Source organism: Chrysoperla carnea, chromosome 3 (assembly GCF_905475395.1).
Source record: "Chrysoperla carnea chromosome 3, inChrCarn1.1, whole genome shotgun sequence".
Taxonomy (NCBI): domain Eukaryota; kingdom Metazoa; phylum Arthropoda; class Insecta; order Neuroptera; family Chrysopidae; genus Chrysoperla; species Chrysoperla carnea.
Genome location: NC_058339.1, coordinates 52,465,031 through 53,479,118, shown reverse-complemented (window position 1 = coordinate 53,479,118; position 1,014,088 = coordinate 52,465,031). Strand labels below are relative to the sequence as shown.

General features: G+C 28.2%; 20 protein-coding genes across 29 annotated transcripts; 12 read left to right on the top strand and 8 right to left on the bottom strand.

Annotated features, from left to right (window-relative positions):
• Positions 1-72,347: 72,347 nt before the first annotated feature.
• Positions 72,348-77,067, bottom strand: LOC123294899 (serine/threonine-protein kinase fused). Its single transcript, XM_044876087.1, has 9 exons — positions 76,888-77,067; positions 76,715-76,828; positions 75,848-76,318; positions 75,581-75,783; positions 74,774-75,285; positions 73,625-73,914; positions 73,262-73,562; positions 72,515-72,828; positions 72,348-72,459 (listed from the first exon to the last, which is right to left on the bottom strand). Exons 1-9 carry the CDS (start codon positions 76,996-76,998, stop codon positions 72,394-72,396), a joined length of 2,382 nt encoding a protein of 793 aa, XP_044732022.1. The 5' UTR covers positions 76,999-77,067; the 3' UTR covers positions 72,348-72,393.
• A 7,728-nt stretch (positions 77,068-84,795) lies between these two features.
• On the top strand, positions 84,796-105,147 carry LOC123296108. Its single transcript, XM_044877569.1, has 7 exons — positions 84,796-84,938; positions 89,198-89,337; positions 99,191-99,346; positions 99,425-99,577; positions 100,750-100,919; positions 101,407-103,660; positions 103,775-105,147. The coding sequence occupies exons 1-7, from the start codon at positions 84,796-84,798 to the stop codon at positions 105,145-105,147; spliced, it is 4,389 nt and encodes a 1,462-aa protein (XP_044733504.1).
• Positions 105,148-107,786: 2,639 nt separating this feature from the next.
• LOC123295261 (RNA-binding protein 25-like) lies at positions 107,787-112,314 on the bottom strand. Its single transcript, XM_044876535.1, has 5 exons — positions 112,149-112,314; positions 111,917-112,082; positions 111,795-111,857; positions 109,784-109,928; positions 107,787-108,799 (listed from the first exon to the last, which is right to left on the bottom strand). The coding sequence occupies exons 1-5, from the start codon at positions 112,272-112,274 to the stop codon at positions 108,034-108,036; spliced, it is 1,266 nt and encodes a 421-aa protein (XP_044732470.1). The 5' UTR covers positions 112,275-112,314; the 3' UTR covers positions 107,787-108,033.
• A 1,368-nt stretch (positions 112,315-113,682) lies between these two features.
• Positions 113,683-119,130, top strand: LOC123295577 (E3 ubiquitin-protein ligase SMURF2). The gene is made up of 7 exons (XM_044876982.1): positions 113,683-113,814; positions 114,006-114,044; positions 114,112-114,357; positions 115,269-117,339; positions 117,722-117,921; positions 118,300-118,463; positions 118,550-119,130. The coding sequence occupies exons 1-7, from the start codon at positions 113,760-113,762 to the stop codon at positions 118,829-118,831; spliced, it is 3,057 nt and encodes a 1,018-aa protein (XP_044732917.1). The 5' UTR covers positions 113,683-113,759; the 3' UTR covers positions 118,832-119,130.
• A 9,219-nt stretch (positions 119,131-128,349) lies between these two features.
• Positions 128,350-167,920, top strand: LOC123294647 (G protein-activated inward rectifier potassium channel 3-like). Of its 4 annotated transcripts, none has more exons than XM_044875744.1 (7): positions 128,350-129,158; positions 162,402-162,516; positions 162,578-162,821; positions 163,316-163,650; positions 163,727-163,868; positions 164,959-165,213; positions 167,610-167,920. In XM_044875744.1, exons 1-7 carry the CDS (start codon positions 128,815-128,817, stop codon positions 167,825-167,827), a joined length of 1,653 nt encoding a protein of 550 aa, XP_044731679.1. In that variant the 5' UTR covers positions 128,350-128,814; the 3' UTR covers positions 167,828-167,920. The 4 variants fall into 4 exon arrangements, with proteins under 4 accessions (XP_044731679.1, XP_044731680.1, XP_044731681.1 ...); XM_044875745.1 differs by having other exon boundaries at positions 128,359-129,158; positions 163,316-163,638; XM_044875746.1 differs by lacking the exon at positions 128,350-129,158 and adding an exon at positions 139,558-139,709.
• A 7,716-nt stretch (positions 167,921-175,636) lies between these two features.
• LOC123294628 (ATP-sensitive inward rectifier potassium channel 11-like) lies at positions 175,637-191,449 on the top strand. 3 transcript variants are annotated; one of them, XM_044875723.1, is made up of 8 exons: positions 175,637-176,135; positions 177,591-177,720; positions 188,441-188,803; positions 189,655-189,893; positions 189,949-190,252; positions 190,315-190,466; positions 191,146-191,242; positions 191,336-191,424. In XM_044875723.1, exons 1-7 carry the CDS (start codon positions 175,919-175,921, stop codon positions 191,196-191,198), a joined length of 1,458 nt encoding a protein of 485 aa, XP_044731658.1. In that variant the 5' UTR covers positions 175,637-175,918; the 3' UTR covers positions 191,199-191,242; positions 191,336-191,424. The 3 variants fall into 3 exon arrangements, with proteins under 3 accessions (XP_044731658.1, XP_044731657.1, XP_044731659.1); XM_044875722.1 differs by lacking the exon at positions 191,146-191,242 and having other exon boundaries at positions 191,336-191,449; XM_044875724.1 differs by lacking the exons at positions 175,637-176,135; positions 177,591-177,720; positions 191,146-191,242 and adding an exon at positions 186,010-186,378 and having other exon boundaries at positions 191,336-191,449.
• Positions 191,450-191,689: 240 nt separating this feature from the next.
• On the top strand, positions 191,690-202,580 carry LOC123295121 (protein HGV2). The gene is made up of 6 exons (XM_044876346.1): positions 191,690-191,847; positions 200,570-200,767; positions 200,832-201,041; positions 201,136-201,397; positions 201,457-201,854; positions 202,279-202,580. The coding sequence occupies exons 1-6, from the start codon at positions 191,836-191,838 to the stop codon at positions 202,366-202,368; spliced, it is 1,170 nt and encodes a 389-aa protein (XP_044732281.1). The 5' UTR covers positions 191,690-191,835; the 3' UTR covers positions 202,369-202,580.
• Positions 193,692-198,548, bottom strand: LOC123295122. 2 transcript variants are annotated; one of them, XM_044876347.1, is made up of 5 exons: positions 197,807-198,548; positions 196,465-196,815; positions 195,643-195,768; positions 195,361-195,498; positions 193,692-195,291 (listed from the first exon to the last, which is right to left on the bottom strand). In XM_044876347.1, the coding sequence occupies exons 1-5, from the start codon at positions 197,976-197,978 to the stop codon at positions 194,975-194,977; spliced, it is 1,104 nt and encodes a 367-aa protein (XP_044732282.1). In that variant the 5' UTR covers positions 197,979-198,548; the 3' UTR covers positions 193,692-194,974. The 2 variants fall into 2 exon arrangements, with proteins under 2 accessions (XP_044732282.1, XP_044732283.1); XM_044876348.1 differs by having other exon boundaries at positions 195,652-195,768.
• Positions 202,581-205,074: 2,494 nt separating the features above from the next.
• On the top strand, positions 205,075-207,213 carry LOC123296107. The gene is made up of 3 exons (XM_044877567.1): positions 205,075-205,292; positions 206,152-206,334; positions 207,013-207,213. Exons 1-3 carry the CDS (start codon positions 205,158-205,160, stop codon positions 207,211-207,213), a joined length of 519 nt encoding a protein of 172 aa, XP_044733502.1. The 5' UTR covers positions 205,075-205,157.
• A 1,250-nt stretch (positions 207,214-208,463) lies between these two features.
• On the bottom strand, positions 208,464-211,717 carry LOC123296106. The gene is made up of 3 exons (XM_044877566.1): positions 211,681-211,717; positions 211,479-211,604; positions 208,464-209,380 (listed from the first exon to the last, which is right to left on the bottom strand). The coding sequence occupies exons 2-3, from the start codon at positions 211,594-211,596 to the stop codon at positions 208,464-208,466; spliced, it is 1,035 nt and encodes a 344-aa protein (XP_044733501.1). The 5' UTR covers positions 211,597-211,604; positions 211,681-211,717.
• Positions 211,718-262,019: 50,302 nt separating this feature from the next.
• On the top strand, positions 262,020-768,230 carry LOC123296596 (putative uncharacterized protein DDB_G0277255). Of its 2 annotated transcripts, none has more exons than XM_044878132.1 (6): positions 262,020-262,068; positions 319,065-319,104; positions 387,898-390,379; positions 765,436-765,638; positions 766,812-767,168; positions 767,742-768,230. In XM_044878132.1, the coding sequence occupies exons 3-6, from the start codon at positions 387,954-387,956 to the stop codon at positions 768,209-768,211; spliced, it is 3,456 nt and encodes a 1,151-aa protein (XP_044734067.1). In that variant the 5' UTR covers positions 262,020-262,068; positions 319,065-319,104; positions 387,898-387,953; the 3' UTR covers positions 768,212-768,230. The 2 variants fall into 2 exon arrangements, with proteins under 2 accessions (XP_044734067.1, XP_044734066.1); XM_044878131.1 differs by having other exon boundaries at positions 766,812-767,178; positions 767,740-768,230.
• Positions 339,723-341,532, bottom strand: LOC123296597 (trypsin alpha-like). The gene is made up of 3 exons (XM_044878133.1): positions 341,406-341,532; positions 340,766-341,076; positions 339,723-340,139 (listed from the first exon to the last, which is right to left on the bottom strand). The coding sequence occupies exons 1-3, from the start codon at positions 341,455-341,457 to the stop codon at positions 339,723-339,725; spliced, it is 780 nt and encodes a 259-aa protein (XP_044734068.1). The 5' UTR covers positions 341,458-341,532.
• Positions 768,231-773,767: 5,537 nt separating the features above from the next.
• Positions 773,768-783,057, top strand: LOC123295189 (transmembrane channel-like protein 5). The gene is made up of 13 exons (XM_044876437.1): positions 773,768-774,115; positions 774,222-774,420; positions 774,482-774,626; positions 774,689-774,949; positions 776,320-776,468; positions 776,736-776,886; positions 777,846-778,135; positions 778,572-778,692; positions 778,944-779,053; positions 779,959-780,252; positions 780,753-780,911; positions 782,355-782,485; positions 782,560-783,057. The coding sequence occupies exons 1-13, from the start codon at positions 773,971-773,973 to the stop codon at positions 782,649-782,651; spliced, it is 2,247 nt and encodes a 748-aa protein (XP_044732372.1). The 5' UTR covers positions 773,768-773,970; the 3' UTR covers positions 782,652-783,057.
• A 2,238-nt stretch (positions 783,058-785,295) lies between these two features.
• On the bottom strand, positions 785,296-786,860 carry LOC123296104 (zinc finger and BTB domain-containing protein 41-like). The gene is made up of 3 exons (XM_044877565.1): positions 786,596-786,860; positions 785,741-786,064; positions 785,296-785,375 (listed from the first exon to the last, which is right to left on the bottom strand). The coding sequence occupies exons 1-3, from the start codon at positions 786,858-786,860 to the stop codon at positions 785,296-785,298; spliced, it is 669 nt and encodes a 222-aa protein (XP_044733500.1).
• A 3,454-nt stretch (positions 786,861-790,314) lies between these two features.
• Positions 790,315-817,771, top strand: LOC123296103 (dynein axonemal heavy chain 3). The gene is given in 51 exon segments (XM_044877564.1): positions 790,315-790,561; positions 790,624-790,805; positions 791,228-791,382; positions 791,450-791,585; positions 791,903-791,948; positions 792,251-792,428; positions 793,179-793,506; positions 793,580-793,784; positions 794,207-794,421; positions 795,569-795,759; positions 796,027-796,214; positions 796,471-796,733; positions 796,811-796,968; positions 797,820-798,239; positions 798,304-798,481; positions 799,122-799,586; positions 799,992-800,310; positions 800,725-800,938; positions 800,994-801,162; positions 801,225-801,418; positions 801,488-801,616; positions 801,677-801,878; positions 801,941-802,171; positions 802,673-802,984; positions 803,203-803,478; positions 803,688-804,017; positions 804,100-804,306; positions 804,368-804,580; positions 804,800-804,985; positions 805,071-805,297; positions 805,579-805,753; positions 806,133-806,366; positions 806,446-806,685; positions 806,746-806,906; positions 807,333-807,759; positions 808,271-808,656; positions 808,719-809,227; positions 809,627-809,788; positions 809,855-810,162; positions 810,679-811,269; positions 811,682-811,818; positions 811,887-812,061; positions 812,516-812,722; positions 812,796-813,003; positions 813,272-813,522; positions 813,763-813,920; positions 813,980-814,139; positions 814,306-814,516; positions 814,894-815,152; positions 815,214-815,424; positions 817,475-817,771. Coding segments are annotated over 51 exon segments (12,231 nt in total).
• A 554-nt stretch (positions 817,772-818,325) lies between these two features.
• Positions 818,326-821,169, bottom strand: LOC123295645 (zinc metalloproteinase nas-13-like). The gene is made up of 6 exons (XM_044877064.1): positions 821,045-821,169; positions 819,340-819,516; positions 819,160-819,269; positions 818,887-819,091; positions 818,559-818,692; positions 818,326-818,493 (listed from the first exon to the last, which is right to left on the bottom strand). The coding sequence occupies exons 1-6, from the start codon at positions 821,148-821,150 to the stop codon at positions 818,389-818,391; spliced, it is 837 nt and encodes a 278-aa protein (XP_044732999.1). The 5' UTR covers positions 821,151-821,169; the 3' UTR covers positions 818,326-818,388.
• A 2,870-nt stretch (positions 821,170-824,039) lies between these two features.
• LOC123296404 lies at positions 824,040-827,189 on the bottom strand. Its single transcript, XM_044877869.1, has 2 exons — positions 826,440-827,189; positions 824,040-824,497 (listed from the first exon to the last, which is right to left on the bottom strand). Exons 1-2 carry the CDS (start codon positions 827,098-827,100, stop codon positions 824,091-824,093), a joined length of 1,068 nt encoding a protein of 355 aa, XP_044733804.1. The 5' UTR covers positions 827,101-827,189; the 3' UTR covers positions 824,040-824,090.
• Positions 827,190-827,382: 193 nt separating this feature from the next.
• On the top strand, positions 827,383-836,241 carry LOC123294686 (forkhead box protein K1). Of its 2 annotated transcripts, XM_044875797.1 has the most exons (10): positions 827,386-827,431; positions 828,808-829,525; positions 829,999-830,276; positions 831,033-831,241; positions 831,874-832,119; positions 833,361-833,506; positions 833,875-834,032; positions 834,095-834,286; positions 834,380-834,479; positions 835,768-836,241. In XM_044875797.1, the coding sequence occupies exons 2-10, from the start codon at positions 829,164-829,166 to the stop codon at positions 835,958-835,960; spliced, it is 1,884 nt and encodes a 627-aa protein (XP_044731732.1). In that variant the 5' UTR covers positions 827,386-827,431; positions 828,808-829,163; the 3' UTR covers positions 835,961-836,241. The 2 variants fall into 2 exon arrangements, with proteins under 2 accessions (XP_044731733.1, XP_044731732.1); XM_044875798.1 differs by lacking the exon at positions 834,095-834,286 and having other exon boundaries at positions 827,383-827,431.
• An 11,636-nt stretch (positions 836,242-847,877) lies between these two features.
• LOC123295628 (poly(A)-specific ribonuclease PARN-like) lies at positions 847,878-869,751 on the top strand. 2 transcript variants are annotated; one of them, XR_006535157.1, is made up of 14 exons: positions 847,878-847,962; positions 848,031-848,223; positions 848,285-848,593; positions 849,616-849,916; positions 850,271-850,392; positions 850,452-850,555; positions 850,630-850,740; positions 851,584-851,632; positions 851,705-851,760; positions 852,221-852,307; positions 852,379-852,589; positions 852,800-852,825; positions 866,531-866,652; positions 869,626-869,702. XR_006535157.1 is itself a non-coding variant. In XM_044877041.1 (13 exons), exons 1-13 carry the CDS (start codon positions 847,944-847,946, stop codon positions 869,736-869,738), a joined length of 1,797 nt encoding a protein of 598 aa, XP_044732976.1. In that variant the 5' UTR covers positions 847,878-847,943; the 3' UTR covers positions 869,739-869,751. The 2 variants fall into 2 exon arrangements, 1 of the variants encoding a protein (XP_044732976.1); XM_044877041.1 differs by lacking the exon at positions 852,800-852,825 and having other exon boundaries at positions 869,626-869,751.
• A 21,100-nt stretch (positions 869,752-890,851) lies between these two features.
• Positions 890,852-891,961, top strand: LOC123296102. The gene is made up of 2 exons (XM_044877563.1): positions 890,852-891,024; positions 891,261-891,961. Exons 1-2 carry the CDS (start codon positions 890,865-890,867, stop codon positions 891,959-891,961), a joined length of 861 nt encoding a protein of 286 aa, XP_044733498.1. The 5' UTR covers positions 890,852-890,864.
• The last annotated feature ends 122,127 nt before the right edge of the window (positions 891,962-1,014,088 follow it).

Genomic DNA, 1,014,088 nt, shown 5'->3' with positions numbered 1-1,014,088 from the left:
ACTGACTCAGATACAAATACTTCAAAAGGGCTATTTATGATGTGCAAGCGGTTGGTAAAATCCTTTACGCGGTAAATTGATAAGTTACTTTAAATGATACATTTTTATTAAAATTTTTTAATAATTACTCGTTTTAGTGCATATGAATATTTTCAAACTGATTTTATTTGGTCCCAACAAACCTTGTTTCGTCAACATCCGTTGATCTCAAATAAAACTGATATTTAACAAAACCTTATTTTACTGCCTTATAAAAAGTAATATGAAAACAAACTATATGGTATTAAAAGTATAAAAAATATTTATACACAAATTTATTATTTTAAATTTGTTATTATGAAATTTAGGAGCAGGCCCCCTTTATTATTATTGGATATATTTTAAGTATCTATAATTGTAAGTAATTGTTTTAGTTAATTACAATAACAATATTTATTTCATTCATACATGTAAATATGTATTAAATACTAAATTTGACGTCATAGATTATAATTATTATGAAATATTTTTAAATATATGATCTAAAAAAAGATTTATTTATGTATAATTTAGATCATGAAAATTGAGTATATCTGGAATGATCTGGCATTTCATTTTAAATCTATATCCACATCGTGAATCAAAATGACTCATAATCGAAGCCTTTACTTCTCCTTCTATCCAATCTTTTTATATATATCACTTTATCGTTCCAAAGAAACGCAGTACTCGCTTACAGAATTTCACTGCTATGGGGTTGATGCCTTGAAATCCATTAATCAGATCGTATTATAGCCAACGCCATTGTTTTCGTTTTAATTTCATAATCATTTCGATTTTTAACCCCCGAATTAAAAAAGAGGAGTGTTTGACCGCTATGTGTGTGTGTCTGTCTGTGACAGCGCCTAAACGGATGAACCGATTTAAATTTTGTTGGTTTCATTTTAAAGTTAATTTAACGAAAAGTGTTCTTAGCTATGTTTCAAGTGCGAGCTTAGGGTTCCGTAACCAAAAAAACTAAAAAATGGCGATTATTACATATAATTTTAAAATATAAATAATAATTACTATGGAAATGAATGGTCAAACAAACCTGGCTCTATTCCGTTTGAAAAGTGAAATGGTAAAATAATCAGGTAATTCAAAAAAATTCAAAAGAACAAGGTTAACTCAAATATTTGAATTTCAATTAAAATATTTCCAAAAATTTGTCCCAAAAAATGATAGCTTTCTAAGTATCCTTTTCATCTCATCTGATATCCTTGACCGTCACTTTGATATTGATTTATTGGTTTCTCAGTGCCATAGTAGCCCCTAAACGGTCGAACCGACTTAATTGAGAATATTTTATAGCTAAGTTTATAAAAATCGGTTTACAAGGCATAAATCGCATTTGTTGGGGGGTTTTTTAATTTTGTAAATTTCACTTGTTTAAAGAGGTAGGTAGAATGCGGCTTTTATTTGTCTCTAAGTATAATTAAAAAAATATGAGTAAATTATTATTATTCTTTCATTCATAAATATAATTATAGTAGTCAATTATTATAAAATTTTAATCAAAATATCCACAAAAAATAGTTCAATGGGGCTCAATTCGGGATTGATTTCATATTTCAAGATTTTGTTTTTAAAAATAGCTGTTACGAGCGGTCAGTGAGAATTAAGCTTAATTGCCTTCTTTATTCCACCTTTCACCCACTTTTGAAAACGTAAACTTATGTATCTAAACCGTATAGCATAACCAACTGCAACGTCTGATGCTCGATTATGCTACGCAGTATTATATGTTTACTTATATTTTAAGAATATAGTGCTGTTTTATATGTTTATAAATTATAAAGTGGACGAGTAACGTCTGGTAAATAAGATTATATAAATAAATATATGATTTTGAAAGTAAGATAAGTTCAGTTTTTTTGATGATGAAGTGTATCGATCATGATTAACTTTTAAATAGATAAATAAAAACATTAATATTGATGATATGTTGTGACACTTAAATTTTATCATTTGTTTTAAAATATAATCAATTCTTTGATACGACAACATTATTTTACAGGATAATAAAACAATTTTAGATATACTTAAACAGTTGACTTTTTCTTAAATTTATTTTCATATACATTTTTCATGTGAACAATAAAGTAAGCAATGGTAAGAAAAAGACGCATTTCGAAAATATAGGTCACGTAGAGCCTGCAACTCGAAAATTACGCATTTTTAACAATAAAAACCCTATGAAAAAAATTGTAAAAAAGTCACAATATTTGAAATAATTTAAAACGATTTTTTTTGGCTCCATCGCACACGTGATCTGTGATGTCAATTCGACAAGCAATGACAATAAAACAGTGTCAACAGTCGTATGAATATATCATTATTATCAACTTTAAATGGCGTCACACCGACATTTGTGTAACTTCGTGTGTTTCCGGATCGTTTTCGCCAATTTGAATTTTAATGATTTTCATTGTCTGTTTTCTCGGTCATATGGATCCAAAAAAATCGGGAAAAAAAATTTATGTAGACATTTACTTTCATTTAAAAAAAAGAAAAATAAATGTGAAAAAGGTCTATTGTCCAATTTATGGTCAGGATGAGCCATTAACACTAATTTAGAGAAGAAGTATGTGTGTGTGTGTGTACATACGTACGCCCGTAGACATTTTTCTTAAATTTTTTCCTTGCCGATATTGCGCGAATAGAAAATGATATCGACTATGTTGAGGTGCCGATCAAAACGTATTAATGGCAATATGATTCGAAAAAAATTTTATAGCATTTGATCAAGTCGTTTCGAGTCGGTCGACCACAAGGGTTGCACCAGAGTCTATCCACGGCTTGTTAATTTTTATATTTGGTTTTAGCATATGTTGATTAAGGCGAAATAATTGTTTTAGCTTTAATATATTATCGATTCAAAGAGCGTGTAGCCATGACAGCCTCATATTTTGGTGTTAAAGGTGTGATAGTGTGAATTTTTTTTTCTGAATGAAAACAATGATAAGCTATCATATTATTATGTCCACCTGAACATTCCGTTTTTCTACACTAAACCAATATTTATTAGGCTAGGTTAATTGTAAGCTACCCAAAGAGACCAATTCACATTTGTTTTAAACATTATGTATTTAAACTGGCTGTGAGAACTACTTAAAAGACCTGTATAGATAAATGATTCTTGTTGCAGGTCAACAACAAAAAATGACAAATTACTTTAAAATTATATATCTTGCAAAAAAATAATTTTTATTTACTTTAAAAGTATACTTAAGTTGTGTAAAGTCAAGTCATCTTGGTGGTAGGTATTATGAATAATAGGGTAATGTGTAGAGCATTGGATCAGTGGGCCTTTGACCTAAAATTTTTGTATTTTTTCCAAAGACGTTCGTTATCGAGTGCTGTTCAAAGTCTCAAAAACAAAATACATAGTGTGAAGGGTTAATCGGGATATAAAGAGAGAGTACAGTTAAAACTGTAGGTATATAATGACGAACCTGATGCATTGACCATCAAAATATTGAATATAACGACATATTGTCTATAGACACCAGTATTCATAGGAAGTATTTTATCAATATTCATAGGAATTATAATCTAAAATACCGGCATTAACAACCTAAGTAGTTACATGCATAGATAGTCTTACTATTTTAAACATTATAAACTTTATTTTGAGCCTTGTTAACTTTATTTGGAACTTAACTAAGTCATAAATCAATTATAGGGACCAATTTTCATTGGAATTAGTTAGCAATAACGACCAAAAAGTGTACTTATACTTATACCTTGATTTTAATTTAAAAATGTGCATTTCGCTTATAACTACTTTGGTACGACCACAAATGTATACTCAGTGTCACAAAAAATGCAAGGATTACATATAATATTATATGTAATTCGTACATTTTGTGACACTGATTATAGGTCCCTACAAAGGCGTTATGTAAATCCATTGTTATATATTTAAAGTGAAGTAAACTATTTGATCCCAGGTACTACAGTCTCCTCTATTACTAAACTTAATTCATATATAAAAATAAAATAATATTTTTGCTTACTTACACACAAATTTAATAATAATTGTCTTTTTTTTCTTTAAAAAAAAAAAGCCAACCATGAACAATTGGAGACAAAACGAGAATATCACTCACTTAAATAAAGACGATACAAACTTACTGTTCGTATGTTTGCAAGAAGCCAACTAGCTCGGCTACTGATCGTAATGAATGGTATATTTTATGTCGAATATAATCAGTCACGTAACCTATCTTGTTTTGTCTTCGTCTTCTAGAAGGATGATATGTTGGTTGTGTTTTATTTTTTGTGAATATCATGAATTTTAAATTGATTTATTTATTTAATATATTATAAACTATGGAATAATTTTTAGAATATTCGATGGCATTGTTTCTTATTTGAATTCTTTGAATTAATTAATTTTTAACTGTTCTGTTTTTTGATGATGTAAGGATTTCTTTAACTGCAATTTGATCACACTACAATATAAGTTGTGATAAGAAACAACTCATGTGTTAGGGAAAAAAAGCCATAATTGTAATCATTAACTTTTAAATAGTCAAATAAATACTTATTTCCGATAATTAAGTATTGAGATCGTTGACTCAAGATATATTTACTTGTTACAAGAACATCAACAGCCAAGTAAACGCGTTTGCTTCAGTTAAGTAATTTTTAATTACTGTATAATTAAAAAAGTTCTGATAAACGCTTTATTTTCTTGAAACGAAAAGTAGTAGCAAAGCTTTGTAAAAAGCGATTTTCATACGTTGAAAGAAGCATGAAAAAATACTTGAATCTTGAAAGGCTAATATCTCACAAAAAATCATTCCCACATATACATTTTCATAAACTTTTCTTAAATAAAATGTCGCATATAAAATATCCTTGCTACAAAATTTTGAATTCGAAAATTTATTTTAAAAAAAATTAGCCAAATATATTAAAAATAATGCCAAAATATTCTTCCATATCCTTTTCAATGTGGTTTTCGAAACACTTGACTGATATTATTTATGCGTAGATTATTATAAATGTCCAATATATTTAATCTGTTATATAATAACATTTAAAATAAATAAAAATAAACAAAATTTTGATAAAAGTATAAGAGTAAATAAAATTGGAATTTTTCAAAAATTTCTTCTTTTTTACTAAAAAAAAATTGTTATCATATTTAAAATTTAAAATACTTTGGACAGTTAAAAAAAAAATTTTTTTTGTCCGAAGTTAATTTTAGTTCACGTTGAAATTAACGTGAGGCGATAAAACTCGTTTAAGTTAGGTATTCTATGAAAAACCATGGTTTCTACGCATTATAATTAATAAGCGTTTAAGTCAAAGTGTATGATTTTCGACGATGATGACCTTCATTGTTCTCGTTAAAATTTAATTTAAAATTATAAATTACCATTTGGAAAACAGCAAAGATTGGGTACTGACGTTTAAATGTTTTATGCGCTGAATCGTCTTGGATCGAGAGTTTTGTTGAATTTCTAACTGGGGTGGGAAATAATAAATATCGCTGGCTTAGCATGTAAAACTATGCTCATTCTATCCTCATAAGAAATGTAAATTTGAAATTTTAAATGGTGCAAAAATAAAGTTTCGTACAAACAGTGGACAGACAGTTTACTGGTAAAATAAAGGTAAACTTCATTTCTTTTCATGATTAAATTAATTTTTTGTAAATAAATTTGTATTTTTACATCTGTTAATTGAGAAGTATAATAATTGAAAATAAATTATTTAACAGAAAAATTAAAATAATTTTCATTGACCTAAATTAATTTAAAATAAAAAAAGATTCAAACTTGGATCAATTTTGAATTATTAACAACATATGTTATTGATCGTGAAGCACATATAATTTATTAATCATATCCTTTATCAAAACAACCATTTTATATTTATTACGCTAACAATTTATCTAATTAATTATTATCAAGAAAAATGCAGTGTCAATACAAATGCATAAAATGAAAAACTAAAAATAATTTTCATTGACCTAAATATCATAAATACAAAAACAATAAATTCGAACTTGGATCAATTTTTTTTTAATATATTACTTAATCGTGGTCAACAAGTCTTTATATAAAATAATAAATAAATAAAGTTTTATTTTTATGAGAAAAAAAATTTTAAGCAGGCATTTATTCTAAATTTTACAAGGATTATGGGGAATATTATACTCAAGACACTATTTAAAGAACCTCTATGAAAGTCATGTTCGACTCGACTAGTTATGTTTTTTTGGGGCGTAAAATACGTATTTTATATTTTGATGGGTTGTGCATCAAACTCGTCATATTTGACTTGGATACCGATGCACTTGGACTTGGGGAGATTTTAATGTTTGTCCAAAAAGACTAAAATATGGTCGTGGTTTAAGAAAGGCTGAAAATATCGCCGGGGAACCAAAAGGCTCAAAAAACTTTAGCTAAATACTTTTGTTGAAAATTTTTTGCACAATTATGGTTGTTGCTCAAATAGCTTGATTTAGTATATGGCAGCGTTAAAACTTTCGATAATAATCTGCATCATGAATCATTAAAACAAGAAAAATCGAAAATACACCCAAAGAGATAAATAAAAAATAAACCCAAAGAGAATATGGAACCAAAAATAAATTTTAAAATTTTAGGATGTATTATTCAAATGAGATTAGATAATGTAATATTTTTATGGAATAAATTAACGCAATCTTTGACGTCATATCACACCTACAATCCAGCAGCAATTTATGAGATATCGTAAAAGCATTAAAAAGTTACAATTCACCACTAAAACTTCTTAATTATTTTAATAATCTGGGACACGATAAGGTGTTTAATTGGACTGGAACTTTACCTTTTTGTTTTGAAACATATAAAAATGTTAGCGATTTTTATTTGTAAACTGCTCTACACTACATGCAAGATGCGATCTTAAAACAGCGTCTCAAATTTCTGTCCTCATAAAAATATACACTAGCCCTAGGCCTAATAGAATTAATTGGTGTATTGGAAACAATAAAATTTAAGAACAAGTGAAATTTACAAAATTTATAAAATCTCCTACAAATACGATTAATTCCTTGTAAACCGATTTTCGGAAACTTTGCTATGAAGCTCGTACTTGAAACATAGCTAAAAATACTCTCAGTTAAATTAATTACCTTTCAAATGAAACCCAAATTTTTAAATCGGTTCATCCATTCGGGCGCTACGATGCCACAAACAGACAAACACACAGACACACACATACACATAGTGGTCAAACTTATAACACCCCTTTTTTTAGTTCGGGGGTTAAAGTAAGGTTTTTAGTTATAAGTTCCTGCATTTCCCCAATATTATTATAACGAGTAATTTTTGGTTGCTCTAAAGGGTTAATATGACTAAAAACTTTCAGGGACTTATAGAAATAGATATGACGATTAAAATAAATGATCAGTTCGATGACTTTTTAATAATTTTGTTTTGCAACTTCCGTTCAACTAACTACTACTTATAAGATAAAGTGCAAATATTAATATTTTTGTATTGCAGTTATTTTTTTTTATAATAAAAAATGCATTAAAATTATAATAAATATATTAATAATAATAATAAATATCTTATAAGTTCACACACCTATATAACTTAATATTTATAATAAATACTTAAGAAATGAATCTGATTAATAAGTATATTTTATAATGGACATTGATTAAGTCATCAATGTTTTTAATAGCAAAATAATATTTTCAAAATAAATATTTTTTACGAGGTAAAATTAATTTATGACGTGATTTATTTTCAAGTAATTTCATTGACTTCATTTTATTTTAAAAGAAAAAGGAAAACAGAAATGGAATAAATTTTAATGGCATTTCTTTCCCATCATGTAGTCAAAAATTATTAGTTGATTACCCATTCTATACGTATATATGTACTTAGCTATACAACTAGACTGCATACAAGTAAGTTTCTTACTGCTTACCCCTCCATTAAAAATAATACTCCAAATGAATTTTTAATTTTATATTTTAGGGGAACTAATCGGTGAATAATTTTATTTTTTATTTTTAATGATTCTAAATATAATATTCTTCCAAATATCAGTTTTTCGTCAAAACGAAAACAGAAACTCTCCTTAAAAATTAAAAAGATTGCCATTTTTACACGCTTCTTCTATGTTACGAGTGTTATTTTTAATCGTAATTATCTCATGTTAGGGCTGGTAAATTGTCTTTGAATTTTAACAGCGTGTTATGTGTATTGGGCTTTTTATTACTTATATTAAAAGTTTTAAAGATTTTTTAACATTTTGCTTGCGTGACCCAACTACCTAAAAAGGATTTTCCTTGATATACAATCGTTTTCATCTCTTCTATTGATTGTTTCAATCAAAATTATCAACAAAATCGTTCCTTTTAGTATTTTTGTTTTCAGTTTCTAGATTACAATTTGATGAAAATAATTCCATATGATTCAAGAGTAAATGTATTTTTTCTAAATAGTGATTTCCTTTAAATATTCAAGCTCTTCAAGCTTTAATATTTCGAAGACTATACCTATCGCAAAATTCTACTCTTTATTTTCATTTTCAAGTTCAACTGTAAAAATTCATCATCAAAATTTGAAACGATTGTTTCAAATATTATCATACTTTGAATTTTTGAGGCACTTACCTTTGTGCGACATTGTTAACATTTCTATGATTGGAAGTCATCTTGGAGTTACATAAAATTAAATAGGACTTGACCATCAATTTTTTTATTTAAAAAAAATTCAATATTACTTTTAGTTAAACAATTTAATTTTAATACAGCCATAATAGTCTACATTTCACCGTCATAATAGTCTAAATACAGCCTAAAATTTCATAGTAGTTTGCAACGATGGTATGATATTTATCAATGATACTGTAAAATAAAATATAAGCCAAAAGCATGAGTTAAATTTAAGATAGTACTATCGGTAATAGACTTTGCATTCAGAATTTAATGAAACTTGGCACAGTTATCCATTATTATATCATAATTAAACAGTTAAATTTTTAGGGGCCTTCAGAGAACTGAAAATCTGAACGTCCAATTTTGTGAAATAAAATAAAATGTGTGATTTCCCATAATGATCAATGTTAAAATATCTTTAAAATGTTTTGTTGCAGTTCTTTGAAGGCCCCTAAACATTTAATTGGTTAATTATGATATAATAATGGACAACTATGCCAAGTTTCATTAAATTCTGAATGCAAAGTCTATTACCGATAGTACTACCTTAAACGTCAACCAATTAAAAAAATTGTCGGATTTTTTAGAGAAATTAAGACTATGGGTTCATTGGATTACTGGTAGGTAATTGTATTTGTAAAACGGGGTTTAAGAATTAACTTCAAGAATACACAAGCACTGATCTTTCTACTCAAAAAGTAAACATATAAAATCTGCAATTACAAACATATAAAAACCAATATAACGTACTCTACACTGGTCAATCACATCTTAAAAATAAGAAAGTGTAGAACTAATATTTGTGCAAAATATGTAAATAAAAAAATAAATTATTATATTAATATTAATATATAATGAAGATGGTGAATTCACCAAGTGTCGTTGTAACTTAAACAGTGGAATTGTGAAATATGTGAAAATTATGAAATCAACTACTGTACATTACAAATAGTCTCGCATATATGTGAATATACATTAAAAAGACGTAATTCTAGACCAGATAAAAATCTCTATATATTATAAATGCGAAAGTAAGCATGTTTGTTTGTTTGTTTGTTTGTTTGTTTGATACGCTTTCACGCTAAAACTAGCGAATGGTTTTTAATGAAACTATACAGCAATATAGCTCATACTTCGAAATAACACATGAGATATAATTTATAAAGATATATATAAATAAAAAAAGAAAAATTTAAAAATTAATTTAATTTGACATTCCCATAAATTACAGATTTTTGTAAAAATAATCAATATAAAATATTTCACGGCCATACATATTTTTTACCTATTTAATGCATACATATTTAATGAAACTTGGCATAGTTGTCCATTATTATATCATAATTAACCAGTTAAATTTTTAGGGGCCTTCAGAGAACTGAAAATCTTAACGTCCAGTTTTGTGAAATAAAATAAAAACTGTGATTTCCCATAAGGATCAATGTTAAAATATCTTTGAAATATCCTTTTTTCAGTTCTCTGAAGGCCCCTAAGAATTTAACTGGTTTATTATGATATAATAATGGAAAACTTTGCCAATTTTCATTAAATTCTGAATTATATTACCGATAGTACTACCTTAACGTCATTTATTACAGTGAAGATGTACCTACATTAAGTGTAAATAGTGAAATATGTGAAAATTATGAAATCAACTGTACATTTTACAAACAATCTCACTCACATACGTGAATAAAAGAACATATATAAGTAAATAAAAGAAATATAAAATGGTTATTGTAGACCAGATAAAAATAATATAATGTATACAATATATAAAATATATTATACATAAATATAATGTATAAATAAATTTGTAAAAGGGCATTGCAACTTAAGGTTCAACAAACGCATTCTAGTCACAAAATAAAAATATGGCATTTTATGTACTATACAGAAGAAGAAGAAGAGATCTTAGTTAGCGCGTTGTTGTAAAACAGCTAATATTGAAGCTTCCAAGATAAAACTGAATTAATGATGTACCTACCTAAATGAAGCTCTATAATAATCAAGGTTAGAGATATTTTATCTCCAGCTGCATAAGATTCCATCCATTCTTTTAAAATATTTACAGTGTTGGATTTAAAATTTTGATATGAAAATTTACCAATTTTCCTTTGACGGCTTCAATAAAAGGAGAGTTGATCGTCTAAAGCCCACCTGACATTTTCAATGCAATCAATTTTTATTTTATAGTTATTGCAGTATAGGTTATCACATAGTTAGCAAACTAAATCAATGGAAAGTCCAGGTTCAGAATGACTACAAAAAGTTAATTTCATGAATTAAAGTCTACAAAAATTTCTTGAAATACATTCCAAGGATCTGGACAAGTACAATATTTTTTTTGGTGAAACTTCATCTGTATTTATTGTGATTTAGTATCTAAGACCGTACAATAATTTTTGATGAAACTTTTTAATTGAGATACTGATGATCCACAAAAAATTCAAGTTGCACCCAAATTAGTAGTAATAATACATTGATAAAAGAGGGTTTAATCTCTCAGTCACTGATTTTCATTTTTATTAAAATCTGTTAGCCCTGCTACGAATTGTAGCCCGGGCTAGAACACATTACAGCCATTGAATTTATATAAAAGTTATTTCCAAAATTTTTTCGATCAAATTTCAATGATATTTAATTCTGTATACAGCTTAGAAAAATTAATATTAAATGAATTTATTAATAGAATAATGAAAAAAAAATACACACAGATCGCGGCATGCTCAATTCAAAAATAAAAATAGACAAAATAGTTAGCGGCAAGATGATATAAAAACAATTTATAATATTTAAAAATGAGCCAAAATTATTATAACTTATTTATTATTTATGTTTTGATCACTAGCTTAAATACAATGTTAAACGTCAAAGCTTTTCGATTATATCATTTCGAGTAATCTTAATTTAAAAAAATACACTCGCATCTGAACTCGAACGCAGATCTCTTGGATTCATGCCAAGGTCTTAACTGACATAATAATCAACGGTTATACAATACTTGTGAAATAAAACCAACAGGATTTACACGGTATACTGCTGTACACCTGCCTTTACACTACTGCAGACATCAAACCATCCCAAAAACGTTTGAATTAATTCAGGATCATAACTATTGCAAGGATAATAGAAAACGTTACAAATCCAGCTCTGGAACATCTAGACATTATTTGACACGTCTGCTAGAGCAGTGTTTGGAGACCGGCAGTAAAGGTAGTATATTCTTTCTTTTCTGCAATAATCAGAAGTGGTGGTGATTTGTACTGCTGCATTATAGTATACATGAAGAAGGTTCAAACACCTTTGGGGCTGCCTTCCACATAAGTGCAATGTCTTTGAAATCACTGCTCCCTTATATTTATATTAGTTTATAGTGTATAGTAAAGAGTCTATAAGGGTTCAATGTGCCCCAGCGGTATATCATCCAAGGCAAGGTTGATTCGCCACCATCTCTTCTAAAAAAGAATCTAAAAAACAATCAAATAAACATCACGTGCTTATAAATGGATTTAAAAACTTCTCTTCTTCGTTTAAGTTAGAGTTCTTCTTTGAACAATTTCTTTATAGGTAAGTTATAAGAGGGCGGTGTTATAATATTATGCAGAAATGGTATAAAAATTATCTCTCTAGTCACAATGTAAGTATTTGTGTTTGTTTTTTTATTTTTATTTTTTTTATTTAGTTTAAATATTAAATTCATTCAATTTATTATAATATACAGGTGGCTAGAAATTATATTAACCCTCAGGATGGTGCGTTTCTGCCTCGAAAAGTACCGGTCGATCGAAGGTTAGATTGGGTTGAAAAGTTCGTTTTTCATTGCCGATACATCGCAGTCTAAATAATTCATAGACACGAAAATTAAGTTGGTTTTGCTATTGAACAATGATTGCTTTTAAGATATCGAGTGAAAAAATTGCTGGGAGATACCGCGCCTTCTACACTGTTTCAATTCAGTATGTTCAAAATTATTTCAATCATTCATGAGATCTAATTTTTGTAGACCAATTTTTCACTCAAAAGTTAAGACGAATGAAAATCATAAATTAAAAAAAAAACTCACGTCGATTTTTACTATAAACATGTTTTCAAAAATTTCCCATTACTTAACATCAATTTTTTAATTCTTCACGTAATATATTTTGATATTAACACATAATCGGCGAAAAATGTAGTTCTACTAATTTTTTGTTTGTATTTAATTTACAAAAATATATAACTTAATGATATTTAATTAATTTTAAACAAAATGTAATTGCTTCTTAATTTTTTAGGAGAAAGGCTGCTGAAAAGATGAAAAAGACCTTGAAAATTATTCGAATAAAATTAAATATGTAGGTATTATAAATGGGATTACATCATTGTAAATTAAGATGCAGTCTAAATATAAAATTTTTAATATGTGTATCCATATTAATTTACAATGTATTAATTGAAATTTATCAAGAACTTTGGCATCAAGAAAAACAAGCCGAGAGCAACCGTTATAATTAAATACAAAATAAACAATTGTATAAAAAAAATCACTCCTGGCCGTTTTACTGAACAATTCCAACTTTTAAAACACTGATAAGCTCATAACAACAATCACTTCTCTTGCACTCACTTATCCTTATTTTTATAACACTCGCGATATACCAACTTTAAAAACAAATACAGTGAAACCTCGATAATGCAAATCTCGTTAAGTCGTAATCCCCAGTTAGTCGGGAAAATGCCATTCCCTTCCGCTGAACCCCTATATACGCGGTACTTCCAATTATTTAGACTTTGTTACTCGAACAAAATGTTATTTCCCTATTAAGAGTACATATTTATACTCTGTAACTCGAATTTCAAAAAGCAGACTCTGTAAGTCGTAGTTTTTAGGATACAATGACGTCTTACTTGTAAACTTACTTGGTCTAATCTCTCGTGCTTTTTTTGGTCGAAATGTTAGCAATTAAATCCCCTGTATCTCGAACTACTTGCTTAGTAAATTCCTTAACTCGAATTTTTTTTGCATTTCCGTTTTAGTAACCTTCAACTCGTTTACTTCTATTGAATAAAACCGATCTTTACTTAAGTATAGTGCTTCCTTTTTTCAGATAATATTTAATAATTTTCGTAAAATGAAAATTATCAAACATCCGATTTGCGAAGAATGGGCTGTGCGTATTTCAATCATAATAATCCGATGAAAACCATCCACTACTCGTTTCAAGGTATAGTTTTGTTTGGAAGCTCCATTCTATCAAGGCAGATCAATTGAGCTTCAAAAAATGAATGCATTCCGGAAAATGGGACCCGCAGGCCAAACTTAATATCAGATTAAGTAGGAACGGTTTTAGGACTATGATAACTATGATTAAAATATTCGCGTCATCCTCCATTATGGATCTTGGATTATTATTCACTTTTTAAAAAAAGTCAAAATTTACCGAATATGGAATCTCTCTGACAAGCTGAGGATTGGATTGGACTGAAAGTGGTATAATTCTACTCGCGACGATGACAATATATGGAAATGATGTTTGGAGGCTACTTTGGAAAATAAGTTCCGGAAACCAAATTCCAATTACAATTCTTAAAAATTTAGAAAAGTTTCAGAGCTGCCAAAAATGTAGCGATAAAATTCTTTTTTCGTTCTGTTTTGAGAGCACTTAACTACTAATGTAGGTTACGTTATGTTAGATTATATTGGATTTCCGCAAGAGACACACTTAGGGCATAGGGCTCATAGGACTAATGTAGTGGATTAAACATTTTTAATAATCAAAAAGTTTTTATACAAATGATTTATAAATATATTAAGATCATCTGTAAATGCACCTAATAAGACTATCAATTAGCAGGTGGTCGGATGTAGAATGTTGTAGCCGATGAGGTTGTTGTGACCATTTTTACATTTTAAAGGTCGGCAACTTCGAGGTAAACGAATTATTTTTTATATCTGGAACAAGGGTCAATACATGATTGTATATATGTGTATGGTATATAAAGAAGTACATAATCATATAACCATAGCATACCACACTTAACTTTATTTGTTATAAGTACATATACATGTGATTATTATTATTATTATTGCATTATTATTGCTGTTGTGAATGCACTTACGAGAATTTTTCACCGGGTGACATCTAAAATACAGGTAATTGGAACCTCAAATACATGGACTCGAGTTTTTGATGATTAATCAATTCTATTGGCTCAGTTGGTTAAATCGTACCGGTATATGCCCTACGTGATATGCTTGGAGTAGCAGATTAAAATTAGTTATTAATATGCCTGGAGTAGCAAAAATTGATTGAATTAATAGTTGTGGGATTAATATTCATGAAAGAGTTATTCTCAAGCTCTACTTTTTTAGTGTAAGTGTAATATAGTCACAATTCATTAAGTATATCAGAAAAGATGGCAATGAGTGGTTGTTTTACATTTACTATTTTAAAGTTTTACAGAAATTATTCATTTATGGTTCAAAATCATGATCATAAATGGATCAGTAAAATGTCAGATTAAATATAGCTCATATGTTATTCTGATGTATGAGCTATATTATTGTTAAGATTCATTCAAATCCATTCATAAGTTTTTGCTTCAAAGCGCAACAAACAAACCAGCAAACAAAAATCCTTACTTTCATATTTATAATATATAGAAATGGTTTATGAGATATTCGCGAATTTTTTAAGGCGCCATATCCTAAAATAACTCTTGTTAATATGGTTAGTATTTGATGAAAACTTATTCTCTGTTTACAATGTATGTATTTTTAATCCCCTAACCAAAAAAAAAATGGGGGGGGGTGTTTAAAGTTGGACCGCTATAGGTCAGAGTCTGGTTTTGGCACCATACACCCAAAGATTGTGATATTTTGATTTTTTTAGAAAAGTAATACAATAGAGACTGTTTTTAGTTGTGTTTCAAGTGCTAGTTTAGTGTTTCGTGCCCAAAATCGGATCAGTCTGAGGATGGCTTAAGAAAAATGTTATTTAATGGAAAATGATCTAAGCTATGTATCGAGTGCAAGTTTAGGATTCCGCATCCGAAACATATGTCCTTACACAAATTTAAGATAATTAAGATTAAGAACAAAATTTCACTACAATACTAATTTCAAAATTTCAAAAATCCAAATATCATTAACTATCTATATTGAAAGAAGAAGAAAAAATATGAATTTATCAGTGGAGAAAATGCTTAATAAATCAAAAACTTTTCATTATTTTACGCAGCACAAATATTATTCAGAATGCTTAGAACTACTACATTTTTGCTGGAGCCAATTACTTTAAAGATTGTGCGTGATCATTTTTGAGTATTTTTTAGTCTCGTGAGTATTTTTAGTTATGCTTTAAGTACGAGTTGCAAGTTCTGTAGGCGAAAAAACAAAAAAATTGGCCATGATCTTCAAAATAGATTCTGTTTGGAAAAGGCTTTAAGGAAAAACGTAATTGAATGGAGAGTGTTCTTGAGATACGTTTCAAGTTCGAGTTTTTAAAATTTTGTAAATTTAACTTGTCAACTGGATTGTTTAGAATGGCCCACCCTGTACAAGTGTTGGTCATTATATAGGTATATTTGTGTAGTATACAACTAACTATAATATTTATTATTTTTATATATAAATAAACACATTTAAACATGAGATTATGATGATATTATGAGACCATCAACCCTAATATCATTCCTTTTATTATTTTTATTCTTGATTCTTATTCTTAAGTTTAGTTAGCTGTTTGTTTAACATTTTTATTTATTATTTTAACGTTCAATAACGAGAGAACATAGTAGAATTTTATTGTAGGTATTATTAAATCTTTGTAGTCAATCAGCATTTTTTTTTACGCACGTCGCACCTATAAAAAACCGAAGGCGGTATGTGATACTGTGTGTAGTTGTAATATTTTGCATTCTAGAAAAGTTAAATCCCAGTAACTGCATTGATGTTATAAGCACTTTTTCTTAAAAGATATATACAATGTTGATCACGCTATACGACACGGAAAATAATGGCTTAACGGCTTCATTTTAACAAAATTTTCTTTCATGGCTAGATGGAGGGTTATTGAATGTAATATTTATTACGCGTAATGTATCAAAGTTGTATTTTTCTAAATAGAACACCTTGTTTATTATTTAACTTTGAAAATAAATTTGTTTTTCATTGGTTTTTACTTCACTTAAACTTCCGGTTACTCTGAATATTACGAAAATAATTTATGTACAGTCAATAGCCCTCTATTACGCCTTGAAAGAAAATTTTGTTAAAATCAAGCCGTTTAGCCATAATCAGTTTAAATAGGTTAGCAGGTTCGATTTCTACCGTTATAACAAAATTTAATTTATTTAATTGATGGGATGGAGGGGTGTATTGCATGAAATATGCATGAAAGCTGTGTAATCATTATCTCAAAATAATAGAGGAGCGGAAACAGAAATTATTTTATGTATTTTTTTTCGCAATGAAGACGGAACTCGTAGATAACATGGGGCTAGTTTATGAGCTTTCGATAAGTTGTTTATTGCCAATACTGAATTGTTATTACTTATAAAATAAACTATTCTTATTATTCAATGATTAATGGAATTATTTTTTAAATTGAACTACGATGCATTTTAGTCATGTGTATTTTTTCAATCAAAATTTTTGTGTACAAACATTAATTAATTTAAATCGTAAAAAAATAAACAAATTAAGTTCAAATTTATTGTTTGACATAATTTATTTGAACTTTTATTAGATATAAACAAACAGCGGAATTTTTTTTCTTACAAAAGTCATTTTAATTAATTATATTTATGAATATTAAAAAACACTTCAATAAAAATGTTTTTTTCCTTATATGAATGAATCTGATTATAAAAATGATTTTTTAATAATTCATTTGATTAATTAGTATTACCTAATATTAAACAATGTGTTTGGAGAAATTGACGAACCGTTTCAGTAATATTTTGAGACTTGAGAAGTGAAATAACCATAAGCCATGAGAAATTAGAATCCATGAGAGTAATTTTTAACCGTCAAAAAAGGCAAATTTTCTCCGCCTTTAGATAAAATTCAACATACTGTATGCGAAAGGTGAAAAATAAATTGGTCGAATATTTCTATCGAACTATTGATATTGTGAAAAAAAATTTCAAACTAAATTTGTTTATCTTTATAACAAAATACATTTTTTGTTCTTTTCAATTTTGGATCTCCTGTAAACTACCTCTCATTCTCTCTCGATTAAAACAATAAAAAATAAGGCCCAAAAACAATAGGACTATTCATCCAAAAGACATGAAGAACATGAAGTTTTTTCGAAAACTCCAAGTCTATATTTTTCAGGATAACTATATTTTTCCTCTCTAAACTCTATCAACATGGTAAAGAACAAAATTTATGAATCAAAAAATTTAAAAGCATGTACCAAAATTGTGCAATTAATGTAATGCTAAGTATTAATTGTGCTAAGTGTTAATCACAAATAAAAAAAATAAAATTAACAAAATTTTATTAATAATTTTTCAACTTTTACATAATATACATTTTAAAAATATAACTTTTTATTTATATAATTAAAAGCAAAATTTAAAAGATAAGATAGATATATAACGAGTACGTACGGAAGCCTGAATGGCTCACAATGAATTTATGAGAAAGTGGCGCTGCACTAGCTTATTTTTTAAAAGTGTACTACCCACAAGTATAACACCAACTTTTAAAAAGGCACTAGTTCACTTTCAAGTAGTGCGCTTGTGACTTGTGGTATTATGGAAACGAACCTTTTTGAAGATGTCAGTATTTTGTCATGTGCAGATTTCTAATTATAACGTCATAATAAACATTTAATAATACTTTTAAAGGTTAGAAATTAGAAATGGGCAGATATAAAAGAAAAACATTAACAATTATAAACATTATCATATTATTATTAAATCCGGACCAATAATTATTAATAATTCCAGATAGTTTCGGTAGTGTCTTATTAATGGATTATCATCACCGACTGACATCTTCAAAAAGGTTCGTTTCCATAATACCACAAGTCACAAGTGCACTTGTTGAAAGTGACTAGTGGCTTTTTAAAAGTTGGCTTTATACTTGTGGGTAGTACACATTTAAAATATAAGCTAGTGTAGCGCCACTTTTCATAAAATGATTGTGAGCCATTCAGGCATCCGTAAGTACGAGATGCGAACAAATTTAAAACTAATATGCGTTTAAATATTTTTTTAAATATTTATATTTATTACTTTTAATGCGTGGATTTAATTTATTATTGTTTTAAATATTTGTGTTTCATAATAGTGAAGGTTTTTAAAAAAATGATTTAGAATGTTACATTCTAATTATATGAAAATTTTGTATAATAACATTAATTTTTTTTTTCGCTATTTTATTACTAAATTAATTTTTAACTATATTATATATTAAATTACCAAAAAATTGTATAAAAATTGATTAAATTATATTACAATATTTAAAAGAAACACGCATGAAATTGCTTATGTAATGGTTTACTAGTAGGTAAATGTTTTAGTATTTTAGCAAGTTTCATGTTAGATAGTTAAGTTGAAGGGTTGGTTCAACAATTTTCACTGATTATTTCTGGTTCTAAATTACCGGGAGAAACTGAGTACACATCCTTCATGCTCTTCATAAACTGCCCAATAAAACTATAAATAACGATATTTTAATTGCAAAGCAATCATCATCAGTCAATCACAAATATTCTTTACAAAGTAAAAAATAAATATATAAACTTCTCCAAAAATTACAGTAACACAAAAATAAAACATAATTACAAAATGGAAAAAATACACTTTTCAAGATTACCAAACTTTTGTAACAATTCACGACAAATTATTTAGTGGGTTTGACAAATTCTTTTATCGGCCGTAATTTATATCAATGATTTTGATTAAAATTTGGTACCTCTTATGAAATTAAGCGTCGTAAAAGCGAACTCAAGAATCATCAAATCGAAAAATCTTGAATTGCGAAATGTTCCCATGTTAATGTTCGCTTGCGAAAGGAAGCCTTGCACTTAAATGTACTCAATCACTCGTAAAATAAAATAAATTTAATTTTAAATTGTAATAATTTTTATAGATTAAAAAAAAAAATGATAGGTACTCCAAATTTAAATATAAAATACTTAACGAATCAATGTTAATTGGGCTTTATTTTGAAGCTTCGGCTATAGAAAAAGTTCGACAGAAGTGGACATTTTAAATATATATTTTGTCCACTATATAATTTCTTTAAGGTTCGAAATAAAGCACAATTTACTTTGTGGCGTTGACACGTAAACTCAAGTTTTGAAATGCATCTCTCTTAATGAAAGCCCTTAAATTAATTTAAATATATATGAAATAAATCTAAATTCTTAGAATATAAGATATGACATTAATTGTTTTTGTAATCATTAATAAATTAATAACAATATTTATTAGATTGATTAAATTAATAATACTTATTACCTATCTATGAAAACACATCATATATAATTTTAAAAGTGGGAGAAGGGTTTCCCCATAAGTGATTGCGTAGATACATTATACACATATATAATAAATACACCTAGAGAAAATACACTGACGTTCGTAAATATTTCCGTTATTTATAAATAAGGGAGGGAGTGACCAATTGCGTACCGGCGCTTAATTTATACCGGACGGTTTTATCATAGTTGGTGGAATTAACTCAAAATCTGAAGATCAATTCATTAAGTAATACAACCAAATTATTATTTAAAAAAACATAAACTAAGTCATAAATTGATAATCTAGAAAAAAACTACAGTTTTGTATGCCGGTTAAATGTAAAAAGTAAAGTTCAAAAATTAGATTAATTTTAGTAATGTAAAAGTAGCGATAAATTGAGTACCTCTATATTTCTTATCGTTTCTACATTTTTATAAAACTATGATTTTACTGATTGATCAATTTTATGACATATTTTTAATTAATTCTAAGGGTTTTTTTTTATTGTAGCATGTTTCCTAAATGGTACCAATACATAATTTCTGAAATTCTATAGGTTCTAATCATGAAAATTATGTATATTTACAGTTTTTATTCCTTTTTTGTCTAATTTTAACCAAAGGCTAGATTAGGTTATTTTATATTGGCTGTCCACGAGATATACAGTTAGGCCATAGGACCCATTGTGATACCATATATGTGTTTTATCACCTTTCTCGCTGATAATTTTATTTACCAGCTCAATTTTTTTGAGAGGTTGAGTGCACCGTATCGTCACATGCAGTCATTAATTAAATTAATTTTTTGTTGTAACGGCGGAAATCGAACCTGCTACCCTAGGCATAACGTGTACGGAATTGGTTTCGCTTTAACCAACTGAACTGCTGGGATTGACATTTTTAATCAAATTACTAAATTTATGATTACCTGTGTATTATTAACTTTATTTCATCAACAAGAAATGATAAAAAGATGCTTAAAAAAGTAAATCATTTATGGCTAATATCTATTAAATCTTTCTTTTATGTGATAAAATCAATTCGATGTAATCGATGAGTGTAGAGAATTTAACAACCACTCTGTATTAAATCAAGTACTTTACTTTCATTCAAAAACTTCACTTCTTCTATTAAGCTAATATATTTTATAGTTTTTAGGATTCTGTAGAAAAAATGTTGTTTTATATATTTCCCAATTTTCCACAACAAATTTAATTTTTTAATTTAACAGATTTTTTTAGTTAAAAAGGTATAAAAAGAATTATACTATGTATTATGTTGTAATAATTTTTCTATTTAAATGAAACATAACTTTCAAACAATACAACTTTTGATGAATTATTTTTTGAGTAAAATATACTCCTAAATAATTCAACTTTCTGCTGTCAAAGATTTATACTTTTAAATATTTTGGTTTTCGAATAATTCTGCTTTAATAGAACTCTAATCCTGTAAACAATAGTTTAAATAATTGAAATTTATCATTTGCTTCCATTAAATGTGTGTATGCTGTCCAGTAAAATTTGAGTGAATTTACTTGGAAAATTAGCAGAGATTTATAAAATGAAGAGTAATCGTTCCACGCGAAAATATTTGAACACCTTCGATTTGTTGTTGATACATTGCAGAATGGGGTACAGTAGTAGTGTTCTTTAAAAGTAGAAATATTAAAAAGCATAAATATTTGATAGTAAAATTATTTTTGTATTATAGTCGAATTATTTAGGATTAAAACTATTAAAACATAGTTTTAATTCAGTAGAAAAATTGTGGTCTAGAAAAATATTGTGTAGAAAATATTGGAAATAACCAAATCTTACTCAATTTTAGATAAAGTGGCAACGAAACCGTACCAAATGCAAGTTTGGCACACTCTTAACTGGTTTTTTAAGCTGTATACACTTCTAATATGTTAGTGCTAGTCTACTGCAACTTTATAGTAAATGTAGTAGCTTCACATATGTTTGTATAAGTTGCAATCGGTCATTGACTTTTTAATAAATTATATTATTAATCAATATAAATATAAATACCTGTATAAAATTTTTACTATTTGGAAAATAGTATTTCGTGTTTTAAATAATTTTAGTTCGTTTTAATAATATGACATACATTTATAAAAGTATTGTATTTAGAAAGTGTTTAAATATGTTTTATTTTTAGTCAAGGGATTGTAAAGTTGAAAAGTTTACTATATGAAAAATCACTCCGAGAAAAATTGGCCTCTCGAATAAAGTTTATAATTATCTATGTTTAGTCAGAATGTAAACAATATTTTTTTTAACTCCATGAGATAGGCTTTGTGACTCTTTCTAACGTTAATTAATCCTTGATTTATCCTTATCTTAATTAGTACGTCAGTAGCTTCGGCCCAAATACAAATACAAAAAGCAACAAGTGTTAACATAAGTGTTTGGTAAGGTCTTTCGTATGCCGTAATTCAGTTAGCTTTTTTGATATTTTAACTAAAAACAACGATTTTATTTCGGACTTTTTAATCGCTCGATAAAAAAGAAGACTATTATGAGGCTTTTTAATACCGCAGATTCTGAGCTGTGTTTCTTCAAGATCTATTAAACCGACCGTTTAATGACAATAAGCTTTTTCTTCATTTGGAATATAAAACAGATGAATAATGTAAATAAAGAAACGTTAGAAAAATGAGTATAGACCAGTGAATATATACGGTACAGGCTTTAAAATTTTGTTTATAAGATCAAAGTAGGCTAAAGTTCAATAAAATGGCAGTCAATTCCTCTATATTTCTGTAATCTAGGTGAATTCTTTACTTTACTGAACTATGGCTTCATTTGATGTAAAGTTTACAGCCTGTAATTTATTTAACATTGACCTTTGTTCTTATCAATATTTTCTTGTACTAAAATTTAAGCGTTGTTTTATGTTTATATGATATATTTTTGTTTCAGTTTTATGATACCATGGGCAAGTAACTTAAAACCTCCTTTACGGTGCACAATAGAAATTATTTATTCACCGTACTTCCAAGTAACTTTACCAAACTTCGATTAATTTCATTATGTTTTTACTTCGACTGCTTCATATTATCATATTGTCTTGTGTGGCATGCATCCAAATTACAATAGCAATTTTTAGTGGATGGTAATCGCTGCATTTATTCATGTTTAAATCGAATAAAGTAATAATGTAACACTTATTAAAAATTTATTAGTAAATCAACACCCACTATAATTAAATCCTGTTAAAGATGATCGTGATAGAGCGATTACCTAGAAATCTAGAAAGTAACTTGATAAATAGTGCAAAGGTTGTTGAACTTTCACCATAACCTTGAATTACACCATATCTAGCAGAGAGGATTTGTAGAAAGTTCCCATGACAATAAATTTTTAAAAGTCCCCATTAAAGAAAGTCAGCGGAAAGATGATTAATAATTGCATATGCAATTCATAAAAGAAACATAATTGAATGTAATCTAATATAGAAAAGAACTTTCGTCCATCACTTGGTATAAGTAATTTATATTCATCTTTAATTACACAAACACAAAAACACAAAGACACAACAAAGTATGAAACTACTCCACAAAACCTGCATATACAAAACCTTTATTTGAAAATCAAAAGTCGACATAAATATTAAAATCATATTTAAAATTTATTATTTGCATGATCGAGTTCTGTGACTCTTTTTCCCTGAAATAAATAAAAATCGGCAAAACGGAAAAACTTGAGAATCAAAAAACTCAATTTCCATTAACACAACACTTCTTCTAATAAACTTCATCTTCAAATAGGTAGATCAAAGAATCAAATAATCCTCACTTTATTACAGGTTCACGATATAAAATATTTTATTATGGTAATTGATTTATTTTAAAATTGCTAATATAGAAATTTCAATTTTTTCTTCTCAATACTTCTACATTATTCTAAAATTCTTACACATCAATAAGTGCAGATGTCCTCCAAAATTGGATGAGGAAATTTTAATTCCTTTTCTGAAAGAAGGGATAATATGATGCAACTAATTCTTGATGGTTGAATTGTGAGAACTCGATGTACTGGAATGAGATTTATACAAGTGAAAACAAACAATTGACTGAGTTAGTTGTTGAAATACCATGTATAGACAGTGTTGATTATTCGATTATTCTGTCACATTACACATACATACATGTCACACATATATAACTGATATACTCATATAATACATACTATACAATTTGCGCTCTCACGGGTAAATAGTGATGTTTACGAAAAAATATTTCAAACAAAAGTTGTTTATTTTTATAAGGAACAATTTTTACATTTAAATTTTTGTTCTTTAACGGTTTACAAGATGTTTTCTACGGACAAGACCCAATTGAATTATTTTGCTCATTTACGAACTCGACCTCACTTTTTACGTCCTCAGCACGCTATAAAAATTTGAGTTTGATATCTCTTTTCGTTTTTGAGTAATCGTGATGACAGACGGACAGACGACAGACAGGCAGACAACCGGAATTGAACTAATTAGGTGATTTTATGAACACCTTTACCAAAATTTTGTTCATAGTATCAATATTTTTAAGCGTTACAAACTTGGGACTAAACTTAGTATACCTTGTTATATTTTATATACATGGTATAAAGAGTACTTTTTCTTTGGAAATTGAGTATAAACTCATTTCCATTAGATATACAATAATGAACTTCATGGAAGTACACTATTATCCTAATTCGTACTAATAGGCGTGAAAGTACAATAGATGTGATAGATTATCCATTTATTTATTTATTCCTTAATTCGGAAATTTGATTGTTCCTACAATTGAAACACACTGATCAAGAATCAAAAATATTGTTGCAGAATCTCAAAGTTTTACGTATATTTTATAATGTGCAGCTATATATTGAAGTCACAATATAGTTAGATAGAAGTGAATAAACTGTTGACACATATATTTCATGTTTTAATATTATAAATTTAGAAGTAACTACATATTTGATATTTATTATCGTGGCAATGAAATTGAAATGAAATAACAAACAATTTAAACTAAAGGAAGGAAGTATAATAATAATTTGCATGTCTGTTTGGTAGGTAATTGCTATATATTTATTTATTATGATAGAGAGAGTATATGATAGTTATTATAGTAAATAGAGATTTTGTATAATATACGAATCTACTATATGTACGAATCTTTTATATTGAGTGTTAACGAAAATTTCAGTTAATATCTCTTTCATTCAAAACTAAAAAATTTTAATTACCATTTAGATGATTCTGCCCCACTTAATTTCATAGATTCATCAATTATCAATCCTTAAATCAATAAAATTATACGTTAAAAAAGCCCGTACTAAGTCTTTTACACTAATGCCATTTCGTTATTTTTATATTATTACTATTTTTGAGTAAATTGTGAAATCACAAGTTTTTATTCAATTTGTAAGTCTTAAAACAACTCATAAAAATTTGACGAAGATATTGAATTGCTCTCGAATAGAATTGCAACGAATACGTAGGTGAGGGAAGTAATAGCCAAAACGTCACCATGGTCATTGTACTAACGCCCTTGAAAGTAATAGACCTTAGTTGGAAAGAATTCCAAAATGATGTACAAAACTTAATATAAAAAATTAAAAATTATAAAATTTTTGAGAAAATTTTAATTTAAAAAATAAGCACAATATTTGATTTTTACAGATTATATATCTATAAACCATAATCAATTCCTGTTTTACACACCATTATGATAAAAAATCAATATTTTATAATATTATTCAATCAATTGTCCAGTACACAATATTTGTGTAATTTATTATGGTAAATACTTATTGTATTCGATATTTCAGTTGCTAAACTCAAAAAATTTATATATTTTGCTACAAAGGAGGATTGGAGCGAATATAATTTTAATGTCAAATTAAAATACAGCACTGAACATGGATTTTATTGAAGGAGCAGCGTTTATTTAGTCCAGCAATGTTTAAATTGCATATTCACTCAAAAATTGATTTTGAAAAGAGGACAGGCAAACTGCTTTTTGAGGGTCTGAGAAGAGTCGACAAGGTCGACGACCCATTATGTTCCCATTGGAACAAGCGAAAGGTATTAAAAAATTACTAATTAATTTTAGGCTGGGGTAGCAATTTGAAACGTAGCTTTCTTAATAACACTCTTTCTCTGTGTTGTTTAAAGACTTTGCCCACACAACTTTTTTAACTTGTTGAAAACAAGTCCGGTAATTTTGAACGGTAGCTTTATACCTGTTAATGGCTTTGAATGTTTTATTTAGCAAAATGGCCAGTTGAAAATTTGGCACAGTTTTCTCAGTTACAAAATTCAACATTACAATATTTTTTTTCTATTCTAATATTGCCGATAAATTTTTAATATATTGAACAGTCTTGCGTTTTATTCAAATAAATGCATGAATGGCAGACTTTAAAAAGATGTTTTTTTTGTTTTACAAACAAGTGTTAATTTTTAACTATGCTTCACTTCGTTATGTAATAATTTTGCATATAATTTTAGCTGACACTAGCTAAAAACAGTTTAATATAGTTTTATGATAGAAAAGAGACATATCTACCCAAATTATCATTAATATTCAACATACTAGTAATTTGTAAATTATCTGGCACCCAGTACATAAGATAGGGAGAGAAGGTATATATAATATTATTATTTAAAAAAAAAAACAATATTATAATAATAATTTAAATATAATGACTAACCTAATTTCTACAATAAATAAGTGGAATGGTGACATAGTTATTATAGTAGTACAACAAAAATGACAACAACGATATTGAGACGACAACGACGCAAACACGGACGCAACGTATCGTATCGTGTATGAGCGGTTTTTAACCTAACTTAAAGTGAAGTGAAGTGATCATATTTTATATTGATGTAACGATTATTATGCAGGTGGATGATACAAATATAGGGTGAACTTTCTAATAAAGATGTTATAAATTAATTATGACCTTATCAACGACATTCATTTACTTGCATTATAAACATAAGAAAGAGAATAAGAAATAGAAAATCATCTTCATTAGTAATCCGAGACGTTCAGTAATCGGGACACTTTTCGTCCGTTGTATAATAATAAACCTTATTAATTTAGTAGGAGAAAATGTTCTATAATGATCCCCCTAAGAAAACATGTAATTTATAGCCAAATTATTCGAGATATGTACAATGTCGAAATATTTTTGGTTCCTTTATTCAAGTTTTGCAATATTGGTATTCGAATGTCTTTTGATTTGTTCAAATTTTTAGAACTATTCAATATTTCTCAAAAAGAATCGTTTTACTGACCTTGTAAGAATTGGTGGGTAAAATTCCGTTGCATTTTTATCTAGCGGTTCACATAAAATGTTAGTTGTTCTTTTACATTTCATCAACGATTAGTATTAAAACAAAAATCCCTAAAATCATCTAAATCAACACGTTCAAGACCCGTTATATGATGAGAGATTATTTTACCTCTTATAATTTTTCACATAAAATAGGGATCATTTTAAAGTATATAAAGAGGATCATTTTACCCGGAACGATATATTTGAATGTCGTCATAAAAACAGACCTTAAAATATAATTCCCCGCCTAACAAAATGTGCTATAATATTATTAAAAGTCAACAGAAGCCAAGAATAAAATTAATCAGCCGGTGAAAAGTACCACAAAAAAGAAATTTAACGTTGAAGTTTTTTTAATATAAATCATAAGCATTAAAAGTAATATATTTGCTAAAAAACACAAAATAGTCAGTAAGTCCGTGTTGAACTGAATGTCCGTGATGAATTCCGGTGATAAACACACTAGATGGCTTTAATGGTTCTCTTAAAACATCTAGGGATCATTTTCCCCTGAAGGATCAATATATTTCCCCTAATTTATAAAATGCTTTATTTTATTTGATAAAATAGTATTTAGCCTGAAAATCAGGTCAAATTATAACGATTTGGATTTTTATCTCTTAAATCATATCGTCATTTATGTCAATATAAAATTGAAAGTATTTGATAAATGTCATAATATGGTAGTCATTTTATCTTCAATTGGAAACCAATAAAGCTCTGAAAATTGATCTACGAAGAGTTTTATTGAACAGTCTGACTCGCCACAATATATACAAAAATCTTGATGCCACTTATCAATTTTGTATCAGATTTGCATTTTTTATCAATATATTTGTAAGAATAAGAGTGATATTTTCTAAAGTTTGAATAAAAAAAAGTGTTTTTTCTTCAATTGTTTACTTAAAAATAAAGCACAATTTATTGGTATATGTTGAGTTATTTTAAGATTCTATACATTTAATGAAAAAGTGTAAAATAGTTTTACAAACGATTAACTCTTATTCCAAAGATAAAACACCTAAATATTTGTTTATCGCAAAATAAAAAATCGAAATTATAAATTGTTCGTTATACAATTCTTTCCCGAAACCATATTTTAATCTAAAGGAGTAAATGAATAAAATTCTTGTATTTTGGTGGGAGCGCAGTGAACAAATGTACTATACACGATATATTAAGTATACAACATATAAATATACAACATATTCTTAGATAGACTTAGAGTATTTATCTACTAGAATTTCTATCTAAAATACATCGTGAGCTCATGATGAAGTATGATTTCTATGGTTGTTTTTATACGCCATTTAGAGGAGTGATAAATGTAAGTGTAGTAAAGTATAGATAGTAAATTTCCAAGCATTCGATACTAGAGCCATGGTTAACGGCTTAATTTTCTGTATTCCCATAACTTGCTTTTATCAGCCTTCTAAATGACGGGTGAAAGAATCATAAAAACTTCATTTTAGACTCATGATCACAAGTGCTTTTATTGAACCGAATTTATAAGACCATTCAATATATTTGCTTTGAGTAAAACGTTACGATCCATCGATTTTTTGTTTGTTTGATGAATTTAACGTGCCTACTTTCATGAAGAAACACAAATAAACAAAAAAGTTCTACATTCATCAATGATACTTGTGACTTGACTCTGTTCATCAGCGCTCTTTATAATGTAGTTTAAAAAAAACAACACGCTTAGCTGTTGTTTTATTTGTTTATTTGTCAGCAACCTAACCAAATCGAGATCATTGTTAAATGTTAAATTAACTCTTGAACAAAAATATAAAAATATATTAATATATAAAATAAAAAATCAACTTCTGTTACTATTGATATTATCATATTTATATGCAGCTGTCTTGAACATTCACTGGCCGGTGTATGATGTCTCATTGATGATTTTTATCAGGTCTAAGAAAACCAATTTCAAATCATTAATCAAAATTACAATTTGTTTAATTTAATCAGCTCAGGAGACTTCGATGATAAAAGTAGGCAATTGCTCCAAAATTATAACTTTTCTCTTTTTTCGCGGTGTTTAAAAACTAAAAAGTGAAAAGAAATCCTTTTTTAAAAAAAATTTATTCTTTAAAATATTTTTCGTCTACATTCATGAAGTTATATCAAAATTCACCATCAAAGTGGAAAATAAGGTAAGGATTTCAAATCAAATCTAAAATGCTCATATACCTTAAAATCCTCACACAAACATTTTCGTACGATTTTGTTTACATCATAATTATTCACTCTTGAAACAACACTTTTGATTTTAAACTGCTGTATCTCATGAAAGCTGAAAGTGTCTTGTTTCAGAAACTCATATTTATATTAATAGAACTATATTTCCGTCTGCAAATGATTTTAGATTTTTCATAGAAAAAAAATAACAACAATATAAAAAATTTGACTTATTTACGAGTTGGTTCTGAAACTCTACTTCTAGTGGTACCCCAGATTGAATGAAGTTCTTCTTGTAGTTTATTTTCTATGTTTCCTTAAAAATTCACGCAAGCACAATCATTGAAATTTGTAAGACGTGATATATAAAATGATCTTATCGGAAACTTGGTCGAAAAATGAAATTGTTCAATCTTCGATTGGTTGAAATCTGCTACCTGCCATTGTATGTTGTGTCATAGATTTTTCAACATATTCCATCATATACTATACATTTATATATATATTGTACATGGATATATTATATTAAAAGATATAATATTTTGTTACCAAGAGATCAATGCCCTCTTGTTTACAAGTGCATATTAAAAATATGTGTTTATTTATATACATATATAATGTATATATATATATTATATTTATTTACCTTTATAGTTACAGAAACTTGCATTTAATTAATCATGCAACAAGTAAGAAACAACTTTTTTATAATATTTTTATTTTTAAACAAAATAAACACTTAAAGATTTATTGAATACATTAATATTATTTTCGGTGTGACATGTTTTTTTTTGGGTATTTTTTTATTGTTTTTAACTTTTAAATTTTTCACAAAAGTTTTATCATTGTCAATAACTTTTTCTCTCTCCTTCGTAAATAATTTGTGACTACAGTTATATTAGTGTAGGTACATATTACTCAAGCATAGTGTGTATACATACATAACACTCATTACACGAAAAATGGCATATTTACACGTTTCTTTTTTGTTTATCTCTTCAACAAATAGAAAAAAAGAAAAGATTTTTATCTCAAAATTTTCCTTAGATATTAATTTTTTAGAGTATTTTTACAAAAGGTTTTTAAGATATACACGAAAATCATTTGTTTATACTTTATGTTTATGTTAATTATGTACATTTTAATCTCTATATATTATAAATGCGAAAGTAAGTATGTTTGTTTGTTTGTTACGCTTTCACGCTAAAACGAGGGAATGTTTTTTAATGAAACTGTACAGCAATATAGCTCATACTTCAGAATAACACATGAGCTATAATTTATAAACATATATTTAAAAAAAAAATTTAATCGGACATTTACTATTTTAAATTTTTACAGAAGTAGGTAATTTATGGTTCAAAATGGTGATTATAGATGGACCAAATCTCTAATCATCATTTTGAACCATAAATTAAAGCATTCTGTAAAAATTTAAAATAGTAAATGTCAAAGTATTCATGGCCAACTTCTCTGATATACTCAATGAATTATGACTATTTTACATTTAACAAAATTGAAAAATTGTGCACATCAAAGAGATGGAGGGTATAAAGCGGTGTCTTTTACTTTTAAGTCCAGTGAAACCGGCGGGTATCAGGCTAGTTATTAATATTTCTTCACAATCAATTGAAAAATTGCATTTTTCATTTTGACAAATGAAATACACTTAGATTAACACTGTATTTTAATTTCATCAAATTCTTAAGGATAGTGGGTTGTGAAAAATTTACATCACTTGTATGAGTCATCGATTTCACTCTTTAAGGTAGAGATAACATATTTCTTTGGAATTTGGAACTTTTGCATGCATATTTTGTTTTGTACAACACAAAATTTCGAGATTTTATTTGAAATACTGTCAAAAAATAATTATTAAAAAAATTTTAACTATAAATACTTTTCAAGTGGCAAGTTTTTATTGTACTAAAAAAGAGGAAAAATTTGTTTCTATGGGTTGCTCATACATGACCAATTGTAAAAGCTGGAGGCGTTTAATTTAAAATATCAACAATGATTCGAAGTGCTTCCAGTTGTTACAAATAGTCATGTATAAGATAAAAAATTATTTTCTACTTTGTAGTTCAATAAAAGCTTGTCACATAAAAATATTTTTTATTTTAATTTATAACTCAGAAACGTATGTATAAAAGAAGCGATGGAAAAATCAAGTCAATAGCTCAATAGCTGACAAATTTCAGATGAAAATGACAAGCAATGCAATTTAGTGCAATTTTATTTCTAATATGGTAAAACTTATTTGAATATCATAAATAAATGGTATCTTTACTTATAATTTTAAGTTACAACTTAAATATTGTTCAAACCATTGATTTTCAAGTGCAAAAATTCTTAATAAATCATTTAATTCAATGAAAAATCGGAAACTTAAATGTACATTTCAAAAATCAATAACTAATCAAATTATTCAATTTATATTTAGTACAATTTTACAAAATAACAATAGAGGATGATTCATCCAAAGTTATACGTATTTTCTAGTTCTTAATATTTTTTACATATATATACAATACATAAATCGGGTAAGAAATTTTTTGTCGATATCACCATGTAATTATTGGGGTGAATGCAATACTGCATGGTTTCGATAATTTTAATTTGCTATAAAATTTTTAACATAGATGATTTTACCATTAAATATATCGGAACATGAGAAACAGTTGGAGCAAGAACCGATGTATGCGTGTCAGCTCATACTAACTGATCATATCCACAATACTTATGGCGAATGGTACCTTAGCACTGTAATGTCACTGATGAATGACATACCAGCAATATTTATTAAAATGACAAAATAGGTTAATAATAGTAGAATGACGAGTAGTGTGACAACAAACAAAGCGTGTATTGATAACAATAATGCAACTGACATCTGCAATATATAGTATGGAACTAAAGACCATACTGTCTAGTTTTATACTTTTTTTATACCAGACACTGTAAATAGCGCCATAGTTATGGATCTTACGGCAATATTATACAAAGTATAAGCAGATACTTTTTGAGTATCTGCCTCTATACAATAAAAGCATTGTAATAAACGCCATGCATTTATTATGGTTTACAGTATATTAATCAATATTTATTTGCTTTATTTGTTATTTCGTATCTACCATGTACTTTTATAAATAATAACCTAGTTAAGCCAAAAAAAGATTGCATTATAAGCGAAAAAGATTGTATTTACATCGCTGAATCATTCTGTATCTTTAATTTTTATGTACCACTAAAAACAAAAAGAAATCAAGATAAAATTTTATTTTAAAACAAACTTTAATTCACCATACACGAACCATGGTGTTCAAATTATTGTAAAATATTTGTTATACAAAATACTTACTTTTATAGTTACATTCTTAACTTACTTATCTAGTAGAGGTTCATTGCACTAGAAAGGAGAATTCACAAATTATTGTATTAACAAGTAACAAATTAAAATTTACTTAAGTATTTATATTAGAGATACTTAAATATTATTACTTACCTCAAAGGTCTATTTATTTATAAATCATTTCACTATCAGAAAAATGAAAATATTTAATAATTTTTTTTTTAAATCAATTTTATTTTTACTCTTTAGTTCTCGAAATGAATGGTAAAACGTCATAAAGAATTTGATTTTAAGACGCTTGAATATTGGATATACATTATGATTGATACCTGAGCCCGACTTCGCTTACTGACATTGTAGAAAAATGCTACTAAATCTTCGACGATTTTAAGACATTTTTTTAAATCATTTTTTAAGTCTTTATAGTTAATATAAATTACAATTTTTAAACGATTTTACCGTTGCTAACATCAAGCAATTGGTGTGGCTGTAATTTTTATTCAATTTTGTTTCATAATTAAATAATTAACTTTTAATCCGATTCTAACCAAAGCTTAATAAAGGAAGGAATATTCATTCTTAAGGAAACCATAAGTTAATTACAAAAATTTAACTACCCACAAATTGAGAAAAAGTAATATCTTCTTTTATAACACAGGTCTATTAGTAAGTAAAATTTACGTCCATCGAAATTCAGATTTCATCCGCTTTTCAACAAATAACAATCTGAATTTTAAGCAGACGCATTAAGTAGAAAAAAATAGACCGAAAAAATTTCTGTAATAATGGCCTATTTTTGAACGCGAGAGCTAAAAACTTCTTCGGCATCGCGCATCCATTGATCAACTGCAAATTCCATTATCTCATTACTCCATCGATTAACCTGGCGCTCTCTTCCAGTTTAACAATTATACGGCGTCCATACAGTGGTCTTGAAAGATTGATATTATAGCGGAATTAAAAAAAACAATAGGTAGAAAGATGAATGTTGGGGATAACGGAAAGAAATATATGTCTTGTGAACTTTTCAGTCGTAAATTAGAAAATTGTTTTTTCCAAATAACTTTTCAATGGCATGATTTTTTTTAAATTGCCGTACCCTTGAAGAATTTGGTGTGTTAGTCTATGTATAGTTTTCTGAAGCATTCCTTTAGGAACAAACGTATTCAAATACTGGGATTGTAAGAGGCAGTCGATATCAAATTTTACAAGACCCCGATTTCGCAACTTTCATAGAGACATTCTTAAAGGATGAAGTATATATCAATGAACTTATTATCCTTATTAAATACGAATTAAGCCAGCGCGAGGCCCATACAACTTTTTATCGATTTTTTGGTTATGGATGTACTTGCTATTCATAATTATTTTTACTCTTAATTAATTCACCGCAATATCCTTTAGTTTCAATGCTTGGGTAAACTGAATCCCTAGCATTTGCTAGTCCATGACACCCGTGAAAAAAATTCATTTCATCGTGTATGGACTCGCATATCAAAAGCTGGCTATACATTCAACCATTTTTATATTCCTTTAGTTTCAATGCTAGGGAACGCCGAATCCCTAGCATTTGCTACACCAGTACGCCCGTAAAAAAAATTTAGAAATAATTCATAAATAAAAAGTTTCAAAACAATGTCGAATTCCATTTCCCTACAATAAATACATAATTTTTTATAATGATTTATTTTTGAAGAGATTCAAATGATTAATAATATTTTTAAAACTACAAGAGAAGAAGAGAATTTATAAAAGATAATAGCAATAAATAATAATAATAATAATAATAATCATAACATTATTTCACCTAGTGCTCCAGTTTCTAATAAAGAAATACGGGTCAATTTTAGTGTTACGATGCTGTGTATAATATAATATGCATGTAGATGTAGGTACATATACTTTTTTTTGGATATAATAATCGTTTCGAAGGGCGGTCACATCATCACCATCAGAAGAGTTGGAGTCAGCGGTCATTGGCCTCACAACTTTTTCAACACAACACAATGTATATATTTATATATAATAAACTGTATGATAAAAATACAGTTAAGAAGAGAATATGAAAGTATACCACATAGCACCATATTCTTAAAAAAATCAAATAATAAATAATAATAATAATAAAAACTGACTGAACCTCTATATTGAATCTCTATATAGATTTAAGAGATTGTGTGGCAAGCTCACTCTAACCCCCAAGTAGAATATGCTAAGCTAGTAGAATATGCTAAGCTTGTCAGTGGAATCGAAGATGATTGGCGTTGATTTCCCAAGCCTCACAGGTCACTCGAAGGCCAAAAAATGCGAACAAAATCGATAATTTAAGTAATTCACTCCAAAATTGAATCGCAGGAGTTTTTGGGGGATAACTAATTACAAATTTTTTGAAGTTTACCCCCTTCACTCCTTATCTATCATCCCCTGGGGTAAAATATCAAATTCAAGTAGCAAATAGTAGCAGCTGAATTTTGTTTTATTGAATAGCTAATACTTTTCTAAGTAACCTCCAACGTGTTATTACTGTTTCAATTAACAATGAGAGTATAGCCTAAAAGCTAGAAAAGCTAGGTACCTCACGTAAAACAAATACCATAATCTGTTTCAATAACCACTTGAAATTTGTTAAAAAATGAACTTTATATTTCTATTTCTACAAATTTTCTGTTGCAATATTGATCTTTACAAAATTTTTACGTATTTCACTAACGTTCAGATGTAGATTCCAATTGGTTTTGTTGAATTTCTTTTACTCGAAGCACATTCACACGTTTATGACTTTTCCCTTTGTATCTACAATAATGTTGAGCTTGGGTGAAGGTCACATTCCGACTTACTGTGAACGGTTTTCATTTCTCAGAGGATCTCTGCAGCTAAGTTAATGATGAAAAAGCCTTTGGCTGCACTGTGAGCCGTGGTTTGGTAGCCCTTGGCCGAGCCTTTGTCAATTTATATCAAGCCTTGTCTATGGCTAATAAATAAAATCTTGGTTTTTCAATCTCTGCTCAAGCCTTGCAAAGGTTAAGAATTCAAATGCTAGATTGCCACTCCTTGCACAAGCCCTGGTTTGTTTTTCATTTATATTTAGTTTTCTTAATGTTAAAAATAAGATAAAATTAATATTAGCAAAAAAATGTTTCCAGCACTTTTTCTAGTTTTCACTCAAAGGAGTCGAGAATAGGATTGTGCTTCCAACTCATATGAGATTTATTAAAAAGTTTCAGTTATGTATTGACGTAAAGAGTGCTCGGATTTAGAAACAAAAATTCTAAATCGTTATATTTTGAAGCAAGCGTAAATAAAATTTATCGGACTAGAATTTTTTTTTTTGCAGATTCTAACAGTTGATGCGAATGGCAACCAGATCTAGATCATGGTCCCGACCTATTTTTTGAGCTGAGGACTCCTCTATAATTACCATTTTAGCATAGAAGATCTCAAAACGAAGAAATCGAAGAAATACCCCCAAAATTAAAAATAGTCTTCTATACTGATGTAAAACTTATTATATACCGAACACAAAAATACGTTTTATAATACATTTTTTATTTGTTTATAACAAAAAAATGTACGCACTATTTATATAAGTTTATTGTAAATAAATAAATATACGTTTATAATATATTTTATGTTAACCCTTTACAGTAAAACAGGGTCGTTTTGTTGAATAGGATCTTTTGTGATTGAAATAAGGAACTTGTATTTTTTTATATTAAACCAAATCAAATACTACTTCTATACCAAATTTTATTTAAAAAAAAATGTCCATGAACTCTGTTGAAAAAAATTCACAATATCGTAAAATCTTTTTAATAAAATATATTTGGAAGTTAAAAATATACACAATGATAACGGTTGAAATAACATATTTTGGATATGTAGTGCGAAAAACAATTGAATTGAAAATGTGAGAATGTTTTTAAAAACCTCATGTTTTTTACATTGATTTTTATGTACATTGAAACTTTCTTTGCAAAATTTTCAATGTCAAAGGTATCGAGAATTCTTTTCTGAACTTATTTAAACCAAAGAATATATGAGATCCCATCCAAGATTTCTTTCTTTATTTTATTTATCTGTTTACTTGGTAGAAGAGACGAGAAAAAATTGAATATAGCGATGGCAAAATACATTTTTAACCCCCTGATTTAAAAAAGGGCGTTATAAGTTTGACCACTATGTGTGTCAAGTGCGAGTTTAGGTTTCCGTTCTCAAAAAAAAAAAACTAAACAATTAGCGATGATCTTCAAAATCGATTCAGTTTGGAAAAGGCATGACGTATAATTTTAACATATAAACATAATTACTATGGAAATGAATGGTCAAATAAACCTGGCTCAATTCATTTTGAAAACTGAAATGGTAAAATAATTAGGTAAGTCAAAACAATAATTTAAAAGAACAAACTCAACTCAAATATTTCAATTTCAATTAAAATATTTCCTAAAATTTGTCCCAAAAAACCGATAGCACTCTAAGTATCCTATTCATCTCATCTGATGCCCTTGACCATCACTTTGATAATGATTTAAGAAGAAGTGGCATAATAGACCCTAAACGGTCGAACCGCCTTGATTGAGAACATTTTATAGCTAAGTTTCCAAAAATCGATTTACAAGGACTAAATCGCATTTGTCGGGGGTTTTTTAAATTTTGTAAATTTCACTTATAAACTAGAAAATGCTTATTTCTAAGATTTAATTAATTTTGTTACCTTATATTTAAAAATCGCAATTAATAGAAATAAACAAAAAAATAAAATAATTCTTTAGTACCTACAACGATTTCAGCTTGAGTTCTTACTTAGTTCTTCTATTTTAAACATAACATTTAAAAATTTAAGGCAACAAATATCGAATGTATTTTTTTTTTTTTTAAATTATAAGAAAATTTCCAAAAAATGTAGAACAAAATTTTTCATTATCCAAACATAATGAATAGTTAAAGGGGCTCACAAATGTTTTCAATCCTGTTAATAAAAGGTCTGAATGTATCAGCAATTCACACAGGGGCGGTTCGATGACATTTTAAGGTCATATTATAAATATATACACAATATATTATACACATGAGATATATTCTTCTATTTTATTGGTAATGTGTAATTGCAAAAACCTTGAAGTAAAACAGTTACTTTTTCATAAACCGTACAAGGACAGTATATTTAATTAACCAAAAAAAAACTGTCCAGTGAGTGCTTTTATTAAAATTTATACTATTAAAAAGAATTATTGATACTTTTAATTGATTTTTAAATTAATTAATCGTTCATTGACTTTTTATTTAAAAAGTGGAAATTTATTAATATTAAGAAATAAATTTGAACGAATATTATTTGATTGCTTACCATATATTTAAAAAAAAAAATCCCGTATTTCAAATTAATTTGTCAAATTTAAATATCAAACTTTGTTTGATTTTGCAATATTTAATTTTAATCAATATTTAAATGTATTCATTAATGGAACAAATTTTATATCAAAATTGAATATTAAAATTTAAAACAAAAAATTAATTATAGCAAAATATTCATGCCAAAAAAGCAATATTTTAAAGATTTATTTTCTCTAAAGGCCAACATTATTTTTATGGATTTTTCCAAGTTTTTGTGTATTTTTAATAACCTTAGAAGTATTTTCACAGAAATCTAGGAACAAAACAATTATTATATCGAAATATTCATTTTTTGAAATAATTTAATTATTTAGTTTACGCTGTATGTATCATATTAAAAATCATCAATTATAATCGAGAGACCATGTTGTCAATAAATATCGTATACATGAATAAATAAACAAAAACAAAAAGTAATAATAGTTTAATAATAATTTTTGTAATTGTCAATATGATATTTATATATTTTTTAACAGAAAAAGGATTTAACTATGACAGACTATATAAATGAAAAATAGATAAGTGGTATGTATATAAATATATGAATTAAATTGTGTATGGTGATGATACTTCTTCTTAATTATTTCATAAACATTTCTTCGCTCAGTTTGCTACGATGGTGTAGCCCGAAAAAAACGTTCAGCTTTATTGATAGATAAATATCCGTGAATATCTTCTTTTTTTCAAATTGCTAATGTTTCTTAAAGCTCATTACTTTTAATTAGTAAGGCCAAATTGAAAAGATAAGTAACTTATCAAAATCAGTCCGGTAATATTTATTTACATGAAACATAAACAGAATTACCTCTTTTATATAATAATAATTTAATAAAACAAGTTTTCTTAAATTAATACTTTTTTTATATTTACGACTTCATTAAATTTTAATTACTACTAATATACAAATTTCTTAAAAATTAATCAAAAATTTAGTAATGAATACACATGAGTAGGTACATGTATACATATTCGTATTAAATTTATTTTTTATTGATAAGAAAAATGAAGGTCATTTTTTTGTTAGTGGGCCTAATCAACAAAAAAAAAACATTTTTTATAATAAAAAAGCTGATTTTATAGACAAAAAACAACTTTCACAAAACCTACATTTAAACCGTACAGAAGAAACAAAAATTGTATTAATTTTATTGGGTTTTATATATTATTTTTTGTGTAATATCAATGTATGAATCTTTTTTCTATAATAAAGACTACGATCACCGTAAATATTGGACCCACTGAACGTACAGAGAGATAATGATAAAATAACTTTTTTTAACTTCGTTTGCTACATTAGCTTGGCTGACACCGACTTCAAAAATAATAATAATTTTGACTACATTATATTATGGATATTTTTTTACTTTTTAGTGCATATTAATTTGTTTTGGAAAAGTTTTTCTTTTGAAGTCGATTTTCTTTTTGTTTTGAAAGTTTTTTTTTATTTTGTGATTTTTAGTGAATCTGAAGTACACTAACTAATTTGCTACTAAAAAAAGAATCATCGAAATCGGTTGGCGTGATATTGACTTATTCGTCCTCTTATCGTGCATACTTAATGCAAATTTAACACTTTTATGGTTTTCTCATGAATGCCTTTGTCAAAACTGGACCAAAATAAAATGGAACCACACGGGAATCACCAACTTTCAAATAGATATGGAATCATCAAAATCGGTTCACCCAGTCGAAAGTTCTGAGGTAGCATACATAAAAAAATACAGTCAAATTGATAACCTCCTCCTTTTTGTTTGAAGTCGGTTAAAAAGGTAAATATTGAAATAAATTTTTAACCTTGCCTCGTTTATTTACGAACATTTCAAAACCTAAATAAAAGGATTTATTGAAAATACTGCCATGAAATAATTAATAGTCTCAAAGAAATATAAATTCAATTTTGAATAAAATTAGCCTTTAATACCTGGGTAACAGTTACGGAGATCTAAAAAAAGTATTTTTTTAGTTCTAATATTCTAAAACGAAGTAATTGTTTTTTAAATATTTCTTGTTAACACTGATATTAGGGGAAAAAACTTCTAACACGAGTTTTTATAAGATATTTATAGAAATTTTATGCCTCTTTTTTGTCCATTGAAAAATTATGTTTACATTACTTCTACGCTGGATTTTTAAATAAGAACTTCGAGGTCAATAATTTTATGGTTAGCTCTTGGACCAAAAAATTGTAAATATTCTTTTATTTATTAATGTTTTAATTTCATTTATTTGCTAATAAAATCATTACTTTAATTGTTTTTTTTTTTTAGTTTTAATATTTTAGTTCGCTTATTTCATGTTTATGAACTCAAAACAGATCGTAAATCTTAAACTAGTCCAATGCGGAACGGCGCCAATGAATTATATGTTATTCGTAATTCGTCGTAAAAAATATGTTTTTATTGCTTATATAATGTGCTTAAAAATTTGATGAATTCTCTCGCAAAGTTCTATGTTTTTTAATATTTCAAATGTTGATATCCATCTGTTTTCAACGAGAAAGTTTATTATCCTATTCGAAGTCAATTTACTGCAGCTATATATGTTTTACAGAAAAGAATCACTGAAATTTTGCCGCATTACGCACTCATTGTGTAAATTTTTAACATTGTAGGTATTTAATTAATCAATCAAAACTTTCATCAAAATTTATTATGTAAATAATATCTCCAACCATTCGTAAATAATATTTGTGATACAATTGAACCATGGGCGGACTGCAGTGGTCCATTGGGAACGAATAATAGCATCGGTCCAATGCTCATAAAAGGTAAACGCATTTTACTGACAACGATTTGACCGGACCGGATTTGTGCAGTAAATCGTCGTCAGTAAAATCCGTTTACATTTGTATGAACTTTGTAATGGACTTTCGTATACATTTATCATGTTTAGCAACTTTATTGCTCCAGATAACGCGTATCAACGATCCAACACAAATCTTATTGACGATTACCAATTACGTAGATTACACTAGATCTAATGTCAAAATTCATTAACCAATGCACATATATTTCTCAGTTATGGAAATTTATTTCGAATTATTTTACTTTACCAGCTTCGAAAACAACCGAATTGTGTAAAACTTGTGGGTTTCATTATGAAAAGCGACAAATGGCGGTATTCGGTAAGGTTGATGTTCACAAATATTTCTCATATAAGTTAAGTAAAAATACCTCACAATTCAGGTGGCTAAAATAAAACAATATATTTTCAATTACTCCTAATTACACAAACTTAATTTAAAGGTTTTACAGACTTTTTGATGTTTCATATTATATACATGATAGACTGTAGTCTATAATTATACAGATTTTTCATTTACACAATGTGGAGTCGCAGTGTTGAAGTATTAAGGAAAGGGTGTGGGGAACGCTTGAAATATGTAGTGAACAACTGGCACAAAAAACTGAGGGTGATTGTAATCAAATAAATACACAGATAAATTTTTAAAAAGAAAAGCTTTTTTCAATACTTTTTTTTTTCATTTCCGAGGCCATTTCAGGAATTCTATTGAATTCGAGTATGGCCAGTTCACCCCTGAATTAAACTAGTTAATTACAATAAACGAGGTCGCAAAAAATTGTATACTCATAATAATTAAATCAAGAGCGATAAGAAAATTTGATTATCAACAAAATAAATTTTATTATCAATAATATATAATTGAAAAAAATAAAATAAAATAAAACTTAAAATATACTAAATGCCGTTATAAATTGGGTATTATTTATTGACAGCTCTCTACAATCGGAAAAGATACACATAGATACAAGAACCAACAACCAAGAGTATTACGTTACGCGTTCATTGATGCCGCGCCGACGTCCGCCATCCATACACCCATGGATGGCTTGGCCTACACCAATATTAAAATATTTCATCTAATAATGTCCAACAACATCGTCGTCGGTCGTCGTGGTTATTAGTTTATAATATAGAGTTGTAACACAACAAAGTGGCTATAGAGCCATATGTATATACAGTATGATCATTTCAAAACTATCCACCCTCTTAATAAGTCTTGGCCTGATGTGATTATTGTATTGAGTGAAAACACGTTGATTTATTTATCGAGGGAAAGTTCAAAATTTCAAAATTGACCATAGAAAATGTTTCCAAATTTCACCCTTTCGTACCTAGCCACTCTTACCTTGTTGTACGTCATTTGAAAGGGCATGAATTTCCCTATTTGCCATGATAAAAAAAGGAAATCCATCGATTGGTTCTCAAGATAGACTACATTGAAGATGGATGGTATCGGTTTTGAGTGAAACACGTCGATTTCGATATCGACGGGAAAGTTCAAAATTTTCACCTAGAAAACTTTAGGTTTCACCCCTTCACCCCCACCTGCCCAAGTTTGAAATTTCATATGGCATTCAATAGGCACCTCATTTGAAAGGGCATACAATTCTCGCTTCAACCATGATTTTAAAAAAAATCGATCGATTGGTTCTTAAGATAGACTACACAGAAGATGGAATTCATACCTTCCATCTTCTGTGTAGTTTATATTAAGAATCAATCGATCGATTGCATTTTTTATCGTGGTTGAAGAGAGAATTTTATATCCTTTCAAATGAGGCATCGCAAGGTAGGGGGTACAATTTTAAATTTCAAGGTTGTAGGAAGGGGGTAAAGGAAAGAAACCTAAAAATTTTCTAGGTACTATTTTTGAACTTTCCCGTCGATACATAAATCGACTTGTGTTCATTCAAAACAATAATCTCATCAGGTCAAGAGTAGTTAAGGATGGATACCTTCCATCTTCTGTGTCGTCTATCTTGAGAACCAATCGATCGATTTCATTTTTTTATCATGGTGAATAGAAAATTTTATGCCCTTTCAAATATGTTACTAGATAGGGGGCGTCTTTGAAATTACAAAGTTTGGGCGGCTAGGGGCAAAGGAGTAAAAATTAAAATTCTCTAGGTAGCATTTTTGAACTTCCCCCTCGATGTCTAAATCGAAGTTTTCACTCAAATAATAATCACATCAGGTCAAGAGTTATTAAGGGTGAATACTTTTGAAATGATCATTCTGTAGATAGATAGCCATTATATCATAATAAGTTAGCTTAACATGTGACTGAGTAAAGTAAGTAATAAGCGCGTATATTGGTATGGTTGCCGCGTCCAATGCTGGTCAAACACCTTTGATAGTGAAAGTGTAGTACAATGATGCCATTCTATAGTGATCTGATATGTGTGGGCCCCCAAGTATAATTCCCACAGCGGGGACTCTTCACATATACACATATACACACCAACACCGCTTCTTGTTTCAAGTTTTTCTTTCTCTTGTTCATGGGTTTTAAAATCAGTTGTAGCTATTTTAACTTGAAGGTATTCAAGAGTTTGGTACTTCTTAATTATTATTTTTTACAATTTATTGTCACAACATAAATAATATTACGCATTAAAATGTTGTGACTACTTGTTTTGTGTGTGACTGACTGAAAACGCATGGCTTTTTTTTAACTTACTGAGAGAAAGTTACTGTTTCTACTACGAAAATCGAAAAAAAAGTTTCTTGTGTGTGTGCGTGTGTGTATCTGTGAAGAAAGTGTCTGCCTGGCTTGTGGTCGAATTTCGAAGCGCGGTAACTCGGCAAAAAATAAATCATGAACAATTGAAGCAGTTAATACGAAAAATTTTATCGGATCTATCAGCCAATAGTTTTTATTTAATTCAGGACGTAGAAAAGTAGAATTTAAAGCGCACTTGAGATGCAGCTTGGTTATGTTACTTGATTAAGTTTTATTTAGATAGAGATCAGAGGGCTGCACAGCTTTTTATGTACGGTTAGGTCTATATGGTCTTCTGTTTAATGAGACGATGAAGTTTGTACGCCGCAATTAGTATGATTTTATATGCAATCACGGCGTACAAACTGCGCCATCTCACTCTCCAAAAAACTACACATAACACTGCGTTACCCACTTACCTCAATCTATATAAAACAACGTCACGTAACTTCACCAAGCTGCGCTTTAAGTTGCGCTCGACCAAAGAGAAAGGGAAACAAAATAAAATACCCTTTTTAATAATTTTATGGATGGAGAAAAATCAAAATAATTTGTGTTCATAGTAATCAAAATCAAATATAATTATCTACCAAATGTCAAAAGCCATCAATGAACAATAACCAGAAGTTACCAAAGATCAGAATCAGAAGTTTATTTAACAAAGTAGAATTTAAAAGAAAATCTATTAACGTTAATAGGTATCGACATCCGCATGAGTATCGAGCACTTTAAGCACAAGACCACGTACTCATTGAGATTTCTATTAATATTTCATGATAGTAAACTATAAAAAAAGTATCAGACAATTTTTTTTCTTGTCCCTATCCGCTACCGAAAGTCAAACATATAGTTTCAATATAATTGGTAAAAGTACTAACATCATTCGTCTTCTAAGTGCACTTTCGCGTGCCATTGACGATTTGCTACATTAGTTATTTAAACGCTATCAGAGTTCTATTGGTGTGACTTTTAAAAATCATATTCACTGTGGCTTTTTTGTTGTTAATAATGGGTGTTATGGAATAACAGTTTTTTTTAACTGTTTTATTGTATTGACTTAAGTACCTACTACTGGCGGCTACCATGTTATGTAATTAATTATTTTAATACCTTAAATATGTATACATTTTTGTGTGTTGTAAAAGGTGCGTTTTCACGCTCACACAATGTAATTAGCATAAATAAATTGTTTGTATGTTTATAAATGAAACATCAGCTGTTAAAATATTTTACAAGTTATTAATTTCAAAAAATATCAATTCCAAAATTTACTGTTAACATGTATTCACGCAGCCATGGGCTAAGCCAATAGGTCTTGTTACGGATATTTTGTATATATTTTTGAAATTAAGTCCAAAATAATTTTGTATTGCAGAATATGTCATTCAAATCAATTACAATCGATGAAATGAATTTAACAGTCGTGCTCCAAATTTGAGATGATTTATACGGAAGCTTTTAATTCATTTTATGCACTCTTTGTATTTACATAATTTAGTCAAAACATTTTAATCTGCTTAGTGATTTCAATGCATGACTAATTATGAGCGTCTGCAGAAAGTATTTCAATATATATAGCTTGAATGCCATAATTTTGCATGTTTCCATGTTTACCACCGACAGAACGTTGATGCTACTTTTTTACTATAAACAATAATTAGAGCTTAATAATTGAAGAAATCAAGTTGACTTTCAATAGTAATTTGTTTTTTGTGTACTTTCAATAGTAATGTGTTAAGTTTTAAGAGGTGTATTTATTAATTAAGATATTGTATAGTTCTATGTTTACTGAATGCTTTCTGAATATATTAGTAATCATTATTCGTCCAAATTGAACAATCGCAGAAACACCCTCTATTGCATAAGATCACAGGATTATAAAAAGTATACCCTTATGAAAAATTATTTTAAAGATGATTCAAAGAAAAAAGCTATTTAGGGAAGAACATTAAAAAGTTCTCTGCCTTTTGTCTGTGAATATCCGATATAGATAGAGTTTATTTAAATATATACTTATAAAAAGTCGAACAGGTATAGTATTCTTATCATAATTTCCCGGTTTGTTTACATTTTTAGACCGATACTAAGTAAAAAAACTGACTTCATGGCTACCACCAATGAAATTTGCTAAAAGGTATTCTCAATCAAGATAATGTTAGATATTTTATTGCTCGAAACTTGTATTCGAAGGTTGATACCAATAGCACAAAGAGACAATTGCATCATAAGAAAAGCCTAAACTACATAACCACTGGAGCTATAACAAGAAGCTTTGTCGTCGGGATAAACCTGAGAGATTCTAAAAATGAGAGATCATCTGCTGGGTTGTTACCCGTATTTCTAAATGGTCTAAAAGAAGCTGTGAAAATGGGCATCTATAAAGTAATCTCTCAGTTTTCTATACAAAGGTATATTTCAAAAGAAAAAAATTACTGTAATACTACTAAATAATAAGTAATCTATATTGGTATACCTAGAATCTAAACCTGAATAAACTTGTTCTTTAGAACACACTCTTTTATCCAAACACGCCAGCTTTATTAAAATCTGGAAATGAGCTTCAATAAAATCAAATAAGAATGGAATAAGGTTCATGGAATTTTATTCTTAACAGGACAGCCTATTCCATCATTTAAAACTCAAACTTGAGAATTAAATAACTGCGATACGTTAAAAAAGTATAATAAATATGATAAATATTAAGTAATTATTGTAATAAATGGTAAATATTGATGGATATAAAGTTTAAGTATTTTAGGTGAAACAAAAATTATATTATATAACATCAGATATTAATATTTATAATAATAATAATAATAAAATGAATCGATGCGATCGACCATCGATCATTTACAACAATTCTTCACTGCGTAGTAACATTTATAGGTAGGGTAATAGCCAATGTACTATAGGCGAAAGTGGAGTGCCAAAGATTCATATTTAGATATTTTTTTGTAGGGAAAATTTCTTCAGGCGCATTAAGCGATTTATTATAATAGTTTTTTAGTAGTGAGCAAAAATTCTAATTTGGTGGTCACTATGGTTTGAATCGACACCTAGGAAGCGACTTGCACTCCTTGTTGAAAATATCATATCATTGGAAACACTCAGCACTTGGAGACCTCTTGAGAACATTATGTGCTGTTGCGTTTTTATTAATTATAATAGTTTTTATACCTATTTTCTATCTTTATTATAAAATTTGCTTCTGTATGTTTATAGCCGCAAAACTCGAAAATTAGTCAACATATTGACTTGAAGTTTAGCATTTTTTGGTTGTTACATTTATACCTAAGATTCTTTATCCATACTTTTCATTCCGAACAAATATTTAAAAATAACTGAAAAAAGAAATTTATTTACTCCCCTAATAATTAATTATTACAATTTTCAAATTTACAAATTTTAATTTTTTATAAGTCTCCATTCATTACAAAGTTTTAAGATTTCACATCTGTCTGCAGTCCCAATTAAACAGCTGTCGATTTTCTTTTGCAGGCCTCCTTTTGGTTCAGTACCAACTTAAACTGCTATTTTTAATGAATGGGAGTAGAGAAAATTTCTTTTTCCCGCTTATACTACGCTTGCCTTTACCTGATAACCCACTTAAAATAAGAAATAATTGCATAAACAAAATGTTCACCAAAAACCGATGACTTAGATAGAATCTGATTCAAACCACAATACACAATTGAAAGCTGGGAATTGCAACACCACCAACTGGCGATAAGTACTAATTAAAACACGAAGTTTATCCCTTTTCAGTAGTTCCAATTTAGAATTCCAGATGGCAATACTTGGACTTTCCATTTTTAAAGGACAATGAAAATATTCAAATTCAGATTAGATAAATCCCTCCAACTGACTATAATAATTCGTACTAATTAAAACAGAAAGTAGGTCCGTTTTCAGTAAATCCAATTTGTAAATCAATGATAAGTATCTCTTATCCCATAGATAGCGCTGTCTGTCAAGAAACTGTAGTGATTCAAGGTAAAATGTACCCGGGGTACTACACTCTTCCCTACATTAGTAAGTACCTAATAAATATTTATAATAGTATTATTTAATTAAATAAATATGTACTTAAATATGTACTATGTGTTTCATTTTTATTAAATTTAAAATACCTGCCTATATCAATTCTATATTAAGTAACTTTCAAATAACATATAGGGTATATAATATTACACAAGGGCTTGTGTTCTTTACAGACGTTGAAGTCTCTATGAAACTTGCATATCCCTCTATTTTATTATGTATTTTTAATGTCTTTTCTGGAATAAAATTCAGATATTTCAGATATATTATTTCTCAAGTATCTTAAAATGTTGAAAATTTACAGACCATGGAAACTGTTGTTAAAAGGAATATCTATCTACACATTAAAGAAAAAACTATTAAAATTTCAATTGTAATATAGTACTACTAAATAATAGACAGGATGTAATATTATAAAAGTGAAGCGTGATTTTTAAGGGAACGTGTAACAAATTTACGATACAGAGTGTCAAAAAGTATGAACACAGCTTAACTATATATCAGGATATTCAGATATCGAAAAATGATTTGTGTAAAAGTTGTCGTATCTATTATGAGGGAAAAAAAAGATGCCCGAGATTTAACCTAGAAACTTGTGATTTCAACATTTTTATAAGTTTGTTGTGTGTTTGTTTTTTTTGAAGTTAAGCTAAAATTTACAAATTTTTTAAAAGTATTACAATTTTTTTTTTTACTAAGGTTTTCAAAATTTGTTTAAAAAAGGACATTCATTAACAATTCTGCCAACTTTATAACTTTATACGATCAATACATTTCTGACTAGCATCATATTAACAGATATCTTCTTAGCAGGGTGAATATGATAAGACGATACTGATGGACACTGTACAAAATGCACACAAATTCTGAACACATACTCACATACTCAGTGAGTTTAGATGTATTAGTGAAGAGTAAAATATAGTAATTATTATGTGAAACATATACACACATATTACCGGGTGTCAATAATATCAACATACATATCCAAGTTTCTTAGTAATATGTGCTTTTCGTTATTTTGGCGCCATTTATGGTTTACTCTGTGTCACAAAAAATGCAAGTGTTTTACCATTCTGTTATAGCTACATTATATATGAATCACATGTAGTGTTATAGTAATATTGAGTGTACGTTTTGTGAAATGGTAGCTCTATATGTTATTACCCTTTATTTTTTAAATAAAATCGTTTAAAATCAAACTGTTACTCATGATCGATGATCTTCTACACTTATTCGGTAATTTTAAGTAAACTACAGTTGATAATTTTAAGGTATAATCATTGATTCCATGTGCACTAAATCGATGTCTGCACTAAATCGACATTTCCAAAATATTATACCAAAAATATTGAGAACAATATTTCCAACAGCTTTTCTTTAAAATCAAACTGTTACTCATGATCGATGATCTTCTACACTTATTCGGTAATTTTAAGTAAACTACAGTTGATAATTTTAAGGTATAATCATTGATTCCATGTGCACTAAATCGATGTCTGCACTAAATCGACATTTCCAAAATATTATACCAAAAATATTGAGAACAATATTTCCAACAGCTTTTCTTTAAAATCAAACTGTTACTCATGATCGATGATCTTCTACACTTATTCGGTAATTTTAAGTAAACTACAGTTGATAATTTTAAGGTATAATCATTGATTCCATGTGCACTAAATCGATGTCTGCACTAAATCGACATTTCCAAAATATTATACCAAAAATATTGAGAACAATATTTCCAACAGCTTTTCTTTAAAACTTTTCTCAGCAAAATGTGTTTTATTCAGAGCTTTACACAACTTTATTCAGAGCTGTTTTTTTATTTGCGAATATTAGCGTTTCGTTGTAAAATCAAAAAACTGTTACACTACTTTTAACAGTCGTTTTAAAAACTCGTTTTGAAAAATTATTCAGCACATCACTTTCAATATTTTTGTTTTAACCATTTTCCCCCTAAAACCATAACCGAATTAACAACTGACATTCAAAATGGGTACCCTCTTTATGGATTCAAAAAGATGAAACTAAAGTCAATTAACTGCACTGGTAGTTTCTCTCAACTACTATTAAAATTTCCTCGAACTTTGATCTAACGCAAACTGTCTTTGTTTTTCTGAGGATATTACTACATTTTCTACTATAGTATTAAACAAATTACGATCTGTTTAATGTTCAGTTGACACATGGTATACATATCAATACAATCTATTTATACTGATTATTTTATTATTGTTGGTGTAATAGTTATTGAGATATTAGTGAGGTAGTTGAGGTTATTCACCCAGAAACGTGAGGAGAAGGTGGGTTCGAGGGGTCCAACTCACACTCATACTTCATATACAATACATACAAACAAACTATACTCTGAAAGTTAGAGTATCGGGTTCGTCATGACCCACTAAGTACAGCGGCGGCTGCAAGTGCCACTTCCAGTGGGTTATGTTCTGTTCATTGATCTCTGACACGATCATAATATTATTTATTTATATACAATACACTATATATTTATAAAGTTTTATAAAACGATTTCTACGCACTCCAAGTGTGTGTGTGTACACGCCTCCTCTACCAAATAAATGTTGTTCATAAAACCAGGTTATTTAATTTGGTTTTTTTTTTAAATTTATGATCGATTTTTTTTTCATGTAATACAATTTTAGAAGTAGTTGCTAATTGATTTTTAAAAATAAAATTTTATAAATTACAAATACCATTTGTTATACTTTGTGCAAATGTAATTAATTTTTTTATTTTAGAATCAGGAAATTTGATACATTTGAAAAATTATGAAAGCCTCTGATCTATATGGATAAAACACTTTAATTCCTTTTGATAAAACTTTTTATGAGAACAATGTTTATAAGGATAAACATCGAGCTATTTTCGATAATGACATAAGAAATTCTAATAAAAGATGTAATTTTTAATAATTACTAGATGTCCCGATGAAGTTCGTTTCACCTATTTGATTGTAACTATAGATCTACGATTAACAATCTTAATTAACCTGCAGCGTCAATTCATTAATAGACATACTATGCTTATTACACCCGCTAAGTCCGTTAAGCTCACCTACAAGCCCGCCCGCTAAACACAAATTTTACTACTATCTCTTGGGCTGGACTTCAGCCTTCCGCCTGGATGAAGCCTTCGACGTTGGAGCTCGTTGCGCGTGCACATAGCTTTAACAAGTACCTATTAACAATACCTGAATAATAATAAACAATAGCTCAATACTATTTAAATAGCTATTCACAATTCTAGATAAAGTGGTGGGAGCGCAAATAAATTCATAAGTATAAAGGTAATAAATATAATGCACTATTTATGTCCGTTTCCACCATTTATTTCATTTAATATATTTTTTTAAATTTTCTAATGTTTTGCTCAATTTCTTTATTTTTTTCTTTCTTACAAACATTCTTCTGTCAATATTTAACATAACACAAAAAAATACATACAGATTAATAACTTCATATATGATATTACTATCTTATAAAAGCACGATTATGATTAAAATAAATTATTTTATTCGTGGTCGGTGAAAAGAGATTATAAGCTATTATTAGAGTTGATATTGGCTGATGCTTAGCCTTGAATTTGTGACAGAAAAATTCAAGCAACCTTCACATTATAACCAATGCAATACTAATAAAGAAACAACTTTAATATTTTAGGGTGGATATTGAAAGCATCTATAACAATCTACTGTAAAATCGTTTCGTGTGATAAAATTTATTAATTCTACCATTTCAAAGCAAAATTTTCAATTAAATTTATTAAAAAATTGATATATATTAAAATTATTGATTAAATTACCACCTTTTTTACACCTCATGTTTTACTCGAAAATATACAATCTGGAAAGAAGAAGGATTCTTAACAATCCGCTTTATAATCTTTGGAGCACTACTTATGAAGTTTTTCGGGTTTATGCTTTCTTGAATGTTTCAACTTATCAAAATATTTCTCTCCTTTTTATATCGAAATTATATGGTCTCTGAGCTTATAATGGCTTTGCGCACCTCTACACTCTTGAGAAATTTAGTTATTGTTAAGGAAGTACCTGAACGATCTCATTTCATTACGTTTTACTATTTTATGGGCAAAAGAGAAGAATATAAGAGGAAAATATGACCTCATCGATGGATTTCCGCTGCTCACGAATTTTTTTTCAAGTCTTTTATTTATTAATTTGCTAAATGATTTAGATGTTTTACAATCAAGTGACAAAAAATATATAGTTTTTTTGGTAATTTGTTTACATAATAATTTTACGGTCAATAAACTCAAATAAATATTAAAATACATACAATTATGCAATAATTTTTAAATAAACATTATTACTTCATAATTAAACTAAACATGCGCGAAAAATAGCTATAATATCTATACATATCTATAACTATAAAAATTTTGCCGGTTGATCATCGTGAAGACTTGGACAGTATAAAAGAGTTTTGAAAAAATTTATAAAACTTTGAAAAATAGAAACCCAAATTAACTAACCATGAGCGAATATATGCCATAAAGTTAAGGTGTACTCCAAATAAACTACAGGTCGAATTCTAGCTTGGCTTACACAATTAAGGCTTAATCTCGTCTAGCCACCAAATATGGCACTTCTGTAGTATACAACCTTGTGATGTAACTGATTGAAAAATTGTTTTTCTTTAAAGCTTCATTATCCCTTTGAATTATTTTCATTATCCTTTTTTATATTTGTACTCCGGGTAGCATTTAAGGGTTAATTTGATTTATGGCAATCTTGAATAAAGGCATTACGTTTTTGACAATAAAATTAAACCAAAAAATTACCTATTTTAAAACACTCCAGGATGAAATTTAATTACTAATTTTTCTTTTACTTGTGGAATTACAAATGCATTTAATTGTTAACTAGTAAAATCTAGAAAATCCTGAATAACAAATGAAATTTACAAAATCTAAAAAACCCCCGACAAATTTTTCGAATATGGAACTCAAACTAACTCCTGAAACATAGCTAAGAACCTAGAAAAGAACTCTGCATGAAATTACTTTTCATAGGAAACAAAAAAAAATGAAAATCGGTTCATCCGTTTAAGAACTACGATGCCACAGACAGACACACACACATAGTCAAACTCATAACACCCCTTTTTTTAGTTCGGGGGTTAATTAAAGGTAGATTTTGTGAATAATCGATAGAAATAATATTTATAATTAATTCATCATAAAATAATTTATTTGCTTTACTGCTTTTGTGAATTTTCATTTCAATTTTCAAAATACTTGAATACGTCGACCATTTTGTAAATACATTTTTCAAACTTTTTATCAACAATCGAGGAATAACTAAATATCCTATGTATAAAAACTATAAATATAAGTTCTCCAATAGTGATATATCAAGAATCATTTAAAAGAATATTTTTGTTAGCCAAAATGTATAAAAATTACATAACTATTTTATAATTTTATTAAACCCCCTCCAGATCGCATACTGAGGTAGGTAATATTGGTAAATTAAAAATTTTATATTTTCAATATGCACAAAGTGTCAACAACCTTTACACACACAAAAAAAATTGCGTAAACTCATGTCAATTGTATTGAATTAATTATTAATTCTAAATCTATTCCTCTTTAAATGTATTCTACATATAATTTATGTTATTGTTGGAACAGGCATATTTAATGCGTGTTAAATTATGGATTTGCGAACACGGTATTTAAGTGAAGATGGTATTTTGTCTAGAAATTATTTCATTCATCTTAAAAAATCCGAAAATTTTATGATATCACATTTGCCTGGGATTTTGAGGTCAAAGTCCCAAAATGTGTCACATAAAGCAAATTAAATAAAATCTTGTATAAACAGGTGTTCTTATGTATGTTAAAAGTTTTTCTACCAGTAGTAGAACTTTCGCTCGCTATTAGTTGTAGAAACGAAGCACTGAAATTTGAAAAATTTGAAAAGCAAGTCGGATTTGAATGCGCGTTTTACCATTGGATTCGTTAGAATGTCAGGAAATTTTGTGATCTAAATTGATTTTGAAGAAATTAAAAATATGCAATTTGCATAAATAATATGCTTTTTATAAAAAAACTTGTCACTCAGGGTTTTTTGGGGTCGCTGAACACGAATATCGCGTTATCGAATCTCCAAGGTACCTGGTGCTCAGGGTAAGTGCCAAATGCACATTTTTAATTTCTTATAAATCAATTAAGATCACAGAGTTTCCTTACGCTCTAACAAATCGAATGGCGAAAACCGCATTCAAATCCGATTTACTGTTTCTGCGACTATATATCTAAGACAATTATTAGTTTTCTTTTTGGATAGTGGACCTACATGAAAATTCGTAAAACGGAAATATTTATCATTAGCAAAATTTTAGAAAATACATTCCATAACCCACATTATTTAAGGCTTGTTTTATTTTATCGAGATAGATAGATACTGACTTTCAGTTTTCTTATAAGTTTCTTTCTTATAAGAAAACTGAAAGTTTTATTTATTTCAAATTTAATATTAAATAGAGACTTCTGCATATCGGAAACCCTCAGAATTTTCACTACGTAGCTATATATTATAATTTCAAAATAAATCCACCATTAACTTTTTTAAATTACCGTACTCGTACGTCCTTCAATCAACAAATATTTTCAGAAAATCATCGCTTGATTGCATCTTGAATACAAAAATGATATTTAAATCAATTTATAAAAACTCGTTTTGGCATAATTGAAAATAAAAATGATGAAATCAATTGACAGGATTGCATATTGTTAAAAATTAATAACTTCATTTGTTCCTTCTTCCAAATCATTTTTTTTTTCAATACAATATATTTTCTAACCACCAACTTATAAACATGTCAATTTCTTTCCGTCACGATTCCCAATTTGAGGTAGTTTGCAAGATTCATCAAAACGAAACAATATTTGTCACATCTTTAGGAAACAAACTTTGGAAACGGATGTTAAAAATTCTTTAATCCCTTTCATTTTGTATGTCACGTTACTGATCATAGTTCTGGAAATTAAGTTTATAATAAATTAACCAATTTTATAATAAATTAATGATTAAATACTTTATTAAAAAGATATAACATTTATATGAACAACCAGATATATGGTTATCGTCTCTGGAACCTAGTGAAAGAAAACATCTTATACATCAGATACCATCTGATATAGATTTTGCAGCCAGGTAGTTTAATAAACCATTTAGTTAACAGATTAGCCTTTCACTAAACGGCGCCGTTCAACTAGCGGTCAGAAGGATATTCAGCCGTCACATCTAATATAACATTTAATGAACTGATGCTTAGAAAATTTATACAATACGGTGACTATTTGACAAAAGAAGATGAAATATATCCGATAGTAGAATATTTCATAATTTAAAGTATAACATATTGTTATTTGGTAATCATAAGATCAAATAGCGTAGCTCAATAACAAATTACGCATGTAATAATTAAAATATTATTATTTAACGCAAGTTACTTCCATGGCATTTTGATAAGCAAAGAACTTTTTTTTAAAACAAGCACATATATTATTGCAACACTGATCACAGCAGGCTTACAAATACATTTCTGGAATACATGGCCATCAAAATGTAACTGACATTAACTTGACAAAATCTCTCCCAAAGAAATTCGATTTCCTGTAATATTATATCGGAGCACTAAAACTTTGGAAATGAAAGCTAGTTTTGAACAGTACCATTCTTACTTCAAACTTATTATACACTCTTCCATTGCACTTTTTTTATGCGTTAACGCAATCGAACTGTGAGGAACACTAAAAAATATTTCTGCTATTTGTAGACGCCATGTTGACAGTATATAGCTTTCAGCAAAAAGTGGAAGAAAGTGGAACTAAATCCTCATTTTCCAAGCTACTTGATTGGGTGACTAAATATTGTTCAGGCTGCCAAATGAACGGCGCCGTTTAGTAAAAAACCTAGGCTGTTAATTGAACGGCTAATTAATCTATTTGGATGCGACATAGATGCCGAAGCAGCAAAAACCTACTAAGATAGTTGAGTACGGATCGTGAAACCAAACTATAGGACAAATACTATTTGTTTCCAAATTTGACTCCTTTTTTTGTAAAAAGTGGTTTAATGAAAGATCACTCAAAACAATCTTTAATTATAAATAACTACTTGTACAATATTAAATATATTTAAATATATAGTACAGTACAAAAGGAGAAAGTCACAGCCAAGGCTTTTGAATAGTGAGGGGTCATTGCACTTATAATATATACCTATATAAATAAATCTTTAACAGCATTTATAATATAAAGTTTGTATACAGAGTGTTTAAAAATTGAACGGCACTATTTACGGGAAGTGTTATCTAGCTCAAAATAATCAAAAAATTGGAGCAAAACCATATTTATTTAATAATACCTAATTCAAAGTGTTAGTGCAATGTAGCCATTTTTCTGAATGAATCATTCAGTAGGACGCGTTTCTTTGGCACTTGGCAGTATAGCATCAGGACGATTCTTGATAGTTATTGGGGCGATTCAACCTTGAAGATATTCACGATATCATCAAAAAGCCACATAATTTCTTTATTCCGCTCTTTGCTAGGCAATTTCTATAAAAACAAAGCTTACCGTGTTATAGCCCTCACTTTCCTTAACCTCACTTATCCCACCTTTTGTTCACAATTTTATGAATTTTAATTTTTTCGAGCAAAACCCCAATTTTTTTGAAAAAAAAATTTAGTCCATTATATACGCTGATAATGTAACTTTCTATAGATAAAATAATAAGTACTATAAAGGACCAAAAAAAAGTTAGCTATAATTGTCCCAAGGGAACATACTATCGAGATAAAAAGATATATGTTAATCCAGGTTATAAAATATCTATATGCCAAATTTCATCCAAATCCGTTCAGTATTTTTTGTGTCTATTACATTTTCATAAACTTTCACGATTATAATATATATCAGATATCAGATATCAGATTGAACAATCACAGCATTCACTGATACGAAGTATTGTTAAAACTGATAATATACCAAAGCTTCTTAAATCACATCATTTAACATCTGATTATATGTTAGAAAACTGAATCTTTAGTATATTGTATAAAATAAATTACTTTCGGAAATAAGATTGCATTAACTTTTTTGTTTATTTTGAGTTAGAAAAAATATAATTATGAAACATTCTGTATACACATAAATTAATCACTATATTATATAAATACAAAATCCTAAAATATTCAATTTTTTTATTATTGACGTCAATATGTATCGATGGCTGTATTTTAAATTGTAATTAATTACTTGCAATTAATTATTTATTAAAATTGTAAGGATTCCGTATCTGTGATTTAAACACCGGAACATGTATGCACGTCTCTCAGTTATAGTATATTGGATATTTTTCGACGAAAAAAGTTTAAATTTAGTACAAACGATGCATTTTCTGACATTTGATTTCAAAATTGAAAATTGTTTAAGTTATTTGCATGAAAATAAACGAAATTGTTGCATTTTCCATTATATACGAAACTACTAAGCTTCACTACTTCAAGGTGATATAAAGCATCACTTACAAAAAAACGAAAATCTTAAATCTTAAAACTCCCGCCAATGGAAAATATTCTAGAAATGACGATTGTTTTTCGCACAAATTCGATTTGAATTTGACTGATGTTATTTCTCCAAAGTACTTTAAAAGTTTAATTTATAAAAATAAATGCGATAACGAAATAAAATTTTGTTAAAATATAATCAAGTTAAAAATAATAATAATAATAAAAAAATTAAAAAATCAACAAAATTTTCCGTACCTATTTGGATACCAAATTTCCAAGAAATTGTATCCCAAAAATGATAATAAAGAATGCAATTTTTACCTGCATTTACTTAACTTTATGGTCAACTTACTTAAAATTATTGGCTGTGTGGTTGCGGATTCAAATCTAGGCAGCAGCAGTGTAAGCAAAAAAATTGGGCGGTAAATTGATCAGACTGTCGTCGGTTCGATAAGAACGAAATAACCCACTCCAGCCATCTCACAAAATCAACTGTATGTTCCGATGTAGTTGAACAAATAAATAAAGATTCAAAACAATGATGTGGGTGGCCTCTGTTATAGACGTGGTCTTAGAAACAGAGGTTAAACCCGATTATTATTATTATTATACTATGCATATACGTAATATGCAAGGTATACTCAGTTTAGTCCCAAGTTTGTAACGCTTAAAAATATAGATACTATGAACAAAATTTTGGTATAGGTGTTCATAAAATCACCTAATTAGTCCATTTCCGGTTGTCCGTCCGTTCGTCCGTCCGTCTGTGGGCACGATAACTCAAAAACGAAAAAAAGATATCAAGCTGAAATTTTTACAGCGTATTCAGGATTTTAATAGCTGTGACTAATTTATTGTAGAATAAATTTCGGTACAGCTCTATGGTAATCGACAATTTATAAGTTTTATGGGATACGATATCTACTTACGATATGAATGATTCTGATCTCATAAAAATGTGATAATTATCGTGATTGTTTTAGAACAAATTTGAAACGTATATTCCGATAAAAAATGCATATATAATTAGCATAAAAATTTTAAAACGATATAGGTAAATTTATATACTATGAATATTTTTTATAAAATAAAATATGAAATAATTCAATTTACAAAGATTAAAAAAACTAGCCTAGCAACATAATACAATTCATATTTAATATAATAGACTTAAATTAGGTATAATATATGAATAACTAATATATGATAGATATATTATATATTTTTTATAATGTATTTTATACAAATGTTAAGAGTGCGTATAACTGCTATTTGTGTGTACACATATAATGATAATTGTAAAAACATATATACATTTGTGGTGAAGAAATTAATTACATTATAGTTCGTACAATTATAGTGTACTTTTTTACAACTTATTGGCAGTTTGCAGTTAGTAATTTGGTTTCAGTTAGATCGATTCGTTCAGCATATAATAAAGGAGGTGTTCTCAGAATTGAATTTAAACTTTAAACTAATAATATACAAAATTGGTGTGGATCGAGGAGTGCTGTCCGATAGTTTTCGTAGTGTGTGCAGTATATAGTGCGCTACAACGATTTTTCATACACTGAAGCCTGGTGCTAGTTTTGCAATATACGGCATTAGGCTAGGTTAGGTAATATTGGCTACCCACAAGGAACACACTTAGTCCATAGGGCCCATTGTGATACCATTATGTGTTTTACCACCTTTCCGCTGATAATTTCATTTACCAGCTCGTCAATTATTTTCAGAGGCTGAGTACACCTCCTTCGTACATATGCCATGAACTACACCAGCCCATCACAACTAGATATACGGCATTAACATCGAAATTTTCAAAATTAGTCACACGAATTTGTCGATACAATGGAATACGCCTTGTTCAAGTGTGTGCAACATAGACGATCTCAGAAACAACCTAATAAACAATATTTATTAGAACAATAATTATTTCCAGTTTGTAATATACAGCTTTTATTAGCATTTTTCAGTCATAGATAATTCAGTTTTCCAGCCATTTGTAAATTCCATCTTTAGTACGAATGTTTTATAAGGTATTTTAAGTTCAGTCAAAATTAAAGAATGGGGATTAATTGTGACCAAGTAAAAGAATCTGATATTGCAAAAGATGACATTATTGAAGATATAGATATCGATATCTTGTTTGTCGGTTTTTTTTAACTCAGTCAACTTTAAACCAATTTTTCAGCCGATCATTTAAAAGGAAATTTAATTTACTTCCTTTTATCTGAAGCAATGCCTATACCTACCTCTCTAAAAATATACAAAAAGGAAAAAACCACAGGAAATCGAAATATTACATTCCTTAACAAGACCCAACTCCCAATTTAAACACAAATATTTAATTCTTAACCATTTCGATTGTAATAATATCTTAACATTTCTCTATTGTATACCTTTCCGCGGCCCCCAACCTATGTTTTTATTGACATGCACCCTTGTTAAAAGTCTCGACTGGTCCCGTCGACGAAAATTCTTCTAATATGTGGCCACGTCTAAAAAAACGTCTGCGTCTTTTTACACCACAACTGTGTTGACATGAAACAATTTTTTTTGATTTCTTTAAAAATACTAATTCGATGGAAAATTTGATTCTCTACAATAAGTTGTATATAAAAATTTTCGAAATTTTGCTTATTATACGAGATATTTGGAAAAAACTCAAAAAGGTGCTTTTTCACCCCTATCTTCAATTTCTTCTCTCTAATTTAATAGCATCCCAGATTTTTCCTCAATTTTCAATTCTCTTCTTTAATAACCCTTACGATTTCTGTAATAAAAACCTGTGAACACCATAATTCCATATTGCCTTATTTTTAAGATATAATCGATAGCCTAATAGAATTACGAAAATGTACAAATTTTATGCGAAGAGAATTTAAATTTTGTACACACAAAAAAAAACACCAAATATAAATATAAATCTGATTAAAAATCAGGTTTTGTTTTGTTTTAATGTGTATGTGTGACTGTGTATACTTGTGGTTTGAAAGTTGCCAAAAAAAGATCTCGCACCCATCTGTCAAAAAATGCATGTCAGTGAGGCAATAACATTTTTAAAACCGTGATTTTATCTACATATACATAAATACAAATGTATTTATGTATTAGTCTGATGGAACCTTTTACATATATAAAAAAAAATTATTAACTCTTGTAGCATGTAATAATGATTATTGGTTATTTTTATTGGGTCGTTGAACCGGCTACTACATTTTTATTGGTATATACTTAAATGTAGGTAATACTTGTAGGTACTATATACCATTTAGAATATATACTTCTTGTAATACAAGATGTGACAGAATGATTATTCGAACTGAAAGAACGTATTATTAGACACAGGAAACAAATAATTGATGGAAAAGTAATCAGCATAGTTACTTAGCATGGTTTTACAAAAAAGAGTTTCAAACAAGAGATATTATTTTGCTTTCAAAAAATGTATATTTGTCTGCCTTTAAACTTTTCTTTCGACTTCAAAATATATTTTTGTATTCCAGTATATTAGACCATAAAGCTATCTTCCTGTTAGAGAACTTGAGTAAATTCGATAGCGAGAAGTCCTCTTTCACAAGGGAAAGATCATCGAATAGAAATGAAAAGGGTAGTTTAAGGGATGTTTTTCTTATTTTTTGGGAGTTATGATTTTGATATTAAAATAGATATAAAAATAGATTATATATAACCAGAACTTGAGAAATGATTGGTTCCCTATACAAAATTTCATCTTCTATTTCACCCCCCTTCAAGTTTTATTTTCGTAACAAAAAGTAAAAATGTTCTCTCCCAAAGTCTTGTCTATCTCGGGAAAAACCGAAAAAACCGAAAAACAACAAAATTTGTTCAGCGGTTTAGGCGTGAAAACATTACAGGCAGGCAGGCAGACAGAGATACCTTCCCATTTATAATATTACTTAGGATGACTTTATCTTGAAGTTGGGTCCATTTTTATCCAGAAAACCAACATTGGTTCAGTAATTCAAAGGTAAGAATTTTCGACTGTATTTAGTAGACGCAATGGAATTAAGCACTTCGTGTACTCCATATTGACTTATAATAATATAAGTTTTCTGATGGCCACGAATATTTTTCATAAAAGAAGTTATAGAATACGGCACCAAAATATGATACTACTGACGATAGCCACTAGAGTGTATTTTTTTCTACCTAGAATCAAAAAATTCATCAAATGTCAATTTCAAACTGCATTAGTTACTTTTATTGGATTCTTTGTTGCTTTGGAGGGTTGAAATAATGATGAATATCAATAAAACTCCGTAGATCTGAATCATTTTGTAGATAAAGATTGTATAAATTTTTAAAAAAATGATATTTTAATGCAAATAATAAATATTTAATTAATGTATACAAAAAGTTTAGTATACATTTGGCATTTAACTCTTTATGTGATTGTAGTAACACTCCTTTTAATATAGGCTTGTACACCTACAATATATTAGGATATATCAATAAAAATATTTTTTTATTATTTTAATTATTCATATTTATTCTTCAATTTTTAATAAATAAAATTATATCATAAAATTGATTACTACCTATTAATCTTTCATAGGTATAAAAGAAGCGTATATTTTTATACCATGTATATGAAATATACCAAGGTATACTAAGTTTAATCCCAAGTTTGTAACGCCTAAAAATATTAATACTATGAACAAAATTTTGGTATAGGTGTTCATAAAATCACCTAATTAACCCATTTCCGGTTGTCTGTCTGTTTGTCTGTCGTCTGTCATCACGATTACTCAAAAACGAAAAGACATATAAATTGGGTCTTGGGTCCGTAGGACCCATTTTGTAAGCCGTTAGAGATAGAACAAAAGTTTAAATGCTAAAAATGTTACTGTTTACCGTTTACCCATTTACTGTTTACCCGTGAGAGCGCAAATTATGGGCTAATTGTATAGTATGTATTATATGGGAATATCAGTTATTCCCAGTTATTATCCAGTTATTATGGAAGTAATCAACACAGCCTATACATAGTATTTCAACAATTAACTCTATAATAACTCAAAAATTTGTGTGGGTATAGTTAATAGATAGTTGAACAGCATTCAGCAAGGGCCATATTAAGAGAGTTGTCATTTTTGAGTTGTAGCAAATTTCCAATTAACCCGCCAGCTTACATAGAGTTATTGAATATTTGCTTTTATAATAATCTAATAAGAAGCTAATTAACTCTCCTTTTCTGTAATCCGAGATACTTTGAAAATTTCGTATTTCTAAGAGCTCTGCTTTATTGAGTGTCTGATAAAAGTCGATAGTATCAAAGAGTCGATTATCTTATTAGAACTAGCGACCCGCCCCGGCTTCGCACGGGTGCAATGCTGATACTAAATACACTACAGAAAAACTGTGAACGTTGTATATAAAAGCATAGCGGCCCGCTCTGGCTTCGCACGGGTATAAAATATATAGCCTATGTGATTAAAATCGGAAAAAATGTAATTATTTACGACATCACATTACAAACCTCAAAAATAGCAGTACTTCTCCACTATTTAATGGATGTTATTATACATATAAACCTTCCTCTTGAATTACTCTATCTATTAAAAAAAACCGCATCAAAATCCGTTGCGTAGTTTCAAAGATTTATACAAAGCATACAAAGGGACATAGGGACAGAGAAAGCGACTTTGTTTTATACTATGTAGTGATAAGACAAAGCATGGGTCTTGTTCAGAAATAGACTACTTAACGAACACGCTCCCTTTATACTAATTATAAAAAAAAAAATTTAAAGATCGCATTCGTACAATTAATTGTACAAAAATTGTCTCTTTTTTCTTGCAAAGAGATTAATGCAAGTAATAGTAATATACTAACTGGTAAACAAGAAAGAGTTAATAAAGTCTTTAAACTATTGCGCAGATTTTCATCAAATATATTGACGTACCATTTCTGTTGTACCAAGTGATTAAGAAAAATGTATTATACCAACTCTTAAAAGATCGCATTGAAATCGGACTGTATGTCTCTTTGATATATCTACGACCTAACTAAAAGGAAATAGTTAGATGAACAAAGAAGTCAAAATCTTCTTTTTTTGTCACAAATCAATAATCGTAAACACAACAAAGTAAATAAAATGATAAAATAGCGGACAAAAATAAGATCACTTCATGACCTTTCTTTGGAAAAAATACTTGTAAGACGAACCTAAATTATTCGTCCATATTTAGCCAATTTAAAATTTTTGATTGAAAATCGTCGAAAATAGTAAAAGGCTTATCAGTACCTTCATTACACATAACATAAGCCAAATTCTGGTTGGATAGTATGAATTAAACCTGAAACGAATATTGTTTTAGAATACGTTGTTGTAATACAAAGGGTTAAGTATGTGAATTTCATAAATATGTTTGAAATGAGACTTTGTTTGAACTTACAAAACGGGCAGCGAAAATTAAAAAAACTGAATTTATACAGCAGGACAGATTATATTTTTATCATCAAAAAAATTTCAAGATAATTAAATCTCTTAAAATCTTAAGTATTTAGAGACCATTAGAGATATAGAGATTTTAAATATATTGCTGATATATTTATATCCAAGTTTTCTAGATATTTACAAAAGTAAAAATTTTATTTTTGCTATTTGCTTTGTATGTTTAACTGTCCTATATGGTTTACTTACGCTCATTACTTCTCTTATGTAATTAACTTGTAATAATTTCATCATTTTATTTAAGTGAAAAAATTTGGTTTTTCTAAACATTTTTATTTCTATTTTCCCGTGATAACTCATATATTTTTATGACTTAGCAACAGAAAAGAAATCCTTTGCATATGATATTCCATAATATATCTATACTTATAGTAATAGATACTAAATAGGTGGGCCAAGTAATTTAAACAAACTAACTAAACGTCATAATTTTTGTTTGTTGCTATGGCATGCGTATTGCGTATAAATTACCTTGGTATCAAATGTTCTGTTTTTTGGAAGTGACTGTACTTTCTATAATAATTACTACTTAAACAAACTATGGTGAATATGGACTTTAGGGACAAGACCAAATTGCTTTCTGATTAATATTATTTCATAAATAAAGTAAAATTTATTATTTACAACTTTAATATAAGTATTAAAATATTACTAATCCTTACCAAAAACTTTCAAAATTTAAACTTCAGAGAATAAAGTTCTTACCAAAAATTAATTTTCGATAACAATGTATATCAATTTATTTTGCAACCATAAGTCTTGTAGAAAATTTGATCAGTTTTAGAATTATATTGTAATGAGTCTGGTATATTAGGCAACTGTGCAAAAGTGTAATCTAAAAATGTACTGTGGAAAATAATTTAAATTAAACCTGGTATCTCAGCCAACTTCATATATGGAAAAGGATAATAAAAGTTAAAAATGTTTGAAATCGATTAAGATAAAATTTTTTCATTAATATAATTCGACTATTGAATATTTTTGTAGGTAAAATTTACCACCGAAAGAATCGAAACTGTTGTTGGTTTTAATGAAAAAAAAGACAAGTAAAAATATTTTATTTCGATATTAGCTATTATTTAAACCAAAATTAAAACTTGCTTATTTCTTCCCAACGCCTCCACCATTTCTTGATAAAATTTAAAAAGTATAAGTTTTTTTAAAAAGTAAAAAGAATAAGCTTTTATTTCACAAAAAGGTAAAAAATACTCTTTTTAGTCACTCATAGGAAGATATTTAAAAATAACAAGTGAAAACAAACAATTGACTGAGTTAATTGTTGAAATACCATGTATAGTCACTTATGATTTCTTTATCACATTACACATACAAACATGTGACACATACATAACTGATAATCAAGTATAGTACATATTATAAAATTTCCGCCCTCACGGGTACACACTGATGTTTACGAAAAAATGTTTCAAACAAAAGTTGTTTAATTTTTGATAAGGAACATTTTTTACATTTAAACTTTTGACAACCGGAAATGGACTAATTAGGTGATTTTATGAACACCTATGACAAAATTTTTTTCCTAGCATCATTATTTTTAAACGTTACAAACTTGGGACTAAACTTAATATACTATGTATATTTCATATATACATGGTATAAAAACAGTACACAGAAAAAGATGCGTGTTTGACTACAATACAACGTATATTTAATTTTAAAACCAATTACTTTTGCTCATCATCAAATTTGGCAACCAAAAAAAAAGCGATTTTCCGACTTAATGATGTTATCAAAATTCAAGTTTGTAGCTCAATCTACTAAATAATCAAAATTTATTTTCTACTAACTTAAAAATTTCGATTTTAGTAGGTACTAACTAAACAGAGATCGATTTTTAACAAATTTTAAATATTATATTCAAACATGCAAATTCAAGTTTATTAGACACGTTTTTTAAATGCATGTAAGTAATTCACGTGACCGCAATGTTTTATGTTTGGCCAAAAAAAGGTGCAAGGAAAGTAAATACGACGCCACTTAAGAAATTGAAGACCAATTTTTAAGTGAAAGTATAGATAACTAGACAATAATTAATACACCTAAGTGCAGTTTTACTAATGTGAGTCAAGAAAATTCAATTCCTTGTTTCGTCTGAATTAAACGGAAAATGAAATCATACGCAATTGAATACAATACATCATAGAGCTTATAGTCGCAGAAATGAAGCAATGAGGTTCGAAAATTTCAAACAGTAAGGCAATTTTCGGCATTCGATTCGTCAGAGCATCAGGAAATTTTGTGACCTAAATTGATTTATAAAAAATTAAAAATATACAATTTGCACAAGTAGAATGCATTTTATAATTTTATTTTAAATTAACCGTAAATACAGTAAATTTATAATTCGTTTAATAGTGACACAAATGATTCATAACTTGTTACTCGGGGGTTTTTGAGGTCGCTGAACACGAATATCGCGTTGAACGCGATTTCTTCTCCGATATTATTGCATATTTTTAATTTCTTATATACCAATTTAGGCCACAAATTTTACGAATCGAATGCCGAAAACCGCATTCAAATCCGACTTGATGAAATTTTTCGAACTTTGACCGTTTTAAATGTTTTGTTCCTGCGACTATTAACTATTAGTTACGATATAGGAAAACACATTTTCAGAAGTTATCATCCAGCAAAAATTTTGTACATTTATTTTTGTTTTTCAATTGTCAGAGTGAAAACAATAAATTCCTCACAAACTGTTAATAATATAACATTATAACTATTATATGTTTTATGTTTAATATATGTACTTCTTATATTCTTTATATGATAATAAATTATGCCAATAATGGTTTTAGAGTTTTTAAATTGAGAATGTGTACGCAAAATACTTAAATAATAATTAATTTAAAAGAAAAAAATGTTCTAAAATTTTATAATATAGCTGTAAATTTTAATTTCATCTGATAAATTACGAAGATGTATTTTATATGGCCCAGTAAAATTAAAAAAATTATTTTAGTATAAAAATATAACAAATTTTTGCACTAGGAAATTAAAAATGTCACTCAAGCATCTTCTGTGTTTTTTACTATTTTGTGAAATAAAAGCTTATCCTTTAAAAAAAACTTTTACTTAAATATGAGGATTTATTTTATTAAGAAATGGTGGAAGCGTTGGGAAGAAATATGCAAGTTTTAACTTTGGTTTAAACAATAGCTAATATCGCAATAAAATATCCCAACTCTTTTTTTTTATTAAAACCAATAATTTTTGTAGTTTCGATTCTTTCCGTGGCTCAATGTAAAATTACCCACAAAAATACTCAAAAGTTTAATTATATTAATAAAATAATTTATTCTTTATCGCTTTATCGATTTCAAAGGCAGTTACCATTTTTGGTATATAGAGTAATTTTCATGATCGAAAATGATATACATATATAATTCAAATGATTTATAAAGTTTTGTTTTAAATCAGAAAATTTTGTTTTATATGGTTTAAGATTTGAGCTTTTATCTGGTTTTATTACAGTTATCTCAATATCAATTATTAAAAATCCAGATATTTATCTACTATTTTTAACTAGCGGGGATATTTTTTCAATCATGATTTTAAAAACAAAACTAAAATTAAGGAATTAAGTCAAAAGTATAGATGAATTATAATTCAGAAATGATGATGAATGCTTGATAACTGAAATATACCTTCCAGTCAAAAAAATACACATAATACTTATAGTTTAAAATTATTTGCATCATGGATTATACCGAAGTATAAAAATTTATTATGCTATAAATTAAATATTGGCCAAATAGATTATTCAATTTTTATCTGATATAGTGAAATTTAAACATCTTTTTTCTTCTTAAATAAGTTAAGTAAGTACATGAAAGTATTTAGGTTTGTATTAAAATATTTTTGATGTAATTGTTTCTAAAATAATTTTTCGATTACATTATTTTATTTTATTTTTTTTATGAGTTGATGATTTACCGTGGTTACTACATAGTTTAGATTCTAGTTCATTGATGAAGATCATCTACGTGATCTTCTTGTTAGATCTATCACAAATAGCATAATGGGTTTTTAGACATCCAGCGTTTTATAGTAAATTGTATTTATTTATTTATTTTTTTTTAAATTAATTTAAGAGCTTTATGATCTAGTAATAATAATAAACTCTTAATATCAAGCAATCCTCTTGTATAACTCGGGGGAATATCTTTCCAACGTTCTTTTTTTTTTACTATTGTTACCTGTCCAGATTTTAATGTGTGCTGTACAGTTATATAATAATTTAATATTTTATGGCATTTTGACCTTCAATATGAAATAAAACTGTGAAATATTAATGAAAAATTAATGAAAATTTTCAGATAAAGTATGAGAAAAATTTGTTTAAGTATTTCAATACTTCGGGAAATGCGTACATAAGTATTTAACAATAAATAAATTTTCCACTCAAGTCTCTTAGAGAAGCTACAAGGTTGGACGTCCATGCTCTATAACAAATCATAATTAGTAGGTTGCTCTCGAAGGCGTGCTTTAAGATCACTACGACTGCCGCGCATGAATTGTCATGAAATGTGTAATTTATTTGTAGTTGTATATGCTTTGAATAACATGACCAAATAGAGTGATACTAGAGCTTTTTTGAATATTTGACATTATCTAAGTATTTTCAATATTTATGTGCTCAATAAACTTGACCCCTGTTTAATTTAATCTCTGAAGTGATTTGGCTTGTTCAGAGATCTAGATTACCTTCAATTCATATTTTAAGCAGGCAGTGTTTTTTTTGCCTTCAGTTCTTATGTTAACAACGGGGTAAAGATCCATAACATGAAAGATTAGGTATATTCAAGAACAGGATTTAAAAATCTTTGACGATAGGAGCCCACCCTGTTAGAAATACGTGTTTTATCGATTAGGAAATGAAGGAACAGTTGGGAATTTCAATTCAAAATCTTTTCAAAATTAAATAAAATTGTCAAATATATATCCGAAATAATTCCATATCTTTACTCGGAACCGAAACCAATATTAAAAAGTACTAAAATATCCGTATCTGAGAGAGGTTCAGAAATGGTTGCTTTTAAAATTACTCATTTGTTATTTCTTGGCTATGCTGACGAAAAAGAAATTATTGTCTAGCCGCGGAGGTATAACACCCTGTTCCATAGTCCCAATCTGTTCCATAAGCCATTACAGCCATGTAAATAAAACAGAAATCTGTATTGGAAATCTGTATTACTTTTTAGAAGCCGTGTACTGTTCCGTTTTTTTAAATTATTATTTGTTCTTCCACAATATACTTCGTATACATGATAACTGCTTTCTTAAAAAAAAAAAACAGCTGTTACACAATAAGTATTGTGAAGGTCAGTTTATAACAAAACTTTTTTTAAAACAGCAAATTTTTTTTAAATATCTAACTAATAATAATTGAATTTATATGTGATATTTAAATTAAAATTATTTTTAATATTATACTCCATCCGAATTAGATGTAAATTAAAGAACTTAAAACAGCAATAATGGTCAATTCTGAGTTGTAGCTTTTGAATTGTAGGATAATATTTACAATTTTCCACATTTGTCTTGCAATTTACTGAAAAACTATGCATTCTAAGAAAAAAGTTTCCCTGCTCTTATTTTTAGAGCATAAAATTTCTTTTCAATTTTGATTTTCCCACTCTGTCGTATTTTAGCCACCACACCGCGTCAAAGAACATAAAACTTGATTTTTTCGATTTATTTTTTTAACTAGATACTTATATACTTATGTCTCTTTTTTGCGCTACATTATAAAAGATAAAATTAATAATCAAAATATGCATAAGCTTTTGATATTAAATTGCAAAAAAACTAAGCAATATATGAAAATTTTTCATCTAAAAGCTTCAACTTCAATAATTATAACATTGCTGTTTTTTTACTTCAGAAAATCAGCAATATTTCATCTAATTTGGACGGAGTACTTACTATTAATACTTTCGACATATTAATAGTATAATTGAAATAATTTTTTTAATTAATCTATTTATAAATTGTTATTAAATAATAAATTAATAATGTAATTACTCATCGTCTATAATTAATTTAAAAATTTAGTCTTAATTTAATATATGTATAATAATAATTTAAATATGAATCCTGTAATCGAATTAAATGTAGCCTTGAAAATTTTGAAAGTATTTTTATTTTTAAAATACATTAATAATTTGAAATTAAACTTGAAAAAATTTAGTTTTTTGTAGTATTATTATTATTTATTATATATTATTCCCGAGAAATCGAATGCTTCTTTCATGGTGCTTCTGCATCATTCGATAATAAATGACTGTGTTTAGCTAAAGTGAACGGTGGGTATTTCTCTGTTAGTATCGAACCCAGAAAACCTATCGCCGATATATGATGATAATATCGAACGTTCCCTTCAGTTGTGGGAGTGCAGAATGTTAATTATCAGAGTTTACAATAGCGTCTAGTTCAACGTCGCTTTCAATTTGTGTGAGTGTCCGCTAACTCCGCCATTGTGCCTTCAATTATTTTAATATTATAGAATTTTACGCATTCGAATATGGGTATTATTTGAGAATCATTATAACAATAATTAACCATACCGACCTACCTGTGAGCTAAGCATTATTTTATTTCTTTAGTTAAAAATCGACAGGAGCATGTAATTTTATTGAGTATTTATTCCAGTGACACCAGGAAAAATTTTTCACAGTACACTTTCATTCGAAAACGAGATAGCGTGCGAATTAAAATACTTATATAAGGAAAAAAATAAAAGTAATTAAAAAATTTTGAAAACTATATAGCTTGAGTATTATCGAATAGTCAAAAATGATTATTTACTAAATTATCGGTATATTTTTCACATTTCACATTTGAAATAAAAGTTTTGCTCCTGAAGTTTTATATGCAAATATTATTACAAATGTGTAAATCCAACTGCCTATACTTAGCCAAAAGTTCTTCTGTTTTGGACAATTTTCCACATTCATTTTCCTACTTAAAACGTTTGAAAACCAATCAATCCATGAACAATAAGCTAGTGGTACTTTTGTGGAATACAAACTATAAATTGTATGCATAAGTACATGAAAATTGTTCATGGATACTTAAAATAATTATTGTTTTGTATACCATAAAAAATATGAAATGAAAAAATATGTAGATAATCATACATCCTTTTTGGCTCAACTTAAACATAATTTTTTTAAAGTGGTTTGATAAACTTCAGTAGAAAAATTATAAATCTTCCACTTATAAATTATTAAAAATAATTTAAAATTATGTCGAAAAAAAATTTAAATCCTATTATGTCTCAAAAAATAAATAGCATCTTTAATTGATATTATCTGTTATTATGTACGTAGTCTCAAGGAGACTTATATCTAAATAATGATATAATCCATAAGTAATTTGAAAAAAATGCAGACAATAATTTAAATAACCGGTACGACACGATGACATTTTATTCTGGATAGAATAAAAATTTTAAATAACAACAAAAAATTGCATTCAAGTTTTTCAAGAAAAAGAAACAAATTCACGTGTAATAGACATAGACAGACATAGGTCAAAGTATATATCCGGTTGCATATCCATGGTAAATAGAATATTATTTGCAAATTTTAAATAATGAAGTAATAACTAGTCTCGAATCCTTGGACACTAATTCATTTGTTATGGTATGACTTTTTATGAAAAGTCTGAGAAATGAGCCTAACAACAATCATGTGATGAATGACTATTTATGCAATTATTTCCTAAGAATCATCTTTTTTGTAATGATCAAATAAATAAAAATTAGTATTTTTTACTAAAATTAAAAAAAAAATCAAACATATTCTATATTGTCAAATAATTTTTTTTTCTCTAATAAAATTGGTGTCTTTAATTATATTCCAGATGCCCCACCCCTTAAGAATCTGTTTTAACTACCAAAAATATACCAAACCATAATTTCACAAATATTTATACAGCAAAGTGAAATAAAACAATCATACAAACCAATCGAATATATATGCTAGTTCTTTTGATAGCTGCATCTCTTAGAGCCCTTTATTAATCCATTTTTAATTTAAAATATGCTGTAAAAATTCTTGTTTTGTTATGATCCTTTAAAAAAGCTGATTGCATTTTTGCCTTTCATATAATAGAAAATGAATGCTGGTATCAATACGAATAACTTATTCAATAGACTGGCTGTTAAACAACAATGTACCCTAAACAACCCACCCTGTCATTTCTGTTGAATATTAGGGATATGGCTGAATATTAAAAGAAATAACACAAAACTATTCGAGGATTTTTATTTATTTTTTAAAATTTAAAATTTGTTAAAACTTTTATTCATTTTCATTTTGATCATAAAACGCCAATTGTTGTAATTCTTTTACAGACGCTTCAGCTGCCTAAAAACAAAATTAAATCATAAATAAATCCTTGAAAAAATTTTCTTATGCTTACATTTCGAACATTTTCAATCGAATCGTACATTAACGCTTCCAATGTATCTTTCATACGTGCATTCCAATTAATCTGTAACGCTCTACAACTGAATCGTGCTAATAGCCGAATTAATACACAAATTCGTGATCGTAGTATTGGGCTTGAATGTCTTAATAAAGTAATTAAATCAATTTTATTATCTTTCTTACAATTATTATCAGTATTATTTGAAAGTACAATTTTTTCAATTAATTCAGCATTTTCTGGTAAAATACATAGAATATGTGTTAAAATTGCAATTATATCAGTTACCACACGTAATTTTCGTTTAGCTAAAATCAAAATTGAAATCAATCGATTAAAATTATCTTGTTTATAACGTAGAAAAATATTGAGAATAAAAGATCAAAACTTATGAGAAATTAATATAGTTTCATTTTCAACTATAAAATTATAGTACGATAGTTATTGAGCAAAGTTTAAGGAATTTTATTTCTGTAATTTTCTTTAATAAATCAAAGAAAGGTCAAATTTAATCCAAGTTTTTAATAATTAAGTGATAAACTTGCAAAAATCTAATTTTTTCCTTCTTTCTAAATATTTGGATTTTTTAAAGAAATTACGATCCAAAAATCGAGAAAATACAGTTGATTTGAATCCGATCCTATCTCGATCTATTTACATTTTTCATTTGCTCCTTCCTTCTCCGGTTTTTAAGGTAATAAATTTTAACAATAGAATAATTTTATAAAAAATTCGTCTTACATAATGATAAAAATTTCTTCAACATGGGTACAGCATTTAAAAATACAACAGCATCACAAAATTGACTAGCAAATACGAGATCCCTATGAACTAAATTACATATTAAAACAAATATACTCTCTAACGATTGTAATTCGTCAATCGATAAATCGGACATCGAACGTAACATTTCTGAATTAAAACTTGACTGTGATGTATTTGTTGGTGTTTCATTTGAACTGGAACTATCCGCTCGTCGTACTCGAATTATTAACTGTGCTGCATAAATTAAATTTGGTACCAATTTAATTTCTAAATAAACCTATAATACAAGAAACAAAATAAATGACGTTTATTTTCAAGAAAAAAAGTTCGTTATATTACGTTTTTGATTTTCGATAATGTTTCGTCTTTGATGCCATCAATAACAAAAGGTAACGATAATAAACAAGCCACATTTTCGATAACACTAGAACTCGCTGCTGGATTACGTAATGGTGCAATTATAACACTTGCTAAATTTGGTTGTAACAATGAGGCTAATTCTTTCGATAAAATTTCTCGCATTGATTTATGTAAGAATGCCAACCATTCTTCACATTCGATTGGTTGTTGTAAATCACAAATTTCCCAATTTGCTAACGTATTTGTCCTGGTTGGTGTTTTATTCGTTTCTGAAAAATTAAAATAGAATAACTTAGCGTTAAGAAATTCTAGTAGCTCAGTTGGTTAAAACGTAACCAATATATATGCACAGGTCCCGAGCATTTAGTGACTTTAAGATATCCAAATCCAAATTTCAGTTCATTTGACTCTGCAATTTTGAACAATATCCCAGAAGCAATGAATCCAATCATCAAATGAATCCAAAAGAAATGATTGAGTATAGACCTCCGAAAGTAGTACCACAATAGGGTATTATCGTTAGTCAAAAATAAATCATGAAATTTGAAAAAAAGTTAAAATTTATTTAAATATACTTAAATATTCTGATTTCGAGTCATAAAAGCACGTTTTTCTTTTAAATTATTAAAATTAAAAATCGTAATGTTTAAACTGTATATCACGTGACCTAAAACGCGGGTAAGCCCTGCTGTGATGTCATAGCGGTATGAGTCATAGACCATCAGTTAGTTCAGTGTAGACAGCTGGGTATAATATATTCATAGATAGTAAATATTTATATTTCTTATAATAAGATGTCTATGAATATATCTGTCAAACTTATTTGTGTTATTTCCTATAGTGATACCCATATTACGTCATCAAATTGGATGCCCGCGTTTTTGACAGTTTAAAAAAGGTTTAAAATTTAATTTAAGTTTATGGCAAGAAAGCGTGTGTATTTTTCCGAAATAATTTTTTGGTGGCTTTTTATTAGCAAAATAAACATTTTGAAGTACTTTGTCAAAAATAGTGGAATACAATATTAAATAAATCAATACAGTTTCATGTCAGAACAACCATAACCTTTTATTATCATATTTGTATCGTTTTAAATAATATTAAACTAATAAATATATAAATCCTTACCATTTAATTCGTTTGATTCTTTTTCCACATTTTTATTTTCCACAGTTGTTTTCGAATATTTTCGTTCAAATGGTTGTCCCAAATCTACATTTGATAATTTCCTATCCAACGTATCTGATGAATCATTCGTCGACACATCTTCCACTAATGAATTTCGATTTTTATTATCATCATATTTTCGATCATTAATTTTCTTTGCAAAATTATCCAAGTTTTGACTTAATTTATTTAAATGTGTATCACGCTGTGATGGAAGATTTTTAAATTCTGTTGTTTCCGTACTTACTGATTTCACTTGTGTGATTTTCGCACCATCACTTTTTGTTACATTTGTTGGTTTTAAATCATTTTTTGGTTCTGACCAATTACTTAAAGATTTTGCTGTACGTGGTTTATTATCATTGTTGATATTTTCATTGCTTGTTTGGTTTAGTAGTTTTAAAGATCCTTTTTTCGAGTATATTTTGTGCTCAGTTTCAGATTCTTTTTCCGTTTGACTCTCATTTGTGCTCCTAAAATAAAAATTGCAATATATTACTCTTCGATAACAATAACCTTTTATAAAACTTTTATAAACTTATCTCGTAGGATGTTTGTAGTTTTTTGCTATTACTTCAATAAAAAATATGGTACAAATTAGAATAATAAGGTTTTTTAATTTCTAAGACCTGCTCTGCTATTTTTAGTAAGTAATATTCAAATAAAAAATTTTAGGAACGGCAGTAGCTGTACAGCCTTAAATTACCTCAAAATTTTGAAATGATATTTGCATAAGATTTTAATAAAATAAAAATTTGTTGTTCTTACTTTTTCGGTTTCAAATTATGTTTTATTGCATAGTTACTATTCTGCTTTTCTTTCGAATTTGATGCAGAACTTGAAGTTATTGTTCCCAAAAAACCATTATTTTCAATTTTTTCATCCAAAATAAGTATATGCCCAGCCACAAACGGATGTGATAAAATATCTGACCAATTAAATCGTTTCGAAGGATCTTTTTGGAGTAAACCCTTAAAATACAAAAGAGAATATAAAATTTTTTGAGAATAAATAATAGCCCATTGTATGAATTACCTTTAAAAACGATGTACATGTAGGTGTGATTGAACTGGGCCATTGAATTTGTTCATGGCGTATTAAACTGACTAAATGTAAGATTGATGTTGTACAAAATGGCGGTACACCCACAAGTAACTCATAAATAATACACCCAAGTGACCATAAATCAGCGGTATGATCATAAGGTCGTTCGTCAATTAATTCTGGTGCCATATACAATGGTGTACCTTTAATGGAAGTTAATACGTATGTTCCAGTACTCATATTTCTGGCAAATCCAAAATCACACAATTTAGCTTTGCCTTGTACATCTAGTAAAATATTTTGTGGTTTTAAGTCACGATGAAGTACTCTATGTGAGTGTAAATAATATAATGCTGATACTAAATCCCAAACAATTACACGAACTCGATCTTCATGTAGAAAACCTTCTTTACCCAAAATTATATGAAGTTCTTTATGTGCGAATTCTGTAACTACCACGATCTTAAACAAAAGAAACAATATTTACTTTAGATCGAATGAAATTTTATAATTTTGAAAAAATGTTAAACAGAATTTTTTTATTTGATTTGCGAATAAAAATACAAGATTAGGTCACGTTACAAAACGTAATAACACGGATTCGCTTCGCAAAAAGACGAAATAGGTGTATGTATGTAAAAAAAATGAAAAAACGATTTGCTAAGTATAGGTCACAAAAGCTGAAATGTAATTGTTCGTCAGAGAGTGTAAATTTGAGTGCATTTTAGTACACATCGTATACAACTACACTTTCTCTTATTCGATTTTATTTCAATTTGGACGACCTATAATATATAAATCTAAGTAAACAATTTTTAAATTATTAATTAGAAATTTAAAAAAATGCAAGGTTTTTACCTCATTATCCGTTTCAAACGAATCCACCATTCGGATAATATTCGGATGGTGTAAATGTTGCTGTATTTCGCATTCTCTTCTGAGACCTTTCAATTCTTTATGTGATCTTCCTCTCTAGAAATTAAAAATATTCATTAATTTGTAAACAGACAGTAAATTACTTAAATACATACTTTTCGTATAACTTTTAAAGCAACAATTTCACTATCCAAAATTCTTTTAGCTTTATACACTCGACCAAAAGAGCCTTCTCCGATTAAACCTATTACTTCGTATTTTTCCATTATCAGTAAAATTAAAAAATTTAACGTAAATATTTAATCATTGCTTTTGTTTACTTGTAAATCTGTTTTTTAAGTTAACTGTCAGATTTAAAGCTGTCAAAATTGAAGTCTTAATTTACAAGAACGCTCTCTATGTTAGGGTCAGTTCAATTCGATTCAGATTTTTAATAATTAGAATACAGCCGTAAATATACAATGCATAGAAGAATTGGAATGAATCATAATAATATTTATAGATTCGTTAGATTAAATTTTCAATTACTTCCAAAATAGTAAAATATAGCCTTGGAAACTTGAATTGATTATTTATAAAATATTGTACTTTCTTAAAAATATCATTCATCGCAAAATTGAATAAGTCTTAACATCTCAATGTCCCAAACATTGTGTAAGTGATTTTCTAGTTTTAAAACATTTTTATATTGCTTATGAAAATGATCAAGGTTTTAAAAATTTAAAAACATATCCATTGATTGTTTTTACTATAAATTATATTTATATACTACTTGATTAAAGATGATCAAGGTTTTCAAAGTTTGAAAAATATACTAATTGTTACGCTTCATATTCAAACTAAGCACGTTAACTTTTTTGTATTTTTATAATTTGAAAAATAAATTGGAAAATTTCAACATTTAATATTCAAAATAGTTGACAAACAGCAAAATTTTAAAACAATACTTTTTTTTGTAAATGTTTTCCTAAAAATTAAAACATGTACTCGATTTCATTAACGCGCTTCAAACTATGATATTAACAGTGTAATAAAAATTTTCTATTTTTTGTAAAACAATAAGGAAATATAATACACTTGATATTAATTTTCAAATAACATGTATGGAATCGCAAACTTTGCGTAGATATTAATAAGTTTTTCATATATTTATTTAATTGGTAGCTCGTGCATTTGTAAACACAAATATTTGAAATAAATCAAAAATATTTTACTTTGTGTAACTTTGTAGTTAGAAACCTTCATGATAAATATTATATTGTAGACTGTAAGAAATTATTAAACGTACGTAATGTATACTTTGAAATTAATGATTAAAAATGAAAAATTTCGATTCGAACACTCGAATAAAAATTACTAATGAACAAAATATTGTTAAAACAAACAATTGGCTGAGTTAATTGTTGAAATACCATGTATAGAAAGTGTTGAATTTCAGTGCTTGCATTATTTTTTATAAATTAGAATTTATAAAATAAAAAGCCAATACAATTATGGCGACCGCCATTTATTTGGTTTCGAAAAGAGTATTTTCTAGAATATTTTTTGTTTTTCGAGAAGTTTTCACAAGACCATTAATTGAAGCTACATGCTTTTCAACTCCCTATCTTTTATAGTTTTGGAGAAAATGGATACCAAAGTTTTGTCCTAACTTCAATATTTTCTCGATCTCTTACTGTATAGATCTTTGCGACCCGCTATTCAATTTGGCTCGTTCATGAACTCTAACTCCCTTTTCAGTTATAGAACAATTGTTTAAAATTTATGCAGGGTATAGAATCCTATTTTAATACGTTATGCCTACTTTTAAAATTAACAAATACAATAGAGTCTGAATAATCGGAACCTAATAGGATTGTTTCGATTACTAGGATTGGATGGGGAAAAAATCATTACGAATAATATTGGAATGTATATATTTAAAGCGTGACTGTATGTACACACAGCATGAATAACGTGTTATTAGGATGCTATTGTCTTTTTAGAATCATTACATTGAATTAAATTAAATGTGTATGAAGTGAGTTCCACCACGGAAATTTCTCGTTGTTCTGACGAAAGTTCTGAGTTCCTTAGCAGAATAAGAAGAGTTCTTGAAAGTTTTTAAAAGTGCAGCCGGGCGAAAAATGTTCGGATTACTGCGAGTTTCCGATTATCGAGACTACTGGGTCTTCTGTTCTTCATAAAAGCAGCTCGAAGAAAATATAAAGTCCAAAGACTTTATACATTTAATCATGTTGTATGAAATAAAATAGATTGTTTATATATGATATATAAAACAAAATTTCCTTGTTATAAACATTTATTATTTAGGTATCGTTTCATAAACATTTACGTGTTGGTAGGTAAGTATTAATTTTTTTTCTTGTTTCTATCTACAAAAACCAATTTTCTTATAAATAAATATTGACAAATAATTTTACATAAAATGTAGGAGCTAATAATTTATGATAAAAATTTTTATATTTCAGTCAAATATCTTAAGATATTATAATTATAATATAATATTTATATGTTCAATTTTTAAATAGTCCCGATGTCAGCCTGCTTATGATGTCATGAATAATAAATACACTTTTTTTTTAAATGAAAATTTTTTAAAACTTACAATTATATTTTCCATTTACAAGCTTTTAACAAAACTTTTAAATGCCAGACGTTATTGAAACGTCGAATTTATTTTAGATTTATTTAAAGAGTAAAATTTGTTTCGTAGAATTGGGAAGAATTTAGGCAAACATTTAAAATTCAATCTCTAATTCATTGCACCTACCTAGTAAATATGCGTTTTAAAAATCATTTTTCTCAATAACTCGACTTTTTACCTTGGCTATTATTTAAATAAATGATATATTCTTGTTTCGAAAATTATTTAAATTCGATTAATTCGTTAGATATTAAATTGAAATTATTTTTAATCAAATTTATTTTATTAATCGATTCAAGTGTTTTAAAATGACAGTCTATTTGAATATTTTTCATATAAGAAAGTTTTATTTTATAATTTTGTTTTGGAGACAGAAAATTCGATATTCTGCTAAATCATTATTAATTAATTATTGATAAATGTTTCAAAAAATTTGCTGTTTATGGTTGTTACAATGTTTTAATTAAAATTTAGTTTCTTGATATATTTTCTATTTTGAATTAACTAAAAATAAATTGGAAATTAATTAAAATAAATTGAAAAATAATATGTTCGCGAATAAATACCCAAATTTTAAGAGTATATTTCTCGAGCATTTGTGAAAATCGAAAACAAATCCAGTCTCCAGATATGATAAAAAGATGAAGAAGATTATCGAATTTTGAAAATAAAAAACAGAAAATTAGATCCAAAGTACACAGATGGCTTATTTGATATAAAATTTGCATCATGAACTATATATTTTTGTGTACCCTATACCTACTTATAAACAACTGCTTTACTTGAACCAAAATAAAATCAAATTAGGAATAAAGTATAGATTTATAAAATTAAAATTATTAATACATTTATTAACAATAAAAAAAGTTTATATTTCTAAATTTTGCATTATATTAATAACACAAACATTTTTTTAAGAAATAGTTTTTTATTTTCAATTTGATCAGGTACTTATAAAAATAATTAAAGAATTTTATGATATTTTAAAAATATATTCATAATATTCAATAAAAATTTATTTTCTTTAGTTAACTTTTGTTAACATCCCATGGAGAAGCTTTTGTAATGGGCCCGAAAATCTGAATCGAAATTTCCAACATATATTTACGTTTCATAGTCAAGACAATGTATAGACCACTTTTTGATTGATGGCTGTGTGCATTAGTTTGTCCACATTTATTTGTTCACAATTTCTCGTATGAACGTCAATCGTTGCGTAGGTAATAATAGCAATAAATTTGACAAAAGCGAAACTGGAAAAATTGACAAAACAGGCGTATAAACATTGAAGCATTGGGGGAAATTGAAGCGAAACCTTAATAAATTATTGAAAACAAAAAAATCCGTTGTGTCCGACTAATTAAGGATGTATGAGCACGGTAGTGGGGATACAAATTAAAAGAAATATATATTTCAATTGAATTATATTTTAACTTGACACTATAAAACGGAAAGTATGAATAAAATTTTTCGATATCTGGAGTAATTTTTAAAATATCGAAAATTTTGTTTAATTATTTAGCTTTCAATATTTCGAAAATCAAAGCAGATATGGAATAATTGTGTTATTATATTTTTCGTCTACAATCATAAAGTTTAAACAGGAATTCATCATCAAAGTTGAAAATAAGGTATAAATAATTTCAACCACAAGTCCAAACCTTACCTTAAACAATAATTTATCATCCGATTATTTTTTCTGAAAAACATATATTTACAGAAATTCTTGTATACAAAACCCGTGTTTAGAATCTAAGTTACTTCAATAAAATAAAATAATTAATATTAATATTTATTAACTGGGAAGTTGATGATGTGTATCCTAAGAGTTGCATTCACATGAACGCCTTTTTCAAATTTTGTTTAATTTCATTAATCATATGTTAAATAAATTAAGAAATTATTAATACCTAATTATGTGATATACATAAAGTACTTACTTTTTCTTCTATCATAATTTTTAATAATCGAATATTAATAACTTTAATAATATTTCTAAAATATTATTAAAATTAATCACATGTTTTATTGTTCAGTTTTATAGCCTTTTAGTTTTATATATAACTTTTATTTTATTTTTTAATTCAAAAAGTAATCATCCAAATTTCAACGAGCCGTGCATGAATCTTTTTAGAGGTCTTAAGATAAATTATAACAAAATTTATTTTCTACATAACTACAAATTTATTTTCTGCAACTCAGCTTTTAGTGTTGCGGTTCGATAGAATAAAAACACTACTTGAAGAATATTTTGAAAACTTTGATTTTACTGTTTTAATGACAATTTTTTTTTTCTTGATAAAGTACCAAAAGCTTATACTAACGGCATTAATAAAGACTTTTGATGAATCTATACAGCTTGAATGGAGTTTGGGGGATGCAGTGTAAAAAATGTTATCTACCATGGTGGATTAAAAATTAAATAAATGCACATTTTTAGTTTTTCCTAGATTTTCAAATATCGCAAAAACAGTGGGGACAAGTTAAAATTTTTAATTTTTCGGTTTAAAAATCGTGTTCATTCGGTAATTTAAAAAAATTGGATCTGGTGTTCCTTTTGCATTTAAGATATAAAAGCATATGGTGAAATTATTTCAGACAAAAGTTGCACCTACACATAAAAACTACTGAAACTAAAAACAAAGAAAATATTTTTGATATTCTATGTATTATGATTTCAGAAATATCTACATAGGAAGGTTTATTATAATTTACAATATGTTACTTACAAATTACTTTTCTTGAGAAGGAAATTTTTTAGAATTTGATATTTTCTGAAAACAAATTAATTTTAATATAGGTATTAAAAAAATTAATTACCTATTGTAAAAAAATAACTTTTAATTATGTTCCATTTGCCTTAAAAAATTGAAAAGTTTGTTCTTTTCACAATAAATGTTTGGATCAAAATAATGGAGGGTTTTAATTTTTTTACGGGTTTTTACGCGTACCATATAGACAAATAATTAACCCTCGACGAAAAAGAGTGGTGTTACAAGTTTAAAGTGTCTATCCGTGTATCTGTATGTCTGTCTGTGGCATCACTCTCCTAACGGATGGGCCAATTTATAAAAATTTATGGAGTTTGCCCCACTATAACATATAATAATACACAGTTAAAACATAAACAAATACTTAACTCGCGACGAAAAAGGGGGGTGTTACCTACAAGTTTAATAAGAGTCTATCCGTGTTTTTGTATGTCCGCCTGTGGGATCATTCTCCTAAACGGATGGACAAATTAAAAGATTTTTATTATGTTTCAAGAAAATCGGTTTAGTTTGGAGATAGTTATAAGTTAAAAACCGCATTTTTTTTAAATTTTACTTTAAGGTCCTCATGTATTCCTAGGAATCTAGGAACCTTAACATAATAATTACGAGATATTAGTTATTAGAGCCATAAAAAATTAGTCTTATAATAATATTTGTTAGATATTGCAAATTCAAAATGAGTTGAAGTTACTCGATAATCGGAAACTTGAAGTTACGATTTTGAATAATAACAAATTCATGCTTTCAATTAACAAATTCGATATTTTCAAATCGCTAATGTTAATTACTCCTGCACAAATAATTATTCTTAATTTTGATATGACCTTAATAAAATGGATAAAACCGCTATTTTGCACAAACTAACAATTTTTTTCATAGGATTTTAGGGGACAGATAGTACTTCATAAAATTATCCATTTTTGAGACTCAAAATGACTGGTCTATTATTGTTCTTTTGTGCACTAGAAATAAATAACACAAAAATTTTCAGCTTTGTACTAAGCCATTAAAAAAGAATGTGCCTCTAATATTACTATCTTAAAAAGTTTAACAACTCATAAACTCATATTAAATAAACAATAGGTTATTTTTCTTTAAGAGTAAATTTGCTAAAAATTATTTAAAAAACATAAAAATGAAAAATTATATTTGAAAACAAATGACCGTACAAATCGGTGTAAATATGCATAACAAAATATTTACCATAATTAACTGCATTTTGAACAATAGGTAATTGTAAATCAAAATAAAACCGAAATATACCTACTAATCGTAAAAAAAAACGTTTAAAAAATTAAAATTTATAATTACAAAATATGTAACACAAAACCTAGCCACAGTTGTTCGAATTCGAATAAATTTCAAACACGATGAAATTGAAAGTGTGGAAGCTTATAAGAAGCATGGTTATTGTTATTCGCATAAAAATAAAATAAAACTTAAATAAACCCTTATTGCATAATTACAATAGTGTTCGACTGAAGTGCGCTTTTCAAACGTATAAAAAGTAAATTTTTGGAATTAATCATTTATTTTTTAAGATCTCTTACTAAGCTATATCTACACAACACTGTACATGAGCCAACACGATTTTTAAGCACGGGAACCGTAAAATTTTTATTTACGCCACTATTTTAAGATTCGTGAATATCTTTTCAATTTGGTAATAAAATAAGAAGATAAATATAATAATTTTCATCCTATATTCAATCAAACGCTGTGTATGTTGTCCGGCACCGCCCGTTTTGTCGTGCAAAAGGATTATTGTTTCCTGCATATATGTAATATATATCAACGTACACCAAGTTTAATCCCAGGTTTGTAGCGCATGAAAATATTGATGATACGAACAAAATTTTGGTATACGTGTGTATAAACTCACCTTATTAGTCTATTTCCAGTTGCCCTTCTGTCCGTCTGTCTGTCAGCACGACAGCTCAAAAGCGAAAAGAGATGATATCAAGCTCAAATTTTTATGGCGTGCTCAAGATATGCAAAATAGGGATAGAACAAAAGTTTAAATGTAAAAAATGTTCGTTAAACAAAATAATATAATTTTGTTTGAAACATTTTTTCATAATCAATAATAATAATGATTCTCGAAAAACGATAAAAATTATAGAAATTCGTTTCGAAAAACTTCGAAACCTCAAATGGCGATCTTTCGGCCTCCATAATTGTGTTGATTGTTTAACCTTTTCTAATTTATTAAAAATAATGCACTGATATTCAACAATTTCTATACAGTATTTCAAACGCAGTCAATTATTTGCATTCACTTGTTGCATTTATTTTTGATTTATCTTCTTATTATAACCAGTTTCACGTTTCAGCTCCACGTTGGTGGAGTAATTAACAATTTTCCAGGTCCCACATTTAAAAGCGTGGTTTGTCAGCAATACTTTTGTTTAGTCTTGTAGGACTACATAAGGACTACGCCTACATACATTTTGGATTTGTTGGAAATCTTTCAAAAAATTAATCATTCAGCAGTCGGTATTTTTTTCTTTTGGTAACCAATAAGATTGATTTCACAACCTGTGACGAATAAAAATTAAATAATTAATATAATTAATCATTAATTTTGTCAATAAATAGTATTACATTTCTTTTAAAGAATATTATTTATTTTGAAGTTCACCATGAAGTGTTTGGTTTTAATTGTTAAATTACTAACAATTAGTGTATTAACTCAATTGTTGGCTGCCACTAAAGTGTTACCATCGAATGGTGGATTACATATCAGTATATCTGATAATGAGACTGAGCTAGATCTGGAAGGTAGGTGCAATTTGATAAAACTTAGAAAGCTTGGTTTTACGTTCGGGAGTGAATTAATTAATAAACACATTAGGAAATTTAATTTACATAAAACCCGGATAAAAAAGGAACTACTTACAGTTTTAGAAAAACTAAAATATATAAGATGATGATTTGAGAAATTGTTTTTGAGATATGGACTAATATCTTTCCTTGTCCAAGCTTCGAATAAATTGGATACCTATTAGGTTTTATTTTGTCTAAATTTCATAGGAAATTAGAGCAAAAAAAATTTTTGCACAAATCATGCAAACATTGGAAAACTGACATTGAGTAGGTATACCGATATTTCGATATTATTGTATTTGAAAAAAATTAAAACTATTTGAATTGTTAATGTACTTAACGTTTTTGATCATAAGTTCTTTTACAGTTTAAAAATATGTTTTATATTCGATTTATAATTAAAACTTTTAGAGTTTTAAAACATTTTCAAAGCAAAGGTATCAACCCATAACTTCTCTACTTGCACTTTCTCTAGACAAGTTTATACTAACAAAAACTATTATGCAGAATTTTTTCAAATTTTTAAAGAGATGGTTTTTTGAGAAATTTATAATCTTAATTTTGATTTTGAATTTGAGATTTCACTCTTGTATAACGGAATAATACCGGTATTCTAAACATAATTTCCCGAAAAGCTAGATAAAAAAAGTAAAGGAATTTTTTTTCCAAATTTATGTGAAAACAATTTATACTTAAAATTTCATAGTAGAAAGTTTTCTTCATTAGTCTACCATTGGCCATCAATACACGTGAATTTGATTAAAAAATTTAAAATTAATGCAGCGATTATGCAAATTAATCTAAAATATTTCTATAAATCATTTTTAATAAATAATAAATCATTCTTTTGCATCGATTTTACAAGGTTAAACGTAGAGGAATAATTGATAAAGCTACTATTTACTATTGGCTTGTGTTGCTCATTAATTCAAAATTTCTTTTTAAACTCGGAGCACGCTCAAGAAAACTCTGCTCGATGTCTCTTTTCGCTCTTGAGTTATCATGTTGATGGACGTATTTTATGATTACCCATATAAAAATTTTGTAAATACCATCAGTTTTTCTAAGCGTTACAAATTTGGGACTAAATTTAATATACGTTGATATATTTCATATATACAGGTTATAAAAATAAAATATAAATTATTATTATAAACAAAACCAAACTGTCTAATGGTAAATTATCCATAGTAATTCAAGAAAATCAATTTATTACGGCAGTTAAGTAATGCATTTATGCTACTTATATAAGAGTATCATAAATTTATTTATTAGTTAGTTAAAATATACCGACCGATAGTAATTACCTACAAACGAAGATTTATGGTCACTCACAGAACAAAATCCGATTGACATTGAAATACGGAAAAGAAAATAGAATTGGTGGGAACATATTCTTTGTAATAATCCTTATGAAGATATTGCTAAAAAATCTCTCGAATGGAACACTCAAAGAACACGTAGGCAAGGAAGATCGGGTAATGTGATGGCGATCTTTAGACGCTGTGACCCCAGGTCTGAAGAACAGGTCTGAGTTGGCGAAAACTAAAAGCTGCCACTTGAAACAAAATTCGGTGGGCATGCAAAGTTGAAGCACTATGCTCCTATTTATGGGAGCTCAGGAATCTAAACACAGTCAAACCTGGATTATAGAGTAATATAATAAAACTATTCTATAGGTTCAATTTCATAGACGACAACAATATTTTGATCAAGAATTTTCCTACGCACGCGATATGTCCTCGTCCACCTACACTGTAATAAACTTTCCTTCCCACACAATTGTTTATTTTTACACTAATAATATTTTAAAAAAGTCTCTTTGCAAAGAAAAATTTGGTTTGATTTCATAAAACCTATAAATGGATGAATTACATAACCGTGAGAAGTCTTGTAATTTTTCGTGAATAAGTAATTATAGAATAATTTAATACCTTTGGTACTAATTGTAATTTAAGAAGACTCTTATTGAAAGAAAATTCAAAAATGTCAATGAAAACTCACTAATTAAGATACCATAATGCAGCTCTTTTAGGATTTAGCCATTAAATGAATACTGTAGAGGCCGTATTGTTCGTGGCACGAGTTAATCAAGGTCGAGGGTTAAGACAATTGAAGTATGCCTGTATATGTTTCATATATTATTGGAATAATTCCTTTTAAACACTGCAATTATTAACTCCCCACATGCGCTTAATTGTGAAAGTAAGAATGCAAAAAAATGCGGTCCGTTGATACACACATGTGGTTGAACTTCAAAAGAGAGATTTTTTACAGCAATTTTAACAGTGAATTTTCGTTTTTAAGCAATTTGATCAATTTGAACACTGAAGAAGTTCAAAATAGAGCAAGTAGGTAACGAAGTATTCAGGTGATTTAGAAAAGTGCTTTGTTGATGAATGTATCCATCTTCCCCAACCCAAAGCTCTAAGACATAAAGAACTTGAAAAGCTCTTAAAAATATTATACTTAAAAAAAATAATGATAATAATAATAAAATATAAAAAATTAGGGCACCATTTCCTATAAAAACATAGGGCACCAAAAATTAAAACCCGGCTCTGCTCCAAATTAATCGGATATTTTGATTAAATCCTAACAATATAATGCTGATATTGTATTTTGAACCCCCTCATTTGATATTAGTGTGAACGGTAAACATTGATGTATGCCGATGTATGCTCAAATTTTTTAGTGATAACAATTACTGATAATGCGCGATAGACATCTTTTCTTATATATTGTATCTTATATGATACTGCTTGTTACTTATATGTTTAGTGTATGACATCCGCCTGGCGCTTCACTATCACATCCAAATTTTATCCAATTTTGATCAACAAAGTATGTATTCCTACTAAATTTGGGTCATACTTTTCAAATTTCATCAAAATTTACCTAACTCTAAGCTACTCCTAATCTAATATAATCCTACTAAATTTGGGTCATTCTTTTCAAATTTGTGATCAAAATAAGCCTAGGTCTAATAGGATTCAAGAATGTGAAGTCCTGGTCTCGGAATTAAACACATAAGTAATAGCTAGAAAAACACTGACATCACAGCTGAAAAGATTGACCCAAAAATAGTTGGATTCAAAAAAAATTTCAATAAGATCGAATCAAATTTGTCTGTGTTATTAAAAAAATTGAATTTTTAAACTTTATGACGTCATCAGAATCCAAAAAATTTTATTTTGCTCTATCACTTTCAAATTTTATCCAATTTTGATAAATCAAGTCTGTAATTCTACTAAATTTGGAACATTCTTTTCAAATTTTTGATCAAAATTAACCTAGCTCTAATAGGTTTTAAGAATGTGGGTCCCGGAATTAAGCACATTAGTGATAGACACAAAAAAAGTGGATTTCAAAAGAAATTCCAATAAGATCGAATCAAATTTTCCTGTGTTATCAAAAAATCAATTAGTGAGTCTGATTGATTTTAATTTTAAACGAAAACAAATTAATCAATGACTTGTTTCGAACAATATGGCAAACAAAAATATCGTTGATAAATCGAAAAATTTCCGCTATGGTGACAATCTACTCATTTTAAAATTATATCTAATTTGAATGTGTATTGATCTCGTGCAAAATGAAATTCTATTGTGGCCCTGAAATGGAGTTTTCAAGTCAAAATATTAAATTAATTAATTTAATTTGTTTAATTTATTATTGTTATTCTTCGATTTATTATTTGATACGACGGTTAGAATACACAAATCATAGTGTATAAAACTTACCTACCTATACTTAGAATCAAAAACCTACTAAAACATTGATTTTGTAATATTTCGAGTTTTAAATGAATAACGTCAAGTACTAGGAGATTTTACAAACACCATAATTTTGGTATATATATAAAAGAATTTGGAGATTACTGACATACTCTTGTTTCTGTTTTCAATTTGAATAGTTAGAAGGAAAAATCAACAACGCGCATGTGCACCAATGCCGTTTCTTAAATATAAAAATTTCGTCGCATATCAAATTTTTATTTATTGAAAAGTATAAATTTAAAAAAGAAATACTTTACTATTAAAATTAATCATATCACAAACGGTTTAACAATTTTATTTTTTTACAAATAAATTTTTGAATTCAATTCGACCATATCGAATTGTTACCAAAAAATCGAATAATTTTTTTTTGGATAATGTGCTCGCGATATATAAAACTTTTTGTGCTTTTTTTAATTGTGGAATCAATATATTGTAGTAATCGTGCACCAAATGATTGTAAAAAGAATAGTACCAGCAGTACTGTTCGTTCATCGTCACCACCAGCTAGAAAACGGAAGGTTCTTAGTGATGTGAATGCGTATTTAACTGGTGATTTAAGCGAAGAGGAACAGTTATGTGAGTATTTAAGCGTTAAATTAAACGGGTACAGGATTTTAAAAATTATATTTGCTACCCAAATTATTCAAATGGTTCTAGAGCTCTCTCAGAAAATACGAAAACTTAATTTTGTTTTAATTCATAGCTTTTAAATTTCTTAAGAAAGGAAAATATTTTAATATTTCAAGTATAGTAGCCTAAATTATTGGAACTATGTTCCTTATCGCACGTTATCGTTCTAATTTGTTTGCTGGTTGGGTGGGAATTTTGATTTTATGTTTTATCATTTAAAAAAATTCAGCTCTGAAGGTCAATCAGAAGTTAAAGATAACAGAGATAATTTAAAGAAAGTAAAATGAAACTTATATGTTATGTCATAATAAATATCCTGATCCAATATAAATGTTATCCCAGAGTTTAATTTTTGAAAAATTTTTGACGTGTTGTATACAAATCTTGTAAGGAAAAAACTTGTTTTCCGCCTTAATTCGAAGTCATGTTTCACCAGTGAATAATATTTGTTTTACAAAACAATTTACACCATCGGAAATTGCCATTTTTCCAGGAAATAGAATAAATATAGGTAATATATATGTATATAAGTATAGTGTATAGAATTAATTAATTATACCTAAATGTGTATATAAGTATATGGTAATACAATATGACTATATTTTAACTATAATAAATGCATATGATTTCTCAAAGAGCAAAAAAGATATCGAAAAAATTCAAAAGAAGAAGGTAGGCTTCCAAAAAACAGATTTCTCCTATTTTTAAATATAAATATTTCAAAAACCTTATGAATTAGAGAATTTCCGATGCCTAATTTGAATTAATCACTCCAAAAACTATATACAATATGTTCTATCGTATCAGTGTTATTGTTTGTATCAAAAAAGAAAATAAAAACTTTTTACTTACAAATTTCTAATTCATTTTAATGGCAAGGCAGGCTGTTAAATAAAATTCTATGTAATTCAGGCACATTTTTTTTTATAAATCCAAAGAGAAGTGTAGTAAGGCTTTCAATTTTATATTGATATAAATGATATAATATTTCTTGATACACTTCTTTTAAATTTTAGACGTTGGGTCACTGCATTATTATTTAAAAATGATTTCTATATTAAATTTACGCCTTTTCGAGATAAATACCATGCTGTTTTTGTGCAAAAAATATTTCCCATTTGTTCTTCCACGTCACAAATCACATCAAACTTAATTTTTAACTCCTGATGCAAAAAATTATTATTATTAGTTTAACGTGAATATCTACTATCTGCCTATCCGTGTCATTGTAGCTCTTAAACGAATGAACCGATTTTGATTTATGTAGTTTTTATTTTTTAGTTTTGTTCACTTGTGTTAGATATGTAAACATGATTAGTGAACTACATTCTTGACTTCGCAGTGCTTATTTTGTTTAGAAGTTTAATGAAAAATGAGATTAATCCATTTTTTAATAAAAAAAATGGGTCTGTTTAGAAACAGAAATTCTTAATTTATTTTTAAAAATGTGAAAACACACAATTGACTGAGTTAATTTTAGACTTATGAACACCTATACCAAAATTATGTTCGTATCATCAATATTTTTAAGCATTACAAACTTGGCACTAAACTTATTATACCTTGATAGATATATTTCAAGTATGCATGGTATAAAAATGAATTCAGCGTTGTTTTTAACTCGAAGAGGAGTTCCTTTACATGAAATTATTTTAAAGTAAGGGAACCACGATCCATTTTTTTTTATAAATTAAATAAGTTCAACTTTTATCTCATCACCTTCTACCTAATTAATTTGAAAATTCAAAATAAAGTATTTTGATTAGTATTATTACTAGTATTTCATTAGTTTTTCCAACAGTATCAACCGAATCAACTATCAACTTTTATTATGTTTTTTATTTATATTTTTTAATTATTCTAAATGTCCCTGGTTTTTATGGAGTAATTATAATTTTTTCATGTAAAGAATATTACAATTAAAATTGAGGTATTTTTGTTTTTAATCTAAGTAATCTACTTTATTTCTTGAAGATACTCTTGAAAGCATTAATTTAGGTTGATCGGACACTACACTTCAATTTTACTCTTTAATGTTGATCGGACAATGCACTTCAATTTTAGAGTACAATCTCAATTTTTTTGAACATTCATCGTATTTAAGTAATTTTTTTTTTGACTCTGCCCGTTTGGATGGACGGAAATTTTTGTGAACTTTTTACCTTTTTAATTAAGATATTTACAAAATTCTTCGCCAGACGAAATTAGATTAAAATTAGAAGTTTTAAACTTTTTAATCTATAGATGTTCGCTTAACCTTAATTGCTTAATATGTGAATTTCAGCTTCCGTTTTAACATACACTGATTGATTCACATATACCGATACTTAGTTGACTTAGATACCGGTTAAAATCGATATACAAGGGCTGGCATCGCGAAGCAATTTCTTCATCATGTTGTTTTCTCGCAAAATCAAAAAACACATACCCAATCGCTAAACGAATTCAATTTTTTGGGTCTATACACCAAGTCAAATTCTGAAACAATTTTTTTGTGATTTTCTCAATTTTTCAAAGGAGTGGGTAGCCCTGAAAAAAATTGTAAAAAATCAGAAAAACTTGTTGATACCCGATTTGGATAAAAATTATAATCTGAGCAAATTTTGACCCTAACAATTTAAAAATCGGGTACCTTTGACGATAGGGCGAGTAGCCTCTGATATTTCGATTCAAATCATACACATGGGATGATTTCTTTAGTCAAAAACATGTCGTAAAATTCAACCAGATTTTCACAAAAAGCAAAATTAACCAGATTTTTTTATCTTTGGATCATTTAAGGTAATAAAGCTCCAAAAACAGCTTTTTTACGGATAAGATGAGTATTTTATTTATTTTATTTTATCGAGAATCTTAAGAATCGTCTCGGAAAGAAGAAGCTGTTAGTACCAGATTTTAGGCAATATATTACAAGAAGTGAAACAAAACCTTCTTAATTTGGTGAATTTTTATGGTTTAATTACTGACTCTCCACTGAAATCCTATAAAATTAAAATATGTGAGAGGTAAGGTTTCATTTGATTTTTAAAATGACCGATCTACTACCAATTTTCTAATTTGTGTGTAGGTATGCAAAAAATAAAATCTTATCAAAATTGGATTTTTGTGAACTGGAACACAATTAAAATTAATGGATAACGTTTACGGAATTTTTCTGAATTTCAATTTAAGTTAATTATCTAATTAAGTTATATAAACTAATATTTTCAATTTTTAATTTTAATTATTTTCAATTTTATTTAGTTACTTTTATATAACTTGTTTAAAATTTTTTAATATCTTTTATAATCAATCGTGACATTCACTTGGTTTCAAAAATTTGACAACATAATTAGAAGACATTATTATTCAGCTCGAAAAATTCGTTGGAATTCTGATTTAAATTAATTGTTGGTATTTCTTAAAATAACAGTTGTTGTAAAAATTGTACAAATTTTTTTGATAGGTAATAGATTTTTTTAATTATTTGTAAAAATGAAAATTGAATCCACCGCGCTTGTTTATTTATACACACTATAAATGTCTTATAAAAAAAGATAAGAAGTACACAACGGAAAAATTGTTTGCGAAATAGTATTTATTTTAGGGCGAGACGAATTGTTAAAAATTTTTATTGTAATTTGTCTTAAATGTTTTGTTTTGTTTTTTTTTTAAACCAATTGAAAAAATTTCAGAATTTTTGTTTTAAAAGTATTATTCAGTCAACATTTCGCCCAAGATAGATTGAAGTATATTTTTTGCCTTTCACATGCAGTATGATGAAACTGCATCTAACAAAATTCAAGTGAAGATAATTTGGATTATGTAATGGTTAAAAATTACCATAATAAATACGACAGTATTCATTTATAATGGTGTTTAAATTTAAAAAAAATCTATATAGTAGGAGAAGCGTTAGCTAAACGAACTTCCTCAGAGATTGTAAAATAACACATTTTTCTAAAAATAGAATACTTTTTAAGAATTTTTATTTCAAAAACAAAGCGTCTAAAGAAAAAATCACAAGAGTACTTTTTTGCTCAAAATTGATTAAAAAATACAAAAATATTTTTTATTTTGAAAAAATTCAAAATTTTGTACTTTGCAGAACCGCCCCCACCATTCTCATTAACGAACTTGACCTTTCAAATACCAAAACCATTCTTTATAACAAATTTTATTCAAATCGGACTTAAATTGCAGAGAGTTTACAGATACATTAACGTATATAGGTACATAGTAGATAGGATCGATGAACATTTGAAGAAATTTTTCCAAAATTTCACCATCAGTACAAAAGCAATAACTCCACTTCCTTCGGTAATTCGCTAATAAACACGGGGTAGATTATAAAATACATAGGAACTAAATATCTTTTAAAATAATATCTATTTAAAAAATTTCATTTTTCGGTTTTTTACATATAATTTTTCAATTAATATGCGTGTATGCTAAAATCGAGTGTATTCCCGCTCTAGATTTTTATAACATTCTGTGTTTTCTCTGAGAAAATTTATACAGTTCACATAATCGAATTTTTAAATTTTTCCAAAATATTAAAAAATCAATCAATGGCAATGGACTATTAAAAATTTGGCTATAAAACTTTCTACTCTGATATGGTCATCACCGATGATATTACATTTTTATGCATAAAATTTTTATTCATTTCTGAAGGTTTACTAAAAATGTTTTTAAGTTAAATAAATTGATTACAAGCGTGTCCTAATACTAATAAAATAGGGTTCCACAGCTATCAGTATATCTTTATATGAATATAATTTTTTTTATGTCGGATCGATTACATTAACTTCCTTATTTTGGAAAATTAAAATAAGTTTAATAAATAATAGGTATAGATGTACTACATAATATTGTAAGACTGAATTACTGTCTAGGTCATAAGCTTGAAATAAATTTTATACCTTTATTTTAATTACATAATTATGTTTTAATACATAATTGAAGATATCAATAAAATTGCAATAAATTTATTAACATAACAAAAATCTGATTTGTAGACTACACAGAGTCAATAGTGTTATATTCATGCTCCTCTTGGCGTAACCACTCAAATTACTATTTACTACATAGAAGTTTTATGTCTAATTATTTAATATTTTTTTACATCTATAATTATGTAATACTTACAACATCGAAATATTTATTTTAATTTAAAAGTAATCGTAATAACTTAATCATAATAATAAAGGGTGGTATTCAAGAAGGGCTATAGATCCAGAATTCTAGATCTGGATCTTTATGGATATGAAGATATCAATAAAATTGCAATAAATTTATTAACATTAAAAAAATCCGATTTGTAGACTACACAGAGTCATTAGTGTTATATCCATGCTACTCCTGGCGTAACCACTCAAATTACTGCGTTATAGATATAAATATAGATTATGGCGATCCTTAAACATTTTTTAGTAGGGAAAGTCTCGAAAATTCGCTTTTGCTCTTCAAAGTAAGAGAAAGGCAACAACTGATAAATATGCATTTCTTTTATTCTAATAAGATGAGACACAAATAGAAAAGTCATTAAAAATTGCGACATTAATGTGCAATATATTCAATTTGAATCGTAACAGAGCTAAGACACTTTTCGTGATATAAACTTTTCGAGTTGATGAAACAAAACTCAAGAATAGGATTATAAATAATTTTTCCTAAATAAAGCAGTTTTGGGCTAATCCGAGGACCAGGAAAAAACGCTTTCGATATAATTTTAAATATTGTAAAAAATCAATATAGTCTATTTCCACTACTAGTGGGTTTACCCTAATAGGCAATAGAAAATGGAATAAAAAATCTTTATTTCTGAAATTACGTTCAAGGCCCTTGCAGTAATAATAGCTACTATTTTTACTTCTAAGACCTTAGAATGAAGATAAAAATAAAATATTTTATTCTTAAAACAATAGATGGTTATTAATTTTGGCATTATACAAAACTAGACGGCAAATTTGGTATTTGTATAACAAAATAATTGTAAAATCGATTTATAATGAATTGTTTAATTGTAAAACAGAATATTTACGATATCAACAACCAATAATAAATTTTTTTGTGCTAGTATAATTAAAAAACTTGGAGACAGCGGAGCTTCACCACCAAGGTCATATTTCTGCTTTCTAAGTAGACAATATCAAAAGGTATTTCCTAAAGTTAACGGGGGAGGGGTTGGGGTGTTGTAAACACTCATAAAGGGTACTTCCACAAGCTCAATTTCAAAGGTTTTGAAAAGTTTTAAAAACCACGAAAATTCGTAATATTTCGACATAAAAGAGTAAGAAGGCACATCCTTGATACTAAATCAATTCAATCCTCTAACTCAATTAGCTGAAATTAACTGCCGCTTGAACATCGATCCACCTTGTTAACAATCTTACACACCGCATTGCAGCTTTTTTGAACTAAAAGGGGTCGCTGGAGATGTAATCCCAAACTTTCAATTAAACTCCCAAAAGTAGCAGAAAACACCTGAAATATTAATCTAGGGGTTATAAAAGGGATTTATTAAAAAAACTACCTATCTCCGTTACGTTCAACATAGTGTAGCCAGCCGTCAGTCGAAGTGTTTCTCCGTTAATAATTAGGTACTTTAGAAAAAGCACCAAAAGTATGTTTTTATTTAATTTTCGAAAAATACATACACTTCTATCAAATTTCCTCTAATTTCTAAGCATATATCCCATCCCAAAATATTATCCTTGAGTATGAGAAAATTAATTTTTTAAATTTTCCATGTGAATAAAAGGCTCTAGAGTTACAAAATTATTAATCATCATAAGAATTCATTTTCGTTGATTATTTTGAATTTAAATTGAAAAAAATAATTTTTGAATACAATTTTTTTTAAATTGTTTTGATATTAAAGTATATCTTGATTGATATTTTTTAAAGATGATAATCTAATTAAAATGTAATAAGATTCGAATATGAAGGTAAACAAGATGCGCATACCGTGTGTGAAAAGTTATACATTTATAAGATTAATCAGACGAATTTATTAATTTTGTAAAAAAAATTATTTGTAATATTTGTTCTTTAAGCATGTCCAAATTTAAACAGACTGTATATGAAAGGAATTTTTGCCCGCAATATCACTGAGCCAAGTTTGAATTGATAAGTTTTAGTATTTGAAAATCAAATTACAAGTCCAAGCAGAGTTTACTTCAAATAAAAATACTTTTTAAGAAACTTTTTAAATAAGGATTTATTGTATTAAAAAGTAAGAAATAATTTTTCCTATGGCTCAATTTAAAATATCAAGGATAATTCGGACCACCTCAAGCTTTTACGTTAATAATTAAATTTTATAAATGCGATTGAATTACACACACATGAAGCTGAGAACTGTCCAGGTAAACTGTCCACCTATTATAGCTCATATTTCAAAAATGTTTTTGATAATCAATATTTAAAATAAAATACTACATACAACTTTTAATGAAATTAATTAAGTACAATAAGAACAAACGGTGGTGTAAATAGCCCATTAAGGTCAGACTAATAACATAGACTAATACATCAAAATATTTTTCTTTAAGGTGCTTAAAATTGACAAATAACGATGCCTTCTGATTAAACCAAACTTTGTTGGCCAAAAAAACAAAGCGTTGGTAAACAAACCAAAGATTTGTAAATATGACGCTAACCAAATTATTTTTTATTTAAAAATGATATTAGATAAATAAATTGTTTTGTTTAACGACAAAAAGTGTGAGTTGGTGTTGAAAAAAAAGGCTTTTAACACGCTTTTATTAGCTAAATACGTATGTTAGTATGTATGTATGTAACGGAAACTTTGCACATGATTTTGACCACCTTCAAAACGTCGGGTTAACTCGAAATTTGGCATACTTATCAAGGACCGATGACAATACAATAATTTAATAAGTAATACAATTATTTGATTATCCTCATCAGGAGTTTCATAATTAACGATTACTATATCTGAATATATATACATTTACTTGCGCTCCCACCATATTTATACTGAATTTTTGAGAAATAAATAATAGTCAAAGGAAAAAACACAAAATAAATAATAGTTTAAAACACTAAAAAACACGCTTTTGTAACTAGCTGAACTAAAAGGTAGAAAATAATTTCTTTAAATTAAAAAAAAAAAAAAAAACATTATATCGTAAAAAGCGTTTTGTGCTAAATTTCAATTATTGTAAAAATTTTATAGTCAAAACGTAAACATATATTCTTTTTAATTTTATCATAATTTTTATTTTTGAAATGCAATAACTTTCCATCAAAAAGTTAAAATTTATCTTCAATTGAAAATATATTTAATAAATAACTAATTTTTATTCATTATAATAGTTTATTTTATATCTTCAATTAATTATATTATTTGAGAATAATAAAAAACGAAATTATTAATCTAATTTTATCATTTTGTAATCATTTTCATTAATAATTCAATACAAAATGAAATTATCAAAATAAATAAAAAATCATATACATTGTTCGAACAAATTTTTTTAAATCATTAATTATTAATTTTAATTGAAATATAATTTAAACAAATTTTAAGCATGGTTACCTGTTTTCTTAAATTACATAGTAGGTGTGTAATTTGTAAGAATTTTTCAAATTTTGATTTATAGGTGATTGAATCGAAATGATAAGTGTAATTTGATTAATAGTTAATTAAATTGGATTTTTTCTTCTTCTTTTGAAGGAAACCTTTGTAAAAGCAACGTTATAAATGCACGGGACCGAAAATATTATATTTTCGTATTAATTAGTTTTTGATCGAAAGTATGTTGCCGTTTCTCTTGCATATTGAGCTTGGTCACGGAATACTTGGTATTGCACTTTGATTTTACTCTTACACATTATGCATGACCAAACAAGACTTGCAAGTTCATAGATAGTCAACAATACATAATAGATATTTGGTGGAAGCGTCGTGAAATATAAGGTAACGTGCGATGTCATGAGAAGCCCGTTGTGTTTTTTTGGCCGACAAAAAACAAGGAGATTATCAATGCGATGTTTTTTTTATTTTGTAACATCATGGTGTGTTACATGATATATATTCCCTAATTGTGAACCGTTTTCTATTGATTTATTTCTATAATTTTGATGACTTTGTCATTAAGAGAGTAGAATCCTTAAATTACTAAAAAATAAAAAATAAAAATAAAACTTTTTGATGGCAACTTTTGATAGACAAACTTACAGAAAACTATGCGTTCATGACCTTTCAATGACGATAGTTTTTATACCATGTATATGAAAAATACATAGTATATTAAGTTTAGTCCCAAGTTTGTAACGCTTAAAAATATTGATACTATGAACAAAATTTTGGTATAGGTGTTCATAAAATCACCTAATTAGTCCATTTCCGGTTGTCTGTCTGTCCGTCTGTCATCACGATTACTCAATATATATCGTTATAATTTAAACGGTGGAAGTGACGATTAGTTATATTATTTATTATAATTTTTAAATACAATCAACTACTCAAATCATATTTATACAAACTCAAATATTGATAGAGTTAAATCAAAACAAAGTGGTACCGAGCAAGAGAGAGTGTATGATGTATATGTATGTGCACTCGTATCTATACTCTCTCTTGTTCAGTGCCACTTAGTTTTGATAGAACTCTACTTTCAATCGTTATGTTTCGAGGTAAACGTGAATGAGAATTATTGCAGTAAGCTAGATATATATTTCAAAATAAACTCAACCATAGATTCGATTTTCAGCCCGTTTTTCGCCTATCTGTAAAGTATTTCTTAACATATTTTATTAACGGCAATCTAATTTTTTTTCTTTACAGTGGATCCGTGGGCGTTTTTTAAGAATTATGAACTGGGAGAGTTTGCAGAAGGTGATTTACGAATTTCTTCAGAAGTAGGTAATAGAAGAACATTTTTAAAGAAAGCGAAATTTTGGAAAGAAGGAATTGTACCATTTTTTGTTAACGAAATAATAAGTAAGTATTTCCAGAAGTTTTTCTTGTTTTGTGTAGTATTTCCAAAAATTTCCTTATATAATATATTTACTTTTGCAGAGAACGACAATCATGCATTAACAGTCTTATTAAACGCAATGAGAACTATTTCAATTGCAACGAGTAATTGTGTTCAATTTATTCCAATTGATATAAATCAAATTCGAACGTATCCTCAGTTACCATTCTTAAATATTACTGGCGATGAACAAGGTATGTTTGAAATTTTTAACTTTTCAATACAAAAACTCAAAGAAAATTATAATTTATGTCTCAGGGGATTTTCTAAAATAAACTTGGATGGCAAAGGTGGCAAGTCACAGAAAAAAAATCACAGAAAATTCTTTTTCATTATCTTGAATCTATGCTAAAACGATTGTTTTATTATAAGTAAAGACCGTAAATCTAGGGAATGGTGATAAGAGAATTTACCCTCTCTTAAAAGTAAAACCATTTAAAGGAATACTTCAAAATTTAGCGAAAGAACAGTAAAATTTTTTTGTCTGTGATTTTGATAAAAATAAAAGTAATTTTTACTCAAAAAATTCAAAAATAAGATCCCTTTGACGATTCGATGATTGAATTCTGAGATATCGACTAAAATCTACAGTCGATAACTCAGCAACTTGTTCAGTAGCAAAATCAATAGGATTTTCGTATTTATGGATTAAGGTAAAATAAACTCCAAATATTTAAATTTAGCATATTTGAAGATTAGATTTAAAAACATTCCAGAATCTTCAGTTTCTCTAGAATCGGTTTAAAATAAAAGCCTTTCGTACAGGATTTTAGGCGATATTTCATATTCTACTCATTCAATTCTTAAATACGAAACGATTGATTGATGAATTTTATATTTTTTGGATCACAATTATTCTATACACTAAGTCTTATTAAATTCCGAAACAAAATTTCCTGAATTCCGAAACGATTTTCTCAACTTTTTTTACCTCAGAGTTTAAGAAAATTGGAAAAAATTGGTAGAGTAATTTTGATCCAAAAAAACATAAAAATTGGGTGCTTTTGACGATTGGGCGAGTGATTTATGAAATATCCGCAAAAATCGTATACGAGGAGTAATAATCCTGTTAAACGAAAACTATTCACTCAAGCGTTAATTGAACCCAAATTTTGTATTTTTAGGGTCAAAGTTACCCAATCACCTAGTCCGAAAAAAAATATTTCTCGATTTTTTGTGGCCCCTTTCAAATAATGCAGAAAATCGGGAAAATTATTTTATACAAAGACTTTGTAGAAAAATCGGGTCCATTTGACATCGTTTACAAACGGACCTTACCCCGAAGTAATTTCAGTCAATATTTCAGAAACTTATCATTCATTAAATGACAACTTTACACTTTTCAATTGTATTCACTTTTTTCCAGGATGTTTTTCTGATATTGGTCAATCGAATTACGAGAATATACAATCCCAAATCAACTTAAATATAAATCAATGCTTTCTATTACCGGGAAATAGTTTGCATGAGCTACTACATATTTTAGGACAAACACATGAACATATGCGTCCCGATCGTGATCAGTATATACGCATTGTATGGGATAATGTGGCACCAGGATCACAATCAAATTTTGAAATATTAGATTTTTCTGAAGTTGAAAATTTTAATCTACCGTATGATTATGAAAGTGTCACGCATTATTCGAGAACAGCGTTTACAGTTGATCCAGCATTAGCTACGATTGTCCCATTGGTAAGTAGCAAGAATAGAGATTAAGTTTGAATTGAAATCTTAAACAAACCTTACTATAATATTATAAATGCGAAAGTAAATCTGTCTTTATATCTGTCTGTCTGTATGTTACGCAAAAACGCCTAAACAACTAAACCGATTTAAATGAAATTTAGTACATAGTCTAGAGTCTCATTTTTTTAAGAAAAGGCAAAAATCTCATTTCAATATAAAACATCAAATAATAAGAAGCATCTATTGAAGGGAAAATATGTCATTAGTTATGGAGCTCTGCTGCTCATAAGTTTTTTATTATTTATTACAGCTTTGTTTGTTTTGTATCTTGCAGAATAAAACCAGCACAATTGGACAGCGCACACATCTATCGGAAATCGATAAAAAGAAATTAAATATCCAATATGCTTGCCCAAAAAATAGAAAACGGTTTAAATTCGTTGATATTCTCGAATTATACAATATAACAGCAGATAATGCAACTATTAATCATACACACGAAGTAAATATCTTGAATACTTTACCGGAGCAAAACAAATCGCACACAATTTCTCCTCAACAGTTAGGGCAGTCTAATACCCACTTAGGTGTTCCTAAATATACAAACAAATCTCCGCATACTATGATATTCACGACGACTCCAACAACCCAATTATCATATGCAACACCTACAAATTACGAACCCTTTTTCGGAAACTTAATTGAAAAATTGAGTAAAAAACCTTATACTTCAATCACCATAAATGGAATTCCATACAACCCAAACTTCGACCTAAACCCAAACCGTCAAACAATGATCCCAAGTAATAATAAATACATATATCCGTCATATCCATCAAGTTATAATCCTTATCGAAATGAATTTAGCCCGGAGAATAATCCTTCCAGTAATTTAATGAAATACTTTAATTCTTTATTAAATCAACAACCTTTCGGAAATAATCCATATAGTCCGTATAGCAACGTTCCAATCAGTTCTTACCAAATACCCCGATACAATCCTACACCTAATTTCAATTACATTTCATCTACTTATGAACCGATAACGACTTCTTATGAATCCTTATTTTACAAATCACCGATGATCAATTACATTCAACCTAAACCTTCCATCCAATCTTATCTAAATTCTTATAAACCGACATATTCCATTCAACCTAAACCAAATCCTTATTATCCATCTCATTTCAATTACAATCCCCAAAAAAAGAATCCTTATGAATTATTATATCTGAATCCATCTTCCAATCATTTACCATACAATTATGCTCCATTCGACGAACCAACAAAGAATAATGATAAACGTCCAAATTACGAGACAGTGCTTACTAAATTGACCACTTTAAAACCTGTTCCAACTACTCCTGAAACAAATGTTAGAACCAAACTACAATTTAATCAACACTCCCCATGTAATATCACTTCAGAATCTAGAAAGATGTATTCTTCAAGGAGTTCCTTGAAACCCAATACTTTTCTGAATCCAATTACAACCCTTTTACGATTAATTAATCCTGTTTTAAATAATGCTAAAAATATCATGGCTTTCGAATTAAGACCGCCAATTTTGAATCGCATTTCTTATATTTATAATCAAGAAATTGAGAATGGTAATACTCCACCGAATAAAGAAAAGACTGATAAAAATAGTCCATTGGATGAACCAGAAGTTCCTAAAGATCTTTCTAATGAACAAATGACTCCACTGAACGCGATTTTTTCACATTCATCATATTATCCCAATGAATATCCTTCAACGTACGAAAATCGTCGGAACGATATTATTATGGAACCTTCTGAATACAAAGGTCATAACTGGAATAGAGTTCCAAATCGACAAATTAATCACCCACTTGTGAATGGAATTAATTATCTTACGAGATTTATTAATAACGAATATCCTGCATTGCAATCTGATGATGCTTCATTTGAAACAAATGAAAACACTTATCCTGTTCAAAATAATCATGGACAAAATAATCCTATTAAATATATTAAAATTGAATCTCCAACAACTAAAACTCCTGAAAACGACAATGAAAAAAATCCATTGGGACCAAAATTGCCTGATATAATTAAAATGATCAGATATAAAAATATAAATATAAAAGACACAGAAACTAAAGATGGTTCTAAAATATTGCCTTGGAAAATTAAATCACCTAGTTTAGAGAGAATTCCAATGATTATAAAGTGGAATGGAAATGGAAACATTCATCGTATCAGCTATATTAAAAATAGACTTCCTCCACCTAAACAAAATCCTGAAGGAGGGAATCATTTGAAACTCAATTCACCTAATTGGGGAAGAATTTCTAATGAAAATAAACATTCTCCATTGAATAATTATTTTAACCAGTTTCCTAGAAATGAATATCCAGAAGAATTGACGGCGACTGATCCATCTAATATTCCATTGTATTTGAAAGCACTCATAAGTCATGTATATCCCGAAACGGGAAAGAACACTCAATACATTGGAAATCTTCCTTATGATTCGTTAGCATTAAAATCACCTGATTTAAGTAAGGAACATCCATCAGAGCCGCGTGAAATAGACAAAGACATAAATGAAATTATTAAATACGGTTATCCTTCAACGAACAGAAATATTAATAATATTATAAAAATATATAAAATTATTAAAAATGGTAATCCTTCAACGGACAAAGACATTAATGACATTATAAAAATGTATAAAGTTATTAATAATGGCTATCCTTCACCGAAAAAAGATATGGATGACATTATAAAAATGTACCAAATTATAAAAAATGTTTATCCTTCACCAAATAGAGATATTGATGAAATCACAAAAGTGTATAAAATCCTCCATAGCGGGTATCCATCGCAGAATAGAAACGACAAGGACAATGGACAGAATCCTGATCAAACAGGACTTTTACAAAGAGTCAATTACAAGTTTATTTCACCAAATAGTCCTAAAACATCTAACAAAACAAGTAGTGGCCCTATCAGTTATAATTCACAGTCTTCAACAGGTGGAGTAATAATGAATCCAAACGAATACACGAGGCCTAAATTAAATAAGGTCCCATTAGAATTAAATCCAAACAATGAATTTCCTGCAACGGAATATTTTATTAAATACTTTAAAATGAATCCGCAAGTATCCAAATCGCCTGGATTAAAATTTACCAACACTCAATATCATCCAAACGTTGAAGCCATGAGACCTTCAACCAATACTAATGACCTTAAAACGAATCCTGAAAGTGGTTTAACCCCAGAAAAGTTGACGGAAATTATTAAAATTTTAGGTCCTTCAATAAATAATAATGGAATTCCAACAAATATTCCCGAAAATTACGAACGATTTCTTGAAATTTTAAACCCTTCAATATTAAAAGAGCTTTTATCTTCTAATCAAACCAATATCGAATCGAATGACAAAAATCCACCTCCTTCAACGGAGAATGATCGTAATATTTCAAATAATCCTCCTAAATCAAAAGCAACTCCTTTAACTATTACACAAGGTAACATGTCTGTTTTTAAAACTGTGTATCATTCAAATAATATGAGAAAATATCCTGCAAGTGAAATATCCTTCAATAATGGCAACAACTTCGCCCAACCATCCATTGAGTTAATACGAAACAAACCAATCAGTAAATCTGAAAGTCCTTTGAAAATGAATAATGATTTTATAGAAAAACCTTATAAATCACCAATTATTTATCAAAACACAGAAAATTTAAATCCTTTATCGAATCGCAATAATCAAAACAATCCTTCGTTACCTCATTATTTTATAATTCCATCCGATCATAATCCAACTCTTCATAGACCATATAGTACTCTAAAATTCATACTGAATCCACAAAAAATCAATGACGATATGAATCCTAATCAAGAAGTTCATTCGAACAATGACGATAAAAATCCTAATCAAGAACAATCGCAACGTGTCTCACCTTTATTGAAAAATGTACAACGTCCTCTGCCTAGATCGAATTGGTTGGAATACTTTATTACATTGTGCAACAAAAACAAGAAAGAAAGAAATGATTTATATGTACCAAATTCACCTAAATACGAACAAACTTTGTGAAGAAGAATTGGTGATGCGTAATCTTTACAGTGTAATTATATGAACAGTGACTCAAAGTGTGAAATATAAAAGAAATTTAGTGTCAAAACAAACGTGATTATTAGTTTTACATATTTTTGCGTGGTAAATAAGCTCCTGAGTCAATGGGATAGAGGAGGAGGAGGGATATTTTCGAGATAAAGGGTGGGGTAAAACTTGAGGAAAATTTCTGCCCCTTACTAAATAAGCGCCCTAATGATCGCACAAACGTTACAGACTGAGCAGACAATTCCCCCCGCTCTCTCCTCCCAAACGTCCGAAAAGTGGTAACATGGTTTGATTGATAGTGGTCGGGAAGGCAAAGGGGATATGTCTGCTGGCATTACGAAACTTTTTTCAATTCTAACTCATTTTATTTTTACTCCCCCTCTATCTTGAAAATGGCCGCTCTGTCATATATGTCCTATGAGGTAAAATGCTCCACATCGACTCTAGCGCCTATTTACCACGCGACAGAAAGTTAACGTTCTTGGATTTTCTAACGCCCCATATCCTAGAATGTTGAACTTAAATACACGTAAAATATGTAAAAACAATACCTGTACTTGTTTTAGAAGCGATTAGAATGGATTTCTATAAATTGATTTGACATGGAAATGCATTTTATAAGAAATTAAATTATATGACCTAATATTATTTTATCGTATTTAAAACGCATGTGTGGGTATTCGTCAAAAAATTTATTTAACTATTTTTTAATTCGTCGACATTTAGTTTAATTTATTTATAAACATTTTTTTTATAGAAACAAATAAATAATTTGGTTAGAATAATTTATTTAAAAAAAAGGATAGCCAGTCATGGTGACTGTCGCCGGAAGTGAAAACTAAAACTTTGGAATAGGTGGCTTTCGGCCTTTGGCCTGGTTGAAGCCTTCGACAGTGGAGCTCGTTACACTCGCATATAGCTCTAATAAATACCTATTCACAATATCTGAATAATAATAAATAATTCGTAAATACTATTTAAATAGCCGTTCACAATTCTAGATAAATATGGTGGGAGCGCAAATAAATACATTTTAATAGTAACGATGTAATGTAATATATTATTTACATGCGTTTCCCCCATTTATTTCATGGGTATTCATTTTTTGGTTCGGAACCCTCAAAAACATTATGTAGTGGACCGAATTGTGAATCTAAACAATCCTCGCATCCACTTGAACACACACAATAAATTTCATCAAAATCAGTCCTACCGTTTAAGAGGAGTTCAATTACAAACATCGATGAGGCGACTTCCATAATTTTTGTGCCAAAAGTTTTCACTTCAAAAATTTTTTTAACTACCAATAATATTTATATTATTAGATAATAAAAATGATTTCATCATTTTTCCGCATTGGCGATAGTTTTTTAAATGTGCGACTATTGTTCCTTGGGAAGTTGGTTAAATGTAGTCTCCAATTTAAGGTCAATTTCTAGCCAAAGCCAAAGCCGATTAATCAGCTATCGCTACAACCTACGGCCGAAGTCGAACTTAAAGACGCAGGCTTAAAAGCTTTAAAACATTTTGTTCATGATTGGCTACAATCTACAGTTAATAATATAAATGATTTTATGCATAATATTGATTGGTAATTTATCTCTGCAGAATTTGATCTAGAGATGATTAATTAATAAAAATTACCAATTTATTTGCAAAACCACCATCGGCGAAACCTTCGACTTCGGTCGGATTTTAGGACGCTAGTTAGATGAAACAGAATGTAAATTATTATACTTTTATACGCGGAAAATAATATTTCTAAATAAATTACAGATTCATTCCTTTTCAAGTTACAAGTTAAGTTTGTAATATTTCTATTAAAATTCGACAATCAATAACACACCTAAAATAAAATTGTGATATTCTGGACAATATTTTTAACAAATGAAATTATTAAATAAATATATTTTTGAAATGTGAATGAAATAATATTCCAATTAAACATTTTTTTAATTTTCTCTATAGAATATTTGTATGTATATTTTTGTAATAAGAATAAAACAATTATTTTTTTATTTAAACTATTTTAACTTGAATTATCTTATTCCTCATTTTAAAACGAGTTTTAGATTTTAGTCCGGAAAATTTAACATATCTTAGATTTCTCTATGTAAGAAATTTCCTATGAACTTGTATATCATCGAAATGCAGAAAACAGAATGTAACTTATAGCCGATGCCAAAAGAAATTAATCATACCGAAAACCAGAAAATTAATAGCAAACACCCTGTGGAAAATGAAGTTAGGGTTATAACCAAATAAAATAAAATAAAATTTGGACACGAGATCTTGCTGGTCAATGGGGGTGCATTTTAGGGATAGCATTTTTATGCGATTTGCGTCAAACCTTGATCTCCTAGGGGAAAGTGATCAGCACACAAGTTTTTGATAATAAGAAGCTGTACAACTTTTGTATAAGACATTTTTCCAAATAACGGCAAATTTTCGAGAAAATGGCGGTAAAACGACTTTTTTTATTTTAATCGAGTTTTTAATTTTTACTCACGTAATAATTTATTTTATAATAAATTAGAAAATTTATTCCTACTAATAAATTGGAAAAAAATATTGTTGAGAATTAAAAACAAATTAAATAGAAAATAAAAAAATTGTTTTATAAACGTTTAATATGTAAAATAATAATGACAAAGAAAACAGAATAATTTAGTAAACTGACGAAAGAAATTATTTAAAAATACACTTCCACATCGACCAAAACTATCTTTCGACTCAGATTAATAAAACTTGTTATGGCAAATCAACAATCATTTGAACTTTTTTCACAAAAAATAGAATTTCGCTGTGTTTTTGTCACTTTGCAATCTCTTATATTAATTAACTGGAAAATTAGAAAAACTATCGACGACTATAATGTTTATGTTTATCACGACTTCTAGAACTAAAATGTTTTCGTTGATATTCTTCATCTGAACGTTTTTCTCTATACCGATTGTACTCTTTTCTATCGAATTCTTTGAATTTATGATCATAATCATCGACAAACTCATGTTCATACACACGTTTAGGTTCTGCAATATACTCTCGAATTGGAGATCTATCTTTAAACTCTCTGTGACGACGTTTTTTCTCCTCTTCATAACGTCTCAATTTTTCATCATATTTACTCACTTTTTCATCGTACCTACTAATTTCTTCATCATATTTACTAATTTTCTTTTCAAATTTACTAATTTTCTCTTCGTGTTTACTTAATTTTTCTTCATATTTACTTAAATATTTACTTGTACTGCCACTTTTATATTTTTCACTTCGTGATTTTCGACTTGTAGCACTTTCGTCACTACGTCTTGAATATTTTTCACTGTCTAGTGAACGTACCGTTTCGCGATCACTACTTTTCCGAATTTCTTTTTTAATATATGGTGGTTCTTGATATTTATTTTGTTTCTCAACAGTTTTCTCTGGCTGCTCTTCTGTTTTTATATAATCACAAAGCATTTCCATTTGATTTTCGATTACTTCCCGTAATATTTCTGTTTGACTTTTCCGATTTGTATGGACACTTTTGTATTTGGTACGACGTCGTTTTGCATCACGTTCTTCAGCCAGTAATTCGAATATTGTTTTGTTTCGTAATGTCGATTCAGAAGTTGTTGGAAGTCTAAAAAAAAAACATATATATAATATATTAAATTTTAGTTTTGTCGATATTTGTAATGAATATATAAATTTTAATTCGAGAATGGAAACTAAGCTTTTGTCAATTCATAGAAATAAACCAAATCAACTTACAACAAGTATTAAAATCTCAAATTTTTAATGATCACATGTGACACTGACAGTTCAAAAATGCAGTTAACGTATTCAAAAATTTCGTTACTACATATTATAAAATAAAAATATTAATTTTTTTGTGGAGACCATTATAACAGGGAATATTCATGAAATTTAAATTTGGTTCAAATATTTTTCTTCCGTAACTTTAATGGCTAGACATTTCAACTAAACCATTATTTCAGTAATTAATTACTTAAAATTAATTAATAAAAGTACAAATTCAGTGAGGGCATTTAAAAATTTCTAAAACGGAACTTCAAATTTGTATACGGTCGTGACATCAAAGAACGGGCTTGTCAAATTTGTTGACATACTGTATGATATTAATTGCTTACATTTTGTATGATATTTCATTAAATTATACTATTCTACGGCTTTTTATTAGAAAACTAAATAATAACGAGTGTAAATTCTGTGTTGTAAATTAATTTTTTTAAAGTGTAAATTATACATTGAACTGTCATCAATTGACAGATCACGTACTTATACGTCATCAACATAGAGCTCCAAAAAACTGCGTTTAAATATCTCAAAATTATAATGTATTTTACACTTAAATACAGCATTTTTAAGCAATATTTATATTTTTTACTTTGTTATAACGGTGTAAACAATGAATTAAAAATATTTAAAAAATACATGAATATTCTCCATTATTATTTATTTAAAGGAGTGAAAGTAAATAATTGACTGAATTAATTGTTGAAATACTCAGTGTAGATAATGTCGAATACCAGACCTGTATTGTTTTACAAATTAGACAATGGTCATATTTTGGTTGACCTTTTGAATAACTAGCAATACTTACGTAACATTAATATCACCAACTTTTTCAATATTGGATTTTGTTTTCAATACTGCATAATCATAAAGTGCAAGTCGTTCATCCGCTGTGTAATCTGCTATCATCCGATTGGAAGACCGTGGTAGAAGACGAACATCACGTGATTTACCTATTTAAAAATTTTTGTTTTAATATTCTACTCGTGTATATAAGGACCTAAATTGTAAAATAATGCATGTAAGAGTCGTATGTTATCTGTCGTGATTGAAAAAAAAAAATTTGAGTGATATAGGAACTTGTATGTTTATATAAAAATTTTAATTAAATACTGGATAACAATTTTCAATTGAACTTTGAGTTTATACAGAGACGAAATTTATTTCTTCGGGATACAAGCAATTTGTTAAGTATTTTCGGAAGTCGCACACGAAACGAAAATTTTTCGGATATTATTTGATAATAGGGTATTATCGTTAGTCAAAAATAAATTGTGAAATTTGAAAAAAGTTAAAATTTATGTAAAAATAAACTTAAATATTTTGATTTCGAGTCATAAAAGAACATTTTTCTTTTAAAATATTAAAATTAAAAATCGTAATTTTTAAACTGTATATCACGTGACCTAAAACGAGGGCAAGCCCTGCTGTGATGTCATATCGATATGAGCCATAGACCTTCAGTTAGTTCAGTGTAGACAGCTGGGTATAATATATCCATAGATAATAAGTACTTATATTTTTTATAATCAGATGTCTATGAATATTTCTGTCAAACTTATTTGTGTTATTTCGTATAATGGTACCTATATTACGTCATCAAATTGGATGCCCGCGTTTTTGACAGTTTAAAAAAGGTTCAAATTTATTTTAAGTTTTTGGCAAGAAAGCGTGTGTATTTTTCCGAAATAAATTTTTGGTAGCTTTTTATTAGCAAAATCAACATTTTGAGGCACTTTTTCAAAAATAGTAGAATGCCCTATTGAAGGGAACTAGACTTAAAAAGTTTTCTGGGTCTAGTTTGTGTACAATGTAAATTTCTTAAAACTTAAAAAAAAAAAACTGTAGCTCTTCAAATATATTCGATTTTTTTACGTAAATATTTCGAATTCGATACAAGAAAGTTTACTGCTCGCTCGGTAACGTTGCCCGAACTTCTATCAGGACACATGCCCATTAATTATTTAACGAGCATACAATCGAAATTAAATTTTATAGGGGAAATACGAAATCGATTTAGATTTTTCACTAAATTTCAAAAGACAGAAAAATCTCGTTAATTTGAAGTATCTTTGTAGTTTTTTTTGTTTATGATTTTTAAAAATCTGGGGTAAGGCAAACATGGATTTTGATATCAGATCATACTACAACGTAAGAAATTCCCCGCTTGAAAGTAAGAACCAAACTACTTGGTAGACCTTTCGTCCCAGATGATCATATTTCATATTTTATTAATTTAATAGTGGGCTATCGAAGGTTTGCAACTTTATTAATTTGATTTTATATATTGATCGATATTCAAAGTCGGTCTATCGAATTTACTGAGTTATATTCGACTAATTAACATATTCCACCATCAATGCCTAAGCATAGTGCCATTCATAAAATAGAAAAATTAATAAGACTTTTTTTTTTTTTTATCTAATCGTTTAGGGTTTCTTCGAAAACGCTAACGCTTCGATAAACTTAGTTTTACATCAATTATATTAGAAAACTTATAATTTCTTGGTCTCTGATCGCTCATCGCCTGCTATTTTGTTTATGTTTTTAAAATCAAAAATACATGCATTATTTAAACTAGTAAAATTAACTAAAATTCTGTAAGCCACAAAAAGGATATATCAAAAAGGATATATACATATCAATACTATTGTATTATACAATTATATTTTGTATGTTATTTAGAAAAATATTTTTTTATTTAAATATATAATGTTTTCAAAGCGATCACTCACTATCATTGCTGAAAATAAATATATTCATTTCAGAATTTGGGTCGTCTCTAAACTACACGAATTTTTATTAGTAAAAATTCATACCTGTGATAAATGTTGGATCTTTGCTAGCAGCTTCATTAATAATCTTTTCTTGAACATCCTTATCTGTAATTATTTAAATAATTTTTAATAAAAGCTTACAATTTACATACAAAAATATTCACCTAAAATAATTGTTGCTTTGGAATGGTTCGGTTCAGAAAATGGCAATTCATCCTCCAAATATCCCTCTTTTTTCCATATACAATTTTCAACATGTTCATGAATTTTATGTTTTGGAATATTTCGATGACTTTTATCAATATTGCACACTTTTAAATTATCTGGTTTCTAAATTTTCAACAATCATATTTAAGAAAAAAAAAATAGTACAATTTTTTGTTAAGTTAACCTTACTTTGTTTAAATATTCTTCACTCCAACCTAAATTATCAATTATTGTTTTTAACTTTGAAGAAATATGAGTTATAAATATATTTAAGCCCTCTAATTCACTTTTTCTATCTTGTATATCAATTTCCATTCCTAATTTATTTATTTCTTAACTTTCTATTTTAAAATGGCGTCACTAAACAGTACAAGAAAAATAATACGCAGATTTTTTGGTACATATTACATGAAGTACCCCCATTACAGCAAGTGTAATCACGAACTTAGCAATTAAAATGAGATCGACAAAGACAAATGGTTACTTAAAAAAAAGTATTATTTTCTAAGAACATGTTACAAAATGAGTGTTACAACTATCAAAACTTTTTAGAGTAATTTTAAATATCGAAAATTTTCATATTTATTAAATTTTCCGTAGATGGTAAAAAACGCCAAATAAAAATAGCAGTTTTTCAGCCATCATCCAAGTGAAAATCTCCGACAAATTAGATGGTAATTTTATTCACTAACATCTTTTCGTATATTTTTCCAAGTCACATGTAATTGTTACAAAAAATTTACCTTAAGCTTTTGATTTATTGAGATTCGATTGCATATTTTATTGCCCTTTAAATATTTGGCTTTCTAGCCATTTCTAGCAAATATAAATTACATTTAAATGTTCATGATATATTGAGATTATTACGGGCTATAGTCTCGCCATCTGTTAGTGAATTATCCGAAGCTATCAGAAATCTTAGCCTGTAATGTAAGTAAAAAGTAAAAAAGTAAACTAATTAAAATCAGAAAAAGACCCGAATTCAGTAGTTAAAATTTCGACTATTAGGTGGCAATACTTGAACTTACCGTTTTTTAAGGCCAATAAAAGTACATATTCTAATTCAAATCACATAAATCCCGCACACTGTCGATAAAAAATTGTACTAGTAAACAGGAAGTGTACCGCTTTTTCAGTAGTTCCAATTTAGACCACCTGATGATTACTTTCCATTTATCAATAGATATTAGATTTTTTTTTTGAACAATTGATAATCAAATTGACCACCCATTATGTATATAGTTGTTTATCATTACCAAGTATCTTATTGAAAATGAGATTATGGATTAATAAACTTTTTTTTGTCGCTACTTTTTACAATTTGACGCTGACCATAGTTGTTTCATTGTTTGTTTCAGCTAGGTGGATTCCTAATTTGATGCTCAAAGCCAACATCAAGCGTAATCATGAAGTTACATCTTTTAAATTTGACGCTGAACTAGTTCTATTTTTTTTCAGATAGATGAAATCCTAATTTGTCGCTCAAAGCCAGCGTCAAGCGTCATCATGAAATTACATCTTAATGCAATTAATTACCTGAAGCTTTCTTTGACCGTTTCAATGAAATAACCTTACTGCTTATTGTGGACTGTTATTGATATCAGATCGAGATGAGCGAACATAACTTAAGTAACTACAAATAATAGTTATTAATTCAATCGAGTTTATTCTTTACTATTGAATAACTTCACGCTTGATTATTGTATTGCATAAACTTCGACATACGTAACTCAATACTAATATTAATTATCTTTAATAATAATGTAGGTGCGTTGACAATAAATATTTTTAATAAAAATCATGTCTACAACATCTTCAAATCGCCGAAATGGAGCACAAAAAATACGTTTAACAAGTATGTATTTTATTAATTTTATAAAATATCCATCACAATAATTTCAAACATAAATTACAATTGATAATTGAGAGTTTACAGTTTTGTCTGATTATTTTAGCAATATGGCTACAATGTAATTTATATTAATTGATTTTAATTTTACTCAATTAATTTCAGTAACATTATTTAAATTAATTGATTTTTTACAGTTTTGTGTGCACGGAATTTGGCGAGAAAGGATTTATTTCGTAAGTATATTTACGTTTATATTAAATAGTGTTTCAAACAGTGTTTATTAATAGTTTTATATTTCAGGCCTCCCAGATCCTTTTGCTAAGATTTCTGTTGATGGAAGTGGTCAGTGTCATTCGACGGATACAGTGCGTGCTACATTAGATCCGAAATGGAATTGTCATTATGATTTATTTTTGGGACGTGGGGATAATATTACGATAAGTATATGGAATCATCGAAAAATTCATAAAAAGCAAGGTGGTGGTGGATTCCTTGGATGTGTTCGAATTCTTGCACACACAATACAAAGACTGAAAGATACCGGTTGTAAGTTGTTATTTAATTCTTATTCTAATTGTTTTCTGGCTAAATGTCGAATTGTGATAATACGGACACTACTATCGTATATTCGTAAAATATAAAAATTTATTTTTAAATGTTGACCATAAAATTTTATATTTTGATATCTGGCATATACGTAATTTTTATGATTAAAATAGAATTTTTAACATATAATTAAACAAGAAATTTCCTACGAAATAGTATATACCCACTTTTTACTTGCCTGTTTTCGTTGTTGTTTTATGTTCACCTTTGTGACTGGCCGAAGCATTTTTTGAGAAAACACCTTTAAAAATATCTTCATTTCGATGAGGCGTTCACAGAAAGTTTTAGTTACTTTATAATGATTTTCTAACAAAGATATTAATATATATTTACACTCGGAATTCGCCACTTTGTTCACTCAATATATAGATGGAATTTTTTTCACTAAAGATTTCAACATTATTTTCATGAGAGGATTCTGTATTTCTTTCGGCATAGTTTAGGCTACTTTTTCGCTTAATAATTCAAAAGAGGCATTTTGGTTCGTAATCTCATAGTACAGCTAGTAGTAAATGAATAGGGAATTAATAAAATGGAAATGGTTCCCATTTTCGACAGGCCTTACTTAAACAGAATGCAATCTGATCCCGCGGAAAAAATGCGTTCTGTTTCAAAGAGAAAGAATCATTTATTCTACTAGGAATAAAATTATAATTTTCGAGTGTTTATCATTTTTACTCCAGAAATTACGAAGTCCAGTCAAGTTTTAAATAGTATTAGGGTTGCATTTAAATTTTGTTAGGTACTGGATCGTAAAAATGAAGGATAGTATTTTTTTTTTATATTTCCACACTTTTGATAATTTGATTTTTAATTACCATTTCTTATCCTTCTTAAATTTTTAATTTTAGACCAACGATTGGATTTGTGTAAAGCGTCCATTGAAGATCCTGAGCCTGTTAAAGGACAAATCATAATATCATTACTTTCACGAGATGGGCCTTGTGGTAATACCCAATTAGCTGTCGTAGGTCCATTAGGGGAATTACGTGGCCCTCCTGAAATCAGCAATGAATTACCACCCGGTTGGGAAGAACGTCGAACCAGTAACGGTCGTTTATATTACGTCAACCATATCACAAAATCAACGCAATGGATACGACCTGTATTAAATAATTTACGTGTCGGTCGTGAACGTTCCTGTATCGAACTAACACGAACCAATCGTAATACCGATAGTGATCATCATCGTGGCAGTGATACTGAAAGACAAGTCAATGGCAATGATCATTCCAGAACTAGTGAAAATTCCGTAATATCTAGAACCGATAATAATGTTAGATTAAGTAGTAATATAGAACAATACAATCGGGTATTGCAAATTGGTAGCAACGAATCGAATGAGGTATCATCGAAAACAGAACCAACAGTAGTGAATAAAATTAACACAGAACATTCACAAGAAAGTTCTGGACAAAATCATCCACGAAATAATGTAATTGTGTGTTCACCAATAAATCAAATTCAAAATTGTGATAATAATGCTTTAGTTTTAAGTTCGTCAACGCAAAAACAAACTCCAGTTAATAATAAAAATGTGCATTTAACAAATGGTAATACGTCACAAGATGTATCACGTAATCGAATAAGTACTGATCTAGATGTCGCCACCGATGTCGTTTTAGATACTGAACGCACACCAAGAAATTCAATAAATTCGCCTGGTACTAGTACAACTCCAAATGAAAGTGTCCAAACACCTACCACAGGACCAATTTCATCTCCAAACACACCATGTCCAATGAGCCCAGAAGTGAATTCGCCAGCAACTCCAGCCAGCTCACGAGAACAACGGCGACGTAGTAATGATGGTGATAATCGTGCGACAGGTGGTGGAATAAGACGTGCTCGACCACAGAGAGTACGTTCTGGCGGTGCTGTAGCTGGTTTAGTTAATAGTCCGGGAAGTCACAATTTACACGTGCTCACGCCAACAAATCCTGTTGGAGGACCACATATAGCAAAATTAGATTTACCACCCGGATATGAATTGCGTACTACTCAACAAGGACAAGTTTACTTTCATCATATACCGACAGGTGTTTCTACATGGCATGATCCAAGAATACCACGAGATTTAGCACCAAAAGGATTGGCCCTTGATCAATTAGGTCCTTTACCACCTGGGTGGGAAATGCGCCAAACTGCATCAGGTCGTGTTTATTTTGTTGATCATAATAATCGAACCACACAATTTACTGATCCCAGATTGAATGGACGTATTTTATCGAATTTGATTAAACAGAATCGCCCACAAAATAATACCCAAAATGCTGCTTCTAGTGGACCATCAAGTAACAATTTTACACCTACCCCTGGTACCTCTCGTACTGAATCTACGAATAACAATCAAATTGAGAATGCTGCTAATGGAACAACTGATTTACCACAAGATGCTGAATTATTACCCAAATATCGTCGCGATTTAGTCGGAAAAATACGTGCATTAAGAGCTGAATTAACAGCTTTACAACCACAAAGTGGACACTGTCGGCTAGAAGTTTCACGAACGGAAATATTTGAGGAATCATATCGACTTATTATGAAAATGAGACCGAAGGATATGCGCAAACGGTTAATGGTTAAATTTCGTGGTGAAGAAGGCCTTGACTATGGTGGTGTTGCTCGTGAATGGTTGCATTTATTGTCCCGGGAAATGTTAAACCCACAGTATGGATTGTTTCAATATAGTAGAGATGATCATTATACGTTGCAAATCAATGCCGATTCTGGAGTTAATCCTGAACATTTATCGTATTTTCATTTTGTTGGACGAATTTTGGGAATGGCTGTATTTCATGGACATCATTTAGACGGAGGTTTTACGACACCTTTTTATAAGCAATTATTAAATAAACCTATTACACTTGGTGATATTGAAGGTGTTGATCCGGAGCTTCATAGAAGTCTCACTTGGATGTTGTAAGTAATACAACTTTTAATTTTTTTAAATCAACAACTATTGAATACATGTTGTCAGTAGTGGTATTTCCGTATCCACCATTGGAGCACATGGGTCATGAACTCGGAACAGCCAAACTTAATACAGCTCAAGGGCAGAGAATAATTTTTTTTTATTTCGTTGAAGTTTCAAAATAGTGCGTGACATTATTTTGTATGTGTCGCAATTACATGTTTAAATGAAAAATTTATAGCATAAAAATTTTCATTTCTAGTAGATAAATTTTATTATTTTAATTACAAAAATCTGCCATTCGAGATGTCGAATATCATTGATGTTGGTTGGAATACGAAAAATTGTAAGACATTTCCTGTTAAAAACAATGAATAATTTTTGTTTTAGGGAAAACAACATCGAAGGTGTTATTGACACGACATTTAGCGTGGAGTGTTGTAGTTTTGGTGCAGTAATAACACATGAGCTACGCCCTGGCGGTGCAGCTATTCCTGTTACAGAACAGAACAAAAAGGATTATGTGAGGCTATACGTAAATTATCGTTTTATGCGTGGTATCGAGCAACAATTTTTAGCATTACAAAAAGGTATGTCAGAAATTTATAGTCAGTTAAATCAAATTGTACATGGCAGATATTATTATTGTATTAAAACTAGTTGCATACTTGAAGAAAGTTATGCAGGACTTAATTTCTGTTGATAAAATATTAAAGAAGGGACAAAATTCGAGGTTATACGCCATTTTAGGCACATTATAAACATGTGCGAGCATATTTTTGAATTCCGTTTTCCGGTCAGATGAAAGATGTCATAATTTTTTATTGTCATAGGAACCAAAGTTGTGTGCAATGTAAGAGCACAATGGAATATCCATTAGTAATTGAAAAATCAATTTTTAACTTTAAAAGTTAAATTTTCAATTATTTTGAATGCAGTATAGCTAACTATCATATTTTTGTTTTAAGGTTTTAGTGAACTTATTCCAAGTGCTCTACTAAGACCATTCGACGAACGTGAGTTGGAGCTTGTGATAGGTGGTATTAGTAGTATTGATGTCGCTGATTGGAGACAACATACTCGATTAAAACATTGTACTCCAGATACACAAGTTGTACAATGGTTTTGGCAGGTAATTAATTTCTTAGATTAATTAATTCTTAAAGTTTCAAATATTAATCATATTTCGGTCAATTGATAATATTAACTTTTTAACAGGCTGTGGAATCATATTCAGAAGAAATGCGAGCACGTTTATTACAGTTTGTAACTGGTTCATCGCGTGTTCCTTTACAAGGTTTTCGTGCTTTACAAGGGTCAACGGGTGCGGCAGGTCCACGACTTTTTACTATACATTGTGTTGATGTTCCTCCAGATAATTTACCTAAAGCACATACATGTTTTAATCGTATCGATATTCCACCGTACGATAGTTATCAAAAACTTCTTGATAAACTAACGCAAGCTGTTGAAGAGACATGTGGTTTTGCTGTTGAATAGATTTCAGCTACGAATAATTATAATTTTATTATACATCACATCTTGTAAGTAATAATATTTATTACGAATTTAAGGATAAGAAAGGTTCACGAAGGATCACAAATATACGTATATTTAGGTGTTTAAATTCCTGAAAAGCCTTTGCGTTGATTTCGACTTTTAAATCTTATCTATTTTCACAGCATATAAATTGGTGTGAAAAGTACCATGTTTATATAGTTATACCACTTTTCCACCTGGGGAAGTTTTTTAATCATATTGACACAATTCACTAGCATATCCTATATATTTATATTGAATCGACCAAAAAAAGAAAATGTCGATATATTAAAATAATATTTATGTAATAGATCACAAATAATATTGAGACTAATTTTTTTAAGTTTATTATTTATATTTTATTTTAATTTACTTGAGGAAAATACCGTTATGTATAAAAATGTAAGTGATATTTTTATTTTTTTATTTTTGTTTCTTTTGAAGTGAAACTTCTGTAAGATTGAAAAGTAATTTGTTTTTGTTTCGATTGTATGTAAATAAATGACGTTGCTGAACATTCGCCGCCTGTATTTCGTATATTAAATTTATTTCTTGTCTATAATTTTCGAGACTAAATTCTGTTGAAAACGGATTAGTTATATGAATGTATGAAAACAGAGGCGAGTATGCAGACACGTTAAGAATAAAAACAAGAAATGTGATGTAGATTTTCTTTAATATGAGTTCACCGATATGTTGCTAATGTTCGCCCTACGTTAAAATGTCTGTCATTTTCAACTGAGAGTGTCAAATAATAATTATTCTGACAGTGAAACCTCTTTATTTACAAAAATATGTGCCTAGAATATTTTTCTGAAATAGGAGCTTAGACGATGAATAAATAATTCAGCGCTCATATACTTTGGATATGGATTTCACTTAAATTAAATATTATGAAGCTTTGGTTCATGCGCGCATTTTCTGATCACCCATAATTTGTAGCGCCTGTATGCTTGGCACATTTTTGCCTCTCTTAAACCTTTAACTTAAATATAAATATTACTAATTTGACTGTAAAATAAATTGATTTCTATGAAATACCCACTTGCAATGCGAATCCCGAATGTATGCTTTAAAGAAAATCTACGATGATAATGTATGCGATTATGAAGCGGTTTGTTTCTGTTTACTGCCTGTTAATTGTTTTTAATTCATTCTCTCTAAAAAAAATTTAACTAATATGTGTAACGAAGAAAGAAGTTTCACTTTAAACTGTGTGAAATATTCCAAGAATTAACACACAGTGATTAAGTTTCTATGTAATATGAAAAGCTACAGCACACAAACTCTTAAACTGTTATCAGGTGGGCCACATTTGTACTGCCAACTATAGTTTAATAAATGACTGCCAGATGCAGTCTACCTGATAATAGCTTCAAACGTGTTAAACTTGTAATGTTAATGTACCCCATAGGCATAAAGGATTGAAAGCGTACATCGTACAAAAATAGCAAATAATGAAAAAAATAAAAGCGTAAGATGTTCTCTGCTTCACTTATTATGTTTAATATCATTTTCATGCATAGATAATGAGCTATTCAATAGTTTATATCTATGGCCCGGCATTAAATAATCAAAATATTTTTTTTTTTTTATAAATATTGACTGTACTATTCCTTAGAATTTTTTTATTTATATCTTTGTAAATGCTATTTTGTTTAATAAGTTTAAAAGTAATTATTCTTAAAACAAATTTTAATTAATTAAAAAAGTATTAGATAAAGGTTACATTATTTTTATTATTTTTATAAGTCATTAATAAACTGTGTATAATTTATATTGAAAATTATTACCAATTGATTTAGAAAACAAAGTTTTTAGATATGGAAACGTGTAAAGTGTTTGCACACAAGTGGAAAGACATCATGAATTATTAAGCATATTTTACTTTTTGTTAATGGTTTCTGATATTTGATAAATCATAGCCAAATCGTCTTGATTCGTACGTCCAATTTGTATTCTATACAAAATTTATTTAAATAATTGTAATGATACGATTTTCCCTCAATTTATAAGACCACCAGAGGACGCTCATATGTTTGTTTTTAATAAGCTTTTTCATCGATTTGCTATTGTTTCGGGCAGTTCAAGTAAAGAAAATAATATCTTTTACCTTTAGCAAACAGCGCTTTTTGACAAAGATGAAAGATATTTGATATATCTTTACTTGAAGTTTTTTAACATCTGTTCGAAAAAAAAAAGTCTATTTTAATATTATTGAACATAATTGTTTTATTTACATTATTATTGACGGACGTCAAAAAGCGAACGCCAAAATAAATTAAAAAAATTATCTCGAAGAACTTAAAGCTCCTGCACCGGTCATGACTGAAGGCCAAGTTTGTTTATTGTATAGTTTGATATATCCAATCATTTTTTAGATTCACTTTGAGTTTATTTTTGAAGAAAGTTGAAGTTGTTCAAGTGAGAATGAGAAGCGGTTACTTTATAAATATAACGTAAATTGAAGAACTGAAAAATATAAAAACCGTATTTGTTTGAGGATTAGATTCGGGAAATTTTATGTAATGTAATTTAACATAAAAACAACCAATGGTGAAAGCTATCCATCAACCTATCTCCGCAAATTAATTTTTTCGTTTATTCTCTTTGTTTTTTTAATTCAAAATCTAAATTGGTAAAATTTTTAATATTTTTATATTTTTTATGTTAATAATATCAACATGTGTTCATATAGATAATTTTTTAAATAATAAATTTATCAGATTATAAAAAATTTATAATAAATAAAATTTATATATTGAAATGTTTAACGTCCAAATTAAGTAATTGCTTATCTGATCGATATTAATTTATTATGTCAGGTGGTTTGTAATTACAATTTAAAAAAAATGTATAGCAATGAAAAATTAAGATAGCAATAATTAAAAAAAATTCAAATGTCTGAAATAAATAAATCACTGCTTTTTCCCCCATATCATAACGTTTTCTTGTAGAATTTAGAAGATAGAAGTTAGAAAATTAATTCACCTTTTGTAAATTTTTTTCCTTTGAAAGGGTGCTATACATATCAACGAGGTGAATGGATTTTTTCAAAGCATAAATTTAAAAAATTTTAAATTCTGAACGAGATCTCAAAATTTTAAAATCCGTCCAAAATATCAAAAATTTTAAAACATATTATTCATACAAATTATGAATATCTTCCAATGTTTGTGCCTTTGAGATATTTGCAAACAAATTTGTTAACGATGGGTTTTAAATTTGTTTTTTTAACTTAATTTGCACGAGCTATTTAAATTGCAAAAGTTTTTAAGCAAAATTGAAACTTGTGTTTGCAAATTATCTAATAGTAAATCTATTTTAACCCAAGACTAAATTTTATTTGTTTCAAACATTTTTTTATATTATGCACGGTGTCCCAGACCAACCCTACTACCTGAAATAACCATATCACCATTTTTAAAATGGATGTTACGAGTGGCCTGGGACACCCTATATAATAATTATATTATACAGAATGGGTTCTTAAAATGTTTCATATGAATTGATTTTCAATGGCTATATCGAAAATGTCTATAATGCCATGTAACAAATTTTAATGGAGGAAGGGGTTATTCCTGAGCTGTGGTAAAGCATGAGGAATCCAAAACTATGAAAAAAGTATCATAATAGATAACGTAAAGCATCTTTCTCAAAAGATACCATCACTTGAGATTGACTGATCTGTTCTCAGAACAAATCATGGAATGTCACCCAGAGATACCATAAAGGTATAGGATTCCTGCAGCACCTTTGAAGCAAAAAGATGCAGTAGATACTCATCTCAGTACAAGAGATCTTTTAAAAATTACCCCCAATTCTAATTTAATCATAATAGATGATCGAACTATAATGTTAGAATCTAATTTGTTGATAAAGTATGATATATCTGTTGCGTGGAAATCAACTACACATGATTGTTAAACAATATTTTTGGAATCTCTGTATATAATTTGGAGGTGAAAATAAATCTCTCCCATTATTTTATCTTCTTTATACAAAAAAAAATATATAAATTATATACATGAATTATATAAAATTATACCTATTTTTATATTTTATTAATAATTAATGATGACAAAATATTAATAAAGAAGTCATTGGTATTTTTATTAAATAAACAAACACAAAATTTACAAATCACAAGTGCCTAGTCAAATATATCACGCATTAATATTTCTTATTTTAGGAGGGATCAAACAATGCTTTCTTCTTCTTTTCATTACAATAATTATTAGTAGGCGAGGAACTAGGTCTTAGTATGAATATGCAAAAGCCGAGATAGTTTACCTTTTAGATTATCTAGATATTCTAGATCGTAAAAAAGACATGTAAAAATTAAATTGTATATTACTGATTTGGAATATACAGTTAAAAAGCTATACATAGAGTTAATTCAATGTATGTTGGACCTTGGCGCATCATTTGATTATTTTCAGGAAAAGGATAAAATATTTATGATTAGATTTACAAATTAAATTTAAAAAAAAATTTTATAAAAAGAAAGATATATTGATACGTATGTAGTGTAATGAGCTAGCTCTATTGATTCAATATTAGCAATGATTTGCAACACAAATTGTAGACATCATACAGACACAGGAAAAAATGGTTTTCTTAGAAGAATATTTTGTGTATTTTCTCGCGGTAAGTAATAATTTCTCACGCCAGATATTTTTTCTGATCTCAAGTAAATTTTTTCTTGATTCAAGAAAAGATTCCTTCATCAATAAATGTTTTTTTTTCTGTGTTCTCATTATTTGTTGGGGTTCAGAAATGCTCCAAGTTTAAATCACTATAAATTTTATGTATCCGTTTCATTGACATTACATTACATTGACTAAGTGTCAAACGAGTTTAAGCGTGCCAACATCCGAGGTAATTGCTTAGGTTTAATCCATTGTAGATTTGTAAGAACAAATGTAAAATGATACGAAGTATTTTTTTAAGTCAAAAAGCGAAAAAGTTCAGTGAAATCACGATGCGCGATGTTTTATGTAACATTTTGTGATATGAAAATTTAACATTCAATGTATGTTTTTTTGATAAATGTCCTTATATTCAATGTATAATTTTTAGATAAATGTATTTCTTTTTATAAATGTCCCTAGCTGACCTAAGCAATTACCTCAGATGTTGGCACGCTTCTCACTGTAGTCTATCATTGTTGAAAATCATTTTCAAAAGTTCTTTTTAATAGCCAAGGGTCGCCCCTTAAAAAATCGTGGAAAATTATTTATTTCTGATTTCCGAAAAATTCAGTAATTGGGAATTTTGACCTCAAAAATTCATATTTATTTGATTATTGGATGAATATTTTCCGAGATATCGTCAAAAAATCGCTTACAAAAACGATTTCTGGAAATTTCTTAGAAAATATTTGTATAATAGGTCAATAATTTGAATTTTGAATCATTTTGGTTCTAATTACTATAGAATAGAAAATCAAAAAAAGGGAAAATTTTTTACGGATAATCGAGCAAGAAAACATAGAAAACACAAACCAAAAATTGGCTCTTGTATATTCATAAACAACGGTAGCCCTGTCTGCATTATATAATAATACGTAATTAATTGCATTATATATTTTCAAAAAAAAATATATAAAAAATTGTGTAAAGTGTATCATATTATATCCAATACTTGAATTAATTAAATTAATTAATATTAATAGTTGAAATTTATGAATAATTAAGTGAATATGGAGAAAAAATGATAATAAAAATACTCGGATTATTTTATAAAAATATTATGAAAAATTTAAAGAAAAATTATTTGTATATATTTATGTTGTTTTTTTTAAATAACTTTTTTTTTGCTTTAAAAATATTTTATACTTTATAAAATTAAAATTAAATTATTATTTTTAGGTATTATTGCTACGTTTATATTATTATTTTACATTGTATGCACATTTTTTAAATATAATTGAATTTATAATAAATTTTGATTTTGTTATTTATTATTAGTTTAATATTTACAGGGTGTTCGCATTTGTTTAATTTTTCCCGTTATAAGATTTTATGTCCTAAACCAAGTGCGCCCAAACTTCCAAAAGTTGAATTAAAAAACTTTTCTCAAATTTTTCTGAAAAGTGTATCTTTTATAATGAAACTCAGTTATATATTCTAGCTTTAAAATCCTTCTTGATGGATTTTGGTTTTAGATATTTTAGATTTTAAAATTTAGTACAAAAATAAATTTGTCCCAAAAAAACATTAAAACCTAATTGATTTGACTGGTATCTTCTGAGATTTACTTTTTTTACAGTATTTCAACCAACACCGTGGAACTTATTCATCAAATTGATTCGATAACATTTTTGTGATTTTCTAGGAAAAGTGTAATAGTGGAGGACTGTAAGATTTATACCTCAGAATCTAGGACCAGTCAATGAATCTTTATAAAAATTGTTAAAAACAAACAATTGTGCGGTCTTGAGTCCATAGAACCTATTTTGTGAACCGTAAGAGATACAACAAAAGTTTAAATGTAAAAAATGTTCCTTGTAAAAAAATTAACAACTTTTGTTTGAATTTTTTTGTCAACATCCTAGTTACCCGCGTGGACACTAATTAGGCCAGAAAATAAGTAATCATTTTCTTTCCACCTAAGAAATTTCGGGCGTCTACTTCAGTTGACTTTGATTGGAAAAGTATGAGTTTTTTATGTGAAAAGTAAGCGGATAAAATGAAGGAACTGTAGTACATTGAAGAAAACGATGACTGCCAGTTTTCACTGGCAGAATCAAAAATAATTTTGATTCGATTTAACAATTGACAATTTCCTAATGATAAAACAATAAAAATGAGACTATCGAACTATTCTGACGATAATATTATATTTTCCAGTAAATTTGGATCTAGTACAATAACAATATTATTAGCTATAAGCTTAGTTATGGAATAATTGATTCTGACCCAATTAGTGTCCTCGCAGTAAACTTTGATGGTTGACCAAAAAATGTATCGAAAAAAAGTTATTTATTTTTTTATTAGGACAATTTTTTACATTTAACTTACTTTTGTTGTATCTCTTACGGTTTACAACATGGCTCCTATGGACCCAACACCCAAGATCGTAAAAATTTGTTTGTTTGTTTTTGACTTCTTTGTAAGCAAGCTTTAAACAATATAGTCGAACAGTTTTTATAAAGATTCAATGACTGGTCCTGGATTCCGAGATTTGACGATTTTTATACCTTACGGCTTTATTATAATTTTTGTTTAGATAAAAATCTTTTTTAGCAGTATTTTAGCCAAAAAGTTATATTTAAAGTTTCGTATCCCTAGTGGGTCCTTTACCAGTCTTTTCTCTCAGCCAGGGGACAGTTATATTGTCAGTTGCATCACGTCATATATCCTACTGCTTATAAGAATATATATTTAAACAGACATCAATTTTGCCGCTTTCACAAATTTTCCATGTATTTTAATATACATTCAAAATTTTAAAATAGATAAAAATGTGATTGTAACATAGGCATAAATCATAATTTAACTGCCACAGCATAAAAAAAAGTAATTTTATATTTTATTTGTAATTCTAAAAGATTATTAATATTGCAGAATGAATCTGGGTAGTAAATAAAAATAATAATAAATACTGAAATATAATTCTGACACTTTTACAAGATAGATATTTAGCAAATTCTTTATATTAAAACTTTTAGAAATAGGGACATACTTAAAAAACAATTGAAATATGTCATAAGTACATTAGTCCTGGCTTATCTCCAAGAAATTTGAAAATGTAGACAAAATTTAAGTATTAATATTTTGAATTGAATTTAGAAAAACAAAATAGTGGAATTTCTTTTGTTTATAAAAGAAATATAGGTTGTCCGTAATAAGCGCATTCGAACATTTGAGGAATCGAATATAAGATTCTATGAAAAAGTGTTTCGATGAAAAAGTAGCATGTTTTAGTACACTTAATAAGCCGGAAAATGTGAACAAGTGGTGGAACAGCTCCGATTTCAAAATTTGATAAAAAAATTTCAAAATTTTGCTTCGGAGATCATTTTTGGGGTCGCTGATCATGAATCCGAAGTCAAAAAGCAACTGATGATGGTTTCAACCTCATTAAAACCACCCTTATAAGTGACAGTGATAATAAACTCCTAGGGGTAGTTTGGATGGAATTTTAACCGTTCTCATTTGCTCTTTGATCCCGGATTCGTGACGACCCCGAAAACCCTCGAAAGACAATTTCCGAAGTAAAATTTTGAATAAAATTTTTTAAAATCATTATCACTTCTAAAGAGAGAAGTTTGGTAGACTCGCCAAAAGGAAGCCACTCACGAAGTTTCAAGTATGTCTTAATAATTTAACAAAGCACCCTTTTCGTCTCACGGTCTATATTTCAATGCTTCCTTTATTGGGATGTTGAAATGTCAATTTTTATAGCAATTTAAATATAATAGTTTTTTTCGTAGTAATTACACTCTTCATATATTGGTGGAAGTGCAAGGCAGTAGATGTAATATATGTTATTTGTAGTAGAATTGAATTTAACCAACGCTTCCACCAGAACCACGCCGATTAATTATCTATAATATAAAAATGAATCGCTGAATGTGTTGCTAAGTGCAAATCTCGAGAGCAGCTTAACCGATTTCGCTAATTCTTTTTTATAATATTCTTTGAAGTACGAGGATGGTTCTTACCGAAAAAAAATTTAAAAAATTGCCTGAAAAAGTCAAAAAATTTGCAATTTTTATTGTGATTTTTTAGTGACTATTAAAAGAATTTTAAGTGTTTTATAATTTTTATTTTTGGACATAATGAAATTGTTGACTTATTAACTTTCTTTTTTTATCTTACTAACTGACCCGGTACGAAGTTCGTCGGATCGGCTAGTTATTAATATTTATGTCCAGTGTCGGTTCGTTATTGACCTATACCATAGCTACTTCAATTGGAGTTTACGTTGGGTTTTTTTAAATTTTGTAAATGTTTCTTGCTTTATTTGTACGTCTCTACAATTGGGAAATTATTAAGATTATTTCTTTGAAATACTTTGACAAAAAATAGCCTTGATCAGAAGTCATACATTTTTTAGCTCGTGATCAATGAGCTTATATTATTAATTCTTGTAACTCAGCATGTGGGAGTAGTTTTTTTTTCAATTAGATTTTCATTATATTGGACTGATTCTTGAGCACTGACATTGAGAATGATCAAATTTTTTATCTTTTATCTATCATACTGTGTTAAATTTTAAATAAAAACAGAAGCCATATACCCTAGAGGCTCTCATCAAACATAACTGGTTTACTATTTATTTTATGTACACATATTAACTGTACAAACATATTTGCGTTTCATAAAACATTCACATTTTTATTAAAAATGACTATGGTAAGAGTATAAAATATAACTGGCGGTTTGCAAATCACTGCCTCCCACTTCGCGAGCGCAACTACAACAAAACACGCTGCTAGGTTTTTTTTTTATATATTTTATTAAATATAAAATATTTATTCTTCCATCAACAAATTAGTAACACCAAACTTGAGTGTGTAACATAATTAAGATCTGATAAATAGAAAAATAATAGAATTTTTACAAAAAAAAAAGTATTTGTGCCAAGAAATTAGTTTCTAAAACGACATAAATTATCGTATTTTTTATGTTCACATGTGGTGTTAGTTTGATTACTGATAGAAGTTTTTAGAAGTGACAATAAATTTTGTGTTTGAAACTATTTTCGGTGAAAGACAATCAAATATGTGCGCGAATTTTATTATTTTAAAAGAAATTCATTTAAAATTCTCAATTTTAAATATGTTATTAAAAGTATACTCAAAGTTTGTTTCTTGATAAAGAAACCAAATGCACTATCCAAACATAGTTATTACAATCAAAATTTGTTTCTTGAAAATCGACTATCCAAATTTCTAAAACTTTTCATGTGTTCTTCTTAAAAAAACTGCCAAGATGTCTATCATACCGCCAAATAGTAAACAATTATCGAATAATATTCATCGTCATCCTGAACCATGGGATCAAATATTAGGGACTGTCAATGAAGAACAGCATCAAACGTTATTACCTTTGGAGAATCATCAAAAAATTATAATTGCACCAGCTAGTGTACCATCTGATGTCAGTGTACCAAGTATTGTTGATAAACAACCAGAATCCAAACCCACATCCGTTACAAGTAAAAATAGTCACAAAAGTATATTAAAACATTTTCAACGACAATTAAGTTTTCGATTGTCCGTTGGTGGGAAAGGGTCTGACAATGAAATGATATCAACTCATCCACATTTATCTAGGTAAGTTATTTAATTTAGATATACATTTTTTTTGAAAGTTGCCAAAAAATAAATGTAGACGGCGTCCATCTGTTACCGCATGTCATGTTAGTGATCCGTTACCGTCTGCCGCGGTGAAATATCCATAAATAGGATATTACGTCACTTATGAACTAATTGCCCACCTCTATATACACGTGTGGTTCCTTCCTTGACTCCTAGATCAATTTTGGCTAAAGATACGTCTATATATAATATATATTGAGACACGTGACAAAACTTATTTCAACTGTTGAAAAAAAATGCCAAAGAAAAGGAAAATTGAACAATATTTAGCATACATTCAACTAAAAGCTTTTGTTTTCAAATATTATTTTGATAATGATTGTCAATGGCATTTAGGAAATAACAGTTATCTCCTGGCTTTAAAGGCAGTCTGAAAAAATAAGGGTTTATTTTTGTCTTAGATCACCTTTATGGTCAATAGAAAGTAAGAAACTTAGCCACTGTCAAGGGGAACTTTAAAACTGAAATAAGCAATCAATCTTCCTGAGAGCTTCAACCGAAAATAGTTCAAAAGATACATTAATTTGAGGAGAGACTAAATGGCTGCTTATAAAGTTTCTATTATATATAACATATATAATAACATACTTTAAAAGCTGAGGCGTTAAAAAAGTACTTACCTGTAGATTCTAAAGAGAACTGAAAACTCAGAAAAACTTCTTCGTGTGTTTCTATACAAAATTACCAGAGCGTAGAGAGTAACATGGATAAAGCAAAAATAGCTCTCTCCTATCTATAAATAGTAAGTGCATATCGTTTCGTTTCTAAAGTTTCATAAACAATTTCGGATGAGAGACAAAGAGAGGCGTTAATGAACAAAACATGCTGGAGAGCTTATTTAATCCTTTTTGAGAATGAGCCTCAGATCTCCGAGTGTAGGCACTATCAAACGAAACCTATTACCTAATCTAACCACCGAGAACAAAGATTTACTAGCTAAATAATTCATTTTACTTAAATATCAGGTGTTGTTGAGTTAACTGTAATGAAAGGACTATATCTATATTGGAGCACATATTTTTCTTATAGTATAAAAAGCCTTATCAATAAAATTACAAATTAAGCCACTATCTTGAATATTTTCTAATTATTTTTCGAGTGTCTTTCTGGAGTATCAAATTTCACCTACCATATTACCTTAAAAACATGAACATATCGACATGAGGGTAGATCAGGGCAGGTTCCTCCCTCAGGATCTGGATTTATCGTTGATGTAGTTAACTAAAGTATGTATTACTGTCGAAATATACTGAAATATATTGCAAAAAATTTCCGATTTGCCACTTTCTAAGTCAAAATTTCTCCGTTTGGTTCTCCCTTGGGTCAAAAGCTGATTGAGTACATTCCTGATTAAATATATGAACGCAATGTTTAGACTTTTTGACTTTTTAATCGAATTCTTGATGATATAATTACCATGTTAAAATTAAAAGGCATGCGAATTATTTCAAAACATCCCCTGACTTATCAATTTTGATAATTATAAAAACTTTTAATTATTAACTGATGATACATTCAGTTATCCTAATTAACATAGTTCATTATATAGTATTTCCCAAATATTGTATATTATCAACAAAATTATTGCACACTAATTTCGAATATTTTCGATTTGTCAAAAAAATTTTGCTTTGCAAAAATATTTAACTAACCAAAATTTTATTTAAATATTTATTTTATAATCACAAAACTACAATTTGAACAATACATATTAAAATATTTTAATAATTAATAAATTGTTTTAGTAAATATTATCTTTCGACAAATTAGTAGGTACTAACAATTTTTGGGTATAAAATATTTTAAAGCTGTGTCATTCAAAATTGTACCAAATTTTTACTCTCGAGTAATATAAGAAATATACAAAAGTTAATAAAATTTTTCTATAGTATAGAAAATAGATATGGTATCACAGACAACTGAATATAATAATATACCTACACGTTATACAGAAAAAAGTAGCCATTATCGTACCACTTAACTTACAAGAGTTACTATTTTTAGTTAACTATTTTTTTATGAAATAATATAATGTTATTGATTTTTCTATACATTCCCGAGAAACAAATTTAATTATAATCAATCATTGTTAATATTTTCGTTGTTTACCAGAATCCATCCATTACCATTTAGGCAACCGTTTTTATAATGGTACAAAATCGTACCTGTTATTTTTAGTAAAGTAAGTTAGTAATCAACAAACAATAAATTTAATTCACTTTTTATTATAAATTGCACAGAAAATATAATTAAATGTTAAATAACTATAAATTATAAATAAATAAATAATAATATTTTGCCTTTAAATGGTATCTCGCATGTATTTTTTGGTAGTGGTACGATTTAAGAAACACAATACACTTTAAAAAATTAAAATTACAAAAATGTATTAAATATATCTTGATAAATAATTAATTCACTTACTCTAGTTTTATATAGAAATAATGTAACGTAAATAATCAAACCTCTCTGTTATTTCTAACAGTTAAATAAAGTTTTTAAAATTTTACATCAAACTGATTTCACTACTAAACGTCTCTGTTTTTGAAATTTAACTGTCCTAAAATTATTCGATTTTGTGTGTATATCACCGATTTATCATTTATTCCATGTATTAATCGATTACAGTACGATTTAGGAAACTGGTATAGGCAATTAGCAAGTAGCTGGTATTGTATGGCAACAAAAAAGTGTAACTCTTTGAGTTAAGTCGATTTTCCAAGCTCTCTTATTATAATCCTCATAAAGGATTTTCATTAGATTTTGTTGATACAGGAAAATTGTTAAATTTTTTTAAAAACTAATTAATATATTGCTTATTTTCTGCAACTGAAACTTGTTCCGTTAGTTTAAAGTTTCTTATCTTTAATTTCTTTATTCAGTTAGTTTTTTTCTATTCTAAATTCATTATTTTTCGTAACCAACAATCAAGAAACTTATTATTTTTTAATTGATCAAAAACATATGAACAGTATACTTACGTTTTAAAAACAATTCTAATATAGAGAAAGCTCTAAAGAAGGTAATACATATCAATTTAAACGTATCCATTTTAACGAACTTGTAAAATTGCCAAAATCAATCAACCAATATTTCGTAAAGTTTGTGAAAATAATTAATTATAATTATTGATCATTAATTCTTATTTCCAAAAAGAACAAGTTTGTTATAATTAGTTTACGTAAAAACTTTTATAAGTAATCAAGAATACAAAAATTACAGATGAGCTACCTTTAATGATTTATAGTTGGACCTTAGACAAGATAGTTGAATCATTGTTGGCTCGTGGTAGTTTATTATTTGGTTAAAGAGTGAGAATTCAAGATTCAACTATGTTTGCGAAGATTTTCTGCTATTTCCATGAGCTTCAGATGAAACATTTTTAATCTTCATCCATTAAAAAAATATATATAAAAATTAAAACATGCAGTTTATTTAACCTTCTGTGTATTCCTTACCTGTGTACTTAACTATCTGTATCACAAAAACATAAATTTTATTCTTATTATATGACTCGTGTTTCTGTAGAATTAAAATAATAGTTTTTTGCATGCTGTAAAATTGATACTTCTTATTTCTCATAATTTTATATGATACTTTGAAATACTAGGTATTTCTCGACTATATTTAAAAAAAAGTCTCATCAAAATCTCTCAAAATTATTTGTTAAATTAATTCAACCATATATTCACTTAAAATGAAAAAATACAAAGAATTTGATAGACAAAATACATACCAAAGTTTGGTTAAAAATATTGAAGGTACATAATACCGCTTCGAACTTTCGATTGAAGACGTGAATATAGATTTCTAAATTTAGGATTTAAACGTAATAATAGAAAAATATTAATAAAATTTTACGTCATATTAAAATTGCAAAAAAAAATCTATATTGTATATATGATAACGAATTATTAATAATATTCGATTCCAATAATTAAAATTGTCTAATTGCCAAAACAATGTAAGATATAAGTTAATTAGAACAATGTACACGGATAATTTTTTACTTTCAAAAACATGCAAAAATGAAACATACAATTTTTGTTTATCAATATTTCTATTAACATTTATTAAAAAAATAAAAAATCAATGTTTTGAGATAAATTGTAAAGTATATAATATTATAAAATCTGCTGTTAACAACAATTTCTTAGTTCAATTTTCTTTTTTTAAATAATTAATAACAATTAATATTAAACAAGAGATAAAATAATTTAAGAGAAAAGTTGTACACTGAAAACCTGTTGGAATTATTTTATATAAAAGTCATATAGAATAACAAATTGAAAAATCATTATCCAAAATGATTCCAATTTAGAAAATTTAAGGAAATCCAAGTTTTGAAAATTTAGAATAACCGACATTTCGCTTTATCTATGGTCGGAAAAAATGATATTTGCGTTTGTTGTCAGTTAATTATAAGCTTGCCGTTGTTATAAAAAATTTCCCAGGCTTCGTTAACTTAAATGCTCCACTTAAGGATAACTAAGTGGAGCATTAGATAACTAACATTATAATTTTTAAAGAAATATATAATTTATCAAATTTGAGTACTCTGTACATTTATACTATTTTCTGACGTATTTTTGGCATAGTCAACCCTTAAACTTTGCCTAACATAAAATTTTACTTTCTGCAAAAATAACATGTGTTATAAATTAGAAAAGTTCACTTGTCTGTAGTTTGTTTTACAATATATCATTTCTAGGCGCTTCCACCAAAAAACAGAACACAGAAAAAAGAATATATTAATAAGTTTAGTTCAAAGTTTGTAACGCTTAGAAATATTGAGGTTACAAACAAAAAGAAATTCCGATATAGGTATTCATAAAATCATCTAATTAGTTCATTTTCGTTCGTCCGTCAATCCATTCGTTCGCTTGAGCTCGATGAGGCAAAAGCGAAAAGAGGTATCGAGCTTAAATTTTAATTGCATGTTCCAGACGCAAAAAGTGACTTTGAGTTCATAAGAGTAAATCCCACCAAAAACATAAATGTGTAAAAAGGCGTAGATGAATTCCAATAAACTCAATTACGTCAGCCCAAAAAAGTTGTGAAATCCCGTAGAGAAAAAAATTATTCGAAAAAAAATTATAAAAATGGCATAAATTTATTGAGTAACTTTTCCGTAAAGAAACATTAAAGTATTACATTAGCAACTTTTCGGTGACTTCATACCTACACGCACCTGTATAGGAGAACAAAAGATAATCGTTAACCCCCTACTATCTCCCTCCTCCCCTCTAATGTTATGACGTTATAATTTTTTCACAACTTTTATTAAACATCAAAATTTAAATTTAAACAATCAAAGTATTCTTTAGATTAAAGTCAAGCACCTACTTAACAAAGGCCTAATTTTTTTACTAAAGTACGAAAATTGTTGGTTTAAATTTCTTGTGTAAGTTTCTCCTTAGTACGTATTTATTTAATATTTTACTTCGCAAGTTTTTTATTTTTAGATTCGTTTTTTGTATTCCGAAAACTTGCGAAGTAAAATATTAAATAAATACGTACTAAGGAGAAACTTACACAAGAAATTTAAACCAACAATTTTCGTACTTTAGTAAAAAAATTAGGCCTTTGTTAAGTAGGTGCTTGACTTTAATCTAAAGAATACTTTGATTGTTTAAATTTAAATTTTGATGTTTAATAAAAGTTGTGAAAAAATTATAACGTCATAACATTAGAGGGGAGGAGGGAGATAGTAGGGGGTTAACGATTATCTTTTGTTCTCCTATACAGGTGCGTGTAGGTATGAAGTCACCGAAAAGTTGCTAATGTAATACTTTAATGTTTCTTTACGGAAAAGTTACTCAATAAATTTATGCCATTTTTATAATTTTTTTTCGAATAATTTTTTTCTCTACGGGATTTCACAACTTTTTTGGGCTGACGTAATTGAGTTTATTGGAATTCATCTACGCCTTTTTACACATTTATGTTTTTGGTGGGATATCACTTCTTTTTGCCAGGCAATAGTATTTAAGTTGAAAGTGTTTGTAACAATTTTAACTCACCATTATGCATACATTGAATTACTGTTGAATACTGAGCCTCGTACGTCAAGAAATATGCCGAACAAGATGTCATCAAAATAGTGTTATTTATAAATATTATAATGAAAATTTCCTTTTCATATAACTGATATTGATTATTATATAATGCATTCTATATAATTTACGCCTAATTTGCGTCCGCATGGGTAAACAGTCATGTTTTCGAAAAAATGTTTTATGCAAAAGTTGGTTATTTCTTTATAAGGAATATTTTTTACATTAAAATTTTTGTTATATCTCTAACGGTTTACAAGATGGGTTCCACAGACCCAGAAATCAATTGACGTATAATGATCATTTACGAACTTGACCTCACTTTTTACGTCCTGAGTACGCTATAAAAATTTCATCTTAGTATCTCTTTTCGTTTTTGAGTTATCGTGTTGGCAGACAGATGTGCATATGGACAGACAGATATTATGTAACTGCAAATATTTAGGCCTTATTTATGGGTAATACGCACAGCTTGATTTCATAAAATAGTTCTGCACATGGATTGATCCTGAATATTACAACGGCTCATACAGGGGCCTTATATTTTGTAAGTGCGCATATTTGGGTCTTATATATTGGTATTGCGCACACTTTGATCCCATATAATTGTTCTGCGCATGGGATAATCTGGAATACAACAACTGCGCACACATTGACCTTAAATTTTGTAAGTGTGCATATTTGGGTCTTATATATTGGAAGTACGTACAGATTAATCACAAATTATAGTTCGGCCCATGCATTTATCCTAAATCTTACAACTACGCATACGCTGAATTTATATTTTGTTACTACGCGTATGTAGGCCTAATACATTGCTAGTGCACGCATGTGGATTACATGAAATATTACTGCGCATGGGTTGATTCTAAATATTACAACTGCGCAAACAGGGACCTTATATTTTGTAAATGGGCATATTTGGTCCTTAAATATTGAAAATGCGCATAAATTAATCTCAAATTATAGTTCTGCGCATGCATTTTACCTGAATCTTAGAACTGCGCATTAGCTTCATTAATATTTTGCTACTGCGCATATGTTGGCCTTATATATTGCTAGTGCGCACATGTGGATTACATGTAATAATACTGCGCATGGGTTGATCCTGAATATTACAACTGCGCATACAGGGACTTTATATTTTGTTAGTGCGCATATTTGAGTATTATATCCGGCAAGTGCGCACAGATTAATCAATAATTATAGTTGTGCGTATGCATTTATCCTGAATCTTACAACTACGCATACGCTGAATTTATATTTTGTTACTGCGCGTATATAGGCCTTATATATTGCTAGTACACGCATGTGGATTACATGATGTAGTACTGCGCATGGGTTGATTCTAAATATTACAACTGCGCAAACGGGAACCCTATATTTTGTAAATGGGCATATTTGGTCCTTAAATATTGAAAATGCGCATAAATTAATCACAAATGATAGTTCTGCGCATGCATTTTACCTGAATCTTAGAACTGCGCATTAGCTTGGTTAATATTTTGCTACTGCGCATATGTAGGCCTTATATATTGCATGTGCGCACATTTGGATTACATGTAATAATACTGCGCATGGGTTGATCCTGAATATTACAACTGCACATACAGGGACTTTATATTTTGTTAGTGCGCATATTTGGGTATTATATCCGGGAAGTGCCCACAGATTAATCAATAATTATAGTTGTGCGCATGCATTTATCCTGAATCTTGCAACTGCGCATACGCTAAATTTATATTTTGTTACTGCGCACATGTAGGCCTTAAAAATTGCTTGTGCGCACACGAGGATTACATGTAATAGTACTGCGCATAGGTTGACCCTCAATTCAAGCAAGTCTCTGTCGAATGTCCAAAATCGCATCTTTCTATAATTTAGAAGTCCCTTAGAATCGGTATAGCTGAATCATTTATAGATAAATCAATTATAGTGGAAGTGATGGAAAAATAATAACGCCACTAACCTTACCATGTTTTGTTATCAAATCTAAACGTGTATACAAAATTTCAACTCAATCGGTTGAAGATATCTGCTTTAAAATTGAGTAATAACATCCCCCCCCCCCCATTTAACAAAATATGGCGGAAGCGAAGAGAAAATTTGATCAAGTCAACCATAAAAATTCAATGTCATTCAAAGTCAGCGTGCTTACAAAATTTCAACGTAATCGATTGAGGGTGTCGGCTTCAAAATTGGGTTGCAAGATTATTTATTGTTGAACATAACAATACCATTGTTTTAAAGAAAATAAAATTCGTTGTCATAGCAACCGTTAGTAGTGAACACTACAAGACATACAAGCAAAATGGCTTAAAACTTCTTGTGAAATTATATTTATACTTTTTTTAAATTTAAGGACAAAAATAGTTGGATTTTGCATTAACGAAAAAAACAGGACTGGTTATTTACTTTCTCGAGGGAAAATGATTGTTTTTTCGAAAAAATGTTTCAAACAAAAGTTGTTTATTTTTATGTAAGGAACATTTTTTACATTTAAACTTTTGTTCTATCTCTTACCGTTTTTCCGAAAATTGCAATTTAATTTTTTACTTTATTTGCTTTTCACGGGAAAACAATTACCTTTACAACAAAATTTTTCATACAGAATTGTTTAATTTTATGCAAGGAACATTTTTTGCATTTAAACTTTTGTTCTATCTCTTACAGTTTTCGCTATAAAAGCAAATTAAAATTTTCCTAATTAATGTAACATAATAATTTTAATATGTTTTCTACATGGTACTTTGAATTTCATAGGGTCTTAGTAATAAGATATATTTTATTTAATTTTTATAATATTTTAAGTTGGAAATATTGAAATACACAATTAATTTTTGAATATTTATTTAATATTTATTCAAATTTAATCAATATTTAATTAAAATTATATAAATAACAAATTTTTAAGCGTATTTAAGTTTTACCATACAAATTGTATAGGAAAAAAAACTAGCCTTCTGATTGGTTCATATTTTACCATGTATTTTTAAATAGGGAAAAAATGCACCTTTGATTAGCGAAATTTCCCATTTCCCGTTAAAAATTTTGATATTTGGTATTTTTTCTGGGGTATGATTTTTCTCTAATTTATTTTAATGAAAACCGCATCTTTATACCATTTCTCAGTTTTGCTGTGAATTTATGTCAGTCAGTAACAAAATTTCGGGGCGTGGCCGTTTTTTGACGCGTTATTGCTCGGAAACGATGAGAGCCGTGAACGTGAGATTTGATTTACGGCGTCCCAGGGTATATATCTACTTAAGTTGAAAAGCGCAACATTATAGCTCAAGTAGTTTCTGAGATATAAGGGTGTGAAAAAGGGCTATTTTACGTCCTGTATATATAGTCACAGCAAAAGCATACACATTTCACATATACATCATCATACATTACACTTTCAATTTTCGATTTTCCATTTTAAACTAATCTACGCTTCGCACTGCTGTGCTATATGATAAGTCCGTATGAATCATCTCTAAAACCATAAGAGATAGAACAACTTTTGTTTGAAACAGATTTTCGTAAATATCTTTGTTTTCCCGTGAGAGTTCAAATTAGGGCAAAACTTATGCTTCCATTCTCAATTTAATTTTTTTTCTTTTTTTTTTTTTTTTTAAATTTATCTTTTTTATAAAAATAATACAAGCACTGATATTCAACATTGTCTATATAGAGTATTTCAACAATGAACTCAGTCGATTGTTTATTTTGATTTAATAATTTGATCTTTTTCGCAATAAATCGAAAGCTAATACAATATTCTATTCTTAAAATATTCTCCGTGTATCTATTATTAAATTAAATTGAAAAGTGAGGATCTAAGAAGCGATGCTTAATAGTTAGATTTGATGCTCTGAAGTTCATATACGTCATGTATTTTTAGCCATGCGGTATTTAAACTTAAGTAAGTTTAATAGATTTTTACTTTATCGATGAACAGTGTTAATTTAATCAGTGTATAGTGATTAAGTAAAAGAAAAACTTATAACAATTATAATACTTAAGTGGTTACTTTTAACATTTCAATTTAATTAAAATAAATTAATTATTATGTACTTATTAATTGTAAATGCATTTATTAAAAGTGATTTGAACGTATGACTACGTACGCTATGGGGAGAATTTTGATTAAATTTAGAGTGATGTGAAATGTTTTTTTAATCAGGATATGTTTAAATGTGCCCCGTTTTGGATTGATTGAATGCACATTTGTCAATCAGATGTTTAATAAAACATTTTATATTGTTTAAATAAATTCAATTTTATGATTAATATGATAAATTAAAAACAAACTGTTTCATAAAATTGTATTGTTTTTAATTAATCTTGTTCGACATTGCCAAATGGTGATGTCGGGTATTAAAAGATGCATTTCCCAAGTGTCTATGCGAATTTTTGGTGCAAATAGTTCCGGCGAAATAGCATGGCGGGAAGAGTTTTTAAGGTTTTTATTTTATTTTTTAATTATTTTCGAATAATTTAGTTTTTTTCTGGGTGTTTGTAGGTATTATAAGTTTATTTCTAATTTGGGTATAAAAATAAATTTTAAGATAATTTAATTTTTTTTAGAATTTATGTTCGCTGTTAAAATTATTTTCTAAATTCCAACAGGATTTTAGTAGGAGCATAAAAAAGAAGTTAATATTATCCGAACAAGATATAAAGAAGTACTACCATGATTCCAAACTTAAACGATTTCTATATCCAATTATTAAGAGGTATATAAATTATTTAAATCGCTAATTAATTATTTCGTCTTTTATGTCACGAAATTTTCATTGTTCTTTTGCTTTGCCTTTTTGAGGTTGATAAAGGTCAGTTTGGTTAAGGCGAAAATTGAGATTTTAACCGTGGTTCGTGTGCCGAAGCTATGGAAATAGACGATTTTTGTTCTGCCGTTTACGTTAAAAGATAGTTTCGGACAACTTACGTGAAAAGTAGCAGGCAGAAAACAAAACCTTTTTACAATCCTTTCATCAGTTGCAAACTGTCTACTAATTTATCACGTATAGTTGTCGACATTGATATTTACCCTTTTTCATATACGGCAGACAATGAATTGTTGAAAACATTATGATCGAATAATTCGATTTTCCACGGCTAAAATTACAATTTTTTTCCAAACTTACTTCTATCAATCCTCAAAAAGGCAAGCGAAAAAAATCATGAAAATTTCGCTGGTTCATAGTCTATTATTTGTATTAATTATTTTTGTTTACGTATTTTCCGAAAATTTTGTAATGTATAAAAAGAGGGTTTTTAGTTTTTCTTTTGGAAAACTTTTCACTACCCTTTATTTTACGCTTATTTTTTAAGTTTGTATATATTTTGCGCTTTAATTTTGCAATTTTTAATGCAGTTAATAAGTATGAAAAGAAAATTTAAGCCGGTTAAAAGGATATAGGATATATAGCCTAATTTTAATGAAAAACTTCATAAAAATAATTTGCCTATATTAAAATTTACTACTTCATCTTCTTAAAAAAATACCAAAGGCTATTTTATAGGTATCTAAAATTTATATCTACTTTAAACTTTAAGTATTTTATTTTACAGTAAAAAAGGAATGCTATCAGCTATTGGGACAATAATTTTTCTATGCGACAACCCTTGCCAATAGAACTATGATAACAGGCTTAAAACGTAGTAATTTACAACAATACTGTTCAAATTCATGAATGAATTGTCTAATGCAAAATAGCCCACTCTATTAATGATCTAATCATTTCATAGATCACTGTTACTTTTTTTAAAGATTTAATACTATTTGCACTACCAACTGCTGGATATCGTTAGTGATTTCTCTAAAATGATCAATATTTCAGGTCAACTTTAAGAACGTAACACCTGCTTTTCTATTTGAAATATTGCGAAACGAATGTCTAAACGATATAGATATGATGTGATGATAACTTATTCTTTTTGTTTACCCACGCAAAAATTTGTTTTATGTTTCAAATTTAACTAATTTTAATAATATTATAATAAATCTAAACCGGGAAGTTATTAGTGTGTAACACCCCAGGGTCACACTTGACATACGATTTGCTACACTTACATACTAAATACCGACAGCTTGTTAAATGCAATAGGTTGTTGAGATTTTAGAAAATCCCTTTTGGTACAAAACTCATTTTTAACATTTTTCCAAATTCATAATTTTATCATACGACATACCTTTAATCAAAGAAACACAATGTTAAAAATCACAGAAGAAAGTTATTTCTAATAGGCTGGTGATTATTTTTTGCATTTAATTTGTAATATGATTTCTACAGTGTGGTCCAAGTTATAACAGCAGAACTTCTTGTTTGCCAAATTTTAAATTATTCTAAGCTATTTTCAACAATATCTTTTATAAAGATGGCTATCAGTGTATTAAGAAATCATAATTATTTTAACGTTATTTATCATTTGATGATGTTCTGTTGTTTTATCACCCTATATGCTAAAAGAGATCAATAATTCCAACAAAGAGGGTACCCAGACTAGGAAAACAATATAATATAATAATTTGATGGAGCGACAATATTAATAATAATAATAATAATAGTATAGTAATAACAATATAATTAATATCAATCTAACAAGCATCACCGATCACACTTCTCTAATTTAGTAGATAAAGCTTAGTTCAAACCAGGAATTATAGAGCGTTTACTGATTAAGCTATAGTTTTCGTCAATTAAATACGAGGTGTTATAACTTGTGATACGACTAATCGGTCGTGTCGAAGATCGTTTAAGAGTCTCCTGTCACTATCTAAGCTCTAGACTTCTGAAAAATACATCTCTGAAAATTTTGTAATGAGGAGTAGGAAACCGGACTACACATTCTTGGAATGGACAAGTCACTACGTTAGTGAAAGTCAAGACTTCAGAAGTACCTCTGAATCAAAAGATTTATAATAGATCAAACAGATTGCAGAACAAAAGATCTTCTAAGACCTACCCCTTACTGAATTCTGATCTAATCTACAGAATACAAATGGAAATTATGTGGAAGAAATTCGCTAAGAGACATTAAAAAGTAAAAAATAAAATTTTAAATAGGAGATATGTTTAATTTACTTTTTAATGTGTACTTCAAAAGGTCAAGTTTTTAAATCAAATAATTCCCAGGTAATTCTTAAAACAAGTTTATAATAAAACAAAACAAAACAAAACAAAACAAAAAAAACGAAAAAAATTTGAATAAAGACAAAGTTCTAGAAAATTTTTTTTAGTGTTTTAACTCATTTAAGTATTAATATTATAAAATTGATACGATATTGGAAATTTCCCAAGTTATGATCATATTACCAGAAAAAATATACTGATAACAATCAACTTTTTCCAATAAATAATTAATTAAGTTGTTTACAAATTCAAAATCAAAACTTTAATAATTAGTTATAAATAAAATATTGTTTATATAATCAAAAGTAATTTGAGACTCAATATTAAAATGAAAGTAAATTAGCTATATATAAATTTACATGTTTTTAAAAGCCAATTTTTAGAACACCCCTTGTTACTTCCCGCGGCTTCGCGAAAATGATTTATTTGAATTAATAATTTATTTAGAGAGTCATTCATTGATTCATTTAGAGAACGTGTCTTGCCCTCACTTATCCCTTTTATTCACCACTCAAAATATAGAAAATTTCAACTTTAAAGACAAATCCACCACATGTTATTTTATTAATTTGACTTTTTTTACGCGTTAAATGGAAAAAAAAACTCGCCATTCTAGCGTGCGTAGAAGTAAAAAGGGTAGTTTAATGAGTGTTTCTCTTATTTTCTCCTACCCAACCCCTTCAATTTTAATTTTCTCGCCAAAATTTACTCTATGCTCTTTAGTAAAGTCCCATCTATCTGTAAACCGAATATCATCAAAATTGGTGCAGCGGTTTAGGTGTAAAGATATAACAGACAAACAGACATACGGAGTTATTTCCACATTTATAATATTATAGGATTATTCGCCATGTCATTTTTTTAAATAATCTAAATATTAAATACCTACCTATCGATAAAAACTGTTTTTTTATTTTAAAATGACAAAATAACTATCTAAGTCCATATTAAGTAGCTATGTTCCTCGATCACTGATAAATGAGGTTATTTTGATCCAAGGTATATGACGGTGCGTATTTTTTAAACTTTTACCTCCTCAACATTCAATGCTCTAATTAAAACTAAAATATGGTATCATAAGACAATATGCAATGATTTTAAAGTTAAAATGTAGTTTCAAACACACACAAAAATAGTCAATTTTTACACAGTAAACAGTAAAAACAAAAATTTTTTAGTTTTTGCAAGAAAAAATTTATTTGTATTTTTTTGGAAACAATAGCACTTGGCTTAGTATTACCTTGATAGTTTGTCATGTGGTAAGTTAATTTGGTCAACATATTTCGTCTGAACCTGACTAGATAAAATTGTTGGAAGATTTCAACGTTGGTAGATCAAGGGGTAGATGTAAATACCCAAAATTGAAATAAATTTAGAAAGGCTTTTTTGAAATTGATAACCTACTTGCCACTTTGCACCAAATTTGGTATATCTAACACAATAAAATTCATGTTTTCTCAAAAAAGTCTCTCCGGAATTATATCAATATTGGAGACTTATATCTTCTCTCATATTGGGATTACGAAAGTGAGATTTGCAGTAAGATGGCCGGTAGGAAAATGTCTTTGACTGGTACATCTCAACACAGCCTTCTCGCACAGATTTTTCCTTCCTGGACCAAAAGTTGCTATATATAATTACACGATTATCATATAGCACAGCAGTGCGAATCGTAGATTAATTTAAAAAAAATGGAAAATCGAAAATTGAAAGTGTTTGAAAGTGTATATATAATGTATGCTGTATATGTGAAATGTGTATGCTTTTGCTGTGACTATATATACAGGACGTCAAATAGCCCTTTTTCACACCCTTATATCTCAGAAACTACTTGAGCTATAATGTTGAAACTTTCAACTTAAGTAGATATTTACCCTGGGACGCCGTAAATCAAAGCTCACGTTCACGGCTCTCATCGTTTCCGAGCAATAACGCGTCAAAAAACGGCCACGCCCCGAAATTTTGTTACTGACTCATATAAATTCACAGCAAAACTGAGAAATGGTAGAAAGATGCGGTTTTCATTAAAATAAATTAGAGAAAAATCATACCCCAGAAAAAATACCAAATATCAAAATTTTTAACGGGAAATGGGAAATTTCGCTAATTAAAAGTGCATTTTAAGCCCTATTAAAAATACATGGTAAAATATGAACCAATCAGAAGGCTAGTTTTTTTTCCTATACAATTTGTATGGTAAAACTTAAATACGCTTAAAAATTTGTTATTTATATAATTTTAATTAAATATTGATTAAATTTGAATAAATATTAAATAAATATTCAAAAATTAATTGTGTATTTCAATATTTCCAACTTAAAATATTATAAAAATTAAATAAAATATATCTTATTACTAAGACCCTATGAAATTCAAAGTACCATGTAGAAAACATATTAAAATTATTATGTTACATTAATTAGGAAAATTTTAATTTGCTTTTATAGCGAAAACTGTAAGAGATAGAACAAAAGTTTAAATGCAAAAAATGTTCCTTGCATAAAATTAAACAATTCTGTATGAAAAATTTTGTTGTAAAGGTAATTGTTTTCCCGTGAAAAGCAAATAAAATAAAAAAATTAAATTGCAATTTTCGAAAAAACGGTAAGAGATAGAACAAAAGTTTAAATGTAAAAAATGTTCCTTACATAAAAATAAACAACTTTTGTTTGAAACATTTTTTCGAAAAAACAATCATTTTCCCTCGAGAAAGTAAATAACCACTCCTGTTTTTTTCGTTAATGCAAAATCCAACTATTTTTGTCCTTAAATTTAAAAAAAGTATAAATATAATTTCACAAGAAGTTTTAAACCATTTTGCTTATTTGTCTTGTAGTGTTTACTACTAATTGTTGCAATGACAACGAATTTTATTTTCTTAAAAACAATGGTATTGTTATGTTCAACAATAAATAATCTTGCAACCCAATTTTGAAGCCGACACCCTCAATCGATTACGTTGAAATTTTGTAAGCACGCTGACTTTGAATTTTTATGGTTGACTTGATCGAATTTTCTCGTTGCTTCCGCCATATTTTGTTAAATGGGGGGGGGGATCTTATTACTCAATTTTAAAGCAGATATCTTCAACCGATTGAGTTGAAATTTTGTATACACGTTTAGATTTGATAACAAAACATGGTAAGGTTAGTGGCGTTATTATTTTTCCATCACTTCCACTATAATTGATTTATCTATAAATGATTCAGCTATACCGATTCTAAGGGACTTCTAAATTATAGAAAGATGCGATTTTGGACATTCGACAGAGACTTGCTTGAATTGAGGGTCAACCCATGCGCAGTACTATTACATGTAATCCTCGTGTGCGCACTAGCAATTTTTAAGGCCTACATGTGCGCAGTAACAAAATATAAATTTAGCGTATGCGCAGTTGCAAGATTCAGGATAAATGCATTCGCACAACTATAATTATTGATTAATCTGTGGGCACTTCCCGGATATAATACCCAAATATGCGCACTAACAAAATATAAAGTTCCTGTATGCGCAGTTGTAATATTCAGGATCATCCCATGCGCAGTACTATTACATCTAATCCACATGTGCGCACTAGCAATATATAAGGCCTACATATGCGCAGTAGCAAAATATTAACTAAGCTAATGCCAGTTCTAAGATTCAGGTAAAATGCATGCGCAGAACTATCATTTGTGATTAATTTATGCGCATTTTCAATATTTAAGGACCAAATATGCCCATTTACAAAATATAGGGTTCCCGTTTGCTCAGTTGTAATATTTAGAATCAACCCATGCGCATTACTATTTCATGTAATCCACATGCGTGTACTAGCCATATTTGAGGCCTACATGTGCGCAGTAACAAAATATAAATTTAGCGTATGCGCAGTTGCAAGATTCAGGATAAATGCATGCGCACAACTATAATTATTGATTAATCTGTGCGTACTTCCCGGATATAATACCCAAATATGCGCACTAACAAAATATAAAGTCCCTGTATACGCAGTTGTAATATTCAGGATCAACCCATGCGCAGTACTATTACATCCAATCCACATGTGCGCACTAGCAATATATAAGGCCTACATATGCGCAGTAGCAAAATATTAACTAAGCTAATGCGCAGTTCTAAGATTCAGGTAAAATGCATGCGCAGAACTATAATTTGAGATTAATTTATGCGCATTTTCAATATTTAAGGACCAAATATGCCCATTTACAAAATATATGGTCCCTGTTTGCGCAGTTGTAATATTTAGAATCAACCCATGCGCAGTAACATTTCATGTAATCCACATGCGTGCACTAGCAATATATTAGGCCTACATACGCGCAGTAACAAAATATAAATTCAGCGTATGCGTAGTTGTAAGATTTAGGATAAATGCATGGGCCGAACTATAATTTGTGATTAATCTGTATGTACTTCCAATATATAAGACCCAAATATGCACACTTACAAAATTTAAGGTCAATGTGTGCGCAGTTGTTATATTCCAGATTATCCCATGAGCAGAACAATTATATGGGATCAAAGTGTGCGCAATACCAATATATAAGACCCAAATATGCGCACTTACAAAATATAAGGCCCCTGTATGAGCCGTTGTAATATTCAGGATCAATTCATGTGCAGAACTATCATATGAAATCAAGCTGTGCGTATTACCCATAAATAAGGCCTAAATATTTGCAGTTACATAATATTTGTCTGTCCGTTTGCACATCTGTCTGCCAACACGATAACTCAAAAACGAAAAGAGATATTAAGATGAAATTTTTAATGCGTACTCAGGACGTAAAAAGTGAGGTCAAGTTCGTAAATTATCATTATACGTCAATTGATTCCTAGGTCTGTGGAACCCATCTTGTAAACCGTTAGAGACATAACAAAAATTTTAATGTAAAAAATATTCCTTATAAAGAAATAACCAACTTTTGCATAAAACATTTTTTCGAAAACATGACTGTTTACCCATGAGGACGCAAATTAGGCGTAAATTATATAGAATGTATTATATAATAATCAATATCAGTTATATGAAAATGAAATTTTCCTTATAATATTTATAAATAACACAATTTTGATGACATCTTGTTCGGCATATTTCTTGACGTACGAGGCTCAGTATTCAACAGTAATTCAATGTATGCATAATGGTGAGTTAAAATTGTTACAAACACTTTCAACTTAAATACTATTGCCTGGCAAAAAGAAGTGATATCCCACCAAAAACATAAATGTGTAAAAAGGCGTAGATGAATTCCAATAAACTCAATTACGTCAGCCCAAAAAAGTTGTGAAATCCCGTAGAGAAAAAAATTCTTCGAAAAAAAATTATAAAAATGGCATAAATTTATTGCGTAACTTTTCCGTAAAGAAACATTAAAGTATTACATTAGCAACTTTTCGGTGACTTCATACCTACACGCACCTGTACAGGAGAACAAAAGATAATCGTTAACCCCCTACTATCTCCCTCCTCCCCTCTAATGTTATGACGTAATAATTTTTTCACAACTTTTATGAAACATCAAAATTTAAATTTAAACAATCAAAGTATTCTTTAGATTAAAGTCAAGCACCTACTTAACAAAGGCCTAATTTTTTTTACTAAAGTAAGAAAATTATTGGTTTAAATTTCTTGTCAAGTTTCTCCTTAGTACGTATTTATTTAATATTTTACTTCGCAAGTTTTTTATTTTTAGATGCGTTTTTATATTCCGAAAACTTGCGAAGTAAAATATTAAATAAATACGTACTAAGGAGAAACTTGACAAGAAATTTAAACCAATAATTTTCTTACTTTAGTAAAAAAAATTAGGCCTTTGTTAAGTAGGTGCTTGACTTTAATCTAAAGAATACTTTGATTGTTTAAATTTAAATTTTGATGTTTCATAAAAGTTGTGAAAAAATTATTACGTCATAACATTAGAGGGGAGGAGGGAGATAGTAGGGGGTTAACGATTATCTTTTGTTCTCCTGTACAGGTGCGTGTAGGTATGAAGTCACCGAAAAGTTGCTAATGTAATACTTTAATGTTTCTTTACGGAAAAGTTACGCAATAAATTTATGCCATTTTTATAATTTTTTTTCGAAGAATTTTTTTCTCTACGGGATTTCACAACTTTTTTGGGCTGACGTAATTGAGTTTATTGGAATTCATCTACGCCTTTTTACACATTTATGTTTTTGGTGGGATACACATTATACAGTATGTATTTTTATAATACATTATATATATTAATGATGGCATAAATACATAATAATAATCTATCAGTATATAAATAATATTATTATCAAGAATCATGTCCGGTGAATTACATTTTTCATTTAATTAATTTATGTATTTTGCTGCTAATGCGTATTATTTTTATATCTAACAAAAATTTTATTATTATTATAAGAAATTGATATTCGAAAATCTACTTAAAACTAATTTTATGCATATTTTGTAATTTTTTAGCAATATTTTGGAACTTGGCACATTTATGTCACTCGCTTTATTGGTTCGATATTTCTTTTTCAATAGTTGGTAATGTCGTTAAAAAAAATTCAATATTTGGAAATAATTATCAAAATTTGAATAACTTTTCATGGGTAGAGATTAGATTATTAACGTTATCAGATTCTACAAATTATTTTAACTTAATTTAAAAAGCAAAAACAGATTTGAATTTCGATCAAATTGATTATTTTTAGGAAACCTCAATTTAAAAACTATAAAAGTGAATTCTGGTGGGAACGCCGACTAACCTTTACTTTAGTTGATTACCTTCACAATAGCTACTCTTTAAATAACTGTATAAATGGGTTTGGAAGCCCATGAAGAACATAAGCGGGAAAACTAATCAAAAACTTGTAATACCTCTGTTTTATGCCAGGGATTGAAAAGAAAAGAAAACACTTTTACAATTTTAAGTATAGCAGTGAAGCCATGAATATGGAAATTGATTCAACTCCAGGTCAAAAAGCTAAAGATTGCGATCTTTAATTTATATTATTCTTATTAAAAGTATCAATAACCTCGAATCTCTTAGCCCTAGTTACGCCAAAGCCCTGTATAAGGAAATGTAAATAAGCAAAAATTAATATATTGAATGTGACTATGCAAAATTAATACAGAGATTAAATTACAGCTGAATTAGTGATTTTTCATAGTTTGAATGCCCGAAATATATATTAACTGTTACACTGGTCAAAAAAAAAAACAACTTATGTAAACTCATGAAAGAAATTGCACTGACATTAAAAAACGTTGACAGTGGTAATAATTTTACGTTTAAGTTAGCTTGGGTTTTTTATGGACACCAATAAAAAGACTTAAGCTCAGTTATAATTTTATTTACATTGAACTACTTTTTCTTATATATTTGAGATATACAGCTTCTCTTCTTAACGCAAAACAATATCTCGGTATCAAACCAGCTCCACTATCCTTGATAACGCTATTCCATGCCCGCAATATTCTAGCGGAAAGTTCACCGTGCTCATTTCTAACGAATTTCATACTTCGAGGCCAAATTTTAAATGTGAGTTCTGAATATATATTTTAAAGGATATTTTAAAGCCAATAACGTGCAAGGCTTCAATCATATCTTTTACAAGTGTTTCATAGTTTTCATTTATCACATTTCCGAGAAACTTAGTAAAAACATGTACCATGAATTGATTTCCAAGCCTTACTCTCTTATTTATCCAATTTACAATTGAAAGTATTGTCGTTAATCAACTTTCGTATTTGAGGCCCTATAAAAATCCCTTCCCTAATACATGAAACAACAAGCACATTATGAGCATATCTCAGAAAATCGAGCTAAATCAGCCGTGAAACGTCTATGGTTATAGCCACCGTGTTCTTCTTGATTTTACAACTCATAATCACTGGGCAAAAAATTTGTTGACCAGTGTTATTGTCAGAAATTAAACTTTACTAGTCTTTGACTAATGATTTTGGCTTACTTTGGTTAAGAGCATGGGCATTAAGGGATTAGCAAGAGATTCAGATCATTTTCTATGTTTTTAAACCCGAAAAATCGATTTTTGATGGTTTTATTCAAAATTATAAACCAATTCAATGGGTAAAAAGGCATAGCAAATGATCTGAATATCTTACTGATCCCTTCATGTCTTTGCTAGCGACGGAAAAACTAAAAGTTACGGGGCTCTAAAAGATGCAGATATCTATTTTTTTTAAATATGCAAGTGACGCTTTTGTGCATAATAGTCCAAAATAAACAAAACTGTATACGTAATAAGGTCATTTTCACACTTCCCTATAAAAACAAATATTTAAACTAAATTATCAAAATTATATATGGTGCGATGGTCTGGTGTTGAAAAACATATCATATTTAAATTAGGGATACTTTAAATTATTTTTTCAAAATAGATTAATGAAAAAAATATGGTTCAATATTTTAGAAATAGATTAGACAATTTTTGTTGATAAAATGCCAATCGAAGATATTTTTGGTAATAAATTTATGCGAAAAAAAAATACATTAATTTAAAATAAACTTTTTACTGTTAGTTATCAAATTTAGAAATCGTATTAGAAATTACGTTGTCTGTCTGTGTCTGTCTATTCACAAGGTAGTGCGAGATAAATTTTTATTTTAGAATCAATTTAATTTAAAAGAACTCAAGTAGAGATGTTATAAATTTACTCCTAAAATATATACAGTCAAACCTGGGTAAGTGACAAAACTCTATAAGTGAGAAACAGAAACCTCTGTAAGAGAGTCGTTTTTCTCACATGGACCTCCGTTAGTAAGACTGCTACTTATCTATACCTCTATAAGCGACAGTCGAGCTTTATTTATTTACATTATTTAGGAGGAACTATAGCTACAATAGCTACAATCATATTACATTTTTTTTGCATTCGTACTTGCTGTGATTTGTTATTTCTGCGTACTTCTATAAGAGAGAAATGCTACCCATGTACCTGCATTAGCGAGAAACTCGGGTTAGTGATAAATCTCTATGAGCGAGAATGAGATTGTGCTCCCTTGAACGCTCGCTTATCCAGGTTTGACTGTATCAATTAATAGTTTAAAGTAATGAGAATCGATATGTTAAAAATGTCCGATGTAATTCATTGCTTTACAATATTCCATCACCAGAAAGGTTTAAAATAAGAAATATTGTGCAGGTCAGCCGCACTTTGCCACAATTTTTTGCCACAACTTCCGTTTAAAGAAGAATTCTTTCTCTGGACTATCCAAGAACATTACTGATATAATACTAAGCTTCTTGGTCTCTTATTTCTAGATTGGCTTGAATACAATAATTTGGCGTCATATTACTTACTCATATTCCGAATATTGTGACGAAACTTCGTCAGATACTATAAATATCGTCAGAAAGTGGTTCATATCGGGTTGTGCCTTTATAATGGCTCAATCAACCGGTCAAATATTCCAAAATTTACTAATAAAATGAAAAAATAAATTAGTTTTCCATTTTACCTTCTCTTCATTTAATAATATTTCACGTAATTGATTTTGATAGCATCGATGATTAATGGGTCAATCTTGATTATTCAAATTTTCCGACCGTGACAATAATCGGTATATATCGATTATCGGTTATTTTATTACCCTATACAACAACCACACTGTTTAATGTGGAGAATTTAGTTCGCTATCGTGTGAATAAACACGGGTGTTCTTAATTTAACAATAATAATAATAATAATAATAATAAAATTGTCTTTTGTGTAATACAATAAAATACAAAATATATTTAACTTGTGTGTTTGGAGCAAGCACAATGTTGCATATTTTTGGATGCGTCAAATAGGTATTATTATTTTAACAAAATGTTTATACAAACTTTTAAACTTTACCTTTGCTATTAAAAACGTATATAAACATTTACCAAAATGTTATTGATTTGTAAAAATAATTAACGAAAATAATATATATAGATTTTTAAAACATTTATGCAAATTGTGTATATTTTTGTAAATTAATATTTCAAAGAAAGTTTATACTTGGTAATTAAAAACGTTGTTATTTTTTAATTCTAAAAAACAATTTGTATACGTTCACAAAAAAATTTCTAAAAATATTTACGTAGGTATTCTTTCTCAATATTAAGAACGTCAATAATTGGTTTTTTTATTTATTAAAGTTTTCTTATAACACTTCCGTTTTTCTTGCTAAATAGTAAAAATTATTTCAATATTTAAAACAAAAATGAAGCGCTCATATTTAAATATTGTTGCTCTTCCGTTTTTATTGTACTTCCCTGTTTCTGCAAAAGCAACGCAGTGACTACCCATTCTTTGGTGGAAAACTGGAAAGAGTAAATTAGAACTTCAATATTGATAATTTTAAAATGAATTATTTTCCAGCGCTTTTATAAAAAATACAATAATTTATAGAACTCAACATTTCTCAAACCAATAATTTTTAGACAGGTAACTGCGAACCTTTTTTAAGTTGGTCTGACAATTAACAAGTAAAATCTGAAACTCGAAAAGCTTTGGAACAAGTGTCCTACAAAATTGTATATACTCTTTTTATGCCTGTAACATTTATAAAATTATTATTATGCGGAAAAATTTTTAAATTCAAAACAATGTGAACGAGTGTAGAAAACAGCCATTTATCGAAAGTCCAAAGAAAAATCCAAATTTTGCTAATCGTTTTAATTGGTTATTGGTCACATTCATTTTTAATTATTGATTGTAGTTGGTCTTATTCTATAAACATTTTGCTTGAAATGCCCCCACAGAAAAAGAAGGAATTCTCTAGGATATTATTAATACTTTTCGACAACTCCTCTTTCTTGTGTGCTGTCGAAAAATGAACGTGGTTTTCTGAAATTAATCTTCAGGATACTTTGAGCTAATATTTCTTCTCCAAACTAATCTCGCAAATAAGTAATTGTGAATTTCGTTGGTAAATCTCGTTGAAACTTCACCAGTGTCTATATTTTTTTGAGACACTCCATATTATTATTGGCCAAAGAGTACTCGTACATATTGGTGTATAGAATGTCTTTAAATATCTCAATTTGTCTTCAATTTGTTTCAAAATTGATATTTGGCAAGAATTTTCGAAATTGAGAAATATTTATCTACTTATATTATTTATACATTTTATATTATTTATATTAACATTATTAATTACTACAGCATAGGATCAATTTTCATGGCCAGTTTTTTTGAATATAATCGTATCAATAAAAATCTGGCCCTGTGGAGAAACCTAATATTTAAAAATATTAAAAACTCCGATGAATTTACCTACCTATATGGATTTACCCGCATAAAATTATTGTACAACATTTTTTACAAAAATTCTACTAAGAATAAATTTTTTTTAAGAATAATAATTATAAATAATTAGCATATTAATAAATAAATTCATAGAATAAATAAACTATAAATATCAAGTTGTTTTTTTTTTTGCTAAGCTATTGTGCGCCATGTGTACACAATAGCTTACAATGATAGACAGTTTGAGTCATTCATCCTACATTCGCTTTGCGCCGCAATGTATATACTTACCTTGTTTTAATTACGTCATACTGTTAAACGTTATCATATAATTATTATATTATCATGTTTAGTTATACAATACTATTTTTTATTTATAATGTTACCAAAAACAAAATATCCCATCTATAAGTTTATGTATGTGTTGGTCTAAGCAACTTTGATTCAAAATTTATAACATGTTCGTTTGAATTAGTCCACAGTATGTAAGGTCTCTTTTTTACTTTGTACCACATACTTATTACTATATACTTTTTTTTCTGTGAAAATAATCGAAAATGTTATTACGATATTCTTTTCAATACGGTAGTTGCCTGATGTCGAATTTGCCATATTACACATAAAAATGTAAAACTAGACTTGATACCATAACAAAATTTGAAAGTGAAATTAAAATTGATTAAAAAACCAAGAAGTTATGGGCATTCAAAGATTGATTGCCAATCTCTTTTAAGCAAAACAAAGTTTTATATGTATCCTTATACTGATAAAATTTTTAACATGTAAATCCCATATGTTCTTCAAATATAATTCTTCAATGGAATAATTTACTATGTAAAAATCGTAATTTTCTTAGAATTGATTTAGAAAAGCAATATTCATTAATTAAAAACATGATAAATATTTTTCTGGAAAGAAAATAATGAATAACCGTACTCGTTTTTCCATAAAATGAATCATAAAATAAATGAATCTCAATTTTTGCCAGTAAATAGTGTATTTCTTCTAAATAGTGATTTTCCCTAAATCTCCAGACTGAATATTTCGAAAACTATGGTATACATCGAACAGATTTACTGTTGATTTTCGTCTTTCGTCTTGTATTTTCTCAAGCTATAACATATTTTATCGTCAAATTGAAACGGAATTTGTAAATAGTATAAAGTCACTTATTGAGGAAATATCTTAAGAGGCAAACTTATATTTAATGAATATCATTTTTCTAATACGACGATAATGAAATAAGAAATTCAAAAATAGCCAAAACCCACAAAGTCCGAAAACTGAATCTTTTTGGAGTGTTTGACTATCTGACTCATCCTTTTGGTACGATTTTTACATCTATTCTTTATACTGGATTTGGGAAAAAGAACAATTCAGATTTTGATTCTATTTTTATTATTTCATTTGCCCAAGATACTTTTCGAATGGATGATAAGAGAATAAACTATCGCAAATAAACATTTATCATTACATTACGCAAAAAACATATTTAAAAGCTATTATTGTATTCTATTATTATGAGGTACTTACAAACAGGAGCGTTGCCAGCCACTATATGGGCCATAGGGGGCGGGGGGCAACCTGAAAGATACAAAATATAAATTATAAGTAGAAAATTTTAAAGGGCGTTTATTGCTACAAAAGGCAAAAACGTTTTTCAGTATAGTCACGTATTCCAATTAAGGTGACGGACACACAAACTGCTTTTATACTGCAAAACACTCTTTTCTCAGCGTTTTCTTTTAAATAATCAGTTAACAAAAATGCACATAATTAATTATTATTATATATTTCAACTCAAGTGACTTGTCAAAATTTAGGACCAAAAAAAAAAGAAAAGAAAATGGTAGTGTTTTAAAATTATACCCATTTTTTCCATTAATTTACCTGAAAATGTAGTTTGATTAATGACAATAAAAGTTTGAAAGTGAAATGAAATTTTGTTATTTTTTAAAGCAATTGAGTGAACTTAGGGGCGGGAAATTGCCTCTATCTGCCCCCTCTTGGCGACGGCCATGCCTACAAATTATAATTAGTGAAAGAACAATGGTCTAATTTCAATATAATGGATCTGATGAAAGTTTAATGTGAAAGATCATAACATTGTTAATATGATTGTTTATGTCATAAATAGAACATTTGCAATATAAAATAAAAGTGTAATTGTTTTTCATTGCCTTCTAACCCTTAGTCCACACTCTCGTGGAGTCAAATTGACTCTCATTGATATCCAGTCAATTAATACACATTCTCGTGTCTCGCTCGATTCCTTGATATTTCGCGAACAAATGGAAACTTTATGACAATTCATTGCCAAGAAAATCATTAAATGATAACCCCAAAGCACTAATTCAGAAAATTTCAGTAGAGTGTATTTTAGGGCGTCAACAGCTATTTGGTCAGGGGTGGAAGGACTCCGATGAACAGAAAATAATATGGTTGTAAACGATATCCGGTAAAGTTAAAAGAAAACTATTTATTCTTCGAAAATTATTGGAGTAGTTTATAAATGTTTTATTGATAAGATTGCAAGGGACTGATCTATTAGTTATAGTAATTAATTTTTAAAATTTTTCAATAAATGACAATTTTATTTTTAACTATCCTCAAGCGGGAATTCATTTATTTTACGCAGTTCCTACATAACAAATTTGTTATTGTTATTATAATAGTAATCAATTAAAACTTTGATAAATATTTATTTTGGACTATAAAAAGAATAAATATAAACAATTTTTTTATGCTCGTATACAATTAGATATTAATTCAATCATCAAATAAATTTTATAAATATAATTAAAATTTGTGATGCAATTTTATAAATAAATAAATTTATTATTTATTGTAAATGATTTGTTGCTTTAGTCTTGAAAAATTACCAAACAAACTGGTTATTATTATAAAAAATTATGATAAATGAGAATATTATGATTATCGGCTATAGCAAGATAAATCCGTAGGTACTCTAACCACAACAAAGAAAACTAAAGAAACTTCGATGACCTGAATAGTAACATGATTATGTATACACTGCATGTCCTCTTATTTAATTCTCATTAGGTATTTAGTACACTCATCTTTGGTTTTTGCCTCTCATTTTTTGCTTTTTTGGTGATATGATATGTAGAATCCAATAAAAACGTTTTACATCTCATCTAATATGAGTCCAACAAAATTTTATGGACCTTTTTTCCAAATAAAAACATCCCTATTATATAAACACACAAAGATATAGGGATTTATTATAAATGTTAGAGTAAGGATGTTTGCTTGTTTGTTTATTTGTTTGTGTGTTTGTTACGCTTTCACGCAAAGGATGCCGAATGGATTGGCATGAAACTATACACGAATATAGCTCATACATCAGAATAACACATGAGTTATAATTTATAAAAATATATTTAAAAAAAGAAAGAAATAAATAAATAAAATTAAATTTAATCTGACCTTTTTTTACTCTCTCTATGATCCCCATTTTGAACCATAAATCAAAGATTTCTGTACAAATTTTAAATAGTAAATGTCAAAGAATTCATGGCCTTCTTTTCTGATATACTCATTGAACTACGTTGTGAACTATGTGCTACGGAAGGGGTATGAGTGAGATCAAGAAAGGTGGATGCTATAAAGCGATGGCTTTTACTTTTAAGCCCAGTGAAGCGAGCGGGTATCAAGCTAGTTGCAAATAAATCTATAACTATTTGAAAGAGGTAACGAAAATAGTTTTGTTATCGAGTTAAAGAACATACAATTCTCTATAAAAAAGTTCCTTACCAAAATTTTGGTGTTTTTATTATGAAACTTATATAAATCAAAGTCTCTTATACATGATACTTTTAATAACTTTTGTTATCTAAATATATTATACCACTTAACATATGAGGACGAGACTGTGCACGTCAATGGAAAACGCAAATTACGTATTTTCAAACAAATAAAAAAAATTGAAAAATTACAATGAAGCCGGGTAGCTACTCTGGATATCCAAGATTTCCGATCTAGGACGTAAACATCTACGCCACTCCTGCTCTATGCGAGTGACACCAATTATATGTAGCCTTGTATAATAATATAATAGTACGACTTGTATAATAGTACGTAACGTTTGTGTATATACACAGACATACAAATTGAATAAAGAGGCGAAGAGGTTACAAATAATTGGTGTCACTCACTTAGAACAGAAGTGACGGAGTTGGCTACGTCTTAGACCAGATATCTGGAGTACTCGAGTTATAGCCCCGGCTTCTGTGTATTTTTTCGTTTCTATCTAACTGTACAAATGAAAATTTTAGTAATTTTCTCCATGAGTTAGGAAAACGCTATCAAAGACTTTTTTAAAATATTGTGCGATCATTGTTTACAAAATCGATTATATCAGGGAGGGACAGCTGCGCTTCCTAGAGATTCAAACTTCACTCACTTGCTTTAAAAAGGTAAAATTTCTTATGAATTTAAAATTTCATTCCGCATTCAAACTTTCATTTTCATTAATCAAACTGCATTTTCGGGTAAATTAATGGTAAAATATTTTTATCATACTATTATATTTTTTCATACTATTTTTTGACTTGCCAAAATAATAATTAGGTGCTAGTCTGTGCTGGTTTGTTTGGTAAATGTTGCTCATTTTTATTGACTGATTATATTAAAAAGAAAAACCCCTTAAAATTTTGTACTTATAGTTCATATTTCAGGTTGCCCCTCTCTGGCCTATTGACTGGCCCCTGATATAATAGCTAAAAGATAATTTCTATCGATCAAATATGATTAAACTTTATTGCTAACACTATAAACTTTAATTTGTATACACAATGAAAAATGTTTTCAAGGTTGATGAAAAAAAAAAATTTAATTTTAATTTCCATAATTTTTAATATTTATAATTTTTAATTTGAATTTGTGTTTCATCACAATGAAAGTACAATGGGTAAACGGAAAATTGTAGACACAGGACAAAAAATTTAAAATAATATAAAAATTATAACATTGTTTCATTTTAATAATCCTATTACATCTAAAATGTCTATTTTAATACTAAAAAAGTTCACAAATTGAAATACTTCAATAATCTTTTTTCGAAGAAAATTTTTGTTTGAATTGATCAAACAAAATCAATCAACCTGTGTTAGTCATGTACAGCATTGTAATAAATTAAAAAAATATAATTCGAAATATTGAGTTTTTGTTTGGATGTCGTAACATCTATATGAGCCAAATAATTTAATATTATAATTAAGAAAAAAAATCAATGTATTTATAATTGTATTAGTTCATGTAATTATTAATATACTTGTAATTAGCTATTACCAGTACTTAATATCATTAATTAGTACCATAATTATTATTTATCATTGTAATAAAGTCATTAAAACAATCTGGAAATTAAATATTAAATAATACATAAATTATCAACGAAAAATTACTTTTCTTATTCTTATATTACTATATTATTTAATTATAAGTTAAAAATTTATGTGGGCGTAAGTAGTCTAATAATACTGAACAAGACCATTATTGTGAGAACCGTTCTTTTTAAATTTTTAGCTGCATCGCCAGAATCGATTAACATCTACTTTTCACATATTCTCAAAAGAAAAAAAATCGACTCTCCGATACTGCTGGTTTTGTCCGACTTAAACCAAGCACATTCAACAAACGTTCTTTAAACGTTTTGTAGTAAGAAAAGCCATTTTTCTGAAATTCTTTAACAATAGCTACGCTCAGGTAGCGTTTTGACGACAAAAATTCTGTTTTTCTGGTATTTTAAGCGGTTTAAGTGGTCTGGTGACCTAATACCAGTACGGGAAGCATTTAAAATACCAGACAGGTTTTCTGTCGTCAAAACGCTACTTGAACGTCGCTATTTTTAACAATTTCAGAAAAAATATAATACATTCCCGGACTCCTATGCTTGCTCATAAATTTAAAAGTAGTCCGAGCCGAGAAGGCATTGCTTTTCCTACTAAATACACAAATTACTATTACGTAAAAAGTCTTTAGAAAAAAGTAATTGACTTTTGAGCATTAAAGCTCTTTAATGACGTAACTTTAGATAAAATATATTTGTGCAAAACATTTCGATGAAAACATTTCATTCATCGCAAACTAATCAAACATTTCATTTTTATACACACACAACTTTTTTATACAAAATACTTTGTTTGAAGAATGTGTATTAGTTCCTATTAAGTATATTTAAAAATAACTTTAAATCAATTTTGAGTAATTTAACAACGGTTTTCGGTATCAACTTGCTCTAGAAATTGACGTCGAGTATGTTTAGTGACAAATACATACTTTGGAAGGAAATACGATAGAAACATTTTCTGTAAATTATTACTTTTTCGAAAATTATTTAATGTCAATTTAAAAGAAAAGTTTTTATAATTCATATGAGTTTATTTAAAAATTTAAATTATTATACCTACATAAGAAATCAATTAATTTGTCCCAAACTCTCATTTTTATTTAATCGTGTGGTTTTTCTGTATTATTAAATATTAATTATGAATAAAATCAGGAATTGATTTAAATGAAGCAATTCTGGAATCACAGTTGTAAATGCCAACACAATATTTAAACGCGACTACGAAAGATTATTAATCGATAACAGTAGGCGAGATAATAAACTAGAATCGTCTAGTATCGTAAACTAGAATTGTCTTGTTAAGCTTAAATTATATGCAAATTATAAAGACAACGGACTAAACGACGAAATCACATATGTTGTGTTGCATAAATAAAATAGTCTATTAATACTTTTTTTGTTTTATAAATATCTTGGCTTTTTCTAATGACTAAAAAAATTCAGACTAAGCAGGAAATTTAATATTTGTTTTTTGTTTAAGTAGTTAAGCGAAATTCAAATGAACTAATTTACATAAATATCTTGAACTAGTAAAACTACTCCATCACCTACACAAATCTTTAAAATAAAAATTTGATGGAACGCGCTTTTTTGGTCTATCTCAAGTGATATTTGACTAATTAGATATGCAAATAAAAAAAATGTATATTTTCGTTTTTTATTATTCTGATAGAAAGCTACAGTTTTCAATTCGAAAATTGACACTAATCTAAGTATGCATGTGATTCATGCAAAAATTTTTATTTTACTTTTTAGTGCAATCAATGAAATTATTTTCTTCTGTTTTTAATGTAATAGTTAAAAAGCTTGTAAAACCAATTTTGTTTTATACTTAACCATCAACCGAAGAGTTGAAGCTAAATAAAAGCTTGTAGTGGCACGCTTTTTTTAACTACCCATTTTCTCGCCCTGTGAAATTCTCTTACTAACAGGAAAGTTATTTAACCACCAACAAGTTATAGAAATTTTCACTTTTAAATTTTTTTTGTTCGAAGGTATGTGCTACAATGCAAAAAAGGAATTTTTCAAGTGCTCTTTTTGAGTATACAAAAAAATGGCTTAACTCTCAACATATCTCAGATATTTCAATATCCATTTTTAAATTAAAAAAGAAATTAATATAGGTAAAAAATATTTAAAAATATGCTAAATAGAAATTCTAAAGAATTTTTGAAAAAATTTAACATTTTAGAAATTATTAAAATGAAATAAATAAATTATGAAATTAATATGATTTTTATCAAGCTTTGCAAATTATTTTACTCAAAATGTAATTTGCAACCTTTATTTGTTACAGAAATTTCAAGGAAAATTTGTTAGTTAAAACAATACCGAACTCATTTTTTATGAAATAATTCTTTGTAGAATAAAAAAAATGTGTTCTAGTATTTCATAAATTTTAATAGATCGAAATTATAAAAAAAAGACACGCATTTAAATTAGATACTCCTGATTTCAGTAATTTTAACTTTTCAAGATCAAGACGAAAATAATTCTTGTATATGTTTGTATTCAAATAATTAATGGCGTCTGCACCTAAATTTAGTAGACTGATGATGTTACTTAGTGTTTATTCTTAGTTATTTTTAGTTATCTTTACCTAATTACACGTAAAGTTTCGATGAAGTGTGAATTTGATTTGCGAAAAAGGATAACGTAAGCGAAAATAATAAAGAAATTATAGGTATATTATTTTCATGATATTGATATAAAAATGTTAGCATTAACTTCTGCTTTTTTCGAAGGAAACTCGAATTGTTTTTTTCCTTTATTGTTTTTACCATTGCCAGTTTTTCTCCATTTTGGTTAAAATTTCACGCGGGCTCTTTATAACAGTGATTTGACTCCTTATAAGTATATACCCTCTCTAACGTCGATCTTCCATTGAACTGGTTTCATTTGGATAGATCCTAGAGTATAAATTTATTTATTACGAAAATGTATTGGAAATCTATCAAAAGACCTGCTAACAGTAAGAAACTAATGAGGAGAGGAGGAGCTCCCTAAAAACATGCCTTTCTTGATTTGGAAAACATACCCAGATTAGGATTATCTCGAAATAAGATGGATTTTTTAATAAACTTGACGCTTTAGAAATATTAAGAAATGCATTTTGGAGATATTAAGAAAGCCTTGGGTTTTCTTAAATAGTTGAGTATAAGAAAGATCTGAACCCTCTGAACATTTGTAATGTATCCTCAGCTAATTCAGCTAATTTGTCATATACCTACAAAGTAATGGGAATTTAATGTCTTAGAAATTTTTCCATCTTAATAAGCCTGAAGAAACTTTAGATTACGTGTTACAACATCCACTGCAGAAGGAACAGCTATGAAGAAGATTCTATTTTTAATTTAGTCACCAAAATAACTTCTTGAAATAAATAATAAACAATTCAAATGACTTTTCTTTCTGTTGTTTCAGATATAGGCAGTCTCGATTTTCCTCAAGGCGTGTTCGAAAACGGGTAGTGTTTAAGCATGGTGATTGTAATATAGTACAAGGAAATGTAGCAAAAAGACGAAGAAAATATTTACAAGTAAGTAGAAATGACAACCAGCAATTGTGAATTTTTTTTTAAATTTTTGTTTATTTTTTAGGATATTTTCACAACCCTGGTGGATGCACAATGGCGATGGACGTTATTAGTATTTGCATGTAGCTTTCTTCTATCGTGGTTAGGATTTTCACTTGTTTGGTGGATTATAGCATATACTCATGATGATCTTATACCAGATCATTTACCTGGTGGAAATCATTCAGCGGAATGGACTCCATGTGTCACAAACATACAATCATTTACCTCATGTTTCTTATTTAGTGTGGAAACGCAGCATACTATAGGTAATATAAATTTAAATCCCTACTCCTTTGCGTCGAGCAGTCGGGTAAAAATTAGATTAAGCTTATATTTTATTGCCAAATTTTATTATAAAATCTTCTTTACTTGTTTCTATATATTGAAGTTAATTAATTTCCTAAAGTTCTTATGTCTAAAAAGGTGCCAAACAGTCTAAAAACTGGATGAATGGTTAAAGTCTAAAAACTGGATGAATGGTTTTACAATTATCGCCTGAATTTTCTCTTAAAACCGACTACCCTATAATATTTCAGATGGTTTCTTCGAAAATATTTAGCCAAATTAATTTTTGTAGATTTTCTACATGATTTGATAACATGCACGGATATCTTTGCTTGAATATACCATTGTTATTTTTCTTCTTGGTCTGTTTACTCTGAAACCCGAACTCCAGAAAACTAAATTGCAAAACATAGATAAAAATGGTCTACAATTTTTACGAATAATTTTAATATAAATTTTTTGTTTTTGCCTTTAGGGTATGGTGGACGTACAACGACCGAAGAATGCCCTGAAGCCATATTTGTAATGTGCTTACAATCAATTACGGGTGTTTTTATACAAGCATTTATGGTGGGAATTGTATTTGCAAAATTAGCACGACCTAAAAAACGAACAGAAACCTTACTATTTTCACGCAATGCAGTAATATGCCATCGTGATGGGCAACCATGTTTAATGTTCCGAGTAGGTGATATGCGTAAATCTCATATAATTGAAGCTCATGTTCGGGCACAATTGATACGTCATAAAGTGACACGTGAAGGTGAACAACTGCCATTCTACCAGCAAGAGTTAAAGGTGAGAACTAAGGTGTGCTATTCAACTTCGCTTCTTTCATTTCTTGTCGTAAGATTTTGTATAAAACTTTGATTTTTCTGCTTTTTAGGTTGGCGGTGATGGTGAAGAAGATAAAATATTTTTTATTTGGCCAACTACAATCGTTCATAAAATTAATAAGACTTCACCATTGTATAAATTGTCTGCAACGGATTTATTGACAGAGCGATTTGAAATTATTGTTATGCTAGGTAATAAAATCAAGATTTACACTCCAATATTAAATTTTTTTATTTGGCATTTCTTAACAAAATATGATAATACTGTAAAAGAGATAACAAGAAGTGAAATTAAAATTGACCGAGACATACGAATGATACAAGCATTTTCAGCTACTAATTAGGTAGATATTAGACAAAGAGTTCGGGCATAGTATATGAAATATGACGTAATATATGGCACGCTAAATTGTATTTTTTGCTAGAGATACAAATACATCTTCGAAGGCTTTTATCTTGAATGGTTGTTTTAATAGCTATTAAAAAAATAATTTTTCTTTGATGTTTGTTTCATGCATGAAATTTTATTAAAGCAAAAAAATACTATCGGTATTTCCTATTTTGGGAATAAATTAAACTATAATCCTGGCATGGGCGAGTTATTTTAAGTCGAAGTCACCATTGTTATAACTTTATTGTGTGCCATAAACTTTATTGTGTGTCTCTTTATCCAAGTCCGAATGCTCATAGGGGAGGGAGCGAGACAGGTATTTACTCCTCTACCTATCTCAGTTGTTCTAATATTATTGAGATAAGTAGAAAAAAAATGTTGTTTCTCTGTCTTACTCGTATTTTAGTTACAGAAGTCTGAGGGACTTCTCTAAGTCACGTTTGCCCATACCTGATAACAGCGCTCTCAGGATGTAAAAAGTAAGGCATAAAGTAAAACATAAATGAGCAACATAGGTCAATTGGGTCTTGTATACTTAGAACCCATCTTGTAAACCGTTAGAGATAAAACAAAAGCTTATTTGTATAAAATATTCCTTATAACAAAATAAACAACTTTTGTTTGAGATATTTTTTCGTAAACCTCACTGTTTATCCGAGAGCTGCATGTATGCATGCCTGACTATTTAAGAGTGGCTATCTCTCGTTACTTACATGACGTGAAAAAACAAACGATTCCGTAATCAACACTGTCTATACATGGTATTTCAACAATATTCTCAGTCAATTGTTTGTTTTCACTTGTTTTATTACTAAATTTGACATCTAATATGCGTTCCCCTTTAGAAGAAAACATTCAAAAATAATAAAATAATTTTTCTCATTTTTTCAGAGGGTGTAATCGAATCAACTGGTATGACAACACAAGCCCGTTCAAGTTATTTACCATCAGAGATCCTTTGGGGTCATCGATTTGATCCCATCGTTACATTCAAACGTGATTTAGGACAATATGAAGTAGATTATACATTATTTAATAATACAAAAGAAGTTGATACACCGTTATGTAGTGCCAAACAATTAGATGATCATCGTGCCATGTACAATAATAATAAAGAATCACATTTATTACGTGAGCATAGTGTTGGTAAGTTAATGTTTACACCATGCGAATTATTATATATTCATTTTCATTTATTACCAAAATGAAAATTTATTTATCATGTATTATAATGTTTATAAAAAAAAAAGAAAATTATTTATTAACGCTTTAAATTTGGATTAATTATTATTCAATTAACATTGTACAATAGGTCGTAAACACACACCTAAAAACCTTGCTAATTACTTCACTGTTGCAACTTTGTATAGCTATTATTAGTCGCAGAAACACAATACTAAAAAGTTCGGAAAATTTGAACAGTAAACTGGATTTGAATGCGGTTTTCGGCGTTCGATTCGTTAAAGCGTTTTGTGGCCTAAATTGATTTATAAGAAATTAAAAATATGCAATTTTAATAAATAATATGCATTTTATAACTGCATTTTAAATTAACCGTAAATATACTAAACCGAAATTCTCAATTCGATTAATAGTGTTGAAAATGATTCCAAACTTGTTACTCGGAGGTTTTTGAGGTCACAAAATCGAATATCGCGTCAGAATTTATCTTCCTGGTACCTGGTTCCTAGGGTAAACGATATCCCCGCCATCTTCTGGAGTTTTTATCAAACCTAATCGGTCCAAACTCGTCATTCAAGGCTGTTTTTAGGGTCGCTAAACACGAATATCGCGAAAGTATTGGTAACCAGATACCTTATGCCTGGGGTACCTCGTTGATCAATTCTTGCGATATTCGTGTACAGCGACCCTAAAAACCCCCGTGTAATTTAGTATATTTACGATTAACTAAAAATGCATATTATTTATACAAATTGCATATTTTTAATTTCTTATAAAATAATTTAGGTCACAAAATTTTGTGACGCTCTAACGAATCGAATGCCGAAAACCGCATTCAAATACGACTTACTGTTCAAATTTTTCGAACTTCATTGCTTCGTTTCTGCGACTATATGTGTTCTTTATGGCTTGTTGGGAAATGAATACAAACCATTTATTTGGCGATGCTGTTTGATATTTTCCTCTGCATAAAAATTTGTTTAATAGGATATAAAGAATCAATGTCTCAATGGTGATGTGATCAGTAAGTAGCTTGGGTTTGCGGCCTATTATTGATTAACCGCCCCTAAAATCTGCTTGCTATTATATTTTGGTAAATGGATTTAAAAAAGATTCTTAACGCTTAAGCAGCTATCTAAAGAAGAAGAGTGCAATCCTTTATACGTATAATAGTAGAAAGTAGACTTAGACTAATCTTATTATGGAAATTTCTGAAAAACTTTGTATAAAATGTTATACAAAAATGAATAATTATACTATTAAAGAATATTGTGTATGTCTTGCATATCGAAAATGAGTTATACCAGAATAGGGTCATCGGCACACTTGATTTTTTTATAACGTGCGCACCCTAGACAGCTTGCTTATTTATCCTAAAATGTCTTTTTAATCCTAATATTTCATATCACGATTAAATCAGACTTCAAATAATAAAAAAGTCGTTTTGAAACTAATTCAACCATCTGGAAGCTACGAAAAAACAAAGAAATATACAAACAGGTAGAGGCTTCAAACCTATAGCATCCCACATTTTGAGCCAGAGTTCAAGTAAAGGAAATCATGTTGAAATTGATGTATAGCGGTAGGACTTAAAAATCGTTCAAAATGATATTGACCAATCAAATCACTGCTGTTTTGAAAACAATTCGTTAAACGTTAATTTTAAACGCAAGTTCCGATTTGATTGGGTAAAAATTATGTTAAGCTGTATTATTATAAATAAAAATCGAAAGAACAAAATATTTTTGAACTTTTACATGAATCACCGATAAAAATAATTTTCCACGGTGATTATGAATGAGATATCAAATCAATTTAAGAGACTTTTCGTTCTATAGGGATTTAAAATATAGAAAGATTTATATATAAATCTTTCAAAAAGATGTTTCGAACTTGCAATTTTCAGACCTTAGTGCTTCGTCATTTGAGCGCAATACTTTCTGAATGAGTTAAATATATTTTCTTGAGTTAAAAGTGGGATCAAAATGGGATTGAAAAAAGTGTTCCTTTGATTTTGGGCTTAAAATGATTATTTGTTCAATTGATATTTTCCCATTGATTGTCGTTTTAAAAGTAATGATTGCAAAAAAATGAACCATAGTGAAAGCCAGTGTCATTTTAGTATTGCTGACCAGCATTCACTATTTTTAAAGATCCATAATACTTTTTTGGTCTGACCAAGAAAGATTTAAAACCAAATTGGCAAAAGTTCTCTTTATTATTGGTTAAAATCCAATTTTAATAAAATTCATTCTCTGGAATTAATTTAAGTAAAACTATACTTAGATTTATTTCGGACTTCAAAGTTCTGAGATCAAAGAAACGGAAAAATTTGTTAAATTTGTTTATGTTCTTTTCAGATCATCTCACACCTGGATTATATCATACAAGATCTCCGTCAAGTGATACATTAGATATAAGTAGCGTTGAATCATTATCATTAGATGAACATATAATAATGATTGCACCACCGTCTGGTGAAGGACATCACCCCCCACCACCGAATCATCATCCTCATCCACCAACACCAAAAACATTACAAGTACCAGCTTGTACAATAACTGGTCCAGAACAATAACCAGAAATGAGGTTAAGACACAGCAATGTAAATGAACTACCTAATTTAACACAAAAACAAAAAATACCTACTTAGAAGTATTATAAATCGTTTTTTTTGTAGGCTATGATTGTGATATGAATTTATATAATTATTTAAGTTTTCATTATTATTTTTAAGTATTATAATTAATTAATTAAAACAGTTTTTAAAGTAAAATTGTTTATGGATTTCATTATGTTTCCTTTATTTTACTTAGTCTAAGGTCACAGTGTTTTTTTAGTATAAGGTTTGCATCGACCGTTTTATTAATACGTTAAATATTTGCTAGTATGGAAGTCTAATAAACGTACGTTAAAATCAACGCTCGTGTGATCCTAGTTATAATTATCTTATCGGTAAAAATTAGAGTTGGTTGTCGTGTCGATTTTTCTTTCTTATTTTTCTGGTTGGTTAGGGAATAAATTTAAGGCCATAAAAAAATGAAAAGGTGTCAGATTATTAAGGATTTATAATGATTAAGGATTATAGGTATTAAGGATTTTGGATGGTTTTTCATTTGTTGACGAATATTATGTTTCTGTATTATTACACTTTATATTATTTGTGATATTAGGTATCACCGAGCTTTATAACCAATTTGGTAATATGTCTATCTTCATTTATAACTTATCCAGTTTGGTGGTTTTAATTTATTCTTGAGAAAAAATAAGCCATATGTTTACCAATCTTCAAAAACGTTGTTAAAAGTTCTAACACAGAGTTTAGGCTTACAATATTGTAAACTTTAAAAATTGATGAATGCTTGAAGAAATAGTTGGTGTTAAAAGCATTACTACCAAAAAATTTACAGATTGTAAAACTTTTAAGTATTACTGAAACGTATCTAAGTACACTCTCCGTTAAATTACCTTATTCCTTAGAATCTTCTCAAAAATGAACCGATTTTGAAGATCATGGCCTATTTTTTAATTGTTCTAAGTGCAAAACTCTAAACTCGCACTTGAAGCATAGCTAAAAACACTCCACATTAAATTTCCTTTCAAACGAAACAAAATAATCAAAATCGAAGCATCCGTTTAGGCGCTACGATGCCACGACAGACAGACAAACAGACACACTCACATAGCGGTCAATTTTATATTTTCCCCTTTTTTGGTTCGGGGGTTAAAACTTATTATAAGAAAAACATGTGCTCATACATGGTGTTTTTTTAAGTTGCCATAATAGGCGCACATCTTTTGCAGGCATTATACTTGACCTAAGTTTTCAAGCTCAATGAAAAGCTCAGCCTGTTGCATATGATACTATGCCATGTTTAAAACTTTTTGCTTTATTTTTTCAAATTCCTGTTTATTCGTTTTTTAAAACTTAATAAACGTCTATAACAAAACAAGAATTTTGTTACAAGTAAATAGTATTTTACTTATATTTGTCATAGATATTTTAAATTTAACTAACTCTATTGGATGCACTTGTTTTACTCAATTGTGTTAATGTATAATATGTTTAAAAAAACTTACCTGCGTTCCCGCCAATATGCAGACCACTAAATCAACTAAAAAAACAACTAAAAATGTTTAATCAAACAACTAAACCAAATTTTATGGGTAAAAAAGTGCTTTGAAATTAACCAGATAATCAAAACGAACTTACCCTTACTTTTTTATAGAGAACAAATAAGATGAAATAAATACTTTTGAATATAAATATTTAAGCATAATTCCACTTTAATTGGTATAAATTTATAAATACCTGCCACGATTATTCGAATATTGTGATATTTTACCTTTTTTCTGAAGAGTAATGTTCGAATTTCATGGTAAACGGTACAAGTATAGAATAAACTCCTACTACTTATTGCTCCTTGTCGGCTTGGTAAAATAATTTATGAAAATAAAAATTCCCAACATGCGTTTGTTCTTGTAATTTTACTCAACCCAATCAAAAGAAAACTCTTAATTATATAAATTATTCAATTAGCACAAAAAAAAAGTTTAATTTAAATAATAATAGTTTAAGTAGAATGAATAAACTTTATAATAAAGTAGAATTGTAGATGAATAATAATCAAGAATTTCAATATAATGCTGTTAGTTCAAGCTCCCATATCAGTAATAAATACGGCACAATTAAAAAAGTGAAAATGCTAGCAAAAAACTAGTCCGGTAGGGAGGATTTGGTACCATTTTCTCTCCAATAATACTTCACATACCGGGTGGAAATTTAAAACTTACTTTTACATAGTTTGTAGGTACATTTTGTTGTAGTGCAAAGAAAATAAAAAGACTAAAATTGGGGTGTACGTTATTATATGAATAAAAAAAAGAACTTACCGTTTCTTAGGACGAAAAATTAAAAAACTACACAGTAATCTGTTGCTTTAACAAAGTTCTTCTCAAAGTACTTGCTAGTGTCGTTCGTCACTGACAAGATGGCACTTCACTCTTTATGCACTAATCGCATGTGTGCATAAAGAGTGAAGTGTCATAATATTGTTACAGAGAAATTTCAATAGTGGACCTTATTACCCTCGAGTCCTTATTTGCCTCAGATATCTTACAGAATTCTAAAATATGTTTGGAATATTGTAAAACTCATAGACTAATGAATTTTGGATAATTTCTATTTGTTAGAATATTTATTTTAGAATATTTAAGAATAGTATATAGGAAGAAATTTAATAACGGAATATTAGACTCTTTTTCATATTTACACTGTTTATATTACATATTCTCTTGTTTTCGAAAAAACTAATAAATATGAAGATATAAATTTCTAAGTGAAATTTTTTGATCAAAACTAATAAAATACAGTTCTTTCGAAAATTAGACGTAATTTTCACACACAAAATTCTAATACTTGGTCCTTTTTATATTTCTAACTTGTATTTTACTATCATTTTCACCTCTATATTTTTCATTGTTTTATAATAGATATTTGTTACTGCTATAAAAGCTTAGACTATGCAAGTACTATATGTTACGTATGTGTATATATTTCAGTACAGGATCCATTAAAAATAATATCCGTTTAACACCATTTATCAGTTATTATCACACCCTACAATATCATTATCATTATCATCATCTTATATAACTGCAATTATTTGACTATTTATGTGTATTTATTTACCAAATAGTTTTATGTTTTATTATTTGTTTCCTACTTTATTATTTAATATCTAGCTCAAACATTCATATTAATATCTTTATAAATTATATTTTATAAAACTTACCGTTAGTTAAACCATGAGAAGATGAACAAGCCAAAATAGTTTTTCATACAATCTGTTGTAAGGAGATATCAGATTTCTGTCATGAAGCAGTTTTCGTTAGTATGAATTTTGAAGATCATTAAAGATATAAGCTTTAGTTACAATACCTACCCGGTTGCCAAAAGTTCAACGAGATTCATTCAGATACGTTCATAATTTTATCAGCTGAGTAAATGTATTCCGAAGTATACTATTGCAAATTACTTCAACTTACTGAGTTGTCGAGAGCCATCTGGGTTGGCAAGATAAATTTCTATCGTTCTTTCTTAATGTTGGGAAATCTTTCTCTAAAGAGGGCAGTATCAAGCTTTTAAACAGTTGTTTTCTTACCCATTTCCGAAATTTCTACGTATGTTTGTACAAAAGTTTAACGAAAGCATGCAGTCGATGATTTTAAATACTGCTCTGAAGAAAGATTTGATGATCGAGGCAACGAGAAGTTAAGCTTAAAGAAAATTAAAATCGGCCAAGAAATACGGATGATATAAGCATTGTAAAGACAGGTATTAAACAGGGAGATCCGATAAGGACAATGACGTCAGTGTGTCTATCAGCCATATGCTATAGCATAGCCTTCATATTGTATAACATAGATACTCCATTTTAAATTCAGTCTTGTTAGAATGAGATAAAAACAAAACTTTGATGGCTTTTATCTGGGTTGTTTTTATAGTTATTCGAAATTTTTCGGCTGTTAAAACAAAAAAATCATGCAAATACCCAATTATATAGAAAAATTTCAAACAAATTTCGGGGATGTGGTTTAAATAACATTCATTAACCTATTACCAGAAAATATTAGTATCATATTAGAAAATATGAGTCCTCTAGATATTCGGTCTAAGATATAAGAGTGACGGAATTGTTTACGTCCTAGACCGGATACCTAGAAGCCTGATGTTCGAGCCCTGACTTTTTAGGGCAAGTGGTACAATAAGTATCATTTATGAGGGATTTTTACTTAAAGTAACCAAAAACTTGAAAAAAATGTAGATATTTGATTTCATAATAAAAAAATGTAATTTAACATCCTGTATTTATAACAATGAATAAAAATCCAAAATCAAATTATGAATAGAGAGCCCTTTATATCGAGTAGTCAAGGTAACCGGACCACTCAGATACTATGAATTCTTTACCTACTATATCCTAAAAAGGTAAAACGAAAAGATCTTTGATGTTTTTTAATCTGACGATTTAATTATGGTAAACTTTATTTCCCATAAATTTGCTTGTTATTAAAAATTTAAGTTTTCTAGTTATTAATCGAGAAATTATTTTAAATTATAAAAACCGTTAATTAAGGAAGCCTTAATGGTTAACGTCAGAAAGGAAAATGCAATGGGACTTTCATCATAGAATTCCGTAATGGACACTCCGTATATATAAAATTTTAACTGTAATAAATTATAATTATTAACGTCACGGTAATTTGAATACTTTAATTAATATTATTATAATAATTTCATACAAAAAATTATTAATAAAAATTTTCGATAAAATAAAAACCCGTTAAAAAGATTTGTGTTATCAGATTATATGAATAATTATAGTGGTGATTTTTTAAATATTTATTTCGTTTATTATGATGTAATCATAAAATTTGAACAATTATCACACATCTGATACCAAAATATATCATGTAGTAGATATAGTGTATCCTCTCAATATGTATTTATCTAGATAAATACAAAAAATAAATAGTCTAGGTAATACAATATATTGTACACACACAATTTAAATTATTATAAATCTCGTGGGCGACGATGTATCTATCTCTATTGTATTCTATGTATAAATGACCAACAACAGTATAAAACGATGATTAATAAATGGATTGGGTCACTTCATGTGAACAGCTAATTCAAATACCATGCTGTTAATCGAACAAAGTGAACAAGTGGACTGATTTTGAGCAATAGTATATTGCACACCTAGGGAGCAAAAGTAAATAGTATATTACACACCTAGGAAGCTTCGCCTTGGGCGACAACAAAAATGAGATCCGAGTCATTCTTTACTTACTTCCTTCGTATGTATACTATTTTTTTCCCTTACGGAGGTGGAAAGTGGCACAGTGGGCTGAAAGTTGACATTTGCTGTACGAAGGTAAAAAAAATAATTTAACCACTAAAAAACCTTAAAGTTGTTGAATTCCCGCGATACTGTAAAAAAATTTTAAGTCTACATGAACGGTAAGAGTTTATAGGTTTGTAGTGAAAGAAAGTGTAATTTTTATTTCTACTGTAATATCTCTTCCAACACCTAATGCAACAATCAATATCAGGTTTGTCGTTTTTTTGCCTCAAAACGAATACATGAATGTTCAGTTAGATTTTTGGAAAATTTCTGCTGTTTCTGTTAAAAAGCTTGTTAAAATCACAACCTTTCCTATGATCTACGTGTTAATGATCCGAACTTTAGTCTAGATTTGGAGACGATCAATCGACTTCAAACTTTTATGGTAATTAAATGACACTGTATCCGAAGCGAGACAACAACCTTAACTTTATGTTTGTAAGTTATGCACTCCTGTGGAATATCTACGGTTTTAGATTTTACCTTTGGTCGGCCTTCTAAGGCCGCAAATGCAATATAGGTAAATTTAATATGGCTATAGCGAGATTTGCAATACAGAGATCTCCTAAAAAATCACCTAAAAATAAAGTAATTTCAACGGTTTATGGAAATATGAGATATATTATTTCCACAGACCTTGACGGTTGCAATAAGTGTTTTTATTGTTCCGATATAAAACATCTGATATGACATATTATTTTGTACATTATATTGAATCGTGTGATTATTTCACAGTATTCTTCTCTATAGCTCTCTTCATAACGTTGGTTGTCTGTGTGCAACGATGAAAAACGATGATATATTCTTAAACAAGAATATGAACGTTAAAATACTTATATAGGTTATGGTTAAAAGATACAGCTTCTATACCCTCTCGGTTCTTCTATCCTATAGAAACAGGGTGGACAACCTTAACAGAAGAGTATATGTAGTTAAATTGTATTTAGAAAGTATCAGCATTATATATTAAAGGTAAGGCTCCTGCATAAATTCTGAAAACACCTCATCAAAGTTGCCCTTATTTGATCGAAAGGAGGTTTTTTGTGAGAAAATCCTCGCATCACACCCTCGTTATCGAAATTTTGCAGCGTCCAACACTCGTTATCGACGAGACGAACGCGGAAAATTACAGTTGTATCTTACCAACTTCTATTATTAAATCAGGTGATGTAGGAATAATCAAGAATTCGGAGCACGCTTCGGAAGCTCAACATCTCTATAGAATCAAATAATTTTTTATATTGTCTAAGTAGGTGAATAATTACTTAAACAATTAATTTTTAATGTTAATAATTTTTTTCTTTTTTTTAAATCTCCACGCGGGCGCTTCAAAGTATCTTCGCACCTCTACGCACGTACCAAGTTTGCTTAGGAGATAATCCGCTGCCAACAGCATATTATTGGTTAACCATCCTGTAGTCTATAGCTAGAGCAAATACAAAATACAGTAACTACGATTTCCTCTTGTCGTTTCGTTGTTTCTTTAATAATTAATTTTTGTTATTACTCCTGTCGCTTTAACAGATTGTTAACACTATACAAGATATTCTTGAAACTATACCGTACTAAACTATATTAGTATATTATTTTAATTCATACGTTTGAGTTATCCAGGACTGATCATCTTTACCACTGCACCATTGCAGAGACATGGGTTGTTAGCCATTGGTTGGTATTTAGATACTGCTTTTTGGCAATATTTTAAATAATGGTGGAAGTGCAGATAACTTAAATGTATATTACAATTACAATATATTCTTTAACTTCCTTGCACCTCCACCATTATTAAATTTTTTCCGAAGGAATCGGGTATTGGTCAGGAGCTTCTCATCAAGCTTCGTTGAAATAAATGTACCCTTCATTAAATGGTTTTTCAAGCTTATTATCTATAAAAGCAATCAATGTATTTCAAATAAGTATTTTTCTTTGATTCTGTAAGATATTTTTTCTACAATATGTGATTGACACACTATAGGCGAATACTTTCTATCTCACGTACCATGTATAAAATAAAAATGCACGTAACAAAAGGCATGTTAGCAAATTATTACGAGATACATTTAGCATAAATAACATTCGAAAAAAATTACCATACATAGTATAGATATTATAATTTAAACCACATGTTTTTAATACAATAATTAATATTTTTATTATAACAAACTGAGAACAAACACTGAAAAAATAACAATTAATAAAATACAAAGTTTATTTAAACTGGAGTTAGCTGCACAATATAACCATAATAATTCTTCCATTCATAAACAATTCTGTGTATCACAATCATCTCTGTGACATCTTTAAAACTATAATGACGATTTTCAATTGTTTGTTTATAAATTTTCATTTAGTGTTTTCAACAAACCTTTAAAAAATATCACTAAAAAAAAACAACAGTTAAAATTATTTTGTGACTTTTTAAAAACACTAAAAACTTTTTTACTTATTCGGTTCCGTGTTGACTAAAACAAAACAAATACTATTTGTCATCTTTATCTAAAACAAATGACGTATGAAAACATCTTCAATTTGAATTTTTTTTTTCTACCTATAAATACGTAATTCATATTTGACCCAAATTTTTGTACACAGGTGTATAGGGTAGGTACAACTGTACTCAAAAACAGCAGAAAAAATGATCTCTTATCTTAGTAATGTAAATATAAAACCTGTTATTGAATTATTTGACTGTGGTGTGTTGAAAAGATGAAAGTGATTTAAAAGATTTGTGTATCGTGTGATTATTTATTTTGGTAATGATGCGGTCGAGTAAATCAAAAGATTCATCATCGACGGCTAGTACCATCGATCGTAAGCCAGTTATATGTCGGATCGGTAGCGGTGATGAAGATAGTGAAGATACAAATACTGAAGATGATTCAAAATTATTTAAACCGATTACGATAAGTAGTAATAAAATGCAAAAGAATAATACATATGATCGTTTATCGTCAACATTAATTGCAAATAGAGGTAATCACTGTTTCTGTGTTTTTTTTTTTTTTTTTAATTATTAACAGGTAGAGACATCTTAAAATGTTTTATTGATTTCTTATATAAATGATCTTTTATGGAATGACCTTGCCGATAAACAATTATTTTGATTTATTTCGAGTGATTAACTTTGTAAGATAGTGTATTCTATTGTTAGACAATTTTTATGGTATTGCTAATTTTTTTTACTCAACAGGGGTTCTGAATGAAAATTTTATGTTTTAATGAATTTCCCAACAAACTAATTAATTAATTATTGCCTACAGAATTGTAGGCAATAATTATCTTCATATTTAAAAATAGTTTTCATATTTTCAAAAAACCAACTTTTATTAGAATTTTTTATACCCTAAAGCTATAGACAGAATTAAAAATGCCACCTTTGAATTTTAAATCCGAATCATTAAAGGTGATTTCTTTGGAGGTACTTTTTTCAAAACTAAAACAAAAATTTAAAATAATTAATTTATTGAGTTTTTTTTATTATCATACAAAAGAATCATTCTGCAGTTCCAATTTTCGATCCGCATCCGAACATTTCTAGTTATATTTCTCGAATTTACGGGAGATATATTTGGCTTATAGACTTTGGATTTTACATCCAAAAGAAAAATTCTACGGGTGTGATGCCACACGATCTTGGCAGCCAACTTACCACTCATCCCACAAAAAAATGTTGTTTTGCCTGAATGTAATATTAACACTATTGAATCTCTTCAGATTGCGATTCAGACCAAAAACGATAATTTTGTTTGTTGCGTTATCCATTAAGCCAGAAATGTGCCTCATCACTAAACAAAATTTTTGTCGAAGGCAGTGGTTTCCTTCTAGCTTTTCAAGAATTAATCTTTAAAAAATAATTATCAAAAATGGTTAACTTTTGTATGATACTAAAGATAACCCAATAATTTTTTAAAAAATTTATTATTTTTAGATTTAAAAAACGTTTTCCAAAGAATTGAACAAAAATGTGGAAATAGCAAAATACAACTTTTTGTAATAACGACCATAACGCCAATTAATTGAGTAAACGACAGATCTAAGCATAAAAATTTCGAAAGGAAGCATTATTTTATAATAATTTGTTTTCTGAATAAAAATGCGGCTATTTAAAAAGAATAAAAGTTTGGCGTGGTTGTTATTAAAGTGGTTTTAAGCGCTTCAAGTCATAGGGTTGCGTGTTAACTTGGCATTATTCTAGAATCTATTCCATGGCAAAAGGTTACATTCTATTGTGAAAACTATGATTCATGAATTTCTTTCCACATAAATTCTTATAAAAATTAAGTGAATTTTTGGCTGAAAATTAAGCTCAAATTTTAAGTGATCATAAATTTTTTTAAATCAACGAGTCTCTCTAAAATACGTTTTTAAAATTAAAATTCATTTAATTTAAAATTAAAATATGATATAGAAATATTTAATTTTATTTAGGAATTAGTTTACCGATACAAATTGTTCCACGAGTACCAAGTTTAGCTCGTGTTTCAACTTATGGAAGTGGATTAAATCAGCCTGGTAGTATATCGGGAGGAATACAATCAGGACAAGATTCTTTAACAAGGTAATTACCATAGTAATTCAATCAAATAATTTAAATAGCAATTTAGTAATTGAATCTATCTATCAAAGATCATACAATTTTATATTCTAAGGGCCATCAGATAATAAAAACTTACTTATCTATCGCAAGAAATAAAATCACGTAATTAAAAAAATTCCAAAAAAAACGGGAAAAAAAATTTTTTTTCGAATTACGTTAAAACTCACTTTATAAGTTTATTTTAACAATCAAAAATATTGTTATCACCATTAAACGATCAGATGCCAGGTTACTGTCATATTGCTTCAAACCCTGCGGAAAGTGCGATTTTCGGAGAAATTTTAGACGATATCTCTGAAACAATTCTCCCCATAGTCCAATAAAGGTGATATTTGAATTTTTTGAGTTTCAATCACCTAATAAACTAAGTTTTATTGAAATCAGAAACAAAAAAAAGTTCGAATAAAAAGGTTTTTCCAATTTCGTTAAAACTCAATTTTTATTGGATTAATAGTTTCTGAGAAATCCCCTAAAATCGCGTAGAATTTTAAGCGATATCGCTGTGATATATTTTCTTTTAAATGATCTTATAAAGTGAGTTTTAATCGGAAACCAACAATATCAATCACAAATAAATTTTTTCAGCAGTGAATACAAATAGTTACGACGAAAGTAAACCGGAAATCTCCACTTAACAAATAAACACTTTCTCCTAAAAATTATACAATAAAAGATTATTTCGTTATAATTCGGGACGATAGAATCGTAATGATTCAAGTAACATTTTTACATTTGTGAGAAAAAAAATGTGTTTTTAATTTTTAAGGAAATTAATTCCTCTTCTGCTTAAACTTAGACAATAAAAATTTATTTCGTAAAAATTCGGGACGGTAGAACCATACTAATCCAAGTAACATTTGTACATTTGTGAGAAAAGAATGTGTTCTTAATTTTTGAGGAAATTAATCCACATTCTGCTTAAAATTATACAATAAAAATTTATTTCATGATAATTCGGGACGGTAGAACCATACTAATCCAAGTAGGTAACATTTTTTACATTTGTGAAAAAAAATAAGAAGAAAATGTCTTATAATTTTTAAGGAAATTAATTTTTCTGGTTTATATTTGCAAAAGACAATATTACTACCCATTATTGGATTAATTTATGAATTATTCTGTTTTACACAAGTTAAAGGTTTCGTGGAGGAAATGATATCAAATAGCACTTGAATGAGTGTGGTACGAAGTCCAAATTTTTATTATAAAAAAAGTTTGAGCTATATTAACTTCATACTTTTGGGGAGAAATGAATGAATTGATTGCCTACACTTAAGTATTGTAAACAAATTTTTAAATAGGTTCATACCCAAACTTGATTTTTTCAAGTTTTTTTCACAATTAATTTTAATATTTATGTTATTTATAAAAAAAATATATAACTGTGAATAATTTTTTTTTTATTCTTCACTTATTTTAGTTTAAAAAAATTTCTTTTATTTCCGGTACACTAAATTCACTAGAACATTTATGTAAGACAAACGCAATGTTTAAAAAAAAGACACAATATTTATTTTCCACAGATTGTAATTTCCTAAAAACTAGAGTTATCACTTGATTTACCAAAATTTGTAACTGCGTTAATAAATTCACTAAGAACCCAATTTTTCTGTTTTATGAATAAATTGAGAAAAAACTTTTTCATAAAAAACAACTGAAACAACAAATATTAATAATTTCCTACATATTATCTTAAATCATATCTTATATAAAGATTATACGTGTTATACCTGGCGTTATCTCAAAAAAATGATTTATTTTATCAATTTCATGTAATTTTGGAAATATTTCATTGAATTTTATGTTTTTCTGTTTAGTAATATTTGATAAAATTTGAAAGTAGAATAATATTTAAAAAAAAGGGAATACAAATTATGATGTAAGTACCTTAGAAATTATAACTGCTTATCTATGTATTTGTTAAAGTGGGACGGACGAACAAGATTCCTGGAGGGAATCTACAACCTTGACTAGTAAAGCTAACTTATTCATGTTTGGTTTTTAAACAAAATTTCAGCATTTTTTAAATAATTTCTTTAATAGTTTTTCTATCGAAAAGTGATCATGGCTATTTTTAATTTAATTAATTTTAATCATTTTATTCCATGAACGGTTTTTTTCAGGCAAGCTTGTACCATCATTTTCGTAATTAAATTATCTTTCTTCTGGTACCAATTTCGATTTGTTAACAGATCGGTGTAGATCTGTTCATACCATATGAACCATATGAAGTCAATATAGGTAACTACACCGATCTGTTAGCAATTCGAAATTAGTATCAGAAGAAAGATAATTTAATTACGAAAATGATAGTACAAGCTTGTCTTAAAAAAATGATTAAAATTAATTAAATTAAAAATAACCATGAATTTTCGATAGAAAAATTATGGTGAGAGTTTTTAAAAATCAATAAAATTTCATAAAAAATATGAAAAAATATAAAATATCAAGTTATCAGATGGGTGAAGATCGACCTTATACTGTCTCTTAGACCACAATACTTTAAAAGAATTCTAAAAAAATATACCTGTAATATATTTTATATGCTGTTCTACTTTTTAAATAACAAATTAGATACTTTTCCATTATTTAGTTATCCCTGTGAAGGCGCGCGTTATTGGGGTCGAATTAGCCCGGGTCTGTGTGTTTTTTGGTTAATCCTTTGATTGCGTTCATTCTACCATAACGTGATTATATTGTAAAAGCACGATCGTTTCTTTTCTTCGCCAGATATCGTATCAGTACTTGAATATTCTTCTTTAATTTTTGACAGTATTGTTGTAAAATCAAAACAATATACTATTAGTGTAATCAGCGTGAAACTACGTTCAGCCTTATTGTCGCAATTGTATTTTATACTACTGTGCAATGTGCATCAATGGAAATTCCAAACGTCCATAAATTCCATATTTTAATTTTCTTCCCCATAAACTATATTAATGATGGGGTTTTTTTCCAAATAAGTTATCATATTACAAATATAAACGTCACATTCAGACATCTTATTTTGTAATAAAATTTTTTTACGTGCACAATTACAGATAAGTAAATTGTCATAACTTAAAGATAACGTAAAATCCAATTGTTGACCTTGTGTCCAAAAAAATGTAAATAAAAAAAGTCATTTATTACAGCAATTTTTATGCTTTTATCGTGAATCATTATTGCATACATAATTTAACTACTTGTGCTAACTAATTTAAAAGAATAATACATCGTTTTGTTTTGTCAATACATTTTATTTTTTAACTGACAGTAAAAAGTATGGAGGTCCTTTTGACTCGAAATTATTTTCAAGACTAAGTTTTTCATTATTATTATTACTACTTGTAAATTCTGTCCTACTATTCTTCCTTTTTTCTGTTTGGAAGCAAATTTTTATGGCTCTCAAACAACGAGGAAATGTTTCGATATGAGTTTAAAGGAACTCTCGCGGTCGTAACGTAATTTTTTTGGAGTCCAAATTTTACATCATTACTTGCACTAATTTTTGTGTGCTTTATATAAGAGAGTCCCTCATACATGATAGTTTAAATAGCTTGTGCTATCTTAACACATTATACCACTTAACATATGAAGGTGACACTGTATACTTCAATAGAAAACGCACTTTTTCGCTTCTTTCTATTTGTTCAAATAAAAATACGTAATGTACGTTTTTCACTGAAGTGTACAGTCTCACTATCATTTTTTAAGTGGTCTAATGTGTTGAGATAACAAAAGCTATTAAGGCTGTTACACACAAATTTTTTTAAAGAATCCTTTTAAATATTCATTGGTGGAAAAAAATGTATAAAGAAAAGCGGTTTTCCAGAAACAAATGGTTCAAGTTACAATTGAATTTCAAGCACTGCGATTATACCCTTTACTCTATCGATTTGAAATTTGGATATGTTAAAGGTATTCATTTTCTCTCTATCGATTTTATGACATATTCGGTACAATATTTGTATTGTTTAAAAAAATAATGAATAAATTGAATTGAATTCATATTCTACCTGCTCAGGGTACTTTTACTTTTCCCAATTTTCATTTTTACACCCAGGTACAGTGAAATAAGAAAAACTTCTATAAGCCCAGGGCAAGCAAAAATACCCTCCCATTAAAATAGAGAAAGAAAATTTTATAATTTCCACTGCTTTATTCTACTGTACCTTTGTGTGTAAAATGAAAATTGTAAAAATTAATAGAATTAATAGTATACTTTTATTTTTCGAAAAATAAAAGTACCCAGAACAGGTAGAATATGAATACCTATAACATATCCTCAAACCGATAGAGTAAAGGGTATAATCGCATTACTTGAAATTCAATTGTAACTTTAACCATTCTTATCTAGAAAATCGCTTTTCTTTATAAGTTATTATTTCCACCAGAGAATATTTAAGATACTTCTATAAAAAGTCATAGTTTCAAGTACCAGTCAAAGAATGTTTAAAATTTGTACATAACACCCTTAAAAATATCATGTAAGAGGGACTTAGACTCATATTAAGTACACAAAAATTGTAAATTCATTAACTTTCAGCTTTGAAATGATATGAATGTTGAACAGACTTTAAAAAAAATTCAAAGCGATCAAAAATTGAAGCAATTCCGACAGTTAATGCGAATGTCATATGTATTTGTCGGGCTAAATTACAGTTTAATTAAATAATTTTTGTTATTGAAATGAATCTCATTTTGATTAAAAAGTTTTTGAATATTTTTGTAAGGTGTAAATAATATATTCATAGCACCTGATACAGTATGGCCTTCAATAACATATATTAAAAATTGATATTTTCTCAAAAGTAAACTAATAATAATCACATTATTTACTTGAACAAGCTATAAATATTAAATAAAGTTGTTTACTGTTTCTATTACATAACTATTCTTATTTACAATATTTCTATTTTCAAAAGAAGTTTGCTTTACATTTTAGGTGCGGAAAAAATCAATTTTGAAAATATTTTTAAATTGAAATGCACAAGAAATTAAATAGGTTGTACTGTATAAAATTGTTGACATGTGTCTTTTTAGGTATTAAACTATTAAACTGCATTAGGAACACTTATTTTTATTAATATTTATGCAAATTTTGATTAAGTGTTTGATTAATATTGAAATTATTAGGTCAGCTCTTCAATTCTTATCAAAATTTATCAAGTGCATCTGTAATGAAATTAACAGGGGAAAAAAGAAAACTTATATTTGCAAAAAAAAATTTCCATTGAATATCTTATGCAAGAGCGATTGTTTTTTAATAAAACTCGCGGAATGTGAAGAAGTATTTTTTATTAATTAAACACGAAATTATTGTGAATTTTTTCAAATTTCTTTCATATACATTTTTAGCAAATTTCTAGTCAATAAAGATATGCTGTATCTTTGGCTGTATATAGCAAATAAATTACTCTTTTGCTTTCCATTTTAGCTTAGCAAATATAAAAATCGTACTCCTGCTTTAGGTTACAAATCAACTAATTTATCAAGTACCTGGAGGAGGTAATTAAATATCAAAAAAATTCATGCAATTAACATTTTTGCTTTCTTGAACTTAATGTGAAAATAAAATAATGAATTTGCTTCTAATCAAATAAGTTTTATTGATTTCAACTTGAGGCATATTTATATTTATTTAAATAATAAATTAATGTCAAGAAATTGAAAATAAAAATAATTACCCATTAAAAAATTTGAATAATGTAATTTAAAATATGCAGATTCAACAAACTTACATTTTTCTAAATATCGATACTCGATTGCAATGCAATCATCGTCATCGCTAATTTAATCATACAACACAATACAAAAAAATTTTGTCAAAGAGTAGGTGAACAAATCTAACTCATTAAAAAAAATTAAAAATGCAATAATTACAAACCAAAAATACATAACGAAATTTACACAAAAATCGAAAAAATAATTCTCAAACATACCAAATTTTTGTAAAATCCACGAAACAATTTGTTTATGAAATTACAATAATTTCGTAGTTTCGAAAGTAAATTTTTTTAATTTTTATGTTAATTTTTCATATTTTAATAGTTTTGTAAAAAAATTTGTATTGTGTTCGATTAATACACAAATTTTTATCTCAAATATCGTGTTATGTTTTTATTGTTGGAGTGACTAGATCGAAATAATTTTAACTAATATGAAGAGATTTATTTTGAACAATTTGGTTTATTAATCGTGGGCGGCCCTTTCTATCTCAGACCTTAGAACGACAAAGTGGGGGGAATTCTTTACAGAAACAAATTTGAATTTTTTAAACTAGCTTGAATTATTATCCAAAAAAATATTAATACTATTTATTTATTGCTGAACTTCGGCTATTAGGCTCTCAAGAAACTGTTTTTCCAATCGCGTGTATCTCTAATTTTAGTTTCGCCAGCAGAAAGAATTTTTTTAATTATAAACAAAAACGTTTACTAGAATTCAAAGCGCGGGTTTTTTCACTACAAGAACATCGGCAAAAACTGAAGTTGCCATCCCTCCAAATTTGAGCGGAAGACTCCTGAAATCGTGCAGTCTCTCCCCATTTCCGATATCTACATAAATTCTCCAGAGCTCGGTAAAATAAGATATTTTTTTTTCTATTTGCTTCATATATTCAGATAAATTCGACAGTTCTGACAACTGAGAACGTTCACAAAACATCAAAAATATCGAACAGTATTATCATTCAGTGATATAATTAGATTAATTTCACTATCTCCCGACTTTCTGGTTAGTCTACCGACTTCGCGGAACTTTGAGGAGACAACCTTAGCAAAAGCTCTGTTTTAAAGCAGTTTTACTGTACCAGAAATTAACACTAATGATTAATTGATATCCATTACAACTAATTATTATCACAGGTGTAAACATTTTTCATCTAATTTAAATATTAATAAATAAATTAAAAGTAATACCTACAACAATCCCCCATAATTTATCTCAATTCAAACTCGCTATAAACGGCTATTCAAATTATATTAAGGTTGTATGGCCATTATCGGCACAAACATTAAATATTTTTATAAACTAAAACATTATATACTCATATCCATAAAGAGTTTAAAAATACATCTATCGAAAAGAAAAGTTCTACCTATAACTTCTTTTTTCAATTCATGTATTATATATGGAGGTATATTAACTAAATAATGGTTTTTTTCTATGGACGGTCAAAGAATTATCTAACAAATAATTTTCTTATTCGTACTTCCACCGAAGTACTCCAAATAAAAAGCAAAGAGCACTTTTCTGCACCGTTCTATTTTTACAGAGTGGAGCAGTTAAGTGTGCGATTTTGAAAACACTTAAAACAAAAACCTATCAATTTTTCCAAATTCTATTTACCGTCTTAAAATACATAAAAAAGTGTACAAGAAAATTACATAAATTGAATTGTAAAATTGTTAAATGTATTTTTAGCTAAATAATGTAAATTAAGTAATTTTTAAACTATTCGGATCTAACTAATTGCGGCTTTTGCAAGTTTATCTTAAAAGAAGAGTTTCGGGAGAAAAAAAACTCTACAAGAATAATCAATCACCAACAATTGAAGCGATGAAAGAACAGAGCCTGGTAATAATTGGTAATCCTGACTTATTTTTCTATAATTTTTTAATATGGAGTTATTTTTCTACAATTTTTTAAGAGGGGTTTTTGTTTTACAGCATATTCAAAATCACACTTCTAAACTCAAAGGTACCTCTGTGTCACAAAAAATGCACATTGCACATCTTATTTTGGGATGAAGCCACAATTACTTAGAAAAAAGCTCTGAAGCTCATTTATTTCAGATTTATATATAATGACCATACAACCTTAAAATTATTAAATAATAAAAAAATATCAACTTACTACATGAAATTAAACTTATCACTTAATACTGCAATGCAATGCAATGGCTAAGTAATTCAAGACTATCATCTTTCAAAGCAAATCACACATCGTCACATGTTCAAAAGCTTTTTTACGAGCTATATAAATTACAAATAAATAAATTATAAACAATTAGTTATTTTGTCAGAAAAAAATAAAATTAATGAAATGGAATTCTTTTTTTAAAAACTAAAAAGGTTATCAGTTATCGTTTTTTTTAATGTTTTGGAAGTTTAATAACACAAAGTATTTAATTCATCTTCAAAAATTTTAAAATGTAATAAAAAATAATTTAAACAAAAATAGATCTCATTGTTCAAAACACTTTTTTTTTCATTGCCGTGTAATATTTTGTAAGCATAAACAATCATCACTATTTAGTGTTAATTATCGTATATTTGGTATATTTACACCGTTGTTGGTATATATTTGTCGGACTTAAATAAAACGTGCCAATCATACTTTGTTTGTTTTTGCAAAAGCAAAACACTTTTTTTTGTTGTTATCAGTAAGATTTTTTTTATAGAACAATGAGATGATGAGACGTTTTGTGATTTTGTGAAAAAAAAAAGTTTTTATGTGTTGAGTGTGTGCGTGTGATTTTTTAATGATGTCTGACGAATCGCCATCGAAAGAGCCGTTGGTGAATTGGGTATCGAAACGTGATTTACCACGTATTGTGACTATACCGGGATCACCGATTTCCGAAGGGGCTACCACGCCAGGAGTTTATTATCCGGTCAAAAATGTACCTAAAAGGTGGAGTGTTGAAAAAATTTGATTTCCTACTATAAAGTTTCTTCAATTTTATGATACATAAAATTTTCTCCCTTTAATATTAAGCTTGGGAAAAATTTGACAGCTAATACTCAATAAATTTGAAGATTTTTAAAACTAGACCGTTTGGAAAACAAAAATTTGCAATTTTTTTATAAAATTTTGTGTTTTTAGTCGTCAGAGTAGCTATAGTCTTCTCGTATACAAAAAAATCTTTAAAAACAGGAATGGTACGCGTTTTTTATTGATTTTCTTGCAATATCTACCTAATGCGTTTCCTTGGACTACCACAGATTTTTTATTCTAGTTATTGAATTAAATTATTCATTAGCCTATGATGCCTTAGGCCTATTATTTATTTAGTATTTAGGGAAGGAGTTCTATAATGATTCCCCTAAGAAAATATGTAATTTATAGAAAATCTATTCAAGATATCTATAACGTCGAAATATTTTTGGTTTATTTACTCAAGTGTTTCAATATTGGCATGTCAATTTGTTTTGGTTTGTTCAAATTTTTAGAACCATTTTATATTTCTCAAAAAGGATCGTTTTACTGACCTTGTAAGAATAGGTGAGTAAAATGATCCCACTGCATTGCATCAACGATTAGTATTAAAACAAAAATCACTGGTAAAATCATCTAAATCAACACATTCAAGACACGCCGCATGATGGGGGACCATTCTACCTATTATAATTTACACACAAAATAGGGATCATTTTAACGTTTATAAAGGGGATCATTTTACCCATATAAACTGACCTTAAAATTTATTATACGCCTATTAAAATGTGTTAAGTAAAAAATTATTATTAAAAGCCAACAAAAGCCAAGAGTAAAACAACCAGCCGGCGAAAACTAACACAAAAAAATAAATATTACCTTGAAATGTGTCTTTTACCATAGATCATAAGAAATAAAATTAATATTTTTGCTACGAAACACGAAATAGCTTATACATCGCCATAAGTCTTAGTTCAACGATTAATTTGATCACGTGAAAGCCATCTATGGGTAAATATAATAGACAGCTTTAATGATTCAGTTAAAACAGCGAGGAATAATTTTACCCTAAGGGATCATTATCTACCACTTTCCCCTACTTACAAATTTTTTTTGTTCTTTAACGGGGAGCAGGGGGGTTGTACAAAGTTTTATCAAATTAGGTGAAATTTTGAAAAAATAGGGAAAATAACAAATGATTTTTTTGTTCCAGAACTTATGAAAGTCAGTTTATAAGGTAAATTTAATCCAAAAAATACATAAGCTAGTTTTCATTTGACGATTATGTGAATGATTTTTAAAATATCTCTTGAAATCATAATCTAAAATCGTTATCACGATGCGATTTCAGCTTTTATATCGGAAACTAATCACCCGGCCGCAAAAAGATTGAATTTTTGCCTTTTTGGGGTCTCAATTACTCTACAAAATTCGGGGATAGATTTTGTTTGATGTTTTTATAATATCACTGAAGTATAAGCAATTTTCGATATTAATTAAATCGAAAAAATCAAGAAAAATTTGTTTATTCTGTTGATCAAAAGTATTTTTATAAACTCGAAAAAAACACAAAATTTAAATTCATTTAAAGACTGAAAAAATATATTATGTAATAAATGTTGAACTTTCCCGCTTTTCTATTTCTTAATTTTCTATTTTACTATGCGTTGTTGGATCAGAAGTCTTTTCTCAGCAGGGTTTCCAGATCAATTCGATTAAAAAGCGGTAGAAGTCACCTTAAGACAGTTGTAGATCCGATAGATTTACATTTTTACTTACAGATTTGTTATTCTTAAACCATACAGTTTTTTAACTTTTTAACTTTGTAACCGTATCTTTTTTTTGGCCTGCCTTAAATTTTACCTTTATTAGAACTTTGTTACCGATGACTTTTTTAGTGCACAAAATCTTAAATTTTACTTCTTTCACTTTAGCTAACTTCCTTATTACCTTAAAATAGTGGCAGATTGCTTTATAATTAGAACCGATAATCACAGGAACATAATAAAACTAACAGTTCTTGTTGATTTTGTTTCAGACGTAGTTTTCGATATGGTGCAGCGAATCGAAAAATACGAAAAAGAGCAATATTCAAAAATGGTGATTGTAACATATTACAATCTCGGATATCACGACGTAGATTACGCTTCTTACAAGATATATTCACAACACTAGTCGATACACAGTGGCGTTGGACATTATTTGTATTTGCCTTAAGTTTCGTTGGTTCATGGCTTGGTTTTGCAATGTTATGGTGGTTAATTGCGTTCACACACGGTGATTTGGAAGAACATCATTTACCAGATAATCAAGAGAACAGTAATTGGACACCATGCATCACACAAATTTATTCATTTACATCGTGTTTCTTGTTTAGCATTGAAACTCAACATACTATAGGGTAAGTAAAGAACGAAGAGGAAATTTTAGTTTTACATTATCTATTTTTGTAGAATGAAAAGAGTAGAGAAATCATTTTACTAGTTTTAAAAATTATGCTCTTTATTCCCTAAGGTTCGATATTTATGCCCAGAAAATTCCACTCCTGTTTTTTTCTTGCAAAATATTGAAACAAATATCGCTTATTGCAATTTTCGGAGGGTTAGACTCCGGGCAATTATCTTTCATTTATTTTCTTATTAAAATAACAACAAAAAAAGTGGAAAAAAAACAATTGACTGACACGGGTAAACAGTGGCGTTTACGCAACAAAAGTTGTTTATTTTTTTATCAGGTTTACAAGATGGGTCCTACGGACCCAAGGCCAAATTGACCTATGTTGCACTCTTACGAACTTTTTACGTCCTGAACAAGCTATACAAATTTCAGCTTGATTCTTACCCGTCTCTTCGTTTTTGAGTTATCGTGATCACAGACAGACGGACAACCGAAATGGACTAATTAGGTGATTTTATGAACACCAATACCAAAATTTTGTTCTTAGCATTAATATTTTTAAGTGTTACTAACTTAGGACTTCATATATCTTGATGTATATCACATATATACAGGGTATAAAAAGAAAGTTGTATATACATTTATTTTAAGCATGTCACTGCTTCCTAAACTGAGAGATATTTTCGGCGCAAATGATCTTTTATTCGCGTTTACCTCTGCATTTCTTTTTGCTCCAATAAAAATATACTTACGAGTAGGATTCCTTATCTTTTGGACTAATGGGTTAACTGAATACGTTTCACTTTGTAAAACATAACTTGTTAAAAATTTTCTTATCAATTAATTTTTTCATAGGTACGGATCTCGAAGTACAACAGAAGAATGCCCCGAAGCGGTATTCGTTATGTGTATTCAAAGTATTGCTGGTGTAATGATTCAAGCTTTCATGGTGGGTATTGTCTTTGCAAAAATGACTCGACCGAAGCATAGAACACAAACCTTGCTATTTTCACGTAACGCAGTTATTTGTCAACGAGATGGTCAATTGTGCTTTATGTTCCGGGTTGGAGATATGCGAAAATCTCACATAATAGGTAAGTTTTCGATCTAAATATCAAAGTTTAAGATGTTAAAAGCATACATTTTTAGGCGCAAGCGTTCGAGCTCAATTAATACGATCTAGATCAACCAAAGAAGGCGAATTATTAAATCAGTACCAAACAGAACTTTCATTAAACGCTGACGGGTGCAACGCTGATTTATTCTTTATTTGGCCAATGACAATTGTACATATAATTGACGAAACATCACCGTTATACAATTTAAGTGCTGCAGATTTACTACAAGAACGTTTTGAAATTGTTGTAATTTTAGAAGGTACTATAGAATCAACTGGACAAACAACACAAGCTCGAAGTAGTTACGTAACATCAGAAATTTTATGGGGACACAGGTAATATTCAATTTCCACGAAAAATGGCAGTAGTTAATTTGGAGATTTTTTTTTATTTCTAGATTTGAGTGCATGGTACATTATAACAAAGATCGGCAAGGATATGAAGTCGATTACTCCAATTTTAATCAAACAATTCAAGTTGATACTCCATTATGTTCAGCGCATGAATTGCATGATTTTTATCGGGTACAAGATGATTTTCGACAAGTTGGTAAGAGAAATAATTTTGATAAGTTAGATTTAAACTTCAACTGATAATGTGTGATAATTTGACCTCATAATTTTTCCAATCCATAAGATAAAACATTCATTTAAAAGCATTTGAATATTAAAAATAACAATGTAAATCATTATACGCAATCCAGCATGGATTCAGAGCGGGTACGTGATAGTTATCAAAAATAGTTTTGTAAATGGACCCCTGTCCTCTTACACCTCCAAATTTTTCTATACTATACTTTATAATCTTTACATTTCACCGAAAAAGTACTTTTAGTAATTTAATAGGATTTTACTTGAAAGTTACCTTCAAGTTGTTTAATTCAATCGAGGCAAAGCATAGAATAGAATAGTAGTCGAGAGTTTTTGGAGCTCTAACCTAACATTGCTTAAAATTTGCTTTGTAAATGAATGTTTTAGTTACTTATATATATGAAATTAGCACAACTCTTCTATTTATTAACTTTTCTATTCTAATATACTAGGTGTTAGGGAAACTATAACAAAAAATATTTCTCAAACACTCTATTTGTAAACGATTGTATTCAGAAGTGAGTGTATATTCGAAACTCACAATATTAAAACTCTGAATGAATGATAGCACACTTCTGGATGCAAAAATCAATATTTCTTTCTTATACTTACTTTTTAACTTTTCTTCTATACCCTAGATCCAAAAGAATCAATTTCATTTCTTCAACGTTCGGCTAGTATGCGTCGTTGATCTCCTACCCGTCTTCTATGTTTGAAAACTATCACTAATTTTCTGTAAGCTTCTAACGTTGTTTAATCTTCTAGTAAAATAAGTATTTTTTAATTATTTTTATGTTTTTAAAACGAAATAATTCGATTCTATTTTAGATGGAAGTGTAGAAGAAACCACTGAATATATTGATAACATTCCAAAATCTAATAATACTGCTCAAGAAACGACTATCGAACAATAATACTACCATTTTATAAATATTTATAAAAATGATCTGTTTAATTTTAATTAGTTTATGAATTATTGTATATTGTAAAAAAAATTAGATTAATATATTTTATTTTATTAAATCAAAGGTTTTTATTATAATTTTTTTTACCTCTAAAATATTTGTATTATATAATTTTTAAAATAAAAACACCGGTATTTTATTTGTATTACTGCGCATGACAGTTTAATCGACGCACAAGCAGTAGGAGTGAAGTAAATATACAAAATTAAATTATTAAAATATCTTTCTGTTTAAATTTCAACTTGACAACGTGATGGTGTTAGACAAAACGGACATAACTAAATAAAACAATTTACAAAAGTACTTAAAAGTGTAAAATAATTATCAAAAAATTAGTATAATTTCGTATAATCTTTGAGGAGCATGAATATTGGGGTAAATATCTTATATATACATTAAAAAATACTTAAGTCAGTTTATAACCTTACTTAAGTCAATTAGTATTTTTTTTGCTAATAAGTAAAATAAATTTATGCAATGCATTTTTTTTTTGTAAAGTAAAAGTAAATACATGAAATATATGAATAAACTTAAGTAAATATTAAATAGGTCATGTTTTTTCGTTTGGTTTCTTCTTCCCGCCTAATCAAATTTGGGCGGCAAACGAATTGCTGTCAAAAATAATAAGATAATTTATGTATTAATTGTTTAATTAAAAGAAGTTTTTATTTACAAAGGCAGGTACAAAGCAGTTTTAAAGATTTTTCTCATAACAATTGCATAAAATTTCAAAATAATTACAAACTTCATAAACTGCATAATATTTATTTGAAAATATACGTTTAGAATGTTGAGTAATATATTAATGCCCTTAATTAGATATAAAACAGTCAACAACGGTGCTTTTTTCACACTAAAATAATTTTTTTTTGTCTTTATGAGCATGTTAAAGCTTATCGGTTATGTTTCAAACCATTTAAATTTGCATTTTGTTTTTGTTTACCGGTTATATTATTTTGCACCAAGTTTTTACTCGTTAACTTTTTTGGTAGTGAATTTTATTAAGTGCAAATTAATTCTATAGGTACATAAATCTATGGCTCGATTTTATTTCATTTTTCTTATACTTATTGGTGTTTTTTTTTTTTTCAAATTTTGGACAGAACCAGAATTGTTTTTTTGTTAATTTTTTTAAAAAGCTAATAGCACACTTTTCGTTGATAATTTTCATTGTAAATTATTGTTTTAATTTAAATTAGTAAATTGACAATCATTTCATATATGCGTCACTAAAATAGTTTGATGATTCCATATTTAACCAAACCACAAAAAACGTTGCACCCAAGTCAGAATTAATCAGAAATGTTTTAGAACGTTTTCAGGATCAGTACATTGCCTTGCACAGTTGAGCTATCGAAATACCTCTTCTTACACTTGCATACTTTACCATGCAACTTTACTAATTTGACTGGGGCGCAATTTTTTGCATGGATTTAATTTTAAATTAAGTATTACAAAATAACAGTTTCTTTTGATAGTGGCGTACACATGAACCCAATAGTCGTCGCATGATCCAACCATTAGCAAAATATTAGAAAATAACTTTATAAAAATATACATAGGCATTTTTCAAATTACAAATTTGCACACAATTTTTCTTAGAATTATTATTAGTAATTAGGATTATCTTTGTGTAATTGTGATTTTTTTTTTGTTCCAACAATTGCAATTGTGTGGACACATTAACAAATATTGCAAAATGTAGGCAATTCCCAGTGAATGATAATATGGAAAAAATTGTGAGCATACATTTTTAAATGATTAAGGCACTTCAAGCACACAGTTAATTTAAAAAAAAAATCATTTTTCAAAAAGTGAAATAATTTTATTATACACATTTCATTTTGCCCAAACAAAAACTGCACTAATATTTCTGCGTTTAATAAGCGTTTCTATGTTTAATGGATAGATTTTTTGTATTCTATCAATCTGTCTCTGTTTTGAGAACATTATAAAAAGAATTTTTGGTCTAACGACATAAACTTAATTTACTTTGAAAATGCTTTTTTTTAATCTCCTATTATAAATAGAACGTCAGCTAGTGACAGAAAAAAAATTGTTTACAGCCTGACAATGATAGAGGTGCAACCACGAGCAACAGAAAAATGTATAAAATAACATGCATAACGAATTAATGTATAGTTAAAAATTAACATTTGTAAAACAAAGAGAACAACTTTTTACAGTCTGCCATTCATTTGAATGAAAGGCAAGAATGCTCAATACACTAAAAATTTATTTGCAGACGATTTTCTCGTATACATACTAATGTTAATTTTTAACTATTTTTTATTCCTATTATTTTATACATTTTGTTGTTGTTTGTGGCTGTATATATGCCCTCTGTCATTTACAGACTAAAAAATTAATTATTTTTTTCTGCCACGAGCTGAAAGTCCATTAAAAAGAGGTGTTATTTTTTATCGTCGTAAGTTTGGAAATACTTTTTTTTTATCGTAATAAAACATAGTATTTGATACGATTTCGCAGCCATAGCTAATAAAACTTCTGTAAAATACCTCTGTTTTTTCAGTCCTACTTGAAACAGAAATTCGAACTATGAATATACAAAATGAGTAAAACAGTGCGAGCGGGGTTTTGAGAGTATCACAATCTCTTATAATAATAATCTAGGCACTATTATTTTGCTCTAATCTTGTTTATAATTTTTAGCAGGCGAAAATAGGCCAAGAATAGCGAAATTCAATTTTTGATAGGTTTGGCCTATCAAATACTCACTTTGGCGTGGCGAGCTGTTACGAAAAGGCGTCATCTTTAGAAAAACTTGTCCACGTAAGTGGCCAAGAAGCTTTGTGCATCTTATATGTTGCCATTTTAAGTAAAATTTATTGTGTAATATAATGCTTCGCCGCGCAAAGTGACGCACTCCTTTTTACTTGTTTACATTGCATTGTGCTGTATGTGGTGTATGGAATTGTCAGACAGCCACATGCAAAAGTTTTCCAATTTATCATTTTATTATTTCCAAACTTTAATTTGCCATTTTCGTGTCGTACTAGACTAATGTTCAATTAAATTATGTTCAATTTGCGAATATTTTTGGTTATTATTAATTTTGTGCGTTTTCTATAGTTTTTTCCAGAGACAAGTATTTATTTTCTTTTAGGTTCATAGACACAATCTATCCATTCCTCTAGTTTTCATCTATAATATTAAGATTCAGATCTATTAACTAGAGTACAGTTTGATGAATGGAGTGCCTTTTTCAAAATATTCCTGTTATATGTATAAAAGAGACTCTGTTGTCGATGCCAACGATAAAAGATAGATTTATAATTTTAAAGTAACTCATCGTTGGGCCCACAACGGAGTCTCTTCTACTGGCAATTACGACTTATTTGTCTATTATCCAAATCGTTACTATTATTAAAAAAGCGTTGTTAAATTTCGTTATTTCTAGGTTATTCCTAAATGTATATATTGTAAAATTTTTAACAAGCGCGAAATTTAATTTCTAATAAATCACTTAAATTAGAATTAATTAATTGATCATACTGCTAATAGGATTAAACCTCATTATTTTACTTAATAAAATCCATAAGACACTTGTCATAACAGTTAGCATTACACCACCCCAACCTAAATCTAAACTCCAGGCTGTACTAAACTCCCGTGCTGAAAGTAAATATCGTAATGCCTCGGCTGCGGGGCTACCACCACGAATCGTTGCCAATGCCGTTACTACTCCATCAACCGTTCCATCTGCATGAGCTCCAGTTGGATTTATTGTTCCAATTTGAGTTCCTCCCTTTTTGCGTTTAAAGTGAATTATTGTTAGCGTGAAGAGTGCAAAAGAAGCTACGACAAGTAAAAAATTTAATTGTTAGCTTCGCTGAAGAAATAATTTAAACAATTTATTACATTTACCTGCTAGTAAATACATTACACCAGTGACTAAAACTGCGCTAATTTGATGTCTACATACACCAAATGCCCCTACCAATGCTGCACTGCCTAATACAATTAAGCAGACTAGGGCACACGAAATTGATAAATTTTGCATTCCTAAAAACACATTATAAAAATTGTTGAGATTAGTAAAATTTTTGCACAAATTTTCATTTTGGGAAAAATGCAAATGATAATTTGGCCAGTGCTGTACAAATCTATGTTGTGACCTGCGAAATTATCACGCTTTCAAATACGTACTATACGTACTATGTTGCCAGTCAGATCTGGGCTCTTCTCTTGCGCCATCAATACCGCCAGCTAAATAATTAACACAAGTTTTTACTGGTGGAAAACCTACTCTTCCCAATAAAGTGATTTCTTCCTCTAGAATTAAAAATGTTAAATTTTTGTTTATTAATAAATTGCATGCAAATAAATGCTTTTTTAAAAACTAGGGGTAATGCCAATAAATTGAGCTGTTAAACGTACCATGTTGTCTTTTTAATTGCAAAAATTAGCTAAATAATTAACGAACTAGAATTAGATAATAATTTTTGAACTCAATAAAAAATGAGTGAAATGAGAAATCTAATTTAACTTTCAAAAAACATGGCAGAAAAACTCGAGGCCATAATCATGATTTGGTGATATCAACTGGCGCCAATAGCATGTGATTTGGTGCTACTGACTTTATCTGTGGTGTCTTGTTTTGGAATTTAAAAAAAGTAGTCAACTGCCAAGATATAGACGAAAAAAGAAACCAAATTTGTTTTTTTTTTGAAAATGAAATTAAATTCCCCACTTATTAGGCTTGTTAAGCGCACAATAAACTTTCTAATTAAAACTTGTTTTCTACAAAATGGTATAATCATTTAGAATTTTCGGCTAAAAGCTTTTTTTCTGTTTTCATTACAAAATACTGCAATTTTTTTTCTGAAGAATATTGATCGTAACGGTACAATCTATAAAACTATTTTTTTAAATCTAACCATGCCCTGAATAAGCTAAAATTGTATAAAATGCAAAATACTTTAAATTTAACCTCATAAAAGGAACAAAATAGAATTGAAATTTATTTACCAGATAAATTTACACATAGCGTCCAAATTCCTCCATGCATTGGAACTAAAAATGCAACTGGTGACCGCTCTGAATGATTAATTTGTGTAGAACTTTCTTCCTCTAAGAGATTCGCTGAAGATGTTGTCACTCGAACTACAGTACCATCTAATAACCATTGTAAGTGTATTAACTGTCGATGTGAATGATGTATGTGATACAGTTCTTGGCCTATCGATTGTATTGACATGTTATTATATTCTTGTACTAAACTTCTTAAACTATCTCTATGCCAGGTTACTTCCTCCCAATGATCAGTCATAATTGCTGCGCATAACATTGCTGATGAACATGATGTTAATACCAGAGTACCTTTGAGAAAATTTGTTAAAATTGTCAGCGTCAATTTAGGAATTTTAATTTTAAAAGTCTTATAGGGAAATTCGTGATACTCTAAGATCTGGGTGACTAAAAAATGAGTGAAATGGAAATCATTATTAAAGTAGCGAACATTTTAATTTTTAAATGGAGCGATTTTATCTTAGTTATGCGATTGTGGTATTTTTGTAAAAAAAAAATTATCGTATTTTTTTTGCTGTCAGATCAAGCTGATGGATGTATTTCAAATTTACTTATCGAATCAGGAATGCAGCATGGATCAAGTTAGAAATTATACTTCTTTGATATGTATTTATGTGCAAAATCACAGTGTAAAAGAATTGATTGAAATCTGTGCTCAAACCAGGTATACACGAGGACAGTGAATTAATAATAATAACATAACTAATTTCGATTTATTTATTCATTTTTTATGCAAAATATTTAACACCAACCCAGATTTGCTTAGTGTGCTGGGTTGAAACACTGGCCTCGTGGCTCCATCATTTGAATAAAGTATAACGTAATAACGACTGCATGCACAGTATAAATTCATTAATATCACAGACTTACAGGTATTAAATATAGACTGTTAACGCTTTGAAAGAAATAGCATCAGAATGCATTTAATGTAAATAAAATTATAATGAATTTATAATACTGTTATATATGATTTCCTCCCTCTTTTTAACAAGTTATTTATATTTAAAAAATACGGATTTACAATGTGATCCGACTTATATTTTTGAGTACCTAGTTAAAAACTTTTTTAGTATAATTAGTTGACAAAGTATACAAATTATTCCATATTCCGATTTGATTTGATTTAGTCTATTTAGTAGGCTAAATTTTTCCAACAAACTACATTTCAAATTCTAAATAAAAATGCTTTTAAGCATAATCTAAATAATGAAAAGAGTAACTAATACAATTCGTCTACGAAAGAAGAAACAAATAGAAACTAAAACAAAAAATTTATGCATACCTAATAAAAAAAATACACTAGGATGTATACTACAATTCCAACCATTCGGACTATCATCTCCATCTTCGCCTGGGACTGTGGTACTTCCATGTGCACCTCCACCGGCTACTCCTACTACATGCCCCCCTCCGCCTGTTGCAGAGCCATTGCTTGCTCCACTTGGTGAATCCATTTGACTGATTGCCGTATATAATGTATCTTGATATGGATCCGATTGTGTCGATGATGATAAACTTCGCCCCGAACGTTTTCGGCCCGATAATACTTCGCACGTTTTTAATGGAAGACGTTTTTTCAACGGACGTAAACAGTATTCGTAGAGTTCGATTGTGAAAAATTTGCCTCGTTTTTATTTAATAAGAGGTTTTAAAGGAAATTTCTTTGGAAGTAGAATATTTCGATTTACGACGTAAATTGAGAAAATTTGCAATGGAAACAATGTTGTTTATTTGTTTTGTATGACACAGTTCAATGTAACCATATATGTAGAAAGCACAACACCTTAGAATGGAATGACGACTCGGTGTATGTTACAATCTTTGATAAGTAATGGAAATACCAAATTGGGGTGTTTAACTCATTCCCCGTAGCCATCAACATATCGTGCAAACCGCCACTACAAACACGCTAACTAAACTAACCCATAATCAACATATCGAATGTGTTTATACAAAGTAATTCGAGACATGTTTTTATTTTCCATTTTAAATGAACTCTCATTATTGTGTGACAAGGATGGATGTAGTAGAGCTTTTTATTAAAAGTGTTAATTTAATAGAAAAACATTTACCTACTTGTAAAGCATTATTTTCTTTCAAGGTTGCATGCATTTAATAAATAAGTACAGAAGCTTTTCTACATATTCTAACTACAAATTACTTAGAGCTTTGAATAAATTATACTAGTTGAATGCTTTTTATGATAAATGGTATGAATAAAAAAAAACATGAAATCGATTTTTGGTTGTTTTCGTCTAATGAGATACCCACTAAAATATTGATTGAAAATATGTACTTTGCTATAAAATTTTAATTACAATAATTAGGCACAAAAGTGTAAACGATTTAAGTTTTATTGCTTGGCAAGATGTGAATGATGATAGCGACAAAGCTGTTTAGTGTTACTCGATGAAGTGGCGTTGACTGTTCACATTTTTATTTTAAATTATTATTTTGATTTTTTTTCTCGGTAGACGATGGTTTTTATCAGTTCAATCGTTTTTAATATTTAACACGCACTTTTAATAAAGAAGGCACACCTAAATGTGATTTTTGCATGTTGACCATTTTTATTGTACTTTGTGATGTGTTTCACTAATCCTGGACTTGACTATAAAACAATTTAGTTTTCTCGGCGAGTTTCCTGCTGTGTACAGTCATAGTGTATATACCATACTACGTATATAGTCTTTGTTCAGAGGTGGATGTTACTTTGTTTATAGGGGTAGAACATACACTAAAAACCATTCGTAAAAAGGTGTTGCTATTACTCTGCCACTTTGAACTTAAACAGCCTTTTTTTATATTTGAATATGTTAATATTTGAAAGTATTTTTACAGAGAATTAAAGTCTGTATCTTCTTCATGCATATACACGATTTAGGTCGTTTTGGAAAATAAATGATTTCAGAAAACCCAAAAAAACTAGTTCTAGTTCATTCTACGACAAGGCGGAGGGTTCTCGAAAATTTCTCTAAAATATAAGACTTTATATTTGAGTTCTGGGCGATACCATAGAAAATAATCAATCGACAAATATACCCGATTTTTGAGTCAAAATTACTCTTGTGTTCTAAGTTTTACTTAATTTTGAAACAAAATTTGTTTGTGATTTTAATATTTTTTTAAAGGAGTATCTCCAAAAAGACACATTATGTGATTTTAATATAATAATTTCTAAGAAATCAGGAAAAAGTATGAATATCGGGAATTATCAGAGAATTTTGAAATTGATTCTTATTTCTTTGAGCTTATCCAGGCTGTGAAGTTTCTTTGGAATTTGAAACTCCTATTCATATTGTGTATTTCACTCCAGGTTTTAGATGATTTCTTCCAATTCTCACAACACATTTTGCCCGCCTTTGTTTACCACGAGTGTTCTACAATTGAATAGTTCTGTGAGTTAGGTTATCACTTAGACTCAAGATACTATGTTATCACTGAAAGTCAAGATGCTGAATTAGGAATGAGAATTCTACGGACTATTACGCACCATTCTCTTCGTTTCGTAAAACTGTTTTCAAAGTACGATGATGCATAAAAGATAGTTAATATAGGGAATTAGATAATAAATTTTGATTTATAGTACACTATAATTTTTTGTAAATTTTTTGTTACTAGTCAAGCCTTACTTTTTGTAATCGTTCTATTCTTATTATCCTGTAAACGAATATATACGGTATTGTTTGACGTCATTGAACTAATATAGTATATTTATATGTAAAATCGATAACGAAAATTCGTTTACCCATAACCCCATTTTTTTATACTCAGCAAAAATAAATTTGTTTCTTTTGCTATTATTATTTTGGTAAACAAATTAATTGCATTTTTACAAGACATTTTAACGTATATTTTTAAAAAAATGTTATGATACCACCCTCTAAGTACAAATTATTATCGTAATATTAAAAATGTAAAATCGAAAATGCCATTTAGTATATTCACATCAGCTATATAATAATTTCTTATCAATCTTCTTTTTAGTATGTGATCTTTAAAATAAAACACGTGCTTTGAAATTTACGTTTGATTTTTTTTATAGATGGCTGAAGCTCAAAACGTATTCAATGTATTGACCGAGGCTGATGTGGCTACAATTGTTGAAGAGGGTCAAAATTATTTAAACGGAGAAGATTATGCATCAGCAGTTGATCATTTTGCTAAGGCTCTAGAGGAAATTGTACCTAAATATGGTGAGGTACATGATGTTTTGGGGAAAGTTTACTTTTGTTATGGCCAGGTAAGTTTGAATACAGTTCTCGCTTATTAGATTTTGATTGAATCTCAAGTCAATTGTTTTGTAGGCTCTTTTGGGATTCGCAAGAGATGAAGCAGACGTTGTAGTTGAAAATATGGTTCCCAAGGAACAAAATGGAGCTGATTTAGATAATATTAAAGAAGGTGAAGACGAAGAAGAAGATGAAGAGGAAGAAGATGAAGCTGAAGGGGAAGAAAATGAAAAAAAGGATGAGAAAGATGAAAAAGAAGTCTCAGATAAATCTACAGAAAATAAAGTGAGTAGAAAGAACTTCGCTTACGTGGTTGAAAGTTGATAACGATATTTTAATCATAAAGTTTTAATTAATAAAATTACTTTTTAATTGCTAGGATGAAAAAGAAAACAATAAACAATCCGAAGATAAAGAAGATTTAGAGGGTGAAGATGGTGAAAATAATGTCGACAATTTACAATTAGCATGGGAAGTTCTCGAATTGGCTCGTAAAATATTCTTAGCAGAAGGTGATAGTGGGAAAGATATGTTAGTAGAAACTTTATATTATTTAGGTGATGTTTCAATAGAAAATGAAAATTTTGAGGCTGCAATTGAAGATTTAAAAGAATGTTTAAAATTACACGAAGAAATTAAAGGTAGAATTACTTAATTATATTCGCTATTTGCATTTTGGTAACTATCAATTTACTTTTAGGTAAAACACGTCGTTTAGCAGATATTCACTTTAAAATTGCATTGGCGTACTCAATGGGAAATCAATTTGATGAAGCGATATCAAACTTAAATGCAGCAGCAACATTATTGAAAGATCGTATTAAAACTTTAACCGCTGAGAAAGAAAAGACTGAAGAGAATGAAACTGAAATATCAGAAATCAATGAATTGTTACCTGAAATTGAAAATAAAATCACTGATGTGTTAGCGTATAAAGAGGAGCAACATAAATCAGTATTAGAGTTATTAAAAGATAGTGCCGCTAAAGGAGCAGGCGAATCTAGTTCTAGTAATGGAAATGCCGTTGAAAAGGCAGCATCTCCTGTAAAATCTCCGGCTAAATCAGCGAATACTGTTGTAAATGATATTTCACATTTAGTAAGTTTGTCTTAATTTACATTTAATTGATTTTCTTTCGATATTTATTTCCTGAATGGCGACAATGATCCATTAATGTTTTTGGTGATGACATGTAGACAAAAACGTACACGATACTTTCTATAAAGTTTCTATTGTCACTTTTAGTGTAGTTTAAAGGTTTCATTAATGTACTAAGAGATAGCACCCTATGTCCTATTTTTCGATTATGTGAAATTTAGCCAAAGAGACTAAAGAGAGTTAAAAATATCTTAGAAAAACTATACTCGCTTCGAATCTATAAATAATAATACGACAATAGATGTTATAATTATGAAATTAATCAATTCTTGAAATATGGTTATTGGCATTTTATTGCTCATTTGACTGATAAAGATATAACTATTCAAATGCCACTTTTCATGAATTTATGTATTTTTTTTAGGTTCGTCGTAATAAACGACCCTCTGATGATGACGACGCTGATGCAACACCACCTAAAAAGCCACATCCACCACGAAAACCTACCCCATAATTGTGTTTTTTTTAACAAGTAACAAACAAATACGACTTCCCCCCTGAAAAAAAAACTTTTTGTACTAACTAATTTTTGTATATGGATAGTAAGTAGAAACGTCTCACAATAACATAAATTTTACTCATAATATTGTTTATTTTTGTAAATTGTTTTAAAAAGAAACTTTAAAATGGTTCTTGTATACTGATTAATAACTTTTTGGTAATCTGTACTTTAATGTTTAAGTGTTGAGCACTTGTTAAAAATTTTGTTTCGTTTTCATAAATTTATTTCTTAAATTAAGTAATTTATTTCACCGATTTAATTATTATAATTTTTATTTATAATTCCTAAGTCAGTACTATATTTCATATGTGTGTTAACTGATTGTGTTACTTGTATCGAATTGAAATGTTACTGATTCTCTAAAAAAATTTTGTTTTTGAAAATAAAAAAGTGCTGTTTATAATTTTTAATTGTATTGTTTTTATTTCTAAATTAGGATTTGTTCATCTTTTGCTAAAGTTAGTAAGCAAAACTCGTGCGGTAGCTTTTAGAATTATAGAAATACAAAATTAGAGAAATACAAAACATTCCTAGAATCGATACATTTTCCTGGAACTGTAGTAGTAAGTGAATAACCGATTATTATACATTTTATTTTCAAATTCATTTTTTGGATTCTAATAAATTTTTAAATTTATTAACGCGGATGTTCAAAATTTGGAAATCATTATTGTTATTAATCTTTAGGACTGTTCCAAACAACATTTCTAACTTAGTTCAATATTTTTAATTCATGCTTTCTTCGTGACAAAACAATTCAGTTTTTTTTATTAATATGGAATTTAGGGAAGTTTATTTTATTGAAATCAGGGGAATCTAAAAAGGTATCCAAAAAATAGTTGAAAATTATCCCACAATAAAAAATTAAAACGTGGAGCATTGAAAACACCAAAATTTTATTTTCATTTTACAACAACTTAGTTTTATTTTTAAACAAAAAAAAAAAAAAACATAGAGCAATTACAAGTTTTGTTTGTGAATGAGTACTTCAGTACTTCATTCCAAAGTAATAATTATAAAAAACCATTTAATATTAATCTTTACGTATGATATTTCTGAATTTTGTAACAATAAGATGGGTCTAAGTCACATTATTCTTATATTCCATTTTTTTCAAACAATGGCGCGCAAACTGGCTCTCAATTCATTTTTGCGGGAAAGTGAGAAAATTTTTGTGGGTTGCCAAAATTGACAATACATAACATATTAATACAGACGGCTACCATTACTACGCTGACGATGACGAAAAATGCAATAATTAAAATAACTTAATTTTATTTCTATACTTTAATACACATGTTTTTTACGATTTTTGGCGTTTGAAAATGAACAAATAGAATAATTAAAAGTTTTGTTTGTGAAAATGATTACTTCAATCCAAAGTAATAATTTTAAAACTAAAAAAAATATTTTATATTAATTTTTATGAATGATAGATATCTTTACATTCTATATATTTAAAATCTAAAGAGTTACAAAAGTAGAAATTCGCACACAGTGGGTTTCAAAATTTTTGTAGGCTACCAAATTTACAACAACTGTGTTATTAACACACTTAATATAATTACGTTGACGATAATGAAAAAATGTTTACTGTTGTTCACGGGCCACCCGAAAATTTTACATACCAAATGTCGCGAATGGAAATAATTTTCGTAACACTCCATTCTGACACATCGAAATATCTCTTTGAATTAAAAATAACGCAAGGAATGATTCTTATCTTTTAAAGAGAAGAAACAAATGGTTTAATTATTTAATGCTACTTACAAAATATTATTGTCAAACCAACAAATGTCGCTTGGCCTAGTAATGAAGTTGCAAAGATTTTTTGTGATGCTTCAATTATGCTCGGCGCTTCTGTTGTTACTAACGCCCAAAACATTGTAATTAACCATGGTAAAGCTAATTTTCCTTTTGTCATTACTAGCCCCACATATAAAATTTGTGCTGCTATAAACATAATTGCCATATCCAAATGATTGAGTTGGTATGCAAAACCTAAAGAGATTAGAAATTCGAGAGTTTAGTGAAAGAAATTTGAGTAATATGTTGAAACAATTGGTTTCGTATTAATAATGTGAGACCATTTCTTTTTCAGAGTTAACTGTTTGAACACCCTGAATAAGTTTCATATTTTTTGTGACTATATTTATACGTACCTGTTAATCTATCGACAATTTTGAACCGTGCTGTGCTCATAATTGAAATATACGAACAAATTAACCATGTGACGATATAAAATGGGATGCCTCCCTTTCTTTGTATAAGTGCATCACAGTATTGCTTTAATTTATGCTTAGTTTTCTTTCGTACAAGAGGTATATTATTGTTTTCATAACCAGACGATGAATCCGTTTTCCATGTTTCAGAAATATGTGGTATACGATATAAAAAACGTGGTTTTTGTGATTTTCTCTGTAGTGAAAAGTTTTTGAAAATATCTTTTATTGACATTCCGTCACTTGTTATTAGAGAAATTTTTAAATTTTTTTAAATTATTATCGGTAATGATTGTGATTAAATAAGCCCCCCTTCTACACTTGGTAAATATTTACCAAAAATTTTGTATTATAAATATTTGTTTGAATCACAGCCAGCTATCAACTTGTCTAAAATTAATTGTGTGAATACGTCAAACCATGGATAAAATTTTTAAAAATATTCGATTGATATCTTAAGATAAATAAGTTGACCAAATTGGGGGGATATGAAATTTGTTTATGTTGTGTCAATGAAATATGAAAATACCCTTTCATACGATACTTGGACCAACGTTAAGGAAACATTTTAAAGCTCATGATGCCTTCTGTCGAATACCAATCTTTAAGCCTGCTGGTGCCTGGTACGTTATTGTAGTAGCATTAGCTGGTATTGTAAGTATTCCGTAAATATCTTTCTATTTTATTAATAATGCATAATATCTTCCGGTAATCTTCCTTATAAACGTCTTTATAACGATTAGTTTTTTTAGCTTATAATTTTTGTAAAATTCAGAATTTTCGCCCGGGCGTCAATAACCTTTTCCTTGTAGGCTAAAGACAGCTAAAATGTTAGTAAAAGGAAAACATAGTAAAATGATTGAAAATAAGACGTTACGGGTCTGTGGTAATCACTTTTATCTGTACTTCGTACATATCAACTTGTCGCTATTTTCGAGACTATCATTTCATCGCCTAACTGTAATTTCTATAATATATCATCAATGCCAAGTCGCTTCCCACCGTCTGTATTATCCTTTTGTATGCTTAGATCTTTAAAACTACGTAACGGATTTTGATGCTTTTCTAATAGAGTGATTCAAGAGAAAGGTTTTTATGTGTAATACATGTATAATATAGTGGGAAATTGAAGTTGCCTAGCGAAGCGGGTAGTTCACAACTAGTAAGATATATATCAGTTTTGTGGTACTAAACTATCTAACACTTGTTGTTTGCTGCAATTTTCATCAAACGAAAAGGTTTTCGTTCTTTATTTTTTTAGTTATCAAATAGGCATTCGAAATTGGAAGTATCAAAAGAGTCACTTGGTGATTCGCTCAGTATATGTTGCTGGCGTCTGATTTAAACAATTGTCTACGTAATCTAGGTTGTAGCCTGAGGCTAGCCTAGAGTATCTAAGTCAAAAGTTTCTAGGTAATATTTTTGAATTCAGAGCTGAAAATGAAATAATAATTTTTTGAAATTTTTATTTTTGTCTTACTAAATTTTTAAATAATTTCTTGATATATTTCAGTTTTTTTCTATTTTTGATATAATACGAGTCATAAGAGATGGTCCTACATTACCTCCAAGTTCATTACGCCCAAGACTAAAATCAGGAGCTGTGGTATCTCCTGCAACTGAACGTGATCTAAAATTAATGGGATCAACTTTAACTTTGGAATATCATACTTTGTTGTTATTAGGTGTATTAACGGTATTTAATATTTACCTTTTTGTTAAATTGGACGATAGTTTCTTTTCTAAAAGCTGCTATAAATATAATCAAATGAAATAATAGATCGAAAAAATAGATCCGGAATATTGTTGTAATTACGAATTGATTGGGTTGAGTTTATCGACTATAGAAGAGTTGGTTGGGTTTTGAAGTATTTAGCGCTTGCGTTCAAAAATGGAACACTATTATAAAAATTTTTTCGATCTATTTTTTCTGGATTATTCCTTAATCCGCAAGTTATATCAGCAAAACTTTATCAGATGGTAGATAACGTCTAAATACCTACACTCACTGTCAGAAAAAGTGCCACAGTTAAAACATTCTAAGCGTACTCATTATATGTTATGTTATAATAGTAACACTTAGAATGTTTTAAAACGAGCATTTTTTGTGACATTGAGTATACCTTTGTAGCCGGAAAAGCGTCGTTTTCTAGATACAGAGTGTTGGAATTTAAAAGAAATTATAGTGTATATTGCCATAAATTTCAAGTTTGGCAAATTGAAAATTTGGCACACAATGGCGTTGCAAGTATGAGGCATTGCCTAACGTTATCGTATGTCAGTGTAGTTAGAGATGTTTTTCTCGAAATGGGTTATGACCGGCCCATATCTCTACCGCTGTATTTCAATTTATTATTTCACTTTTGTTTTGTAGGGTCACCCAGTGTTTTTAATGCCATGGCTGTTCATGCAAGGTTTAATAATATTATTAGAATGTGTAATATTCTTTTTACGACTTGCTTGTTCAGGTATATGTATGGATCGTCGTACGTTAGTGGCTGTCATTTTAACACCCATTCATTGGGTAATTGTGTCATGTTATTTTAAAAGTAAAATTAGTAGATGTGATTTGTAAATGTTATTAATTACTAAAATTTATGTGTTATAAAAATACATTAAATAAATTTTTTTAAACAACATAATTTTTTTCATATTTACCTATTTTCTGAAAATTAGAACAAGGTATATGGTAGGAAAATAACTAGAAAATTTACTGTCAGGGAGATAGTATGGAAACTACGTTAATATCATAAAATAGAAAGTATGTTTGTGCATTGGTTTTCTAGTACTCTTTCACGGTAAAATGAAGCAACGCTTATGAGTTTTTGCTCATACCGCTTTTTTCTTAATCTATCGATTTCTACTATAGAAATACTTGATTAATTGTAAAATGAACCCGATTTTTGTATTTTTGGATTAATAAGTTGGTAGCAGATATTTCCATTTTTTCAAAAGAAGGATACTTGATAATTTTGATCCATGACCGAAAATTGGGTTCATTTTACATTTGAGTAATTACTGAATTAAGTAATTAAGTTCAATTGTTAAATGTGTCCGATTTTTGTATTTTTTGAGTCAAATTAACTATATAGATGGAGTAGAAATTCCAAAACAAGAATACTTTATTTTATTAGATATTTTTTGAAATTTTTTATTAGTTAAAAAAGCTATTTTTCGAATCGATACCAAGTTATTTCTTAGAAAGTATTGTCTAACTAGCTCGACTCGTGTGGAATTCCGCAGTGCGGTACCCATGGCTAAAGACGGCTAGAGAAATAATATATTAAGTGATAAAATATCAACAGTAATTTACTTTCTTTTTATTTATAGACAATTTCATTACAGATATGATATACAAATTGCATTCTGAACAAAATTAAATTGATCTGTTTTTTCCTTAGATGTGAGTATTTTTCGTCATTAACAAGCAAGATAAGCTTTGAAAAATTGTAAAAACCATTTTCTTTTAATTAATCGTGAATTGTTGGACAATTTTTAAGTAAAAATGCGAGACTAACGCACATTTTTACCAAATCTACTGCTTTTTAAAGGTGCCCCTTACCGCTTTTTGAGCTATTTGATCTGACTTAACTTTTTATGAATATTTTTTATAATAATAATTTTATGCTTTTCATACACTTGAATCATATTTTTAATGGTTTTAACTGTCTTATAAACAAATTTTCGCCTCATAATTTTATCTAATTCCTTCCCTAAATAAAAAATAGATGATTTGGAAGAAGGTCTACGAAATATCGTCTGAAATACTTAGAAATAAATAAATAATTTATTTAATACAAAAAAGAACAAAAATTTTATTATTAATTAATAAATATCACAATATTTAATACTAGTTATATTACCCCCACTATCATCACTCACACTTTTATTACAAAACACATGCAATGAATCCGTGATTAATTTTTGGACACTAATTAAATTATGATGACAATGTGATTTTAATTGTTGTAAAATATGTTCAAAAAATGAATGGCATATTGTTCGTGTTGCCATAAAACTACCATCCAAGTCTAGTGTTACCGCATCCATTGGTATCATTTTAATATTTGGAAATATAATATTTTTATGATCACTTGTTTTATTTACACCATTTCTATCAATAATATACCGTCGTGATCTTTCATTATTACTCGTGTTACGTTTTATTAATTTCGAAGATTTGATATCGGTAATATTATTTAATTTTGTTTTTAAATTAAAACTCATACCAGAATATTCAAATAAATTTAAGACTCGCGTTACAAAATTTATTAATGGCTCACTGAAATTTTGCCAACATTTCGATAATGGAGTTTTATTGAAATAATCCAAACAGTTGTAATATTTAATTCTCAAGTTAGGATATTCTTTATATAAATGAGTTAATTTATTTTCAATATTTTTTGTCGAGTTTGATAAAGGATTGCAGTTTTTTAAAACAATTAACGTTACATTTAAATCGTGATAATGGCTTAATAATGAAATTAACGTGTTATGCTCGCGAACTGTCCATTTATTTGATGTGTGCGTTATATAAATATTCCTATCACTGATTGATATTTCATCATCGATTGTTTTTAAACATCGTAAATTATCATGATCATTGAGTTTTGCAATTATGATGTGGGATGACAATATTTGTTGATGTTGCTCAATATTTAATGATAATGCCATTAAAAAGAATAGAAATATTGTAAAAGTAACTAACAGTAGACCCAACCAACATGATGCTGTTATATCATCTGAAACATAAAAATGAAGGTTATATAATTGTTTTGAAAATCATTTTCTCGTTTCATGGTCATGTTTTATTGTAGTAATATATTGTGAATGTTGACCGTTAAGGGTGGAAAATTTGATGAAATTGTGAAAATACTCAAGTTTATATAGCTATTCATGTATTACTATAGTATAATTAATTACTCCACAGGGACAGTATTACAAGACGTATTGTATCACGATATTTAGAAAGGCTGTGATTGTTCAAATATTATCTTTATGAATCCATATATTGGTTACACTGCAACACCAAAGTCTTTTTTACGTTAGGTTTATAGTCACGGAAATATGAGAAGAAACTTGTGTTACCGTAACTACCGATCCAGTCACTAAACAATAATATCGAAGAAATCAGACAATGGGGAAAAGGTATTGCTCAATCTAGATTGCATCCTAGCTCGTTTTTGTCTGATTCAGTTTGTGTATCACTGATCTGAATACAAGTTAAATTTACAAACAACTCCCGGCAAAATGCGGTGGAGATGCGAGGTAATTATTTTCCAATAAGCATTTCTTAGGTAGGTACTATCTTACATACAAACCGAGTACTAATGGTATTTAAAAACAATGAAAATAATTTATTGATTGAGTTAATTGTTGAAATACAGATTGAGTTGTGAGGAATGCCAGGAGTTGTGAGGATTGAGAACTCCAGGAGTGTCTTCTTCACGTGTAAAACAATGTAAAAAAACTCAAATGTTGTTATGCGATTTTGATTTCTTTTTCGGTGGGAGGAGTTAAGATTTTTAATTCCACCTCTTGTACTTTTTATTAAAGGAAATTTTGTGCAGTACAGGTTATTTCAACGAATCTGTGACGGTTTTCGTAGCATCTCTGCTTGATGGGTTCTTTGCGTATCGAATTTATAAAAAAATATTATTTAGGTACATTATTTGGATTTTTTTTAAACATTATTTTCATGTGTAGAAGATACTCTTGGAGTTCGGTACATTCCTCACGACTCACACTGTATAGACAGTGTTGGATATCAGTGCTATTATTTTATAAAAAGATAAATTTAAAAAAAATTTTTGTTTAAAATGGCCTTCTTTATTTTCAGGATTTCTTTTCGCTTTTGGAATATACGTGCTTCAAAATTTCACCCCGAAAATGGACCCTTTGACCACCTTAATATTACCGGATTGGTTAAATCTGAAATTAGAATCAATAGACTCACTATTTGAAGCAAACTAAAAATTTTCAACTCTTTCTTTTTTCGCTATTTTTTGTAGTTTTTTTTTTTGGTAAGTGGAACTTAATTTTTGGCCTAATTTGTGATCTTACGGGAAAACAATTTTATTAAAATTTTGATGATTTTTAATAATTTTTTAAGGGCATAATTTTTATCTTTTACAGCAACATCAGTAAAACGTTGTTTTGCTTGACTATTGCATTTTCGGTATATTTCCTTTAAAGAAAATTATATTCAAAAATTTTACTTTTTTAAACAATTTGTTCAAGGGACTTGCTGAAATCTTTAAAGGCAGCAAGAACAGGACTGGCAATTTGCTAATAGCGATTTTTTCCCGTTAGCTAAAAAAAGTGGTAAGTTGCCAAAAAAGAGAGAATTCAGAGAATCAGAAAATAAAAATCAAAATCAAAATTGAGTCTTACGACGCATTGATAATTTATATCCCATTTATGTTCTTTAAAATCATAAACAAAAGGGCACACTTAACTTGGTGTGGATCGTGATTTGTACAGATTTTTATAGCCTAAACGTTGATTATAAAAATTTGGTCCTATATCTGAAAAATCGAAAATCCCCTATATATGTTTGCTCTATAGTTGAAAATCTTAATAAGCATTTAAGGCCATAAAGTTCTTAAGAAATATCTTATCTATGGAAAAATTATGTCACATTTTTTGGAGGACGCTATATAAATATATGCATTTTCCGTACGAGTCATACAATACTATTCATGATCACGTTATTTTCATATATCAAGGTTTTAACACGCACCTGTTGAAGTTTTCATGAAAATACGTATATAGTAGACATTACAATTATGACTAATTTAAAATTGTTATTTTTGTTTAATAAAATAATAAAAAACTTACTTGGCCACTTTGTAATGACTGCCGTTGCACCAGCTGCAATTCGTTCTGATCGTTTACTATTTTTATCATCTTCTAAATAGACAAGTAATAGTGGATATTTTTCTTCAGTTTTCATCATAGAATTTACTGTAACAAAAAATTTGGCATCAATCATTGTAAATTTTTTATGTGCACATTTTAGAGGGCCAAACCTAAAACCTACTTGATGGATTATGATGAAATTTTGTGTCTGTCTCAATTCCCAGATCAAGTTTGTATTCAAAAAGCTTCTGCTGAGAGGTTCTCGCATTTTTATATCAATGTTTCTTATGATAAATTCGATTCTAACAGTTTTTTTAAGAGCTATTGATATTCTTTGAAATATTGAAATTTCTCGTTATACGGTCAGACATCAAGACAAACAACAAAAACAATAAATATATGCAAGCATCAAGTTGGTACAAACTGTTTGGGATTTTCCTATTTTTGTTGATGTTTGGCGTTCGCCTTCGTGTCTAGCCGCAACATTATGTAAACATTTCTGATTACATAATAATTCTTGATTTATATTTATTTTAAAGTGTAATATAAATATAAAATTTTAATTGTATCAGATTGTAAAATATTGTTTATGCTTCCATAAAAATTTATTAGCAATTGTGGGTAAATTAATATACTGTAATTGGAAAAATTTGTGGAAAATTTAACCTTATTAAATAATTTTGAATAGACGAAATCAATAACTTTTTTGATTGAATTGCCAGATTGGAAAATTTTTTTGTTACTATGAAAATGTTACAAAAGAATATTTTTCGTGATATCAGCATAAACCCCCAGCATAATATTAAACCATAAAAATTACATATATTTGCCCAATTTTTGACATAGTATGTAAAATGTCTATATTGATCATTTTGATGATTGAAACCTCGAAAAAAAAGGAAAAATTCAAAGATTTATACAATACTCCTGGGTGAATCAGTGAAAAAATCATTAATTTTTTCAAAAATCTTTTTAATTTTGACCAAAAACTCGATAATAAATTTAGAAGCTTTTACATGGTTTTCAGTATTTACTTTTATAGCCACAACTTTTTACCTTATTTTTGTGAATGCTGTGCTTTTTTTTACATTTTGTAAATCTAAGAATATGAACTTAAGTTTTACACTCATATTAGCGCAAAATATCATGAAACTCTAGAATCTAGACTATCTATTCGCTCCGTGCATGAGTTTTATTTCAGGGAGTATCATAGTAACGACACGCTACTATATTAATATAATAGTATGGATGGACAAGTATATGAATTGTATTCGCAACGTGTATAAGTTTTATTCCAGGCGTTTCCATAATAACGATACACTACTTTATTAATATAATTTAGTGGATGAACATTTAAGTCTATGATTTGTATATTTGGTTTACATTGAAAATTTAATACTATTTTAACAAATTTGAATAAGTAGTTAATTACACAATATACTACAAACACATTACACTAAATGTTGAAAGAAAAATTTGGAATGTTTCCAGTTACAAATGACGGCACGCTCGACACGATACCCTTAGCGGTATTTGACGATGAAATTTTATTGAATTTTTACATCAAAACAAAGCTAAAATGAAGAATACCAATCGTCACAGTTTTGCAAATTGAAAAATAGTAAGAATTGTATATAAATTCAAGTATGTTTCGTTTCTAACGTTGCGTTGTTTCATTGCCAACCTGTATATTTATCAATATTTCTTATCAATTTTATAAATCGATGCATTTACCTACGTGATTTCTTTCTTTTAATATAAAAAATATGTAAAACAATATAAGTTATTGTTGTATTTCAAGTGTTTATAAGAATCCGAAGTAAAAATATCATGGCTCGGCACTCACCTTAACATAAATTTTAATAAGAAAAAAAAGTGCAAATGATTTATGACTTTAATTCAAGTGTTTTGATACAAAAATAAATCACCACAAAAAGAATTATTGTATTTTGTCAAGTTATCCACAATTAGACAAACAAAAATTAACAAAGTTATCAGATAACATGAAAATATACTTGTAAATACAGACAAAAAAACCGCATAAAATAATCGTAACGTTTTGACACGTTATTTAAAATGTATTGACACTTATCAAATATAGAAATTATTAATTAATTTTTTAAAACAAATGAATTTTTTTTCGAACATGAACATCATTTGAATATATACAACCACCTACAATGATAAAATTTTAGGGTTCTGTTTCAAAATATATTTGGTAAAAGCAGTTCAGGTAAAATATCGGGCGATTTTAAAAGAAACAAGAGAAAATAAACAATCAACTGAGTTAATTGTTGAAATACTCTACATGACAATGTTGAATATCAGTCCGTGTATTGCTTTTATAAAAATAAAAAATAATAAAAAGGTAGGATAAAACGGCGGCCATTTTTAACCAGAAAAATTTCCTAAGGGTTATAGAAATTTTTTTCGTTTTTTTTCTATCTTTTGTAGTATTTAAGACAAGGGAAGACAAAGTTTCGCCCTAATTTAGAGCCTCACGGGAAAAAGAGATATTTTAAAAAAATGTTTCAAGCAAAAGTTGTTTGAACTCTGGGACCCCAGATCCTTTTTGCGTCTTGAGTACGCTATAAAAATTTCAGCTCAATAATGTTTTTTCATTTCTTTTTTGATTTATCGTGCTCACGGATAGACAGACGGACGTCAGCTTCTCGCTAGCTATCACTTATGTGCTTAATTTCGGGACCAGGACTCCACATTCTTGAAAACTATTAAAGCTGGGTTTATTTTGATCCAAAATTTGAAAAGTATGACCTAAATTTAGTAGGATTACATACTTGGTTTATCCAAATTGGTTAAAATTTGAATATGATAGAGCAAAATTAAATTTTTTAGATTCTGATGACGTCTTAAAGTTAAAAAAATCTTTTTTTTTTGATAACACAGGCAAATTTGATCCGATCTCATTGGAAAGAGATTTTTTTTGAAAGCCACCAATTTTGGGTCATTCTTTTTAGCTGTGATTTCAGTTTTTCGCTAGCTATCACTTATGTGCTTTATTCCGGGATCAGGACTCTATATCCTTGAAATCTATTAAAGCTAGGTTAATTTTGATAATAAATTTGTAAAGTATGATCCAAATTTAGTAGGATTACATACTTGGTTTATCAAAGTTGATAAAACTTGGATGTGATAGTGGGTCCATTAAAAGTTTGAGACATTCTCAATCCTCTGTTTCACTCTCTGAACTTCGTTACAATAGACATTATACCCAAGAGAAAAGTCAGATTCAGAGAGAAATTCATATTTTTCATAAACAAATAAACACTTTCGACAAAAATTGAAGTGAATCTTTGTGTGCTTCTGTTTAATAATATCTAAATAAGCAATAAAAATTATTAAAAGTAAATAATATGTAACACAAGATTATGAAACATCATTTAGTATATTTTTATAGAACATAAACATAAATTATTTTTTTATTCTACATTTTATAAAATTAAATATATTTTATTTTTTTTCTAGTGAAATTATTGTAATTTATTAAAATGCTGAGTTCGCATTATTTTTAAAAACGAATTAAGTTTCATTCATTTTAGTAACTAAATACATAAATATGGAATATTACTGGGTGGCCCACAATGAATTTTATGCTTTGAATCCTTTGTAATTTTCTAGAATAATTATGCTGTAGCCAGACACGAAGGCGAACACAAATCAATTTTTACGGTTCTATGATTTTTGGTTAAAATATAATTTTCTTGCACTTTTCTGCGCCTTTTTATAAAGAAATTTTTATTGTTTAAGTAATTAAAAATATATTTTTTTCAATAAAATTTTTATTATTAACTTATATAATAAATGCGTGTAATTTTATTACATTTGTCTATGTTTTACTATATACTGAAAAATATCGATGTATTTTCAGAAAATATTAATTTAAAGAGTAATTATACTGGAATACAAAATCATATATTATTCAAAATATGTCAATATCATCAAATTTCCACCATATTTTTTCAGCACATTAAGAACTCTTCGCCTTTCAACACCTAAACAAACTCTTCGCCTTTCAACACCTAAACAAACTCTTCGCCTTTCAATACCTAAAAAATTACAGTTATTGGGTTATCGGAAGATGGTGTTAGCCCTTGTTTTTTGATTATCATAAAAATGATTTTGGCATTATTTGTTTTTTAATAATCATATTACCTATTTCATTTTTGTGGAAATATATTTCATCAATACATTTTTCAGACGTACTGGACCCTTTGGTAATGCTAATTTTTGTCCTTCTAAAAATTAGTTGTGAAAATGTACAGTAAAACCGTCGTTGAATAGTCATCAATGCTAATTTTTCGATATTATTTGTAACTAAAAGTTGGTGGACCTCCTTTACAACACATTTATAACGTTTTCTAGCTTCTTTTCGACACAAATTTTGTATTTGACCTTGGTGAAATTATGAATACTTTTTCTGTTAGGTATATGATAATATTAATTAAAGAAATTATGTAATATTTCGGTTTGACAATAATAATTTTAGTGCAGCATTTTAAAAATTTATTAATGCATTTTAAATAGTTTATGTCTGATAATGTTAATGATTGATGATAGATCGGTTACAATACATTACGCTAATTAATTCTCCTGACTAAATTACTTTAGACGTAGAATATTAATGTTTGAATAATGTATTAGGGTATGAGTAATTAAACAGAAATGTCTGAAATGTCCTGTGTTTGCAGTTCAATGTCTTCGAAAATTACGTATAGATGTATAGAATATAGATACATAATTTTCTTTATTAATATATAGAAAACGAAGCGGATTTTAGATTTTCTGGTTGACCGAGAAACATGATTTTTGAGTATGGGCTTTTTAATATTGAGGTGTAATTTCCTTAATTATACTCCCAAGAAAGAAAGAGGTGCATCTAATCTATAAGTTTTCTACTGAAAATCCTATTTTGTTCTACATTAGTGGAATGGACATGAATAGAATCTATTTATTTCATCATTTTACAGATTATATGCATTTTATTATAAATATTTTTTTATTTGGTAAAAAAATAATTACGAAACTTAAAAAAAGTTTAAAAGAAATATACTGCGTTTATAAAATATGTAGCGTGCTCTATTCTAAATAACTCGTTATGTATTTTAATATCCAGCATATTATTTTTTAAGTGCTAGATACTAAAAACCTGTGCTTCTTAACATGTAAAATCCCGCAATGAGCGTTTAAGAACTCTCACTGAGCGATTTCGGCCTTAGACCCTAGTAAAAATAACGCATATACATTTACAGGAAAATTAATGTCTACTCATGTAATATTTAAGGAAAGTACGTGCCCTTAGGTTTAGCATGTTGACAAGATTAAGGAAACCCTTATGACTACGGCCTCCTATTTTGATTGACTGTGGCTTTGGGGCCATTTTAAAATACAATGACTTTCCCACCAACTTTCTGTAACCATTTCCCGTTCTTGGCAGTAACGTTTCACAGTTAAAATGATACAATGGTTTTATATAATAAAGGGTTTTTTAGAGTTTCACATCTTTGCGATGACAACATTATTTTGTTTGGTAGCTGATTTGATAGTAGACAATTGTTTCGTGCTTAGATTGGTTTGCTATTTTGCACTGAATAGATTCACGGCAGAGCAACACTTGCAAAATGTTGAATTATTGTAAATAAAAAATATGACTAAGTTCGGCCCCATGACCTAAATCATATGCAAACATTAAAATAAAATTATCTTTCCAATAAAGCCAGTTTCATTGATATTAAATATATGTATATTTCTTTGCAATACCATGTATATATGTAATATATATCAAGGTATACTAAGTTTAGTCCCAAGTTTGTAACGCTTAAAGATATTGATGCTGCGAACAAAATTTTGGTACAGGTGTTCATAAAATCATCTGTCAACACGATAATTCAGAAACGAAAAGAGCTATCAAGTTAACATTCATAGGATGCTCAGGACATAAAAAGTAGTTTAAATGTAAAAAATATTTCTTATAAAAAAATAAACAACTTTCGTTTGAAATATTTTTTCGTAAACATCACTGTTTACCTGCGAGGGCGCAAATTAGCTTAGAAACATTATATAGTATATGTATATTCAGGTACCTTTATGTATGTGTTTGTTTGTTTATCTTTATTTAGTTACATGACGTAAAAAGCAAAAAAAAAAAAAAAAGAAGCGTAATCAACGCTGCCTATAAATGGTATTTCAACAATTAACTCAGTTAATTCTTTGTTTTCACTTGTTTTATTTTAATTTTAAGCTGCGAACTTCTAAAAATACACCTACAGTCGTTGGATTGGTTACCTATTTTTCAGGCTTTAAAACAGTAACAATGCTTAGAAATGATATTTATTGTTTTGAAACAATACAGTAGGTTATTGAATTCAATATTTAAAGTGTTATATTAAGTTTCAATGAAAAAACGGCTGAGAAGTTCGATCAAAATCAATGTAAAAAGATGTAAATATTACTGTAGGTACTATACCTTTAAAATTGAACTTCCACAAAAATTAAATATTTTTCTTCAAACACAAACCAATTTTCATACTTTTAAGCTATTAATTATCACTCTTAACATTGTTAAGTTTTTGTTCACCACTATCAACTGATTTTCCGTAAATTCTATCACATATTATAATATTAGAAAACAATAACTAAATTCGCACGTGTTTTGAAAAAACTAGAACAACTTTGTAATGATTTAATTAAGGTAAATACAAGTTAAAATGTAAATCAAAGTCGTTCATTAAATTATATGGAAATGCATTTGGATCCACTTGTAAGTAAAATAAAAATATTCAAAAATATTCTTAGCTTGTCAGTCAATTTCTGTTGTTTTGTGTGGAATTCATTGACTAAGCACTAAGCCTGCAGTATAGGTATTTGTTTTATGTTTTATCAGTACAGAAGTACAGTAGTAACGCGTATAGTATTACCTAAACTACTTTACAATTGATTTGTAAATGTAAAATAAAAATTTAAATAAAGTCAGTTTAAATAAATACTGTGTACAATTTTTTTAGACAAGTCGCTGGAGATAGTCTTGGAGTCCATCAGCCGACATTGTTATTCATAAATACATTTCTAGAAATTAGTGTGCGGCTAAATCATGCTTAGATAAACAAAATTTTTACCTACGAAAATTCTTGTAAGTTGGGTATTTTTTCACGCGACTTGGAAAGGTTTTTGATCACGTGGGTAGGTTTTTATTTTCCTGATATTCATTTTTCTGTTATTATATTCGGAAGATACTTGAATAAAAGTGCATAAATTGTTTTGTTCGACACTGAATGAACTGTTCGACAGGGAATCAAAAACATCCAGAGCCTCATGAAAGAAAACTCCCCCCTTGGTCCCAAACTTTCTAACAAAAGTTGAAAAGCTGAGCATAATTAAATCACACATCAATGACAATGTATTCTGGTGGACATCCACTCTAGTAGATTTAGGGTAAGAAATACTAGACAGGGAGGAGCAAGAGCTGTCTCAAAAAAGTAAAATTGCTCCGAGAAAATTAGCAACAAATCTCAAAAACTACTGATTTTTTTATTTTTAAAATCAAAAAAAAGTTTGAAAGCCAAGCTTCATCAAATTCAGAAGAAAATTTTTTTTTCGGGACCGTCTTGACTTTTTCAAATATGGGAATTTTTTTTTCTCCGATTTGGATAAAATACAAAAATTGAGTTTGACAATTAGACGCATGAGGCTTTTGAGATATCGATTAAAATACGGTGATATCTTGGAGCATGGTATTCAACACCTCGAAACATGTCGCTTATTTCGCGATTAGATGAGGGATACAAAAGAACCTATTTATTTTGGGTAAAATGTGATTGCGAACTTTTGGCTGTAGTAATTAAAATTACGAATATCAGTTCAAAGAAATATTTGCATTTCTTTGGCGTATGAAAAAAATTACATTTCAATGGGTTTTGTTACACTTGTTATAGGAATCTCTGAAAGCAGGAAAACTTTCTTTCCATGTTTAAATTCATCCAGCGCCTGAACTAACTGACCAGTATAGTTGTGTCATATAAGAGATTCATTGCCAATAATTTTTTTAAATCATATGTTGCGCACATTTTATTGCATTTTTATGATAATCGGTTTTGAGTATACACTATTTTTTGCGCCAACTAAAGATGCGTTTCTCCACATTTGGGACGAGAGCAAATACATTGGGTTTTAACGGTTTAAAGAAACAAATCTTCCTTTTTTAGACAGGAATTTACGGTGCTGTAAAGGGTGTTTCAACATTCACGGTACTATTTTAGATGTGTGTTGTTCACTTCAAAATAAGCAAAAAAATTCCTTATAAAATAAATTAATATATCTGAAAATATTTTATTATTGAGCTATTGAAGGAAAAAGATATTTATTGAACTATAAATGCAATATTGGAAGAAATTGTTCAAAATAGCAGCTGTTTAGTTTCACAATCCGATTTTTAAAATTTTTTTCTATATCTTTGAAGAGCTGTAAAAGTGAAATAATTTGTGATTATAAAACAAAAAGTATCATCATAAACTGATAGGTGACTCAAGCAGTGCTTATTAATAATGGACAGACTTTTAATCACTTGCCAAACAAATAACAATATTCAACTATTATTTCAAAGTTTTTTAAATGACGGTTTACTTGATTTCGAACTTGATTATAACATCTGATTTAAGAAGAATAAATATTTAAGTCTCTATACTTCGATAATAAATTATTTTCGGACACACGTTTATATGAACTTTTATGCTTATTTTGAGCTTGAAAATATGCTCCAAAAATAGAACCATGGCTTTTTGAAACAGTCTGTATAGGTCATAAAATAATTATATATTATAAGGCATTATACTAAAATCTCCACTGATTTCGGCATACTTAATGAAGACTAGGACACTTCCAATATGATTGAAGTTTTTTAAAAAAAATTGTTAATTATTCAATGTTGCCAATTCATAGCTATTTATATCATAAAAACAGTTTTCCAAAGACTGGGCTACACTTTAGTAAGATAATTGTAATTTATACACAAATTTCGAGTAGAAAAGGTCAGATTATACTCACTTTAATACTCTCGGTTTAATAGTGAAATTTTTATTTACCATTACTATCTGGTGGCAATAGGTTTCTCCTAAAAAATGTTTGGTTTATATGGATTATACAACTACTTTTATGGACAATGTCAATAAACTACAGTTTTACGACCCACAAATTGAGTAAGCCCGTTTTGAATAACGGCTTATCATTTATTTATATTAACTAATTATAGCGTATTTGTTAATTTTTAGTTATGGGTTTTCAATTTAGTATACTTAGATTTATGTAAAAAGTAATTATAGAAAATGTGTTTAGATTACCAAGCCGTTGCAAAATATTAAAGCAATAAAATAAATAAAAATAGCCATTTGCGTCAATAATAAACTTTTAAATCATCCATTCATATAACTAGACTTCAACTTGAACAAAGCTGTAATTCCCACCGATAAATTTAGCTAATGATACTCACCGTTAATAAAATTAATCGTATTTTATTGATCTATGAATATGCAACCAACATTATAATAATATTTCCTGACGATATTCTTCTTTTCGTTAAAAAAATTTATTTTTATCTTAAACAAGTAAAAACAAACAATTGACTGAGTTAATTGTTGAAATACTATGTATAGACAGTGTTAAATACACTCTCACATTACACATACATATATGTCACACATACATAACTGATAATCCCATATTAATACATACTATAAAATTTGCATCTAATGTGTGCCCTCGTGAGTAAACAGTGATGTTCACAAAAAAATGTTTTAAAAAAAAGTAGTTTATTTTTTTATAAGGAACATTTTTTACATTTGAACTTTTGTTCTATCTCTAACGGTTTACAAGATGGGTTCTACGGACCCAAGACCCAATTTTATGTTGGTCATTTACAAACTCGACCTCACTTTTAACGTTCTGAGTGCGCTGTATTTCAGCTTGATATCTTTTTTCGTTTTTGAGTTATCGAGTTGACAGACGGACGGACGGAAGGAAATGGACTAATTAAGTGATTTTATGAACACCTTTACCAAAACTTTGTGCGTAGCATCAATATTTTTAAGCGTTACAAACTTTGGACTATACTTAGTATACCTTGCATATTTCATATATGCATGGTATAAAAATATGCAGATTAAATGAAATTAATAATATAATATTAGTGGAAGGGATAGGCACAAGAAATTTTATGATAAATTAAATTTATTGACTGTACTGTTTTGCGCTTCCACTTTTGTGTAGAGTCTTAAACTAAATAGAAAAATTTACTGATATACCTTGAGTTCTTACTGTACGAGCGCCTAGGTCAGTTTAGATCTGAGGTTGAAATTATTTATACCTTATTTTCAACTTGAATAATGAATTTTCTTATAACTTCATGAATGTAGACGAAAAATAATTAAATAAAATTTTTCGATATCTGCCTTTATTTTCAAAATATTGAAAGCTAAATAATTGAACAAAATTTTCAATTTTCGATATTTTGAAAAGTACTAAGGATATCGAAAAATTGTATTCTTAGTTTTCGTCTTATATGGTCAAATTATAAGCCTTTTATCCAAAACTGCCCTGGCGCTAGTACATCCTAATATAGAATTTCATAATAGTATGTACATTTTTGATGTCAATCTTAAAACGCAGAAATAAATGGGCCAAGCGTTTCCCCACACGAGTGTTTGATGTTTCTTACAATCTGTGAATGAAAGAAATATCATAACATTTTTATTTTACTTGAAATAGTATTTTATGGCAATTTGTGTGATATGTATCTTTCTAGAAATTATATCTCCTTCTAATGAATAACGGGGTATATTATTTTGAAATTATATATCAATAAATTGCTATAACATTCTCTTCCGATTAAACAAAAAATTGTGATACCAACCTGTTAATATACCAACAGCTTAAAGTTTGGCCACTGTTAGTGGAAAACCTCCTTTTAATGTTCTTTGCCCCTGCACACTTCAAACTTTAATTAAAAATTATATACTTTGTCAAAGACAAAGTATACAAAATATATTAATAATTTTTTTACATAAATTTCAACATTTAATATTATATATTTAATCCGTTACAGAAAATATTCGACATAGAAAAGACGCCTGCGTCGATTTTATAATATATTAAAAGAGAGCGTCGTTATGTCACTATGACAACGTTATATCTCGTGGTAACGGTATTGTGTGACCACTAGCGAATATTCGTTGTGTATAAAATGATTTCAGTTAACGAGAATATGTGTATGCGTATTGAACGTTACAACTGAACGTATTTCAAAACGTTATTTACGTCAAGAACAGTTTTTATTTTATATATTAAATCGAATCACGGTGTGTGAAAATTTTTATAAAATTATTTTAAAAAAATTTAATTTTGTGACGATAGAAATAAAATTTTTGTGCATATTGTTTTTTGATAATTTTGAGTTATGGGATTGCATTTTTGATTTTTATTATGTGATTCTATTGTGAAGTGGAAAAATTATTATTCTAAATTGAATTAAGATAAAGTTTTTTTAATGGTACGTATTTTTTTTTTCTTATTTAATAATAGAAAATGTTTATAAACAAAGTAGTAAAATATTTAATTTTAGAAAATTTTTGCAAATGCGTGGGCCTTGGCTCTCTCTATTTTAAAATATTTATATTGAAAAATATTTGTATTTGATTCTGAAAATTTTGATATCGAATACTTTGGTTTAAATATAGACGATAAGTACTTAAAATTTTTGAGATCACTTAAAATTTTTTTAATGAATCACGTTTGATGTGTTTTGCTGATATACTAGAAAATTTTCCTACACAATAATTTGTTTTGATTTACTATCTCTTTGAAATTAGTTTTCTATGTGAAAATAATTTATTTTCTTTGTACTTGTTTTTACTTAATAAAATTAATCTGATTTAAACTTTCTTATAAATTTTAAAATAATTTATGCCATTTCTTCCAATGATTTCTGAGAAAATTTATGTTAATTTTAATTTATTGCCGCTTGGTGATTCGATTTTTCACTATTTACTCGTCATATTGTGCCAAATATCATAAAATACTTTTTTGGATGACTTAATAATATAGTTGTTCTCAACTATCTAAATTTTTCAAACCCCTCAAAATACTACACAAGATCTTCTCTACAACAAAATGCAATGTGTAAAGGCGCGGAATCAAGTTTACTACTAAGATGGAAAGAAAAAAGAAATAATTTAGTCAAAATAAGCATTAGTAAAAAACTATAAACGGCGCTATTTAGGGAAATGTTTATTTCTTAAACAAAAATCCTAGTAAAGTCGAGATTTTAAAAGGAACTTGGTTTTGGATTTTTTTTTTTCTGAGAAATGAAAAATAATATTTTCGAATTTGTGTATTATAATTTTTGGGAAGTTGAACAGTTAATTTTATTTTAATGATGCCATTACAGTTCAAACACCTAGTTTATACAGAGTGTTTCGGTACAAATTTCAAATAGGATTATACGAAAATAAAGTTTTCTTTTTGAAAATAATTTGTAATTTACACATATTAAGGTGAAATTTGTTGAATTCTTTTTTTTGAATTTTGGCAATAAAATTTCTAGGACATTACACTTAGTCACCATTGTGTGTCGCCATTGACGTTCTAAGAATCTTATTTCGAGACAAAACTTCCGATCGGTCTCTAAGCACTAGGATATATGTACATCAACTGTAGACAATAAGGACATTTTCTGTGAATTTCGCATGTTGTGTAAAATATGATGACAAAATTCATGGGACAACGATACCCATTCATCCACTCACGGACTCCCTAACTCTGTTAAAAGCTCTAGAATAGAAAAATTTCATTTAAATTTTAGAACGATATATATACTTTGTGAATTTATGAAAATGGATTCATAAATTCAAAACTTTGCCATTTGTCATTTGCTATAGAAAACAGCTTAAAAGAATTTTTTTACATGCCTGAAAAATCATCATATTTACCCAATCATGCCGTTTGTATTATTTATTCAATAAAACAGAAGATTTTGCAAAAGAACATTTGAAGTTTTTGATGTTTATATCCTCGGCAAACGCTGCGTATTACATATATACTTATACACTTACAGAGCGTATTTTTGATTACTCTTTTGAGAATTCTTACTTCTGAAATTAAGAGATCTCTTGTACCTACAATGTTGTTTGTTTCAAAAATATAAAATTCTTTAGGTTTTTGAAAATATTATTTAGAATTTATGTACACTAATCATGAACTTATTTACTAAAAGCATATAGGCGAAATGAATTATTTACTTTATGTAAGTTGATTTTGGCTCAGTTATTAAAGCGATAAAATATTTTTCATAAATGCTGGAAAATTAGAATTATTTTAACTATTTGAAGTTACAATAAATTATAAATTTAATGTCTTTTTTTGTTATTGTTAACTTTAGACACATTTGGGCTAAATATAATTTATATTGGAATTAAAATAATTGTACACTTGGAGATACTGACATCAAATTTCCAGCCAGTAATTATCGAAAAAAAAAATCATAGCTGTAGCGCTAGTTCTTGAGTCGAGGCGTAATCGTATTGTGATCAATCGAACTTGTTGTACCATTGCAAGTTTTTAGGCAATTTCCTTGTTTGTTTTTTACGATTACTACGATTACCCTCCAATGATTAATTGTGTATTGTGATCTATTTAGGATCGCCATACATGGAGTAAATGATTGGAAATATTGTTTCAGTATCGACAAGTCTATTATTTTATAAAAAATTCAAAAATAGTTCATTAGCAATTTAGTTTATATGTATTAAATTATTTAAAATTATACATTTTTTTAAATTAAAAATAAAATTTTTAATTTCCGGAACTTGATCTTATCGTTTTGTTTTCGCGTGGAAAATATTTAAATTATTATAAATTTTATTATTCTATAAGTATTATTATATTTCCAAAATTATGAAATTTTTAGCGTCGTTAAAATTTACAGCAAGAAGTTTTGTATTTCGGATGAAAATTATGTAATATTTGTAAATTGATATTCCTTAATCATAATTTGGCTTCAAGGTAGCATTTATGTTGGGTATTTGAAAGCAATCGATGTCTGTGAGATTAGATATAGTGCAAGGCCTTTGTTTAATTTTAAATTAATGCGAGTGTGATGTGGTTAATTAATGCTTACGATAAATATTAGGAATAAGCGCACGTAGATTTAGCGTTAATTTAAGAAATGGATTCTTTTACCAAACGTATCACGTAATTTTTTGGTTATTAATGCTGGGTTGCTTGACTTTAGATCCGATAAATGTGACTGACTAAACAAAGCGTTGTTAAACATATTGTTTTGGTCAAGGATAAAATGTTTTATCAGAATGGAATGATATTGAAGGAATTATTTTATTTAAAGACGTTTTTTTAATGAACCTATCGAATCAGGATTATAAACTAAAAGCTACATATTTTTTTGTTTTATAACGCTGCTGTTGCTATCTAGTTCATTAATTAATCACTTGGAAGAATAAAAGAAGATTTTCCAAAATGACTGTTATTTCACTGCGTGGCTTTCGTTCTTGTGTAATTTTTTCTCTTATAAGACATATAATCAGAACTGACTATAATGACATCAGCTATAACGATGAACCGGTTATCCGGTTAACAACAAAATGAAATGTTCCGGCGAAATCCTTATATAAACACATATATGAAAGACATATCGGCATAGAGACGAATATTCATTGAAATTATAGGCCAATATACCGTCTATAATGACCAGCACATGTATTTATATCAAAAATTTTACATGTACATACTCAAAGATACATTAAAATACTATTTTGAACCCTATAAACTTATAAATATAAAAACGTGCATATCGCTTATATCGACTATCGGCTAAAACGGCCATAATTGTTGGTCCCCTCAATGTTGTTATAACTAATTTTGTAGTTTATACAAAATAATTAAACGTTTTTATTATTCATAAATTAATTTTTTGATTTAATTAAAAATATAATTTTCAAATAAATTTTCTTGATTTATAAACTTTTAAAAGTGTCATGATAAAATAAATTTGTTTTACCTACGTTGTTGCTAACAAGTTTTTAGTAAAATTGTAATTAGTTTAAGTGTCATGTACTTTGATTTAAAAGATTATAACTGGAATGATAAATTTTATAAAAATATTAGATATGCTTTATAAAAATTGTTATTAAATCACGTTCCAGTAATAGTATATGCAAATTTATGTGCTTTAATATGAATTGTGTATAAAATAATTATATGACTGACCTTTTCAAGAATATTAAACTCAAAAAGATATAAATTTTTGAACAAATAATATGAAAACACCATAATAAGGAAAATTTTTCTTATCGAATACATAAAATTAAAATACAATTTTCAGAATACGGAAGAAAAGTTAATTTAAATTTTGATATTAAGAAATTCGTATTTGTTTGAAATTTAGGGTGATTCAAAATTGCGCGGCACTTTTTTATATAAACCTACCTATAAAAATAATTTATAACTATATATATATTTGAGCAAACAAATATATATTTAACAAAATAAAATTCAAAGAAGTTTTTTAAAGTAGCTACCGTTTTGTTGAATGAAACATTTAGCCTCAATTCATACCTCGTTGTCACTTAGTACAAAATCTGGACGATTTTTCACAATTGTTGCGGTTTCTTGGATTCGATTTCTAAAATTTTTCACGGTACCTTCGAAGAGCCTACTTTTTCTTTGTTCTACTTTACATGTTATAGAATGTATTATCGTTCTGTAAAATGAAAAAAACTTGTGGTATCTCCCTTCCATGATTATAAACACTCAGAGCATTCATTCACTTACTTGAAGTACCTACTAGTAAAACTGATAACTTAATCAAGCAATGTAATAGGAAATAGACAGATTTTTAACCAACTCGAAAACAAGTTGCAATATTAAATTATTGTTTTAAAGTATTTTGAATCACGGCTATTTGATTTCGCAGTTGATTAACGTCTAGTTTTTTGATATCATGACCAGAGTGGTTTTTTACATACTTGACGAATTTTTAATGTCTATGCTTCTGTGCATGCGTATTGAAACGCTAGATTTAATTCTAATAGAGCACACGTAAGGTGTGCCTTATAAATTAACCTTGATAACTATTTTCTAAATAGTTTATATATATGGATTTGTCGTAAACATTATCGAATTAATTATTTGTGTATACCACACGGCTTTATTTCGAAACTTTGTAGAACTACTTATACGAATTAACTAATTGTTTATCACAATTTTCATATAAAGCCAACAAGGCAGTACACTGATTAAATTTGAAAATTGAACGTTTCTTTTAAGTCAATTCAAGAAAATCGAAAAAAAAGTTTTTTCTAGAATGTTAAAGTTTTCTTCTCATGGTATATCTCCATCTACAGGGTTATTCGAAAGATAATTAAAGTTTAGAACTAAGCATCTGAACTGTATTCGGCTACTAATTAGAGTTAAAAATATTTTGAGTACGTTTCCGAGACATTTTAATAAGGTGAGAACATAATACATCCATTTACTTTTTATGTTAATAATTTACCATCTGTAAAGTACTGATATGAAAATATTCTAAGCCATGGCGTATCTAAGCCACGGATAAATATCTTACGCGCAATTTCACATAAATGATTCTGGTAGTGAATGATTTTTCAGGGTGAATAGTTATTTGTTAATAGGTTCAACCTATCTTCGAAGTTTAAAAAATATAACGATAACAGATGAAAAAAAAAAAATTGGCGTTATAGTAGAATAAAAACAATTTGTGGAAACATTTCTTTATTTTTTAATGAAAATATTTAAATATTAGAAATTGAATGTAAAAATACACACACTCGTACAAAATTACTGTATTTCTACCGTATTATTTTGGATGCGATAAAAATCTGTTAAACCGGTATTTTTGCCTGTTAACTGATGTCCATATGATGGTTTGTATAATCGGAAGGTTGGTTTAATCGAGAAACTTGTTTGACTTGACAATGTTTGATGAAAATTATCATTTGATGATCCACAAATTATCCTTTACCACCTTTTACATTGGTGGTACTTGATGATATTGCGGCAGGCGCTGACAACAGAAAAATATATGAATTTCTACAATGTTAAGTTATTATTTGATTATACTAATTTAACTATAAAATATATGATAATTTCTCAAAAGTTTTTCTGTTTATATCGAGGGCTCTTGAAGTTTTGTAAATTTTAATTCGTTTTAGAATGTTAAATGCAGATGGGTTCACTTTTAGCTCAGAAATTGAGGCTAAAATTTATAAACAATCTTCTTGCACAGTAATCTTAATCCTTACTAATATTATAAATGCGAAAGTAATTCTGCCTGTCTTTCTGTTATGTTTTCACAGAAGGTATAGAAATAGACGAGAGTTTAGGAAAAGACATTGGCTGCTTTTTGTCGAGAAAATAAAACTTAAAATTGTGGATGAAAGTTCATTAAGGTTTTAAAACATTAACGACATAAAAAGTTTAATATCGTTTAGTATTCATCGGTAGTACTACATGGTATTGGATCTTCTCTGAAAGCAGTTTCATTTAGTATTCATATGTCATTATATGTAAATAAAAAATATATATTTCAAATTAAAAAAAAAAAAAAACAAAGGCTAATATCCTATACGCTTATGCCATGCAAAGGAGTGAAGCCTAGTTATGTAAATTGTTCATGTAGGCTCAGGAAAATATAAAATCTCTTGCCTATTTTATTATTTTTTTTACCTAGAAAAACTCTTTCCTATTGTATTATTTGACTAACTTTTATGCCTACAGTATTTAAGAAATTCATATTATTCGAAAATATTTGACTCTCAGTGTAGAAGTTAGGGTAACATATAAAATCAAATTTAATTTATTTTGTGCATTTCGCCAACTTGAATTTAGTTATTTCGCTGCCTGTATAGCCTGATATCTACCAAATTATAACAAACAAATCTAGATAGAATACTGAACACAGAAAATATATGAATGTTAGAATGTTTGTTAGTCACTCAAGCAAAAACTACTGGATCAATTTTTGATATAATTTGTTTAATAGCTTATGGTGAGATAAATGTTTATTTACTTGCTACGCTAACGGTGGTTGGATATATAACAATAAAACCGCATATTCTTACAATACGTAGATAATATTGAACCAATACAGACTGAAGTCTGCCTTATTGTCTAAGGGATGGGAATAAAGCTGGTGTATAATGAGCGTGCTATCCGGGAACAAAAGAGTTAAAAATATCATGTGGTGAATTTGATTTTAAAGTTTTTTTTTAATCTATATTGTGTGTATTATGAAGAGAGGACTAAGTGAGGACAAGAGAGTTGAATTCTATAAGACGAGGTTGATTTTGTTTTCCAAGAGAAACTTTGAAAACAATGAAGCAGGCGGGTAGCAGCTATTATAAACTAATTTTATGTAGTAATAATAATTGTAAACTATCTTAAAATTTATAGTTGTCAATACATCACATATAACCACAAATTTTAATTAACAAAATAACTTTAAATTATTTGTAAAATCACATACATTCTACTGGTATAAATAATTTGTGGTGATCATATACTAAATTTAATTATAAACAATTTTTTCGAGAATGCTACCAAATTCCTATCCGATTTGTAAAGTTCAAATAAAAACTTGATTGGAAATTAGTAATTAAACAATGAGGAAATTAAATAAAGAGCCTCTAAGGATTTAAAATATTAATTTTCGGACAATTTTGGATTCGTGTAATGGGTAAAACAAATCTATAAAATCCGACAACTGATAATTTAATATAGAAATATTATGTTAAATTAAAATTGAGTTTCATTAAGCATTCAATAAATTGATGTTAATTAAGAAACCATAGTAATTTGCAACAATACTGTTACAATGTATGAATGATAAAAAAAACAACTGTCTTTAAAAAATAGCCTTCTCTTTTAATGGTCTAGCGATTCCCTCTACCAATGCTGATATTATTACAAGCTTTTGTTTAGCTTGCAATAATTATATGTATGTAGTATGTATATTTGTTCGGGTCAAATGTATGACCTGATTTTACCATCGCTTCCACCATTTTTAATATACATACATTTTTTAGTTTTAAATAAAAAATACTTTTTAAAGGACAAGCTTTTGTTATACTAAAAAGTATAAAATAATTATTCATACATGACTAATTGAAAAAGCTTTAGGGGCCCCTCATTCTTGATTATTTAAATTGAGGACCTCAAACTTTTTACTATTATTTTCTACTTTTTAATACAATAAAATGCTCCTTTAATTAATACTTTTTATTTTTTATTCAACTTAAGCCTGATAATGACTGCTTGACGTCATTAGTAATTTTCTCAATAGCTGGAAAATCGCCATGAAATACAAAAAGCAAAATACAAAATTTAAACGTAAATAGCTCTATTTAACTATAAATATAACAAAGGTAATTTTTTATATAGGCTCATGAAAATTATATATACAACAACAAAAAAGGCCATTATATTTTTTATGTTATACATAATAAATACAATTGTATACAAATATAATTACGACCTTTAATGGTACACGGAACTTACTAACCTGTGGTCGTAAAGTACTTCTATATCGTTTTTTTATTAATTAAATGGCATTTTAGTGAATGATTACATTGTAATAAAAAAACATGAATATTAATGGTTCATAAAAAAAAGTAAAAAAGATACGAAAAATTTTTCGCTTCGTACATGCAGTTATGTAATGTTTTTTGCTAATAAAATTTTATGATAAAAGTATAGCGTAAAGTGTTGTGCCTTGATTATACTGTCCCTTGGATCATCCGTTAGCCTCTTGAAAAAATATAATCTTTGAGACAACAACTATATAAAGACAATGTTCATTCACCAGAAGATAATCTATCTGGTGGCCATCGAATTTTCTTTGCGAGTAAAATAAGCATCACTGCTTCAATCACAATATGCCATATAATGTTGTTACCTAGCGTGATCCCTTAATAAAATATAAGTAAAGTTTTAATCTATACCTATTGAATATTTAATTTTCCAAAAAAAATACATACCGTCTAGAAATAATATTGCTAAGGAGAGATTGTTGCATCTATATATAAAGCAAAAGCTTTGAAAAATATATAAACATCAATTTTAATCCATGGTACAACACTCTTCCATAAAATCTTGTACAAATAAACACAAATAAACTAAAAATTATATTCGTAATAGTATTTTGGTTTTACATTAAGCCGAACATCGCGTACCAGACTGGAATTAATAGGTATGGAATGAAAATTTTATGACATGAAACAAATATTATCAGGTAAACATAAAGTAAAGAGTGATTTTAAATGATCCATCGTTATAAAATGATTGATTGTCTATCTATAATATCATCTATATATCAGTTTGTTAATTTACCTATTTGTTTGTTTTTTGTTTTTCACGTCCAATTATGGAGTAAAGGATCGATAAATTTTTATACAGAGCTAGTTGACTTTCTATCCCCTGATTATATCAGTCTTTGCATTCTGCTTAGAATTAATATTTAATTGGATTTAATTGTGCCAGTCTTTTCTAATCTCTTCATATTTTTATGATGTTTAAACTTGAAAAACTAAAAAATTGTAATAACGATGATTTTTGTTTTGCAAATCACTCTTTTCTCTACTTTTGAATTACTAATATAGCAATTTTTTTATTTTATCCATAAATTGTCATTTAACATTGATTCGACTTTAAGGCAATGTATAGCTAAACATATCAAGAATCTTAATTTTTAACCCCCGAACTAAAAAAGGGGGTGTTATAAGTTTGACCGCTATGTGTGTGTGCCTGTGTGTGTGTCTGTCTGTGGCAGCGTAGCGCCTAAACAGATGAACCGATTTTAATTTCTTTGGTTTTATTTTAAAGGTAATTTAACGGAGAGTGTTCTTGGCTATGTTTCAAGTGTGAGCTTAGGGTTCCGCACCAAAACTGGCGATTATGACATATAATTTTAAAATATAAATAATTACTTTGGAAATGAATGGTCAAAGAAACCTGGCTTAATTCATTTCGAAAATGGAAAAGCTAAAATAATTAGGTAATTCAAAATAATAATTCAAAAGAACAAGGTTTCTTCAAATATTTCAATTTCAATTAAAATATTTCCATGCTGTCTAAGTATCCTTTTCCTTTCATCTGATATCTTTGACCATCACTTTAATATTATTACTTATTTTGGAAGAATGGTTGTTTAGTTTTAAAAATTGCTCACCTACTAAAATGGCTCCAAGTTATATAAATTTTAATTTTTGTTCGCTTTTTATAAATATGTTTGTAATTTTTAATGAATATGACGACAGTGATCGTACTTCCTTAAATTTTCAAATGTTATTAAACAATATTGCTGTCTTTGTTTAGTATCTAACTTTAAAACTTTTCAATTTTTGTTGCTTTTCAAGTTAAAATAGCTTACTTTTGAAGTTGACCGTTTTTCTTTAATATATTTATACATAACGCGATGGAATATTTCCGGATTTACATTTTACTTTGAAAAGTGTTTTTTAACATAAGAGATGAATTTCCTTAAGTTTTTTATATGAAAAAACTTAAAAGTTTTCATAGTAAACAAGGGTATTATATTTAAATTACCTATATTTTTAAATGCATTCTTCATATTTTCTTTCACTAAACATAAATAAAAAATTCGTCAAATGTGTAAAAGTAAACGAATAAAAAAGGGTACGTAGATACGCCACTTAAAGTTAAACTTTATCCATTCAGAGAAAATTATTCAATGGTTCTCAATGTGTTTTGTGGCGACATGAAATTTTACTTCACTTCTTAGCTTTTTAAATAAATACCTATTGATTTATATTTTATGCTTCGTTGATAATTGATAAATCTGTTTTTATTTGACAGCGCTTCCACCATCTATGCATTGCGTTTCAAGAAGTATAAACCTTGGGACAGAAAAAGTGCTTTGTAAAATGATTAATACATACTTGAAACTTCGTGAGTGGCTTTCTTTTGGCGAGTCTACATAACTTCTCTCTACGACTTTTTCAAAATCACTGCGTTCTCAAAAGAGCACGATAACGTTATATTTAAACTATCCATCTGAAAAAACGCAGCAAGGAATTTGTTGAATACTATGACCACTTGATTACATTAATATTTATTAAACAATAAAATATTTTGTCCGACAAAAATACTGCACCGATGAGCTTGGCTACAACCTCAAACATGGCGTACTTAAGTTTTTTTTTTTGCCTTTCAATACATACGTAGCTCATTTTTGCAGAATTATTAAATACTAATTATTATTAATGCTATCAAGTGGCCATAGTGTGTGACAAATTTCCTGCTGCGTTTTTTCAGACCGATAGCCTAAATATGACGTCATTCAAAAAAGTCGTAGAGGGAAGTTTGGGAGACCCGCCAAAAGGAAGTCATTCACGAAATTTCAAGTATGCAATAATCATTTTACAAAGCATCCTTTCTGTCTAACGGTTTAGTCTAATTTTCTTAACCTTTAGTTAAAGTTGACTAAAGTGACTATCCAGTAAAAGCAATGAAGGTAGCTTTGTTTTTGGAAAACGGAGAAATTAAAATAATTAAAAATGGAGAAATTAAAACCCTTACTAGAATTTTTCAAATGGTTTTTAGGTGTTTTTTAAATTTTAATATTTTAATTAAAACTGACTAATTTTTCGCTTAGCAATAATTGAAGGAAATGTATTAATGTATCGGCTATTTTATAGATAATATCGAATACTCACCGTACAGACATTTTGCTATCGTGTATGTGGGTCAAGCTGTGATAATAATACTAGGTTTCAATGTACAGCAAGACAAATATGATCGAAGAACCATCAACAAGGAATCTCTACAGAGGCCTTCTGCAGACTTTTTTCTCTTCAAAGATACTCTAGCTAGCTAAATATTCTAGCTGTTTTAAAACTCGAACAAGAAATAGTCCATCCCTGAACGGTTTCTTGCTCACTACAACAGCCTAACTTACTTACTGTCACTGCAATACCTTAACTAAACTGTAACCACCCTTAACTTAAAATACTGTATCCTAATCATATTTGAATACACTTATCTTATCCAAATTTGTTTGTAGTACCTACCACTATATTTTATTTGATGTAGCTAATAATATCATTATATAAAATACATACAAAAGAATAAATAATAAGGCATAAAAGCTTATTTAGTTTCAAGAGTATCAACAAAAAAAAAATGGATTCTGTGTTAATAGTAAATTAGGTTTATAAGTTGTTTTATATGACACAACATACATACACTTTGTGACGATGATGACGGCACTTATGTGAGCGAGCGAAGCGAGTGAGAGATGATACTCTCCAAAGTGGTTTTTGTATATTATAGGTATAGTATGAATGTGGATAGATGGAAAGTCTACACGAAGCCGACACCACTTACTTAATTCATTGAATGCTGTTATAGCAAAGCGAACAAAGTTCGTTTATATCGTTAAAGCACATATATGCTTTAATAATATGATGCATGTATGCAGGCAGTGTGTATCAGGAATATTTACAAAAGCAATGGCGCTTAGTCTAAGTCGAACAACAATTTGAGCTTATGAAACAGATACAAGCAGAAGGGATTTGCAAGTTTGCAAAAGAGATTCAGATAATAAAAAATGGAAGGAACTACTTCAGTCCCAAAGAAATTTCATTTATTTTTTATTTGCGTTCTTCTATAAAGACATGATTTGAGTACACAGAGCCCAAATAGCAAGGTCATCTCCTAAGCCATGACAAATATATTTAAATGTTTGCCAATCAAAATTCTGGATATTCACGGAAAAAACTGGATACCCAGAAATGAAAAAAAAACCAACAATAGGATTTGAGAAATTTATAAGGATACCTTAACTGTCCACATCCATCGAACCGTTTGGAAGATACGAGGTAATAAAGAAATTTACAAACTAATATTTATACATACATACAAAGATAACGCGCGAAAAACATAACCACTCCTTGACAGCCGGGTAAAAATATACATATTTCATCCTTCGTCAAGATTCACCCTTGCAACTGAAACATTTTATACCTATGTAGTTAGCATATTGAAGATAGATAGCAAAGAAATGTCAGATTGTAGCTCGATTCGCTCATCTCAAAGACAGTTTAATATGGTTTAAGATTAGTGAATTATATTACCTATGTGTATAAATAATTTACTGCTATCATTACACTTTCTAATTTTAATGAAAATATCAAGAATCACTTTTCAAGTAAAAAGAAAAAAAAAACTCAAAATAAATATTATCTACTTAGCCTCATGTTAACTTTTGTCCCATATTTGAAACAAAACACAGCCGTTGAGTCCAATTGATTTATCGAAAAAAATTTCTTTTTCTTAAAGTTGATGTTGAATATTATAACTACCCGATAATTTGAAAGTTTTAAAAAAATTAACTTATTAGAGGTTCCAAATTTCCCTTATATGGGACATAAAATATCATAGGTTGTGATTTTTCGTTATCTAAATTGAAAGTTGCTGTCCTATATTTGGTACTAAAATTATTAACGAATGTAAAAATGAATTATGAGGCTGGTTATCAAGAGGAAAAATTTTGCAAAATCACTCGGAAATTATTTATTGTCTGTAAAATTGACACGCACGACTCATTTTCATTATTTTTTTTTACATCATAATGCAGCTTTGAAAGTTTGTGTTTTGTTAAAAATTGAAAAATATTCCCCTTTTCTTTTTTGAAACAATATTCCATTTAGTTGACTAACCGTACGATGTTGCAATCACTTAATTTAATAGTTCAATTCCCTAAAGATCTAGTTGAGAAACGCATTAATCTAAATTATTACTTAATACCCTGGAGAGCATTATATAACCGTTTGTGCACGAAATTATTTTTTGATGATGAGTTTTAATTGTAGTGAAAAACTGAACTCTTTTTATTTTAGATTTTGAAAAGAGAAATCACAAACATATCAATTCATCCAATCGTAGACAAAGAAAATCTCAGACTATATAAAAAATGGTAAAGTTTTAATCAAGTCAAATTTTCCATTTATGTTTATTTGTTCAAGTTACTTTCGATATTATTAAAATTTCCGTTGAATCTATTGATATGAAACAATTGGTTTAAAATAATTTAACTTTTTTCGACATTAAGTGTATAAATTGGATTATTTTTGTTAAAAAAATTTCTATATACAAATGCAAGGCATTAAATTGAAAAGGGTATACGATAATGGAACGAGAATATATTTTGCAGTTCATGTACAATAGAAGTAAGCTTATTTTCTAACCTCGAAATATTTCAGTTCATAATCCAAATTATACCAGTGCCAAAACTATATAGAAACTATGTGGATTATGCGATGGAGCAATAATTGGATATGTACACTTATTTTATTACCAAAATAGTTGTTATCAATTTTCAAAAATTAACTATTTTCAAAAATTATGAAAAAAAAAACTGTTCTAGATATTCTTGAATGGACTTGAAAATATCGATACTAATTTGGCTGGGTAAGTTTAGTAATTCTGTTCGATGAAAATTTGGAGACCTGTAATTGATTTTAAATGAATTTTGATATATCCGTCCCTTGAAAATGTTTTGTTTATCGCGCTTCAACCATAAAAATATCAGATTCACTATTTGACATCAATTTTTGCTTGTTTAGTTTGGAAAAATTTGCGACTCCAAAATACTAATCAGACCTTTAATGGTTTAGGTATGAACTCGCTAGAAAGTGAATTCATTTCAAAAGTATCCACCCCTAAATAACTCTTGGCTTGATATGATTATTGTTTTGAGTGAAAACACGTCGATTTAGATATCTAGGGGGAAGTTTAAAAATGGTATTTAGGGAATTTAAATTTCACCCCTTCACTCCCACCCACCAAAACTTTGAAATTTCAAATGGCACTTCCTATTTTGTCATAGCTCATTTGAAAGTGCATAAAATTCTCTCTTTAACCATAATTTAAAAAATGAATCGATCGATTGGCTCTTAAAATAGACTACACAGAATATAGAGGATATGAATTCAATCTTCTGGGTAGTCTTTTTTTAGAACCAATCGATCGATTTCATTTTTTTAATGATGTATAGAAAATTTTATGCACTTTTAAATGATTTATAATAAGGTAGGGGATACCATTTGAAATTTCAAAGTTGGGGTGAGTTATTAAGGGTACTGTATAACAAAATGTAAACGGACTGTGAATTTCTATTAAATGGCTAATGAGTTACAGTACTGAGTTCTACCACCAAAATAGTGCCAGCCAGCTATAGATTCTTGGAGTCGCGAATGTCACTATCTAAATAGATTCAGACGAGTTATTATCCAAGTTATTATGTACGACCTATACCTAAATTGCCGTTTTCTATATTATATTCAATATAAAACGTGTAATATCGACGTCGATAAGTGAACTGAAAAATATTTCTGTTACGCAACTTGATCCAGTTACTACGTACATACATGCATGCTAGTTAGTACAACGCAATATATTTTATATGTTATGCCATATCATAAAACCCCTATGCTCCATACCATAAATACCACCCTCTACAAATTCTACGCCTATATATAATATCTATATATCTATCTATATATATATGTTCGAATATCATAATCTAATCTTTTCATATATTTACTGATTTCCTTTGAGAATTCCATGTAGAGTACGTCGTACAGTAGCCGGGTAGGTACTTTTTATATAATGATTAATCCCTTCGTTATATTTTATAAATTATTTGATTTGATTTGATTATGAACTTCTTTCTTAACTCTCCGCCACAAAGATATTGTTTTCTCTGAAAATAGAAATCAACATTTTTATGATACTGTAATGAATCTGATAGCATGGATGGCTGAGAATTTCGTTTCTAGCTTGACAAAAAAGTTCATTTTTCCATAGAAACGGGTTATATTTGTTAATGAAAGTATATATACTGTGATATAACAAGTCAGCCGAATCTGAGAGTTCAGTATGAACAGTCTATATGAAGAATTGTCTATGGACAGCCATTGTGAACGGACGATATTACATTGCAGTGATAAACATCGTTCTTGAATTATTGTTAAATATATTGGTTGTAAATATATTTGGCAATCAAGATTGTAAATTAATTTTGAATAAAATGATTAATGTTTCTTTTCTCATTAAAGCATAGCAAAGTTTTCGAAGGATTCACCTAAGGGTGTTTTATTGTGTATGGTGTGCGTCTCTGCCGTATTTTGATCAATAATTTTTTACTTTGATTTTGTGCTATATATATATATTGCTGTTTATTTTCGAGTAAGTTTAAAAGTTTAAACTAGAATATTTTTTTGGAATTACATTCTTTTAATAAAACACAGCGGGACTGGTAGACAGCCTCTATGAACCGTAATAACTGAGGGAAAAGGTTGTTATTAATTTAGTTATATGGTAGAAAATGAGACATTTGCTTTTTGCAGCGAAAAGTATGATGGGCAAGAAGGAGGAACTAAAATTTAATATAACTAAAATGGACACATTTATCCCAAGCTAAACAGTAGGTAAATCAATTTTACTTAAATTTGACATTGGACAATATTTCAAAATTAATATTCAATGGAAATATTTTTGTAGAAAATGAAGTTTACTAAAATTTACCAATGAATAAAAAAATTATTTAAACGTATCAATTATTGATCTGTCGTCTAAATGTAAATTTTACCACAGCCTTTATAAATTTAGATATTTCTATACGATTTCTAGTAATTGGTAAGGGTTTTTATGTACAAATAGCCCTGAAAACATTAACCATTAAAACAGAAAAGGGTTCGTTTATTTATACATATGTGTATCAGTTTAATTATTTTACAAAATGTTAATTGAGTTTGAAAATCAATTGTGATTAAAAGTCAAAAGGAATATTAACAAAACCTGTTGAAAATACAAACACACTTTTAATTTAGATACTATATGTGTAAAACCACCTCTCCCTTTTAAAGAATTTCACTAATTAGGGACGAACAATATAAGTTGTAATTTCCCATTTGGCTGAAACATGCGATAAGTTTCAGGAAATTAAATATTTACTTTTTTTTCAGTTCGAAAAATATGGCTGGAGCGCAAATAAATGTCAAATAAGTAGTAAAAAGTGATATGTTACATAATTTAATGGCGCTTCCACCATTTATTATTTTTATCCATAAAAGTGTTTATTAAAGGTAGTTCTTCTACAAAAAGGGAGTGTATGATGATATTTGCTTCCATTTCAAAGGTAAATGATGGTTACTGTTCGATTTTAGGGAAACAAGATTAACATCAAGAGTAAAATTTGTCGATGTTTATTATAATTTTATTATAGAGTTATTAAAGCATGCTGATTCTGCGGAAATCATTATTTAGAAAAAATACTTAATATTTACTTAAGCCAATGACAGCCATTTCACAAAAAATGTTATCCTAAACAAGAATCTAGGAGCTCAAGTCCCTTAAAGACGCGGTTTCGTTAATAATTTTGATAAAAGAGATAAATCGAAATGATAAAAACGATAACTTTAAACGTATTTTATGAAAAAACAAGTATCGCCTGCCATAATTTTCTTTATAAAAAAATATTTTTCATGTAAAAATATACAGATTGATCATAGTTTACCAAATTTATTCAAACAAAATTTAAATAAAGCATCCCTTTGCAAACTGTTCATATATGCTTTGTAGGCTAAGAAACTTCAACAGCTTGAATTTTGAAATTTAGCATTGTAAGAAGTAATAAAAATTTTAGCTGGTTATCAAGGACATTAATAAGATTATAAACCTATACATGATTTAAAGATTATTTTAAGAGAACGTGGTTTTACATTTTTGATAATAGAATAATATCAAATAAAACATGACTTTCCCGAAATTATTCAGAATTGAATAATCTTGCGCTTTTAGTAGAATCTTGAACTTTTTAGTAGAATCATGCTAGAAATATCTCATAAACTTCTATTATTAATTTTCTTGAGTGGAAGATTGCCTTAATCAAATGTTTACTTTAATAAATTTATAAAATTTAACTTTTATTTTAGTTGGCATCCATTATTCCATCGATAAATAAGCACTTCCACCCACACTTAAGCAACCTTCAAAAAAGAAAACAATTTATAAAAAGGTAAAACCTTTAGTAAAAACAAGGTTGTACCTTTTGAGCAATGCCGGTATTGAACATATAACTTTTGAATGAAAGAGTAATTTTGCCCCATTAAAATGAAAAATTCTAATTTGATTTTTATGTTTTGAAAATATGTAATAGATTTTGTTTCTGCGCCTTCTTGATAGTCATTGTAAATACGATTCGCATCGAAAACTACGGATGTGCTTGAACTCAATTGGTAAGTTCGCATGAACTTAACTTCAAATAATTTTTTACATTTAATTTTCAATGGGTATGTGTGAATAGCAAAATCGAGTGTAGTTTCGCTCCAAATTTTTTTAGCTAAAAATCTCTCTGGGGTCGTCAGAAGACAATACGAAAGTTTCATCACAATCTGATAAACAGTTAAGAAACGCTTAGAAGACAAACATACAAACATTCATTTTTATTTGTAGTGTAAAACAACTGTAGTATTACATAGACATAAGATTTTCATTTAAATAAAATGAAGTCAGACGTAGCTTTATAAATTTTACAATATAGACTAAATTATTGACGATTATTATTTGAGACAATACGCACGACCACCGCAAACAATTCTCTTTTGTTTTCTTGTAATGATATCTGTCTGATGTACATTAAATAGATAATTCCCATGCGTAAAACGGTTTTAATGATAAAATCTTTCTAACAAACAACATGACAATGCAATATTTTTGTTCTTGAATATTATTTAGAAAAACATTACAAAATAAGCAATAGAATAGGAGTACGAAGAGAAGTAGAACACTAATTCGAAATAATAGAAACACAACATGATGATGTTGAATAGAAATGATTTGTATTATTTATTTAATTATATAAATTAATATTACTTATATATTATAGTATTCTATTCAATTTATTTATGTATATTGTTAAATGGAAAATCTTCTAAGACAATGAAAAACACCCTATCATATGTATAGAATATATTAAAGTTGATTTTATATAATTTTCATTGATACAGCAAGTACGGATCCAGAACATTTTTCGAAGGGACTATATTAACTTGTCATGAGTATTTATTGCGAAATTATTAATTTAAAACTTGCAATGCTTTTATTTGAAAGCTTGTTCCGTTGTATTATGACTCCGCATTTGGCTTATTTTAAGAAAAAAAAAAAAAGGAAATTTTCAAAATCGGCCCCATTACATTAACTTCCTTTGGGAAGTTAAAAATCCGGTTTATTTAATTGATTTGATATTTTAGAATATCAAATTATCCCGAATTTTTCAATTTTCTTAAAAATTGGGGATAGGGGTAAACATTACAATGTTTACAGTACAGTGATAAAATTTTTTGTTTTGAAATTTTGTGAAAGTTGGTTTCGGATTCTTTCGGAACATTGGATAACTTGGACTAACAAGTAAAAATCGGGTTTCGGAGCGATTTTGAACGAAGCGAAGCGATAATGATCTAGATTTTATGTTTTTTGAATTGCCTTGAGTAATCCATAAACACGTAAATTTGGTTGATTTTGCCATTGAGTGACAAATTTTTAAGGTATTTACTGAAAAAATTTCTTCGGATTTTTACACTTCGTATACGATTATCGTATTATTGTTAATTTACATCTCTGTCAACATAAAGTCTAAGTGAAGAAACTACGAAACTAAAAGAATTGACGCAAATTAATTGATTTTTTTGATAAACTCTAAAGTCAATTTTTTGTTTGTTTTATTATGTTCCATATTATCCAACTTTCCCATGGATCATCTGAGAAATTTCATAATTATATGAAATCAAGAATTATATTTCCATTTTTTAAGTGATAATTTCTGTTTTTTTTGGTTGTTGGATGGAGTCAATAATATGATTTTACTGGTGTAATAATTGTAAATATTTGAAGGTCTCACGATGCCATATCAAATATTCCTGGAAAATAAAGTAATTTACTTTACAAATATCATCATTGAGGTAGATATATATTATTATTATAATCCAACAAATAATTACCATAGAAATTAGTATTGAAGAAAACTGGCATAGGTGGGGGGAGGTAATTAAATAACAAAAACTATAGCACATAATACTCTGCTACTCGTAATCACAAAACATAATATTATTATGATTATTATGATTATTACAATATTATTAATTCAAATATTGTTTTGAGAAAAACAGAACCGTTGAGTCACAATGAAACAAATAAATGAGACTTTTCTCATTACATATAATACATACATATACAGTGTGTTAAATTAAGTCGGCACCAAATGAAAAACTTTTTCATTATATAAAAAAATGTATTCTTGATAAAAAGTCCTGCATGGCTTAGAACGCTGTATGAAATAATCAGAAATCGATTTTCTGCATTTTTACCCGACGTTTGACGAAAAATGTAAATTTAACCCCAGAGTAAAGTGTATTATGTAATATCGAGAATATTTATTAAGAAAAATTGATTCTAACTGAACTACGTTCAGATATACAAAAGTATCAATCTAACAAAACTAATTTTTTATTTTCATTTTTACTTAATATTCACTGTATTAGCTAGCATTTAAAAGTTATGTCTTCAGATCGAAATTTATTCTGGGCTACACTGACAACAAGTTTTATGAAGTATCAATTTGTCTATCCGGTTTGTAGTTAGTAAATATAATAACAAAAACTTTTTTATCCTGGTAGGACGATAATATTTCATATTTGTCTTTGTTTGTTTAATTAGAATCAACTTTACTCAATAAATATTGTAGATATTGTAAAAAATAAATGTATTTAATTTGGGTAAAATTTGTATTTTTCGACAAACTTCTTTTACGAATGCAAAGAATTAGCGTTCTAGGTCATGCAGGACTTTTTATCATGAAAAACTTATTTCATAAAACAAATAAGAAAAAAGTTTTCCATATGGCGCCAACTTAATTGGGCACACTGTATGTAATATATCTACAAACACTACAGTACATACACTCGACATAAAAATAAATAAATTAATTCAAATTTGTATTCAGTACAAAAGCTTGGAATGGAAAACGGCGAAAAAAAAAACAATGTAAAATTTTATTATTATATATAAAATAAATATAATCAAATAGTAAAGGATAAAATTATGTGAATGAACAATTGGATGATGAAGGATAATGTATATGTGGTGTTGATCAGGAAAATGTGGACCGTATCTATACGAAAAAATAAGTATTTCATTTCTAATGGTTGGTTCCATCTAATGAATGTTTTTCAATTATGCATGAAGTGTTACAACTAAAAATTATTTTGAAGGGGTAATGAAATAATAGAATTTGTCATCACAGCTAATCTGGACACTGTAAAGGTATAAAAAGAAATTTAGATCGATCCCCTACTATTTGGAAGACCACGTAAAGCTTACAAAAAAAATGTTCTTGTACACAAAATATTTTAGTTTCAATATTTTTTACTCTTGATTGTACCAAACTCAATGATGTAATATGTGTATAAATGTATGTGTTAGCTGAAAAATATAAAAAGAAAATATAAAAAAAAAACGTATACATGGTTATACATTCGTTGATTTCAAATTGGAGCCAGGCCAAGAATTAAATTTGGAATGTTTTTACAATAATGAATATAGAGTGTAACTTTATGTGTATAGAGTACCTACTTACCTACTATACTATAGTATCTACTATCTACCTATAGATACTATATACATTGATAGGTATGCATTTATACATGTATTATATATATATTGAACGTATTCGAGTACAAAGTATGTGCCATTTTATATGTGGGCAGGGTATTAAGAGATCTATGATCATACTATGAATACGCGAGCAAATGAATTATTTGATACTAGCTGTTACCCGCCCGCTTTGCGTGGCGTAAAATATACCCGCTTTGCTGGGCAACATCCCCACTTGCACCCCTCCCTCCACATTTCCTCGCGTTGGATAATATTTTTGTAATGTACACGTCATGCTCTTTTATTTGATACCCCACTAAGGTATATTTGTAAATATTCGATATTTCCTTCCCACTTTCTCGCTACACCTTTCTACCCTCCGAAGGTTAAAAAAATTTCTAAATGTAATTTAAAACATTCTGACCAAGTTTTGAACTATTAAAAGCCATAATTTAAAAATATGAATTTTTTATTCATGAACACCCCCGCAACCCCCCTTGTGGGTGGAATTTCGTAAAATCCGTTCTTAGCTGACCTCTACTTGGCAAAAGGAATATTCCTGCCAAATGTCAAGTCTCTAGGTCTTATAGTTCCAGAGATATCGTGATGAGTGACTATCTATATAGATCTATAGAAAGTCTCCTATATATATATAGATTGAAGAAAAAAAAATTCATATTTTTTGTTAAGGGTGTACAGGTACGTACTTAAGTCAAGGGTGGATATATTATTCACTAAGATACAAAAATCGTTTTGTACATTTCTACTAAAAGTGTTTTATACACATTTGAAAGTAAGCGCTATGCTACAAATGCAGAATGATATATGCTTAAGATTTCGTCATAATTTCAGAAAGCGTCTGAATTACGATTTAAAATTAATTAGAGAATATGTTCGTGAAATTCAAAAATATAAAAATTTTAACATCTCAACATTTTTTGCCTAAAATATCACATATTCGCAAAACTATTGGGACCTTTCGATCAATTTCCCGCCTAGGGCCAAGGTCCATAAGGTCCAATATGTAAATCCAGACCTGTTCAAGAGTATCATGGCATATACTAAATAGAAATGGTTTATGTTCTTTAAATTCAGTTGAGATTTCTATTCTCACAAGCATAAACTATTTGCTATTGTTTCAGAGATTTTGATTAAAGTGTAATTATTTTTTGAAGAAATAGGAATTTTTTTAAATTTTAATAGCTTCTTATACAAAATAGTAAATAAACCGAATTCTTCTAGCTTAGCATGTGTAGAAATGAGTTTTTATCACCGGAGAAAGCTTTGAAGGCATAGCTTTCGACCTTATAGTTGTGCGATCTTGACAACACGCTCATAAATTGTTGTTCTTGATGAAATGAATTGCTAAAATGTAAAATCAATTGGAACGTTCATATACCAACACTATGGAATATATAATTCAGGCCGAACAAGAAATACAATATGACTAAGACTAAAAAATTCAACCCTAGTAGCTCAGTTGGTTAAAGCATAACGAATTCCGTATGCGGTATGCCTAGGGTAGCAAGTTCAATTCACTAATTTAAATAATATTTGTGACGGGCTGGTGTAGGAAGAAGGTGTGATGAGCCTCTCAAAATAATTGAGAAGTTGAAATTTTCAGTGAAGTGGAAAGGTGGTTGCCAATATGACAAATATTCCACTACCACTTAATTACCACTTATATTAAGAAATTCAAAAACTATACCTCCATAGTTTTTGACTGCGATACGACAGTCAAATATAAACCTCAATAGTTTTTTGACTGATATTGGCGGAATAACAAAAGCACGGTGCCTGCCTGTGTCAAATACGTGTCTACGAGCTGATTGACCACAACAACAGAAGTTGATATTTCCATCTGATCAAATTCGATCGATATCCACTCCTTGGTACCTTGGTTCCAAGTTGCTGTCTCTTGCGTTATTTTAGACTCACATTTCATTCAATTATTTTGATAGAACCGTGTTTTCCGTTTACCATAAGCAACTGACAAATATAATTATTTATTCAAAATTATTGTTTGTTTTTTCAAATTTTTACCTTAAAACAACAATTGATTAAAATTCACTAATCAAAATAGAAATTAGGTCACACAGTATATATTAGTAAGTTCCAATTCTATTTGTAGCATCAATATTGAATGAGCTATTGAATGAGCTAGAAGTAGAAAAAATTAAATTAAAATTGATTTAAATTCATTGCTACTAATCCAAATAAATATAGGTCACTCTGTAGTGTGTATAACAGGGAAAGGTGTAGTGCCGAGAATCCAAATTTACAAAAAAAATTATTTATAAAAATTATATATTTTGCTTTTGTAATAAACGTTTTGTTCTTATCAAAATGGAAATTGTCTCTGTTAATCCTTATTTTTGAGAATTTCAGTATAAAAAACCTGATACAAGATGTGTGAACCATGGTACAAGATCATAATGTACCATGGTTTACAACCATACATCTCCGAGAATTATCCCCGGCAAATACTTTCTACAAATTTTGATCTTAATTGAAACATTAAGAACCTTACAAGTTTCCTTTACAGACTCCTGTTTTTCGGAACGCTTAGTAACAGTTTCCACTGGTATCTGAAATGAACGAAACTTCTTTCCCCCTATTAATACGATATCATTAAACACGGTTACTTTTAAATAAAAAGAAAAAAATTTTCAGATTCAATGCTTACCTATTATCATGTATCTGTGGTACCTGCAGCAAATTTGTTCGACCCGAGCTACTTCATGGCGAAACTTGACCGTGTTGATATTTTACGTTGTGTTAAAAATTGAAATGTACCATAATGAAATATCCACCAATTAGCAGCGATTTAGGTGAATTATGATTTAGACCACACAAAAACAAAAGTATACATACAATAAAAGAAAAATTTGGCACTTAAAAATACTAAAAAATGTTATTTCCACTTCACATTAAATATATGCTCATCATGGTATAACTGTTATAAACATCAATATCTTTGAGGACATTAGACAAGGTATATTTTGTAATCTTGGTACTATATCTTACCTTATAGATGTAGTAGGTATATTAAAGTATCAATAGTTATCGACTTGTAGTATTAGTAAGCAGTACAAGCAATGTAAAATATCTATTTGATAAACCAATTACATCCAATAGGTTAACATAGGATATTTGTTTAAGTTAGTATTGAACGAACTACTTCGAATTTATTTATGCATGAAGTAAGCAGAAATTCAATTTAGGAAAATAATCAATCATTAGTAAGCAATAAGAACTACTGCGGGACAAGTGAGATGAGAATCATATTTTCCGATTTGTTTCTGATCTTTATTCGGGTTTGGATGTTTTTATTTTTACGATATGTTTTCTTTAACTGGATAAGGTCTTTAATCTTTTCAACAAATGCTACGGGTAAGTTATAGTTGGTTATTATTTTGGAAATAAATGAAAGTCAGATCTTATATTTTGACTTCTATCGTACCTACTACCCGAGTAACTGTTTTTATTAAAGACATCGTACAAGCTTAAGGATTTTAAATAGTTCACTTTGGTCATTCTGAATACATTGTATACATTGACTAGACAAATGACTATTAGTCTAAAATAGTTTATGGCCACTCTTAAATGTACACATTATTACTATACAGGTGTTAACAGTGAATTAACAACATTCTGGCTTGTTTATTTGGCGTTGCAATGTGTTTATGCAAGTATTTTTATTAATGGTTAGCACCTAACAGTACTTATTTTTTTAATTAAGTTCTTCTAATTTTACTCAATTGATTTTATTTTCTTGAATTGTATGCCAAAAACATATACAGTTTATTAATCCGTAATAGTTTTGGTTTTGGAAATTTCATCATATCCTTACGTTTCATGACCAGGACAATTTATTAATTGGGTCTATTTTTTCAAAAGTCTAATTTTTCTTGGTCTTTATTCTAATTCTAGATTCTCAAGAGTCTACGCATTCTATTATTATAATTTCTTAGAATTTCTTTTCTATTTTGTTCGAATATTTCTCCTTACTCTTTTTGTAGTTCTTTTTTTCGAGCAGGAAATAGCCAATTGACTGTGTTAAATTTACTTGAAGCACGCGTATGATAATTTAGGCAGGCCAATTTTGGCGTAACAGCTTCATTTTTTTTATATGAAGTTGAACTAAGTTCAAATCAATTCTTAAAATTTTTGGGGGTTGGTTTTCCGATTATTTAAATAAATAAATGACTTCAAAAGTAGGCATATTTATCATTGGTCTCATGAGAAAACGGTAGACGGAAGATATTATTTAAAAAAAAACCGTTGTGCCCGACCTATTAAAGATATAAACACGGTATTGGGACCCAAATTAAAAAAATTTATATTTTCAATTTTGATGGTGAATTATATTATAACTTGATCATGTAAGACGAAAAGTAAGAAGAAAATTTTTCGATATCTGGAAAAATTGTCAAGATATCAAAAATTGAAAATTTTGTTTAATTATTTAGCTTTCGGTATTTCGAAAACCAAGGTAGTGAAGTTATAACAAAATTCATCATCAAAGTTGAAAATAAGGTACAACAAATTTCAACCACAAGTCTAAACTTGCTTGCGCCCGTACAACCTTAAGACTATAGCCATCTCTTACGATTGACGCACCATCATAAATAGTTACAATATAATTTGACATCTTTAATTTTTTGTGTTTCGTAATTAAGAAAATTCCTTATTGTTCAATTATAAATCAAAAATATAACGGAAAGACCCAGCTTTTAGCATATTTTTGACGATTTCTAGTTTAATTAAATTAAAGTTTGTACAAAATCTAAAAATTTAATAAACCTTTTAAGAAATGTAGATAGAATAATCCTATTATCACAATTTGTAAAGGTTTCTTTTTTACGACTTAAAAGTGATAAAAATGTTCATTCATTTTATATACATTACATGTCGGACAATGAAAATGAATGAAACTAAAAGATTGCATATATTTAAGTTTTATGTTATACCACAATTTTTACGTTTTATTTGTGTGGTCATAAAATGTTCTTAGTACTCACCATATATATATTACCACATGAAAATTGAATACAAGAACGTTTATTTGGTTATATACAGTATTTGGTTAATAGTTAGTCGTAAACTTTCTAAAATGTGTTTCTTAAAACATAACAACGAATTTAGTATATTATATTACTCGGATAATTGAAAATATTTTTACCTGTTTTATATGTTTGGTTAAAAAACAAGTTTATTAAAAATATTATTTGAGAGATAATGAAAAGTTCAAACTATTTAAAGAAGTAAAAAAACATTTCAGAATTTATAAAAATACTCAATTGGGATTTTGAACCAATTTTTTGTTGTTGACAAAAATGAAAAAATCATATATAAGTTTTATAATAAAACTGTTTTTATTTTTAATTTTTTCATGATAATTTAAAAGAACTTTTCAAAAGAGAAATGAAAATGTCCGAAAAAAAAAATGTTCGTAAAACACCGTTGTGACCTAATAATGTTAATTGAATAGCATACACTGTATATATTTTTATACCATGATAATGAAATATACATAGTATATTAAGTTTAGTCCCAAGTTTGTAACGCTTAAAAATAATGATGCTAGGAAAAAAATTTTGTCATAGGTGTTCACTAAATCACCTAATTAGTCAATTTCCGGTTGTCCGTCCGTCCGTCCGTTTACTAAATGATTGAAAAGCTTCTAGACTTAAATCTCTTTTTTGCAGTGCAACCATACTGTAGGTTACATGCTTTTAATCTTCTAACTAACCTACCTAGAATGCCCTATTTGCAAATTCTACTTTTTTGCGAGAATTTTATATGAAATTTGAAATTAATTTTTGTTAAAATTTTGATTAGAAGTGTCCAATTGTCGGCGAAAACAACCACTAGCTATCTATATATATCCTAAAAAAGCCCCGGTACTTAAACTGATATACTACTTTTAACCACTACTTATTATAAACTCATTTATAACCCTTACAATTTTCAAGATCATCTTGAAACAGTTAAAGTATATAAATTAAACTAACCCCTTATATATTTGAGATATGGTTGTTAATATTCCCTAAAAAGCTTTTTAATTTCAAATTTATAATCATTTTGAACCCTATAATAACGTTTGAAAGAAATATCATGAAACATTCAGTAAATATAAATATTCTTTGCCTATTATCTACCTCTTTGAATTATAAATAAGTGATGGATATGATCTTTTACAGGGCACATCTTTCAGGTTACGTAAATTATTTTTTATTAAATAGGGAATCACGCATAAATTTTATTATCATTTCAGATGAAGAATTTTCACTTTAGGAATATAAAAGTGAAGTTAATTTTTAAAAATCTTTACTAGTATGCAAGATGTGAACGTTTAAAATTCCTTATTAAACTAAGAGGAAGATACCCACTAGGGACGTCATACGTGGGTATCGGCATAGAAATTACATAAAAAAACTTTGTTTTGCTAATAGGAGATGGGCAACCTTTGAATTCAATTTTGATTGCTTATTACTTCTTCGTTTTTGAACCAGTTTTAATTTCAGTTTCAAATTTTGTCATGGTATAAAGTCTAGTTTTACATTTTTATGGGTAATATGGCCAATTCGATATTAGGATTATCCCCTTTTCTACAACTTTAATTAATGAGAAATGTAGATATATAAAATGAAATTCAAATTTAAAATCCATTCTCCTACGTTTTTATTTCCCATATTTCACTAACCACGTGGTCATCAATAGTCATTTGAACTCTAGAGACATATTATTTGGTGGTTATAATCATCGATATTCGTCAAGAAATCTTAAATTTCGATTTTTTAAAAATTTGATTGCTGGAAAATTAAATAGTAGACAGGACAACATTAGAACTTATGCATACGTTCAAAAAAAGCTTTTTCTATAATTTGGCTTATACTGAGTAATTCGAAAGTTTGTGTTTCATGGTTCATCTGCACCTCATATTTCAAATTTGAGTAAAGGATGTCTCATAGACTCCCTTAAGCTTTTAATTCTTCTATGAATTATCGGATCTTTAATTGTAATAGTATAAGTTGATTTGGATTTTCGAGTTGAAAGCTGTAACTTCCTTACAAAAAGCTAATAAATTTTTTAAAGAATATATAAAGTGGTAATGTATGTATTTAATCAAAGAATATGGTTGAGAACTAACTTATATGAAATTAAACCCTCTCCTATCTTTTTGAACTCTTTTATATTTATTCTCACGATTCGATTAATATTTTAAACGAATCATTCCAGTCTGCCTAGCTATACAAACAAACTTGTAATATCTAGTATGCTCTTACCTTACTCAGTCAGTAAATACAATTTACAACTGATTCAAGAGATTTTAAGAATATATGAAATGGAAGCTTTGTGCTGTCCCCAAAAATTGTAATGCCCCTAGAGACGATTTTTCATGAGTTTATTTTCCTGTTGTTTCGATTTACAGCAGTTTTTGTGATTTTTTGATATGTTGAAACGAGTTCATCATTCGAAAGCTTACACATTGACATATGGAAGGCGTAATTTCATTATTTAGAAATTTTAATTTAGAAATTCGATGTAAAAGAACATTATAGTTAATTTGTATTTTATAACTTTGAACGCAAAGATTCACGTAAATTTAGCGCATATTTTAGAGTATATACTGAAGTAAATTTTATTTCCAACTACTTCACAATTTTCAACTTGTCTAATTGTTATTATTAGAATCTTTATGCTCGGAAAGCTACTCAAATTATATTAAATTAAATTTTCAAAATTATACGTCAACAAGTCGGAAGGTACGTCGGAACCAAAATTGCAAAGGAAATTTTTTACTGACTTTCTTTTATCTGTATTTTTCTGAAACACTATGTCTACACGGGAAGAATTAGTGCTGTAAAAATAACGAAAAATTGAGTACCCGTATGTATTTATTACTAATATAATCAGTACCCGTTACATTCGTATTGTTACGTTACTCGTTACTGTTGATACATATTACCTAATAAAATTACAATTTGTAAGATTTTATGTAAGTTATTCTGTATAGTTCAACTGTTCTTATAGTTCAACTGTATAAGTCAAAGTGTATATATTTAAATATAATATTTTGACTGACGAGATAATATTCTCTAGTAGGAATATTAAATTATTTAAATAAGGCAGCAAATGCATTTTGTCTCAAACTCTTAACTATAGTAATAGAGAACCGTTGTGATGTCTGCTAATAAATAAGTGATAAAAATCAATAAACAAATACCTACATTTTTTTCTCCTTATGACTCCATAAATAGCTCTAAATTTCATAGTAAAATCAGTGCGTGTATGAATTTTTTATATCCTGTGCAAATCGCATATTAGGATTATAATCATAAAAAAATAGGAGTCTTTTTAGTTATATGTCTACTGATGTACATGTAAGTGATTTTTCCAGCATAGATGTATAAAAATGGGTACAGTAGAAATCATTTATTAGTGTAGTGCTTCAACGAGACCATGTCGATATAGTCGTGTATAGTTGATAAAGTTGTATAGACAATCGTTTAAAGATTATCTTGTAAGTATTTAAACCAAGTTTATATGAATAACCTAACATGAATCTCGTGGAAGAGAGTAATTGAACGCAATGAAGCAGTTTTTCTTATTAATTTAGGCTACGGATTAAAAATATTATATGCTTAAATTACATTTTTACATGAAAACAACGAAAAATGAGATTATTAATAGCAAAGCCGAAAAAGATCCTGATTAGCTTCGATATTAAAGCATATACACATACAATATCTTTTTGATTTTGCGAATTTTGAACACAGTTTTTTTAGATTTTCTCCGATATACTTATTTTGCCCTAAAAATTTCAAAAATCGCTTAAATTTGACGATTGGACGTGTAGTTGTCGATATCTGTCTAAAATCTTATACAACGGGTCAATCCAATTGTAATTTCAATCGCTATTTCAGAAATTTAATGTTCAGTCACGTGCATAATAATCCATCGGTCGTGTATCAATGCTAATTAATATTTATTCAAAATATTTTCGGGAACGACATATCGATATGATATAATACCATAATAACATATCAAATATTTGGAAATATTTCGAATTAAAATAATGTCGATTAATGGGGCTTTCGCTATATCTAAACAGTACATGTATATGCTTTTTAAAAAGAAGCTTAAATCTACACACGTAGATGATACCACATATTCCTATACACTATATAACCATAACCACTTTTATACGCACTATGCATCACTTCTCTTCAATAAAATTCTGAATGGTTTTTCCTTTATGAATGTCGTTTTCTGTTTTTATTATATATCAAGCAGAAGCAGTCAGTACAGTATATAATTATTAAAGGTTTTGATTATATCTTGTATCAAAAACAATGTTAGATTAGGTTGGTTAAATTGGTTTTGAAATTATTAATTAAAAAGTTTATCATTAAAAACATGTAAGTAATAGTTGTCTAAGAACACACCACTCACGTATATGTATAGGTTTAATCGTATTAATTGTTGGTATTTTAATATAGATACGTTATAAAGGACTTCAGAGATTTTTTTTAACTTCCCAGTAGGTGTAGGAAGTTAGTTTAATGGGTCTGATTATTGAAATCAAAATTTTCAACATATCTTCACGTTTCATGGTTAGGACAAAGCATTAACACCAATGTGTGTGTGTGTCTCCGCACGAAGTCATTTTTTTCATCGTCGATATCGCGCGAACAAAAAATGGTATCGACTTTGTTGAGGGTCGATTAAAGCGTATTAACGGAATATGATCCGAAAAGAATTTTGTTTAAGAACATTCGGTCGAGTCGTTTCGAGTTGGTCAAGTTTTATTTTTTTTTTTAATTTTTACAACTTTTTATTATGCAGGGAAGAAATTTGTGTGGACCAAAAGGGCCGCACTAGATTTTACTCATGGCTTGTTTAAATCTGTGTTAATTTCGTAGGAATTGTTATTATATTCAACAATGAGGTGGTGTAAAATCCAAGTTATTGAGTGTTCCAATTGCAACTCTTTTGACGTATGATTTTCTCACGAAAGTCTTTGGCTAGATTTCTCTTGCTTTACGACGATTTTAAGAGATTGATAAGTCATGACATGTTTCCGTTGCCCTTGTTAAACGTTTCACACAATTTCGACATTGAAATAATGGAGTAATGCTATCTATATTCGAATCATTCAAATAAATTAGGGTATACAAACATAAATTATATTTAAAAAACTAAATAATTTTTATCCGACTGTCAAGGAGTGTTTATGTTTTCCGCACGTTTCTTGCATGTATGTATGTATATTTGTTTGTAAATTTCTTTATTATCTAGTATCTTGCAAACGGCTGGATGGATTTCGACAGTTAAGGTATCGGTATATTCGCCTTAAAAATTCAAGTGTCCTTGGATACGTGTTTTAAAAGAAGACAAAATAAAATAAATAATTAAAAAATAAAAAACCCGACTGCGTTAAATAAAATCGAAAAGAAAGAAACAAGTTCAGTAGTTTACATAGCGAATTTAACTATAGGAGCCCATTTAAATCTAGTTCGGCTCAAATTTTCCCAATAATGGATCCCGACTGTTAAAGTCGCTAAATAAACTATTGAACTTGTATCTTTCTTTTTCAGTTTTAATTTAACGTGGCCGGGTTTTTTATTATTTTAATTATTTATTTTTTTTATATTGTTCTTGTAATAGTTTTTTTTTTCTCACAGAAGTTATTTTATGAAAAGATTAATGTACGAAGAATAAGAATCGATGACAGACATTTGCATTAATATTTGAAACTTGATGTGAATAATAAATATATAGTAAATGAGCTTACTTCTTTTACCCTCTATGTTTATTGATTCCGATTTGCAATGCTTTTTACTCATTATTTTTGCAAACGAATTCCGTATTATATGTATATGTTTGATATTTGTAGAATAGAATAAGATTTTATCGTTAAAATAAAATCGACGCCATATATCTACGTTCAAATGAAATAACCTATAGTGAATCTATTATTTTACATAATTTCTATATATTTTAAATGCCAAAGTAAGCATGTTTGTTTGTTTGTTTGTTACGCTTTCACGTTAAAACTAGTGAATGGTTTTTAATAAAACTGAACAGATATATAGCTGATATATCAGAATAACACATGAGATATAATTTATAAAGATATATTAATAATAAAAATTAATTTAATTTGACATTACCATAAACTACAGATTTCTGTAAAAAAAGTCAAATTAAATATTTCACGACCGTCTTTCTGATATACTCAATGAATAATTACTATTATACATTTCAAAAAATAGAAAACCATAAATATATTTTACCTGTGTAAAATAATCCTTAACATTATTTCGATTGTTATAGAAAGGGGATAAAAGAGAGCAATCTTTATCAATCTTTACTTTTAAATCCAGCGAAGCGGATGGGTATCACTCTAGTATATTATATTCATAAATAATAAATTTATATTTCAATATGTATAAATTGCTAATCAATTTTTCTCATATCGGCATTTTTCAATTTGTTTTTTACCATTAATAAATTGTAATTGAAATATCAAAAGCATTTCAGGTAATAAATTCCATTACAATGTGAAATAAATCGTGAGGGTTTAATACGACAGTAAAATATAAAATCTCCGCGTCCTTTCTTGCATCAAATATTAAAATTAACATTTGATAAAGAAATAAATGCCTTTTTCCGTTCCAAATTATAATTAGTAATAAAAAAATTGTTTTCATATTTAAAAAACTCACATTGAAATCAATTACACACAAACTTGTAGGTAAATAAGCAATCTAAGCTTTTTTGGCCGTATTAAATTAAACTCCCGCTCTCTTGTTGACTGTAATAAAATACACACAGATTTTAGAAATCGATATTCAAATTTCACAATAATCTATATTTTGTAAAACTAATAATAAACTAATTTACAAACTGTGATAAAGGATAAACTTTAAAACATTTTAGTATATAGTATAGTTATTTTATCTACATAATATTTGAAAATGTAATAAATGAAAATCATTTAAATGGAAAAAGTTTCCTGGAAAAAGACATATTAATTATTATTATTTTAGGAAACCTTTTAGTTTACCATAAATTCCATATTAATTTATAATCTTTTGAATTGAAATGTAAAATCTAATAATATGTAAAATAATTCTAATTGGTAATAATGTTACAGGATTATTGAAATAATAAATTATCAGCTTATTATATTGATTTAATTGTAAAACATGGAAAATTTGCTATAAAATACCAAATTTTGAAATTAAAAAAAAATCTTAAATCTTATATCCTAGAGAAATAGCTTCGGGATATTATCTTTGGTATGTGAATTCAGAAAATCGAAAATCTCTTTCATTTTGCAATTAACAGGCTTCCAACATATCGATTGAATTTGATCTGTTAAAGATCCAATCCTCGTAGAAACGTTAAAAAGACCCAATTTTCGAAATCAAAAAAATACATTTTGTTTACATGAAGTTGTAACCCAAAAATGCATAAATCAGGTTCATTTATCCATTGGATGACATTTGATATTGCCTGTCAAAATTGAAACTAATCGTCAATTGGATTGGTATTTATATTTTTTGGGCCCTTATAATTCTTAATAATTCAAAGACGATTTCAATCGATTTCTCAGAATCTGTTCGTATAATCCTTAAAGCGTTTCTTAACGATTATTTGAACTTTTGTATTTTATTAGCAGCAAAACTTGATATAGGTATAACATGAGCAAATAAATAATATATTTTTAAAAAATAAGAATATCTTTGCTACTGAATTATCTAAAGCCTATACATGGTATAAAGTTATTTCAATTTGTTTTTTTTTTCCAAATATACATTCTTGCCAAGAATACAATAAATGATGATGAAAAAAAGCTAGAAATTGTCAATATATTGCGTTAAAAAATTGATATTGGCTTTCAATATTTATACGATAATAATATACATATATAGACAGACACTTGCTTCTTTTGTTTTTTATGTTCTTCTTATGAGTCGATTCAACAACTTGATTAAAAAAATTTAATATTGAAAATAGCTCCCGGTCGAAAAATTCGAAATAGAGGAGAGTAGCCATAATTGTACCTCTTTACTTTAAAAAGCTAGTATATCAATGAGTATTGATTTGTTTGTAAATTCCCGAGAAAAAAAAATTTATTATTCAATTATATTAAGTGAACAACCCTATTAGCTCAGTTGGTTAAGGCGTAACCAATTCCGCCCGCAGTATGTTTAGGGTAGCGGGTCCGATTTCCGCCGTCGCCAAAAAATTAATTTAATTAATAGTTGTGATGGGCTGGTGTAGTGCATGGTAAATGAATGAAGGAGGTGCACTTAGCCTCTGAAAATGAGGAGCTGATAAATAAAATTTTCATCGGAAAGGTGGTAAAACACATTTTTGGTATCACAATTTGGGATTTATACTCTATAGCCTAAGTGTGTCCTTCCTGGACAGCCAATATAATCTAACCTAAACATAAAGTAAAATCTTGATTTGATAAAAGTTTCACAAAAGATAGATAAAAACTCATTTAATAAAAACATAATTTATTTTCACTTGTTGTTTCTAATATTTGATTAGATCAAGTGCATATTAAATATATTACGGACTTTGAATCAATCCTTATTATTAAATTTAGCTAAAAAGTCAACAGAATTTTTTGCTTCGGAAAATAATTGATACTTACATTGTTTATTACTAAATTAGATTTTACAATAATCTCGTTAATCATAATCATCATCGCCAAGTATTTGGGTAGGTATATTAAAATCCTACTTATAAATAAATAAAGCTTCAACACAGCTTTGCTTTTCCAGCATATTTCTCACATTTATAAAGCATGTATATTAAAATTAATAATTAGAAAATGCTATATGCTTTAATTAAATTAGATAGGTACGTAAATACAGGATGATCCACTTAAACACTGGATACCCAAAAGTAATGCGAACAATGTACTTTACAGGATGAAATCCTACTAATAAAAGAATTATATAGACCAAAAAAGGCATGTTGACTTAATTTTTTTTTCACTTCAGGTAAGAATTCTCACTGCACGGGCAGAAAATTGAAGTTGATTTTTGAAAAACTTTAGATGTACGCAAAATATGAACGTTTAAAATTCCTAATTAAACAAAGAGGAAGACATTTGTTAATGACATTATTGTCCGATATCGCCATAGAAATATATATAAAATCCATATAAAATTTAGTTTTATTAAAAACAGATTGGATCAAAGAACAATCAATCTTTGAATACTTATAGCTTCTTCGTTTATAATTAATTTTAATTTCACTTTCAAATTTTGTCATGGTATACATTTTTGTTTTGACATCAGGCAACTACCGTAACGGACCGTCATAATATACATGAATAGTTATAAAGTATACAACTCAATATTGAAAACTATGAAACGGAAAATCGATGATGGGCTGCAGATGATCTCATGAAACTTTATATTTTTTGGATTTTCACCTTTTCATTTTAAAATGTAATTTCCTTTTGTTTCGAACAGTTTGTTAAAACAATAATGTGATAAAATGAATAACAAACATCTTGTATCTTTGTCAAACTCATTATACTGCTTGTACGAAACAATAATGAATCGTATTATAATAAATATGGCGACTGTCATGTTTCTAAGATTTCAGCTAAAGCTATGTAATCGCTAAGAGGATCCCATTTTTTAAAATTTTACGTCAAAATTACTATGGAATCCTGATTCGAAAATATTAAGGAATCCTGATTCGAAAATATTAAGTACTTATGCGTGATTATTAAGTTTTTCAGTGCCAAATACGGTGGTTTTTATACTTAAAAAAAAAAAAATTCATGAAAATACTTTTAATAAATAAATAATTTTTCCTGTAAGCCACTCATACTTGACTATTTGTAAAAGCTTGAGGCGCTCTGAATCATCCTTGATACTTTAAATTGAGCGTCTCCAGCTTTTAAAAATAGTCAATTATGAGTAGCTCATAGTAAAACTAAAGAAAAGGTATGTATATTAAATATGGTGGAAGCGATGGGAAAATCAAATCATGCTTGTCATAAATATTGTCGATGTCATCCGATTTATATGCAAAACTTTAGCTCAGTCGGAAAATGGAAAGTGGATCAAATTTTGATTACAAAATTCTAGTACATACATACAAGTGAAATTAAATACTTTTATTTAAAAAATAATTTACAAAATTTCGGTTACTATATCTGTTTAGTCAAATTTTTCAGCTTTTCTACCGTGCAAGTGAAATTACCTAAATAAAAGCTTTTATTTAAACAGTAATTTAAAAGAGTTTCATTATAATACCTCAAATTTTTCAGGTTTTCTACAGCATCCTGTACAATGAATATATTCAGTGTTAAACAGGTATTAAGTAAAGGTATTTATAAGTATTAAAATAATAATACTTACATATGCTATAACATACTATTACTAAAGGTTTATAGTATGTAGGTTGTAGGTATTGTGTAGAAGTACTCTTTAATACCACCATGTATGTATTGTTTTTAACAGTAAGAAACAAAATGAACAAACTGTTTGTTATAACACTTATAAAATTATACGCAATTGTATAATGATCACGTTCTGTATACAATACGAAAAAACAGAAAACGAAAATAGGTTAAATTTTTCTAACCTAATTCACGATCGTATATATTAGTTTTTTTTTTTATATTTCTCTTATTAAATAAATAGTTTTATTTTGGTATATTTGCCCTAGATAGGTTACTCATGTTTTGAAATACATTAGAAACTTTTACGATACATAGGCTGTATTTTAAACTAACATGAAAATCGAAAAATGAATTCAATCAAGTAAAATAGTATTTCAATCGAAAGTGTTAGGTTCAAAGACGCCTATTTGACGAAAGCATTGAATTTGAACTAAGCTTTCAAATTAAATTAAAACTTCACTTTGATTCATAAATGGTAAGGACTAGGAAAACTCAATAAATTAGAAAGTTGTTCTTTATAAAAAGACCAACAACTTTTTTCTGAAATATCTAAATAACTAACTTATATTATAATTGTTAAGAAACTTTGTAACCATTATTAATAAACTGTAAAGCTTATAAATACAAATTTTATTATTATTATTTTTATATTTTTCATTGATAAGAGCCAAAAGAATATACTTTATATTCCTAAGTTAAGTAAAATAATAGAAAATCAATTTCTGACTGTAACTTAAAAAAATACGTACTGCAAATATATATCGCTGCTAATTTTCAAGCCTATATGTATGCTTGTGTTTCCTGAGTATCACAAATTGACAAATTGAATTAAACTGAATTTCGAAATTTCGATAGAAGTGTTGATTAATGTTTGACTTTTTTATCAACCTAATAATAATAAAAATAAATAAAAAATATCATACACATTTCTATTATTCAAATTTTACAATGACACACAAAGAAAAAGTTAAATTTCTTAAAATGTAACACAAGAAAAAATATACATTTTTTCTTAGAAACTGTTAAATAATTTTATTTATTCGATATATATAAGAAGTGAAAATATCAAGGAGGGTAATTTAAGTAAACAACATTGGTAGTCTTTGGTAGTTTTTACATTTGTATGTTTATATTGTACAACATTGAGGGTGTAGAATACATATTGTAAATATACAATTTAAAACTGTTTTTTTTTCATGAGTCAGGATAAATTTTGAAATATACTTTCTCCTTTTTATACCCTGTATATTTGAAATATATATCAAGGTAAACTAACTTTAGTCCCAAGTTTGTAATGCTTAGAAATATTGAAGATACGAACAAAATTATGGGATAGGTGTTCATAAAATCACTTAATTAGTCCATTTCATAAAATGTGCCGTACTGACAAAGCGTCAATGAGCAACAAAGGTCAATTAGTTCTTTTGTCCGTAGCAGACCCAATCTTGTAAGCCGAAAGAGATAGAACAAAATTTTAAATTAAATTTTCTCTATCAAAACTTACGTTCGAACATTTTTTTGTAAATGTCTTGTTAAAGAAAAAGAAACAAACTATTCTAATTTATTAAAAATAATGCAAGCACTCATGATCAATACTATCTATACAGAGTATTTCAACAATTAACTCAGTCGAATGTTAATTTTCACTTGTTTTTATATACCCTTATTTTAGGGTGAAAGTATGTACTTTTGTATTTGACTTCATATTTTGACGGAGCTATTTTTTCTGCCTTACACGAACGTGAGTTATTTTTTACTACATTACCTCTAATAAATTTTCGTATATTTCTTAAACATACATTTCGCCAGTTTTTGGAGATTACTGAGTTCGGTAGAATATAAGAGTTTTCATATGATAGAACGGAAAGTCAATCTATGTGATAATGAAAGCCCTTTGTTCATAATAAAAATTGTAGAAAAATGATTAAATTTTTTTTCTAATACCTGCGATTTGATAAGGAAAAAATCTGTTGGATAGTTTGAGAGGAAATTTTTTCATTTTGACTTTTTTTTACCAATCGTTTAATACTGACCTAGCTGGTTGTTATGTTTATAGAATTTTGTTTTGTTGAGATGCACTTGTAAAAACAAAAAATCAACAAACCCGAGTACCATCAATTGATAACTTAGTCAATGTTAAAATTGCAATTTTATTTATAATCCCAGATTCAACTTTGTCGATTCTCCAAAAGGTAGAAAAATAAATTCACTTCTGTTAAAAATATTTCAAAATTTGAATTTCATGTTTTTATTTCACTAAACTGTTAATTTATGAAATTACTCATCATTATCAATTTTTCTTTTACAGTGTACTTTCTTCTCGTTGCTACAAACCGAGGATAAAAGGTAATTAGCTAAAATTTAATTTTATAATTTCCTGTTTTTTGTTTACTAGAAATAATATATTTATTTTTGCTTTAAGGCATTAATAAAGGCAAACTTTTAAAGAAACATAGAGACCAGGAAATAATATTGATCATTGTAATTTTTACCCTCATCATATGAAATTTATGTATCTACAGAGCTTTTTTAGGTTCATTTGTATTCTATACAAGAAATATATTTAACAATTTACAAACATAATCAAAATCGTATTCACCCAAGAAGTAGCAGCAGCTAAGGTAACACCACCGTACAGCATATTATATTGTAAATATAAAAATGTATACCTACATGTAATATATTATTAGTCCAAGAATCAACCCTAAATATTCTTCGATTTGCACTTTATGTGTGCAATTCATGTGGTTGATTTAGCTTGAACGTATTGCAGAAACTAAAATTAGGGGCGTATTAAAAGTAGTTTTAGGATATAAATTAGATTCTATCTTGAGGATTGATGTTAATGTAAACATAAAGGAATTTTGTACCCATTCTATTTTTTCCAATATTATATGGTATATTTATTCTGCCAATTTTCTCTTGAAAATTGTTAAATCAGTCAAGAAATTGTATGGTTATCAAAGACCGTCTTTTTTTTAAAATATAATTAACTTTTTTGATATTGAAATTATCATCATCAACATTTCCTCATCGCATTTCATTTTCTGAAACATTGTTCTGAAATTTCGCATCTCTTTTTTGAAAAACGGACAAAGCTATAACTTTAAGTTGCCTCATGAAATAGTTTATTGAAACTCTTAGTCAGAAAGTTACATTTCTTAACATTTTATCACATATGTCAGGACATCCAATTCTAATCGAATTTAACTTCAGGAAAAATGAATTTAGCTCCTGGTCGAATTTAACTCCATTTCATCCAAATTTAACTCCAGGAAAATCAACGTTTGTGGCTTGCGAGAGTGTTGCTATGCTACCGAGCCACAAATATGTAAACCACAAAAGGAGTCTTCTACTCCTGGAGTTAAATGCGGTCAGGAAGATCAAACTTTCGGCTAGGGAATTTCTGCCCATAAATTACGAAAATCTGATTTATTTGATTCATATATTTTAAAATGAGATGCTGTCAGTTGTCAGTTTATTAGAATTAAAGTTTTAGATCCGTGAAGCTGCTATCTCGAGTATAATCTGGAATGGATTTTAAATTAATGTCATCATTAACCCCAAATTGGCAAAAATATCTTAAATATCGACCCCACGATAAAAAATTATGCATGCAAGGGAATGATTCTTAAAATACTTACTCTAAAACGATATTTTTTATGAAAGAGAATTTCTTAAAAATTGTCTTTTTATGAAAATCAATTTCGAATGAAAATCGTTTACCAAGGACCGTTAACCAAATTAAGACCGAAAAAAGCCTTTGTCCTGATGCCAATTTCATCGTTTCTTTCGTTATAATTTGAAATATGCGAGAAAAGATGACAAGATCTGAAATCAAAATTAAAATCGATTGGTAAGAATAAAAGATTTAAGCAATTGAATAATTCTTATTCCTGAAAAGCAACTTTTAATATGTAGTCTCTATGGCAATGAAGTCACCAAGTGTTGTTTTCCTTCCTTTCTATTTGTACATTAAATCTTTCATATTCGTAGTTATTGATGTTATTCAAAAATTAATATCGATAACGAACGTCTTTCGAAGCAATAAAAAACTTTTAGTACAAAGGCCCATTATTAAAAGTAGATTTATTTGAACTTTGGTTGTAGTTGTTCCCTGACTATACATCTATAGCAAACAAACCTATTCAGTATTCATTAAATTTTGAATCATTTTTGTTGTTGTTGTTGTTTTGTATATATGTTATTATTATTGAACAACTCAAGATAATAATATTTTCTTTGTTTATTTTCCATATAAATTGTATGTATTGAATAAAGATAGAATAATAACTATATTGTATAGAAACACGTATATTATAAACGTGAAATGTTTGTCATTCTTAATGTCATTCATTTTAGTAAGAAGATTATATCAGGAAGCTATTAGTTTTGAATAGCTATAATAATTATGAAGGAAAATAATTGACAATGTGGGGGTATTTTTCCACTATTATTATTAATATACCCTATACCATACATTTAGAATTCTTTGAATACCCATAATATTTATGAACATTTTTGTTGTGGCTATCAGTATTAATACTTTTTGTATGTTTTGGAACGTAGATATTCATCAAAAATTTGTTGAATATTTGTAGGCTTTCCAAATTTAAGAAGGAGTAAATAAAGGATTTTTTTAATTATTTTTTGTCTGAATATTTTTTATATGGTGGTTCAAGTTATAAAGCATGACATAAAATTTATACCCTGGAAAGCGTTCTTTTCTAGATGTGTATCTATGTCTAGTGTAAATTTTAGGAATATTTATTTATTGTAGTGAATATTTCTCAAACGGTTGCTTAGAAAAAAGCTCTAAACACGGGGAATTGCATGACTTTATCGAATTTTCAATAAACTGGGTAATAGATAGCACACCTATATCTCTATCGCTGGTTTTCGTAATTTATTATCATATGCCTTAAATCAGGAAGTATCGCTAACTCACGTTGTCAAATTTCCAATTTTTTAAGCAAATGTTTTGGCAATATTGGATCTCCTGCTGTACAAAAAAGGAAACTTTCAGGCAACACAATGATTAGAAAGTAAATATATAAGCATAAATAGTCCTTAGAAAAGAATATTTTTATCCAAGGTAGTTTTGGGAATATATTCGTAATCAATCAATTATTAGTTAATTTTGATTAATTTGAACCAATATTTGCATAAGTATACATAACTAAGAAAAAATTCAACGGTAATGGTGGATCCAGATCAAAGGATATGTAACAAAAAGTGTGTTTTGAATGTAAAACAAAGAGGCAGTAATTAATGAATCATATGAAGAGTGCTTTGGTAAATAATTAATACATTCTTGAGACTTCGTGAATGGTTTCTTTTGGCGAATCTAAAAAACTTCTCTCTACGACATTTTTCGAAAGTGCTGCGTTTTCAAATGAGCATGATAACTTTATATTTAAGCCATAGGTCTGAAAAAAAGCGGTATACAATTTTTCGGCCATTATGACCACTTGATAATATTTTTAATTATTAAACAGTTAAGCAAAACCATGAACCATGAATCCATTCAAAAACAAAAATACTTAAGTACGACATGTTTATCGGTGCAGTATTTTTGCTGACAAAATATTTCCCGCTGCGTTTTTAGACCGATAGCTTAAATATACAGTTCTCATTCCCATTTCAAAACGCAGCACTTCGAAAAAAAAATTATAGAAAGAATTTAGTAGACTCGCTTAAATGAAGCCATTCACGAAGCTTCAAGAATGTATAAACTATTTAACAAAGCACTCTTTCTGTCCAACGGTCTAATAATATATTTTTAAATGCCTATACTCATTATTTTATAATATTATAAATGTCATAATTGGCAGAAATAAAAAATATTAAAGAGAATTCTTCGAATATATCTTTTAATATAAACCTATAACAAACATTAATAAATAAAAGGCAGTACATGTTGTTGTATGTGGATTCTACCATACAACTTTTATGAGTATTTCTATTGCCACCCGCTACGGATATCCATGCTTTTAAAGATCACAGAGTGGACATCATCACTGAGTGAAGGTAAGGGCCAAAAAACTCGTAGACTCGTGTTAACTCAACTCCATTAAAGGCATGGCCAACTTCTCAATTCGTGATTCAAATTGTATATCCACGGAGATTAAAAGAACGGAGATTATTTTGTGTCTTGACTAGATATTATTGCTTTGAATAGTTCAAGTATTAATTTTATGAATTCCAGTCCAACTACTTTGGTATTATTGCTTATTGATATTAAAAACTTTTTCTACGTCCCTGTATCACTAGTTTTTATCTATAATGTTTTGAAATTTCCGTCAAAAAATTCATTGCTGGAAAAATACCAAACTTTATAGTCTTAAATTGAAATAATACAAGTTTTTTAGATTTCAATATAATTTTTTAATAAGAAGTACAGTATGTAAGAAGATTGTATATAAAGTCAGTAATTTGGTCTCCAAGGACATTAGCATATTGATGATCCAAAATTGATAAACATATTCCCAAAGCTTTTAAAAAGTAAAAGTTATAAATCACTATCCCAGCTACAGACAACCACATTTACCAATAAAACACTGTATGTATAGATTTTTGTGTGTAACAAATAACATACATACAAGTATATAAGGGTAAGTTTAAGTATTAACAATTGTTTGAGGGTTGAGGGTTGTATCTATATCTACAACATACATACATTTTACATTTATTGTTGTACATATAGTATTCACTTTATGTAAGAAAGTAATTGTTACCAGGTCGAAAATCACAACCAATTTTTTAAAAAATATTATGAATTTTATTGTGTATCTTAATATATATATTTCTTGTGTGTGTCTGTATGTGACTGAACTCCTCCTAGACGGCTGGACCGATTTCGATGAAATTTTTTGTGTGAGTTCAAGGGGATTGAGAATGGTTTAGATTTACCATTCGGTCCACTACAACTGTTTATGAGGGCTCCGTACCAAAAAAATGAAATTTCATTAAATGGTGGGAGCGCATATAAATCATATCACATTATGTATACTATGTGTACTATGTATTTTTAATAGTATTCAGGTATTGTCAATAGGCATTTATTAGAGCCATATGCGAGCGCAGCGAGCTCTACTATCAAAGGTCAGGCCAAAGGTCGAAGGTCAGGCCACTCCAATAAATAGGAGTTAAATTGGGGTTTAGCGGGATGGGTTTAGCGGACAGGCTAAACGTAGTATAGGTATTCATGAATTGGAGTTACGTTTTTACGGGACAACGTCCGTCGGGGCCGCTAGTATTTATATATATTATACATTTTATTATATATATTTGCTTATGGTAAAATTCTTGATATCCTACGATAAATTGTACAATTAATTTTAACTCTACCTGACAATTAGTAGAGTAAAAATATTTATTATGAGAAAAAGTTTAGAAAACAAATTCTACTATAATTATGATTGATCACTTATATTTGTACCTGTCGTATATGAGAACGGGACTCATTTCTATTCCGAAAACAATTTTTCGGAATATTAAGAGTTCATAGCCATTTATAACAACACTGTTAAAATGTATGAATGAACTGTTTAATGAAAAATACGCTGTTAATGTTCTGGTCATTCCATAGAGTATTGCTGTTTTTTAACCTCTGACGCAAAAGGGAGGTGTTATAAGTTTGACCGCAATGTGTGACTGTCTGTGACACTTAAAAGATAAGAGATAGAATAACACTTTAAATTAGCAAATTGATCCCCATAAAAAACTAACATTTTATACTTCAAATATTTTTTCGAAAATCGTTAGCTTTCGGAGGAAATATGACTTAAAAAACGATAAAAAAAAAAAATTTAGTAGGTTTGGCTTTTAGTATATAATCAGAAAGTTATTCATCTAGTCTTATTAAGGTTATATTCACCTCAACTTGTATAACTTACATATCTATTCGTTACGATAAGTGCGAACAGCAACATGCACAAGTATGAACAACCACGCTAGCTATGTATAGAAAGCAATACATAACTATACAATTTGTATTATCATTGTAAATATTTTCCTTGACAAACTTAATTCCTTATATATACACCATTTTCTATTTGTTTGGCTTACACAACTATACTGTAACGATTGTGTTTTCTAAATATAATAGAAAATTCATTTTCTAGTTGCATTTTCAAATAATAGTTTTGTATATGTCTATGTGTTTTGTGTATGTTGTTGAACAGTTTATTGTTTATTTTACCTATACTTTGAAAACAGCTTTATAGTTGGGGAAATAGAGAAAGTTTTTGTTGTTTTATGCATAGTGCATCGATATTTATTTTTCAAATAGACTGTACTTTAACAGCTTCAAATGGTTCATGCAGTAGTGGTCGGGGAAGGGCCAAACTTCTTTCGGTATCACAAAGGACCCTATGGTCTAAGTGTGTTCCACCCTAGGACATCCACTTTAACCTAACCTAACCTAACTTTCGTTTGTTGGGCTTCTTACATAAGTACCTATATTACTATAGGAAAAATCGTTTTAACATGCGAAAATCGGCGATATGACTATCATATTGACTGGTTGATGCCCTAAGTTATTTTCTCAATAAGAACAGCGTACTTGCTCTACCTGAAATTACAGAGATCGGCAAAAGTTTATATTATTACAAACATTGATGAATATATTAAACTTTCGAACTTGAACAAATAATATTGTTTAAGGCAGATTTAGATCCTATTTTTGGCAAATAGTTTTTGTTTCATAATATCCCATTCCATGCATGGAAACTTATTGCATATCATGATCGTTTTTTTTAAATACAATGTGATCAATGATGAGTATATTATTTTTTATAAGGAAAAATCTTTTATCCATGATGATCAATTGAGTATAAAATGCTCCCAATACACAATATCGAAATTAAATAGAATCAGTACACTTAAATCGTTAAATAAAATAAAATACTCCTATTTACAACTTATACCTCAATTGGCAGTTAATTGGTATTCCATTTTTCGTAAAAGAGAACCATTTTTCATAAGAGAGTTATCTATCTAGATTTCATACAGAAATCAATGAATAATTTAACCAAAAAAAGACAATTTAATAAAAAAATAAGAAGTCTTTTTCGTCTTTTTTGTTTGATGTTTCTATATTTGCATCCTATTTTTAAAATATTCATTTTTATACATTTAATGTAAACAAATAAGTCTTTTGTTATTAGGTATAAAGCTAGAATACAATTTTTGAATTCAACAAAATACCCTGTAAATAAAGCTGTCTTTTGTCTAACGTCTTGGAAATTTCAAATTTAAAAGTGTCGAACCACACACTCATAACTGTGTGGAATATTGCTCCAAAGTCGACAGTGTCGAACAGTCGATTGTCTTCTTATTAGAATATGATAAAAAGCAGATATCCGTCAATTTTAAGCTGTTGGCGCAATTAAAGTCAGTTAGAGTATCATACCTACGTCTACACTCATTTTTTGACCGGTTGCAAATAAGGGCAAAAAATGTCCGCCAGCTTTATACTTTTGTATATATTTATTTAGTTTTTTCTTGTTAAAATTATAATTTAAAGATAATTTAATATATTTATTATTTACTCAAATACTTTTTAATTTATTTTTTTGTGAAAATAATTTAAATTCAGGGCATTAAAACAATAATAAAAAATAAAACAAAAAATTTATCAGTTTATTGTTTTATATAAAATATAGCGTGCAATTGCTTTTGATCTTCAATTCTAATTTAAAATATTTTCTGTATTAGACACCTATATTTTAGTTTTAAGAAAACTTAAAAGAAAGTTTTAAGAAAACATAAAACATAAAAGTTTTATGAAGGCATGTCGGGCAGAGCCGGATCTAGAAACAATCTCATATCGATTATCTAAAGATAAAGGCTAACTCTATAACTTCTAAAAATGTAATCCCAATTATTTTGACAGTTTTGTGTAAATCTTGGAATAATTGAGGTTTCTTGAAAAATAAAGGTTAAAAATTTTGCTGTTTTAAATTATTTTTTTGATGATTATTAATATAATTTCTTCAACGCAGCAATTTATCAATGCATTTATGGCTCAATTTCCAATGCAAATTTCTCGTTGAGGCACCCTCGACTGGTATTAGCTTATTTAACACATATTTTATTTATTTCGTTCAACGCTTTTCAAATTTTAAAATTACATTTTAATACATCGGTTTGGGAGTAACGCCTCAAACAGGTGTATGAGTAGACATTCGCCAACGCCCTTCTTTTTTACCGAGGGTACCGAGGTAGTAGTATTGGTGACAAAACCATATTTCAATTTGATTTATTAATAGGGATTATAAGAAAGAATTGCATTTTTTTTTTGACATAACATTGTAGCTTTTCACATTTTATCAATTTTGCAAGTCATAGTTTTTAATTTCTGCATTACTTTATGGTCTGTGTTGATTTTATTTAAACTCAGCGTAATAGTATTGCAAATAAAGGTACAACGAAAACATAAGGGCTTGGACACACGTGTATACATTGTTGAGCGGGTGTCGTGAAACTTGTTGAGTTATCAACAACATTGCATCATACCCACAATCTATATACAGAAAATCCGGCTATTAAATGCCTTCCTCTCTGAAAAAAATTGCTGTTTAAAATGCTTTTTCTCAAGTATTCAAGTATCTGTCTGAGTTCTTCAATTGGGCTCAAACCAATTGAAATTCTTGCAAATTACCAAATTACCTTGTGGGCAAAATTTGATTCTTTGTTAGTAGCTAATGAGTTAGTAGCTTCTTTGAAATTAAATATAGGCCTTAAATGGTCGGAATATGGGTGAAATCCAGCATCTGTATGGGAGTGCCGACATTTTTTTCGGGTTCAATATTGGTTCTTATTATAATTGTTCTTGCTTAAGATTTTATAAATTTGTTCATGCTGGAATTTGATAATTCCCATTGTATGTTTTAAAATATCAATTTCTTTTGTTTCAACCAAGCGTAGAAATTCTCTATCAAAACAATAATTTTGATAGAGAATTGAACATGGAAATAAATCAATAATTTTTCTCGAAAAAAAATATAATGACTGTTTACACCGCTGAGACTTAAGATTTATTTTATTATTCCAGTCTATTTTTTATCATAATTGCAACTTGAGTCAATATTAATTGTGTAATTATTCTGAAAGGAGGAAAACTTTATTTTCACTAAAATTTACATTAACGGCTCATAAAATTCGATTATTCTTAAGTGTTTTCATATACATATAAATACAGTTTAAGAATAAAAAACTTCTTTTTGAAAGAGTGCAAAAAAAATCGTAATGACGCTCGTATATTGGGAAACAAAATATACCAGAATATAAGGGCATAAGCAATAATGTTATAACGGAAACAATAAAACATTACAAACTATAGTAGAATATATACCGGGGAAAGTTGTTTAGGTAGGATCACAGCAATATCTTATTCTTGCGCAAATTGTTTATTTATTCATCATACATTGAACGCTGTGCCATTGAAAATTTTGAAAGATTTAGCCATAGTGTTTTGTAATCAGTGGCCAGTTAGAAAAAGTTATTAAGAGAATTTTGAAAAATAAGTAAGTAGAAACATGGAAACATTATGATAAGTATTGTTAATTTTTGTTATTAGGCAATTCAATCCCTTTACATGTCTGGTATGGGATCTTTGTAAGTTTTTTTGGATGCCTTTTGAGTCACAAGTAAAAGTTGAGATAATGATGACTATTCAATCATGAACTACAGTGATAATTTGAGAACGAGGAGATACTTCTTTTTCTGAATTCTTATTCCGAATAATAAAGCAGAAAAATTTTACAAATTCGAGTTTTTCTACCGATCAATTTATCGCTCATGTCACCATATATTCCGCCGATTTTCAGCTTTAATCTTAAATAACTAACTGCAATATATGGCAACATAAACTTCATCCTTAGAACATTTTAACAACGATTTCGCCTAGAGTCTATTTTTGATCTATGGAATAGACACAAAAAAAAAGTTTGGTCTTACTTGAAGACCTTCCCGTATACTTAAATCTAACTCTCTTAGAGCTAACTAGAATGAAGGAACATCCATTAAGAACAGACATCATTAGTAATAGTTGAGTTCCTTGAACCAAGGTCATACTAGCTCTAGATACGATGAAACGATACGATACCATTAGAGTTGAATGCATTTGATGATGTTAAAGAAAACAGTATATAACACCTAAACCATTGTTTTCACTCGTATATACAGTGTGTCCAATTTAGTCCGATGCATATGTAATCCGTGCATTTTTTGTGACATAGTGACACATAAATTACAGTTTTCTGTAAAAATAGTCAATATAAAATATTTCACGGCCATCTTTTCTGATATACTCAATGAATAATTACGACTATTATACATTTATTAAAATAGAAAACCATACATATATTTTACCTGTGTAAAACAATCCATACCATTAATATATTTCGAGTGTTATAGAAAGGGGATAAGCGAGAGAAATCTTTACCAATCTTTACTTTTAAACCCAGCGGAGCGGGTGGGTATCACTCTAGTAGTATTGGTAGTTTTTTATGTCTTCAGATCGACTTTTATTCTAGGATGCACTGATGTAGTATTAATTTGTAATATCAATTTGTCTACAAGTCGACTGTAGACATAAATTATCAAAGGTAATACAAAGATGAAAGAGTTTATTAGAAGAAAGAGATATTTGACCTTAGTTTTCAATTAAAATCAATGTTTCTCAATTATTATAGTAATTATTGTTGATATTCTAAAAAGTGAAGGTAGTTTACGCCTGGGAAAATTTGAATTTTTTCACAAACCTAATATACGAATAGAAAAACCTGAATTGCGTTCTAGATCAAGCAGAACATTTATCAAGAATAACTTTTTTTCATAAAACAAACAATAAAACAGTTTTCCATATGGTACCGACTTAATTGGATCCACTGTATAAGCTATCCGTCTAGTGATGACTAAAACTTATACTCTCATAGTATATTTTAATGTAACCAAGAAAAACTAACATATTATTCTTCGAAAGTTAGCTTTCATATTAGCACAGGTAAAATAATTGTAAAATACATTCAACACCTGATGAAACATCAAACACAGTTAAAATTACTTCAATTTCACTGTGCGTCGAAGCATTTGGTAAAGAAAAAGTATTTTAGCCCTCAAAAAAAAAGCTATAATAACGAAGCAATTTTGTATGTTTGTATGTTAGAGATGATCGTTGATTCTCATTTGTACCTCCAAGATTAGTGAGTATAAACTAGTATATTTGGCGGTAAATTTTTTGTCGAGTTGTATTTTTTGGCGAAATATTGTCGAGTGAAAAATTTTGTCTGTTATTCCAGGAAAAAGAAGGTTGAAACGGATCAAGAAAAATTTGCAGAGCTTCAAAATGACTTGGTAAAAACAAAAATCTGAAGAATCGAAAAATACAGACTCTATGAGTTAAGTTGTACAATGTTTTAGAAAAGAGAGAATACGGCGATAAAATATTTTTTTCCAAATGTCTAGAAAACTTTAAAGCCTATCGCAAATAACGCGGCCAACTAATGTTACCCTTTGAGTCGTGCTGATTCTATTCAATGAAAAAAAAAGTTGAAGTTAAAGTGGTTAGTATTTTAAACAAATAATAACTTTGCAATTTTAAAGAAAAAAAGCTATCATATACAGTTTTATTTTTGATTTCAATAATATTTAACATTTTTAAAATACGCTTTATTAAACAACTAATTTTTAAGAAAAGATGAAATATTGGAACTTATAGATATTACAGTATAAAATACGCGTATTTAAAAACGGAGTAGATAAATATTAAATATTGTTGAAATCAAATATAAAATTTTATTTATGGTTGCTTTTTCTTTCTTACCTCAGCAATTATTAATGTTTTCACGTTTGAAATATACGATTTTAACTAGCCAGTGATATGTTTTACAATTTTTTTTTCAGCTTTTGTCGTCCTCTACCCAAAATAACTCTTATCCCGCCAAACTGTTTTGATCACGCATTAGTTGTGAAAAAAATTATAATTATCCTGTACTATATGTACTATATTGAAAATATAATACAACACCAAGGATAGTTAGTTAAAACATTGAATTTCCTTGTTTTGTAATCTTTGAGTTATTTTTTTATTTCACCCTATAATATAATCTATCATCTTGAATATTTACATAGTGAGCTTCTCGTATTTATTGTTATGTTATTTTTAGTAAGTGACTTGCTTGTGTTTCTTGTAATTTTTTTTCCATGAGGGTAATGAAATTCATTTGCTGTTTTGTTTATGAATGTATATCATATTTCTTCTGCAAGATGAGATGGAATATTTTGTTTAATTTATAAACTGACAGCAATTACTGTAATGTTCTTATAAAAATATTGAGTAAAATGGTTTTATAATAAAACGTAAGTAAAAACAGAAAGCTTTTAAAAAATATACCATGGCTGTTAGAAATAGTTGTACTTCGTATATACAGGGTGAGGCATTTTTTAATACGTTTTGAATAAGCAGTAAATTAAAAACAAATTTAATGTAATATTTCCCAATGATTAGTATATTATTTTTAAGATTAAACCTTCCGATTAAAAATGGAAATATATTTCATTCAAATATCTTGACTGAATAAGCAACAGACCATTCAAAAAACCCAATTTTCAGTACATTTTTAACGCCCAAACCAAAAAAGAGGTGTAATAAGTTTGACCACGATATGTGTGTGTCTGTCTGTGGCATCGTAGCACCGAAACGAATTAATCGATGTTAATTTTTCTGATTTCATTTGAAAAGTAATTTAAAGGAGTGTTCTTAGCTAGGTTTCAAGTGCGAGCTAAGGTTTCCTTACCCGAAAAAACTTAAAAATTGGCGATGATCTTCAAAATCGATTCAGTTTGTAAATGGCATATCTATAATTTTAACATATAAATAATTATGGAAATGGTCAAAATAAATCTGGCTCAATTCATTTTGAAAAGTGAAATTGTAAAATAATTAGGTAGTTCAAAACAATAATTCAAAAGAACAAAGTCAAATCAAATATTCAATTTCAATTAAAATATTTCCAAAAATTTGTCCCAACAAATGATAGCTCTCTAGGTATCCTTTTCATCTCATCTGATGTCCTTGACCATCACTTTGATATTGATGTAAGAAGGAGTGTTATAAGTTTAAAGTGTTTATCTGTGCGTCTGTGTGTTTCTCAGTGGCATCGTAGCCCCTAAACGGTCGAACCAACTTGATTGAGAACATTTTATAGCTAAGTTTCCAAAAATCGGTTTACAAGGAATAAATCTCAGTTGTGGGGGGTTTTTTAAATTGTGTAAATTTCACTTGCTTGGGTGATGGTTTGAGCCTCTGTTGGGTTTATATGATTCACTAAGTCATTTTAATTACGTACCATTTTGATATGAATGAAATTTTATTGATACAAATATTATTATTGATACCAATACTATGAAAAATAAGTTTCCAAAATCAGGCATATTTGTTCGAGCATCGTTCGATCAATCAAGCATATCGTTCATATATTGAAATAAACTGAATTTATGTCACTTGAAAGATGATGTCACTTAGAGCTTTGAGTTGTGAAAATACCATGAATTATTTAAAATTAAGACCATATTATGAAAAAACTTATTTTGTTGAAATTTATTTTAAAAGTTCAGAAAAACCGAATTGATAACTTTCCTGCTTGTTGAATTAAATGAAAGGGAAACTGAGCATGTTTTATAGCGTGCTTAATTCAATTAATTTTTTTTTATTAGAAAACCAGGAGGTGTGGTCTGACAATTAATATAATCAGCATTTATTCATAGCTCGAAATGAAAATTGCATGACATTTTAATTTTTTAAAGTAAACAATTTTGATATATCAGGTGCCATTAAAGGTATGAAAAAAAAAAGTAAATGCGAAAGAGCACGATACGTAAAAAGGATTGATTGTTTCGTTCATATCTTTTTCAAACTTTTAAATATTCACATACTCACTTAAAAAATCAATGTAAAATAATCAATATTAAAAGATTCGTTGAACAAAATCTATTGAGTATATATATTTAAGAAATAATAGCTTCACGAATAATACAGTTCATTTTTACAAGCTTTTATTTAACTTGTAAGTAATGTTTGTATGAATGTATGTTTGTATTTTTTGCGTGAAATATTGTAACAGAATTTTAAAGCAATTAATCTCACTCGATTCAGCTGAAATTTTGCGTAGCCATTTAGTTTGGATTACAATGCATGGCTACTTGCCGTCATTCTAAATCTAATATGATGGACCGCCCAAGGTGGCAAATTTTATTTATTTTTGCTTTTTATGTATTTTTACGATATTGGTATCAAATATCAAATAAAACAATTTGATGTGAAGAATTTGAATAAGAAATGTAAATCGGAACATGACCTGATTTTCCCATCGCTTCCTCCATATTTGATACATACCTTTTTTAGATTTAAATTAAAAATTTAAATAAAAATCAGTCTACTTTTAAGTACAATAAAAGCTCGTTCTTTAGAAAGAACTTTTTTATTACAATTTTTTTATAATTTTTGAAAGCAATCAAATTTTTATCCTTTGGTATCTATAGTGCTCGAATTACTTTATTAGGTTGAAGAAGGTACGTGTAGAAAAATTATAGAATAAGGTGTGTTGTGTTATACAATTATAGTTATACCTAGATTACATTGTTATGACGTAATACTATAATCGTTGCAATTTATAATAAATATGGTTTTGACAGTATAAATATGATATTTTATTGTATTTTTTAAAAGTATGTAAAAATGTCATGCAGTCATGTACATTCATGATGTCATAATATTACATTATAGATTACAGAAAAACTTGTATATATTTTATATCTTCAAATTAGGGTATTCTACCATGTTTGAAAAAATACTTTAAAATGTTGATTAATTTTAATTTTAAACCTTTTTTATTCTGTCAAAAACGCTGTCATTCATTTTGGTGACGTAATATTGGTATTATCAACAGTCATAGCTTCAAAACATTTCGAAGCAGTAATTCAATCTCCCTATAGCGTACCAACTCGTACCATAATTCACGTCTAGGTTGATTCTTGGTCTCCTTTTCTGCGTTTTTAATATTTATGTTATTACAAAAATGTGCTATTTGTTTCAAAAATTAATCACAATCATTGGTTTTTTTTCAATCAAAATCATTTTCATGTTTTAAGTATATATATTAGTAATTTTTCTTTTTTTTTTCATTCTGTCAAAAAATCTTCTACCACACTTGCCACAGTATCAATACTTTTGCCTTTATCAGTTTTTACCTTCTTTTTTATCATGTCGTTAAGGGTTATTATTTGCATTTTAATAAATTAATAGGTACAAATGAAATTCACTGCCGAAAGAACACAGTTAAATTTGAGAGATAAGTACCCAGCTATTTACACTGAACTGCCAGATAATGCCATAGAATATTATACATAGAGAACGCCATTGCCCAAATAATTGCGATATGATGTATGAGAGAGAATACTGAGAGTTAGTTTCTATGTGTCCTTGTCTAATCTATATGGAAGTAACTGACAGTCTTCTCTCATTCATCATATCGCACCCACTCACAGGCTAGCATTTCCCTCGCGTTATCTATCTATAATATTCTATAATTAATGCCTTTATGACTCAAAATCAGAATATTTAAGTATAATTCTACATAAGTTTTAATTTTTATCTTTTCACTACCGAAAGTACCCTATTATGACATTTTGTCAGACATTTTTAGTGCAAAAAACATCTAAATCATTTTCAGTCACATTAAGTTTTCTTATTGGGTTTATAGGATGACTTTTAAACTGATCTAATCTCATACATACGAAGAATAGATAAATTTTTAAATAAAAAAATGCTTTTAATGGTAGTTAAATTATGCTTTTCTATTTCTGTTTTGAGAGAAAGACTGAGTTTTGCAAAAAAATTATGTAGGCAAAATTTATTCGGATGAATATCTGACTGGCAATTTTACATGGAAAGATTTCTAATGAAATCGAACTGCAAATATGGTTGTCATAAGCAGCGTTTATCTCACAAAAACAACAGTGGTTTATGAAATGACTAGACTATTATTAGAGTAGAATATTTTTTATAAGACAGTTGATTCGAACAGTTGAACATTATTATTGTATTTTACTAAGATTTCTTAATATACATATTATTAATAACGCCCGCTGAATCCCAGTTTAAGTTTGTTATCGTAGTTCTATTTTAAGACACTGGTAGTCGCATGGCAAAATTATTTTCTCAATGTTTTTTCTTGAAAATTCAATTTTATTAATCGCTGAATGTTTTGAGATGATTTCATTTACATTGTAGATAATAAAGTGATTATTATAAATCTATTTTAATTAAAACTTTTTTACATTAATTTTTAAACTTATTGATTGAAGAAAAACAAAAATTTCTTTTTCCTTTTTTTTTTCGTAATACTTTATCAAAACATAAAAGTACACTTTTCGTACGTATAAAGCTTTTAATATGATTATAGAGTTTTTAATAATAAAAGTGTTAAAATATTTTTCATTTTTCTGCACACATTTAACAAAAAAAAAAAAAGAAGAAAGTAGGTAAAATATGCTAATAAGAATAAACATACACTTTTTACATATTCTTCTTTCATATTTCAAAATGGATTATTTAAAGTACTTAAGATATGTTTTTTCTTTTTATACAATAAATACATCTATACAGGATGTCAAAAAATTTGTGTTTGAAAAGCCTCTTCGTTAATCCGTCCGAGACTTAAATAAGCTATGAAAAAACGTTCTTAACTTCGAACAAAAAATTAAAAAAATTTACTCTACACTTTACAAAAAAGTTCACTTATTTTGAAAAGCAGTAGTTTTTTGAATCCACTCTAGACTATAACTTCCTTATACAAGTGAATTTTAGAAAATTTAAAAAACCTCCGACAAATATTTCCGGTACGGAACCCTAAACTCGCACTTGAAAAATATATATAAGAACACTCTCCATTAAAATACCTTTTTCCTTAAGGCATTTTGTAGATCGTTGCCAAATTTTTTGTTTTTTTTGGGAACGGAACCTTAAACTCGCACTTAAAAGAACACTCTCCGTTAAATTACCTTTCAAACGAAACTAAAAGAATTAAAATCAGTTTACCCGTTTAGGCGCTACGATGCCACAGATATAAAAACATACAGACACACACACATAGCGGTCAAAGTTATAACACAACTTTTTTTAGTTCGGGGGTTAAAAAATAATCCTGGATAGTCAAATATTGGGCGGAAAAGATATCAGTGAATAATATCTGATACAGTAAAATTCCGATATCCATATTCTTATCATAGAGCTGTAGAGTGAAAGAGGTCAATTAAAACATATTCCCGTGACTTTCAAGTGGAAACTGATATTAGAAAACTAGCTTCCTGATTGAAACTGGCAAATTCAGGAAGCAGCTGTTTGTTTCAGCTTAATGTAGAAAACGCATGAAAAAAAAACTTTTTGTTATTAAGAAGAAGTTAGAAGTATTTTAGATCATGCGGTTATTAAATTTACTATAGTTTTTGACTTAATGTGATAAAAAAGAGGATTTTCGTGTTTATTTTTCTTAGAATTGTGTTCTCTGCATGACTTAGATGTACACTTAATCATGTTGCAATGTACAAAAAAATACGTTCCAATATTCGCCCATAGCGTTATTTTTTTTGAAAGATTCTGTAACTTTGTAACATACACAATAAAATTCCATTGGTATACTAGCTTCAATGAATCATGAAGTATAAGAAAACTTAAAAGATTTTTCGTTTTAAAAAAAAGTGGAAATATTTTTTAAGAATAAATTCTAGTATGGTGTTTGAACAAAAAGATTTTTATCATATTCTTTTCTCTTTTAGTCAACATTAAAAGATACGTTTAAGTATTTATAATGTGGTATATATATAGGATTTGTTGACAATACCATTTCAATGAGAAATTTCCCAAACAAGAGAAAACTTTACTGCAGGTGTAAAACAAAAAAATGATACAATAAAAAGTTTTTAAGGAAATGTAATCAATAATGTAACATTTATTCATATCAACTTTAAATAATATTGGGTGTAAATTTGAAAATATTAGATCATACTTTTATATATTCTGTAATAATAAATTTCAAGTGATTAAGATTCATTCCAAAAATTGATATTAAAAAATTTTTTATGAATACAGGCTAAGCCAAATTTAATCTATGTTCAGAAGTCGCCTTTATCAATATTTGCAATGGTAGGTATTATTTAATAGGATAATCTTTCTATTTTAACGTCATAATAAAATTTTTATTTAAATTTAAGCCAAAAAGACAATCTTTTAACATATTTTCGACTATTCAGAAAGGTTTGAGATACTTGATGTTATTAAACGATAAATTGAATAACAGTACATAAAAGTTTGCTTTTAAAAGTAATTTTCAGTATTTAATTTTGATTCTTAATTCAATTACGGAGCGCTCTCTTGATTTTATATACTATTCTTCTGGTTACGATATTTCTATTTAGTGACGTATTTTTGACGCGATACATTTCTCAAATGTATCAAATGATTTAATAGATAGTTAAGTTATAATCAAATAAAATAATTTTTGGTGAAAAATACAATCTAATTTCACTACGAAATGTTTTCAAAATGCTAAAGATAAAAGCTTGAGATGCATTTTAGAATGTTGTACATTGCAAATTGAAATATTATAATTTCTTACTTTTATCTACAATCAAAAAATGTCGTGATCGCACAACAATTGCATTCGAAAATTGTTTCATCTATACAATAGTTATGTATTTTCCTTCATCGTGTACGATGGATAACCAAACAAAAAAGCTTAAAGCACAGCTTTGAATTTACAAATAATAAAGTTTTATCACATAGTACTTTTAGACAAATAAATAAAGCATTATAAACGGGTCAACTGTCGATTTAATGAACAAAGAGACGGATCGGGAGAGACGGGGATGGGTTTGTTCCATTCGATTGGTGCGTCGAATTTTGTGAATAAAAGTGATGGTGCAGAAATGAAAATCTGGAAACTAAATAACAAAATAAGTCTAATTTTGTTTTACGGGGGTTTTTGGGCCCGTTGAATATCACTACGAAAATGGTTCCTGAGGTACTTGGTGCCCCAGACGACAAAAGGGAGACGCCCAGATTAGAAATATGTTACACAGAGACGAGGTGTATACTGCCCGTCGTAGGTAACAGGTACGTAACGGGCCATTATTGTGATATTCGAGTTTAGCGGATCCAAAAACCCCCGAGTATCTAACAATATTAGACTCATTTCTATCAATATATAGTTTCCAGTTTTTCCAGCTTTTCCAGATTTTCATTTCTCGCTCATCACTTTTGTTCAGCAATTTTATAGGCGCCCTCACGAATCGAATGCAAAGAACCGCAACCGGTCCATCTTACAACTCACAAAATCGACAATTCATTGCTTTATTTCTTCGACTAGTTTAAAATCCATACTTTGATTATTTACGTGTGCATTTTCAATTTAAAAAATACTTTATTCGCGCACGTTTGACGGTTACACGTTTTTCATGATACAAAATAGTTAATATTATTTTAATATGTAGATCGAGCTTTGTATATAAATACAATGACGAAGAAAAATGGAAACTGTTATATATTACAAATGAACAATTTTTTTTTCTATATCCTTACCATAAATATCAGTTACAGGATGGTCAAATAGAAATATGGGATAATTTTGCTGTGCTTTTATTTCTCATTTGTTATCTCTTGAATAAAAGTATCTGAAGTCACAATACATGTCAAATGACCTTGATCCATATTTTTGCTAATAACGCAAAATTTAACACTTTCTGAAAATAATTGTTTGGGGGTTGTATGGAATGGCTTTGGGGGGTGTTTTTTGCTTTGGCTTCAGAAAACTATTTTTCAAAAAGGTTTATACGGTTTAAAGCAAAATTTTTAAGTTTTAACCCCCGCGCTATTAGGGGAATGTATTATTCATAAAATACAACAGCATCATAATAATACGTGTTTAATGCTGTGTGTACAATCTCGCTTATTGTATGCAATGCGGTTTTTGCAATTATTTATTTTATTTGATTGTCTTATTGAATTTTTCCATATTGAATTTTCTTGGACATTATTTAGATGCAAAATGTCGCCCTATTAGCTTAGTTGGTTAAAGCGTAACCAATTCCGTCCGCGGTACGCTTAGGGTAGCGGGTTAGATTACCGCTGTCGCAAAACAAATTTATTTAATTAATAGTTGTGATGGGCTGGTGTAGTGCATGGTATATGCATGAAGGAGGTGCACTCAGCCACTGCAATTGAGGAGTTGATAAAAGAAATTATCGGCGGAAAGGTGGTAAAACACATATATGGTATTAAAATTGGCTCTATAGCCTAAGTGTGTCCTTCATGGACAGCCAATATAACCTAACCTAACCAAGATGCAAATTATTTTAGTAAATAAAAAAACAGTCAAGTCATATGTATAAGAGATTAGCATTGATCCTCATACATTAGGCATTCTCATGCAAGAATACTGGGCTTCGTCATGGCGTGCATTAACAAATTGTTATTCTGTAAAAAATCAAAATGCTGCATTTTTTGCAGAAGCTCGAAAAATTTGTAAATGCTGCACAAACTTATAATTGATTACCCTTTTTATTGGTATTAAGTATTTCTCCTTTAACTTTTCTACCATCAAAAATATTTTGACTGTTTTCATGTTTATGCGTATTAATTTTAAACCATCCCATATATTAATATATGTATACAGTGGCGGATTTAGAGATTTGCCGCCCGTAGGCTATTCAATTTTTGCCGCCTCTAAATTTTGATATCTTAGTTCACAATCATATCAATTATCTATCAATAAAATTGCAACTTTATGATTTGTGCTCCATTATCCTCATTACATCAACTTTTCCCGTATGGTTAGTATCATCGAGAACTATGGTACCGTGTTAGATCCTTGATTATTTTTACAGCAAAGAATTATCAAAAAACAATATTTTATGCAAAAAATATCTCAAACATGTACCAATTTTAAAGTAAGTTAAGGTATGTGTTAAAACTATACAATACTTATGTAATAGGAATAAAGCTTACACTAAAAATCTAGATTTGGCGAACGTTGATAAATATTTATTATTACTAAATATAATTAAATATTGTTATTCGATTGATTTAAACAAAAAGACTATACTTATTCTGAATCTCTATAAGATATCGAACTAGTTTTTTATTTAATAAAAATTAGTCAGTATTTTTTACGCATAAAGAAATAACTTTCTGGAATAGAATTTGACAATTTGCAAACTTGCTGCAGCAATCATGATTAGACCATCGATATTGTATCAAGATTGAATTGTGTAAGGAGATCTCATAATTATTAGGTACACGGAGAAAAAATTATAGTAATTATCAGTGAAGAAAATATGTAAAAATAACTAAATTTCGACTATAATATGGAATCGCTATTGCGATATTCTAAAAATTCATGATCATTACATTATAATCAACGTTTAGCAATTGTTTATGCAGAGATTTTGAGATATTTATTACTTAGCACTGTATATAGGACTATATTTCGGTTTTTGTTGAATATTTTAATTCCTCTATAATTTTTGAAATTCGTATTTTGTGTGTGTATTATAATTTTTTCTAAATTTTGTCAATCGAAATAAAAAATTTATGAACTAAATTTGCCGCCCCTTAAAATTTGCCGCCCTAGGCTCCAGCCTACTCAGCCTGCTGGTAAATCCGCCACTGTATGTATATCCGTTATTTAAATACGAAAACGAGAATTCTGACATTGATATATTCTTACATAACTTATACAAAATGAAAAGCTAACCCTTTTCTTTGTATAATGCACGAGTATAAGTAAGTACAATACGGTACATATGTCTTATTCACAAATCTATGTACCATAATCTTTTTAGTTTTAAATTAAAATAGATTTATTTATAACCATATAGTTTTAAAACCATATACCAACATTGGTGTGTTGAAAATGTTGGCTATTAATTATGTGTGTAAAAATGCATAATTTAAGTTTTTTTTTATTAAATTGTTTGTTTAAACATTTATATGCTGGACACTTATCAACTTTTTTTTTTCTAGCATATTTAGGTAATATGAGCGCCAAGGCAATTTTAGAGTTGAAATTATTTCTACCTTATTTTCATCTTTGATGATGAATTATGTTATAACTTCATAAATGTAGATGAAAAATAAGAATAAAACATTTCGATAGCTGACTAATTGAACAAAATTTTCAATTTTCGATATTTCTTAAATTATTTCGGATGTCAAAAAATTTTTTCCTTACATTGCGTCTTATATTGTCAAGTTATAACATAATTAACAACATCAAAAATGAAAATATATATTTTTTCAATTTGTGTCCCCACTACCGTGCTCATGCAACATTAATAAGTTGGGCACAACGGATTTTTTTTGTTTTCAAAAATTTATTAAAATTTAAATTTAATTCAAATAGTTTTTATTACTTTTTGTTTTTGTTTACTTTTAATCATGTATACGATATTTATTTACATCATGGTCTCTCGATTATAATTGATGATTCTCTTTAGTTAAGGAGTTTTTTTTATTTTGTAATTCCATCGACTAGTTTTGGAGAAATCTATGAAAACATATCATCCATCTACCGTTTTCCCATAAGACTAATGTTAAATATGTCTACTTTTGAAGAATTTATTTATTTAAATAATTGATCAACTCCCCCCTTAAAATTTTCAGAATTGATTTTGACTTAGTCCAATTTCATATAAAAAAAAATCAAATCATTTATTAGAAATTGCCCTGGCGTTCACTTTTAACTTTAAGCTATGTTTTCCGAGCATATGAAATAAAAACCACATAACAACTTAATTTGTGATAGTAAGATCCTTAATTTTAAGAAAGCCTTGTTTTGAACACACATAACATTGACCATGTATCGTTGAAATTTCTTCATTTTTGAATTACAAATTTGTGAATTGATTTTAGCAATGCTTCGAAAAAAACTATCGAATAAAAAACCTTCAATATCATAAAAGTATGACCTAATATTTTTAATTAATTTTCTGAAAAATACGATATACTTATGTAATAAAATATAAAGCGGATACGGGAATAATAATTATTTTCCAAATTCTTTTAATCATACTACCCTAGAGCCATAGCTAGATAGAGCTTCGATATAATATCACAACGCAAAACGATAATTAATTAGTTTTTCGTTAAAAATAAACTTTTTGCAAATATAATATAAAATGATAGAGACTACAGGGTAATGTGTAGAGACTAGGCTACATTTTATTCTGAATCACTCCACAGTTCCACGACAGGTATTGATTGTTATCTATAAAACTATATTGGGACATATTTTACTTACTAGAAGGCAAGTAATCTTGAGAATGATTATCCATGTGCTGTTCTTTTCAAGTAAAATTAAAAAATTAAAACAATATTTTTTCGTGTTTGAATGTAACAAATTTTGTGTTTACTTTTTTTTTTGAGTTGACTAGTGTGTTTTTTCTTTTGAATTATATTCTACCTAAGTCATTTCTTATTGGTGGATATTTTGTTCTAGTATATTTCAATTTTAAATATAAAATATTGGGAAGGTAAAGTTAGAAAAGACGAAACTGTTCTGTACTCTGGATCAAACTACGTACTATACCAATTTTCTTTTTTTAGATTACCTAGGATTTGTTAGATTACCTAGGATTAATAGGATTGCGTAGGTAGTAAAAGTTTAAAATTAGGTTTCATTCGTTTCGAGTACCTTGGATTGATTCCACGTTCATTACGATATAGCTTTTTAAAATTTAAATTTTTAAAAAAATACGTAGTGTGTAAGATTAATATTGCTATACACTACTATTTCCATTGTATTATTTAAATTAAAGACTTTAAGCACATTCATGTACATTGTTGTCCTTGGTGCTACACTACACCCCAATATTATAAAATAATAACACACACAGGCGGAAAAAAAGTCCAAAGTGTCATAAAATAATGATTAATGGATTTTCCTATATTATTTTATTATAAAATACTTATTAAAAACTTTACAAATTGTTGTATATTTTGCATTATTATTATTTATAATTTTTCGTACCAAAAAATTATTTATTAAAAAACTTTTTTAGCACAAAAAACATATAGCAAAGAGTTTCAACAAAATACGCAATACCTAATATTCATGTACGAACATGGTTTTAACTAGATAGAGTTTAAAATGATTTCTCACTTAATTTCCTAAAAACGTTTATACATGAAAGCAATGCCAAATCAATTGACAATTGATTTTTCAAGAAGTCAACATTGAATATAACCTTTTGCCAATAGATTAACTGGTCTATCAAATGATAATACATCTTATTAATTACCTAAAACAGTAATTATGAATCAAAGAAGAGCACCAATTTTACTACTATCTCTTGGAAATGGTCTTCGGCCTGGTTGAAGCCTGCGCTCGCATACAGCTCTAATAAATACCTATTCACAATACTTGAATAATAATAAACAATACCTCAATGCTATTCAAAAACCTCTTCCCAATTCTAGATAAATATGGTGGCAGCGCAAATAATTACAAACTACATAGGAAGATGTAATGTAATGCATTTTTTATATGCGTTTCCACCATTTATTGCATCAAGTATTTTTTCTTGTTCTTATTTCTTGTTTTCCTGTTCTTTCTTGTTTTCTTAAAATTTTTAATGTTCCGCTAAACTTCCTTAATTTTTTCTTTCATTCAAAACTTATCCTGAAAATAATTAACACAACAAAAAAATATTTAGCGAAATTGTTTCATCTCTTCTGAAGTAAAAGCGTGACCTGAAAAAATAGGGATTCATTTTTATATATATAGTTGGTGACTTACTTATAATACATACTTGTAATGAGTGTAGAATAAGTAAATATATATTACATTAGATGAATAATTACATATTGTCATAGCGCCACTTTAGTTTCTTTTTCAAAAGTAATTAAACAAAAAGCAAATATTGTATGATAGTTCTGAACCATTCATGTACGAGTCTGATTCGCACTTTCGACTCACAAGAAACCTCAATTTCAAATCATTTTGTATTCTATATACTTGTTTGTTAGGATTGAGATGAAAGGGCAAAAGAGATTAAGATTATTGATAACATTTATACTTGTATCGTGTTCACCAGTTTATTTAAAAAAATTCATTTACAGTTTCTTTTCAACAACGTTAAAAAAAGTATACACATACAAAAATTTATAACTCGAAAAAAAATTCGAAAATACAGGAAAAATATATTTATGGTGTATTCTGTGACACAGTCATCGTATTATTCTTTTACAGATCATTTGTTCTGGACTGTATGTATCTCGCCCTCTATACATATAAAAATTCTTAAACAAAATACATGCCGAAACGTCAAGTCGGTCATATACCACAAAATATTAGTCTGAGTGTTACTTTACTGAAAAAATGTCGGCTATTTCATCGGGTAAAATAAAGAGAAAAGTAAAGTTTCTTTATTTGTATAAGACCCTTAGCTCCGTTGAGTAATTGGGATTGTTTTTTATATAAGTCTATTTCAGTCACCAATTTTTGACATTTCCGACCGTTTTTTATGGGCTAAATATCGAACTTCGCTTATTTTCTTATGTGGAATTATTACTGATGTAAAAGATTAAAGAAATAAATTTACTTTTTATTTTGCTGAAAAATGTAGGGATTCAAAGATTAAGGTTTTCTGGAAGAGTAATGATTTCTTTATATATTTTAAAGGGTATATTCTTTTGAGGATTTCCGAAGGTCCTAATATTTTTCAAAACTTTTGCTTAAAAATTTAAACTTTTCTTTGCAGATGCTTTAGCGGGACCTTGGACAACCCTCATTTAATAATTCCTCTATTTCCATGCGTTTTGGGAAAAATAATTTGTCATGCACCAACCTTGAAATAGAACTATGATAAAAGCCTTTAATTGGGTTTTAGCAGACGTTGAATAAATAGATAGCATTTAGGAACCATAGTAATTTATAATAATACTGTTAAAATATATGAATGAATCGTCTAATCAAAATTAGCTCTCTTTTAATGGCCATTTAATAAGGCCTTGCTATTTTATTATGGATTTCAGCATGCTCATTACTGCCATATTGATAGTTTGACGTCATTCGTGGTTTTTCCAATACTATTATAAGCATTTACTTCGACTATATTATAAATTGTGTCTGACATTGTGTATACGATTTACTTTTATTCTTGCCTCGAAATAAATGTATAAATGTATACGAATAGTAGAATCGTTCCCGGAATTATACGCATGTACAACACTGATGTAATACAAGCAATGCATAACAAATATCTGTATCGGATTTGAGAGAGCAGCATACATATAGCCAGGCAGCCCATCGCTCGTTGAATCCAAGAATATAATAGTATCAAAAACCTGTTTGTTATTACGTGATATACATTTTAAGTTCTATAGTTTTTCCTATATCGAAGAAAGAATAAAAACTGTATATTTCATGGTAGAATAGATTTTTAGACACGACAAATATCTCTCTGCTTGGGAAACACCAATTTTTAAAAGAATTAGCATGCTTTGTTGTCTTAAATATATCTGCACGAATTTTTTCATCCAAAGTAGAAAAAGATTGAAGCCGAAACTTTAATATTTAAGTAGATTTTTCCATTTTATATATAAAGAATAACGTTCTCATTTAAAGTAGTCTTCTACCCCTTATCTGTAACAAAAACGAATTAACCTTTAATTTATTTTGAAGCTGACGGTCAGCACCACGTGCCTATGAGATGCTCCCATTTGATAAGAATTACTTTCGTCTCAGGCATTTTTTGTTGTTGATTAAACTATAGGATGGAGGATTTTATTAAAGGGTGACTGCGGACTTGTGGACACAATTAGAGACATTATAGAACATACAGAAAAGGCGTACAAAATATAAACGTTGGTATAATGATAATACGTATAAGTTTTGTTATCAGGCCCACGCCTTCGGACTATGATTCTTTTATATAAAATTTATAAATTTTATTTCAATTTTCTATTTTTTAAGTGGTCAACCATAAATATTCTTCCTGGAAAACAGAAAATATTCTAGGTGTGGTTTTTATGCAAACATATTGCTAATACATGTGTGGTTTACAATACTTTAAACCATGAAACATCAAATTTCCTTTTATGTTTTTAATAACAACCTTTTTTACCCTAGGTATGTAAAAAAAGGATTAAGAATTATTGAATTAACTACAACTTTGTAATAAATAGGTGACCTGCTGAATATTTCCCATTATTTGGTTATTTGATACTGTTCTCGATAACAATGTCGTGAAAAGAAATAAAATAAAATAACAAGCAACTTTTCTATTGTGAATATTATAAGAGTAATTATTTATTTGTGTCTAACTTTAGATGAGAAATTAAAAAACTGATAGATTCTAAATGCGTTCGTTTATTACTGGCCAATAACTGCCCATTACTCTTGACATTTCATTTTTATATTTTAACCATTGTAAACAATGTCGTCATCATGATTGAAATATTCAGGCCGTGATAATTGGTGGAAAAAAAACAAGGAGCTGAACGTTGTTGAAGTTGGCATGTGACGCAATCTCTGTTCTTCATGCAACGCCGAACAAATGAAATTTCAAAATTAAAGATTATTTCATCTTCAACATTCTACTGTTTATAGTTTTGTTTTGTAGGTATATAGGTGTATAATTTGGTTTAATCAGTGATAATAACTATAATAAAATGAAATCTACAATTACAAGTGTTGAGATAACGTAAGTACGTAGAACTACCGTTCAGATGTAGGTATATAATTGAAAACACGAGAGTGATGTAAAACTGTCAGAGTATTGTTTGTTAAGACATGCTCCTTGTGTGTTTTTGCTTTTCCTTCTGAAGAAAATTACTTCAATTAAAGTTCTTGTTTCATTCACTATAATATGTATGTTGTCATAAACGAAGAGCCCACAATGATTTTCAAAGAAAAAGCTTGGATTGAATTGAAACTTCGCACACTTATCAAGCACCGATGATCAATAAGTTTGTTCAACAATAATTTAATAGGTTTGTTCAATTATCCTGATCAGGATCTTTAGGATTAAAAAATTTACTCAATAGAAAAATAGTGGGGGTACCTAGGTAAGACATGTATTTGGTAAATGTTTGGGATGATTTCCAGTAATAAATAGAAAATATAGTCTTAAATGGTTAGCTGAACAAAAAGATACTATGAACTAGAGTAAAAATAATTATTAAATTGTAAAAAAGCGTGGGGTGCGTTTAAAGATATTTTATAAGTACTTTACTTGTGTTCAATATTTGTTAATAGAATATTTACAATAAATGAAATCTAGCATCACGTTTTTTACGATAAAATGATCTTTTCTGAATTGTTTTCTTTTTTTCTGAACTTAATTAGAAATTATTTTCCACTTTTTATTTCAGCTAGTTAAAAAAGCTTGTTTTTTACTCATTTTAAATTATTATTTATTATTTTAACAGGTTGCCCAAATCCCGGGCCGGGCTGTCTAAAGTGTCAAAACATTATTGAGAAAGGTTATTCTTGTAGAAAATGAAAAGTATTGAACTAAAGAAGCAACTGGGGGTGTTGAAAAATGTGGGGAAGGATTTTTTTCATGAAAAATGTAATGATTAAATATTTTTTATAATTAAAAAATGAGTTGGTAGTGTTTTTAAAAGGTTTTACACAATTACTAAAATAAAATTTTCTGAATATACCTACTCCACATTTATCGACCATCACCAATGGCACTTTATGCTGAAAACGTCCCATTTTCTACAATAATTTTCTATCGATGGCATTTTACCTTTCGTAATCTGTTGCTAAAGAATTGGACTTAAGACTACCTCATATTATGGTGTACAACTTTGTATAACGAGCTCTTGGTTTAATGTTGTGAAGAGAAATGTTTTTGTAATGTTTTGTTTTAGACAATTTACTGACCTAATATCTTGTTCTTGTAGAATATTTAAAACGTATAATTATTCATTTCACATGTATAATAAAAGATGCAAATTATAATAAATTATCTTTGTATATATTTACAAGGAAATTGTAGATAAGTTAATTTAGTTTTTGTAAATAACATGTTACATAATCAAAACATTTTTAACACGGTTAATATGGTGAAGGTCATAAAAATACATACACTTGTTTTTATCGATAATCAAGGCGTGATACTCTTTTCTATAAGCCATACAACCGAAGAATATAATAGTATCAAAAACCTATTCCTTATTTGGAAAATCACTAATGACGTCATGTATTCAATGTGGCAGTCAATTCAAGAAGAAGCAAGACTTAAACCTGCAGGTTTAAATCTTACTAAGAGAAAGGGCAATTTTTTCTTAGACAATTAATAGACATTTATTTATTCACCACTTGTGGGAACATAAAAAGCTTGTTATCGTTGAATTTTCCTAATCACGTGATACGAAGTATATTTTTTTAAACTGTAGATAGGTTAAAAAATCTAAAAATTCATAATTCGAAAAAAACGGAAAATTATATGAAGATAGAAAAAGTATCAATCATGTTCAATTTGAAAAATAAAAGCGTCGGTTTGTGTTTAAAATTTTCAAATAAAGTCTTTTAAAGAAAATAATTTCGGAAATGATGAGTGAAGAAGGGCAACCTGATCAAATATTTCAAGAGATTACACATGGTGAAATTAACGCCTGAAAAGAAACTGCATTGTTGAAGGCGTTATGGTTCCCACATATTTAGGGTAAGAAAATTTAGGCTACACTTTTAAGTACATAAATTAATATTTTGTTATTATCAAGAGTCTCTCCCATTTACAGGGTAATTATTTTATTGAATAGCTTTGTATTACAAAAAAATGATTGGAAAGAAAAACAATTCTTTGTTTTAGAAACATAAATTTTTTTAAATTAAAGGTTAACTGAGTATACGTTTTATCCAATGCTTATTAAAAAATATTATAATACCCGTAAGTAGAGACTATCACAAAAAAATGAAAGTTCAAATTTCGAAAACTTTTCGTGGATTGCACAAACTTATCTTAAATAAGAGTAATAAAGTTTTCATTTAGGATAAAACTTGAAAATATAAACTAAAATTGATGTATTATAGTTTAAATTTATACTATATGTATACCCTGAGGTTGAAATGATATTTGTGTGAATAACTTAAGGTGTTGAATGTTTTCCGTGTAAAATACATGAATGCACCTATATGTGTGCATACACCTTTATAAATCTAATACATATTACACAGAGAGTTTCATTTAACTTAAGATTTTAACTCATCTTTTACCAAAAAAATGTTTAATATCTGTATATTTTGACATTCAATATATACGTGTAAAATTGAAACAAATACCATTTTAATTCTTTATCAATTTATCAACCACTAGAGTGATACCCACCCGCTTCGCTGGGTTTAAAAGTAAAGATTGATAAAGAATGCTCCCGCTTATCCCTTTTCTATAACACTCGAAATAATGGTGGGGGATTGTTGTACACAAAATATATTATTTTTTTTAAATGTTTAATAGTAATTATTCATTGTATATATGAGATTTTTACACCCTTTGTAAAAAATTAAAAAAACCGATTTTCTGAACGGCTAATGGGAAATTAGTTATCAATGTCAGTGTTTTTGCCAGAAAAAGAGGATTTACACCAAAAAAATCAATATCTTATACCAAATAAATAGTTAATTTTTCATAAACCGTACATAATCTATAAAAATTGTAGAGCTACAATTATGGTAGATGCTGAGTCATCTGTATGTGGCTGTCGTGGACTTACGAGGTCTTTTAAAAATCTTCTTTTGCTCATTACTGGTACACGATAGATGCAAACTTTATATTGAAAAGTGTTTCTTCATAAAAAAAACCTACAACTGTTTTAGGCAGGGAAGAAATCATTCAGGAAATCTAAATTTAAATTTGACTTTTTCTTGTTTTCATTCAAATTTCATTTTTCTATTAAAGTAAGAAAGTTAACCACAAATGGCATTAAAAATAATAATAAACTAGTACCTACAACTAGTATTGGGAAAACCACTAATGACGTTAAATGATATAAAGCAGTCAATATGGCAGTTATAAGGGAGCTTAAAAGACAATTTTTTATTAGACAGTCTTTTCATACATTTGAAACAGTATTTTGCAAATTACTGTAGATCCTTCATATCCACCTATTTATTCAATACCTACCGAAATCAAGTTTCAGCAGGACTTGATTTTTAATTTCTGATGAATATATCCGTTTTGCAAAAAAAAGGGAGAATCATATTTGTTTGCTTTGCTATAAAGAACAACTTTCCCATTTGAAGTATGCCTTTTTATCTTAGCAGAAATAAACAGGAGCTGCCTTTTGAAAGAAAACTATCTCAAGTCTAAGTCAGCCACATAATATTTTGCCATTTTGTTTCATCATTTTCGTTTATGGTTAAATCACCCAATATAATATACAATAGTTTAGTGTTTCAATTGTGCCCGCAGCAAACATTACACAACGTAAAATAAATTTTATAAAACTAAAACATTATACATAAGCATTATACGGCTGACGAATAATACAAGTTCTTTAAAAAATGATTAATTCTACACCTGGAAACTTTTAGAAAGTTAGAATAATAGTAATTGATTTAAATCCCATTCGACTGTTTTATGAATTTTTATTTTATCGCAAATTTAAAAATTGTATCCACAACAGCCTAATGATAGATTAAATGTAGACAAATCTAATTTCTTCAGCTTTTCTTATGAAAATACGTTTCAATTTAACTAATATTGATCGAAAAATTCCATACTTCATGATGCATTCGTCCGACTTGAAATTCCACTTTCAGATTTCCATAGAAATACAGTCAAACATGGATAAGCGAAAGTTCAAGGGACCGTAATTTCTTTTTCGCTTTTACAGATTTTTCTTTACAACAGTTTCTCACTTATGCAAATTCAGCAGTGGTTTTTCCTACTTGCAGAGATTTTAGACAAAAACAATGTTAATTAGAACTCTCAGTTAGGAAGGTCCACGAGAAAACATACTTCCATTTAAAGAGGTTCCTGTTTCTCACTTATAGAGGCCTTAAAAACTTAATTACTAGAACCGGAAAAAATAGAACCGGAAAAAAAGGCCGAAAATTTGATGGGCGCGGAGTTTTGTTGTAATTACGAATTGCTTGCGTTAAGTTTGTCGGCTTGAGAGGACTCGGAGTAGTTTTTAGCCCTTGTGTTCAAAAATTACGGACACTATTACATAAATTTTTTTCGATGTATTTCTCTGGTATATCTTTTCCTAAATTCTCAATTTAAGTGCTTTTACCCCAACAGTTTTTACAGCAAAACGATATATTTAACTAGAAAATGTATTTTTTTCCTTATAATTATTTCGATATATTGTCTATTGACACGCCCATTATCATGTTTTCCTATTTTTAAGATTTCTTGTATAATTTTACATTATATTCATGCGTTAATGTTCATACAAAATACATTTTATCATCACTTCTCTTTCACGGGTAAAACGAGAATAATATTTTATAAAAATTAACGAAGTATGACACATCATCAGTATTAAACACATTTTCTTAAATAATATTAGGGAAAACCACTGGTGAAAGAGGGAAAAGATATATTTCCTATTTTAAAAGGAAGGTAGTTAATTTCCTGCATGTTTCGTATCGATTATTTTCTGTAGGTTTATTACTATACCCGTACATATTGTAAAAATAGCTTTTGTCAATTTGATAGGCCTTACGAGTCATGCTTTTAAGTATCTGATTGCGAGTTATTGTTTTCACTCCAAAAATAGAATAAAATAAATTTATCTACACATTTTGTGGTTCCCACAAAAAAATTCGTAGGGCAGGAACTGCGTTAGTTTAGCGAATTTTCTCTTAGTAGATGAGAATAAATTAAAAGATCGAATATTGAATTTTTAAATTTTCAATATTTTTTATTCCGAAAACTAAGCGTTTAGAGAAAAAATCACAAGAGTACTTTTTTGATTTAAACTGATCAAAAAATACAAAAATTATTATTTTTTGCCTTGGGAAAAAAATGGTATACACACCACGGGAGCAAGTAAAGAATGTTTCAGATTTCATGTTTGTCAATGAACATGAGATCTGTGTCATTCTTTACTTTTGCTCCATAGGTGTGGAATATAACTATTTATTTTGAAATAATTCAAAATTTTTTACTTTGAATCATTTGACAACGGAACTGTAAACACGTCTTTTTTGTACACAATTTAGGAAGCAGTATTTTTATGCACCATTTTATTAAATGGAAAGAAGTATTTGATTAAATTAGCTTCCGGATGAGAGACTTGAAGTTTTGAACATGAATAATGTATGGAAATCTATAATTGTTAAGTATAATTTATTAAAGTGTGGAGTGCCGATATCGTAATTAGAATGCAAGAAGAGCACTCAGTGCTTTTTATATTTTTATATTACAATTATAATAATTTAATCATTTTATACTTTTAAGTCCGTTTTGAAAACGTGTTATTGTAAAAAGTTTTATTTTATTTAAATTTTTATTTTCTTAAAATTTTTATGAAATAAAATTACATGAATGAAATTTATAGTTAGTTATATGAGCTCTCAATATCTTTTTATACCCGGTAAACATGTAATATATGTCAAGGTATCCTAAGTTTAGACCCAAGTTTGAAACGCTTAAAGATATTGATGCTATCAAGAAAATTTTGGTATACGTATTCATAAAATCACCTGCCTGTTTTTTAACACGATAACTCAAAAACGAAAAGAGATCAAGCAGAAATTATAATAGCGTGCTCAGAACGTAAGAAGTGACGTTGAGTTCCTAAATGAGCAACACAGTCCAAGGTCTTGGTTCAATAAGATTCATTTTGTGAACCGTAAGAGATAAGACAAAAGTTTAATGATAATGAAAATGTTCTTTACCAAAAAATTAACAACTTTTGAATGAAACATTTTTTCGTATACTTCACTGTTTATTCGTGGGGGCGAAAATTAAGACAAAACCTTGGTGCTATTTCAAAATAAGAAAAACAATAAAATAGCGGATGAAGACTGCCATAGTTGTGTTGATTTTTTAAACTCTTCTAATTTATACAAAAAATGCAAGCACTGACAATCAACTTATTCTATGCAGGATATTTGAACAATTAACTCAGTCAACTGTTCGTTTTCATTTGTTAACACATAACTTTTGAATATTACATACCTTCTACACTGCAGTCTCTTATAAAGATAAAAATTTGGTGTTAAAACTTTATTTGACTTACTTAATCTTTACGTGCTAGATTGAAGTATAGGGAAATATTTAACCACATGAAAATGTTGTTTTGCTTGGTTGAATGCATGTGTTTTTAGGGTGATATCAAAGAAGTACTTACCTATATAGACAGTTAGATAGTGGCATATTTAGGTCTTTCATTTTAGATCTTTTATTATTATTTACGGCTTTTTATTTTACGACATTATACGGCTTTAAGAGTAGTAGTTAAAAAAGTGTGTATTTTTGAATTTTTTTTGCTTTTTGTTTTGATTTTAAAACCAGAAGCTAGACTTGACACTTGACACTTGATTTCCATCATCCTGATTCCACTGCGAAGTGATATTGAAAGATCTTCTCTTTTAAGTAATTGACCTAGCGTGTTGCCAGCCTAGCTAAAATTTGATGGATATTACCTTTTGTCTTATTTAAATGAGGAGAAAACCAATTATCCAATTAAATTTTGCTCCAACTCTCAACAGAGCCACGCGCCCGGAAATTTGTAATTTTCACAGTGCTGGACTACAGATACGTCACTTTGTTCAGTGTCGGAACAAAGTACCGAAGAGATGAGTATCTTCCTATTAAAAGAATAAAATGCAAGTATTCATCAATTTCAAGCGGAGGAGGCATATAAAAATTATAGCCTATAGCTCCAAAAGTTCAGCACTCTCAATGTGAAATTTGTTCAGTGATTTAAGACTATCTTCAGAGGCTTACGGGAGACAATAAGACATCTTGATATGTCATCATCTTACGGTCTTCTACAATTTGTTTAGGAGAAAGAGAAGTGAAAACATTTCATTACATCACACACACACACATACATAGAATAACCGAACGAGAGGATTCATTCATCCGCATAGTGGGTGTGTGGGTGTGTTATATATAGAATAATGTTTTATGAAAACCTCTATATTATAAATCTTAGCTTATGTGACATTCTTCTCTCACCTTTACAACAGAAAATAGTTTTAAAATAATAAAATATATGTATGGTAGTAGTTATACCATGTAAAAATACCATAAAGTAGATATTTATATAGAAAGGAAATCATATATTCATAAAGAATCAGTCAATAAATTACGATGTTTTTCTTCCAACAATATTTAAAATTGTTTTGGGTGAGTTTGTAATGAAATAATGTGTAATTTTCTATGTCTACTGTACCACTCAACTGTTTTTTCATTAAATATATACTGTTTAAAAATTTGTTAAGAAATCTGTTAAAATAGTAATCTCTCTTCCATAATTTTTAGTTTCTAACAGGGAGCCTCTGTCACATTTCATTGATCTAGTCGACCAATATTAAAAACACTGATTCGGCCAATATTAAAAACTTTGGATAAAAAAGAGCAATACATTGGAAAAAATAAGTCCTGCTGTAATGTCATAGCGGTATGAGTCATAGACCATCAATTAGTTCAGTGTAGACAACTGGATATAATGTATACATAGATATTAAATATTTATGTCTATGAATATATCTGTCAAACTTATTTGTGTTATTTCGAGTAGGGATACCCATATTACGTCATCAAATTAGATGCCCGCGTTTTTGACAGTTTAAAAAAAGGTTTAAAATTTAAGTTTTTGGCAAGAAAGCTTGTGTATTTTTCCAAAATAAATTTTTTGTGGCTTTTTATTAGCAAAATCAACATTTTGAAGTACTTTTTCGAAAAATAGTGGAAAACCCTATTTTTTTAAATTTGAATTGTGTCATATTATAAATTGATTAATAAGTGATATCAGTAGAATCTTGATAAGTTAAAGTCCAAGGGAAACACAAAATATTTTAAGTTATAGAGGTTTTAAGTTATCAAGTGTCTATGTTAGGTAAAGGTTAATATAGAGGTATGTACATGTTTCTATGTACGCTAGTTAATATAGAGGTATGTACATGTTTCTATGTAGTTACTGAGGGCCTATACAGAGATTATTTATTTAAGTTATAGAGGTTGCGTATTTTAAGTTATAATGGTTTTGGGCTCTGATGGGAAGGGAACGTAGTATTTTTTGAAGTAACAGAGGTTTTTATGTTACCGAGGTTTAAGTTATCGAGATTCTACTGAAATATAAATAGGAATATTCTTTGAATTTCAAGTCTATTTTAGGAATATCCTTTGAATTTCAAGTCTATTTTAGGAATATCCTTTGAATTTCATTTCACTTTGTGAATGCGGAAGGCTTAGTTCGTATCCACATATCTTTGACATTAATTACATCAAGCGATCTGAACTTTCGAAAAGGGTTCTATAGAAGTGTGCAGCTATGTGCATCCTTATTATATGAGAGATAATACGTAAAGCCTATGTACAATTATTCTTTAAGTTTGAATTGTTGTTTTGTTTGACAAAATTAATGTTTTTTGTTTTTAGAATTATTTTTTCAACGTGAACTCTTTCTTCACATCGAAGATTTTTTAATATATCTGTATATTCGTATTCGAAAATTTATAATGTTATTTTGTTTTAGCGTAAATGTTTTATTGCGTTTACTTTTTCGACGAATACAATGTTGTGGCGTCAGATTTTTTTCGAATTGAATATTTACATGTTTTAAATTTTATTTTTCGTTACATAAATGTGACATTATAAATTTTCATAAAAAATTTTAGAATCTATTATTTTAAGATAAATTGTTATGTTTAAAATTTGTAGTTTATATCGCATGTTGGTTTCTTTGAATTAAAAAAACTTTTTTATGGCTAACGAATAACTCATGATATATTTTCCTTTTCGTCACATTCAGTTTTTGTTAGATAAATGTCTTTTGGGTACGTGAGCTATGCAACCCCCTTTCATCTTTTTCATAGAGAAATGTCATTCTTCAGATTCAGATTTTCTTGGTTTAAACCTACATGGAAGAAAAAGATATCCTTACCCCTTTTTATTTCGAAATACCTCTTAAAACAAGGGCTCAACATTTTTCGGGAAGTTGAGCTAATATTAAAAAATTTATTATTTGTAGTGCCAATTCGCCGTTCGGTCTACTGGTATTTTGAATAGCTTGAGACTTTTTTCTCCCCTCTACTTCGCTTACGTTTACTTAATAAAAAAAAAAGACAAGAATATATTGCCATGTATCAATTCAATGTTTCAAGATACATTATGTTGCTAGATTCAATGTACATAACTAGCGTCTGAATTTTATAATGCTTTATAAAACAATCTTCAATGACCAGCTTGTAAATAGGTAGTCAAAAATTCAAAATATTTTACTTTTTTCGCCCAAAAATTTTTTTTTCAATTTATTCGAATAAAACCACATTGACAACCAATGTTCAGCCTACCTGCAGTCTCATAAAATACCGTCATTTCCATAAAAATATTACTTATTGATAATGATTACTTTTGTCATATTTAGGTACATACGAATATAAAGCTCCATTGCTATTATTATCATTGTTATTATCCAGTAAATTCTCAAACCTAGAAAAATTTGGAAATTTGATTTTTCCAAAATGAAAACAGCCAAAGTGAAATTTTTTAACAAATATACAAAATGATAATAGATAGAATGAGTAACATTAAAGTCTATTAATATTTGTATTCGCTTAGTTATGTATACAAATCTACTATGTCATATAAAGGAATGTCACAAGACATATTTCCGTTACTAACTTCAATATTATGATGATGAATATTATTATGGCTTGTTGAAACTTTATAGACATTTATTTAAATCATTTTACATTATTTCATTTATCACACATAAATACTAGTACAATATTGATAAGAAAAACTTAACAGCTCTTTGACGTCGAAGCTAAAATGAAATATCAAAAAGAATTGTTGTGAATTTTCGACTTTACAAAGAAGAAAAAGTATAATTTAAGAAAAATGATTGAAGTGAATTTTTTTAAATCAAAAGTTGTTGTTTATCAACAGCTGTGAACTTCGAAGTGAGTCATAGGAACGACATTCTTGCTTGTAAAGTGTGGAATCGAAGAGTGTAGGTACTCTGCGAGAGTGTGGATGAGATATATGTTTTATGTAAAACATATTATATCTATTTACCCACATATACACATAACTAATTTGATACCAGCCCGCTTCACTGGGCTTAAAAGTAAAAACCACCGCTTTATACCCTTCACCTCTCTTGATTGCACTTTCCCCCCTTCCATAACACTCGAAAGGATTGTTTTACACAGCTAAAATATATGCACAGTTTTCAATTTTTTTATTAAGTACAAAATAGTAACAATCCATTGAGTATTTCAGAAAATATGGCCATGAATTGTTTTAAAATTACTATTTTAATAACAGAAATCTGTAACTAATGGTTCAAAATGATAATCATAGATGGAGCAGTAAAATGCCAAAATAAATTTAATTTTTTTAAAATATTTTTTTTAATAAACTGTACCTCATGTATTATTCATTCGAAATCCATTCGGTAGTTTTAGCATGAAAGCGTAACGAACAAAAAAACAAACATCCTAACTTTCACTTTTATAATATAATAGAGGTAGTTATTTCAGTTTTTATATAAATTATCCAAGACAAACAATAAAACCAGAATTTAGATTTATTTTTGGATACTGATTGGCTTAAATTAATTTGAACGGTGGTGCAAATTTACAGTATATTTCATATGTAAACTGTACGTGCAAAAATAGAATTCTGATGATTGTCCGATGTTCGATGAAAATCGATCCGAGGAAGCACTAGCTTAATCACGTCTCGGGAGTTTAAATATATATGAATGATTATATGACTTAACGACATAAGATATAATTCTGCTACACTACAAGTCAAGCAATTATGCTGCCAGTTTTATACCATGGTGCTCTTTTCTTCTGAACTAAAGTCATTCTTCCATTGTTTTTTCAATGTGTTTGCAACACATCATATGTAAAATATATTTTGTATAAACTTTTATCTCTCATTGAATAGGAACTGTATCTGTGAGCTTTTATATTTCACATTTTATTCATTTTCCACATCCTTCAATGGAGATAGAAACTGGTGTGTTTACACACATTGATGTAGTTATAAAATGTAGACATCAAGTACACTACATTACATAATATCAAATATTGTATGTATTATTACATAAAATTTTCTGTACTTCATGTATAAAACTTGACAATTGTGTTACGAGATTTTATGACAATAAATGATTATTATGAAAATAAAACTTATATATACTCAAAAATCTTATATTTTAATAATTTGCATGCAAATTAATTTTATTTTAACTAAATTTCCTACTTTTGTTTTGTTTTTGGAAATCAGTAGAACTGGATTAACCTATAAGCAAGTAGTAACAGGAACCATTTTGTGCCAATGCAGAGACGTCTTTAAAAAAAAAAAGATCCAAAAATACTTCTTAAAAGAAAGAAATCTTAAAAGAAAGGAAAGTAAAAAATCGATACAGTCACTATAACTATTTAAAAATAGAAAACCTTATTTCTATTCCAAGAATAGAAACATAACCTAAGTTGTCTCGGTCTGCTCATTAATAATTTTTTTTTTCATTGTAATAATCTTTCAAAAATTGAATATAGTTTCATTTTCGAATATAAAAACTTCAAATAAAAGAAACACAATCTCTTATCATATAAATTAGCTCGTTAAATTAATTAAATCACCACCAAAGAAAAAAAATTTGCATTTCTGCTTTTTTTCCGCAAAAAAATAGTTTCTCTTATAATATATAATTTCATATGAATCACATGTATATTTATGATAAATAAAATAAAATAATTCAATTCGATTAAGATATTTTATAAATAAACAACATGTATATTATATTTATTCTATAAATAATATAAAATATTTTAATAATTTTATGTATAAAATGAAACATTTATATATTTGACTCTGAAAGTAATAATATTATGATAACATTACATTTAAATGTACAAAAATATACAGAATGTTCCATTAAAATCAATAAAATGTTGATTGATTTTGTTTCTTTAATATTAATTAAATTTATAATAATAAATACCCTCAAACAAAAAGAGATATAGTCATTCAATTAAATTTTTATTATGAATTAGCTTGGTATGTGTTTATATATCTATATGTAATGGAATCTTTAAAAGTGATTTTCATCCACTTTAAAGCGTGGGATTGAATTAAAACTTCACACACTTATCAACGACCGATGACAATACAATATTTAATAAATTTGTCCGATTAGCCCGATCAGAATCTTCAGGATTAACGGTTAACTAAAAAATCTTTGATGGTAGAAGCGCATATAATATTCCATAATATTAAAAAATAATCGTTTAAACGAGTGAAAACAAACAATTGACTGAGTTAATTGTTGTAATACCATGTATAGGCAGTGTTGATTACCCTGTCAAATTACACATACATACATGTCACACATATATAACTGATATTTCCATATAATACTTAATATACAATTTGCGCATAATTAGCGCTCTCACAGGTAAACGAAAAAATGTTTCAAACAAAAGTTGTTTATTTTTTTATAAGGATGATTTTTATTAAAATTTTGTTATATCTCTGACGGTTTACAAGATGGGTCCAACGGACCAAAGACCGAGTAGACCTATGTTGCTCATTTACAAACTCTACCTAACTTTTTACGTCCTTTAAAAATTTCAGCTTGATATCTCTATTCGTTTTTGGGTTATCGTGATGACAGACGGGTAGACGACAGACAGACGACAGACGACCAACAGATAGACAAACAACCGGAAATGGACTAATTAGGTGATTTTATGAACACCTTTACCAAAATTTTATTCATAGCATCAATATTTTTAAGCGTTACAAACTTGGGACTAAACTTAGTTTTCCTTGGTATAAAACAAAAAACCAAAAAAATAAGTAATAGTTTAAAAAACTAAAAAAATCGAATTCTGTGTAGTTACTGGTCCCGACATCGAAAAAATATGATAATAATACATTATTCTACATTCTCTCAAGAGTTATGAGGTACATATATATAAAGATTTTGTCTACTTTCTGATACACTCTGTAGAAACATTTACTATAATTTTCGTTTTATCTAAATGAAATAATATTTATACATTTTATTTATATGATACATTAGATTATATATTATTTTATGTATCAATTTTAATGTTATATGACATATGTTACCATTTTTATGAATTTTTCTATGTCATTTACGTCATCAATCAAATGGCTTATTTGTTTTTATTTTCATTTTATAATTTATTTTTATAGTGATGTTTGGATATATAAGATAAGTTATAAAAAAAATTATCTTTCACTGTATTTATAAATAGCAAATATGAACGTAAAAACTACCATAAAGAAACGATACTAAAAAAAACGTGCTGTTAGAGAGTATTGACATTGATACGTTTCGTAATATTTAGGAATTCTGTGACACCAAATGACCTGCTATGTGATGGGATGGATTAAAATATCGAAAAGCAGATTGAATTTATTATTTAACGAGCTTTTTTGATCCTGATATTACACTTATTCAACGGAATGCGTTCGAAATTTTTGACCTATCCGCGGAAAACTTGTAAAATTGGGTTTTTTTGTGCATATCAGATTAAATAATAACAGGCAATAGAACTTATCGTAATATAAGCATATTTCAAACAATTTTGATGCTAGAAAGTAAAATAAAAGATGACGCTGAATTTTGATGCTAGAAACTAAAAGACGCTGTTGGAGTATTTAATTTCTAATGTCCATTTCTCAATTTTTCCAAAAGCTCCCGAAACTTGGACACATTATTTTACAACCTTTCATATACCTTTAAGATAATTTTCAACGAGAAATTATTTTTCAAGTTGATGAAGGAAAACTGTTTTTATAATTTTAATTTTCTATTTCTCGAGCTTTTAAAAGCTGCACGTATTGTTGTACTATATTCTCACTACGCAAACTGAATAGGGTCAAAATATAACGGTATTAGCACAGGGCAATAGCAAAGTGTTTAAAATAACAATTCTGTAGTTGTATTTAAATTTTGTATTCTATATTTTTAATTAAAATGTATGCCATTCGGAGTGTACATTTTCCACTTATCAACGGTCGTTATTTTCGATTTAATTTTTTGTTAACTCAAAATCTTATAAATGCTTTTTGTTCGTGCCAATAAGTCACAGACATAAAATAATACCTATATGAAAGTGCTGCATTAACTTCAGAAATTACACGATAATATAAATTAATTAAACGCAAGCTTTTATTTTATCGATGAAGTTTAATGTATAGCATGTTAAACAATATACAATATACATATTAATGTTATTAATTAATTATATTGTTGTGACGATGACTTATTTATTAATTTATTAAATTCAACCAACAACGTACACGATGAGATTTCAAAAGCTGTGTATGTATGCATGAAAGAAAAAGTATGAGAAAATATTGTGTTGTGTTTTTATATTTATATACACGTTTGAAGTTGGCAGCTTTCAATTTGTATAAATATTTATACAACGTCTTTGTACAAAATGTAACAGAATATAAACTACAAAAATAAGTAAAAACAAACAATTGACTGAGTAAATTGTTGAAATACTCTTCAAGAAAGTGTTTAATGTCAGTGCTTGCATTACTTTTAATAAATCTTGAATGGTTTATAGGATGTCTCTGTTCTGTTTGGGCTCTACCAGAGTTTATTTTAAAGATGAAATAAATTAGAAGATTCTATATTTACACCAATATCCTCTAAGACTCTAAAAGATGTTGTATGAAATTCATTTTAAAGGAAAAAAATTTCAGTGATTTCACGTGTCACTCATCTTTTATGGGAACGGCAATGCTTTTTAAAGAATCGTTTTTTCTGTCCAAATTAATGAGCATTTTAGTTCGAGCTTTAGTGTATATGAAAGTAGCGCAACATGAAATTCACTTATTCGTCCTTAAAATGCACTCAGTCAGAGACCAAAAGAAGCAATTATCACAAAGTTACAATCCTGCAAATATTGTGTGTTTTTAACAAAAAAAAAAGTGTCGTGCCTAATATGTGCATTCGAATTCATTTTTAGCTGAAATTCGCTTTACTTTTAGGCATTTTGAGCAACTATATGACTATATTTTCATTGATCTGAAATTTGGAATGCAAAGTTGCATAGTAGGCAGGTTGATGTTTTAAAAGCGATGGTTGACTTTGGGAGGAAATTGAGAGGGGAAAATCATTTTTTTTGACATTTTATTTGACTTTTTTATGTAAACATATTACGGATTTTCGTAGTTTTAAGGGCTTTGCGCACCTCTGCAGCTTCTTGAAATTAAGTATGAGAATTGGAAATGTGTAATTGAGTTAAGATCAACGAAGTTACTTTTTGGTGCTCTTCAAACGACTAACAAAATTTTAAATGAATAAAGAATAATCGCTTGGAATTTTTCATGTAAATCATACAGTTATCACTCAGTTGGTTATGAAATATGATATTTACCATCGAAATGTTTCAGATTCTCAACTGTAGCATAGTGTATGCGAATGATTATACCAACGCGGTTGACTTTGTTGGTATAATAAATGATAGACCATCTATTACAGTTTTCACATCGTAATTAATTTTATAATATATTAATACCATACGATGTATTATATTGTATTTGATATTAGTTACAGAAAAGTATCGAAAAAAAAATTAGGTTACGATCGTATAGTATGCATCTGTAATTTATCAGTGTATTAGAAAGATTCCAAACATGAGATATGAGAATACATTAAATAGATATCGTAAATAGCGTATATACGTATTAATTGCATATGTCACAAATCACAAACACTCAAGTCAATCATTTAAGCATGATAACCCTTCGATTTTCTTTTTTTATCGCTTATCTTTTAGATGAGCAGATAAAAACTGTCCTGTGGTATTTTTTATGGTACTATAATTCCCTGTTGAGAAATTATTACATCGCCTCAAGAATCGAAATAAAAATTTTCTAATTTTTTTGGGAAATTTATGTTTGCAATGCTTTAGTATATATTGATTTCACAATTTTGTCACGTGAATAGATTTGATATTTAACGGACAACCTATGAGTCTTCGATCTTTTTGGATTTACAAATTATATCAACTAATAATTTATCCTCTATTGCGATTTTACAATATTTGTGGCAAGAATATTTTCTATTCCAAAAAATTCAAACAAACCATGACTTTTTAACGACTGCCAAGGAAGGTTATATTAATCGCACGTATCTTGTATGTATAAGTATGTATATATGCTTGTAAAATTCTTTCTAACCGGCTCGATGGATTTCGTCAATTAAGATATCATTATATTCGTCTTATAGGAAACTCAAATGCCCTTAGATAGGTGTTGAAAAAATGGTGGATTTTTGTTGCAGAATAATAATACGTTAATAAAAAAACTAACCAAACCCATTTAGTAGTAAATTAAAGGATTAATAAGGAATTACAAAAATATATATAAGTATTATGTTCAAATTTAATTAGGAATAATAATAATTGACTTAAAAACTTTTAGTATAGTATAATAATAGTATGCCGGTTCACTTAAAAGTCTAAAATAAAACAAGTAATATAAATAAATAAAAAATCCGACTGCGTTAAGTAAAATCTGAAAAGAATCAAGTCTAGAAGTTAAGTTTAAATAACAACTTTAACAGTCAAGGTCCATTAAAATCTAGACCGACTCAAATCTTCCGAATAATAAGCCCAGATTGATTCTGCTTCAATTACTAGACTTGTTTTTGTCTTTCCAGACTTTATTTAACGCATTCGGGTTTTGGATTTTTATTATCATTTATTTTATTGTTGTAACTGTTGTTCGTTATCACTCCCAAAACTTTCTGCAAAATTTTCATGTAATTTTAGGTAGGTAAGTGTATATCTGATAAGTCTTCTTTTGTTTTTACCGAAATTTCGTTAAATTTTTTCGATTGAACATTCTGTATACACATAGCTTTTCTAAAACTAAATATTGTAAACGTGCTTTGGTGTAATTATTTTATAATTGATAATTTTAAAATAATAAAACCTTCAACGACTTTGATTTATTAATTTTAAAAACATTATTAAAAAAAAAGCATGTAAGGTATATTTTATTATTAATTTTATGCAGAATCGATAAAGTTTTATTAAAATATCATTTTCTTTATTCTGTTACGAATGAGTTTGAGTGCACAGTTTTGCTCAGTCGTATTAAAAAGATTAAATATTATTTTATTAATAAAAACAAGCCCTTTTCACTTGCAAGAACTAAAAATAAACCTTGAGCACATAATAAGAAAGAAGTTTTTATAATTATTTTTCCTACCGTTTTAAAACTTGATAAAGGTTAATTTCGTCATTGAGAAATTAGGGGTTTTAAATGTGGTCGATTTTTTGTAGTTTTCGAATATTGTTTTTGCCTGTCATATACGTTCGAAGGAAGTTTTTGAAAATATAATAAATACGGAATAAATAGCAGAAAGTTTACAAATATCGAAAGGGTTAAAAAATGGGTTCGTTATTTACAATTGTTGCACACACAAAAAAATCGCTTAGAAGCACAAAGATCGAAAAACTCGATTTCCATGCATATGACAGTATGACACCCCTGCCACGATTTAATCTTCAAATTCTTTTATTACCAAATTTATCTTTATCCTTACTATGGTTGGCAAAATAAAAAAGCATCGTAATTGCGAAAAACTTCAGTTTTACATCGTAAATATCAATTTCGAGCACCCCTTTATACTTTGTGATAAGTTTCAATTTGACATCTATTGTATGTCCGTATGTATTTCGAAAAACTCAAAATACATTTTCAACCTAAATAATTTTATAATATTTGGAGATAAATTGTTTAGGAACCAATCAAAATGCCTATTTATAAATTTCTTATAACTAGTAACGCAATAATCCAGAATGAAAACATTTAAGTACTATATTTATTCATCTATTTCCATTCCAGAACCTCATCGTTTTATTGTAGAATTAGATTTTCTAAATATGTCTATGAAATAAGAATAAACATAATTCGTATACATTTAGATAATTGGTAGCAATTATGTAAATGTATTAAGAAGAAACCAAATCCTACTCTTCCTTTCATCATTTATACTTGCTTCAACATTCATCTAGGAATAGAATTTTCTTAAATGTTCTCTGATTTCTAACCACACTGCATGTTATGGACTACACGGTCTAAGAAATTAATACTTGTTATTCTCAAATTATTATCTTTTAGAGTAAATTAGGGAGAGTTACTTGCATGACTGTGCGAAGTAAAATCAATCCCATTAGTGATTTTCAATGGATACCTTGACAAATTTCGACGGGTTTCCCATTCTGCTTATAATAATACCGACTCATCCTCTAAACGGGTTAGTCCTTGTATTATTATACATTAAGTGTTTTATGTTTAAATTTGGTGAACTACTTGTATTACTACTGCGTCATTATAATAAATGATGCGGTTATTTGTTAAACATTTTAAGGTGAAATAAAGTGGTTGTCCCGATTGAATTTAAAACGTATTTAAATTAGCTAGGCTTTGATAATTTTCAAAATGGCAAAACTAAAATACTTTTTTAGTAAGGTATAGTAAATAAGGTATACCTTGTCATAAAAATGTTGACATATTCGATTAAAGCAGCCAATTTTCACCAATCCTTTAATTTTTGATAGGAACCAATTGAATTGGTAAATTAAAATTTTTAACATTTCAAAATATATTTTTATTCTTTCAGTATATTCTTTTATTTTGAAATATAACCATATTATCAACAGCTTGGCTTTGAGATTACTTGGGAACTAGGATTACAAACTTAGTAACTAAATATGCAGAGTTTTTCATAAAATAACATATAACTATATTTTTTATAATATATTTACAGTAGAATGTGTAAAAAACAAATTTCATGTTAATAAAAGCTAATTATTTTGTTGTGTAGTTTTTTATGAGGATCAACTTTCTAATTTAAAGAGTTATTCTTTATTTTACCGCTCACGATCTAAATTTGCTATTAAAGGAATCCGAGAAATTAGGTCCAATCTGATGTCAGAAGATATTTTTTGATTGATTAACTTCAAAACGTGATATTTAGGCGTATATAGGCGTATATGCCATTTGAAAATAAAAGTTATATACGTTTTTAATCGGGCGTAAAAAAACTGCTCATGACGCTAATGCTTGCGAGTTAAAGAAAATTTAAATCCTTTTCGCATACATATTATTTAATAGCAAGCAAAATGATTAAACTTTTATTCGATTATTTATTTGCATGCAAAAAATATTGTAATTGAACTCTAATTTATCCTGTACATGTATTTACAACAACAATGCATATATAAATACAACATATCTCTGTATTTTGATTTGATTTTATTACCATATTTGACAAGTTTTTGTTAACAAGTGTACACAAAATGTGATTTCTATGCAAATATATCCAATTTATTGTACCTATATAGACATAGACAGCCGTATTTCTAGTGCAATACTGACCACCAGATCAAAGATTAATTACTATATAGATAGGGGTGATGGATTATTTATATGTTGGGTACGGTCGTTGATCTTTAAACTAAACAATAGAGAATGCACCACATTAGTGGGTGGCTTTTTAATGTAATGAATATTGGTTTATTTTAAAAATTTGTTACCAAAAAATTCTTGAAAAACTATTTAAAAAAAATTTGTGTTGATAAGTTTGTGGTAATCCAAGAATATTTATATTTGCACTATGAAAATCTATTCAGTTGAAATATGCGTTTATAGATTCGATATTTAGCCAAGATCCAGAGAGACCGTCCAATAATTAACAAATGTTAGGCAACATATATCAAGTTTTATCTAATTCGAAACAAAATTCTTGTTGTAATTTTTCCAATCTTTGAAAGAAATTGGAGAAAAATCGGTTAATTTTTTGTGACTGACTTGGATAAAAAATGTTTTCTAGAATAATCTAAATCCAGGAATAAAAAAACGGGTATGAGAGACCCTCAAAAACTTGTGGAAAATTAATTTAGGATAATTAAAACTAAAAAAAAACATTATGCTAAAAACAAAATTATGTTTCTTTGACGATTATGATTAATTGCTCATAAATAAAAGTTTGACGTCTATGATTTTAGCCGATATTTAAAAAACTACTCACTCAATCCTGTCATTCCGAAACAAAAAATTGTATAGACCCTTAGAAGGTACCTCTTAAGAAAGTACCCCTTATGATAGTACCCATTAAGAAAGTAGTAAATTTTCTAAATTTTATCAAATACAAATTTCTGTCGCTGATTTGAATTTATTTGAGAATTTTTTTTCAATCAATACTTCAGAAACTTTAATCGGAAACTTGGTCTTAATTTTTTATGTTCTAGTAAACAAAACATCCAGTATCAATATATGACCCGTGTCGATATGCCGCTTTAAATTAAATATCAGAAGCGCATAAAGGGTGGACCATTTTAATCTATTATATCTAATAGCTCGTTTTATAGTTAGTTAACGTTAGATTCAACTTTCTAACTTAAAGTGTTAATCAATCTCTTACCTTTTAGGAACTAAATTGATTATTAAAGCAACTCGGGGAACTAAGTTCAACTTGATGTCAGAACATGATGTCTCTCATCAAACTCTGCACCTTTTATTTAACTATTTTTTTGATTGGTCTTGATGGATCTTCAAAACGAGCTATTAGCATACTATATTAAAATGGTCCACTCTGTATACCATTAATGATGAAAAATTGATGGTTTCATAAAAAGGTGAGCTATTTGAATCTGCTTATTCCAATATCTCTTGAAATACTCTATCTTTTAAATCTGTACGAAATTTGAAATGGAAATATTAACTAAAAATAAAAATATGGATGTTAAAGTTTCGTATGACATTTACAACCTTTATAAGTAGATAAATACATAAAACTTTACCCATAATAAATGAATGAGACTAAAACTTTACCAAACAAATTAATTATGAAATAGTTTTGTTAAAATTATTATAATATTAACGTATAAGATAATGATTATGATGTTTTTGTAGTTTGTAGCTCAGATTCAGAGAGTAGCTCACTTTGTTTATAAATAGTGTGGTCTCTTTCACCTTGTTTTATAATAAACTTTCGTAAACAATTAATAATAATTAGTATAATTCATTTCTTATGATAAACTTTATATGCAACAAGAAGGTTAGTTATATGAAGCTATTAAAATTACTACTATGAACTATATTTTATAGAAATATAAAACTCTAGAAAACTTTGGTTTAGAAATATGAGCAGTTTTTATTATGTTATAAATATAGTTGCTGTTACTTTTTAATGTAAGGTGCATTTTTCATTTATATTTTTTCTATAGCTAAGTTTCTTGTTGCCATAAATAAAATTTTCGCTAGCATTTTGAATATTTATTACTAACAATATCATAGTTATTTATTTATTTTGCCATCGAATAAAGATACCGTACTTATGTGGAATTGGTAGTGTACATTTTTTTGTGTACAAGTTTGTGTGGAGGTAGTCTCTTCAAGCTTTCTAGCAACTATGAATTAGCTGTGTTTCTTGAGTACGTTATCCTGTAAATGCGTATAATCGACGCATACCCACGATATTTAAACTGACGAATATTGGTTTTCTTTGCCATTTAAGCAAGAAGAATCAATAAAAAATAACACAATTTTTGGTCCGGTTATCGAAAAAACCAGAAGTCCGTTACCCGACAGTACAAATGACAGTTTATTACATTTTATAAGAATGCCGTGTTTTCACAAATTAAATACTTACATAGAATTTATGTCAACACAGGCAGGAGATAACATATTTTACTGCAAAGAAAGTTCGAAGTAACCATGCTTTCCAGATTTCCGGCGGAAATTGATTGTTCTTGTTTATTACTCAACTATTTCATTTAAAAAATTGTCATTCCAAACTGTTGGCGACGTCATTTTGATCGAGTAATTAACATTCAAAGAAACAAAGTAGCAAACAAACAATAGTTTTATATAAACTTTATCCTGAATAATTCATAGTATTTAGACCTCAATTTATAGCTTATATATCAAAACCATAAATATCTTGCCAAGATTCTGTAACACACGATTGATTACGACACGACTTCCTCCACCCGGCGTGCCGGGCGGGCAAAACAAGAAGCTGGGTGCGTAAAGATAAGAAGTCTCTTACGCAGGTACCTTGCCGGACGTATCGGATATTGAATATTACCTTATTTTACAGTGAATAGGATACTGACATAAAACAAGGAATAGGATACTGACAAAACAAATATAGGAAAAAATAGACCGGAAAAAATTTCTGTAATAGCGTCCCATTTTTGAACGCTACAAATATAAGAATCTATCCAACTTCTCTATAGTCGACAAACACACCGGGTATATTTTTTTCAATTACCACCTTGCATTTTTAGCTAAGTTTTTGTGAAAACTGCAGGTTCCTGGGAATTTGGCATTTACTTATTTTTAGGGACCAACTACAAGTATATACTTGAAAATAACAGTAGTATGTTAAACAACAATTCGTTTGTAATACATTTTTCATGATATTTGAGCTTAGCCGTCCAAAATTCCTTATCATGTAGAAATACCCAAATATGTTTTCACTAGCTACATCGAATTTGAAATCATAAAAAGGAAAATTTTGAATATTTTGTTGGAATTGTATTGTGCCCTAAAGGAAGATCTGCGAATAGAGAAGAATGAAGAAAGTACATAATTTGTACAGTTGAAGTAAATTTTATCGATTAAACCTAGGAATGTTGCCTTCTGCTAAACTACCATAACGTTATAAATATTATCAAAGATAATAAATGAGAATGATATTTCTAAATAAATTTCTATATTTGTTTGAATTTCCTAGATAAATTTTTTGTATTATATAAATACGTCATCATCAATATGACGAGTATATAACGAGTAACATACACAATAAGAGTAATTACGATTAGCTAATTCATATTAATGATGACTACTTGGTAGTCGAGATACGTATTTATATAATACAAAAAAATTGATCTAGGAAATTGGAGCAAAATCGAAATTTATTACTATAAGGTTCATTCAATTTCCATGAAAATATTAAACTGTAACATGTTCAATTTTGTGCTTTTTTATATAAAGTGTAAAAATATGTGCTCAATGACTCTGTATGATACAATAACTATCTTGTCAAAATGGCTTGATAGAATTCGTGCTATATTTAGAAGATAAAGAGATATACGTTTAAAAAAGGAATGTCGAAACTCGAATATAATATAGAAGACTTAGCATGTGTACTCTTTATCTATAGTTGATGACAATCTGTTTGTTTATATAATAAAATGCTTTTACGTATAATATAAAATAAGTTTAAATGACGAGTTAATAAATCGATTATATGTATAGAAGATGATGAAGCTTTAGTAGTTTATACCACATACAACTTGAAGTAAATTGTCAGAGTAAACCAACTGGAAATGACGTGGGTTATATTTTAAATATGTATGAGTATGTATGTGTATAGTGTGTTTCTTACAGGCTGGTCTTTCTATTCGAGATTACTACTTCGAGCTTTTAACACTAATCTATCCTATCACTCTATCAGCCGTTTTTTCGCCATATCACGTACTTGTATCCCCAATTAGAGAGGGAGGTACAAATCCTCAAGATTGAGAGGCGCTTTCGCCGAGGCAGAATTTTGTAGGAGACTAATGGGTAGGAATGGATCTATTTACCTCCGTATCATCTTTGCTTCACTTGTCTTCGATGCTCATCATCATCCACGATTTTGTATTTTTTTAAACTATGCATTTAAATTTAGCCTAGAAGGCTCTGAGAAAAATATGCAATCCTTATGAAGTCCAGTAGTATTGCTTATGAGCACTAGTGCTATTATTATACTATAACCATTTCTAATTTAACCTAAGCATTTTATAACATTTCAAAGTCAAGCACTTTTGACCGTTACCCTCAGCAGCACCTTTTTCATGATTATTTTTGGCAATAATACGCCCACAAGCTTCAAAATCCGCAGCTAATCTCTAGAAATTCGTCATTTTTAAGGCAGCTTCTAACATTTTTTCATTATTTAATCCATTCGATTCTTGTACTATTCTGTATCTTACTATCTGATCCATTTTATCTTGGTATTTTAGATGGCGCTCTTATACACGTACAGAATATAGAATTTGATACATAAATGTTTTATATTGGGTGTCACATAAGCACCAGAACGTTTTTGCGATTGGGGTATTAAAACTAACTTTCGTTAGTTTGACCGCTATGTGTATGTGTCTGTCTATCTATCTGTACCATTGTAGCGCCTAAACGGATGAACCGATTTTGATTTTTTTTATTTCGATTGAAAGGTAATTTAATGGAGAGTATTTTTAACTATGTTTAAGTGCAAATTTCGGGTTCGATACCAAAAAAAATAAATAAAAAAAATAATGACGATGATCTTCAAAATTGGTTCAGTTTGGAATGGCTTTAAGGAAAAAGGTAATTACATGTAGTGCGATTTTAGGATTTCGTGCCCGAAAACATGTCGGAGGTTTTTTAAATTTTGTAAATTTCACTTGTTATTTCTTCCACTCGTTTTACTTTGAAATTTTGACGTTGGACCTGTACAGCATCTTCTATAATCACATCAAAAACACACGAACATACTTTTCTGAATTTTTGTTTAACCATCCCGTTATTTATGTGCACACCCCGTAGTGTATATGGTTTATAAACCATAAGATTTTCATAAATGTATAGAGTGTTAGTCCATTTATTGTTAAGTAAGTAAGTAACTTTCAGATATATTATTTTGTGGTTTAATATAATACAATGTGTGTAAAGAAAGGATAGTATTATACACATGCCTTTATCTATATGTAATAAAACATTTCTTATATAATTAAAGTATGCAATATACTGTATTGATAAAAATCGAAATTAGGTCAAAAACATCTAAACATTGTTTTCAAACGCAGGCAGTAAATAAATTAATTTTCTTAAGAGGTCAAGTTTGAAAGAAATATATAAATGAATATAGGTCAGGTTCGAGAAAATCATTAAATATATTATCAGAGATTATTAAAGTATAAATTATTAATAGTTATGACGCAACCACTTTTATAAGTATAGAATACTCCTTTTGACACTTAAGCAATCAAATACTTATATTCTTGAATTAAGTATTAAGCGTTGATTCAAGAAATATTCACTTCTTATAAGAACAGCAATAACCAAGTAAAAACAAACGTTTACTTCAATTTGGTAATTTTCTTCCTGTACAGATTTTAAGATTTCTATCATACAATTTAACAATAATTTCCACACAATACACATTTAATAAGATATTTATTCTCTTATGTAACTTGTTGTATAAGGTATAACAATGTTTACTTACATAAAGTAAGTTTACATATCTAATAGGTACCTGAACTAATTAGTGCAATGTATTATGAAACAATAGTAGAGATAGATTCAGGATATAGGATTCAACAATGTTTAACCTCAATATATACGTTATCCAATACTTAATTTGTTTCTACTGTTTATATAATAACTAATTTACGATATTAATGTTTGTATAATAATAATGAGAATGCAGTTCTATAGCTGGGTTATCAATTTATATAAATACTAAAATTACAATAATAATAATTGTTCAATAGTATCGATATTGATGTTTGTTACTATTAGATATTTATTTGTATTTCACACTGATATAGGATATTTACGTTTATTGGTTTAAAATACAGCTGACATTACTTACTATAGTGTGTGTTCGTAATAATACAGGCTGTATAAATACAGCAGGAAGGTGTACCGGATAAAATATACGAAAAAACCTGGTTAAATAGGCTAAGGATAAAGACAAATCTCTACTACTAATAATTACAATGAAGTTCTCAACTGTTTTGCATTAAGATTCCTTTGTTTTTGGGAATAATTAAAGCTTTATAACTGGGATTTCATTTTTTCGATATTTATTTTTATAATTGGAGCTTTTTACCTGTATATGCAGTATAAATACCTAAAAACAATTTACCATTTCGAACAATTTTCTGGACAGATTGCACTATTTTTGTTTCCAACATTCGGATTTCTTCAGCACCAACCTAGCTATTTGGGATGTGGCTGAGTAGCCTCTTTAACTTAAAAGTATCTTTAAGTGGAGACAAATTTCTAGATTCCTTGAGACTGCATTTATCCAGCTTCCACTGTAAGCTAAAAAAAGTTGAAAAACTTGTTTTGTCAGATGGGAGGAACTAAAGATAACATAGCCAATATCCTATTTTTTCTCATTGTCAGAGTAGAATAGGAATCGTTAAAAGGCAAAAATTTAGAAACAGAACAAGTAGTCAAGCAAGTGTGATTTTCCGCCCTTGTTTGGCATGAACTCTTCAGCTATAATTTTGAAATCAGTCACTACAAACATTAAGCTCTGTCAAACCTCTATGCTTACCAGAATTTTTACGTTTGCTATTTGTATAAGATGGTATTTTCTTCTCAAGATGATTTAACTACGATTTAAATCCACCGGACAAAATTTATAATGAAACTAGCGGCCCCGACGGACGTTGTCCCGTAAAAACGTAACTCCAATTCATGAATACCTATACTACGTTTAGCCTGTCCGCTAAACCCATCCCGCTAAACCCCAATTTAACTCCTATTTATTGGAGTGGCCTGACCTTCGACCTTTGGCCTGACCTTTGATAGTAGAGCTCGCTGCGCTCGCATATGGCTCTAATAAATGCCTATTGACAATACCTGAATACTATTAAAAATACATAGTACACATAGTATACATAATGTGATATGATTTATATGCGCTCCCACCATTTAATGAAATTTCATTTTTTTGGTACGGAGCCCTCAAAAACAGTTGTACTGGACCAAATTGTGAATCTAAACCATTCTCGAATCCCCTTGAACTCACACAAAAAATTTCATCGAAATCGGTCCAGCCGTCTAGGAGGAGTTCAATTACATACACACACACACAAGAAATATATATATATATATTAAGATAAAGCTTGCTTGTTCTGTTAAATTACTTTAATATTCAAACTGCTAATAACTTCTTTACTAAACAATATTATTTTTATAATTAAAATTTCAATATTTTAAGAAGAAATTGAAATATTACAATAAAAAAGCCAAGCGAATAATTAATGATCTTGCTAAAAGAAACAGCTTGTTAGAAAAAAATTAATTTATGTATCAAAATATTTATGAATGTTTTATAAAAGTAGTTCTGTAAATGTTGAAGACAAAAATATCAATCAAGAGGTAGAACAATCTATATACACATTCCTTGAAAAAATCTTTGATACAATCTTTTTGACTAATAACAAAGTAATTTTACTATATTAGCAAAGTAATTTTCAATATTAGTTTATATTATGCTTTTTGACTTGCTGTTTTTGTATTGATTCGAGGTTCGAGGAGACCTTTTTTCCGTCCTATGGAAAACTGTTTAATCTTATAGGTCCCCCGACTGTAAAGACGATTTTCTGATCATAACAATAATTTCAGATTAAAATATTTTCTTGTTTTCATACTTTTAAGAACAAGATTTTGTAAGAGAGTCAGGGCTTTAGTTTTTGAACTCTATTTTATTTAGATTATTTTGGGGCCTTTGGTTTGTGATAAATTATTACAATATATATTCGAAAAGTGTTAATTACGCTCTTTAATTTGTACCTAACACGGTATTGTTAAGTTAAAATTTGTTTTTAGTTTGCGATTTTATGTCCTCTATAGAGCATCATATTCAATTTAATGTGACGTCCTATAACTTATAACCAGCGGGCTATCAAGACGCTTCTAACGATACCTCATTTGCCAAATTATCGTAAGGAGTTTAGAAGCTAGATGGGAACAGATGAACATACATACATATGGATCAAACATATAACCCACGCCATTATATAGTCGGGGTAAAAAACACAATTCAGTCCTTCGAAAGATAAGAACTGTGAAAGTTGCAGATAATTCTATCCTCAGTTTTTAACAATCTCTATGCCCAAGTACATCACTCCTCCTTTTATACTTTTATATTGTATTATAATTTTAAATTAATTCAACACTTTGTTAAATTAATTACAAAATATTATAGTGAAAGTAACTTCAGAATATATAATTTTTTTTTTGTAAATTCTTATGTAGTAAAATTTATAAAAGAAAATTAAATATTCATTTGCATTAAATAAAGAAAAATGCGCAACACTTAACGATGTGGTTAATTATTATATGAATACTATAACTCTTTACTACACTCTTCAAGGATGAAAACACAAAACAAATTTTATTTTTATTAAAACATTTTCTTTACCAGAAAAGAAGAAAGTTTTATACAAAGTTGTGACTGGCTGACTCAACTGTTCATAACTTTTTGTTTTTATATTAATGAATAACTTATAATTACATTTTGTGTTTTACATTGTGATTTTTAGTGAAAAATCTTCTACGTGACTTAGTAAGGTTGAATTAAATTTTAATTTTTACAAAATTATTTTAATCTAACAGCTCAAGGCAAATAAATATTCCAAACCATTGAAAATAGGGTAAGGTGTAGAACCAAGATACAAGGTAGCTCGAATCATTATTTTGTTTGGCGTCAGATATTTCTTATTACTGGACAGCATTTCTATTGACGGTATTTTATGGGAATGCAACTAAGCTAAAGACTGTTTGTCTTTGTAACATGGCTTCAGTTACTTCAGTGAAAACCTTGGTGTATTGAGGTGTTTACCAAGGTGAATAATATTATTGTGACAACGAACTCATAGCATGTACCATTAATAACATGATTTTTTCCATAGCTGTTTAATATTTCGATTCTCAAAAAAAAAATACATAGAATTGTAGTGGTATGAGAAGAGACTACTGCGATAGTTGATGGTGTTGGCGCAAGGAAGTTATGTAGTATTTATGTTCTAATCAAATCAATCTTTTTAAACTGATAGGTGCTCAATTATGATTCAGTGGAAATAATTAATGTCTTTTCCAAGTTGAAATGACTGAATTTTCTCAATTTTTTCTTTCTTCAAGAGTCAAGAAACATTTAATTTAGAATCATGAAACATTTACCTGTTTCTATTTTATAAGTAACATCAAAGAAACAATTTTTTTTATGAATTCTGCATTATTTTCTGTTTTTCTTAAAATACTAAAAGTTTTGTATTTTATATTTTCAGAAACACCGTTTAGCTGAATCGATTACATAAATTAAGAAAGGTAGGTACACCTTCATATATACAATAACCTACAACTGTTTGTTAGATGTAAATATCGATTATAATTTTATATATGTAACAGCAAGGAATCAATTTGTTTCTTAAAGTCGGTATATAACATACGGAAATTGAAATATAAATTAAAATTATAAGTTTTGACATTTTTGTTGTGAAAAAATATATTTCAAATTATAAAACAAACAAATCAAACGGAATACAGGTGGTAGGATTTCGAAAATACATTTTATTTCATTAAAGGTAATTGAAAAAATATACTCGAACACGGACTTCTTGGATTCATGTTAAACGCCCTACTAATTAGGCCATTCGAGTTCTAGACACAGAGTGTAATTTTTTCAACTCTTTGAATTTTTTATTTTTACTGTGCTTATTCACTTATTTATTATTATTACTTTTTATTTTTGTTTACTATTAATCATGTATATGATATTTATTTACATCATGGCTCTCGATTATAATTAATGATTTTTAATATGATACATACAGCGTAAACTAAATATTGACAAATATCTTGTCTAGTAATTTTAAGTAAAGAGAATTGAAAAAAGTACACTCGAACCAGGACTCAGACATTTTATTTTCTATCATAAATTTGCAAACACATGAAATGCTACATCAAAAAAACATTTAGAAGTCAATAAAAAATGAATTTAACCGTCCATCTCTGTACTGATTTTAACACGGTTTCTTCGTTTGATACATTTTTATAAGCAGAGGCTCAGGATATTGATCAAAATTCACTTTAATTATTACTACATGCACTAAAACGCCAAATAAACATATGAAGCTGAGAGTCGAATACTGAATTAGTCGAATCTAACAAAAATCTTCTAGACTGATCTAAAAATGTTAAAGATTGCAGATTACCATCTTCTAATAACGGTTTAATAACTTCTGAACATATTTAGCGTTTTGATTTTAACTTATCAACAAGTGTCAACGAGTCCGCATGCGACATTTAATTGAATTTTGTGCTACGTTGTCGCACGCCTACAATAAACAACACTTGGTAACAAATATCGAGCGACATGTCGCCCAATGCTGCTTTAGTGGAATTGCGTCTTAATAAACGAAGTGGGTTATATGGTTTTAATAAACCATTTGTTAAAAACATAATATTCGATCATTTTAAATTATACCCAAAAAAATAAACTTTACATTGCTATCCACTTCCATGGAATAGATGCACTTTACTGTATTAAATAATGTGTAGGTCTGGTATAAATATTTAGGTAGGAAGAATAAATGTATATTTTATTACTTGTACAAAAAAATAATGCTAAGGGATAAAAAAAATAAATTTTTTTATGTATTTGCACAATGAAAATCCTCTCTAAACTATAAACATTCATCATATTTTCTGACAGTTTATATATAAATTCAAAATATTTTATATTTGCCAGGCACAAAATATATCATTATATCTATTTTGACAGATGAGAGAATATTGTAATATATATTTTTATAATATTGTTTTTTTAAACCAATATGGTGGCATTATTATTTTTTAAAACATATTATAACAAATTCGGAAAACTTGTTTTCAATTGAAAACCCCGTTTTAAAACTTTTTTCTTCTTGTTTCACGAAGATATTTGTAATTCGAATTACCCAAATACAAACATGTAGTTTGGCATAGGAATTTTTGTTTCATGGGTTAATTTGGTTACCTACCTAAGTAAAGATTTGAAGCCTAAAACAGTGAAATCGCTGGTCTCAAGTAAATCATTGTAAGAATCACTCATTAAAAAACCGAAATTTACAATTGTGAAAGCGACCTAGATAACAACTTCCAAAGTGCCAGTTCTTGATCAAGCAAATTGATTAAATGTACACAGGCCCTAAGACTATATAAAGATATCTTCTGCTAAACAGAGCACACATTACAGTTAACAATATTTTCTCTACGGTTCTTTCAATATAGTCATAAATATTTTAATTTTTACTTATCAGTTAATTATTATGAATTTTAATTTTCTAGACAATCTAGACAATCCAAAAATTCATTTCTAATTATTAAAAAAAAATTATAGCTAAAGCACATCAAAAATAATGTTTGCATAGCTGGCGTTTCTAAACATCCATGTTTTCCTAATCTAATAATATTCAGTATGGTTACAAAGATTTCTATGGATTTTAATTGAATTTCCCAATAAATAACGACGCACTTAAAAACAAAAGGTTATAGTTCCTTATAGGTTATAACCCCTTTATACTCAGAAGCGCGAAAATGGAGCTAAAAAATAAGTGACTATTCATAAATGCTAACCATATATTATAATAGTTTTTGAGTGTCACATAATTCAATTTAATTAACAAATTAAAGTTTGGTTTTAATTGATGTGTTATTGGCTAGTAAATTTTCGGTTGGTTTATTGAATAACACACGATTCATTGCTCCAGTTATAAAACGAGTGGACCTCTAATTAAAAAAAAAAAAAAAATGTAAATATAAAAAGACGAATAAATCTTTCTAAATAATTTGAGATCTAGAGAGGTCAATTGTGGCAATTTCCTCCACAAAAGAGTAGAAGATCAACTTCTTTAAGTAATAAAAAATAATAGTTTTAAAAAAATGACAACACGCTTTTGTAACTAGCTTAACTAAAAAGTAGAAAATAAATTCAAAACAAATCAGATATTTGTAAAAGTATAATTGTAAAATAGCTTAAAAAGCACCTCACGCTCTTCTACGATAAAATGATTTTTTTCGAATTTATTTTCGTCCTTTTAGTTAAGCTAGTTGCATAAGCGTGTTTTTTTACTTTTTTTAAACTATTATTTATTTTGTGTTTTTTAGTTTTTTAGACTATTATTTATTTATCAAAAATCCATTATAAATATGGTGGTAGCGCAAATAAATGCATGAATTTTCAGATGTGTAAATCGTTATTCCTGAAAACACTGATCAAGATAATCAAATAAACTTATTAAATTATTGTATTGTCTTCGTTCCTTGATAGGTATGACAAAATCATCTTCAAAGTTTCCGTTACATACTAACATACTAATATACGTATGAAGCAAATAAAAGTGTGTTAAAAATTCAGGTCGTTTGGCAATTGGATGAGTAAATTAAGTGTTATCCATGCTTACAAGCTGTCGTATAGGATTCTAGGCGGTAAACTACTCACTAATAGTTTTGCAATTGGCTAACTTTGAACCTTTCCAATATACACAAAATCTCTTTTCCATATTAATATATTTCGATACCGAAAAAATTAAAATGATCCAAAAATTTTGAAATTTTATTTATCAATTAATCATCATTTTATATGTCATCGTTGAGAAATTCATATCGATTCTCTGTACAGTTTAGGAGAAATTAACTATCAAAATTTTCATTTTTATGCACAGTTCTAAATTTTGGTATAATACTGGAGTAAATCTAAGCAAAAAAAGGCTGTTATATGGATTAAAAGTTCGAGCAGCGAAACTTTGGGGTTTTTCTTTTCACATCAAAATAAGTATTTTTTGAAATTTTTTACTTTCCCGGAGTGGTGCAACATGTTTAAAAAACAAAATGGCGTCAAAAATGAAATTTTTTTCAGAAATTTTATCATTTTTATTTTATATTCGCAAAAGGAGACATCGGTGCAAATCCAAATTTGGTAGGTTTGTAGTCCATGTCAAGAACTACTCCTCATAATTTTTTGGTGGGGTTTTGCCCCTTCCCCTCCCAGTTATATATATATGTATACATACATATGGTAAAACAGTTCATTTGACTATAACTTGAAAAATATTCGATTGATTTTAATGAAACTAATATCAATAGTAGGTTTTATTACTTACAACTTTCGGTTAAAATTTTAGCGAAATCCGTTAAATAGTTCGGCCAAAATTTCCAATTTAGGGAATTGTTTAAAATGGCTGCCATTTTATGCCATTTTGTCCTACGAGGTTAAATTTTTTTTTAAATTGTAGCATTTTTTATTATCTTTCGATTTTATAATAAGTGGCTTACCCGTAAAATGACTACTTGATCCATATTTTTGCGAAAAACGGAAAATTTAACACTTTCTGGAAATAATTGTTTGGGGGGTGTATGGACTGGCTTTGGGGGGTGTTTTTTGCTTTGGCATGAGAAAATTATTTTTAAAAGAGGTCTATATGGTTTAAAGCAAAATTTTTAAGTTTTAACCCCCGCGTTGTAAGGGGGAAGGGGTGTATGAAATAAATGTATCTTAAAAGATTTTAAAAAGAGGTCAAAATAGTTTAAAATGCTAAAGTAACCCAAAATTTTAGATGCTTTTATTAATATAGCACTTTTTACAACATCCACCCCTTCCCCTCCCGCTTTCATATTTTTTGCAAATTCAAAATTTTTATGACGTATAAAGGGTTTTTGGGGTCGCTGATTTTGAACTTTTGGCCCAAATAAGTACACCCCCTAAAAATATTACAATTGTTTTTGATAATCTATTGCGAAATTCGAGATCAGCGACCCCAAAAACCCCTTTACACGTCATAAAAATTTTAAATTTGCAAAAAATATGAAAGCGGGAGGGGAAGGGGTGGATGTTGTAAAAAGTGCTATATTAATAAAAGCATCTAAAATTTTGGGTTACTTTAGCATTTTAAACTATTTTGACCTCTTTTTAAAATCTTTTAAGATACATTTATTTCATACACCCCTTCCCCCTTACAACGCGGGGGTTAAAACTTAAAAATTTTGCTTTAAACCATATAGACCTCTTTTAAAAATAGTTTTCTCATGCCAAAGCAAAAAACACCCCCCAAAGCCAGTCCATACACCCCCCAAACAATTAATTCCAGAAAGTGTTAAATTTTCCGTTTTTCGCAAAAATATGGATCAAGGAGTCATTTTACGGGTAAGCCACTTATTATAAAATCGAAAGATAATAAAAAATGCTACAATTTAAAAAAAAATTTAACCTCGTAGGACAAAATGGCATAAAATGGCAGCCATTTTAAACAATTCCCTAAATTGGAAATTTTGGCCGAACTATTTAACGGATTTCGCTAAAATTTTAACCGAAAGTTGTAAGTAATAAAATCTACTATTGATATTAGTTTCATTAAAATCAATCGAATATTTTTCAAGTTATAGTCAAATGAACTGTTTTACTCTATGTATGTATACATATATATATAACTGGGAGGGGAAGGGACGAAACCCCACCAAAAAATTATGAGGAGTAGTTCTTAACATGGACTACAAACCTACCAAATTTGGATATGCACCGATGTCTCCTTTTGCGAATATAAAATAAAAATGATAAAATTTCTGAAAAAAATTTCATTTTTGACGCCATTTTGTTTTTTAAACATGTTGCACCACTCCGGGAAAGTAAAAAATTTCAAAAAATACTTATTTTGATGTTAAAAGAAAAACCCCAAAGTTTCACTGCTCGAACTTTTAATCCATACACAAGGCGTAATTTCACTCTACTAATAATAATTATAAAGTTTAAACTTGATGAATATTGCCAAAGTTTTTTATGTAAAGGTTAACATTATTAAAAGCACTTTTTGAATAAAAAACTAACATTTATTACGACTTCTTCATATATCACCATGTAAAAATTGAAGTTTTTAACAATAATTTATCGTAAACCGTCCAGAAAATCGATTTGAAATTTATACAGAAGAATCATTAAATGACACACAAAAGTTCAATTTTTTGGTAATACCTTCGTTTTGGTATCAAAACACTTCAAGTTCAGGAATATATTTGTATTGAAATGAATCTCAACATATCTGATGATATAACGTTTATATTTTAAACCATCGGTATTTACAAAACTAAACTCTACCAATAAATTATTTGCACGCTTTCAATATAAATTCTATTTGAAGTACTCAACCCTATATTGTTCTTTAGTTTAATTTATTTAATTTATTAAAACAAGGGTTGTTACTGTGGAACTAATTTAAATTAATACATTCAATTGAACACACATTTTAATTAATACAATATAACATTGTTTTATTGTATTGCTATTATTGACATAAAGCTAGAATACAGTTTTTGGAACTGTTTTGAAGTGCAGGGTCAAAGTTTAGATTTTATGAGCATAAAAATGTTATTTGGTTTATAAAACAACGATTATGAAAAATGTGGAAAACAAATTCAACTTCATCAAAATCTTTCCATTAGGTTTAGTAGTGTAGTGTTCGAAAGAAAACAGTTTTATGATATTTTTAACCGACTCCAAACAAAAAAGGAAGAGGTTCTCAATTCGACAGTATTTTTTTTTTAATGTTTGTTACCTCGGAACTTTCGACAGTAAAAAACCGACTTCGAAAAGAAGCTATTCCAAAACAAATTAAAATGCACTGAAAAGTAAAAAATAATTGCGTATTCTTCTGAATAACTAGAGTTCTCCTAAGTAAAATGAAATAAAAATATTAGATTACTTCAAAGTCAATCATATTAGTACGATTAGTTACAACTATTGGTTTTTTTGGGGTCGGTGTCAGCCAAGTTAATGTAGCAAACTGTTCTGTCACAGTTGTTTCCTTGGCTCACACCGACTCCAAAAATAGCAATAATTGTAACTAAATTATATTATCGTAATAATTTGATTGAATTTTATTTTATATTTTTTATTTCATTTTACTTAGGAGAACTCTAAAACATTTTTTGACTATTCTTTGTTATTCAGAAGAATACGCAATTATTTTTTTACTTTTTAGTGCATATTAATTGGTTTTGGAATTTTTTTTTTTTTATAAAAATGAAGATAAATAAATTAAGGTAAATTTAAAGCAAATTGAAAAAAATCATTTTGTTTAGTAGGTATCACAAAAATTGCCATTTTAAGAGTCATACTCTGGAAGAAATCGCATATTCATAAATTTAAGGCTGATAGCGAAGTTTTAAATTTGAATGGCTTAAAGCAGCACTCTAGCTTACCATTGAATAGACCACTAACAAACCAAGTCTATGCAAAATTTTAATCTTGTAACTTATTGCAAATTATTTCAAAAAAATATACGCTAGCTTTATACCTATAAATTAATATAAATGCATTTTATTGTTTATGTTTACAGACACATATGGTTTGAACCTATCAAATTGATAAATGATTTGTTTTGATTTGATTCGGAATGAAATCGATAGGCAAATAAATGAAGCTAACGTGGTGGGAAGTTGGCAAAGAATTATCCAGATCGTATAGCCGATCTATTTTCGTAAAAATTTATAGATTACCTACTTTATTAAGTGTGTATATATACTACATGCCCCAGAAGTTAGATGATTAAATATTGTTAATAAATATTGAGAAACAATCCGAAAAAGCTGAATTTTCTAAGAAAATTCATAGGCCGGAAATAGTCTAATATCTATATAAAAAAAAACATTATCGGATCGGGTATTAAACCTTAGATTATAAGATTTTGAAACAATATAGGTACCTTGTCGTCAGCTCCAAAAAGTTGAAATATTAAAGCACCTGAAGGTGAGGATAAATTTATCTAAGGGTCCCTTAATACCGAAACAGCTTCAAATTACACACATAAAACATTTATCCATAAAGTAAAAAACTACCAAATATAAAAAAATTTGTTTTCATTTGTTTTAAGGAATGGAGACGATTTGTACTGTCTGAAATTTGCATGTAAAGTGTCACTTAGGCCTTCAGTTCCAATTAATAATAGGGCTTTTTAGAGGTAGTAGACTAAGACCACTCTATCAATGAGTGAATTTCAAAATACGGCTGTTTCTTAAAAGATACAGAATACACACGCTGGGCTAATTTAATACTGAATGCCTGGTTACTGAAAGCATTACAGACGGAGTACATAAAAATAAAACTTTATTGTTCTTGTTTATTTTATTTTTAATAAAATTATAAAAAAATATATTTTCTACAAAATAATAAACTAGAATTGTATAAAATGTTTTATGATTATATTTTGTTTACTATTTATGTTTTTGTATAAATTACTATTTACCACATAATTTTTATGGTTTCGTGTTGTTTTCTAAAAAAAAAAATAAAAACTAAAATACAACTTTAATTTTTTGTTTACCATACAATTTATGTTAAAATTAAATTGAACTAATTTTTTTCTTCCCATTTTATATGTATAGTGTTTGTAATAGTCAAATATAATTAAACGATCAAACGAACTTACCTGTACGTGAAGTTCGATCGTAATTATACGATATTTTCGCCGAAATGATTACATGAGTAGTGACATCTCTTGTTGCTACTTATAACCACGTTTTTTAGAGTTCAAGTTTTGAACTTGGCGCCTTCCTTAGAGGTAGCGGCCTTTTACTGTAACTATCTTCATAACTTTCAAAGCCTAAAAAATTGTTCGAGAGAATTATGGGAAAGGATATTCTTTAAGAATTTCCTAGGGATTTAGTGTATGGGTGGGACTGTAATCATTTCGGCGAAAATATCGTATAATTACGATCGAACTTCACGTACAGGTAAGTTCGTTTGATCGTTTAATTATACTGCAATTTTCGCCTCATGATTACATGAGTAGATGTTCAGAGCCTGAGAACAATTTTTTTTTTTTTTTTTTTTTTTTTATCAATTTACTCTAATTGTCAATCTGTTTTCATAATTATTAAATAAGTGACTATTTCGATATGTTTTCATTGGAAGAGTTAAGAAGAACTGCTTCCGCAAAGTCATTAAATCGACTTGTTATTGGTATTTCGTAAAATCTGGCAAACTCCTGCGATCTCTCGGATTATCCTGCTGTTTTTCGTATGAGATCTAGATTTCTGCTTTTGATGTGGATGCATGTCGCTTACTATTGGCATACAATTTTTCATGTACTCCACACTCTGTTAAATAAGCCTTTATGCAACGACTTAATGTTAGAGATGAACCAGCATTGTGTAGCGAATAGATATGAATAGTCTTTTTTCATCGGCTCTTATAGATTTTGTGACAAGGGATCTGAGTAGCGTGCTCGCCACGCAGAGTTCTGGTTTATCCGCGAAGAACGGGATATGTAAAATCGGTTGCAAAGCTCCTGGTCTAGAAGTTTTTATGATAGCTGGAATTTTATTCGAACGCTGTCTTCGTATTGTGGGATATTGTCTATTGAGATTAAGGCAAAGGTTTGCATTCTATGTCCTGTTCCTAAAGCCAGCAGGATTATCAATTTTACCGTTAATTGCTGTAAAGATAATTGGGTTAACGGGTACAAATTGGCTGTTTTACTTAGAACTGGTTCTGTGTCCCAGGTTGAATCATATTTTGGCTTTATGGGTCTAAGTTTGAAAATTCCTTTGAAAAAACGCTAAATGTATGGATCATAAACAATATTTTTGTTGATATTATCGAAAAAGCAGATCTTGCAGTGTTCAGCGTCCCATATGTTGCACCATTTTTAAATTTTTGTGATAAAAATTCCAGAACTGCGTTTGGATCAATATTGAAAGAATCACGTCCGTTTCCTATAGAAAATATCCACCAATTTTTTAATGCGCTATTGCATTGCTTTAATGTTGAGTCCGCTAGGGACGCTGTTAAAATATCTATTACTGGTTCTCTTCCCTGATAACCTGGCGGCCGCCAGGATAAGTGTTTGGGCCATTGGATGATGGTGATGATTGCTAAGCGGAGAAGTTAAAAGATATTTATTAGGTTTGAATATTACAATAACACTTGAAGCCTTGTCGTTGATTATTTTTGAAGTACTCGTGTTATTAAGGCAAAAAGTTGAAAGGCATAAAAATAATGACTTTCCCAGTTAATTGTAAAAACATCTATAGCAATAGCATCTGGATCACGCTTGAAGGCGCAATATTTTTTACATTTAGAGTTTACTCGTGACGCAAATAAATCAATTGAAATATGATTTGTTCTAATTGTTTTATGATTTGTTTACATGAGTAATCTGCCAAACTCCATTCCATGTCTATATTTTTTATGCGAGATTGTTTATCTGCTTCTTTATTGTCTTTTGATGCAGTATAAGAGGCATAAAGCCAAATTTTGCGCTCTTCGCACCACTCCTAAATTTCTTTGGCAAGTAAGTGTAAGTTTAGGTATTGTGATCCACCCATTTTATTTATATATGCTTTTGCTGTTGAATTATCAACTCTGATCAAAATTTCGCAATGGAAGAGATCAGCTGCGAGACATTTTAATGCTAGGAAGGTAGCTCGAAGTTCCAGGTTATTAATATGTAACCCTTTTTCTTCTGATTTCCACCAACCATGAGCTTGCTTGCCATCACAATATGCTCCCCATCCGGTTAGCGAAGCGTCTGAGAAAATTTCTTTTTTATAAATAGCCATTCTAATCTTTCGTGACGTTTTGGGTTTATTTTCCTTCCACCATCTTAAATCATCTAAGATATAATTTGGTAGCTTCATACTTTGATCGAAATCTTCTTTGTTATGCGCAAGAGCTTCTGTTTTAGCTTTTTCTAATAACTTACAATGCAAAATACAGTATTCAACTGTTGGACATGCAGCTATTAATGAACCGATTATTTGAGCAAATAATATTATTTTACAAGATCATTTCGTCATCAAGGTATTTATTTGGTTTAAGATAAGCTCTCGTTTTTTATCAGTTAGCTCCAAACAGAATTTTTCTGTGTCAATATAGAACCCCAAATCAATCATGTGCTAGGTTTTAAATTACTTTTATCCCAATTGATAATGAACCCAAGAGAAGTTAGTAATTCTGTCATTGCTCTTAAATTCTTTATGCAAGAATTGTCATATAAGGCTACGCAGAGGAAATCATCAAGATATACTACGGATAAAAACCCTTTCTCTCTAAGAATATTAATAACTGGTTTTAACATTTTGGTAAATACAAAGGGCGCGTTGGCAATGCCAAACGCTAAGCACTCAAATTCATAATCCACACCCATAAATATTTTCTACATGACTTATGCCCTGAATCAAAAAATAGGCGTCCTTAAGATCAATAGTTCCCATACAAATTCTTGGTGCTATTAACTTACAGACGGTTTTAAAATGGTCTATAGCAATGTATTGATTGATATTTTTAAGGTTTAGTATAAACTTGTTGAATCCATCAGATTTTGGAACTATAAAGAAGGGTGAAATAAATTGATCCTCAACTGTGCACCTAGATTTAATAATCTTTGAATCTCTAACTTTAATGCAAGAGTTTCAGGTTTTGTCCATTTACGCTCCGGTGATGGTTCCGATAATATGGTTTCGTTATAAAAGGTATTTTATAACCCTTAACGCATTGCAATATAAAAGGGTCTGATGTTATTGTAGCCCATCTATTGAGGAACGAGCTTAATCTCCCTGCGATTTTTACCTCAGATTCCTCAGTTAGTGTCGACGAATTCTTGTTGGCTTGAATTGTCTTGATTTCGTGATTTTGGACTCAAGGAATACAAGCTTTTCTAGCTACAGTTTGTCCCCGATACAAGTCAATTAAAATTTGTGATGTATCCCACAATTGTAATAGCATTATTTTAAAACCAATTTCCTCTTTATTCTTTTTCAAAGGAGGTTCTATAACAAGACTTAATTCTGATAATACGGAGAAAGCTAAATTTTTAGTGTATGAAAAATATTTGTCCCTTTTTAGGGAGCCATCATTGAGTGAGGCGAATAATTCTGGGTTTAATTTTGGGTATTTTTGGAGAAGAAATTCTTTTATCTCTTTTGTTCGTCCTGTTTTCAACCAGGCTTTCTATCGAGTTGAAATATGCTTGGATAACTTTAATTCTTGCGGTTCTGCTGACGGTGTTTCCCCGATAATTTTTAATATTTCTCTGTCTAATTCGTTATTTGTCGACAATGCCTCTTGATTAGATTCTCGATCTACGATTTCTAATATGTCGTCTGTCTGGCCTTGTACCATCTTTGTGAGAAGAGAAGGAAATAATTTATTTGGTTATGCCTTACCTCTCGTGTAAGTTCAACCATATGTCTTCGGCTATGTCTTATCTCTCGTATAAGCTCAGCCGTGTGTATTTCCGTATTGTGTTATGTCTCGCATAACCTCAACGGTATTGTTTATTTATTGACAGTTTTATACATAATGGTGACATATCAGAATCTGATGTTACTAATTTAAATTAAATGATTTATTTGGTTATGCCTTACCTCTCGTGTAAGTTCAACCATATGTCTTCGGCTATGTCTTATCTCTCGTATAAGCTCAGCCGTGTGTATTTCCGTATTGTGTTATGTCTCGCATAACCTCAACGGTATTGTTTATTTATTGACAGTTTTATACATAATGGCGACATATCAGAATCTGATGTTACTAATTTAAATTAAATGATTTATTTGGTTATGCCTTACCTCTCGTGTAAGTTCAACCATATGTCTTCGGCTATGTCTTATCTCTCGTATAAGCTCAGCCGTGTGTATTTCCGTATTGTGTTATGTCTCGCATAACCTCAACGGTATTGTTTATTTATTGACAGTTTTATACATAATGGCGACATATCAGAATCAGGTGTTACTAATTTAAATTAAATGATTTTGTAAATCTATGGTAAAATATTTTGAACGTCTATAGTTATATATTTCATATGTCTATGACTAAATATTTTGTATATCTATGATTAAATATTTAGTACGTCTATAATTTCATATTTCTTCTTGGAAATGCATGACATACGTAAAATAATTTAATAAAATATGTTATGATTGAATATATTATATAAATAAACTAAATTTATTATTTTTCGACTGGATCTCAAAATTATTTAATATTGTTTATTTTACGCACCACTTATAACATGCAATATTTTTAATTAAATAATAGATAATTCCAATATGCACTTGCCTTGATCTATTGAGCGATTCAGAGGAGTTATTTCTTCTAAATTTTCTTTATCGGCACTGACACTATCCCTCTGTTTGTTGTATTTTTCAATTTGCGTTTCATTCTTCGAAGTTGTTTTTCCCATTTTTCATATTTACCGTGGTCGGAGTGTTTTCTCTTGTGACCACCCATTTTTATATATAAGTAATATATAAATACACGGTTATTTTACTATCCACAGTTAATATAAAAAATTTTAAATTATAAATTTATCACAGTAACATTCAACACGTGTGTTATGTTCGCACGAAAAAATGTTATGAAGATAGTTACAGTAAAAGGCCGCTACCTCTAAGGAAGGCGCCAAGTTCAAAACTTGAACTCTAAAAAACGTGGTTATAAGTAGCAACAAGAGATGTCACTACTCATGTAATCATGAGGCGAAAATTGCAGTATAATACACGTTATCAGTGTAAATATTATATGAGTAAATTGCTCAAAATTAACCGGCGATTTAAACAAAACGATATTTTAATTGAAAATATTGTAATCAGCAAAACAACACGATAATTTTTTAAATATAAAATAAATAGCAAAGAAATTACAAAAATCTCGTTATTGGAAGATAGCTCGTACAAATCAATATATTCGTTTTAAAATGCATGACTAAAATGGGGAAGCAGTATAAAAATAAGACATTTAATAATCTAAAAGATTTTTTATTATTAAGTATTAATTATTATATAAAATTATTTAGTGAAGGAATGTATTTACCCTTGTGATCAAAACTAAATGTTGGTTTGATTATCTTGGCAAATCAAGACTAAGCCATAATATTATCTCAAAAATGATTTGGCTTCTTCTTTACCATCAATTTGGAATATCGAGGCCGGTTTGGCCAGTGGAATGTTAAAATATTTAGTGTATTTGGCTTCTCATTTCCTGTTTTACCTACAAAATAATTGCGTATGAGAGTCATTCGAAAAAAAAACATCTTCGAAATGTTTCCAATTGTACTCCGACCATGCTTGTCTTACGATTACATAAGTTCGTTCTACCTTCGTTTAGTTTTGTCTCCTTAAATAAAATTGTTTCATAGATTTGCAAGAGCCACTCCCGGTTCATAATGATACTTGTATCCATCAGCAATGTGTGTTTTTTGGTAGACTTGTCAGCTTTGCAATTCCCTGGAACGTCCTAGGCCTTTGAAACTTACCTTTTATTGACATTTGTTGGTAGCTCATGCAAAGAAGATCATCTGTCTTATGTTACATTTGAAAACATTGGACCTAGCTTAGGTATATAATTGCCGCTATATTTTAAGTGAGGGTGCTAACGCTGCCGCACATTAAAATTCTAAATGTATTTAATTATTCTTCTATCAGAGCTTGTTAAAACATGTTAATTTCCACCGTTCTATTCAAGCCATTTCCTCTTAAAGCTTCTGGTTCTATGTATGGCATACGGGTTCCTATTTTTAACAGTAATTACGTAAATTTATTTAACATATTCCAAAACTACGTACAAAAGTAGAATACTTCTTCATTATTAGCTACTTATCTGCATTTATGTATCATAATATAAAATTTAACTTCACACAATGTCTCAACCTTACATTCATAAATATATACATATTATATATAATATTCATCATGTAAGTAAAGGTAGCTAAAGAGCTACTGCAAAAATTTGACCTATTAACGAATTTCAGTTCGTATATGGGTGTAAGAATAATCAATATCCAAGCGGCGCGGGCGATAAATCTCTGAACTCAGTCTATGTATTTTTAAAGGTGGCACAATACTCCAAATCATTTTTTTTGAGACGGTTGAATTTCGGACAATTCTTTCCTTATTGAACTTAGGTATAAAAGTACGTATTGCACATGAGAGCAGTTGCGTTAACCAACATGGAATGCGCGGTAGTAAAGCAATGGAATTTCTCTCTCGCACATTAAAATTATATTCTTTAATCTACATAGTATAAAAGAAAGTCGCTTCAATCCGTCTGTCTGCCCCTAACCCCTATGTATGCTTATATCTTTAAAACTACGCGATGGGTAGTTCACAGCTAGTAACTAATAGAACTAAATAATGTTAAAATTACAGCCATATTAAAATGAATTGGAATTTATTTTAAATTATTACAATAATATTTGAACTGGTGTATGCAACCATAAAAGTATGGAAAACATAATTTATAATGCTAAAAAGACATGTAAAATAATTATGAAAAATGGTCTTAAAATGATTTTAAAATCAGGTTCCAGACGAACTTGATGCTTTAATTAAAAAAAAAGAAATATTCAAAACACAGTAGTCTTAAAAACTTTTTGTTGCCTCTTGAAAACACTTTTTGTTGCCGTTGGGAATTCTTATACCATTATATTGGAATTGCAATTGCCCAGAGAAACGGTGAAGCGGTGTATATTCAAGTATGATTACCACATACATGTGTCAATTCATTTTCGAATTCAATGCTTTTAACTACTATGCTACGATGACTAGAATGTTATAATTTGTGTCCTTCTTTCGAATTCGAGTGCTAAACGCAGTTCAACCTAAGAAAATAAAAGCGTGTTAACAAAACTCGCTAAGACTATATCGTTCCATGTGTATCGAATAATTTTTGGCAAACGCTCCTCCCTTACAATGCTGATATGTCTGCATGCATACTACATCTACATAGTTTTCTATTTTGTTTCTGTCCCATTATTATGATAAATTGCTCTAAAGGGAACTTTAATCGTATACACATTCTATTCTATTTCCTTCTAAAAACCCTAAGAGTATGAATATATATGATGTTTATAATACACTAACATACGTATGATTTTAGTTCATATATATTATATTAACTATTGGGTAATGTGTAATATCCAGGATACAATTTTCCTTGAATCACACAATAGCTTCTATAAGAATCCCTTTCTAGAGACAAAGTTCCCTTCCCAGAAGGAAAGCAATCGATAGAAGGATTATCAGAGTTCATGCGTTTTTAAGTCAAATAATATTTTGTAGTGTTTCAAATTAATTGATTTAATTAAAGAGAATTGAAAAAAATACACTAGAACCAGGACTCAAATCTGGACTTCTTGGATTTATGTCAAGTGCTCTACCAATTAGGCCATTCGAGTTCTAGACACAGAGTGTAATTTTTCAACTCAATGAATTTTTATTTTTACCTTGTTTATTCACTTATTTATTATTATTACGAAACACAAGTTTATTTCGATAACTGTTTGTTATTTCTATTTTTTTTTTTTAGGAATAATCATGCTATAAGGACAGACTATTTCCATTGTTATATTGAAAAAAGGCACTGCACTTTATTCTATACGTGTAGTACCTGATAATGATTATATTATTAGGTTATATATTCACCTCAGTGAATATTCCAGATTATGATGGCATCACTATTGGGGCTTTAATTGAATTTGGAAGACTATAAATATAACTTTCTCTTTTCAAGTATACGGATTTTAGAAGAAAAAAATGCACTAATATTTAAATAAATAGTATCTTCAAATACCATACTGCAAACCACCTGCACCGTTATATTCATATTTAGAAAGCAGATTCTTTTTAGGCATATCATTCTTTCTAATCCCGATAACTGTAATATGAAAAATAAATAGCGATGCATCAATCGATTAGTGATTCTGCGAGACAAGAGGGGACAGAGCTAGTTAATCTCTCGTATTGTATTCGTATTGTAGTCAAAATTTTGTTTATATAGTCCTCAAGTAATCTTGTATCGCTAGGCTATTTAAGTTGTGGGGCCTGAAAAATTTTTATTCTCTCGCTGTCTTGAAATTCAGGAATAAAGTAATCGAGTCTCCGGCACTGTTGACTTTCATCCAACACTTAACAAAGTTCATTCTCCATTGTCAGAAATTTTGAAAATTTCAAAATGTCGAGCTGCGAATACGTAACTTTGATGAGTGTCGGAAAAAGATTGAATATTTATCAAGTTTAAGCTGACAGGATATTTTAAAATATACCTTCATTTTTGACTTCTAACCATTAATTCCTCTAAATGTATCCTTGCATTAAGCCTTTATATACTTGTAAATTCAATCACCATTTATATAAGTAGTCATTACTGCTACTTAAAAATAGCTTAATGATTTCCGACCGTTTCCTTGGCGCTTTCTTACTAATTTTTTGAGAGAGGTAAAAATATTAATATTTTAGTGCAAATTAGTTCTAATGCGTTTCTAATTTCTAATCATTCTATTTTCTCGACAAACAGAGCTTCTTGATAAAAATTATTTAATGATTATCCTTTCTTGTTAAATTTTTAAGCACATAATTGATAATAGACTAAAATATCTTCTTAAAAATAACCAAATAGATTTGAAAAACAATTTAAGTTCTATAATATTTTGAAAGTTAAACAGGCTATGACTAATTCGTGCATACAACTTAAACGATTAAATTGATAATAATAGCTGTCTGCATACTTACAGAATAAATTAAATAACCAAGTAATATTAAAAGTTAAAATCCAATTCTACGATCTAAACTACAATGAGAAAATCTATATCTATAATTATACAGTATGACCATCTATGGAATTAACAAGAGAGCGAAATATCATTTACCTTATTTCTGTAACAAAAACTCATTCTTCGTAAAATTAATGCATTTCGAGAAAATTTGATTGCCATACAAAGAATATTAATCAGACTGGGGTGAACAAATTAACAAAAAAAATGAAAATATTAAAAAAATGTTAAGATATTGTTGATTTTTTTCCAATTCTTAAGAAAATATTAAAATACCTTAAAATAGGTGACAAAAATGAAATAAAAAATAAAATTGGCTAAGATATACGGATTAAATAGGTATTTTAAACTACTAAGTAGACAGGACAGATTTATCGGACATACTACATGACGTCATATACTCTGTTTGTAATAAGAACTCCATCCTAAAGTATGTTTTTCTAGAAAATCTTTCATGAAAGCAAAAAAAGGTAAGCGATATTCCCTATTCTACAAACCGTTGCCTATGAATAATATTTTGTTGATCAAGCAAGCTACAGAATTTTCAGATATTAATAAAAAACAAAATTTATTTAAATAAAAAACAGCATGAATTGTGTTTTGTAGATAGTTCTCGATAAGTGGGAAAATGAATGAAATTTGACTTTGTCGTAAGATAAAGAAAATAATTTTTCAAAACTCCATTGGCACACTGTATGTATAGACGTAATGTAGACTTAGTAATTGTAAAACTTAAATAACATTTCATAATAATGTAAATTACATTTTATCATCAAGATTACAATTGTCATCATTTTTCTTGCATTCAATTATGAATTCGGTTTCGAACTCTCCAGCAAACTCATGAAAAACTTTCAAAATATTCCCGTACATGAAAATCGAAACAAAAAATATAATAAGGGTCAAACCTGTCAATTTTTCCTCGTGAGTTTAATTTCGTGTTAGCAGAGCTTAATTGAGCAATCAGACCTTTTATAAAAATCTTGGACTAGATCTAAAAAGATCATGGATTACGTATCAAAATTCTTTCGTTGATGAATATCGAACGTAACAAAAGACACTTTTCAATATTTACAAAATAAGAAAAAATCTAGCGATAAAAACAATTAAAAAAGTAAGTTTTTCATTTTTTAAAAAGTAGAGTTTGTATCCGATTTAAAGGTTAAATAATATAGTTTTATATTTTATTTTCCTGTTTTGAAATAGAAAAACATAAAAATGATGAGTAAAAAGTTTGAGAAATGTTTATGTATGTGGTTTTTTTTACTTTGCAATGTATAAAAAATATTTTCGGATTTGAATTGAATTATGTAAAATATATGCGAAAGTAAAAGTGATTTTTAAAAAAACCTCTACATAATACATTTGGAAATATTGAATGATTGATTACTTGCTGTAAAAAAAATTTTTTTTTGCAAATGATTTTAGTTTTGAAACTATAGAATCCGATTGTTTTTGATGAATAGTTCAGAACTACTTCATTAACACAAAATTGTTAGCTGGAGTGTTGAGGTGCATGACATCCCTACTGACATAATTAATTCTTTATTTAAAGATCTAAAGACAAATATCCCACACAACATGGTACGAGAATCAGAAAAGATTCTGCTTATTAGAAAAAATTTCGACCTATAAAATTGACGGCTGTAACTTTTGTTTTGAAAATAATAATCGTATCAATCTTTTGTGGTCTAAGCATATGATAAAAATTTTCCAATCATACGCTGGTTATAAAAGCCTACAATTCTCTTTAATTTATTCAATTCTCTTTAATTAAGATTACTAGAAAAGATATTTGTTAATATTTAGTTTACGCTGTATGTATCATTTTAAAAATCATCAATTATAATCAAGAGACCATGATGTAAATAAATATCGTATACATGATTAAAAGTAAACAAAAACAAAAAGTAATCCGAACAGTTTGTTTATTTGAAGAAGAAAATAAATATATTTCCGATATCAGGTTTGTTTTAATTGGGAGAACTGTTTCATGGTCAAATAACGATCAACTTCTGTTTTAAAATGGAAACCCCATATTTTTTAAAAGATCCGTTTCTATTGATAACTAACAAGGTAGGGATGAAAAAAGCAGTACCTAAGAACGGTAGCGTTTATCGCGCTTTCTAAGGAACATTCCCGTAAAATGAAAACTTTTGATTTTAAATTCATTTGATTACAATTTTTTTTAATGTTTATAACAGACACTTTGACAACTTCACTTGTTTTCAAATAATTTTAGTGTTAATTAATTTTAATAAGTTTTAGTTTTATAAATAAAGCCAGCCACCATTCAATCCAACTTCTTATTTATTATATCAAATAATTTAACTGTGGCGAGAGGTGATACAAAATTAAATTTATTTTTTAATATCTCATATAAATCACCTTATATGATTAAACTACTTATACTTTATTTATAACATTATATTTTACAAAATATATATCCATAGTATAGTATACCTAACGGTACCTTACTGGAAGCTTGCGAAGTTTTTTTTCGCCATATATTTCCCGTAAATGTTGACTTATATACTATTTAGAAGGTCAACGGGGCAATTTCAGCAATTTTATGGGGATTTTGTACAGCTTTTCCAAATTCAGCTAGAGTTGAAAATCGATATGTAGATGGAATCAAGGATGTGCGTTTTAGGGTTCTAACTCCTTAGTCCCCTGTTCTTTTTTTGTATCAAAGTTTTTCGCGGTTTTTTGGCCTTTGAACACCTCCACAGCCTCTACAAACTTAACTGAAGGATTGAAAATCGACGTGTTAGTTGAGTTAATGATACGCTTTTTGAGTGTGTCAACCTTCCAGCCAACTTTTACCCTTTTTTATGGCATTTGTACATTTTAAAAAATTGCCATGTTTACGCAATTTTTATTTCAATACAAAGCATGAAACAATAAGAAACATTAAGTGAGGGAAACTATGACTTTGGTGAAAGAGCTTTGTTGCGCATTAGTTTTTATTTTTTATTTTATATGTTTTTATATCGTTTTTCATGAATCATAAATGAATGATGAGTGTAACAATGCCACCCATTCAAATATTAATGAGAATTTTCAAATTTTTTTATTTTATCCCTAATGGAAATGAACAGAGAATGTACTAAACTGAGTGTCCCACGTTTCTTTAAGAAATCTGTCTGCCGTATTAAGGATTGATAAAGAGAGAGAAGAGTGGTAATGTTTGGTAATAATACAGAACAAAACTAAATCTTCCAAAAGTCAGGCAAAAAGAATCAGAGAAATGAAAAAACTTACGATCTAAAATTTAAATTTAAATATAGAGATTGTTTAATAATTTGTCAATGTTTCTATAAAATTTAAATATTTTATTCATAGAAATTTATAAACTACAATATATTTCTATAAATTAACTTTTGATCGAATCCATTCACGGACAGCTGTGACTCGAGTGTATACACCAGGATATTTTTTGAGTGCGCATCCATTACCCCATGAAACAATACCATGGATTTTATTATTCGATGCCAATGGACCACCAGAATCACCTTGACATGCGTCTTTACCACCTTCACCTAAATATCCAGCACAAATCATACGTGCAGTGATACTATTCATATCTTTGTATGCATCATTACATATATCTTGATCGACGATAGGTACTACAACTTTCTGTAAAATTTTTGGTAAAAACAATCCTCCTGAACTAGTTGCACCCCATCCAGTTGTTACAGCAGATTCATTGGCTTTGAGATAATCTGATTCATCTGGTAATGCAATTGGTTTAATTGCTGATGAAAGTTCTAATGATTCGTTAAGCTGAAAGAATTAAAATAAATTACTTCGTTATGGATATATTGACTTATTCTGTATTTTAAATATTGAAATATTTAGAAGTTTTTTCTCACGGCCCTGCGACCAAAAAATAAATGAGAATTAACAACAAATTGGCAAACCAAGATTTGTTACATTAAAATTGGTTGTGACTTGGGAAAGAACTGGAATAACAATACTCAAGTTTAGCATTCCCTACTTAGACAGTTACGAAATTCTTAGGGTTTCGTATTTCTCATTAGTAGGGTGAACTATATATCGTTCATTTGTCTTTTTTTGTATAGAAATTAATGATTACAAAAAAACTAAAACTGTGAAATCGTTACATTATCAGTCTCAAAAACACAGCATGGAATTTCGAACAATATGACCACTTGATAAAATTAATGAGTTGCTTAATAACATTAATGTTATCAAGTAGTATCATAGTGTCCGACAAATTCCCTACTGCGTTTTTTCAGACTGATAGCTTAAATAAGACGTTATCATGTTCATTTGAAAACGCAGCACTTTCGAAAAAACTCTCAAGGTAGTATTAATTATTTAACAAAGCATACTTTCTGTCCCAGGGTCTATACTTCATTTAATTGATATAAAAAACAATATCTTACCACAAGCAAGGATACATCATAATCTATGTTTTGAAAATTAAATAATTCATGGACATGTTTCTCTTTAACCGTTCTAACAACTCCATCTTTTCCTCGATTTGTTGTTCCAGCACGGATTCTCATTGCCTTTAGACTAGTATCCCTGGTACAGTGTGCAGCTGTTAAAATAACATTTGGACTGATAATTGATCCACCACAACTGTGGCTCCCAGAAATTTCTAAAGAAATTTGATATGGAAATTCTTCGATGGTTGTTGGCTCACCTCCTACTATCCGTCCATCAAGATGTGGTCTAAGTAAAATACTGCCACCTAAAATGGATTATATATTGCAGTAAAATTAAGTTGGAAAAATTGTATTTGAAGAACTATATTTAAGAAAGAATTCGTGTAAATGGTTTTGATTGCCTGATTTTGTAAAACAGTTGAAATGTCAGTAGCAGAATTCAAAGTGAATTTGAATTACTAAAGTGTCTTTGACCGATTTTAATGAAATTCCAGGCAAACAATAAGTTTTGGGTAAGCAATCAGCTTGAAACTTTGTTTACTCAATAAATTTCAATAAAAGTAGTATTAAAACAAATAAATCTATATGTTAATTGTAAGATCTTTTGTTCATTACGTATATATTTTCAACTTACTTGCAGAAAACACTAAAACACTCAAAACACTACAAAATAGTGATATTTTCATTATGATTGGTGATTATAGTTCTTTCAAAAATTATTTAGTATTGTGACATTTCAATGTGACAGTATTTATTTATATATCCAACAAATTTATTTCTTTAATCAATTATCTTGATTTTTTTTTTTAAATAGTGTTTCTTTTTTTATATTTGCATTGATGCATGTGCGTCTTTTGTTTACTGCCTGGCGCAAAGTTTTTGTTTTCACTCTGAAAATCGAAACCAGAAATTATTATATTTTATCTTTATCGCTCTATTTTCAAAGAATATTAGGTACACTGAGTATGAATATAAAAGGATAACATAAACGGTGTGAACACGAATGACTAAATAAAAGAACAAACGGGCCTGCATGCGAATATCAATTTGTTTGTTTGTTTTTAGCTGCTTATATTAACTCCACTTGTAACTCAAAATGTAAAAAAATCTTGTGAAAATTATCCTTCTTCTAAATGCAGTCCGATTAACTTGTACACATATGACCGATAACCCAAGGATCGATGATAATACCATTATCTAATAATTTTAATCAAAATATTATCTTTATTACTTTAATAATATGATCTTGAAATATAAATAGTAACAATAATCAGATGGTTTAGTAGCTTTAGTACCCAATTCGTATGTGAACAAGCGTCGGATCAAAGCACAGCAACGATAATATATTTTTTTAAATTCTATTTTGTTACCCAAACAGTATTCAATCTTTAAAGCGAGGGATGGTCGATATCTTTCAAATCAGTTAAAGCAAAGAATGAATGTAGAGACCATTCCACGCTTTGAAGTTTACATTATAATTAAAATTGCTATCCATTTTTTACTCCAATAAAAGAGATTTTTGTTTGTTTTTTAAACTATAATTTATTATGATTAAGTATCACATTTATCAAGACATTTAAATGTAAAGAGGAAGAACAAAATTTGTCTGTTGTTATTCATAAAATGAAAGTATATATCATTACAACTTTATAATAAATTATCTGAGTATGTAATAATTTACTTAAGTAATCAGATTGATATTGGTCGCTGCCACAGATCATATTCTCCAGGACATCATAGCAATCCACATTGTCAAATGATTAACTTTAAAGTATTTTATCGGTATTAAGGATTAAACAAGTTATTTTTATCTTTAATTAAATACCTATAAACACAATAGTTTTTTTTTTTTTTTTCATAATATACAAACTATTTCATTTTGAAGAGTTTTTTTTTAGATAAAAAATTTACAACGGTGTTTGATTTTACATTTCTTATTTTATTTTTTTCACAACTTTTGTTTAGTTTTTTTCGATTATAGATAAATTTCAAAAATAATGAAGCTTGGGTGTTAAGATCTAATAATGTCAAAAAATCGATCAAGGCCACATACTCCATGTAAACTATTGTAAAATATATACTAAAAGTCTCTCAAAATTTTTTGGACGTCGTTTTTGTATTTTGACAAACACTTTTTGATTTACTTTTTGGAACTGTATTTTTTAAGGGCAAAAAACATTTTTTGTTTGTATTCGTTTATTGTAAATCAAATTTTGTTGCTTAAAACAACAGGTGCTTAAAAGTTATTGAAATTTAGGGTTTTTTGTTCCATAATGGGATTGCCCAAAAAGGCTTAAAATGAATTTACATATTTCTTGATAAAATTTAAATTTGCATCTAGACATACTTCTAAAATTTAGAAAATGTTTGAATTTAATTGCTTTTAAATTTTTCAAGAACATACTTGACATGCTTCCATTAAATTTTTCCAAATCGTTTTAATGTTATCTATTTTTATTAAGATCAAAAATTCATTTTCCAAACCCTTAAGAGCGATGTGACGTATATTATAAAAGCTATTAAATTTTCGAATAATAAATAATTTTGCTTAACAAATATACTGACTTATTATTTTGTATATTTTACTGAACAAATATTGCAAAAATTTGGCAAAACTATAGTGAACTCGACTTTCCTTCTTCAATATGATCAGTAATGTAGTAGTATCTGACAGTCATTGCAGAACACATAAAAAGATGGGTTTTAGAATATTTTCCTATAAAACTTTTCCTATATTCTGCGGCAAGCAATGAAACTAATGTATATTGAATAAAAATGTAAATATCATTTAAGGGTAGCAATTTTCAAAAATATTGATAGAGTTCAAAATAATTTTTGGATTTTTTATTTAATTATCTTCATATTTCAATAAGTTTCTTGATAAAATTCATCAATTTCAAGCTAACCGCGAATTAGGACTTTTCCATACCCGTTAAAAGATAAATCTTTGTTATGAGATTTTTGGAGACGAAAAACTTTCTACAATGCGACATTAGTAATAGCCTCTAAAATTTTCAGACGATCTGAAGATGACAATAAAAAAATTACGCATGGCTCTGAATCTACATTCTTTCTTCAAAATAATAATAATATTTGGGAAAATTTAATTAAATTTTCTTTTTACATAAAATGTTATCCATAAATTAAAGATGTTTATCTTTTAATTTTTTTTCTCTTCTTCTTAAATTCAATGATTTGCTTTGACTATGAAAATCAAAAAAGAAGATAAAAAATATTGTTCTTCATATGATACCTATTAGAAGACAAAATTACTTTTATATAAATTTAATCAAAAAATCATTATTTATTGAAATGACAATTTGAAAACAAGAAAATAATTATTTTGCTGTTCATTCCAGAAATATATACCGTACAGAATGGTTTAAGGAAAAATAACTGCAAACGAAACTTTTCATTATCAACTCATTTGAGCTTTCAACTGTTAGTGTAAAATTAATATAATGTCTGAGGTATTTTCAGAGATTAAAATATATAAGCATATCCCTTCTCAGCACACTAAAAAATCCATCAAAATCTTTCTATATTTCTTTGACACATTTTCGAATAATTGATAATTATTTGTATTTTTATTCCAAAAATAGTATTCTAAGTTATTAGAAACGAAACAAAACAAGGCGTGTAAGGTTGATGAAAATAAGTCCATTAATTAAACATTTGTAATCGACATTTCAACTGAACAATATGGTCGAAATAATCTTTAAAGATACCAAAACAATTACAAAAACTCAATTGATTTATCACAATTGATCAAAATGAGCTGAACTTGAGCTTATTGAGCTGAAATTATTTTATTTCGCTACTTATATTAATAGCACAGAAAGGTGTATTCTTTTTTTCTCGATCATGCATTCAATTTATTTGTTAAACAAAGAAATTGGCAATCAATTTCAATTCTATCGAACGCAAAAATGGGTCAAAATTTCTGCAAACACATTATATAACATTCCTAAGAAAAATTTTGAGAGCGTAATTAAGAATATTTGCTCATAACTGTATGTCCATTTATTAAGTATGCTCTAAAAGTTAAAAGAAGTAGTTAAAACTAATATTTTAAAGTAGTTTAATTGCCTTTTGTTTGATAGCCACTCTTCGATATTTAGAAATACTCTCAGTTTTACAATCCTCTCAGAAATACTCTCATGTTTTTCTTATTAAAATTTAAAGCAGGGAAATTTGACAGCTAATAAAATAATTTATTTCATTTTTAGAAAATGATATAGCATATGATGTTTTATTCTGAAACGTGCTGTAATTAAAGAGATATATTTTTACATGTTAAAATCAATGTAATATCAAAGTTAATAAAACAAGAAAGAGAAACTAATCTTCAATTAGTTTTCCAATAAGAATATTAGTAAAAGTAAAGGGAAAAATGTAGAATATAAGCAGCTTTACCTTTTACATTTTATCATGATTTCTTTTTTTGACTGCTTTTTTTCCGTTATGCATTGGAAAAAAGGAAGATTTTGAAATATTATTAAAAGATTGTTGAACCAAGCAGCAAACCATTTGAAGGTACACATATAGGAACATAACTCAAACCAACATAAAAAAAACATAGTAGAAGAAATAAAGAAGGTGAATTAAAGATAATAACACAGAGAATAGATAGAAAATGAAGTTTTTAGTTTTCAAAATACTGAGTGTTTCGTAATATCTTTGGTTTTTCAGAAATGGAAGATATTATTAAATTAAACCATTTTTGGTCTATACATATGAAAAATGGTTTTTCTGTAGAGAAACCTCTTTAGCCTGAAATAAATTTCTTCTCGTTCCAAGAATATATTTTTGTTACTTTTACAATGCAAAAATATTTTTGGTTCAAGAAAAATTCTTTTTTGTGCCAAGAAATTCTTTTTTACGTTTTTCCTTTGATATTAAAACAGGCTGATACTAAATCTTCTTTAATTATAAAGTGAATGTTTACGAAAGCTTGATCATTTAACTCTTACTTTTGCTAATAAAAGAAGTGGGAAGGACATTAAATTTGAAATCATACATAAGATAGAAATCAAAAAATTACATATTTATTTTTAAAGCATTAAAATGATTTGGAAAATTTAATTTTCAAAATCCCCATTTAAAATTATTGAAGTAGTACTCCTCATTTAAAATTATTGAAATCGGCTTTAATTCCCAACTAAAAAAGTATAAAATCGTACAAATTCGATAAAATTATTTTAACGGTCATTCTAACGTCATAATTTCAACAACATGATACTGACTCTGAAAGTCATAAAATCCGATCAGGTGAGGTCTTAAAATAAGAAAATCTTCGATGCCTCTAATTAAAATATTCCAGCTGATTTACGCTTTTCAAGATACCAACTCCCTAATAATGTAATTAAAAATCATTGAATCCGAATGTTTTATATCCGATATCTTGAAATACAAAGGTTGGGCCTTCAAATAAACCTCATTTTCGTAGTTTTTAGATGAAAACTAATTTGGAAAATGATTTTCACAATTACTGCAGTACGTTAACTAATGATCAATTAATAAAGGTAGTATTTTAGCCGAGAAACTGTTTTGTCTCACAGATTCCAACAGAAATATGTATATGCACCTAGCTCTGAATATGTGAGTAGTTTTACCTTGGTTTATTTCCCTTTAATTACTATAGTAACTATAAATATTCTTTGATACTCTGTACTAAGATTGAGAATTGGTTTTCCTTCCTGGCTTTAGCCGTATATGTGTGTATTTGAAACTTATAAACAACACATCAAATCAGATATTTATTTCTTCTATTTCAATGTATTTATTTTTGTTTGAATCCCTAGGGATATACAAAAGGATTATATAAGCACACAAACATACATGCAAACATGCACGTGTAATATAAGGTGCCTACAACCGACACAAAACATAATTTTCTAAAAATTTGACAGGAATGATTTTTTTTCTATACCTTGGACAACGAACGCTTTTTTACCAATTTTTTTACGATCTTCATTTCAAAACAACAACAAAGTTTTCTAATCGAAAAATGAAAATTGATTTATTAAATTTATGTGTAAAATTATTATTTTTATAAATATTAGTTTTTTAGAAAATCAATGCTTTTTGTGTTTGCTTAATTATTGTTTAGTTTCTCATTTCCATTTTTTCAAAAAATAATTATAAAAATAATAATATGAGTAAAAACCTCAAAATTTAGTGTTTTTTGTCGCCCTATTTAATATGAAACTTGGCTCTGTCTTTAAAAAATCGTTTTCAATTTAAATTTGTTGTTGACATAAACCCTGTGTTGTATTTAAGTTAAACAAGTTATTATCGTTTAAAACTTGTAATTCTTTAGTCATAATTTCGGGATATCTGTAATTCGATTATCCACAGAAACTCAATCAATTACTAGAATCCAAGTTAAATTTGGTTTCAAAAACTGTTTTAAGCTTTGAGAAATTATACGTTTAAAAAATTCGAAAACCGTGAAGTTAAAGTGATGTAATCTAGTGAAAAACACCTTTATTTTGATCATAGTGCCTGAAAATGAAATAATAAACAAGCTGTTTCATTAAAAAAAAACAATTTTGATACATTCCGCGCTTCCGGCCACCCTTTATAATACGAAAATAGTTTTAAAATGTACAGCCAATAGCCCTTCAAGCTGTGTAGCCATAATCTTTCGTGTCGGTTAGCGTAAACAACCCTGTATAGTAAAAATACAATAGACAACTCTTAAAAATGTGAAAAAAAACGTAACTAAAAAGTAAAAAAAACGCTGCCTTTTCAAGACTCATGTGGGACTTAAATAAATATGCGATGAATAGATTTATACGCACGCACTGCCAACTAAAACGTATTTTTCCTCAATCAATTACAAATAACATACCCCAAGGGATTTCTTGAATACTCTTCGTTGCATTTTAATTATTTTGTAATCATTTATACATATTATATGTAGTCAGAAACTTTTTGAAAATCAAGATAATTTTTCTACGCACACAACTGATTATTTCAATAAATGAAACTCATCGTCTCTCATCAAGAAAATAATGTGAAATAAAATAGACGACACAAATGCAATTTAGTTACCATGTTAGATGTTATAATACGACGAACCGGCATACTTTTTTATGCGTATGAAAAATATATCATATAGTACATCCCCTATGGAATAAATTCAACGGTATCCCATATAATAACGGGTAACTGGGGACATGTAATATAACCCAACATTTTCCGCCCTCTAAACATTGAATATGTCTTATATGATAATATCTCTCTATATAAAATATACAGACAAAAATCTGGTGGGAATGTGATAAAACTACCATGTATTTGGGTAATGTGTGGTATATTGGCACCAAGTTAGTAAACTGTATGATCTATAAACGTCTGGTAAGGTTAACATCATGCTCATCTAAAATCCATATCGATTAAATCAAAATTAGAAATGGTCGATCCATAAAAATATGGTACAAGCTCATCACAAGCATTTGCAATCCAAAAAACATTGGAACATTAATCATAATTTCTTAAAAGATGAAAATGTTCTAATGAAAGAAATAAATTTAAATTTCTAATTTTAGTCCCAAGTTTTTAATGATTAAAAATATAGATAATATGAATAATTTTGGTATAGGTGTTCATAAAATCACCTAAGTAGCCCATTTCCAGTTGCCTATCCGTCTATCGGTCTGTCATTATGATAACTCAAAAACGACAAGAGACAACAAGCTGAAATTTTTGTAGCGCGCTCAGGACGTAAAAGTTAGTTTGAGTTCGTAAATGAGCAACATAGGTCAATTGGGTCCTGGGTCTGTAATATCTCTTATAAAAAACTAAGCAACTTTTGTTTGGAAAATTTTTTCGTTAAAATCACTGTTTAATTTTCTCTCCAAAACTATAAAAATAGGAAGTTAAAAACTTGCAGGAAGCTTTAGCTAGTGGTTTAATAAAACATTTTAGAAAACCGCAAAAAAAAATTATGCAAATATTTTCGAAAGTTTTCGAAAACCAAATAAATATCAGCCGAAAGGTCGCCATAATAGGTATTTCAACAACTGATTCAGTTAGTTGTTTGTTTTCACTTGTTAAGAAGCGCATAGATTTGGCAATAAACCAAAGAGCTAGAGGAAACTGATCAGACATGGCTTAATAGTTTGTAGGGGATCATTTCTGGTGCCTCATGATAAAATACAAAATCCCCGAACATGTTGTTTAAATAGTTTTGATAGGTGATTTTGAAATAAGGAAACGCTACAATGAAACCCATCACTTTTGAGGTCAAATTGGAAAAAAAAAGATTTTGGATTTATTTATCCATTTTGAATTAACCATAATTGTCTGTAGATAGAGGTGAAAAAAACATATTTTTTCTCTAGTTTATTCGAATTAAAATGATGCTACTAAAGATGTCTGTCTTTTCGTAAATGTACACAATTTTCCAATATCATTATTATATTCTATGTTTTTAAATGACACATAGTACATATTTAGAAAATATTGAAAGAATGAAATAATATACGAGTTGTATAATCAACTTGGTAGAAATGCGACTATTTGGCGCCAACCAAATCGTACAATCAAGATGGTTCTTCCTTTTACTTGTTACTCATCATTTTGATTATATAAAAACAAAATCATAAATAATAATAACTGTTTGGGCTTTTACCTAAATTCTTCTTTTTTTAAATAATTATTGTAGCTTCTGACTATGACGCCACTCGAATTATTAGAATCCTCTCGAAAAACATATAAAGTCAACTCCGATAAATTCATGTTTACTTCGGAATATTTACATCAACACAAAATTGAAAATACTTCATAAATGGTGTATGGGTTAGTTATTTTGTCTTTAATTCCAAATGGATTTGAAAAAGGACCGAAATTTCAATACTTAGACTTACTTTTGTTTGCAAATTTTGTAATTGTTGAAAATTTATGCAAATTCTGATGTCTTTTATCAGTCCTTTTTTAGTTTTGCATTTTTTATCGTTAGTATTAACGAAGTTAATACTTTTTTATTTAACAGAAATTTTGGAGAATATTATAATTTTTTTGAGCGGGGTTTTTTTACTTGAAGTGAATGGCGCCAGGATCACAGCTCCGAATAATTTTTTGGCCTAGAGACCAATCTATTTAGTTTTCTAGTTGATTTCGAAACCCAATGGATACGTAATACGTTCAAATATATCCCAATTTCGTCGTTTTGAAACAAAATTGTGTTAATAAATTATCATAGTTCAAACGTCTGAAATTGAAACTGAAATTTAAATTGAAACGTCTTAAAACAAAAACTTATTTTTGTACATCTGTAACGAACGATCGCTTTGAAACTTTATATCACGATAAACGGGATGATTCAAATGTGATTTTTCCTTGCATATGATAAATGCCAGTGTGAAATGCCAAAAAATAATGTAGGAGAGAGTAATGCAGGAAAATCTATATCGCAGTTCTTTGTACTCATTCGATAATTGTTCTTGCCGTGCTTTCCACCTGAAGATAATTGTTCTTGCCGTGCTTTCCACAAATTTCTTACCGTGCAGAAAATGTCTCAATTAAATTCGGATTGACAAAAAAATTTTTGAACAAAGCTCTTATATTATTGGATGTATAGTAATTTTTGTCAATTATACTTAAATTAAAAGAAAAACTTCATTATTAAGGTCATGTTCCCCCCTCATAGGGTGAAATATTCCCTGCTTTTAATTATTATAGTTTAATGTTTTCTGGTGATATAGGGTTTATATGTTTTCATGTTTTTGAAAAATAGGAAGAAGAGCCGCGGAGTCGATTCTACCAAAAGACATATACTTCCTAAACATTAAATCGTGTCTCATATTAATCCCAGAGCTCAACTTGATATGTATCCAAGACACTAAAAAATCCCCCAAAAAGCACTTCTTTGATATTACTCAACCTAGATATCGGTTATCAACGCTGGAGCTAAATTTGGAGTGGTTTTTCTAAAAAAAATAGTGGTTTTTCTAAACTATGTTCTTAGTACGGGTTATATAAGAGATTAAATCCTCGACCCCTAACCGTTAACTTTCGATTCAGTGCACAAGTCTTTATTTTCAGACAAAATATGACTAAGAAACGTAAAAAAGAAATAGTTAATAGAATTCAAAAATTACAAATATATTTATTCTTTGATATTTTTAACAAGCTAAGAATACAACAAAAACAATTCCACAATTCAAACGAAATTAATTCAAAAAATATATTTTATTTCTGTTGATGTTGTTATTATTATTTTCTATAGTGAATAATTATTGTTTTTGACAATACAAAAGAATAAAATATATTTATCTACACACAAAAGGAAAAATATAATCAAAATTCAATAGCACTTCAAAAATAACATAAGTGAGGAAAAAATCTCCAATATAATAATACACACTTCGCTTTTTCTCCCCTAATTTGTGAATATTTCACACTGTCGTTTGTTTAATTGCTATTCTAGTCTCCCAATGTTAACAACGTGTCAAAAAATAGCTTGAAATGTTATTATTTTGTATTAATTCAAAACATACAAAACCAAAAGATAATGTGTAAATCACCCACATGTCCTCTATATGATAACCATTATAAAGTGTTAACTAACCAATCAAAAAAATTTCTCATTTTTGGTCAAATAAAAAAGAAATTAAATTTAAATATAACAAGTGAAAACAAACAATTGACTTAGTTAATTGTTGAAATACCATGTATAGACAGTGTTGATGCGCAATCGTTTGTTTTTTGACGTCACGTAAATAACAAAAGATATTCACTTTTAAATAGACACACACACAACTGATATTCCTATATTAATACATACTATAAAATTTGCACCTAATTAACGCCCTCGTGGGTAAACAGTGATGTTTACAAAAAAAATGTTTCAAACAAAAGTTTTTTATTTTTTTATAAGGAACATTTTTTACATTTAAACTTTTGTTCTATCTCTAACGGTTTACAAGATGGGTCCTACGGACCCAAGACCCAATTGACCTATGATGCTCATTTGCGAACTTGATCTCACTTTTTACGTCTTGTAAAAAAAGAGTACGCTGTAAAAATTTCAGCTCGATATATTTTTTCGTTTTTGAGTTATCGTGTCCACAGACGGACGGACGGACGGACAACCGGAAATGGATTAATTAGGTGATTCTATGAACACCTATACCAAAATTTTTTTCGTAGCATCAATATTTTTAAGCGTTACAAACTTGGAACGAAACTTAATATACTATGTATATTTCATATATACATGGTATAATGAAAGCGATTGAGTAAATATCAAACATTTTCGATTTCAGGTATAACTTGAAGGTATATCTTGATCTATATTTTAATTGAACCAGGTACGATAAAATTGAAAGCGATTAAATTAGAAAGAATATTTTGATGTAAAGGTACATACTTTCATTTTAAAAATGAATTTTTGGTAAATAATAATGAGTTTATTATTCTTAAAACAACTACAACTAATGAACAGCAATCGACATGTTAATTAAGAAAGTATTAAATTAATTCGAACAATTAAATTGTAATAATGTAATATAATCAAACTAAAATGTTTATTATATTTATAATTGCTCTAGCCAGAATTATATTTAACATTGCTCTAAAAATTTTGGTAAGAATGCTGAAACTCCTTGTGAGACATACCATAAGTTCCCAAAAATGAGACTGTATTCAATAGCTCTGGTAACAATAACTGGACAATTTTTTTCTTATATTTTGCAGATATTTGAAAATATTGCAGAAGTCTAATAACATTTATCGAAGAAATCGTTATGATCGAATCAAAAGATTTAAATCAGATCAAAATTTTGGTTTTTATTTTTTTAGTAATGAAAAAAATTGTTATTTATAATTGACCAAAAGTTATATTTTTTCGAAAATGTGTCGCTTCTACGACTTTCGTCTTGTTTTGGCCGCCGTTTACAAATTAATAAGATATTGTCCGAGTAATAGGGCTTAAATTTATGGGAATTTTTAGTATATTACACAGTCAGGTGCGCAAAACATTTACACCAAAATTCGTGACTGCAATTTTTCCTAGATTTCTATCATTTTTGTTTTATTTTTCGTTCACTGTATGACTATGTTACCTGTATACGGAAGTAAAACATGTAATTATTTCATTAAAATTTCGAATAAAAAAAACACAAATTTGGTAGTACCTTATCCACAAAAATGAAACACTTGAAAACATGTTATATCATAAAATTTTTGTTAAGTAATTAATGACGTAACAGTACTTATTATATAATATAAAGTTTACCATAAATGCACACGCACGCACGCACGTATATTGAAGGAAAATTCTGTTCCCCTAAACACATAAAGGAGTATATTTATGTCTGTCTCCACTTTGTCGAATGTTCTAATAGTATTTACTACTGCATAGATACAAAAAAAAAACAACATTTATAGACTTGGGGGCTTTTGTCTAATAGTATATTTTATATCTTTGTGAAGTCCGTTATATTTTTATGTGAATCAAACATTATTATTTGATTTATTAAAAAATAACTCGGTTTACACGTAGCTTCGTTTGCGTGACAAAACAAAGTAAAATTTAATTTTTAAAATGAAAGAAAATTTAATAAATCACGTGATAATTGTTATGTATCAAATGATTTATTTAGGTGTGGTCTTTCCTGTCTGAAGTCAGTTCGTTAGCGGTATGGTGCAATTGTAATATACATGATATTAAATCGAATGTAAAACAAAAAATGTACTCTCTACGTTAATCGACTACGTTAGAATTATAAAAAATTAAAAATATTTCTGTTAACAATTATTTTTATAATTTATTTACCACACCGGTATCATCAACACATATCGAACTATAGAGAAAATTTTTGGCGTAAGAAATTTTTGTCTTGTACCAAGAATTTTAAAAGGAGTAAACAAATATTTCTTCTTCTTGCTTTTTAAATCAAAATATTATTGAGCCAAGAAAACCAGTTTTTCTATGTCATATGGCAATTTTTTTTTTCATGTCTAGACACTGATAAGAGTTCTTGATTCTCAAGTTTCATTTCGGTAAGTATTCATTATTTACAAAATCAGGTATTCATTAAATTTATTTTTAGGATTCATCAAACAAAAAACACAGGCAAGTTAATTCCAGGAATCAGCAAACAATTAAATTTGTAACCAGGGCAACTGTAAGCAGTCTATCTCTATATCTTGTTTCTTGTTGAGATGCTTACATAAAAATGTTTTCTGTTTTATTTAAAATAATAGGAATTGGCAGTTATAAAAAAAAGATCAAAGAGCTTTTTTCATTAAATTATATTAACTAATCTAATGTTAGGTCAGTCAGGTATACATACCTGTTCTTTCAGCCGATTACATTTCGCAGAATTTGAACCACCTATCGTCAGTTCCGTTTTTTCAATGCTTTAACTGTTGAAGTTCTGTTATCATAGTACAATTTCTCTTTGTCTTAACCAGGCATGGGCAAACGTGGCTCAGAGAAATCCCTCAGACCTCTGAATCTAAAATACGAGTAAGACAGTGACAACCTAACCAGTGAAAACCAAGAATACGAGTAAGACAAAGAGACAACATTTTTTTTCTACCTACGGCATTACTATAAAAGAAACTGAGATAGGTAGAAGAGTCGTATACCCGCCTGCCCCCCCCCCTTTGAGCATTGCGGACTAGCAGGAGTAAAGAGACACACACTAAAGTTTATGGCACACAATAAAGTTATAACATTAGTGACTTCGACTTAAAATAACTCTAAATTGGCTATTAAAGTAACAAAAAGAACTAGGTCCAATCTGATGTCAGAACTTGATATCCCCCATCAAACTGTGCAACTTTTGTAGATTTTATTTTTTGATTGGTTAACTACAAAACGATATATTTAGGTGTATATATTAAAATGACCCACCCGTTATATAGGAGAAGACTAAATTGATAAGTTTCGTTCACGCGAAAATCGAAAGAATTTCGAGGAATTGTTAAAGCAACAGACAGTCAAAATGTAAAAAATATTATTATACAGCTAAAATTACGAGTAAATCAGTTGAATTTATTGAGAAGATAAACTAGAATACATTTAATGTAATAGAGAAGAAAATGATTTATATATTTCTTTTGTTCGTAAAAATCGCTGTTGCAATTGTTTATTTATCTATGATGATGGTTGCTTCTTCATTCGCTACGACGACGTTTATTCAAACCTCACTCTAGTTCATTAACAAAAGTAAATATTCCTTACTGTACTACATATTCACAAATCAAATAAAAAAAATGCACGAAGAAAAAATAGGAAATATGTTTATGTGGAAAAATTCTTGTATGAATGTTTATTATCTTTTTTTTCTGTTTTTCACAATTTTCTCTTTTTGCATCGTTATTATTGTATTTTGTTCGTTTTTATTATGTATTTTGTTGAATTTTTATTATTACACGAGGCGAGAAAGGTCGTTGAAAAATCAACTTTACCGTCTTTATCTTCGAATACCTTAAATATTGTCTTTAAAAACCTTTCAATTCTTTGAAATTTATTTTCTTATAGGCAACTTGTATTACAAAAATGTAACATCATAGAACTTGTGTAATTATTCGAAAAACGTGTTACCAAATTATATTTTAAATATATGACGCTAGAATGATTCGATCCTGCTAATTTTAATTCACTCTACTCTGAAACATCGATAATTTTTAACATCATAAATTTTGGTTCGTTGAAAACTCGTTTAAGGTAATTTTTAGATAATTTTTGAAAGGAGCAAAGCATCAAAATTACCGAGCTAAGCATCTTAAAATTGTGCTTCATGTAATCTGACAACAAAAAGTCAAGTTAGAATGTAATACTATTTAAAACATGAATCCAACCTGCAATTATAAAATTAGTCTTATATTCTTTTAAATCTTTCATTTCTAAAGTCAACCATCTACGACAAGTTTCCTTTGAGATATGCCCATATGCGGTATTTCATTATTGAGTCTCCATATAAAACATTAACTTTCATGGTCTTTGAATTATAAGCGAGAACAGCACATCGGGTATGCAACGAAATTATGTAATCATATATACACTAGAAGAACTTTTGTTTTTTGTATATTAAATTTTTCTCCATTGCGAGAAAATATTTTTACGGATTATAGAATTCGAAAAGAAATACATTGTATAAAGTTGTAACATTTTATTATGTTTATGGGCCAATATCACAGATTATTTGTATATATAGTTACTTAGTTGATAATGGCGAAAAACTTTTTATGGTTTGTCGGAAAAACGACTTGAAGAAAATGTAATTTTATTTTGGTCATAATAAATTAGTTTATTAAAGTGTTTTTTCCCTCGCAACTTTAAATATTGTTGATCGCAGTGACTATTATTTTCTGAATGGTAAAACATAAATAGAAATAGTTTTGGTCTTTGGAGGATACTTATAACAGTAAGCAAAACTCGACAAAAGCACTGAATTTTTTCATTTCTTGGATCTTAATAAACTTATAAAGTTATACCAAGAATGGAATAAAATCATCTTTCATAGTTCACTTCTAAAGACATTTTCATGATGAATAATAAAAATGCGCTGGAGAAGAGTGAATTATTTATTTCAGTGGTGGTAACATTTGCCTTCGCTACTCTTCCATCATTAAAACACATATTTTTTTAGCAATCGACGTAAAAAGCGCTGCAACGTAATTTTTTTTAAACGAGTGGTTGGTCCTAATTAATTAATGTTAATTTTTTTATAGGATATGGCACAAATCTATCGAATATAGCCATCACTGTAAACTAATTATTCCGAATACTGCAAGACAAAAATATTTTTAGAGTTTCAAGTTATTATTTTCTCGCTTTAAGCATTACGGTAGCAGCCTTAACAGGACACTCGACTAGAAAACAGACATTTTTAACGGCTAGACTTGTAAGTGCAATAGAACCATGGCAAGAGCTTCCACAATTAGGAGGAAGAAACGTTGACCTACGTTCTTCGTCACTACTCACCTTTGGTTTGAAACAAACTGACACATTTGGATCAGCATTCCTAGGATAACATAAAATAAGTCAAAAGAAAAAGCCAACCAACTTTTATTTAAAATGAGGCATTCAAGTGTTTCTCTAACCTGTTCAAACTCAGCTTTCGCTTAGAGTCATCTTTCTACATCATTCGTAAAACTATATTCTTTAAAGATTCTTATAGTTAATTTATGATTTGTAAAGCAAAGCTATTTTGTATCCAATATGGTATTTGTGTTGAAGGTAGTGTTTTTTACTCAGTTCGGAGCTACACTGGTAAGTTTAGTACTAAAAACATAACCAAGCTCACTATAAACACACTGGTTGATAAAGTAAAATAGCTATAACCACACCATGGGTAGAGTTATTATAGGAAAGAGATACTGGTTGACTATGTTGTGGTTTCCTATTGACGTCATTCGCGCGTATGGTTCACTGTTGTGGTTTCAATTTCAGTCACCTTCTTTACATTCTAGTACTATATGTTGGTTTGTTGTTTCACATTACTATGACATTACACACCCATTCACACAAATATACTTGTACCCAAAATATATCTTTTATACAAATATTTGTAAGAATAAATATTTTGTTATCATTTTTCTGTATTTGAGTTGAAATTCGCAATTAGATCGTTAAATTAATCGTTCGAATATCATTCTGGTTTTGTTCTCAGAATTTCGAATTGAAAAAAGTTTCAAATATGATACATGTGCATTAATGGTAGCTAAATCTGTAAATTCAATCCTGTAACTAAGCTTCTATGTCAATTTTTCGTAATTTGAATGTATGCATAGTATGAGCATAGTATTTTACATATGTGTCAAAAAGCTTTCTCCACAAAAGCTATAATACACATGGGTCATAATTTAAAAGTTTGTGAGGAAATTAGGAGCCTCTCAGAATCTTAAGTAATTTCTCTTCCTCACAATATACAGTCTGGATTCTGTGATTGGCTTATACAACCATAGATACCAAACCTATTTGGCTTAAAATGGCAGAATTTTCTAAAATGTCCCTTGAACAATTCTAGTAAATTTTAGTGCTGAGGTAAACATATTACAAGTAATGTTTTAAGTATTTTTATTTGTCATGTTTCGATGGGGTCTATACATAACACCCAATGATCTGGATGAGATAAAATGAAGAAAAAAGTGTTAACGACACTTTAAAGTAGTTGAGACCGTGCCCAATATCTATCAAATATTAAATCACATGTTTTTAACTTGAAAAAGAATGGACCATGTGGCTCACGTCGCTTGTGGCTCTTCTGAGTCAAGTATAAGCTTCGAATTAGCATAAAAATAATTAGCTCTGAATTTTCTCCTTTACGGATGCTCAAAATACTTTTAACAAAAATAGAAAATGTAATATATAACTTGATTCGGACATTTTCTAAATTGAATAAATTATAATTTTTCTTGCGATATGCATTTACACGTAAAATTTTATTTATCTTTGGATTAATTCGTTAATCGTTAGTAAAAGAATATTTACATAATTAAATTATTATATATATAATATATACAAATATAAAATTAGACAATTCATTAATAATAAATTTATATCTTTTAATTATAATCATTTATAATTATTTGTATTGTGTGTCCGAGGAGCGCCGTATGATGAAAACAAGAGTGGGAGCAATTAAGGCAATTGTCTTTTGCATAAAGTAATGAAGTTAATCATTTTAAATAATTATAACAAATAACTTGCAGGCCCTAGTAGTATATAAAAAGAAGATAACTTGTCGCTGGTATATCTTATATTTTTCATACTTCTTAAGAAAACTGCAAAATATTGTGAAAATTTTTTGTCTCCAATTTAGATACAAATCATTTTCTATAGTAATTTTTATCACAGAAGTACAAAACTTGGATTTAAATATCGATGACCAATTCCACTCCACATCTTGACGTGCTAAAAGTTGAACGTTTAATACTGTATGTTATTATTGAAATAGTAAAATACAACCCCTTCAAAAACTCGAACTTGTAGAAATATTTCCAAAAATGTAATGAAATTTCTAAGATAATTATTAAAAACTTCGAAAAACGGTATACCATTGTTATTATTATTATTAGAAGCTCATATTTGAAGATATTTTTAGGTACCCGAAGTAAAAAAAAGGCCCATTGTTTTCATACACCCTGTGTAGATCCTTCAATATAATCCAAGCGGCTGCTTTTTAACGATTATAAACTTTTGCATTTTTTTGTGATACCTAAATACGAAGTTTTATTAAATTCCGAAACATATTTTTGTGATGTTCTTCATTTTTTTAAGGATGTTTTAACAGCTAAATCAAAAAACGTCAATATTATGTCTCCAATTTACTAAAGTAGCTTTGGCCCAGAAAATACGTAAATTGGACCTCTTTTTCGATTGGAAAAGTAGCTAAGAATCTTACTTGAAGATAAACTTAATCTTATCAATTATTAAACATCTATTCAAACCATTATTCTAGATTGATGAAAAATTTACTCTAAAAGAATAAGAATTTACTTAAAAAATAAAAAAATAGCTAAGTCATCACAGAAAGCGGATAAATGAAAGTCATTCAAGCCTTACAAAATTAAGGTTCAACTCATAAGTCCCTCATAATTACATTTACGATGAGTATTACACAAGAAAGTTGAGTTTTCAATGAGTTTTTCCTTTCTTATATTTAATATTTACTCTTTGTTTTATCATGAAAATTATGTATGTTTTAAAATATAAATAAATTTTATTGTAACGAAAAGTTAAAAGGAATATTATAATTATCGCACTCCATTTATCTTATTTTCCGCTTCTGTGTTCTGCTGAAAGTGTGAGTTAAACATTTATTTTTTGATACGCATTAGAGTCAAAAACTTCAAAGCTTTATGTAAATATTAGCTTTGAATGTAACATAAATGTATTTGATTAATGAAATATAAATTTTAAAGGAAATGGATTATCCTTTTTCGTCTTAAAATATTTAATTTAAGATGCATTAGTATTTTTTTTAATTTGTGAGTTTTTAGTAATTTTAAACTTTTTTCATGGTACTAGCTACGACAGGTGGCAACGCTTTGTATTGTTTATTTTAAGACGGTTGAATTTAGTATATTTCCTTCATTATTGAACTTAGTAAGAGATGAATTACGGCTTGCACCTGAGAACGGTTGCGATAATTAACGGAGGATTCACTCTAGTGAAGCAAACTTATTTCTGCATTAACATTCCTTAATTATAAAACTAAAGCATATTAAAATTACAGCCACACTTAAATGATTTTAAAAAATGTTTTTACGAAAGCAAAACTATATCCCACCAAAGACATAAATATATAAAAGGGTCAGCCCAAAAAAGTTGTAAAATCTCGTAGAGAAAATTCTTCGAAAAAAAATTAGAAAAATAATACAAATTTATTGAGTAAATTATCCGTAAGGAAGCATTTAAGTATGGCATTAGCAAATTTTCGATGACTTTAAGCCCCCACCTCATCTTCATAGGAGGAATTTTTGCACAACTTTTAATTGAACTTTAAAATATCAAAGTATTTTTAAGGTTAAAGTAAAAAAGTTACTTAATAAAGGCATTTTTTTTATTTAATATTTTACTTGGTGAGTATTAGGGAAAAAATCAAAATTAAAAAAACTTGCCAAGTAAAATTTTAAATAAATACTGGAGAAACTTGCACAATAAATTTGTATACCAATCATTTTCATGCGAAAATTTTAATAGTCACAGTATCAGAATTTTGAAGGCTATAAGATGACATTAGTAAAAATTGATCGGTCGCTATTATCAGACATTTTATGTCAACTGAACTGCGTTAAATAATTAGGGTAATAGACCAAGAACTTCAAGCCAGATTTCCATATGAATTATTTATAAATATAACATATATCATCAATTATTGTGTGAATAAGGAAATTGGCACGAGGCCATTTGTTTATCTGTTATCAAATAGTGAATCAAATAATAGGTTTTGGCAAAGATTTTCCATATATATACATATACATCTCTATTTCTGCAATCTTTTTCTTTGAACAATTTTTAACTATAATATCCGATTTTTCTTCTTGAATAGCTAAATAAAATTTATTCAACAATCTCTTTTATGAATCCATCTGCATATGTAAATAAAAAAAACTTGTGAGCAGCAGAGCTCCATAACTTTGGTCGTGTTTGAGATTATTATTATTTAATGAAGAATTTGCTAATATGTCTTTGAACAACTGAAATATTTAAATAATAAGTGAAATTTACAAAATTTAAAAACCCACCTACATTTTTTCGGGTACGGAACTCTAAACTCGTACTTGAAACATATCTAAGAACATTCTCCATTAAATTTCTTTTTTCCGTGGAGCCTTCTGCAAACTGAAACGATTTTGAGTATCATCGCGTATTTTTTAGCTATTCCGGATACGAAACCCTAAACTCGCACTTGAAACATAGCTAAGAACACTCTTAATTAAATTGTCTTTCATACACAAAAAAAAAATCAAAATCAGTTCATCCGTTAAGGCGCTACGATACCACAGGCAGACAGGCACACACACACGCACCTAAGCGGTCAAACTTATAACACCCCTTTCTTTGGTTCGGAGATTAAAAATAAAACCTTGAAATTGTTGGTATTAAAAGGATGCTTTATTAATACGTGATTAGTGTTTTCCCATTACTCACCCCCCCCCCAGCACCATGGTTCTACATCCATAAGCAAACAAAAATTATTAATTCATTAGTTCCACATATTTTATTATATAGGGGCGAGTGTAGTACCTGGTATTAAAATTACATTTATGTGTTTTTAACATACATATATGAAAATAGTCTCTGTTATATTTATTAAATCACTATTATTTTTACAAACAATGTATTTTTTGAGAATTTAAAATCGGCATTAATGTTTTATTAATTTGTTATTCAAGGTACAATATTATAATGTACCATGGAGTACAGCCTAATGTACACAAGTTCAATATTTAATATTTACATTACAATCTAAGAAACAGCACCATTGAATATATGTGACTGAAACGTTGAAAGCCTTACAATTTCCTCTTATAGCTATCCTCTTCTTTAATGGTCCAGTAAGAGCATCATATGGTTGGTATTTCAGTTACTTCAGGTTTCCTCTTATACTGCGTCAACCTATACAAGCTAGCCTATAACAAAGGGAAAAAACTCATTAAAAATTTTAACGAAAAATAAATAGTGCTACTTATTATTATATATCATTGGTACAGCAAGTTGTTCGATTCAAGGCATATGACGTTACGTTTCAAACGTTACATCAACAACAATCGAAAAATTAGTCTCATCATACTCATTTATCTAAGAATGATTCAAGGTACAAGTGATCCGAGGTACAACACATAGCAAATTTTTTTAATATTTCCTTTTTATCTAAAGTAAATTTAATTTCAATTAGTGATTGTGTCATGTGATACATGTTAATATAAAACGATCAAAAATGTTTTATCAAAAACGTATATACACACACGCGTTTTATTTGAATTAATTGGAATACATTTCCTAAATGATCATGATAATTTAATTTACTTTACGCACGAATTGTTTGCGTTCGAATGTCTAATATTAAATAAAATGTTTTAGTAGGTACCTACTAGATATGAGAGAAAAGATAATACTATAACTTTTCTTTCTAAGTGTCGATTAAATTTGTAACAAACACTATCATCATGCAATCTGTTCTGTTTTCTTTACATTTAATTTTCCTTTCTTTTCATATTATACAATAATAAACCTTTGTAATCGAATGTTATCCTTGTTTTGACCGCCATCAAAAGTTGGTGGTTTTTTATTTCAATATGTTTATTTTCAGATTATTAGCCTGATTAAGCCCTATTTAACAACCTGAATCGGTGCATTCGAAATTTCTTCATTCATATAGCTTTTTTAATCCACTGATCATAAACATATCAATCTCTCTAGCCAACTAGCATCCGTTTATCTAACAATATATCCAGCCAATTTTAATTTTATACCTCATATATGCATATGAAATATGTATCATGGTATACTTAGTTTAGTCCCAAGTTTCTGGTGCCTAGAAATATTGTCAATATGAACAAAATTTTGGTATGGGTGTTCATTAAATCACCTAATTAGTCCATTTCTGTTTGTCCGTCTGTCCGCCCATTAACGCTTCTTATTAAAAATAAATAACTTTTGAAACATTTTTTCGTAAATATTTTAGAAGGATGCTTAAGTTTCCATTTTCTCAAAAACTATTAAAGATAGAAAACTGATTTGTAGGTAGCTTGAAAAAGCTATATGACTGTAATTTCATAAGCTTGAAATAGTTTAATGACTGTAATTTCATATTAAACCCGTTTGATAATATAAGGGGGTGAAATAGATCAGTTTTCAGTGAAAATTTTCAAAATTTCGATCCAAGATTATATTTTGGAAATATTTCGAAAAATATTCATTCAATCGTCGTTTTGCTTATAGCCAGCAGGAGAATCGATAAATTTTGTAAACAGCCAGCTCATAAGATTCCTTACTTTTTAATTTTTGAAGAGCGTATTTTGAACTATGATTTTGTATCACACATATTGACTTGATAAACCCTTGCGTAAGTTATTTGCAGTTGAGTTTTCCGTCAAAAATTATTTTATTTTCGTCTTAATTTGATATTGTGAGTGATTAATTTTATTTAATACATCAATTAATGAATCTGGATCATATAATTTTATACAATAATTTATTTAATGAAAGCATGTTTCGTTACTCGATACAGGAGGTTATTGTAGGTCTTATTTTTTTCATATTTGGCGAATGAACTGGAATCTATTTTCTTTATGTTTTAAGTATGAATTGATTTAAAAAGAAGAACATAGTAAAAAGTTCAAAAATCACTCGAAAGCTAGGCACAATTTCACTTTATTATTCATTTCGATTAAGCTGGTTATATTGTTTTGAGCTACAATACCACAACCGACAGACGGATAATCGGCGTTCAATAAATTTATTTTGATTTAAAACAGAAAAAAACTCTAAGTTAAACATATATATTTTAGAGACACAGTTGTTGTTATCAAAATTATTTTACCAACCAACAAATTTTTTTCAAATTTTCAATTCATTCAAATAAAAAAAACCCTTATCAATCCATATTGACATTTATTCATATAAAAAGATTGAAATTTTTACTAATTTTTTTTTTCAAGTTTTTTCAAACCATTTACTGAAAGTTATTTCAAATTGTATTTTTTTTCTATATTTCGACAATAGTTTATCGCTGTTGTACGAACAAAGTTTTGTTTCGAAACAAATATTACATCAGAATTGTATATAGGTTATAAAAATAATATATTATACTACACCTGTATAACGCAGGTATATTTACAAAGCATTTTTGTTATAATAATACTAGCAAAATTATTCATATTATTTTTATCCGTACTGTTTTGGCAAAAATTATTTTGAAAAAGAAATAATTTTTTGAAATAAAACACAGTTTTAGATTAATTTAAACTTGATAAAATTGTCATCGGGGAATCAAAACAAGTGGTAATTATAATTTTACCAAAAAAAAAAGAAGTTATTTTGGTAGAATCTGATAAAAAAAGATTATTCTATGAAGTTTTATCGCGCAAACGCTTCAATATTATCAAATAGTATTCTTTATTGATCGCCTGTCTTCCAAAACGATTTCATAATTGACCAAACCACATATATCCAAGAAAAGAAGTAGAATATTACATTCACTTTAAAGCGAGTGTTTTACTTGAACATTTTAAACTTTTATAAGTCCCTGAAAAAATGAACTCAACGAAGTCTCTCCTAATATTTTTCAGCCATTTAACATAAAATAATTTATTTGTGAAACAAAATTTAACTCGTTAAGCTGTTTCCTTCATTACAAAAATCATGTCAACAGTCGCTTGGAGCCATATTTTAAATTTATTGTAAATGGAAACTTGATCATCCTAACTCAAACTATTAAAAGTCAGTTGCTGGACAAAAATAAATTTCCATTTTTATTTAAATATATGGTTTATTATAGCCCTTAAAAAGTGATATAGCGACGAAACCAAATTTAAATCTTTAAGAACACTTGATTCATAGTGCTTTGAAAATCGAATTTGGACACTTTCTTGGGATATATACTAGTATCCCAACTAACCTAATGAAAACATGCCTCATTTTGAGACCACACCTTTGTCCTGACTGCATATTCTTTAAATATTAATGACATTGAAACATTGAATTGTTTACTATATTTTAAGAACACTCTGCTTTAAATTACCTTTCAAATGAAATAAAAAATTTAAATCGGTTCATTCGTTTAGGCGCTACGATGCCACAGACAAACACACAGACACACCACATAGCGATCAAACTTATAACACTCCTCTTACTTTCTCTCACTTTTTTAGTTCCGGAGTTAAAAAAGTCCGTATCTACTGTCCTGACGTGCTAATTTCGTAATATTTCAAGACAGTTTTTCTTTTATCCATAAAAGAGATTTTTCTACTAAATTTCACTAAAGTTTGTTTGATATTGTAGCTGTAAAATAAACACATATCGAAGCATATGTAAATATTATATCACATTTTCTTCTATTGGGAATTGAATAAGGGATTGCTGTATATAGAGAGATATGTAACTCAATGATATAGTTATGTCTTCCAATTTTGATCCATATTATTGTATCTAGGGACATATACCGACTGCTGTACCTACCATTTTACTGTAGGTACATCACCTATATTCTAAAAGGTAAGTATTTGTTTTATACATAACCAAACATTATTGAAATTGATAAAGTTTATATAAAAGTTTATTGACTTTTATAAACCTGAAGGGCGTTTTCACACATATGCACATGCAGAATGCCTTTTTTCATTTCAAAGCCAGATTAAAATCTACACTCATACATCCATTTACTTTCCTCAATAATATTGACCAAACCTCCGATGACAAATACAATCAAAAATTTTGGAATTCAGTGACAAAACAGGTGTTTCAAGCTTAATGAAAATTTAACTTTTTTACTAAAGAAGTTAACAAGAACTGTATTATAAGCCAAATTCATTTATTGAAAAATTCTTGATAAAAATTTCTACGAGTTAAAAAAAATTTCTTCTTGAATTTGATCAAATTCAAGAACAAGGGCGAAGAATTTAGAAAGACGTTCCGATTTATCTGACCTATAAGAAAGACACGTCCATCACGATAAATTTTTTTGACTTTGAAGACGATGAAGAGTCAGATTTGGGGATAACTTAATGAATATTAATGCAATTTTTATTAAAGTCAGATCAAAACATATTTGAGTAGAAACACTCCGCTTTTAAAATCCAAAACATTCGTAATATGAATGTTAAAATTAACATTTATTACTAGTAAATTAGCAATGCCGTTTCAATTGTCTATGTTTTCAACACAGGATTCCTAACGTACATTACTCTTTTCGACTAGCATTAAGTTTTCTAACAGAATGCGGGTGTTTCATTAAACTAGGATACAAAGGCAAAATTTTTACAAAATCTGTTTACCCAAACCAAGTTTTATAATTTACAAAAGCATATAAAACGATCTAAGAGTTTAAATTACAAAATTAATTACAAAACATCTAAGAGTTTTATTAATTATTACATTTCCACTGTAAGCAAATTAGTGGGCAGCTGAATTGGAGGCCTTAAAGTAGTTAAAGAGTGATATTTTTACCCAGTGTATACAAATTCTTAAAATTACTATAATACCCTCTTTTTACGTTAATTCTATTCAATAAATAATTTGTGAAAACTTTTCTTAAATTTTCAAGAAACTTTCAAAACAATTTATTCTTTAAAAAAAAAAAAAGAAAAGTTTGTTATTTTTAAATGTGATAAAAGTTTTTTAAAAAGAAGAATAATTGGTGGATACCATAGAATAAGTATATTTTTATTTACTTGTTAAGTAAAATTTGATTTCTTCACATCATCAGTATCCTTCTATAGAACAGAAAAAGGAGACAAAAGAATATCTGAAAATGAAGTTGATTACATTGTTTTTTCTTTTTTGTATTCTTTTATCTTCGGTTTTTATTAAACTATGAGTGTTTCATATGAGTGAATAAATGGAACCAATTTCATAAAATTTTTCTAGCATCAATTCTTTGTGATACAAATTTTGGAAGTTATTAGAGGTATTTTATTAAAAAAGCTCGGATCTGGCCTCATTAGAACTTTTGTCCCATATATGGGACATGATATTTTACAACCTTAATGACATGAATCTGATTTTTTCAGGGCGAAAATTATTCTATATACCAAGTTATACCAAGTTTGAAAACAAAAATTTTTTTCTGATATTCACGATTTCTAAGAATGAGGCTCCTTTCACGGGGCCGTTACAAAAATAACAAAAGAACTGAAAAAAAAAATTGTTTTCATCCGATTTGGTTAAAAGTATACGCCACAGAAATTTTGTCTCAAGAAATTCAAAAATCGAATGCTTTGGATGACTGGGCGAACAATATCTGAGATTTCGTTTAAATCATGTAGGAGTGACATTTCGGAGCAAGTCTTCTGACAATATCTCAGAAGATATCTGAGAATCATTTCCCACATCACGATTATGTTACATCTCTGTTACGAGATATCATTTCTCACCAACTACTTACCGAATTGTTAAATTAATCCGAGTTTTGTATTTTCTGTGATTTTTATTACTCGGGAATTCCGAATGTGATGCGATAGATGTCACCCGTCGTAGGCTGTAGGAATTTAATCAAAGATATTTCACTGTATTTTACCCATTTGCGTGACAAAAATCAATAACCATTACTTTTAATGAATATAACAGTAATAGATTTCTTTTTTTGTTTTGTTTCTAATATAATGAACAACAATAATGAGTCTCACCTTTTTTTTCTATAAGAACAAAGGAGTAATAAATTATCGCTTTAATGTTATAACATTAATATACCAACAATGACATTAGTAACAATATATAGATGGGATTATATCGGAAGTAAAATATAACATAATATTGTAATACAATACCGTACTTAATCATATTACATTAACTAGAGAAAATGTATAACATTAAAATTGGATATATAAGATGTACTTAATAAGAACAAAGATAGATATATAGACATTCGATAAGTATAGATTAAATAGTTTGATGTGGACAAAATTTGTCGGAAGAAAAAATTAAAATATAATCAAAATTTCTTGAAAAGTAAAATATTTAACAAAAGTAAAATTATTTCCCTTAATCATATCAAAAATACTGCTGTAGAAATTTCAAGGTAATTTATCTACAAAGGTTAGCTACTGTACTATGGTCAAAATTTAAACGCCTGCTGAGTTAATTGGTAAATTAATATTAAGAAACCATCGTAATTTATAACAAAACTGTTTCAATGTATGAATGACCTGCCAAATAAAAACTAGTCTTGTCTGTTAATAGGATAGCCAGTGCATAGACCTCTGTTTTTAAGATTCGAGCCTGCTTATGACTGTAATTGCTGCTAATTGACATCATTACAGATTTTCTCAATAATAAGGCATTGGGAATGAAAAAAGTCGTTTTCATTTCAGATATAACAATTCTTACGCGAATATTTCAAATTTAAACGTATGCAATTATGTTAGACAATAAGAATAGGAATAAAGTAAGTTATAAATCGCGATAAATACTGTTTCGATTGGGCGGATCAATTTTTAAAAATATTTCCTCAAATAAGATTACTGCAAATGCTGATGAAGAGATGGAAATTAAAAACAAGCTTTAAAAAGGAAGCAAGGTCGTCAGTACTTTGAGAAGCATCTTTATCCCCAGGGGTATCAAGGTCGGTGAAGGCTCAGATTTACAAGACAATGCTTAGGCTGACGATACTCTATAGATCGGAAAAATGGGCTATGAACAAGGCAGTGGCTAGTAAAGTACTGATTTGGAAGTGTAAAATATGAGTGTGGGTTTTGGAAAAGAAGTACAAATGAGAAAGTTTATGTAATTTAGGGATCCTAATATTTTAAATATTAACAAGGCACGGCGCTTAGGATTACTGGCGCACATTTTTCGAATGCCGGGTAAAAGAATTCCGAAAAAAATGATTACCGAAGGAGAGGGTATAAATTGAAAAGAGGGAAGGCGAAAAGGAGGTGAATTGGAGCCACAATAGAGGATATTCAACAGATCGGAATTACGAACTGGAAAGAAGTGGCTATGAACAGGAAAAAATGGAAAACAATATCTAAAATGTCATTATAGCATATTTCGAGCGAAGGAAATGCTTTTTGAAAGCAAGTAACTCATCTAGATTGTTAAGCTTGCAATGCAAAATGAGGGACCGATCTATTCAATCTTACGAGCTATTTTGCCCATTTTATAATACTTAGCCTGTAACAATATCATGAGACTACGAAATGGCAATTTTCAATAAGTCTATCAACCTTACAATCTTACTTGTCAATTATGTACAATAGGATTGATTACAAAGTTAGTTGTGACTCAATGTCTTTATATGTATAAGATTCATCGATCAATCGAGAAAATATTGGATACTTATTGTGGTAACTGTAATTTGTAATAAACTTGGATTACAGGGTGCCTCAAGGTAAATACAGATAGAAGAATGTCAGCAATTCTACACTGAATTTCCATCTAGAAGTTCATATCAACTCAATTTTAGGGTTATTTGAGATAAGTGAGTACAATCGGAAAATGAGCATACCGCGTTATATCTCTTTAACAAATCCTATGTCCACGTTTCGGATCCGATACTGGTAAATCGGATTTTCTTTTATTATGAGCATATACCTCCATAATACCTCCTAAGCTGTTACTGAAAAATGTTGCGTGATACAAAAATTTTATTTTCTGCTTAGCTTTCGAATTTCAATATGATTAAATTAAAAATTTTATAGTTGCAAACGCTAATCGATGAAGTCAAGTCGAAACTGTTTGGTAAGAAATTCGATGTAGAAGGTAACTGCTGGTGGTTTTCCTATCTGTACACACTAGCCACTCTGTATCCGTACAAGCACACCATCGTCAGGATAGTTTCTAGAGATGGGTGGTGTCATTTTGTATGTCGTTCATACATTGAAGAATATAGAAAAAAAGTACCCTTATATAATTAAGTTTGTAGAAAATACCAATAAATAAAGTTAAGTATCGGCGAACAATTTACTATACTTTATTGTGTTCGATATTGGGAATTTTTTTTTGTGCACGCAGAAAAAATGTCATCAAGTATTGTGGGAATGAGGTCATTTAATGCGAGTGGTTTTATTATTGAAGTGTTCAGCCGTGCCCTCATACTCTATGTGGTGTAATGTGCTAATATGGAATAAAAAATATCTTTTGTAACTAACTGAACTAAAAGGTAGAAAATAATTTCTTTAAATTCAAGAAAATCATTTTATCGTAAAAAAGTATGGGGTACTAAATTTCAATTATTGTAAATATTTTATAGACAGATATTGATAAAAGTCAATATAAAATATCTTAAAAAGCACCCCACGCTTTTTAGCTAAAATAATTTTTTTGAAATTATCTCCTTTTAGTTTAGCTAGTTACAAAAGCGTGTATTTTAGTTTTTTTTAATCTATTATTTATTTTGTGTTTTTCAGTTTTTTACACTATTATTTATTTATCAAAAATTCATTATAAATATGGTGGTAGCGCAAATAAATTTATATATTTTCAGATATGGAAATTATTATTCTTGAAAATCCTGATCAGGATAGTTAAATGAACTTATAAAATCGATATAATTCGAGTTAATCCGACGTTTTGCAGGGGTCAAAATCATGTTCAAAATTTCCGCTACATATGAAGCTAATAAAAGCGTGTTAAAAAGGAACTCAAATATCATGTATGAGGGACTTTTTCTTATATAAAAAGTGTACAAAAGTTTGAAGCAAATGTACATTTGAATTAAAAATAAAAATATAACACAAGCAACGTCCTAGACTGTATATCTAGAGACCTTGGGTTCGATTCCCAGCTTCTGTGTATACGTTTATTACACAGTACAAAAAAAAAAACTACTTCTTTCCTTTCTTTCTGTTTGTTTTTTAAAAATAAAAATAAACATATTATTTCACCCTATATAAAAACGTTATTATTAAATTTTCTCAATTTGTTAAATCTGCATATATTTATTGTTTCCTTTTTTTCTATTTCTTTGATGACATTTGTCTGGAATTAATACTTACACTGTTATTCGTTTGAATTCATTCAGATCAGCAGATTTTTTTCTATATGTGTCTTATTTTTATTGCAAATTAAATACAATCACAATATTTGTATTCGAGACAAATGTTGTTGTTTTAATTACCATTTTATAGTATCACAAAGACTTTTATTTGAATCAAAAGAAGTATTTTTATTTGTCTTCGTAATAGGGTTTTTTTTTATATTCTTTATTTCTTTTCTGAATGTGTGTTTATTTTAGCGACTTTATTTTCTTCCCATTTATTCTTATTGACATTTTATGTGATTCATGAATATTATAGATCGTGCGCCTATAATAAAGCGCAATCTTTGTGATTATTTTGTCTTCTTTTTGAAAATTACCTGATTTACACCAGTAAAATCTTGAAATAAAAACAACTAAAATCGCAAAACTCGATGCAAAACTGCGTCTTTGGTATGTTATTGGGACTCCTTAGGGGAGTGTGAAACTGAGTTTTGAAAGCAAAAAAAAAAATGTGCCACCAAAAAATAGAAAAAAGTCCAAAAATTTGGAGCAGAAGTTTTTCTTGCTTGCTAAACGTAGTTTCACACTACCGTAAGGGAAGCAAATTACATACCAAAAAAGCAATTTTATATAATGATTTGCGATTTTAAAGTAGAATTTGACGATATATTTGGTAATTTAAAAAATTTATATTTTAAAATTGTGTCGAATTTATGCAAATGGATTTTTTCAATTTACTTGTTTTTCCACGATTATTTGTGTCTGCCATAAGACAAAACAACTTTCAGCTCTTTCGACAATTTTAAACTTGCTACTTTTTTAAACGTATTGTATTGGCAATGGCTTTTTTTTAAACATATACAGCAGACATTAAAACTGATTGAAAAACTCGATTTCCATAAATTAAGCACTCGACCCACAGGCACGGTTATGAGAGATCCTGGTGTGTTGGGTTTTCTGTAAACTAACTGCAATCTTTCCCAAAAGTCCTTAAATACCCTTTAATGAAGAATATTTAGTTTAAGTTTAGAGTCGAAGCAAAATTTGATGCTCTTCGAAGACCCATTTAAAAATCATTTAGGGATTACAAATGCTAAGAGATGGAAAATTACGAACTCTAAATTGTGAAATTGTACATTAAAAAAAAGCTTTACACATTTTGGTTTGAAGCATTTTTTCATATATTAATCAAATTACTGATAATAGATTGACCTTTACTTTCAATTTTTGCCGAATATATTTCGAAAAAACAACCTTGTTATATTTTATTTAACACCGGAGTTATTGAAATTTAGTGCTGTATATGGAGAAATTAAAATCATGTATATGCAAAAGTTGAAACTAAAATGTTATACACATTGTATAAACTTACAATAATAGTTCAATATTTCTCATAAAATTTTTAAACTTTTAAATAAATGAAGAAATTTTTTTAACTTTTATAGTTTATTGGGTTACATAAAATTAGGTTAAATTTACGTTGGTAAACTATTTTAAGTATTTCAATTCCTTGCTTCTAGACTTCTGTGAAATGGAAAATTCTATTATACGAACGACTACAATGTTTTATTCTTTATAACTTAATATGAAATTTTGTGTAATTTCAAGAAAAAACTATGCGACCAATTTTGTATATACATCACCCTAAGATATTTCATCCTTTGAAAAGGTATTCCAAAATTATCAGGAAAACAATTTTTGGTAAATGATCAAGATTGAGCGTGTTTTTCACAAGGGCTTCTCCGACAACATACCAGTTGAAGATATTTAGAGAGACCTTTCACTTTTGCTCTTGGAAAAGTGAAGAAAAAAGCTTAGCCTGCTCTTGGCACTATTTATAATGGATTACAATGGATCGATAGACGAGATGGGCGAACATTCCCTCAAATTTAAACAATTTTTCACATGGACATCGCCGTTTGTTATAACAGAAGAATTAGACAATACTTACAGTTTGTCAGTGTATTTTTGAGTTTTCAAGCATTCGAATTTCATTGTGAGTTTTAATATAATAATATAATAAAAATCTATTCGAGTGCATTGTATGTGGAGTAAACAACTAAATCGAAAATATTGTAAAAATAATTTTTCTTAAATACAAACCAACATAGTTACTTACTTTAATTTTTTTACAATATATTATAAATTTTCAATGTCAAAAAGCCAAATATACAATCCATAGGCTTGCATGTACGCCCAAAAATTGGATTAATAAAGAAGTGCCTCGTAGCCATGGAAACGCCTGAAATAATACTCATGGATGGTGCGAATAATTAAAGTTTGTAATACGATTATTTCCTACTTCGAAAAAACAAGAAAATTCTTCCGATAGTTGACTCTTGTATTTTATAAAACTTGAATTATTATTATATATCTAGAAACATTATTATGACCTAGAAACTCATGTTAAAACATGTTAGATAGAAAACATAATCAGTTTTAAGATAGTACACTCGCAAAAAGGGAAAAACTTGTACATCTTGCGTTTTAATACATTTATATGTACGGCTCATAAAAAGGTATTCAGACGATTATAATGATTTAGAAAATAAAATTTTAAGTGTATATGTCCGTTAAAACTTTTTCGATAAAAGATTTTCAACGAAAAAATCGCCATTTTTGATTAATGATTCTAATAATTTCAATAGAAGTTGTGACGATTTAAGTGACCACGTCTTTGTTTTTAGAAAATGCTAACTATGCTTGCTTGGGTGATACAAAATATGGAGTTTTCGTATTAAAAGCAAATTTAAAACCAATACATCAAGAACTATATTTTGTGGTGTTCTTCATCCCTTTGCCCCGATTCGATATCAGCCTCTCTACCTGGATATCAGTTTATTAGCAATTAGATGATTTACATACTAAAATTTAAAAATTCGAAGCGCAAGAACTGTGTTAGCTAAACGAATTCCCTCAGAGACAACACATTTTTCTTAAAATCGAATATTGCATTTTAATTTTTTAAGAATTTCATTTCAAAAAATAACTAAATCTATTACTAATAAAAAACACGCAGCTTCATTCATCAATTTATTGAAATCCTGTCAGAATGAATCTTATGAACCTTAGTATAAAGCATTAGATGTTTTTGTTGTCATGCAACAAAGTAGTTTTAATGATATTAGGAAGAAACTGCATATCGACAGACAGCAAGAGCTTTATGTGGGTATTAAGAAAATATTCAATATTACAGAACAAGTACATAAGTTAAATATTTTGGTATAAGTACTTTATTTTATATGTAATAGGCTTAGAATGTTCTAACTTATAATAATTATCTAGATATAGGATTAAATGAAACAAAAGAGACAAAACTTGCAATACAATTAAAATAAATCATATTCTCATTGCACATTAAATTTCACTTATCTGGGGTTGTTTTCAATTTTAAATTATCAACAAAAAAATGTATGCACGTATTTTTTTGTTCTATCATACAAAACAGATTGGATTTAATATGCTAATTTTGATAATGATTTTACAAAACTGTATCATGAAAATATTTTTTAATTACTATGTTAAACACAACAGGACTTAAAATCCTTTACTTTAAATTACAATACCTATACAATCTAATATTAAAAACAATTTTTAATATCGTAGATAATATTATAATGCAAGGATTAAAAACCATCTCTATGGTAGGTAATTAGCATAATATATATTTTAATAACGAAACAAAATCTGTTGAAAAAGCAACGATACACACTTTTTTTAATCAAACTTACTACATATCCTATATATTGATTGGGAATAGAAAATGTCGATACTTATCTAACGTAAATCCAATATATTTATATGTTTATTATTTATGTTTTATTTACTAAACTATTGCATACAACTTTTATTCACCGCCAAACTCTTTCGATTATAATTGGTTTTCTTATTATGATACAAATGGCGTAAACTATATATAGACAAATAGCTTGGCGAGTTAATCTTATTCAAGAGAGTTGAAAAAAATACAGTCGAACCAGGAGTCGATCCTGGACCTCTTGGATTCATGCGAAGCGCCTTTGCCAATTCGGCCATACGACCTCTAGATACGCTTGATGCAAGTCCCGGTTTGACTCATGGGGCGAGCTTTTTTTCATTCTCTGTAACCAATATAAATACATTATGTCTTAAAAATGAAAATTTGGTTTTTTAATAATAAACTTCAAAAATATCTTAAATAATAATTTCTCTATAAGCATTACAGTAAAAGATGTTACAAAAATCTTCTAATACAGGAAAATGAAAGAAATCGCTCGCATTTTGCTAAGACATTATAATTTCAAAAGTGTCAAATATCATTAGAAAGGCATGGACTTAGTGTAATGTTTCAATTTGTTAATAAACAATAAAAATCCTAAATGGCCTTGCGGTCTAAGGCGTTTGCCTTCGACTGTTTGTCCATTTAGACTTAGGTTGCGGGTTAGAATCCATTCAGCGGCAGTGTGAACAATTTATAATTAATTAGTGGGAGTGCAGAATTGATCACATTGTCGTCGCTTGGATAAGAACGAAGTAACCGACTCCACCCACATCAAAATGTAATTGTAAATATGTTTGTAAATAAATAATGATATGGGTGGCCTCTGTTATAGGCGTTTTGTCAGAGAAACAGAGGTTAAACCCCATTATTATTATTATTGATAAACAATTTTAATTCAATGAAACGATCAATGTTAAAATGCACTTAAAAAATTAGTAAATAGGCAACTTGTATGACGTAAATGTAAAGTGTTGGTCAAATAAACGAAAATACAGGTATAATGTATACGCAATTCAAGTTGCCTATTTATTAATTTTGTAAGTCAACGTTCGAAATTGATATTATCAAATATGAAAATATTCATAGTTCAATAAAAAAATAAAAACTTCTGATTTTTTGTTTTTAACATCTAATCGTCAGAATAATTAAGTAATTTTTTTGCCTAGATTACCGATTTTATCAATTAGTTTATGAATTGATCGTTTAATTTCGCATACCACCAGCTATGAAAAAGCCGGTAGGTCCTGCAGAATCAAGACAGCAAAGAAAATTTTACCCATTGATACTTTTGAATTTATAGATATTGCACATATCGCATTGTTCATACAATAAAACTATATAATATGATAAATGCATTGTATTATTATATTAAAAACTTTACTGATGATGATGATGATGATAATGATAATAATAAAATAATAGTTTGTACAAATAACGCATGAAAAACGTCCATTTAATAGGTTAGCGTAGGTACATTATATTCATACATTTTTTTAATTATGTTAAAAAAATGCATTTGCACGATTTGTCAATGTTATATATTAATATTTTTATTTTAATGGATTTTACATTGCATATAATAACGTTAATTTTATTTTGCTTTTTAGTCATATTTTCCACGAAAAAAAAGACTTATGCACTTTATCGAAAGTTAACGGAGAAGAGTGGGGATTTGTTATAGTTAAGCGTGTTCAAGAATGTCACTTTAACAGCCTTCCCAAATTAATCTAAAGGCTTGAAAATCGGTAGGTATGTAGTTTAATGTCAAGAAAGTGTCTTTTGGGGGAGTAAATCTCCAATTTTTTGTCGGTATTTCATGAATTTTGTTTTTAATGTTTGATGCGCCTCGCAGATTCTAAAAATTGAAATAGAGTGTGGAAAATGTAAGATATGTTAGTGTCAGGGAAACCTTTTGGGAGTGACAACTTCTCAGCCTTCTCTCCCCGTTATTATGTAGAAAATTCATGTTTTTTCTTGCGATTTTGAAGTCTTTGCGCATCTTCAAAGCTTCTCCAAATTAAAGAGTTAAGCTAAAGGGCTGCAAATTATTTTTGAGAATTGAATTAATATTAAGGAAGTTTTTTTTTGTAGTGCCTACCTCCAGCGTCCCTGTCAGTCTCTTATTGTAAATAATGCAAGTTCCAAAACATGAAAAGATAAAAATTCCATTTCAATAGACAACTTTAAATATTTCGAAGCATCTAATGAGGGGGAAATATGACCCTAGGGACGGAGTACTCCTCAGTACAAAGATAAAGTAAAATTTTTTTAGTTTTTTATAGGAATTTATATTTTATGTATAATTTATTTTGTGAGATATCACATTACTTCCTTTGCTCGAATATTCCGAGCATAAAGGAGCATATACAAATGAAGATTTGCACTAAAGCGAAGTTTTAATGGTGGGAAGAATATGCTCCAAGAACACCTCTAACTAAAGTTTGCCTTTTCGGTTCCAAAAAGGGTGGTCGTCAATGGACAAGTCAATTATCTCGATAAAAATTGATCAAAATTTCCAAGACTTAGGGATTTACGGCTATAAGAAACATAAATATTTAAAAAAAGGAAATAGTTAAAAATGAGAACTATTTAAGAAAAGAAAAATAATTAGAAATATAGTTCCAAGCAATTTTGAAAATTGACTAACCTTTAATATCTAGGAATATCATCTAAATTTTCTCAGACTTAAATTTTTCGTATATTTAGCACCATTTTCGACAAATTCATAGGCTTAATAGGCATTTTATTATTTTAAAACCACTTCCCAATAGATATGTTCATCGGCTTCAATTACAATATTTGTTATCTACATCGAATTTTTCCGTTTTACCAATACCAATATTTTACTAATAATTACCGAAAAATTCCAAATTTGATATTTTTCTCTGCCTGGAAACGTACCTACTTAAAAACGTAATTTGGTTGAAATAATTTGAAACGATGAAATAAAAAAATTGAAAATTGAACGATGAATACACTCTATCAATTTTTTCTGCCATTTCCCAGCGCTACCAGAGAGTTTCTAATGTAATGTTTTGTATACAGTTGTAAAAATCAAAATAGGTGTAATGTACTCACACTAAATGGAAGTTACATACTAAAATGTAGTTTATGCTGATTCGACAAGAAAAAAGACTATAAAAATATTTCATTTCTTTTTTTGTGCTTAGTTAAAAAAATATGTGTGATAACATAGATACCTACCCCATAGTAAATTTTTTGTTAGAAATTGTATTTATTCAATAGTCAGCCAATATTTTTGAATTACGCATAAAATTGATTTAATTTTCTCGTACCACGTAAGTTTTCACTCTTTGATATTAAAATTCACAAAAGTTATAAATAACTTAAATTTGGTACGAAATTCTAGTCTAAATTGAATTCCTTCGTAGTACCTTTATGACTTACTTCTTCAGCAGAAAACAACTTGCTTTCTAAAAACTGTAATTTTAATAATAGTAACTATTGAGAGGATAATTTTTGGAACAATACGCAAATAATTTTATACGTTGAAACGTTGCGTTAAAAAGTGAATAGTTACCATTATTAATAATTCAAGGAACTGAAATACTGACATATAACTGTAATTTTATTTCCGAATAAGCTATCAAAAACCAAGGAAATACGTTAAGCCATTAAAATAATGGTGTCGCTTGTAAAAGAAGTAACAAAGCCTAATCAAAGAACTTTTTCAGTTTAAGAGTACAACAGTTTAAATAGAGTACTTTAAATCGAACCGCTGTAATTGCTTATAGATCGGTAAATTACAAGAAAATTAAGATTTGGTTTACAAAATGAATAAATTGAAGCCAAAGAATATTTACCAAAAGTTATTCATTTTGAAAAAATAATGTTCAAAAGTTAGCTCTCAGAAAAGCTAAGTTAGTTCTCAGTTAGCTTTCGTCCTATTTGTGATAATCATAATTAATATTTAATACAAATAAGTGCCATTTTCAGAGGTGCTTTGAGCGAGAGATCGTAAATAAAGCAGAGATAATTAAGTTTTCTTTTGATAAAAAATATTTAATTTGATAATCACAACAAGTGAAAACAAACAATTGACTGAGTTAATTGTTGAAATACCATGCATAGTCAGTGTTGATTTCTTTATCACATTACACATACAAACATATGACACATACATAACTGATAATCAAGTATAGTACATATTATAAAATTTCCGCCTAATTTGCGCTCCCACGGGTAAACAGGGATGTTTACGAAAAAAATGTTTCAAACAAAAGTTGTTTATTTTTTTATAAGGAACATTTTTTATATTTAACCTTTTGTTCTATCTCTAACAGTTTACAAGATGGGTCCTATGGACCCAAGACCCAATCGACCTATGATGCTCATTTACGGACTTGAGCTCACTTTTTACGTCCTAAGTACGCTGTAAAAATTTCAGCTCGATATCTTTTTTCGTTTTTGAGTTATGGTGTCCAAAGACGGACGGACGGACGGACGGACAACCGGAAATGGACTAATTAGGTGATTTTATGAACACCTATGACAAAATTTTTTTTCCTAGCATCATTATTTTTAAGCGTTACAAACTTGGGACTAAACTTAATATACTATGTATATTTTATATATACATGGTATAAAAAATTAAATTACTCTAAAATATAAACCTTAATCAAACTTTATTAATTTTATGAATCAAAAAGCTAACATTTTGCATAAATAAAAATACATCAATAAACCACCTAGGGTTGTAATCTAATAATTACATGTACTGTACTGTGTGTACAAAAAAATCTTTATTAATATTTATACATTACAATCTGTATGTTTGTAAAATGTAATTATTGTGTTGTTGCATGTTACAATTTTAAAGGGTAATATCAGTTATTATTATATCATTCGTACCACGTTCGTATGTAACATACATGTAATATTCATTCATATATATATAGGGGTAGTTGACCTATATGCATATCTATATATTAGGACTAGAGCCATACGTAGTATTTCTTAGTCATTTCAGAACGGCTAGAGATTTGAGGGGCTATAGTTAAGATAGTGGCTAACATCTTTTTTTTACAAAACAATTTTGAAAGACGAGGACTTCTTTTAATCTAGTACCTACCAAAAATAGATGGTCTGGGACCGACTTTCTAGTGCCTCGAAATATGGTCAACAAACCAATTATTCAATAATTGTTTCAAAATTTAGAGTTTTTTAGAGCCTGCTTTAATCTATTGAGAAAACTTGTTGGTTCATGGTCTTTTTTTATGTACAGGGTAATCAAATTGGATTTACTCATTTTTATAAAAATGGTTTCTTTTTAATTTTGGATATTTCACCATTATGGCACTTAAAAAAAAACCTAATCTAAAATGAACGGGTCTAAGAGATGACATAAAGACTATTTTCCTTTGCAAAAAAAAAGCCCATTTGCATTTCCATCTTACATAGCCAAGCCAAACTTATTTCTTGTAGATGTAAACAGGAATAATGAACAGTATTCTTAGCTCGAAAGCGAAAAGTTTGCTTATTCATGAAACCATTTAAGGATGTTTGAGCATAGCAAAAAATTTTTGATTTAAAGGCTCAAAATTTTTTATAGGTCATTTTTTATTACCACATCATCTAAGAATATGTGGTAAAAATTTCATCTAAGTTCCCCATACAAATTTTTTCAGAAAAAAACTCATTGAAAGTCGATATAAAATACATTGCTCTTTTGAAGATATCTTATAAAACGGCATATTTTGAAAGTTTTTGATAATATTCACTTAATAGAAAGTCTACATGTTCGCTATGACCCAGAAAAGAAAAGAAACAAGTGTCTTTAGGGATGCAATTATTTTTATCTTATTTTCTACTTTCTAATTTCATTATAACTTCACGAATGGTTTCTAAATACCCAAAGCTGAATAATTAAAGAAAACTTTCAATATTTTGAAAATTACGTGAGATATCCAAAAATTGTATTCTTACTTTTCGTCTTATATCGTCGAGTTTTAGCATTCACTATCAAAATTGAAAAAAAATATATTTATTATTTGTTTACCTGAAATTATTTGATCATAAATGCTCATAACATCCATAACAAAAAATTTTAGACACCAATTTTTCATGAAAAAATGTATCTGAAAAAATTATTAATTAAAAAATTGTTAGACACAACCTTGACAACAAATTTTCAGCCGTTCTGTTATGTCTGCCATACAACACATGGCTCTAGATCATGGTACATTTCCATGCACATTATAAGGCCCATAGAAAACGGCCCCCTTGTTATCATCAACTATCTATTATTATACATTATTCATGTGAACAAAGCGTAACATCCTTCTTCCGATCAAATTCAGTGTTGCGTATGGATTACTATATTGTATATGGTGCAATTATAGTTCAGGGTTTACGTAAATACAATATAATGTTAAGTTACAGAAGAAGATTACCAAAAAAAGTGTGGTATTGTTAATAATATAAGGGATTGGATAAGGTGGACAATGTAAGGAAACAAAAGTAAATAAATTAAATCCTTTTGACAACACACAGGTTAAAAATTGTGTATTTCTTTAAATGAAAAAAAAAAAACTATGACTACCTACCTAAATTCACCAAAAAAATTAACGTCGCACCCATAGCAATGTAAGTACACACAACATATTAATTTTATTTCTTATCTTAACAAAGTCGTTATTCAAAGATTATATTATGTCTAACCCTCGAACTACAGTTTGGAGTTTTAACTAGAATTTTATTTGCTATAAAATTCTAGTAATCCGAACAACCCTGCACTTAATTGAGTCCCAATTATTGAGACTCTACTGTATCAGTTTATGTGAGGTGTAGCTCGATCATTAGCATCGAAGGTCTTCCTGAAAGGAACCGGAAGAAGTTTAAGTAAAGAGAATTCTTTCGAATTTTAAGTTGAAATTAAGAAAAATAGCAACTAACCAGAAATTCTCTATTTATCAAAATAAGTTAACCAAACAAACACTTCAAACATTTATGGCAAAAAAATAGCAAAAAATAAATAAATGTTTTGTTAATAAACCGACATTCGATATTTTTAAATCGGAGTTCCCTTGTTTACGAGTTAGTAATTATCGATACACTAATTTCAAATATCGTATTACTAACAGAGAATTTAGTAGTTTTTCGCTGTTTTTTGCCCGTAAAATAAACGCTTACTGGCTCTCTTTAAAGTGATAACATCCATTGATTGGCCAACTCTGTATAAGGTTACTCATGATCAAAATAGAGAAAGATTCAGTTGATATAACGAATAGTTTCTCAGATTTTCGATGATATATCGCAGAAATTGTTTGACAATTCATTAGTCAAATGAGCACAATATTACTTACTAAACTGTTACTTCAGTATAGTTTAAGTTGACTTGGAACTACGAAACCTTAAACATTTATTTCATTCGATATAATGCATTGTATAGACACGCAATGTAGTTTGTTTCAGTAAATGAACACTATTGGCTGGAAAGCGATTGTGTGTATGGATGAGTTTTCTATTGTACACGTGGCATAATTATACAACATCATACTTTATTAAAAAGATAACACAAACATTAAAACTAAGGCACGTGTTTAATTATCAAATATTAAGTATAAATGGAATAATTTATTATATTTTTCTTTAAAATTTCTTAAGATGCGTACAAAAATTTTTATTTTATTTTCAATGATTCCGCACCTAAAAAGAATAAAGCAAAATTTTATGAGTTTAAAAATGGTAACGATTCTCTTTTCTGTATCTCAGCTTTTAAAATACTCTCTCCCCTTATAAGAAATTTGTCTTGATAGCAAATTAACATTAGAATAGCACTAGTAATTTTGTAAAAGTTGAAAAGTAAAAAGTTGCCTCTACTGAGGCCAATATTGCCTCATTTTAGTAACAATAAACCAATGAACCACTATTTTTAGATTAATCGATTTTTTTGGATTAATATGTTTAGACTTCCCATATTATAGGAAATGAAAGATGAAAATGCGACTCGATGATTTTCTTGTCTATGAATTCGAAGACACAGAGCACTGAAAACTGAGAATATAATACTATAGATATTACAGAAAATCAAGAATATAATACAATTTAATTATGAATTATGTTTCAACATTTGTTGGTTGTGTAGCTAGAAAATATATTTCTTAGATGATTGTTACTCCGGGATTTATATTTTCGTCGAAAACATCAGATTTACATACCTTTTAGTATCTTAGTATCTAAATACCGTCAGTATCTGAATTAAAAAGTGAATGATTTTCGATGAATTACGTTTACTTTCGATGCGTTCTATATCACACTCGGTCGAGTTATTTTTTATGTAGTAAAATGTATTTTACAAAAATATATTCATCATTTTTTTCAAAAATGACTTTTTTGTGTTGACATTATTATAAGAAAAAATATGTGTCGAATAATATTTTAATTAAAAAAAAATATTACACTCTATGTAACCTGTACGGTACAGTTACAGACCGTGAGCTCATACTGTTCCAAAATTTAAATGAATGCCATTGCTATTTGAAAGATTGATAAGGGTTAGTGCAAGTAGAATGAGTTTCTAACTGTGACTCATGTGTTGAATGAATAGAAATCGAGTTTTTCGATGTTCGTGTTTTTCAACAATTTTTATTATGTACATATATGCTTAAAAAAAGCCTTTGACAGCACAATACGTGCAGAATAATAGCAGGAAGTTTATAACTATCGAAAAGATTTTTTTTTTTAACAATTTTTTTTAAAGATATAGCAAACAAAAACATCTCGTTTCGGCGTAAAATACGAAAAACAATCAACTCGATTTTCACAACTAGGGAATTTACATGAAATTATTTTTCGCATTTCTTAACAAAATACGAAAATACCGTAAAAGATATAGAAAGATATTAGACAGAGATATCGGGCATTTGACGTTAGATACTATTTTTTCTCCGTTTAAGAACTCCATGCTAAAAATAATTTTCTCCGCTGTTTGGTTCGTGAATGAGCTTTTTAAAAAGCCAAAAAAAATCTAGATGTGTCGTAGAAAACCCGGTAGGAACTATATTCCATTCGTATCTTGGTACATTACAAATGTAGCGCATACTTTTTTAATTTACTAGATGCTTTTCTGAAAATCTAAGGTATTAATTTTAGAAGTCAAATACTTATTACTTATAGATTCTTTAAAGAATTTAATTTTATAGCTACTTTTAATTTTCACTGTATGAAATAGTTGTAGTTTTAGTTTAAAAAAGACATACATAAAAATGAGTAGTCAACGCAATATTAATTAAATTAGTTGTTGTCTTTAACTTCTTTCACAACTCAATTTTTTTTATCATAAAACATAAAATATTAACAAAAAATACTAATTGACAGTTATATTAAGCATTTGTTTTGCATTTTCTCAAAATTCATGGCAACCAGAATCAATTGAAATAGTTTTAGATTCCTAGGTAACCTAAATGTCGGTTTTTGGAGTCTGTAGCAGATTTCTGAGTTTTAACATTTCCTATTCGACACACAAGCCACAATTTAATTTCAGTTTGACTTATTACCAAACATCAATATGAATTCCCGAATTGGCAATTAAATAGAATTAAAAAAATTTCGGTTCATTCATGGGCTCCCGATCTGTTAGTCTTCCTTCACGTAGCTAACAGAGAATTTTTTGTGTGTTATTTTTTCATTTTCGTAAAGAATAAAATTTATGTGTAATATAAGTTTTTTTAATAAAGTTGACAGCCGTTCTATGTGAGCTGAGTTGTGTTGTGTGACAATCTCTTATAACGAAAGTTTTTAATAGTAAAATGGTTTACTTGCACAAACTGTAAATATACAGTTTAGTATAATGTAGATTTTCACACAATTTCATTTTTTTGCATTTACTGTTTGTTTTTGTAACGTTTGTTATTATTTTTCCCGGTATTGTCATATTTTGTGTATGCTATGTGCATTCATTCCTTTTTGTTAACGCTTTCGTCTCAAATCTCAGATGACAAACTTCTGTGAAATTTATGAATTTTAATATTTTTTGTATTGTGTAGACAAAAAAAATTAAAAATCAGGAAAAAACTTTAAATCCCTTGCTTCCGTGCATTTTAGCCTAAAGATATACCAACAATTAAATGCGAAATCAAAATTAAAAATCGTATATATCATAAATGTTGTTAGATATGTGACAAATCGTTATTATGTAAGGCCGAGTACCTATCTTTTTTTACCAATATTTCGAATAATTTATTTTTAGCCCCCGAACCAAAAAAAGGAGTGTAAAATAAGTGTGACCGCTCAATATGTCTGTCTGTGGCATCGTAGTGCCTTAACGGATCAACCGATTGGGATTTTTCTTGTATCGTTTGAAAGGCAGTTCAATGGAGGCTGTTCTTAGCTATGTTTAGGGTCTCGTATCCGGAACCTAAACAAATAGGCGATGATCCATACAATCGATTCAGCTTGGAGAAGGCTCTAAGGAATAAGGTAATTTAATGGAGAGTATTCTTGATACGATTCAAGTGCAAGTTTAGGGTTCCGTACCCGAACAATTTTTCAGGGGTTTTTAGTTTTGTAAATTTCACTTGTTTACAATAATTTTTTTCAAGCTTTAAAAAATGTTTAATTTAAAAAAAAAAAAAAAAACATTTTCATTTACGTTAACCAACGGAGTTTCTAATTAGGGAAGCACACCACGACAAGAATCGCAATAGAACTTTTTCAATTTTATTTTGCGAACTGTTAATTCTTTTTCATTTCCAAATTTATCTCAACAAAGAAGGATAACATTTGGAAGCGCTTTTTACAATTTATTCTGCTTCTCTTGGAGCTGCCACCCTTTTTTCTGATGTAAGCGATCCGCATAGTTATCTACTCCTTTAAAACCACCACTATTGTAGCATCGGAATATTTTTTATGATGACTTGCACAAGTAAATTCTACAAATTGTATGTCCAAAATATCCTAATTTACCTTCCTTCCATTGGCTCTGTTTTTTTATTCATTTTAATCCTAGGTCTTCTTTATTTGTTCACCAATTTTAGATTATTAGTTTATATAAGTAATTTTCGAACGTTTTTCTTCTTTTTCCATTATGTCTTATCTTTTTACACTATTTCGAATACATGTTAATCATCGCTCAATGATTTGTCTAAGTCAAGGAGTTGAACATGAAATTTGTAAGAGTACAGCAAAGTTCATTGAAAATAAATTGGGTATATAGAGGTCCGGTGAGGCTGTTTCAAAAGGATTTATTAGAAATTAAGTATAAATAAGTGAAAGGAAACAATTGACTGAGTTATATGTTGAAATACCATGTATAGACAGTGTTGATTACTCTGTCACATTACACATACATACATGTCACACATATATAACTGATATTCCCATAATGCATACTATACAATTTGCGCATAATTTGGGCTCTCACGGGTAAACAGTGATGTTTAAGAAAAAATGTTTCAAACAAAAGTTGGTTATTTTTTTATAAGGAATATTTTTTACATTTAAATTTTTGTTCTATCTCTAACAGTTTACAAGATGGGTCCTACGAACCCAACACGCAATTGACCTATGTTGCTCATTTACGAACTCGACCTCACTTTTTACGTCCTGAGTGCGCTGTAAATATTTGAGCTTGATAGTTTTTTTTATTTGTGAGTTATCGTGTTCACAGACGGACGGACGGACAACCAGAAATGGACTAATTAGGTGATTTCATTAACACCTAAACCAAAATTGTGTGCGTAGCATCAATATTTTTAAACGTTACAAACTTGGTACTAAACTTAGTATACCTTGCATATTACATATATGCATGGTATAAGAACAAATATCAACATACTCTCGAACAATAAAATTAATGAGCATTTATTTAGTTAATAATCGTATGATCTTGCCATACCGAAATTAATTAACTAACTAAATCAAAAACTTATTATTCGTCGAGTTAATTGAATTTTTTAATTACATGTTTAACTTAAATTCATTTGAACAACATAGATTTACTTACTTTTTTAGTAGAATAAGTAATAAAAAAAAGGTAACTAACAAAAATTTACATTTTTAGTTTGAAATGTGTCTGGTTCGTAATATATGTAGCGTACGCGAGTTAAAGCTTTTGTTTGTACAAATTTATGTACATAAATTAAAATACTTTAAATTTAATGATTATTACATGCAAATCAACATTTTATCAACAACTGAACACAACACATTTGTAAAATGTAATAAAATGTAAAAAAAAATATATTAAGAATTAAAACTATTAACTAGACTTACATCCATACACACCGCGGTACTGGGTACTTTGAACTATACAGGAGACGATAACGTGATAAGCTATAGAGAAATCAGAAACCTTTGAAAAGATGGAAAAATGTCAAAGAAATATTTATAAATTTGAAGACTATTTTGAAGATTTCGGAATCTGCTCTTTCAATATATTGCTTAATTATATAACATACAATGAAACTATAATTAATTATAGTATTAACTATAATTAATATAATTAAGCAGGCTTAATGGATTTTGAAATAAAATTTATAGAAATTTTGAATTAAACTTAATGGCGCTTCTATTATAAAGGAAAATCGAATGATCCTTCATTTATCAAAATATCACTCAAATTGACGAGAAGAAGTTTTTCAGATGGTTGAAAATCAGTCAATTTTCTTTTACGAAAGTATTATTATATTATAAATACATCTAAAATGTCATTTATACCACACTCCTTTCTTGCAGGCTCCGTAACTTAATATTTCGTGCTGCTAGTTTCTTGTTTTTAAAGTGAAAACTTCTTTAGGTGCGTTGAGCACCTTGTTGGGTGAACAAAAATCATCGAACTCGCGACATCGTAACGCGTCACGTTCCATACATAGCTCATTAAAAACTACAGTTCTCACCCGATCAATAAAGTTAAGCAACGGTTAGCATACTTAGTTGTAGGATGGGTGATCGCTTGAAAACCATGTGTGTGCTGCCATTTTTATTATTTATAATAGTTTTTTATAACACACACGTTCATAATTTCAATTTGCAAATTATGAAATTTTAATTATTTATACTATAATTAATTAAAAAACTAAAAATACAAAATAAAAATAAAATAAAAACAACAACAACAGAGTTATTTCAAAGTTTTCAGTTTTCACTTCCGTCGACAGTCCCCATGTATCTTTTTTTTCGTACAAGAATTATATCTTTACCGCACTAATTACAAATTGACCCTGCAATTTATTTATAAAATTCAGTTTTGAATATACATTAAATTGATATTTTTCTGTTTTTGTATTTTTCAGACAATGAACAAATCACAACAATGTTCAACATTCCCCCAATGTCCGTTTAATAATCGATGACAATGGCTTCAAATCACCATAATGTTCTGGAAGAATCCAGACCACCGGAACCATCAACATCAACACCACCTCCAGAATCCATAAATACACAATGCGAGGAAGTTCCTATTTTAGAAAATTTAAAATCAATGGCAACAACACAAAGTTGTCGACAATCGTTAAACGAACCAAAAATCGAAACAAAACGACCCAATTCGTTACAAGAAACGATACGCCCTGAAGATAGATCAAATCGTGTTACATCATGGCGTCGTTCATATCACAAAGATGTGGAAGAGGCCCTTTCTTCCTTGTTATGGGAGCCTTATGATTGCCGCGATGATCCACCTTCAAGCACACAACGAACGCCACCAATCGTAATTGATGATTATTGGAATATTATTCCAAATGCCTCTAGTGACGTTTCTTCGTTGTCTTCATCATCTTCAGTGTCTTCAAGCGGCGGTGGTAATTCTTCATTATATGATATTTGTGTGTTACCCGACAATTCAAGGTCAATACAAACAATAGCTCAATCATTCACTGATGAATTTTCAACATACAACCATCGTGGTTATCGTGGATATTCCGATCCAACTTTAGAATATCCATATCAATTACCAACATCATTTACAGATGATTTCAATGACATACTATTTCTTAAAAATAATAATGAAGACCCAAATCTTTGTTATAATAATGGCAGTACGATGGTCAATCACACTAATACTACTCTTGTTGTTACTAAGCCTGTTATTGAAGTAGGGGCAAGCGCACACCAATCACTACACTTAATTCAATCACGTGGTACACAGCAGTCTGTTGTTGAAGAGAAATGCATGCACAATAGTGTTGATATTTCTAGTGCATGTACTAGTTTCAAAGTAGAGTGTATTGAGGAGGGTAGTGCTACTCGTACGAGTGACACCGTATCATTGCAGTGTTCTTCTTGCTATGAAAATAATCAAATAAATAATAATAATCGCCATTATCGTAGTTCAAGTTGTAGTGAAATACGGACATTAAGTAATGTCTACGGTAGTGATAACATTAACAAAATGCGATTAAGTGTACCTCCATGTTCATCATCTTCGTCAATAGTGCCCTTAACGGAATCAACAACAACAACAACATCTTCAGTGACCACAGTGGTATTAACAACACCCGTAACAAGTGAACAAAAAAATGTCTTATTGGGAAGTGGAGGACGTTCAAGTTTGGGTTTACTACGTACTAATCAAATTCCTGTAGTTCATGGTCGAAGTAATTCCGCTATTCTGTACCAAGGAGACATTCCCGGGCAACATGTACGTAATACTTCAGGAGTATCGTTAAACAGTTCTTCAGGATCACGTATTAATTCTTTAGCAAGACCTAGTGCAAGTAATCATCGTGTTCAAGTGACTACAAATGGTGCTAATTTAGTGACAACCCGTAGTAGTAATAATAATCTTGTACAAGTGAATAATGGAATTCCATATACTCAAAATATAATCCATACAAGAGTTCCATCATTACCATCAACTGTTCCAAAAAGTGCTAACAATAATAATGTAAATAATAATACAGTGAATGTTGTGAATTGTTATCGTGCAGTTCCAGTGCAAGTGGTGTCAAATGTTGTGCCAACAATACAGTGCCTTAATAGTGCCGAATCATCAAATAATCGCATTAGTAATAGTAATAATATTAGTAATAATAATGTATCGAATGTGCAAATTGTGCAAACGGTTCAAGCAGTTGCAACACCGGTGTCATCGACGTCAGTTTCGACAACAAATAACAATAATGAAAGATCTGGAGCACCTGGAGGAGGAGGAATTGTATTGCCACAAAATAAGACAAGGACATTTACATCCACTGAAGCTCAAACAGATGATACAAGTGTTGGTACAATGTTAGTGGAAACCACTTCAAACTCGCAACCAACACCTTCTGTAATGCCCGTAAATAATATAAATCGGGAACAAAGACGGCGAGAACGACGTGAAAGACGTCATCAACATCGAATTCACAATTCAAATCATCAACATTTAAACAATAACGTTCAAAATCAATGGACGTCCACTCCAAATACACCTGGGGGTGGTGATTTAATTCAACAACAGCAATCAACAAATGATCAACAACAACGATTACCGGATATTTTAAATAGCCATTTACCGCCGCCATATTCAACATTACCATTAGGTGTTAGTGTGCAACCACCACCTCCTGTACCTACACAAAATCCTCCAGCGGTTCCAATGCCGGTTGTTGCACCACCAATGTTACAAGGTTCACTTGCACCTGTACCATTTAATCCAGCCGCTGCTGGACCGTTTACACAAATGCCATTGGTACAAGGTGCACCCACTGCTGTTACTGTGCCAATGGTTCCTGTACCATCACCATCTGGTGGTCTACGATTTTTGCAGTTTCAAAATCCTGTTGGCATGAGAAGGTACGTTAATTACAATTTTTTTATACCTATTCTAATAAAGCTTTTAATAATTTTAACAAAATATAAATAATAGCCAGAATTTAATAAGTTCAACAAAACATAAATCGTTGCAAAGCATTATATCTGCAAAAGACTTGAATCTAAATTCGCCTGGTTAAAAGCTTTATTAGACCTATTTATTAGTACAAGGGAGAAAGTTTGACGCCCAAGATAAAAATAACAGATCGTATTCGATAGAACTAACAAACAGCGGCAGATTTAATTTAAAATAAAAAATCGGAAACTTACTTATCTGGAGCTCATATGTCGAAGGAAAAAGTATAATCTAATGCAGGTCAACATGCAAGACAAAATTTAGGGTCATCATGCAGGACAAAATCGAGGGAAGTTTGAAATATCTTCGGTTAAACTGTTTAGTGCTGTTAAATCGAAAGAAAAACTTTTATAAAAATAGATTACGAGAGAAGACGACAACAGAGGAAGAAGAAGATGACAAATTCCCTAATCAATGTGTTTATGATTGAAGAAGCTCTAGCTGATTCGGAGAGTGCTCTAGAAAATCTTGAATATCTATTAACTAAGTCAAATAATTTGGGATTCTAGAAATACTAGAGGAGAAGTCAAGAGAAGTTTTAATTTCGCTTAGATAAATATTATAACATAAATAAACACATTCTTTACAACTTAAAAGTTCCGCGGGAAAAGCCGCGACGGGAGATGCAGGTGTTAAATAATACATTTCAATTTAAAGAAACACAAAAACTAAATCTTTTGTCAGGTACATAATAATAGTTTCCAAATGCATTAATTTTTATGAATGAAAATAAGATTTATATAAAATCGATAAATACGGTCAATTGTAGTAATTTTTTCTGGGAAAAACCGCTTTTGTGCTTCCACAATTTCGAATCATCTTTTTTCCCTATTGCTATTTTTTAGTTTGTCGTTGTGTGGGCTGGATTTCAGATTTCAAAATTACTTAAAACATTTAAATATTAGGTATATCAGTATTTTTATGGAAAAATTAAAAACAAAAACTCTAATTCAACCATATTTTACAATAAATTAAATCTGATTAAATATATTCTATTATTCCTCCATTTTAAATAAATTTTATAATATTAATGATCGAAATTACAAACATTTAAAATTAATATATATTTATAAATCAAATGTAATTAAAATCATTTAGATTTGCATTTTAATTTTACCATATTACAATTATTATAAATCTGCTGTTTATTGAACTATCCTGTTATTAATTGCAACACCAATGAATGCAATATAATAACAAATAAATTAGCTAGAATGGACACTGTAGCTTCGAAGTGAATTCGAATGAATTTTTTTTTATGGAGTCTGTTCAGAATGAAAATAGGTACTGCAATTATGCAATTATGCAATCTTTCTCATAAGGGTTAATCTTAGGCGAAATTGTTTTGTTTATAAACACAAAAATAAAAATATAAATAAATATATGTATCAACGATACATTTAAATTGTGAAAATTGTCGCAGGTATCTATCCAATTTCCCGATTTGGAAACGTTATTACTTAATTATGATAAAAAAAAACTTAACAAGAAGAAAACCGATTTTAAAAGAAAAACTTTTCCAAAACAAATTAATATGCACTAAAAAGTAAAAAAATAACGGTAATGAAGTTAATGAAGTTAAAATTATTGTTATTTTTGGAGTCGGTGTCAGCCAAGGAAACAACTCTGGCAGAAAAGTTTGCTACATTAGCTTGGCTGACACCGACTCCAAAAATAACAATAATTTTAACTTCATTATATTATCGTTATTTTTTTTTTACTTTTTAGTGCATATTAATTTATTTTGGAAAAGTTTTTCTTTTAAAATCGGTTTTCTTCTTGTTAAAAATTTTTTTATTTTATGATTTTGAGTGAATCCGAAGTAACTACACTAACTAATTTGTCATTAAAAAAAGAATCATCTAAATCGGTGGGCGTGATATTGAGTTATTCGTCCTCTTGCCGTGCATACTTAATGCAAATTTAAGACTTTTATGGTTTTCTCATGGATGCCGTAGTCAGAATTAGACCAATATGAAATGAGACCACACAGGAAGTATCAGCTTTTAAATAGATAAAGAATCATCAAAATCGGTTCTCCCAGTCGAAAGTTAAAAACACACGTGAACACACGTGAAAAAAACAGTCGAATTAATAACCTCCTCCTTTTTTGTTTGAAGTTGACATATAATTTTTATAGGACGAAGTGACCAAAAAAAAATTCCGATTGAGATTTTTTTTTTGTGGTATATAAACGTTTTTGAACAATTTCACATAAAAATTCTAGTACGTACTATCTCCCGATTCGTGCCAAAAATATTCAATACTCATTCGCTTGGTAGTAACAGAGTCTATACTAACTAGTCTAATATATTGAAAATGATTTTGAAAACATTACCATTCAGCTATATAGAGAATTAATATTAATAATAATTATTATTATTGTAAATCAATCAGAATATCTATGTAACAAACATTTTAGAGAGGAAATAATATTGTATGTGTTTTGTTTATAACAAAATATTCATTAATCAGCTTAAACTATTCATGAATAAATATAAATAATGGAATGTATGATGCTTATAAACAATTATTATTACATACATTTATTATTACATAAACAAATATAATGTTATTAACACAGTTAAACCTCAATAACTTTACAAATTCATAAAGTTCAAGCCTCACGGCTGGCTTCCGAACATTGCCCTTGAAAATCAATAAAAAAAGAATCGATGACTGTAAATAAATCTTTCTTGGGCAGGCATGGGAGAGTTTTTTTAAGTCGAAGTCACCATTGTTATAACTTTATTGGGTGCCATAAACTTAATTGTGTGTCTCTTTATTCAAGTTCGCATTGCTCGTAGAGGATGAATCGAGACGGGTACACGACTCGTCTACCTATTTCAGTTTCTCTTATAGTAATGAGATAGGTAGAAAAAAGTCAAAGAGCGCATTATTTGAATAAAGCTGGATTATTAATATCGATAAACTCTACTTCTTCTATTCAAACTAATTTTTTTTTCTAGCTAGACTTTAGAGCATACCTACCTGGAAAAATCTAATTGTAGTTTTTACTATCCACTCGCCTTTCTAGTCCCCTCACACGTCAGCTGTTTGTTGGCAAGAATTGTGTAAATTCGGCTTAATTTTTCATTAGTTGTACCACTTCAAAATCACGAACCTTAATGAAATAAATTCATTAAATTAACTAATATTCACATTCAAAAATATATTATAAATATAAATAATAAATAATTAAATATATTTTTGTGTTTTAGTAACTAAAATTACATTTATAATTGGTGTACTAATTAAAATTATATAATTAATTGCATACACAATTTGATTTCAAATGACATTCATTATATATACACCCAAAATTTTTAAACTATTTTTTACAAAATATTTTCTATGAGAATGTAATTTAGTTACACATTGGTATGTTGACATTAAAATATGTTTTTAGAGTAATTTCCGTAATTATTAATGTTAATTGCGGAAATAGACACGTGGGGAGTTCGTTGTCCGCCTGCTTAAATAATTTTTTTTAATCTACGTTATTTCGTGTATTATTTGTAGATTATAGTAATATTTAGAATATTTGAAAAATTTAACGATTATTTTAGTTTCATGGTGATGTACAGAGTTGGTCAATAAGATGTGAACATGTAAATGGGCGATTTGTTGCCAAAAAAGCTATTACCTGCTGGTAGAATTAACGAAGACTGTTCGATGGAGGACAAGTTTTGGTTTATTTCGCGCAACTACTCAGTCGACGTCGTCTTAGCTTGTTCCCGCTTCCTCAAATGTTGTAAAAAAAGTGAATACGTTTCTGTAAACAATCCTTAATTTTTTGTGACAACTCGACATTGCAAATATGCAAACAAAACATTGACCAACTTGACAGTTCGAATGTAAAGAAATAATCAACATAGCGGTGACTGGCTACCACCCTACTCCTAAGTGGATACCTTGTCCAATTCTACCATGGCTGTTACCAGCTAAATAGGAGAAACACATTGAATGAGTGAATTAGAAATGCATGACGTTTACTACAATGCTGATATGGTATAGAAACAGATATTAAAGTATCTTTGTTACCATAAGTAATATTACAATGTGGAATAGACCTATTCACCAGAACGATTATGGTATCTCAAACTAGTATGGTCCTGACGCCATACCAGTACGCGCCTGGCGTCGATTTTCTTTCTAATGCTAATCCCTAATCATCATGCTTTCCAATTCTTTAGCACTTTCAGCTAATACTACTTTGTCGTCCGCGAACCGCAGGTGATTCAGTAATTCTCCATCTCCTTTCGTATCCCAATCCAAGCATCTGAAAGCATATTCAAGCACTGCTGAAAAGATTTTTGGCGACAGCGAGTCTCCCTCTCTCATTACTCTTTTTATGGGAACTCTGAATCATCACGTTTTAACCGTACTTTGGCGTTTCATTTATTATATTTATGTCTATTGGGTTAACGGCTTGTTGTGTTATTGACGTTCATATAGCTTAAAATATGAAATATGAAGTTTCCCTACGCTTAAATCTTGGATATAGTCGGACTATGCTCTTGGACTTTTTCTTGTAGACCCTAGAGCTATCTTCTCTTTATTATCTTAAATGCTTTAACTTCTAGTTAATTGACAATCTATTACATGTTAACAATTATATTTATGAAGTTCATGTACAAAATTATGCATTTTATCAATAAAACAGGTATTTACTGTTATTGTGTAAAACACTGAATACCAGTAGTTTTTAGAGTTATTCTTCTATTCCATTATCAACAAGAATTTATCACAAACAATCAAGATTATGTTATTTATATTCATCAATATTTATGTGTTCACAACACACACAGTGTAACATAGAAGTTTTAATGATTCTTAGAATCTTTTTTTATTCTTTTTTATTTCTTTATTCTTTCTTCTAAAACTGTTATCTTTTAAGATAGCTATACTTCATCGTTGAAGTGTAATTATCGTGTAATATAATTAAATGTCTAGGAAAAAATTAGTTGTGAAAACTTTTAATGATCTTAAGTAATTATTGACGATGAAACATTTTATGATAAAAATTCATAATTGGTTAGCTTGAATTGAAATACATATTTGAAAGCATTTCACGAAATAAGGGAGTATTACCGATAGTCGAATGTATATACTGTTATTTTCTAAGGTAATAGATACAAACATATATAGTTAAACAAACGAACCGTTTGTGAAATGTGAACTAAATAAAAATTTTAGTTCAAAATTTAAAATTGATTAAAAAACAATGAGAAATCGCAATTAATGGATTGTAAATTGTTAATTTTTATCCTTGATCGTTTTATGGTGTCAATTTTAAATGTACCAAATCATCGGATCACTGTAATATTATTGTGTATACATATATCGCTTTATCGTTTTACCAAAAAAGTAAAGATTATTTTTAACAAGTGAAAACAAACAATTGACTGAGTTAATTGTTGCAATACCATGCATAGACAGTGTTGATTACTATCACATTACACATTCATATATGTCACACATATACAACTTATATTCCCATATAATACATTACATACTATACAATTTACGCCTAATTTGCGCTCTCACGGGTAAACAGTGATGTTTACGAAAAAATGTATCAAACAAAAGTTGTTTATTTTTTTATAAGGAACATTTTACATTTCAACCTTTGTTCTATCTCTAACGGTTAAGAAAATGGGACCTACAGACCCAAGACCCATTTGACCTTTGTTGCCCAGTTACGAACTCGACCTCACTTTTTATGTCCTGAGCACGGTGTAGAAATAGCTTGATATCATTTTCGTTTTTGGGTTATCGTGTTGACAGACAGGCGGACAGACAGACGGACGGACAACGGAAATGGACTAATTAGGTGATTTTATGAACACCTATATCAAAATTTTGTTCGTAGCATCAATATTTTTAAGCGTTACAAACTTGGGACTAAACTTAGTATACCTTGCATATAACATTTATGCATGGTATAAAAATAATTTATCTTTTGTAAAATTACACAAGTTGTGTATTATTTATTTATTCAGTAAATCTGAAAAATTACATAAAAATATTTGTGGATGTGCTTCCAGCAAAGCTTATTTGGCAGTCTGAAATATAGTCTTTATAATTCGAATATCTCGGAAGCAGCAAATCAGTTAATAATACTCTTTCTTTTGATGATCAGTTTAATGTTCTGCAATTTTTTTCTTGTAAATAGGCAGTATAGAATCACGAAATAAATTAATTTTTCTGAACATATTTATTTTAAAAATACGTTATTTTAATTAAATTTTCAATTAAAAATATATCTACCTAACCAAATATTTTTTTAAATTTACACGATAAATACAACAAAAAGCAAACAAAATAATTTTTGCATGCCAGTTATAGCAATATAGAGAGAAAATTGAATTTTTAATAATGTAAATGAACTTTACAACACTAGTTAGATTAAATGTGTAACAACTAAATTAAAGTGTACTTATTACTATGAAAGAAGTAAGAAAAAAATATCTGATGTTAACGTCGCAGAACTTCATATAACGTCTATGTGTTAATGTTTACCGTTTACGCTCCGCAACTTTGTGAGAGACTATATCGGCTAGCGTCTGAAATTTGTAAAGAGAAACTGCAGAAAACCTCCACAAGCATAGAAGCTTATTTCATTATTATCTGTACAACGAAAGTTTTGTTAAATGATCATTAATTCTTAATACTGAAAAACTGCCACTGCTGGGTTTTGAGCACGAAAGCAACCTAATGCTTAAACGTGTTGAATTTCTTACTCTCTCGGTCATCGAACTGATCAGTTTTTTCAGTTAAACAATTCTTTGGAGGGGGTACCGCTTGGAAATAAAAAGGCTTCATTTTTTTGACAATAATTTGAAATTCCCAAAGTTTTCAGATTTCCCAGTTCTAGTTAGACCTTAAATATTATATTTTTAAGTTTTTATTCAGTTTACGAAAAAAGTTCGAGTTCGTTGCGTTTAGAGCAATTTATCCACAAACACTTATACATATACAGATCGATCAACTGGTATTTTAGGAATAAGAAAGAAATGTTAGTTTTAGTTTTAGAGTTTTTTTGGTTAGAAAACGTAACCTTAGTTTTACGATTGTGTGTATATATAGAAGTAAAAAACACGGAGTTCAATTTTAAATACTTATACAATATTCAAATGTAAAAGTTCATTTCTGTTCTAGGTTTGGTTCAGAGACTATGTATACGTACTACGTAGTATGCTACGCTCTGACAAGTGAAGGAAATAGTTAATTGCAACTAATTTATTCAAATGACTTGTGACCTTATTTTCATTTATATACAATATTTAAAACTAGAAAACTTATTTCTTCATTTAAGTTTGTAATAGTTTTATTTTTACAAATTACAAATTACATAGACTATATATGCAATTTAAAAATGTTCAAGTATGCACTTCATTAATTTTTTGACGGCAAATATAATTAATTTTAAATGAATATATTTTTTAATGTGTTTAAATTAATTTTTTTTTTTTAGTATATTAATATATTTAAAAATACACTTATCTAACTTCAAGCAGAATTCTTTATTATTTTAATAATTCAAATAGATTTACACAAAGATGTTTATAATCAAAGTTCTAAGAGCTGACCATTAAATTAATTTCAAACCAACCAAGAAATATTAGAATTACTTCAGACTTTTCATAAATTACTTTGTAACATTTGTCATTCCCTTAGTCTCCTCCCGCCTTTGTAATTAAAACAACCTTACTCCATTCTTTTGGAAACAAAATTCTTATTTGAAATGGAATATTGGAAAATAAATTTAGTTTTTTTTTATATTCGAATTAAATTTGTTTGTCAGATCCATCAGAAATCTTAAACGGTGAAAAGTCATTACCGGTTATAACTTATGATTAGAAATATAATAAATTTTGAGAACTTTCAGAACAGTAGACTTAATTTCGATTTATACGCTTTATTTGAAAATGAATGTTTTTTTATGGTTATGCTGAGAAACCTTCCAAATTCAATCGATTTTTCTAAAATAATAATTGTATATTATATTATATGTATAACGATAATGTTTGTATCAAGGAATAGGCCAAACTGCCATTCCTAATGCCTCAGTTGGTAAAAGCGTAACCGAATCCTTATATATATGCCTAGGATAGCGAGCTCGATTCTCGCCAAAACAGCAAAAATTATTTAAATAAATAGTTTTCGAGTGCTGGTGTTGTGCATTGTCTATGCTTGTAGAATGTGAACTCAGTCTTTCAAAACATTTGACAAGCTGAAATAGCCTGTGAAAAGGGTAGTAAAACACATATCACCGAGTGTCGTCGGCCCTGCCGAACCTGTCTTTCATTCTACCAAAAGATCAAACTATGCAAAATTTTTTTTCTAAATTTTAAAATTCTTTGCGTTAATATTCTGGAAAGATGGAACCTCCTATATACATGGCTACATATCGCATAAGCTAGGTACCTTTTTACGACTAACACATATTACTATTATTCCTTACCACCCGTTACCACTACTTTTGAGTTTGGTACTGTTCTAAATTCTTTTAAATTTAAAAAAAAAAAACTCAAATTTTAAAACTACCATAATCTCTTCTGAGGTTTGCGTTGTAAATTTATTTCTCGAATAACGGTTTTGATATAGTAGTATAATTTAAAGTGAGTATGAAACTATTTTATTATACCTATGTTATGTAATATAATCGTTTGTTTATGTTTGTTTCTGTTTTCAATAAAAAAATTGTTTATTAGAATTCTACGAAATTTCATTATATATATATATTATATTATAGTATATAAAATGCAGTTCAGTTGCAGTTATTTACCTTACGACCTGCAATAATATTGACTGCCATTCTGGTGTGTATGTGTGTGTGAGTATAATGCAACTTTACTGCTTCACTGTATAAAAACACTTGCTGATTTTATACTGCGTTCGTTCATAGAAGGACTAGAGCTGGACGTATCATTTGACAGCAATGCTGGATTTACGCTACTACACTTGCAAGTAGGCCGATTGCCTACAGCGGTATTTTAGAAGCGGCAAAATTTTCTCAAATGTATACGCGTTTGAACCTAAAACAGCTTTTTACTTCAGAAATTACATAGAAATGTTGATCTTTAAATTTTCCTGGTTGCTCGGTTAAATTATGAAGTTGCTAAAATTTTATTTGGTATATTTTTCAAACGAATTTTTGTAACGGTAGGAATAAATCTCTTCGCTGCACACTAGTGAGGGCAGGACTTCGAGTGGAGTGTCCCCTCGTAGGAGGCGGTAATTTTTCAAACTACTTCCACATATTCTTAAATCTGTGGTGACATATTACTAGATCTTCCACTGTTCAACAGTCATTTTAAATTTTCAAGTTTTCATAGTCAGAGACTTCTTTTTCGGGAGACCTGGTTTATTTTTGGACCGCGAAATTGAAATTTCTGGGTTGGACAAACAAAAAATAATTGAATAAAACATGGAAAAATAATTTCGTCCGAATTCAACAAAGCAGGGTTTCCGTTTGCTGAGGGACATTTTGACAATTTCAATTTTAACAGGTCAGGCAACGTACTTTTCATTCTTTGGAGTGTTGGATAAAATAATTTTTGAATTTTTTATTCAATTGTTTTCTTGTTTCAGTATCGATCTCAAATAATAATCTATTTTAAGTTTTTCAAGCCATTAAAAATTTTCAAGTCACTAACTACTAAAACCGTAGCGGAAAAAGCTGTTAGATGCAATCTTGACAACATACTCTCATATTTCTAGCCATTCTCAATTAACTGTCAAATACTACACATGACCCTAGACACATAGGCATTATTATTTATATACAATTATATTTTATATAGATACTGTTTGTAGTAGATACTGCAAGGTAGTATAAGTTATATCCGTATAGATGACCGGTATTCACTTGATTGTTGACTTAATACATTCATTTTATTTCTAGATGGTTATGTTCTCTTATAAATGGGCTAAAGCTAGACTGTCTTCGCTGTCTTTGTTAGCAAATCATGTGTTTTTAGCCCAATTAATCTTAAAACATCAATTTCATTCAATCTAGGAACAATGATTAGCACAAACCGAGAATAATCAGAGAATGATTTACCGGGAATAACTTTGATAATCAGGGAGGTATACAATTTAATCGATACTGTTGTACGCAAGTAAAACATGGACAGTAACCAAACTCATCGAAAAGTTGCTAGAAGCAACATAAATATGATTAGACCCTGCACGTTTCAAATGAGCGGGTATTAAAATATGCAATTTCTTGGAATATTGTGTTAGCAAAAGCATTTGAACATTTTGTTTTAACAAGGAAATTGGTGGGTTCAAAAGCTATTCAAAGGAATCGAATCTAATATATAAAGAGTTTTAATATTAGTTTAAGCAATATGGAAATCCTTCGTTTAGCTTCGTTTGGCTGATGAATGTGGAACAAATTGATAAAAGATCTTTTTTCATGATTGCCAACGTCTGTCTCACAGATTTGGCACCGTTGATGATGATGGTGATACAATTTGACGGCTGAATGAATAATTCTTGTGATATCTCTGAAAATCTATTTGACGTACACATTTTCGGGCAATAGCACAGAAAATATTCGAACAACCTTCAAATGAATTTTTGTATTTTTTTTTTTTGTTAATGTAAAAATTAGTGCATACATCCAGTTTTATCAAATTTTGAATCAAAAGAGGTATTAATGATTTTCGAAAGAAGATAATTTTGACCCAAAAATAACAAAAGTCGAGTGTATTTAGTGATTTAAATGTACCTTTTCTCAGATATCGTGCAAACTTTCACACGAACAGCAGTTTCTTGCGTCTATTTTAGGAAATTTGTATAGGCGAGCTTATATTGTGCATAGTTAGTATACCCGAGCTTTGAAATTAATGCATATCTCCTCAGAAAATCTTAACTTTGCACGCTGCAAGTTGTACCACATATGCAGACTATTTAAACGTGCCTTTAATTTTTAATTACATTTTTTTGTGAGTGTGCATATGTATATAATTTTATAAAGTTTAGTAACACAAGTGCAATGCACAAACATTGACAGTACAGAGGAGGCAAATAAAAAAGTAATGTATGGCAAATATTATTAAATAATGTGTGAGTGTTCAACTCGTGTTGTATTCTCTGTGATGTCTGTTTATAACGGTAAATACCGCCTGTGTAAGTATGAGTTTAGTTTTAGTGTATATGTATTACTTTATGTGATGGCCGAGACTGTTACAATATGATATGTTTCATTTGTGTGCTAGCTGTTTGCTGATACGTCTTCAAAAACCTGCTTCAAAAAGAAAAAAAAACATTTACAAACTCAACACAACAAATTATTATGCAATATTTTACTATGAAAGTTATTAATTTAGAATTAATATAATGATTCATCTCTTGGTGTGTTTTATTTGAAGTCTAATAAAAATATACAGCAGTTGGCGTTTATTAGTGTTCCGTTTAAATATGATCAAAGAAGGATTTTAGATAATAAATTAATTAATTAAAGTTGGGAAACAGATTAGTATCCTAATAGGGCGTCCAAAGGTGCTTTAGACAAAAAACTTCCTTGAGCATATAAAAACCTATGCCCTAAATACTGCCTATTTCAGCGAGATTATATAATCTAATTTTTGCTTATAAAAACCAATGAGTTTTTTGAAATATTGTAATTTCTGCTTGATATAAATAGGTCAATTGCACGAGTTTTTTATTGTTCAACGTTTTTTTTTCAATGTTTTCAAGTTCAACGTTTATGATCTTCAATTACCCACTAAAAAAGACAACGTGGCTATAGCTCGCATTTCGATGTAATATCTTTCGACTCAGAAGGCTTGAATAGCTACAAAAAAGTGATGTCTTAGCTTGATTCGATATGCCAATCAGATTTATAAGAAGAGAATTAACCAATAATGTTTTTAAAAAAAGACCATTCATTCAGTCTTGGAAAATTTTTATCCAAACACCTATATATTCTCCTTTTTGTAAAACTTGTCAATTATTTTTAAACTTCTCGAAATTTCTTTTATATTTTTAAAATATACCTTTCTCAAAATATCCCAAACCAGCTAGTAACTGAGCTTCTTAAGGCATCTAAACTTGAGTTGACTAAAGTTGAGTAGCTTGGATAAGAACGAAGTAACCGACTCCACCCACTTCATAAAATTAATTATATATTCGGATATAGTTTAAAAAATAAATAAAAATAAATAATAATGATGTGAGTGGCCTCTGTTATAGACGTGGTCTGAGAAACGGAAGTTAAACCCCAGTATTATTTTTTTTTAATATCCCCATCTAACTGTACTGGTTGGAAAAAAGTTGTATTTTTTTTGTTTCTACGAATTTGGTTATGATTGGATCACAACGGTTAGATTATTTTTTACTTTGTAAGTTTTTTTTGTAATTTTAAAGTTACATCATAAAGACCGAGAGCTCCGAGTAGTCCGTTTTTTTTTTTTACTAAAAGAATAGAATTAAAAACCAGCTTTGATCTCGCATATGGGAGTAAAAAATCTTCATTTAGTAATAGTACCTAGTAAAACTTTTTAATCGGCAATTAAAAAAGTTCTAAATGGTACCTAATTAAAAATGTTAAATTTTTCAGACGAATAAGTTAATGTTACCAGGCAGGCCGTTAATTTAAAATAATTAAGTTCTCATGCATGATTGAAACTTTTTTTAGAAATGTTATCTTTTCAATTCGACACAATCCAATTTAAGGCTATTATTACATTTCAACATCACATCATAAATAAATACTCTAATTATTAATTAAAAACTCTAAATAAAATTAATAATTGCCAATTACTCCATAAACAATACAAGTTGTATATTTTATACATATACATATGAAGAGATAACGATGCAGTGAAAGGGATATTTTTGTGTTTGTCTATGTGAAAACAAAAAAAATTAATAACTTTCTTTTCCAAAAGGAAAAAAATACTTACATACACATTTAAACGGTTTGAAATACTTAAATGATTTTCCCACAACCACTTTGATCACGTCTCTGTAGTGTATATTATCTTCCAACTTTTATAAGAACTATAGTGCATTGTGTTATTATTACACGACGACTTGTGATTCTATTCTCTTGTATTTTGTTTAGAGTTCAGTATCAACAATAGATACATAAAAAACAGTCAGCCGAGATATCGGAAATGATTTCGTTACGTACAAGTAACTGCAAAAGAAAAATAATAATAATCATAATAATAATAATAGAGTTTAACCTCCGTTTTTCTGACATATACGCCTTATAACAGAGGCCATCCACATCACTATTTGTTAATCTTTATTGATTTAACTACATACATATTTTAAAATTACATTTTGATGTATGGGTGAAATCGGTTCTTCGTTCTTATCCAAGCGACGACAATGTGATCAATTCTGCACCCCCATTAATTATAATTGTTCACACTACCGCTGCCTGGACTCGAACCCGCAACCTCCCAGTGAGTAACCAAACGGTCTAAATGATCATATTTTCAACATTCTACGCATAATGCTTTTTTGTTATGCGAGCTACAAACTTTCAGGCGTGAATAACACGTGCCAACTAGCCAAAATTGATTCACCAATTATTCTAGAAACTAAATTTTTTCTGTAGAGTGGCTGCGTCTGCCATTTCTCTACAACCGTACCTACACGGTAAGAAATTTTTGTAGATAACACTTACTGACTTGTCAGTATTGGTATGAACGCCATACTGTATGCTGTATTGAGAAAATAGTACCATTAGCAATAGTTATAGCAGACGACTCAGTGCAGTATGGGTGTCAAACCCATACTGTTTGGCGGTATCCACAATACTTCTGGTGCTTACCCTTATTTCATTATGTAATATTCCTTATGCTTACATAGATACTATTTGTATCTGTTTCTATACCATATCAGCATTGTAGTTTACGCCATGCATATCTGTCTGTTCAGACCGATTGACGTATTTAGTCCTAGAGAGAATTTAGCAGTTCATTTTATAGAGTAAGAGGGCAAATATGAATTTAGCAAAATTAGCACTAGCTTATACCTTCTAATTAGTATGAGTTTAACAATAGCTCTTTCTTTATAAAATTAAGCTTAAAACGATCAGTGATTTATTAAAGACAAATTACGCGAACACCGATAGTTTTGAAAGTTTTATGCGTCCAAAAACAAAACCAACTGCTACTTTTTTATGTTTTTAAATAAAAATAAAATAAGCGTTTTTCCTTGTTTCATAGCACCAAAGATTGTACCTTAAATGTTGTGATATCCTCCATACTTGATCGTTTTCAGTTTTTTTTTTTTTATATTAAATGTTTGTCTAAAAGATAAAGATATAGGCAAGACTAGTTATTATTTGTTTGAATGGATAAAATTTACTATGTTTTAAAATAGTATAATGATATGGTCCATAGATAAAAATTCAAGAACATTGTTTATATAAATTAAACACGATATCCTCTATATAAAGTGAAGATTTGTCTCAACTCTAGTTATCGTTTTCAATACATTTTTATCACGTTTCTATGTTCAAAAACAAATATTGCACTATTATTATTATTACATATAAATGCACATATAACAGTTAGGGAAAATATATTACAAACATTATAGCCGGTTTAGAAAATGACTTTTGGAATGATAAGAGAATAAAAGGCATTATATTGTAAGTGTCAATAAAATAGGCGGCATACATGTTTGTCCTAACAAAAATATAGTAATTTTCAAATAACAGTTAAAGATAATACGAACAGGTGGTGATATCGTAGAGATTTTTCCTAGTCCTTAGCAAAAAGAACCATATATTTTTGTTCAATTGGTAATAAAAACCGTTGACTGGTTCTTATTTCCTTGCTTTTACTTCAAAGGGGACTGAAAATTATTTCAATTTCGACTAGTTGAAGACTTTTTATTTCCCGAGGCTTTCGATTTTTTTGGCACTGACATTTTTAATGGATGACTTCTATTATACCTCCTTCCATCAGTAAATATAAAGGTATAAAGGAAAAAAGGAAAAAAGGAAACTTTCTACGATTAAGATGTTTCTACTAATCAAAATATGAAAGTCGGTATCGTAAGGTAAACAAAAAATATTGACATAGGGTATGAAGTAGATAAATGGGATCTGCATAAATGGGAGCTGCACATAATGAGCCTGAGACCTGCGAGTGCAATTGCACTGTCGAACGAGCCCTTCAATTTAATTTAGGTTTGCATGTCAAGCAAGTTTTAATCTATTTCTTCATTATATTTGCACTCGCATATTTCATCACAATTCCCGCATATGACTCGCCTCAAAGGCAGTGAGGTACTCTAATTTATTACTATCTGACAATCTAATATGTCTTCATCTTCTAGTAGCTCGAGGAGCATATGCCTATAAAACTTATTTGTTTTATTTTTTTTTAAATATATCATCATTTACTCTTAACTTTGTCGTCCTATTAGCTCAGTTGGTTAAAGCGTAACCAATTCCGCCCGCGGTATGCTTAGGGTAGCGGGTTCGGTTACCGCAACAAAATTAATTTAATTAATAGTTGTGATGGGCTAGTGTAGTGCATGGTATATGCATGAAGGAGGTGCACTCAGCCTCTGAAATTGAGAAGCTGATAAATGAAATTATCAGCGGAAAGGTGGTAAAACACATATATGGTATCACAATGGACTCTATAGCCTAAGTGCGTTCTTAGTGGACAGGGAATATAACCTAATCTATCCTACTCTTAATTTATTTTGCACTCTTAAGCAGCTAGTTATTCAACATAAATTAATCAACAAAATATAATTTATCGCAAGTGTTGAATTATTACTACTCTCTTAAAAACAATAATAAAGGCGCTAATTTAATCTACACATTTCATTCATATTACTTATTATATGCATCATACTTCATACATGGTGTTAGAAAAAGTACTTCAGTCCTTCACTCTTCATATTAATATAAATAGTGCTTACACTACACCGACTGTGGTGTTATTATTTTTTTATTTTATTTTATTTTTTTTATACATAAATATTATTATGAGTTCATTTTATGTCAATAAACTGAAGGAGTCATTTATTATATTATTATTTTAACTTGTAGTACGCTTCAAAACAATTTTAGTTGGTATTGCACTCATTATACATGTTACCGCATCAGTTATAAATGGTTTTCCATTAAAAATGATATAACTTAAGGAGATTTACAAATTTTTAATTTGAAATGTCTCTATTTTATGGTAATTTGTGTGATGTAATAAACCAGACAAATGTATCATTTCGCTGGGAGACGCGTACGGGAAAAACAAATTTTTCTTGATAATACTTCTTCAGCATCGTATTATGATTTTTCCAAAATTAATTACATTGCGGCTCTCCGAAAATGAGATTGTCATTTGGCTGGTAACATAATATATCAAACAAATTAAATAATTTTTTTAATTTTCTTTAATTGAGATTACTGGACAAGATATTTGTCAATATTTAGTTTACGCTGTATGTACCATATTAAAAATCATCAATTATAATCGGGAGACCATGATGTAAATAAATATTGTATACAAGATTAAAAGTAAACAAAAACAAAAATTAATAAATAAATATTTTATTTTACTCATATTGTTTAATTTAAGTGTAAAGTTCTTTCATTCTTAATGAAAAACCTTCTGTTATACCATGCTATGAGACTATGAGTAAGTACTTAACCATTGCTGAACCATAAGAATCTAGGTTTGAACGAGTGGTATTTTGTAATATAATCTTGATAAAAAGGGACTCTGGCTAATTTTTAGAGCTGTATAAAATGTAGTATTTGTTTATAGTAGTCTTAAAAGCTTATGTAAAAACTCAAAAAAATAAAAAAGTAGTGTTATTTCCCCATTTTTTCTTAAACTTTTTTTCTCCTAAGCAAAGTACTCTTCGCTATAGAATATCGCCATAGAATAAATTGTATGCAGAAAAACTGCTGAAAATAATAATTCAACCCTTTTGCATTTTTAATAAATAATTTAGTTTGATTATTGTGAATAAAGTCCCGACTAGAAAATTGCACAAACTACACATTGTGGCCCAATGATTATTGGTGGGGAATCCCTGTTGTGTTTTGGACCTGGGTAGGAATCTATGGACAATAACCATATTGGGCTTGCGCGAAATGATTCGGATAGCCCAATCGACTTGGGAAATTGGGGTTTTCTGAATGGGGCCCAAGTACGTATCTGCGTTACATGCCCAATTGCTAGTTATGCAAAATTCAAAAAATGGGTAATAAATACGTTCGGGTGTCGCTTATAGAGGTACAGGAAAGTAGCTGTCTCAAGAGTTCAACGAGAGAAAAGATATTCATTTTATAAAAGTTTCTGTTACTCACTTTCGATGGTTAAAATACCAGGACCTGTTACGAGAGTGGATATGTTGTTGATGAATAAAGAAAACTCCGAAATTATATTCCGAAATACGGTTAGTTAAGAATTGACTGATTCTGCAAAACAATCGCTTCGTCATAATTAGCCTCATTCGTTCTTTTTCTCAAATGAGGTGTATATCATCCTTAACAAAAATTTTTTGAACATTGTAATATTATTTCCCAAATACATTAAAATTGAAATTTTATTAAAAGTTATCAAAGCTGTCAACTTTTTAAACAGTTTATTTTCAATATAAGTAAGAAAAGTCTATTTTATATTGAATATAAACAGTTTTGTATATATTCAAAATCATTTTCTTTTCTATACATTCGGAGAAAACGAAAACCACACATATTCTTGTATGGTTTATATTCGTGTTCTTGACATTTTTTGGTTATAATCAAGGGACTTACAAGCACAGAGAAAATCAATGTACATGAAGTTTTCCATCTCAAATCCAATGGGATATATACGAACCGTATTCCTTAAATAAATAACAATATATGTCTGTATATGTATAATATGTATATATCTTTTAAAATGGCAACCACAAAGGGTTTCAGTTCATAAATTTTCAGTCTAAGAAACTTTGGGAATTGTGGTCTATAATTACATATATAAATATATTATATATATCTGGGTTTGTTACTTTTTTTTGTTTTTAAAGATTACAACCTTTGCTATTTTGTGTGAATCACTGTGTAATTTATTTCGTAGTCATGAATAATTTTAAATTGTAAAAAATTCATTTGATACGATTATTTTTACCAACTGTTGATAGACGAGGGTAAGCAAAAATAATAGCGATTTATTTTATGTTATTAGTGCGCAGTATATAAATAAGATTTTTGCACGACAGGAAATTGTCAAACAAAATAAAACTGTTCAAATATGTATAGCATGGACAAAGTATAGGATCGAGTGCATTACCAGCGCTATTTGATGTGTATACATGACATTGTGTGATGTTAACACTTTCAATGAGGTATTTAGGAAGACGAATGATATCGAGTTTCAATTTAGGTAGACAAATGATATCAAATTTGCTACATTAACCAAAAAAATGTGAAAGTAGACTTGATACTTTTTTCAAATCCAAAGATTGTTGCCCGTCTCTTTCTTGCAACAGAGTTTTTTATGTAAACTTTTTAATAACGTCACTATTCTATATCTTCCTATCTTCCTCTTTGTTTAATTATGAGTTTTTAAACTTCATATTTTGCATACTTCGAAATATTTTCAAAAACCAACTTCACTTTTCTGGTCGTACAATGAGAATTCTTCATCTGAAGTGATAAAAAAAATTTAGTCATCATCCCCATTATGTATTTAACTGCAGTCGTGTGATGTTGCAATAGTTTAGGCACCTTAAACTTTTATCCACTTTATAATATTTGAGTAGTAAAATTTGAACTACCTACATAAAAAAGAAATTTATGCCAAAATTTTAAGACATGAATAAACAAGGTTCAAAAAATATTTTTAGAGAAAATTTGGATTTTAATCTGACCAGAGAGGCTCCTATGATGAGAGAGGAGAAGATAATAATTCGCTTTAACATTCAAAATATGTCTGGCTAGTTGGACAAGTGCTCCGAGCAACTGGAAGTGAACACGTATTTACTTTATCTGGTTTTGGTTAGCACACCAAACTAAGGTAGCTAGTTGGCCGACTTCCTGCGTAACCAGTGATACTCATTGTCAAGTTTCCGGTTTAGACTGTTCCGGGCTCGAAAATTTTTGCATCCACTTGCTAAGAAATGTAAAGTTTCTGAGTTTTTTCTACTAGAGCTGATGATCGAAATTATAGTTTTGGAGTTGTAGTTTTGTATTTCCAAAAATTAACAGGAAAGTCAATAATTAATATTCCTATGCAAGACAAATCTCAAAACATATCTAGCGGAAATATCATTGGTTAGCAATCAATTTGACTTTAATTAAGTAGAACTTGCCTACGCGATTTAAAGTAACATAGATATATTCCCTATTTAAGAATAAAAAATCGAAGATTAAGAATAGAATTGTTTTAATCTAGCTTTCAATCTTGAATGACATCATCAAAATTAATTAAATCATATTACTAGTACAGTTATGCCATCCGCTAAAATAGTTGAAAAGAGAGAGACAGAATTTCATCAACAATAAAATTTTAAATTTTTGAAATTTGATCAGACTTGAATTTTTTTTATCAGTTTTAATGTTGTGTAGCATACAACAAATGGTATGCCATTAATTACGATTATGTAACACATTTCAATTTGTCTTAATCCGTACAAACAAAAAACAATGCTGTATTAGAAGTTTTATATTGGGCTCATACAAAAATATTCATTCTTTCTTCAGCAGCAGCATTGGTGGTTGTCATGGTGTGTTACCAAACCATACTCTACGACATACTTATTCTAGGTTCTCTAGGTAGATACTGTATTGTCGTTCCTTCTTCAATAACAGCAACCAAATGAACATTGAAATAATATCTTTGTCATACCTTTTGTGTTTCTATAAAGAATTTATGAATGCGTTTAAATACCCTCAAGGTGAATGTATTTCTTTTTTTTTCTCTACTTCTTTTCCAATTGTTTTCTGTTTCTATTGTTACCATTTATATTCACAATATTTTGAATGAATAATGTGTTTATCTCGCTCCTACACATTATTATTTTTGTCCTAACTTGATCGTTATGTTTAGTTACATGCTAGCGATAAATCTGTTTGAAGTGAATAATTAACAAAGATAACTTAGGTTTCAGTGGCTTTTGGGTAGGACACATTAGGGAAAAAAGTCTGAAGAGCGGTAGCTATTCTTGAACCCATTTAGAGCTCTTCAGACAGTTCCTTCCTTCGATATCCTTCGCGATGTCGTTTTTTCCTTCTCCTTACTGTGACAACTTCTACAGTAGTCGTGGTGTACTTCCCAAACGTTCAACATGCTTGCTTCCCAGCTTGAGGATGGGATAGCAGTAGCTTACAGCTAGAAAATGGGAAACCTTGAAGTTTAGTCATACTTACTTCCAATGTTAGCTTTGTGCCATTTCTATAGCTAGCTCTTTGTCTTCATAAATCTTGGAAATTTCTCTATAGTCTGGCACCCTTATTAAGTCTATATTGTACTTTACCTAACTTATTCAGAGAGGAACTGCAGTCCTGTTATAAGAGATTGGATTAAGCTTCTTCGATTCATGTATTAGACCACAGAACTTGGTCATTTTATTTAGAAATTTGATCAAACTTTGCTATATGAACACGATATATTTTTTTAATGAGAAAAATGAAATGAATTTCAACTAGCTCCTATAATTTGTGGCAATAGTCCTATTTGAAAAAAGTTTCCACTAAATCAATCAATGTAAATTCTTGTAAAATCGAAACTTTAAACTCGATCTATCGATGAAAAAGAAAGGATCTAGCAGCAGCGTGTGGTTGGACAGATTACTATTTCAACACTCGATCTCTGCATCACCAACATCATCTTACCCACTAAATTGACTCACTCTCTCACTCTGCCACCCCCACCTATTTAAATTGGTATGAAATAGACGGTTTTGTTACAAAAAGAAATGAATATTATTTTGTTTTGTATATATACTGAGAAAGATTTTTTTCAGGTATTTTTCATGTTGTGTTTCTTTATTTTGTTGTTCTTTTTCGGTGTGTTGCTTGGTTGTTGTTAACTTTTAAGTTTTTTTTTTTTGAGATATACGACTTCGATAAGTTACAACAAAAATAACATAAAGATGTTTTTTTTTCTTTCATGGATCGTTTTTATCATTTTTATTTAATTTAACATATTATACACGTGATTTAGTATGATTGTTCAACGATGATATGGGATGGTAAAGAGGGACTCTGTAATTTTAAATTTATGAGGTTGTTTTTATTTTTGTCTAAAATTGTTTTAGTTTAAACTTTTTATGGTTTTTGGTAACGGAAATGACAATTTATTTTCTTTTGATGATACATCACGATATTATTTTTTTAATTGGATGTTAAATTAAATAAATATCTGATAAACTGGTGTTTGTCATCGATTATGATAAAAATTAATTTCTTTATTAATTTTATCTAAACAAATTTTGTTTAATTGATGGCTGATCTACAACTGTACCTATTTGAATAGTTGCTTTTATTTTACGAATTTCACGATATTTCTTTGCTGGTTGAGAGTTAAAACCAAAAAAAAAAAAAGTAACAAACCTCAAAAACCGACATTTAGGTTACCTAAGAAACTAAAACTTTTTCAACCGATTCGAGTTGTCATAAATTTTGAGAAAATGCAAAAATCTTTTTATAACTGTCGAATTTTTATGTTGTATTATTTAAAAAAAAATTGAGTTGTGAAAGAGAGTTATCAGAAGTTAAAGAAAACAGAGATTTATAGAGAGATAGAGAATTTAAAGTAAGAACAATGTCATTTTAATGTCATCTTATAAGACTATCCTAATCAAACCAAACGTAATGTACTCACAGATTGGGTTGATTGCTAAATCAGAAGTATGTCTTTTTTAAACTAATACAACAATTATTGCATATAGTTAAAACTAAATGTGGGTAAAAATTAAATTATTTAAATAATCAACCAGTATTTGATTTTTCAAGCTAATACGTTATATTTTCTCCTTAAAAATATCTTATAAATAAAAATGGTAAGAGTTGCATTTATAATGTACCAAACTACGAAAGGCATATAGTTCCTACCGGGTGTCCAACGATACCTCACGTCTTTTATTTTTTTCTATTTAGCGCAACAAGTAATGGAGAAGATTAAATTGACTTCATTATGCTTCAACACCTTTAAATTAAAATCCGCAATTCTTAAATAAAAAAGTATATGGTGAAAAAATATTTGATGTCATTTATTTTGGAATGAAATGATTTTAATTTGATTAACTAACGGCTTTTCTCTCTCATATTTTGGAATTAAGGCATCAAATTTTCTTTTGTGTAAATTCATCACACCTCCTGCGGATAGACTTTTCTCATTATCTGTAAAAACCTTATAAACTCTTTTATTTTCTAAGCTCAGTTTTATAAAATTACGAAAATTCTATAAAACCTATTTCAGAAAATTTGGTTAAAAGAATTATGTACGCTATTAGTAGTTCGTTCTTCAAGGATGTTTGAAGGAAAACTATTAACATATTATGTGCTAATTAAATGAAAAACATCTGTACACATCACAAACTTTTATACTTACATCAAAAGTTTTAATAATTCTGGGAAAAGTTACAATTTTACACATGTTGGTTGTTCTTCGTTCGAGTATATACTTAGTGTATTGTGTATTGAATATCCTTCATACTTGATGTGTATAATAAAGTTATTTAAGTTAAGGTCATAACTGTTGGGGGTGTCTGTCCATTTTATTTCACGTATCGATTTTAGTTTGAATACTTTTTAAACCTATTATGTTTAATATGAACCAACTGTCCAAGGAGACATAAAAAATTATTGAAAGAAACCATTTTATTAAAAGTTTATAAAATGAGAAATCAGTTTTTTTTTTAATAACATTTAAAGAATATTCCCGGAGGCAGATGTTATATTTTATTAAGTACATTTTAAATAAATATTCCTTATTTTCCTTTAAAACTAAGGATGCCAAGGGTATAACAATATTTTAATATTGGTATTAGCTTTTTCGAAATATCAAAAAAATATCGATGTAGTTAAATATGTGTGGAGCTATGCTGAATATATAATTAAAAAAAACACTGGTATTGAAGCTCTGGCCTCTGCTTCTATGGCTAAATGTGGGCGATAAGTGATTACCAAAAGAACTATCCGGTAAACTCTATGCAGTTATGAATGAATCTAAAATGAAACTCTATGAAGTCATGAATGAAGTTATGCATAGAAAAGGCATTAATAGTTTCTTGATTGAATGTCCCTAGGAGTAAATTATTTTTATCACTTCAGATGAAGAATTCTTACTTCACGAATAGGAAAGTGAAGTTGGTTTTTTAAAATCTTTACTAGTATGTAAGATATGAACGTTTAAAATTCCTAATTAAACAAAGAGGAAGATACCCACTAGTAACGTCATACGTAGGTATGGCCATAGAGATTACATATAAAACTTTGGTTTGCTAAAAGGAGATGGGCATCCTTTGAATGCACTTTCAAATTTTGTCATGGTATCATGTCTAGTTTTAGATTTTTGTGGGTAATATGGCTAATTCGACAGATATTCCCTATTGTCTACTGATAATTCAGCAGTAAGTGTGAGTTATACAGAGACACGCGGTTGGCTTCGTAGCTGCTCCTTCGCCTATGGAATTCTTTTTTCTATATTTATAATAGCATTTAATAATATCTTTTATTGTTTTTCTACAAAAGAAAAAGTGAAATTATATTTCTTTATAAAATAAATAATTATTTGCCAATTATTTCAGCGAAAAGTAATAAGCACAGACTCACCTACTAATTATAAAATATAAAGTGTTATAAGGTTTATATTATTTTTTTTAAAACGCATTTGTGAATAAATTATTTATGGTTTAATTAGAATTTCCTTTAGACTTTTAAGTATACACACATATGCGATTATTATTTAGAAAATATTTAATAATTATGTAATTATATTTCTAATTAGTTTGTTAAAATTGTTTATTATTATTGGATATATGAAACAAAAACAATTTGCACGAACAGACAACAATTTCGCGTGATAAATGTAATTAATAAAACACAAAAATAATTCATATGTAGACGGTATATAATAAAATGTATTTTCACTTTATTTACCTCCTAAAAATATTCGAAGCGAATTATACTTTTTATTTTTATACATCTCTCTATATTGTGTTTTTTTTTCTTGGAATATAAGTCATGCTCAATCAATTGAGACCCTACACATTTTTTTTATCAGATCGTAAAAACACTTTCATTGAATAATTTTGTTTTTACTTTAAGAAAATTTATTCTTGTTTATTATATAAAAGGACTTGAACGTACAAAATTTCATCTTTTGTTTGCTTCAAGCCCATGAAATGAATAATAAATATTACAAGATAAATTTTTGTAATAAATTTTACTTCTCAAAATAATATTCGGACTTACCTCAGAGGGAACTTGAATGTGCGTACTTGAGTATTTATGCCTAATCTGCTAACCACTAGTCCTTTATATCGAGTTTTTACGAAAACAAATATCTAAAAAAAAAATTACGAAGGAGATGAATGTCATATAAATGTCAAACGTGTTTCTAGACTATTTTATTTCCTCTCCTAATAATTAATATTGGACAAAGCTACAACGAAACGTGATCGGGCTTAGCTAGTATGTTAGTAAATTTCAAATTATGATATTTAATTATTCATACTATAATTAAACTAATAATTTAAAAAGCGGTTTTTCCAAAGCTTTATAATTTCCTCTACGCAGTCCCCATGACTGCCATTTATTTTTTTCCTGTATATCTGTATCCTGGAGAATGATGGTTATTTCTTTTTCTATAGACCTCTCGTTAAGTACGAATCAATTAATAAAAACTATTCAGGTTATCTAAACATTCCAGAAGTAAGAGAACATTTTTGTATAATTCTTCGTCAATGTTAGATAAAGTAACATTGGCAGGCAAGTTTCAATATGTACAATGCATTTTTACTAAATCCTTGGCACCAATTCGTTTACTTGCTTTACGTCAGTACTGAATAAGCTCTATAAAAGTAAAATAAAAATAAATAAAGAAGTGTACCATTTAGTTCATTTACTTATGATTAGAACACAATCAAGCTCGCGTAATAAATATAGAAAAATACAATTGACGTTCTTTTGTTTAAAATGCCAATATCAATATATTCGATTTGTCTGTTGTTTGTACTCGTTGAAAGTCTTATATTCCAAGAATTCATTGCTGGGTGAAAAATGTGAGGTATATGGATACTTTTTACTCGGAGTAATATTATATCGAAAAATTTATTTTCGTAGAACTAAGATATATTTATTTTTCTCATTTATTTATATAGTTCAGAGCAATTGCAATAGACTAAGAAAGTAGATCTATTTGACATGTTTTATCTCATCGAATCTATGCCACAAAGTATTACAACACAAGTAATACAACTCGGGTAATGGAGAGGTGGCAAGCTATTGCAATTCGACTTTAAAATTCTTCTTTGAGAACAAAATTTTTTTAGTCAATAAATCTTGTTTTTTTTTTTTTTTTGGTAGAGTTGAAAATATTGCGTTGGCTATCTTTGGCCATATTATATTTATTTTACATATATTTTGATCCGAAATTTTGACTTTCAAAGAGTGGAAAACGAAGAAACAAGGAGTGAAAAAGAAAGAAGCAAGTCCGACAGTTTACGTAGCGAGTTTAACAGTTGGGGCCCATTATTGGAAATATTTGAGCCCGTCTAGATTTTAGTGGACCCCGACTGTTAAACTGGCTACGTAAACTATTGGACTTGTTTCTTTTTTTTCAGATTTTATTTATCATTTCGGTTTTATCATTTTTTTAATTAATTATTTTATTAAATTTTTTATGGAATATTTACTAATTGACTTTGTCTTTTGTTACAGGTGAGAATTTTTTTCAATTTTCAATTGTTTCGACTTAATGGTAACTACATTATTTCATAATTTATGCTTTTGAAGTTAAAATATGTTGAAAAATGTGCGTTCTACACGAAATTTCCAATTGGCATTACGTCCAATTTTCAATTTTTTGAAATACTTACCCAAAAATTCAAGTTAAACTTAAAAAAAAATTATTTTTGCCATACTGCCCGGCTAGATTCTTACAAAACATTACAATCTATGATGTATTTTATACTGCAGCTTATTTTATAAAATAAGTCCAACAATAATCTAAAAAGTTTAATTTACCGCTCTGTTAGAAATAGAACATAGATCTATTTTCTATATCCATACGTATTGCATGCACATACCATCTTTTTACCATTGTATTTGCTACTACGTATCTCAACTCTAAATTCTAAATACTTGGTGATGTATGAGTATATACGTGTATGGTTCGTGGAAGGTATTACTACTGTTCGTACTGTCTACACTCTTCGAACAGAGTAAATCTTTTCGATAAAATGTAATTTCAGCACTTTTTAACGGTAATAAAACATAACAGTATAACAAAAAAATTTGCCCGATCTTATTAACAATATGATCGTTTGGCATTCTGACCAAAGGTCTTAATGAGCACAATGATTCAAGTTAAAAAACATGAAAATATTGTTTGAATCAAATTTTCAGACTCATTTTCTCAGATTTGCTTAATACGGATTTAAAGAAATTTAGCGAGTGAGTTTGAAACTTTCAGAAATCGATCGTATGGATTTAAAAATAAACCTTCACACCTCATATAACTCCTCGCAGTGGATGCGCGATTTACGACCTAGGAAACAACAAGTATATCTTTATTTACGATACAGATTGTATCCTATGGGTTTAGATCCGTATAATTTTGTCTTGGATGGTTTCTCATTTATGCATGCGATCGTATTTCCGCAATTCACTTTTTTTTCGTTGTTGATCTTAGTATGATAGTACACATACACTAAGGATAAGTGTATGTGTACTATAATATTATGGAAAAACTTTAGACATGAAATTTACAAGGAACTGGAGAATAGGAAAAGATAGACTTCAAGGATAAGAAAGAACAACTAATAATAGTAGTAAAGGTCTGAAAGAATTAGTAGAAGAGAAAAGAAAAAATATAATTTATTTACTCTCCTGTTTTATTTAATGTAGTGAATAGATTGTTCTTTTGTTTAGGACTGATACTATTGCTTTTGACTTGTCTTATATTCTGTATATTGTTTTGAAAAACATCTATTTTAAAGACCTCAGAAAAATCAATCCCTGCTAGCATTTGCACTGTGAGAAATTTTTCGAAAATTAATGTTATGAAACAAAAACTTATACCTGTAAAACTTAACACCTGATTGTTATATCGGTGTCATTACGGAACACTTAATACACTTCTGGAATATATAAATTGCAAAGAATAGTGAAGAAAAACAGGTCGTATTTTGTCTCGATTTTTTACTTGTAAAATATGTCCAATTTACTTATGCCCTTCGAACAAAGTAAGTTGCTGGTACACTACCTCTAAAAGTTTTATTTGTTTTTATTCTTATAACAACAGTATATATCAGCTCTATCTTCTCTTCAGTTTCGTCTTCAGTTGTAAAACAATGTAAGAAAAACAATACCGTGTATTCTCTTGTACACCGGTAGAAAAACCGGTGAACACATTTATAAAGTTAGTATTAGAGAAATACTTAATTATTATCTTGTGCAAGAGTTATCATATATTTTAGTAACTTAGTAAGAATATTTTAGTTTTAAGTTAAATACTATGAATGGAAAATTATTTACTCATAATGTGTTATTTGGTTTTGTAAACTTTAATCTGGGTCTTATCCTTGATAAAAACATAAATCATTAACAAAACTACAAGGTTTAATAATGCGACTTTTAAAGAAATCATTCTTAACGGTACCCAAATTTTATGTAGGTTTTATGGTTTTGATGGATGTCGAATCAGATATCATAAAAAATATATACTCAATTTAAAGAACCGATATGAAGAACTGGGATTTACGAAAAAATTGGCCGTTAAGAACTAGAACTCAACCAACTCGTAATTACAACAATTCTCTGGTTATATGAAATTTACGGTCTATTTTTTCCGATTACCGAAGAATTTTTATAGAATTCTGGTTTCATTTTTAAATTAGTAACCATTGATTTTCATCCGCACAGGCAATTTTTATCCGCACAAATCATAAACTGGATAAAATGACATGAAAATGCCATTTTGTCCTCAAACTTTTAAGATAATGGTCTCAAAATAGGTTTATGGTTATGTGGCTGTTAACACTGTCTTATTCTTAATGACTGGGCAAAGTGCATTTTTTGGAATTTATAATATTCTACGAAGCATTAAAGGAAAGTTGGATTTTGAACAGTATCTGTAGTATCTGCTAATTCGATCGATTCGATTTTTAATACAAAATTACACGTAAAATCTCGGACTGGAAAAATTAAATTTATGTATATACCACCGATCCATAAACAACATATTAAAAATACAATATGCGTATATTTATCCAGTAGCTGAACAACTTTAAATACATATCTACGTAATATTATGATAGTGATCACATAGCCTTATCTAACTTGCTTAATAAACTAAGCAAGAGATTCAGGCAAATTTTTGTTCAGAGTTGTATTCAAATTTCAGTAAAGTGTTCGAAAACATGCATTTTCTAAGAATATTTTGGTTCAATTTCCCTTGATAACTCGCTTGCCATCAGAATAAAAAAATTGTTTCATTAATGTTAAAATCCATTTTCTTTCTATGATTTTATAATAATAGAATTTCGAATAAAACTATATTAAGTTAACTCTTGTATATATAAGAGAACGTATTGTTTAATATTTCATTCATTCATAGAATACGTTCTGCTTTCAGAGAATTTTCCTTCCAAAGAATCCGTACTGTTTTCTATGGCAGTTGTATTATTTTACATAAAATTCACGTTTACTTTAATTAAAGAATAAAATCTATTTCTGCTTACATTTACAGTTAAAGTAGAGAAGATTATTTATTTGTTTATATAAAGATGATTATATTATTATACAGCATGATTTTAAAGTCATTAAAGCGTAAAAACATTGTAATAACTTTATTTACTTCTTTTTACTCGTATTTACTTCTGTACACAATTCTCCAAAATCATAACGAAATTATATTTGTATTAAGTAATGTTAAACTATTAGACAAATCAACATGAAAATGAATAGGCCTTTTTTGGATGATGTACGAACTAATAGCAATTAAGACTTATCAGAATTCATAAAAAATGAACATAAACAAACGAACGAAGAAATATTTTGTATAAAAAGTGCAAGCGAATTTGAATCAATAATAACTTGAACAAGTGAACAAAATTTAAAAAATCCCCGACAAATGCAATTTATTCCTTGTAAAGCGATTTTTGGAAACTTAGCTATAAAATGTTCTCAATCAAGTCGACTCGACCGTTTAGGGGCTACGATGCCACTGAGAAACACATAGACGCACAGATGAACACTCTAAACTTATAGCACTCCTTAAATCAATATCAAAGTGATGGTAAAGGGCATCAGATGAGATGAAAAGGATACTTAGAGAGCTATCATTTTTGAGACAAACTTTTGGAAATATTTTAATTAAAATTGAAATAATTTAGTTGACTTTGTTCTTTTGATTTATTGTTTTGAATTACTTAATAATTTTATTATTTCATTTTTCGAAATGAATTGAACCAGGTTTATTTGACCATTCATTTCCATAGTAATTATTTATATGTTAAAATTATATGTCATGCCTTTTCTAAACTGAATCGATTTTGAAGATCATTGCAAATTTTTTAGGTTTTTCGGGTACGGAAACCTATGCTACTTGAATTAGCTAACACTCTCCGTTAAATTACCTATAAAAATGAAACCAAAAAAAATAAAATCGATTAATCCATTTAGGCACTACGATGCCACAGACACACACACATAGCGGTCAAACACCCCTTTTTTTTAGTTCGGGAGTTAAAAATAGCATAATTTAATAATAAAATAAGAGAACCACCATAGAACTTTTTGTATTGGTAGCAAATAAATATACTATGAAAACATACTTACATTAATTGATTCACATTTCATCATTATTTTATTCAAAGCAAAATGATTAAACCGAACAATAAAATTTGTATCTTTGGTTTTAAGACTCTAGTGACTTTTGAATCATTCTGCTATACATTTAAATATGTTTTAAAATATTCGAATTATTTGTTTGCATTTATTTAGAATATCGTCAGAATTATGAACAAGCTGTTGTTTATACTAATTTTGTGTTTTTGTGTTAATAAAATTATGATTCAATTATTGAAATTACTTATCAATTTCATAATTATTTAAATTATTTTCGAATTAAGTAAGAATTTTATTTCATTCAATTATTGTTAATTTCATTATTAACAATTTAATTTGCATAATGTAGAAAAGTAAAAATCTTTATGTCTGGTTCTTGTAGAAAAAAACGTTAAAATAGAAACTAACAACTAGACCAAAATAATTCCAATGCTTTGAAATAATATTATGAAAAAGATGGATATCAGATCTTCGTCCGGGATTAAGTGTCAGATTTTGTCCCAATTGTAAAAATCTGATTTTTCAATCCAGAGCCTGGGTAGACCTAAGTGAAAATAAATACAGTATTTCTTTATCGCGATTAAGGTTCATTTTAAAGCCATGAGACTTAAAATTTAAAAAAGGGTAGTTGTTAAAATCAATGCCGTCATTTGGATTAAAAAATATTACTCAGTTAATTGCATGGGAACAGAAAAAAAAAACTATTTTATAAATAATATTTATATGTAATTCAAATTCGATAATTCGACTTTAAAAGATAGAATTGCAAAGCTTCCATCTACCTTTACAGGTTTATTTAGGAAATAGTAAACTACATAAACAATATTCTATCAAATATTTGACCGCATTTTCATAAATAGGTCGGCATGTTCAACAAAGTTGTTGTTTTCTTCGGTTTTTCCCATTAATAAATTACATTTCTAAAACATAAACTTGTTGTTATTTGATATTACAGTGAAATATGGTTTGTGTGCTATTTTTAGATAAAGAAATTTTAAACGTATATATGCCAATTAAATGCACTCACGACAACAACATAAAACATCAGGCAACCAGGCATATCCATAAGTATCACATAATATGTGTACACATAGATATGAAATATTAACTAATTAAAGTATAAAATGATACCTAATAATTCAAATTTTTGTTGAAAGGTAAAGAAAACTCAATAAACACAAAAATCCAATTCATTTGACAACATGAAAAATTTATCCAAAAAATAATGTTTTATATTAAGTAATAGCGGTAGAAAGAAATCAATAAATAGTCAAAATTATTCCATATACTGAATTTGATGCCGAAACAAAAAGTTGTTTGCAATAAAAAAAATGTTGTTACTGTCTCGGATTTTGATGAAACCCAGTGAATTCGATAATAATTACCCCATACTTAAAAAACAGGTTCATTTGTTTATTCATACACCTTTAACTTAAGCATCCATTTTAAGAAATAAATTTTTGAATTATTTACCTAAAAATCAACTGAATTTTCGTCATTTTTAGACTGCTAATTACTCTGTACAAAGTCTAAATATAATACTGAAATCCTAAAATTCATAAAAACTTTTATTTTGGATGTAAATAAATATAAAAAATCGATGTTATAATCATTTATCGTACAGTTTCCGAAATCGTCTGAAATTCTTTGGAGGGTATTACAAAAATTAAGTTTATCTGTTCAATGTGGATTTAATGTGTAAATTTCTACAAAATCAGAGCATAGCATAATTTATACTGGAATTAGGACATTATTAAGAAAATAAAACTTCTTTAGGCACATTGAGCACTTTATTGGTGAACAAACATCATGGATCTCGCGTCATCGTCACACTCCATACATGCTACATTGAAAGCAACACTCGATCCATGAAGTTAAGCAACATTGAGCACACTTAGTTCTAGAATGGGTGACCGCTTAAAAACACTGCGTGTTGTTGTTTTTTTATTAGTTATAATAGTTTTTTTATACAAATGTTAATAACTTCAATTTACAAATTATGAAATTTCAATTATTTATTATTTCAAAGTTTTTTTTTTTGGTTGTGTTGAAAGGAGTTAGTTTGCACAGTTTTCTTTTACATAGAACGAGTTTCCAATCTATGTGTGTACCTATAATATGAAAATAATATTTATTGTAAACCCAAGTAAGCAATGCTACCAATGTTCTGCTCTAGTTTAATAAATTAAAACAGCAGCTATATGGTTTCTTAACAACATAATATTGTCGTTTCGTTCTCTTCTAAGTTACATCTGTTTTTGGCATTATTAACCAAAGTAACATGACTGATATGATGTTTATTATAATAACGTTTTAAAGTTTTAGTATAGATATTTATTATACTTAACAAAAACCATTCTTTAACTAAAACGAGACTAAAATAATATATCCTTGTCTAACATCTTACGTTGTATGTAGCATATTCATTTTAGTTTTTGTTCAGGTAAAACGTAATGGCGTTCAATTGTTGGTTTTTGATGTGTGTGCACATCTGTTGTATTAAGTTTCCCAAAAAAAAGAACATGTTTCTCGCCTTTTTGTGCAATTTGAACATGGTACAATATGATGTTTTATTATCTCAGAGTTATCTGAGTACTGGACCATTTTCGTAAACTAGTGGTTTGTTTAATACGCTTTTAAAAAGGGTGATTTTGCGAGACAAGGCGAAAGTTACATATTCGACTTGTAAAAGTTTTCTATCTTTGACGTTTCGTCTATTTTTTATACCATGCATATGTGTAATATGCAAGGTATATTAAGTTTAGTTCCAAGTTTGTAACGCTTAAAAATATTGATCCTAAGCAAAAAATTTTGGTATAGGTGTTTATAAAATCACCTAATTAGTCCATTTCCGGTTGCCTGTCGTCTGTCTGTCCGTCTGTCATCACGATTACTCAAAAACGAAAAGAGATATCAAGCTGAAATTTTTATAGCGTACTGAGGACGTAAAAAGTGAGTTCAAGTTCGTAAATGAGCAACATAGGTCAATTGGGTCGTAGGTCCGTAGGACCCCTCTTGTAAACCGTTAGAGATACAACAAAAGTTTATATGTAAAAAATATTCCTTATAAAAAAATAAACAACTTTTGGTTGAATCATTTCTTCGTAAACATCACTGTATACTCGTGAGGGCGCAAATTAGGCGTAAATTGTATAGTATGTAAAATATATGGGAATGTCAGTTAAGTATGTATGTGACATGTATGCATGTGTAATGTGATAGAGTAATCAACACTGTCTATACATGATATTTCAACAATTAACTCAGTCAATTGTTTGTTTTCACTTGGTAGTTGAATATATTCTTCAAAAAATGCTGAAAGAAAAAAGCTGAAATGAGGACTAAATTTTTACGCAAATTAGGATTCTAATTTTCACTTTGTCTATCGATTATTCATTCACGACTCTATTCATCTCGTTTTTTGTGGCATGACTAAAAAAACAGAAGCATCAAATAAGGCATTATATAGAGTCCGGTGCATTGTGAAATGTAAAAACCCGAAGGACATCAAATTATAGGAAAAATTCCCAAGTAACTAATAAACGGTTTGAAAATAAAATTTGGAATATTTAAATATTTAAAACCTGCATCTGATTAAAATATTCCACGCCGATTAATCTGGCCTGAAAATTTGAAAAATCAGTCTACTGTTGTAGTATAAAAAAATTCATTTCACTCTTGGAAATGTCGTAAAACAGGATTTAATAATAAATGGACGAAGTTAAAAATACGAAAAATTAAAACTTCTAAAAAATTATTTATTGTGTTTTACAATATTTTTCAAAAATAAATTCACTTTTCTCTCGATAGAAAATTTCGAATAGGAAATAATTTTATCTAAAATGAAAATTAATATCCGATCAAGAATTGATAAAGAAAGCTTGACAAAAAAGCACATAATGTAAGATAACACAAAACATAAAGTTTTCACATATATATTAGATAAATTTTGGAAAATTATTCAGTGAATTTTCTCTTATCACCCTTACAATTGTCGCTCTAGGGTAAATAAATATTTAGGTTAAATTTATACCAACTTTCATCTGTCAGTTGTTAGCTTAATTCATAAAATAAATATATGGTAGCTCATCCCTTGAATTTCAACTTAATTTACCTGCCATAAAAACATTGCAAAGACTGATGTTTCTAGCGTGCGTTTAAATGGTTTCATTTGATAATCACTTTTAAAATGACTGAGGGGTACATTTAAGGGTGCGTTTTTTTAAATATTTCTCTACATAGTTGATTATTTCAATAACGACTTGAAAAAAAAAAAATACAGCCAACCATTTCATTTTTGTAATATTCTTTAAAAATAAATATATCTTGTTTAAAATATACAATTATATTTTTTGTATTGATATTTTTTGGTCGAGAAAGGTATTAAGGGGAGAGAATATAAAAACCTGTTTTCTATGGATATATATGTGTTGTTTGTCGAATTGGTCGGGTGTTCGTTCGATCAGGAAAGTATTTTTTTTCAAAAACGATATATATCATGTGTTGACCGTTGTTGTTTGGTATTCATACCGGGTGTAATAAACATGTTTTCATATTTTAAGAGTGAATTTTTATCATAATTGATGAATTTATAAATAAATTGTACAAATTTATTTCTTGTCCATCCATTCCCCTTTCTGTAATAAATATATTAAACTTATTTACCTGAACATTTTGTAAAATAATTGTTAACGATAGGTATTGTAGAAATATACTTGAACTGCCTGTAAATTATACTTAAATAAGTCCTTTCAATTCTTTTTCATTCGTACTTTTATTGGATAAAAAAGGCTTTAAAATGCTTTATGTCTATATAAAATTCAGGTAGACAGTATCAATTCTTTTACATGGTGACATTTAAACTGATTATTTTGTCGCCCTTTTAGCTCAGTTGGTTAAGGCGTAAAAACTTCCGTCCGCGGTATGCTTAGGGTAGCATACCTAATTAGGGTAGCATGCAAAATTAATTTAATTAATAGTTGTGATGGGCTGGTGTAGTGCATGGTATATGCATGAAGTCGGGTGCATTCAGCCTCTGAAATTGAGGAGCTGATAAATGAAATTATCAGCGGAAAGGTTGTAAAACACATATATGATATCACAATGGGCTTTATAGTCTAAGTGTGTCCTTCGTGGACAGCCAATATAACCTTGCCTAACCTAACTGATTATTTTTTTTCTAAAACAGACAAAAATTGATATTATTGGATATAATGTTATAAGGGAATGAATATGTTTGAACGGAAATCTTATGGGAATCTAATAAAAAGTCTCAAAAACTTTTGGAAAATTATCCATCAAACACTCTTCAGTTTTTGAAGAATTTAATTATCTAAGACAAAAATCACAAAAATTTTGTTTTCGATTTTGGTTAAAAGAGTAATTAATTATAGATAATTTAACTTACTTTAAAACTATCTCTTATTTTATGTCTTTAAAAAACTTTTGTTTTTGTGTTCATAAAATATATCTCGTTTTTCCGAAGGGTATTGTGCCCATCAAGTGGCCTTCATTATTGTTCCGCCTTTATTATAACCCTAAATAATTGAACAAATCCTTTGAACGTCACGTGCCTCAAGAAGGACTAAAAATCATTCATAAATGCTTAAATTAAAACATTAGGTACCTTACTCCTTAAAAACTTATTTTGTGGTCAACTTAAATATTTCAAGATTTTTATTATTTTGTTTCACTTTGTACCTATAAAAAAAGTTTCTGAAGCAGGTAGAAAAAAAAAAGATTTACATTGCACCCCGTATATTATTCATGTGATTCAATTTCTCTCGTTCAATATATTTGGTTATTTTATATTATATAAATTTTTTCCCCCGAAAAAATATCTTTTTTTGGTTGGATATATATTGTTTGATTATTGGTAACATTCGTAGTTTTTTTTGAAGAATGTAAATATTTTCCTTTTTTCGAAAATTGTATATTCAGTTTAATATAAATAGCAATACAATACTATTTCCAGTTATTCGTTGAGTGCAGAGTAGGGGGATGGGACTGAATCGATTGCAGCGCTGCTGTCTTATGAAATTTGATTTTTTTTTTAAATGTTACAATGTATTTGGTATATTAAAAATCAAATGAAAATTATTGAATAATAACAATTATTAAACTTGATGATGTAAACCATACATATATAAATAAACCACAGACTGATATGTCCATCTATAAATCATGTAAACACCTGAAATAAAACTCATACACGGTGCGAATTGCAATATTTTATAAAGGTCAAATAGGTTTACTTTCAAATTGCTTGAGAACTAAGCGAATTTTTTTTTTCAATTTTCTTTATTCTTCTTTTAAATAACACAAAATTATACAAAAATTTTGTAGTTCGCAAGGTTATGTTTCTGCACTTAAAAATGTAATAAATTTTAATTAAGGGAGTACGTAATTTAGTTGAATAGATAATGTGATTCAATTCTTTATAATTATGAATAATAATTATTTGAACATAATTAATTACATATTTACATTCTAATTTAGGTTGTCCACCCGCTCACTTTATTAATAAAAACTATATTTTTCTTGATTTTTGTTTGTTTTTTGTCCGCTGTAATTGTACAACTATTCTTTTTCTCGATTTATGACCTTATTGAATGCATGGAATTCAAGATGTTTAAAGCGCATAGTTAAAACTAATATCATCGAAAAACAACTTCAAAATGCCGTGTATGCCGCAGAGTTATTCAGAGTCACCAAAATGATTCGAGTTGTCTTTGAAAAAAGGTACAAATAGTTAATAGAAAAATATCAACGAAATACAAAAAGGAAAAATGAATAAAAATAATCGTTAAATGAAATTTTATTCATAAGCAACCATTACAAAGCTTAGAAAGAGAATAAATAAATATAAATGTATAAGCAATAGAATTTAAACAATTTTATTTTTGTGAACATTGTTCAAACTATTTGTTGTTATAAAGTTATCCTTTGTCGTTGTGTCTTACATTCTACAAGGTGGTCTAAGATCCAAGTTGTAACAGCAGGACTTCATCAAATTGTAGATAACGTTAAAATAATAAAAATTTTGGAATACACATGTTGAATAGTACTTTTTAAATACAGAGTGTCGAAATTTTGCAGTAAAAGGATATTTTTGTGAATATTACCAAAACTTTGTTTGGCAAAATATAAGATTCTACAATACGAGATAAAAATCCTTGATGATTTAAGAGTTATGTTAATAAATTACGAAAAATAACAGCAGCAGAAATCACCCCGTTTCGAGAAAAAATCTCTTGCTCCACTGACTTTATTGCAAATACAATAACGTTATGCAATACCCGATCAGGGTATTTTGTGGCAAATTTCAAAATTTTCTAAGTAAACGTTTTAGCAATATTCACAGTAATATCCTTTGTTTTTTTTCTAAAATTTCAACACCTTGTTCATCTAGAAAAAACGCTTTCCATAAGTGTATCAATATTTTTGCGTTGTCCTCCATTTAAATAAGGCCTGATGTTATAATTTGGATCATCCTGTATAACATATTATGTTTGTATGTCGGTCGTTTTCTAACAGAAAAATTGATACTAGAAGTAATACACGTATAAGAGGATGATGATAGTGGTACTACGAGAGAGTATAGAAAACGATACATACTTATACAAATATCGCTCCCTACGACACAAAATGTTGTTGGTTTATGTACAAAAAGAAACCATTCACTTACAAGGAAAAATACTTAAACTAAACCATTTGTAAGCTATAAGTATAGCGTAGAAGTAATATACAACACGATAATAGTTGTTATTTTAATATAGATGATTCAGAAATGTCAACATATTTGTTTGAAAATGACTTTATCCTTCGGTTAAAGTCAAACGGATAGAGATTATACTTTAAACGCAATATTTAAGATTCGCAGAAAGCTGGATTTTTGCTTGATCTTCCTGTTTCTGGTTCTTAACAAAATCTCACAAGCCCCCATTGATCCGAATGCCGCTACAAAAGTAACCCGAGGTCATAGGTCACAAATTACGATCTTTTGAGAATATTTCGTTAATGGTCGCTGTTACCGAAAAAATAGTGGTTTTTAAATTTGTAGATCAGGAAATATAAAAAATATAAAAATATTTTCCTTCGTAAGACTAACGGTTTTTGAGAAAATTCGACGTACAGTAAGCATTCGAAAAGTTTTAACGTACAATATGCATTCCTTAACATTATCTATGAAATAAGTTAGTCTAACGAAAAAAAATATCCTGATCTACAAAGGTAACCACTATTTTCTCGACAAATGACCGTTTACGAAGTATTTGCGGAATTCGAATCGATGGGTGCTTTTCGGATTTTGTCTAGAACCAAAAATAAGGTTCATACAAAAATCCAGCTTTCCCGGATTTTTTTCGAAGTGAAATGTTTATATTCTCTGGATTATTTGGTATATTTTATTCGGGTATGTTCATTTTATTATTCAGAACATTCAAGGAAATTGGACGAATAGTAAAGAGAGATCTCTTGTTAATTACTTTTCTAAAGACTAATCGTTTAAATGTTTTACTTAATTACAAGTATGACATTAAATTTTGAATAAGAATATGTATAATTATAGATAAAACAATATATTTTACACCTGTAATTTTCCTGTGGGTATATTCGAATAAACTATACCCCTATATAACACATCCAATAAAGTCGTTACAATACACACACATTTTTCTGTTCTGGAAATTTTTCTAGTTAATGTATACTGTTACTAGTCATAAGTGATTGTACTCATTATGTATTTGGAAATTTTTAGTAAATTCATGATCTTTGTTTTTTAAAGTTATAAAATTCAAATGGTTTGACCTTTTGATTATCTCATTATAAAAATATGTTACCAAATTTTTTATATTTTAATTTTTTATTTTTATTTTGTTTAATAAAGTGAAATTACAAGAATATTTACTGTTGAGTAAGCTGTTTAAGTGTAATTGGTTATAATTTTTTGTTTATCAAAATTTTGATAAATTTTCTAAATTCAAACCGTGCGTGAGTTTTATTGGAGACGTTTCTATGGTAACGATACATTACTTTAATTATCGAATTGTATAATTGTATGGATTGCATTTATTTAATATTATTGTCTCACAAATTTATTTAAATAATTATGATAATTTACATTTGAAAAATAATATTTCTGTAATTTGATTTCTTATTTTCACAGTTTTTAATTAATTTAATTAATTAGTATTTTTCAATAATTTTAATTTGACATTTTCTATAACGTTAACATGTAAAGAATTGCAAATTAGTCATAACAGCCTCCTTTATCGCCAAAATTTTTCACGGGAAGCGCTTGTATCGATTTTATTGTTCCTACCGTGACTACGCACGCAACGAAATAGTCTTAAGAAAAATTTACATTAATACAATTAGTTGGCTGAATTAAAAAAAAAAAAAAAAAAAAAAAAAAAAAAAAAAAAAAAAAAAACTACTACCCGATTCGGTAAAAAAAAAGTGATATTTTTCTGTCCTTTTCCTTCTTCAATCTTCTATTATCTATATTAATTGATATAAATAAAGCAAAGAACTTTATTTTGACAAAAGTTCGATGAAACCCAATCCAAAAAACAAAAGCTTAAAAATATTTTCAATAAATGTAAAAGTTTTGGACTTAATGGCATTACTTTTACCGAAATGCAGAAGTAGAAAATACATTAGCATTATTGGATACTTAGAAAACGGTAAACATAAAATTACAAATTTTATTTTGTCAACATCAACGAAGAAACAAATAACAATTCACTATCTATAATATAGAAAGAAATTTTATCTACCATTAAGAGAAAATAAAATGTTAGTTTTGTTGACTACCTTCAAAAAAAAAAACTTTTATAATATCGAAAGGAAAAAGTAATAGAAATTTGTGTGCATCATTTAAAACCGAAACCGAGTGAATGTTTTCTTTTTTTTGCAGTTTAGTTTAGTTTATGTTATTATTCTTTACAAAAAAAGTTTAACGTTTATATATACTGAGACCGATTAAACTAATGTACGTGTGTGGAAAAGTAGGTTATACTTTCCAGTTATTTTCATTTACAGAATACTTTTAAAAAAACAGTCTAGTAAAAAAATTTGTTTAATAAACAAAAAGTTAAAGTATAGGCTAATTTCGATAAATATTTCATTGACCATAGGCGTATCATTACATTTTATTTTTGGAATAGGGAACCATTTTTAATTTGTTACTTTATTGAAAACTTTAAAATTTTAAATAGTATTTGGAACTATTGGAACTGGAATTATGTTCATTATCGCACGATATTTGTTTGAACATTGGAAGTTAAAACCAAAAAAACTGCATCAGAACTGCACTGTAAAATAGGGTTCATGTTACAATGTGTGAGAAAAGAAAACTGGGAACAGAAAATGACAAACATTCATGATGACGTAGAACTATTCTGGCCTATATATTTTGTCGAATTTTCAACGAGTTTGATTTCGAATCTCAAACTTCACCGAACGCTGTTCAATAAACAATTAATTTAGCATTCTTTTTGATTTTAAAACGTTGAATATAATATAAAATAGTATTTGTTGTTGCCTCAATAAATTTTCTAGTTTTACAATTTATGATTCTTTCAAACACAAATAAATGTACTTTTCTGGAATTATTAAGTGATATAAGTTTTTTAACAAATGAAAGGATCATTTAAAACAATTTTAAACTCATTTATCACTCAGAATATCGAAATGAATTTTAAAGTTTAAATTGAAATGAATAAATGCATTTCTGACAATAATTTGACTGATATTTATTAAAATTTATACTAAAATAATAATACAAACATATATTTTACATGAATACAGAGTGTAAGAAATACATGCGTTCTATATTATCAAGTTTAATTTATATAAAGACAGACAGGGAAGCGTCTTATTTAAAAACTTTCCCAAAACGACTTTTTTCGTATTTTTAATATTTTTAAATTACCAATTTAGAAATATTGGTATCATATTCGATAAAGAAATTAATATTTTTTACGTTTTACAACGTTTCTATATTTTCAACCATTTATTGTCAAACTGTAAAATTGAAAATATAGTTATTTATTTTCAAACTGTTGAATCGATTTCAATCTCACTTAGCTAAGAAATTTATTATGTAATCGCTTTTTGGGAACTCCACTATTGTATTAAAAAGAAATTTACGCCGTTCAAGAAAATATATTGTTATATTGATATAGATTTGTTCTAAACAAAATCGTGCAACTGCTGTACTAAGAGTAGTTGATGAATGATTATTAAATATATTAGTTGTGAAGATATTTGGAAATCAAGATTTATGCATGTACCTTTGCAATAAATATTAAAGTATATAGAGTTGGTTTATTTTATTTTGGACCTTACAAACAAAGAGAATAAATAATATTACATATGTCATATTATTAATTCTCTTTGTTTGTAAGGTCCAACATAAAATAAACTAGCTCTACCAAAGTTTTCAAAGAATTCATCTGATGATGATTTTATTGTATCGAACCTACGAAGGTAGAAGATTACAGTATACCTTCAAAGTTTAAGAAGTACATGTAAAAAGTCAGCGTTTATGATTAACTAATTAGACGTACAAAGCCAAGTGAAATCAAGAATAATGTGCTAGGCCAAGACCAAGACCAAGATTACGTGTATAAAGTAATAGCAGAACTATTTACTCTATCAATCTACTCATGTTACACCGTGTACTTAGAGTACTTAAATGGTAAACTCTATTTATTTAACATACTTACGTAAAATGTTGCATATATATAGATGATACTTTTCATAGTTGATTTGATTTGGCATATTAAAGATACCAAACTCAAACTCAAACCTTGCAAACCTAACAAGCCAAGCTACAACCAACAGTAAAAAGTAATAATAGAATAAAACTGTTGTATATGTGAAGAGTTTTGTGTAACTATATTTTAACGTTTTTAACTATCCATTTATAAGTTTGCTTTTCTATATTATAAATTTTGTATACATTTCAGTTTTGTACCGTTTGTTAGCGTCTAAAATGTTTAATTTATCATTGATTATAAATTTTAATAGCTAAAAATTATCATATTACATCTTGGCGTTATTCGAACCAAATCCATGAAATATCGCATAAGCATATTTTCAAAGAATCAAACTCTGCTTGAAAAACCATTTTATTTTCAATTTATGATATATCAATTCGTTAAATGTTGTTACTTATTGTTTCTTTTTTTTTTTGTTTCAGGTGAGGCTTTTTTTCAATTTTCAATATTTGACGACGGGATGGTAACTATACTGGTGTAATATTTCAATTACGAGCAGGGCTTGCCTTAATTGGCGATCGACATTTGTTATAAATTATAATATATTTGAAAAAATATAATATATTCTCAACAAAATAATATTTATGAACTTCCAAAACATACTTTATTCACAAGCAACTCGAGATTTACATCACATTTTCAGCCTTTCATTTGGAGAGTAAGAGAGTAAGTCGAATCTAAAAGAATGAGAAAGAATGAATTTACTGTTCAATTGATAGAAGTGATGAAAGTAGGATTAGTAGTTTTTCTTCTGAAAGTCATGTTTTTATCTTACATAGACTACATGCAAACTATATTATTCATAGAAATATAGAATAATTTCGTAATGAGCGAATTCCAACCAGAAAGTGCTGCAGAAAGAAAAAATCAAAGTAGAAAATTTATCTCCTCATTTAAAATACTTGTCATGGCGAGTTTCATTTATTCTTGGGTTTTGTAGGCAAACCAAACCATTATCTCTATCTCTGTATATTATACATGCGAAAGTAAGCATGTTTGTTTGTTTGTTACGCTTTCACGCTAAAACTAGCGAATGATTTTTAATGAAACTGTACAGCAATATAGCTCATACTTCAGAATAACACATGAGATATAATTTATAAAGATATATTAATAAAAAAAAAAAAAAATTAATTTAATTTGACCATAAATTACAAATTTCTGTAAAAATAGTCAATATAAAATATTTCACGGCCTTCTTTTCTGATATACTCAATGAATAATTACGACTATTATACATTTAAAAAAATAGAAAACCATACATGTATTTTACCTGTGTTAAACAATCCTTACCATTATTTCGAGTGTTATAGAAGGGGGATAAGCGAGAGCAATCTTTATCAATCTTTATTTTTAAACCCAGCGAAGCGGGTGGATATCACTCTAGTCATAGTATATCACTCTAGTTTTTAGTATAAATAGAGCCAAAGAATATTTTCCCGCGCTAATAAAGACGTCATCTACTATGGTAACTGTTAGGAAACGGTGTAGTTAATTAAATTTAATTAAGCTTTTATTAATATTTGGTGGAACATTTGCAGTCCAATGAAGTTCCTTTTAAGAATAATTCTTTATGATCACACTCATCATTTGTAATTTTAAAACTCTTAAAGTATCTTGGGAGCAATTAATTATGATCACATTTTTAGCCATTACTCTCCACTTATATATTTTTGTTGCCATTTTAGACTTCAACAAGTATCAAGTATAAAATTCAAGTAATATACATAAGTATGTTATTTTATGTAACAAGCATCTATCTCTAAAAGAAACAGGTGAACAACGTACTAGGTACCTATATACCAACCAGTACCTACCTACGTATATACTGAATTTAAAAGGTACCTACTATTTAGGTATATACAAAACATATCCTTCAGTCATTTGTTGTTATATGTGTAGTATTATTCATCCATACAATATTATGATGAGATCGAGGTTATATTCTATTCTGGATACCTTCTATATTCTATGATGATGGTTGGTACGTACTGCTGCTGCTAGGTTGTTGAATGGTTCTTGTTTAGTACTTGATGCAGGTATGAGATAATAGGTAGGTACTATCACTGACAAAAGTGCTGTATGCTGTTCAAATTTATTGTTGATTTGGGACGAATTTACGAATAAATTATTAGAAAAAATGTACTAATTGTTATTTTTAAACCCCCGGAAAAAAAAGGTGCTATAAGTTTGACCGCTATGTGTGTCTGTCTGTAGCATCGTAGTGCCTAAACGAATGAACCGATTTTAATTTTTTAGGTTTGAAATGTAATTTAATGGAGAGTGTTCTTAGCTTAGTTTCAAGTGCGAGCTTAGTGTTTCATAGCTCGTAAAACTAAAAAATTGGCGATTATGACATATAATTTTAACATATAAATAATTACTATGGAAATTAATGGTCAAATAAACCTGGCTCAACTCATTTCTAAAAGTGAAATGGTAAAATAATTAGGTAATTATTAACAATAATTCAAAAGAACAAAGTCAACTCAAATATTTCAATTTCAATCAAAACATTTCTAAAAATTAGTCCCAAAAAATGATAGCTTTCTAGGTATTCTTTTCATCTCATCTGATGTCCTTGACCATCACTTTGATAGTTTATATGTGCGTCTGTGTGTTTCTCAGTGGCATAGTAGCCCTAAACGGTCGAACCGACTTGATTGAGAATATTTTTTTGCTAAGTTTCCAAAAATCGGTTTACAAGGAACAAGTCGCATTTGTCGAGGTTTTTATAAATTTTTTTCTCACTTGTGAAGGTGTTTGTCTCCGTACAATATCGTAAAAACGTTATGTACTATATTAACAGACATTCCTAGTATACATACATAGTCAAATAAAGTATTCTTTTTAACTCTGATGGATAAACGCGATTTATTCTCGTAGTCAAACTGTATTACCGTATTAAAGTCTGTATGATAATAGACATCTCTCTTCAAATACTTATATTCTGAATATAATTGATTCTATTCAACAATACAATTAAATAAATTTGAGTCATTATATTTCAAAAATGAGACGGTCAATCCTTTTTTTTTTTAAACTTGGAACAAATACATGAATGTTAAGTTAGTTTTTTAAAAATATCTTAAATCTAGTTTTTTTCTAAAATTAAAAAACTTATTAAAAACACAACTTCTCCTATACTCTCCATGTTGATAATAATTATGGGGTTTAACCTCCGTTTCTCTGACATATGCCTATAACAGCCTTATACAGCTCGATCACTGAGCCAAAAAATATTCGGGACAATAGAAGAATTTTTAGATAAGACATTTTAGTTGAACATTATGCAATGGGGTTTTATATACAGATATTTTCCAAATACCATCAAATAAATTAAATGAATTCAATTTGTACGATGTACAATAAACACCAATTTTGCTGGTGTTGGTACTCTGTAAAATGTGATGTAAAATATTATTGAATTGAAGAGAATAAATATATACACTTATATTTTGTTGTACCTAGAGTCTCTACAATCTACATCGTTGTTCGTTGCCTGTCCTCATCATTCTGAACAATTTTATTTCATTTTATAAAATAGATTTTCTCAATTCTATTTCTAATACTTTATGTATATACAATAATAACGTCAGAGTATAAGAAATATTATGTAAAGGGTTTGTTTTTGTTATGTTGGTAGCTGTAACGCTAGCTAAACCATTTTGAAAATAACTGATAACTTAACTCGATATTTTAACTGAAGGGCAAACTTAAAACTACGTGAATTGATATCTGCAATTCACTGTAGGCTCGCTGTAGGAATAATCATTTTTTGGTATTTGTGCAAAATTGACAGATACCAAAATATTGACGTGTTTCCTTATTAATTCCAATCTTTGCTAACAATTTTTTAGTATCGAAACTTTTTGTAACCAATATTAAATTATCAATAAAATAACTTACAGATTCCAAAAAAAATAAAAGGAGAACAAACAGTGAGATTTTCCCATTGAACTTTTCATTTCGGTAAATGTTTCCGGCTTTCGAAAAAATGTATATAGATAAAAGTTTTGGAAGGACTAACTTTGTGATTTAAATTATCGTTATGGCTATAATGTTGGTTGTTATTTCACCTCATCAAGTTAAAAGTTACACCGAGTTTATAATAGTCTTACATTTCTACCAGCTATAAACAGTAATCGCAGTAAAAATAACAAATTGCTCACACAAATGGCCACTTTGCCAGGAATCTTGGTAACATGCATATGTTGTCAAGTACCAAAAATTAGTTCATAGTAATTAAAATATTGAATCGAATAGCAAAGTACATAATTTGTGCCTGGTAACTATGATAGAAAGTCACACCGCTATATTCATGAAATAAGCCCCAAAGGGATTATTGGGATTAAAGGATTAAGACATTCTCTTAATGCAATTATGGTAAAACTTTGCGAAATGGTTATTGCCGCACCACCTAAGCTTGCTCAGCTATGTTAGCTACCAAATTTTTAGTTGGCTGGGCGTTAAATGTTTATTTATAATTCCCAGATCAGTGTAAATTAAACTTCTCTCTGCTTCCACAAAAAATTCACTATGTACAGTTCGTTCATAATTTATTAATTGATCAAAGTTTACAACACGAGTAATGCCAGAATGTACATATAGATTAACCATTATGTTCATGAGTTTGAAGAATAAAATGAGTACACTTATTCTCAAAGATATCCGAATGAAAGTTGTAAAGGTAATAAAAATAAAGATGATTTTATAAAATTTCAGTCTTGTTATGTTGAACATTTGTAATCCACAGGATGTTATTACTTGATTGAAGAATAATTATAGTTAATAGACGACGACGTTTTGATTTGTTTAATGCGACAGATACACATTTTATTGTGTGTATAGTTGAGACTGTGAGTTGTCAAGTCTATTATATATCATAAAACTATATTTATATTATATTTTATATTGAAATGAGTTGAAACTTTTAACGTTAGTAAATAACTATACTAAATAAACTAGGCTTTATCCGTTGAATTCGCTGGAAAATTCCAATTTTAACAACAAATATCACACAATACCTCGTCTTACCTTCTAATTGAGGGTACGGAAACTCATATTTAAAACTAAAATAAAGGAGTAGATGGAGTTAAGAAAACATTTATTGCCAAGATTTCTCTTAAAAACAACTCTTATAAAATACTTTTCAAGGAAAAGGCTTCAGAGATTTAAGTATACTTAATGGCCTGTTTACTGGTCATTGTAAATTCAAAAGCTTATGCACAAAATCAATTTCATAGGGAACGATCTCTACGGATTTTGTCATGAAGAGGAAACTAAAATACACATTCTGTGTGAATGCGAAAGCCTTCCTCTCAAAAGATACCATCATTTGCGATAGGCTGCTATCCATTCAAGTGAATTCAAAGATGTATCGCCCAGGAGATAAAGTGTTTTAATATGGCTTCAGGAGCAGCTTTGAAACAAGGGAGGTACAACAGATTAGCTGTTCAAATTCGGCGCAGTACAAATGATATTTTAAGACTTACTCCTAGCTCTAATATAATCTACCTTCTTGACCAACATAACGTCTCTATTACCCACTTCTCTGAGACACCAAATTTCGACTTAATTTTGGTTTTCGAAACCTATTACATCAATCATTTCGTCTGCTAGACAAAACAATTATAATTTGATTTCAATGGGCCAAATCGTTCAAACGGTACATGGCTACAAACAGACGTATTTTTTTACATCGATCATCTGGCTCATAGCTGGCTTCGATTGATATTTTCCATCGCTGGGAACGAGTCTTATTTGGTAAAGCGTCATATCCTAGACAAAACAAATATAATTTGATCTCAATGGGCCAAATCGTCCAAACGGTAGGTACACGGCTACAAACAGACGCACCAACACTAATTTATATTTAAAACAGAGATAGCTATATATTTTATTCTGTTGATAGTTATTATTAAATGTACTCTATGTAGAATCGCTTTGTGCATTACGTTAACTATGTTCGTTTGTGTAAAGTATTTTATATAAAACACAAAGTTTATTGTTTTAAACGACATTTATTTGAGTTTTGTAGAAAACTTTATACATTTTCAAATCAAATTATTCTTTTATGTGATGTGAAGACATACATGCATGCCATTTTCTAATTAAATGATATCTGCGTCGTGTGCTTTTCTGTGTCGCATATGATGGGGTGTGAATTGTGAGGCTTGGGAATATTGAGCTTGAATTAAGTTCATAAACATCATCTCATTATAAACAAAATTTACAAAATTTGAAAAACCTTCGACAAATTTTTCGGGTAGGGGCCCTAAGCTCGCAATTGCAACATATCTAAGAACACTCTCCATTGAATTAACTTTTTCCTTCAAACCTTTTCCAAACTTGTATTTTTGTGCAAGATTTACAAAACATAACCTAAAATAGGGGATAATCCTGATGTCGAATTGGCCATATTACCCATAAAAATGTAAAACTAGACTTGATATCATGACAAAATTTGAAAGTGAAATTAAAATTTATAAAAAAACGAAAAAGCTATAAGCAATCAAAGACTGCATTCAAAGGTTGCCTACTTCTTTTAGCAAAACAAAGTTTTATATGTAATCTCTATGGAGATGCCAACGTATGACGACACTAGTGGGTATCTTCCTCTTTGTTTATTTAAGAATTATTAACGTTCATATCTTGCATACTAGTCAACATTTTTAAAAATCAACTTCACTTTGTTATTCGTAAAGTTAGAATACTTCATCCGAAGTGATACAAAAAATTTAGTCTGATTTCTTATAGTATCTAAAAGATTTACGGGGTTAATTTTTGTGGTTTTTGAACCCATTCACTGATAATTTATGTTCAAATTACTACCCCATTTACATTACGAAACAACATATTCATTCTCCATTAAACTTTAATATAGTGATTTATATGACATCGTTATATAGTTTAAATGTACAATATAATTATTCACATAGTATATATAATATCTGCATATTATGTGCATCTTAATGATAATATATTATTTACTCATAATGTCATTGCATTTAGCCTAATATTTTCTACACAACATTTGCTTTGCTTAACATGGCCGTACCTACTTTTTGGTTTAAATTTTTAAGAAAAAAGGGTTTTATACTTTAAAAAACAAATGTGTTACTATAGCACATTTGGCTAGTGTAATTTTGCTTAAAATTTGTTATACATTTTTTTTACATATGAAATTGTCTAATATTGAAATTTATAAAACAACACTTTTTATGTATTAAATTAACACAATACAGCTGCTTCCATGACATAAAAATTTATGCGCTTAAATGTGCGCACACGAGTGAAAAATTTCCTGGTAATATTCAAAAATTGTGCACTATTTGGTTAGTCTTTTCTCACTAACAGCCTTGATACCATGACAAAATTTGAAAGTGAAATTAAAATTGGTTAACAAACGTAAAAGTTATAAGCAATCAAAGATTGTATTCAAAGGTTGCCCTTCTCTTTTTTAGCAAAACAAAGTTTTATATGTAATTTCTATGGCGATACCCACGTATGACATCACTAGTGGGTATTTTCCTCTTTTTTTAATTAGGAATTTAAACGTTTACATCTTGCATTCTAGCAAACATAGAAACCAACTTCATTTTTCTATTAGTGAAGTGAGAATGCTTCATCTGAGGGAATAAAAAAACTTTTTGTCCGATCCTCTATTTTGATGGAATTCGTATATACTTTCGTTCGTTATCTAAATATACTTTTTAGTACATCTTTTCCGATAACGAGGTAAATTAGTTATAAAATTGCTCTGAAAATAAATTTACTGTAATAAAGATATATTTTTTTAGTGCTATATCACCCTTCAGAAAATAGTTCATCGCATGTACATTAAATTGGGTGTCATGATATAATTTTCTATAGATGTTCCATAGACTTTCAGAACCAGATTCCCTTGACAAGAGACGGTGAATAACAAGTATTTATATACAAGTATTTGAATGATAAAGATGGTAAACTATGAATTCTGTATCTTCTGAATTCACTATATATGTCTTGTATACGTATTATGGTATTAAGGTTGGCAGTGTTGTTGTTAGTGATAATTTATATTTAAATTTAATACTATTCATGTTACATACTTACTACATATACATATATTGCCAGCGAGAAGCTTCATGTTTCTGATATTACACAATGTGTTTAGTTGCTATATATGTTTAAGCTTTTGGATTAGTTCAAGATACTTCTCTGGGTACCAAGTGTTTACTTGAAATGTAATATCCTAAAGAAAACAATCTTAAAGAACACTAAATTCTGAGAAGTTGACTCAGTTCTGAGGAGGAGTCAAGAACATATATGATAAGGATATGAAACCTCCTAAGCTGATCTATAAGCGCTCGTGCCTGAATTTAAGGTATCTATCTGGACGAGGTCTATTCATCGGTCGTTGTGCACTTTGTACAGCGCATCAGGGTGCCTAAGTGTTTGAAAACATATTTTCAATCACTTTTAACTGATTGAAAAAGACAAAAAATTGAAATCAGCCAATACCAGACCTCATATAGGCGTCTTTTTTCCTGCTATCCTATCCACTCTAGTTTTATGTCCTTAATACATATGTTCTTCGGAGGTGAGTTTGGATCTCTTTTCGTGCCTCTTGTTAAGTTTGCGGCCATTGTTTTTTTAAATACAAAACATCGCATTTTTCCAAGATAGAAAATATGTATGCTAATTGTTTAATTTAGAGATTAAATAGACTCGGTATAACGTCTATAGAAAGGTGGGTATTAACTCAACAACCGACATTAGTCGTAAACTCTACGACATCAGTCGTAAAGTTGTGAAATTTTGGATTAAGGACTGATGCAATATCCTATTCTGTATCTCACTTTTTGGACTTCATTGTACACCTGTCTCAATTATTGCTTCTTGTTATCTCTTATTATTTTTACGAATTGAAATGAAATTAAACTTACTTCTGTGGTTAGATTTTAACAAACAATTTTAACTTAATCTATTTGAAAAAATGTTTCGAAGGAAAGGTTGTTGGTTGTTTTTTTTTATGAGAAACAGCTTTCATATTTAAAATATTCAGCCAACTTTTATCAAGAACGACCCTAAAGTGACTTTTCGATGACCTTGAACGACCAAATTAAATTCATGGTATCTTAAAGATGCCCTTTTGAGTCTAACATTTTTCTTTGAAAATTTTATCTGTATTTTAGTTACCTCAAAAACTTTTTACACTTATCGATCATTTACCATGTAAAACATCATTGGTTCACCTGTCGGCATGCTTAATCCTCTGAAACGAAACACATATTTGCAAATTTTTGTATGACATACATTTTATTGAACAAACTTGTATTATTTATTTTTAATCGTGATTCGACGTATAGTAAAATTGACAAGTATGGCGAATAATGAAAAACTCTGACATGTCTTAAAATTTAAGCTTGGAAACTAGATTATCTTCTGAAAATTTAGTGTGAATTTTCATGTCAACATACCGTATACAGATATTTGTATATCAAAATTATTGTTATCTATATAAAACATTTTACTAAATAGTGCATTTATATTATAAGTAACTAGGTGGGTGACGTTATATATATATACATATATAAGTAAAACACTTCAAATTACCCTTCTATGTCTGATATGTAAATGATTTAATTTAACTTTTGTAATTGTATTAAGTATAAGTGAAGTAATTACATATCTTAAAATATGTCATATTAATTATAAATTGCAAATTTTATTCAAATTTTCATTAAGAAAAGAGAAAATTGTTTTCTATGAAGTTTTCAAGAATAATCAATAATTTTTAAATAATGAAAAGCTGTCTATTTCGTACTAGCTACTTACTTTTATATGTTTAAGGGTAATAAAATGTTCAAACCAGACTTTGAAATTGAAATATTGATTGGAAAATCAATATTTTCATACAGATCAACATGGAATTGTCTTTTGTGTCCATCTGAAAAGTGTATCTCTTCTGTTGATAAGGATGATAACATTAAATCGAAAAGAGATAGCAAGCAAGAGTTTCAATAGCGAGTTTTAACAACAAAAATTAATTTGAAATTCATGAATGATCAACGTTGGTGCTTGAATTTATTAGTAAAATACAATAAAGTTCGAAGACATAATGCTTTTCCTGGGCTTTCAAAGTCTAGTAAATTCATTTGTTTAAGTAGATTGCTACGTAAGATTAAATTAGATTAGATTTGAGCTATTTAGCAAGTCTTAGAAGATATTTTGTACTGCGGCCAGTTTGATCTATTGTACCTTCTTTGTTTCAAAGGTGTTCTAGAAGCTTTATGATTAATAAAAAACCTTCTTTTATTTCATTTAGGTGGAAATCACTCCATCGGGTATCGTATGATAGAGAGTCTTTCGCATTCACTGAGAATGTGTATTCCAGTTTCCTTCTCTTCATGGCAAAATAAAAAAGACGTTAGTTTTATAAAAGGTATCATAAAAATGTATTAAGAGAAATAAAAACACAATTATTTGGTGCATTTAAATTGAAAATAACATGAATTCCAGTTATGAATAATTTTAATATCAGTAAAGAAAATTTAATATGAAGTAAAGATATTTCAGTTATGATAAAATTACAAATTCTATAAATATTGAATTCATTTTTATTAATAAAAAAATAATTGTTCCGTTGAAATTGTTTACTAAAATATTCATAAGCCAATAATAATTATATTGAAAATGAAAATACAAGATATTCCAATAAGCTCTATTGCTGTATTAATTTTAGTTACAATGTAAAATTAACCAATCACTTCCATGTGCATGCATGTATTCTTTGGAATTTTATATTTTAGATTTCAAGCTTAGATCGTTTTATAACCACTGAATTAGAGCACGAGCAATGATTTTAAAAATAAGTTTTTTCAGGAAAAATTTTCAAACAAAAATCGTTTTGGAGTTTTTTTAAAAATAAACTTCTAATACGTGAAAATAAGAAAAATTCTTTAAATTAAAAACTTATTAACTTAAAAAAAATCCATATATAAATATTCCATAACAGAATGGATTCGGCAGAAATTAAATACAATATATGGAGGTATTTTTAAATTTATATTAGTAAATATTATTGTATTCATGTTCTTGTAATATACATATTAGATTAGAAATGACGGAGAATTAATCTAATATAATGGTTTAAGAGTTGGCATCTTTTACAATTTGATTTCAAGAATTTTGAATATTTCTTATTGAAATTAGATAGGGATGAACTGTATTTAATATTGCACATCCCCGTGAAAAGCTACGATTGCTAATTTTAAAATCGTTTAAAGATTTAAAAAAAATCTTTTATCATGTTATTTTAACAATAAACTTGCCAGTTTTGCCGTTTATAATTAAAGAATATAATTTCTTCCTTCTTCTCCAGGCAGAAATTCATTTGTTTTATTAGCGCGAAGCCGGTGTTAGTTAACGCAACCGATTTTACGTTCAATGCTTATTACCTAATTGTTAATTATAAAAAGGAAAAGAATACGCGAAATTCGGCTGTCTTTAAATTCACTCTCGCAAACTTTGCCAGCTCTCGTATCAATAAATATAGAATCAGATAACATATAAACACGTTATATAGAATTTCAATTCATATTAAAATTATATTATTAAGAGTTTGGTATTAGTTGTGTGCGTAGTCATGGTAGGGAGAATAAAATCGATGCCAGCGCTTCCAGTGAAAAATTTTGGCGATAAAGGACGCTGTTATGCCTAATTTGCAATTCTTTACAAGTAAATGTTATAGAAAATGTCAAATTAAAAATAGAATTGCTCAAATATTATTTTTCAAATATAAATTATCATAATTATTTATTTAAATTTGTAAGACAATAATATTAAATTTTCAATGTAAGTCATGAATGCAATCCATACAATTATATATGCATCCATACAATTCTATAATAAAAGTAGTGTATCGTTGTCATGGAAGCGAAACTAGAGCACGGTGCGAATAGTGCTACTCATAATTTAATTGAATAAAATAAATAGATAAAATAAAATCATTATGTAAAGAATGCAATATTGTTTACATCAACATTTTTAACATAACTGTAATTCAAGATCATAATATTAAAATTACGTAATGGGTATTTTTAAGAGAAAGAGCATATATAATAAATTACTAAATTAGTAATTTATCATAAGGTTGTACAAACACTGAGTTAATGAGAGGCTTACTTTAGGTAAAGCTCGCATATTAAATTCAAAATAATAATATTAAATTCAAAATACCCCTCGACATTTAAGCAAATCTGATTTGAAGCGATTTTTCTTTTTGTTTTTGTTTAAAACGCAATTTGATCGAAAATGTTCTTAGCTAGCTGTGTTTGAAGAAGTTTGTGTTTCTAGCTTTTTCTTTAGCCGTACTTGAAACAAAGCTAAGAACACTTTCGAATTTAAATTTAGTATTCTGGTTAGGAGCTTTGAGGTCACAGACAGACACGCAGATACGCAGATACACAGACACATAAAACTTATAACACTACTCTATTTAGTCGTTGGTTAAAAATAGGTTCAAATCACCAGCGTACACTTTTTTAAAACTATTTGTCAAACCGACTATACGTAAAAAGCACAGATTTCTTAATACCACTCTTGTTACTGGTGGTGCTAAAAAATCTGCGCTTTTTACGAATAAACGGCTTGACAAATTTTTATTTATTCCACATAATAAATGTAATAATTATTTTGAATGATTTCTCAAACGATAAATTCAATTTCTGGACTGTAGAGACGGGATTTATTTAGCCGAATGTCAAACAAAATGATTTTACAATTTTTTAGTTATTTTTCTTCTGATTAGATATACTATTTTCTGGGACCTGTATTTAAAAAACGCCAAATGAGCATGAACGATTTTAGGGACCGGTTGAGAATTTCTAATTTCAAAAAGAGTAGGGAAGTTGATTTTATTAAAAATATAAAGGACATTAATAATATATATTCAAATTTCCTACATAAACGTAAGAAAACTTTCCTACTTATTTTCTTAGGAATGTTATTAAACGCAGTAGCCTTAAGCTTTTGAAGATATAGTTAGTGATTTTTACACACACACTTCCTGGTAAAACATATAGTAGGTAGAAAATAAATAAACATCCTTTAGCCTTTGAATTAATTACTTTTTCTTCGTTCCCTACAATTAATTAAACCGTATAATATAAAATCAATCCTAACTACGTGTTAAATTCTGAATCTTGTTTTTTTTTTTATTTAATACTAAATTCGACAAAATCGACATTAATTATCACTCTGGTTAAAACCTTTTTTTATTTATTTGTTAGGGGTTGTTCAGGTGGTGAATTCAACCAACATATTTTTGCGAACAACAGACACATTAAAAACATTACATTACGTTAGTTTTTCTCCAAGTCCATTTTAAGGTCATATACACACTTGTACACAAAGTTGAGATTATAAAAATTTGATAATTCTATAGACACTTTCACTCTTCGAAATGTTGTTAAAAATCACTTCTAGGTAGGTATAATTTTTAACCCTTATCAATTTTCTTTGAATGAAGTTTCTTCTGATGAAAAATACGGTACCTATATATGCCTAATTTCATAATGCAATTTGAAAATACGCTTTGAAATGGAAGCTTAAATTATAGTGGAGGTAATACGAAATATATGTTTGGCAAATTGGAGCGCAGGAAAATTACATGGAGATGCTTTTTTTATTTGCCATACAATTTCTACAATTTTTATCTCATATGCTGGATTATTTGAGCATGGAGTTTTACTCTTCGTTAATTTCTAAAATTTTAAACTAACCTCACCCAAAAAATATACCGTACAGGTATACTTTCGAGTTTGCGTAACTTAGTTCCCAAAAATTTTTATTTCCAGGTATCCAAGTAATATATTTACAAATGTGGGAATTTTACTTGTGGACGATTAGCTTCGGTTACCACATCCGATTAGTAATTTATTATTTAAAATTACAGAAATTAAAAGATTTGTTGTCGACAGTTAGACTTGATAAGTATATCCGAATGATTGAAAACCAACACGCAACTTGCGTAGGTATTGTACGTATAGCTAATTCAGTAATAAGCTTGCATTCCAATATTCATAAACATTTCAAAAGTGCAATTATTAAAAGTGTTTTTTGTTGCTGTTGTAATAAATTTTAATTTACGTATGGAGTGAAACGGATTTAATAAAAATGTTTATTGATAGATTAAGAAATTGTAGTGACTTTATACCGTTGGCGGATAACGTGAATTTTGAAGAAACATCATCTTGCCAAAGGTTTGATTTTTACTTTAAAATAATTTTAAAAAAATGTTTAAATTTAAATATTAAATAGGCATTTAATTTTCTGTCTATTGCTACACATTGAAAAATTTTCGTTTATCCAAGGACAAGCAAGACGAGTGTTGGAAAAAATATTTTCGCATTTGTTTTTATTTATCTTCTTATTAGAAAACTAAAGAAATATTAATCGAAACTGATTGAGCAAATAAAAATTAACCGATTCTTTAGAAATCATAAATATATCTCTTTTATCGCCAAAATTTTTCACTGGAAGCGCTAGCATCGTTTTCCGAATATCCTAAAATTTGACTTTGTATTCAAGTATGAACATAGCCACTCCTTTGTCTGTAATAATAATGTTTTCGGTCACACCAAACGTGTACAACGCACACAATCCAGCCAATTAAAAATAGAAATAATTACTTTCTAACGCGTCATTTATTTTCATGGATGATGTATGGTGTTACTTTTAAGAAATACTTAGAAATATGTTTTGTAAGTGAGTTGCAAAAAATATTATTTATCATTTCTGGTGAAAAATTTTAGTCAACCACAGGACAATCATAGAAAAAAGCTAATGTCAAAGAAATGTTGAAACATAATGATAATTTATATGTTTCGTTGACTGTGGTTATTGCAAAGGTTTGTTTTTTTATATTTTAAATAAATTTTGCCCTGTAAAAAATCATATTGGTTTCCTGGATATTGATTGGTGAATATCTTTCACATTTTATAATATGAAATCACTCTCTTTCACATTCTGTGGGTGCTTGACCACAAATCAACTGTACAAAGTATTCGTTTTGTTTATTGTGATATTTCAGGTATTTTATGCTGCATAGTTCGAAAGCCATATTTGTACAATTCTCAACGTAATTCTTATGTAGTCTCATAACTATTAGCAATAACGCTAATGACAAAGTTACGATTTTAAGAAAGCAGTCCATAGTAGCACATAGCGAAGAATATGAAAACATTGATGGCTAATTTATTATTTATATTACCGCAATAATTTACTTGTTGTGTCCTATATAAAATAATCTATAAACCTCTTAATTAAGTTACTTGTGACCTTAAAAACCATGCAGTTTGTACTATCCAGTGTTTACAAACAAATAAAACCACACAATTTGCACTTCCCGGAAAAAGATTAAAATGTACGTTATTATATTTTCATTGAATAGAAATACATTAGTGTACCAGTTTTCAACTTGAATCAATTGCATTCTGTTTCATTCTAATAAAATATTGTTACAACATTGAAACTGAGGAATAGCTAAGCTGTTTCAAAATATTACCAGGTATCATAACGACGGTTTATCATCCATACATTTTTAAGATTTGTAAGATCTGTTGCTTTAAAAGTGAAAATTTTATATAAATTGCTAATTCGTTAGTAGGTAGATATCTATGCTTCTCCGAATATGAAGATAACTAAGGTAAAAACTAATTAAATTAAGAAGTCTACAAATTTTCATCAAAATAAGTCAACAACCTGCAGATCAAATCACTTTCCCACCAGGAAAAAAAGATCGAAAGGTGTTGTGAGATACTCGGTAGGAACTATATTTGTTTCGTACCTTGATATATTATAAATGTAGAGCTTATTTTTTTAATGATATTTTTCTGAAAATTTAAGGTATTAATTTTAGAAGTCAAATACTTGTTTGATTTTAATTTGTTTTTACTGTATGAATTAATTATAATGGTAGTTGAAAAAAGACATACTTCTGATTTAGTAGTCAACCCAATATGTGAGAACATTACGTTTGGTTTCATTAGAATCTTTATTATAACATAACATCAAAATTGAATTGTAATTACTTTAAATTATCTCTGTCTTCTTTAACTTCTAATAACTTTCACAACTCAATTTCTCAAAATTCTTTGCAACTTGAATGGATTGAAAAAGTTTTAGTTTCCTAGGTAACCTAGATGTCGGTTTTTGTTGTCTGTGGCAGCGTTTTTGATTTTAACTACCAACCAGCAAACAAATATCATGCGATAAGGAACGAGGAAGTTCCAAAAACCGTATTGAAATCGATCATTTCCGTTTTCAACTGCGATGGGACAGACAAATTATAGAGTGTCTTTTTATTGTACGGGGTTTTAATATATTCACGTTTCAATTTCAAAACAAATCCGTTTATTATATAAAATGAAATCTTTTCGAATCCATTGTCAATTCGTTTATCTTTACCATATTCTGGTGTTGTTGTTTTTTCCCCCCAAACAACTTCGTATATGCTATATGTTATATGTAATCCAACGCGTCATGTGTCACAAGTTTGAGTGACGCTTATGTTTTTTTTTTGCTCTTTGTACACGAATACATCGAATACATGTTTGTGTATAAAATATGAACGGATTCCTTTTTGTTTAACTTTGAAATCGTTCTTTTCGTATAGCATATACATACATACACTTTGTTGCTGTTTTTTTTTTCATGTTATTTTATGTTCATAGTTGATAGTACCATCAACCATTCTTCGTCTTATGTTACTGTTCTTGTGTCTTTGATTTATTATTATTATGTAATCTATTTATGAGTGGTATAAATTTGATCCATTTTATCTACGTAATATGGACGAACTTTGCGTTAAAGGAAAGAGTCTGTTTTGTTTTGATTCATTTGTAGAAGTTCGAATTTTCTAACATTTTAAGCTCGATATAGTATGAGTTTCATTTTTAGAAATAAAGATACCGGAACGGTAACCTTCCTTGGGGTGCAAGGATTACAAATTATTAGCTTGGAAAAAGAAATCTTTGAATATACTAAACAAGTACACAAAAATATTATAGTAACGCAATTAAAAAATAAAAAACCTCATTTTTACTATCCAAACGTAATTATCCTTTTCTTAAAGACAGATATCGAAACGTTATTTCAGCGCGTTTCAGGTAAAATCTAGCCCTTTGGTTACTTAGAAAAACTGATTACATTTGCTTATCTACTTGAAAAGAAATAAATAGAAAATTGGACGAAAAAAATCAATGCATAGTATAAAACAAAGTCACACCCCGTTGTCTGTCCCTATCTATGCGTAGGTCTTTAAAACTAAAAACGGATTTGAGGCGGTTTTTCCTAATAGATAGAGTGATTCAAGAGGAAGGTTTTTATGTATAATACCTGCATAATATAGTAGAGAAACGCTGATAATTTCAAAAATTAAACGAAATTGTGATAAAAAGTAGTGTAAGTAACGGCATATGATAAAGTGAAGGTTCTAACACAATAATCTTTGTATTTAAAATTGAAGTTGCTCAGCGAGTCGGGTAGTTCACAGCTAGAAAATAATCCTCACATGATGTTGTCCTATAAGGTGTATCGGAAACTACCGCTCACGTCGTCAATCTACCTTAAATTTTGTGGAACGTCGAATATGTTCGTGATAAGAATATTATTCATTATCGTAGTTTATCGATAGCTTTCAAGTTCAACTAAAGTGTTTATTGTGCTGAATATGATGTGGCAAACTTTACAAGATCAAATTTATATATTGAAAAGTGTCTTTATATATGAATTTGACACAATGGTGACCCTTTATCTAAATTTTCTCTAGAATTAGTTTCGATAAATTTATTATATTACAAAATAAAATCTTGCTATTAAAATCTTGATTTTAAACACGATTTTACGTTGCTATACTATCATTATTAAAATAGAATGTAATGAATGTCAAAAAAGAGTGAGAAGTTCGCGAACTATTGGTTTTAAAATCTCTATTTTCTCTAATGAATAATGGTCGGTTCTGTTTTAAGACTTTGTCTAAGCAAAAACAATTCTAATATAACATTACAGCCAACTTAGAAAAGTATTTTCAGTATATTTTATTCTTTTCCTCAATCAAAGATGAAAGCTACCAGTGATCTTAACATGCGTGCGTATATGTTTTTAGATGATAAAAGATTTGCGTTTTATATTATTTAGGTTTATATTATGTTGTAATAATATTTCAGTCACATTTCTTTTATATATGATGCTACTAGAATTGGCCTGCTTCAGCCACAACTGAACTTTCCTTGTATCATATATCCATTCTCATTCTTCAACCATGAAAATAGAATTACATGATGTTTTTTTGTTATTCTAACACAACTCTCTTCTCGAAATCTTTTATTTTTATAAGATTGATTGATTATGTTATATTTGTCTACACATCACACAAAATTTATATTATTTTCCTGTCTTTTCTTTTGCGCATCATTAAGTATGTGTGTCTGTTTGTTTTGTTTGGATCGATATGAGATGGGAGGCTAAGTTTGTTTTGTTTTTAAATCATTTTAGATTATGAGTGATGTCTGACTTAAGTGGTATTAGATAGTGCTAATTTTCGACAAAACATTATAGGTATAAAATATTATTCATACAACAAAATATTAACTTTTGAAAGAGATAATAATTTGCTAAAATCATTTAAAAAAAATTTAACTCGAATCTTTCACTAGTATTATTAGTACCGCAGTTTTTTGTCATCTCATTCGTATCCTCGAAAATCCAAATCTGTTAGTTGGGGCCTGCAAATAATAAAAGTTTGGCTTTCTTATTTTTGAATTTTTTGGATCAAAATTATCTTATGTGCTGAGTTTTATAGAAATCACAAATTAAAATCTTTCTCCGATTTTTACGAACATTTTAAAGGGTTGGTTTTTTTTCTGTGAACTTTAATCTTTGCAAAAATTCTCTTAGGCGGGAATATTCAGGAAAGAGTTGTCTTAAACGAAAACCCGGAATGTTTTAGATACAGCGGGCAAGTTTAAAATTGATGGACTGCTGAAATATTAAAAAAATAAAAAAATGCAATAGCAAGTATAAAAAATTAAATACCAGATTTCTTCATTTTAAATCATTTCAGCCAGTTTACAGAGTATTCAAAACTTTATAAAACCCTTTGTAGAATGAATAAATCAAATTTCTGTGTATAACTAGTTATAATTGAAAAGAATTCATTGATTTTTAGACATCTTTTTCATGTAATTAAAAAACATTTCTATTTCAAATGTTTGAAATATTTTCATCTCGTAATTTATACCAAAAAGTTAGTTAATTCCAAACTTTAAAATATCTTTTTTCAAATTGAATCAGTGACTATTACATATGACTTTCAAAATTAAATTTAATTACATACATATTTTAAATATTCTAAATCATATTATTATATACACATGTAGTGTAGATATTTAGAGAAATACTATCCAATTTGAATCAGATATATAATGTTAGAGAGCACCCAGCCAACCAAAGCATTTCCCACCACGTAACATTGATTTAAATTAAATTTATTGGTACAACTGGAATCACTAACATGGATATATATGATAAAACTTTATTATATATCTAGTCAGGTTAAGAGTAGTATTATGTAAAATACAGGGTGACCTTTCCAAAAATTTAGGCAAATTAAACTACACGTTAGATTAATAACCTATCACTACAATCGATCAGTGGCACGTATATAAAGGAGCGTCTATTTAAAATTTACTTCCTCAACATTTTACGTGTTTAAACTGAAATATCCAACAATAAACAGTGGTGTAAAATGGTCCAACCATAGTGGCTCAGTTCGTTACAGCGTAACGGAGTTTCTTACTCGGCATTCTTAAAGAAGCGGGTTCAATTGACGCCATCAAAACAATAATTAATTCAATTATTGGATGTGATTAGCTGTTGTAGTGTAACCAGTCTCTAAAAATAATTCAGGAACTGGAATAATCAGCGAAAAAAGAGTTAATATATATATAACAGTATAACAAGGAATCTCAGACCTAGGTTTGAGTGTCGGCACTGATGAATCTGCCCTTAATCCTTCCTACCTACCTACCTAGGTAGAATGTGATTTACAACACAATAAAATTGTCAACTTTTTAAATAAGTATTATAAATCTACTTGGTTGGACTTTTTTTTTGCATGAATCCAAAAGATCCGGGATTGATTCTTGGTGTATTTGTATTTTTCTCAATTTTTTTTAATTAAAAATGACTTGACAAATACTTTGTCTGTATAGTGTACGCCATTGTATCTTAAACATTGTAAATATTCGAAAAACTTTGATGTTCAAAGTCTCCAAAAGTTTAAGTACATAAACAAAAAATAATAGTTTTACTTATCTTTTGCACTACGAAAATTCCATTTCTATTCTACTTGAAATCGAATGCACAAAGACAATCACTCTCTCAAGTTGCTTGTCTTCTGTTAAGTACCTAAGGGTTGTTTTTATATACTTGCTGTCTCATAGATAAGAATATTTTCAAAAAAATGAGGGATCCATGGTACCGCAACAACCCACTATTAGTCCCTTGCCATGCTATTAATATATTTTTGTTTCACTTTGTCACCCTGTACATATATGTATGTTATGTAAAAGGATTTGGTTTAATTAAATCGTTCTAACCAAATGAAATTTATCTTACTTTATTATTACTTTAAATACATTATCAATTATTACATGGACTACTTAATTTGTTTTAATAGTGTTAAAATTTATTTATCTATAACACGGGTTTTACCTGATCACTTCAGTCACATATTTAGTAAAATCAAAGCAAAAATGTTTACTTATGTCTTAAAGACGCAGTTCAAGTATCTAAAAAAGAGATTATTGAAATTTATGCCTTTTTTGGATTATGGTACGAGAGCTGGCTGGCTGACTATGTTTTTGGTAGTTTATTTTACGATGGATGGATGGATTTCGGATAGTTTTTTCTTGATTCAATTTGGGTAGCATATCTGGTACCTCAAAGCGGTCGCGTTAATTAACGCTGGCTGCGTCCAACATTTTATATATGTAGCTATCTTTGCTTGGCAAATGAAAATTTCACTCTTTGATTTTGAAACTAAATTACATTAAAATTAAAGCCACATAAAAATTATTTGATTTTTTTTTTTAATTATTCGATTTTTTAAACTATTTTTATTTGCACTTCATATTGCTGAAAGGACAAGAAAAAGAATTTAAAAAAATTATTTGTACGAAAATTCTGGAAAACGCAGTTAATGCAATCCCTATTTGGTGCGAGGCCTTGCCAAATTTCAATATGAAAAGAAATATTCAAAATCTTCGTCTTGAAATCAACTTTTTCGTGACGTTGTTTATAGTAGCTCTTATTCCATTACATGTGAAATAAGCGGTGTAGGCCAATTTTGCCAATCCCTTAGCCTTTAAAATCTATTTCAAATAATCACTTTCTTTAAGTAATTTTAAAAAACTTTAAAGAAAAATTAAAAAACTCAAATTAAGAATGATTATTTATTTATTTTTTTTTTTTTTGTTTCAGGTGAGAAATACTTTTCAATTCTTTAATTGTTTCAACTAAATGGTAACTACTTGGGTTAATATTACAAATTTTAAATTAAAATAGAAAACGCTTTTATTAGATAAAATGTGAACTCAAAAGTATCAAATATCAATGAGATTTTTGATTTGCAATATTTATAAGCAAAATATATTTATTCACCTTATCCAATTTTTTTTAGATTTTAAACAATATCGTTTATCTATGTACACTTAAAAAACAATTTTTCCAGGATTTATACATTTTTATCCATATATACAATGCAGGACAATACAATTTTTCACGATTCAGTTTACATGAAATACAAAAATTATTGGTAGTATATTCGATATAACGTCCAATAAATATAGAACATGCATAGAAAATAAATTTTATATATTTTTTTAGTTTTTTGTTGTAGTTCTTCTCTTGTAAATGCTATTACTATTTTTATCACACACGAAGCACAATAATAATCGTAATATTGTATAACATTATTCTATATCTATTGAATAACGATGAACATATATAGAAAATATCGTACACGATATCACAATCTATCGATACTTACAAATTTTATTCAAATATTTTAAGTAATTCTGAAACGTTTTAAAAATATTATTGCATACTTGACATTTAGTGGTATTAAAACTTAAATAATGAAATGCTATCGTAAGTTAGGTCAGGTGGGGTTAAAAAGAATGATTATGAATTTTAAAAAAAAATATATAATTCCATTTACGATTAAAGTGCAATTAAATTCCACAGTCTCCTTTCTTTTACTGAAAATTTAGTAGGATCAATGAAATATGAGCAATAAATGGATGCAACCTCAAAATATCAAACGATGAAACAAAAGCTTTCCATGTGTTTTCTACATATGAATATAGAAGTAAGAAGAAATTATTTACATATACAATTAAGGTATTTCCAGCATCAAGAAAGCACTTCTCGAATTATTTGCCTTATTTTTTAATTTTTTTTTTTCGCTGGCTCAGAATAAAGTTCGCTGTGAGATCCCGAAGCTGCAGAATTTTGATCGTTTAGATCGCGATACAATCACCTACAAAGTTCGAAATTTCGAAGGTCAATGCATGTATCAAAAAGTTATCTCGACAGAATTGAAAAAAAAGTAGAAGAGTTGAAAATAATATTTTTATTCGAGATATAAATTTTGACGTAAATTGTCAAAATTGGGAAGTTATTAGTATGCCCTATACTTCTGTGAAAAAAAATTCGTTAAATTCTGTCGAAAAGTGGGTTTTACCATAGTTTTAGCATATAGGAACTGCAAATACCATGATGGAAATATCTTAAGTGTTGGTATTACTGTCTTATACATAAAATGAGAAGGGGATTCGCTTTTGACATGAACTTCTCTATGCTACTCTCGTAGAAGTTGTAGAATTCGATCATAAATTTTTGACAAATTTAATTAACTTGTCTCCATTCTTTCCAATTCACTTCGGATCAAGTCAGATTATTGGAATTAAAATTTTTTTTGTTTATAAATCAGTTTTTTTTTTGGACGAAATTTTAATATATAAAATAAAATTTCTTTAATTTAAACCACTTACAAAGAAGTATATTTTATATACCCAGACATAAAATATAATTTTATTACATAGTTTTATATATAGAAATTATGTAAATTTAAACACTTATGATGGTCGTTAAAATATTGTCATTCTTTGAATTAAATTAATTTTATTTGATAAATTTGGTATTTATTGTCATCAGACGACACACAACAACACTTTTTAGTATCAAACCAAAAACCATTATTATTTTTTAATTGTCTACCATTTATTTAACCCATTAAAAAAAAAAATTAATTAAACGGTGCAATTTAATGACCCTCAATTAGCTATGTTTTTATTCCCATGAAATTATCACGAGTAACTGTGAAAAATATTTTATACTGTAGGCTTTCTGAGAAAACATGTAGGCATCTTGTTGATGTCTTCTTTTACATTAAATTGATCGTATACATACTTTTATTTTTATGTTTATTTACAAAAATGACTTCCCGTAGCTTCATGAGTGCCATTAATTTTATTTTTCAATATTAAGATATCTTCAAATAGCCGTCCTTACACGATACTAAAAATTAAGGTTTTATATGTACACAGTAAACAAAATTACTGGACTATGTAGTAAAAGCGTTTATGTTCTTATAAAAAGTAGTCATCCATCTCAATACGTCATTCAAGCAAATAAGTATTCGACTGTTTAAAACTTAAAGTATATAGCAAGTAAATATTTTCGTAAAAATAAATTCGTAAATAATGTGAGAATTATTTCGATTTTATAGAAGACTCGCATGTATTGCAAGGGAAATAGTTGTTGTCGTAATCACGTAATCTAAGTAATATTCCGGTCAAATTATCTTGGATCTAATTGATTTTAAATAATATCAACAACAAAAATCATTACCAGGTCGTCAAAAGAGCATCAAACGCCTTAAAACACTTGAATTTTACATTAAATTACAATTATTTTGTACTTTTTAGTCCACAAATTAATAAAGTATGTTATGTTTTTTTAGGTATTTTTTTCTTGATTACATTGTAAGACTCTATTTTTCAATTGATTAACGAAAAAGCTGTTTGCATGGCTTCTTATAGAGTTATATCTATGAAGGTTAATGATCACAAAGAATAATAGTGGTTCATTTTCATTGATTTGATTTGTCTGTTCTACATAGAACCCGAGTATTAAAATAAATTAGAATTCCAAACACAATTTCAAAAGGCACAACACAAACAAATATCAAATAACTATAATTCTAATTAAATTGAACATTTATTTATCAAATGACCTTTAAATTATAAATTGAAACATAGCAAAGCCAGCGCGCGATTATAATAAATTCAATAAAGGTTTTTATATTTACAATGAGCAATATAACAACGAATCTATAGTGGGTTTTCCATTTGAAATACAAGAACATAAAACTTAAATTATTTACAACTTGTTTATGAGGTCATACAATTTTTTTTTCATTTAAAGGAGTATTTCCTTGCAATTTGTCTGATATATATATGATATAGCCAAATAGTAATCACAGCTTCAGTGGGATATAATTAATACTAGCGAAAGCATAATGCAATGATAGTCAGAGTCCTAATCTCGTTTTCGATTGTGTTATGATGCAGGTTAGGTTGAATTTGGCTGATATCATATATGACAATTCCATAAAGTACAGTCACGTTATCATACACAAGTTGTTTCATTTAAGCTTTAAGTTCTATCATTTTAAGTGAAAAACCTGTTTATAAAATAACATGATATCGAAATGAAATACATATAAATTTTATAACAAGAAAAAATAATGTTTATAACACAATTATTATTAGTTTATTTATTTATAATTTACAATATTGTAACAATAACAAAAGTCCAAATAACGGTATTATGGTAATATGTAAGTAATCACATATGAAGAAAGAATGGAATCAAGAAAGAAAGAGGCAAAGTTGGCAATGATTGTGTTTAAATGTATATACTTTCAAAGTATGAACATGATATGAAAAAGTATTACATATTTATACTTCTTGTTAACTTAGTTTGGGTTACTTGATGGTTGATACAAAGAACTCTCAAAAATTTTTATATTCACAATCCTATTAGAACTCGAGGGCGGAAAAACTGGGGAAATCGTAGAGCTTACGTCATAAAAATGGTGAGGGTGAGACTGGAAACTTAACACCCCCAAAAGGTGCGTCCTTGAAACTAAATTTACCTCCATACAGATTTTAAACGTTCCGAGTCAACTTGGAGAGACTGGGTCGCTGATCGTTGATTTAATACACAATTTTACTTTTTCGGATACAATATGACTAAAAAGATATCTTGTATTATGCTGCAGTACTATGATTTTGAAAATAACATTCATTTTCCTCTCTAACAGAAGGACTTTTAATCTTGGAATAGAATGTGTGCATATAATTCCTTACTGGGTAGCAATATGCTTTACATAAGGCTTGGTGGACTGATGCTGGACTGGTAGCTTGCAGTTCGTAAATTTTTAACGTGTTTAATGATATCTGCCGCTACATGTGAAATGGATCTTTAAATGAGAGTGCTGACAAAAAAAACTCTTAGTAAGGGGACTTTTTAAACCACGTGCATGTGTAGTGAATAGAATCCATTAGATAAAAACAAAACAAGGTGACCTTCCCAAACCACTTTACACTATGCACAGCATTAACTCCAGCTTTTGCATTCTCGGTCGCGTCACTTGTTTGTGATGGCAATAATAACACAAACCAAAACGAAATCGTATTATTATTATGCATTGCATTCAACACAATAGGTTTAATAATACTTATACCTACTATATCGGATACCAATAGCACAACCAACATTTTATAATATACAACAAACTCGGTACCATACAATCCTGTTCGACGCGGCGACGACCGACACTTGCTGCTAGCTTATGCAAAGTCGGCCACGATATACAACAGCGTGATCATAGTATCATACACAGTGGTATACCACATTCATATACAGAATGTAATAGTTATACAGAAGAACTAACTCAATTAAAACTTACCAAGCAGGCAGGCACTGGGAGGCTAGGATTTGACATCTCAAGCAAAACTTACCTACTCGACTTGACTGACTGGTGGTACAGATAAGAAACAAGTAAGCCGTTAAGTTAAGCTTATGAAGGTTTAAACTAATTGGAACGATTCCAGTTCGTATCGAAGAAACTTCAATAACCTTATAATAGTCTGCATGCTAATCTTCATAGAATTAAATCTTTCCCCCGAACTGTGTGCTTATTTTGTGTTTCGAACGAAATTTCGTGTTTGAAAAACTATGATAATATCGAACTGGATGATGCTCTACATCGTTTCCTGGATAATTGCGGAGCAGTCCACCATAGTGAATACACTACGCCAGACTGTCAGTCAAAACTTAATTTTGATTTGTCTATACTGAGGCACTCCAAGAAGAAACTTCGTCAAATATCGCTAAAAAACAAAGAAAACTGTTTGTTTTATGTGTATAAGTCTTGACACTTTTTATTATACACCAGAGATTTTACGTCAAGCAAAAAATTGTGAACCTAAATAGATCTTCCCATTGCGAGGGCTGGACAGAGCAAGGACAAACGGCTAGATAATTCCCAGGCTTCTTCATAATACATTAAACTCTTGACTTTAAATCTTGATGATAGGGAGAAATGTAACTTCTGCAGGTTACTGCATCTCATGTTTGAAAAGAACTTTAATACGCTGGTACGCTTTTGGGACAGATTGTGTACTACAAAACCACTAATATGGGTTGTGGTTCAATAAAATTAATCTCTTTTGAAACTGTAGATATATATTCTGTCACTTCTTGTAGGTCCGCTGTCTATCGTTCCACCTGAAACAGTCTCTTTCCTTCTTTTTGTATATCGTATGTGAGTAGTACTGAGTAGGTTATATTGTTTGGAATGTGTTGTTTGTTATATATGAATGGATTTGTATTCACTAACACCCTCGCAGTCGCATGTGCTGTCACAACCTTTGACTGTTGGGATATGTATGTTGTTGATGATAACTATTTTCCTATCTCTGGGAAGCTTTATTTGTGACTGAATTTAAATTTGATATTTAAACTTAGTGTCAATATTTTATAATATGATTATTGACGATACGGGAAAATGATGATGCTAACGTCTTTTTATTTTACATTTTTATTAAAATAAAGCCTCTTTTATGGTTTTAAGTAATGGAAATCGAAAGGTTTACCTAAACGGTAAGAGTAACGGTAGAATAACATTTTAAATTAAAAAGTTGATCCTCATAAAAAACAACAATTTTTGTTTAAACATCTTTCCGAAAATCGCAGCTTTTGAGCTTTTGGAGGACAGTAGTGCACATTCGCCTTTGCCCAAATTTCTTACACACTATTATCGATAAATTTGAAACGTATTTCCTCCAAAAACTAACGTTTTTCGAAAAAAAAATTTTAACAAAAATTGTTAGTTTTTTATTAAGATCGACTTTCTAATTTAAAGTGTTGTCTACTCCTACCGTTTAGGATCTAAATTGGCTATTAAAGAAACCCGAAGAACTAGGTCTAATCTATTGTTAGAACATGATGTCGCCATCAAACTCTACAACTTTTGTTCAAGTTGTTTTTTAATTGGTTAACTACAAAGCGCGATATTTAGGTGTATTGATTAAACTGGCCCACCCAGTATATTCAGTTGCCCCTTCTTATACAGAAAAAGTACATATTGTATTGAATAATTCGTTTGCAATGCATTCGTTTTCAAGGTGCATAGTTTAAAGTTAAAAGAACTATGTCGGATATTTATCTTTAGCATCAATTAAAAACTTAATACTTGACAGTAAAGGAAATGATAAAATACTGCATGGGCACCTAACATGAAAAAAATTTTAAAACTAAACATTTACCCACACTTTAATTAAATTACCTTTTAATTATTTAAATGCCGAATCTTGCATTTGAAGTCTAGCGGTGTTTTTCGAAAGCAATACATTTTTTTACAATTTTTTTTACGCCGGGAATGGTATCTTCTTTTCATTTTCGACAAAAATATGAAATCGGCGGCGTGGCAAAATTTTTATTACAGAGAATTCCCGATCTTTGTATAAAAAATGTTTAAAATAACCATCGACCAGGCCATACTCCAAGTGAGAAAAGAATGGAGGCCCCCTGTATCATTGTACATAACTCCACCAGTTCTTGGTTTATAATAACGAGTTCGTTTTCAACTTATTTAAACAAATGGTTATCAATAAATTGAAATAATATTTTTAATTCATTAGTTTATTTAAATAAACTAAAATATATTAAATAACAGTATTAAAGAATCTTTTCATATTAAACTTAGTCCAAATATTTATTTATTAATATTGGTTATACAAGAAATGTGTATGTAATATCAGATGTTCTTTTTACATAAATTAACACTATTTTGAATAAAAACACCGACCGCACCGTCTCTAACTAAATAAAAACACGGTTACATCTATCTTTAATATGTTATTTTATTTAATACAACATTGAATGTGTTTTTTTTTTTTATCGACTTCAAACAAAAAAGGAGGAGGTTATAAATTTGACTATATTTTTTATTTTATTTATTTATTTTTTTTTATGTGTGTTACCTCAGAACTTCACTCAGAACGACTGGGTGAACCGATTTTGATTATTATTTATCTATTTGAAAGCTAGTGCTTCCCGTGTGGTCCCATTTCATTTTGGTTGAGTTCTGATAACGGCATCCATGAGAAAGAAATTTCGATGATTCTTTTTTTAGTGATAAATTAGTTAGTACACTTTATCAGATTCACTAAAAAATCACAAAAGAAGAAAAACTTTTAACAAAAGAAAACCGACTTCACGAAAAAAACTTTTCCAAAACAAATTAAAATGCACTAAAAAGTAAAAAAATGACGATAATTTAATGTAGTTACAATTATTGTTATTTTTGGAGTCGGTGTCAGATAAGTTAACTGTAAGATATAGCAAGCTGTTCTGTCACAGTTGTTTGCTTGCTGACACCGACTTCAAAAATAACAATAATTGTAAATACATTATCTTTTCGTTATTTTTTACTTTTTAATGCATATTAATTTGTTTTTGAATTGTTTCTTTTTTTTAAGTCGGTTTTTTTTTGTTAAAAGTTTTTTTACGTTTTTTTTATTAAAATTCAATTTAATTAAAATTCATCAAACATAACAGTATTGATCACAAGTAGTGAATGTTGATATCAGAAAATAATGTAAACTCTTGGGTAAGGTATATCGTATATTATTATTTGATTGAATTTAATTATAAGACGTTATTTTGACCTATATAATTTTTCAATTATTTCCTTTCTTGTTAGAGTGAATGTTTATTTTGGACTGTGTATATAAATTGGTTTTCTATGAAATGAAATAATGAATCTATATCATATTATATGATGAAAAATTATTGGTTATGAATATAAAAATGTTATGTAAGCAATTGTAGTATTAAAGTAGATCAGTGACTAAAGTCAATTAAATGCAAATCTATTTTTTATAGTTCAAATCGTTTTGTCTATGATAAATTTTTAACGAATATTCTATAATTCAAGTTTATTATGAAAAAGGTAATGGATCTATCAATACAATTGAAATTTACAAAATTTAAAAAACCCCCGACAAAATTTTCGGGTACGGAACCCTAAATTTGTACCAGAAACATATCTAAGAATACTCTCCATCAAATTACCTTTTTCCTTAAAGCTTTTTCCAAACTGAACCGAATTTGAAGATCATCGCTGATGTTGAAGTTAACTAAGAACACTCCATTAAATTACCTTTCGAACGAAACAAAAGAAAACATAATCGGTTCATCCATTTAGGCACTACGATGCCACAGACAGACAAGCAGACAGACACACAAACTAAGCGATCAAACTTATAAAACCCATTCTTTTAGTTCGGGTGTTAAAAAATGGGAAAAATCCAGAAACTAAATTTAAAAAAAGGAGGAACAGCTCTGACATTAGCTAAATCAAGAAACACTTGTTATTCTTTTTTTTTCACCTTTTCAAGCGTTTTGTTTTTTTAATTAAATATTTACTTTTTTAGTCGCATAAAGCGATTATTATAGTTTTTAGTAAGGGGTAAAAATTCTAATTTAGTGGTCACCATGGTTTGTTAATTTTTCACTTCTGTCGACAATCTCCATGCCCACTTCTATGTTGTTGTTGTTGTCGTAAATTCGATGTATATTTACAAAAAATAATCATTGGATTAAAACGTTTAATTCTTTTATATATTATCCCGTTTCGTCTGTCTACAGCGTGTTATACATTAAATAGATTAAATTTAATTAAATTAAAATAATATTATAGATAGATAGATAGATTCACACACAGTCACATACACGTATTATAATATTGATGTTAATTTAATAAGTTTAATGTACTCCACATTCATCCACGAACATCGCAAAAATATAAAGTAAAGTAAGTAATGTTTATACAAAAATATCACGTTTTAATACTGTATGTATGTATTTATATAATATCTGTATAATGTTATGTACTTGATACAATATGTTAAAATCTATTTTGCGTATGCATTGTGTACTGTTTAATAATAAACAACGTATACATAACAGATATCTACCTATAGACCAAGGGCTCACGCTTAAAAAACATTGTATAACAATCATATTCCACCTGTAACGTTAAGACTTCGTATAAAAGGTGAGGTAGAGAGAAGTGCGATTTGAAAACACTGTATAACAGAAACATCTCAATTTTTTCGAATTATTTTTCTGAAACCTACCATTAAATTGTATTTTTAAGAATTCAGTAAATTGTATTTTCAACAACTAAATTTTATAGAGTTTAAAAGAGTCCATTCAGATTATGCAGGATTTTGTATCATCTATTTTCAATTCCGTTCTTTCAGTACCTACTACTACACAAGTAAAAGTTTCAAGTTCTTACATTCGACTTATTAATTACTTAATTAACTTTATTACAATTAACTTTATTTTGTTAAATGTTTTTTAAGAAGAAGTTAAAAAATTACTAATTTTGTGCTTTTAAAATTTTCCCTGCTCCACCCTGTTTTTACGTCTTGTTGGGCAACATCTTGCCTAGAAAATTTTCGAAATCGTGGCATTCTCATATTTTGGGGCATTTGGATGCCCCGAAAATTTATACTTTGTAAACTCATCGATGATGCAATGCCAAAGTTTTTTAGGCGTGGGATAGTGGTCTACTAAAGGTAATATACCTTATTATCATCAGTACAAGCGAACTACATATACGAAGTAAATCTTATGTATATGTTTTATATTATACGTGATCTATATTATCAACTAAAGTTTAATAAAAATAATAATAATACATATATTTATATACATTATTATAGATTTATATGTATTTTATATAGGGTGGATCAGAATGATTGTACATGGATAATACGTAGACATAAATAATACAATTCGTGTTTGTTTCGATAAAGTTTGATGTTTAGTTCGTATAATTGATGGGCTATCCATTTTTCTGCTTTTTAACATCGTTTTCTACATGCGTTTTTCTTCTAATTTGTTTCTTGTCGCTCAGACATTTTGCCCTACTTTGCATCCTAGAGACTATCTATAAATTATGATTTGCAAAATTTTGAACCTCTCTCTTCCTCATCACGTTGCATCACTTTTTCTGTAATCCACATGTAAATATAACAAACAACTACAACTATACTCCCCCCTGCGTGTGAATGAACAGTGAACGTAACATTTAACTGAAGGCTACTTTCCTCCTATGTTGAACTTTATTACGCTTAGTACTTGTGTGTGTGTTTCCCCACTTTGAAGGATTAATAATTCTTCTTCGTATTTAAGCACTTGATATTTTGATTGTTGACTGTATTGATTGACTCTTTCCCTCAAATTAGATTAAATTTACTGAGAGAATGTGACATATTTTATGTTATTCACACCCTTCATGTGGATTTCACCCGGAACCCTTTAGTTTCCCGGAGATTACTCCATCAATTAAGTTAGAGTATTAAATTATCCTTATTAATATTACAATAATATCGTTTTTAATATGATCTGACCATATCTATATTGTTTTTATAAATAAGTATTATAAAATCACCTATACAATAGAAGATCATTATTATATTTATATTTATATATAAATATATAATAATGTACTCCACATATTTCATCAAATGCAACATGTTATATAAATCGTGACTTGTGATTATAATTTATTATTATTATAAAAAAATAGAATATTATATTTTTCATGTGAAAAATTTAATCAAAAATTGTTTAGAGTATATTACATTTTTTTTTACATATTATTCTCATAAAATGGATAAATAATATACATTCGTTCACTTTTAATAACACTAAATACCGATTCACTATCATTCTTATTACTTTTTCAACTTGTAGTTGGTACCAAATACAAGTTAAAGCATCAAAGTTAAGACGATACAATGATGTTACACAATTTTCGTTCCCAAAAAGTACACTTTAAGTTTCTACGTCAAATTAAAAACAAAATAATTGTTAACAATTTTTCATCATCAATTATCTAACGTTTTGTCGGAAGAGTTTTCTATAAAATTGTTTTTTTTTAATATTTTAAAATTTTTAAAACATTCTTCTTTGCGCATGTAGAAATTCCAACACTTAACAGACATGGCAAGAGAAGATTCAAACGTACAGGTTCGTCAAACGTTTGTTATTGGTACCTTTTAGCCAAAAATAATGATGGTAGGTATAACTATCATGGAAAAATGATTCTTAAAAATCCGAAATTTATTGAAAAAAATATCATTTAATAATTAAGTAATACTTTTTAATAAGGAACACTTTGCTTTCAAAATTTATAAAATTACTTTCTGCTTCGAGCTTCTACATATAGCCAACCAAACATTGTTTTTAAAGTTTTAGTACAACAAAAGGAGTGTGTCTATCGAGTTGTGGCGGAAGCGTTGAGAAGAAAAAACAATTTAGTTTCACAACGTTTTTCTATTAATTATTATCAAAATTTTGCACTGCCATTTTGAAATATATTTTCAAATTGAAAATTTGTACCGAATAAACTAACAGACAAGAAGTCGAACAAAAAATAATTATAAGTCATAAATACCTTTGTTCAAGTCTTTATTTGATAAAGAGCGCACATTTCTCAGATTTTCGGTATAAATTTGATATTTGTATAATAGAAAACTTAAAATTGTTTTTTTTTTGTATATATATTCTATTGATTTTCTACTTTCTTTGATTGATTATCTCAATATTCATTTAAATGATTATGTTTTTGTTCAATAAAATGTCATATATATGTCTAACTTTATGTCATTTTCAAATGGATTGACGTTATTTATTTTAGTTATTTGTCGGTATAAATTGTTTCTATATTACCTGTTATAACCTATTTTACTGTGTATACTTCACAAATGGACATTTGTTGTTTTTGAAAAATTACAGCGTTAAAAGATTTTTCATGTATCCACCATAAATATTTTATTACTTTACGTATCGTAAAGGTACATAAAATTTGTCTGTACATGATTTCAAAATAATTGCTCGTATTACTTTATCCCGAGTACTGGCTTTATTTAAGCATACAAGTTAGCCGTCATCGTAGTAAACTGGAACTATTTATAATTTAACAATTTGTACAAGATAATTAGGTATTGGGAAAATCGTTTTGCTGGATAATCTTGTAGTTATATATTATTAGGAAACCATAGTATCTGTAACAATAATACTGTTAAAATGTTTGAATGAAGTAATTATTGACTGCTTGACTTTCCCAAAAATCTGTGTGAATTCCCAAAAAAATGTACGACAAACTTTTTTTTTAATAGTTTATTATCTTGAAATGTTAAAAGTATTCTCAATCTGACCGTGGTCATGGGTTACAATGCTCGCTCTTCATGCGGAAGATTGTCATGTCAAAAACCATTCATGTTATTCGATTTTTTTGGTTAATTTCTACTTGAATAACTTCTAACTCTGATCATTATCAACTTCTGATTACCGTCCGTAGATGGCTTTTGACATAAAATTTGAAAAAAATCTTAAAACAAACTACTAATTACAAATAATCAAAATATAATTCTTTTCATATTTGATAATTTACCGATAAAACCAAAATTCATCCATCAAATAATTTTATACCCTATATTAGATGTATAATTTAAACACACATTTTATATCTAATAAATATTTTTATAATAATAAAATATTTATTCGATAATACATAATTTAAAACGAAAGGGGCATAGTTCCTATCGGGTATCACAAAATTTTTAACTGATTACAAATTTTTTAAATAAATGCTTCCATAAAATTATTATTACGTATAGTAAAATAAAGTAATTTTAAGTGCCTTTTGAAGACATATAATTATGTTATTGTGTTTCTAAAATGACTAATTAAAAACAGTGGTTATTATTATATATTAAACGTTAGTAAACAATCGTCATAATACCTGTAAACTACCTGTCCGTTATATAAAATGAATGAATTATATTTAAAACAATTTTTTTATATTTTTTTGTTAAAAATTATAATTATATATTACTTAAGTCATTATAAGTAATAATATAAGTTCTATTTTTATTTTTAATGTCGTAGTACTCTTTTAACTATTACAAAAAGACAACAAAATGTGTACAATAATATGGCTTTAAAAAAGATTAATGACTTATACTTAAACATACATCCCATTTTAAACTATAAAGCGAGTAGTTTTTCAAGGAAAATAAATAGGGCTTACTAACTTGATGGTCTGAGTGCCATCAGCATATAGGTATTGTCGTTAATAAAACACCTTTTGGCGTGTGGCTTATTTATGCTTTACATTTATTTTAAGGTTTTCCATTTCAGGGCTTGCAAAGTTTTTGATCAAGGGGGACAAGTTTCAATTTTACCGATATCAGTGTTTTTGCTATTCTGTTAGGTATACAATTGAATAACAACTGCAAAAATTATTTTGTTCGGCACTGAACTGGACAAAATATCCGAGTTTTAATCAATATTTAAGTTGTGGGACTTTGAATATTGCTAAAAATTGAAATTTTCAAATTTTCGAGCAATAGAAAAGTTGTTAGCCTACGCATAATAAGTCAAGCACTAATTTTTAGAAGTGTATTTATCAATGACAATTTATGCTGATTGGGACCGGGACTATAAGGTACTATATATATTTATATGTTTGTATAATGTTATTAATCTTTTTTAATTACACTTTTAAGTCATCGCTTTAGTTTTGTGAAGTATTTAAATTATATATAAAGTACTTATCTGTAAATTATGATTTTTTTAATATTTGAAAATATTAAAAATGTTTTGTTTACAATTTATGGTTATAAAAAAATTCACCAAGATATTATAGAAATATTATGCGGTAACATTTAAAACTTGACAATGACCAAATCGATTCGTATATACTAAAAGAGAGTTATTGATAATTTTATACGGAAAAATATGGCAGAAAGTTGGCAAATTAAGAATTTTGGAATTGGATGTTAAAAAAAAATCAGGTATTAAATTGTCAATTACTTTGTTTTAACGTATACAACAGACAAAAAACTATATTCCATAAAATGACTCTCGACCCATAACCAAAATTCTTAATTGCCAAACTTCTATCAATTCTCAAAAAGGTAAATAAAAATTTGTGAAAATTACGCTTCATTTTAGGCTCTCAGCTCTGTTAGATCAATGGCCAAACGTAAAAAGATTTTTACAAAAAGTATAATGAACGTCGGTCTAGCCTTTGTATATATAGGCGTGATACATTCAAATAGTTAAAAAGTACAATTCTATTTTTAATACTTCAATGCTCCATTTTAATTTTGTCATGCTCATATAAAAATATGCATTCCAAAGAAAACTATAATATTATATTCTAGTTGGAAAGAAAATTTAAAATATTTTTACACTTCCTGTTTTTCTCTCCTGATGTTTTTGTTATCTCGAGCATTTTATTTATATTCTCTCAACATTTTATTGAAAGTTTTCTTCTTTTGAAAAACAGAGAAAAAATACAACAAAAGTTATTTGCAATCAGTTAAATGCATCATCACTCGTCACTAACAGATTACGACGAATAACAAACAACCGTATATACGAACGATTCGCTTTTGAAACATATCTCTTATATACCAGGAAATTACATTTACGTTTATACTATTATAAAGTTTACGTTTTTTTCTCTGTTTTTGTCGTATTTTTCTGTATAAAATCAGTTGACATTCATAGAAATATAAATGTTCGAAGTCGAGATCGAATAAATATTTTTAAGTTTTATATGCATGGAAAAGAAATGTAATTCAAATGTAGATAATTTAGAAATCTATTTATTGTTTGATAAATTGCATAGCAAGTAAATTGGTAATATCTCAAAAATTTGTGAATAGAAAATTTTAGATCTTCAAGATTTCAATCAGACAAAATTCTATAAGTGTGGTACAAGATAGTTTAAGCAAGTGAATGAGACAGAAAATGGCTTTCAATTGTTTCTTCAACTATTTGTTTTAACTCGATATTAAGGATACTATTTTTTATATTTTGTAACACTTAAAAATTGTGAGACTTCTTTTACTTTAACCAGAATTTCCGTTAAATTTAAAAGTGTGGAAACTTTGCCAACTATTAAGGTCATAAGGTCATCTATCCTTGGTTGGTAATAACTTTTGCGAAAAACATTTCATTTTTCTATATATATTTTAACGTGACCATGAACTTTAATAAAACCGTAAAGCTATCTACTTTAATTCTAATAAAAATGTTTAATTCTCTTATATTTTTTTATGATAAACGTTTTAATCCATTCTCTCTTATCGAGTAGGTACATAAAAGAGTTAAACAAAGAAAAACACAAAATAAAATAATGATCTAAATAATGACTAAAGAAAACCATTTTTCTTTTATTCTACAATAAACTGAACATAAAAAAAAACAAAAAGTCATGTCGAATTCTACAAAATCTTAGTTACGAGCTACGACACTAATTCTAAGTTAGTTGTGATAAACTAAAGGATCATTAAAAAACCTGACTTCGTATGAGAAAATTGAGATAGAAATATCTTTGTTTGCTTTGTTTATTTTTAATTATTTTGGGGTCGTGTTTATTAAGTTAGAAAGAAAACCTTAAAGTGTATAGGTATATGAAGTATTTACAAAATAGGGGAAAATGGTCCAAATGAATTTTAATTTATGAGGTGTTTTTATATTGCTGTCAACATTTTCATTTAAGAAAAATAACAAGTTTTTTTTTTAATGAAAAAAATTATTATTTATGTGTTGGACTACCTACAGTGAAACTTATTTAACAACACAGGTACATTAAAAAATATTTTTTAATTTCTTTCAGCTTTTATGAAATTATGTATAATATACCCCCTCCCCATGAAAAACAAAGATTTCCCTTATAACCTTCACTTATAAGTATTCAAATAAAATGAATTTAAAAGCAAGCAATGGTGAAAGCATGACCTTTTGATACCACACCAATAAATTTTTGAATCCCTTGACAAATTATTGTATAATCTATATTACACTTTTCGCCGGTGCATTTAAATGCTTGCCCGTGTATGATAATATTAACCAATGAATTTCAAAAAATTCCTAAAATTCCTTGGTAAATTTTATAAAGTTATAGAATAAATTTCCGCTGTTTTTAATTCTATAAGCATTTATTTTCCAGACATAACTCTCGGCTAATAAAAGTACTATAAGAATTTTTAAAAAAAGTCTTATATCTTAATAAATGTTGTAAACTGGCAGGGTTGTAAAAAAATTATATTTGCTTTAAATTATAATCGAACTAGTTTTCGCTGTATCTCTGTAAGTCTATTATTCTACTTGTATTAATGATTCACACTATTATCAATAACGTTGCCATGGTAATAAGTTATGCTTTTGCAAACAGTATTTATTCTCGGGATAAGTAGAAAGGTAGTGCTACGTACCAAGTATCTCCTAGACTATACCATTGTAAAAATTGTAAATAGTGTATGCAAAAAGATCAAAGAGGGAGTGAGGTTATTACAGAAAAATGTGGAATTGTGCTATTGTCAGAAATCAAATTCAGATTTATAGTTATTACACTGATCGACATAAATTCCGTCCAAGAAGCATGGGTTTACTTTTTGAAAGGTTTTTGACGTGCTGAACACGAATTTGAAGCCAATCCTAAAATTGCTTCAGCACGTCACGTTTTCGAGAAATTCACCCCTTAATGTGGGAAAAACTTGGTTTTCAACTAAAATCGTAGTTCACCGGTGAATAATTGTACGCAATTAGAAAATACTATATTCGTTGTGTGCGTAGTCATGGTAGGGACAATAAAATCCATGCCTGCGCTTCCAGTGAAAAGGTTTTTGGCGATAAAGGAGGCTATTATGACTAATTTGCAGTTCTTTACATGTTAATGTTTTAGAAAATGTCAAATTAAAATAATTGAAAAACACTAATTAATTAAATTTAATGCATTAATAATTGTGAAGATAAGAAATTGCACAAATATTATTTTTCAAATGTTAATTATCATAATTATTTATTTAAATTTGTGAGACAATAACATTAAATTTTCAATGTAAGTCATAAATGCAATCCATACAATTATATATGCATCCATACAATTCTATAATTAAAGTAGTGTATCGTTATCATGGAAACGCCTCCAATAAAACTAATATAAAATAATTCGGTTCACAAAATCCATGACAGTGTGAACCATGAGTATCATTTTTATCTAAACAGATTGTTTATTATAAATGTTGGGACGAGAATAATAGCTATTTAATTTTTATCAAAAATTCAAAAAACAGAATATACATTAATATTTTGATAAATATGCAAAATCGAATTATTATCCAATCGACCAAACATTCAAAATACTGTACTTTGGTTGATGATAATAAAAAGTTTTGTTTATTATTATTATTGTTTGTTAGGGTATTTTAAAAAAACAAATATTATTCATGAATAATAATTATTTTATATTATGCAGCAAACAATAATACGTTAATACGTTTATCTTTTCCATATATGGATTAATACAAGAGTTATGTAATAAGCATATGTTTATGTAACGAGAGTTAACCTAATACATGAATAAAGCTTAAACTTTTGATAGCATGTAATCGGTTCGAATATGTTTTTATGGTTATGAGTATATGCATAATGTTTCATAAACTAAGGTAATTTTTGACCAATACGATTGATGAATTCAGAATTCATGAACATTCCTGTACTCTCCTATCGGTTGGATTTTTATCACTCTATAACAAAACGATACCTTTCGATATATAAATCATTACCACAAACGAATTTTGTCTCGAGTACGTTGCAGTAACAAATATTTGAGTTTTAAAGAGAGTATTGTTTAATAAATTTTGTGTGGTAATTCTTTCTAGTAAATTTTTACATTTTTTGTACGTAGCTTAAGCACGAAAAACATTAAAACTGAAGTGTAATGTATACATTAACTGTAAGATAATGTTTCAAAAGTAACACGGAGCAAGAGGTTACATATCGTGCCTAAAAATTAACACATTAAAAAATGATTTACAAGTGAAAACAAACAATTTACTGAGTTATTTGTTGAAATATCATGAATAGATAGTGCCGACTTTTCAATCGTTTTTCGCAAAAAAAGACCTATGTTGCTCATTTGCGAACTTGACCTCACTTTGTATGTCCTGAGCACGCAATAAAAATTTCAGCTTGATTTCGATTTTGAGTTATTGTGTCCACAGTCAGGCAGAGGGACAACCGAATATGGAATAATTTGGTGATTTGATGAACACCTTACTAAAATTTTGTTCGTAGTATCAATATTTTTGAGCGTTTCAAACTTGGGACTAAACTTAGTATACCTTTATATATTTCATGATACCAACGTTACTATGTCGGATTACATATGAAAAATGTGTAGTAGAAATGTTTAGCACTGCAGAACACTGCTGAAATTTTGGAATGGTAATCAAATTTTATGCTCAATTTCAGCATAATTTCGATTTATCTAAAACAAACAATAACTATCAATACAACTGGGCCACAGGTTCCTTCTCTGGAATAAATATTGTGTATTTATGTCTTAAGATCTTTTCGATTCTCAATTCCTTTAATTATTTTGGATTATTATTTTTTGATAATTCGATCCATTACAATGATTTCTATTTAGATTTTAAGATCTAATAAGGTCAATGCACCAAATAATATGTAACCATCATTTATCAAATGTATGCTTTAAATATGTTATCAAAATAGAAATATTTATAGGCCGGAAATGTATTTTATTTTAAATTTTGTTATGTATGAGATGCATTGATCAAATTTCTGACTGTAAGTATTCTAACCGAATATTTATTTTAAATAAATTTGCGAATATTTATGTCATGCAAGTCGTTTTCTTAAATTTATTAATTTCTAATAAATATGAAAATAAATTGTTTATGAACTAGTAAATGGATATTAGGAGATTTTTAAATATCATATTTTTAGCTATCGTTAATTATCGCATTCTTTAAGTCAAATCTACTCTTTATATCAATTTTTAGTAAATTCCGAATAAATTTTTCAAATTGGCACTTGAGAAAATTACAAAAAAACGATAAAAATTGTTTGCCCCCAACTCCGATAAACTTCAATACGGTAAACTTAGACTCAAAAAATAAAATTGGGGTTATTTCACGACTGGACGAATGGTTTTTGGAATATTACGTTTAATCGTAAGGTTTTAAGCGACATTTTAGAAACTACATGTCAACCTAGTAAACTTAGTTTTAGCCAATTTATCTGTGAATTATGAAATTTGAACGTTGGCAGCCGTTTTTTTACCGGATATACTGCTTTTCAAAGACTTCACCTACCGTTTTTGAACGGAAAAGTGGAATCCCTGTTATTCAAATTAATGAAAAGAATCAGTTTCCCAATAACGAGCGAAAATGTATCAATAACTAGATTTGAACTATTTCTTTTCAACAATTTATATTAAAAACGATTTTAATTAATTTTTTTTCTTTTTTTGTTCTAGGTAAGTTTTGAAATTAACTCCCTATTGCACCCAAGCGTGGTAAGTCAAAAAGTGAAAATTCTTAAAAGATTTGTATAAAACTATATAAATGATTAAATGAGCATAAAATTAAACATGAAATATTCACCTTAAACCATTATCATTATCTTTGAGTGTTAAAACATGTCGCCCTGTTGAAATATGTAAATCTGACCTTACCAATTTTGGTATAAGACATACAAAAAATAAGGTGATGATAAATGTTTTTAATAAAATTTAAAATTACTATCAGAGAAAAAAACCTACATATGAACAAAAATCTTCTCTTTGCCAATATTGACTTTTGGTATGTAATAAGACGGTTTACCAATAATATTTGTAACATCCAATAAAAAATGTCTCATACCATAATAGCCAAAGAGGCGATAACAAAAATTTGTGTCGATTTCATAAAAGTTAAACCCCTCGGCGATGCTAGAAGTTGCTTTATTGGAGCTATGATCCTTATCGCAAATTATTGTTCTGATTTGTTGAGAGATAAAAACAAAAAAAATGCAACAAGGAGCCCTTACTAAGGAAACTTAAACTTATTCAATCCATTCAGGTAGCCATGATCTTTGAGAAAACGCAAAAATATTTGTATAACTGTCAATTTGTATTTTTTGTCAAATTTTATCTTTTATCATTTAAAAAAATTAAGTTGTGAAATTAAGTTGTTAAAGATAACAGAGATAATTTAAAGTAAGGGTAAGTACAATGAAATTTTTATGTTATGACCTAATAAACATAATGATCAAACCCAACGTAATGCACGGACATATTGGATTGACTACTAAATCAGAAGTATGTCTTTTTTTAACTAATACTACAATTAATTCATACGGTGAACAAATACAGTGAAATTAATACCCTAAATTTTCAGAAAAATATATTGTAAATAAAAAAATTCGGCGCTGCATTTATAATGTAGCAAGGTACAAAAAGAATATAGTTCCTATCGGGTGCCCACTATACCTCTTTTTTTATTTTTACACTATATTTTATATGTTTATAAAGATACAAAACAAAAATGCTATTTTTTCTTCTATGAAGACGAATCTAACCTGTTGCAATGCGTGTTTGTCAAAAAAATGCCATTATAGAGGATATCTGCGATTTTAATGCTTTGAGTTCTATACAGATATCAAATATCGTTGTCATGATATCAACTTCGATGTCAATGCCAAAGCGTATTAATTATTACACTGTCATAAAATTGATAGCACAAGTATCAGAATAAACATGTATTCTATATCTTACCCTTAGCGTGTAATTTTGTAAAAATAAATAATATGGTTCTTGATTTTGTTTCATAATGGAATTATACAAGATGCTTGATAAGGTCGTCCTGAATAATAATCTGTTTTATTTCAAATATTACAATTTTTTTGCAATCGCCTCCTAGACTACCATAAATATAGTGTGTGTTCAGATGACTGGACTGGACGTGAACGATTCGGCACTATAATATAAGAGATTCATTTGACCGTTACAAACACATATAGTACAATTTGATCCCGCCTCTTCGGATATTGCACATTTATCATGAATTTCATTCACATGGTAGATATATACTCGTATAGGTTTATACAACATTTTGAATACCGTTTTTCCCAAACATCATCATATTTGAAAGAGTAAATTACATATTATACACACTTTATACGTTATAAACGATCAAAACTCTATTTGAAAGTAGGGCGTTACTATATTACTATGTTGGCTGAACTGACTTCTCTTCAACTCATATTGTACCTATTATGGTATATATAGGGTGAGGTAAAATTATATTTACATTTTTCATGAAAATAATTAAATTTTGTTAAAATGATTAATTTGTCATTTCCGTTCATATTCAATAGGGGTTTGGACTAAATTTTTTTTATCATTTCAGATGAAGACTTCTCACTTCACGGGTAGAAAAGTGAAGTTGGTTTTTAAAAATCTTTATTAGTATACAAGATATGAACATTAAAAATGCCTAGTTTAACAAAGAGGAAGATATCCTCTAGTGATGTCATATGTGCGTATCGCCATAGAGATTGCATATAAAACCTTTCTTTGCTAAAAGGAGATGGGCAACCTTTGTATCAAGTCTACTTTTACATTTTTCCAATTCGACATATGGATTATCCCCTATTACAATTCAAATTTCGGACCTTTACCTTAACTCCAAAGCCAAGACCTTTACTACAAGACCACAACAACCTCGGTTGCTGGCAATCGTCTTGCAGCTAATCTCAAAACATTTCTCGGCTCTACACTAGTTAATCACTGAACGCTGTCTTCGCAGACCCTTGAGGATTTAACCTAATTTAGCCTGCCAATCTGTGCGATCATATCAAAACTCCTGTTTGTTAATTTAGTTGGCTTGAGCTAAGAAGGCAATCCGTTTATTTAAGCATTTTAGACTGTAAAATTGTTGTTATACATCGTTATAAGATCGTACCTCCATTGAAGATTTCGAAATTTCTACTTTTGCTACTGGAAAGAAATTAAAAACGTTGATGTATTAATTTGAATCAGTCAGGATTGTCTGTTACCGTGCAATGGTTATTATACTGAATTAAATCTTAAGCTTTGATCATTAAACATTTTCAAAGCAATCAAAGTGCCACCGAAGGGTATCCTTGCTTACCTTACAACTTGGCGCTACATGCCAAAATATTGATTAATCCTCCCAAATAATCTCCTGTCAACTCGTTCTGTCACTAGAATTGCCACACTATGCTCTTACATCTCATGTCCGCCAAAATTGCCTAGCCTCTATTTTGGCACGTATATTTGGAATTTAATATTATCTTTTACATGCACGTGTCTGTCATGCGTGTGTTGTGACCTTACCACTGAAACCACGTTTTCAGAAATCTTACGATAAATTCCTCACTTATGTTACCTTACTCCGCATTAAACCTAACTGCCTATCGACAAATAACTTTCCAATACTTTCTCAGCAAATAATGTTCGTACTTGGTCATACATCAACCTTCTCGCCTTAAGGAGCCACGGGTCTTATCAGATGTAAAAAATAAGTGTTTTTACTTATTCTAAGGTTAGCTTTATAGGCTGTGCAAATAAGTTTACAAATAATGAAATTCCTTTTACATATAAGTAAGTTTTTAACCAACTTGTATACCTGTAGTCAATTTATGATTTAATCTACGATTTTGAATTCTATCATGCTTTAATACTATTTTCAATTTTATTACATTTATATATATATATATATATATATATATATATATATATATATATATATATATATATATATATATATATATATATATATATATATATATAGATGAAGTTTGATTTATTTTAAATATTATTATAAAAATATTATATTTTCAATAACGCATTGGAATTCCTATCTGTTTATTCAATATATTATTATTATACATTTTATAAAATTATTTTTACAAAAAATGAAGAACTTTAAGCTATATGGCGGTATGTATTTGTCGGTTTAACAGCTGTATACGTGTTTATAGCTGTGAGAATTATCAGATAATATATATATATATATAAATATATTATTTAATTTTTATTGCCGAAGAGATAACCAGAGCTATTTGACCTGACTTCGCTTCAATTTAAAAATTATTAGTTACATAGAATTATATTTATAGACAATACTTTAACAGGACTACGGAGATCTTTTATCGGGGTTTATATGGTGATTTTTCTTCAATTATCCAAAATTTTAAAATTGAATATTTCAGGGCAAAGAATGTACGAAAATTAAAGCCTCGAATTTCATTCCTTTAAAAAAATTACTAAAAAAAGTGAGATATCTAAATACAAATATTTATTCTGCAACATAGTACCTAGTGCGGGCAATTCCTTAACATCGAATTAAAACTTTCAACATTAAACCTAACCGAAGATACTAATTAATATCAAAACCATTACATCTTTTGCCAGATGAAATCTACTATATATCTATAAAAATTGGAAATTACTGACTGTAAAAATCGACTGTTACGCCTCTGTATAAAAATAAGTTATCCACCAACTGACATGTCAAATAGTAAAGAAATTGAAAAAGAAAGTTGAAAAATTATAGATATTAAAATGAAATTGAATTTTTATGTAAATATATAAATTTAAATAATGGAGAAATAAACGAATAAAAAAACCAGGAAAATATGTCGATAAATAGAAAAATCATTGAAATCAATAACATATCGTTATCGATTGAAATGTTTTTGATGTGAATACTTTTTTTTTTAAATAGAACAATTATTGATGCTATTTATAAAATTTGGCACGTAATATCGTAGTATACTTAACTATTTCTATTCTTAATGTATTTCTCTTCTAAAACATTGTTGTACACGCAACAGAACTAATATTAATAGAGTAAATCTGTCAGCAAATATTTATTACAAAATAGTTTTGTAAAATAAATGTATTTGTCGAATATTATTGTAATGTTGACAGAATAAAACACATCAATAAATTTTACGAACCATGAGGTAATTAAACTTTTTGTGTTTTGTCTGTGCAGGAAACAATTTTTTTTTTTGTAACATTGACGAAATTGATTTTTGTGTCGCATGAATAAGTCTGCCAAAATGTCTGATTATTTAGTTTTTTAAAATCTTGCGCAAATGGAAAAAGAAACACAATTTATCTGGATCTATCTAGAAATATCATGTCTCTCAGTTGCCACAAATATTATCATGTTTAATTGATAAAAGAGTAAATTTTAAAAAAAGAAAAAGTAAGTTGAATAATTTATACGTGAAAAACTGAAAAAAGTTTTAACATTGCTTTTATCGTGTCGTCCTATATGAAGATTATCCTTAAAAAATGATTTATTAAGAAAAAACCGAGCGGAAATGCACATATAAACCGATTTTTAGAAACTATAAAATGTTCTCAATCAATTCGGTTCGACCGTTTAAGGGCTTAAGGATGTCACCGACAAACACATAGGCGCACAGATAAACACTTTAAACTTATAACACTCCTTCTTTAATCAATATCAAAATGATGGTCAAGGACATCAGATGAGATGAAAATGATACTTAGAGAGCTGTCATTTTTTGGGACAACTTTTGGGAAATATTTTAACTGAAATTGAAACGTTTGAGTTGACTTTGTTCTTTTGAATTATTGTTTTGACTTACCTAATTATTTTACCATTTCATTTTTCGAAATGAATTGAGCCATGTTTATGTGACCATTCATTTCCATAGTAATTATTTATATGTTAAAATTATAAATCATGCCTTTTCGAAACTGAATCTATTTTGAAGATCATCGCCAATTTTTTAGTTTTTTCGGGTACAAAACTCTAAGCTTGCACATGAAACATAGCTACGCTCTCCGTTAAATTACCTTTCTAACGAAACCAAAAAAATTAAAATCGGTTACACGGTTGTCACAGATAGACAAACACACAGACACACACATAGCGGTCAAACTTATAACACCATTTTTTTTAGTTCGGGGGTTAAAAAAGCATGATATTAACTGCTAAAATATGAGACCTGGCAACGCTGATTGTGATAGTAGCCGTGCCTTAGCTGTCTAATTTTCATTTTCTTAAATAAGATGAATGGCATGTCGTATTTTTGTGGAAGTATATTTATTTAATTTGTAAATAATAATAAATCTAGGTATTTACTAAATAATTGTAAACAATATATAAACTTTAACCAAGTAAACTTAAAATATTTATTAAAAACATTAACATAAATTAAATAAATATGAATTTAATAAAAATTAATTTATAAATAAAAGTAAAATTATAATTTTAAAACTTATGACATCATGCATATAACAAGCATATAAAATGATTTATTAGTAATTATATAGTTTTAAAATAAAAAGTACATCATTTTATAACTTACTCGTGTGAGTATGAAATTCAAGAAAGTTACGCAAAATCAGCATAAAATATTGCTTTTGTAATAAAATATCTAATTATTTATACCAAAATATGATTGTATATTTAATAAATAATAATTCGTAGAACTTACGACATTAAAAGTATCCATCCATTGTGAGTTAAGTAATACAAAGTCGCTACATAAGTTTCATTCTTATGATGTTGCTGTTACTCGTTCAGACGTATAGAAATTACGAAATAATTTAGGATTTCGATGAAGAATAAACGTTTGTGCTTTCTCGCTTATAACAAAGGGCACATAAGCAAATCACAAACCATTCGATCCGGGCCAGTTTTTTTTAACATCTTTAATTCAAGTGATAAAAGTTTTGGCATCAATGTCTAGTTTAATGTGATCAATTCCACAGCCTCCATTAATTATAATTGTTCAAATTGCCGCTGCCTGGATTCGAATCCGCAACCGAAGTCCAAGTAGTCAAACCTAGGTCGCTCGGCCATTTAGGCTCTAAAAAATTATAAAATCAATATTTTATTTTATGAAAAATATGTTTTTCCAATCTCTGAACGAATTCGCTTACCTGACGCAGATCCTGCGCTACAAATTTTTCTGCAATTTTGCATTTTGAAAACGAAACGATGCCGAGACGAATCGGATTAGAGTATTGGCCTTGCGAGATGTCGTAATCAATTTCACAAGCCATTCTGTTAACTAACAACATTTTTTGGATTCATTTATCTTTGAAAATAGCATCATAAAAAGGTATATTAGAAATATTTAAATTGGTTTGAACTGTACATGCAAATGTATACAGGTGTGTCTCATAATTAGTAACTCATTTAAAATAAAACATATTTATTGTTTTATATATAAAGTTTTTAAGAGAACATTGTCATGGAACATAGCATGGCATTTTGTATCCTCAAGTGCTACAAACAAGTAAGTTTAGTTGGAGCTACTATTTATATAAATATAACTGCCATAGCACCAATTAATATTATTTATTAATACTTTACCATTCTTAAAGTCTCTGCCGTTTAATTTATTTACTTATATTTTTAATTTATTGCAACAAAGAAAGTATTAAGTATTAAAATTTTTATTTTGTTTATAGAGGAAACTTTACGAAACTTCTTGTCGCTGTAAGAGAAATAACAAAATAAACTCTTGTTGAAATAGAAAAGTTAAATATTTAAATAAATAATTTTTTAAGCGTATTTTTTATGTAATAAACTTTGAATAAGAAATCAAGAATTTCTTTGATCAAATATTTTATTGCATTTAATTCAACAAATAGCGCGCTCTATTTAGACAAATACAGATCAAAATACCTAATTATGCTTAAGAAGGGTTACTCGGCTGTAATAGAAAAGCATATATGTGTATATAATCGTTTAATAATATTATTTTCCAACCAAGTTAATAGGTGTTTTTTTTATTCAACTTTGTTACCCAAAGAGTACAAAATATTTTTCTTACTGCGACAAAAAAATAAATATAAAAATTGTAATTTAAAAAAATTAAAAATACGCTTGTTTGCACTAAAAAGTAAGTAAAATTCAAAGCGTGGGGTGCTTGATATCTGGCAAATCAGATAATTTAAAGATTGTTTGTAGAAAACACCTCTCTTAATTAATCAATTATTCATAAAATACACACAGCCTAAGAATTGAGGCTCGGATCTAGAATTGTGCCCTCCAGTGCTGGAAACAGCAACCGTGGATGGCATTAATTAATATTCTCATTAAATAAAATACTATGATAATTTATTTGGTTATACAATTTTTAATTTATTGCAACAAAGAAAGTATTAAGTATTACATTTTTTTATTAGAGTCTTAGTTTCTTGTCGCTGGTAGAGAAATAACAAAATAAATGGTTTGCTGAAATAGAAACGTAAAAACATTTAATTAGGAATAGAATTTTATTCTAAAAATAAATATCGTATACAAAAAGTAAGATATCTACCTTTCATTTTAATGTGTATGAAGAAGCAGGTCAAATTCAACAAAGCAATCATTAAAATGTAGATGGGTGTAGCATTTTATCTTCATCCTATACGATATAATTATATATGTTGTTTTTAAAAACAAAAACAGCTTACTTTCAAAATGCACAACTGAAAACAAAGAAACGGATAGACACTCTAAAACGGACGATAAAACTTTTTTTTTTACGGCAAAGACGTATTCTTTTTACGGCAAAGGTGAAAAAATAGCAGCTTGGGTAATTCGAAATAATAGACCTGAAAAAATACACTGAAAATAGACCGAAAATAGTATAGACTCGAAGTATTATTGTAATTGTTGATAATTGATTATTGAGTTGGTTGGGCTTAGTTTGCCGACCATAGAAATTGACCATGGTGTGTCATTATGCAGATTTTCTCACTTTTTGCATTGCAAACAATAATTAAAAACTCTTTTGGCTGGAAATCTTACTTATTCCAAACGGTCAGGTACATTGGTATTTCTTAGATTTTTTGTCCGTAACAACAGTTAAAGTTAACGATTTAGGCGAAACACCCTTATTATTATACTTGATTGTTTAAAAAGTTATCGGGGAATAAGTCCACCACTTGGCAGAAAGGTAGCTTGAGACAAGTGGCCATAACTTTAAAAAACAAGAAATTATTCGTACCATATTTGTATCCTTGAGAAACATTATCACCACAGAGAAAAACTACTATGTTTATTAACAGATATCAAAATCAAACCTATCAAAAACTGCGATAACTATCCATGTAAACCGTAATTCAGTTAATTTACGCAAATTTGCATGTACAAATCAATTTATGTAAATTACATAAGTGTGTAAACCCAATATCTAGTTTGGCCATAATCACATCCCCACTTTGAAGAATATTCCTTCCCTAACATTTATTTAAGTTTTTTGTAAACAAATAAATGCCGTATCAGTGACAACCACCCTGTATGTAGAGTTTTATACAAATAACATTACATTTGATTATTATCTAACGAACAATTGTGTGGTCATTTAATGGAATTATCCCCATATGACTGGTACAACTAAAACCACATATTATGGGTATTGATTTTAAAAATAAGCTGAATAAGCGTTCTTTTTATTTAACACATGTATGGTGTCAACCATTTAATTTCGAGTTAACACAAAACTGATAATGGAACACTGACCTATATATTTGTTTAAACTAATTTATTTCAGTTTAATTTTAACCCATTGAACACGATGGTCATTTTCATTTATCGATGGGAAATGTTCCTACAATTAGCCTATCAGAGTCCATATCAGAGAGCAAATTAGTCCATAAAATCCGATTCTTTTATACGAAGTGTCAATTGTTTCAAAAATTATCCAGTTCTGCAGTTGTATGTAGTACATATTATAAATGTTTTATTCTTCCTGGTTTCAATAATTATTTCCAAGATCCGATCTTAGCCGTAATTAGCAATTTCCCACGAAAATGAATATAATCATGTAATAAAAACTTTAATAGATATTATCGTCATTAATCTTTGTGCAATAAAAAAACAACGCAATTAATAGCAAAATAAAGCCACCACAGAAGGATTACGAACTCCTTATTAAGTGTATTGTAGGTGATTTACTCAGTTTTATATAAGTTTTTGTACAATTAAAAGTTTTATAAAAGGTAGGTAGATGTATAGTAACAACATATGCAGGGTGTACTGCAAATAAATACAAAAGCTTGTTTATAGATATTCCTTAATTTTAAGCCAAAAATGTCTCTTCGATATTTGTTGAAAATTTACTACTTAAGGGGACTTATCACCTTGATGAGTAGAAAAGAAAGAAAACTTTGAAGTTAAATTATTAAAAAAAAAATTATTTTTTCAGCTGTTTAATATTTTGATTTCGGATGGAATAAAGGAAGCAAATTTAAAACCATCTTAAAAGTCTTCGTAATGATTGATCAAAATTTAAAAAAAAAATCAAAGATAAAAAGTTACCATAACATTTTTTTTTTTTTTTTTGACTTCAATTGACTTTACAAGTGAAATTTACAAAATTTAATAAACCTGCGTCAAATTGCTTTGAGAACGGAATCCTCAACTCGCATTTGAAACATATCTAAAAACACTCTGCATTAAATTACCTTTTTCCTTAATGCATTTCCCAAGCTGAGCCAATTTTTTAGTTTGTTCGGGTACGGAACCCTAAACTCGTAGTTGAAACATAGCTAAGCACACTCTCCATTAAATTACCGTTCAAATGAAACCAAAACAATGAAAGTCAGTTCATCCGCTTAGGCGGTACGATACCACAGACAGATACACACACTTTTTACTAGTCAATACTTGAAGAAACTCTCTAGGTGATAAGTAAGTTCCCTTAAGGAACTGAGAATAATATCATTATAGCGTTCTATCCTTCGTAGGTTCGATACAAGAATGCATCACTATAGATGAATTTTTTGGAAACTTTACTATATTTTAATGTTTAATGCAAGGGTACATTAATTATTCCACGTGAAAGCAATTTACCATCCTAATTCCTGAATATATTTACAACCAATATATTTAACAATAATTCACGAGAAGTAAATTTTACAAAAAAAGGCTTACTTTTTGTCAAGTCATAACAAAACTCATCAATAAAGTTTCAATCCTTAATCATTCTTAAAGTGGGTGTACTTATTATCTACGGACAGCCTGTATAACTATACAACTTATTTAAAAAAACTTAAAATATAAAAGAAATTTAATATATAGTTAAGTTTTAAACTAGAATGTACTTACTTTTATGACCGAGTTAAACTAATAACTATTTTATTTCTATTTTGTACTTTAACCATTAATAGCATGTTAAAAAATAATATTATAGAGCTCTCTACTTTTAATAATAACATTGTAGATGATTTTAAATCTTAAAACATGCTTTAAACTACGTGCATCCGTCCACACTTATCTACATCGTTAAGTGATTTTGTACAATGTTTTAACGATTGCTATAGACACTATTGGTATGCTTTTGTATTTATAGCTGTTTCTAAACAAACTAGGACATTTAATGTCCTAGTGAAATGAATATGTGTCATAGAAAGCATTTATATAGTCTAAAAGCCAGTTTTATTTTGGAAATATTTACAACAAGTCTGAAGAAACATGATATTCGAGACGCTTCCGAACGATGGCTTTATGACTGAAATCATTCGTTTTAAAATCTCGTTAAGACTGTTTCGTTGGAATCTGGAGAATTATTAATCACAGGACTAAAATTAATGCATTTATTATTATTCTAGGTATGCATTTATTATTATTATAGATAAAATATCATTTACAAAAATGTTAGAATAAATTTGTTTTGGAAATTCTGGTTGATTTATCCTTGTTCCCATTCTATACTTTTTAACTCCTGAACTAAAAATAGGGGTGTTAATAGTTTGACCGCTATGTGTGTGTGTGTGTCTGTTTGTAGCATCGTAGCGCCTAAACGGATGAACCGATTTTGATTTTTTTTTTTGTTTCGTTTGGAAGGTAATTAATTTAATGGGGAGTGTTCTTAGGTTTCAAGTGTGCGTTTATTGTTCCGTACCCGAAAAAACTAAAAAATCGGCGATGATGTTCAAAATCGGTTTATTTTGGAAAAGGCTTAAAGAAAACTGTTATTTAATGGAGATTCTTCATAGATATGTGTCAAGTGCGAGTGTAGGGTTCCGTACCCGAAAAATTTGTTGATGGGTTTTTAAATTTTGTAAATTTCACTTCTTGGATCAAAGGGTGCAATTATCTTATGTCTCATAATTTGTTAATGGTGTTTATTTCCCTTGGTGGCTGAAAAAACTTTAATTTCAAGATACCCCCCCCCCAAACAGTTATAACCTACTCTGATAATTTTCCAAAATTTTTTTTCTGAAACAAATTGGATCCAATTTGGGTTTAATGGATTGTTTATTGGGTCATCGTAATATTTTTAAGTGATTGTGAATGAAAAATATCGCAGTACATGTTTGGAAGTATTCTAAAAATTGAGGCGATTGTCGCCGCTATCCGAGTCTGAACCCATTTTTCGAGCTGTGGACCTATCTAGCAGTAAAAGTATTCGTTCTACTTCGTACTTTGTATCACATATAGAAATAAAATATAAAAGTTTTATGTGATACGTAGTTAGTTTGAGGTTTTTAAGATAAATATCCACACGACAAATACATGGTTTATGGATTAAGGTAGAAAAGATATAGAAAGGAGGGCATACACATACATACTTGTATATGCTGTACATGCCACGAACAACTGGATTCCGGCGTGAAACGTTCTCTATCGAATAAATGTGTATATGTATATAGTTGCCGCTGTCCAGTTGATGTATTAATACACAATGGAATCTGGAATTGGAATGAACTAAAGAATAATATCGTTTTATATCATCAGTCATATGAAGTTTGCAACAGTTTAATAACTAAAAAAATAACACTTAAATAAGGATAAAAATAGAGCTATAAAACCATACAAATAATTTGTTATACAAATAAATACATGATTTTCCTTTTATTAAAAACATTTTCTGCAGTTTTACGGTCTCACAAAGGGGGTTTTTCTTCTAAAACGTGATTTTACTCTTATTAAGAAAACTCCTACATTTGTAAACAGTGATAAAGAATAATTGTAGTGAATATATGTAAATTAGATAATTTAAATTCAAAAACAGACGAAAATTCAATCGGTTTTCGAAAAATATACAAATATTTCGTGAGTCAGGGTCTCAACCCTTGGTTCAAGGAAATATACTTACTACAAGAAAATATTTACTTGCTACCATTTAAAGTTTTTGATTATATATGATCAACTTGGCTGTGGATATAACAAACAAATGTCTCGTGACTCAATGAATTCAATAAAAAATACTTGGTTCAAGAAAATATTTACTTGCTGCCATTTGAACAACATTCTTTTCTTGCAGCTAGTATTTTTGTTAAAAGTAAAGGCCGTCAGATGGTGGCACATGTAGGTGACTTAAGAGAGTGTCACATGTAGGTGACTTAAGAGGGTGTCCTAGTATTGGCTATAAATGAGGGAAAATTGAAATGAATAACTCTATGATGGTATGTAGATAGTGCAATGAACACCAAGAATAAAAAAAAAACCGATTTAGTAAGAAAACGAAATTTTTACTCTCTTTTTTACACAACACTTTTTATTTTTCTCAATCAATTAATGGTGGATCGATATCATCAGATCTACAAAAATGTTTATATCGCAAGCTCCGAATTGCAATGTTTATTTATTGCAAAGTTTGGAATTAGAAAATGTTTAGATTTTTAGGTATCGGGAAACAATTATTATACTATTTCCGTAAAATTGTGGGACATTAAATATAGAAATGACTGAATATAAAGAAATTTCTATTGTGGTAGGAGTCACAGTAGATTAGAATTTCTACTGTGGTGGTAGGACCAAATAATTATTATTGGATCGATGAATTTTTATAATATAAATTTGCCATGAAATTAAAATTAAACCAAAGAAAAACAATGTCTTAACGAATTAAGAAAAACATATTCTTAATTCGTGGACTATAATTTGCCTTCAATAACAATTAAAGTGAAGTTTCAAGGACAATACAAAGAGGCAAATCTAATTAAAAAATTAAATCTTTCTTATTTCAACTTCATAAAAATCAACTATTAATTCAGCGTAAAATAAAATTTTATGTGTATTTCTATAATTAAACGATTAGTTTTAATTAAACATTCATACATATCTAATTACAAATTTAAAAAAAAAAGTTAAAATTATTTATTTTTATAAATTAAATATTTTTACATTTGAAAATGTTTATCAGTAAATTCATTCAATACCAAGCCCAACACACCACAGACGAAATTTAATACTTTTAGGAAAAAATAATTTTTAATTAAATGGATGTAACTTCAAAGAAAAAAAAAAAAAAAAAAAATATATATATATATATATATATATATACATATATATATAGGTAATTTTCTTGTTTTTTTGTCTAGTATTGTGCTTCTCTAAAATAATTACGGCGCAAACAAGAAGTGAATATATGCATAATAGGTTGGCTGATAAGTCCCCGGTCTGACACATAAATGGCGTCGCTAGTATTAAATGCATATTATTTTTATATAGTACCAACCTTCAAATGATTCGTGTCAAAATTTGACGTCTGTAAGTCAATTAGTTTGTGAGATAGAGCGTCTTTTGTGAAGCAACTTTTGTTATTGTGAAAAAAATGGAAAAAAAGGAATTTCGTGTTTTGATAAAATACTGTTTTCTGAAGGGAAAAAATACAGTGGAAGCAAAAACTTGGCTTGATAATGAGTTTCCGGACTCTGTATTTTTTCCCTTCAGAAAACAGTATTTTATCAAAACACGAAATTCCATTTTTTTCACAATAACAAAAGTTGCTTCACAAAAGACGCTCTATCTCACAAACTAATTGACTTACAGACGTCAAATTTTGACACGAATCATTTGAAGGTTGGTACTATATAAAAATAATATGCATTTAATACTAGCGACGCCATTTATGTGTCAGACCGGGGACTTATCAGCCAACCGTTAAGAGACGATATTATGCTCAAGTATTCTCAAACGCATTATAAGTGAACCAATGAAAGTCACATTTGTAACAACACTAACATACATATCTAACTTTAACTCGTTATTTTTATTCAACTTAGAATGTTTTCAACTGTTCAATTTTTTTTGGTGTAACAATACAATGTTTACAATTCAAAATCAATAAGGTTTCCGTGATTATTAACATTAAAACGTTAAAATAATATAAAACAAATGCTTTCCAATAATCAAATTCCATTTATAAAAATATACCAACATTTGTGTTGGTGCCTAGTTCAAGCATAGAAATAAATGGAGAGGCCTGCTGGTACTTTTTTCTCCGTTGGCTGGTGTTAAAATTTATTAATTTACTGAAGGTGTTTTCTTTAGAACACAGATATTGGGATAATGATATATAACTATTACACTTTTCAATATTCACAATGCTATACGTTTAAGTCTGAATCGTTATTTCCTCAAAAGCATTTCGAAAAATTTGTACAACATCTTTTTCTCGTAAAAATTGATCCCATGTACCGTTTCGTTAAGACTCATTGAACTAAATTAAAATTTTCCATTTTCCAGTCTTGCGCATTTACACGTTCCCTTTTCAAATGGTTTAGTCTGGATCTGATCGTCTTGTATGTTCTTAAACAGATAAAACATTGTTTATTAACGTCGAAACCTTTTTTGATTTACAATCTGGTGTCTTTCTGTAAAAACGTTGTGTTTGACTTTAGAAAGTCAAATCAAGATTATCGTTGGATATGAAAGTTTATTAAAAACCTTACAGTTAGTATTTTTGCATTCCACGAAATTTTTATACTTTTCAATTATTCCTCTTCTCTAAACTTAATTCTCGAAGATCATAAACATAATTCGTTTATATTTGAATCATCCCCAATGATAATCACATTGTTTCTATATAACCATCAACACAAAGAAAGACATTATATAGAAATAGAACGATCGCGTTCGTTCTTTCGCTTCCTCATGAAACTCTTCGTTTTCTTTTATATATATGTATGTATATATGCTATGCAACTACTTAGGACTGAATACTAATAATAAAATTGAGGACAAAGAAAAATATAACAATAATAGTATTTTTTCAATATATGAGTACCAATATTTAGATTGAATTAATATTAAAAACATTGGTATTATATGTTTATATGTTTACAAAGTGTTCAAAAATCGAAGTTTGTTATTATCAAGAACGTCAGAAATACTTACACATCGATACATAAGGATATAAACCATCAATGTTGAATACCCAATGAAAACATTCGGTGTTTTTTTTTATCAACTTTTTATTACATTATTGTTGATATTACATTAGAGATAGTAGTGGTAGCGTAGATTTTTGTTAAAAAGTGGTAGAAACTGTTTCGTTTTTTATTATCATAACGTCAGCTTCTCATAATTCCTAAAGAGATTTTCCAAATATATTATCACTGTCTGTTTTGTGACTTCCAGTAAAAATTTTCAAGTACAGTAGTAGTGTGTCTTCAATTCCTTGAACATTAAGTGTAATAATTATACTTAGATATCCTGTATTTTGAACGATAGTAGTAAGTAAAATAAAATATAAAAGAAAATTACATTGCGAAACAAAAATATATTTATAATATGATCCTCTCATACAAAACTCACTCTCTTTACTATTACGTAATAATATTATGACAGTTAAATGTACTGGAAATGAACAAAAATAATTATTTTTTGAAAATAGTATAGAATTTAGTATTTCCTACCTTTTATATATTAATGGCTATTTTATATATATAGTTACAATGAATAAATACAATTCTAACTATACATTTATAAAATATATATGATATGATTCCTGTTAAATTAAAGGGAATTTTGTTGTTATTGTTAATTCAAGGTTCAATTTATTTATATATTCCTGCTGTTTTTATTTGTGAGAGATGGATAAATTGATATTAATTAATTTCTGAAAAATGTGTATTATTTTGAAAAGGTTTTCTGTGTTATTTTGTTATTATTGTTTTATTAAAAATATTATATACTAGAGTGATTCCCACCCGCTTCGCTGGGTTTAAAACTTAAGATTGATAAAGATTGCTCTCGCTTATCCCCTTTCTATAACACTCGAAATAAAGGTAAGGATTGTTTTACACAGGTAAAATATATGTAGGGTTTTCTATTTTTTTAAATGTATAATAGTCAGTAATTATTCATTGAGTATATCAGAAAAGATGACCGTGAAATATTTTATGTTGACTATTTTTACAGAAATCTGTAATTTATGGTAATGTCAAATTAAATTAATTTTTAAATTATTATAATTATAATAATTATATCTCATGTGGTATTCTGAATTCATGTGAAAGCGCCACAAACAAACAAATAAACATGCTCACTTTCGCATTTAAAATATATGGAGATAGAGATATACAACAGACACTTTATTTGAATATTTTCGTGGAATGGAGTTTTCGAAATTATATTGAATTGTTTATGAAAGAATATTTGAAAATTCGTTGTCGTGGGGACAGGGCTTAGTCGTTAAATTTTTAATCGATACTGTTCAATATATGAAACATGCCTTTAAAAATTCATTTTTATATTATCAGCAAAATTTGTATATGATCCCATTTGTGTGAATGACAATTGAAGGTTATTTGAGAAGTTTTGACGGAGACGGAATATCTTATTTTAAGAACTATTCAAATTTTTCGATTAAACTTTTGTCATGATTATGTTTTTCATAAAATTTTTAATAAAAAAACCACGTTCCAAAAATTAAGGAAAATTTTGCGAAGATCATAAGTACAATTTGAGGAAGTCATACCAACAATTTTAGAAATGAGTATCATAAAAATAAAAAATTATAATAAGAAAACAAAATCAAATATTAAATAAAAAAAAAAAAAAAATCAAAAATAAATTTAAAATGCATTTGGATTATCGTGGTTTAACACTTGTGCGTGTGTTAATTATTATTTTTGATATAGTCAATAAAAGCCGCTGTAGATAAGGGACAAAAAAACAAACATTTACTTAATTTACTCAAAATATTGGTGACATATAATTTAAAATAGATTACTCTTTGTATTTAAATAATTAATTGATGAATAAAATTTGTTTTTAATGATTGATATGAAAGGTCAATATTACTTTTAACACAAAACATTTTCATTTGGAATTTTGTGCCTGATGGTTCGAAAAATTATAAGATCGAAAAAATTTCCTTAAGTTTGAGTTTAAATTATCTTATATTTACATTTTTTTAACACACCAATAAGGAAATTCGTGCTATTGACTTAAATTTCAAAGAAAAGTTATTAAAATAGAAAGTATAAATTTTTCATAATATGGTCGAAATCAATCAAAACAATAAATAAAAGTTTTAATTAATCAATGGAGATCTTTTCATTCGAAACGTATTTTAAATAAATCAACTTTTTCAATTTCATTTTCATCAACTTACGGATGTCTAAATGGTCTGAAATTTCGAAGGTGTATTGAAAATCTTCGACAAAGCAATCATAAGGGAACTCGAAAGTACAGTATGAAACAATTATATGAATGGTGGAGGTGCAGGGAAGACATTGTGGATTAAAAAATACAAAATTATAAGTAAGATAACAAATAATGTAAAATTTTCTGTTCAAAAGCGTTTTTACTAATTTTATGTGGGAGTATTGACCTTCAATCAGATGAAGAATTTAATCAACCAGGATATAGGTTGCTATATTGAAATGGAAAATGAAGCCATAAAAATTATCGCCAAATAGCTCCGATAATTAATTAAATCTTAATGAGATTAAAAACTAAATTATAATAAATGATTTTTCAAAATCTCCTGTGAGAAGCCTCGAGCAGTGTCGGCTTGTTATTAAACAAATTTAACATAATATTAAACAAGCTTATGGTAATGAGGCGATTCCACCTTAACAATATTTACAGATTTTTTTTTTCAAAGAATGAATATTATTTACTTGAATAGAACAAAAAAAATCTTCATACATATCTGAATTTGAATATGATTTAATTCTTTTCTTCTATCTATAACGATATTTTAAAGCACTAACCTGTTTTTGCTATGTGCGTTTATCATTAAAGAATACAATAGTTATCAAAAGTTTTTGTTTTTTAGTTTCTTGGTCATTTTGATTGATCAATAAATATCCTGAATTATAAGGAAATAGAATTACGTGAAGCTGTAGGCAAATTGTTGTTGTAGCCATTTTGGAAATCCATAGTGTGGGGTCCGTGGTTAAAAACAGGCTAAAGAAATAATATGTAAGGAATATCCCAACAGTAATTTGTTTCCTTTTTATAGGCAATTTTATTACAGATGTGATATACAAATTACATAATGAACAAAATTAAATCTTAATATTATTTCTCTAGAAAAACGGACAAGAAAAATAATTTATAAGATATTATGAACCATAGACTAATAACAATATGCTGCGTTTTACGCACAAATAAATACGCTTAACTTGAAATAAACTCACCTGATGTATCTTATGTTTATACGATACAGCCAATAAAGAAAGTCGCATTAAGCAATTTGGTTGTTAAAATTAGCAATTCTTGTAATCGGCTCGAACAATGGGCATAAAAATTAGTATGCATTGAGTTTTTGGGTCGAAAAATTTCGAGTTATGGAAGGCGCCAAGATTGTTTATTGCTTAATTTTGTATATCTACTTATTCATTCTTTGCATCCATTTCAATTGATTTAAGCTGTATTTAATAACAAATTGACCAGTGATGATAAATGAATGAGGAAGTATAGGAAAAATTAGTATTTTATAATGTGTCGAGCATCATTAAGAATTCGCTTTTGAAGTTACGAGCATCAGCTAGTATAATATAAATTTAAATATATTTTTTACGAGTGAATAATAACGAGCAAATATTATAAAACTGAGAATGTTTAATAATGTAAATATTAAAGTTTAGCATATTCTATTCACGTTCATGTTTATGATTCATTACTTTGTGTGTGTTATTTTTTCTGCATTTTTTTTGTGTAATGATAAATATGAAGAGTTTTTATTTATAATTAGACATTAGGGAATATAGTGTAGGTGTACGTTTTATTAAATATCTTTTTTTAGATTATTATTTTAAAAAAAAACAAATGCAATGTAAACTATTGTAATCGAGTCAGAAAGGAGCGAAAACTCTCTGTCCTCTACTATAAAAATCTCATAAGTAGGGCGTTCGTTCTCTTACAGAGTGTGCGATAAGTTTTCTATTTAACGACAAGTCTAAACTTAATGATATTTGAAAATTTCAATAAAATAACAAAACTTAAAACAAAAAAAGAAAAAAAGAAACCAAGAACCAAAGAGCCAAGTTAATATAACAAACTGTTCTGTCACAGTTGTTTCCTTGGCTGACATCGACTCCAAAAATAGCAATAATTGTAACTAAGTATATTATCGTAATAATTTGATTGACTTTTAAATAGTCTAATTTTTTTTTTATTTATTTTTACTCAGCAGAATTTAAAAAAAATTTTGCTAATTGTTTGTTATTCAGAAGAATACTCAATTATGTTTTTACTTTTTAGTGCTTATTAATTTGTTTTAAAATAGTTTTTTTTTTGTTAAAAGTTTTAGTACACTAACTAATTTGTCACTAAGAAAATAATCATCGAAATCGGTTGGTGTGATATTGAGTTATTCGTCCATTTGGCTCACATACTTAATGCAAATTTAAGACTTATATGGTTTCCTCGTGGATGCCATTGTCAAAACTGGATCAAATTGAAATGTGACTAGATGGGAAGAACCATATTTCAAACAGAAAAAGAATAATCAAAATCAGTTCACCCGGTGGCAAGTTCTCAGGTAACAAACATAAAAAAAATACAGTCGAATTGAGAATTTCCTCCTTTTTTGTTTGAAGTCGGTTAAAAAATGCTCAAAAATTTCATTGTGTAGTAATATAAAAAGAAAGGGTGGAATCGTGTGAAACATCTTTTTTAATAGCCATCTGTCTCGATTTTCATTTCTCTATGCGTGTTTGAAAATGGTCCTCATATTTTTTTTTTTACGTTACACTCGTAAGTACATATCAAAATTAGATAAATTAGAATATATGATGACATTCAAAAATTTAAATGTGTTGAAATTGAAAATAAACATGATAACATGTTTTATGGTATTAGAATTCTTATCACAAACTAATTAAAATTTAACTAGTATAAACTTTACGAACTATTAAAATTCGTCAAAAGTAGATCCTTATCTATTTGTAATTAGGCCTATTTTCTACTGTACCTGTAGAAACTTTTATAGCGTTTATTTCGGTTTTGTTCAAATTGTTGAATAGCATCTTAATTAATTCGATAAATCGTCAATTTTCAAGCGGTTTGGGCACGTATGAAAGGAGTCCGATTAATTTAGAATCAATTTTAAAATGAAAATATGAATGCCTTGTGAAGCGTTGATTAAATTCAAATATTTTGCATTTTCATCTTGTCTGTTTGAAATAAATAAATTAATGAGCATTTGTTTCACACTGAAGGTAGAATAAATATTATTATGTACTACATTTTGTTATTGTACCTATACTCATAGGTACAATATTGTACCTATACTCACTGGTACAATGATATTTTTACTATATAAAATTTTTGTAAATTTCTATTTTATTCATTAATTATAATATATTTTAGGTTTTTATGAATATTGATATCAAAATATTTTGTATGAATATTAAAGCTTGATATTTTTGAAAAATTATTTGGTACTCTTAAATAATGTATTCAGTAGCACTGCCATCGAAAAAGCACTGCCTCAAAATTAGTTCATGATACATGTCAGTAATTCCACCATCGAAATTTTCAAAACAATCCATACAAAAATATATGAGAAAATACACAAGGTGTAATGATTAAGAATAACAGTTGAAATATGCTTTCACAATATCTGGGTGTATTCACTTCACAGTACACTACATTGCATTTATTCATTCGTTCCAACCAAATGGGGAGCTATTTTTTATCGGTACAATGAAGGAAGGTATTATACATACAAATTCACCCACATCAAAAATACTTATAACGTCACAACATATTATACTTCTCCATTTTATGTTATAAAAAAAAAGCTTCTATCCACAACATAAAGTTGTATTATAATAACTATTATGGTTCGTTGAAGAAAGCAAATAAATTATTATAAATGTTATAAATAATTATAGTTTATCAAATGCCAATAGTTCATTACTAACCTACCTCTTCTTTAAGCGATAACGTCATCATACATTAAGGATATATAATGGGAGGTACAATCAGAGACGCAAATTATTTTAACAAATAAAAATTTACAATATATATGTTTTTTTAATAACTAAATTCCAAAATCTTAAAATATTTGAATCGAAAAATCAGGAAGTTATAAAATATTACGATTCCAATAATAAGTTCAATATACGACCTCCGGGAAAAAAATTATAATTCCCGTTCAAAAATTATAACAGTTAATGTTATAGATACCAGACACAAAAGAATCAATTAGTTCATTTTTATTCGGTTTTGGATAGGACAGAGATTGGCAAACCACATTTGACATTTCTAAGTCTTGGTCAGAGCTTAGACAAAAATTGACAAACGTAACCGTTGATTCATTTGATTGTTTGAAGCTTTCACTCCAAATTTAGTGTTTCAGGTAAATGACTCGATCCAAATCACTGAAATACTGATTTCCAAACTTTTAAACGTCATTTTTATAGTACGATTAAAACGGTTAAAAATAAAATCAGTTGATGTTTTGAAGCAAAAACCCTTCTCTTAAATAAACACACATTATAACTATAAAAAATTGATTATAAAATTTTAACATCTAAACGATTTAAACATCTGAACTTATGCAACTTCAATGTATTCATTTCTAACACACTCTACCTTGCATCAATGCTGCCAGAAGCTTAATTAATTTGATTGAAGTTTTGTAAAGGATTTGAAAATTGTAAATTTGATATATTAGTATTACTTATTGTTGTTGTTTACATTTAATCATGCACACGATATTTACATCATGGTCTATTCGACTATATTTTGATATAATATGTTACATACAAGGCGTAAACTAAATATTGACAAATATCTTGTCTAGTAATCTTAATTAAAGAGAATTGAAAAAAATACTGGTCCTGGTTCGAGTGTATTTTTTTCAATTCTCTTTAATTTTGATTCATTAGCTTTGGTCGAGGTTTGGACAAAAACTGGCAAAATAATGATTGGTTTATAAGGAGAGTTAACCAAGTAACGACGACATAAAATTATTATTTTTTTTCATATTTCTGAATATTTACAGTAAAATTTTTGAATATTTAGTAAAAAATATATAATACCAACCATATGGTTAACATTATTTTTTTACATACAGATGGTACATATTTAAAAAAAAATCCGTTTTCAGTGTTTAAACAATATATTAAAATTATTTTTTACTGACAACAGTTTGTCATTCCTTTTATTCATAATATTTTACCTAAATGAAACAGAATTTTAGATTTTGTCTTTTATAAATGTCATATTATATATTATTATGTGAATCTGTGTATGAGAAATTTATTTAATAATATGACATATATCAGAAAATGTTATTTGTATAGAAGCAGACAGACATGGATGGCATCAAGACGATGGGTGTAGGTAATTAAACTCTTTACTGGTAAATATGTGACAGATTATTTATGCTTATCGTTTTTGTACATAAAGTATTAAATTGAAAATATAATACCAAAAATATACGTTTAAACTTACAACATCGAAGAATGTTAAACAATATGCTATTTTCATATACTATATACTATATAGCCTGGGTTGTATCTTCGGATTCATTAGAAAAAATTTTCAAGTCGGAAGAAAAATGTTACAACAATTCTGTTAAATAAATTTGCAAAAATTAATTTCTTAAACATCTTTAAAGTTGACACTACTATTTAATGAGATCCTTAAAAAGAAATTTACTTTTTAACGCAACTTAAAAAATAAGTAATTAAAAAAATCAGAAACCCGACTGCGTTAAATAAAATCAGAAAAGGAAAAAACTAGTCCAGTAGTTTACATAGCGGCTTTAACAGGGGGGGGGGCATTATTGGGAAGGTGTAGATTTTAATGGGTCCCGAAGGTTAAAGTCACTATGTAAACTGCTGGACTTGTTTCTTTGTTTTTAGATTTTACTTAACGTAGTCAGGCTTTCAACAACCCTCTTATTATAATAAATTGGCTTTAAAATTTTAATATAGCATAATAAGAGGGTGTTTTTAGTGCTGTGACACTATAAAATCTAAAATAAAAAAAATATATATATGTCGGCACGATAGGTTTTTTTTTTAATTTTTTTATTAACGTGTTATTTTGAACCAAAAATCCGACATATTATTTTATTTTTTCAAACACCTATCTAAGAACAAATGGTTTCAGAATATTATAATGATACTTTATTTATTAAAATCCATTGAGCCGCGCCGTTTGGAAGATACGAGGTAATAAAGAAATTTACAAATATATACATACATACATCCATACATACATACAAACAAGATACGCGCGAAAAACCTAGCCACTCTTTGACACTCGAGTAAAGAGGTCATCACGAAACTGTGGGAATTATTCTATATATACATTGCTAATTTTTAGCTGTAAGTACATTTTGATTGCATACGACTTTGAACGAGTGGTTTTGCACATCCTCTTATATTTTCAGCCCTAAATTACGAAGATATGATATTGAAATTTAAGAAGAATATTTTACAACGAAGTATGTTATGAGAAATCTAAGAAACAAAATAATATAAATAAAACACTAAAAAAATACTTTGAAAAATAAGTACGAAGAAAAAACTGTGTACTACTTTTGAAAATATATTAAATTACATTTAAGTATATGCTTCTGCAATTTAATAGAAATATTTTTATTCAAAAAAAAAAAATTATTATTTAAAATATAAACAACAACAACAAAAATAAGGAATGTTGAGTACTTAAAAAAAAGGAAAAAAATATTTTATTAAATAATTCAATGAAATTTGATATAAATATTTTTAATCGAAAGTTCAATTCAATTTAGAATTTTATTTATTTGGATATTTACGAATAGATTGTTTTTTACGCAGCTAAAAATATTAAATATGAACCTTAAGCCCCCCTGTATACCTACTTCAAATTATACGAATTGGATTAATACAAGACAATTTGCCAAAAGTATCCTTAATTTAATAACTGTGAAAGTCTGTTATACCCCGTCTTATACAAAGTACAAAAATGAACAATATTATGAACAATTTATCCCATGGAAAAATTTCCATGGGAGTCAAAAAGTTAATTTGTAATTTTAACCTGTTGTCTAGAAAAACTGTAAATTGAATTGAATGATTTATGAGATATCGTCCTTAATCTCATACAAAAACAGTTTCTTGAATCGATTTCGAAGCATATTTATGGATAATATGTGTCTAGTAGTCGAATGAACTTGATTTTCGTGCTTTTTTACAGTCGGAACACCAACAATATTCTCAATCTTGTCGATATGAAACATGCTTGTATGTACTTTGCTAATGATAATATGTATGGTTCTCGTATATGAAATACTAGCCTGATACCCGCCCGTTTCACTGAGCTTAAAAGTAAAAAACACCGCTTTATTGCCTCCACCTCTCTTGATGTACACAGTTTTCATGTTAAATGTAAAATAGTCATAATTCATTGAGTATATCAGAAAAGTTGGCCATGAATGGTTTGACATTGACTATTTTAAATTTTTACAGAATACTTTAATTTAAAATAGTAAATGTCAGATTAAATTTTATTTTTTTTCTTAATATTTTTATAAATTATAGCTCATGTGTTATTCGGAAGTATGAGCTATATTGCTGTACAGATTCATTAAAAACCATTCGCTAGTTTTAGCGTGAAAGCGTAACAAACAAACATTCTTACTTTCGCATTTATAATATATAGAAAAGATAATTCTTTATATTTAAGCTAAGTCATAAATCAGTAAATCTAAATGTGTATTTGTGTTATGTACAAACCAAACGACGACGGCTACAACCATTTACTGTATTTTGGTGAACGGGCGTTTTCTAATTTCTCGAAAAACACATCGACAAAACACAACACCAGCAGCTACTACATATAAATGATGAAGCAGCTTAGCAGTGTCGGTATAATAAAATTTATAATAATAATGTCATTGTTTCTCTGGACTCTAATTTAATAACATTTTTTTTAACGAAAATTAACGGCATTCATAATGAAAATGTTTTTTTGTTGAGATAATTATTCTTTTTGTTGTTGTTATTTTCATATTTTTTTCTTTAACGAATTTGGAAGTACATCGACCATCCATTTGTTGTGAAAATTAAAGTAGGTTTACATGTTATCAGCATAAAAAAATTTCATACATAGTCGTTAGATCACCCGAAGACAGAGATAAAATTTATAAAAATTCATCTCAGAACTTCAGAACAATAGAGTTTATATTTAACATATTACCGGATAACTCTAAAATTAGGGGCTTAAATTGAGGGCTTTTGTATATCTCTGTTGTTTTATAGAATAAAAAAGAAAAATCTTTGGTGTCATTAAACCTTGCAGCCTTGTACTCTAAGTCGATATTGCCAAGTTTATAAAGGCTTTGCAATGTATTATGAAGAATCAAATCCAAATAAGATCGAGAAGTGTCGTGGGACATCCGGTAGGAACTATATTGTAGCGCTTCTTTCACTTTAAATTATCTCTGTTTTCTTTAACTTCTGATAACTTTGACAACTCAATTTTTTTAAATGATAAAACATAAAATTTTGACAAAATACAAATTGACAGTTATAAAAATTTTTTGCAATTTCTCCAAATTCATGACAACCTGATTCGACTGAAAAAGTTTTAGTTTCGTAGGTAACCTAGATGTCAGTTTTTGGTGTCTGTTGCAGTTTTTTTTTATTTTAACTCCAAACATCAAAAAGTTTTTTACGATAAAGAACATATTTCCTCTTACCTTTCGAGCAATTTAAGCATTGTTTAGACTTATTTTGATGCTGTTTTAATCATAATGAATCAAAAACATTCGCCACTGTTGAAAATAAATAATCCAAACGTATGCTCTATATTTATATTCAATGAACGGAAATTTGAAGAATTTCTTATGTTGTGATAACCTCACATCTTTCCACCAGTGCAGTAAGTGTATTCTTCATCTATATCATAAATACGAAAAACGAGTTTTACGTTAAAATTTGAAGTGGTGGTTTTGTTGAAAAATATGCAAATTCATTTTATTTCTACTTGGCTAAAATCAATTTTCCCAGTGTACTGTGTACAATATTTTTTATTTGTTAAATATACCATGTAGAAAATTTTGTGGAGTGTGTTATGTCCGTGACCATCCGCCCAAATATACATTTTTAAGTACAAAATGATTCAGTTCAAGTTATTTACTCTTTTTTGATAATACAAACATTGTATAGAACATGTGATAGGGAACACATGTGATAAAATGGGATAGGGAAAACGGAAGGAAGGAAGAGATATGCAGTTATGGCTGGTTTTTATAGGACCTATCCACTAGATGTCCACATAAACATAACTAAACATGGCTATAGGCTTCATTATTAAAAAAAGGTTTGATAACAGTATTTCTTAATATAGTTATATATAGGTTTATTCTTTTTGTGTATTAACTGGATCAATTTTGTTGTTATATCGTTGAGTTTTCAATGAGTTTCCTCAAGCATTATACACATTTTCTTCAAACATAATAAATAATAATTTTTCTTCGTTTTTAAATGTAGTGAAAATTCAAATTTTTTATCTGGAAAGAAAGAGAATATTTTATATATTAACGTGAAAATATGTTGAAAATAATTTTGCTGTACCTAATAGTGGAAACAAACAATTGACTGAGTTTATTTTTAAAATACTCTGTATAGACAGAGTTGAATATCAGTGTCTTCATTTTTTTGCCTTAGTTCTTTTAAACCTTTTACTAGGCTCGCTATTAAAAGCTACCTATCATTTTCAACTTTATTGATTTTATTTGAAATTTAGATTTTGTTAGATTTAAAGAATTGTAAACGTGCTGTTTACAAGTCTTTACTAACTTTTGGTAAATATTTTCTCTTTCTTAGTAAAATTTATTTTTAATAAATTGTTTTTCTTTTGTTTTAGGTGAGCGTTTTTTTCACTCCACGTATTTTCAATATATAATTCACAACCATAAGGTCAGGTAAAATACAATTTTTTTTTCTATGAGATGCAATAATACATAAACACAGTATGCTGAACACATTCCATACACAAAATATTATCCACAATAAATTTATATACGAATGTAAACAAAAGACTTTAAAGTGACTTAATTACATATTATGCAACAAAACATTAATAAAGTAAACTAAAAAGTTCATAAATACAAAAACATACCAACAGCTTCGTTCGTACTACTACAAAATAAAACTCATTTAAATGGTTCTTCTCACACATATAATAAAATTCTCATTGTAAGTTAATAATGAAGTTAAAACTATACTTCATATTTGTTGTTGTATGTGACAATTTTACTAGTTGAACTAATTAGAAATAGCTCTTTAATCCATAGTTGTTTTAAGAGATGCAGAGGTGTCGTTTATAATTCTAAGAATATAAATCTAAATGTGTTTCTCAATTCTCAGAGTCAATCTTTATTCAAAAGTTACAAAATTTATTTTGGTGACTTCACTTAAATTATTCTATCGACATTTCTAATTTAATAGACTAACTGCAGATATTTGTAACTGTTGCGAGAATTCAACGTGATCTTCACTTGAATTTTCCAGGTTTGTGAGGAAGATCTAGACAGTATTGAAAATATGATGGTCTTCGTAATCTATACCCTCCCTATCTTTCTGATGCACAATTCTATAAGCTTATAGAAGTTTGTGGTAAATTTACCACACCGAAATTATTAACTTTTCATATGTTTTTATTTCTCGGTTTTTTTGAGTTTTTATTCCGTAGCAACAAGTACCTAATAAAAACAATGTAATAAAAAATGTAAGTTACTAATTGCAGCAAATAGCAATAAAATAAATAGTTGAGACTGGTTTAAGGCAATGTCGAATGACATCTGAAAAAAATATAATGGGTATATAAGGCTATCCACCAGAAGTATTGTAATTTCGCCATCCATTATAGATCTAACGCTCATACTGCATTGACTCGTCCACCATAACTATTGTTAATGTTACTATTTCAATGGTCAAATCAGTTAGGCGTTCACGCCGATACTGTCATAGCGATATCTACAAAAAATTTCTTACCGTGTAGTTTTGGCAATATTCACAAAAATATTCTTTTTCTTCTAAAATTTCTACACCCTGTACCTAAAAAAGAACGCTTTCCCGGTTGTTAGTGTATTGAGAAATTCTTCTTATTTTAACCTCACCTACCATTTGATGAAGTCCTATCGTTATAACTAGTAAATATCTATCTGCCTTTTAAGACTTGAATTTTGACATAATGCGCAGCGGGTGACTTTCAGCTAGTTTAAGTACAAAATAAGATCTCAATTTACCTAAAACAAAAAACTTGGTATATTTAGATATATTCAACCATACAGTTTATCAAAAAAAAAAAAAACAATAAAACATATTTCTTGTTATAATGTGACAATTTTACTAGTTGAACTAATTCAAAATAGTGTTTTAATCCATAGTTGTTGGTTCAAACACAGAGGTGTCTTTCATTTCATGTCTTCTTGTTTTTGTTTTGAAATCATAAATAATTTACAGTCATATTATTTATGAAAACATATATCTCTTACTTAAATAGAACTATATGGGATAAATATACGGACGTTTATACTTCACTTGCAATATAGAATTTAACTCTTTTTCATTATAATCTGTAGTCATATTTAGATATGATGATCCTCCTTACAGTTTTAGATGACGGAATAATACAGCCCCTGTTTAGTTTGATAGTTTTATAAAAATACTTTACTATGTTTTTTTTTTTTTAATTTAGAGCAGGGTTGTATTACAAAACGGCCTTTTATATTCATCCTAAAACTACTAAATCGGACTACACAAATTAAAAGGATATCTGGAGGAAATAAATAAAACTTTAATGTCAATGAGTTTTTTAGTAATATAGTTACAAAGTCATAGAAAAGGAATCACGAGGTAAATGTAATAAATACTGTGTGCTACAAAATAATATTTACAAGCTTTTATAAACAATGTGTATAAGTAATAAATGTGCTACAATATCAATTTATCTTCTTGGAGATAAACAACCTCAAAAATATACGACGTTATAACGTTCAAAAGTTAAAATCAACCTACGAATGTTATTGAGAAAAATGCTAAAAATTATTATGTTTTTTTATTTCAATTATTTAACAATACCTGCGCTTATCTTTTTTCAATGGCGTAGCAATGAAAGAAAAAGATCAGAATTAATGGCGTAACTATGACAGAATTGTAAAAAAACTTCTGTTTGCTTTAAAAAATAATTAATAATATTTCCCTATGTTAGTCACGCAGATCTTTCGCGAATTTCTTCTTTTATAAATTTTACAGATAACATCCATTTCCTGCGACATGTACCAACTTGATTGAGATAACGACTAACATCGGTAACCACAAAACTTCCACAAAGTTTTTATTTTCATTTCTTAAAATATTTCTAACAAATTTTTCAATAAGGGACGAAAGAAATCTAAAAATATTTTTAATATTTTTGAAGCTTATTTGAAATCTTCAAAAATTTTATAAAATCAGAAAAAAAGTTAACCAAAGGTTGTACTTAAAACCGGGAAATATGAATGAATTCTGTTCAATGTAACCCTATATTTGAATTCTATTAATCGTCGTGGCGTAAACATTCACATGGGGAATCACGTGACAATTGATTATCCGGCTTTAGTCACTTAAAGTATTAACACTTAAACCCATTTTAATTATTTTTAAATAATTTGAATTCAAGTAACTATATCTTCAAGAAAAAGAACTTTTTATAATCTATGAATGACATAACCAACTACTATCTAAAAATTTTCAATGTTTTTTTTTCTCAAACAAATTAAAGATTATTTCGAAATATAAAAGGTTGAATAATTTAAACCTTTTGTTCACCAGTTTTAAATATGTCAAAAGATTATCTTAATTAATTAGTCATGAAAAAAGACGGCCCTGTCGCTTTGACTTTTCGTAAGAAAGTTAACTTGTGTACATGTGACATCTTTATGAGATTACTTCTTAAATTTATGTGTAAAGTTCTCGTTTGTATATTTTTTTTATATATTTTATTACATTTATTTCGTTTTTTAAATAGAATTATATGAAACTTTAATGGGTAAAAAAAAAGTAAATACAATTCGTAGTAGATATGACTTGGTATAGAAGCAAAACCTATAGCTTTCTGATTAAGTATATAACTAAAATATCATAATTTTGGACCCATTTAGAGTTGTTGTATAGAAGTTTTAAAATATCAAAATATCTTTAAATTTGTTCATACAGTTCATTCAATGTATTTGTTTAATTATAAACCACTGTAAATATTTATTAGTATTCAATTTTGAAAACTTCATTCTACAATTTCTGTAAACAACATCTTAACAGGAATCAAGATACAAACCTTTAAGTATCCGGTTCCAGAATATATTTTGGTTTAGAAGTCTAAACATTATTCTGCTTAGTGAATGGTCCATGGGTTGTTTTTCGGAAGATTATTAATTTTATGCATACATCATTTGATAGTAATTGTTTTATAATCCACATTCCTATATATTGTGAAAGTAAGTTTGTTTGTATTTTTGTTTGTTTTTGACGCTTTCACGTAAAAACTAATTAATAGATTTGATTGAAACTATACAAAAATATAGGTCATAGATCAAACTAACACATGAGCTATAATTTATAAAGATAAAGCATAACTTTGCTATTTATAAAGATAAAGCATAACTTTGCTTTGTCTATAAGCATAACTTTGAACCATAAATTAGAGATTTCATTGTAAACGTAAAAATGTAAAAATGGTAACAACACAATTCACGGCCATCTGTTATACTAAATGAATTCAAACAATTTTACATAATAAAAAAAAAAATTGAAATCATATATTTTACCTGTGTAAGACCATCCCTATTCCTATTTCGAGTATTATGGAAGAGGTGAAGTGTACACACGGTGGTCCTTGCCAGTCTTTAACAATAATCTTAGCGAAGCGGGAAGTGTGAAGCTAATATACCTAGTAATTATACAAGAATTTAAAATTTTCTGACACTACCCCATTGTAAAACAACTTCACTTTTTAATGTCGATTTTCGGACTTAAAGCAGCAACATTCTACCCAGAATGAAAATTTTATGTTTTTTATTCTTAGGAATAAAAAAAATTATTATTATCATTATAATAGACGTTGGTTATTTGTGTATAAATATGACGGACGGGTTTACCTCTAAATATGTGGTTTTATATATAATTACTGTCAAGGACATGTGAATTTTTACTATGTATAAATAACTTTAAAAAAAATGTATATCGTAATTTATTTATTCAGATTTTGTGTAATTTTGGTCAAGTATAAATAATATCAGGGTAATACGTTCCCTCACTACATCATAATTCGTCAAGGTGTGAAGCGTAATCAAGAATCCGTGGCGAATAAAATGAAGGGGCTTTTTAAATTTTGTTAATAAAATAAAACAACTCCGCCATATAAGAGTGTCGTAAAACAAGCGAATTCCCCTAGTTAAATATGATTCAATAAAAAATTATCTCTGCTTAATGATTGTAATGGGAACATCGAGGATTGCTAAATAATTTTTAGTTTAACTTATATGTATATTTAAACGAGCAGTTTCTGTATATATACATCAGCAATTTCGAAAACGGTTCGAACGATTTCATGAAAATTAGTATGCAGGGAGTTTTTAGGGCGAAAAATCGATCTAGCTAGGTTTAATTTTTTTAAAAGTCGTTTTATCCGCGTTTTCAGGTAAAAATTAAAACATTGACTGCAAAAAATGACTCTTTCTGACATCTATTGGTGAAGAAATAAACCGGGCATTCAATTGCTGGGACATTCAAATTGGTGTTTGTGTGTGGACATTTTAAATGGTTATTATATTAGTGATAAAATTTGTGCCTTTTTAACTCAAAAAATACCAAGTAAAGCTCAGTCATCCAGGTACTCTTAACTTATATAAGAAAAGTACTCTTATGATAATATTTCCATTCAGATGTCTAATTATCAGTTATAATGAGCAAAACATTATATTTTTGAATGTAATATAATTTGAACTTTGTCAAAACTTTCTCGCTGATCAAAACAAAAGATCATTAATGATTTCAAGTGAAAACTTTTATCTACTAAATTATACTTATAATCACAAATCCATAATGACGTTAGCTAAATTAATGATTTCCAAATTTAATAATAATTATTTCTATTATTTAAATTATTTTTATTAATGATATTATAAAGTTCAGTGTACTTTTAAGTATCATAAGGTAAAGATAGAAATATTTTAAGTAGCATGTTTTTATATAATTAGGAATAAAAATGTTTGTTCTGTATGTGAATCGTATGCTATTATTTCTGTTCGACTATATGAGAGAGGATTATTGTACACAAGTTAATGCAATTTTTTTAATGCCTTTTATAGAAATTTTACTGTTATCAAAAATATTCAATTCAGTCCCATAATTGTAATAAGTATGTATAAACAATGAACTTATTTATTCAGAATTATTAATAAATTTGATGTTTTACATGCCAAGTTTTAAGTATAGGAACTTTCAATAAGAATGATACTTTTTAAATTTTTTAAAAATCTACACCTCAAAGATTTTGATTATGTGCATAATTAAACAAATTATTTAAGACTTTAAATCAATCAACATTCCACTTCAATTCAATTCAAGTCATAGAACTGGTGTTGAATTGTAATAGTTATTGACATTGCAGCGAGCTTTAACGTAATCAAATTTGTGTAATGAAAAAATGAACTGTCTATACTCAAATACTTATACGAATTTTTACTGTTAAGGTTTTTATTGTAACAACTTTACATTTTTTCTTACGAATCTACAATGTAAAGTATGACAACAACACTTTGATTAGACATTTTTACACCGCCGTCACGATATCATCGACAGGATTGACCTAAGCAATTACCTCCATTGCTGGCACGCTTAAAATCGTTTGACGCTTAGTCTATGTAACTTAATGGCCTAAGACTTTATACCGAAGTGACAAAATCAACTTTTTACAGCTTCACAGCTTTACAGCTTGGGTATTGTCATTCTTGAGATGCAGTGATTAGAGAAAGAACACAAATAAAATATCGAACATTTTTTACGTCACAATACTTTTTATTTTTGAAATTAAAATACATAAAAAAAATATTTTTGGTATAATTTAATAACAAAAATCGTACACCAGAAAACTCATAAAAATTATTTTTCCATACGACTGATATTTAAAATATAAAATAGGTAAAATATTTTTGTTTGTTTTTTCCGAAGTAAAAACCAAACTAGTGCACACTCATTAATTGTTCCAAGTACTTCACCATGCATGGTAGGTTTAACACGAATTCATTTTATATTTTTATTTATAATGACAGATTATGATAATAATTTTTTTGTTCTTATTTATAATAATATATTTTTTATATTATTTTGTCTCACTTTCTAGATTTCATTTATACTGTTTGTTTAAATATGTACACAATATGTGAAAGTTAAAACAGGTCATAGATCAAAAATATATTATAATCAATTGTCTTTTTAAATAAAACGGTATGTTTTTTGTGAATGTATAGAGTTAAAAGTATTATTAAATGTGTTAATTTTTATTTTACTTTTTATTAAATTGAAGTAAGACCGGTTTGAAGTTTTTAATGTTGTTGAACACTTAATAATATTTAAATTTATTAATTTTTATGTATTTAATTACACAATGGGTTATAGTAATTCAATTTTAAACAGATTTATTGGTTTTTTTGAAAAACGACTTAGATTTTTTATATAAACGAAAACAAATATAATAGTAGGCGTTTATATTATGAAATGGCGTTCATTTGATAAGAGACTGATTACCTTAAAAATGACCATAATAGAAAATTTAAGCACTTCACAGGGATACGGATTTCAATGCTGAGTTTTGTATTACAAAAACTCACCACAAAGTACGAAATAAAATTTTTTTGAAAGAATCAATTATTAGCTAAAGATAAGGTTAGCGTCGACTTCAAAACTTACTTTGTTTTTGTATATTTTTCGTCGGTTACAGTTTTTTTTTTAAATTTTTTACAAACTGTTTTTACGCAGCTTAGTGTAGAAGTTTCTTAATCACTAAGTTATCTTATTTATCGCCTTAAATTTCATTTAAGTGCAATTCAGATTTCTATACTACATCACAATGCGCTGTTTGATTTTAAATTTTAAAAATGCATGCAAACTTGTATCTGAGAATGTTTATTAACGAAATTTGTGGAACATTGCTGCAGGTAAAGGTCTGATTAAAACATCACTATTTAAAAAGACTACTTAAATAATAATAATCTAATCTAAAATTAATCTGACACATTTCAAATTAATCAAAATGATATTCATAAAATTAAAATAAATAAATAAAGTGAAAATTAATATTTAAAACACATTTTATTATTAATAATATTGGCTTACATTCAAATCGAACAACTCGACCGACCAGTTACAAAAATAAAATTTTATAACTTCCGCTAATAAACACTCTATACTAAAACAACAAATAATATTTATGCTATAGTTTGGTTGGTTTTTTTTGTTGCGGTTTTACGCTTTTTTTGACACCATTTAAATTATATAACACAATTTTTAGTTTATAGCAAACATTTTTTACAACCTATAATATTCATGTTAAAAAAATATATGCATCATGAATTTAATAATATTCGTTATTAATTTTGATGACTCATACTTCCGTCAAGTCGTCAATCAAACATTCGGAGTACACAATCTCAAAAAAATGTATCTGTTTTAAAAATTGATTTATAGAATAAAAGGTTTATGGATTGCCTCTGACTTGAAGATTTATTTTAAATCAGGTATGGGCAAACGTGACTTACAGAAGTCCCTCGGACTTCTAACTTAACATACGAGTAAGACAGTGTCAACCTAACCAGTTACAACCTGAAATACGAGTAAGACAGAGAGACAACATTTTTTTTCTACCTATCACATTACTATTAGAGAAACTGAGGTAGGTAGAAGAGTCATATACCCGTCTCGCTTCCTCCTCTATGAGCAATGCGGACTTGCATAAAGAGACATACAATAAAGTTTATGGTACATAATAAAGTTATAACAACGGTGACTTCGACTAAAAATAACTCGTCCATACCTGTTTTAAAGTAAAAGTAAGAAATAATGGGTCTAAATAAAGTTAAATTGAAGTGAAATACATGAGTGATATTTTTGACCCAATTTCTATATTTTCCATTCATATCCTATATCTAGGCTACGTATTAAATTTGTCATCAGACCATCTAAAAGAAACTAATATAGAAGAACATTAATATATAATTAAATAAATAATTAATAAAACTAAAAGGGAAATCAGATTACATGCTTCCATAGAGTACACACAGATAGAGAGTAGAGTAGAGTACCATCGAACGTTTATACGCATTAATAATTAATTGAAATGAAAAGCATGTTTAAGGATCAAACAAATACATAAACATAATACATAATAATCATAATATATGTTGATGATGACTGTGTAAACGTAGTGTGTGTAAAACCACATGTTGCTTTAAGATGAAGAAGAGAAAGGACTCAAAAGGATACGAAGTAGTCGCAGAAATGAAACACTAAAAACGATCAAAGTTTGAAGTCGGATTTGAATGCGGTTTTCGGAATTCGTTTCGAAATTTTGTGACCTAAATTGATTTATAAGAAATTAAAAATATGTGATTTGCATATTTAATATGCATTTTATAATTGCATTTTAACCGTGAATATACTAAATTCACAATTTGGTTAATAGTGATGGAAATCATTCCAAATTTAAAACCCGGGTTCGATTCGCGCCGTCGCAGCAAAATTAAATTAATTAATAGTTGTGATGGGCTGGTGTAGTGCATGGTATATGCATGAACGAGGTGCACTCAGTCTCTGAAATTGAGGAAACACATATATGGTATCACAATGGGCTCTATAGCCAAAGTGTGTCCCTTGTGGACAGCCAATATAATCTTACCTAACCTAACCTATAACCCGAGGATTTTTGGAGTCGCTGTACCTGGTTTTCTGGGTATACCCCTCTTCTTCTGGAGTATTTGGGAAATTCGTTATATCCCGAAGTACACCGATCATCAAATCCCTGGGTACACCGATCGCAAAACCCTACGAGTAACGATTGTGGACCGATTATTTAACAATTACCCAAAAAATCTAGCAGAAAAGGGGTATATCGTTTACCCTAGGCACCAGGTACTTCGGAGACCAATTCTTTCGGTATTCTTGATCAGCGACCTCAAAAACCTTGGAAATTGGAATCATTTTTATCACTATTAACCGAATTGTGAATTTAGTATATTTTCGGTTAATTTAAATTTCATATTTAAAATTTCTTATAATTCTATTTAAATCACAAAATTTTTTGACGCTCTAACAAATCGAATATCGTAAAAGGCATTCAAATCTGACTTATTGTTTTTTTCCGAACTTCATTGCATCGTTTCTGCGACTAAAGAAGCGAAGAGCTATATGTTGATGATGATATGAAACAGACAACAAATTGTTTATTTTACTTGATATAGTGCTATTTATGTTGGTTGTACTGGGCCCCTAACCTCTTTTATAATATTATATTAAAACATTACACTAACAAAACAACTAAAAGACCAAGAAGATGGAAACCTTTCTTGATAATGATACTCTGATGTTGCGAGTTGGACGGACCATACCATTTTCTTGAACTTTGGACCTTTATCATTTACAATGTTTATTCAACTATGTATATACAATAATAGTTAGTAGTTTATTTACGAATTCAATACATTGTAAAAGGATTCGAGAGATGTATCACATCTAAAATGTTTTAATTGTTTCAATCGCCTTTATTTGCTGAAATCCATTAAATTTACAAAAAGAAGTGGTTTGCTTTTTAAAATGTTGATTGATTTTCAAATTTATACCAATTCATGAATTACAGTCACTTTTTCCTATCATTTCTTTTCTTGCCTAGTATCTATCGTATTTGAAAATATCTTTCAATCTTCGCTATCATTAATGTTTGGAAAAAATTTCGTTCAAAAACTTCAGACATTTCCCGAAATTTTTCTAGTACCAACTTTTGTAATATTTGATTTGTCTTTCATGCTATAAAAATAACGTGATAAATTTCTTTTTAATTAAATTTCCAGTTTTTTTATTATCATAAAAACGGCTCAACTAATTCTGCTGAAAACACTTTCAGCTCTTATATATGCGATTACGCGTTGAATAAGCCCAGTCACGTGTTAATGTCATAACTGTTTCGCGAGGTAATCGAGGCGAAAAAATCCAAACGAGCATACGAACATACGCACATACGCACACATACACACACAGGCATTACATTGAGGAGATGGGATTCGGATATTGCGGCCTTGAAACCGCGGAAATATGTAAAACTGGAGATTTTCAAAATCCGTACGATTACATTTTAACTTCTTCTGGGAAATTTTCAAAAATTAATCTTTCCTGCTTGCACTTACAATTAAACTCAAAGTAATCTTTTTTTTTGGGTTTTCTCTGAAAGTTTATATTTTAAAAAATTTGTCCAAGTATTAGTACTACAAAAAATCAAGCGGTAGCTTCAAATAGATTAGAAACTACGGCAGTTCTTAAGTAATACTTCTTTAGAGAAAAGTAAAAATTAATAAATTAATAAATCACTTTCAATTTTACGGACGTATTTTTTTTCCTATTATTAATTATTAAGAACGGCCACAATTTTATCATTATGTACGTACAAATGAATATTTTAGCAATAACAATAATAATAAAATGTGAATAACCTTAAACAACATTGGAACAAAATAAAATAAAATATAAATATTTATAAATAAATAAAATATATATATGGAATGTATGGATCACAACGAAGAAAAACCACCGAATTTATAAATATATAATTTTATTATTTTTGAATTATTCATAATATTAATTATTGTTTATAGACAGGTAGCAGCTACCTCTCCACTAACATATAATATTATATATGTATTGTATACAAAAAACTTTTAACAAAAAGAAAGCCGACTTCAAAAGAAAAACTTTTCCAAGACAACTTAATATGTACTAAAAAGTAAAAAAATAACCATAATTTTTTGAGTCGGTGTCAACCAAGGAAACAACTCTGACAGAACAGTTTGCTACATTAGCTTGGCTGACACCGACTCCAAAAATAACAATGATTTTACCTACATTACATCATCGTTATTTGTTTACTTTTCAGTGCAAATTAATTTGTTTTGGAAAAGTTTTTCTTTTGAAGTCGGTTTTCTTTTTGTTAAAAGTTTTTGTTATTTTGTAATTTTAAGTGAATCTGAATTACACTAACTAATTAGTCACTAAAAAAGAATCATCGAAATCGGTTGACGTGGTATTGAGTTATTCGTCCTCTTGTCGTGCATACTTAATGCACTTTTTAAGACTTTTATGGTTTTCTCATTAATGCCGTTATCAGAACTGGACCAAAATGAAATGGGACCACACGGGAAGCACCAGCTTTCAAACAAATAAAATCATCAAAATCAGTTCACCAAGTCGAAAGTTCTGAGGTAACACATATAAATAAAAATACAGTCGAATTGATAACCTCCTTTTTTTTTGAAATCGGTTAAAAACAATTTATGTTATTGTTCTAAAATATGAAACCTGTTGAGAAGATAGTTGGTACAATTTTTCCTAAGTTTTTCTGGAAATTACAAAATTTTCACAGGTTAACTTCCCATCAGACTCTTTGTTGAGTGATTTACATAATACCACACGGTCTTAAAATGGTTTTTGATACGGTTCAAATGTAGGTAGATTTTTACTTGATTAGAATCAATAGATTCTCATTATAGTTTTTACTTTCTTTCCTGATTAAGAATAGATGGATGGGTATATAAATTTAAACGTATTTTTCCTTGGCCGTATCTTCCAGACATCGCATATTCAAGAAAATTGAATCTGTATATGATTATACTTAATAATAAATCGAATTCTGTTTTTATTATTACGTGTGACCTCGATTTATTGATTTTTGTTTGTTTACTTGTTTGTTTCATGTTATATTTTTTGTTTTAAATTATAGTGATGTGATGTAAAAACATAAGTTTTATATTTGTTCTTCCTATAATTAAAACAATCGTATAAATGGTTATACTTTGCTTTTATTTAACACAAAAAAATTTTGCGTAGTTCTTGATAATTAAATTTTATATTTTAATTGTTCATATATCAATCAAAGTTTTTTTGTGATTAATAATACCTAATCATACTTATAATTGCAGTGTAATTTATTATTTTCAAAATGTCAAAAATTGTAGTAAATTACAATCAATACAACTGAAATGTGTGCCAGCTTTTTGTTTTGTGCAGAAGTGTGATATGCCCATCTATGAAAAACGCTTTATCACGCGCTGCTGTATTTAATCATGACAGTGTTAATTATGTTCTAGAAATTTTACTTCGTTTACAATCCAGGGTAAAATAATATATGTGGAGCTATAAGTATTCCGGTAACCATTTTTAAAAAAAAAATATGCTCTAAAAGTTTTACTTTTAAAGCAAACTTCAAATTCCAATTTCCATATACCCAATAAATCGATTACCATCATTCGATTGTTCTGTTAGAAAGAAATTCGAAAAAAATTACTATTTTCAAAGATTAAATTCGTTTATTTTTGATATCTAAGTGAATACACTTTCGTGTACAAATTTGGGTGTAAGGATCATACAATAGTTTTCAATTTCGATAAAATTGGATAACTTTCTAAGGATTGAAGGAAAAGTCTATGCTTCAGTTCACTTTTTTTTATAATTGAATGAATATTTTCAGTTTTTGTTACGAGACCCTACCTCTTTAAATCAAATATATACTTACACGGAATATATTACACGAAGTATTAAATCAACAATAATTATACAATCGGTAATAATAGTGGGTGCTGCAAATGCTGGAGGTCGCTCTAAAGACTTCCTCGTTGAGTTTATAGTTAGAGTACATACAGCTATAACACACTACAATTGATATATTTTGCCCTAAAAACATTGTTCACTATTTTAATTAGTCAGATTAAACAATTGACTAAAATACCATTCTGAACGAACTTTAGATGTGCTGTGTTGAAATTGGCCAGGATATCTTATATATTTAAACGAGCAATTCTTGTATATATATATATATATATATCAACGATCTTGGAAATGGCTCCAACGATTTTCATGAAAATGAGTATGTAGGGGTTTTTTGGGGCGATAAGTCGATCTAGCTAGGTTTCATTTATCAGAAATGTCGTTTTATCCGTCTTTTCATGAAAAATTGAAACATACAATGTAAAATAGGACTGTGCCTGACATCTATTGGTGTATAACGTAGTTAATGAAATACAATGCAAATTATAACATAACAAAAAGGAGGCGTTTGAGTAGTCTAAAGTGAAAAATATGACTCTTGCTGACATCTATTGGCGAATAACCGAGCAAAGCTCGGTCATCCAGATATTTTTACTTAGCCAGGTAAACTCTACAGGACCAGACTTTTAAGTACAGGATGAGGTTTTTTTGTAAGCTTGTGCATTTTTTTAATACTAACTGCCGGGGAGAAGAATAAATTTATACAATTTTGTATTCTCTTTGTAAAAAACTTAAATGTTGAAATTAAAATAGCACTTAATTTTATATCCGTTAAAGTTTTTTTTTTCGCTTTTATGTTTTAAAAAGAAATAGATAGAAGCACCCAAAAATACTTAGTAAAAATGTCAACATTTATAATGACTTTTTAATGTGAATAAAAGAAATTCATAGTTAAAATGTTTATATTGCATGATAATAATAATCATTCTATTCATTCATTCAAACTTACAAACGAGCTAAGATGAGCTAACTGGCTGCTATAATATACTGACTTTTAAAAATGTTTTCAATATCCGATGTTTCATGCTAGAACATACTTAAAAGAAGAATTTTAAAACTGACAATAGCTATTCACTTTATGTCAAAGTACATACTTTACCTCTGCGCACGATGATCTTTTTCCATCCCTACCAATTATCTATGCACCATTACAGTCAAACCTGGATGTGTGAGACTAGGATAAGCAAGTTAACTCTGCAAATGACAGAAATTTCTAGTTCCTATCATTTTATATCTTTGAACTTTCAAATCTAAAGTGAGAAATTTGACGAAGAAAGAAAGTTTTACACTGAAGGTTTATTGGAAATAATTTTGTAAATTTATATAATTGGTTTGATTTCTATTGTTAAAGGTAGTTTGCATAGAAAAAAAGAAATCACAGGGAAAAGGGATGGAATGAAAGGAATTAAATCTTCAACGGGGTATTGATCTTGTAACTTAAAATAAAAAACATATAAAATGACTTTTTAAATTATTGATTATCAAGAACAGTCTTCTTCTTCTCTTACTGAATAAAACATAAATAATTTTATTTTTGAAAAATACACTTATTTTTATATTTTGTTTTTTTTTTATATCAAGTGTAAGTAAATGTAGGCTACTGTTAGTTTGTTATGTAAATGTAGGTAAATAAATGTGTATTCAAAATAATTGAAACAATTGCTTTATGATCGAAATATACCAGCAATCAAATATTTTCGCTTATACAGGTTTCTCACTAACCAGAGTTTCTCGCTAATGCAGGTACATGGGTAGCGTTTCTCTCTTGTAGAGGTACGCAGCAATAATAACTCACAGAAAATACGAATGTAGTAAGTATTTAATATGATAAAATGTAGTTCCTCCTAAATCATATAAATAAATAAAGCTCGACTGTCGTTTATAGAGGTATAGATAAGTAGCAGTCTCACTTACGGAGGTCCATGAGTGAAAAACGTCTCTCTCTTAGAGAGGTTTCTGTTTCTCGTTAATGGAGGTTTTGGGAGCTTAAAATGACGGATCCTAGCTATTACTCTTATTTATAGAGTTTTCTCACTTATTCAGTTGTCACTTACCCTGGTTTGACTGCATAATAATTCGGCATTAGCGAATAAGGAATCAAAAAACTAAAATTTATTATGAAGAAATAAATATATCTACATATTAAGTATTTTCCAAACCTCCTATTTTATTGAGTATATATCAGCGACATGCACAGCGACATGTTTCAGCCTGTATGACCATTCTCAAACTGTACGAAATTCTTAAAATTAAAAAAGATAGCAAAGCTTTGATTCGACGTTTATCAAAGGATATTTCAACTTCTAAGCATATAAAAGACACTTTATTAGAAACGACTAATGTCAAGACGAGTTTTGGAAATTGTTTAAATATTCGGTAACTTTAAGTATTCGTTAACATTCAAAATATTCAAAGCTTAAAAAGTTTTTTTTTCGACACAAAAATGTCCCAGATTAGTCCAATTATTGTGAAACTAATGTGTACAAGTTTTTTCGTTGTATTAAGTAAGTACTTTTCTATATAGTGTGTTATTAACTATTAATCATTTCACAAAAATATACTACAGTCACATTAATTTGTGAAAATACACTTAATGGAACCATGTCATTTTATTTATTTTTATTTTTGGTATTTTATTTTTTTTTGTGTGTAATGTTGTTTTTATTAAGATTTGTTTGACTCCACACATATAAACTAAATGGATTTTTCACTGATCTTTTTTTTTGTGTTTGTTGCCTATACTCAAGTGGTGAAAAATAATTTGTTGATATTTGAATCTATTTAAATATTTCAAAAAGATTTTGACAGTCAAAGAAAATTTATTTTTTTATTTTTTTGTAAAAATAAATTTTTTTTGTATGTGATAATATCATAGATTGATGATGTATCCTTGTAACTTCTTTGATCCTCTATTATTTTTAGATTTGTTTTTTATTCAGAGTTATTTATAGAAGGAAAAAAGGTACCTTGTTTTAATATTCATTGTTTAAGGTATCTATAAGTCTAATTATATAACAAAGTATTAAAGAATAACTACTTACGTCTCTTGAGAGAAATATATTTAAAATCCATCTCCGTTTCGATTTTATTTTAGTCGTTTTTGTTCTTATTTAAATATAATGAAAGAAATTTATTAAAAAACAATAAAGTTTTGGCTTAATTACACCAAATACTCATAAGCTTTTAGAATTTTTCAACTGCGAAAAAGAATACTATGTTTCTGTTTAAAGAAGTCAATTATAACCGAATTTCTATAGTATTAATTATTTTTGGGTTCAAAATTGATTAAACTCATAATAGACATCTTTGTCGTAGTTGAAAAATTCTAAAAGTGTATGATACGTTGTCTATAGGAATTACTACCCGATCTTTGGCAGGTGTAAAATTTAGGCTCCTTCGTCTAGTTATCTACATCATCGAATGTCGTGAAGCAATAGTACCCAGATGTTCTGTATCATCAAGTTTATTGATTTGTCAAAATTTATTTTTGCTCTCAGTATTAAATGTTTCATTTATAGCTTTGGAAAAGTTCTGGAATAAATTTTATGCAACACAATTTTTTTTTTCATTTATAATTTATAATTAAAACATACTCCTGAGCATTAAAATTCAGAAGTTTTTACACATAATTTGAAGATAATGATTGGATAATTCACGAAAAATATACATAAAATTGATCGTTTTGAAAACGGCTAAAGAATCAAAATTGTTCAGTCTACATTTTTTTCATAAAATTAATCAGTTTCAAGATATTGTTAATTAGCATATGAATATATATATATATATATATTTGGCCGTTTTTATCGATTATTGAGAAAATGTCAAAATTTTTTGTTATTTTTTCTTTTAAATTAGATGCCGAAACCTTTCTTTTTTTTTTAGTTTTTTTTTTGCCTTTGAATAAATTCACGTAAAAACATTATTTTAAGCAGACCATGACCTTCAAGTTTGGATAGAACTATATGCACGAACCATAAGCTTGTTTATAGTCAGGTATAAATTTAATGCAACTTTAATTCAATTATTTTACTTGCAACAATTCCATTGCTTACCGGGGTTCATTGACTGCTACAGAGTCAGAACAACATTTGATATTAAAACAATACCTATACTAATAATATACCTACTAAAGTTGGTTTTGGTTTATTATTACTGTACACGACAATTAAATTTGGCTGCACAAAATGCAATAAAATATTATGACTTTCGAAAAATGATATATTAGTTGAAATAATTGTTTTACAAATTATCAACGCCATCAAAAGTTGAAATTCATAGTCCTGTATTACAAGACCAAAATTTGTTGGATAACTTACGTTTTTGTTCTATATATGCTTGAAAGAAAGAATTTTCACCAAAAACCCGTAATAAATTCAAATTGATAGAATAATTTTGGATTTTTTGAATTATCACCGTTGGTAATTTTAAAACTACTCCTTTTTATCTATACATGCTAGAAAGATGTGGTTTTTTGCATTTAATGGGAAATTTATTACTGAAATTACAATTCATGGAATGTTATTTTCTATTACGCGAAGACAAAACTGAAGATCTCCAGAAAAATTTCAGCTCTACTAAAATGATTTGAATTTTTAAAATTAGAATAATATTTGCCCCAGTATTAGTAATGGCAAAACTGTCAATGCAAAATGCAATTAAAATTTATTAGCATCAAAAGGATTTATAAACAGAGAGCGCAGTTAACTCAATCACTCTTAGATGTCAGATGTACTTCATTCCTACCAATTAAGAAAGAAATATACAAAATCAAGTGGTCTATAAATCAAATTTTTCGTATCTTTGCTCTAGTACCATAATAATTGTACATTTAAAATATACCGTTTGCTCCGTTTCAGAAAATTCGATTTGTATTAGGAATTTGACATTTTCCTTATCCACAGCCTTGTAATTATTGAAGCAAATTTCATCGTAGCAATTAAACTGCAACTCAATACCTGTTAAATGACACCCATTGTACTACAAACATATGAAGCTCATATTTTATACGTTCTAAAGTGAAATATTGATAAACGGACAATAGCGTAACCAAAACAGTATACCCAGACACTGCATATTATTATTGTCCATATTGGGGCCTATTCATCGTTATATTACTCTCAGCCAATAACTAACTGTAGTAACTTTAGTGTCAAAATACAAAATTTAATTATTATTATTAAATGTTATCAATATAATTATGATCCATCCATATGTATATGGTGTTTATATTTACTGTACTGTCTAGCACGGAAATTTAATTTTCTGTTATCATTAGTAATGTATACATCCATACATCATACATCATGGAACGTGTTTTAGCTTATGAATAGGTAAAATAAACAACAAAATAAATCTGATTAAAAAAAACTATGTGTGTATGCGGGAATAATTTAATTTAAAAACATTTTACTGAAAAATTCAATTATTTTTTGTTGAAAAAAAAAATTAACGTTGTCTCGCTGACCTTTAATTGCTATTTCGCTTGCGTGGCATTGATAGATAACAAAAAAAGTTTGATCTGGTCGTTTCTAAAATTAAAAAACTATTTTATTTGAAAAGACCGAACAAAACCAGATTTCAGGTACGACTGCTTAGTTTAGTTTAAAGGGCTAATTTATACAATGAGCAAAGCCAGCGCATAGAAAATAAAATTGGGAATTAATATTAGTGTAATGTAAATTTAGATAAAAAAATATTCACAATTATACCAACTAACGTTTCAAATAACTATAATTTTTGCGAAGGTAATAAGCAAAAAATATAATGATTGATATCTTACGATGAGATGTGGAAAAAGAGATGAGAGGTGTCATGGGCACCCCTCAGGAACTATTTTCCTTTCGTATCATGGTACATTATTTTTTCAAAAAATTATTTACAGAGGTTTAGCTTTTATTCTTCATAATCTATCCTATCTATGTAATAATTATTTTGTGAATTACACAGGTTGAGGTCACACGATATCTTAATTTAAACAAAATTTTTTTGGAAATTTCTAAGAACAACATATCTAGTGTGAAATAAAGTAACGGACATTGAAATTGACATCCATATGCGATTCATTGAATTGTTTCAATAAACAAACGTCAATACATGTCGAAGCATAACGTGACCTTAGTTTGAGTTTATTTAAAAAATAAGTGAACCTTCAAAAATTTATAAAATTATTGAGAGTCGTAGATACTTTCAGAAATCGCAGTGATATCTAGAATTTAAAATTTTTATTTTTTTTGTTTCAGGTGAGTTCCAAAACTTATTTTACAAATTCAAATGAATAATACGTAAGTAATACAAAATTCTCTAAACATTTTTAAGTTATGAGAAAATTTTTCGAATAAAAGTTTTTGATTTGATGAATTTAATGTGTAGTGTATTATTTATTAGCTTGATCAGTTGATATGCAATTTATTTTTCTGTGTATAATATTCTAACCTTGATTTTAAACAATTCTAATAATTTTTTTCCCAATAAATTCAAATATTCAAATAAAAAAGATTCCAATGTTACAATATTAATCCACCCACATTATATATTCATTGCATTAAGCAAAAAATACTAAAGGTATTTAAAAATTGAAAATTGAAACCTTGAAATTATTAAAATTTACTATAAGCAGAGCATAACATAAAATGTACATAATAATATTTATTAATTATAAAGTTGATATACACATTCGTAAGTTTTAATTACAACATATATAGATAGGGTTATGTGTAGTGCCTTGTATTGGAAATATCGTTATTAGTAGAGGCTTAGTTTAGACGGTCATAATTATTATGTGGTAGCTTCTACAGATAATGATACCAATTGTTAGTAGCCTGATTCATTAAGGAATTCTTCTTCCTGATAGGTACAATGAATTACTTTATAGTTACTAGACAAAAATTATAATCTATGAAATAGCAACTGAATAAAAAAAGTTTACTAATTAGAAGGCAAGCAACCGAGAAAATGATAATCCATGATCATTTGTTTTCAGGTAATATGAAAACAACTTAAAAATAAATTTGACATTTACTATTATTTACATTCAAACTGTATCGCTGGTTGCAAGTGGGAATTTTTTTCTTGCCATATTTAGTTTTAATAACGTTAAATGTTGAGAATCATCGTGAAAGATGCTTGTTGTGGGTTATCATGTATGAACATAATAAAGCTACCTGCTAAAGCTGTCACTGGACACTTAGAAGGGAAGATTCATAAAACTTATAGGGTTTTTAATGTTTTATATGAAAATGTTGAAGAGACCAACATTGAACTATGGATCAAAATCTTGTACCATAGTTCACCATGAAAAAAAAAAACACATAAATGTAAATTTTTATCCCCGGTACAACACTCTAACCTATAGTACACAAAAATAACTTTAATTGTTTCACTTTTAATAATTGTAATTTAATGTTTTTTATGCTAATCACACAATATATATATTTTTGATAGTTTTTTTGTTTTTAATTACCTAAGGTAGTACATTTTTAGTAATTACACGTACGAATATTTTCATTAGACCTGAACAATCAATTAATTAAATGTGAATTACATAAATGGTGTGTGTAAATTATTTATTATTAAATCCATTGTGTTATTATCGTTTTCAGTGTTTAGGTAATATTATAATGCGTGCAATAACAAAAGTCTCAAGAGAGTCTGCAATAAAATCCAAAAGTTAACACATCAAGATTTTCTACAAATAAAGGATTTTATATAAAAAATATTCGGTTCCAATATTGTAAATTTGAAGTAGAATCGAATCAAATCAATTTTCAAAGGATGTTTAGAAAATGCATTAAAAAAATTTTCATTCGAAATTCGTAACCCAAAATCAAACAAATATGTTGGGATTTTGGAATGCAGGATGGAAAACTTAAGTGAAGTGTTTTTAAGTTCATCCTCAGTTTATCTTGTCATTAAAGCACAAGTTTAAACAAGCAATTTTATATCGTTTTATGAAATTTAATTCTTGATATAGATTTGAAAAGCAACTCAATCAAAATCAGATAAAAAGTTACCATGACAGTTGCTATTTAAAAATTCAAATTTTCGATTTTGATGAAATATTTTTTGATTGATTCATCTCTTTTGAATTTAATTTCTATTTCTGCTAAAAATAAATACACAAACACAACTGTTTGTGAAATGATTGCATAATTAATAACTTCATTAAAATAAAACAAATAAAATCTCGCAACAAATAACTTCACATCAATTTTTATTAAATTCTCTAACTATAAAATATATGTTAGCGTGCACTTAATAAAGGTTAATTTGTGTGTACTTGAATCATATACGTTGGGAATAGCGTAGGTACTCTTTTATTTCAAGGTATAAATAATTATATATTTTTATTAAGCTAAATCATATGTTTTAATGCATCATTTATTAGTTTAGTTTTGAAACAAAAAACAATTACACGCACATAGAAATACACAACAAGGTGTGGAATTTATTATGTTAAAGATTTTTTTTAATGGTTATTGCGATCTTATCAAATGATTTATTTCATACAATAAATATGTTTGGGAACGTCCTTGACAGCTGTTGGTATTCAATAATAAGAGGTTGTAGTTTTTATTATTAAGGAAGCTATTATTGATTTGATTTTCTAAAAATAAATTTGCACAAAAACTGAATATCATAAAACGTTTTATCGTTAATTTTATGAAAAACTAACTGACCTGGCGAAATTGTACCGCCTAACAGTCAATTATTTTGCTTTTCCGGAACCCCTTTACTCACACTTAAACTTTATGGTATGGTATTAAAGTTCAAATTGACTTTTAATTATTATTACGAATCTTCTGTATGGGAATACAGAAAAGTGCTGTTTTAAGACTTTTTCAGGCAATTTTTTAAATTATTCTCTCCGTAAGAACCAGCCTCGTACTTCAAGGGATATTATAAAAAAAAGAGTTAGCGAAATCGGTTCAGCTACACTCGAGATTTGCGCTTAGCAACACATTCAGCGATTCATTTTTATATTATAGATATACAGCTTGGTGCGAATCGAACACATGGATTCTCGTTACCTCAGTAATGTTGTTATGAACTCAGCTATACGATGTATGATAGCTCTGAACATTTGTTTTTTATTCTTTTTTCGAGTTTAATGTCCAAATAAGTAAACAATTATTCTACTTTTGTTTAAAAAAAGTTTAACCTTTTATGTTATTTACTAGCAATGGATGAATCCCTATAAACTATAGATCAAAAATTTATTACTACTAAACAACAAATTAATATGCACTAAAAAGTAAAAAAATAACGATAATATAATGTAGTTAAAATTATTGTTATTTTTGGAGTCGGTGTCAAAAATAACAATAATTGTAACGACATTATATTATCGTTATTTTTTTACTTTTTAGTGCAATTTAGTTTGTTTTGGAAAAATCCAATTTAATTGAGATGACAAAAGACAAATTGAATGGAGTTTTTTTTAAATTACACATAACTTTATTCTACTCTGTAGGATTATGACATAACCCGGAAAATGAGAAAATTTTTGTTTCTAATTTAAATATGTTATGTTTAATTTTAAAAACTATTCGGATTTCTACTGAAAGAACGTCTATTGATAAATAATCTGACAATTTACAACAAAAAAAAACCTAATGCATTAAACACAGAGGCAAGCAAGCAACGCGGCAATAATCATTTTTGTAACGCAATATAAAAATTTTTATTCAAGGCTGAAATATAATGATGATAAATTATATTTTATTGTAACGAATATGAAAAAAAAAAACGAACGCGCACATAAAAACCTCAGCACACAATATTGTTTTATTTTAATATTGTAATTGCTCGTATATAAGTTGAGTAATGTATGACTGTGATATGAATACAAAATTATGTTGGAAAAAACAAATGGTTTTTTGTTGTTGTTGTTGTTGTTTATTCGTAATGTTCTACACAATTCAACAAAAAGCTAATAATGTATGAAACATTGCGTGAAAAGTGTTAAACATGTTTTATTACGTACACGCTTTTACTTAATTTAATTGGTTTGGTAGAGAATTAGATGTAAAACAGTCCGAAATTCATTCGACTGTCAATAGTCTCAAAGATAGAATATCTTCCAGTATTTTCTTTCCAAAGATATCTTTCTTTTTTCATCTAAAAAAATTTTTAATTTTGTTAACGAAACGTCAACACTAGCTCTCCGAATTCCTACAGTTTTAGTTTGACAGTAAAGCGAAGTAAATCCACAAAAGGCAGACAAAACTAATAATAAATTTTTTGATTCAATCTTATTTTTATTCAACGTATTTTGGTAAAGACGATAGCTTAAAAAGGTAAACTCGAGTTTTACAAATATTTTCCCCAATTTCACTCCATTTCATTGCAAAATCTAATAAGAAAAATAAGTAAATTAAAAAATGCAAAAAAAGTAATGCATTTTTCTGTGGTAGAATCCAGAATAACCGAAATGAATTGAGAACACATTTTATTAGACAGAAATCTATTTTTATGAATTTTTTCCCACGTTTTTCATGGTAAATTTTTTTTCAAATTATCGACAATCAAAACTAACCTTCAATGCACAATGTATTCGAAGGTTTTTTACAACTTTTATCACAATCTTTAAATTAAAAAAAGCATTAAAATAATTGTTTTAAAATCATTTATAATTAATTTTTATATTAATAAAAATCATGGCCTATTTATTTTATTAAAATTTTTGATTCAACAAATAATTATGTATACAAAGATATACCTACACATTTCTTCAAATTTCGTGCTGAAATTTTGAAATATTAGTCCGGTATTCTAGAAGTGTCATTAAAGTTACATTTCGCCAATCGATTTTTTGTAAGATTGTAAGGTATAAAATTTTATGAAAAAATAACTGTTATATACTTAGTTATATAAAATATTGAGACCGATTGAGACTGGTAAGGATATCATGATAAAGTTATTAAATTATTATATTATCATTGATCCTTAACAAGAGTGAAAATTTTCAAGTCAATTCGACGTCTTTATGTTTAGGTTGGAAGATTCCGTTACATTCATAAATACATTGAAGTTAAGCTAATAAATAAAGCGTGTTAAAAAATTTAAGAGACGAAATCAATTACAAATCTAGAAACTTCGAAAACCATTTTCTCCAATTTATCTCTACATATCCTTTGATTACAAGTTGTCGTTTAAACATTGGCACTCAAAATTACATTTCTTTTTTAAAAATTGCAATAATAGATTTCGAATTAATATATTTAATGAATGAAACGTGTTAAAAAAATGTTCATACTAATTAAACATATTACTGAGTTCTTGCTATAAATTACTTATACATCTAAGTAATCAAACAAACCCAAATACGATGTAAATTAAAAAATTATTTAATAATTTTGTAATAATTTAGCATTGACATAATTTCAAACTAGAATAGATAAAAATTGTACTTTATTTATACCAAATTTGTTTGAATAAAGAATTTGTGTACATATTAGATTATACTTAAAACCACATGAGTTTAAACATCCATATTATAGACCAGCAGCTACTTGCAGAAAAGGCTTTTGTCTTAAATTTAAAAAATTGGTTTATACGTATGTGATTTATTTACACCAAGAAAGTATTATTTAAAAAGAAAATACTATTTACTTTATGTATTTTGCCAGTGATGTTTACGAAAAAATGTTTCAAACAAAAGTTGTTTAATTTTTGATAAGGAACATTTTTTGAATTTACGGATCCAAGACCCAATTGACCTATGATGCTCATTTACGAACTTGACCTCACTTTTTACGTCCTGAGTACGCTGTAAAAATTTCAGCTCGATATCTTTTTTCGTTTTTGAGTTATCGTGTCCACAGACGGACGGACGGGCGGACGGACAGCCGGAAATGGACTAATTAAGTGATTTTATGAACACCTATGACAAAATTTTTTTCCTAGCATCATTATTTTTAAGCGTTACAAACTTGGGAATAAACTTAATATACTATGTATATTTCATATATACATGGTATAAAAAAACCGTGACATACAATCACTTTTGTATATGAAAGTTTACAAATATTTGCAATATTACATGTTTTGATATTTGTAAGCTTACATAGCTTTTCATATAGCGTGACGTAGTACCTACAAAGTAATACTAACTTTTAGTAACTTTTTTAAATAATAAAAATCCTTATATTTTATAAAAATTAATTTTGTGTTTTGTTATTTACATATCATGATTGTGATTCATTATAAACTTTTATCTAACTGATTTATTCTGAAAAGACAAACTTATTTTCTCTAGAAGTTTCATTCTTGAATGAATATTATGAAAATTTACAGAAAGAAAAATTAAGGATACCAATAAAGAGTCTTGTATCTTAAATTGACTCCTAAATTGTAAAAAATTGAATTTAAGCAAAAATCAATAAAAAATTTTGTTATTTTTCCTGTTTGTTTCATCTATTTTGGCATGCAAATTTTTTTTTTAATTTTTGAAAAAATAGTTATTTGTTGTAAAAGGTTACGAGAAAGGTTAAACTTAGGCTACGAGATATTTGGAAAAAACCCAAAAGTCCTTATTTAATAGCTCTCCACGGTTTTTCTTCTTTTAATAACCTATTGAACGATTCCTGCAATAAAAATATAATCAATAGAAACCTAATCAATAGCCTATTACTTGATTATACACACTAATACATCCGTAGATTATGTAAATAGCTGCTGGTCTATAAAGTTAAGTGTAATCATTGATATATGTTAAGGCTACACGATATGTGTGAATATTCATTTTTTTTGTTATACGCATAAGGTGTTGTTACATGTTAACGCGTACAGGATTACGTAGTTGGATTAATAATCAATGAATTATTTGTATTCGTATATTGAGTAATTTGTAAATATTCATGTACGCAGCCAGTCAATGAAAAACAATGTTTATTGTTTTATTCGTGTAATTCGTCATTAAATAATCAACGCACAAATATTTTAATATTATTATTTAAAAGTTTGTTGTAAAAGGTTTGGTTGGTAATTTAAAGTCTGTTTTATGATTAAGGTAATAGAAGCATTAAGGTAATTTGAGATTTAGGGTTGAAATTATTTGTAACTTATTTTCAACTTTGATGATAATTTTTGTTATAACTTAATGAATGTAGACGAAAAACTATTATTTCGGCATCCGCCTTGTTTTTCGAAATATCGAAAACTAAATAATTAATTCTTAATTTGTCGAGCTCAAGGGTTTTTTTTTTTCAATAATTTATTAAGGTTTTAACTTTAATTTAAGTAGTTCACCGACTAGTTTTGAAGAAATTTATGAAAACATATCATCCGTCAATCGTTTTACCATTAAACCAACGTTAATATGACTAATTTTTAAGTCATTTATTTATTTCAATGATCAGGCAACCCCTCATAAAATTTTTATACCATGCATATATGAAATATACATAGTATATTAAGTTTAGTCCCAAGTTTGTAACGCTTAAAAATAATGATGCTAGGAAAAATATTTTGTCATAGCTGTTCATAAAATCACCTAATTAGTCTATTTCCGGTTGTCCGTCCGTCCGTCTGTGGACACGATAACTCAAAAACGAAAAAAGATATCGAGCTGAAATTTTTACAGCGTACTCAGGACGTAAAAAGTGAGGTCAAGTTCGTAAATGAGCATCATAGGTCAATTGGGTCTTGGGTCCGTAGGACCCATCTTGTAAACCGTTAGAGATAGAACAGAAGTTTAAATGTAAAAAATGTTCCTTATAAAAAAATATAAAACTTTTGTTTGAAACATTTTTTTGTAAACATCACTGTTTACCCACGAGGGCGTTAATTAGGTGCAAATTTTATAGTATGCATTAATATAAGTGTATATCAGTGTGTGTGTGTGTCTATCTTTTGTTATTTACGTGACGTCATAAAAACAAACGATTGCGCATCAACACTGTCTATACATTTTTGTATGTGTTATGTGATAAAGAAATCAACACTGACTATGCATGGTATTTCAACAATTAACTAAGTCAATTGTTTCTTTTCACTTGTCAGAATTAATTTAGACTTCATTTTAAAAGAATCAAGCTTTTTATTTAAAATTGTCTTGGTGCTCTTACAACCTTAACTTCATTATAAACGAACTTAAATCGCAAAATATTGGAACTATTTTTTTATCTATAGAAATCTTCCCAAATTTTTCATAAATGTTCTCTTTTGCTTGATAGACATGAAAATCTATTTTTATTGAATTTAAAATACATGTCATTACTTTAATGAGATACAGATTTGAATAAAATATAGGTTTGTAATATTTATCGTCAACCTCTTAACTTAAAAAGATGACATATGTTTAGTCTTTTTTTACACCCACATTCAACTTTTTTTTAAGGGTGGTGAAATAAACGTAGAAAATGTATCCAAACAGGAAACAATTTGAGAGAGAATTTCTTTGTATATTAAACTTTTTTTTTTTTTTCAACATTAAAAAAAATGTCCTAAATATTTATTTAATACATAATATTTTTTAATCCCTAGAGTGTACCTCTTGTCTTCTACTTTGAAATGGAACACAAAATGTATACATAATTTTTGTAGTACGTCATTTCCTGCTCGCGTGCGTTTGTTAACATTTTACATAAGCATATTAATTATTCTTATTATTTTTTTTATAATCTGGTAGACTTGTAATAGGAACTATAACTTTAACCTTTTTTTGAACTGATTATTGTAATTTTACCTTTGAACTATACACGCGTAATTTTTGCAAGATATTATTTGAAAGCATGTCATTGATAAATATACCCCTTGGAATTCTTATGTGGCTTAATTATCTTTAACTTTTTTCCTGTACGAAAATCCTCGTACACAGTAAGAAATGCATGACATTTATTACAATGCTGGTATGGTATAGAGACAGATACTATAGTATCTACGTTAGCATAAGTAATATTTCAATATTGAATAGAGCTATCCATCAGAAGTATTGTGAGTATCGCCTACCAGTAGGGACTAAACGGCCATTGACTCGTCCGCCTTAACTATTGCTTTTGTTACGCCTGTAAGTGAATGCGATATGCGAAGGAAGAAGGAAGACTGCCAGTAAGTTCCCCTGTACCCTTGTCTTATACATATACTTATACTTACTAATACATATAATAAGTATATATGTACATAGAATTATGACAAGGACACAGGAGAATTCACTGACAGTTTTCTCTCTCATTCATCATATCGTATCCACTTATAGGCTAGTTGATCCCTCGCGTTCTCTATGTATAATATTCTATGCTCAATACAGTACACAGCATGGCGTTCCCACCGATAGTGACAGAGTGATATCGACAAAAAAATTGTACCGTGTATAAGTGGAGCGATCTCTACATAGAAAAAATCGTTGCTAGGCCAGGCATAATAAAATCACCAGAGAATCTCTAAAGAAGGCATGGGCGACTTATTTTAAGTCATAGTCAACATTAACTTTATTAGGTGCCATAAACTTTATTGCTGATACAGGAGGAAGCGAAACGGGTATACGACTCTTCTACCTATCTCAGTTTGTCTAATAGTAATTGTCTAATAGTCTACTCGTATTATTGGTTGACACTGGTTAGGTTGTCGCTGTCTTACTCGTTATTTAGTTACAGAGGTGTGAGGGACTTCTCTGAGTCACATTTGCCCATGCCTGCTTTTAAGTTGTACCTAGACTCGTAAACAATATGCAAACAATTAAATGTTTACCTTTATTTTATTGTAGGTATATATAGGCAAAATCGAATTCTGATGACTTTTTTCTTAAGATAACACGTCTTCCTATATTTAAAGAAACGTTTTCAATTTCTACCTACATTCAGAGAATATATAGACCCTAAAAATTCTCAACAAATTACACACTAATATTTTTTTCACTCATTTTAAACATTTAATGTCATTAAATCATACGTATGAATAAATAAATAATAAATTATCATATAATTATTATATTTCCTAGATTTATTATAATGAGTGAAATAAGTAAAGTAGAGAAGCAAGAACACAAGTACTTGAATTAAAAAAAACAAAGCAAAAAGTATTAAAAAACATGTTTATAATAAAATAAAATTTAAATATTTTTTTGTTGTTGTTTATGTGCATAAAGTGTTGATGACTCAAATGCTGTTGTATAGAGAGAAAGCATTTTTAAAGGAAATATTAATATAATGTTTCAAGATGTATGAGGTTCAGTTCTTATTTTGTAGTACACTATCAGGTACAATGTGTGTAAAAATGAATGTGTCTTACGTAACATAAAAGGACTATATTACCTATGATTTGATATAAAAGATACAATCCCTACCCCTATATATTATAAATGTGAAAGTAAGAATGTTTGTTTGTTGCATTTTCACACAAAAACTATTTATTGGGTTTGAATGAAACTTAACAATAATATAGCTCATGCATCAGAATAACACATGAGCTATAATTTATAAAGATATATTTAAAAAATCAAAATTATCATATTAAATTTAAAAAGGCATTACCATAAATTACAGATTTCTGTAAAAATAGTCAATGTGCAACAATTCATGGCCATCTTTTCTGATATACTCAATGAATAATGACTATTTTGCATTTAAAAAATTGTACATTTACTTTACCTGTGTAAAACAATCCCTACCATTATTTCTACTCCATACACTTGACTGACACATGAGCTATAATTTATAAAGATATGTAAAAAAAAATTAATTACAAAAAATAAATTTAGTCTATGAAATTTCACTACGCCATTTACGAGCATCATTTTGAACCATAAATTAAAGATTTCTGTAAATTTGTGAACGATATACAATTCATAGCCACCAGTTCTGATACAATCAATGAATAAAGACTATATAATAAATTTAAAAAATGGAATTCTGTGTATATATTTTACTTGTGTATTCAATCTCTATCCCTATTTCTAGAGTTATGAAAGGGGGATAAATGAGAACAAGAGAGATGGAGGCTATAACGCGGCAGTCTTTATTTTTAATCCCAACGAAGCCTAAACGATGTATCTCTATTGTGTGACTTCTGACTCTGAAGAATATTTTACTTACTGAGAAAGTCTGAATTCAACAATGATACGACGCCTCGCTATTTAAATCGACGTTCCTTAAGTCTTGAATGTCAGTTGCGAAAATAATTTATCTTACATAACATATTTTTGCATAATACATTTACTTTAATTTTTATACACTTCAAAAACTACACATGAATAAAAAAAAGCATGGAAGAAGAAGAACCTGCTTTTCCATACTACCCATGCACATTTAAAACTTTCAACATACATACTTAACTTTATTATACGGACGCTCCACTGTAACAATAGTTAACTTCTTTTATTTTGTATGCCAATAAATAAAATTAAAAAAAGATGTATGTATATGAAATACATTTGAATACATTGTATATTCTTACTCTGTTTAAAATTGATGAAAGAAGTACACCATAAAGGTCAAGGTAAACTTGATCCATGTATGAGATGTTTGTACGAATCTCTTTCTTCTCTTAAATATACAGTTTTTTTTATATTAAATTTTATATACAGAATCTTTAAGAAGAAACTAGCTTGCTTGAAACCTTCATTATTTTCGATAGAAAGCTTGTGCAAAATGTGTCGAAAAAGTTTTATTCTTTAGTAAAACCTTAGTTATATCGACTTCTCCCTTTGATGTTACAGCAGTACGATTTCCTTCCGAACGAGGGAGTATTTGCGCAACTTTCGCCTACTTGGTAAGATCGATTGCCTTTTTGAGATGTTCTCACTTCATTTATAGTTATGTCAATTTTCTTGCATTTCTGGATATTAACTGCTCTCCACGACCTCGATATAGTGCTTTTGAAGTTCTGGTTTATTTTACTAATGTTCGTACCAATTTTGGTGAAATCAATCGTATTTTGAATATGGCAGTTCTTCATTGTAAAGAATGTCTGCCCCCATTCTCGTAATAATATGCAGTTATCGTTAGGTAAATACTAAATTATGACTGTTGATGTTTTTCCACCAGACCATTTGAGGATGAGAATCGTCCTCGAGGAGCAAAAATTGATTTCTTCTTATTCATGAGTGATCAGATTGTATAAATACTATACTATTGAAACTGCTGACGGTCTGTCCACCAGACCATCTTGGGCTCAAAATCGTCCACGAGCAGCATGTTGGTAAATTGAAACTTCTGCATTTTCCATTACAAGGATGAAGAAGGTTAATTAATATTCTTCTTTCTTAAATATGAAAGATCCACGCTCACCGCGAGGACTTCGCCGGGTTGTGCAATCTTTTCTTCTTGGTTTGATGCCCGTTTCTTCTCATACATCTTGTTACTTCAGGTACATACCAAGTTAATATGTTTGTGATCTTCAGAATATACAAAGATTCTCTGGTTTCTTTTTACCAGTTGGTTGGATTTGTGTATAGAAATGAAATCAAAATATAATATTTGTTATTTTTTTTTTTTACAAATAAATAAAAGTATGTTATTTATATATTGAAAGTAGTTTTATTTTTGTGTAATATAAAAATTATTATAAAATATAAATAAATTTATTGTATTAGAATCGTGACAAGGCTTGGTTCACACTTGTTTTATTATTACGTGAAGAAATATCATGATCTTTGAATTTATATCATTTCATGATTAATCATTTTAATAAATAATAACGGGAGAGAATTAAGTGTTAATAAAGCAAGTCTTATAAAAACAATCTCGATGCAATTTCCAAATCCTGATACGTGAAAACTCAAATGCAGTGTCTTGGATATTTGGCTAAACTAGTTTTAACAAATATTTAAGCAATTTTTCTTAAATCTATATTTGTATCACTATTGGTTCTCTGAGAGTTGAATTTTGCTTCAATTCAACTGAAGAAAACTCCTTTTCGTAGGATGAAAAATTTTTGCATTAACTATACTTATTTCAAGAGACTGGAACTGTAAAAGTGGACACATTTAAAAAAGCAATCAAAACAATGCTACTCGAAGAGTTTTAAGCTTAGTTGATTCGAAATCTCAACTCGAAAAAAGGGAAAATCGACATTGGAAACAAACAATGGCAGTATACTCTCGATAGAAAGATTAAAATCCGATATTAGTGTTACCAAGGCATATCCTTATTTTCTATTAACTTGACATTATGCATTTTGATTAACTTAAAGGCATTTTTTCCGATGGCATAATAAAGAGAGATTCCGACTAGCTTTTTTTTTGAAATATGTAGTTATGTTAAAATCTGCCCATTTCCCAAAAACAGGATTTTACCTACAGTTTATAGGTTTACCTGCTGCACTAAATATGTGTATTGATATTTATTTTATTAATTTAAAAATTAATTCATAATTTTTGAAAGTGTTAAATAATATTTGTTTAACAATTAATAAGTGTACGCCTTAAATATTAAATTAATAAATATTAAATCTTTGTAAGCATAAATATTAATGAACCTAATTAAAACACTTTTTGATTGATATAAACATTTTTTTTATTTTTGTGTTACAACAATTTTTTTTGTACATACCTTACCTTTAAATATATCAAATATGAGTGATCTAGAAAATTTATTATAGTAAATAAAAAAAGAAACTGGTTTCGGTTTATTTTTATTATTTATTATGCTCTACGTCGGTTTTTTTTAAACGATTAAATTTTTTTTATCATATTAAACTCACTAGTTCACTATAATTTATATTACTTTAAATTTTTATTTGGGTACATTAGACTACGTGGTATGGATGCTTGGATTATCGTGAATTTTTGAAAAACAAGCCGTGGGTAGAGTCTGGTGCGACCCTTGAGGTCCACACGAACAACTTTCCGGCATAATAAAAAATTAAAAACTCGAGCGACTCGAAACGGCTCTATCGAATGATATGAAATTATTTTCGGATCATTTTGCCGTTAATACGCTTTGATGGAAATTCAACGTCTACGGACGTACGTACACGCATACACACATACTTATATCACTTCTCCAAAATTGGTGTTAATGCTTTGTCCTAACCATGAAGTGTAAAGATATGTTGAAAATTTCGATTACGAAAATCGGACCTATTACATTTACTTCCTATACTGAAAAGTTAATAACACGCTTTATTGCATTAAAAAATTTCTACTTTGATTCTTAAAATCAATTGATTTGACAGATATTAACCGTCCCACGCTTTGAATTTTACATAAAAATTAAAATATCCACTTTTTAGTGCAATAAAGCGTCTTTTTTTCGTTTTTAGTCTCGCTTAGTTAAATATTGCGGACTCTTTGGGTAACAAAATAGAAAAAAAGGCTACTAAAGTTTCTGGGTCTCGACTTGACAACTTTCTGAATGCAAAGCAAAGATCATGTCTACTACATCATTTGCCTGTGGAAAGTACTAATAAAATTTAAAGACATTATTAACCTTACGAAAAATAGGAAGGTTATTGTCTAATATCTTATATGTATATATTAATTATTAAAAGTCCAATTTTAGAAAAATTGATTCTCTTGTGTCGATTACATCCTACGCTGAACCCAACAAAAAATTCGAAATAACAGCGTCTACACCACCTGGTCTACATAAAAATACATTTTATAATAATGTGTCTAAAAAAGTTAAAATCAGAGTCTGTGTTGAATGTTGATTTGGGACTCATAAAAACACACAAAAATTATGTTTATGTACAATATTTTTATGAGTTTAAAAGCTTTTTTTTTATATTTTTGCAAAAATTGTATGTAACCGCTGTGAATTAACTTTATATTATTCACATTCGTTTAAAGTTATAAAAAATGCGATGGAGATTCGTTACCTTTTTCGGAAGAAAAATAAAGCATTTTTCTTTACTGAGACTATAACAAGTGTTATAAATTTTTTTATTTCAATTTTTTCCAACTCAAATACAGGTATGTAGTATGTATATGCAAATACTCCTACGGGGGTTCATTTTTTTCCGTTATCAAAATTTAATGTAAAGGGTGATTTATTTGGCATATGATGTTTAATCATCTAAAAAACGAATTATGTTTGTATTAAAATGTGAATTGAAACATAAGTAAGAATAGTGACAGAAGTAAGAAAAGCATCGGATAAGTATGTACTTAAGCAGGTACCAAAAAAAACGTTTTTATACCATGAAATATATATATTATATTAAGTTTAGTCCCAAGTTTGTAACGCTTAAAAATAATGATGCTAGGAAAAAAATTTTGTCATAGGTGTTCATAAAATCACCTAATTAGTCCATTTCCGGTTGTCCGTCCGTCCGTCTGTGGACACGATAACTCAAAAACGATAAAAGATTTCGAAGAAAATTTTTACGGCGTACTCAGGACGTAAAAAGTTAGGTCAAGTTCGTAAATGAGCATCATAGGTCAATTGGGTCTTGGGTTCGTACGACCTATCTTGTAAACCGTTAGAGATAGAACAAAAGTTTAAATAAAAAAAAAATTCCTTATAAAAAATTAAACAACTTTTATTTGAAACATTTTTTCGTAAACATCACTGTTTACCCGTGAAGGCGCCAATTAGGCGGAAATTTTATAATATGTACTATACTTGATTATCAGTTATGTATGTGTCACCTGTTTGTATGTGTAATGTGATAAAGAAATGAACACTGACTATGCATGGTATTTCAACAATTAACTCAGTCCATTTGTGACGAAACGTTGACAATATTGTGACGTGACAATGATCTATCCATAATGTTTCATTCGGAAGCTATAGTTCCAATATCTTCCAAAAATTTTCGATATTGTTCGAATTATCCGAAAATATCTACGTAAGTCTTATAATCAATTTCTTATTCATTATCTTACATTACGCAGGAGTATCACAAATTAATTCTTAGTACAATTTAAAAATTAAATTTAGAATTTTTTTATTCAGTAAACAAATTTAGTCTTAAAATTTGTTAATTAAATAATTACTCAACCTAAATTCAATAATTAAATTGTCCTTAACTAACACCAAAAAAAAAAAAATTATAATTACACAATTCGAAAATAATAAAATAGCCTTGAAATGAAAACTAATAGCAAACAATTAATAAACCGCTAAAAGATGTCAAATGTTGATTAATACAATTAAGTTTTTTTAATCGTGCCCAACTCACCACAGCACATATTGTAAGTAATTAGTTAACAATCTACCACGGTAGGTATATTTATCTCTGCAGGGTATTTGAGGTACAATAATTTTTTTTAATGATAATTTTTAATTGTTTATAAAACAAAATGTTCTTTTATTAACAAAAACATTAAACACTGAAATAATTATTGAGTTCTAGTTTAATTTAATTTTGGTATTTAGGAGAGGACTCGACCCTTGCAAAACTACATGCAAAAGCTTTTGGTTTAGTGTCTACTTGGATAGGAGACCGCTTTATAATATTGTGTGTTGTTGCCTATTTATTATTTACCTATAATTGTTTTTTTATAATAAGTTTTGTTTATATATGTTTAATAAGTTTTCACAGAATGTTGCTTTTTCACCAAAGAGTTCATTCATATCCAGAACTTTCATAGAAACGCAAAAAAAAAAAAAAATGAAAAACAGGATGAGAGTTATAAAAATGATAAATGCGTTTCTTGACTATTTTTATTTACTTCCGCAATAATTTGTATAAGATAAAGCCATAGCGAAACGTGGTCGAGTTAAGCTACTTTGTTAATAATTTCAATTTTGAAATTATGAATTTTTAATTATTTATACTATTAGTAGTTTAAAAATTAAAAGACAAAAACAGTTTTTCCAAAGTTTAAAGTTTTTACTTGTGTTCGTCGTCCCCATGACTGTCAAATGGGGCAAATTTTTTTTATATTAGGAATGGCTATCGTTATTTTATTTCGAAACTTTACTGCAACCGAAAATGAATTTATGTTTTTCATAAAAATATAAGTTATTAGGACAGTAACTTTTAGTCAGGCTCTAGAACGTTATATTTTGTTTTCCTTGAAACAAAAAATGTATTGAAATGAATGATTTTTATAAAAATATGTTCGTATAAAAATTTCCATAGTTATTGGAAAGTAAATTAAAGACTCATTAATTGCTTCATCAATTTGCATATTTATCATAAGAGCTTTAAATAACCTTTCCATATCGAATAATTAACATCGTTATAAGCTCAATTTCCAATCAAAATCATATATCATTTTTTAATTACTGACACAAAATATCCATTTGTATTATTTTTAAATATCTCGTACAAATATTTAACATTACCTAAATAAACACAGATTAATATTAATAAATGAACATTAATTATTATTCTTACTGGTTCCGTACGAAAAAAATTCGAAATTTTTAAAAATTTTATACTATAGTTTGATTGTTAACATATATGCCAAAGTCAGTGACCTTAAATCGAAAATTTATTTTCGTTAATTTATGTAATATTAGATCCTGTATAGAACACTTGAATGGTGTATATTTATACCAGAGGACCCATTAGAGGTAGAACAAAAGTTTAAATGTAAAAAATGTTCCTTATAAAAAAATAAACAACTTTTCTGTGTAACATTTTTTCGTAAACATCACTGTTTACCCGTGATAGCGCAAATTGTATAGATGTATGTTATGGCTATATCAGTTATATATGTGTGACATGTTTGTATGTGTAATGTGACAGAATAATCAACACTGTCTATACATGGTATTTCAACAATTAACTCAGCCAGTTGATTGTTTTCACTTGTTTTGTTATAAGATCACTTATTAAAATTCGTTAAATATGTGTAAAATTTGACGGATTTTCATGAAATTAATAACGTTCATTTCCCCTTTACTTATTAATATCACTTACAAACCTGTTCTAAGAACGACATATTGAACATTTCATTTTGTGTTTTGCTTTCGTTATCCAACGCAACCCTTAATTCGTCAGTTGGATTCGTTGGTTTTCAATAAAATTTTTTATTGTTTTTATAAAAGCATATAAATAACTTAAAATAACCCTCTTCCCAAAAAAACAAAATTCATTAATAAACACATTCGTCATTTTAAATGATTAATAACATTATTATGAAGGTAGAATCAACCCTACCATCTACCTTCTACCTACAATGAAGTATTAATTATAACAAAATTGTTTAAACATTTAAACAATAGGTATACTCTTTCTTTTTTTGTTGTTGTTGAAAATTATAACTAGATTTTTATCAGAACTTTTAATAAATAAAATAGTTAATGACTTTTTATAAAAACAAAGGATACAATAATCACAATAAAAATTATATTAACAAGCCGTAGTGGATATGATATTTAGAGACATTTATATTACGTTCATCTATTTATCACTTATTTTCAAATATTCATTCTCGTGAGAACTTTGGAATGTATAAACTCTCTTGGTGTATTCATGAAACGTCCTTGATAAGTTTCAAGTCAATTCATCGGCTGCTTTTCGAGTTTTGCGGCCATAAATGTACGGAAACTAAATTTTTGGATATAAGTTATACAATGGGTATAAAAAAAAATTTTAAATAATAAAAAAATAGCTACAGCACAAAATTTTCTCAAGCAGTCTCCCATCCATTGATCGCCCGTGAGTCGGTGTAAGCATGTCACGTGGTATGCATGTCGCTTCTAAGGTGGCGATCCAGACCATGGTGACAAAAAAACTAGAATTTTTATCCTTTAGTAAAAAACTGTTTAAATACAAAATGCTTTTTAGAGCACAAGCTTTTATTGTACTAAAAAGTAGAAAATAATTTTTTTCTTTTAGTCACTCATACATGACTATTGTAAAATCTTGAGGCGCTAAATATAAATCTAAGTTGCAAGCTATCACCCAAACAAATATAGCTATATACATTGAGGTGCTTCGAATCACTGTTGATGTTTTATATTGAGTGCCTCAAGCTTTTACGAATAGTCATGTATGACTAACTCATTGAAAAAATTATTTTCTACTTTTTCGTGCAATAAAAGGTTGAGCTATAAAAATTATTATTTATTTAAGTTTTTAATTTAAGACTAAAACCGCATGTATACTCAATGTCACAAAAAATGCTCGTTTTAAAACATTCTAAGTATTACTATTATAATATAACATATGATGCGTACGCTTAGAATGTTTTAACTGTGGCACTTTTTCTGACAGTGAGTGTATATCAAATATACTGGAAGCGATGGGAAAATCGGGACGCCACTAACCTTTCCATGAATTGTCATCCAAACTAAGCGTGAATGCAAAAATTCAGGCCAATCGGTTGACGATAACTGCTTCAAAATTAAGTTGCAAGATTCCACCTGGACACACATACATTCATACATACATACATTTTAAGTTAAATAAAAGCTTGTAATAATATCGCTCAACTAAAGATGTTTTCACTTCAAAAATTTCAACTTTCGAGTTGAAAACAATTACTATTTCTCAAATAGTAAATTATCTTAATGAGTATTTTTCATGTATTTGTTTTGCTATAACCTTGATGGCTACTTTGTGTTTTAACACTTTTTAATAACTAATTAATTACCTGAATTGTTAGATATATTTATAGTTAATACATTTAGGAATAAGCAACATGTGGTAGTTTGTTTCATATCATAAACTGTATGTTTATTATCTGAATAGAAACACAATAGTCTATAAACATAAATGATAAACATAAAACAATTATATTTTATTCGTATAATTAAAAGCTGGCTCACCTGTATGTTAAATTTTTTACAAGGTGAGGTAGAGAAGAGTACGATTATGGAAATGGTGTAAAAAGAAATCCTATCAATTTTTGAAAATGATGTCTTCACCGCTTTAAAATAGATATATAACCAAGTATTTAAAAAAATGGATTGTTTTTTCAATCTAATTGTGTCAAATTGAATTAATTTTTCACGATTCCATGAAAAGAAAAGTGAAAGCGTGCGTTATGCAAGCTTTTTTAAACGATATTTCCTATCAATACAATTTCAAGAGCAAATGGAAGAAAATTTTGATTTCTTCAATTTTTATTTCAGTTAAATAATTATCTTAAAAATTAATTCATCTACAGGGTGTAACAGAGAAATGCTCGATTTTTAAAACGTTATAAAAAGAAATCCCTCAAATTTTAAAATGATCTTAAAATATGACACAAAAGGTAAAGAGATCATTTGAAAAAAATTTATGGTATTTTTTTTATAACGTTTTAAAAATCGCGCATTTCTTTGTTACACCCTGAACTATTAATAAACTTTTAAGATAATTATTTGACTGAAATAAAAATGAGGAAATGAAAATTTTTTTCCATTTGCTCTTGAAATTATATTGTTTTGAAATATCGTTTAAAAAAAGCTTGTAAAACGCACGCTTATCATGAAGTCGAATAGCCTACTCCTGGAAATGAAGAACAAACACGAGATGTTTCGTCATTCAAAAACTATAAAAGTTAAAGTGCTACAAAATAGATTGTATTAACAAAAACTTTTTTTTGTATAATAATATTAAATAAAAAACTTTATTCATGTGATATAGCTTTACAATAATCATATTACTTAATTTTCTTGGGTATCCTATGTGTTTCATGCTCTTATCAGATGCCAGGCCAACCACTGAAACCACTGCACTGAAATGAATGCTTAATGTTTTTATGAAATTATAAAAGACATAAATACGATTGAAGTGTTGATATAAAGTGTCTTTTCAGGAAGCTATTAAGGCTTAATACCGTTTTCTAATCGGTGGTTAATTAAACCTTTCCTACGTGTATTTAAGAATGTTGTCTCCATGCATATATGTATGGAGATGTATGTATCCATGAATATGGATACACATTCTTAGCACACATACATATTCAAATATAGTATAAGATTTAACACTTTTTTAACTATATACTGTACTGTACTAGATGTATTCTGTACGATAAATAATTAATTGTTTCTGTTATACAAAAAAAAATTTACATAACTTTGAGTGATTATATCTCAAGAATGAAGCGGTCAATAATTTAGATTTTTTTAAAACTCAAAACAAATACAAGAATGTTCAGTTAATTTTTTGAAAATGTCTTCTTTTTTTTCTAGAATTAAAAAACTTGTTTAAAACCCAACAAAACACAATTTTTCCTATACTCACTATGTTAATTATTTAAAATTTTTTGAAAATGTCTTCTTTTTTTTCTAGAATTAAAAAACTTGTTTAAAACCCAACAAAACACAATTTTTCCTATACTCACTATGTTAATTATTTAAAATTTTTTGAAAATATCTTCTTTTTTTCTAGAATTAAAAAACTTGTTTAAAACCCAACAAAACACAATTTTTCCTATACTCACTATGTTAATTATTTAAAATTATTTTTTGAAAGTGAACTGAATTTATCTCGAGTAAGAGACGACGGTCAATTGACTTCAAATTTTTATCGTAAATGTATTTTTATATTCTTAATGAGTATACACTTAATTTAAATTTTCTGCCATTATGCCCATAACGAGATAACAACCTTAAGAGTCATATATGACTTCGTATTCCAATCATATGAGTTATTTTTCAACGTGTATTTTATCTCAGTCTTTTATATTTCAAATTTTAAAGTGATCTCTTAATACTCTATACATAGTATATGTAAATACATAAAAATATGATTATATCATTTTTTTTGTACTTATTTTATTTCACTATAAAGTTTTCTATTTCACTTTATGATTTCACATCTTTGTGGTTCACGTTCTCTTATGGTTGGTAATACAACAAACAATATTTATAAACCAGGAGCCAATAAATTTTTTCGTCCAATTACTATATCACTTGATTATCTATGTATAGAAGTTCGAGAAGCTTAGGAAAGACTGGAGAATAAAATGCTTAGTAGTTGGGTAAATTTATTTTGATAATGAATTCGAAAAATGTATAAAATGCAGAAATTAAGTTTTCCAGTTCCGAATCGATCCGCAAGACCTTCTGTACGTAGTTTCGGGACGATGTATCATCACTACACTGTTTTTTTAGTGATGTTTTCTTGAATATTTCTGCTTCTATTGATCGGATTGAAGCGATTAAAAATTTGTCTGTGATGAATCTACCTTGCCTGTTTTCGAATTCTGAACGTAACAAAATATCCTCATAATCTAAAGAAAACTGCCGTAACTTCATATTTTCAACTAACTTTGATAACTTTTCGAAAAAAAAAAGAAATTTGGTTGAAATTTTGGAAAAACATGTTACTTATGATCATAAAAAAGTGTGGTAGCTTTTAGCCCGATACATAATCTCTATTTTGAAGCATTACTAAGAAAAAGCAAAAAATCTTGAAAAAATCCAGATTTGCATAATTACAAATGAAAATTTCCAATTGCTATAACCTTTTAATGATGCTAATCTAATATTTTTCTTGTTAAAATTCAGTAAATTTGCCCAACTATAGGAAATATTTAAATAATTATTTTATATATCTGCAGATGCTGCAAGCTTTTATATATATCTTTCAAATGCAGTAGAGACTCATAAATATGTTAACTTACATTACGATATCGTCTGAATTGTTGTACCTAAAATAAGTGAAAATTGATGGCGAATGTTCAAACCTATTTGCGAAATAGAAAGTTTTATTGACTAAATCATCCAATATTACGACTTATGTAAGGGAATAAACAAAAGATGGTAAACTTAGACCCTTATTTCGAAAAATGTCCTGGCTCTTAAAATATTTTACTAGTCAGTCGTTTCGTTGAGTTAGTTATCAGTTTTTTTAACGTAAAGTGAGTGGTTATATGTATGTACTACGGTTTGGTTACGAGGAGAGAGATTGTAATATTTATATTTTTGATATAATAATAATAATAATAATATTTCATCTTATAAAAATTGTGTATTATAAATATGTAGGTCATGAGTTCAAATCCTGCTTCAAAACGTGGTCTAATACATATCTGTTGTATAATGCAATTCTCAAATGTTTATTTATAATTTTAAATAAAAAAATATTTATAATTGAGTGTTCATCTGTTTGGGTGTGAATGACGTAAAAAGAATTTCAAGTTTGTTTAACATATGTAAGTTTTAGTTTCTTTATTTATTCAGGAACGTTGTATTGGGAACTGACCAATTTTATTATTGCATCTATCTAATACTTAAAATTTAAACGACAATAACCAGTCTAACGCGCTAGTGTGTTCAGGCGAAAATCATGCTCTTTTCAATTTGACAGGTAATGTTATGAAACTTTTTGCGTGGATTAAAAGTAAGTAATTTGCTTGCGAAATCTCAGCAGCTATACGGTTATTACTTTTGATCTACCAGTCTAAGAGTTCCTCATGAGTACTGACACTACTTTAAAATAAAATACTGGCTCATATTTATTACATTTAAGTGTACGTTGATGTTTAATTATAGAATATAAAATGAATTAGTACACATGAATTAATATATTACTCACTACATTAAACGGAAATTTATTATATGTGGGTATTTGGAAACTTTAATTTGAAATAAATCAACGAAAATTTAACATTCACAAAATTATTTCTTTTTGATTTCCACGCTTAGTTAGCTCATAAATTAAATATTTTTTTATTGAACGAACGCAAACCTAATTATTAATGGCAAATCTAACTACATCCATAATTGTGATGAATGTTCTCTGTTGGTACTCATCCAAAAGAAAGTTAAACCTTATAACTTAAAATGACACTGGAGAATTAATTTTTTCTATTTTCAATCTAACCGAAATGGACGTTTCGAATGAAATTTCTATTGCTAAATAGAAGTTAGTTTGAAAGACAAATAGGAATAATTGCTTTGCTTGTCTGCGCCAACACTAACACAAGTTATTCCTCTAATCTCCGTAAGTTTGTAAATAATATTCATCTGTTACTCCGAGACATCTAAGTCCGAGGGGGAAGCATTGTTACAAATAACTTATAAAGTGATAAAAAGGCACCATAACATTGACTTGAATTACCATTTGTTCCTGGCAATTTTATTTATTAGTTTCGATTCAACATGTTTCCTTTCTTGTTATTTATAATTTTAAGCTGAAGATATAATTTTCTCGAAATAATAACTTTTTTAATAAAAATAAATTTACGTATGAATCCCGTTTAAATTATTTATAGATGTTGTAACTTGTTAAATTAAAAAAAATTTGCTAATTTTTTTAATGTTTTTTTTGTTTCAGGTGAGTCCAAAAAACTATTTCACAAATTAAATGTTTTCTAAAGTACTTGAGACGTAAGTAAAACAAAAATTTTTAAATTATTATAATTGGCTTCATTTAAATTGAAAGTAATCAAATCAATTTCAATTATTATTAATAAGAAAACAAATCTACAAATTAGAGAAATTATCAGACATAATATTAACTTGATAAAAATAAAAATTTATTTGCAATCTAATTGCATTATTTATTTGAAAAAAAAAAAAATAATAATAATAAAAAACAAAGTTGGTTATTTCAAACATGCAAAAAACTTTCTATTTTGTTGCTATATACTATAGAAAGTTAATATTCCAAAACTAGTTTTTCAAAATTTTTTATTATTTTTGATTTTGAAATATGAAAAAAGTCATTATCATATTATAATACTTTATGTTTTTAAACTCGACTCTCTTCACCAGTGCTAAATTTAAACTTAACAATTTATATTAAAATAGAATTTTTCATTGTACAGAGACGTATTTATCTTTATACTTCAGGCTGTTTTTTGCCATTAATGCGGTTTAATTTAAAATAAAACCGGGTCCAAAAAAGAATCCTTTTCTGGGATTTTTTAGTTTTCTTGATTAAATTTGGTGATATTTAATTCCTCAAATATTGTTAGTTTTTCAAGTATTTTAGATTATTTGTTTGAGAGATATCTTATTATTTTTATCATAGAATTTGTGTAGTCATTATAACTATAGCAGAAATAACGGCTCTAGTACGTTACCTTGTGGAACTCCGTTCATAAAATTCACGTGTTCTACATGAAATATTCATTAATTTCAATTTACTGTATTTTTAAATATCACAAAAGCTGCGATGATACGATCCTGTTCAAGTGTTCTATTTTACAAATTTCACACACTTGTGGGTAACATTTTTCTGCTCACAGCAAGCATATAAAAAAGTGCTTTAGAATAAAATGCAGCAATAATATAGTACAGTAACGTCACACAACCGGCTACAGAGTAACAACAACATGTTGTGTGTCGTATGTTTTTAATTTCATTAACTTTTATATAAAATATATTAAAAAACCAGAATAATATTGCAATTATTTTAATAAAATGTACATAATATAAAATGTAATACGTTTTTGTTGTCGTTCATTCCTGTTTGTGTACTATTCATAAGGTAGACGGAAACTTGTTGAAATATTTAAGATACTCTTTTCAACCATCGAATTCTTTCTAATCGATTTTAAACTTTCCTCAAAATTTTGAATTTTGCGTTTCAAAATATCCTGAATTTGATAATTAAAAAAAATTCTCTTTGTAGTACGTCATACATAATTTCCCGTAGATATTTTTCGAAACTAGAGACCCACTATCCACCTCACTTGAAAATTTTGGAAGGGGTTGAAGGTCAAAGAAATCAAATTTTAGGAAACCAATATAAAAAATTACGGTGTATTCAGTAAACTTATGTTATTAAACTTATATGTAAAGCCATCTTACTTCGGATATAGGACATTGAATTGGCAACCTAATTAAATATAAAAGTTTTTGTATCCTGTTGAATAGTAGTATAGCATCATCGCAGCAGTGTAGCTAGTAGTATAGCAAGTTAGACAGCAATGTTATATAATACGACCCACTGACATACTTGTGATATAAATGAAAGAGGATAAAGAAAAATAATTTGTTCTTGAAACGTAGAGTTAGCCGTGCTTGGGAGAGAAGCAGTTTTTTTCACCCTTCGAACATATGTTAATTACGTTGCTTGTGGGGAGAAAACCATGGTTCTATAATAAGAAGATGCAAAAAAATTTACCAATTTTAGATGATTTTCAAGGAAAATAATAGCAATCGTACATATTAAACAGTAACAAGTGAAATTAACAAAATTAAAAAACCTCCGACAAATTTTTCGGGTACGGGATACTGAAGCTCGCACTTGAAACACATCTTAGAACTCTGTCCATTAAATTACCTTTTTCTTATAGGCTTTTCCAAACTGAATCAATTTTGAAGATCATCGGCTAATTTTTTAGTTTAGTACGGGACCCTAGACCCTAATCTCGCATAGCAAAGAATATTCTCCATTAAATTGCCTCCAATCTAAATCTGTTCATCCGTTTAGGCGCTACGATGCCACAGACAGACAGACACACGCATATAGCGGTCAAGCTTATAACACCCTTTTTTTAGTTCGGGGGTTACAAAAATAAATAAGAGTAAATTATTTTGCAAAATTTTCACTATATATTTTTAATTTTCAATAAATTAAAATAATATAGTAACAATTGTTTCGACAATTACGGCCATTATCAAACAATCCCCGACCGTAACTGTCGAAACAATTGTTATAATATTATTTTATTTTATTTAAAATTAAAAATAAATAGTTGAAATTTTGCAAAATAATTTAGTTTTATTTATTTATCATGGAATTCCATAAATTAACCCTCGAAAAAATTCATAAACAGTAAAATCATTAAATTCATTTTGATACAATCGATACCGGTTTGAGATTTACCGGTGTGTGTGGGAAAATATAATTTGACTGGCGCCTGCAATGATGTTGCTGGTCTGGTTTGTGTGATGCAGCCCATAAAATATATTTAAAAAACCAGAATAATATTGCAATTATTTTAATAAAATGCACATATTAAATATGATACGTTTTTGTTGTATTCAAAAATGAGTGGTGTTTAGTTCTGTTCCTGTTGAATTGTATAATGTCATTATACCACGACGGTACAAAGTGTCAAGTATAAAAATTTTACTCATAATACGTTTGACGCGAAAATTAATCAAAATTTTTTTGCAAAATTAAACTCCACTTTAGAAAATCGTAGCTTCGCGGTAGCTTATAGTATTTCAAAGTCTCTAATTCGTTGAGGATTTATCAGAATTGATGTCTTTTTCATAGTAATTGCTCTTCATAAGGTGGAATGTTTTTTTCTCATAATTTACGCCAAAAGCTTTGCGAAATATGACCTTTTCTTGCTGGTTTAAAAAATTATGGTTTTTTGGAAGAAGTATGCACAAGTCATAGCAAAATTGAAATATTTTTTGTGGAAGACATTAAAATTTGTTTCATAGGCACGGCAAGGAGGATTATTACTCGATATTTATAGAGGCCATAAAAGTGTTTACTTTTAATAATATTTTGTAATTTTCAAGAAAAAAAAAGACTAGATTTAAATAACCTATAAAAATGGTACCTACTTGTAATATATGTACCCATTCAAAAATAGGTAATATCTACCTACCTATAATACAAATTATGACGTCATAATCCAGGAATAAGCATGTAATGTACTTGTATAGATAAGAAGACAATGGCGCCATTTACAGCCAAAAAGACTTGATTGCTGTGGTAGTATGAACGAAAAGCTATAGCCAATAGGGGATGATCCTGGTGTCGAGTGGGCCATATTACCCTTAAAAATGTAAAACTAGACTTGATACCATAGCAAATTTGAAAGATAAGAGATTATAAGCAATCAAAGCTTGCATAAAAAGGTTGCCCATCTCCGTTTAGAAAAACAAAGTTTTATATGTAATCTCTATGGCGAAATCCACGTATCACGTCAATAGTGGTTATCCTCCTCTTTGTTTAATTAATTTTGTTTAACATTTTTAAAAACCAACTTTACTTTTCTATTCGTGAAGTGAAAATTCTTCGTCTGAAATGATAAAAAAATTTAAACCGATTCCCTATTGCTCATTTGTGATGGAGCTGTATTTGGCCATAAATTATCTATAGGCTTAACTTTCCCTAGAAAATTTCTAGTATTTACTAATTTTTTATTTCTTCAATTCAAATCGTATTTGATAACGCAATTCAGTTTTTTGAAAAAATTATTCTTTATTTCTCTGTCAGATGACAACAAAAAGATCTACAAACCAATATACTAAGCAGATATCACTAATTATGACAATATTTTCACTAGTGTCTATAATACAATAATAAATTAATGATACTGTATAACAGGTCGTTCTAATAAATTGACTCCCTGTATAACAAGTAAACAAACTCAGTACAGTAGTCAATAGTGGATGGCGTTATATAGTTGTGACCTAGTAACATACTTGTGACATTATATTCTTCTCTGTAATATTTACTTTGTATAATATTATTTTTGTATAGTATTTACTATTTTGATGTTGTTCACTGTATATATTAATAGTTTTTTTTTTTACGAATGTAAACAAAAATGATAACCACATTCATCCATCACCATCAGTGTAAATAATAAAATGAGATTAAATGAAAAAAAATTGTACTCATTTTAATATTTTAAATCTGAAAAATCTGTGTGGGTACTTAAGTAGTACTCGAGTATTTATTTACTAATGAAAGAACGTTTAATGTTGTATGAAATCATCATAAATATGATATTTGTTTTTGTTAAAGAATTAATTGAATTAAATAAATAAGATCATGGGTTACGAAGTTTTTTTTTTGAACCAAAGAATAGTGTGAGAAATGAATTCAGAAAAGGGAAAAAACCAACCTACTTATTTTCTGAATTAAATCAGTATTCGAATAAAAGAAAATTGAAATCGATTCATCCTGATTTAATTCCCAAGAAAAAACCATCGATTGTGATTTCATACGTTAACAGTTTTCACAAACAACAGTTTTTACTATTTTCAAGGGACAAGAAACAATTGACTGAGTTAGTTGTTGAAATATCATGTATAGATAATGTTGATTACGCAATGGTTTATTTTTTTACGTCATGCAAGTAAAGAAAGATAGGCACTCTTATACACAAAGTTGTAAGAGTATCTTTCCTTCCACTTCCTGAATATCTAGGTACAATATATACAATAGGTACACTCACAGGTACAAGATGAGTCTTACAGACCCAGAACCCAATTGACCTATGTTGCTCATTTACGAATTCGACCTCATTTTTTACACCTTTGCAATTTTGAATTATCGTGTTGACAAACATAGAGACAGACGGATAAACAACCGAAAATGGACTAATTAAGTGGTTTTATGAACACCTATACCAAAATTTTGTTCGTAACATCAATTGACGCGTTACAAACTTGGGACTAAACTTAACATAATGTAAGTTTTAATTTAATTTTCTTCAGAAGTTACAATTCTACAAAATTTCGCATGCTAATGAATTCAATTTTTCTACAAGCTATAGAGTAAAATCTGAGGGTTTAATATTCAAATTTTTGTCAGTATATTTCTGTTATATGTGCCTGCTAGAATTTTTCACTAAGTTTCTTGCGAATTAATTTTGATTGCCTAACTTTAACAATTTTTAGATCAACTGTATGAGCAAAAGTTTGATTATTAATTTAGATTCGTATCCAGTTTGTCAGAATATGCAGACCTGCGCCATTTAAAGAAAGTGAGGACTTGGTAAGGATAACAAAAGTGATTTGCATTGAAAATGAGAAAGAAGGAAATATTTTTTTATTGATAATATTTTATCTCACTTTTAAAATTTTCAGGTTAGTGAACCGCACAAACTTCCAGAATTTTGTGTAATTTAAAAAGTGCTTTAAAATAAATAACTCTTCTGATTATACTTTCTGGAATACTTCTCACTATATTATCGGAATATGCTAGTTTTTGTACACATAGTAATTATTTTAAATCTGTTTATAAATATTGTAGATAAAAGTTTAAAATATTTTGTTAATTATTTTTATGTTTTTGTAAATAAATAGAATTTTTTTTTTTGTATTTAAAATTAAAAATATTTATGTTTTTTAAATAAATAACATACAATAGTGTATACCTATGTATTATATTATATTATAAACATAATATAAATATTTACAATATTCTGTATTATTGCATATATATATTATTTCGTCAATATTTGATTATTATAAATTTTCAATGGATAAGTTATAAATAATACAATAAATACAAAAATATTTTAAACATTCATTTAAATAATATGTATGTATAGGTAGGTACTTCAATGTTATTTAAATATATACATACATAATAGTGTATATTCAATGAGTTTATTTATTATGATCTAGAGATAGAAAACTTGTTGAAAAATCAACTAGAATGTATATATTACTAGCTTGATACCCGCTCGCGTCACTGGGCTTAACAGTAAAAATCACCGCTTTATAGCTTTTTCTTGCTCTCATTTATCCATCCCCCTTCCATAATACTCGAGAGGACTGTTTTATGCAGCTAAAATATATGCACGGTTTTCAATTTTTTTGAGTATAAAACAGTCATAATCCATTGAATATATCAGATAAGATGGCCATGAATTGTTTAAAATTTACTATTTTAAATTTTTACAGAAATCTTATAATATCTTTATAAATTATAGGTCATGTGTTATTCTGATGTATGAGCTATATTGTTGTATAGTTTCATTCAAATCCATTCGGTAGTATTTGCGTGAAAACGTAACAAACAAACATACAAACATTCTTACTTTCACATTTATAATATATAGGGATCTATTAAGTACAAAGCCAATGTAGATTTTTTGGAATTATTGGTAAACAATCGATGTGGTTTTCCTCGTAAGGTAGTCTAACAGAATTTGGAAAGAACGATATTGAAAGAGCTGCTCTTTTTCATCTCTGGGTCCGAAAATTTTCTAATTGTCATACCAGCTTTCAATTGATGAAAATCTACTTTCTATTATACTCTAATAACGAGTTAATTGACTCTCGGATCTTGTTGACCTTTGTTCGATACTCAACCAAGCAACATCCATTCTGTCGTTGTAAATTTAAAGGCCTTCAATCTAACTATTTTCCAAACATTTTTTTTAGTTTTTCCAAATCTGTCAAAATAAATTCACCTTTATATGATACTAGAAAAATTAAAACTTGATAAAGTAATGAATTATTTTGAAATTTATATTGGTGCTATTTTTAACTCCCGAATTAAAAAAAGGCGTGCTATAAGTTTCACCGATATGTCTGTCTGTGGCTTCGTAGCGCCTAAACGGATGAACCTATTTTATTTCAGTTTGGAAAAGGTATAATTTTAATATATAAATAATTACAATGGAAATGAGCAAACTCAACTCAAATATTTCATTTTCAATTAAAATATTTCAAAAAATTTGTCCCAAAAAATAATAGCTCTCTAAGTATCTTTTTCATCTCATCTGATGTCCTTGACCATCACTTTGATAATGATTTAAGGAGTGTTATAAGTTTAAAGTGTTTATCTGTGCGTCGTGTGTGTTTCTCAGTGGCATCGTAACCCCTAAACGGCCAGTTTCCAAAAATCTGTTTACAAGGAATAAATCGCATTTGTCGGGGGTTTTTTAAATTTTGTAAATTTCACTTGCATATAGAAAAGCACTTCAAAAGTTTTAACTTCAAAAAAGTGTTCATAAAATGTTTTAAAACGTTTATTTTCTGTTTTTGGAACCAAAATTTGAAATATGCATGTTTTTAAATATGAAGAACCATCGCTCATTGAGAATTCAATAGAATCATTTTTATGATTAAATAAAAAATAATTGCTATTTGCATTGATTGTAGGTATATGCGTACTTAATATTTATTTTTATAATATAGAAATTTATCAAACAATTGAATTTATTGATGATTTATTGTGATACTCTGTGACCTTGTGGTAGAATATCGTTAATGTGTTTTTCGAATTTCTCTTATAACTGAAAGGTTATTTGTTTACAAAAGATTATAGTGAAACTATTAAGTTGACATAAAAAAATAAACAAGAAGTCTGAAAGAGAGGAGACCTTTTGAGTCAAAATATTATTCGCCTGCTCGTCAAGTAAAAATCGATTCTCTGTTTCTTTTAATCAAGCCGTAAGTCCTCGAAAAATAATAGGAGTATATAATAAGAAGTTTCACTTCATTCAAACCTGGTTTAACCGGGATAGATGTAAACCCCACACATCTTTTAAAATTATTTCCAAGGGATTTGTTTTCGTGTCAAGAGCATAAAATTGATGCTTTATTAATATTTTTCGACCGTTTCCTGTTTTTTTCAGTTCAAAATGAATTACGGAAGGTAAATTAAGCATTCTCATTTTACAATATGAGGAGTAGCTTTTGTGACATGGAACAAAATCTTTCATGAAAAATGTAAATATTTTTGTTGAAATATTTTTAATATTTAATAATATTTTTAATTGTTATTATTATTTTTTAAATCTTAAATTCTATAGGTACTATTTTATAACTTCCCCTCGATATCTCAATCGACATGGTTTCACTCAAAACAATAATCACACCAGGTCAAAAGCTATTAAGGGTGGGTTCTTTTGGAATGAACACATTGTATAAATATTTGTAGCATTATGACAAATTGAAGAAAGTTCGAATAAACTTTTAATTTGAACTCCCTTTGATCACAATATAAAATGTAGCCTTTTCCATGAAACCAATTAATTAGAATGAATACAACTTCAAAGTATGATATTTAATAAACGAAATACATATACAGGCGCGGATACAAAATATTCGTTAATGGGTGGGATAATGTTTGTGTTTGTGTTTTCCAGTAATTCGCAAACTCGTTTAAACAAAGAAAACGATATAGGCAGTCGGTCATGTAGACTGCCGACAGAAGTAAAGACTAAAATCTTTGGAGAAATAACGGCTGTTTTTTTGAATTTTTAATTAATTTTAGTATGAATTATTTAAATTTAATAATTTGAAAATTGAAATTATTAACATATTAATTAAATCCGGTTACGCTGTGCTGTGGCTTTGACTAATATTAATTATTAGAGGAATGAATAAGAATAGTCTTGAAACACATTTAACATTTTTATGACTTTCATATCTTGGGCCATAGGGTTGTGCCCAGTCGTACCCATGCATTAATCCGGCTCTGGTCCAGGTGGTGCACCCGTTTCCCAGCCAGTATCCGCGCCTGCATACCTACCTATAATAACTATGGCATCGAAAATTCCTTTAAATAAAACATCATACGTTCAAACAGTCAAACTGACATATTATACCACTAACAATAAATTAAGTCTAAATATTGAATTACTTTCTATATTAAAGTATTATTAAATATTTGTATATTAAATGTCAGTCGCTCAACAGAATTCAATTGAAATCTATTTCTAGTTAAATTGGTAATGTTTTAGTCAATAGAAATATTTAATATTAAAGTAAAGGACTTTATAAAATAAATATTGACTTGGACTAAACTCTTCTTCATTCGTTTTGTTGGAATTATTTTATAAGAGCTTTTTAAAATCAAATATTATATTGAGGGCATTTATGGTCGGTTTCAACTTAACGGAATGTTATTAAGGTTATCCGATCACTATTACACTTATTAAAAATGTATACAACAAGTATTTATTGATGAAAGGTCAAAGTGTGCTGTTTAGAATTTTTAAGGTTGTATTTTCTGAGAGTTATATTCTCTTAGGCAAAACAAGAGTTTAATTTTCTCTACGCGATATATATCTTTGTATTTGAATACGAAGTAAGTAAATATAAATAAGTGTTTGTAACATTCGTAAACAAAAAGGAGAGCTGCCGTGGGACACCCGGTAGGAACTTTATTCCTTTTGTATCTTGGTACATTATAAATGCAGCGATTACTTTTTTTATTTACAAGATATTTCCTGAAAAAAGATATTAATTTTAGAAGTCAAATACTTGCTTGATTCTTTAAAGAAGTTAATTTTATAGCTTCTTCTATGAAATACTGTATGAAATAATTGTAGTATTAGTTGAAAAAAGACATACTTCTGATTGAATTGTCAACCCAATATGTGAGTACATTACGTTAGGTTTGATTAGGATATTTATACATAAAAATTGCGTTGTACTTACTTAAAATTACCTCTGTTTTCTTTAACTTCTGATAACTTAAACAACTCAATTTTTTTAAATGATAAAACATAAAATGTTGACCAAAAATGTAAATTGACAGTTATAAAAATATTTCTGCAATTCAGATAACCTGAATCGATTGAAAAAGTTTTAGTTTCCTAGGTAACCTAGATGTCGGTTTTTGGTGTTTGTTCTAGTTTTTTTTGTTTTCAATCCCAACCAGCATACAAATATCGTGCGATAAGGAACATAGTTCCAAAACCTAACAAACATTGAATTAAGTTAACAACCAAACTTTAAATTATGTTTATCAAAAGTTCATTCTGTATGAAATGATGAATAAGTTCGATTGTTTTGTTTATAATGCAATAATGCATTTATTATTAATGTAAATACGATTACAAATTATGTTTATAATAAACTTTGTTTATAAAATAAAACATTCAACTGAACTTTCATAGATGGATATCAATTAAATTGTTTATTTTTAGTCATACAACTCTTCTATTCATGATGAGGTCAAGTTTCGATTAGAAATCGTATATAATTGATTGATTTCTTTTATTAAATAAATCCTGTTTTTTCTTTGAATTCCCTGTGTATATTAAATATGATCTATAGTTTGATTTTTTGAACGTGCAAAATATAAAAAAATTAAAACCATAGGAATAATCCAATGATAAAACATAAATATTTAAAATATAACTCTAAAAAAGCAGAATTTACTAAATTTAAAAAATCGTCGTCAAAGTAGGCAATCTTTGTCATAATTAATTATACAAATCTCTTAAAATTCAAAAAGCTATAGTAATTAAAAAAACCCGGGAATTTATTTGGGTACGGAACCCTAAACTAGCACTTCTCGTATTTGAGAACACTTTCCATTAAATTACCTTTTTCTTTAGAGCCTTCTTCAAACTAAACCTATTTTGAGGATCTTACTCTATTTTCAGTTCTTCCGCGTACGGAATCTTACACTAGCACTTGAAACATAGCTAAGAACACTCCCAATTAAATTACCTTTAAAACAAAACAACAAAAATCGAAATCAGTTCATCCGTTTTGGCGCTTTGATGCCACAGACTGACACACAGCGGTAAAACTTAAAACACCGCTTTTTTGGTTCGGGGGTTAAAAAAGAGATGGATGTGCTGGGTAATTAACAACCTGAATAGACATTTCTAAGGTACTATCTGAACTTACATGCAAATTTTCGCAATCTGTAGGAAAGAGCAAACATTGAAAGCTGCAGGAATGATAAAATTTCTAAAGGTTTTTTCCCAAGAATCTTTTCAAAATGAACAGACTTTTTTGAAACATCGCTAAAAACATATCATAATTTTTTTGAAACAATAAACATAAGAATAATTCAATGTCAAAATATGTTTTGTTATAAAATTCAACTTTTGTTCAAAGCGTTTAAAATCTATGACAGACTTTAGTCGTCGCATTACTTGTGATATCTACAATTTATGACAAGATAAGAAGTCGAAGTTTTGGAAATAATATTTTTGTATTTGGTTGAAATACTAATAACGATAACTCAACACACTAGTTTTAAATATAGGTAACAGGATGCAAACTTAATTTTTGAAATAGTCTCAATTTAAAAAGAATTGTCATACACGCAAAATTTTTCAAAAACTATGATACACTTTTGTGATAAAACTGCAAAAATAATTAACCTTTATACAATTAACTTAGAATGTTATATAAAACAAAACAAAATCTCTCTCCTGGGTAAAATAATCTAAATAAATGACATTATTAAATATTAATAAACATAATACAACTCTTTGTTACAAAAATCTACAAAAATCATTTCACTGTATCATTAGTATTTCATGTGAAATTAAATTTTTAATGTCAACTACAGAAAAAGTTCCTACACGGTAACAGTACACAATGTATGAATGTAGTTTTTTGGTATTTTTGTTTCATGTAAATTAATAATTTATGCTACTTACTAAAAATTTAAAAACATAATTTACTCCCAAAAAAAATTTAAAAAAAAAACTGCAAATAATTAATAAAATACAGAGTGACTCAGAGAGTATGGTGCATCTTTTTTGAAAGGCAAATCTATAACCTGACTGAATATTCATTAGAGAGATCATTCACGTGCTGTGGTCCCAAGAGGAGCATAAGAACTCAACAAAGAAACACCATGGAACTCGATTCTACTTCACTCTTATACTTTTTTGTCAATTTTTTTACTTCCAATCTTTCCCATGTTACTCCAATCAATCCAAAGTTCATCCCATCTGTTTTTTCTGACTCAGGCTACCTTTTTGTCAGCAATTGTTCAGAATCTTTATAAAGCAACGATTTAGAAAATATAAGTCGACACTTTACGGTCTGGTGTCACAGATTTGATGTTGGTTTCCAAAATGATCTTCTTCTTCTAATTTACATATCCATATTAGTAGTGTCTCAGCAAATTCTGATTTTCCAGTGTTTATTCTCTACCATTTTGCGCTGCAATGTCCCATTATAACTATTTTATTATAATTGTCAAACTATTTTGGAAATAATTCACATTATTGTGCAGTTACGTCAGAATCAATATACGATATTCTTATCTCAATATTCTTATCTCACTATGAAACAACTTGCTTACTACTTTGAGAGCATGGCAGATGTCTTTTTTATGAAAGTACCCCTTGCGGCTATATTTACATCCCTTAGTTACAGTCTAGTAAGCCTCAAAAGCTACTCTCTCTGGAGTTAAATACGGACAAAGAGAATAATATATCAATATCAAGAAAAATCGTATAGAATCCGAACCCATGGTCTGATTCGAACTACGCCAGAAACTCGAACTTTCTGAGTTAGGAACTTACTTATTTCAATATTTGGTAAAATAATGAACCCCGATTACTTATCCCTTTTTATCTGGTACTTATCTTAAGCATTACTTTTTTTATTCTGTGAATTTTGAATTTGTGTTTATTGTATCAGAATCGATCAGAATCATAAAACGAATTTATGGAATGCATATAACTATTGTACCATCTTGTACATACGCACGTAACAAACACACTTACATACTCGATATTATTCCTACTCATTTATAAATAAATAATAATGTATTTTTAATTGAATAATAACAGTATATCTTTCCACATAACCTTTTTTTTTTTTTTTTTTTTTTTTGTAGCATCACACAAACAAAGAGATATTTAATAAAAATAGCAAATAACTTTTTTTTTTGTGAAACATCTGTCAATGTAAATTTTACAGTTACATTATTTTTACCTACACCATTGGTATAGTTCGAATATAGATGAAATATATTCAGTGAATAAAGATGAAGTTAAATAATAAAATTTTATATCAAATATTAAAAAAAGAATTGATAGCCACAGTATTTAAAAATAGAGTTTTTCATTTAAAATGATAGATCTTCAAACTGGAACCACTTATATGTAAGACTAGCTTGATACCCGCCCGCTTCACTGGGCATAAAAGTAAAAACCACCGTTTTATAGCCTCCACCTCTTTAGATCTCACTTATCAACGTTCACTACTTTTCAATTTTTTAAATTGAAAAGTAGTCATAATTCATTGAGTATATCAGGAAAGGTAGCCATGCATTGTGTCATTTACTATTTTAAATTTTTACAGAAATCTTTAATTTATGGTTCAAAATGATGATCATAACTCTTCTCCATCTGTGATCATTATTTTGAACCATAAATTAAAGATAGTGTAAAAATTTAAAATAGTAAATTTCAGATTAAATTTATTTAAAAAAAAAATTATTTTTAGTATCTATATCTTTTTAATTTATAGCTCATGTGTTATTCTGATGTATGAGCTATATTGCTGTACAGTTTCATTAAAAACCATTCGATAGTTTTTGCGTGAAAGCGTAACAAACAAACAAACAATCATCCTTACTTTCAAAATTTAAATATATAGGGATATCATTAATTTTGTTTGTTTGAAAGAGTATTAAAAGTTTTTTATGTGATTCAAGACTCATTTCAATAAAAAAAGTTCAATAATTTGTGATTAAATACTTTTATGAATAAGAAAAAGTGATATATTATATAAAAGCTATCATTTTAAATGGACAACCATGTACGTGGTATTCTTTGTAAGTTGAGGAATGTAAATCATCGCAAAAAAACAGTACATTTCTTATATGAAGAAATTTTTTTACAGAAAAACTGTAATGGGCATATCGGTGCCACATTCCCTTGACGAATTCGATATTAAATTAACTAAAATACAAGTTGGCTATAAATAAAATATGTAAATGTAACCATTTTACGTAAAAGTTATCAGTAACTTCCTGTTAACATGTACGGGAAATCGAAAAACTATTTTTATGTATTCGACACCCAAGCCACCACCTATCTAGAAAGGGCAAAAAATTGAAATCGCCTAGCTAGAACAATTTCTCTATGTATCCGAAAGTCAAAAGTAAAATAGATTATTAAATAAGTTTAAAGAATAGAAGAGAGGATTTAATTAAGAACAAACTACTCTATGGTATATGTCTTCCGTTCTGCAGTTTACAAAAGGAATTTTTTAGATGTGCATTGACCTATTTTATAAGAGTCACTTTATATTTAACAAACAATACTAACGTTACCCATCTTCTACCAAGACTGTACGATACAAAGTTATTGAATTCACTCTGACAATTGGAATGAAAATTGAAATTTTACATTTATGATCGAGCGATTTTGACAGAAAAAAAGATCGAGGGGTGTCGTGGAGCACCGGGTTGAAACTATATTCCTTTCGTACCATGGTACATTTTAAATGTAGCCCTTCCTTTTTTTATTTACAAGATATTTTTCTGAAAATTTAAGGTATTAATTTTAGAAGTCAAATACTTGTTTGATTCCTTGAAGAATTTAATTGTATAGCAACTTTTGGATTTTACTGTATGAATTAATCATAATAGTAGTTTAAAAAAGACATACATTTAGCCAACCCAATATGTGAGTACATTACGGTTGGTTTGATTAGGATATTTATTATGACATAACATAAAAATTGCATGGTACTTACTTAAATTATCTGCAGTGTTTTCTTTCTGATAAGTTTCACAACCCATTTTTTATAAATGATAAAATATAAAATTTTGATAAGAAAATACAAATTGAAAGTTATAAATAGATTTTCATGGCACCGTGAATAGATATCGATTTTTGGTGTCTGTTTTTCTTTTGTTTTGTTTTAAATCCCAACCAGCAAACGAATATCGTGTGATAAGGAACATATTTCCAAAAAAATAGAATTGGAATACAATCATATAATTTTATCAGAAATTTATGAATGTGCCTTCTAAAGATCATATCTATTATGCCTTGTTTCGTTATGCAATTGTTAACGAATGAATAAAAACGAATTGATGGAACGAGAGTGCAGAATGAATGAGTACTTACTGCGATGATTTCTGGTTACGATTATTAAATATTTGATTTTCCTGTTATATAATCATTTCATTTCTCCATTTTATAATTGTATATAGATATAATATGCATAATATAAAATAATATTGAATTTAAGTCAATATTTACCTATTCAATGACTTTTTTTCATGATTTATTACTTTTTGTTTCTACCCTATTTGTGTTTCAATATGGCTTATAACGGGATATTTTTCTGTGGTAACAGGTGAGAATCGTAAAACTGCTCCCAACTAGCTGCTGAAAGGCAAACACCTTTCGGAAATCTTATTAAACCAGGAATGTACTTTGCAACATCAGCTGACCGATCCAAAAAAAAAACTTGTGGTATTAGAGCCAGAAATATCACGAAAAAGCTGATTTTAAGAAATATCACGTAACTGCTGAATTTGGTCTATTTCTTAATAAAATTAGGTAGGAAAAAAATGCGCCTGGCACCTGAGGGTGGTTATGTCAAATAGGTTTACTAGTGTGATCTATTTCAAGCCCGGGAGCGTACTTATTAAGTTTGAAACATCGAGAATGTAAGAATTCGTCCAACATGGTATAAAGGGGAGTGTATTAATTATTTGAAATCCATGGACCGTTTTAAAAACTATATAGCATCTCATTTCCTACAACAAAAAACTAATAAAAAAAAAGTTTATTTGTATCTAAGATAAAAGTGTGATATTGTGCTTAAAATTATGATGGTGGCAACAAATGGAACGATATAATCAAAAAAATAAAATGAAATTTCCACTTTTCTGTACGTGGTAATAATAAAATTTCCTGAATAAGACATATCTTATTTGGGATAATAAGAAAAATGCTCATGTACTATTTTAAACGACAAAGAACGTATTTGGTGGCAAACAGAAGTGCATGTTTGCACATGCATGTATGCATTCTGAAAAATTGAAAAAATATATTTAAATAGTTAGGGAGTTGAATCTCTTGAATTTACATATGCAGAGTGGTCGAAGTAAGATAACTTTAAAATAATGATAGTTTCTGAATACACTTATAGCCAGAAAATCATCCTTTTTCAGATACAGGATGTGGAAAAGAAAAAGTTTAGATAGAAAGTGTTTTATCTAGAATATTGCCTAAACAATTTAGGGTATATTTTTACATTTCTAGAGGACCAGATTAGTGGCTATTTATTCATCTGGAACGATATTTAATCATATTTATGAGAAAACTATCCCATATTGTAAATTAACGAAGAAATTAGTTTTTTTTCCTATTTCAAAGGCATTATTTACAATTTTTTTTTATATATTTTCTAAACAAAAAAGAGTTTGTTAAAGATAGGATTACGTTACTTTGAAAACTAGTAGTGATTAGAATAACGCGATTCTTGCTTAAGAGGGGACAAACTTTGAAAACTGTTCTAGTAAATTCAACAACGTGATCTTTATTTTCTGGTGTACATTAATGAAATAGATTCCACATAATTTGGTATACTGGGAACTCATATGTTTCACTTTAAAGACATTTATGCTCTATCATCAGGTCATTTTTATACTGGTCATCTAACTCCTATACTACATTTACATTATATAAAAATAACATATAATGTGCAAGTGCATTGCAGCGATTTCTTTCACTTGAATTTTACACGATACAACAATTTTTCAGTCACAGTTTTATTGAGTTATACATTTTTCTTCTTTTTCATACATTTTACATGTTATGTTCTTAGTCTTTACATATACGAGTATGTATGTAAAATATTTCTCTATTTTCGGTTACTGTTATGTTAGATACAATAATGTTATCCCATTTAAATAAATAAACATATTATATGTAAAATTGTTAGTATAGGTCGGGCGATTTTAACGGAAACAAGCTGTCCATGTAAATACTTCATAATCTACACCATTAACTCCCAGAATGATGAAAATAACTTTCTATAATTGTCTTAAACATTGCAATATTAGTTACATTATAATAAAAGTTTGTATCTTAAAGACTCAAAACATGCCTTCTTTTCATGGATTCTGGTTCACTACCTGGTAATTGAAAAGAATTATCATAAAAAATCCTAGTATTAGTTTTACAGAAAAAATGATAAGAGAATAAAGTATTGTTAGAGTAATTTTCTATAACTTTACTAATTATAAAAATTTCCAGTTTTGTTAGTATGTTATCAAGGTGTTTCGATACCAAAACGAAAGTGTTACCAAAAGAAGGAAATTTTGTGTGTCAATTAATGAGTATTTAATAGGCCTTCTGTATAAATTTCATGTCTCTCTGTACGGTTTACGAGAAATTAATGATTCAAAATGGCCCTTTTTATATGAAGAAGTCGCAATAAATGTTAGTTTTTTAATCAATAAGTGCTTTTAAAAATGTTTTACCATTTATATAAAAAACTTTTGTGAATATTCCTCAAGTTTTAAGCTTTAAAATGATACCAACATTAAGAACTGTGCATAAAAATAAAAAACTTTTTTTTTTTTGTTAAAAACACTGACTTTAATAGTTAATTTCTCCTTAAACGTACAGATAATCGTTATGAATTTTTCACAAAAGACGTATAAAAGGATGATTTTAAGTGTCCTATTATTATGTTATCAACAGAAAAATTTCCAATTTATCCTTCTCTCAGTTGAAAGTGTTATGATGAGTGCTTAACTCAGGCTAACTTTGGCAAGAATGCGCGACGAGGATACCCCGCGAGAGTACGTGTGGTTTAGGGGAACGTATCGCAGAGGGCTAGCTAGCAGCTCATGTTCGAAGCTGAACATTTTTTCTTTATAAAATAATATTGACGCATATATTATGCAGCAATGCATAATGTACTATGTTCGATTAAAGGAAGCAGAAGGGAAACATTTGCAAAAGGAATGTATGAAAGTTATGATTGACGAGAAATTGAATGAGTGGGTACGAATGTACGATATTGATATGTCATTGATTAATAGTGAAATCGTCACATATAACACGAAAAAAAATCACATTAAAGCATGCCTCCTAAACTCATTTCGAAAACAAATTCTGGAGTCTGTTAAGTTAAAGCCCTCTCTGGAATTATTCAACTGTATTGGGCATTTTGAATATGGAGCACCTTATTTAACAGTTGCTGGTAGAGAGGTGAGGAGAGTATTTGCAAATTTTCGACTTGGAAGGTATATTTGGGAGAATAAAATCAGAGTGAATGGTGAAAGAGTGTGTGTGCTGTGTCATGGCATCGAATCCGGGCATCATTTATTAATGGATTGCCAGGGCACAGATGAGAACATGAGGGTAAGCATATTTGATTCTGGGTTGAAGAATCCGGATCAAATACTAAATGTGAGGAAACAGGAGGATGTGATAATGGTAGGACGATATATCAATGACATATTAAAAAGAAGAAAAGACCGACTGGTATAAGTGTTTGATATTTTTTTCTATTTATCTTATTACGAATTTTTTTTTCCTCTTTTTTCTTTACCTTTCTGGTTATTATTTAATATTATGTTTATTATTGTTTAGAGTGCTATTTCTTTATTTTGTACATTGTTTTTTTTTTATTTTTATTATTATTATTATTATTTTTTTTTATGTTTAGTTTGTTATTGTTACACACTGTAATGTAATTTGATTAGCTCTACGAGCATGTCAATAAAGATTCTCATATATATACATAAAATAATAAGCAACTTTTGTTCGAAATAATAAGCAAATTTTGTTCGAGTAACAAATTATTATCACTATTTTGAGTATTCAAAATGACAGACTGTATTCTACCATTCCGTTTTTTCTGTTAAAAACACCCAGTCTATTGGTAATGTTATTACTATCATAGTGAGAGGTGATAACTTTTAAAGCTTTTAACATATAAGGTTTTAAATTAACGTGTTTGATAATATAAATTTTGTGAATATCGTTATTATTATTTTCAGTGTAAATATTTTCAATAAGTAAAATTTATCAACAATTAGAATAATAAAACCTTTGGGGATCGATTTGTTATTATGATAAATTATATATACTTTTTGTAAATCGAGAATTTTGTATTAAATCCTTATTAGTATTCAGATTTGGTGCTTTGAAAAGATAACGAGATAAAATTTCATAATATCGATTAAAACATCATGTTTTTTTAATACAAAAAAGAAAAATTTTCTTCGAATTGGAGGAAATAAGCGACGTAACCAAGCGAATATAAGCGATGTTACAGTACCTAGTTAAAAGCTTACATAGTATTAAAATTTCTATTCCGTACATATTCAACAAGTATAGCTTATGAGACCACCAGTCGATGGCAATCATTGTTTTTATTTAAATTGTGTTTACTCAATTCAACTGCAGATCCTGCAGATCTTTTGAGTGAAAAATTCAACGATATTGTCATCTTATATTTCGGTTATATCAACTGGCTTTTATTTATGATTGTGTGGCATCGAAAAGGGTTCTTTCCTTATATAAAAAATATAGTTTTGTTCACAAACTTTTTTTAAATCAACCTGATTCAGCAAAAATCGAAAAAAATGTTTCAGATAACAAATTATAATTTTTAAAAGAAAATATTTTCTATTTTAAAGTTAAAGATCAGGCTTTGAAGATTAAAGTAAAATTCTATGCGATTTAGGGTTAATACCTCGCTTCATTTCATTTAATTTTTAAGAACCTCAGGTGATTTTGATGAGAAATGCTTTAATGACTTACATGTCCATACGTGCTGTCATCAAATCTATTATTGAGTTTATTGATCACACGAGGTTAACAGATTCACCTAATATACATATAAAAACAAAGGAATTCTAATTAATGTTTGTAAATGATTATTTCATGACATACATAACAAAGACCTCCTGCTTAACTGCGTGTGTGTGTACCATAAATAAATTTTATTATAATTTTTTTTTGACAAAGCATTTATTGATCATGTATTCAAAAATGTACAATCAACAACAGATGTTATATTTAAATTTGAAACGATAATTCCAAATCAATATTTAAAACTAAAATGAATCATAAAGGCAATCATAAAACAATAAAACCTGAATTAATAAACTAATTAAAAACAACATATAACACAAATAAAAATATTGAGTAGTTACCATGCGTAGGTAAAAGTGGTCAAACAACAGAAAAAACTGGACAAAAATAAAATGAATTATTTAAAGTTGAACAATCATGGTACTTGATATGGATGAATAATGATAGAAATTTGTTATAAATATTTATTCCATGGTTATTTTACACTACGCATTGCAAGTTGTGACGCACAATAGTTTAGTAAAAATACAGTCGCGGCTTGGGGATTTACTTATCACGTTTACTACAGCAAAATTGTAAAAGTTGTTAATTAATTTTAATTTAATTTTTGCAGTTTAACACGCTGTGGATCATTCTTACTTGGACTTAGTCTACACCGAGAATCAATTGAGAAATTCTATAAAGTTAACATTATAATTAATAAAAACTGGTTGGACTTTAAAAACTGTAAACGATGATTAGAAACGATATTGCACTTGTGTCACTTGAGACGCTGCTTTCATTCTTCTTCTTTAATAAATTGTCGATGCATACAAAAATAATTATAACTTTCAAAATTATCGATACTTTTTTTGGGCGAAGCCACGTCTTTATTATTTATGTTGTCGGAACTGTTTAAGTTGAAAATTCTAAAATATACACATTACAGAAAAAAATTTCTAGTTACTTTTTTTTCATGAATATTCTGAGTTAAAGAAAAAACAATTTCTTGCATCAAGAAATCCATTTTTTCTTTTTAATATTTTACCATTAATTTTAACCTTTTGAGTCGCAATTATTCTCGGATTTGTTATTTGTCGTTAATTTGTTTACATTCATCGTTGGATGTTACTCACGTTACAGGCTAAACAGATTTTTTTCTTTAGGTAACGTGATCGCATTCCCTTAGCATGCACAAAATCAATCTATGTCAGTTGATTTGGTGTTTTAAGTATGTAATATTAATAAAACATTAAATTAATATTTAGATAGTAATAAAAATTTAAAGAAACACAAAAACAAAAAATTCTTTTTTATTACTAATCTATAAATATTTTTTAAAGAAATGTGTGTTATTGATACACATTTTGAAGAATTAAAAAAAAAAATTAATAACATTCGTTTTATTCGGTTAATTATCATAAAAATGTATTTAAATAATAATTATTTTTGGATTGTTTTTTTTTTTTATTAGTAAAATCATTTCTTTTGTTTAATATTTTTATTTCTCATGGTCGATAAATTTAGAAATAGATAACAGAAGTATATTATTTTTAAGTGGTTTGAAACTTTAAATAAAATCATTCTATGTTTAAAAATACCTACAGTCAAAATCGGCTGGCTATAAGGGCTGTAGTTACAATGAACTTCATAGCGCTTTCAATGATGATTTTTCATCGTTGGATTTTTAGAAAAAAATAATCCCGCAACATTTTTATCATTGTAATCGGTGTATCAACCAAAAATTTACTGTAATTTATTAGGAGCTTGCATATATTTTGATAGCTGTATAATCGGTAGATATATCTGAAAAAACTATTCAAAGTTATTCTTTCAAATCATAAACAGACAAATCCGATTGTTTTTCGACATGTCAAGAGGTAATATCTATGTAAGCTGGTGACATTTTTATGATAGTTATTAAAAATAAAAAATCACTTTCAGATGTTTTCAAGCATAACACAAATGAACTAATAATACAGACATTTTAGGTACATTTTCTCCGAAAGCATAGACTTATGGACGGTGAGGTTAACGGTAGCATTTTTTTATACGTTTTTAGGACTTCGATCATTTCTTCTTCAGACTCTCAAAATTGTGTTAAAAGATTTATAATGTGTATATAATTTTGGTTATCAAGATACTATCTTTTGGGAATATCCACTACCCAACCTCTTTCCCTCCTTTTTACGTCGAATGATAATATTTTTAATGGTTTTTAGGATATTGTGCACTCCCGATAGGAACTATATTCCTTTCATAGCTTGGTATATTATAATAGTAGCGTTTAATTTTTTTTATTTACAAGATATTTTTCTGAAAATATAAGGTATTAATTTTAGAAGTCAAATACTTGCTTGATTCAGATTTAAAGAATTCATTTCTTCAGCTTCTTTTAGTCTTTACTGTATGAAATAATTGTAGTAGTAATTTAAAAAAGGCATACTTCTGATATAGGAGTCAACCCAATATGTGAGTACATTACGTTAGGTTTGATAAGGATATTTATTATGACATAATATAAAAATTGCATTGTACTTACTTTATATTATCTCTGTTTTCTCCAACTTCTGATAACTTTCACAATTAAATTTTTTTAAATGATAAAACATTTAAACAATTTTGAAAAAAATACAAATTGACGGTTTTAATAATATTTTTGCATTTTCTCAAAATTTATGGCAACCTGAATAGATTGAAAAAGTTTTAGTTTTCTAAGTAACCTAGATGTCGACTTTTGGTGTCTGTCTGTTGCAGTTTTTCTGGTTTTAACTCTCAATCAGAAAAAAATAACGTGTGATAAAGAGCATAGTTCTGAAAAGTCGTATTTCAATATTAAGTACATTGTAATGAGCAGTATGTTACGAGGCAAAAATTTGTCCACAGTAACGGAGGTCTGCCGCTCATAAGTTTTGTATTCATTAAAACTAATAATTACACAAACCATACGGACTGACTTCACTAGTATGTTAAGGATAGAAAGGACCATATGTAAATGAACTATACCTTGTGTGTTGACATATAAAAACCAATAAACCAATATTAGAGGGTTGTATTCGATTCTACGTCGACATTACCGACACAATATTATTCATTGGCTTTCTATATAAATATAATATTTTGTAACACTGGTACCTATATGTTATCGTCATCATCAGTGTTTAGGGATGGCGATGTAATATTTATTCATGTTGTTTCAATTCACACATTAATAATTTGAATCTATAGGTTGTATGGAAATTTAGACGTCTGATAAATTTGTTTTCATGTCATATTTTAATGGTTTTGAAATGTGTTGCAGATGATTTAAAAACAAATGACGTGTCTCTGATATAGATGGGTTAATAGTTTTTGATGATTGGTTTGGAAAAGCATTCAATTCATTTATAAATAAAAGTTGGGGAAGACTGCTTTCATAAATTGTAAAAAAATAGAGAAATTATTTTAAAAAAACGATGTAAAAAAATTTTGGTTACTGCCCTGCTCCAACAGCATCATACATTAGTTTTTCAAAGCGATTGTTACCTTGATTATTCAAGATAAAAGAGTTAAGACCTTAGTAAGCAGTGCTAAACCTCACTTGGAGATCTGAGATTTGTGCATTAACGCCCCCTGCGTTTTTTTCAAATTTCTTTATGAAAATTTAATCAGGAAATGGTTGTGTATTTTGTGATGATAATGGGGAAGTTCTGAAAGGATATGTTTTGATTTCACTCAATATATTTCATTAGCTAGTTTTCTACAAAAACATAGTGTATACCAATTGGATAGTGCATACATAGTTTGTTATTATTATAGGTTTGAAGTTGGTACCTCCGATCCATATTATTAAAATATATGATTATAATGTATATTTTGTTATTTCAGTCGAGTATGTTTTCAATAAAAACAATATGACCGTTGATTTATTAATATCCACTGTTTATTTAATTATTACACTAATCAATTATCTTTTTTTTTTATTGGGTTTTTTTTGTTGTTGGATAAACATACGCGATGGATGTATACTCTACAGATATAGAGTTGATCTTAAAGTGCATTAATAAATCGCCGTTTGACGAGTTCTGTGGTCGAGCGGTCTAAGGCGTTAGTCTTTGACCGTTTGGCTTCTGACTGGGAGGTTGCGGGTTCGAATTCAGGCAGCGGGAGTTTGAAATTATAAATAATGGGGGTGCAGAATTGATCATATTGTCGTCGCTTAGATAAGAACGAAGTTATCGATTCCACCCACATCATAAAATGTAATTGTATATATGTAGTTAAATAAATAAAGATTAACAAATAATGATGTGGGTGGCCTCTGTTAAAGCATATGTCAGAGAAACGGGGGTTAAACCCCTTTTTTTTTTTAAATCGCCGTTTTTGGATGCAAATAGAAGAAAAATACTTAATTATTAAATAAAGTTAGGTATAGTTTAGCTTTAGAAGTATCTAATACTGGTCGTTATTAAAGAGTGGGGGGGGGGGGAATCTTTTCTTTTTCACATAAACAATATAAGAACGGTAAAAGTATTTTAATAATTTATTACTTACCTAATTGAGGTAGCTTTCTTATGGCTCTTCTTTACTCTTGGAAGATACATAAAAAATACATATTAAACTTTGTTTTGCTAAAAGGAGTTGGGCCGGAATATTTGAATGCTTATAACTGCTTCATTGTTTAATCAATTTTAATTTTACTTTCAAATTTTGTCATGGTATCAAGTCTTGTTTTACATTTTTATGCGTTATATGGCAAATTCGGCATTAGGTAACGACCGTATTTGGTGCTTTATGGACAAGAGTAACGATCTTCTATAATATCTGTATTAATTATGACATGTCTCAATCCCTATAAATGTGACAGTAAGCATGTTTGTTTGTTTGTTACGCTTTCACGCTAAAACTATAAGCGAATGGTTTTTAATGAAACTGTACAGGTAATAAAGCTTATACTTCAGAATAACACATGATATAATTTATAAACATATATTAATAAAAAATAAATAAAATAAATTTAAAATTTATTTAATTTGACGTTACCATAAATAACAGATTTCTGTAAAAATAGTCAATATGAAATATTTCACGGCCATCTTCTCTGACATACTCAATGAATAATAACTATTATATATTTAAAAAATAGAAAATCATACATGAATTTTACCTGTGTAAAACAATCCTGACCATTATTTTGAGTGTTATAGAAAGGGGATAAGCGAGAGCAATCGTTATCCATTTTTAAATTTAAAGCCGGCAAAGCGGGTGGGTATCACTCTAGTCTAAAATAAATTTAACTAAAAACTGTATTCTTAATTACATATTTTTGACCACCTATATATTAATTTCATATGCATCATGTGTTATTTTTTATTGCTATTTTGTACCAAAAAAAAAAAACTTGATTGACGAATTTGATTTGATATATTCGTTTCAAAATAGCCACTAGGTATTAGGTATATTTACTTAAATAATTTAATTGTGAATTTTCATTAAAAAATGTTAATTGTACAAACACACATTGTTGCACAAATATTATGAAAATATTAAAATAATTAATGATGCAGACAGTTTGTGTTTATTTAACAACACAGAATCAATCAAGGGTAAGGTTCATTTAGTGTTTTTATATTTTACCTTTAGGGTAAATAATTTATTGTACCTTGTTGTAATTTATTGTAATCTGTTGAATCTGTAGTGTCAAGTAGGCAGGGTTCCAAGACGCACATAATTATAGTACACGAATTTCGTCTTTTTTGTACTATTTACATTCAAAACTGATTATGTTGTGAATCCATAACTGAACATACAAATTAATAACTGTTAAGACAAAGTAATAACATATCGTGGTTGCCATGGATATGGCACACACACACACACAAAGCATATCTCATTTTGTTACGTAACGTTTTGGTCAGTTTGCTCACCATGGCAAACCGCGTTAACGAAATTCGTTCCAAAAATCGTAGGTGTAACTTCACAAATCAATTTCGATTGCGTATTTCATTCAAAATCACTGACTTTGCCAGAATGATGCATAGATCTATAATTTTTATCATAAAAACAACTTGGTTGACCGGGTGTCCAATAATTGCAGCCCGAACTCTCAATGCCTTTCGCTAAAATTAAATAAATTTTACTATTACGGTGCTATTATTATACATTAATAGACAATTTTAAGATAATTTACCTTCTTTGAAGAAATCATACATATCAATTAAAATTTCATCTGGATATTTGACATCATTTAAAAATTCTTTTGTTTGGTGTTCGGCTTCGTGTCTGATTGCAGCATTACATTTTTAATAATACTTCATTACTATACTATCTCTAGTTGGATAAAATATTAAACAGACATATAATTCTAATAATTCTACTTCTTCTAATCTAGTACAAATATTAAAAATTCATTTTTACATTAAGTGTCGCTAAATTGTCTTTCTTGAACGTTTTAAATTCCTCTAAAAATATGATATTAAAGACACGAGTATAAAACAATAAATTATGTAAGCTTCTCACAGCACAGTTGAATAAATATCAAAATCAAAACTTTTAAGATAAATGATTATTATAATAATAAGTACTTATAATGACATGTCTAATAATTTGTAATCTTACTTGAGTAGCATTACTAGTAAAATTATTTTCACAAATGTGTTTTAAGATGATGTATTACAAAATATAAGTTGAGTGAAATAAAATAATATTCAAGATGAAAACTTTAATACATTAATCAATAGTATAACGTATAAATATTTAATGTATTAAAACTTAAAATAATTTAAACGTCTTCTATGAGATTGAAGTGTAGCGTAAGACAATTGTTATGTCATCACGCCTTGTGAAAAATCCATTTTTATCTTAAATTATATAGTTCGGAGTTTTCTAATCTTCATCTTTCTATTATTGATTTCGTTTGGTTATTTAAAAGCAAACATAAGGTTCGCCTAAGCTTATTTGTTATAATTTATAGATTAATCTATGCAGATATCACTAAATACGACCATATTTTCGATACTGAAAAATAGGATTATGGTGATGCATTTTATTCAGAACTTATTCTTAAAGTTGAAGAGTAAGAGAGTGAAGTAAATATTGACTCGTTTATGGATAATTCTCGAGAGTTGCGAGTTTTTGCCGAACATTGTGAATGGTGGGTGGCTGTAAAGGTCTCTTTAAGTATATTCAGGATGTCAGTCATAGCCAAAACAATAGGCGATCATGAGGAGCCTGTTACTTGTTTTGAAAGAAATAATATTTGACTTTCACTATATCGTAAATCTACTTTATATTTGAATAAAACTAACATATCGAAGATATATAAAATCAATTCTAAAAGTCTTTACTTTTTAAATCTATACGATATGTTTGTATCTTCTGCACAACCTAGATGGTAGAGTGCTTTTTCCTTTCCACATGAAAGCAATCATATAAATGTTTACTGTAAAAAGGTCGTAGTGACAACGACCAACCTTACCTTTTTTTGTTTGAAGTTATAACATCAACTTTCACATTTCATAAAGATTGATCTTATATTCACTGTATACACTTCATATCTGAATCTGTCAATAAAGCTTTCTTTTATTTTTTACTTCTATAGCTTCATCTACCACTGTGTTATGTGATATGATTTTTATATCGATATTTTTAGTCTTAGTGTTATTACAATAAAAAAATGATTTGTATGTTTTCATACAAGATGTAACGATTTTATTCGGTAAATGGCTTGGGAAAACTTTTTTTTTAAGAAATGCGAAATATTCTCTCATTCTTCTCAGAAAAGCTTTTGGAAGTTTTTTTTAATATTTGAACAGTAATAAGAGTAGGACGACTTTCAGTTGTGAGAAGATCTATTATTAGTCGAAGTGTCAAAGGTCGTCTTTTCTCTCTCAAATTCAGGGAGGAAGGAAGTATGCAGCTATGGCATGTTTCGTTAGAAACTATCCCAGCATTTACCTATGAGCAAACCTTATGAAAATTCAGAAAATCACAGGTAAGAAATCCGGTTCCCAATTTTAGCAGACAAGATCGCAATTATTTCGATGACAAAAATAGAAGAATGATTGACGCTAGTTGAGATAAATAAAAGTTCACAGGTCTAAGAACACAGTACATTTTAGTGGTTCTTTTCATTACGAATAGAAATTTGAGAGGCTGTTTCAAAACTTCGTCGCACAGCTTTTGTTGCGAGAAAACATGGTGGGAAGCAAGTAGAGTATTGATTGTGCTACACAAAAATTCATTAATTTACACCTTACGACACAATTAAAAATACATTTTGGTATTGAATTTAAGTCTTATTGTAACTAAAATGAAATAATGATTCCAAAATAAAGGACATTATACTTGAACATATAAAATAATAGCGGTATTTATAGCTCGCTTATGAAACAATGAACATTAACTTTTAACACTACAATAAAAGAAATCAATGCTCTTTGGCTGACCAGTAACACCACAAGAAAGTGACAAAGAAAATATGTATGTGCTGTCCTCCCCAAAAAAAGTATTAGTTTAAATAATATCCTAATAATACCACGAATGTTTTTAATATAATGATGTTATCGTAACTAAAATCTTGGTTACGTTGTTGGTCACTATAAGTGGTTGCCACTAAAACCACCCACAAAGCACATAGCCAGAGAAAATACGTCGATGTGATAACACACACAACGTCAACTGGCTAGTCAGCACAAAATATAGATATAGGTAAACCTTTCATAATAAATAGCTTTTAGGGGTTATTTTCACCTTATAACCATAGTAAGGTTTTTTTTAGTTATATCTGTTTGGTTTTAACATCACATATTCAAGTGTGAAATATGTTAGAACATTAAGAAAATTTCGAATATTTTTTTGTTATCCAAAATGGAAATTACAAAAAATACTTTCATTTTGTCATTTCTAGAATCTAGATATTACTAAAAAATGAGGTTTAAATCTTCTTTTAAATGTTTATTATCTGTTACTATAACCGTTCTGAGTATCGTTGTAAGCATTAGTTTCAAAAAGTTACATTTTTGAAATATCAAAATTAATAATGTAAAGTTTTCGCAAATCCTTCCAGCTTCTAAAAAAACATTGTCTCAAATAAAACGGTATTTTGGTTTGTTTGGGAACGTTTTTTTTTAATACCATTTATGTGAAATAAACCAAGGTATACTAAGTTTAGTCCCAAGTATGTTACGCTTAAAAATATTGATTCTATGAACAAAATTTTAGTAAAGGTGTTCATAAAATCACCTAATTAGTTCATTTCCGGTTGTCTGTCTGTCTGTCGTCTGTCGTCTGTCATCATGATTATTCAAAAACAAAAAGAGATATCAAGTTGAAATTGAATGAAAGCGTGCGGACGTAAGGACGTAAAAAGCGAGGTCGAGTTCGAAAATGAGCAACATAGGTGAATTGGGTCTTGGGTCCGTAGGACCTATCTTGTAAACCGTTAGAGATTGAGCAAAAGTTTAAGTGTAAAAAAATAAACAACTTTTGGTTGAAACATTTTTTCGTAAACATCACTGTTTACCCGTGAGAGCGCAAATAATGCGTTAATTGTATAGTATGTATTATATGGGAATATCAGTTATTTATGTGTGACATGTATGTATGTTTAATATAACAAAGTTTTTCGTTAAATTTTCTTTTTTTTCTTCGTTTATGTTTGCTAAAAGAAAACTTTTTATCGCTCCAGTCGTGGACGAATTAAAATGTGGAATGAGCAGGACAGCTTTCCCTTCCAAGACCTGAATTTATTTTTACTATTGATTTTTTGGATAAGTATGCGTGGAATACTGCTTAATTTATGATTTGCAATTTCCAAATTTTCCAAAATTCTCCTGACGATTTCCTTCTATGCTCCAATTGGTTAAAAAGAGTCCACAGGTTCGCTCATCCATCTGGCAGTTCATTTCTATTGAATTCTTTGTTTACTTGATTGAAATCAAATTTTATTATTCAAAACAAATAAATGAAAGAATTTTTCAATACTTTTTTTCAAAAAGAATAAACAAAAAAAAAATTTATCGGAATAAAAAAACAGACACAAGAATGTGAAAATAAAGAGAATAATTTCCAATGTGAATTTTTCACAACAAACAAAAATACAATACTTGTTTTCAGATATAGCAGATAAATTCTCTACGAACATTATTTAAAACAAACTTTTAAATTAAATTGTCGAATTGGGTATTGTTTAAATCAAACAAGATGTCTTCGTTCATTTATTAGTTTGTATAAAATTATTTATGTGTAGAATTTTATTATACCGTATTACGACGTATACGTATAACGGTAGTTTACGGGGGTGTGCTTAAAATTTAAAATAAAATTTTATATAAATTACAAGTTTGTAATAATTTTTAACCGTGAAATGATTGTTATTTAATTTTTTTGTAATTACAATAGGTTATTGTTTATTTTTAATTAAAAATTTCCAATTTTATTTTTACCATTATACTTTCACTTGAAGGTCTACGAAAGAATATAGTGATAGCCTACGAAAAAAATTATAACATTTTTATACCATGTATATGAAATATATCAAGGTATACTAAGTCCCAAGTTTGTAACGCTTAAAAATATAGATACTATGAACAAGTGTTCATAAAATCAACTAATAAGTCCATTTCCGGTTTTCTGTCTGTCTATAGTCTGTCTGTCGTCTGTCTGTCTGCCTGTCATCACAAAAACGAAAAAAAATATCAAGCTGGAATTTATAGCGTGCTTAGGGAGTAAAAAGTGAAGTCGACTATATAAATGAGCAACAAAGTTCAATTGAATCTTGGATCCGTAAGACCCATCTTGTAAACCGTTAGAGATAGAACAAAAGTTTTGTAAAAAATGTTCCTTATAAAAAAAATAAACAACTATGTACCCGACAACATCACTGTTTACCCATGAGAGCGCAAATTATGCGCAAATTGTATAGGATGAATTATATGGAAATATCAGTTACATATGTGTGACATATATGTATGTGTTATGTGACAAAGTAATCAACACTGTCTATACATGGTATTTCAACAACTGACTCAGTCAATTGTTTGTTTTCACTTGTTTTAAAATTAATTTTTGAATGAATTTGCAAAAAAAAAAGTAATTCAATTTTGCATTTTTGCTTGAATATTGCAAGACTATACAATACAATTGGCTCACAATATTGGCTTACATACAATTTTCAAAGTGAAAAAGAGTTTTCTCTTTAAGTACAAATATAAATTGTAAATTTTATTTTTGTTGATTGAACCTTGAACTCTGTTATAAGGTTGTTGACATCGCATTCCATATAAACACTTAATAATAAACACATTCAATAGGCGTTATTTTATTATTAAAAAATAAATTAAATTAATTGCAAAAAGTTTGAAATAAAAAATCATTTAAAATTTAAACCATTGATAAAATTAATAAAAATTAACGCGTATGCAAAAATTAAATACATGATGCGTGCTTTATGAATAATTGAAAATTGATAGTACAACATTTTATTTTTAAAATATTTTACTTACCATTAAAATAAAACACTTATTAATTTTTTATATTAATTTTAACGTCCATGTATAGACGAACGTGATAATATATCAGTTATTGGAGAATATTATAAAAATTACCAAATTAATCTAAACGTCAACTGAAACCCAGTTTATCATAGTTCTATTTAAAGCCACCAGCATTCGCATTGCAAAATGACATGCCCAATAAATAGCTTTCCATTTGAATTTTGCTGGAATTTTTTTTTAACTTCCCAGAGGAAGTTAATGTAATGGGGCCGATTTTGAAAATCTCCAGTTTTAAATATTTCAAAGCCGCAATATCCGAATCAAACCTTTTCAATGTGATGTCTGTGTATGTGTGTATGTTCGTTCGGATTCTTTTGCCTCGATTATCTCGCGAACCAGTTACGATATTAACACGTGGCTTATGCGACGCGTAATCACGTATTTAAGAACTGAATTAGTTGATCCGTTTTTTAATGGTAATAATAATTTTTAATGTTTTTTCTCTCTCTGGGAAGTTAGTTGTGTGAACTACAGAGGTCGCACTCACACGACTTCAGTACGACTTCAGTACCACACCGACTATGAACTACCAATTTTTTTTTTTTTTTTTTATCATATCAATTAAATAGAATATCATTTAAAAGTCTTAAAATACGAAAAACAAAAAAAAACTTCTTCTTGTAACGCTAAGTGATTCGTAATAGCATAATGACGACGTAATGATTTAATCTGAGTTCAGTATATCTATAAAATTTCCCTATATCCTAATGATTCCATTCTCATACTTTAATCTATATAGGTATAGAGTTTATGTGGAGTGCATATAAAATTTGTATTAAAAATATTAAATATTTAATTTAAGAATTGATAACGTTTACTAAAATATAAATATGATGGTAGAGTAGTTTTAAATAACTCAATATTTCTGATATTATAAAGTGTCAATTGTACGTGTCAAATAATAAAAACACTGTTGATATATTTTTTCCCACACTAAAACATGTAGTATTTTGTGTATGTCGTCGTGTTTATTTGCACGTAAACTTTAAAACCAAATTTCATTCACGCGAATAATGTAATATGGATTGTGTACGAGCCGGAAAATCTTGAAATCCAGGATTCAATTTAATATAAACATACGATCGTCGATTAGACTTAAAAATGAGCATATAAGATCTTTATAGGCTTATATACCTACAAGGGCTTAAATCCTAAAATTTCAATATTTCAAGCGAGATATCATATATTTTCGAAAGATTTTTTAATTATCGTAAATTCAAAATTTAAACATTCTTTAGCTAATCGTTTTTGAGTTATAAAGGGTACTCAGAATGAAAATATTCTGTTAAAACAACTTTGTCCGCAAAAAGAGAGTAAAATTATTTACTAACAATTGAATTTTTTGATTAAATATTTTTTCCTAGATGGTTTTAAAGCTTTAAAGATTTCAACCATATGAACCTTCTTTCTTGTTTTTATACTAGGAATCTTATATTAAATTGAATTTGAAGTATTATTATACCGCTAACGTGTGACTAAATAAAGACCTTCTTTATAGATCATTTTAATTGTTTTATTTCAAATGGTGTTAAAAATATTTTTATAAAAATAAATATAATAAATTTTATTATTATCAACACAATTTTATCAATTATTTTATTATCGTTCGTCAAAATCTCTATCATATCTATCATCAGGGCTTGAAATAAACCATTAGCTCCCCTATTGTAATTAAAAATATTGTTCACTAAAAATTAAATATTATTGACAATTTTATTTTTATTACATATCAAACATATGATATGATCCTGATGATGGCTTTTATAATCGTAAATTATTTTAGTTGTTTTACAGGATGATTCATTTCAATATTAATTGTTTTCTTCATGATCATACAAGTTTATATTTTCATATAGAAAATATCTTGGACCTTAACATTACTTCTTTTTTGAATACATTTAACATTGCTACAGGGAAAAAAAATGTTGGCCGCGAGACCCACGGCAGAAATGACCAATCACTTGCCTTAAATTGAAACATTTATTTATATAAATTGATAAATTTTTACTATTTATGGTTGATTATGTAGAATGGCAATAAATTGCCGCCTGTGAATGGGAATTAGAACTATTGTTAAATTTAAAATCACGAGCGCCAACTGTGAATGGAAAATGAAATTATTCCAATGCATATAATGTTTTGTATTTATGATATAGTAGACATTGAAAAGAAGAACGGATAATTCACTCTCTGTTATATTATTATCAGTGGCGTGCGAAAAGAAGTTTCACTTTAAAAATTAGTTGAATCAAAAACATTTCTTCTTTAAAATAAAATAACACTTTTAAGCCCTTTTTTCTTCTTGAATTAATTACATTATAAGATATTGAACTTAGGAATACTTAAAGTAGTTTTAACTCACACGTTGTACAAATAGTTGAACAGGGAAAATTTTTTCATCACTATAATATTTTAACTCTTAATAATTACTTGATTCAAGTTGATTTTTTTTTTCAAGACAAGAGTAGTATTATATCTATTGTATGGCATCGACTAATAATAGTTTTTTATCTGTCTCAAACCTAACTTGATGAAATAAAATTTACGATGGTAGTGTACGGTAAACTTAATTACTTTGATTATAACATCATTTTAAAATATTTTTACTTTTTGTTTCAGGTGAGGATTTCATTTCAAATAGTTTGGCTGAGTTCGGTAACTATATTATTCGAATATGAATATATTTTGATATACGTCGTTAAGAAATTGGAATTTCATAAAAGTTTTCATATTTTATCGATCTTACTGCTTACCGTAATATTTGCCTTTCTGGCCTCTCTTTTTTCTTTTCTTTACTTTTCTTTTCTTTTTTAACACAAAATTTGACAAAGCAGATAACAGAATTTAGAATTTCATATTCAAAATAATTTTATCACAAAGTTATAATTTATCACCTGAATTTATACTTATTATGAAAAATATTTTTTGATCATAAATATTTGTCATGGACTGCAGGATAATTGATTTTCTCGCTTTTGCTTCAGAACGGTCTGAAAACTTAATCAGTATTGACTAACACGGCAATTAATTCGTATGGGAAAGGCATCTACCATATAAACAAAAATGTTTTCTATTTATCGGAGGCTTAGAATAACATTTAAGCAGAATAACTCAACTTCACTATTTTATCACTTGCAACTATTTTGTCTATCCCCCACAATCCAGAAGTGAATAAATTTGCTACCAGCTTTCGATTTTTCAGTTTTTAATCATTCTGTATCAAATGACGTAACTTTCTGAAAAATCATCCGAATAAAAAAACGAATAATCAAAAATTCCAATATTCCGTATTAATATTTCGATATCCCTAACCTACCAAACGAGAAATAACATAGAATTCATCGCATATACATCAATTATTTATTCGAAACAATATTTATCGTTTTGTTTGAACGATAATTGAAAATATTTTTTTTTACATCATGTTTATTCGTTGTATTTATTGTGATATGTTTTTGTTTTTTTTGTTGATTTATTATATTGTTAAATATAAATTTTATTATTGGCCTATTGCTTGTTATCGATATGATGATGATATCTGGGTCGATTTTCAGTATCATAGAATAAATATAAAATGTATATGTTTCCGTGTTTCGATGTTGTCTGTTTGGTAATGTTTTGTACCCCAAACATATATATTGCGAGAAATGAGAGAATAATATGAGAATACTTCAATCAGATGCGAGACTCAAATATTTATTTGATTCTATAAAGAATTTAATTTTTGTAGCTACTTTTAGTTTTAACTTGTATGATTTAATTGTAGTATTAGTTCAGAAAAGCCATGCTTCTGATTAAGTACAGTCAATCCAATATGTGCGTACATTACGTTTGGTTTGATCAGGATATTTATTATGACATAACAATAAAAATTTCATTTTTCTTATTTTAAATTATCTCTGTTATCTTTAACTTCTGAAAACTTTCACAAATCAATTTTTTAAAATGAAAAACCATAAAATTTTGACATAAATACAAACAGTCATAAAAATATTATTGCCTTTTCTCAAAATTCGTTAAGTTTCCTAGGAGTCGTTTTTTTGTTTCCCTTTCTTGGTTTCACCTCCCAACCCCCAAAAGACAGACCGCTAACGTGCGATATGAAGATAGTTATTAAAAAAATAATTATACTATGTTTGAGGGCGAATTGCCTATTATAATTGTTGTAGAGATTGCATTTATGTACAATCAGTAGGAGTTATCCCAGGGACATTAGGGTATGATCCATGGAACATTGCGATATTATGCTATATATAAACATCTTGAACCATGGATCTCAATTTTTAATCATCTATTTAAATATTTGAATAATAGTTCTGTAAACAGAGACTATCTCCATATTGTTATATTTTTAAAATGGCTTATGTTATATTTTAAAAAACAAGTGAGTTTAAATTTGAATCCATGGTATTACACTTGTCCCTATATATAAATTATTATCTATCCAAATATTTATTTAATTTATTGTTTAATAATAAATACAATATCTTTTTTAGATATAGAAAATGCTTCGGATATATGAAAAATATCTACTATACATACACCTACGTGTATATCCCGACTGGCATTCATGTTCCCAATTTTGTTGAATATTTGATGTGAAGTTTGCCTAGGTTAAGTTTAACGAAGTTTTTTCGAAGAGAATCCTGAAGTGCATTTAATCGCCCTAATTGTCACAAAACCAATAACCGATGGCACGCCAAGCCTTCTTTTGTTACACCGGTATAATTTGATGTTAGGCCTTCAACAACGGGATGATCGGTGAAAATGATAAGATACGTGTTTTCTCCACTGTTAATTTGGTATATCTTCTTAATTTTTACTTCAAATTCATGTGTCCCGAAGACCAACAAAGATCTTGCTGAACCTGATGGAAGCAGTATTTTAGCTTTAAAAAATGAGATATTTTAATGAACCTACAGTAAAAGTGCGTATCCACCCTCATTTGACGACAATTTGATTTTAGAATTGATATTAATTATGAAGATATGAAGGAAGTATTTTTAAATATTGATCCCATAAGCTATCAAACATTTTATTTTTCAACAGCGTCAAACAATTTTTTTATTTGAAGTTTGATGAAATTGTTTGACTAACAATTCGAAACACTTTTGAAAATCCAAAATGATACTATTCCAAAGTTTGGTTTAAGAAAAAGGTAGCATTTTTAACAGGCTATCTTCATACTCATGTCATAGTACTTGTAGATTCATCGATTTTTTATAATTTATTTCTCTGAAAATGTAGAAAGAAAGGAAATATACTTGTTTCTGCTTGGTAAAAAATAGCTACGCATAGAATTTTTTCTATTATTATTCAGAACTTATTTATTTTTAGCTTGGAAACAAGCCTGATTACGGATATAAGTCCTTTTATACGAAAATGAATTGATACAATTCCACCTTCACAGAACGGATCGGATTACTTATATATGATTTCGAAAAACAAATGCTTTTTTAGATTTTAGAATAATTTTATCAAAGGCAAATTTAAAAAAATTTATTATATTTTCATTTTAGGTTGATATTGGAAATTACGCGGTAGTATCTGGTAGTTGTTTTTCATGCGATATAATTTAATTGGTTCCATGATAACTAATAATTTCAACTAATTTTAATAAATTTAATAAATTTATTTAAATTTTTTGTTTGCAATTTGTTTTTCTATACATGATATATTCAATTAAATAAATAATTATCTCAACCAAAACATAATCAAATTTGTACTAGAAAACAACAAAATACACAGAATAATAAAAATAATATTTAAAAAAAAACCAAAATTAAAAAAAAATTATAGAAAAATAGTAGAATAATGAAATGATAATATTTCTGACATGTTTCATTGTTTTTTATATTTGTTTCATAAAAACCTCTATATTATTTATTTGCATGAATGATAATTTTTTTTAATAAGAAAACATCACATGACTTCCACATGCAGACTACAAAATTAATGTTTGATTTCAGGCAATAAAGTAGTCTGTACATCACCACATTGAGACTTTGTATATGTCTTCGTTATGCACCCTTTGAACAACTGCTTAAATATGACGATTCTTTCTATCGGAACATTCTCTTTTACAACTAGGAAAATTTTTGTTTGCATCCCAAGCTTCAAATGAGAAAATAATCTTATTTAAAAAATTATATTAAATGGAAATTTTTCGCGGCATACAATATATGAGATGCCATTGACTGATACCTTGAAAATTGCATGCTTGAAAATCATTGCTTATGGAAAGTTATGTCTTTCGACTACCTGACAGTTATGGCGAGCGTATGGTACGGAAGCGTGAATAGCTCACAATCAAGTTATGGGAAAGTGGCGCTACACTAGCTTATTTTTTAAATGTGTACTACCCACAAGTATAAAACCAACTTTTAAAAAGCCACTAGTTCACTTTCAACAAGTGCAAATGTAACTTGTGGTATTATGGAAACAAACCTTTTTGAAGATGTCAGTGCTGATGTTTTTCTTTTGCATCTGCACATTTCTAATTTTTAACCTTTAAAATTATTATTAAATGTTTATTATGACGTTATAATTAGAAATCTGCACATAACAAAATATCAACATCTTCAAAAAGGTTCGTTTCCATAATACCACAAGTAACAAGTGCAATTGTTGAAAGTGAACTAGTGACTTTTTTTAAAGTTGTTTTTATACTTGTGGGTAGTACACATTTAAAAAATAAGCTAGTGTAGCGCCACTTTCTCATAAATTGATTGTGAGCCATTCAGGCTTCCGTAGTATGGAGGTAAATATTGTGTTTTGTATTTATTCATTTTTTACAAAACACAATGTGATATTTAAAAAAACAAATATGAATTGAGATAAAAATGCTTTTCATAGTCAAGAGATGAAGGAAGACCTTACCCATGACTCAGAGAGAGAAATACATTAAAATAGTAGCGTATGGATGAATATAAACAAAACAAAAAATTACATAGAGTTAGTTTGGTTATAAGAAAAACAAAAACATTTGTACAAATATTTCATTTAAAATATAAAATGATTTTATTTTATATAATATATAATATGTATTATTTTATATGATATGAAAATGTTTTTTTTTTGTCATTTTCTAACTACTCTTTTTTTGTATATAAAAACGAGACGACCTTTGTGGAAACTACAATTAAGCTCAGAGAAAATGTTTCATCATCAATTTGATTTACGCTCTAAATAATAGGACAGGGTTGTCAGATCATTTCATTAAAAACGGTGAGTGACGCTTTTGAAAAGTGATAGATTTGTAAAAAAAAATGCGACAGATTTATTTCAAAATTGTATAATTCATAAAAGTAACTGAATAAAATTGCTGAAATTATTTATTATTAAAACTGAAAATATCATTTAAATTGCACGCGCTTTTCAACTAAACAATTGAAAAAGATATTGTCTCTGCTTTTGATGATTTTCCATTATAATAAGAGCCCAAAAGTAGTAAAAATCAGTTTAATTACTTACTAGACAAATATTTTCTAAGAAATTGCTTGAAAGTGGCCCTAGGACTAGTTTTTAATGTTTTTTCGGACGATAGAAATAAGCAGTTCATTCAATCATTAAATAAACGTGATTTTTGTTGGTCATTTTTTTGAAAAATTTTAGCAGCTCGTATAGTAGGTACAAGCAAATCATCGGATCTTAACTTCGTTTTTTTTTTTTAAATTGCCTGTTATTTTATGTACTTTCGGATTGTATGAACGGTTTTTTTTCGATACCTGATTATGAGCCAAAACATTTCAAAACAAAAATGCAAAAAACTGGAAAAAATCTAGATTTGCATCAGTACAAGGTACAACAATTCAAAATTTCCTATTTCTTCTTCAAAACCTGAAAAAAAATGAAAATTTTGAATTTTCCTGCAGTTTTCTTCAGATTTTGAGGTTATTTTGCTATGTTCAGGGTCAATAGCAGGTCATAAATTCATAAAAAACAATTCTTTTTTTATTCGCTTCAATCCGATCAATAGAAGCATAGATATTCAAGAAAAAGTCCCAAAACTGTGTGCAGAAGGTTTTGCGGATCATTCCGGAACCGGAAAACTTTCTGTATTTTTTTATATCGAAAGAAATATTAAAAACAATTCGCCTTCTCCCAAAATCCGAATTGAGTATCAATATCCGGTAGACTTACCCCACTATAAAGTTGCCAAAGAGGCGGATTTCCAAAATATTTGACAATCATGTAATATTTTTCTACTACCGATACTACATATTTGTTGGTAAGAGTAGTATTTAAACATAGCAAATGTATGTTTTTTTTAATTTTTCCTCTACAACTGTTTGTTGGAGGTATATGATATATTATTTACAAAGTTACTTTCATGCATTATATATATTTTGTTAAATAAAAATGCATTTACTTATTATTATTTTATATAACATTAGTTCAAAAAGATTGGTGTGAAAGCACTAGTATAAGTTTTAGCTTTTATAATAGAAGCTAAACATTTATACTTCTTCTGACAAACTTACTTATATTACTTAAAATGTAAAATTTTATATGACACAGTTTTTTGTATAACAAGTTATGAAAACATATTCATATTTTCGTCGTACTTGGTAGATTCCTAAAATGGATAAATATTCTTAGAGATTATATTTATAAAATTTAGGTTTATACTAAAGTCAACCTAAAAAGGCTAACTTGAAATAAATTTGTTATTTTAATTTGTAATCCAAGCACAAAATTATAGGCATTTCTAGACACAAAAAATTAAACCAGTAATCATTTATTATTATTCAGGAAAAAAATCTATAATTTAATGAAGAAAAAATTAAGTAGAAATTTCTTTACAGTGATAAGCTTTGAATTTACAAATTTAACATCAAGGCTCTTGGAGTACCATACAAAGCGATTATAGGTATGCAAGAATCTTCAAATATTTGAAGACATTTGTCGAACATATCAAAATTAAGGTCTCGGTTATAAAAAACCTCAAAACTTCCCGGCAAAAGAAGAGCCCTTTGATAACTTCCCCAGTAAGTTCTCCCCTGTTTTATATATTTTTCTTGTTTTTATTCCAAGACATTTTGAATGTTAAAGATCTAAGCCATTATTAATCAAAATTTATTTAATTTAGTTTGAAGATTATCAACTCTTTTCCCGAATGAGAAGAGATGAATAAAGAATGATACAAATTACAGAATTGAATAAGCACGTAAAATTTTAATATCAGAAACCAAAAGCTTTCTGTGATTCCGTTGGATTTGTTCATTAAAGTTTTGAAAGTTACACACAGTGTTCCACAAAGTGTATTTTACAAAACGAAGTATCTGAATTTTTAGTTTTTATCACGATAAAAACTTATTCTTAAATTCTTTTTTATCCTTAAGGTAGTACTATCGGTAATAGACTTTGCATTCAAAATTTAATGCAGTTTGGCATAGTTATCCATTATTATGTCATAATTAATCAGTTAAATTTTTAGGGGCCTTCAGAGAACTGAAAATCTGAACGTCCAGTTTTGTGAAATAAAATAAAATTTGTAATTTCCCAGGATCAATGTTAAAATATCTTTAAAATATCTTTTTTTCGGTTCTCTGACGGCCCCTAAAAATTTAACTGGTTAATTATGATATAATAATGGACAACTATGCCAAGTTTCATTAAATCCGGAAATCAAATCTGTGGAATGCCTTCTTTATATATGAACATTTTCTTCATGTTTTATGTATTTAGCAGTCGATTATTATCAAACTTCAATAAATAACAGAGTGTTATCAAAAATATATAATTTCATTGAAATCACCAATTACATTTTCTCACTATAATACCAATCGAACACATTCTGAATTATTTATACTTTTTGAGTTCTCTAATAAATTTTCTGTTGTTATAACTGTTCTATATTACGTTATCCACCATGCCCAATATTTTATGGCAACAATATTTTTGTAATAAACTATTACAATTTAGGTTACGTGTGTGTGGTATGATTAGTATAGTATTATAGAAGTAAACTTTGGTAGTAGATTACAGGATGGTTTTTTAAAAAGTTTCCGCTCTTATAATTTGATAACAGAATGGAAAATAAAGAAATACGAAAATAAGGAGAACGAAAATTCCGTATTTGGTTTTTATACAGAAACATCTGTATAATCAGACCGAGTTCAACTTTGTTTTTAACCCCCGAACTAACTAAAGGGGTGTTATAAGTTTGACCGCTAAGTGTGTGTGCCTGTGTGTCTGTGTGTGTGTATGTCTGTAGCATCGTAGCACATAAACGGATGAACCAATTTTAATTTTTTTGGTCTTATTTGAGAGGTAATTTAACGGAGAGTGTTCTTAGCTATTTGCAAGCTTAGAGTTTTGTACCCGAAAAAACTAAAAAATTGGCGATGATCTTCAAAATCGATTCACTTTGGAAAAGGAATGACATATAATTTTAACATATAAATAATTACTATGGAAATGAATGGTCAAATAAACCTGGTTCAATTCATTTCGAAAAATGAAATGGTAAAATAATTAGATAATTTAAAACAATAATTCAAAAGAACAAAGTCAACTCAAATATTGCAATTTCAATTAAAATATTTCCAAAACTTTTTCCCAAAAAATGATAGCTCTCTTAGTATCCTTTTCATCTCATCTGATGTCCTTGGCCATCACCTTGATATTGATTAAAGAAGGAGTGTTATAAGTTTAAAGTGTTTATCTGTCTGTCCGTCCGTGTGTTTCTCAGTGACATCGTAGCCCCAAAACGGTCGAACCGACTTGATTGAAACATTTTATAGTGAAGTTTCCAAAAATCTACAATTTTCATTCTTCCTTAAAATGTGGCGATATATGTTTTTTAATTTGCCATTGCTTTTCCGAAATATAGGTTGGGTTAGGTTTTATTGGTTGTCCACGAAGGGTACACTCAGGCTATAGAGCCCATTGTGATACTATATATGTGGTTTAGCACCTTGCCGAAATATAAAGGTGAACAGTATTTAAAAAATTACCCTGTATGTATATATATAATGAAAAACAAAAATAAAACAAATAGTATAAAAAAAACTGGAGTGCACCATACACATAGTTTAGGTAAAAGCAAGTACCACGTAAAAAGTAGAATGAAGATTTAATGTTTTTACTATACAGTGGATTTTCAAAATATTGAGCTTGAATATTTTTTACAAACGTTTGCAGTATGTTTCAAACTGGAATGTTATGGATTCGAATTTCTAACCTGCTTGTTGATTACCAAAATCTGTCGGTCTTTTAATAACATATGCCTCCTCAAATACTATGCATATAATATTTTCAATCAGTTTAATACTTCATCATAAAAGCTTCATGAAAGAGTGAATTGAGAGCAACCTAAGACCTAGATTTTTTAGGCGAGAAATATTTGCTTTGATGTTCGCCAGAGTAAATTTGGTTTGCCGATAAATCAGAGATTAGCTTTAGTTGTTATGTAAAATACACACGGTATGAAATACATGGCGTTTACTACAATGCTAGTATAGAATTATGCGTATCGTTAACAACTCCGCCACACCTATTGATAATCATGCTATTCCCACAAGTCGCCATACATTACATGTTATGGCGTTCACACCGGTACTGACATACTGATATCCACAAAAAATTTTTTACTGTGCAGTCTTGTGGTTTGAAAAAATCAACAATAATAGTTAAAACTTACACCTCCAATGTTTTGTGAACTTCCATTTTCTAAACTACATTCATTTATTTTTGGTACAATTGCAACCAGGACAACCACCATCAACCATCATCACCAAACAGAAGTTTTCCACTTTCATATGATGTTACTTGCTACTCGTGTGCTCCATATTATATACAAAAACATTCTCTATGTGTGTGCAGAGTAGGTAGGTTTGTATATACCTTTGAATAGTGAGTACCACACAAATATACTAACATAGATTTACTCTCATTTATATTAGATACCAGTATGTATATAGTATTTATACAAATAAATATATTCTAGAAATAGTATTTAAACCACAACTCTACACCGGAGTTGTAGTTTCAAATATTGCTATAGGGGGCACTAGAATTATTAGACAAAGAAATAATGTACTAAAAACGGTTAACTAACGATTTTGAGAGCAGTAAGATGGATCGGGTTGCGGTTTTTTGCGTTCGATTCGTGAGGGTGCCTACAAACTTTTTGAACAAAAATGATGAAGAAGATTTGAAAACTGGAAAAATTCAGGAGTTTTTGGAGCTACTAAACTCGAATGTCACAACATAAATGAGGTACCTGGTGCTCAATATACACTCCGTCTCCTGGAGGTTTAGGAGAATATGTATCATATTTCGCCTTTGGACGTCCAAATTTCGCCCGATCTGGACAGGGTGCACCAGGTTCCTTAGAGGCTATTTCGTAGTGACATTTGTGTTCAGCGACCCCAAAAGACCCCGAATAACGATTTTCGAGGAAATATTTGACACATTTTCATAAAACTCCAAAACACAAAGAATATTCTGGACACAATAATCGATATTTAGTTTGTAGTTTTCCTAATTTTTTCAGTTTTTCATTTCTCCCTCATCATTTTTGTTCACAGAGTTTTAAGATGCAATCACGAATCGATTACAAAAAAACGCATCCTGATGCGCCTTACTGCTCTTGACAATTCATTGGTGGATATCTGGTGGTAAATCGTCTAACATAAGCGTGCATTTTTCATTAAACGGTCCTGAATCTTTTCTCGAAAAAACACAATAAAATATGAAACAACAGAATTAACAAAAACCACAATTCAATTGAGAATATATGCATGACCACAATTATTCAAAGTAAAAAGCTCCGAGAGTATAAAACTTTTAAAATCAATATGGGATACTCATTGGCTACTGGTTATGAAGAAAACGAAATATGAATTCACATTCTGCGGGAACGTAAAAGCCTCTCTCCCAATGTTTTAAATAAATAATCACCATACTTTACGTTCATAACGTGTCACCTTGTATAGCTGTAGGTAATGTAGTTCTCTGATGGTATAGTAAATATTATAAGAGTCACTTCTATATATGATTATCATATCTATTTTATTAAATAGTAAACATTAACTTACCTCCAAAGGAAATTTATAAAGTCTAACAAGAGCACATAAGAGTCCATATAATGTTATTATTTGAATATAATAATGATATATAAATAAACATGCATATGATATTGTTGATTTTCCTTAACTGCAGATTAATGGTTTATAAATATATGTCAGGCTTTTATTATATTGACTCTAGTTACAGTAGAGTTTCTTTAAAAAAAATTTAAAATAGTATATGTCAAACCATTCATGGCCAACTTTTCTGATATACTCAATGAATTATGACTATTTTACATTTAACAAAATTGAAAACTGTGCACATCAAGAGAGGTGGAGGCTATAAAGCGGTTTTTTTTACTTTTAATCCCAGTGAAACGGTCGAGTATCAGGCTAGTGTTAATAAAGACTAGTTGGATCGATGACCTTAAATACATTGGTAAATTAAGGGCTATCGTTTGATAAAAATTAGTTTTATCTTGGTAATTCAATCCTGTAATAGATTTAATATAACTAGATTAAACATTAGATAAAAAATTAAAAATGTAAAAATCAAATTAAATACTAGAGTTCAAATTATATAACAATTAACTATATACCTTCTAAATATGGTCAGTTCATAAAAAAATTGCAGTATTACCACTTTAGTCTAACTTGTTTTAAATATGGTAGCTTGTTTTGTAACATTCTTGGGTGTCAATGACAATAATATTGTGATAGTTTATTATACTACGTATATATACCAATTTATTCAATAAACCTGCAGTGTTTTTATAAATTTTTAAAAAACTAATAAAACTGTTTTATATAAATTAATTTAAAATTTGTGCATAATAAATTTGTTTGCATACACAATATAATCAAAATATATTTATAAAACATTTTTTGTTTGATTTAAAAATTTTATATTTAATTAAAATAGCAAAATGGAATGCAGTTTAGTCTATGACATATTAACATAGTGAATGCTAAAAAAATATTAGCTAAGTTTCTCGTTTGGAATTTAAGGACGGAGAACTATTTGACAGAAAATTGCCTCTTAAATAGGAGGGATTCATAAGGGTAATGCAATTAATTGGCCGCCGGTAAATACTATAGCAATCAGGAAAATGTAAACAGTTAAATAATCAATAGAACTAAACTTTCATGACTTTTGGGCCTTAATTGAAAATAATCAAAAAAGGGAGGCAATTTTTATTTTTGCAATTTTATAAGTTTATCAATTAAATTTCCAAAAATATTGTAAAAATTCCAAAAATTTTGTTTTTGATTTGTATAAAAGTTCAGTTAGTACTAGTAATTAATAAATGTATGATCGTTGATAGGATTAAGCCGATATGGTCTAGATTAACTCCTAAATTTTTTTGAATAGGTATAATTAATTTATTTTAAATTCTTTTATTTCTGGTATTTATAGAAAAAACTGGTATTATACATTTCATTATTTACAGTTTCAAAAAGGTTAATATAATGTATTCTCAATAAAATATTTATTTTCCAAATAATTTTTGCTTTGTAAATAAATTATTAAAACAACTTTCAAAAATTTATTTTTTTTATACATAAATCCAAATAAGGAGCAATTAAAAAGTTGATAGATTTGCTAAGCCAAATTCAACCAAAATAACCGCAAAAATACCGGGTTCTTTTCAATTTTTATGAAAATTACATGAATATCCAAAATTACTTTATTTTTACATTAAATTTAAATTTTTAATTGACTTATTTTGTTTCAGGTGAGTGGATCATTTTATTAATCCCTAAATTAACTTTGGGCCGTTTTGGGTAAGTAAATCGCTCAACGATCATCGAATTATCCCAGTAATCTTATTCACGACCTTGCGCTGTGCAAAATAAACATAATAATAATGGGGGTTTAACCTCCGTTTTTGTGACGCATGCCTAATCACAGAGGCCACCCACATCATTATTTGTTAATCTTTATTTAATCAATTACAAACATATACAATTACATTTTTGATGTGGGTGGAGTCGGTTACTTCGTTCTTATCCAAGCGACGACAATGTGATCAAATCTGCACTCCCATTAATTATAAATTGTTCACACTGCCGCTGCCTGGTTTCGAACCCGCAACCTAAGTCTAAATAATCCTACGTTCTAAAACTAGCGCTTTAAACCGCACGGCCATTTAGACTCTGCAAAATAAACATAAAACATAAATTTTACTTCGAAATAAAAATATCCCATAATTTCGTTAGATAACTAATAACAATCTTTCAACTTATTCTATTCGTTGTGTGCGTAGTCATGGTAGGGATAATAAAATCGATGCCAGCGCTTTAAGTGAAAAATTTTGGAGATAAAGTGGGCTGTTATGACTAATTTGCAATTCTTTACATGTTAATGATATAGAAACTGTCAAATTAAAATGATTGAAAAACACTAATTAATTAAACTTAATGCATTAAAAATTGTGAAAATAAGAAATCAAATTGTACAAATATTATTTTTCAAATGTTAATTATCGTAATTATTTATTTAAATTTGTGAAACAAGAATATTAAATTTTAAATGTAAGTTTTCAATGCAATCCACACAATTATATATGCATCCATTAATTCTATAATTAAAGTAGTGTATCGTTGTCATGGAAACGAAATTCACGCTCGGAGCGAATTGGGAAATATTAATAACAAAAAAATTATTACAATTTATTGTTTTCATTCTAAAAAGATAATAATTTTTGTGTTACACAAAATAAAATGTTTTATTATAGTGGATTAACTTTTTTTACAAAATATACACTTTTACACAGCAATCTTCTATTACTAACTTGTATACTGTTACCATATAATTGAACCGATAAAGTAGGAAGAAAAAATACAACTTTAAAAGTTAAATGATTACCTATATAAAAGTTACGTTACGTTTTAAGCTCTAAAAAAAGTTTCTTGTTGAATGTAGTAAATAACTTTTTCTTTGTAAATAAAGTTTGTATTACATGTGGTTTAAAAATGAATTATTAACAAATTTGAATGAATCAACTTATTTTGGTATTCCGGTATAAAATTGTTTTTCTTGTTGTGATATTTGTAAATGATTTTGTATAAAATAATATGAAATTAAAGTCCATTTAATAAGGATTACTGGGGAAGAGATGTTTCCACAGGTCGTAGATATGTATCTGAATTTTTAGTAGTAATCGTTATTCAATTTTTGATGAAAAGTTATGTTTATGATTATGTTTATGCTTGGTCAATATAAAATTACACAAAGGCAAAATGCCAAAACTGTTTCGAAATTTCTATCATATTATAACCCAAAATCATATCTTGAACAGTTATCCAAAAAACATGCTATAAATGTGAAATTAAAAAATCTGTGTATATGCAGAGGGAACTATAAATAAAATTCATTAAAAAATGATTTGTGTTTTTTTGTGGGATTAATTGGCGCCAATAAACTCACTTAGGGTGGAATAAACTATTATTATCATGAGCACACAAAAATACTTAGGTAATTATTTTTATGAACCGTATCAAATAGATCTGCCTTTACTAAGGTACTCACAAACAAGTTGAAATTAATAAATTTAAAAAGAACTTTGGAAAAAATGGAAATTTTTAACTAGTAGAATGTTTAAAATTATTCCATTTTATTGTATTCGTTGTGTGAAAAGAAGGTAGAGAGGACAACTGAATCGATCGCAGCCGTTGTATTTAAAATATGACTATTTTTCAATTGTCTATATGTAATATACAGTAAAATAAAATCAATGTCAAATAATAATTATTGAATAATAACAATAAATTAACCTTATTGTATAAGAAATTGTGAAAGTAATGAAGAAATTACATAATTAATATCTTTTAAATGTAAATTAACATAACAGCTTATTTTAATTTATCAGAAAATAGTAGGTGTTAAATTTTCAATGTAAACCATATGTACAAGCCATAGACTTATGTGTTCATCCATAAAATTATATTAATAAAGTAGTGTGTGACAGACATTGAACCATGGAAACTCTTGATATAAAACTAATGCACGGTGCAAATAGGTGCAAGTAATTGATATTACCGATAAAGAAAATAATTTGTTTCACTACACCCGACACTCCTCTTTTGAAAATCTTTTGCAGCATGTTCCTTTTTGTTAAGATAAAAAGGTTTTATTTAGCGTTTTTTTGAATATAAAATATTATAATTTTATAAAAATGTCTTATTTCAAACAAATTACGAACAATACTGATATAAATTTTCAAATTATCATAACCCCTAATCAAAAATAATGATCCATGCGTGACAGACTGAATACCAAATAAAATTATTTATTATAATCTTATGGATTTTTATTAAAATCACTTAAAAGTTTTTGAATTGTATATAAAAAATATCCTAAATACACACCATATGTTTTCGCTTCGAATATGTTTTTGTATTATTTAATGCCAGTTTTAGAATTTGTGTAGTAGTGGTATGCATTTTTATTTTCCGGTGTCTAGCAGCTGTCAAATATTGCAATATGATATTCATCTTATTTAAAAACATTCCATCTTTCTCTTCTTATCTGCTTTCAAAAAGAAGAGAGTATACAAAAAAAAGAAGCGTTATTATTATTTCTATAATGCATTTTATTTTATGTTTATATTGTACATTTCGTTTCAAAAAAAATTACTCATATATTGACGTAAAATCTATAACTTATCTGACATGTTGTTGTTTCGCATTGTTTATGTACCATCAATTGCATGCAATATAATGCATAAACAATGAAACATGTGCGAAAATATAAATTACTATTCTTTAAAGAATTATTTGTAATTTTGTCGGTTGCTACAGCTTTCTAAGGTAAGTTTTCCTTCACACGCATTTCTTTGTCATTAAAATTAAACAGTAATTATTTGTCATTAAAATCATCAATCATAATATGAATCTATGAAAGATGTTGCTTACTATCGATTATTTTTTAGTTTTACCCGGGTACGGAACCCTAAACTCGCACTTGAAACATACTTTAGGATACTCCCCATAAAATTACCTTTCAAACGAAACAAAAAATCCAAATCGGTTCATCCGTTTAGGCTCTACGATGGCACAGACAGACACTCCCCTTTTTATAACACCCCTGTTTTGGTTCGAGAGTTAAGAATAACTAGCAAGTCTTCTCAGTACCAGTCTCTATTCCGAAAAATAGGTTGGAAGTGAAGGCCAACACAGCATTTTACTTGAATATCTCCAAAAACATTTGTGACCTACTTAATAATAATTTTCATTTCGAAACAAACGATTTGAAATTTTTGTTCTTTTTGATCGCCATATTTGTCAATACAAAACTAAATGTGCTTGATAAATCGCATACCATTTGGTAATCTAAAACGGATTCAAAAATTGGCGCACAAAAAAAATTTATTGAATCGTTATTTTTCAAGTAAACGTTATTGAGAGAATTATTGATGGAACATTAAACGGGAGTAATCTTTTAACAATTGATGCGATCGGCACTCAGATCATAGTACCAATCCTTTTTCGGTAGGATCCACTGCAAAACTTGTAGGGGAACATGTTTTTGTATTCAATTTATGATAATGGACAGAAATATATGCCCATTTAGTCAATTTTTCGGAGTTTGAGTGTAGGATATTTTATACTTTATATTGTACACATAGCCTTCCTTACTCTGTGGCTGTAATTTACCTCATATATACATCCATATCCATATCCATATAAAATATAAATGTTTGCCATGTAATCAGAAATTATTTACTTTGAACTAAAAAACATTATGGTAGCAAAGCAGCAAAACATTTTATATTTATAATGGTAAGTACTTTGAAATTTGAAACTTTTATCATAAAATATTGTTCATAAAATTATTTATATTTCCAATAGGTAATAAATTTATCTATAACTCTTTGCTATGGGCATACTTACACATGTTTAATACTACCACTTCATACTTATAGATATATATTACATTGATTTTTTGGGAGGCGAAAAATATTTGTTTATTGATTATACACGCGATTCTTGGGATTTTTTATTCAAAATTTCTTCGAGAATCAATTTTTCTGAAGATTGTAAAAATATTTAATCAATGATTCCAAAATATCAAAAAAATCTACGACTTTGAAAAGTTATGTTAAATGAGGTAGATTTCAATGTAATCATCTGTGTGTGATTTGTGTGTGTGTACAGAATGAGAATTTAAAAAGGCCTCGAACACAGTACAAATGTGATAAATAACACATTAACAATACTTCAATTGTACACACTTTTCTGGCATTAAAAACAAACTCGTAAAATTGGAAAAAGTTACTACACCGATTAAAACAATATATGTTAACTATCCTTATAAAATACAATTAAGGATAATCCTGTTGTCGAATTGGCCATATTACCCACAAAAATGTAAAACTAAGACTTGATATCATGACAAAATTTGAAAGTGAAATTAAAATTGATTAAAAAACGAAGAAGTTATAAGCAATCAAAGGTTGTCAATCTCCTTTTAGCAAAACAAAGTTTTATATGTAATCTCTATGGCGATACCCACGTATGACGTCACTAGTGGGTATCTTCCTCTTGGTTTAATTAGGAATTTTAAACGTTCATATCTTGCATACTAGTAAAGATTTTTAAAAACCAACTTCACTTTTCTATTCATGAAGAGATAATTATTCATTGAAATGATTTTATAAAATTTAGTCCGATTCTCTATTGGCAGAACTTGCTGTAAATATCGAGACCGGAAACCCTGGTTTTTATCGAACACAAAATACAATATATTTTCTACAAATATTCTAACAATCGAATTCAATTCGATTATAGTACTTACATACTATACCTATCAGAAGCAATCATTTGTGTCAATCACAATATTGATTAAATACCCTTTTGATATTCAGATAATTATTATCCAAAGGGAATAATCCGATGGATGCTGAGAACATGCACCTATGCATGTGAATGCACCCCACAGCAATGAGAGTCTATAACACGTTATTGCACATGAAATATCAAATTAGTTATGAGAATTAATGAAATCGTCGTTTATGAAACATCGCTAAAATATACAGGTGTGAAAATCAATCAATTTAAATGAAAATTGTCATTTTCATCAGGATTACTATAAATTTAATTATTCAGAAAAGTAGAAGGACAAAAATATGCATTTGTTTTCATTCAGAACAAGTATGGTACCAATAATAGCAAAGTTACAAAAATTGAACTCCGGTACCTAAAAATCAACTCCTAAAAATTTTTCTAGTAATTTGAAAAAAAGGCTTTAAAAGCTACAACGTATAACAGTTTATTGAAAAAAAAAACTATCTCGCTTTTTGAAATTACCTAAATTTTTATCTTAATAAATTCACAAGAAAAGTTTGCTTTTTTTTACATGCATGCTTTGAAATTAAAAATTTCACAGAATTCTTACAACTCTTGCTTTTAAATTACTAAAAATAAAGTGTATCTCGAAAAGGATACAAGATTACTCTTTTTTCTAACAGTGTAAAATTAATCAAATTTAATTTTTAAAGCTACCCAAATAGGATATGTATTTTTGCCACAATTTGAAGGTTATATTACATGAACAATTAATTTATACGGTAGTATATCTAAAAATATAAATACAAGGAAGTGTAGTTATGATATAAATCTGATATTAATTGATTTCTGTATATGATAATTATTAATTATTTTTTTATTTAAAATTTTATAGCCTACGTACACTTGTAAGCAGCTTACTTAGTTATTATTATACAATTCATAATCCAACAAACAATATATTGTTTTAATTAATTATTTATTGAATACTAAAATATCCTGATAGACATATCTATGTCATATTTTATAATAATTATTATATGGGAAGTATTAAATTTATTGAAGATTTTTATAGGCTCTCGAAGAATTGATAAAAGCTCTCTCAAGGAATAAAAACTCTTTCGTGATAACTTCATGTTTATGCCACCCGTGCCACGATTAATTTTATGTTATCTTAAACACTGTATTTCCTAAAACAAATTCCTTTAAAGGACTGTTTTTAAAACGAACAATAATTTTTTTTTAGACAAAATTTAACTGCAGAGATTCAAATGAAGCACGCGATATAATATCTTCTCCTTTACTCTCTAAGTATTCGTATCGATTTCTACTCTGAACGTAATGAGCTTTCGTTTTATTGTAAATTTTATTTTTATAATTTTCAGAATGTATTTTTAGTGAGTTGGAATTTAGAGGGAATTCGTTTAATTTACGCAGATCCTATGTGACAAATTTTATCATAAACGTATAATGCATTACAACAAAATCAATAAATATCATGCACGTCTATCAGGTTTTGCAATAAAAGGTATTGCTCGGTTAAAATGTCAAGGAAATTTATGAACTGGCTATACATTGATTAGCTCATATACAACACATATTTAAAAAATGCAATTATTTTAAAATAGTTATTGTAGGGTATTAAATAATTTTTGGTTTTGTGGTTTAGTAATTTTTTTATAAAATAAATTCTTTAATCAAAAATTTAATATTTTTCAAAGAACTGATTCAGAGGAAGTGTTTGTAGATGTGTTTCATAACACCGAAACTTCATTATTATTTGTTTTAATAGTGACCTTAATCAAAGATGATTATCGTAATTCCTTGATTGAATCTATAATCTATTTCCTAACAAATATTTTGATGAACTTTTCGATAATATAACAATTATTCTATTAATAATTCTTGTCGTGTTTGGTCACACCCAAACGTGATAACAATTCTCGTCAGTTAGTAACGTAGATATTCAAAAAATACTGAAAACAATGCTTAACTTTGTGATTCATTAAAAATTGAAATTACGTTTTCACTTGTTTTTGAAGCATTTTTCGAATCATTTATGAATTTTTCCATGTCTAATTTGTCGTAATGCATCTCTCTCAATATTCGTTATTTTCAAAAGTACATTTAGTAGAGTATTACATTTCAAAGAGTACAGTTATTACAGCTCATATTATTTAAGAAACTGTCTTCATGTGTTGTGTCCTCAAAGAAATCTATTTCCACCCAGATTTAACAAGAAATGTAATACAAAATTTGTAATAAAGAAATAGAAGGCTGCTATATCTGTAATTTTAACCGAAAAATAGGTCACCCATTCTTTTTTTTATATTTCCTAAAAAAGTATAAATTTTCTTTTATTAATACTTAAAATAAATTCGACAGGTTTATTATTTAATTTTTGTGTATATCAATAAACTTTTTTTATAGAAAAAAAGACTTTCTCCACAAAACTCATAAAGCATAAATATAAAAAATTGACTTATTATTATTATTTTGTGTAGGTGTACTATACCTTTGTCCCTAATAAAATTCTTTTTTTATAAATTTTTTTTAATCGTTAAGCTCTAAAATAACTAATAATTTTTAAATATCGTATTAAATTTAATATACAGGAAATAATGTTTAAGATTATTTATGTTTTACTTTCTTCAAATAAAAAAGTACTTTTCTATAAAAATATATTTACTTTTTTTTTTACATGTATCTAAAGTAAAACCTGTTTAGATCGCTTCTAAAATATTGTGAACATTTGTAATAATCTTAATAGAAAACAAGTGAAAACTAACTTTTGACTCAGTTAATTATTTTTGAAATACCCTGTATAGAAAGCGTTGATAAAGCGTTTTATAAATAGAAGACTTTAAAAAACCAACACAATTATACGGTTTATAATACTTTCGGATTTATTTGATTTTTGAAAATTTTGAATTAAAGAAAGTATTTTCAAGAATTTCTGTTCGTTTTTCGAGAATATTTCACAGGGCTACTAGTTGAAGCTTCCTGCATATTTTCAACTCCATATATTTTATAGTTTTGGAGAAAATGGGCACCAAAGTCCTACTTTGTGCCTACACGAGTATGCAGTGACGTTTACAAAAAAAAAAAATGTTTCAAACTAAAGTTGTTTATTTTTTTATAAGGAACATTTTCTACACTTAAACTTTTATTCTATTTGTAACGGTTTACTAGATGAGTCCTATAGACGACCCAATTGATCTATGTTGCTCATTTACGAACTTAAGTTCAATTTTCTCGCCCTAAGCACGCTATAAAAATTTTAGCCTGACATCTCTTTTCGCTTTTGAGTTATCGTGATGACAGACTGGTAGACGGGCTGACGAACAGCCGAAAATGGACTCTTTAGGTGATTTTATGAACACACTATAACAAAATTTTGTTCCTAATAGCATCAATATTTTTAAGTGTTGACAAACAAACATGAGACTAAACTTAGTATAACATGTTGCTCTGAAAATATTGTAACAAACACTGATCCGACAAGATTCACCCTTTTAGTATGAAAATATTTTCATTACACATTGATCGAATAAAAGAATTTGAACAAAACGACTAATAAGATTTTGTTATTGTTGTAACTACATATTGAGAAGACAGGTATTAATTGGTCAAATCCGCTTTAAACAAAGAGTTTTGCTCGCAACTATTACACTCTGATCTGACATTTTGTCTTTAACCAAAACAAGATATTGATTTCATCCATTTCATAAGTGCTAATTTAATTATTCATACTTATTTATAAGAATGGGTATATCCGCTGAAGTGTCTCGTAAAATGGGGAGTTGTGTTCATATTGTCAGTATAGTGTAAATTCTATCATCTTTTATGTTCAAAATATTAGAAAAATTCGAACTCGCTACAATTTAAGAAGAAATCATTTTAGATTCAATTAGAATAGTTTAATAGAAGAAAAATTTATATTATACCCATTTATATTATGTTATTTGAAAATGATTGAGCAAAGTTTTATCGTCGTAAACTGTTTTTACTGTATATATGTTTGTAACTCATATCTATACACTTTGTTAGGTTGTACCACAAAGAAAACACATTTATAATTCCTTTTTTAGAATAAAATAAAAAAAGCTCAGCATGAGGGAGACGAAATAGTGATTCATATTATATACAAACCACATATAACACACAATAGAATATATGTGCTTCATATTTATACTACATTTAGTATATACAAAGATAGATAAATATAGAAATATTAGTTAATGTTTGAAAGGAAACAAAACTTAGACTAAGAGTATGGTTTTTTTAATATGAACAGAGATTATATTCCATGGACTTATATAATCTTTAACTATGACTATGGAATGGTTTTATCAATTTAATGAGCTTCTTGTAGTACATCATTCGTGACTTATAGGTAATAAGAATGTTTTCTTATACAATTCAATTTTATTTGCTTCTTGAAACTGATTTTAAAAAAGTCATTAAATTTTAGCTTAACTTTTTGAATTCATTTATTTCAATAATTTGGTTTAAAAAATGGCTTTATTAAAAAATTTGGTTTATTTAATTTTTAGCTCTTTTTTTGTAAATTATCAGATCCAACAAAACACTTTTTAAATTTTTTTCCAATTACTTCACACTATTCGGGTCTAGTTAAACTTATGCATTACATACATATCACACATACTTAACTGATATTCCCATATAATCCATATTATATAATATGCTTCTAATTTGGGCTCTCACGGATAAACAGTAATGTTTACGAAAAAAATTTTCAATCAAAAGTTGTTCATTTTTTTATAAGGAACATTTTTTACATTTAAACTTTTGTTCTATTTCTAACGTTTTACAATATCCAAGACCCAATTGACCTGTGTTGCTTACTTACGAACTCCACCTCACTTTTTATGTCCTGAGCACGCTAAATTTCAGCTTGATATCTTTTAGTTTTTGAGCTATCGTGTTAACAGACAGGCGGACAAGCAGAAAGGCAGACAACCGAAAATGGACTAATAAGGTGATTTTGTGAAAATCTATTCCAAAGTTTTGTTCGTAGCCTCAATATTGTTAAACGTTACAAAATTGGGACTAAACTAATATATATACCTTGATATATTTCATATACATGGCATGAAAAGTAGGAAATAATCATTGTAATTTTCAATATTTCCATGGTTTACTGACCTTTCATATTAGATATGCTTAAAAATTAATAACTCAATTCTATTGTGAATTGAAAACAATATTAATAATAATATTCAAATTACCATTCCGTAAAGGTATTTAATGTGAAATAATATCAAATTTTAATAAATGTTTGTGATTATATACATTCTTCAAACGATTTTATTTCAAGCGTATCAAATTTTTAAATATTATCTGTACAAATTGAGATATTTATAAATGAAACGTGATCGTTTACTGTTTTTAATAAAGGGCATATTCACTTGTTCCTACAATACTCCGATTTTGTTAAGTATTTCTAAAATCACTAGCAAGTTGGGATATCGTGTTACAAAATTTTCAAAATGAATAGATCTTTTAAGTTAAGAAAAGCTATTTTGACAGTAATTATAAAGAAAAAAACCAACATTTTTGTTTTCTATTCTCATTTTTTATTGAATAACTTTCCTATAGTCGAAAAACTTTCGGATTCACGTGAAAAAGAACTCCCTAGTTACACAAATTAACAGATAAAATAGTTGTTAGGTTAAACTTAATTAAGCCCCATATCCATTTCTAACAGTGCTTTTATCAACGAACAATATATGAATGCATGCTGATGGAAGCCTATACAACGAAAAATATACTCAATTATGTCTCATTGGGTTTTGCTAGTAAGGCTAAAAATCCGGCCTCATATTTTTTGGAAAATAATAGGAAGTGGATAATAAAACACAAGTTTTCTTTCAAAGATAGAAAGCTCTAAGAACTTTAAAATTAAAATATCTTCATTAATTTTCCATAATTCTAAACTATTTTTGCAAAATACAATTTTTTATTCGTAAAATTTTTTTTTTCACCTAAAAAATAATATACTTAATTGTCTGGAAACAAAACAAGATTCATCCGGTACTATATATACCTAAGGTTATATGAAGGTCTATAAGTCTTCCACATCTTGTTATATGCCATAGGTATGTGTTACCTTTCTAATAATATTTATGTCGGTATGTTACAAGCATGTACACTGTCTATATAACTGACATAGTGCCATGTTTAAGGTAAATGAATTTCAAATGAATATTAAAAGAATTTTTTCTATTGAGTATTTAAAAAATATTATTATGAAAACTGAAATTCATTTCGAAAGTTTACCAGGGGAATAAATGTACTTTCAAAAATTGACGGAATCTAGAAAAAAGATTTTTTCTCAAGTTACTTTTTCGTACGAAATCTATTAAAACTGCTTAAAAAAACTGCATACAAAATTAAAAAATCCCAAAATTGGTTTGTCAGTCCTTTGGGTAACAATTACTTAACAATTGGGTAACAAATTAACTTAAAGTTTTTAAGCTACTTAGGGGCCATTCAATGATATTCCTAGTAATTATATAAGATTGCTTTTGTGAGATTTGAACGATGTCAAAGCGTTCGCACCTTAAAATGTTTTTTTAATAATAAGTTTACGGCTAGCTTCAGCAAGTTAAAGTTGTTAATTAGAATCGAGAAGAAGATTTAATTAGTGTATCAGAAAAATTAGTTGCCGACTCTTGTGTTGGATGCAAATAATTTAGCTCCGAAATGGTCTGGATTTATACAAAGCGCCGCCCGTGGGCCATGGCAAATGCCGCCCTAAGTTTTTCATCTAGTTCTGATACAATAACATACACATAAAATTTGAAGAGAAAAATTCCACGCAAATATTTTTTATCGAGGCTATAGGCTTAAGAATTCATTATTATTTTAGAAAGCTTATGAAACAGGAATTTAAAATTATATGTTTGGTCAGAACTGGCTCCGAAAGTAAACATTTCATTCATATGGTAATACAATCATAGTATATGATTGGAATATGCTCCATTTTTCAACTATTTCGGCCATTGGCCTGCGACATTCGAGTTTGTGATAAGTACGCTTTCTAAGTTGTGTCACAAAACTTAATAGGTTGATAGCAGAGAATTTTACAACAATTTTGCCTAAAATCTTTGGACTAAAGCAGAATTTTATTTTGTTTTTAGTCTCTAAAAGCTAAAAGGTTGTGTACTGAAATAACCTAGAATAAATTATTTATAGATATAGAACTCGAACAAGACAAACTATGCAAAGGTCAAACTATACAAAGACTTTACCAAAAATTATTTATTAAACAATAATATGGAAAACATACAGCATATACACAAAGGAACACCAATATATAGATAAATGAAATATCCAATGAATCGATTGAATATAACTGTATACAATACAAGCTTGATACAGAACAAGGGTGAGTTTTGTACCATTAAACCCCCAAACTATGAATATGTCAATGTATTTTTACGTATAAGTGAATGTGTTTGTGTTATTCTTAACAAAAACACTCGTTCAATAAAATTAATGGACAAAAACTTTTAGACATCGTATTTTATACGTACATACACACATCTATACAGTGCGAGAAACATATACATTTTTTAAGAGTTTTACCCGTTAAGTTTCTTCTCATTTATACTATGAATCAAAATGTATACACAATGTTGAACTTATTTTACCACTTTCTCAGTCCTCTTAAATCTGTACCTTAAATCGATATGTACTGAGTGTTTCAAAATTTCTGTAGAAAGTGAATATTATTAATTTATTACCAAAATCTAGAAGTGCCTGAATCTCTACTTTCAGATTTAATAAAATAACTTAATCACAACATGATACTTAATCATTTTCAGAATATGGTTGAAATTTGACAGGAGCTCAAAAAAAAAAGACAATTGAAGTAGTCTTTATATCATTTAACAGATTTTTTATCAAATTAGTCCCATTTTTAACCTCCCCCCAACAGCAGTCAAATAATTTACATAAGGGAATAATAAAATGGTTTTTATGGGTTAGGTTTTTTGTTTTAACATATAAATTTTAAGCTTATATCTTAAATTTTTACATGTGACGTTACAAAGCTTCTGACCCTCCTCTACCCTTTCTCGTATTTCGTTGACCTTCTCTCTACACCTTAATGTGAGGCATAATTAATGGATGGTCCCTTACTCAAGAATGTGTTTTATTATACAGATATCGCTGGGACATAAACCGTCCAAAAATATAAAAACCACTTATTAAATATGGCATTATTGGGTATTTGCATGATTTTTTCGTTTACTTTATTAAAAACTTATTCATGTAACAAACAGCCGAGAAAAACGTTTTTTTTCGAATAACTATAAAAACAACCAAGATAAAAGCCATCAAAGTTTAGTTTTTATCTCATTCTGGCAAAACAGAATTTAACATGGAGTAGCTATGGTATATCATATGCAGCTATAGCATATGGCTGATAGACACACTGACGTCATTGTTCTAATCGGATCTCTCTGTTTAATACCTGTCTTTAAAATTCCTATATCATCCATGTTTCTTGGCCGATTTTAATATTTATTTCACTTTTTGTCATCTCGCTTACGGTTTTCTCATAATTTTTTTAGGAGTTCGGAAACTAAATTTCATGCAAATAACCAAATGCTTTCGATTTTTGCTTAGCATTCTAACAGGAACTTTTCGGAAATTTAAACCCTGTCAAAAGTTTCCGTTTTTGTATGAATTTACTCAATAAAAAAAGATAATGTTGATAATATAACCTCATATGGCAATTTTCTCAAAATTAAGCTAATTTTTTCTAAAATGAAATATTAGCTTTTTCTTTACATTTTTGATAGCAATGTTTTACTAAATATTTCAAATCATATCAAGCATACACTGAAAATCGCATCCCGGAATTCTTGCCTATTAAAGTTAATTTTTTCGTTCTTAATCAAAAAATCAGTATAGGAAGAAAATAAGTCAGAATGCTCACAAAATTTTAGTCTTCGGTATATTTTACAGTGCGTAATCTAATAAAGTAAGCTATGCGTATATTCATCCTTAAACAAATATCTTTGAGCCATTCTCAAATTCAAGGTGATGAATCTCGAAATTCTCGGTCTTTTTAAGACATCCTGTACAGATGGTATAATACCTTTCAAGATAAATAATTGTTTTGTTGAATACAAGAAATTTAACAAATAAATGGTTTCTGTTATTGGCAGTCATAGTTAAGTGCTATTTGTGTGTATCCTATGGTAGTATTGAATGTCGAAAAAGTATGTTTCTCTTTCAATACATTCGTAGCCGTAGTAAGAGTTTTACAAAACCAAGTCATTTCATCAGGTAGTAGTAGGTAGGTAACATAACACACAACAATAACATAACAACAACACCGTAAACCTTACCAATTTTCTGTTTATATCCTCTATGTCTTCTACTAACTACTACTACTATTCTATGTGTGTATATTATACGCAGCAGATGGTATTACCGATTTGTAATCCTGTAAATAATCGTTTGTGTTTTCTAAATTATCCATGATGTGTTTCAATTTATCTGATGATAAAATACAATTTTGCTTTATTACGTTCGTATTATTTAAGACAAAGATTGTATAATTTTGATTTTTAGTCTTGGGAATTAAATTTTCTAGTTTTCATGACAGACAAAAAATTGATTTAAATTGTTAAAATTGCATAAAAATCACTTTTGATATTTAATTGTTTTTTTTTTTCGATTTAAAAGAAAATCTTATATCCAGATAATTTTTACTTAAAAATTATTGTTGATTTGAAGGTTTATGCGTGTAAAACATCTTGAATTGAATTTTTGCGATTGTTCTTTCACAAAAAAATTACAAAAATCGGATTGATGGGACTTATTGACTGTCTCTTTTAAGATATGACGTAAGAAGCTGATTGGACTTGAAATTTGTCAATGTGAGGCAGATATTTCACAATTCCTAACTCAAGCCTAAAACGTTTTCCAAATTTGATTATTACAGGGATACTCTAAAATAACAAGCAATAAAATAACAAGTGAAAACAAACAATTAAATGAGTTAATTGTTGAAATACCATGTATAGACAGTGTTGATTACTCTATCACATTACACATATGTCACATGTCACACATACATAACTGATAATCCCATATTAATACATACCTACTACAAAATTTGCATCTAATGTGTGCTGTCGTGAGTAAACAGTGGTGTTTACAAAAAAATGTTTCATACAAAAGTTGTTTATTTTTCGATAAGAAACATTTTTTACATCTAAACTTTTGTTCTATCTCTAACGGTTTACAAGATGAGTCCTGTGGACCCAAGACTCAGTTGACCTATGTTACTCATTTACGAACTCGACCTCACTTTTTACGTACCGAGTTTTTGAGTTATCATGTTGACAGACGGGTGGACGGATGGACGGACAACCGAAAATGGACTAATTAGATGATTCTATGAATACCTATACCAAATTTTTTTTCGTGGTATCAATATTTCTAAGCGTTACAAACTTGGGACTAAACTTAATATACCTTGATATATATAACATATATACATGGTATAAAAAAAGCATACAAGCATACAATTTCTACATCAATATAAAATTTTATTATAACAGTCAAGTGTTTGTATGTGCTTCGACCAACGGTTTTGGAGTACGAATCCCCTTGGGGTGCTATATATTCTATTGAAAAAGGAAGTGGAATCAAAATCTACGCGTGGTTGGAAGTTCATAGTGAAAATCTTTTATAACAGAATAATGGAAACTTTGGAAAGTCAAAGAACTTTTTAGTACCCATATTTTCTTATTGAAATACTTTAAGCACATGAAAAACCTTTCATCATAGTCTTCCCAAACGTCAAAATTGTGTGGTAAAAGTCAATCATTTAAATTTAACATTGGTTTCTCGTGAAAAGTCTGTAAATATTTTAGAATATTTTAAATTCATCATCTGAGAAGTGAAGTTTACAGTTAATGGTGAAAATCTACGAAAAAAACAGCATGTTTTGGATATTTCGAGAAATTTTCAGAAGAAGTTGTAAGAGAACAATATCTGAACTTATTCGGACGCACAGGCATTACAAATGGTTATTTTAAAAGAGAAAAATAAAATTGAAAAAGTAAAAAAAAAAAGAAAATAAAACCTTGTTTATTGTGTTTCAAACTCTTAAAAATACTTTTATATTCGTTAATTTCTCAATAAACAGTAATTTTCTACTTGGTATGTTTGGTATCTATAGAAATACAAAAGGTAGTAAGTGCTTTCTGAAATAGAATGAACAAATGATTATCATGAGTATAATAATAATAACAATAATAAATAAATTCAATTTAATAATAACAAAATGAAAGGAATCATGTTAAATATATAACATTATTGTTACATATAACAGTAGAATTGGTCTGAATTGCCCTATAAAACGGTCTGATTACTTTATATACAAAAATTCAAAAATTTTTATGCAAGTCGTAAAGAAAAGAGTCATCATTATACAAAAAGGTTTGCAAACGATTCTAATAATCTCTATTGAGATTATTAGAAAATGTTTTAAACAAAAATTTTTAATTTCTAGTTTCACAACAGAAAAAATCGATGTTTGTTGAAAGAACCCTGCTGAGTCAGTATAAAAATTTTCTTTAAATTAGGGAAATACTAGTTTTAAAAGTATGACAGAATACATGCGTTAAGCAATGCATCTAAGTAAGAGGTATTATATACAGGTGTTCAATATGCTTTGAGATAGTTGAAAGACGCTTGTAGAGTGGGAATTTTTTAGTTGCATAGATGAACTACAACAGATAAGCCACGATACAAGTCACTTTTGCAATTTCATATAACACCTATAATATCTCTTACTTAAATGCATTGCTTAACACATGTACTCTATCATATTCGTGATATTTATATGCCTAGATGTAGATCGAACACTCTGTATATAGATATATAATATAATGTAATTAATAAAAATTAATAGTGTTATTAGTAACACTTAAATTCAACTTGAAAATAAAATAATTAGGTAGTGTTTTTTTAAAAAAGACTTGAACACTACAATATTACAAATTATCTTATATTGTATGGGTGTAAACCAAACATCTGTTTATATCATTTATTATTAGAGATTATAACATGTAGTTCATTTTTGTTATATCTCAGTTGTTGGTATCGTGCAATTAAAATGACGGCCTGTGAATATTTTACAAAAGTATTTAATTTTATTCATGTTAAAAATAAAATTTTATTCGTTTGTGGGGTGCCCCGATATTTTTAATGGTATAATATTGAGTTTTTAGCTTACTTCTCATATAATTGTAAGGAGAATATTTAAAGAAGTACTTATTTTATTTTTCCGATTATTTGACTCTGAGGATATTCTCGACCCTTACATTGTGTTGGGATTTAAAGTTTTTCAAAATCGCAACCTTAGCATTCTATTGATTGATTAATTTAAATTGACTAGTTTCAATCAGAACTGTATTTATCCCAACTTTGACCAGATATTTTCCCCAGTCCTTGTTTCTGCTTACATGATTAATCAAAAAAAGTTAGAGATAGAGATCTTTCCTATTAGATATTTTTCTGAAAATTTAGATATCACTACATAGTATAAAACAAAGTCGCTTTCTCTGTCCCTATGTCCCTTTGTATGCTTAAATCTTTGAAACTACGCAACGGATTTTGATGCGGTTTTTTTTAATAGATAGAGTGATTCAAGAGGAAGGTTTATATGTATAATAACATCCATTAAATAGTGGAAAAGTACTGCTATTTTTGAGGTTTCTAATGTGATGTCTCATCTAATGTTGAGTGTATGTAGTATCAGCATTGCACCCGTGCGAAGCCGGGGCGGGTCGCTAGTTAGTTATAGAAGTCAAATACGTGTTTGATTGTTTATAGAATGTAATTTTATAGCTACTTTTAGTTTTTACTGTATGCAATAATTGTAGTATTATTTTTAAAAAGGCATACTTCAGATTTAGTAGTCAACTCAAACGTTTGATTAGGTTTGATTGTGACATAACATAAAAATTGCATTGTACTTACTTTAAATAATCGCATTTTTTAACTTCTGATGACTTTCACAACTCAATTTTTTTAAATGATAAGACATTCAGTTTTCTCAAAAAATACAAATTGAAAGTTCTAAAAATATTTTTGCAAATATCGTGCGGTAAGGAACCGAGTTCCTACATTTCATAACATTTTATATATTTATATAACTTGGAACATTTTTAGTGGCCACCTCGAACGTTACAAATTTAGTAATCTATTTTGATGTATGATTTTAAAATAATTTTTGTTTTATAAAAAACTTAATAGGAATACCTCCTTGGGTGTACTCCGTAGTGTATGTACTACATAGTACGTATACTTACCATTGCTTACTCACGGCTTGTTTTGCTTGCTTGATGCTAAATTGATCGTGGTTATTCAAGGATGACGTTAATTGAATTTCTCACATCTCTTTTTATAAATAGTTTCTGTGTTTTACGCAATACAACTGTGGATACACAAATTGTTTAAATATATTGTTTCACCTCCGTGCGCAAATATAATAAGGAGACTCTAATCGATACTATAAATTTTGAAAAGTTAGAATTGGCTTACTTTGGCTAAAAGAAGATGCGAATTCCCATCTTCTTTTAGACATCGTTTGATTTTTTTTACACTTTCATTTCACTTTTTTTACTTTTACGATTCTCTAACAACGGTTTCTCTCACGGGTAAACAATGATGTTTCAAACTAAAGTTGTTAATTTTTTTTTATAAGGAACATATTTACATTTAAACTGTTCTATCTCTAACGGTTTACTAGATGGGTTTCACGGACGCAAGACTTTCTTAGCACGCTATAAAAATTTCAGCTTGATATCAGACAGACAGACATACGGGCAGACGGATAACCGGAAATGGAGTAATTAGGTAATTTTAACACCTATACCAAAATTTTGTTCGTAACATCAATATTTTAAAGCTTTACAAACTTGGGACTAAACTTAGTATACCTTGATATATTTCATATATACATGGTATGCAAATGGCCGAAATGGTTCGAAAATGATAGCGATTTTAGAAATGTTTTAAATTTCACTACATTTTTTGCCTGCTTCAGCAGAAGGGGATAAAATCCTAGGGTAACACTTCTGAATATAGAGGATGTAATTTTTTTTTAGTTTTATTGAATACAACAAAATAATTATTATTTATGTGTTATGTCATTATTGTTATTTAATTTTAACAACTAAGTAAATCTTCTACAGCAATTCTCTGTTCAATGTGTGTAAATTTTAATGAGGTTTTATTTTTATTTTTTTTATTGTTATTTAAAAATATTTATAAAAAGTATTCATTGAAAAAAAAAAATTATATTTATTATTTTCTTTTGTCTTTTATATTTAATTTAATATTTTCTTTCTTTGTGTCTATATTGATTTTTTTTATTATCATGTTTTACAATAATTGAGGATTGGCTGTATTGAGTGATTGAGTTTGTGGGTTGATCCTTTTGTTATTACAAAATATGAAAATAAAAAAAAAATCAATTTTTTTCCTATTTTGATAAATTTATCAGAGTTTCCACTCTATGTTGATACAAATCAAAACTCTAAGGTATGTACACCATTATGCAAGTTTTACTTTACTTTAAGATGCACAAAAAATTGTGCATCTTGTTGCTTTTCAAATATAAAATAAAATTCGAAAATTTTTGACCGAATCTATCAGAAATTTTGTCAGTATATTGTCAGGTTTGAAGATGAAATTGAAAGCAACCATTCGATTTTGACATTAAACCAAACAATTTTGAACATTCTGTATAAATAATTAATCTTACAAGAAGTACTTCCAAGAAGCCTAACAAGCAACGCATTGAGCAAAGGTCGTGCAATATTTCCAGTTGTTTTAGTTGGACATGTTTCAAATTTCTCGATTCACTGATTTCTCGATTAAATGTTGGGCAAAAATTATATCTGAAATTAGTAGAAAATTGACCATTTTAATTACTCCAGGTATTTTAAATTGAGCCATTGTTTTTTTCATACAAAATGAGTCCTGATAAGTCGTAGCATAATAAATCACATTGTACTTTTTGTATCTCTTTGAGGTATCTACCAGACAGACATAAACAAACGTACAAATAAGTAAAAAAAAAACCCATACACAATCAGAAAGTAAATCAATATTCAAACTCTGAATTTATATTCAAACATTTATATTCACTGACCCCTTTAATTACAAAATCCTCATTATTATTTTTATTTTCCTTCTTATTATTATAATAATCAGACAGGATGCTGCGCTGACTAAGCTTATTACTTTTCTATCAAAACAAAACATTGCAAAACAATGATAATTTAAGCGCACACAACCATCCGTAATCGACAGTAGTTAATTATTTCTTTATAGCTTCAGGTATACATGAAATAATTTATATATTTCATGTACGGTATTTTAATTGTTGGAAAATGAGGAAAAATAAAAAGGATGGATTTTTGTGAAACGATGTTATTAAAACTAAGGCCAGGTGCAGTATTTGACTGTCAAGTATTTGAGATTTTTGTTGTGGCTTAAAATTTTAATAGTGGTATCTCTTTCAAGTTTTGAAAATTTTTATATGTTTCGTAAATTGATGAATGTTTGATTGATAATTTAAGACCATATTTCCGCGTCGATTTTTTTCTCGCCGAAATACTTATAATTTTATTTTTATTTACTTACAAAATTTAAAAAACCTCCGACAAATTTCTCGAGTACGGAACTTCTAACTCCTACTTGAACAATATCCATTAAATTACCTTTTACTTTAGAGACTTCTCCAAACTGAAATGATTTTGAAGATCATCGACTTTTTTTTAGTTGTTTCGGGTACGGCTAAGAATACACATAGCTAAGAGCATTATCCATTAAATTATTTTTCAAACAAAACAAAAAAATCAAAATCGGTTCATTCGTTTAGGCGCTACGATGCCATAGACAGACAGACAGACAGACACACACTAACACAAAGCGGCCAAACTTATAACACCCCTTTTTTGGGACGAGGGTTTAAAAATGACTTTTACCGTGGTAATTTGTAAACAGCGGTAATCAAACCCAATTATTAAAAATGAATTTATTGGCACTTTCCGTATAGATTTTTTATCACCGATTTTTATTAACATATTTAGTATATATTTAATGGGTTCTATAGCCTAAGTGTGTTCTTCGTGGGCAGCCAATACAACCTTACCTAACCTAGTATATATTTATATGGCCCTATACCTTTTATTTTTTAAACAATAATAGAAGAACGAACATATATCCATAAAATGAACAATTATTGTAATAATAAAAGACAATAGTCAGTAATTATTATTTTTTTTCTTTTCAATATTTTATTCATCCACTATTTACGATTCACCAGCACAATTCATTTTTAACTCGCTCATTGTTCTATATGAGTCGTTTGGTGTGGCTATTACGAAACTGTAGTAATATGCCATCATAGTTTTATTTTGGGAAATGCTAAATGTTAACAAATTTTGACCAATATTAGTGAAAATAAATTTTCTTTAAAATTTTAAAATTTAGTATTCTACGAGTGTGAAAGTGGTTTGCTTTGTAAAATTAATTCTCGCTCGGGGGTAATTTTCATCTATAAATATATAGGAGACTTTCTATAGATATAGATAGATAGATAGATAGTCACTCATCACGATATCTCTGGAACTATAAGACCTAGAGACTTGAAATTTGGGAGGAATATTCCTTTTGCCAAGTAGAGGTCAGCTAAGAACGGATTTTACGAAATTCCACCCACAAGGGGGGTTGCGGGGGTGTTCATGAATAAAAAATTCATATTTTTCAATTATGGCTTTTAATAGTTCAAAACTTGGTCAGAATGTTTTAAATTACATTTAGAAATTTTTTTAACCTTCGGAGGGTAGAAAGGTGTAGCGAGAAAGTGGGAAGGAAATATCGAATATTTACAAATATACCTAAGTGGGGTATCAAATAAAAGAGCATGGCGTGTACATTACAAAACTGTTATCCAACGCAAGGAAATGTGGAGGGAGGGGTGCAAGTGGGGATGTTGACCAGCAAAGCGGGCGGGTAACAGCTAGTTATCAATAAACTGTTCTTTATCGCTTTGAAACATTTTCAGCTTTTTGCAATGTCCATAATTTTTGATACCAATTGCAATCGTCTCCTCCAATTGCTTAGAAAAACTCGATTTAAGATACACATTCTCTAGGGTGGTGCAAGGATTTTACTAGTGCCTCCTTTTAGGCAGCTTACTCCTATATCAAAAGTGAACTCATGAAATTTGCCATATAGTCCTCCGACGTTATTATTAAAATTCTCACTGATACGACCGCGTTCTTCCGATAAGTCCTAACTAACCTATTCAACTCTTTTAAACATCGCTTTTTAGCTCTTCTAGACATCCACTTCATTTTCATTTGAAGCATTTGCAGGAAAGTGATTTATAATATTTTAGATTAGTAGCACAATTTATATTAAATTTGAGTGTACGATCGAAATGTTCTAGTTTAGAAAAATAGCTTTTGTTTTATATTTATATTTTTATTTTGGTATGATATTGGTTTTCTTTTTCCTATGCTAGATCAACTAAAAAAAGATAGATATATATTATTTATGGTATGAAATACGATAAATAAAGATACATAATAGAAATATGATATAGAAACTATAACAATGAAAGGTATGGGATGATTCTCAAAATCCAAAATATAATCCCAATACGATCTATCAGTTTTAAATTGAACCGTGCACTCTTGACACCTTTTCGAATTTCATATTAAATTTTCTTTATCATTGTTGCAATGATAAATTCCTGTGGGAATATTTGAAGAAATTACATGCTTATTATATAACAAAGATTTTCGTGATTGGGAAATATTATTGCAACTGACGTTAAATCGTGATATGAGAAAATTGTAAATTTTTATCTTAAATACCCAGAAAAATATGAGGATATTAAATTTAATATAAGAATAAAAAATTCTCTTTTTTGTTTTATTTTATGGTTGAAATATTCGTCGTTGGAATATTTAGTCGAAGAATTATATTATGAATGTCACTAATGGCGCTAACTAGAAAATACGACAGGTACAAATCTTTTTAAAAAATTGGTCTATGGAATTTTTAGGCTATTGAAAGAATATCAGGGCTATTTTTAACCGACCTCAAACAAAAACGGAGGAAGTTATCAACTTGACTGTATTTTTTTATGTGTGTTACCTCTGAACTTTTGACTGGGTGAACCGATTTTGATGATTTTTTATCTATTTGAAAGCTGGTGCTTTCTGTGTGGTCCCATTTCATTTTAGTCCAGTTCTGACAACGGCATCCATTAGAAAATCACAAAAGTTTTAAATTTGCATTATGAATGCACAACAAGAGTACGAATAACTCAATATCACGCCAACCGATTTCGATTGTTCTTTTTTTTAGTGACAAATTAGTTAGTGTACTTCAGATTCAGTAAAAATCAAAAACAAAAATAAAACTTTTAACAAAAAGAATAAATTAATATGCACTAAAAGGTAAAAAAATAATGATAATATAATGTAGTTAAAATTATTTTTATTTTTGTAGTCGGTGTCAGTCAAGGAAAGAATTCTGACAGAAGAGTTTGCTACATTAGCTTGACTGACATCCAAAAATAACAATAATTTAAATTACATTATATTATCATTTTTTTAAAGTAAAAGTTTTTCTTTTGAAGTCGATTTTCTTTTTGTTAAAAGTTTTTTTTTATATTTTAAAAATATCTAGACACTATTTCGAGTTAATAATTGCTTTAATGTAAAACTTCTGTATAATTTTGGACATATTTTGAACATAATTCGATGCTTTTGGCTCTACGTTTAATTTTAGGAGAGTTTGTTTCTTGTGTAACTATTTTGATAGAAAATATATAACAGATATCTCAGTATTTATTCAAGAATCCTTCTCTAATGAAGACTTTATCTACCCTCAATTAAAATTATAAGAAAATATTAATCGATAATTGTAATAGACAGGTTGTAATTTTGCACCCTGTATAATTTAGACGGATATACTAACTACATTCGGTCAATTTACATAGGTTTGTTATTAAATGTCGGTGCTGGTTCGTGGTTGGTATTGTAATTAACAATAATTTATAGATGCTACAATGTTGTAAATGTGCTAATGAAATGATATGTTGAAAACCCCAATGAATATTATTATATACCTAGAATGAGAAATAAACGAGACACGGGACACAGGGAATGAACCTGCTGTATAACGTGTAGTGTAGGACGTAACGATATTGTATTCAATGGAATTATATGCGCTTATATTATACTAACTGTATAGATAACAAGCCATGCTGAATATGATCTTTAGGGGAGAAACCAACAACTTTCAGCTTATGTAAATGATTGTATTCATTGATATATTATTATATATGGTTATAATGAATAAATGGTTAATAATCCATTGGGTTCTAGATGACACCGACGCAAAATTTTCGATACGCCAAATACGTGTGCGAAATCACCCCTATTCTGACCTAGAGGCATCTGAATTTTGCGCAATGTTTCAGATGTTTTTTGGATGTTAGTATTTTGTGAGTAAAATTTTTTGGTATTTAAAGTTTTGCTGTATCTTGAATATTTTTAAACAGTTTGTTGTATTAAAGAGAAAGTGACAGCAACACTTTGAAAAACACAAACAATGTCTGTTTGAAATATTTTTTCAAAAACTTTTTCTATGTCTATTTTATATGTTTTGTGTTGAGTGGAGTCTTATAAGAAATCTGCAGCATTTATAGCTAACCTAAAGCATATAATTAGAATCAGGCAGACAAAATATACTTAACTGCATAGTTTTTTTAAATTTTGTTGTTGTGCAAAGAAGGCTTCAAAAGTTTAAAATTTTAAAAATATTTAAAAAACCCTTTCCTTGAGTCTTATTACTCCGCAGTGGTAATAAAGCCTATTAAATAAAAAAATCCTTTCTAATTGAACAAAAACATAAAGCTTCGCACGTTATTAATGAATAAAACAAAAAACCTACCGTTTCTTAGGACGAAAAATTATAAAACTACATAGTAACCTGTTGCTTCAGCAAAGTCTCCTTTATCACTGACAATATGACGGTCCGAGCAACTGCGAACTACCGAAGCGTTAACACCGACTAAGTGCATGCGTGCAAAAAGAGTGAAGTGTGATGAACTTGTTTTATTGCAAAATTTCAAATTTAAGCCTTATTATCTTCTGGACATAAGTTATCTTAGTTATCTTACACATTAATCTCTTAGTTTGGTCGGAAGCTGTTCTAAAAATTTGATCACGGATATGCCTACCATTTTATGTAAAAGGGTATAATATAGCTTAAAATTTAAAAATATCATAAAATTAGGTATTTCGATTTTTGAGATGTAAGAAATAACTTTTTCTTTCAGAAAGCTAATAACTTTCATTCCGGAAAGAATTTTGTATTCTGTGTTGGTAAGGTACACAATCAAATAAAATTAATACTTTATAATTAATATTTATATACAAATTTTCACCGGGAAAATATTTTAATTAGGTAAAGATACCTTCATATTTTTATTCTGCATAGTATGATAGGTTTTTTTTTAATAGGGATCCTGTATCTATCGTAATGTTCATGTAAATGAAAACGCAAAGTTTGGAACATCCAATGCAATCCTTGAAACATTGAGAAATCTCTTCAATTACTTCCACGCACTTTGGTAAAAGCGGCTATTTATAACTAAGTTCTGACACTATGTACAACTTTCAAGCTCTTTCACGACTGAACATTACACCTCGATTGGCCATTGGATTCCTACTAAAACGGGCTCCAGTTTCCGAGCGCCCGTTGAAATCAGGAATGTAATCTTCCTTTAATTGTATTATTATCAACTCGTGGATGAGTCTATTAATTATTATGCATGTATGATAATATTCCAGATGAATTGTAATTAACTGTTTTGTTATGTGGTTGCTGAAAATTATATTAAATAATATAATGAAGTTTTGTAGCTACAGTTTGTAAATACATTCGTCTTCTATATCAAATAGTCGCATCAATGAATGATTTTAGTCGGGAGTCCTTAATGACAGCTCCGATTTTAATGATTTTTTTTGCAAAATGATTCTTTTTGTATATTATTTAAAATCAGAAACATTTCAGATGTGGGAAATAATCTGGAGGGGTAATAGGCAATGTCGCGACTGATATTGATTTTATACTGTAGGTGACACATAAGAAAGGATTTTTGGAAATTCATCCCCTAAAAGGGTGAAATAAGAGATGAAACTTTGTATGAAAATATATATAAACCGTCGTTTTTGAGTTCACTACTTAACCGATTTTAAAAGTTCGTTCACCTACGTTCTGATTTTAAATAATATACAAAAAGAATCATTTTGAAAAAAAAAAATCATCAAACTCGGAGATGTCATTGAGGACTAACTAAGAATGTCTATTTTATGTATCCCTTTATCCGACTAAAACCTATGATATTATATTTATCTCTATGTACACAATAATAAACACAATCTATCATCAGTTTAGTAGGTAGCTCTGAGTGAGTATATAACTCACTATAATATATACCCTATATTATTATATACTCATAACGTCATAACTCACATAGGATAAAACCTACCTATGCTGTATATAGTGGTAAGGCATATACGAATGTTTCCTTCAGTATAATAATATCATAATTGTGTTAATTAATGAATATTGTATTACTTATTATACGGCATCATAATGTATGCATATGTTTACGGAGTGTGCAATATTATTTAGTATTACGTATTCCTCTCACAATAAAGGTATAATATAATATAAACCTATACTCTATATTTCTTATATTTAGATAAAATATTACAAAATTTTATTGGGTTAAAAATATTTTTTTTATATATTTTCTATAACATCTTGAAGTTTTCCGATATGTTTGTGAAACATCTGTATAATTATTTTGTTGTATAATAGGAAAAAAACCTTTCAAAATCTGATGATGAGTCCAAAATAAGTGTAGGGAGAGCAGGTCCAAAGGTAACGACGGTTCGAAAGTAACAATTGCTCTGTAGGTTTATCTAACAGTCGAAAAACCGCTTCACGTCAAATGATAGCTGATAAGTCGAAAAAACTTGTGGCCAGCGATAAACAATGTTGAAACAATGTTAAAGAAATTTCGGTGAAAGCACAACTTCAACTGGCTAATATTTATTTTAATAATAAGAGATCTTTTTTAAATATTATGTATGAATTATTTAATTTTTTTCATAAATATTCATAAAAACAATTTTATTTACCAAAACTCTACAAAAGAAAAATTTTAATTGATAATAAATAAATTTTACAACAAAAATCATAAATCAAATAATTTCGCATTTAATCCTTGGAGACTTTTATATAGAAATTTTACTGTAATAATAATATATGTATGTACATACATATTATGTGTGTAATAAGCGTATATAATAATGTTTTAGATATTTTGTTGTCAAATGTAATACATACAAGTTCAACCATTGAATTGAGTAAGGTCCCTGTTGGATTAGCTAGGTTCGTTCGTACGTATGTTTTTGGTGGTATTGTATGAACCTTACATACATTTCAACCATATTTTACACCATCCTTTAATTATTTATCGTAATATTATTATTAGTCGGTACATTTGGTATTATAATAGGTTACCTACCTATACAAGGTTGGCCAGAGAAGCGTGTGATTTTGAAAACGTTGTAAAATGAAATATCATCAATTTTTCCCATACTACATAAAAAAGGACGGAACAAAATTAAGAACTGATGGAATTTATTTGAAACAAAATGAGTTGTTGTTTTTTAAATCAATATTGTTAATTAGTAAGTATGTCATGTTTTCTTATCAATTTTCACGCTTTTCCTGTCATGCGTTTAGTCACAATGGAGTAGTTAACGCTGTGGAAGTGTCAAAATTACAAAACACTATTAAAGCACTGAAATGAAGCATTTGACAAGAAGTGTTTCTAATTCTACTGACAATACTGCGTAATATGGCGAATAATTTCATTGGGAAAATATCTTAAGAGGACGTTATCTTATTTGAGTTAAAACTTATAAGATAAGGAATTGAATTACATTTTACAAAACTTAGTGAATATACTTCAAAACACAATAAAATTAGTTTAAAAAAAAAATTAATTTCCTTCAATTAGAAATAATTTGTAGGATTTCTATTTACAGAGTTTTCAAAATCACAATCTTTTATGCCCCAGTTTCTATATTATAATGCTCTTAACTATTCACTGTGTCATGTACCTTCATGAAGTGCTTTCATTGACTATTTATCACTATAATTATCGCCCTAATCAAAACGTGTCTGCTGTGATTGATAGTGTCAGTCACGATTTACAACTATTACTATCTCGTTGATTCTCAAATTTTTAAGAAATTGTATACAACACGAGTAAAATCGAATTCTTACGATCAAAATTCAGTAAATAATTAATTTAAAACAATTGAAAATATCACTTGGCTAATTCGAAATAGCAAAATTCTATGAATACAAAGCGTATACTTGATAAAGCTCAACGGGTGTTATATACTATACCACCTACCTTATGTGTAGTAACTAGATCATAATAATTTATGACATTTTATTCTCAAAATTTGTAATTAACAATGTTCATATTAATCTTTGTTTTTCATATCCATATGCAAATAAGTTTATTTATTTAACCTTTCTGATCTTATTCAAGTTATGTTTTAAGCTTTAAAGCATTCTTAGAATTTAAAAATGACAAAATTAATGAAATGAAAAAAATTCCAGTGTTACAAAAATATAAAAGTAGGTACGAGAAAATTTAATGAAATTAGCTCTAATTAATTGTTATAGCTTAGTAAATGACAATTTTAATTGAAAATTTGCCTATGCAATTTTCTGTTAATAATATCCTTTGAAATACTGAAAAATTTTTTTTGGCCATGTCTTTCATTGTGATCAGCATGTAATTTCATCATTAAATGACGCAAAATTTATCTAGGAACAAAATCTAATTAATTGTTAAATTTATGTTAGAACAAAAATTTTCGAAATATATGCATAGAATCATTATCATTTTTAAAGAATTCATTCCCTTTAATAAATATAAGCTTCATATTTGTGTGCTAATAACTATTTTTTCTATCAGTATAACTACTGTAAGTAGCTCGATAATACAATATTAATATTTCTGTTAGTAATTAGTCTTTTATAATTACTACTTTCACAATAAAATGGATATATACTTATCAAAGGAGTTATCGTTATACTACTACTTTTATTCATTAAAAATAGATATAATTTTAATGTAATTTTCTATTATTAAAAATCAATTATAGTAACTTCTTTAATGGTAAAATTATAATTTATTGTAAAAATTATATATCTACTAAAAACTTCAAACGGAAGTGAACAAAAAAAGTGAAATCCATTTATTAAAGAAAAAACAACATATATTACAGATTTGAAAATTTGTTAATTTAGAAAAATGTCGTCACATAAAAATTGAAGAATACAAAAATCAATTAAAATTAATATTTTATACCATGCATATATGTAATATGCAATGTTACCTAATCAAAAATGAACAACTTTTGTTTGATACATTTTTTCGTTAACATCACTGTTTACCCGTTAGGGCGCAAATTAAGCGTAAATTGTATAGTATTTATTATATGGAATATCAGTTATATTAGTTATGTATGTGTGACATGTATGTGTAATATGAGAGTGTAATAAACAGTGTCTATGCATGGTATTTCAACAATTAACTCAGTCATTTGTTTGTTTTCACTTTTTTTTTGTAAATATTGAATTGTAATAAATAATTGAAGGTTAAAGTTTCTCTGTATATGATTACAAAACTTTTATATTCATATGAATATACATAAGTAAAAATTATGATTAAAATTCATTAAAATATTAGTAAATTTTTTGTTTGTTTTTGCAATATAATAAATAAATGAATAAATTTATTTATAATTTATTGTCATGTTATATATTAAGAAACTTTTTTTGTTAACCTATTTTCTAGTTATAAATTTTGCGTATTAAATGACATGCCAATTTCTACGATTGTAAAATATTGAGAAACTTTTTTTTCATTAATATAAGGTTGTTCGATAAGAAAATTTTATAATATCGCTTAAAAGTTCATATATTCAAGTCAATAAATAATGCTATAGGAGCACTAGTTTACAAAAATGCATAAAGCTAATTGATACGGTAATATTATTACAAAACGAGCAAAATTAAATGGGAAAAAAATTCAAGTTTTTGAATCAACCAACCAACTTGAGCTGACAATTAACATAAAAGAGCGATAAGTGTCGTGCGACACTCGGTAGGAACTATAAGTTATCCCTATAACTTATGTAATTTTAAATTAAACATTTAAGAGAATCTTCTGACGTGGATGGCCTTTGACCTTCCGCATTAAGGAGCGGGTGCCGCAGGTAACCACAAGATCACGGACTAATTGAGGATACAATTAATATTTTGAGATGTAGCAAGTCTTTCAGGTACTTGCTGCATCCCTAAGTACTTTTGATAGGAAAATAAATGTCCCAAATGCAACTTTATCTAAAATTGTGCGAATGTTTTAGTTATTGGAACCACAGAATAGGAGTTAATTCATCTAAAACATTTTTTTAACTACAAAAACTAAGCGAACTCATCTACAATTGTTTATAATCAATCTTAAAAGCAGTCAAAAACAACGGTACTCTTTTAATTCTCTCACCAATCTATTGTAGAACAATAGAAAGGTCATTTATTGTTTAAAAAATCTGCTGCTCGCAGTTGATTAAATTAAAAATTAAATTCTTTAGAATAAAAAAATTACTTATTTTTACAGTTAAAAAAGTGTGAATGCATATAATTATATTATCAAATGTATTAAATAGACAACAACACTATTTAATTGCGCTATAGTTAATTCGTTGCGCTGAGAAAATTGTGGGAATACGGATAAAGAAAACAATTACACGTTTATACGATGATGTCAAAACTGGAAATATTTTATTGAGTTAATACATGGCATGGCATTAAGAGATATTTCATCTCACTAATATTGTTTGTGTAATTAATTAATTGATAATTGTTTAACATGCAAACTATCGGTGTATTTGAATTATGTTAATGAATTTTATACAGTTAAACTTGTGCACATTGGAAATAAGTTTACATTATATAAGTGAAGATGGGCAGATTCAATCTTAATCTTGATTGCGCAAAACTTGAAATATCAAAATTTTTTCGCATAGTTTTCTTCTTCTTTAGTATGGATTTTGTGAAAGTGGCCATTGGGTACATTTTGGTCAGAATATGTATTGTTATTATTTCAACTTTTATTACCAATTGAAACAATGAAACATTGAAAAACATAAAAAATACAATTTAACACCAACTCGAGAAAAGTGGTTTTATTTATTAGGCACTATGAAAGGATTACATTTCGGAGAAGTCTGCATTTTTTGTATCCCTTCTCTAATTCTTTAGATCCCTCGTCTTAATATTATTGGATCGCATTTTTATTGCGGTAAATTTCTTTCACACCAAAATTGTTTCCCTTAATTCGAGTTCTTGGTGTCTTAACATTAAAAATTTGGAAATCGCATGCTAAACTTCTTTGGTTGATTAATTTCCTTTCAAATTTTAAACCAAATAAAAAAGGTACATATACACAGAAAAAAAAAAAGATAAAAGAATGATAACTTCATCCCGAAGTTGGCCGTTTCATATTGAAATAAAGTAAAAATACTTTCAAACAATTTCCTAATGATTGAATCAAGTATAGCTAAATATTTGTATTTACAATAGAATGGGATTGAATTTAAAATATGAATTCATTGATACAAAATCACTGAAGTTAAACAAACAAAATCATCACTTTGAAAAAGATTGATTTTAGTCATGTACTTTATTGATTGAAAATAAAATTGTACTAAGTTGGAATATATAATCGTATAAATCGAATCGATGAATTAAAAGAATATTTCTTTGCGTTTGCTTTGAATAGAGGATTTGGTTATTATGAACACTTATCTACTATGTCTAGTCTATATATGATTGTGTCAACTACATGAAGATTGTTGTTACTAACTTACAGAAAGTTTGAAAGAAACTTATTGATCATTTTTATAACATATAGCAAACTTTTTGGTATATATATAACAACCATCGGTAGCGCAGAGTAACCCATATGTCGCTGTAATATCCAGTTTAAAAAAAATATATATAAGTGGTAGAACCAATCAAAAAAAGATTGTTTAAAACTATTTTGCATTTCAAAACAACAATATTTGAAATTTGTTAGACTGTATATTACTTTCATACAAACAACTCATTCACCACTCAACCCCGTACGGTAGTTGTATCACATTCGTGGTACCATTTGCAATGCTTGATCTCGCTATGAGGTTGAGACAACCTTATATCGGTTGGTATTAATAATTTTTTTTCATTGTAATAAAGTCAGTAGTATTTATTATGAATATGAAGTAAAAATAAAAAAACAAGACTGTTGCTAAGGACTTGCTGCAAGATCAAGACTAGATGTGAAATACTAAAAATTAAACCTTCCAACCTTGACCTTCATATTGTATATAACTAATTACAATGTAAATATAATAACGGCAATTTCTACATATTTATTTAGTCTACTAAAGGTGTTCAGAATTCACCTTATACAACAAACATAATATACACAACATAAAAATTAGCAGCCATAATATTATTGCAAATAAAAAGCATTAAAAAGCCATAAAAAGCAGCTCAGCTTAAACACTTACCAATAATCTTACTGTATTATATTGGATATGGTTGATTAATAAAATTAATAAAAATAAATTGAATATAAAACTATAAAATATCAATGAAATTCTTTAACAAAATAATAAAGAAATAAAATAATACAATAATAACACAAAAGACATGAAAAATGAATTAAATCAAATTAAAATGATAAAAGCAATATAATAATAATAAATTTGAAACAAAGAAAACTGTTGAAAAATTCATTGTACACGAAGACGTTCGTGTAAAACTTTCTACATTTACGATTTTGAAAGTCTTGAATAACTATTAAACCTTATAAAATAGGGAATATTCATGAAATTTAAATTTGGTTTAAATATTTTTCTTCCGTAACTTTAATGACGGGACATTTCAACTTAACCATTATTTTAGTTATTATCTTTTTAATTACTTAAAATTAATTAATAAAAGTACAAATTCAGTGAGGGCATTTAAAAATTTCTAAAACGGAAATTCAAATTTTTGTACGGACGTGACATTATAATACGGGCTTGTCAAATTTGTTGACATACTGTATGGCATTATTTACTTACATTTATTATAGTATTTCATTAAATTATACTATTCTACGGCTTTTTATTAGAAAACTTAATAATAACGAGTGTAAATTCTGTGTTGTAAATTCTTTTTTTTAAAAGTGTAAATTATACATTGAACTGTCACCAATTGACAGATCACGTACTTATACGTCATCAACAGAGGGCGCCAAAAACTGTGTTTAAATGTCTCAAAATTATAATGTATTTTAAATATTTTTTTACACTTAAATACTGCATTTTTAAGCAGTATTTATATTTTGTACTTTGTTATAACGGTGTAAACAATGAATTATAAATATTAAAAAAATACATGAATATTTCCTATTCCTGACATTCCTGAAAATTTAACCAAAATTGAACTTCAAGTATAGAAAATGCATGTTTATCCATACAGAACTATTATAGATATTTTTGGACATGGGACATTTAAAACAACAAATGATTGTAAGAGGTATATACGAAGTCTAAGTAATAACACAGGAAGTTGTATTATATTTATGTACAACAAAACGAATATGATTTGTTATTATTAGTTCCAGTAATGAAATGAAATCTTCTATAAACCATTAAACTTCTAACGCAATATTCTATGTTCTTGCTTTTAGACACGAATTGATATCATAATGTTTATAATATTATTATAGTTAGATATATATTTATATAGAATGCTTTATTAATGTTCAGTTATTAATTGTTATTTCTCTTTTTATTTTAGGTGAGTTATTTGAAACCCAAAAACCATTTTATTTGCTGTAATGTGTAAGTATACTGAAGAAAAACTTAATTCATATGAAGTGAAATTTGCATGATTATTTTTTTTCTGCCTTTTGGGAATTATTGAAGGAAAGCTAATTTCGTGTTTTTCTCTACTGGTAATAACCAAACACCGAAAAATATACATTGCGATACTTTTTTTGTCTTCTTTATTCGCCATTTAATTGTCTATTCTTTCTCTTTTGTTTTTGTTGTTTTTTTTTTTTTTTGAAATTACAATATGTGTGGATTTTATTCTCTCTACATTCTATAACCATGAATTTAGCAAGAAATAAATTTTATTTTAAATCAGTCCGCCATAAAATATTTGAGAGTAAGTAACACAGATATTTCTAAATCACTGCACATGAAAAATTAGGAATTTGAAAAAAATTTATAAGCACAGAGAAATTTTATTGAAGTATACTTTTGAACAGTAAATTTGTACAAACGGGATTGTCTTTTCTTGAAGGGTGTAATCAAAACGTGAACACTTTATATATGTGGCTTTGGTGAACCATTAAAAAAATTCCTATGAACAAATGATGATGCGTCACGATTACTTCATGATAGAATTTACTTCTAAATATTTTTTTTTTATAAAGTATATAATCATAAAAAAATAGGTAGGTACTATAAGTTTTGAAAATATTATTGATTATATACCAATTATCATAGATATTTTATTTATTATTAATAATTTTGAAATATAATTGTTGAAGAATGAAATTATAATTACATGATTATCATCAAACAAATAAATGATAATTAGTTTATTATATTTATTATTATTTATATACCTTTTGCTAAAATAAGTAATAGTTTAATTTTAATAGGCTGTTAGTTTAAGTGTTTAGTCATGATTCTTTGTGTAATATTTATGCAATTTTAAAGACGTCAAATTATTGTTTCAAAAATTTATTGCAATTTTATTGTGGAAATTATTGAAATTATTTTAATATAGAAATATAAACTTCATTTCGAAAAATGATCAAAGAAAGAACTAATTTTTTGTTGAATCACAATATTTTTAAAAACATTTTTATTTACTTCGGTTTTTCTGTTGACAATCCTACAATATTTGTCATGCTTTTTGTTATTATACTGATTTGAAAATGGCAGGAGTAATGGGGAAAAGTGTAAGTGATAATGTATTTAGCGTGGGCACTGACAAATAAGAAGACAAATTTTAATTGTAATTATTTTAGAAACCATGCTTTTATTGAATGTGGACTAAAAACTATAAAATAGTTAATGAATTAAATCTAAAATTTTATTTATAAAAGTTTAATACTTTGTGTTCTTTGTAAAGGCTTTTTCTTTCTATTTAATCACTGTTCTCAATATTGTTAAGCATTGTAATTTTTCCCATGAAATTTTAAGGACTGCTAATTTTTTTTGTTTCTTGCGAAATTATATCATTTAGATACTTAACGAGTCATCAAATTCGAACAATAGTGATTCTTTTTAAGTCTCATCAAATAAATTATTTTTCCAATGGGACAATCAAAATCATTGTTTTAATATTTTATTTTATGGTTTTATAAGTCTTTAATAAAATTTAATAATTATTTTTAAAAAAAGTTGATAATGTTACCTATCAGTATCGATTATTTCTCGCGGCTTTGTGCACGCTTTCCTTGGAAGTGAAAAAAAGGTTTTCAATTGACATTCATTTTGGGATATAGAAGTCCTGACAAATATTTCTTTTTAAGAAATTAATTTCTGAGGAAGAAAATGAAATTAAATATTTGAAAGGGGGCAATCAAATAACAAAAATATTTATATAAGGCTATCGAACTTTGTTGTCAACCGCAAGGTATACAAGTTAAAAAGTATCAATTTTTCGAGTATTTTAATAATAATTTAAAATTGATTTTCCATCCATAATTAAGATCTCTTCTCGTCCGTTCACTAAACACTACCTTCACATTTTTATTTTATATATTTTAGTTGGAAGATAAAATCGTTATATTCCAATATTACCTCACATTTTGAGATGTTTTCCAAAGAGAAGACTTCCAGATGAACATTTTTTCGTTTGATCAATTCCACCTGATAATACATTTATTTAAATATGATTTACAGAAGACTATATAGCAGATGACTTTTATTTTAATAATTTAAAGTACCTATGTATAAATATAAAAAGTTTATGGGTAATATTATTTAGATTATCCATTAAAATGTTTTAAAATGTTAGCAGCAATATCTAACTATTTTGTTGTAAAATGTTTTACAATTTTTATGAATCAATCTCATAATTTTTATTTTTACTGCTTTTTAATATGATAATAAACGTACCTAGACAATAATAATAGATTTTATCTCGATAATTTTTCATTATATTATAAAAATACATTGTATTCAGTGATAAAACAATTTTTTTTATCAAACTCTATCAAACAGGGATCCAAAATAGAAATATTTTACGGTTAAGTTTGTTTCGTTTACTACTGGCACTGCAATCTCTGTTTACTTGAATAAAACTCAAAAATCCGGGTCATTTTTTGCTTGAACGACAAACATATAGTTCATTCAATATGTCAGATAAATTTTTTTATTTATTTTAAGTTTTAAAATAATAAAAATTTCTTTAAATATTGAAAATACATCTTATAATAACGTATCGAGTATATTTCGAACCGGGTGTCCCACGACACCTCTCGCTCTTTTTTATGTTCATTTTGTCGTTATTACTCTAAATAATCTATACCCAGGAAAATCTAATTGATTTAGCAATTAACTTTTTGATATACTTTTTAAAGGATAATTTTTTGTAGAAATTCAGAAAAACACATTCAAAATTGTCTTTCGGACTTTGATGAAACTTGATTTATGGGATAATTATGACCCAAAAATTACATCGGGCTCATTTTATCGGAGCGATATCTCGAAAAATATCCATTCAGTTTAAAAGATGAATTTTTAAGTATTTTAGATTCTGATAACTGTGAATTATCAATTAGTACGAAAATTCGGTTGATCTACGAGTCCCTCTATCTAAATCTACCATTTACTGTAAGTAAGCCATTATGGACTTATCAATTCTAGCTGTATATATTATAGGATTCGTTCGATTGTAGTTTTACAAATTTAGAACTTCCAAATAATTTCGAAAAATTTGAGATTAATTAAGGATGTATTTTAAGAATGCAACTGTTATAGATTCTGATACGAAATTGCACATCAAATCAACAACAAAATGTTTACTTACCACGTATCCTAAAAATAAATCTAAGATAAAAAATGTAAACCACTTTGTGGTCAAAAATTTATGCACGAATTATCTCATACATTTTTTTTATTTCTTTATTTTTCAATTTCTACAAAAAGAATAAAAAGAAATATCTTTACATCCACACATAACCCAGATATACAAAATATTGAAAAATAGAATATGATTAAATAAACTTATACACTGACCTCCTTTGTTCAAAATCGGTCAATTCATCTGTACTTAATGTTTAACATACAAAAATTGTATACAACCTCCACACGTAACGGAAAAAAAATTGACATCAAATTGATTTAAGATGAAGAGAATAAAACTTGTGTGATGGTCTTTGAGAGAAAAAACATTTTTCAATTTTTATTGAATGAGAAAAAAATTATATATGAATAAATTTTGTATGCTTCAATTGAATCACTGAAAATAAAAAACGAAACGAAACGAGAAAATTTGAAACATTTCATCATATAGGAAAATGTTTTATAAAGGGTTTGACTGCTGGTAATGATCGATAAAAGCTCCATGTAAATTATATTTTGATAGCATCTTTTGTATGTATTCAACTCATTCACGCTTTTACGCAGCAACGTGTTATTATGCGGTAACAGGCAGTTAACATATTATGACGACACGATGAAAGAATATATGTAAACAGAAAGTTAGTAAAATATTGATAGGTATGATAAATAGTATAAAATGTGCGACTACGCTCAGGTTTGCCAGAGTGTTACGTTTAAAAAGCAATTTGTCCAACCAGGGGCGAATGTGTACGAAGTCCAAATCGCCATGTATCCCTTTTATATTATAAATGTGAAAGTAAGGATGTTCGTTTGTTTGTTTGATACGCTTTCACGCAAAAACTATCGAATGGGTTTGAAAGAAACAGAACAATAATGTAGGTCATACATCAGAATAACACATGGGCTATAATTTATAAATGTATATTAAAAAAAAATAAATTTTAATCTGACATTTTACTCCTCCATCTACAGTCATCATTTTGAACCATAAATAAAAGATTTCTGTAAAAATTTAAAATAGAAAATGGCAAACAATTCATGGCCATCTTTTTGATTTGCACAATGAATTATGGCTATTTTACACTTAAAAAAATTGAAAACTGTGCAAATATATTAGCTGTATAAAACAATTCTTTTGAGTGTTATGGAAGGGGGTAAGTAAGAGCAACAGAGGTGGAGTTTTATACTGTTAAGTCCAGCGACGCGGGCTGGTATCAAGCTAGTATATTATGATCGTGAAATTTTGAATGGATGGATGGATGTTTGTTACTCTCTCACGTAAAAACTACCGAACGGATTTGGATGAAATTTGGCACAGAGCTAGATTATAATCTAGAATAGCACATAGACTTCGGAAGGTTTGATTTATTTACACAGTAGGTAACCATAAAAACTTTCAAAATCTTGTTTAATCGCGGGTTACATCGCGGCGCGCAGCTAGTATTTATTAAAAAATAAATTATTTACTTTTTACCATTTCACGTTCTGTAACAAGTAACAACAGAGTATCAAATAAAACCAAAGATGTGGCGTTAGGATTTTTTGTTTTTTCGTTAAGTTCGATAAATATAATCGATAATAATTATTAGTTGGTTCTACTACTTATCTTGTTTGTCCTTTTCTGAACGATACTTATAATAGTTAAAAAGAATCCTTTTTAAATATGATATCCTATAAAACATTCAGAAAAAGATACTGAATAATAAATTCCACTAAATATCTTCGTATTGACAAATATTTAACTAAATGTAGTGAACTGAAGTGTTGCTTAAATATAATATGGTGTTAACGATATTTTAAGGAAATACCTTTTATAAAAGGTTAAAGAAGAAGGTTTTTTTTTCTGTAATGCGTAGTTGTGTTATATGTTAACAACGAATGCTTTCACTATTATGTTTTTTATAACGCCGATATGTAGCTATGTTTAATACAAAATAACATTTTCTTGTTATCCATACAAAGAATGTAGATACTCTGTTATACCGTATGCTCACAATGTGGCCAAATTTACAGGATTCTTTTTTTGTGTTTTTTGAGGATTCATAAAGATAATTTTGGTAATAAAAAAGCCGGGGGGTGAGTATGATGTGACCCTTGAGGTCCAAAGGAATAACTTCCCAGTATAATAAAGGGTTAAAAAAAAATCAATAAAAAATAAACTAAATTCGACCGACTCGACTGAGTGCTACGAAATTCTTTTCGGGGTATTTTGCCGTTAATAGTTTCGTTCGATACCCCCAATCGTCTCCAAATTGGTGTTAATGCTTTGTTCATACCATAGAACGTGAAGATATGATGAAAATTTCGATTTTGAAAATCGAATCCATTACAATGTTCAATTCCTGTTTTCGATTTCGACTGTTTTTTGCCTTACATGTTATAAAAAATATGTATGGAACAACAGAACGTGAATAAATTTTAACTGCCGGCATTTTTCAACACTATTGACTGTTTCAAACTTCATACTATTTTTTTCCACTTATCTTGTTGCCAATAAATTTCTTTACATTAGTAGAAAAACACGAATAACTCGATTTCCTGAAATTCGGTTCGTTGTGGCTCGACGATTAAATTAAATTTCCTTACATCAATTTTATGTTTATCTAACCTCAAAAAGTAAAAAAAAAATACAACATGAAAATTTTATTATGAGTTTACGGTCTATGTCTGTTGTCAGGAATATGTAGCTACTTTCTGTTCATTGAACATCGTGTTCATGTATACGCTTTACTATTATGTTTAAAAATGTTCACAATGTATGGTTTATTATTTGTAATTTTTTTTATCGTAATTTTTGATTAGTTTTTTTGTTTCGTTATTGTTGTTATTTTAATGTTTTTGTTTTACCCTATTGTTTGCTAAAAATTATTTTTTTTTAATAATTGAAAAACTGGTATTTTTTACCTCTATATTTCTGATATTTTGTTTTACATTTTGCACGTGGATAAATAAACTACCCATAATAATTATTAAATCCACTCATTTTTAAAATTCCCTCTTTCTACTTCACTTAATGGGGTGGAAACGCTGGTTTCAGCAAGTTTTTAAGAAGGTGATAACATTCTCTTATTTGCTTCTCGGATACAGAACATGGTTTATTTATATATATAGTGTCTATCTGATCATAATCAAATTTGAAAAAATGAAATTGAAATTCGATAATTCGATGGTGGAGGTACTGTAACCAAAATTTTTAGTCCCTCTTTTCGACGGAAGTACAGGTAATTAAATTTTGATTATACGTTCTAGATATATTTCTGTATACTTAACAAATACATTTTAATTTGTGGAATTTTCAATGATATGGAATTAAACAATATCAAGCTGTGCGTATTTGTGTCAGTATCACTAAAATTGTATTTGTAAAAAAAAGAACTTTCCTTTGAATTCATTATTACGAAATTACAATGTAACGAATTATCCCTTTATAATGAATTTTTAATAACAAACGTTAGTTTAATCGTTAATTTTATGAGTATTCTATATATCTTCTTTCTGTATATGGTAGTAGAATTGCTTTATGAAACCGATTTTTTTTATTAAAATAATTTTTAATTACTATTTTCTACAATGTTTACTCACTGTTAACAAATATTTTCCATTAATTGTTTCAAATTGGCTCTAGGTTCAATTTATTAATAAAATAAAAAAATCTGTAAATAAAAAAGTCTCGTTTGTTTTAGAGTCAACTCTAGCAGCTTAGTTGGTTAAAGCGTAATGCCTTTTTTCTGATATCAATTATTAGGAGAGTAAATAAAAAATAGTCAAGAAATACATTTAAAATTTGTATGATTTTCAACACCTTTGCCAGTCATTTTAAATAATCGTTTCCGTGAGAACTTCAGATTGTAAAGTATGTATACACACTTGGTATAAATGCAACGACCTGTTTAAATTTCAAGTCAATCCATCAACATCTTTTAGAGTTTTGTGGCCATAAACATACGGAAGCTCAATTTTAATAAATAAGATATATTATGGATATCAAAAACCATTATTAATAATAATAAGGAAACAGCACAGACTGCTCTCATGCGATCTCTCATCCAAGTTAACTGTTATCAGTCGTTAGTCGTTCTTTTAAACGTATTATATATGCCACTCTTCTAAAAAAATTATTGTAGTAAAATTGCTAAAATCGAGTAAACAAATTTTCACTTCAAAATAATTTTGGTAATTGGTTTTTTCTTTCTAAAAATGGTTCATATAAGCCAAAATATAAAAACCCAAACTTCTAACATAATTTAGATGTGTAGACTAATACAGAATCTTGACGGCCATTTTGGGAGTAATAATTTTAACCCAAAACATATACATATACATATGATACGACCATATGGTCTCCCTCATAATATACCTGTAAACACAACCTAAGTAAAGTTGATGTCTTTTCTAATATGTAATAACATTATGTATTAAAACACAATTTAAATATGTATCTAACAATAAGTGTAGTAGATACAGTTTATTATATTTGTATGTTCTATACACACTATTTACACTGATTGTTAGTAAAAAAGGAGAGCTTTATAAAACTGTAATAGCACTACTCTTTTTTACTTATAGTTTGTATATGGTACACCAAGGCAAAACGAACAAACTAAATATAGAATAGTCATTATTGTGTAGTAAGTTACTCTTCGTTGTCTATTTGTTTATAATTATAATTATAATGCGTGAATACTCCTTACCTAAGAAAACGAAGTGAAATCCCATCGGGCATAATTATTACCACAAACTAAGTTAACTTAACGGTTGATTCTTTTCAAATATTGTCAACTAGCAGTTATCAGTCCGCGTCGCTGAGAAATTCAAACTTTAAAAAACAAATACTACCGCGTTATAGCCTCCTGTTCCTTTATCCTCACTTAATTACTTTTTTGTTTGCCGTTTAATGGGTTTTAATTTTTTGATGGGGATCCCCAATTTTTTTTAAATTAAAATACAGCCCACTTAATACAAAGAACACACCTTCCAAGTTTCAGGTCTCTACATCAGCGGTTTAGGCTATGAGTTGATCCGTCAATCAGCCAATCAGTCATTCAGGACAAAGCATTTTATAAAAAAGCAAAGCAAAAATAACAGATTTTCATACAAACATTTATCAACCTGACTCCCACCCCCCTTTCACCAAATGGAAATAATATCGCTTTTACAGCGTTTATTCAATTTTGACTTCGCAATTGAGGAAGGAAGCTATTTTTCTTTCATATGCTTAGATCATTGCGAACAGGTCGTGCAGTGTCACGTCCGATTTTAGGAATGGTCAAAAACTCAAATTTTGAAATTGAATTTTGCCGAAAAAAAAATTATATCAGAAAAGTGCCGATTTCAGTGTCTAGAATCGCTTAGGTGCACATTTTTATCGTGAAATTAGAAAAACAGATTGTATGAATTGCTGAGAATTTTTTCAAATATTTCCCCTTCTAATGACTAATTGAGTATTATTTCACCGGTTTATAGGTTTTCGGTTTGTCATTAAACTCCTCACAAACTCTCCATATAATATTTAACCTCTAATATATCTAAATGACATTATATTCGAATCATACTGTTCACGAAATGAATAATGTATTATTCATTGTATTGTAAAGTTGCACACATAAAATATTCCCCAGATTGGCTCCGAATTGTTGATTATAAATTGTGATGTTTGTTGATTATAAATTGTGAAACAAATATGGAACGACACAACATAATCATAATCATAACATTCAGCGGTAAAAATGGCCGTTGGTGGTGCGACCAATAATTTCTTGCTAGAGCAGTTTATTAAAGGTTTGCTTACGATAGTTACTTTCATTTACCTGGAATATCTAATTGCGTTTTAGAGATTTCTAAGAGACATTGTCCTGTCTAAGTTTGTTTCATTCGCATTAAGTATAAAATTTTTAAAATAAAAATATTTTTGTATTTTTTTAACAGTTTTATGTAAAAAAGTAATCTTGTGATTTTTTGTCTAGACGCTTAGATTTTAATAGAAATGTGTTATTTTTTCAATCTCTGAAGGAATTCGCTTATTTTTTCTTCTAATAATTAATACAATAATTAATATCAGACAATTAATCTGATATTTTCAATTAATTAAAAAAAATTTGAAATTTTAATTATTTAGTCTGTAATTAAATAAATTCAAAAACGAATTGTTATTCCATAGTTTTAAGTCTCCACTGTTGAGAGTCCCTATGACTGCCTATGATTACTTTTTTTAACCGACTTCAATTCGACTGTATTTTTTTGTGTGTGTTACCTCAGAACTTTCGACTGGGTGAACCGATTTTGATGATTCTTTATCTGATTGAAACCTGGTGCTTCCCGTGTGGTCCCATTGCATTTCGGTCCAGTTCTGACAACAACATGCGTGAAGAAAACCATAAAAGTCTTAAATTTGCATTAAGTATGTACAACAAGAGGGCGAATAACTCAATATCAACCGATTTCGATTGTTTTTTTTTTTTAGTGACAAATTAGTTAGTGTACTTCAAATTTACTAAAAATCACAAAATAATAGAAACTTTTTACCAAAAAAATCCGACTTCAAAAGAAAAAATTTTCCAAAATAAATTCATATGCACTAAAAAGTAAAAAAATAACGGTAATATAATGTAGTTAAAATTATTCTTATTTTTGGAAACGGTGTCAGCCAAGCTAATGTAGCAAACTGTTCTGTCAGAGTTGTTTCCTTGGCTGACACCGACTACAAAAATAACAATTATTTTAACTACATTATATTATCGTTATTAAAGTTTTTCTTTTGAAGTCGGTTTCCTTTTTGTTAAAATTTTTTTTATTAAATAGGTCAATTTCAATTGTCAGGATGAATGTATTAAATTTTCATAATATGAAAGAAAGTTCATAATATATGTGAATATATGTTTAGTTACAATAACTAATAGAGAGATGTTTGTACCTATAAAATATTAATAGTAAAACAAACCTTCCATAAATCAAATTTAATATTTTTGAATAATAACATTTCATGTATAATAATATTGTTATAAATAATAATATTTTATATTATATGTATATATATCTAATATTACTAACAAAACATATTCATATAATAGTAATAATAATAATAATAATATTGGCAAAAGTTAATAAATAATAATATTTACAAAATTTATACAACTTTCAAAATTAATAATACATATATATATAGGTATCATATATTTATTATTATAAATATATATATAATAATATATATATTTATGTATTTATTTCATATATCAATATATTGTTCAACACAGTTCAAAAAAAAATTAAAAAATTTCTTACTAGAACGCATGCCTTATTGTATGGATGATTTATTGTAATATATTTGTTTTTTGACGTTTTGTATATCATTTGTAAATGGTCTATTTCAAATAAATTACTATTATTATTATTATTATTATTATTATTATTATTATTATTTATCACTCATAATATTATTCAGTTGTTTAATGGGCAACAAAATGCATTTTCAATATAATGCTAGTAGAAATATCTATAAAACTTTAAAAAATATCTAAAAACCATTGACTGAGTTAGTTGTTGAAATACCATGTTTAGATTGGTTGATTTGATTACGCCATCGTTTGTTTTTTGACGTCACGTAAGTAAAGTAAGATATTTACTCTTAGATAGCCACACACACATAACTTTCCCAGAAAATACATACTAAAACAAGTTAAAACAAACAATTGACTGAGTTAATTGTTGATTACTCTGTCACATTACACATAGATATCTGATATTCCCATATAATACATACTATACAATTTTCGCTATCACGGGTAAACAGTGATGTTTACGACAAAATGATTCAAACAAAAGTTGTTTATTTTTTTATAAGGAACATTTATTATATTTAAACTTTTCTATCTCTAACGGTTTGCAAGATGGATCCTACGGACCCAAGACCCAATGTTGACCCCTATGTTGCTCATTTACGAACTCGACCTCACCTTTTACGTCATAAGCACGCTATAAATTTCAGCTTTATATCTCTTAGTTTTGAGTTATCGTGTAGACAGACAGACAGACAGACGGACAGACAGACAGACAAACGAAAATCGACTTATTAGGTGGTTATATGAACACCTGTATCAAAATTTTGTTGGTAGCATCAATATTTTTAAACTTGGGACTAAACTTAGACTATGGTATATTTCATATATACATGGTATAATAATTGCTAATATTTTTTTATCTTATATATTTAAAAAAAAATTGATTTACATCCTAGATACTTTTTATTAGCGTGCTATTTCTCCAAGGAGGATTAACAAGAGATTTAGAATATTTTATATGTTTTTTGAACCCGTATAATCAGTTTTTTAATTTTAGTAAAACCATCAAAAATCTGTTACCGATTTAAATATATAGAAAAAATGAATTCTGTAATTAATCTTTTCATGTCCTTGATAGTGACTGTAGAAACTGCACGTTAAGAAAAATTCTGTAATTCTCTTGTTAGTACCTTCATGTCCTTGATAATGACTGTAATAACTCTACTTTAAAAATATTCTGGAATTCACAAATATTTGTAGCATTTTTTACATTAATATAATTTCTTAAAACTCAATTTCACATAAAATTTCGAATAAATAAAAAATTTAGAGATATTAAAAATTTATAATGCCTCTGATTCAGGTATACGATATTTTTATGTTACAGAATTTTATATATACCTAGTATTTTTTAAATGGAACAAAATTATGAATTATTTCAATTTTTGCAATTAAGGAACGGTAATATGATAGTCAGATATGACAGACGGGCGTATAATATGAGATAGGTAAACCTGTGTTTTATTTTTCTGCATTTTTATTCCCAATGGTAATGGTTGAATCTAAAAAAAAATTTCGTTGTTTAAAGTACATTTTATGAGAAAAATTAGTCGACTGTATTTAATATTTTATGAGTTTGATTAAAATTTTTAGTAGAAAGTAGAAACGCTTCCTGTTTATGATTCAATTTTAAATGTAAAAAAATATTATAAAGGTTCGTTGAGGAATGAATGAATGAACTGAATATTTCAAAATTATGTTTCATTATTCAAATATAGAATTCATAAAATTACTAAAAACTTACAAGAACAGACCAAATCAATAAGAATAGTATAAGAGACCGATTTTAACTAGATCAATAATTTCTTGGTTGAGTAAATTATTATTTCTTGATATATAAATTTATTTTTGTAAAAACTTAGATTTTTTTTTTGTATTTTAGATCATTTCAATATTGAAAGTAACTTAGATTCACATTCACAAAAACATGTTGCCGATGTAGATGATAAAAAGTCTTAATCCATTTAATTAATTAAGCCTCGTTTCTTTTCATGTGAGTCTGTCAATCAAGACGATTACGCAGTAAAATTATTTGTTTAGATAGTAGTGTTCAAAGGCCAAAAACTTACTTCAGATTCATGGACGAGAAAAATTGATACATTTTTTACAATATACGTTTTTGTCATCGTATTATCAAATATGTCCCAATATTTTGTTTGACATCAACAGCTGTGTTGATAAAGAAAAAAACAAAATGTGAAAAATCGAGAGACCAAATTAATTGAGATACCATGATGTAAATAAATATCGTATACATGATTAAAGTAAACAAAAAGTAATAATAATAAATAAGTGAATAAGCAAAGTAAAAATAAAAAAACAATGAGTTGAAAAAATTGCACTCTGTTCGAATATCCTAATTGGTGGTACGTAAGTCCGGGTTCGAGTCCTGGTCGGAGTGTATTTTTTTCAATCCTCTTTAATTAAGATTACTAGACAAGATATTTGTCAATATTTAGTTTACGCTATATGTATCATATTAAAAATCATTAATTATAATCGAGAGACCATCATGTAAATAAATATCGTATACATGATTAAAGTAAACAAAAACAAAAAGTAATTTCTAATAAAATTTCTGATCAAAATAAACAATTTTTTGTGCCGTATAAGTTAGGTACTCATAGTTTTCTTTGTTTCAATGTAATGATACATTAAAATCTCCTTTCTTCGATTTTTTACTTCTTTAAAACCAAATTGAATACAGTTTTTCTAAATTTTCTTAACAAATCCATTTTCTTCCCAATTAAAATCAATTTCCATAAATATTTAGTTTGCATAGCACGTACTTAGTTTGCATATAGATCACGTATTTAATGAAACTAAATGTATACGATATATAGTAGTTTAAATTTAATTGATCAATTTGTTCGATTATATCATGCTTATAAACAACAACAATAATGTTTATTGTAATATATAATGTCATTGTTGGATAAAGTATTTATTTATTCAGATGAAATTTAATGTGAAAACAAACAATCCAACAAACAACAAGGGCACACACCACATAGACACATAGACATACAAACCAATTGAATATGAAATGTTTATAATAATTATTATCATGTAATGTTTTTGTTTATTAATTATTATTATTACTTATTTAGCAGTAAAATGGTAGAAAATTAATTATGTATTATTGTTATATAAATACAATACTCATACAACATGTCAATTGCATTCTAGTATACTTAGAAAATAATTACTACATTTCATTTCATTCTAGTTTTGTGTCGATCTTGTTAGAAATACATATTTATCCATTGTTTAAAAAATAACTTTTTGAAATAAAAAAGAAGATAAAACAAACTGATTATAAACATTAAAAAAAAAGAAGGTGTCCTTGGGAACCCCGTTAGGAACGAAATTCTATACGAAACATGTACAAAAACAAATGTAAACGTGTTAAAAAAACTTATAAACCGTTTTTGATTGCTTACCTAAATAAATTAATAAACTAATTAGTTATAATAACTTATTAAATAATTAACGTTTATATGTGTTGTACGTTTGACAGCTTACAGAATATTTATGAATTTGGTTAGTGCCAAGTTGATGAACATATAGTGGATTCCATGGGTATGGCAACACACACACACACACACACATGCTTACGTGACGATTTCTACCAGGTTGCTCACAAACAGCATACTCAAGTAGTAAACGGACACTGAACTGAACAAATAATGTACTCATCAAGTCTGCACCAACAAGTTTTCAAAAACTTTAGTGCCTATAAATAAGAAAAGTTTGGTTTGAATAATTCAGTTTTTATGGGGTCATTGATCTTTTTAAACAAAAAAGTCTCTTGTCACTTATTCGCCAAGTTGACTGTTATTAAATTACGAAAAGTGGGTATAATACTATAATGGAAAAATGAACGTTTTCAAGGCTGGGAATCAATCTTCACCAAAATAGTATAATTCTAGCAGTATTTGCAGATTATTTATTATTTGCAGATTTTGCATTTATAGATTGTTTATAAAGCTTAAATTTTAAATAAAATTTTTTCTTTGGTTTCATATTTTTATCATATATGTAATCAGGAATATTTTGCATTCTAGTTAAGTTAAATAAAAGAGTGGAACGTTTCGTGGAACACCCGGTAAAAACTATGTTCTTTTCGCTATAATTCATGTATTTTAATTTTAAATTTTATTGACGTGGATGGATTCTAATATGACGACCTTCGCTCTGGTTGTGCCGATGTCAATAAATCTTTGTGGAATATGAGCTCACGGACTAGTATAGCGGGCGGATCCTTTTATTATACTGAACATACAAAATCGAAATTTGAAAATAAATTTAGTAGTAAAATAGTAGAAAATTAATTATGTATTATTGTTCTATAAATACAATATAATATATACTCATACAATATGTCAATTGCATTTTAGAATACTTAGAAAATAATTCTATGTTTGATTTCATTCTAGTTATGTGTCGTTATTGTCGTAAATAAATATATGTATGCTATTATCAAAAACCTTTTAAATGTATTTTGTCTCTATGTTCATTTCGAAATTCGAGAGAACATATAACAACCTAAACTTAGTAAAATAGCAGTATAATATAGGTCATGCATTATAACGTGGATAATTATCTCTACCACATAACATAATAACCCAAGGACATCTTTTGTTATAATTTTTATATGAGCAAATAGTAGCTTTTGTTGGCAAACTTTTCCGGAAAGGCAAGGTCAATGTAATCACTTTAAGTTCAGAAAGTGAAAATAATAATTTTAATTTAAGTAATATTGATTAAAATTTACAGATATAATGTTTAAGTATCCTGTATATACTCGCGTATCGATGTTTCAACTGTTAATAAATATTAAAGATTATTTACATGTGAATCAAAAACTATTATAATAATAATTATTATAAAAATATAAACAAACCATAAGTATCACCATCTTTGAACAGTAATCAGAAGCTACCTAACATCGGAATCACTTAAATAGTTAATTGTACAGCTTTAGTTATTATTACAAGTACCATCTTTTCGATAGAAAAAAGTATTTGTTTCCTAGCTTACAGTGCTATATCTTTAGCTATATTCATAGCATGTTGGTGATCATTGTTGACGCGAATCCATAAGATTTTACGCTACCAAAAATTGCCTTACGTGCTTGTTGAAGTTTTTACTTCAATAATAACTTAAAATTTTCATCTACGGCCAATTATCGTAGTGGTCGCCTACTTTATAATATTTCATTGGTGGATATTTATATTTGAAATAGCCGACAGACAGAATAAAGTATTCTATTTACTATTTACATCGTTTGAAATTAAATTTTGAATACTTACACAAACAATTATATTATTCAATTATGTTTCGTAGAAAATTGTTGATATATTCATTCATTCTTAGAAACAATTGCTTTTTAGTGACTCTACGAGTTTATTCTGAATGTTTTGTTGCAAAACATATTGTTCAAAATGGGAGCTAAATATTTGAATACATTTTATACAATGCAAAAATATATCTAGTACCCATTTTAATTGATATCCTGTATTTATAAAATTTAATATCATGTGTTTAATAATTGATATCCTGTATTCAATATGCAGCCTTATTTTTTTATTGTTCACAATTTAATCATCAATATTTTATTGATATTATGATTTATATTTTAATAATAATTTTCGTATATTAATTTTAATTTTTCCATTCTATTAAAAATTTAAATACATAATAATAAATTCTATTTTCAATTATGTAGGTATTTACAAGCTGTACATTCAAAATTCAATTGTAATGATTGATCTCGGTATACTCTGCGTCACAAAATTTGCACAAATTGATTAGCCATTTTTATTAATTCATTAAAATTTTAAGGTTTGTAAGGTTTAAAATTTCTAAGGTTTGTTCAAAATAGTTATGACATTTAGAGAAAAAAGTATGGCATCTTTTTTACATTTGCTCTGGGCGAATTTTGTGACGCAGAGCGTACCTCTTAAAACGCTTGTAGTATGGTAATAAAGTTGTTCGTATTGGGAAAAATGATTCTGAAAAATGAAAATCTTTCCTTGACTTTGACCTTGATTTTAAAGGTAATTAAAAAAAACAATTCTGGTTAAAAACTGATAAGAAATACAGAAAAACTTTGTTGTTCGAAACATTTTTGATAATAATAGAATTGTTAATAACATTTTTAATAATAAATTGACCTGCCATTCGATTTTTGTGGACTCTACTCCGTTTTCGAAAATGTGTTTCGAATAATAATAATTGTTTTTTTATACAGTGTTTCAAAATTGCACGGCACTATTTTAGTTGTCTATTCTTTAACTCAAAATGTAAACACTATAAAAGTACATATGTCCAAAGTGAGTTTATAGCAGTAGTTTATAGCAGAGAAGTTGAAGCAATATGTCGATGTTTTCCAATATTTTTTATTATTAGTTTAAAGCTTCTTAATAAATCCTTAACCGCCTGTATCTAGGTAAAAAATTATTTTCGGACGTATGTTACTTTATATGAATTTTTTGCTTAATTGTAAACGTAAAACACGGGGCTAAAATTGAACCGTGTAATTTTTATTCACTCTGTATAAATAAGCCATCTTAATTATCTTATTTTAGTTTCCATCATCAAGCGGGAGTTTCAATACCATGAAGACCCTGTCCATAATTACCTATATTGCTCACGTAACATGAAAATCGATTTATTTACACAAAATGATAGTATTTATACAAACATTTGAAGTTTTTCCTTTTTTTTTTATTGATGTAATATATAATACAAGAGTTTTTCTTCCATACAGAATTTATTTTATACAGAAGTGAAACTGATCCTCATCTGTACCTATACGTACATAACTATAGCATGAATGTTTAAGTTATATAAATACGCTTATATTCCATATTACTACACTCATCTGTCATGTCTTGGTAAGGGTTGACAACTTGTCATAAATACATTATGACTGATAGCTTTGTCGTCCGTTCTACTACCCCCGTTGTCGTTTCTCTCAATTGCTTCTTTCCTTCGTGTTTTGAACATTTTATTCTATGTAAAAAAAATATGATATATTCCTTCTGTATAAGTATAGAGAAAAAGTTTTATCTATTAAGTGGTCCGGAATTTGATTTTTCAATGTTTTTGTCAAGCTAAAATCACATTATATGGAGAGATGGGATCTTAGGTTTCGTTTTATATTAATTTGAAACCAAGAATATGATAAATTAGAATTTAGAAAAAAATGGAAGGCCTGAAACATCTGTAAAAATAATTTCACTGTGTTTATTCTGCCAGCTTTCGTTTCGCTTTCTCTTTAACGCGCATTTGACTTTAAAAGTTAGAAATTATGTCCTTAAAACCCGATAAAAACCACAGTTGTTATAAGCGTACACTGCGAGGAGTTTTATAGTCAACCTGAGATTTCACAACTCTAAAAGTGATGGAGCTGTGAAATCACCATTAGTTAAACTAAGGTGTTGCCACAGCTGATGATGATGATCATCAGCTTTCTCTAGATTTGTGAGGATTTGATGATAATAAGGAAGCACTGATAGGATTAAAATATTAAAGCTTCAATGTTGATATGTACCTGAAATACGTTTTACGTGTGGTTTTTCCAGCACATTTCCTTATTAATGTTAAATGTTCGCATGAATACATTTCGGTAACAATCAATAATAAATTGCGGCCACTGAATAAACACAAAAATAATTTTATTGAATATTTGTATCTGTTTAGAAAATCTACCATCTTTATTTGTATTACATTAACCTTTGTACATACGAAATATTTTCGATGTTAACACTTACAAACAAGTAAATTTACAAAATTTTAAAAATTATAGAGAAATTTTTGGTTTACGGAATCCTCAACTCGCACTTGAAAAGTATCTAAGAACACTCTTCGTTAAGGTACGTTTTCTTTTAGAGCCATCTCCAAACTGAACCGATTTTGAGGACTATCGCAATTTTTTAGTTGTTCCGAGTACGGAACCCTTAACTTGCATGAGAGACATAGCTAAGAACACTCCCCATTAAATTACCTTTCAAACGAAACAAAACAAAATCCAAATCAGTTTATCCGATAGGCTATACAATGCCAAAGACAGAGCCACGGACAGACAGACAGACAATCAGACACACACATATAGCGGTGAAACTGAACACCTTTTTGATTCGGAGATTAAAAACCATTTCTGTTGCTATTAGAGTATTAAAATTGGTTTTTAGAAACAGGGAAATGGAAATCGATCTATCAACAACATATTTTGTACATTTAAAACAAACGTTGAAATAAACTATTATTACAAGCAAAGACTCGAAGAGACATAGTCTTGTGTAAAAAAAATTCATCCATAATATGAAGTTGAAATAAAAATGAGAGTAATTAAAAGAAATCATCAAATAATTATATGTAATAAAACTTCTAACTTTACAAAACTACAAAAAACACTACATATTTTATTTTTACACTTTTTATTATATATGTTGACATCAGAATATATAATCAAGGATTGAAACACCAATGTTTTATCTGTACTGAACCATGGAAAAGGTCATTCCAACTAATCTGACCCACAAATTTCAATCCTACATAATTTGATTTACACATTACACGTGTGCTAGATTTCAAGTTGAATGAAAAATGAAATTTGATTAAGATGCATTACCTTGTTTTGTTGATGTAGATTGTAGATAAGTTGCAGTTGATATATTCATTAGTTAATATATATAACAAATCGAAAATTACTACATTATACTTTGCTTGAATAATATATTTTGACGGTAACATATATACTGGTGTTATGATCATCATCAAATCAAGTATTTAAAAATTTGATGTTGTATACAAAGAATAAAATTTAGGTTATAAACAGTCATAAAATAGAGTAATTAACACAATATTTTAATGGCAATATAAAAATTTATAATTCAATATTAATTTTTAAAATACATTTTACTGATTGGTAAAAATTGTATTGTAAAATATTCTTTAAAACTTTTATTTTGTATATAGAGAATGGTGTTTTTAAACGGTTTTATTACTTATTCAATTTTTACATTCATTGAAGTTGAACTTAAAAAAAAAAACAACATACAAATTGTACATGCATAAACCGTGGTCCGTAATATGTTTGCTTATTTAAGCCTACAATTTATAGCAAGAATAGGGTACTTTCGGTAGTGAAAAATAAATTATGAAAAAAAAGTTAAAATTTATGTAAAAATATACTTAAATATTCTGATTTCGAGTCATAAAAGTACATTTTTCTTTTGTAATATTAAAATTAAAAATCGTAATTTTTAAACTGTATATCACGTGACCTAAAACGCGGGCAAGCCCTGATGTGATGTCCTATCGGTATGAATCATAGACCATCAGTTAGTTCAATGTAGACAGCTGGGTGTAATAATATATCCATAGATAGTAAATATTTATATTTATTATAATTAGTTGTCTATGAATATATCTGTCAAACTTATCTGTGTTATTTCGTCTAATGGTACCGATATTACGTCACCAAATTGAATGCCCGTGTTTTTGACAGGTTAAAAAAGGTTTAAAATTTAATTTAAGTTTTTGGCAAGAAAGCGTGTGTATTTTTCCAAAATACATTTTTGGTGGCTTTTTATTAGCAAAATCAACTTTTTGAAGTACTTTTTCAAATATAGTAGAATACCCTATTAGTCGCTAAGATCCCAAATGAAGCTTTCGAGCATACCATATGTGTTGAAGTTACTGTTTTCTTTAACTATCTTAACTATCGAGTTTTTTGTACACTTGTAAACCTCTATATTCTATACACTTGTAAACCTCTATATAATAATTCATGGACATTCAAATGGGATATTTTTATTGAAAAAGAGCATGGTTAGGTGTGACAACAGTCCTAAATCCAAATTTCAACATTCTGCAGCTAAGGAGTTTTGAGTTATGCTTTTGAGTTTCGGGTTCCGTATTCGAAACAACTAAAAATAGGTGATGCTCTTCAAAATTGGTTCAGTTTTGAGAAGGCTGTAAGGAAATAGATAGTTTAATGAAGAGTGTTCTGAGATATGTTTCAAGTGCGAATTTAGTTTTCCATATCCGAAAAAAATGTTGAGGGTTTTTTAAAATTTGTAAATTTCACTTGTTTATTAAAATTTTAAAACGTGATTTTGAGTAAAAAATTATGAAAGATCTATTTGGAATTTTGATTATTAAACAATACTTTTATTCTATTAAAAAAAAAAACATCTTTTATATCTATAGATTTGTAAGCACATAAAGAAAGAAAATCATGTGAAAAAATATCAAATTACCCTAGAAAAAAAACTGTAAATAAGAATTCCAAACACGAAAAATCTTTATTTTTTTATATTGTTCATTGGAAATTCATTCACGCACGTAACCCTTCACGTACAATACAGTAGTATCTATTTGATATACATCGTATTACTACTACGTACAGTTTATCTACGTGAAATAAAGTTTGAATAACACTGGATTTAGTGGAAAACTTTTCTATATATGTGTTTAGTTATTACCATCAACATTTAAATAATTTTCATAAGTTTATTATACTTTTCTTTCTTTATAGTGATTTCTATTTTTTTTTTTGTTAACTGTATGTGCAAAAACTTTGTTTGTTTTATGGATATTTAAACAGATAAAAGAATATAAAGTTTTGGTTTTTAAAACATTTTTAACTCATCCCGTCTTGTCAAGTAGTCTGTGGATACATTTTTAACCAGTTACAAAAAAGTGTAAGAGGTTAAGAATTCATTGGTTTTTCTTAATAAAACATTCAAATTAATAAAATTTCTTCAATTAATTAAACTTTCAAAATATTCAAGAAAAAAGAATTGACAGTACTCCTAATCAAATAAGAAAGTTTTACTTGCGTGAAAATGTTCATTTAATAATCTCAGGAAATGAAAAATCGAAAATAAATACTTTTCTAACTATTCACTTCATTTCGATAAATGCGATCCTTCTAAAATCTTCTGGCAGCTTCAAAATATCACAAATAAAATATACTATACAAAAAGATTATCGTTTAAATAGCTATATAGAAAACTAGCCCGAAAACTATCCGTTAAAAATTTTGTGGGCGTTAGAAAGCCATTTTCCTTGTCATATAATTACATAAGTTCTTTATGTAAGTTCTATAAATATAATATATGTGTAGCTCGAAAACTACTCGTTAAAAAATTTTGTGGCCGGGAGAGTTTTTAATTGAAACGATCTGAAGAAAATTTTGGGGGCGGTTTGAAGAAATTTTACAGGAAGCCATTTTTCTAGTTATATACTAAAACTCTGAGAGCTTTTAATCAGAATGATTTCAAAACAATGCAATTTACCTGTTTAATTTTGCGGGCTCCTTTGTCAGATTTTAGTATTATTTTATTTTTTAGTGAACATTTTGAAGCCGATTAGATTTTGGTACTAAAAAGTTTTATTAAGCTATCCCGTACGGTTGTTATGGGTTGTCTGTGAACATAATTTTTATTTTTAATAAAAACTAAAAAAAAAAGGAAATTTTATTGTTATAATTTAAAAAATATGTTAATGTGAGTTGTAAGCTTTGGCTATCAAAATACCATCATTATAATTTACTATTTTAAATAACATTCGTTGTACAAAAAAAGTTGTTAGACTTAAGAGATTTTAACGATTTATTAGTGCTATAAAAAAAAGTTTATGGACAAAATTTTTATGATCTAAGAGAAACTTTAACAACAAAAAAGGAACATATATATTCCATTTAAAAAACGAAAGAATCAAATTAATTTTTAATACGTAATTATAAGTTATTAATTAATTTTAATTAAAGGCGTGTTGAAAATTTTAAAATAAAAGCCATAAAAACAACTATTTTGTAGTTGAAGGGTAAGACAAAGGAAAGAGTTAAGGTCAGGTTCATATAAAAATATTTTGGTTATATTCAGAAATTGTATTTAATTCTCAATTAAATTTATTTTGAGTCTGTTTTAACAAAATAAATAGGTTATATAGAATTTTCGGTACATTTCAATATTTTATATGCTCTTCATATCTCAAAATTCTAGAAAAAATAAAGGATATACTTTTGTATGATATGCCTCTTCGATTGGGCTAAATATAGGCAATACAGCCTTGTTGTTCCAGTCCCAGCACGAGCTTCAAATAAATCTAATCCTTCCTATGTCTTGGTTAGCCCAAGTCCCGACTAAACCTTATTAACTACGAGAAATTATATAACGTTTCTTTTAATAACCTTCGATGTAAAAAGAGAGTTTTTCATTTTTATGTTTCAAGAAAATCTGTACAAGTACCCTGGAAAAAAGCCGCAGTTTTTGGCGTTTTAAGAGTCTCTTAAAATTTTGCCTGTTTTTTGAGGGTTGTATATCTTACTTGTTTTACTACAGAACCCTAAAGAATGTCAATAATAATCCAGTTATTAATGGAATTTACTTTTTATGACTAAACCGACTTGGTATTTGATTCAATGATGCGTCACATCAAGACACAGCATGGTATAAAATGTGGGTGAACTTATTATACAGTTTATGACTTATATTTTAATAGAGCGATTTACTTCACAAGAGAAAGTATTTCTTTTCTTTTTATAGATATATATTTTGTGTTGTATAAGTGAAAATATTATATTAGTGCAAATCATGTGATAATAATTTCATTATTGTTATTAAATTAATAACTAAATTATTAAAGAAAATTGCTGTATTGTTTGTTTGACTTGAATAAAGACATTATTGATTATGACAAATTATTTTCATGACAAATATCTTAATATCTAAAGGTAACTTCACACGTTTATGCAAGTTAACATGGAAGTAATCAAAACATGATATAGATTTTTTTCTTTAGTCAATTGACCTATATTGCTCATTTACGAACTTAGCCTCATTTTTTACGTCCTGAACACACTATTAAATTTTCAGCTTGACATCTCTTCGTGATGACAGACAAAAATGAATTAATTAGGTAATTTTATGAACACCTATACCAAAAATACCAAAATTATATTCGTAGCATCAATATTTTAAAGATTTACAAACTTGAGACTAAACTTAGTATACCTTGATATATTTCATTTATACAGGGTGTTTTTTTATTGACTGCAGATCTTTCGCGTCCTGAATGAGCTGAGAAAAACTAAGAAGAAAATGTTATTTACGAAGTTTGTATCTGAGTCCAAATTTACGGGATAATAGAACACCCTGCATACATACATCCTAGCAGTCAATAATAGAGCACCCGGTATTTACATGATATAAAAAAAGTCCACTTTATTCTTTAAAGAAAAATAGTAAAATTTTAATAACATTTTCTTGTATAATTAGGGATAAACATTAATGATAAAAATTATTCATAATAATTTGACTACGTGCAACTGTTCTTTTTTTTAATGAAAATATTATAAGGGAAAAAATATTTAATTAGATATTTTATTACTTAATTTGAACTCAATTATAACTTTCATCATGGAAAATTTTAAAACGCTTTTTTTCTTCTCTGCATTAAAAAATAAAACAACGTAATTATACTTAACTTATCCTACACATAGAACAATATTTAGTTATAATTTCATTTTCTTCATAAATTCTAGGTCTCATATTACTTACCATGTGCCTGTAAAAATAAATTGCTTTTAAAACATAATTCAATTTTGTTTCAAAATTATATAGTAAAATATCAATCGTATATTTATTTATTTATCCCAATCTTCACTTAAAGTGCAGTTTTTAAGATGAAAGAGTTTTCAAGATTGAGACAGCCGGGGAAAAGGACTTTTTTAAGAAGTTAATAACAATCATTTTTTATTATGAATTGTATACCATAAATGTGATAAAATTTGTTTAATAAATTTAATATCGGGATTGTAATTTTACTAAATTGAGCTTCCTAGCTGCAAGACTCTATTCCTAAAGTAACTGTTAGAAGTTGAACATATAATCATATAATCACCTTTGTAAATCTCTATCTCTATATATTATAAATGCGAAAGTAAGAATGTTTGTTTGTTTGTTTGTTACGCTTTCACGCTTAAACTAGCGAATGGTTTTTAATGAAACTGTACAGCAATATAGCTCATACTGTAGAATAACATATGAGATATAATTTATAAAGATACTAGCGGCCCCGACGGACGTTGTCCCGTAAAAACGTAACTCCAATTCATGAATACCTATACTACGTTTAGCCTGTCCGCTAAACCCATCCCGCTAAACCCCAATTTAACTCCTATTTATTAGAGTGGCCTGACCTTCGACCTTTGGCCTGACCTTTGATAGTAGAGCTCGCTGCGCTCGCATATGGCTCTAATAAATGCCTATTGACAATACCTGAATACTATTAAAAATACATAGTACACATAGTATACATAATGTGATATGATTTATATGCGCTCCCACCATTTAATGAAATTTCATTTTTTTGGTACGGAGCCCTCAAAAACAGTTGTACTGGACCAAATTGTGAATCTAAACCATTCTCGAATCCCCTTGAACTCACACAAAAAATTTCATCAAAATCGGTTCAGCCGTCTAGGAGGAGTTCAGTCACGTACACACGCACACAAGAAATATATTTATTAAGATATTAATAATAAAAAAGATATATTAATAATAAATAAATTTCATTATGATGTTAGCAGTTCGTACTGAATTAAAAAACACGTTTCCTTCAGCTGAAAATTTCACGAAATTAGTACCAAAAAAGCAATCCTGAAAATAATATTAACATTTAATTTAATTTTTAAAATGTTAATCTTCTTACTAAAACATTTTAATCTCAATTCTTAATTACTCTAATATTTATTTTTTCTTTCTTTTTGTTTCAGGTAAGTTTTCAAAAAACCAGTATTTTGTATAAATATAAAGACACAAAGATGGTACTTCATTTTATACTCATAGTAAGTACAAACACATAATATAAATAATAAACCTAAAAGTGAAAATTTTGTGTTCCTTTTTTGGCGAAAGTTTGATAGTATTTAATTTCAAAAAGTTTTCTGTAAATTTATTATTATTATTCTTTACAAAACAAAGTATTATTTCATTATATGTATAAAATTTTGTGTTCTTTTAAACACAAATTTTACACACGAAGCTGAAGTTCTTCTGATATTATTTCTTGTTGTTAATATGAATGTTTCATAAATTCATTTAAAAACTAATTTAAATGTAAATATATATAGAAGTATTATAGACTTGAATTCATAAACAGATTGATTCAAAAGTCAGTATTATTTTCATCTTTTACACATTAAGATCTCTCAAGATAGATTCTTTGAATCTATCGTTGCCGTAAGTCGAAGCAATATTTATAAAAAATTAATCGCAATTTTAGAATACAGGGTTTCACAAAAATCACATTATTTTTTAACGTAATCTACTTCTTCAACTACCAACGGATCTATCACATCAGGGCCTTAGCTCTGTAACAAAACAAAGAATTGTCACTTTGTGTGAACATAACGTATTGTGCCAGAGGTATTTTGAGAGGTTCAATTTTCTGAATGTTGTATAAGATTCATGAATTGAGTATGGGTATTTTTACAAGATACAATTTTCTCCGATAAGCTTTTATAAAAAGACAAGTGAAATTTACAAAATTTAAAAAACCCTCGACAAATTTTTCGGATACGGAACCCTAAACTTGCATTTGAAACATATCTAAGAATACTCTCCATTAAATTACCTTTTTTCCTAATGCCTTTCCAAACTGTGTCAATTTGGAAAATCAACACCAATTTTTAGTTTTTCGGGTACGGAATCCTAAATTCGCACTTGAAACATAGCTAAGAACACTCTCCATTAAATTACCTTTCAAACTCCATCAATAAATTAAAATCGGTTCATCAGTTTAGGCGCTACGATGCCACAAACAGACAGACAGACAGACACACACACACACATCATAGTTGACCTTATTGCTATTTTATGAATTATGTTCAGATAAAGATACCCTTTTTAAGATAATATTAAAATTTTGAAAACTATAGTATGGAAGTATCGTGATTCCGACGTGATGAATAAGTACAGAATAGAAAAATTAAGTACTTGACTGAGACGATCCATCAAAAATATTAAAAAAGGAACCAGTGTTTCACCAAATTGATTATCTGATTATAAACTTGTCTTAAAAAAAGAAATTTTTTCACAAATTTAACTTATTTCCAAAATCAATTTTACTTGTTTCGCTATAGAAGTCCATTTCTACATAAGCAAAATTTAGTGATATTTTAAAGGCCATTAATCTCTGCTAATACAAAATATTATTTAGTACTTTATAGCAAGTTAAAATGAATAAACAGATAATGATGAAAAAGGAATATGGAAATAATAATGAAATAAAAACGGATCTAAATCCATTAATAATATTATTATATTCAACAAAACTTGAATAGGTATTGCTTGTTTGTTGTTTGAAACCTCTACGATACCTAACCAGGTATCATGAGCTAGCTATACTATAGGTATGTTTATTTATATTTATACCTATAGTATTGTTTTGATGTATATAATAAACTAAACTAAACCAGGAAAATTCATTAATCAATCATTACCAGGTGTCGTATATATATATTCATTCACAACATACTATGCAGTCACCCACGTATATACAATATTATACAGAATGTATAGTGATAGACGATGCACATTGAATCGATGAAGTAGACCTTTAGAACTTAATATCATTACGAGTTTGTGTCAATTAGCTATTAAGGAGGTAATCTGGTCTAGAAGCCTCAAATGTAGCCACTTTTAACAAACTGCGATTATAAAAAAAATGAAAAATTTATGTTGCCATTTTTAACTTCCCAGAGGAAGTTAATGTAATGGGGCCGATTTTGAAAATCTCCAGTTTTAATGTGATGTCTGTGTGTGTGTGTGTGTTGGGTTTTTTTTTAATGGTAATAAAAAACTGAATAAATAGAATCTGAATAGTGGTTAAAACACATCATTTACCTAATGGAGAAAATGATCGTTCCAGCATAGGCTGCAGTACATGTTCGAAGAATAATCTATGAATTCTGTTTTCTCCCTCTGGGAAGTTAGTCGTGTGGACTACAAGTGTCGCACTCACACGACTTCAGTACCACACCGACTAAGTATTGCCAATTTATTTCATATATGATATTTATTGACATTTTAAAAATAGAAAATGAAAATTTAAAAAAAAAATTATTTAAATATTACCGGCCGTTGAAATGGGGGCTACAAAAAAAACACGGCACCCTGGTTGAAACGAATTCAGTCCTTGCATTGATCGGAATCAAAAAAAATTGAAAAATTCTTAATAAATAAAAATGTCGTTATCGTCTGAACCTCGGTCAAAAAAAAAGAAAAAAACCAAAAATAAAAATTAACAAAATGGCGTCGAAATGTCAAAAAAAAATGTCTTACAAAAATGACAGAAACAAAATCATTTGGGTCTTGAACATGTATCATAACCCGATTTCACCAATACACAATAGTGTGCTTTAAATCACTCTATACGAATCTATCAGCCCCTCACTTTTTTTCGAAGAAATTCTTCTTTTTTTTCAGCATCTGAATAAGTTTTTCAATTTTTTACACAAGTTTAAACTATATCCCATTATTTTTTTACACTCTGTAACCAAATGGCTGGATGAATGAATGAGACTGCCTATATAGGACTCTGTGTAGTTAGTATATTTTAAACTATATACAGGTAATAAACATGCAAAAATAGTTTATTATGGCTTTCCTGCAGCTGGCATTGCCAGTGATCAACCGAGTTTTGAAATAAACTTTAAACAAACAACGTTGTAAGGGTCATTTATAATGAATTAAACCAGCATTGACTAATTTTTTAATTGGTTAATTTTTTTTACTTTTAATTTGGTAATTAATTTTGTGTGATCTATTTTATTCCTTTAAAAATAACAGAGTTAAGGTGGTCCTTTTGTTAGTAACCAGCATATCGTCGTATAAATATAAATTATGTTATATCTTAACAATATAAGGCGAAAAGTAAGAATACAATTTTTCGATATCTGGAGTTATTTTCAAAGTATTGAGAATTGAAAATTTGGTTTTATTATTAAACTTTCGATATTTCAAAAACCAAATCAGGTATCGAAAAATTATATTCTTATTTTTCGTCTACATTCATGAAGTTATAACAAAATTCATCATTAAAGTTGAAAATAAGGTACAAATAATTTCAACCACAAGTCTAAACTTGCTTTTGCGCATGTACTACCTTAAGCTGAAAAACATCAGATGACTAAAAGCGGAAAAGTAATTATTGATTTTCCGAATTGACTTAAGTCATAATGATAGAATGGACACTCCCTGTTTTCGCGACCTTGAACATTGAATAAAGAGAAATATAATTTTTGTTTATCAATAAATGATATTTAAAAATAATACACATAGTCAAATAATATTATTAATTTTCTAGAATAAGTCTTATAATATTTTGGCAAGAAAAAAGACATTAAAGAATTGTCATAGTTAGCGATAATTTAATGAAGCATGGAACTGCTTATTACATTTTGTTACAAAAACCCAAATATTTTATTTAATAAAAAATAAAATAAAAATATTCTTTTTTATATTCGCAGTTGAATGGATAATATTTTATTTCTCCATTAAACAGTCAATTCGTTTCAATATTTTTTATTTTTTTATATTATTTTTTATTAAATAAAAATATATTTTTAATATACTCAAAGTATATGCATGAATGATATTGGCAGTAAGTAGACGAATATTACTCGCGTACAATCAAATAAAATGAAAAATTGAGCAGACCTTAGGAAGGTTTGTGAGTTCGTTTTTTCAATTGGAGGAAATTGTCTTTATCATAGGGCACACTGAGATGCATTTTTTGGCATGTTCTGTACCCCATTTAATAATTCACTAAACCGTTCAGGCATTAAATGCGTCAAAGAAACGGGCATTATTTCATACAATAAAATTCTGTCGCACTCTCTCAATTTACGAATTTCTTCTGTCGTTACGTAACATCTGTCTTTACGTAAAATATCCACCGCAATAGAAAAAAATTAAACAGTAAATATCAGTAAAAATTCTTCTATCATATCACTTATAATAAAAACGGCTCGGTGGCCGTGTGAGTTAAAGCGCAATCGCCTTTACTCGTTCGGCCACTGACGTGGACGTTACAAGTTCGAATCCCAACAGCTGCAGTCTGATCAATTATAATTATAATTAATGGGGCGGTAAATTGACCACACTGTCGTCGTTTGACCACATCATAAAGTTAATTGTATATATGGATGTATATACTTTAAAATAAAATTAATAAAATAAAATGATGTGGGTGGAGTCAATTCTTGATAACGAAAGCATCAAGGTGGCGTCCTGTAATGGGTTTAGGATATATTTTTAACAGAAGGCCTCGATTTTGAAAATAATTGATCAAATAGTTTTACGCGGTGGAACTACTCGAAATAGTGCAATAATATTTTCTATAATTTAAATTGTTCGTCTACAATGTTTGAGTTCATTTTAAAATATTACAGAAGACACAAATGCTGAAAGAAAATTTATTTCGAAAAGAACACCCAAACGGATTTTTATTTTTGCTCGAGACAAGTTCAAATTTATTGATCGACATTATACCAATAGAACAGACAGACATACGAATAATAATCATTCACAAAAAGAGCACACAAAAATATTATCCAAGCAAAAAAATGAAATATGCTTTTAAACGATTACCTCTTTTTATTTGATGATGAAATTATGTATTTTATCATAAATCGAAATGATGATGATGAAATAAAAAGCAATAACAAAATATATACAATACATACACAAAAATATTAGTTCTGTGATGTTTTTTTACTCATAGCCTCAGAGCGCACGTTAGTAACGAGCGCACAGTACATTTCATCATAAGCTATGTGTGGCCTTAATAACATGCCTCTAATAAATATTTTGTCGTTTTTATATATATTTTTTTTTTTCATTTTGTTTTTTTATATTTCGTGTTGCTGCTTCATTTTCGTATTTTTCGTTAGAGGCAATTTCATCACTAAATGAATGAAATTATTCTCTTTATTTTGTCTACCATACCTAATTTCATTTTTGGATTGATTGTTGTGTATGTATGTGCATTTACAGGGTTTTTCAGCATATCTAGTCTAAGGCGTTTTTTTAAGGAGTCATAAGATAACATAAAACTATATTTTTAATAATATATTTATATTGAAATTTACTATCGAAAGAAGTAAATATAATATCAATTTAATAATACACATCCACAGAAAATATTATCTATCCCCTCTCTCAATATTTTTACTAAATTGGTACAATGATTTGATTGACAACAAAATAATTAGATTGTTAAATATGAAATCGGTTTTTTACACATTCCAATGTAAATATATTATTAAAAATATAGTTTTATGTTATGACTCCTCCTTAAAAAAACGCCTTAGACTAGCTATGCTGAAAAACCCTGTATATATACATGTGTGTGTAAGCTGGAGTCGTATTTTTTACCTACTGCGTGTTTCATAACTAATCAACAATAATTTGACACGATTTCCCATCATATAAAACACTAGACATACTTTCATTACTTAATCTCAAAGAAGTGCGGTTCATAACTTTTTATTAAATTGAAAGGTAATTTTTTCGCAAGGCAAAGCTCTCTACTTACTTTGAACATATGCGATAGACAAAAAACAGCCAAACTAGATTTCAGGTACGTTTCATGCTCCAACATTAAGATTTAATTTTCTCTAATCGATTTGAAATAGTAAAAAGAATGCAGTGAATTGTCTAACGATATATTTGTGAAAGAAAGTTGATAAATTTTTCCTCAAAGAAAAAAAAAAGAATGTAGTCCGAATAAATAATAACACTAATTAAACTCATGTACAAACTTTACTTGTTATCTACAATTTCCCACCTCAGTAAACGAATTTGCAATGAACTCAAATTGAGGGGATACATATCATATACTTATAACATGTTTGAAGTGATTTAACGAATAATATTTTTATAATTTTTCGCTTATAAGTTATTAAACTCCGAACCAAAAAAGTGGTGTCATAAGTTTGACCTCTATGTGTGTGTGTCTGTCTGTCTTCCTGTGGCATCATAGCGCCAAAACGGATGAAGCGATTTTAAATTCCGTACCTGAAAAATTTGTCGCGAGTTTTTTAAATTTTGTAAATTAAACTTGTTTTTAAAATGAATTCAAGCAACAAAAATTCGTTCATTTTGTTAAAAACCTAAATCGCGATAAATTTATGTTTGTGGTATAATGAGCGGTTTTTTCGACATTTACTAAAATGTTATACGAAATGTTATAAAAAAAAAGTCCTAGAAAAATTATTCTCCCTTCTGGTTCTAATGCAGAACATTAAATGGATTAGAAAAGGTGTTTCAATTAATCAAATCTCAAAGATAGTATCAAAAATAATAAAATAGTTAAATAATAAATCCTAGTTAATGAAAATAAATTTAATTATGAAACAGAAAAGTTTTAAAAACTGTATTTTGTGGTCAAAAAATGTTTTATAAAAGTTTAGATAATTTTTTTATTCAAAAAATAAAACTATTAGTTTTTTATATGTAAATAAAATTAAATTAAAAGTTTGTCCTCAGCGTTGACTGAGCCGAGAGTAATAATAATGGAGCAGCAGTTATAGTTGTTGAAGCCGACTGCTTGTGTCTAATATTTTACAATATTTATAACAACTTTTCAAACAATAAATTATTTAATTAGTAATTTTATAGTTGTTCACTATATAAATTGTTTAAAAACTGTATGAAATTATAATAAAATTTCAGTTTTGTTTTTAATGTTATTATATAAAACAGAAATAGTTTATTTTTATGAAAAAAACTATATTATAGTATGAAACACTCGTAAGGAGTTAAGTTATAGGCCAGGTCGTATATAAACAAAAAGGATTTTTAATTCATGAATTTTTTTCTTAAAACAATCATATTTTGTCATTTTGAAAAGAAGAAAAAAAAATCTTGGAGTGGAAAAAATTGACTTAAAGTTTTCTTTGTTTTCGTCGTTATCCTTTCAATTTAATGTCATAAATGTTGTCTAAGAATGGAATTTACTCGCTAATTATCCTTCATTCTAATCCCCATTCCAGTCCAAAGTAGGAGCGAGAATTTTTTTAATTTTGAAAGGAAAACCAAGAAAAATATCTTACCTCAAGGAATAATTTTGCTTCTGTCGACATAAGGCCGCTCTCATATATACCAACAAAGTCAATTTCTTAATTCAATCCTTTGGCACTAAAAACCCTCTATTCTGTCCACTGTGAGTGGCTTGGTTCTATCACAGAATCCATTCAATAGACAAAGTCGAAAAAAACATAGCTCTTCCGCAAATTTTTTATTATACTAATTAAAATGTTCTTTTCGTGCATTATTTTCTCTCCAGGGCAGAAGAGAGAAATCACCACTGGTAAAAATCATTGTAAATTTCAACGTTTCAACTTTTTCCAACTTCAGATGTTCTTAGTATGAAATTTGTAAAATTTAGATTTTTTTATTATATTTATCAAATATCTTAAATACCAAGAGATTGCTTATTTTTTATTGTCAAAAATGTTACAAAGAAAACATTTATTACTAATGATTTCTCCAAATTGCCACATTCGCTGAAAATGAAGATTTTTGATGCTAACATATTATTGATATAGGTAGACTACATGAAGGTCATATGAGTATTTTTGTCCATTTAAAAAAAAATTTTTAGTATTTAGTACAATAGAGAAAGTTGTAGATTCAGTTTTAATGAGATCATATTATTATTTTGTATATGCTATTTTTTAAAACAGATTGTTATCTATTGAAAAATAGCATCATTGGTATAAAGCAAGTGGACATTTTTTTAGTCATTTTTTCAAGAATTTACAAATTTTGGTAGGTCATCCTTAGGTTATTTTTGAGAGAGCTGCGCTTTTTCAGTTCAGGACACGAAAAATTTGTATAGCTAAAAAATTATGAATATTTGTTTTATTTCTTATTTTAATGAGTTAATTAACTCTCCGAGACAGTTAATTTTTTTCGAACACCCAATAAAATACGTCGATAGTCTCGGAGAATCGATCATTTTCTTCTTAGAATAAGAGAAAGAGCAGTCCATCAATTGTAAAGCAACGATGGAAAAAGATTTTTGGGCCCAGGACTTAAAATACGTGTTTCTCTCAATTACGGCGCACTGTAGTTAGTCTTAGGACTATCTATGTTCCTACCAATTTTTAACTAATTACAAATATAAAAATGTACGCAAGCTTTATACCTATCAGTGTGTATAGATAGTTGCAGAAATAAAATACATAGATGGTTTTGGTAAATGAAATTATTGTACGCGTTTTTACACACACATTCGCATGGTGGGAAAAAAGTCATTAACTTTGACATGGGTGGGTTGTGGACGATTTATCATCATACCATAAATAAAAGAATGATATTCAAAATATAAATTAATATATTTTTTAATATGAAAATAATTTTGCTTAAATATTTTTAATAATAAGGATTTCTTTACTTCTTTTAAATCTAGTACTTTCGAATAAATTTTACCGCCTACGACTGAATTGTATTTACTAAAGCAGGTCGTAAATATTTAATATTATTTAAATTTATACACAGCTTATATTAATATACAGATATTTTAAAAATTTCTTATTTTCATTTTTGCCTTCCGTTACTAATATTATAAATGCGAAAGTAACTTTATCTGTCTGTCTGCTTGACTTTTATGGCTGAAACGCTTTTCATTAAATTTGGTATTGGATTTTTATCTTGATTCTTAAAAATGCACATAGACCAACCCCAACTGCACATTGAAAACCAACCACTTATGGGCTAGAACCGACATGGGTTTAAGACGTGCTCTGAAAAAAACATGTAGGATTGTTTCTTTTTTGTAGGATTGTCTCTCATATGCGTGTCTGCCTTTCTGTCTGGTAGCATCGCAGCGCCTAAATGGATGAACCGATTTTGATTTTGTTTCGTTTTAAAGGTAATTTAATGTAGAGAGTTCTTAGCTATGTTTCAAGTGCGACCTTAGAGTTGCTTACCCGAAAAATTTGTCGGAGGTCTTTTAAATTTTGTAAATTTCACTTGTTATTCATTTTCTAGAGTAAATTAAAGTAAAATAAGATTAATAAACCATCATCGATGAAATTCGAACTCACGTCCTCCTGATTTCAATTAGATGCGATTTCCAATTGAAAACTAATACAAGTTTAAAGAGAAAATAATACCAACTATATAGAAATAAAAAAAAAACAAAACTCTCCAAAAATATAATCCGTCAACTCGTTATGAATTCGAAACACGTATAACGAATTAAAAGGAATTATTCATAGGTTTGTTTTGAAATTAACCTAAACAAATATTAAACATACAATATAAATGGTATCGAGTTGGTTATCCACTTTCATAAAGATGATTCTAAAGTGTTAAAATAAAATCTTTTCAAAAATCCCTATTCAACTTATTAACTACAAAAGGCTTTTATATCGATAATAAAAAATTTAAGGAAAAAAAAGGTATATTTATTATTTATATAACTTGATATGAAAAACCGATTTCATTTACTTAAAATAACAAAAGCTATGTGTATTCAAACTGTTTTTTATTTAAAGTCAATAGAATGAATGAGTGTATGTCAATTGGGCAGTATTTTTTATTTCTTCACTTGAGATATAGGCGCACATAATTATATACGTTCTACAAACAATAGGGAATATTCATGTATTTTTTTTATATTTTTAATTCATGGTTTACACCGTTATAACAAAGTAAAAAATATAAATACTGCTTACAAATGCTGCTGTATTTAAGTGTAGAAAAATATTTAAAATACATTATAGTTTTGAGATGTTTAAACGTAGTTTTTTGGCGCTCACTGTTGATGACGTATAAGTACGTGATCTGTCAATTTTTGACAGTTCAATGTATAATTTACACTTTATTAAATTGAATTTACAACACAGAATTTACACTCGTTATTATTAAGTTTTCTAATAAAAAGCCGTAGAATAGTATAGTTTAATGAAATATCATATAAAATGTGTGAAATTAATACCATACAGTATGTCAACAAATTTGACAAGCCCGTACTTTGATGTCACGTCCGTATAAAAAAAAATATTTGAACAAAATTTAAATTTCATGAATATTCCCTATAGGCATTATTATGAACAACACGCTCTTTTAGGTTTTTATGTCCCATACGTTTATAGATATACATTCAAGAAGTTTAGTTCTCAGATTATCTCTATATTCGAATGAATTAAAGTATATAAACCTGAACATGTGAGAGTTAAGGTTGAATTTACTTAAAGGTATTTACGATATTTAGAAGTGTAGGCGAACTCATGTATGTACGAACAACGTCTATTATAATACGTAGGTATTTTCTAACACATAAGTCATTCTATGACATACACCATTGTGGATAAGTTTATAGTAAAGTGTTAAGTCGTTTTGCCTTTGATGACATACAGATCAAAGACAAAGTTAATATGAAACCACTCATACATTAGCAACGTATATAATGTATTAGTAGATGAGGTGTGATACTTCACAATACTATGTTAATCTTTCAATTTATTAAATGTATAAAACGTGATAGTGTTTAAGATATAGAATGTATAAAAAATGATCTGCTAAGTGTGCAAAGAATTAGGCTGCAAAGGGTTCAGTAGATAATTAAATAAAGTTCAGTAGATAAATTTTGAAAATTATTTTAAAAAAACATGCTGTATTTGATAACTTTGGGTGCACAATCAATTTTCTAGGATGAAATATTTAAACAAATATTTTTAATTAATTGTGATCCAGCTTTCTTTTTGTTGAACCTAGACTTACTAATCTGGTCATTGCAGAATCTTAAAAAAGTCTCAGCTAAGGCAGATTTTTTCACACACGGTTTTTCGCTGGTCCAATTGAATTTGGTTTTAATGAATCAAATCTGAGCTTGCCAATTTTCACCAAATTTAAATGAATTCTAATAAAATAAGTCTTCTTTCCAGTTTCTGCCCAAGCACCGGCCCAGCCTAAAAAATTAGCTTCTTACACGAAAAAGAAAGAATTTATTCGTTCTATGTGTCTAATAAGTAGAAAAAGTGTCCATTTAAAACAGAAGAGTAAAATAAATGAGCTTTAATTTTGTCCTTATTTTAAACTATACGGGATCGTAGGTTCTCGTCACTCGTTATCGGTAAATTTTGTCTATGATTATAAATTGAAAAAAAGCTCTTTTATTTTAGTCCTGTGAGTGAATCATAGGAAGTTATCAGAAATCTTAGCCAGTAATGTAAGTGCACAGCTAGGACACATTCATATGAATCTATTGGTCAAAATAAAAATATATATGTCATAAAAAGTTTTTGAAGGTTTTTTTAAGTATTTTTTAAAATTCAAACTAAAATATAGTCAACTCTAGTAGTTCAGTTGATTAAGTCGTAACCAATTTCGTTCGTGGTATGCCTATGGTAGTGGGTTCTCATTTAACTAATGGTAGTGATGGACTGGTGTAGTGCATGGTATTTTCACTACATGAAGGAGGTGCACTCAGCCTCTGAAAAGAATTGAGGAGCTAATAAATGAAAGTTTCAGCGGAAAAGATAGCAAAATACATACATATATGGCATCACAAAGGGCTCTTTAGCCTAAGTGTGTCCTTCGATGGGCAGAAAATATAACCTAACCTAACTTAAATATAAAAATTCCTAAATACAAGACTCTTTTCTTATGTAAGCTACCAAAGTCATTTAATTTCTTTTTAACAATAACCTAGTGTTTTTTAAACTTTCCTCTCTTTGAAAAAAAATACAACAGTTTTGACCGGCAAACCTTTTTGCAAGAGATAAGAGCAACAACGACAGAACTATAATTTCCACATTCGTGTTAAATAAAATCTATCTTTTTTTAAAATTTGATACAATTTATTTCTGATGAAATAAACCTTAAAAAATTATTGTAAAATCATAAAAAATTCAATTAACTTTGAAAATTACAAAGTTTAAAAATCATATTTTAAACAAATTATTTTCTAATGGTTTCTCATTTTTCGTTTTTCTCATATTATGCAATAAAAAAATGTACAAATTTCCACATGACTACATTTTATCATCAGAAGACGAAGAATATGAATATTTACCAAATATATTATAAAATACAATTTATGGTTGTTTGGGTTAAAGGTACTACCTAATAATATGTATCTCGCGAGATTCGCGGTTTTCTCTCATATTATATATTTTATAATAATGTTCAAAGTAAAAGTTTTTCAGTTGTTATTTCTCTGCCATTGACTTTTTGATATACATATTAAAAGGTAGATAAATATACCGGTTGTGTATTCAATCCTTGGATACTTAACAAATAAACTGAACCTTTAGTGATGTGTGGTTGGGATGTTTTTTTTTTATCAAACTCAAAGCATGGTGCATACAGTTTGTATTTACCAGTGATACCTTCGAGGGTTTTAAGGGTATCGAATTTTATAAAAGGTATTCTAGTAACATTATAATGAGTGGATTTGGTGTGGGTATATGTTTGTTTAGAAGTGATGCCATGTACCTATTATGTTGTATACACTTCTGGTAAATAAACTGAACCAATCTGAATGAAACAAATGTATGAGAATACGTATCTCCTTTGACACCACTCATTCAGAATTAATTTAATCTCCATAAATTTTCAAGTTCTACGAAAATTCGAACATTTTTTCCCTGAAACCAAGTGATGTCGTAGAGTACATAAAAAAGTTCAGAAATAAGTGTTTTAAAAACAATCGGATTAATTTCAAAGGCCTTAGAGATAAGTTGAAGAGAAATTTGGTGTTTTGTAAAGGCTGTATGTGTTTTTTTATGAATGTGTGAGCATTCTGTATTATTTCAAAGTCAAGTAACAGCTAGTTTAAAAAAAATGGCGGGTTTCAGTAAACAAAGTAACTAGGGATTAAAGTAATCGGAGAACTGATTAAAAGCTGATAGAAATAAATGACCTCTTAAAGTTCCGGCCCTCTTTCCATGAACAAGGATTCCGGTGATTCTAAAAACTTTTCTTAGCAGCAACTGAGAAAGTGGAAATGATAAATTGATTGATGAAAAATTTTGTAGAAAATACTTTCGAAGGAATTATAGCGTCTTTATACAATACCGAAATGAGACAGTGTAGCAACTTCCCCTTATAAGGGTCGTGAGGAATCGGCGAGAACAAAAAGGTGGGCACTAGCGCCGCGCAGTGACGTGTAATTAAACTGTCTTGTTACGAAATAAAAGCTATTGTGGCCTCAATAAGATGATTAATTCTAGAGATAATTGAAATGAATGTGGAGAAATGGAGGAATTCTGACTTGAAGAATAGAAAAGTGAAGTTGGTTTTTAAAAATCTTTACTAGTATATTAAGATATGAACGTTTAAAACTCCTTACTAAACAAACAGTAAGATACTCATTAGTGACGTCATACGTGGGTATCGCCATAGAGATTACATATAAAACTTGGTTTTGCTTAAAGGAGATGGGCAACCTTTAATTGAAATCTTTGATTACTTATTATTTTTTCGTTTTCTAATCAATTTTAATTTCACTTTCAAATTTTTTCATGGTATCAAGTCAAGCTTAACATTTTTATGGGTAATATGAATAATTAAAGAGCAGGATTATCCTCTTTTGTACCGACCAGCAGAATCCGAAGCTTGATACCTTGCTTTGTTGCGGAAAGAAAGGTATTCTCTGAATAAAGATTTTTATTCTTTTCTTTCTAAATTCAGATTCTAATATCCGTACCAGGCAGGGAAAATGTTTATGTGCCAATATATTAAACTCCATTGATTTACTTTGCTTTATTGATCGAACATCTTTAAAGTCGGTACATTTGTTTGTGAAATCAAGTGTACAAATGGATACTTAAATAAAATATGAGAAATCCATTTTGTTGAAATGGAATAATATTGGTATGTCAAGGAGATGCAAGGGGAGAGTATTGGTATGAATGAAGAATCTTTTACATTGCTTATGCTTACTATTCTGACTGACTGTTTGTAAATAAATATATAAATTGTGAGTGTGTGTGAGGATATTTAAATGAGCTTCAAGAACATAGAAATAAAAAAAGGGGCATCTTTATCTACATAATGTTTTGTTTTCCCACGAGAGATATTTATAATACATCAAAACATTTCTACATATTTACTTTTTTTTTTAAATAAATATTTTCACAAAATCTTCTGCCTTGTATTTTGGTGTATATTTTACTCCTATATACAAACCACGCATTGTAAAGCATTTAGAACTCAGGTTTGTGTTCTGAAGTTGAAATTAGTTTTCAAAAATATTATTTTGGATTTGGGTGGTTAAATAGAAGTTAGTTAGTTATTTTGTTACGAAAATAGAGGTTAGGTTAGGTTAGAGTAGCTATCCTGGGGTGGGACACACTTAGACCATAGGGTCCGTTGTGATACCGAAAAGATAGGGCTGGCCCATCCCCGGCCACTACTCCATGAACCATTTGGAGCTGTTTAAGAACAGCAGAAGAGCTTTGACGTCGACGGACTTTAGGTCGGAGAGGTCGTCAAAACGAGGCTATCTCAAATAAGTCCATCTCCTCATGACAAGAGCCGACATTTTAGGAAAAATGTCGCATAATAAGGGGCTAAAAGTAAATATTCTGCAAATTTACTCCATATTTGGTACGTAAAGGGAAATGTTTCAACTTTCTCTACAAGACAATTTCCTAACATTCACAAAAATTGATTTTTTACCTGCTTTATATGCAGTTCCTAAAATTGCTTGAAAACACAGAGAACAGATATGAATCTTATATTAGTGTCACTGTAAATTCATTGTATTAGTGAAACTGTAAATCTTATATTATGTGTCACTGTATTATATTAGTGTCAGTAAATTCTAGTGCCTGGTCAAGAGAGCTTGACTCAAAGCACTTGTGTTTGAATTTTGCACGTCACTTTTTGAACGTTTATTATTTGAACACACATTTGAACGTTTAAAAAATGATTGCATAATTTAAACAAATCATTTAATACTTTGAATCAAATATAGAATTTGCCGTGATTTTGCGTTTCATATAGAGGTTTTTTCGTTCGATACTCACACCAAAATTCTTCGTTCGTGTTCCTATTGTTGTTATCTCAAATATTATATTATACCTATTCGATTTTTTGTCTGTGATTTATTTATAAACAATTGAAAAGAAACTTTTTGTTGTTAGTTATATAAGAAAGATATTTTTGTTATTTACTTTTTTATATTGTGAATACTCATTATTGATAGCAGAATATTGTTTGTGAAAATAAATATTAAATTCGATTCGATTGTGTGTCGTACGTAACATAAACAAAAATAAGTTTTTTATTTTTCTTTCGATTTTATTTTCGAAGTATTCGATTTAAGATTTAAATTGAAAAATTTATATATTTTTTATTGATTGTTTTTAATTTATTTAGTTGATTTTATGTCAAATATTACTTTTTTGTAGAAGAGTTTCAAAAGAATTCGATTGAAATTTTCGCAGTATTGGATTATAAATATAATTATCTTTTAGTCGAGTGTCCGACATTTTTGGTATTTCCTTTTAAATAAGTTGTTTTCTTATTAACTCTTGGGATTTGTTATTTGAATCAATCCTAAAAATGTTTTTAGAAGTACCAATTACGAAATATTATTTTTGTAATGCAAATAAATATGTTTATTGCTCTAATAATTGCTATTTGATCATTCATAATTGCCAATTGCCATCACTAGATGGCTTACCAATTTGCAATAAAAGAAGATTTGCCTCTGCATCTTATTTTACGAACGCGTTTTTCTATTAGACCACCGTATTTTCGAATTTATTGATTAGTTTTCTTACATTCATCCTGAAATTGAATACATTTCTTCCTTATTAGTCTTCTTCCCCCCTCCCTCGATTATTAAATGCTTTAAATGGTTGCGTTAAAGCATTATTATTTAAATTATCATTAAAAATATTTTTAAGGTTGGATTACCACATAAATTTAAATAATTACTGGCCACAGCAAAAGAAACGTAGATATAATATAGATATAATGTGTCAAGTATATATTTATTACTTTCTATGAACAATTAAAAATTTTCATTTCGTTTATACTTGAACAATAAATAAATAATAAAGCACTTTTTTCTCAATTAATTTTCCTCCAAGGTATTCAACCATTTATAAATAAAAGTTTTTCAATAATAGAACAAAAAAAAATTTCTTCTATTCAATTGTAATCAAGTATTTTTACACAAGAATGAATTATTTTATAAATTAAATAATACGTAAGTCACTCATACACAACAATCATCAATGGATTATTGTTGAAAGTAAAAAATAAACAAGCTGTGTTGGATAAGATCTTAAAAAAGACCATGCCATTATCTCTTTAATCAGAAACTTTTTTTCTTAAATCAATAATTTAAAACGAAGGCAGAAATATTCTTGAAAGGAGAAGAAATTTTTTTGTGACAAGTAGAAATTCTTGGAGCAAGGAAGTTTTTTCTTTTTACAAGATTATTTTCTTTTTCTTTTAATATTCTTTAGTAAGTAGGGCTGTGTACAGGAGACATGGCCAACAATCAATTTACCCTTTTTATTACGATTATTAACCGAGAACTTTACAGAAAAATGGTTTAAAATCAAGTAAAATTAATATTCTGTTATTTTACTGAAGAAAAGTATTTCTGTTTCTATAATATATTATGTTTTCCCAGCGTCTTCAGCACCTTGATTTGTCGGTATATTTAAGGTCGAAATGTCAAAGAGCGCCAGTGTTTGTTAATTTCAAATGCGCCAAAACTTTTAATATAGTCGAATATTTGTAGTATGTACATACCGGCCAAGACGCACACCATATTTATTTCGATTTTCGGAATAAAAACAATCACTTTCTACAAGTAAATTTAAAAAAACTCTACATGTACAATTTTCAATGTACATCATGAGAGTATTGTTAATTCATTTAAGTTTTCAATGTATCATGTGATGAGCGTCCTCATAGACGTTTTACATCAACAGCATGTATTTAAAAAAAAAGTTCTAACAACTAATAATTTCTATCGTTGATCGTTGAAGTTAAATTCGAATCATGTTACTACTATGTAACTCTACATCATTGATTGTGCTCTTATATGATCAAGTGACTTTAATCATTATAGTACTTTGGGTATCTATTTTATGTCTATCACCAGCTCATAAGCCATGCCATAGATATTGTAAGTTTTAAATAGATTTCAAAATTTTGAATAACAGTAGTTTCATCTTTCTACCATGTCTTCTCACTCTATGGACATGACTGCGTTGTAAACAGGCGTGGATATTATTTCAAAAAAAAAAAAAAAAATCCTTTGTAATTAAGATGATGTTTTTCCTTCTCCAAGCTCTTTCATTTGGTTTGCATACGTTTGTAAACAAGATTTTCGTCCAAATGAGGGCTGGTAAAATTTTCCCGAATTTTTCATAAAAATTTTTTGTTTTACAATTTGATAATTTTGGATCAAAATTACAAAATCGAGTTCATTTAACTGTGTGAAGTCATTAGTGGGTATCTTCGTCTTTGTTTAATTAATTTTAAACGTTCATATCTTGCCTACTAGTAAAGATTTTTAAAAACCAACTTTACTTTTCCATTCGTTAAGTAACAAAAAAAAATTTATTCAGATTTAGGTTTTAACACTTTTTTGAGTTTTAATCTAACAAGCTAAAGTTCCGTAAGAAATGATTTTAGTTTACAGCAGTTTAAAAATATTTCCGAAAATACAATCGTCAATCGTATGTTTTTTGGGTGTTAATTTCTATAAATAAAACAAGATGTAAAAACCTGATTAAAAGCGATTAACAAGTTTCTGAGGTATCGAATTGTGAAATTGCTCCGGTATAACATTCCTCAAGTATGATTTTCTCCTCCTATATCTAAAAAACTAATCATCCAAACATCAACGGATTTCATTAAAGGATTTGGATGACTTAAAAAATATGATTTTTTATTGAATGAAATTTTATTAAAAATAAAATTGTTAGATATGATATCTACTCCAAGAAATTGAAGTCTATAACATTTAATTTCTGGTAGAAAAAGAATGATATATGCATTCACCTATTATAAAATTGACTGCATGGGGCTGGGCTGACTGTTGTTGCATACTCAACACAAAAGCATTGAAACAAATTCAATTAACAATTTTTTTCCCTGGTATTCATCACAATTTCACTTTCATTCAGATATAGAGTACGTACATATTTGCAATTAAGTTTATGGGTACATGTATATCTATAAAGCTTTGCTCTCTATCACAATTATATATTGAATAAAAAGTGCTCATACATCATATACTGTTTGTTAAATAATGCATCGTAGCTTTTATTCCAACATGTTGAATTCTCTATTTTATAATTCTTTGTAATCTTATTTAATTAAAAGTTTCTATATCTATTATTTACTGTGTTCTATTTTAATGTTTTATATTGAACTACATATTATTTATAGTCAAGGAATTGACATGCATTATTATGTCACAAACCTAACCGCCTGGTGGTTTTTTCCTCACACTATGAACGTTGTCGTTACATTACCTTACTTGAATAATTAATAGCTAACGGGAAGATGTGCCCGTTACAACACTTAGCTGGGATAGCTGATATTGTCATGATATTGGACCGTGTACTGTTAGAAAGGATTTAGTCAAATATGTTTGTCTGACCTTCTTACTGGATGTTATCCCGTAGTACTAGATGGTCCTCGTGGTACAAAAAATTTAATTTTGAGCCCCAAAAAAGGTGTTAAATTTAAATTTTTTGACTAACCTCGTGGTTGTAGGTTCATTTAGTATTCGATTCGACACCCAGTTAGATGGTTAAACAAATATTTGTAATTTTATAAATTATCACCAATTATTAAGCTACATCAAACATGAGATGGATAAGATTTTTACATAAATATGCATGTCAGCTCCTTATCTATTAGTAAAGGTATCGTATTTTATTTAACTTTGTGTTACAAGGTTTAATAATAAATTTTTTATTTGTTATTTAATGAAAAAAAGTGCAATCGATTTAAATATCTGGAAATAAAGTGAATGCTTTGTTTTTACTCTGCATCTTTGTTTAATCATTTTTATTCATGACTTTAAATACGAGTAAGTATAGGTATTAAATAACCTGAAAACGTAAGCAAGAAATGCGTAATTGTAACAATGGTAAACAAATGTATAAACGCCAACTACGTCATTCATTAAAGGTTAAAATCATATAGAAAGTTCTCGTCTTTGATTTTGTCTAAATTGGAAAATCAAAAACTTAAATTTTTAGATGGTGTTGTTAAAAATAAATAAATTTGACATACCAGATTGAGCTTTGTTTGGTGTAAATTGGTGTAATAAAGTCGTAAACTGTTAAAATAATCTTCCCTGATGCAAAATGTTTTTAAACTATTGTTATTAATATATTTTAATTTTTTTGTTTCAGGTAAGTTATTTGAATAATATTGAAAATTTCCAATCATTTTCTAATGGAAATCAGAAAGTAGAGAAAGGTAAAGTGATCATTAAATTTTTTTAAAGGCGAAATGTGAAAATATTTACTTGAATTACTGGCAAACGTCCACGAATTTATTTAAAATCAATGACATTAGGAATAGGAAAATAAAGTAGATATATCGAAATTATATAAAGCTAAGCAAAAAACTAAATAGATTCAGCATAAAATTGAATATTTTAAACTGAATAAATCCACCTTTAGTTAGAAATACTTTTCTCTCATTTTTGGGTATAATCATCAATAATAATATAATAATCATCAATGATTATTGGGTAATAATCAATCAATAGACCTTTTTCACATTTTTTTTTCTTTTTTTTAAATGAAAGTAAATGTCTTGATAAATGGGCTATTTTTTTCCCCGATTTTTTTGGAGCCATATGACCGAGAAAACAGACAATGAAAATCATTAAAATTCAAATTGACGAAAACGATCCGGCAACACACGATGTTACACGAAGCTAGGTTTAACGTCATTTAAATTTGATAATAATGATATATTAATAGGACTGTTGACACTGTTTTATTGTCATTGCTTGTCGGATTGACATTACAGATCACGTGTGCGGTGGAGCCAAAAAAAATCGTTTGAAATTTTTCAAATATTGTGACTTTTAAACAATTTTTTTCATAGTGTTTTTCTTGTTAAAAATGCGTAATTTTCGAGTTACAAGCTCTACTCGACCTATATTTTCATAAAAAATTATTAAAAAGCATTTCTGTTTTTCATGAAAAAGGTCTATAGTAGGTATCATAAAAATCTAAAATACTTGTTTTATTTTTATAAAATTTTCGATAAATTTAAATGAAAACTTTTATTTCGTACATTTTTGTTCAATATCGTAAGTACTAATATGATCGAAGGAATGATTCTGTTATAGATTTATGTATTTATCAAGCATGAACACGTTTTCGACCGATGTTTCTTACCTTGTACTTTTATGGCTCTAGGTTCGAATATTGATTGATTCGTAAAACTTTATTATTTTTTTATATTTCAATTTAATCAATGTAAAAATTTTATTTACTTACACATAAATCATAAATATTTTTTTAGTTCCAAGGCAAGCGTACTGTTTTCATATGTATAAAGGTATGATATAATTAATCGCCATAATTTATTTATAATGATTGACGATAGGACATTATGACGCGACGATATACAATAAATATATATGACTACAATAACCAGATGTTCAAAACGCTGACGGAGTTCCAAATTATAATACTTTTAAACAAAAACTAAAATACTTTTAAACACAATATATGAATTTACAACAATTTGTTTTGAACAAGTGAAAAAAAAAACAATTGACTTAGTTAATTGTTGAAATACCATGTATAGGCAGTGTTGATTACTCTATCACATTACACATACATACATGTCATACATATATACCTGATATACCCATATAATACATACTGTACAATTTGCGCATAATTTGCACTCTCCCGGGTAAACAGTGATGTTTACGAAAAATTTTTTCAAATAAAAGTTGATTATTTTTTTATAAGGAACATTTTTTATATTTAAACTTTTGTTCTATCTCTAACGGTTTACAAGATGGGTCATACGGGCCCAAAACCCAATTGACCTATGTTGCTTATTTACGACCTCACTTTTTACGTTCTAAGCACGCTTTATAAACTTCAGCTTGTATCTCTTTCCGCTTTTGAGTAATCGTGATGACAGAGAGACGACAGACAGACAGACATCCCGAAATGGACTAATTAGATGATTTTATGAACACCTATACCAAAATTTTGTTTCAATATATAGCATCAATATTTTTAAGCGTTACAAACTTGGGACTAAATTTAGTATACCTTAGTATATTTCATATACATGGTATAAAAAGTATTAGTGGATTCGAAAACCTGAGTTATATTTTAACTAAAAATTGTGCATCTAATTTTTCAATACATTTTGACAAATTACCATAAAAATTAAAGACAATGTATATATCGGTGTAACTTTAACACAGCTAAACCGCTTAACCGTTGCAAATTGATTTAGTGAGTTTTATATTTTTTTTTATAATAATTATAAAACATTTACGCACACTGGCTTTATAACTATATTACATATAATATATAAATCATAAATAAAAACCTACCCATATAATTCAAAATACCATTCCGTAATATGACGAAAATAAAATATTGTACTGCCTGGCTGTTAGTAAAAAAAGTTTGCTTACAGCTATAATTTTATTAAATCAACATTTGTAAATTTAAAACGAATATCAAATTCACTTTTTGGCTATTATATTATTTGAATATGTAAATTGATAATAGAATTAAAAAGTATATGTGTATATAATAAAACTCATGTACCCATAAATAGATTAATTTACTGGATAACAATCTTTAAAATATTATTTTAATATGTATTCGGTGCGTGCAGAACCAAATTTAGCTCCGCGTATAGAAATGTTTTAGCATTTATTTTCTCATAAAATGACAGTGAGCTATTCAGGTTTCCGTATTTAATTATTATATTCCTAAGAGAGGCTCATTCACACATATTACAATTCACACTATTTTTCTTTCAAACTTTGTCTCAGGTCTTTATACTGTTTCGACCATTATCTCTTCATCTCAATTCATGTTCTTTCATTGTAACAACTCGATTAAATAGGTAATAAAACTAAAATTCACTTCCAAAAATTTTCTCATATATTCGGGGGCTTCTATGGAAGTCATGGCAAGTAATAGTCGAAATATCATCAACTTTTGCTGGATACACAATAATATTTTTAGACATACGGTACATGTATATAAATTATGTAAATTGAGCTTCGATAATATTCTAGTTAAAAAAAGCTAGTTATGAATGAAATTGACTACTAAAAAAAGTTTATGTGTTGCATGTATATTTATCGAATTATGAGTTGTTTCTGCATGTGTTCTAAAATATGAGCTTTTAATTTCAAATATGAAAACAAACAATTGACTGAGTTAATTGTTGAAAAACCATGTAAAGACAGTGTTGATTACACTCACATTACACATACATATTCCTACATTTCTACTCTTTGTTTCTACTCTACTAAATTCGTAAATATCAACAATTTTCTTATTTTCGGTACAAAATTCATTCTACCGTTTCTAATACACATTATAAAATGTGTGACAAACTCGACCAGATAACAACATCAAACCGATGAATAGACTACCATGATCGTAATTTATACAAACGTACAACAAAAGCGGAAAAGAAAAGGGAAAAGATATAAGATATACCTATACACGTTATCTTTGTGTGTGGGATTTTCCATTTACCTAAAGTTCTAAACCATATAGATATTTCCGGTAAATATAGTTTTTTCTACTTCTTCTTCAAATAAGTAAAAGTTTTTCTTCTCAAAGGAAGGATTCGTAGAAAAAAAAAGTAGTGAATGTAATCAGTGACCTAAAAGAGTTACATAAAACTTTTATCAAGTTATAAAACATGGATGTATTATAATAATAAAACATAATAACAAACTCTTACTTACAGAGAGTTTGTATTATATTGAAGGTAGAAATACTTTTTGTTTATATTTAAATAAGCTTTTTATAAGTAGAGATTTCTACACACCAGAATGCAAATAAAAACATGTTATATTTTTGGTTATGCTACAGTAGTTCTTGTAAAAACTAGTTATTGATTTTAAATCAGATATATCTGGACACTCATTAAAAGTAAAATGTAATTCTAATAAAATAGGGAATATTCATGAAATTTAAATTTGGTTCAAATATTTTTCTTCCGTAACATTAATGACTGGACATTTCAACTAAACCATTATTTTAGTAATAAATATGTTTTTAATTACTAAAAATTAAGTAATATTGAACTGTCACCAATTGACAGATCACGTACTTATACGTCACCAACAAAGAGCGCCAAAAAACTGCGTTTAAATATCTCAAAATTATAATGTATTTGAAATATTTGTTTACACTTAAATATAGCATTTTTAAGCAGTATTTATATATTGTTTACTTTGTTATAACGGTGTAAACAATGAATTAAAAATATTAAAAAAATACATGAATATTCCCTATTCCCTACTCGTCACAGATAGAAACCCCCAAATTGACAGTAGTCACATCAACATTGAAACACTTACTTCTACTTATAACAAATACACTTATTCTACTAAATTCGCCTTTAATGTTTTACAAACTTCCCTTGTACCATTCTACATAAAAAACAACAACATTGTTTATGTTTTTCAAGAGGAGAGAAACCCAGAAAACTTTTCAAGGCATGTAGCATCATATGATGAACCATTTTCTTTCTTTTCTTTCTTTATTCACTTGCTAAGCTATAGTTGAATCTTACCTGTTAATATTTGCACATTTGTTTTTCAATATTATAACTTTTTCATTATAAGAAAATCATAACAAGTTTTTTTGTTAGGAAACATGCCGTAAGCTTTTTTATGTGTTTGCTTTTAATAGAAAATATTATTTCTTGTTATCAATTTAATATTTAATAAAGTTGGTTTTTAATTTGCATTATAAGTTACGTTGAAAACAGAAGTTTGACAAGACCAAAAGGCATTTGTAGCAATTTATTATTTTATGAAAGCCATTTGTATAGATTTCTTATGTTCGTAATTTCCCGACCTATAAAAAATGACAGAACATAGGTGTGTGTTTTAGTTTTTATATCATGCATATATGTTATATGCAAGGTATACTAATTTTAGTCCCAAGTTTGTAACGCATAAAAATATTGATGCTAGGAAAAAAATTTTGGTATAGATTTTCATAGAATCACCTAGTTAGTCCATTACCGGTTGTCTGTCCGTCTGTCTGCCAACACGATAACTCAAAAACGAAAAGAAATATCAAGATGAAATTTTTACAGCGAAGTAATTTTATGAAATGTTATCAGCGCTTTCCACCATTCTGTTAATCCTACATATCCTGATCAGAATAATCGGGCAGACTTATTCAATTATTGTATTATCATTTGTCCTTGATAAGTGTACGAAAAGTTTTGAAACGTGTAAAGCAAATAGAACTTGTAGTAAAAAACAGTCGCATTCAGAGAAAACTAATTTGAAATTTGAAATAAGCAATCTCGGATTAAATAAAAGTTTATATTGATACATATTTTTAGTTTCCTGATAATATTTGAAAGCAGCTTTCTTTAAAATATTCTTTAGAATTCTATCTAACAATAATACAATCATACTTACCTAAGTGTAAAAAATTAAACCAAAACCACAAAATATACTAAATAGAAAGTTTCTATTTTTTTTAAAATAATTATTTGAAACCATTCACTTCTATTCGATTTTTTTTTTTCATCTTAAATCAATTTTGTATGTTGTTTTGTAAAATTGATTTTTGATTTATTTTTTTTCTAATCCATGTAATTATTTTATAATAATTATTATGTAGGCACCGACTAATTTTATTGTTTTTGTTTTGTGCTATAGTTTCGCGTATTTTTTTTATTTATATAATCAATTATATAATAAATTTTGTGCAAATTATAATTTAATTATTATTTATTCTTTTTTTAAAGTGAAGAAATGTTTAAGGTATTTTTTTTTGTATTCAATAGAAATATTTTTACATTTATATAGTTTATAAAGTCATGCGTTAATATTAATTTTTTTAAGTTACTTTTAGAAATTAATTATTATTATTAACATCTTAAAATGGGTCGGGACCGCGAACCTTACATCAAACTACTACGAGAATTTTCATTCACGCTTATACTTTGAACAATAACAATTTACCTATTGCTTTTTAGATTTATAAATTGGCCCCACTTTTAAATTCTCAGCATAAGAAGTTATTGTAATGTGTCTGATTTTCGAAATCGAAATGTTTAACATATATTTACATATCATGGGTAGGACAAGGCGTAATATCAATTTTGAGAATAAGTATGTGTGTGTGTGTGTGTGTGCGTAAATTTTTTCGTAGTTTAATCGCGCGAACGAAAAATGATATCGATCTCGTTGAGGTGTCGATCGAAGAGTATATATGGCAATATGATTCGAAAAGAATTTCATAACATTCGGTCGAGCTTTAATTTTTTTTAACTATTTATTATATTGGGAAGTTATTCGTGTGGACCTCAAGGGTCGCATGATACTGATGACTTTATTTATATCAGTTCGCTTTTAAAGGCCACGTAATATTTGAATCCCTTACGCCATAATTGCCTGCTTTAGTCAGTTTATTATGTCGTTGACTTACATATTTCTTTACATATTCAAATATATTTATGTTTAACAAGACTTTGTACAACTGGTATTTATTGATTAATATATTTTACAGACAAACTAAACTATTATAGTATTATTTCAGTTGATGAATGACAGTACTGTATCTATATTTCATTAAATGAGTGTCTGTAGTGACTGTACAGACTGAATGTAATGAAGTATACATGCATAACTACATACATATACAATGCACATGTACTATGTATTACTTGTCACTTTGAATTTAAAATGACTAAATGTCTTTGCTGATTTTGAATTTCCATTTTGTATTTGGTATTGTAAATAGTAATGCAATGTATCTAATTCTATTTAATCATTACATGACTAACTTCACTTCACTTCTCTATGTAACATATAACATGTAAACTGTACATCTACTCTATGTGATGGCTAGATAAATTTACCATGTTTAACAAAATTATTTGTTGTCAATAGTTACCGCCATATCATTTGATTTTATATCTATTAAAAAAAAAGTTATTCAGTACCAAATAACTTGAATTGTCTGTTTTGAAACATTGTATTGATTCTTTTCGCTTCAAAGTATTCAATAAAAAAAAAAAAATAAATAAACTAAATAACCTGCTTTAAAAGGCGTATTTCTCTTTTTATTTTCATACAGAAGAGTAATGATTAGGCTTCTACATCGTAAGATAATAATTTCCTATAAAATAATCTTAATTTTCTATTAAATAAGTAGCAGATATTCGAGAAGATAAATAAATAAAAGCAAAATAGATAATATTATGTTATTTTTCTTTATGTCAATCCATCCCTCAATAAAATTAAAAATAAGAATCGAATTTACCATATATTGAAGTGTATTAAATCTTGCATATGGGATATTTTCAAATAAATGTTTGAGCAAATTAAATCATACGTTCCTGGAGTGTTTCCGTGTGTTCCTCAAGGAAGCGTTCTAGGGCCAATTTAACATATCATGCATTACTGATTTCCTAAACAAGATAACGTTTGGGTTGTTTTAGTAAAAGTAAGTAGTTAGTTTTAGGTTTGTCGCGTTTTTAAGCTTCAATAATTAAGATTTATTTACTTTCGGCCAACTTATAAAATAAAATAGAAATATTATTAACTAAATTTATATATATAATATATTTTCTAACTCAATGAGGATAATTTTCGAATAAAATTTAATGAAATAATGATCAATTACGCATAACCTTGTCGGAATTGGACCAAAAATTTCGATTTTACTGATGATAATAAATATTTTCACATCAGATCAAATACATCTATGATGTTTTTTACCTAGAATATTTTTCTCTATATCACGAAATTTTACTATAATCGACTAGTGTTTTACCGTAGCAAAACTATCCGTACAGGTACTATTAATAGTATCTTATTGTGCAAAAGTATCTCCAAACAGCATTATACTGAATGATATGATCTTGTTTCCCACTTTACTTATAATTTCCTTTAATATATGTATAATTATCAATTTATATAATTATTATTATTTTTTTTATATGTTAGCAATCCTATTATTATCAAATTATTATTAAGCTAAAAATTATATTTATATAACGGTAAATATACTCATCCATTCTAAGTATATTAAATATAAAAAACATTTACCTACAATGATGTTTTCATATAGATATAAAAATATATTTACATGTAAACCACATAATACACAATTATCTATTATTGTATAATCACTTCTAAATCACTATATGAAAAAACCTTCCTAGTTCTTTATGTTTTTTACAGTTTTGTAGAAAATATACAAATTTACAAGCAATGATGGCTATGATTCTTATAACTTCGATCAATATCTTTACTATACTATCAAATAAGTTTATATACTATATTTTAGATAAATAAATATTCTTTTTAGTAATATTAATCCAGAAATTCTAGTTTTATACTTTTTCCTCCAAACTCTTTTTTGATCATAAATTTTTTTAAATGGCATGATCAATAGAATCGAGATCTAATGGAGTCAGTCAGGCATACACGTGGTTAGGTTAGGTTAAGTTATCCACAGGGGGCTCACCTAGGCCATAGGGCCCATTGTAATACCATAGATGCGTTTTACCACCTTTTCCAATAAATTCAGCTGCTCGATATTTTGAGAGGCTGAGTACATCTCTTTCATTAATATAGAATGCATTACACCAGCCTATTATTAATTAAACTAATATTTAATTAATAATGGGCCCTTAACCGACTGAGCCACTAGACTTGACCAGATATACACAAACATAGATAATTTTCTTTTAAAAAGATATCTAGATATATCAAAATAAAAGGTTTAAAATTGTTGATTTCCATTTCTGAGATGAATACAACTGACTTCTTATTAGGAAGTTAACAAATATAAATATAAATTTATTAAATTGCCTATTATTATCCACTCAGGTCAGTCATTTATGATTAATACTTATTTTTTGTAAAATATGTTTAAAATAATTAACCTTGATTAAAGAGGAAACGTACCAATAATTTTTTTTTGCAATATAAAAAAAATTATTTTTTAATTTGTGAGACCAAGTTTATAATTAGAAATGGATATATAAGTATTTCTAAACTTCTTTTGACAAGTACGGATATTATTGACACGCATATTTAAGAATAAATTAGAGTTGAAACAGTTCTCATGATTTAAAATGTTAATTTAAGAAAGTTATTCGATCTCTTTCAAAGTATACATTAATGAAAAGGAATACTTTTATCTCGAATTTAAATATAATAAATGAGGGACGTAGCAGTAAAATTTTGCTCATACATCCTTAATTAGTCAGGAACAACGTTTTTTTTTTCAATAGTTTTTTAAGATTTTAACTTTAATGTCAATAGTTTTTTTTAACCGAGTTGTTTTGGGTAATTCTATGAAAACGTACCATCCATCTTTCGTTTTTACCATAAAACCAATGTTATATAAGTCCATTATTTATTAAAATAATCGGGAAATTCCACCTAAAATTAGAATTGATTTAGACTTGATCAAACTTCATATGAAAAAATTTAGCTTTTTATTAAAATTGCCTTAGTGCTCGTACATCTTTAAAAAGGTGTAAAATTTTTCAATACCCGGTATATTAAATGAGCTATATGTATACATTATTATGGTTTGCAAGTCAGTCAGTGTACATATAGTAATATCAATATCTATATAATATTACATATAATCTTATATAGATTATTAATATTACAGTTGGTAATACTGTCTTGTCAATTGGAGATTTGCCAAATTATGTTTACGCCTGAATTATATTACCACTATATTTTAATATATAATGTAGAAGTAATTATATGTAGCTAAATTCAAAAGCTTTATGCAAATGTATGCTGGCTATGTTCCTCAGATAGTTTTGATTAAACGATTTGTGAGAAGTAAGAAAAATGGTAGCCATATTCCAATGTGGCGTTTTGCGTGTTTCTTTCGAAATTTGATCTTACAACATGTAAATCTCGGGAGGGTTTTTTGAGAAGGAACGCAAAATGATAAATGAACCTTTCTACCATTTTATTTCAAATTTGATAAACAACTTTTCTTCGAAGGAAGGTATATATCCCCATATTTTTTGAAGAAAAATGGACGTGTTCGGTTTAAAAGGGCGGTCTATCACTGACTATCTGTTCATATAACGCGATACAACTATTTCAAAAAAAAACTTTTCGTATTAATTTCAATTTTGAGGACTTGCAGATGGGACAAATGATATGTTTAACTGGATATTTTCACGTAGTCATCTAGCAAAAATTTCGCCCTTGTTTTTACCAAAACTAAAACAGGAAAATTTCATCTTACTGAATTTCCCTAAATCTATTTTTATAGATTGTCTAATAATCTTATTTTTCCATAATTTATTGATTGAATTTTTATTTATCTAATTTGAAAATGTAAATTCAGTGTCAATTGGTTGATTTATAATTGTTATTAATATATAAACTTATTTTTTAATTGATTCAAGGAAGTTGTCTTCTCAGTCTTTTAATAATGGGTGCTCACGAAAATTTAACAGCATTAAAATATTAAATATTTTATTTAAAATTGTTAAGTTTTTTAATCGACTCGTACACTGAAAATTCCTTATACACTGAAAACCCCATTCCGTACAACCCGTGGTGAAATTAATTTAAGTTGAACGCTTACCTTTCTGAATTCGAATTTACGGATTCGAATTTAATCAGAATGCTGAATACGGTGTTCTACAACGTTAACATAATCAGTATTTTAATAGAATATTTTAAAACTTATATTTCTAGTAACCCATGCTATTTTGTTAAAGTTTTTTGGCAACCAACAATCACACAGACATTACCTACGATGATGCTTTCAAGAAATTTATATATAATTTTTTTTGAAACAGCTGGTTTATATTTTGCAATGCAATAATTCGGCCTGAACGCCTACATTTCAAAAATATGCTTGCTAATTGTATTTTCAAATGTGTATTCACTGTTTTTATTTATAGAATTGAAATAATCGATATTGCAAATCACTTTATTAAAATATCATTCTATTGAATGTAGCAAGTGATTATCATAAATGATTGACACCATAAAACAAATAATTCTGCGTTCATTTAAAAGTAGTTAATTTTACTTTTTAGTTCTGTTTGATTCTTTTGTTATCACTCTGTATCTTTAAATGCACGAGTTAAAAGTTAAAATCATAATGTCGTATTTATTACTTAAGATTTAATATTTTAGTTAGTGTATTATCGGATATTTTAATCGCCCACAACAAGCGGTCAAATACTTATTGTCCTCAATTATAATATCTTATTTCTACAGTGCCTATAGGGATTTTTTAAATGTATTATAATATTTTTATGCAATATTAATATAAAAATATAATCTCAAAATAATTATAAAATAATATGGTTATTTTCTAAATTATATGGCATTGGTGTTATGAAATTTTGGCTTAATATAATCATATTTTGGTTTGGAAACTATTAATCGATTGGTTTATTTTAATAATATATTCAAACAGTACCACGATTTGTCTAAATATATCTTCTTATAAATGCTTTGAATTAGTATCATGCCACATTTTGTGTAGTATGTAATATTAGGAAAGCTCTGCAGCGCATGTGACAAAAATACAATTTATTGATGACATGATCGCATAATTTTTGATCGATATAATCGACGTTCTTGGGTACTACTTGCTGAATCAATTGATTCAACTAAGTTTAAAAAATTAATTTTTAACAAAAAGAAAACCGACTTCAAAAGAAAAACTTTTCCAAAACAAATTAATATGCACTTAAAAGTAAAAAAATAACGATAATATAGTTTAGTTAAAATTATTGTTATTTTTGGAGTCGGTGTCTGCCAAGGAAACAAACCTGACAGAACAGTTTGCTATATTAGATTGGCTGGCACCAATTCCAAAAATAACAATAATTTTAACTAAATATTATCGTTATTTTTGTTACTTTTTAGTGCATATTCATTTGTTTTGGAAAAGTTTTGGAAGTCGGTTTTCTTTTTGTTAAAAGTTGTTTTTTTTTTGTTATTTTTACTGAATCTTAACGTACACTGTGATATTGAGTTATTCGTTTTCTTGTCGTGCATACTTAATGCAAATTTAAGACTTTTATTGTTTTTTTATGGATGTCGTTGTCAGAACTGGACCAAAAATAAATGGAACTACACGGAAAGGAACAGCTTTCAAATAGATAAGAATCATCAAGATCGGTTTATCCCGACAAAAATTCTGAAGTAAAAAAAAAAACTCAAAAAAAAAAAACAAAAAAAAAAACAGTCGAATTGAGAACCTCCTACTTTTTTGTTTGAAGTCTGTTAAAAAAATGATGTATTTGATTCATAAAAACAAGTATCTCGCCCAAAAAATCTCATGTTACACGGTAAGTAGCCCGCACTGAACACCCATTTGCTAAAGATTATATTGAAGTTCAAGCGCTCTTAATGGAAAACGTTTCATGTGTTACTGCATGAAAGACGTATTAATGTCATACATAAATTTCAGTTCGATCAACGAAGTTGTACCGATGATGTCAAACAGCAACATAAAATTTTTTAGCAGAATAAAAATTTTTAACAGCATTAAAAATTACTAGCATTTACATAATTACTTAATTTATGCTTATCGTAATAATTAAAGAAGAAACACAACAATTGCATAACAATAATAAAGAATTGCACTATAGTTTATGTATAAAAAATAATTTAAAGTAGTACCAGCATGAAATCACTTTTCGACAGATTTGGCCGAATTTTTTTTCTCGGGTTTATAATAGCTTTATTTATGAATTCCTAAAATTTCATAATTTTTGACCGTTTAGATCGCGAGATATTTAAAGACAAAGTTCGCGATTTTGAGGGTCATGTCCCATTTAAAGCATGTAAAATGTCCGGTCTCTCTAACTATTTTTTATGATATTATTATATATTGAAGAAAAAGTAGAAAAAAATGTTTATACAATACAATTCTAAAAAAAAAATTTAGAAATTAATTTTCACTTTCGAGATATTAATTTTGACGTAAATTGATCGAAATTGGGACGTTGGCATAATTATTTCCCATTTTAAACGGTCAAAATTTCTGAAACTTTGGGAATTAATAGTAAGCATTATTAAATTCTTAAATTTAATTTTTCGTTAAATTCTGTCGAAAAAAAAAATTGTACCATTGCTTTAACATAGAAACTGCAAATACCATGCTGGAACTACGTTAAATAATAAAAGTTCATATAATATTATTTAAAAAAAACAGTTAGTTAATAACATTTGCATATATTATTAAAATGGTTTATACAATTAACACAGCAACAAACAGTTAAAACGAAAGAAAGAATTTTCTTATAATTTATCCAAGAAATAATAGAAATGTTTTTTGTAATTAAAGAATATAAATAATTAAAGTTGTAATAAAAACATATAAAGTAGCTGAGAGAGTCTGTTGTGTTCCAATGTGGTGTGGCTTGGGTCTAAGATATTACGCGCCTTAGATATAGTACATGTTAAATAATTTATGATATCTTTTATAGTATTTTTATTGTAGGAATCGTGGGAAGAAAATGGTTTTTTGTTCCTTTAATAGTATATGATTCATCTTTGGTATTCTATTAAATGTTTACATATCGTGGTTAGAGAACGGACTGAAATGACATTAAACAAGTGACAACAAACAATTGACAGAGTTAATTGTTGAAATACCATGTATAGACAGTGTTGATTACTCTGTCACATTAGACATACATACATGTCACACGCAATTTTTAATTTCAAACGCGCACATCTTTTACGGATATTGAATTCAATCAAGTTTTCCGGTTTGAACCCCCCTCTAATTCATAACTGGCAAACTTAGAAGAACGCATGAAATTCTTCTTTATTAAAACGGAAACATTTGTGTTTGAAACATTTTTTTGTAAACCGAATATATAGTTTAGACAGTAATTGACAGCAAAAATACCTTTTAAGACTCCATAAGAAGTTACATAACTTTTCACGCGAATTCAATTTTTCTTCAATGTTTTAATATTACTAAAGAGTTGTATACTGAGTTATAACTGATGTTTGTATGTATGTGTGCGATGACAGTCCGTTTTTGCCTAAACTATACAGTTTGCGGAAAACTGTTTCGAACAAAAACGTTACCTTTTTAATCAATAGCAACTTTCTAATTTCAGAATAGGACCCTGTATATAAAATACTTATATTTCTTTAATGTAGTTTTGATCAAGAACAAATTTCCTCGAAAGCAGAACACTTTTTAGTTTTGTCATTAAAACTAGAAGTGCACAATTTTGTATTGGTTCTATCAGTAAAGCTTACCGCTAATATTGCCCAGAGCTCTCAAAAACAAACTCAACTTGTTTAATTTAAACCCTATCTTTTAGTTTTCCTCTGGTTTTTGAGATGAACTATTCAAAAAATAATTCAGAAGACTAGGTTACTTTGAGTAACTGCCTACCATAAACAAACCTCTGAATATATTCAGAGGTGTTTTTCCTAACAACCTATTTTGGACTGAAAATTGCTCGGTATTTTACAAGTACGTGTTATTTCAACACACTCAAGAAAAAATCAGCCTTTACATTTATAAACCTAACATTTGTAAACACTTAGAAGTGTGAACACAGAAGAAGCTGTGACACTTTAGTGTTTTCTGGATCTTCAGAATCTCTGAGAAAATTTTAACCTCCTTGAAATCCACAAGATTTTCCCCAAATTATAATCTTTATCGTTTAGTGTTTTATAAAGTCAATTTATTCGAAAATCTGATAATACCTTGGAAATTGGATTTCTTTATTTTTAAAAACTTTCTTATAGATATATAAATCCATACTCTAACAACTGGATAAGTAAATATTAATTATTTATTTGTAATGTTTGATTCATAATAATAATTTACAATTAAAACATAATTATTTCATATAAAAATTATTAGTTTATTAAAATCATATTGTTTTATAATTAGAAGGTAAAATCCTGGTTAGAATTTATTATTAGAAATGTACATTAATACGTACGTAAAAAAAATTAAATAGTTTTAATTCATTATTACTTGTATGTTGGCTGCGGTGTATAATCAAGACCTTGACTATAACAATTTACTTTCTCTTTTTATTCACTTTTTTTTTAGCAAATGATTTAATTTACTATTATATAATGTAAGAATATATATTTTTATTATTTATCATTATATTATATTACTTTTTTGGGTAGGGTATTGTTTAATCAATTTTAAATTATCTATCTATTATTTGTATTTATGTTTGTTAAGTTGTTAGATGCGATAATCGTGTCTTTTTTTTGTAATTTATTTGTATTCGTTTAAAATTTCTTATATCATGTAATAAATAATTTTTAACAAATTATTGTATGTTGTGTTAAACTGTGAGAACAATCGATTTTCATAATTGAAGTATTTTAAAAAGTTTTATTAAATTTTAATTGAAAACAGAAAGCTTCCTATCTTTGTCTTTTTTAGTTACAAATTTTGTCGCTTTTTAGGTAATGCATGTTTATTTTCATGTTCTTTATTCGAGATTTATGCACATTTTAAGGCGTAGTTGGAAAAATCAAATACAGTGGCCGAAAAAAGGCTAAATCAACAATCTTTCCATGAGCTGAATATAAAAGATTCCCTGAATATGTGAATCCGCGTAGAGACTATTCTTTTAGTATATGAGTGTATGGCATAAAAAAATTTTTCTTACTCAGAATACTAAGGCTTTTGGTTCGTAGTCAATTTTTCTATCGACATGGTAATTTTGGCAAGATTTTCCTTCGCACAACTTAATAAAAAAGCAAGCTTAGAAATATAATCATAATTTGAAATTTAAAATCGAGTCTCAAACCAGAACTACCAAGTATACGCTGGAGTATAATTCGTCTCACACTTGTAGCATGGAAAATTATAGCTAATTTGCCTTCTCTAAAAAATTCTCTATAAATAAAAAATAGTAAATTTTGTTTGCTTTGAGTTTGTATCAAAAGTGTGTAATTCTTTGAAATTACGAAATAATTCATTTACAAAAAAAAAGTACTAAGTTTGTAATAAAAATGCTGGAAGAAATTACGTTATACACCATAGCGTGTTTGAGAGTACTAAACAGCATTCCATTTTAAGTTATAACAACATCAAATAAAAAAAAAAATGTAATAAAATTTGAAATAAATCTTGTAAATAAAAAAATATCAATCAATTTTCTTTTTTCTGTCTATCTCTAACTGAGACGAAATGAAAGACAGAGACACTTTCGATTATATTATTATGGATATTAGGTAATCCATATTATACACCCCCAAACTCGTACACAGATTTCTCAATTTATCCCCTTTTTAAATTTAATGAAATATTTGTATTTACTATACAACGAGACATGTAGTATTGGCGCGTAGTAAAATGAGCTTTCGTATAGAGGTTGTCTCTAAAAAGGAGTGGAAAATTTTGATGGTATAAACATAGAAGTGGCCGACACTTTAAGAATGATTTTCGATCATTTATTTTAAAAGTAAAACAAACCAAATAGTTTCTGAAAGAATTCAGTGAATTAAATCAAATATAATATATCCGAATCAAAAGGTATGCTTGGCAAAACCACAAAAAAGCAAAAGCCCGAGTCAAAATGATCCCCAAACTTTGAATTTATTTTGACCATATTTGCTTAGACCTGGTATCAAATAGCGTATATAATTTTAATATTGGAGATAATTATGTTAAAACGTCTCTAAATTGATAAAACTATATAAATATTATCGAAGAGCGGTGGCGAAGAAGTGCAGTCCGCCACCAAATTAGCAACGAGTAACATACATTATAAGAGTAATTACGATTATCTAATTCATACAGATGAAGAATACTTCATAAAACTATATTTTTAATGATAAAACGCGTGTTCTTCAGAAATTGTGTAAGCAGCGATGGATGAAAAAATATATATTCTTCTATTAATTTTCTACATGTTTGTGTTTGACTTACACTCTGTTAAATTAAAAAAAATACCGACCCAATCCTTTTCTTGAAATTTTACTTACCTAATAACCAACAAAATATATAGGCAACTATTGGTTTAGTTAATTGTTTGAATATCCTGTATATATTGAAATGATTTACTTTTCTCGAATTAAAAGACAGATGGAACAACATCTGTGATTTGAAATTTGTCATCATCAAAGATATTGATCAATTGTAAATGGCTTGAATAGCTTGTAAGAGATGGCTCTTACATTTGAATGGTGAAATGTGAAAAGAATTGAAAATCACTTGATTGAAGTCTTGTGGTCCACTTTCTGAGGGTAATTGTTTGTAAGCGTAAAAAATGTAATAAATGTGAGACGAAAATAAATGAGAATTTCCAACCGTTACAGGCTCCTATGTGCAGCGGTACTTTTTTCGGATATCACAAACGTTCTTTTGCGTGTTTCCCAGCTTTATATTCAACCAAACTCTTCTATTTGTCATTAATGTTCCCCCAACCGCTATTTTCTAGACATTTTATACATAAATAAAATGAATAGGTATCTATCAAGAAAGGCTATCACCAATTTTAAGCAGTCGATTGGTATTATACAAAATTGGTTCTGTGTAGTAAGATTTATGTTGAGAAGACAAATTATATTATCAAGTTTCTTCTCTTCCTCTTATCCAGTTATTCATCCAGAATTCTGTATAATATAACAAGTCTTATTATTTTATGCTACTCAACGATTGCTACCTTAACTGATTTGCATCTTTGTTGAAAATTGAAATTTCAAGTGATTGGGTTTGTGATATCGTTTTGTGGTTGATCGAATAAATATAATTCTTCTTTTTTTTCTTCTATTCATGAAAACGAATTGTTTTCTTTACTAGTTTATAATAAATAATAAAATTATTGAATCGTTTCATGTTTTACGTTTATACATGATGTGATTTTCGTGATTAATAAAAGTTTTATTCCTCTTTGATAATCTTCAAATATAATTTTTTTTTTTTATTTTCTTCATGTTTAAACAAAAATCAATTGTTTCATTCTAATTACAAGGAACGTAGTTCCATATAAAAATATCTTATTGGCAGGAAGCATAGTAGGTGGAAGGGGCAGCTTAAAGGACAATGGCGCTGTAATCTTATAAAATTTGTAATAAATCATGCATTTATTTAAAATATAATTTTCAATTGCTCACATGTAAATGTTAAAGTAAATGTCAAATTAAAATTATTGTGAAATAACTATTAATTAAACTTGTTGCATTGGAGATTGTGAAAATCAGAGACAAAATTGCATAAATAATTTTTTTTAAAGTAAATTAACATAATTACTTATTTACCTAAAATAATACTCATGCACGGTGCAAATAGACCACAGTACGTAAAAGTTTTCATTAATTACCACGTGTGTATCTGAAACTTCGTTTATTCCAGATTTGCATCTGGTTGTATCAAAATCCAATTTTTAATAAGAGTATCGAAATTAAATTTTAAATATTTGTTACAAATTAAAATTAAATCTAGTGTTGTTCACATGATTAATAAAAAATAAATTGAATTTTATTTCCAGGGGTGGTTCAACACGTGCGTTTGCCCAATATATTAAAATTAGTAAAACAAATTTTTGGATAAATAAAATTATAAAAAGAAATTAAGTCAATAAATACTTGTAAAATGGAATAAATGTATAAATATATTATTTTAGGGATTGACGAAATATACATATAACAAACACATGCATGCAAATATAATATACAAGGTAATTTTTTTAAGAGTATCCACCCTGATATTTCTAGAACGAATTGGAAAATCAATAAGGGTGAAACCACGTATCGCTTTTGTTTAGGTGGTATGAAAATACGGTTTTTAATTAGTTTACTCTTCATGGTTAAACAGGAGTCAACTATGATTTTTTAAATGAAATTTTTTCGAAAAACTTGTTCCCTCCATATAATTATTCTGAAAATCTATTAAAAATGAGCTTGTGTATAAAAAACTATTACTTTAGAAATGATCCATTTGGAAACTTTTTAATCTGAAGTAGAAAACAAGCCTAGGAAAATATTATCAAAATAAAAGTTTCTTTTTTTGTTTTAAAGAAAACAATCTTCCACAAACGATACGTAATTTCAATTAAAAAACAAAGCTGGCCATGAAGACATCCTCGTATAAAGTAAGCTGAACACTAAAAATCTTCATTCCTCCAAAAATGAATCGTGTTTTTACGATTTTTGATTTTCCATTTCGTTCTCGACATATAAGAGTGGAAACTTTTTAAAAAATCATGCTGCATATATACTGTATATATACTACCTATATCAACTACCAAACAAGCGTAACCCAACCGACGAACCTATGTTGTAAACTGAATAAAATTAAATAAATAGATTTGTATATTTAACGTTGTAATAACATATTAGTATAATATTAAATACAATGTACAGAATCTACCAATATGTTGTAATATTTTCAATTTTTCAGAAGTAATCTGATTTTATAAAAAAAATTTTGTTAAACAAATCAATGAAACAAAAATATGGTGGAAGCGCAAGAAATGTATAGGTCATACTAAGGATTAACGTTTTGTATAAGTTAATTGCGCTTCCACCATTAGTTTATACTTCATACATAAGATATTTTTACTTTAGTTAATAAAGTAATTCACTTTTAACAGAAAAAATTGTGAAACAAACTTAAAAACATTGATATGCGACTATGCAACATTTTTAATTTTAGGATCAAAATTCTATTCCAATAAAAAGAGCCAAATTTGTGGCCCGACAAATCTTGTTCGAGCTACGAAATGTACCGACTAAATAAATATGAGCAAAATATGTTGAATAAAAGTGCTGTAACTTATGTGGGAACAAGTATTTCTGTGGATAAAAGATAATAAAACAAAATTTTTTTAAATTAATACCATAATAATAATAATAACGGGATTTAACCTCTGTATTCAGTCATGATTTCAACACTCAATTAATTATAATTTATCAGACTTCCGCTGCCTGGATTCAAACCCGCATCCTAGTTGGGAGTCAAACAGCTAAGGCGATTGTGCCTTTACTTGCTCGGCCACTGAGCCGATAAAAATTTTGTATATTGTTTGATATTTTGTTACATTCTGTAAAATTTACCAACATATAAACGTTTTACATATACTCAGTGATTACTAGCGAGTACACACAATACCCGTGTACGGTGTATGTATTTTAGATACACGTACTAAATAAATAACTTAATTAGAATAAAATCCAATAAACATTAAAACACTTTCTCTCTTTCTAATTATATAGATACACATATTACATGTATATTTATTCGTACAGAATGGCCTCTTTATTATGCTATTAAACAATTCTGTGATTATTGTTTGGAATAAGCCGTGTTAATCCATCATTATTTGTGGTATTAGGTTCGAAGATTTATAGGCAATATTTTTATAGGCAATATATTACCCTTATCACTGTTTTACAATTATTACCAAAATACAGTTCAAAACTCTTAATAATAACGACTTTAGCTTTTTGACGCTAAAAAACGTTAAAAAAGTTATCGGGCAATGAAACAAATAACAGAAAAATTTCCCGTCCTAGAGCAGAAAAGTAATTTTTCTGTACTGTTTCACTACATTTAATTACTGATTTGTAATACTTAAAAAAGCATATTCTCGGACTACTTTGGTTGTCTGGCCATTAAATTCCATGGTAGTCCGGGAAAGTAATACTTTTCCTTCTAAATACAAAAGCTACTATTCTGGTAAATATAAAGTCCTTATTAATGATTACTATTTACAAAGCCCTAATTACACTTAAGCTTCAAATAATATATTTTAGACAAATGGCATCTTCTTGAGAAGTTATTCGTTGTGTGCGTAGTCATGGTAGGGATAATAAAATCGATGCCAGCGCTTTAAGTGAAAAATTTTGGAGATAAAGTGGGCTGTTATGACTAATTTGCAATTATTTACATGTTAATGATATAGAAACTGTCAAATTAAAATGATTGAAAAACACTAATTAATTAAACTTAATGCATTAAAAATTGTGAAAATAAGAAATCAAATTGTACAAATATTATTTTTCAAATGTTAATTATCGTAATTATTTATTTAAATTTGTGAAACAAGAATATTAAATTTTAAATGTAAGTTTTCAATGCAATCCACACAATTATATATGCATCCATTAATTCTATAATTAAAGTAGTGTATCGTTGTCATGGAAACGAAATTCACGCTCGGAGCGAATAGAAAAAAAATTCGGCTTTAGGGGAAGATTTTCTGTTCTGAAGTTTAAATGGTAGAGGGCATCATTTTTGGTTCGATTTAAAAAAAACGATATTTTTTCGAAAACTATGAAAATATTATAATTTTGGAGCAAAATATGACCGCACAGTAAAATTTTAAATTACTGATAAATAAAAAACGAACCTGGTATAAAATGAGTATCACAACCATAATTTTCCTGTTTTAAGTTAGATGTGACTTTGAAGTTAAAAATTACTGGTGATTGGTCAAGTTTTTCATCAAATTGCTTTCATACGTATAACTTATAACTGGTTGAATTAACTGTTGAAATACCCTGTACATAGAGCTACAATTATAGCAGAGTTACAAATATAGAGTTAAAATTCCGAAAGATGTATTTTCCAGAACTGTTTTCATCTTTCGAAAATTTTTCACAATACCATAGTTGAAGCTACCTGCATTTTTTCAACTCACTATCTTTTATAATTTTGAAGAAAATGGACCCCATAGATTTATCCCAATGTGAGCCCTCACGGGTAAACTATGATATTTACGATAAGAATGTTTTAGATAAAACTTGTTTTTTTATTAATTTAATTCTTTTAATTGTAAAAAATCTCTTACGGTTTGTTGGCGGACAGACAGACGAGCAACCTGAAATGGACTAACTATATGATTTTATGAACATCTATACAAAAATATTTTTTGTATCATCATTATTTCTAAGCGTTGCAAACATGGGATTAGAAGTATATACCTTGATAAATAAAATTTCTTTGAAATGAGAAGAAATTAGATTGATTTTGGTAATTGTTAAATCCACTTTATTAATTTATTCAAAGAAGTTATTTTTTTGCATTTATGACTTTTGAATATAAAACTATGATTAGCACAATATTAAACAGCAGCATAGCGTTCTGTACTACTCATAGACCCATGGAGCCGGAGCAGCAATAGTATATATTTCTAACATTAAAATGTATTATACATATTACATATATTTATTTGTATTTAACATCACATTACAGTACAGTAAACAAATACATTTAAATTAGAAAAGGTTTTATAAACATTATGTGTATACAGAGAGTACAGTAGACTACTAACTCAATGCTACCTACCTACACCCACGTTTTACCCTTCTAAACAGAGACTGAATAAATTTTATACATATTACAAATGTTTATCAGCATTTTGTATTGAGTGTCACTCAAAAATGAACTAATATGTTTTATTTATTATTTTGTTTATTTACGAAATGTTAATTCATAAGAGATCCGAGTTCGGTTCCTGTTATATGTGTATTTTCCTGGTATATTTTTCAATTTTCTTTAATTAAAATTTACTTGCATGAATCAAAGAGATTGGAGTTCAATTCCAGATATATGAGAATTTTTTAAATTCATTTTTTCCATGTTTTATTGCTTCATCTATTACATTTTCTTAACATTTTTCAAACTAAAATTTGAACACAATTATTTGTCTTTCATCTTGGTTAACATTCTTGGATGAAAATCTTATAAACTGTAAATTTTTTCTCAAAAATGATTTTTAAATGGATACCTCGCGCTTACTTGATTGGTTGAAAATAAGTGTGGTAATAGAAAAAAATATTTATAGAATATAAAAAGTAGAAAATAATTTTTTCTATGAGTCACATATACAACTATGCGTAAAAGCTTGAGGCGCTCAATATAAATCTAAGTTGCAAGAACTAACTACGAATCATTATTGATATTTTATATTGAGCGCCTCATGCTTTTACGCATAGCCATGTATGAGTGACTCATGGGAAAAATATTTACTACTTTTTAGTACAATAAAAGCTTGTGCTCTAAAAAGTATTTTTTATTTAACTTTTTAATTTAAGACTATAAACCGCATATATACCAAAAAATATCAATATGGTGCAAACGATGGGCAAATCAAAACACCACTTACCTTACCATGCATTTTCATCTAGCCTAAACGTGCATGCAAATGCAAATTCAGGTCAATCGCTTGACGACAACTGCTTCAGAATGGAGTTGCAAGATTCTACCGGGACACACATTCATAATGCTTGTAATAAGAGTGAAATTTACAAAATTTAAAAAACCCCCGACCAATTTATTGGGTACGGAACCCTAAGCTCGCACTTGAAACATATATAAGAACACTCTCCATTCAATTACTTTTTTACTTAAAGCACTTTGAAGATCGTCGCCAATTTTTTAGTTTTTTTTGAGTACAGAACCCTAAACCCGCACTTAGAACCCTAAACCCGAAACATAGCTAAGAACACAAATATTAAATTACCTTTCAAACGAAATCAAAAAAATTAAAATGACAGGCAGACACACACACACAAAGCGGTCAAACATATAATACCCCTTTTTTCGGGGCTTAAAAATGGTTGCTCATTACCACACTTAGTGCGGTAGTTAACTATTTTTCGCACGCCAAATGAGTGTTAACGACATCAATTTATACAAGTATATGAAAGGTATTTAAACAATTATTTACAATAAATTTAAAACATTGTAATTATTTAAATGTTAGTATGGAATGTGGATTATTTACTAACATGACCGGTTAGCACCTATTACAAACGTGGATATGGCTTACCATAGGCTAAAACAAACGGATGAACGGTACCTTCCATCGAATAAGCATTAAACCTCATTTTCCGGTTTTTCAGTAACCTAATCAACCTATACATTAATATTTAGCTAATATATGAATTGTACCATATAGAATGAAATAAAACTAATATATTATACTAATCATGTATTTACAGTAGAATAACTAAACATACAAACATCAACAATATCTACGTAGAAACAAGCAACGTAGTACTACGTATGTACGTGTGTACGTCATAATATATAGAACATAACACATAACCCAACAAATAACAACAAACAAGCCTCATCATCAATTCTAAAGTAACTTTGTAATGTAATTGAGCGAAGCATCATGTTTATAAGCGCAAATCTAATGTTTTGATAAAACTTTTGATTTAGGAATAGTAGTGTACTGTTATGTGTGTGTTTGGTTTGTGTGTAAGCTAGCTCAAATATATATCATCACATACACATAAATATACAATCATGTTCAAAAATAATGAACTGATGCTGATGATTGGTTATTAAGATCTTGGGCTCATAATGTAGTGAATATAATGTACGTATGTATCTGGACATTTTTTCTCGTGATCGATATCGCGCGAACAAAAAATGGTATCGTTTTCCTTGATTTGTCTATAGAAGCATATTAACAGCAATATGAATGGCCCCAAAAGAATTTAATTCACTCGAAATTCGGTCGAGTCGTTTCGAGTCGATCGAGTTTTGGAACTATATTCCTTTTCGCACGTTATCATTCTGATTTATTTTCTGGTTGGGAGGTAAAACCAAAAAATGTGCAACAAAAAAAGGACACCATACCAAAAACCGACATGTAGGTTACCTAGGAAACTAGAACTTTTTCAATTGATTCAATTTACCATGAATTTTAAGAAAATTATTTTTATATCTAACTGTTATTTTGTTTTTTTTGTCAAAATTTTATATTTTATCATTATTAATTTTATATTTTATCATTATTTATCATTATATTTTATCATTTATCATGTACCAATGTACAAAAGGAATATAGATACTACTGGGTGTCGCAGGACACCTCTCGTACTTTAAGAAAAATTTGATCGAAGCATATTGACGGCAATATGTTCCGAAAAGAATTTCATAACATTTGGAGGAATCGTTTAGAGTCGGTTGAGTTTTTATTTTTTTTATATTTTATAACTATTATATTGGGAAGTTATTCTTGTGAACCTCAAGTGTCACTAGTGTCCAGACTCTATCCATGTTTGAATTTATTAAAGTGGAAATGAAAAGTGCAAATTTTTTACATACATGCATATTTCGATGAATTTTTGTCAAGGACACTCATGGTTCCACTTAAGTCCCCTAGCTATATATTTACTCTGATGTATTCTATCGACATTTTTAAGTCTGTAGTAGCTAAGAAGCAGAAGGTATTTGCTCACAAGTCTATACGCTGTGATAATTTTATTTTTAGTAACAGCTTAAACTTAATAATATTATCAAGAAATCGAAAAAATGACTCAATAGTCAAGGAGTAAATATCACAAATTTTCGAATTTAAGTGACAGTCGTATTGTCGTTGAATATTGCTTCAAATGATTATATTCTTTTAAAATGATTGATAATTTTTGATAAGAATTCACATTTCGGGTAGATTCATTTTTTTACAAACCCGATCGAAACATAGTTAATCTAGAACACGATGGTGGTGGTATTATTATGATGATAGTGAAAATGTGAAACGGATATGAAGCGATAATTGAAGCAATTACCACGAACACGATGAAATTAATATTATATATAGTTTAATATTACATATATATATATATATATATACATGTTTGTATATCCTACAACTAAATGTAGGCAATTATCCTGATGATTGCTGAAGAAAATATGTTATATTATGTACATACATTTATTTATGATGATGGAACATGACAAAAGTGTGTATATTGTGTGTGGAAAATTACCTTTTTTACGAGCATGTCACAATCATTCATTCTTAACGACATCCAAAAAAAAAATTTTTTCATATACCTTTAAAGATTCTTCTTATATTATATATTTGGCATCAATCTGTTGGTTGAAACGTCGAATTTGTGCTAAAAAGAACATGATTTTTAACTTTCTGTTAGAAAGTTAATGATTTTAAATCGAAAATAGATATAAATTATGTACTCGTCATGTGGTGTAGGTACACAATGTCGTTTTAAAAAACGTGTATAATTGAGCGTATTTTAATTATAGAAAAAGAGAGCTTATAGTACGGATAAACTCATCCAAGTTAATGTTGAAATGGAAATATTTATCTATCTTATTTTCTTATGGAAATTCAGATGAATATAATTTATAGTTTTGAAACAATATATTTGAAATTTTCTGCTAGTATAATCGAAAATATAATAAAAATATTGATCCAAATCATCTCTATCTCTATATATTATAAATGCGAAAGTAAGCATGTTTGTTTGCTTGTTTGTTTGTTACGCTTTCACTCTAAAACTAGCGAATGGTTTTTCATGAAACTGTACAGCAATATAGCTCATACTTCAGAATAACACATGAGATATAATTTATAAAGATATATTAATAAAAAAATAAAAACAAATTAAAAATTAATTTAATTTGACATTACCATAAATTACATATTTCTGTAAAAGTAGTCGTTTGGCATTACCATAAATTACAGATTTCTGTTAAAATAGTCAATATAAAATATTTCACAGCCATCTTTTTTGATATAATCAATGAATATTTACGACTATTATACATTTAAAAAAATAAAGCATACATATATTTTACCCGTGTAAAACAATCCTTACCATTATTTCGATTGTTACAGAAAAAGGATAAGCGAGAGCAATCTTTATTAATCTTTACTTTTAAACCCAGCGAAGCGGGTGGGTATCACTCCAGTAAAATAATATATGGAACTAATAAAATATATTAAACTAAGTTAATAATTTGACTTGTTAAATCAGGAAGCTTATCTATTATCTTTAAAAGATACATAAAATAATTTGCAAAAATTAAATCTGTAAATTATAAATAAAGTAATTTCATTGTTTATATTTTTACGTTAATTATATTGATTTTAATTTGTTTTTATTTTTTGTTTCAGGTGAGTGTTATTCATAAAAACATTTCGAAATGTTTGTCAATTCAAGTCGAAAAGTAAAGGTATTTTTTTTTAAATGGAAACTAAAATTTATTTTATTATTTTTACGGCTAATTGCTAAAGTATAAGATAAAGATAGAAATCATGTAGGCGGATATCGAAATATCGACTACGAAAAATTTGTTATTGCTCTCTAGAATGTCATAAATGTCATATACTACTCGCAATTCGGTCACAATGCATAATTATTCATTTCTTAATATACCAACTTAATGACAACGTTAGTACGGGCTTATTATAAATTGTTTGTGTTTGTTTTAATTCACTTTTTTCTTCCTTTGACCTATATTTTCGATTCAACTTGTATTATTCGGTAAACCTGCATTTTAGTATAAGAAAATACTAAATTACGTACACTAGATTTTTTGATTTGGCAAGCGTCTAAGAAAATCGCTTGCTTCAAGTTAATTTCATTTCTTTATTAAAACAAAGAGTGAAACTAATTTAAATATTACACAGTACTTTGAAAGTATATGAAACCCTTGATAATTTAATTGAATTTTATAAATACAATTAAATAATATGTAAAAACAACTCACGCTGTACTTGTATTTCAAATAAAAACAAATTTATTTCATACAAATTTAAGCCACTTTAAAATGTAAAATGATCTCTATGTAATTTAAATATGTTTATTTAATAAAATAACGCATCTATGTTATTATTTATTCTGACTGAGTGACATCATACAAAATATACATGCTCTGTACATTTATATAAAATATATTGTTGGGACTTTACTTACTATAATACTGCTAATAAAAATAAGTGCTGAAGTCTCAAAGGAATATGATATTCAAGTTTGAAACCATATATATGAGTAAATAGTAAAGCCATTCATACTATATTATATAGGGTGTTTTAAAGTTGCCTGACACTATTTTAAATAAATTGGCAGTACATAGTCGGTGTGGTACTAAAGTCGTGTGAGTGCGACCCCTGTAGTCTACACGACTAACTACCCAGAGGGGGAAAAAACATTAAAAAAAGGTCTTGTTAGCCTTTAAAGATTATCCTTCGAACATTTACTGCAGCTTATGCTGGAACGATCATTATCTCCATAGATAAATGATGTGTTTTATCCGCTTTTAGATTCAGTTTTTTCCAGTTTTTTGATTACCATTAAAAAACAGCTCAACTAATTCTGCTGGAAACTCTTTCAGTTCTTAAATACGCTATTACGCGTCAATAAGCCCAGTCACGTGCTAACGTCAAAACTGGTTCGCGAGATAATCGACGCGAAAGAATCCGAACCGGCATGCGCACTTACGTCCACACATACCGCGGAAATATGTAAAACTGGAGATCAAAATCGGCACCATTACATTAACTTCCATTTTTTAAAAGGGACCATTCTCAAAACCCAATTATTAAAATCAATCGGTTGATAAGGAGAGAAGATAAACAAAACATATTAATAAAAATTCTGTCGAATTGATAATCTTCGATTAATTCAATTATTATCGAGAACATAAAGATATCTATTTTACAAAATAACATTTATAAAGAATGTTCCTGTAGCCTCCACGATTCGATTACTAAACTCTTCGGAAGCCATAGTTTCTTCAACTAGGCGGAAATAAAATAAACTCAAGGTTTGCAATCGATATATCGTAGTGATCATTTAACAGATCCAAAAAAAAAGTTAATAATGCACTTTTAATTTATTTTGTGCTAGAGAGGGCATAAAATAGAACAATACTGAAACACTTTGTATAAAAAAATTGTTAAGTGTGTTCATGAAACGAACGTTTAAGGTTCTGGAATAGGAATATTTTAAATAATATTGTATTCTACAGAGGTTATACAAAAAGATAAATATTTCTTTGCAAGTAATCCTGGAATAAATCAGCTTAAAGACGTTTTTTTTTAGTCAGGCACTATCTGGTTTTTGAATAACTATGCCATTGAAACAAGCTCTAATCCCAGTATCTATCTACCTTCCTTTTTCAACTGACACATCCATTCTAAGGTGCTAGTTTTTAATCTATATAACCAGCAAGTATGTAATTCAATATCTTCTCTGTACATCCCTATTTGTATTATAAATCTAAAAGTAAGGTTGCTTGTATGTTTGTTTGTGTGTTTGTGACGCTTTCACGCAAAAACTACTGAATAGATTTGATTGAAACTGTACAATAATATAGTTCATACATTAGACTAATAAATGAACTATAATTTTTAAAGATATATTTAAAAAAATAAAAGAATAAATTAAATTTGGTCTGACATTTCACTGCACCATCTATGAGCAGCATTTGTACCATAAATTAAAGATTTTTGTAAAAATGTAAAAATGGGAAAATAGAACAATACAACAATATTTTTTGACTGGCCATCTGCAAAACGAACTATTAACCATCGAGTCATTCGAGCTAGCATTGGAATGTTAGGGGGATAAGTGAGAGCAAGGTAGGTGAAGGCTATAACACGATGGTCTTCACCAGCCTTTATTTTTAAATCCAGAAAGCGGACGAGTATCAAGCTAGTTAATATATAATTATGAATTGGTCTTAATACATAGTCTAACTCCGTAGTATTTTATTTTCTACGGTACAATACACGATGGACATAGTGCAGTTTATCTGTTGCCTCCACTCTAATAAGTCGTATTATTACTATACTCTTGCTTTGCTGATGACGTTTCTATGTATTTCAAATATTGTAGATAGATATAGAAGAACTTGAGAACTGACTTGTTGTAATATTATATTTTTCATTAGGGAAATCACATGAGTAAATAATTATTTCAAATTGCCGCAATTAGTCATTCTGATGGACGAAGTTGTTTAATATTATTTTATATTTCTAAACATGATAAAAAACTATATTATTTACATGCAAGCTATAGAATATAGTTAGGTGTAATTAATATTCATTTTCTATCGAAATATAAGTGTTGACTTATGTCTATATTTTGTTTGAAGTTTTAAGTGATTGGAGAGTTTGTCTACTATGCAATATTTTTATGCCATGCATATATGTAATATGCAAGGTATACTAAGTTTAGTCCCATGTTTGTAACGCTTTAAAATATTGATGCCACGCACAAAATTTTCATATAGGTGTTCATAAAATCACCTAATTAGTCCATTTCCGGCTGTCCGTCCGTCCGTCTGTCAACTCAACAACTCAAAAACGAAAAAAGATATCAAGCTACAATTTTTACAGCGTACTCACGGTGGAGAAGTGCATATCCTAAATAATCGTCGTCCCTTTATTGAGTAAAAAACATAAATTGAAAACTATGTTCAAATATGTAAGGTATTTATAAAAACTTCCCTAATAATTTGAAAAGTCAAGAATATTATCCCAACTAATCCTTAAAATATTAAGAACCGAATAAAATACTAAACTCAAACAAATCCTCTATTTTATTCTTTATATAAATAATTAATATCATTTTGTCCACTTGTTATTGAAGTATTTGTAAAAGTTTCACCCCCTACAAATGAGTTAGGGAATACAAATATTTCTTGTTATAGATTATCGCCTTGTTTGATTTCCCTTACATCATATAAGGATATATAAAAATGTATCCAAGCATTCAATACAGCTTTGAAGCTTTCATTCATTTGGTGAATTAAAAAGTTCGTCCTTTTTCGTATAAAGCTTTCCCTTTTTTTCGTTTATTATCTATTTTTCACAACCATACAATTAGGCCCCCCTTTTTCCATTACATTATTAAATAAAAGTATTTTTTAATAATTCCTTCTATTTAATTTTTTTATGTATGAATTTGTATTGTATTGTGATTGTAAAATTCAATAAACCGAATGGCTGACTGGATTTGAACAAAACTGTTGACAGATTTAATACCTTCTCTTGAAATTCAATTAATTTTACTTCGTATTTTTAATCTTTTTTATGTTTGAACATTGACGTATTTCAATAGTATAAAGCTAACATAAAGATCTAATTACCTTTATCACATTATTCGGTAAAATTTTGATGGTTAAAAACTTTTTCAATTAATACATTAATCATACTTTTTAAAAAAATATCCCAAATTTTATCTCACCTTAGAAATTGTATCCAAATAATCGTCAAACAACTACTTGGGCTATAAATGTCTGAGAATCAAATTTTCGTCCAATCAAAAAAAAAAGAGTCGTTGAAACAGATGTGACCCGTGTACTAATAACTGGTAAAACCTGTGGGTATAGCTGGTAAAACCTACACTAATATTTTAGTCCTACATTAATTTTATCCGAAAATTATAAAAATTTTTGATGTCAGTAGGTATATTGATTTTGCCAGTTTTATCAACACGTCCTAATATTATTGTACGATGATTGTCGAATTATCTCGGAAAGTATCTAAACAAAAATTTTTTTTAAATAATGTTTTTTTCTTCAGAATAAAAACACGAAATTCAAGAATTCTTGAAGCTTGATTAGTGCTATAAATAGAAGGATATTTTTGTAACCTTTCGGATTAATTTTTTACCAAGAAAATCAAAACTACAAATGATACGTGTAGATACCGATGTTAGATATTTAAACAAGAGTTTTACGAAAAATGTTTGTTAAAGCAATAACTGTAAATGAAAAGCCATATTACAAAACAATTTTCGTGTAGGCAGAAGAATGCCATAGGGCATATTTTTTTGAATATAATTATTTATTGTAAACTTATTTTTATTTACTTTATTTACCCATGTCAAAGGTTATTGTTTTTTATTTTTTTTAAACTTTAATTCAAAAGTAGAATAAGTTTATTATTATTGTTCAAATATTCATTTAAATTTAAAATCAATTTAATATTTTTTTGGTAAATCATTTATTATTATTTTAAAATTATTATGCAAATCATTTCAACAATAAATTTTACTTCATGTTTAATATTAAAAATATAAAATTTGATTTTTTAATCAAAAAAATACAAGACAATAATTATTATGCATTTGACGTTTTTTACAATGAAAATATACTTTGTTTTATTTCAACTGGAACGTAGTTCATAGAACTTCTCCAAAGAATTTCCTTGAATACAAATTTACTAATGATGTACGGATTTACGCTTGTGCAAAAATATTATTTCCGACTCACGAATTGAACAAAATTTAAGTTCTGATGTGGATATAGAAATAAATTGATAGAAGTGTACGGAACAGGATTTGAACCTGGCTTCATGAAATTTTACTATTGCTAAGCATGTAAAAAATTTAATTAAATATTTCTTGCTCGTATTAGTTTTTTTTTACTGTATTATTTTTTACTCGTACTTAGACTAATAATTAAGCTAAAGTTATTTCCCGTAAAAATTCTTTTTATTTCGAAAAAGCTTTAAAATAACTCATAAAAATAGATAATATATTTAATATTGCAATAAGGAAATACAAAAATTGCTTTCTTGAATACTATTAAAATAGTTTTTCACGATAAATATTTCAAATATTTCAAAAATTATTCAAAATATTCTTCAATATAATTTTATTATAGAATAAGTCAAGTATTTAATATATAAATTTTTTTTATTATTTCATGCTATAAAATTTACGATTAAATATATTACATAAAATATAATACATATATTTTATGCTGTAAGAATATTACAAGAAGCCTTAAAAATTGATTACATCATTATTCTAAGCAGATGCGTAACACTCGTTGATAAACTAACGGGAAAAACCAAGCAAAACACTATCATTAATCACTATAAAAATTTTATCCTATGAATTTGTTTTAGTCCTAAATCGAAAATTTCAAACATGGTGTATGATTTTTGAGAGATCCTTAAATAATAGGGAAAGCACGTATAAACGTTACATTGAAACTAGTGAAAATTAATTCAACGGATTTCTATAACGAATATTTTTGTTGAAAACTGTAAACTAAATTTTTCGCAATACTGCCTTTTACTTTGTACAAAGAAATAAAACACATATTGCCTGCTTTACAACCTTTGATGTAAGTCTCTAAAAAGTTATTTCCCTAAACTTTTCATTTGCTTAAAAAAGGCAGTTTCTTTCATACAGGTGTATGTTTATATTGCAAATCAAAAAAATTAAAATCAGAAAAAAATTTCCGCAAGTGTGTGAGTTATCCCAATAAATTTTATTAAAAGAAAGTAGGTAACTTTAAATTCATTTCTTTTAATATAAACAGTTTTTAGTGAGTTTAGAGGCTTTATAAACGAATGGGCAATTTTTGATGGTTGATTTCTTTTTAAAATTTTCTTGACACATATGATCATTAATTTTTTTTTTTTTTTTAAATAATAAAAGTGAGAAATGAACAATTTTGTTTGAATATGTGGTGTATGTAGGTGACTTTCATATTAAATCTGTCATTAATTTAATGGTACATAAATGACTAATGACCTGTAATAAAACATATCAAAGTCATAATATACACAATACCATAAATATACATTATTATTTGTTTAAAAAAAATCATATTTCTTCACGTAAGTATGTTCTTTTTAACACGTTTTTATTAGCTTGATATGATGTATTCTTGTGTAGCCTGATACGGAATGTTTTAACGTGATTTTCACAGACTTCAAAACGTCGGATTAATACATTACAATAATTTCAGTTTGTCCGATTATCCTGACCAGGATCTTTGATTAATGATTAACTAAAATATCTTAGATGTAGATATTTGCTTAGATGCAGAAAGCGCAGATAACATTCCATAATATTAAAAAATATCGTTCACAAAATTAAAAAACACTTCTGAAACTAGCTGAACAGAAAGGTTGAAAAAAATTTGAAAAAAGAGCGAGTCGTGTCGTGGGACACCCGGTAGGAATTTCTTTCTTTCCTTGGTACATTATAAATGTAGCGTTTATTTTTTTTTATTTACAAAATATTTTTCTGAAAATTCAAGGTAGTAATTTTAGAAGCCAAACTCTTGTTTGTTTTTAAGGAACTTAATTTTATAGCTACTTTTTGTTTTTAATTTATGAATTATTTGTAATATTAGTTTAAAAAAACATACTTCTGATTTAGTAGTCAACCCGATATGTGTGTAATTAAGTTGAATTTGATTGTTTAATTTGAATTCCACGCTTATTTGGGATAAAAAATTTTCACTCTATTTTTATTGAACTCATACGAATTATTTTCTACTTTTTAGTTCAGTTAGTTACAAAAACGTATTTTTTTAGTTGTGTTAAACCATTATTTAACTAAAAAGAACAAACAAATGAATATAAGTAATAGTAACCTGTTTCAACTCGTTAACTTTAAAAAAAAATAAAAACTTACTTGTATGTTAATACGTTTGGTTATACCTCATTTGTCAAATCAAATAATACAGAAAATTGTTATTTTCTCACAATTGAAGACAAGTAATTGTAGCTAGCTCTAAATATAGAGCATTAGAAAAATTTAACATGAATAAAGAAAGAAAATTAATTCATTTCTCACGATGTAGGTAATGGATGATTATTTTCTGTCTGATTACTTTATGATTCGAAAAATTAGACTAAGGAATTCTTTATTTATAATTCGATTCTTTTGGTGATAATGGTAAAGTGAAATAAGACATTCTGAAGCATAATCATTAGAATATACTTACGTAATAGTTAATAATTCAGTTAAAAATGTGAATAATGGTTTCTATTTTTGTTTAGGATAATTATTTTATTTCTATTCCTAAGGGTAGAACTCGCCAGATGTAAAGCAGAAAAATTCCCCAAAATGCCTTTTAGTTGTGAGTAAAAGGTTCAAAAACAAGATAATTTTGTTGTTATTGTATTTTTAAAAGGAAATGAGTAACTCAATTTTGAACAGGGTGGCAAAGAAGTCAAACTTTAGAAAATATGTGCCAATTCTGGAACAGATGTTCAACTTGTTTCTTAGCAGTGATAACTTAAGATTTATGTGAAGTAATTTATCATTTATGACTTTTAAACGGTATATAAAGTTCAATTTTATTATTCTCCGAAATAAAAAAGTATCAAATTTAAAATCAATACTTGTATATTATAATGTATATTACTAACAACATGGGCCAAAACCCTCTTGCAAGAAGGCTGGCCAAAGCTTTAATCATCCCCAGGGAACGTTTTTTTTCCACCCAGAGTAATAACATAGAATATACTTGCAAGAAAAATGATAATTATTAAAGTCACCAAGTCAAATGCTATCGATCGACCTAATTAACAATAAATCAAGTTGAAAATTTATTTCCTCTTGTGTTAGAAGTATTTTTTTTCCAGTAATATATCACTTGCATACAGTATTATTGCCTCCATATCTAAATGCTACAAATTAAAGTGTAACAAAAAACCCTGCTTGACCAATAAAAGAAAATAATAATGTACTATATAATCTAAAACAGACTCATTTATATATTATCTCATATACTAAAGGTAATACATAGAGCAAAAATTTATAATATTCTTAATTCAGATGATTTAAGTTGCATAAATTTACACCCTGGATAAAAATACGAATTGGTATAGAAAGATCTAAAGAATCACTACGAAATAAAAATGCTTTTTGTGCAGGATTTTAGAGAATATCTCAAAAACTACTCTCTTATCACTAAATGCACTCGATTTTAATTTTTTATTGGTCAAAATTACCTATATACAAAATTCCATTCCAATGCAAAAATTCTTTGTCTCACTCCATTGGTGACTTAATCTCTCTATGTGCGTCTTTACTATATGATAACATATAAAATATAATAATATAATGTATGAAAGTTCTATTAATAATTATTATACGGATAAATAAATACTTTTTATTTTGTAAAGGAATATAACAACGAAAAAAAAATATTTTTATTTATATATATATTATATTAAACATATTATATAGATCCGTATTATATTATAGTATAAAAACTGTCAGTGACAGTTTATAAATGACAAACTAACAACAATTCAACAACAAAGCAAATGAATTATTCATCATTGCTGCAGACAAATTATTTATTTAATATTATATAAGTATAAATATAAATATATAAGCGCTTTATATTGTGATTATATTATATATAGGTAGATGATACACAGGGTAGATATGTGTGTATTGTCATGTAGATACTAGATACCAGGTGTTTCATTATTATTATGAGCTTTCCAATAGAAAAACATTATATTCGCCTCAAAAACCAAAAGAAATGGTGATTTTTGACTTACTAGAACTTTTGAACTGCGTCCAGTTTGATCTATTCTACCTTCTTTACTTCAAAAGTACTCCCGAGTCTTTAGCGCTTTATTAAACTATAGGGTATTCCTGGTCGATTCTTTATTTATTGATGTCTTTTACGATTTTCTCTTTTCTCTTTTTTAGGGTTCTAAAAATATTTTTTAAAAAAGGTTTTATCGCGTTTTTTCACAGTGACTTCCAAATAAATTTATTTGAAATTTTTAAAAGTGAGGCTGGAAAGGAAGTAGAAAATTTATTTCACTGCAATCATTATTACCTTGACGATGGTAATCATTATTACCTCGATATTTGTAATTTTTCAATTAGTAAAAGGCATATAAATAACATAAACAAAGTTGTAGAAAATTATTTTAACTGTAATTTATCTATGAAATTTGCTTAGACAGAAAGCTATCGGTCTTCTAAACCTCATATTCACCATTCTTATTATTTTAGTAAATAGACACGTTTAGATACGCACAGACTTATTGTGAGGGTCTAAGCTAGATTGATTACATTATAACATTTTAGGGTTGGGAGGACAATGAAAGATACTTTTAGACAACTGTTCTAATAGTCAAGGTAATGATTCACACTTTGAAATAACCTTTAGGGACTGTCTGGTAGATATTTAATGCCTATACAAGTTCAAGATTTTTAAATATATTAACATTGGTGATATTTCTTCAAAATACGCTTGTTTGGACTCTAAGTTGTCTAGTAATATGGAAATATATAGTTAAAATGTAACTAGGTTTCAAAATCAATAAATGGAAAGAAAATTATTATTTAAACAGCCAGTTCGTAAAATTAATGTTTCAATTGAAAAATAGTATAACAAATTGTTGATTTGTTATACCAAATATCGTATATACCTCAAAGCTTGCGATGAACTCCTAGCAGTTATCATTCTTAGTTGTTGTTATTTGTCCGGCTATCAGATGAATAAAAAAAAACTTTTTTTTTACTAAATTTATAATTCTCTGCGTATACCATCAAGTATTCTGGGAATTGTATGAAATGTGATGAAACATCGTGTACTCGAAAGTTTATAAAAGGGATAAAAACTCCTAAATATATGGATAAAGCACAAAGCAAAAAAAAACAAATGTTTTAATTGTAATTGAAATTTTGTGCTTGTTGTTCGCTGACGAGTCACGACTATAATATTATTATATACCTATCTACTAGTGCACTATTCGAACATAAGTATTAGTAGATAAATAAAATATGGATAGTAGAGAAAAACGTCCATTACCAATGGTTCTATATATAACCACTTGAGACGGAAACCATAGTTAAATTTATTTATTTTTATATTTATTGAAATATCCTATATCTCTCATGAAGAGCTGGAATATGTCTGTTGATGATGTTGTAGAAAAAAATTTGATATGTATTTTTAGTTATTTATTTTTTATCATAAAACTATTTCTTGTTAGGAAAAATTTAGTTTGGGTTTTATTTGAAACATATACGTATTCAATTACCATAAAGAATATCTAATTATTTACATAGTTCGCTGAATTTCAGGAACAATTACATTGATTTGGAATCATTTGCTTTTATAAAAGGTATTTATTTATTTTATCAATAATTCGAAAGAACAGTAAGACAGAACGAACAGTGTATTAATTCCCAAGGATAAAAAGAAGGCGTGGAAGCGAATTGGTACTATGCTTATCCATAGTACCAATTTGTTACAATCACATGTCAACAATAATTGTCTTTTCAAAGTGATTCACAATTTAAAGAGCTTCTTATATAAAAGGAGCTTGTTCCAGCTTAAAACACGACGGATTCCGACTATTTAGTGTTAAATCAGATATCAAAAATTTTATTCATTTTTTTTGTGACCGACTAAACTTTTATTCATATCGTGAAAAAAATCAATTACAAATTTTTGATTTAAACCGATTACCAAGCAATAAAAATTGAAATAAAAATATTCGTGAATAGGAAAATAAAAAAACATAATCCAACTTAAATTATGCCACAAAAATATTGTAATATTATAATATAAAATCGTTCAATAGTCAATGTTTGAATTGAAAATCATGAACGAATTCTTCTACATTCAATATATAAACGAATTATTGAAAATGAAAGTAATAAAAATTTTTTTTGTATAAATATGTATTTTGAAAATGATAATATTTTCTTCTCTGATCAAAATAAACATTTGAATTTCAAATCAAAAAAATAACATGTTGTATACGTTTTTTTTCCCAAGGCTTTTTTATTATTTTATACTTCAAATAATAATAATTGTATAAAATTTTTAATGGTTTTTATTATATCAAAACTTATTGTTTTGTCTATGATTTCAGAAACAAAATATTTAAATTATTTACTTATCTTGTTAAGGTATTTCGATACCGAAAAATTGAAAATGATCCAAAAAGTTTTAAATTTTATTTACCAATTAATCATCCTTTTATACGTCTTTTGTGAAAAATTCATATCGTTTCTCTGTACCGGTTAAGAAAAATGACCATCAAAGTCAGGGTTTTTACCAAAAAAGGCAACTTTTCTCATAACCTTACAGAGAAATGTTATGAATTTTTCACGAAAGACCTACACAAGGGGATTTATTAATAAAGAAAGATTTAAATTTTTATGATCATTTTCATTTCAACTCTACTACGGTATTTCGATACCGTAAAAATGAAAATGATACCAACGGTTTGAAATTTCATTTATCAATTATTAAATATCAATTATACAGAAGCCGTATTAAATACTCGTCAATTGGCTGACGAATTTCAGTTTTTTGGTAACCCTTTCGTTTTGGTGTCGAAACACCTTAAGTCTTCCAATCACTTACGAACCCGGACATCCACCTAGACAAATCTGAAGTGATCCCACATACTGTTAATTTTATTTTGATTTTTCCATCATCTAGAGCTATCTCTCCAGATTTCTCTCCAAAATCGTGTAGTCTATGTCGGTATCAATATATTTTCTCCAGAGCAAAGTAAATAATGATGTTTATTGATACTTTGTTGATACATATTAAGGGAATTTGGCAATTCTGCGCAACTTTTTTCAAAATAATTTGAAGCATATTTATTTAAATATTTAATTATGGAAAAACTTTATCCTCCGAATTCCCAGAACTTTGTAAGTAAGCAATCAACATGACTTTCAACATCGACAAACTTCGTTGCATCATTCATTGTTAACTCAAAAATCACAGTAGTGATCACCTTTATCTTACAATTCATTATAGTTTTTCGTACTTTATATGTTATATTTATATTATTGGGTAATCAATCAATATTTTAAGAAGAAAAGCATAATTAATTTAATAGCTTCCATGATAGTTTGACCTTAAAAAACAATGAATTCAAAGAAATAAAGTAAAACGTCGTTATTTTAATATTGAAGTATATTTTTTGGAAAGTGTATCAAATTTAAATAGCTCATTCATTTGAAATTAGTTTATAATTAACTGTATCTCCTCAATTGTCTTTTTTATATTTTTAAATCAAGTTCAATGAAACAGTAATTTAAGTCACTGGTCTTTAACATACATCATTGGATACACGTGACAGTACAGAGGCCGTGGCATATAAATGAATTTGTAAAACACATACAATTCGTATTGTGAAATTCACACTGCACCTGACATTTGTTTAGTATTGGATATATTTTTGATGTGGTTATTTGGAACTAATGTCACTGAGCAAAATTAAATGGAAAATCTTCCCGTATATTGAAAATTTTACCCTTACTCGTTCTAGCATTAATGTCGAAATAATCAGTTTGAAACCAAATTAAATTGGTTTAATTTCATTTATAAAAGAGCTTTCAATACTATTTTAGCCATAAATTAAAAAAAAAATTTTTAATTAAAAAAGGGAGAGTTACTTTTCCATAAACATTAATTAACGATAGGCATAATTTTTTTTTTGTTTGGTAATCTAGGGTACCACTTCTTGAGAACTCGTTACTCTCCTCTATGTTTACATCTTTATCGTAACCTGACTATCTAAATAAACTATTGAATCTCTGAGTGATTTTTTCTGTCTCTCTTATTGTGCAGATAACTATTTTGAGTATACGGTAATCATTTTAAGTCTTTGCGGATTGTGAATGCCAAGCACCTCTGAGTGGATGCCTTCACGAACCTTCGTCTGAGTTCCAGTTAAGAAAATTCGAATATTAGTGGCTTTTCACTTTCGTGTTTCCTTCAATTTTCAAATGTATCCTATCCAATGTCAAAAGTATCCATTTTTGTTAATAGACACAAAACAATAATAGAAGATTGATGTACAAATGTTACATTGATGCAAGTAGTAAATAGTCGCCCTGGTAGCTCAGTTGGTTCAGTCGTAACCAATTCCGTCCACGGTATTCCCAGGGTTCGATTCCTGCCGTCGCAACAAAAATTAATTTAATTAATAGCTGTGATGTGCTGGTGTAGTGCATGGTATATGCATGAAGAAGGTGCACTCAGTCTCTGAAATTGAGGAGCTGATAAATGAAATTATCAGCGAAAAAAGTTGTAAAACACATAAATGGTATCACAAGTGGGCTCGGCTGCCTAAGTGTGTCCTTCGTGAACAGCCAATATAAAAAAAATTCAATAGCCAGATAAAAAAAATCGGATGAACCAATTCGATTCGAAATTTTAGATCACATTAAATATTTAAAGCAGCATTTTAAAACATTCTCTTTAGTTATCCAAAAACAAGGATTAGAACAATATGTAAATATAGTAGATATGTTCATACCTGTACAGTAATTTACGTTTCCATACGTTTTTGATTTGAAAACTTTTGATATTAACTAAAATAGCATCCATAAATTTGTTGAACAATTTTCCAACAATAACTTTTAATGATCTGCAGAGACAATCAAACAATAAGAATAAATTGGACTGGATATTGGATAGTTTTAACTTAACTAACTGTATTTAAGTTTAAACACTCACTACCTACTACTGACTGAATGCATTGATAAAATATAACCAGTATTGTCCTTTTTTGATTACCTATACCTAAAAACTTGTGTATATATCATTAGGGGTATATTTTCTGGATACGTTCTTTATATAAGAATTCAATTCCAACTATCGCCAATGGTTGTAAACATTAACAAATCAGAAAGTACGACTTTGATAAAAAAAGTTGTATTTTACTGAAAATTATCTGGCTCAATGTTCAGTATTTTGTTTATCACGAAAAGTCTCTACACGCGAAAATATCGACAAAAACTGATTACATTTTACTAAAAAATTTTTGAAGCAAATACCATGCGACTGTTGATCTCTTTTTGAACATAGAATTTCGGTTATATGCTGTCTAATGCTGTCCGATGACATCTAGGTTACCTAAAAAACTAAAAACTTTTTCAAACGATTCATGTTGCCATGAATTTTGAGAAAAAGACAAAAATCTTTTTATAACTTTATAACTGATTTGTATTTTTTAAAGTAGGAATGAAATTAAATTCTTTAAGTAATCAAACAAATATTTGACTTTATACCTTAAATTTTATACCTTAAATTTTCAAAAAAATCTTTTGTAAATAAAATAAGTAAGCACTACATTTATAATGTACCAAGGTACGAAAGAAATATAGTTCCTACCGGGTGCGGGTGAAATATAGTTCCTACCGGTTAAAATATAATTTAAATTTGACAGAGTTGCAATATCTATGAATATAATAAGAGATAATATTTTTGATTATGCTTTTTTATCATCAAATGTTCGTAAGCGGAACTAATCTACAATACAACGAAACGAGACGGGAGGGTGCTGAATGACGAATTTCTAGAACTGTAAACTGATTCATGGTTTGCAAAATCTAGTAATCTACATTCATATTAATAAGTTTAGATGTGTCCGTAACATATTATTTTCCAGTTGTTCAAGAATTTCAAACTTAAATAGTACAATAAGGTATGTTAAAAAGACACAGTCATCAAATTTAAACTAGCACAGATTGGTGCTGCAATATAGTGTTGTTATTTCATCTACTTACCTAACACGTTATATAACAGGAATCTATACATACCATACATATTGCGTTGTCTAATCTATGATGTGAGTCACGAAGTTGAATGTAACATGGTCGAATTAGGACTTTAATCCTGTTCGAATGCAGTGACACACATGGGGTGGTTGTTCAATCCCCTAAAGACTTTCTTCTCCTACACCTACTACATTCCATATAGGTAGCTAAATGTACATGGTTGAATAGCTAGAACTGATTACACAACCGGTAATATATTTCCAGATTTTCGGGGGATTTATGTCGACTGTTTGACTTCTCTTCTTAATATTATCTTTACTGCCGTATCTTCGTTTGTATGTATGTCTATACGCATATATAAGACGCAACATTCAATAATTTTTATATAATTTACTGATAATCTGATTTTCTTTACATTCCATTTTTGTAAAATACTTACTCTCTACTATAAAATGAAAATATAATTCAACAAATATTGAGTTAGAAATTTTATATACGGTGTGTTAAAAATAAAGGTACTCATATGAGGAAAATTTACATTTTTTGACCAAAACTCGAATACAAATTTTAGGCCATTCAGAGCTTTTGATCACGAATAACTTTTTTTTTTTGTAAAACAAATAAAAAAGATTTTTTCCATATTTTAAAGACTTAATTGACACACTGTATTTTATGTGCAATAGTTACTTGAATTATTTTGGACAAGCTATTAATATTTTTAAATTTATCTTTCTCCCAATTTTTATTATCGATTTGTGAAAGGTTAAAAAATTAATGTAAGTTTAGGACTCACCGCTATGATAGAGCAACAAAATGAGCCGTGGGCCAAGTGAGTGACAGCACTGTTAAATATAATGTTCAGAATTACATATTCATAGCCTTACTTTATCTTGTAATAGTTCAGAAACAATTTCAAATTGTATTTTAGAATAGTTTAAAAAAGGAGTCGATCTTTCGATGTTTCTAGAAATCAATCAAGTGTTGCAGTAACATTCAAAAATTAAATGAACGAGGTGAGGTAAAATTATGAAGAATTGGGTCGAAAGTTTCTATTTAACGTCTTGGCCTAGTTTGAAGAGAGACGGCAAAGACGATATTTTATTAACCTTTTCTAATAGCGCCTCATCGAAATCACTATGAAAATAGGTATTTAAACAATTAAACTATTTATTTGTACAAAAATTTAAAAGAAAAGTATACAAGTAATATGAAAACACAAATGCAAAATACAAATAAAGATTTCTCTTATAAATTTTACATAAAATTCAAATTAAACATGAAAATACTGCTCCAAAATGTAGGGTAATGATTTCTCTTACAATTTTTACAACAAATTTAAATTTAAAGGTGAAAATATCATCTTAAATTCAAGTTGTCATGTCATACTTGTAGAAACTTGAATACAAGAACTTTTCAGGCATCGGTTGTAGTAATAACATTTAATTCTTTTGATAATTAATTTTCATATAATTTTATTTAATTAAAATTTGTGTAAAAGTTAATTTTCATAATAATTTTATATAATAAATAATAATTAATATGAAGAAAGTAAGTATGGTAAAATCGTCTTCATCTTCATCTTTATCTTCATCAACATGCTGTGAACTTGATTTCATTGGATGATATAAATTTTCACAAAAGGATATACACAGGCACAGGTGTGGTATTCATAATAACCATCATGTTAATGCTAATATTATTCAAACATGTGTTCTATCCTATACATGCAAAACTTTAACATGAGAGTGTCAACATAATCACCTACATTCCACATGTACTGATATAGTTCAAATATTATAGTATGGATAGAAAAAAATATTCATTTCTTATTAAGAACCATTGCGTTAATAAGAGATTCTGACCTCTCAGTTTAACAGACATACACATACTCTGAAATAAACTAGGCGTGAAGCACTAAATGAATTTTTTTTTTTTTTGCTACAATTATTGCTAGTAAGCAAAAACTCTGAGGGTAGCTTTAAGAACTAAAGAAAACTTTCATAAACAAGATAAATTGAAAACATTCCTATAATCCCTACTACTTTTCTCCCATTTTCTAGATAATCTATAGTTTTTTTTCAGTCTGAATCGATCTTCAAATTAAGGTCTATTTAGTTCTAAGTTAGTAGACCTGAAAAAAGCTCTGAATGAGAAAATTTGATTTATTATACTTTTTATATATCTTCATCTTCTGGTAAAATGAGAATTCACTACGCAATTCTATAAGAATTCTTTAAAATCCAAAAAAGTTTGTTAAAATTTGTGTGGTTCCTTGAAAACTTCTGTTATAGATTCTATCAATTTGAAACTTGCGGTAATAATTTCAAAAAAATCAAAATAATTTTAATCATTTTGTTTAAAGTTTGCAGCGTAACCAACTCCGTGCGCGGTATGCCTAAGGAAGTCTAAAGAAGTGGGTTCGAATTGAGGAGCTGATAAATGAAAATATCAGCGGAAATGTGCTATAACTCATAATGGTATCACAATGGGCCTTATGGCCTAAATGTGTCTCTCGTGGACAGCAGAACATACAGAACTCTACACTACAGAACTCTATTCAAGAGAACTCAACATAACTCTTTAAGACACCAGCTTTGACATAAAAATTGGCGAATTGGCTAATTTTATCCCGGTTAAAAAAATTGAAAATTTGTGTTATGTGTATAAATAGAAATAACTGAAATAAGGCATGTTACGAACAAGTGTTAGAAAATATTCATGCGCCTGAATAAATGTAAATTAGTAACGAAACAAAGTATTGAAAATTTGCGATTTAAACAATTATTTATATAATCTTCTCAATGAAAAAATAGAATATTGTCCAGATTAGCATGTGTGATCTGTACATACTTACATATCACTTTTGTCAGGTATATATTACCATTATCATGAATGAGTAGGTTATACATAGAATATAATTCTTTATATACAAAATATGTAAATATATAATAATATATATAAACAGATTTTGAATTATATTTTATCCTTGACTATTGTAGTGTTTGCCTACATACATTCCTATTCCTTAAAAAGTTTATGGAAGGTATTTGAAATTCTTCTTAAATACCTAAACATGACGACAATCAAAACTGCGACGCCGCAACATGACAACAATTTAAAAATAATCAGTGACGGCTTCACTAAGCTTAATTATTAAAACTTGTAATTCTATCTTTAAGCATCGGCAATGAATAATACTAGGTTAAAGTCAAGAGCTCCTTTTTCACAAATATTTCTTAATTATAAAAATTTTTCAAGGTAAAATTCTTTTAGATGAAATCAAGATATAATTTTACCCAAAAATACTTATTGCCTGAGTGGCCGATAATCATCAGCTTAGTTGAATTACTGAAATTTGATTTCGCATTCCATCAAAGTTAAAGAAACAATCATAAACGGATTAAGAAAAAAAAAGACCGGTAAAAATAAACCGAAAAAATTTCTGTAATAGTGTACCTTTTTTGAACGCAAAGGCTAAAAACTTCAGAATCCACCCAACTCCTCTATAGTCGACAATCTCAACCATACCAACTCTAAAAAATAATTCTCCGAGTCTATAAAATTTGCAGTCTATTTTTTCCGATATCAGCAGAAACTGTTAAATCTTCTTAATTGTTATAAAAGTAGTCTAATAATAGCCTCCAAAATAAAATGCAACAACTTATTACACAATGTTTTTTTTTTCTAACCTCGTTTTCCGAATGTTATCTCATTAACTGTATTATCTGGAGCTCTACTTTGTGGAACATTCCTGATTTTCTCATTGCTAAAATTTAAATAATAGAAATCAAGCTGTGAAGGAAAAGATATTAACATAGATGGTCGCCCAATTAGCTCAGTTGGTTAAGGAAGGCGTAACCAATTCCGTCCGCGGTATGCTTAGGGTAGTGGAGTCGATTCTCGCCGTCGCAACAAAATTAATTTAATTAGTAGGATGGACTAGTGTAGTGCATGGTATATGCATGAAGGAGGTGCACCAGCCTCTGAAATTGAGGAGCTGATAAATGAAATTATCAGCGGAAAGGTGGTAAAACACATATGGTATCACAATGGGCTCTATAGCCTAAATGTGTCCTTCGTGGACAGCCAATATAACTTAACCTAACATAGATGGTAGACTTTAACCATACCTTTTTCCAAGCTTGATAGAATGTATGTAATTTTTTCAAAAATTTACACAAAATGTATTTCGAAAAGTTATCATTTATTTTGCTTATATATGTAGTTAAAAATGTGTATAAAAACTGAATGGAAAACACCATAATATATAATAAAAAAATGTTATGAATCATCAACATCACACAAACACGATCTCAAAACACATACTCAAGTAGAAGAGTTGATTTTTATATCTTAATATAAAAAAAAACTTGATACCGGAGGTAAAGTGAAACCAAATCACCGGATGTTGTTTTTCAGCTTATACAGATTTTAACAACATAAGGTGTATTATATTTATGTATGTGATAAAAACTTACCAGAAGTTCAAAGATAATTGATCTTTCTTTTGCAAATTTAAAATGTAAGTAATCATCAAAATTCTATCAAATTGTTTGTATGTTAGCAATACAAGTTTTTTTACATTTTGAGTGTACTTTTTTCTTAATTCGCTATTACATTTAAAAGAGATTATAATAGACTAATCATTTTAGACGAAAAAAGTGTAAAATGAGAAATTTTGTACCTCAATCTAAGCCGCCAATTATTTTTTTTAATTTGGAAGGTGCATAGATCAAAATCTATATCTAGCTCGAAGCCGCTAGAAAGTTTGGCCATTGCTATTGTAATCCAGTAACCTTGTCGGTTGAAAATACGGGGTAGTTTGCGTCATATCCGGTAGTTCTGTTTTTTCCTTACTTGTTTATGATGTTGATCTAATGAATAATCGAAGTTTTTGAACTCAACCGCTCAACGCAACTTTGTCAAAAATCGAAAAATCCGTGAAAATTTTGGCTTTTTTCAGATTTTGGCGATTATAATCTTAAAGAACTAGTTGTTGATAGCTTACTTTTCACGAGGTTTTTCAAGTTGACTTAATTTGCCAAAATATGACACTAGTATTTTCTCTGAAGACCCAAAAATTTCCGAAATAAAACCTTTCAAAGTTTATCAACGTAAGGTAGTTCTGATTTTTAGCAGACTTGTTTATGGTGTTGGCCCAATGAATGATCCAAGTTTGTGACCCCGACTAGAGTTAAAATAGTTGTCTTAATATGGGCATAATGTCAGCAAAATCTAAATTTTTTAAATACTTATTAAGGATACTATAATGTAATTTTCATTAAAAAGTTGAAGTCGATTGACGGTCTGTAGATCGAGATAAACTTACATAAAGTTTAATTTATTGTTGAACAGAAAAAACTATTGCTAAGTATTGTTATTGTAAAAGAAACAACTATAGTTGAAATATTTTAAACAATTGATCCTATACAGTATTTTGTATGCGTAGCAGTTGTGTTGTACAATATTAGACAAAAATTATCTCTTTTCACTGCAATCTTACATTATCTAACCGCGCATATAATTCAAAACTCTTGGAAACATAGTTGCAACACAACGTCGATAATTGCGACAATTATTTAGTTTTTATTCTTTCTTTAATCAAAATTTCTTACTCTTTAATGTATTGGTTAATTAATTTTCGAAATGACAAACAAAATGTACGTTTGGCTTGTGCCATGTATTATAGAATGCTAAAAGATCTTCATTTTTAATTATTTTGATCGCCTATAAATCTTAAAACACATTATATCACAAACATATATATACCTAATGTATATATATATACCAAAAATAAAAATAGTGATTCCAAATTTTTGGCTACCCTGTATATTATTAAGAAAGTTTTAAATATACCTACATACTTTTCAGAATAAGCAAAACTTCTTATAAAGAATGACTTTATTTCTTAAAATGCAAAATAAAGAAATTTACAAGTATAGTTACTTCTATCCGGGGACACACTGTATATATATATAAATATATTATTTATATTTATGCACTGTTAAAATATAAACATACATATAATCATAATAATTATTATCTTACATATGTAGGTATTATAACAAGTTCTTAAACTTAAACTAAGTTATACAAATATAATAATTCAATTTTATGTGTATGCAGATTTCTTATTTGAATTTATTTATATCTACGTATGCATACCTGTCTGTTAATTATGCATTTATTATCATTGATTATATAGCATTGCAATGCTTAAGTTTATTTAGTACCATATTTCTATTTATTTACGATTTATTATTTATTTAAGATATCCGCTATGATTTATAGTTTGATGTTCATTATTTTAAGCAGTGACAGAAAGAAGTAAGAATGTGTAAATTGTAAAATATCTATGTTAATGTAACCGTAAAACTTAATAATTTAATATATTTCGATTGTATAGCGTTAAGACTATATATCATTGATATTTGATTCTAGAAATAATATCTACAACTCATAATTTATATTCCTAAGTTTTAATATATTTTTATGAGGTAATTATCAATATTTAGAAAATTGAAAATTCATTTATGAGCAAAGTTTCTGAATTGTTGAAAAAAATATTCAGAAGTAAAAACTCTATTAATCTAACTTATAGTGAGATTTTGTAACGTCCATAAGTTAGGCTAGGTTAGAGTGGCTGTCCTGGGGTGGGAAACACTTAGACCATAGGGTCCGTTATGATACCGAAAAAGGAATGGCCCATCTCCGGCCACTACTACATGAACCATTTGGAGTTGTTTGAGAACTGCAGGAGAGCTTTGACGTCGACGGACTCCGGGTCGAAGAGATCGTCAAATAGAAACTGGCTTAAGTAAGTCCATCTCCTCGTAGCAAGAGATGGACAGTGACAAAGAAGGTGAGACATTGTCTCCTCCTCCTCACCACTGTGGCAGCTCATGCAGTAGTCGTTGTAACGTCCATACTTTGTGGTCTTTTTCAAACAAATGATTCTATCTGAACAAGAGGAAACTCTAAAATTCAGATAGTTTTTCTTCTTCTTATCAATTCTAAAAGTGGGTTTTTAAATCCAACCGATAGGCATATATATTTTAGGAAAGATAAAAATTAAAAGAGTTTAATTCTAAACACGAAAAAATTACCTTTATTTGAAAGAAACTTCTGTTTGCCTAAGGCTAGTTCTTTTTCGAGAACTCTAGAATCATAAACTAATATTCTATTTTCTTTTTTGTTTCAGGTGAGTTTCGATCTGAGGGCCTCAAAAAGTTTAAACCAGGTATCAATACTAATAGTAAAATACCAATAGTAAAATTTTTTGTAAGCCTGAAATTCTTCAAACAAGTAACAAAGAGTAACAAAGTTTTATGTTATAAAGCGTGTGAAAATTAAAATAAATTTAATAAAAAATATGAACTGAACTCAAAATATATATGTAGTAAATATAGTGAAGACAAGCAATTGACTCAGTTAATTGTTAAAATACCCTTTATATAAAGTGTTACAAAAAATCAATAAAATATGGCGGCCTCTTGCCTTGATATATATTTTTATATATACAAAACATAAAAATTTAGTTTTTGTAAACAACTTTTTAAATTTTATACCGATGCATCATTTTAGGAATTTTTTTTCCCAAATTGATTTAAATGTTTGTAAACTTTATGTATAGCAGGATAAAATGGTAAGCTAATAGATTTGAAAAATACTGCCTGCCCTCATAATCTAATTTTTATACCCGATGAAAAGTTGATACAACTTTTTCACGTCACTTTCAATAAAAGGGGAAATACTCTAAGGATATCTATCAATCACACAGTATTATATTAACTTAATAATACGCATTAGAACTTTCTATAAAATAAGGTAGGCATGAAAGGAATTACAGTATAAAAACTACGTATTTATTTTGAAAATTCTATACCACGTCCGGTTAAATAGAGAAAGAGTATTTAACCTTAATTTGCTTTCCCTCTAAATGTCTGTTACAGCATTAAAAAATCCAACTCATTTCAAGAAAAAACACTTAATTTTAGATATTTATATCTTTTAATAATAGGAATTTGACACGTTGTTTGCAAAAAATTTATGTTCTCGAAATGACCTTAAAATCAGCAGTCTATACCTTCGGAGCGACAATGCGCACTAATAAACACAACCTTTCTCAGTTGCCAAGGGTACTTCCATATGATTTCGATACAAGTGAAATTTACAAAATTTAAAAAACCTACGGCAAATTTTACGGGTAGGAAACCTTAAACTCGAACTTGAAACATATCTAAGGATTCTCTCCATTAAATTAACTTTTTCTTGAAAGGAACCTGCTCTAAACTGAACCGATTTTGAGGATCATCGCCTAAATAACCTTACAAAAGAAACATCAAAATTGATTCATCCGCTTGGGCGCTACGATGCCACAGAACGACAGACAGGCAGACACACATAGCGATCAAACATAAAACACCCCTTTTTTGGTTCGGAGATTAAAAAAGGAATATTAAAAATCCAGCTCGTAAAACAATTTCTTGATACTTGATTTTTTTCCATTGAAAAACAATTTCTCGATTTTAATGAGCAAACAAGATCAAATATTGTAATTACAAAATATCTTACCTGATTTCCTTTCATAATGAAAATGTTTGGTAACATGAACCGGAAAATTTAGTAGTAAATAATATAGCCTCGGTCATGACACATCAGTTAACGATTCAATTTAGGTAAAAGCACCTCAAGCGATATAACATTATTATAATAATATTCAAACCCATAGTATATTACTAAACCTCAAACTCTCGCGTCATTTATTTAAAGAACTTCATATGATGTACATGATGACATTCACTCCCCTAAATTCCTTATTTTGGTGATATGTTCATAAGAAATAATAGAGGGATGGTTATGTTATATATGTATGGTGAGAAAATGGAATGTCATGTAGTTTGTCTGTCTTCTCTGCAGTTGTGTGGAGATTATAAACCACACAAATATACTGTTAAAATGTTTTACACCCTCTTTATATATAAATCAGAAATTCTATTTTCTGATCGTGATTCGTAACTAAGAGTATGTTGGTAGATTTAGAAATAACAAATTTATTATTTTTAACATTTTTTTTATTTATTTTTGTTGCTCGACAAAAATCTGAAATTTACGGAAGTAATAAAAATAATGTGATTTAATCTTCGTTTTTTAGATTTTTATTTATAACAGAAACCACCCACATCAATATTTTTTAATCTTTATTTATTTTATTTTAAACTACATCCAATATACAATTAAATTTTCATTATGTGAGTTTAGTCGGTTATTTCGTTCTTATCCAAGCGAAAACAATTAAGGGATGATAATTATAATTGTTCACACTGTCGCTGCCTAAATTCGAACCCGCAACATCCCAGTCAGTAGCTGAACGTAAGACGTCTTAATTCACACGACCACTGAACTGGTTTACGAAAGTGATACAATGCATAATGTATGTTACTGTCGAAAATTGCCAAGTGCCCACTCTTGACTTTGTTCAATCTTTATAAATTCTGGCGCCAGATCTATTAGTGTAATAAATGTGACGGTAGCGATCTCTTAAATTTTCTATGATTCTTCCAATCCACATAATTATTTTAAATAATTTTTGGTAATAAATAGTTTTGGATATGGCGCGTCAAAAAATCCATGAGCTCTAACCTTCTGCCGCTCGATTATAAGCTCCTCAGTGCTCAGTCGATGCGGAGCATTTTCTCTCACAAGAAATATATATATAATACCAGCCACTTACGAGATAGAGGATAGAGATGGAAATAAAAATATTAAAAATTGTAAAAAATTTCTGATAATTTGCAAGACTGTAAGACTTCTTTTTAAGTCAGCAACGTCCCTATTATCCGCCAGAATTTTTCATTTTTCGAATGAGTTTTGCAAGAAACTCTGGTATGATAGAAGTTTTTGAATATGTCTATAAGAAGTTAAAAAATTCTGTATAATTTTTTAATTACAGACCTTTGTTATTTGATATAATCTATACAAACGGATAACCTTGAAATAACGAATAAACTTACTATTTTCATTAACATTTAACTGTGAAATTAAAAGGGTTAATTTAAGATAGAAGAGACACGAATACACATTATGAAAGATATGTCTTTGAAGTTAATTTGTAAATATACTTCAAAAGATCTTCTACACAGACAAGTATATACAGGTATTTGAATATATAAGATAGCGTGTAATGAATGATAACTGAATAGTAGACGACATCGGTTAAATGTCAATCAGACCTACTCATTAAAAGATTCCACTTCTACATTTAATTTAAATCTCTATAAATAGGTATATATTTAAGAAACGACACTTATTTATAGGTACCTTATTTGGAATGACATTTTCGACATAAGATACTTAATTATATAATGGTCATATCGATTTCATTGTGAATTAAATCTCTTAATTTGTAAAATAATTTCGTAATTTTATTAATTTAGATTTTAATTTGTTATTAAAATGAATGTTATGGAAATATTTTGGTAAAACAGCTAGCTCTTTATTTTGTTTTTATTACTCTTTTTCAATTTGTAGGTTTAATTACAATTTAAGGAACCATCAAATTAAAAAGCAAACTTTTAAAATATATATTCATTGATTGAATAGATTGAGATCAGAATTGAAAACCGATTGTAGATATGTATTATGGTCTTTAGTGTATTCTTAAAAAGAAGGTAACTGTAGAAAAAGGGAATGATTTCATAAGAAATTGGTGGAAAAATTAAAGGAAACTACTGATAACAAAAAATAAAAATTAAAGGAAACTACTGCGTTCATGCACAGCTCTACCTATACAAATGTGGCAAGCATTGAATAAATACTCAGCTTCTTAAGCAGTTGCTTTTATAATTATTGTTCTTTCTGCCACTAACTACAAGTCTAAACACTTCTAAAGATTTATAGTTTATCATCTATTTAGAACACAAAAATTCTATGACAGAAGTAGAATCAGTTTTAATTATAACAAACAATACTGCACCCTAATAATTGAAAAACTTTACAAATGATTTCTAAAAAACTTAAAAAGTTTATACTATAAAACATGAAAATATGAAAAAATTAAATACAGTTAATAATAATAATATCAAGTTTAAATAGACTAAGTACTTAAATAACTTATAACTCATAACAGATATAATATTATAACAGATATTATACAAGTACTTAGATGTATACATTTTATGTACTTGGTGAGCTTTAGGAACAAAATACTTTTTATTCACAACTAAAGAACCGAACTCAAATAATTTTAGTTTGGATTTTTTTTTTTAAACGGATAGCTTAAAACAAAACAAAAATTTTTTTACGGACATTCATGTGGCAAAAGGCTCTCTAGAGGGAAGCATGAGAACGTCTACGAACGGGAGAAAACCGGAATACGACACGGTCCCTTTAAATGGACTGATTTCCATTCCAGTGAGTACCTTTGAAGCAGGAGAAACAATATTTCAAACTGGTTGCAGTACAAAAGATCTATTAGAATTAAATCAAATCTAATAGAATTTAATCAATATTCAGTGCGATCATTATCGTATCTTCCTTTATATTCGTTTAATTAAGTGATTCGCTAAGCAATTATCCTTGATCATGCTATAGAATAATGCATATAAATTTTCAGAAGAGATTGAAAATGTTATCTCAGGCGACCTTATCCAGGTTATGGAACAATTTTGATTATTCCATTCACGAAAATTAGTTCATCTATAGGCTTCTGGAAAAAAATGCGGACTAGTGAACATTCTTTTCTCATTTTAAAATGCAGAGTCCAACCAAATTATTTGAAAATTTTTTAAAATTTTCACCTTTAACACGAAGGCATCATTTTACCCTTACATAATTTTTTGGGTGAAAGATTTTTATCAAGGATCTGCTCCTGTTTTCAATATTTTCTTTGATTCGGGTATACATATTTCGTTATCTATTGTCAGTAATTTTCTCTATCAATTTTTTTGAACTATGACCTCTTCAAAGCCATTATCTTTCAAGGACAGCAAAATAGGACACCCACCTTCAAGACTGTCTCCACTGCTAATAAGAACTGTATGCACTGCTATACTGCCGAAGTCTTCATCATAGCCCAACCTATGTACTTTCATTACTTTTTTCTATCCTTATTTACCAAAATTCTAGATTTGTTTTCAAGTAGTTCAACCCGAACCAAAGAGAAAAAAAAAATAACATAGTTCAATTTTCACGATATTATACAAATGCATTCCGAAAAGAATGCTTTCTACCATTTTTGAAATTGATTGAAAATTATATAAAAAATAAAGAAAATATCTTAGAAAAATCGTTTTTATTTGTACAACAGAAAATTTAGTTTTTTAACTATAAGAGAGTAAGCATAGAGCAGCATCGTTCATTCATGTTTTAGTTATGGAGGAAAAACTTTTTCATACTTTTATAAAATATAATATACGTATAGTTATTATACTACGAGTTTTTTCTCTTATGTAATCTATATTTGAAAGTTTTTCCAATAACGTTTTTAAATGGAAAAATTCTATATAAAAATATTAAATAAATTTTTCACTCATATATATCTCCATCTCTATCTCTATATATTATAAATGCCATAGTAAGCATGTTTGTTTGTTTGTTTGTTACGCTTTCACGCTAAAACTAGCGAATGGTTTTTAATGAAACTGTACAGGAATATAGCTGATATATCAGAATAACACATGAGATATAATTTTTAAAGATATATTAATAAAAATTTTAAAAAATATTACAGATTTCTGTAAAAAAAGTCAACATAAAATATTGCACGGCCATCTTGTCTGATATACTCAATGAATAATTACTATTATACATTTAAAAATTAGAAAACCATACATAAATTTTACCTGTGTAAAACAATCCTTACCATTATTTCGAGTGTTATAGAAAGGGGATAAGCGAGAGCCATCTTTATCAATCTTTACTTTTGAACCCAGCGAAGCGGGCGGGTATCACTCTACTATTTAATAATATATAAGAGGTTAGTTTTACTTTTATTTACCTATATCCGGTAAAAATGTAAGAAAAAAATTATATATTGAACGATTTTTCATTTAAATTGAGTTTCACTTAACTTGAGGAAACTTCTTTTATAATCGATAATATTGAAGGGGTTGTTCCGTTCTATATTCCATAATCGAAATAAACGATGTTAAAGTTGTATATTAGAAAATATAATCTATTAAATAATATCGGTATGTTATAATATTAAAAACGGTATTTAGTCTTTACATCGAAGGAACGTTGGCAATTGGGCATTTAAACATTAACTCTTAATCTTTGGTCAAAAATGGATTTCCATACTCATGTGGTTAATTTATTCACAATTTGATAACAGTCCATCTAGAGAGAAAGATATCGGGTGTGAATTCTTTACTAGAAAACAATAGATAAAATTGTGGGTACGATAAATTTTTTGGGTACGGAACCCTAAACTAGCACTTGAAACATAGGTAAGAACACTCCCCATTAAATTACCTTTCAAATGATACGAAATAAATTCAAATCGGTTCATCCTTTTAAGCGCTACGATGCTACAGCCAGACACACAGACAGACAGACATAGCGATCAAACACCCTTTTTTTGGTTCGGGGGCTAAAAATAGATTTATTTATATGTATTCAACTGTAAATCTTTAACGGAGGTTTAAAATTGTGTAGTAGTAAAAGAAAGAATAGATTTCTTTTTATGCCATCCATTTTCAAGAAATTGGGATAAATGAATAAATCGATTTTTAACATTCATTTACGATATTAGCATTTAAGATTTCTAAAACAAAGTAATGAATTTTGTAATAAATTTTTTCTAAAGTAAAGTGTAAAAGAATTAATTTCATAATATTATAAAAAATAATTTTTAATTAAATTTATTATATTATTTTAAATAATAATTAAATGTCAAGACAAGTGTTCTTTATCATATTTATTCTTTAAAAAAATAATGTTTTTAGCCATAGAAGAAGAATCTTTATTTTACAACTTCTTATTTGATTTCATTTTATTAAACTTTTATTATTTGAAATATAAATTACGAAATGAGGACAGTAAGTGAATAAATAATAAAATCTTTTAAACAAATAAAATAAAATTGAAAGAAGAATCTGCATGAGTTGTGTAGATACAAAGCAGAAGAATAATTGTTTTCAATAAATACTTGTTATTAAACTAAATGTGAATAATTTTAATTCAGTTCAATTGATAATGATTTTGGTCCGAATTGAAAAGGTGGACTTGGTGGATCGTGATTTAAAAATGGGACGTTTTAAATCATATTTTAAAAAATTTTTTATAGAATTTCTTCAAAAACAACTTAAGGTAGTACTAGCGCGAAGGCAAGTTTAGTTTTGTGGTTGAAATCGTTTTTTCGTCTTATATTGTCAAGTTATAAAATAATTCACCATCAAAATTGAAAATATATTTTTTATAATATATGTCCCCACTACCGTCTTCATACATCCTCAATTAGTCAGGCACAACGTGTTTTTTTTTGTTTTCAATAATCTATTAAGGTTTTAACTTTAATCTAAATATTTTTTTAATTTTCACCGACTAGTTTTGGAAAAATCTATTAAAACATTTTCCATCTACCGTTTTACCATAGAACCAATGTTAAATATGTCTACTTTTGAAGTCTTTTATTTATACAAATAATCGGGCAACCCCGTAAAAATTTCCAGAATTGATTTAGACTCAGTCCAACTTCATCTAAAAAAAATCAAGCCCTTTATCCAAAATTGCCCTGGCGCTCGTATATCCTTAATTATAATTTAATTTATTACAAATTTTTTGGTACCAGAAACATAATACCTAGTTGTCTTGTTGAAGAGATAAACACACAAACAAATTTATAAATATGCAATTGTATTTATTTGCACCGTGCGTGAATTTTATTTTAGGCGTTTCCATGGTAACGATACACTACTTGAATTATAGAATTGTATAGATGCATATATTATTATATGGATTGCATTTATGACTTACATTGAAAATTTAATATTATTGTCTCACAAATTTAAATAAATAATTATGATAATTTACATTTGAAAAATAATATTTTTGCAATTTGATTTCTTATTTTCACAATTTTTAATGCATTAAGTTTAATTAATTAGTGTTTTTTAATAATTTTAATTTGACATTTTCTATAACATTACCGTGTAAAGAATTGCAAATTAGTCATAACAGCCTCCTTTATCGCCAAAATTTTTCACTGGAAGCGCTGGTATTGTTTTTATTGTCCCTACCATGACTACGCACACAACGAATACATACAATGTTAAAGTATTAAATACATTAACACGTCTTGACGGACATCGTACCTTAACAACATAGATATAATTAATCCATATTTTCATATCCTGTACGAATAAAACTACTGATAAATAAAATAATAAATATCAATAAAAAATAATTTCTAAAACTAACAACAGTTTGTATATATATTGCATGTGTAAGTAAGCTGATTAGAGACCAATTAAAACTCACTGCTACACAAGTTTAAAATAGTTAAGTGTACTTACATTCATAGATAGATTAAAATTTCACTTCCTACAATAACAAACTAATCGAATGTGTAAATAATAATTTATATAGATTTGAAGTAAATATTAATTAGATATTGACATTATCTTATATTTAAATCAAATTAATTATGCATCTGTTTTTATATTAATTATGTTATTATTTTTATTTTATATGTATATGTTAAATAACAATCGGGTTATTAATAGGTTAGGATTCAGTATCGCAAAATTTACAAAAATTATTAAATGTGTTATAAAATAATGATTATAGAAATGATAACATATCATTGAAAACTTAGAACTGTTCATTTCAAACTTTTCACCAATCGTAACACTCATTATCTCGCAAGAAAATTATTTGAATTCTATTTAATTATTTTGAGAATCAACAGAATTTGGAAAATAAGATCATTTGATATAACAAGATCTGCTCAAAATTCCTAATTTCTTGAGAAGTTAAATTTACAAAATTTAAAAAATCCCTAGCAAAATTTTTACGGACCCTAAACTCGCTTTTGAAACATATCTAAGAACACTCTTTATTAAATTGCCTTTTTCCTCAAAGCCTTTTCCAAACTGAGCCGATTTGGAAGATCATCGCCAATTTTTATTTTTTTCGGGAACGAAATTCTCACTTATAAGCTAAGAACACTCTCCATTAAATTATCTTTCAAACAAAACCAAAAAAATCAAAATCGGTCTATCCGTTTAGGAGCTACGATGGCAAAGGCAGACAGACATACAGACAGACACAAACAAACACACATACATATAGCGGTCAAACTTATAACACCTTTTTTTTAGTTCGGGGACTAACACCTTTTTTTAGTTCATTTTATTCGCGTTTAAAATAATAGTAGCAATTTTTTTAATTCTTAAAATCCGAAGAATAGTCAACGATACTACATGCGAGCTATGGAACTCTTCATTGTACCTATCTGAATTGTTCATTGCCCAGATTTTTCAGAATAACAATAATTTTTGTATATCTTAGATTCTTTTCTCAGCCTACATAATCAAAAAAATCTCCTGATGAATACTAAATTGGAAAAAAATACGTTTATGGTTGTGGTGGAACATTCCTAGAGGATAAACGGATGGCGTATGAGATGTAGAAAATTCGAGAGTACAGTAAATGCAGAATTCTACAAAAATTCTCAGATAACACCTCTTAGTTTATGTACAAACTAGCAAATTTCTGAAATGATATTTACAAAAACTAAGTTGAAAAAAACGAATCGAATTTTTTTCTAATTTTTGGTTATATAAAAAGTACGTTGTTTTTATATGCATTCCAGAGCAATTTTATAAGTTGTTATTCAGTTTACTGTGATTACTATTATTTCATTACACTTGACGATAATTGATTGATATTTTTAGAAAATAATTATTAATAGCAACAATATCTTGTTTTTAAAAATAACACTTTGAAGTAATTAAATAGATTATTTTTTATATAATTAATAAACTTTTATAGAAACTCGAAGAATAAAAGTCGTGTTTATACATGCCAGATGTATAGTAATGTTAGCGATACGTAGTAATGTTAGTGTGTACGTAAATGTTTTTAATACTTATAAGATTAGAAACTTAATATTTTAATTTTCTGACTCCTACATTAAAATTTTAAGAATAAGGTGGGATTAAGTTTAATTGAATTTAATTTTATCGTCGCACAAAATCTACAAACATCTTTAATACCGTACACAGTAAAAAAAACTTCACTGAGCAATCTCAATAATTCATTCTAATAAATAAGTATTTGACTGCTTGAAAGGTAAAATACAGCAAGTAAATATTTTATTGAAACAAGTAAATAATTCCTTGCTACCATGTTAAGAAAATATTTTTGTAATTTCTTTTAGCCATTTTACGTCATTTTGCTTTTTTATAAACAAAAAAATGTCATAAGTTCTTAACGTTATTCTTGAATATCAATAAAACTTTAAGATTTTTAGTAGATTTCTAAAACAATTTAAAATATTGTTTTCAAATTCTGTATATGGCAAATAATCGTCATTAATAGATTTATAAACACGCTCGTTGCTGTATCTAAACATTAGTATTAACCTATTTTATATAAATAAGTAAATTGCATCACGATAGTTCAAAAATCCAATAAGTCAAAGGTTTGATTAAGCTGTAATATATCAAATTTTATAATAAATAATGTCATACAGATCATCTATTCAATATATTTACAATATTTAATTAAATACTCATCGTTCTCGAACAAAGTACCGATACAAACATTGTTGAATTTATAATCGACATGGATAAATAGTTATACATTTATCTATGTATAGGGAACACTGTAGTGCCACGGATAAAAATTTACTTTGTGTCTATTTATATTTTTTTAAATTTAACAACGCAAACAGTCTCACCTTTCAGCGCTTAATAGTTTAATTGTGATTCATAGTAAAAAATGTGTGTACATTATCGTAATGTACCATAGATCACAATCTTTATATGCCATAGATCACAATCTTTATACACTTTCCACTGATTATACATGAGGCGCTATCTTCAACATGTAATCGTTATACTACACTTCTAAGAACAGCCTCTAAATGTTTGTGATTGAAGAACAGAAAATATTAATATTTTCTTCCCTTCTTCTCTGAGTTTCAAATTTCATTTTCTTCTGGCATTTTTATTGATTCGGAGTGAATAAGAATTGTTATTTTCCATTAGTATCACGCACACGCTTACCTATACATGTTAGGAATGATGAAAATAATAGTAAAATTTAGTTGGTAACTATTATCATATATATCAATAAGTGTTCACAGTGCATTAAGTGTTTTTGACTTAAGGTACATGGCTGTGTGTTTTTAAATAATTTACCTCCTCAACATTTGACGTTATGGTTAAAACTGAAATATGGCGTAAAAACCCACCATTAAGAAAAAAACGCCATGGTGTCAACTTGTAATGTCAAAAATCTTTACATTGAAAAATTTTTATATGCACATGAATAATTTCTTTTCGTTCTTTGTATTCTATAAACTAAAAATTTTGCTATCTCATGGACAGCAATAATATATGTGAAAAAACGATAGAGTGATTCAAAGAAAGTTGTATCAGAGGTACAACACCATACCCTATACATATTAAAATTAATATTACATATCTATATGTAGAACATGACAAATTTATAATAACTGTAACATACTTTGTGCACCTTTTTTAATGCTGTATTCTTTTAAACTTAAAATGTATTTATTATTTATTATCCATTCAATTTTGTAGGTTGTGTACTTAGGTTACATATTCTTGATTTAATTTACTTTTAAGTACTTCACCTAAGTAGTAATGACTGTTTAATATTATATATATTTTTAATGGTAGCTTTTGTAATACTTTTAAAAATAACAGAAAATTTTATTGAATATATAATCTCAAATATGAAGTGGAAGATTACCAGGATTTAAAAAAATCAGATTAAAAACACTAGTTAAAACAAACGCCACACAAATTCTATTTAAAATATCGTATTCAAAGAACACAAAGATATAAAACGTAAATTTTAAGAAAAACGTAGTAAAAAGAGTTAGTAATTTTTAATATAACGTAGCTTGCACCAATTTTACAGGGGCATAAAATGCCATAAAATCTGAAAAACAAAGAACAAAAGGTATTTTTATAGCGCAATTATAAAATGTCAATATAGAATTAAGTTTCAAGAACACGTAAAACGCAGGGACACACTTGAATATTTTCAAAAATCAATTTAATCTCCGTAATAGATACAGAACAAGTAATCTTTACCTGCATCAGACTAAATAGAACAAATTGTACCTCTATATCTGTGTATAATTTTCCGAAGCTATAATGTAGTTGCAATAACATTTCGCATTTACAATATAATAATTATTTGTACATATTGTTTTATTCATAATATTAAAATTGTATATAATTAACAGCAATAATATTATGAAGACATTTTAGCTACTACCCGCGGCTTCGTATAAGACTTTCAAGTAATCTTATGTCACCTACTTTCTTCTTTCTAACCTCTTAAACAAAGAAAGGTAAGATTAGTAAGAAGAAGGCCTTTGAAGGATATATTTGTCTATATTTTCATTAAAAATAGCAATACAAATGGATATAAAGAATAAATAAAAAAAACTGTAAAATAAACCAACTTTTTTCTCGCCTCATATATTAAACACACAATATCGGAACAATTTACTTTTATATAATTGTGTTTTACACTATCAAAATTGTTTCTTTGATGCAATTAAAAATGCATGTATTTATAATAAAATGTGTAGCGGGCTTAACGTAATTAAATTTGTGTAATAAATAAATGAACTGTCTATACTCGAATAATTATGCGAATTTTTATTGTCAAGTCTTTTTACCGCATACAAATATAATACAATTCACAACACTTTTATTTTAATGTTATTATGATAGACAATTTCTTCACTTCACTCGTTCTGTAGTTAACTTGAAGAGTATTTATTGTAATCTAAATCGTTATAATCTGTCCTGACGGTATCGCATACTGCTGTTTATATAGTTACAATCAATTGTTATCGTATCGTCTAGCAAATTCTAGAACTGTCATGTATGTTCTATTGCATTATATTATTTGTAAATGTTAATTATTAACAGCACCAATTTAATAAAATTTTATTAATCAGCTTTCTTAATGCTGCTTTTTCCGTTGAATATACCTAATCGCATACTCATCTCTGTATATAGTAGTTTCGATAGAGTAATGTCCTTTATCATTTCGATAAAATGAAGTATCAATGGATTATTACAGATAAAAATAAAATATCTGGATAACTTTCATATTTTTAACTTTGTTTTCCAGTGATTACTGCACATAGCAAAAACAGTCTATTCGTATACTCCTACAATGCAATAAATGTACCTCTAAACAGATAGAACGAATAATGATTATAGAGAGGTATACGATTGAAAATTTAATAATTATATTGTATGTCTTTATAGTATAAAGTTAATTGCATATTATTTTTAATTGTTACCTACTTCAATGTATTTTTAATTAATAATTATAAAATAAAGTGTTGGGATTTTAATAATACAATTACTTAACATGCATATTATTTGCATATAATATTATGATAATCAGTATATTTCATTATATTTTCTAATCATTTTCCCAATAGCACTTTTCCTAACCTTGTGATTTTTTATTAGAATTATGCAATTGAAAACTGGAACTTGAGAATAGGGTCATTGCATAAATGTTTATTTTTGTCGTCACTTAGGAAATTGAAATTTTATGGGAGTACAAAGCAGGGAAGGTCGTTAGATTTTTTAAGACAAATAAATAGTACAAGCTACGAAAATGTGATACGTTTCGTGGTAACATTATCACTTGTTTCTTTGATTTAATTTCTAAATTTGAGTGTTATCCAATGAAGAACTTTTATTTGAAGATTGATTTCTTTACAGAATAGTGTATTTAAGAATACGGTTCAGTGGGGTAACTTTTCAAAATATGACCGCAAGTACATTTAATTAAAAGTTTAAGCTAAATAAATATTTGAATTTATTGGAGGACTAGAGTGATACCCACCCGCGTCGCTGGGTTTAAAAATAAAAATTGATAAAAAGTGCTCTCGCTTATCCCCTTTCTATAACACTCGAAATAATGGTAAGGATTTTTTTACACAGGTAAAATATATGTATGGTTTATTATTTTTTTAAATGTATAATAGTCTAATTCATTGAGTATATCAGAAAAGATGACCGTGAAATAATTTTTAATTTAATTTATGGTAATGTCAAATGACTTCTTTTACAGAATTCTGTTATTTATAGTAATGTCAAATTAAATTAATTTGTAAATTTTTTTTTTAATTATTAATAATTTTAATTATCTTTATAAATTATATCTGTGTATTATATGTGTTATTCTGAAGTATGAGCTATATGTGTTATTCTGAAGTATGAGCGTAACAAACAAACATACTTACTTTCGCATTTATAATATATAGAGATAGAGAACCTTAAAAGATTTTTTATAGATTGGAAAAGATAATTGTCAATTGAAAATGTTTTTCTACCAAATTTAATATAAATGTAAAAAGAAATTAAAACAAATATTATATATATTTTTTAAATACCTACCTATTTTTGATATTCATAGATGCAATACAATTTAATAATTATAATTTGCAATAAATAATTGAATATAAATAAATAAATAATTACATAATAATTAGTTTAATGAATTATTATTATTGATTATTATAAATGTATATTCTATTAGTTTAATTACATATAATCCAATATAGAATGTGTTTACTTCCTAAAAGAAATTTTTTCGAAATATGTTATTATTAAGATATAAAATTTGGATGGAATTGTTTATAGAAAGCTTTGGAACCCCTTAATTTTTTCACAATTCCGATGTATTGTAATAATTTAATTTTCTTCGATGGAATTTTATAAATGACAACGTAATAAATTATTGTAATTTATGAATCATTCGAAAATTTATTTATTAAGTAAAAACATGTCTTTATAAATCTTAACAATGTTGCAATTTTATCGCTTGTGTAGAATCGTTTCTACCCTCAATAAATATCCTCAATAAAAGACCCTATATATAAAACATTGTTTATATAAATGATTAATAAAATCCAATAAATTTAAGTATTTATTATTACGTTTTATACTGCAATTTACAATAAAATATACATATGGAAATATTTATGATATTGTAGCTAATATTTTATTGCAATCCCTATTTATAATATTATGCAGTAATACAAAGTTTAATTTAAATGTCAACTATTTGACATTAACAAAGTTATTATTTGGGCGAAATAAACGTCACGAAGTTGTATATGTTTTCTATGGATTAATCTTCGAACGATTCAATTCCAATTTCAAGGAGCATTTATCTTTAATTTAAAACTGATACAGGGAGAATCGATTTTATTGTATACTTGTAACCTTTGCAACCACAAATTAGCTTGCATCCATAAAAAATGACTACTGTAGAAAAAGTAAAACATTTGGGGAAAAATTTAGAACGATTTGAACAACTACATCTCTCTAATTAATCGGGCGATTTTAATCGAAACAAATAAAGATAGCTCCTAATGCAGAATGCGAAATGTTGTCGTAAATTTTACAGAGTGCAGGTGCTACAAAAAAGCTCATGTCTGATAAAAACGAAATACAAATTTCGATTAGAATTTACTTTTTATAAAAGCACAAATAATTTCCGGAAACATTTTTCTGCCAAATATATCTTTTTTACGGAAAGATTAAAATAAATTGATTGTTCTTTTATGAAGCAAGCTGCTTAATGTAACAGCTACGATTGCATAAAATTTTGTAATCCGATAGAAATCTCTATATATTATAAATGCGAAAGTAAGCATGTTTGTTTTTTTGTTTGTTTGTTACGCTTTCACCCTAAAACTAGCGAATGGTTTTTAATGAAACTGTACAGCAATATAGCTCATACTTCAGAATAACACATGAGCTATAATTTATAAAGATATATTTTTAAAAAAATAAAATTTAATCAGACATTTATTATTTTAAATTTTACAGAAATCTGTAATTTATGGTTTAAAATGATGATTATAGATGAGGCAGATCTATAATCATCATTTTGAACTTGAATAAATTAAAGTATTCTGTAAAAATTTAAAATAGTAAATGTCAAACCATTCATGGCCAACTTTTCTGATATACTCAATGACTATTTTACATTTAACAAAATTGAAAACTGTGCGCATCAAGAGGCTATAAAGCGGTGTTTTTTACTTTTAATCCCAATGAAACGGTCGAGTATCAAGCTAGTGATCTATGTTTTCAATATTTAAAAGGACATACTTTATTCTAAAATTCAATTTTTTCTGTTAAAATCACCAATAGCTAGTAAAATGAATATTTTTAAAATTCATTTTTTTTAGCCGGTATTATAATAAAAAATTTATTATTGTGATGGAAATTTTGATCATTTGAAAAAAATTCTTTTTGTTTGGTGAATATTAAAATAATGGACAAGGGACAATAATCATACAGATAGATAATAATAGGGGTTTATGTATTGTAGAGTAATAATAATATACTCCATAAAATGTACCTATGTGTGTTTGTATTATTATAGTATTTTAATGAAAATGGAAAATGAATGTTTATTGTAATTAGTTTTATATAGATCATAAATATATATTATAATAATGAGTATAATAATTTTTTTTATTTCCCGAAAAATATTCAATATATACAAATAGAAAAAATTTTTATTTATTTTTTAATTTTTAAATCATGTTTTTGTCATATTTATATTTAATCAATAGCGTCAATTATATAATTATCATTTTTAAAGGTGACAATACACAAATAAACATAAGATGAGCTAATTCTACTGTTTAGCTTACGAAATGTAAATTGATAAATATAATAAGAAGGAAATCTCTATCTCTATATATTTGTTTGTTTGTTACGCTTTCATGCTAAAACTAGCGAATGGTTTATAATGAAACTGTACAGCAATATAGCTCATACTCCCGAATAACACATGAGATATAATTTATAAAGATATATTAATAAACAAAATTTTAAATTAATTTAATTTGACATTACCATCAATTACAGATTTCTGTAAAAGTAGTCATTTGACACTACCATAAATTACAGGTTTCTGCAAAAAATAGTCAATATAAAATATTTTACGGTCATCTTTTCTGATATACTCAACGAATAATTACGACTATTATACATTTAAAAAAATAGAAAATCATACATATATTTTACCTGTTTAAAACAATCCTTACTATTATTTCGAGTGTTATAGAAAGGGGATAAGAGAGAGCAATCTTTATCAATCTTTACTTTTAAACCCAGCGAAGCGGGTGGATATCACTCTAGTTGCTAAATATAATAAGAAGGAAATATTAGTATATACCGAATATTATCAAAAATAATAATAACTATTTTCAATGTATATATGAATTTTCTTTTGAAAATACGATATAATTTATAATTTTTTTTTAAAAGTGTTTTGTTACAAGGCTAAATGATAAAAACATAGTGCTACAAAATTATCGTCTTGTGTTTTAATAGTCTAAATTTCTAATGTTCTAATTTTTAACTCCCGAACTAAAAAAAGGAGTTGTGTGAGTTTGAACGCTATGCTTGTGTGTGTGTCTGCCTGCCTATGACATCGTAGCGCCTAAGCGAATGACCCGATTTTAATTATTGTTTGTTTTGAGAATGTTCTTAGCTATGTCTCAAGTGCGAGTTTTGAGTTCCGTTCCCGGAAACACTAAAAAATTGGCGTTGATCTTTAAAATCGGTTCAGTTTGGAAAAGGCTTTAAGGAAAAAGGTAATTTAATGGATAGTGTTCTTAGATATGTTTCAAATACAAGTTTAGAGTTCCGTACTCAAAAAATTTGTCGGGGGTTTTTTATATTTTGAAATTTTACTTCTTTAACAGGTCAATTCAATCAATTTTTTTTTTCATTTCAAATAATAGTCAAATTTGATGAAAATTAGTATAGCACACAAGTTCCGAAAAATCACAAAAAATCATTGAAATCCCATAAAGCATGCCAATTCATATTATTATCTACACACTTGTGAATGTTTTAATCCAAAAAATCCATTTTGAGGGGGAGGGGGGCTAAATAACTCCGGTAGTTATCTTAAAAGTTTGTAAGAACTCAATTAATGGTCGAGTGGTATTAAAAATTTAAACTTTTTCCACCTCGTAGTTTGTGTTTTTAAAAACCAGATATGGGTCTTAGTTGCTTTTACTCAAATAATTTATTTTACAAATCACATTTGTTCGTTTAACAAAAAATATCAAACACAGATATTATAAAATTAATTACTTTAAATAATCAATGAAAAATTGGAAAACAATTTACGAAAAAAAAACAAAAAACAAACAAAAATAAATAAAAATTAATTTATATAAACAAGAGATAAACGTGAAAATAAAAAAATTAATACCAAAACAATAGTGAAAAACAAAACTACGAAAACAAATTTATATACATAAATTGGAAATACAACGGAATAAAAATAAAAAAACGAAAATAAAAGAAGAATCGTCGGGCTTATGAAAAAAAAAAAACATCCCCGAATCGTTTATAAATCACTGTTTAAAAAAAATAACAACAACAAAATTGTATGCCTTGAATATGTATTGTTTTACATTTAATTAAATATGTGTTTGTTTGTTTAGGCAATTTAACGTATACAGAATTGAATATATTGAAAATAAATTTTAAAATAAAAGTGTTTAAAAAATGTATCAAAACAAGTGAAAAAAAACAATTAAATGAGTTAATTGTTGAAATACCATGTAAAGACATTGTTGATTACTCTCTCACAATACACATACATACATGTCACATATATATAACTCATATACCCATATAATACATTCTATAACGGCTTACAAGATGGGTCCTACGGACCCAAGACCCGATTGACCTGTTTTGCTCATTTACGAACTAGACCTCACTTTTTACGTCCTAAGAACGCTATAAAATTTCAGCTTGATATCTCTTTTCGGTTTTGAGTTATCGTGAAGACAGACGACAGACACACAGACAGACAGACAACCGAAAATGTACTAATTAGGTGATTTTATGACTACCTTTACCAAAATTTTATTCATAGCATCAATATTTTTAAGCGTTACAAACTTGGGACTAAACTTAGTACGTCTTGGTATATTTCATATACATGGTATAATAATAATGCCAGTAGGCATATAAACGGAAAATTACAGTTTCTTTACAATGAAAAAAAAAAACTTTTTTTTATATTAATTAACATTTAAGAAAAATAATTTTTTATTTGTTTTTTAATTAAAATTTTTTCAAGTTGGTGATGATAATTTGCTAAAAATAAAATGATGTTTTATTAAATTAAATTAGAAAAGATTGTGTCGTGTGACACTCGGTAGGAACTATGTTCCTTTTGCTATAATTGATGTATATAAAATTTAAAAAAATCAAATTAAATTGAATCTTCCGCAGGAAAACTCCTAATATACTAAATCCTTGCCGAACATCCAATAATGTAAACATAATCCCAAAAGCTCTGCGGAACTTTATTTATGTCCATTATTTCAAAATTTTTCAAAGATATTCAGCAAAACTTCGAATTTATGAAATAACGTTCTTTTTTTCTTTCAATTTAGTTTTCATTTTTATCTAGTGTCTCGTAATCAATTTCCAGCTTTCAAAAAAAGCGTTAATAAAATTATATTAAATATGATTACAAATAATTGTTTTCATATAACAACACCACTCGTAGATATAAAATAATTATAAAATAATCATACTCAAAACTAATTAAGGTAATTTGCATTTGGTGGGTACCTTAATTAGAAATTATAATTACAGCTGTAGTAGATACAATACACAATACGTGCAGTGGTGAGTACATATGTGAATATAATATATCAACCAAAATAATTATTATCATTATCGTATATGCATCGTACGTACCTTCACTGTTTTATTTTGCTTATTTTCATCAGTTCCATGTAGGTAGTAGATGGAGTGTCCGTATATTACAGATAAATCGAAGTCATTAATATAATTTATTATATAGATTGACATCTTTTTTCATAGGATAGAATGGTGCAGAAGTCCACTTTCGCAATTTTAAACTATAAACAAAAAATAAATAATAGTTTAAACTAAAAAACACGCTTTTGTTTCCAGCTGAGCTAAAACGTAGAAAGCAATTTCTATAAATTCAAAGAAAGTCATTTAATCGTAAAAAAGCGTGAGGTGTAAAATTTCAATTACTGTAAATGTTTTATATTTACAGACAAATATTGGTAAAAGTCATTATAAGAAATGTAGTCTCAGCTAGTAACAAAAGCGTGTTTTATAGATTTATAAACTATTATTTATTTTGTGTTTTTTAGTTTTTTAGACTAGATATTATTTATTTAACAAAAATTCAGTATAAATATGGTGGGAGCGCAAGTAAATGTATACATTTTCAGATATGGGAATCGAAAATTACTGACGAGTCGTCAAAAAACTAACGATATCGTAATCAACACTGTCTAATGTCTTATACATGGTATTTTAAGGTAATGTTTTTTTTTGGATAAACAGAATCTGTTATAAATTTTCTTCATTATGAAATTTTTTCAATCATCGATTAATTTTTTTACAATAAGCATTATAGTTCTTCCATTAGGCACTGTGTTAAAAATCACAATTTTAAAATGAAATAATTCACAATTTTGCCCTGCAAAGAGGCCTTAAAACTGTGCTTATTGTGATCAAGGGACTTTGGACGATCATTTACCGAAAAAATTATTGAACATTACCGTACTTGATCAAACATCCAAATTACTTTAAGGAATTTTGTTTGGCAGCTTTTTTGAAGTCACACACTTCTCTGCTTCATCCTGCACATACAATTTAGTTTATTTTGTCAATGGTCAGATAACAATACAGAAATAGAACTAAAGCTATTTTCTCCATGGCAAGTACAATATTTATTGTTGGTGTATTCCTAAACTAATATATAATTCATTCATTTAAAGGTAATAATTGGTATATATGAATTACACAAATATATATAACTTACAATATTATTGTTGAACATCACAAGAGATACGTAATTTTACTGTCACACAACTTGTACTTGTATATAAGTATAGATATACTTGTACTGTGACAATAATCTAATTACACCTGTGTTTTGGTATATAATATGTGACTTTATAATATGTCACATAAAACCAACTTTATATATTATCTATTAAACAAATACAATCAGTTCAAAAAATATTCAAGGTAAAAGAACTACCATTAATAAAATGGACTATTTATTCCATATAATATACATATTATTTCTTTTATTTGACCATTTACATATCAAAACAATATTTTACATATTAGTGAGTAAAAGTAACAACAGCAATAAATTAAATCCCTATATATTATAATTGAGAAAGTAAGGTTTGTTTGTATATAATAAAATGTTTATAATAAAATATATATACAAAAAATTTTGAACCATTAATTAATGATTCTGTAAAAAAAAAAATCCTTTCTTATCGGATGCCTTCCTCTTACAAAAAACCTCAAAAGTTTCAGGTCCCTTTGATCAGCGGTTTAGGCTATATAAAAGTATACATAGATATTAAAAGTACACGTGAAAAACAACCAGACTCAACCAAAGCTTCTTTGAGTAATGATTCTCTCCTGGAAAGCATATGAAGGGTTATATCAGAGCCCATTTTATTTGATAACCCAAATTCTCAAATTTTGTGACTGAAATATTTTATACATCCATTAATGCCTATGAATAAATTATTATAAAAGGCCTTTATAAGGCCTAAGACCCTTATAAGGTTTAACCCTTCTTGCATATTCAAATTAGACAAAATATCTTCGATACGAATCTCTGACTCTACCCTCACTTACTTATTTCCACTCAGACGAACGACAAGATGGTCTTAGATTTGGTCTTAAACAAAAATACACTGTAATGCCTCTTTCATACTCTCACGAAGTAGCACGAAGTCGGGCAAGGAGCTAGAATGTGGAGGTGATACTCGTTATATCTCGCCTATCTTCGACTAGTCTTTCCCGGATTCGGTAAACAAGGTTTCTGATATCCGAGTCAATGGCAACACGAGGCACTCAAGCGAATACAGGCGAGTATTATTTCCACATTCTCGTAATTACTTGTGTAGTTGTGACTTGTATACAACATTGTTATTCAAAAGTTTCCATATAACGTACAGAGAGCTGCCATTGCTACTTCAATTTCCGCCATAGTAATGAGATACTTGAGAAGTAAAATGAGAGTGTAGTGGTGAGGGCTTCACTTCCGCTAACCCTGGCAAGGATACTCCTCAAGAGTGTGGGTGAGGGTTAAAATTCAAAAGTACATGATCACACCTCGATTTGTTTCCATACCCTTTGTAGGTTGATAAAGATAAATGACATTGTGTTAGATAGATATATATATATATAAGCGAATTATATACCAAAACTAACATCACGTAAATTGTGTGTGTTCAAAACCATCCATCCATCTATCGTTTATGTTTCACTTGTTCACTAATTAAACAGAAATCTAAAATGTAATTGTTGTATATTGTTCGAAACATTACGTTACTATTATCATAATAATATTTTAACTTTACTATACTATATACCTATACGTATACTCTTTGTGTTAACAATTGAATAATTTAATCATTTATAATAAATCTAAAATGAATATATTCAAATCAAAATTAAAATTAAAAATATTTAATTTAAAAAAATATTTTAAATAAACTCCTAGTTTAATTTAAATATCTATTTAACTAGCTGGGAACTACCCGCTTTGCTGGGCAACATCCCCACTTGCACCCCTCCCTCCACATTTCCTTGCGTTGGATAACAGTTTTGTAATGTACACGTCATGCTCTTTTATTTGATACCCCACTTAGGTATATTTGTAAATATTCGATATTTCCTTCCCACTTTCTCGCTACACCTTTCTACCCTCCGAAGGTTAAAAAAATTTCTAAATGTAATTTAAAACACTCTGACCAAGTTTTGAACTATTAAAAGCCATAATTGAAAAATATGAATTTTTTATTCATGAACACCCCCGCAACCCCCCTTGTGGGTGGAATTTCGTAAAATCCGTTCTTAGCTGACCTCTACTTGGCAAAAGGAATATTCCTCCCAAATTTCAAGTCTCTAGGTCTTATAGTTCCAGAGATATCGTGATGAGTGACTATCTATATCTATAGAAAGTCTCCTATATATATAAGATAATAAAATAATAAAAAACCTATAATTAAATTAAGAATAAGTTAAAGTTATCAAACTACAAAACAAATCATAAAATTTGAAAGAAATACAGCTTGTGTCTAGAGCACGCATGATCCGGTTGGTTAAGGCACATTTGGCATTTATTACAAAGTAAACTCGATCAAAAGTTTTAAAACTAAAGAAAACAAACAACTGACTGACTTAATTGTTGAAATACCATGTATAGACAGTTTTTATTGCGCAATCGTTTGTTTTTAACGTCATGTAAGTAAAGAAAAATAGTCATTCTAAGACACAAAGTAATAAGAGTGTCTTTCTTCTCACTTCCTCAGTGTACATAGTTATAAACAAACACATACATAAAATGTATAAAACATGTATACTTGATACAATACAATACATCGATACATACAATATTTGTTCTAACCAAATTTGCGCCCTCACGGGTAAACTGCGATATTTACGAAAAAATGTTTAAAACAAAAGTTTTTTTTTTACATTTAAACTTTTATTCTATCTCTAACGGTTTACAAGATGGGTTCTACGGATCTAAGATCAAATTGACCTTTGCTGATAGTTTACGAATTCGACCTCACTTTTTACGTCCTTCACCTATTTTCTCTTTTCGATTTGAGTTATCGTGTTGACAGACATACAACCGAAAATGTACTCTTTAGGAGATTTTGTGTGTCAAATTTTGATTCGTAGTTTCAATATTTTTAAGACTTACAAACTTGGGACTAAACTTAGCATACCTTAATATATTTCATATATACATGGTATAATTAGATTGATATACTGGATACTGTAAAATACATAATTTAGCGCACCCTTGAAGAAACAAACACGATTGTATAATTTAACATAAGAAAAATGAATTTTATACATAATATAGAAAACAATGTTTCAGAAAAACGGAAATATTGTCAAAGATTTATCTTTAAACATACATTTATACATCATACATTCGATTGTATTTTCAATTTCCTTTTGAAAATACTGTCAAAGATTTATCAAGAGAAAATGTTGGAAAAATGAATAAGTAATAATGCATTTGGCAAACAAACACATGCATTGCATATACATATGCATATAAGACACAAAGATATTTTATATCTATTGAATTGATCTAGTTTTTTTTTTAAGATTGTATTAAACAATCCATCATTTGTGGTTAGTATAACAACCAGCAAGCAACCATGTTCAACAATACTACTCACTATACACATTTATTTTTACACCAAGATAAAATACACCACATATATAATACCCCAGACCAACCGTATAAAAAGTACAATAAAAATAATTGTTACTATGATTGAAAAGATTGATCTATTAAAAATAAAACTTATATAGAAACGTTATATTCACTATATGCAGTGTTTCTATGTATAATAATGTACATTTATCTTCACTAAAAGACCATTGTTAGGGTTCTGTAACAACAAAAACTGTAATCTGATTTGAATATAGATTCAAAAAACACTACGTGGTATTATACTTGGATATGGAAAATAAAAATATCAATGAACAATAACTTTCTGCCGCGTAAGTAAATAAGCTCCTAAGTCGATATGGAGCATTTTCTCACATAGGACATATATATGGTAGAGAGGAGTGTAAAAATCTGGGGAGAAAAGTGGACCCCAACCTTCTGGAAGCAACGGTTAGTCAAAGCATTCATTTTTTATAAATAGGGTAAAATAGTGGCAGACAAAACTTTTTGGCGGTTTTGCAAGAGGGCGGGACTGAAGTAAATCGGAAAAAAGTGGATCCTAATCGGATAAACTCAAACTTTTATAGAAAAATATTGGTAGAGACTGCAGTCTGGCATTATGTCGGTAATTTGGAATCAAGCATGGAAGAATTCCCGAAAACTGCGGTAAAAACTGAAGAAAAGTCTGTCGCTTGCTAAATAACTTCCATAATGACCGCACACACATTACACAATACTGGCAGCCATTTCTCTCCTATCCTACTCCACTCGCAAACGAACCACTTTTTACCCTTTTTGGGGTGGTTTTGGGGACGCGAGACGGTGGAAATGTCTGCCAGTATTGTGTAAGGTTTGTGCGGTCGTTATGGAAATTATTTGGCAAGCGGCAGAAATTTTTTTCAGATTTTACTTACTTTGTTTTACAGTAATTTTCGGGCTTTCTTATTTCTAAAAGAAATGTTTCTACTTTCTAATATCCGTATCTTGCAAAATTTCAGTTCTAGATTCTCATTCTATGATCTTTTTCCTATTTTCTGAAATAAAATCAAATTTAAAATCATTCCTTCAACGACAACAGCACAAAATAATCGGTGATCACACACTTCACGATTGGTTCGCAACCTACCATAAGTAGATTATTATACATGATGACTGCAATTTTTATTCGATCATAGTAAAACCATACACAAGTCTTTATGAGTATATAGATGCATGTCGAACCGTAAATAAAGGGGATGGAGATAGGAAGTACATAGAAACTATCATAAATATCAATATTTTTGATAGATTATCATCATCTATGGAAGTAACAAACAAAAAGATATAAAAATATAATTTTATAAATTATGATTATTATGATAATTTATGTGCATAAATTCTTTTTTCAAAAATTAGTGTGGTAGTCGAGGGGAATGTGAAAGGAAATTTGAATATAATTTATTTTGAAACAAAATATTATTGTATGATGTGTATTGAAACATTAATAATGTAATGTAAAATGGAGATTATAGTACATCATCATCATTTTTAATATAACATTATGTCAGTTAAGGAGGTACACCCGCTGGTTGAAAGTAAATTTCGCACAGTTTTCGAAAAATTGATACACAATATCAATGAAATATTCTTATATTTATTCTTCTCCAGGGTAGTGAACGACTCGTAGTTCAATTACTGGGCAGGTGTAGTTTTTTCCTAACTTATATTGAAAATAACTCGATTATAAACTAATTGTTTTTTCCTTTTTTGTTTCAGGTGGGTTTCAATATGAACACCTTAAAATGTTTTTAATTTCAAATCGGTAAAAGGTAATAAGTTAAATAGTAAATATTTTCATTCAAGATAGTATGCAAAAAAGTAAGTATACTTTAAAGAAAATCAACTTAAATTCGTCAGAGAATTGGGAACTTTTCTAGTAAAAAGTCAATACAGAACAAGATAGTGTGTATTAGAAAAGCCTTGAAAAAATTAACTTGTGCTTTTAATCCCAGATCTAAAGAAGGGGTGTTATAAGTTTGACCACCACGTGTACGAATTTAAGGTTCCATACCTATTAAAGGCTTGAGGGAAAAAGTTAATTTAATGGAGAGTGTCCTTAGATATGTTTGAAGTTCAAGTTTAGGTTTCCATTCCCGAAAAATTTATCGGGGGTTTTTTGAATTTTGTAAATTTCACTTGTTAAATAAATTCAGTTAATTTAGTAAATGTGGTTTAATTCATAACAAATTTTAACTTAAATAAGATGGCGTTTATCGAGGCGTAGGAATTCTTTCAGGCGAAGACATTCTCTTTGTCTAATCACAACTTTTGTGCAAACCACGTTTTGTCGCGCAATTTTCTGGCTCATCTTATATGTAGTAAGTCAATCAATAATATAAACAAATATTGGCAAGTGTGAAAATTGTTTAAAAAAACAAGTATTGGAAAGTGTAAAAATTGTTTTTTGTGCGATGTTTCAATTTATTTCTTAAAAACACAGAATTGTTTTTATTTTCAGCTACTAATTGTCGACATCGAACTACAGTGGACCCTTGGTAATCCGACAAACGTTTTGCAAGGTGGTGTCGAATGATCGAATTTATCGGACTATAGAGTACTGTCACAAACCCTCTGTAGTCCGTAACTTTTTGAAACAGAATACCTTGTAATCCGACAAATTACATATCAAAGTGATAAGATTTCAATCATTTTCTAATGTCAGCCACGAAGAATTCATGGTTTTAATAATAAATCTGCATTGCAATTACTATTATAGTTATGTCGGATTACAAGGGGTGTCGGATTAGACAGGGGTCGGATTACCGCGGGTCTACTGTATATAATATTCACGAATTTATAGTTTTCAAATAAATTTGTTAATTGCTTTATCATTGATACCTAGTTTTTCTAATTGGCATCGTAAAAACAAGTAATTATTTTTATTTTACACATATGATACAAATTGGATAAAACCTTTTTCTTCCAATCTTCCAGTTTTAGCCTTATCATTAAAATTCAATTATTTCTATAAAAAAAAAACTTACCCAATAAAAACCACAATCTCGAAAAGATTTACAGATTGAAATAATGTTTTTATTTCAGATGTGAAAATAATTTTTCTAAAAAATACATTAAAATCTTTTAAACATTTAATTTATTAATAAAAAGGGACTAATTTATACAAAAATTAAGGAATGTTGATGGTTAAGGGTTAATATTTAAATTTGAATTTTAAACAAATTAAGTTAGAGGCATTTAAAAAGTTATTTGGTGGGTTATCTTTTGTGTTGTCAAATGGAATGAAAATTAAATTACAATAAAAGTAGCTCGGAATTATTTTTTAAGTTATTTTAAAATATATTTTGTTTAATAGAATAAAATATTCTTCCAAAAACATCGTTATTTGGGTAAGTCTCCCCACCGAAACCATGCAAAGTCTTAAGGTCTATTCTGCCGTCACAAGCTCCATCAGAAACAAAATTTCATATTAAAGAAGAAAAATAATTTCTTCATCTTCATAAAATTTCGATTTTTTTCAAATGCTTTTAATGTATAAAAATTTTTTATCTCCAAAACTTTGTCATAATATAATTAATTTTTAATATTTAAAAAAAAAATTGATTTAAAACTATGAAAAAGCATCTCAAACTGCAACTGGGACTAAAACAATTTTCAACATAACTTAAAATCACTTTATTTTGAGCTTTCTAGTATCATGAAAAAATGTATTTTTTATACAGATTGGGAAATGCTAAAAAAAGCATTAGGTAAATGATTGTATTTATGGCCTTTTAATTTATGGTCATATATTTTATATATGTCCGTTGTGGTCAAGTTCGTAAAACATTCTGTATATGTACACTATTTCGGACAACGTACGTGTTATTGTACATAATACTTATACATTATATATATCAAATTATACACAGCCTGCATATTTATAAATTGTTTTTTGTTCACCTTTTTATTAAGTAGTTTCTAACAAAAACTATATGAAAAGATTTCAAACGTATCAGTTTTAATCAAATGGTACGTTAATTGGCGGGCAAATTTATTCTAACCGAAATTTTTTTTCCTTTTGTAAAAAGTGGATTTACAGGCATTATACCTTTACCTTCATTTTCATACCATTGTGTTATTTCAAGAGTCCATATTCAAATGTAATTTCATACAAATTCAAACCATCATATGTACTCGAAAAAATATTTCGAATTTAATATCATTTTTTTTAATGATATTCATTTGAATATTAAAATTATATAATGAAGAAAAAATTATTCAATAATTTTTTTTTCAATATTAAATTTCCATAAATAAATATAAAATGAACGGATATTAAAATCATTCCATCATTTAAGCGGATATATACTTCATTTTTTGTGAAAAATATAATTCTATGAATATTCTATCAATTTTTTCTATAGTTAGAACTAATCAAATAATATTAATTATGGTATATGCTACGAATCTATATATCAGGAAATACGAAAATCGATACATTCGATATGATATTTTGATTAATGATTTTCTATACCAATTATTTATTAACTAACAAAATGAATAATATTCTAGATAATTTGAATATTATGTAAATACAGGATGTAGTAAAGGAAGCTTCTAGAAGTAAAACTAATCGAAATAAATCAACACTCATGTAGAGACTTAGAGTCTAAGGAGGTAGTGACAAAAAACAATTTTTTAACGATACAAATGACTTGGTTATTAATCCTTCAATCTTCAAAATGGAAGAATGAACCTGCTGCAAAATGAAAGTCGCAAGTATGTTTTCATCTTTTAAATGAAATATTGAAATGGAAATAATTTATAAATTTCTTATTAAGAAATTTTCTTTTTTCTAGCAGTTTTTCTTTAAAAATGTCTCTTTAGGCACTGATTTTGGAGAGTTATTTAAAAAAAAGAAAGAGAGGTGCCGTGGGACACCCGAATGGATCTATATTTCTTTCGTACCTTGGTACATTATAAATGTAGCGCTAACTTTTTTATTTACAGGTATTATTTTAGAAGATATTTAAGGTATTATTTTAGAAGTCAAATACTTGTTTCATTCCTTAAAGAATTTAATTTTATATCTACTTTTAGTTTTTACTGTATGAAATAATAATAGTATTAGTTTAAAAAAACATATACTTCTGAGTTAGTAGTCAACCCAATATATGAATACATTACGTTTGGTTTGATTAGGATATTTATTATGACATAACAAAAAATTGCATTGTACTTACTTTAAATTATTTCTGTTTTCGTTAATTTCTGATAACTTTCACAACTCATTTTTTTTTAATGATAAAACATAAAATTTGGACAAAAAATACAAATTGGCAGTTGTAAAAAGTATTTGAATTTTCAATTGAAAAAGTTTTATTTTCCTAGGTAACCTAGATGTCGGTTTTTGCTATCTGTTCCATTTTTTTTTGGTCTTACTACTTACTTTTAAAATTGAATATTTCAGTCTTATTACTTCCTGTATGTATATTTATTATCTCTCAGAATATTAATGATTTATAAACGCCTGAATACTCGTATATTCGTAATAATTTTCAATATTTAAAATATAGATGAATATATATTTGACGTTTTGAATATTTAAACTAAACGTTATATAATATATGCAAGTTATTTGTATATATGTTATATATAAATTGTACTGTATTATTTACTCTGGTAACGGCTCCCGTCTGCCCGACTATATTTTTCAAGCCTAACACGGCAGGACTCAATTTTTTCACAAAATATAAATATTTAAACATTCCAACACTAAAAATGTTTATGGTTGAGTCAACTGATGAAAGTGAAAATATATATTACAACGTTCCATCCCCGAAAGTATGATAGTATAAAAATACCACTAAATGACTTTTTTGAAAACTTTGATATACTTTAATGACTGTTGCAAGGATACATTAATTATTCCGCACAAATTCAATTTACAATCTTCAACAATCACTTTTAGTACTGCACTGTAGTATTCACCGTCCATATTGACTGTCCGTAGGAAACTAAACTGTTTCCTATTTCCACAGCACCCACAATACATTTTCCATCCATGGAAAACACCTACAATTTTTGTTATTCACTATGCTAGATTAGTTACAATATGTATATCTTAGAGAGAATTGAAAAAAACACACAAATATACCAGCCGATTCTTCGACCAATATTTTGCATATTATCGCTCAAGTAATCAAGCGCGCAATACCCGCACATATTCAGACTGAACTACTGAAGAAAATTTTAAGCAGAGAAACAAAAAAAACGATTTTTGCAAAAACTTTTCAATATTTTTCAAATTTTCGAAGGGATTTTTAACGGTTTTTTCACCGTTACGAGACTTTTTGTGTTACAAAGCGTATTGAAAAAAAAAAAAAAAAAAACTAAAAAAATCTTTTTTAACGAACTATGGCCGACATTTTCTATGTGATCTCCTACTGTCAGAGTGTAAAAAATAGTGCATTGAATTCTACGGAAAGTTTTGGATTTTTTATATGTATTGATTTGCTGTATCTTGGCTTTAGCCCGAAAAATGTAGACAGATCAGTCTATTAGTCTTTATATTCTATTTTTAAATTTATTTTAAAGCATTTTTAAAAACTAAGTGAAACTTTTTCGTCCTTACACAAAACAGGAAATTTTTGATCTGGTGAGCTTTATTTCCATTAAAGACAACATACCGTATACAATTGTTTCGTATACGTAATAATTTAAAATCTAGGTCGCTATATTATGTGTATCAACTGCAGAATAGATGTAGTGTAGCATATATCCTTGTTATTAGGGCATTTCACTGTCCTATTCAAATAGCAAGAGAGAATGGCATATTATTGTGCACATAAGGGCAGTGTGTTATAAAGCTCTATACACGATTCTGTTGAAATAGCTTTACTAGCTTGTGGCTATAAATGTTGCATAATATTGGACATTATTATAACAGTGAATACAAAAATGGTTTTTATTTATAAGATAATTCAATTTTCCTTTCAAATGCAATTTCCAAATGAAATTTTCAAAATTAAAAAAACAAAAAAGCCAGTATATGTAAAACAGAAAACCTTTTTTGTGTCGGCTGTTATGAATTATGAAAGTATTGAGAAATAATTCATTTTAAAAATATCGCCTCTGTATTTTAATAACACTCTGATAACACCAAAATTTTCCACAAAAATCTAAAGGATGATCTAAATAGGACTAAAGAATGTAATGGGTGAAGAAAACGGCTGGTGATCATCAAACGAATGATTAAATTTTCATAAATCTTGATAATTACACTTAAAGGATCGTCCATACCGATTGTAAGCTATCTCCTTGGCCATATAAAATATATGAAGTAAGACTTCTTATGGACGTTCTAATGTGTAAAACAAAGAAGAAATGTGTACTGTGTGTTATGGTGTGTTTTGGTTATGTTTACCGTATATTATTGGTATTGTTTGTGTGCAACTTCAAATGATGAGTCTGGCCGGCTGGGTTCATGTATACACATATACAATCCCTCTTTGTTTTATACATAAGAACGTACGTAAGAAGTCTTCTTACTTCAAATAATATAAATGGCTAACAATATGGTTTAAAAATTGTATTTATTTCCTAATAAACTAACATTCAGAATAAAATCAAATATAAATAGACTTCACTTTCTTATTGACTTATTGAACTTTTTTTTTGAATTACTTAATCGAAAATTCGAAATATGTGTGTTACAAATTCGGAGACACTGACTTACAATTTTTGAACCATTTGTTACAGTAAAGCTATCCTGTTATATGTCGTTTTAATTGAAAGGAAAAGAATATACAGCGCTGGTCTTCGGGGATTAATCGAAGAACGATTAAAATAATTTGTTACAGACGCTATTTTATTTGCTACAGGCAAATAAATTTTATATTTTTAATTACTCATTTTCCTTCTCTCATTCGCAAAAATCATCATATTTTCCCGTCACATTCAAATGGTATGAAAGCTATTTTGAACTGTCGGAAATGTACGGTGTGATAATTTTCAAAAATTACAGAAGTCATATTCTTTAAAGTTTAAAAGAGTGCAATTATTAAAACAGTATTGAATCCATAATTTTGAATCCTCTAACAAAGTTTATTAAATCAAAACGTTTACGAACTTGTAAAACTGTTTTGTAACTGTTGATTTCAAATAATTGCGACTGTACACTATTATCATTGAATAGGGTAAACGATGGAGAAGTGTAATATATTTGTTAGTAAATTCCTACATATAAACGGTTAAACTCAGAAGCGAATATAAGCAACAACTGGTTGTTATAATATTCTAACTCTACGCTAAATACATGCATAGTTTAACTCCTATAAATTCTTAGTGCTTAGTTAGTGCACTAAGTATTATTACAGTTCGCATTTAAGCGTTTATAACTCTCTCAATCAACTCTAAATGTATAATCCTCTTATTGGGTACTATATTAAATCCAGTTTTAATAAACAAAGTCTTAAACTTTGATATATTATGTATACAAAAAATATATTCAATTTAATGATTTTTATTATGAGTAATGACTTTTTGAGTGCTGTAAAATTGTCTACTAAACTCAAATAACCTTTTCAATAGTCATTTTATGTCATGAAAAATCATTGGGTAAAATTCGATGCCTTTCGTTATCAAGAATTACAAAATAATCATTAAGCAATGCCTCACGTTAATTTATTTCTTTTATTATTATATTAATTTACCCGGTTTCAAATAAACTGTCTAAAAAATTAGATCCATTATGTATTACAAGTAAAATTTACAAAATTATAAAAACATCCGAGAAATTCTTCTGGTACGGAACACTCTCCATTAAATTATCTTTTTCCTTTGAGCCTTCCCCGAACTGAATCGATTTTGAGGATCGTCGCCTATTTTTTAGTTGTTCCAGGTACAGAACTCTAAACTTGCGCTTGGAACATAGCTAAGAACACTCCTCATTAAAGTACCTTTCAAACGAAACAAAAAAATTCCAAATTAGTTCATCCGTTTAGGCGCTATGATGCCACAGACAGAGACACAGATACACATAGCGGTCAAACTTATAAAACAATTTTTTTTTTTTTGGTTCGGGAGTTAATTAAACTACATGGCGTCCGTGATACGCCATTAAGTTATGGACCCCGGGTTATGAACCCGCCATTAGGTTATTTACCCACCATTCATGGTATGGTATTTAAAATCAAATTAAAGGCGTATTTAAGGGCTACTAATGAGGATTAAAATTAGGAACTAAGATCTAAGTAACTAACTTTGTAAAAACTGAAAACTGAAGAAAGAAAAACTACTGATTAAAAGAGCCTGTAATTAAAAATAGTTTCAATCCAAGGCTAAATATTCGTATTACTACTTTTTCGTAAAAATGCCCTATTTACTTTCAACGAGAACGAGAGGATCTCCTCAAGTGTCATTAAAAATACTTAAGGATTTTAATTACATTCGTAAATATAAATTTATAGCAGGTATACACAAAGAGTTTTTTGTAACAAGTAGAGAACCGTTATAAATACTTTTAAAATAATATAAATAATATAAAGTTAGGCGGTATAAACGTAAAAACTTTTTATTAACTTTCTTTAAAAAACAAAAACAAAAAAAATATTGTTTTTACAACGCCCACTCGGGAAGTAGACTTTTCGAGCGCTGTATGTCACCTTCAAAATACACAATAATCGCATACTTAACTATATGTGTTTCATAAACGCACATGTTCGGTTATAGGTGTTTCATAAACGCACATGTTCGGTTATAGACTACATAATTGTATGTACTACTGACACGCCATCTGTACTAAAAAAAAATAAGTAATCAATCTTAACCCTCATTTATTAAAGTTACCACACTGATTGTGTCAAACGCGAGTGTTACATACAAAAAAACAAAATTAAAAATTGAAATTAAAATGAACGAGCAATAAAAATTTGTATGCAATAAAATTTAAATTTAAAATAAGTAAATAAATCATTTCTCAAATTGATAAATTTCTCTCAAAGTCAACTTCCCGAGCGATTGTTGTAAAAAGTATTGAATGCTACTTGCGGAATAACTAGCAAATATGACAGTCGTGATTACGGCATTCGCTCTAAGGTTATGAGACATTCTTATGAAGACTCGTGTGGTTGTCGCAACTCGCCTACGGCTCGTAGCGACATCTACCACACTCGTCTTCATAAGAATGTCTCATAACCTTACGCTCATGCCGCAACACCACGACTGTCAGATTATTTGCTAGTTATCCCACTTGTAGCATTAATAACTATTACTTAATGGTTACCAAACCATAAATGTGTTTATTTTTTACCTCTATATATAAATTCAAATCGAAATATGTAAGGTAAAATCGTTGGTAAAATTAAAATTCGCACTAGTTAAATACAAACAAAAATTGCGACCTTTGTCATATATTCTTACAAACATCATCTTATCTATTCTTTCAATCAATAAACGAAAAAGTTTTTGCTTTGATAAAATAAGTAAAAAGCCTACGTTCATTTTTTGGAAATTATTTTCAAAAAGTTAAAAATACGTTTACCTAGTGCAAGGGCAAGTGCATTATTGAGAAAACGGCACTTTTTAATTACGAAACACTTCAAATTTTTGCAAATTTCCGAAGGAAATGGAGCTATTCCTTTTTAATTGTCTCGTCAGTTTATTGAAAATAATAATCGCTTGTTTGTGTCATTCTAATTAGAAGATTAATCAAAAAAGTCTTTTATCCATAAAACATTCAAAAAACATATAAACAACAAGTGAAAACAAACAATTGACTGAATAAATTGTTGAAATATCATGCGTAGACAGTGTTGATTACTCTATCACATTACACATACATGTCACACATACATAACTAATATAAGTGATATTCCCATATAACATATACTATAAAATTTGCGCTCTCACGGGTAAACAGTGATGTTTACGAAAAAATGTATCAAACAAAAGTTGTTTTGTTTTTTATAAGGAACATTTTTTATATTTAAACTTCCGTTCTATCTCTAACGGTTTACAAAATGAGTCCTACGGACCCAAGACCCAATTGGCCTATGTTGCTCATTTACGAACCTCACTTTTAACGTCCTGAATACGCTGTAAAAATCAGCATGATATTTTTTTTCGTTGTTGAGTTATCGAGTTGACAGACGAACGGACGGACGGACAACCGAAAATGGACTAATTAGGTGATTTTATGAACACCTATACCAAAATTTTGTGCGTAGCATCAATATTTTTAAGCGTTACAAACTTGGGACTAAACTTAGTATACCTTGCATATTATATATATGCATGGTATAAAAACCTTCTACAAAATGAGTGCCATCTTTTAAATGGAGCTTTTAAATGGAATTTATATGGAGGTTGTTTGAATATTTTACACCAAATTTTTTATCATTTATTAAAAAGACATTAATTTAGTCATTTAAAACTGAAAAATTAAAAGACTGTCTCGAATAATAAGAGATCTATTTTCTAGGTTATATGCTTCAGTTATTATGTTTTTTCAAATGTGAATTAAAAATTTTTTTTGTTTTTAATGTTTTTTGTGTGATAAAATTTAAATAAATATATATCTATATATAACGGTAAATGAAACAAATTAAAATCAACAAATCTTTTTTTTCAAACATTTTTTATACAAAAAAGCAAGTATTTGTTTTTGGAAAATCATCAATTATAAACTATTTATTATTTTTAAACAAAAAAAATTTTAGGTTAAAATAAAATTTAATGAATGAAAAATTATTTTCTATGTGTATAAGAGATTTTCAATTATCCGAAAATATGAAGATTTTTATTCAAATCAATTTTGATTCTCTTCGATAATATTATGTTAAATTATTTGTACAAATATCTCCGGTTCTCTTCTATATCTCCATATTGTATTAAAATTTGATGTTTGTGGTTTATTTACTGACCCAACTTTGATAAATAAATTTAAAATTTATTTACGGACAAAAATATTTTTAATACAATTCACTGAATAACAATAAACGTAAAATATAAAAGATTTATTTTTTGCAATAAATATAAAAATATATTTCATTATCATCGTTGAGCTTACCACCGAAAAGTTGACACTCAACTATGTTATATAAGAAAATTAAACAGTAACTAGTTCATCTTGGGAAAATTATTGGAAAAAGGTCATCAAACCTTAAATTAATTTCAAACGATTAAAAGGTAAAAAACTAAAAATGTATATGAGTTCAAGAGGACTGTAATACAGATCACGCTATTTATTTACTCTAAACCTGGTGTGTTCACATGTGCTTTTTTTGCGATTAATATAACAAAAATAAAGTTAGAGAACTTTTAGACACTATTGCTAGTATTAGTATTGACAAGGTTCGAGTTTTTATCAGTTCGAATATATGCAAAGTCAAATTTCTTGAAATATAGTTTCAAGCGAACGTTCAAGTATCTATCCATTTGTAAGAAAAACGTCAAACCCGCGAAGATCATTCGTGTACATGAAATACTATTTTGATTTTCCAAATGTCCAAATAAGCGTAAGACCTTTTACCATTTTGAAATTATCCAAAACATCTATGTATTTGTTGACCTTACAATTATTTTTAATACATTGAATTTTGTTAGATATATCGGAAATATATTAAATCCTTTCTACGAAATATTTTCAACCGATATTTGTAATACCCTTCAAAATGAAATTCTATGTTGCTAAGAGTATGTAAAGTGGTGTAAAGTGCTAACTTTAGACAGTGATTTGTGCACGTCACCTTATACATTATATCAAGTTCTATCCATACGTATATACAGGGTAGGTCATTTTAATCTATAATGACTAAGATAACTTAAACAAAAGTTGCAGAGTTTGCTGAGGAACGAACATCATGTTCTATCATAAGATTGGACCTAGTTCTTCGGCTTGCTTTAATATCTAATTTAGATTCTAAACAGTAAGAGATAGAATAACACTTAAAATTAGAAAATTTATCCTCATAAAAAAACTAAAGCGCGAGAAAGAAAAACCGCGTAAAAGCTATCGTTAATTTTAGGTCAAAGTCATAGACACAATATCTTCTGCTGCCCTTGACAACTTTCGGCTAAAGTATTTTTCCGTAAAAAGCTATCGAATAAATGCAAAAACGGTATATATTTAGGTCGCATTTCCTCCGAAAGCTGACGATTTTCGTAAAAATAGTTTAGATGAAAATGTTAGTTTTTTATGAGAATCAACTTTCTAATTTAAAGTGTTATCCTACCTCTTATCGCTTATTATCTAAATTGGGAATTAAAGAACTAGGTCTATTATCCATTACAGATAAAAATGACCCATCCTGTATATCTATTTATACACAACTTATTCAAATATAATAGAAAACCACACGTAGAATAAGTTTAGTCAATAGCAAACAATGATAAAATATCGAATTGAGAATGTAAACATGTACACATACCACACACATCCATATCCATATCACTCTAGAAAGAGCCACTTATTTACTAAAGCCCTTATCGAATACGATACATATCGAATCATTCATACCAAGTTATCAGAGAAATTTGTGACAGTGACCAATTACACTGAATAAAAAAAGCTTTTTTTACTTTTGAGACAGTTATAGATGCTATCCTACCCTAAAAGGGCATGCAGATGGAAAATAACATGTTGTAGCCATTTTAGAAGTATTTTGTTTGGTAACAAAATCAATGTTTGTTATTACTTAATTATTCCCAAATTTGATTCGATAAAGTTTTAACATAATTTTTGAACGTAATTACCAATTTTAAATTCCTTAAAATTATCAAAATAGGAATTCAAATCTCTTACTCTTCCCAGATCTTCCACCTTTGTGAGATCAAATCTCTACACATGTTTTCGTCACACATAGTTGCGTAGACCGATAATCGGAAAAAATAGACCGCAAAAATATACGGAAAATTTTATTGACCCGGATTATTGTTGTAATTACGAGTTGGATAAGTTGAGTTGTTGAATATAGAAGAGTTGGTTGGGTTCTGAAGTTTTTAGCCGTTGCGTCTTTTAGCCTAAATACGCGTAGGCCAGTTATTACCAAACCGAATTTTAAAATGGAAAAATTACGTTTTGAAATTGGATCGTTCGTTTGGAGAAAAGTATTCAGTACATGGACAGACGGAATCTTCAAAGTTACCATCCCTTCGATAATATTAAGGCAATAATATCCGAATTTTTGGTTCACCAAAATATTATTCTCAATGATTGGAGTACTATTCTACAAAAAAAAAAAATCAAAATTGCAACTTATCAAATACGTACAAATGTTAGCTAATAAAACAAAACCCTGTTAAACAAAATGTTAATCGTTAAACTAACTTTTTGAAGGAAAAATTTTTAGAATTTTTATTTAAAATAACTTGATTCCAATTGAAAACTACGATCAGGTTGTTATTTTTACTCTTCTCTGTATTAGCATTGATAATTTATATCTACATATCGGCAGAATTTGTAAGTGCATCCTAGATTAAAAGTCGACCTGTAGGCATAAATTATCAAAGCTGATACAGAGAAGAATTAGTAAAAATAACAAAATCTGTTTTTTCATGGTAGATACATAAAAATTTACATTTCTCAACAAAACTCCGTATACGAAAACAATAAATTGATTTCTGATTATTTTATTTTGCATTTTAGGCCATGCAGAACTATATATCGGGAATAATTTTTTTAACAAAACGATAAAAGAGTTTTCCATATGGTGGCGACTTAATTGAACACACTGTATATTTATCTATATACGAGAAATATTTGTTGAATGTTATCTCAGACATTTGTCCGGTCCTATTCTCTTTCCTTCCTTTTCAGGTTAAGCTTTTGGGTCAATCAGCAAACAAGTATGAATTCAAGAACAGTAATACATCAAGGATATGTATGCATACAATAATATATATGGACACGACAAAGATAGATGAATGTAATAGTAATACGTATGTGGAGTTAATATCATCTATGTGAATGCTCATCATAGATGGATGAACCATGTCAATATTACCATCATCGTCTGACTGATGTGTGATTTACCACCTACCATCCTAAAACCTTTCTATAAATTCGATCTTCCTTCCCTCATATATCAATTTGAAGAAGATTCATGGTCTAGAGATCTGATTATATAATATGTTTTATATTAATCAGATACGTATTTACAAAATTCTTATATTCGGCATAATATAAATAACGGTTTTGGGTCTTTCAAATCGAAAATATCACTAAAGTTAACCACAATATATTTGAGTGTCACTTTCTTCATCGGCTTTGATTCAAAAATAGGGGGGTTTGAATATAAGCTTTCGTTGTGTTTATTTGCTTTAAATTTGTATTTCATTCAATTTCCTTGGTCTCTATTATTAACTACTGGAAACAGTAGCTTTTGAATGATTAGAAACTACCATACAAATTATTATTTGTAAAGGGTCTAAAGTAATCCATGCATTCTGTACCCGACGGGGCATGGTCGCAGACATAAATCTGCAAAAAAATCTTTATCTGCCGTTTTTTCATGAATAAAACAGCGGTTTTCAAACGAATAAATATGACAAGTGTTTGTAAAGTATTGTATGCGAAAATATGACACTCGTTGAAAGGAAAATGTGCTAGCGTTTAATGAGAACTTATTTGTCTACACCTAAACTTTAGGCTACAGTTATCAAATTGTAAATTATGGACTTATGAAAACTTTTGTGAGTTTTTTTTTTAATCCAATTGATTTCGAAAATTCCTAAGTTACTTATGGAATTTATTAAAATAGGAATAATATTCATGTTAATTAATTTTCTTGATCTTCGGGAAGTCACTATTTCTCTTCGCTTAAAACTTTTGATATTTATTTTTATTCTATATATATAAGAATAAACTGACTGATTTACTGACTGATCAATCAACGCACAGCTTAAACCGCTGGGTTGAGAAGCATGAAATTTTACAAGTTCCTTAAATGACGACAGTACGCACTAAGAAGGAATTTTGGATATTCATCGTCTAAGGGGTAAAATTGAATATTAAAAGTTGGTATGAAACTTCTCCATTCTGTAAGTATTTGTATATTTTCAAATTTGAACTTATACAGCAAAACGGGTAGGTTACTGCTAATAAACCAAAAATTTCTGGAAATGATTTTAGAGTATTGAATGGAATTATATGATTATTAAAATTTGCAGAAGCTTTTTTATGAAACACACTTTTAAATAAGTACACCTCTGTACAGTGGTCAACTAGCTAACTCTGCTTTTATAAACGTAGGTATACAGTTATAATGCACATTATAACATACAGACTACAGAGTAGTACCTGTTTGTTTGCGGCGTAAATGACGAGATGGGTGATGATATTATACGCTAGTATACCAGTATACATCTCTTGAATGTAGCCGCTATATACACATTATGCAGTCAAAACTGTTTATCAGGTATCGGCATCACTTTGAAAAACTTATCACATGTAAATATGTGGACAAAATCTTAAACTTCTTGACGTGATTCTTAGTATTTCAAAAAAAAAAAAGTTGTTGCTCCATCACTAATGTCAAATTTTCTCCTCATTAGATGCTTCTTATTTGATGTTGGTTATTTAAATAGAATTTTTGTCTTTTCATGTTTTTGAACAAATAAAATACATATTTATATAAAAGGATTGGGAGAAGATCCAAGAAAGGGTTGGACGTCCATCAATGAACGAATACAAGCTAGATTCAGGCCCAACCATGTAAATATGTCTCCTTAAAAACAAATTATTAATTCAAGCAGCAAAGATGCTTTACGCTTCACTAATTTGCCCAGTAGTGACATATGGCGGATAAACATGAACGCTGGCCGATGATGATAAGGAAAGACTGAGAAGATTTGAAAGGAAAGGTAATCAGGAAGATAAATGAAGAATCCAGTACAATGAAGAGATAAATTACATTTTACAAAGTCAAGGCATTATCCATTTCATCAAAGCTTGCAGAATTGAATGATTTGGCCATCCATGCAAAGCATGGATAACTGCTAAGTTGATACTTCCAAAAGACACTTCCTTGAAACTAACTTACGTAACCTACGTACAAATTTTCAATTCTCTAGGTCAGTTTACCGATTTTCAACCCTCCAGCTGTATTTTGAGGAGCTGTAGAGATTACAAAGCTTTAAAAACGCCTTGTATACAATCCTACCGAATACCAGATTTCTACATCTCATTTGAACTGAGCGTTAGAGAAGCTCAAACGTTCTGTATATAAATCAGTGTATTAGTTTTTAATAAAAACAGATTATTCTTATAGTATTGAGCTTCAAGACTTTAAAACCCATTGAATCATTTACCCTATACTTTTTAACGGTCATTTTGATGTCGTTTTAAACAATTTTCACTGTATGCATGCATCATATGATGTTTACATTAAAGAGAAATGCGTTTTATACAGTCTAGTGAATTTTGCTGCTTTTAGCACAAACCTTTATAATAAAATAACATCATTAGATTTCCAAGTTTCTATAAAATAGTTAGCGAGAAAGCACAAAGTGTGAGTTTTGTGGGGGTGGTGTAAAGTAAATGGAAATATTATTATAAAATAGCATATTTATCTATTCAAATATAGGTACTAATAATATTGGCAAGAGTACCTACCTACATTAACTATGGCGACTGACTATGACATCAAACAAATCAAAGAAAAGGTATCATAAAAACATAAACAAAAACATGATACTAGACTGGCTACACGACGACTTCAATAATTAGGTTCTGTAATAAAATAATCTTTAAAGTGTTTTATTTTATTTTTATAATTATTTCAAAGCTTCTCTTTTAAGGTATTTCCAGCATGGTATTTGCAGTTTCTATGTTAAAGCAATGGTACAATTTTTTTTTCGACAGAATTTAACGAAAAATTAAATTTAAGAATTTAATAATGCTTACTATTAATTCCCAAAGTTTCAGAAATTTTGACCGTTTAAAATGGGAAATAATTATGCCAACGTCCCAATTTCGATCAATTTACGTCAAAATTAATATCTCGAAAGTGAAAATTAATTTCTAAATTTTTTTTTTAGAATTGTATTGTATAAACATTTTTTTCTACTTTTTCTTCAATATATAATAATATCATAAAAAATAGTTGGAGAGACCGGACATTTTACATGCTTTAAATGGGACATGACCCTCAAAATCGCGAACTTTGTCTTTAAATATCTCGCGATCTAAACGGTCAAAAATTATGAAATTTTAGGAATTCATAAATAAAGCTATTATAAACCCGAGAAAAAAAATTCGGCCAAATCTGTCGAAAAGTGATTTCATGCTGGTACTACCTTAAAACTTCTTTTAAATATTTTCATAGGTTAAAAAAATCGAAAATCAGTTTCATTTCATTTGATGAGCACATTTTCGGAAAAAATTTAATTACATTCGACTTTATCAAAATTTACGATAATAATTGTTGGACCTGAAAATAGAAACGATAAGTTTAACTTAAAAAAAAAAATTGTAACAAGTTATATTTTGATACTACCAATTTGTATTAAAAAGCAAAAAAAATCAGAATAAATCCGGAAAACTCTATTAGATTTTCTTCCAATAACACCAAAAACCTACTCTTTAACTTAAACTTTGTGGATTTAGGTATTCTTTCGAGAAGATATAGCCTTCCCGTCAAGGATCTTCCTGTCCGAGTTGACGAACTTAAACGTAGCTTATGGTCGTTGGTCAATCTTCATGATTGAGAGTTGTATCTCCCTGTTTTAATTATACTTATGGATTATTTTCTGCCACCTTGAAAAATCCCAGCTACCAATCCTTAACCCATTTATACAGAATGGGCCATTTTAATCTATACACCTAAATGTCTCGTTTTTTAGTTTTGTAGTAAAAGCAGTAATGATATATTTTTAAGTCGTATTTTTTCCTAAAGCTCACGTTTTTCGTAAAAACGATTTAATCAAAAATTGTTAATTTTTTATGAGGATCAGTTCTCTAATTTAGAGTGATATTCTATCTCTAACCGTTTAGAATCTAAATTGGCTATTAAATTACCCCGAAGAACTAGGTCCAATCTGATGTCATAACATGATGACCCCCTTCAAACTCTCTTTAAGTTGTTTTTTGATTGGGTAACTACAAAACGAGATATTTATATTTTATCTAAACTTGCTTAGATTTTCCTATTCTAATTTCCTATCACAATTCAATAAATTGTAACAAAGAAAAAAATTTTGAATTTTTTACCATTGTATGTAAAGAATTTTCTGCACGTGTTTTACTATTCTTATTGATGTTACTGTATGATATGTTATAGCTGTATCACTTAGAATGCTAAAACCTATGCAAAGTTTGTGACACAGAGTATATGTTAAACGAACATATTTCGTTCAATTTTTTAAAGCACATTTTAATACACGTAACTTTTGAATTGCTAATCCAACATGTTTTTATTAGAATAATAAGTACGGAATTCAAGTTAGAAAATTAAAATTAAATTAACTTAACTAATTAATTTATCCTATGAAAATAATATTCCTTCTTCATAAACATTTTTAGATGTAAAAAAACAGATGGGTAACAGAAATTCATCACTAAGGTCGAATTTTTCCTTCATTAGATACTTATCAATTTTATATGCTTTTTAAAGAAATGAGATTTTGTTTTTAACATCCCAGAGGAAGTTAATGTAATGGGACCGATTTTGAAAATCTCCAGTTTTACATATTTCCTAGGTTTCAAGGCCGCAATATTCGAATTAAACCTTTTCAATGTGATGTCTTTGTGTGTGTTGTACGTATGTGCGTATGTTCGTATGTTCGTTCGGATTGTTTCGCCTCGATTATCTCGCGAACCAGTTATGACATTAACACGTGACTGGTAATAAAAAAACTGGAAATGGAAAACTGAATAAACAGGAGTGAATAAAACACATCATTTATCTATGGAGATAATGATCGTTTCAGCATAAGCTGCAGTGTATGTTCGAAGAATAATCTATGAAGGCTAACAAGACCTATTTTTAAATGTTTTTCCACCTCTGGGAAGTTAGTCGTGTGCACTACAGAGGTCGCACTCACACGACTTCAATCCCACACCGACTATGTACTCCCAATTTTATTTTAATTATTTTGAAAACATGTAATCTATATAAAAAGGAAGTAGTCGATACTTCCAATAAAGCAGTGGAACCGACCGGTAACCACGTAAAGCACTTCATATAAAAATTATTCACATAAAAATTATAAACACTTTAACTAGAAGTTGTAAAGATACGTAAAGTCTTCCCAAAAAATCTCTTCCAAATTTCTGAAATAAGCTCTCACTTTTATAACATCGACCTTGTATGCAATTATATATATATATCAATTTTCAGTTTATTTGAACTAATGGGGATCACTAGAATCTAGAAATGCCAAAAAATATGGGGAGTCAAATGTATAATCATATCAGACATCCCTAAAATAACATTTGTCATGCTCAGAGGATTATAAAACCAAATTATAACACACCCACGTCATTCCTCCATTGACCTTCAATACAAAGCATAAGTCTATATTTTGAAACGAAATATAACTAAAGAGTGGTTAAAAAGTATGAGTAAATAATGATATCATATCCATTCTAGTGTAGAGTAAAATGGTAATATTATTAATATAAAATAATATTTAGTTGATGATGATATGATGATGCTAACGAAGCGTTTCTAAAATAAATATGGTTATCGTTACCATTACCATGCCATTCACGCTGATGCCGCCACTTTGTTGTAAAATGGTATATATATTATTAAGTGAACCTAAACTTTATACAAACTCGCATAAATTAAAGCTCATTAAATCGTGTGGTGAATTTACTTGCGAATACCTAACTACAATGAACAATGCTAAATTAATTATTTGTCTTTGTAATAATTGATATAGCTGATTGAAAATTCATTGTACCAATTGAGATGTTGATTAAATTTTATTACATCAGGTGAATTTTACTTTACGTACCAGAATTTGAAGTTAGTTTTCAAAATTTTTAAATCTCGCAAAGTTTAAACTCCTAATTAGACAAAGACGGAGCTATAACAGAAGTGACGTCACTTCTAATATCGGCATAGTGGTTTTCCAAATAAATGCGTAAGATGAGTGTGAAAGTTATATGTTGCCTGTGTATTTTTATATAAATTTAGCATTTTTTCCACGAATAAAAACTAAATTATTACTGCATCTATCATAAATCGACAAACTGTGCTATAAGCATACATATATTCACCTAAAACGAACATTTAAACTTCGATTACGTATCTCTTTCTCTCTCACGTGCTACCTAAATAGGACTCAAACGAATTGTGCATTAAACATACATATTTAGTGAACCCTAATGTCCTCCGAAGTTTTTAACAACATATTTTATGCATCCTATGTAATGAGTAGATGAAACTCGTCTCTATTAATTTTACCACTAAATAAACCTACTTTTATAGCATACTCGCATTTAAAATACATGCTTTTTTATATCCTTCATCTCTATCATTTTCTCACGCTACAATAATTTTTCAGGAGAAAATTTTAAAATAATGTTCTTTAATTTAAGAAAATTGAAGAAAAAAAAATGTCATCATATTTTTATAACATATATCTAATTAGGTTTCATAAAAAAAATTTCACTTGAGTTAATCCCTCGGAATCGATGGATAGGCATAATAAAATTAAATTCTCATATTAGCTTTAAAATTATTTTAAATTTCAAAAAATAAAAATAGATTTTTGATGAATACTAAAAATAAAGTTTGAGTTTCTTATAGGTAAAGCAATTTGAAATGAAATCAAAGTTTGTTTGCAATACTTCGTGCAATATTACTTATACTTACAATATTAAAGTTTTCATTTCAAAAGTATGAAAAAAGTCTTTGATTAACTATTTCAAAATAATATTGATATTTAAATCAAACGAAATAAAGTTTCAATAAAATTATCATCTTTTATAAGTAACAACAAAACCTTTTCATTTATAAACCTAAAAGGTTTTTCCCTGCTGGTACTAATTAAATATTTTTTTATAAATTAGAGTTCTTTTACTAAAAAAAAAAAGACTTTGATTCAATTTCCTGTAAAGAATTTACATTTCCTTGATAGTATCATTAAAAGTGTATAATTATCTAATTACAATTTAAAGTAAGAAATCCTTGATGTTGTAAAACATCCTTCTTACATTACAAAAAATACAAAGAAATTGTATACTTTTTTTATTAAAATTAAAGTGGATAATCTACGAGCATTATTTCTTTTAAATATTAAATTATTTAATTACTACAGAGAAAAATAAAATCTTTATCAAAACGAAAAAATACTTTATCAATATTTTTCCTTAAACTTAAATACCAAGAGTCTACAAAAAAAATTAAAATTGGGAAAAAACTTGATTGAAATATAGTTGAAAAATATATTTATCCCACTTAAATATAAAATATCGGGTTAAAAACTATCCTAAGATGATACAAATCTGTATGACGAAATGAATAAAATTCTGTCTTATTCTCGAGAAACCATTCTGTCAAAAAATGAAAGTCGCAAATAAGTATTAAGATCTATTAAATGAGATGTTAGAATAAGACGAATTTCTCGAAGTCAATTTTTAAAAACGATTTCATTAAAAGTACCAGTAGGCGGAACCACACCCTGATTGGTTTTCCACCAAATTCAATAATTAAAAAGAATAATAAACATCATAATAAATGCTACAACTCAAAATTAAGATTTGAAAAATTATTTGAATAAAATTTTGCAATAATTTTTGTATATTCAAAGACTAATAAATTTTATTTTTAAATTTTTCAGATCACGGCGTAGTGGACAAACGTATACGAGTGAAGATCAACCGAAATCCTGCTGTGGAGTGTTATTAACACAAACCGTATCAATACGATGGTTTATTGTGATGATTGCTTTTGTGGGTGTTTGCTGTGCAATTGTTGGCACTATCTTAGGTGCAATGAAAGCTTCTGGACGTGAACATCTCACAGTTTCATTACTCATGATCGGTAAGTATATGCTTGAGAAAATTCTTCTCTTAGAATGTTTTTCCAACTTTATCTAATTTGACTTGCAAAAATAATGTATAGGCAACTTGAATTACGTATAATAGTTTTCGATTATTTGACAAACACTCAACATTTACGTCATACAAGTTGCCTAATTACTAATTTTTTAAGTGAACTTTAACACAAACTTATGCGTTACTAATGATATTTGACACCTAAGAAACCCATTCCATGAGGTTTTAGCAAAATGCAAGCGGTTTCTTTCATTTTTCGTTATTAGCAGATTTTTGTAACATCTTTTACTGTACTATATAATAACCGATCATTAATCTGACAAGAGACGAATTTAATTAAATTTCATATCATGATATAGCTTTTCGAAAGAAGAACAATAAATGCGATGAATCCATATTTCAATTATACAAAATAATTTTTGGTACCAACTTCAATTAACAAATATTAATTTACATTAGATATTTCTATGAATAGAATATGGTTTATTATTTATTAAAATCAAATATGTTTATCTATTATTATATAACAAGCTATTTAGTTCTGCGGTACCCATGTCTCTCTATTCATCTGATTGGGTTATAATCTCACTATAATAATTAGCTTTGTAATAGCTTTGTAGTATACTGACTGTGTTACCTAATTACTTAGTACAGGCTACCAACTGATGAATGCGAATTAGTGACAATTTATGGAAATATAAAGGATTCTCATAGTTTGATTGACAATGAAATTAGTAATATTATTATATTAATGGAACAGCTAATGCACGCGGCCGCACACGCGTAAGTTTTTGGGTATTATTTGTTTTGTTTAACCGATTCCCGTAAAGAAATTATAAAATAATTAAACACCTAAATTAGTTTATTAACCTTTCCATACGTAATCAGATGTTTGGATTCGAAATTTTAAGCCTACCTATACTGGTAGCAACACCAACAGAGAAGGTAATGACTTCCTCATTATCACTGGTGTCGAAAACTATCGTTTTTTTCTAGTTTTAGTTGACGAGATGTTCTCAACAAGGACACATTAAATGACTTATAAGTAAAAGTGGCAAGGACCCGGCTGCACTACCTGGGTTTACCTTTATTTGCATAAATATTATTAACCTTATATAAAATAAATTAAATATTTAAAATTACGTTTTTCTATTTCTAGGAGTTGGAATAATTTTAATAACAGTAAGTGGAATTGCTTGGCGTTTAACATCACACGATGCACCCACATGTCGTGCAATGTTAGGTTTAGGTGGATCAGACGATGGTACAGCTGGTGATAGTTGTACTAGACGATTTGTTCCACGATTACCGCCATCATACGGTCGACCACATCATCCATACGCGGCAATGATGTATCCAGAATTTCAATATCGACCACCGCCGCCGAGTTACCAAGCATCGATGCAAGAATATAGACTTAGATTACTGTTACTGGATCGTCATGCACCCGTGCTGTCTCCGAATGGAGTTCAGCATACAGTTACACCTCCGCCTACGTATCGATCGCATTCTGGTAGTCTTTTAAGGTGAGTTGTAAAGTATATTAAATAAAAACAAATAAAAGACACTTCTTATAATCAAAACATTTCAACCTTTTCTTATTTTATCTAAAACTTGCTAGCCCAAGAATTGTTAGCAGCTTATTTCACGAAAAAACAGATCTTTTCCCTCTAAAGTAACGTCCACCTTAGTCAAGAACAAAATATACAAAATCGTGTATCGTGTAAGCTAATTTTTGGAGCCTCTATTCTGAATTTGTAGAATGTGTTCTAACCGCCGAGTTATTAGAAATTTAGCCATGTGTACTATTTTTTGGAGCCTCATGTTCTGAATTTGTGAAATGTATCGTCTGAAAAATTTACCAAAGCATATATTTTCGATGTTAAGACTTTCTTCCATTCTTACATTCGCCACCAAATGTTGTCATCATTGATACTTAAATTCTTTGAATTATTTTTCGATTCGAGACATCTGCAGTGGAATAGAATTGGATGTAAAATAGCTAAATTCTTTCAATTTTAACTTCGGATTAAATTAATCTACAATCGTATAAATTCTCAACTAATATTATTTTGTTTTTCTTACAGAGCACCAATAACAAATCGTCGTGACCAATCACAGTCCGAATACAGTTGTCCACCAAGTTACCGATCACGTAGCAGTTCAAGTCGCCCAGTATTAGATCCAAATGGTACAAATGGTAGTATTGCCGCTGATCACAGTCGCGAACATTCACTATCATTATCAGAATCAAATGGTTCTGTTGTAAATGTAGTTAGTATATTAACAAATCAAGTGGGAGAAGAACGGAGTATAGAAAATATATCAATTGATAATGTAAAATTAGTACCAGAAACAGAGATAGCACCATTACGTATGTTATTAAAAAGTGATAATTTAGATACAACAAAAGACGGTAATTTAGTTACAATTGTACAAACAAGTAGCGATCAGAGTCCTGTTATAGTTACCGTTTCTGGTTCACAAATGGCAACAAATTTAAATGGTAATCATAGTAATGAAATTAATACTGAAATGGAGATATTAGCACATTTATAGCTTTTTTAAATTGTTTTATTTTTTGCTCATTCATATTGAAAATGTATTTCATCAATTTTCCCTTTATGCCTTAAACATTATTTTATTTTCTATACAATTTTGAATTTGAAGCTGTCATAAAAAGCTTTTTGTATTATTTAGAAACATATTATTCTAATAATATATTCTGTCAAACAACGAAAATTATACCTACTAAATTACCACTTTGATTACTCTCAACCGTACTTTTCTTTAATTTTTCTCGAGTTTAATTTTGTATCTCCATGGGCGATGAAACATTATCTTTAAATATAAAAAACTCGGCCTATTGTTTATCCGCACTTTTCCAAAAAAAACAATGCTCTAACATTCAAAATTGTATATAAAACTGAAGAAATTAATTTCCAAATATTGTATATTTTTATTTCAAAAACAAAAACACAAATAATTAAAAATGCCTATTATTTTTGGAACTTCTATGGTTTATTCGACAGGCGAAGTTTCACTTAAAATTAAATCTCAATAACACTTTTTTGATAGGATTTACTAAATGACGTTTAAATTTTTTTTGAAGAGTTCTATGAAACTTTATGCTTGCCAAAAGTGAAATACAATATCAAGGAGAACGACATTCATTGTAGTATTGAACTAAAAAATTCTAATTCAAGAATTGATTTATTTAATTCGTAAAAATTTTGATTCCTTCCACTGACTTTTTAATTTGCTTATTCAAAGTAATATAATTCACAATATTTTGAAAAGTACAAAATTAATACAAATATAAATATTCTAGCAAAATATTCTACATTTGGTCCTTCAAGTCGGATTTAGGTATGAACCTACAACCAGTAAAAAGGATTGGTAAAAATCAAAGGTAAATTTGGATCATTTTTAAGTCGCCAAGTGAATCAATTGATTCAATTCCTGAATTAGAATTAGAATTTAGTTCAATACTGATACATTGTATTTATTAGCTGTGATTATAAGAACTGAAAATAGATATGAAATTATATAAATTCTTGAATATTTATATATTATAAATAATTATGTATAAATTAAATAAAATTAATTATTATGAAAATAATATTTTGAAAAAAAAAAAAAAAAAACCGATCTATTAAGAAGAGTTCATATTAAAATACTAAAATAGATGTTTATAAAAAATACTCACTTAACTGTCAAAAAAAAAATTGTAAAATTATTATTTTTCTATTAAGAAACGCAGATAAACTGATGAACTTGTATAATAAAACATATGTAAATAATTTAAGACCCAAGATTCTTTCGTACGAATTCTTATTTAAAAATGAATAAAATGGTTTTGATGACAGTTTGTTGAAGTAGGAAATCTTCATGAAACCATTTCCTAAATTCAAGCAAAACTTCTATTATAGAGTAGGCGTAGGTTTAATGATAACAATTCGTACGATAGTTTTCTTGGCTATCTGAAATATACAAAATATTCTCACATTCTATTATTAATGTAAAAAAATTGTTATTGTACATATAGTTTCTACTATTCTATAATTCATAGCTCAATAGAAATAAATTACAAATTTTTAACTAAAAAGAACACTTGATTGAATACATTTTCTACGATGTTTCCAATACTGGCTATAAAACCAACTATGGTTTCTTTGGATACTTTTCGCTACAGAATTAATCAGACAACATGATGCTTTTCTTGTGCAAAATTTCCCTTTGATTAGAGATCTATTCTAATTAAAGGCATCTAAAAATATACGTAAAAATAAATCCAAAATATTATTTTTAATTTGTTCAAATTTTGAAATAAAAAACGTTATGAAATTAGTCTTTATTAACGATTAAATTTGAGAAAACGAAAGAAATTTTGAATTTTTACATACTCAAATTTGAATATTTCACAATACCAGAATTACAATTAAAAATGATATAATTAATAAATTACTCATTAACTTTACAATAACGGATAAAGTGATAATAAAACCCAATTCATTGTTAGTTTTCATTACAATTTCGCATTTTTATATTCATAGACGATCAATAATAAATTTTAATGTAAATTCTAATAAATTATCCCTCACAATAAAAAGAAAACGAAATTTATTGATAAGTAACAACCTCTTATTTGGTCCTTTGAACCGAACATATGTATGAACCTACAATTCTTTAAGTGTTCTGTTACCTAAGATACTGTTTTATTACAGAGTTGCCATACGGTTTGGCAACCATCTCGTTAGCCATTTATAATATATGAAGAAACAAGAGTATATACTTCATGTATAATACATGAAGTAAGACGTTCTTAGGCATAAAACATAGAAAACAACACAGCGTTTTATAGCAATCACATATCCAGGCAGGTTTGGTGTGTCTATTGGTAGCAATCATGCTTTATTCAAGGCACTGTCTCCTATGTGATATGATCGCTGTCAATAGACATATCAAACCTACCTATATGATTGCTATACAACACTGCTGTGTTGTTTTCTTTGTTTTATGCATAAGAACGTCTTACTTCATATATTAAGTATACTTTTCTTACTTCATATTTTATAAATGGCTAACGACATGGTTGCCAAACTGTATATTCTAAAGTCAATTAACTTACGTAAGAACGCTTTTTCATTTGTTTTATAAACTACAACTCTCCTCTCTACTATTATTCTTTACAGAAAAGCATATTGTTCAGTGAATTATTTGGCATTATTTTTACGTCGCATGTAAAAGATCCTATTGAATTAAACAGAGATTTTAAAAACATAAAATTTACTTTTCCTTTTTTTTTAATTGCATTATTCAAGCTTATTTGAGGTAATTTTGGATTTTCAAATAACGTAGCACATTTAAACACGTTAAACATTAATTTGTGTTAAGAAAATAAGCTAATATTTTCTCATTTAGTAAATATCAAATCAATCAGTATTTGAAATAATAATATATTGATAGAATTTGTTATTTTCAAAAATTATTTTTTCTACAAAAATCAAGATAACTATTTTATGTGTACCATTTTGTAAATAAATTGTTCCTTCTTAAACAATTGTATAAAATAAAAATGTTGATATATATTATACTTTATAGTTTTTAGAATTATATACAGAATATATTTGAAACGTGACACTTTGGGTTTTTTATACTTTATGATAATCTTTATAAAAAGAGTCAACAAATGTCTTTTACATAAAAATTATGTTTATGATTATATAACTTTATTACTAACTACTATTGAAATCTAATTGATAAATAAATCCAATTGAAATCGTTTAGATTTCTCCAAAAGATATCGTAATATATTTTTCAATTAATTAACCACCTCTTTTTTTGTAAACAAAGTTTTTATGAGATATTTTAAGGTTCAGATTACGAAAAACTATAAAATTACATTGTGTCTAAACCTCTAAGAGCCATGTGAAAAGAAAACTCTGTATATTAACCAATGTTATTGAAAAAATATTGTATAACATTTTGTATATATGAATAATATCAATTGTTTAGATTATATTATGAAAAATAAAATATATTGTATTATTAATAAATCATATATTTGAAGTTTTATTCGTTTTTTAACTCTCCTTCAAAGAATCCTTTCTAAAATCAATGGTTTAAAATGATTGATGCTAAAAAATATTTAAATACAACTATAATGAATAAACTGAATAGTCTGTCTGGCATGTAAAAAGGAAGCGCTTTCTCTATTGGTAGGTCCTTTATGTTTAGATAGAAGTGCTAAACATTTTTTAAATATTCAACAATTCGTTAAAATTTAAGAGCGGTAAATATAAAGATACTTTATTAATTAATACGCAATTTTCAATTAAATTTTTTACATAAAATTTCAAAATTAAAATTCAAACAATTCATTGTGAAATTAAACCATCATTAAATGTGAAAATAAATAAATTTCTCATTAAATATGGAAGAAATCATATACAGTTATTTTACCAATTCATACAGTTAAGTATATAATTTTAAAAGATTATACGCATCGTGAAAGCAGGTTTTAAAAGCAGCCGAAAAAAGAGCCCATGTAGACGACCGGTATTCCATGCTCATATTATTAAGATTTTTCGAACAAAGTTGGAAAAATATTTATTATATGCAGAATTTCCTCAGGAATTCGGGAAAACTAGTTTTGCTTCGATCATTTGAATAAAAGAAAAGAAATTACATATTTTATATATATGAAACAATGCCTTTTCATCGATATGCTTTTTGTTTCGAAGAGTTGTAAAATAACTATTCAACAAAAAAAAATCTAATGTGTTTTACCTTTATCAAACAGCGCTTTTTGACAAAGATGGGAGGTATTTGATATGTCTGTCCAAAACAAAAAATAATTATTTTTTAAATTAATAGCCTCGTTTACATGTAAATAAACAAAAGCCTCGTCTAATGTACTGATATTTCTGATTATTTTCTTTGTGGTTTTCTTGACAATATAATGAAGTATTAACTGAAAAATTTTCAAGCAAAAATATTCGGAAATTTACCCGTAATCGTCTACGAACTCGATTTTCAAGCAAAAATCTAGATATCTTCGTGTGAGCATTTATTAGTCAGAGCTCACCACGGTCTTTCCAGCCTTCATGCATGTCTATTAAAGTGTTTTTTTTTTTTACAAAAAATTATAGGTCTAAGCTAGACGCCTCGCAACTGGTCAAGAAAAATTCGTTGTGATTTAGACTGAGCTTTTTACTGATCAATCAAAATACAAAGTTTCAGTCGGCTGCCAGTTCACAAACTATTTTACTAATTAGTTCTAGTTCGTGCACTAATAGGTACTTTTTCTGTAACTTTTTATACCATGCACATATGTAATATGCAAGGTATACTAAGTTTAGTCCCAAGTTTGTAACGCTTAAAAATATTGATGCTTTGAACAAAATTTTGGTATAGGTGTTTATAAAATCACCTAATTAGTCCATTTTCGGTTGTCTGTCCGTCTGTCTGTCAACACGATAACTCAAAAACGAAATAAGATATCAAGCTGAAATTTTTACAGCGTACTCAGGACGTAAAAAGTGAGGTCGAGTTCGTAAATGAGCAACATAGGTCAATTGGGTATCAAGCTGAAAAACGAAATAAGATATCAATCTGAAATTTTTACAGCGTACTCAGGACGTAAAAAGTGAGGTCGAGTTCGTAAATGAGCAACATAGGTCAATTGGGTCTCGGGTCCGTAGGACCCATCTTGTAATCGTTAGAGATAGAACAAAAGTTTAAATGTAAAAAATATTCCTTATAAAAAAATAACCAACTTTTGTTTGAAACATTTTTTCGTAAACATCACTGTTTACCCATGATGGCGCAAATTAGGCTTAAATTGTATAGTACCTATGTATTGTATGAGAATATCATTTATGTATGAATGACAAGTATGTATGTGTGACATGTATCTATGTGTAATGTGATAGAGTAATCAACACTGTCTATGCATGGTATTTCAACAATTAACTCAGTCAATTGTTTGTTTTCACTTGTTATTCCTATTGAAGGTTTGATATATGTACAGACATCTACATTTTACATTACGAAGCACAGTATAAATTAAAGTTGGTCGTGTAAAACAGTTTGGAACAACTGTCAAAATAACTTGACACTTTTAAAATTAGAGACGGCATTGTTTCAAAATGCGTTTAAAAAATTTGATATGATTATCATTTTAATTTATCTTATCAATTTCCTACCAAGTATCAATTTTCGTCATCGTCGATAAGAAGGCATGACACAATTCAATAAATGCATAATTTAATGAAAAGTAACTGTTTATGTGTTGACTCTTGAATGCTAAGAAAATGTTAAACGAATTAATTGAAAGCATTAGCACAACCTCGGCGGATTCGAATAGTATTGGTGATGGAAATCAAAACCTGGAATCAAAAATTCAAACATTCCATCGAAATAAAACTATTAATGAATTACCATCGAGAAACAACATAGGTAAGTAACAAATTTAGCTTATTTTTAACATAATTCCCGGTCATAACAAAAAACAATGAATTTCTATTTCATTTTCATTACATCCTGCTTAATTTTTTTTAAACAGTGGGGCCATTTAGAGCCGCTGCACATCTGGTAATGACACTCCGATTAAGAAGATGCAGAAATATGAATTCTTTAGAATACGATGATGATACAGATGCATCTACACCACTTTTGGAACAACATGCTGCACAAATTGCTAAACAAATGGAAGAGGATGAAAATTTTATGCAGGATAATCCTTTAGCTAAACAACATCGCATGTACGCATTCTACAAATAGTTTTTTTTTAGGATAAATTTAACTTATTTGAAATAATTGCAGTGAATTTTTACGTGAAATGACACATTGTTTATCAATAAAACGCGCTGTAAAACAGAGACTAGATAAATCATCCAAAAAAGTAAATTCTAGACCTATAACTTCATGGAAGTTATTTAAATACCGTATTGGAATGTCTTTATCAAAGGTAACGATAAAGAACCTCTTTTATATTCAAACTTCTTATATTCAAATATATATTATTTTCAGTGTGAGGAAGCTGTTCGCAGTTTAAGTGATGGACTCAAATTATGGCATGGTACATTAAAAAGAGTTGAAGGTCATTGTGGATCCGGTGTAGTTACATATTTTCAATTTTTACGATCTATGTTTACAATGAATTTATTTTTGTTACTTATTTCGGTAGCATTTCTGGTATTGCCACAATTATTGTATCAGATAAATGAAACTGAATTTTCTTACAAGAATGGAAGTATTAATTTCAATTTTATGGATTTGATCACAGGAGAGGTATGGAAATTTTAATAGATGCAAAACACTAAGAGGACCTTAAAACTGAGTGACGAGCGACCGGGAAAAAATTTAAAATCGGAATTTGTTGAGGAATTTTAATTTCTTTTAGGGGAAATGATAAAAATCTAAATCTACGGTTCGAATGGCCGTAGTAAATTTTTTTATTGGACTCTGAAACTAATATAGTATCTTCACAGAAGACAAAAATGCCTACTTCATTATACATCTTAATGTACTGTCTGCCATATTGGCACCCGAGTCTTTAATAATTGCTATAGTTTTAATACTTTTATACCATGTATATATGTAATATATATCAAGGTATATTAAGTTTAGTCCCAAGTTTGTAACGCCTTAAAATACTGATGCTACGAACAAATCTTTGGTATATCTGATCACCTAATTAGTCCATTTTCGGTTGTCTGTCCGTTCGTCCGTCGTCGCTGAACACTATAACTCAAAAACAAAAAGAGATATTAAGCTGATTTTCATAGCGTGCTCAGGACGTAAAAATTGAGATCAAGTTCGTAAATGAGCAACATAGATCAAGGTCTTGGGTTCATAGGACCCATCTTGTAAACCTTAAGAGATAGAAAAAAAGTATAAATGTAAAAAATGTTCCTTATAAAAAAATACATAACTTTTGTTTGTAACATTTCGTAATTCGTAAACATTACTGTTTACCCATGAGGGCGCAAATTAGATTAGAAACATTATATAGTATATACCTATATAACAAACAGATACCTATATTTATATGTTTGTTTGCTTTTTTTTACTTACATGACGTAAAAAATAAACGAATGCGTAATCAACAAGGTCTATACTGGTATTTTAACAATTAACTCAGTCAATTGTTCTTGTTCACTTGTTTTAGATAAACTTTGTAGTTTAAATAAACTACAAGTAAATTTTTTATATATAATTGTTTTATACAAATTTAGGACTTCAGTTTTATAATTTTTTGTTTTCGATTTACATTTTGACCTTAGGTTAAATGCTTTCATATACATTTTATAGTTTTGTGTGAAATTATTATTTCCTGGCTACAATTTAGAAATTTATGCAAAATTAACTCGCGATTTACTTTTATAACAGACATAATGACGCAAATTAATATAAAAACAATTATTTTAATTCTTTTATATAATTCTTTAACAAAATTTGTGTTGTAAAAATTGTTACATTAACCTCTTTAATATGTGTATGGTATGTGCGTATGGTTTACAAGATTTAGACAACATTTCCGTTAAATATTATGTATCTATGGAGCTACATAACTATAGTTCTATTTTCTATCGCCACATAGTCTTTCTTGGTATTAAAATCCAATATAACTAACTGAATTTAATTAGCTTTATTTTTAGGGTTACTTAACTGAAACAATATTATACTATGGTGTTTATGGTAATCATTCGTTTTCATTAGATGACTATACATATTATAATATGCCATTGGCATATTTTTTCACAATGATGTGTTTATATATTATATGTTTTTTTGGTTTATCAATTCAGTAAGTAAACCCAACTTTTTATGATTCTTTACAGACGATAACCCTCGTAAGATAGCTGTCCACCGTAAAAATCACATTATTGGGATCCCTTCAAAAAAACAATTGTTATTTGATCCGAAGTCTGTTTTTAAGGAATTCCAATAATTGGATATATATGACCTATGACGACGTATCTTTTTCAATAAAATAAAATGTTTTTGAAACATCGTATCGAAATGTGCGTAGAGTCAAAATTATTACAAACTTAAATGTTTTTTTTTTTTGTAGGATGGCTAAAACTTACCGTAAAAATTTTATCGAAACTGCTGGTGGATTAAAAAATGTATATGCAAATAAAGTATTTTGCAGCTGGGATTTTAATATAGCAGATGAAAAAGCTGCAAATTTAAACTCACAAATCATTTACCATGAACTACGTGTAAGAGAGTAAAAATCATGTACAGTAAAACCTTATTAAGTCTCATTAGTTGAAACAAGGATTTAAAGATTGTTATTGAACCTGCTAGTGATTAAAGAATCATTGCATAATAAACCAAAATTGTGTTCAGGGTTATGTCTATTAAGCAGAATAGGTGCTGATTTGCAGAGCTCGATTTATTGAGGTTTTTCTGAATCACATTGAGTGTGAAAGTATGATTGAAAGTTGTTTAATCGCATAAAACAAAGTCAATCAAAATACAACCAATAAATATATCAGAGCAGACACGAACTAAAAAACGTGGGAATTATCAGGGAATATATCCAACAATAAAATGGATGTTTAAATTTTTTTTTACCTTAAATGCATAGTCAATGTTTTTTATTAACATCATTAATTCCATGTGTTTATGGAATAAATACATGGGGTAAATAAGCCTCAATAAACAAAAATTCAATTCATTTGACTATTAGATGATTGGTTCTTGAGTCACCTCAAAAAATCTCTCCAAAATATACGGTTTCATGTATAAATCTGGGCGATACTAGAGAAAATGCTTGACTTATTATGATTTTTGAAAAAGTTTGTTTCCAATCATCGAATGAATCCGATTTTTGTGTTAAAATTGTCTAAATTACAAACCGAATTTTATCAAATTCTAAAATAAAAAGTTATTCGTGATTTTTTCAATTACTTACCCTGAAGAAAACCAATACCAATTTATCTTCCTTTAATTTAAATAAATCTCAGTATATATGATGATTTTAATGCTAAAAATAAAAAAATTGGGTTCATTTGATGATTAGAAACATACTTTCTGCGACAACGCCCAAAATTCCATTAGAATAGTGTTTTCTCCGATCGATTAAAGATAATGTAAATATAACATCTACATAATTGTATATCATAAATATTTTGGTAAATGTGATTAGCAACATTTAATATTGATATATTTTTAGGAGCTTTTAGATGAAGAACGTAAACAAAAACAAAAAATATCATGGCTACGTCGATTTTGGTCATTTATGACAAAAGTCTCTGTACATGGTATTGTTCTGTTTATATTAGTATTGACTATGATTTTATTATGGAAACTCTTAAAACTTTATTATAATACCAAATATCCGAACATATCTGATTCCAACGATGATCGAAAAATTACACCTAGGCAAAGTTTTGGATTACTTGTTGCATTTACTATAACAACGATCATGAATATATATCCAAAATTATTTTCATTTATAGTAAGGTATTTAAAACAATTTTCTTCTTTAATTTAAAGTACAATGAACATTAAAGACCCTGAAGAAAATATGGAAAACATTAGTTATAGAAGAAAAATTTGAGATACTTTTAACCCTACCGAACTTGAGGAATACATCGAAATTATTATATTTGTGAATTAGTAGTAGTAAGGTTTGTGTATACGCAAAACTATTGAGTTTTGTAACCAATGAGGTCTTTGTTTCAAATTTTTAGGAAATTTTTCCGAGGCTCATTTTTCATATGGATTCGGCAGGATTGACTTTTCCTTTTTTTCATGCTACATTTAATATCATCTGAAAATTGGGAAAAGGTCTTTTTTATATTTCCGATTCTTTTTTCGACTGAATGCGATTGTGTTACGACTATCTACTTAATATTCTTTGAAAGTTATAGATATTCTAATGCAAAAAAATTTTCAGGTATGAAGATTATTCGTCACCACGAATTGCACTCTATATAACTTTGTTGCGAACTTTCGTATTGGAAAGTGTAATTATGATTGTTTTAGTTACGTTTTGGTTAAGTCGAAAATTTGTCGAGGTAAATTTTTTTACAATCAGGAACATTTATAAACTTATTGAATTTTACTTCGAGTGAATTTTACTACTTGATCGCTATCATATTGAAAATTTGATCGGGTTTTATAAACAATTTAAAAAAATTATAAAAAATGGTTTTTTGCTTACCGAAACTTAGTTTTTCCTATGGCCTGCGATCACTTAGTAAAGCGTACTTCCAGATTTAATTTTTTAACAGCATGCTCGCTATCTTTTTATTGTTTATTTTTATAGTGTTGGGAAACTAATTTAGCACAAGAAGTTTATCGACTAATTGTTATGGATTTTTTATTTTCATTTGTTGTTTTATTTATTTGTCGTATTTGTCATTACTTAATATACACGTAAGTTTTTGTAGTACTAAAGACTCTACAATTTATATATTTTTACCATTTATTCTTGTCCTGTTGTCATTGTCCTCTGTTTATTGCTTAAAATTGACTATGACTCGCTCTTCAGATATTTATGTAAGTGTCAAAGACATGTTAGAAGGAAAAAATCTTTTTATTTAACCTTTTCCGATTCATGAATCAGAGACTTTTTATTATGGCAAAGAAAAAACTTTTATTTTTAAAATATAATAAAAGAGAAAAAAATGTTCTCTTGTGTAGCTTATTTTTATATACACTACTTACACTGATTGTCAGTAAAGATAATATTTTACACTTTAGTATCATCATCCTTTTTTACTTACACACAATGTACTATACCGAAACGAAATAACAAAAGTTAACTGTGAAGGTGTTAAAAGCAAACGACAGCACCCGCTAATCTTTTCTGAATATTGATACTTAAGATTCATACATTGGGCTTATGGAAACTTTTCTTGAGTGTCCTTCCCATAATTTTTAACATCGCGACGCGACTTGATCATACAGTAACTAAAAAAAGTTGTGTTTGGGTCTGAAAAATAGAGAAATAGATACCTAATTTTATTTCTTTTATATTGATTCCATACTATTGTTAAAAATAATGGAAGCGGCGATTGTCCTTTTTCAAAGTACATGTACAAATGTACTGGAGACCAGCTACATGTGAAAAATATTGATGATTGATTAGGGTAAAAATTATTAGAAGTCTTAAATAAGATAAAAATGGCGAATCCATGAAAAGACTGCTTTAGTGAACGATAACGGAGAACGGGGAATATTTACAATTCATGCACTAATTCAATGATCAACCCATCAACCCAATTAAGTTACAATAAGTTTTAATTTTTATCATTTAATTTAATTTATTTTTTTTACAGAAGATTAACCCAAAGATTTATACCAGTACCAGAGTTTGATATTGCACATAACACTTTGGATTTAATTTATTCACAAACATTATTTTGGGTTGGGTTTTTTTTCTCACCATTATTACCACTAGTCATTATTTTAAAAATTTTTTTACAATTTTATATGCAACGTACATCAGTTTTATATTTTTCTATTCCACCACGGCAAACATGGAGGGCTGCACAAACAAAAACTTTATATTTAGTAATGACTTTTACATCACTGCTTGTTGTAATAATTAACTATATTTATATTTTATCAACGTATGTTTTTTATTTTGAAAATCTATAAAGTATCAACTGATATTATAATTTTATTTCCGTAATATTTTTCAAAAGTTTATGCAATAAACCTTTTCATAAAATTTATTAGAAATATATTAAATAAAAAATATATCATACCGCTTAACTTGAGAATTTTTAATAAATTCAAAAACTCTGCGGGACCAAGGACCAGATTTCAAAAATCTGGTAAAAATAAAATTTGTGACTTTAATGATACTATATACTAGTTACCGGCGTTTCGATTGCAATAAACTCTTCAGTAGCAAATTGTTTATAATTCGAACGGAATTAAAAGTGTATTTCAGTTGTTTTATTTAAAAATTATTCATTAAGGGTCCTCGATCCATAAAAGCCATTTATAATTACATACAAGTTGATTAATTCGAAAAATTTTAAGAGTAAAAAAACTTGTTTTTAGGGATCGGGTGACTCTAAACTTAATAAATAAATAAAAACTTTACAAATTTTTTATATTCCAGAATTAAACCGTCTAATTGTGGACCGTTTCAAGACTACGATAGATTTGTACAAAAAATATTTCAAGGTATATTTCAATTACAACAAGATAATACTTTTATTCAGGTTCTCACATACTTAACGAAACCTGGAATTATTGGTGGACTTTTAATAGCTATGAGGTAAAGTTTTACTTAAAATTATTTAAAAAAAAAAAAAAAAAAAAAACAAACAAAAAAAAACAAATAAAAACAAATAAAAACTAGCGTAATTTGGAATTACTTAATATTTTATACATAAAATAAACAGACGCCATATATTAAGGCGGTCATTTAAAGTGTCGGAGATAGAACGTAACAGACGGTTGAGGCTAGGGGGAGCATTTTGGGGGCAATGCCCTACCTCAGGCATGGGCGAGTTATTTAAGTCACCATTGTTATAACTTTATGTGTGCCTCTTTATCCAAGTTCGCATTGCTCATAGAGGAGAAAGCAAAACGGGTATACGACTCTTCTAAATATCTCAGTTTCTCTAATAGTAATGAAATAGTTAGAAAAAAAATGTTGTCTCTCTGACTTACTCTTATTTTTGGTTGTCACTAACTTACTCGTATTTTAGTTACAGAAGTTTGAGGGAATTCTGTAAGTCCCATTTGCCCATGCCTGCCCTACCTTAAAAATACCAAAACTAAGATAAATTATTGTAATTAAATTGTTTGTTCATAGTTTGAGATAACAAAAATTGTAGCGATAGGTATCTAAACTTTTCCGAACATACCACGGTTTGTGACATTCATTTCGTATTATAATAATTTTTGTTCTGTGTATAGATGGGCTTTGAATCGATTTCACATGAAGCGGAGGGTCTATGTAATTATAACCCTAATATACACTTTAGCTTGAAATTGAGTGTTTTAAATATTTGTATTATTGTTAATTATTATAATAAGTTTTCAGAAACAATATGATTAAATGACACTTGGGCGTATCTATTTACTCGTATCACTCCACCCAACAATTAATTATTACCTCACTTACTCAGGCGTGGATCTCTACATCCATACCTGGAAGTTCAACCATCTTGTTTGCTTGTTCTTCATCATTGAGGATTTAATAGTTCTTAGATCCATACTCATGTTCTGTTACAGAAATTATTTGTCTACGAATAGCTCTTGAATGTACATCACCGACCTAGAAGATCTGTGATATACATTGTGATTGATTTAGAAGTCTGTACTTCGAGGGCAGATCAATTATGTTAAATTTTTTACTTCCGCCCTACCTATAACCAATGCTGCACTAATTCAAATTCAACTCTAGCTACAGCCCTGAATTCTACTAACGTTGAGTAGATAAGATTTGAGAGAATGTGACAAGATTTTTGTGTCTGCTTTGATAACTTATATTTTTCAATGCAGGAATGTAAATGGCAGTATGTTACAAAGACTTATGTGGCGTTCTATAACGATAGTAAGGTTCCAAATTACCAACTTTACTCGATATATTTTATCCCTATATATTGTACATATATAGTACATTTTATTCATATGCAACTTTACTCGTTACATTTTATTTTTTACTAGTTTAAACAATTTTTCACAACAATATTATTTTTTTTATGTTTAGTGTGGCTGCGTATTACTTACGAGCAAAAGCAAATTCACAAATAGCAATGGTTAATATCCTTAGAGAGATGTTGATTTCAGAAGGGAGAGATAAAGATTTTTTACTTGATAATATTTCCAAACTGATGAAAGGTATATACAGCATTTCTTTATGTAGTCCTATTTTAAGCACATATATATAGACAGCTAATTTTTTTAAATTGTAGAATCATACCTAGCGTACGGCCCAACTTCAGAAGAATATATACGAGAATCAGAAGAATATATAGGACGATTTTCAGAACAAAACGAGAACTGAAAACTGAATCAAAAATAACAAGTGATATGTTAAGATATATAACAATTTTTTTAATTACGAAATTTTTGGAGTTGAAAAAGGAAACTTAATGATAAGTAATGCTATCAAGGTTTTGATATTTTCCGTCAGTATTTTTTTACCTTAAACGATCAGAAACAAGATTGTGATCAAGCTGAATATTCTTAAATGCTAATATGATGTCTCAGATCTTACACTGTGTTCGTGAAATTTTAAGGCATGGTGGATAAATAATACAGCTAATTTGGAACCTACACTCTTTTAATTTTAAAAATTGTGAAAAAAGCAGAGTACTAATATTAGGTATAAATATTCCAAACAAAATTAGTATTTTACAAAAAAAAAATGTAATTTATTTAATTACATTTCATTTAATGATGGGGGATAATAATTATGCAGCAAGCGCTGAATACGATTTTGTATTTTCGTGATTTTTTTTTAAATTTAGTGATTATCTTCAAAAATTTTGTAATCAAAAATAATATTTTATTATAAACTAATTTTTTTTTTTTAATAAATTAATTGTATAATTTACTATCTTATTTTAATAATTATGTGGATTGGAGCATTGTTACAATGTAGGTGTACCCTGAAATCAATCCAGTATGCTAACTAGCATATAAATATTGTCAGCATTTCAGGCCAGATATGTGAATATGCAAGACTATTTACTTAACTCCAGATACATTTCTATGTCTATCTCGTCATTCACTATCAAAGATATACACGCGAACAAATCTGAGTGACTTATTTGATTATAATTAAAAAAGCTTATTTCGAATTTTTACCATTTTTTTAATTGAATTTATAAAAAACTACAAACATGTATTTATTTTGAACCTATGGATACATGTCTACTTTAAAATATTCCTTGCAAATAATAAAACAATATCTAACCTTTTTTTAAAACTTTTATACAGAATTACAAAAAATTATAATTGAAGCAAACAAACAATAACTATCTTCTCTGTGAAGCAAAAATATACAAACTTGGCTTACTTAACAGGTTGGCTGATAAGTCCCCGGTCTGACACATAAATGGCGTCGCTAGTATTAAATGCATATTATTTTTATATAGTACCAACCTTCAAATGATTCGTGTCAAAATTTGACGTCTGTAAGTCAATTAGTTTGTGAGATAGAGCGTCTTTTGTGAAGCAACTTTTGTTATTGTGAAAAAAATGGAATTTCGTGTTTTGATAAAATACTGTTTTCTGAAGGGAAAAAATACAGAGTCCGGAAACTCATTATCAAGCCAAGTTTTTGCTTCCACTGTATTTTTTCCCTTCAGAAAACAGTATTTTATCAAAACACGAAATTCCTTTTTTTCCATTTTTTTCACAATAACAAAAGTTGCTTCACAAAAGACGCTCTATCTCACAAACTAATTGACTTACAGACGTCAAATTTTGACACGAATCATTTGAAGGTTGGTACTATATAAAAATAATATGCATTTAATACTAGCGACGCCATTTATGTGTCAGACCGGGGACTTATCAGCCAACCTATTATAACTTTTGTTTGAAACATTTTTTTGTAAATATGACTATTTACCTGTAAGGGCGCAAATTAGGCATAAATTGTATAGTATGTAATTATGGAAATATCAGTTATGTATGTGTGACATGTCTATGCATGGTATTTTAACAATTAACTCAGTCAATTGTTTGTTTTCACTTGTTTAAAAAAATAAAATAACAAGTGTTAATAAAATATTGATTTATTGAAATAATTAAAATATAATAACATTCATTTTATATTATTAATAACATATTTAAAACTATAAGTTTATGGTTAAAAAATAATAAGAAAGTTATAATAGTTCATTAACCATTTTATTTTATAAATTGTAATCTTCGAAAAAAATTATAGAGTAGAAAAGTCTTTTAAACTTATACAAGCGTATAGTAAATATTTTGGAAAAAATTCATTTACGAAATATTGTGTATGCAAAGATATTTCAAAATTCTGCTTTTCTTGAGTACTTTTTATATAATAAATAAATTTATTTGTAAGATGTTAGTTTTTCAGGCCAACAGTACTTTTTTTTTTAAAGGATGATAAATAAGGAGAATAATGTTTATTCTTTTATTGTCTATACTTCTATAGTATTAACTACAGTTTTTTGCTTTTTCTTTTTAAAATTAAAAATATCATGTACCCACAGGTATTTTTGTGAAGCAATTTTCTTCTAATTAAGAAAAGTTTCAGTTTTTCTTTAAAACCATTCTCTACCAGGTTGAAGTAGAAAATATACGACAGGGATATTTGAAATTTACGCAAACGAAATCAAGATTGTTTGCTAGTTTATTATTTTAATAAATTTGGGAAAGTTTAATTGCATTTAATAAAGGTAGTTTTGAAAAGCGTTCTACTCCAGAATTTTTCTCGAAGATAATGTGATGCTTTTATTGAGCTTTTTTCTTTTAATTTTCTTTCGATTTTTTAAATATGCTTTTGAAAATACGAACTTTACATTCTTCTCATCATTTCTGAGCAATTTAAAATTTTATTTTTAATCTAACAGCATTAAAAATATATATTCTACTAGAATCAATAAACGTAATCTAACAAAATATACCAAAATATTTTTATGAGTTCCAAGATGTGCTTTCGCATTCGATTATACACCGGCTAGTTTGAAATGAGCTGGTTTAATAACTTTCGTCAGCAAGCCGTAAGGTGGACGAGTTTCTGATAAAGCTATTTCCGAAAACAATAACTTTAACGATTTAATAGAATGTTTCTGTCTGTTTTTCTACGTCTGCATGTCAGAATCAGCGTACTTTGGGAGACGATTTAGCCTATGTACAATTAAATTGCCAAACCGAACAAAAAAATTATATTTTCCCCACTATGAATTCGTTTATGTATAACAAACTGCTTCCCGGGTAAAAGTTTTATTACAGACATTACATACGATCTTTTTGCCATGAACTTTTCGTTGAAGGCTCTTTAAGTCGATTCTTTTCGCAAATTTTTCATCACAAATTCGACATGATATTATTTTAAGATATGAGTTTCGTTATATTCAGATAAAGAACTTTAGTTAGAAAAAATTTTATTACAAATACTACGTGCAGCCAAACGCTCAGAAAGCGTTTGTTCATAAATTTCATTGTCCTCACTTTCTTCCGGTAATTCACTCCTAGTTAAGTTAGAAAGTGTTTCGTCTTCTGATTGTATGTTTTCACTTTGAATTAACGATTCTGGCAATACCTCCCGTTCATTTTTGTTATTTTCTTGAATTGTTATTGGATCCGAAATTTCTGTATGACCTCGCATATGTCCATTTAAACTGCTTTTTTGAGTAAATAATTTATAACAAACATTACATCTATATGGTTTTTCTCCCGTGTGAACTCGAGTATGTGCGACTAAGAAACTATGCACTGCAAATGTTTTATCGCAATATTCACAGGAAAATGAGTGGTTTTCGGTATGTTTTTGTTTATGTACGTTTAAGCTACTTATTTGAGAAAATGTTTTTCCACAAACCTCACAAGAATACGGTTTGTCCCCGGTATGAATTCGTTTATGTTTTTTAAAATTAGCATTATTAGTAAATTTTTTCCCACAATAATTACAGCAATATGGTTGTTCTCCAGTATGATTTCGCCTGTGTACAATTAAATTATCATACCGAACAAATTTTTGATCACAAAATTCACATAAATATGGCTTTTCTCCACTATGAATTCGTTTATGTATAATTAAAGCGCTCGTCCGAGTAAAGGTTTTATTACAGACGATACATACGATCTTTTTGCCATGAACTTTTCGTTGATGCCTCTTTAAGTCGATTCTTTTCGCAAATTGTTGATCACAAACATGACATGTCAATGCTTTTCTCAAGTTATGAGTTTCGTTATGTTCAGATAAAAAACTTTTGTTAGAAAAAGTTTTTTCACGTGCGGACAAACGCTCAGAAAGCGGTTGTTCATAAAGTTCATTTTCCTCACTTTCTTCCAATAATTCATTCTTAGTTATTAAGTTAGAAAGTGGTTCGTCTTCTGATTGTGTACTTTCATCTTCAAGTTCATTTGCTTCACTTTCTTCTTCTTCTTCTGATTGCATACTTTTATCGGTATAAAGTTCATTTACCTCACTTTCTGGCAATGGCTCTCGTTCATTTTCTTTATTTTCTTGAATTGTTTTTGTATCCGAAATTTCTGTATGACTTCGCATATGTCCATTTAAACTGCTTTTTTGAGTAAATAATTTATAACAAATATTACATCTATATGGTTTTTCGCCCGTGTGAACTCGAGTATGTACGACTAAGAAACTCTTCACTGCAAATGTTTTATCGCAATATTCACAGGAAAATGAGTGGTTTTCGGTATGTTTTTGTTTATGTACGTTTAAGCTACTTATTTGAGAAAATGTTTTTCCACAAACCTCACAAGAATACGGTTTGTCCCCGGTATGAATTCGTTTATGTTTTTTAAAATTAGCATTATTAGTAAATTTTTTCCCACAATAATTACAGCAATATGGTTGTTCTCCAGTATGATTTCGCCTGTGTACAATTAAATTATCATACCGGTTAAACGTTTTATCACAAAATTCACATAAATATGGCTTTTCTCCACTATGAAGTCGTTTATGTATAATTAAAGCGCTGGTCCGTGTAAAGGTTTTATTACAGACGATACATAAGTTCTTTTGTCGATGAAATCTTCGTTTATGATGCTTTAAAGAGGCTCTTTTGGCAAATTGTTGATCACAAACATGACATGTCAAAGCTTTTCTCAAATTATGAGTTTCTTTATGTTTAGATAAAGCATATTTGTTAGAAAATTTTTCATTACAAATATTGCATGGAAAACGCTCAGGAGGTTCATCATGAATACGGTTATGGGCTTCTAACAACATTTTTGTAGAAAACATTTTATCACACTTACTACACGTAAATGAAATGGGCTCAGAATATATTTGTTCCAAAAATTTATTTTCTTCATATTCTTCCAAAAATTCAGCTTTAATTAATATTTCAGAAGGAAAATGTTCGTCTTCTAATTCTATATTTTCTATAACTTCTTCTTTAATCATGATTTTTGTATCCAAAGGTTCAGTTTTAATGTCTTTGGAAACATTTAATTCAGAATTATTATCGTAGTGAAATTGATTATTTGACATATTATTTATACTTTGGTTATATTCGTTTATAAATACTTTTTCTCACACATTTACAGATTTACACTGGATATGACGTGTACGCCTCAATGTTTCAAAATATCTTAAGCATCCTCGTCAGTGTCGCCAATACCTGAAATTTTTTCCCCTAACATTAATTTCAAAAGCCCATAAAAAACCCTTAGCTACAAATTTAAAAAATTAATAAAAATGATCATCAACCGGATGTCTAATTCTCATGAAATATTTATAAAATTAATAAAATTCATATATGCAATAAATTTCGATTTTTGCCCCAATTTCCTAGATCAATTTTTTGTATTTCGAAAATTTTTATTTCGAAATACCCTAGAGTTCTCATTTATTATCTTCGATAATATTTATACATATATGCAATCGATTACCGACAGCCTTAGAAAATTAAATTTACTATATTTTATCTATGATAAAAACTTATGAAAGGATTTTATTTTCATAGAAGTATGGAGGGTAGAGAAAAGATAGTTTTACAATGCACGACTTTTCCTATTGTCATACAGCTAAACATTTATATTAGACAATTTGTTTATACCATGGATATAGGAATATTTTAAAAGTTTTTACATAACTTGCTGCATCCATTATATTTTATTATACCATATGAAATATATTATATCATATGAAATATATACTTAGTTTAGTCCCAAGTTTGTAACGCTTAATAATATTGATGCTATGAACAAAATTTTGGTATAGGTATTCACAAAATCACCTAATTAGTCCATTTCCTGTTGTCCGCCTGTCAACACGATAACTCAAAAATGAAAAGTATGACAGAGATAACTCTTCCGTAAGGGGGCGTCCATAAATTACGTGAGGTGTTTTTTTAAATTTTCTGTCCCTCCCTCTCCCCTTGGTGAGATGTCGTGAGGTTTTAGTCAACCCCCTCCCCCGTCCCCCAATCTCACGTGAGATTTTTCAGAATGTGGGTTTATTACGTAAACGCATTAGATTGTTTATTGTAAAAAGAAAAAAACAATTTGGTTTGTTCTTTTATTTAGGACTAGTTAAGACTACCAATCAATATTGCTGAGAGTTATAAATGTAATAAAAAGTTAAGAATAGAATACTTAAATTATGTCTACTGTGATTAAAAAAAAAGAATTACTCTAATTCAGTCCATGGAGAATTATGCGCGGTCTCAAGAGAGACTATTGGAACCAACATGTCCATATAATTTTCAGTAAAATCATCCGCTCCTTCAACTTCGTTCTGATTTAGCCATGTACATACAATTTTTATTAAATTCAACAAAATAGTATAATATTTTTTTGTTTCAATCAGAAAAAAAAATTGCGTGATATTTATCGAGACCCCCCCTCTCCCCAACGTGAGATTAGATGATATTTGACTCGACCCCCTCCCCCCCTTAATCATCTCACGTAATTTATGGACGCCCCCTAACTTCCTTTGTATCTCTTCCTAATTTTCTTCGAAACTTCGAATGCTCCCTCCATATATATAATCTCTTTGGCTTTACTTTATCTTGGCTTTGGCGCGAAAATTTAATTAGACAACTAAGAAGTAAAATTTATTTTGTATTACTTTAAATTTTGTTTTCCTAAATACAAAGTGATAAATAAACTAATAATTTTAAAACAACCATAAAAGCATGATTTCAGATGCTTCAGTGTCACAGAATATAGAAAAAAAGTTTTTTATCACCATTTGTTTTTCTTGGTTCCATTCTGATCCGATTTACCTATAGTCGAGTCTTCCACAAAATCTACACAGGCTTTTGGCGTAAACATATTTTTTCAGGTTTTCTATTAAATTTTTCTAAATTATTGCGGGATGTAGTGTAAGGTTTACACTATAAATAAAAATTTTATACATAACAAAAATCTGATTTATACCTTGAGTTTTTGAGGGATGAAAATCGTAAAAATCCCGTTATTTCAAATTTAAGAAAGTTTTACTCGAAAACTGAAGTGTTTAGATAAAAATGTCTAACAACATTTTTTGTTGATTTTGTCCCCGTTTATATGATAAAATTTTCGATTTGGTCAATGTAAAATATTTGTTTAAAAAAATTAGTTTAAACAATATCCTACCGGGTTACCCACCGGCAACCTGCACTTTTACGTTTAGGAGCTTGTTTTAAACGGGATTATTCCTTGCGAAAATTAAGCATGCTCAATGACTGATTTCGCCGGGACTACGTCATCCGCCCTCTTCATTAATCTTATCTTTTTTCAAAAATAATAATCAAAAATTCAAAAATACAAGGACCGAATTATCATGGTGGATTCTTTTGCTATATCCTATATTGGTAACATGGTAACAGAAGTACGTTAACAACCTGTTGTTTATATAACAATAATATTTATATCTTATTTGATCAATATTTATTTGATAAACTTTGTGAAAGTCACTGTTATTAAAATATGATTTAAAATAGAATATTTTAGAAAAGTTTTTTTTTTTAAACATACACTTTATTTTTTTGGTAATTTTTTAAACAATGGCTAATAAAGATATATCGGAACCAGAGGTACTTCCGTTACCCGATTCTCCAACGTGTAAACGAAAAAAATTACCACAACTACCGTGGTTGCCGTACGCTGGCTGCGAGACTGAACCTCAACCATCGTTTGCAGTTGGAAGAGCTTATAAAAATGCACAATATCAACAATTGTTTGCTTCAAAGAAAACATGGACAAAAGCAGTTCCTTTTAAAAATACTTTAGAATATCCGACACCTTCGCCTGGTATAGTTATTTCAATTCGAATCGAATTTTTTAGGATTTATTTTGATAATCGAATGTTTTAGGAAATTCATATACACCATGTGCTCATAGCATGAAAATATCACCATCAGCTCAAAAAATTAAGAAAAAGAAATATCCTTCGCCAATAGGACCCGATGGTGAACTTCAGTATCCTCCACCACGAAGTATATACTATACGAAAATAGAAAATGAGCGCCTGGCGAAAATTGATGCCGAGAAAAAGGTGATTTTATCTTTCAGAAGAAATAAAACATTAACTTTAATTAGACAAAAAGTGTTGAGTAGATTTGCAACTTAATACCTCATACTAATGAATTCGCCTGTAGTTGCGTTTTAATCCGAATTGAATCGACATCGGATTTGATTCGGATCTTCGGATTTCTTTAATAATCAACTCAGACTTTAAACGACAGAAGATAAAACAACACTGTATTTTAAAAAGTTGTTCTTCATAAAAAAGTTAATATTTTAAACATTTTTTCGAAAGCAAAATACTTTTAGGGAAAATGCTGGGACAAAAGTTGTGAAAAAAATTATTTTAAGCTTTGTAACAAAAAAAATCTTTTCCAAACAATGTATTGCCGTATCTAATCGCTACGGAATCTCTGAGGATAATGAAAAACCGAAAGTATTTTTTCATTACAGGCAAATTTAGGTGGTTCCATAGACTTACGAGATTTGCTTACAGGAAAGTACAATGAAAGAATGGCAAAATTAGCTGAAGAAAAAGCAAAACGAATTGAACGATCTAAAAAAAGAAAATTAGATAAAGAATTAAAATTAGAAATGGAGAGACAAAAGTTAGTGTAATATTTCCATCATTTTATTAGCTGATGAAAAAATAATCAATATGTTTAATGTACACAGACTTATAGCATTGCGACAAGATCCTTTACCTGTTCACCCTGATGAGCAACGAAGAAAACTTTTAGAAGAAACTGAAAAGGATCAACAAAGATTCATTAGACCAGAAGATATCGAAAAAATTAATTATTTTATATCGGTAAATACATTTAAGTATTTTGGCTTGGGAAAAAATCCTGGTACCCTGGTGGAAAAGTATTTGAAGAAATAATAAATCTTATTAAGTCTTAGAAAAATTTTTAGGAACTTCGAAAAATCTTAGGAACTCTGAATAACTCTGAATTTCTCAACGTTTTTGGGCTAGTCTAATTCAGAGTTATTCAGAGTAGTCCAAAAACGTTAAGAAATTCAGAGTTATTCAGAGTTCTTAAGAATTTTTCAGAGTTTCTAAGACTTTTGCAGAGTTTTCTAAGACTTATTAAGACTTATTCTTTCTTCAAATATTTTTTCCAACAGGGTACGTCCATGATTATTTACTTATATCGGTCAGGTGGAATTATGTGTAACGCCTCTTATACCACTCTCAGGAATTTGGGAGCATAAGTTATAGTCTTTAAAACCCACAACCTTTCTTTTGGTTAATAATGTAACAAAAAAAAAATTATTCTGTTTAATTTTAGTCTATTGATACCGATTATATAGAACCATTCAATGAAAAATGGTTTGAAATGATAAATAATTTGGTACCAATAAAATTAAGAAGCCATTGGGAATTTAAATTTTTCTATGAGAAATTCGTGGAAGAAGTGTATGAAAATTATAACAGCGCATTGAAAAAAGTTTTATTTCGATATATTATTGAAGATATGACTGAACGTAAACGTCTTGGTATCATTACAATACCTCCTGAATGGGGACCAATTACAATTCGAGCTCCAATTCCTTGGCATGCAACTGCTACAGTATCAAAAAATTTAATGTTACATAATTTATTTTTATGTCATGCTACACAAATTATGATTCGAAAGTTATGGCATGATTTGTGAGTAAAATTTCTTTTAATATATAAATAAATGTAAAGGGATGTGCCTTATTTTATGCGACAACATGTTAGAAACTACATATGGTCAAATGGAACCAATGTATGCATTTAAAAATATTTTGCCTATTTCGAAATAATGAAATTTTTGCATATAGAGTAAATTTTTGAAAAGTTGAGTAATTTTTGAGATATCGTTTAAAAGGCTGAATCTAATCGTCAAATGAGTTTTTGAATCTATGTTATCCTAAATAATTCACAGATAAGAAAATTTGGTTGATTTTACCAATGAAAACATATAGGTTCAACTGAAGAAATTGCTCTGGAATTTCACATCTCGAATACGACTTTAGTCATTATCTCAGAAACTACTATAGTCCGGTTGTCAAAGGAGTCCTTGGACAACCTTTTTTATTTTTTGAGTCAAAAATATTCTAGAAAATGATTTTTATCCCAATCAGAGGCCAAAAATTTGTCCGATTTTTTAATTCTCCTAAGGGGTTTTAATTTACTGTCTATGGGTGAATTGCTGCTTAGATGTACGTGAAATTTCGAATACATCAACTTTCAAAAACCTTCACTTATTTTAACAAATAATTTTCGATTTTCCCTAAAAAAATACTAATTACAAAATTTTTGCTCCATTTTCTATAAGAAATTGCACACATGCAAATCTAAATTGCCTTACCACAAGAAAGTGAAAGTTAGAAAATGTTTTCTTCTCTTTTTCTCGTTTACTTTTTTTTCTTTTAGATATAACGACATGTTAATTATTGACATTAATGAAATCAATCAAGACAAAACCCTTTTCCCAGTAAATCCAAGAAAATTTATGGAGAAAATAAAACAATGTTGTGCTGAAAAAAGACGTAAACTTGAATTTGAGTGGATACCAGCTGTAGCCAATATTCTTGCAAATATGAAAAACACTTGGGAAAAGTTCGTACCATTGACTCAACATGAAGACACTGGTCTTATTCAACGATTTTTTGAAAGTATTGCCTCGTTAATGTCGAAACAATTACGTGAATTAGTACTTCAAAGTGTTCTGCATTTAAAAGATTATTTATTAAAATTTCAAGTAAAAATAATCGCTTGATCGAAATATTTTTTATATAAGCAAATTTTTTTTACAAAAAAAAAACGTTTTTTAGGGAGGAAATGCTTTTGAAGAATTTGATTTTTTAGCATTTTCAAATTTACCAATGTTAGAAATAAGTATTATTCCTACAGAAGGGACGACTGAACTAAAATTTGATCCAAGTTTAGATGAAATTAAGAGAATATTACAAGAAGTGTTTCATGATATAATAGAAGTAAATCATGATCTACCACGTGTAGACAAAGTAATGTTTCCAGGTAAAACGAAAGTGAGAATCGTGAGTTTCGAATATATTCAAAAAGTGATCATAATCGATTATCAATACAGTTGTATGTGTATATTTTCTTGGCTGATATAAAATTGTATGGTTGTTTTACACCTGTTTCACGCGGAAACCACAGCTAGTTACTAAGTTCCTGATGATCAAATTAATCTTAATAATGAGTGTCTACTCGAATAAACTTCAAGAAATTCATTTAATTCGGGCAGTAAAAAAACTCTCCAAAAGTATGATTACTGCCTGAAAGTCGATTTTATAATCACTTACCGATTAGTTACTATTAGGCACGTGACTTTTTGAGAGAAATATTCTAAGGATTATTACGCACTATTAGCCAACACCACTGGTCCAAACTTATCTTAATTTCAAATCATGTTTTCTTATTATAATTTTTTATAGAGTTCAGTGAATATAATTTATCTATACACAGCGTAAAACCTGATGAAAAAGAAATAATCGACCATATAAATGAAGCTTGTGATGTTTTGGATTCAAATCGACCAGGTCCTTATAAATATTTGGAACATTTTCAAAAATATTTTTATATTTTAAATGGAACAGCGAAAAAGGAGTTGGAAGAATTTTTTAAGCAGCAACCATTTCCTTATCTCAAAGTAGGTTTTGTAGACATATCCTAAGCCTAGATTTCTTATATAAAAATATTTTGACTGGCTCTATGAATTCGTTCGCTATCAGCGAACGTATTAACTTTTAATATAATAATCTGATTCAATAAATTTTATTTTAAGCTATGTAGTTTAAAATAAAGGTATAATTGATAGGGAAGTAAAAATAGTCAAACATTTCAAAACATTTTTAAAAGTTTGCTTCTTTTGGTATTTGCACATAGTTTTGCCCAATCACTACCTACCAATAGGCAACTACAGCCCGGGAGTGGGCTTCGGCATGCAATATTTTCTTGGGCATCCTTTCTTTCTCCATTGTTTGCACATGTCCGAACCATCTGAGCGTCTGTGATTTAATGAACTTCACAATATTTTCTTCCTTCAGGATATTCTGGATTTTTCTGTTGATATGCGCCATTCTTCCTCGTTTACTCGGATTGCACCATATATCCTTCTATGATATATGGATATCCTTCTTATGATTTTTAGTTTAAATCTTCTTATTTTCTCCTGGTCTTCTTCAGGAATCAGGGTATAGTAAATAGTCAGTTTGGTCTTGTGTGAGATTAGTTTGTTCTTCAGGAGAATTAGATTTGCAAAGTTGCCCTATTTCCAATTTGCAAATTTTCTCTGACGGCGGCACTCATTCTCTCCTCGTTCTTCACCTGTCCTCCAAGATATTTGAATTGCGTTACCGCTTTATAAACTTCATCATCTATGACTAGATCTTCCATTGTCCTCCGGCCTTGTGAGGCTATCTTCATGGATACAGTCTTGTCTTCGTTTATCGGAGTTCCAATTAACTTGTTTTCGGTGCAAGCGAAGATACCAACGCCATCAGCATATGCGCGTATTTGTGATGACTTATAGAATATTGTTCCCTTCTGAACAGTGTCTTTAATAGCTTTGTGTAGCGCAATAATGAAGAGTTTAATAGTTTTGCCCTATAACTGTATTAATTTTTGTCCTTAAATCGATCTTAAGAAGAATTATGGAAAAATTGAAACTTCAAATAATATAGGAAATGGGATAAATCTTTAAAAGTTTACTATATACCTATCTTCATTCTTGTATATTATTTTTACCTTTTGTACTGGCAATGAACATAAAAGTTTATTTTTATTTTTCTTAACAGGATTTTGCGAAACTTGTAGATGCTTATAATGCAAAACTCGATGAACTACACGATTTGCCGAAAGAAATTCCTTTGAATTTTATTATGCTTAATTGTCAAACCATCAACAAAACGTTATATGACATGATACACGATTTGAAAATGGATATTATTAATTATTTTATCAAAGAAAATCGTGAAAATAATAGAGAGTAAGTTTTACTACCATATTATAATCTTTTCCATAAGGTCTCCATGAACGCAATCAGGGAATTTATTTTGAATTTAATTCGTTCCGATTGAGTTCGTGAATGAAAATACTTTCACGATATTCAATCCAAAAGGCGAAGGTTTATAAAATTAACAATTACTTAAGAATATCGCTGTACACTTTTCAACAGATCTGTTATTGTAAGCATGTGAATCGCTAAATAATTTAAAAATTATTAATAATAATTATTATTTGTTAATTGTTCTAGAATTTGTAAAACTTTTGATATTATATCAGAAACTGTGAATAAGGTACCAAATACCACGGCAGAACTTGTAACATTAATGAATTTTCTTCAAGAAAGTCGTGATGCTACGCTATTTGATCTTAAGGCAAAGATTAATTCAGTTACTGCTGAACTGGTTTTATTTCTAATGAAATACGCATTATTAGAAGGTACAATTTTGTTCACATTCATCTCAGTAGCTAGTATGAGTAATCATCTTATTCATGGAAAATATATCTTCCTATTCTTCATAAATAATTCGAAAAAAATCGGACGCAAGTTTATTTCATAGATTTGTACAAGAGAAAAAAAATTAGATCATAATGTATTTTCTCGACTTGTTCATTTACAAGAAAAATAAACGTCCTTTGGCTTGCAATTCATAATGATTTGTATATTAAAAAAATTATTACTTATTTTAATTAGCTGACGACATCCGATTGAATTCACGAACTTTTGTATGGCCAAGTGATTTAGAAGAAGTTATAGATTTAGCAAATACTCGATTGACAGAAAGACGGGAAATAGTAGAGGGTGTATTAAGACATAGGCGAACAGCATATGAGGCCCGAATAAAAGAGGACCAAATATCATTAGAATTATTTAAAAAGAAAGATCCACCTGTTTTGGGTATAGATGAAATGGTTCCTGCTGTTGAAGAATTAGACGAACTTATGGAACGTATTCGAGTAAGCTCGGATCGAATCAAAGTTTATTTAATTGTTTGTTCAATTTTTATTCACTAATTGACTTTTATTTCTTAAAGGAAGATAAGATAGAAGGCGATGCTATTAACGAAGAGGAAACTTTATTGGACTTAGATGTTTCACCATTTTTGATACTTAATTCTTTAATAACTGGAATTGAACCATTTGATAAACTATGGCACACGACCATTGATTTTACTACTAAATATGAAACTTGGTAAATATTTTAGTTTAGCAAAATTATATAAACTAATTGAACATGTAATTAAGCATTTTGATCGTTGTTCCAATCTCGCAATTTGAGCAAATTTTATCGAAATTTAATTTCCATAAGACTAGTGCGGGGACCTTTTAAAATAAAGGATACATTAAAAACATGTAGAAACCTATCCTAACCGATCGAGCTTTCTTTTTGAACTTTTTTTCTACTAGCCTAGCCCGCCCGATTCGTTCGAGCGGGCGATTCGGCGAACTCACTAATACCCCCATGCATAACACTCTAAATACAGTCCAGCGAAGCGGGCGGTTAACTGCTCTCTTTATGAATCACTTTATAATCAGATTCTAAAGCTGTCATTAAAATCCATTTAGTAGTTTTCGAAATCTTCCAGCGAAATGGGCCAGTAACTTAGCTAGCACGTGATGGTGTACATAGCCTATAGGCTTCCCCGATAAATGAGTTATGCAACACTAAACGAATTTTTCAATCAGTTCCTGAGATTAGCGCGTTTATCCAAACAAACTCTTAAGCTTTATAAAATTAGCTAAAATTAAGCTTAATAATTCCAATATATAGGTATGGTATGAGATATTTTTGGGAGAACGAAAACTTTTTATTGATAACTTTGAACGATATATTTAAACAATATACTTCAGAAAACATGTTAAAATTCACCATGTTCGAACTTTTGCCCAAATGTTTCTCAGAACTTGTAAAACAATGCATCTCATCATTACCCTATTTCACCTATTCTAGCCTAGTATGACAAAAAGCACGGCTTATACCCTAGTAAAAAAAATTTCTGGTTCTTATACTAAAAATAAATAATCCCATTCTATTGAATTTAGGTACTATCAACCATACATTTCATTCGATGCTATGGCTGTAGCTGATGAAGTTGAAACTATGTGGCGTACACTATACAAACTAACGAAAACAATAACAGATTGTCCTGGTGCGCGTCGAATAGCCGATGTGATGCGTGGTCGTGTAGAAAAATTTCGGCAATTTGTACCAATATTTGCTATTGTTTGTAATAAAGGTTTGCGGGAACGTCATTGGGAATTAATGTCTGAAGTGGTTGGTGTCAAACTTGAACCCAAACCTGATCAAACGTTAGCTCAAATGGTAGAATATGGTCTTGTGAGGCATATACCTGCCTTAGAAGAAATTACTGCATCTGCTACTAAAGAATTTGCTCTTGAACATAATTTACATAAGATGAAAAACGAATGGGAAAATGTGGAATTTAATATTGCACCATACCGGTAATTTTTTACGTTTTATAACTAGCTAAATTTTGGTTTAAAATAATTGTTATTTATTTTTAAGGGATACTGGAACGTATATTTTACAATCAGTTGATGATATTCAACAATTATTGGACGACAACATATTAAAAGCTCAAACAATGAGAGGTTCGCCAAATATAAAAGCTATTGAAGAAGAAATGACCGCTTGGGAAGAAAAACTTATATCAATGCAGGATATTATTGATGCTTGGTTATTGGTAAGTTATGTTTACAAATACTCAATAACTTCAGTATTTGAAAAATTTCTATGTTCTGTTGTTAGACCTGAAGATAGAAAAAATTTATAATTTTAAAGGATCGAGAACTCGAAAAAATGAGGGATAAATTTCCATTTGCAAGATATACGCTGTTATAATTTTAATTTCATAGTGATTGAATAAGTTAGTCTAGTAGTCTTGGCCTAAATTTTGGTCTTGGCCTACAAGTAATTTAGTCTTGATAATGATCTTGATGTTGCAAGTCTTGCGAGACCAAGGCCAACATTGCAAGACCAAGATTAAATGCTTGAAAGAATGAAGGTGGATATCGTGACTAGACAACTTGGAGTGTGGCCAAGTAAGATTGAAGGTGGACCTTGTGTTAAAAGTTTTTTATGATGATCTCACGATACCACCTTGCAGACCTTCGGTTGGTAGGAACGAGGAAAACGTGGGAAATTGCTTTATTTCATTACAGATGACTTCCTTTTTCAAGTCTTTGGTATCTTGAAATCTATTTTTTTCTATTGAAAGTTTATTTTTAAACGATTTCCGGCTGTAGAATACTCTTAATATATTTTTAAGATTAAAACTCTATGTATACCCATGCAATCTTTTAAATTTTTACTGAAACTTTTAGTGCCAGTCAACATGGATGTATTTAGAACCCATATTTGGTTCAGAAGATATAATGCGTCAAATGCCTGGCGAAGCTCGTAATTTTAAAACAGTGGATAAAGCATGGCGAACAATTATGACACATACAATCCACGATCCTCACGTATTAATTGCAACAGAAATGCCAAATATGTTACAAACATTACGTGATAATAATGCATTCTTAGAAGAAGTACAAAAAGGATTGAATGATTACTTAGAAAAGAAACGATTATTTTTCCCAAGATTCTTCTTTTTATCAAATGATGAATTATTGGAAATTCTATCTGAAACAAAAGATCCATTACGTGTACAACCACATCTTAAAAAATGTTTCGAGGGTATTTATAAACTCAATTTCACCGAGGATGAAATTGTTACTGGCATGATATCCGCAAATGGTGAACAAGTTCCATTTGTTGGACAAATTGTACCAGCTGAAGCAAAGGTATAGGTTTTATTTCAAAAATAATACTTTTTCAAACCTTTTAAGAAAAATGGATTTCTTTGGAATTAAATGAAAAACGTTCTTAATTAAAGAAAATAAATCTCAAAAACATACATTTTAGAATTTAAAATTTGAAAGTCTTTCCAAATATACATGTTCATTGTTTTTCATATTTTACGTAAATATTGCCCGAAGTTTATCGAAATTGTATAAATTTAGTTCCCTTTCAACTATAAATTCTGTGAGAAATTAAAGGTAGCGAGGCTATAATTGATTGGAGGTACTGGGATCTTAATATTGGGGACACTTAATATTGGGGATCAAGGTTTTTTTATTTTTTTGGTGTATTTTTTGTAATTTTCATTTTTAATTACACCAAGTTTGTTTTGAATCAATCTATTCTAGGGTATGGTAGAAAAATGGTTATGTCAAGTTGAAGCATCAATGTTGAAATCAATGCGAGTTATTATTTGTGACTGTATAAAAGGTTACGGTACTACCGAGAGAGCTGAATGGATTCCAGCATGGCCTGGTCAAATAATTCTATGTGTTGATATGATTCAATGGACATCAGATGCAACAATTGCTATTGAAAATAATTATTTACCCTCATTTTATGAAGAATGCGAAGAAAATATTGCTGTGTGTGTCAAATTGATTACAACAAAATTGAAACCATATGTAGCGATAACAGTTGAATCTATGATAGTTATAGATGTCCATGGTTGGTTTTGCTTACACAAAGACTTAAGGATTAGGGCAAGTTTATGTTTTAGCAATGCATTTGATCAAAGGCAGAAATTTGAGTAGCTATTATTAGCTTCCTCTTCCTTAAATTTATTTGGAAAGGGGAAGGGAGTAGGTGTATTTAGAACATGGAAATATCGCTTTTTCTGTAATGTGGGAAGCTTTTCCTGTAATCTTTGAAGAAAAAATCTAATCTTTTTAGCAAGTGTACAGGCGCGATTCAAGAGCCAAGTGGCTAGTAGCCGCTTTCTAATCTGAAAAAAGCCTTACGGTTGAGAGCGCAACTTAAGCAACAGTCACTAAAATTCCTGTCTTTAATTAAATGAGTTACCAAAGTGTAAACTGCCCTTCAATCAACAAAACCAAATTGCTAATTGGATACATTTTGTAGCTAGAGATATAGTAAAAATCATGATTGAAAAAGATGTATCAGAAGTAACGGCTTTTGATTGGATTGCACAAATGCGTTATTATTGGAGAGGTGGGGAAGGTGCAGACGGCAATGTAGGAGTCGCAATGATAACAACAGAAATAATGTTTGGAATGGAATATTTGGGAAACTATTTTCGCCTAGTTGCTACACCATTAACAGATAGATGTTTCAGGTAAACTGGCTTAATCTCAATAATTTGAATTTGTTTGAAAAATTTCAAATTTTAGAACTCTTATGGGTGCATTAAAGTTGAATTTGGGTGGTGCCCCTGAGGGGCCTGCAGGTACAGGTAAAACCGAAACCTGTAAAGATTTAGCAAAAGCGGTCGCCAAGAAATGTGTGGTTTTTAATTGTTCAGATGGCTTGGATTACAAAGCGCTTGGCAAATTTTTCAAGGTATATTGTAGGGTATACAAATAATACGTAACCATGAAAAACTAATTTTTTTTATTAAACAGGGATTAGCTCAGTCTGGATCTTGGGCATGCTTCGATGAATTTAATCGAATTGAACTAGAAGTACTTAGTGTAGTCGCTCAACAAATTTTAAGTATTCAATTAGCTATTGCTCAAAAATTAAAACGGTTTGTATTTGAAGGAACTGATATTTCGTTGGATCCCACGTGCACTGTTTTCATAACTATGAATCCAGGGTAAGATACGAAATAAAAAATGCAGTGTATGTACATTGCTCATAACGATTCTTCGCTTATATTCCACAGATACGCTGGTCGACAAGAATTGCCAGATAATTTAAAAGTACTATTTCGAACTGTTGCTATGATGGTTCCAGATTATGCATTAATAGGAGAAATTACATTATACTCTTGCGGATTTACAAATGCTCAGATGTAAGAATATTTTTCAATTATAATGTTCATAAATTTTCATTTAGGAAATAATATTTTCAGTTTAGCTCAAAAAATCGTCCATACTTATAAATTATGCAGTGAACAATTATCGTCCCAAAATCATTACGATTATGGAATGAGAGCAGTAAAATCTGTTCTATTAGCAGCTGGTGCCTTAAAGCGTGCATTTCCAACACAAGATGAGTCTGAACTTTTACTTCGTGCTATCATAGATGTTAATTTACCAAAGTTTTTGGCGGAGGTAATTTAATGATAAAATTAAAGGTTGTTAAATACTGTGTAATATAATAAACTTTTTCTCAGGATGTTCCACTTTTTGAAGGAATAATATCTGATTTATTCCCTGGCGTAATTTGTCCACAACCAGATAGAGATGAACTTTTAGTACACATACATACTGTATTAAAACAACGAAACTTGCAAGCTACTGATTGGTATGTTTTGAAAATAATTCAAATATACGAAATGATTTTAGTAAGACATGGTTTAATGGTCGTTGGAGAGCCTTTAGGTGGTAAAACCTGTGCATATCAGGTAATAACGAACATCTTGCACAAATAAGAACAGAGAAAGTAATAGATTAGATTTAATTGTTGGTCTATTGTAAGGTCTCTCTAGAAGTAGCAAACTCCCGGGAGAAATGAGAGAGATCCGCCTATTTTTGCGTACTCACTTTTTTAACATTTAGCTTGAAGCTATTTGTCTCTTTTGAATCCCCATCCCTCTAGTCAGATTTATGAGTCATTCAGAAAATTTTATTTCATTATTATAGAGCTTCTATTCAATCATTTTACTCCTTGTTGCACTCACATAAGTAGTAGTTTACGATTTTCTATTTCTGAAAGTCGATTACACATTTTCGATTAAACATTTACCTTCTATCCTTCGGCTTAAACATTTATTTGCCTTTTAGAATCTTCATCACCGTTTCTGAGTAGGTATGAGGTCTATTTTATTATTTATGTCCCTGATGAAATTTATTTTATTCCTAACTCTACAATGTACGATTTTTAATACATAAAATTTTCAATATAGTCATTGGCAGAAGCACTCGCTTTATTAGGAGCAGATAAAAAAGCTAGAATGAAAGAGAATCGTGCTTTATATCGTATTATAAATCCAAAAGCAATTAGCATGGGTTTCTTGTATGGTTCCTTTGATCCAGTTTCACATGAATGGACCGATGGTGTTTTGGCAAATACATTCAGAGATTATGCTAATGCTGCAACACTAGATCGTAAATGGATTTTGTTTGATGGTCCAGTAGATGCTGTATGGATAGAAAATATGAACACTGTTTTAGATGATAACAAAAAATTATGTTTAATGTCCGGCGAAATTATTCAGGTATATTTACAGCAAAACATAAAAATGATTCAAGTAATCAAATTAAAATCAGCATTTGGTAAAGATTAAAATTCCATACATGATTTAATTTTTGTGGAAATTATTATTTTGAAATCCAACTTATAATTCAGAAAAGAGTTAAATATTTGAATCATAATTTTTTTTTAGTTTTTTAATAGCAACTCTAAAATGAAATTCCATTTTTTTTCCCACAATAGATGTCTGATTCAATGAATTTAATATTTGAGCCAGCTGATTTGGAACAAGCATCCCCTGCGACTGTATCACGCTGTGGAATGATATATTTGGAACCATCACAATTAGGATGGGAGCCATTTAGAGATTCGTATATAAATGTCATTAAAGACAAATTAATACCTGAACAAATTGAAATAGTTATTGAATTATTAAATTGGCTTGTACCAGCTGTCATTGAATTTATTTGGAATCATTGTAGGAGATTTATTGATTCATCTGAAATGCATTTATTTCAGGTACACTTTATAGTAGGTATTAGAATAACTATTCCTAATTATCTGGATTTTCTCAGCAAGGAACTAGATATTTCCGTCATATGCAAAATGACAAAAGTATTTCTTTCACTAAGACGATGATCTAACATCTTTCGAAAATAGGAATGGTTGTTCAGAAACATCTTTGTCAGTGTAATCCAAACATTTTAGGTTTCCATATCTTATTACAGTCATTTGGACGCATTTTTTCCATGCTGATGGAGGGAGAAACACAAGTCAGTACAGTATACGTTCAATGCATATTACTATTTGCGGTAGTATGGGGTTTTGGTTGCACATTAAACAATGAAAGTAGAATTTTATTTGATGATTTCTTTAGAAAAATGATAAATGGTGATGATAAAAACTATCCAAAGCCAAAGATGTTTAAATTAGCGAAAAATCAAGTATTTCCTGATAGAAATCTTGTATTTGATTGGTGCTACGATAAAAAGAATAATGGTACGTGGATTTCATGGTTAGACGTATTTCCACCAGAAGTTTTAAATCCTAAAGCTAAGGCAAGTGTCTTTTATACAGCATTTGGCTCACAGTAAGCTAAAAATAAAATCAACTTAATTTTGGTAATTTTGATTTCTTTAGGTATCCGAATTACTTATTCAGACTAATGAATCAGCATGCCAAAAATTTTTCTTGGAAAGATTTACTAAGCAAAAAGTACCGTTATTATTTTGTGGACCAACTGGTACAGGAAAATCAGCGCTTGTTTTAAATTATTTATTAAACTTACCCAAAGAAAAATGGCTAGCTACTGTTTTGAACTTTTCGGCAAGAACTTCTGCACAAATAGTAACATAATTTGAGAGATATTTTTTCATTCTGTTTCTGTAAACCAATATCTCACTTTCAGACTCAAGATATAGTAATGTCTAAATTGGATCGACGGCGTAAAGGAGTGTATGGTCCATCTATGGGAAAATTATGTATTTTATTCGTTGATGATTTAGGCATGCCTCAAAAAGAAACATATGGAGCACAACCACCAATCGAATTGCTAAGACAATGGATAGACCATGGTTACTGGTTTGATAAGGATACTACTATATTGCAATTGATTGATATTGTTAGTTAAATCGTTCCAATTTTTCTCACCAAAAGAGTCAGTAAAATTTTGGGTAATCAAAATCAAAAGAGCTGCAACAACTACTATTCTCCATCCTTTGAATGCGGCTGCAAATATGACTTTAAAAAGTCAGTTTAACTACCCAAAAGTTTACTAGCTCTTAGTTTATTTTACTTTCACTTTTAAACCTCGATTCTGAAATTTTTTTGATTTTTTTAGCTATTTGTATCAGCAATGGGACCACCGGGTGGTGGAGCTAATATGGTTACATCTCGATTTACACGACATCTCTTTATTTGTTGCACAGATTCATTCCAGGATGCCACTTTAACAAAAATATTTACTTCAATATTGGATTGGCATTTTGCCAAAGGCTATGAATCGAGTATATGCCTGTTATCCAAAGTAATACTTTTTATTCATCAGATTAGGAAAAAATCGGATCATTTTAGCATATAACTTAATTATATTTAATGGATACTTTTTTTAGGGCTGTGTTGGGGCAACAATGGAAGTGTTTAGAGAAGCGACTTTAAATTTCTTACCTACTCCAGCAAAGTCTCATTACACATTCTCTTTACGAGATTTTTCCAGGGTAATAGGAGGTTGTTTATTACTCCCTGCAGCTCGCTTAAAAGAACAAGAAAAATTAGTTCGTTTATGGACACATGAAACCTATAGAGTGTTCAACGATCGTCTCGTCGATCAAAAAGACAGGTTTTTATGACAGTTATCGATCTACTAAAAATGAAATGTACAGTTAAGAGTTCAGTCATTTAATACGGTCAGAAATTATATCTTCAATATTAATGCAATGTTAAGCGCTCATGTCTTTGATACTTTGTTTCAATTGACTTGAAGAAATATCAATTTGCATATATAAGATAGAAAAGAGACACTTCATTTTTGGCATGATCGCTATTATGACTCTTTTATCACATTCACAAAGCGAGGCAGTTTAAATATAGTTTTGGCACTAAATTCTCTGTCTTTTATAGAGATCTGCTATTTAAGATAGTTTATGCAGCAACATATCAAAACTTTCGCATTCATCTGCATAAAGCGTTAGAAAATATAATACCAGAAGATGAAACATTATCCGGAGAGCATATTCGAATGTTATTGTTTGGAAATTATGGAGTTGCTGACGCTGATGTTAAAATATACGATGAGGTCTGACATTACTAGCCAGAATTATTCTAATATGACAAATTTTTGGATCTTTGTTTTGCAAATAATATTCGTAACTGACATGTTATTTAAAGCCTTTCTCAAAGCCTTTGACTCAACAAATTGGGAAAGAATCTTCACTTTACACCCTAATGAAATCACTTGTTTTGTATACCAAGCAAAATTAAGTTCTTCTGTGAAACGGATACAGGTTCTTCTGTGAAATATTCTTCTGCGAAACAAATGATTTCGCTTAACGATATAATGCCATGAATGTACAATACTATTTAAGAAACAAAATCCTAAAACTATTTTAAATAGCTTAGAATTATTTTAACTTTTATTATGGTTAACTTACATATAAAAAAATTAAATATTTCAGATTAATTACGAAAGTTTATCATCTTTAATGGAAGGTTATTTAAAAGAGTACAATATTGTATCAAAAACACCCATGAATTTAGTTTTATTTCAATTTGCTATTGAGCATATTTCAAGAATTTCCCGAGTTTTGTTGCAAGATAATGGACATGCCCTTTTGGTTGGAATCGGGGGGTCTGGTCGACACTCTGCTGTTAAATTAGCTACTATGATGGCTGAATATGTTATATTTACGGTTATTATCTTAAATTTTATCTTGTTCAAATTTTTCATTTTTATTTTAATTATTAAATCAAAATATATTTATTGGTTAGATTGAAATATATCGAATTTATGGAGTAAATGAATGGCGTGAAGACATTAAAAAAGTTTTAATGAAAGCTGGATGTGAAGGGACGCCAGTTACTTTTCTATTTTCAGATGATCAAATTGCTAAAGAATCATTTGTTGAAGATCTTAGTATGATTTTAAATACTGGTGATGTTCCAAATTTGTTCCCATCCGATGAAAAAGTTACTTTACTTGAAAAAATTCAGGCTATTGCTAACAAATTGGTAAACAAACGTATGTTCGAGAAAATTTATTATCATCTTTATAAGATTAATTATTTTTAGGGAAAAAAAGTTGATGCAACACCATTAGCATTATATAATTACTTTATCGAAAGAGTAAAAGGCTCACTTCATATTTGCTTCGCAGCTAGTCCCATTGGTGATGATTTTCGAAATAGACTACGAATGTTTCCATCTTTAATTAATTGTTGTACAATTGATTGGTAACTTAACTCTATGTTAAATATTTTTGTGCAAACAATGTATCAAATAAACTGACAAAATTTTATTTTGTTAGACATATGTATGTCGTTTTTGCAAATCCCTAATTTTTAGACTTAAACGTGCAAATCAGACTACATTGTCCAAATAAATTGCACTTTAAAATGCTTTCAATTACAATTTGATTGCCAATACAAGGCTGTTGGCTTTAATTTGAATGTTTTCATGAACTCTTGGAATACCATAATTCGATGTCTGAATTCACATTAATATTCTGGCATTATTATTTATTAGGGTTCGATCCAAGCCCAGAAATCTTTTTTCAAACAAAAAATTTTAAAACTCAGCTCTGTACCACATTTATAAAAAAAATCATTTCAAAACATTTCTGTTACTAAAACCAATTTTTTTTTTTTGTATGTTTTAAGGTTTACCGCATGGCCCCCAGATGCTTTAGAACTGGTTGCACAATCTTTTATGAATCAAATCAACTTAACTGACGACATTCGCAAAGCGTGTGTAAATATTTGCCAAATGTTTCATATTAGTGTAGAGGAAGCTAGTAAAAAGTTTTTCGAAGAACAGAAAAGAAAAACTTATGTGACGCCAACTTCATATTTAGAATTATTAGGCACTTTCCAAAGTTTACATTCAAAGAGAGTTGATCAGTTAACAACACAGAGAATGAGATATGTTGTGGGTCTTGAAAAATTAGATTTTGCTGCAAGTCAAATATCAATCATGTCCAAAGAATTAACTGACTTGCAGCCTAAGTTAATTGCTGCTTCTGAAACTACTGAAAAATTGATGGTTAAAATTGAAAAAGATACAGCGGTTGTTGAAAAGCAAAAAGAGGTATATAAATACAACATAAGTCTAGATATATACACAACTACAGTTCTGCCGTGTTCCGATGAAAAGATGTATCTTTAGAAGAGCACGATAAAGTTTTAAATAAAAGTCGTTTCTTTGTTATTTATTGTTGATTCGTAACAGCTATTGGCTTTCATAATGATCGAACTCATAGTTTATGGACATTTTTTGCGGGGATTGTTGATGTTGGTGCAGGAAATAAAATTGTGTATCGCGAGGTAACAATATTATTAGTAAAATTCTCTGTACCCCAAGAATGGCAATATTTTAAACCAAAAACATCTTATAATTATCTAGCCAAGCGGGTAGCTAAACAGTTAGTTCTAAATAAACTTCTGTTAATGCTAAGGTGTCAAAAAAACTAATCAAACAGTGTGGTAGACGTCTGAAGGAACTCTTTTCATGTTAGACGTATTTTCACTTTTCGAATTACAAATCAACATTACAACAAAAGTCTTGGATACTATTATTATATTATATTGTGTGCTTACAGATTGTAGGAGCAGATGAAGCAGTTGCAAATGAAGCTGCCGCTGCAGCGCAAGCTATAAAGGATGATTGTGAGTCAGACTTGGCTGAGGCGCTTCCCGCATTAAATGCAGCCAAAGCAGCTTTAGACACCTTAACAGCTAAAGATATTACATTATTAAAATCTATGAAAAGTCCCCCCGCGGCAGTGAAATTGGTCTTAGAAGCAGTATGTGTAATGCAAGGATTAAAGCCAGAAAGGAAACCTGATCCAAGCGGAAGTGGTAAAATGATTGACGATTATTGGGGTGTTTCTATAAAAATGCTTGGAGATTTGAAGTTCTTAGCAATTATTATAGGTTATGATAAAGACAATATCCCTCCAGCAACCATGAAAAGGATTAGAGAAAGGTTTTATAAAATGAGCATCTTTCAGATTCAAAATTTTTAGACATATATCATTTAAATTTTAGGTACATTTCTGATCGAGATTTTGATCCAGAACTTATCAAGAACATATCTACAGCTGCTACAGGTTTATGTCAATGGGTACGAGCTATGGAGATATACGACCGTGTTAATAAAATTGTGGTCCCGAAAAAAGCAAAATTAGAATCGGCTGAAAAGGAATTGCAGGTTCAATTAGATGTATTAAACGCAAAACGAGCTCAATTAAAAGAAGTTTTAGATCAGTTACAAACGCTTAATGATCAATTGGCAGCGGAGAATAAAAATAAGAAAGATCTTGAAGATAATATACAATTATGCTCAGATAAATTAGTACGAGCCGAACAATTAATCGGGGGGCTTGGCGGGGAAAAGAAAAGATGGAGCGAAACTGCTGATGAGTTATTACATACATTGGAAAATGTTGTTGGCGATATATTACTATCAGCTGGAACTGTTGCATATTTGGGACCATTTACTGTTGATTATAGAAATGAGTTAACTGTAAAGTGGAATGAATTGTGTTTAGAGTTAGGTAATACAAGTAAAATTTATAAAATTCAAAAAACCCCCGACAAATTTTTCGAGTACGGAACCCTAAACTCGCATTTGAAACAAATCTAAGAACATTCTCCATTAAATAAAACCAAAAAAATCAAAATCGGTTCATCCGTTTAGGAGTTACGATGCCACAGACAGACAGACAGACACAACACATAGCGATTAAACTTATAACACCCCTGTTTTTAGTTCGGGAATTAAAAATAGGAGAGATTGATTGTATTATATTGTCTAGTGTTGCTGTTAGCAAAAACAACCCAAGGAAGTTGGAATAAGACCAGTGAAACGTTGCAACTGATAATTTACTAAAGTTCAAACAATACTGAGCTTAAACAATAACTGATCTTAATCGCTGATAAAAATTTTCTTTTAGAAATTCCATGCTCTAAGAAATTTTCCATCATTGAAACACTAGGAGAACCAGTGATCATTAGACAGTGGAATATATACGGATTACCCGTTGACGCCTTTTCTGTTTCCAATGGAATCATAGTTTTTAATGCCAGGCGATGGCCTCTAATGATTGATCCACAAGGTAAAAAGAATGAGCTTTACAATATTTGAATAATCTGTTAAATATTGCCTAATTAAAATTCTTTAGGCCAAGCCAATAAATGGATAAAAAATACTGAGAAAGCAAATGGTCTTCGTATAATAAAATTAACCGATTCGAATTACATGAGAACTATGGAAGGTGCAATTCAATATGGCAAACCAATTTTACTAGAAAATATTGCTGAAACAATTGATGCCGTTTTGGAACCTATTTTAGTAAAAAATGTTTACAGAGAGCATGGAATTGATTACCTTCGACTTGGCGAAAATGTTTTGGAGTATTCAAAGGATTTTCGATTTTATATAACTACTTCATTGAGAAATCCCCATTATTTGCCAGAAATTGCAGTCAAGGTATTTTTACAGCAAGATATTTCATAAACAAGAATGCACCTTTACAAATTTTTGTCGTTCCTTGGATCTGATCTTCAAATAATTCAGACTTTACTTCTTTTACCCGTTTATTCACACCTATTATGCAAATGCATCGAAGGAAAATTAACATTATTGAAATAGTGAAGCTTACGTTACTGAAATAATCAAGTATAACACGACGAATTACATACCACAATCATATTTATATATTGGTTCCTACGGACCCAAGACCCACTTGACCTATGTTGCTCACTTACAAACTCATACTCAAATTTTACGCCCTGAGTACTCTTTAAAAATTTCAGTTCGATATATCATTTTCTTTTGGAGTTATCGTGCTGAACACTTATACCAAAATTTTATTTGTAGCATCGTTATTCCTAAGCGTTACAAACTTAGGACTAAACTTAATATGCTCTGATATATTTCATATATAGGATATAAAAATTATAATTATTATTATTTGTTATACAACAGCCCAATTGATTGTTACAGGTAACATTGCTAAATTTCATGATTACACCACAGGGATTACTAGATCAACTACTAGGAATTGTTGTTGCAAAAGAAAGGCCTGATTTAGAAGAGAAAAAAAATGAATTGATTGTAACAAGTGCAAATAATAAAAAATCTCTAAAAGAAATAGAAGATCAAATTTTAATGGTGTTATCGTCCTCGGAGGGCAATATTTTAGAAGACGAAACTGCTATAAAAATATTATCATCAAGTAAAATAGTATCAGAAGATATTCAAGCTAAACAAGTAATAGCTGTTAGTACGGAAAAAGAAATAGATGTTGCTCGAAATGAATATAAACCAATTTCAGTACATTCATCTGTATTATTCTTTTGTATAACCGATTTAGCAAATGTTGATCCAATGTATCAATATTCATTAGTATGGTTTATAAATTTATTCATTCAAGCTATTGCATGCAGTGACAAATCGACAGATATTACAAAACGTATATCTAATTTAAATGATTATTTTACGCAGAGTATCTATAGAAATGTATGCCGGTCATTATTCGAAAAGCACAAATTGGCTTTTTCGTTTGTATTAACAGTTGGAATCTTAAGATCGGAGGTTTGTTTCATTATTTTAACATTGGCATTATACGACCAAAAATGATCAAAATATAGCTATAGCTAAAAATGCAAAACATTCGCCCAAGTGACCAAAAAAGTAGTAATCTTCGCCTCAAAAAGACAGCATTTGCAAGCGGGTATGGCTTACGTACGAGTTTGACTTGCATGAGGGACTTATGGATAGTGTTTGTTATAGTATGTATTGCCCAAAAACCGCAGTAGATGTAAAATGAAGATGATTTAGTAAAGGATATAATTACAGGGTTGATTCAAATCGTCGAAACTTAACTATTGCTTTGCCAAAACCCGATTTCATGTGCAGTAGTACTCATTTGTAGAATTCAACTCATTGTTTCTCAGCTTGATAACTGTTCAAACTACTTAATATATAAAAGATAATTATATTTCAGAAACAAATCGACGAAGACCAGTGGGTATTCTTATTAACAGGAGGTGTGGCTTTAGAAAACCCATTTCCAAATCCGGCAGCACAATGGTTGACAGATAAAGCTTGGGCAGAATGCGTTCGAGCAAGCAAACTAAATGAGTATGACGACATCACTAGGTTGTAAAAAAGAATTAACAAATAATATTACTATTAAATTTTTTTAACAGGTTGGAGAAACTACAAACTTCCATTGAAAAGGATCATAAAAAATGGAAAGAATTTTATGATGTTTCTAATCCTCATCAGATAGATATGCCACCTCCTTTTGATAAATTATCTGGATTAGCAAAATTAATTGCTTTAAGATGTATTCGACCTGATAAAGTAGTACCAGCAGTTAGAGTAAGATTTAAAAACAAAAAAAATGACACTGAAATTTTTATCGAATATGTCTTAAAAATAGCTGTTAAATTTTTTTGAGGAAGTAGTTATATTTCCCTTAATTAGATATTCTTTTCAAAGTTGTTGAGAGTGGCCTGCAGAAAAAGAACTTAGATGGATAAGATATAAACAAAGTGATAGAAAATACAATCATTGTCCATTTCAGTATCTGATGACAACGATTCTAAGTTGAATATTAACATTTTTGAGATTTTAATAATTTCTATTAACGATATAATGCACTACTAATCACTATAAACTACGAATTTTTTAACTTTCTTGAAATTATAATTCGATTCGATAAAAATTTCGTGAAAATATTTGACATCGGCATGCAAGAAAAACTGAATTTCTTGTAAACCGACTATTTCATAAATTATCTCTCATCGATCAATATTCATAATCTGCCTTGCAGTTATATGTCGCAAATATAATGGGACCAATGTATACGGAACCACCTTTGTTTGATCTACAAGCCTGTTATAATGACAGTAACCAGTGTTCACCATTATTGTTTATTTTATCACCCGGATCAGATCCTATGGCAGGTCTCTTGAAATTTGCTAACGATGTTGGTATTCCAAAATCACATATACATACTATTTCCCTTGGCCAAGGACAGGTTTGTGCATTATGATATGTTTAATATCCCAGACATTTCATTTTTGTTTCTTATTATAAACTTCCATTTTAAGGGTCCCATAGCAGCTGGTTTGATCAATGCGGCTATTGCATCCGGGGAATGGGTCGTTTTACAAAATTGTCATTTAGCTCCAAGTTGGATGCGAGAATTGGATCGAATTTGTGATGAAGTAATTGTACCAGAAGCCACACATAAAAAGTTTCGATTGTGGTTAACAAGTTATCCAAGCTCTGATTTCCCTGTTTCTATTTTACAAAATGGTTTGAGATTACCGTATATACTGAGACAATTTTGGAATTTGGATATTACTCTCACTTAGATTAAACTATTTCTATTTTTTCCGAATCTTCTCACTATTTGCTAAAACTAAAATAAATGAGCAATGTTTATAAAGGTATCTGAAAATGATTCAAGCTCGTTTATCGCTGGCTCTGTTTTTTCGAGTAAAATTCAAATTTTCATATTGGAATAAATTTATGTATAAAAATTTCAAATATACTTTTAATTTTTTTTATTTGGCTTTTATAGGGGTCAAGATGACTAACGAAGCACCTAAAGGGCTTAAGCAAAATCTTTTACGATCTTATCAATCAGATCCCATTTCTGACACTGAATGGTTTAATAGTTGTAGTAAATGGCGTGAATGGCAAACAATGCTTTTTGGACTATGTTTTCTTCATGCTGTAGTACAAGAGCGTCGAGCATTTGGACCATTAGGTTGGAATACACCTTATGAATTTAACGAATCTGATTTAAAAATTTGTCAACAACAGCTATTGGTAAGCTTGGTACTCAATAACTAGTTAGTTTACAAGTGTGTATGTTATATTTGTCCCAACGTTTATAGCGATTAACCATATCATTTATTATAATCAATGACTAGTAGTCGATTTGTTCAGTCTCAAAGAGTTGACTAAAACTTTGGCAATTTGACTGAAACTTTGCAAAGACACTATTGAGCTCCGAAGTATAAATATTCTGAGCAGTTTTATACTTTCAATATTTACATTTTTTTACAGATGTTCATGAACGATTATGATGAAGTTCAATTTGATGCCCTTACATATCTAACAGGGGAATGCAATTATGGTGGTCGCGTTACTGACGATAAGGACAGAAGACTTTTAAATTCTCTTTTAAGTAATTTTTACACTCCTGAAATAATCTTAAATTCGAAGTATGCATTTTTCTTAGAATATATATTTCATTCTTTTAACCGCTACATATCTTCATCAGGTTTCAATTATCATCAAGTGGAATATATTATGTTCCATACGATACCACTCGAGAAGGTTGTATTGAGTATATAAAGCAATTGCCAATTGAATCAAATCCTGAAGTATTTGGTTTACATGAAAATGCTGACATTACAAAGGATAATCAAGAAACAGCTCTAGTAAATTACGATTAAACATGGTGTTGATAATATTTTAAGGCTGCGTTATCAAATATATTTAACTAAAAGGCGCTTTTATCTATGCTAAAAACGTGCCTTAAAATAGTGTCAGACAGTTTTAAAAAAATTGCTTGAATAAAATAATAAAACGATCCTTTTTTTTAAGTTGTTACATGTGACATTGGTAACACAAACGCAGATTGGTTCTGGAGGTGGTGGGGGAGCAGATTCAGATACAATCATTATAAATTTATGCAACGATATTATATCGAAAATTCCTTCTGAGTATAAAATTGCAGAGGTTGCTAAAATATATCCAATTTTATATGAAAATTCAATGAATACAGTTTTAAAACAGGTCAATTTAATTTTATATATTTTGATACAACTCAAATCTGTTCGTGGAGACACAGTTAGAGCAAAAGTGCGTGTATAGCAAAAAGAACTCACAAACTTAACAGGCTATGAATTTAAGATATGTAGGACTTCTTCATTGTTTAATACCTCTGAATATATTTTCAAAATTTTTCTTAGATTTATGGGAAGTCTGTTAATTCGTATTCGAATTTATAAATAACAATTCCCCCCAAAATGAATCTCTAAGTTATTTATCGCAAAAAAAAGTTGTCTTTAAATTCGGAACCTTGATTCAACTTCACTCGTATTACTAAAATTTTAGAACATATAATATTGATATTCAAAGACAAAAATTCCATACACTTTGGCTCTATTTCCGCCATATATTCGCGAGAAGAAAGAATTGTACCCATTAAAAAAAATTATAGAGTTAATTAATAATTGCAGGAATTAATCAGATTTAATAAATTAATTCGTGTAATAAAAACATCTTTACAAGATTTGGTAAAAGCTATTAAAGGATTAGTAGTCATGTCATCAGCTCTGGATGAAGCATTTGCTGCTTTAACTGTGGGTCGTGTTCCAGTCAGTTGGTCTTCAAAATCGTACCCATCTCTTAAGCCACTTGGTTCATATGTAGCCGATTTTTTAAGCAGGTTAGATTGCTTTGTCCAACAATTTAGATATCTATGTTTTAAATGCTTTGTATCATTATAGGTTAAGTTTTTTACAAGATTGGATTGATAATGGTCCACCGAATGTTTTTTGGATATCTGGATTCTATTTTACTCAATCATTTTTGACTGGTGTATTGCAAAGCTATGCTAGAAAAGTTCAAATTCCCATAGATATGTTTGATTTCAAATTTTATGTTACAGACCATGAGGTGGAAATGCCATCACAGCCAGAAAGTGGTGTTTACACTCGGGTAATACCAAAATAAAAATATTATTAACCATATTTCTAATATAAACATAAATTTTTATCTTACCATTAAAATGTTCTCGTACAGTGCATTCACGACAAACCGGAAGTATTAACTTCTATTACAGCGTCTACGGTATATAACAGGGTAAGTACCTACGGCTTTTTATTTATTCGTGTGAACGTGTCCTGATTTTTCATTCGAATCGACTCGTTAACCTACTTAAAAAAAGGAAGAGGTTATCAATGCGATTGTAATTTTTTTTTTTTGTTAATGTCATTCATATCTTTCAAATTATTACATGCAGCTCATTTATACAAAGGATGGCGAATCACTTGAACCAGAGGTAAAAATAAAGTTTTAATTTTTTATAATGTAAAGCAATTATCACATGGTCAATAAATATTATCAATATTTGTCTATAGACCTTTTTATTTTAAAAAGTGATTACCTTTTGTTTCGGACAGTTTGTTATAAAACTAATGTGATAAAATCAATAACAAATATCTTGTATCTTTGTTTAACTTATTACTTTCTGCCAGAAATAATAATGCATTTTAATTGAAATGGAAAGGTCTTTTGGCATTATTATTTATCTTGTATGTAAGAATCATAGAGATAATACAGATAGAGAACGTCAGGGGGCTGCTAGCCGGTGGATGCGATATGCGTAGCGGGAGAGAAGACTGCCAGTGAGTTCCACATACTTTTATACGTAATATACTGACTATCCTGTTTAATGAAGATATATGTACATATGATTATGACAATGACACAAGGGAACTTACTGTACACAGGGGTGTATTAAGGACACAAGGGAACTCACTGGCAGCCTTCTTTCTCGCTACACATATCGCATCTACTTACAGGCTAGCGTTCTCTATCTGTATTATCTCTATGGTAAGAATATTGATGGATTGTCAATATCTAAAATACTGATTTTTTAATTAGATGAAATACAAAATATATTTGGTTATACCATTGACATCAGAGTTACATAGACTGAGTGTCAAACGATTTTAAGCGTGCCAATATCTGAGGTAATTGCTTAAGTAAAATCCATTGTAGATTCGTAAAAAAAATGTAAAGTGATACGTGATAAGTATTTTTTTAAGTCAAAAAGCGAAAAAGTTCAGTGAAATCACAATATTTTATGTAAAACATTTTGTGATATGAAAATTTAACATTCAATGTATGTTTTTTTTTTTATAAATGTCCCTATATTCTTTTGATAAATGTATTTTTTTTTTTTTTTTATAAATATCCCTAGCTGACCTAAGCAATTACCTCAGATGTTGGCACGCTTATCTCTGTACGGAAAGATAGGCGATGCTTAGTCTATGTATAACTCGAAAGTCAATGGGTTATACACTACTCTCAAGTAGAGTATAACCAAATAAGATTGTCACATATAATAACATATTGACAAACATTATATATTGATCGTTTACTTGATTTTTATATTGATATTTCAATATTTACAAGCAGCAATTGGAGCAAAAGGAATTTTCAGTTTATATTAAGGCATGTATTAAATCTTAATTAAGACCATCTTTTGCATTAAGGTAGTCTAGCTGTTTGAGCAAATGCGGTGAATGTTCATTTCCTTTTGCGGTAAATGACAGTTCAAAGTCCCTTGATCACAATAAACACAATGTTGGGACCTCTTGCGGGGCAAAAATTTGAATTATTCCATTTTAAAATTGTGAATTTTTACACACTTCTTTATGGAAGAACTCATAATAATGTTAACTATAGAAAAATGAATCGGTAATCGATGTGCATAATCAGATTTTGTTTATGCAATAAAAACATTACCTTACGGCGCTTTCTAAAAAGAAAACATAAACAAACTTTGATTTTTGATTCTTTTACGATATTTTTAGAGCATTTTATTACATTTACGTCATACAAATTGCCTAGTTGACTATATTCACGTGACGGCCGAAAAATTTTAATTGTAAATCTGACTTGTGGGTTATTTTCACACAAAACAATGATTTTTTTTGAGTTATGGATGGACAGTCAATATGTATTATTTGTTTATTTTCAGGGATTATTTTTGGAAGGTGCACGTTGGGATAGAGAAACAAAAGTATTAAGCGAATCCTATCCAAAGATTCTATACGATACAATTCCTGTATTATTATTAGAACCTGTTTTAAAAACGGAATATACAAAACATGATACATATTCATGTCCTGTTTATAAAACAAGTGCACGTAGGGGTGTATTAGCTACAACTGGACATTCATCCAATTTTATTATGTTTGCTGAATTACCAACAGAACATTCCGAAAAACATTGGATACAGAGAGGAGTTGCTAGTTTAAGTCAATTAGATGATTAATTGTATGTAATTTTGAACGAAAATTAATCGAATAAAAAATGTCTAATTTATACTCAATCATATTCTTTGTTATTTCATATTCGACCCACCAAATATTCGTTTTTCTATATCAAATTTATACAACGAGAGCTTATATATAGCATTGTGATGAAACTTGTGTAGGGTCTTTTGAAGACGCGCTCAAGGGTTACTGGCCCAAAAAATCTAAGGAAATTAAAAAATCTGGAGCGGGACCACACTTGACTTTACTATATACACGTATCCATTGAAAATTGAATGTGTACGCACCAGATGAAAAAACCAAAAATATGAAGTAACAATTATTTTTTAATTGTTAAAATTTTTTTTAATTTCTTCATACAATGGGGGGGGGGGGGGGGCGAAATGTAGAATTAATAACAAAACCAAGCAATAAAATTTAGATATAAATTATAAATTATGAAATTTTTAGTGACAATAAAAACAATAAGAATTAATGTCCTTGTTCACAGAATTACAAAATTAAATAATTTCTTTGAACTTCAGAAATGGATAACAATTTTAATCAAAATGAATTACTGCTCACATTAAAATCATTCTTTATTTCTTTTGAATAGACTCAATTCACATTATGATAATTAATTTTCTTGGCTATAATCTGGATCACATCCATACATTCGATTTAGTTTTAAAACGTCTTCTTCGCTAAATCCTTTTCTTTGGCCAATTGAAGCGAATGGTCTCTGAAAAGAAAACTTAAGTAAATTTATCAAATAAAACTTTTTATGGCAAAAAAAATGTAAATTACCAAAACTTTAATAGTCTTTTTGCCATTTTTTGAAAAAGCATATGGACCATAATGCAATACACTACCATAATCGTAAGTTACATCAAAATTAGTAATTGTATCTCGACCATATTTCTCAAAGTTATGCTCTTTGCCTAATGAAAATAAATTTTATTTTTAATTGTAAATTATGTATGTTGCTATATCCATTGTTCAATATTATTGAGAGTGCAAATAACCCTTATTTGGAATAAGGATGGATTCTAAAAATACCATTCACACGTAGATCAATTTGATTGCTCCCACCATTCAACTGCATGTTAATTCAACGTCTTTCAAACATACCTACCTTCTTGAACGTTATCCCATACAATATTTACATAAAGATCTCGTTCAAATGAGCTTTGTTGATGATAAAAGCCCAAAGCATGTAAGAATTCATGTAGAATTGTACCACCTCTCAAACATCCAGACCCAGGTTCATCTGGCTGTAAATTGATTTGTTGAGGACCACCTTGTCTCCCTACCTCTGAATAGCAACCTGCTTGCCTAGCCTAAATCATTCAAATATATCATTTTTAATAATAATCATTCATTTTTTGCTTTATTTATACACTTTTACCGTTATATAAACATAGTCCCGATCTGACGGTTCTTTAGGCCTCGCTGTAATGCAAGTTAACTTAGCGTATTGTTTTAACGTCTCATTAATAAAGTTTTTTTGTTCTTCACCTGTAATTTAATAACCTAATTAAAGCAAAAAAAAACAATGTTAACATTCACGCAATAAAATAAAGCTTACTAAATGATCCGTTATCGTCGAATTCATATGGAATAGTTTTATTTGGCCATCTTTTGGCTTCACTCAGTAGACCATTTAATGGTTGATCTGGTGACAAAATAATATCACCTTCAAATTGTCCACTGATTTCCCAAATATTTTGCTGATCATCTTCTGTCCATTCCTTCAAACGCTTTACTAGAAAAAAAGTGAAAACAAACAATTGACTGAGTTAATTGTTGAAATATCATGTATAGACAGTGTTGATTACGCATTCATTCAGAAATTAAAGAAGTATAAGAGAGGCGAAGGCAGCAACACGCGCCTATTTTATCTGTCTCTCTTTGCTGCGGTCAACCGTTTGATAGCGTAGCTCTATGGATGGTTTTAACATGCTGCCTAGTGCTGGGCAACATGATAAAATTTATTTAGGAACAGATGCTATATTGTGTCGACATCGGGTCGTTAAAAAAAGTGATCAATCAATAAATTGTTTATCGTGTACGTGACATAAAAAAATCATAGATAACATTTGGATTATAAGTATGTTTATTATTAATTAGCACCTCTTACAATTTTTTGTCAATATTTTGGTTCTGTGACATATTATATTCTTGTGCAATACTTCAACACTTGTCAAAAACCAAAATGTTTATCAATGAGTAGGTATATTAGTTATATATGAAATATGTTTTCTCTTTTTTTCTGACCGATACTACATATTGGTGCATTTTAGCCAGATTACAATTTTTCTTCCAAAATAGATTGAAAAATCACTGCAACCCATGCCAGTTGAACCCGTTATTGGTAGCAGGTTGATAAATGGATTACAATGAACGTGGTGTGTTGAAGATGACTCGTGGGGCTCACGATAAAGCCCATTATTCTTCTTGGCCACCATTATTTTCCAACAGAAAGTATCCAATAGCCCTAATCATTTTCAATTTAAATGTTTTTGTAAGTTTTATTTGCAAATATCGTAGAATTAATATTATTTTCGTTTTGGATTTAGAGCCCTTTGTTAAAAATTTCACAGCACATACTTACTTATACCTAACTGAAATTATAATGTGGCTATGACGTATATAATCAAATAATTTAAATGAAGTGAATAATTTAAAAAATCAAAAAACTCGATTGCGTTAAATAAAAATTGAAAAGAAAAAGCAAGTCCACTAGTTTACATTAAAATCTAGACCGGCCCAAATATTCCCAATAATGGTCCCCGTCTCTTAAAATCGATATTTTAACTACTGATCTTGTTTTACTGCTTTCAGTTTTTTTCTAAATCAAAAAAATTAAATAAATTAAATTTAAACACAGAACTTATGATTAATCATTACATATTCGTTATTTTTTTTACTAACGAATTACTATATATTAACTATTTTTATATTTTTTATTAATGAATATGTAATGATACCTTAATCATACATACATACAAGATACGCGCGGAAAACTAATAACTTTTTCTTAGCAGAAGGGTAAAAACTTTCAAGACGTTGGATGGTACTAATAGAAAATGTACACTATATCTTGTTAGCCATTCGATAAAATCATGAAAAGATGCTTTCCATTGGAAATATAATTTTGGATTTACAACAGTTTAAGCGAATAATTTGATAAGCACGCATATTCATTAACTCATTAAAAAAATATTCATTTTGAATTTAGAATCAGAATCTAGTAATGTTTTGTTTTTTGAAATAATTCTGGATATACTTACATTCACTTTCCGTTAAAGGTTTCACAAAACTATGCCGGAAATAAGTTGGAAAACATAAACACGAATTGATATAAAATATAGCTAATAAACTTAATATTAACTTCATTATGGCACAAATACGACTAATAATTGTTTAATTAATCTAATTGGAGGGTATTATAAGGTAAATGCACCTTTTGATTATTTATCAAAAACTATGAATGTGATAATTGAAAATTATATTGTTAGGGTTCCGTTTATTTTAATACAAATTTAATAAGAAAATTCTGTAAATTACACTTTTATCCGCATAATTTTCATATATTATTAATTCGTATAATTTTGATGTCGCCACCAAGAAAAAAACCAGATTTTTCGGAAAATAGCCTAAATTGATTCGGTGTGTAAAATATGTAATAAAAAATTTGTGGGTTTAATTTTTTAAATTTTGATGCGACGTTAGCAATTTTCTGGAATATGCAAAGCATATACATGCATGTAGTTTTATAAAAACCATTTTTAATGTAATTGGAAACCACTCTGGTGGAAATATTTTCTGCCAATAGTCTAATTTAATCTTGCAATGTTCTGAAAAACTCTGAAAAGATCTTTGTAAAACTTATTAAAAATATTTATTTTATTCTGAATTTTGAAGACTGCATTATTACAAGTTTTTGGACTCTTCTAGAAGACTTTTTAGAATTAATCAGAAATTTTATGAAAATTTATCTAAAGTAACAGTAAGACTTACCAGCGAATAAACAAATCAGGAAAACTTTAAATAAAAAGTCTTCTAGAAGAGTCCAAAAGCTTGTAATAATGCAGTCTTCAAAATGCTTAGTAAGTTTTACCAAGATCTTTTCAGACTTTTTTAGAATTTTTTAGACTTAGTCATTCTTCTAGAATTGTTTTTCAGAACACTGTAAGACTATATGAGCAGAAAATATTTGCACCAGTGCAACACCACCCTTCAATTCCTAGAGTTGTTGAATCATAGAAATTATACATGGGATATATAATTTCTATGATTCAACAATTTTTATAATCAACACTTAAGTTCAGAATGGCTACATGGCCACAATCTGCTGTAGGATCATTCAGAGTAAAAATTTCCTAAAGTCTACCCTACTTTTTCGATTCACCACAAACAGCTTAAAGTGATTTTATCAAAAAAAAAAAAAAAAAAATGCATGCGTAAAAATATCAGACTAGACTCCGTTATCTATAGCTATAAGTAACAATTATTTTTGTTTGAGATCCGTTGTGGCTGCAGTTCGTTATCTGCACAATGTAATTATTTGAAATCTGAAATCCAAACCATAAGTGTAGTTAAGTTTAGACGGACACAAAAAATATTTTTCGTGATATGGGAGGTCCATAGTATAATTTTCTATTTCCTTTCAGATTGATGTCATCAATACTCTAAAAATATTTTAAGTGTGTTTTGATAAGATTAGAAACCGTCCATTCATTAAATAGATTGGGCGATTTTAACAGAACTAATGAAATGGTAAAGAATAGTTTTGTCTTTCAAATATACTGAAAATAAAGATGGTTCTTACATGTTCATAACTGCTATCTCGTAAAAGGAAGGCCAGGAAATATTACATCGTTGTTCTTTAATTTTTATGAAGTATAAAAAACAACTTTTGTTAGAAATCTTACTGTAAACTTTGCATTCCAATAAATTCATTAATCTACTCTGTGAAGCCAAAATATATATACTTGGTATACGTTGGGCTTATCTACTAAAATATATTATCTAAGGTACAAACTTACATTTACACTATCTTTTATTCGGTCTCATTTCGTTTTGAATGGCCTATAACACCTACGACGTCCTACGTGTCATGTAACACACCTCCTACGCTATATGTAACACACCTCCTACTTTATGTAACGATCGTGCCCATAAAAATTTCCATTATGCATTAAGAAGTATAGGTGCAATTATCGCGACTTCAAGAAACTATAGGAGACACTGAAATTGCGGTTGAAAATGGTATAAATGGTCTCCATGGAATAAACAAACAGAAAACCACAGTATCTATTAATATTTTATATCTTTCACAAATCCAATTCGTAAGTCAATTAGTAGAAATTCCTTTTCTATGGTATTTAATGTTCTAAGATAATGTTTACACCCACCTCTGAATTTTATATTTAAATTAGTAGAGGTCAGCTCACTATTAAAATCGCGAATATATCTCCCTTCTCATATTTTTAACCCCCGAAGCAAGAAAAGGGGTGTTATAAGTTTAACCGCTATGTGTGTCTGTCTGTGTGTGCGTGTCTGCGTGCCTGTCTGTGGCATCGTAGCGCTTAAAGGGATGAACCGATTTTTTTTTGTTTCGTATGAAGGATAATTTAATGGGGAGAGTTCTTAAATACTTTTCAAGTACGAGTTTCGGATTCCGTACCCGAAAACTTTCTCGGGGGTTTTTTAAATTTTGCAAATTTCACTTGTCTGTTAAAATCACCTGACCTATAAAGCTATACATTTTATAACAATGCTATTCATTTTTGTTTCAATTTAAAAATTATGGGTATCTTTTCTTACTTTTTTCAAAAGTTATATTTTTAAATGATCAATTTTTGCCCTTCTTAAATAACAATTAGTTTTTTTAATAATTTGTTTTTAAGTAACTTTTGGCTCGGAACTAGTCGGAAAGTACTTCAATATATTCCAGAGGGTGTCAGAATATTCCCAGAATAATCTTTAAGGTGAGGTGTAGAGTACTCTTATGTAGAATGTTCTAGAATCTTCAAGAAGATTTGATTTCTAGAATGATTCTAGCGGTGATAGTGGATTTTTCAAAGTAAGGGTAACTTCGACTAATAATTAATACAAGAAAGCTTTTCATATAGTATGTACTTTATTTTTAAAAACTACAAAATTTTTATTTCTGCTATTAAACAACTCAGCAGAATCTAGATATAAAAATGTAAAATTAAAAAAAAATTATTATTAAATAATAAATACTTGAAACAAAAATTTTATTTTAACCCTTTACAAGTTACCACTTGGTGGCTAGAAGATAATAAAAACTTGCTTAATTGCAAATGGTTAAATATTATGATTTGTTCGTAATTTAACTGGAGCACGAGGTGAACCTGATTTTAGGTGATCATTTTGTTGCAATGCATTCGGTACTTTATGTATACTATTGTTACGAGCAGGTGACATTAAATAATTATCACTTGGGCTGTCTTTTAACTCTGACCTCTTCATGTCTCGAGAAAGACAATCAGATTTAAATTGTGGAAATGTTTGAGGTTGTTGAAATAATGAAGGTGGTGCCATATCCATTGCTGTTTTGTGTCGTGTAAGTAAACTTAACATGCACAAAGCTGCCGTTTCGTTTTGTGCTGGTGGACAAAATTTTGGTGTATCATTTCTACAAATTTTAACCTTTTCTTTTTGTGTTGAATTTTCAAGTCGGTTTTCACTATCATTATTATCATTGCATGAATCTGTAATAAAATAAATTTTTATAGCAGGACTGATGAAGATTCTCGAAAAGATAAAAAGCCATTAAAATAGTGAACCCAGGCTAAATATTTTATTAAAAAATAAGATTAGTACTATACCTACTACGTATAGTATTATATCTACTACTGAATATGGCGCGACACTGGGTTAATTCTTTGTACGTTTGCCCTTTTCTGTTCCCAAATCACACCTTACACTTATTGTAATATCCGTGTCTATATTTGTGTTGTAATGTGTGAGTCAAAGGAATCTGGGAACATTGATCAATACTTTTAGTATAATGATACCTATACCTTGATGATTAAGCGAAACTGTAACGACAACGCATTTTCGTCCCCTGCACCTACATTCCCTGGTGGCTTCCATGCCTAATACCCGCTTACTACGCCACTGGCTAATACACTGACGTAAAAATTTTGAGAAGAGAACTTGCATTAATTTTTTTTTTTTGCCACAAATTCATATCTAATTGGAAAAATAATTCATCTAAAGCGTATATTTAAGTAATTTAAAAAATATAATAAAAATTATAATAAAAAAAATGCTCCTCTATTATATTCTACCTTATCCAATTTCTCTATTCTACCTTGTGAGTTTTAGACAGAATGTTTTATAGCTAAGTGCGAACAAATAATGTTTCCCAAATAAAAATCATAGCAATGACTTCCACAATACCTTGAATTAAATTATCAATTTTTTGAAAATCCAAGTTAACAAAATCTTCAGTAGCATCAGAGTAAAAAGATTGTATATTTCCACCGATTAAGTTCTCAAGAAAAGAAGTTGAAGATTGAGAACTATCTGATTTGCGATTTAAATTTTGATTAACACTTGTTGCGGAATAAAATTGAATTTCCTAACCAATTAACACACCTTGAAATAAACAATTTATTACAATTACATCGCAAGAATGAAAATGGACGTATATTGGTTATTTAGTTCCTCTTAATATCTCATCCCTTATTATTAGGAATGAATAGCTTTAGATTTCTCATAATGTATAATTCTTATAAACTTTTCCGGTTTTGATGTAATTGTAATGTTCTTTGTTTAGATTCAAAGAAATGACACGTCTTTCCAGAAAATTGTTAGCTTTGAATAATTTAAACTTTTTTTTTTTGTTAACTTATCTACTAATTTCATCTTTTTTTTGTTGTTGTTGGTGGGTAATGCAGAACCCTGCAATTATCGAGCATGTTATTTTTTTATAAATTAAGAATTATTACATAATATGTAATTTAGTTACAACTGTTAGATTATAATTATTCTACGGTTACAACATTTTACCAATGCTTAAATCATGGAGGTTATAAAGAAGGAGAACGATCGCTATGTACTAAAGCATTAGCGCACCTGTCCCTGAAAATGTGTAGAATTTATAGTTCATTTTTCAGCCACCAGCCGCGCTGTCGTCGGTAAGTAGTATATTAGCGCACTCATAAGCGCAAGTTTAGCGTTTATTTTTTCGTACTGACAGCAATAAATAGGACTAAGATAGAAGATATTTGTTATTCATTTTATCACATTGGTTATAAATCATTTAGTACGAAACAAAAGTGAATCGTGATTTTAAAATGAAAAGCCCTATAGCCCGCATTTAATGAGACAACTTAGCGCTCCCAGCGCCTCACTTATTTTGTCCATATTTTGGGGACAATATTTTCTATTGCGATCATTCTCCTTCTTTATAACCTCCATGGCTTAAAGTGTCCATTTATATCATTTCTTTCAGAATTTAAATTCATATGGTATCTTTTCAGCTACTGAATATTGTATCTTTGAAATTGATCTAGATACATTTTAAAAGTATTTATTACAGCACTGCTAATCACGATTTTTTTTATAAATTAATAAAAAAATTTTACGTCATCATTTAAGTTCAAAATAATGACGGTATATTCATTATACAAATACGTTACTTACCATCATCATCCTCACTGGAACTTTTTTCTTTTTCATAATAAGAGTTTTTATCTTCACAAATCCGAATGAATTTATCTTTTGTAGTATTTTTGATAGAATTATATTCAGATCCATCAATATCGTTTTCATTATCACCGGCTCCTTTGTCACCTCTATCTTGCAGTTGATGGCTACTTTTACCAACTGTATTATCTTCAAATGAAGATTTTCTAGAAAATACTTTTTTAGTACTTTCATAATTTAATTTTGGCTTCGTATTGTTTTCATAAACTGTTTCATTATTTTGAATTGAAACGCATTGATCGGTTTGTGTACTTTGTGAACAATTAGCATTGGAAGAACATTGTTTACAGTTATTATTTGTAAACATATGAGCAGCAGGATTATAAAAAACTGGCAAGTAAATTGGGAATGGTGAAAAAAATGAGCCTGAATATTCTGATTTTGAATTTTGACAATTACATTGTGCTGATACTTCTTCATTTTGATACATTTTTTCCCAAAAATTCGTTGGAGGATATTGAAAATATGGAAATGGTGGAGGCATAAAATAATTGGAATCATTTTTTCGAACACAGTTATTGCACATGAAATTGGTATTTGTATTTGTACCGCACGATTGTAAGTTCAAAATTTTTGTTGAATTTTTTTCAAATTCCATTTCGTATTGTAAAAGAAATAAATCCCCCGGCTATTATACTTGAAACTCGCAAATAATGTACAAAGATTTTTAAAAAATCTCTCCAAACATAATCCCCAATACTTATATTTATCTATGATAAATTATGCGTGAATTTTTGAATCAGACATCATTATTTACATTTTTAGTTGCTTATCAACAAAAGCAGTCTTTTTTTATTAAAAAAAGTAAACAGTTTTCAGTAAACAGTAAATATTATTGTGTCAAGTTCATAAAATTCATGTAAATTTGAATTTTTTTTTTGTGACATAATAAAGAGAAGTGAATAGATGTATTTGAAAGTATATTTTGGGTAATAATTTATTTTTATTATACCTACTTTTAAATTAAAATTTGTGTAAGGTTTTTAATTAAACATGATCGCATAATTTGTCCAAAAAAATATTTTTTAGGACAAATTATGAAAAAAAAAAAACAGTTTTTTGGAGTATTTTCATCGAGGATTTTAAATTGTTGCATATTGCATAATATGGAATATTTCATAACAGCTGAACACAGATAGCAGCACTAAAACGCGTGGTAAAAAAACATGGGCATTTTTGTTTGTAAACAAAAAGCTGTCAAATTTGTTTCCGACTTTTGCATCTTTTTTGGCCTTGTAAAATGCAGCTTGAAATTTTTGGGGTTTTATAGAGACTAAAAATAAGGGTAGGACCAAAAAGAAATTCAGAACAATGACCTATAACCAACGAAACATTGTATCTAAAGCGGTGGGGAAAATGAATCAAAAGAGAAACATTAGTAAATTGCTCAAAAGACTAACTAAAACCGCCAAAACCCTTTTACAGAATTAAAAATATTTCGATTAGAATTTCGAAAAGTGGAGCCCCCCATTTGTCTTAATATTTAGCATAAATGTAGTCTGGTATACATGAATAACCACTTTTGGCTACTAGAACCGGAAAAAAGTTTTGAAGGAGGCGTTTAATTTTGTTAATATAAAATTTTAATTCTTCATAACTTTTTTACTAAGAATGGTTGATTTTTATCAAGAATGGTTGAACGTACGGGTGGTTGATTCCAACGAATAAATTCCGACATGTACGAGTTTCCTCCTGGATCAAACTCTCTCTCGGTAGTCCATACTAAACTTCCCTAAATTTAAGTCGATAAAAATTATTTTTTTCACATGAAATATATTATTTGTAATGATATTGTAAATACAGACTATAAAAATTTTAGACAGCTGTATAGTATTTAAATTATAAAATATTGATTTTAAAAAAAAGTCAAGTATGATTCGATTTACCGTGCTCACTCTGTATTTAAATAAAATTTAAAAATTGTAGGTTTTAATTCGTCGTTTAGATGTTTTTATTTTTTGTTTATTATTATTTTGTACAAAAGTTTTTAACATCATGAATTTTATTATCAAGTTATTTATCATTTAAAATTTGAATTCCGAGTTAGTTAGATGTTAGGATTTTTAAATACATACCTTCATTAATAAATTCTATTAGGTCTAAGGGCTTTTTAGTATTTCTATTTCTATTTATATAGGTATAATTTTGTTAATTTTGAATGAATCATTGGAAAAACTAATAACGTTTAAATAATTTTTAAAATTATTTAAACATTAGTATCGTTTTTCATTTGTTTTTAAATTCATTTATTAAAAAAACAAATTCCAGAATGTATTTTGTTTTAAACACGTTCATTTGTTTTCAGAGACATAGCTAGTAGTGCAACCTAGTAGTATTACGTTGAAGCTACAGGTCTCAATAAAATTAATATTTGTTCGCTTGACTGTTATGTCAATAAAAGACAGAACGCTGCTACATCGACAAAATGGAGTGATCGGAGTAGAGCAGGTAGTGCGTAGATGGTTTTGGCGTTTTAATTACTTGCTTGTAAACCACCCACGTTTGTCGATTGTGTTTGTGGTGTATATTTTGTCGTGTAGTGGTAGTAGTGTTGTGAATAAACACTGGCAGATCAGCGTGTGGGGCTACCTTGCTGAGCAAGGCAAAAGTGTACCTGTTTGTTCGTGATTAAATAATCACCGTGGTTACACGGCGTGAGTGATGTCCTCTTATTCTAGGACACAGGAAAGTGATGCTTGGGCCCTTTTAGCATTAAAATCGGCCCCAGCAAGTCCTTCAAAAGTGCAATGGACTCAAATGGATACAAAAGGACCAGCCATTGCAAAATTAGAAGGAAGGGAATTCGAATATTTGGTTCGTCAAAAACGTATTATAATTGGACGAAATAGTTCGCGTGGTGAAGTTGATGTAAATATGGGACATTCTAGTTTTATTTCACGACGGCATTTGGAAGTGTTTTTTGAACACCCTTATTTTTATATGATATGTAATGGTAAAAACGGTGTTTTTGTTGATGGTGTATTTAAAAGAAAAGGTGCTCCTCCCTTTCAATTACCGAAAACGTGAGTATTATTTTACATAATCATCAAATAATTATATATTCTCTATGTATGTAAACAAATAATTTCGTCATCGTTAGTTAATGATCATTGCACTCGTCAGTTATTTATTACGTTTAGTTTGATGGCCTTGGATCTTGATTAGATACTTATTGTAAACATATCTTTGAATTAAATGTTTTTAATATTTCCTTTAAACCTTATAAATTCATATAATAACATTATTACTATCAATAATTGTTTTTAATATATGACCTACATCAAAATAAAGTCACTATAATCACGTGGCGATTATAAAATAATACCTTATTTACAATATACAATATACCCACCTAAAATAAATATTATACTATTTATGCGTTGTCTCTATTTGTTTACAGATCTATTTTACAAAATAAAATAAAAATAAAAACAATTATTTACATTTCTCATTTTTGACATTAAAATATTATTTTTTTATTTTTGTGTATATATAGATGTACTTTCCGGTTCCCAAGTACAAATATCAGATTGACATTTCAATCATTGGTCGATGAAGGTTCAGATACACCACCATCAGTTCGAAGTGTGTCTCCTTCACATCATTCTTCAAATAAATATATAAGTTCACGCTCGCGTGGAAGTGGTGGAGGATCCAATCATCCATTACCGCCATTACGAATTAATATACCTGATGCAGATAGTTTTAGCAGTCCATTTCCTTCTCCAACTGGAACAATAAGTGCAGCAAATAGTTGTCCTACAAGTCCCAGAGGTAATTTTTGTGAATATTTTAATTCTATTTTTAATTTTTCTTTATTACTTGTTTATTTATCAAAATAAACGGGGGGTAATTTTTTTAAATGAGATGAATTAGTGGCGCCAAGTTTGAATAATTATTAGAATTCGGACAGAATGAATAATAAGTTAAAACATCACCATGAGATAATTTCGTAAAACTATTATTTAATTTTTTGAGATATAGAAATATTTTAAAACCATATTTTGATGTTTTATTTTAAAATGTCACAAAAAAAAATGTATCGCAGGAAAAGGTTTTTAACAGCTATGCCCTTCTACATTGTACAGAATTTATGTGTCGTATTGTTTCGGCTCAAGAACAATCACATATTTATCCAATATCTTATCGAGATTTATGAGGCAGGATTCGCAGTTGACAAGTTGGCTGTCCTGGTAAAGTGAAAACATAAGTTAGCTAGCTATACGCAGTTATTTGAAAAATTGATAAAAAAATTGAAAGCATCCCATACCGAATTTTAAGCTAAATCCCCATTTCGCACTTTGCATAACGCCTTCCAGGAATACTTCATAGAGAGTTCAAAAGTTTTTAAATACTACGAATTGATACGACGTTGACGCTGACGTTGTCTTGAAAATTTTAGTTTTGTTTTTTATCTCATTAAGTTCTTAATAGATTACATTTATAAATTTTGAAATACAAAAAATCTTAATATTGCCCTAATTTTTCTAACAACTGTGTGTTTTCTAAACATAACTATTAAAATTGCAGGAAGTCATAACAGAAGAGAAGTTCCTAGTGATTTGCATATCAAATTAGCTTATGCAGCACAAGTTGTTATAGGCGGCTCAAATTATGGTAGCAGTTCAACACAAAGTGCAGTTTCACATGAGAATTCATCGATAAGTAGGGATAGTATACACTCACAAAGTCCTACTTCAGAAAGTCATTACCGTCATGGATCATCAAATGGCAATTCAGTAAGTAAAATTTTATGTAAATCTATGTGGGTGCACTTGAAATTCACCAAACACAAACATGGATATACAATTAAGCAAATTTTTTAAATGTCCTGTATATACTGAAATCCATTCAATAAGTATATCATTCGAATTTTTAAAAACGGTAATATTTTTAAATATATGAAAATCAAAATTTTTAATTTTAAGCTTTTAAACTTAAAATTCAATTCTATCTATCATCGTGCTGTAATTTCCTATGTATAAAAAACATCGGAAGATTTTAGGTTTTTTATGTGTGGAACGCACTCAATGAATGTTAATTGTGAACGACCGAACTGGTCGAAGCTTGATATATCAATCATCGGCCTTTCTTTCCACAAAGGGCCTGAAAACCCCTTTACTTACAATACATAACTATTACAATATAAATAAATAATTCGAGAAATGGATCTTATTACCCCAACAGATTGAAGGAAAACGTGGGTTCTTCTATAAATAAGACTTGAAAATTTGAAAAGTTTTGTAACCTAACAAAATATACTGTGAGCACTTGCTTGATTTGATTAAAGTACCCGTGATTATAATTTATAGAACTGTTTAATTTTGCTTTTAACAAAATAACCATTCTTTTAAATAATTATTATTTTTAGATACCAAATATCTCCATTAACGATTCGTCAGTGGGTACAGAAAATGGTAACAAAGAAGATCTAAAACCACCGTACTCGTATGCACAGTTAATTGTACAAGCAATCGCTTCTGCACCAGATAAACAATTAACTTTAAGTGGAATATATTCCTACATCACAAAAAATTATCCATATTATCGAACGGCAGATAAAGGATGGCAAAATTCAATTCGTCACAATTTATCGTTGAATCGATATTTTATTAAAGTAAGCACTTTATTTATGTTTTTTTTTATTATTCAAATTTTTTTTATAGCGTATCTGAAACTTCCATAAATGTCTTGCACCGTAACCCTAATAAACATTTTGATTAGATTTCATTAACTTTTAGTTCATATTTTAAAATGTTTTAAAAATATTTATTCGCATTTTAAAATGTTATACATGCAAACTAAACCTTTCATCAAATAATAAATTACTATAAATTAGCAGGTTTTACCTAAAAATAATTTAATTACAATTTGTTTATATTACTGATATTTACATGATAGTACATACAGTAAACACAAATGTAATCGTTAAATTTTTTTTTATCTTGTCAAATTTCTTTGTAATAATTTAATTATTATATTTAGTTGCATTTAATTAAAATTTTGAGGGTTGCAGATTAAAATTTTTCCATGCCTGTTATTTATCAAAATTTGTATTCAATATGTATTCTATTCATGTGAACTGTGCATTAATTTATTTGTTCCATGTCTACTGAGATGCGGCTTTTAATAATTTGTTTAAAATAATTATGTGGGTCGTTTTAAAATGTATTGGCAACAAGATTAAAGGTCAATAGCAGGAATTATAATTGAATATGATCCTGTATTACTAAGGAATTCAAGGAATTCTTACAAGTATGAAAAAAATCATGGAAACTAACTAATAACAAAGTTAATTTTCACTTTAAAAGATGAACCAAATTACAAACAAACTTTATTATTTTTTTTTACCGGTTAATAATTTTTTTTATTGATACGTTTAAAACGATACCTAGGAATTTATCTTATCTCTGTTTTTGGAATATATACATATAAAGGATCAAAAATTTTGTTCATTTAACGACTAGATGAGTACTTCTTAAAATTGGTTTGCCATTTTCTCGATTTTTTATATACGTCAGTATATAAGTTGTTTTTGACCAAAAAAATACAAAAATAGTCTTTATTTGACGATTGGAAGTATCATTTAAGAGATATCGCCCAAATTCTCATATAAGAGAGATTTCTCGAAGGATTTTTAAGGTAATTACTTATCAATTGTTTGTCAATAGACAAATGAACTGCATTTTCGTGATATTGGAGTTCTAATTACTTACGAAAAATTATACGAATCAAAATTTGACAAATGTAATTATTCGCGCGTGTTTTTTTTTTGTTTAAATTAATTCAATATATTTAGAAAAACACGAATTCTTGTATCTGTAAATTTTGATCCATTAAAAATGATATTTGGTTTAGGTGCCACGTAGTCAAGAAGAACCAGGAAAAGGAAGTTTTTGGCGAATAGATCCACAGTCAGAAGCAAAATTAATTGAGCAAGCGTTTAGGAGAAGGAGGCCACGAGGTGTTCAATGTTTCAGGGCTCCTTTCGGTCTAAGTTCAAGGTAAATTATATCAAACTATATATCTGTTAATATTCACGAATACCTGGACAAAATTTCGACCCAGGAAACAACATAAAGTTCACCCGGCTATCGTTAAATTGGTACAACAAATATACTACATAAATATGCAAATGAAATAATGTATTAAAAATTTAATGCAACACAACATCGAAATTTTTAGATTAAATAAAGAAGTTTAATATAATTTACTATTTATTTTGAATGTAACCGATATCGGAATCTCTTAACCAGGCTATCATCGAGCATTTGTCCAATGAAGGCCTCCAAGTACTGCTCCTTTCTTAGAAAACAATTTAAATTTAATAATTTTGATATTGTGATTAAAATTTGGTATTTATTGTTTATAGAAGTGCACCAGCGTCGCCTAGTCATGTGGGAATGTCAGGATTAATGACACCTGAATGTTTGTCGAGAGAAAGTTCTCCAATACCTGAAAATTGTGGTGATATTAGTCAGTCGGCACCAGGTAGTCCTGGCATGTCACATACCATAATGATTGGTACAGGTAAGAATCCAATATTTTTATAAATAAATAGTTTGCTTTGAAATCAAGATGTAATATTTTAGATCGCGGTGGTCATTTGACTTATCAATCAGCTCCTACAAGTCCCGGAACTTATTCGGGACCTGGCTCTGGAACATTGATTGGTCAGCATCAAATGTCGGCTTTAGTTGGAAATAATAAACATATTATGATGCCTTCACCACAGCATCATGTCACTATTGTTACAAATGGTTCTGAGGAGATTATTCGGGAAGGTGTGTGTTAATTTTTGTCAATTTTCCAATAAAATAATATCAATTACAATAAACGGATATTTGATTTTTTCAAATATTTTTCTATTTTTCTAGAAAAATATATACCGGGAGCTGTTGTTGAAGAGCGAGAAGTTATATCACCAGCATCATTTTCACCACAACCAGTAATTGTTCAAACTTCAAACACATATGGGTAAGGCTTTTTTTAAACTAAAGTCTAATTTCTGTAAAACTTTGTTTAGCAATGGGCATTTTTTTCTTAATAATTTAAATTAGTTTTAATTAGAAGTAATCAAGAAAGCGTTTACTGGCATGACAGAAATAATGATGCAGATGTACAAAACATTGATAAAATAGATCCTATAAGCGGTAATCTATTTTTTACTTTTTGATGCTTCTAAAGCGTTCTTAATATATTTCTTGAATTATTTTCTCACAAATTTTTTATTTTTTTAACGTAGTTTTTGTATTCAAATTCCTTGACGAAGGTACAACCCCGATTCACACAGAAATAATTTTTCTGTAGTTTATAGATTTATTCTGATTTTTAATTGATATCATGTATCACATGCAAGTAAACAAGTAACCAAATTTAGTTAATTCAAAGCAAATTTAAAAAACTGAGCAAAAAAAAAAAAGGAATATTTTAAGCTAAGAGTCAATGCGGTATATTTCGCTGATTAGCATTATACCGTATTATGTTTGGAACCAGATGAAATACATAAATTAAAAGCCACTGAGTTAATTGTTGAAATTTCATGTATAGAAAGTGTTGATTACGCATTAGTTTCTTTTTTTACGTCATGTAAGTAAAGAAACATAAACAAACAAACACATACCTAATATATGTAACGATAAATTTAAAATATGAACAATAGATAAATGTATAATGTTTCTGAGCTAATTTGCGTTCAAACGTGTAAACAGGGCTGTTTACGAAAAAATGTTTCAAACAACAGTTGTATATTTTTTGATAAGGAACATTTTTTATATTTAAACTTTATTTCTATCTCTAACGGTTTACAAGATAAGTCCTACGGACTCAAGACCTTGACCTATGTTGCTCATTTACGAACTCGACATCACTCTTTACGTCCTGAGCACTATATACAAATTTTAGCTTGATGTCTCTTTTCGGTTTTGAATTATCTTGTTAACGGACGGGCAGACAACCGAAAATGGACTATTTAGGTGATTTTATGAACACCTATACTAAAATTTGTTCGTAGCATCAATATTTTTAAGCGTCACAAACTTGGGACTAAACTTAGTATATTTTGATATAATTCATATATACATGGTATAAAAATGAGACGTTATGCAATTGAGTTTTGTGCAAAAGACAGATTTTGTGAAAACATTTTCGAACAGAATTTTATTTCTTACCTCGTCGTAAATATAAAGCTATTCGATTGATACATTTAGAAGTGTGTTTTATCTGTAAAAATTAATTTTAACAATTATGTTATTATTTTCCTTAGAAATGTATATATCAAATCGGAATCACCGCATGGAGTGCTGCTTAAACGTCATTTAGAAGATTCAATTGGTTCAAGTAGTGAAGGGGGTAATCTATATATTGAATCACCAACACACGGTGATAGTTCAGATCAAGGACCACCATCACCGGATTCTAAAAAAGCGCGTCTAGATGATTCATTTGCAGATGAGTAACACGTAGAAAACAAAAAAGTATTTGAGAAATCTGTGCATGCCAACAGAATACATTAAAAACAAAAACATCCTGTTACATTTTTTTTATATATAGACTTTAAAAATATGTATAGGAAAATATTTCATTTGGAAATATTGAATGACACAGACACACAAAAATTTGTTACAATTTATGTTTGGTAACATAAACGTGATGAAGAAACAAAACAAAAAAACGTAAATAATTTGATATGTAATTGTTTGTATAAATCACATACACACACGTTATACAAAAAAAGTTGAAATTTTTATTATTTAGCGCGTTTTTTAGTTATATTCACAAGAAAAAATACAATTAAAACTGCGTGTATAGTTTAATTATGGATTTTTTTTTACTCAATTGCCTTTTTACTCAAATGAAAAAAGAAACAAAAAGTGGTGTAAAATGTAACAAAATTTATATTCCTGCTACATTGTATGTGTTTAGTGAATTGTGCGGGAAAACTTTTTTTACACCAGTTTGTAAAAATAAATATTATAAATAATTGTAATGTAAATAGAATTTTTCCCCAATATAAAAAATTTTGTTTCAGCTTTATATAAAACTATTCGATCGTGCTCACAATTGTACATAATTAGACAGCACTGTTTTTGGTGTAGAATTGAAAATGTATTGAGTAAGCACGATGTTGTTTTAGCGGAAAAAAATGAATTGTGTTGTGCTCATCCTTAAGTGTAATTTTGATAAAATTTAGAAAAAAAATTCAATTTTTATAGAATATTCTTTAATAGTGTTGTATTTAATTCTAAAAAAATTGCGAATTCGATTCGTTGAGTTTCTAAAATTAACATGAATTATATGTCAACTTTTTTAGAATATATATAGTGAACAAGAGGAATGATTAGCGCCGCAAATGTTCGGATCTAAATACTGTTGACGCCATTTTGTTTGTGTATTTTGTACATTTAAACAAGTTAAAACATACTCAAATGTTAGTTATTGGTTATTTCATTTTCTCTTTCGTTATCCGTGGCAAGTCGTTTCTCAGACGGAGAAAAATGTTATTCTATTCGCCTTACATCAAGTAAAACTTTAAACAAAATGAATGTAATAAAGGAAAAAGAGGTATTACGCTAGGTTCCTCTTTTCACTTTGAATTAAATTCATTTGAAAGCCTCTGCGGTAGAAAAGACGATAGTAATGTATCAATATTAAGTGATGAGTAGCTGTGAAAAAAAAATTTAGCAAATATTCATGACTTTCAAAAGTTGAGTGCAGGGTTGGACACCCTGTTACTCTCGCAGTTCTAATAAATAATAATAACACTATGTTTTATGTGGGGAATACATTCTTTGAGTTAGATACGTTCCTCCTGATTCACTCTATGTATTTGACTAGTGTAGAAAAAAATTATTTTGTTTTGTAAAGATAATTAATTGTTGGTTCCAAATTATAAAATTTGTTTCACCGCTTCATTTTTTATACAAAAGCAACTTACACCACATTTATCAATTATTTTTTGGTTATGTTTCGTTATACATTAATATTTTTTATTCAAGATATTTTGGAAGTATGAAAATGACGATTACGAACGGAAATATTATTCAATGACAATATATATAGCATAGCTTATGACTCCATATTCCTGGTATAAACTTGTCAAAAAGAAATTTCGAAGAAATGTTTTAATTATTTTCTAATAACTTAAAAATTATTTTATTATTTGACATTAAACTTTAGAGTTTGATATTTTTTGTTTATAAATTGCCATTTTGCTGATTCTATAAAATATCATTGTTTGCACTCAAAAAAGATACAGATACAAGATATAAAGTTTTTTTAAAGATACTGCGACTTTGTTGCAAGACGATTGCCATCGGATATTTTAAAAACTGAACAAAATGCTTACTTTAGATTCTTTGTGTAAGTTGATTGAGTCGAATCGACAAATTATTTAAACTCGTTTCGATCAACCTACTTGAAGGTTTATGGACAGTTTTGTATAAAAGAACATAATCTCAATAATTGATAAAAGTTAAGTACTAGTTCATGCTTGTAAGTTCGTTTCGTAAAATAGTACTTAAAAAACATAATTTTAAGACAAAAATGTACAATTGAGTAAAATGGTAAAACGATTTTTCCTTACTATTCAAATATCGATCGATGGTTCTCGAAATATTTTATTCGAAAATATTTTCGTAATTTTTTTTATGTTCGAGGTAAAAAACAAAACAGCATCATCATCGAATAATTAATAATAGTTTTTTTTGCAAGTTACTTTAAAAGTCGTGAGATAATGATTACTTAATTTTAAGTAAAGGAAAAAAAACTATTGTTACCTACCCCGTAATCATTATCCTACCCCCTTATACATATTCCCCTTCCCTCTTTTACTTTGTTTCTACTATGGTGCCTATATAATAATAACTATGTAAAAATATTTTTAGTTATATATAAAATCCATGTACTACTCGTATTTACAATTATATATATTATAATTAATATATTAAGGACATGATCGCATCCACAAAAATGTCGTCAAACAAACCCAAGTGTAATTTTAATTTACTAAAGGACATGCGCATATATATTATACGGAAATTCTAAATATAGTTAAATACTTAAAGAGATTTATTCTACAAATAACTTTCACCATAAAAAGTTTATGTTAAGTATAATTTTAATCACTGATCATGAAGGTGTTCAAAATGCAATATTCTGTTTTAATTCACTATTATCAAAACCAGTAAATAGAAAAATATTTTTCGGGGATAATAATTTTTATGAATTTTTCCAAACATTACTTCGGTTAATAAAATCCTTATAAAGTTTCTAGAAACGGTTAGGTTTTCTTATTGATTGGTTAAACCACTAAGAGTATGCAGCGGTAAAAAATTCGTAGTAATAATTTATCAAAAATGTACCCTTTTGTCAAAGGAGATCCTTCTGATAAATCATGAGCTTCTTAAATGTAATCATCATTTAGCTTTAAATACTTAATAACTTTTAATTGAGAACTTATCAGACAAAAAAATTAAAAAGCATTCCTTTTGAATGCCATTTTATAAAATAAATTGAGCTCAAAAAACATAAAAATAATGTCCATTTTATAGTTTGGAAACAAACTTAAATTTCTTTATGAAATATCGTTTGAAAATAAATTTCGGACATGATTAGTAAACTAACTTAACTTTTAGATCTAATTTTGTGAATAAATTAATTGAAGGTCTTTTAAGATCTAAAATAACTCTAAGAACTAATATCTTGAAATTATCGAATGTATTTAGAATTTCTATATAATATTCTGTAAAAAAGGCTTGTTTGTAATTTGTTTCCTTTTTTTTTGTTAGTTTACATGTATGATTCATAAGTGTATAAATACAGGATGCTATAATTATGTAAAAAAACTTCTCTGTATTTATATACATTATGTGATTAAAACGAATAATATATGTTGTACCAAAATTATGAAAATTAAAGTACATGTACTTATTTACAAGTTTATTTGTACTATTTAAAAAAATTCTATTCAAAGTGATGTCGTATTGAGTTCATTTATGAATTATAATAGAATATTATTTAAAAAAAAAAAAAAAAAAAAAAACCTAAAAATTTTGTAATACCTTGTTTCAACTTGTTCTTGCTTTGGCTTTAATAAAAATTACCCGTTTTGGGTATCTTACATCACTTACTACATTTACGGCGTAGATTCATGCTTTCTTTTAGTTGGAAAGAGCCATGGACAGTATAGATGTAGCTGTTTTCAGTTGTAAATTTTAATGTCATCCTTGTGAATTATTAACCACTATTCATAATTTTTGTTAGTATCTTATACGTGAGTCCTTAAAAAGCATCATATATACCACAGGCTTTAATAACGGTTTTCGACGTCTACCCTGGATAATATTTTGAGGCTACTTTATGATTTTTGAGTTTGATTACTTTGAACTATCTATGGTATGTAAGCGTCTGTTTGATAACTATTGTGTATTATCTGTGGAATAGAACTCACTTTTTATTTCCATGAGGATTCGAATGTAAATTTACTATTCGAAATAAATGGTATTGCGTAAGGTTTCAAGTTAAAAAGTGATAAAAAACAGAATTTCAAAATTGTTTTCCCATTGTTTTTTTAAGTTATAATATTGTTCTTGAACTAATCAACGAAGGTTACCCTAGTAGCTCAGTTGGTTAAGGCGTAACCAATTCCGTTTGCGATATGCCTAGGGCGAGTTCAATTCCCGCCATCAGAACAAAAATTAATTATTTAATTAATAGTTGTGATGGGCTGGTGTAGTGCATTGTATATGAATGAATTACCTTTTTTTTTAGAACTTTCTCCAAACTGAACTGATTTTAAATATCATCGCCAATTTTATAGTTGTTCCAGGTACGGAACTTTAAACTCGCACTTGAAACATAGCTAAGAACACTTCCCATTAAATCACCTTTCAAACGAAACAAAAAATCCAAATGTTTTCTGTTTAGGCGCATCAAGTGTCACATACAGACACACACATCGCGGTCAAACTGATAACACCCTTTTTTTTGGTTCGAGGGTTAAAAAAATATCATTTGTATACTGTGTATATATTATCATGGTTATTGAAAATAACAAATAAGATGGAAATAACAACATTATATTTTTTTAAATTTAGTATCATTTTGCGTTCATTGAATTTATGCAATAAAATTCGATTATGAAATGAAAAATGTAATTAATACAATTTATAATTAAACTTTTAAATTTGTACTGATAGGAATCATAAGTGAACTCTTCGACTACGCTCTATAACAACAATTATTGAGTAATTTTTAATATCTCAATTTAAAAAAAGTTAAATCATGTTATTCAACTGTTTTTTTGACTCTTAGATACTTTTAGAGGTTGTATTGCTTTATGATCAGAGTTGAGTAGGTTAGTACAAACAAACCGTTTATCACTCATAAACGTTAATTTCATTTTAATATAGTTATCGTGCCATCTAATAGATTTTACTACATGTAACATTGCAAGATAGATTGAAATAAATTACGAGAATATTTTGTCTCGAAAATATACAGAGAATTGCAACGAATCATAATGCGCTCCGCTCCATCCATGCTTGAAATTCAGTGTTTATCATTTAAACTCATCCCTTAAAACGTCTAACGGAATGTGTGAAGAGAATTTTCGAAACATATTTGACTTCAAAGAATGACAAATATTTTACATTAAAATAAGGTAATTTACGTTCCCAACTCTGGCATTGTTTATAATTTCTGGTTATATGGTTAAATGTTCAATGTGATTTTCTCCAAATCGAATACACTAAAGAATTCTCATGCATGTTGAAAGGCGTGTGTAAAGTTGTTGCAGAACGTTGGATCGACTTAACAACATTTTTAATAAATTTCGCCCGGTTTTTTGAGAGTATTTATAGCCATCAAGAGATGGAAGTTCGTACTCGTTCCGACCACATATCTGATTTTCAAAATTCTGGTTAACTAAACTATTTGCAGGTATATTTTGGCTATTTTTCCGCAGCCGAAATAGTAAGTTAATAGAGTCACGCGAAATTTTCATCGTTGTTGAATGATGAAGTGTAAAGAGCGCAACCGAGTGACAGCGAACACAAATAAATGTATTTAAAAATTGATAATTTGTACATGCTTACTCGAAATCTAATGTGATTTAATTTGTAATTCATCTTGTTGTTATAAACCTTAATATTATTCACTAGAAGTTTTAATTTTAAAAAAATTGCTGCAACTCTCAAACGACTTCTGTGCTTTAATAAAAAAAAAATTTACAAGGTATATTTTCTTCAATAATTTAAATAAAGAAAGATTTGTTCGATATCGATTTATTTTACCATCGTAATTTTAGACGGTGAAATAAAATCGTTTCAGGTATAAGGTATAAGTCGGGTAGAATACACTCCTGGGTGAGATGAAAATAATTCAAGAAAACGCGAACTATTGGATTTTGTATTCAAATATACAAAATCATCTTACTACTACTGGCATTTTATCGGTTATATTCGACATATGATTGGAAACTTAATTATTTCAGCATTTCCAAATTTTTTTTAGATTGTTTTGGTGCAAAGCCTGTAGTGTAGCCACCCAACTGCCTTGTATTACCTTGTATCGAATAATTGCATCGATATTGAGTATTGAACGAGTTAAGGCTTGTAAAATACGTATCTTGTTCGTTCCTAGTACATATTGTTTACAATTATAAAAAAAAAGGTTTTACGAGTAATAAAATTTATGTAATACAAAGCGTCTTCACTTTTATTTATATCCTTTAACATAAATTACTAGTGGAATGAACAAAAAATGCCTTAACGAGTAAACACTTTTTTCTTCAAGTAAGACAGTCGTATGCGAGTGCCTTTAATTCACGGACCAACATATATTGCATTATACAAAAAACAAAATTTGCAATACTATTTTTGTTTCTTTTGGAATATAATTAATGATAAAAAAATAAATGAATTGTTAATTAATTAAGTACATAGCTGGTTCTATGTTCTTCAATTCTTTGTTATGTATAAAATAAAATAAAGCTGCTGTTTATATTTATAAAAAAAGCTGCTGTGTTTACTGAAAACATATTGTATAAAAAAATATGATGTACCGTTTAAATGTTTTTATTTTGGCTAGTCAACAAATTTATTAAAGAGAAAAGCCTTAAATAAAAAGCAATTTTGCATCAGAATGTTTTTTGTTGCATTTATTAGTTTTTTTTTTTTGTTTTTCGGTGTGTCTAAATATCCAATGCGCATATTAATTTAATTTTCCGTCTTTTTTGTGATTGAGTTGGTTTTTTCATACACAACAACATTGAGTATTTAATTATAATTTTTGAAACGAATAATCTTTATTATATCTTCAATGGCAATGGCTCGATTTATTTATACCGTTAACCGATATGGCAGCGTTTTGCCGATTATAGAGCTTAAATTGGTCAATGTAAACAAATAACAGCATTCATATATTACTTGAGCTGGCGGTTTTTATAAAGGTGTAACCATAGACATCACTGTTCGATTGTTAATGCTGTCTGAAAAATGATCGTAAAAGTACAAAAAATAAAGCATTTGACAACGAAGTTCTATCTTCTTACACAAAGACATTAATAGGACATACAAACTGATTGTCTCAAGCTTTTCTACGTTTGATCAATATCCTCAACATACACGTAGCAAAGTGTGTTTTAATGTCTATGGGTTTAACTATATATTCAGTATAAGTCGAAACATCACTTGTATTAGTAAAATATCCCAAAAGTTCGAATAAAAAATTGTAATGAAATTAAATTTTAATACAAAATAGCTGAAAAATTTCTAGTTTTGTGAAAAATGTCGATGTATATTTTAATTATTTTATGAAATTGATCAGCTGTTTATAAAATCCGTACTTCTGTAAAATACCACTCGTGTGCATTGCATTCTACATGAACTCGATTTTTACCGTTCTTTTAAACACGTGTGAGATTCTTACAAAAATTAACGAAATTAGAAAAGCACACGTCAAAAAGTACACTATGTATCTTAATACATAAAAGAACCAATAAAATTTGTCAGCTGATGGCTATCGTTTAGTTCATTATTGCCTCTCGCATGTAAAAAATCATTTTTTATTGGGCGAATTGTATTTTTTATTGAGCGAATTGTTGTGTATAAGAAAATAAATTATTTATTGAAAAGCGGAATAATTCTATTAATATACGGCGGATCTCTAGTAATGTCGTTTATATTTTTAATAAAATTACAACATGCAATCAACATACTATTTTTTTTTGTATTTTACGCCATATTATTAAAATGTATACATATTTACAAAATATATATAAATTGTACAAATTATTATGAAATTGTTATATAATGCATTGTAATTATATAATTAATAATCATTTTTATTAGTTTTTAATTTATGTCCAACATAAAATATGTACACAGTGATTAAGCACAAATGAATGAAAAAATCAAGTTTATATTTTATTTCTAATCAATCTTTAAATCAGCCGAACTGAGTCACTTTACTTTGGATTTGATTTATTTGATTAAATCGGTTACGTCCATATTCTTAGGTATGATTCAAATGCATGTTGACCGATATACCGATATGATTTTTAGTATCCAAGGGGGATTTTTTTTTTTTTTTGAAACGATAGCTAGTTAAATTTCAAATTTTATTTACTTATATATTAACTATTAATTGATTTGTTAACGATAGTTATATATGCTATTTATACGAGCTGACTCTATATTTAGATTAAAATAAATGATATTTTTTTAAAATTTGTTTTACTAATGGGTTTGTCGGGTTGATTTATAGGATCGTTAATGTACAATGATCAGCTATTAAGAAGAGCGATACCACAACTCAACTCATTAGCCATAATTGCGTTTCGCATTAGTTAAACTTAACGTTCTTAATTATTATTCTAAACGCATAATTTATCTTAAATAAGCGTAATGTTTATAATCCATTCGGTTTTGCGTTTAACCATTGATCTCGAAAGCAATTATTACTACCACTAAGGAAGTAATTAACGCTGAGGTACTAATATAAACTATGTACTAGCTATATGTATTCGATGAGTCTCGTCAAATTGGCGAATGCAACTACTGTAAGTTAGGATTCTGTAGCTAACTTTGGCAGCCATTTTCGTCATTTTAGTTAGCTTGTGGTTTAACGGTTGCTTTCTCTACAGGCAATTTCCGATTAGTTTTATTATGTGTTATAATTAATAATGGCAGCGATAACAACATTTTGATAAATTCAATCAAATAAATCAAGTCTTAGACCAATGAATTAATTATTCAATCAATGAGTACAGTAAAAAGATTCAAAATCTATACGAACTACAAATTTCAAATCTTTTTATTATAGTACAAAACGTTTTTTAAGGGTATTTGGCAAGTGAGCTAATTCTTTGAATATTTAAAAAAACTTATGTTAATCAAGGTTATTGATTTTATCAATAACCTATATAAAATGACTTTAGAGGAAAAATTATTAATTTTCTATCTAAACAAATATTTAAATAATATGTTATTGAAAATGTTTTGAATATTGTAGCCACACCCCATTCAAAGAAAAGCTAATACCATTATTGAATTGAAGCCACTAATTAATATTTTTCTAAAAAGAGATTGATAAGCTTAGAAAAAAATTATAATGTTCTTGCTATCTTTTAAGTTTTTTATTTTTAATACTTATGCAGGAGTATTCCCAACAGTGAAACCCAAGAAAGATTTGGAAATATTCATATTTTATTTCCAAAAGTGTCAAATACCCTGCAGCCATTGAAAAATTATATCGAAAATAAAAATCAAAACATATTCATGATCTTTTTGTGTTTTCCGATTTTTAATTCAATAATCTTAAGAAATCTTATTCTTAAAAACTATTTAGGAAATATTTAAGCCGTAACAAGTTTATTTGAATAAAACAAAAATTGCGTAACAATGCTAAAAAAATTTCAAAGAAATCGCTGTAAAACTTATGGAGAATGATTTTCAGTCAATCTTAATTTGAGGAATATTGTATATCCTGATTTAGGCTCTAACATTTATTACCAAAATTAATATTTGAAAACACTAGGCTTATTTAAAAAAAACGTACAACAGTAGTATCACGATTTGTGATTTGATGGTGAGGCACTTAACGTGTAAAAAAATAATTGGGTCTCTTCCCAACGACGGTTCGATACGCATCCATTTTTTCACTTTGCAATTTAATTTTCGTCTCATTCGAGTTTGTAATTAATTTTTGCTTTGTATCAAAGATAGCTTTTGAGGGAAAGGAAAATCTTAAATTACAATATATCTCAAATTCAAAGAATTTGATCGAGTAACGTACATTTTCTACCTTACTAAGACGGGTTTCTTTACTTATAAAATTAAACACATATTTAGGTATGGGTTTTTCTAAAATAGAAAACGCTTTTGTAGCCATTTCCAATTATCTTATTTTTATACAAATAAGATTTTCTTCTTTTTGATCGTCAATACCTCTTTTAAAAAAGTAAAATATTTAATTTAAAAAAAATAAAAAATAAGCGAATACAAATGCTAAAATAAGTTGCACATACAAAAAGGCATTAATGCAGTAAAAATAAAATTTTAAAAATATATTTATACGATTTCTAATTTGTGCTATAAAAAAATCATGTAAAATATACACAAGAAGTAGCTCCATTCTGAACGTACATATTGTATAATAATTATTATTAGCTTACACAATCGTAAATGTATAAAAAAAAAATCATTTTTATTTTTCATTGATTTTTTTCTCATCATATCATCAAAAATTTTCCATTTTTTCATTAGACGCATATATGTGTTTTTTTCTGTTAGTTTATATAAAATTGTTTGTAAATTTTTCAATAAATAACACCCGAAATAATAGTATTACGATTTTTTCAACGCTCAGTGTTCTTTATTGTGCATTTAAAGACCGTAAATTGAAACTGTCTTTGGAATAAGTTTTGTATAAATATAATTTTATACAGCTTTTGTAAATTGGGTTGCTTCACAAAGAGTTTAAAATGTTTACTAGAGGAGGCAATTTTTGTTATTGTATATCGTAAAAATTAAAGGTAAGTTAATTTTAAAAGGTAAGTTTAGTATAAAATTATTATTATTTATCTATGGTCTATCTTATACTATGAATTATTTTATATTGAGAGAATTCTGAATCTTTTTTCATTTAATCAGTTTTTATCGAAGGGTCTGTAAGATTTTCTCCCCTGAAATTTTGATTTAAATTCCGTAGACTAATTCATCGTCATCCTGCCATATATTTTAACTTTTGCATAAAATTTTCTTTCTATTAATTATTAGTATAAGTCACAGATTATAATTTATTACATAAAAAAACTATAATCTGTTATATAAATTAAAAATTCCCCTCAGTAAAAAATTATAAGCGCATTAATTTTACTTAACGAATGAGCACTTGCGTAATAAAGCAAATCAATTTTAGTTTTTATCAATTATACTTATCAAATGCATATAAAATAAGTAATCAGTTCTTAAAATTTTAATAAAATATTGTAATGCTGTATATATGTCGTAGCCAATTAGATTATTTAGCCGTTCAGTTAACAATAAAAACTTCAAACATAGAATATTACACATAGAGATCGCGAGGGATCTGCTAGCCTGTAAGTGGATGCAAGACTGTTAGTAAGTTCCCCTGTGTCTTTGTCACAATCATATCTACATATACAATGTATTAGTAAGTAGTTGTATTAGACAAGGACATAGGGGAACTTACTGGTAGTCCTCTCTCTCCCTTCGCATATCGCATCCACTTACAGGCTAGCGTTCTCTATTTTCATATCTCTATGACTTTAAAACTTCAACTATGTAAAAAGTATAGAGGGTAGAGGGAAGGAGCACAATCTCTGTGTTGAGAAAGTGAAAATTGTATTTAATTAAGATGGCATTCCAGATGGTGTTCCAGAGGATCATGCATACATATAAATACAGTTAATATATATACAGTTCATACATATACACACACTTAGCTACGCGAGCGTCTTTTCAATGTTATTTTGAATCAAACAACCATATAAGATTGTGCTCCTTCTCTCTATTTTCCATAGTAAAACGGCAAGGCTGTTAATAGACCTTTTCATTAAATTACGATTCATTATTGTTTCAAGCAGATAATAATAAGTTGGACAAAGACACAAAATATTTGTTATTCATTTTATCACATTAGTTTTTTAACAAACTGTCCGAAACAAAAGGTAATCGCTTTTTAAAATGAAAAAGTCTACTGATAATTAAGAGAGTTGACTGCGACCTATACATATAAGCTATCAACATTGGTGGTCTAAGTTTACAGACCTCAAAACTTATGATTACATTAGTAAAAACCAAAGACTATATAAAAGTAAACCGATATATTCTCTGGTAAAAACAACAGGAATAAAAATATTTGGTTATAGAGGTTGGAATTTACGTTGTAAATAAATGTTATTCAAAATAATAGAAAATGGAAGTTAATAGATCAAGTAATAAAATAAATTTTTAACTAATTATATTTAAATTTTCATTTTATTCATAAAATTTATGTTTTTAGATTTTCAAGATTTACTCCCGTTTATCGAGACATGTATAGATGAATGTGATTTTATCGCACTTGATACTGAATTTACTGGCATTAATAGTAATGAAACTCCAACAATTTTTGATACATTACCAGATTATTATAAAAAATTAAAAAATGGATCATCAGAATTCTTACTTTTACAATTAGGTTTAGTAACATTCAAGTAAGTTACCCGAAATTTGGTTATTTTCGATAAAATATTTACAAATCATATAATTTTCTAGATACGATGTAAATACCAATAAATTTAAACAATCAGCATTCAATTTTTACATATTTCCAATACCACTTCCTGGCCTTAATCGTAATGTAAACTTTTTATGCCAATCTCAAAGTATATCATTTCTTGCATCAACTGGTTTTGATTTCAATAAAGTATTTCATGGAGGTATTTCATATTTAACAAAAGCTGAAGAAGAAACATACAAGAAACAGTTAGATGATAAACGAAAGAAACGAGCGGATAATCAAAATAACGATTATAATATTTTAAATTTGAAAGAACAAGATCAAATAGAGGTGGAGTCTATTAGGTACTTTTATATAATTTATTTTATATTCAAAATCATGTGCTCAGCGTATCTCAGGTCAGAGTTAGTTGGATCAGTTAAAAAGAATGTATCATTTCGGGACATTTTTATACCATGTATATGAAATATACATATTATATTAAGCTTAGTCCCAAGTTTGTAACGCTTAAAAATATCGATGCTACGAAAAAAATTTTGGTTTAGGTGTTCGTAGAATCACCGAATTAGTCCATTTCCGTATCACCGTATTCTGTCTGTCGTCTGTCCGTCTGTCATCACGATTACTCAAAAACGAAAAGAGATATCAAGCTGAAATTTGTATAGTGTGCTTAAGACGTAAAAAGTGAGGTCGAGTTCGTAAATGAGCAACATAGGTCAATAGGGTCTTGGGTCCGTAGGACCAATCTTGTAAACCGTTATAGATAGAACAAATGTTTAAATGTAAAAAATATTCCTTATAAAAAAATAAACAACTTTTGTTTGAAACATTTTCTTGTAAACATCACTGTTTACCCACGAGGGCTTTAATTAGGTGAAAAATTTGTAATATGTATTAATATGGGAATATCAGTTATGTGTGTGTGGCTATTTAAGAGTGGAAATCTTTATTTACGTGGCGTCAAAAAACAAACGATTGCGTCACCAAAACTGTCTATACATGGTATTACAACAATTAATTCAGTCAATTGTTTGTTTTCACTTGTTAAAACTAACTTGCATACAAATTTGGGCGAATAGTTTGAATTCCCGAAATGATTGTCTTGAGAGATGATAACAGTCCATCAAGTATACTTCATTTGACGAGTATCTTGCATTTTATCATGTCGATGATAATTAACTAGTTTGCGACTATTTTCGTTACTTGAACAATTGTTGCTATGGGTATTATTAGCTTTACAGAAATATGTGTTACTGTGTTATTTTCACAAATAAAATGTTTAATTGTACAAAATTAGTTCTAATTTTGTACAATTAGAACTAATTTGAAGGATACTTCGCACTATAAATATAATAATTATTTTCAGCAAACGAATTGAAGAGTTTTTAAAATCAGCCGAACCAAACGAAGAACTTGTGTTGGGCAAATATAATTCATATTTACGAAGAGTAATTTATAATAATGTTGCCGAAAAATTTAAGGGAAAAGTTGGATTTGATATAAAATCGAGTTTAGAGGAATCTAATAGTATGTGCACAGTTGTTGCATATTTACGAGGTAATAAGCAACAACAACAAGAACGAGAAAATGAAAAGCAACTTGAAGAGGATAAGAATTTGCAACAAGCTGTTGGCGTGTCTTATGTTATTCGACGAATATCGGAATCGGTAAGTTAAGATAGTTCTCAAAAAAATAATTTTTGTAAGAATATTCCTGATGACAGTTTCCATTTTTGATATCCAATTTTGTTAGAACGCCATAGAATTAGACGGAAAGTAAGAGTAAAATTTTTGAGATATCTTATATCGAAGTCTGAAAGTGAAAATAAAGAAATAAACTATTTGCAAGAAATTGAAATGCATTATTTAAATTTAAGTTTTCTAAATTCATCTGTTAAATGTTCGTCTATGGAAGGTTTGTGGCTTTTTTCCAAAAAGATTTAATTAGAAAAATTTGTACGTAAATTTGAATGTAATTTGATATCACATTCTCACTCTGAAAACTTTTATGATTTGTTTCAGGGTAAATTAGTGGTTGGACATAACATGTTTTTAGATATAATGCATATAACGAATCATTTTTTACAAAAAATTCCCAACGATTATTATAGTTTTAAGGATATCATCAGTGTATGTTTTCCAAAGTAAGTTTTTTATTTAAATTATAGATAATTTTTTGAAATTAATAATTTTTTTTAAATAGTATTTTAGATACTAAACATATGGCAAGTTGTTCACCGTTTGACGAAAAAATTCGTTTTTCTACTTTAAATCATCTAGTGTCGACTTTTGAAAATCCAGAAATAGGTAATTTTGGTTATCATTTTAACGATTATCGATTAAAAGGGCACATAAATTTGAATTTTTTCTTCAATTTTCAGATGTAGTGTCTGGTGGAAAAGGTTATACAGTTTCCGCTGATAAAGGTCATGAAGCTGCATATGATGCATTTATTACGGGTGTTTCATTTTTATCTATGCTAAAATTTATTGGTAAGTTACTCATAGAAAATTTAGGGAAAATCCATATTTAGTTCTCAGTAAATTTATTACGAATTGAAGTACTAATTTAGATAATTGTATCAAATGATTTAATTCAATTTATTTATTCATTCTTTTTTAAACAGTATAAACATTGTACAGAACATGCCTTTTATAAGGGATAGGGAAAATTAATATTTTTTTAAATTCCAGTATTAATCTTTGTGCAAATCTAATGAAAACCATTAGTTAAGGATGCGGAATATAAATGGTATTTTGATGAAGTTCATAAAATTTTAAACTGTAAATTACACAAGTCAAACTTAACGATCTTTTAAGTTGAATAGATATGTGCTAAAATAAAAAAACAAAATTTAATTTTTAACGAGTCAAAATAAACAATTGATTGAGTTAATTATCTTGTATATTATTATAAAATCTTTTTTTCGTTTTTTAAAATCGATCACAAAAAACTACCTACAAATTTTCAACTCTCTTACCATTACAGTTGAGGAGTAAATAGACACCAAAATTTTTGCCTAATTTGCTCCTTCACGGTTAAATAATGATGGTTTACGAAAAAATGTTTCATAAAAAAGTTGTTTATTAAGGAACATTTTATACGTTTATACCATTGTACTATCTCTTACAGTTTACAAGTTGGGTCCCGCGGCCCAAGACCCAATTGGCCTATGTTGCATTTGCGAACTCGAAACTCATTTTTTCGATGCTCTATTTATTATTAATTCAACTAAGAAGTCATATATTTAAGTAATAAAAATCCTTACCAATAAAGTACTTAAATCTTAAAAATAAATCTACATAAATCTTATTCATTCGAATATATTGTTACAGATTGTGTTTTTCCACTCGATTATTCAGTTTTAGATCCTTATCTAAATAAGTAAGTTAGAAAAAAGTTAAATCAAGTTTACGAAAAAAAAAAGGAACTAATAAATATTAATTTTATTTTCAGAATATTTGTGTTCAAATTAACCGATATTCCATATATGAATATTGGAGGTGCTGATTGTAAGTTGTAAACGTAAAACGATTAATTTCAGACCCTTCCTAAATGCAGATGCTCAAATATTTCAAATTCACTGCCGGAACCCTTGGATCAATTAAAAGACAAAGCGTTGGAAAAATTTCTGCCCCAATAATTACACAGACATTCAAATTTCATTCCTACTAATGAATACAGTTTTCTTTCATTTTCTTTAAAAAGATATATTTAAAACATCCAGTTTCTATATGATCTTTGTATAAAAAGATGAATTCAATTCAAAATACAAAGAACATTTTCAATAATTGATAATTTGGCGATAGCAGTTTATGAGATACTATCTAAAATCGTACGCGAAAAGAGCATACTTCAGAAATTATTCAAAACTGCCTTCTGTACGAACCATTACTCAGATGCTTGGGTATTTTCATGTACGAAGGACTTTTTAATCATTTGAATCTAATAAATTTCATTTTCCACTTATAGTGAAACCAAAACGGGATCACATTTTGCATGCATCATTTTCCAGTAACTGGAAAACTAAAGATATTGAAACATTCTTTCATGGCTATGGTAAGTAAAAATTGATATATTGCTTACAGAATTCTATGTAATTTTTTTTAATATTTACATTTTTTCAATAGGCCGCATCTCAGTTGTTTGGATAAACGAGTCAAGTGCCTATGTGTGTTTGCCAAATGAGGCAACAGCAAAAAAAGCTTTAAAGGGTTTAAGCAAAAGTAAACAATGTAAATTGTTATCATTTTTTAAGTATGAAGCTTTAATGAATGCTGCAAAACCATTACCAATTAAAGAATCCCTGAAAGAGAAAAAAGAATTTCCATCCTATCCTGAGTGAGTATTTTTTTTTTTTTTTTTTTTGTTATATTTAATATTTGTTCGCCTTTACAAAAATTGAAAGTGTTCGCTTGAGTTATAAGTGTGCCAATCATCAGTTATTTTTAAAAGGGCGTTTGTTTATGTAAATAAAAAGTTGTGTCTTAACTGCCATCGGTCTGTTAACTTAAAAAAGTGCGATTATTTTTTAATTTTCTCTGATTACAGGCTAAATACGATGAGCGATTCTGATGGTAAATAGCTTAATTAAGTTTGTTATCATAATAATACCGTTAAAATACCGGACGTACAGTGTATGATTAAGATGGTTACAGGCGATAAAAAATTAACACTTAATTAAATTTGAAATAATTTACGCTCAATTGATAAATTTAGAAATATTTCTGGTACTAAAATTCTATTTGGTGCTTTATTATTTATCCACAAAATCATCTATAATCTATTCATAGAGAGCACGATGGAAACGACATCTGACGACAACATTAAATCATGCTCTAAAATGTTAGTTACTATGTGTTGGAAACCAATTTTTTATTATAAAAATAGAATTTAAAGTAAAAAATATATTCTTCGTATATAAAAGTTACAGTCTAAGTTGAATTAAATTTTTTTCCTTGAATCAGCCGGCAAAAGTAAGTGGAATAAACACAATAACGAAAGCAAATATTATATGAACTATCAAATAGACAGATTTCATCTATCAAAAACTGTTATTGTTAAATTTTTTAAATATTCATATTATTTATTTAATCTTCCAGATATAAAATGGAATTTATTATATACAAAATTTAAATATAAAATTTATTTTAATTCTGAACGTGAGCATGATTTAACGAAATTTTGTCCGCATCGAGCGCTATGATCGGCTCAGTTGATCGACCATATGATGTGCTCTCTACGAATATTGGCTGTAAATGTTATCATATCTCTGGCTTTTTATCAGATGCATTTTATCTGTTAAAACTGGAGTAATCCAGGTCTAGTTGCTACCAACAAATTCGCTTATATCGAATAAAAATAACACAATAATCATTGTGTTAGTAATAATTCTGTTCCATAATTTTTTTGCGTTTTTAAGGCGTAGTACGTGCATATCAAGTGATTTAATAATAATAAAAATATTATTGCAGCTAATAATTTGATCCTTTTTAAAAACTATAGTATGATGTAACTCATCAAAAGCGTATGAAATAAGTTTTATTCTTAACAATAATCGCTGTTAAGATGTAACCTCATGATGACGCTTGACGCTGACTTTGAGCGTCAAACTAGGATTCCATCTAGATCAAAAAATACAAGATATGCCCAGCGTCAACTAGTAAAAATGAGCTACAAAAAAGTTTAATAACATCGAAAGCCGATATATGGAGATATACATACTAAAAGTAGTTTCTCATTTTTAATAAAACATATCGTAATGATAAATAAACAACTATACCCATAATGGCTGGTGAATATGATTATCTATTGTGTGTTTATCAGTGCCAAAAAATAATTTGTGAAGCGCAAATAAAAAAATGTCGACTGTGTTGCAATTTTATTTACTACAAGATACACAACATTTTTACAATATTGTACGGAGACAAACACCTGAAACCCCTATAATAATTTTGAAACGCTTTGTATAATTTTATAATTTATATATATTAACATGCTCTATGATAATAATATATGTATAAAATGTCCATTAGTGACCATATAAGAATTTTCTATACATAATATTATATATGTATTCCGTTTGTATAAATACCGCACAGTTGTGGTGCCTAGCACTCTGCAATGCTATCCTATTATTCTTAATCTTACGGATATACATATTCAGTATGCACAAATCTTGAACGTGAAATAAATCTACCAATATACATAAAAAATAGAGTCGATACGTTTTTTTTAAACTATGAACATCAGGTGTTTAGTTGCAATTTTAAACTTTATGTGCGATTCTTTGTTTTTATATAACAAATTATGTGGTTTAAAATGTTTGTATTCGACTGTTGTAACGCATATATGGTGCGTTATTTTATATTTTAATAACACTTTATATACAGAGTGTCTCAGAATATCTTTGCCTAGGATATTCTGTTGAAATTAATTAAGGATTATTCAGCTATGAAAATTGGAAATTCTTTGTATAAATTGAATTCTGGAAAATGTGGAAATTATAATAAAAAGCAAAATAATATTACACGATAACCTTGTAATTATTCGTTGGGTACGTAGTAGGTAGAGGATACTACTGAAATGTTACATATATGGATGGTAGAAATAAAGGATAACAATCTTATATGGCTTTTTAAACTCAAAAAGTGCCCACCAAAAAACGTAAAAATATGTTTCAGTACATGGCCACAATGGTGCTCATGAAAATAGGGACTACTTCCTTATCCTTCTCTAACAACTTATTTAGATATTTATCTGACTGTTTTTAATTGGTTTGAGTACACCAGTGCCATCTACATTTAATTCACTTTTTGGACTCTTTTTTTAAAACGGAAATTGTTTTCTTATATACTCTACACTTTATAATTACATAGTGAAATAAAGTATTAAAGTCGTGTTCGTACGCATAAAACTAATACACATCAATCAACATTATCGAGGAAACGACCCGCCATCTTTGATATCAGCTCTCCACCATTTTACAAAAAGTCATCCTCGTTTACAAAATATAACCTTACAATATATGTTTGAAGTTTGACAGTCACCTGATTTGCCAATATGGTCGAGTCACGAACCCATATAACAAGGACGTGAAACTCGTGTGGAGAGGGTAACAGGAAAAAAGGCATCTATCTGGACGAGATCTAGCCCTAGGTCGTTGCGTACTTTGTGCGGCGCATCAGGCTGAATTTGTTTTCAATTTTTTGCCTTTTTTGTAAATCAGTTGAAACTCGTTCGAGAAAAAGACAGCCTGTATAAAGTACGCAACGAATGATGACTAGACCCTGCCCAGATAGGCGTCGTAAATTCAGCCACGGATGCTTATAGCTCGGCATATGAGTTTCACGTTCTTGTTATATGGGTTCGTGGGTCGAGTGTTTATCCCAGCGCAGAAATAAAGGAATGTAAAATTACGGTATGATTACATCTATAATACTACAATCGATAAACAATTATCTCCCATAATTGGACAAAATCGCTATAGGGAAAAATAAACTGAAAAAATTTACTTAAAACTTATTTTGTTTGAAATCGTATCCTTTCCCTAATTTTAATGAAAGGCGAATTAATTTGAGAAATCGAATGAAAAATTGTTGTTGTGAATGGTTGTATGAGTTTTATAAATAACACTTTGAATGGTTAATCAAAAAATTATTCGAAACCTTAATTCTCCAGAGCTTCGTTTTTGTTGTCAAAGGTCTCTGGTGCGAATTTTGATTATGAGAAGTTTCGGTTTAAATAAAACCGTGTGACGTTAATCAAGCTAAGGTTGGATTTTGGCTTATGTTATTTCCATTTATAAAAATGCTTTTGGTTTGCCATGTCGTTAAAACTAATTTACCAATCCAAAAATTATTAAATTTCATATCGGAAGTAAATTTTATCGATCTTTAAGTTTATTGGATTTGATAGTTGATTTTGTCAGTTTTACATGTATTTTATTAGAGAATTATTGATTTCCTTGGTATATTAACTAAACTTGACTAGACATATTTAATCGTTTTTATTCTCAATGACAGACTTGATGTGAATTACTGCATGTAATTGCAAGTAATGTTTTTCTTAGCGGATAGAGATCATGGCTAGTCAACTGATATATTAACAACGTACAAACGTTAGTTTTATATCAAAATGAGCTTTAAACATGCATGTGGTCGTTATATGCTATAATGTTTATATAGTATTGGAAATTATGTATATTATTAATTTATTCAAATTGTGATTTTCCATGATTTTTGGGCATGTAAAAAAGTTACTGACAATACAATATGTGAAAAAAAATTGTGAAAAGTTTGCACCTATTGAAAGGGTTGAAAAAACTGTAGAAAACAATAATCTATTTTTAATCCTTTCGATACTTGTAAACTTCCGATCATTTTTTTTGAACATATTATGATGACAGTAGCTTTCTTTTTTTATTGTTTTGTTTTTGAGGTAAAAAAGATAGAAAAAAAAATTCAATCCATTTGAAGACTAGATAGTTAATTCCCGATATATTGCTGATAATTTCTCCAAAATATACTTCAGAAACGATTTCCTGCGATATTATTGAACCATATATATCAAATTTTATCAAATTCTGAAACAAGTGGAAACAAACAATTGACTGAGTTAATTGTTGAAATACCCTGTGTAGAAAGTGTTAGATGTCCGAGCTTGCATTATTTTTAATAAATTATAAAAATTTCTATAATTTTTTTTGTGTTTTTAAAAAATATTCCACAAAATCACTATTTGAAGCTACATACAAGTTTTCAACTCTCTATCTTTTATAGTTTTGGAAAAAATGGACACCAAAGTTTTTGCTCTATCTCTTTATCTCTATCTCATGGTTTACAAGATGGATGTTACGGATCCAAAACTCAATTGACCTATGTTACTAATTTACGAAATCAAACTCAATTTTTACGTCCTGAGCACGCTATAAAAAGTTCAACTCGATATCTGTTTTCGTTTTCGAGTTTTGCACTGCAGGCGGACGTACAAACAGACAGACAGAAAGGCGGACGAACAAACGGAAATGGACAAATTAGATGATTTTATTAACACGCATACCAGAATTTTGCTTATATTATCAATCTGTTACAAACCTGGGACTAAAATTTGTATAACTTGATATGTGTTTCACATATACTTTGAGTATTATTTGTTTGCAAGTTTTTAAGTTTACTAACCAAATCAATAAAAATCGGGTACAAAAATTTTGTTCGCATGGTAAAATCACATTTCAACAGTTTATAAAACTGAGACGTGAAAGATTTCCAACTCTGTATTTAACATATATGTGATATCCAAATGTACACACATAAAAATTTTTCTAAAACATTTATATATGTTTCGAATTGTGAATTTGAACTGTCTATGTCTGAATGAGTTTGATATTGTGCATATAACTAACATACATAAACCTCAATACTATCAATAAATATTATAATTTGTTTTATTTCAATGTATAAATAATTGTACTTGGTATGTAATTGACAGACGTTATAAGTACTTCTAAGTACGTATTATTATTATTTATAAAGAGTAATATAATTATAATTATAATTGTTATTGTTTAATGCTTTCCGAATTACGTTATCATATTTATATTAATTATTCGTTCAGTTCATGATCTATTCATTATACAGGATGTCCTTAAATCATCGGACAAAATAGAAACGACGAATTTTTTATGAAATTTTAAGAAGTAAAGTTTTTTGGCGTTTTTCGATCGGACGCACCAATTAAGGCTTCTTTAACTGTCGGCTATAATTTTAAGAATTTCTCAATTAATATTTGAGAAACACAAATTTTTATAAAAACCAAAGTTGAAAGAAATAAAGTTTACTTTAATTTATCACCAGATCATTTTTTGCGCTAAGTTCAAAAATCTGAAATTAAAAAATTTAATCCAAGGACATGAAACTCAATGCCGAGCATTAAGCGTCCGTGGCTGAATTTAATGTGCCTATCTGGGCGGAGTCTAGCCATCGGTCGTTGTGTACTTTGTACTGAGCATCAGGCTGCATAAGCGAATGAAAACATATTTTCAATCACTTTCAATTTATTGAAAAAACAAAAGATAGCCTGATACGTTGTACAAAGTACGCAACGACTGAGAGGATTAGACCTCGCTCAGATAAGCGCCATTTTTCCTGCTAACCTTTCCACTTTAGTTTTACGTCATTAATACATATGTTCTTGATTCAAGCGTTATATTCTAGAACTTAGAACGTAAACTTGTAAATATTAAACCGAAAATATAACCTTAACGATAAATTACAGTAATCTTTATTTCCAACGAATATAACTGTTAACGTTAAAATCGAAAACGCCGAAGGATTTTTCGACTTAGAATTTTGTAAGGAATATTGTAGTTTCAATATGCAGTTTAATTTTGGTCCGGTGATTTTGGGACACTTTGTATATTTAAGATACTTTTAATACTTAAAAAAAAATATATCATTATATTTTATGTTTAATTATTATTGGTTTATTGTTTAAACAGGGTTTATAAGAATTTTTATAGAACGGTTCTTTTTATTAGAACGCTTATATATTTAATAATGATTATTACTTTGAGATTATAGACTCCAAAAAATACATAAATTCAATTCATTTGATCCTTAGATGAATAGTTCTTGAGAAAACGCTAAAAAATTATCCAAAATATAAGGTTTCACACACACAGATTTTTTTGGAATAATTTACTATATGTACGGATTTTTATCAAATTCCAATTTCTTAATAATCGAGAAACACATGTTGTCCTCAATTTCGGCAAAACCCGAAAGGTATTTATTTACACATAACATAATTTTGACCCTCTCCCCCCACAAAACGGATTCATTTAAAGAGCGATTTCTCGGATCAATTTCAGGAAATTTTATAGGAAATATTATTTGGCTCAAATATTCAGTTAAAATGGAATTTTACATCATTCATTAATGTAGAAAATGCATAGATAAAATTAAATTACTATAATATGATATTTTGGCTTGCTAGTCGAAATATCAACTGCTATATTCAATTTATGACAAATAGATAAGACTGAGTCACTGAAAAGTGTTTCTACTTTTATGAACTTAATTTTAAATGAATATATTTGACAACCCTAGTAATTTAATCTGTAACATTAAACCGAATAAATAAATTATACTAAAGAAGCATTTTATTGAGAGCGAACGAGCATTAGATAAAATTATCTTTAGTAGTACAGTAAAATTATTTAAAAAATCATGGTAATAATATATAAGGAAAAAGTGTTGCATCTTTGAAATTTGGCACAGTTGTTCATTTGGTTGTAACAACTTCGTACCGAAAAATCTACTCAGGCGGGGGGAGATTTAAAAAATCATTTTTGTTTATAAATTATAAAAAACCAATGTAATAAATTAAAAAAATTTGAATACAAATTGAATTTTTGTCTGTTTGTCCGTCTGTCAACATGATAACTCAAAAACAAAAAGAGATATCGAGCTGAAATTTTGTGTGCTTAGGACGTAAAAAGTGAGGTCGAGTTCGTAAATGAGCAACATAGGTCAATTGAGTATTATCTCAATTGAGTATTTTATGAGTAACAAGTTATATTTAAAAATTTTTTTAAACTAATATCACCAAAAAAAAAGACCCCCACTCTCTCTGAGAAGTCGATTTTTTGATACAATGTTGGCTTACCCTAATAAACAACTGTGCCAAATTTCAAAGACGCAACACTTTTTCCTTATAGATATTTAATTTTATTGTACTATAGTGCAAATAAAATGTAATAAATTTTTAGAATGCCATTAAGATTTTCTTAACTAAATTCATGGTTATTTTACAATCATATGAATAAATAATATTGTGTGGGCTAGAATCGTATCTATAATTTAACCATTATGTTCATAATATATGCAATTACAATTGCATAATAACGAGTGTTTCATTTGACTTGGCTAACTTTTATACGCTAACGCTTTACCAAACGTCGTCGGTTATTACATTAAGAACTTACTTATTTTCATGGCCCAATCTAGCTATTTAGCCCATTTGGACAAAAATAATATTTACACTCATACCATATAAATGGTGTGCCTTTTTAAGTTGACATATGCTTAAAACTCGATAAAAAAATTTAATCGAAGAAAATGGTTCAAACGAAAAATATTAGTTTCAAAAGGATACATTTTAAACCGACATCGAATTCGATCTAAGTTTTCAGGTTCAATTTAAACCTCACTCTGATTCATAACTGACAAGAATTAGATGAACGCTTCAAATTAGAAAGTCGTTCTTTATAAATATGCAAACATTTTTTGTTTGAAAGGTTTTTTTTTTTTGTAAAAACCGAATGGTTTAGACAGTAAGTGACAACAAAAATCTAGCTTTTCGTGAGTTTGTTCATTGAATTTGAACTAAATCGGTCTTTATAGAAAAACGAACGATTTTTATTGGATTTATTGGAAAACTTTTTTCGGATACTGCCTAGATTTCGATAAAACAATTATACGAGAGAAAAATTTCGGCTTAAACTTTTCAGTCCGTTTTTGCTAAACTGTACGGTTTGCGGAAAACTGTATCGAACAAAAAATTTTACTTTTTTAATGACAATATACTAATTTAATAAGTTTTTCTCATTATTCTGATCAGGATCTTCAGGATTAACGATTTCCATATCTGAAAATATTTTCATTTATTGGCGCTCAATTTTAATATAAAATGTGTCAAAGGAAAACAATTTGTAGAGAAAAAATGTCAAATCTTACTTGCTGGCTGAGTTTATACTCAACTTTGTGGAGACATCCGGTGCACAATTTATATTGACTGTGAATGCAGTCAAATATTTATTCTCTTTCCATATAGAATCAATAATAAAATTGTAACATAATTTATCAAAACGCTATTCTGTTTATGCAGGGAAAAATGTGGAGACAAATAAACGATTTTATTTTCTATGGATGCGATTTCAAGTCAATAGCAAAAAACAATTTATTGTTAGATAAAATATTTTATTATGCCTTATGTTAAGCTATCGAGACATCCGTTGAATGAAAATAGAGGAGGCAATTGCTTGTTAAGCCAAACATGTCTCTAATTTTCATATATATCATGTATATATCTTAAAAATATTGATGATACGAAAAAATTTTATATAGGTTTCTTAAAAACTCCTAATTAGTCCATTGCCTGTCCTTTTGCCTGTCTGTCTGTCTGTCCGTCTGTAAACATGATAACTCAAAAACGAAAAGAGATGTCGAGTAGATATTCTTATAGCGTACTCAGAACGTAAAAAGCGGGTAAAGTTCTTAAATGAGCAACATAGGTCAATTGGATCTTGGATCCGTAGGACCAATCATGTAAATCGCTAGAGAGAGAACTTAAGTTTCAAAGAAAAAAATATTATAAAAAACTAAACAACTTTTGTCAATTATTTTTTCGAAAACATCACTGTTTACCCGTGATTGCGAAAATTAGGTTAGAAACAATATATAGTATGTGTACAGGAATTGTATTTATTTTAAATTTATACGTTACACTGAGGGAGTGAGAAGAAAGATACTCTTATTACTTGGTGTGTAAGAGTGGCTATCTTTCTTTACTTACATGATGTAAAAAAACAAACAATCGCGTAATCAACATTGTCTATACATGGTGTTTCAACAATTGACGCAGTTAATTGTTTGTTTGCACTTGTTTTTTCTATATTAATAATTATATAGCTAACAAGTACTCCAATAATAAACCTCACTGTAATAAAAAGTAACTGATTTGAATATTGCTAGAAAATTAACCAAGAATAGAAGCAAAAAATCAACATAACTGAGTAGATTATTACGCAAATTAGAAATAAAAGTGGACTAATACATTGCTCTGCGGAACATAATCTATTACACTATTTTGCGAAAATCTAATTTCATGATATTAATCTTATACGTTAGAGCATGATAAATCTCATAAAAAGAAGGGACCTTAAGAAACAATGGTTATACTTCAGAAAGCTAAGCACTCTGTTACCAGAGCGAATGTTCGAAGCGATTCCATTGACTCTGTTCGTACAAAATCAATTTCGTCCGGGATTATAAATAAATTAACTATTTCTATACCCATAACAGCACGTCGTTTTGCCTCGGCGCGGCTTTTTAATAGATATATCATACAGAAATTTAAATATTAAACACATATCTCTACTTTGTCCGTTGTACTAGACCCGGTCCGTTCGTCCGTACATACATTCATACATTCAATAAAATTAATATTTTATTAAAATAATTTTTTATTTTTTAATATACAAAGCTATATCAATATATAATAAATATTGAACACAAGACAGAATTACAACTTCGTTGTAACGTAGTATATATGTTAGTGACATTCATATTGGTTGCTTGATTCTGTGGATATCTTAGATCTTATACACCTAAATAAAGAATGTGTATTTCAATTGTTTGATAAAATTAAAAGGTAGATAAATCAGTAATACTTACTTTCGTGTAGCTGCTAATATCCCTTTCGTATCTCTTTCAGGATAATCCTGATGTCGAATTGGCCATATTACCCATAAAAATGTAAAACTAGACTTGTTATCATCACAAAATTTGAAAGTGAAATTAACATTGATTAAAAAACGAAGAAGTCATACCTACGTATGACGTCACTAGTGATTATCTTCCTCTTTGTTTAATTAGGAATTTTAAACGTTCATATCTTGCATACTAGTAAAGATTTTTAAATACCAATTTCACTTTTCTGCCCGCCCAGTGAGAATTCATCACCTGAAATGATAAAAAAAAAAATGTAGTCCGGTCCCCTATTGGAAACGGAATTGATCTCAATGTACTACAAAAATGCCCAACTCGCGTATTGTGTATAAAGTTTTTTATAAATACATCGAGTATATTTACTAGTTTAATTGGCGCAAAAATTATTTTTTTTTTTAAATTCAGGGACGATCTGAGATGATTTAAACCTTTAAAGTGGGTTGTGATCACCATTGGTCACTAACCACGTATGTGTAAAATTTAAAAAATCGAACCCAAATTGAGTAGTTACATAATCGGAGATGAGATAGGACAACATTTTTGCATAATTTTGATGATGTCATCAAGTACAAAAAATTGATTTTTTTGGATTATGTTGGATGTTTGGACGGTGTTTTCTATACACATTCTATGTTTAATAGGAATTGTAATAAAAAAAGTAGTTGGATCGTGCTTAATTCTTTTTTTTGACCAACGACAAATAGAATAGCATAGGCATAAGGATCGAAATGTATAGTTAGCAAATCGTTTGAAGATATAAGTTCCAAAGTTTCTCAATATTCCATTTGCATGACCCGGAGTCTCCAGAATAGTCTCTGATTAAGAAGAATGTCTAGATATCAGGTTCTGGTCGGTTGAGTTTGATACATATTACCACCGGAAGCATAAACGAAAGAATTTTGTATTTTCTTGATGTGGTTTGCAAATTTACCTTGAGACTCTTAGAGTCTAGTATATGCTCATTTAGTTGTAAAGTCCAATTGATAATTCTTAGCCTAAGACTGTATGATCTAAGGTGTTTATATTCGCTATCATGATACACTTAAATATTACTATTATGATTATGATTATTAATTTTTTTTTCATAAATATTAAATTTATTTGATATCGAAGTATATATATTTGAATGTAAAACTTGATGCAATAGAAATAACTAGCGAGAAGTGTATCTATAAATCGTTTCAACTATACATAAAGTATGTAGATTGTGGACATATTGGCATTGCAGGTAATCTGGACCACACATGGTGTTTTTCATAAGGGCCGACTTACGACTAGTCATATCAGTAATGTATCAGATTTTATACAAGATGTATATGATGTGGTCACAAGTAAATGAAATCGTATTATAATCTATCTCAGCAGATTATAATGTGCTAGTTGCATTTCAGACGATTCAATATTGATAACATTCATGGTGATTCGATTATCTGCGAAAACTTTAATCTTCATAAAATATATTTTTTGTTAGAATTTAGAAGAAACATTTTTTTCCAAAACTCTTCATTTCGAAATTGTTCTTATCTTGAAAATAATGCCTAAAAGATAAAAAAGTAAACTTCCTTTTTTGATCACTCCAAAGAATAATAGCTAGAGCAGTTGTAATTAATATTTTATTTAAATATTATTGATTTATAATATTAAAAAATATTTTTAACAACAAAATATTATTGAGTTTATATTTTATTATCTTCAATAGGCTTTTGTCCTTTTGAAAAATTGGTTTATACGTAACATTAGTTTCTGATTTACACCAAGAAAGTATTATTTAAAAAAAAAATACTAGTTACCTTATGTATTTTGCATTTAAAAAAACCAATTCAAATTTACTTCTAAAACAAAGTGTTATGGCGTCCTGAATGGCATCAAACCGTGACATGCAATAATATTTCTATTTGCAAGTTTGCAAGTATTTGCAAGTTTCCATGTTCTTGTTTTTGTAACCTTACATAGCCTTTCATATGGCGTGACGTAGTACCTTCAAAGTACATCTGACTGGTGTTTGCTGTCACATGACTATGTATAATTTTAAAGAATTGTATTTAAAAAAAATTAATCTTGTGTTTTGTTATCTACATGCCATGATTAATCATTAAAATCTTTTATCCAACCTATTTATTCTTATTGGATAAAAGCCTATTATTTTATAATTGAATGCCGCATGCCATGTGACCTAGAATTTCTGGCTGCTGTAGATGTACGAGTATGTATGAGATTACTTGACAGCCCGAGACAGACGACGTCTTTCAAGTTCGGTTGTCTTTCAAGTTCGCACTCGATTTCAAGTAGCTAGGCCTATTTTAATTTCTGAAACTAAAAACATCACCCTCGCACGTCTCGCTCAAGACAGTGAACGTTGAGTGCTCGGTGCCTCGGATTAATTAATGATAGAGAAATCTAGCAAAATTATATTACTGCTATGTTTTACATTGCAACTGCGATATGATGTATAAAGTATAACTCTTATATTTTATGAAATCTGAATGTTCTGCGGTTTAAGTCATGTATTTGCTATTGATTCGCTATTAATATAAGAAGCCTTCATAGAGATTCACTGATTTTTAATATTATTTTTATTTTATTAATTTTTTAATTCAATAATTACAGGAATAGAAGCTATACTTTCTGGTATCAGATTTTCTAGAGCAATAATTTTTACGAAACTTTGAGCTTTATATAAACTTACACTAATATAAACTCAGGAGAAAACGGTACTTCTTTTATGAGAAGTTAGAGGTCATCCATAAATTACGTCACACAAATTTTATGTTTTTTGACCTCCTTCCCTTTGAAATCGCATATTTTTCAATTTTAAATATTGAAATAATTAAATTAAAACAGCAGTTAAACAATTTTTCCCCCATTCAAAATAATCTTGAATAAATTTAACATAAAGTCGTAAAGAATGTATAAATTTCGCGTTTAAACACAATACCACATTTCGTCGACCCTCTCCCTTCTCCTTAATGTGAAACGTAATTTATTGATGGCCTCTGATCTAACACGTAAAAATATGGATAATGTTTAACATGGCATACAATTTCAATCAGATTCATTGCAATTAAACAATTTTCACTTAATAATAATGCAAGACAAATATATAAAAGTACTAGAGATTTTCCAACTTTAAACCATAGCCGAACTTTTGTAATAGTTTTAGTAAAATTCGTTCAAGGAAATTTATACATACAAAATTGTTGATTGGCACATGAAAGAATGAAAAATTAAGATTTCATTGCTTAAAATTTATACAATATTCTTTATAAAGAAAATCGTCGAAGTACACTTCCAAATCTTGTAGAAAATGGCGTTTGGTCAATATCATTGAATTTGAAATATAATGTAATTTATGATTAAATCGGCACGAAACTCGAATATTAACAGTTTCAAAGATTTATACAAAGAATATGAGAAATTGGTGTTTCTAGAACTCTGAAGCTGTTTAAAATCAAGATCCGTGCCCCTTTTTGTATATTAAATTAAATATCTCAAATTTATAATATGATCAAAGAACACTAACATACCAACAAAATAATGGTATTTACTCCAAGGCTTCATGTGCGCTGCCAATATTAAATAAGATAAATAAAATTTCAATTTGACTTGATATGAAAATTGTAGTCAAATTATATATTCACGGCACAAAATTTGTAAGAAAATTGAAATTTGCAATTCACACCAAAATTCGACCAAAAGTCATTTTCCGTAAAGTTTGTGAAGTGTCCTTCATTATCACTTAACAATTTTTAATCCTATTATTTATTTATGTTAGAATTCCAGCTAGCAAAATAGCAAAATTACTCGGATGTGCCAGTTCCCCTGAACATGATTCCGATGAAGAGATTGAAATTGAAAATGAAAAAAAACCGTTACAAATTTTAACATGCTCAAAAGGTAAATTTAACTTTTATACGTTTCATTTTGTCATTAATAAAACTTTTTTTTTCAATAACTTGCAGGTCCATATAGAGGACTACAGGAAATTGCAAAGAAAATTTTCACTGTGATCATTATTTTGTTTTTAATCATTTATATTAGTTATATTTTATTAGTAAAGTTAAAATTTTAAACGTTCGGACCACATCTGATGTTTAAACGTATGCACCGTCGCGGCTACGCAGCGTCGAATGATATTTATATTTATATCGTTATTGTACCGTACGGTGTCTTACCTCTAAAACCAGGTGTGTGAATCGATTCAAATGTTTAACAAATCATGTTTAATATTTTAGAAGAAAATAAGTTATTTTAAAGATTTTTAGTACCTAAATGTAACGGGGAAGTAATTAAATTAAATTTTTTATGATAAGGTTGGAGACACACAAGGAGCGATTTGTTACAGCAGGGTGGGGGGAAATTTCGAGTAAGGAGTGAATTTTCTTTGCGCCAAATTTGCTGACAGAAAATCCCCCTTGTAAGCTATCCAAAACCTTGTAATCTAAAACACTGAGTTTGATGTTTTAACTTTATTTTATGTTTAAAATTTATATTTTTTACCTGAATTTGAATCCTCGGAGAGAATCCTCGCTATGTTTATTGAGCTATTGCTTATTCACTTCCAGGTTATTGTTATGATTATTCATTCGTAGTTTAATCCGCTTGTCTCTTGACAAATAATCGCCCTGTTACATTGCTTCTATGTTGCAGAGGATTCAGGAAGGCACAACCCTCTGAAGCTATATTAAACGCCCATATTACTGGGAATTAGCTAAAACTTCCTGTGTTTTCCGGCTTTTAAAGATTGGTCAAATTTGATTCAAGAAAGATTGAATTTATCAGATTATGTAATTTCTTTGACTTTTGTTTTTCCAAAATCTATTAAATGATTCAATTTCTGAATCAGAATTGTTCAATCCAACATTCGTTATTAGGTATTACATACATTAAAGACTTTAAATGAAATCCATCCATTTCCCGAATTTCAAAATATTTTTTATTTTTACACTTAATTTTCGCACAAAAATTTTCTACTATAATATTAACAACGTAAAAGTATTAGAAATTTTAGAGAGATTTTGAAACACGTTTGGAGAGATCTTGAAACACTTAAAAAATGCTGAAATACAACGCGTCATACAAACCACTGTCAATGTTTTCACTTTTTTTTTCATTTTTAGTTTTTTCTGTATGTGCAGTTTTATGATTTAATTATATTTATTTATTTAATAGTAAAATTTTTTATAAGTGTATTTGGTTCCTGCTAAATACAATGGCAACAGCGAGCTTTGAATAATTACATAAACATTCCGAACGTATTATCACAATAATAATAATTGTCAGAAAATTTTACTAAATAATATGTTTGAAATGAAATGACATCGCAACCATTTGAGGAAGCTCGGTGTTAGCCTCGGCAGAAATCTCAAAGAATTACAACAATTAATATTGAAATTTCTGAATTAAAAAAATATATATTTAATCATTGTGATGTCATTTTTTAGAAAATTTTGTTGCATATTTAAAAATATCCTTATAATCAGAGCTGCCAGATCTTATGTTTTAACAGTAAATCTTATGTTTTTTACCCATACTCCTGCTTTACGAATTTTTTGTTTCTTAGTCTTTTTTAATGGTTTTCTACATTTAAGATTTCGATCGATACCATAGAAAATACTTGAATTATTGTCAAATGAATCCGATTATCATATTATTCGTCCGTGTAGTATCAGAAAATTCTTGAAATCTGAAGATTTAAAGCGATATCTGGGAAACTACACGATTAATTGTAAAGGGTTCCCGATTTTTGTATTTTATGTGTCAAATAAACGTCAAAATTACATAAAAAATCACATATGAACACGAATGTCTCGGATCGATTTCAAAATAAAAACCAAAAACAGAGAATTATTTTTTTTATTTTTTTTTTTTCAATAATGATTATCAGATTTTTATATCAATAATGATGATCAGAATTTTTATTTATAGTGTTATTTTGGTCAATTATGAAATTTTCAGATAAAAATGCGAACTTAGTGTCAGGTGTATTGCTTTTTAAAGGTCTTTTTAACCAAATAATCTGGCAACCCTGGTTATAATATTTAAGTCAATATTGTTATCACATAATACATATTTAAAGATATATATTTTAAATGTATTTATTTATAATGAATAAAAATAATAATTTTTTTAAATTTTGGATTAAGAATTGTATATATTCGGTAACTGTGAACCCTCGAACCAAAAAGAGAGCATTGAGCATTATGTATGAGTATGTGTTTATCTGTCTGTGGGTTCATAGCTCAAAAATGGATGTACCGATTTTGATTTGTTTGTTTGTTTGAAAGGTAATTTGACGAGGAGTGTTCTTAGCTATGTTTCAAGAAAATCGGTTCAGTTTATAGAGAACCACAAAGAAAAAACCGCATTTTTGGGGGTTTTTTGAATTTTGATTAATTCCCTCAAAACATACATCTTTTGACGTTCTCATTTGAACCTTTATCCTTTTATTATTTGCTGTGAGCAATAGGACAAATCACGTCGTTTTTTATTAATTGTGTCGGCTTTAGGTTTATTTTATCACATTCTATAGTTGATAGTTGAAATGTTTGGAATTTTTATATAATTTCCATATCCTTGTGTGGATGGTTGTCTGATATCTACATTTTTGGAATGGTGGATTATTGAACGGTCTTTCTTTTTCATCAGGAGCTATAATGAGGTAACATAAAACTAAATCCGACAAGAATTCTAAAATTATGTAATAATATTGGACAAAATTTACGCGATGTTTTAAAAAATTTGTGTCTAAAATTATTTTATTAAAAAGAAATTTTGCACTATTCACATTTCTAAGCTTTTTTATCCAATATTAATTACAAAAATTTCGGTATGCAAGTTAGATTACTAATATTGAAAATGTTGTTATAGTATCGCCTGCAGTTAAACGACACATTGAAGAAGATGAAGAAAGTTTTGCTGATGAAGAAGAAGTAGTCCCATCGAAGAAAAAGATTTTTAATGAAGACAATACTTGGGAGTAACTTTTTTAAAAATAAAATTCTCTTTTAAATAAAGTTAATAAAGAAATATAAAAGTCTAAAATTTTTGTTTTTATTTTCATCGCAAGATCTCTATAAGAGTTTGTATTGAGTTTTTTCAGTAGGAAGTAATATTTCTGTAAGTTATCTCTGCTAACCAGCTGTACAAATTTTGAAGGAACTGGAGCAATGGTGTGACATACTAAGTAGAAGTAAAGGTAAGTATTAAATTCAAGGTCGATTTTCGATCCCAAAACGATAAGCTCTATATTAAAAACTGTCTTACAGACCTTTGCGTTTTAATTTACGATTTCTGTTTCTGATTGAATGAAAAAAAAATAGCATTTTGCAATGTGATAATATGAATATCAAATATTTTCTATCGTTCTCAATCTTAAAAGGCGTAATTGAAATAGTTTTCCTGTATTATGGTTATTTAAAAAATAAGCAAACTAGTCAGCAACCTGTTTTATTTTATTTTGGCAAATATTTTTCACTGCCAAGTTGATGAAAAAAAACTGGTTTATAACCTTAAGGTGGTACTATCAGTAATAGACTTTGCATTCTGAATTTAATGAAACTTGGCATAGTTGCCCATTATTATATCATAATTAACCAGTTCAATTTTTAGGAGCCTTCAGAGAAGCTTTAATGTAATTTAAAAATTTTTAATTAGTAGTTAGGTAGTTTTTCACATCCAAATACAAATATTTTGAACTGTAAATCGTCTGAAACAAAAATTATTTACAGTTTCAAATGATTGGAAATTAGAAAATAAATCCGGAATTATTCTACAATTATCCAATACAAATATTTTGAGTTACCAATCATCTGTAACAAAAATCTTAATTTAATTTATATTTAAAAGTCTTTGAAGTGTAAAAAAACTTAAACAATTCTATTATATTTTATAAAATTTATTACTCTGATTTAATAAGTTTGTTATTAAATATTTATTTCAATCAAATCACTTAAGATTACATTGTTGATAGCGTTGTACATATTTGGGATTTCCAAGGGCATTGCGATCTAAATATAGGCAAATGCCGCTTAGAAACCCCAATTTTGTTACAACTTTTACCAATGAAGCAAAAATCCTTCACAATTGGTGATGAATCTGTTTTCATATCTTCTAACTGCTTCTGTAATAGAAAAAAAGAAAAATTTCAAAATTGGACATCGTTGTTGGTATTTATTCAGGGTATTCGTTTTCTAGAAACTGGAAAGTGATCGAAGAAAGTTGAACTTGATGTTATTGATAATAATAATTATCAAAAGCAATTAATTAGGAATAAAAGAAAACCAATTTTTTCATTTGAAGATTAAAATAGAGGTTCGGAAAAATCATAGTTTAAGTGCAAGCGTGGTTCCAGATCGAAACGGTGTAATCACACCTGCAAAAAATTCAGTTATACTATTTAAAAAAATTAGTATGTAACTTAAGTATAGGTATAATTCAAGTATAAGCAGCTATAATTCAAAATGGGACGAATCCCTTGTGGAAATATCCCAGACAAAAGATTTAAAAAGCCTTAAACTAATACAAAAGAAGAGTTTAACAGAATTAGTAAAAGTTTTAAAGTCTTTCGTTTGAAATATTTCCACCAGGGATAGTTAGTTCATATAGTTGTGTGGAATATCTCAAAACTATTTATGGCATTACCTTGATTTTTTTTGAATGTTTTGGCAAAATTTTTTTTGTCTCTGAACTGAATAAAAATAATTAACAAATTTACTAGAGTAATTTTATTTTTCGAGAATTATCCAGAATAGCTGCGGGATGAAATCTTATCGTACAGGAATTTAGGCAATATCTCAAAATCGACTTTCACAATCGCTAAATGAATTCCGTTTTTGTATTTTTTGGGTCAAAATGAGGCTATGTACGAAGTTTCGTCAAATTTCGAAAAAGAAGTTTTTTTAATTTTCTCGATTTTTCAAAGGGATTTTTCAAAGAAAAAATCGTTTTCTAGAGTAATTTTAAGCCAAAAAATACAAAGTCAGGTTCATTAGACGATTTAATAATTGAAGATTGTGGGATATCGACTAACATCACGATATAATAATATATTCCGACGCAATTTATTCAGCCAATATGGCAGTAACTAGTCGTTCAATGGCAAAATCAAATAAATTTTCGTTTATATTTATAATTTAGGGTAATTTGTATCAAAAAAAGATCAAACCGCTCATTTGTCGATTATATTACTATTTTTCGAGATTTATCTAGAATCGTCTCATGTAACTACTATAACAAAGGAGCGCGCGTTCGTTCGTAATACAATACTTCATAGTGAACTTTGTAACTGGTGATGTGCCAAAATATTGTATGGCAGCCATTGGATCACCATCTCTGTTCTAGGTACTATTATAAAACCTTCCAAAAAATTTTTAGATCGGCTTCTGTTAGCTCGTTCGTTATGTTTAGTCACGGACGTATATATAGATGGACAAGTAATATAAGTAGGCGTTTTATACAAAAATGCAAACTGTATGTAAGTCGCCACGATGTACCTTTCAAGGTCAAATTTAGATATGTTTGGATTTTATTAGGTGGTAACATAAGAATTTTAAGTTGGTATTATGAATTTATTATTATCTGATTGGTTCATAGTTTGTACCGGTTTGTACAGTTTATCTAATACCTTGTTTGTTTACGGATATCCTAACCAAATAGCTGTTGACGCTTTTAATATGTTTAAAGTGTTTCGCCAAAATTCATTATTTTTCCATTTAAATTAATAAAAATGTTCCAATTTTATAATTAATAAAAAGTTAGATCAATTAAATTTGTTTCTTAGTATCATTTTTTTTGTTTCCTTTATTTCACTTTTTAGTGTATAGTACATACAATTTCAAATGTAAATAATTTATATTTAAAACTTCCCACATTAAAATCATACAATATGATTGGATTTCAAGACAGCCAATGAAATTTAGTCACAACATGTCAGCTTACATACGGTATGCATTTTTTATAATGGTATTACTTGTCCATATGTATATACGTCCGTGTGTTTAGTTCACAGACTACTTATTTTACTTGAGACATTCTGTAGTGCTATTATGATATTAGGTATGTTGATATGTTCATCTATGATAATTTCAAAATATATGGAATTTTTAAAGAAATAAATAAATGAATTTAAATATTTTTGAAATACGTAAATAAATGCGTGCAAATGTTTAGATTACATTTTCAACTATAATCATGACTATTTTGTTAAACATTTTTTTGTTTTGTTTAAGGAGATTCCAGCGTTACAGCCTTCCTCAAAAAAAGTAAAAAAGTGCTCAAAATGGTTTATATTTTAGATTATCAAACCAGTTCACGAAAAATGTAACACTAAAACTCAATTCACGAAACGATTTCGAGTAATTTTGAACAAATTTACCTACTCAAATAAATTTGATTATTTTTTCCTTCCTTATTCCTTTATCAAATTTCATGATTTGACGCTAATATTAAAGTTTATTGTGCTGGCTAGTGACGAAAAATAGACTCGCGATCTAAAAATGTACAGCTTAAGAAAAATCAGGCTAGAGAAATAATAATAAGATTAGTTTTGTTTGTTATGTAATTTGTATATCATAACTGTAATAAAATTGCCTATAAATAAAAAGAAAGTAAATTACTCACTGTATTTTATTTCTCAACCATGTTTCGAGTCATGGATACCGCACTTTCCGAGTACGGACCGAGCTAGTTTTATAATAAAAATACCTAAAATAATAATTTGGTAAGCACATGACGGAAAAGGTTCATGTTTTTGTTATGTTTTTTTTTAAATTAAATTTCACTTGTTATTGCTTGTCAAGTTTTTGATGCCTGGAAATATTTTGGAGTTCGGTCTACATTCAGTCGAGTAAGATTCGAACTTTTCGTCAACCTCCTTAAAATTTATATCAAAGTACAATCAAATAACCACTTCTGGTCAGTCAGGTGCATTCACTAACTGATCACAATAAAAACGATGAATACGCTTTCGTATTCATTTTGCATAAAATAAGCATTTCGGTATTGTTCTTCACAAATTCACTTTATTTTATCTTTATATGGAAATATTTAAATTTAATAATCGTGAACTTTTTGCACCTTTTCAGATAAAATACAAAAAGTCGAATGTTGTTTTGTTTATAATCAAATTGATCCTATTAATGTGACTAGAAAAGGGGATTTTAATCTGAATTGAATAAATATTTACTTTATAGAAAAAATTCTTGTCTTATATAAAATAATAATAATTTGAATATTGTGTTTATAAGAGACAGAGGAATAATTTTATTATTTTATGAATAATTAATGTTTTAGAAAGAAAAACATGATTTGTGTTAAATTATCATAATAATGTGTATGACTTGTACAGAGTAATTCAATTTGATGGATAAAAATACATATATAGACTATACAGTCTTTATAAGTAAATTGAGTTTCATTTCTTTGAAAGTTTCTCGTAGTCCACCAAAAAATCAGAATTTTAAGAAATAAAGAATGCAATTATACTAAATTGAGTCAAGTTTTTGCTTGTAGGTAAACCAATCACGTAAGTCTATACTAAATTTTGAACCCCTTGTTAAAAATCAAATTTTCTTGTTTAAAAAAGACAAATATGATCAAATTTAAGAATCCAAGTTCCTGAAGTCATATAATTGCGCTTATTGCTGTTTAAAATAATTCTTTTTAAATAGGGAAATAGTGATGTTACAAAATTTCAAAAATAACCGAAAAACAGACTTTTCCCTTTATTATGTAAAAATATTTCAAAAACCTTATATGTATCAGAGAGAGTATGCCGAAGCCGAATTCAGTCCCCGAAAAACTATAAAAAATATCGCAAAAATGTGATCAAAAACAATCAAATTTTGTCGACTAGTGTTATTAAATAGGTACACTTAATTCTTATTACCTCCTAGTTTCACATTTCCTTTCTTTAAAATTTCTAAAAAATTGTATTAAAATGAAGTCAATGCCCTTAGCAACATTACCCAATTCTATGATATCCTAACAAAAGATTTCCTAACAAAGAATCTCAACATCTATCAAATCCTAAGAAATAATTCATTCTTTTGGCGCAAATAGTAATATCCAAATTTTTATGAAACTTGTTCGATATGCACATACAGTAAAAAATGCACAATTTAATTAAATTTCGCAAACTAATCGAACAACATTTAACAATATTATCTTTAAACAATCTAACAGCAGATATCGTAAAAAATACGATAGTTTTGAGAAATATATCACTATCAATAACTATAATGTTTTTTAAAAAAACAACCAAGTTTATTTCCAAGCATGAGATCGACTTGATTTGATAAATAAATTGCAAATGTATTAAAACTTACACATAGTAGTCGCGTGCAATAAAACTTGAATTATTATTCTTTACTGCCTTTGGGTCTCCTTGTGTTAGATGTAAATCATCCGCCCTCTATATTCATCGTCATGTCCGGGGTCATCAACAATCTCCTTTTACAAATAGTATAAAAGAGTTGAGAAGTTTTTTAAGCCAATACCCATCTTTTATCATACCTAGCTAGAATCTTTATATATTAAGTTATACAGATTAAAATACATAATTAGGATATGGATACGGAATTTTTAATATGGATTATTAATGGAATTAATTTTAAAATAAATTGGGCTGATAAAAACGAAAATAGCATTTATTAACGATTTGCTGAGAGATTTTGTATATCGGCTGTTATTAAATATAAAAAGTTTATAAAAGAATTCGACAAGTGAACAGGAGATCAAAAAGGTTCGCCCTCAGGAGGCCTGCACGGGGCATGGCTTTTGTATTGTTTAGCCTTAGTTATCGGAAAAAACTATTATTCAAATTTTTTACATAAAACCAGGCTGCTTCCGTAACTCTCTCAGTGTATCTGGCTGGTACACTGAGGTTTTTATACCATGTACAAATGAAATATATATCAAAGTATAATAATTTTAGCCCCAATGTATAACGCTTAGAAATACTGTTGATACGAAAAAAGTTTGGGTATAGGTATTCATAAAATCACCTAATTAGTTCATTTTCGTTTATCCGCCCGTTCGTCGGGGATCACGATAATTCAAAATCGAAAGGAGATATTAAGCTGAAATTTTACAGCTTGCTCGGGGCATAAAAAGTGAGGTCGAGTTCGTAAATGAGCATCATAGGTCAATTGGGTCTTGGGTCCGTAAGACTCATCTTGTAAGCCGTTAGAGATAGATATATATATTATTTCGTAAACATAACTGCCTGTGAGGATGCAAATTAGACGCAAATTGCATAGTATGTATTATATGGAAATATCAGTTATGTATGTATGACATGCATGTATGTGTAATAAGACAGTGTAATCAACACAGTCTATACATGGTAGTTCTACAATTAACTCAGTCAATTGTTTGTTATCACTTGTTTTTATTTCATATTTAAATTTCTGTTATCATGAGGGCAAATAAATGGGCAGATTATTTTATAAAATAATGAAAAATTTTGCGTATAAAATTAATAGTTTTACAAACTTGGAAGTAATCTTACACCATTGTATTTAAAATTTTGGTGATTTTGGTATATTTCAAATTTTTGTTGTTGCAGGATTTAAGCATATTTTAGAAGGATTTCTTGATACAAGATTATATTACAATTTAGTCTGGAATCCGTGGAATTTACATACCACCCTGATTATTAAATTTGTTCGTAATAAACATAATAATTTATGTTTAGGGCATTTGATGTTTTATGAAAAACAATAAATACATAAATATTTTAAATTAATACTGCATTGTTTTAAATAATAAGCTACCATTATTCTATTTATTCTTTGAGAAATGGGTTGAACCTATTCAATTTACTATCATTAAACCTAATAGGTTATTTTGTTGAATACTGAAACTTGATCATGATGAAGTTTCTTAATTTGTTAATTTTTTATTAAACCGTTTATATATACGACACACTTGGGTAAGGTTATCAATGTTTGCCATATTTTTTCATGCATTCCACAGGTGTGATGTTATTGTGTTTAGTAATTGTCGAATTCAATTTTTTTTATTCGAAAATGCCGGTAGAAGCGAATTGAAGATTTTATAAAATATAATACAAAATGGTGGAGGCCTTGGGAAGTTAGATTAGTTTTTAATCTTGAGTGTAAAACTAAAGTAATAAATAATTTTCTTAAAGCACAAACTAAGCAGTAAAAAATAATTTTTGTAATAATTAATTTTGAATAATTACCTTTAAGTAATCGGAGCTAATCGTATAATAAGAGATATTTTCGTTTTGGCGTCGACTTCAGAAGATATCCATTCAAAATACGATTTTATTTACAAGTATAAGTTGGTTAAATTATTTTTATCTTTTATTTATTTATTTTTGGAACGAAGTTCCTTTATACGGCTTGCCATGGTGAGCAAACTGGCAAAAACCGTCACGTAACAAAATGAGATATACTTTGAGTGTGTGTGTCATTTCCATGGTAACCACGATATGTTATCCTACTTTGTATTATTTTTATTTATTATAGTACACGAATTTTGTATTTTTGAACTATTTACATCCAAGACTAGCTATGGATAAATATGCATAACTAGTTTTGGATGTAAATAGTACAAAAATGGCAAAATTCGAGTACTATAATTATGTGCGTTTTGGAATCCTGCCTATTTGACACTACAGATTGAACAGATTATCTATATGTATTTATTTGACGCTTACATTTGTTTCTGTACACTTCGTTCCTAACGGGGGTCCCACAATCGCAATCTTTTTTTAAGAGAGTTTAAAAAAAACGATTAATTTATTAGTAGATTTGGAAACACGGTGTTAATCTTATCTCCAGAGATAAATTTACTTTTAGATTTGATTTTAAAAGGTAATTGGTTCATAAGGAAATTACTTACGAATATTTATTATAAAAATATTTGTTATCTTTCGATTTTTCATGTCATTTTTATAAAAAGTACTATAAGAAAAAATCTTATTAAATTCAATGAACATTATATATAATATTATAATATTTATGTGATCGATCGGACTGTTTAAAGTTAATTAAATGATGTTTATAGTTTGTGAAGTTAATTTAAGAAAGATTAATTAATGCCTTTTAACATTTGATCAATTAATAAATGATTTTATAATTTATTTTGAAGAACTTATGAACTATGTCATAATATTTATAAATGATGTTATTAACAGAATATACGCGCGTTATATTTTTAATTTTTAATATTAAAATAATCGAATAATATAGTCTGAGTAATATTGATTGAAAAATCAATCGTATCTATCTTCTTTACTAAGAAAAAAATATTTATTCTCAATCAATAGTACCGCAAAAATAAAACACAACAGACTAAAATGTAATTTAAATTCTAATATATGTAAATGTAGTGTGAGATCAGTTTTAAGCTGGCGATTTAATTAAAAATTGCTGTGACTCGCACTTAAGAAAGGGCAGCTATCTGAGGAGAACTCTTGCTGAGTGTTGTCGCGCCACCTAGGAAGCTAAAACTTTTTTAATCGATTCAGGTTGCCATATAGGTTACCTTCGAAACTTTTTTAATCGATTCAGCTAGCCATGAGTTTTGAGAAACATGCAAAACATAATAGAGATAATTTAAAGTATCTACAAGGAAATTTTATGTTATGATACATAACATATCCTGATGAATTAAATTGTGGGTAATGTAGCCACATATTGGGTTGACTACTAAATCAGAAGTATGTCTTTTTTAAATTAATATTACAATTAACTCATAAAGTATAGAATTAAAGTAGCTATAATATTTAATTCTTTAAACAATAAAACAAGTATTTGACTTCTTAAATTAATACTTTAAATTTTCAGAATTATCAATGCATAGATTAAGTTCAAGAAAAAATGAAAAAAAAAACTAAAGCTAAAATTACCTACGCACAGAAATGCAAAAAGTATCGAGAGAGGAAAAATGCAAGGTAGCGTATCACAAAACTAACATTTATAATTAATTACAAATACAGTTATTTGTACGAAAGGAACATAGTTCCTACCAGGTGTCCCACCACACCTCTCTTTTTTTGTGCCAATACATGAGGTAAATAAATACCTTTAAACAATCTTTCTCTTCACTTACTGCTAATTTAAAACTGGATCAAAATCAATTTGAAGGTCAAATAAGGCAAAAAAATTCTTAAAAAAATAAAAAAATGCGATTTTTAGAAAACTGCTCGAAGATGTCATTGAATTTTTGGACATACCTAGGTATGCTTTCAATTTTTCAAAGCTTTTAAAAAAATGTTTTCTATGTTTACTAAAAGATACTTACAATTTAATATTGGTACATTCTAATTTCTTACAGGTATGTAATAAGATTTGCCTAGACTTATTAATCTGTAATAAGAATTTGCATTTATTATGTTGTTGTGAAATATTCTATTTCGTCAAGAATAATAAAATCTTTATGAATAAACCTACAAATAAAGTTATATATTGATGAAATTATAATAAATATGTCGATTGTATTGATTATAATATCAATATTATTTATATATTATAGGTAATACACATAAAATAATTTTATTTATTACATTTAGAATTTAAAATTTTTATTTTAAAATTGGTTTTATAGAAAGAAGTCTGAAGTAAGTGGATGTAGAAGAGAACACGCGCTTGCCTACTTACTTTGTTAAATTATTATAATAATATCTGGTATTGAATTTATATATTATGTAAAATTATTATAAGTATAACATCTTAAGTGGTATATGTTACTTGTTTTATGTATTATAACCACTAACTTTATTATAATATGATATGACTAGTTTAAAATGCTTTTGTTGTAAGTGCAGGAACGAATCATTGTACGATTTTGTTTCGAAGTTGCCCGTAAAATATGTACAAAGAAATATGGGAAAAGAGGGATACATCTCCGTGTGATAGAATAATAGGATGTGAAACGTATTATCACATTTAGGCGCAATCACACTGCTACAACAAAATTGTTGCTAGCATTAACATTTCAGATTATTGCCCACCCTAATGATTCAAATAACTTGTTTTTTAAGATAAAGAAAATGATTTTAAAGATAAAATAAAAAAATTCTTTTGTAAATTAATAAGTTTGGTTAGCGTCTGTTTGTGAAATAAATAATAGTTTAAAAATACACGCTTTTGTAACTAGCTGAACAAAAAAGTAGAAAATAATTTCTATAATATAAAAAAAAAAAAATTTACGATAAAATGGTTTTTTCTTCATCACTCTATTTTTTTTTTGAGCTAATAAAAATTATTTTCTACTTTTTAGTTCAGCTAGCTACAAAACTGTGCTTTTTACTTTTTTAAACTATTATTTGTTAATATTATAAAATATTATCTGCGCTTTCAACAGAATTATATGAATTATTTATATAATCAATAATCCTGAAGATTCTGATTAGGGCTAATGTAATGTCATCGGTCTTTGATAAGCGTGCGAAGTTTTAATTTGAAATATTTAAGTGGGGAAATCACGTTTAAAAATTCCTTTACTAGATACATAGATATACTCCAAGCTAATAAAAGCGTGTTAAAAAAACCAGTTAATTAGAAATTAATAAACTTAGTAATTTAGATTCAAAATGTTTTCAAAAAAAGTTTTTGAGAGATCGGTTGAAATTTTTAATCGTCAAATGACATCAATTTTTAACTTTTACCCTAATCACCAAACATGATCCTTGAAATTTCTAACAAAATTATCATTCTGGTTTGTATATGAAGCAGGATGACGATGATTTGGTACATCACTATTTTTATTATATTATGTCTTCATGTGTTAGTTCCATTAAACTGTAGAATATTTCTACGCCTACATAATTTCTAGATAAAATTTTCTTTTCCGTTTAAAATAATGTATTCCTATATGCAGATATATTATGCACAGAGCGATTTTATATGTCAATGGTAAAACCGTTCAAGAATTTATTAATATCCGTTTCATTTTAAGCAAATTATTCATAAACATGTTAATTAAGTTTATTTTATGATATATTTACGATGCAGTAAAAATTTTAACTGGAATTATATAATCACTTCTTTCAATATGAAAACAACCGCCAAAATATTCAATCGAACTATTTATGAAACTACTAAAATAATTGTACAATAAAAAAGATGTTAGATGATTCTATTTATTTGTTCATTAACCTTCGACACAAAACAGAAGAGTTTTATTTGTTAGTTTTAAAGTATTCAATATAATATAGGCACTCCTTCCTACGTGCTTTATAAATGCTCCTTCCTACGTTCCTACGCTCTCATGATAAAAAGGCAATAGTTTTGTTTTTGATAAAATATCCAATAAACTTAAATAATAGAAGGAATTACTTAGGGTAAAAAACAGGCGCTGGCGTTATTTTTTAATGCAGGTGTTCGATGTTAGTAAACCATCAGAAACTGTCAGAAACCTTCTTAATTGTCGTTTATGAAACGACGGTAAGCAAATATTATTGACGCTTAGAACGCTTGCCGTCGGCTAACTTACGTGGAGATTTATACTAATTTTTTTTTAGGTTTCAAATAAGATTTAGATCCGGGTCATTAATAAAATACATAAACACGGAATATTTTATTGTACCTAATAATTTTCATATTTATTATAAATAGTACTTTTTTTCTGGAAATAAGAAAAAATCAATCGTTATTGTTATGTGTGTTGATTGTAGAGTAAATATAATAACAATCATTGGTTACAATTTTTCATGGTTGATTAACGACGTACAGAATGTACGGAAATATAGTTCAATAATTTTCACAGATAATAGAATTGATCCAAAGAAGAAAGCCAGTTTTGCCAACCAGTTTTTCTAGAGTATTTCCAACGTTTTAAGAGTAAAAATGGTAATTTTTGATAAACGATGATTAACTACAACGCTTTCAATATAAGAATAAACTAATTAATTTTTTAATAATTAAAACTATCTACATTATTTTTAAGCACCACATACTCAAAGATCAAGACGCGTTTTCAAAAATTGAAAATAGCAACATGGAAAACGCGTTATTGAGGCGAAGCGTTTCCTCTGCACACAGTAAGTCCTCATAAGGATGAAGGGTATGTGTATTTTACATCACTTTCTAATATTGGCTCAAAATAGAATAGCATGGTCAATTTTTAGAGTAAGCTGGAGTAGCTTAAATGTTGGTAAACGTCTAAACTGGGGGTAAGAAGCGTAATTTGATTTGCCAAAAAAGTTAAAATTGTTATGTCCAAAAAAAGGAAACGTTAAACATCTTTGTTGGAAAACGTTAAAATTTGCAGGGACTCATTGGCTAACAGTAGATGGATGGATACAAGCTTATACATATAGATAGTTATAATTAAAAATATATGATGTTTCACTGAGTTCATGTTTACTTTTGCGCTCTGAGACCATCTGCTAAAATTTTTGCGTTGTTTTCCCGAACATCTCACATTTATAACTATAAATCTTGTAAAAAAGCAAATAGAAATGTAAAAAGGTGGTATAATAATATGGTATGAAAATGTTAAATAATATACTGTTAATGGTGAGTGGTGTTATGCTGGAATATTTTATTGTCATAATTTTTGTACAACAGCTTAGAATTTAGATAATACCACCAGCTAAATACAATAATTTATAAAAAAAATTATTATTTTATCATATCAAATTAAACAAATAACACACAATAATACTATATAATGTATGAAAGCAAACTATTGAACCGAAAAAATATGTATCTAAATGTTTTTATGAATCTTAAGACAACAGGATGCTGTATTTAAATTCTTACTAAGTTTTATAATTTTTGAAAAGTAAATTAAAAAAATTACGATAAATTTTCTTTAGACATCTTTTTGACTAAAAAAAAAAAATTGGACTATTTGAAGAAATATAAGGCAAAATTATTCAGTAATTATCTCTTTATAAATACGGGAATTTTTTTTAATTTGAAATATTTTTTTTTTGTAAACCGAATAGTTTAGACATTAGTTGATAGAAAAAATTTACCTTTTTTGCGTTTGTACATTTAAACGACAATGATCTTTATTGAAAAACAAACCACTTTGATTTGATATATTGGAAATTTTTTTTCGAAGAGTGCCTTGATTTCCCTAGTTTTGCCTAGAAAAAACAATTTTGGGTAAAATTCTTCAGTCCGTTTATGCCTAAACTGTACGGTTTGCGGAAAAATGCTTCGAACCAAAAATGTTAATTTTTTTAGCAATACCAACTTTCTAATTTAAAATGTTTGTCTATCGATTTTTGAAGAAAAAAGATTGAAGATTCTATATCGATAACCAGTTATGGAGTACAGTAAGCTTTTATTGAGCTTGTAAACGTAGGTCAATTTCATGTGTGCATAATATGTGCAACTTAAAAAAGCACTCTGTATAAGTACAAATTTCGTAATTTATTTTGCCAAAGATTTATTGTAATCAGTAGCTTTGACTATGATACTTCCACGGATTATGAAAGGTTATTTTCATAACAAGCATTTTAATTTTTTATTAAGTTTTCTAATTGTTTTTGTTTATGTTCTAAATTTTGACTACAATAAGCATCATCGTCTTTCGATTATTAATAATATTTACGATGCCAAAGCATACAATTTTAGGTCAAATAATACTTCTCGAGTAAATGTTAGTTAAATTTATAATATAAAAAAAATAATTTTATATTAAATAGTAGCTGAAAACCTTTGAAGATGACATAAAAATTTCCTTCACACTTTAAAAATTTATATCTCTTATCTTGATACAAAAATGTCCAATTATCAGCTCTGTAAATGTGCAACGGACGATTAAAAAAAATTACAAAATTTTGGTAACTCCACCTCTCTCTAGAGTTAACACACTTGGCTTTTTCTATTTTTGAATTTACAGAATAACCGTTACTATATTTTTCACCTGAAATGATCTGTAACAGTTTTTCATTTTTAGAAATCACATTACCTTTTGCCGTTTAACTACAAAAATAAAATAATTGAACTTTTGTATTAGGAAGAAAAGTTTATGACGGCCCTTTGACCAATAAGTTTTCTAATTTGTTTTCTCTCTCAATTAAACAATTAATGAATACAGAACCTTTACAATAAACACATGGTATACACACTTACTATGTATCTCTTCCAAATGATATAAATTATAATAAGAAATATTTATTTGTTAACATATATTATCGCATACAACTATATACATTATTGTCTAGTTGTCATAATTTTTAAAATGTTGTTGTAAATTCCTCTGACAGTAACTTGGGACTTAGCAGGCCAGTAGATTTAAAATAATACCCACTGAACCGATAAGGCCCTAATCATCATCAGAGAGAGATATTTATTATTGAATATAATACATACTATAAATACGTATCTTTACAAAAAATAATTAGCGTAAAATGTTTAAATATATTTGGTTATAAATTTTATACTTACAATGGTTTGTCTGCTTGCTTGTCTGTGGTTTGTTCACGATATAAAATATTATTCTGGTTTTTAATCTGAAATTAAAATTAAACAAAATATTAATTTTTTTGTCGTTATTATTTTATATATTACATACGAGCAGTGTATTATTTGCTAAGCAATTTTTGAACTGCACAATTTGCCAGAATGTTGTGCAGTTTCGCACAGAAAATTTCAAAAGGAAGATGAAATTATTACAAATAAAAGCGTTTTCCATCACGGTTTCTAACTTTCACAAGTCGAACAGCATAGTACTACCTACTTTAGTCTTAGAAAACGATATTTTTCTACTATTTACATTGAGAGTAACAATAAGGTTTGAACACAGTGTTCTTAAAAAGATTTCTAGAATTAAACAAAAAATAGTTCAGAACTTCACAAATCGGAATACGCATACAGGTTAAGGACTTTTACGATTCCGTTGTTAAAGGCAAGATAAAAGTTTTTGTCAAATTATTTTATGGTGGAGGCAACGGGAATTTTAACAATACATTAATAATAAGGGTACAAGCGTAGTATTAGATAATTACAAATTTCTAACTTTCATAATTAGAATCCAACACTTCCAGTATTAAAAATTAACTAAAAAAGTTCTTTTCAATTTAGCAGTTTTATCAATCATTTTTGTATAACGAAACATCCAAAAAGGTTTTTAAGAAGCTACATAAAATCTTGAATTTTACCTGGAAACCGAAGCGATTATTAAAATATACTATATGGTACTAAAAAGTTTGCTTTTAACATTCATTTGTCGAGCAGATCGGTAATTAAAGTGAAAATTTAGTTCCAAAAACCTGATAAATATATATTACCAAATGTTTATTTGCCAAATTGGAAAGTGAAAATTTAATTTCAAAAGCTCGATAAATTCATATTACCAAACAATCATTTATTTGCCAAATTTGAAAGTGTGTGTACAAATTTTGTTAAGAACAAAAGAAAGCTAACTGAGAATTTGGCAATTTGTTGATAAAGCAGTATTTTAAGTAGTCTTCCGAACAATCATATATTAACGTCTGTATTTCATTATGACAAATAAAGAAAATATTATAATCGCGAAAAATTTCGTGCGCTTAGATTTCAACAGGAATTTAGTTTTTCTGAATATTTTTTCGTTAGTTTTGACCCGACGTCTGAACGTAAGTATGTATATTTAGTAACTGAAAAAGGATGAACCACAAATGTTGAAATCTTCCATGAATCTTGGCTGTCGCATCAAAAACTACATTTAATTTTTACAAGATCCCCAGTGGGTCATGTGGAGCCCGTATCAGTTTTTTATATTTATTTTACTGTCCTGTATCAACTAAATGACATTTTTCTTATAATAACATTTAGTTAATGAAACAATATATATGGTTCTGTACAATAACGTGCGGTCAGATTACAAATGAGATTCTGTCATTTAATTTTAAAATGGGTTTACGTAAGAGTAACATACAATCAGCCATCCCTTATACGTGAATTTGCAATTATATCGATATATCAGAATGAATATGGATCGAACATTTATTATAAATTCTGTTAAGTGAAGTTGAATAATGGAAAACCGTCTAATAAAGACGCATCATTTTAATCAGGACATAAATCAACAAATAATTGAAAAATAAAGACATCTTAAAACATCATTTCAAAAATATACGAGATGAACCTTAAGTCTAAGAATTTAAATATTTAAAAGAATGATTTTAATTATAAATATTAGTTCGAATACTAAAAAATATGAAACGGTTTTTCTCCATTGCTTAGTCTGAACATATTCCTTCCACTAAAAAAATTGTACCTTTAATTTCTCAATTAGTTTTTTTGTCACAATTGTTTTATACATACTTAACAAGACAGCCTAAAATCAATCAATTGTATATCCATAGTTTAAAACATTTTGTTTGTAAAAAGTGATAAGTCGATCCGCTACCAGAATAAAATATAACAAAACTTAGAATTCTACAAAAAAACACAACACAAATAATCTTGGAGAACACGGGGATAGTTAAGTTTGTTGTTAGTTTGTAAATAAACAATCTTTTATAATTTATAATACAATCGATTTCAAAGAAAGCTTTTCTTTCATAAAATTTCCAAGTAAAGGTAAGTTTTGATATCCAGAAAAATACTCAGCTTTTGGTCCAAAAACTAAGTGGGATTGGCTTAAACAATAAAAAATACTAAAAAATACATTAATTTCGAAAATGAAAAATTTTGTAAAATACTTTTTCCCCTTTTTTTTACGTGCACAGATCAAAGATGAGGCAATCAAATGCGTGCGACCTAAGTTAAGCCTAAGATATTTTATTCGTTTAGGAGTTTATCTGTGTAACTAATGTAGATATCGTATTTTTGAAGACAAATGTAGAATTCCAATTTTTCTCCGATTGTAAAGTTAATTTTTAAATTGGTTTGTTGTTTTAATTGGTTTGTTTAAATGCTATTAATATGTAAAAGTTTGTTGGAGGTGTTATGAAGTGTTATTGATATATTAATATTAAAATTTTTTCTACCTATAGTAAGATGGAATCAGTTCATTGAAGTTCTGTAGTTGACAAAGCCTGTTTTTCGTTAGGATATTACCAAAATATTAATTAACATATTAAGTTAATACTGAATAATGGTTTAATGATTAAAAGCGGTTGATTTTGTTTAAAAAAAACACTATAATTCTGCACGCATGAGATGTGCGAAAGTAAATTTTCAAAGATAATAGTTATGTCTATGCTTTTGCAATATTAAAACAGCTTTTTCACTCATGAATAAGAGAAAAAAAGGAGGGTATTGAATAAGTTTGAAATATTTTCTTGCTTTATCTGCTGTTTTGTAGCTCCCAAACATTTAATCGATAACAGCTCGTTGATTTTATTTGAAGATCATTATCTATTAAATAATTAAATAATATGCATGTAAATATTCTCTGTGCTTCCATGATTACCAGCTCAAAGTTTGAGTAAGTCGGGAGAAAGTTGTAGAAAATATTTTTTTGAATTAATACAAATCTGAAAACTCAAGAAAGGTTGAGGACTACTATCCAGATCCATTTCCGTTTTTCCATTAATTTTAACAATGTATTTTGATAATATTTCGATGTATTCTATTTATAAGACGATGTTTTTTATTTATACGACTTTACCTAGTATGGTAAAGTTAAGCTAGATACCATAATTTTAAGATAGTTTGTAGCTATTCATTGTAAACTAACGATTTAATAAGTTTATTTTGAAACAAAAAAATTGTAGGTACACTGCAACCAGTTATACTATACCTATTGAAACACAAGGACACGGAGCGATTGAAAGGGAGTAGTAGTAAATAAAATTATTTGTAAGCTTAAATTTTAAATCAGGAGTCGAAGGAGATAATAAAATTTCGGGAGTTTCTCGATTAATTCAGAAGAGGTGGCAACGTTAGATGCAAAAAAGGTTAACTGTTAGTGATTTATTTTTAGTATCTTATTTAGTTCATCTAGTTACTTTAAACGAATTTAGAACATCCATTCATATTTTGAAATCGGTTTAAAAAACACTAAGAATAAATTGATTGGTTCAGAAAATGATGAGATGATATTATTATAAATATCACGGTACTAGTAGGTAGGTATACTAGTGATACGTTACATTATAAATATCTTGTTCAATGTTCATAGCGTTGAACTGTTTAAGGTAAATGAAGTGAGTTATGTGATTAATATTTCATGACATGTCTGTTTAAAACTCTGTTGAATTGAAGAAGAGTCTTTAAAACTGATGTACACAGCAGATAATAAGCTCTATCAAAACTATTACATATTTATGTTATTATAATATTTTATATAATATCTACTATGTTTTAAGGCCTTCTTATTGTTTTGTTATATTCATAGATGTGTATGCATTAAATACGATAAGTAATTTATAGATTGGCCGATTTTAATAGAATTCTTTTGAATACTCAAAATAGAAATAGTTCTAAATATAAGATTTTATCCGGCCGTTAGGGTTTGTTACACATTGCAAGGGGATAAAACCTAGCTCATGTTCGTAATATTGTTCCGTAAACTTAATAAATTTGACGAAAAATGAAAACATAATTTTTACATTCGATTTCCGGCAAATTTATTATGTCAGTTAATTATTTATTGCGCTATCTGGATGCCAAATTTTACACACTTTTGGCAGCAATTCCGATTGTATTTCGCCAATAGTTCCCGAAAGAAAATAATCTAATGGGCTTAGATCGCACAATCTTAGAGGCTAGTCAACAGATATATCAAGTGAAATTAATAAAAGATTTCATAGATTTCATAAAATAAAAATTTTTAACAATTTGCAAGCGTTACTCTGGCATGAGTCTATTCATTATGAAAATGGTAAACTAAACTAAACAAATAGCAACTTTCTGCTGTTAAATCGATTATTATCAAACAAAAGAGTATTGTCAACTCAAAAAGGTATGAGCCTTTAAAAAACTCCTTTATTTTGATTAATTATAGATTAATGGTTAGAAGACTTGCGTATACATTTCCTCCTATTCATTGCAAATCACAATAAGTTCGATTAATTATGTATATTTATTTTTGATTCAATCGGAGGTATTGTGGTAAATTTCATTGTGGCACTTATCAGTTTATCGATCTAGGTTAAGTAAAGACATCGATGACTAAAGCCATTATTAGATTAATATTATTAACAAGACAACGACAAAAATCTTGTATGATTTTTAGTTATGGATAATCCTGCTATACGACATCTATATATAAGATATCTAGGCTCCATGTGGCAGCTTCACTCCTGGTATGTCATTATAATAATGCCTTAAATTTACTAAAAAGCAGTTCTTTAGTTTCCCTTTAAAAATATTGAAAATTGAATGGCTTTTATTATTTTCTTGGCTATCCTATCATCGTTTATATTCAATCTGTGAAAAATTTTGGTTTCATTTCCTTGAATTATTGATTATGTGTATATATAAGATAATGTTGTAGAAATTTTTATTTGCGTTTTTTGGCGTCTTTTGGGGGCTTGTATTACAAATTATACTCGCAAATATTTTAATGATCTATGATGTTGAACTATGAAGTTTGAATGATTTTCTCACACGTACCAATAAAGAAAAGTAGTGTATTGCTATCATGGAAACGCCTGAAATAAAACTCATGCACAGCGCGAATAAAACGATATCAAATTATTTAAAAACTTGGCTTGAAATGATTTTAAAATATCATATTTCTCAAATTTTTTCGGGAATAAACACTAGTAAACGTAATAAATCAAATCTCAGGTGCCGGCCGGCTACACTTCATGTCTGCCTAATTTTAATAAGAAAAGATATATCTAAAATCCAACCGTCTTGAATTCAACTTTGTTGTGAGTTTGTGACGTTGTTGTTAAACCAGTACACAGAGGTAAAAAAGATTTCAATTTCATATAGTATATTGCTAAACTACAGTCCTTTGGTACATGTATCAGTAATAAGCATTGATGTCATAATGCTGGTCACGATTAGCTTATATGGTAATTATATTAGGCCTTTATTTGGATTATTTTTTAAAAAGGGTGCTTGACAAATGACAAATGTTAAGATGAACAATTTGGCAAAACATTAATCTCATGAAATAAAGGTAAAAACTAGCATGGTTTTACCATGTTGAGGGTATTGGAGACTGTCCATATAATTTTAATAATATCTTAGTTGAAATTCTAAGCATGGATAGCACAAGTATAGCTTACTTCTTATACAAATTGGATTTTGGGTTGATTATTAAATACAGTTTTAACTTACCATAAAGTCGGTGTAGGTAGAAAAGGATAGTGTAGGATAACATTATCCTTTTCTATTTACAACGAATGTAAAAAAGATACCTACTTATATGATAATAAAAAAAAAGCTCATTTCTTTAACGGGCTAGTTATTTCATAGAATACTACTGTCTTTTTTTTAAAAATACCTGTTTACATAGCCATATTATCTGTTCGACGTAATTAGTGACTTTCCTAATATACAGAATATTTGAAGGATAACTAATTAGGTATTTATGAATTGTTCCGTAGGGGTAAATAGCATTTGATACACATTAACTAATTTAAATTTAATAAATTCATAAAATAATTTATGACAGAATATTTCATAAAAACTCAATTAAAACAAGTCAAAACAAACAATCGACTGAGTTAATTGAAATGCCATGTATAAACAGTGTTAATTACGCAATCGTTAGTTTTGTTAACATCTTGTAAATAAAGAAAGATAGCCACTCTTTCACACAAAGTAATAAGTGTATGATTCTTTACTCTTCCTCAGTGGATAATCTCTTTTACAAGATGGATTCTCTGGACCAAAAACCCAATTGACCTATGTTGCTCCTTTACGAACTCCACCTCACTGTTTTGGGCTTAAGCACGCCATAAAAATTTCAGCTTGATATCTCATTTCGTTTTTGAGTTTTCGAGTTGACGGACGAACAGACGGGCAGATAACCGCCAATGTACTAATTAGGTAATTTTAGGAATACCCATACCAAAATTTTGTTCGTAGTATCAATATTTTGAAGTGTTAAAAACTGGTGACTAAACTTGGTATACCTTGATATATTTCATATATACATGGTATAAAAATTTTTACTGCCGCTAATAAAAATAAATTATCCGAAGTGTCCAAAAATTTATGTACACAATATTCGTATAGTTTAATATTTGTAGTTCTTTTGATTTGAAATTTAAACAAAAACACACAATGAAATTAATAATTATTGGTGTTGTTTTAATTTGGATAACCATATTGCCGTCAAATATAGCCGAAAAAATTCGAGAATCAGAAGACATATGGAAACAATCACCATTAGAATACGACGAACAATGTGTAAAATGGTGCACCAATAATAAAAAAACAAAAGGTAAAGAAATAATTAATTTAAGGGAATTTTTGAAAAAAGTGGCAAGTATGTTATCACAGTTTGGTGTAGGTAGTACGGCGACAGACCTGTACATTATTTAGGCAGACAACGACTCAGGTTATAGTAACAACTATCGTAGTTATTAGCAAATTTTATGCTGTGAAGAATTTTCCAAAAGAATCCTTTAATATTAATTTTTTGTTTGTTTTATAAATAATTTTAAATGGATTTATTAGGATTATTTGTCAGACCACATCAGTATAATTCGCCAATTCAGATGTCTAATCAAAGGATAAACGATTTAAGAGCTGATAAAAAAACAGAACTATTTCCACCAGAATTTTTTGAAGAATTTTATGAAAAAATAAAACAAGATGGCCAATTGTTTGCACAAAAAAGCCAAATAGATCATACAGTACAAGATCATCAACAGCTTCCTAACAGAGAATATTTAAAACACATTTTTGAAGATAACATAGGCCATCCGCTTAAAAAACACACAAATTTTGAACAAAAATTACAAAGCAAGATTTCAGGGAAAGGAAGTGCAAATCCTGTTTCTCAAGAGGAACCCATGGATTCAATGGAAGGAAAGCAATTAATAATTAATCAGGATAACATTATGGAAGGACCATCTGCTGGTTATTTAGGTAACAATATGCAAGGACTTTCTCAGGGCTACCCAAACAACAATATACAAGGACCTCCTCAAGGTTACCCAGATAACAATATGCAAGGATCTCTTCAACCTAATCAAGGTAACAATATGGAAGGATCTAATAAAAAACGTCCGGGAAAACCACGACCACCACTCCAACTACCTAAATTTCCATCATTATCTTCATTCCCATCGATTATGAAACCTCCGCCAATGTGCCCTATAGGGTGTATGCCCGTACCATTTTTCCAACCGCCAAAATTTCCCTTCATAGTATAATTTTATTTAAAAAAACTTAACTTCTAGATTAAAGAAAATGTTCAAATTTGTTAAAAAATTGATCTAAATGAAATAAAAATGGAACCAAAATTGTGATAATTTTCATTACAATATAACCAATCAAATTTCCATTTTGAAAAAAATGGAAAGATCGCATTTAAGTTTCATCACAAAAGTGTTTTTATGTTTTATTTTCTCATTATAATTTGAAAGTCGAATTCATCCATTTTAGAATATCCGCGAAATTAGAAATTTAACGGGCTCAGAAGTTCGAAAGCGTATTTCTTTCTTAATAACATCCTTTGTCAGTGTTTTTAAATTTTCTTAGCCTATGTCCACGCAAATTTTTGACTTGCAAATAAGTAAAAAAATAAGTTAGCCTTATACCTATGTTTATTGGACAATTTATCCATTTAGTTTTTTGTTGAACTTTATCTGTTCACAGTTATAGAAATATATTGAAGTCGTGTTATTTAATAAAATGTCTCCCTATCACATCTTAAACTTTGTATAAATGTACCATATTTTCAAAAAGACACCGACACTCAACACTAAACTATATTATTTTACAAACACGTATGTAACAACAAAATTATGACACCTGGTGAGAACTTGTGCCATTTGTAGGAATATCGTCGTTTCGCTTAGATTTTATACATAAATATAAGTAAACTTTTATATACATTTTTTTGTGATATGTGAACGTGTGTGCTATATCATTTTATTTTATTCTATTATGAGTCAGAAAACTCGTTGAGAAGTCAACTAAACATCATTTTTGACCATATCATTCAATATTTTCGACGACGTGATGCCTGAAAAATGATTTCTTTCGTGTATTCTAAATGGATAGTACATATACGATCAATTTTAATTAATTTTTTACGAAGTAAGATTTCTTCAGTAGGGTATGCCATCATCTAGTAAATTTTCAGAACCATTTCGTATGTGAAGGAAAGAAAAATATGCAATAATCTAATGGAGCTAGTAAATTAATTTATTTTAAACAAGAGCTTGAAGCGCGTTAGATAAATGCAAAAGTCATATAATTAAATATATAGACTTTCATAAATTATTCTGCAATTTTCCCATCGCTTCCACCATATTTGATATACATATATTTTTTTATTTTTCAATTATAAATTTTAATAAAAATACTTTTTTATGGACAAGCTTTTATTGAACTAAAAGGTAGAAAATAATTTTTTCTATCAGTCGCTCATACACGACTATTTGTAAAAGCTCATATCAAGAATGATTGGAGTGCCTCAAACTGTTACAAATAGTCGTGTATGAGTGACTCAAAGAAAAAATTGTTTTCTACTTTTGAATACAATAAAAGCTTGTACCTTAAAAAGTTTTTGTTATTAAAATTTTAATTTAAAACTTAAAAATTATATGAATATCAAATATGGTAGAAGCGATGAAAAAATCAGGTAATACTTACCATAAAAATGCATTATAATTCGACTTACATATGTATACAAAATTTCAGATCAATCGGTTAAAGATTTCTGCTTCAAAAATGAATTGCAAAATTTTACCCGATTATACATACATACATACATGCATATATACAGGCATACGTACATTGCAAGTTAAAAATCAAAGCTTGTGACTACACATCGGATAGTTAGAACAATTAATTATGTATATGTGCCTTTCTAATACCCTATATTGTTTTTATCATACATTATGTTCATCGAAGAATGTTTGTTTATTCTGGGGTTGAACGAATTCGAGAGAAGTTTTTTTTGTCACTTTGGGTTTTATTTCAATGACCGTTCAAACTTAACTGTGTCTAGGCTGTCATTCGTCAAGAAGATTTATGTATATAATTTTGCAAAAATAAAAGTTTCATTGACAGCTGATCAGAACCACAGCAAGAGATGAAAGTTTTATTAGTTTGGAGACTTATTACGAAATGATAAAAATGTAAAATACGAACAAGTTTATTATCGCTAAACCAGGAACTTTATTCGTAAAATACGACGCAACTTCAGTTTTGTCTTCGTAGTAGTACGACAAAAAGTTTATTTCGAGAAAGATTGATCACAAAGCTCATTTATTTCGAGTGAAAATATAGTTTTTGCAAAAATTTTGATTTTAAAATATATGTTTACTTGTCATGTTTTGTGGAGTTTTCACAAAATTTATAACGGTAAAGATGTATTTATTTTATTTTGTGATTTAAGTGATGGGTAAATTTTCAGTTTATGAGACACTCATACAAATAAAAATAGCAGCTTATCTTAAGAAATTACCAATAAAAATGAAATATAAAGATATAAAATAAAGAAAATAGAAAAATAAATAAATAAACTGAATAATAAATATAATTTAATCCTAAACACAATGTAAATATGGCTATTTACTATTATTATTATTAAAGTTTGTTGTTCTTCATTGCTTTTAAGATGTTTTTATTATTTTCCATCTTCTGTTTCTGTTATATGTATAAAAAGGTGGCAGAAAAGTAGTCAAGAACATAAGTTGAAGTGTCAACACTAAGTGTATACACACATACATGTGTAATGTATTGCAATATGTCTCTATTTTTTATTATTATTCTTTTTTAAATAAAATTTATTTTATCTTTATAATATGAGAGAGTTGTGATGAAGTTCATGCATATCAGATTTGATTCTGAATGTCTTTTCTAGTATCTTTTACAAGATGTGTCAAGAAAATAATTTTATGTATGATACATAAAGGTGGATTAACTTCTACACCATTGTACTCACGTGACCCGAAATAGACACAGAAGCATACTCTTGCTAGATAAATACGGGTGGAGCTTTTAACCGATATCGTACCATATGCCGTTTTACACTATGATCTCTGAAAACCAATCAGAGAAGAAGATGTAAAACGAAATTGAAATAATTCCGAGGAGATTTTCCCAACATTGCCTATTGTAACAGACGAACGACCTATCTACCACTTTGCCAAATTTCCATCAAAGACAAAAATACAATTCAAAGAAGGGATTTCAAAATTTTAAATCAAAACCATGTATTTCCTGAAAGTGGGTGGCAAAATTTGCTGTAAAATGGCTGATTGGTCCATCGCTACCTACCTGAAAATGATTGGAAAATCGAAATCTACCTGAAAATGATTGGAAATCGAAAATAAAGTTATTTTTTGCTGCTTAATTTCCATTTATATCGATTTAAAATTTTAAATGGAAATTATAGGAATAAATCAGAGAGTTTGTGCACGAAAAATTCGTTCCAGACTATTTTGAAAACGGATATAATGGTTGCACCAATTTATAATACGTTCTAAATAATGAATTTCAAGATATCAGTTTCACAGAGTTCAATAGATACAAAATGCGTTCAAATAAATTCGACTATGAAGGATAAATTTCCTACTGCAAGAGAAAGTCTGAAAGCGGGTTGTGGGAATTTTAAGAGAAAATAATTAGGCCATGGGCTCAATAAAAATTTTGTAATAAAAATATTACAATTTTATGATTTTCACTATAATTTAAGGATATTAAACTTGATGTTGAAATATAAATAAAATAGCTTTCTAGTGATAAATAATTCAATTTAATTAAAAGAGTAATTTTATTCATAATATTGATACAGCTTAATATAATTTAATTTGTAACCCTTTCATCGGAACATGATAAGTTTGTCTGTTTAATCTACTATGTTTTGGTTTACACTCTCATAGGGCCAGCCCTCTCATAGATTCTGACACAATAGAGGAAAAAATGGGACCTAAAATGGGATCTAGACAAACAAATTGATTTAGCGATATAGATTTATATTATTAATTTTTTGTGATGTAAAAATGATAATTTATTTTTCTTTACAATGTTATTACCAATGTTTAACAGATGTTCCTCAAGGAAGCGTTCTAGGACCAACTGTAGATCTGTATTTATTGTATATAACAATATTCGTTAATCTTGAATCATCTTATACATGTCACAAATAAAATTTTTCAATGGTCGTATGTGAACAAGAAATTCTAGAGCAATTCAATATTTGTATCTTAAGATATTAAAAAAAAAAATATTTATATATATAAAAAATATAGAATAATATAAAACGCAATCAATATTATTAATATTAGTTATTATTACGATTATAGTTATAGTTATCGTTACACAATTTATATTTTATTTACTATTTATTTTATGTGCTGTTAAAACTCATTCAAAGACTGAGAGACTGAAGAAAGACCTTCATAGGCTTCATTATTATTATTATTATTACTGCTATGATGATTATTATTATTACTATTATAACATTTATTTAACTTTTAATTTACAATGTTGATATCACAATATTTTTATATTTTATTTTATATGATTATCAATTTATTTTAGTCATCTGCACTGATAATGTGATATGTTTTATTACTTTATTTACTTTTTATACATTAGTGTGAAAAACTCGTTGAAAAACCGTTTTTTATACCATTTGTTTGGCCGAAATAATGTTATTAATTTTATTCGCTCACAGCTCTGAGGTCGTTTTTCAAGTGAAAGTCATTATGAAAGATAAATGTTATGGTAAGCATCTAGAGCCAATCGTGGCTTTGCAATTAAAGTGAAGTAGAGGGTAAAAACTGAGGGTCAAATTTACGGTAAATACAGAGAGAGTCATTCCGATGAAATACTATTTCATCCTTAAAAGGACCAGAATAGAGTATCTACCAATCGTTTGAAAATTTTTGTTTCATTCGTGCTTACAATATATGCTTAAGGATGTACGAAAGGCAGGAAAAATTTTGGATAAAAGGCCTGATTTTTTTTATGTGAAGTTGGAATCAATCTAAATCAATTGGGAAAATTTTAGGGGGGGCTGCCCGATTATTTAAATAAATAAATGACTTAGTAGGTAATATTTAAAATTGGTCTTATGGGAAAACGGGGCATGAATGATATGTTTTCATAGATTTCTCCAAAATTAGTCGATTTCAATTAAAGTTAAAACCTTAATAAATTATTGAATACAAAAAAAAAACGCCGTGCCCGACTAATTAAGGATGTGTGAGCACGTTAGTAGCGACACAAATTAAAACAATTATTTATTTTCAATTTTGATGATGACTTATGTTATAACTTGACTATACAATACGAAAAGTAAGAATAAAATTTTTCGATATCTGGGGTAATTTTCAAAAAATCCATAGTTGAAAATTTTGTTTAGTTATTAAATTTTCGATATTTCGAAAAGATAGGCAGATATCGAAAATTTTTATTCTTATTTTTCGTCTACTTTCACGAAGTTATAACAAAGTTGAAAATAGTGTACAAATAATTTCAACTCTAAGACTAAAATTGTCTTGGCGCTCGTACTACCTTAAATGCAAATTTGGGAGTAAAACCAGTGTTTTAAAGTCATAATTCAAGTTTCAGTGTCACGGTTGTAAATAACTTTAATTTCTTTTTATTCCTGATGAAAAAAACATGGGTAATAGGATTCGAACAGAGGATATTCTTGATAATTAAACATACGATTATTATCAATTTATTTTAGTCATCTGCAGTGATAATGTTGTGATATTTTTTATTACTTCTACCTTTTATTCAATTATAATTTGTTATCGTTACTAGAAAATATATTACTTGTTAAATTTGTGATATGGGAACTGATAAGTTCTAGATATCTCATATCTATTTTATGATCGTTTAATTATCATTTTTATTATTATTCATTTGAGTTTTTGTCCCTCCATAGAAATATATATAAATAATAACAAAAATAGGGTCGAATTTTCAAAAGGTAGATTGCGATGTAGCTTTGAAATTGGTAAAAAAGAAAATTTTTAATGGAAAATTATTCGTTGTGATTTTATTGATATTTTCCATTTCAAATTTAGCGAATTTATGATGAAAAAAATAAAAATTGCAGAAGAGGCTGGCTTAGAAAAAGGATGCTTTTTACACTTAAAGGGTTATTTTATTCGGTGGATCTATGAGTTGGCTACATTATTTTTTTTTTTTTTTGAAAAGCGATTTGACAGTAGACTGCTTTGTGTCTAGTTTTGCTTCTCATTTTATAAGGAATAGACTCACGCTAAAGCACTGCTTACAATTTGTTAAAATGTTTTATTTTTATGAAAATTTATAAAATCTTTTCTTAATTTGAAGTAATGGACCGGTTAACTGGTCTCCTACATTATATTATTTGCGTTGGGAATATTTAAAGTCACTTATTTACGCCAATAGACCAGAGATGGTTGAACACTTGGAATACAACATTCGGCGAGTTATTGGCGAAATATGACGGTAATTTCTGACCGAAATTATATATAAACATTCACATGATATAAATTTATTTTCTTTGTTGTATTTTAATTTGAAATTGTGTACCTCTAAAACCTCCGTTGCTTTACAACTGGAGCAATCACTTTTCTGTATTTCTTTTTGTGGTATTTCATGCGCATTTATACAAATATTTCTATCCTATAGGTGAATAAAATGAAAATTACTTGTGTTGCAACAAACGCACATAGTTTCTGTTTTTCCATTGGGTGGAAAAATAATATGTAACAACCCCTTATTACAATGAACAGTTTTATGTAGCATATACCGAGTGATGTGTAAATTACGAAAATCCATGCGCAAAGGACTACAAGATAAAAATAAACGCGAAATAATAAATATTTCAAGAGTATGTATAATATTTCTAAATTTGTGTCTGTTATTTTAAATTTGAAATTAATAGTAAATAAATGACTGTTAAGAGGGAATAAATTTTAAGTAATATTACGTATCTTTTTTGAAATTTGGTCTCGACGATTTATACAGTGAAACTTTATAATGTAAAATTAATTAAATATACAACCTTTTATTAATAAAACTAGAGTAAATTTTGCAAAACGGACTTGTATAGCTATTTTATTTACTCAAAGCGACAGGTACAAAAAATACCATATAAACTAATTGCAAAGATTGTAAATATTGATAAAACAAATCCTGTACACTTAATTTGATTAATAGTAAATTCTATTTATAATAATAAGTTTGTTGTTTTTATCAAATGTTTGTGAATATGTTTAAATGTTAATTAATCACGCAAAGCTTAATATAGACAAAATTTTGGCTTTAATTAGTCTTTATAAATTTCTTGTTAGCAATCAAATGCATATGCTGAATAAGAATTTAGAATAACGCTTAGACAAGTTGTGAATCGACTTTTCCTTTAGTGAAAAAGTGAGAAACATAAGCTTTAAGTGAGGAACTTTGATGATTACTTTTGTTATAACTTTATGAATGTAGACGAAAAATAAAATGAATTTTTTCGATATCTGCCTTGGTTTACGAAGTATCGAAAGTTAAATAATAAACCAACATTTTCAATTTTCGATATTTGAAAATTACCCCAGATATAGAAAAATTGTATTCCTACTTTTCGTCTTATATTGTCAATTACCCTACTACCGTGCTCATACATCCTAAGTAGTTGGACACTAATGGGCGTTTTTTGTTTTCAAAAATTTATTAAAATTTTAACCAATATAAATAGTTTTTTTTTTTTAAATTTCCACCTACTAGTCTTGGATAAATCTATGAAAATAATTCGACAAATCATCCATCTATCGTTTTTCCATAAGACATTAAATATGCCTACTTTTGAAGCCATTTATTTATTTAAATAATCGGACAATCACTCCGTAAAATAAATTGATTTAGACTTCAACTTCATATAAAAAAAATCAAGCCTTACATCCTTAATTGATTATGGATTGATGTTAATTATAGATGAAATAAAATTTTTCAAGTCTTCTATTATAAATCAAATTCTAATTTTAACAAAAACTTGGTACAATCGTTGTTTAGAAACTTACAGGTTTTATTACTTATAAAGGTCGCATCTCAATCATTTTCTCTCACATGTCACATAAAATAGACAATTACCAATGTTTATGTACTTACATAAGTCATCGTCGAGTATTTTTTCCTTCTGGCTAATTCTACATATAAACATTTTCAATATACAAACATGCAAAGGTTTTTTATATTCAACCTCCAATCACGTATTACATATCGTATTGTTGTCATCATCATGAGATCAGTCCATACTGACTGACTTCAGAAAGAGTATATTGACATTCATAACACATTTGTGATATAGGACATTTCTATTGATAGTTTCTCGAAAAAAAGAAGATGCCGACAGATAATAATAGAGCCGACAAAACCATATCATTGTTGCCTATCACTCTACACCAATCTTACTTCTCGATTATCATCATCAGCGTCATCTAAGGTTCCGTAAACATTAAATAGACCCCTTTAAAATTGTTGAAAAATTGGAAGACATATTTGATTCAAATTCATTGGAATCTGGAGTTAATTTATTTATTCAACTCAAGAATGAATGATTTTTGCCACCATATGTAACATTTTCAATTCACGATATCGAAATACCTTAAAGAGTTGAACTGAAAATGATTTAAAATTTTATTTATCAATTAATCAACCTTGAATACGTCGTATAGGTCGTTTGTGAATAATTTATTTCGATTCTCAGTACCGTTTATGAGAAGTGTGCCCTTTTTTTGGTAAAAAAAACTGACTTTGATAGTTAATTTCTCCTAAACCGTTCAGAGATTCGATATGAATTTTCCACAAAACACGTTTAAAAAGATCATTAATTGATTTTAAAAATTCCAATATACATGCACTGGAATGCGAAATGAGCACGAGATTTTCGCTTTACGGATCAATGTTCAATCAATTAAACAAATAGATGTTGTAATAATCATTACGGAACCTTATTTTACACAAATAGCTTCACACCTTTAATCAAGTTTTTATGGCATTAGAGAACAAAATCAATTTATATTTTACCTAAAAGACTATACTTACGAACTATTATACTCAACAAAATGACGTATATTCAATATATATATATATATATAGAAATATCAAGAGCGAAAAAAAATTATATTTTATCTATAAGTTGATATCAAACATTAATTTAATAAGACTCGTGAGCAAAAGAGTTCCATCACTAGGGTCATATTTCCCCTTATTATATGCACTTTAGTATTAGTTACTTTTTGATGGGATTTTTTGTTTTTTCAACCTTGCCAAGTCTTAAAAATAGCTAAAAAATATGATATTTCGGCATTAAAAAGAGTATAGAGGTTCTGGGAAGTTAACACTCCCATAAAGATCTTTCTAGACACTAACTCTATACAGGTGAACAAAACCATATAAATGTTTTTTCCTGAGAATCCATTACAAATTGCTGAAATCAACACCCGCTTTAATAATATCGTTTCACCTAGATGATAACTCTACATAACGAAGAAGAGGACATTGGAGGTAAAAACTAGCACGAAGCAAATATACAGGGTAGCCAAAATATAACACAATTAACTCATGGCCGAGTAAGCATCCATTCTTTTGAGTATCAAAATTTTAGGAAGAAACTATATTATTGCGAATATTGCCAAAATTGCTGTTTGGTATAATTGTAAATTTGGCACATTATGAATGCCTCAGGCATGGGGCATTGAATAACCTTATTCTATTTTCACCACTCAGTCTGGTTAGAAATTTTTTTTCGGGATGATAGCATACCCATATCTTTAATGCTAGTTCCTGAATATCTAAATCTTAGCAGCCATTTTGGCAATATATAAAAAGGACGAATGACGTTTTATAGTCATTAGATTTGTTTAGATTAACACCATTTGATGAATTTTAGTTGTTACAAGTTTGGTCAACCCCATGTAATAGAAGGGTTACATGAATAAGGGATTTATAGCATATTTGGTCGTTCCTTTCTTGAATTTGGATACAGTGAATAAGTCTACATTTTCAGATAGTATTTGACTAAAAACCACATCTGGTAAGTTTTATAATAATTTATATAAAATAACCTTTTATTATATTCATAAAGTCTAGTTGTACATAGAGCAGCGGCACGGGTTAAATGACTTTATGAAATATTGTTACCATAGAATGTATGTTAGGTGTAGTTTTAGTGTAGATATTAATGACATTCAAGTAAAAGAATAATTGACTACCATAAAACTTTTATCTTTATACAACTTGAAACAATTTTAATAGTGTCAATTTATATAATGTACCTTATACTTTAGAAATTAAATTATATTAAATCTAAATGATTATGATAAAGCCAGATGTTCATATTGAGAAGAATACAATTTAATGTATACTTGGCTTTCAGATTTGTAGTTTAAAATTAAGAATAGAGAATAATTTTGATTTGAAAATAAATTTTAGAAAAAAAGAATTTCAGTCGACTTCATAACAAAAACAAGTGAAAACAAACAATTGACTGAGTTAATTGTTGAAATACCATGCATAGTCAGTGTTGATATCTTTATCACATTACACATACAAACATGTGACACATACATAACTGATAATCAAGTATAGTACATATTATAAAATTTCCGCCTAATTGGCGCCCTCACGGGTAAACAGTGATGTTTACGAAAAAATGTTTCAAACAAAAGTTGTTTAATTTTTGATAAGGAACATTTTTTACATTTAAACTTTTGTTCTATATCTAACGGTTTACAAGATGGGCCCTACGGACCCAAGACCCAATTGACCTATGATGCTCATTTACGAACTTGACCTCACTTTTTACGTCCTGAGTACGCTGTAAAATTTTAGTTATTTCGGCTCGATATCTTTTTTCGTTTTTGAGTTATCGTGTCCAGAGACGGACGGACAACCGGAAATGGACTAATTATAATAAAATAAATAGAATTCATACCACAAAGGCGGTGTATTAGCGGCGATATGTTGGATATTTGAAACCATCGTAAACGTATAGTACGATGATACTAAGTCTAATTAAATGGGTAAATGTATGGCTTTAAATTTTTGCATATCTTAATGCTGGGTTAAAAAACTCAAAGATCAAAATGGCACTACTTAAAAAAAATTAACTCTGGGAGAAATATGTCTTTTTATCGAAAATGAACGCTGATTACCATGGTGACAGTAAAAAATTATAACTGGAAAATCCTTAAACTCCCCCGACTTACAAATAAAAAAATTAACATCTCTAAGTCAAAGCGATAAATCCCATTTTAGATCGAAAATCGAAAACTTTGTATCTGTACATATATATATCGTCAAATATATACTTTTATACAGTTTTTTTGTTATTGCAATTTTGAAAATGTTCTTTGCAATTTTCGAAACATAATAACGGTAAACATAAATGGTATTTATAGTTTGGAATTGTAATTTTTTAAAGTGGCCTTTAATTGGTGGCGTAAATAATTAAAACTGCCGAAAACATGCTTTAAAAGTTTATTAGAGTTTGATAGAAACACTGATGCTACTCAAGTCAGATATAATTGGCCTACGCATGTTACACAATTTTCTAAATTCGTAAGAAAAGAAAACATCTAGGATGAACAAAACCCTAATCAAGCCCAAGAATGCTACAAGAACTCGAAATGATCCATAAAAGCAAAGCTAAATTAAGAGTCAGTCAAAGAACTTCAAGTAACGATCAAGTTTCTGTGTACTAAAAAAATATTGTATTAAAGTTGTAAAGTGATTCTGTTTGTAATATATGTGGTCAAGGAAAAGATACCCTTTTTCATCTATTCCCTCTTATTTAAATTCTCAATTCGTTTTCTAATTATATGGAATAACTCTAATATAATTTAGTCATTTTATATATTTTAACTATTTTCTTCTCTGTCTTTAAGAATTTAATAATTGTTTCACAAACAATTTTGTTTTTTAACTATTTATTAACTATTTATTACACTAATGTATAATTATTTAACTATTTCTTACACTATTCAGAATCGTGAAATGTATTCATTTATACATTTAATGTAATTCTAAAAAATTTTATGAAATTTTTTTAGATAACAACTTCACTGCTACTATAAATTTTCATTTTAAGAAACTTTACTTGAAAAATTTTGACACTAAACGCATAAGTTTCGGTTAAGCTAAATTTTTTCAGGTGATATTTATCGGGCTTTACAAGTTTTAAATTTAATTAACAACAAGTTAAGAGAAATTATAAATTGTTAAAACCATATAATTCTAAAATAAAAAACAATAATTTTTGTAAAGCTCTGTATATAAGTACTTAAAAATTATTTTATACATAAATATAACGTTAAAATAATGATGTAATTTATAATATTTAACTACCCACAATGTATTACTGTCAATATATAATTGTTTTATCACATATCACTTATTAATATTATTATAAGTGTATAAAATATGCGCATATATCACACGCATTTTAACATTATAGCTTTAAAACATTATACTCATTATTATGTATATTATATGCGCCAATTTAATGCCCATGCATAATTATGTTATGTTCATTTTAATAGGTATATTATTATTAAAAGTTAAAAACCTTTCAATAGACACTAATCGTATTCCACTTGATGGGTTTGAGTTAATTTATTTGGAAAAGAAACTACACTTTTCTATTTTGCTATTTAAAAATGCATATGATTTGAACGAGAGAATGTACCGCAATTTTAAAAAATAAAATTCATTAATTTTTCATTTTTAAATTTCATTTAAAATAAAAAAACTTATTAATTTTCATTTTTCAATATTATATATGAATTTAAGCAACTTTTGGAACTGCGTTTAGAATAACACATGATACTTTTAGCTGTTAAAAAGGTACAATAATAATTATGAATGTTTTGTAATTTGTTTCAACGGGTTGTCGGATTCTGTGGCAGCAATTATTTGCAATCACCATATTTAGCGACTTAAAGTTTTTGTTGTTTCCCTGAAATTTAAAAACAAAATATTGCTTTTTGTAAAATCAACATAAAAAAAATGTATTTTTCATTTGTGATTTAAAATTTTTTAAATAACTCCTGCATTGAATTGAATAGAATTTAATCTGTTTTCTTTATGATTTCGATTACAATATTAATGATTGTAGCACAAATTAAAAGTCATTGCAATGAGATATAATTAATATCATTTATTGTTTTATTAATAGATAATAAATTAAAAGAGCAACATACATTGCAGCTACTTTTTTCATTCAAGAAGATGTTTGTCTTGTTAGTTATACAGACAGTACAGGTCATGCATTACAACAAAGGTATTTTTATCAAATCTATTATATTTCATTTTCCTTATCTATCAAATTAACATATTCTCAATATATAGCAAAAAACTCCCATTCCTCAGACAGACGTTTGCAACAGTATACTTGAATTTACCTTGGACCTCTAGTTTGCTAGGTTAGAACTTTTGAACGAGAGTTATGGACGATAGTGAAAAGTATAATCAACTTTGACAAACTCTCTATATGTAACTATGCATATTGTTTGGGGTAACTATAGGGTTTTAGTCAAGGGAGCAAGATGATTTTTGTCTAATGTTTAAAGTAGTTTTTTTAAATAGATACTGCTACTAGGCCAGCAAATTTAGACTTGAATCCTATATTTTTTATGATGTATATACGCTTGAATGTGACATTAAAAATAAAATTTATATTTTAAAAAAGTGAGTGTGCTATAATATTTTTGCTATAGAATCAGCCTTTTGTAGATTTTCTCATGTGAAAGCTCGCCAGGTCGAATCCCATCTACGTGAATATAGTTTTTTTTAAAGGAGTACTTACTTAAAAACTTCTGATTCTGATCTTTGCTAACTTCGGATAACTACTCATAGACGGCTTTCGACATGACATAAAATTTGGAAAACATGTTCAGTTTATGATTTTTTCATACTTTTTAAATGAAAATTAAAAAGAAATGCCTATTTTCGTAACTTGATAAACGAAAACAAAAAATTAATTACTAAATAAAACTTTATTACCATTTAAGTATGCTTGTTATTCAATAATACATAATTTATGACGAAAGGAACATAGCTCCTACCGGATACCCAAGATCTCTCACTTTTTTTTTTTAAAAATACAGATGGATGATTTTTTGTTATTCATTTTTTGTCCATATTATAAATATTTGAATGATACAGATAAATGATATATAAATGCATTATTTATAGAATCATAAAGCTCTTTTATTAATCTAACATGTTTATGCAAATAATATATACGATCGAAGCTAATTAAAAAAATGTTCTGTTCAATATTATTGCATATTTATAAGATATAATACCAATATTATACACGTATATGATACGATTATTTATTTATATATTACATGTATAATAAAAAATATATGACCACGTATATAAGAGTATTTATTTATACACTAAACAACCAACGTTGTAGTTCAAGCTCCCGGGACAGTAACAAATACCTTATTAAACACCTGAAAATGATAAAGATAAATCTGATAGTAAAATGAGTGAAACCAGCCGAGTCGACAATAGAAAACAACAAGAAGAAATCAAGAATTCTGATTTTATATAAAATTTGGAGAGGCACGAAATAGTAGTCTGTTTTAGTCTCTATAGACTTATAATCTGTAAATATTTTAAATAAACCTATTAATATAAAAAAAGTCAGTCCAAAACAGAATTCTTTTAAATTTTATTTCAAGATCTGTAGAAATGAGTTGAGACCAGGCAACAAAATATTTTGACAAGTCGATAATAATTGTAATATAGAGACTTGCTTATCTTGTCTCATATTTTAAAATTCTATGGTAAGAAATTTTTAGTTTGAGAAAAAAAGTTTTTTAAGACAGAAGTTTTATTTTATTTTTACGAAAATGATTATTTCTTAGACAAATTAGGTTTTTCAACTAACTAAGTAGTGCTTTTAGTCATATCATATAGTGTAAATTTAACGGCGATGTTTTAAATTTTATGATTGCTACTACAAAAAATGACATTTTTGCTACTGCCATGGGGTCTTAGGGTATTATTTTTACTTATATATTGTGAATTTTCCTTTGTAAGTTCAGTTCACTTTGTAATTTATTTAGTCTTCGAATATTGCAAATGTTGTGGAGATAGATAATATTCATTTTTATTACCTGACGCCTATTAAATTGTGTATATCTATAACATTTGTCGTCAAATAAATATTATTGGGCTTGAAATGTAGGATTCTGGTGATATTTTTTATAGGGTTCCGTATTTATTGAGGGTTTTTTTCACGAAGGACAGATCACCCATCTTTTACCGGTGCTCTGATTGTGCTCTTCATATAAGAAATTTAATGCTAGATCCAAGATTTTTTGTTTTCTGACGAGCTAAGTCCATGCCATTGCGTAAATAAAATAAAAAATTCAAATGGGAGTTTTTAAAAAGGCTCTTTTTAAATCGGCAGTCACAGGTTTGCATGAATAATAACAAATCGGTAGAGATTCTTCAGTTGATTGACAAATACACTGATATACACATTGAAACAATTTTCAACTTGTTTACTGTACATGTAGTTATGAAAATCGTAAAGACATGACGGTAATAAGTCCGCCGTTAAAAGTAGAAAGCCAATTAAAGTCATGATCTGTATTGATTAGGATAAAATTAGATTGAGACACTCTCATGATAATCTGATTGAAGGGAAACTATTGTTATGGTAAGTATACCGAAACGATGAGTACGGTTTTATCTTAAAAACTTCAATAAAAACTTAGAAAATATATATAAAATTTCAAATCAAATACAATAAAATAAAGTTTATAATTTAAAACATACCTTAGAAATTTTGGTGGAGGGGTCGTGAACATTCAAGTCTGAAAAATACAAACAAATAAAAATTAAAAATTTTAGAAATAAAACAAATTTTAAAATGAAAATGATTATCAGATTTTCGAAACCGAGTGTTTTCTGACGGGTTTTTTCATAGCACAAAAGGCAAAATTTTCTTCATTATGATTTTCGAAGGTAAAATTTTTATTTAAAATATTCTAATAAGAATTTATATGAATTTATTTTAATTCTATCTGCGTTGTTACTTGTAAATCTTTATCGCTTCCGTTTTAACGAAAGCTTTTATTGATTTTATTTACAACACTAAAGCCTTTTTGAAGTATCTGAACATAACAAACTACTTAAAAACTAAAATTTATTGAGAACTACTGTTGATTTTATTTAACAACAGCCAAACAAAATTTATAACGTTATTACCAATATATGTAAATGAGGAGGATATACTTAGTCTTAGGTATATGTGAAATATAACAAACAGTAAATCAACTAACTAAATAATAATGAACAACACAACAATATTACATTTTAAAAGATTATTACTATTATATAAATATAAAGAAAATACAGTGAAAACTATTTATAAAGATATTGAAATAATAACCATTAAAATATGTTATTGATTGGAGAGGACAAAAAGATAAACATTCACTTACTACATAAATTACATAACTTAAAATATTGCATCTTCTGGACTATGGACAGAGATTGACGCTTAGAGTTTCAAATACATTTTCATGAAAAAATTAATATATTTTTATTTGCATTTCAGATTAGCTGATTTACAGAAAATTTGTAGCTAAGCCTCTCTAAGTCAAATAATACTCGAATCGGTAACGATTTTGAGATATGGGCTCTGAAATTTAAAATGTATTGACGATGTATAAGGACCTGACGGGAATGTCTACATTATACTGTTTAATTTTTCTAAGTGTAACAACATATATAATAACTTTTCTTAAACTTAAGTATGTACCAAACCCTGGAAAATGTTGGATAAAACGCTTGAATTCTCCAAAATTAGTGAAACCTTAATAAATTATTGAAAACAATATAAAACCGTTGTGCTGACTAATAATGGATGTATGAGCATGGTAGTGGGGACACAAATTAAAAAATATACATTTTCAATTTTGATGATGAATTATGTTTTATCTTGACAATATAAGACGAAAAGTAATAATAAAACTTTTCGATATCTCGAGTAATTTTCAAAGTATCGAAAATTGAAAATTTTGTTTAATTATTTAGTATCCGATATTTCAAAAACCAATGAAGTTATAACAAAATTCATCATCAAAGGTACAAATAAGTTCAGCCATAAGTCTAAAAATCCTCGTGTTAAAATACGTTGTCTATTTTTATTTAAGAAAATTCGCTTTTAGAATTATTGTGGTAGCAAAAAGCATATTTTGATCAGTTTGTTCTGCCTGATAAGTTTGCTGAGCACTTGTGACGAAAGTCTTTGGCTAAAGTTTATTCCTCCAGTATGAGAGTTCACTGTATATTTTTTTTTAAAGATAGTGTGCAATACATGTAATATGTATTATATATTGTAAATATGGTTGGTAACAATATTACAACGTTAAAAAAATTGATTTATTTAAGCATCAAAATAGCTGTGGGTCATTTATGAACCACTTACATTTTATATTTAATTATGTTGATGTCCATTTTGAAATGGATTTATGAAGTTTTAAATTGCACTAACAGCAGCCACCTTTTTAAAAGTTTGTTTACCATTTTGGTTTATTTGTAATATATTTTAGTTTAAGTATTCAGTATCAAAAATTTGAATAAAAATTGCATATTTAATAAGAAGTAATTTATATCCTACCGTTAAAATAATATATGAGAATTAATAAAATTTATGGCATTTATAAAATTGATCATTTTTATAAGAAACATTTTTCTGTTTGGTGACATTACAAGGAAAAAAAGAGGAATAATTAACTTTTAATACTTCTTATGGCACTTTTTTCTCATGTTTCATGTCTGTTATTAGTAAATTCGTTCAAATTCTTTTAATCCGTTCATTGTCTTTTATATGAGGCTCATAACAAATTCAAAATTTCTAATTAATAATTTTAAGTTCATCGAATATAAAATTATATTTTGATGGGTGCGGTTCCATTTTAATGCTTCAAAATTTAAATAGGATTGTTCTTCCCTTCACTGAAATTTTTACATGACTGTAATTAAAAAGTTATGTTTTAAAAAAAAACTATCTTACTACTAATTTTTGAAATAAACGATTCATCTTACATTTATTAAATATGCTAATTTAGGACATCGGTAATTTGTCTTTTTCTTTATAATTTATTTATAAATTTTGGTTTTAAATTGAACTAATTTGTAAAAAAGTGGTAGAATATATGAATGTACAGAGGGATCCATTGATTGATATACCGTGTTAAATGCATTCAATTTTTCCTCACACCAACACCCACAGTACACTTGATTTATACAAATTTCACAAAAATTATATATTTATAAATATTAAGTTAAGCTGTAAATTATATTGTTTTGAATTTTTTTGTAGTTTCTCTTCACGATCTGCGGGCATTACTTTTCCTGCTCTTATTGACCATGATGACCATAATTGTTTGCTCCGTCAATATCGTAACCGATTTTGACTTTTGATCGTTAAGGCTTTGAGTTTGATATTGAGGACCGACTTAGTTTTTGCATTTGGTTTTGACGTACGTATAAAATAGTTGAAGAAAACTTATTTTATTATTTCATAAATCAAATCAAATGTAAAGGAAAATGTTAGTTCAGGTGATTCTGTAACTGAACATACTATCGATGACCTTCGATGACCTTCGATGACCTTCGATGACCTTCGATGTCGATGGTTTTAATTTTAAACGCAAGCTACTAAATTTAAACAATGCTTAAAACTGATTACACTCAGTTTAGAAAGAAGACCTTTGTTAAATTTTAAATACTGACCTTTTGAACTTTTTTTAAGTATAATAGAAGAACTATAAATCAAAATTCCCATATTGTTTTATTCTTTTAATATATCGTGATAAAATCGATAAAAACAGCTAAATAATAAAAAAAGAACTCCTTTAAAAGTAGACCCAATAAATTTATAGAGTCAGTAATTCATTTAAATATGATATAAAAAAAATGAAAGTAGCCACATTAATAGCTTAAAGGCAACAAACAAAGAATCAAAGAAAAATGAAGTTAGGAAAAAAAAAGACGCGCATTTATTCTCTTGTTGACGACTGCTGTTGCATAAATAGGCTTCAGGCCACAATTCAAGGAGTAACGTAACTAATGTTTGAAGACAAGAGTCATCGTATTTATGCAGATAGATGGTAAAAGAGGTATGACACTATAATGAATCCAATATTATACACTGTGTGACCGCATACTGTTTACTGTAGGCGTTTAAATATTCTATCGATAACTATCGAGAACACATTGCGAACTAATTTTATGACATCCTTGCATTAAGTTTGTTATTTAATACATTATTAAGTTTATGGTAGAAAATTATTGAATTCGTCTCGAAAATAGATAAAAGAAATCCATATGTTTAGACGCGTCTATAATGTTTGAACTCTATTTTATTAGATTTTCAGTCAATGCGGGACAGGTTTTGATGGAGGAGAAATTAAAATGGATTTACTATACACAAAGTTCTGGGAAATAATATTTGCGACAGTTTACCATCTGGTCATATTTTATTTTGTCTAATGTGTAGTAAGTCTTGCCGATCCGCTTAACTTCGTCTTGGGTACAAAGTGATATAGTTTTTGTTATGTAAGGTTGTTCAATACAATGTTACCACGAAAATAAAATAAATGTTGCTCAATGTAACCAATTAAATAGGAGAGATGCATTGTCTAAAAAGGTGTTGTTCCTTAAGTGGGAGGGACTTGTATATTAAGAAGAGAAGAGTTACAGTGGAACGCATATAAAATTGCAGGTTGAAATAAGAGCCCTATAAATATCATTACAGTTTTGTTAAAAAAGTTGGGGTCTATACACTACACGGGAGAAAATATTGAAATTTTTTCATTTAAGAATTGGTCCTTAATTTCCGATTGCCATGACAACAGTACCTTTAAATAAAATGAAAAAATAGTGCATATTCAGTTTCACTTCTTTGTACTTAAAATGTTCCCTAGTAGAGCAAAAAAAAAAAAAACAACCAAGGATAACAAAGGGCCAATATTTTGTATTATATTTAACGAATATTATATTTTGTTCTTAAAATCTTAAAATACACGTCTTTCTCTTAAGGCAATGTCCCTTTGGACTGCTGCACTAAAATTAACTAAATCGAAAGTAATTGGTCTATATTCTAAAGGGTGTACCCAGTGCCGCTTGTTTTTATTGTACTTATATTTATTTATTCATGGTCTGTCTGTTTGTCTTTCTAATCTGTGCACTCTCGTGTACTTTTTCAAATATATTAATATGAATAAAATCTAATCTTTTTGACATACGAAAAATTATTTTATGAACTTGAACTGTTGTGTACGAACTATATTTGTTTGAGCTTATGTAGGTTTTAGAAGTAATAATTTTTATTTTTGCATATACTGTGTGGAGAAGACAAAGATAAAGGAATTCGAAAAACAAGAGTGAATTTATAAAGCATGTTTTTGGAATCTCATTCAATTTAAGCAACAAGAGAAATGCTCTATGGTAAGTTCACTAGGTTCAAATGCTCAAAGAGAATCTCTGTCCAAATATTCTAAGAGTAAATATTCTTAATCAAAAATATTTTTAAGCTTAAAATACATAAAAATAAAAACAATTTAAATAATAAAACAGTTGATTGTATGGATTAAGTTTCTTGTTGGAATGTTATTCGAAGAGGCCTCTTTTTTATGATTTTGATTCGTTTTCAATTGAATTTTACAATTAAGATGAGATTCCAACAAAATATGGAGCTTCGAAGCCAAAAGTTGTGGCGTTTATTTGGTAAGTACCAAATAAACGCGTATAATATGGACAGAACCAAGAGTGCAATATATTCTAAATTTGGTGGAAGCGTATGGAAATAAATTGTTACCGTAACAAATACGTACTAATTCTATGATTCCGGAATATTATTATCATTCTTTTAATCTGAGAATGTGGACGTTTAACATTTCATAGTCAAAGTTTTGAAAAATTATGATTTACTGTCGAAAGTTCAAATAAGGCAGGCTTCCATTTTCGATGAGAAAAAATAATTGTTAGTTCAACACTCTGTATAAAATGAAACATGCGGCTTTAATATAAACTAAAAGTTATTCTGTTATATTCAAATAGTTACGACACCTTCAAGCAAAAAATTAGAAAATTTTCTACTCGATAAATAAAGATTACAATATCGTATATACTTTTTATATTATTATTTTTGAATAGCAAGATTCTATACAATTTTCCAATGAAAATTTTTTTTACTTTCAAAGGCTTCAAAGAACAGTTTTAAGACAAATTAATCGATTTTAAAAGTATGAATATGATTGGACAATTATGGTGAAGTTAAAAATATTTTTAAACAAGTAGAGTTATGTTGGATAATGTGGCCAAGCAACTAAAATTGGTAAAATAAAAAACTCTGTATTAATTTACTTGTTTTTAACTTGTCTCCAACCACAATTGTCTCCAATTACCTAATCATATTCTAAAACAATGTGATAAGATAATTTCTACAAATGGAGAAGGATTTAATTTAATTTATAACAAAGATTTAAAATTCTTTAAATATAGAAAATATTTACCTCGATCCAACATTTGCATTAGCTTTTATTATATATTTTATTCTTTTTACTTTTTTTTATATACATTTCCTTATATCATCCACACATACCATACCCATTATATATAAAAAATAATTCACAATTACATTATATAATATAAAATAAAATGAAAGAAGAATATTTAAATTGGAATTCTTATGCCTGCTCTAATAATGTATGATAGTTAGAAAACAATCGAAATTATATATAAATTGTGAAGAAATAATCTGTGTGTTTTTTTATTTTTGAAAAATACCTAAGAAACTTTTCAAAAGTCGGCGTTATATACCGTCTTATGTATATATTGTACATATGTGTTTTCATAAAACGTTTGCAAAATAATGAAGGTAAAGTTCAAATCAAAATATTATTTAACATTGCCAAACTTATTTAAAAAAAAATTTATGAGCCAGTGTACTATAAAGATGTTCACGCCAGGTTCAGTTCGGTACTTTAAAGACGTTCAGAAGGATAGGTTTAATCGTCCGTAAAAGTCGCTATGAATTTGACTAAGTACTGAATTGAAAAAAAGAAAAGAAAGCAAGTAGTATAAAATTCCAGAGAACTTGGTGAAGAATTTCAAAAAGATCAATGAAGGAGGCAGGACAAACTCGAAATGAAATTATTGTAACGAGTGATGTTCTAACACTTTTCTAGGTGTTATTTTCACTCTAAATGGTGTTCATTTTCAAAAAGCCTGCTAAACAAGCATTAAACCAAACCATTAAACAATTTTTGCTTCTTTATTGCCTTCTCGTTTTAACCGAATATAAAAATATTAGGTATTGCCATCGCATAGAATTTTTAACTGATCAATGCTTAATAGGAACCATAACACTTCACATATGTTCGTTTACGTTATTTGCTTTCGATAATTAGAAATATTTATTCCATTCCTAACACTTAGAGGCTTAGAGTTTTTAAGCATATTTTTTAAAAGAAAGTTTAAACATTTCATCTCTATTGAGAATATGTGATTTTGCTCCTCATAATAATATTGTCTAATATATAGTTGAAATAGATAAGATTATATTAGTTTTCAGCTAGGAGGAGCTTTAGAAGATCTTTTCTCTTGCAACAAGTTTGTTCTACTTTAATAAACTTTGGGATATTTCTGGGTGACATTTCATTTATTTGACTTGCGTGGAGAATTGCATGTGAAGATCGTTTGAGAGAAAGTCTTTCACATTCACACATAATATGTATTCCAGTTTCCAGTGAAATTGAAATTCTGTGTATGCTTATTGAGTTTACAATGGTCAGTAATCAATCCATTATTCTTAAATGATTTTTCCCCAGTTAAAAACGCTCTGAAAGTTTTTTTTACCCACGAAAACCTTTTTCAAAAGTTTTTCCTTGGTCTTAGTCATGATTGTTTGTCCAAGAGCGATTGGTTTCGTATACCATTCAGTATATTATCTTTAGAGATAAGGAACGCGTGATTAATCTACTCTCGCTATCTTATAATCTTCCTGTATTTAAACTATCTAATGGTTAACAGTAACAAACATAAGAAATAACTAACATCCGATTAAAAAAGATGAATGTATTTTAAATAAATGAACAATGTAAATACGTGCTATTTGGTATGCAAAACATGGATTATTGTACTTACCAATGTTAAGTTTTAGAGTTACAGAACTAACTTTACTTCATGTACAACGAACGAACGCTGGCTGTAACCTGTAACGATTACATATAATATCCTATATATTCAAGAAGTGGTGAACTTGACGCTCAGAGGTCTTACCAATAACGTTCTGCTAAAATTTTATTTATCTTTCTTAGTTCTCTACACATTGAACTAAATAAATAAATTGCTTCTCATGAAACTATTAAGCATTTTATGTTTTTAATGTCGATGAAATGTTATACACAAGGTAATTTTGGCCAAAAAATAAAAAAATCATTACCATTCCGCGATTGTCACTGTTTTCAGGGTATATGCTTTTCGAAAGCGAATGTCAACTGGAGAGAGTTTCAAGAGATTACATGTCGAATAATAAGCGCTCAATTACAGAATGACACGAACAGAAGTTATGTCCCTTCTGTAATTAGATACCCGTCTTTTAGAATTTTAGCTTTATAAATACGAAAATTGGGTCAACGATGCCGGTTCAAAGAAGGTATATTTCGTAAAATATACGTCGAATTGTAAAATCGAAGCACGATTTATTTGTTTTAAAAATCGGAAAAAATTCTTTTCCTTTTTATCTAGAATTTGACCTTATTTCGAGTCAATTGGTAAAAATCCCATCTTTTTAGCATGTATAGAGCAGATAATCTTTATTTTTGGGTGGTTTTCGCGCTTTCTCTTAACAATTAACAATCAAGCACTTAAAATGCAATTTGATTATTTTGCGGGATGTTGTTGAGTAAACTTTACATTACAAATAAAAATTTTATACACATTAAAAATAATTTTGTTCACATACTTTTTTAGGAATGAAAATCGTAAAAATCGCATTTTTTCAAATTTTACGAATTTTTGAAAACTGGAGGGTTTAGAGAATAATGTCTAAGAACACCTTTTGTTAATTTTGACCTCAATTATATGATTTGGAATTTTTTCCCAAGCGATTCGGTCAGTATTATTTATTTGCTTAAAAAAAAATTAGTTTAAGCGACATTCTACCGGGTTACCCACCGGCAACCTACACGAGATTCTGCTTAAAATTTTCCATACGTAAATTAGATATGCTTAATGACGGATTTTACCTTATAGGAATATTATTAATTCTAAATGTCTATATATGTATATATTTGTAAAAGAAAATGTAGTCTGATACTAAAAAATACCACAAAGACTCATTTTCAATAATTTTCCTCTAATAAAAAGCCACTCTCTTCTACGTTCTAATTTAACTAAAATTTTAAGGGAATAACGTTATTGAAGTATTTTAGAATAAGATAATTTAAAAACTTCAAGGAATCACATTATTTTTTTTTATATAGTGCAAAAATTAGTTCTTGCCACGTAAAGATATCAAACAATATTTGATATCGATTTTCGAGATAAAAAGAATCCCTTTATATCAGAAAAATAATAATATAAATATGTACTTACTTACATATAGAGATTGTAATCGTGCGTATGAAAACGATCGATCTCTCGATACCTTTGTACACACAATTTTGTTACAAATTAAACATCTGGTATTTTTTAACTGATTATTATTTTGATCATAAATATATGATTTTGTTTTTATATACACAATATCGTTTGGTATGCATGCTTGGTATGTTTGGTTGTTCGTTTGGTTTGTTTGTTTGTTTTTTTATTGAAAACAAACAACAGAAGAAATACAACAAACAACATATTGAAATTAGAGTTTGAAAAATCTGTATTATACAGATTCTTCAACCAGTAGTATTTTATTACAAATCCAATAGTAATTCTACATATGATTGGGAAAATTTTAAGAATGAAGAATAATATCTCTTTTATTTTAATATATTCGACGACATACTGGTTTTTCCCAAGATGCAAAAAACATTAGTTCTTTTATTAATTGTAGAGAGCCTTACTTTAAATTCATAATTAAGATTTAAAGAAATTAAATTTTGAATTTTCTTTAATCCACTAAATTTTTTAATTTTTTCGTAATTAAAAGTACGAAACATACTATATATATCCTGTTAATAGTTTATTATTTATTTAAATCTGCTTTAATCTAGAAATTTTATCTGCTGTTACCTATATTATCTAAAAATTTTATCTATTCTAAATTTTATGTATTGCTATCTAATTTTAAAACTATTTAACAATTTTTGATTTAACTTACATGAATTACTAGTGTATTTAATTTTAAAAACAAAATACGTCTCGATTATTTTGGTATATAAACCAAAAACAATGAAGTATATTCTTCTAAGTTTTAGGTGAAACATGTCAATATATTTAAATTTCTAAAATATTAAAAAATATAGTGGAATAAGCAAAGAAAATTAGAAGTTTTATTTCTTCAAATCCTAATTGGCTCTTTTGTATAAATTAGTGAATAGTTTTGAATTATAAGTCTACTTTTAATTGGCTATTGATATCGTTCATAGTTATTGCATCTTCAAATATGGAGCAAAAGTCGCCCTTAACTGGCCGAAAGAGCTTAAATATCCTAGTCAATAGTTCAAAATAGTCTATACATTAAGTCATCCATGGCATTGATTATTTTGTCAACTGTGGAAGTACAAGCTGTTTTTGTTTGATTTAAGAGATAGGTGATTATGTATAATTCATGCTCAATATAGTAGACTCAGGGGTTGAAATAGATGCGCTTCAAAAACTTAAAAAGTTGTGCATGGACTTAGCTAAACTATTGACAAGATAAGTAGACAACCAGCTTCAAGGATTTTATTAATCTATTTTTAACCTTCGGGTGGGGTGAGGATTAATATCCGAATATTTTCAAATCGTGGGGTATTAAATAAAAGAGCATGATGTGTACATTACAAAACTGTAACCCCTTCGCGAGGGAATATGGGGGGAGGAGGTTGAAGCGGGGATCTTGGGGCTATAGTGATAAGCATTAGTTTCTGGAAATTTAGCCACTACACAGCTTTTTCGAAAAAATAATTAATCTGCTTTGTTACAATGAACGGTTCAAAAATCTTTATTACGTATACAACGTTAACTCTTACTAATAAGATTTAAGTAGAAAATTTGTGAAATTGGTTGCACTTTGAGAAAAACTTCTGGGAAGTTTGTGTAGAACATATCCATAAAAATAGAGGAAATTGCAGAGAAAACTTTCAAGTATCATTTCGTGAGATTCTCGCTTTCTCAATTCGTAAAAGAAAGTGTTTAAAGTCAGTTTCGTACAATGTTAAGAGAAATCTGTACATTTTACAAAAACAGTTGGATAAAATTTAAGCCAAAACCTCTACCTAGTCTACAACCGATGAAGTAGTCTCAAATCAAGCAGCGATAACTGATCAGCCATATATTGAAAATCAATCAGTAATATTTTTTTTTTAATTTAAAAGGGAGAAAAAACATTCTTCGTATGAGAAGAAATTTACTTGAGGCAAGAAAAATTTCTTAATGCAATAAATTAGAAGAATTATGAAGTTTTTTATCTTTGCTTTCAAAATACAAAAATATAATTGAGCCCTTAGAGAACCATTTTTTGTATTTAGAACTCTCCATATAAGAGTAAATAATTCGCCTCTTTAAACATTGCCGATAATGGAATCTTTGACGATAATGGATTAATCTAGTTTTGTTCCTATTTATTGTATATTCATTATTAGTAATGTATTATTTGTACTAAAAATTGCAATTTGTTATTTAGTAACTTGAAATTATTAAACGCGTAAATAATTCTTGTTTTTTGCTATGTGAATAAGTTTGGTAGCAGATACCCATGGTTTTAACATAGTTTATATAAACATTAATTTTCCTTTGACAAATAAAAATTACAATTTACCTTTTTAAATGTTAAAAAGAACTTCGACGATTTTACATTGATCAGTTTTGTATCATTATGTCAAAGTTAACAATTTGATTCATTATGTAATTCAACTAGACTAGACGGCTGACTGTACGATTTCAAAGATATAGGCACTGACTTAAGTAAGTTAAGTAAGTATATTAAAGTATAATTACTCTTAAATGTAAATTTGACTATAAATTTTTCCAATATTTTTATTTACTTATACTTTTATTTATATTAATTAACATTAATGAGGTAATGACGATAATAATTAATTACCATAAATAATGTCAATCACAGTTCGAATTATACAATAAAAAAAGAATTATATATATATTTTATATGGATAAGAATTTATGGCGGTTATTCAGGACTTAATAAGAGACGATTATTATTAATATTACTTATATTATATATTGTAGTGTTTAATTTACTGATTCGTTTAAAATGATTCTTATCGGTATTGTTTATCGATGAATTTATCAATAATAAATTATTGATTCTAAAATCAATAACTTCAAGTTATAAATATAGAGAAATTATAATTTGAGCATCACTGGAAATAGTTAAACCAGTGAAATTTACAAAATTTAAAAATTGGCCGTAAAATTTTTCGGGTATGAAACTCTAAACTTGCATTTGGAACATATCTAAGAACACTTTCCATTAAATTACTTTTTTCCTTAAAGCTTTTTCCAAACTGAACCGATTTTGAAAGTCATCGCCAATTTTTTAGTTCTTTCGGGTACGGAACCCTAAACTCGCACTTGATACATAGCTAAGAATACTCTCCATTAAATTATCTATCAAACGAAAAAAAAATCATAATCAGTTGATCCGTTTAGGCGCTACGATGTCACAGACAGGCAGACAGACACACACACACTTCGCGGTCAATCCCTTTTTTAGTTCGGGGTTTAAAACTAGGTTTAGTTTTATATAAAAATGAGTATTTAATCGGGGGTAAGTATCAAATTTATAGAAATCGAGTTTAAAATTTTTGTGTGTGTGTTCTTCGATGATTTTTTTGTCTGCTATCTAAATATGTCTTCCTGCAATATGTCTTTCTTATCAAATTCACTTTCATCAATCCTGAAAATGTCCCTACTTCTAACCTTAAATAATGGAAAATTTTTCTCTACAGTAAAGTTCATGAAGAAAATATTTTAAAATGAACTTTTATCGTAAATTCAGGAAAAATGTATAGATAGCGAGAGGCAAGAGCCGTTTGCCATTCTAAAAAGCCACCATGTGAAATTTGATTAATTTTTTGCTTGGAATGAATTTCTTTATCAATCCCTAAGGCAAACACTTTTTCTTTTCGATTGTTTATATTTCGTGGATAATACATGTGAGAATCAATTATAATTAGGTAATACAGTAAGTTACTGAGATAATTCAAGTCTGTTGAAAAATTTACACATAATTACCGGCAAAAATGTTGTCGAACCCTTTTTGCTTAAAGCGAAGAAAGTCGCACTTTACTTTACAACTTTTGAATTATGCCAGTAAAATTGTCAGGAAAAAATAAATCGTGGAAATCAACTAAGATCTATCAATATTTATGATCACCATATAATTCATAAGTTGTCACATTATACACACATTTAATATACTTGAAGTAAAAGAGTGTTACAAGTTTTGGTGGATATGAGTTTTATATACGCTTAACCAATATCTTTCTGGTTATAAAATTAAAGGAAAATTTCTTTCTTCAAGTTTCTTCTAAATAAATATTTCTTCGAACAAATTTTTCAAATATTGCCATTTTCCCGTCTTTTGAATATTACTCAAGAAAGTAAAATATACATTTGATGCGTTTTCTTTGTTCAAAACCGTCTATCTTCTACTTTCTCATTTTCTGACATTTCTATCGATTCTGCGTTTTTGAAAATTTTAGGGGCATCGTGAAAAAGAAGAAGTCTAACTTCGCAAAAAATTTATACGTTTAGAGTTGCAATGGGAAACGGTATATAACCTCCGCATGCACAGCCTTTTTTTACCCTCATTCATACAATGTCAGTTTAATCCAGAGGTTCTCAAACTTATTTCGACTACTGTCCACTTAGAGAGTCCACTATTTTTCAGTTTCAGCCCTATATACAATTTTTACCCGATATTTTATTGTGAGCAAATATATTAATATTCAATTACAAATTAGCTTTACCGTCCCCTGTAACCTCGAACGCCCACAAGGGGCTGATATCGCTCTTTTTAAGAAACACTGGTTTAATCTGTTCACCGCTTATTATATATATTTGATAAACTGCCTCTGTCGGGATTCGACCACATAGCTTTCCAATTTTAAGTAGTCAATGTATTTTCTAAGTGAAAACGATACATTTCTACCAGCAAGCTAATAAAATCAACTAGACTGTGTGTTTTTATTACATTTTAGTTCAAGAGACATTTTTTTTTATATGCATGCTCTTTTTCATTACATAAGTCAGTTAATCAATCGCTGTCATTATTCATTTCTTTTTTTGTGTCTTTATATTTCATTTTCTATCGTGTAAACAAGGATACTAAATGTATATTATATCTAATGTATATCGGTGTTCATTTTATTAATAAGATAAATCGATTTACTTTATTCCTTTATAAAAGGTTTTAAAGTAGAGAAAAAACGTTACGGGAATAGACAGGTTAAGTTAGAAAAAAACTGATTATCTTTGCTATAGTAATAAATTTACCTGTGTTCTGAATACTATGATAATAGTTGTTCGTATTTGCAAATATATTCGATTTAAAAGAAGTCAATTAAAAGATGGATGTTTTTCATTCTGATATGTGTTCTTTTGACGCATAACAAATGTATGCGATTTTGTAGCTTTATGAGAAGTTAAATGCTTAAGCAATAATTTTATCAAAATTTTTATAAATAGTTTGTTTAGTTCAATTTTAAGACGACGGCTTTTGGATGTTAATAAAAGAAATTTTTTATGATTACAAAAACAATTTACACTTTCGTTTCCAGAAATAATTTGTTATAAAAATTACGTTTAGTTGGTATGTCTAAGTATACCTATAAAAAGCGTAATTAACTTAAAAGTGTAAAAGTATAATTTTGAAAATTGAAAAGTGTGTTTTGCTATGAAAAAATACGACGTAACTTCTAGAAGTTAACCTGCTTTTAGAAGTGTTTAAAGCTATAGAAACAATTCAATAATATACCTAACTGATAGTCTTCCTTCCAAAAAACCAACTTCTATATCTTATACACAATAAACCCAATTCTTATACACAATAAACCCAATGTTGCTATCGATTGTCCTATTTCTAAAACAGTTAAAACGGAGAACATGAATATATAAAAAGAAAAAATGAGGAAGTATTGAGATGAAAAAGTAGGGGATATTGAGATGAAATGATCCCCTCTAAGAAAAAATGTATATTATAGCCAAACTATTCGAGATATTCATAATGTTGAAATTGTTTTGATTTTTTCTTGTAAGTAGTGTAATTTTGGCACACCATTTCTTTTTTATTTAATATTACATCTTTTTAGAATTATTCAATATTTTTTCAAAAAGCCTCTTGTAAAATTGATGGGGAAACGATCCCATTGCATTTTTATAACAAACAATTTATTAATTCTTCTTATATGGTGTAGCAAAAATTAGTATCAACAAAAAATTCACTGATACTATCTTTTAAATTAACATATTCAAGATCATTCGCAACATGATGAGTTATTTGGTAGATCATTCTCTAAGTTAAAATTTTACACACAAAAGAGGGATCATTTTATCCAATACAAAAGTGATCGTTTAACCCGTAAAAACATTGGCTATTAAAATATTCCTCCCGAATATTTTGGGTTAGCTCGCGACTGACTTCAATATGTCTCTTCAAGATTGAAGATTTCATAATCACAACACAAATTATTCGCAACTTAATCAATTATAAAAACATTATTTAAATGAGATTTTTCTTAAAGATGGTGTTAAGATTTTGATCCGTCAATGTCGTGGGAATCATATTATTACTTAAGTTTAAGTAAAAAAACTAAGTATAATATAATAGTTTTAAATTAGATAAGAATGACTGACTTTACGTATAAGTAAAACTGGTCAACATTGTCAAGATAATCTTTATTTGAATCTTGTGGTAATATACATATTTCTTGTTGATACTCTTGTTGTACGTATACATATACTCATCATCAAAGGGTATTTCTTAGTATTATTATAAGATTTACAGTAAATCTAGAGAATAGACTAGATGTTGATAATGATGATACTCTCTTTGACGACATGTAACACAACAGGAAGGGATTGACGACAGTACTTAGAGGTACTTACTTATCCAGTCTACGATTTATTATAATTATTGTTTGTTAAACAAGTTATTGATATGAGTTTCATTTATGTTTGAATATTATATTAATTTGTAAAATCGATAAAGAAATTTTGTAAAATTTTTGCTAAAATTTGTTTATGGAAAATGTCACTAGAACTATACTTTCTAAAAGGAAATTATATTTGTATAGTAATAAACTGCTTTTATTACCAAAACTTCCAAATTTTTGTCGTGCCTTGGACTTCTTGCGGTTTTGTAAATCCATAAGGCAAATTGTATGTATTAACCTTACAAGAAGCTGCAGAAGGATGGTTATTTTTTCGTTTTAATGTAACGCTGCAAAAATTTCAAAAAATATGGTCTAGAATTATATGACAAAGAAACGCTCTAATTGACTAAGAATTTCTGTTGAAATCAAGCCTCAAACATTTCTGAAACAATGTTCTTAAATGGGAAAGGTGGCGTATCTCACAAAACCAGCTTTTACAATTTATTAAAAATGAAATAAAAAATAGAAAATGAATTCGTAGTTACCAAAACTACGTAAACTAAACTCGTGTTGCCAAATTTACTTGGCCCAGAAAAAAATAATTTAAATAGTTAAAATCGGCCATGGCGACATTGAAGGCGCCAATAATATTGTTCGTTTTAGCCGATAATCGTTATAAGTGATATGTTCATTTTATATTAAAGTGGAAGCATTTGCATATGTAATACACATGTTGGTTGTTATTATGAAAAAATACGTACTTATATGTAAAAAAAAGTGTGTAAGTTATTATAGCCGATATATCACTTTTAATATGCGTTGGTCCTTATAGCCGATATATCATTTATAATTCAAAGAATATTAGTCGCTATAACTGATATGCCCGTTAATACCGATGTTGTTATAGCCGATACATTCATATATGCGTTTATAAAGCGTTTTGATCTGGACCTTTACTCGATTCATCGTTTAAATCTATCTTGACTATTCTTCTCTAAAAGCATAATCGATAACCAAATCGTTTAGTTGAATAAAACAAGCCTGTAAATATTCTTCGCAATAAAGATACGATGAGACTTTATTTAACGAAAGACTATAATTTCCGCATTTCTATAACATATACCCACATTTAACTAGCTAATATATGATAAATGTGCATTAAGCTAACTGAGAGGGTAGTTAATTTATTTATAAATGGCTTATTCATTTTTGTATTTCCTACCTTCTTTTTGTTTTAAAATTTTAAATTACTTGTCATAAATTTAATATTTTAAAATAAATAATAATAAAATAAATTTATGAATTTCATTCATAACACGTAAATACATACATACCTTTACTTTAAAGTATTACTGCGTATGACTTAAGTTAGCAAGGTATGACTTAAGTAATTTATCATTATGCTTATTACATGGTACATTATAATATATTTAATATTACTGTTTCAGTGTAGTCTAGGGTCAGCTGTAGTATTTTTGACAGTCATTTCGAAACGGATAAAAGCTTAAAATTTATGTGTATTCATTAAAAATGAAAGTCATATAAAAAGATAATTGAACAAAATGTAAAAAATAAATGAAAGACAGTCATGGAAACTGTAGACAGAAATAAAAACTTAAAACTTTGCAATAAGTGTGTTTTTTAAATTTTTAAATTAATTATAGCATGGAAAAAATTCAAATTTCATAATTCGAACATTCTAGTTAAAGCTGGTCACGTTTCGCTGTTGTTTTATTTGATACCAATTATCAGGGGAGTTAGTCTAGAAACATATTTGATATTTTTACGACTTCATTCCCTTTTTCAGTTATTTTTAAGCAAAGTATGTATAAACAATCCTAGGTATAATTGCATCCCCTTGTCGAATTATTAAGTCTATAAGCTAAATTTTTATACATAAGATATAATAATGAAAAAGCAACAGCACAAAATATTCTCAAGCGGACTCCTGTTCAAGTACTGACTGGGCCCAATGTTTCTTAACACTAGTGATCGATCGTGAACTTTTAACTTTAACTTTAAATAAACTAATTTCATAATTAATAAGTCAGAAACAGGTACATAATATAACAATATTTACCCGTAGAAGGTTAAAATAATTATTTATAAAATATTACATACATTTAATTAGCATATTAAACACTTTCTTACTTATTTATTATACACTAGCTGATACCCGCCCGCTTCGCTGGGGTTGAAAGTAAATGCTGTTAAAGACCACTACACCTTTCTATCACTTATTCCATTTCCATACCACTTGAAAAAAGGTTAGGGATGGGTTGTTTTACACAGAAGAAATGTGTGTACAGTTTTCAATTTTTTTAATGTAAAATCGTCATAATACATTGAGTATATCAGAAAAGATGGTCATAAATTATATTTCGTTTACCATTTTTATAGAAATCTTTAATTTGTGGTTCAAAATGATGCTCATAGACGCCGCAGTAAAATGTGATGTAGGATCTATATAGCTGTAGAGATTTTTCAAATCCATTCAGTAGTTTTTGCGTTAAAGCGTAACAAACATACAAACATCCATACTTTCCCATGTATAATTTAATAGGTATAGATATATCTCCGAAGTTCACTGGTGTATTGTAAGCACTTGAACCGATATTTTCAACCTGGTAAGCATGCCACTTTCGATGTGATGATACTCGAACAAACGAAATTGCTGGACATCCAAAAAAGTAATAATTGTCGGGATGTCGAACGACGAAAACCTTGTTTTTTGATGCATTAATGATTCTTGTATTTTTATTCAAGTATCTTCTTATTTCAAAGTTACTCATGCAAATTTATTAATTTTAGGTCTCCTGAAAACTTTTCTCGGCTATGAAAATTTTCATAAAAAAATTACTTGGTATAGACTACTTTGATACTTCTCTCCCCAGTATAATCTCCAGTCATTTTGAAATCACTCGTAAAGCCAGTATGATCCTAGACCTGATGGTAAGATTTTTAAGTTGCCACTAAAAGATCTCATCACTATCATAAATTATTTCATATTATGAAGCGAATTTTTTTTTTTTTTTGAAACGAATCATCATTCATCTTAGTGTGTCCAAAATATGTAAAAATTAAGATGTAGACGCCTTGATATGTTTTTGTTTCATGTTAAGTCCTTAAATGGTGTAATTAATTTTGTTTTTAAAATGTATATAGATTGTCACTTTGCACTGGTTTGGACATGCTGATTAAAATCTGATGTGCAACCATGAAATTGGTTGTTTCCAAACTGTAGTTACAAGTTTAAGTATATCTTGGTCATTTATCGGACGCATCGTTATTAATTTATCAGAGGAAAAGATTGTGACCTTAAAATAAGTCACAAATTAGACTCAGGCAAGATGAATAAACAGATATACATTAATATCAGCTACACATATCTTCATTCTTTTTACAAAAACCGAGCGAAAACTCTTAATTAATATTAAACTAAAAATTATGAAAATAAAAAAAGTTCTAATCAGATAATTTTCAAATCGTTAGGCTGATTTTCAAAGAAGCTCGAAAACTAGTTATGCACCTTTCTCAAACATGATGATTACGAAAAATTGAAATATTTGGTTAAAATTTTAACAATTTGTATCGACTTTTTTGTAAATAACAAATATTCTGAAGATATATTGTGGTCGTTATATTTTCATTTAGAGAAAACGGAGGGATTTTTTTAGAGATAAAATCTTTATATTTCTGGCACTTCATGGAGATAAAATCATTGATTTTTCGTTATTAAAAAAAAAAAACAAAAACAAAATCAAATCCGATTTAAAATTGATGACACTTATTAGCGACATTATTACCATTAATGTCTAAACTTTTACGGTTGTTATTTTGAAATTAATCAGGTTGAAATTTTCAGTAATATGTTTATGTACAGTAATTATGTTAAATAAAAAGTAGCGACAGATAAAACTTGATACGTAAAAATAATTAACATCCAATATAAATTAACACGAACGTATTATAATGTGAGCGAATCAATTTTTTTAATAAATTAATTAAAAATTTTTATTAAACTAATAATTATATATGTAACAAACTAATAAAAAATCATAATTATACACACACAAATTAATTTAACTGTGTGGGCAGGTCGATGTACGAGCTTCGATAAAATATATTTTCATTTGTGCAATATATTGCGTTTTCGCATTATTAAAGTTTTGCGGTCCAATTGAAAGGTTGAAATTTTATACAAAAATATTGGAAAACATCTAAGAATTCTATTTTTTACTTCGACAACCGAAAAAGAAGAGAAAATTTCTTCTAAATGAGACTGTCTATGCGTGTGCTCTAGGGATGATACTAAAAATTTTGTCTAGAGATAAACCTGTACGATACTTTTGATGTTTGGTAAGCCCAATTTATCCATTATAAAAAATTTAATTTAATATCCTTGTAATAATTTAAAATAAAAGTTGCTCCGAACTGTCAAATTTACCTGAATATGAAAAAAAATAATACAAAAATCTCATTATTTTCTGGGCTATGAGGGATTTACATTGATATCAGAAGTCGGATAATCACAATTTCTAGGACCTCCTCGTCAATCTGAAGAGGTGGCAACTCTAGTTGAGCATTCAAATGAATTGATATGTTAAATATTTTATTTGTTGACTGGCCTCATCAACATGAGTTATATAAAAATGTGCTTATACTAAATATTTCTAAACTTGATTTTTAAAATTTTACAGACTTCAACTATACTAATGATTATACTAAACTACGAAAAGTAAATTTCTGAAAGCCACTATTCTATAGTTTTCCTAACCAACATGTGATATTCTAATGTCTAAAATGTTTCTATTCGACAATAAAAACAAAGGAAATAATAACTTTTACTTTAGACGGTGAAAATTTTACTTTCCAAATCTACCCCAGTAGAGTACTATGAAGCATTCGTCCTAATTGGAGTATATACACTTTGTTGAAAATTTGTGCTGACGAGAATTGAATGAGTCACAAAATATTATTTATCAACTATAATCAATCAATCTATAATATAAAATTACTTACATATTTATAAATATTTAATTATAAATTAATAAGTATTGTATGAGTTAGTAAAAAAAAGGTGCATAATTTAATGAATTTAATTAAAATTGTATCTAGATTAATGATATTATGTGTGGCTGGCTAGCTATATCTATAACACAATGTATGTATCTGTAAGTATTTAATTCATAATTATAAATTAACTATTTGAATTTAAAAAGAAGTTTTTAAACTAAAAAATAACAGTCTAAGATTCCACGTCAGTAGCAAATATGTTAAACATTTAAGTAAATTTTTATATTTATTTAAAAGAAAAAAAATTTTCATTTCAAACGCACATAAAGATTACGAACTCTTTTCTTTTTATATCTTAGTGGTACTCATTTATTTCATAGGTAGACTAGTTTTTTCGAAAACTAAACAATAAGCGACACAGTATAATCCTTATGGAAATTATTGTTCAATGAAATTGTTTGAAACTATGAAATCTATTCGTTCTTAATGAAAGCATACTAGGTCACTGACACAAATCTATCAACAAATTAGCCACAAAATCGGGCGATTGAGAATAATTTCTATCCATCAGATTATTCAAGAAAAACAAGAACACAAGAAAAAGATTCTTCTGTACATAAATTGAATAGAAACTTCGATATGCAAAAAACTTTCTGTTACCATGCACCCGATTTCGTGATATCTCTTTGAATATTTGAATATTGTATTTACTGGCAAATTTCCAAATAAAATAAAAATTTTTCAGTATCTTTACTTCTACAGCGAATATTTCATGAGATAAAAGATCTCGGTTGAGTCTACTAGTTACTTCCTGCTTAAAATTTAAATTTTTAATAAAGACCTTTTAATTCATCAAAGGCTACTAGAATCCATTATTTCCAAAATACTAAAAAGTTTATTACTCAACCACTCTTATTAAATTCATCATTTTCATCTTTTAAAATTATGAATCATATCAAAATTACAAAAAATTTGAATAATATGTGCATTTGTTTCCATAATAAAAATATGAAGTATCACTTATGGGCAGAGTAATAAGTGGATAATTGAGTCATTTACGTATAACAGAAGTGACAAAGTTGGCTACGCCCGAGATCGAATATCTGGTAGACCCAGGTTCCAGCCCCGTCTTTTGTGTTAGTTTTTAGTTTCTTTCAATTTGTTTAAATCAAAATACATACTGTGCGTTGAATGTGCAGTCTCGTCCAAATATGTGGTATAATGTGTTAATATGACAAAAGTTGTTAAAAATATCATATATGAGGGACTTTGACTTTTATAAAGGTACACAAAAATTGAAACAACTGTACATTTGGTATCATAATAAATATATGACCTTTTAAGGCATTTTATGGCATAATTTCTACTGCCATGGGACCTTGGTTTAATTTAAAAATATAAAGTTTTTTAAACTAAAAAATAACTTTAAAACTATTTATAGTTATGTTACAAAAGCATAATAATAAAAACAGAGTTAGTTGGTCGTGACATGATCTATTTATATTATTATAATTATCTGATGGTGTTTAGATTGAATTCGTGATCACCTGGAATTGAAGTATACGCCCTCATCAATACTATATCTATCTATATATTTATTATTATGGTCTATGGTCCACTATATAGGTACAAGTAGAACTACTTGTGTCATGTACTTGATCAATATGTAATAATTTTTAATTCTTTACATTGAACTAAATAATATTAAATGATTATTAAGTGAGATTTAGCTCACTTAAGTCATTGATGGTTCTGTAGTCATTAAAAAGTACGCATAGAATGTTTTTTTTCTTTGTTGCCTATTTGATTTCTGCGAAAATCATTTTGTCATGCGGCAATCGGTGGCTTAAACTAAAACTACGATAACAGGCTTTAATCAATTTATAGAAAAAGATGAAATTGGCATCGAGATCAGTTCATTCAAAACTAAAATAATGACGATAAATTGTTGACCATTGAAGAAAAATAATAATTTATAACATGATATTTAGTTTGATTTTCTGGCCATACTGTCAAAATAAGTTTTTACTACGGAATCCTACTAATATTGAAATAGTTTTAATACGCTTCAGTTATTTATAAATATTTTTGTAAATCTTTTATTGAATTGATATTTCATTCATATTTTGTTTAAACTGAATATTTAACAAGTTTTTTTTTGCAAAAACATTTTAGTTACTGTACATTTTATTTGTTTAGCCTCTTCAAATTCCTTTGGATGTAACAGACCAGAAAATAATTTGAAATTATAGATTAGACGAGATGTTTTGTAAAAAATAATTAAAATATTGAATTAAGTACTTACAATTTGCTGACGGAAAAATTGATCGATTCTGGAAAGAAATCTGTAAAATAAAAGAAAATATGAATTAGATTATTTAATGTAATAAATATCGATAGGTACCTATCATTGAAATTATTTTCAAAATAAAATGTTTTTAGAAAAAAATTTATAAACTGAGGTCATTTATCCATTTTTAATGATCGATCCAGTGGTTAGTATCAATATATAATATCTAAAAAACGATTTTTAATGATACTTGAAGATCATCAAATTGTCAAACTAGAAAAAATCTTTATTTTTAGTTCTACAGTTTTAATATGGCAAACTCATCCCCATTTCATTAAAAAGTAAAAGTTTGAAACTATATCAATACTGTTAAATATTGATATAGGTATTTAACATTCTTAAAATCCATGAACAAGAAAATGGATCCATGAACAAGTTGATAAACAAGATATTAGTATTATTGTTAATAGTCCAATATTGCCATATAAATAGACCGTTTTCAAGATGCATTACACTAATTTTCATATAACAAAAAATTTTTGCCCGAAAGGTTTTTTTCCTATAAAAATGAGCCGCTGATAAGTCTCGCTGCCACGTTCCATTTCGTTTTCAACATATAAGGATAGAAGTATTTAAAAATAATCACTCTGTATAATCAAGGACTCTGCTTGACTAACTAAGGTGTAGGTTTTTAAAATATTTTTTGATGCTGACAAGTAAAATTTTAATTTTGACTTTCAAATAACTAAACCAGATCAACTAAACATAACGCAATGAGATGATTTCCGTTAATAGGTGTTGAGTTATAGCGCTAGTTGGAGTGATCTTTTGTAACCAGTTTAAAATCTGACGGAAATTACAATATAACGTTGACATGTACACATTCGTTCATTTCATTTGATATTTCCCTTTGAAAACAGGGGCAAATTCCTCTATGAATTCATGACAAACCATAAAATACTTAAAATAACTTCCACCTTTTTTGTATTTTTGAAAATAAAACGATTCTTGATTTTCATGATTATCGTATAAGAAGTGTATGAAAGGTATAAAAACATTGTAGGAGGTTATACTTGTAGTGTGGCTTTGCTGTTTGGTGATACTTTACAATCTGTGTGATCATTATAAAATATCTTTTCAAGTATTAAAGTACAGAGATATAAGTAACCATGTTTGGATTCCGATTAATCAGATAACTGTTTGTGTTTTAAATTATATGTAAATAAGAGAGTAAAAACTTATATATTCTTTAATCGATATTCAACAACGATTAACGAATAACTACAATTTTATTTTATAAAGAAAGGTATAAGATAATAAGATTTTATTTTATAACTTACACAAACGATTTTTATGGACAGTTTTACATGCTGTTGTTACATCATTACTATTAAATACTCCCAATATATTATCGTATACAGAGTGTTTGAGAATTATTAATGATAGAATGAATAACTTATTATCAACTCATGACCAAGTACCGCATCTACTAGAGTTTTTTAAACGTGCAGTTCTTTTTCTGATTTGTTCAGTTTAAAATTTTTTTTGTACATTTCTTAAAATTCTTTTGTATGCCGCAAGGCCCATATTACAATATTTTTTTATAGATTTCCAAGACTAACGAATGCAAAAACGCTACACCTTTATGAGGGTTATGAGAATTAGAGTATATATTGTGTTATTTAAGGCAGTGCTTACGGGCACTAGTGGGGACCCCCGAGTAGGGATTGATAATTTTTAACTACCAACGGAACTACGAAATAATGTTCCGATCTGGCATTTAACGTATATATAAAAAATAATTTTCTTCGATTTTTTATAACAAACAAGATCTCAGTCATATGGCAAAACATGCCATGTCTCAGACTGTCGTCGCTTGTATAAGAACGAAGTAACCGACTTCATACACATCATAAATTTAATGGTATAAGAAGATAAAGATTAAAAATAATGATGTGGGTGGCCATTATTATTATTATTTCCATAAAAAAGTCATAAAAGTAAGCCCAGGATGTTTTGGTAGATGTGGTCCCCATGATAAGTCCTATTTACCCATTGGTGATGAATGAAAAACATCTGGATAATTCTTCTTGGAATTGGATTCGTTATGTCATTGTTTTGTCCAAATGGTATCATTTCAGTAGAATATCTACCCAAATTTACCTTCAGTATTTTACAAACATTTTGTACAAGTGTAAGTAGGAGAATATATACAATTTATAGACAAATTTATAACATGTAGGTTATATTTTTTAATGAAATTAACATAAAATTTACATTTAATATCAGATTCGATTAATTATGAAATATTAATGGCGCTTGATATAGAAAGGTTTGGTACAAAATTTATATAGAAAAAACTATTTTAATTAAATTAAATTTCCATATTTATTTGTGATCGGTGCTGTTTTATGAAATGCAAATTATTTTAAATAGAAGAGCTTGTATTTTTTTTCAATTATATTTCAATGCAATAAACGTTAATTAAAATTTACTAGAAAATTATTCGACTTTAAAAATAAAATTAAGGTCAAATGACTTTATTGTAAATTATATAGCTATAAAGTATTGGGTTGTAATCTAATATAATTAAAATTCACTATAGTAAAACGTACTTAGTTAAATAATTTAGTTGAGTAATTTTTATGAGCCATATAGCTCCAGCTCCAATTTTTGTTGTCTGTTTGGTAGGTTTTACTGTATTTATCACAAATAAATGTTGATTTTTTATTTTTTATTTTCAAATCTATTTATTTCTTTTATAACAAAATATATTATTGTAATGTAGTAAAATATAATATTATTACCATTAAGTAATATATATTGTAAATTGTAAATAAAATAATAAATTACAACATTTGACCTTTGTATATTCTAATATAGTACTTACCAACATAGTCTTATAATATCTATTATTTTTAATATCATTTATGTTATGCAAGATGATTTATATAAACTGTTTATATAATAAAAATGATGTGTTAAATGAAGTAGATAAGATATTTGATATTGTTTACCGGTAGGTTTTTAATAAGTACCGCCTTTTTATACTTCTTTTTTTTTAACTATTTTATTTATATGTATTATCTTTTATATACCTATATACGGGGTGTTTTTTTTGTTTTGTTTTGTTTTTTTGTTTTTTTTAAAGAAAAGAGAATGAATATTTCGTCTATGGAAAAATAATCTAATGATTCAGGAGATGTACGGGCAAAATTCATGCGATAATCCCTATCACTATCCCTATATATTATAAATGTCAAAGTAAAGATGTTTGTTTGTTTGTTTGTTACGTTTTCACGCCAAAACAAGCGAATGGTTTTTAATGAAACTGTACAGAAATATAGCTCATACATCAGAATAACACATGAGCTATAAATAATAAGGATATAGGTATTTTGTTAAAATAAATCCCTATAAGGACCCACAATAAAAATTTTATTGTGGGTCCTTAAAGGGATATATTTTAACAAAATGCATAATACAGCCCACAGAAATGCTCATATTAATTTGAAAAGTTTCAAAAAGTGAATATATATTTAACGTATGTTCAGCCGAATATACGTCTTTCTTATTTTATTTGAACTTAAATTTGAGCCCTGTGCTCTTGTCATCTTGTTACCGGTTTATTAATGACAGTTCAAAATAAACTTTTTAAATTGTGACACAATTTTATAATCGGTTTCAATGGGAATGAATCCCTCATTTATTCAAACTTTTTATTAGTTTTGATAGAAATAAATCGAACTTTTAATTTCTAATCGGTTTTCGATAAATTTCCATAGCAAAATGACTAAATTTTTTAATTCGGCAGGGGCTACCTCACTTCGTTCAACAATTCACTCGATAACTTTTCTAATAAAAAATGGTAGACTTCATCGCCATTCGTTGCCATTTGTGTGGTTTAGGTTATTCAACCTCTGGACTATACGGCCACAACTTCTTGAAACATCTTGTAAAAATGCCGTCAGCCTTTTCGACGGGTGCTTGTATAAATTCATCAGCACATGACGAATAATTGGCAAGGCTTAATCGTGGTATAAAATATTCATATTCACTTTTTAACAATGGAACATCCTGTAGAAATACGTACAATATCAAAGTGAGATGTAACAGACACACTTAACATAGCTGTTGTACGGTTGTTTAATGTTTTGCATTTTACATTTTAAATAAAGACATTAAAGGAGGGTCTTTATGTTCATGGAATGGAAATTACGTAAGTAAAAAACAAAAACAACTGGTCAAGTGTGAATTAGCCTCCGGAATTATGTACTCTTTATATTCGTCTATCTTGAATTTCTAATCGAATTACTAGAAGCTAAGTTTAAAGCACTATCTAACATTTTAGATGATAGCACAGGTTAGGCGTGTTACTAAAAAATCAAGAACTTAATTTTGTTAAAAAATATGGAATAAAATAGTATCAAATTGAGATTTATTTCACTGAACAGGTGAAAAATGTAAATTTTAAAATTTTATTTCTATTTCTTTATATTCTATGGAAGAAGGTTCCCCAGATCCTTTCGTTACGAGGTACGAGGTACACCTTAAAAAGACAATAGATTCCATACAAATCTAATACCTAACGAGAAGCAAAAATATATAAAAATTCACGTTATATACCTATTAGAAAAAATTTTCTTAGAAACTGCCTACTTAATATGATTTTCGACGTTGTCTCAGAAACTATTTTACACAAAAACTGAGAAACGATGACTTAAACTTGATTTTTGTATGTTTTTGTTTAATATAATCTTATTGAGTTTTATAGAAATGAAATTAAAAAAAAATTTCTTAGATTATTTTGCGATTTTGGTATAACTTAATTTTTACGGTTAATTTTAGCTTTAGATACACAAATCATATACATTTTACGATTGTATACGTTTAGTTTTCGTGATATCATTCAAAATTATAATATTTCAAGCCATATTATAAACTGCTCCAAAATTAGCGTGTGTACTGAGCTTTATCAAAATTGCAGACAAACAATTTTCCTAAATTATCTCTTTGAAAAGATCAGGAACTATTTTTTATTTAGAAATTTGATGAAATTTAGTATACACACTAATTTTACCTTAAATTTTTTTTTTTCAATGATTGGTCAACCTAGAGATAAATGGTCAACCTACATTAATTTTATTTAAATGCCCATAAATTTTTTAAATTTTATGAAAATTAATTTATTATGTATAGTAAAATATTTCTTTTATCAGACTTTTTCAACTATAGATTTTTCAAATTTAAGCAAGGTAATTACAAGTATGGATGGCCTTGATTTTCCCATATTTACTGCCTGATTTATCAATTAACACATACCAATATAACAAAATATAATAAAATGTATTGATATAATATTTTGAAGTTCACCTTAATAAATGCGTGCCTCGTTTCACACTTGCTTCTTGGTTTAATTAAAATTGAGATGATTTCTTGAGAAAAAGCTGTTTCATACACTAAAGAGAAACGATTAAAGTCATTATTTATACATTCCACCGGTAATTATATCTACATATTTCCAATTTACTCTAGTTACCTATTATGACAGTAGCTAATTTACATTGGATAAGAAATCAACATAATATGAACATTATAATACCAATATTAGTAATATTAAAACACACGAAATGTAGGGGAATTTGGCGCACCGTGTATTTTCATATTTTCAAAGCTATTTTCTAACTCCTGAAAAAAAAGGTGTGTAACCGCTATCCGTGTGTGTGTGTGTGTGTCTGTTTGCGTGTGCATCGTAGCGAAGAATAAACCAATTCTGACTGTTTAGTTTGAAAGGTAATTTAATAGGGAATGTTTTTAGCTATGCTTCAAGTGCGAGTCTAGGGTTCCGTACAGGAAAATATGATGTTTTTTTTTTTAAATTTTGTAAATTTCACTTGTTAAATATGAGAGTGTAAATAGTTTCGCCTTAAAGCACCGTTATACCATGAATCACAACCAAATGTGCCTTAGATCCCCTCGATTTTGTAGGAAAATGCTCTCTTCGTAATATATTCTTCATATGTTTCTCTATTAGGTATTGTCTTTTTTTTAATTACATTTTTGATGAATCGTAATGAATAAGACTTGTTCTAAGACTCCACTTGTACTACATTGCCTATTACTGGTATTCGTTGTGTGCGTAGTCATGGCAGGGACAATAAAATCGATGCCAGCGCTTCCAGTGAAAATTTTTGGCGTTATAGAAGGCTGTTATAACAAATTTGCAATGCTTTACTTGTTAATATTATAGATGTCAAATTAAAATTATTGAAAAAAAGTAATTAATTAATCTTAATGAATTAAAAATTGTGGAAATAAGAAATCAAATTGCATAAAAATTATTTTTTAAATGTAAATTATCATAATTATTTATTTAAATTTGTGAGATAATAATTCTTAATTTTCAATGTAAGTCATAAATGCAATCCTTACAATTATATATGCATCCATACAATTCTATAATTAAAGCAGTGTATCGTTACCATAGAAACGCCTCCAAAAAAAATCACGCACGGTGCGAATAGAACGTTGTAATGAATCAAGGTACTTGTGAGTACTTCAAACATTATCTCCTCAACATCTTACATTAAGTTTAAAACTGACGCTATCTTTCTTTATACCCCAAATAGCAATATTACCATTTAGAACCTGAATGATCCAGAGAGTATACCGTTACCCCAAGATACAACACCTTACCCTAGAGAACCACACCATTTCAAACAAAACCCATTAAAAATGATTTGTGATTTTCTAAATTAAATAAAATCACTGTTAAATGTTTAATACACACCATATTTAATGAATGTGTTAAGTAGTTGTTTTTATTATGTTTGAACTTCATATGCAAGTTAAATGAAAATAAAAATCAGTCGTAAATCATACTGTTTAATGAATTTATATTTCATCACCATTATATTAATTTGTTAAGGAGAGTTTTAAACACATTTATGAGGTGTTGTAAAAATTATAAAAAAATATGTAAGTCTATTTTAAATTATAAAAATATATGAGTCGATTTTTATACTTGTACTCGAATCGAATAAAAAAATTAACATGTGTAGAAAAAGAAGAGTAAAGAACGGGACAAACAGACGATTTTTCACGGTTTTCCACAATTTTTTACAATTTACTCGGACGTAAAATTTACGATGGATTTGTATATAAAAACTTATTCTTATTAAACCATGTATATGAAATATACCTACCAAGTATATAAGTTTAGTCTCAAGTTTGTAACGCTTAAAAATTTTGGTATAGGTGTGTGTTCATAATCACCTAATAAGTCCATTTCCGGTTGTCTGTCTGTCTGCCCGTCTGTCATCACGATTACACAAAAACGAAAAGAGATATCAAGCTGAAAAAGCGTGCTTAGGACGTAAAAAGCGAGGTCGAGTTCGTCAATTCGTTAAGTCAAATGGGTCTTGGGACCGATCTTGTAAACCGTTAGAGATAGAACAAAAGTTCAAATGTAAAAAATGTTCCTTAGAAAAAAATAAACAACTTTTGTTTGAAATTTTTTTTCGTAAACATCACTGTTTACCCGTGAGAGAATTGTATAGTATTTATTAAATGGGAATATCACTTATATATGTGCGACATGTATGTATGTGTAATGTATCAGAGTAATCAACACTGTCTATACATAGTATTTAAACAATTAGCTAAGTCAATTGTTTGTTTTCACTAATTCTTATCTTTCATATTTTCTGAATAAATCTACATCAATGTACAATTTCCCGTTTTTTTTTTGTTTTTTTGTTTTGTTTTGTTTTTTTTTTTTTAATTTTATTTTCCTTAACAATACTTCTCATAAAAGTGATTTAGTATAAAATTTCCTACCATTCTGTATTTTTTGATTTTCGTATTTTCCAAAAAAATCGATAGTTAAATACAATTTGGAAGTTAATTACATTTTTCAAAATATAAATCAAAATAAATTACTTGCAAAAATATAAAGCTAATTATTTTTAGTCGAATCTGTAATTGCATCTGTAAAACTATAATTTAAATTGCTAAAACTATAATTAAAGTATTTTTTTTAGTTCACTTTTAAAATGAAACAATAGACACTTTAAATAGACGCTGGGATCGAACTATTTTTGAATGAAATAACCAAATGTTAATAAAATTTTGGTTTTTAGTATTTTTTCTTTTAATTTTAGATTAAAGAAGTTCACATTTAACATGGCATATATTTAATATAAATACAATTCGGACATCAATTAATAAATTTAATCAAAAAAAGAATACAAATTCATAATAAATCTATCCGTTACAATATCTCAAATTAGATCATTATCAATATCATTTATATCAAATCTAATAAAAAAAACTGCTTTCTATTGTTAAGTATATAGATTTCATTTTTTAAAACAATAATTGTGTTTGTCAGTGTTTTAATTAAGTATTTTTTAATTATTTTATTTTTATCTCTAATACAGATTGGTTCATTTGTTTAGATTATTATCGTAGATCTCAGATAGTTATTGTTAAAATACAATTTCTTGTTCTATATATTCAATATCAAAATGTCAAAAATATTAGACATTTGAAAAAATGAAGAGTAATCAAATTTATTTATTATAGAGTAAAACTAACATTGTCGCAAAAAATTATTTAATGTTTACAAAACTTCTCTGCCTCAAACATCAAACATATCACAAGTAAACTTTGCAGAACTTAAAGAATTCCCAATTTAAAACAGACAGTCTTTTAACGTCAGCTGTTATATGGCTTTCGAAAGCGCTTCCACATTTTAATTACACGTTTTTATATTAACTGACACTCATCATCCCGTGGATTTTTTAACCCCCGAATTAAAAAAAGTGGTGTTATAAGTTTGACCGCTATGTGTGTGTCTGTGTGTTTGTCTGTCTGTGGCATCGTACCGCCTAAACGGATGAACCGATTTAAATTTACGTATGTTTCAAGTACGAGCTTAGAGCTCTGTTCTCGAAAAAACTAAAAAATTGGCGATGATCTTCAAAATCAATTCAGTTTAGAAAATTCATGACGTATAATTTTAACATATAAATAATTACTATGGAAATTAATGGTCAAATAAACCTGGCTCAATTCATTTTGAAAAGTGGAATGGTAAAATAATTTGGTAATTCAAAACAATAATTCAAAAGAACAAACTCAACTCAAATATTTCAATTTCAATTAATGTAGTTCCAAAAATTTGTCCCAAAAAATGATAGCTCTCTAAGTATCATTTTCATCTCATCTGATGTCCTTGACCATCCTCAGCGGCATCGTAGCCAATAAACAGTCAAATCAATTTGATTGAGGACATTTCATAGCTAAGTTTCCAAAAATCGGTTTACAAGAAATAAATCACATTTATCGGGGATTTTTTTAATTTTGTAAATTTCACTTGTATTCGATATTTATGAACACGATATAAACATAATTGATTATTTTGAGCTTTAATTTGTGCAAATCCATAAAATTAAATAAATAAAACGAAATTAATTTAGGATAAACATTATTGTGTACATTCGAGCTGAAAATAATTGTTTCATTTTAAAATTTTCAAATCTATTCAAATTTTGGAAAAACCGTCCACATGAAAGTTCAGTAAGAATAATAACTTTTTCTCTTGCCTTTGCTTTGAAATACAATATCTTATAATTATTTTGAGATTCCATAAACATATTTTTATTGATTATATACTATGCCTATATAAATTTTGATTTTGGAGAATACCATGTCATTGTATACAGTGACTTATCTGTAAGTAGAATCATTTTCAGCGCGGAGTTTTAATACGTTGGTACCCTTTTTAGGTTGAATTGTTAATAAAACAACCTAAAAAATTGTTAATTACCAGTAAACTTAAAACTGATAAATTTTTTTTTGCGTATCCGAGCCTGGTGAGCACACTATTTGCACAACCGTAGAGCCGCCACTGGTTTTGAGAAATAAGACATTTGTATTTTTAAATCACTCAACGAGAAGATTTACTTATCTGCATAATTAAGTACTTTACATATATATTTTTTTCTAAATTTATATTTTCAATAATAATAAAATGAATTTTAATGTTCTATGATAATTATTACAGGTGTATAAAGTATTTAGCTGCTCATAAATAAAATTGTTTTAATTTAATTAAAAACGTAACCATAGAATGAGTATACTTAATAATAATAATTACTTTTAAGGCACTTCTATTACTAACTATCTTAAAAACTAAAATTACTTATTATAGTCTTCACAGAATTTAATAAAATGATTTTATCTATTAGTTATAATAATAACTACTACACAAGATTCAACACTATTATAGTTAAAAATATATATTATATTCTATTATACATACAGTTTGTGTATCGAAATGTTCGGTTTTATAACATAGGTAATAAAAAATTTATCCTTTAAAGCAGGCATGGGCTAATGCGTCTTAAAAAATTCCTCCGGACTGCTTACATAAAATACGAGTAAGACGGTGACAACGTAATCAGCGAAAACCTAAAATACGAGTAAGACAACATTTTTATTTCTACCTATCTCATTACTATTAGTGAAACTGAGATAGGTAGATGAGTCCTATACCTATCTCGCTTCCTCCGCTATGAGCAAAGCGGACTTGGATAAAGAGATACACAATAAAGTTTATGACACACAATAAAGTTATAACAATGGTGACTTCGACTTAAAATAACTCTCCCATGCCTGCTTTAAAGTTTAAGCACATGAGTATTCATTTTCCGAGCAGAAACATTCACAAATTTTTTTTAACGCCCGAACCACACAAAAGGATGTTATAGGTTTGACTGCCATGTTTGTCTGCCTGCCTGCCTGTGTGTCTGCATGTCTTTTTCGTTTGTTTGGTTTGAAGGGTAATCTAATGGGGTAGTGTTCTCAGCAATGTTTCAAGCGCGAGTTTAGGGTTTAGTACCCGGAACAACTAAAACTAGGCGATGAACCTCAAAATTGATTCAGTTTTAAAATTTTGTAAATTTCACTTGTTGGCAGTGTTGATTTCAGATTTTAGAAAGAGTTCTCTTATTTTACTCATATGTGGCGGCTTATAAAAGTGATGATTTAGATGATTTTACGAGTGATTTTTGTTTTGATAGGAAACGATAAATATTTTCTATGAATAATTTAGTCCAAAACTTGCAATGGTGCAATGGAGAAATTTTACCCTCAAATTATAAGGGTGGCCAATGGGATCTAGTTATGGGTCTGTCGTATTTTGCACCTTTGCGTCAATTTTGTGATTAAAATACTAAGATATTCTTTGGATTGACCATCCCTTGGAATCGTTTGAGTAAACACGGTTTTTGGGCATATCGTTAATTTTGTAATTGAAGTGAACAGACATTCTAGGAATAAGTCATGCATCATTTAATGGAATCAAATTAGCATTAGAGCGATAGATCTGCTTGTCTTATGATTTTTGAGCTAACTCTGCGGTGAAAAATCCAAGAGCTGTACGTGTTGGCTATTGTCCAAGAATAAGATTATCAAAGAACAAAACGATTGATGGAATCAATTCCGAGATGAATTGACTGAAGGATCGATTTCCGAGGACGGAATAATCGAGGTGAAATGTCCTAGATTTAATTGACGAGGATGAGCCGACCTGAAACCTGCATTTATCATTATTTAATGTAAAAGTCTAATCTCAACACACATTAACACACCTTATACATTAATTATACATATGTATAAATATATCTACATATATTTTATTTGATATTAAATAAAAATAATGTGTGTAGTATTTAAAACTACGCATTATTTTAAATCAGTCCATGGTTTTTATTTTTTCATAGAAGTTGTGTTGTATATTAACTACATGTTTACTAAATAATAAACATGTTTATGTTTTTAAATTTTAATAATAATAATAATAATAAGAAATCTATAAAATAAATAAGAATTATATTTTATGTTTGTTTTATTTGCGTTTAAGTGATAATTTTATGTTTTTAATTAAAATATTTTTTTAATGTAGTATGTTTGCTGAATATATGTGAATATATTAGGGTTGCCTAACTATTTTGGGGCAAAAAAAACACGCATTGAATTGTTTCATTAAGAAAAAAGTTTTACAATCGAAACTAGGTAAAGGGACAAGAAGTAAATGTGAAAATATAACCTTATTGTAAAGTATAGTTGGCAAGCGATAATATACAATAAATCGACCGAATTTGGAACACTATTCAAAATAGCACACTGTATTCAACTTCTCATTTTCTTTTAAAATCGCCCGATTTAAAAAGAGAAAGAAGAAAATTGTCACCCATTTTTTTAAGAATAAGATAATTGAATAACTTAATCTATTATTATAAAAATCATTTTTTCTATACTCGATAAAGCCAGTTATTCAATGGCGTACATGATATTCAATAGTTTTAAGCTCGTATGGCTCCGTTCTTAATTGCATCTTTTCTCAATTAGCTGGAGAGCTAGTGACATAAATTGGGGAAGGAGTTTTAGGCAAGATAAAATATTTTAAAAAAATTTTATTAATTGGTGAATCCAGAATTCTAAGTCGGGCAAGGGTTTGCTGTTATTTTGCTACTGCGCAGCCTATGGCATTTACCTACGATATTATGATATTAATATGACACCTAAAAAAATGTTTAAGGCAACTTGAAATTTGTTTAATATGTAATATTAGCATTTGTTTGAGCCAGAAATAATAATGGCAGAAATTTTTGTGTGTTATTAAGCACAATCAGATCCACCTGAATATGTGTAATAAAGATACCTAAAAAAATAAATCCCGGGTTATACCTTATAACGCAAAAAAAATCTGGCATTATTTCTGGCTTAATTAGATGCTAAAATGACATATTAAACCAATTTCAAGTTTCCTATAACGTATTATTTAGATATCATTATTACATATATTCAGCGGAGTGGTATTGCACTTTATAAACAAAAAAATATTATTTCTGGCTTAAATAGATGATAAAATTAAAGTAATAACCGGAAAAAACGCTTGCTCGACTCAGAATTTTGGATTCACTAATCAACAAAATTTTATTTTTTTTGTTATTTTAATTTGCCCAAAACACCTTACCAATTTTGTGTCACGAGCTCTTGGCCTAAATGTTTTGGTATACTTAATAGTCCGATCACCCAAGCCTATAAATAACTTAATTCCGACTTTGTATATGCCATGATTTACAATTTCTTATAAAATAAAAATCTTTCATTAGCGGAGCGTTCTTTTGAATCATTGTCATAACAGGAAGATAAAACGGGCCATGTTAACTATATTTTAAGCAACACCTTGAAAATTGTACTTTTTAACAGTTGCTATATTTATACATTATACAAAGAAAGTTATACTTAAGTCATCGTAAAGTATAAATGAAAGTAGATAATATGTGTTTGCATACAAATACATTTATACATGTGTCACTTAAACTGTGATTACATTTATATTAAAACATTTTATTATTCATTTAATATCATGATCCTCCCATTGAGAGACACCTCCATAATTTGCTACCAGTTATTTGTTTGTAATTCCCACTCTCTTTTCACTTTGGAATATTACTTTTAAAAACATACATAAACTCATATACATTCAATAAGAATTATCTACTTATTAGTGGGTAAAAGTCATACAGATATATGCGCTGTTCATATTTTTATTTTATTATTATATAATTATCTAATAATTTTATTATTTCAAACAAATTGTGTGTTGATTTGATTGGTTATGATGTCATTAGAACATTTAACTCCTAATTTATCTTTAATCCATTAAGAAAGTGGAATAAAATAATTTATAAACAGTTTAAAACGGTATTTCTATCATTGTTTGAATACTTCATGAATGTAAACAAAAATAAGAATATTTATCGATATCTACCTTGGTTTTCGAAATATTGAAAGCTAAATAATTAAACAAAATTTTCAATTTTCGATATTTTGAATACTACGCCAGATATCGAAATTTTATTTTCTTACTTATAATGTCAAATTATAACATAATACACCATCAAAATTGAAAAAATATATTTTTTTTAAATTTCTGTTCCCACTATCGTGCTCATACATTTTTAATTAGTCGAGCACAATGGGTTTTTATTCGTTTTCAATAATTTATTAAGGTTTTAACTTTAATTTAAATAGCTTTTGTTTTTTTAGTTTCCACCGACTAGTTTTGACGAAATCTATGAAAACAAATCATGCATCTACCCATAAGACCAATGCTAAATATACCTACTTTTGAAGTCATTTATTTATTTCAATAATCGGGCAACCACCCCTAAAATTATCAGAATTGATTTAGTATTAGTCCAACTTCATATACAAAAAAATCAAACCTTTTATCCAAAATTGCCCTTGCGTTCGTTCATTCTAATTCTAAATGTTTTAGCACATTTTAAACAAGAAAATCAAACTTTAATTTTCAATTTTCGATGGATTTTCATATTTTGATATTCTCTTAATTCATTTTTAACTCGCTTATATTAATTTCACCATTAACTAACTAAAAAAAATATTACGATACTTATCAATTTTTTTTTTCATTTTAATTTGCGATTATTGTAATCGTTAAATTGATATTTGAAAACTAGCCCAGAAGCGAACTGTTGTTCAAAGAAATTTTAGTATAAACCAGGTATCGACTTGTATGAAGATTGCATTAACCATTTCGATTGAAATTTTCTGTAAAAAGGGTTTCGTAATATTATGATTTTTAAACTTATTTTAGCCTAAAATTCGAGTAGTATATTTCGACTCGGGTCTTATAAATAAATAAGAAACAGTGAGTAGATAGTAAAAATAATCAAATCTATTTTTTCATGTAAGATGAATAACATTGGATATCTGACCATAGTTTTCAACTAGGATCAACCTTTCTCAATAAATATTGTCGAAAATTTAAAATATAAAGGCGCTTTGCGCAGAGCTTTTTATCAAGAAGAAACTTTTTTTCATAAAACAAATAATTAAAATGTTTTCCGTATGGTGTGGACTTAATTGGGCACACTGTACAAATACATATGCAATAAGTCCGTGCATTGTCAAAATTCGGTACCTAGTACGTATTTCACATACGCATTACACCACAAAGTGTTCACATCTTCACTCTGCGGTACTGTATGTTTTGTTTCCATAAAAATTAATGTTATCTTGTACAAATTAAAATCATGTACAAACTACATTTTAAAAACATTACTATGAAGCTGATAAAGCTGAACTACATGGAATGATATACATAAAGTACTTTAATAAAAGTACAACATGTTTTATATGGTGTCAATAATGATGTTTGTGATGCTAGTAATGTTAACTATTTTACAATGTGTTACAATCAATTTGTTACCAAAGATTTCAAATTTTTAGGAAAAATTGGTTTTAATTAACTAATATAGTGATGCAAACTATTAGACTTAAGTTCGATATAAATTTATGTGGCAAAGACCTTCAACGATTTAGTTTATAGGTGCTTTTAACAATTTTTCTGTGTATTGGTACGATTTAAGGAAACATAGTACAATTTAAAAAATATCAAGATGACCTCTATAATGATTGAAAATATTGCATGAAATAGAACTTAGTAGTCAAATAGTAACACGATTGTTGTTTTATATATAAATGTAGAAAACTTTACAAAAACATATGTAATTACAATGGATCCTTTGGCCTAAGTGTGCCCTCCGTGGGCAGCCAATATAATCTACCTACCTACCTACCGTAGAAAAATATCCGAATGACATTCCTGGCAGGTTAAAAAATATTCGTTTCCCACATTTAACCGCCCCTATTACCGATTTATCATTTAATTTATGCAATATTGTCAACCTATTGTCTCTTTTCAGAATGGTGTAATATTTTATACAAAAAATTAAGATATCCACATAATATATTATGTAGTTACTATTCGTTGATCCTACATGGAACTAATTTCAGTATTTGGTAACCTGCTGACAGAAAATTTCAGCAGAGAATCTTTACTTTTCGACTGTAACACCCTGTAAAAGCATATTTATTACCATGAAAAAGTGTTTTATATTATCAATTTGATTGACATAACATAAAGATTGACTGTTTATTTTGTTATTTAATGTGACGGTAAGTAAACTAAACAGAATGTCCACTTAAAACATGCAAATGCTCTATTTATTACTTGTAGGTATAAGACCAGGCTACCTATTTGTCTAGCAACTCTACAAAAAATTTTCATAGCCGGGAAATTATCTTTCAGGGGGCCTGGAAAATTATTTAATGCGGGGTGCATATTCATTGAGAGTGATATTAGAAAAAAGAAGAGTAACCGTAACGGCATTGCATACCGGCGATTAATTTGTACCGGCCAGTTTTATCATAGGAGTATTTATGCAAAATGTGATGATTAATTCATAAACTCAATGTTAAAGGTAGACAAAAAATTAAAGTAAAGGGTTCAAAAAACAGATAACTTTATTATAACGTTTCTACATTTTTATAAAACATTTCATTTTAATAATTAATAAAATCAATTTCATACAACGTCCATAATTAATTATACAGATCAGTTGCTTTTTTAACATTGTCCTTTTTTTTGATAAATGGTAGCAAGACCGAGTTTCTAAAAACGTACATTTAAATTTCTATACTAAACATGTGATTTTCGATGCATTTTAATAAACAGGGAAATATTAATAATAATTGAGTATAAATCAATTTTTTCAACACTTCAAAGAATGAGATGTCTACTGCGTTTAATGCCTTTACGGCTTTTAATAGAAAGGTTTCCAGGTAGGTATGAGAAAAAGTAGGACATGATCGTTACAACAACCTCTGAAATTTTCAGTTATTCTGAAATGTCGTTAAATAATATGCCTGGCTGTAGATCTTTATGTATTACATTAGATTTTAATTTTATACTATATACCATTTGTAAATAATTCACATTTAATGTACGGACGAGCCAGTCTAAGAAAATGAAAAAACTATATATTTTAATTGAGATAAGGATTATTTATTTGAAATTGAATTTTTTTTATTGAAATTTATTAACCAATATATTTTTACTCAGTAACCATGTTTGGTGCTGTAGCTAATTATGTTAATTTTTGTTGTTGAGATGTTAGTAATTGAAGAGAAAATTTTCTCAGGGTTTCTATCTAAAATGTACTTTGTAAAGATGTTGGTAAGCTTAAACTAACATCATTTGTGGTAATTTAAGTAATGAACAGATAATACTCATGTCAAAGCATATCATAAAATATACCTTAAAGAAAAAATATAAGTAATTATTTTAAAATATATTTCCTTGCGTTTCCATGATAAAAATATAATATTTCTAAATTTTGGTAATTAAATTAGCGATTAATCGAGAATAATTTAATTTTTAAACTCTGGTATAATTTTTTAAACAATTAAAGTATAAAATAAATAATTTTCTTCTTGAAGGCTCCATCTATGGTTTTTCTCATGTTTTGTTTAAAACAGAGCTTGGATAATTGAGTTTTGTCAAATATTAAAAGCACAATTTATACATTATATAAATAATAAGTATAATTGAAAGATAAATTTAAAAGAATAATGGTTTGAACGTTAGGTTAGACCTCCATGTTCTGACTCAAACAGTATGACTGTTGACACCAGTATTATTTATAAGGAAGTATGAGCTAAATTGAATAGAAGTCGAAATTTTTTCTTAAAATTTTCAACTTTGGTAGGGTGCAGAAGTACTACGTTTTGCGGAGATTATAATATATAAAACAAGGCCAATTTCAGAAGACCAATTAAAACGAACTGTTCAAATTTTATCCAAAATCGGAAATTTTATCAAACTTCAGTCTTCGTATGGTGTTTAGCGGTGCTTTGGAAAGAACATATTTCAGCGGATACGTAAAGTTCGCCAGAAAACAGTCATTAGTCGAAGCTGTCGAAGATTTCATCTTTAAGGTTGCATATAGAGGTACCTACATTGAATTCTCAAGCATTTCTTTTTAGCGTATATTTTTCTGTTTTCTCATAAGTAAAGTGCAATAATAACAATAATAGTTATAATAATCGTTACAATGTTGTCATTTAATATGGATGACAAGCACACAGCACAGTGGTGCACAGTGGTTCTACACCAGCACACCATTCTTCTCCATCTATAACCATATATAGATGGATAAAATTGGATAGATTATTTATTATCTAAGTACATCGTGTAAAATGTCAAGCATGCTTTGATTTTAATAACTTTTTTTTTTGTAACATAGAAGATGTTTTAGAGTTGTATTCTCTCAGTGTGTTGTATTTTATCTTTAACTGTGTGATAAAATTACTATTTTTTATACTTTTTTTGTGGGGTAGCCATATATCAACGATGGAACATCTCATGACACAATAAATAACTCCATATATTTACTTATAATCAGTAAAAACTGGAAAATACTACTTATAGTATATACAGAAAATGTTAGTTTTGGAATAGAAGAAGCGAAAATTTAATAAAAGGAGAGAATGTAATGCCTGAGAGGATCAAAAGTAGTCTCTCGTTATAGCAGTTTTATAGCCTAACAATTGGTATTTTTTTCGAGAATTTTAAAAACAGCCCTCAAAAGCTCGGATTAGTAGTAACGTAACGATTCATGGATCATTGTCTAATGTACTTGGATCATTTGCGCTAATTGATTGTGCCTGAAGATACTTTCTTCAACATGTAATTTTTTCATGTTTTAATCTATACAAATCTCTAGGAAACAGCGTTATACAATTATCATAATTATGTGAACCAAAAATTGAAATCCTTACAAGTTTTCTCCTCTACCTATTTTCTACATATCTTCTTCTCTCAGAAATTGGACGCTCTGATAAGAGGTAGAGAGAAACAGCTTCAATTGGTTTGTTTTATTGATTTTGGTGGAAGGACATTTCTTTTTTCCTGCTTGTATTTAACTAATGATTGTATGTAGCGCATACATGATATCGAGTATCAGTATCTAGGACAATACGTGGCTTGATCCAAGGTACATGGCGGACGGTTTATTGAAAATTAATCTTCTAAACATTTGACAATATATGTATGACATATGTAGAGAACTCGAAAAATAAGTATAAGTCACCAATCTTCTGCGGAAATTGCATGCGGTCTGTTTCAATGAAAACTTTAGTCAGATTAAAAACTGGAAACTGTTAATACCTTAAATTATAAAGTTGTTCTTTATAAACAAAGCTTCAATATTTTACCAATTATGAAAAAAAGTGAGTCTATCATTGAATTTGGCAACCTACTCGAATTGATGGTCTGCGTAAGATGTGCGCCTATGAGTCCAACGCATAGGCTCAAATTTTTAAATAGTACTGCTTTTCGATAGGCAGTTCACCCTGAAATCGATGCGCTTTTAAAAACACAAGCTCAAAGCAATCTGAGAATGTCTAACTAAACTAATAGTATTCCAAGCAAGAATTAACATAAAACAACAATTTATTCGGCGAAAGGAAAGCGAAGTAAGAAAAAGAGATAATCGAGAAGGGTTTACAAAAAAATTTAGACTAGGAAATTTCAGAAAACTTTTTGTTTGATTGTTTCGTTCGATTTATAACTTGGCACCATCGTCATTTTTAATGAGTATGAATTTTTTTCAACATTTAGTTAAATTTAGAAACAAAAGTATTTACCATGTGGCGCAAGAATAATATCCCTGGTGCGTTAAAAATGATGATGTTGCTTGTTGTCTAGGTTTATAGAAACACATAATTTGTGTCGAAAATCTTTTGAGCAACAACAGTGAAGATATTCTCGATTGAAAGGATGTTTGAGATCCATACTTAGATTAACGTATTAAGTCAATTGAAAAAAATCAACCAATACGCTAAGCGAATGGTTGGCACAATATATTGAATCAATCCAACAAGCTATTTGATTGTGGCTCAGCTGATTGTAAACAGTTAAATGCAAACTCTGCTACTTGCAAAAATAAGAATATTTGTCTATAGGATGATTATACATTGCGCCACCTTGTATACTTACATACAATGCAAGAAAGGTAAAACGAAACAATAAATTAAATTTACAAAATAAGTATGCGATACAGTGAATTATGGAATTGAAAATATTTCCATAACCATGTTGTTTCACAATATAGGTAACATTTTATTTCTAAAACCTTACGAATGTGATAATATAAGTGTATGTAATATGTTTTGACAGCAAAGTTGGAAATCTTTCAATTCTTATAATGCCTATATGGATTGCTTCATCAAAGTCAACCTTAACCAAAAGGCTATGTAATGGGTTTTAAAATTTATTTGTGGTAATCTGATAAAAAAAGATTATTTATTGAAAAAATCTAAATAAAAACAAGTGAAAACAAACAATTGACTGAGTTAATTGTTGAAATAAATTGTGATATTTACGAAAATGTTTCAAACAAAAGTTGTTTATTTTTTTATAACGAAAATTTTTTATATTTAAACTTTTGTTCTATCTCTAACGGACCCAATTGACCTATGTAGCTCATTTAAGAACTCAACCTCACTTTTTATCAAGCACGCTTTACAAATTTCAAAAATTTCAGCTTGATATCTCTTTTTGTTTTTGACTCATCGTGTCGACAGTCAGATGGACAGACGGGCAACCAAAAATGGACAAATTTTGTTCGTAGCATCAATATTTTTAAGCGTTACAAACCTGGGACTAATCTGAAAAAAACAAAGCTGTTCTAGGGAGACTCAAGATAATAAAATTTAATTGTTTGGTCGATTATACACAGCATGGTCATAAGTATACAAAAGAGGATAATTCTGATGTCGAATTGGCCATATTACCCGTAAAAATGTAAAACTGGACTTGATACCATGACAAAATTTGAAGGTGAAATTAAAATTGATTGAAAAACGAAGAAGTTATAAGCAAGGATTGCATTCAAAGGTTGCCCATCTCCTTTTAGCAAAACAAAGTATTATATGTAATCTCTATGGCGATACCCATAAATGACGTCACTACTGAGCCCTCTTTGTTTAATTAGGAATTTTAAACGTTCATATCTTGCATACTAGAATATCTTGCATACTTGCAACTTCACTTTTCTCTTCGTGAAGTGAAAATTCTTCATCTGAAGTAATAAAAAAAATTTATTCCAATATTCTATTTGCAATTGCTCTTATACTACCATAGAAACCAAACATATTGGGCTGAAAATGGAGGTATTGTCTTAAGTTTACTTTAATTTCAGTGCTTTTTTTATTCTTCTGAAGTTGTTTGCGCTTGCTGTTTCATTAACAATGAAATTCGTTAGGAACTAAGGAGCTAAGACAAGAAAAGCCGGCAAAAAATCGAACAAAAGAACTAAGCGTTTTACGAGATTTCATAAAGGGCACTAGCATATCACGTCGAAGCAAAGTCAAAACAATTATTGACGAGTTTCATCAACAGTTTCAATTACAATTGTTAATTGTCGAATCATCATCATCATCATCATCTTCTTCTTCTTCAATATCCTGTTACTTTCTTAGTGTCCATATATGTCAATTTCAGTCCATCGTATCATGAAGTAAAACACAAATTTTAAATCAATTATTGTGAATAATTTTTTTAGTATTATTTATATACCTCATATGGAATATAAATTTCACATTAAAAGTCACAATGTCTAGGAAATTACTAAAAACACGATGTATAAAGAAAAAATATATATTTGAAAAAAAAGTAAAGAAATAGTAAGGCATAATTGCACGTGACTCTTCTACTTGCGCGGCAAAACAAACAATATATGTTTAATATTTTTTTGTTACAAACGTATAGCAAGGTATTGATGATAGTCGCAGAAACGAAGCAATGAAGTTCGAAAAATTTGAGCATTGAATGCGGTTTTCGGCATTCGATTCGTAAGAGCGCCAGGAAATTATGTGATCTACATTGATTTATAAGAAATTAAAAATATGCAATTTGCATAAATAATTTGCATTTTATAATGCAATTTTAAATTAGCCGTAAATATACTAAATTCACAATTCGGTTAAAAGTAATGAAAATAATTCCAAACTTGTTACTCGGGGGTTTTTGGGGTCGCTGTTCACGAATTTTACGTCAGAATCGGGCACCAAATACATAGTGCCTGGCATACTAGGTGCCTTGAAGATCAATTATGTCGCGATATTTGTGCTCAGCGACTCCAAAAACTTTCGAGCAACGAGTTCGAACCAATTATATAACAAATTTCCTGAAAACTCGGGATATCGTTTACCCTGTGCACCAGATACTTTGAAGATCAATTCTGGCATATAATTGTTTAGCGACCTCAAAAGCCCCCGAGTAACAAGTTTGGAATTATTTCATCACTATCAACCGGATTGTGAATTGAGTATATTTACGGTTAATTTAAAATGCAATTATAAAATGCATATTACTTATGCAAACTTCACATTTTTAAGTTCTTATAAATCAATTTAAGTCACAAAATTTTCTGGCGCTCTATCGAATCGAATGCCGAAAACCGCATTCAAATTCGACTCACTGTTCAAATTTTTCGAAATTCATTGCTTCGTTTCTGCGACTAATAGCAAAACATTGATGAACAAACTTACACAGCACAACGTTCGACGATCACCTTTGGTATTTTACCTTGTTTATTACCTTATATACCTCATGCGCCTGTAATAATTAATACTGTACTCAATCTTATGTCGATTGTAAATGCTTGTGTTAGAACAATATTAGTAGTACCTATAATCTGATTTCCTGATAACTATTAATAGCTAATTAGCTCAGGTAAGTAAAGGTTTTTTTTCTTAAAAAATCCAAGTAAATTTTTTTCATCGCTATGTTCGCGAAAATAGACTTTTTTTCAAATATTTCGTAAACTATTAAGTTTATGGCAGATTTAGCTAAAAATTATGGCAGATTTGGCTAATTTGTTCGTGAATTTTACATAAAAAGGTTCTATACCAAAATTTAACTGAGAAAAGCTAGATTAAGCCGCTTACACTTCTGCACGAAAAATACTATCCATGATGAATATGATAAATGATAAATGGATAGAGAAGGTAACCTATTTTTGCGAATCTTTACAATGGACTTTTCATAGGCCATTTTTTGCATCCAAATAAAGATAATCCTTGTGAAAAAACTTCGCATTTTTTTTTTAAGCAGAACGGCTGTTTTTTTGTCTTATTTTTATGGGCTATAATTATATACTTATCGAAATAATTGGTAATAATTGTAGTAGTAGCAATTGTATTTTAAGTTTCCAACTCTCTTTCCTATGCTGTGATCTTTGATCAAAATTCACAAACTTATTACATATATTAGATGTGTTATGTAATTTTTTCTATTGAGTTCTTTTTATCTATATACACGCCCATTCACAATTTATACATCCTAAATATTTTTAAGATATTAAATAATTTTAACATAGCAATACAATTATGCCAAATACATACAAATATAATAAATATAACTTCTTATTTTAATTAATATTTTGCCTACATCCAAAATAATATTTAAAACGAATGATATAATAATATACCGTGGGAAATATTATTTTGTAGATAATAATTAAAGTTTTTTGAACCGTATGATTGAGGAAAAAACTAATAAAAATCATTAAATTTCAAATTGGCGAAAACGATTCGGAAACTCACAAAGTTATACGAGTGGCGCTGCGACGTCAATTAAGTAAGTATTACATATTTTCAAACACACTTTTGATATAATTTGCAATTTTGTTTATTGAATAACTCATTTATTTTCAATTTTACACGAAAAATAGTTCTTGCCAAAGTTATTTGAATTTAAATTTCCTACTGTTTCCTAGTTATTATGTTATCGAGATTCATCCAAGAATACTCATAATATGTTTTAGACAAAGGTAGCCGTAATAATTTACACGGATAAAAAAAAACTTCCAAAATATCTCACACTAACTTAAGTATTTTAAAAATATAATTGGTGAAACAGAAGTATATTACTGACACTTATGTATAAGTTATGGCTAAGTGAAATTATCACGTGATATGAGTGATAATGGATCCTAAAAACTCCATCGAATGTGAAGAAAAAAAAAACTTAAGTTTTAATAGTTAACTTTTTGTACATAGTAAGAGTAGATGTATTTTGTACTGAACGTTAAAGTCTCCGGGTTTGTTGTTTTATTGATAGTTGAAGTCTCCATGTTAATTTCATATGCAATCTCACAGTATTATATTATAGCTGATTATTATTGAAACATTATTTTTATAAAAAATAACGTTTAGAAATTAATGTCACAAAGAAAAGTACTTTTTCCCGACTATACATAATTTTTTTTTAAAGAACTCGGAAGTTGAATATATGTTTGTTTGATTATATTTATATGTAGCTGCGAGAATGTACTTTAATGTAAGTGTATCAAACTTTTAGAAAGATGTCTGATGTTCAATTAGACATTTTGCTTCTCTCTTCAGACTTTTCAAAGGATTGATTTTGGACACTAGAAGAAACTTGTTCACAGAAGTATGTAATATATTGATGTATTTACTGCGGGACGCAAAGGAGAGTTACTTTTTTATCAGCCTATCTATATGTATGTTGGTTCTTTCAATCGGTTATTAAGTTTTAATTTGACGAGTGTCGCTAAAGCCGTACGACATTTATTGCATTTATAAAATAAATGTTTATTAGGTAATTCCATTAAGATAGTTTTAGCTATTTAGTAGCAACGGTTGCAAAATTTGTTCGCTGGGGTTTTATAGATTTTAAAAAAAATTTCTTACTCTAGGAGATTTAAAAAATATATTACGTCGAGAAATTCGTTATATGAGCTTTGTTGTACCGAGGTTGTACTGTATCAAATTTCTTTTAATGTAGTTTGTTATAATCCAGTTTCTTTTTTAATATGCTTGTCACCGATAAGTAAATTTAAGAGGTGTTAACATGGGCATTAATATGACATGCTCATAAAAATCTTGCGTTGAAAAAAAAATCTTAAGTTTGTGAGAAATAACAGAACAATTATACAACTAGCCTAAAGGAAAGTGTATGAACGAAAAAAATGTATATAAACCATCATTTTTTCTTCTTTTTTTATTTTTTTGAAATGGTTGACATGCAAACTGAACGAAAACGACACATTTACTGTTGCGGTAACTGAGAGATGCAGATCATTGCAGATCGACATTCCAGTTCCTGTCTGACGACTATGTAGTATTTATATATTATGTATACATTTAATATGTGTATACGTCTGTAATCATCTTCAAACAATTTTTTATTCTTCTTTTTATTTGAAAAATATTCACTTCATAGAAAATGTACAGGATGGTTCACTTTAGGAATTCAACGATGTATGACCTTGGTGAAAATTATTAAGGCGACAAAGAAGTGATTGATCCACGGAGTCTGGTGGTTTGGTAATATATTTGAAATATAGAAAAAAAATTTCACTCAAATACCTGTTTTATTTGTGTAGAACCCAAAAAAGCGAGAAGATTTTTTAAAATACTCATAAATTAAATTTTTTGAGTATCTATCCTTTCTCTTTTGTAGATTGTGTATAAACATATTAAAGAAAATGTTTTCTAATTTAAATGCGCCTGGATTAACAAATGACGCAATCCATTTAAGTGCTTTTTTATCTTTTTCCTGTTAAAAGCTTCTGTTGAATATTCAATTATCCCGAAAACTCAGGTCAAGTTAGATGTCACCCTTCAGTGTCTTTTTTGTGTTCCAAGCCAGTGTAATTTAGGTAATTACGGAGTTATTGATGGCATCGATTAAAAATATGAATCTTATTGTGTAATATAGGATGATCAAAATAAGGTTATACATTTTTTAATTAAAATAAAAACAAAGCGGTATTCATCAATATTACTGTTTTATTTTTAGCCCAGGATCATGGGATTTTTAATTTAAAATGATGGTCATGATGACCTCTTGGAAATAAGAGCAATACTATTTTCTTTTTAAAACAAAACGGTACTTTTATCTACCACAAACCACATCAAACTTAATTCAAATAAAATCAATAAATCATTAATAAAAAGGCATTCTTAAAATGATCTTCATTTGAGAATGAATGAATGAATCTTTTCGAGGACAGAAATTTCTGCTTTTGAAGATAAAAGCCCGCATGTCTCCTTCTGGTAAATTTAAAATCAATTTGTCATCCACAAAAGTGACCACTAATAGGTAATCATTTTTAATAAAAATGTCATGTCCTAGAAATTTTATTGATACTTTTACTGTTTTGTTTTTATTTCAATAAAATATTTAATAAACTTTTATTTGATCATCCTTTATAAAGTCAATATGATGTCGTTTTGTTTGTTCAACGTAAGTTAAAAAAAACATACTTAAGTCAATATACATAAAATATACTTTATACGATACTTTTAAGTAAGTATAAGTATAAATATTATTACAGATAGGTATATTATGTCTTTTAATCTAAAGACAAGAAGAAGGGTGCACATTCAATATACGTATATGATGCCTACGATGGCACTTGAATGCGTACCTATGGTAACAACATGCCACTTAATAAATGAACCATTTTATGGATTTATGAGATTTGATATGCAATTAAGGCATCATTGGACATTTTCTATATATAACTACCTACCTAGAAAGACGCGCTTCTAAAATATATGTTCTATAAGTATTTACCTGTATGAAAGTCATCTTCATACAGACTTGGAGATATTATTATATATAAGAAGTCAATTGAATTGAATCTATATAAATAATGAATTAAAATGGTAAACAGGATGAAGCAGAGAAAAATACGATTTAGAAAACGTTTTTAAGCAAAATTTATCAGCTTTAAATGCATAAAAAACCAAAAATTTAAAAAAATCGAATTTTTAAGTTAATTGTAAATTTTATTTTCACAAAATAAGGTTAATTAAGATATAAATTAGTTGAATCGAAAAACCGATACAACCGACCAACAACTGCAACGGTTGGAGCAATGAAAGAACGAAACTGAAAAAAAAGGATTCAAATCCTGTAAATTTGGTCGCCCAGAACCTTACTGAAGTTATTTTTTGAACTCAGTTACGTTTATTTAATAATAGTTAATTTATTTGACATACAATCAATCTATAATAATTTTTACAATGTGTGTTGTTTATTCATTTTTACTCTAATAAATTTTGATCAAAGTAAAGAGAAAATGCATCATGGTATTATGCTTTATTTTATTTTTTCTAGCAAATAGAAACTTTTCAATGAAGCGGCTTCGTTCATTAATAATTAAAATCTCTTGAATGCCATTTTGAGTAATTTAACAATTCAAGTTATAAAAAATATAAGTATAATTCAATTGAAAATAAAATTTATGAGATTTCCTTAAAAGTTTAAGATTAATTAATAAGTTATAAAAAATATTTTTGGAAAAATTGATAAGCTTTTTTTTTACAGCGTTTCCAAAATCGAAAACTTCTCTGCCACCCCTTGTATGTGCTTTTATTAAAGTTTATATTATTTAGTTTGATTGCATAGTATTATATGAATTATGGAATAAATGTAGAAAATTTATTTTTAATGAAAGTTACAAAATAAAATCGGTTATGTTTGCATTTATGAGAGCGCAGAACAACAGTCAATTTGCTATAAAAAGCCCGTCTTATTATTATTTTGTCATGTCTCGTTTATTTGTTTCGAATTTAATTACTTTTTTCGTTTTAGAAATACTATCTGCATTACCGATAAGTTTTTAGGAGGAGAAAAGTCCGACAATTGCTCACATGCTAAATATGATATGAGAATTGAAATAATAATCATGAGAATTGCCGCAAGGACAGTGCTTCTTTCCAAAAATGTGCAGTTGCTAGCAAAAATCATCTTGAGTGCGTACCAGCGGATTGATTGCGATATCCTAAGCAGTAGAAGTAGAAGGCCGCCAAAAACACAAAATAACTAATTACGATTACTGCAGGGTGTGCGAAATTGAACACAATGCTGTAATTAAAAAACAAATTATAAGAAAACACAGTATTAGAAAGAACCTCGAGAAAGTAGCAGAGACAGGGCTAAAATAGACGGTAAATTTTCCGCGAAGCTGGAAATCCTCTAAAATAAACATTTAAAACATTGTATATCGATTTCGTGAAAATTAGAAAAGTAGAATGAAACACAGGTTTTCGAGTGAACGGAACTTCTTTTTCAAAAGTAAATCTAAGCCTACAACATCTTTATTTTATATTTATATATTTATTATTATTTATAAATATATTTTGTATATTATTATACATCGACTATGAAGAGAATCGACGACCTGTGATCACAATTCAACTTTAAGAGACCGTCCCGTTCCGTTCCATTCGATAGACACATGAAGTGAGTTGAGTTGGTTTTCCAACAATCATAATAATAACTATATACTATACATAACAAAACTATAAGAAGAACCCATCCAGTTGTTTCTTTAATTTGTAATAAAATCTTTTTGCTACTGGCAATATTATAAATAATAATCATTCATCTGTAACAAACAATGTTCACTATATTAACTGATTTTGCTTCATAACCTCAAAAATGATAAATGTTACATTATATGAATTTAATAAGTACAAATCTTATAGTACAAGTCTTCGTGGCAGTACCAAATACACCAAAAGTACGTTTAAATAAAATGTGGAAAGTGATTAGAAATTGGCATTGATACTTCAAAGGTGGAAATAAACCCTATAAAAAAGAGTCATTCACTCTGGAACGCCATTTGAATGAGATGTTTTATTATTTAAAACATTAAATAAGATGCTGGCTGTATTACATTCTTTAACATTATATCAGTTTAAAGTATTCTAAGGCGTAAATATTACTCCTAAAGGAACATAGAAGAAGAATGATTCAATGGAATTTATTATACATCTTAACATTTAAAGGGCAACCCTAGTAGCTCAGTTGTTAAAAATGTAACCAATTCTGTATGGGATATGCCTTATGTAGCGGGTTCCGTTCTCGTGATCAAAACAAAAAATTAATTTATTTAATGACTGTCATGAGCTGGTGTAGAGCATGGCATAGGCATGAAGGAAATGTATTTAGCCTCTCAAAATAATTTAGGAGCAGATAAATAAAACTATCAGCAGAAAAAAAGGCAAAAAACATATATGGTATCACTAATGGCCCTAAGTGTGTCTGTTATGGAAAGCCAATACAAGCTAACCTAAATTTTGAAAAAGTGTTGAAGGTTTAAGGTGTTATATGGCGTAACTGTTCCTGCTATGTGAGCTTGGTCTTTAATGTGTGTGTTATATTCTTATTATTATTTATTTCGAATTATTATTATTATTAATATTTTTTTGTTCGTACAGTGGGTGTGTTCGCCATTGTGAAGTAATTTGTTAACAGAAGTTTTTTTTTTTGTAGAATATATTTTGTGGTTACGCGGATACGGTTTTTTTATTGTTTTATTTAAAATATTAAGTTATTATGCAAGTGAGAATTTGCGAATTAAATATGAGGTTTTTTTTTAATACAGAAAATAATACTCTAATTGAATTAAATTAAAAAAGAAGGTTCAGCCCTTATTAACCTTTCGAAATTCATTCTATGCAGTGATATATATATTAATCATGGTAGTAATAGTTAAGAACGTCTTCTTTACGTGTTGGTAGTAGTTGGTTTAGAAATCTCGACATTCCACTTCAGGTTTTTTATCTCCACCATGAAATTTTCCTTTTGGCCACAGTTTTTGAGCTTTAATCTCTAAATAATTTGTACTCATATTTTATGTTAAAAACAAAGAAATTTACTTTTTCTTAGAGGAAAAATATTTCTTGTAAACTCAAGACTGACAAAACTTGATTTAAACATTTTTCGTTCCCTGTATATCGAGAGTAACCATATTTAGGTCGCGTACCACTCTAAGTGAATTAGTTAAGACAGAAGAAAAATATTAATTAAGCCCTATTTACATTTCGTAAGTCCGTGTACTTAATAAATTGTAAAATATTTTTAATTTAAAATAAATTAGTAATTTTGACAACATTAAATTATAGTTTCAAATTGAAATAAAATACTAAAACTAACAATTATTTTTTCGAATGACTAGCAGCAATAAATAGTTTGTATAATTTACTAAAAAAACGAGAAACAATTTATAAAAAATTGTGTGAAAGATATTATTATTATTATTACCGAAATGCATTTATAATTAATTAAATAAAAATTAATAATAAAGTTTACTACGTACCTTTAGTGCTATAATTAAATTCTGAAAAATTAAAAAAATATTTTATTAAAATATAAAAAAATAATCGTTTATGAAATATAAGTGTATTAAATAATAGACTACGAGATACTGACCCAAAATTTCCAACCATCTGTTTTAGGTCATCGGGACATTTCACGGGACACTTAATTTGTTTGTTACAGACAATTTTTTTTAAAATGATTATTTGTCTTCTATAACTCAGGATGCCATACTTTTCGCATGGGTTCAGGAATTTCAAATAGTCTTTAATGTGATGGCTTTCATGAATGATTGTTCGAAAATGATTATTTACTACAAATAAGACTCATATGCCGAATTTTCTAGAACAAAGTTGTGACTATCTTTTTCGTTTCCTCAATTTTGTAATTCAATGTTATAAAGTCCATATTCACTGTAAATGATTTTATCCAATACTCAAACACATTTGTCAAGCGCGTTTATCAAATTTTCCATCAAACATGTTTGACGAACGCGTTTGAAGTCCAATCAAGCTTTTTATATTGTTTTAAGTACAAAATACTATAGCAAAGTGTTTTGAAATTTAACGTCAGTATCTCCAAATCTATTAATCTACAAAAACAACAATTTTGTATAATTTATGCCTGTAATTAACTAGTAAAAATTAAATAATATTATTTATAATATTATTAAAAACACATATTTGAAATATCATAATGTCAAGTTGGTGGAAATTTAATTATTTATACATACACCCTTTTTATACGAGTAAAATAAAAGATAACTTACATTATTTACAATTAATATTTCTAGATACAGTGAAGTTTATTGGTTTCTTACTGTATAGGTTGTTCAGTTGCTTAAAGCGTATTAGGATAGCGGGTTCGATTCGCACCGTCGCAACAAAATTAATTTAATTAATAGTTGTGATGCGCTGGTGTAGTGCATAGTATATGCATGAAGGAGATGCACTCAGCTTATGAAATTGGAGCTGATAAATGAAATGATCAGCGAAAAGGTGGTAAAACACATATTTGTCCTTTGTGGATAGCCAATGTAACCTAATCTAACCTATTGTATAGGTTGTCTCATGAGTCGTGATGAGTCGAGATTAGCTTAAAGGATTATTTGTTTCGTCAATATTTAATATTTTTTCATCAAAATTTATTATTTTACTAGCGGCCCCGGCGGACGTTGTCCCGTAAAAATGTAACTCCAATTCATGAATACCTATACTACGTTTAGCCTGTCCGCTAAACCCATCCCGGTAAACCCCAATTTAACTCCTATTTATTGGAGTGGCCTGACCTTCGACCTTTGGCCTGACCTTTGATAGTAGAGCTCGCTGCGCTCGCATATGGCTCTCATAAATGCCTATTGACAATACCTGAATACTATTAAAAATACATAGTACACATAGTATACATAATGTGATATGATTTATATGCGCTCCCACCATTTAATGAAATTTCATTTTTTTGGTACGGAGCCCTCAAAAACAGTTGTACTGGACCAAATTGTAAATCTAAACCATTCTCGAATCTCCACGAACACACACAAAAAATTTCATCAAAATCGGTCCAGCCGTCTAGGAGGAGTTCAATTACATACACACGCTCACAAGAAATATATATATTAAGATAGCCAAGTAACTGATTCTAACGGACTTCCATCCTTGTTTTTGTTCGAAATTTGATGATTCGATACCGCTTTTGAATCGAAGCGGTATCAAAAAATCGGGTATGATCTATTTTTGTCCATGTTGTTTTAGAATTTAATATCCATCACTGAACTACGAAAAAGTTTAAGCGGAATTTTCCAATATGCTCTTAAAGTATGCACATTGAGTTAGGAGACACTCTATAAAAGACTTTATGGTAATATTAAAACATATGGATCCGGGTATATATTGAAAAAAATTATCGATTTAATATCATGTAATAAATAATAATAAAATATTTGCCTTGAATAAAAACTGACTGTAAGTGGCTGTTAATTGGTTAATTGTTGATATTATCACTTTTTAAAGGATTTCAATCATATATCATTTGAATGAATAAAGTGTGAAATTGATACTTATCAATGATTACGTATTAACATACTATATAGAATTTAATCAAATCCAACATTTTATAATTACGATTTTCTTTTGCTTCGGAATAAATGTTGGATAACCAAGGAAATAAAATCAATAGTAAATATTTGTTTTACTCATTTTTCTTGGTCTTCCAATTCTTACTTGGTCTAGTATATTTGTAAGAAAAAGAAGTTACAACACCAAATATGCAAGGCATATTTTAATTCATTATAGTAGGACTAAGACTAATATGTAAGAAAAAGATCAAAGAACATGTCCAAATATGAAGGATAAAAACATACAAATAAGTTTTTGTGGTCTTGGTGCTCATTACTCGAGCACCAGTAATGAGAGTGTCGAGTCGTAATCACAGAATGTTATAAATAACTATTTGTTACTTATAAATTACTAGCTTGCTACCCGTTGGGATAAAAAGTAAAGACCACCGCATTATAGCCTCCATCCCTTACACTCGAAATAGGGGTAGGGACTGCTTTACACAGGTAAAATATATGTAATGTTTTATAGTCTTGATTCCTTGATTGTATCAGAAAAGGTGGCCATGAATTGTGTCTATAAATAAATCTTTATAAATTATTGCCCATGTGTTATTCTGATGTATGTAACAAACACATAAACAAAGAGACAAACGTCCTTACTATCACATTTATAATATATGGGAATAAGGATAGGGATGTCATTTGACCTATTAAAAGTCGCCATAATTGTAACAAATGAATTGAAATTCCGTGTCAGTGTCACCAAGTGTATAGGCCGTGAGGCATTGATAAAAATTATTGAATGAATAAATAAGTTGAAGAACCACTGGATTATTTATTAAAAACCATAATTTACACATATATTTATTATTAATTTATAATTACTAATATAAGAAAATATTTAATAAGGAAGTTATTCAATAATAAAACCAATCAACTGCAATCATTTCTAGTTAAGGAGACGCCTTCATAAATAATCACGTACAACTGTATATTATCTACAGTACCTACACATTATAGCAACAACAACAAAAAACAGAACGTTTGAAGAATTTTGTACTGCTTATTTTTTTTTAAATAATTTATTATAGATCAATAATTATTTAATTATTTTAAAAGACTGCACAATATTAATATCTATAAACTTGAACTATTATTTGCTATTAAAACGTCTTATCATTATTAATCATAATTTTTATTAATCAACTTGAAGTAAAATATTAATATTTTATTTTTATTAATATTTTATGTCGTTAAAAAACAGTCAAGCTTTTAATCACTAGGTATGCAATTTTTTGTTTAACGAGTTTGCAATTGATTTAGAAATTATACTTAAAATAATTTGACTAGCTGACCCGGTGAACTTCGTACCACCTTTCCATTTACGCAACACAATCTATAGGCTTCATTTTTGTATTTCAATGCCGTACAATATTGGCAAACTGAGTTCATAGGTCCAATAGAAACTCAGTTGTAGGTACTGTAATCAATTGACATATCGTAACAGCAGGAGGCTCGATTCAAACAAACTTGCAGCAATATTAGTCGAAAGTCACGCTTCACGGGTCTGTCTTAACCGAATTCTTAAACGTTCAATGCGATCTTCACGTTGCTGGGCAGTACAATTAGATTGATAATTAATTTGATTCGTTGCATTTCGGGTTCTTCTGTCTAAATTTGCTCGCCGCCTAATAGGAGGCATTTTTTGTAAGTCACAAACGCACAATATTTTTTTTATTTTATAAAAATTTGTAGCTTTTTCATTAAGTAATATTATAAATGCAAATTTTACCACAGACAATTTACATTTTACCATAGACAATTTGTTTTTGACTAATGTTACAATAAATATTGATAAATTACTAACGTCACTCAATTGTTTTGCTTTCCCGGAACGCCTCTACTGACACTTAAACTTTATGGTATGGTATTAAAGTTCAAATTGACTTTTAATTATTATTACGAATCTTTTGTATGGGAATATAAAAAAGTGTAGTTTTTATACTTTTTCAGACAAAATTTTTCTCTCCGTAAGAACCATCCTCGTACTTAGGAATACTATAAAACAGAATTATCAAAATCAGCTGCTCTCGAGATTTGCGCTTATAAACACACTCATCGATTCTGTTTTATATTATAAATATACAAGAAAAACTGTCTAAAAGATTTATGAACATTGCCTGATTGATCTGTCAACATGCTCGAGAGCGAGCGAATTGGTGCACCAATCAAATTGGGGTTTGTAGGTGAAGGGCACCCTTTACACCTCTGCTACCGCGTTAGTGGATTGATAGTCATAAAAATAAGTCTGGATCTTTAATAATTGATCAACAATAAGCAAGGTTACTATTAAGAAAGTGACCTTTATAAGTATAAGGCCCGGTAAACTACACAACTAACTTAAAATCGATGGGTGGCATTTTTTTTATTTATCTTCTTTACAGAATATATTTGAGCTTGCCTCACAATTACATTCTTTGTGGGAATAATCAGTGTTAGCTTTTCAACAGCGCGATTTCTCGCTGATATTTTACTACCAAAAAGGACTACGAGTAGACAATTTTTTGTAGTTTTTTTAGAAATAATTAATAGTAGAATAAACTGTGTGCCGTGCCGAAAAATTCCTAGAAATAGCAGAGATTAATCGTCATTGATAATACAAATTAGCTGTTTAAAAAGTAACAAATTATAATTGCCCTGGAAATTATTTTCAGTTATTTTTCTTTCATGGTCAATATTATTTAAAAATAATAGTCGCTCTTATTATTTGATTTATGAAGAAGTAAAAATATACTTTACAGATTGATTAAAATCTAGTGAAGAAAATTAAATGAAAATTAAATATCTATCACACATTCCCAGCATAATAACAAGCAATTTAACAGTATATAAATTATATCTTTAATTGGCCTTAGTTCATATAACAACTTTAGTGGTACGAATAAGACTTTTTCAATGTTACTTTATATTCTTGATCTAAAGGTAGATGTTCATTATTAAATGACTTGGCATAATCTTTAATCGGAAAAAGGCTAGAAATTTGAATGGATGTTGTCACGGTTGAACCCAAGAACTTAATGATAATGTAGGAACTTTTCTTTCAAAGGGACTGCAAAATTTTTAATGGCGTAGCAAGCTTAAAATTGATAAATATTCATTGAGGAAGATATTTGAATAAGATGGTACTTGAATAAAATTTAATCATTTCGTCACTCGAAAATGCGCAATGGCAGTAGTTTGGCGGCTCAATAATTGAAAAATTCAAGGTCTTGGACACACCGCTTTGTAGATAGTATGTCAAAATAATTTAATCAAAGCTCCTCCCTATAAAGAGGAAAAAAAAGTCACCTCGAATATATATTTAAATTTCGGGGGTATTTATCTCCACCGTATTTGGAGGGTGTTGCGAAATTAAATTCTCCTGTTTAACGTGATTGAATTTTCTGATTAGCACAATCATGGTTCTGAACAGAAAGATATCTATGGCTATTAAAATCTCGGCTTAGCCGTTTTGTATGTTCTCATTAACTATGTGAAACAGGCATTATATGTATTCTATTTAAAGATCAGAATATTTTTTAATAACCTTTTTATATTGGCGCGTTATCTAACATATAGAATAAATGAAATGTCTTTGAAGGTAATTTTCCTATTAATTATATGATTCAACTTGAAAAGTAATGAATAAAAATATAGGAATGAGATAACAAATTATATAATTACTAATAAATACCCACTGCCGTCATCTTAAATTATTTACTAAATAAATCTATTATTTTGCTGTTCTTGTTTTCATGTTAAAAAAATATTATTATTAACGCATTTATGAATTATTTATAAATATTTTTGTGAAATTTTCTAAGAATTTCTTTGTTTATAAAGTGACATTAAAATTATGGTTGAAAAAATGATATAATAATTATAGCAATAATGAAAGTACATGTCAATATTTTATACAACCTTTAGAATCCAAATAAGTAATCTCGAAGGTTATTTTTGGTGAAAACTTTGAACCTGGGAAATTATTGGAAAAAAAAATGAGTTAAAATTTCATTTAAGAATATTTAATTATAAAGATATTTTTAAGTGTAGTATTTTTAAATGGTGCATAGACCTGAATGTATCTTCTTTTTTTTTTGTATCTTTTGAATGTATCTTTTGTGTGTAGTATTATTCCATCTGGTTATAAAGTTCTTCTTTTTATAATTAAATTAATGTACTCATCTACCTATATAAAATGTATGCGTATAGGTTACTTAATTTTATTGTCACATACAGAAAAGAATATTCTTCCATTTTTAAAAGGATCGAGAAGGAATTACTTAAGATCAGAAAAAATTTTTGGCGCAGGAAATTTGATTCTAGAAAATTATTCCCTGCCTTTAAGAAAGTAAAAAATATGGAAAAAAAAAATTTTTTTTTCTGTGTATTATCTAAAATAAGAGACATTGGGCAGAATCTCATCTGCGATTCAAAACTCCAGGAGAAAAAAATCAAGTGTACCAAATTGTTAAGTAGCATGCTGGCAAGCTTCAATTTCAAATAAATAAATTTTAATTAATCCAGGAGGGTCGCCCGAAAAAAAGATAGATATCGAGTTATTATTATTATTATTTTGTTAATTCGAAATACCAAAGAAAATAAATTAAGTTAACAATATATACTATCGATAGTTCAAGATGCATCATGCCCGATGAGGATAAATTTAAAATAGATACATACTTGCTTTTAACATAAATACATATTAGTATTTTTTTTGACTCGTCTCTAAGGCCCTTTTTCAAAACCTTTATGAGTTTCTGAACTAAAGTTTATAAATTTTTCATCAAATTTATGAGAATCCCTTTCTGTTTCCCGATAATAACTATCATTTTATTATCAAAAACAAAGTATTATGCCATTGTCTCACCGTGATTATAGCTATATTTTTATTAACAATGTTCAATATAATTTTCAGTAAATCACTCAGTAAAATAACTTATTATATTTAGCAACAACATAATTCTAACACAGACAACAATAATTATTTCAATTGGCATCCATGCAAGAAATATATTTCAGTCAATATCGATCGTGTAGCCTTAAGTAACTTACTGGAATTTCTTATATTAAATATTGTTAATAGTTGAAGTATATCTACCATCATACGTAAAGTATATGTTTCTTTATAAAGGTTGAGCAAAAAATTAGATCTTCAGGATTGGATTCTAAGGAAAGAAACAAAAGCAAGAGATCAAAAGTGCAAAACATTATTTTTAATTCTCATATTTACATCCACTTGCATTTTTTAAAGCCATGGTTTATAAAATTTTCAGATCGTCCACATTATTTTTGTCCTACCTGATTGGAACTTTGTAGCATCTCAGACAAGCAGTTGTAATGCCTTTTCAATTTATTTCTAAGTTATTGACCTACTATCAAGAATTGGTTATATTTTTCGAGCGTATCTTGTATGAGTGTATATTTGTTTGTAAACTTCTTTTTTACCTCGTATCTTCCAAACGGCTCAATGGATTTAAACATGTAAAGTATTATTATCTTTTTCTCAAAAACTCAAGTGTTCTTAGAAAGGTGTATGAAAAAACAAAAAAATTGCCCTTTTTTGGAGCAAATAAAAAAATAACAAAACCTTTCAATTAGGGTATCAAAATAAAGGAAATTAAAAAGGGATTACAAAAATATATATATAAGTTAAATATTTTAATTTAATTAGAAATAATATTAAATTGGTTTAAAAGTTTTAATATGCTTAGTAATGTAAGAGTGTTTTTTAGTACAGGGACACTAAAAAAATCTAAAATAAAATAAATTATTAAAAAATAAAAACCTGACTGCGTTAAATAAAATCTGAAAAGAAAGAAACAAGTCCAGTAGTTTACATATAGACTTCACAGTCAGTCGGAGCCCATAAAAATCTAGATCAACACAAATTATTAAAAAATAGACCCCGAATGTTCAATTCGCAATGTAAACTACTTATCTGTTTCTTTTCAAATTTTATTTAACGCAGTCGAGTTTTTTATTTTTTTTTAATTATTTATTTTATCTTCAATACTTGTTGGACTTCTCATTCTCCTTCATTAAAATTATTTAGGAATCGAGTTGAACATTTCATATTATCTATGCACTTTCTATAATTAAAAAAATTTTTGTGAAAATTTGCTAAAATTGTTAATTTTGTAACTCGTTTTTCAGGTAAATTTACATTATATTTCACAAAAGACAAATTAAAAAGTTCTCGAAACATTTTATAGTTTGAGAGCAACTGAAGGTTTCTATGCCGAGCGAATTAAAAGTTATTTTACACTTTTATACTCCTTGATAAAAATCCAAAAAGAACTTGCGTTGCATAATTTGTTAAGATGTTGACTTCTTCTCCTTCTTACCTCGATGATTTTGTGCTTAACATATCGTGTCAAACCTTTTAAAGTTAATCATTTAAGAACATTTGAAGATTTTTACCTTGAAAAAAAGCCTTATTCGTCACTTTTGTTACAGTATCTTTACTTTCTTATTATAATACGCCTAATTTCTTTCTTTACAGATTAAGCCAATCTCTTTAGTGCTTACTTATCGAGTTAAAAACTTTTAAGACATCCTGTATAAAGATTGTTTGAAATATATATTATAATGAAGAGAATTCCAATATAAAATATATCTATCTATATGTACATATAATAATATTTAATTTAAAATTATATTTCATTGAAACAATTTCATTCAGATATAAATTGTAACATAAAATAGTTGTATCATATCGTTGTACATGCTGAGCTAAGTTGAATTCAGCTAAACTATATTTATTTATATTGTGAAGGTACGTACACCTCTATATATGTTATAATATGCGGGTAATATTTCAACGGACTTTAATGTTTTAAGGTCCTCTGATTAAAAATAAATTTCATGCAGATGCAGATTGGTTCCACTCGATATATATATAGTGTGTCCCCGGATAGAGGTAACTATACTTGTAAATTTTCTTATCTTGCATTTTAAGAAAAAAAGTCATTCTTTATAAGAAGTTTTGCTTATTATGAAATTTCCATTTTAGAAATTTTTAAATGCCCTCACTGAATTAGTACTTTTATTAATTAATTTTAAGTAATTAAAAAGATATTAATTACTAAAATAATGGTTTAGTTGAAATGTCCAGTCATTAAAGTTACGGAAGAAAAATATTTGAACCAAATTTAAATTTCATGAAAATTCCCTATTAACAATGCAAAATCGTTATGCAAAATAGATGATTTGACAATCCATCTGCAACATTTACATACCACGATATTTATAACATCAATAAGTCAAAATTGTTAGATAATTTTTGTTACCAAATGAAAGTAGCAATTTTTTCAATAATTACCTCCAAATTCGGAGTGCAATCGAAACATGACCAGGTTTGTATCTATAGGTTGACTAAGAAAATAATGATGAAAATATTAACTTTTCTGATGATACGAAAAATATTTTTTGAGATATTTCAAGAATCGCCCCAAAACTTTTCTTACAGAATTTTAGAGGATGACTCAAAAACTCTGAACGTTAAATGAACAAAAAAAGTTTGAAGGTTTTGATAATAGGCGTATGCATATAAAACAAAATTATATCCAATTCCGAACTTAAAATTTTTGTGTGATATTCATAAATTTTTCTGCTTTTATAAGTACCTATAGTCAAACTCTTTCCATTCAATTTTGAAAATTTTACTAATAGAAGTTACAATATGAGTACATAGAGGTTGCGTGATGCACAAATAAGATTTTTTTAAAGATATTATTATTAAAGAATAAAATTGCAATATCATTATTATATGAAAGTATACGACTGTATGTAATCAATATTTCACTACATATATAAAAACATTATTATAAGATTTAATTTATGATTAATAATATAAACATACTTCTGTTACACACTTCATGTTGTGTGTTTATTAGATATGGTTTGTTAAATTTTTATATAATTCAAAAAATATCCTCAAACTAAAATCTAATTACAATGTTTAATAAATATAAAATTTATATTTTATAAATTGCAACAAATGTTATATAGAAAAAACCAAAACAAAATTATACAACATATAAAAGTTATAACAAGTGAAATTTACAAAATTTAAAAACCCCCGACAAATGCGATTTATTCCTTGTAATCCGATTTTTGAAAATTTAGCTATAAAATGTTCTCAATCGAGTCGGATCGACCGTTTAGGGGCTACGATACCACTGAGAATCACACAGACGCACAGATAAACACTTTAAACTTATAACACTCCTTCTTAAATCAATATCAAAGTGATGGTTAAAGATATCACATATGAAAAGGATACTTAGAGATCTATCATTTTTTGGGAAAAATTTTTGGAAATATTTTAATTGAAATTGAAATATTTGAGAGTGTTATTTGAATTATTGTTTTGAATTACTTAATTATTTTACCATTTCACTTTTCGAAATGAATTGAGCCAGGTTTCTTTGACCATTCATTTCCATAGTTATTTATATGTTAAAATAATTTGTCATAATCGTCAAATTTTTTAGTTTTTCCAAGTACGAAACCGTAAGCTTGCACTTGAAACATTGCCAAGAACACTTTCCGTTAAATTACCTTTCAAATGAGACCAAAAAAATTAAAATCAGTTCATCCGTTTAGGCGTTACGATGCCACAGACAGGCACACACACATAGCGGTAAAACTTAACATACCTTTTTATTTAGTTCGGGGGTTATATATATGTTTATGTCTCCCGATATATTCGGAATTTGGACAACACTTACTACAATTTGGATGGCCTCATCATTGTTGATCGTAGGTAGGTAGCAAGAATAAAATTCTAAAAAAAGTGATGCCGTGTTTGAAGAAGTCTTCCAATTTGACCTTGTATTTAAAAACTATAAGTTTATGCAATAAATCACAAATATAAAAAACATTTTTTCACGACATTATTGTTCGATCCCAAAAGTCGTTAGTTAATATTGATTATAAATAAAATATTTCTAGTTAATTAGTTGTTAATAATTATGCAATAGAGCAAGAAGCAATTCTTATAACACAGACATTCAAGCATGGTAGGTAAGTAAGTACTTATACTAACAAACGACGATCGTAGGTTTATTGAAATCCTCTGCTGCACTTCAATTTAATTAATTACTTCATTATTATTTAATTAAATGACTTTATTTATATCCGTAATTATTTCAAATAGAAGAGAACACTGCAGCAGTCCGTCCGGCGAGACAATCAATGCAAAAAAGTGAATTAGAACTATACGATACCTATTATAGAATTATAGTTTGGTTTGTAGTTGGTGAACATCATTTTCATCAAACGAAGATCAATTGATCGGTGATCGGTGGAAGAAGTTAATTATTTACAATGTGATTCAGTACATTTTTGTTTCAGTGCTACATGTGTACACTTATCACTTAAAAACTTTTATTAACTACATCACCGTTGAGATTTTGTATACCTGTCTTTATGTTCTTAGTTAGACATATTAACGTGGTCCGGAAATTTTCGTTTTTTCCCCATGCATCAAATTGATATCTGATTTATTGTTATTCCAATAGGAATATTAGTTATAAATAGAAAATCAATTTGTCCGATATTTAATAAAACGGGGTATCCGGGTTAATCGACATTCACAAAATTGTAATTTCTAAGGATACCTATTAATGAATTTTTCTTACAAGTTTCTTACACATAAAGAACACACAAATTTCGATTTTAATCAAGAAGTTTTTTTGGCGGGAATATTCGGTCTCTATATAGTGTTCACCAAAACGAAAATATTTTTTGTTTGTAACAACTTATTTGGAGCACGTGACTATATAGATACCTAGAAAAAAAGATCCCTAAGCCATTGAAAATCTAATGAAACCAAATCTATAACCAGCATATATCAATCTACTATTTTCTAGATTCATTCTCAGTATCTGATCCAAATGGAATTTGGAAAAAATTTAAACTCCAAGAGGCGCGTTTTTATTTAACTATATTACATTGAAATTGCATTAAATTGAAATGTTTTTTGAAATATGTCCATGTAGGTATCAATATTACAAAAGAAATTTTAAGTTTCCCGTATTTACTTTCTAAGCCTCTATTTTCTGCTGGTCGAAATTTTGCTGGTTTACAAACTTGATGTTAGCCATGTCAAATTGAATTCCTGCTAGAATTATAAAAAAAGTTACCATTTGAAAACTTGATATAGAAAGAGAACATATTTGACAGCTAACGACTATAAAGCCAATAGAGCTATGGTTCCAATTTATAACACTTCTCATATGATGTGAATATACAAAAATAAGATTTACAATGAAATAGATGATTTTATCCTATTTTATCGAGGTAAAAACAATTCAAATAATTTTCGTAAAATAATGCGAATAAATCTGTTACATCTGGTAATGTTAGATACATCCTATCAATTCAACTTTAACGTTTTGTGTTGATGGCTACTATAGACGATGTTTTGATTTCCGTTTGTAGATTTCAATTTAAATAAGCAGGCACCTGTAAGAGTTATTTAAGATAATAAATCTCAATGAAATTGTAAGTTTTTAAAAAAAAAATATTTCTGCAATTGTACAATTTCATTACGTGTGTTTTGTAATGAGCATTGAAAATAATCTATTATTAGTGTAATTTCAATTTTTTTTTTAAATCTAAGCGGAAGTGGGAGATAGGAGTATAATTGAGGATCGGAGTACAGAAGGGCGTAAAAGTCAATAGGAATTTGTGTTGTGATCCGACGTCTCAAAATACATGTAACAGACATGGTGTCAATATTATATTAAAATAGATCTCAATTAAGCAAAGCTAGAAGACGTAAAGTATTTTATTTGTATTTGAAATCAGCTAATACAAGTTTCTAGTGGTAACCGTAAAATTTATATTTCAAATCCAGGTCCAGTCAATTAATATTTATTGAAACTGTTCGAATGTATTGTTAAAAGCTGATATAAAGAAGTTAAAAAAATAATTCCTGTGCGATTTAGCCAAGAGGGTGAGAGCCACTCTTTCGCGGGGGTGGTAAAATTTATGATGAAAATGATAACGGGGATCGATATAAGAATGAATTCTTAACAAGTTTTATTGAAACATATTTCGAAAAGTCAATATTTAATTAACGTCAAAAACTTTAGTACTATAAAAAACATTGAAAATGAAAAAAGTTTCAAGACCTTTGCTTGAAAATTGTCGGAGTTTTTCGGATCTTTTTCTAATGTTTCATTCAGTACAAAAAGTGCTGAATTTACCTCGGAAAAATTTCTTTCCAATTAACTTACTGGTTATTTTGATACTAGCAACATGCTCAAAAAGTTCTAGCAGTTTTGGATATATATTTTTTGAAGTACCTATTGCAATTTAAATGCAAAACATTTTCTCGAAAAATACAAAAAAATCTTTATTGTTAAATAACTCGAAAAATAATAAAGTTACAAAACATTTTGAGGGAAAAATTTAACTTTCTTTCAGAAAAATATTTTGCCTTCAAAACTTTTTTCTGTAACGTTATTTTAAATTTAAATGAATTCAAGAATTCAAATATCAAAATAAACTCAAGATGCTAAAAATGATTTTTATATTTTACAGGTCATTACTTTTTGAATAAATTCCAACATCTTTCAACAAAAAAAGAAAAATCCGGAAGTTTTTTATCATCATCCAAATACACACAAAAAATACGAAGGAATTTGATTTTAATATTTTAAATATGCTATTTTAAATATTTAAATATATATAAAAACAACCATATCTGACAATAGTATCAAGTTTGAAAGTTAAAAGACACTAGCTGCCTATCCATTGGAACGTTTTATATATTTATCATGATCTGTGTGGCTTATAAGATGTCCCAGATTAACTGTTTGAAAACATTACGTGTGGAAGTTATAGCTACAAGCAAACGTACATCCAAAAATGTTTAATCGGGCCAATTGCTCTTTATTATTAAAAAGTCAGGAAGCCAGCTATTTATGGTAACTAGCAAATAAATTCCAGTCCCTGACCTCAATACATTAGAATAGCTTTGACGTAGAATGGAACATGTTACAAGTTATTTGTGAGATTCAGTTCTTTTTTTAAAAAGGTTTCCTTTTACGATAATTTCAAAAACTTGAAAAATCTGGTTGGCTTCGATTTGAAAAAAACTTGCGAGATAGTTTTGACCAAATTACTTCTTTATTCTTTTGATGATAAGGCGAATCATTTCTCAGATATACAATAAAATTTGTAATATATTAACTCGATTTCTCAGTAGCTTATCGTTCAATCGCAAAATGAACCTAATTTTTGAATCTTTAAATTTTTTAGTTAATAACTCGAATAATATTACACAATCGTACTTGGTTTCATAAAATTCTTTTTACCACTTTTTGGGTGCGCTTCGTAAGGATGATTGGTCTGAAAACACAACAGCGTCATCCGAACTAGCCTTAGTTATCTTTTAATTAAAATAAACTATATAAAATATATTGTGTTACGTATACATAAGTGAACAATCAAATAACGTTTCATTTTTGTTATTAGGTCGTTGTATTAGTCCAAATCTATGATTTTAGGCTCTTTTTTATTGAAGTAAATGCTAAGACAAGCTTAATTTAGTTCAAAATATATCATAGTTTAGACAAAAGGGTCGGAACGTAATGAAGAAGACGGTAAGTATTTTATTATATAAAGACAAAGATTGAAGAGACTTACAAAGAAAAAGAGCTTCAAAAGAAGTTAGATGAAAAATGATATCTTCACTTCCTTCCCCGGATTTTAATTCTAGTACGCTCTGTACAATATGCTTTAAACCATATAATAATACGATTTTATATTATTAAAAGGTACTAACTGTATTAAAGTTGGTGACCCTGATAAGAAAATAAAATAAGATGAAAAGAAAAGAAATAAAAAAAATAAATGCACACTGAAATTCCTCCTATTTATAACAATAGAATATAAATTTGATCAAACTTATATACCTTTTTTATTTAAACTATTTATTTATTTATTTGTTTCTTTATTTTAATCTTGTGATTAAATTTATTTATTTATTTAAATTTAAATTAGTTTACTTTTTTTATTTGCAAAAATTTTACCTCCGGGAAAAAATTTATTTTTTTTTAATGAATGATCAAATATTTACTTTGTAAACTTTAATAATTCGACTTAGTGGAATTACCTGTAATTGTCTTTATTTTCCGACTTTATTGTTGGCAAAAATTAAATTGGCAAGTAACTGGTTATTTATAGATGAAAGTTCTTTATCGAAAAAAATAGTCAGTCAATATTTTGATCGGTTGTTAAAATAAGGTCTTGAAGATGGGCAAGTCGTGTTTCGAAAAGTCACATTTTGTGACTTGAAATTTCAAGCAGGCCATACGTTACCTGCCTCATTCATAGGTATTATATTAACTGCACTCAGTAAAGTTACTGAAAGCAGGAGTTACGAGTTACAAGAAACCGTGTTGAGAGCTTGGCTTGCTACACTTTAATTTTTAAATAGTCAAAAACTTATTATCTTGGTTGAAATATTGAGATCGTTGACACAAGAAATATTTATTGGTTGTTAGAACATCAATAGCCAAGTAAATGCGTTTAATTTAATCCAGTTATTTACTGTGCAGAAATCTAGCATATGATGAAAATTTGCAGGATATAGATCCTGATATATAAACCTTGGAGTTTGCTATTCTATTTTTGCTATTCATTTTTGTGAAGTGCAAAATTGGAATTGACTTTTATATGTGGTTGTACTACAAAATTTATTTTTTTAGTTAAATGATTTAATGAATTATTAATTACCCATCAGTTTGCTTATTCGCATAAATCTTGCTTAAACCACTTCCATTTTTTTTTCTTCTAAAAACTGAGTAACGTATAAAAATTATAGTAAGCTGCATAAATGATTATAACTAAGCTAGTTGTTCAATTAACTGTTAAAAGGCTGCAGATTGTACGATGTTATTCATGAGTATAGAGTAAAAATATGGTAGATTATAGCAAAAATATTTTTATGAATAGATGATATATGCAAATGGTATTTGATATTGAGATATATACAGTTTTTGTATATTATTAAACGTATTACGAACACGCATCTACTACAGGGTAATTGGTACACAACGAATACAACATGTATTTTATTCGAGTAATTATGAAAGTGTTTAATCCACCGTTTCTAAAATTACCTTTTTTCTGGCAAATAAATTTGTCCCATAGAACTCAACCCAACCAGCTCGTTACAACAACACCGGGTCTATAATATTTTCAGTCAAGTTTTTCGGTCTTTTTTTTCTGAATCTATTTTTTCAGGGTCACTTTCTTTTGATTACCGCATTAGCAAAACGACAATATAACTTGGGTTGGACTGACTTGTAGCTCAAAAATATCTCAAAATTTATTAAAAGTGAAGCGTTTCTGGCGTAATTTTGAAGTAATTGAGGTATGACATATTAAATTGATTGCAGTAAAAATGTCGTTTTGAAGCTTCTAAAACGTGAGAAAGCAAATACGAAAAGTTGGTCCCAGAAAGTGAACGAAGACCTTTCATTTCAAAAATTTCACCTGGTGGTGGATGAACAGAGAGAGGGAGAGAGACATTTCTTGATGCAGAGCAGAATGGAAATTTGTTGTTCAAAGAGTCCTGATCCCTCAATAACCGTAGCCCCCCTCCCCGGAAGTAAATAGCCCTTTAAAATCAAAATATAGCAGGAAGTACTCTGTATAAAGAGGTAAAAAGCATGATAATAACTATATAAAATATACAATCATTGTGGCTGTTTATATCAAGTATAACAGTGGTGATTGATTTATAATATATTACATAACTGAATAACTTTGAATACAACTGAACAGAACACATAGTCTTCTTTCACTCCATTTTACATATTACAAAAAAAAAACCATACATAAATAAAACTATTATTTACGTAAATAACAATAATTTAAAGTACCTATGGTTCTGGACGATGGATGGATGGATGGATGGATGGACGCGTGTCACTTGTTATGTGCAACAGACACGTGTTAACAATGTGACGACATGACTATATGACAATATTTACATTTTATACATTTGTGTGTTTTGTGTTTTGTGTTGTGTGTTATGTGTATTATGTTTCTCTTCCTATTTTAAATATAACGTTTTGTATTTTATTATTGTTAATATCGTTAACATTGAGATTTTTTAAGTTCTTTATCTTAAATAACATTCGTTATAAATCTATAAACTACTGTATGTTTCAACTATTCATAAAGTGTATTAGAATTCAAAATTACCTCTGCATTTTTTATGTATTTATACAGTGTGTTCATTTCAAATGTATCCACCCTTAAGCATTCGTTGGTGGAAAAAAATTTTTATATAGAAAAGCGGTTTTCCAGATAAGAATGGTTAAAGTTACAATTGAATTTCAAGCACTGCAATTATACCTTTTACTCTATCGATTTGAAATTTGGATATGTTATAGGTACTCATATTCTATCTGAGCTGTTTACTCTTATTTTTCAAAAATCCTGTTAATTTTCACAATTTTCATTGCTCACACTGAGGCACTTTTTCGTTTTGCACTATATTTGGATTTTAACAATGAAAATGGGGAAAATTAACAGGATTTTCGGAAAATAAAAGTAACCAAGGCAGGTAGAAAATGAGTACCTATAACCTATCCAAATTTCAAATCAATAGAGTAAAGGGTATAATCGATAGGGTATAACCATTCTTGTCTGGAAAACGTTTTTCTTTATAAATAATTTTTTTTCCAATAATGAATATTTAATAGTCTTAAAAAATTACAAAGTTTCACGCCAATCAAATAATAATATCACGCGATTGAAAAATGTGTATAGAACCGTTTTAATAACTCTTAACCTGATACATTATTGATTTGAGTGAAAACATGTCAATTTAGATATCGAGAGGCAAGTTTAAATATGGTATCTGGAGAATTTAAGGTTTCACCCTTTCACTCCTAGATACCCCAACTTTGAAATTATAAATGGCAACCCTTACCTGGTGATACCTCATTTGAAAGGGTATACAAGGGAAAGTATGAATTCCATCTTTTAAGAAGTCTATCTTAAGAATCAATCGATCGATTCCATTTTTTTTATCATGGTTGGAAAAACATCTGTATGACCTTTCAAATAAGTAAACACAAGGTGGGCGGTGCTATTTGAAATTTCAAAGTTGTGGTGGGTGAGGGTGAAGTGATGAAACCTAAACATTTCTAGGTACCATTTTTGAACTTAGCCCTTGATGTCTAAAGCGGCGTGTTTTCACTCAAAACAATAATGGCATCAGGCCAAGAGTTATTAATAGTGGATACTTGATGAAATGAACACACTGTATAATATAAACCATGTATTTCAACTTTAATAAAGACATCATTAGTAAAAAATAAGTACTGTAGTAAATTGCGATTATTGTTTGACCACCGGGATTTCTTTGTTAGAGGAAAAATCATAGACAAGGCAAGTTGGCGCGTATTACCATCAAGAATTTTGGTACAGATGAAAAAATAACCTAAATACTCCAACATAGGTCAATTGGGTCTTAAACTTCCAGACTCATTTTGTAAATCGTTAGACATAGAACAAAAGTTTATATTTAAAAAATGTTTCGTGTGAAAAATATTAAACATTTGTTTGAAACATTATTTCGTAATGTAATCCAATGTAATCTCCAAAAATGGAAAAGATACAGAGTTAAAAATTTGTTGCAGGTAGCTTCAAGTAGCACACCTCAATTATACAAATGATATAACGCCGATAATACCTTTACGATAGCCAAATTGGCCTTCACCTAAATTATTTGGCTCTGAAAGAAACGAACGTTAAAGATTCGTTGAAGGACAAGTAAATATTTTTGATTCCAAAATGTTTTTTATGGAAGATCCCTTAAAAGCAAGTCTCATTTTAAGGTATGTTTAAGGTTTTAAATTTTTATTTTTCGATTATTTGTACTCAAATTAGATTCCTTACATGATATTTTTGGCTTTTAATTTTGTTCAGATATTTTCTGGGCATATCGATTACGCCTCTTACGTCCCCTCTTCTATGATAGTTTCTTGATTTTGGACTTTACCCCTCTAATTACCACTTGGTAGTGTGTTTCATTTATCGCAGAATACAAAAATGAGGGAGTTTAATTGGATGGAGCCTCCTTTTATTTGTAAGCGGCACACGTACATATGTGTCTATATGATTGGCAACTATACAATTTTTTGCTACGATTTTTTTAAAATGACATTAAAAGATAATGTGTAGCAAATACAAACATCTCATCCAAGTAATAAATTTTTAGCGTCAATCAATATTATACATCACTGACTGAATGACAAGTTATTTAAAAATCTCATATGACTGCAGCGTTAAATTTAAACTCACTTATATTCTTGAATAGAGCAGAGCAATATCATGATGTAACTAACCACCAATCAAATGTCTTGTTTGAATGACGTTTTGACTGCTTTTTCTGAATGATCTGTGTCACTTGTTATGACAACTTCAAAATATAGTTAGTAGCCAGAGCCGCACATATACCTACTATACTTTTATAATTTTGAAAGGTTATTAAACACGCCCTAATATAGTGAATTCTTTAAAAGCGTTCAACTTAAAATGGAAATCATTGTCGGAAGGGTATTTTTTTTAAATGAAAAGAACTTGTTTATAACATAAATCACTTGATTGATACGCGCGCAATTGATCATTTATATATCGGTGATGGTAATCATTATTTCAATTCCAAATTGATATAATGATCATGTTTTTGGTTTGAATGTGTGTAAGAGGTTAACAGAAATGCATTAAATTTATCTCTATCTAGTTAAAATAATATACTTAATAAAGAATAAATTTCATAATTGGAAGGAAAAAATCTTGGAAATCCAGAATAAAGAAATTAAAATAAAGTAAATAATAGTTTAATAGAACATAAAAACACTCATTTGTAAGTAATTGAACTAAAACGTAAAAAATATTTTCTTTAAATTCAAGCAAATAATTTTATCGTAAGAAAGCTTGAGGTGCTAAATTTCAATGATTGTAAATATTTTATTGACAAATATTGGTAAAAGAAAAGTCATAATAAAATATCTTCTAAAGCACCGTACGCTTTTTTACGATAAAATAATTTTTTTGAATTTAAAGAAATTATATTCGACCTTTAAGTTCAGCTAGTAATAAAAGCTTGTTTTTTTGGTTTTATTAAACTATTATTTATTTATTTATTTATTTATTTTATTATTATTTTTTTTTTTCATTAAACTATTATTTACTTATCAAAAATTCAGTATGAATATGGTGGAAGCGCAAGTAAATGTATATATTTTCAGATATAGAAATCGTTAATCCTGAAAATACTGATCCGAATAATCAAATAAACTTATAAAATTATTGTATTGTCATCGGTCCTTGATAAGTATGCCAAATTTCGAGTTAATCCGAAGTTTTGAAGGGTATCAAAATCATGTTCAAAGTTTCTGTTACATACTAGCGTACTAATATACTAACATACTTTCATATTAACATACGTATGAAGCTATCAAGAAGTCTTAAATAGCCCATATTTTAAAAACTCGTGAAATGTGTAACAATTGTTCATTAACAAGCGCCAGTGGTAGAAGTGGGTAGAAGCAATCTTTTTTTAGAAATTAATTAAATAATGTTCATGGGTTTTACTTTTTTACCCTTTCTCTAAGGAGAAAGGTGCATTATAGGAAAAATAAGTTCAATTTATTTAGGAAAACCAACAGAAATTTTTTTCTAGATTGTAGAGGGACATGCATAGTGTCATTTCGATCCCTGTGTTTTGACAAAGATAAATGGCATTTTGTATTTGGTCTCCTTTCCGAAAATTTAAAAGAAGAAAAGTTATAGAAGCATTCTTAAATCTTTCATTTATATTTGAAAAATTTTAACAGGTTTTTTTTAATAACTACGGTCTGTGTCGAAGCAAGCCATTGTTTAGAAAAATTTCGAATCTGGCTATGAATTTTGTTGAAAGAATTTTTTCATAAAATGAATGGTTTACAATTGTAGTACAATGATGTTTTATGGGTTCTTAATTCGAATTGTGGGCACTTCATTATTTTTTTTTTTAATTTGATCTAAGTTTTTATCTTAAAATCTTAGTTCTCGTTGATCATATTCAAGATCAATTGGATCCATGGCCACATATCGGAACATTGCTTCGGTTACACGAACAACCGTAACATAATAACCTCAGCTTGTTGTTTTATTTGTTCATCATAAATCATCATAATATGTATGGTCGTTTACACCTTAAATTAATTAATAAAAATTAATAATGGGGTTTAACCTCCGTTTCTCTGACATATACGCCTATAGCAGAGGCTACCCACATCATTATTTGTGAATCTTTATTTATTTAATTACAAATTATATTTACAATTACATTTTTGAAGTGGGTGGAGTCGGTTACTACGTTCTTATCCAAGCGACGACAATGTGATCAATTCTGCACTCCCATTAATTATAATTGTTCACCCTGCCGCTGCCTGGATTCGAACCCGCAACCTAAGTCTAAGTAAACTAACGGTCTATAACTAATGCCTTAGACCGCTCGGCCACTTAGGCTCTTTACACCTTAAATAAGTGGTTGAGATACCGAGAATCGATCCGGAGTCTCTTGGATAAAAGCCATAAGGATTTTCGACACAAATGTACTGTTCAACGCAATTATTAATTTTTTTATCGAAATTCTAAATCAATCTATATTAAATTGTATAAAAAAAAAAATAAAAACAATAATAATTGAAATAATTAAAAAAGTAAATAGAATAAAATAAATAAATGAGTAAGTAAGTAAGCACTCTCAAAGTACAAATATAGAAACTCCATATAGCTAGTGTTTGTTTAAAACCATTTGTAAAATGATACTTATACTTAAGAGTTAAGACAATAATAAAATTTTAGTATATACCTACGGAGAGGCGCCCCTTTTAATAAACAAACTTAAGAAAAAATATTGAAAATAAATCCTTACCCACTTTTATTGTTTTAGAATTTCAACCGGGCGTTATGCTAAGAGTTTATATCACCCGAAAATAGCTACTACAACTTAGCCTTATCATAGACATACGACCAAATTATTATAATAAAATAATATTGGCTCAAAATTAAGTGCTTTTAAAATGGTAACAATTTTTGCTTACACTTTTTAACCGATAAAGTTTGATGTGGAACGGATGAGTGGATTCTAAATTCATATTTAATTTTCAAAACAAGATTTTAAAATTGTAGCAAATTTATTTTACAGTGATTATTCATGCAAAGGAATGTGGAACGCCTGAAACATATGGAATATCTGTGCAGAAGCATTGTTGTCCCCAAATGTATGGATTAACATCAACACTTGATTTCATCTGAGGGTTTTATCGGCATTTATACATCAATTCATTATCAGCGTAAGATACAAAATTTTGAATAAAAAATAAAATAAATAAAAAATATTTTTGTATTATTTGATCAGTTTTAAGCAAAAAAATAATCTTATGATTTTTTCTCTAGATGCTTAGTTTTTGAAATAAAAATTTTTGAAAAATTAAAAAAACAATATTCGAATTTAAGATAAATGTGTTATTTATTCAATCTCTGGGAAATTCGCTTCTTCGCTTGAGCGAGGAAATAACGCAGCTCTTACGCTACGGATTTTTCAATATATAGTATTTTGTATACTTCATTTAGGATATATATCATTCTATTCAGGTTCATCCCATTATTAGCTGATGTGTACTTAAATGTATGCTACCCAGTATAAAAGTAAATACTTACATATTGGTGGAGAACGTTATCAATGCATTAAAATCTTTTAAAGAGATATCTCACAGAAAGAAACACATACATACAAATAGTATTGTATTTTATATTTCTTTGTTCATTACATACATTGAATTCAATAGATTTCTTATCATCACTATTATTAAATGCACATTTCTGTTTTTGTAAGTTCAGACACATTTTGTAACTAGGTATGTACGTACGTATTCTATCTATTCTATTTCTATTTCTTCGTACTAATAAGTTCGTAATAATAATACAAAACCAAATATAGATTTAATTGGAACCCGAATCAATTTTGTTTGGAATGGAATGCGTTCTAATTTGAACCATTATAAAATTTGTGGTAAATAATGGATATATATGTTTACGGAAGTGTATCGATCAAGTATAATCATAAATCTACACTTCGACATAAGAAATTATGCTTTGTAGAGTAATACAAAATGATATTTTAAAATAGTTATTAAAGTGACGTTTTTGTAGGCTCCACTTGTGTTAGTCAGGATATAATTTAAAATTATTCCCCTTTTCAAGTAGGTCAGGCCATTAAAGGCCATGGTGTATAAGTGTTATTTATTCAACGATCAAACAATTACCTAACTACTTATAAAATTTGTTGATTGTTTCATATTTCTACGAATACGTTTGTTGCCTAACAAAATTTATACCATTTCCTGAAGAAATTTATATTCGCGTATCTTTAGTTAAATATACAGGATGGACCATTTTAATCTATACACCTAAATATCCCGTTTTGTAGTTAACCAATCAAAACAAGAGTTGCAGAGCTTGCTGGAGGACATCCAACAAATTTTTTCGAGAAACGTTCTTTTGGAGGAGATGCGACTTAAAAATAGGTCAATATTGCATTTAATTGAAAGAAAACATGCTAACTACGGAAAAATGGTTTTGCTGAAAGTTGTCAAGGGCAAAAGAGGACATTCGCCTGTGGTCACGACTTTGTCGTACAATTATCGATGAATGACATATTTTTAAATCGTATTCCTCCGAAAGCTAACGTTTTTCGAAAAAATGTTTGAAACAAAGATTGTTAGATTTTTTTTCATGAGGATCAACTTTCTACTTTAAAGTGTTATCTATTAGATCTTTTACAGTTTAGAATCTAAATTGGCTATTATAGAAACCCGAAGAATAAGGTTCAATTTGATGTCAGAACATGATGCCCCCATCAAACATTGAAACTTTTGTTTAAGTTATTTTTTGGATCTGTTGTAAGAAAGAAAAATATATGAGAAGCTTAATTTATAAAGAGATTGGCTGTTTAAATTAGAAAAGCTACCGCTGTTTAAAATCGCGCGTTTTATTATTAAATTGCGCAGAACATATTCTATACTAACATCTCAGGTTAGTTGCTGGTACATACTTATAACTTATCTAACAGCTCTAGTCTACGATTCAATTTATGTGAAAATAAACAATTGACAAAGCTAATTGTTTAAATACCATTGACCCTCTGAGTATCATCAGATAAGTTAAGTACGAAATTAATTAAAATTAATAAATATTGTGATTATCAAAAACTTAATTTTTGCCTTAATTTGAACGTTTAAGATATTTACGAAAAAGTTTTTTGAAAAGTTTCTATCAACATGCAACGATTTAAAAAATGGTTGTCCCATGACCGAACTAGTTTTTATTGCTCGTTTACGAACAGTTATCTTTTACATGCTGAACAAGCTATAATTTCAGCTCCATAACTCTTTTGGTTTTTTATTTATCGTTCTTATGAACAGACCTAGACGGGAAAACTGATCCATCGGTTTGCTCGGTATGAACGTATACCAAAATTTTGGGACATGTTTTGTGGTGTGAATACACTGTTTGTAAACCATATTTTTAACCATTTATATGAAGTAACAAGAGTTCTTACGAACGTTCTTATGTACAAAATAAAGAGGGATTGTATATGTGTATTCATAAACTCAGCCGGTCATACTCATCACTTGTAGTTGTACACATACAATACCAATCACACACATAACCAAAACACACAGTACACATTCCCTTTTTGTTTTACGCATATTAACGTCCATATAAACTCTAATAACTTCTTATATTTTGTATGGCTAACGAGATAGCTTGCAATTGGTAACTCTCTAAGTTCTGCAAACTTGGGATTAAACTTAATATACTCTGATGTATTTTATATGTAGGGTATAAAATGTATACGTGTGTAATTAGAATAATAATAGTGGTCTTGTCAACAAATATTACTCCATATTTACACTCCTACACTTATAAAATGATTTCTCACACCAGCGCTCGACTTCAACATTGCGATTATCTTTTCCTATTCTTTAAAACTAAAAACTTCAAGTATTATTACCTTTTCACCTTCTCGTGTATATAAATATAAAATTGACAATAAATATCCTATTTACATATATTAACTGTAGTACGTTCAATGTTGTATGGTATTCAAATTAATGGTAAAATCGTATTAATAACAAACAAAGTATATGCATGTTCTGTTTGGTTCGTTTGTTAAACTTTACTTGCTAACGAATCCTACGCAAAAAACAATATCTTACAATATATCAAATGTAATTAACAATTCATTGTCGGAATTGTATAAGAAAGACACATACTTGCATATAGATGTACTGAATGTAACGAAATAAGGGCGTTATATGTAAATAGAAAAAAATTATAGGCGGTTTTGGGCACTGCCGACAGAAATGAAAACTTAAAGCTTTGGAATAACTGTGAATTTTATTGAATCAGTTATATAATGAATAGTTGAAATTTTATCGTTTGAAATAAAAAACGTTCGGACATTTGGTATACAAAATTATGAACAGCTATACCAAATTTTGTTCATAGCGTCAATATTTTTAAGCGTTACTAACTTGGGACTAAGCTTGAATGAATAAATTTTCTCTTTTTATTACATATCGAAGCTATTAACTTTCCATGCTCATTTCATTTTTTTCATGCTCTTTTTCATCCTTTTCTGCTTCTTTTTCATTTGTTTTTTCTGCTCGTTCTTCATCTTCTTCTTCTGCTGTACCCAGAATTGTCAGTAATCCAAAATACGCAAAATAATTTTTAAACCATGTATATATGAAATATATCAATGAACTAACTATACCTTCATTGATTTCATATATAAATGGTATAAAAATTATTTTGCGTATTTTGGAATACTGAGAATTCTGGATACAGCAGAAGAAAAAGGGGAAGAACAAGCTGAAAAACAAATGAAAAAGAAACAGCAAAGGGTGAAGAAGAGCAAAAAAAATATGAAATGAGGATGGAAGATTAATATCTTCGATGTGTAGGTAATAAAAAAAGGAAATTAAACTTAGTCATTTCACTAAACTCACACTATATTATTATCACTTTCAGATTATGTAGCATGCATATTCTGGGGTGCTTTTGGGGTAAAGTCGACGTATTAATATTAGGTTTATACGCATAATAATTTTAGGACACTGTATTATCTTTTATTTTGTGTAAAACATCAATGTCCACAGAACCCCCAATTTGAGATTCTGTTTGCTAGCACGCATACAACATATTGATCAAGATTTTTCAGGGTATATTTCAGACGTTTCTATGTGTAGCTAGGAAAAACTTGAACAAAAATTTATAAAAATTGATATACCACTTGTAGGATTTGTGTGATAAACAATTAAGAATTTTTTTTTTCCATTTGTGTTTTAGCTCAAGAAACATTTTTTCGAAGCCTTTCATGAATTTACCGGATTTTTCTAAAAATTTGCTGTTGTAATTTGATTTGCATGAGAAAGGCAAAAAATCAAAGTAGATTAATAGAAATAGAAAGAATAACTTTTTTATTTTTTTTTTTACAAATGATAACAGTATCTTGTATCATATTTTTTATTGTTACGATATTTTTTTCCGAGTTTTAACTTGTTAAAAGCCTCTAAATGTTACACTCTGTAATTTTAAATTAAAAAAATCTGTGAACAAAGAACCGATTATAGGTTTCTTATTAACATTTGTATATTTATTTATTTTATACCCTAAATATAGAAACTGAGATAGATATTCTATGTACAGCAATAAAAATAAAATTAAAATATTCTAAATCGTTTCGTTGTAATTGTTATTATTATTGTGAAATATTATGTTTTGATTTTAGGATTCCGTCAACAATAATGCATCACTGAGCAGTTTTGTAAACTCTCTGAACATTAATAACTTGTTAAAAACAAGTAGGTAGGTACTCGGTGAAATAAAACTTATAATAAAAAATGAATCAATATATTTACAATTGATTTATTTTTATTTCTTCAAGGCGTAAAAGTCAAGGCATTTAAGAGGCTTAATATTAAATTACTTTCTTTGCACGTAATAAAAATATGTCCTGATTGAATGACGCTGATTTTGTAAGTCAAGAAGTAATATACCACATGTACACGGATAAAACTAAACCATTGCTACTTCATTGTCAAAATCCATCGAGTAGTTTGTAATGCCTTTAATCGTGTTGGCAAGACCAAAGAAAATTTACTAAGCCTATCGAGAAAATTATTTTTCCATGCGACAATCGGTGGCTTGAAATACAACTACGGGAATGATATTCAGCAAGCTTTGACTAAATATCTGGATATTAAGAAACCATAGCGGTTGACAACAAAACTGTTCAAATATCTGCAGGAAACTGTCTGTGAACCCACTCCTTTTTATGGCCTAGCTATTCCATTAACAATCGCTGATTTAAAAACATTAAAACTTGCTCATGGCTGCCATGATATTATCTACTACTTGATATTATTGGTTATGATCCCAATAATCCTTTGATTATTTTGCGTCAGGTAAACAACGGTTTCTGAATCCTCTGAAATTGAAATATACAAATTACAGGAGGTAAATCTGTATAACATTCACGTAAAAAGATTCGTCAAAAAGATCTCTTTGAAAGACAATTCGACGAAGTAATATCTGCGTAGAAAAGTGACAAGCTCAGATGGGTTGTGATATAAGATAGAATTTATCGAAAGGATACTAATCAATATTTTTATTACGGAAATATATTTCATATTTATTTTTCCTTTGTATATAACCTTTATTTTAAATCCGGCAATTATTTTTTTTAGTTAATGTTTAACCAAAAAAAATTAAAATCAAGGCTAAAATTTTATTGATCATACGGAACCCTTTAATGAACTTCACATACTTAATCGATTTCATTTGATCATTTACATAAGAAAACTATTGTAAATATTTTATTTCATATCCTTTTTCATTTATAAGAAGAATGAATGTAAGTAAAAAAAAAAATTAGTAAATAGTTAACAGTTCATAAAATAGATTTTAATCATAATTTATTAAGCTTGTTACACTTGAATTTGTTATTCTTTGAATTATGTATAAAAGTACATAATATTAGTTTCTTATCTTTTATACCTGTAACTCTGTAACTCAGACAAGTTACACATATTGAAAAAAAATTTGTATTATTTTGTATTTAATAATATTAACCCGTGAGCCCATAATGAAGCGAAATTTCCATAATTCGTTTTTGCATTTTGACAATTGAAGACTGGTATTTAGGCCGAAAAATGAGTAAAAATTATTATCTGAACGCCATTCACATGAGCTACGAGCCTTCCAAAAACCATTTTCAACCGGCTAATAATTCTCAATCACAAGTACATCGAAATATAAAGTTTGAACGATGTTTGAAGTGAAAACTTTTATCTGCACGTTGAGCACTTTTAAGGGTGAACAAAAATCATGGAGCTTACGTCATCGGTGTTTGAATGGAATTCCTTCTAAACGGATAAACCGATTTTGATGAAATTTTGTGCGTGTGTTCAAGTGGATGCAAGAATGTTGTTCCGCACCAAAAAAATATATATTACAATACATCTATTAAAATGTATTTATTTGCGCTCCCACCATATTTACCTAGAATTGTGAACAGCTATTTGAATAGTAATGAGGTTTTATTTATTATTATTTAGGTGTTGTGAATAGGTATTTAATAGAGCCAGGTCGAAAGCCAGTTATTCCAAAGTTTTAAGCTTTTACTTTTGTCGATATTCCCCATGACTGGCTATCTTTTTTTTATGTTTCGCAAATTGTATGTTGACGCCGTTTATCTTTAAAAGTAAAAGATGTAAAAGTGAAACAAAACCGATAATTGGTGTCAGAATTTTTTCATTTTTAGGGCTATTAAGCAAAAGTCTATATATCAATATCAAATATCCGATCTATATTAAAATGTATATTAGTCCTATTATTATTATAAGAAGAAAAATGTTTAGTTGTTATATTTCGAAGTAAGTGTGAATGCAAATTTTCGGATTTAAAATGTTTTATGAAGAGGTCCAACAATTGATGAACGTGGCGTCCGGGTAAAAATTCCGATCCATTTTTCGGAAAAACATTGATTTAATCGCAACTCAAGTTTTTCACGCTTTTTATTTTTTATACCATTAATGCTAAACATATTAATTGACAACACAATACGTGAAAAATAAAAGAAAGCTTGCAACTGTAGAGAAACATGAAAATCGAAAAAGCCAATTTCAATAAATTTGACATTTAAGCCACAATTAAAGCTTCTATTTTCTAAATAATCAAACATAAATTTCTGAATCTTCAAAAAAAGCAGACGGAAAAAATCATGAAAATGTCGCCTCATGGTATGTATTATGGGCTCATGGTCGTTATTATATCAAGCAAAATATTGTTTGATTGAAATAGATAATTAGATCTCTCTAATTGAAAACAAGTGAAAATACTTTTAACTTTTTTGTTAAATCAAGTTCATTCATTATTCATAATTTAACTAAAACAACTTGCCTAAAAACGGCATCTTTAAAACTAATTTGTTAACTAATTTTTGACAAAGATACTCTCCAAAAAATAGTCTATACTACGGGACGCTTTTTGCTTAGAATGAGCCCTCCATCGGTCTATTTATCTTACATTTTTGAATGGTTTTACAGAATAGTTTTGGTTTTTGTTTTAAGAATAAATAAAAATAGCAGATTTTGTGATCAGTAGATCGAAATTTTCAATAGTTTCATATACCCACTAAAATTAATATAATTTCATGTAATTCAAACTTTTTAATTTGGCAGAAACTAATGGAAGTATATTTAAAAATGGAAGAACATGCAGGTTGCAATCTTACTTTGAACTTATTAATTCGGTTAAATTTTGTGGAGATTCCTGGAAAACTATAGAATGTCTTAAATTAATTTGTTTATACGAATCAAGTAGGTTATATTACATAAAAGCCAGACGGATTCATCAAAATTTCTAAATGAAAACCTGCAATCCGTTTTTACGAGCAAAGATTTTTAAATTTGTTTTTAATTTATACTCTTATTAGAATAATTATAAAATTAAGGATTATTTATCCATTTTAAGTGTGACACAAATAACAATTTTGTTGGTCATTGTTATCGGTCGACCTCAGGACTACGTCTAAATAAATTATTAACTCCTTGTAAATAATTCTAAAAATGTACGCTTGCTTTATGTCTATTGGTTTATTATTTTACAAAAAAGAAAAAAAATGAAATAAAAAAGCGAGATAAAAGTTAAACAATACACGCGTATTGGCAGCTTATGTGTATAATATTCTTTCGCTCGGGTGGCTTATGGACTTGTTGTTATTGTTTGTAGTAATGAGATGTCAGTGTCATAATGCTGTTTAAATGTTTGCTGCCGGTTTGGTTTCGATCGAATTGGACGCGGTAGTAAGGTATTATTGTTAAACAATGTAAAGACTTCATTTTTGTTAGTAAAACTGGATTTACCACATTTTGGTACTTTGATACTTTTTTTTAAACTTTGAGAACAATATATTATTGTTGTATGTTTATAGATCTTGTACCGATACTAATATTTTTATACTGTAATTATATATGAAATATATCAGAGTATATAAATTTTAGTCCCAAGTTTGTAACACTTAGAAATAATGATGCTACAAACAAAATTTTGGCAAGGGTGTTCATAAAAATATCCAAATTGTCCATTTTAGTTTTTCCAAATGTCTGTACGTCTATCCAACCCATCATCACAACTTATCTCATTACTCAAAAATGAATGAGGTATCGAGCTGAAATTTTTTTAGAGTACTCGGAACGTAAAAAACGGTATTGAGTTAGTAAACGAGTAATATAGGTCAACTAGGTTATGAATCCATAGGACCCACCGTATTATATAGAAAAAAATTTGAATACAAAAAAGGTTTCTTAAATAAAAATAAACAACTTTAAAAGGCCCATTTTCTGAAAACTATAAAAGATAATGAGTTGAATATTTGTAAGCAGCTTCAAATAGTGTGTCTATTGATTCTATTTTCATACTAAACTTATTCGAAAATATGAGGGGGTCATAGAGGTTAATTTCTGAAGAATTTTTAGTTTCTTAAAACATTCGTTTCCAAGCTAGTAGATTTCAAAAAACTAAAACAAAATTCTTAGAAAATGTTTTTTGTTTTCTTTAACTCCCCTTTTTATAAAATAATACAAACCCTGATATTCCATACTGCCTATACAGGGTATTTTAACAATTTATCTACTCAATTATTTATCTTCACTTGTTATACATATAGCGTTCCGTTACGTAAATTCGTAACATTTACAGCATCAAAGTTTGGATCTACATAATTTCCTGGGTATGTGATTATTAAGACAATGTATGCCATGAATTGTCTTCGCAATGATTAAATTTATTATTTATCATTTAAGCATCAAGTGGTTCAAAATTTATCCTTAATAAATTCATCGGTTACATACGATTGATTATTAGAATAAATCCAGAAATCCTATAAAAATCCCAACTTATGTTGCAGATTAAATAAGTATTGGTAGATATTTTGATAGTAGATTTTATAGTGTCTTAGACTAAAATCAAGTTTTAATCAGATGGCGTTACTTACTAACTGCAATGGTTATGATGATTTTATAATAAATTATGAACTAAGCCATTATTAAGGATTTTTTTTAAATGTCTGCAAAACGGTCTATCAGATATAGTACAACTCAAATTAGTTGCATAGTTTGAGAGATTGATGGTTCTTAAATGAAATATTGTTACTTTTCCTCAAACACGAAATGCTATTTCTTAATTCCACATGAAAGTTTCTCTGTACTTTTATGTTCAAAAAGGGAATTTAATAAGAACATGCGCGTAAACGGATCGTAGTGCCTAAGCGGGTGAAATGATTTTGATTTTTGTTTATTTTGTTTGAAAGGCAATTTAATGGAGAGTGTTCTTAGCTAAAAATTTACTGGGGGTATTTTACAATTTTGTAAATTTCACTTATATTTACAAATACAACATTGTTACTAATTGGGTGCGTAATTTTAAAAATATTCGAACTATTATCCGCTAAAAAGCCCGTTCTGGAAAGGAATACTTAACACCTAAGTAAAAATTCAATGTGAAATACACTTTTATTTAATTGTAAACAAAGTCGTATAAGTACATGACTTTATATTCAGTGTGCAAAACTATGTACATTTCTTATTATTTACTGAATATAGGCGCGTGTCTACCATTTAATACTTACTTCATGTATGTATATTACACATATTATTATTAGATGTTTGCTGTTACATAATCGTGCATTACTTGTATTTTTATTATGTTTTATAATAAGAACTTACATTTTTATTTTACATTATATTTAGTATTTTAACTTGTGTTCAAATAAACACAATGCAAATATAAATTGCTTGAAGTTAATACACTAATTATTAAACATGAAATACTATTAATCTCTTGTAAATTCATTTTATATTAATTTAACCACTTAGCTATCACACCTATTTAGACCCGAAGCATCACATTTAAGGATCCTCTTCAAAATACTTTTTGAACCCAACTCTTCTCGGGTCTGTAAGGAATCATATCATGATCGTCAAATTTTTGAAAATATTACAATAACAACAAATAAAGGAAACTTTTTGTCTGCGTTGGAAAATACTTTGTACATTAAATGTAATGCCTTATGTGAAAGAGTGGTTATGTTTTTCGCTTATTTGTAAATTTCTTTATAACCTTGTAGTCTCAACGGTTCGATGGACTATTCGTCTTAAAAACCCAAGTATTCTTATGTAGGTGTTTGTAAACAAAATCAAAATGGCAGCTTTTTTCACAAAATAGTAGTACTTACGTTACTAAAACAAGATAACCAAACTTATCAGGAGGGTTCTCACAGTAAATGTAATTAAAAAAGCTTTACAAAAATATATATGTTTAAATTTCATTAGAAATATTAAATTGATTTAAAAAGTTTATATATTTTACAATAAAAGTGTTTCTTTAGTGTCGGGGCACTAAAAAGTCTAAAATAAAATAAGTAATAAAAAAAAAAAAATAAAAACCCGGCTGCGTTAAATAAAATCTGAAAAGAAAGAAACAAAGCAAGTAGTATACACAGCGACTGTATATTACTGGACTTATTACTTTCTTTTCATATTTTATTTAACGCAGTCGGGTTTTTGACTTTTTAAATTATTTATTTTATTGTTTTAAATATAAAGTTTTATGCATAGGTACCATAAGTTATCGCCAAGGAAATAGAAATAATACAATTTTTATCTTTTTATTTTTGTTTTCTTCATTGTGTGAAAAAATAAGAGTATTAAATGTAGTTCGTGAAGAAAAGGGATCTTTCGGGTTGAAAAGGGATTCAGTAAATAAACTAGATTTTTGTTCAAATCAATATCAATTTGGTCTTCTGTAAGGTATTGTTTCCGGATCGTTTCGTTTACGCAAATATAATTTGCGTATTTTTATTTAATCTTATTCGCATAATCTGCATAGATATCTAAGTAGAAAATAATTAGATTTCATGTGAATTAAAATTTACGCGGTATTACAGCACCCTGATAAGAATTGCACTTACAGGACGAATTTCTTTGAGGAACATAGTCTGAAAATTTTTTACTTGAGATTAATCTAAAGTATATCAGAAAATTATGTATAGTTACCACTATATCTCTTTCTATGATCATAAACATATTTATTCCGTTACGTAAAATTGGGCATTGTTCGGTTTTTTTCGATGAGTACGATTATTATTGGTCATATTTTTGTTTTTAGAAGGATTAATTATTCTTATATTTAGAATTTCTGTACAATGCAATTTTTAAAGAAATTTTTGGACATTTTCAAACAAGTAGGTACAATAGTTCTAGTAATTCATACTTTATGAACTAAATTTTATTGGCGCACTCAAAATATTGAAATAGATTCATTCGATAGCATAGTTAAAATTGCAGAAGTTTGCATACCACAATTTGATTCACGTATATAATTTTTTTTACCTTTATTAAAAATTGGAATATATTGTAGATACAATTTATAATATCTTCAAACAATACAATAATGTAAATATATATACTTACAATCGTTACAATTGTTTTGCACTTAGTTTATGAGACAATTGTTTTATTAAAAACTCTCATTGCAATAATAAATATTACTTATAGCTTACTGATTTAGAAAATATACCCATTATATGCTACCGAACACTAGGGTTACCTACAATTTGCAATTATTTAAATTTTAGTGAAAATTAGTGAAGCACAAGAAATCGACCCTCGGTTCTGAAAGTGTTTCATAAATATTTACAAAAATGTATCTGTAAGTTAAATTGGATTTCTTTTGATGTAATATGCATTTCAGATAAAAGTATACCACGTACGCCATTCTCTTCACTGTTAACAGCATTGTAAACTTAAAGATCGTTTCAATCCAATTCCCTCTAAGGGTATTGGATTGAAACGGCTATGCTAAGGGTAGCGGGTTCGATTCCCGCCGTCGCAACAAAATTAATTTAATTAATAGTTGTGATGGACTGGTGTAGTGCATGGTATATGCAAGAAGGAGGAGCACTCAGCCTCTGAAATTGAGGAGCTGATAGATGAAATTATCAGTGGAAAGGTGGTTGAACACATATATGGTATCAAAATGGGCTCTATAGCCTATCTGTGTCCTTCGTGAACAGCCAACATAACCTAGCCTAACCTAACCTACGGTTTTTGCTAGTTCTAACGGCAAATTTGACCAAATGTGAACAGAAAAAAAAAGCAAAACGATTAAAAGACGAAAAAACACTTATCTCTTCTCTCTGCAACTTCTAAAATCCTTTTATGCTCAATCGTCTTTTTAAAAATCCTCAAAATGATAAATCCTTATTTAAGCTGTTGATAAAATATTTTGAAATAAAAAAACTGCAATTATTTCAAACGAGGGCAGTTTTTTAAGCAGCTGTGATTATGAAACAAAAAAAAAAAGTAAGAGGCTATTATCATTACTTTTACTATTGTTTCACATTACGTTTATTTGCGTATTTTGCTGTAAGCGATATCTGGTAATCCTAAAAATTTTTACAAAATACTATTATTAGGTTTTTTTCTCTAGTATAGTAATTCATTCTTCTGTTATAAATATAAATTTACTAATATATAATTGCAACTATTTTAGACTACATCGCCTGACATTCTAATATTTTATTTAAAATAATTTTTCGCGATTTGTAGGTAAAATATTTTATTTACAAAACAATTTCTTTTGAATACAGAATGAATTCAAAGATTTATATTCATAAATTTAAACAAAGATGGTATTATATATTCCTTGTTTATTTTTTAGTATTATCATTTGACTAGATCAACAATTATCTAAAGTTATTATCTGAGAATATTTTTTATATACATGCTGATTTCAATTTAATTGGATAGATGACTAACAGTGAATTTTTCAATTTTTAAACTACCAAACTATAATAATCCTGAACTTAATGCCAAATCAAAATTTGAAAATTCGTATTTAGCCCATTTTTTTAGATTTTCAAGAAAACAAGAACTTTAAATTTTTCAGTCTTATGGTCTCCAATTTGAATATTAACATCTTGTACTCCTTAGTCCATCAAAAGTTTTGCGTAAGTTAAGTAGCAAATATTTTTTCTATATCGTATTATATAGGTACTAAAAAAATTAAAATAAACAAGTGAAAAGGAACAATTGACTGAGTAATCTGTTGAAATACTCTGTATAGAAAGTGTTGAATGTGAGTGCTTGCATTATTATTAATAAATTGAAAAGATTTAATTTTAGAAATTATTTTCTAGAATTATTTTTTGTTTTTCGAGAATCTCTTACAAGACCTCTTAATAAAGTTACCTGTCAATTTTCAACTTCCAATCTTTAGACATACTAATTATAAGAGCCTTCTTATCCGAATTGTATGCCATTTCTTAATTTATATCATATCTCTCAATTGTTTTTATATACAGGTAAGGTAAAGCAGGCTCTTCCGAGAGTAGAAATTATCCTTCTTCTAAACTTAGCATACCATTTCATGCTATAACTAACGTGGTTTAAATAAAATATCCGTAAAATCCAAAATATTAAGGATGTAAGAGCATGACAACAATGTTTGATTTAAAGGCTCAAAATTTGTTTGTAGGTAGTCTTTTACTCAAAGAATATGTAGTTAAAATTTCAGCTTAGGTATCCGCGCAAATTTTTAAGAAAAAAGTCATTAAAAATCGATATAAAATACATTGGCTCTTATGGAGGAATCTCAAAAAACGACATATTTTGGAAGTTTTTGATAATTTTCATTTGGAATGAATGAAAACAAATTAAAAAAAAACTTTTTAATAGAAAGCTAACATATTAGCAATGAATTAGAAAAGAAAAAAACTAAGTGTCACCGTCCATATAAGGGATGTAAGAGCAGGGTAGATTAAGGGTTGAAATTATTTTTATCTTATTTTCAACTTTGATGATGAATTTTGTTATAACTTCATGAATGTAGACGAAAAATAAGAATAAAATTTTTCGATATGTGTCTTGGTTTTCGAAATATCGAAAGCTAAATAATTAAACAAAATTTTCAATTTTCGATATTTTGAAAAATAATCCAGATATCGAAAAATTTTCTTCTTTTTTTTCGTCTTATATCGTCAAGTAATAATATAAATTTATCATCAAAATTGAAAATATCTATTTTTAAATTTGTGCCTCCACTACCATGCTCATACATCCTTAAGAAAATATAAAATTTCAAGTCACGGAAAGAATTAAGTTTTTTATTTGACTTTTCATTTTTTGCATTTCAAATCAATGAATCTTGACTTATTTGACTTTATGAAATGCTATTAAATATATATATCAAAATTATACATCAAATCAAAATTACATATAGTTGTTTTCAATCACCATGTATAAAATATTTTTGTAAGGAAAAGTTATGTTACATTCTGCAGGGCTTAATTTAGTAGATGGTGATGAGCAAACATACCTTATAAAATAACTCACCTTAAGGGTAATAAAGAGCTATGTGTTGAATTAATTGTCATCTATTTAATATTTATTATGCGTATTATCCGTATATATCACCAGTAGATTAATATGTGCATAAAGTAACAAGGTTTTGAAATGTTGACTTGATATGATGAACTAATACGATATTCGTCAAAGGAAATTTATGTATCAGATTCATGATCAATTTCTTATCAGGTTTTTATTAGATTAAGATAGGATTTAGAAAAAAAAAACATTGTTGGTAAGAAGATACTTGATACTTAAATAACTGGAGGATTCGATTTAAATTTATGTTGCAAAGAAAATTGATATTGATATTAATTATGCAAATTTTTAAGGTAATTAAGGAGTGCTACTAACAATTGTTTATGAATTTAAGTATCAAAGATTATAATTTTTAAATTGAATTCCAAAGGTTTTCCAGCTAATTCAAACAATTTGTTGTGCAAAATAACATCAATACACATCAGCAGTTTTTAGTCACTTATGTAGTATCTCCATTATGATTCTATTAAAACAATGGTATTTTTTTATACCATGTATATGAAATTTATCTAGGTTTACTAAGTTTAGTCCCAAGTTTGTAACGCTTAAAAATATTGATGTTCGAACAAAATTTTGGTATAGGTGTTCATAAAATCATCTAATTAGTTCATTTCCGGTTGTCTGTCTGTCGTCGTTCCGCCTGTCATCACGATTACTCAAAAAAGAAAAGAGATATCAAGCTGAAATTTTTAAAGCGTGCTGAGGACGTAAAAAGTGAGGTAGAGTTCGTAAATGAATAAAAAACATTTGTTTCAAACATTTTTTCGTAAACATCACTGTTTACCCGTGAGAGCGCATATTATGCGCAAATTGTATAGTATGTATTATATGGCAATAACAGTTATATGTGTATGACATGTATGTATGTGTAATGTGATAGAGTAATCAACACCGTCTATACATGGTATTTCAACAATTAACTCAGTCAATTGTTTGTTTTCACTTGTTTATTTTTATTTTTTAATATTTGTAAAAAAATTTCAAAAAGAAAGGACTTTTTGAATTGACAAAAGTTATTTCTTATTTTGTTTCTATGTTGTTAAAAATATATTTCGACAAAAAACAGCTATTTCATCTTAATACAAATGAATTCACTTGGCCAGACTCCAGAAATTTATATAAACAAAAAACTGTTGTTTTATCGACGGTGGTATTTGTGGCATTATGACGCTGAAATCTTAATAGAAAAACCCAATGGGTTAGAAAGACATAAATTACTATAGATGCGCATAATTTTCTTTCCTTAAGATCGAATAATTAATTTTAAAATTAATCGAGGCCTTCGAAGAGCCGCATCATTCACTTGTTTCGACCCATAGATTAAAAATCAAATCGGTTCTATAAAAGTGAATAAATTTTTGATGCCTCGCATTATTACAATATATTGAACACTGACAATTTTGAATTACACGAGGTTCGAGAAAAACTCATGACTTACTTCAGCACCATCTATCGGCAAATTTTTAATTATCTTCTAAAAAATTACAATATGACTGACTTTAGAAAAATAAATCTTAATCTTTCGGGAATAAATTATTTTCGAAGTTTTTCGCTCATTAAGAACACGCACCTCAATTAGAGTTGTTTATTTTTGAAACACTTTAGAAACAAATTAAAATATTAATAAATAACTGTTCCAATAAAACAGAGATAACGACAACTTCTCCCATGCAGATAACTGTTTTACATATATTTTTGATATTAAAGTCTTTTTATATTGAATAATACATTAATTTTCGAAAAAGTCATTGTAGCATTTTTGCCTCCGTCTAAATTATTAAACTATTTTTACTGCACACTCATCTTAATATAATTAAAATTGTTAAATGAATAATTATTAGCTAAAAATTAATTAATTCCAAAAAATAATTGTTTCAATGTCTTTACGTCTACTAATAGCATAAAAAATAATAATTTATTTATCTGTAATATATAATATGCCTTTGTGTGTACCGTGTATTAAGAATAAATTAGAAAAAATAGATTAAACATTTCAAGTAAGTATTTTTTGATCGGAAAGTATTCGACAATTAGAAAAACGAGGAGTGTGTGGTTTATTGCAATACATTTCTTGATTATGTATGTATGCCAGGATAACGCATAATCGAAAATAGATAATTGTCTTTTTCGGAGTGGAAAGTCAAAGACTTTGATAAAGACTTTAAATAGGATTCAGTACATCTATAGAACCCTACAAAAAAGCTTCTATCCAGGAAAAACAAAAAGCAGGTACTTTGGAAAGCATTGAACTTTCTTGTGTGCGACTTGTCACATAAATATTGCGCTACTATTACTTTTGCCACGATTACTACATTTATTATTAGATTAAAGTTTTAGCAAACACCTTTTATCGTTGTGCGATCATAAAACACAATTATGAATTGTAATAAATTATAAGTAATTAATTAAGAAAAAATTCTTAATTACGTTAATATTATTCATAATTATAACTGCACAATTAATTAGTAAATAAATATTGAATACCGGTTTTTTACGTGTTATCCTTTTTATCATAAACAACTAGATAGACTTTGGTATGCATTTATTAAAGAAAAATTTTTATAGTAAGTTCATAATAAAAACAATTCATAAAAATACCGTATTAATAATGATTTTCTACGTAATATAAATTATCTTCGGTACGCAGCCGTGAAGAACGCTGCTATTGACTATGATTCAAGCAAATATTAAATACGCACTTTAATCAAATAAGTGTAAGAAAATGATTGAAAGATGAAAAATCTTATTTGTAGTTTTGCACGAAGATAATGTTTAAACATTTTCTCGCTGTGTAAGAAAAGTCTAATTTAGATACGTGAAGAAAAGAAATAAGCAAATATGATTAATGGGGAACAGTTAAAATGAAAACAAAAATGCACGCTTGAAGCGTCGTTCTTTGAATCAAGCTTCACTTTCAATACAATATGGTAAACATTTTGATTTTTGAGCTACGCCAACATTTTTTGTCCTCACTGTCCATGTGTCTTCTATCAGCTCATCGCACATCAAAAGTTTGTGTGGTTCTTACTCGGTTCAACAATTTTCAGAGCTCGTGTTAATAGACAATATCATGCAAGAAGTTGGTAGCAACTGCCACGTAATGGGATGCAAGTATCTGCCCAGCCCGCCATAAGTAACATTCAATCATAATCTCATACATGTTATCAAACAGATGCTTATGCAATTTTTATATGACGATAATAATCATTCAATCATTCACTTAATGTAATTAAAAGACATGTATGTATTATAATCGAACTAGATTAGTTTTGAAACAACTTTTGTTTAAAAATGATAATTTTATGTTAGGAATACGTAAAATTATCTTGACGACCTTTGCTAATAACATCATTCTAATAAATTGTGACATAACTTCAACATGATAGTTTTTAAATAATTATTTGATAACATACTGAGGGAGCTCGCCATACGAGAAAAAGAGTATAACTTTCGTTCAACATTTGACTCTTGACTCTTATCGGTTAAGTCTCTAACTATACAGAATGTTCATTTGGTCCTGAAGACTATGTGTATTGGAAAAATATTAACAAGGGTCATAATAAACCACAAGTTTGAAGACGATAAACCAATTAGGAAAACATGAATGTTGCAAATAACATGTTCAGAATGTTTTTCAGGGAATAATTAATATAATTAAATTTACTCTTAAAACCTTGCTATCTTGAATTTTGTTAAGCTTTGGTGTCTTGACCGCCTGTTTTTCTTTTCTTTTCCTTTAAATATACTTTGTTGGCCTTGATTTTTGACCATAATTTTCAGTAGCCTGTGAGGAACGTTGTTATAGTTTGTAAGCAATCCCCGCATCTTAAATCTTCGCCATCTTCATTACTCCGTTATGTATTAATGGAGAAAAAATAGACGGACATGATAATGTTCCTCGTAGACATTAGGAAGTTTAAATAATCTTTTCACAAGCTGTTTGTCCCTTTATGTTGGTGGTTTCTAATTGCAAAAATTGAGACAGAAGAAGAGATTTTCTATCTTGTAGTCCAAAAATAAGCCCTTTCACAAAATATGTAAAGGAAAAAACAGAAGGAAGCTATCAAAAGCGTTAGTTTTAGCGATATTATTTATAGATTAAAATGGAAGATAAGGAAATATTAGGTGCATGTGCTTAAGAGTGAATATTTAATAGTCTGTTTCAGGAATTTGTGAATATTTCTAAAAAATTGCGTACTAAGTAATTAGTATATTTATTCGCTAAGACATTCTAAGCATTCTATTTACAAAAAACACTAACACTTATCTAGAAAGCAATAAATTATAAATTTTGATAGATGTATAATAAAAAAGTAGCAATAATATAATAACAGCTTTATCAAAATGGAATTTTATAGCCCTTTAGATATTTTTATACATAAATTTTATATACCTACCGACAAGACGCCGAATAATACATGGTCATTTACGAAAGGCAAGTATGTATAAAAAAAATGTAATATAATGATTATAGACCTTACGAAGTTTAAATAATATGAATTGTTGGCAATAAAACAAACTATAATGGTTTAAATAATACGTATTAAATAATAATTATTCATATTTGATACATATAATAATTATTTTAAAATTTTATATTTTAGAGAATTTCGAAAGGAAATGTTTGAGCTATTGCTTTTGTGCTGATTTTGATAAAATTTCAAGTTAGTTTTTTTCAAATTCGTCAACGAGAAAATCGACCGATAAACAATTGGTGGGCGGTCTGCAAAGTACAAAATTTTGAATTGTTCAAATTAAAAAGTCCCTTTTTTTTTGAATAGTTTTAAGCAAAAAAGCTATTGTGCGATTCTTTCTCTAGACGCTTAGGTTGTAACTGTAGCATCTCTGGTGTCCGGGAGATTTGCTTACCTAAGGCAGCTCCTACGCTACGAGCTATTATATATTATTAAAAATTTCTTAAACAACAGTGCTTTATCATATAGGTCACTGTTTGCAAGCTTCTTGTTTTTTATTGAAACGGGATTTTGTCTTCTCATATTTTTAATGAAAACGTTAAATATCCACAGCGATTTGAGGAGATAGGATTTTGCTTTGAACTTGGCACAACCAAAAAGAAGTTTCTTAACAGAAACTCAATTCACATACTAATCTGTAACTCTTTATTACCATACAATTTATACAATTTTGAGATATGCTTAAAGCATACCCGCCTCGAAGGTATTTTCTTGACACTAATAAAGCTATGAAAAATAGATATTTTCAATTTTGATGGTGAATTATGTTATAACTTGACAATATAAGACGTAAAGTAAGGATAAAATTTTGCGATATCCAGAGTGGTTTCAAAATATCCAAAATTGAAAATTTCCCTTAAGTGTTTCGCTTTCAATATTTCGAAAACCAAGGGAGATACCTATCGAAAAGTTTAATCTTATTTTGCGTCTACATTCATTTTATATCAAATTTCATCATGAAAGTTGAAATAAAGTACAAATAAATTCAACCCTAAATTTAAAATAGCCTTGGTCATACCTTAACTAACATTAATTTGCATTTACATCTTTTTTAGGCATAATTTCAATTATATACGATGTATAGAATAATTAAAATGACATAAAAAAAGACGAAGTACAGCAATTATTAACGTATTAAAACAATCAAAGATCTCATCTTCAAGAGTACTTTGCTTTTTTTTCCGTTTTGTAAATTATTCTATTTTGTATTACATTCAGTACCTGTGCATGTTGTCAGAATAATTTGCATAAATAATTGTAGATTCTGACTAGTGTAGATAATACATATAAGACATTATACTCTATATATATTTAATTTATAATTTGTAAATGATATATAATATATAAATAAAATATATTCGATATTATTTACAGGTAGTAAAACATAAACATATACATACGTATATAATATATAGCTTACAGGTATTACATAATGATATTATAGTTACAGGTTAAAATACAAATAACTAACAGTTTTAATGCTATATTTGTGTTTTTGTTTGATATTAAAAGGTAATCGTTCAAATAAACACAAAGAAAAGTCGTTAAGGTAATCCCGTTGTCTAAATAACAAAGCCAATTTCATATTTCAAGAATTTTATTTAGTTTTGACTATAAGAAAAATTAGCAAATTTAAAAACTGTTTTTAAAAAATGGAACAATTTAACATTATTTTGAAAATATAACAAATCGATTATGTTTGGACGAGAAGATAATCATAATGCCAACAAAACAATATAAAAACAATAGAAAATAAACAATTAATTGAGTTAATTATTGAAATGCCATGTATAGACAGTATTGATTACACAATCGTTTGTTTTTCTACGTCATATAAGTAAAGAAATGTAGCCACTCTTACACACAAAGTAATAAGAGTATCTTTCTACTCACATCCTCAGTGGATATAGTAATAAGGAAACACACATACAAGATATATGTAACGTATAAATTTCAAATATATACTATATAATAGGTACCTCGACATACTATGTAATGTTTTTAAGCTAATTTGCGCTCTCACGGGTAAACAGTGTTGTTTACGAAAAAATGTTTTAAAACAAAAGTACTTTATTTTTGTATAAGGAACATTTTTGATACTTAAACTTTTGTTTTATCTCTAACGGTTTACAAGATGGATCCTACGGATCATAGACCCAATTGAACTAAGTTGCTCATTAACGAATTCAACCTCAGTTTTTACGTCCTGAACACGCTATAAAAATATCTTTTCGTTTTTAGTTATCAGTTCGACACACGGGCAGACGGATGGATGGACAATTGAAAATAGACTAATTAGGGGATTTTATGAACCTATACCAAAATTTTGTTCGTAATATCAATATTTTTAAACGTTACAAACTTGGGACTAAACTTAGTATACCTTGATATACATGGTTTAATAAAATGAACGATAAAAAAGAAAACTCATTTGTCTTTTGTTTTACTAATTTGAAATTTATAATTAAGAAATAGTTTGTTTCACTACAAATTAAATTTCGGAATTAGCGGTCGACCGATTTTTTCATCGTAGTTTTAGTGAACGTCATAAGAGGAAATACGATCCAACACAATGACATACAATCTACTTTTTGCGACAACATTGGAACGCATTTTATTAGGAGAGTTGTAACTCCGATTATTAAAAAATTTAAAAAAAAAATGTTTCGCCTGTTATTTTTTTATTTTATTTTTAAATACCCTAGCTTATTCTTAGACGAATGCCATTAACAAGAGTACAAAAGATGACGGACCTTAACAACTTTCTCGGATGTATGTAAATCGAATCTTTTAGTAAAAAGTCCAAACAATGTGCATTAATGTAATATCATCTATTCAATTTTATAATATATTTAACCACAAATTTTAATACATTTACGGCGTTGTAAGTAAGCATTATAAAATATATTTGTATTATTTATATTGAGCTACTATTGAATTAGATATTATTTAGTGCTTTAGAATATTGTAAATTCTATTGAACTATGAATATTCTTACCGATTTACTCAATCATGAGTGGGTGTTCTGAATCTATAAATTTCCTGAACAAAAGGCCATTTTAAACCAAAAATTTTGAAACAACCAATAAATTTTAACAGAAAAATACATATTATGCAGAATGCGAAATTTAATACGGTTATAGATGATACATAGCGCTGGTTGAATACAAAATAAGCCATATTTATAACAGGTTAAAGATAAACGAAAATATATATGGAAAATATTATTTTTTAGCAATAAACAAACAACTTTTGTTTTGTTGTTACCATTTTCCATGAACTTAATAAATTCAACGGAGATCGAATGAGAAAAACAAGATTTTGAATTCAGTTTCCATAGTACCGAAAAATATATCGAATAGAAATTGTTTGTTTTTTTATATTGAACAAAGTTATAGTATAAATGTTCCTCTATCTTTTACTAATCACGAACATGAGCTATTTCGTTGCCCTCCTGCGTTATGTAACATTAACAATGTCATTAAATTCCGCATTCTGCGTTCAAAACTATCTTCTTTCCTCATTCAAGACTCATCCAAGTTGGAGCGATGATTTAGAATAATGTAATGCGGATAAAATTTTAAAAAAACCTAGAGCCTATAAATATAGAGCCTTGATTAATGCTATAAGTTTTCATCTATGTGTCAAAAAAAAAGATTCGGGTAATCATATTTAAAATTGTCTTAAACGGAGTTGTACAAGTCAGTTAAATATACGCAAGCATTTAAAAAATATGATCTAAATTTTCAAAATTAACAAACTTTGTTTGTTAAACACCGAACAAAAAAAGGGGTGTTATAAGTTTGAACCCTACCTGTGTCTGTCTGTCTGTCTGTCTGCCGCATCGTAGCGCCTAAACGTATGTACCAATTTTGATTTGTTTGTTTCATTTGAAGGTAATTTAATGGAAGGTGTTCTTAGCTTTGTTTCAAATTCGAGTTTAGGGTTACGTACCCGAAACACCTAAAAAATTGGCGATGATACTAAAAATCGGTTTAGTTTGGAGAAGGCTTTAGGAAAAAAGTAATTTAATGGAGAGCTTAGATACGTTTAAAACGCAAGTTTAGGGTTCCGTACACGGGAAATTTCTCGGAGTTTTTTTAAAATTTTACTAGTGAACTATTACAATATAACTAAACCATCCATGAAAAATGTTTCATGGGTACAAGAGACACGCCTTTCTGTTTAAATCCGATGTCCATATAAATGAAATAGATTCATCAATAATTAAAAGGTATAAAAGAAATTCTTGCACAATGATCAATATTAGAAATAAGAGTATAATTTTAAACAATCACATAAATAATAGCCATATAGATTGCAATAATTCAAATTATATTATTTATGAATTTGTTGATCATTTTCCATGACCTGAATATTATTGAATAAAAAGAACCAAGCCACAGTTTTATTATTCACTTTCTGATAAAAAATTATTGATTTCATTCTGAAAATCGAAAAAAAGGAAAAAAACATTGAGAATATCAACAGTCGGCAATCAATTTAAAATTTTGGAAGCTAAATATTCAAAATTTCCGTTAGACTTGTAGTAAAATGTGGATTAACAGTTTGTTTATAAATAGAAAGTAAAAATAAAAAAACGTTCATTTGTAAAGTAGTAGAAAATTAAATGTTTACAAAGAAGTGTACGATTCTAGGTTTGAAACCCATTCCCTTTGAGTTTAATAACTGTATATAAACCCACTATTTCATTCGGTTTGTATATATATGTAAAATGGAACTATTTACCATCATTAAAGAAGTAGAAAATAAATTTGACAAAAAATTGATATTATATAAGAAAAAAACCTCACATTTTACCGAGAACTGAACCTTGGTACGTTTAAATACGTTTCTGAAAATGATGCAGTTAAATTTCTGAAATTTATCATGAGTACCTAATTGTTTAATCAGAAAATTATTGATATAATCTGTAACGGTCCTACTCGCCTTAGCTTCCTATAACAAACTAGGTACAGCATACTTAAGAACGTCGTAATTAGTTAAAAGAGTATAAATCTAAAGTATTAAAAATAAAGTATTGGTATTCTTATCTAAAGAAATGTCTAAAGTAAAATTAAAATTCATGTTAGCTAAGTAATTTATTATCATATATTGAGATATCATTGCATTTTATAATATCAATGAAAAATGATCTTTTTTTTATTTATTTATACCTTATAATATTTAGTTTAGTTATTTGAATGAGTATTTTATATATTTAAAGGAAAGATTTCAAGGTGCGGTTATTGGTTTAGTGTGTTTAGTTTTTAAAGAGAGGTTGGTTAGTTATACGAGATTATTTCATGTCGTATACTGGGTGATTCGTCAATAATCAAATATTGAAAACACTGAAAATGATTAAGAAATAGAGTAAATGGATACTCAATTCATAGTATATCTAGTAATCTAGTCAAATATAGAAGTACTGCTCGTAAAAATATCCGTGATAGCTCATTGGATTAAGAATGATGTCTAGAAAAATGTGACAGAAACGTTTTTCAGCACACAAAAATTGCAAAAGTTATAAACAATTAAAGATGAAAAAAAGATATTTCGCTTTTCACCAAAATTTCTTAAAATATTAATATTTTAGAAACTTAAAAAATATTTCTTAATAGGAGTAAATTTCCAATTACAAACTCCTACTTCCGGTCTCTCTCCATGATTTATAATATCAAGCCTTTTACGTCATTTTTAGATTGTTGTAATATCGTTAAAAACGAGTATTTCACAATAAATAATGTTTTTAAGGTATTAAATATTAATTAAAAAATTTGGAAAATTTGGAAATTTCAACATAAAAAAATGATTACCGTTTTATAGCTCTCATCTTCCTTGACCTCACGTATCCTCCCTTTTATTCACAATTGTATGGATTTTAATTTTTTAGTAGAACGCTAATTTTTTGAAAATAAAATTTAGCCCATGGTACTCGGTCTTAAAGTAGCCCCTCTCAAGTGAAATAATTTAAAAATCTGTTAAGTATTCAATTGCTTAATTCAAAAATGACGAATATCAACCTCGATGCAAATCACCCCCAAAATAAATTTCAACCACCTTTTAACCTCCTTAGGCGATGAGTTTCAATAAACTACAAAACACACCTTCCATTTATTCTGTTAAAGAATGTTTATGCAAAATTTGAAGAAGGTTGGACAAAAGAATCACGCTGTCAAACTTTGCCCCCGTTTTTCACATTCTTAGGGGTAGAATTTCTGAAAATTCTATTCTTCTTAACAGATGCCCACGTCATACAAAGAACACACCCTCCAAGTTTCAGGTCTCCGTGATCGGCAGTTTAGGCAGTGCGATGATCCGTCAGTCAGACAGTCATTCAGAACAAAGCATTTTATATGTACACATTGGTAAAAATCGAAACACGTTATTTTTTCATCATTAATTGTATTTAACTTTTGTTATATTTTTGCTTGTACTGAAAAACGCTTCCGGTACATTTTCTAGACCTCATTCCGAATCCAACGAGCTATCACACATATTTTACGACCAGTATTTTTATATTTGTCTCTACAAAGAAAACAGTCAAATAATTATAAATTTTTAATTAAAGAAATTAGGCAAATAATCGAGTCTTGTTAAAGGAGGCGTGATTGACATTTTCAATATATTTTGTTCACAGCATAAATTCAATATCTAAGCTTTAAAATAAATCACAATTTAGTTTACCACGTTGAATTGTTTTTTATTAATTTTTTCAAAGTATTTTTTATTATTATTATTATTTTTTTTTGTTGTTGAAAAATCGCATATATATATATTTAAGACATAGTATAGATTGACGAAATTCACACTTGACTGAACACATTCATGTCTAACTAAATAGAATTATTATGAATGTTTATAATAAACACTTTTTTTTTCAAAATGTAAATAAATCAATGATATATTTCAGGCAATCACACAGCTACACATTTACATATTATGAATGATACATTTTATTTACAACAACTCTGACAATGGCATTATTAAAATGGTTTGTTTGTTTTGTATTATTTATGTACAACATGTCAATAGTTTACTGGTAAATAAATGAATGTGTTTACAATATTATACAAAAAAAATTAAATTGTTGTTATATTATAAATATTTTGGAAAGGTAAAAGAGCTCCATATTTCAGAATTCAAACATTAACACCTATCTTTAGACACTTAATGTATATTTAACGATATGATAGTACCTACAAGTGAAATTTACAAAATTTAAAAACCCCCGACAAATGCGATTTATTCCTTGTAAACCGATTTTTGGAAACTTAGCTATAAAATGTTCTCTATCAACTTGGTTCGACCGTTTAGGGGCTACGATGCCACTGACAAACACATAGACGCACAGATAAACACTTTGAACTTATAACACTCCTTAAATCAATATAAAAGTCATCAGATGAAATGAAAAGGATACTTAGAGAGCTATCATTTTTTGGAACAAATTTTTGGAAATATTTTTATTGAAATTGAAATATTTGAGTTTACTTTGTTCTTTTGAATTATTGTTTTGAATGACCTAATTATTTTATCATTTCACTTTTCAAAATGAATTGAGCCATGGTTTATTTGACCATTCATTTCCATAGTTATTATTTATATGTTCAAATTATACATCATGCCTTTTCCAAACTAAATCGAGTTTGAAGATTATTGCCAATTTCGAGAACGGAAATCTAAGCTCGCACATGAAACATAGCTAAGAACACTCTCCGTTAAATTACCTTTCAAATGAAACCAAAAAAAAAATTAAAATCGGTTCTTACGTTTAGGCGCTACGATGCCATAGACAGGCAAACACACAGACACACACACATATTAATTCGGGGGATAAAAAGTAGCTTTGTATGAAACCGTGCAAAGAGGTAGCTGCTAGAAATTTTGAAAGTCCGGGATTTTTAATAAGTAAAGAGCAAGTAAAGATCATATTTAGTTCGCGTTTTTGTTACAAAAAGTAACTTTGCAAACAAAGCTAGATACATGTTCATTAACAAATTAGAAATGCTTTGAGTCTAAATAAGATGAAATAGACCGTTAAGTTTTCGATAAAAAACAATATTTAGTCTAATCCAGAAGTGAATTGTAAAAGCGGTAACAGCACATAGGTAAATTTACCTATGTGCTGTGACCATATGCTGCTTGCTATACTATGTGCACAGATAAGCAATATATGAGAGTATTCCTTGTAGCTTTGGCAGACTTATTGCAATATTTAGAGAACTATATTTTTTGCCTCTTAAGTTATCGCGTTATCTCTCACTATAGAAATACCTTAAGACAGTTTCTTAATTAGTGAGTGTATGGTAATATTTGAGACTTTCGTGCCAAATTTTGATGATGAATTATGTTAGCACTTGGAGCAATTAGACTAAATTTAAAAGTATATTTTTCTGTATATACTATAATTGTCGAAATATCGAAGACAGAAAATTTAGACTAGTTGGAAGAAATATACTATTTTCTTGTCACAAATTACATTCATTTCATCAATCTTATGAATTTTCTGGGAAAAAGTCCCAAAAAATCCGACTCTTAAAACATTTAAAAAAAAAAAAAAATAAATAGAAAAAATGAAAACGATCACGAAGTTTATGAAAAAACGAGTACTACTACTTTACTACTTCAAAAGAAAATATTTTTCATGTTTTTAAATTATGGATATTAGTTTCCCAAAGAAAGTCTGCTTTTTTTTTCGAACAACTCTTTTCATTAGTACCAGAGCTGGTATCGTTTTCGTGTGTATATTTATAAAGACGGCTGAAGTCTTGATAATTTTTTCTTTATTTAATCTTGGTAAAGGCAAAGAACATCTTAATGTGGAATGTATGCCATTAAATTATCTGTATTTCTGCTTGATAATTAAAATTTAATTCTTTAATTAAAACATGACTATCAGCACGATTCTTATCACTTATGGGGCGCACTAGTGAACAGAGTAAGCACAGTAAAGGCATATACTTTCAAGGGCAATTCGTACTTCATTCCTAATCAAAAATTCAACCTCCTTGAAATAAAATTTTTCATCGTCAGTCTTTTACGATATACAAACATTTTATAATGACGTATCACAACAAAATAACTAATTACTTATTGTAAATATCTGTATGTAATAAATATATTTTATTAAAAATATTACAAGATACATAAATTTTATCATTTAAGTAAAAATAATGTAATCAGTAACGATTATCAATCATAATTAAATATGTTTTATTAAACATATTAACAATAATTTTTGTTAAATAATATTTCTTATAATATATGTAATAAGTAGGTATTTAATAAGGTATAGATACGTAGGAGTTCTTCAATATTCATATAAATAATATTATTATTAATATTACTTATCTCTTGCTGTGATAAAGAAGGTTATTACATTCAATTAGGATGCTTTTCAGTGATACATATTTGAATATTACTTGATTATAAAAAAAAAAAATTATGATAATTTATTCATTCATATCATGAATGTTTGTAATCTATAGGTATTAGATATTTATTGATTAAAAAATGTATACAATTTATTATGATTATTATGATACTGATTTTATCTGTCTGCATGTTATCTAAAATCTAATATAGAAGAATTATGCGTTTATGGTCTTTTTTGCTCACAAGAGACCTCAGAGAATACATATCTTTCCTCAAAAGACGTTGTTTATGAATATTGGGTGTTCTGTGGGTCATAAAGATGCAAAGGGATGCTTTTTTTGAACTTCCAGAAATTATTTTCTACTTTTTAGAAGAAGAAGCGGATAAAAACTACTATTCAACACCCTATTAGGTTAATTATGTTGGGGGTGAGGGAACAGCCATTAGTTATATAAGTAAATTACATTGTATGTTTTTAAACTTACCAACTTGTTTGAATTTTTACTTAGTAATCCATTGAATGCGTCAGTAAAATCCTGTAATTAAATTATTGAATATTAATAGCAGTCGTAATAATAAATAATAATTAAAAATAATATTAATTATCAGCATGCAACAGTAAATAATTGTAAAATATAGTAAAAATACAATAGAAACATACGTATATAAAAATATAATTAAATCTCAACAAGGTACTAAATTTATGGTCGGCGTATGTTTTTAAGAATCAATTCCAACAAATCTAAAATTTTTGTATACCTACGTATTTCTTAGCCAGCTCATAAAGGAGATGTATCTTAAATTGAAACACGAAATTAAATTTCATGTATATTCGACTTTTTTTTATCCAATTAAGAAAATTAATGAGTGACAAATGTAATAATATTTTGTACAAAATTTAACAAAAAGTCTGAAGTCCGATTTCCATTCTCTGATTTTGTGATTTCAATTACCAGATATATTTTAAGCGAATTTTAATTCTCGAAATATTTATTTCAATACTATCTTTGTCTATATGAAGGTAACTATTGGCAATATAATTAACAGCTCTTAGACTAAGGTCACATAAGCAGAGTAACATTGAGTGTGTAAATATATGTCGAGTGTGTGTTAAAATTAGCGACTATGTGGCAAGCTCGTTTGGTCTTAGCGTTAGATAATAAATAATTCATACGCTAAAACTTGAGTGTTTCTGGTTTACGAGTTTCAAATTGATGGATATCCGTTTTCTTACTATTTTAAAAGGAATAACATATAAATAAATGAAAAAATCATTTCATCTGACATTCAAATAAATCCGTTTTATTGAATGTCGGGCAAATTCAAATTCATCAATTTCAAGCTTAGGGACACAATTTTGTCAGTTCCGACAAAGATAATGGCTTGCTACAGAAAAATTTCGTATTAAAAAAGTTGTCCTCAAAACATAAGGCACACATATACATATAGAACCAATAGTGATGAAATCAGCTAGTTATATGTGGGCCTGCGGACTAAAACACCTAACCTTTCCATTTGAAATTTTTCTTTTTTATTGATGATACAACTCATGTTTATATAAAATTTAAAGAAAACCCTAGAGATATTACAATTACAATATTTATGAATTAGAATACTTGATTACAAAACAACATTAACCTCGTCGTTACTATAAAATATAAAAACTCGTAAAATCATGAAAAACATGGATATTTAACGATATTTAACGACTCAAATACACAAAATACAAGAAGAATATGTATAAACACAAAATCTTTGTGACTGTATATTGTAATAAATTTAAAATTACATATTCTCTTTAGTATTAAATCATGTATGACACATTTATTTCTATTAGGCTTAGAAAAAATTAAAAATCTTTAACCAACTATAAAATAATATCCTTAATTTATTGGCAAATATTATTTCAACATAGGTAATATTTGCAATAAAAAAACAACTCAATCGTCATTTTATAAAATTACTTTATAGTTATTTTTTATATTAATGTCATTCCCAACTAACAAATTTATATTATGGAATTTTTTCTGAAAATTTTCCCATTTATGAAGAGTTATTCAAGAGTTTATGCAATTGTGAAAACATATTCTATTCAACTTGGAATTCCTGATAGTCGAATTTCCTGTATCAACAAAAGAGTGAACAGTTAAATATTTTATTGTGAGTTAGCGATATATATTAAGAACAATGACAAGAACAAGCCTTATGTGAAGAATGATGGTCCGCAATCACTATATTTTCATGGAAAGAAAATAATGAAAACGAATAAGAAAATGTCTTTATCATTCAGAAAAATTTATAAATAGAAACTCTATTGGAAGCTATAAATAATCTGAACGATTTGCAGAATCAATGATAATCGATTGATTGAAATTTTGCTTCTGGTACGATACCTATGGAACGAGTTAAAAAATAAGAGGGTCAAACCTTAAGAACAATTTTTTTTTACTATTTTAGTCAATGGAACTGATATCTTCTTTCATAATACTAAAGAGATACTAAACTTATATTTGCATATTTAATCAAATCTTTTCATAAACTAAACATCTAATTATAGCTAAAAACCAGTACAATATAAACAAATTTATCGTTAT

Excerpts from the sequence above, each read along its gene's own strand:
- LOC123296102 (XM_044877563.1), top strand. The coding sequence starts at position 890,865 with ATGAAATTAATAATTATTGGTGTTGTTTTAATTTGGATAACCATATTG. Across the intron at positions 891,025-891,260 it reads CAATAATAAAAAAACAAAAG|GATTATTTGTCAGACCACAT; the intron begins GTAAAGAAATAA and ends TGGATTTATTAG.
- LOC123296107 (XM_044877567.1), top strand. The coding sequence starts at position 205,158 with ATGAAAATACCCTTTCATACGATACTTGGACCAACGTTAAGGAAACAT. Across the intron at positions 205,293-206,151 it reads TAGTAGCATTAGCTGGTATT|TTTTTTTCTATTTTTGATAT; the intron begins GTAAGTATTCCG and ends GATATATTTCAG. Across the intron at positions 206,335-207,012 it reads TGTTATTAGGTGTATTAACG|GGTCACCCAGTGTTTTTAAT; the intron begins GTATTTAATATT and ends TTTGTTTTGTAG.
- LOC123296597 (XM_044878133.1), bottom strand. The coding sequence starts at position 341,457 with ATGAAAATATCACTATTTTGTAGTGTTTTGAGTGTTTTAGTGTTTTCT. Across the intron at positions 341,077-341,405 it reads TGTTTTAGTGTTTTCTGCAA|GTGGCAGTATTTTACTTAGA; the intron begins GTAAGTTGAAAA and ends AATCCATTTTAG. Across the intron at positions 340,140-340,765 it reads ATGATGTATCCTTGCTTGTG|CTTAACGAATCATTAGAACT; the intron begins GTAAGATATTGT and ends TAATTCTTTCAG.
- LOC123296404 (XM_044877869.1), bottom strand. The coding sequence starts at position 827,100 with ATGGAATTTGAAAAAAATTCAACAAAAATTTTGAACTTACAATCGTGC. Across the intron at positions 824,498-826,439 it reads TTCCAGTGAGGATGATGATG|ATTCATGCAATGATAATAAT; the intron begins GTAAGTAACGTA and ends ATTTTATTACAG.
- LOC123295577 (XM_044876982.1), top strand. The coding sequence starts at position 113,760 with ATGTCTACAACATCTTCAAATCGCCGAAATGGAGCACAAAAAATACGT. Across the intron at positions 114,358-115,268 it reads AAGACTGAAAGATACCGGTT|ACCAACGATTGGATTTGTGT; the intron begins GTAAGTTGTTAT and ends TTTTAATTTTAG. Across the intron at positions 117,340-117,721 it reads AGAAGTCTCACTTGGATGTT|GGAAAACAACATCGAAGGTG; the intron begins GTAAGTAATACA and ends TTTTTGTTTTAG.
- LOC123294647 (XM_044875744.1), top strand. The coding sequence starts at position 128,815 with ATGTCTATCATACCGCCAAATAGTAAACAATTATCGAATAATATTCAT. Across the intron at positions 163,869-164,958 it reads TGAAATTATTGTTATGCTAG|AGGGTGTAATCGAATCAACT; the intron begins GTAATAAAATCA and ends TCATTTTTTCAG. Across the intron at positions 165,214-167,609 it reads ATTACGTGAGCATAGTGTTG|ATCATCTCACACCTGGATTA; the intron begins GTAAGTTAATGT and ends TGTTCTTTTCAG.
- LOC123294686 (XM_044875797.1), top strand. The coding sequence starts at position 829,164 with ATGTCCTCTTATTCTAGGACACAGGAAAGTGATGCTTGGGCCCTTTTA. Across the intron at positions 833,507-833,874 it reads CCTTTCGGTCTAAGTTCAAG|AAGTGCACCAGCGTCGCCTA; the intron begins GTAAATTATATC and ends TATTGTTTATAG. Across the intron at positions 834,287-834,379 it reads TGAGGAGATTATTCGGGAAG|AAAAATATATACCGGGAGCT; the intron begins GTGTGTGTTAAT and ends CTATTTTTCTAG.
- LOC123295261 (XM_044876535.1), bottom strand. The coding sequence starts at position 112,274 with ATGGAAATTGATATACAAGATAGAAAAAGTGAATTAGAGGGCTTAAAT. Across the intron at positions 109,929-111,794 it reads AGATCCAACATTTATCACAG|GTAAATCACGTGATGTTCGT; the intron begins GTATGAATTTTT and ends ATTTTTAAATAG. Across the intron at positions 108,800-109,783 it reads GTTGGTGATATTAATGTTAC|ACTTCCAACAACTTCTGAAT; the intron begins GTAAGTATTGCT and ends TTTTTTTTTTAG.
- LOC123294899 (XM_044876087.1), bottom strand. The coding sequence starts at position 76,998 with ATGGAAAAATACGAAGTAATAGGTTTAATCGGAGAAGGCTCTTTTGGT. Across the intron at positions 75,784-75,847 it reads CATGTACATCGTTTTTAAAG|GGTTTACTCCAAAAAGATCC; the intron begins GTAATTCATACA and ends TTGTATTTTAAG. Across the intron at positions 75,286-75,580 it reads CATAATTTGAAACCGAAAAA|GAGCACAAATGAGAGTCAAA; the intron begins GTAAGAACAACA and ends TTTTTATTTTAG.
- LOC123296596 (XM_044878131.1), top strand. The coding sequence starts at position 387,954 with ATGACAATGGCTTCAAATCACCATAATGTTCTGGAAGAATCCAGACCA. Across the intron at positions 390,380-765,435 it reads AATCCTGTTGGCATGAGAAG|ATCACGGCGTAGTGGACAAA; the intron begins GTACGTTAATTA and ends TAAATTTTTCAG. Across the intron at positions 767,179-767,739 it reads CATTCTGGTAGTCTTTTAAG|AGCACCAATAACAAATCGTC; the intron begins GTGAGTTGTAAA and ends TTTTTCTTACAG.
- LOC123294628 (XM_044875722.1), top strand. The coding sequence starts at position 175,919 with ATGATGCGGTCGAGTAAATCAAAAGATTCATCATCGACGGCTAGTACC. Across the intron at positions 176,136-177,590 it reads AACATTAATTGCAAATAGAG|GAATTAGTTTACCGATACAA; the intron begins GTAATCACTGTT and ends AATTTTATTTAG. Across the intron at positions 190,467-191,335 it reads AGATGATTTTCGACAAGTTG|ATGGAAGTGTAGAAGAAACC; the intron begins GTAAGAGAAATA and ends ATTCTATTTTAG.
- LOC123296108 (XM_044877569.1), top strand. The coding sequence starts at position 84,796 with ATGAAGTGTTTGGTTTTAATTGTTAAATTACTAACAATTAGTGTATTA. Across the intron at positions 84,939-89,197 it reads GAGCTAGATCTGGAAGGTAG|TAATCGTGCACCAAATGATT; the intron begins GTGCAATTTGAT and ends AATATATTGTAG. Across the intron at positions 99,578-100,749 it reads TATTACTGGCGATGAACAAG|GATGTTTTTCTGATATTGGT; the intron begins GTATGTTTGAAA and ends ACTTTTTTCCAG.
- LOC123295121 (XM_044876346.1), top strand. Across the intron at positions 201,398-201,456 it reads ATTACACGAAGAAATTAAAG|GTAAAACACGTCGTTTAGCA; the intron begins GTAGAATTACTT and ends ATTTACTTTTAG. Across the intron at positions 201,855-202,278 it reads TAAATGATATTTCACATTTA|GTTCGTCGTAATAAACGACC; the intron begins GTAAGTTTGTCT and ends TATTTTTTTTAG.
- LOC123295628 (XM_044877041.1), top strand. Across the intron at positions 850,556-850,629 it reads TTTTGAAAATCCAGAAATAG|ATGTAGTGTCTGGTGGAAAA; the intron begins GTAATTTTGGTT and ends TTCAATTTTCAG. Across the intron at positions 850,741-851,583 it reads ATCTATGCTAAAATTTATTG|ATTGTGTTTTTCCACTCGAT; the intron begins GTAAGTTACTCA and ends ATATTGTTACAG.
- LOC123295122 (XM_044876347.1), bottom strand. The coding sequence starts at position 197,978 with ATGGATTCACCAAGTGGAGCAAGCAATGGCTCTGCAACAGGCGGAGGG. Across the intron at positions 195,499-195,642 it reads CTGGCAACATAGTACGTATA|GAATGCAAAATTTATCAATT; the intron begins GTACGTATTTGA and ends ATGTGTTTTTAG. Across the intron at positions 195,292-195,360 it reads TGTAATGTATTTACTAGCAG|CTTCTTTTGCACTCTTCACG; the intron begins GTAAATGTAATA and ends TACTTGTCGTAG.
- LOC123295189 (XM_044876437.1), top strand. The coding sequence starts at position 773,971 with ATGTTAAACGAATTAATTGAAAGCATTAGCACAACCTCGGCGGATTCG. Across the intron at positions 779,054-779,958 it reads TGTCATTACTTAATATACAC|AAGATTAACCCAAAGATTTA; the intron begins GTAAGTTTTTGT and ends TTTTTTTTACAG. Across the intron at positions 780,253-780,752 it reads TATATTTATATTTTATCAAC|AATTAAACCGTCTAATTGTG; the intron begins GTATGTTTTTTA and ends TTTATATTCCAG.
- LOC123295645 (XM_044877064.1), bottom strand. The coding sequence starts at position 821,150 with ATGAAGTTAATATTAAGTTTATTAGCTATATTTTATATCAATTCGTGT. Across the intron at positions 819,270-819,339 it reads CGACGATAACGGATCATTTA|GTGAAGAACAAAAAAACTTT; the intron begins GTAAGCTTTATT and ends ATTAAATTACAG. Across the intron at positions 818,494-818,558 it reads AAAAGACTATTAAAGTTTTG|AGACCATTCGCTTCAATTGG; the intron begins GTAATTTACATT and ends TTTTCTTTTCAG.
- LOC123296106 (XM_044877566.1), bottom strand. The coding sequence starts at position 211,596 with ATGATGAAAACTGAAGAAAAATATCCACTATTACTTGTCTATTTAGAA. Across the intron at positions 209,381-211,478 it reads AGTCATTACAAAGTGGCCAA|ATGATATAACAGCATCATGT; the intron begins GTAAGTTTTTTA and ends TTTATGTTTCAG.
- LOC123296104 (XM_044877565.1), bottom strand. The coding sequence starts at position 786,860 with ATGCGAAGTCATACAGAAATTTCGGATACAAAAACAATTCAAGAAAAT. Across the intron at positions 786,065-786,595 it reads TGAACAACCGCTTTCTGAGC|TGCATAGTTTCTTAGTCGCA; the intron begins GTTTGTCCGCAC and ends AAACATTTGCAG. Across the intron at positions 785,376-785,740 it reads TTTGGCTGCACGTAGTATTT|CTTTATCAGAAACTCGTCCA; the intron begins GTAATAAAATTT and ends TTTCGGAAATAG.